The sequence below is a fragment of the Bos javanicus genome, chromosome 23 (assembly GCF_032452875.1).
Source record: "Bos javanicus breed banteng chromosome 23, ARS-OSU_banteng_1.0, whole genome shotgun sequence".
Classification (NCBI taxonomy): Eukaryota; Metazoa; Chordata; class Mammalia; order Artiodactyla; family Bovidae; genus Bos; species Bos javanicus.
This window is the reverse complement of record NC_083890.1, coordinates 109,018-1,262,450: the sequence shown is the minus strand read 5'-3', so window position 1 is coordinate 1,262,450 and position 1,153,433 is coordinate 109,018. Positions and strand designations below refer to the sequence as shown.

General features: G+C 38.8%; 1 protein-coding gene and 2 pseudogenes across 8 annotated transcripts; 2 read left to right on the top strand and 1 right to left on the bottom strand.

The window, feature by feature from the left end:
- The first annotated feature begins 273,973 nt into the window (after window positions 1–273,973).
- On the top strand, window positions 273,974–1,024,786 carry KHDRBS2 (KH RNA binding domain containing, signal transduction associated 2). Of its 8 annotated transcripts, XM_061397769.1 has the most exons (13): window positions 273,974–274,282; window positions 414,791–414,918; window positions 567,463–567,579; window positions 659,785–659,931; window positions 730,818–730,945; window positions 741,632–741,830; window positions 848,938–849,017; window positions 906,661–906,719; window positions 937,025–937,045; window positions 938,313–938,486; window positions 939,756–939,885; window positions 940,438–940,498; window positions 954,734–958,678. In XM_061397769.1, the coding sequence occupies exons 1-10, from the start codon at window positions 274,192–274,194 to the stop codon at window positions 938,408–938,410; spliced, it is 1,068 nt and encodes a 355-aa protein (XP_061253753.1). In that variant the 5' UTR covers window positions 273,974–274,191; the 3' UTR covers window positions 938,411–938,486; window positions 939,756–939,885; window positions 940,438–940,498; window positions 954,734–958,678. The 8 variants fall into 8 exon arrangements, with proteins under 8 accessions (XP_061253753.1, XP_061253751.1, XP_061253755.1 ...); XM_061397767.1 differs by lacking the exon at window positions 954,734–958,678 and having other exon boundaries at window positions 940,438–945,547; XM_061397771.1 differs by lacking the exons at window positions 937,025–937,045; window positions 954,734–958,678 and having other exon boundaries at window positions 940,438–945,547.
- Window positions 1,024,787–1,133,149: 108,363 nt separating this feature from the next.
- On the bottom strand, window positions 1,133,150–1,136,267 carry LOC133237047 (olfactory receptor 5D18-like; annotated as a pseudogene).
- Window positions 1,136,268–1,153,103: 16,836 nt separating this feature from the next.
- The window catches only part of LOC133235864 (olfactory receptor 4P4-like), a 1,115-nt pseudogene continuing 785 nt past the window's right edge, over window positions 1,153,104–1,153,433 (top strand).

Below are 1,153,433 nucleotides of genomic sequence, written 5' to 3'. Positions count from 1 at the left end.
TGTCCAGTTGTAACTGTTGCTTCCTGTCCCGAATACAGATTTCTCAAGAGGCAGGTCAGGTGGTCTGGTATTCCCATCTCTTGAAGAATTTCCCACAGTTTGTTGTGGTGTACATAGTCAAAGGCTTTGGCATCGTCAATAAAGCAAAATGTTTCCTGGAACTTTCTTGCTTTTTTGATGATCCAACAGATGTTGACAATTTGATCTCTGATTCCTCTACCTTTTCTAAATCCAGCTTGAGCATCTGGAAGTTCACAGTTCATGTACTGTTGAACCCTGGCTTGGAGAATTTTGAACATTACTTTGCTAGTGTGTGAGATGTGTGCAATTGTGCAGTAGTTTGAGTATTCTTTGTCATTGCCCTTTTTTGGGATTGGAATGAAAACTGACCTTTTCCAGTCCTGTGGCCACTGCTGAGTTTTCCAAATTTGCTGACATATTGAGTGCAGCACTTTCACAGCATCATCTTTTAGGATTTGAAATAGCTCAACTGGAATTCCATCACCTCCACTAGCTTTGTTTGTAGTGAAACTTCCTAAGGCCCTCTTGACTTCACATTCCAGAATGTCTGGCTCTAGGTGAATGATCACAGCATCGTGGTTATCTGGGCCATGAAGATCTCTTTTGTATAGTTCTTCTGTGTATTCTTGTCACCTCTTCTTAATATCTTCTGCTTCTGTTAGGTCCTTTATTGTGCCCGTCTTTGCATGAAATATTCCCTTGGTATCTCTAATTTTCTTGAAGAGATCTCTAGTCTTTCCCATTCTGTTGTTTTCCTCTATTCCTTTGCTCTGATCACTGAGAAAGGCTTTCTTATCTCTCCTTGCTATTCTCTGGAACTCTGCATTCAAATGGGTATATATTTCATTTTCTCCTTTGCCTTTAGATTCTCTTTTTCTCTCAACTATTTGTAAGGCCTTTTCAGACAAACATTTTTCCTTTTAGCATTTCTTTTTCTTGAGAATGGTCTTGATCACTGCCTCATGTACAGTCACAAACCTCTGTCCACAGTTCTTCAGGATCTCTGTCTATCAGATCTAATCCCTTGAACCTATTTCTCACTTCCACTGTATAATCATAAGGGATTAGATTTAGGTCATACCTGAATGATCTAGTGATTTTCCCCTACTTTCTTCAGTATAAGTCTGAATTTGCAATTGGGTGTTGATGATCTGAGCCAATTCAACTCCCAGTCTTGTTTTGGCTGACTGCATAGAACTTTCTTTCTTTTACTTCAAAGAATATAATCAATCTGATAATCAACTCTTACTTTATCAGATAAAAAATATTTATTTCCACTTTATTAGGATTTTTCTGGAGTTTTACCTTGTTCTTTCATTTGGAACATATTCCTTTGTCTTCTCATTTTGTTTGACTTTATCTCTGGTCTCTATGAAATTAGGGGAAATATTTATCTATTCCAGTCTTGAAGGTACATCTTTTGTGGGGGAGTGTCCCAATGCATTCTGCTGTGCCCCATGGCTTTGGTGGGAGAGCTGGATCTGAGGTGATCGTAGGCCACTTGTTCTTCCAGGATGTACTGACAGGCACTGCCTTGGTGGGAAGTAGAGCTGGAGTCATGGGAACAGAGCTGTGGGCCAGTGTGAATGAAGGTTTCTCCCAGCCTTCATGGTAGCTGCTGCCCTACAGGTGGAAGCCCCTCAGCCCAGGGCCCCAACAGGTAGAACAGGAACCCTGGTTGTTTTGGTCTTCTCCCTAGCAAGATGGCAGTTTCCACCTTATTTGGGGATGCGACAAGGCCTGTGGTACTGTAAATGCAGTTCTGAGACAGTTTTGTTCTCCCCAGTGTGTTCAATGGCAGTCTCCAACTTACTGGGGAGCTGCACCATTGCAGAAAAGGCCAGAAATGGCCCCCTAGTGGGGGTTGGAAGGCTTGCTAGGGTGTCCTGGCAGGCTAGCCAGGGCACCAGAAAGTTTTCAGTCTACTGCTTCTGTGCTAGACTGGGAACAATTGAGTCTGTGTATGTTTTCTTCCAAAGTGGAGTCTCCAATTTTCATACAGCCCCCTAGTGAGTCTTACTGTTTTCAAACCAGTTAATGAGACTTGTCTTCCCAGTCTGATGCCAGGGTTACTGAACTGTGGGGCTTGGACAACCCTGATGTCTTTGGGGGGATCTTGGAGTCACTGATTTCCCTCCTCCTCTGCCAGGTGTGAGCATCCCAACTAGATAGTTTCTTCTCTTTCCTACTAGACATCATGTGGTTCTTTATAACCTTGGTTGTAGAAGAGCCATCTCCTCATCTTTAGATTGTCCTCTGAGAAAATTGCTCTCAGGTAGTTGTTGTTTTGATGTTTTCATGGGGAAAGTGAGCTCAAGATCCTCATGCTCTGCCATCTTGATCCCACCTCAAGGTGCCCTTTTGTATTTTCACCTCTTTTAGATTCTCTGATATTGCCCTGGACTTAATTTTTGAAATTCAGAGCATCCAGTAGCTGTTCTGGAGAAAGCTGCCAACTCTGGAACACTCTTTTCTTTGACCCCCACATTTCAGGGAGATAATAATCAGAAAGTGAAGATTTATGTGTCCTAGTTTGTTTGGAATAACCATTTGGAAAAGACGGCATCTTTATCCAGTGTTTTCCAGTAGGAAAAAAAGAAAAAGAAATTAAATAAACTTAGTATCTAGAGATAAGTTGAAAGTTGCAGAATTGGTCACAAACTAAGGGGCAATGCCTTCCTGATCATTAGAATTGTTTAACAATGGAGAAGAATCTTCTATGAAGTAGTGATTCAAAAGTTTTCAAGCAGAGATCATATGTCTAGTGTAGACACAAGGACTTTTATACAGTCTGAGAGGCTGGGCTGCTCCCAAGGTATAATATCTTCACTAGTTGAAGTTGAGTGACAAAAATATATTAGTTTACTAATCTATTTGCAAATTAATTGTGGCTTAGGGTCAACAGGGTTTGGCTACTAAGTAGCAGCTCAGAGCTTACATTAATTTGATTTAAAAACATATGTTCCCTTTTGCAATCTGTTTTCTTCATATGTTGTTCACTGGTATGTCAAAACCTGCCAGTGTCATGATTAAAAATTCATTCACTTAGCACACACTCATGTATTTGATTAAAAAAAAAAAAAAACTGTAGCTTTTTTAATTTTTTATACTATCATCCCATGAGTCATTCTCTGTAGAGGAACAGTACCATCATGTGCACTGGCAATTTTGCATACGTCTACATAGACTTTGCAGGCAAGGATGAATGACAGTCTAATCCACATCTTTGTAAAACGCCCTGTGATTTCTATGGACAAATACAGATAAGGACATTGGTGAGCCCTTGCCACAGGGTTGTTTCTCACCCACCCTCCTACCTTGGGGAAAGTGTCACAACATCGTCTCTATTCCATGTCCCTAATTTCAGTTGAGCATAGGACTTTGTACCATGTCCTCTTTCAGGGTACAACTGCAGGCTTTAATTACCCTGGGATTAGAGTTTAGAGTTAATTTTTCAGCATTGGAGTAATCCTCTGCCCATTTTTTGGCCCCTCCTGTTTGGTATCTTCCTGTGGGACTTGGGAGGTGGGGAGATTACCCCATGATGATCCTCCTGTTGCTATAAGTAATAAACAGTCCCAGAAGCTGGAGTAGTGGTCTTTGCCATCCTGGTAGGTGCCATATTGCTGCCTAGGGACTGCTTTCTCACTTCATAGTTTGTATTCAGGGAAAGACTTATCCTGGGTCTAGCCCCTCATCTGTCTGCTTGGGCATGATAACCAGGCTGGAATTTAAATTGCTCTGACAAACAATATCCACATCTGACATGTTCCATCCCCACTTGGATATTACGGTATAGCTTTCTGGTCTTGAGCTACATTTGGAGGAAAGGACAGTGCCTCCCCTGACATCTGAGTTACTGCCTGGTATATAAGCATATATGTGTGGAAATGACCTCTCTTTCCAATCTGAGCTCCATCTTGAGTGAAATAAACTTTACTATTGAATTTTGTGTCCATTGATTTTCTGGTCTCTCTTCCTTCCTGTTATAAGGGCATAATAGTTCTTATATGTCTTTAAAACTGTTGCATCATGAAGAATTTAGAAGTATACCACATAATTTAAGTTATCTAACAGTATATAATATCTGCAAATATTAGACCTTTCAGATTCTATATTTTGATAAGGTTAAAAGACTAATACATTTTCCTGGATAGTTATTTCATTGTTCTTTCTGAATCCATTGAGTGTGCAAAAAGTATTAAAGATGACCATCTTGCTATAATCATGACATTTGTAGTTGACAGCAAAATGGACAGTATATCATAGCAGACAGGCTCTTCTGGAAACACCTTGGCAGGTGTGAAAAAGGACTATAATAATACCCTAAAACTCTGTTTATACCTAACACAAAATCACTGTAGCAACTCCTCTAAGAATATCATCATGTGTTTATTAAAAATATATCTCTTCTGATTAAAAGTTATATATTATATATCTATTTACTGTGTATATATATACATATATATGTACATAAATACAAAATGTAAACATCATACCTAATCATTGTATCAATTATATAAAATGGTTAGCTAAATTAAATTATAGATGTTCAACCATTACATGATGCATGTGTACATAAAATATGATATTATAAAGAAAAATACTTATAAAATAATAAAGATACTAAATACAATATGGTCCAAATATATATCCATAGATATAGATACACAAATATAGAGCAAAAGCTGTCTAGAAACTTATCTAGAGGTTTCTAGCTGTTAACTGTGCTATCTTGAGGAAACGGTACTAAAAACTTAGTGCTTTAAAAAAATTTTTCCCTAATATTTATCTTTCTAAAGATTACTTTCTAAAACTTCTAAATACTTTCTAAAATTTACAAGCAATAAAATATTTCTACCCTCCTCTTCTTTCTCCTCTTTTTCTTCTTTTCTTCTTCTGATTTACTGCTGTATGAGTTTTAACAAATGTGTAGATGCAGATAACTCTGTCTCCAAAAGAGTAAAGAACAATTCCACACCCCAAAGAACCCTTTTTCTACTTCTGATCCTTGGTGACCACTAATCTGTCCTTTGTTCCTATAGCTTCACTTTTTCCAGAATGTCAAGTAAATGGGTACTATCATTTTTGTTGTTGTTGTTTAGTTGCTAAGTTGTGTCTGACTCTTCATGACCTAATGGACTATTGCCCACCAGGCTCTTTGGTCCACATGATTTCCCAGGCAACTATACTGGAGTGTGTTACAATCTTTTTTCTCCAGGGGATCTTCCCAACCCATGGATCGAACCCACATCTCCTGCACTGTCAGGCCGATTCTTTACCACTGACCCACCAGAGAAGGCCAGCATCATTGATTTTTACTTCTATTTTAATTGTTTTCTTATTATTTCATATTAAGAAATGAGATTACAACAGAATTAATTATCTACAAAATGATTAATTTCTAAGAAGTGGTTACTAGATTCAGAACTGCTTATTCAATGTGTATGCCGTTTGATTGTTTCATACATATTTTAAATTACTTTACAGGAATTTAGCATTAACCTTTGCCTCTACTGTTAGTATACAAGGGTGCTCGTCTTAAAAAAAAAAAAATGCTGCGTTATCATGGGTTGGAAACGTGACAGGTAAAAATTACATTTTATTCACTTGATACTTTTGAACTGTGGCTCTGGAGAAGACTCTTGAGAGTCCCTTGGACTGCAAGATCAAACCAGTCAATTCTAAGGGAAATCCACCCTGAATATTTATTGGAAGGACTGATGCTGAAGCTCCAATAATTTGGCCACCTGATGCAAAGGGTTGACTCATTGGAAAAGACCCCAATGCTGGGAAAGATTGAGGGTGAGAAGACAAAGAAGGAAGCAACAGAGGATGAGATGGTTGGATGGCATCACTGATTCAATGGACATGAGTTTGAGCAAACTCTGGGAGATGGTAAAGGACAGGGGAGCCTTGTGTGCTGCAGTTTATGGCCTCTCTTTTTCTTGAAAAAAAATATATATTTTTTCAGACAGGCACTGTGATTGGGCCTAAATGATGAATCATAATTGGCTTAAGACAGTCGTGACTGTATTAACTAGTTTCCCAACTTCTTTTGGAACAGAGTAGTTGAGTGACACAGTTAGAACTGCCAGGTAAAGTATAGGATGTCTAGTTAAATTTGAATCTAAAATTAATAATTACTAATTTTTATATCAGTCCCAAATATTACACTGGACATACTTATAGGAAACATTAGTCATAATTTATCTGAAATCCCAATTTGACTGTGTGCCTTATCATTTTATTTGTAAAATCTTTTGCAGACCTACACCTATTTCTAACCAATGAAGCCTAACAGAAAGTCAGTTGCAAGGATTTCTGGGAAAGTTTTGCTTTTTTAAAAAATGTTCACATAAACCAGGTCCTTCCTTTTGCTCCATTCTTCAGTGTAGATCAAACGACATTTAATAGCCATCTCATGAGGGATGTCAACACCACAAGATTTAGGAATGAAAGACACAAACAGAGGAGGCAGTTTGAAAGCTGCCTGAAGGTGGATCTCTGGCATCAGATGGACTGGAGACTTGTTTCAATTTTTTTTTTTCTTCACAAGAAAAACAGCTCCTACTTAGTGAACCTACTGTAAATTATTATTATTATTTTAATTTTATGCTGAATGCAGTTCCAGTGGTCACATACTCTTTGGGGAGTATTTATTTCTCTTTGTACATCAAAACTGATTTAGTTATATGATAATAAGTACAACCACTCATTCATTCAGTGACCTCATTGTAAGCACCAACTTTATGTTTGGGAAGCATTGATTCACTGTAGCACTTTCTTAACCTCTGCCAGTTATTTTCCAGAATGGCAAAAAGTACAGAAAATTGATGAAGTTAAACACATGCATCAAATTCTTCAAAAAACATTATTCACATACAGGTGCAATATTTGGGTTAGGGATCAGACAATAAGGAATTTATAGTGTATCTTCCTATCTTTGTTTATTTACCATGGCTCTTTACATGAACTAAAAAATATGTAGTCTTTGGTAATTTTTTTAATTCAATATTTTGATCTTTTAATGGGTGAAAATTCTTCTTAAATTCTGGGGATAGGCCCTCAGCCATGGTGTTTGGTGGTGTGGCATTTTCTCACTCACATTTTGAGTGCCATCTCACAATTTAATTGGTAATTCAAGATAAATTGTTTCAGGAGAAATTAGGCAATGATATTTAAAAGTTGACTTTTCTATTCTTAGATAACTTGACACAGTAGTACACTAGTCATTACTCTGTTGCTGATGAATTTTGCATCCACGTTTTAGTGAAAGTTAATTCTTTCTAGGATGTTTTCTGAGTGTCATGGGCATTGCGCCCTGCTCTGTGCTGATGGAAGAGTGCCAGAAATCATGAATCTAGCACAGTAGATTAGCCTCAATTCCACCAGATAATCTTCCAAAAAATAAATCTAGGTACTAATTTAATTAATATTTTAAATATTATATTCAAAATTCATTTATATTTATCTTAAAAGTATATAAAATGCCAACTACTTACAAGGCAATCAATAAACTCTCTAGTAACTGAAAGACATTAATGTCAAATTAATATACTGATATTTACACCATGTTGATCATATGAAGAATTGGTTTCTGATGAAATCTAATAATTATTTGTCACATATTTGGTGATTGTAAACCTATATTTAGCTTTTCAGTGCCTACTCATTAAAAAGATACATCTTTTTCAAGTGAGGCTACTGAAGCTTATTTTGTTAATGGTAGTATACATGGCTTAAAAGCATAAAGTGTGTGGTAGGCTGGGTAATGGACATCCCCCACATATAACTGTGCTGAGGGAAGAATTTGCCAATCCTTGGAATCTGTGAGTGTTCTTTTTCATGGCAGTAGGGACTTGGCAGATATGGTCAAGATGAAGATCTTGAGAGGGGACATGATACTGGCTTATCCAGGGACATCTGATATAACCACAGGGATTCCTATAAGAAGAAAATGAGGGATCAGAAGGACAGAGGTGGTGTGAAAACAGAGCAGAGATTTGAGATTCTACACTTACTTATATCTTTGAAGACAGAGGAAGGAACGGCCAGGTAATGCAATGGGTGTAGCCATGAAAGCTAGAACATAATTTTGCAACAACATAAAAAGATAAAATCTGTTCCCATCAGGTTCCAACTATATGAATAATACTTGTAATTTTTCTTTATCTTTTCATCTGCTGATGGACACGTAGTCTGTTTCCATGCCTTGGTTATTATAAACAATGATGCAATGAACATGGAGGTGTAGATATCTCTGAAACAGTGGTTCATTTTCTTCAGATATTTACCCAGAAGTGGAATTGTTGGATCATATAGTAGTTCTATTTTTATTTTTGGGGGGAAACTTTTTACTGTTTTTTTTATAGAGGTTGAATCCATTTCCAATCCTACCAATAGTGCACAAATGTTCCTTTTTCTCCATAATGTCTCCATCTAGCATTTTACTCTTCTCTTTCTGGTAATAGTCATTCTGATAGGTATGAGGTAATTATGTTTTTATCTGCATTTCCCTGATGATTAATGATGATTGGTGACTTTTTCTTGTACCTGATGATTTTCTTCAAACTTGGACTTTAGAATGATTCTGTGTTTTAATGCGTCCTGTCTCCCAGAATCTGTATCCTTCTTTTCAGGTACCTGTCGGCCATTTGAGTATCTTCTTTGGAAAAAATTATGTTTAGATCACTTACTCTTTAAAAAAAAAATTAGATTGCTTGCTTGCTTTTGAGCTGTATAATTTTCTTTTTAGATGTTAACCCCTTATCAGATATATGGTTTGCAAATGTTTTCTCAGGCTGCCTTTTCATTTTGTAGATTGTGTCTTCTGTTGTGTGAAGCTTTGAAGTTTGATATAGTCCTGGATGTTGATTTTTGCTTTTATTGTTTGTGTTTTTGATGTCATAGCCATAAAAATCATAGACAAGATTAATGTCAAGGGATTCTATTCTCCCCTATGTTTTAGTATAGAGTTTAATGGCTTTAGTCTTTGATTCATTTTGAATTAATTTTTGTGTGTGATGTAAGATCGGGGCTCAGTTTCTTTATTTTTCATGTCAATATTCAGTTTTCCCAACAACATTTACTGAGTAGATTATTTTTGCTTCATTGAGTGTTCTTGGCTCACTTGTCAAATATTGGTTGACAATACATGTACAAGTTTATTTCTGGACTCTCAATTCTGTTCTCTTGGTCTGTGTGTTAGTTTTTATTCCAATACCATACTGTTTTGATTACTATAGCTCTGTGAATATAGTTTGAAATCAGAAAGTGTCATACCACTGGCTTTATTTATTTATTTTTTTTCTCAATATTGTTTTGGCTATTTGAAGTCTTTTATGGGAAATAGATGGGGAAACAGTGGAAACAGTGTCAGACTTTATTTTTGGGGGCTCCAAAATCACTGCAGATGGTGACTGCAGCCATGAAATTAAAAGACTCTCACTCCTTGGAAGGAAGGTTATGACCAACCTAGATAGCATATTCAAAAGCAGAGACATTACTTTGCCAACAAAGGTTCGTCTAATCAAGGCTATGGTGTTTTTGTGGTCATGTATGGATGTGAGAGTTGGACTGTGAAGAAGGCTGAGCACTGAAGAATTGATGCTTTTGAACTGTGGTGTTGGAGAAGACTCTTGAGAGTCCCTTGGACTGCAAGGAGATCCAACCAGTCCATCCTAAAGGAGATCAGTCCTGAATATTTAATGGAAGGACTAATGCTAAAGCTAAACTCCAATTCTTTGTATATATTTCCATTTATTTGTGATTTATTCAATGTATTTCAACAGTATTTTATAATTTTCAGCATGCAGATCTTTTATCTCTTGGCTAACTTTTTTCCAAATATTTTATTGTTTTGAATGGTATTATAAATGAGATTATTTTCTTTATTTCTTTTTCAGATAGATCTTTGTTAGTGTATAGAAATGCTACTGTTTTGTGTGCTGATTTTGCATTCTGCAACATTTCTGAATTTATTGATTAGTTCTAACAGTTTTTTGACATAATATTTAGGATTTTCTTTATATAAGATTATGTCATCTGAAAACAGTGTCTCTGTACACGTCACCTTTTTTTTTTTTTTTTTTTTTTGCCTATTTGCTCCTTTCTTTTCAGTTCAGATGCCTTTCACACATTTTTTATGTCTGGTTGTTCTGGCTGGGACTTCCAGTTTCAAGTGAGTAGGAAGAGGGAGAATTGGCACCCCTGTCTTGTTCCTGATCTTACATGAAAATCTTTGAACCTTTATTACCAAGTTTTATGTTAGTCATGGGCTTGTCATATGACTTTCCTGCCTTTTAGATATAAGAGATGACACATTCTCCTTTAAGACTAATTTTATTTAAATTTAATTCCTGTCACTTTCATCCAAAGTGTCTGACAAATGAACCCATCCATTTTTATATTGTTTTTCAGCCTACTCTGGTTAATCACTCATATTTTCAGTATTTCTGTGACTTAAAGAAGCTTTCCCTCAGTCTAAAATTCACTTTCTTCAAATATGCCCCATTGCCTTAAAACAGCTAAACATCTTATGATATAACTTTAATATCAAAATATCTCTTAAATTAATGTCATCAAAATCTCATAGCTGGTGATCCTCTCCAAATCTCAACTTGGAGAAATATATTCCATCCTGCATATTTATGTCTCATACTCCTCAGAATCTGTATCCTTCTTATTTTTATTCAATTATCTCCCAAAAAAGATTCTCAAAAATTGTATTAACATTAAGATGTAAGTTAATGATTGTCAGTTATTGTGTTTTTAGTAAAGTGGTGTTTTTAGATTTAAAATGATCCAAATAATAAACATAGGCTGTTAAGTACTAAGAGTAGAAGTTTAGGTATTAGCTAGAAATGAAGTTTCACAAATTTCTAGGGTATCATACCATGATTGGATTTCTTAAATTACTTCCTGTATGAAATACACAGATTACTATATTTTTAGTTGTCTACACAAATTACTGTATTTTAGGTGTCTTGAAGATAAAAGACTAGATAAACTCAGATATCTGAAATGTTTGCACATGTTTAAGAATCACAACTGAATCAATGTATGTGGCAATGATTTTATATTCTTATGGTTATCTTTCTAAAACACTTGTGTGTATGACCATCCTCAACCTTATATTTTTAAATGGACTTCTGGCTTTAAGATGAAAAAATAAAGACATCTTTCTCTCTCTCTCTCTTTTTTTTTTTTTTTTCCTTCCTGACTCTAGCAGGAAATAAGAGGAATGAGAACGAGAAATGGAAATTATCTTGATTACAAGAAATATATATATATATATATATCTTTTTGTGGTAAAACAACACAAGGATGAGGATGCCTGCCTAACAAGCATGTGTGTTGGTGCAGAAGTGCTAGGGTGGGTTTCTCAAAGGTAAAGGGCTATTCTGAAGGCAAGGTCAATATTCCCTTACTCTGAAAAGCACACTCATTTCAGTGATGAGAACCATGGTGGAAACTTCTCTCACATTTATTAATATTTTATGCTAGGAGATTGCAAGAGGGCTGAAGTGATTAAAGAAATCCACCATTGCTGCACTGCATGCCAGGTTGTAAGAAACCTGTGAGTGGGAAGCAGTTTCAGCTACAAGAGAGTGTGTGGGGAAAAGGTGAATTACATACATTTTGAAAGTCAGGTAAGAGGTATGAGTGTGTCTGAATGCATGAAGCTAACTGTCAAAAAGCCAAGGGTTATGGAATCAACGGCGTACTGTGGGACAATGGGATCTGAGGTGGAAGGGAGTAGGTGCCTCGTGAGCACAGGAAAGACGAATTCCACTAAATGAGGCACAATTATGAAGAACCACAATAGCTTTAAAAACTATAAGCCTTTTAAATATACATAGTTCATATCTAAAATAACACAAATTATTTTATAGTATACATGCTATAAATGGCAACCCACTCCAGTATTCTTGCCTGGAGAATCCCATGGATGGAGGAGCCTGGTGGGCTACAGTCCACGGGGTCGCAAAGAGTCAGACACGACTGAGCGACTTCACTTTCACTTTCAATGCTATAAAATAATTGCATTAATTGCACAAAAAATCTTGCTGGGAACTAAGTCCCCACAAGTCATGTGGCTGAAAACAAACAAACAAAAAAGAAACAAAAATTCGTTTGTATGGGTCATTCTTAGCCTATAATAGATTGAATTAGAAAAAAAGTAAGATCTAAAAATAATCCTATTGTTTATATTGATCTAACTGATACAGTTCAACTAAGCATAGAATTTAAATTTCTAAGTATCCATAAAACAGTCACAGTATTTGACAAGAAATGACAAAATTCAAAATGTTAAAAATGCTACAAACATTATGTGTTGATTATAATATAAAAATACAACAAGTTAGTCAGAAAGTCCTTAAGCAAAAAATGAATAATTCACATGCTTATGTTACTTCTCACTTCTCTCTACCTTTATTTCAAAACCTGAGTCTTAACATTTAATTATTTTTAGAGGAAACTGTGTGAAAAAAACAAGGTGTAGTGTAGTGTTTCATTTTACGCATTATACAATGATACAATATGTTTAAAAAGGGAACAAAATTATATAGTTGTCCTTCTATATGGGTAGCCATTTCTGAAATTATATATCAGATTTGTAATTTGGGGACAATGAACTTGGAAAAATGGGGAAAAGAAAGATGATATATACTTATCTTTCTGTTGAGTTTTTACGAATATTTACCTTTTTGTTGAATTTTTACCAATAAAACCCTTTATACATTTAACAAGTTCTGATAGAGTTGGTAAAACTATTTCAATGGTATGTAGATACTTGTCATAAGGACAAACATACGTGGAAGGCATACAGCAAAGGGTTGGCTGTTGTTCTGCCTAGTGTGACTTTAAACATTTAATTCTCATTTATATTTTTGGTATTTTATGTTTTAACTAAAAAGCATATATATCCATTTACAATTAGAAATATTAGTTATAAACCTTTTTCCATTTTGGGAAAAAGTAACAAGGCTATCCTGAGATGGTATCCCATAGCCTCTGGGGACAGTTTTAAACATCTGAATGTAACATTTAAGGCCTTTCACAGTGCCATCCCATTTTGTTTGCCCAGCATTAATTCCTGTTTTATCTGCTTCAGACACTCTGTATTTAGCAAAGATTTCTGGTTCAAATCCCCATAGTTCACTGGTAACTTCATGCCATTTTTGATGTTGTTCTGTATACAGTAAATAATAAAATCTTTTCCTTTACTGATGATCAGCCCCTCTCATCTTAAAGTTTCACTTAAATGTTACTTAAGTGACATTTACAAATAAAATTAATTGCTACCTCCTTTGGTTTCTTCAATAATCCTAGAATTGAATCCATATATATTATATGATACTGTGTAGTATGTGCATGTGTATAGGAAAGAGAGAGACAGTAAAAAATGACAAATGATTATGCTATTGAGCGCTTGCCTCCAAACTAATAAAAAAGATTGAGTTGAGATTGGACATAGTCAAATTTAAACTTTCCCAATTTATGGACAGATTTGTTTGCCCAAACAGTTAGATGAAATGGTGAATCTGACTTTCTGACAGCCTGTTATTGAGTTTGTGACTGTGGTGATGATGAGATTAGAAGTTTTTCTGAGATAAGTGGATGTAGAAACCTAGAACCAGGTTCTATATTTGCTGATATAGAGGGATTCAGTCCAAAAGCCCAAAAAAACTGTCAGATTCATAATGAGTCAGCTCATTAATTTCTCCATTTTGACACCAATATTATAAGCATAAAAAAGAGAACAAATTGTGGACAAAATTTAGAAGAATAAAAACTTTATCATGAATTTAGATGAATATCTTACTTTTGGTCATTCCAGTTAGTGCCAAAGGATATTTCATATGACTCCCATGGTGTTTTAATTTAAAAACCATATGTACAATATGATGACTATAGTTAACACTGATGGATTATGTACAGGAAAGTTAAGAGAGTAAATCCTAAGACTTCACAAAGAGAAATTATATCTGTTTTTTCTTCTCTTCTTTCTGTCCTTTTCATTGTAACTATATGAGAAGATGGGTTTTAGCTGAACCTATTGGTAATCATTTTGCAATACATGTAAATCAAACCCTCTTGGTCTGTATGCCTTAAATTTTTACAGTGATATATGTCCATTTCAGTCTGATTACCCTCTGATGGAGAAGGATAAGAGGTCTATGGAAGCTTCCTGATGGGACAGACTGATTAAGGGGGAAACTGGGTCTTGTTCTCATTGGCGGGCCATGCTCAATAAATCTGTAATCTAATTGTCTAACTCAGTGAAACTATGAGTCATGCTGTATAGGGCCACCCAAGACGGATGGGTCACAGTGGATAGTTCTGACACAATGTAGTCCACTGGAGAAGGGAATGGCAAACCACTTCAGTATTCTTGCCTTGAGAACTCCATGAACAGTATGAAAAGGCAAAAACAATAGGACACTGAAAGGTTAGCTTTCCAGGTCAGTAGGTGCCCAATATGCTACTGTAGATCAGTGGTGAAATAACTCCAGAAAGAATGAAAGGATGAAGTCAAAGCAAAAACAGCACACACTTCTGGATGAGACTGGTGATGGAAGCAAGGTCCAATGCTGTAAAGAGCAATATTGCATAGGAACCTGGAATGCCAGGTCCATGAATCAAGGCAAATTGGAAGTGGTCAAACAGGAGATGGCAAGAATGAACATCGACATTTTAAGAATCAATGAACTAAAATAGACTGGAATGGGTGAATTTAACTCAGTTGAGCATTATATCTACTAATATGGGCAGAAATTCCTTAGAAGAAAGGGAGTAGCCATCATAGTAAACAAAAGAGTCCGAAATGCAGTATTTGGATGCACTCTCAAAAACGACGGAGTGATCTCTGTTTGCTGCTAAGACAAACCATTCAATATCACAGTAATCCAAGTCTATGCCCCAAGCAGTAACACTGAAGAAGCTGAAGCTGAATGGTTCTATGAACAAAGCTAGTGGAGGTGATGGAATTCCAGTTGAGCTATTTCAAATCCTGAAAGATGATGTTCTGAAAGTGCTGCACCTAATATGCCAGCAAATTTGGAAAACTCAGCAGTAACCACAGTACTGGAAAACATCAGTTTTCATTCCAATCCCAAACAAATGCAATGCCAAGGAATGCTCAAAGTACCACACAATTTTACTCATCTCACACGTTAGTAAAGTAATGCTCAAAATTCCCCAAGTGAGGCTTCAAAAATACATGAACCATGAACTTCCAGATGTTCAAGCTGGTTTTAGAAAAGGCAGAGGAACCAGAGATCAAATTGCCAACATCCGCTGGATCATGGAAAAAGCAAGAGAGTTCCAGAAAAAAAAACATATATTTCTGCTTTATTGACTATGCCAAAGCCCTTGACTGTGTGCAACAAACTCTGGAAAATTCTTCAAGAGATGGGAATACCAAACCACCTGACCTGCCTCTTGATAAATATATATGCAGATCAGGAAGCAACAGTTAGTACTGGACATATAACAACAGACTAGTTCCAAATAAGAAAAGGAATAAGTCAACACTGTATATTGGCACTGTGCTTATTTAACTTACATGCAGAGTACATCATGAGAAATTGTGGGCTGGATGAAGCACAAGCTGGAATCGAGATTTCTGGAAGAGACATCAATAGCCTCAGATATGCAGATGACACCACCCTTATGGTAGAAAGTGAAGAAGAGCTAAAGAGCCTCTTGATGAAAGTGAAAGAGGAGAGTGAAAAAGTTGGCTCAAAGCTCAACATTCAGAAAACTAAAATCATGGCATCTGGTCCCATCACTTCATGGCAAATAAATGGGGAAACAGTGGAAACAGTGGCAAACTTCATTTTTGGGGACTCTAATATCACTTCAGATGGTGACTTCAGCCATGAAATTAACAGACATATACTCCTTTGGAGGAAATTTATGACCAACCTAGATAGCATATTAAAAAGCAGAGGCATTAGTTTCAACAAAGGTCTGTCTAGTCAAGGCTATGGTTTTTCCAGTAGTCATGTATGGATGTAAGAGTTGGACCATAAAGAAAGCTGAGTGCTGAAGAATTAATGCTTTTGAACTGTGGTGTTGAAGAAGACTCTTGAGAGTCCCTTGGACTGCAAGGAGATCCAACAAGTCCATATTAAAGGAAATCAGTCCTGAATATTAATTTGAAGAACTGATGCTGAAGCTGAAACTCCAATACTTTGGCCACTGATGTGAAGAACTAACTCATTTGATAAGACCCTGGTACTTGGAAAGATTGAAGGTGGGAGGAGAAGGGGATGACAGAGGTTGAGATGGTTGGATGGCATCACTCCCTCAATGGACATGGGTTTGAGTAAACTCTGCAAGTTGGTGATGGACAGGGAAGCTTGTAGTGCTGCAGTCCATGGGGTCACAAAGAGTTAGAGACGACTGAGCGACTGAACTGAACTGAACTGTACTGATATGTCAATTGCCTTTCAATACAACTGGGAAAAGCTGTATCATTTTTTTATTTATTAGTCAATATTTTTTTGTTTGTTTGTTTTGAGTTTATAGGAAAATTCATTTTTGAGATGTAGTCTCATTAAAATGAATAGAATTATATTTCCCAAAAGATTTTAATTGAAGTTTTAGCATGTTTAGGTTATTCTGGAATTCCGAATGAGTCATTTGAGGTAGAGTCCAGCCCTTTGCCCTGTATCTCATTCCTGAACCTCAGCTAATCATCATAAAATAGTAAATTACTAACCTCATTTGGTACTTGTTAATGATTTCAGAGTTGATGGTGCAATAATGGTCCCTATGTTGAGCTTCTATTTTACTTTACTCCTTTTGTGAGGAGGTGGGGGAAGTAAAAGAATATGACTTAATTATTTATGACTCAAATGCTGAGCTAAAATCTTGTACAAAATAGGCATAGCATCAGTATTTGGTGTCTCAAATGGCAATGCATGCAGAATTGAAAACAGATTTGATAGATTACTTAATAGCAAAGCAGTTCTGCTTTTGATTATGGTGTAGTGTCTTATATGAGGCTCATCTATTTAGAGACAGAAATTAAAAACTGGGAAAATATTTTTTAAAATGACTATTGAAAATACTAAGGAGAAAAACCTAAATCAGGTAGAATTTTAAGGTATATAATTATTGAAAAGGGGAATTGCACTTCATGATATGTGAATTTTTATGTGACGTTTCTCATCATACAATGGAGGGGTAACCTGAATATAAGCAGAAATTCAGAATTTAACTAGTTTGCAAAGGTGAGACCAGAGTTCAGCCTTACCAGAGGAATTATTCTGTCAGGAAGATTTTGGTAAAGAGTATCCATGGAAAAGAGAGACTCAAAAGGAGTGCATACACTTTGCCTCCCTTTTTGGTTCTTCCATAAACTATGTATTTGGAGCAGGTGCTCTGCAGATAGCAATGGATGGAAAGTTACACACATCATACAGAGATTTTACCTGCTTCCCCACTGCAAAAAAAAAAAAAAAACAACTGAGTTTACATTCAGTCAAATTAACTACCTGATAGAACAAAACTCAACAGTCTTCAAAGGAAGCTAAATGAACTCAGAGTATCTACAATTACTATTCACAGTGTCCAGTTACCAATTACCAAAACAAAACAAACACTGAACATGTGAATTAGAAGGAAAATAAGGCAAGTAGATAAAATAAAAAGTAATCAAGAGCAATCAAACCTGAAATTACACAAATATTGAAGCTGAAATTAAGAAATAAGACCTTCAAACCAGCAATTATGAAAATGTTTGAACTTAAAGAGAATTACTGTGGTAAGAAATAAACAGATGGAGAATCTCAACTGAGAAACATAAAACACTAAAACAGCTAGTAGAAATTGCAAAACTAAAAAGTAAAGTATGTGAAATGAAACAAGATCTTCCTCAATGGCCTGGTGGAAATGGAAACAAAAGTGGTGAGTGAGTGTGAAAAAACAGCAATAGAAATTATCCTTCCTGAAGGATAGAAAGGAAAATGCAAGATTTTTAACAGTGGCTAGAGCCCCAGTGACCAGTCAGGCAACGAAAAGCAGTAAAATATATGTGCAAATATGGCTCCCAAAACTAGAGAGAAACACAGAGAGGGGAGCGGAGAGGAGGGGAGATGAAGAGAGGGGAAGGGAAGGAGAGGGTACGGGAGGAAAGAATATCAAATGAGACAAAATGTTGCCAGTTCATCAACTGGAATTCAGGTTATTTAGGATTTTCTTGCTCTGTTCTTGCAATTTTTCCATAAGTTTGAAATTACTTAAAAAGGTAAAACAACTAAAAGCAAAAAAAAAAAAAAAAGCTACTTTATTTTCTTCTTTTAAATTAAATCACAGTTTAAAAGCTGATTCACCTCTATAATAAGTCAACATTGTTAAATAAGACACTTTAGAACAAATTAAATTAGAGTACTTACAGTAATGGTTAAAAATTCAATTAAGGAAAAATCTAACATATATATAATGCATGATGGCAGAGCTAATGATTTGCATTCATAACAATAATCATGCTGCTGCTGCTGCTAAGTCGCTTCAGTCGTGTCCGACTCTGTAGACGGCAGCCCACCAGGCTCCCCGTCCCTGGGATCCTCCAGGCAAGAACACTGGAGTGCATTGCCATTTCCTTCTCCAATGCATGAAAGTGAAAAGTGAAATTGAAGTCGCTCAGTCGTGTCCGACCCTTAGCAACCCAATGGACAGCAGCCTACCAAGCTCCTCCGTCCATGGGATTTTCCAGGCAAGAGTACCGGAGTGGGTTGCCATTACCTTCTCCAGCATAGAGAGAGACTAATCTTTCCACAGCTTAATTTTCAAAGGCAGAGTAATACTGAAAACAAATACAAAAATGTAATTGTCTTAAAAATGCATTCTGAAAAATTAACTGCATTTGCTAATTAATCTGCAATTCAGAAATCTGTTCTATTGAGTGAATATTAAATGAATACACTTTTTGTGGGTTAACGACCTAAGCATTTATTTTCCCAGATTTAGACCCACCTTTGCTAGACTCTGGATAATTTTAAAGAGAATCAAGAATCTGAATTTAGGTTGGATTGCTTAAGGATATTGCAAATTAGAGCCCTTGTTTTTCTTGAATTTTACACTTTATGTGGAGTCATATTCTCTCATATCTGTATTTACATACTTACAACTGGAGAGTAACCGACCAGAAAGTTAAGCTGTTCTGATATAGAAAAATGATTTTCTTGAAATTAGCAGATTTAATTTCTCTGAGAGCATTTTAAAGCAAATGAAGACCTTCAAAATGTTAATAATAATTTTCTCTAGTTTAGGCAACTGCATTGTCAAAAGAATACTTTCTTATTGATATATAAAGTATGTTTAAGATTATAAGTAATTTATAAATTTAAGACAGTGATATGAAAGCTGCAGTAGTAATTTATACATTAATGTTGATAGGTTTATTAGGTTAAATTTACTTATAAGTATGATTACATGTAAGTCAAAACAGCAGTCTATGTAAGAATGCATGTGAACAATGTAGAAAATAATTTATAATGTAATATAATGAGTTTTATCTAGTTTATCCACTGTTTAATGTATTGTGAATTATACAAATTATAACCAAATATGTTCTTGTTCTAAATGTCAAATTGTACAGAAAATATAGAACAGAAAGTGTGCCTTCACTGTAGCTTGTATCTACTTTGTTTTTATCTTTATTTTTTTAAATTTTCTTTTATTTTTTAACTTTACAATATTGTATTGGTTTTGCCATATATCAAAATGAATCTGCCACAGGTATACACGTGTTCCCCATCCTGAACCCTCCTCCCTCCTCCCTCCCCATACCATCGCTCTGGGTCATCCTAGTGCACCAGCCCCAAGCATCCAGTATCGTGCATCGAACCTGGACTGGCGACTCGTTTCATATATGATATTATACATATTTCAATGTCATTCTCCCAAATCATCCCACCCTCGTGTTTTTCTCTTTAGATATAAAATTGTTAGGGCTTCCCAGGTGGCGCTAGTAGTAAAGAACCGGCCTGCCAATGCAGGAGGCATAAGAGATGTAGGTTTGATCCTTAAGTTGGGAAGACACCCTGGACTAGGGCATGGCAACCCATGCCAGTATACTTGCCTGAACAACCCCATAGATAGTGGAGCCTGGCAGGCTACAGTCCATGGGTTGCAAAGAGTGGACAGTAGGTCAGTCAGTTCAGTCACTCAGTCATGTCCGACTCTTTGTGACCCCATGAATCACAGCACTCCGGGCCTCCCAGTCCATCACCAGCTCCTGGAGTCTACCTGAACCCATGTCCATTGAATTTGTGATGCCATCCAGCCATCTCATTCTCTGTCCCCTTCTCCTCCTGCCTCCAATCCTTCCCGGCATTAGGGTCTTTTCCAATGAGTCAACTTTTCGCATGAGATGGCCAAAATATTGAAGGTTCAGCTTCAACATTAGTCCTTCCAATGAACACCCAAGACTGATCTCCTTTAGGATGGACTGGTTGGATCTTCTTGCAGTCCAAGGGACTCTCAAGAGTCTCCTCCAACACCACAGTTCAAAAGCATCAATTTTTCGGTGCTCGGCTTTCTTCACAGTCCAACGCTCACATCCATACACGACCACTGGAAAAACCATAGCCTTGACTAGACAGACCTTTGGGGGCAATGTAATGTCTCTTCTTTTAAATGTGCTGTCTAGGTTGGTCATAACTTTCCTTCCAAGGAGTAAGCATCTTTTAATTTCATGGCCGCAGTCACCATCTGCAGTGATTTTGGAGCGCAGAAAAATAAAGTCTGACACTGTTTCTCCATCTATTTCCATGAAGTGATGGGACCAGATGCCATGATCTTAGTTTTCTGAATGTTGAGCTTTAAGTAAACTTTTTCACTCTCCTCCTTCACTTTAATCAAGAGGCTTTTTTGTTCCCCTTCACTTTCTGCTATAAGGGTGGTGTCATCTGCATATCTGAGGTTATTGATATTTCTCCCGGCAGTCTTGATTCCAGTTTGTTCTTCTTCCAGCCCAGCATTTCTCATAATGTACTCTGCATATAAGTTAAATAAGCAGGGTGACAATATACAACTTTGATATACTCCTTTTCCTATTTGGAAACAGTCTCTTGTTCCATGTCCAGTTCTAACTGCTACTTCCTGATCTGCATATAGGTTTCTCAAGAGGCAGGTCAGGTGGTCTGGTATTCCCATCTATTTCAGAATTTTCCACAGTTTATTGTGATCCACACAGTCAAAGGCTTTGGCATAGTCAATACAGCAGAAATAGATGTCTTTCTGGAATTCGCTTGCTTTTCCCATGATCCAGCAGATGTTGGCAATTTGATCTCTGGTTCCTCTGCCTTTTCTAAAACCAGCTTGAACATCTGGAATTTCACTGTTCACGTATTGCTGAAGTCTGGCTTGGAGAATTTTGAGCGTTACTTTACTATCCTGTGAGATGAATGCAATTGTATGGTAGTTTTAGCATTCTTTGGTATAGCCTTTCTTTGGGATTGGAATGAGAACTGACCTTTTCTAGTCCTGTGGCCACTGCTGGGTTTTCCAAATTTGCTGGCTTATTGAGTGCAGCACTTTCACAGCATCATCTTTCAGGATTTGAAATAGCTCACCTGGAATTCCATCACTTCCACTAGTTTTGTTCACAGTGATGCTTTCTAAGGCTCACTTGACTTCACATTCCAGGATGTCTGGCTCTAGGTTAGTGATCACACCATCATGATTATCTGGGTCATGAAGATCTTTTTGTATAGATCTTCTGTGTATTCTTGCCACCTCTTCTTAATATCTTCTGCCTCTGTTAGGTCCACACCATTCCTGTCCTTTATCGAGCCCATCTTTGCATGAAATGTTCCCTTGGTATTTCTAATTTTCTTGAAGAGATCTCTAGTCTTTCCCATTCTGTTGTTTTCCTCTATTTCTTTGCGTTGATCACTAAGGAAGCTTTTTTTTTTTTTTTTAATCTCTCCCTGCTATTCTTTGGAACTCTGCATTCAGATGGGAATGTCTTTCCTCTTCTCCTTTGCTTTTCACTTCCCATCTTTTCACAGCTATTTGCAAGGCCTCCGCAGACAGCCATTTTGCTTTTTTGCATTTCTTTTCCATGGCGATGGTCTTAATCCCTGTCTCCTGTACAATCATGAAACTCCATACACAGTTCAACAGGCAATCTGTCTATCAGATCTAGTCCCTTAAATCTATTTCTGACGTCCACTGTGTAATCACAAGGGATATAATCATAAGGGATATACCTGAATGATCTAGTGGTTTACCCTACTTTCTTCAATTTAAGTCTGAATTTGCCAATAAGGAGTTTATGATCTGAGCCACAGTCAGCTCCCAGTCTTGTTTTTTGCTGACTGTATAGAGCTTCTCCATCTTTGGCTGCAAAGAATTTAACCAGTCTGCTTTCGGTGTTGACCATCTGGTGATGTCCATGTGTAGAGTCTTCTCTTGTGTTGTTGGAAGAAGGTGTTTGCTATGACCAGTGTGTTCTCTTGGCAAAACTATTAGCCTTTGCCCTGCTTCATTCTGGAATCCAAGGCCAAATGTGCCTGTTACTCCAGGTGTTTCCTGACCTCCTACTTTTGCATTCCAGTCCCCTATAATGAAAAGGACAACTTTTTTGGATGTTAGTTCTAAAAGGTCTTGTAGGTCTTCATAGAACTGTTCAACTTCAGCTTCTTCAGCATTACTGTTTGGGGCATAGGCTTGGATTACCATGATATTGAGTGGTTTGCCTTAGAAATGAACAGAGATCATTCTGTCATTTTTGAGTTTGCATCTAAGTACTGCATTTCAGACTCTTTTGTTGACCATGATGGCTACTCCATTTCTTCTAAGGGATTCCTGCCTACAGTAGTAGATACAATGATCATCTGAGTTAAATTCATCCATTCCAGTCCATCTTAGTTCGCTGATTCCTAGAATGTCGACGTTCACTCTTGCCATCTCCTGCTTTACCATTTCCAATTTGCAATTGGAAATTCCAATTTCCAATTCGTGGAAACTTGGAATTTCTAATTTCCAATTCCAGGTTCCTATGCAATATTGCTCTTTACAGCATCGGACCTTGCTTCTATCACCAGTCACATCCACAACTGGGTATTGTTTTTTGCTTTGGCTCCATCCCTTCATTCTTTCTGGAGTTATTTCTCCCCTGATCTCCTAGCATATTGGGCACCTACCGACCTAGGTAATTCATCTTTCAGAGTCCTATTTTTTTTTTTTTTTGCCTTTTTGATACTCTTCATGGGGTTCTCAAGGCAAGAATACTGAATTGATTTGCCATTCCCTTCTTCAGTGGACAAGACTGAAGCAACTTAGCACACACGGAAACATTATTAATGACCTTGGTGTTGTTTTTACAGACCTAAATCATTTTAAGTTTTTATTCATGAATATATATGCATATCTATTCACATATTTCCCCCTTATGAAAACTACTAAGTATTATGTGAAACTTACCTTTCAACTGATAATATACCCAAGCCATACGTATCCTAACATCCATGAAATAATTCCATGTCTCTATGCCTTCCTTTGAGATTATTGCTCAGTATTTCACTGTACATATACAATATTTGTAATAATTCCTCACTGAGGGAAATATAAATTACATACAATGTTAACTACTACACACTTGGAAGCAATGATGTACTTGCTTATATATCTTTGAATCCAGGTAAACTGCATGGATATTGATGGATATTGAAAAATTGACTTCAGAAATATTGTCAATTTACAATCCCCTCATTAGCATCCAAGCACTCCCTTTCCAACAATGATTACATTAAAACTATTCAATATCCTAAAAGATCAAAATAGTATCGTATTACATTAATTTGTACTTTCCTGTGATTGAGTATTTTTATTAGTCATTTTTTTCTTTCCTAAACTTTTTGTTTTAATTTTTATGACATCTTTACACAACACTGTTAACTTTGTTCTTATTGCTTTTAAAAAATTGTCTTTAGTTAGGCTTTCAATATAATTAACTTTTGTAATAAATTCTATTGATGGAGCTCATGGTATTCAATGATAAATAAAAAATAAAGGCCTAATATTTATATACTGTCAGACATTAATAATAATGACAGACTCTGGAAAGTTGACCATGAGATTACTTTCAGTTTGCTTCCCACAAAATCTTTACTATAGAATGCTTTTCTTACACATTTCCAGGACACTGAAAATGTTATACATGAAATAAGGAAGCCATGGCCTTCATAGATCCTCAGAGCTAAGAAGGAGACCATGCAATATAGGGGAACAGGATAGGGCCTTGGTGAGACATAGATTTCTGTATCTGCTATGTCTGTTTTACTGTTTGCTCTGGTAATGAAGATATATGCTGCAATTTTCCTCTCATCTTTTGAGAGCTTTTGTTTGTGTCCACATCAGCTTCAAATACCATGCCATGTTGATAGACCTATTGCAAAATGACAAGGCCATTTATGCTCCCATGCAGTGAGTTTTGCAATCTTGCTTTTTTTTTTTTTTTATTGCTGACACATTCTTCAAGTGGCACATTCAACCTTAAGCAGATTCTCTTGTAGCACTCATTGCTTGCTTTTTTTCTGATGATAAACTTTTTTTTTCTTTTTTTATGATGATAAACTTACTAAATCTACATTGTAAAAATATAGAGGCAAATCAATTATAAAAAAGAAAGCCACATATAACACTATAACACCCCTACTTTTATAATGTAATACTTTTATAATCCTGAACTGAGACACTGATCTAGGGTCACGATAGGCACCTTTACTGGCCAGTGGAAAATCTCCAGTAGGGCAATAAGCTCTCTCAGTATGGATGAAACAGTTGTGTTGATTCCTGTGGGTTTCACTGGGCAGAGCATAGACAGGTTTCTTTTCTTTTTCTTTCTTTCTTTTCACTAGATTCCCAGTTCATTGTGAAAGGATACATGCCTGATTCCAACTCCAGCAACCAGAGATTCAACCTGAAGAGACGACGATGTCGGCCAATGAGACAGCCTCTCAGTTTTGTATGGACTGCCTGTTTATTTCAAGTTTAAGATTCTCTTTTATACTTTTACAAAAACATTAGGCCAGAGGTTTGACATTTTCAGATCCCCCTCTCCCAGATTTATTGTCTCCATAAATCATTGTTGCTCTTTAAACAGAGTTCCTGCTTCAGTGATTCTCTCGGAATCAGCCTTATCATCTATTATCTACCTCCTCTAACGTGTCCAATAGTTAACTTGTGATTACATTGTAACTCATGCTACATTCCTCAGTTTACTACTTATCTTCCTAAATCCTGTTTGCCCCTAACATCCTGAGCTCATTATCTCTTAAAAAGGCTTCTAGCTATAGTGTCTCTAAAAATTCCTAACTTCTATAAGCTATAGTAAAATATGCTAACTTTACAACATTCCTTAAATCTTTAACTTCTGACTGTTTTAATTATTTCTAAGCCCTAAATTCAGTAAACTCCTTTGCCATAAACATTCTCTTCACAAATATGCTTCATATACAATCACTCCCATGGCCTCAAGCTATGGCCTATTTGCTCATCCTGGAACACTCCTTTGTAAAAGTCCTTGAAAAAATGTCAATGATTAACTTTATGAATTATTTTTTGAGCAATGCTGCAGAAGGATCTGTGCCTTTTCGTGCTCCTCTCAAGAACAATAAGCACCTTAATATTCCTTTTCAGTCAACTCAGCTGAGGAGAGGAAAAAACAAGTCAGAATTACAAGGCCTAACTCCTTCATCCCAGGATGAAGGAATGGCAAACCACTTTGGTATTCTTGTCTTGAGAACCCCATGAACAGTATGAAAAGGCAAAATGATAGGATACTGAAAGAGAAACTCCGAGGGCAGTAGGTGCCCAATATGCTACTGGAGATCAGTGGAGAAATAACTCCAGAAAGAATGAAGGGATGGAGCCAAAGAAAAAAGAATACCCAGCTGTGGATATGTCTGATGATAGAAGCAAGGTCCGATGCTGTAAAAAGCAATATTGCATAGGAACCTGGAATGTCAGGTCCATGAATCAAGGCAAATTGGAAGTGGTCAAACAAAAGATGGCAAGAGTGAATGTCAACATTCTAGGAATCAGCAAACTGAAATGGACTAAAATGGGTGAATTTAACTCAGATGACCATTATATCTACTGCAGGCAGGAATCCCTCAGAAGAAATGGAGTAGACATCATGGTCAACAAAAGAGTCTGAAATACAGTACTTGGATGCAATCTGAAAATCAACAGAATGATCTCTGTTCATTTCCAAGGCAAACCATTCAATATCACAGTAATCCAAGTCTATGCCCCAACCAGTAATGCTGAAGAAGCTGAAGTTGAACGGTTCTATGAAGACCTACAAGACCTTTTAGAACTAACACCCAAAAAAGATGTCCTTTTCATTATAGGGGACTGGAATGCAAAAGTAGGAAGTTAAGAAACACCTGGAGTAACAGGTAAATGTGGCCTTGGAATACAGAAAGAAGCAGGGCAAAGACTAATAGAATTTTGCCAAGAAAATGCACTGGTCATAACAAACACCCTCTTCCAACAACACAAGAGAAGACTCTACACATGGACATCACAAGATGGTCAACAGTGAAATCAGATTGATTATATTCTTTGCAGCCAAAGATGGAGAAGGTCTATACAGTCAACAAAAACAAGACCAGGAACTGACTGTGGCTCAGACCATGAACTCCTTATTGCCAAATTCAGACTTAAATTGAAGAGTAGGGAAAACCACTAGAATATTCAGGTATGACCTAAATCACACCCCTTATGATTATACAGTGGAAGTGAGAAATAGATTTAAGGGCCTAGATCTGATAGATAGAGTGACTGATGACCTATGGAATGAGGTTCGTGACATTGTACAGGAGACAGGGATCAACACCATCCCCATGGAAAAGAAATGCAAAAAAGCAAAATGGCTGTTCGGGGAGGCCTTACAAATAGGTGCGAAAAGAAGAGAAGCGAAAAGCAAAGGAGAAAAGGAAAGATATAAACATCCGAATACAGAGTTCCAAAGCATAGCAAGAAGAGATAAGAAAGCCTTCCTCAGCAATCAGTGCAAAGAACTAGAGGAAAACAACAGAATGGGAAAGACTAGAGATCTCTTCAAGAAAATCAGAGATACCAAAGAAACATTTCATGCAAAGATGGGCTTGATAAAGGACAGAAATGGTATGGACCTAACAGAAGCAGAAGATATTAAGAAGAAGTGGCAAGAATACACAGAAGAACTGTACAAAAAAGATCTTCACGACCCAGATAATCATGATGCTGTGATCACTGACCTAGAGCCAGATATCCTGGAATGTGAAGTCAAGTGGGCCTTAGAAAGCATCACTACAAAACTAGTGGAGGTGATAGAATTCCAGTTGAACTATTCCAAATCCTGAAAGATGATGTTGTGAAAGTGCTGCACTCAATATGCCAGCAAATTTGGAAAACTCAGCAGTGGCCACAGGACTGGAAAAGGTCAGTTTTCATTCCAATCCCAAAGAAAGGCTATACCAAAGAATGCTCAAACTACCACACAACTGCACTCATCTCACACGCTGGTAAAGTAATGCTCAAAATTCTCCAAGCCAGGCTTCAGCAATATGCGAACCGTGAACTTCCTGATGTTCAAGCTGGTTTTAGCAAAGGCAGAGGAACCAGAGATCAAATTTCCAACATCCGCTGGATCATGGAAAAAGCAAGAGAGTTCCAGAAAAACATCTATTTCTGCTTTATAGACTATGCCAAAGCCTTTGACTGTGTGGATCACAATAAACTGTGGAAAATTCTGAAAGAGATGGGAATACCAGACTACCTGACCTGCCTCTTGGGAAATCTGTATGCAGGTCAGGAAGCAACAGTTAGAACTGGACATTGAACAACAGACGTTCCAAATAGGAAAAGGAGTATGTCAAAGCTGTATATTGTCACCCTGTTTATTTAACTTATATGCAGAGTACATCATTAGAAACGCTGGACTGGGAGAAACACAAGCTGGAATCATGATTGCTGGGAGAAATATCAATAACCTCAGATATGCAGATGACACCATCCTTATGGCAGAAAGTGAAGAGGAAGTAAAAAGCCTCTTGATGAAAGTGAAAGTGGAGAGTGAAAAAGTTGGCTTAAAACTCAACATTCAGGAAATGAAGATCATGGCATCTGGTCCCATCACTTCATGGGAAATAGATGGGGAAACAGTGGAAACAGTGTCAGACTTTATTTTTGGGGGCTCCACCTTCACTGCAGATGGTGACTGCAGCCATGAAATTAAAAGACGCTTACTTCTTGGAAGGAAAGTATGACCAAACTAGATAGCATATTCAAAAGCAGAGACATTACTTTGCCAACAAAGGTTCATTTAGTCAAGGCTATGGTTTTTCCTGTGGTCATGTATGAATGTGAGAGTTGGACTCTGAAGAAAGCTGAGCGCTGAAGAATTGATGCTTTTGAACTGTGGTGTTGGAGAAGACTCTTGAGAGCCCCTTGGACTGCAAGGAGATCCAACCAGTCCATTCTGAAGGAGATCAGCCCTGGGATTTCTTTGGAAGAAATGATGCTGAAGGTGAAACTCCAGTACTTTGGCCACCTCATGCGAAGAGTTGACTCTTTGGAAAAGACTCTGATGCTGGGAGGGATTGGGGGCAGGAGGAGAAGGGGACGACAGAGGCTGAGATGGCTGGATGGCATCACTGACTCGATGGACGTGAGTCTCAGTGAACTCCAGGAGTTGGTAATGGACAGGGAGGCCTGGCATGCTGCGATTCATGGGGTCGCAAAGAGTCGGACATGACTGAGCCTGATCTGATCTGAACTCCTTCATCCCGGGATCCATTCATCTGGAATGAAGAGAGGGGGCTGGGACCGTGTCTCCATTTTGTCAGTAATGCCTAACACGGCTCTTGACAGATAAAACTCAGGCACAGCCAGATGGGAGAGATTCAGAGGGAGAATGTGTGGGAAGGAGCCTGGTGCTCCTGCCTTCTCTGAGTGTGAGACTTGCAGCCCTCCTGGTGTTCACCAGCCAGGGAGCGCCAGAGAGATTTCATCAGATTCTCCAAGGGGCTCCAATCCACAGAAGCTCATCACCATTGAGAACCAAATACACGAATACTCTCAAAATTTATTGTACGTGATTCATCTAACCTTGATTCTAAAGCAAACAAAATGATATAAAATGAAAAAGTATAAAAAAATGTGTCTCAGGAGTATAAATCCAAAGACCTTAACATATTTGTATATGGAACCTAACCACATCTTAGAGTTAATTTACTCTGATAAAGATTAACTCAGGAATTCAATAGGTGAGTAACAGGAAATTAAGAAACGTCATTCCCATACTAAATTGTCATCTTCACACTCATATGCAAGTATGGTAACTTGAGCATAAAATCCTTTGGGAATACTGTCAATAAAATGGCAAAAGTCTATATTTCCACTTTTATTTAATCTAGGAAGTCTAAGCCAGTACAGTGAAACAAGGAAGAAAAAACGATTACATTCAAGATTGTCATCATTTGCAGATGTTTTGGTTATTTGCATATAAAGTATGAAAAACACTCTAAATAAACTATTGAAACTAATAATTGAGCAAATGGTAATTGAGTAAGGTTACTGCAGGAAATAAACAAGTATACAAAAACAAGTTGTGTTTTTATTTACTAGAATCAAACAGGAAATACAATTGTAACAGGATGTCACTTAGAGTATCTGGGAATAAATCTAGAATCTACATAAGCCTAATTCAGTTCAGTTCAGATCAGGCACTCAGTGGTGTCCGACTCTTTGTGCCCCATGAATCGCAGCATGCCAGGCCTCACTGTCCATCACCAACTCCCAGAGTTCCCTGAGACTCACGTCCATTGAGTCAGTGATGCCATCCAGCCATCTCAGCCTCTGTCGTCCCCTTCTCCTCCTGCCCCCAATCCCTCCCAGCATCAGAGTCTTTTCCAATGAGTCAACTCTTCGCATGAGGTGGCCAAACTACTGGAGTTTCACCTTTAGCATCATTCCTTCCAAAGAAATCCCAGGGCTGATCTTCAGAATGGACTGGTTGGATCTCCTTGCAGTCCAAGGGACTCTCAAGAGTCTTCTCCAACACCACAGTTCAAAAGCATCAATTCTTCAGCGCTCAGCTTTCTTCAGAGTCCAACTCTCACATTCATACATGACCACAGGAAAAACCATAGCCTTGACTAGACGGACCTTTGTTGGCAAAGTAGTGTCTTTGCTTTTGAATATGCTATCTAGTTTGGTCATAACTTTCCTTCCAAGGAGTAAGCGTCTTTTAATTTCATGGCTGCAGCCACCATCTGCAGTGACGTTGGAGCCCCCCAAAATAAAGTCTGACACTATTTCCACTGTTTCCCCACCTATTTCCCATGAAGTGATGGGACCAGATGCCATGATCTTCATTTTCTGAATGTTGAGCTTTAAGCCAACTTTTTCATTCTCCACTTTCACTTTCATCAAGGGGCTTTTTAGTTCCTCTTCACTTTCTGCCATAAGGATGGTGTCATCTGCATATCTGAGGTTATTGATATTTCTCCCAGCAATCTTGATTCCACCTGTGTTTCTTCCAGTCCAGCGTTTCTCCCAGTCCAGCGTTTCTCATGATGTACTCTGCATATAAGTTAAATAAGCAGGGTGACAATTTACAACCTTCACGTGCTCCTTTTCCTATTTGGAACCAGTCTCTTGTTCCATGTCCAGTTCTAACTGTTGCTTCCTGACCTGCATACAGATTTCCCAAGAGGCAGGTCAGGTGGTCTGGTATTCCCATCTCTTTCAGAATTTTCCATAGTTTATTGTGATCCACACAGTCAAAGGCTTTTGCATAGTCAGTAAAGCAGACATAGATGTTTTTCTGGAACTCTCTTGCTTTTTCCATAATCCAGCAGATGTTGGCAATTTGATCTCTGGTTCCTCTGCCTTTGCTAAAACCGGCTTGAACATCAGGAACTTCACGGTTCACGTATTGCTAAAGCCTGGCTTGGAGAATTTTGAGCATTACTTTACTAGCGTGTGAGATGAATGCAATTGTGCGGTAGTTTGAGCATTCTTTGACATTGCCTTTCTTTGGTATTGGAATGAAAACTGACCTTTTCCAGTGGGCACTGCTGAGTTTTCCAAATTTGATGGCATATTGAGTGCAGCACTTTCACAACATCATCTTTCAGGATTTGAAATAGCTCCACTGGAATTCCATCACCTCCACTAGCTTTGTTTGTAGTGATGCTTTCTAAGGCCCACTTGACTTCACATTCCAGGATATCTGGCTCTAGGTCAGTGATCACACCACTGTGATTATCTGGGTCATGAAGATCTTTTTTGTACAGTTCTTCTGTGTATTCTTGCCACTTCTTCTTAATATCTTCTGCTTCTGTTAGGTCCATACCATTTCTGTCCTTTATCAAGCCCATCTTTGCATGAAATGTTTCTTTGGTATCTCTGATTTTCTTGAAGAGATCTCTAGTCTTTCCCATTCTGTTGTTTTCCTCTAGTTCTTTGCACTGATTGCTGAGGAAGGCTTTCTTATCTCTTGTTGCTATTCTTTGGAACTCTGCATTCAGATGTTTATATCTTTCCTTTTCTCCTTTGCTTTTCGCTTCTCTTCTTTTCGCACCTATTTGTAAGGCCTCCCAGACAGCCATTTTGCTTTTTTGCATTTCTTTTCCATGGGGATGGTCTTGATCCCTGTCTCCTGTACAATGTCATGAACCTCATTCCATAGTTCATCAGTCACTCTATCTATCAGATCTAGGCCCTTAAATCTATTTCTCACTTCCACTGTATAATCATAAGGGGTGTGATTTAGGTCATACCTGAATATTCTAGTGGTTTTTCCCTACTTTCTTCAATTTAAGTCTGAATTTGGCAATAAGGAGTTCATGGTCTGAGCCACAGTCAGTTCCTGGTCTTGTTTTTGTTGACTGTATAGAGCTTCTCCATCTTTGGCTGCAAAGAATATAATCAATTTGATTTCGCTGTTGACCATCTTGTGATGTCCATGTGTAGAGTCTTCTCTTGTGTTGTTTGAAGAGGGTATTTGCTATGACCAGTGTATTTTCTTGGCAAAACTCTAAGCCTAATTACATTCTTATAATACTTTAAAAATTTGAAAAATATCTATTACTGAACAATTGCATCAAAAAAAGTACATGTGTCAGGAAACTATCATTGCCTATGATTACATATATAAATATCTATACAAGATCATCATTATCAATAAGTAATAGCAGTTATCTCTGCTTACTAAGATTTCTAGTGATTTTTACTTTATTTCTCATATTACTATCTATTCTATTTTCTAATAAATTTGCTTTTATATGTATATAGTATAATTTAAAATTAAAAATAGATATCACTATTAAAAATGCAAAACCAAAAAGCCTGCAAGGCCTTATAAAAATATATTTATCATCATGTTACAGTGATTTTTTTTAACTAAAACAATTGCTATAGTTAAATGATTATTTATGACAAACAATGCAATTTACATCATTCTGAAAATAAATTTGTTCCCAAGAAAATGTGCTAATGCCTCTCATCTTACTCTAAAATTGGTCTGCTCTGTGAGTCATTGGAGAGGATGACATATATAAGAAAAATATAGCCAAGTACTTTGTAAGCCAAACACTATGAGTACACTGATGAGGAGAGTGTGATCATCAGAAGAACTGTCCTGAAGGAAGAGATATTTAAGTTGGGATGCTGATAGAATTTGAAGAGTCATCTGTGAGGAATAGATAATTGATGCTTTTAGGTCCAGTCAAAGAAGTGTACGGAAAAGATAGCCAAACATGGAAACCTAGATAAACTCAACTTTAAGAAGACCTAAAGAATATACATAGAGAAACTTAGTAAAAGACTTCTTTGGAGAAGGGAAATATGTCACCATCAGAGAATGGTGTCAATTGCAAGTATAACAAAGCTTATGGGAGCCCCACCCATACTTTTAGCCATAGTACCTGGTGGTTTGGTGGTTTAAAAAAATCACCTGTCAATGCAGGAGATGTGGGTTTGATCCCTGGGTCTGGAAGGTCCCCTGGAGGAGAAAATGACAACCTGTTCCAGTATTCTTGCCTGAAAAAATTCCATGGGCAGAGAAACTTTGTGGGTTGCTCAGTTCATGGGGTCCCAAAAGAGTTGAACAAGACTTAGTGACTAAACAACAACAACCCTTCAGGGTCTGCAGGGGGATTTTCAGGGCTATAACCTTCCACTGTAGTTACTCGGCATTTGTTCATGACAGGCTGCAGTATTTATGAATTAACATTGCTCCTGGTTAAGAACCACATTAACCCTCACTTTATAACTTGAGGGCTGGTGTATAAATACCTCAGTTCTCTCCCCTCTTGGATAAATGGTGATGTCTACACTGTATCCCAGAGTTTCTCCATGTTTGAGCTCTTGTTGCCTGTGCTGGCTGGCTTAATGATGCTCTTTAGTGGCTGCCTTCCCTCTCCTGCCCCAGGCCCCCAGTCTGCTGCCAGGGTTTCTTCCACTTCCACATATACCCCTTGCACTTGAATCCTTGTCTCACGATATACTTCTGGGGGATCCCAAACCAAATCAGCAGAAAGTTGGCAAATCAACAGTAAGGACTGATGTGGGAAAAATGCAAGATTTGACAATTTGCAGGTCATTTGCCAGAAGAGAGCTTTTTCACATGTCAGGTTTTAAGTCTAGTGTTGAACTGTAAACTAGTCAAGTCTATAAGTGGGGAGGAAGTGGTGGAAACACAGTGTGGGATAGTTTGGAAATGCCTGTAAGTGAAAAGAGGGAAATATTGGGATAAACTTCCTTGCCATTAGTCTCTGTTGAATATGATAACTCTTGCTGACTCCACAAATCAGACTACTTGCCCGTCCTCTGAAGTGCATGTAAATAACAAAATATATTCAATTTCCAATAGAACTTACAGCTGGTAACTGAGGCCAACTTGCAGTCAGATACTAATACTATAAACACATGGAACGAGGAGATTATGGGTGCTGAGTATGGACGGAAAGCCAGAAAGATGGGAGAACATGTGAAATTATTCTCAAAGCCTCAGAATAGAGAGTTGGTGTTACAATTAGTGGGCCAATTTTAAAGTGTAATGTTAACCAAAGACTTTATAACAGAAATTATTTTGTAATGCAGACATGCTGTGAGTAAGGCACACTCAAAATTGAGTTAAATAGTAGCTATGAAAAATCTGAAGAGAAGCTGCTCACCCTTTTGACATAAACCAGTACACCAGTGGCCCTGCAGTAGGGAGGGTTTGTTTCTTAAAATTAATAGATTTTTAAAGACACAGCTGTATCTTAGACTCTTAGGAAAAATACACAAGAACTGGCTCAGTGTATTTCTAGATAAATGAAGTCACTGGATTCTGACAGATGGCTTATCTTCCTCTTTATTATTTTCAAAAATCCTCACCTGCTTTATAAACAATGCAGTTCTATTGACATGCAAACTATTTTTTAAAGATGTTTAATAATTAAAATTCTTAAGGCTTCCTTGGCTTATTAAAAAAAAAAAAAAGATTTATCCTGTAAAGAAAACTCTGGTATTTGGAGAACAATATGTAGATATTTTTCCCAGAAAAGAATGTAAATTTAGTAGTTAATGCTGTTACTGAATTTTGAGACTAGTGCTCAGAGTCACTTTTACTAAATAATGATCAGGGTTTCTTTCTTGATTCAACCACTTTTTGATGTTTAGATATAACGTTTGTTTTAAATTCTTAAGAAACGTGTTTGGGTTATTAATTTGTCATTATGCTGAAGTATCAGACATTGTTTATTTATGATTAAGCAAAAATATGACCTTATTTTAATTTATAGTTATTAATTGGGGATGGAATATTGCAATTGGTAGAGTTGGTAGTCAACTCTACCTTGACTTGGTAGAGTCAAGGATGACACTACCATGATAGGTTTAAACATACCTTCAACTCCCTGCTCCCAAACCAGAAGCAAAGCTTCACCCCATGTCCTAGTGGACTCTCTGGTTCAAATTTTCTCTGTGCTTGGACAGTTTTGTGATACCCTAACCTCAGTAATGTAGAAGAGGGCAGTGCTGATTCTGAGCCATTAAAAAAAGGAAAACCTTCTTAGGAAATAAGAGTAATATGATGTTGAAAACTCCAATGAGCCTTGAAGAGTAACAAATGTCTCTGTCTTACGGCTTCAAATGTGCTTGTTGAAAAGAAATTACCTGCAATAGCATAACACACAATCTGCATGATGTAAAGCACTGAAGCCATGGATCATTGCTGATGTTTCTCCCATGTCACTCTTCAAATTGTGGCTCGGGTGTTTCTACTTCCTTTTTGCAACTGATGTTTTTCCAGGGAGTCCATTGATGTGAAATCTGGTTGGCTTAACCTTATCCCATCAGAAGTAATTTGGAATAAATGTGTTGGAAATGAGGACACACTTATAGGGGTCTCAGAGGGAAGGAGTCTACTTTAAAATACAGTAAAAATAATGTGAGATGAAATAAACCTTTTCAAGATACACTTTAAGAAACTCCATCCTTTGAAATATCCATGAGGAACTTACACTCCTGAAAATTGCCTGTCTAGAAGACAGCAGTATAGCATTTTAATATTGTCCTTTTGTGATAGGCAATTGCTGATTACTGCCCCTGGATAAACACAAGGATTCTCTAAGAGAAAGTTAGTGTTCTGCAATCATGCAGTGCAGCTGAATGAGGCTGAAATTTTTGCCTTTGTGAAATGAGCCACTTTAAGTTTTCTCTAAATCTGTTGCATAGCCAAAATGAATAGAACATTATCTTCAGTGACTTCACACTCTCTCTATATAGGATAAAATTACATCCAATAAGACTGAGGGTGGCTTAGTTAGAACTCTGAGAAACATACTGAAAAACAAATACAAGGACATACTTAAAGCCAGTTCAGTCCTGGATCCTCATTAGCTTTGATGCTGGGTATGAGTTTAAAATATTTTTAAAGGAGACTCTTGTTTGTGACTTAAGGGCACACCAATGAAGAAAATGAAAACAGCCAGAGAAAAATGAACAGATTCCAAAGAAAAAGAAATACTCTTGTCACTTTAAAATGTTACTTGATTTCAGAAGTCCTATTTACCATAGTTTAACAATCCAGGGCTTTCCTTGTGGTTCAGCTGGTAAAGAATCTGCCTGCAATGGGGAACACCTGGGTTCAATTCCCAGATTGGGAAGATTTCCTGGAGAAGGGAAAGGCTGCCCACACCAGTATTCTGGCTTGCAGAATTCCATGGACTGTATAGTCCATAGGGTCACAAAGACTTGGACAAAACTAAGCAACTTTCACTTTTTTGGAGAAGGAAATGGCAAACCACTTCAGTACTCTTGGCTTGAGAACTCAATGAACAATATGAGAAGGCAAAATGATAGGATACTGAAAGATGAACTCCCCAGGTCGGTAGGTGCCCAATATGCCACAGGAGATCACTGGAGAAATAACTACAGAAAGAATGAAGAGATGGAGGGAAAGCAAAAACAACATGCAGTTTTGTATGTGACGTGTTGATGGAAGTAAAGTCCAGTGCTGTAAAGAGCACTTTTCGTATGAACTGGGAATGTTAGGTCCATGAATCAAGGCAAATTCAGTTCAGTCCTATGTCATATCTGACTCATGGTGACCCCATGGACTGCAGCACACCAGGTCTTCCTGTCCATCACTAACTCCTGGAGTTTACTCAAATTCATGTCCATTGAGTCGGTGATGCCATCCAACCATCTCATCCTCTGTCACCCCCTTCTCCTCCCACCTTCAATCTTTCCCAGCATCAGGGTCTTTTCAAATGAGTCAGTTCTTCGCATTGTGTGACCAAAGTATTGGAGTTTCAGCTTCAGTATCAGTCTTTCCAATGAATAATCAGGCCTGATTTTCTTTCGGATGGACTGGGTGGATCTCCTTGCAGTCCAAGGGACTCTCAAGAGTCTCCTCTAACACCACAGTTCAAAAGCATCAATTCTTCTTCAGCATTCAGCTTTCTTTATAGTCCAAATCTCACATCCATACATGACCACTGGAAAAACCATAGCTTTGACTAGATGGACCTTTGTTGGCAAAGTACTGTCTCTGCTTTTTAATATACTGTCTAGGTTGGTCATAACTTTTCTTCCAAGGAGTAAGTGTCTTTTCATTTCATGGCTGCAATCACCAAATGAAATTATTTTGGAGTCCAAAAAATGAAAGGCAACTTGGAAGTGGTCAAACAGGAAATGGCAAGAGCGAACATTGTCATTTCAGGAATCAACGAACTAAAAAGGACTGAGGTGTTGAATTTTCTCAGATGACCATTATATCTACTACTGTGGGCAGGAATCCCTTAGAAGAAATGGAATAGCCATCACAGTCAACAAAACAGTCCAAATGCAGTACTTGGATGCAATCCCAAAAATGACAGAATGATCTCTGTTCATTTCCAAGGCAAACCATTTAATACTGCAGTAATCCAAATCTATGCCCCGACCAGTAATGCTGAAGAGGCTGAAGCTGAATGGTTCTATGAAGACCTACAAGACATTCTGGAACTAACACCCCCCCAAAAAAGATATTCTTTTCATTATAGGGGACTGGAATGCAAAAGTAGGGAGTCAAGAGATACCTGGAATGACAGGCAAATTTGGCCTTGGAGTACAAAGTGAAGCAGGTCAAAGGCTAACAGAGTTTGGACAAGAGAACACACTGGTCATAGTAAACACCCTCTTCCAACAAGACAAGAGAAGACTCTACACATGGACATCACCAGATGGTCACTATCAAAATCAGATTGATTATATTCTTTGCAGCCAAAGATGGAGAAGCTCTATACAGTCAGCAAAATCAAGACCAGGAGATGACTGTGTCTCAGATAATGAACTCCTTATTCCCAAATTGAGAGGTAAATGGAAGAAAGTAGTGAAAACCAATAGATCATTTAGTTATGACCTAAGTCAAATCCCTTATGATAATACAGTGAAAGTGACAAATAGATTCCAATGATTACATCTGAGAGTCAGAGTGCCTGAAGAACTATGAATGGAACTTTGTGACATTGTATAAGAGGCAGTGATCAAGAAAATCCCTAAGAAAAAGAAATGCTAAAAGGCAAAATGGCTGTCTGAGGAGGCCTTACAAATAGCTGAGAAAAGAAGGGAAACTAAAGGCAAAGGAGAAAAGGAAAGATAACCATCTCAATGCAGAGTTCCAAAGAATAGCAACGAGAGATAAGAATGCCTTCTTTAGCAATCAAAGAAAAGAAATAGAGGAAAACAATAGAATGGGAAAGACTAGAGATCTCTTCAAAAAATTAGATATACCAAGGGAACATTTCATGCAAAGATGGGCACAATAAAGGACAGAAATGGTGTGGGCGTAACAGAAGTAGAAGATATTAAGAACAGGCAGCAAGAATACCCAGATGAACTATACAAAATGGATCTTCATGACCCAGATAACCATAATGGTGTGATCATTCCCTTAGAGCCAGACATTCTGCAATGTGAAGTCAAGAGGGCCATAGGGTCACTTAGCATCACTCCAAACAAAGCTACTGGAGGTGATGAAATTCCAATTGAGCTATTTCAAATCTGAAAAGATGATGCTGTGAAAGTGTTGCACTCAATATGCCAGCAAATTTGGAAAACTCAGCAGTGGCCACAGGACTGGAAAAAGTCAGTTTTCATTACAAACCCAAAGAAGGGCAATGCCAAAGAACATTAAAACTACAACCCAATTGCACTCATCTCACATGCTAGCAAAGAAATGCACAAAATTCTCCATGCCAGGCTTCAACAGTCTGTGAACCATGAACTTCCAGATGTTCAAGCTGGAGTTAGGAAAGGTAGAGGAACCAGAGATCAAATTGTCAACATCCATTGGATCATTGAAAAAGCAAGAGAGTTCTAGAAAACCATCTACTCTGTTTTATTATTACCCCAAAGCTTTTGCCTGTGTGGATCACAATAAACTGTGGAACATTCTGAAAGAGATGCGAATACCAGACAACCTGACCTGCCTCCTGAGAAATCTGTATGCAGGTCCAAAAGCAACAGTTAGAACTGGACATGGAACAACAGACTGGTTCCAAATCAGGAAAGGAGTACGTCAATGCTGTATATTGGCACTCTGCTTATTTAACTCATATACAGAGCACATCATTCAAAATGCTGGGCTGAATGAAGCACAAGCTGACTGGAATCAAGATTACTGGGAGAAATATGAATAACCTCAGATATGCAGATGATACTACTCTTATGGCAGAATGCGAAGAAGAACTAAAGAGCCTCTTGATGAAAGTGAAAGAGGAGAGTGTAAAAATTATCTTAAAACTCAACGTTCAGAAAACTAAGATCATGGCGTTTGGTCCCATCACTTCATGGCAAATAGATGGGGAAATAATGGAAACAGTGAGATACTTTATTTTCTTGGGCTCCAAAATCAATTCAGATGGTAACTGCAACCATGAAATTAAGACTCTTGCTCCTTAGGAGAAAAGTTATGACTAAACTAGACAGAATATTAAAAGCAGAGACATTACTTTGCCAACAAAGGTTCATCTAGTCAAAGCTATATATCAGCCCTGAATATTCATTGGAAGGACTGATGTTGAAGCTGAAACTCCAATACTTTGGCCACGTGATGCGAAGAGTTGACTCATCTGAAAAGACCGTGATGCTGGGAAAGACTGAGGGCAGAAGGAGAAGGGGACAACAGAGAATGAGATGGTTAGATAGCATCACTGACTCAATAGACATGAGTTTGAGTACACCCCGGGAGTTGGTGATGGATAGGGAGGCCTGGCAATGCTGTAGTCCATGGAGTAGCAAAGAGTCTGACATGACTGAGCAACTGAACTGAACTAAACTGACTCAAAACTGTGGCTTTTCCAGTAGTCATGTATGGATGTGAGGGTTAGACTATAAGGAAAGCTGAACACCAAAGAATTGATGCTTTTGAACTGTGGTGTTGGAGAAGACACTTGAGAGTTCCTTGGACTGCAAGGAGATCCAAGCCATCTATCCTAAAGAAAATCAGTCCTGAATATTTATTGGAAGGACTGATGCTGAAGCTGAAACTCCAATACTTTGGCTACCTAATGCGAAGATCTGATCCATTGTAAAAAATCTGATGCTGGGAAAGATTGAAGACGGGAAGAGAAGAGCACGACAGAGGATGAGATGGTTGGATAACATCACTGACTTAATGGACATGAGTCTGAGTAAGCTCTGGGAGTTGGTGATGGACAGGCAGACCAGGCATGCTGCAGTCCATGGGTTCACAATGAGTCAGACACGACTGAGTATTGAACTGAACTGAACAACCCAGAAACGAGTATGCCTTTTAAAAATGGTGGGATGATTTGGGAGAATGGCATTGAAACATGTATAATATCATACATGAAACGAGTCACTGGTCCAGGTTCGATGCACGATACTGGCTGCTTGGGGCTGGTGCATTGGGACGACCCAGAAGGATGATATGGGGAGGGAGGAGGGAGGAGGGCTCAGGATGGGGAACACGTGTATACCTGTGGCGGATTCATTTCGATATATGGCAAAACCACTACAATATTGTAAAGTTAAAAAAAAAAAAAAAGCAGATATCTTGAAAATCGATGAGATTACACTTAGTTACAAAGCCAAGATTGCAGAGTATTTTACATACTAGTTGATGCCCTATCTTAGCAGTACAGTCAATCGTAGATTGCTTTAAGAACTATAAAAAAGTAAATTACCGAGACTTGTTTTGGTCTTATTGCCATAGCTAAGTTCTAAAACTTAAAGTTAAAATATATGGCTGCTGGAGCTAATTAATACTGTTAATTTGCATATTCAAGAGCCTTCCTTTCTCTCTTAACTAAGAAGAGATGACTCTTCCAAAGATCGTGAGGCTGTTTAGTGAACTGGATCAAAATTTGTGTCTCCTTTCATTTAAAAATGTTTCAAATCTTTCTTGAGCACCATATCCTACTTTGAATTCTGTCTTATATCTCTTACTAGTTTCCTTCCCTAATAAATGGATGACAAGGACTATTTGGTATCAAATGACACAATTTAAAAAGAAAGTAATATCTTAAAGTAATAAAAAGTTTTAGATGTGATTGTATACTCATAAAATTATTCCATCATATATTTAAATACACGAGAAAGCAAGCCTAGAATACATATTTGCAGATACGGTATAATAAAATATCTGTAAGAGAAGACTCGTAATGTATGGTATAAGGTAAGTCACTTCAGTTGTGTCTGACTCTGTGCGACCCCATAGACGGCAGCCCACCAGGCTCCCCCAACCCTGGGATTCTCCAGGCAAGAACACTGGAATGGGTTGCCATTTCCTTTTCCAATGCATGAAAGTGAAAAGTGAAAGTGAAGTCGCTCAGTCGTGTCCGACTCTTAGCGACCCCATGGACCGCAGCCTATCAGGCTCCTCCATCCATGGGATTTTCCAGGCAAGAGTACTGGAGTGGGGTGCCATTGCCTTCTCCAAATGTATGGTATAGGTGAATAAAATATATATATATATTTACTTGATAACAATATTAATTTTCCTAAACTTCAACAGTTTATGATTTGATATTACTTGGTTTTTCAAATAAATGACAAGAATAGTTAATACTGAAAAGTGACAATTTTATTACAAATTATGAAATGTTACTAGCTGGATGTGCAATTATATGTGGCTCACAAAATTAAAGACAAATGTGGAATGTGTGCTATCAGTGTAGAAAGTGAAAGTCGCTCAGTCGTGTCCGACTCTTTGTGACTCCATGGAATTCTCCAGGCCAGAATGCTGGAGTGGGCAGCCTTTTCCTTCTCCAGGGGATCTTCCCAAGTCAGGGATTGAACCCAGGTCTCCCACAATGCAGGTGGATTCTTTACCAGCTGAGCCCCAAGGGAAGCCCATCAATGTAGAAAGAGAAAGAGAAAAGCATGAGGATAACCAACATGCAAATGTAAAATCTGGTAACTCAAATTTAATCTCCTGTAATGTTTATTTATCTTTTCTTATAAAACCTATTAATATTATGGTTTTTATTGCTTTTTTCTTTTGAAAACTTGAAATATTACCTCAGAATTTTTATTTTACAAAGCTAATATTAGCATTTACACAGGACATTACACCCCTTCCATTAACACCACCAAAATATTGAGGGAAATTTGAGGACGATGTCATTGTTATTGACATGTGTATTGACATATGTATGGTCATACCTGGTGGCTGCCATGTGAGGAAGAATATAGTATCCATGAGAGCTTATAGCTATGCCTGATCTATCAGTGGCTACTTGGGGGTAGGGCTATTTAGCAGAATCTACCTTGACACAGGTTGAGATGTCAAACTTCATTTTAGAGTTCCAATGATTTTAGTACCTAAACCAATGGAATTCACCTTAGACAAATTCTAGGAAGATAAGAGGGAAAAGTGAGACAACTGTGTCCTTCATTAGGAGACTTTAAATATAGTTGCAAGTTCCAGTTTTAAAAGTGTGTTATCTAATGCACCTGGGTCTCCAAAGTGTAATTATTTCTTATAGTTACCTTACTTTTAAAGGACAGAATGGCCATTGGACATTTTATCCTTCAGCAAATGGTTTTCCTGATCTTTTATGGGACTAGTTATCTCTTTGAACACTACTTCATGTCTATTATCAAATGCCTGGATTCTTGAGAGGCTAGGATGTCTCAACTCCTATTTTTAAATGAATATCAATGTGTTTTGTGTCTATTGTGGGAAAAGTGTAAAGTTTCAGTAGAAATAATTTAAGAATGATAAAGGGTATTTACTTTTTTTGGACACCACTCCTGTTCTTCTCCCAGAATTGCATGTTCTTAATTCAAAGGCATGACTGATAAATGCAACTGAGACATTATGGTATGTTCGCAAAGCAAAAATAAAGTATAATTACCAGAATGCATCAGCCATGATTGTATAGCTCTTATTGCCAGAGTTGGGAAGATCCCCGGAAGGAGGGCATGGAAACCCACTCCAGTATTCTTGCCTGGAGAATCCCCATGGGCAGAGGAACCTGGCAAGCTACAGTCCATGGGGTTGCAAAGAGTCGGACATGATTAAGCACAGCAGAGCAAACTATAGCGAGCATTTCTACTCTTGGCAACAGGAACCTTAGTCCTAGAACTAATGTCACCACCTGTACTGCCGCTCTTGTTTCTGCTCATCCTTGAATAACACCAAGTGAAGATACACCTGGAAATTCTGAGAATCCCACTTTCACTTCACATTTAGAAAACACTAGGAAAGGAAACTGAGGATAAATGCTTGGTACCACACACAGTATGGTCTAGGATCAGTAGTGGCTGGAAATGAGCCTGATGTCTCTTAAAAGATGTATATCATAGTTAGGGTATTTGTTTATGTAATTACCTAGAAGAGTATACTTTCATAAATAAATATATAGTGGTAACTACTGATAAAACACTGAATGCAATATATTTATTTATAATTTTTAAAATAAGCTATATGTTAGCTTATTTGAACTTATTAGTTCATGAGTAAATTACTTAAGAATAAATTGAAACTCAGTAAAGCTATGTAATGCGTTCAGTTCACACCTTTTAGGAGGGACCAGAACCAGGGGGGATCCTGGGGCTTAGGGAGCCTCAAGAGGGCCTGGCCAGCCTCCCAGCAGCCCTGTTTCAGGGATCTGATGGCAGGTTAGTTCTGTTTCTGCTTCTAGAGGGTCATCCAGGAGGTATAGCTGAGGGGTAGGGGTGCATGCAGTGGCAGGGCCAAGAACAGAAAGGAGGACCAATATCAAATCAATGGACTTCCTATCACTGATCAAATGCATGATACTGGATGCTTGGGGCTGGTGCACTGGGATGACCCAGAGGGATGGTACGGGGACGGAGGAGGGAGGAGGGTTCAGGATGGGGAACACATGTATACCTGTGGCAGATTCATTTTGATATATGGCAAAACCAATGCAATATTGTAAAGTTAAATAAAATAAAATTTTAAAAAAAAGAGAGAAGTGATGGGGGAAAAAAAAATTAAAAAAAAAAAAAGCTTGATCTTTTCCTGACACTTCCAGGAACAGAAATTTCATTCCTTTGAAAAGCAAATGATCCCATTATTGGAAAGTTTAATTATGAGAAAATTTTTCATTTTATTGAGCAGAAATTTTTGTATAAATGAGCAAGTCTTATATTGATTAATATTAAAGAATAAGGAGCACAATATTCAACATTAATTCAATAATGAAGTGTTTTGCTATTCGAGATACAATGGTATTGATACTTCACTATGATGTCTTAATGAAAAGTAGGGATTTAGTTCAATTAAATAAACACCATCCATATCTTTGTAAAAAGTGCTTTGAAATATACAAAAATAAACTGAGTAAATGGTAAGTAAAGAATCAGTTAGTGTTTTCCCTCAATTATTATCTAAATTAAAGCTTGACGAGACTACTTGAAGAGTGGGTTGCCATTTCCTTCTCCAAGGGAACTTCCCAACCCACAGATTGAGCCCAGGTCTCCTGTATTGCAGTCTCCTGCATTGCAGGAGGATTCTTTACAAACTAAGCCTACCAGAGCAGCTAACTGTATAACTGTAAAAATTAATTTAAAATACACTCCATTTTTCTCAGGCTGGTTTGGCAAGTGAGTAAGGTCAGCTCTTCCCAGAATCCTAGAAAATTGTCTCTTGTACCTCTGACTGAGGGTGTGGAAGAGAGTGTCAATGTTCTGAAGAGGTCACAGTTCTGAAGACAGGCAGTATCAGGAAGTAACTCTGTAGAACTGTAACCCTCTTATTCCTTATTAGACTTCCAAATAAGACACAGGGAGTTTTAAAAATACTATTTTTGTCATTTGGTCTTTCTATGCCTAACTTATTTGAGGAATCAACGTTTCCTGACTTTTCTATTTCCTGGCCTTGCACAGACACCTTTTGGTAAGATTTTCTGTACTTTAGCTCATAGTGTCTATAGCTGGATCGTTTGGCATGTCAGCTGCCTTATGCTTCTATAATAAGAGTATCTTTCCAGGCTGGGCACGTGGAGAAGATAAACTGGATTCTTCCCTCCTTTGTCACCAGGCCCCTGCAATGGCACTTTATCTATTCAGTGTTTCTGGCTGTGCTGGGTTTATTTGTGAGATTAATGTTACAATAAACTGAAATTTTCCCTTCTGAAAAAAAAAAAAAAAAGGAGTCTGGAGGCTAGAAGTTGGAACTCTCTTGCCCCATGATGACAGCAGAGCCCAACAGGAAAAAGACTGACTCCTTTTTTTTCCTGGTAAGAGACAGTCAATAGGAGACAGCCTCAGCTCAGCCAATGACAAGCCACTATACTTTAGACTCTCAATCCCTCCAATGTACTCTTTGTTTATTACAGCACCACCACTCCCTATTTCCTTCTTTTAAAGAGTACTCCTCTTCTGTGCAAGAGGACCTGAAGGTAGCTCACCATGGTTGCAGACTCCAAATTACAAGTCTTTGTTGATCCCAAATAAATCCATTTTTGCTGGAAAAATAACTGGCAGTCTATTCATTTTAGGTCAGCATTGTGGAAGCCCAAGTAGGGGCCAGAGAAGACCCCCGATGATGCTGAGGGTGTTAAGGAAACAGATGTGGTACACACTGCGCCCACTGATGCTTCTGCTTTTCTCACTAACCATGGGGTTTGAGGTTGTCTTTTTTATAGATCTGATCTTCTCTTTGTGTTTTAATGCTATCTGGGTTTTACCTATTTTAAGGTTTCATTCTTTTTGGTTAGCACCTTGTTCTGTCAGCAAGTACTGATTTTTGAACTTAAGCTGTTCCAGTTGGAACTTGCTAGACTTCAGCCCATACATTTTGGAACCAGGGCTGTTTTACTGGAACTGTGCTATTAAGTTTTCAGTTTGCCTCCCCCAGGATTAAGCTGTTCCCTCAGAGCTGAGCTGAGCAGCCTTCAGCCTGGATCCTTTGGGACTAGACTGTCCCATTAGAACTGACTGGCATTAAGCCTATAAACAGTTGAGCTGTTTAAACTGTTTAGGCTGTTTGAAATTTATCATTTACACTAGATAAAAAACTGTGAGAAATGGTATACCAGTTATTTAAATATTTTGAGTCCCTCTCCCCTGAGACACTGGCCACTTTTATTTTTAAAATCTGTTGCCCTTTCTCATGCCCATTTATAATTAAGTGGATAAACCTGCTCAAAGGCAATTTAGAACATCAGTGCTCACAGGGAACTTTTGAAGTCCCTAAACTTAATTTCTTAAATCTAAATTGGGCAACCATATCTCTGAATTTTCCAAATGAATGAAACATCTGTTTTGATTGGTATTTTGAGGGTTCCAAACCTCATCAGGACACTAAATTTGCATCTCTGCAAAGTAACATTTTAAGGTTAACTGAGACAAACAATTGACTAAAGATAAAATGGCTTCCAAGAGATTCTTACAAATATGAGCACTTAAGGTACCTTGAGCCCTCTAACCAACCCTCTCTCTTAATTGGCTCAGAGAAACCATTCTCTGATCAAAGATGATTCTCTCCCAGTATTAACTGATACCAGGGCCACATTCAGTGTTCAGTCCCCCAGCAGCCCTGCCTTGGAGAACTGAAACAGTTGAAATAGTGGGAATCTCTAATGAACTTCAAGAAGTTTCTGTTTCTGAACTTATGTTTAGATTCTTTTCTCCTTGGTTCTTTTTCATTTCTTAGGCTAAGACTTCTTAGAAAATTATCATGCCACAATTTCTTTCTCCAAAAAGAAGGGAATAATTCTAGAAGTTGACAGTTGTTATCAAGTAACCAACCAGGTGAATTAAATGACACTTTGGCACCTTTTATTTGCTCTGACAATCCTACAGCATATTTTGGAGACTTTTGTTATTTGTTCCTCTTGAATCAGCTATGAGCCTCCTTAAGGGAGAAAAAAAAATATTCAAATGGTGATGGCAGAATTTACAGAGCACCCCCCATCAAGATACAAATAGATCTTTCAAAAACTCTCCCCAGAATTAATCAACACCCTACAATCAAATTAAATTAAAGAATCACTTCAAAGTATAAAACCCAAATAGAAGACTACAAGGCTCAGGGTCTCATTGACACTTGTACTGGTTCCTCTATTTACTCCTATTCCACTGGTGACAAAATCTAACTGTTGAGGCTGGAGGTTTGTCTAAGATGTGCAAGAAATAGATAATATTTTTATCCTTCAATGCCCTGTTCTCTGACCTTCATATGTTAGTAGCATCAATTCCCACCAGAGGTAAATTCCTTACTGTAGTTGCTATATGCAGTCCATTCCTTAGTATTGAAGTTGATTAAGGCAATGTATTTTTTCCTTCATTTGGGAAGAAAAAAAAAATTCACCTGGAACATAATGTCTCAAGGCTTTACTGAGAATTTTTATTTCTCACAAATTCTAGAGACTGATCTGGGTTTCCCTTTGATGTAATACATAGGTGATTTTCTTCTCTGTTCTCTCCCTCAAGTCCCCTCATAGAAAGACATTATTCATTTACTAAAATTTTTATTTTTTTTAATTTAAATTTATTTATTTTAATTAGAGGCTAATTACTTTACAATATTATATTGGTTTTGCCATACATCAACATGAATCCGCCACGGGTGTACACATGTTCCCAGTCCTGAACTCCCCTTCCACTTCCTTCCCCATACCATCCTTCTGGGTCATCCCATTGCACCAGCCCCAAGTATCCTGTATCCTGCATCGAACCTGGACTGGCGATTCGTTTCTTGTATGATATTCTACATGTTTCAATGCCATTCTCTCAAATCATCCCCCCTTCCCTCTCCCACAGAGTCCAAAAGACTGTTCTATACATCTGTGTCTCTTTTGCTGTCTCACTTACAGGGTTATCATTACCATCTTTCTAAATTCCATATATATGCGTTAGTATACTGTATTGGTGTTTTTCTTTCTGGCTTACTTCACTCTGTATAATCGGCTCCAGTTTCATCTACCTCATTAGAACTGATTCAAATGTATTGTTTTTAATGGCTGAGTAATATTCCAGTCTTAAAGGGACATAAGCTTGCCAAGGAAAAATTCTAGCTTGCCCAAACCCAAGTTTTATATTTAGGGCATCTAATTTCATAACAAAGACTGAATCTAGATCCAGGTAGGCTTCATAGTATCCTAAGTTTCCCAAAACCCAAAATCAAGTGCCAACCATGAGGTTTTCTTGAGCTAGTGGATTATTGCTGAAATTGGATTGCAAATTTCATTTATAGTCAAACCTCATTTGTTTTACTAAAGAATAGCAATCCCAACTGAGTTTTACAGGAAGAATGATATAATGTAGCATTCCAGTCCCAAAGAAGGGCAATGCCAAAGAATGTTTACATTACCATACAGCTGCATTCATATGCTAGCAAAGGTAATGCTCAAAATCCTTCAAGTAAGGCTTCAACAGTACATGAAACAAGAACGTCCAGATGTACAAGCTAGGTTTAGAAAAGTCAGAGGAACCAGAGATCAAATTTCCAACATGTGTGGGATCATAGAAAAGGCAAGGGAATTCCAGAAAGGCATCTACTTCTGCTTCATTGACTATGCTAAAGTCTTGGCTGTGTGGATCACAACAAACTGTGGAAAATTCTTCAAGAGATGGGAATACCAGACCACCTTACTTGCCTCCTGGGAAACCTGTACACAGGTGAAGAAGCAACAGTTAGAACTACATATGGAACAATGGACTGGTTCAAAATTGGGAAAGGACTATGTCAAGGCTGTGTATTGTCACCCTGCTTGTTTAACTTGTATGCAGAGTACATCATGCAAAATGCTGGGCTGGATGAAGCACAAGCTGGAATCAAGATTGCTGGGAGAAATATCAACAACTTCGAATATGCAGATTACACCACCCTAATGGCAGAAAGTGAAGTGGAATTAAAGAGCCTCTTCATGAAGGTGAAAGAGAAGAGGGGAAAACTCTTAAAACTCTGGCTTAAAACTTAATATTAAAAAGACTGAAATCATGGCATCCAGTCAAATCATTCATGGCAGGTAGATGGGAAGAGAAAAATGGTAAAGTGACAGATTTTAATTTCTTGGGCTCCAAAATCACTACAAATGGACATCACCAGATGGTTGACACTGAAATCAGATTGATTGTATTCTTTGCAACCAAAGATGGAGAAGCTCTATACAGTCAGCAAAAACAAGACCAGGAGCTGATGGTGGCTCACATCATGAACTCCTTATTGCCAGATTCAGACTGAAATTGAAGAAAGTAAGGAAAACCACTAGAGCACTCAGGTATGACCTAAATCAAATCCCTTATGATTATACAGTGGAAGTGAAAAATAGACTTAAGGAACTAGATCTGATAGACAGACTGCCTGATGAACTATGAATGGAGGTTGATGACATTATACAGGAGACAGGGATCAAGACCATCCCCAAGAAAAAGAAAGACAAAAAAGCAAAATGGCTGTCTGAGGGGGCCTTACAAAAAGCTGTGAAAAGACGGGAAGTGGAAAACAAAGGAGAAAAGGAAAGATATACCCATTTGAATGCAGAGTTCCAAAGAATAGCAAGGAGAGATAAGAAAGCCTTCCTTGGAGACCAATACAAAGAAATAGAGGAAAACAACAGAATGGGAAAGACTAGAGATCTCTTCAAGAAAATTAGAGATACCAAGGGAACATTGAATGCAAAGACGGGCTCAATAAAGGACAGAAATGGTATGGACCTATGGCAGGAGGAGAAGGGGATGACAGATGATGAGATGGTTGGATGACATCATTGACTCAATGGACATAGATTTGGGTGGACTCTGGGAGTTGGTGATAGACAGGGAGGCCTGGCTTGCTGTTCATGGGGTCACAAAGAGTTGGACATGACTGAGCATCTGAACTGAACTGAAAATCACTGCGGATGGTAACTGCAGCCATGAAATTAAAATAAACAAACAAAAAAACCCACTTGCTCCTTGGAAGAAAAGATACGGCAAACCTAGACAGTGTATCAAAAAGCAGAGACATCACTTTACCAACAAAGGTCCATATAGTCAAAGCTGTGGTTTTTCTAGTAGTCATGTATGAATGTGAGAGTTGGGCCATAAAGAAAGCTGGGCACTGATGAATTCATGCTTTTGAACTGTGGTGCTGGAGAAAACTCTTGAAAGTCCCTTGCACTGCAAGAAGATCAAGGCCATAATTCCCAAAGGATATCAACTCTGAGTATTCATTGAAAGGACTGATACTTAAGTTTTAGTACATGGCCACCTGATGTGAAGTGCCAATTCATTGGAAAAAATCCTGAAACTGGGAAAGATTGAGGGTGGGAGGAGAAGGTTGTGACAGAGGATGAAATGGTTGGATGGCATCACTGACTCAATGAACCTGAGTTTGAGCATACTTTGGAAGATAGTAGAGGACAGGGAAGCCTGGCATACTGCAGTCTATGGAGGTAACAAAGTGTCAGACATGACTGAACAGCAATAACAATTTGTTAGAGAAGAATTCTTTGAACCTACCTCCCCTAGGGCATCCCAGTTAACAGATTTTCTCTTCTTTTTTGTATATGAAAAGCAAGAGAACAATCTTGGGGTTCTGTTCAGTTCATTCGCTGAGTCATGTCCGACTCTTTGCGACCCCATGAATGGCAGCATGCCAGGCCTCCCTGTCCATCACCAACTCCCGGAGTTCAATGAGACTCACGTCCATCAAGTCAGTGATGCCATCCAGCCATCTCATCCTCTGTCGTCCCCTTCTCCTCCTGCCCCCAATCCCTCCCAGCAGCAGAGTCTTTTCCAATGAGTCAACTCTTCGCATGAGGTGGCCAAAGTATTGGAGTTTCAGCTTTAGCATCATTCTTTCCAAAGAAATCCCAGGTCTGATCTCCTTCAGAATGGACTGGTTGGATCTCCTTGCAGTCCAAGGGACTCTCAAGAGTCTTCTCCAACACCACAGTTCAAAAGCATCAATTCTTTGGTGCTCAGCCTTCTTCACAGTCCACTATCACATCCATACATGACCACAGGAAAAACCATAGCTTTGACTAGATGAACCTTTGTTGGCAAAGTAATGTCTCTGCTTTTGAATACGCTATCTAGGTTGGTCATAACTTTCCTTCCAAGAAGTAAGCGTCTTTTAAGTTCATGGCTGCAGTCACCATCTACAGTGATTTTGGAGCCCCCAAAAATAAAGTCTGACACTGTTTCCACTGTTTCCCCATCTATTTCTCATGAAGTGATGGGACCAGATGCCATGATCTTAGTTTTCTGAATGTTGAGCTTTAAGCCAACTTTTTCACTCTCCACTTTCACTTTCATCAAGAGGCTTTTTAGTTCCTCTTCACTTTCTGCCATAAGGATGGTGTCATCTGCATATCTGAGGTTATTGATATTTCTCCCGGCAATCTTGATTCCAGCTTGTGTTTCTTCCAGTCCAGCGTTTCTCATGATGTACTCTGCATATAAGTTAAATAAGTGAGGTGACAATATACAGCCTTGACGTACTCCTTTTCCTCTTTGGAACCAGTCTGTTGTTCCATGTCCAGTACTCACCCAAAAACACTAGAAGCACCATCAGTCAATAGGGTTTAATAACCGGCAACTAAAGCCTGGAGCACAGGGATCTCCCTTGCATTGTTACCTTCCTTTTTGGTTAAGGCCACCGAGTAAATCTTTCACGGATCCTTCTTTTGTACCTCATACATTAGAAATTCTCCTTAATTCTCATTACATTGAACATTTTTCAGTCAGCCACCTCACCTTCTGTGAAGTCCTTTGGTTAACTTGCCTTCAGGGAACTTTTTTACATCATAATAACCATTCTTCTCCTGTCCTTCACCAACTCAGTACCTAGTCACTGCTTGACACTGATGGATCATCTCTTGACTCCTCATGATGATCTGCAGAAAATTCCTTTGGATAATGCTGACTTCTGATTCACTCATGGTTCTTTCTTAAAATGTGGCTATAGCAAATGTCCTGGACATGCTTGTGCAACTGCCTTTGATGTTGTTGAGGCAGCACTTTTAACTATGGCTACTTTGGCCCAATAGGTGGAATTATACATTGTTACACGGGCTTTTACTTTAGCCAAGACCAAAATTGCCAATTTTTAGACCAATAGTAAATACACTTTCAGAATAGTTCATGATTTTGGATATTACTCAACCAATGTGGCTTCCTTATTTTCAGCAGAAGTAAGACTTTAAATAGTTCTTACATGCAGGAATTAATAGGTGCAATGCTTTTACCTATCACTTTAACTCTTATTAATATTCCAGGTGTTCTAAATTTGACTCTCTTGAAATTAACAGAAGTCACCTTGCTGACATTTTCACAATGAATACTATCCTTAAAGGAAGCAACAACAGCTAAATCTCTGTCATCGTCCAAAAGTATATTTCCCTTAATGATAACTTAGGGAAAAACTGGCTAAAGAAGCCAACAATTGATCTCAGAAGATGAAAAACAAGTATAAAAAATTCAATAATTGCTGGTCTGTTAAAAAGAGAAAACATTAATTTGGATAAAATAGCAACCCAATTTTCCCAGGGATTCTAAAATTTCCATTCATCACTGCTTTACATGCATTAAACTATTGATCTATTCACAAGGCTACAAAAACTGCCTACCTCACTTGTCCGACTTGTCCAAAGTACAACTAAGAGAAGCTTGTTAATACTGCCATCTGAGTCTTTAAACTACCTAGTGGACCATATGAGATCTGGCAAATGGATTTAATCTAACTTCCTACATATCACAGATAGAAATATGTTTTAGCCATGATCTGTATGTTTATACACTTGAGTGAAGCCTTTCTTGTTCTTTGGCTAAAGTCCTTTTGGAAATGGTTTTCCCTACCTGGGGAACTCTTTCAAACTTCATATGATAGAAAATCCATTGTACTGGTCAGGTGCTTTGACAAGTCTGTGCTATTTGGCTTATTTTACAGCACTTTCACTACACTTATCACACTCAATCTCTGGTTTAGTTGAATGAAATGATAGCATAATTAAGACTCAATTGGCAAAATTTGTAGAAGCCCCCAAAATACTGTGGCCAAAAGCATTGCCATTGGTCCTTCTAAATCTTAGTTCGACCCCTTTTGGAACTCATAAACTCTTGGCCTTTGAGATAGTCACAGGACACACAATGCCCTTGACTCCTGCCTCTTTTGACCCACATCTGATAAAAAGAGAGATACTCCAATATTGTAATGGCCTAATTGCTTCTGTTAAAATAATCATATTTTGGTAGAACAATCTTTTCACAGTGTGTTTTTGCAAGAGGAAGACCTTAAACATCACATCTTGCAATCTGGAGGTTTCATCTATTGGAAAAGACACCTCCAGTAGAACTATCTTAATCCTCTCTGGAAAGGCCTCGGTCAAATTTTGCTAACAATCTCTTGTGCTGCTAAACTCTAGGGAACAGACTCTTGGATCCACACAGCTCATCTGAAGAAAGCACCAAACCCTGATTGGATTTGCACATCATTTATTGTTCTGAAATTACATTTTTCTAGAATTGAAACAGACAACATGCAATGAGACAGCTTTCCCAGGATGTTCAGACCAGGCTTGTTGGAAGTTTGTCATCAAACTTTTGATGATGATGTAATGCTTTAATGAGACTCTAAGGTCTATGAACTTGATGATATATGAACTTTATATTAAAAGTATCTGAGAGCTTTCCTTTCTTGTTACTTGAATGCAGCCTCAATAAGTTTTCAATTGAGGGGGAAAGAAACCATTGAAACTGGAAAACCAGACTCAATCAGTAATGCCTTCAGAGAAAGATCCAGAAAAAAAGGGGGGAATCAAAAATTAATAAAGAGAAACCTCAATTAAAATAGAGTTGGGAGGCCAGAAGTGGGAACTCTCTTACCTTACAATGTTAGCAGAGCACAACAGGAAGAAGAAAAACTTCTTGTCTGGTCTGGTAAGAGCTCAACAATGAGACTGTCACAACTCAGATAATGAGAAGCCACTGTAATTTGGATTCTCAATTGACTTTTTGTTTACTATAACTCTCCCAACTTCTTTTTTTTCCCCCTATCCTTTTAAAACAGTTCTCCTTCCCCTTCTATGTGGGCATTTACCTGTGGCATGCCATGGTTGCAGCCCTGAAATGCAATTTGTTATTGATCTCCAATAAACCCATTTTTGGGTAGAGAAATAACTGGCAGCCTTTTTGTTTTAGGTCAACACAACATGAAGATGTCAAATAGCTGCTTATTTGCCAAAGAATAAGTGTCATTACCTACTCCTATTCTGGAGAATATTAGACACATTTGAAGAATTACAATAGATTTGTAGATTATACATTTGTAGATTACAAATGTAGATTACAATAGGGGATGTCTGTACTCTAGGCTAAAGTCAATCTCTCTACATATCTTTTATTCAGTTTTTGTTTTTTGTTTTTTTTTTGGAAACTCTGTTCTATTGATTATCTCTTCACTCACCTAAATCTACAAACTTTGTTCACTTCTTCTTGTCAAAGCAGAAAATGCACTTCTGAAGTTAAATAGGTAAAGAAAACTTTCATCAAGGCTAGTGCAATAGAGGAAAGAGATCAGAACACAGTGTTAATTCTCCTGAAACAATGAACATGATAGCCTTTAAGAACTGGGGTGAGGGAGGATTATAAGCCATCTACATTTGGTAGTTAAACTTACCCAAAAGAAAAATAAAATTTTGGTATGTTCAGGATAGGAGGCAGCTTTTTAATTTGAAGTAAGATCCTTTCTCTTAGCTTCCAAACCTCCCTAAGGGACTGGGAATATGGCTCCATCATCCTTGGTGATTAAATTTCAAAAGGATTGTTTCCAGGTCCATGAGAGACAGTCCTGGGTTATAAAACTAGTAAAAGGCTTTTAAAACTATTTATGTCTCAAAGGGACAGAGAGAAAATTTGCAATTACAACTTTTCTCATATACATGCACTAAGAAAAGGGAGGCCTAGAGGCAAGAAAAAAATCTATATAAAATTTAGTCTAGCCGAGGTGTGTGTGTTTTCCTTCTTATACCAGCAAACAAAACAAATAAAAAATCTTTCTTTAACTGCTCATCTTCCTTTGCCTATACAATGTGCTGGGAGAAAATAGTGGAGATAAGTGGTCTGCTCTGATAGGTTTAGTCCATTTTACTATTGGTCAAAATTCTCTACAGACAATGCAAAGTCACAGCCTGCATGCCTTAATCACCCCCTAGCTCATTACAGCTACTCTACACCCATATTTCTTATTTTTCCTTCCCAAACAAGCAACTTGAAAGTATTTTCTATGATCAGTGTATTTGTTTCCTCATTGAAATTATACTGTCCTACTGGATTTACCTTTTTTAGTCACCAATAATTGGATTTTTTTGTAAATCCAGTTGATATTTTACAGCTCTTATCTTATATATTCTCTCAGATGCATTTGGCAGAGTCTGATGTGATACATCTCTGGCTCTCCTGTTACTCTTGTCTACTCTTTTTCTGTCAAGTCTTTAATGTCCTTGTTTTCATTTCAAACTCTCTGGTCTTTCTTCTTGTAATATTCTCTGGGCAGCCAGTCTTCCCCATAGGTTTATCTACATCTGTATTATGATGACTACAAACTGTAATTCTAGCCCATGTCTCTTTTATAAGCTTTAGGCTCATACTTCTAATTCTCTTCTGAATATATCTCTAGTTATCCCAAGGAAATCTTAAAGTGGATAAAACAGAGAAAAGCAATTTGCTCCAATTCTATTTTTTCAGTTGAAAACCCAATAGCTAACCTTCATTTCTCTCTCATGCCAGATTTAATTAATTAGAAATTCATATCATTTAAATTATACATATATTGGACCTTCTCCCATCTTTCTGTCTCCCACTTCTTTTTATTTCCCATGTTACTCCCATGAATTATCATAAACAGCTTCCCAGATGACCCTAATGGTAAAGACCCTCTTGCCAATGCAGGATATGTAAGAGATGTGAGTTCAAACCCTGGATCAGGAAGATTCCCTGGAGGATGGCATGGCAACCCACTCCAGTATTCTTGCCTGGAGAATCCCATGGACAAAGGAACCTGGTGGGCTACAGCCCATAGGTTTGCACAGAGTCAGATGTAACTGAAGAGACTTAGGACCATGCATCACCAAAGCCAGCAGCTCTGTGTAGGGAGTAAAATTATCCCTTTTACTTTAAGGTTGTGTTCTGTCCTTAGCACATATCCCAAGACAAAATAAGAATTTCATAGATATTTGTTAATTAAGTGACTGAGGGTAACCTTAATATTTTCTTATTTTAATCAAAAGGAAACACAGATTTTGAGTTTTTTCAATGATTACCTGAATGCTTTATTCAGAATCTAAAGTTACATACCATATGTATTAGGTAGATAACTATAACTACCTTTTCAATCAACTGCACAGTTACCTGTCTCACAGTTGACCAGTACATCAAAATATCTAATAAGTTAATAGATGCTTCATCCCCATTAGCAAGTAGATCTGAGTTATACCATGCTTCATATTTCAATTATCTGTGTGATCTTAACTTATTAAATTGAAACAGAAACTATTTTTTTTTCATGATTTTATGAATTGACTTCCCAGATGGGCTAATCTGGGAAGTTCTTCTGCTCCACAAGTTATTATCTAGGTTGCTGTCATCGGGAAGCTCTCTTGGGCCTGAATATCCAAGTAGCTTTCTCATAATTGTTGCTGCTGTTTAGTCACTAAGTCATGTCCAGCTCTTTTTGCCATCCCATCACTATAGCCTGCCAGGCTCCTCTGTCCATGGGATTTCCCAGACAAGAATACTAAAGTGGTTTTCCATTTCCTTATCCAGGGGATCTTCCCAACATAGGTACTGAAATCACATCTCCTGCATTGGCAGGTAGATTTTATACCACTGAACCATCTGCAAAGCCCAGCTTTCTTACAGCAGCTGTTAGCTACTGTCTAGGGGCTCAGCTGGGAACCTGGGACTGTTCCTACATTACATTGTGGCAGTGGTTTCCAAGAGCATTATAGTAGAAACTTCCAGGCCTTATTAAGCTTTACACTCATAATTGGCTGAGCATTACTTACTCTCCATATTGCATTGATTAAAGCAGGTCACATGGCCAGCACAGGTTTAAGAGAACTATGTACTTAGGTAGTTTATTGGGTGCTATCAAAGTAGCAGGCTGGTGCAATTTATTGACCTGGAGCAAGTCCAATGGCTTATAAAGGGCCAACAAACCACAACTTCCTTTTATCTCCACATTTTGCCATGATATGAAATTGATTTCCTGTCTTCAATACCATTTAGTGTAATAGTTTCCTATAAAAGGTTGTGTTCAGATTACTGGGATTCAGACAATCTGCAGAAACCTTACCTGGTGTTTCTTCTCAGGGACAAGAATCTATTCTGCTATTTTTTTAAAAAATATTTTTATTGATATCTAGTTAACATATCATAAAACTCACTCATCAAAATTATACAGTTAGATAACCTATTATTTTTACACAATTGTATTACCATCACCACAATCTACAGTTAGAATATTTTCATTTTCCCACAAATGTGACTGTTAGCAGTCACTCTTTATTCCCTCACCTCTTAGTCCTATGCAACCACTAATTTACATTCTATCTCTATAAGTTTCCCTGTTCAATACATTTCATATACACAATGGAGTATTACTCAGCCATTAAAAAGAACACATTTGAATCAGTTCTAATGAGATGGATGAAACTGGAACCTATTATACAGAGTGAAGTAAGCCAGAAAGAAAAACACCAATACAGTATACTAACGCATATATATGGAATTTAGAAAGATGGTAACAATAACCCTGTGTACGAGACAGCAAAAGAGACACCGATGTATAGATCAGTCTTATGGACTCTGTGGGAGAGGAAAAGGGTGGGGAGATTTGGGAGAATAGCATTGAAACATGTATAATATCATGTATGAAACGAGTCGCCAGTCCAGGTTTGATGCACGGTACTGGATGCTTGGGGCTGGTGCACTGGGACGACCCAGAGGGAGGGTAAGGGAGGGAGGAGGGAGGAGGGTTCAGGATGGGGAACGCAGGTATACCTGTGGCAGATTCATTTCGATATTTGGCAAAACTAATACAATATTGTAAAGTTTAAAAATAAAATAAAATAAAAAGAAAAGTGGAATCATAAAATATACAGAGTTTTTCAACTGGCTTCTTTAAATAGAAGCTTTTTTTCAAGGTTGATCTATGTCGTGTTTTGCTTGGTTGCTCAGTTGTCTGATTCTTTGTGACCCCCATGGACTCTAGCCCACCAGGCTCCTCTGTCCATCAGGATCCTCCAAGAATACTGAGATGTGTTGCCATGCCCTCCTCCATGGGACCTTCCCAATCCAGGGATTGAACCCAGGCCTCCTAAATTGCAGATGTATTATTTACCATCTGAGCCACCAGGGAAGCCCTGCCTATGTTGTAACATGTGTTAAAACTTTATTCCTTTTTATTATTGAGTAAAACTCTCTTGTGCATTATTATTTATCCATTCATGAATTGATAGTCTTTTTGGTTATTGCCACATTTTGGTTGCTATGAATGATGCTGTTATAAGCATTATAACTCACATTTACACTCATATTTGTGTGGACATGTCTTTATTTCTCTTGGATGAATACCTAGAGGTCCTTAGACATATGATAAAATAAGGTGTGAAAATTTGAGGAAATGCCAAACCTTTTCTTCCAAAGTGGCTATACCCTTTTACAATTTACCAGCAATATTTTTTTTTAAATTATAGCTATCTGAAGTGTATAGGGTGGTATCTCATTGTGGTTTTAATTTGCATTTCCTAATGGCTAAAGACATTGAGCTTCTTGTGCTTACTGGCCATTTGTATATACTCTTTGGAGCAACATTTATTTTGTTTTTTAAATATAAATTTATTTATTTTAATTGGAAGCTAATTACTTTACAATATTGTATTGGTTTTGCCATACATCAACATGAATCCGTCATGGGTGTACACAGATAATCCTTGCCACAGCCATACATACCTTGGACAGGGATGCAAGTCCCCTAGAAAGTTCAGCAGCTGGGAGCTGAGCATAAATATTAGTGAGCAATCTCAGGGCCAGGTCTGCTGTTGACTGTGGGAAGATGGCCTGAGGGGATATGAGAGAGGAGATTATGATGAGAAATGCTTGTGAAAGAAAGCCAGGCAAACATGGAGGCAGGGTGACACTGCTGAGTTACACACAGGGGGTGGAGCCAACTCTATAGCCTCTCTCTCCACACACATCAGCACTGGACAGATGAAAGACCCCAGAGAGGGTGGCCCTTTAAGCATCTGACGAGCCAAAAAAAAGAGAAGTGCCTGATGTTCCAAGCAACAGAGAATGACCAGCCAAAGAGGCCTTCTGATGGCCAGCTGCCAGAGGCTAGGAAAACACTAATAGTATCATAGCTCTTGTAGCTGAGACAGTTGGAATCCCTACAGACTTGGTGCTGCCAGTGTACCCACAATCCTAGAATCTGTGCCATCTCCATGTTCAGTCCTCACTGGGCCAGAGCTGCTAGAAGCTACTAAAACCCCTAATAGTGTTATACTTCCTGTAACAACTGTCACTGTCACCCCGGCACATCCAGTATTACCAGGGTACTCATGATCCAAGGGCCCTTGACACCCCCTTGGGCGATCTTCACTGGGACAGAGCAGCCAGTTGCTAGGAAAAAACCCTAAGAACACCATATTACCTGCTTTCCTAGCTGCCAGCTTCCCTGAGTACCTGGTACTACCAGGGCCCCTGTGACCCAGTCAGCTACACCACCTCCACACCCGGTCCTCTCTGGGGCAGATCCAAGTCCTCTAGGGCAGCCTGAGGAGATGACTCACATGCAGAGGTGCAGAAGAAACCACAGTTGAAACCCAGGGGAAGTGTGACTAAGGAATTGAACCCAAAACCTTCCAACCAGTGGTACAAGCTGCAGATTAAATCCACACAATCAACCAGGCAAACTTTGTGTCTGAATATACAAAAGGAAGTTGAAAGGTCCCACAACAGAAAGCACAGTACCAGATGCAGACATTAGAGGCAAGAAGAAGGGGGAGTAGGACCAGATTAGAGTCTCAGGTGTCCCCACAACAGATCCAGAGACCAGCCCAGTATTGGAGGCAAGTGGACTTGACTCAGAGAGAGGGGAAGGACACTGACAACTGAGATACAAGAAAAACATTTATTATCTTTATATTTTAAATTGTTCCATAGTCGCTTCTGGATTTTCTTTTCTTTTTTCCTTTTCCTCCACTCTGTTGCTACAGTAGTTGCTGATTTTATTAGTACTATTAAATCTATTTATGCTTTTAAGAATTTTTAAATTATGTATTTATCACACTTTTTATTTCCTTTAAATATATCTGTCTCTACATTAGCCTTTTGCTGTTTTAAGGGTTTTCTCCCTTTTTTTAATTAATTTTTTAATATATTATTTTTATAATATATTATTTTGTTTGCTTTTCTTATTCTTTTCCTGTTGCAGCTATTCTTGTATATATGTAAATCTCCTTTATCTACCTCTATGTAACTTTTTTTTCCTTTTTTCTTTTTCTCTGTTCTTTTTCACCATGTTTACTCGTCTGTTTTGCTATCATTTCTTTTTTCCCCAGTTGGCACATTGCTTTGATTTTGTTTTCCAGTTTGTGCTTTAGGTAGTGGTTGATATCATTTTTACTTTCCTTTTCTCACCAGGTCAATCTCCTCTACTTTCTTTTCTCTCTCTCTTTTTGGACTGTTTTGGTTTTGTTTATGTGTGTGTGTGTATATATATATTCTATTATTTTATGCTAGTATTAGCCTGATTTTGCATTTGCCATTTGCCTGGGGTTTGCATACTTTTCCTGTTTTAGTGTTAATCCTGTTTTAGTGTTCCTGTTTTAGTTTTAATCCCCTTTAATACCATAGCAAATCACCTATGGAATCTCAGTTCCCTGGAGAGACATCAGGCCCTGAGCCTTTGGAGTGGGAGTGCTGACAAGACTCTGCTGCTGCTGTTGCTAAATAGCTTCAGTCATGTTCAACTCTGTGCGACCCCATAGACAGCAGACCACCAGGCTCCACCATCCCTGGGATTCTCCACGCAAGAATACTGGAGTGGGCTGCCATTTCTTTCTCCAATGCATGAAAGTGAAAAGTGAAAGTGAAGTCACTCAGTCGTGACCCCATGGACTGCAGCCCACCAGGCTCCTCTGTCCATGTGATTTTCCAGGCAAGAGTACTGGAGTGGGTTGCCATTGCCTTCTTGACAAGACTCTAGACTACCAGAAAACTCCTAACCCCAGAGAGTATTAATTAGTGAGAACTCCCACAAAGACTTCCACCTGTATATAAGAACTGTCATCAGCCAACTGCTGGCAGCACCCAGTGCAGAACACCTCACTGAAACAACAAACAAGACAAAAACACAAACCCAATCATCAGCAAACAAGATTACCACCTCATACAACCATGACCACCAGAGGGGGAAAAAACAAACAACAACTTACTTTATCCCACAAGAGGACAAGTACAAGTCACACCCAACAGAAACCTACACAGGCCACTGAACCAACCCTACCGACCAGGGGTGGGGTTGGGGGGGGGGGGGCGTGGCGGGGAGGACTAAAAGGAAGAAGGAATTTGATATCAAAGCCTAAGACAAGGAGATAAAAAGCACAATAATTTTTAAAAAAATGAAAATGCAGAGAAGTATTGCACAAATGAAGGCAAACCTAGAAACACACAAGACCAACTAAATGAAGAGGAAATAGCCAAACTTTTTGAAAAATAATTCAGAATAATGATAGTAAAGATGTTCCAAAACCTCAAAAATAGAATGAAGAAAATTCAAGAAGCAATCGACATGATTAACACCATTACCAAGGACGTAGAAGAAACAAATCTTAAGCAAACAAAGTGAGTAATTCAATTATTGAAATTAAAAAATACTCTGGAAGGAACTAATAGTAGGTTAATGGAAGTAGAAGTAGAATTGATCTGGAAGATGGAATTGTGGAAATAACTGCTGAAAAGCAAAATAAAGGGAAATGAATGAGAATAATTGAGGAAAGCCTCAGAGACTTCTGGAACAATGTTGAACACACCAACATTCTAGTTGCAAGGGTTCCAAAGGAAGAAGACAATGAGAAAGGCACTGAAAAAAATTTTGAAGAGATTATAGTTGAAAACTTCCCCAGCATAGGAAAGGAAATACTCAATCAAATCCAAGAGGATACAGGATAAACCCAAGAAGAAAAATGTTAAGACAGATACTAATCAAGCTTAACAGAGATTAAACACAAAGAAAGAATATTAAAAGTGGCAAGGGAAAAGCAACATGTAACACACAAGGGAAATCTGTAGGATTAACAGTGGAACTTTCAGTGGAAACTCTGCAGGCCAGCAGGGAATGGCACCATATATTTAAAGTACTGAAAGGAAAAAATCTACAATCAAGATTACTCTACATGGCAAGGATCTCATTCAAAATTGATGGAGAAATAAAAAACTTTACAGACAAGCAAAACTGAAGAGAATTTAGAACCACCAAATCAACTTTACAACAATACTAAAGGGGCTTATATAGGCAATAAACACAAAAGAAAGGAAAGACTTACAAAAACAAGCCCAAAACAATTAAGAAAATGCCAATGGGAACATATGTATCAATATTTACTTTAAATGTAAATGGATTAAATGCTCCAACCAAATGACACAGACTGGCTGAATGGATACAAAATAATGGATACAAAAATAAGATCCATACATATGCTGTCTACAAGAGACCCACTTCAGACACAGAGACACATACAGACTGAAAGTAAAAGGATGGAAAAAGGATATTCCATGAAAATGGAAATCAAAATAACACTGGAGTGGAAATTATCATTTCAGCCAAAATGGACCTTGTGTGTGTGTGTGTGTGTGTGTGTGTGTGTGTGTTAGTCGCTCAGTTGTGTCTCATTCTGCAACTTCATGGACTGTAGCCTACCAGGCTCCTCTGTCCATGGGATTCTCCAGGCAAGAACACGGGAGTGAGTTGCCACTCCAGCATTTCCTTTTCCAAAAGGCTGATGAAAGTGTGTAAAATCAAGATGATAATCACACTTAGCAGCACAGTCACAATAAAGCATCACTGAGATCTGAGGAAGTATTATCTTCTTAGGAGTTCCTGCTTTGGATTGTGTTAGCTTGAGACAGTGAATCACCCCAATGTCCTAAATCCATCAATAGGAACACAGATGCATTTGTCATAAATATCTATTAAACCTTTTAACTAGTACAGCCACTATGGAGAACAGTGTGGAGATTCCTTAAAAAACTGGAAATAGAACTGCCTTATGATCCAGCAATCCCACTGCTGGGCATACACACTGAGGAAACCAGAAGGGAAAGAGACACGTGTACCCCAATGTTCATCGCAGCACTGTTTATAATAGCCAGGACATGGAAGCAACCTAGATGTCCATCAGCAGATGAATGGATAAGAAAGCTATGGTACATATACACAATGGAGTATTACTCAGCCATTAAAAAGAAAACATTTGAATCAGTTCTAATGAGGTGGATGAAACTGGAGCCTATTATACAGAGTGAAGTAAGCCAGAGGGAAAAACACCAATATAGTATAATAATGCATATATATGGAATTTAGAAAGATGGTAACAATAACCCTGTGTACGAGACAGCAAAAGAGACACTGATGTATAGAACAGGCTTATGGACTTTGTGGGAGAGGGAGAGGGTGGGAAGATTTGGGAGAATGGCATTGAAACATGTAAAATATCATGTATGAAACGAGATGCCAGTCCAGGTTCGATGCACGATACTGGATGCTTGGGACTAGTGCACTGAGACGACCTAGAAGGATGGTATGGGGAGGGACAAGGGATGGTATGGGGAGGGACGAGGGAGGAGGGTTCAGGATGGGGAACACATGTGTACCTGTGGCGGATTCATTTTGATAATTGGCAAAACTAATACAATTACGTAAAGTTTAAAAATAAAATAAAATTAAAAAAATATAAATATCTATTAAACCTTTTAAACTGACAGCTTAAATAAATGGACCTTAAATAAAGAATATTACAAGAGGTAAAGAAGGACGCTATATAATGATCAAAGGATCAATCCAAGAAGACGCAACATTTGTAAATATCTATGCACCCAACATAAGAGAACCTCAAAAAATAAGGTAAATACTAACAGACATAAAAGGGGAAATTGACAGCATCACAATAATAGTAGGAGATTAAACACCTCACTTAAACCAATGGAGAAATCATCAAAACAGAAAAGTAATAAGGAAACACAGAGAGATACATCCAAGATGGCGGAGGAGTAGGACGGGGAGAACACTTTCTCCCCCACAAATTCAGCAAAAGAGCATTTAAACGTCGAGTAAATTCCACAAAACAACTTCTGAATGCCGGCAGAGGACATCAGGCACCCAGAAAAGCAACCCAACTCTTCGAAAGGAGGTAGGAAAAAATATTAAAAACAAAAAAAAAAGAGACAAAGAGGGAGGGACGGAGTTCCGTCCCGGGAAGGGAATCTTAAAAAGAGAGAAGTTTCCAAACATCAGGAAACCTTCTCACTGCCGAATCTGCGCCGAGCTTTGGAAGCACAGAGGGCAATATAACAGGGAGAAAAAATAAATAAACAATTTAAAACTCGCAGATTGCGAGCCCTACGGTAACTCCCCCAGCAGAGAAGCAGCGCAGACGCCTGCATCCGCCATTAGCAAACCGGGGCTGGGCAGGGAGGCGTGGCGTGGGCTGCATCGCTGAGAGTAAGAATCTGGCCTGAATACCCTGAGCGCTATCTGAGTGAAATAATTTGGGCTAGCAAACCAGACTGTGGGATATCTACCACGTGAAAAGCCAGCCCTAACCTAAGACCGCCAGGCCCGCGCACGGAACAAAGGACTGAACAGAGATAGCCGGCTGCAGACCTTCCCCCTCCGGTGACAGGCAGTCAGAGCCGGAAGGGGGCAATCGCAGCCCCAGAGAGACATTATCTATAAAATTGTAAGCAGGCTTCTTTGCTAACTATAACTTCTTGGGGGTCTGGACGGTCAACATCTGCCTGAGAAGGTGCGCCGGTTTTACATCCAGATAACCGAGTGGCGGGGAGGCGATAAGTCGCAGCATTGGCGCTCGCCTGGGAAGAGCAAATTGGCGCTCGGACCTGGGAAGAGCACAAAACGCAGGCCCAACTGAGTCTGCGCCTCTGAGGACTACCCGAGTGCCTGAACCTGAGCGGCTTGGACCTGGGAGGTGCATGCAGCCCAGGGCCAGCCTCGGATTGTTCCCGGCGGAACAACCTAGAGTCCGAGCAGTGTGGACAGGGAGGCTACACGCGCCGTGAGCGGGGGCAGAGCCAGGGTGGCTGAGGCACTGCGAGCCCACGCCAGTGTTATTTGTTTGCAGCATCCCTCCCTCCCTCCCCACAGCGCGACTGAACAAGTAAGCCTAAAAAAAAAAAAAAAAAAAAGTGTCCTCCACCGTGCCCTTTGAGTCAGGGCGGAAACCAGATACTGAAGAGACTAGCAAACAGAAGAAGATATAACAGAGGGAAACGCCTTGCAAGCTACAGGCAATAGATCAAAACCCTGTGGTTACTACGGACTACATAGGAAGGGGCCTATAGATCTTGAGAAATATAAATCTGACCAAGGAACTAGCCAAAAATGAACTGAACCCACAACACCCACAAAAAAAAACCCAAAAAAGCCCTAGATATATTTTTATTATTTTTACGATCATTCTTTCTTTTTTTTTTTTTAATTAAAAAAAAAATTTTACGTCCTCTATTGTTCCTTTAATTTTCACTTTTATAACCTATTACTTTGCAAAAAAAAAAAAAAAGACCCTATTTTTTTCTTCTTCAGCAAACTTCATATATATATATTTTATAATTTTTTGACCTTGTTTTTTTTGTTTGTTTGTTTTTGTTTTTTTCTTCTTTTCTTTAACACTGTATTTTTGAAATTCCAAACTCTACTCTAGATTTTTAACTTTCGCTTTTTGGTATATGTTATCAATTTTGTACCTATAGTTTTTTTTTTATATAATTTCTGTGACTTTTTTTTTTCTTCTTCTCTGTTTCTTTCTCTTCTTCTTTTATATAACATTGTATATCTGAAATTCCAAACTTTACTCTAGATTTTTAATTTACACTTTTTGGTATTTGATATCAATTTTGTACCTGTATTTTCTTTATAATTTTTGTGACATTGTTCGTATTTGTTTGTTTGTTTTCTCTCTTTATTTTTCTTCTTCTTCTTTTTTTTTTTTTTTAACATTGTATTTTTGAAATTCCAAACTCTACTCTAGATTTTTAATTTTTGCTTTCTGGTATTAGTTATCAATTTTGTACCTGTACTTTCTTTATAATTTTCGCGACCTTGTTTGTTTTTGTTTGTTCGTTTTTTCTCTCTTTCTTTTCCTTCTTCTTTTCTTTAACATCGTATTTTTGAAATTCCAAACTCTACTCTAGATTTTTAATTTTCGCTTTCTGGTATTAGTTATCAATTTTGTACCTGTACTTTCTTTATAATTTCGCGACCTTGTTTGTTTTTGTTTGTTCGTTCTTTCTCTCTTTCTTTTCCTTCTTCTTTTCTTTAACATCGTATTTTTGAAATTCCAAACTCTACTCTAGATTTTTAATTTTTGCTTTTATGTATTTGTTACCAATTTTGTACCTTTAAGGACCCAATCTTCAGGACCCATTTTTCACTAGGGAGTGAGATTACTGGCTTGACTGCTCTCTCTCCCTTTGGACCCTCCTTTTTCTCCACCAGGTCGCCTGTGTCTCCTTCCTAACCCCTCTCTACTCTACCCAACTCTGTGAATTTCTGTGTGTTCCAGACGGTGGAGAACACTTAGGGAACTGATTACTGGCTGGATCTGTCTCCCTCCTTTTCATTCCCCCCTTTTATCCTTCTGGCCACCTCTGTTACCTTCCTCCTTCTTCTCTTCTCTGTATAACCCCGTGAACATCTCTGAGTGGTCCAGTTGTGGAGTGCACATAAGGAAGTGACTACTGGCTAGCCCACTCTCTCCACTATTGATTCACCTCATCTCATTTGGGTCACCTCTAACTCCCTCCTCCCTCTTCTCTTCTCCATGTAACCCTGTGAACCTCTCTGAGTGACCCTCACTGTAGAGAAACTTATCATCTTTAATGTAGATGTTTTATCAATGGTGCTGTATAGAAGGAGAAGTTTTGAAACTACTGTAAAAATAAGACCGATAATCGGAAGCAGGAGACTTAAGTCCAAACCCTGACTCCAGGGAACTCCTGACTCCAAGGAACATTCATTGACAGGAGCTCATCAATTGCCTCCATACCGACACTGAAACCAAGCACCACACAAGGGCCAATAAGTTCCAGGGCAAGACATACCAAGCAAATTCTCCAGCAACAAAGGAACACAGCCCTGAGCTTCAAGATACAGGCTGCCCAAAGTCACCCCAAAACTACAGACATCTCATAACTCATTACTGGACATTTCATTGCACTCCAGAGAGAAGAAATACAGCTCCACCCACCAGAACACCGACACAAGCTTCCCTAACCAGGAAACCTTGACAAGCCACCTGTACAAACCCACACACAGTGAGGAAACGCCATAATAAAGAGAACTCCACAAACTGCCAGAATACAGAAAGGACACCCTAAACTCAGCAATTTAAACAAGATGAAGAGACAGAGGAATACTCAGCAGATAAAGGAACAGGATAAATGCCCACCAAACCAAACAAAAGAAGAAGAGATAGGGAATCTACCTGATAAAGAATTCCGAATAATGATAGTGAAATTGATCCAAAATCTTGAAACTAAAATGGAATCACAGATAAATAGCCTGGAGACAAGGATTGAGAAGATGCAAGAAAGGTTTAACAAGGACCTAGAAGAAATAAAAAAGAGTCAATATATAATGAATAATGCAATAAGTGAAATTAAAAACTCTCTGGAGGCAACAAATAGTAGAATAACAGAGGCAGAAGACAGGATTAGTGAATTAGAAGACAGAATGGTAGAAATAAATGAATCAGAGAAGATAAAAGAAAAACGAATTAAAAGAAATGAGGACAATCTCAGAGACCTCCAGGACAATATTAAACGCTACAACATTCTAATCATAGGGGTTCCAGAAGAAGAAGACAAAAAGAAAGACCATGAGAAAATACTTGAGGAGATAATAGTGGAAAACTTCCCTAAAATGGGGAAGGAAATAATCACCCAAGTCCAAGAAACCCAGAGAGTACCAAACAGGATAAACCCAAGGAGAAACACCCCAAGACACATATTAATCAAATTAACAAAGATCAAACACAAAGAACAAATATTAAAAGCATCAAGGGAAAAACAACAAATAACACACAAGGGAATTCCCATAAGGATAACAGCTGATCTTTCAATAGAAACTCTTCAAGCCAGGAGGGAATGGCAAGACATACTTAAAATGATGAAAGAAAATAACCTACAGCCCAGATTATTGTACCCAGCAAGGATCTCATTCAAGTATGAAGGAGAAATCAAAAGCTTTTCAGACAAGCAAAAGCTGAGAGAATTCTGCACCACCAAACCAGCTCTCCAACAAATACTAAAGGATATTCTCTAGACAGGAAACACAAAAACGGTGTATAAACTCGAACCCAAAACAATAAAGTAAATGGCAACGGGAACATACTTATCAGTAATTACCTTAAATGTAAATGGGTTGAATGCCCCAACCAAAAGACAAAGACTGGCTGAATGGATACAAAAACAAGACCCCTACATATGTTGTCTACAAGAGACCCACCTCAAAACAGGGGACACATACAGACTGAAAGTGAAGGGCTGGAAAAAGATTTTCCATGCAAATAGGGACCAAAAGAAAGCAGGAGTAGCAATACTCATATCAGATAAAATAGACTTTAAAACAAAGGCTGTGAAAAGAGACAAAGATGGTCACTACATAATGATCAAAGGATCAATCCAAGAAGAAGATATAACAATTATAAATATATATGCACCCAACACGGGAGCACCACAGTACGTAAGACAAATGCTAACAAGTATGAAAGGAGAAATTAACAATAACACAATAATAGTGGGAGACTTTAATACCCCACTTACACCTATGGATAGATCAACTAAACAGAAAATTAACAAGGAAACACAAACTTTAAACGATACAATAGACCAGTTAGACCTAATTGATATCTGTAGGTCATTTCATCCCAAAACAATGAATTTCACCTTTTTCTCAAGCGCACATGGAACCTTCTCCAGGATAGATCACATCCTGGGCCATAAAGCTGGCCTTGATAAATTCAAAAAAATAGAAATCATGCCAAGCATTTTTTCTGACACAATGCAGTAAGATTAGATCTCAATTAGAGGAGAAAAACTATTAAAAATTCCAACATATGGAGGCTGAACAACACGCTGCTGAATAACCAACAAATCACAGAAGAAATCAAAAAAGAAATCAAAATTTGCATAGAAACGAATAAAAATGAAAACACAACAACCCAAAACCTGTGGGACACGGTAAAAGCAGTCCTAAGGGGAAAGTTCATAGCAATACAGGCACACCTCAAGAAACAAGAAAAAAGTCAAATAAATAACCTAACTCTACACCTAAAGCAACTAGAAAAGGAAGAAATGAAGAACCCCAGGGTTAGTAGAAGGAAAGAAATCTTAAAAATTAGAGCAGAAATAAATGCAAAAGAAACAAAAGAGACCATAGCAAAAATCAACAAAACCAAAAGTTGGCTCTTTGAAAGGATAAATAAAATTGACAAACCATTAGCCAGACTCATCAAGAAACAAAGGGAGAAAAATCAAATCAACAAAATTAGAAACGAAAATGGAGAGATCACAACAGACAACACAGAAATACAAAGGATCATAAGAGACTACTATCAACAATTATATGCCAATAAAATGGACAACGTGGAAGAAATGGACAAATTCTTAGAAAAGTACAACTTTCCAAAACTGGACCAGGAAGAAATAGAAAATCTTAACAGACCCATCACAAGCATGGAAATTGAAACTGTAATCAAAAATCTTCCAGCAAACAAAAGCCCCGGTCCAGACGGCTTCACAGCTGAATTCTACCAAAAATTTAGAGAAGAGCTAACACCTATCCTGCTCAAACTCTTCCAGAAAATTGCAGAGGAAGGTAAACTTCCAAACTCATTCTATGAGGCCACCATCACCCTAATACCAAAACCTGACAAAGATCCCACAAAAAAAGAAAACTACAGGCCAATATCACTGATGAACATCGATGCAAAAATCCTTAACAAAATTCTAGCAATCAGAATCCAACAACACATTAAAAAGATCATACACCATGATCAAGTGGGCTTTATCCCAGGGATGCAAGGATTCTTCAATATCTGCAAATCAATCAATGTAATACACCACATTAACAAATTGAAAAATAAAAACCATATGATTATCTCAATAGATGCAGAGAAAGCCTTTGACAAAATTCAACATCCATTTATGATAAAAACTCTCCAGAAAGCAGGAATAGAAGGAACATACCTCAACATAATAAAAGCTATATATAACAAACCCACAGCAAACATTATCCTCAATGGTGAAAAGTTGAAAGCATTTCCTCTAAAGTCAGGAACAAGACAAGGGTGCCCACTTTCACCATTACTATTCAACATAGTTTTGGAAGTTTTGGCCACAGCAATCAGAGCAGAAAAAGAAATAAAAGGAATCCAAATTGGAAAAGAAGAAGTAAAACTCTCACTATTTGCAGATGACATGATCCTCTACATAGAAAACCCTAAAGAGTCCACCAGAAAATTACTAGAAATAATCAATGACTACAGTAAATTTGCAGGATATAAAATCAACACACAGAAATCCCTTGCATTCCTATACACTAATAATGAGAAAACAGAAAGAGAAATTAAGGAAACAATTCCATTCACCATTGCAACGGAAAGAATAAAATACTTAGGAATATATCTACCTAAAGAAACTAAAGACCTATATATAGAAAACTATAAAACACTGGTGAAAGAAATCAAAGAGGACACTAATAGATGGAGAAATATACCATGTTCATGGATTGGAAGAATCAATATAGTGAAAATGAGTATACTACCCAAAGCAATTTATAGATTCAACACAATCCCTATCAAGCTACCTACAGTATTCTTCACAGAGCTAGAACAAATAATTTCACAATTTGTATGGAAATACAAAAAACCTCGAATAGCCAAAGCGATCTTGAGAAAGAAGAATGGAACTGGAGGAATCAACCTACCTGACTTCAGGCTCTACTACAAAGCCACAGTTATCAAGACAGTATGGTACTGGCACAAAGACAGAAATATTGATCAATGGAATAAAATAGAAAGCCCAGAGATAAATCCACGCACATATGGACACCTTATCTTCGACAAAGGAGGCAAGAATATACAATGGATTAAAGACAACCTCTTTAACAAGTGGTGCTGGGAAATCTGGTCAACCACTTGTAAAAGAATGAAACTGGACCACTTTCTAACACCATACACAAAAATAAACTCAAAATGGATTAAAGATCTAAACGTAAGACCAGAAACTATAAAACTCCTAGAGGAGAACATAGGCAAAACACTCTCCGACATACATCACAGCAGGATCCTCTATGACCCACCTCCCAGAATATTGGAAATAAAAGCAAAAATAAACAAATGGGACCTAATTAACCTTAAAAGCTTCTGCACATCAAAGGAAACTATTAGCAAGGTGAAAAGACAGCCTTCAGAATGGGAGAAAATAATAGCAAATGAAGCAACCGACAAACAACTAATCTCAAAAATATACAAGCAACTCCTACAGCTCAACTCCAGAAAAATAAACGACCCAATCAAAAAATGGGCCAAAGTACTAAATAGACATTTCTCCAAAAAAGACATACAGATGGCTAACAAACACATGAAAAGATGCTCAACATCACTCATTAACAGAGAAATGCAAATCAAAAGCACTATGAGGTACCATTTCACACCAGTCAGAATGGCTGCGATCCAAAAGTCTACAAATAATAAATGCTGGAGAGGGTGTGGAGAAAAGGGAACCCTCTTACACTGTTGGTGGGAATGCAAACTAGTACAGCCACTATGGAGAACAGTGTGGAGATTCCTTAAAAAACTGGAAATAGAACTGCCTTATGATCCAGCAACCCCACTGCTGGGCATACACACTGAGGAAACCAGAAGGGAAAGAGACACGTGTACCCCAATGTTCATCGCAGCACTTTTTATAATAGCCAAGACATGGAAGCAACCTAGATGTCCATCAGCAGATGAATGGATAAGAAAGCTGTGGTACATATACACAATGGAGTATTACTCAGCCATTAAAAAGAATACATTTGAATCAGTTCTAATGAGGTGGATGAAACTGGAGCCTATTATACAGAGTGAAGTAAGCCAGAAGGAAAAACATAAATACAGTATACTAACGCATATATGTGGAATTTAGAAAGATGGTAACAATAACCCGGTGTACGGGACAGCAGGGGAGACACTGGTGTGTAGAACAGTCTTGTGGACTCTGTGGGAGAGGGAGAGGGTGGGAAGATTTGGGAGAATGGCAATGAAACATGTAAAATATCGTATAGGAAATGAGTTGCCAGTCCAGGTTCGATGCATGATGCTGGATGCTTGGGGCTGGTGCGCTGGGACGGCCCAGAGGGATGGTATGGGGAGGGAGGAGGGTTCGGGATGGGGAACACATGTATACCTGTGGTGGATTCATTTTGATATTTGGCAAAACTAATACAATTATGTAAAGTTTAAAAATAAAATAAAATTGGAAGAACAATAAAAAAAAAAAAAAAAAGGAAACACAAACCTTAAATGAAACAGTAGGCCAAACTGACCTAATTGAAATCATCAGAACTTTACACTCAAATGAGTACAAATACACTGTCTTCTAAAGTGTACATGAAATATTCTCCAGGACAGACCATATCTTGGGTCATAAGTGAAACCTCAGTAAATTAAAAAAAAAAAAAAATGAAATCATTTCAAGCATCTTTTCTGACCACAATGCTGAGACTAGATATCAATTCCGGGGGCGGGGCAGAGGGGGGAACACAGGGAGACTAAACAACACATGTCTAAATAATGAACAGGTTACTAAAGAAACCAAATGGGGAAAAAAAATCCTAGAAACAAATGACAATGAAAACATAGCAACTCAAAGCCTATGAGATGCAGCAAAAACAGTTCTAAGAAGGAAGTTTATACAATCCTACCTCAAGAAGCAAGAAAAATACTGAACAGACTGTCTAACTTTACACTTAAAACAACTGGAGAAAGAATGAAAAAAATCCATAGTAGAAGGAAATAAATAAAAATCAGAGCTGAAAAAGTGAAAAAGAAAGGAAGGAAACAATAAAGTTGGTTCTTTGAGAAGATAAACAAAATTGACAAACTATTAGATAGACTCATCCAGAAAAAAAAAAAAAAAAGGTGGGGGGAGAAGAATCGAATCAACAAAATTAGAAGTGAAAAGGAGAGTTTACCATAGACAATACAGAAATACAAAGAATCATGAGAAACTACTAGAAACAATTGTATGCCAATAAAATGGACAAGCTGTAAGAAATGGACACATTCTTAGAAAAGTTTAATCTTCCAAGACTGAGCCAGGAGGAAATGGAAATTATGAGCAATATAATTACAAGCACTAAAATTGAAACTGTGATAAAAACTCTCCACAAAAACAAAACTTCAGGACCATATTGTTTCATAGGTGAATTGTATCAAACATGTAGAGAAGAACTAATTTCTATCCTTCTAAAACTCTTGCAAAAATTTTTAGAGGAAGGAACACTTGCAAACTCATTCTACGAGGCCACCATTACCCTGATACCAAAACAAGGCCAAAAAAAAAAAATTAAAATTATAAGCCAATATCACTGATGAATATAGATGTAAAAATCTTCAAAAAAAATCCCAGCAAAAATAATACAACAACATATTATAAAGACAACACACCATGATCAAGTAGGGTTTACTTCAGGGATGCAATGATTCAATATGCATAAACTAATCAATGTGATACACCATATTAACAAACTGAAACATAAAAGCCATATGATAATCTCAATAGATGTAGAAAAAGATTTTGACAATATACAATACCCATTTATGGTAAAAATTCCAAAGATTGACATGGAAGGACCCTACCTCATATATGATAAATTCACAGCATATATGATAAACTCATATCATATATGATAAACTCACAGCAAACATTATTCTCAATGGTGAAACATTGAAAGCATCTCCTGTCAGATTAGGAAAAAGACAATGGTGCCCACTCTCACCACTATTATTCAATATAGTTTTGGAAGCACTAGTTATTGAAACCAGAGAAGAAAAAGAAATGAAAGGAAATCAGATTGGAAAACAACAAGTTAAATTCTCACTGTTTGCAGAAGACAAGATACCATACATAGAAAACCCTAAAGATACCATCAGAAAATTACTAGAGGTAATCAGCAAAATAGACAATGTGGCAGGATACAAAATCAATGCACAGAAATCACTTGCATTTCTATACACTAACAATTAAATATCAGGAAGGGAATCAATCCCACTTGCTATTGCACCTAAAAGAGTAAAATACTAAGGAGACAAAAGACCTGAATACAGAAAACTAAAAGACACTGATGAAAGAACTGAAAACAACATGAACAGATGGAGATATATTCCATGTTCCTGGGTTGGATGAAAAAATATTGTGAAAGAGACTGTACTACCAAATGTAATCTACAGATTCAATGCAATCCATATCAAATTACCAATGATATTTTTCACAGAAATAGAACAAAAATCACACAATCCATATGGAAACACAAAAGACTCTGAATAGACAAAACATTCTTGAGAAAGAATGAAGATGGAGGAATCAACCTTCCTGACTTCAGACTATAACACAAAGCTACAGTCATCAGGAGAGTATGGTATGGGAACAAAAACAAAAATACAGAACAATGGTACAGGATAGAAGTTCCAGACATAGACCCGTGAACCTATGGATAACTTACTTTTGAGAAAGAAGTCAAAAATATATAATGGGGAAAAGATAGTCTCTTCAATGAGTGGTGATAGAAAAACTGGGCTGCTACATGTCAAAGAATGAAAGTAGAGAACTTTCTAACATGATACACAAAGATAAACTTAAAATGGATTAAAGCTGTAAATGTTAAGACCAGAAACTAAAAAATTCATAGAGGAAAACACCGGCAGAATACTCTATGAGATAAATAACAGCAAGATTCTCTATGACCAACCTCTTAGAGTAAAGGGGGAAAAAGGAACATAAAGAAGTGTGTCCTCAGTTCAGTTCAGTTAGATAGCTAAGTTGTGTCCAACTCTTTGCGATCCCACCAACCGCAGCACACTAGGCCTCCCTGTCCATCACCAACTCCTGAAGTTTACCCAAACCTATGTCCATTGAGTCGGTGATGCCATCCAACTATCTCATCCTCTGTTATCCCCTTCTCCTCCTGCCGTCAATCTTTCCCAGCATCAGGGTCTTTTCAAATGAGTCAGCTCTTCCCATCAGGTGGCTAAAGTATTGGAGTTTTCAGCTTCAACATCAGTCCTTCCAATGAACACCCAGAACTGATCTTCTTTAGGATGGACAGGTTGGATCTCCTTGCAGTCCAAAGGACTCTCAAGAGTCTTCTCCAACACCACAGTTCAAAAGCATCAATTCTTTGTCTCTCAGCTTTCTTTATAGCCCAATTCTCACATCCATACATGACTACAGGAAAAACCATAGCCTTGATTAGACGGATCTTTGTTGAAAAAGTAATTTCTGCTTTTTAATATTCTGTCTAGATTGGTCATAACTTTATTTCAAGGAGTATCTTTTAATTTCATAGCTGCAATCACCCTCTGCAATGATTTTGGAGCCCCCAAAAATGAAGTCAGCCACTGTTTCCACATCTATTTGCTATGAAGTGATGGGACAAGATGCCATGATCTTAGTCTTCTGAATGTTGAGCTTTAAGCGGATTTCTTCACTCTGCCCTTTCACTTTCATCAAGAGGCTCTTTAGTTCTTCTTCATTTTCTGAAAGAGGGGTGGTGTCATCTGCATATCTGAGGTTATTGATATTTCTCCTGGCAATCTTGATTCCAGCTTGTGTTTCTTTCAGCCCAGTGTTTCTCATAATGTACTCTGCATATAAGTTAAATAAACAGGGTGACAATATACAGCCTTGATGTACTCCTTTTCCTATTTGGAACTAGTCTGTTGTTCTATGCCCAGTTCTAACTGTTGCTTCCTGAATTGCATATAGGTTTCTCAAGAGGCAGGTCAAGTGGTCTGGTATTCCCATCTCTTTCAGATTTTCCACAGTTTATTGTAATCCACATAGTCAAAGACTTTGGCATAGTCAATAAAGCAGAAATAGATGTTTTTCTGGAACTCTCTTGCTTTTTCTATGTTTCTGTGGATGTTGGCAACTTGATCTCTGGTTCCTTTGTCTTTCCTAAAACCAACTTGAACATCTGGAAGTTCAGAGTTCACGTATTGATGAAGCCTGGCTTAAAGAATTTTGGAGCATTAACTTTGGAGCATGAGATTAGTGCAATTGTCCAGTATTTTGAGTATTCTTTGGCATTGCCATTCTTTGGGACTGGAATGAAAACTGATCTTTTCCAGTCCTGTGGCCACTGCTGAGCTTTCCAAATTTGCTGGCATATTGAGTGCAGCACTTACACAGCATCATCTTAGGATTTGAAATAGCTCTACTGGAATTCCATCCCCTCCACTAGCTTTGTTCGTAGTGATGCTTTCTAAGGCCCACTTGACTTCACATTCCAGGATATCTGGCTCTAGGTGGCTGATCACACTATCATCACTATCTGCATCATGAAGAATATTTTTGTACAGTTCTTCTGTGTACTCTTGCCACCTCTTTTTAATATCTTCTGCTTCTGTTAGGTCCATACCATTTCTGTCCTTTATTGAGCCCATCTTTACATGAAATGTTCCATTGTGTCCTAATAAAACTTAAATCTTCTGAACAGCAATGGAAACTATAAACAAAGTGAAAAGACAGACCTCAGAATGGGAAAAATAATAGCAAATGAAATAACTGACCACTAGACCATTCATGTATGACCTAAATAAAATCCCCTACAGCTATACAGTGTAAGTGACAAATAGATTCAAGGGGTCAGATCTGATAGACAAGGTGCCTGAAGAACTATGGACAGAGGCTCATGACATTGTACTGGAGGCAGGGATAAGACCATCCCCAAGATAAAGAAATGCAAAAAGGCCAAGTGGCTGTCTGAGAAGGCCTTACAAATAGCTGTGAATAGAAGGGAAGTGAAAGGCAAAGGAGAAAAGGAAACACATACCCATTTAAATGCAGAGTTCCAAATAATAGCAAGGAGAGATAAGAAAGCCTTCCTCAGTGATCATTGCAAAAAATAGAGGAAAACAATAGAATGGAAAGTCTAGAGTTCTTGTCAAGAAAATTAGAGATATCAAGGGAAAATTTCATGCAAAGATGGGCACAATAAAGAACAGAAATTGTATGGACCTAACAGAACCAGAAGATATTAATAAGAGGTGGCAAGAATACACAGAAGAACTGTACAAAAAAGATCTTCATGACACAGATAATCATGATGGTGTGATCAATTACCTATATCCTGACATTCTGTGATGCAAAGTCAAATGGGCCTTAGGAAGCATCACTACGAACAAAGCTAGTGGAGGTGATGGAATTCCAGTTGAGCTATTTCAAATCCTAAGATGATGCTGTGAAAGTGCCGCACTCGATATGCCGGCAAATTTGGAAAACTCAGCAGTGGCCACAGGACTGGAAAAGGTAAGTTTTCATTCCAATCCAAGAAAGGCAATGCCAAAGAATGCTCAAACTACCGCACAATTGCACTCATTTCACACGCTAATAAAGTAATGCTCAAATTCTCCAAGCCAGGCATCAACAAGCCATGAACCATGAATTTCAAGATGTTCAAGCTGGTTTTACGAAAGGCAGAGGAACCAGAGATCAAATTGCCAACATCCCTTGGATCACTGAAAAGAAAGAGAGTTCCAGAAAAAAATATCTACTTCTGCTTTATTGACTATGCCAAAGCCTTTGACTGTGTGGATCACAGGAAACTCTGGAAAACTCTTCAAGATATCAGAATACCAGACACCTGACATGCCACTTGAGAAATCTGTATGTAGGTCAGGAAGCAGCAACGAGAATTGGACACGAAATAACAGACTGCTTCCAAAGAGGGAAAGGAGTACCTCAAGGCTACATATTGTCACCCTGCTTATTTAACTTACATGCAGAGTGCATCATGAGAAACGCTGGGCTGGATGAAGCACAAGAGATTGCCTGGAGAAATTTCATTAACCCCAGATATGCAGATGGTCCCATCATTATGGCAGGAAACGAAGAACTAAAGAGCCTCTTGATCAAAGTGAAAGAGGAGAGTGAAGAAGTTGGCTTAAAGCTCAACATTCAGAAAACTAAGATTATGGCATCTGGTTCCATTAATGCATGGCAAATTAAGGAAAAACAGTGGAAACAGTGACAGAATTTATTTTATGGGGCTCCAAAATCACTGCAGATGGTGACTCCAGCCATGAAATTGAAAGATGCTTACTTCCTGGGAGAAAAGTTATGACTAACTTAGACAGCATATTAAAAAGGAGAGATATTACTTTGCCAACAGTGGTCCATCTAGTCAAAGCTATGGTTTTTCCAGTAGTCATGTATGGGTTTGAGATTTGGACTATAAAGATAGCTGAGCACCAAAGAATTGATGCTTTTGAACTGTGGTGTTGGAGAAGACTCTTGAGAGACCCTTGGACTGCAAGGAGATCCAGCCAGTCCATCCTAAGGGAAATGAGTCCTTAATATTCATTGGAAGGACTGATGCTGAAGCTGAAACTCCAATACATTGGCCACCTGATGCAAAGAACTGACCCATTTGAAAAGACCCTGATCCTTGGAAAGATTGAAGGCAGGAGGAGAAGGGTATGGCAGAGGATGAGACGGTTGGATGGCATCACTGACTCAATAGACATGAGTCTGAGTAACCTCTGAGATTTGGTGATGGACAGGGCAGCTTGGCATGTTGCAGTCCATGGGGTTGCAAAGAGTCGAACACGACCCAGCAACTGAACTGAAATAACTGACCAGCATTAATTTCAGAAATATGTAAGCAGCTCACACAAGTCAATACCAGAAAAACAACCCAATCAAAAAGTGTGCAGAATACCAAAACAGACATTTCTCCAAAGAAGACATGTCAATGACTAATAACCAAATGAAAAGATACTCAACCTCATTCATTATTAGAGAAATGTAAGTCAAAACTATGATTCTATATCATCTCAAACTGGTCAGAATGGCCATCATCCAAATATCTATGAAAAATAAATGCAGGATAGGATGTGAAGAAATGCAAATTGATGCAGTCACTATAGAGAATAATAAGGAGATTCCTTAGAAAATTAGGAAGAAAACCAGCATACGACCCAAGATTCCCACTCCTAGGCCTTGAGGTCTATGGAAATGGAAAAAGACATATGTAACCCAAAGTTTCTTGCAGCTCTATTTACAACAGCTAGGAAATGGAAGGAAACTATGAAACTTTGAGCCGTATTGTGTAGTGCCACCCAAGTTTGACAGGCCATTGTGGAGATTTCTGACAGAAAGTGGCCCACTGGTGAAGGGAATGGCAAACCACTTCAGTTTTATTCCTTTGAGAGCCCATGAAAAATACGAAAATTCAAAAAGTTATGACACTGGAAGTTGAACTCCCCAGGTGCCCAATATGCTGCTGGAGAACAGTGGAGAAATAACTCCAGAAATAATGATGAGACAGAGCCATAGCAAAAACAATGCCCAGTTGTGGATGTGACTGGTGATGGAAGTAAAGTCCAATGCTGTAAAGAACAATATTGATAGGAACCTGGCATGTTAGGTGCATGAATCAAGGTAAATTGAAACTGGTCAAACAGAAGATGGCAAGAGTGAACACTGACATTTTAGGAATCAGTGAACTTTATGGACCAGAATGTGCAAATTTAATTCAGATGACAATTACATTTACTACTGTAAGCAAGAAACCCTTAGAAGAAATGCAGTAGCCCTCATAGTCAACAAAAGAGTCCAAAATGCAGGACTTGTGTGCAATCTCAAAAATGACAGAATGACCTCTGTCCATTTCCAAGGCAAACCATTCAATATCACAGTAATCAAAGTCTATGCCCAACTACTAAGGTCAAAGAAGCTGAAGTTGAACAGTTCAATGATGACCTACAAGACGTTCTAGAACTAACACACACACACACACACACACACACACACACACACACACACACACAAATGTACTTTTCATCATAGTGGACTGGAATGCCAAAGTAGCAAGTCAAGAGACACCTGGAATAACACACAAGTTTGGACTTGGAGTGCACAGTGAAACAGGTCAAAGGCTAACAGAGTTTTGCCCAGAGAATGCACTGGTCATAGCAAACACCCTCTTCCAACAACACAAGAGATGACTCTACACATGGGCATCACCCGATGGTTGATACAAAAATCATATAGTTTATATTCTTTGCAGTCAAAGATGAAGAAACTCTATACAGTAGGCACAATCAAGACCAGGAGTGATTGTGATCATGAACTCCTTATTGGCAAATTCAGGCTTAAATTGAAGCAAGCAGGGAAAACCACTAGACCATTCAGGTAGAACCTAAATCTGTGACAATTATACAGTGGAAGTGACAAACAGATTCAAGGGATTAGATCTGATACAGTGTTTGAATAACTATGAATTATATAGGAGGCAGTGATCAAAACCATCCCCAAGAAAAATAAATGCAAAAAGCAAAATGGTTGTCTGAGGAGGGCTTAAAGTAGCCAAGGAAAGAAGAGGAGCAAAAGGCAAAGGAGAAAAGGAAAGATATATCCATCTAAATACAGAGTTACAAAGAATAGCAAGCAGAATTCAGAAACTTCCTTGGCGATAAATGCTAAGAAATAGAATGGAAACGACTAGAGATCTCCTCAAGAAAGCTAGAGATAAAAAGGGAACATTTCATGCAAAGATGGGCATAATAAAGCACAGAAACAGTATGGAACTAAGAGAAATAGAAGATATTAAGAAGTGGCAAGAATACACAAAAGAACTATGCAAAAAAATCTCAATTATTCAGATAACCACGATGGTATGATCAGTCATCTAGAGCCAGACATCCTGGAATGTGAAGTCAAGTGGGCCTTAGGAAGCATCACTACGAACAAAGCTATCCTAAAAGATGATGCTGTGAAAGTGCTGCACTCAATATGCCAGTACATTTGGAAAACTCGGCACTGGCCACAGGATGGCAAAAGGTCAGTTTTAAATCCAATCTCAAAGAAAGGCAATGCCAAGAAATGTTCAAACTACTGCATAATTGCACTCATCTCACACATTAGCAAAGTAATGCTCAAAATTCTCCAAGCCAGGCCTCAACAGCACATGAACCAAGAAATTCCAGATGTTCAAGCTGGATTTAGAAAAGGTAGAGGAACCAGAAATGAAATTACCAACATCTGTTGGATCATAGAAAAAGCAAGAGAGTTCCAGAAAACCATCTACTTCTGCTTTATTGATTATTCCAAAGCCTTTGACTGTTTGAGTGAGTGAGTGAAGTCACTCAGTCGTGTCCGACTCTTTGCAACTCCATGTACTGTAGCCTACAAGCCTCACCTTTCCATGGAATTTTCCAGGCAAGAGTACTGGAATGGGTTGCCATTTCCTTCTCCAGGGGATCTTCCCAACCCAGGGATCGAACCCAGGTCTCCCGCATTGCAGGAAGAGGCTTTACCGTCTGAGTCACTGCGGAAGTTTGACTCTTCAGATCAGAACAAACACTAGAAAATTCTTCAAGAGATGGAAATGCCAGACCACCTTACCTGTCTCCTGAGAAATCTGTTTGCAGGTTAAGAAGCAACAATTAGAACCAGACATGGAACAATGGACTGCTTCCAAATTGGGAAAAGAGTACGTCAAGGCTGTATATTGTCATCCTGTTTATTTAACTTATATGCAGCATACATCATGTGAAATGCAGGGCTGGATGAAGCACAAGCTGGAATCAAGATTACAGGGAAAAATATAAATAACCTCAGATATGCAGATGACATCACCCTTATGGCAGAAAGCAAAGAGAAAACTGAAGGCAATATACACTAATAATTGATAAAAGTGAAAGAGGAGAGTGAAAAAGCTGGCTTAAAACTCAACATTCAGAAAAATGAAGATCATGGCTTTCAATCCCATCACTTCATGGCAAATAGATAGGGAAACAGTGACTATTTTCATGAGCCCCCAAATCCCTCCAGATTTGGCTGCAGCCATGAAATTAAAAGACACTTGCTCCTTGGAAGAAAAGCTATGACCAATCTAGAGAGCATATTAAAAAGTAGAGACATCACTCTGCTGGCAAAGTTCTATCTAGTGAAAGCTATGATTTTCCCAGTAGTCATGTATGAATATGAGTGTTGGACCATAAAAAAGCTGGGTGCCAAAGAATTGATGCTTTTGAACTGTGGTGTTGGAGAAAACTCTTGAGAATCCCTTGGACTGCAAGGAGATCCAACCAGCCCACTCTAAAGGAGATCAGTCCTGGATATATATTTGAACGACTGATTTTGAAGCTAAAACTCCAAGACTTTAGCCATCTGATGTGAAGAGCTGACTCATTTGAAAAAACCCAGATGCTGGCAAATATCAAGGCAGGAGAAGGGGATGACAGAGGATGTGATGTTTGAATGGCATCACTGACTCAATGGACATGAGTTTTATCAAGCTATGGGTGTTAGTGATAGACATAGAAGCCTGGCATGCTGCAGTTCATGAGGTCCAAAGAGTTAGACATGAGTGAACAACTGAACTGAATTGAGGACATGGAAGTAACCTAGAAGCCCATCAACAGATGAATGGATAAAGAAGATGTGGTACACATATACAGTGGAATATTACTCAGTCATAAAAAGGTATTCATTTGAGTCTGTCCTAATTAGGTGGATGACCTAGAGCCTATTAAACAGGGTGAAATATGTTAGAAAAGCAACTACCATATACTAACATACGTATATGGAATCTAGAAAGATGGTAGTAATGTACTTATTTGCAGAACACCAATAGAGACCCAGACATTGAGAAGAGACTTATGGACATGGCTGGGGGAAAGAAGGAGAGGGTGGGAGGCATGGAGACAGTAATAATGAAACATACATTACCACATGTAAAATAGATAGCCAATCAGAATTTGCTATATGATTCAGGAAGCTCAAGCCAGTACTCAATAACAACCTAGAGGTGTGAAGTGGGTAGGGAAGTGGGAAGGATGTTCATGTGGGAGGGTACATGGGTAAACCTATGGATGATTCATGTTGATGTTTGGTAGAAACCAATGCAATACTGTAAAGCAATTATCCTTCAATTAAAAATAAATAAATATAAAAAAATATATAGTTTGGTCTATTGATGGTTTCCCTACTTAAATCAATTATTCATGTAGTTTGCCTTCAGTTTTCATTGGTTATTTTCCCATGAGAAAATAAATAGAAGAAAAATAAATTTATCTTATTCTTCATGCAAAATAATAGTTTGAAAACTTAGTCCTACTGATATTATTATTTAATTGGGTACTATTTTGAAAAATATGCAGTTTAATATCTTACTATATAACATGAATTTTTTTCTTTTAAAAAATTCTGATTATGATCTATATCCTTTACAAGAAAAGGATGTCTCATTTATTTTCAACTAGGTAGGTAGTGGAAGAGAAATGGAGTTTGAAATGCCAGGAGCCTGAGCTCTGCAGAAGGCCTCCAAACTAGTTTGTGAGAATAATTTGATGGTAGTTCTAAATACTTGCCTCTTATGGCAACCAGTGAGTTGTTAAGGTGAAGTTAACTTTCTAAATTATCTATTATTGTTGTTGTTATTCAGTTGCTCAGTTGTGTCTGACTCTTTGTGATCCTGCTAACTGTAGCATGCCAGACCTCCTTGTCCTTCACTATCTCCCAGGGTTTTCTCAACTCATGTCCATTGAGTTGATGATGCCAACCAACTATCTCATTCTCTGTTACCCTCTTCTCCTCAGACCCTCAATCTTTCCTAGCATCAGGATCTTTTCCAATGAGTCGGACCAGATGAACAAAGTATTGGAGCTTCAGCTTCAGCATCAGTCCTTTCAATGAATATTCAGGGTTGATTTCCTTCAGGATTGACTGGTTTGACCACCTTACTGTCCGAGGGACTCTCAAAAGTCTTCTTCAGCACCACAGTTTGAAAGCATCAGTTCTTCAGCACTCAGGTTTCTCAACTCTCACATCCATACATGGCTATTGGAAAAACCATAGCTTTGACTATACAGACCTTTGTCAGCAAAGTGAAATCTCTGCTTTCAATGTGCTATGTTTGTCATAACTTTTCTTCCCAGGACCAAGCATCTTTTCATTTCATGGCAGCCGTCACCTTTATCAGTGATTTTGGAGCCCAAGAAAATAAAGTCTGTCATTGTTTCCTTTTTCCCCCATCTATTTGCCATGAAGCAATGGGACCAGAATTGATGCTTTTTAACTGTGGTGTTGGAGAGGACTCTTGAGAGTCCCTTGGACTGCAAGGAGATCCAACCAGTCCATTCTGAAGGAGATCAGCCCTGGGATTTCTTTGGAAGGAATGATGCTAAAGCTGAAACTACAGTACTTTGGCCACCTCATGTGAAGAGTTGACTCATTGGAAAAGACTCTGATGCTGGGAGGGATTGGGGGCGGGAGAAGAAGGGGACGACAGAGGATGAGATGACTCGATGGACGTGAGTTTGAGTGAACTCCGGGAGTTGGTGATGGACAGGGAGGCCTGGAGTGCTGCGATTCATGTGGTCGCAAAGAGTCGGACACAGGTGAGTGACTGAACTGAACTGAATGGGACCAGATGCTACGATATTAGTTTTTGAAATGTTAAACTATCAATAATAAGAAACTATTTTGATCAATTATGCTAGAGCAAAATTGCTTTTTTATTCTCTCAATTTGCTATCTTATTGAACAAGCTACCAGTGTCTGTAGCCAACAAAATGTAGAACATGTGTACACCTGTGGCAGATTAATGTTGATGTATGGCAAAACCAATACAATATTGTAAAGTAAAAAAATATAATAAATAAAATAAATAAAAGGTAAAACAAAAAATTGAAATATTAATAAGAGGATAGATTAGGCAGGTAAATAATTAATATGTTGGTTTTTTTCCTTAGATTTTGTGATGATCTGAATGCTTATCAGCTTCATATTTTCTAATTTTGTGAAATATTTTCTCATTTTATATAGGCATTCCACTTTATGCCTATTGCGGGTTCTTTTTGCACAAGTAGAATATGAGAAATTGTATGAGCTTCATGCCCCACCAAGCCTAGATTTGGTGGGGCAGGAAGCAAGAGCTTCCTGACTATCTTCCATCATATACTTTGCTTTAACCCTCCTTTGACCAGCTCCCCCAACTCTAACACCAGTAACCTCCAAACAGAAGCTCCTGGGGTGAAAGAGGGTAACCTGAAAGCCAGAAGAATCTGTCAACTCAGCAGCAACCCAAACGCAGAATGCTCACACTATGAGGTTGGTTTTCTCTGGCACCAGGATTGATTAACCGAAATAGACATTTGGGGGTCCTTTAATATTTCTTATTAAATCCAACATCATTCAAAATACTCATATTTCTATTGTAAATGTCTAGTATTGAAATGAAATTATTCAGAGGAGCCAGGGAAATTTTTTAAAATTAATCTTTCTTCCTTTATCCCAATTTTAAGAGCTAATGTAGGCATCATTGACATGAGAGAGTCAATGTTCCCCTTCTCTAGCAAGAGAATTTAAGTCTATATACTTGCAGTTTTACTTCAATTAAAATCATCCACCCCCCCAAAAAAAGGCAAAGTAAAAGGCCTGCTTTCAGGTTCTTTTTGAGAAAATTATCCTTTCTCCTTTTTTATATGGTGCCTTATATGGTGCCTTACTTTCTTCTAGAAAAAGCAAATGAATCCATGTTCATATGAAATTACTTATATAATTTTCATACTGTATTTGGCTCTGTATCTTGCATTTTAGTTATAAATCAAATTGATTAAATTCTCTAATTATTGTAAAAGTTAACTGAGGACAGACTGAATGTCTAGATTCTTCAAATATCCCAAGAGGTCAGAAATATTTATTCAGATATGAATATAAGTTGATTATTCCCAGTCTGTATGATCAGTCTGTGGGGTTAGTTTTTCATTACTCAGTGTTGATTGTGTATTTACATTTGATGTGAGAAAAAGTTGCTTTTTGGCTTAATTGAATTTTCTTTTACTCTGAGAATATTTATTCTAGTTTTGAATTAGTTTTGGTTTTAAGAATCTTGCATCTTTTTTTTTTAGTTACTTGGTAGATTTAAACATTAAATATAAAGGGATTTTTTAAAGAAAGAAAGACAATGCTAAAGAATACTCAAACTACTGCACAATTGCACTCATCTCACACGCTAGTAAAGTAATGCTCAAAATTCTCCAAGCCAGGCTTCAGCAATACGTGAAACATGAACTTCCAGATGTTCAAGCTGGTTTTAGAAAAGGCAGAGGAACCAGAGATCAAATTGCCAACATCTGCTGGATCATGGAAAAAGCAAGAGAGTTCCAGAAAAACATCTATTTCTGCTTTATTGACTATGCCAAAGCCTTTGACTGTGTGGATCACAATAAACTGTGGAACATTCTGAAAGAGATGGGAATACCAGAGCACCTCACCTGCCTCTTGAGGAACCTATATGCAGGTCAGGAAGCAACAGTTAGAACTGGACATGGAACAACGGACTAGTTCCAAATATGAAAAGGAGTACATCAAGGCTGTATATTGTCACCCTGCTTATTTAACTTATATGCAGAATACATCATGAGAAATGCTGGGCTGGAAGAAGCACAAGCTGGAATCAAGATTGCTGGGAGAAATATCAATAACCTCAGATATGCAGATGACACCACCCTTATGGCAGAAAGTGAAGAGGAACTAAAAAGCCTCTTGATGAAAGTGAAAGTGGAGAGTGAAAAAGTTGGCTTAGCTCAACATTCAGAAAATGAAGATCATGGCATCTGGTCCCATCACTTCATGGGAAATAGATGGGGAAACAGTGGAAACATTGTCAGACTTTGTTTTTTGGGGCTGCAGATGGTGACTGCAGCCATGAAATTAAAAGATGCTTACTCCTTGGAAGGAAAGTTGTGATGAACTTAGATAGCATATTGAAAAGCAGAGACATTACTTTGCCAACAAAGGTCCATCTAGTCAAGGCTATGGTTTTTACAGTAGTTCATGTATGGATGTGAGAGTTGGACTGTGAAGAAAGCTGAGCACTGAAGAATTGTTGCTTTTGAAGACTCTTGAGAGTCCCTTGGACTGCAACGAGATCCAACCAGTCCATTCTGAAGGAGATCAGCCCTGGGATTTCTTTGGAGGGAATGATGCTGAAGCTGAAACTCCAGTACTTTGGCCACCTCATGTGAAGTGTTGACTCATTGGAAAAGACTCTGCTGCTGGGAAGGATTGGGGCAAGAGGAGAAGGGGATGACAGAGGATGAGATGGCTGGATGGTATCACTGACTCGATGGACTTGAGTCTGAGTGAACTCCGGGAGTTGGTGATGGACAGGGAGGCCTGGTGTGCTGTGATTCATGGGTTCGCAATGAGTCAGACACGACTGAGCAACTGAACTGATCTGAACTGAGAGTACAAAATAATAAATATGATCCATTATCTTTCTGCCTCCATTTTTTACTGAAAGAAATGAAATCTTTACAATAACTACTTTCATAAAACATTATTTATAAAATATATTATAATATTATTCTATAAACAATCTAGTTAGATGTATTTTGTTAAAATATTATAACATAGCATATAACTTCTATGATAAAAATTTTTACATATAACTTTAAAACAGCTAAAAAAGTTATACTAGACACTAAAACTGTCAGATAATGTGATCTTCCTTTAAGCATACTTACCAGTTTTGTTGCACATTTCACCAGATAATTAAATAGATGAGTTTGATAATGTGTTCTTCTGACAGTTTCCCAGTTGAAAATGTCATAGAGAACATAAATTTGGGCTCTTTGCTAACAATCAATTGTCCCATAAGCCAGAATGATGCTGAGTCTATTGTAAATAGTACAAAGTCATCAAACTGACAGTGAAATTTAATTTCTGAGAAACTCATGAAAATCTGATGTTTTGTATTGATAATTCTGAAGCTTGAGTAAAAGGCAGATAAAAATACTTGAGGAGCTTCTATTAAAATTTATTAATCAGAATGTTTCTAGCATAACGCCACTGCCCATTCATTCAAAGGCTTGAATTCTGTCTTTAACAATGCTTCATGTTTTATCTTCTATTTGTCTTTCAAAAATTTTTTTGTTTTAACAAGAACTTCAGGTCCTACAAATGCACCCTGTCACCACCATTTCTTGTAGTTCCCAGGTTAAAGAGGAGAGTGAGAGATATTTTCTGTCTGTTCTTCTGCCTAAGTTAACTTTTCATCTTTCCAGCTCAGGTGTACCTTTCTCCACGAGACTTCCAGGATCACATCTGATTTTCATTCCCTCTGACCACTTGTAACCCTTTAACCACTGATTTGCAAGTGAACTACGCACTGCTTCTTTAATATGTCTATGGCTCCACACTTTTCCACATCTGAGCAAGGAGACATATGTTTTGTTTGCTAATCACCCTTTCTGTATTGCTCCAGCACTAGCTCTGTCACTAATCTTTGACATCGTCAAGATTTCCAGAACCTATTTACTTTTCTCTAGGTTTTACCCACTTTGCCTTCCTCACTCCTTTCCCTTCCTCGTGGTCTGGATCACTTTCACAAATTGTCACACCTCAAATCCTGCCTCCTCACACATTTACCTTGCTGCATCACCTGAAAAATCTCCCCTGATAAGCACTATGATCTGACTCCAATATATGCATTAACTAAAAGATTAAGCAACTGCTGGGAGGAGAATAACATAACCCTGTACATCAGAACCATGACAAATATAGAGTAATCAGTCTCAGTTGAATCCTCCGTGTTCTTTGAAAATCTTTTTTTGTCTTACTGAGCTCATGATGTCACTCTTTCTCTTCGATCATCTTTCCAAGCTTTACCCTTCGTTTAAGCCTTTTCTCAACTCGCCACACTCATTGTCAGTAAACTTTCTCTAGCTTTAAAACCATGAGTTAAATTGAATTCATTAGCCATGAACTTCTTTGTCTTGCGCTCACACTGTTCACTGATCCCAGGGTAGATAAGGCATTACCAGGAAGACGGAAGAAGACTCCAGGAGCTGTGGGGACTGCAGACATGTTTATTTTCTCTGGGCAACAGCAGCAGTTTGTCTTCAAAGACAACTGATACACTAAGACAGACAGAAGGGCCCATGGCCAAGTGCACACACAGGCCCAGTGCTATCCGGGTCAGCACCATCGCTTGCAGAACATGAGGTATGAGGCCCTGAGAGAGTGGGGCAGGAGAGCCTGACTGACTCCATGTTGTCAGTTAATTTTTGCACATCCTTCAAGTTCAAAATTATAATAACAAAATTGACAAATTTGCTATAACATTGCTTCCTTTTATTTAGTCTCTGAGAAAAAGACACCCCGTCTCCTCTTCAGTTCAACCAGTTCACCTCCAAAATAGCTTCAACCAGTTCACCTCCAAAATAGCTTTTAATATCATTCTAATCCCTCTCATCTGCCCCATCTTCTCTTCTGCTACCTAGTGCATTATTTTTAGCCTTCTAAGTGATTTTCTTGTACCTAGTGTCTCACCCCACCCCCTCAACCAATTCATTCTCCACACCCCTGCTGCCAGAGATCTTTTTAAAATACAGATCCAATACATTATTCTTTATTAAAAGTTCTTACTGTCTTCTCTTTAGCTTTTTCACAATCCAAATGCCTTAGCCTCAGTCACCAGGCCTATTATGAGTTTGGCTCACCACTCAGCTACCCTCCAGTTACACTCGACCTCTTGCAATTCTGATATGCTTTACATTCTCTTGTATTTGTGTTTTTTCTTTTATTTTGCTTCATTTCATGCCTTTGTACATGCTGCTTCTTATGCCTGGAAGGCTTTTTCCCTGGAAACTTTCCTAATGTAGCTCAAATTTTACCTGATCTGTAACATTTGACTAGAAAATCTCTCTTCCAACATTCTGGTCCACTGTTTTGGGTCTCACACTTTATTTTGTGCTCTGTAACATTTTTCTTACATTCTGCCTTTTGTCGTATAGTGGGAGTACAGATAGGCTTATTTGCCCAATATCACACAAACATTACACCCAAAATGCTTCTCCCAAAATTAGTTTATTGATAACTACAAAATGACCTACATTTTTAAAAAACATCCTACACAAACAATGCTAAGGTTGTGTTACTATGTAATTAACACTTAAACATTATATTATATATTATATATGTTATATATTATAATATATATTATATATGTTATATATAATATATATTATATAATATATATTATATTTTATTATATTATAAATTTATAATTTATAATTATATGATATATTTTTATAATATATAATATTATATACATAACATTATTTTATAATATTTAATTATATATATATTAAAATGAAAGATGATGCTGTGAAAGAGCTGCACTCAATATGCCAGCAAATTTGGAAAACTCAGCAGTGGCCACAGGACTGGAAAAGGTCAGTTTTCATTCCAATCCCTAAGAAAGGCAATGCCAAAGAATACTCAAACTACCGCACAATTGCATTCAACTCACATGCTAGTAAAGTAATGCTCAAAATTCTCCAAGCCAGGTTTCAGCAATATGTGAACCATGAACTTCCAGATGTTCAAGCTGGTTTTAGAAAAGGCAGAGGAACCAGAGATCAAATTGCCAACATCCACTGGATCATAGAAAAAGCAGGAGAGTTCCAGGAAAACATCTATTTCTGCTTTATTGACTATGCCAAAGCCTTTGACTGTGTGGATCACAATAAACTGTGGAAAATTCTGAAAGAGATGGGAATACCAGATCACCTGATCTGCCTCTTCAGAAATTTGTATGCAGGTAGGGAGCAACAGTTAGAACTGGACATGGAACAACAGACTGGTTCCAAATAGGAAAAGGAGTATGTCAAGGCTGTATGCTGTCATCCTGCTTATTTAACTTATATGCAGAGTACATCATGAGAAACGCTGGACTGGAAGAAACACAAGCTGGAATCAAGATTGCCAGGAGAAATATCAATAACCTTAGATATGCAGATGACACCACCCTTATGGCAGAAAGTGAAGAAGAACTAAAAAGCCTCTTGATGAAAGTGAAAGTGGAGAGTGAAAAAGTTGGCTTAAAGCTCAACACTCAGAAAATGAAGATCATGGCATCCGGTCCCACCACTTCATGGAAAATAGATGGGGAAACAGTGGAAAAAGTGTCAGACTTTATTTTGGGGGGCTCCAAAATCACTACAGATGGTGACTACAGCCATGAAATTAAAAGACGCTTACTCCTCGGAAGGAAAGTTATGACCAACCTAGATAGCGTATTCAAAAGCAGAGACATTAGTTTGCCAACAAAGGTTCATCTAGTAAAGGCTATGGTTTTGCCTGTGGTCATGTATGGATGTGAGAGCTGGACTGTGAAGAAGACTGAGCACCGAAGAATTGATGCTTTTGAACTGTGGTGTTGGAGAAGACTCTTGAGAGTCCCTTGGACTGCAAGGAGATCCAACCAGTCCATTCTGAAGGAGATCAGCCCTGGGATTTCTTTGGAAGGAACGGTGCTAAAGCTGAAACTCCAGTACTTTGGCCACCTCATGCAAAGAGTTGACTCATTGGAAAAGACTCTGCTGCTGGGAGGGATTGGGGGTGGGAGGAGAAGAGGACGACAGAGGATGAGATGGCTGGATGGCATCACTGACTCGATGGACATGAGTCTGTGTGAACTCCAGGAGTTGGTGATGGACAGGGAGGCCTGGCGTGCTGTGATTCTTGGGGTCACAAAGAGTCGGACATGACTGAGTGACTGATTTGATCTGATAATAATATATATTATAATTATATATATTACATGTAATATATATAATTATATATTATAACATATAATTATAGTTGTAATTATAATCATATAATATGTATAATGTATTATATATTATATTATAATATATGTATATATAATATACATGTAAATTATATATATAAATTATATATAATAAATATATAAAGAGTATAAAGTATAATATATTATTTTACACATAAAATATAACATATAATATTATATATAACATATATAAATATATATTTATATATTATATATTATTTGCCTAATATTATATAGTACATAAAATATAATATTTAATATAATACATTATATATAATATTATATATATATTACATAATATGTATAAATATAATATAATATATTATATTGTAATGATATATATTATATATATTTACATTATAATTATAATTATATATATTATGTTATCTATGTGTGCGATCTAATGTAATATAATATAATATATATGTATATATACATTATATATGTATATATATATATATATATACATTATATATGTATATATACATATATAATGCATGTATAATATACATATAATATGTATATATAATACAATATATATAAGTGATATAATGTAGTGTAATATAATATAATATAAAATATATAATATATTATATAACACATAATATAGATTATATAATATATTATATAATTGTAATTACATATATATTATATGTAATATAATATATATAATTATATAGTATATCTTATATTATATTATAATAAATATATATTAATATGTATTAATCAGTTCAGTTCAGTACAGTCTCTCAGTCATGTCCGACTCTTTGCGACCCCATGATTGCACAATCCCTCCCAGCATCAGAGTCTTTTCCAATGAGTCAACTCTTCACATGAGGTGGCCAAAGTAGTGGAGTTTCAGCTTTAGCATCATTCCTTCCAAAGAAATCCAAGGGCTGATCTCCTTCAGAATGGACTGTTAATAAATATATATTATAATATATAGTATTATATATGACATTATATATGATATATTATATTTTAATATATAATATTATATTATATATTGCTGATCTAAGATTTTAAAACAAATTTTTAAAACAGACAAGTAACATTCTTTGTACACAATTAAAATAGGATGAAATTACCAAGACTTTGTATGATTCAGAACTATCTGGGTCCAGGTATACAGAATAGGCTTCTATAAAGAAAAGGTAGCCAAATCTGCTTTCTTCACATTTATGGCATAATTTCATTGCTCCTAGTGGTAAAATCAAAACATTTTCCAAAGAGACAATAACAGAGTTTGGGATTGACATGGACACACTGCTATTTTTAAAATGGATAACCAACAAGGACTTATTGTATAGCATAGGGAACTCTGCTCAAAATGATTATATAATATATTATATATATATATATTATATAATATATAATGATATAATATATCATATAATATTATATTATATAATACATAATATTATATATTATAATATATATAATTTTCTTTTAATGGATAAACTTGAGTATAATATATATATATATTACTCAAGTCTATCTATTAAAAGAAAGTAACTACATTATAAAGGTGCTAATAGCAATATGGAACCTAATGCAAACTAACTTTCATTAACTGGGCCACTGACTTTATTTTGTTTATTTCTATACCTTCTGAGTCTCATGCAAATAGAGAAAGAGTTGAAAGCATAAATATGTATTGGAGAAGGCAATGGCAACCCACTCCAGCACTCTTGCCTGGAAAATCCCATGGGTGGAGGGGCCTGGTAGGCTGCAGTCCATGGGGTCACTAGGAGTTGGACACGACTTAGCTACTTCACTTTCACTTTTCACTTTCATGCATTGGAGAAGGAAATGGCAACCCACTCCAGTGTTCTTGCCTGGAGAATCCCAGGGACGGGGGATCCTGGTAGGCTGCCGTCCATGGGGTCGCACAGAGCTGGAGACGACTGAAGCAACTTAGCAGCAGCAGCAGAAACACTAGATCATGGAGAAGGCAATGGCAACCCACTCCAGTTCTCTTGCCTGGAAAATCCTAGTGATGGAGGAGCCTGGTAGGCTGCAGTCCATGGGGTCGCTAGGAGTCGGACACGACTGAGAGACTTCATTTTCACTTTTCACTTTCATGCATTGGAGAAGGAAATTTCAACCCACTCCAGTGTTCTTTCCTGGAGAATCCCAGGGATGGGGGAGCCTGGTGGGCTGCTGTCTGTGGGGTCGTACAGAGTCGGACATGACTGAAGTGACTTAGCAGCAGTATATGTGTATGTGTATATATATATATAAAGTTGTTGTTGTTTGGTTGCCCAGTCATGGCCAACTCCTTGTGACCCCATGGACTGAAGCATGTCCATGGGGACCTCCATGTCCCCAAGTTTGCCCAAATTCACGTCCATTGCATTGGTGATGCCATCCAACCATCTCATCCTCTGAGTCCCTCATCTGCTGCCCTCAATCCTTCCCAGCATCAAGAACTTTTCCAGTCAATAAGCTGTTCAGATCAGATGACCAAAATTCTGGAGCTTCAGTTTCAGCATCAGTCCTTCCAATCATTATTTAAGGCTAATTTCCCTTAAAATTGACTGCTTTGATCTCCTTGCTGTTCAAGTGACTTTCAAGAGTCTTCTCCAGCACCATAGTTTAAAGGCATCAATTCTTTGGTGCTCTGCGTTATTTATGGTTCACTCTCACAATCATACATGGCCACTGGGAAGACCACAGCTTTGACACGTGGACATTTTTTGGCAGAATAATGTCTCTGCTTTTCAATAAACTTTCTAGATAGCTTTCGCACAATTATAGCTTTCCTGCCAAGAAGCAAATGTCTTCTGATTTCATAGCTGCAGTCACCATCTGCAGTGATTTTAGATCCCAAGAAGAGGAAATCTGTCACTACTTCCACCTTTTCCCCTTCTCTTTGCTATGAAGTAATGGGGCCAGATGCCATGATCTTAATTTTTTAATATTTAGTCTTAAACCAGCTCTTTCACTCTTCTCTACCCTCATCAAGAGGCTCTTTAGTTCCTCTTCACTTTCTGCCTTTACAGTGGTTATCACCTGCATATCTGAGGTTGTTGTTGTTTCTTCTGCCTATCTAGATCCCACTTTGTAGCTCATCCAGCCTGGAATTTCTCATGATGTGCTCAGTGCATAGGTTAAACAAGCAGGGTGACAGTAGACGTCCCTGTCATACTTCTTTCTCAATCTTGAACCAGTCAGTTGTTCCATACAAGGTTCTAACTGTTGCTTCGTGACCCGCATACAAGTTTCTCAGGAGACAGATAAGATGGTCTTTAAGAGTTTACACAGTTTGTTATGATCCACACTATCAAAGGCTTTAATATAGTCAATGAAACAGAGGTAGATGTTTTCTGAAATTCCCTTGCTTTCTCTATGATCCAGCAAATGTTAGCAATTTGATCTCTGGTTCCTCTTCCTTTTCTAAACTCAGCTCAGATGTCTGGAAGCTCTTGTTTCACATGATGCTGGAGCCTAGCATGAAGATTTTAAGCATGACATTATTAGCATGAGAGATAAGTGTAATTGTCCAGTGGTTAGACCATTCTACCCTTCTTATATATGTGTATATATATATATATATATATACACACACATATACAGACACACACATATATCCTTTACATAATAATTCTTAAGAATGTAGGTCATGCTACCAATGAATTAATTTTGTCCTTTATTAATAAAAATCCTTATTTAGTATAAATATCCATTCAATATATCAATGTAAGAAATGTTTGATTCTGTTTTTTTGCTCATTTTATTAGTTCAGATTTTAAAGTTCAACCTGTCATCTAAATGCATTTTTTTGCACTTAGAAGTGAATTATTGAGGATCAAGCACTATATTATTCATTTCAGAGTGTGATGTCTACCACATATTTTAAAAACAATATGTTTGAAAACATTTTAAATATGAATATTGATAATTTAAAAGTAGAAGAATAAAATGTATTTGTTAGCAAATATCAGCAAAAGCACTTCCCTAGCACATATGTATCTTATTGTCTGTACTGTTTACTAATATTTTCACTTGAATAATACTTTATATGCAATAACTATTTCATTTCTTATGATTAGAAGCATATAGTAGTGATTATTTTCATTTTAAATATCAAGGAGATCAGGGCATAAAATTCTCTTCATCTATCAAATTATTGATAGCATCCTGGAATGTGGTCTTTTTCTTTGTGATACAGTCTTAAATTTAACAAAAACTCTGAGTTCAGTTAGTTCATATCTCAGTAGTGACATAATTGTAAGTATATCTACATACTAGCTAAACAGAACCAGTGAGCTTCACTGGTATAAATATAAATAAGCATATAATAATATATATAGATAGATATAGATATAGATATATATGTAATATATATCAATATATTTTTTGATATAAATATAAATAAGCAACCATATAAGACTAGAACTAGTGTTCTCAGTTTGTCAAATGAATAGACAAGAACTTAGAATCATTAGGACCTGACCTCTGTTCACTTGTCTCTGAGGTTAGCAGGCTGCCCCTTGGTGTCAACTTGGGTCAGTTGGTGAGACAGGCCCACTTGCAGGTGTCTGATTGGTTTGCCATGAAACTCAAGGCAAACTTGTAATTCCAGCCTAATTTTTCTTGAGAATCTTTCATAAATGGTTCCATAATGTGCTTCCCCCTTCCTATACTCTCAACATGCCTCTTATCCGAAATATCCCTTTTCCAAAACAACTTCAATTTCATCTCACTCATGATGCCTTCCATAAATCTCAAATTGGAAATAATTGCTTCCTTATTTGGAATCCCACAGGGTTTTGTTTACAGGTCTAATTATGATATTAAGGTATATATTTCTCTCTATTTCACAATTAGGCATTTTTTTCCAAAAGTCTTTCTCTCCAACAATTGATATAATGAATTACTTGTTCATTCATTCTACAAGTGTCTCATGGGTACCTGCTATGAGCTCAGGATTTCTCTAAAACCTGAGAATAAAATAGTGAATAAAACAAAATCTTCAACTTCATGGAGTTTATGGGGATGTAGTTTAAGCAGTGAATACTACAATTGCCAGAGAGACATGTGCAAAGAGGCTCAAAAAATAGGGAGTGATGGCAATCTAAATAAACAGCCTCTCTTTAGGGGAGAGAAGTGAGTAGAGATAGGAGAGAGATAGAGATCTGAGATAGGAGAGATCCCAGCAGGGAAACAGCACTGCAAATCCTGGGGCTGGACTTGAAAGGAGGCAAGTTCAGAGAAGTGGGGTAGGGAATGATATCTTATCTCCATGCTTGGTCTTCTCATAGTGTTATTGGATTTTACACAGAGTAATTTTCGAAGATAAGGCAATATAGTAATTTGGAATACACAAAATCTGGTTTGAATTGATTTTCATTTCCTTTATTTAATGACCTTGAGCAGATTGCTTAGCTTGAGGCTTGGAGTCTTCCTTAGATCAAGGTTCTCACTTTCTTGAAACTGAAACATTTCACTAAAAGTTGAAAACCTTATATTAAGATCATCTATTAAGAAAAAGGAGATAAATTAAAAAGGCAAATTCTCATGGAAATACAAGTGTATATTTAGCATGAGTCGTTGAGTAGATTTCTTTTTCCTAAAATAAATCTTACAAAGCAAGTTAATACTAAAAAATCAGTCAAACTTGTTCTCTTCTTTTAACTGGTGAAACTTCTTAGAGAACCATGCTTCTTTCTGCACTGAAAATCAGCTTCAACAGCACTTTTATCTGCTCTGAGGAGCACAACTCTTGCCTCTATTAAAAGAAAAAAAAAAAAAGGCAGGGGGGAACTCATTCATAGGGGCTCCAATTTTTCTCCTTTCAAATTTACCTGTATTAAATTCTGAGTTTGATGCTTTCTGTTTTCATTTTAAAGACAATTGAGTAACTCATAAACTTTCTGATGATGGGATTTCTGACTAGTATGAGATGATACCTCATTGTAGTTTTGATTTTTATTTCTCTAATAATAAGAGAAAAATAAGATCATGGCATCTGGTCCTATCACTTCATGGCAAATTGAAGGGAAAAAGTGGAAGCAGTGACCAGTTTTATTTTCTTCAGTTCCAAAGTCACTATGGATGGTGACATCAGCCATGAAACTAAAAGATTCTTGCTTCTTGGTTGACCCCACAGCATCCAAAGAAGGTCCAGAAACTTTTGTAGAATTATTGGAGGGCTTCCTGAGTAGGCAGATTGGTTGGTGTGTGCTGTGCAGAGAGGTCAAAGGAGGACTAGGGAGGACATTCTTCTTAATACCATCCTCACTATATATGTATTTTTTTTTCTTTTTCATATTATTCTAATTGTACTTTTAAATTATTTCTTTAATTTTAATTTTAACTTACTTTTTGCTTCCTAAAAAACATCATTTTTAAAAATAAAGTTATTTTATTACAATTTTTACAGCACTCTTCAGTTATACTGCACTTTTTCCATTTATTTTTTTATCTTTTATTTTTATTAATCTAGTTTTTAGTATTCATTTTCACTTTTGGATTTGCTTACTGGCTTCATTGCTCTCTTCTGATTCTTGTTTATATTCTTTTTTCCCCACTCTTTTCTCTTTGTAAGTGTATGTTTCTTTGGATATTATTGGCTGTTGAGTGTTGCTTTCACCGTTAGGTTTGGCTTTTGTCTTCAGTGCTATGTAGCCTGTGAAGTTTTGGTGCTATAGTAAGGGTCAGGCCTGAACTTCTGAGAAGGGAGACCTGAGTCCAGGACTTAGGACCACCTGAGAACTCCTGACCATATGGAGCATTTATCAGTGAGTGCTCTCACAAAGGCTTCCAACTCAATACAAAGACGAGGACCCATCCAAAAGCCAGCAAGCTCCAATGCCAGATGCCTCATGCCAAACATTCATCAAAAGAGGAAATACAACCCTGCCATTAGCAGAAAGGCTGCCAAAGCCATACCAAGACTATAGAAACTGCAAAACAAACTACTGGACAGAGCATTGCTTTTTGGAAAGAAAAGATCTAGCTGTATCCAAAAGAAAGTAGGCATAACTCCTGCCAACCAGGAAAACTTCATAAAGCACTTATCCGACCCAACCTTGGAGGGCAGACCCCACAAATAACAGGAACTATGACCTTCCAGCCTACAGAAAGAAGACTCCAAACACAGTAAATTAAACAAAATAAAAAGACAGACAAACATGCAGCAGATGAAAGATCATGGTAAAAATCCTCAAAACCAAACAAATGAAAAGGAAATAGGCAGTCTACCTGAAAAAGAACTCAGAGTAATGATAGTAAAGATGATCCAAAATTTTGGAAATAACATAGAGGAACAGATGAATAGAATGGAAGCAGAGAACAAGAAGATATAAGAAATGTTTAACAAGGACCCAGAAGAAATAAAGGGCAGAAAATTACATAATTTGTTTTTCAGTCTCTAAATCCTGTCTGACTCTTTGTGACCCCATGGACTGCAGCAGGCCAGGCTTCCCAATCCTTACTATCTCCCAGAGATTGCTCAACCTATGTCCATTGAATCAGTGATTCCATCCAACCATCTCATCCTCTGTCATCCCCTCTCCTCCTGCCCTCAATCTTTCCCAGCATCAGGGTTTTCCCAATAAGTCGGCTTTTCACATCAATGACCAAGGTATTGAAGTTTCAACTTCAGCATCAGTCCTTCCAATGAATATTAATTGTTTGCTTCCTTTAGGATAGACTAGTTTCAACTCCTTGCTGTGCAAGGGACTCTCAAGGGTCCTTTGCAGCACCACAATTTGAAAGCATCAATTCTTCAATACTCAGCCTTCTGTATGATCGAACTCTCACATCCATACAAGACTACTGGAAAAATCATAGCTTTGACTATATGGACCTTTGTCAGCAAACTGATGTCTCTGCTTTTAATATGCTTTCTAGTTATGTCATAGCTTTTCATCCAAAAGAAAACATTTTTTAATTTCACAGCTGCAGTCACTGATGGCAGTAATTTTGGAGTCTAAGAAAATGAAATGTATTGCTGTTTCCACTTCATTCCCATCTATTTGCTATTATGTAATGGGACCATATGCCATAATCTTAGTTTTTTGAGTGTGGTGTTTAAGCCACCTTTTTCACTCTCCTCTTTAATCCTCTTCAAGAGGCTCTTTAGTTCCTCTTTACTTTCTGCCATTTGGGTGGTGTCATCTGCATATCTGAGTTTATTGTTATTTCTCCCAGCAATCTTGATTTCACTTTGTGCTTCATCCAGCCGAGGATTTAATATGATGTACTCTGCATAGAAGTTAAATAAGTAGGGTTAGAATATACAACATTGATATACTCCTTTCCAAATTTTGAACCAGTCCATTGTTCCCTGTCCAGTTCTAACTTTTGCCTCTTGATCTGCATACAGGATTCTAAGGAGATAGGTAAAATGAGCTGGTATTCCCATCTCTTGAATAATTTTCCACAATTTATTGTGATCCACACAGTTAAAGGCTTTAGCATAGTCAATGAAGCAGAAGTAAATGTTTTTCTGGCATCCCCTTGCTTTTCATATGATCCAATAGATGTTTGCAATTTGATCTCTGGTTCCTCTGCCTTTTCCAAATCTAGCTTGTACATCTGGAAGTTCTCACTTCATGTACTGTTGAAGCCTAGCTTGACAATTTTGAGCATTACCTTGCTAGCATGTAAAATGATTCCAACTGTATGGCAGCTTGAATATTCTTTGGAATTGCCTTTCTTTGGGATTGGAATAAAAATTGACCTTTTCCATTCCTGTATGTACTGCTGAATTTTCCAATTTAGTTAGTTAGTACAGCACTGCAACAACATCTTTTAGGATTTGAAATAGTTCAGCTGGAATTCCACCACCAACACTAGCTTTGCTCATAGGAATTCTTCCTAAGGCCCACTTGACTTGACACTCCAGAATAACTGGGTGGAGGTGAGTAGCTACCACCATTGAGGTTATCTAGGTCATTAAGACTTTTTTTTTTTTTTTTAAATACTTCTGTGTATTCTTGCCACCTCTTCTTAATCACTTCTGCTTCAATTACTAAGATTAAACATACACTAGAGGGAACCAATACCAGAATAAATGAGGCAGAAGAATGGAAAAGAGAAATGAAAGAATGGTGGGAATAACTGAACAAGAGCAGAATAAAGGAAAAAGAATGAAAAGAAGGAGGAGCATTTCAGAGACCTCTGGGACAATTTTCAGTTCAGTTCAGTCGATCAGTCATGTCCAACTCTGCAACCCCATGAATCACAGCATGCCAGGCCTCCCTGTCCATCACCAACTCCTGGAGTTTACTCAAACTTATTCCATCAAGTCAGTGATGCCAACCAGCCATCTCATCCTCTGTCGTTTCCTTCTCCTCCTGCCACCAATCCCTCTTAGCATCAGGCTCTTCTCCAATGAGTCAACTCTTCACATGAGGTGGCCAAAGTATTGGAATTTCAGCTTTAGCATCAGTCCTTACAATGAATACCCAGGACTGATCTCCTTTAGGATGGACTGGTTGGACTTCCCTGCAGTCCAAGGGACTCTCAAGAGTCTTCTCCAAAACCACAGTTCAAAAGCATCAATTCTTCGGTGCTCAGATTTCTTCACAGTCCAACTCTCATATCTGTACATGACTACTGGAAAAACTATAGCTTTGACGGATCTTTGTTGGCAAAGTAATGTCTCTGCTTTTGAATTTGCTATCTAGGTTGGTCATAACTTACTTTCCAAGGAATAAGCCTCTTTTAATTTCATTGCTGCAGTCAACATCTGCAGTGATTTTGGAGCCCAAAAAATAAAGTTAACCACTGTTTCCACTATTTCCCCATCTATTTCCCATGAAGTGATGGGACCAGATGCCATGATCTTCGTTTTCTGAATGTTGAGCTTTAAGCCAACTTTTTCACTCTCCTCTTTCACCTTCATCAAGAGGCTTTTTAGTTCTTATTCACTTTCTGCCATAAGGATGGTGTCATCTGCATATCTGAGGTTATTGATATTTCTCCTGGCAATCTTGATTCCAGCTTGTGCTTCTTCCAGCCCAGCGTTTCTCATGATGTACCCTGTATATAAGTTAAATAAGCAGGGTGACAATATACAGCCTTGATGTACTCCTTTTCCTATTTGGAACCAGTCTGTTGTTCCATGTCCAGTTCTAACTGTTGCTTCCTGACCTGCATATAGGTTTCTCAAGAGGCAGGTCATGTGGCCTGGTATTCCCTTCTCTTTCAGAATTTTCCACAGTTTATTGTGATCCATACAGTCAAAGGCTTTGGCATAGTCTATAAAGCAGAAATAGATGTTTTTCTGGAACTCTCTTGCTTTTTTGATGATCCAGCAGATGTTGGCAATTTGATCTCTGGTTCCTCTGCCTTTTCTAAAACCAGCTTGAACATCTGCAAGTTCACGATTCACATATTGCTGAAGCCTGACTTGGAGAATTTTGAGCATTACTTTACTAGTGTGTGAGATGAGTGAAGTTGTGCAGTAGTTTGAGCATTCTTTGGCATTGCCTTTCTTTGGGATTGGAATGAAAACTTACCTTTTCCAGTCCTGTGGCTACTGCTGAGTTTTCCAAATTTGCTGGGATATTGAGTGCAGCACTTTCACAGCATCATCTTTCAGGATTTGAAATAGGTCAACTGGAATGCCATCACCTCCACTAGCTTTGTTCATAGTGATGCTTTCTAAGGCCCACTTGACTTCACATTCCAGGATGTCTGGCTCTAGGTGAGTGATCACACCATCGTGATTATCTGGGCCATGAAGCTCTTTTTTGTACAGTTCTTCTGTGTATTCTTGCCACTTCTTCTAATATCTTCTGCTTCTGTTAAGTCCATACCATTTCTGTCCTTTATGGAGCCCATCTTTGCATGAAATGTTCCCTTGGTATCTCTAATTTTCTTGAAGAGATCTCTAGTCTTTCGCATTCTGTTGTTTTCCTGTATTTCTTTGCACTGATTGCTGAGGAAGGCTCTCTTATCTCTCCTTGCTATTCTTTGGAACTCTGCATTCAGATGCTTATATCTGTCCTTTTCTCCTTTGCTTTTTGCTTCTCTTCTTTTCATAGCTATTGTAAGGCCTCTCCAGACAGCCATTTTGCTTTTTTGCAATATTTTTCCATGGGGATGGTCTTGATCCCTGTCTCCTGTACAATTTCACAAACCTCTGTCTATAGTTCATCAGGCACTCTATCAGATCTAATCCCTTAAATCTATTTCTCACTTCCACTGTATAATCATAAGGGATTTGATTTAAGTCATACCTGAATGGTCTAGTGGTTTTCCCTAATTTCTTCAATTTAAGTCTGAATTATATATAATAGCAAATCATAATTTTATATCTTGGCAAGTTTTGATTAAAGGGGGTCTAAATACTTTATGATGGGAAAGAATGAAGCAGAACTTTTATTTACAAAAAAAAAAAAAAAAAAAACAACCTTACTGAAGTAGCTACATGCTGATTCTGTTGAAAGTAATCACTAATCACTTGACCTTTTTTAAAAATAGTATTTCCATTTGAACAAACAGAAAAAAATGGATGTGTGCTCCTAGCGGCAAGGCCCATCTCACTAGCAGTCACTTAAAGTAGTGTTACATCTCACAGCAGAGCTTGTAAACTGTATCTCCATAATGGTCCAAACATTATTTTTTGATTTTCTTCCTTGTACTAATATTCAAGAACCTTTAATTCTTATGAAACAAGCAACTGTTCACCATATATTTTTAATGAGTAAGATATATATTTGTATAATATATAAGTTCATCCTCATAATGACTTATTCTTTGCCATATTTTAACTTTGGAATGATGCCTTGTAATCAAATTTGAGATTTATTTTCTTCTGAAGGGCTATGAAACTGCAAAACACTTTTTAATATATAGATTATTTGATATCTCATTTTAATCAAACTAATAGTTACCATAGACTTGTAGATTTCCAATAAATAATAGATCAACTAAAGTAGAAATTATTTATATATTTTTGAAGTTTAGTGGGAAATAAACTATTTGATTTTAAATTTTATTTATTTATTTATTTTTGTATTTTTAAAAATTTTATTTTATTTTTAAACTTTACAATATTGTGTTAGTTTTGCCAAATATCGAAATGAATCCGCCACAGGTATACCTGTGTTCCCCATCCTGAACCCTCCTCCCTCCTCCCTCCCCATACCCTCCCTCTGGGTCGTCCCAGTGCACCAGCCCCAAGCATCCAGTACCGTGCATCGAACCTGGACTGGCGACTCATTTCATACATGATATTATACATGTTTCAATGCTATTCTCCCAAATCTCCCCACCCTCTCCCTCTCCCACAGAGTCCATAAGACTGATCTATACATCAGTGTCTCTTTTGCTGTCTCATACACAGGGTTATTGTTACCATCTTTCTAAATTCCATATATATGCGTTAGTATACTGTATTGGTGTTTTTCTTTCTGGCTTACTTCACTCTGTATAATAGGTTCCAGTTTCATCCATCTCATTAGAACTGATTCAAATGTATTCTTTTTAATGGCTGAGTAATACTCCATTGTGTATATGTATCACAGCTTTCTTATCCATTCATCTGCTGATGGGCATCTAGGTTGCTTCCATGTCTTGGCTATTATAAACAGTGCTGTGATGAACATTGGGGTACACGTGTCTCTTTCCCTTCTGGTTTCCTCAGTGTGTATGCCCAGCAGTGGGATTGCTGGATCATAAGGCAGTTCTATTTCCAGTTTTTTAAGGAATCTCCACACTGTTCTCCATAGTGGCTGTACTAGTTTGCATTCCTACCAACAGTGTAAGAGAGTTCCCTTTTCTCCACACCCTCTCCAGCATTTATTGCTTGTAGACTTTTGGATCGCAGCCATTCTGACTGGCATGAAATGGTACCTCACAGTGGTTTTGATTTGCATTTCTCTGATAATGAGTGATGTTGAGCATCTTTTCATGTGTTTGTTAGCCATCTGCATGTCTTCTTTGGAGAAATGTCTATTTAGTTCTTTGGCCCATTTTTTGATTGGGTCATTTATTTTTCTGGAGTTGAGCTGTAGGAGTTGTTTGTATATTTTTGTATTTTAACTTTACTGTGGCTAGTGGTGGAACCTTTTTGACAATGAAAAACAGCATAGGATTAAATAAATATTTTTTAGTATCATCCATTTCCAGAATCCGTTTACTATGAAAACTAAAATATAAACTAATACATTGCCTTTCATTTAGTTTTATATATATGATCTTGTTTCATATCCAACTGAGTGATCGACACATCATGAAGTGTGTGTGTGTGTGTGTGTGTGTGTGTGTGTGTGTGTGTGAAGAAGGAGGAAGAGTAGCAGAAGCAGAAGTAGAAGAAGAATCTGGAGGAGGAGGAAGTGGTAGGAGGAAACATGAGGCAAGGGAGGAAGGAGAGAAGGACTAGAAAGATAAAGAGAGGAAATGATACACACAAGATATAGAGAAACAAACAAAAAGCAGAAAGAGACAATAAAAATAAGGAACTTTCACTAATGTTTCTCAAAAGATCAGTCACTAAAAAAAAGCTTACCCTTTCCTCTATGGGTAAAATAGCTTGACTATTGAAGAAGGCATTATACAAAACAGTTCAGAGGGTCGCAATGGAATCAGATGATAAGATCAGATTAGATCAGGTCAGATCAGTCCCTCAGTCGTGTCCGACTCTTTGCGACCCCATGAATCACAGTATGCCAGGCATCCCTGTTCATCACCAATTCCTGGAGTTCACTGAGAATCATGTCCATCGAGTCAGCGATGCCATCCAGCCATGTCATCCTCTGTCGTCCCCTTCTCCTCTTGCCCCCAATCCCTCCCAGCATCAGAGTCTTTTCCAATGAGTCAACCCTTCACATGAGGTGGCCAAAGTACTGGAGTTTCAGCTTTAGCATCATTCCTTATAAAGAAATCCCAGGGCTGATCTCCTTCAGAATGGACTGGTCGGATCTCCTTGCAGTCCAAGGGACTCTCAAGAGTCTTCTCCAACACCACAGTTCAAAAGCATCAATTCTTCAGCACTCAGCCTTCTTCACAGTCCAACTCTCACATCCATATATGACCACAGGAAAAACCACAGCCTTGACTAAACGAACTTTTGTTGCAAAGTAATGTCCCTGCTTTTGAATATGCTATCTAGGTTGGTCATAACTTTCCTTCCAAGGAGTAAGCGTCTTTTAATTTCATGGCTGCAGTCACCAGCTGCAGAGATTTTGGAGCCCAGAAAAATACAGTCTGACACTGTTTCCACTGTTTCCCCATCTATTTCCCATGAAGTGGTGGGACCGGATGCCATGATCTTCGTTTTCTGAATGTTGAGCCTTAAGCCAACTTTTTCACTCTCTACTTTCACATTCATCAAGAGGCTGTTAAATCCTCTTCACTTTCTGCCTTAAGGGTGGTGTCATCTGCATATCTGAGGTTATTGATATTTCTCCTGGCAATCTTGAGTCCAGCTTGCGTTTCTTCCAGTCCAGCGTTTCTCATGATGCACTCTGCATATAAGTTAAAAAAGCAGGGTGACAATATACAGCCTTAACGAACTCCTTTTCCTATTTGGAACCAGTCTGTTGTTCCATGTCCAGTTCTAACTGTTGCTTTCTGACCTGCATACAGATTTCTCAAGAGGCAGATCAGGTGCTCTGGTATTCCCATCTCTTTCAGAATTTCCCACAGTTTATTGTGATCCACACAGTCAAAGGCTTTGGCATAGTCTATAAAGCAGAAATAGATGTTTTTCTGGAACTCTCTTGCTTTTTCCATGATCCAGCAGATGTTGGCAATTTGATCTCTGGTTCCTCTGCCTTTTCTAAAACCAGCTTGAACATCAGGAAGTTCACGGTTCACATATTGCTGAAGCCTGGCTTGGAGAATTTTGAGCATTACTTTACTAGCGTGTGAGATGAGTGCAATTGTGCGGTAGTTTGAGTATTCTTTGGCATTGCCTTTCTTTGGGATTGGAATGAAAACTGACCTTTTCCAGTCCTGTGGCCACTGCTGAGTTTTCCAAATTTGCTGGGATATTGAGTGCAGCACTTTCACAGCATCATCTTTCAAGATTTGAAATAGTTCAACTGGAGTTCCATCACCTCCACTAGCTTTGTTTGTAGTGATGATAAGACAGTAACTTCAAATTTGCCATGTAGTAACCATGTTGTTGTTATTTAGTCACTAAACAATGTCCAACTCTGCAACAACATGGACTGTAATATGGCAGATTCTCTGCCCTCCACTATCTCCCAGGGTGTGCTCAAATCCAAGCCCATTGATTGAGTCAGTGATGCTATATATCTCATCTGCTGCTGCTGTCTTCTTTTGCCTTAAATCTTTCCCAGCATCAAAGTCTTTTCCAATGAGTCAGCTCTTCACATCAGGTGGCCCAAGTATTGGAGCTTCATTTTTAGCAACAGTCCTTTCAGTGAATATTCAGGATTGAATTGCTTTAGAATTGATTGTTTTAATTCCCTTGTTGTCCAAGACATTCTCAAGAGCCTTCTGCAGCACCACAATTCAAAAGCATAAATTCTTCAGCATTCATCCTTCTTTATGGTGTAACTCTTACATTCATACATGATTCCTCATAAAACCATAGCTTGAGTTATACAGAAATTTGTCAGAAAAATGATTTTGCTACTTTTTAATACTCTGTCTAGGTTTGTCACAGCTTTCCTTTCAGGAGCAAGCGTTTTTTTTGTTGTTGTTGTTTGTTTGTTTGTTTTTGTTTTTAATTTCACAGCTGCAGTCACCATATGCTGTGATTTTCGAGGTCAAGAAAATAAAATCTGTCACTACTTCCAATTTTTTGGCTTCTATTTGTCATGAAGTGATGAGATCAGATGCCATGACCTTATTATTATTATTTTTTTTAATGTTGAGCTTTAGGACAGCTTTTTCACTCTCCTCTTTCACATTCATTTCATTTCACAAAATCCTCTTTAGTTCCTCTTCAGTTTATCCTGTTAGATTGGTATCATTTGCATATCTGAGGTTTTTAGGGTATTTCTCTTGACAATCTTGATTCCAGCTTGTGATTCATTCAGCTTGGTATTTCAAATGATGTACTCTGCATATAAGTTAAATAAGCAGGGTGACAATATGCAGCCTTGTGACATTCCTTTTCCAATTTTGAACCAGTCCATTGTTCCATGTAAGGTTCTAACTGTTGCTTCTCTGCCTGTGTACAGATTTCTCAGGAGACATGTAAGGTGTTCTGGCACTCCCATAACTTGCAGAATTTTCCACAGTTTGTTGTGATCCAGAGTCAAAGGTGTTAGCATAGTCAATGAAGCAGAAGTAGATGCTTGTTTTCTGGAATTTCCTTGCTTTTTCCATTTTGGCAATTTGATCTCTAGTTCTGCCTCTTTGAAACCCAGCTTGTACATCTGGAGGTTCTCTGTTCACATACTACTGAAGCCTACTTTGAAGGATTTTGAACATAATCTTGGTAACATGTGAAAGAAGCACAATTATACAGTGCTTTGAACATGCTTTGGCATTGCCCATCCTTGGAATTTTAATGAAAACTGATATTTTCTGATCCTGTGGCCTCTGATGAGTTTTCCAAATTTGCTGACATATGGAGTCATCACTTAAACAGCATTAGCTTTTAGGATTTTAAATAGCTCAGCTTGAATTCCATTACCTCCACTATCTTTGATTGCAGTAATTCTTCCTAAGGCCACTTGACTTCACATTCCAGGATGACCAACTCTAAGTGAATGATCATATCATTGTGTTTATCTAGGTCATTAGCTTCTATTAAATCTTTACTATTTCTGTCCTTTATGGTGTCCATCTTTGCATGCAATATTCCCATGATATATCTAATTTTCTTGAAGACATCTCTAATGTTTCCCATTCTATAGTTTTCCTCTATTTATTTGTATTGTTCATTACAAAAGGCCATCTTATCTCTCCTTGCTCTTCTCTGGAACTCTGCATTCAGTAGGATATATCTTTCTGTATCTCCCTTGACTTTCACTTCTTTTTTCCTCAGTATTTGTAAAGCCTCCTCAGACAACCACATTGCTGTCTTCCATTTCTTCTTCTTTGGTATGGTTTTGGTCACTGCCTCCAGTACAATGTTAAAAACCTCTATTCACAGTTCTTCAGACACTCTGTTTACCAGATAGAATTCCATGAATCTATTTATCACCTCCAGTATAATCTTAAGGGATTTGAGTTAGATCATACCTGAATGAACAAGTGGTTTTCCTTACTTTCTTCAACATAGGTCTGAATTTGGCAATAAGGATTTTATGATCTGAGCCATAGTCTGCTCCAGGTCTCATTTTTGCTGACTGTATAGAGCATCTACATCTTTATTTTTTTTTTGGGGGGGGGGGTGGGGGACTCCAAAATCACTGCAGATGGTGACTGCAGCTTTGAAATTAAAAGACACTTGCTCCTTGAAAGAAAAGTTATGACCAATGACATAACATGACAGCATATTACAAAGTAGAGACATTACTTTGTCAACAAAGGCCCATAGTCAAAGCTGTGGTTTTTCCAGTAGTCATGTATGGATGTAAGAGTTGGACCATAAAGAAAGCTGAGCACTGAAAAAATGATGCTTTTTAACTGTGGTGTTGGTGATGACTCCTGAGAGCCCTTTGGACAGCAAGGAGATCAAACCAGTCCATCCTAAAGGAAATCAGTCTTGAACATTCATTGAAAAGACTGATGCTGAAGCTGAAACTCCAATACTTTGGCCACCTGATGTGAAGAACTGACTCATTGGAAAAGACCCTGATGCTGGGAAAGATTGAAGATGGGAGGAGAAGGGGATGACAGAGGATTATATGGTTGGATGGCCTCACTGACTCAATGGACATGAGTTTGAGTAGACTCCAGGAGTTGGTGATGGACAGGGAGGCCTGGTGTGCTGCAGTCCATGGGGTCACAAAGAGTCAGACACGACTGAGTGACTGAACTGAACTGAACATCTTTAGCTGTAAAGCGTTTAGTCAATCTGATTTCACTCTCGACCATTTTTTAATGTCCATGTGTAAAGATGTCTCTTGGGTTGTTGGAAAAGTGTGTCTTCTATGAGCACCATGTTCTCTGGACAAAACTCTGCTAGCCTTTGCCCTGCTTCTTTTTGTACTCCAAGGTCAAATTTGCCTGTTACTCTGGTTATCTCTTGACTTCCTACTTTTGCATTGCATTCCCCTATGATGAAAGGACATCTGTTTTTCATGTTAATTTTAGACATTGTTGTAAGTCTTCATAGAACTGTTCAACTTCAGCTTCTTCAGCATCAGTGATTGTGGCATAGACATGAATTACTGTGATCTTGAATGGTTTGCCTTGGAAACAAATTGGGATCTTTGTATTTTTGTCTTTAAGGTTTTTTGTTTTTGTTGTTGTTGTCGTTTGTATGTTTTTTAATTTGGGGGATGATTGCTTCTTGTTAGTTTCTGCCATATATCAACATGAATCAGCCATAGGTATACATACATCACCTCTTTCTTGTACCCCATCTCATCTCAAACCCCATCCAATCCCCCTAGGTTATCACAGAGCACTGATTTCGAGTCCCTGTGTCACATAGCAAATTTCTACTTGCTATCTATTTTACATATGCTAGTGAATACATTGCCATACTATTCTCTTAATTTGTCCCACCCTCCCCTTCTCCCAATGTGTCTACAAGTTTGTTTTCTATGTCTGCATCTCCATTGCTGCTCTGCAAATGGGTTCCTCAGTACCATCTGTCTAGATTCCAAGTGCATGTATTAATATACAATATTTGTCTTTCTGACTTAGTTCACTCACTATAATAGGCTTTATGTTCATCCAGCTCACTAAGACTGACACGGATGTGTTCTTTTTTTATAGCAGAGCAATATACCATTGTGTGTGTGTGTGTGTGTGTGTGTGTGTGTGTGTATGTGTATATATATATATATATATATATATATATATATATATATATATACAGAGAGAGAGAGAGAGAGAGAGAGAGAGACAATTTCTGTATCCATTCATCTGTCAATGGATATCTAGGTTGCTTCCATTTCCTAACTATGGTAAAAAGTGTTGCAATGAATATTAGGTACATGCTCTTCTTTCAATTCTGGTTTTCTCAGGGTATATGCCGAGTAGTGAAATTGCTGGGTCATATGGTAGTTCTATTCCTAGTTTTCTTTTTTCTTTTTTTTTAGGAATCTCTATACTGTTCTCCACAGTGATAGTATAAATTTACATTACTGACATCAGTGCAAGGGGATTCTTTTTTCTCCACATTCTCTCCAGCATTTATTTTTGGTACATTTTAAAATGATGACCATTCTTACTGGTGTAAGTTGATGCCTCATTGTAGTTTGATTTGAATCTCTCCAACAACGAGTGATATTAAGAATCTTTTCATGTGTTTGTTTGGCCGTGTATACTTCTCTGGAGAAACACCTGAGTAGGTCTTTCACTCATTTTCTTTATTAGGTTGTTTGTCTTTCTGGTATCAAGCCGCATGAGCTGCTTGGATACTGTGGAGGTTAATCTTTGTCAGTTGTTTTGCTTGCAATTATTTTCTCCAAATATGAGTGTTGTCTTTTAATGTTGCCTATTGTTGCCTTTACTGTGGAAAAGCTTTTAAGTCCTATTTGTTTACATTTGATTTTATTTTAACTACTCTAGGAGTCAAAGAGGATCTTGCTGTGATGTACGTCAAAGAATGTATCACCTATGCTTTCCTCTAAGAGATTTGTATTCCATTGACTTACATTTAAATCTTTAATCCATTTTGAGTTTACTTTTGGGTAAGATTGTAGAAAGTGCTCTAATTTAATTCTTTTACATGTAGTTGTCCAGTTTTCCCAGCATTAATTACTAAAGTGGCCAGTTTTTTTTCCATTGTATATTTTTGCCTCCTTTACCAAAGATAAGTTGCCCATAGGTGTGTGGGCTTACCTCTGGGATTTCTACCTTGTTCCATTAGTCTATACATCTATTTTTATGCCAGTACATACCATCTTAATGACTATAGCTTTGTAGTATATTCTGATGTCAGGGAGGTTGATTTCCCCAGTTCCATTCTTCTTTTTCAAGATAGCTTTGGCTATTCAGAGTCCTTTGTGTTTCTACACAAATTGTGAATATTTTTCTTTTAGTTCTGTGAAACATACTATTGGTGACTTGATAGGTATTGCATTGAATCTGCAGATTATTTGGTAGTATAGACATTTTCAAAAAATTGATTCTTACAATCAAGTACATGACATCACTGCATCTGTTTGTGTCATATTTAAATTCTTTCATCAGTGTCATAGTTTTCTGCATACAGGTCTTTTTTCTCTTTATGTAGGTTTATCCATAGGTATTTTATTCTTTTTGTTAAAATTGGTAATAAAATTGTTTCCTTAACTTCTCTTTCTTATACTTCATTATTAGTGTATAGGAATGCAAGGGATTTCTGTGTGTTAATTTTATATCTTGTGACTGTACTATATTCAGTGAAATGTTTAGTCACTCGGTTGGTTCCAACTCTTTGTGACCCCATGGACTGGAGAATGTCAGGCTTTCCTGTCTTTCACCATCCCCTGGAGCTTACTCAAACTCATGTCCATTGAGTCACTAATGCCATCCAACTATGTTATCCTCTGTTGCCCACTTCTCCTCCTACCCTCCATCTTTCCCAGCATCAGGGTCTTTTCCAATGAGTCAGCTCTTTGCATCCAGCAGACAAAGTATTGGAGATTCAGCTTCAGGACTAGTCCTTCCAACAAATTTTCAGGGTTGATTTCCCTTAGGATTGACTGGTTGGATCTCCTTGCAGTCCAAGGGACTCTTAAGAGTCTTCTCTAGAACCATAGTTCAAAAAGCATTAATTCTTCATTGCTCAGCCTTCTTTATGGTTCAGCTCTTGTGTTTGTACATGACTACTGTAAAAACCATAGCTTTGCTTATATGGACTTTTGTCAGCCTAGTGATGTCTCTGCTTTTTTAGTATGCCACCTCACTTGGCCATAACTTTCCTTCCAAGGAGCAAGCATCTTTTAATTTTATGGCTGCAGTCACCATCTGCAGTGATTTTAGAGACAAAAATACAGTCTGTCATTGTTTCCTTTGTTTCCCCATCCAGTTTCCATGAAGTGATGGGATCAGATGTTCATTTTCTGAATGTTGAGTTTTAAGCCAACATTTTCACTCTCTTCTTTCACTTTCATCAAGAGGTTCTTTAGTTCTTCTTTGCTTTCTGCCATAAGGGTGGTGTCATCTTCATATCTGAGGTTATTGATATTTCTCCTGGCAATCTTGATTCCAGCTTATGCTTTATCCAGTCCAGTGTTTCTCGTGATGTAGTCTGCATATAAGTTAAATAAGCAGAGTGACAATATACAGCCTTGACATATTCCTTTCCCTATTTGGAACAAGTCTCTTTTTCCATGTCCAATTCTAACTGTTGTTTCCTCATCTGCATACAGATTTCTCAAGAAGAAGGTCCAGTGGTTCCTGGGTAGGAAGAATCAATATTGTGAAAGTAATTATACTACCAAATGCAATATACAGATTCAATGTGATCCCCATCAAATTACCAATGACATTTTTCACATAAGTAGAACAAAATATTTCACAATTCATATGAAAACACAAAAGACCCCGAATAGCCAGAGCAGTCTTGAGAAAGAAGAATGGAGCTGGATGAATCAACCTTCCAGACTTCAGATTATTCTGCAAAGCTACAGTCATCAAGACAGTATGGTACTAGCACAAAAACAGAAATATAGATCAATGGAACAATTGTAGAAAGCCCAGAAATAAATTCATGTGTCAAGTCCGGCTCGACAAACAGGTTTTCCAAAAGTGTGATGCAGTGGGAGCATGAGAAACAAGACAAGAAAGCTCAGTGAAAGGCAAAGATCAGGGGACCAACACTGCTCTAAGGTGAAGGTGCAGAAACTGAATCCATGCCAACTTCATTATACTCTTAGCCATTAGGGAAAGAATGTGTGTAGAGTTAAGCTATAACTCATGTGGCCTTCAGGGCCAAAGAACAAAGTGATCACTAAGTAGTAGTGATTGAGTAGCCAAGAAACAGTAACCAATAACAAATCAGTAACTAAGACTAATATTTTTTATCTGTAGATTTTCCTCCAGATGCATAAAACATGTGACTCTGAGATCCAGTTAGAAAAGAGTCTGGGGTCAGTTTTCTGACTCCAGGATCACATCTTGTTTTCAAGATTATGAATTGTTTCCTCTGGACTTGTTCCAAGATTGTCATGCCTTAAAGCATCCAGTTTATCAACAATTATAAATTACTTCTGCAGCCTTTACAAGGGCCTGCTTTTCTTCTATTCTTCCTGTCTCCTACACCCATGCACCTATGGGTACATTATTTTTGACAAAGGAGTCAAGAATATACAATGGGGCAAAGATAGCCTCTTCAATAAACAGTCCTGTGAAAACTGGACAGCTGCATGTAAAAGAATGAAGTTAGAACACTTCCTAACACCATACACAAAGATAAACTCAAAATGGATTAAAGACCTAAATGTGAGACCAGAAACTATAAAAATCCTAAAGGAAAACATAGGCAGAACACTCAATGACATAAATCGAAGCAAGGCCCTCCATCACCCACCTCCTACAGTAACAGAAATAAAAACAAAAGTAAACAAGTGTAACCTGATTAAACTTAAAAGCTTTTACACAGCAGAGGAAACTATAATCAAGGTGAAAAGACAACCCTTAGAATGGGAGAAAGTAAAAGCAAATGAAACAACTGACAAAGGATTAATTTCCAAATTATACAAGCAGCTCATACAACTCAATACCCAGAAAACAAACAACCCAATCCAAAAATAGGAAAAAGACCTAAACAGACATTTATCAAAAAAAAGCCATACAGATGGCTAAGAAACAGATGAGAAGATGCTCAACATTGCTCATTATTAGAGAAATGCAAATTAAAACCACAATGAGATATCACCTCACACTGGTCAAAATGGCCATCATCAAAAAATCAGTAAACAATAAATTCTGGAGAAGGTGTGGAGAAAAGAGAATACTCTTGCACTGTTGGTGGGAATATAAATTGATGCAGCCACTATGGAAGATGGTATTGAGATTCCTTAAAAAACTAGAAATAAAACCACTATATGACTCAGCGATCTCCCTCTTAGGCACATACCCTGAGGAAATCAGGGTTGAAAAAGACACATATATCTCATTGTTCATTGAAGCACTATTTACAATAGGTAGAACATGAAGCCACCTAGATTTCCATCGACAAATGAATGGATAAAGAAGTTGTGGTACATATACACAATGGAATATTACTCAGCCATAAAAAGGAACAGAGTTGAGTCAGTTTCTAATGAGGTGGATGAACCTAAAACCTATTATACAGAGTGAAGTGAGTCAGAAAGAGAAAGATAAATATTGTATTCTAACACACATATACAGAATCTAGAAAAATGGTTCTGAAGAATTTATTTACAGGGCAACAATGGAGAAACAGTCATAGAATATATATCTATGGACATGGGAAGAGGGGAGGAGAGAGTGAGATGTATGGAAAGAGTAACATGGAAACTTACATTACCATATGTAAAATAACCAAGGGTAATTTGCTGTATGGCTCAGGAATCAACCAATCAAACAGGGGCTCTGTATCAGCCTAGAGGGGTGGGATGGGGAGGGAGGTGGGAGAGAGGTTCAAAAGAGAGGGGGTATATGTATACCTATGGCTAATTCATGTTGAGATTTGACACAAAACAACAAAATTTTGTAAAGCAATTATCCTTCCATACAAAAATAAATTAAGAAAAAAAACACATTCTCTCTTAGAACTGCTTTTGCTGTGTCCCATAGGCTTTTGGTGGTTCATTGTTCATTGTTATTCATTTCTATTTGTTTATTTCCTTTTTAACGTCTTCAGTGACCTATTGGTTATTTTAAAAGTGTGCTGTTTAGTCTTCATGTGTTTGTGTTTGTTTACTTTTTTTTTTTTTTTTCCTGTAGTTGATATCTAGTCTCATGGTGTTGTGGTCAAAAAAGGTTCTTAATAGGGTTTCAGTGTTCTTAAATTTACTGAGACTTGATTTGTGACCTAAGATGTGATCTATCCTGGAGAATGTTCTGTGTGCCTTTGAGAAAAATGTGTATTCTTCTCTTTTGGAATGGAATGTCCTGAAGACATCAGTTAAGTCTATCTGCTCTAATCTATGATTTAAGGCTTGTGTTCCCTTATTAATTCTCTGTCTGGATGATCTGTCCCTTGGTGTAAGTGGGTTGTTAAAACCGCCTACTCTTATTGTGTTACTGTTGATTTCCCCTTTCATGGTTGTTAGCCTTTGCCTTATGTATTGTTGGTGGAGTTCATAATTATTTATAATTGTTATATCTTCTTCTTGGATTGATCTCTTGATCATTATGCAATGTCTTTCCTTATCTCTTGCAACACTTTTTTTTTTAATTTTATTTTATTTTTAAACTTTACATAATTGTATTAGTTTTGCCAAATATCAAAATGAATCCATCACAGGTATACATGTGCAACACTTTTTAAAGTCTATTTTGTCTGATATGCATATTCTGCTCCAACTTTCTTTTGACTCCCACTTGTATGGAATATCATTTTTCATCCCCTGACTTTCTTTTTTTTTTCTAATTTTATTTTATTTTTAAACTTTACATAATTGTATTAGTTTTGCCAAATATCAAAATGAATCCGCCACAGGTATACATGTGTTCCCCATCCTGAACCATCCTCCCTCCTCCCTCCCCATACCATCCCTCTGGGTCGTCCCAGTGCACTAGCCCCAAGCATCCAGTATTGTGCATCAAACCTGGACTGGCAACTCGTTTCTTACATGATATTTTACATGTTTCAATGCCATTCTCCTAAATCTTCCCACCCTCTCCCTCTCCCACAGAGTCCATAAGACTGTTCTATACATCAGTGTCTCTTTTGCTGTCTCGTACACCGGGTTATTGTTACCATCTTTCTAAATTCCATATATATGCGTTAGTATACTGTATTTATGTTTTTCCTTCTGACTTTCAATTTGTATGTGTCCTTAGGTCTGAAGTGAGTTTCTTGTAAACAACATTTACAAGGGTTTTGTTTCTGTATTCATTCAGCCAGTCTGTATTTTGGGTGGGCATTAACCCATTTACATTTAAGATAGTTATTGATATGCATTTTTTACATATGAGTATATCATTTTTAATCATTTAAGATTTATTTTTGTGGGTATTGTTCTCTTGTGCTTCTCTCTGCTGCTGCTGCTGCTGCTAAGTCGCTTCAGTTATGTTCGACTCTGTGCGACCCCATAGATGGTAGCCCACCAGGCTCCCCTGTCCCTGGGATTCTCCAGGCAAGAATACTGGAATGGGTTGCCATTTCCTTCTCCAATGCATGAAAGTGAGAAGTGAAAGTGAAGTCGCTCAGTCGTGCCCGACTCTTAGCGACCCCATGGACTGCAGCCCACCAGGCTCCTCCATCTGTGGGATTTTCCAGGCAAGAGTACTGGAGTGGGGTGTCATTGCCTTCTCCGGTGCTTCTTTCTAGAGAAGTTTATTTTGCATATGTTATAAGGCTGATCTGGTGGTTCTGAATTCTTTTAGCCTTTGTTTGTCTATAAAGCTTTTGGTTTTACCACCAAATCTCAATGAAATCTTTGCTGGATTGACTAATCTTGGTGTACATTTTTTCCTTTCCTCACTTTATTCTGCCACTCCTTTCTGGTCTGCAGAATTTCTATGGAAAAATCAGCTGCTAACCCTGGGGATTCCTTTGTGTATAATTTCTTGCTTTTCCCTTGCAGGTTTTAATATTTTTTCTTTGTGTTTGATTTTTTTCCCACCTTTTTTAACATGTGTCTTTGTGCATTTCTCTTTGAGTTTATAGCATATGGGACTCTCTGGACTTTGGTGGCTATTTCTTTTATCCCATGTTAAGTAAGTTTCCAACTATAATCTCTTCAAATATACTCATATCCTTTCTTTTTCTTTTCTTCTGGTACCCCTTTAACTCGAATGTTGGTGTGTTTAGTATTGTCTTAGAAGTCTTTGAAACTATCCTCAATTATTTTCATTCTTTTTTGTATATTCTGCCCCTTTGCAGTTATTTTTATCATTTTATATTCTAGCTTACTTACCTGTTTTGCTTCAGTTATTCTGGTACTGATTCCTTCTAGAGCATTTTTAATTTCGGTGATTGTGATGTTGATCACTGTTTTTTAATTCTTTATTTCTGCCACATTTTTGTTAAATGATTTAAATGTTTCTTGCACTTTCTCCATTCTATTTTTAACAATTTGATACTTTTTTACTACTATTACTCTAAATTCTTTTTCAGATAGTTTCCCTATTTCCTTTTCATTTATCAGGTCTTGTCATTTTTTATCTTACTCCTTCATCTGCAACATAAATTTTGTCTTTTAATGTTTTTGTTTCTCTTGATGGGTGGGACTGTGTTCCTGTATTACTAGCTGTTTGGTCTAGTAGTGGAATTTGTGGTCAGTCTGTAGATCTGGGTCTTGTTGAGATGTGGACCTCTGAGATACAGAGAACTCCAGGACCCAAGAAGAATTATATTTTATTACAGTTTCAATTTCAGTGTTTGTGATTGGTCTGTTCATGCTCTCTATTTCTTCCTGGTTCTTTGTTATTCCAGCAGTATGGACTCAGCACACCTGCCTCAGAGGTTCAGACCTGGTCTCTGGCCTGTGAACTGGGCTTCCTCAAGCTGTGGAATGTGGGGGGGCGGGGGCGGGGGGGAAGAAAGGGAAAAAAAGGAAGAAAAAAAAAGCAAAGAGAAAAAGAAAAGCAGAATAATAGAATAACAACAACAACAACAAAAATACCAACCCCTGAAGTATAAAACCAGTCTCCAATAGCAAAAAGAGAGAGAAAAAAAAATATATCTATATGTATAGTAAGCAAAACAAAAATAAGAGGGAACAGAATAATAACTAAAATTTTAAACAAGTAGAATCTAAGTTTAGAAAACTTACATAAATAGAAAAATAATAATAATATGTATGAAACAACCACTGGAGAGTAAAACTGAACGCCACTGGCAAACAGGTAAAAAAAAAAAAAAAACCTTTGCTGTTTTGCTCTTTTCCATTAAGTGGGGAAGGGCTTAAGCTGTGACTGTGTTTAGATGGAAGTGTGGCACTAGTGGTAAAGAATTTGCCTGCCACTGAAGGAGACATAAGAGATGTGTGTTCTATCCCTGCGTCGGAAGATCCCCTGGAGGAGGCAACCCATTTCAATATTCTTGCCTGGAGAATCCCATGGACAGAGGAACCTGGCGGGCTATAGTCTACAAGGTTGCAACAAGTCAGACATGACTGACTTAGCAGGGGATTTAGGCGGGGATGGGGTTCTGATTCAGGACCCAAGCTTTCAGAAAAAGCGCTGGGAGGGGGTTGGGGGGCAATGATGGCTCCATCCAGCTAAGGGGGCAAATGCAGTGCCTCCATCTTCAGAGTGTAGAGGATAAGGCCCAGGTCCCTAGGACGTTTCCAGGGCCATTGGTGGGGGAGTATCAGATGGATTCTCCTCTCTTTCACACTGGGAGAAACACTTCCCTGGCAGTCCCTGCTTCTTTGCTCCTTTCTCCTTCACCCAAAGGACTTAAACATAGGAAAAGGGTGCCCTTGAAGATGTCCCTGGAAGACAGAGGAGGCATTGGAGGGTGAAGGTCTTGGCCTGGAGAGTGGAGAGTGCATGGAGGGAGGGGTCTCAAAGGATGGATGGGGCCCCTAGAAGGAGAAGAGAAGTAAAGGGTAGGTGGTGATCAGAGATCACCTTGGCAGAAAGCTGGATGGTCCACAGTTCAGACACGGCCCTTGGAGGGGTGAAGGGGCATACAGAGGGGCACATACAGCACAGGGTCCCTGAAGGGAGGAGGAAACTGAAAAATGGAAGGGGATCCTGGAGGGTGGAGGAGGGCTCCTGAATGGTGGAGGGGTTGGTCTGGAGTGGTGAAGGGCCTGGGAAGTGGGGAGAGGACCACAGAGGGTAGAGGGGTGCCCTGGCGGGTAGAGGGGAACCCCTCGGGATAGAGGGCCCAGTCCAGATGGTAGATGGGGGTCCCTAGAGGGATGAAGGTTCTCCAGAGGATGGGGGGACCCCAGTGAGAGGAAGAAACTGGAAGGTAGAGAGTAGAAGAGGGCCGGGGGAAAGCCCTGGAGAGTGGATGGTGTCAGAAGGGCAGTGGTGGCCCAAAAGGCAGAGGGCTCAGTCTTGGGGCCTTTAGATAAGATAAGATCAGATCAGTCGCTCAGTCGTGTCTGACTCTTTGCGACCCCATAAATTGTCGCATGCCAGGCCTCCCTGTCCATCACCAACTCCCGGAGTTCACTGAGACTCACGTCCATCGAGTCAGTGATGCCATCCAGCCATCTCATCCTCTGTCGTCCCCTTCTCCTCTTGCCCCCAATCCCTCCCAGCCTCAGAGTCTTTTCCAATGAGTCAACTCTTCGCATGAGGTGGCCAAAGTACTGGAGTTTCAGCTTTAGCATCATTCCTTATAAAGAAATCCCAGGGCTGATCTCCTTCAGAATGGACTGGTCGGATCTCCTTGCAGTCCAAGGGACTCTCAAGAGTCTTCTCCAACACCACAGTTCAAAAGCATCAATTCTTCAGCACTCAGCCTTCTTCACAGTCCAACTCTCACATCCATATATGACCAGAGAAAAAACCATAGCCTTGACTAGACGGACCTTTGTTGGCAAAGTAATGTCTCTGCTTTTGAATATGCTATCTAGGTTGGTCATAACTTTCCTTCCAAGGAGTAAGCGTCTTTTAATTTCATGGCTGCAGTCACCAGCTGCAGAGATTTTGGAGCCCAGAAAAATACAGTCTGACACTGTTTCCACTGTTTCCCCATCTATTTCCCATGAAGTGATGGGACTGGATGCCATGATCTTCGTTTTCTGAATGTTGAGCTTTAAGCCAACTTCTTCACTCTCCTCTTTCACCTTCATCAAGAGGCTCTTTAGTTCTTCTTCACTTTCTGCCATAAGGGTGGTGTCATCTGCATATCTGAGGCTATTGATATTTCTCCTGGCAATCTTGACTCCAGCTTGTGCTTCCTCCAGCCCAGCGTTTCTCATGATGTACTCTGCATCGAAGTTAAATAAGCAGGGTGACAATATACGGCCTTGATGTACTCCTTTTCCTATTTGGAACCAGTCTGTTGTTCCATGTCCAGTTCTAACTGTTGCTTCCTGACCTGCATAGAGGTTTCTCAAGAGGCAGGTCAGGTGGTCTGGTATTCCCATCTCTTTCAGAACGTTCCACAGTTTACTGTTATCCACACAGTCAAAGGCTTTGACATAGTCACTAAAGCAGAAGTAGAAGTTTTTCTGGAACTCTCTTGCTTTTTTGATGATCCAGCAGATGTTGGCAATTTGATCTCTGGTTCCTCTGCCTTTTCTAAAACCAGCTTGAACATCTGCAAGTTCACGATTCACATATTGCTGAAGCCTGACTTGGAGAATTTTGAGCATTACTTTACTAGCATGTGAGATGAGTGTAATTGTGTGGCAGTTTGAGTATTCTTTGGCATTGCCTTTCTTTGAGATTGGAATGGAAACTGACCTTTGTCGTGTGGCCACTGCTGAGTTTTCCAAATTTGCTGGCATATTGAGTGCAGCACTTTCACAGCATCATTTTTCAGGATTTGAATAGCTCAACTGAAATTCCATCACCTCCACTAGTTTTGTTCATAGTGATGCTTCCTAAGGGCCACTTGACTTCACATTCCAGGATGCCTGGCTCTAGGTGAGTGATCACAGCATCATGATTATCTGGGTCGTGAAGATAGTTTTTGTATAGTTCTTCTATGTATTCTTGCCACCTCTTCCTAAAGAGTCCTATACCAGAGAACATAAGAATTTTATATGAAGATTCAAGTATTCTTCTGACTCTGGATCACTTAGGAAGTTTGGTATCTGCACTTGTATCACTGCATTATTCGAGTTAGCCACCACATTTTCCAAAAACACGGATCTCAACCAGTATCAACTTGTAAACACATACAAGTATACTGCTGTGTGGGAGACTCCTGAAAATAGGTGTAAGTTATCTATGGGATTTTCAATCCTCTGCAATCATCTATAAATACAGAAAGTATGCAAACCTGTGTCTTTGACTATTTCATATTGTCAGGGATGATATTGAGCAATTCTATCTAAAGAGATGAATGGCTAATGTTCCTTTGGGGCCATTTTCAGTTGCATAGTTGACATTTCAGCATGAATAAAATATTCAAAGTAGCACGAAAGGTGCAAATTAGGATTGGTAATAGCTGTGGCATCAGATGAATTAATATTATTTTCTGAAGTTATTATCTCACGCAAAATTCTCTCAAGAAAGATGAAGAATGAGCTATGTAATTTCATAAAATGTAGGCATCTTACACTGCTTCTTGTGAAGGCTTTTAAAATGATTGCTTTGTGTGAATGTTTTAGTAATTGTTAACTATGTAATTAGAAATACTTTGCTATAGTAAATTTATAAGTTTATTCCATCTACTGTAACTCAAATAAACAACACCAGCAGTTAAGCAAAGGAAAGATATTCAGAAGTTTAAATCAGAGTGAGGGAAAACATGCCATTTCAGTATTCTGGTGCTTTCTGAACTTCTCAGATTGACAGATTGTTGTCACCACACTTATGCCTCTGAGGGGCAGGGCTTGTTTTCTCATTGTCACAGAGAAGAAAAGTGGTTTTCTGGTAGTAACACTAGCATTTCTGCCATCACTTAACACCAAATTTGATATGAATGAAGCATAACATCTTTTAATTTTCCAAAAAGAGGCACCAGAGTTGTGACACAATCTTAAATTACTGTCAATGCTGTTCCCAGAGAAGATGGTTTACTATGGGAATGTGAACCTGGGGATGCGGCTTTTGGAAGTGCCTAGAATTCTGGGAGCTTTCTCTATCCTGATTATCACTACATACCAAAAAAAGCAAAACCCAACAAGCAAACAAAGCACAAAAACATTTAAATATTAAAGAAGGGTTATGTTTCTTTTCTTATAAACGTAAATTTATAATCATAATATATGTTATATTATTGTTAATAATAATATAGTCACATCTTCATGGTTATAAGAATAGTTAGCTAGGACTCTACTACAATGAGATTTATTAAAAAATCAATTTATAAATAAAATTTCAATTTATAAATAAAATTGAATTCTACTATAGCAAAATTTATATTTGTCTACTACATATTAATTACAGATCACAATGTCTCACACCATCCCATTCCCCAAATTATCTTGTGAGACAAGGAATTTTCACATTCTATAAAGAAGGATTTCAAACACACAAACATTATTCACCTTATTTCATATCACTTAGTAACTGTTTGATAGGAAACTTGAAATTAGGTCCACTTCAGAATTAGTACCTTTTCTTATCTGCCATGGTTGTGTCCACAGTGTTGAAGGGGTGAAGAATATACCTCTCAAGATTCAACCAAACACCCAAAGAGGATTTGGACTTTGAAAAACATGTGTAGGTTGTCTTTTGAACAAGTGTTTTTGAAAGTATTGAAAAATCGTGTGTTGATTTCATTAAGGACACACCTGAAAGAACTACTGACCATCAAAAATAAAGGCAGAGTTTCATTATTCATTGCCCAGAACATGAGACTGAAACACAATCTAAGATGTTTGATGTTGCTATTGTGAAGTTAAAAAATAAATAAATAGAATAACTCTTTATTTCTGCTTTGTCATTGCTACATATGGCCTGTAGTATCTAATTACAATGTTTTAGAAAGAAAAAATCAGGAGAAAATACATTCTGCTTGCAGAGATTTGTAGGTTTCTTTTTTTTTTAATTCAATAAATAACTTCAGTTATATATAGTACTTCAAAAGCCATACTCTTAGGAATAATAGTTTAAGCTGGTAAATTAAAAAGAGGAATTATTATTTAATTTACTCTTTCATCAGCAGTCACAGCACTGCACTGATTGATGAGAAGGCTAATTGGAACCAAGGAACTCAAGGCAGGAAGACGACTCTGGTCCAGAGTGCAATTTCTAAGTATCACTCTAGGAGAGATAGCTTTAACATTTTGGTGGGCACTGGCTACCTTCTTCTGATCCAGGAGGGTAAAGACCAGCTTTGTGATCTCAAGAGTCATGGCCAGTCTCTCTTATTATACTAGAAGACCAGAATGGAACACAGATTTTTAAGTAAATAAAATATAAGCAATCCTGTCAGAGAAGAAATTGGCAACTACTCAACCCTGAAATTATATTAAAGATACCTTCAAATTATAGTCTAAACCTTACTTAGAAAATAAAGTCATATGGTTCTTCTGAAAATAATTTGCCAGTGGCTCTGGACACTATGAAAAGTGAAAGTGTTAGTCACTTAGCTGTGTCCAACCCTTTGCAACCCCATGGCCCACCAGGTTCCTCTGTCCTTTGGATTCTCTATGCAAGAATACCGGAGTGGGTAGCCATTCCCTTCTCCAGATCTTCCCTGACCTGGGGATTAAATCTGGGTCTCCTGCACTGCAGATGGATTCTTTACCATCTGAACCATCAAGGAAACCTTATAATAGCACCAAATGGAATGATTTCTTGGGAAGCAGTCAATATCCTGACACTGAATAACTGCTCACTTCCATTGGGCTTTGCTTTGCTCAAGCCCAGCAGGCAGAAACAAGAGCAAACAGCACAAGGAAGTTCATTTTGAACAAATAGTAACGGGAATAACAACGTGGGAGCCATAACTGGAGATGAGAAAGCCTCTTTTGAGAGCTAAGTTATGCTGCCACATGTGGGACATGTTATGGGTGAGCCTTTGAAGTTTAAGCCCATGAGTCACCATCAGACACATCTCCGCACACAGATTCACCTTTGAGCAGATGGGAAAAGTGCAAGACATGTGAATACTCAGTGACAGTGGTGACTGTTGGATTCTGAAACATGAGTTGCAGTCAGTAAGCAGCTATGTGGATGTGGTACTGCACCTTTGAAACTACCAGTGCACCATGATTACCAAATTAGAGCTGAAGATCATTTTTGAGAGCAAGGGCTTTGTGTGAACATTGAGTCAAAGAGAACTTAAATAAGCAATAACACCTTCCATTAATGAAAGATAAGACTAAAAACCATATTATAAAGTGATTATAGCATATACTGAACGTACCCATAATTTATGATTCAGTGCCTGACCATGTGAGAGCTACTTTAATAATGGTCTCTAGTTTATTGATGTTATGTTTTATTTGAAAAATTATATGGTTAGTGCTTCTTACTATAATTTGTGTGAAGATTGTCTTATCAAATTACTCTGGCAACAGATGGCATGTAAATGAACACAATAACAGTAAAATAAATATTTTTCATTAACCTGATAACAGGACAGGTATATTGTGTGGTTCGTGTTTTGAAAGAACTCAGTTTGATTGGCCATAAATGCTCTTATCACTTAAATTGTTTAGGGAAATAATAATAATGCATTTCTATTGAAGACATTTACTCAAGAATATTTCCATATTTACTGAGGGTATGGAGGTTTCTGTAATGAAAGTGGGATCTTCATTGTTACCTGTGTTAATACGAGGGGAAAGTGAATATGTTCTATTTTTCCTACCATGGGAATTGCAAAAATCTCATATGGTGCTGAGGATTACAGTAAAATATTAATTCTTTTGTCTTACTTGCAATATTTTAATTCAGATTATAGTCAACTCTTTCAACAGAACTAGTCAGAAGGCCTCATGTGTAAAATGGCCTTAATAATAACAAACATTTCCCAGTACAGTAAAGATTAAACAAAACAGTGCACATTAAAATATGTTAAAATTACAAGTATTTCTTATAGAAGTAAAACTCTCTATTGACCTCATTATTTTTCAAGATCATTATAACCTGCACTTATCTTCTCTCCTATTTTTAATCTGTGTGTAACTAAAATTTACTGAAGTAAAATGTATATATAATGAAATACGCACATTTTAAATGTATACTAACTACACTGAGTTTTTAAAATATATATCATTATCCACCTTAAAAGTCAATATCGGGGGGAGGAGCCAAGATGGCGGAGGAGTAGGACGGGGAGAACACTTTCTCCCCCACAAATTCATCAAAAGAGCATTTAAACGTCGAGTAAATTCCACAAAACAACTTCTGAATGCCGGCAGAGGACATCAGGCACCCAGAAAAGCAACCCAACTCTTCGAAAGGAGGTAGGAAAAAATATTAAAAACAAAAAAAAAGAGACAAAAGAGGGAGGGACGGAGTTCCGTCCCGGGAAGGGAATCTTAAAAAGAGAGAAGTTTCCAAACATCAGGAAACCTTCTCACTGCCGAATCTGTGCCGAGCTTTGGAAGCACAGAGGGCAACATAACAGGGAGAAAAAAATAAATAAACAATTTAAAACTCGCAGATTGCGAGCCCTACGGTAACTCCCCCAGCAGAGAAGCAGCGCAGACGCCTGCATCCGCCATTAGCGAATCGGGGCTGGGCAGGGAGGCGCGGCGTGGGCTGCATCGCTGAGAGTAAGAATCTGGCCTGAATACCCTGAGCACTATCTGAGAGAAATAATTTGGGCTAGCAAACCAGACTGTGGGATACCTACCACGCGAAAAGCCAGCCCTAACCTAAGACCGCCAGGCCCGCGCACGGAACAAAGGACTGAACAGAGATAGCCGGCTGCAGATCTTCCCCCTCCGGTGACAGGCAGCCAGAGCCGGAAGGGGGCAATCGCAGCCCCAGAGAGACATTATCTATAAAATTGTAAGCAGGCTTCTTTGCTAACTAAAACTTCTTGGGGGTCTGGACGGTCAACATCTGCCTGAGAAGGTGCGCCGGTTTTACATCCAGATAACCGAGTGGCGGGGAGGCGATAAGTCGCAGCATTGGCGCTCGCCTGGGAAGAGCAAATTGGCGCTCGGACCTGGGAAGAGTACAAAACGCAGGCCCAACTGAGTCTGCGTCTCTGAGGACTACCCGAGTGCCTGAACCTGAGCGGCTTGGACCTGGGAGGTGCATGCAGCCCAGGGCCAGCCTCGGATTGTTCCCGGCGGAACAACCTAGAGTCCGAGCAGTGTGGACAGGGAGGCTACACGCGCCGTGAGCGGGGGCAGACCCAGGGTGGCTGAGGCACTGCGAGCCCACGCCAGTGTTATTTGTTTGCACCCTCCCTCCCTCCCTCCCCACAGCGCGACTGAACAAGTAAGCCTAAAAAAAAAAAAAAAAAAAGTGTCCTCCACCGTGCCCTTTGAGTCAGGGCGGAAACCAGATACTGAAGAGACTAGCAAACAGAAGAAGATATAACAGAGGGAAACGCCTTGCAAGCTACAGGCAATAGATCAAAACCCTGTGGTTACTACGGACTACATAGGAAGGGGCCTATAGATCTTGAGAAATATAAATCTGACCAAGGAACTAGCCAAAAATGAACTGAACCCACAACACCCACAAAAAAAGAAACAAAAAAGTCCTAGATATATTTTTATTATTTTTACGATCATTCTTTCTTTTTTTTTTTAAGAGAAAAAAAAAAAATTTTTAAGTCCTCTATTGTTCCTTTAATTTTCACTTTTATAACCTATTACTTTGCAAAAAAAAAAAAAAAAAAAAGACCCTATTTTTTTCTTCTTCAGCAAACTTCATATATATATATTTTATAATTTTTTGACCTTGTTTTTTTTGTTGTTGGTTTTTGTTTTTTTCTTCTTTTCTTTAACATTGTATTTTTGAAATTCCAAACTCTACTCTAGATTTTTAATTTTCGCTTTTTGGTATATGTTATCAATTTTGTACCTATAGTTTTTTTTTATATAATTTCTGTGATTTTTTTTTTCTTTTTCTTCTTCTTCTCTGTTTCTTTCTCTTCTTCTTTTATATAACATTGTATATCTGAAATTCCAAACTTTACTCTAGATTTTCAATTTATGCTTTTTGGTATTTGATATCAATTTTGTACCTGTATTTTCTTTATAATTTTTGTGACATTGTTCGTATTTGTTTGTTTGTTGTCTCTCTTTATTTTTCTTCTTCTTTTTTTCTTTTTTTTTTTAACATTGTATTTTTGAAATTCCAAACTCTACTCTAGATTTTTAATTTTTGCTTTCTGGTATTAGTTATCAATTTTGTACCTGTACTTTCTTTATAATTTTCACGACCTTGTTTGTTTTTGTTTGTTCATTTTTTCTCTCTTTCTTTTCCTTCTTCTTTTCTTTAACATCGTATTTTTGAAATTCCAAACTATACTCTAGATTTTTAATTTTCGCTCTCTGGTATTAGTTATCAATTTTGTACCTGTACTTTCTTTATAATTTTTGCGACCTTGTTTGTTTTTGTTTGTTCGTTCTTTCTCTCTTTCTTTTCCTTCTTCTTTTCTTTAACATCATATTTTTGAAATTCCAAACTCTACTCTAGATTTTTAATTTTTGCTTTTATGTATTTGTTACCAATTTTGTACCTTTAAGGACCCAATCTTCAGGACCCATTTTTCACTAGGGAGTGAGATTACTGGCTTGACTGCTCTCTCTCCCTTTGGACCCTCCTTTTTCTCCACCAGGTCGCCTGTGTCTCCTCCCTAACCTCTCTCTACTCTACCCAACTCTGTGAATTTCTGAGTGTTCCAGACGGTGGAGAACACTTAGGGAACTGATTACTGGCTGGATCTGTCTCCCTCCTTTTCATTCCCCCTTTTATCCTTCTGGCCACCTTTGTTACCTTCCTCCTTCTTCTCTTCTCTGTATAACCCCGTGAACATCTCTGAGTGGTCCAGTTGTGGAGTGCACATAAGGAAGTGACTACTGGCTAGCCCACTCTCTCCACTATTGATTCACCTCATCTCATTTGGGTCACCTCTAACTCCCTCCTCCCTCTTCTCTTCTCCATGTAACCCTGTGAACCTCTCTGAGTGACCCTCACTGTAGAGAAACTTATCATCTTTAATGTAGATGTTTTATCAATGGTGCTGTATAGAAGGAGAAGTTTTGAAACTACTGTAAAAATAAGACCGATAATCAGAAGCAGGAGACTTAAGTCCAAACCCTGACTCCAGGGAACTCCTGACTCCAAGGAACATTCATTCACAGGAGCTCATCAAATGCCTCCATACCGACACTGAAACCAAGCACCACACAAGGGCCAATAAGTTCCAGGGCAAGACATACCGAGCAAATTCTCCAGCAACAAAGGAACACAGTCCTGAGCTTCAAGATACAGGCTGCCCAAAGTCACCCCAAAACTATAGACATCTCATAACTCATTACTGGACATTTCATTGCACTCCAGAGAGAAGAAATACAGCTCCACCCACCAGAACACCGACACAAGCTTCCCTAACCAGGAAACCTTGACAAGCCACCTGTACAAACACACATACAGTGAGGAAACGCCATAATAAAGAGAACTCCACAAACTGCCAGAATACAGAAAGGACACCCCAAACTCAGCAATTTAAACAAGATGAAGAGACAGAGGAATACTCAGCAGATAAAGGAACAGGATAAATGCCCACCAAACCAAACAAAAGAGGAAGAGATAGGGAATCTACCTGATAAAGAATTCCGAATAATGATAGTGAAATTGATCCAAAATCTTGAAACTAAAATGGAATCACAGATAAATAGCCTGGAGACAAGGATTGAGAAGATGCAAGAAAGGTTTAACAAGGACCTAGAAGAAATAAAAAAGAGTCAATATATAATGAATATTGCAATAAGTGAAATTAAAAACACTCTGGAGGCAACAAATAGTAGAATAACAGAGGCAGAAGACAGGATTAGTGAATTAGAAGATAGAATGGTAGAAATAAATGAATCAGAGAGGATAAAAGAAAAACGAATTAAAAGAAATGAGGACAATCTCAGAGACCTCCAGGACAATATTAAACGCTACAACATTCGAATCATAGGGGTTCCAGAAGAAGAAGACAAAAAGAAAGACCATGAGAAAATACTTGAGGAGATAATAGTGGAAAACTTCCCTAAAATGGGGAAGGAAATAATCACCCAAGTCCAAGAAACCCAGAGAGTACCAAACAGGATAAACCCAAGGAGAAACACCCCAAGACACATATTAATCAAATTAACAAAGATCAAACACAAAGAGCAAATATTAAAAGCAGCAAGGGAAAAACAACAAATAACACACAAGGGAATTCCCATAAGGATAACAGCTGATCTTTCAATAGAAACTCTTCAAGCCAGGAGGGAATGGCAAGACATACTTAAAATGATGAAAGAAAATAACCTACAGCCCAGATTATTGTACCCAGCAAGGATCTCATTCAAGTATGAAGGAGAAATCAAAAGCTTTTCAGACAAGCAAAAGCTGAGAGAATTCTGCACCACCAAACCAGCTCTCCAACAAATACTAAAGGATATTCTCTAGACAGGAAACACAAAAACGGTGTATAAACTCGAACCCAAAACAATAAAGTAAATGGCAACGGGAACATACTTATCAGTAATTACCTTAAATGTAAATGGGTTGAATGCCCCAACCAAAAGACAAAGACTGGCTGAATGGATACAAAAACAAGACCCCTACATATGTTGTCTACAAGAGACCCACCTCAAAACAGGGGACACATACAGACTGAAAGTGAAGGGCTGGAAAAAGATTTTCCATGCAAATAGGGACCAAAAGAAAGCAGGAGTAGCAATACTCATATCAGATAAAATAGACTTTAAAACAAAGGCGGTGAAAAGAGACAAAGAAGGTCACTACATAATGATCAAAGGATCAATCCAAGAAGAAGATATAACAATTATAAACATATATGCACCCAACACGGGAGCACCACAGTACGTAAGACAAATGCTAACAAGTATGAAAGGAGAAATTAACAATAACACAATAATAGTGGGAGACTTTAATACCCCACTTACACCTATGGATAGATCAACTAAACAGAAAATTAACAAGGAAACACAAACTTTAAACGATACAATAGACCAGTTAGACCTAATTGATATCTATAGGTCATTTCATCCCAAAACAATGAATTTCACCTTTTTCTCAAGCGCACATGGAACCTTCTCCAGGATAGATCACATCCTGGGCCATAAAGCTAGCCTTGGTAAATTCAAAAAAATAGAAATCATTCCAAGCATTTTTTCTGACCACAATGCAGTAAGATTAGATCTCAATTACAGGAGAAAAACTATTAAAAATTCCAACATATGGAGGCTGAACAACACGCTGCTGAATAACCAACAAATCACAGAAGAAATCAAAAAAGAAATCAAAGTTTGCATAGAAACGAATGAAAATGAAAACACAACAACCCAAAACCTGTGGGACATGGTAAAAGCAGTCCTAAGGGGAAAGTTCATAGCAATACAGGCACACCTCAAGAAACAAGAAAAAAGTCAAATAAATAACCTAACTCTACACCTAAAGCAACTAGAAAAGGAAGAAATGAAGAACCCCAGGGTTAGTAGAAGGAAAGAAATCTTAAAAATTAGAGCAGAAATAAATGCAAAAGAAACAAAAGAGACCATAGCAAAAATCAACAAAACCAAAAGCTGGTTCTTTGAAAGGATAAATAAAATTGACAAACCATTAGCCAGACTCATCAAGAAACAAAGGGAGAAAAATCAAATCAACAAAATTAGAAACGAAAATGGAGAGATCACAACAGACAACACAGAAATACAAAGGATCATAAGAGACTACTATCAACAATTATATGCCAATAAAATGGACAACGTGGAAGAAATGGACAAATTCTTAGAAAAGTACAACTTTCCAAAACTGGACCAGGAAGAAATAGAAAATCTTAACAGACCCATCACAAGCATGGAAATTGAAACTGTAATCAAAAATCTTCCAGCAAACAAAAGCCCCGGTCCAGACGGCTTCACAGCTGAATTCTACCAAAAATTTAGAGAAGAGCTAACACCTATCCTGCTCAAACTCTTCCAGAAAATTGCAGAGGAAGGTAAACTTCCAAACTCATTCTATGAGGCCACCATCACCCTAATACCAAAACCTGACAAAGATCCCACAAAAAAAGAAAACTACAGGCCAATATCACTGATGAACATAGATGCAAAAATCCTTAACAAAATTCTAGCAATCAGAATCCAACAACACATTAAAAAGATCATACACCATGATCAAGTGGGCTTTATCCCAGGGATGCAAGGATTCTTCAATATCCGCAAATCAATCAATGTAATACACCACATTAACAAATTGAAAAATAAAAACCATATGATTATCTCAATAGATGCAGAGAAAGCCTTTGACAAAATTCAACATCCATTTATGATAAAAACTCTCCAGAAAGCAGGAATAGAAGGAACATACCTCAACATAATAAAAGCTATATATGACAAACCCACTGCAAACATTATCCTCAATGGTGAAAAATTGAAAGCATTTCCTCTAAAGTCAGGAACAAGACAAGGGTGCCCACTTTCACCATTACTATTCAACATAGTTTTGGAAGTTTTGGCCACAGCAATCAGAGCAGAAAAAGAAATAAAAGGAATCCAAATTGGAAAAGAAGAAGTAAAACTCTATTTGCAGATGACATGATCCTCTACATAGAAAACCCTAAAGAGTCCACCAGAAAATTACTAGAAATAATCAATGACTACAGTAAAGTTGCAGGATATAAAATCAACACACAGAAATCCCTTGCATTCCTATACACTAATAATGAGAAAACAGAAAGAGAAATTAAGGAAACAATTCCATTCACCATTGCAACGGAAAGAATAAAATACTTAGGAATATATCTACCTAAAGAAACTAAAGACCTATATATAGAAAACTATAAAACACTGGTGAAAGAAATCAAAGAGGACACTAATAGATGGAGAAATTTACCATGTTCATGGATTGGAAGAATCAATATAGTGAAAATGAGTATACTACCCAAAGCAATTTATAGATTCAACGCAATCCCTATCAAGCTACCAACAGTATTCTTCACAGAGCTAGAACAAATAATTTCACAATTTGTATGGAAATACAAAAAACCTCGAATAGCCAAAGCGATCTTGAGAAAGAAGAATGGAACTGGAGGAATCAACTTACCTGACTTCAGGCTCTACTACAAAGCCACAGTTATCAAGACAGTATGGTACTGGCACAAAGACAGAAATATTGATCAATGGAATAAAATAGAAAGCCCAGAGATAAATCCACGCACATATGGACACCTTATCTTCGACAAAGGAGGCAAGAATATACAATGGATTAAAGACAATCTCTTTAACAAGTGGTGCTGGGAAATCTGGTCAACCACTTGTAAAAGAATGAAACTGGACCACTTTCTAACACCATACACAAAAATAAACTCAAAATGGATTAAAGATCTAAACGTAAGACCAGAAACTATAAAACTCCTAGAGGAGAACATAGGCAAAACACTCTCCGACATACATCACAGCAGGATCCTCTATGACCCACCTCCCAGAATATGGGAAATAAAAGCAAAAATAAACAAATGGGACCTAATTAACCTTAAAAGCTTCTGCACATCAAAGGAAACTATTAGCAAGGTGAAAAGACAGCCTTCAGAATGGGAGAAAATAATAGCAAATGAAGCAACCGAAAAACAACTAATCTCAAAAATATACAAGCAACTCCTACAGCTCAACTCCAGAAAAATAAACGACCCAATCAAAAAATGGGCCAAAGAACTAAATAGACATTTCTCCAAAAAAGACATACAGATGGCTAACAAACACATGAAAAGATGCTCAACATCACTCATTATCAGAGAAATGCAAATCAAAACCACTATGAGATACCATTTCACACCAGTCAGAATGGCTGCGATCCAAAAGTCTACAAATAATAAATGCTGGAGAGGGTGTGGAGAAAAGGGAACCCTCTTACACTGTTGGTGGGAATGCAAACTAGTACAGCCACTATGGAGAACAGTGTGGAGATTCCTTAAAAAACTGGAAATAGAACTGCCTTATGACCCAGCAATCCCACTGCTGGGCATACACACTGAGGAAACCAGAAGGGAAAGAGACACGTGTACTCCAATGTTCATCGCAGCACTGTTTATAATAGCCAAGACGTGGAAGCAACCTAGATGTCCATCAGCAGATGAATGGATAAGAAAGCTGTGGTACATATACACAATGGAGTATTACTCAGCCATTAAAAAGAATACATTTGAATCAGTTCTAATGAGGTGGATGAAACTGGAGCCTATTATACAGAGTGAAGTAAGCCAGAAGGAAAAACATAAATACAGTATACTAACGCATATATATGGAATTTAGAAAGATGGTAACAATAACCCGGTGTACGAGACAGCAAAAGAGACACTGATGTATAGAACAGTCTTATGGACTCTGTGGGAGAGGGAGAGGGTGGGAAGATGTGGGAGAATGGCAATGAAACATGTAAAATATCATGTAGGAAATGAGTTGCCAGTCCAGGTTCGATGCATGATGCTGGATGCTTGGGGCTGGTGCACTGGGACGGCCCAGAGGGATGGTATGGGGAGGGAGGAGGGAGGAGGGTTCGGGATGGGGATCACATGTATACCTGTGGCGGATTCATTTTGATATTTGGCAAAACTAATACAATTATGTAAAGTTTAAAAATAAAATAAAATTGGAAGAATAAAAAAAAAAAAAAAAGTCAATATCATTATCCACCTTAAAAGTCAATTATCATATAATAAATTTCCTTTGTTTCATTGTCAGACATTCTCCACCTTCCTCCCCCTCCCAGAGGCCATTGATGTTCTTGTTTATATTACTAGAGACTAGTTTTTTCTACTCTGGAACTAAATATAAATTCAATTATATGGTGTATACTTATTTATGCCTGTCTTCTTTTGCTCAGCATAATTTATTGTTATCATGAGCACAATATGGGAGGAAAGCTGAAATATTCATTTTTTGAAATCCATAGAGTCTCCAACTACCCAAGAAACATCCTGGACTATGGTAAAATATCACTACATTTACTTTTCATTTTTATACCCATGGTATAGCTGACTTTATACAATAAACTGATCTTGAAGCCAATGAACTGGGTCTTGTCATTTAGTTGCTAAAACGTAATGGGCAATAATTTAAATTCTCTACAGCTCAGTTTCCTTATGCATAATATGGAGATACTAATAATAAACAATATCCAGTGTTTTAGTAAAGATTAATAATGATGTATATAAAAGGAAAGACTTTGGGGTTTTCCTTAGCATATAGAAAACAAATAATCTACAAAACTTATCACTTTCTTTCAAATCATCATAGGGGTCAGATCATGGGGAAATTAATCAGTCTCTGACCCAAGGTAGACTCTTTATTGTGGAAAGAGGCATGAATGTTAGCATAGATGGGCAGACCACAGAGGGGAGTGACATTTCCATACACATGGGGAAGTAATTCAGCTAAAACTTATAATGAATGCTCTATGTAAGTCATGTCAGAGTGCAGAAGCACTCTTCACACAAGGCATAGGGAGGTCTGCATTTATTCAGTTCCTCTCTGCATGAAAATAGTGAGAATATGATGGTTTTCTCAAGAAACTGCCCTTATTTTGCAAGTTTGGAGGAAGAGAGCACTTTCTGCCTTGGGAAAGTCAGGAACCCCCACTTTTCCTACAGAACAAAGCCTTCATCTTCTGGGGGGAGGAAAGCAAACAATACTGACACCAAGAAACATATGAAGATTCCTTGTATCTGAAGAGGAGAATAGGAAAAATTCCTTAGAAAGGAGTGGGAAATCATCCTGAGTCCAGACCATCAGCAATTTCTTACAGCTGGAGAATGGACTGTTATTTCAAAAGTCCCACCATGAAGACACATAGACACAGCATCTGCTTAAGATATAGACTGGATCAGGACATCAGAACAGATCCCAGTTTTGCAACACTTAGCTAGCAAGTACCAAGAAGCTGACATTCTGCTTTTAGTCCTGGAAGTAGCAAACATCTAGAAAGAGTGCATGAAACAGTGAAGATGAAATAAGAAAACAGAGCAAATTTTCCAGCAATCAAGTCCTCACTAGAAATATAAGGCAAAAGTGGGAGAATTTGAGGCTAGAAGTGCAGTAAGAATAGCTATAATAAAAATAAAAGCCAAAATCAACTCAACATGTAACTAGATTGACTCTACCTTCACAGTTAGAAAGAGGTATGGCTGTTTCCAGGTCAGAAAATAAATTATTTTGTCACTATTGTCATCTGCATGTGCTCATGCTAAGTCTCTTCAGTTGTGTCCACCTCTGTGCGGCCCTATGGACAGAAGTCTGCAAGTTTCCTCTGTACATGGGATTCTCCAGGCAAGAACACTGGAGTAAGTAGCCATTTCCTTCTCCAGGGGATCTTACCAACCCAGGGACTGAACCTAGGTCTCTTATGTCTCCTGCATTGGCAGGTGGGTTCTTTACTACTAGTGCCACCTCATCCACCCAATGATAAATTTAAATCACAGCAACAACAACAACAAGAACAACAACAACAATAACAACAAAATACATGATGCACAGAATGGAAACATAAACAACTCACTAAAAATACAAAGTGTTGAATAAAAAGATTGAGAAGTCACCCAGATGTTGGAACTTTCAACAAAAATTTTAAATAATTGCAATTAATGTGGTAGAGAGTCTGAAAAGGTATAGAAAATGTATAGAACATGCAATAGAAGATGGGCAATGTCAGGAGAAAGATGGAAACTATAAGAAAGAGAACCTTTGAACTGACTCAAATACATTTATTTTAATGGCTGAGGCACATACTACTGCTTAATATATGTGTATATGTACCACAACTTCCTTATCTATTCATCTGCTGATGGACATCTAGGTTGCTTCCATGCCCTAGATATTATAAATAGTGCTGCAATGAACATTGGGGTACATGTATGAGGTAGATGAACCTAGAGCTTATTTTACAGAATGAAGTAAGTCAGATAGAGAAAGACAAATGTCATGTATTAATGCATATATATGGACTGTAGAAAGATAGTAATAATGATCCTACCTAGAGGACAGTAAAGGAGACACAGACATAAAGAACAAACTTTTGGACACAGTGGAAGAAAGGGAGAGTGGGATGATCTGAGAGAATAGCTTAGAAACATATACATACCATATGTAAAATAGAGAGCCAGTGGGAGTTTAATGTATGACTCAGGAAGCCCAAAGCCAGTGCTCTGTGACAACCTGGAAAGATGGGGTGGGGAATGAGGCAGGAGGGATGTTCAGATGGAGGAGTCACACGTATGCCTATGGCCGATTCATGTTGATATATGGCAGAGGCCATCACAATATTGTAAAGTAATTATCCTTCATTTAAAATAAATCATTTTTTTAAAGAAAGAGTACATTTGAAATGTCAGAGGAAAAATAAAGTAACAAAAATGAAGAATGCCCTCAAAAATCTCATCAGTGCGTGGGATACAGACTTGGACTGCCTAGAAACAGTGAATCTGCAGTATGCTCAGTAGCATTTCCAGGAGTTGAGTTCAGTTCAGTCGCTCAGTTGAGTCCGACTCTTTGTGACCCCATGGACTGCAGCAAGCCAGGCTTCCCTGTCCATCACCAACTCCCAGAGCTTACTTAATCTCATGTCCATCACGTTGGTGATGCGATCCAACCATCTCATCCTTTGTCATCCCCTTCTCCTCCCACCTTCAATCTTTCCCAGGGTCTTTCCTGATCTTTGGATCAGGTGGCCAAAATATTGGAGTTTTAGCTGCAGCATCATCCTTCCAATGAATATTCAGGACTTATTTCTTTTAGGATTGACAGGTTGGCTCTTCTTGCTGTACAAGAAACTCTCAAGAGTCTTTTCCAACACCACAGTTCAAATGCATCAATTCTTAAGTATTCAGCTTTCTTTATAGTCCAACTCTCACATCCATACACGACTACTGGAAAAACCATAGCTTTGACTAGATGGACCTTTGTTGGCAAGGTAATGTCTCTGTTTTTTAATATGCTGCCTAGGTTGGTCATAACTTTTCTTCTGAGGAGCAAGCGTCTTTTAATTTCGTGGCTGCAATCACCATCTGCAGTGATTTTGGAGCCAAAGAAAATAAAGTCTCTCACTGTTTCCATTGTTCCCCCATCTATTTGCCATGAAATGATGGGACCGGATGCCATGATCTTAGTTTTCTGAATGTTGAGTTTAAAGCTACCTTTTTCAGTCTCCTCTTTTACTTTCATCAAGAGGCTCTATAGTTCTTCTTTGCTTTCTGCCATAAGGCTGGTGTCATCTGCATATCTGAGGTTATTGATATTTGTCCTGGCAATCTTGACTCCAGCTTGTGATTCATCTAGTCCGACATTTCACATAATGTACTCTGCATATAAGTTGAATAAGCAGGGTGACAATATACAGCCTTGACATACTCCTTTCCTGATTTGGAGCCAGTCTGTTGTTCTATGTCCAGTTCTGTTTCTTCTTTACCTGCATACAGATTTCTCAGGAGACAGGTGAAGTGGTCTGGTATTCCCATATCTTTTAGAATTTTCCACAGTTGGTTGTGATCCACAGAGGCAAAGGCTTTGGCATAGTCAATAAAGCAGAAGAAGATGTTTTTCTGGAACTCTCTTGGTTTTTTTGATGATCCAACAGATGTTGGCAATTTGATCGCTGATTCTTCTGCCTTTTCTAAATCCAACTTCAACATCTTGAAGTGCACAGTTCATACTGTTGTAGCCTGGTTTGGAGAATTTGAGCATTACTTTGCTAGCATGTGAGATGAGTGCAATTGTGCGGTAGTTTCAACATTGTTTGACACTGCCTTTCTTTGGGAATTTGAGTGATTCTGCAAATTGAAACACAAAGAGAGGTGAAAGTTTGGGTAAGGGTGGAATTGAGAGGGAACAGAGTATAAAAAAGCTGTGACAATATGAAATAATCTAGCCTTCTTTTAACTAGAATCTCAGAAGGAAAAGACAGAGAGTAGGGAAGAAAATTTGAAATGGTGATGATGAATAGATCAAGAAAGATACAATAATAGTGGATGGCCCTAGACTACATTGCCAATCTCAGAGAACACCAAGCAGGGTGAGCACATGCACTCATATTCAAAGAACATAAAACCAAATTAAAGACAAAATCTTAAAGGTACCCAGAAAAAAAGAACACATTACATATAGAAAAACAAAATGATTAAATACAAAGCAAACATTGCTTCAGAAACTAAATAAGCAATAAGAAAATTGGCATCTTTTATAGGACAAGAAAAGAAACCATTTTCAATAAAGAAAAGTAGTCTTCAATATGAAATTGTAATCCAGGGAAAATCTCTTTCAAAAATAAAGGACACGTGTATACCTGTGGCAGATTCATTTTGATATTTGGCAAAACTAATACAATTTGTAAAGTTTAAAAATAAAATTAAATTAAAAAAAAATAAAGGGCAAAAAGAAAAAGACCTTTTTAAAAAATCAACAGCTGAGAGAATTTATTATCAGCAGACCTGCATTACAATAAATGTTCAGAGAAGTGCTGCAAGTAGAAAAAATATATGAAACATCAACTTGAATCTGAATAAATGAATGTCCAGAATATATAAAGACCTCCTACAACTCAGTAAGATTAAAGCAAAACCTGCATAATAAAATAGAAAAAAGTTTAAGTCATTGAAATGTAAAGTCATTGAAGATTCATATGCCATTAGGGTGATGCATTCTTACACACAGTAGTAGATATAATGGTCATCTGAATTAACTCCACCCATTCCTGTTCATTTTATCTTACTGATCTCTAAAATGTAAATGTTCACTCTTGCCATCTCCTGCTTGACCACATCCAATTTACCTTGATTCGTGGACCTAAGATTCCAGGTTCCTATGGAATATTGTTCTTTACAGCATCAAACTTTACTTTCACCACCAGACACATCCACAAGTGAACATCATTTTCACTTTGGTCCATCTTTTTCATTCTTTTCTGGGGTTATTTCTCCACTCTTCCCCAGTGGCATATGGGAAACCTACTGACCTGAGAGGCTCATCTACCAGTGTAATATCTTTTTGCCTTTTCATACTGTGCATAAGGCTCTCAAGGAAAGAATACTAAAGTGGTTTGCCATTCTCCTCTCCAGTGGATCACATTTTGCCAGAAATCTCTACCATGACCCATTCATCTTGGGTTGCCCTGCACGGCATGGCTCATAACTTCATTGAATTAAACAAGGCAGTGATACACATAATCATTTTGGTAAGCTTTCTATGATTGTGGGTTTAGAGCTAAAGCTTGTGAAATCATAGTTCTTGCTCCTTTTGTCTGCCCTCTGATGGATGAAGATAAGAGACTTGTGCTAGCTTCCTGTTGGGAGGCACTGGCTATGGGGAAAACTGGGTCTTGCTCTGGTGGGCAGGGCCATGCTTAGTAAATCTTTAATCCAATTGTCTGTTTATTTGTGGGGCTGTGATCCCTTCCTGTTAGTCGTTTGGCCTGAGGTGACCCAGTCCTGGAGTCTACAGGCTCTATGGTAGGGCTACTGGAGAGTGGTAGTCCTCAAAAAGAACTTATGCAAGTATTCAACTCCCAGGACAGCTGCTGCCAGTATATTTAATGCTGTGGAAAAGAATTCCTTAGAAAATGGAGTTGCCCTCATAGTCAACAAGAGTCTAAAGAGCAGTACTTGGGTACAATCTCAAAAAAGACAGAATGAACTCAGTTCATTTTCAAGGCAAACCACTCAGTATTCAGTAATCCAAGTCAGTGTCCCAATCACTAATTCAAAAGAAGCTGAAGTTGAATGACTCTATGAAGACCTATAAGACCTTCTAGAATGAATACCCAAAAAAGATATTTCAGCATAGGGGATTAGAATGCAAAAGTAAGAAATCAAGATATACCTGAAGTAACAGGCAAGTTTGACCTTGGAGTAAAACATGAAGCAGAGCAAGGGTTAACAGAGCTTTGCCAAGAGAACACATTGGTCATAGTAAACACTCTATTTCAACAACACAAAAGATGACTCTACACATGGCCATCACTGGAAAGTCAACACTAAAATCTGATAGATTATATTCCTTGAAGCCAAAGATGAAGAAGCTCTATACAGTCTGCAAAAAACAAGACCTGGAAATGACTGTGGCTCAGATCATAAGCTCCTTATTACAAAATTCAGGCTTAAATTGAAGACAGCAGGGAAAACTACTAAGCTATTCAGGTAAGACCTAAATAAAATCCCTTACAATTATACAGTGGAAGTGACAGATTTTAGATCTGATAGAGTGTCTGAGAACTATGGATGAAGGTTCTTAACATTGCACAGGAGGTGGTGACCAAAACCACCCCCAAGAAAAAGAAATGCAAAAAGATAATGTGGTTGACTGAGGAGGCCTTACAAACAAGTGACAACAGAAGAGAAGTGAAAGTCAAGGGAAGAAGGGAAAGTTATACCCATCTGAATGCAGAGTTACAGAGAATAGGAAGGAGAGATAAGAAAGCCTTCTTAAATGAAAAGTGCAAAGAAATAGAGGAAAATAATGGAATGGGAAAGACCAAAGATTGCTTCAAAAAACTGGAGGTATCAAGGGAACATTTCATGCATGATGGGCACAATAAAAGACAGAAAAGGCAAGGACCTAAAAGAAGCAGAGATTAAGAGGAGGTGGAAAGAATACACAAAAGAACTATACAAAAAAGGTCTTAATAACAACGATGATGGTGTGGTCACTCACCCAGAGACAGACATCCTGGTGTGTGAAGTGAAATGAACATTACAAAGCATTACTTTGAGCAAAGTTAATGGAGGTGATGGAATTCCAGATGAGCTATTTCAAACCCTAAAAGCTGATGCTGCATTCAATATGTGAGCAAATTTGGAAAACTCAGAAGTGGCCACAGGAGTGGACAATATCTGTTTTTTTTTTTTTTTTCCCAATCCCAAAGAAGAGCAATGTCAAAGAATGTTCAAACTACCATACAATAGAGCATATTTCATGTGCTAGCAAGGTGATGCTCAAAATCCTTCAAGGTGGGCTTCAACAGTAGGTGAACTGAGAACTTCCACAGTAGGTGAACTGAGAACTTCCAGATGTACATGCTGGATTTAGAAAAGGCAGTTGAACCAGAGATCAAATTGTCTACATCTATTGGATCAAAAAAGCAAAGGAATTTTTTTTTTAATCTACTTCTGCTTCATTGGCTATGCTTAAGTCTTTGACTGTGTTGATCACAACAAACTGTGGAAAATTCTGAAAGTGATTGAAATACCAGACCACAATACCTGCCTCCTGAGAAACTGTAAGCAGGTCAAGAAGCAATAGTTAGAACCATACACAAAACAATGGACTGGTTCAAAATTGGGAAAGGAGTAAGTCAAGGTGTTATTTTGTCACCCTGCTTATTTAAGCTGTGTGCAGAGTTTTTAAGCTGTATGCATAGCAGGCTATATGCGAAATGCTGGGCTGGATGAATCACAAGCTGGAATAAAAATTGTCAGGAGAAATAGCAGCAATCTAATATGCAGATACCATTCTAATGGCAGAAAGTGAAGAGGAATTAAAGAGCCTCTTGATGAGTTGAAAGAGGAGACTTAAAAAAAGCTTGCTTAAAATTCTGCATTCAAAAAAACTGAGATCATGGCATTCAGTCCCAACCCTTCATAGCAAATAGATGGAGAAAAAGTGGAAGCAGTGACAGGTTTTATTTTCTTGGGCTCCAAAATTACTGCAGATGGTGATTGCAGCCATGAAAGTAAAAGACACTTGCTCCTTGGAAAACAGATATAACAAAACCAGACAGCATATTAAAAACCAGAGACATCACTTTGCTGACAATGGTCTGTAGAGTCAAATTTTGTTTTTTCCAGTAGTCATGTACAGATGTGAGATTTGAATTATAAAGAAGGCCAAGCACTGAAGAACTGATACTTTCAAAACGTGGTGCTAGAGAAGACTCTTGAGAGTCCCTGGGACTGCAAGTAGATCAAACCAGTCAATCTTAATGGAAATCAACCCTGAACTGGAAGGATTGATGCTGAAGCTGAACCTCCAATACTTTGTCCACCTGATGTGAAGAGGTGACTCATTGGAAAGTACCCTGATGCTGGGTAAGCTGAGGGCAGGAGGGCAAGGTGGGAACAGAGGATGAGATGACTGGATGGCATCACTGACTCAATGTATATAGGTTTTCACAAACTCCAAAATATAGTGAAGGAGAGGGAATCCTGACATGCTGCATTTCATGGGGTCACAGAGAGTTAAACAGGACTTAGTGACTGAACAACAAGGGTGATGGAAATTAATTAAAACCAAAATGAGATACCATTACACATTTATTAAGATTATAAACCCTTAAAATATAAAATGTTGGCAAGAAGCTAGAACATGTGGAGACCTCAAGTAGAGCCAATGCACTATATTTGGACACATAAACATTTGGACATTTCTTACATAAAGTTGCAATCAGACATACCATAAGATCATGAGTTTCACTTAGGAAAATTGAAATATATATTCACACAAAGATCTGTATATGAATATTCATAGTACTTTTATTAATAAAAGTCCCAAACTAGAAACAAACCATGTTTTCACCAACAAAAACATGAGTAAAAATTTCTGGTACAAAGTGATGTCCTTCAAAACCAAACAGCAATCTTAACGAAATTCTAAATTATTTTGCAGAGCAACAGATGAAAGACTCATAAGACTTTATATTCTTTGTAAGTATTTATACATGAAACTGTAGGATAAGAAAAACAATTTAACCTATTGTGAAAGAACACATATTACTTGTTGACTGATAGTAGAGGTGGGAGTGGTGTTCTCCTAGAAAGTGGCTGAAATGCCTGTACATGGTGATGGAGATGTTTTGTATCTTGAATTCTGTGTTATATATGTTGGCATATAACTCAAAAATCATCACGATGTATGCCTCATACAATATATGTCACTGTATTTAAATTCTGCTTCAAAAAATGTGTTTTAAGAAAAGAATGGCAATTTTGGAATAATTCAATTAAGGGGTAATTTTGACCTGATAAAACACATTCTGAGTTGCATGAAAATGTGAGCTTAGGTAGGACAATTTTATTATTAACTTCATTTAACATACTGGGAAATTTCTCAGTTCTCTAAACATTAGATTCTCAAGGGTCACACAGCAGATGGAGTACAAGCAGTTAATCGAGTATTATGGGAAATAGATGGGGAAACAGTGGAAACAGTGTCAGATTTTATTTTTCTGGGCTCCAAAATCACTACAGATGGTGACTGCAGCCATGAAATTAAAAGACACTTACTCCTTGGAAGGAAGGTTATGACCAACCTAGATAGGATATTCAAAAGCAGAGACATTACTTTGCCAACAAAGGTTCATCTAGTCAAGGCTATGGTTTTTCCTGTGGTCATGTATGGATGTGAGAGCTGGACTGTGAAGAAGGCTGAGCACCAAAGAATTGATGCTTTTGAACTGTGGTGTTGGAGAAGACTCTTGAGAGTCCCTTGGACTGCAAGGAAATCCAACCAGTCCATTCTGAAGGAGATCAGCCCTGGGATTTCTTTGGAAGGAATGATGCTGAAGCTGAAACTCCAGTACTTTGGCCACCTCATGCGAAGAATTGACTCATTGGGAAAGACTCTGATGCTGGGAGGGATGGGGGCAAGAGGAGAAGGGGACGACGGAGGATGAGATGGCTGGATGGCATCACTGACTCGATGAATGTGAGTCTCAGTGAACTCCGGGAGTTGGTGATGGACAGGGAGGCCTGGCGTGCTGCGATTCATGGGGTCGCAAAGAGTCGGACACAACTGAGCCACTGATCTGATCTGATCTGATCTGAATGGTTACTGAAGAATGATTGCAAGGAACCAACTGAAGATGTGAGAGAATTATTTATTTATTTATTTTCTAATTTTGAGGAGTCTAGTTCAATCAAGTTATTGCTATTTTAAAAGTCTTTACTTTGAGGGGGCTCCAAAATCACTGTGGATGGTGACTACAGCCATGAAATTAAAAGACACTTGCTCCTTGGAAGAAAAGTTATGAACAACCTAGTCAACCTATTAAAAAGCAGAGACATTATTTTGCCAACAAAGGTGCATCTAGTCAAAGCTATGGTTTTTCCAGTAGTCAAGTATGAATGTGAGAGTTGGACTATAAAGAAAGCTTAGCACAGAAGAATTTATGCTTTTGAACTGTGGTTTTGGAGAAGGCTCTTGAGAGTCCCTTGGACTGCAACGAGATTCAACCAGTCCATCCTAAAGGAAATCAGTCCTGAATATTTATTGGGAGGATTGATGTTGAAGCTGAAACTCCAATACTTTGGCCACCTGATGCAAAGAACTGACTCACTGGAAAAGCCCCTGATGCTGGGAAAGATTGAAGTCAGGAGAAGAAGGGGGAAAACAGAGGATGAGATTGTTGGATGGCCTCACTGACTCAATGGACATGAATTTGAGTAAACTCTGGGAGTTGGTGGTGGACAGGGGACCCTGGCATACTATAGTCCAGGGGCTTGCAAAGAGTCAGAAGCAACTGAGCTAGTGAACTGAACTGAACTTATGGCTACTACTTTGCATTAGGACAGTAGAATTTAGTATTTGCAACAGTGATTGTGTGATTCACAAAACTTAACATATTCACTATATGTGTCGGCTCTGCAGGGGCTCGACCAGGCATCAGCTGGAAGGAAGAAGGCAGTGCAGGGCTGGCACTGGGCAGGCTCAGGGAGGCCTGGCCGGGACACCAGCTCGCCATCTGCTCGGCCCTGCCCTGCCCCCAGTGCTGCCATTAGCCTGGCTGCATGCCAGGGCCTTGCCTGCGGCGACACTGGAGTTGGCCCCCAGATTCTGTTAGCGGGCGATACGGTGGCAGGACTCTGAGCATTTGCTTCTGGGGCCACCCTCGCTGCTGAGATTCACATTCCTGACCACCAGACACACACGCGATCCCCTGCACACCTCCCGACTTGGGTTTGGCGTTGTGGGTACTGGGTGCCACGTGGTTCCCGGGCCTCAAGAAGATAGATGTTTTACAAGTATATATTGTATATCTTGGACTGCTTTCTGATTTGTAGGAGGTAGTTCTGAATTTAGAAATCCAGGCATCTCTGCCCCCTGACAAAGGAGCAGAACAGTACATATTCCTCTGAAGTCCATTCTTTTGGTTGCTTGCTGCAGAGTCCTTCAGTGATGGAATGCCTGATAAATATTGCTGAGCATGACAGAAATATTGCAACCTTTGCAAATTGTTTGTCCATTTTTATCCCTCCTTAATTTATTGATCTCAATGCCCACATTTGAGATGCCAGGCACTCAGTGACCTGAGCCTGATACCGATCAGATGCATCTCAATCTCTCACCGCCACACACAGTAAGCCATCTTCTGACTCTCACAGAGCCTCGTATTCCACTAAACCTCTACCATCTCAAGCCCCTCACTTCTTTCCAGGCACTTCTTTCCTGTCTGAGCTAGATCCCTTCATCAGCCAACTGGGATTTATTATTGCTGGCCCACCAGGCACTCTTGCACCCTGGTATTGCACCAGAGACCACCTCTCAGTTGTTCTCCCCACCAAATACACACCTAACCGCAACTATGGAACACAGAACCTTCCTGCTAAAGGCTCTAATCTAACAACCTAAGGCACAGCCTGGCCCACTCACAGAGCAAAGGATTGAGTGAATACGGAAGAAGACCTAGCCAGGCTGCTTACTGGCCCCTGCTCGCCCTGAGGCAGAGAGGCAGGCTGGTGGTGGCCAGAGCCAGAAGGCAAGGGCTGCTGCAATCTCAGCCCCAGAGACAGCATTTTCCACCAAACTGTGAGCAGACTCCCAGCTACTAATCACATCTTCCTGAGACTCTGGGTGATTGACATCTGCCAGGAGGGTCGCAGCCTGAGATCAGCTATCCAGAGGAGACATACAACACCTGAGACAGCGCTCTTGCAGGAAACCCGGGAAACTGAGCAGCTGGGACAGGGGAGGTGATTAAGATGCATGGTCCACCTGAAACAGTGCACTCGCCAAGCACCTGGTTGCCTGAGCTGCTCAGATCTGGAAAGGGCACAAAATGCATGCTCAACCCACAGAGACTGAGTCAGAACTGTGTCTGAGTGTCTCCTGTGGAGGTATGGGTCAGCAATGGCCTGCTGCAGAGGTATGGGCTCTGGATACAGCAGACCTGGGTATGGCATAAGCTCTCTTGGAGGAGGCTGACATTAATTCCACCAAAGAACCACTGGAACTTACACAGGACTGGGGAAACAGACTCTTGGAGGGCACAAACAAAACCCTGTGCACACCAAGACCCAGGAGAATGGAGCAGTGACCCCACAAGAGACTGACCTAGACATGCCTATGAGTGTCCAGGAGTCTCTGGTGGAAGTGAGTGTGCCTGGTGGCCTGCTGTAGGGTCAGGGGTGGTGAGTACACCAGTGGCTGCATGGGACCTTTAGAAGGAGGGCACCATTATCTTCATTGCCTCCACTGTAGTTTGGCCTCAGGTCAAGCAAGAGGGAGGGAACATAGCCCCACCCATCAACAGAAAATTGGATTAAAGATTTACTGAACATAGCCCAGTTCCCAAGAATATCAAGAAGACGTAAGAAAGCCTTCCTCAGTGATCAATGCAAAGAAATAGAGGAAAACAACAGAATGGGAAAGACTAAAGATCTCTTCAAGAAAATTAGAGATACCAAGGGAACATTTCATGCAACAATGGGCTCGAAAAAGGACAGAAATGGTATGGACCTACAGAAGCAAAAGATATTAAGAAGAGGTGGAAAGAATATAAAGAACCGTACAAAAAAGATCTTCACGACCAAGATAATCAAGAGGTGTGATCACTCACCTATAGCCAGATATCCTGGAATGTTAAGTCAAGTGGGCCTTTGGAAGCATTACTACAAACAAAGCTAGTGGAGGTGATGGCATTCCAGTTGAGCTATTTCAAGTCCTGAAAGATAATGCTGTGAAAGTGCTGCACTCAGTATGTCAGCAAATTTGGAAAACTCAGCAGTGGCCACAGGACTGGAAAAGGTCAGTTTGCATTCCAATCCCAAAGAAAGGCAATACCTAAGAATGCTCAAACTACCGCACAATTGCACTTATCTCACACACTAGTAAAGTAATGCTTAAAATTCTCCAAGCCAGGCTTCAGCAATACGTGAACTGTGAACTTCCAGTTATTCAAGTTGATTTTAGAAAAGGCAGAGGAACCAGAGATCAAATTGCCAACATCTGCTGGATCATGGAAAAAGCAAGAGAGTTCCAGAAAAACATCTATTTCTGCTTGATTGACTATGCCAAAGCCTTTGACTGTGTGGATCACAATAAACTGTGGAACATTCTGAAAGAGATGGGAATACCAGACCACCTGACCTGCTTCTTGAGAAACCTATATACAGGTCAGGAAGCAACAGTTAGAACTAGACATGGAACAACAGACTGGTTCCAGATAGGAAAAGGAGTACGTCAAGGCTGTATATTGTCACCCTGCTTATTTAACTTCTATGCAGAGTACATCATGAGAAACGCTGGGCTGGAAGAAACACAAGCTGGACTCAAGATTGCCAGGAGAAGTATCGATAACCTCAGATATGCAGATGACACCACCCTTATGGCAGAAAGTGAAGAGCACCTAAAAAGCCTCTTGATGGAAGTGAAAGAGGAGACTGAAAACGTTGGCTTTAAATTCAACATTCAGAAAACGAAGATCATGGCATATGGTCCCAACACTTCATGGCAAATAGATGGAGAAACAGTGGAAGCAGTGTCAGACTTTATTTTGGGGGGCTCCAAAATCACTGCAGATGGTAACAGCAGCCATGAAATTAAAAGACGCTTACTCCTTGGAAGAAAAGTTATGACCAACCTAGATAGCATATTGAAAAGCAGAGACATTACTTTGCCAACAAAGGTCCATTTTTCAAGGCTATGGTTTTTCCTGTGGTCATGTATGGATGTGAGACTGTGGAGAAAGCTGAGCGCCGAAGAATTGATGCTTTTGAACTGTGGTGTTGGAGAAGACTCTTGAGGGTCCCTTGGACTGCAGGGAGACCCAACCAGTCCATCCTAAAGGGGATCAGTCCTGGGTGTTCTTTGGAAGGAATGGTGCTAAAGCTGAAACTTCAGTACTTTGGCCACCTCTTGCAAAGAGTTGACTCATTGGAAAAGACTCTGATGCTGGGAGGGATTGGGGGCAGAAGGAGAAGGGGACGACAGAGGATGAGATGGCTGGATGGCATCACCAACTCGATGGACATGAGTTTGAGTGAACTCCGGGAGTTGATGATGGACAGCAAGGCCTGGCTTGTTGCAATTCATGAGGTCGCAAAGAGTCGGACACGACTGAGCGACTCAACTGAACTGAACTGAACATGGCCCTTCCCATCAGAACAAGGCCCAGTTTTTCCTTCAGTCTGTCCCACCAGGAAGCTTCCATAAGCCTCTTATCCTTATCCATCAGAGGGCAGACAGAATGAAAACCACACTCACAGAAAACTGACCAAACTGATCACATGGACTACAGCCTTGTCTAGCTCAATGAAACTATGAGTCATGCCATTTAGAGCTACCCAAGATGGATGGGTCCTGGTGGAGTGTTATGACAAGACGTGGTCCACTGGCGAAGGGAATGGCAAGCCACTTCAGTATTCTTGCCTTGAGAACCCCGTGAAAATTATGAAAAGACAAAAAGATATGATACTGAAAGATGAACACCCCAGGTCAGTAGGTGCCCAATATGCTACTGGAGAAGAGTGGAGATATAACTCCAGAAAGAATGAAGAGATGGAGCTAAAGCAAAAACAACACCAAGTTGTGAATGTGACTGGTGATAGAAGTAAAGTCCAATTCTGTAAAGAGCAATATTGCATAGGAACCTGGAAGCTTAAGTCCAAGGCAAATTGGAAGTGGTCAAATAGGAGATAGCAAGAGTGAACATCGAAATTTTAGGAATCAGAGAATTAAAATGGACTGGAATTGGTGAATTTAACTCAGATGACCATTATATCTACTACTGTGGGCAAGAATCCCTTGAAAGAAATGGAGTAGCCACCACAATCGACAAAAAAAGTCAACAAAACAGAATGATCTCTGTTTATTTCCAAGGCAAAACTTTTAACATCACAGTAATCCAAGTTATGCCCCAATCAGTAATGCTGAAGAAGCTGAAGTTGAACAACTCTATGAAGACCTATAAGACCTTCTAGAACTAATACCCCCGACCCCAAAATGTCCTGTACCTTATAGGGGACTGGAATGCAAAAGTAGGAAGTCAAGAAACACCTGGAGTAACAGGCAAATTTGGCCTTGGAGTACAAAATGAAGCAGATCAAAGCTAACAGAGTTTTGCCAAGAGAACACACTGGTTATAGCAAACATCCACTTCCAACAACACAAGAGAAGACTCTATACATGGACATCACCAGACGGTCAATACAGAAATCTGACTGATTAATTTCTTTGCAGCCAAAGATGGAGAAGCTCTATACAGTCAACAAAAACAAGACCTGGAGCTGACTGTGGCTCAGATCATGAACTTCTTATTGCCAAATGCAGACTTAAGTTGAAGAAAGTATGGAAATCCAATACACCATTCAGGTATGACCTAAATCAAATCCCTTACAATTAAACAGTGGAAGTGACAAATAGATTTAAGGGACTAGATCTGATAGACAGAATGCCTGAAAAACTATGGACTGAGTTTTGTGATATTGTACAGGAGGCAGGGCTCAAGACCATCCCCAAGAAAAAGAAATACAAAAAAGCAAAATGGTTGTCTGATGAGGCCTTACAAATAGCTGAGAAAAGAAGAGACTCTAAAGACAAAGGAGAAAAGTAAACATATACCTATTTGAATGCAAAGTTCCAAAGAATAGAAAGGAGAGAAAAGAAAGCCTTCCTCCATGATCAATGCAAAGAAATAGATGAAAGCAATAGAATGGAAAAGACTAGAGATCTCTTTAAGAAAATTAGAAATACCAAGGGAAAATTTTATGCAAATATGTCTCACTAAAGGACAGAAATGTTATGGACCTAACAGAAGCAGAACACATTAAAAAGAGGTGGCAAGAATACACAGAAGAACGATTTGAAAAATATCTTCATGGCCCAGATAACCATGACAGTGTGATCACTCACCTAGAGCCAGACATCCTGGAATGCGAAGGCAAGTGGGCCTTAGGAAGCATCACTATGAACAAAGCTAGTGGAGGGGATGGAATTCCAGCTGAACTATTTCAAATCCTGGAATATGATGCTGTGAAAGTGCTGCACTCAATATGCCAGCAAATCTGGGAAACTCAGCAGTGGCCACAGAACTGGAAAAGGTCAGTTGTAATTCCAATCCCAAAGAAAGGTAATGCCCAAGACTGTTCAAACTACCATACAATTGTTCTCATCTCACACACTAGCAAAGTAATGCTTCAAACTCTCCAAGCCAGGCTTCAACAGTATGTGTACCGAGAGCTTTCACATGTTCAATCTCAATTTAGAAAGGCAGAAGAACCAGAGATCGGAATGTCAACATCCACTGGTTTATCAAAATGCAAGACGGTCTCAGAAAAACATCTATATTGCTTTATTAACTACACCAAAGCCTTTGACTCTGTGGATTACAACAAACTGTGGAAAGTTCTTAAAGAGATGGGGATACCAAACCACCTGACCCACCTCCTAAGAAATCTGTATTCAGGTAAAGAAGCAACAGTTAGAACTTGATGTGGAACAGCAGACTGGTTCCAAATTGGGAAACGATTTCCAAAAAGGAATAATATCAAGGCTATATATTGTCACACTGCTTATTTAACTTACATGCAGAGTACATCATGTGAAATGCCAGGCTAAATGAAGCACAGACTGGAATCAAGATTTCTGGGAGAAATATCAATAACCTCAGATATGCAGATGACAATACCCTTGTGGCAGAAAGCAAAGAAGAACTAAAGGGCTTCTTGATGAAAGTGAAAGAGGAGAGTGAAGAGGGTGGCTTAAAACTCAATATTCAGAAAATGAAGATAATGGCATCCAGTCCCATCACTTGATGGCAAATAGATGGGGAAATAATGGAAACAGTGAAAGACTCTTTTTTGGGGGGCTCCAAAATCACTGCAGATGGTGACTGCAGCCATGAAATTAAAAGAAACTTGCTCCTTGGAAGAAACACTATGACTAACCTAGACAGCATATTAAAAAGCAGAGACATTACTTTACCAACAAGGGTCCATCTAGTCAAAGCTATGGTTTTTCCAGTAGTCATGTATGGATGTGAGAGTTGGACTGTAAAGATAGCCAAGGGCCAAAGAATTGATGCTTTTGAAAACTGTGGTGTTGGAGAAGACTCTTGTGACCCTTGGACTGCAAGAAAATCCAACCAGTCATTCCAAAGGAAATAAGTACTGAGTATTCATTGGAAGGACATGCTGAAGCTGAAACTCCAGTACTTTGGCCACCTAATGGGAAGAGCCAACTCTTTGGAAAAGACCCTGATGCTGGTAAAGATTGAAAGCAGGAGGAGAAGGGGATGACAGAGGATGAGATGGTTGGATGGCATCACTAATGTGATGGACATAAGTTTGAGTAGGCTCCAGGAGTTGGTGATGGATAGGGAAACCTGGCGTGCTGGTGTCCACAGGGTCACAAAGAGTCAGACACGATTGAAAAACTGAACTGAACTGAGCCTCTTTACAGGAAAAGTTTGTCAACCTTACTATAGTGTGTGTGTGTGTGTATATATATACACACACACATATATATTAATATATATATGTAAATATATATATATTATACAGTTACAAATATGTAAGTATTTTTTCTATCTATGATTTAAGTGAAAATATTTTGTGGTGCTTGACAATCTGACCTCTAGCACCAGCTAGCCAAATTTTACTGCCTAGCTGCCCATAGACTGCCTAACCTCTGTGATGTTCAGATTTCCTTTCTATAGGTGGTGAATATAATAACACTTAATTCCAAGAGATTTTATGAGGATTTTCCTAGTTAATACACATTAGTTACTTAGATCAGTGACTGGGAATATTGTCCAATATTGTTGTTGTTCAGTCACTCAATTGTGTCTGACTCTTTGCTACCCCCAATAACTGTTAAATAATATCATTGTCACCATGACCATCATCTTTACTAAGAGTACGATATTATCAAGAATAGGTCAATTAAAATTTTAAATGTTAGATATCTAATAAAACTTATTATAGTGATGATGATGGGGAAAAACATAAAATTAAGATAATATTTTTCATTTTTGAATATAATTATCAATTTAAAATTTACTATATTTTATTTTTGGCTTTGGTAGCTCAGTGGTTGGAGAAGGCAATGGAACCCCACTCCAGTACTCTTGCCTGGAAAATCCCATGGATGGAGGAACCTGGTAGACTGCAGTCCATGGGGTCGTGAAGAGTCAGACATGAGCAACTTCCCTTTCACTTTTCACTTTCCTGCATTGGAGAAGGAAATGGCAACCCACTCCAGTGTTCTTTCCAGGAGAATCCCAGGGATGGGGGAGCCTGGTGGGCTGCCATCTATGGGGTCACACAGAGTCGGACACGATTGAAGTGACTTAGCAGCAGTAGCAGCAGCAACTCAGTGGTAAAGAATCTGCCTGCCAATTCAGGAGACATGAGATGGATCCCTGGGTCAGGAAGATCCTCTGGAGAAGCAAATGGCAACTCACTCCAGTATTCTCGCCTGGGAAATCCCATGGGCAGAGGAGTCTGGAGAGCTACAGTTCATAGGGTCACAAAAGAATCAGACACGACTTGGTGATTAAACAACAAATACTATATTTTAGTTATTTATGTGTATACTTTTTATTTCCTACTAGATTTTATGTTCTTTAATTACAGAAAAATTTGTAACTCCCAAAGTTCAGAAGTTCAAAACACACAGGTAGTGGATATTCAGTATTTATTGGCTGACCAACAAATAAATGAATAAAGTAATTTTCACCATTTATAACAGAACATTGAAAGTGAAACATAATTCATGTTTAACAGAAAGTTAATTGGAGTAACTAGCTATTCATAAATAAGCATCTTTCTCGGTAATTTACATCTCTAAGTTGAAAAGTATCTTCTAATCAGTACAGTTCCTTATTTTGCTACTAATTTGATAAAGCAAATAAATTCAATAAATTTCCAAAATAGGCTTTAAACTATTTTGTTAAAATTTTCTCTAAAGGATAAGAAAAGTTCATTTTCCTCTTTTTCTAGCAAAATAAAACAGATGTCTTTCTGCTCTTCATTTTGGTGATTTGTGCTCAAAGTTCATGGAAGAGATATTTCCATAAGATATCCTGTATTAATAGAAGGTAGTAGCTAGTTGATTCATAGACTAACTTATATGAAATTAATTTTCTGCAATAGAGATTTAATCTGGATTTGTTGCTCATTTGGGAACACAAGGTGCCATTCTTGTTTGCATGGTAAGAGTGTATTCATATTGACTTGCAATAATCAATACCATGGTGACATTTGTATTCACTTTTTTGTATTAAAAAAACACATTTTGAAATAATATTTTGAGAAAACTGGAAGGCATTGAGGTGAATGTATCTTTGAGTATAATGTTTAATACTAGTAAAAAATGTAAGAGACTTATGTTTATAATCTCAGAAATATTTTATGTAGTGAAATGAGAGATATTTTCAAAATTCTGATATTTACTCATTGATGGGAAAAATAAAGTAGCATATATTTCTTACACAGACACTGAGAGTGTATGGAAACAACTGCTGTAAAGACCAAAAAGTATTCAGTTGTGACAAGTTGAATTCATTATTTGAAATACAAAGTAAATGAAAGAAACATAAGAGAGATCTCTTTGAACATTTAAAATTATAAAATGACATCAATGCATAGAAACACAATGAGCCAAAAATTAAACTAAAGAAACATGAGTGTCAGTTAGAGCATATTGGTCATGGTCATTGAGAACTTTGTATTTTTATTTAATTCTGTAAGAAGATTTAAAATATTTCAGTAAAATGCCTTTAATTAAAAAATGATATCTGTAAGGTCACTGCTGTGTTTTATTAATAAGAATAAAGGATTGAAGGAACAATCATTAGTGAAATTCTAGTAGAATCATAAGTTAAACTATCTATTCTTACTAACTATCTTTCCAATATTTTGGTTTCCAACTAATTTAAGATAGTAAATATCCTCATGTATATAGTGCATTTTGCATGTATATAAGCATATAGAATGCACACATATATACATATGAATGTGTCTTGCATAAATAAGCATTACTTTGAAGTATGAGGTGCTGTAAGCTTTAAGTATAAGTTTATATTAATATTATGTGACTACGTCTGGAATGTTCATTCCATTTGTATATCAGGCCTATGGATTTTAGAATTGTTCTAATATCTCCATTTTTGCAGTTATGCTCTGAAGGGCATCTCCATAGCTCCATCTGTTCTCTCTTTGCCTATCTGATCTTTGATCATCTACAAGCAGCCTTTACCCACCCTCATTCACTATTCTAATCTCTGAGCCTTATCCAGAACCTCTTGGCTTCTGTCCCTAGAAATTATATTTCCCTGAGCATCATGCGGGAATGCTGCTGCTGGATCTTCCACTGGAGTGGAATCACCACTCCAGTACTCTTGCTTGGAAAATCCCATGGATGGAGGAGCCTGTTAGGCTGCAATCCATGGGGTCGCTAAGAGTCGGACACACTAAGCGATTTCACTTTCACTTTTCACTTTCATGCATTGGAGAAGGAAATGGCAGCCCACTCCAGTGTTCTTGCCTGGAGAATCCCAGGGACGGGGGAGCCTGGTGGGCTGCCGTCTATGGGGTCGCACAGAGTCGGACACGACTGAAGTGACTTAGCATAGCATAGCACATGAGCATCATGCGTGTGAATGCATGTGTGTGTGGGGTGTGTGTGTGTGAGAGAGAGAGAGAGAGAGAGATCCTGAGCTCCTGAGCCCTTCTTACCTCATCATAAAATAATCTTCTTTGACTCTAGAAGAATCTGCTATTTTCTTAATAATCTTTGTCTCTACTTGAGTTATTACATTGTTCACAATGTCTTTCAGCTCAGTTCAATTCAGTCACTCAGTTATATCTGACTCTTTCCAACCCCATGGACTGAAGCACACCAGGGTTTCCTGTCCATCACCAGCTCCCAGAGTGTACTCAAACCCATGTCCATTGAGTTGATGATGCCATCCAACCAGCTCATCCTCTGTCGTCCCCTTCTCCTCCCGCCTTCAATCTTTACCAGCATCAGATTCTTTTCCAATGAGTCAGTTCTTCGCATCAGGTGGTCAATATATTGGAGTTTCAGCTTCAGTATCAGTCCTTCCAATGAAAACCCATAACTGATTTACTTTAGGATGTACTGGTTGGATCACCTTGAAGTCCAAGGGTCTCTCAAGAGTCTTCTCCAAAGCCACAGTTCAAAAGCATAAATTCTTTGGTGCTCAGCTTTCTTTATGGCCCAACTCTCACATCCATACATGACTACTGGAAAAACCACAGCTTTAAAAAAAAAAAAGAAAAGAAAAACCACAGCTTTGACTAGACGGACCTCTGTTGGCAAAATAATGTCTCTGCTTGTTAATATGCTGTCTCAGTTCAGTTCAGTCTTGTCTGACTGTTTGCGACCCCATGAATTGCAGCACGCCAGGCCTCCCTGTCCATCACCAACTCGCGGAGTTCACTCAAACTCACGTCCATTGAGTCAGTGATGCCATCCAGCCATCCCATCCTCTGTCGTCCCCTTCTCCTCCTGCCCCCAATCCCTCCAAGCATCAGACTCTTTTCCAGTGAATCAACTCTTTGCATGAGGTGGCCAAAGTACTGGAGTTTCAGCTATAGCCTTCTTCATAGTCCAACTCTCACATCCATACATGACCACAAGAAAAACCATAGTCTTGACTAGATGGAGCTTTGTTGGCAAAGTAATGTCTCTGCTTTTGAATATGCTGTCTAGGTTGGTCATAACTTTCCTTCCAAGGAGTTAATTTCATGGTTGGAACCACCATCTGCAGTGATTTTGGAGCCCCCCAAAATAAAGTTAGCCACTGTTTCCACCGTTTCCCCACCTATTTGTCATGAAGTGGTGGGACCAGATGCCATGATCTTAGTTTTCTGAATGTTGAACTTTAAGCCAACATTTTCTCTTTCCTCATTCACGTTCATCAAGAGGCTCTTTAGTTCTTCACATTCTGCCATAAGGGTGGTGTCATCTGCATATCTGAGGTTATTGATATTTCTCCTGGCAATCTTGATTCCAGCTTGTGCTTCGTCCAGCCCAGTGTGTCTCATGATGTACTCTGCATACAAGCTAAAAAAGCAGGGTGACAATATATAGCCTTGATATTTTTCCTTTTTGGAAATTCTTTTCCTTTTGGAATCTTTTTCCTATTTGGAACCAGTCTGATGCTCCATGTCCAGTTCTAACTTGTTACTCCCTGACTTGCATACAGATTTCTCAAGAAGCAGGTCAGGTGGTCTGGTATTCCCATCTCTTTCAGAATTTTTCCACAGTTTATTGTAATCCACACATTCAAAGGCTATGGCATAATCAATAAAGCAGAAATAAATGTTTTTTCTGAAACTCTCTTGCTTTTTCAATGATTCAAATGATGTTGGCAGTTTTTAATTTATTTATTTTAAGTGGAGGCTAATTACTTTACAATATTGTATTGGTTTTGCCATACATCAACATGAATCCGCCACGGGTATACATGTGTTCCCCATCCTGAGCCCCTCCCCCACCTCCCTCCCCATATCATCCTTCTGGGTCATTCCAGTGCACCAGACCCAAGCATTCTGTATCTTGCATCAAACCTGGACTGGCAAATCGTTTCTTATATGATATTATATATGTTTCAATGCCATTCTCCCAAATCAACCCCACCTCTCTCCCACAGAGTCCAAAGGACTGTTCTATACATCTGTGTCTCTTTTGCTGTCTTGCATACAGGGTTATCGTTACCATCTTTCTAAATTCCATATATATGCGTTAGTATACTGTATTGGTGTTTCTCTTTCTGGCTTACTTCACTCTGTATAATCGGCTCCAGTTTTGACTACCTCATTAGAACTGATTCAAATGTATTCTTTTTAATGGCTGAGTAATACTCCATTGTGTATATGTACCACCGCTTTCTTATCCATTCATCTGATGATCGAGATCTAGGTTTCTTCCATGTCCTGGCTATTATAAACAGTGCTGTGATGAACATTGAGGTACATGTGTCTCTTTCAATTCTGGTTTCCTCACTGTGTATGCCCAGCACTGGGATTGCTGGGTCGTATGGCAGTTCTATTTCCAGTTTTTTAAGGAATCTCCACACTGTTCTCCATAGTGGCTGTACTAGTTTGCATTCCCACCAACAGTGTAAGAGGGTTCCCTTTTTTCCACACCCTCTCCAGCATTTATTGCTTGTAGACTTCGATCACAGCCATTCTGACTGGTGTGAAATGGTACCTCATTGTGGTTTTGATTTGCATTTCTCTGATAATGAGTGATGTTGAGCATCTTTTCATGTGTTTGTTAGTCATCTGTATGTATTCTTTGGAGAATTGTCTATTTAGTTCTTTGGCCCATTTTTTGATTGGGTCATTTATTTTTCTGGAATTGAGCTGTAGGAGTTGTTTGTATATTTTTGAGATTAGTTGTTTGTCAGTTGCTTCATTTGCTATTATTTTTCTCCCATTCTGAAGGCTGTATTTTCACCTTGCTTATAGTTTCTTTTGCTGTGCAGAAGCTTTTAATTTTAATTAGATCCCATTTGTTTATTTTTGCTTTTATTTCCAATATTCTGGAAGGTGGATCATAGAGGATCCTGCTGTGATGTATGTCAGAGAGTGTTTGCCTATGTTCTCCTCTAGGAGTTTAATAGTTTGTGGTCTTAAGTTTAGATCTTTATCCATTTTGAGTTTATTCATTTATTTTTTTTGGATGGTGTTAGAAAGTGTTCTATTTTCATTCTTGTACAATTTGTTGACCAGTTTCCCCAGCACCCCTTGTTAAAGAGATTGTCTTTTCTCCATTGTATATTCTTGCCTCCTTTGTCAAAGATAAGGTGTCCATAGGTGCATGGGTTTATCTCTGGGCTGTCTATTTTGTTCCATTGATCTATATTTCTGTCTTTGTGCCAGTACCATACTGTCTTGATGACTGTGGCTTTGCAGTATAGCCTGAAGTCAGGCAGGTTGATTCCTCCAGTTGCATTCTTCTTTCTCTTTAGATTGCTTTGGCTATTCGAGGTTTTTTGTATTTCCATACAAATTGTGAAATTATTTGTTCTAGCTGTGTGAAAAACACCGTTGGTAGCTTGATAGGGATGGCATTGAATCTATAAATTGCTTTGGATAATGTACTCATTTTCACTATATTGATTCTTCTGATCCATGAACATGGTATGTTTCTCCATCTATTAGTGTCCTCTTTGATTTCTTTCACCAGTGTTTTATAGTTTTCTATATATAGGTCTTTAGTTTCTTTAGGTAGATATATTCCTAAGTATTTTATTCTTTCCGTTGCAATGGTGAATGGGATTGTTTCCTTAATTTCTCTTTCTATTTTCTCATTATTAGTGTATAGGAATGCAAGGTATTTCTGTGTGTTGGTTTTATATCCTGCAACTTTACTATATTCATTGATTAGCTGTAGTAATTTTCTCGTGGAGTCTTTAGGGTTTTCTATGTAGAGGATTATGTCATCTGCAAACAGTGAGAGTTTTACTTCTTCTTTTCCAATTTGGATTCCTTTTATTTCTTTTTCTGCTCTGATTGCTGTGCCCCAAACTTCCAAAACTATGTTGAATAGTAATGGTGAAAGTGGGCACCCTTGTCTTGTTCCTGACTTTAGGGGAAATGCTTTCAATTTTTCACCATTGAAGATAATGTTTATGTGGGTTTGTCATATATAACTTTTATTATGTTGAGGTATGTTCCTTCTATTCCTGCTTTCTGGAGAGTTTTTTTTTTTTTTTTTTTTTATCATAAATGGATGTTGAATTTTGTCAAAGGCTTTCTCTGCATCTATTAAGATAATCATATGTCTTTTATTTTTCAATTTGTTGATGTGGTGTATTACATTGATTGATTTGCGGATATTGAAGAATCCTTGCATCCCTGGGATAAAGCCCACTTGGTCATAGTGTATGATCTTTTTAATGTGTTGTTGGATTCTGATTGCTAGAATTTTGTTAAGGATTTTTTCATCTATATTCATCAGTGATATTGGCCTGTAGTTTTCTTTTTTTGTGGCATCTTTGTCAGGTTTTGGTATTAGGACATTTCACCCCAAAACAATGAATTTCACCTTTTTCTCAAGCTCACACGGAAACTTCTCCAGGATAGATCACATTCTTGGCCATAAATCTAGCCTTGGTAAATTCAAAAAAATTTAAATCATTCCAAGCATCTTTGCTGACCACAATGCAGTAAGATTAGATCTCAATTACAGGAGAAGAACTATTAAAAATTCCAACATATGGAGGCTGAGCAACATGCTGCTGAATAACCAACAAATCACAGAAGAAATCAAAAAGAAATCAAAATTTGCAAAGAAAGGAATGAAAATGAAAAAACAACAACCCAAAACCTATGGGACACTGTAAAAGCAGTGCTAAGGGGAAAGTTCATAACAGTACAGGCAGATCTCAAGAAACAAGAAAAAAGTCAAATAAATAACCTAACTCTACACCTAAAGCAACTAGAAAAGGAAGAAATGAAGAAGCCCAGGGTTAGTAGAAGGAAAGAAATCTTAAAAATTAGAGCAGAAATAAATGCAAAAGAAACAAAAGAGACCATAACAAAAATCAACAAAGCCAAAAGCTGGTTCTTTGAAAGGATAAATAAAATTGACAAAACATTAGCCAGACTCATCAAGAAACAAAGAGAGAAATATCAAATCAATAAAATTAGAAATGAAAATGGAGAGATCACAACAGACAACACAGAAATGCAAAGGATCATAAGAGACTACTATCAGCAATTATGTGCCAATAAAATGGACAACGTGGAAGAAATGGACAAATTCTTAGATAAGTACAACTTTCCAGAACTGAACCAGGAAGAAATAGAAAATCTTAACAGATCCATCACAAGCATGGAAATTGAAACTGTAATAAGAAATCTTCCAGCAAACAAAAGCCTAGGTCCAGACGGCTTCACAGCCGAATTCTACCAAAAATTTAGAGAAGAGCTAATACCTATCCTGCTCAAACTCTTCCAGAAAATTGCAAAGGAAGGTAAACTCCCAAACTCATTCTATGAGGCCACCATCACCCTAATACCAAAATATGACAAAGATGCCACAAAAAAAGAAAACTGATGTTGGCATTTTGATCTCTGGTTCCTCTGCCTTTTCTAAATCCAGCTTAAATATCTGGAAGTTCATGGTTCATGGTTCATGTATTTCTGAAGCCTGGCTTGAAGAATTTTGAGGATTTCTTTACCAGTGTGTGAGATTAGTGCAACTCTGTGGTAGTTTGAGCATTCTTTGACATTGCCTTTCTTTGGTACTGAAATGAAAACTGACCTTTTCCAGTCATGTGGCCACTTTTGAGTTTTCCAAATTTCCTGGCCTATTGAGTGCAGCACTTTCACAGCATCTTCTTTCAGTATTTGAAATAGCTCAACTGGAATTCCCTCACCTCCACTAGCCTTGTTCATAGTGATGCTTTCTAAGGCCGACTTGACTTCACATTCCAGGATGCCTGGATCTAGGTCACACCATCGTGATTATCTGGGTAATGAAGATCTTTTTTGTACAGTTCTTCTGTGTATTCTTGCCACCTCTTCTTAATATCTTCTTCTTCTGTTAGGTCCATACCATTTCTGTCCTTTATTGAGCCCATCTTTGCATGAAATGTACTTTTGATATCTCTAATTTTCTTGAAGAGATCTCTAGTCTTTCTCATTCTATTGTTTTCCTCTATTTATTTACATTTATCACTGAGGAAGGCTTTCTTATCTCTCCTGGCTATTTTTTGGAACTCTGCATTCAAATGGGTATATCTTTCCTTTTCTGTTTTACCTTTCACTTCTCTTATTTTCACTCTCTTATTTCCACTGTCTAATAATAATAATAAATAATAACAATGCAAAACTGTTCCAATGTTCCCATGATTGCCTGGAGATAGTTCTAAGCCCCTTACATGTATTAACTGACTCAAACCTAATAGAAACAAAGGTGTTTGATTTTCAGGAAAATGATTTGCTGTTCAAAATGCAGGAAAATAAAGTAATTATGGCTTTTAATGTACTTTTCTAACCCACGTTTCAATAAAATTTCTCTGTAAAGTTAATTATCTTTTCTCTTTAATCTAATTCAATAGTTTTAAAACATATAATTCCTGAGCTGCTTGAAAAATGTCATACTTGACCAGATTTCCTTCTGATATCATCTCCTTTTTTGTTTCTTTAATATTGCTTTGATTTAGCTGCTCCTATTTTCTTTTTATGCTCTTTCTCTTGTGCCCTACAGAAAGGCATTCTGGCATTTATGCTCCTACCCAAGGGGTTGACATAGACTCACCTCATGAATGTGTGCTCTATCTTCAGCCTACTTCTCATAGCTCAGAGCATCCTCAGACTCATCCTGTCTGCTCCGTTCCTTTCGTGTGCCTGTCTTTCAGCAGTTTTCCTCAGGTTTCCCAGAAAATGGTAGTTAACTCAGGGAGCACCCTAGAAATTCAACAAGAGTTACCCTCTGGGAGCTCTTCCCTACCAATGGCTGTAGAGTTATTGGAACTAGAAGACAAAAGCTCTAGCCTCTGGCTTTTAGTAGAATTCTAGGACACAATTTTTATTTCGCTTGCAAGTCCTGGGGAATCTGAGTCCTATTATTTACAACAATGACCTTGATAATTCATCTTTATGTTGGCTTTTCCTTCTTCCCTACCCAACTTTTCCTGCTCTCTCTTGCTTGCTTTCTGGGATCATCTTCCAAATAAATGACCTTCATTAGTCTTTATCTTCTGCTCTCAAGAAAATGTAACTCTTAAGATAAGTAGATATATGTTTTATGAGGTATGGCACTTAGAAAATAAGGGAGGGGAGCTCTCTTCAAAGAAATGAACAAAAACAAAAAAGTTTAGTTTTACAATTTTTCACAAAGGGACCATGTGAAGATATTCATGGCCTTGGAACGGGTCTGTGCAAGTGAAGGGCTCAGAAGAACCACTAACTTCTTGGTATATGCCTTCTGTCTTTGTCTATAACTTTTTTTCATGACACTCTCCTCCTTCTCAGAGTTAGCTATTATTTCTGTGTGTATTTTATCTCCTTCTGAGCTAAAATCTACACACATAATGCCATGATAGACACCTTATCCTGATTATCATCTTGAGACTTCAAACATAATGTGCCCACACTATGCACAGTTTCTATTTGGTTCTTTTGTCCCAGATCTTAATATTTGGCCCCTCCCTCGTTATATGCAATTATTTTTTTACAATGTTATTTAAATGACTCATCCTATTTTTAGTCCTATCCTTACCAATGACGAATAAGTTCTTAATACCTCTTATTGGATTTTTAAGTATTCCTTAGGATATAATTAGGGTCACCAGTTACAATGTCCAATGCAGTCACCTCACTGCTTATACATAAAGTTTCTTCTCTGTGATTCTAATAATATTATTTACTTATATATCTTGTCTTCCCACTGCCTAAATTTTAGATATTAGTTTCTGACTCTGTCATCTTTCTGTCTATGCAAAATTGAGTTGGCAGAAAAAGAAGGAAACCTCTCTGAGGCCAGAAACAATCAGAAAAGGTAAAACCAATAATGTTAAGTGTTTGACCCCACACTGTGTGATTGGTAAATAGAAGATGTAGAATTTAGCTGAGCCAGGTTGGCTTCAGAGATGTACCCTTCACTCTTACCTTCCTACTTTCATTAAACACCATTAGAAGAGTATTAGTCATTTGGGAGTTATATCTGAAGAAATTATACAGCAAATAGGATACTGAGACAAAGGTACAGACATAAAGAGATAATCAACAGTCCTTTCAAGACCTATCTAGCTGTATCTTTCTTTTAATTTTCCTGATTGATATTTGTTGGGTTTTTGAATCAGAGAAGTCGTACTTTAATTAATTCTGTTTAAGAGTTTAATGTGTATTTGGTGAAGTTAGTGGGGCTAAGTGTATTGGTACTTGATTCCATTTGGGGCCTGGTTGCAAGTGTAAGATGCATTGGTTGACTATGGGATGAAAGAAGAGGGGAGAAATACTATGTTGGAATTGGCCTGGGTTCTGGAAATTGTCCAGACAAAATACCTGAGCATTTTCCACAGATCAGAGGCCAGTGAGGAAAGAAAGATAACCTGAGGCCAGTTTCATCCTCTAAGAAAGTTTCCAGAAAAGGAAAAACAACCTAGGAAGGAGTGGGGTGAAATTAAGAAGGATCCAGGAAATGAATATCCTGCATTTCATTATGTGCAGTCAGAAATCACAAGCATGGGCCATAAAGAAGCTTTGAAAGTCATCTTTAAATGCACACCAGACCCAGAGAACACAAATCCATCTTAGACACTTATCAGCTTGTGTTCAGTTCAGTTCAGTTCAGTCTCTCAGTTGTGTCTGACTCTTTGCGACCCTGTGAATTGCAGCACGCCAGGCCTCTCTGTCCATCACCAACTCCTGGAGTTCACTCAAACCCACGTCCATCGAGTCAGTGATGCCATCCAGCCATCTCATCCACTGCTGTCCCCTTCTCCTCCTGCCCCCAATCCTTCCCAGCATCAGAGTCTTTTCCAATGAGTCAACTCTTCGCATGAGGTGGCTAAAGTACTGGAGTTTCAGCTTTAGCATCATTCCTTCCAAAGAACGCCCAGGACTGATCTCCTTTAGAATGGACTGATTGGATCTCCTTGCAGTCCAAGAGACTCTCAAGAGTCTTCTCCAACACCACAGTTCAAAAGTATCAATTCTTTGGTGCTCAGCTTTCTTCACAGTCCAACTCTCACATCCATACACTTGTGTAATAACACTTAAATTGGCTCCTTCTTCCTGATGGGTCCTGATTTGAAATGCCAGTTAGTGGGATTAGAGGTAGAAGGGAAAGTGGGGAGCATTATCCATCCCCATCAAGGGACCAGCAGAGAAGTAACGGAGGGACAGAATGAACTTATCTCACTACTAAAATTAAATTTAAATTAGAGACGTGAAGTGAAATGAAGTGAAAATCGTTCAGTCATGTCCAACACTTTGTGACTCCATAGACTATACAGTCCATGGAATTCTCCAGGCCAGAATACTGGAGTGGGTAGCCTTTACCTTTTCCAGAGGATCTTCCCAATCCAGGGATCGGTCCCAGGTCTCCAGTATTGCAGGCGGATTCTTTACCACTGAGCCCCAAGGGAAGCCCTGAATTTAATATTAAGTTTAAGTATATTAAACTGGAAATCAATTTCTTATACAGTGTTGGCACATTGAATAAAATGAGCTCATAGGATTGATTTGTAAAAGGAACTTTGTTTTATATCAGCTTTTGTTGATATACTATGACATTCCTAGTAAATTGAAAACCCAGTAGTTATTCAAGACTCAGTATAGTCTCTCATTTTAAAAATTTGTTTTAAAACAAAGTGCCTTTTACAAATCAATCCTATGAGTTCATCTTATTCAACATACTAACACTGTATAAGAAATTGATTCCAAGTTTAATATATTTAGACTTAATATTAAAAACAGACTTGTTTTTAGGCAGTTTTTCAACTGCCTAATCAACTTATGTGGCTTCCCAGGTGGCATAGTGGTAGAAAATCGACCTGCCAATGCAGAAGACACAGGAGATATGGATTTGAACCCTGGGTAGGGAAGATCTCCTGAAGGAGGAAATAGCAACCCACTCCATTATTCTTGCCTGGAAAAATCCCATGACAGAGAAGCCTGGCAGGCTACTGTCCATACGATTGCAAGGAGTCAGAAATGACTGACTGAGCACAGAGAACAATCAACATATACAAGATATTTTCACCCTGTGGAAGGCAAATTTATTTTCTCTTCTGAAAATAAGTTTTTTTCTTTACTATGATTGTGCCAAATTTTGTCATGTGACTACATTAAAGGGCCAGTACCTTTAATCAGGAAAATATGTCAAATGCTAATTTGCTTAAAATTGAAATTTTGTAACTGGAAATTAGTAAAGAACTAACATGATGGATTATGACCAATTGGCATCAGCCCTAAAAGTGAAAATGAGGCCAGCTTCCAGGAAGTCAGATGGGCTAGTTTGGGGAACAAAAAATATATGAATCAAAACAGTGTTATTACATTAGGAGGATCAGGGAAACAAAAGCTATGAATACTCGACACTCTTCACCATAAATTTTTGTTAAAATATTTTGGATCCTTTAAACTGCTCACTTATCCAATATCTATCTTGAGCCTAAATAGAGTTGACCCTTAGAGAGTGCAGAGCTAGGGCAGCTGAGTCTGTGAGCCAAAAATCCATGTATGACTTAGAGTCAGTGTTCCATATACATGGTTCCCACATCTATTATGTTCTGCCACAGTAGCCACACGAGAAGCACAGGTAGGCTTCTCAAGTTCCCCTGTATTTGTTGTTAATTTCAGAGTACTTAACAGTGTTTTTAGTACAATTTATGCTCTGATGTTAGTTACTTTAAGCCACCATCAGGTCTGCTTCTCAAGTACAACTTCTTGCCATTTATCTCAAGTTGTTCTTTTCCATGTGCTGTTGTTTTGTTACAGTTGTTGTTCTTGCAGTTGTAGGATCCATTCTTTATGGAAAATGTGTTGTGTGTTATTACATAAAAACTAAGGAGATATTATTTAGATTATTGTTTTTCTCTTTAGATTTACCATATTCTTCACCTTAATTGTATTGATTTTTCATTCTTCATCCCTTGACTTTTGGTCATACCCATATAGATATAAGTATACACAATTGTGGTTCCTTCCTTATGATTGCCCATTTGTGACTCAAGCCAGCCACTTGCTGAACAACAGTGTGGGATGGTGTGGAGGGCAGACATTTGATGATGGTCATGATCACTAAGACACTAAGTTTTTTTTTTTTGCCCACTAGGCTGTTTTCATTCAGCTGGTTGATATTACATGTAACAAAGCCCCTCAATTCACTGAGTGTTCATGTTATTATAACTGTTTTTCAACCATCTATTTTTGCAATTCATTTTGACAAACTCCTTCAGTAAGAAACTGTCTCAAATTTTAAAACCTAATGCTATTATAGTTACTTATTTGGTGCCACTGAATTTATAAAGTGCTGAACTGAGGCAAAACTCACATGTCTATGACCACCTAGATATATGTCAGCCACTGGAAACACCTCTCAGGAGCCTGACATACACGATGAGGCCCATTTTAATCCCTTCTTGCCCCCTCATATCTGAGGAAGCACAGGTAAGCTTCTCGTGGCCCCCTGCATATTGGTGCTAATTTCAGAGTACTTGACAGCATTTTTAACACAATTTTTGCACTGAGGATTTGATCTCTTTTCAGTTTCATTAAAGAAAAGTTTCTTTGTCTATGTTTAATTCATCTAATTTTATTTGAGAGCAAAAGCAAAGAAAGTAAAAATATCCCCATATTGTCAAGTTTAGACCTGTATTTAAAATTACCTTTTAGTAATGGTTAAGATTTTTAATAACTTTTAAAAATAGTGATTTTTAAAAAATTAATATGATCATACTTTTACAAAATTTATTTTATTCTGTTGGAAATAAGTATGGATCAACCCACTTTCAGTCTCAATTCCTAAAAGTGATCATCTTCAAAGTGATTTTCTGTCTTATAGCACAGCAAAGTATCTCAAACAGAATACTATCTAGGGAGTTAGACTTAAAATTTGGCTTTTAAATCCCATTTTTTCTCTTCTTTAAATATCTTTCCTTAAAGAGGTATTTACTTGGCTGAAATATGACTGGAGATTTACAGCTAATTCATGCAGGAAAATGTGTAGTCCAGTTTTATAAATATTAAAGACAGTGATAATGAGACAAACAAAATACAGAGAGCACCTTGCATCTTATTAGTGCTCAGTGGTTCTTTTTTACCTTATGCTGTAGTTTAGATATCTTAGAGTTGCCATGGAAAAGAAGAAATAATTTTCCTTCATGAAAATGAATCCTAATATTTCTGTTTCTGCAAATTTATATGTTCCTTGTGTCCTCAGGATTTATGCTATGTTCCATTTTTTATGAATAGCTTATATTTTGAATCTCCATGTTTCATCTAAAAAATCTGTCACTTATAGCACTTTTTGTACACCCTCAATTTATAAATGTAGACCACCAAATAAAATTATTTGCCATTTAACTTAGATGATACATATTAGAGCCTTATTCTAGTATTCTTTACTATTGCTTCTGATAATTTTTTTTTCTCAAGTATCATCCAAGAGGGATAAATTACTGAGTTGCCAAAAATTATTTCTTTATAATGTAGTCTTGATACATGGATTCTAAAGGTGAAGAAGACCCCAGTATGACCCTTGTTTAATGTCACTTTTACTCTTGCTATCATCTTTCAGAATATTGTAACCAAGGCTGCTTTCTTTTCTGTAAGAGAGAAAGTGTATTTGTTTTAGTTTTACAGGCTTGATCCCGCTTACAGCTCAGCTTCCTCCTTCACAAGAACCATCCCAGGTCAGATTACTAACATGCCAGCTTGATCTGCCTGTTGCTATGGTTTCCCAGCAGCAACTGGCTGGGCCCTGTTGCTTGAAATTATGCTTAGGCATGTCCTTATGGAATTGTATCTTTCTACAGTGATTTTGGTTGTTCTCAATTTTGCATAAAGCAGTAATCCATTTTTACACTAAATTTCTTCGACTGCAGCAGAATTGAATGTCCCGAAGATTTGGTTGGCATAGGATTTTTGAGGGCTTGTCTTGTTAATGGCAGATGCTAGCCTTGTGACACCCCTACTGCTCATGGACTTGAGCAAACCTCATGATCCCTGAGTCAGTTTAATGCAACATATTATTTACCTAATGTGTGTCTCAATAGTGACACAGCTCTTGGTTGTATCTAAGGCTTACCCTGCTTTCACTGGTGGAAGGACTGATATTTCACATCTGTGGAAATCTACACTTTATGGACAAATTACAAACACACACTTCAGCGACACTGGGTCCAGTGGCTCAGCCATGAGCATTTTACTCTCTTGGTTTCATATTTTGCCAGCTAACCTTTCTGGGAACATGTTGGCTTTATTCTACTGTCTATTTCTTGAATGACATGCTGCTTAATGATGTTATGCCAAAATAGTAACATTCAATAATCATTTTTAACTTTTTCATCTCCCCCAAATTCTTACACTGTGATGGAATGTCCCATTTTGATGGATTTCAGACTCATTATCATTTTAAATTTTGAATAACAATTTCTAAACATTCATTAAAGTAGGATTCTTTTAAAGAGAAGTACAGAATCAAAGGAAAGAGGAGAATTTTTATTAATTTAATCAGATCATTTAATTTTTTAAATTATTTTTTCTACACAAAGTTAATGTTTGCATTGTACTCTTGGCAATGGTGAAGAATAAGGGGGGAAAAAAGCAAGGACACAGAGGAGAAATAGAACAATTAACCATCATGTGAAGTTATATACTCACATTCTCTGCATATACACATTCAAATTGGAAATTTAAAAATAATTTGCTAAGATATTTTTCTTACTCTCAAGTATATCTATCTCCAATTAATGCTCAACCACTCCCCAGGGCTATCTTAGTATTAAATTTTACAGACTAGCTTTGGATATGAAGAGACAGAATTACGATTCTTGTGTTCTTTAGTTTGGCCATGATTAGGAAGTTTAATTTTCCATTGGTTAATAAAAAACCTTGAAGGAGTAGTAGATTTTTTAAAAAATTAATTTATTTAATTTTTCTGTTTCTCCATTGCTGCCTTGCAAATAAATTCTTCAGTACCATTTTTCTAGATTCCATATGTATATGTTAGTATTTGATATTTATCTTTGTCTTTCTGTCTTCATTCTGTATAATAAGCTTTAGGTTCATCCACCTCTTTAGAGCTGACTAAATGTGTTCCTTTCTATGGCTGAGTAATATTCCATTGTGTATATATACCACGTTTGATATTGTCCCAGAGATCTCTGAGACTACACTCAGTTCTTTTCATTCTTTTTACTTTATTCTACTCTTCAGAAGTTATTTCCACCATTATATCTTCCAGCTCACTGATTCATTCTTCTGCTTCAGATATCCTGCTATTGATTCCTTCTAGAGTATTTTTAATTTCAGTAATTTTGTCTTTTGTCTCTGTATGTTTATTCTTTAATTCTCCCAGGTCTTTGTTAATTGATTCTTGCATTTTCTCCATTCTGTTTTCAAGGTTTTTGATAATTTTTATTCTTTTTCAGGTAATTTGCCTATTTCCTCTTCATTTATTTGGACTTCTATGTTTCTAGTTTGTTCCTTCATTTGTGTAGTATATCTCTGCCTTTTCATTACTTTTTAAAAACTTATTGTGTTTGAGGTCTCCTTTTCTCAGGCTTTGAGGTTGAATTCTTTCTTCCTTTTGGTTTCTGCCCTCCTATTGCTGTAGTGGTTTGTGTAAGCTTTGTATAGGGTGAGTTTTATGCTAAGTTTTTGTTTTTGTTTTTCCCCCTCTGATGGGTAAGTCTGAAAGAGTAGTAATCCTGCCTGCTGATGATTGGGCTTGTATTTTTGTTTTGCTTGTTGTTTAGATGAGGCGTCCTGCACAGAGTACTACTGGTGATTGGGTGATGGTGGGTCTTGTATTCAAGTGGTTTCCTTTGTGGGAGTTCTCACTATTTGATACTCCCTAGGGATAGTTCTCTGGTAGTCTACGGTCTTGGACTCATTCTCCCACTCCAAAAGCTCAGGGCTTGATCTCTAAAAGACATCTGGCAGTTTATGCTATTGATACTATGAAGTTGTTGGTTTTGCAGCATTCACTGTTCAAATTTGACTGCACTTAAGTGCGTTTTCTTACCTAAATCAACATCAGCCAAAAGATCCTAGGTCTCTCCAAGCCTGTGGATTTCTGGTTCCCAGTTTGAAATGCCCTAACACAGGCTTGTAGAGTTCAGTAGGTTAGGACCATTAATATTCGCGATTATGCCTTGTTTCTGGAAAGACTTCTGTGCAGTTCACGTAATGAAAACCAGGAACTGAACAACTGATATCACATCAAAAGGAATAACTTTCTTCTAACTAAATGTGTAAAGATTTATTATGGCCAGGAAGGATTGATGTGGTGGGTCCACAGGTGTCAGGGGTCGAGATCTAAGATATGTTAAAAGTCGGGAGGAAGCTTCTCACAGGTAGCCTTCCAGTCTGCACCTCCAACACTCCACGTCATATGGGAAGAAAATGTTGGAGTCCCTTTCCCACCTTAGCAGAAGACCAGAAGTCAGGAGTAATAGACTGTTGACATAAGCAATTTGAGAAAACACTGCACAAGCTAGACAGTTTATTTTGCTGAAGAACAGCTTAAAAAGTGTTTAACAAATATTCACTTTCATCTTAAACTTTAAGTTAAATGCATTCTGTATTGGGGAATCATAAATTTAAGCTTCAATCTAAATCTATTTGTTAATCATGGCAGAGTTAACTATGTAGAAATATTAATGGTAATATAATACTAATATCAATACTAACAAGGAACGTTGAAATATTAGTATTACTATTGTCAGACATTCAGTTCAGTTCAGTTCAGTCGCTCATTCGTGTCTGACTCTTAATGACCCCATGAATTGCAGCATGCCAGGCCTCCCTGTCCATCACCAACTCCCAGAGTTCACTCAAATTCATGTCCATCGAGTCAGTGATGTCATCCAGCCATCTCATCCACAGTCGTCCCCTTCTCCTCCTGCCCCCAGTCCATCCCAGCATCAGTCTTTTCCAATGAGTCAACTTTTCACATGAGGTGGCCAAAGTACTGGAGTTCCAGCTTTAGCATCATTCCTTCCAAAGAACGCCCAGGACTGATCTCCTTTAGAATGGACTCATTGAATCTCCTTGCAGTCCAATGGACTCTCAAGAGTCTTCTCCAACACCACAGTTCAAAAGCATCAATTCTTTGGTGCTCAGCTTTCTTCACAGTCCAACTTTCACACCCATACATGACCACTGGAAAAACCATAGCCTTGACTAGATGGACATTTGTTAGCAAAGTAATGTTTCTGCTTTTGAATTTGCTATCTAGGTTGGTCATAACTTTCCTTCCAAGGAGTAAGCGTCTTTTAATTTCATGGCTGCAGTCACCATCTGCAGTGATTTTGGAGTCCCCCAAAATAAAGTCCGACACTGTTTCCACTCTTTCCCCATCTATTTTCCATGAAGTGATGGGACCAGATGCCATGATCTTAGTTTTCTGAATGTTGAGCCTTAAGCCAACTTTTTCACTCTCCTCTTTCGCTTTCATCAAGTCATTATTGATGTATAAACTTTAGAGTATGTTAGTTATAAGAAATCACACCTATTGGGGTATTTGTTGTATAAAACTATTTTTACTTATTAAAGCTTTAAACCATATTTCTATAAAAAGCACATTTTCACCACAACCTTGATGATAAATTAGCTCAATGCACTATACCAAACAAGTCTGTGTAAGAAAAACTCAACAGAATTTCTTCAGATGGAAACAGTGAAAGTTCTATTGTTCTATATCTCTTTGTAGAATAGAATTACTAATAAAATATAAAAATAAAAAAAAGTGACCTTGCAAATGACAGATTTTCCATCTGCAATCATGTAGCATTTTGAGGATATTCAGCTGGACAAGGGCACCACCAAGACCACTACCTGCTAGACTCAAAATCTCAACATCAGTATTTTTACTCTTGATGAATTCCTGAAAATAATTCTGATTTTACAATGTATGCATTTTGTGTTATTTTATACACACTCCCTTCATTTGCTGTGTTGAGGCTATGTGCTGTACAACAAAATTTGGAGTTAGAAGTATCAAACTGTAGGCTTATTCTGCCACTTGCTTCCTCTGGGGACTCAATTTTCTGGTTTTCTGTTATCTCTGAAATGAAGGATTTTGTAAGAATTAAATAGTGGACAATTTTGACAAAGATTGCAGAAACATGAATGTTAATTGTTAATTTAATAGTAGTTGAGGCTTATTTCATGGTTTCTGATAATAGTCTGAATTCTAAAGCTGAAACTGTTTTCTGCAAAACAGAAGACCGTATGTACTTTACTCTAGATATGAGAAGTTATTAGCCATGAAAGAATATTTATGAAACAGAGACAAATTAATATAACCACTTAGAGAAAACAGATTTTATTCTTCAAAAGTATTTCTTTGTCCATTTGCAAACCATTTTCTGCTTTTATTTCAAGACTCTCATGTAACTCAATATTTAGTGAATTTGTATTGGTTTAGCTTAAACACATTTCTCTTCATTAGAATAATCCACACATATGATAATGACACAAAATGTAAATAAAGTGTAAATGAAATGAAAAACAACATTTTATATTGGAAGAACTATGGACTGGAGAACCAAAAGATCAATATCAATATTTCTACATTCTCACTCTGAACTGTGAGGAAAATTATTAAAAGACTTTATTTCAAAAATTTTGAAATATATGGCAAGGAAGACAATATCCACTTTTCCAAGAAATTCTGTGTGAATGATATGAAATAATATAGGAAACCTGTCTTCCACAGAAAGTGACACATAAGTGCTTCATAAATGACAGCTCTTATCAACAAGACACCAACTTCTCATGGAATCATGCTTAATATTCTCATTTCTTTGCTAAACATTTTAAAGGTAATTTTTGTCTTTTATGAAATCAGAAATGTTACCTCTGGGAAACATGAAAGAAAGAAAAGACCTACAGAAACAAACCCAAATCAATAAGGTAAATGTTAATAGGATCATACATATCAATAATTACCTTAAATGCAAATAGAATAAACACTCCAACTAAAAGATACAGATTGGCTGAACAGATACAAAAACAAGACCCATATATATATTCTGCCTGCAAGAGACCCATTTCAGATCTAGGGACACATATAGACTGAAAACCTATTACATGCAAATAGAAATCAAAACAAAGTTGGAGCAGCAACATTCATATTAGATTTAAAAAGTCTGTTACAAGATACAAAGGAAAGATTCTGCATAATGGTTAAGGCATCACTCCAAGAAGATATAAAAATTATAAATATATATGCATCCAATATGTGGGAAGTTCTTCAAGAGATGGGAATACCAGACCACCTGACCTGCCTCTTGAGAAACCTATATGCAGGTTAGGAAGCAACAGTTAGAACTGGACATGGAACAACAGACTGGTTCCAAATAGGAAAAGGAGTACGTCAAGGCTGTATATTGTCACTCTGCTTATATAACTTCGATGCAGAGTACATCATGAGAAACGCTAGGCTGGAAGAAGTACAAGCTGGAATCAAGATTGCCAGGAGAAATATCAACAACCTCAGATATGCAGATGACACCACCCTTATGGCAGAAAGTGAAGAGGAACTAAAAAGCTTCTTAATGAAAGTGAGAGGAGAGTGAAAAAGTTGGCTTAAAGCTCAACATTCAGAGAACGAAGATCATGGCATCTGGCCCCATCACTTCATGGGAAATAGATGGGGAAACAGTGGAAACAGTGTCAGACTTTATTTTGGGGGACTCCAAAATCACTGCAGATGGTGACTGCAGCCATGAAATTAAAAGACTCTTAGTCCTTGGAAGGAAAGTTATGATCAACCTAGATAGCATATTCAAAAGCAGAGACACTACTTTGCCAACAAAGTAGTCTAGTCAAGGCTATGGTTTTCCCAGTAGTCATGTATGGATGTGAGAGTTGGACTGTGAAGAAAGCTGAGTGCCAAAGAATTGATGCTTTTGAACTGTAATGTTGGAGAAGACTCTTGAGAGTCCATTGGACTGCAAGGAGATTCAACGAGTCCATTCTAAAGGAGATCAGCCCGGGGTGTTCTTTGGAAAGAATGATGCTAAAGCTGAAACTCCAGTACTTTGGCCACCTCATGCAAAGAGTTGACTCATTGGAAAAGACTCTGATGTTGGGAGGGATTGGGAGCTGGAGGAAAAGGGGACGACAGTGGATGAGATGGCTGGAAGGCATCACCAACTCGATGGACGTGAGTTTGAGTGAACTCCGGGAGTTGGTGATGGACAGGGAGGCCTGGCATGCTGCGATTCATGGTGTCGCAGAGTCAGACACAACTGAGCGACTGAACTGATGCATCCAACAGTATATGCATGGGACCTTTTGAAGGAGGTAGCCATTATCTTCATTACCTCCACCATAGTTTGGCCCCAGGTAAATAACGGGGGGTGAGGGGGGGACACAGCTCCACCCATCAACAGAAAACTGTATTAAAGAACTAACTGAGCATGGCCCCACCCATCAGAACAAGATCCAGTTTCCCCCTCAGTCAGTCTCTCCCATCAGGAAGCTTCCATAAGCCTCTTGTACTTCTCCATTAGAGAATAAGCAGAATGAAAACCACAGTCACAGAAAACTAACCAATATGATCACATACCACTGCCTTGTCTAACTCAGTGGACAGGTCATAGTGGATAGCTCTGACAAAACATGGTCCACTGGAGAAGGGAATGGCAAATCACTTCAGTATTCTTGCCTTGAGAACGCCATGAACAGTATGAAAAAGCAAAAAAGGGGGCACAGAAAGATGAGTCCGTAGGTGCCCAATATGCTACTGGAGATAAGTGGAGAAATAACTCCAGAAACAATGAAGAGACAGAGCCAAAGAAAAAGCAACACCCAGTTGTGGATATGACTGATGATGGAAGCAAACTCTGATTGTTGTAAAGAGCAATATTGCATAGAAACCTGGGGTGTTAAGTCCATGAATCAATGCAAATTGGAAGTGATAAAACAGGAAATGTCAATAGTGAACATCAACATTTTAGGAATTAGAGAACTAAAATGGACTGGAATAGGTGTATTTAACTCAGATGACCATTATATCTACTACTGTGGGAAAAAAAATTCCTTAGATGAAATGTACTAGCCATCATAGTGGAAAAAATGGTCCAAAATGCAGTACTGGGATGCAATCTCAACAATAGAATGATCTCTGTTCATTTCCAAGGCAAATCATTCAATATCACAGTAATCCAAGTCTATGCCCTGATAAGTCTATGATGACCTATAAGACCTTCTAGAAATAACAGCAAAAAAGATGTCCTTTTCATTATAGGGGATTGGAATGCAAAAGTAGGACATCAAGAAACACCTGGAGTAACAGGCAAATTTGGCCTTAGAGTACAGAATGAAGCAAGGCAAAGGCTAATAGAGTTTTGCCAAGATAATGCACTGGTGAAAGGATACACCCTCTGCCAACCACACAAGAGAAGACTCTACACATGGACATCACCAGATGATCAACACCAAAATCAGATTGATTATATTCTTTGCAGCCAAAGATGGAGAAGTTCTATACAGTCAGCAAAAACAAGACAGGGAGCTGACTGTGGCTCAGGTCATGAATTCTTTATTGCCAAATTCAGACTGAAATTGAAGAAAATGGAGAAAACCAGTACACCATTCAGGTAAGACCTAAATCAAATCCCTTACAATTATACAGTGGAAGTGAGAAATAGATTTAAGGGACTAGATCTGATAGACAGTGTCCCTGATGAACTGTGGATGGAGATTCGTGACATTGTACAGGAGACAGGGATCAAGATCATCCCTAAGAAAAGGAAATGCAAAAAAGCAAAATGACTGTCTGAGGAGGCCTTCCAAATAGCTGTGAAAAGAAGAGAAGTGAAAAGCAAAGGAGAAAAGGAAAGATATACCCATTTGAATGCAGAGTTCCAAAGAATAGCAAGAAGAGATAAATCCTTCTTCAGTGATCAATGCAAAGAAATAGAGGAAAACAACAGAATGGGAAAGACTAGAGATCTCTTCAAGAAAATTGGAGATACCAAAGGAACATTTCATGCAAAGATGGGCTCGATAAAAGACAGGAATGCTGTGGACCTAAAAGAAGCATAAGATGTTAAGAAGAGGTGGCAAGAATACACAAAAGATCGATACAGAAAAGATCTTTATAACCCAGATCATTGTGATGGTATGATCACTCACCTAGGGACGGACATCCTGGAATTCGAAGTCAAGTGGCCCTGAGGAAGCATCACTATGAACAAAGCTAGTGGAGGTGAAGGAATTCCAGTTGAGCTCTTTCAAATCCTAAAAGATGATGCTGTGACAGTCCTGCACTCAGTATTCCAGCAAATTTGGAAACTCATCAGTGGCCACAGGACTGGAAAAGGTCAGTTTTCATTCCAATTCCAAAGAAAGGCAATGCCAAAGAATATGTAAACTACTGCACAGTTGCACTCATCTCATACGGTGGCAACGTAACACTAAAAATTTTCCAACCCAGCCTTCAACAGTACATGAACCATGAAATTCCAAATGTTCAAACTGGATTTAGGAAAGGCAGTGGAACCAGAGATCAAATTGCCAACATTCGTTGGATCATTAGAAAGCAAGAGAGCTCCAGAAAAACAACTATTTCTGGTTTACTGACTATGTCAAAGCCTTTGACTGTTTAGATCACAACAATCTGTGGAAAATTGTGAAAGAGATTGGGATACCAGACCACCTGAGTAGCCTCTTGAGAAATCCGTGTGCATGTCAGGAAGCAACAGCTAGAACTGGATATGGAAAAACAGACTGGTTCCAAATTGGGAAAGGAGTATGTCAAGGCTGTATATTATCACCCTGCTTATTTAACTTAAATGAAGAATACATCATGAGAAACGCTGGAATGAATGAAGAACAAGCTGGAATCAAGATTTCTGGGAGAAATACCAATAACCTCAGATATGCAGATGACACCACCCTTATGGCAGAAAGTAAAGAATTAAAGAGCCTTTTGATGAATGTGAAAGAGGAGAGTGAAAAAGTTGGCTTAAAACTCAACATTCAGAAAACTAACATCATAGCATCTGATCCCATCAGTTCATGCCAAATAGACTGGGAAACAATGGAAACTGGCAGACTATTTTTGAGGGGCTCCAAAATCACTGCAGATGATCACTGCAGCCATGAAATTAAAAGAGGTTTGCTCCTTGGTAGAAAAGTTATGATCAACCTAGACAGCATATTAAAAAGCAGAGACATTACTTTGCCAACAGAAGTCCATCTAGTCAAAGCTATGGTTTTTCTTTTCTTTTTTTCTTTATTTTTTTATTATTATTATTATTTTTTTTTTACTTTACAATATTGTATTGGTTTTGCCATACATCAACTTTCTAGTAGTCATGTATGGATGTGAGAGTTGAACTATAAAGAAAGCTGAACACCAAAAAAGTGATGCTTTTGATCTTTGGTGTTGGAAAAGACTTTGGTGTTGGAGAGTCCCTTGGACTACAAGGAGATCCAACCAGTCCATCCTAAAGGAAATCACTCCTGAATATTCATTGGAAGGACTCATGCTGAAGGTGAAATTCCAATACTTCGGCCATCTGATGTGAAGAACTGACTCACTAGAAAAGACCCTGATGCTAGGAAAGATTGAAGGCAGGAGGAGTAGGGGACTACAGAGGATGACATAGTTAGATGGCCTCATCGACTCAATGGACATGACTTTGAGTAAACTTCCAGAATTGGTGGTGGACAGGGATGACTGGCATGCTGCATTCCATGGGGTCACAAAGAATCTGATACGACTGAGCAACTGATCTGATCTGAACTGATGCATCCAACATAGGAGCACCTCAATATGTAAAGCAAATGCTAACAATTATTAAAGGGGAAATTGACAGTAACACAATAATAGTGGGGGAATTTAACACCCCACTCACAACAATGGACAGATCCTCCAGACAGAAAATTAATAAGGAAACACAAATCTTAAAGGACATATTGGATGAGATAGACCTAATTGATATGTATAGGACACACTTTTTTTTAATCAAGGGAACATGGAACATTTTTCAGGATAGATCACATCTTGCATCACAAATCAATCCTTGGTAAATTTAAGAAAATTGAAATTATATCATCCAATTTCTGACCACAGTGCTATAAGATTAGATATCAATTACAGGAAACAACTGTATAAAACACAAGCACATGGAGGCTAAACAACAGATTTCTATGTTGCCAAGATATTACTGAAGAAATCAAAGAGGAAAAAAAAAAAATGCCTAGAAAAAATCACAACAAAATCTCACCAACTGAATACTGTGAGCTCCAGTAAAATCAGTGCTAAGAGGGAAGTTTATAGGAATACAAGCACATCTCAAAAAATGAAAAAAATAAATAAATAAACCACCTAACCTTATACCTAAAGCAGTAAAAAAAAAAAAAAAATTTTAAAAAAAAGTTAGTAAAAGGAAAGAAATCATAAATATCCAAGCATCACAGCAGGATCCTCTATGACCCACCTCCCAGAATATTGAAAATAAAAACAAAAATAAACAAATGGGACCTAATTAAACTTAAAAGCTTCTGCACAACAAAGGAAACTATAAGCAAGGTGAAAAGACAGCCTTCAGAATGGGAGAAAAATAATAGCAAATGAAGCAACTGACAAACAACTAATCTCAAAAATATACAAGCAACACCTACAGCTCAATTCCAGAAAAATAAATGACCCAATCAAAAAATAGGCCAAAGAACTAAATAGACATTTCTCCAAAGAAGACATACAGATGGCTAAGAAACACATGAAAAGATGCTCAACATCACTCATTATCAGAGAAATGCAAATCAAAACCACTATAAGGTACCATTTCACGCCAGTCAGAATGGCTGTGATCCAAAGTCTACAAGCGATAAATGCTGGAGAGCGTGTGGAAAAAAGGAAATCCTCTTACACTGTTGGTGGGAATGCAAACTAATACAGCCACTATGGAGAACAGTGCTTGGGGATGGTGCACTGGGACGACCCAGAGGGATGGTATGGGGAGGGAGGAGGGAGGAGAGTTCAGGATGGAGAACACACGTATACTTGTGGCGGGTTCATTTTGATATATGGCAAAACCAATACAATATTATAAAGTTAAAAATAAAATTAAATTAAATTTAAAAAGAAAGTTAGTAAAAGGAAAGAAATCATAAATATCCAAGCAGGAATAAATGAAAAAAAATATGAAAGAAACAATAACAAATATCAATAAAACTAAAGGCTGATTCTTTGAAAAGATAGATAAATTTGACAAGCCATTAGCCAGAATTATCGAGAAAAAAGGGAGAAGATTCAAATCAATAACATTACAAATGAAAAAGAAGTTAAAACAGACAATGCAAAAGTGAAAAGGATCATAAGAGACTGCTTTGAACAAATATATGCCAATAAATTGGATAACGTGGAAGATATGGACAAATTATTAGAAAAATACAAGCTTCCAAGACTGAACCAGGAAGAATTAGAAAATATGAATAGACAAATCATAATCACTGAAATTGAAACTGTGATTAAAAATCTATCAACAAACAAAAGTCTAGGAGAAGTTGGCTTCACATGCAAATCCTTTCAATGTTTAGAGAAGAGCTAACACCAATCCTGCTCAAACTGTTCCAAAAATTTGGGAGGAAAACCCCCAAACTTATTCTACAGGGTCACCATCACCTTCATATCAAAGCAGAAAAATACACCACACCAAAAGAAAATTGCAGGTCAATATCATAGATGAACATAGATGCAAAAATGTTTAATAAAGCTCCAGTGAAGATCCAATACTTTAAAAAAATTCATACACCATGATCGGTGGGGTTTACTCTAGGGATGCAACGATTCTTCAACATTTGCTAATTGGCCAAGGTGATGCACCATATTAACAAAATGAAGGACAAAAATCATATGATCATCTCAATAGATGCAGAGAAAACTTTCTATGAAATACAGCAATCATTTATGATTTAAAAAAAAAAAAAAAAACTTCCCCAGAAAATTGGCATAGAGGTAACCTACCTCAATATAATAAAGGCCATATATATCTATTGCTTTTATTAATTTATTTATTTTTAATGGAAGAATAATTGCCTTGCAATATTGTGTTCGTTTCTGCCATACCTCAGCATGAATCAGTTATCGGTATACATATGTCCCCTCCCTCTTGAAACTCGCTTCCACCTCCCACTCCTTGTCACCCTCCAGATTGTCACAGAGCACTGGATTTGAGGTCCTTGCATCATACAGCAAATTCCAACTGTCTATTTTACATACAGTAATGTATATGTTTCAATGCTACTCTCTCAATTCGTCCCACCCTCTTTTTTCCCCAACATGTCCACAAATCTGTTCTCTAGGTCTGTGTCTCCACTACTGTCCTGCAAATAGGTTCATCAGTTCTTTCTAGATTCCATATATGTTTTAAAATATGATATTTTTCTCTTTCTCCTTAACTTCATTCTGTACAATAGACTCTAGGTTAATCCATCACAATAGAACTAACTCAAATGCATTTCTTTTTATGGTTGAGTAATAGCCCATTGTATATATGGACCACAACTTCTTTATCCATTCATCTAAGTTGCTTCCATGTTCTAGCTTTGGTAAATATTGTTATACAATGAACATTAGGGTACGTATTTTATTTTCAATTATTTTTTCCTCAGGGTGTATGTCCAGTAGTGGGATTGTGGGCCATATTGTAGCTTTATTCATAGTTATTTAAGAAATCTCCACACTATTTTCCACACTGGCTGTATCAATTTACATTCCCACCAACAGTGCAAGAAGGTTCCCTTTTCACCACATCCTCTATGGCAAAAAAAAATTATGGTACATTTTTTTTGATGGTGGTCTTTCTGACTGATGTGAGGTGATACCTCACTGTAGTTTTTATTTCCTTTTCTCTAATAATGAGCCATGTTGAGCATCATTTCATGTGTCTATTAGCCATCTGTACATCTTCTTTGGAGATATGTCTGTCGAGGTTTTCTGCTCACATTTTTGTTTTTTTAATTGAGTTGTTTGCTTTTCTGGTATTGTGGTGCATGACCTGCTTGTATATTTTGAAGACAAATCCTTTGCCAGTTGTTTCATTTGCTATTATTTTCTCCCATTCTGATGGTTGTCTTTTCGCTTTGTTTATAGTTTCCTTTGCTATGTAGAACTTTTCAAGTGTAATTAAGTCCCATTTGTTTATTTTTATTTCCATTAATCTAGAAAGTCAGTCATAGAGGATCTTTCTGTGATTTAGGTCATAGAGTGTTCTGCCTATGTTTTCCTCTATGAGTTTTATAGTTTCTGGCCTTACATTTAGGTCTGTAATCTATTTTGAGTTTAATTTTGTGTATGGTGTTAGGAAGTGTTCTAATTTTATTCTTGTACATATAGCTGTCAAGTTTCCCCAGCACCACTTATTGAAGATACTCTCTTTTCTCCATTATATATTCTTGCCTCCTTTGTAAAAAAATACAATAAAATAAGGCGCCCATAGGTGTGTGGGCTTATCTCTGGGTTTTCTATGGGTCTGTATTTCTCTTTTTGTGCCAGTACCAGGCTGTCTTAATGACTGTAGCTTTGTAGTATAGTCTGAACTCAGGGAACTTGATTCTTCCAACTTCATTCTTCTTTCTCAAGATTGCTTTAGCTATTTGGGGCCTTTTCTGTTTCTATACACATTGTGAAATTGTTTGTTTTAGTTCTGTGAAAAATATCACTGGGCGTTTGATAGGGGTTGCATTGAATCTGTAGATTGCTTTGGGTAGTATAGTCGTTTTCAATATTGATTCTTCCAATCCAGGAACAAGGTATATCTATTTGTTTGTGTCATCTTTGATTTATTTGACCAGTGTCTTATAGTTTTATGCATATAGATCTTTTGTCTGTTTGTGTGCTGTGTGTGTTTAGTCACTCAGCTGTGTCTGACTCTTTGCGACCCCATGGACTGTAGCCCACCAGGTTCCTCTGTCCTTGCAGATTCTCCAGGCAAGAATACTGAAGTGGGTTGCCAAGCCCTCTTCCAGGAGATTGTCCCAACCCAGGGATCAAACTCAGGTCTCAACAGGGAAGCCTTTTGTCTCTTTAGGTAGATTTATTTCTAGATTTTTTTTTTCTTTTTGTTACCATGGTGAATGTGATGATCATCATTAATTACTCTTTCTGACTTTTCATTGTTAGTGTGTAGGAATCCTTGGGATTTCAGTGTATTAATTTTTTTTTTATCCCGTGACTTTACTATATTCATTGATTAGCAAGCAATAAGAGTTTTAAAACTTATTTTTGAATTTGGATTCCTTTTATTTCTTTTTCTTCTCTGATTGCTATGGCTAGGATTTCCAAAATTATAATGAATAATAGTGGCTAGAGTGGGCACCCTTGTCTTGGCCTGATCTTTGAGAAAATGCTTTCAGCTTTTCACCATTGAGAATAATGTTTACTGTGGGTTTGTAATATATAGCCTTTATTATGATGAGATGTGTTCCTTTTATGCCTACCTTCTGCAGAGCTTTTATCATAATTGGATGTTGTCAAAGCTTTCTCTCTATATATTGAGGTAATCATGTGGTTTTAAATTTTAAATTTTTAATGTGGTATATCATAACGATTGATTTATGTATGTTGAAGAATCCTTGCATTCCTGGTATAAAACACAATTTATCATTCTGTGTGATATTTTTAATGTGTTGTTAGATTCTGTTTGCCAGAACATTTTTGAGGATTTTTGTATCTATGTTCATCAGGGATATTAAAGATTGTATATGTTTATTCTTAATAATTTAATGTCTTTTTAAGCTCATTATTCTAGCCTAATTGCATATACTTTTCTTCCAATCCTATCAATTAATATTTAAACAAATCATTTTGCTTTGTAGCATTGACTGAATGCTTTATCAGTTTAGTCACTCAGTCGTGTCCGACTTTTTGCGATCCCATGAACTCCAGCATGCCAGGCCTCCATGTCCATCACCAACTGCCGGAGTCCACCCAAACCCATGTCTTTGACTAGGTGATGCCATCCAACCATCTCATCCTCTGATGTCCCCTTTTCCTGCCCTCAATCTTTCCCAGCATCAGGGTCTTTTCAAATGAGTCAGTTCTTCCAATCAGGTGGCCAAAGTATTGGAGTTTCAGCTTCAACATCAGTCCATCCAATGAATATTCAGGACTGATTTCCTTTGGGATGGACTAGTTGGAAGTCCGTGAAGTCCAAGGGACTGTCAAGGGTTTTCTCCAACACAACAGTCCAAAAGCATCAATTTTTTAGTGCTCAGCTTTCTTTATATGCCAAAAGCATCAATTTTTTAGTGCTCAGCTTTCTTTATATGCCAACTTTCGCATCCATACATCACCACAGGAAAAACCATAGCCTTGACTAGATGAACCTTTCTTGACAAAGTAGTGTTTCTGTTTTTCAATATGCTGTCTAGCTTAGTCATAACTTTCCTTCCAAGGAGTAAGTGTCTTTTAATTTCATGGCTGAAGTCACCATCTGCAGCGATTTTGAAGCCCAGAAAAATAAATTCATCCAGTGTTTCCACTGTTTCCCCATCTATTTGCCATGAAGTGATGGGACCAGATGCCATGATCTTAGTTTTCTGAATGTTGAGCTTTAAGCCAAATTTTTCACTCTCCTCTTTCACTTCCATCAAGAAGACCTTTAGTTCCTCTTCACTTTCTGCCTTAAGGTTGGTGTCATCTGCATATCTGAGGTTACTGATATTTCTCCCAGCAAACTTGATTCCAGCTTCTGCTTCATCCAGCCCAGCATTTCTCATGATATACTCTGCATATAAGTTAAACAAGCAGGGTGACAATAGACAGCCCTGACGTACTCCTTTTCCTATTTGGAACCAGTCTGTTGTTCCATGTCCAGTGATAATTATTGCTTCCTGACCTGTGTACAGGTTTCTCTAGAGGCAGATCAGGTGGTCTGGTATTCCCATCTCTTTCAAAATGTTCCACAGTTTATTGTAAGTCACACAGTCAAAAGCTTTGGCATTGTCAATAAAGCAGAAACGGATGTTTTTCTGGAACTCTTTTGCTTTTTTGATGATCCAGCAGATGTTGTCAATTTGATCTCTGGTTCCTCTGCCTTTCCTAAAACCAGCTTGAACATCAGGAAGTTCATGATTCACATATTTCTGAAGCCTGGCTTGGAGAATTTTGAGCATTACTTTACTAGCATGTGAGATGAGTGCAATTGTGTGGTAGTTTGAGCATTCTCTGGCATTGCCTTTCTTTGGGATTGGAATGAAAACTGACCTTGTCCAGTCCTGTGGCCACTGGTGAGTTTTCCAAATTTGCTGACATCTTGAGTGATGCTAAAGCTGAAACTCCAGTACTTTGGCCACCTCATGCGAAGAGTTGACTCATTGGAAAAGACTCTGATGCTGGGAGGGATTGAGGGCAAGAGGAGAAGGGGACGACAGAGGCTGAGATGGCTGAATGGCATCACTGACTCGATGAACATGAGTCTCAGTGAACTCCTGGAGTTGGTGATGGACAGGGAGGCCTGGCGTGCTGCGATTCATGGGGTTGCAAAGAGTCGGACACAACTGAGCGACTGATCTGATCTGATCTGATCTGAGTGCACTACTCTCACAACATCATCTTTCATGATTTGAAATAGTTCAACAGGAATTCCATCATCTCCACTAACTTTGTTTGTAGTGATGCTTCCTAAGGCCTACTTGACTTCACTTTCCAGGATGCCTGGCTCTAGGTGAGTGATCACACCATTGTGGTTATCTGGGTCGTGAAGCTCTTTTTTGTACAGTTCTTCTGTGTATTCTTGCCACCTCTTCTTAATGTCTTCTGCTTCTGTTAAGTCCGTACCATTTCTGTCCTTTATGGCGCCCATCTTTGCATGAAATGTTCCCTTGGTATCTCTAATTTTCTTGAAGTCATCTCTAGTCTTTCTTAATCTATTGTTTTCTGTGGGGAGCGAGCTCCGCCCCTGGCAAAGGTCATGAGGAAGGAGGCTTGGCATACGCAAAGGCGGGATCAAGCCTCAGGAGTCTCCCTGGAAATTCTCCAGCAATCTACCCCCAAAACCAGAGTCTGCCTACTTTCTGCTTTGTGCTTTCACCTACACCTCTGACTTTACGGGGGGCTGTCCCCCACTACCTCTCTCTGATAAAAGAATTAGCTTACAGCTCCAGTTAATAATTCCTGGGTGTGACAGTGTTTCAACCTACAAACTCCCTTGGAAGTCCTCTAGCCTGCCTGAATAGGTTTTTCCGGCCACATGTGATTGCTCAGAGCCTCCAAACTGTGAGAGGCATGAGATGTTCTAAACTGTCTAAATACAGATTCCTTTGAGCAGTTAAAAGATTGATTAGAAATTGTATTGGTGAAGGGATTTTCACTTGTTGGGTCAATGTTTGCTGCTAAGTCTCCATATCTCTTACCTGCTGTGTCCCTGGCAGTGTATTGATTAATATAATTGGTGTAAGTAGTAGCTTTAATGTTTGTAACCTGGGACCCTTGAGTTAATTCTTTTTCATGTTATAGCCCACCATACCTTTGCTCTGTAGGAATGCAACTTTATCTAATGCTTTTTGGAGGCTGGCGCCTGACTTTAGAATAATCACCTTTAGAGGAAAAGGCCTCCGGGCCAGAAGATGATGCAAATCACCTAAACTTTTGCATATGATAAGCTTGCAGGAAGAAAGCCTGGCTTACTGCATGACTCTACCCCTTCCCCCATTATCCTCTATGCATAACTTAAGATATAAAAACTACTTTGGAAAATAAAGTGCGGGCCTTGTTCACCGAAACTTGGTCTCACCATGTCATTCTTTCTCTTACCTTCTGGCTGAATTATTCAGCCTCTTTTCTCCACTGAATTTCCTCACTGAGCTATCCTTATTCTATTAGTCTTTATATCCTTAATTAAAGTTTGATTAAGCAGTTGTTTCCTGATCCTCGCCGACGCCGTCCCCGCTTCGAATTCCCTGGATCCACCGGGGCTGGACCCCGGCAGTTTTCCTCTATTTCTTTGCATTGATCACTTGAGGAAGGCATTCTTATCTCTCCTTGCTATTCTTTGGAACTCTGCATTCAGATGCTTATATCTTTCCTTTTCTCCTTTGCTTTTCACTTCCCTTGTTTTCACAGCTATTTTTAAGGCCTCCTCAGACAACCATTTGCTTTTTTGCATTTCTTTTTCTGGAGGATGGTCTTGGTTCCTGTCTCCTGTACAATGTCACGAACCTCCGTCCATAGTCCATCAGGCCCTCTGTCTATCAGATCTACTCCCTTAAATCTATTTCTCACTTCCACTGTATAATCATAAGGGATTTGATTTAGGTCATACCTGAATGGTATAGTGGTTTTATCTACTTTCTTCAATTTCCATCTGTATTTGGCAATAAGGAGTTGCAGTCTGATATCTGAGCCACAGTCAGCTCCCAGTCTTGTTTTTGCTGGCTATATAGAGCTTCTTCATCTTTGGCTGCAAAGAATATAATCAGTCTGATTTTGGTGTCGACCATCTGGTGATGTCCACGTATAGAGTCTTCTCTTGTGTTGCTGGAAGAGGGTGTTTGCTATGACCATTGCGTTCTCTTGGCAGAACTCTTTTAGCCTTTGCCCTGCTTCATTCTGTACTCCAAGGCCAAATTTGCCTGTTACTCCAGGTGTTTCTTGACTTCCTGCTTAGAAGAAATAGAAATAGAAATATATACATATACATACAATATATATATGTATACATATATATGTATACATATATATAAATATATATATATATATATATATAATCCTATGACATGCACCTAGAACAATTTTGCTAGGCTGACAACATTGAATTAATAAAAACTCATTTTTAAGATAGTTTCTCAGTCATTAATCTGCAAGGTTATAATACAGTGCCCTGTTCATGTCTCCTTATCTATAATGCCATGAAAACATTTTTCTGTATATAAATTAAAGTAAAATCATGTTGTTTATAGAATCACTTAATCCCTTGGCCTAAAGAGCCAGTCAGACTATATAGTAAATCAATTTATTTTTATACTTATGTCTTTTAGCAGGATGGTAGTTATCAATATTAGTTTGGTATTTCTTAACAAATAATTTATTTTTAATAATCTTTGTGGAATTTTTACCCTGCTATCAAACATATTTATTTGATATAATGGATTATATATATCATTATTTTTTCTATTAAATATTTCACTTCGTTTATTTTTTGTTCCAAATATAATTTATTGTTTTCATTTTATGGAATAACAAATATATGAGGAATACTTACCATGTACTCAGCTAAGTGATGATGCAGTGATGAACTAGTTAAGATTCTTTTCCTTATAAAATTTATTTTACAAGAAGTAAGATAGACAGTAAATGTATCACTTAATACATAAAAGAAGTAATTCAGAATGAGATAGAATTCACCAAAAAATGGATAGATCCTATGATAGAGAATAGCAGAGGCAGTTTTTCACAGATAAATGGTTGAGTAGTGATTATCTGAGTAGTATTTTATTTATTTTTTGTATTAATTAATATTTATAAAATGTTTCACCCCGAAGAACAAAATATACATTTTTTTTTTCTCAAGTATACAAGGACTACTCAGCAAGATAGGCCAAATGCTATGCTGTAAAACAGTTCTCAACACATCTAAGTAAGTTGAAATGTTTGTGTTATATTCTCTGATGCCAATGGAATTGTATTAGAAGTCAATAAAAGAAGAATCTTAATATTCCTGGAAATTTTCCAAATATTAACACAAACCTCAAGGAGCTTATGAAGAAGGCAGTGGCAACCCACTACAGCACTCTTGCCTGGAAAATCCCATGAATGGAGGAGCCTGGAAGGCTGCAGTCCATGGGGTCATGAAGAGTTGGACACTACTGGGCGACTTCACTTCCACTTTTCACTTTCATGCACTGGAGAAGGAAATGGCAACCCATTCCAGTGCTCTTGCCTGGAGAATCCCAGGTACAGGGGAACCTGGTAGGACGCCATCTAGTGGGTCGCACAGAGTCAGACACGACTGAAGTGACAGCAGCAACAAGGGCCTCACTGAATGAAGAAAACCAGTCTAATAAGTTATATCCTATGTGAGTCCATTTATTTTTAATATTTTTATTTATTTATTGTTGTATAGCTAATGTACAATATTATATAAATAACAGGTGTATAACAATTGTGTATGGTCCTTTACAATTTTAAAGGTTGTACTTCACTTGTAGTTATTATAAAATATTGGCTATATTCTCTGTGCTGTAAAGTATTTCCTTATAGTTTATCTAACACATAAAGGTTTGTGTCTCTTACCCTATATTACCCCTCCCTCATCCTGCTTCTCACTGATTATCATTGCTTTATTCTCTATATGTATGAATCTGCTTCTTTTTTATTATAGCCACTAGCTTTACTATAATTTTAGATTTCACATATAAGTGATATCATACAGGATTTGTCTTCTGTGTCTGACTTATTTCACTAAACAAAATGCCCTGAAAGTCCATTCATGTTCCTGCAAATAGCAAAATATCATTCTGTTTTTATGCCTTTGTATATGTGCCACATCTTCTTTATCCATTCATCTGTTGATGTGCACTTAGACTGTTTCTATGTCTTAATAATTGTTCATGATGCAACTATGAGCACTGGAGTCCATATATCTTGTCAAGTGAGTCTTTTTATTTTTTTTTGGTTATGTACCCCGGAGTGGAATTGCTGGAAGAAATATTTTTTATTAAAAGGGGCCAGGAAAGTGAAAAATCAGCAAAGAAAATTTCAAGGCAGAGAAAACAATGCAAAAACTCTGAACAGAAAATATTTTATCTGTCCTGGAGTAGGAGAGAGACTCAGAGTACTAAGCTGTGGTGAACTGGAAGACAGTAGTATAATGTAAATTTGAAAATGTAGTCAGGAGTCATATCACCCAAGAAACCGAAAGCTTTCAAGGAGAAGATTAGATTTTACAATATAAATTGGAAGATCATTATAGCATTTTAAAGTGAATATTGTGGACAGAAAGAATTGGTAGAATACACATCAGAAGGAGGAGAGGGATGAGGATGGTGGTGGGGGAGGAGAAAAGGGGGAGGGGAAGGAGAGGAGAGACTAGTTTGGATTATTCATGATATTCCAATGAAGATAAATGAATGCATGATTTTAGTTCAATTCGCTCAAGATAAAATGTGCAACAGTTGCAAAATGACTGAATCTTTAAAAGTATTTCATGTATAGGCTGAATGATCAATGTTCTGAATTGTCAATTTGCCAAATTTACCAATTTACTGGAAAATATTATTTATTTAAAAAGTTTAAAGATATTTTGTTTGAAATGGTTAGTTGTAATAAACTGAGGATTTCTGAAAAGTTTTAGTCAAGCAGTTTGTTTGTTTCTTATATTTAGTTTATTCTTTATTTTTTAATGAGCGATTTCATCCTGGCAGCCAAAATCTAGTGTATTCATTATTGTTTTACTAATTCCTGGTTTGGGAATAATAGTGTGTCTGCATTTTCAGTGAGAAGCTTTGGGCATATATTCAATATTGGGACTTTATTTTTAGGTTTTTTTCTTCTTTGATTTTAAGAAAAACTGTATTTTAGTTAATAATACTGTATCCCATGCTAATTTCCTGATTTTTTTTCACAACATGGTATTTCTTTATAGTCTCAGAATTGGATGAGAAGTTTCAAGCCTCACTAAAAAAATTTTTTTAATCACTAAGATAATAAAATTTCTAGTTTTTCAGCAGTAATGTTGGATGCCAAAATTCATGAAAAAATAACAAAATTTTGAGTGAATATACATTAGAGATCTAGGATTCCGTTCATACTAAGTTAAAAAACTGGAATCAAAATATCATAAATATTTTAGCTAGGAAGAAATTCATGTTTCTAAAATATATATTATGCTGCTGCTGCTGCTAAGTCGCTTCAGTCGTGTCCAACTCTGTGCGACCTCATAGATGGCAGCCCACCATGCTCCCCCGTCCCTGGGATTCTCCAGGCAAGAACACTGGAGTGGGTTGCCATTTCCTTTTCCAATGCATGAAAGTGAAAAGTGAAAGTGAAGTCGCTCAGTTGTGCACGACTCTTCACGACCCCATGGACTGCAGCCTACCAGGCACCTCCATCCATGGGATTCTCCAGGCAAGAGTACTGAGTGGGTTGCCATCGCCTTCTCTGATATTATGCTACATTATACATTATACAGTGTGTATAATATAATACATATAAAGAGAAGCTATCACATGCCCGAGGTCAGGGGAGGTGGCCGAGAGGTGCAACCCCTCGTCAAAGGAGCGGCGACTGTGTGGGCACAGGAGGGCTAAGAGGAGCTACTCCATGCTCAAGGTCAGGAGTAGTGGCCGTGAGGAGATACCCCTCATCCAAGGTAAGGAGCAGCGGCTGTGCTTTGCTGGAGCAGCTGTGAAGAGATATCCCACTTCCAAGGTAAGGAAAACCCAAGTAAGACGGTACGTATTGCGAGAGGGCATCAGAGGGCAGACACACTGAAACCATAATCACAGAAAACTAGCCAATCTGATCACATGGACCACAGTCTTGTGTAACTCAATGAAACTAAGTCATGCCATGTGGGGTCATCCAAGACGGAAGGGTCATGGTGGAGAGGTCTGACAGAATGAGGTCCACTGGAGAAGGGAATGGGAAACCATTTCAGTATTCTTGCCTTGAGAACCCCATGAACAGTATGAAAAGGCAAAATGATAGGATATTGAAAAGGGAACTCCCCGGGTTGGTAGGTGGCCAATATGCCACTGGAGATCAGTGGAGAAATAACTCCAGAAAGAATGAAGGGATGGAGCCAAAGCAAAAACAATACCCAGTTGTGAATGCGACTAGTGATAGAAGCAAGGTCCAATGCTATAAAGAGCAATATTGCATAGGAACCTGGAATGTCAGGTCCATGAATCGAGGCAAATTGAAAGTGGTCAACAGGAGATAGCAAGAGTGAACTTTGACATTCTAGGAATCAGTGAATAGAAATGGACTGGGATTGGTGAATTTAACTCAGATGACCATTATATCTACTACTGTGGGCAGGAATCCCTTAGAAGAAATGGAGTAGCCATCATGGTCAACAAGAGTCCAAAATGCAGTACTTGGATGCAATTTCAAATATGACAGAATGATCTCTGTTTGTTTCCAAGCAAACCATTCAATATCACGGTAATCCAAGCTGATACCCCAACCAGTAATGCTGAAGAAGCTGAAGTTGGACGGTTCTATGAAGACCTACAAGACCTTTTAGAACTAATACCCAAAAAAGATCTCATTTTCATTATAGGGGACTGGAATGCAAAAGTAGGAAGTCAAGAAACACCTGGAGTAACAGGCACATTTGGCCTTGGAGTACAGAATGAAGTAGGGCAAAGGCTGATAAAGTTTTGCCAAGAGAACGCACTGGTCACAGCAAACACCCTCTTCCAATAACACAAGAGAAGACTCTACACGTGGACATCACCAGATGGTTCACACCAAAATCAGACCGAGCATATTCTTTGCAGCCAAAGATGGAGAAGCTCTATACAGTCAGAAAAAACAAGACTGGGAGCTATGGCTCAGATCATGAACTCCTTATTGCCAAATTCAGACTAAAATTGAAGAAAGTGTTGAAAACCACTAGGCCATTCAAGTATAACTTAAATCAAATCCCTTATGATTATACAGTGGAAGTGGAAATAGATTTAAGGGACTAGATCTGGTAGACAGAGTCCTTGATGAACTATGGACAGAGGTTTGTGACATTGTACAAGAGACAGGGATCAAGACCATCCTCATGGAGAAGAAATGCAAAAAAGCAAAACGGCTGTCTGAGGAGTCCTTACAAATAGCTGCAAAAGAAGAGAAGTGAAAAGCAAAGGAGAAAAGGAAAGATATAAGCATCTGAATGCAGAGTTCCAAAGAATAGCAAGGAGAGATAAGAATGCCTTCCTCAGCAATCAATGCAAAGAAATAGAGGAAAACAACAGAATGGGAAAGATTAGAGATCTCTTCAAGAAAATTAGAGATACCAAGGGAACATTTCATTCAAAGATGGGCTCCAGAAAGGACAGAAATTGTATGGACCTAACAGAAGCAGAAGATATTAAGAAGAGGTGGCAAGAATACACAGAAGAACTGAATCAGTTCTAATGAGGTGGATGAAACTGGAGCCTATTATACAGAGTGAAGTAAGCCAGAAGGAAAAACATAAATACAGTATACTAACGCATATATATGGAATTTAGAAAGATGGTAACAATAACTCTGTATATGAGACAGCAAAAGAGACACTGATGTATAGAACAGTCTTACGGACTCTGTGGGAGAGGGAGAGGGTGGGAAGATTTGGGAGAATGGCATTGAAACATGTAAAATATCATGTAGGAAACTAGTTGCCAGTCCAGGTTCGATGCACGATGCTGGATGCTTGGGACTGGTGCACTGGACGGCCCAGAGGGATGGTATGGGGAGGGAGGAGGGAGGAGGGTTCGGGATGGGGAACACATGTATACCTGTGGCGGATTCATTTTGATATTTGGCAAAACTAATACAATTATGTAAAGTTTAAAAATAAAATAAAATTAGAAAAAAAAAAAAGAAGAATACACAGAAGAACTGTACGATAAAGAGCTTTATGACCCAGATAATCACCATGGTGTGATCACTCACCTAGAACCAGGCATCCAGGAATGTGAAGTCAAGTGAGACTTAGAAAGCATCACTATGAACAAAGCTAGTGGAGGTGATGAAATTCCAGTTGAGCTATTTCAATTCCTGAAAGATGATGCTGTGAAAGTGCTGTACTCAATATGCCAGAAAATTTGGAAAACTCAGCAGTGGCCACAGGACTGGAAAAGGTCAGTTTTCATTCCAATCCCAAAGAAAGGCAATGCCAAGGAATGCTCAAACTACTGCACAATTGCACTCATTTCACATGCTAGTAAAGTAATGCTCAAAATTCTCCAAGCCAGGCTTCAGCAATACGTGAACCATGAAGTCTCAGATGTTCAAGTTGGTTTTAAAAAGGCAGAGGAACCAGAGATCAAATTGCCAACATCCACTGGACCATCGAAAAAGCAAGAGAGTTCTAGAAAAAAAACATCTATTTCTGCTTTATAGACTATGCCAAAGCCTTTGACTGTGTGGATCACAATAAAGTGTGGAAAATTCTGAAAGAGATGGGAATACCAGACCACCTGATCTGCCTCTTGAGAAACCTATATGCAGGTCAGGAAGCAACAGTTAGAACTGGACATGGAACAACAGACTGGTTCCAAATAGGAAAAGGAGTACGTCAAGGCTGTATATTGTCATCCTGATTATATAACTTACATGCAGAGTACATCATGAGAAATGCTTGGCTGGAAGAAGCACAAGCTGGAATCACGATTCCTGGGAAAAATATCAATAACCTCAGATATGCAGATGACACCATCCTTATGGCAGAAAGTGAAGAGGAACTCAAAAGCCTCTTGATGAAAGTGAAAGAGGAGAGAGAAAAGATTGGCTTAAAGCTCAACATTCAGAAAACGAAGATCATGGCAACTGATCCCATCACTTCACGGGAAATAGATGGGGAAACTGTGGAAGCAGTGTCAGACTTTGTTTTTCTGGGCTCCAAAATCACTGCAGATGGTGATTACAGCCATGAAATTAAAAGACGCTTACTCCTTGGAAGGAAAATTATGACCAACCTAGATAGCACATTCAAAAGCAGAGATATTACTTTGCCAACAAAGGTCTGTCTAGTCAAGTCTATGGTTTTTCCAGTAGTCATGTATGGATGTGAGAGTTGGACATGAAGAAAGCTGAGAGCTTTGAGTGAAGAATTGAAATTTTTGAACTGTGGTGTTGGAGAAGACTCTTGAGGGTCCCTTCGACTGCAGGGAGATCCAACCAGTCCATCCTAAAGGAGATCAGTCCTGGGTGTTCATTGGAAGGACTGATGCTAAAGCTGAAAATCCAGTACTTTGGCCACCTCATGCAAAGTGCTGACTCATTGGAAAAGATCCTAATGCTGGGAGGGTTTGGGGGCATGTGGAGAAGTGGACGACAGAGGATGAGATGGCTGAATGGCGTCACCGACTCAATGGACATGAGTCTGAGTGAACTCCAGGAGTTGGTGATGGACAGGGAGTCCTGGTGTGCTGTGATTCATGGGTTGCAAAGAGTCGGACACGATTGAGCAACTGAACTGAACTGATATATGTGTGTGTGTGTGTGTGTATGTGTACAAAAACTTTTGTACTACACTTGATAAAGTCTTGGGAAAGAACAACAACAGCAAAAGGTGATGGAAAAATTGGAAAATATAAGCTAAATTAAATAGGAATACTGAATATGAAACAGAAAAGGTTAAATAAACTAGATAAAAGTAAAAAATATATATAATCCAGTTGTTTTGAAACATGGATGCTGATTAGAAACACATCTGGAATTTTGGAACAAAAAACACAGTATCTGGGCTTTTTTTTTTTTTTTTCCAAAAAATTCCTAGACAATTCTGATATACATCTTGATTTTAAAAAGTGACTGCAGGTTTTTCTTGTTTTTTAAATTCTTACATTAAATAATGCTTTTATTGACATAATTCTATTTTTTTTTTTTTTGACCAATTATACAATAGTGCTGCTAAGTCACTTCAGTCGTGTCCGACTCTGTGGGACCCCAGAGAAGGCAGCCCACCAGGCTCCCCCGTCCCTGGGATTCTCCAGGCAAGAACACTGGAGTGGGTTGCCATTTCCTTCTCCAATGCATGAAAGTGAAAAGTGAAAGTGAAAGTGAAGTCGCTCAGTCGTGTCCGACCCTCAGCAACCCCATGGAGTGCAGCCTTCCAGGCTCTTCTGTCCGTGGGATTTTCCAGGCAAGAGTACTGGAGTGGGGTGCCATTGCCTTCTCCTATACAATGGTATTAAGCAAATAATAGTTACATAACCTCAACAATTAAAGATGCTTATTAGTTTTCACAATCAATAGCTAAACAAAAAATAAAAGATAATTACAGTTGCAAGCAGAAATGGAAACATAGTTAACCTAGCTATATAAAATAATTGCACACAATTTAGGGGATTAAGTAGAGTGATATGGTAAGTGGAAGTGAATACATGCGCATGCTTTCATCCACACAGCCAGTCTATGTCTTTTGGTGGATGTATTTAATCCATTTACATTTAAGCTTATCATCAATATGTGTGATCCTATTATCATTTTCTTAATTGTTTTGGGTTTATTTTGCTTAGGTCTTTTCCTTGTCTTATGTTTCCTATCTAGAGCAGTTCCTTTAGCATTTGTTGTAAAGCTGGTTTAATGCTGCTGCATTCTTTTAATTTGTGCTTGTCTAGGAAGCTTTTGATTTCTCTATCTAATCTGAATGAGAGTCTTGCTGGTTAGTGTTCTTGGTTGTGGTTCTTCCATTTCACCACTTTAAATGTATCATGCTCTTCTCTTCTAACTCATAGAGTTTCTATTGAGAAATCAGCTGATTACCTTGTGGAAGTTTCCTTGTATGTTATCTGTTGTTTTTCCCTTGTTGCATTTAATATTTTATCTTCATCTTTAATTTTCATCATTTTGCTTACTATGTGTCTTGGGGGACTCTGTGTTTCCTGGACTGAGTTGATTATATCCTTTCCCATGTTAGGGAAGTCTTCAGCTATTATCTCTTCAAATATTTTCTCAGGTCCTTTCTCTCTGTTTCTTCTCCTTCTGGGACCCCTAAAATGTAAATGTTGGTGCATTAACTATTGTCTTAGAGGTCTTTGGGGCTGTCTTTTTTTTTTCTTTCTATATTCTGTGCTGTAGTAGTGATTTCTACCATTCTGTCTTCCATGTCACTTATCTGTTCTTCTGCCTCAGCTATTCTGCTATTGATTCCTTCTAGTGTGTTGATCATCTCTGTTTGTTTATTCTTTAGTTCTTCTGGGTCTTTGGTAAACATTTATGCATCTTCTCTATTCTTCTTCCAAGATGCTGGATCATCTTCACTATCACTATTCTGAATTCTTTTTTTCTGGAATATTGCCTATCTCTACTTCATTTACTTGTTTTTCTGGGGTTTTATCTTTTCCCTCCATCTGGAACAGAACCCTCTCTGATTAACTTTTTCTGATGTGACTTTCATTCTAGCTGCTGTGGGATTGTGGTTCTTCTTGCATCTTTTGTATACCCTCTGGTGGATGAGGCCAAGAGGCTTGTTTAAGATTCCTGATGGGAGGGACTGGCATGGGAAAAAGTGGTCTTGCTCTGATACTCAGTGGGCCATACTCAGTAAAACTTTAATTGTCTGATGGTGGGTGGGTTAGTTGTTTTGGGGTCTGTGGTAGGGTTAATGGCAAAATCACCCCAAGATGACTTATATCAAGGAGCACCTTCCAGGACTGTTTCTGCCTGTGTTCATATCCTCTCAGCAAACCACTGCCAACCCACACCTCCACAGGAGACCCCTTCCAACACTATGAGATATGTCTAGTCTTCTGTGGAGTCACTGCTTCTTTCCCTTGGGTCTTGATGCACCCTCCAAGGGTGGAGTCTCTGTTTCCCCTAGTTCTGTGGAAGCCAGGTAATCAAATCCCACTGGCCTACAAAGTCAGATTCCCTGAGGACCCCCAGTCATTATTCCAACTCCCCAGGCTGGGAAGTCTGATGTGGGGCTCAGAACCTTCACAACAGTAGGAGAGCTTCTTTGGTACTATTGTTCTCCAGTTTATGGGTCGCCCACCCAGTGGGTATGGAATTTGATTTTATTCTGATTGCACCCCTCCTACTGTCTCATCACAGCTCTATCTTTGGATATGGGGTATCATTTTTTGTTTTTTGGTAGGTTCCAACATCCTCTTGTCAATGGTTATTCAACAGCTGGTTGCAATTTTTGTACTCTCACATTCCTCTTCTTATAAGCATCCCAGTCCCGTTGGATTAGTGATTCATCCTTTTGACCTTATTTGACCTGAATAACTTCCTTAAAGGCCTATCTCTATATACTGTCACAGTAGGGGCTTGGGTATCTACACTTGAATTTTGTGGGACACAGTTCAATCCACAGATGGGATCTATCTGACATAGAACCTCTATCTGACAAGAATGGGAAGTTTCAAAGATTATTAAACCACTCTTCTACATGACTTATTGTGTAAAACTCTGGATAAAAAAGAGGCTAACAATAGAAATATATTTATAGAAATATTCTGTTGCCTTGGGCACACTGTCACCATGCCCTAGTTCATCTTTAGTCAAAACATATAAAAATATTGATTTGTACCAATACTGATACAAATGGTAAATAGATAATAACAATGATAGAGTGCATACATTTAAATAGTATATATGTGTTAAGTGAATATATTGATGGTTAGCTTTCAAGTACTTACAATTGAGTCGCTAGCTAAACAAAAAGTCACATAAGAAAAGTCTCATGTAGAGTCATATGTCTCTAACATTAATAATATGTTTGCCCCACATTTCAGATTAGGGCTTACTATATTCCCTTTAAAAGCACCACACTTACCAAAATTCCTTTTTATTAATATGTCAATTCAAATCCACCTGCAATTTTAGTAGATATTTTAATATTTATTTTAACAAAACTATTTATTTTGCAATAATCCAAAGGCTTAAAAATAAGAAAGAAAATATATTTTTAAAGGGCACTCCATTAACTTGTACTTCTTTTTAATATGTTCAATGACAATAAGATGATGATATTTAAATACACTAGTAAAACTTGTTAACAAACATTCTGATAGAAAAGTCAATATTCATAGTAAGTATCAGGTTTGGAAGTCCAGTGGCCGTGGCATTTTTCTAGTAGTAAAAATAATTTTTAAAATATTTAATACTATAAATATATATACACATATATGCACATACACAAAGTCATGAAGGAAGCAAAATTATTTGTAAGCTCATTAGCCAGGCAGTTCATTTTGATTTGTTAAAATAAAAGCTAAATGTCTATGTAATTAGAAAATTAATTAACAAGTAAAACTCTGTCTCAAAGCCTATTCTCTTCTAAACATAAACACTTTGAGAATTTCTTATGTTAACTTAAATTTCAGTATACATAAAGTGAAAAAGTGAAAGTGAACTCACTCAGTCATGTCCGACTCTTTGTGACCCCATGGACTGTAGCCTACCATGCTCCTCCGTCCATGGGATTTTCCAGGCAAGAATACTGGAGTGGGTTGCCATTTCCTTCTCCAGGAGATCTTCCCGACCCAGGGATTGAATCCGGGTATCCCGCATTGTAGGGAGACACTTTACCATCTGAGCCACCAGGGATAGGAGTATATTAATTTGAAACATGAATTGCTCACTGTTCACCAGCAGTTTTATGTGACTCAAACTAATATGTGATCTACATCCTGTTTTTACTTAATAATCTATCTTAGAGTTCTTTCTATATTAGAAAATGTACTGTATTTAGATTTAAAATTATTATACAGACATAGTAAATTTAACTATTTTAATGAAAATTTATGTTTCTTCTTGCTATTACTACCTTTATAGGTGTATTTTTATGTATGCATACATATATGTATGTATATGTATGTATGTATATTTCATTAGTGAAAATAGTTGTATCAAAATGATGCACATTTTAAATTTTTGTAGACATACTCAAATTATCCCTCAAAATTTTTGTAGTACTTTCACTATCACAAACCCACAAAAGTGTTCCCCTCATCATATACACATATTTTTGGCAGAATCAAGTATTACTTATGATTGATAAAAACTAATATTTATTTGTCAGGGTGGCAGGGTGGTAAAGAATCCACCTACCAATGTGGGAGATGCAAGAGATGTAGGTTTGATCCCTGGTTGGTAAGGTCCCCTAGAGTAGGAAATGGAAACCCACTCCAGTATTCTTGGCTGGAAAAATTCTATGTACAGAGAAGCCTGGTGGGCTACAGTCCACAGGATCATAAAGAGTTAGACATGACTCAGCATTCATACACACACAGTATCTTGTTTCTTTAGTTCAAGTGAGATTGAACATTTTCATATGTATTCACTTAACAGTAGTGTTTCTACTTCTCTCTCAGCATCATGTTTATACATTTACTTTGCTCCTTTTTTATTGACTTGTATAATATTGATTTTCATAACTACTTGTAAATTCCTTTATAGGAAGATAATTGTTGATTCATTTATGGCATATCATAATTATTCTGTTTTGTTTTTCACCACTCTAATGTCACAAATAACTTATCCATATTTCCTTCTAGAAATCACAGGTTCATTATTATAAACAATCTTTGATTCCTGTGGAATTTTTTCTATATAGAGGTGAAGCTGATGTTTAGCTTGGTTTATTTCCAGAATCTGTTATCACTCTTGTAAATATTCTATAATTTTTGTCAGCATACATCTCACCAAATTCTCTCATTGTTTTACATAGACTTTTTAAAACTTGATGACCTTGGGTTTTTCAAATAAAAAAAAGTATATCATGAATGATGGTAATTTTTGCAGATGAAACACTGATCATATTAAAGAAGAAGTTTGAAAGGAAAAAAAAATCATATTAATTCCATGATAATCATTGAATTCTCTAGGATAGAAAATTTATAAATGTATAGCTCTAAAGATTAACCTTGGAATAATATCACATGTCATTTTACTGTTAATACTTAAGAAGGCCAGATAAACAGTTAATATAGAAATCTTTCATGTGTATAGGAAAGAAATTATGAGAGTAAATGTCCTGTAAGTCAGAGAAGTTTAAGAAGTGAAAACTGAGACAAAAACACTAAAACTGGTAAATGAGAAATTTGGATTCAGTTCTGTGCACAGAATTCACATTAGAGATCAAGGGTGGAGAGGTATGAGTAAAGGATACCTGAATTTGTGGATTATTCTTTCCAGAGTTTTGAGATGAAAAGAAAAACAAAAAAGAGAAAAACAGCACAACCATCTTTGTTTTTTTTATTTTATATTTTATTTTTAAACTTTACAGTATTGTATTAGTTTTGCCCAACATCGAAATGAATCCACCACAGGTATGAATCAAGACAGGTATTTTAAATCTGAATTGAGATTTTGTGCAATTTAAAATTGCACAAAAAAGAAGCCAGAGGAGAGGCAAAGAGTGAGTGAATGAGAGTGGTGAGAGTAGCCCCAGCAAGTCAGGAAAGATCAAAAGCCCTGGTATCACTGTGATCTTGAGGAAAATATGGGCAAGCCAAAGATAGAGCAGGCTTTCACCATGGCTCAGCAATAAAGAATCTGCTTGCAATGAAGGAGAAATAGGATACTTGGGTTGAATACCTGGGTCGGGAAAATCCTGGAGAAAGGAATGGCAATGCACTCCAATATTCTTGCCTGGAAAATCCATGGACAGAGGAGGCTGGTGGGCTATATAGTCCATAAGGTTGTAAAGAGTCAGACAAGACAGAAGCGACTTAACATGAACAAACAAGGCCAGAACACCAAACTAACACACGTTTTCCTATTCCACAGGATTAGGCCAGTTATCTGGAAGACTCTGAAACAACCAACCTGAAAATTAGTTGACTGACAACAAAACTAATTCAAGTGTGAGTGTAAATAAATATTCTAACAAAATCTAAAAAATAGCAACATTGGTTATGCATAACTCTAATTGAAAAAAATATCACACATTTAGAAGACAACATTTGAAGTATTGCAAATAGGAATTTAGGTAAAATCCAAATTTAAACATTTGAATTCTCTAGTAACACAGAAGGAAATCACAATTAACCTACATCTGTGTATATGAACTTTTCCCTTGGAAATTAAATTTTTATAACACCAATTTATAAAAAGTAAGGACTCTGAGTTTAGCTTTAGGCATCTGCCATTGAAATATGGCTGGTAAGTCACAGATTTTGATAAAACTTCTTTTATCAGTAATATATTCAGACATCTGCACCTATCAGGATATTTTTTTATTCTTTGTGGACACAAATGGTCTTTACTTCTTCCTAGTATATGTGTGAATATTATATATATATATATATATATATATATATATATATATATATATATATAAATAATGTGTGTATATATTGTTTATATACATATATCAGAAAGTAAATATGATATATGATATGTCCCCAAAAGATGTTTTTTCAACTTTTTATTTTGTATCGCAATGTAGCTAATTAAAAATGATAGTTTCAGGTGAACAGTGAATACAGTCAACCATGCATATAAAGGGCCTTCTAGAAATGTATTTTCTAAAATAATACAGCATTCCTCTTTTACCTAGAGAAAACTTAAACATTAATGGTGGCTTTCAAGTAATCATGGCACAACAATTTTGAATAAATATTTCCCTCTTTTTAAAAATCTTTGGATAGTAGTTTAGTTTTCCTTTTATTCTATATTAAATAATATTTATTTTACTTTGATTGGATTGAAAACTGATTTTATTGCTCCACTTCTTTAACACCATTTCAAAGTGATTTTCAGAGTCTAACTGAACACTTCTTATTAGTCTCTGCCTGAGCTGTAACAATTTAAATGATCATATTTGTAGCTTAAATACAAAGGAAAATTCAATCTAAAAGAGAAGTGTACCAGAACAAATGACCACTGTATTTTAGGAATTATTTCTCCCCAAATCTGAAAATATTTAATTAAAGACCAAAAAAGGCCAGACAATGTGAAACTTGGTAGCAGTATCCCTTATATTTGGCAATACTAGCCATAAATTTAGAGATACTAAGGGAATATTTCATGCAAAGATAGGCTCAATAAAGGACAGAAATGGTATGGACCTAGCAGAAGCAGAAGATGTTAAGAAGAGGTGGCAAGAATACACAGAAGAACTGTACGATAAAGAGCTTTATGACCCAGATAATCACCATGGTGTGATCACTCACCTAGAGCCAGGCATCCTGGAATGTGAAGTCAAGTGGGCCTTAGGAAGCATCACTACGGACAAAGCTAGTGGAGGTGAAGGAATTCCAGCTGAGCTATTTCAAATCCTAAAAGATGCTGCTGTGAAAGTACTGTGCTCAATATGCCAGTAAATTTGGAAAATGTAGCAGTGGCCACAGGGCTAGAAAAGGTCAGTTATCATTCCAATCCCGAAGAAAGGCAGTACCAAAGATTGCTCAAACTACCGCACAAGTGCATTCATCTCACACACTAGTAAAGTAATGTTCAAAATTCCCCAAGCCAGGATTCAACAGTACATGAACCATGAACTTCCAGATGTTTAAGCTCGTTTTAGAAAAGACAGAGGAACCAGATATAAATTGTCAACATCCGTTGAATTATCTAAAAAGCAAGATAATTCCAGAAAAACATCTATTTCTGCTTTATTGATTATGCCAAAGCCTTTGACTGTGTGGATCACAACAAACTGTGGAACATTCTGAAAGAGATGGGAATATCAGACCACCTGACCTGTCTCCTGAGAAATCTGTATGCAGGTCAGGAAGCAACAGTTAGAACATGGAACAGACTGGTCCAAATAGGAAAAGGTGTACGTCAAAGTTGTATATTGTCACCCTGTTTTTCGTTTGTTTATTTGTTTGTTTTAACTTATATATCATCAGAAACGCTGGCCTGGCTGAAGCACAAGCTGGAATCTAGATTTCCAGGAGAAATATCAATAACCTCAGATATGGAGATGACACCACCCTTATGGCAGAAAGCAAAGAGGAACAAAAGAGCCTCTTGATGAAAGTGAAAGAAGAGAGTGAAAAAGTTGGCTTAAAGCTCAACACTCAGAAAACTATCATGGCATCCGGTCCAATAGCTTCATGGCAAATAAATGGGGAAACACTGGAAACAGTGACAGACCTTATTTTGGGGGACTCCAAAATCACTGAAGATGGTGACTGGAGCCATGAAATTAAAAGATGCTTGCTCCTTGGAAGAAAAGCTATGACCAATCTAGACAGCATATTCAAAAGCAGAGACATTACTTTGCCAACAAATGTCCATCTAGTCAAGACTATGGTTTTTCTAGTAGTCATGTATGGGTGTGAGAGATGGACTGTGAAGAAAGCTGAGCACCGAAGAACTTATGCTTTTGAACTGTGCTGTTGGAGAAGATTCTAAGGAGTCTCTTGGACTGCAAGGAGATCCAACCAGTCCATCCTAAAGGAAATCAGTCCTGAATATTCATTGGAAGGACTGATGTTGAAGCTGAAACTCCAATACTCTGGCCACCTAATGCGAAGAACTGACTCATTGGAACAGCCTCTCATGCTGGGAAAGATTGAAGGTAGGAGGAGAAGGGGACGACAGATGATAAGATGTTTGGATGACATCACCGACTCAATGAACGTGAGTTTGAGTAAATTCAGGGAGTTGGTGATGGACAGGGAAGCCTGGCATGGTGCAGTCCGTGGGGTCTCAAAGAGGTGGACACCACTGAGTGACTGAACTGAACTGATCCTCAGTTAAATTTGTTGTTGCTCTCAGTTCTCCACAGATCAATATAAGCTCTCCATTTGTTATAGTTCGTGACTCCCTTGAAAGTTACAAGGAGAGAAGAGGGGATGTTGACATACTCTGTATATGAACCCTTCATTCTTTCATAATTTTATATTTGAAATCAAACAGACTACATGTATTCTTGAGTGTGACTTTATATGAAGTTCTGGAATGTAAAATAACTCTACTTTTGGTCTTTTATCACTTTCATGATGTTGGAGTTTTAAAACATAACAAGATGTCCCTTCACTGATTGAGGCTGCAGCTTGTATGAAGTAGGTGTGTGTGGTTGCATACCTGCCAGAGTTAGCCATCACTTCTAGACTCCCAAAAACCTTTCCACTGAGAAATCATGTTTCTAAAAAAAAAAAAAAATGTAGCTTTAACTTTTATTCAAAGCTAACTTGGATGGTTTTCTGCTGATGAAACAAAGAAATTGAGCCTTTTTTCTTTTTCAAGAGGAATAGTTTTGCTTGAGAGCTTTGTTTATTTTTAAGAAAAGCTGAAAGAACATTACTTTAAGTATTAATCTTCATGCCACCCATAGGAATTAATATGCAAGTTCAGGTTTTCATTGACAAGGGATTTTCCACTTTCAACTTCAATGTAAATAATTTTTTTCATTCATATGATATTAGATACACACTTTGTGTTCCTTATTGAAGACATTATTGTCAATATTGCACTTTTTCATATTTGCCTTTAATCTTGATCTTAAAGAGTTACTTGTAGCAAAAAATAATTCAGAGTCTCAGCTTTGATAAAAATCATGAAGAAAACAAAATCAGAAGAGAATATAAAATGCTGAAAATAAATACAAAGTTTGAAAAATAAATAAATATATACTTTCCTTAAAGCTCTCAAGAGTTATTGGTTGAAGAGCTTATGCTGGGGATGGGGAACATATGTAAATTCATGGTTGACTCATATCAATGTATAGCAAAAACCAGTACAATGTTGTAAAGTAATTAGCCTACAACTAAAATACATATTTTTTTTAAACAGAGCTTATGCTGGGAGTATCGGGGAAATTGTAGATAATATTTGTGTAGTTTCTACACTTCACATGAAGCAGAGACAGCCTGCTCTAGAACTGGGCCACGGATACCAGTGAGTGGATGTGGTAAGTGTAGATAATGAAAGCTTGGAAGAGGGGGAAATATAACATTTCAGGAGTACTTAACTGTTTAAATTCTTTCTGACAGCTTCTATTCACCAATATCCAAACAAATATTCCAGTTGGTTTTATCTACAATGGGCAAGTTGGCACTGTTGGCAGTAAGGAGATGGACTAAGTCACCCAACCAGAGGTGAGGTATGAAGCACTGCTCCCAGTAATTTCTGGATTCCAGAGAATAATCTTTCAGTTCCAGTATCTAACAGAAAGACTGACTCAGCCTTAAGAATATAACTCAAAATGAATACTTGCATCTTCCATGTTACAAACTTTGTTGGTTTGTTTAATAGTGAATCAGTTACATTTAGTTCAGTCACTCAGTCCCCATGGTCTGCAGCACACCAGGCTTCCTGTCAATCACCAATTATTCAACTAATAGTGAAGAGGAATAGGGGAAAAATAGATAAAATGGAAATAGTGTTATATGTTATACTCAGAAGATAATTTATTGCAATCAGTTATTCAGTAAAGTGGTTCTTATATTTTGAATGTTTGGTAACAAATAAGGCTAATAATCTTAATTTATTGAAATAAATTATTGACATTATTCTTTCAGATGGTTTCTCTTTTTCAAAATCTAGTCACTGGAGTAAATTACTTCTCTATATGGGACACTTTCAGCTTTTTAAGTCAACAATCTAAATTCTGTACTCAAATTCATATTGGCAGCCTACATTCTTTCAATAATGTATACAAGTTAATATATGCATATTTTCCAGGAATTGTTGCTATTCCTGAAAATAAGAAGATTCTAGAAGTTGACTCAAAATATAATGAAATAAGTCATACTTTATGCTGAAAAGAGAATAAAGAGATGGATTAACTCACTTAAAATCATATCCTTCCATCAAGCACTGATTTTATGCAGGACATTTGTTAGGCATTATGAAATATAAGAAATGAAGTTCCTGTTCAGATGGTGACTGCAGCCATGAAATTAAAAGACGCTTACTCCTTGGAAGGAAAGTTATGACAAACCTAGGTAGCATATTCAAAAGCAGAGACGTTACTTTGCCAACAAAGGTCCATCCAGTCAAGGCTATGGTTTTTCCTGTGGTCATGTATGGATGTGAGAGTTCGACTGTGAAGAAGGCTGAGCACCGAAGAATTGATGCTTTTGAACCGTGCTGTTGGAGAAGACTCTTGAAAGTCCCTTGGACTGCAAGGAGATCCAACCAGTCCATTCTGAAAGAGATCAGCCCCGGGATTTCTTTGGAAGGAATGATGCTAAAGCTGAAACTCCAGTACTTTGGCCACCTCATGTGAAGAGTTGACTCATTGGAAAAGACCCTGATGCTGGGAGGGATTGGGGGCAGGAGGAGAAGGGGATGAGAGAGAGTGAGATGGCTGGATGGCATCACTGACTCGATGGGCGTGGGTCTCAGTGAACTCCGGGAGTTGGTGATGGACATGGAGGCCTGGCATGCTGTGATTCATGGGGTCGCAAAGAGTCGGACGCGACTGAGCGACTGATCTGATGTGATTGCCAATGACCCAGTTCTTTTTTTTTTGTTTTAGTATCTTTCTTTTTTAATTTTTTTTACATTATTTTTTTGATTTTATTATTTAACTTTACAATATTGTATTGGTTTTGCCATATATCAACATGAATCCGCTGCAGGAATACACGTATTCCCCATCCTGAACCCTCCTCCCTCCTCCCTCCCCATACCATCCCTCTGGGTCTTCCCAGTGCACCAGCCCCAAGCATCCAGTATCGTGCATTGAACCTGGACTGGAGACTCATTTCATATATGATATTATACATGTTTCAATGACCCAGTTCTGAGTCACACGTTTTCTTACCTTGGCTGTTAAAATGTTTACCTAACTCTTCTTTCTTCACTCAACTCTTTCTACTTAAAATCACCAGAATTTTCTGTCACAATGTCCTCCAAATATTTTGTTTCCCTCTTGCCCTGAACTGCTTTAGCAGACAGTCCACATTTTTTTTAGTATGTGACTCCAGTTGTCTTCTCTAGTTTCACCTTTACCAACATCCCACCCGTGCACACTATTCACTCACATCACCAAAATACCCATTCCATAATAATTTGGTGACGTATTAGCTATTCCTTTGATGCTACATGCCTTTATCCATTTATAATGCCTTCTTGGCCATCATATTCAGATTCAAACCCCACCTCTTTTAAGAAGTCTTCTTTCATTTCTTTCTAGTAGTGTTAATTGCTCAGTCGCTTCTGACTCCTTGCAACCCCACGGACTGTAGCCCCCCAGACTCCTCTGTCCATGGGATTCTCCAGGCAAGAATACTGGAGTGGGTTGCCATTTCCTTCTCCAGAGGACCAGCCCAGCCCAGGCATCAAACCTGGGTCTCCTGCTTTGCAGGCAGATTCTTTGTTTTCTGAGCTACTGGGAAGTTCCACCCTGAACCAACTATTTCTTGTTTTGTGTTCTGATACCACCTAGTATATTATGATAAGATTTCATTTTCCTCTTGTGTCATATTTCATTGCTTGCTTGTCTCCCCCTAGCCTTGAAGTTTATTCAACTGCTATTTATTATCATTATTTTTGGTACAGATATTTGCCAGTAGTTCAGTTCAATCACTCAGTCATGTCAGACTCTTTGTGATCCCATGGACTGCAGCATGCCAGGTCTCCCTGTCCATCACCAACTCCTGGAGTTTACTCAAACTCATGTCCATTGAGTCAGTGATGTCATCCAAACATCTCATCCTCTGTCGTCCCCTTCCCTTCCTATCTTCAATCTTTCCCAGAATGAGGGGCTTTTCCAATGAGTCAGTTCTTCACATCAGGTGGCCAGAGTATTGGAGTTTCAGCTTCAACATCAGTCCTTCCAATGAATATTCAGAACTGATTTCCTTTAGGACGGACTGGTTGGATCTCCTTGCAGTCCAAGGGACTCTCAAAAGTCTTCTCCAACACGGCAGTTCAAAAGCATCAATTCTTTAGCACTCAACTTTCTTTATAGTCCATCTCTCACACCCATACATGACTACTGGAAAAACCATAGCCTTGACTAGATGGACCTTTGTTGGCAAAGTAACACCTCTGCTTTCTAATATGCTGTCTAGGTTGGTCATAGCTCTTCTTCCAATGAGCAAGCATCTTTTAATTTCATGGCTGCAGTCACCATCTTCAGTGATTTTGGAGCCGCCAAAAATAAAGTGCAGCAGACTTGGGTATGGCATAAGCCCTCTTGGAGGAGGTCACCACTAACCCCAACATAGAACTTCCAGAACTTACACAGGACTGGGAAATAGACTCTTGGGGGGCACAAACAGAACTTTGTGTGCACCAGGACCAAGAAGAAAGGAGCAGTGACCCCACGAGAGACTGACCCAGACTTTTCCAAGAGTGCTCAGGAGTCTCCAGTGGAGTGGTAGGTTGGTGGTGGCCTGTTGCAGGGTTGGGGTTACTGAGTGTAGCAGTACATGAATGGGATCTTTTGAAGGGGATCGCCATTATCTTCATTACCCCCACCATAGTTTGGCCCCAGGTAAATAGCAGGGAGAGAACACAGGTTCACTCATCAACAGAAAATTGGATTAAAGATATACTGATCATGGCCCTGCCCATCAGAACAAGACCCAATTTCCCCCTTAGTCAGTCTCTACCACCAGGAAGCTTCCATAAGCCTCTTATCCTTCTCCATCAGAGGGCAAACAGATTAAAAACCACAATCACAGTAAACTAACCAAACTGATCACATGGACCACAGCTTTGTTTAACTCAATGAAACTATCAGCCATGCCATGTAAGAACACCCAAGATGGATGGGTCATGATGGAGAGTTCTGGCAAAATGTGGCCCACTGGAGAAGTGGCAAACCAGTGTTCTTGCCTTGAGAACCCCATGAACGGAATGAAAAGACAAAAAGACAGGACACTGAAAGACGAACTCCCCAGGTCAGCAGGTGCCCAACATGCTACTGGAGATCAGTGGAGAAATAACTTCAGAAAAAATGAAGAGATAGAGCCAAAGCAAAAACAACACCAAGTTGTGGATGTGACTGGTGACAGAAGCAAAGCCCAATGTTGTAAAGAGCAATATTGCATAGGAATCTGGAATGATAGGTCCATGAATCAAGGCAAATTTGAAGAGATCAAACAGGAGATGGCAAGAGTGAATGTCGACATTTTAGAAATCAGCGAACTAAAATGGACTGGAATGGGTGAATTTAATTCAGATGACTATTATATCTACTACAGTGGGCAAGAATCCCTTAGAAGAAATGGAGTAGCCATCATAGTCAACAAAAGAGTCTGAAATTCAGTACTTGGATACAATCTCAAAAACGACAGAATGATCTCTGTTTCCAAGCATACTATTCAATATCACGGTAATCCAAGTCTGTGCCCCGACCAGTAATGCTGAAGCCAAAGTTGAACTGTTCTATGAAGACCTACAAAACCTTCTAGAACTAAGTCTAAAGATGTTCTTTTCATTATAGGAGACTGAAAATCAAAAGTAGGAAGTCAAGAAACACCTGGAGTAACAGGCAAATTTGGCCTTGGATTACAGAATGAAGCAGAGCAAAGGCTAATAGAGTTCTGCCAAGCGAACACACTGGTCATAGCGAACACCCTCTTCCAACAACACAAGAGAAGACTATACACATGGACATCACCAGATGGTCAATACCGAAATCAGATTTGCCAGTAATAACACTTCAGATCCTTTGATGAGAGAAGGGGGTGAAATATTATATCAATGAATAAACATCTTTCTAGATTTGATATTATATAAAAGCAGACCACATCTTAGTTACTTTTGCCTTAATGAATTAAATATACACTAATTGGACTGAACGTAATGTAAAGTTTTCAACATCAATTAAATGGAACATGTTCCAGAAAGAATTTTTATTAAAAAAAAGAAGGAAATTTGGATTTTGCTATGCAAATTACTGCAGGGTTAGCAAGCTCGAAGATATTGTGTGTTCTGTTCCAGATCCATTATAGTAAAGCGACTTTTGTAGAAAAGCAAGTTACATAAATTTTTTGGTTTCTCAGTGCATATAAAAGTTGTTTTTTATACCATATTATAGACTCTTAAGTATGCAATATCTCTACGTCCAAAAATATACATACCTTAATTTAAAAACACCTTATTGCTTTAAAATGCTAACCATCATCTTTAGCAAATCATCATCTTTTGGCTGGTGGAAGGTTTTCCCTCAGTGTTGACTGATGAGAGTGGTTTAGTCTCTAAGTCATGTCCAACTCTTGCAAACCCATGAACTGTAGCCAACTGATCAGAGTGGTGGTTGCTAAAGGATGGGATGGCAATTTCTTAGTGAGGCAACAGTGAAGTTTGGAACATCAATTGACTCTTTCATTCTTGAGTGATTTCTCTGTAATCTGCAATGTTGTGTGGTAGCATTTTATCCACAGAAGATCTTCTTTCAAAATTGGAGTCAATCCTCTCAAATACTGCTGTTGCTTTATTAACCAAGTTTATGTAATATTTTTTCTTGCAACTTTTTTGTAATTATTTCTTGTAATTTCAGTAATCTTCACATAAGTAGAGACCATTTCAAGATACCAGTTTTATTGCTCATCCATAAGAAGCAACCCCTTATCAATTAAATCTTTATCATGAGATGGCAGCAATTCAGTCACATCTTCAGGCTCCTCTTCTAATTCTAGTTCTCTTGCTATTTCCACCATATCTGGTGTTACCTTCTCCACTGAAGTCTTGAATCCTTCAAAATCATGCATGAGGATTGGAATCATCTTCTTCCAAACTCCTGTCCATGTTGGTATTCTGATCTTCTTCCATGAATCATACATGTTTTTCATGGCATCCAGAATAATTAATTATTTCTAGAATTTCAATTAACTTTGCCCAAATCCATCAAAGGAGTCATTATCTATGACAGCTATAGCATTGCAAAATGTATTTCTTAAATAATAAGACCCGAAAGACAAAAACTGCTCATTGATCCACTGGTTAAGGATTGGATGTTGTGTTATTAAACAAGGAAAACAACATGAATCTCATTGCACATCTCTATCAGAGTTCTGGGGTGACCAGGTGTATTTTCCATGAGCAGTAATCATTTTAAAGCATTCTTTTTCTCTGAGGAGTAGGTCTCAACAGCGAGCTCAAAAATTCAGTAAACCATGTTGTAAACACATGTTCTGTCATCAAATTTTGTTCTACTTATGGAGAACAGGCAGGGTAGATTTAGAATATTCAGAATAATAAATGAGTCTTGTCTTCACCTTAAATTCACCTGCTGAATCACCACCTAACAAGAAAGTCAGCCTGTCATTTGAAGCTTTGAAGACTGGCACTGACTTCTCTTCTCCAGCTATGAAAGTCCTAAATTGACATCTTCCAACAGATGACTGTTTTGTCTATATTGAAATCTGTTGTTTATTGCAGCCACCTTCACAAATTACCTTACCTAAATCCTCTGGACAACATGCTGCAGCTTCTACATGAAGACTTACTGCTTCATCTTGCACTTTTACATTATGGAGACGTCTTCTTTCCTTAAACCACATGAACCAACTCTGTTGTCTTCAGACTTTTCTTCTATAGCTTTCTCACATCTCTCAGCCTCCACAGAATTGACGGGAGTTAGGATCTTGCTCTGGATTAGGCTTTGGACTAAGGGAATGCTGGGGTCATTTGATCTTCCATCCAGAGACTAAATCTTTCTCCGTATCAGCAATAAAGTTGTTTCACCTTCTTCTAATTTATTTGTTCACTTGTGTAGTAGCACTTTGTATTTCCTTTATGAACTTTTCCTTTGCATTCACAGCTTGGTTAACTGTTTGGTATAGGCCTAGCTTTCAGCTATCTTGAGTTTTGACATACCTTCCTCATTGAGCTTAATCATTGCTAGCTTTTGATCTAAAATGAGAAAATGTGAGTCTTCCGTTCACTTGAACATTTGGAGGCCATTGCAGGATTATTGTTTGGCCTAATTTCAATATTGTATCTCAAGCAATAGGGAGGTCTAAGGAGAGGGAGAAAGATGGGGGAATTGCCAATTGGTGGAGCATTCAGAACACACACAACATTCCTTAAGCTCACTGGGTTAGCGGTGTGGTTCATGATGTCCCAAACCAATTAGACTAGCAATATCAAACATCACTGATCACAGAGCATCATAACAAATATAATAATAATGAAAAAGTTTTAAATATTGCAAAAATTACCATAATCTGAACAAATACAAAGTGAGCAAATGTTGTTGGAAAAATGATATGAAACAACTTGATTTAGGGAGGGTTCCCCAAAACCTTCATTTTGTTAAAAAAAAAAAAAAAAGGAATATCTGAAAATCAAACAAAATGAGTTATGGCTGTATGAAAAGTAAAAATCACTTGAGTAATGAATCATTTTGTATGTTTCATGTTTTGTTGGACACGTATTTCAAATTATGGAAGAATTGAAACTTGAAAGAGCAAGGAAAACTTTTGGATACAATAAAACATTATCAAAGCAAACATTTATTTTATGAAGAATCAAAGGGCTATATAAACCTAGTTAATTTTGCTTGACTATTACTAGTTTTGGCTAATGATTGGGAAATTAGTAGAAAGAAAATACCCCAAACTTAAGAAATATTAAAATGAGAAAGATGCACAGTTTACATAATTGAATGTTCCAAACACATTTAATATCAGGACATTTGCCTAGAGGGCAATATTCTTTATAAAATGATACTTAAATAAATATATGCTTTTTTATTCATTTCTTATGTCATTGTAAGTCATTCACCTATGTGTTTTTCAAATATTTAAAATTGTATCACAGCTTTAACAGTTTCCAGACACTGATTCAAACCAATCAAATTCAAACAATATTTACCAGGTGCTTAAGGTAAAATGGTCTCTATTCTAACCACTGCCACACAGACATAACAGCAGCCTCTATCTTAAGAAAGGCAGCTGACATAGACACTTATAAAAGAGAATGATGAATCAGTGGTGGGCTATAAATGGTGGTCAGGGAGGAAAGACTAAGAAAACACTGGAAATCTGAGCAGTTAGAAAAGAGGGGAGAAGCTGGAAGAAATAGAAATTCAAGCAGAGGGGGGAAAAAAAAAAACATGATTAGAAGCAGAGGGCAACATGAATCAGCTAGAATAGGCACCACTGATACCATGACATTCCAGGTTTGCTGAAGCACTCAATTCAGCACCAAGGAAGGACCAGTATTTATAATGTCTTAGAATATGGTAACTAAAATCATGGTTGTTTTTTCTTTTGAATTAAATATCTGTTTAAAAATGTGATATTTGGCAAAACTAATACAATTTTGTCAAGTTTAAGAATAAAATAAAAGTTTAAAAAATGTGACTTTTTGGGAGAACAGTCATTAATAAGTATAATAAATAGCAGCATATTAAATAGACATGTGCAATATAGCCTAATATAGTATAGAATAACACATGCAAATGTAACATAATATGCATAGCATCATATTATATGCCATAATTTATACTATATAATAACATTTGTTGAAGGCTTATGTACCAGACATTGCACCAAGTACTCTCTATCCAATTTTATCTTCAAAAAATCATTTGAATTGCATAGTATTACCAGCCCCATTTTACAGAGTGAGGAAATAAAAATAAAGAAATAAACTTACTTGTCCAAATTCTTACTGATACAATGTATTGGAACCCATATTATTTTAGGTACCTTCTGTGAACACTTGATCTTTCTCTTCACCACTCTGAGGTAATAATTAACCTTTCACTAATTAAATTTTCAAGCAAAGAACTTTTTAAGAGATGAGTTTTCAGTTCTAAGAAATTGCTTGTGATTTGCTTTGTCTTCAGAATGACATGGAATTTTTTATGGGAAAACTAGTAACCCCATTTGTCATTGATTTCCCTTGAGGAAGAATTATTTGCTTCCCAAAGCTTTTTAACTCTCTAACCCAATTTTTTACCACTTAACTACCACTATCCATCCAGTCACACATGAATAGATCACCATTATCATATTTAAAAAAATTTTTTCTGTCTTCTTTCTTTGAATTGGCAAGTTTCTCTCCAAAAGTGGACACACATTTTCTGCTTTTTGAAGACTATCGATTATACACCTAGTCCAAAAACAATATCAGTACTTACTCTTAACCTTGATTAAACTAAAATTCTATTCTGAAACTACCTTGTATTATATTTCTCCCTTGAGCATAGACAAAATTAGTGTTAATTTGCACTGTCCTTAATTTGTTTTTCTAACTTTAGAAACTTTGAACTATATTTCTGAGATTTAAAATAAGAACTATATCAACAGCTTAAGCAACTTCTCTTTGATTTGTTATAATTAAATCCCACACACTCCCACCCAAAATTCTTCCTTTCTTTTCTCAACCTCTCTCCATTGAATCAAAAACACTTAATGTGTGTGAGATATTTACCTTATGCTGTAGGCTTATATTATTTTATAAGGTACTTTTGTTTTGAAACTTAAGAGAATTTTACTTCTATTAACATGATAAATTATGATTTTTAAAAAATGTTTGACATAAACAATGTGGTATAAAATGAAATCCCAGTTAAGCTTAAAACTAGTCATTTTCCACTTACCCCTCATCCAAATCCTTAATGTCTGATGTCATTAACGTTAATTACATAGCTATTTTAATCAGGGACTCATTTATAAATGTTAGTGTGAAAAAAATAATCACTGGAAGAACTCACTAAAATGAAAATTGTCTGGTTCCTACACAGGATGCTGGGGTGGGATACAAGAACATCTGTAACAAACTTCACTATAAAATACTAATGAAAAGGAGTTTTTAGGCTACATTTAAGAATCACTGTGTCAGACAGATGCTACAAAACATTCAAACTCACACAGCTGTACTTTTGCTAAGGAAATTCTTTTACACATCTTCCCTGGAAGCTCACATAACTTATGTATTTTTAAATATGTATTGGGATGAAAAAGTACATTTAGTAAGATACATCTATTGTAAGAATACAACTCAAGATTTTTTACTGAATTCATTAAATTGTGGTAATCATTATTACCATCAGACTTTAGGATATACCCATTACTTCAAAAGCTTCCTTATGCTCTTTGGAGTCTGCTACTTGCTTTCTGTCTCAATGTCTTTCCTTTTTCTTTACATTTCATGTAAATGTAATCATTCACTGTGTGATTTTTCTTGGTCTGGTTTCTTTGATTTAACAAAATGATTTGAGACCTATCCATGTTATATCATGTATCAGTGGTTTGTTCCTTTTCACTGACCAATATTAGTCCTTTGTGCAGATTTACTATATTTTAAAAGTAAATTATTTCAATAGACAGGTATTTTAATCATTTCAAGTTTTTGGAAATTATAAATATGATGATCTATGTATGAACCTATATGGACATTATGTTTTCATTTTTCTTATGTACTTTCACATAATTCATTTTTAAAACTAGCTATCAAACATTCAAAATTTTTATTTTCATAATTGAAATGATGTTAAAATATTTTATTCAGCAATCAGTTTATTTAAATATGATTTTTATGCTGCATTAAATATACAGCATATACATCATGTTTCAAATCAGTAGTCTTCTAATTCAAATTTCATGTTTCTTACTTTCTTAAGCCACAGAATTTTAATGTTTTTACTAAGTACATTGTTACTGAATCAAGACTTCCCAAATCCCATTGCAGTTAAATGTGGCCATATGATTAAGTACCAGCCAGAATTGTGACTAGACATGCTGTTAGGAATTTGGGGGAAGCTGCTTTGGTCATGTTCACGTAAGCTTGGAGGGACAACTAACCGCAAATATGACTTTTATGTTCCTTTCAGTCTTCAGTGATAATAAAATTTCAGCAGCAGCCTGGGCTATAAGGTAATGTAGAAGACAGAAGCCTTATGTCTGGATAGAATGAGAATGGGAGGTGGGTCCCTGCCAAGTTGAAGGGAGCAGTCCATAAGAACACTCTCACTTCCAACACCAGTTTCAAATGCAGAGGTCTCCAAGACCACTGTTTGGTTCAATAATTTGCCAGAGTGACTCATAAACCTCACTGAAAGCTCATGGTTATGATATATTATAGTTAAAGTAAACAGATTAAAATCAACCAAGGAAAGAGGCACATAGAAAGAGCCCAGGCAAATTCAAATGCCTGGGCTTTCAGCTGCCAGTATTCTGTCTTCTTCTGATGGAGGTGTAGACTACCACCTGTGATGTGTGACAAGATGAATGGGGTAGTCCAGCCAGGAAGTTTACCAGAGCCTTTATGTCAGGATATTAACAGGAAGTGGATGATGCAAACCTTGTTAAACACCCATGTGGCTGACTTCAGACCCCAATTCCTTTGGAAATCCTTTGACAGCATATCACCCAAAGCTTCTAAATCACTGTGTTCATACCTGGCCTGACCCCAGGCCCCTAAATAAAATTACCTTTTTATTTGTGTATTACAAAGCTCTCAGTCTAAATCACATTCTCACATACAACTAGTCCAAGGCCCTGAGACAAACAAAGTCATTTTTATTAGACAGAGTACTCTGACCACTTAGAAATTACCTCTCAGGAGCCAAAGAAGTAACTCATACCTTTCCCCGCTGCTGCTACTGCTGCTAAGTCGCTTCAGTTGTGTCCAATTCTGTGCGACCCCATAGATGGCAACCTGTGAGGCTCCCCCATCCCTGGGATTCTCCAGGCAAGAACACTGGAGTGGGTTGCCATTGCCTTTCCCTAGGTTAGGCCAAATTCTTTACTACAGATACTATCTCCTACAGAGACTTTACTCTGATGTTAGCATAAAACCACCATATATATTTGGACTCCTCATCTCCAGGCTCTCTCAGCATGAGAGATTTTCATCTTATTTATGCCATGTTCAACCAAGAGAAAGTTTTGAAATGGCCCTGGTGGTTTGTATGTCTTGAAGAATTGTCACTATGTTTCTCAAATTACCAACCACAGTGAAAGATGCTACAGAACTTTCCCCCACCTTTTGGATGATCAAGAGATTAAATAACTGAATGAGCTATAATTTCAGACTAAGAATGAGAATACTGATCTATAGTAAATTTCTGGTACAAAAGATGGCATAAAGGATGAGGGAATTTGCATGCAACAGAAATTTGATGATAACATTTGGCAAAATACTGGTTTATATGTATCAGTTATAAGAAATCTTCAAGCAGGCTGCCCAGAGTTAATTAAATTGCTCTGGTATATAAGCAAAGATTCTGATTTATTTAAGCTTCTTGTTCCACTTTCCAAGACATGTGCACTTTGTCTCAATGATTCAAGCTGATTGATCAATCTTCAAAAACTGGTTCAATGTCTGAGGCACAGAAAAGTGAAAAGGGCAGAGAACAAAAGACACATGCTAGTTAATGCTTTCTTTATTAGAGAAACTGTTCCCAGAATTTTGTTCTCAGTAGATACGTGTTTGCAACGTGTTGCACATAGCAAAATCCCAGATGCACCACTAATTTCAAGACAGTCTGGAGATGCAAGAATTTTCACTTGTCATATTGCCCTAAACAAAGCCTGCAGAAAAAAGATAATTAGGAAACAAGGAAGGTCTGTCTTAAGAAAAGGCAGAGGGTAGACGTAGAATCTTGTTTTAGTGAATCTACAAGATTGTCAAATAGAAACAATTTTTCATGGTGTCATTTATTTATATACTGTTTCTATACATTTTGATGACATTATGAGTCAAATATGAAGTGAACTCAGCCAGCTCAGTACTACTTCACCAAAAAATGTGTTATTTTTCTTACTATCTTATGAAGGTATAAAATAAAAAGAAAATGATCCAGAAATATTTTTAGCCCTCTCATGGAACATATTTTGCCAATGCAAGTTGAGATATCAATGATATAAATGTAGAGTCTAATATTATATTAAATTTATGCTTTTTAATCTTTATTTCAAACAAGCTGTTTCTGATATCAAAATAGATCTTTACTCCCAATATTTCATAACTAAAACTTAGAACAAATACGTAAAAAAATTGGGTTTGTTTATATATCACTTTTATTATTAATAATACTATAACAGAATTTATATGATCATTAATAAAATTTCAATTTTGAACTTACAGAATAAATTGAGATGAAATAAAAGCAGAAAAGTCACAATATATATTATATGATATTCCGCTCCGCAATTTTAACATCTAAAATTTTTCCTCTAAAATCAACTGATGTCAGGTTTGTCTTTTACTTTTTTTGGGGGGGGGGCGGGGCAGGGGGGAACACGTGTACGCCCGTGGCGGATTCATGTTGATGTGTGGCAGAACCAATACAATATTGTAAAGTAAAAAAAAAGATTTGTCTTTTATATGAAGGTCTTTCCATTTGTAAGCATAATGTAACTTTCATGGTTATTAAATAGTAGAATCTTTTTATTAAATAAAAAATTTTAACCACTGAATTTTTTCAAAACATTTATGTCAAAAATGTTTCTTAAAATTGTGACAGTACAGTTAATATAAGTAAATATTATTTTCTTTTTAAAGCAAATTTTTATTTGGTGATAATTTTAAACTTCATAAAAGTAGCAAAAAATTAGGTGCTATATACAGTTGCGTCCACTGACTCCCATTTTAACATCTTACTTTTCTGTGATCCTTTTGTTAGAGCTAAGAAACCATATTTGCATGCTAAGTTGCTTCAGTCATGTCCGAAATTTTGTGATACTAAGTACTGACACCCACGAGGCTCCTCTGTCCATAACTTTCTCCAGGCAAGAATAATGGAGAGGGTTGCCATGCCTTTCTTCAGGGGATTTTTCCAACTCAGGGATCAAACTGGGTCTCTTAATGTCTTCTTCATTGGCAGGCAGGGTTTTACCACCTGGGAAGCCCAAGAAACCATATTGGTACATTACTATTAAATAAACTCTTTTACCAATTGTTTCATTAATGTCCTGTTTCTTTTCCAAGATTAAATTCAAGCTACTGCAGTGCATTTAATTGTTATATCTCTGGTCTGTCACTTTTTCTCTCTTGATGTGGTTTTCAAGTTCACAGCAGTTTGAGGATCCGTATCCAGGTGTCCTGTGGAATGTCCCCCAATATGGGTTTGTCTGATGTTCCTACACTTTGCCTGGGGTTATAGTCTTTTGGTAAAGAATAGCACAGATGTGAGGCTTTTTTCTTTGTCACATCGCCTTGGTGATACGTGGCATCCTCACTGCAACCCTCGTGGGGCCGGGTTTCATAACCGGGTCCAGGTAGGCTCTTCCCTTTCCTTTCTCAATTTTTGAAAGTGAATCAGTAAGTCCATCACACCCTCCTTGAGGGGAGCATATTTACACATGGTTTTGAATTCTTCTGTAAGAAGGATTTATATTTTCTTTCCCCTTTATTTATTCAATGTAAATATGATCTTGAGGGCAAATTTTCTTTCATATTATATATTATACAATATGTCAAGTTTAAAATATTACATGATGTATTAGCCAAGGTTTTCCAGGGAAACAGAACCAATAAGATACAAATATACCTATGTACATATGCTTGTGTACATACATACATATACATAATGAGAGAGCATTAATTTAAATAATAGGCTCTGGTGGTTATGTGGGCCAGCAAGTTTGAAACAGGGCTGCCAGGAGGCTTTAAGTTCTTGAGCAATAGTTGATGCTACATCCTTGAGGTGGAATTTCATCTTTAGGAAACCATAGTTCTTAACTTTTAAAAGCTTTCAACTGATTAGATGAAGCCCACCCACATTGTCCAGAATAATTTTCTTTACTTGGGGTCAGGTGATTGTAGATGTTAACCATGCTTGCAAAATACCTTCACAGCAACACTCAGTGTGTAATTCTGTAGCTGGGTCCTATGCCAACATGACACACAAAATTAATCATCACACGTGAGCAATAGGTGAAATTCATGTTTACAGAAAGAATGACGCTGGTGCTAGTTTTCATGTTTTTTCCCTCATAAAGTAAGTTTAAATTAACTTCATTTCCTATCATTTGTCTTTTTACACAAACAGATAAACCAATCAGAGAAAACATGTTTAAAAGCTATACATCTGGGCAAACAAATTTGGATCATTTCTGAGAAAGAAAAAAAACTTATTTTTAACTATTACATCAAAGGCAGAAACAGCTGCTCTCTCTTAGCCTAAGTCCATCCACATCAGAGCCTGAGAGAGATGCATGTGTGTGGTTTATAGGGATATAATCTTAGCAGGAAGAGTGAGGGGTACGTGAGTAGAAGGGAGCAGATGAAGATCCAGGTGCATTTGCCTTGGGGTGGCCGATGACTAGAGTGAGAGGTGGTTAATCCCACAGGACCATCTGGAGGATCCTTTTTCTGAGTGCTTCAGAATTGACTTCTACTGCCCGATAGTTTAGGGTGGTCATGCTGGTCATTGCCCTGGGCAGTTTCTAGGGGCTAAGCAGGAGGTGAGAGCGTCTGTGTGGACCCAGTCTGGGGGTTGCCAGAATGGGTTTGCAAGAAGCCAGACACACTCCTGGGTTTTGTGGTCATAGTCAAAAAACTTGTCCCCTCCATCCCTCTAGTTCAGTGTTAGTAGAACACCTGTATCATTAAAAATAATGGGGAGGGAGGTGGGAGAGGGGTTCAGGATGGGGAACACATGTACACCCATGGCTGATTCATGTCAATGTATGGCAAAAACCACTACAATATTGTAAAGTAATTAGCCTCCACTTTAAATAAATAAATTTTAAAGATGAAAAGGAGAAGAAAAATCTCTTCAGTATCTCACAAGCAACACAACCACTTCCTGATTAGCTCTGGTTGACTTTTAGATACAGAACAGACACTGGTTGGAGAGATTTATTTTTCAAATGAAACATTTGCTCTAGACATTTAAAGATTCATTATTTCAGCCAAAAGCATGGCTGACCTGTTGAGTCTCCTGTCTCTAGGGTCTCTCTCCTCCAATACCTACCGCATCTTCTGTTTATTCCATTTGTCTTGAACAAATTGATGCATTTTACTATAGTGGTTTTGATAACATTAGAACAAATTTTAAGCCCTAACATGCTGCTTTCAGAATTTGGATAATTCCCAGAACTTATTTATCAACTTGTAGTGTTCCTCTCTTTAAGCCATAAAGTATTAATTTTATTTTTCTGATATCCTTGTTGATAATTTCCATGGTCTATTGAATTACAGGACCCCAATGTCATACAATTTCAAAATCATTTGCTATGGCGAGGGAAGTTCAGGATGGGGAACACGTGTACACCCGTGGCAGATGCATGTTGATGTATGGCAAAGCCAACAATATTGTAAAGTAAATAATAATAATAATAAAATAATAAATTAAAAATTAATTTCTTTCTATTGACTTGATATGTTACCTGTGAGATCATGAACATGTCCTGCGTATGTATTTTCTTTTTTTGTTGTTCTTTTTACAATGTTTCTGATCTATTTATGTTTAACTGAAGAATAATTGTTTTATAGTATTCCATTCAGATCAGATCAGTCGCTCAGTCATGTCTGACTCTTTGAGACCCCAAGAATTGCAGCATGCCAGGCCGCCCTGTCCATCACCAACTCCCGGAGTTCACTCAGACTCACGCTCGTCGAGTCAGTGATGCCTTCCAGCCATCTCACCCTCTGTCGTCCCCTTCTCCTCCTGCCCCCAATCCCTCCCAGCATCAGAGTCTTTTCCAATGAGTCAACTCTTCCCATGAGGTGGCCAAAATTTTGGAGTTTCAGCTTTAGCATCATTCCTTCCAAAGTGAGAAAGTAATGTCTGTGCTTTTGAATATGCTATCTAGGTTGGTCATAACTTTCCTTCCAAGGAGCAAGCATCTTTTAATTTCATGGCTGCAGTCACCATCTGCAGTGATTTTGAAGCCCAGAAAAATAAAATCTGACACTGTTTCCACTGTTTCCCCATCTGTTTCCCATGAAGTGGTGGGACTGGATGCCATGATCTTCATTTTCTGAATGTTGAGCTTTAAACCAACTTTTCCACTCTCCACTTTCACTTTCATCAAGAGGCTTTTGAGTTCCTCTTCACTTTCTGCCGTAAGGGCGGTGTCATCTGCATATCTGAGGTTATTGATATTTCTCCCGGCAATCTTGATTCCAGCCTGTGTTTCTTCCAGTCCAGCATTCCTCATGATGTACTCTGCATATAAGTTAAATAAACAGGGTGACAATATACAGCCTTGACGAACTCCTTTTCTTATTTGGAACCAGTCTGTTGTTTCATGTCCAGTTCTAACTGTTGCTTCCTGACCTGCATACAGATTTCTCAAGAGGCAGATCAGGTAGTATGGTATTCCCATCTCTTTCAGAATTTTCCACAGTTTATTGTGATCCACACAGTCAAAGGCTTTGGCATAGTCAATAAAGCAGAAATAGATGCTTTTCTGGAACTCTCTTTTTCCATGATCCAGCGGATGTGGGCTATTTGATCTCTGGTTCCTCTGCCTTTTCTAAAACCAGCTTGACCATCAGGAAGTTCATGATTCACGTATTGCTGAAGCCTGGCTTGGAGAATTTTGAGCATTACTTTACTAGTGTGTGAGATGAGTGCAATTGTACGGTAGCTTAAGCATTCTTTGGCATTGCCTTTCTTTGGGATTGGAATGAAAACTGATCTTTTCCAGTCCTGTGGCCACTGCTGAGATTTCCAAATTTGCTGGCATATTGAGTGCAGCACTTTCACAGCATCATCTTTCAGGATTTGGAATAGCTCAACTGGAGTTCCATCACCTCCACTAGCTTTGTTCGTAGTGATGTTTTCTAAGGCCCACTTGACTTCACATTCCAGGATGTCTGGCTCTAGGTCAGTGATCACACCATCGTGATTATCTGGGTCGTGAAGATCTTTTTTTGTACAGTTTTTCTGTGTGTTCTTGCCATCTCTTCTTAATATCTTCTGCTTCTGTTAGATCCATACCATTTCTGTCCTTTATCGAGCCCATCTTTGCATGAAATGTTCCTTTGGTATCCCTGATTGTCTTGAAGGGATCCCTAGTCTTTCCCATTCTGTTGTTTTCCTCTATTTCTTTGCATTAATTGCTGAAGAAGGCTTTTTTATCTCTCCTTGCTATTCTTTGGAACTCTGCATTCAGTTGTTTATATCTTGCCTTTTCTCCTTTGCTTTTCTCTTCTCTTCTTTTCACAGCCATTTGTAAGGCCTCCCCAGACAGCCATTTTGCTTTTTTGCATTTCTTTTCCATGGGGATGGTCTTGATCCCTGTCTCCTGTACAATGTCATGAACCTCATTCCATAGCTCATCAGGTACTCTGTCTATCAGATCTATGCCCTTAAATCTATTTCTCACTTCCACTGTATAATCATAAGGGATTTGATTTAAGTCATAACTGAATGGTCTAGTGGTTTTCCCTACTTTCTTCCATTTAAGTCTGAATTTGGCAATAAGGAGTTTATGATCTGAGCCACAGTCAGCTCCTGGTCTTGTTTTTGCTGACTGTATAGAGCTTCTCCATCTTTGGCTGCAAAGAATATAATCAATCTGATTTCAGTGTTGATCATCTGGTGATGTCCATGTATATAGTCTTCTCTTGTGTTGTTGGAAGTGGGTGTTTGCTATGACCAGTGCATTTTCTTGGCAAAACTCTATTAGTCTTTTCCCTGCTTCATTCGTATTCCAAGGCCAAATTTGCCTGTTACTCCAGGTGTTTCTTGACTTCCTACTTTTGCATTCCAGTCCTCTATAATGAAAATGACATCTTTTTTGGGTGTTAGTTCTAAAAGGTGTTAGTTCCAAGGAGTAAGTGTCTTTTAATTTCATGGCTGCAGTCACACTCTGCAGTGATTTTGAAGCCCAGAAAAATAAAGTCTGACACTGTTTCCACTGTTTCCCCATCTATTTCCCATGAAGTGATGGGACCGGATGCCATGATCTTCATTTTCTGAATGTTGAGCTTTAAGCCAACTCTTTCACTCTCCTCTTTCACTTTCATCAAGAGGCTTTTGAGTTCCTCTTCACTTTCTGCCATAAGGGTGGTGTCATCTGCATATCTGAGGTTATTGATATTTCTCCCAGCAATCTTGATTCCAGCCTGTGTTTCTTCCAGTCCAGCATTCCTCATGATGTACTCTGCATATAAGTTAAATAAACAGGGTGACCATATACAGCCTTGATGTACTCCTTTTCCTATTTGGAACCAATGTTTTTCCATATCCAGTTCTAACTGTTGCTTCCTGACCTACATACAAATTTCTCAAGAGGCAGATCAGGTGCTCTGGTGTTCCCATCTCTTTCAGAATTTTCCACAATTTATTGTGATCCACACAGTCAAAGGCTTTGGCATTTCTACAAAACATCAACATGAATCAGCCATAGATTTGCCCATGACCCCTACCATTCTTTTTAATTAAAGAAATTTAGAATTTCAACAAATACTTTAACAATGTTAAATACTTTAGCAAATGTTTTCTCTGGAAAATAATACTATAAATGAAAGAATCCAACACACACACACACACACACACACATATATATATGTGTGTGTATATATATATATATATATAATTATGAAGAAATGACAATTACAATGAGGAGGCTTGGGTCAGTTTTAAACATACTGGATAAGAAAGCTGTGGTACATGTACACAATGGAGTATTACTCAGCCATTAAAAAGAATACATTTGAATCAGTTCTAATGAGGTAGATGAAACTGGAGCCTATTATACAGAGTGAAGTAAGCCAGAAAGAAAAACACCAATACAGTATTCTAATGCATATATATGGAATTTAGAAAGATGGTAACAATAACCCGGTGTACGAGATAGCAAAAGAGACACAGATGTATAGAACAGTCTTTTGGACTCTGTGGGAGAGGGAGAGGGTGGGATGATTTGGGAGAATGGCATTGAAACATGTATAATATCATATATGAAATGAGTCACCAGTCCAGGTTCGATGCACGATACTGGATGCTTGGGGCTGGTGCACTGGGACAACCCAAAGGGATGGTATGGGGAGGGAGGAGGGTTCAAGATGGGGAACATGTGTATACTTGTGGTGGATTCATGTTGATATATGGCAAAACCAGTACAATATTGTAAAGTTAAAAAACAAAATTAAAAAAAAAGAAAGAAAACATACTGCAAAAATATAAACTCAAGTTATGTACCTTTTTTATTTGTCCATCTCTTGTCAAGTGGGAAATATTTTCTTTGATGTATTTATAATTATGTTTTCAGAAGCATATTTTTCTGGAACTCTCTGGTTCTCATCAAAATAACTGCAAATGTTTCAGGGAATGGTCGGTATTGAAGAAAATTGTCTGATTAACAATGGTCAGAAAATCCTCTGTGATCAGCCACATGCCTTTGTACTAAGTACAATTCACATCCACTACTTCCCCATCCTCACAAAGATTCAATCAACAGATTAGGACACCCAGTCCAGCCCAGTGACCTTGTTTGTCCAGGAGCCTGAGTTAATGATAGGAGTAAAGTTTTGTCGGGCTTCCCTGGTGGTTCAGTGGTAAAGAATCTGCCTGAAGTGCAGGAGACCAGGTTTGATCCCTGGTTTGGCAAGATCCCCTGGAGGAAGGCATGGCAACCCACACCAGTACTCTTGCCTGGAGAATTCCACGGACAGAGGAGCCTGGCGGGCTACAGTCCATAGGGTCTCACAGAGACAGACAGAACTGAAGCAACTAAACAGTAGCAGCAGCAAAGTTTTGGCATCTCCATAATAAATGTGACAAACCTAATTTTGGAAACTTCCAGAGACTGGCACACCCTAAAGATATTTTCTATTTAAGCCTGATACACATAAACTTCTCCACTTTACTGCTTTGTGCATTTCTCATATCAGGGCTTCCAAGCTTTATCACCTTGACAAGAGCTTCTGTAACTTTCTCAAAGCCTCAAGTCTCTCTTAATAGAGACACACTTTGCCCTCTTTCTTCTGTAACCTCACTGGAGAGTGTATTCTCCTGAACCTCCCTGCTGACCATCACCACCAGGCCATCTCCATTTCATTTCTCACAGTGTGTTTGGAGTTCTTCTGTCTCACCTGTAAGCTTAATTGCTTTCTTTTCCTGTTTCTATTTGTTCATACACAGAAAAAAAAAAACATGCTTAAAAACATCTGATTCTTTGATTTATGCCATTTTGAAACTGATGCTATTTAAAGATTTTTACTCTTTTAAGGATTGGATCAGTGGTGAGGAGACTGAGCCTCTCAAGATACCTATGGTCCCAGGTGCATGGAGCTAAGGGCTGAGGTTGGGGAGACCTGAACTAGGAAAAACAATAAAAACAAAGTGGAATTTAGACTGTAGAGAGAGGAAAGGGTGTTTTAGACTGGGGAGACAGAATGGGCAGGGGAGGATTGGTCTTGATGACATAGGAAGTAGATGGTCTCCTGGGCTGAATAGGTGGAGTTTGTCAAGCAGAATAAAGTGGAACTTTGTTTTCCCTGACACTCCAAGAATAAAGGAGCTGAACTCTGCTGGAATAAAGATATAAGATGACCACATCTGTCACTCCTGAAGTCAAGAGAACTTCCCCAAATGTACATGCCCATGAAGGTTCCTTGGGAGTCAGAAGCAAAGGGGTCACCATCCCATAATTTGTGTTGATAATCTCCCATGCGCCCCCATGCTACAACCCATCTTGGCTAAAAGATGTGCACACATATTGGAGAGGGCCCTGAACCAAGTCAGAAGTGGGGAAAGAAGCAAGTTGATTGGCCAGAGAAAAACAAAGGCCCTCTTTACTGTATTTCACCTCTTTAGGAAGGACATCTGGGTAGAAGGTGGAGAGTGGAGGGTGAAGAAATTCTGTGGGAGGAGGTCAAAGAAGAGTATTCACAGTCACATTTCTGAAAACTGGAGTTTCTCAAGGTCTCAGATAAAAAGCAAGATTTGTTATCCAAAGAGCAGTTTCATTATAGTTTATTTTTTAATGAAAATTCTAGAGGCATACACATTAAAATGTGGAAATAATTTCAGGTTTTAATGCACTCAAATGCATTAAATTTGTGTAAATCACTTGTGTATTCAAATAGTTGACCTTTTGTGACTAGATCAATAGTCTCAAGATGATCTTTAAATATCAGCCTCATTTTCTGATTTTTTACTTTCCAATCATCAATATTTTTTAACTTTTAGAAAATTAAGAAAATGAAGACATGGTGTATCATGATCTCTTTTATTTACATACTTCTTTTTCCTGAACTTATGTTTGGATATTGAAGGCAGTGACTAACCCTGACATCTGCATATAGGTAGAATTCAACATTAAGATATCTGATTAATAGAGGAATATATCAACATAATCACTATTAGACTCACCAAGGATGTTTTCCTGTCTCTGATCTGGAACCCTGCATCAATTTCCATTTTTATTGCTTGCTATGTATTAGTGTATTATTTATTGAGCACCTAAATAGTGCTAGCACTAATTCCAGAGTAACACAGCACTTTGGGAGATTAAATTTCAGTGGCCAGAAATTGACAACAACTAAGAGGGTAAGTAAGCAAATTAAGAATGAATAGCATGGTTTCTGATTGTGAAAGCTGCTGTGAAGATAACAATGTTGGTTGAAATAGAGAAATATGTGGAGAGGAAAGTGTTCAGGGAAGAGTATCCCAGCAAGAGAAAGACAGAGAGAGAGAGAGAGAGAGAGAGAAGAAGAAGAAGAATTAAATGCAGAAACTATAAAACTCAGAAGAAAACATAGGAACAAATCTGCATGAGCTTAGGTTCTGGCAAATGGTTCCTAGGCAGTAACAGCACAAGTACAGCAACAAGCGGGGGAAAAAAAAAAGATAAATACCATCAAAATTAAAATGTTCATGCTTCAAAATGAGATAGGTATGGATAGGCCATAAGGTACAAATAACATAATTTAACCAATTTAGCCAGGTTCACACTGATCTGAGATAAACTGCCAATGGGAACGATGTGCCCTGGTTGAATGAAGGAAAAAAGCAGCCCACTCACAGACGCCTCATTTTTGTGGTGGAGAGGATTTCTCAGCCTAACACATGTGCAGAGGGGTTTCAAGTCATCTAGTGAGCTTATCCACATTTTAATGTCATTATAGCAGGCAATGGCACCCCACTCCAGTACTCTTGCCTGGAAAATCCCATGGATGGATGAGCCTGGAAGGCTGCAGTCCATGGGGTTGCTGAGGGTCGAACATGACTCAGTGACTTCACTTTCACTTTTCACTTTCATGCATTGGAGAAGGAAATGGCAACCCACTCCATTGTTCCTGCCTGGAGAATCCCAGGGATGGGGAAGCCTGGTGGGCTACCGTCTATGGGGTCACACAGAGTCGGACAAGACTGAAGTGACGCAGCAGCAGCAGCAGCAGCATAGCGTTATTAGCATTGTAGACTGTTCCCACCCCGGGGGTTTTTTAGGTGCTCACACGGAAGATTCAAAATGGCGCCAAGTGAAAGTCCAATTAAGGAATGCAGAAGACAGGAAAGACTGAAATTTGGGTAAATTAAAAATATTATATGAGTTAACTCAGTTCAGTTCAGTCGCTCAGTCGTGTCTGACTCTTTGCGACCCCATGAATCGCAGCACGCCAGGCCTCCCTGTCCGTCAGCAATTCCCGGAATTCACTCAAACTCATGTCCATCGAGTCAGTGATACCATCCAGCCATCTCAGCCTCTGTCCTCCCCTTCTCCTCCTGCTTTCCATCCCTCCCAGCATTGGAGTCTTTTCCAATGAGTCAACTCTTCGCATGAGGTGGCCAAAGTAGACTCAGACAAAATTATTTACAAGTTTAAACTCATAGCTACTAATGGCTTAAGAGACTTTCTGAGATAATGGAACTGTTAATGTTGTATTGAAATTTAGGAGGCATTTCTTAAGGTAGTCTTCAAGTGATTAATTAATGTTATGTGTTTTTCTAACTTTTAGTGCTTTTTCAAAGCTGAGTATAAACAAATGAGTTTTAGCACTCAACTGAAAGATTCATCAACAAATGTTCAGTTGATAAGTCCTGTCTGACTCTTTGCAACCCCATGGGCTGCAGCATACCGTGCTTCCCTGTCCTTCACTTTCTCCTGGAGGTTGCTCAAACTCATGTCCATTGAGTCAGTGATGCCATCCAACCATCTCATCCTCTGCCACTCCATCTCCTCCTGCCCTCAATATTTTCTATTATCAGAGTGTTTTCCATGAGTCAGTTCTTCCTAACAAGTGGCCAAAGTATCAATACTTCACCTTCAGCATGAATCTTTCCAATGAATATTCAGAGTTGATTTCCTTTAGGACTGACTGCTTTGAGCACCTTGCAGTCCAAGGGACCCTCAAGAATCTTTTCCAGAACCACAGTTCAAAAGCAATAATTCTTTGGTGTTTAGCCTCCTTTATAATCCGACTCTCACATCTGTACGTGACTACCAGAAAAACCATAGGTTTGCCTATATGGAACTTTGTCAGCAAAGTGATGTGTCTACTTTTCACTTTGCTGCCTAGGTTTGTCATAGCTTTTCTTCAAAGGAGCAAGCATCTTTTAATTTCATGACTACGGTCACAGTCCTCAGTGATTTTGGAGCCCAGGAAAAGAAAATTCATCACCATTTCCACTTTTCCCCCCATTAATTTTCTGTGAAGTGATGGGACTATATGCCATCATCTTAGCTTTTTGAATGTTGAATTTTAAGCCAGATTTTTCACTGTCCTTTGCCTTCACCAAAAGGTTCTTCAGTTCCTCTATACTTTCTACCACTAGACTGGTATCATCTGCATATCTGAGATTGTTGATATTTCTCCCAGGAATCTTGATTCCAGCTTGTCATTAATCCTGCCTGGCATTTGGAATGATGTACTGTGCATAAAAGTTAAATAAGCAGGATTACAATATACAGTCTTGACATACTCTTTTCACAATTTTGAACCAGTCTGTTGCTTCATGTCCAGTTCGAACTGTTGCTTCTTGACCAGCATACAGTTTTTTCAGGAGACAGATAAGGTGGTCTGCAATTCCCAATTTTCCAGTTTGTTGTGATCCACACAGTCAAAGGCTTTAGCATAGTCAGTGAAGCAGAAGTAAATGGTTTTGGAATTCTCTTGCTTCTTCTATGATTTAACTGATCTTGTCAATTTGGTCTCTGGTTCCTCAGCCTTTTATAAATCCAGCTTTAACATCTGGAAATTCTCATGTACTGTTGAAGACTAGCTTGAAGGATTTTGAGCATTACCTTGCTAGCATGTGAAATCAGCACAACTGTACACAGTTGTTTGAACATTACCCTTGGCATTTCCTTTCTCTGGTACTGGAATGAAAACTGATCTTTTCCATTACTGTGGCTACTGATGAATTGTACAAATTTGCTGATATATTGAGTGAGGCACTTTAACATCATCATCTTTTAGGAGCTGAAATGGCTTAGCTGGAATTCCATCACCTCTGCTAGCTTAGTTCATAGGAATGTTTCCTAAGGCTCACTTGATTTCAAACTCCAACATGTCTGGCCCTAGGTAAGTGACCACCTTATCATGATTATCCTGGTCATTGAAACATTTTTTTTAGTTCTATGTATTCTTGCCACCTTTTATTATTCTCTTCTTCTGTTAGGTCCTTGCCATTTCTGTCCTCTATTGTATCCATTTTTGGCATGAAATATTCCCTTGGTATTTCCAATTTTCTTGACACAATCTCTGTTTTTCCCATTCTATTATTTTGCTCTATTTCTTTGTATTGTTTAATTAAGAAGGTTTTCTTATCACTCCTTGCTCTTCTGTGGAACTCTGCATTCAGTTGAGTATACCTTTCCCTTTCTCCTTTGCCTTTCACTTCTCTTTTCCTTCTTTACTTTTTCTCCCAGCTTTTGTAAGACAACCATTTCCTCAGACAACCACTTTGCCTTCTTGCATTTCTTTTTCTTTGGGTTGATTTTGGTCACGACCCTCTGTACATAGTTCTTCAGGCACTCTACCAGATCTAATCCCTTGAATCTATTTGTCACGTCCACTGTATAATCATAAGGGATTTGATTTATGTCATACCTGAATAGTGATTTTTTATACTTTTTTTCAATTTAAGCCTGAGTTTTGGAATAAGGGGCTCATAATCTGAGCTGCAGTCAGCTCCTTGTCTTATTTTTTGCTGTTTGAATAGAGTTTTTTTCATCTTTGGCTGCAAAGAATATAATCAATCTGATTTCAGTATCGACCATCTAGTGATGTCCATATGTAGAGCTGTCGCTTGTATTGTTGAAAATGGGTGTTTGCTATGAGTAGTGTTTTCTCTTGGCAAAATTCTGTTAGCCTTTGCCCTGCTTCATTTTGTACTCCATGGCTAAAGTTGCTTGTTAATCCAGGTATCTCTTGACTTCCTATTTTTGCATTTTGTGTTCCAGTACCCGTGATGAAAAAGATATTTCTTTTCTTTCTTTCTTTATTTTTTGGTCTTAGTTCTGGAATGTCTTATAGGTCTTCATAGAGCAATTCAACATAAACTTCTTTGACATTAATGATTGAGACATAGGCTTGGACTTTTCTGATGTTGAACGGTTTGCTTTAGAAACGAACGATCATTCTATTGCTTTTGAGATTGCACCCAAGTACTGCTCTTCAGATTCTCTTGTTGACTATGTGGACTACTCCTTTTCTTCTAAGGGATTCTTGCCTATGGTAGTAGATATAATCATTAATAATTAGCTTAGAGCCAATAAGTAGATAAAAATCTATAGGTGCTCCAGTGATTCTAAATATATTATTGAAATCAATAAGCTAAATTAATTACATTTCCAAAACTTGCCATCATGGATCTTTTTTCTTTGCCTACAATCTAATTGCAACAAACAATATGAATTTTCATTTCATTTCATTCAAACTATTCATTTCATTCAAACTATTTTCATTAGGTTTATTAAACATTGTAAATTAAAATTTAATTTTAGCATTGTATTTTAGGATTGGCTAAATATTTATCACAGAGACAAATAACTCTTAGAGACATTCTGAAGGCCATGGACATATTAGATTGTTCATTTCTTATAAGGGAAATGCTTGCCTTTGGTATATTTGTAGTTTCAACACTGACCACATGCCTGGCAGGTAGAAAGTGTTGAATACATGTTTAGAAAATTGAACTGAAAGCAATGAATTACCATATTCAAGAAGTTACAGATATGATTTTCCATTATAAAAATTACCATATTCCAACTAAAAATAAATAGAATTAGAGGATAAATAACCATTAATGGTTAGCAATGTATTGCTATATATCAGTGCAAATATTTCCTTTTCCTTTAAAGTCATAATTAAAGATCACCTTGTTAATGGTAAAATTTTATTGAAAAGCTAAGTTTTATTTGCTTTGTTACACATTTTCCCCCAATTAACAGTATTTATCTTAATATTGAAAACTATGATTGATCTCTGTGTGTAAATTTGGCTTTTATGAGCTAAGCTACTATTGACTTACCTCCATAGTTCAGTCCATAGAATAAATACACAAGAATTGTACATTAGACTACCATTCTAAGAATCCAATGATTGATGTTTGTTTTGTCAGTATTCTATACTCAAGGACTTGTAAACATCTGGCATAAAATAGACACTCAATATCTGTACAACATCAAAATTATAAAAATATTAATACAGGTAATTTTGGAGCTTATATCTCCTCCGAAAGTAGTATTTATCAAGGGTATAACACTACCTTATAGTATTTACTGAGTCATCATTTTCTGTAGAAAATTGAGTCATACACTTGGAGACAAAAGCAAAAGAAATATTTAACAATTAAGTTAAAGCTTATGAAATTATTTAAGTCTTATTTGACCATATGTTTTGCCATTGACTAAACAAAATGAAAATTATTTTTCTTTTACTCACTTTCAATAGAACTGGCAAATAAATAAATAAGACCTAAATCTAATATATTTGGATTCCAAGGCTGTATCTGTGTTTATACATAGTTATGTGCTGTGATCTCTGATTAACTCTACTAACTCCTGAGACATTCTTAGAGTATGACAAAACCTCTACTTTTTCTTTTCCCTCAAATCTCAAGACAAGCAAATAGTACGTACAAGGAAAAACTAGCATTAGGGCAGGGAGTTTCATTTTACAAAGGTGAACTAAGCACAGTCCTGGCAGCAATGAGTTGTGTTTCCTTTTGGTTTTGTGTCTGTGGCTGAGGTTTGTGTGGAGCCTGAGATGCTGATGACCCTCTGAGCAGTCATTTTGTGCTCAGGGTCTTGAGCTTTGCGTGTCCACAATATCCATGGCAAAGACTGACCTTATGCTACTCTTAGATCAAATACCTCACTTTGGGGCTAGAAGAAAAATGAACCAAATTTTTATTTAGAAGTAGAAAAAAGAGATATGATTGCCAGTACACCAACCTCTTTATTGCACACAAATGCTTGCTGGGGTTGTACAAAGCAAAAATAACAAATTTATTAAATATAAGAAAAAAGTTTAGCAATAACTTTAATATCTCAGGCCAAAACCAAGAAAATTTCTAAAATCTCGATTGAGTATTTCAGATCTAGAAATAGCTAAGTAATTATCTTAGAAATATAGGGTCTAAAAATGTTATTAACTTTCTTGCATCATTTTTTATTGTAAGGTTTTCAGCCTCATATTACCGATTTCACATTTCACCTGAGCTACTAAGGTAGTTTGCAGCTGATCCTGTTGCTAATTTCTCAGTTACAAAGAGTCAGAAATAGAGCTTCTATAACATTCATGATCTGACCCAGAGCTAGCTCCAGTCTTATTTTTACCAATGGTATAGAGCTTCTACATCTTTGGCTGCAAAGAATATAATCAGTCTGGTTTCAGTATTGACAATCTGGTGATGACCATGTGTAGAGTCTTCTCTTTTGTTGTTGAAAGAGGGTATTTGCTATGACCAGTGCATTCTCTTGTCAGAACTCTGCTAATCTTTGCCCTGCTTCATTTTGTACTCCAAGGCCAATTTTGCCTGTTACTCCAGATATCCCTTGACTTCCTACTTTTGCTATAATGAAAAGCACATATTTGGGGGGTGTTAGTTCTAGAAGGTCTTGTAGGTCTTCAGAGAACCATTCAACTTCAGCTTCTTCACCATTACTGGTCGGGGTATAGACTTAGAATACCATGATATTGAATGGTTTGCCTTGGAAACGAACAAAGATCATTCTGTCATTTTTGAGATTGCATCCAAGTACTGCATTTCAGACTCTTTTGTTGACTATGATGGCTACTCCATTTCTTCTAAGGGATTCTTGCCCACAGTAGTAGTTATAAAGATCATCTGAGTTAAACTCACCAGTACCAGTTGATTTTAGTTCACTATTTCCTAAAATGTTGATGTTCATTCTTACCATTTCCTCTTGATCACTTCCAATTTGCCTTGATTCATGGACCTAACATTCCAGGTTCTTATACAAGACTGCTCTTTATAGCATCAGAGTTTACTTCCATCACCATGATATCCACAACTTGGTATTGATTTTGCTTTGACTCCATCTCTTCATTATTTCTGGAGCTATTTTCCACTGTTCTCCAGTAGCATATAGACAAATAGATGAAAGGGATCAGATCTGATAGACAGAGTGCCTAAAGAACTATGGGCAGAGGTTCATAACATTGTACAGGAGGCAGTTATCATGACCACCCCCAAGAAAAATAAATTCAAAAAGGCAAAATGGTTGTCTGAGGAGGCCTTACAAATAGCAGAGAAGAGAAAGGCAAGGGAGAAAGGGAAAGATATAACCATATGAACGCAGAGTTCCAAAGAATAGCAAGGAGAGATAAGAAAACCTTCCTCAGTGATTAATGCAAAGAAATAGAGGAAAACAATAGAAGAGGAAAGACTAGAGATCTCTTCAAGAAAATTAGACATACCAAGGGAGCAGTTCATGCAAAGATGGGCTCAATAAAGGACAGAAATGGTATGGACCTAACAGAAGCAGAAGATATTAAGATGAGGTGGCAAGAATACACAGAAGAGCTATACACAAAAGATCTTTATGACTTAGATAATTGCGATGGTATGGTCAGTCACCTAGAGCCAGACATCCTGGAATGTGACATCAAGTGGGCCTTAGGAAGCATCTTGACGAACAAAGTTAGTGGAGGGGATGGAATTCCAATTGAGCTATGTCAAATCCTGAAAGATGATGCTGTGAAAGTGTTGCACTCAATATGCCAACAAATCTGGAAAACTCAGCAGTGGCCACAGGACTAGACAAAGACAATTTTCATCCCAATCCCAAAGAAAGACAATGCCAAAGAATGCTCAAACTACTGCACAATTGACTCATCTCACATGCTAGTAAAGTAATGCTCAAAATTCTCCAAGGCTCCAGGCTTCACCAATATGTGAACTGTGAACTTTCAGATGTTCAAACTGGTTTTAGAAAAGGTAGAGGAACCAGAGATCAAATTGCCAACATCCGATGGATCATGAAAAAGCAAGAGATTTCCAGAAAAACATCTACTTCTGCTTTAGTGACTATGTCAAAACCTTTCACTGTGTGGATCACAACAAACTGTGAAAAATTCTTCAAGAGATGGGAACCAGACCACCTTACTTGCCTCCTGAGAAATCTGTATGCAGGTCAAGAAGCAACAGTTAGAACTGGACATGAAAAAAAAAAAAAAAAAAGAACTGGACATGGAACAGACTGGCTCCAAATCGGGAAAGGAGTACGTCAAGGCTGTATATTGTCACCCTGCTTATTTAAGTAATATGCAGAGTACATCATTTGAAATGCCAGGCTGTATAAAGCACAAACTGGAATGAAGATCGCTTGGAGAAATATCAATAACCTCATATATACAAATGGTATCAGCCTTATGGCAGAAAGTGAAGAAGAATAAAGAGTCTCTTGATGAAAGTGAAAGAGGAGAGTGATAAAGTCCACTTAAAACTGAACATTCATAAAATGAAGATCATGGCATCTGGTCCCATTATTTCATGGCAAGTAGATGGGGAAAGAATGGAAACAGTGACAGAGTTTATTTTTGGGCAGCTCCAAAATTGCTGCAAATGGTCACTGCAGCCATTAAATTAAAATATGCTTGCTCCTTGGATGAAAAGCTATGACCAATTTAGACGGCATATTAACAAGCAGAACCATTACTTTGCCAGGAAATTCTGTATAGCCAAAGCTATGGTTTTTCCAGAAATTATGTATGGATGTGAGCGTTGGACTATAAAGAAAGCTGAGTGCCAAAGAATTCATACTTTTGAACTGTGGTGTTTGAGAAGCCTCTTGAGAGTTCCTTGGACTGCAAGGAGTTCCAACCAGTGTATTCTAAAGGAAATCAGTTCTGAATATTCATTGGAAGGACTAACGCTGAAGCTGAAACTCTAATACTTGGCCACCTGATGTGAAGAACTGACTCATTGAAAAAACCCTGATGCTGGGAAAAATTGAAGGCTGGAGGAGAACGGGATGAAAGAGGATGAGATGGTTGGATAGCATCACTGACTCGATGGACATGAGTTTGAGTAAGCTCCGGGAGTTAGTGATGGTCAGGGAATCCTAGGTTGCTGCAGTCCATGGGGTCGCAAAGAGTCAGACACAACTGAGCCACTGAACTGAGCTGAACTCAACACTCAACTTCACAAACCACATTTAATGCAAAGGCTACTTCCAGGAAAGTAGACTAAGCAGGTGTTTCACTTTCCTGAAAACTTTCACTTTTACTTTTACTTTCACTTTCATTCAGATTCAAAGGATTTGTTAACAAAATAAGCCACTCATTACATAAAATAAATAATACATTTTTATAGAATTATCGAGCTTACTTTCAATATACTAATAGTAGAAGAAAAGAGAAATAGAAAGAGCAGATGATACATCACCAAATTGAATTTTGACCCACATCCAGATTTAAACAGCACTGGGAGGTCCCATGGTCAAGGCACATCTGGGTCCCAATTGGGAAAAGGTCCCTGGCAGCATGTCTGTTCCAAAGGTGAAATTTTGATTTCAAACAAAGTTGCAGTTTGGATTCCAGTTTATAATCTCAAGATGCTAACTGATATTATCATCAATCTGTGACCAAATTGCAGCTGTGGTTTCATGTTAATGCTGTTTATTTTGTTATACAAAACATGGAATGCAGTTAAGCCTGGAGCTTGGTTGGCCAGACCCCCTCAGGGCTCAACAGTCTCAAGATTTCTCCCCCATCTTATATGGTCACACAAGTCTTGCCCTCATAGCAGACAGTCACTCACAGTCACTGGCAGTCAGGGTAGCATCCAGGCAGGTGAGAAGCAAGGTGTCTCTGAAGCCTAAACAAGACTATTTGATTCCCCTAATAGTAGGAGGGGGCTTCCCTGGTGGCTCAGATAGTAAAAAAATCCAGTGTGGGCAGTGTGGGAGACGGGTTTGCTGGAGTTCCTGTGTTGGGAAAATCCGCTAGAGGAGGGCTTGGCAACGGACTCCAATGTTCTTGCCTGGAGAATCCCCATGGACATGGAATCCCCATGGAAGACCCTGGCAGGCTACATTCTATAGAGTCTGAAAGAGTCGGAGTGAGTGGCATACAGTTCTGAGAAAACACCTCTGAAAATAAAAAAGAAAAATCCTTAAACCTGGGCAGCAATGATGTCAAAATACATAATCTTTCAGAGTGGAAGTGATCCAGGAGCTCACTCCCAGAGATAAGTGTATGAAACAGGAAACAGAATATACTGGGGGAAATTCCACTGAGCCCAAGATGTCTATTTGAATGGATGAATTAAAATTATAGTATGAATTTCAGAATCCCCTGGGAAAATATTCATTATAAGAATAGAGGTCCTGCATATAGCACAATGAGTGCCATGTGAGTGATTTTCCAGTCTAACTCAGAGTGTCAGGGGAGGGGTAGGAAATCCTGAAAGCAAGTCCATTGACACTGAATCAAGAGATATGTTGTCTGTTCTTCCAAATGCTTTGTGCCAACACAGTCATGCTGATGCAGGTGGCTGGATTCTTGGCATTAAGAGAAAAATGACTTATGAATTAACAAACTAAAGCAGATATGCAGAAGTGGTGGTCCCACTACAGAGAAAGTGAGAGGATTTTCTCACAAAATCTGTGTTAGCTCACAGTTCAGAGGGAAGCCTTGAGGGTGGGTGAGATGTGATTCCTTCACTTCTGAAAATGTCATTTATTCTACAAGGGGTTTTCTTCTTTCTCAGGATTTCAGGCTTTCTCTGCAATTCTAGGATTTATATTTCTATCCCTGATTTGTAAAATTCATCTCAACTGCATAATAATTGCTCTACCTGTATGACCTACTTGTACTTTGAAATCAGCACGTGCAAACCCAAATTTATTGCTTTGGCTCCAAAGCAGCAACTCTTAGTGACTTGCATGTTTTGATTAATAGCACATGCAGTCTCTGGCTTACCCAGAATGAAACTTCTGAGACATCTCTGACTCTTTCCACTTCTACTTGATAAGTTAAAAATGTCCTCAGTTACCTTCCAAAATGCTTTTTACTTTCACATTCTACTTGTAGTTTCCTCCTGCCACCATGTTTCAGTTACAGTATTCGTAACAACAAAAGCTGTGACTATTTGATGAGCAAGGTGACTTTACCATCCTCATTCACCAAATAATCCAAACGGGAGAAATTGGTGCGGTTTCTCTTTTCCAGATGAGGAAAGTAGTCCTTGAAGAGATTTGCTTTAAGTAGCCAAGGTAATACAAAACGGAGTTGAAGTAGGCGGTAGATGGGTTCCTGGGCTGAGCATTTGAAGTTTGTCAAGTGGAGTAAATTGGGGTTTGCTTCCCTTGACACTTCAAGAACAACTGTTAATGACAGGAGCAGAGAGGAGATGAGATCTGCTGAAGTTAAGAGGAGATGATCACATCTGTCATTCTTGCTGTCAAGGAGACCACCTCAACTACACATGTGCAAAGAAACTTCTTCGGGGTCAAAAAGTGGGGGGGCAGGGGGGACACTAACCCATAATAAGTTCTATCAACCTCCCAAGGATCCCCACACTGGGATCCATCTTGGCTAAAATGTGCACACGCATATTGGGAAGGGCCTTGGGGCAGGTCAGAAGTGTGAAACGAAATGAGATGATTGACCAGAGGAAAACAAAGACCTAGAAGAACTATTGAATATAAGTGATTTAAGTCACATCTCTGGCACACTCCTCATTAGAGAGGACTCACATTCTTCTTTGGGTAGGTACTCCTGCTTTGCATCTGCTCTAAATAAACTGCATTTTAAATCTCTTTACACATACTGTTCTTCCAATAAACTCGGTGCCTGCTTTACAATATCTCTTTCTGGATTTCTTTCTGCAAAAAAAAAGACAAGGTCCTCTCATCTGCTGACATCTGAGTCAGGAGTTGAGCAAACCAAGCCCACTCAAAAACCCAAAATCTTACACGTGTGCACATTTGCCTTCCACAGACACATTTAAACAGACTTCTGCCTACATCTCAAAAAATGACAGAATGATGCAATCTCAGCAATGACAGAATAATCTGTTTGTTTCCAAGGCAAACCATTCAATATCATAGTAATCCAAGTCTATGACCCGACCAGTAATGCTGAAGAACCTGAAGTTGAATGGTTCTATGAAGAACTACAAGACGTTTTAGAACTAACACCCAAAAAGATGTCCTTTTCATTATAGGGGACTGGAAGCAAAATTAGGAAGTCAAGAAACACCTGGAGTAACAGGTAAATTTGGCCTTGGAGTACAGAATGAAGCAGGGCAAAGGCTAATAGTGTTTTGCCAAGAGAATGCACTGGTCATAGCAAACAGCCTCTTCCAACAACACAAGAGAAGACTCTACACATGGATATCACCAGATGGTCAAAAATGAAATCAGACTGATTATATTCTTTGCAGCCAAAAATGGAGAAACTCTATACAGTCAGCAAAAGCAAGACTGGGAGCTGACAGTGGCTAAGATCACGAACTCCTTATTGCCAAATTCAGACTTAAATTGAAGAAAGTGGGGAAAACCACTAGACCAGTCAGGTATGGCCTAAATCAAATCCCTTACAATTATACAGTGGAAGTGACAAATAGATTTAAGGGACTAGATCTGATAGACAGAGTGCCTGATGAACTATGGATAGAGGTTCATGACATTCTACAGGAGACAGGAATCAAGACCATCTCCAAGAAAAAGAAATACTAAAAAGCAAAATGACTGTCTGAGGAGGCCCTACCAATAGCTGTGAAAAGAATAGAAGTGAAAAGGAAAGGAGAAAAGGAAAGATATGCATATTTGAATGCAGAGTTCCAAAGAATAGCAAGGAGAGATAAGAAAGCCTTCCTCAGTGATCAGTATAAAGAAATAGAGGAAAATGATAGAATGGAAGACTAGAGATTTCTTCAAGAAAATTGGAGATACCAAGGGAACATTTCATGCAAAGATGGGCTCAATAAAGGACAGAAATGGTATGGACCTAACAGAAGCAGAAGATATTAAGAAGAGGTGGCAATAATACACAGAAGAACTGTACGATAAAGATCTTCATGACCCAGATAATCACAGTGGTGTGATCATTCACCTAGACCCAGCCATCCTGAGATGTGAAGTCAAGTGGGCCTTAAGAAGCATCACTACGAATAAAGCTAGTGGAGGTGATGGAATTCCAGTTGAGCTATTTCAAATCTTGAAAGATGATGCTGTGAAAGTGCTGCACTCAGTAAGCCATCAAATTTGGAAAACTCAGCAGTGGCCACAGGACTGGGAAAGTTAAGTTTTCATTCCAATCCCACAGAGAGCCAATGCCAAAGAATGTTCAAACTACTGCACAATTGCACTCACCTCACATGCTAGTAAAGTAATGCTCAAAATTCTCCAAGCTGGGATTCAGCAATACGTGAACCGTGAACTTCTGGTTGTTCAAGCTGGTTTTAGGAAAGGCAGAGGAACCAGAGACCAAATTGCCAACATCCGCTGGATCATTGAAAAAGCAAGAGAGTTCAAGAAAAACATCTATTTCTGCTTTATTGACTATGCCTAAGCCTTTGATTGTGTGGATCACAATAAACTGTGGAAAATTCTGAAAGACGTGGAAATACCAGACCACCTGACCTGCCTCTTGTGAAGTCTGTATGCAGGTCAGGAAGCAACAGTTAGAACTGGACATGGAACAACAGACTGGTTCCAAATAGGAAAAGGAATACATCAGGGCTGTATATTGTCACCCTGCTTATTTAACTTATATGCAGAGTACATCATGAGAAACACTAGACTGGATGAAGCACAAGATCGAATCAAGATTGCCAGGAGAAATATCAATAACATCATATTTTCAGATGATACCACCCTTATGGCAGAAAGTGAAGAGGAACTAAAATGTCTCTTGATGAAAACGAAAGAGGAGAATGAAAAAGTTGGCTTAAATCTCAACATTCATAATACGAAGATCATGGCATCCAGTCCCATCACTTCATGGCAAATAGATGGGGAAATAGTGGCAACAGTGGCAGATTATTTTGGGGGCTCCAAAATCACTGCAGATGGTGACTGCAGACATGAAATTAAATGAAGCCTGCTCCATGGAAGAAAAGCTATGACCAACCTAAACAGCATTTAAAAAGCAGAGACATTACTTTGCCAACAAAGGTCTGCCTAGTAAAAGTATGGTTTTCCCAGTAGTCAGGTATGGATGTGAGAGTTGGACTTTAAAGAAATCTGAGCCCCGAAGAATTGATACTTTTGAACTGTAGTGTTGGAGAAGACTCTTGAGAGTCCCTTGGACTGCAAGGAGATCCAACCAGTCTATTCTAAAGGAGATAATCCTGGGTGTTCATTGGAAGGACTGATGCTGAAGCTGAAACTCCAATACTTTGGCCACCTCATGCGAAGAGTTGACTCATTGGAAAAGACCCTGATGCTTGGAGGGATTGGGGGCAGGAGGAGAAAGGGACGACAGAGGATGAGATGGCTGGATGGCATCAACAACTTGATGGACATGAGTTTGACTGAACTCCGGGAGTTGGGAATCCTGTCCCGGGATTCTCCAGGCAAGAACACTGGAGTGGGTTGCTATTTCCTTCTCCAATGCATGAAAGTGAAAAGTGAAAGTGAAGTCGTTCAGTCGTGTCTGACTCCCAGCGACCCCACGGACTGCAGCCCTCCAGCCTCCTCCGTTCATGGGTTTTTCCAGACAAGAGTACTGGAGTGGGGTGCCATTGCCTTCTCCACCCACTGTATGCGCTTTAATTTTTAAAATTATCTTCTATATCACATAATTATATATATTTTTTGCAATACCCACACCTGCATAGAACAAACACTGATTTTTAGAGACAGCCAATGAGCACTTCTCTTCACCAGTAAATATATAAGATCTTTATACTATAACATTTTTAAAGGATTTGTATATAAATGAACTACCAGGGTTTCAGCCCTGGCCCTCTATTTTTAAGTAGGAAAATTAAGAAGTGTTCTATTTCTGTAGTTTGGTAAGACAGCCTAAACTCAACCATATATTAATCCTACTCTGACCTGGGGCTGACAAGCTATTAACTAAATATCTGTCCTGTTGCTTGTGATTCATGCTGTGCCTTTTCTATTATTTTTATTAATCTTTCAATTCATGTTTGCTGATACATACCCTATGACAGTGACTGAATTAAGCCCTCACAGAACATAGATATATAGGATCCCCTGCCCTGAGAAGCAAACAGGAGAGACTATCCCGCAGTATTTTCAGGGCCCAATTCCTGCTTTCAGGTGATAAACTTGGTTACTCCAGGTCCTCCTCAACCTGGGACTGGAATGTTGACAGTTGATGATCAAGTGAGACACTGCATAAGATGTCAGTTTATGAGCAGCAAGAGACAGATCAGGCTAATGGATTGGCCTTAGAGAGGAAGAAGGACAGAGAGTATCTGTATTTGATTAAATAATAACAACATTGCCAATTGCTTCCTAGATTCCAAACCCTGCTCTAAGCATTAATGTGTTAATTCAGTCATTTCTCACAAAATTGTCCTAGAGTAGGAGTTATTTTTCACATTTAGTGATAAGAAAACAGATCCAAAGAAGATTGTTCAAGGTCACAAGCTAATAAGTGTAATAAGTCGTGGAATCAGATGAAATGCTAGGCAGTCCAGAAATGACTAAACTTCAGAAGGAACAGAATATAAAAATGAGACTACTGTTGTGAGGGGTGGAATTTTAGTCAAACAGAAACTCCAGTGGGGAAACTGGACCTGTATGTTCACATCACTTTTCCCAATCTCTGTTCACCAAGGCCTCTGCTCCCCTCTGAACACGGCAAGTGACTTCTACAATCCTAAACTGAGGTAGGTAAATGAAGTGTCACTGGAACAATACCTGAGTATTTGAGATATTTTAAAAATGGATCAAATGTATACTCTGCAGGCAAGATTTTAATGATAAGATACTATATAAAGTGCTTAACTATTAACATTTAAATGATTTAAGTGTTAAAATACTACATAAAGTGTTTCATTGTGCACATAAAATAAAAATTGGATTAGAAACTGAATTAATTGAAGATTCACTAAGCAATAAAGTGAATTAAGTATGATCCTGAATAGTTTAAGAATGAGAAACTAGTTCACATCTGAATTTGATATAAGGCATGACCTACATAAAAAGCAGTCTTTTTTATTAAAGAAATAATATAATATGAGTAGAAGTAATTCATAGTTTAGTGAGTGCAAGAAAGACATCAATTGGTTGACATAGGGAGCTAGTTTACTATTATGAAGAAATGGTAGCATAGTAACAGTTGCAACACAAGACTGATGACATTCAAAATACAAGGAGATCAGAAGTTAAGGGAAATTTATGAAAACTAATGAGCTTTTTAAATTTTTAAAAAAAAATTTTACTATGATTTCTTCTTGCTTAAGACGGTGACAATGATCAGTTCAGTTCAGTTCAGTTGGTTCTGACACTTTGCCACCCCATGGGCTGCAGCACACTAGGCTTCCCTGTCCATCACCAACTCTCGGAGCTTGCTCAAACTCATGTCCATCGAGTCGGTGATGCCATCCAACCATCTTATCCATTGTCGTCCCCTTCTCCTCCAGCCTTCAATCTTGCCCAGCATCAGGGTCTTTTGCAATGAATCAGTTCTTCGCATCATGTGACCAAAGTATTGGAGTTTCAGCTTCAACATCAGTCCTTCCAATGAATATTCAGGACCGATTTCCTTTAGGATGGACTGGTTGGAGCTCCTTGCAGTCCAAGGGACTCTCAGTCTACTCCAACATCACAATTCAAAAGCATCAGTTAAATGCTCAGTTTTCTTTATGGTCCAATGCTCACGTCCATACATGACTACTGGAAAAACCATAGCTTTGACTATACAGAATTTTGTGGCAAAATAATGGCACTGCTTTTTAATATGCTGTCTAGGTTGGTCATAGCTTTTCTTCCAAGGAGCAAGCATCTTTTAATTTCATGGCTACAGTCACATCTGCAGTGATTTTGGAGTGCAAGAAGATAAAGTCTGTCATGGTTTCCATTTTTTCCCCATCTATTTGTCATGAAGTGATGGGACCACATGCCATGGTCTTTGTCTTTTGAATATTGAGTTTTAAGCCAACTTCCTCACTCTCTTCTTTCAGCCTCATCAAGAAGCCCTTTAGTTTCTCTTCACTTTCTGCTATAAGGGTGGTTTCATCTGCATAGCTGAGGTTATTGATATTTTTCCAGTCAATCTTGATTCCAGCTTGTGCTTCATCCATCCCAGCATTTTACATGATTTCCTCTGCATATAAGCTAAATAAGCAGGGTGACAATATACAGCCTTGACGTACTCCTTCCCCGATTTGGAACAAGTCCATTGTTCCATATCTGGCTCTAACTGTTGCTTCTTGACCTGCATACAGATTTCTCAGGAGGCAGGTAAAGTGTTCTGGTATTACCATCTCTTTAAGAATTTTCCAGTTTGTTGTGATCCACAGAATCAAAGGCTTTGGCATTGTCAATAAAGCAGAAGTAGATGGGTTTTTTTTTTCTGGAATTTTGTGTTTTTTTTTTTGATGATCCAACATATGTTGACAACATTATCTCTGGTTCCTCTGCCTTTTCTAATCCAGTTTAAACATCTTGAAGTTCTCGGTGCATGTCCTGTTGAAGCCTCCTTTGGAGAATTTTGAGAATTACTTTTCTAGCATGTGAGATGAGTACAACTGTGTGGTAGTTTGAACATTCTTTGGTAGTGCCTTTCTTAGGGACTGGAATGAAAACTGACTTTTTCCAGTCCTGTGGCCACTGCTTAGTTTTCCAAATTTGCTGACATATCAGGTACAGCACTTTCACAGAATCATCTTCTAGGACTTGGAATAGCTCAGCTGGAATTCCACCACCTCTACTAGCTTTGTTCTTAGTGATGCTTCCTAAGGCTGACTTGACTTCACATTCCAGGATGTCTGGCTCTAGGTGACTGATCATACCATCGTGATTTTCTGGGTCATAAAGAACATTTTTGTATAGCTCTTCTGTGTATTCTTGCCACCTCTTCTTAATATCTTCTATTAGGGCCATACCATTTTTGTCCTTTATTGTGCCCATCTTTGCAGGAAATATTCCCTTGGCATCTTTAATTTTCTTGATGAGATCGATAGTCTTTCCCAATCTATTGTTTTCCTCCATTTCTTTGCATTGATCCCTGAGGAAGGCTTTCTTATCTCTCCTTGCTATTCTTTGGAACTCCGCATTCAAGTGGCTTATCTTTCCTTTTCTTCTTTGCCTTTATCTTCTCTTTGTTTTCTCTGGAATGTAAGGCCTCTTCAGACAAACATTTTGCCTTTTTGAATTTGTTTTTCTTGTGGATGGTCTTGATCACTGCCTCCTATAAAATGTAATGAACTTCTGTTCATAATTCTTCAGAAAAAAAAAAAAAAACAGGTATACATGTGTTCCCCATCCCGAACCCTCCTCCCTCCTCCCTCCCCATACCATCTGTGGTGGATTCATTTTGATATTTGGCAAAACTAATACAATTATGTAAAGTTTAAAAATAAAATAAAATTAGAAAAAAAACAAAAAACAAAAAACATAATTCTTCAGGCACTCTATCAGATCTAATCCCTTGAATCTATTTGTCACTTCCACTGTATAACTGTAAGGGATGACAATGATAGAAGGCAGAAAACAAGTTGTCTTGAAACACACACAAAAATATTTGAGTAATTGGAAAATATAAAGATTGAAAATGGTGGGTGATACAATTTAAATTAAAACAAGATTAAAAATAATCTATCCTATTATTTCTGAAGAATTGGATGGAATGAGGAAGGCAGACTGGAGGTGGGAAGCCAGGACATGGTCAGGAGACTGTGAGAAAAGTGAACGCATGGCATCAGTGTTAACACAGTGCATGTTATGTTGGTGAGGAAGCAATAAATATGCAACATAGTAAAAGTAAAATGTACAGAATCGGCGGCCATCTGGAATGGGGACGTGACAGGCAGGAGAGCTGAAGGAGATCACAACCACTGCATGGACAGACACTGGTCAGTGTATCCCAGTGCCTTTGCAATGCCACTTCACCCTGTGCTCTGAGAAGCTGGCCTTTGCAAACTGTTCCACCCTCTACCATGCCTCTGCCCTCTGGCTTAGATTTATCACACAGGCAGAAGAAACAAAAATGCAAAAGAGTGAGGTCAGTATATATCCCTGGTCAAGCCTTCTCACCCACAACCTCCCCAGGTTCTAGCGAACACCATCATCTGTCCCAGGCCCCAGAGCCTATGGCTAGTGACAACTTTGCTTGTATTGGCCTAGGGTTGCTATACTGTCTATTATTGGCTCCTTATATGTCACGAAATCTCAATAAATAACCCTTTGGAATTTTTCTAATTTGTTTGTTTGCCATCCACTTCTGTTGGAACCCTAATTGAAATGGGTATGTTTAGTTTTGTATTTTAAAATTTTAATTGCAGAATTCTGCTTTCCACCATGAAAGTGGGACAAAAATTTATTCTGCTGCTAAAACAAGAAAAATTGAGAAATGAAAAATAAGGTAGTAATGGACAATGATCCTTGAGAGGCAGGAAACAAAAATGGTGAGTTCTGTGATCATTCAAACATTTTGAGCTTCTCAGGTGGCACTAATGGTAAAGAACTCATTTGCCAAGGCAGGAGACATAAGAGAAGTGGGTTTAATCTCTGGGTTGGAAAAATCCACTGGAGGAGAATATGGCAGCCCATTCTGGAATTCTTAACTGGAGAATCCCATGGATAGAGGAGCCTGGCAGGCTACAGTTCATGGAGTTGCAAAGAGTTGGACATGACTGAAGCGATTTAGCAGCACCAGCTTCTAAGCCAAGGTAGTCACCTGAAGAGCTGCCACCTGGAGGTGGAGATGACATGCAGAAAGATGAGGAAACTGGAGTTCATAAGACAGAGACCAGGGAGGAGGGCTCAGCCTAGGGAGAACCCCAGAGAATTAGTGAAGAGGGTCTCCCTCAAGTCTTCAAGAGAAACTGCAGAGCCCAGTGATGTGGAGGCTGGCAACCAGTGCCCCATATCCAGGAGGAACAACAATAATGCCCATTCCACCCAACCAGAATGAATAAAACCCCATAATTTATAGAATATTGGGTAGAGTGCTCAGGAAGTCTCACCCCAGAAATAGAGAATGAGGGGACCCAGAATTATCAATGCTTCAGAACCACCTGACTAAGTATAGAAGAAGAAAAAACAAGCAGAGAAAGGGGGCAGGAAGAATATGGTACAACAGAAAAGGACTATCAATAAGGTAGATAGAAGCATATGTGTGTGTATGTATATATATATATATATATATATATATATATATGATTAAATTAAAAATAAATGATATAATTATTCCAATAGTCAATAAATCCAAAGAACCAACTTTATGCAGTCTTTAAGTAAACTAACTTTAAAATTTAAAAAAAAGCTAAGGTGAAACTATGAAAACCTTAATCATAAGAAATTTATAGTGGCAATATTGTATAAAACAATAAAGAACATCATTTCATAATAATAATGGAGTCAATTTATCAACAGACTATGAAAACCCTAAATGTGTATGAACCTAAGCTTAAAAACCTGAGGAATAATTTATAGAGCTTAATATATCATATTTTCTTCCCATTTATCTATCTCATAAATATCCATTTATCCTATCTGCATAGACAGATAAATACCCATTTACCACACACACACATCATACAAAATAAAATGTGCCTCAATAATTTTAGAATGATTTATGTCATAGTATGTTCTCTATCATAGCAAAATCAATTTAGGAACCAATATCAGAAAAATATCCCAAAATCTTCAAATATTTAGACTACAAACAAATACTTCTTTTTAATTTATGAGAAGAATAATCTTGAAGTAAATTATAAATAATTAGATTAAATGAAAATAACTCAGTATATACAAGCTGCAGACTACTATTCAGTAAGATTCAATTAAAACATTGCTTCTGTTCAGTTCAGTCACTCAGTCTTGTCAGACTCTTTGTGACCCCATGAATCACAGCACACCAGGCCTCCCTGTCCATCACCAACTCCTGGAGTTCACTTAAACTCATGTCTATTGAGTCGGTGATGTCATCCAGCCATCTCATCTTCTGTCGTCCCCTTCTCCTCCTGTCCTCAATCCCTCCTAGCATCAGGGACTTTTCCAATGTTCACATGATGTGCCCAAAATATTGGAGTTTCAGCTTTAGCATCACTCCTTCCAATGAAAACCCAAGACTGATCTCCTTCAGAATGGACTGGTTGGATCTCTTTGCAGTCCAAGGGACTCTCAAGAGTCATCTCTAGCACCACAGTTCAAAAAGCATCAATTCTTCAGCATTCAGCTTTCTTCACAGTCCAACGCTCATATCCATACATGACCACTGGAAAATATATAGCCTTGACTAGACAAACCTTTATTGACAAAGTAATGTCTCTGCTTTTAAATATGCTGTCTAGGTTGGTCATAAGTTTCCTTCCAACAAGCAAGCATATTTTAGTTTCATGGCTGCAATCACCATCTGCAGTGATTTTGGAGCCCAGAAAAATAAAGTCTGACACTGTTTCCACTGTTTCCCCATCTATTTCCCATGAAACGATGGGACCAGATGCCATGATCTTAGTTTTCTGAATGTTGAGCTTTAAGCCAACTTTTTCACTCTCCTCTTTCACTTTCATCAAGAGGCTCTTTAGTTCTTCTTCACTTCTGCCATAAGGGTGGTGTCATCTGCATATCTGAGGTTACTGATATTTGTCCCAGCAATCTTGATTCCAGCTTGTGCTTCCTCCAGCATAGTGTTTCTCATGATGTACTCCGCATGTAAGTTAAATAAGCAGAGTGATGATATACAGCCTTGACAACACTTGTTTCTATTTGGAACCAGTCTGTTGTTCCATGTCCATTTCTAACTGTTGCTTCCTGTCCTGCATATAGGTTTCTCAAGAGGCAGGTCAGGTGGTCTGGTATTCCCACCTCTTTCAGAATTTTCCACAGTTTATTGTGATCCACACAGTCAAAGACTTTGGCATAGTCAATAAAGCAGAAATAGATGTTTTTCTGGAACTCTCTTGCTTTTTCCGTGATCCAGCAGATTTTGGCAATTTGATCTCTGGTTCCTCTGCCCTTTCTAAAACCAGCTTGAACATCTGGAAGCTCACAGTTCACCCATTGTTGAAGCCTGGCTTGGAGAATTTGGGCATTACTTTACCAGCGTGTGAGATAAGTGCAATTGTGTGGTAGTTTGAGTATTCTTTGGCATTGCCTTTCTTTGAGATTGAAATGAAACTGACCTTTTCAAGTCCTGTGGCCACTGCTGAGTTTTCCAAATTTGCTGGCATATTGAATGCAGCACTTTCACAGCATCATCTTTCAGGATTTGAAATAGCTCAACTGGAGTTCCATCACCTCCACTAGCTTTGTTCATAATGATTCTTTCTAAGGCCCAATTGACTTCACATTCCAGGATGTCTGGCTCTAGATGAGTGATCACACCATCATGATTATCAAGGTCATGAAGCTCTTTTTTGTATAGCTCTTCTGTGTATTCTTGCCCCTTCTTAATACCTTCTGCTTCTGTTAGATCCATACCATTTTTGTCCTTTATTAAGCCCATCTTTGCATGAAATATTCCCTTGGTATCTCTAATTTTCTTAAAGAGATATCTAGTCTTTCCCATTCTATTGTTTTCCTCTATTTCTTTGCATTGATCACTGAAGAAGGCTTTCTTTCTCTCCTTGCTATTCTTTGGAATTCTGCACTACCACACGCCGGAGGTGAGGGGAGGCGGCCGAGAAGAGCTACCCCACATCCAAGGAGCAGCGGCTGCGCAGGTGCAGGAGGACCGAGAAGAGCTACTCCATGTTCAGTGACAGGAGAGGTGGCCATGAGGGGATACCCCTTGTCCAAGGCAAGGAACAGCCGCTGTGCTTTGCTGGAGCCACTGTGAAGAGATACCCCACGTCCAAGGTAAGAGAAACCCAAGTAAGATGGTAAGTGTTGCTAGAGGCTATCAAAGAGCAGACACACTGAAACCATAATCACAGAAAACTAGCCAATCTGATCACACAGACCACAGCCTTGTCTAACTCAATGAAACTAAGGCATGCCATGTGGGGCCACCCAAGACAGGAGGGTCATGGTGGAGAGGTCTGACAGAATGTGGTCCACTGGAGAAGGGAATGGCAAGCCACTTCAGTATTCTTGCCTTGAGAACCCCATAAACAGTATGAAAAGGCAAAATGATAGTATACTGAGGGGGAACTCCCCGGATCTGTAGGCGCCCAATATGCTACTGGAGATCAGTGGAGAAATAACTCCAGAACTAATGAAGGGGTGGAGCCAAACCAAAAACAATACACAGTTGTGGATGTGACTGGTGATAGAAGCAAGGTCTGATGCTGTGAAGAGCAATATTGCATAGGAACCTGGAATGTCAGGTCCATGAATCAAGGCAAATTGGAAGTGGTGAAACAGGAGATGGCAAGATTGAATGTCAACGTTCTAGGAATCAGCAAACTAAAATGCCATGATCTTCATTTTCTGAATGTTGAGCTTTAAGCCAACTTTTCCACTTTCAAGAGGCTTTTTAGTTCCTCTTCACTTTCTACCATAAGGCTGGTGTCATTTGCATATCTGAGGTTATTGATATTTCTCCTGGCAATCTTGATTCCAGCTTGTGCTTCTTCCAGCCCAGCGTTTCTCGTGATGTACTCTGCATATCAGTTAAATAAGCAGGGTGACAATATACAGCCTTGACTTACTCCTGTTCCTATTTGGAACCAGTCTGTTGTTCCATATCCAGTTCTAACTGTTGCTTCCTGACCTGCATATAGGTTTCTCAAGAGGCAGGTCAGGTGGTCTGGTATTCACATCTCTTTCAGAATTTCCCACAGTTTATTGTGTTCCACACAGTCAAAGGCCTTGGCATAGTCAATAAAGCAGAAATAGATGTTTTTCTGGAACTCTGTTGCTTTTTCCATGATCCAGCGGATGTTGGTAATTTGATCTCTGGTTCCTCTGCCTTTTCTAAAACCAGCTTGAACATCTGGAAGTTCCTCCTTAATCAATAGAAATTGACCAGAGGCAAGAGAAGAAGTTCAGGCAACGTTTTATTGTGACACTGCCTTCGGTAGGCAGGTCAAAGCAACAGTTAGAACTGGACATGGAACAACAGACTGGTTACAAACCAGGAAATGAGTACGTCAAGGGTTTATATTTTAACCCTGCTTATTTAACTTATATTCAGAGTACATCATGAGAAACACTGGGCAGGATGAAGCAAAAGCTGGAATCAAGATTGCCAGGAGAAATGTCAATAATCTCAGATATGAAGATGACACCATGCTTATGGCAGAAAGCTAAGAAGAACTAAAGAGTCTCTTAATGAAAGTGAAAGAGGAGAGTGAAGAAGTTGGCTTAAAACTCAACATTCAGAAAACTAAGATCATAGCATCTGGTCCCATCACTTCATGGCAAATAGATGGGGAAACAGTGGCAGAATTTATTTTTGAGGGCTCCAAAATCACTGCAGATGGTGACTGCAGCCATTAAATTAAAAGACACTTGCTCCTTGGAAGAAAAGTTATGACCAACCTAGACAGTATATTAAAAAGCAGAGACATTACTTTGTCAACAAAGGTGTATCTAGTCAAAGCTATGGTTTTTCCAGTAGTCATGTATGGATGTAAGATTTGGACTATAAAGAAAGCTGAGCACCAAAGAATCAATGCTTTTGAACTGTGGTGTTAAAGAAGACTCTTGAGAGTCTTTTGGATAGCGAGGAGATCCAACCAGTCCATCTTAAAGGTAATCAGTCCTGAATATTCATTGGAAGGCCTGATGCTGAAGCTGAAATTCCAATACTTTGGCCACTTGATGCGAAGAACTGGCTCATTTGAAAAGACCCTGGGGGGACCGGGGGGTTCTACAATGGTGGAGAAATAGGACAGGGAGACCACTTTCTCCCCCACAAATTCATCAAAAGAACATTTGAACCCTGAGTAAATTCCACAAAACAACTTCTGAATGCTGGCAGAGAACATCAGTCACCCAGAAAGTCAGCCCATTGTCTTCAAAAGGAGATAGGAAAAAATATAAAAGATAAAAAGAGAGACAAAAGAGGTGGGGATGGAGATCCGTCCCAGGAAGGGAGTCTTAAAAAGAGAGAAGTTTCCAAACACCAGGAAACACTCTAACCAGCGAGTCTGTGGTGAGTCTGTGGTGAGCCTTGGAACCTCAGAGGGCAACATAACCGGGAGGAAAAGTAAATAAATAATTAAAACCCACAGATTACGTGCCTAAGGGCAACTCCCAGTGGAGAAGCAGCCCAGCCTTTCGTATCCACTAGCAAGCTGGGCCTGGACAGGGAGGCGTGGGGTGCATTGCTAAGGACCGGGCCTGAATGCCCCAAGGGCATCTCAGGGAACTAACTTGAGATAACAATCCAGTCTGTGGGATAGCTATCCCGGGAAAAACCCTACCCTAAGACACCGATAGGCCCACTCACAGAGCAAAGGAATGAGCAGAGCTAGTTGACTGCAGACCGGTCCATCCCCTACCAGAGACAGGCAGGCGAGGGCAGCCAGAGCTGGAAGTGGGTAATTGTGGGCCCAGAAAGGCATCACCTACCAAACTGCAAGCAGGCTTCATTGCTAACCAAGACTTCTTGGGGTTCTTGATGGTTGACATCCGCTGGGAGGGTCACAGCCAGAGATCAGCTCCCCAGAAGAGACACACGGCACCACCATTGTACACCTAGAAACCTGAGCAACTGGGATGGAGAAGGTGATAAGATGCAGCCCCCAACTGGAGGCGACCATGCTCGCCAAGGACTTGGTCACCTGAGCTGCTCGGACCTGGGAAGGGCACAAAATGCAGTCCCAAACAAGTCTGCGCCTTTGTGGAGTACCCAAGAACCTGAACCTGAGTGGCTTAGACCTGGGAAATGCATGCAACCCAGAGCCTGCCTCAGACAATTCCTGGCAGAGCAACCTAGAGCCTGAACAGTGTAGACTGGGAAAGCACACACGCCGTGAGCGGGAGCAAACCCAGTGTGGATGAGACACTGCGAGCACTCCCCACACACACCAGTGATATTTGTTTGTAGTGTTCCTCCCTCCCCACAGTACACTGAACAAGTAAGCCTAAAAAAGTGACCACCACCGCCCCCTTGTGTCAGGGCAGAAATTAGACACTGAAGAGACCAGCAAACAGAAGGAGCTAAAATAAACAGAGGGAACCTCTTTGGAAGTGACAGGTGCAATAGATTAAAACCCTGCAGTTAGCACCGACTACATAGGGGCCTATAGATCTTGAGAAGTATAAGCCAGATCAAGGAACTATCTGAAAATGAACTGACCCCACACTGTCCACAACAACACCAGAGAAAGTCCTAGATATATTTTTACTGTTATCATTTTTTAATTAAAAAAATTATTTTTAAGTCCTCTATTACTCCTTCAAGTTTCATTTTTATAACCCACTATTACTTTTCAAACAGAAAGACCCTATTTTTAAAGCAAATTATATATATATATATATATATATATATATACATATATATAATAATTTTTGTGACTTTGTTCTTTTCTTTAATTTTTTTTTTTTTTTTTTGAGAATCCAACCTCTACTCTAGATTTTTAATCTTTGCTTTTTGGTATTTGTTATTAATTTTGTACCTTTAAGAACCCAAATCTTCAGTACCCATTTTTACTTGGGAGCGAGATTACTGGCTTGACTGCTCTCTCCCCCTTTGTACTCTCCTTTTTCTCCACTAGGTAGCCTCTATCTCCTCCCTCCCCCTTCTCTTCTCTACCCAATTCTATGAATCTCTTTGTGTGTTCCAGGCTGTGGAAAACACTTAGGCAACTGATTACTGGCTGGATCTGTCTCTCTCCTTTTGATTCCTCATATTATCCTCCTGGCCACCTCTATCTCCTTCCTGTCTCTTTTCTGTAACTTCATAAACATCTCTGAGGGATCCAGACTGTGTAGAACACTTAGGGAACTGATTACTGGCTAGATCTGTCTCTCCCCTTTTGATTCCCCCTCTTCTCCTCCTGGTCATCTCTATCTCCCTCTTCTCTTTTCCATGTAACTGTGTGTACCTCTCCGTGTGTCACTCACTGTGGAGAAACTTCTCATCAATACATACCATGCAAATTTTCCAGCAACACAAGAACATAGCCCTGAGCTTCAATATACAGGCTGTCCAAAATCACACCAAACCCATTGACATCTCAAAACTCATTACTGGACACTTCATTGCACTCCAGAGAGAAGAAATCCAGCTCCACTCACCAGAACACCGACACAAGCTTCACTAACCAGGAAACCTTGACAAGCCACCTATCCCATCCCACCCACAGTGAGGAAACTCCACAATAAAGATAACTCCACAAACTGCCCAAAAATGGAAACGCTACCCCAAAACCAGCAATATAAACAAGATGAAAAAGCAGAGAAATACCCAGCAGGTAAAGGAACAGGATAAATGCCCACCAAACCAAACAAAAGAGGAAGAGATAGGGAATCTACTTGATAAAGAATTCCAAATAATGATAGTGAAAATGATCCCAAATCTAGAAAACAAAATGGAGTTACAGATAAATATCTTGGAGACAAGGATTGAGAAGATTCAAGAAAGGTTTAACAAAGACTGAGAAGAAAAAAAAAAAGTCAATATATAATGAATAATGCAACAAATGATATAAAAAATACTCTGGAGGGAACCAACAGTAGAATAACAGAGGCAGAAAATAGGATAGGTGAGGTTGAAGATAGAATGATAGAAATAAATAAAACAGAGAGGAAAAAAGAAAAAAGAATTAAAAGAAGTGAGGGCAACTTCAGAGAACTCTGGGACAATGTTAAACATCCCAAAATTTGCATCATAGGAGTCACAGAAGAAGAAGACAAAAAGAAAGGCCATGAGAAAATACTTGAGGAGATAATCGTTGAAAACTTCCCTAAAATGGGGATGGGAATAATTACCCAAATCCAAGAAACCTAGAGAGTTCCAAACAAGATAAACCCAAGGTGAAATACCCCAGGGCACATATTAATCAAATTAACAAACATCAAACACAAGGAACAAATATTAAAAGCAGCAAGGGAAAAAGAACAAATAATGCGCAAGGGGATTCCCCTAAGGATAACAGCTGATCTTTCAATAGAAACTCTTCAGGCCAGCAGGGAATGGCAGGACATACTTAAAGTGATGAAAGAAAATAACCTACAGCCCAGATTACTGTACCCAGCAAGGATCTCATTCAAATATGAAGGCGAAATAAAAAGCTTTACAGACAAGCAAGAGCTGAGAGAATTCAGCACCACCAAACCAGCTCTCCAACAAATGCTAAAGGATCTTCTCTAGACAGGAAACACAGAAAGGGTGTATAAACTCGAACCTTAAACAACAAAGTAAATGGCAACGGGATCATACCTATCAATAATTACCTTAAATGTAAATGGATTGAATGCCTCAACCAAAAGACAAAGACTGGCTGAATGGATACAAAAACAAGACCCCCATATATGTTGTCTACAAGAGACCCACCTAAAAACAAGGGACACATACAGACTGAAAGTGAAGGGCTGGAAAAAGATTTTCCATACAAATAGAGACCAAAAGAAAGCAGGAGTAGCAATACTCATATCTGATAAAATAGACTTTAAAATAAAGGCTGTGAAAAGAGACAAAGAAGGAAACTACATGATGATCAAAGGATCAACCCAAGAAGAAGATATAACAATTATAAATATATATGCACCCAACATAGGAGCACTGCAGTACATAAGACAAATGCTAACAAGTATGCAAGCAGAAATTAAGAACAACACAATAATAGTGGGAGACTTTAATACCCCACTCACACCTATGGATAGATCAACTAAACAGAAAATTAACAAGGAAACACCAAATTTAAATGATACATTAGACCAGTTAGACCTAATTGATATCTATAGGACATTTCACCCCAAAACAATGAATTTCACCTTTTTCTCAAGTGCACGTGGAATTTCTCTGGGATAGATCACATCCTGGGCCATAAATCTAGCCTTGGTAAATTAAAAAAAAAAAAATTGAAATCTTTCTAAGCATCTTTTCTGAACACAATGCAGTAAGATTATATGTCAATTACAGGAGAAAAACTATTAAAAATTCTAACATATGGAGGCTGAACAACACGCTGCTGAATAACCAACAAATCACAGAAGAAATCAAAAATGAAATAAAAATATGCATAGTAACGAGTGAAAATGATAACACAACAACCCTAAACATATGAGATACTGTAAAAGCAGTGCTAAGGGGAAGGTTCATAGCAAATCAGGCTTACCTCAAGAAACAAGAAAAAAATGAAATAAATAACTTAACTCTACACCTAAAGCAACAAACACAGGAAGAAATTAAGAACCCCAGGATTAGCAGAAAGAAAGAAATATTAAAAATTAGGGCAGAAATAAATGCAAAAGAAACAAAAGAGACCATAGCAAAAACCAACAAAGCCATAAGCTGTATTTTTGAGAAGATAAATAAAATTGACAAACCATTAGGCAGACTCATCAAGAAACAAAGGGAGAAGAATCAAATCAACAAAATTAGAAATTAAAATTGAGAGATTACAACAGATAACACAGAAATACAAAAGATCATAAGAGACTACTATCAGCAACTATATGCCAATAAAATGGACAACTTGGAAGAAATGGACAAATTCTTAGAAAAGTACAACTTTCCAACACTGAACCAGGAAGAAATAGAAATTCTTAACAGACCCATCACAAGCACGGAAATTGAAACTGTAATCAGAAATCTTCCAGCAAACAAAAGCCCAGGACCAGACAACTTCACAGATGAATTCTACCATAAATTTAGAGAAGAGCTAATGCCTATCATACTCAAACTCTCCCAGAAAATTGTAGAGGAAGGTAAACTTTCAAACTTATTCTATGAGGCCACCATCCCCCTAATACCAAAACCTGACAAAGATGCCACACACAAAAAAGAAAACTATGGGCCAATATAACTGATGAACATAGATGCAAAAATCCTTAACAAAATCCTAGCAAACAGAATCCAACAACATATTTAAAAGATCATACATCATGACCAAGTGGGCTTTAACCCAGGGATGCAAGGATTCTTTAATATCCGCAAATCAATCAATGTAATACACCACATTAAAAAATTGAAAGATAAAAACCATATGATTATCTCAATAGATGCAGAGAAAGCCTTTGACAAAATTCAACATCCATTTATAACAAAAACCCTCCAGAAAGCATACCTCAAAATAATAAAAGCTATATATGACAAACCCACAGCAAACATTATCCTCAATGGTGAAAAATTGAAAGCATTTCCCCTAAAGTTAGGAACAAGACAAGGGTGCCCACTCTCACCACTACTAGTCAACATAGTTTTGGAAGTTTTGGCCACAGCAATCAGAGCAGAAAAAGAAATAAAAGGAATCCAGATTGAAAAAGAAGAAGTAAAACTCTCACTGTTTGCAGATGACATGGTCCTATATATAGAAAACCCTAAAGCCTCCACCAGAAAATTATTAGAGCTAATCAGTGACTAGAGTAAAGTTGCAGGATATAAAATCAACACACAGAAATCCCTTGCATTCCTATACACTAATAATGAGAAAACAGAAAGAGAAATTAAGGAAACAATTCCATTCACCATTGCAACGAAAAGAATAAAATACTTAGGAATATATCTGCCTAAAAAAACAAAAGACCTCCATTGGCAGATTCATTTTGATATATGGCAAAACCAATACGATATTGTAAAGTTAAAATATAAAATTAAATTAAAAAAGAAATTTAAAAAAAGGAAAAATAATAGTCTTGAGAAAAAAAAAAAACAAGAAAACAAAAGACCTATATATCAAAAACTATAAAACACTGATGAAAGAAATCAAAGAGGACACAAATAGATGGACAAATATACCATGTTCATGGATTGGAAGAATCTATACACTGAAAATGAGTATTCTACCCAAAGCAATCTATAGATTCAATGCAATCCCTATCAAGCTACCAATGGTAATTTTTGCAGAGCTAGAACAAATAATTTCACAATTTGTATGGAAATACAAAAAACCTCGAATAGCCAAAGCATTCTTGAGAAAGAAGAATGGAACTGGAAGAATCAACCTGCCTGACTTCAGGCTCTACTACAAAGCCACAATCATCAAGACAGTATGGTACTGGCACAAAGACAGAAATATAGATCAATGGAACAAAATAGAAAGTCCAGAGATAAATCCATGCACCTATGGACATCTTATCTTTGACAGAGGAGACGAGAATATACAATGGAGAAAAGACAATCTCTTTAACAAGTGGTGCTGGAAAAACTGGTCAACCGCTTGTAAAAGAATGAAAGTAGAACACTTTCTAACACCATACACAAAAATAAACTCAAAATGGATTAAAGATCTGAACATAAGACCAGAAACTATAAAACTCCTAGAGGAAAACATAGGCAAAAGACTTTCTGACATAAATCACATCAGGATCCTCTAGGACCCACCTCACAGAATATTGGAAATAAAAGCAAAAATAAACAAATGGGACCTAATTAAAATTAACAGCTTCTGCACAACAAAGGAAACTATAAGAAATGTGAAAAGACAGCCTTCAGAATGGGAGAAAATAATAGCAAATGAAGCAACTGACAAAGAATTAATCTCAAAAATATACAAGCAACTCCTGCAGCTCAATTCCAGAAAAATAAACGACCCAATCAAAAAATGGGCCAAAGAACTAAACAGACATTTCTCCAAAGAAGACATACAGATGGCTAAGAAACACATGAAAAGATGCTCAACATCACTCATTATCAGAGAAATGCAAATCAAAACCACAATAAGGTACCATTCACACCAGTCAGAATGGCTGCTATACAAAAGTTTACAAGTAATGAATGCTAGAGAGGGTGTGGAGAAAAGGGAACCTTCTTACACTGTTGGTGGGAATGCAAACTAGTACAGCCACTATGGAGAACAGTGTGAAGATTCCTTAAAAAACTGGAAATAGAACTGCCATATGACCCAGCAATCCCATTGCTGTGCATACACACTGAGGAAACCAGAATTGAAAGAGACACGTGTACCCCAGTGTTCATCACAACACTGTTTATAATAGCCAGGACATGGAAGCAACCTAGATGCCCATCAGGAGACAAATGGATAAGAAAGCTGTGGTACATATACACAATAGAATATTACTCAGCCATTAAAAAGAATACATTTGAATCAGTTCTAATGAGGTGGATGAAACTGGAGCCTATTATACAGGGTGAAGTAAGCCAGAAAGAAAAACACCAATACAGTATACTAACGCATATATATGGAATTTAGAAAGGTGGTAACGATAACACCACATGTGAGACAGCAAAAGAGACACAGATGTACAGAACAATCTTTTGGGCTCTGTGGGAGAGGGTGAGGGTGGGATGATTTGGGAGAATGGCATTGAAATATGTATATTATCATATGTGAAAAGGATCAACAGTCCAGGTTTGATGCATGAAACAGGGCGCTCAGGGCTGGTGCACTGGGATGTCCCAGAGGGATGGGATGGGGAGGGAGGTGGGAGAGGGGTTCAGAATGGGGAACACATATACATCCATGGTGGATTCATGTCAATGTATGGCAAAACCAATACAATATTGTAAAGTAATTAGCCTCCACTTAAAATAAATAAATTTATATTAAAAAAGAAAGAAAGAAAGACCCTGGTGCTAGGAAAGATTGAAGGCTGGAGTAGAAGGGGATGACCGAGGATGAGATGGTTGGATGGCATCACCAACTCAATGGATATGAATTTGACTAAACTCTGGGAGTTGCTGATGGACAGGGAGGCCTGGCATGCTGCAGTCAATGGGGTCATGAAGAGTGAGACACAAATGAGTGACTGAACTGAACTGAACTGCTGCACAGGTTTCCTTGCTCATTGCCCAAAATGGGCAAGCTGGTTCCTTACATGGGGTTAGGGTAGGGGTGTGTACAAGGTTCAGGCTGGAGAGGTGGTTTAGGCGGTTTGCCCATCCCTTTGTTGGCATTGGGTACAAGGGCATGCACCCCACTTTTGCTATTAGCTCTTCAGAAGTGCCAGTTGGTAGGTTTTTTTTTTTTTTTGTCTTTTTGTATTTTTTTATCCATAATTTGTCTCAAATATTCATGCATGCAGTCCTTTATAGTCCCTTATGATTTATTTGTATGTTGCTGCTGGAGGAGACATTTATCCAGGTGAAGCCCTACAGCAAATGGTTGCAGGGCCTAGCCTGTCTCAAAAAGACCCCATTTAGCATTTATTTTTTATGTATATTTTTTAATATAAATTTATACACCCATTTAGCATTTAAAATGTTTGGGTTTTCAAGATAGAATGTTCAAATATGCCCAGTGAGTATAATGCAGAGACCACATATAAAGATCTATAATTTATTTGATATTACATTTTTGTTTATTTTTCTCACACAACCATGAGCAGTGAACCATATACTACGTAATTTCATGAACATTGAGGCTTGTTTTTGTCAACTTAGACACAGCATACACATACTGACAGCCTTCACTTGTGTACAGTTTTCTGAGCTGGTGTCTGTGCATTACTTTCACTGGTACGTGAACTTTTTAAGGTAACAGTTTCTTTTTTGTTTTCACTCATCACTTAGTGCAAATCCTTTCATATAAAGAGTTTCTGATGACTCTAAGTGTGATAGAATTGTACTTTGATATAACCTCTTTACATTTGAATCTAATACTTAGGACAAGCAGTTTTCATGCTAGTTTGCACTGTATAGGTATTGCAAGAACTAAATTCCAGGACATTGAGCAATTGACATACAGTAGAAAAGCACGGCACTTTAAAAAGAAGGAATCTAGGGGAAAGAACTCTCTCTCTCTCTAAACTATTATTTTTTTCTATAACAATATATTATAGTCTCTCCCCAGGAATTGCACTGTCATTTCTCCTGGCTGGAATTGGCAGTGCCCTTTTATTTACTTCTCTTGCTTCTCATTTTAATATCTTGCACTAGACTATCACTTCTGATTTTACTACTTTTTACTGCCTATGGGCTTTTTTCAAGTCATTTAAAAGGCATTATGTTTTGATAATGGGCTGTCTGAAGATAGAACTAAATTATAATTTTTTAAACTTCAATTTAATCAATGCCAGAGGCTACCCAGAGATACAGGGTTTCTCATGAAAAGTTCTACTCTAGTTGAACTCTTTATATATTGTTCCTTATTGGAAAATTTGCAGCGTGCATATACATGAATATGTGTGAATAAAAATGTAAATATATTTGCAAAAGTAATTTTTATCATTAGAACTAATTAGCATTAAGACAGTATCTTGGAATTTGTTTGACTTTATTTATTGGATTGACATACAAAAAGGAAGCAATTTTTAGCAGTAAGAACTCAGCCTTGGATTTGGCTAATCAAGCTTGTTCTGCTTTTTTTTTTTCCTGGCTATGTAATCTTGGTGACATTATTTAACTTCTCTGAGTTATTCATATGGAAAATAATGATGACAAGCCCTATGACTAAGGTCTGAGTAAGATCACATTGTAAATCACTAGCCTTCAAAACCATTAGCAGTCCCCTTAAGAGAAAAATTAGAAACTACTTGTTTAAATATAGGCCCTCTTGTCTTTTTCCTATCTAGAATGCGTAACAACCAAAAGAAAATGACTTGTTTGTTCAGCAACTTAATCTGTGTATGAATAACATAAAGTCAAAAGAAAACCCTAGTTTAGTGAGAATTCCTAAACTGGCTATAGATCTTTTAGTAAAATTATGAGTAAGTATGAATTTTATAATGCATTTAACAAATATGTTCATTTCTGTATATAATATTGTTGTTGTTGTTGTTGTTAGGTCACTCAGTTGTGTCTGACTCTTTGCGACCCCATGGACTGCAGCATGCCTGGCTTCTCTGTCCTTCACCATTTCCCAATCATATATATTCATTCAGGACTGTATATGAATATGTACATACATATTGCTTGATTAATTTAGCACAGATTTAAAATAAATATGAAGGAGGAACTTAGTATTTCTGAAATATATCTAAAGTGAAGTCTTTATTTCCCCCAAGTCTGTGCCCCCTTCTCTGTCCCACTTAGGGATGGTGACATCACCTACCAAGTGGTTGCTCACACTCTTGCCTGGATTAGTGTTCATTTCTAGTCTTCTCACCGGGCTGTATCTAGACTCCTGCTAAGCCCTTTGTTCTCTACCTCCAGAATATACCTTGAATATTTCCTTTTTTGCTCCACATCCACTGTCTTTAGAGAATAAGCCACTGTCCTCTCCCATTGGAACTGTTATATCAGTCTCCTAGAGGAGGTATTGGCTGCAATAACAGAAACACTCAAAGTAACCAGTGCTTTTTAAAAGTCATTTGTTTCCTCTCTAAGATAAAAAAAAACAAAAAACAACAACAACAACAACAAAAAAAAACACAAAAACAGAAAACAAAGAAAACATAGAGGTAAGTAACCCAGAGCTGCCACGAGATCCTAAGAAGCTACCAGAGAGTCAGAACTCCAGGCAGAGAAGCAGCAGTGTTTTAACAGAGGGCAAAAGTACACAACTCTTTTCTTTAGGGACTACCTAAAAGTACACATGATGCTTCATTTTGTGCCACATTGGCCAGAAATTAATCATGTGTCACTAGTTTCAAAAGGACCTGGAAAATATTTTAAGGTCAATGTGACCAGCTAATAGCTGGGGTGGTTTCTATCTGTTTTCTTCTTGTCTCCCCCCAACACATGAGGCTGTAGGATGCTCCCACTATGTTCCCATGTAATAATATTTGTTGTTGTTGTTCAATTGCCCAGTCGTGTCTGGCTCTTTGCAACTCCATAGACTGCAGCATGCCAGACCTTCCTGTCCCTGACCATCTCCCAACGTTTGCCCAAGTTCATGTCCATTGCATCAGTGATGTCATCCAGCCATCTCATCCTCTGATGCCCTCTTCTCCTTCTGCCCTTAATCTTTCCCAGCATCAGGGACTTTTCCAATGAGTCGGCTGTTTGGATCAGACGACCAAAACACTGGAGCTTTTTTCAGCATCAGTCCTTTCAATGAGTACGCATGGCTGACTTCCTTTAGGATTGACTGGTTTGATCTCCTTGCTGCTCAAGGGACATTCAGGAGTCGTCTTTAGCACAGTAGTTCGAAGGCAACAATTCTTTGGTGTTCTGCATTCTTTATGGTCCAGTAATAATATCCAGGGAGGTACTAAACTACTTCTTGTACACAGTGTGTTAGCACAAACTGTGCTATCTGCTCAGAGGCTTTTAATTCCATTCCTCGCCTAATAATGCCTTATCTTTCAGGTACTGCTTTAATATCACTTCTCTGATAATCCAATTAAAGTTTCCCCTTCCATCAACCCCTTGTTCCTCTCTCTCAGAGGATACAATTTTTTTCTTGATGACACTAACCATTAATAACATTTATCTGTAATTTTTCTAGATTTCTCTCTATTTTATCCACTAGTCTAAAAGATCTATAAGGGTGGGAACTAACTTTTATTCTCAGTGTACAGTGCTGCTACACAGTAGAAGCCCAATAGCTATTAGTAAAAAAAATTGAAAAGGAAAGAAGGAAGGGATTAAGGAAAGAAAATATACAATATAAATCCTTTTGAAAACCCAGGGATGCTAATCTTTAAGGAGGGCTTGCTGGTTTAGCTTTCATCTTCCTATTAGTCATTATTCCATTTTATATGGAATATAACTCATGACTCAAAGTTATGGTTCAGAAAAAGAAAATACAGTCAGTTCAATATTAATTGAGTAATTTTATCTTAACTGTGGAAACAATCAAAATTGATCTTAAAACACTTGTGAAATATTTTGAAATTCATATTGGATTCAACTCTTCAAGTGAAAATGAAACAGGCAAATCCAAATTTTAAAAATGTTTATTTACTGCCTCCCAAGAAAATACTTTGCATACATTTTAGAATCATGTTTATGGGTCAAGACTAACAGACTTCTCTGAAAGTCCAGGCACAGAAATATAGGGATTACATTTATGAATGTCTTATACAGTGCCCTATCTGCTGCTGTAATTGTTTATAAGGAACCCAAATATATTACAAGGACTTCTGCCTATACAGTAATGAATATAAAAGTGTTTTGCTGAATATAAACTTATGTATTTTCCCTGGAAATCAATTCAATTGGATGAATACCTGCATATCTTATGAAAGTTTGTCAATCCTAAACATCTCTTAAACTAGCTTTGTGTTCCATTGTCAATAGTCAGGTTTTGCCTTCCATCAAATGACACTTTTACTTTCTATAATGAATATTAAAAAGAATATAAAAAATTACCTTCACTAATGAATAAAAAAATTGAAATCAATAACATGAATAACATTATTCTCAGTGCTCTTAGCTGTTTCTGTCTGTACTTTGATTAGTTTTATTTAAAGATTTTTTCTGTCATATGAGATTGGTGTACCATTTAGATTTTTCTCATTTGTTTTTTATCATTATTGATCTGGTTTCATTTGTTCTTTTGGTTTGCCTTGCAGGAGACTTAAATTTATCTTTACTTTACTTTCTACAAGCCATATTTGAGAGTTCAGTACATTTTTTAATTTTTTAAACCTATGCCAGATAGGTTATAAATATTGGTGAAACAGTACACTGTCAAACCTTTTAGCTGAGCTATATTTTATTTTTAATGGAAGGATTATTAGTATTCATGGGAGAATACTATACATTTTGAGTTTGGTCACATTTCCATTTGGCTGCTTTGTAGAAATAATTTTTCTTTTTATGAAGGATTTATCAGAAACTTTTAAGAAAGGACAAAGCTTTTGAAAGCCATTACCCAGCCTGGGCAAGTGAATACTTCTTTGATGTAATGGTGGAATGCCATGCCTGCTGCTCAGTCTCGTTTGATTCATTTGCAATCCCATGGACAGTAGCCTGCTCAGCTCCTATGTCCATGGGATTTCCCAGGTTAGAATACTGGAGTAGTTGCCATTTCCAACTCCAGGGGATCTTCCTGACCCAGGGATCAAACCCACATCTATTGTATCTCTTGCACTGACAGGCAGACTCTTTACAACTGTGCCACCTGGGGAAGCCCAATTACATTTTTTAACCAAATTTACAGCTACATGGTGGTGGTTGCTGGTGGTTTAGTAGCTAAGTCGTGTCAGACTCTTGTGACCCCATGGACTGCAGCCCACCAGGCTCCTCTGTCCATGGGATTTCCCAGGGGAGAGCAATGGAGTGGGTTGTCTTTTCCTTCCCCATGGGGTCTTCACAACCCAGGCATCTCCCGTGATGCAGGCAGACTCTTTACACAGAGCCACCAGGACATCATAATGGTCATTTCATACATAAAATTATTTTCACTTAAAAGAAGACAATCCTTCACTGACTAATTCTTTTAAAGTGGCTTTATAGTAAATTTATGCAACTGTTATTTTAAATAGAATAATTGAGCCAACTTAATTATTGTATCATTTTTCATTTGGAAAGAAATAAGTGAGTAATTCACACCTATGTGTTTGGTACTTTTACTAAGATTTGTAAAGTTGTTTAAAAGGTTTGGTGATATGTGGCCAAATTAATTAATCCATTACATGCTATAGTACGGGTTATATGAAGTAAGTGTGGCTCTGGCTCTCCATGGCTAGCTAGTAAACTGAAGTTTGAATAAGATACTTTGAGGTTGTTTTTGGTCATATCTAGATCTTTCTAAGTTTTTTTTTTTTTTTAAGTAATTTCAGATTTGTGGAAAAGTCGCTAAAAGAATAGAGAAAATTTCAACATATCCTTCATCCAATTTCTCCAAATGTTATTATTTTATACATTTGATCTATCAGTTTATTATATTCTCTCTCTCTCTCTGTATCTTTGTCTCTCCCTCTACTTTTCTCTGTATACACATGTAAGTATATATGTTTTTCTTAATTATTTGAGAGCAAGTTACACACATAGGGCTCTTTTATCTTTTAAATACTTTATTGATACATACATATGGGCTCGCTGCTGCTGCTGCTAAGTCACTTCAGTTGTGTCCGACTCTGTGCGACCCCATAGACCACAGCCCACCGGGCTCCTCTGTCCCTGGGATTTTCCAGGCAAGAATACTGGAGTGGGTGGCCATTTCCCTCTCCAATGCATGCACGCATGCTAAGTTGCTTCAGTCGTGTCCGACTCTGTGCGACCCCATGGACAGCAGTCCACCAGGCTCCTCCATCCACAGAATTCTCCAGGCAAGAATACTGGAGTGGGTTACCATTTCCTTCTCCAATGTATGGGCTCAGTTGTGTCCAATTCTTTGTGACCCCACAGATGGTATAACCTGCTAGGCTCCTTTGTCCATGGAATTTTCCAGCAAGAATACTGGAGTGGTTTGCAATTTCCTTCTTCAGGGGATCTTCCCAACCCAGGGATCAAATCTGTGTCTCCTACATTGGCTGGCAGATTCTTTACCACTAAGCCATGTGGGAAGCCCCCAAATACTTTATTGTGTATGCTTAAAATCACAGACATTCAGCTGTATAAACCTAATACCATTGGAAAAATCCAAAAACTAATATAATAGACCTTATTTACATTTTTCCAATTATCTCATCTCTGTCCTTTATGGTAAAAATAAATGCAAAATAAAAACAAACTCATCCAGGATCTAATCTAGAATTACACTTTGTGTTTAGTTGTTGTGTACTGAGATGCTTTTCATGATACTTGTTAGCTCCTTGGTAGTTGAACGGTTATGGTATCACTCAACATCTTTCACAATGTCTATGTATTTTAATTTTTTATTTGTTGACTCTCTTGTGTTGGATTGAGGAAATCTTAGCTCTGGAACTGTTTTCTATTTCATTATCATTCTCTTCAAACAGCTTGCACTTGCTTTGTAAGAACTATTCTATACAGTAGGATGTCATAATGATTGCTTCCTGTAGGGTAATATAATTTGAGAGACCGGAATGATTTTAAAAATTATACCAAACAAGTATCTATAGTATTTTTAAGATGTTTAATGGCTCCCCATCCCCACCCATCCCCACTTGGTATTTTACTAAACTTAGCATCAAATGAGAGGGAAAGTGGCCAAAAAACAGAAAATGATATTCTCTTAAAATACTATTTCAATATTAACTAATTCTTTCTGTGAATTTTAAAAATAATCCCTCCAACTAAATCTTAATCCACTCTTTATTCCTTTGATTTAATCATGATATAAAACAAATTGCTAATATGTTTATGTCTGTGGCAGAAGTTTTAGTATACTTGAAGCCTGTCTTTATTAAATCATCTCTTAGATTTCATCAACTTATACTAAATACAACAGGCATCAGATCTATATTTGCTATGTATGAAAAATATTTTACTGATGTGATTTTTTTACCTTAATATACTGATCTTCAAGCTAGGCTTCAACAGTACATAAACCAAGAACTTCCATATGTAAAAGCCAGATTTAGAAAAGGCAGAGAAACCACAGATGAAATTGCCAGCATCATTAGATCATAGAAAAAGCAAGAGAATGCCAGAAAAAACATTTAGTTCTGCTTCATCTACCATGCTAAAGCCTTTGGCTGTGTGTGCCAGAGTCCAGCTCCAGCAGCTAGGAATTCAACCTGAAGAGATGGACGGTGTTGGCGATGATGATGTAGCCTCTGACTCATCTGCGTTAGGCATTACTGACATGTGTGGATCACAGCAAACTGGAAAATTCAGTACGGACAGTGATTACAGCCACAAAATTAAAAGATGGTTGCTCCTTGGAAGAAAAGCTATGATAAACCTAGACAGTGTATTAAAAAGCAGAAACATCACTTTGCTGACAAAGATCCATATATTCAAAGTTATGATTTTTTTCAGTAGTCATGTACGGATGTGAGAGTTGGATCATAAGGAAGTCTGAGCACCGAAGAATGGGTGCTTTCAAACTGTGGTGCTGGATTCTTGAGAATCCCTAGGACAGCAATGAGATCAAACCAGTCAATCTTAAAGGAAATCAACCCTGAATATTCATTGGAAGGACTGATGCTAAAACTGGAAGCTCCGATACTTTGCCCACCTGATGTGAAGACCCGATCAGTTGAAAAAGACCCTGATGCTGGCAAAGACTGAGCGCAGGAGGAGAAGAGGGCAGTAGAGGATGAGCTGGTTGTATGGCATCACCGATTAATGGACATGAGTTTCAGCAAATTCTGGGAGATAGTAAATGACAGGGAAGCCTGGCGTGCTACAGTCCACTGGGTCACAGAGATTTGGACATGACTTAGCAACTGAACAACAACACATTGACCTCCAGAAATAATCAATACATGAACTTCAATTCAACAACTTAAGGATTTAACTTTAAAAAGACAGTAATTTCACCTTGGAACCACAGCTTCCTTCCCCTGTCCCAAATGTAGTGACTACTCCTTGTGTTCCAGGGAGACCAGCCCACATGTGTCAGTGCAGTGACTGACCACAGAGACACAGCCTGAAGAACTTGATCAGTCTCCAAACAGAGATAATTTCAATATCAGAAATGGTTTATTTGAGTTGTTGGGCCACTTTAGAATTAAAAATAGCTTACATTTTTGAGGATTCAAAATAGCAGTATTCCAAACACACTGTTAAGTCTTTGACAAATATCAGTTCATTTCTCTCTTTTCTTCTGCCCTTTAACTACACCATTGTATCAGCTTAAATCCCATATAATACATTAATTTTAAAGTGTTCCAATCAGAAAACACTTTTTTTACCCTGTATGTATGTATATGTGTATACATATATGTGTATATATATATATGCCTATACATATATATTGGAGAAGGAAATGGCAACCCACTCCAGTGTTCTTGCCTAGAGAATCCCATGGATGGAGAAGCCTGGTAGGCTGCAGTCCATGGGGTCGCACAGAGTCGGACACGACTGAAGCAACTTCGCAGCATACACATATATATAGCTCAGCTTTGAGTGGCGAATATTCATTTTGTGCCATGGCATATTAGCACATAGCATAATTTCAACTCTAAACACACTATATATGATAGATCATTTGCTGCACGTGCTACTACTGCTTGGTTGTCAGCAGAGCTAAGTCCCCACTCCCTTCTCTCAACCCTAAAATATATCATGGATGTTATAACTACAATGAATAGAAATAATAAAGGAGCATCTTCAGTGTAATGGGCTTTGCAGTATTCTTCAGGAGGCGACGAGTCAGTCAATATCTTAGTCCTCCATTACACTCTGTCTTAGAGTCATTACATAAATGACTGGGCTGCTACAATTTTGTTAAGCCATAGTTATTGTGAGTGGATTCTACTAATCCTTGGGTAAGTAGGCTAGTAAGGTTTCCCTAAAGTTGATGATAGCTCTGAAATTGTTGAAATTATAATGCAGTAAATGGAATGCTATTGAAAATAACCCTTTAGAATTAGAACTCATGGTTAAAACAAGATAAATCTTTATCTAAGGTACATGAATTAATTCACTGATGAGTTTGGTTAAGTTATTCACACTATTAGTAGGGGAGATAGTCTTTTACCAGTAATCATAAATTTATGTATAGGCACTTAATACTCTCAATTCAACAATCATCTATAGAAGGCTCTCAATTTATTTACATTTGTATTTATAAAATGTTTGCATTATTAGGGTTGCTGTGAAAAATCCACTAAACAATTGTGGTACCCATAAAATATTTATATGTGAAGTAAATGGGGAACACAGAGTCATCTACTGAAAACACATGAATCTGATGCTGGATAAGTGTACATGTGAGGAAATTGGACAGTTTGCCTTTACTCAGCCATATTTTGTTTGTAAACAAGCAATATCTGTGATTCAATTATGAAGCATATTGATTATTAAGGGGCAATATAGCTTCTATACTTTTAGTCTATGATGCCCATCATGTGTTAAACATACAAACTATCCTAAAGATTAGGTTAATATTAGTTTTCTTTTAGTTCTTTAAAGCTACATAAATATACTTTTTTTCTGTTAGAATATATTTTAGGCATTTGTTGAATGTTTACCAAAGGAAATAAAATTATAAATATTTTTTGATAATAAGGAAGACAAGTGAAAGCTAGCTTACCATTTGTATTAATGACCCAGATATCCAGATTCATTGTATAATAAAGTCACACATTTGAATAGCTCTTCATTGTATCTCTTTAGTGCACCTTTAATCAAGGAAAACAGAACTATGAATGGGTAATGTAATTGCTGTGACTTGACAGAACAAGAGTTACTTCATCTTTTTGATTCATGAAACTGGATTTGTGCTTATTCCCATCAGTACCATATTCTTTTAATCTCTTGGTAGGCTGCAAAGCAAAATGTAATTGCAATTATTGCACAATAATTTTCCTAATTTATAATTCATTCCACAACACTTACAATTTATTAGCTGTGGTTGGTGTTTTACCCATTCTCTGCTGCTATATCAGTTCCCAGCCACCTTTCTATGGACTGGTAGCATGTTTCCCACAGAAACAGGATCCTTCAACTACTAAACATCCTGCCAGAAGAGATCATTTGAGAAGCTCATCTAAAAAGTGATGATATTTCTTTATGGTGCCCCTAACATTTGGAATAAAGCCTGATATATATGCACACACATATATATTTATTTTATCCAGCAAATCTTAAGTAATTTGTCTCTTAAGTAGTCTGTCTCCATTCATCCCCCACTCTTATCTGTCCCATGTCTCCTAGATGACTGCAGCCACAGGACCTCAGTCTGTCCTGGGAAGAAGCCAAGCTCTATCAGATCACATGACTTTCTCAAGGGCAAATCCGGCTGCCTGGAATACTCATCTCTGTTCATTTTATATAGAAAGTTCCTTCCTTTCCACTAGATTTTGTTTTAAATGTCAACTCCTTAGCAAGACTGCACATCTATCCTGGCAAAAAATTAAAAAAAAAAACAAACAAACAAGGCTTTCCTTTATTCCCTTATTCTCTTCCTTGACTCCTTCCTTAGTTCCCTTTTGGCCTTGATGCGTGCAGTAATTAACTGTTCTCTTGTATACTTGGTTTTTATTTTTCCCCATTCAAAGATCATCTAAATGATGGCAGGGTTCATTCAGCAGTATTTTTCCAATTTCTCTCTAGGCTCTTTTCAATATTTAGTAAGTACTATTGAATGCAAACATGCATAAGTAAATTAAATATTTAGTTACAAAAAGGTAGGCTAAAGCAGTGCAAATGGTACCTAGTAGACTTGAATTTGAGGGCTTTCCAGGTGGCACTAATGGTAAAGAACTGCCTGTCAATGTAGGAGACATAAGAAACCCAGGTTTCATCTCAGGTCAGGAAGATCCCCTGAGGAGGGCATGGCAACTCACTCCAGTACTGATGCCTGGAGAATCCTGTGGACAGAAGAGCCTGTCGGGCTACAGTCCACAGGGTCACAAAGAGTTGGATATGACTAAAACAGTGCACACACACATCACAAGATACTCTTATACTCCATATTCGTATACTCTAGGGTAACAATAATACAGGGAACACAGATCATTTTCAAGTGCTATACAGGAAAGTTCTTGATTAAAAAAAAAAATCCTGAAGAAATGTGATTTTCTTCCTTACAAGCTAAAACTAAAATTATCAGAGTCATGATTCTCCCAGCTTATTTCATGAACTTTTAGCATTCCTACAACATGTATTGGTGACATAGTCCTTTCCATTGGTCATGTGGTAGCATACATTTAGCTTCTGGGTGAGGGATGGTGATTGGTGTCACATGAGTGCATATTTGTCACTTCTGGGCCACTGACCTTCTCTGTTTCCACAACTGTAAAACAAAGAAAGTAATACTTGTGCCAGGTTTAAATAAATGTTAAAATAACATTTAATTTATATTATTTATATAATATATATTATTCATATAATATTTAATTTTATTTTACAATATACATTTATAAATATATTTTTATATGATATATAATTATATTTATAAGATATAAAAGATAATTTCCAACCTTATCTTGAAAAATAAATAAGAAAATTCAGAATAGAATAAGATAACTTGGAAAAGTTTCATCATGCTTTATTTATAGGGAAGTTAGCCCTCCTTCTTCCACAAACAAAAATGATGGGGGAGAGGCGAATTAGAAAATGACTTTATGCAAAGAAATGGTGGAAAAATTTATTTTGTAATATCCAAAGTACTAAAGCTGCATTTTCAAGTGCATTTGTGAGACAAGGATGGGCAGTGTTGGTGATACCCGGGGGGTTTAACTCTGCTTTATCAGAAGAGGAATAGCAATTGCACTTGGCGAAAGAGACTGCACATCCTAAATGACGGAGAAACGGGGAGGGCGGAGCAACTGTCGTTGCCTGCTTCCTAGTCCCTTCCTTCTTCCACATGTTTTTCTAATTCCTTCACAGACTGATTATGTGGCTTTTCAGTTTTAAAATTCAGCCTCCTTCCAGAAGGCCCCTATAGATAGGGACTGGGGAAGGAGGAACGGACGGAAGAAACCCAGTCAGTCCCGCTGTGACTGTCCAGTGGAGGCGCGTTGCTGTGCGGCGATACAGCCGCGGAGCCGCTTTATTTGTTCATCAATGATGTTCATCAATTTGTTCATCAATGCAGCATCTACTGCATCCCCTAGATACAGGTCAAGCCCACTGGAAACAGCAGCCACCCATCACAAGCAGTCTTCACTGTATTTCCAGAGAGGGAGCGACGCCGATCTCTGCGCACCGAGCGCGTGTGCAGGCAGGAGAGGGAACACCTGAGCCTCCGGATGCGGGAGAAGTCGCCTCTGCGCTCCTGAGGCGCTCCCGGCGCTCTCCCGTCCTCGCTGCGCGCTTCCTCGCCCCATCTCCCCGCTGTCTCGGACTCCGGCTTCTCGGTTACGGCCTTTCCTGCTCTTCTACGCTCGCTCCTCCGCAGAAGACAGACCGCTCCTTACACCTGGGCTCCACAGCGGAGCGCGCCTAACAGCCTGAGGGCGCCGGCTGTGAGGAGAAAGCACGCGCACCTTCCTTGCTCTCCTCCCGGCGGCCCCGCCTCCTGCCAGTTCGGCCGACCGACGTGCGATGCTGCCCAATGGCGACTCTCAGCCGCTGCGGGCCCCGCCCCTCAAGGCACACCCGCCAATGAGCGCTTGGCAAGGGCGGGACGAGCCCTGTGCCCGCCTCCCTGTCCAGGCCGCCGGAGCAAGCCGTCCTGGGCTGGAGCGAGGTACGGCCGCTCGACCGGCCGGGAGGCTTCGCACCGCTTCTGCCCTCTGCGGGGCGGGCGGCGACGGCCCAGAGAGGGCGCCAGACCCCGGCCGTAGCTGAGGCGGGCGGGCGGGCGGTGGGCGAGCAGGACGGCGGGAACGTGCGTCCGGCGCACGGAGCCCTGAGCCTGGCCGGGGGCCGTACGAAGTCCGCGCTATGGAAGAGGAGAAGTACTTGCCTGAGCTGATGGCAGAGAGAGACAGCCTGGACCCGTCCTTCGTGCACGCCTCGCGCCTGCTGGCCGAAGGTAGGACTTGCCCCCGGGTGGGCGTAGACCGCCGTCCCCCGTAGCCGCGGCGGGGCTCGGGGAGCGGAGTCCGGGAGGACGCCTGTCTCCTTCGCGGAAACTGCCCTGGAAGATGCTCGCCCAGAGCCGCGGCGGAGCTGGTCCTTGGGAGGCGGGTGCTACTCCCTCACTCCATCCGCGGCTGAATCCGGGTAGCCCGGAGCGGCGGGCGCTGGCTGTGAAGACAGTGCACTTTAGGATCACTGATGGAGCGACGTTAAGGAGCTGAGTGGTCCACCGGGATGTTTTAACTCCGCCAAGGGAAGGGAAGTCAGTTTGGAGTGAATGGTGATCAGTGTGGTGTTCGATGAGCTTCTTATCTACAAATCAGTATTTCTTTTTCTTTCCCTTTCCCCACTTTTCTCTTATTTCTCTTTCCGTTCTGATTGAGAAGTGATTTTGATTTCCTTAGTCTAATTACAGTCTTTCCTATGGAAAGTCTTAGTATTACCCTAGATTAAATTATGCGTGTTCTGTTTGTGAATGTGGAAGTGGCTGAAATGCATATCCGTTTATTTGAGGTGTGATGATTGGGTGCTCTGGGAGATGCTGGTCCCTGGGAACCCTCCACGATTGATCAACTGTTGCACCAAGTGTGCAGTTTGTGTGTGTGTGTGCCTTAATGTTAAAAGAGATTTAATTCCCCGAGGAACATAAATATCTTGTCTTTTGTGTTCTCTTGAAGGGTTGTTTAAACACACACACACACAGGAACTTCTGTATGATAGAAATATTAACCTAATTACTTCCATTTATCTTGAAACAGTGCTATCTAACTGCTAAAGGTACCCAAGATATCTGTAGCAATCTACATTTACCTTTATAAAAACTAAAGGCTTTTTTTTGGGGGGGTGGGATGAATGTCTCAGTAATGAGTTGCTTCATCATCAAATTGACTACAATGCAGTTTTGTTGCTTAGGTTCTTAGGAACTTAGCAAAACTAAAAGTAGTAACTTTCTTCTCCTCAGCCCTTCAGCATCAAAAGAAATGTTTTCTTTTGTGAGATTTAGTTTTACATGGAAAGAGAAATTCTAATCCTCCATGTACGAATTAAATAGGCATTACACTTATTTAAATGTTTTATTGATGGATTATTATTTGCAACAATAAAGTATCAGATATTTTTCTATTTTGTATATTAAGTAATTAAGAAAAACAACAATTGAAATATTGAACGTGTGAAACAAATAAACTACTTTTCAGGGGACAAGTTGATTTTGTAGAGGGTTTGGGATGGAAAATGCAGTCCTTCTTACTACTTTCTTGGTTACTGAATAAAAAAATGAAACCTAAAATTGTAAATGAAAGTCAGTTAAAAAATTAAACTCTCCCTGTACTCTATTAAAAATAAATAAACTACATAAAATAATAGGGACATTGAAAATTAATGGATTAACAAATGTTCAAAATGATTAAAAATGCAATTGTGTTCTTAAATCATCTATTTCAATGCATTTTCCAGAAATGTCTTCATTTAGCTGGCAAAGTCTTTAAAATAGAAAAATTTACAAATTAATCATGTTCTCAGACCTGCTAATTGGACTTCTTCTGGGGACAGTAGGCTAGATGATTAATTCATCAGTCATTAATGAGAGTTAGTGTACTGAAAACTGCCAAACTAAAGCAATGCATGTGAGGAGCTCTAAACAGAGTATGGAAGTATTTCTCTGTGGTAAAATAGTCAGAAAAGTGCACCTGGTTCCTTAACATTTCCTTAACATTTTATTTTTCTCAGAAATTTGGTTTTTTGATACTTAGGAACATCTTCCTATGTACTTTGTAATTTAATATTTTCCCAGTAGGGGGAAGCATGTTCTGCTTTTGTAACGAATTAGAAGTAAAAAATGCCTAAATAGAGAAATGTCTAAGGAAGAAACAAAGATAGGTGTCCACATTTCAGAGGAATCATAAGGAGGAGGAGGAGGAGGAGGTGAGTAATGATAATAATCTTGAGTATATAAAGAGACTCTTTGCAACTGGCTGAAAGATCCACAAGATCTAAATTCTCTAATTGTACCCAAGCCTCTTCATGTTCTCATGGAACAGTGTCCTTCTGAATAAACCTTAACGTACATTTTACATTACAGATCTTTCATTGCCTTTTCAAAGGCCGTCTACCTAGATTCTTAGGTCTTATTTCAAATCTCTATAGGAAATTGTTGTTGAGATAATTTTATTTCTCACCCCTGGAAATGTACTGATTGAAGGCAGTGGCTATAAATACACCTGACATAGATGTTCATTTGGAAAGAAGGTGTTCCAAGAAGTACATTTCAGCCAGCACTGTTCAGACTGTCTCAAGACTGAGTGTGTAATAAAAATGATCCAGATGATTCAGTTCTTCAGAATGATTTTCTGGAAGGTAATATATACAAGGTCAGTGATGTAAGCCACTGAGCATTCATAATGATTTGTTTTGCTGTTTTGATTGGTGGTAGATGCAAATCAGTGTGCCATTGTGACTACAGACTTAGAATTGAAGGTCATGGGGTTAAAAGTGCTAGTTTGCTGGTTATTTTGTTATTTTTGTTGTAGTTTATTACTTCACTTTGTTTTGGCTGGGTGCTTTCAATAGGAATGAGTCTGACAAAGCTGATAGAAGAGCCTGAACATTATATGTACTATGTTGTTACTTAGAAAAGATCTTGAATAATATGTTTTGAATAGTATAATATTGCTTGAGTAATTCAAATAATTTTCTTCTGGATTATAATATTATTTATTATCTATTTGTATGGAAGGTGCTTTGAAGTATGATAAAACAGCAGATTCAGCACAATCCTTGAAGTTACACTCAGTCTCTGAATTTGCTTGCCAGATGAAATTAGATGAGGTTATTTATATCTATGATACTTCAGGGAAGCACACTAAACTGTGAATCCAGATACCTGGATTTTAATTCCACTTTTGCCTAAAATGAATCTTGGTAAATTTCTCTTCCCTGGGCCAGTTTTCTTGTCTTTCAAATTGAGGAGCTGGACTAGATGATCTGTATGCTTCTTTGTAATTCTAATTAAATCTGGGACTCCTCCTGATGCAAAGGAGTGCAGTTTGTATATTCAGAATACCAAAATCAGTGGTTAAACCTTTTGGAAACTTTTTCCGTTTCTTAGGTTAATGATTAATAATATGTTTATTGCATTGTATTGCAGTTTGAGGCATACACATTATTTTGGGCACTGGGGACAGATTTATGTTCTTACTGAACTATTTTCAATGCTTGGGAGTTAAAAATGTATATACATGGAAATATTCTTTTTTGCATCTGTTCAAATGTATATGTTCAATTATGGTAATTCCATACCTTTAGAAGGATTAATAAATTATTATCCAATTCAGAGTGTTTGAGTTCTCTGTCTCTTCACAAATATTGGAAAATTCATCATTGTTTTGGTTTACTCATCATATGATAAAGTCAAATATTGCTAATATCCCAACAGTTCAAGTATTTTTAAAAAACTCTGAATGCTTTTTTCAAACTTTTGTGAAAATTTTGCCCTTCCATTTAGGATTGGCCTGTTTGCAGGTGTGGGTGAATGAGAAGAACAAGGATCAATAATTTTTTACAAACGCTGACTCATAGTGGTTTAACTACATTTAGATTTTCAGTAAGGATTATTTTTAATTTTGAATGTGTTCCTTGAAATATTTAAATATGGTGTGTTCTTAAGATAAAGGTATTGGTATAATATCTAAAACCCACTTCTGATAAAAACTAGTATTCATGTGACTTTTCCTTTGATCAGTGTAATCACTTTGCTTTCCCAATAAATTTGGGATAATCCTATTTATGTTTCTTAAAACAAAAAATGGAAAAAATTAACTTAAAGATTTTCTTTGATTTGAAAGATATCTTTGATCTGCAGTTAAAACATATTTATTATGTAGTGGAGAAATTCTGCTTTAACAAATAAAACACTTGGGATAGAATCTTGACACCCCTGCCAACTAAGAAATAAAGGATATTTCATTTATTTACTTTCTGATCCTCAGTTTCTTCATTGGTAAAACAACAAAACTAATATCCATCAGGCATGGTTCTTTTAAGGTTAAAAAAAATACTGTTTGTGACATGTAAGCTATATTTTAAAATATAGATTTTATACAACCAAAGCAAAAACTGAAGCAGAAAATATAAGATAATACTTTTAAGATTGTCCTTAGCATTTTAATGACATTATGGACTTGACGTCAAATTGAAGTTTGATTTTTTAATAACATGAACATTGACTCACGTTAGTACTTAATTTTTTGAATTATTGCTGAGTGAAATTTTAACTCATAAGCCAAATTATGAAATAAATTATCTTATGAAAGATGGTTCTAATGAGTGTTTTTAAAATATGTTCCTTCTGTCAGTGCTTGCTTGTCCATGTCTGACTTGAGCCTGATTGGACCAGGACATAGGTAGCTCAAGACTAATTCCACATTTGCTTGGCTGTCACTCTGGGCAGCTGATTTCATCCTTCTTTTTTATCAAGGGAAGTGGATCTGTCTCTTCCAACGTTCTTCAGCCTCCTACTACCTAGAAACTCCTGTACTCTTTTCATTCCCCAAGGATGAAATGCCTCTTTTTGTTCAAGGCTGACTTGTTCTCAGCATCCTTAACCCTGGTGTCCCTCTTCCCCCAGGCCTGTCCTGTCATTATGTCCTTTCTTTAGTGGCTCCACCTTCTTCTTCCCCATCTTTCCTTGGGGCAGCTTGTAAACATGATTCAACTAGAATCACTTTAAAAAAAAATAGAATACTTATTTCACTTTCCAAAAGTAATATTTCCAAAAATAATCTTTCTAGACACTTTTCCTCCCTTGTTTCCTTCCAGTTTCTGATACTGTGAGTCTGTATTGCTGCTGCTCACTTTCTCAGTTTACCTTCCACAGCTCTGTTCTGGTTGCAGCCTCCCATTTTGTCCTGCAACCAGAGGCTCCAATGAGAATCATCTAATTACCAAATCCAATAAGATGTTTCTGACCTCTCATCAGGGTACTTGGGTGTATTTTTCACTGTTGGTCTTTTCCCAATTTTTTGGTTTCTCCCTTGGCTTTTGAACACTACACACTGTTGGTTTTCTCTTCTCTCTGTTACTCTCAGAATCCTCCCTCTTTTTCATCATCACCCCAGCACACACACCCTATCAGAATGGTTCATTTAAAGGCAAGGTCTAACCACATCATACCTTTAAATGCTGTTCTGGAAGGCAGGCTGTCTCAGACCACAGGCCAGCAGAGGAGAGGGGTGGGGGGTGGGGGTGCCTCCTGGATGTTCCCAGGGCAGGGAGAATCCAGGCTCTCCCAGGTGCCCAGGAGAGTGAAGGGCCCTTCTTGTTGATCCCCATGTGACCTCTAGTGACACCAAGATGGGTGGGGAGAAGTTCCAGCAGGGGTGAAAGCTGCTCTGACACCCACTGGCTTGGAGGGGGAGTATGCATTGCTCCTGCTCCTGAGGGTGGACACCTGGGTCTCCACATGGCCTCTGTCCCCATTGCCAGTGGAACAGAACCCTCGTTGCCCATTCAGGCCTCCAGTTCTTCTAAAGAGAAGGGGTGCCCCTTCACAGCAGGGAAAAGCTGGACACCTCAGCTCCCTATTTACCTTTCTTGACTGAGGTGAGCATGAGACACTGGTTTTGGGGCCTGGTTTTGTTTTCTATGTCTGTTCTTTGGCTAAGGGAGGGTGTTTGTCATTTAAATTTTTTCTGTCATGCAAGGTTGCCCTCTTTCTAGTCCTGCTGCTGGAAAGAGCAGGCTTTGCTTGAGCCTTTGTTTTTGTCTCTTTCTGTCAATGTTTTTGGTTTGCTAACCTCTTTAGCTCCCACTTTGGTGTATATGAAGCACAAGAAAATCTGGGGAAACCACTACCTAGTTCCCATGGTACCCAGCAGGGCTGCCTTCTTCCACAAAGTCTTTTGTGTTTATTTTATGTATAATAACCCGTCGCCATTCATTTGTGTTATAATATATTTCTTTATAAGGTTTTCTTGTGAAGGTAGGTTCATTCTTATACATTAATATTTCATTAATTATTTATGTAAGAATTAGCATGACCAGGATAAATCCATTTGGGTAATCAGAATGCAATATGAGATCCAGATTTTTGGTTTAATTAAGTATAAATCTAGACTGGAGCTCTGTGTCCCCATGGCAGCTGTAGAAAGGAAAGATATTTTAGTAACCCTTGGAGATGATTCCATAATGTCACCAGCCTTTCCTATGTCCGTATTTGTTCTTGTCTGAATACAGAGAAGAAATGTAGCTTAATTGGAATTATATTAAGACCAGTTGGTTTGTTTAAAGCTATTATCAGTGTAAGACAATATATTAATAGATTGTAATATAATCCTTTTCTTAAAGCAATGGTGAATTTCAATGAAATATTTTTTGGGGCTCTGAAATCACCACAGATGGTAATTGTAGCCATGAAATTAAAAGACGCTTACTCTTTGGAAAGAAAGTTATGAACAACCTAGATAGCATATTAAAAAGCAGAGACATTACTTTGCCAACAAAGGTCTGTCTAGTCAAGGCTATGGTTTTTCCAGTGGTCATGTATGGATGTGAGAGTTGGACTGTGAAGAAAGCTGAGCGCTGAAGAATTGATGCTTTTGAACTGTGGTGTTGGAGAAGACTCTGAAGAGTCCCTTGGACTGTAAGGAGGTCCAACCAGTCCATCCTAAAGGAGATCAGTCCTAGTTGTTCATTGGAAGGACTGATGCTAAAGCTGAAACTCCAATACTTTGGCCACCTCATGCGAAGAGTTGACTCATTGGAAAAGACCCTGATGCTGGGAGGGATTGCGGGAAGGAAGAGAAGGGAACAACAGAGGATGAGATGGCTGGATGGCATCACTGACTCGATGGACATGAGTTTGAGTGAACTCCGGGAGTTGGTGATGGACAGGGAGGCCTGGCGTGCTGTGATTCATGGGGTTGCAAAGAGTCGAACATGACTGAGCGACTGAACTGAAATAGAAATAGATTAAAAATAATAATAGAGTGCTGGTTAATAACTGATCTCTGAAATGAATGTTAGCAAATACCCATGTTACATGACTTTTTCATTTTATCCAATGGAGTGTTCTGAAATAGTCACGTTTTGTTTGTCAAAAAGTTGAGACGTCACAGCTCCATATCCTTTTGCTCAATTTTTAAAAACTATTTTTGGAAGCAAATAATTTGTAGCATATTCTCCAGTGCTTACCTTACCCTCTGAAACACTACTTCCAAAAAATTTCTGCAGTAGAGAGTGATTAAAAAAATTCAAGAACAAATGAATGACAAAGTTTTAGGTCCCTTACTATAGATATAGTTCAGGTAAAGTCTGGGGGTCAGTTTGTAGGGCAAGAACTCTACCACACTGAACTATGTGATTACATTTGCCCTTGGATGTGTGTTGGTAACACTCAGTGTGTGTTATTGGTATGTGAAGAGATGTCAGATGTTTAATTTGTTAGTTTTTAAAAATATACATGATATAAATTAGCAGTATATGGTGACAACTGCTGGAGTTTACAGACTGTTAGTGGTACAGGGATTCTGAGGAAGTCATGGTGATCATAGATCTTTGTCCTCATCATCTCTCTGTCATCATCATTGATGGGGAGATACTCTTTGTCAGTCACTAAACTATACAGTGGAAGTCAGAAATAGATTTAAGGGCCTAGATCTGATAGATAGAGTGCCTGATGAACTCTGGAATGAGGTTCGTGACATTGTACAGGAGACAGGGATCAAGACCATCCCCATGGAAAAGAAATGCAAAAAAATAAAATGGCTATCAGGGGAGGCCTTACAATAGCTGTGAAAAGAAGAGAAGCAAAAAGCAAAGGAGAAAAGGAAAGATATAAGCATCTGAATGCAGAGTTCCAAAGAATAGCAAGAAGAGATAAGAAAGCCTTCCTCAGCGATCAATGCAAAGAAATATAGGAAAACAACAGAATGGGAAAGACTAGGGATCTCTTCAAGAAAATTAGAGATACCAAGGGATCATTTCATTGAAAGATGGGCTCGATAAAGGACAGAAATGGTATGGACCTAACAGAAGCAGAAGATGTTAAGAAGAGGTGGCAAGAATACACAGAAGAACTGTACAAAAAAGATCTTCAGGACGCAGATAATCACGATAGTGTGATCACTCAGCTATTTCAAACCCTGAAAGATGATGCTGTGAAAGTGCTGCACTCAATATGCCAGCAAATTTGGAAAACTCAGCAGTGGCCACAAGACTGGAAAAGGTCAGTTTTCATTCCAATCCCAAAGAAAGGCAATGCCAAAGAATGCTCAAACTACCGCACAATTGCACTCATCTCCCATGCTAGTAAAATAATGATCAAAATTCTCCAAGCCAGGCTTCAGCAATACCTGAACCATGAACTTCCAGATGTTCAAGCTGGTTTTAGAAAAGGCAGAGGAACCAGAGATCAAATTGCCAACATCCGCTGGATCATGGAAAAACAAGAGAGTTCCAGAAAAACATATATTTCTGCTTTATTGACTATGCCAAAGCCTTTGGCTGTGTGGATCACAATCAACTGTGGAAAATTCTGAAAGAGATGGGAATACCAGACCACCTGACCTGCCTCTTGAGAAACCTATATGCAGGTCAGGAAGCAACAGTTAGAACTGGACACGGAGCAACAGACTAGTTCCAAATAGGAAAAGGAGTACGTCAAGGCTGTATATTGTCACCCTGCTTATTTAACTTATATGCGGAGTACATCATGAGAAACACTGGGCTGGAAGAAACACAAGCTGGAATCAAGATTGCTGGAAGAAATATCAATAACCTCAGATATGCAGATGACACCACCCTTATGGCAGAAAGTGAAGAGGAACTAAAAAGCCTGTCATGAAGGTAAAAGAGAAGAGTGAAAAAGTTGGCTTAAAACTCAACATTCAGAAACCGAAGATCATGGCATCTGGTCCCATCACTTCATGGGAAATAGATGGGGAAACAGTGGAAACAGTGTCAGACTTTATTTTTTTTTTGGCTCCAAAATCACTGCAGATGGTGACTGCAGCCTTGAAATTAAAAGACACTTACTCCTTGGAAGAAAAGTTATGACCAACCTAGATTGCATATTCAAAAGCATAGACATTACTTTGCCAACAAAGGTCCGCCTAGTCAAGGCTATGGTTTTTCCAGTGGTCATGTATGGATGTGAGAGTTAGACTACGAAGGAAGCTGAGTGCCGAATAATTGATGCTTTTGAACTGTGGTATTGGAGAAGACTCTTGAGACTCTTGAGAGTCCCTTGGACTGCACGAATATCCAACCAGTCCATTCTGAAGGAGGTCAGCCCTGGGATTTCTTTGGAAGGAATGATGCTAAAGCTGAAACTCCAGTACTTTCCCACCTCATGCAAAGAGTTGACTCATTGGAAAAGACTCTGATGCTGGGAGGGATTATGGGCAAGAGGAGAAGGGGACGACAGAGGATGAGATGGCTGGATGGCATTACTGACTCGATGGACGTGAGTCTCAGTGAACTCCAGCAGTTTGTGATGGACAGGGAGGCCTGGCACGCTTTGATTCATGGGGTCACAAAGAGTCGGACATGACTGAGTGACTGAACTGAACTGAACTGATACATCTGTGTCTCTTTTGCTGTCTCCCTTACAGGGTTATCGTTACCATCTTTCTAAATTCCATATATATGTGTTAGTATACTGTATTGGTGTTTTTCTTTCTGGCTTACTTCACTCTGTATAATTGGCTCCAGTTTCATCCACCTCATTAGAACTGATTCAAATGTATTTTTTTAATAGCTGAGTAATATTCCATTGTGTATATGTATCACAGCTTTCTTATCCATTCATCTGCTGATGGACATCTAGATTGTTTCCAAAGTGTTTAATACAGTTTGAGTTTATTTGTGTGCATGATGTGGGAAAGTAGTCTAGGTTGATTCTTTTGCATGTAGTTGTCAAGTTTTTTCAACACTATTTGTTGAAGAGGCTGCCTTTTCCCCATCATGTGTTCTTGCCTCCTTTGTTGTAGATTATTGACCATTTTAGTGTGGATTCATTTCTGGTCTCTCTATTCTGTACCATTGTTCTATGTCTTTTGCTGTGCCAGTATTATACTCTTTTGATTACTGTAGCTTTGTAGTATACTTTGAAATCAGAGAGTATGGTACCTTCAGCTTTGTTCTTTATTCTTAAGCTTGTTTTGGCTCTTTGGGGGTAGAGAAAAATTTCATTGCTACATAATGCTTTCATAATTATTACCTAATTTATTAATTGTTTAATACTCTGTGTTTAAGATAGTAACAAAGAACTTAGAATTAATATTTATTGGATTAAAACACTAAATCCAGAAATTCATATGCTATCAGCCTGTGGTGCATTGAGTAATATATGATTTTAAAATGTTATTTCTTACAATCTCATCTGATTTATTTAAAATTGTAACAAAGGACATTGCTTGCTTTCTGCTTTAAGAACTCTTGCTGTCTAACTCTGCAGTGAATGGAAAGTGGCTCATCTTTCTTCTCCCAAGTCCGCCTTCCTTTTAGCTGCTTTAGTAGCATTGTGTAAAACATACGTGTATGTACTTAGTTGTGACTGTCTGTAGTGACTTCTGTTATAATTTTAGTAGCACATTTCTCATACTGTAAAGTGGGGTGCCTAACTAGTTATGACTCATTGACACAAATGTGTTTCTATCAAAATGGAAAACTGCTGTTGCTGCTAATTCTGATCTCTGGAGCATAGAGGCACGTATGGAACAGGTTAGACCATAGAAGCTGTTAGGGACAAAGTCATGAAGAAATTCATGCCCTAATTAGTTAAGCATTTATCCTTTTAATCAGACAGTTCAGTCGCTCAGTCGTGTCCGACTCTGCAACCTGAGGGACGGTGGCAGGCCGGTTTTCCCTGTCCATTATCAACTCCTGGAGCTTACTCAAGCTCATGTCCATAGAGTCACTGATGCCATCCAACCATCTCATCCTCTGTCATCCCCTTCTCCTGCTTTTAGTCTTTCCCAGGATCAGGGGCTTTTCAAATGAGTCAGTTCTTCACATCAGGTGACCAAAGTGTTGGAGTTTCAGCATCAGTCCTTCCAATGAATATTCAGAACTAATTTACTTTAGGATGGACGGGTTGGATATCCTTGCAGTATAAGGGACTCCCAAGAGTCTTCTCCAACACTACAGTTCAAAAGTATCAATTCTTTGGTGCTCAGCTTTCTTTATAGTCCAGCTCTCACATCCATATGTGACTACTGGAAAAACCATAGCTTTGACTAGATGCACCTTTGTTGGCAAATTAATGTCTCTGCTTTTTAATATGCTGTCTAGATTAGTCATAGCTTTTCTTCCAAGGAGCAAGCATCTTTTAATTTCATGGCTGCAGTCACTATCTACAGTGATTTTGGAGCCCCCCAAATTAAAGTTTCTCACTGTTTCCATTGTTTCTCCATCTATTTGCCATGAAGTGATGGGATTGGATGCTATGATCTTAGTTTTCTGAATGTTGAGTTTTAGGCCAACATTTCACTCTCCTCTTTCACTTTCATCAAGAGGCTGTTTAGTTCTTCTTTGCTTTTTTCCATGAGGGTGGTGTCATCTGCATATCTGAGGTTATCGATATTTCTCCTGAAAATCTTGATTCCAGCTTGTGTAAAGGAGCAATTTTAGGTCTTAAATAAATAGCAAAATTATCAATTTTTTAAAATCTACTTAAACACTGCTACTTAAACAACTGTAGTACATTGATTTGAGATCTCTTCTGTTTTTCTCATGAAAAGCTAGCAATATGGACTACTAAGAGCAAGTGTTTTTGTTTTCTAACCTAGAAGTAGATGTATTGCCAGTATCTGGCTTTCAGGAGGAGAGAACTCTGGCTGTGAGAAAAGGAAATAAAGTCCTTAAAACAGGATACAGGAAAACAAAACTACACTAGCTCTGTTATGAATTGTCACTACTTTTCCTCATTTCTTAATTTTGGTTCTGGAAAATGTATTAGGTATTATGCTGATTCATTATAATCAAAATAAAGGTGATAGAGCAGTAGAAATGGAAATGCTAAGACCTAAAAATTAAGGGGACCTCATGATTAGTTTTGTCACAGAGAGTGTGAAACTGTTTTTAAAATGATTTTCCTGTAGAATATAGCTTCCAAATTTGATAAATTTATCTAAGGTACTGTATCAGTCTTATGAGGGGTCACTGGGAATTTCAGATGAAAAGCTCAGATGTCTTTCATTTGCTCAGGAGTAAAGAAGCAGAGGTTAAGGGCTGCTTGAGAGTGTAGTGGCATCTTCATTTTCTCTGAAGCACTGGAGGTGACATACAAGTTGGCTGTTGTGACGTAGGAAAGTGGCTGCCACTGAGTCCCATTCAGTCTAAACACATAACTTAGCTCAAGCTCCTCTGACAATCAGATTTGGATTATGGGATCAATAATTGTATTTAATGAGAAAGTCATTCTTCCCTTCTATCCAGAAGCATACATAAATCTGAGTCTTTAAGATTAATGTTATTAATTAATGTATAATTAAGCAAATTATGCATAAATTAATAATATACATTATATATGTAAATATACTAGTATACATAAATTATATATAATTAAGCATGATATACATAAATCTGAGTCTTTAAGATTAATGTTCATGTTAGTATTACTGATATATCATTTGAGCTTCAAACAGATCTTTGCAAAATGTGTAGCAGTGATTGCATCTCACTGACATTGGAGCTCAGGCCTGAAAGTTCACACTTGGCCTGTACCCCAGAGCCACTGGAGAGTGCACCCCTGTTCCCCACCAAGCACTGAAGAGTCTTCCTGTGGGCAGCTGGGCAGCCCAGTTACTCACCTATACCAACAGGTAACAGACTGTCCTGTGTGATATCAATCCCTTTGAGTTGCCTTGGAAAAGAGACTTCATAGCCAGAGTGCCACTGACATAAATATTGGATTGTGTGCACTAGAAGTTCTCTCTAAATTCTGGAATTACCCATGATTATTTTCATTATATTTTTAGTAATTCCTAAATTTTCTAGTGACTGTATTTTTTTTCTAATTTTATTTTATTTTTAAACTTTACATAATTGTATTAGTTTTGCCAAATATCAAAATGAATCCGCCACAGGTATACGTGTATTTATTTTTTTTAATCAGAAAAGTATTCTTAGATATTCAAGCTTTGAGTTGGTACTTTCAAAAGGTGTAATTCTCTATGAGCTGGATGTGCCTCAACAGCCAGATAATTATACCTGTTGAAAGTACCAACTCAAAGCTTGTATATCTAAGAATACTTTGAGAGCAGAGACTGCTTCTCTCCTGGACTGGGCTTGGGCTTTGGAACCTGGAACCTTGAAAAAGGTTTTTTTTTTTTTCTTGCTCCTTCTTGTCTCTGTGAAAGGAAACATTGCACCTGATTACCTGAGGTCTGTGTCTCCCCTCACGCTGGCACTGTCCAGGATGATACCTTACCTGAGAAGTTAACCTGACAAAACGTGGGAGATTTGAGCTGCCTCCCTGGGACCACTACTGGTAGCACTACTTGTGTAGATCAATTGCTAACTGTCAGACCTGCCCTGGGCTTCAGGTCAAGCCAGGTTGTCCCAGGAATTACAGGACAAAAATATTTCTTGTAATCAGGTAAAGACAGGAGATAGATGTGAGCTTAAGCTTCTGGGAAGAAGCAAGCTACATGGCTCAACTGTTAAAAAAAAAAAAAAAAAGCTTGTTAAAGACCAGGTTGAATAAGAAGTTTGAAACTCTTGAGCAGGTCAGGAGAAAAGGAGTATGCAGAATTTGTCTGCTTGTCACCAAGAAAACTGTGGACCTGGTCTTATAGTTTTCTGGCACTAACTTAATATTCACAGTGAGTTTTCAAAATAAATATGATTTATTAAAGTAAAAATAATTAGTAATAAATGATTCAAATCTCTATTATAAAGGGTTAATTGCCTCACATTTCTGTAAAATTAATCTGCTTTCATATTTATTTAAAATATTCTTATTTTCGATGGTTTTAATAAATCCAAACAGATAATACAGTGTTTATGGAACAGAGAAGGCAATTAGCTTATAAAACACTGGTTATGTGCAGATCCATGTCTAGTGTTTTATATGTTCTTAACCTATCCAGTAGCCTGAGAAGAAGGCTGATAATGGGAATTTGTCAGGCTGCACTTTGTGGTGGTCTTAGTAGAGGAGAGGCTGCACCTAATGGTTAACGTTGAGACTGAGATTCAGATGTTGTGTTCAGATCCCAGTGGCAGTGCTTAGACTCTATAATCTTTGAGAAATTTCTTATCATTCTACACATCTTGTTTTCTCATCTGTAAAATGGAGATTACATCTGAGCTAACGCTTGTAGTTCTGAAGGTAGAGCCGTCTGCATCGCTGATAAAGTGCATGATACACGGGATGCACTTAGTGAAGTAGCTGCTGCTCCTCCTCCTTGCGACCTGGTTTTTCCTCATCTATACAGCAGCTTGTTAGATGAACACTGTCTTAGCCCTACTTGGGGAGACTGAGGATTAAAGACTATAGGCAACTAGCCTATAGTTGCTTAGTTTATCTGAATCCCATGTTTCCATCTTTTCATTCTGTATCTTTTCTCCTCTTGTGCATCATGAATGCATGAAAATGAGTGCTTCAGTCCCTTCCCCTGCTGCTGAGTTAGCATTGCTGTCCCTCTGGAAATTGTGGAGAAAAAGTACAATTCTTCAAATGTAGATGCAGGTAAGAAACTGGGAAAAACAGTAACAGATGATTCCCTTGGGTTACTCAGCCAGAAGGGCCCCCAGGAGCTGCTTTTCAAAGTTTAAGGTTCTTCTTCAGCCCTCACATGAAAGTTTTTGCTTGGAGTTTGTTTAATAATTTGTATCAATACAGGATTTTATTAAAGATTCAGTCTACTAATTTAACCTTATCATGTAAAAGTTTGTAGGGTGGTTTTACCTGGGATAGTGCAGTAGGATGCCCTGTTTGCCAGGGTATAGGGATACATTCCAAAAAGCCTAAGGATTCACAGACAAATAATGACTGTTCCTACAGGATATTTTTTAAAGCATGAAGAATAAGAGTAAATAGACTATTGCATGATTGTTAGGGTTTAAAAGAGAACAAACTTGGCTTAAAATGTCTGATTTTGACTCCCCATTCTGCAACGGTACCTGAATGTGGTCTGGTTATTTACCAGCCTTTATTAGTGTCTTACATGGTGGCCTTCACTGTATTTTCCTCTTATATGTCACATGAACTTCTGACTCCCACATCAAAACTATGGGGTGGGAGTATTAACACATGCTACATTAAATAAAATTCTCAGAGCTACCTTGAAAATAGTTAGCATTAATCATTTCTATGAGAACATCCTCCATTAGTTTCTGGTAACTGATATATGAGTGAACTTGAAGATGATCCGCTTGCTTTTGGAACCTGCCTGTTTATTTTTCTTATTTTATAAAATCACCTGTGAAGCAATTACATTTGCTTGGACCTGAGTGGAGTTGACCTTCACTTTGAAGCTCAGGATTATGTTATGACTCCCTATGCAGATTTGAGAATTTGTGAAGAAATTGACAATGACTTTTTTTTTTTTTTTTTTAGGCCATGCCACAGTTTGTAGGATCTTAGTTTCATGACCAAGGATTGACTTTCAGCCACTAGGGGGCAATGAAAGTGCTGAGTCCTAACTACTGTATTGGCAGTGAAGTCCTGACAATAGCTTTTTGTCTCTAACATTAATTTTGGACTTAGAATATGCCATGTGGTTTGTAACACTTTACTACACACATCATCAATTTAACAGTTCTATGGTGGTATCATTACTGTTCTTTCATGGTCCCTCTGTAATCCAGCCACTTTCAGAAGCCTCAGGGGACATAGCTCTGGAAAAGTGTGCAGTATTTAAGTCACGGCTTCTCTGCCCTTGTCCTGTTCTCATCTGACTTCACACCATGTTCATTCCACGGCTTATGATTGTACAGTAGCACTGGTTTCTTTTCTCTTCCTGTGTAACTGTTTGTTCTTTCCTATCTTAGAACCTTTGTACCATTTACTTTCCTGTGGAAGCACGACCCCCAGAGCTCTGCATGACTGACCACCTTTCCTCACTCTTGCCTCAGCTCTGAATGACTGTCCACACCAGCTTAAATCAGGAAGTCTTCTGCCTGACCCTCTCTCCCATTACCATCTTTTCTTCGATTGAAAACATTTGTCACAAACTTAAATCATTAACTTACGTCTATTCTTACTGCCCTGTTGTCTCCTTTTATGCACTGTAAATTCCATGACTGCAGAATTCTTTCTTGCTGTGGTTCACTGTATCTGAAAAAGTACTTGGCATATGCTAAGCCTGCACATATTTGTGGAATGATTGACTAGACACAGTTTAGAAAGGTTACAAACTGTGTCTGTCTATCATCCTGGAGCTGGTGAAGAGGCAACACTATGAGTCCAAGCCCACTCTCCTCAAAGATAAGAGAACATCAAATGCCTGATTGACAACTGGAAGAAAACTGTGCAAGTTATAATGTAATAGATTTGCCACATTGGTTTTATTTTCTCACCCTTTTGCAAGGAAGAAACACCATGTTTGGGTTCCTCTTGCACCTCTTACCTCCAAGGTATGTGTTTCTGTGACAGTTATGCTCTGGGTAAGTGTTTCCAGTCTGTGTTGAGGGTTGGGCTTTCTTACCTGTGCTGTTCTGCATGGCTGCTAACTGGCAGGAGGATGCTCTACACAGAGTCCTTGGGCATCAGGTTCCAGGGTGATGTGTGTGCCCACAGTTATACCAGAAAGAGCAAAGTTTTACTATTTCAAAAAAAGTACTGCTAATTGTAGTAGTTTATAAGTCTAACATTCAAAGTCATTTAAAATCATTTAAGGAAAGGTGAAAGACATTTGGGTTATCAAGATGAGATGAAAATATGTACTCCAATAACACAAAGTAGAATAATTATAAATTGTCACAAGATAGCTTGTAAGAATTGTTGCAAATGTATTAAGGTGATAATAGGATTTTCTCTTTCTCGTATTCTTCCTTTTCCTTCTTTGGTGAGTCAATTTTATTTATCCACATTATAGGTAATTTTTTAAATAAAATGGAACCTGAGTGTCAAGCAGTTTTCAAGTTGTACACCCTGTAGCTTTATTTGAAAGGGAGAAAAAAACAGAGACAGAGACAGAATGGAAAGAGAGATATATTCAGATCAGTTCAGTCACTCAGTCGTGTCTGACTCTTTGTGACCCCATGGACTGCAGCATGCCAGGCCTCCCCGTACATCACCAATTCCCGGAGTTTACTCAGACTCATATCCATTCAGTCAGCGATGCCATCCAATCATCTCATCCTCTGTCGTCCCCTTCTCCCACCTTCAATCTTTCCCAGCATCAGGGTCTTTTCAAATGAGTCAGTTCTTCGCATCAGGTGCCCAAAGTATTAAAGTTTCAGCTTCAGCATTAGTCCTTCCAATGGATATTCAGGACTGATTTCCTTTAGGATTGACTGGTTGGATCTCCTTGCAGTCCAAAGGACTCTCAAGAGTTTTCTCCAACACCACAGTTCAAAAGCATCAATTCTTTGGCACTCAGCTTTGTTTATAGTCCAACTTTCACATCCATACATGACTACTGGAAAAACCATAGCTTTGACTAGATGGATCTTTGTTGGCAAAATAATGAGATATATTACCTTAATGAGAGTAAAGAGAAATATATTACCTTAATAATTTTTCTGATCCCCCGCAAAATTTCTTGGAGGGGTATATTGAACATATGGTCTCAACCAGCTCTTTCCAACAGAGGGGCGAGAGGAGAAAAACAGTAAAGATTTCATATTTTTGGGTGTCCATTATTTTGTATGAATGTGCATAAATGTTGTATAATTCATGTGTAAGCATACATTAAGCAAAAGCCCTCCTCTAGTTAAAACATGAAGATAGTCTTGCTACTTGGAACCTGTACTGAAAATGTTTATATTTGCCATTGTGGTAGCTTTATAGTATAATTTGTCCTTTTTATAGTTATGATTGTATTTTATATACACTTTTTGGTTTGTTTTTATTTCACACCTTAAGTACAGGCCTGATATTCAGATTCAAATTATCAACATACCAACTAGGAGAAGACAAAGGGTAACTGGAATATTTTTTAAATTTTATTTTCTTTTCTAAAATTTTATTGAAGTATAGTTGATTTACAATGTTCTGCTAACTTTTGCTGCACAGCAAAGTTATTCAGCTATATATGTATATACATGATTTTTCATATTAATTTCCATGTGGTTTCTTAACAGGATACTGAACATAGTTCCAGGTGCTGTGCTGTATACAGTAGGACCTTGTTGTTTACCCATGCTGTATGTAGTAGTCTGTGTCTGCTAATCTCAAATTTCCAGTCCATCACTCCCCCTTGGAAACCACAAGTCTGTTCTCTATGTCTGAAACATTTTATAAGGCCTTTCTTTGAACTGAGTTGAGCTTCCCTGGTGGCTCAGACTGTAAAGCGTCTGCCCACAATTTGGGTGACCCGGGTTCGATCCCTGGGTCGGGAAGATCCCATGGAGAAGGAAATGGCAACCCACTCCAGTACTCTTGCCTGGAATATTCCATGGACTGAGGAGCCTGATAGGCTACAGTCCATGAGGTCACAGAGTCGGACACGACTGAGCTACTTCACATGTGAATTCACAATTGGATAGAAGAGGAACATTCTTGACATTTGTTTTCTTTTAAATCATCAGCAGTATTGTCAAACAAGGTTAAAGTCATTTTAGCTTTCTTTATGAAACTTTGGGACAAATTAAAAATAAAATCAGTACATAAATATTGAATTAATTCATCCAGAGGCTATTAGGCATTATGATTAAAATAAAAACATTTTACTTATGTCCTGGTTTATAATCAGTTTGGTTGGAAATAATAAAACTGGTTAAAAAATTCCAATTTCTAAAATAAGGCTTAAATAATCTATTCACAGTAATGAGAAGGCATACTAGAATTTGGAATTTATTGATAAATGAATGAAAGCATTTGGGTCTGAAATAGGAAAAGTTTTCTTTAAAGAGAAGAAATTCTTTTAAGAGATGAACAGAGAGGGTATGCTATGTCTCTGGTTGGCAGATGATATAATGGGAGCAGAGACCCCTGGAAGCAGGAAGTGTAGCTGCAGACTGGCTTCTGTGATGCTCCCCAGAGGGCATCTGGGCTCTGCATTGCTGTGTGGCAATGAATATTATGTCACTGTTTATCAGAGCCTACTAGAAATATTAGAACCTGAGGTGAAGAACACATTCCTAACACATTTCTTATACCTATCCTCTTATAAATTCAGTGGACAGGTATTGTTACATGAAGTGCTAAGCCAGGAGTGTCCTCCTCCTTGGTAGCAAGTAAATTATTTGGTGATGTTAACAATGTCCCACTATGAGATATTATATATGGTAATGGAATCAGATTTTACATTACTGTGAACATTTAGCCTTCCATAGAAATCTTACTAGTTTCACAACTTAAAATATTTATTCTCTTCCCTTTAAAACTACTTTTACTGTTTTCTTTCTTAATAATTGAATTTTAAGTAAAAAGGTGATACCTTGCATGGGTGTAAGAAACATTATTTTTATTTTGGTTTTGAAACTAACTTCCATAATGTGTGATTTTATCAAATGTAAAATGTTCAATGTGTATGTAGATTAGGGTTCTTATAAAACCTAGAAGTTTTATTTTCTTTGCTGTGTGTCTGGAGAAGTCTTGAGGCTACTGTACAAAGGGGGACTGAAACCCAGAGTCAGGAGGCTAAACTCCAGAACTTTAGAACATCAGAGAACTCCTGACTCCAGGGAAAATTAATAGATAAGAGCCTACCAAAAAGTTTCCATACCTTCACTAAAACCAAGCTCCACACAAGAGCCAGCAAGTTCCAGTGCAAAAGACACCACAGTAATTCTTCAGCAAAACAAGAATGCAAGCCTAAACATTAAAAGATGGGATGCCCAAAGCCATAGCAAACCCGTAGACACCCCAAAACTCACTACAAGACAATTCACTGCACTCCAGAGAGAAGAGATCCATCTCCACCCAGCAGAACACAGACAAAAGTTCCCTCAACCAGGAAACCTTGACAAGACACTGGTCCAACCCTGCACACAGGGAGCAGACTCTATAATTAAGAGGAACCATGACCTCCCAGCCTGCAGAAAGGGCACCCCAAACACAGCAATGTAAACAAAATGAAAGGCAGTGAAATGTCCAGCAGGTGAAGGAACATAACAAAAACCCACCAAACCAAACAGAAGAGACAGGGAGTCTACCTAAAAAAGAATTCAGAATAATGATAGTAAAGATGACCTAAAATCTTGAAAACAAAATGGAGTTACAGATAAATATACTAGAGACATGGATTGAGAAGATGCGAGAAATGTTTAACCAAGGACCTAGAAGAAATAAAGGAGAGTCTATCAATAATGAACAATGCAATAACTGAGGTTAAAAACACACAGGAGGACAAGTTGCTACTGGGAGCCTGAGGACAAGAACATTGAGCACTAGCCATGCCAGTGAGGACAGGTCAATGTTCATATTTCACCCCCAAGAAGACTCCCATCAATTGCAAGATGGGATGCTCACTGGGAGGCAGCTGTCCTGTGACAGGTAGATCATAGGACTCAGAATCCTGGTCCCCTGGGCATTTCTAGACCCATTTGGCATATATTGCTGTTGATGTTACAATATGCCAGGACTGTGGACTGATGGTGGCCTTTCCTTCTGGGAGTCTCACAATAGCCATTAAGGGAGGTCCGTGCCTTGGTCACACTTCTCCAAGGAGATCCTTGAATCCTCATAGACCAAAGACTGAAGATCAAGCCCTGAGCCTGACTCCAAGACCATAGAATACCAAAGAAACAACCCGAGGGGATATTAAATAGTGAGAACTCACATAAAGGAAACCACTTGAATACAAGACCTGGCATCACCCAATCACCAGTAGCACCCTGTGCAGGACACCTCATCTAAACAACAAACAAAACAAAAATACAAATCCAATCATCAGCAGACAGGATTACAACCTCACTCAGCCTTGCCCATCCCAGGAAAAACAAACAAAAACTCAGCACAAATCTCATATAGAATTCTGTATCACTAAACTACCACTTAATAGAAAAACATGTACTCACTTTTTAAAATCCAGATGCATATCAGAATTTTTTTGGACTATTTGAAAAATAATAATTCCCAGATATTGCTGTTTTTCTCCAAAATCTAAAAAGCAATCCTGTTTAAAAACAACTGGGCTATCTGATGATCTTTTATGTTTATCTGTTTTTTTTCACTTTTTGTATTTTATAGTCAATGCTTCCATTTCATTTAGTTTATATTTCTGTTTTTTTTTTTAATTGTTGTTGTTCTTTCTCAAGCCTTTATCAAGTTCAGTAGTAAAGCATTAGTATGTATAATATAATATATTTTAGAAAACTTCTGTATTTTTGCCTAGCTGAATAAATTCATGACAGTTTGATTCCACTTGTTAGACTTAGTATGACTAGAATGCTAGATTTCTTATTTATATTCACGCTGATCTTTGATATAGTTCCATGTAATACACAGCTAAAAGTATAAAAAATTATTATTATAGTGATTAAAAAATTTTGAATGAAGCTTGAAACTTCTAATCCAATTCTGAAAATATAAACAAATACTATGTTGTAAAAGCAATAGGAAATTAAGTGATGCAGTATTATTAACTACAGATTTTGTTCAAATTTCACAAAATTTTATGCTAATGTCCATTATTTGTCTTCATACCTTATTCAAGACTCCACCTTGTATATAACTGCATTGAGCAGCCTCAATACATGCAACAAATCCTGGTAACTTCTTTTTTCATTTTTATTCCATTACAAATATTTTCTAAATATCCTTGCTATTGCTTCTTAGATACACCCATCATTTAAAAGTGGACATTTAATTCCAAATACATGGGATTTTGTTTGAAGTATCTTTAATATTAATTCATCTTTTTAATACTAGTTTTTCATTTAAATGCTTTCTTATGTGAAATCACCATCTGTGTTTTTTTCAGTCTTACTTTATTGAGGCCTTTGATAGCTAAATCTCTCTTGGTAAATGTCACTTTGCACTTGGAAATATGTGGGTTATTTTCAAATATCTTTTGATATTGATTTCTAACATAATTCCACAGTGATAAGATAACAGCTCTGTATGATTATGATTTCAATACCTTTAGATCATGAAATTTTTGTACTTTGATTTGTTTCCCTGGGTATGTTCCAGTGTCTTATGGGAACTTGAATATAATTTGTATTCTACTGTTGTGTGAAAATTGTATCAATCTTAATTATGTGGATTTGGTTCACAGTGCTTTTTAGGGCTACTATATTCTTCTGTTCCTCCGTGTATGTATTCTTTTAATTTTTAATACTATGATATTGAAACTTCAACTAAAAATCTTAATTTATTTACTTAAAAAACTAATTGTAACATATAATAAAACTTTATGTAACCTTTTCTGTATTTTCCAAGTTTCCTGTTAATGTGTTATCATACTTTCATAATTTTGAATAAATATATAAATTAAAATAAATCAAAACCCACCTTCCGTCATATGAGAACTCTCTGTACCATCTATTCAGTTCTTCTGTTAACTAAAAGCTGCTCTAAAAAATGAAGTCTTTCAAAGAATTAAACCAAAAAAAAAAAAAACACCACAGAAAGTACCAGAAACATTCAACTCAATACTGCTGTTCACCAGAGGGTCAGAGGAGAGCAAGTGGTTGTTTTCTCAGCTTTTAGAGCAAATCTCTCTCTCTTCTCCCCAAGGAGATAATTTCTGTGTATTAGTGTGTGGGGCAGTTGAGCAGACAGCCTTCAATTTTAACAAGAGTTGGGTTTGTTTTTTTTTGTTTGTTTGTTTTGATTTTAGTTATCTCAGTCAAACCTAGGTTTAGGGTTCAGTGATCTACATATTTATTCAGAAAAACTTTATTCACCATCAGTTAATTATTTAGTGTTGCCTCTTTTTATGACTTGCCTGATCAATTATGTTTCTTATACTTAAAAACAATCCTTTATATTTGATTAAAACTAAAATCACTTGGTGGGGAGCATGACAGTATAATATCTTGCTTTGCCAAATTAGGAAAAAATATAAAAAAAGAAAATCAGAAGCCACTAAGATATGTATAGATCTATTTCCCCTGAAAGTTTCATTAAAGATGCATGAGGGTTCATTTTTCTTTTCCTACTTTGTCAGCATTTGAAAATGGCTGTATGTCTTTCTTTTGAAAGCTGACTTTGATTAAATGCCCTGTATACTATGCACTGAAAAGTTTCTTACTTTGTTAAAGAGGATATTTAAAGTTGCATGCTGTAGATTGCAAAGAACAGAATTCCTATTACACATCTTTCCAGTCCAGCTGATAAGAGCATCTGGGAAACCACATTTCAAAAATGAAATGTTAGGGTTCAGAAGAGAGGGGAGTGGAGGTTTTTCATGTACAAGTTTCTGGAATTTATTTCAGGTGAGACAATAAGTTTTCAAAGGTGCAAAATCACAAAACTCCAGCTAGTTTATGGAAGTTGCTGAATTATCAAAAATATCTTGTCCACATCATGGACCGCTTGAGCCCAGTGATGACCTTTTGCTCTCGTCCTCTGGGGTTCACACTCCCTTGTCCTCTTTTGCAGACAGTTCTCTATAACAAGAGTCCTTTATTGTAATATTCATTCCTCTGATTTGGTGAAACTTTTACATAGAAAAGTAAACGTTTTACATAGAAACTAACAGAGAGGTTAGTTACTAGCCTATAGGGGCAATCTGAGCACTTAATTTTATGTATCAAATAATTAATTATATTAATATTTCTTATGTAAATCTTTTACATAAATCTATGTATAAATCTTTTACATAAATCTATAAATCTTTTACATAAATCTATCTATAAATCTTTTACATAAATCTATGTAAAACTTTTACATAGAAACTAACAGAGAGGTTAGTTACTAGCTTATAGGGGCAACTTGAGCACTTAATTTTATGTATCAAATAATTAATTATATTAAGATCTCTAAAATCTCCAATTAGAACATATTGTTTGGTGATCAATCTGTCTATGTGTACGTGTGTTTGTAAATGTTATGACTGTCATATTTGTAGAAATTCCTCTCAACAAATAGGTTTTGGCACATGGTTTCTATTTTCTATTAATATTTAAAATGTAGATTGACTCTTTTAAGGTGTAAATAGATATTGAGCTGGTTCTTGCCAGAAGTTATTTCAATAATCACGTATATTTAGAACAGAAGGAAATGGCAACCCACTCTAGTATTCTTTCCTGGAAGATCACATGGGCAGAGGAGGCTGGTGGGCTACAGTTCATGGGGTTGCAAAAGATCAGACATGATTTGACTTAGCAATTAAGCAACAGCAAGTTAGGACCAACCTGGACAGCATATTAAAAAGCAGAGACATTACTTTGCCAACAAAGTTCTGTCTAGTCAAGGCTATGGTCTTTCCAGTGGTCATTTTCCAGTTGGACTGTGAAAAAGGCTGAGCACCGAAGAATTGATGCTTTTGAACTGTGGTGTTGGAGAAGACTCTTGAGAGTCCCTTGGACAGCAAGAAGATCTATCCAGTCAATCCTAAAGGGGATCAGTCCTGGGTGTTCATTGGAAGGACTGATGCTGAGGCTGAAACTCCAATACTTTGGCGACCTGACGCGAAGAGCTGACTCATTGGAAAAGACCCTGATGCTGGGAATGATTGAAGGCTGAGGAGAAGGGGACGACAGAGGATGAGATGGCTGGATGGTATCATCGACTCAATGGACATGAGTTTGGGTAAACTCTGGGAGTTGGTGATGGACAGGGAGGCCTGGAGTGCTGCAGTTCATAGGGTCACAAAGAGTCGGACATTACTGAGCAACTGAACGGAATTGAACTGAAACAACAGCAGCCTTGCTTTCAACTGAAAGTGCTTAAAGCAGAAACAAGATGGTGGGACACATGTACACCCATGGCTGATTCATGTTGATGTATGGCAAAACCCACCACGATATTGGGAAGTAATTAGCATCCAATTAAAAGAAATTAAGTAATTAAAAAATCAAATTTAATTATTTGATGTTGAGTTTTCTACAGTTTGGCCACAAGTTTGAATTGAGAGGGACTACACTGAAAACAATATCCAATACAGTGTCTTTTAGAGCACTGAAGCCAAGATTTTCCTTGTGAAACTTGCATAGATTTAGAACATTTAATTAGAATTTCCTTTTTAAGATATCTGGGCCCCAGAGATGACATTTATAAGAATAAAATGCTAAAAAAGCAACAAAAGATCTGTGTTTAAGAATAGCTGAGAATTGCAGAAACAAAGAGAAGACGGCCTTCCTGTAAACAGTAATAGGATGAGGAATGTTTCTGAATTGCCCTCTCCACCCTGGGTTCAGATTTGTAGTCCTGAAACCCTTCCAGTCCTCAGAAACCTTTCCAGCTGCATGACTATGTTGGCTATGTCTTAGCTTTGTAGTACATGAAGACCTTGAGAAGAAGGCTTAGAACTCTTAAGTGCCATAATTCCCATCACTTCCTGAGCAGAAGCTACCTTTATTCATTGGTGTGAACAGGGTTGTACTAGGCTATGTGGCCTGGGAGACAGCAGTCCAAAGGTTGTGAGGTGCAGATATTGTTCAGCTGATCTGCCTGTTGTCCACTAAATAGGGACATAATGAACCACATGGGAGGGCTGAAGCATGGCAGGGTAGTACCACTGCTGCATTATATAGAGATCCCATTCAGAGACATGGGGTTTGTATGTAAGCAGGCCCAGTTCAGAAATCTGCAATGGAAATCATCAGAAACAGATTAAATCTGTTGGTTATTCTATTTCTACCCATCAATCTACAGTGGACACTGGACTGATAACATGGTGACTCAGTGCAGCTACCCACTTAGATGTTGGCTGTCAGAAAAAAAAGTTTCTTTGCTGGTGCACTGGGATGACCCAGAGGGATGGTACGGGGAGGGAGATGGTAGGTGGTTTCAGGATGGGGAACACGTGTACACCCGTGGCGGATTCATGTTGATGTATGGCAAAAGTAATACAATATTTTAAAGTAATTGGCCTCCAATTAAATAACTTTATATCAAAGAAAAAAATCTTGGAGTATAGTTAATTTTTCCAGTCCTGTGGCCACTGCTAAATTTTCCAAATTTGCTGGCTACACTTAAGTGTAGTACTTTAAGAGTATCATCTTTTAGGATTTGAAATAGCTTGGCTGGAATTCCATCACCTCCGTTAGCTTTGTTCACAGTGTACTTTCCTAAGGCCACTTGACTTTACATTGCAGGATGTCTGCCTCTAGGTGGCTGATCACACCATCATGATTATCTGGGTCATTAAGATCTTTTTTATATAGCTATTCTGTGTATTTTTGCCACCTCTTCTTAATATCTTCTGTTAGGTCCATACCATTTCTGTCCTTTATTTTGCCCATCTTTGCATGAAATATCCCCTTGATATCTAATTTTCTTGATGAGATCTCTAGTATTTCCTATTCTATTGTTTTCCTCTATTTCTTTGCATTTAGGAAGGATATCTGTCTATCAGATATAATCCCTTGAACCTATTGTCAGTTCCACTGTATAATCTTAAGGGATTTGATTTAGGTCATACCTGAATGTTTTAGTGGTTTTCCCTATGTTTTTCAATTTAAGTCTGAATTTTACATTAAGGAGTTCCAGATGTTCCAGCTGCAATATAAAAGGCTGAGGAACCAGAGATCAAAATACTAATATCCATTGGGTCATAGAAAAAGCAAGAGAGTTTCAGAAAAACATCTACTTCAGCTTTATTGACAATGCCAAAGCCTTTGACTGTGTGGATCACAACAAACTGTGGTAAATTCTTAAAGAAATGGGAATACCAGACCACCTTTCCTGCCTCCTGAGAAATCTATATGCAGGTCAAGAAGCAACAGTTAGAACTGGACATGGAGAAATGGACTGGTTCCAAATTGGGAAAGGAGTACGTCAAGACTGTATGTTGTCACCCTGATTATTTAACTTATATGCAGAGTATATCATGCAAAATGCTGGTCTGGATGAAGCACAAGCTGGAATCAAGTTTGCTGGGAGAAATGTCAATACCCTTAGATATGCAGATAACACCACCCTGATGGCAGAAAGCAAAAAGGAACTAAAGAGCCTCTTGTTGAAAGTAAAAGAGAATGAAAAAGCTGGCTTAAAATTCAGCATTCAAAAAACAAAGATCATGGCATCTGGTTTGATACTTCATGGCAAATAGATGGGGAACACTGACAGATTTTATTTTCTTGGGCTTCAAAATCACTGCAGATTTTGACTGCAGCCATGAAATTAAAAGATGTTTGTTCCTTGGAAGAAAAACTATGACCAACCTAGACAGTGTATTAAAAAGCAGAGACATTACTTTGCTGAAAAGGTCTGTCTAGTCAAAGCTATGGTTTTCCCAGTAGTCATGTATGGATGTGAGAGTTGAACCATAAAGAAAGCTGAGTGCTGAAGAACTGACGCTTTTGAACTGTGGTGTTGGAGAAGACTCCTGAGTGTCCCTTGGACTGCAAGGAGATTCAGCCAGTCTATCCTAAAGGAAATTAGTCCTGAATTTTCACTGGAAGAACTGATGCTGAAGCTGAAGCTCCAATACTTTGGCTACCTCATGCAAAGAATTGACTCTTTAGAAAAGACCCTGATGCTGGGAAAGATTGAAGGCAGGAAGAAAAGTTGACGACAGAGAATGAGATGATTGGATAGCATCACCAATTCAATGGACATGAGTTTGAGCAAGCTCCAGGATTTGGACAGGGAAGCCTGGCGTGCTGCATTGCATGGGGTTGCAAAGAGTTGGACGGGATCAAGCAACTGAACTGAACTGATAGCTGACTTGCAATATTAGTTCAGCTGTACAGCATGGTGATTCAATATTTTTATACATTACACACCATGCAGAATTATTACATAGTGTAAAATATTGACTAAATTTCCAGTGCAACACATTTCTCCTTTATACCTGTGTGATGGTTCTCCTGAGGTCCAGTTCATTGTCTTTAAGTAATTCTCTAAATAGTCTTTTAATTGCCACTGAACAGCACATTTGTGCTTCCTTTATTATGGTAGCATTGACATGTTGCTCCTTTCTCTGCCTTTGATTTTTAAATCAATTTGAGACCTTGAGGAGTCCTTGCAGATGTATGGACTTCAAATGCCTTTAAATAATTTTTTTTTTAAATTACAGTTGCTTAGCAATTAATGACCCATTTAAAAAGAGACTAATCCCTTCCATTTTTCCTTGAACTTATGTTCATTTTATAAACTATGCTGCTGCTGCTAAGTCGCTTCAGTCGTGTCCAACTCTGTGCGACCCCATAGATGGCAGCCCACCAGGCTCCCCTGTCCCTGGGATTCTCCCGGCAAGAACACTGGATTGGGTTGCCATTTCCTTCTCCAATGCATGAAAGTGAGAAGTGAAAGTGAAGTCGCTCAGTCATGTCCGACTCTTAGTGACCCCATGGACTGCAGCCTACCAGGCTCCTCCATCCATGGGATTTTCCAGGCAACAGTACTGGAGTGGGGTGCCATTGCTTTCTCTTCTCTTATACTATATATATGTATATATAACATATATATTATATATATATATATAATAAATAACATGATTGTTTATGTGTGTGTATATATATATATATATAAGAGCCCAAGCTTTATATATACATATATATATATATATATATATATATATATATACATACACACACATACACACTTTTCTAACATAAAAAAAATATGGAGATATTTCAACTTATTATGTTTATGCTAGCTAGCAAAACCCAGCACAGAACCCAACATAAAGCAAGCCAAAAGGATACTTTCATGTATAATTTAGATGGAAATCTCTTTTAAAAGTAGCAGGTGACAGGAACAAGGAATATTTTGTTTCTGTTTTGTTCCAGGAATGGTAGTGTGATTCAATAATTAGAAATACAATTCATTTAATTTATCATACTAATTGATTAAAGAGGAAAAGAAGACATGGGATACTTTCAAAAACTCAAAAAAGGTATTTGAAAAGGTCTAATGGATTATTAGTACACTGTGCATAAGGGACTTCCTTTACCTGCTTTACTCACAGTTACCATTTAGTGAGCATCTGTTTCAAGCATTTTAGATAGCTGGCATTTTACTTACTTCCTGACCTATCTTTCCATCCCCCCAGCACTCATTAAGGACACCGATGGTGTCTTTATTTTATACACAAAGACCCCAAGGGTTATGCATTGATATATGGAGTCTAAGCCCACAGTCTGAGTCTGGAGTCCATGCTTTTCTTTAGCCCCTTATTATGAACTTCTGTTAAGAATTATATCTATATATTTATGCAGGGCAGCAAAGGAGACACAGAGGTGAAAGACAGACTTGTATTCAATGGGAGAAAGCGAGGGTTGGGATGATTTGAGAGAACAGTGTTGAAACAGATACATTTACCATATCTAAAATAAATGACCAATGCAAGTTCAATGCTTGAAGCAGAGCACCCAAAGCCAGGGCTCTGGGACCACCCAGAGGGATAGGGTGGGAGGGAGGTGGGGGGTTCAGGATGGGGGGGAGTGATACATGTATACCTATGGCCAATTCATGTTGATATATGGCAGAAACCATCACAATATTGTAAAGTAATTATCCTCCAATTAGAGTAATTATCCTCCAGTTAAAATAAATAGTTTTGAAAAAGAATGACCTTTTAAAAATTATTTTTCAGGGAGCTATTATATTTTATTTTTAAGTCTGCTGAACATTGTGCTTTTCTTATACTTCAGAGTAAAGGTGAAATCTAAGAAGACTACTCTGGATGGTGGACCTCTCAGTATCATCACCTCACATGTCTGCAGTTGGTTTATAAGACTGACTCAGAGCCAGATTTGTCTTATGTTAGGTTTCTATGCTGAGGCTACTGAATCTTAGAGACTCTACTCTACTGGAGTAATATTTGCATATAAATTTGAAATTTATACACAAGTACATATGACTGCATCATGTCAATATTTACCAAGAGGTTTTTTTGACCATTGTAGAAGTGCATAGAAACTGAATGCTTCCTATCTTAAAAATCACTAAAATTTTCTCAAAAAAATATTCTGTTAAGCTGTGTGTAGATGAGTGTTGCTGGAGCCACTTGTCCTGTGCCCACACAGGTAGCCCTGCATCCTTTATTTGGACCACTGTGTCACTTCCCTTTAATTTCAGACCCAGGGACTGAGCTGAGGCTCAGCTCACAAAATGAGGAAGGCATTTGTGAGAAAGTGATCTAGTAAACATACTGCTTCTTTCACATTTTTCATCATCTGTGAGGGTTGTATTTGTGGCATCTAACAAAATGTATAAAAGCAAAGAGCCATGTCCTATAAGCAAACATGCAGGCTGGCTTTGGGCTGGATGTGAAATCGTGTCAATACCATAAGGGCAGATATCTTTAAATAAACAAGAAAACACTGGTTTTGAGAGACAGTGCACTGTTCAGTTCTCTACTTGTGAGGATGTGATTTATGAAAGAGATGTAGTTTTCTTTTTTCCTTTGGTGCTGCAGAGGTTGACTCTATTGAAATAGAAGTTGCTCCTAGAAAAAAGCTCTTTTAAACAAAGATTTTTTTTCCTTTGCTGTATTATCTTCTATTTAAATTTAGTAACTACCAGTCCTCTAGAGGTTTGGTTCTCAGCTGGGGTACTGTCTCTCCAGGGGCCATTGGCTATCTAGAGACATTTTGCTCATCCTAGTGGGGTTTTGTGGGAGATGCTACTGGCACCCAGTAGGTAGAGCCCAGAATGCTGCTAAGTATGCCACAACCACAACAAAATACTTCTGTCCCAGCATATCACTCACTAGTGAAGAAACCCTGCTCAAAACTGTATTCTGATTTTTAATTTTAGTAAATAGAGATGAAGAGATCATCAAGAAAAATGAATAATCTGACTGAAAGGTTTGGTAGTCAGGGCTATTTTTGTTTTTGCTGTACTTGACTCCCAAATCTGAGACCCTACATTTTCATGATAATGATTGCTAACACTTTTTGAGCAATCACTATGTTCCAAGCACCATAACAAATGTTTCATCATCCCCATTTACAAATAAAAATTAGACATGCAGCACTTTAGTAATTTATCTAAAGTTTCACTCACAATAATGGTGGGACTGAGATTCAAACCATCTGGTCCCAGAACATGTGCTCTTAACCATGGTGGTATGCTGCCTCTCTGGTTACAGATACCTGCCTTCAACATTCTTTTTTGGGATAACAGCACTTGTTGGAAAAAAAAATCACACAGAACTGTGTGATCTATTACAGATTTAAATATATTTTCCAACCTCACCAGGTTTACTTAATAACCAATATGTTTTATTTTTTCCTTCTACTTTCAGATGAACTAACTAGTGACTTCAAGCACTTTCCTAAAGTTTATCCAGAGCTTCTTATTTCAAATATATGACTATTCAGTTTTGTCATAGGAGAAAGAAATAAGGAAAACGAATTATTGGGGTTTTCTATTGATTCTTGATGAATATCTTCTTTTGTATCCATATATGATGTCTAGTCTCATCTTCATTTTAGTTTTTCCTCATAAAGTAACCATGAAAATGCTAAGAAGTTAATAATGGTTTTGCTTCAGGGTCTTTTATATGTTGTTTTCAAGGCTCTGGTAGGGCCCCTAGCAATGTGCTCCAATGGTTTTGATTTTATGCATTTTCTGAAATGAGAAAATTTTACTTTATTCTTTCAACTTTTTTTTAATTTTGAAATATAAAATATAAATACATACAGAAAGACAAAGCAAGAAAAATATCCATAGGGGAAAAGGGCTGATCTAAGTAACTTTGGGCATAAGTGCAGGCTATAAGTCCAAAGGCAGAAGAACCTGCATGAAACCTTATGCTCTGTTAATGAAGGTGTATTATGGAAATAGAGTAACACTTCTGAAAACACCTGTATGCTGGGATTAGATATGTGGTCAGTGTAGGGGATGGTTAGGGCCACAGTGTTAGCTGTTAGATGAGAGGCTTCAGCCATTAGAAGGGAGATGGCCAGGATAATTCCTGCAGTAAGAGATTCAGGTGAAGACTAAGTATGACTCATGTTTGGTATAATATATATGATGCTACATTCTGTTATGTTATTTTTTGTCATTTTTCAGTCAATAACTGGTGTCTGACTCTGTGACCCATGGACTGTAGCATGCCAGCTGCTCTGTCCTCCACTGTCTCCTGGAGTTTGTTCAAATTCATGTTCATTGAGTTAGCAATGCTGTTGAACCATCTCATCCTCTGCTTCTCTCTTCTCCTCCTGCCTTCAATCTTTCCCCGCATCAGGGTTTTTCCAGTGAGTCAGCTCTTCACATCAGGTGGTCAAAGTATTGTAGCTTCAGCTTCAGCATCAGTCCTTCCAATGAATATTCAGGGTTGATTTCCTTTAGGATTGACAGATTTGATCTCCTTCCAATCTAAAGGACTCTCAAGAGTCTTCTCCAGCACCACAGTTCAAAAGCATCAATTCTTTGACACTCAGCCTTCTTTATGGACCGCCTGTCATATCTGGTGGCTCAGAGATTAAAGCGTCTGCCTGCAATGCAGGAGACCTGGGTTCGATCCCTGGGTCGGGAAGATTCCCCTGGAGAAGGAAATGGCAACCCACTTCAGTATTCTTGCCTGGAGAATCCCATGGATGGAGGAGCCTGGTGGGCTACACAGTCCACGGGGTCACAGAGTCGGACATGACTGAGCGACTTCACTTTCACTTCTCATATCTGTACTTGACTACTGGTGTTAAATATACAGATGACCTTTAAAACTTTTTTTTTTTTTTTAATTTAAAGTATGGTTGATTTACAACGTTGTGCCATTTTCTGTTTCACAGCAAGGTGATTTAGTTACATGCATATATGTTCTTTTTAATATTCTTTTCATTATGGTTTATCATAGGATATTGAATGTAGTTCTCTGTGCTATACAGTAGGACCTTGTTGTCCATCCTTTCTGTGTGTAATATTTTGCACCTGTTAAGCCCAATCTCCCAATCCATCACTCCCCAACCTCTCCCCACTGGCAACCACCAGTCTCTTCTCTATGTCTATGAGTCTGTTTCTGTTTTGAAAATAAGTTCATTTGTATTATATTTTATTCCACTTAAGTGATATCATATGGTATTTGCCTTTCTCTATCTTAATTACCTCAATAAAATCTCTGGGTCCATCCATATTGTTATAAATGGCATCATTTCATTCTTTTGTATAACTGAGTAGTATTTCATTGTATATGGCTTTATATGTGTTGTATATACATGAATAACATACACACGTATTTCCTTGCTCTGTCTGTTGAGCCGAGAAGCAGTGACACCTCAGGGACATGAGCATATTCAGTACCCAGATTCTACTTTTTAATATATTTCTACTTATTATAAAATAAACCAAGCTCCTTGGAGGAAAGCCTGATTATAGGATAGGGCAAGATATAAAGCAGGTTAACCTGAGCATTTTAAAGTGTGAAAAAGTAAAGAAGTTCTTCACAGGAAGTCCACAATGACAAGAATGTGTCAAAATGACACTGAGGCCCACAGAGAGAACTCCAGACAACAAATCAGTAGCGATTTGAATTAAAAAAAAAAAAGTGAAGTTATGTTGGATTATAATGCCCAACATAAAATAAATATCTGTGAGTCCACACTGTCACTGATAAATAATTATGTGGGAAAAACACACGAATGTCCTGTTCAGTTCATTTCAGTCACTCAGTCGTGTCCAACCCCGTGGACTGCAGTATGTCAGGCTTCCCTGCCCATCAGCAATTCCAGGAGTTTACTCAAACTTATGTCCATTCAGTCGGTGATGCCATCCAACCATCTCATCCTCTGTAATCCCCTTCTCCTCCAGCCTTCAATCTTTCCCAGCATCACGGTCTTTTGTAGGGAGTCAGTTGTTCGTATCAGGTGGCCAAAGTATTGGAGTTTCAGCTTCAGCATCAGTCCTTCCAATGAATATTCAGGACTGGTTTCCTTTAGGATGAACTGGTTGGATCTCCTTGCAGTCCAAGGGACTCTCAAGAGTCTTCTCCAACACCACAGTTCAAAAGCATTAATTCTTTAGTGCTCAGCTTACTTTATAGTCCAACTCTCACATCCATACATGACTACTGGAAAAACCATAGCTTTGACTAGAAGGACCTTTGTTAGCAAAGTGATGTCTCTGCTTTTTAGTATGCTGTCCAGGTTGGTCATAACTTTTCCTCCAAGGAACAAGCATCTTTTAATTTCATGGCAGCAGTCACCATCTGCAGTGATTTTGGAGCCCCCCAAAATAAAGTCTGTCACTGTTTCCACTGTTTCCCCATATATTTGCCATGAAATGATGGGACCAGATGCCATTATGTTAGTTTTCTGAATGTTGAATTTTAAGATAACTGTTACACTGTCCTCCTTCACTTTCATCAAGAGGCTCTTTAGTACTTCTTCGCTTTCTACCATAAGGATGTGCCATCTGCGTATCTGAGGTTATTGATATTTCTCCCAGCAATCTTGATTCCAGCTTGTGTTTCATCCAACCCAGTATTTCTCATGATGTACTCTGCATATAAGTTAAATAAGCAGGGTGAAAATATGCAGCCTTGATGTACTCCTTTTCCTATTTGGAACCAGTCTCTTGTTCCTTGTCCAGTTCTAACTATTGCTTCCTGACCTGCATACAGATTTCTCAAGAGGCAGGTCAGGTGCTCTGGTATTCCCATCTCTTTCAGAATTTTCCACAGTTTATTGTGGTCCACACAGTCAGAGGCTTTGGCATAGTAAATAAAGCAGAAGTAGATGTTTTTCTGGCCCTCTCTTGCTTTTTCAATGATCTAATGCATGTTGGCAATTTGGTCTCTGGTTCCTCTGGCTTTTCTAAATCCAGTTTGAACATCTGGAATTTCACAGTTCACATACTGTTGAAGCCTGGTTTGAAGAATTTTGAGCATTTTTTTGCTAGTGTTTGAGATGAGTGCAATTTTGCTGTAGTTCGAGCATTCTTTGGCATTACCTTTCTTTGGGATTGGAATGAAAGCTGACCTTTTCCAGTCCTGTGGCCACTGAGTTTTCCAAATTTGCTGACATAATGAGTGTGGCATTTTCACACCATTATCTTTTGGATTTGAAATAGCTCAACTGGAATTCTATCACCTCCACTAGCTTTGTTCATAGTGATGCTTCCTAAAGCCCACGTGATTTCACATTCCAGGATGTCTGGCTCTAGGTTGGTGATCACACCATCATGATTATCTGGGTCGTGAAGATCTTTTTTGTATAGTTCTTTTGTGTATTCTTGCTATCTCTTGTTAATATCTTGTGCTTCTGTTAGGTCTGTACCATTTCTGTCCTTTTATTATGCCCATCTTTGCATGAAATGTTCCCTTGGTATCTAATTTTCTTGAAGACATCTCTAGCCTTTCCCATTTTTTTGTTTTCCTCTATTTCTTTGTGTTGATCACTGAGGAAGCCTTTATTATCTCTCCTTGCTATTCTTTGGAACTCTGCATTCACATGGATATATCTTCCCTTTTCTCCTTTGCCTTTCGCTTCTCTTCTATTTACAGCTATATTTAAGGCCTCCTCATACAACCATTTTATCTTTTTGCATTACCTTATGTGGTGTTCGTCTTGATCCCTGCCTTTTATAGAATGTCACGAACCTCCACCCATAATTCTTCAAGCACTCTATCAGATCTAATCCCTTGAATCTATTTGTCATTTCCACTGTATAATCATATGGGGTTTTATATAGGTGATTCCTGAATGGTCTAGTGGTTTTCCCTAATTTCTTTTATTTAGGCCTGAATAAGGAGTTCATGATCTGAGCCACAGTCAGCTTCTAGTCTTGTTTTTGGTGACTGTATAGAGCTTCTCCATCTTTGGCTGCAAAAATATGATTCGGTGTTGACTATCTGGTGATGTCCATGTGTCGAATCTTCTCTTTTGTTGTTGGAAGAGAATATTTGCTATATGACCAGTGCATTCTCTTGGCAGAACTCTATTAGCCTTTGCCCTGCTTCATTCTGTACTCCAAAGCCAAATTTGCTTGTTACTCCAACTGTTTCTTGATTTCTTACTTTTGCATTCCAGTCTCCTCTAATGAAAAGGACATTTATTTTAAGTGTTAGTTCTAGAAGGTCTTGTAGGTCTTCATAGAACCATTCAACTTCTGCTTCTTCATAATTATTGGTCAGGGCATAGACTTGGATTACAGTGATACTGAATAGTTTTCCTTGGAAACCATTTCTTCAGAACCCCATGAACAGTCCTGTTCAAGAGAATTCTAAATAATTTATGCAGATAGTTTGCCCTCAAGGAGGAAGGAAGTAAAGCATTACTTCTCACTGAAGTATTGACTGATTGATAACTTCCAAAGACTGCAGTATGGGCAATGAGGAAAAGAGCACCTTTCCAGTGAAGAAATCTGATGAATGCTACCTTAGCTGGGTAATCAGGGTAACATCAGTCATATTATGTATCCTTGTTATAATGTAATGAATTTGTCACTTCACCCTAACACACATCACTCCAGTGCAGTCATGAGGAAAGCATCAGGCAAATGCCAATTATTTGTATTTTATAAAACCTTTAACCAGTACACTTCAAAACTGTCAAGGGGATCAAAAATAAAATAAAATAAAATAAAATCCTAACAATATCCCAACCAAGAGAAGCCTAAGGAGACTGACAACCATATGTATTTTACTGGGATACTGAAAGAGAAAAAGGACATTAGGCATAAGCTAAGAAAATTAAGCACAGATTTTAGTTAATAATAGTGCATTGGTTTTGGTGCATGTTCAGTTACTAACTGTTGTTCAAGTTTTTGCAGCCCCATGGACTGTAGCACACCAAGCTTCCCTGTCCTTTATAGGCTCTCAGAGTTTGCTCAAATGTGTGTCCATTGAGTTGATGATGCCATCCAACCATCTCATCCTCTGTCATCCCTGTCTCCTCCTGCCTTCAACCTTTCCCAGTATTAGAATCTTTTCCAATGAGTCAGTTCTTTGCATCAGGTGGCTGAAATATCGGAGCTTCAGCTCCAGGGGTACTTCCAATGAAGATTCAGGGTTTATTTCATTTAGATTGACTGGTTTGATCTCCTTGCTGTCCAAGGGACTCTCACAAGTCTTCTGCAGAACCACAGTTCAAAAGCATCAGTTCTTCAGTGCTCAGCCTTCTTTATGGTCTGACTGTCACATCTCTACATGAGTACTTGAAAAACCATAACTTTGACTATACAAACCTTTGTCAGCAAAGTAATGTCTCTGCTTTTTAATATGCTGTCTATGTTGGTCATAGCTTTTCTTCCAAGGAGCAAATGTCTTTTAATTTCATGGTTGCAGTCATTATCTGTAGTGATATTGGAGCCCAAGAAAATAAAGTTTGTCAGTTTTTTCATTGTTTCTCCATCTATTTGCCATGGAATGATCAGATCAGATGCCATGATCTTCGTTTTTTGAATGTTTTTTTTATTTTAGTTAATTTTATTTTATTTTTTAACTTTACAATATGGTATTGATTTTGCCATATATCAACATGAATCCGCCACAGGTATACATGTGTTCCCCATCTTGAACCCTCCTCCCTCCTCCCTCCCCGTACCCTCCCTCTGGGTCGTCCCAGTGCACCAGCCCCAAGCATCCAGTATCATGCATCGAATCTGGACTGGCAACTCATTTCATATATGGTATTATACATGTTTCAATGCCATTCTCCCAAATCATCCCACCCTCTCCCTCTTTCACCTGCATCAAGAGACTCTTTAGTTCCTCTTTACTTTTTGCCATAAGGATGTTACCATCTGCATATCTAAGGTTGTTGATATTTCTCCTGGAAATCTTGATTCCACCTTGTAATTCATCCAGCCTGGCATTTTACATGATGTACTCTGCATATCTCCTTTCCCAATTTTGAACTAGTCCATTATTACATGTCCAGTTTTAACTGTTACTTCTTGACCTGCATACAGGTTTCTCAGGAGGCAGGTATGGTAGTCTGGTATTCCCATCTCTTTAAGAATTTTCCACAGTTTGTTGTGATCCACACAGTCAAAGACTTTCACATAGTCAGTGAAACAGAAGTAAATATTTTTTTCTGAAATTTTCCTGCTTTTTTATGATCCAGCAGTTGTTGAGAATTTGATTTCTGGTTCCTCTAACTTTTTTTTTTAATTTTAATTTATTTATTTTAATTAGAGGCTAATTACTTTACAATATTGTATTGGTTTTGCCATACATCAACATGAATCTGCCATGGGTGTACATGTGTTCCCAATCCTGAACCCCCCTCCCACCTCCCTCCCCATACCAACCCTCTGGGTCATTCCAGTGCACCAGCCCCAAGCTTCGTATATCCTGCATCAAACCTGGACTGGTGATTCACTTATTATATTATATTATACATGTTTCAATGCCATTCTCCCAAATCATCCTCCCCTCCCCAACAGAGTCCAAATTCTGAATGCAGCTTGTACATCTGGAAGTTCCCAATTTACGTACTGTTGGAGCCAACTTGAAGATTTTGAGAATTACCTTGCTAGCATGGGAAATGAGTGCAATTTTACAGTAGTTTGAACATTCTTTGACATTGTCTTTCTGGGATTGGAATGAAAATTGGCCTTTTCCATTCCTGTGGTCACTGCTGAGTTTTCCAAATTTGCTGGCATATTGATTGCAGCACTTTAACAGCATAATCTTTTAGGATTTTCAATAGCTCAGCTGGATTTCCATCACATCCACTAGCTTTGTTCCTACTAATGCTCCCTAAGTTCCACTTGACTTCACATTCCAGGATGTCTGGCTCTCACTGTGTGACCATATCATGGTTATCCAGATCATATAACAGAAGTTGTCAATAATGAGAGAAACTGAGTGTGTGGTATGTGGAAACTGTCTATCCCACCTTCACAACTTTTTTCCACTAAATCTACTCTAAAATAATATGTTTAAAAAGTTTAAAAACAAAATGACTGTCCTCTGGATTTGTACTCTGAATCTCTGTGTTAGAGTGAGTGTGGGTTAAGCATTTCCATGAGCTATTTGAAGGTAAGTGATTGACCTCAAAACTCTTAGCCCTCCCCTTGCCACTGTGGCATGTTCTCCTGTGAACAAGGACGTTCTACACAGCAGTGCCACATTAACACTGAGGAATTCAACATTGAATTCATAATATTTCATTGACACAATCTATTTAAGAAGAATCAGGATGGAATCGAAGCTAATATATTTCATTTAGTATAAATGCCTTTTATTTATTTTTTATTTATTATTATTATTTTTTTTAATTGGAGGTTAATTACTTTACAATATTGTATTGGTTTTGCCATACATCAACATGAATCTGCCACAGGTACACACATGTTCCCCATCCTGAACCCCTCTCCCTCTTCCCTCCCCATACCATCCCTCTGGGTCATCCTAGTGCACCATCCCCAAGAAAACATATACACAATGGAGTATTACTCAGCCATTAAAAAGAATACATTTGAATCAGTTCTAATGAGGTGGATGAAACTGGAGCCTATTATACAGAGTTAAGTAAGCCAGAAAGAAAAACACCAATACAGTATAAATGCCTTTTAATCCCCTTTATTCTGAGTTCTCTTACCTTCCTTGTCTTTTATAATGTAGAAAGAATTGTTTTACAGTTCATTCTAGCTATTTTATAGTATCCTTACTTTGGATAGTTTACTTATGATTAGATTCATATTAAATGTTTTTTTTTTTTTTTTCGCAAAATGCTACATGGGAAAATTTCCATGGTATCACAGTGGAAGGCACATGATTTCAATGTGTCCCATTTTTGCTTCTACTAAGTTTGCTCACTTAAAGTGTTGAGATTTATTATTATTATTATTATTTTTAATTCTCAGTTACTTAATTACTAGAAAGAGTGAGCGTTTTATCAGAAGTTTATCAATCTTTCCTTTGTCTATGATATGTCACCTTTTCTGTCTGGATGACCTTTTCATTGTTGTGAGTGCGATGTTAAAATCCCCTACTATTATTGTGTTACTGTTGATTTCCCCTTTTTATATTAATTTAAAATAATATTTTCCTGATGTAATTCATAAGCAATCTCTGGACTGTAGTTTGGGACTGTGCATATATATATCTTGTTCCTACAGATCTTCTACCCAATTGTCTTAGCACCTATTGATGGTCTTTGCTGAATCATTTATTACTTTGGCTATTTTATGATTCTGTCAGTTTTCTTCTACATTTAGTAACTTGCAGTCTTCTTTAAATGCATCTTCCCTTCCCTCTTAAATACACGTTTGAGTATTGCTGTGATTTCAAATAATTTCTATTTCCTATTTGACACTCTGTTCCTTCCATTGTTCTTTTCCTATTCACATTGTCCCAACTTTGGCAAGGAGGAGCCACATGCACAAGAAGGTACACTATCACCCTGGAATCAAACATTTCTCTAAAAATATTAGATTTTTTTTCTAATTTATTTTTAAAATAAAATTCAGGGTGATGGGTGTGTTTATTGTTACTGGGTTGACTTTTAGGATACATAGCTATGAAATACACACAGGTATACCTACCCATGCCAGAATCAGACACATATATGTGAATATATATGTGTGTGTGTGTGTGTATTTAAATAACATGAGATGATTTTCACTGCTGTTATTCAAATATAGCAATTTACAGTTCACCCCATGTTACATATCTGTGTCCTCCTGTTTCCATGGTAAAAGTTCTGGTTCTGCAGATATCAGTACATCTACTCATATGCTGTATACTTGAACTAGTTGCTGAATGTCTACACTGATGTCACTTCTCATTTTAAAAACCCTGCTGCTGCTGCTGCTAAGTCACTTCAGTCGTGTCCAACTCTGTGTGACCCCATAGACTGCAGCCCACCAGGCTCCCCCGTCCCTGGGATTCTCCAGGCAAGAACACTGGAGTGGGTTGCTGTTTCCTTCTCCAATGCATGAAAGTGAAAGTGAAGTCACTCAGTCGTGTCCGACTCCCAGCGACTCCATGGACTGCAGCCTACCAGGCTCCTCTGTCCATGGGATTTTCCAGGCAAGAGTACTGGAGTGGGGTGCCATTGCCTTCTCCATTAAAACCCTACTAATTAAATTTAAGATTGCTTGTGTTACAATAATGTAAAATGCCCTTGAGGAAAGAACATGAAAAACCAGGCCCAGACGAATGTGTAGCCTGGCAACCAGGGCAGACCTGAGCTTCATCACTACTTTATGCCTTCAACACAAAACAAAAATTCCCACCGAGGAAGCCGTAAGAACTCCTGCCTTTACCAGGGTTCCTGCTTGGAAAGTCCCCAGCAAAAAGCAGGGTAAGAGCCCATCATGAGGACATGCGACCAGGCTGTAAGTGTCACTCCCAACCCCCTTAGAATCTCCCAGTGTTTCTGGAGTTTAGGCTTTAACTCCCCTTCACCTCCAGGGAGGTGTTCACTCTATAGCTCTAGGCTATGCATCCCTGATTTGCAAACCTGCAAATGATAAAGCCGTCCTTTTGTTTCAAGATCATTCTGATCCATTTCTGGTTTTGGTAATTTTAGGATAAGCCTTGGCAGTTCTTTATATTCCTACTGTATATCTAATAAAGATATAGGATAAAAACACTAAATCTAAAGTAGCTTGAATTACTTCTGTATGTAGCTATGTTTATGTTATTAACTTTGGTATTCTGTGAGGCATATTTGTTTCCTTATATGTGGTTTTAGAATTTTTATTTTCATTAATTTTAAACCAAGTGAAACACCAATTCCTATATTTCTGTATCATTCAGAATATCTTTCTAAGCTAAACATACAACGTCTAGTTTTTCCATCCCTTTCTTGCATGAATCAGGAGTTTGTTCCTTTCTGTTGCTGAGTTGTGTTTCATGGCATGAATGCATCATAGCCTGTTTATTCATTTACCTGTTCTGTCTCTGGTTTTCTGAGTAAATCACTGGATATTTTCTTATAAGTGTTTGTGTGAACATAGTTTTCATTTTACTTGAGTAAGTACCATGAAGTGTTTTTGTAACTTTAGAAGAAACTTCCCAACTTTCCAATTTTTTAAAAAATTTAATCACCTTATTCATTTTGTTCCTTTTTAAGGTGATAATCCCAAAATATTGTATCTAATGAAATGCTTTTCTTTTTTTAAAATGACACTGTCTTCTGAAAAAATATAAAAAAATACTAAAATTAAGACAAAAAATTATATTTTGGGGGGTAGGTTGAAAATAGCTCTACTGACATATTCATTTGGGATTATGACCAAAAAAAGCTTTGTTCTTTTTTTTTTTTCCCTAAAAGTAAATCTGACTTTTCTAAGATAAATGAAGGAAAAGATAAAATAAAGAGACACACAATTCTGTTTTTTTTTAACTTGAAAAAATTATACAATTTTTAAAGTTTATACTCTATTTACAGTTATTGCAAAACATTGGCTGTATTCCCCATGTTGCACAATACCTCCTTGTAGCCTCTCTTGCACAAAACAGTTTGTACCTCCCAGTCCACTACCTATATGTTCTGCTCTTCACTGGTAACCACTAATGTTCTTTCAATCTGTGAATCTGCTTCTTTTTTGATATATTCACTAGTTTGCTGTAGCTTTTAGATTCCACGTATGCATTATACAATATTTGTCTTTCGCTGTCTGATTTACTTCACTTGGCATAACGCCCTGCAAATTTTTCTGTGTTGATGTAAATGGAAAAATTTCCTTTTTTTTTTTTTTGGTATATATTAGCTGAGTAGTAGTGCATTATATATATTTACCATTTATCCATTCATCTGTTGATGTAGAAGAAGGAGGAGGCAATGGCACCCCACTCCAGTACTCTCGCCTGGAAAATCCCATAGACGGAGGAGCCTGGTGGGCTGCAGTCCATGGGGTCGCTAAGAGTCGGACATGACTGAGCGACTTCACTTTCACTTTTTACTTTCATGCATTGGAGAAGGAAATAGCAATCCACTCCAGTGTTCTTGCCTGGAGAATCCCAGGGACTGGGGTGCCTGGTGGGCTGCCGTCTATGGGGTCACACAGAGTCAGACACAACTGAAGTGACTTAGCAGTAGCAGTGCATTATATATATTTACCATTTATCCATTCACCTGTTGATGTACACTTGTGTTGCTTCTATATCTTGGCAATTGTAATAAGACTGCTGTGAACATTGGAGTGCATGTATCGTTTTGAATTAGTGGGGTTTTATTTGGATATAACCCAGGAGTAGAATTTCTGGGTCGTATGGTAGTTCAAATCCTCCATACTGTTTGCTACTGTGTCTGTAACAATTTACATTCCCACCAACAGAGTATGAGGATTCCTTTTTCTCCACATCCTTGCTGACATTTGCTATTTGTGTTGTTTTTAATGATAGCCACCTGACCCTTCTGGAGTGATACCTCATTGTGGTTTTGATTTGCATTACCCTAATGATTAGTGATGTTGAGCATCTTCTCATGTGCCAGTTGGCCATCTACATTTCCTATTTGGAAAAATGTACATTCAGTTCTTCTTCACATTAAAAAATTTTTTTTGATGTTAAGTTGTAGGAGCTATTTATATATGTTGGATATTAATCCTTTTTTGATCATAAAACTTGTGAATATTTTCTCCCATGCAGTAAGTTTATCCTGGGAATTCAAGGATTTTTCAGTGTTCACAAATCAATTAATGTGATACACTACTTAACATTGAGGAATATAGGGTGGGGAGGGAGATGGGAGGGATTTCAGGATGGAGCAGACATGTATACCTATGGCTGATTCATACCGATGTATGGCAAAAACCATCACAATGTTGTAAAGTAATTATCCTCTAATTAAAATAAATGAAAAAAAATCATCACAGTAGATGCTGAAAAATCTTTTAGTAAAACACAACTTGCATTTATGTTTAAAAAAAAAAAAAAAACTTTCCAGAAAGCAGACATAGAGGGAACATGCTGCTGCTGCTGCTGCTAAGTCGCTTCAGTAGTGTCTGCCTCTCTGCGACCCCATAGTTGGTAGCCCACCAGGCTCCCCCGTCCCTGGGATTCTCCAGGCAAGAACACTGGAGTGGGTTGCCATTTCCTTCTCCAAAGCATGAAAGTGAAAAGTTAAAGTGAAGTCGCTCAGTCGTGTCCGACTCTTAGCAACCCCATGGACTGCAGCCCACCAGGCTCCTCCGTCCATGGGATTCTCCAGGCGAGAGTACTGGAGTGGGGTGCCATTGCCTTCTCCAGAAGATATATACCTCAACATAATAAAGGCTATATATGACAAACCCACAGCTAACATCATACTCAACAGTGAAAAGCTGATAGCATTTCCTCTAAGATTAAGAATAAGACAAGGATGCCTACTCTCACCACTCTTATTCAACATAGTTTTTAGAAGTCCTGGCCATGTTAATCAGAGAAGAAAAAGAAATCCAAGTTGCAAAGGAAAAAGTAAAACTGCCATTGTTTGTAGATGACAAGATACTTTACATAGAAAATCCTAATGATGCTGCCAGAAAACTACTATACCTCATTAATGAATTTGGCATTCACAGGATATGGAATTCATATACAAAAATCTGTTGTATTTCTATACACTAACAATAATATATCAGAGAGAGAAATTAAAGAAGCAATCCCATTTACCATCACACCAAAAAGAATAACATAGGAATAAATAAATCTACTGAAGGAGGCAAAAGACCAGTACTCTGAAAACTGTAAGAAATTAAAGATAGAAGTGAAAGAAATTAAAGAGGATACAAACAGGAAGATAATTGTTTTCTTGGATTGGAATAATCAATTTTCATAAAATGACTATACTACCCAAAGCAATCTACAGGTTCAATGCATGCATGCTAAGTCGCTTCAGTCATATCCGACTACCTGTGACCTTACGGACTGTAGCCCTGCCAGGTTCCTCTGTCCATGGGATTTTCCAGGTAAAAATACTAGGCTGTATTGTCATTTCTTTCTCCAGGCTCAATGCAATTTCTGTCAAATTTCCAATGTCATTTTTCACAGAACTAGAACAAGTAATTTTAAAATTATACGGAAACACAAAAGACCATTAATAGCTAAAACAATCTTGAGAAAGAACACAGCTGGAGGAATCAGGCTCCCTGTCTTCAAACTACTATCAATCCAAAGCTAGAGTCATCAAAACAATAAAATACTGGCATAAAAAATAGACAAATAAATCAATGAAAGAGGGTAGAATGTTCACAAATCTAATGGACAATTAATCTATGACAAAGGAGGTAAGAATATACAATGGAGAAAAGATGGTCTCTTCAATAAGTGGTGCTGGACAGCTACATAGAATGAAACTTGAACATTCTCTAATACCATACACAAAAATAAACTCAAAACATCACAGACCTAAATGTAAGTCTGGATACTATAAAACTCTCCAGTTCAGTTTACTTCAGTAACTTATTTGTGCTCAACTCTTTGCAACCCCATGCACTACAGCACGCCACACTTTCCTGTCCATCACCAACTCCCAGAGCTTGTTCACACTCATGTCAATTGAGTCGGTGATGCCATCCAACCATCTCATCCTCTGTCATCCCCTTCTCCTCCTGCCTTCAATCTTTCCCAGCATTAGGGTCTCTTCCAGTAAGTCAGTTCTTCACATCAAGTGGCCAAAGTATTAAAGCTTCAGCTCCAGCAACTGTCCTTCCAATAAACATTCAGAACTGATTTCCTTTATGATTGACTGGTTTGATCATCCTTGCAATCCAAGAGATTCTCAAGGATCTTCTCCAACACCACAGACCAAAAGCATCAATTCTTCGGCACTCAACTTTCTTTATGGTCCAGCTCTCACATCCATACATGACTACTGGGAAAACCATAGCGTTGACTAGATGGACTTTGGTCAGTAAAGTAATGTCTCTGCTTTTTAATATGCTGTCTATGTTGGTCATAGCTTTTCTTCCAGGGAGCAAGTGTCTTTTAATTTCATGGTTGCAGTCACTATCTGCTGTGACATTGGAGCCCAAGAAAATAAAGTTTGTCACTTTTTTTCATTGTTTCTCCATCTATTTGCCATGAATTGATAGGACTGGATTCCATGATCTTCATTTTCAAACGTTAAGTATTAAGCCAGCTTTTTCACTCTCTCCTTTCACTTTCATCAGGAGGCTCTTTAGTTCATCTTTGTTTTCTGCCATGAGGGTGGTGTCATCTGCATATCTGAGGTTATTGATATTTCCCCTGGCAGTCGTGATTCCAGCTTGTGCTTCATTCATCTTGGCATTTCACACAATATACTCTTCTTATAAGTTAAATAAACAGGGTGATGATATACAGCCTTGTCGTACTCCTTTACCAATTTGGAATCAGTCCATTGTTCCATGTCTAGTTCTAACTATTGCTTCTTGACCTGCATACAGATTTCTCAGGAGGAAGATAAGATGGTCTTGTATTTCCATCACTTTAAGAATTTTCCACAGTTTGTTGTGATCCACACAGTCAAGAGCTTTAGCCTAGTCAATGAAGCAAAGTAGTGTTTTACTGGAATTCTCTTGCTTTTTCTATGATCCAATGGATGTTGGCAATTTGATCTCTGGTTCCTCTACCTTTTCTAAATCCAGCTTGAACATCTGGATGTTCTCAATTCACAAACTGTTGAAGCTTAGCTTCGAGAATTTTGAGCATTACTTTGCTAGCATGTGAGATGAGCAATTGTGCAGTAGTTTGAACATGCTTTCACATTATCTTTCTTTGGGATTGGAATTAAAACTGACTTTTCCCTAAAACTATTAGGATAATAAATAAGCAGAACACTTTTAGACATAAATCATATCAATGTTTTTGGATCAGTTCCCTAAAGCAAAGAAAATAAAAGCAAAAACAAGCAAATGGGACCTAATAAACTTAAAAACTTCTGTACAGCAAATGAAACCATTGACAAAACAGACAACTTTCCTAACAGAAGGAAAATCTAACGTTTCTACACAAAAGTGTTGCATTAAATGCCATTTAGAACCAGGAGGAGGAATTGGGCTGCATGGAAGCAGAGTCAGTTTTGATTTAGATGTGCCCTCATGGGAAATATTGGTGCTTCTTTTGTCAATACTTCCTTACCTTGACCTCATAAAGTTTCAGCCTAAAAATGTTTCAATTAGTTTTATTTATTTATTTTATTTATTTTCTCATTTTTGTCTAATGTCTAAGGACAGATTTGCTTTCAGTATCATTTCATAAAAGTACAGTCACAGCCCATTCATAAGTGAAAAATTAAATTCACCAACTTGGCTTGGGTTAGGGACAACAGTAGCCAAACTTTATGATAAACATTAATCCAGAATAAGCTGTATAGATGAGATGTGAATTAGATCAATATTTGTATAACTCAGGCCTCATACAAAATGAGTACCTTGCAATCCTGGATGAAGTCCTGGTACATTAAGATGCATGCATTTCATTCATGGGTATTGGTGAAATAGTATGGAAAATAAGGTAAACAAGAATATGCAGGCATATAAATTAATATATAACAAATGGACTTTATATTAAATAACTTTATGATGTTTTCATCTTTTATGTTGATCTGAGTCTAATCCACCATATCTTGAGTCTGCTTTTTTTTCAGGTTTGACAGTTAATGGTCAGTGTGTATAAAATGCATCATTATTAGTGCTTTAATCAGTTTATGATTCATGTGCAGTATTTCCTAGATTTTAAGGGCAAATTAAGTGCTTTGGAGGTTTTTTTTTTGCTTTAATCAGAAAACAGTCTTAATTTAACTCATGATAAAATAATGTCCTGAAACCATGTTGGAACAATGCATTCTTTAGAATAATGAGTGCTTTAGGGTAATGTAAATTCTCTTTAATGCATTCAAAGATTGACTGTGGTCTAGTTCATGAGCTTGAGTGTATTTTGTTTATGAAAGGAAAATGTTTTTTCCTTTATGTAATAGAATCTTCTACTTCAGATTATATCTTATTATATTATATCAAAATGTAAGCATTAACATATACAGATTATACACACACACACACACACACACACACACACGCACACATATCCATGGGGAATTTTACAGGGCTGGCATTTAGAAATTTTATAAAAATTCCACACGTTTTGAAACCATATAAATATTTGTCAATAGTAAAAAGTGACTTTCTTTTCAGTATCTTTATGACAAATAAAATCAAATACCGCTGGCTGTTTATTTGTTCATACATACTTTGGACTTCAGCTTGCTTGGAATTGCTGACATTATTTTTAACTCTTTTCTGTGTTTCCTCCACCTAAAGAGTGTGTTTGTCCCTTACAAAAGGATGTTTTATTGGAAATGCATGATTTTAAAGCTCTGGTTTTGACCAGATCATTTGATCTTATAATCATGTTCCTAAATTTTAATCGTGATGAAACTGAGGTTCACAGTGTTTTAATGCCTTGTCCAAGGTCATGCAGCTGGATATTGAGAGGTCAAAGAAAACACTTAGTGTTGCTGATATCCATGACTGCTTATTACATTAGCTTAGGCTGTGATTTAGTTCTTTCTGATAGTATCAGTTGATCAGTCCTGTCCAACTCTTTGAAACCCCATGGACTGTAGCACACCAGGCTCCTCTGTCCATGAAATGTTCCTCAGTTTAAAATCTCAGGGGTGCTGTAGTAGAAAGTATCTATGATTGAGTTACTTGTTTGTTTTCTGTCTTGAGTATTGAAATCAGAACTTGTTTCAGAGAAAAACAAAAACTGTCAAGCAAAGAAGCAGATTGCTTTGTAATTATTTTCTTTTCAAATTTATTTATTTTTCACTGAAGGATAATTGCTTTACAGAATTTTGCTGTTTTCTGCCAAACCTCAACATGAATCAGCCATAGATACACACATATCCCCTCCCTTTTGAAACTCCATCCCATTTCCTTCCCCACCCCACCCCACCCCTCTAGGGTGATACAGAGCCTCTGTTTGAGTTTCCTGAGCCATACAGCAAATTCTCCTTGGCTATCTATTTTACATAATGTAAGTTTCCATGTTACAATTTTCATACATTTCACCCTCTCCTCCCCTCTCCCCAAGTACATAAGTATATTCTCTAGGTCTTTTTCTCCATGTTGCCCTATAAATTAATTCTTCAGTAACATTTTTCTAGATTCCATATATATGTGTTACAATACGATATTTATCTTTCTCTTTCTGATTTACTTCACTCTGTATAATAGATTCTAGGTTCATCCACCTCATTAGAACAGATCCAAACACATTCCTTTTTATGGCTGCTGCTGCTAAGTCACTTCAGTCATGTCTGACTCTGTGCGACCCATGACGGCAGCCCACCAAGCTCTCCCGTCCCTGGGATTCTCCAGGCAAGAACGCTGGAGTGGGTTGCCATTTTCTTCTTCAATGAATGAAAGTGAAAAGTGAAAGTGAAGTCGCTCAGTCGTGTCCAACTCTTCGCGAGACCATGGACTGCAGCCTATCAGCCTCCTCCATCCATGAGATTTTCCAGGCAAGAGTACTGGAGTGGGGTGCCATTGCCTTCTCCGTTTTATGGCTGAGTAATATTCTATTGTTTATATGTACCATAATTTCTTTATCCATTCATCTGTCAATGTATATGTAGGTTGCTTCCATGTTCTAGCTAATGTAAATAGTGCTACAATGAACAATGGAATACATGCATCTTTTTCGATTTTGGTCTCCTCAGGGTATATGCGTAGGAGTCAGATTGCTGGGTTGTAAGATGGTATTATGCCTGGTTTTTAAAGGGAACTCCATACCATCTGCCAGAGTGGCTGTATCAATTTACATTCCCACCAACAAGAGTGTTCCCTTTTCTCCACATACTCTCCAGCATTTATTATTTGTACTTTTTGATGATGGCCATTCTGACTGGTGTGAGGTGATATCTCATTATAGATGTGATATGCATTTCTCTAATAATGTCTATCCTAAGTGTACAACCAGTCCATCCTAAAGGAAATCAGTCCTGAATATTCATTGTAAGGACTGATGCTGAAGCTGAAACTTCAATATATTGGCCACCTGATATGAAGAACTGACTCATTTGAAAAGACCCTGATGCTGGGAAAGATTGAAGGCAGGAGGGGAAAGGGACAACAGAAGATGAGATGGTTGGATGACATCACCAACTCAATGAACATGAGTTTGAGTGAACTCCAGGAGTTGGTGATGGACAGGGAGGACTGGCATGCTGCAGTCCATGGGGTTGCAAAGAGTCAGATACGACCGAGTGACTGAACGGAACTGAACTGCACTGAGCTGAATAATGAGCAATGTTGAGCATGTTTTCATGTGTTTGTTAATCATCTGTATATCTTTAGATAAATGTCTGTTTAGGTCTTTCCCCCACTTTTTGATTTTTTTTTTTTTTTCTGGTATTGAGTTGCATGAGCTGCTTCTATATTTTTTAAGTTAATCCTCTGTTGTTTCACTTGGAATTATTTTCTCCCATTCTGAGGGTTGTCTTTTCACCTTTCTTATAATTTCCTTTGCTGTGTAAAAGCTTTTGCATTTAGTCAGGTCCCACTTGTTTACTTTTGTTTTTATTTCCATTACTCCAGGAGGTGGGTCATAGAGGATTTTGCTTTATATCATCAAGTGTTCTACCAGTGTTTTCCTTTAAGAGTTTCATAGTTTCTGGTCTTGCATTTAGGTCTTTAATGCATTTTGAGTTTATACTTTGTGTACAGTGTTAGGAAGTGTTCTAATTTCATTCTTTTACAAGCGAAAGTCCAGTTTTCACAGGACCATTTATTAAAGATGCTGTCTTTGCCCCATTGTATATTCTTACCTCCTTTGTCAAAAATAAGCTACCCATAGATGCATGGGTTTATTTCTGGGCTTTCTATCTTGTTCCATTTGTCTATACATCTGTTTTTGTGCCAGTACCATAGTGTCTTTATGACTGTAGTTTTGTAGTATAATCTGAAGTCTGGAAGGTTGATTCCTCCAGCTCCATTCATCTTTCTCAAGACTGCTTTGGCTATTCGGGGTCTTTTGTATTTCCATATGAATTGGGAAATTTTTTGTTCTTGTTCTGTGAAAAATGCCATTGGTAATTTGATAGAGATTGCATTGAATCTGTAGGTTGCATTTGATAGTATAGTCATTTTCACAACATTGATTTTTCCTACCCAGGAACATGGGATATCTCTCTATCTGTTTATGTCACATTTGATTTCTTTCATCAGTGTCTGATAATTTTCTGTGTACAGTTCTTTTGTCTCCTTAGGTAAGTTTATTCCTAGATATTTAATTATTTTTGTTGCACTGGTGAATGGGATTGATTACTTAATTTCTTTTTATGATTTTTCATTCTTAGTATATAGAAATGCAAGTGATTTCTGTGTATTGATTATCCCAGGGACGGGGGAGCCTGGTGGGCTGCCGTCTATGGGGTCTCACAGAGTCGGGCACGACTGAAGTGACTTAGCCGCAGCAGCTTTGCTAAATTCACTGATTAGCTCTAGTAATTTTCTGATACATCTTTACGGTTTTCTATATACACTATCATGTCATCTGCAGTCAGTGAGAGGTTTACTTCTTTTCCAACCTGGATACATTTTATTTATTTTCCTTCTTGATAGTTGTATCTAGGACTTCTAGAACTATGTTGAGTAACAGTGGGGTAAATGGGCACCCTAATCTTGTCCTTGTTCTTAGGGAGAATACTTTTCAGTTTTTCACCTTTGAGAATAATATTTGCTGTAGGCTTATCATATATGGTCTTTGCTATGTTGAAGTAGGTTCCTTCTATGCCCATTTTTGAGGAGTTTTAATCATAAATCGGTGCTGAATTTTGTCAAAGGTTTTTCGTGCATCTATTGAGATTATCATATGGTTTTTATCTTTCAATTTGTTAATATGGTGTATCATGTTGATTGATCTCTGTATATTGAATAATCCTTGTATCCCTTAAATAAATCCAACTTGATCATGGTGTATGAACTTTTTGATGTGTTGCTGAATTCTATTTGCTACAATTTTGTTGAGGATTATTGCATCTATGTTCATCAGTGATACTGATGTGTAGTTTTCTCTTTTTTGTTGTCCTTTTCTGGTTTTGGTATCAGGGTGATGGTGACCTCATAGAATGAGTTTGGAAGGGTTCCTTCCTCTGCAACTTTTTGAAAGAATTTTAAGAGGAGAGGCATTAACTCTTCTCTAAATATTTGATAGAATTCGCCTGTGAAGCCATCTGGTCTTCGGCTTTTGTTTTTTGAGAGATTTTTGATCACAGCTCAGTTTCAGTGCTTGTAAATGGATTGTTCAAAATTTCTATTTCTTCCTGGTTCAGTCTTGGAGTATTGAACTTTTCTAAGGAACTGTCCATTTCTTCCAGGTTATATACATTATTGCCTCATAGTTGTTCATAATAATCGCTTATAATTATTTGTATTTCTGCCTTGTCTGTTGTAACCTCTTTTTTCATTTCTAGTTTTCTTGATTTGATTCTTCTCTTTTCTTCTTGATGGGTCTGGATAAAGGTTTGTCAATTATGTGTATCTTCTCAAAGAACCAGATTTTAGTTTTATTAATCTTTACTGTTGTTGCTTTCATTTCTTTTTCATTTATTTTTTCTCAAATCTTTATAATTTATTTCCTTCTACAATTTTTTTTGTTCTTCTTTCACAGTTGTTTTAGGTTTAAAATTAGGTTGTCTATTCAATGTTTTTCTTGTTTCTTGAGGTAAGATTGTATTGCTGTAAACTTCCCTCTTAGAACTGCTTTTCCTACATCCCATTGGTTTTGAGTTGTCTTGTTTTCATTGTAATTTGTTTCTAGAATTTTTTGATTTCCCTTTTGATTTCTTCAGTAACCTGTTGGTCATTTCAGTCAGTTTAGTTGAGTCGCTCAGTCGTGTCTGACTCTTTGCGACCCCATGAATTGCAGCACACTAGGCCTCCCTGTCCATCACCATTATGCAGAGTTCACTCAAACTCACCTCCATTGAGTTGGTGATACCATCCAGCCATCTCATCCTCTGTCATCCCCTTTTCCTCCTGCCCCGAATCCCTCCCAGCATCAGAGTCTTTTCCAATGAGTCAAATCTTCGCATGAGGTGGCCAAAGTACTGGCGTTTCAGCTTTAGCATCATTCCTTCCAAAGAAATCCCAGGGCTGATCTCCTTCAGAATGGACTGGTTGGATCTCCTTGCAGTCCAAGGGACTCTCAAGAGTCTACTCCAATACTACAGTTCAAAAGCATCAATTCTTCTGTGCTCAGCTTTCTTCAGAGTCCAACTCTCAGGTCCAAACATGACCACTGGAAAAACCATAGCCTTGACTACACGGACCTTTGCTGGCAAAGTAATGTCTCTGCTTTTGAATATGCTATCTAGGTTGGTCATAAATTTCCTTCCAAGGAGTAAGCATCTTTTAATTTGATGGCTGCAGTCACCATCTGTAGTGATTTTGGAGCCCAGAAAAATAAAGTCTGACACTGTTTCCCGATCTATATCCCATGAAGTGATGGGACCAGATGCCATGATCTTCGTTTTCTGAATGTTGAGCTTTAAGCCAACTTTTTCACTCTCCACTTTCACTTTCATCAAGAGGCTTTTTAGTTCCTCTTCACTTTCTGTCATAAGGGTGGTGCCATCTGCATATCTGAGGTTATTGATATTTCTCCTGGCAATCTTGATTCCAGCTTGTGTTTCTTCCAATCCAGTGTTTCTCATGATGTACTCTGCATATAAGTTAAATAAACAGGGTGACAATATACAGCCTTGATGTATTCCTTTTCTTATTTGGAATCAGTCTGTTGTTCCATGTCCAGTTTTAACTTTTGCTTCCTGACCTGCATACAAATTTCTCAAGAGGCAGGTCAGGTGGTCTGGTATTCCCATCTCTTTCAGAATTTTCCACAGTTTATTGTGATCCACACAGTCAAAGGCTTTGGCATAGTCAATAAAGCAGAAATAGATATTTTTCTGGAACTCTGTTACTTTTTCCATGATCCAGTGGATGTTGGCAATTTGATCTCTGGTTCCTCTGCCTTTTCTAAAACAAGCTTGAACATCAGGAATTTCACAGTTCACATATTGCTGAAGCCTGGCTTGGAGAATTTTGAGCATTACTTTACTAGCATGTGAGATAAGTGCAATTGTGCAGTAGTTTGACCATTCTTTGGCTTTGCCTTTCTTTGGGATTGGAATGAAAACTGACTTTTTTTGTCCTGTGGCCACTGCTGAATTTTCCAAATTTGCTGGCATATTGAGTGCAGCACTTTCACAGCATCATCTTTCAGGATTTGAAATAGCTCAACTGGAATTCCATCACCTCCACTAGCTTTGTTCACAGTGATGCTTTCTAAGGCTCACTTGACTTCACATTCCAGGATGTCTGGCTCTAGGTCAGTGATCACACCATTGTGGTTATCTGGGTCGTGAAGATCTTTTTTGTACAGTTCTTCTGTGTATTCTTGCCATTTCTTCTTAATATCTTCTGCTTCTGTTAGGTCCATACCATTTCTGTCCTTTATCGAGCCCATATTTGCATGAAATGTTCCTTTGGTATCTCTGATTTTCTTGAGATCCCTAGCCTTTCCCATTCTCTTATTTTCCTATATTTCTTTGCATTGATCACTGAAGAAGGCTTTCTTATCTCTTCTTGCTATTCTTTGGAACTCTGCATTCAGATGTTTATATCTTTCCTTTTCTCCTTTGCTTTTCACTTCTCTTCTTTTTGCAGCTATTTGTAAGGCCTCCCCAGACAGCCATTTTCCTTTTTTGCATTTCTTTTCCATGAGGATGGTCTTGATCCCTGTCTCCTTTACAATGTCACGAACCTCATTCCATAGTTCATTAGGCACTCTATCTATCAGATCTAGGCCCTTAAATCTATTTCTCACTTCCATTGTATAATCATAAGGGATTTGATTTAGGTCATACCTGAATGGTCTAGTGGTTTTCCCTACTTTCTTCAATTTAAGTCTGAATTTGGCAATAAGGAGTTCATGGTCTGAGCCAAAGTCAGCTCCTGGTCTTGTTTTTGTTGACTGAATAGAGCTTCTCCATCTTTGGCTGCAAAGAATATAATCAATCTTATTTTGGTGTTGACCATATGGTGATGTCCATGTATAGAGTCTTCTCTTGTGTTGTTGGAAGAGGGTGTTTGTCATGACCAGTGCATTTTCTTGGCAAAACTCTGTTAGTCTTTGCCATGCTTCATTCCATATTCCAAGGCCAAATTTGCCTGTTACTCCAGGTGTTTCTTGACTTCCTACTTTTGCATTCCAGTCCCCTATAATGAAAAGGACATCTTTTTTGTCTGTTAGTTCTAAAAGGTCTTGTAGATCTTCATAGAACCATTCAACTTCAGCTTCTTCAGCATTACTGGTTGGGGTATAGACTTGGATTACTGTGATATTGAATGGTGTGCCTTGGAAACGAACAGAAATCATTCTGTCATTTTTGAGATTGCATCCAAGTACTGCATTTCGGACTCTTTTGTTTACCATGATGGCGACTCCATTTCTTCTGAGGGATTCCTGCCCACTGTAGTAGATATAATGGTCATCTGAGTTAAATTCACCCTTTCCAGTCCATTTCAGTTTGCTAATTCCTAGAATGTCGACATTCACTCTTGCCATCTCTTGTTTGACCACTTCCAATTTGCCTTGATTCATGGACCTGACATTCCAGGTTCCTTTGAAATATTGCTCTTTCCAGCATCGGACCTTGCTGCTATCACCAGTCACATCCATCGCTGGGTATTTTTTTTTTTTTTTTTGCTTTGGCTCCATCCCTTCATTCTTTCTGAAGTTATTTCTCCACTGATCTCCAGTGGCATATTGGGCACCTACTGAGCTGGGGAGTTTCTCTTTCAGTATCCTATCATTTTGCCTTTTCATACTGTTCATGGGGTTCTCAAGGCAAGAATACTGAAGTGGTTTGCCATTCCCTTCTCCAGTGGACCACATTTTGTTAGATCTCTCCACCATGACCCACCCGTCTTGGTTGCCCTACAGGCATGGCTTAATTTCATTGAGTTAGACAAGGCTGTGGTCCTAGTGTGATTAGATTGACTAGTTTTCTTGAGTATGGTTTCAGTGTTTTTGCCCTCTGATGCCCTCTTGCAACACCTACTGTCTTACTTGGGTTTCTCTTACCTTGGGCGTAATGTCCTAAAAATATCAGTGAGATTCATCTCTTCTGATGTATCATTTAAGACTAGTATTTCCTATTAATTTTCTCTTTAATGATCTCTCCATTGGTGTAAGTGAGGTGTTCAAGTCTCCTACTATTATTGTGTGACTGTCAATTTCTCCATTTTTGTTTGTTACTGTTTGTCTTATGTATTGAGGTACTACTATGTTGGGACAACAGATATTAACAGTCATATGTCTTCCTTGTGGATTTATCCCTTGGTAATTATATAGTGTCCTTCCTTATCTCTTGTAATCTTTTTGATTTTAATGTCTCTTTTGTCTGATATGAGGATTGCTACTCCAACTTTCTTTTGCTTCCCATTTGCATTGAATACATTTTGCTTTCTCTCACTTTCAGTCTGTATGTGTCTTTAGGTCTGAAGTGGGTTTCTCATAGAATAAATATATATGGATCTTGTTTTTGTATCCATTCAGCCAGTCTGTGTCTTTTGGTTGTAACATTTAATCCGTATACATTTAAAGTAAATATAGATATACATGTACCAGTTTCTATTTTCTTAATTGTTTGGGGTTGATTTTGTAGATCGTTTTTCTTCCCTTGTATTTTTTGACTATATCAGTCCCTTTAACATTTGTTGTGAACCTGGTTTGGTGGTACTGAATTTTCTTAACTTTTTCTTGTCTGAAGAGCTTTGTATTCTCCATCAATATTGAATGAGATCCTTGCTGGGTACAATAATCTTGATTGGATACTTTTCCCTTTCAGTATTTTAAATATATCCTGTCATTCTCTTCTGAACTGCAGAGTTTCTTCTGATAGATCAGCTGTTAAACATATAGAATTTCCCTTGTATGTTACTTGTTGCTTCTCCCTTGCTGCTTTTAATAGTCTTTCTTTGTGTTTAGTCTTTGTTAGTTTCATTAGTATGTGTCTTGGCATGTTTCTCCTTACGTTTATCCTTTATGGGACTCTTTGTGCCTCTTGGACTTGATTAACTGTTTCCTCTTCCATGTTGGGGAAATTTTCAACTATAAATCTCTTCAAAAATTTTCTCATACCCTTTCTTTTTCTCTTCTTCTTCTGCGACCCCAATGATTAGAATGTTGGTGCGTTTGATATTGTCCCAGTGGTTTCTGAGCCTATCCTCAGTTCTTTTCATTCTTTTTACTTTATTCTGCTCTTCAGAAGTTATTTCCACCATTTTACCTTCCATCTCACTGATTCATTCTTCTTCTTCAGATATTCTGCTATTGATTCCTTCTAGAGTATTTTTAATTTCAGTAATTGTGTTGTTTGTCTCTGTATATTTATTGTTTTTTTTTTTTTTCTTCTAGGTCTTTGCTAATTGATTCTTGCTTTTTCTCCAATTTGTTTTCAAGGTTTTTGATCATTTTTACTATCATTATTCTGAATTGTTTTTCAGGTAGTTTGCCTATTTACTCTTCTTCTTCTTCTTCTTCTTCTTTTTTTTTTTTTTTGCTTTCTGTGTTTCCAGCTTGTTCCTTTATTTGTGCAGTAGTCCTCTGCCTTTTCTTTCTTTCTTTCTTTCTTTTTTGTTACGTTATTGTGTTTGAGGTTTCCTTCTCCCAGGCTTCAAGGAAAGTTGAATTCTGTCCTTGAAGAAGGTAGAATTCTTTCTTCCTTTTGTTTTTTACCCTCCTAAGCTTGGTCCAGTGGTTTGTGCAAGCTTTGCATAGGGTTAGATTTGTGCTGAGTTTTTGTTTGATTTTCCTTTGATAGGCAAGGCTGAGTAGGGTGATAATCCTGTCTGCTGATGATTCAGTTCAGTTCAGTCACTCAATCCTGTCCGACTCTTTGCGACCCCATGAATAGCAGCACGCCAGGCCTCCCTGTCCATCACCAACTCCCGGAGTTCACTCAAACTCATGTCCATCGAGTCGGTGATAACATCCAGCCATCTCATCCTCTGTCGTCCCCTTTTCCTCCTGCTCCCAATCCCTCCCAGCCTCAGAGTCTTTTCCAATGAGTCAAATCTTCGCATGAGGTGGCCGAAGTATGGGAGTTTCAGTTTTAGCATCATTTCTTCCAAAGAACATCCAGGACTGATCTCCTTTAGAATGAACTGGTTGGATCTCCTTGCAGTCCAAGGGACTCTCAAGAGTCTTCTCCAACACCACAGTTCAAAAGCATCAATTCTTTGGCATTCAGCTTTCTTCACAGTCTAACTCTCACATCCATAAATGACCACTGGAAAAGCCATAGCCTTGACTACACGGACCTTTGTTGGCAAAGTAGTGTCTCTGCTTTTCAATATGCTATCTAGTTTGGTCATAACTTTCCTTCCAAGGAGTAAGCGTCTTTTAATTTCATGGCTGCAGTCATCATCTGCAGTGATTTTGGAGCCCAAAAATATAAAGTCTGACACTGTTTCCACTGTTTCCCCATCTATTTCCCATGAAGTGATGGGACCAGATGCCATGATCTTCATTTTCTGAATGTTAAGCTTTAAGCCAACTTTTTCACTCTCCTCTTTCACCTTCATCAAGAGGCTTTTTAATTCCTCTTCACTTTCTGCCATAAGGGTGGTGTCATCTGCATATCTGAGGTTATTGATATTTGTCCCGGCAATCTTGATTCCAGCTTGTGCTTCTTCCAGCCCAGCGTTTCTCATGATGTGCTCTGCATATAAGTTATATAATCAGGATGACAATATACAGCCTTGACGTACTCCTTTTCCTATTTGGAACCAGTCTGTTGTTCCATGTCCAGTTCTAACTGTTGCTTCCTGTCCTGCATATAGTCTTCTCAAGATGCAGGTCGGGTGGTCCTGTATTCCCATCTCTTTCAGAATTTTCCACAGTTTATTATGATCCACACAGTGAAAGGCTTTGGTATAGTCAATAAAGCATAAATAGATGTTTTTTCTGGAACTCTCTTGTTTTTTGTATGATCCAGTGGATGTTGGCTGATGATTGGGTTTGTATTTTTTGTTTGTTTGTTGTTTAGATTAGGCATCCTGCCCAGAGTACTAATGGTGGTTGGGTGATACTGGGTCTTGAATTCAAGTGGTTTCCTTTGTGTCAGTTCTCACTATTTGATACTCCCTAGGGTTAGTTCTCTGGTAGTCTAGAGTCTTGGACTCAGTGCTCCCACTCCAGAGGCTCAGGGCTTGATCTCCAGACCATGTTCAACCAAAGTCGTGATACTTATTTCCCTTGTAGGAGTCCATATGTTATTAATATTAAGAGGCATTATGGGAAGAGGGTGTTAGTAGCTACTAAATCTTGAATCCTGCAGATGATTTGGTGATCCAACAGTTAAGACCCTGCACTTCCACTCACTGCAAGGGATATCATCAGAGTACTAAGATCTCACATGCTAAGTTTGTGACTTTTCCTTCAGCAGCATCACCTCCTTACACGTCCTGAGGAGGCCAGGCTCTCAATAGGTGATGTGGGAAGGCAGGTGCTGCTGAGAGTTGTTTCCTAAAATTTTTAAGCTAAAATTTATATATATTATGTACCCTTGTCTTTCTCTATTATAGGTAATATATAAGCTTCTTGATAGTTAAATAACATTTCAACACTTCCCTTTGGCATCTACTACTGTTTTCTGTTTATGGTACTGTATTGGTAAACTGAGTCCTTAGAAACCCCTGAGTTTCCATCTCTTTAGAATCATTCCTTTACATTTTTCTGGTCTTTATGAAATTCTAATTTAGATCTCTTTGTTCTGTCCAAGGTACTGCACCCACACTTTTCTTGGATAAGACAGAGCAATGATGGAACAGTATCCTCACCCACTAGCAGCAACAATTGGTACATTTTCTCACTCCCTTTCATCACCTGGTACATATTGTAAATGAAATATTTTTATGATCTCTTTTATTATTGAGGTATAAGGAGTGCTATACATAAGCAGTTCATGGAGAACTCTAGTGCATTATATTAAGAAGTGTTTTTATAGTATGTGAAAAACAGTCATTGAGAATTCTTTTGATAATGAGTTAGTGGCCTGTGTCAATACAATGAAAAATTTTGATGATTATTTCCATTAAACCGACTCTGTAAACAGAAAGAAAATATGGAAAGGCCTTAAAATATGATCTGTGGGAGAGGGAGAGGGTGGGAAGATTTGGGAGAATGGCATTGAAACATGTGAAACGTCATGTATGAAACGAGATTCCAGTCCAGGTTCAATGCACGATGCTGGATGCTTGGGGCTGGTGCACTGGGACGACCCAGAGGGATGGTGTGGAGAGGGAGGAGGGAGGAGGGTTCAGGATGGGGAACACATGTATACTAATTAAATAATTAAAAAAAAAAAAGATACAAACACTACTACTTCCCAATTAAAAAAAAAATTATGATCTGATTTTCCTCCTTTGCACTAAAAAGTGGTAGTTCCAACTGGTTATATGACTTACCTGAGACTATAATGCTAAAAAAAAAAAAAAAAATTCTAGGAAACTCAGAATGTTTGATCTATCATTTTTGCAGACTCACAAACTATTTTCAAGGTAATTAGCATGGTTTTTATGTTATATCAACTCCAAAATTGCACTATGGTAGAATTGAGGTTTGTTTATTTTGGGGAGGTGGATAGTGAAGGAGGGAAATACTTTGCTTATTTAACCATTTATTTTGTTAAATTTTAAATGAATTCAGAATTCTTCTGTATTTCACTGATATCTTTATATTATCATCAAATTCTCAGGGGAAATTTTGCATTTCTACTGCTTTCCTGGGAATATCATTGGTAATATTCATTGAGAAAACACAAGACAAATAAATATAATCCTGTCCCAAAGGAAATAAATATAATACTGGGGCCAAAGATAGAATTAAAAAATAAAATTCTCTGTAATAATTATCCTCAGAAAGATTTTAGAAGGTAATGTGACTTTCAGTTGGCATGTTACTAAAGAAGAAACAGAATGTTAGCTGGCAAACAGGTGGATTAGGAATAAGTAGAACATTAAGATAAAAATAGTTTGAGAATATCAAGAATCAGTGGTGGAGAAGGAAATGACAACCCACTCTACTATTCTTGTCTGGTAAATCCCATGATCAGAAGAGCATGGCAGTCTACAGTACACGAAGTCTAAAAGATTTGGGCACAACTTAGTGACTAAACAACAACAATCAGGAATTGATGGAGAGAGAAATTTAAAACAGAGGAAAGACGGGATATGAGTTAGATGATAGAAAAGAGAGGTTTCTCTTCAACAGTTTACATCCCAAGGGATACAGTATGTGGCCATCTTAAACTGAGAACTTAAAAACAAAAATGTAGAGCTTTATTTTATTGAGCTAGCTCTAAAAGGCCTACAGGAGATGGTTATAGCCCCACTTTGTAACATAATAAACATTCTATAATTTCATAGGATAATTTGTGTTAAATATTTTACTAGGTGTTCAAAATTATCAACCAAGCCACTTTAACATGAGGTACTATACCATTTAAAAATAATCACTTTAAGTTGAAAGTCTTATTTTAGCTGGGTTTTGATGCAGAAGGAGAAACACATTGGGCTTCACCCTGTCCCAGGAACTCAACTTTAATCCTTGTCAAACCTGTTTTAGTCATTAGAGATGGCAATAGATAATGATTTCATGGTGGTGCTAGAAGCTCCTGGGTGATTTATGCTCAAGCACTCCTGTGAACTGGAAACCTCTCACTGCAGGTCAGGGAGGGACACTGTCAGGACCAAAGGAGCAGTGGAAATTTTGGTGACATAGTCTATTCTCTCTAACAGAACATGGCTATTGAATTAAACCCATCTTTAAATATTTGCAATGCTCACATGTGTAGCCATGATAGAATTTTTTTGTTTTGTTCATCAGAACTTAATCTGAATCTATTAATTCCTTAGATATGAAACACTTCTCTCTAATTTACTTGTAAAATATATAAGTTTCATGTGTGCAGCTTAATAATTTGACATCTGTTTCCAGCTATTAATTTTTACCCTGGTGATCACTGCATAAGAAAGTATACCCAAGGCAGAGAACAACTGTCATTTGCTGGTGGTCTGTGGTATAACTCTGAACTCTTGTGGACTCCACCCTGCAAGTGGACTCAGATCTGGTGCATAAGCCTGTGAATGCTTAGCCCACCTGCCCTTGCTTCATCTAGATCAGTTTCCCATGGGATGGATCTCTTTGTGAAGCTTTTATGGGTTAAAAAGCACATTTAACTAACAGACTCAAAGGGCATTCTCCAGTTGGGCCCTGTCAGCAGTAAAGGTGCTGTTTATCATCTTTTTTTAATGCTGATCTTGATGTAACTGAGAGTAGATGAAAAGTGCAATTTTTTGAAGATCCTAAGGAGATCCAGACAGGACTTGTTTTCATAAGGATTATAGGCAATTATCTACCTGGAAGCTATTAATAGTTCTGGTCATATGTCACTTTAATTGACTAGATTTTTAAAAACTATGCTCTTCCTAAAGACACTATATGTTATATTTCTTTTAAATGTTTTTAAAACTTGAAGACTAAATGTATCGATTGGATATGAAAAAATGCATCTTTGTTTTCTGTGATTCTGATAGTTTTTGGAAGAAAAATCTGTTAAATTTCCAGTTTAGACTTTCAGGAGTCTAGAAACATTGAGACAATACCGGGTGGAGTCCAGAACTGAAGAGGAGACTATCGGTGTGGTCAACAGCCTGTTTGCCCATCATGTCTTCTTTCTTTCCAGAAGACAGAACTTTCTCTGGTATCTGAGCCTCCTTCACGTAGCTCTGCACTTCTGAGAAAGCCGGTCTTCTCACTGGCTTATGGCTGGATCTCAGTTAATCTATACCAGTTATCATATGACACTTTTCTACCAACTGTGGACAGTCTAATATAGTCCAGTAAAACTGAAAGGAGGGATTATGATCCTGGTTCCCAGAGAGGTTTCTTTCTCTTTATGTAAGATGTAGCAATGAGCCAGTCCTGTTAAGTGTTCTTCTTTGGTTGGGTGGCAAAGCAGGGAAAATTAAGTTCTCTGTGACCTAGTCCTCCTTTTATGGTGGACTCTAGTTGTTATTGGCTTGCTTTAAATCTTTATATCTTAATATGTCAAATACTGAGTTTCCTTACTGAAACTTTTTAGGGTTTGTTTTCTGTTACTATAAGCTAAATCCAACCTAAATGATTTTTTTTAAATTTTTTAATTAAATTATAGTTGACATACAAAATTGTGTTAGTTTCAGGTATACAGCAAAATGCTTTATTTATGAGGCCTGGCATGCTGCGATTCATGGGGTCGCAAAGAGTCAGACACGACTAAGCGACTGATCTGATATATTATATATGAATATATACATATGTGTGTGTGTGTATATATATATTCTTTTTCGGATTCATTTTCACTATAAGTTAGGTCCTTGTTGTTTATCTATTTTATATATAGTAGTGTGTGTATGTTAATCCCAAGTCCCCAATTTATCACCCCCTTTCCCCTTTTGGTAACCATAAGTTTATTTTCCATGTCTATGAGTCTATTCCTGTATTGTACTTTCATTTTTACTATGTTTTAGTTTCCATATATTCATATAAGTGATATCATATATTTTCCTTTTTCTGACTTCACTTAGTATGATAATCTCTAGATTCATCCATGTTTCTGGAAATGGCATTATTTCATTTATTTTGTGATTGAGTAATGTGTTTGTATGTGTGTACCACATCTTTATCCATTCATCTGTTAATGAACAGTTAACTTGCTTTCATATCTTGACTGTTGTAAATAGTGCTGCTATGATCATTTGGGTGCATGCATATTCTCTAATTAGCATTTTCGCTGGATATATGGCCAGGATTACAATTGCAGTTCATATGGTAGCTCTACTTTTTTTATTTTTTTAAGGAACTCCATACTCTTCTCCACAGTGGTGCACTAATCTACATTACCAGCAGTATAGAATGGTTCCCCTTTCTCCACACCATCTCCAGCATTTATTATTTGTAGTTTTTTTTTTTTTTATGATGGCCATTCTGACTGGTGTGAAGTGAAACCTTATTATAGTTTTGATTTGCATTTCTCTAATAATCAGCAGTCCTAAATATCTTTTCATGTGCTTACTAGCCATCTGTATGGCTTTAGAAATATGTGTATCTAGGTGTTTTCCCCAGTGTTTTGAATTATTTATAACCTTTATCAGCTGTGGGCATATTTTGAAAATTAATTTCTTGTTGTCTCATAGTTTGCAAAAATTTTCTCCCATTAAATAGGTTATATTTTTGTTTGTGATTTACTTTGCTGTGCAAAAACACTTAAATTATAATTGGGTTTCATTTGTTTATTATCACTTTTGCTTCCATTATTTTAGGAGATGAATCAAAAAAATATTGCTGTGATTTCTATCAAATAGTGTTCTATGTTTTTCCATAGTAGTTTTACAGTAGAAGGTCTTACATTTAGGTCTTTAATCCATATTGAGTTTATTTTTGTATATGATATTAGAGAATTTTCTAATTTTCTATTTTTAATTGAACTTTTATATGGAGTCTAGTTGAGTTTAAACTTTTTCCATTTCTTAAATTATGGAGGTATGATATCACATTTACAGGAATCTTGGAAAATACAGAAGAAAGTTATATTTAGTTCCAGTATATATTACAATGTTTTAAGTAGATAAATTAAGGTTTTAGTTGGTGTTTTAGTATCAAGCTCTCAAAAATTAATAGAATGAATAAACAGAAAAGGATACAGAAGACCTGAAAAATACTTTGAACCAATTCAACATAATTAAGATTTATACAATTCTCACACAAGAGTAAGATACAAATTCTATTCAAGTTCCCATAGACTATAAACCAGGAGACACTGGAACATATCCAGGGACATAAAACAAGGTGCAAAAATTTCATGGTCTAAGGGTATTGAGGGCTTCCCTCATTGGCTCAGATGGTAAAGCATCTGTCTGCAGTGCTGGAGACCTGGGTTCGATCCTTGGGTTGGGAATATCCTCTGGAGAAGGAAATGGAAACCCACTCCAGTACTCTTGCCTGAAAAATCCCATGGACAGAGGAGCCTGGTAGGCTACAGACCATGGGGTCGCAAAGTCAGACATGACTGAGCAACTTTACTTGGTTTACTTACCAGAGTATTGAAATCATACAGAGTCAGTTCCTTAACACTATGGAATTATGTTAGAAATCACTATTAAAAATATTTGAAAATAATCCACATATTTTCAAGTACAATGTGAAAAGTACCAAGAGAGATCATCACAATAGTAAAAGATATTTATCAATTTTCACAATCAATAACCAGAGGAAAAATAAAAGATTATTATATTTGCAAGTCATAATGGAAACATGATTAACCTAACAATATAAAATAGTTGCATACAATTTGGGAAGGGGTTTAAGTACAGTGATGTGATAAGTGGAAGTGCATACACATGCATTTGTTTTCATGTGGATGTACATGTTTTCATCCACCCAGCCAGTCTGTCTCTTGGTTGGTGATCCTATTACTATTTTTGTAATCGTTTTGGGTTTATTTTGCTTAGGTCTTTTCCTTCTGTTGTGTTTCCTTCCTAGAGAAATTCCTTGAGCATTTGTTGTAAAGCTGATTTAATGGTGCTTAATTCTCTTATCTTTTGCTTGTCTGGAAAGCTTTTGATTTCTCCATCAAATATGAATGAGAGTGTAACTGGGTAGAATATTCTTGGCTGCAGGATCTTCCCTTTCAACACTTTGAATATATTGTGCCATTCCCTTCTGGCTTACAGAGTTTCTGTTGCAAAATCAGCTGATAACATTATGGGGATTCCCTTGCATGTTATTTGTTGTTTTTCCCTTATTGCTTTTAATATTTTATCTTTGTCTTTAATTTTTGTCAGTCTGATTACCTTGTGTCTCAGTGTGTTCTTCCTTGGGTTTTTTCTGCCTGGGACTCTCTCTGTTTCTTGGACTTAGTTGGCTGTTTCCTCTTATATGCTAGGGAAGTTTCTAGCTATTATCTCTTAAGATATTTTCTCAGGTCTTTTCTCTCTCTCTTATCCTTCTGGAACCCCTATAGTGATGAATATTGGTGCTTGTATTGTTGTCCCAGAGATGTCTTTAGGCTATCTTCATTTTTTTTTTTTTCATTCTTTTTTCTATATTGTGTTTTGTGGCAGTGATTTCCACCATTCTGTCTTCCATGTCACTTATCTGTTCTTCTGGCTCAGTTATTTTGCATTTGATTCCTTGTAATTGAAAGGTTATGGCCATGAATTATGAGCAAAGCTGGTCTTCTTGGTCTCTGGAAGAGAGAACTTCAATCCAGGGCCAGAGATGAGGCTTCATCACTCAGAGCTTCTGATAGCAAAGTTTTATTAAAGTAAAAGGCATAGAGAAAGACTTCCAGTAAGAGGCACTAGAAGGGGGCAGGAGAGTACCCCCTTGTTAGTCTTTAGCAAGGTGTTATATACTTGTTAGCAAGATGGCCAGAGATCAGATCAGATCAGTCGCTCAGTCGTGTCTGACTCTTTGCAACCCCATGAATCGCAGCACGCCAGGCCTCCCTGTCCATCACCAACTCCCAGAGTTCACTCAGACTCATGTCCATTGAGTCAGTGATGCCATCCAGCCATCTCATCCTTTGTCGTCCCCTTCTCCTCCTGCCCCCAATCCCTCCCAGCATCAGTCTTTTCCAATGAGTCAACTCTTCGCATGAGGTAGCCAAAGTACTGGAGTTTCTGCTTTAGCATCATTCCTTTCAAAGAAATACCAGGGCTGATCTCCTTAAGACTGGACTGGTTAGATCTCCTTGCAGTCCAAGGAACTCTCAGGAGTCTTCTCCAACACCACAGTTCAAAAGCATCAATTCTTTGGCGCTCAGCCTTCTTCAGAGTCCAACTCTCACATCCATACATGACTACAGGAAAAACCATAGCCTTGACTAGACGAACCTTTGTTAGCAAAGTAATGTCTGCTTTTGAATATGCTATCTAGGTTGGTCATAACTTTCCTTCCAAGGAGTAAGCGTCTTTTAATTTCATGGTTGCAGTCACCATCTGCAGTGATTTTGGAGCCCAGAAAATAAAGTCTGACACTGTTTCCACTGTTTCCCCATCTATTTCCCATGAAGTGGTGGGACCAGATGCCATGATCTTCATTTTCTGAATGTTGAGCTTTAAGCCAACTTTTTCACTCTCCACTTTCACTTTCATCAAGAGGCTTTTGAGTTCCTCTTCACGTTCTGCCATAAGGGTGGTGTCATCTGCATATCTGAGGTTATTGATATTTCTCCCGGCAATCTTGATTCCAGCATGTGCTTCTTCCAGCCCAGCGTTTCTCATGATGTACTCTGCATATAAGTTAAATAAACAGGGTGACAATATACAGCCTTGATGTATTCCTTTTCCTATTTGGAACCAGTCTGTTGTTCCATGTCCAGTTCTAACTGTTGCTTCCTGACCTGCATACAAATTTCTCAAGAGGCAGATCAGGTCGTCTGGTATTCCCATCTCTTTCAGAATTTTCCACAGTTTATTGTGATCCACACAGTCAAAGGCTTTAGTGAGATGGTAATCATAGATAAAAGAAACACCTCAAGGCTGGGAATACTGCACCAGACTCCTCTCCCACAACATACATTCTGAGATAGCATCTGCAGGAGGAGAGCCATCTCTGGTGAGGTGTCCCTGGGCAAAATATATTGTATCCAAAAAGCAACCGACATAAGTTTTTGAAGAAAAGCAAGTTTACAAGCAAGATGCAATTGTTTCATTAACATAGCTTATAAAAGACATTCTCAGGAGCAAGATAAACTGTTTTGCTGAGCAGTTAGCAGCTCAGGTCTTGAAAAACTTAATTTCAGATAGTCATTTAGCAACATAGGACTTGAGAAACCTCCTGCAGAATAAAGGAATACAGGGAAAAATAAATAAATAAAACGTGTTCCATTTACTTCTCTTCCTCAGGGACCTGTGGCCTCCCTACTGAGACCTGACTGATGAGTAATCCTTTGATAGTGTATTGTTCATCGGTTTGTTCTTTAGTTCTTCTTTGGTCTTTAGTAAGCATGTCTTGCATTTCCTCTCCATTCTTTTCATTCTTTTTCTGAGATCCTGAATCATCATCATTATCATTATTTTGAATTATTTTTCTAGAAATTATTTTTCCACTCCAGTTAGTTGTTTTCCTGTGGTTTTATCTGTTTCTTCATCTGAAACTTAATCTTTTGCTTTTTCATCCTGTGATGTGATTTCCCTTATAGCTGCTGCAGGATTGTATTCTTGCTTCTTCTGTCTGCCCTCTGATGGATGAGGCTAAGAGGATTGTGTGAGTTTCTTGATGGGAGGAACCAGTAGTGGGAAAAACTGGGTCTTGTGCTCCTGGGCAGGAGGATGCTCAGTAAAACTTTAATCTGATCATCTGCTAAAGGGTGGGGCTGCACTCCCTCCATGTTATCTGTTTGGCCTGAGACAACCCAGCCCTGGAATCTACAGGCTTTAGTGACAGTGAAGTTGTTCAGTCATCCAACTCTTTGACATCCCATGGACTGTAGCCTACTAGGCTCCTCCATCCATGGAACTTCCCAGGCAAGAGTACTGGAGTGGATTGCCATTTCCTTCTCCAATGGATCTTCCCAACCTGGGGATTGAACCCAGGTCCCCGCATTGCAGGCAGACGCATTACCGTCTGAGCTACCAGGGAAGCCCCTACAGACTTTATGATAGGATTAATTGTGACCTCTGAGAGTGCTCACACCAAGGGGAACCTCCCAGGACTGCTGCTGCCAGCGACCCCATCCCTGCAGCAAGCCACTGGCAACCCATGACTCCACAGATGATCCTCCATCACTAGCAGGTATGTCTAGTTGAATCTCCTGTGAGGTCACTTCTCTTTTCCCATGGGTCCTGGTGCACGCAAGATGTTGTTTATGCCCTTCAAGAGGGCTTTCCCCCAGTCATGTGAAAGTCCTGTGATCAAATCCCACTGTACTTCAAAATTAGATTCCCTGGGGATTCTAGTTTCTTTGACAAATCCCCAGGCTGGGAGGCCTGACGTGGGGTTCAGAACCTTCATAACAGTGGGAGAACGTCTTTGGTATTATTGTTCTCTATTGTTTTGTATTATTGTAAGTCACCTACCTGCTGGGTATGCAATTTGTTTTCATGTGATTGCACCCCTCCTACTATCTCATTACAGCTACTCCTTTGTCTTTGGATGTGTTTTTTTCTTTCTTTCTCTCTCTCTCTTTTTTTTTTTTTTTTTGGTGGATTCCAGTGTCCTCCTGTCAGTGGTTATTTAACAGCTAGCTGTGATTTTGGTGCACTCACAGGAGGAGATGCGTGCATGTCCTACTCTTCCATCTTGAACCAATTCCTCTAATTTTATTTTTACATGGAGATGTCCAGATCTCCCAGCATCACTTATTGAATAGGCTGCCTTTCTCCATTGTATATTCTAGCTTCATTTGTTGTAGATAATGGACTATACTGTGTGGGTTTGTTTGGGGGTTCTCTACTTTGTTCCATTGAACTATTTGTCGGTTTTTGTGCCAATATCACATTGCTTTGATGACTGTAACTTTGTAGTACAGTCTGAAGTCAGGGAGCATGATTTCTCCAGCTCTGTTTTTCTTTCTCAAGATTGCTTTGGCGATATAAGATCTATTCTGTTTCCATACAAATTCAAAAATTATTTGTTATAGTTCTGTGAAGATGCCAATGGTAATTTGCTAGTGATTGCATTGAATCTGTATTTCCTTGGGTAGTATGGTCATTTATGTAAATTCTTCCAATCTAACTGATTCTTATAAGGCATTTTGGTAGAATAGTTTTCAGAATAGAAAATAGAGTAAAAGAAAATATGAAACTAATTTCCTGGCTCAGTCTGAGGAGGCAAGTTTAGATAGTGTGTGGGTTTCAGTTATGTGTGCCTGTTTCAAGTAAGTGTGTATAAGTTTCAAGTGTGTGAGTTTCAGATTGCATTTTGTTTCAAAGGGAGAGTGACTGGTACATTTTCTTGTTTTGGACTCTCTTTAATTGCATAATTGGGCAGTGGCTTAGTCAAAAGAATATACCTGTGTACCTCTAAAATATCACAGGTTCTGTTCCAGACTACCATAATGAAGTGAATGGCACAGTGAAGTGAGTAAATGAATGTTTTGGTTTCTCAGTTCAGATAAAGTTATGTATATACTATACTGTAGTTTTTTAAGTGGGCAACAGTATTATCTCTAGAAAATATGTCAATACACTTACTTATAAAAATTACTTTACTGCTAAAATGTGCTGTCACCTGAGCCTTCAGCAAGTCCTAACATTTTTGCTGGTGGAGGTTCTTGCTTTCATGTTAATGACTGCTGAATGATTAGGGAGGTGGTTCCTAAAGGTTGGGGTGGCTGCTGTAGTTTCTAAAAATAAGACAGCAATGAAGTTTTCCATATTAATTGCCTCTTCCTTTCGTGAATTATTTCTCTGTAACCTTTTACCCATAGTGGGAAATCTTTCAAAACTGGAATCAATGTCCTCATAGCCTGCCACTGTTTGACCAGCTAAACTTATGTAGTATTCTAAATCCTTTGTTATCATTTCAACAATAGAAGCAGCATCTTCATAGGAGTAGATTCCATCATATTAAATTACTTTCTTTGGTCCTGTTTTGCCAGAAGTTTTAGCTTTTGTTTCAGATTCAAAGGATTTGTTAACAAAAGAAATCACTTATAATACTTAAATAAATAATTTCAATTTTAATAGAGAATTATCTAACTTATTTTCAATATATAATCATTAAAAGTAAAAAAGAAAGAATCAGTATTCACTAGAGAATTATCTAACTTACTTTTGATATGTAATCATTAAAAGAAAAATGGAATAGAAACAGAGAGGAGAGTAATAGCAAATACATCACCTAATTGGGACCGACTCGCATCTAGACTCAAACAACACTGGAAAGTCCCAATTATCAGCAATCTTAAGTCCCACTTGGGAAAAGATCCCAGGTGGTACATCCACCACCCCCCCCCCCCCCACAGGTGAGATTTCAAAATTGCCGTTTTGGAGGTTCCCACTTATAAATTGCAGCTCTGGTTTCACTTTAATCTCTTTCACAATGCTGTTTGTTTTATCTTGCAAGTCAGGATTTTGTTAGGTCAGGGATATGGTTGGCCAATCTCTTCTAGGGGCTCAGTAATACTAAGACCTGCTTCTTATCTTATCTATTTTGCTACTCATCTCACTGGTTAAAAACCAGTGCACTTGCAAGCAGGCAAATAGTCAGAACAGTGTCCAGACAGTTCAAAAGCGAGGTTAGAGGCCTGCTCTGCTTTCTTATCCCTGAAGCCTAAACAAGACTACTTCCACTTAATTTCCCTAACAACTCCATGAAAAACACTTCCTCTTCCTTGCAAGTTTTATCATGAGATTGAAGCAATTAAATCATATCTTCAGGCTTCATTTCTAATTCTAATTCTATTACTATTTCCCACTACATCTGTAATTATTTCCTTCACTGAAGTCTTGAACCCTTCAAAGTCATTCATGAAGGTTGGAATCAACTTCTTCCAAACTGATGTTAATGTTGGTGTTTTGACTTCTTCCCATGAATCACAGATGTTTTTAATGGCTACCAGAATAGTGAATCCTTTCCAGAAGGTTTCCAGTTCATTTTGCCCAGACCTATCAGAGGAATCACCATCTATGGCAGTCATAACCTTATGAAATGTATTTCTTAAACTATAAGACTTGGCAGTTGAAATTATTAATAATCTTTAATTTAGGGTCTGCTGGATGAATATTGCATTAGCAGACATGAAAACAACATGAATCTCATTGTCTATCTCCATCAAAGAGCTTATGTTCCCAGGTTCACTGTCAATGAGCGGTACCATTTTGAAAGAGCTCTTTCCACCACCTGCCACCCCCACCCCCAAGTAGGTCTCAGCGACAGGCTCAAAATATTGAGTAAATCATGTTGTAAACAGATGTGCTGTCATCTAGAGTATGTATTTCCCTTTATAGAGCACAGGCAGAATAGATTTAGCATAATTACAAAGGACTCTCCATTTTCAGAATAACAAATGGGCATTAGGTTCAACTTAAAGTCACCAGCTGCATCAAGCCCTAACAAGATAGTCAGCCTATCCTTTGAAGCCAGGCATTGACTTCTGTCCAGCTATGAAAGTCCTAGATGACATCTTCTTCCAAGAAAACCTTTTTAATTTATATTGTAAATCTGTTATTTGGTGTAACTCCCTTCATGAATTATTTTAAATACATCTTCTGAATAACTTGATGCATCTTCTACATCAGCACTTATTGCTTCACCTTTCACTTTTACGTTATGGAGATGGCTTCTTTATTTAAACCACATGAATGTATCTCTGATAGATTTGAACTTTTCCTCTACAGCTTCCTCACCTTTCTCAATCTTCATAGAACTGAAGAGAGTTAGTGCCTTTGTTTGTATTGGGTTTTTGCAATTTGTGGGATATTGGTTCATGGGCCAGGGGGTCAGGCTTGAATTCCTTTGGTAGGAGCACTGAGCCCAAACCACTGGACTAACAGAGAAGCTTAGACCCCAGGAAGCATTAACTGAAATGAAGTCTCCCAGAGGTTCTCATCTCAGCACCAAGACTTGGATCTTCCCAACTGTCTGCAAACTCCAATGTTGGAAGTCAGTCCAAACAACCAGTAAGACAGGAACACAGTCCCACCCATCAGAAAAAAAAAAAAAAAAAAAAAAAGGCCAAAAATTATGTTCCAGATGAAGAAGCAAGGTAAACACCCACAAAAACAAATAAATGAAGAGAAAATAGGCAACATATTCAGATTATAAGGGTTCCAGAAAAAGGAGAGAAAGAGAAAGGATCTGAGAAAATATTCAAAAGATTATAGATGAAAACTTCCCTATCATGGGAAAGGGAATAACTACCCAAGTTCAGGAGGTGCAGAGATAAATCCTAGGAGAAATGCATCAAGACACATATTTTAAATCAAGCTAGCAAAAATTAAATTCAAAGAAAAACAAAAGAAGCAGGAGAAAAGAAAAACAAAATAAGGAAATACCCAGAAGATTTTAAACTGGTTTTTCAGAAGAAAATTGGCAGGCCAGAAGGGAGTGGCAGGATGCATTTAAAGTGATGAAAGGGAAGAACCTACAACCAAAATTAATCTATTCAGCAAGAATCTCAGGTTCAGTGGAGAAATGAAAAGCTTTACAGAAAAAGAAAAGCTAAGAAAATTCAGTACCACCAAACCAGCATTACAACAAATGCTAAAGGAATATCTCTAGACAGGAAACACAAGAAAAGTAATAGATCCACAAAAGAAACTCAAAACAATTTTAAATGGCTATATACATATTTATAATTACATTGAATGTAAATGGATTAAATGCTCCAAACAGAAGACACAGACTAGTTGAATGGGTACAAAAACAAGATCCATGTATATGCTGTCTACAAGAGAACCACTTCTGACCTAGGGACACATACAGACCAAAAGTGAGGTGATGGAAAATGATATTCCTTGCAAATGGAAATCAAAAGAAATCTGGAATAGCAATACCCATATTAGATAAAATGGACTTTAAAATAAAGACTGTTACAACAGATAAAGAAGAACACTACAAAGTAATAAAAGGATCATTCCAAGAAGAAATGACAACTATAAATATTTAAGCAGACATCATAGGACCACCTCAATATATAAGGCAAGTGCTAACCGCCATAGAAGGGAATATTGAAAATAGCACAATATAGTGGGGGACTTTAACATCCTATTTATATGATGAACAGATCATCTGACAGAAGATAAATAAACATCAATTTTAAATGGCACAGTAGACAGATTTAATTGTTATCTATGGGACATTCCAATTGAAAGCTGCAGAATAAAATTTCTTCTCAAGTTCACAGGGAACATTATCCAAGATGGATCACATCTTAGGTCACAAATAAAGCCTCAGAAATTTTAAGAGAATTGAAATTATATCAAATATCTTTTTCTGACCACAAGACTATGAGATTAGGAAACAGTTACGGGGGAGTGGGGATGTAAAAACTGCAAGAATGTTTGCAAAACACAAAGGTTGTGAGCAGTGCTATATAACCAAGGGATTATGGAAGAAAACGAAGACAAAATTTTAAAATACCTAGAAACAACTGACAATGAAAACACAATGACGGAAAACCTATGCGATGTGGCAAAAACTTCGAAGTGTGAAAAGTGAAAGTGAAGTTGCTCAGTTGTGTCCAACTCTTTGAGATCCCATGGATTGTAGCCCATCAGGTTCTTCCATCCATGGAATTTTCCAGTCAAGAGTACTGGAGTGGGTTGCCATTTCCTTCTCCAGGGGATCTTCCTGACCCAGGGATTGAACCCAGGTCTCCTGCATTGCAGGCAGATGCTTTACTGTCTGAGCCACCAGGGAGAGTGAAGTTTATAGCAATTTAGTCTCACCTTAGTAACAAAAATTTCAAATGAACAATCTAACCTTACACCTAAAGCAACTATGAAAAGAACAAATAAAACCCAAAGTAAATAGAAGGAAATAAATCATAAAGCAGAAATAAGTGAAACAGAAGTGAAGAAAATAATATCAAAGGTAAATAAAACTAAAAGATTGTTTTATGAGAAGATAAACACAACTGATAAACCTTTAGCCAGACTCATCAGGAAAAACAGAGATGACTCATCAACAAATTTAGAAATGAGTAAGAAGAAATTAAAACAGATAACACAAATGCAAAGTAGTAAGAGATTACTGGATACGTTAGTGGCTCAAACAGTAAATAATCTGCCTGCAATGTGGGAAACCTGGGTTCGATCCCTGAGTTAGGAAGATCCCCTGGAGGAGGGCATGACAACCCACTCCAGTATTCTTGCCTGTAGAATCCCCATGGACATGGGAGCCTGGTGGGTTATAGTCCAAGGGGTCACAAACAGTAAGACATGACTGAGCAACTAAGTATAGCACAGCACAGCAAGAATATGCCAATAAAATGGACAGTCTGGGAGAAATGAACAAATTCTTGGAATGGTGCAACTTTCTAAGACTGAACCAGGAAGAATTACAAAATATAAACAGACCAAACACAAGTAAGGAAATTAAACTGTTATTAAAATTCTTCCAACATGGGCTTCCCTGGTGGCTCAGTGATAAAGACTTTGCCTGCCATTGCAGGAGACAAAGCTTCAAGCTCTGCTCTAGGAAGATCCCACATGCCACGGAGCAATTAAGCCTTTCCACCACAACTATTGTGCTTTAGAGTCCAGGAGCTGAAACTATGGAGTCCACATACCATAACCACTGAAGCCCCATGCCCTAGAACCTGTGCTACAGAACAAGAGAAATCACTGAAATGAGAAGCCTACACACTGCAACAAAATTAGCCCTCAATTGCCACAGCTAGAGAAAAGTCTGTGTAGCAATAAGGGCCCAGTACAGCCAAAAATAAATAAATAAAATTATATTAAAAAAAATCTTCCAGCAAACAATAGTCCAGAAACGGATGGCTTCATAGGTGAATTCTATCAAAAAAGGAAAGAAGAGCTAACAGATAAACTTCTCAGGCTCTTCCAAAAACTGCAGACAAAGAAACACTCCCACCCTCACTCTACAAAGGCACCATCACCTTGATACCAAAAGCAGACAGTATCACAAAAAAAACAAAAACAAAAACAAAAACAAAATTATAGGCCATTATCACTAATGAACATAGTTCTTCAAAATGCTAGCAAACCGAATCCCACAATGCATTAAAAGGATCATACACCATGATCAAGTGGGGTTTATCCCATGGAAGCAAAGATTATTCAATATATGCGAATCAATCAATGCGATACACCATATTAACAACTTGAGACATTAAAACCATATAATCACTTCAATAGATGCAGAGAAAGGTTTCAACAAAATTCAACATGGATTTATGATAAAAACTCTCCACAAAGTGGGCATAGAGGGAAACTATTTCAACTTAACACAGGCCATAAATGAGAAACCCACAGCAAACATTATTCTCAATGCTGAAAACTTGAAGGAAACTAAGTTCAGGAACATGACAGGGTGCCTATTCTCACCACTCTTATTCAACATAGTTTTAGAAATCCTAGCCACAGCAATCAGGAAAGAAAAATAAAGGAATATAAGTTGGAATAGAAGATTAAAACTGTCACTGTTTGCAAATTGCATGCTATACTATACATAGAAAATCCTTAACATGATAACAGAAATCTATTAGAGCTAATCCATAAATTTAGAAAAGTTGCAGGATACAAAATTATTATACATATATCTCCTGCATCCCTGTACACTAAAGAATGAATGATCATAAAGAGAAATTAAGGAAGCAATTCCATTTACCATCTCAACAAAAAATAAAATATCTAGGAATAAACCCACCCTCAGAAGCAAAACACCTATACTCTGAAAACTGTAAAACACTGATAAAAGAAATCAGAGATGACACAAACAGACAGAGAGATATACTATGTTCTTATTTTGGAAGAATCAATATTGTCAAAATGATTTATTATCCAAAGCAATCTACATATTCGATGGAGTCACTATCAAATTACCTATGACATTCTTCACAGACTTAGGGCAAAACTTTACATTTGTACAGACAGACAACATATCCTAATAGCCAAAGCAATCTTGAGAAAGGAAGATGGAGCTGAAAGAATCAGGCTCCACAACTTCAAAAACTATGAAAGCCAGAGTAATCAGGACAGTATGGTAGTGGCACAAAAACAGAAATAATCCATGAAACAGGATGGAAAGCCCAGAGATAAACCGATGCACTGGTGGTCACTTAATCTAGGACAAAGGAAGAAAGAGTATACTGTGGGGAAGCAACATCCTTTTCAATAAGTGGTACTGGGAATACTGGACAGCTAGATGTAAAAGAATGACATTGGAACACTACCTAACACCATACATGAACTAAAAATGGATTGAAGACCTAAATGTAATACCAGACTATATGAACTCATAGAAAATATAGGAAAAACACTCTTTGATGTAAACCATGGCAAGATCAATTTTGACCTGTATCCTAGAATAATGAAAATCAAAAATAAACAAATGGGGCCTTATTTAAATTAAAACCTTTTACATAGCAAAGAACATGATACATTAGACAAAAAGACAGGCCTCAGAATGGGAGAAAATATTTGCAAATGAAACTTGACCAGAGACTTATTTTCAGAATATACAAAGAGCTCATGAACCTCAACTGGAAAAAATAAACAATAACAACAACAGCAATAAAAAACCAGGCAGAAGATATAAATAGATATTTGTCTAAAGAAGATACACAAATAGCCATGAGACACATGAAAAGATGCTCCATATTACTAATTATTAGAGAAATGCAGATCAAAACTACAATGAGACTATTCTCACACCACTCAGACCTCACACCAGTTAGAATGGCCATCATCAAAAAATCTACAAAAAAATAAATGCTGGGAATCTGAAGCTCCAATGCTTTGGCCACCTGACTCATTGGGAAAGACCCTGATGCTGGGAAAGATTAAAAGCAGGAGAAGAAGGGGACGCCAGAGATTAAGATAGTTGGATGGCATCACCAAGTCAATCGACATGAGTTTGAGCAAGCTCTGGGAGTTGGTGATGGACAGGGCAGCCTGGCATGCTGCAGTCCATAGGGTCGCAACAATTTGGACAGGACTCAGCGACTGAACTGAACTGAGAGCTACCATATGACTCAGCAATCCTACTGCTGGGCCTAGAGCTGGAGAAAACCATAATTCAAAAAGATCCATGTCGTCAAATGTATAAGAAAGCTGTGGTACATATACACAATGGAGTATTACTCAGCCATTAAAAAGAATACATTTGAATCAGTTCTAATGAGGTGGATGAAACTGTAGCCTATTATACAGAGTGAAGTAAGCCAGAAAGAAAAACACCAATATAGTATACTAACACATATATATGGAATTTAGAAAGATGGTAACGATAACCCTGTATGCGAGACAGCAAAAGAGACACAGATGTATAGAACAGTCTTTTGGACTCTGTGGGAGAGGGTGAGGGTGGGATGATTTGGGAGAATGGCATTGAAAAATGTATAATATCATATGTGAAATGAATCACCAGTCCAGGTTTGATGCATGATACAGGATGCTCGGGGCTGGTGCACTGGGATGACCCTGAGGGATGGGATGGGGAGGGAGGTGGGAGGGGGATTCAGGATGGGGAACACGTGTACACCCGTGGCGGATTCATGTTGATGTATGGCAAAACCAATACAATATGGTAAAGTAATTAGCCTCCAATTAAAATAAATAAATTTATATTTAAAAAAAAAAAAGATCCATGTCCCCTCAGTTTTTGTTTCAACACTTATGTCCAGTTGGCAAGGCGTGAAACCAGTAGCAAATCTCAATGTCCATCAACAGATGAATGGATAATGAAATAATGGTACATATATGCAATGGGATATTATTCAACCATAAAAAGTAGAATTGTGCCATTTATAGAGATGTGAATGGGCCTAGAGTCTGTAATATAGGTTGAAATAAGTCAGAGAAAGGAAAACTAATATCATCATATATTAATGCATTTATGTGGAATCTAGAAAAATGATACAGATGAACTTATTTGCAGGGCAGGACTAGAAAGAGACACAGATGTAGAGAATGAATATGTGAGCATAGGAGAGGAATGGAGGATGGGATGATTTGGGAGAGTAGCATTGATGTACTTACTCTATCAAGTGTAATATAGATAGTTATATAGTTGATTCATGATGTTATATAGCAGAAACAAAGATGACATTGTAAAGCAATTTTACTCCAATAAAAAAAAAATCAACTATATAAAAAAATCAACTATATGGAAAAAATTCGTTGATCATTGATCATCATAATAAATATAATAATAAAAAAACTTGAAATACTGTGACAATTACCAAAACGTAACTCAGAGTAAGAGAGTGAATACTGTAGGAAAAATTATGTCAATAAACTTGCTGGATGGCAATGCTGTTTTGAGAACTTATGCTTCCATCAGTACATCTTGTTTACTCTAGTGATTTATACCATATTCTCTTTATCTTTAATTTTCTGATACATGTTGATATAATCAGGCATAAATTTATTTATTTATTTTTTAAATTTTATTTTATTTTTATATTTATTTTTTTTCTTTTCTTTTCTTTTCTTTTTAAACTTCACATAATTGTATTAGTTTTGCCAAATATCAAAATGAATCCGCCACAGGTATACATGTGTTCCCCATCCTGAACCCTCCTCTCTCCTCCCTCCCCATACCATCCCTCTGGGTCGTCCCAGTGCTCTAGCCCCAAGCATCCAGTATCGTGCATTGAACCTTTTATTTATTTTTCTTGGGATTGATTGGAATGTCAAATGTGTGGCTTGATGCCTGTCATCTGTTTTAGAATCCTCTTAGCCATTATTATTATTATTATTATTTTGTTTTTACTCCTTTACTCTTTTCTCTCTGGTACTTCAAATACATTTGTGTTAAACCCTTCTCTCTGCTTTTAGAAGTAATGGCTGCTGCTGCTGCTAAGTCGTTTCAATCGTGTCAGACTCTGTGCAACCCCATAGACTGCAGCCCACCAGGCTCCTCTGTCCCTGGGATTCTCCAGGCAAGAATAATGAAATGGGTTGCCATTTCCTTCTCCAATACATGCACGCATGCTAAGTCGCTTCAGTCGTGTCTGACTCTGTGCGACCCCTTGGGCAGCAGCCCACCAGGCTCCTCTGTCCACGGAATTCTCTAGGCAAGAATAGTGGAGTGGGTTGCCATTTCCTTCTCCCCAAAGTAATGGCAATCCACTCCAGTATTCTTTCTGGGAAATCCGTGGACAGAGGAAGGCTACAGTCCATGGGGTCACAAAGAGTCAGACACAACTTAGTGACTCAACCACCACATATTCACATATGTATTTTCTTTTTTTCCTTCATGCTTCCTTCTGTATTTAATTATTGAATATTTATATTCTGAATATTCTCTTCCAAATCTTTAAATGTTACAAAATCTTGTCTGAAGGTTTAGTTCTAGATTTTATCTTAATAAAAGCATAATATTATACATATAAAACCATAAATATAAAATATTTGTCTTTTGAATCTTTTTTTATTTCTGTACTTATGAGTCTGTGCCTGTTTCTGTAGTTTGTGTTCTGTTCATATTGTCTTTATCTTTGTACATGATTTTATTTGTTGCTGGACATTGTTATTTAAAAATACTTGAAGAAATCAACATTTTTCTAGGATGATGATATCTTATTCCAAAGATTATAAACCTTTGCTCTGTCAGTTGCCAAGCACACTAGAGATTCAAAAATCACATTAGTGACAATTTGGGACCTGAGGTATTTCTGAACTCCTCAGATGATTAGTGGCCTGTCTGATGTCTATTCTTTGAGTGTTCCTTTATTCTTTTCCCCTTTACCCAGCACAATTCCACATTTTTCTGTGTAGCTCAACACAATCAGTCTGGTCCCTGTGTTGACAGATGATCCAAGGGCTAAAGCAAAGCAAAATGCCCAGCTGACTGCTCCAAATTTCACTCTTCCACTGGCAGTGGGCCCAGAAATTCTTTTCTCTCTCCACTAGACATTTAAGATTTTGTAAATTTTAACTCCAGTAGGAGGATTGATTCAAGTTACCCAATCTACTCTCCGTGAAAGCAGAATCTCTATCCCAATACTAATCAGTAATACGTTTTAAAACATCATTTATTTAAACTTTAGGATTCTATATTTTGATACTTTATGCTTCTGTGTTACTATATTTTCCCTTTTGCTTTAAAAATAAGTTACAGTTATGGGAATCAAGATATGTTTCCACGCTACATATTTTAGACAATATGACAGATTCTTTTTTTTTAATTTTTTTTAAATTTTATTTTATTTTTAAACTTTACAATATTGTATTAGTTTTGCCAAATATCGAAATGAATCCACCACTGCAACTCCTACAGCTCAACTCCAGAAAAATAAATGACCCAATCAAAAAATGGGCCAAAGAACTAAATAGACATTTCTCCAAAGAAGACATACAGATAGCTAACAAACACATGAAAAGATGTTCAACATCACTCATTATCAGAGAAATGCAAATCAAAACCACTATGAGACAGATTCTTTTATAACAAATCTGTTCTAATCAAGAGATCAGTTGGTCACTCTTCTAGCAAATGTAGCTTAAATATCATTGTACTTATGAGTCTATTTGTAAGTATTCTAGCGCATTTTTTGTTCTCTGCTCTCTTGATATTTTGCTAATTCCTCTCATCACATTTTCTATATTACATTACAATTATATGTTTGGAAATAGCTCTTCAATAATAAATAGTTAATATTGTTGACAGAGTTTAGCATAGCATCTGGAATTTAGTAAGCACATTATAAATGTTTAAATATATTAAAAATTTACTTCTAAATCAGAAATACTAATTAAAAATTATCAGTGATATGATATAAAAAATTCAAAAAATCCTTTGTATATTAAAACCAGAAACCAGTTGCTAAAGGCTCCTTTATTTTTTCTGCTACTTTGAATATAGGGTTGATTGATCAAACGTACTCTCACTGTCTTTTAGTATGGAGTTTTAGATTTGTGAGAGACCCACCTCTCTTGAAAAAGGCATAGAAACATTTCTTCTTCTACATTGTTTAAGTGCATGTATTTTTCTTTTTGAATTGATTCAGTGTTCAGAATAAATAAAAGTGTAGTAGAGATATTGAAGATAACAAGAACGTAGTCTCAAATTTTGTTCTTTGACACCTTATTTTATCAGATAATCTCTATTTAAGATTTGAAGAACTTCATTCTATACAGTTTCCATAGTCTGCTAGTCTACCTGCTGTTGGTTGCAGCCCCTGTAACCACTGTCACAGATTTTCAGTTCAGTTCAGTTCAGTTGCTCAGTCGTGTCCAACTCTTTGTGACCCCATGAATCACAGCATGCCAGGCCTCCCTGTCCATACCCCACTCAAACTCATGTCCATCAAGTTGGTGATGCCATCCAGCCATCTCCTCCTCTGTCATCCCCTTCTCCTCCTGCCCCCAATCCCTCCCAGCTTCAGGGTCTTTTCCAGTGAGTTAGCTCTTCGCATGAGGTGGCCAAAGTATTGGAGTTGCAGCTTCAGCATCAGTCCTTCCAATGAACACCCAGGACTGATCTCCTTTAGGATGGACTGGTTGGATCTCCTTGTAGTCCAAGGGAGTCTCAAGACTCTTCTCCAACACCACAGTTCAAAAGCATCAATTGTTAGGTCCCTGATTTTAATAATAGCACTTGGCTCTGCAGGAACTAAATACTAAAGGTGTCTGGACAAATGTGTCCCAGTGCAGACTTAGGGTTTTTATATCTGGCCAAGTCTTGGGGACCCAGGCTTAAATCTATTTGTGTCTGTTCTTCTCTGCTTGAGACTTTCTCTTCTTCCACTAGGAGCAAAACAAGTGCTGAATAAGAAAAAGTGAAGAAGGAAGAAAAAGAAACATGTTCAAATTCTTTTAAGAAAGTGGATTAGACCTTGCTTATGTGACTTCTTCTTTGCTTTGAAAGACCACCACCATAACTGTAGTGCATAACTGTAGTAATCTATGGAACTTTAGTCTCGCAGAGACTTTTGGAACAAATATACTTTAAATGCTTAGGTTGTGTTTTCAGCCCTTTTAGTTTACTAACATTTAAATGATCTAATGCTTTCCTTACATATAAACATTTCTGCATATTTCATAAAAGCTTTTACATTTTATGATAAAACAGATTAGATATGCTCTTTAAAATTGAGAGATTTTAAAGGTCCGCAGAATAAATCATTGTGCCAATAGTTCTTTTTATTTATTTTTAAATTTAAATTTATTTATTTTAATTAGAGGCTAATTACTTTACAATATTGTACTGGTTTTGCCATACATCAACATGAATCCACCACGGGTGTACACGTGTTCCCAATCCTGAACCCCCCTCCCACCTCCCTCCCTATACCATCCCTCTGGGTCATCCCAGTGCACCAGCCCCAAGTATCCTGTATCCTGCATCGAACCTGGACTGGCGATTCATTTCTTATATGATATTATACATGTTTCAGTGCCGTTCTCCCAAATCACCCCCCCCCCAAAGTTCTATTTAGAAGTTTCACTCAAATTTATGAATTTCTTTTAGATGGACATACTGTACTTTATTTGATATTTATTATATCTTGCAGACATTTTTAATTTTTTAATAGGATAATTGCTTGAGAAACCTGTATACAGATCACGGAGCAACAGTTAGAACTGGACATGGAACAACAGACTGGTTCCAAAGGAGTACGTCAAGGCTATATATTGTCACCCTGCTTATTTAACTTCTATGCAGAGTGCATCATGAGAAACGCTGGGCTGGAGAAAGCACAAGCTGGAATCAAGATTGCCGGGAGAAATATCAATAACCTCAGATATGCAGATGACACCACCCTTATGGTAGAAAGTGAAGAACTAAAGAGCCTCTTGATGAAAATGAAAGAGGAGACTGACAAAGTTGGCTTAAAACTCAACATGTGAAACGTCATGTATGAAACGAGATGCCAGTCCAGGTTCAATGCACGATGCTGGATGCTTGGGGCTGGTGCACTGGGACGACCCAGAGGGATGGTGTGGGGAGGGAGGAGGGAGGAGGGTTTAGGATGGGGAACACATGTATACTAATTAAATAATTTTCTATTAAAGAAAAAAAAAAAAAACTCAACATTCAGAAAACTAAGATCATGGCATCTGGTCCCATCACTTCATGGCAAATAGATGGGGAAACAGTGGCTGACTTTATTTTTTGGGCTCTAAAATCACTGCAGATGGTGATTGCAGCCATGAAATTAAAAGATGCTTACTCCTTGGAAGGAAATTTATGACCAAACTAGACAGCATATTAAAAAGCAGAGACATTACTTTGTCAACAAAGGTCCGTCTAGTCAAGACTGTGGTTTTTCCAGTAGTTATGTATGGATGTAAGAGTTAGACTATAAAGAAATCTGAGTGCTGAAGAATTGATGCTTTTGAACTGTGGTGTTGGAGAAGACTGTTGAGAGTCCCTTGGACTGCAAGGAGGTCCAACTAGTCCATCCTAAAGGACATCAGCCCTGGGTGTTCATTGGAAGGACTGATATTGAAGCTGAAACTCGAATAGTTTTGCCACCCAATGCGAAGAACTGACTCATTTGATAAGACCCTGATGCTGGGAGGGATTGGGGGCAGGAGAAGAAGGGGACCACAGAGGATGAGATGGTTGGATGGCATCACCAACTCAATGGACATGAGTTTAGGTAAACTCTGGGAGTTGGTGATGGACAGGGAGGCCTGATGTGCTGTGGTTCATGGGGTTGCAAAGAGTTGGACATGACTGAGCAACTGAACTGAATTGCTTTACAATGTTGTATTGGTTTCCAACCAGTTCATTCTAAAGGAAATCAGTCCTGAGTATTCATTGGAAGGACTGAAACTGAAAATCCAATACTTTGGCCACCTGATGCAAAGAACTGACTCATTTGAAAGGATCATGATGCTAGGAATGATTCAAGGTGGGAGCAAAAGGAGATGACAGGATGAGATGGTTGGGTGGCATCACCAACTCAATGGACATGAGTTTGCGCAAGCTCCAAGGGTTGGTGATGGACCGGGAAGCCTGGCGTGCTGCAGTGCATGGGGTCGCAAAGAGTCAGACACAACTGAGCGACTGAACTGAACTGATACAACAAAAGCCATCAATCATAACTATAATACATCCCCTCCGTCTTCAGCCTCCCTCCCACCACAACCATCCTTCCCCTCTAGATCATCATAGCATGCTAGGCTGGGTTCCCTGTGTTACATAGCATCTTCCCACTGGCTATTTTACTCATGCCACTGTATATATCAGTGCTACTTTCTCAATTTGTCCCACCCTTCCCTTCCCCTGCTGTGACCACAAATCCGTTTGCTATATCTGTGCCTCTATTCCATCCTTGCAAAGGGGTTCACCAGTACCATTTTTCTAGATACTATATTTATGCATAGTATATGATATTTGTTTTTCTAACTTACTTCATTCTGCATAACAATCTTTAGGTTCATCTACCTCACTAAAACTGATTCAAATTCATTATGTACCACAACTTCTTTGTCCATTAATCTGTTGACTGACACATAAAGTTTGGTTAATCTTCTGGCTATTGTAAATAGTGCTGCAGTGAACATTGAAGTACATGTGCCTTGTCAGTTATGGTTTTCTCTGGGTATATTCTCAGTAGAGGGAATGCTGAGTCATATGGTAGTTTTTGTTCCTAGATTTTTAAGAACTGTCCATACTATGCCCCATAGTGCTTGTATCAATTTATATTTCCACTAACAGAGCGAGAGGATTCCCTTTTTTCCTAATCTTCTCCAGCATTTAATTTTTGTTGATTTTTTTGATGATGGCCATTCTGATTGGTGTGAAGCAATACCTTGTTGTACATTTGATTTGCATTTGTCTAATAATGAGCGATGTTGAGCATATTTTCATATGTTTATTGGACATGCTTAAGTCTTCTTTGAAAAAATATCTTTTTAGGTCTTCTGTCCATTTTTTGATTGGGCAGTATGTTTTTCTGATATTTAGCTGCATGCACTGCTTTGGAGATTAATTCTTTGTTAACTGATGATGCTGTGAAAGTGCTGCACTCAATATGTCAGCAAATTTGGAAAACTCAGCAGTGGCCACAGGACTGGAAAAGGTCAGTTTTCATTCCAATCCCAAAGAAGTGTAACGCCAAATAATCTTCAAACTACTGCACAATTGCACTCATCTCACACACAAGTAAAGTAATGCTCAAAATTCTCCAAGCCAGGCTTCAGCAATACGTGAACCATGAACTACCAGATGTTCAAGCTGGTTTTAGAAAAGGCAGAGGGGCCAGAGATCAAATTGCCAACATCCGATGGATTATCAAAAAAACAAGAGAGTTCCAGAAAAATATCTATTTCTGCTTTATTGACTATGCCAAAGCCTTTGATTATGTGAAACACAATAAACTGTGGAAAATTCTGAAAGAGATGGGAATACCAGACCTCCTGACCTGTCTCTTGAGAAACCTTTATACAGGTCAGGAAGCAACAGTTAGAAGTGGACATGGAACAACAGACTGGTTCCAAAAAGGTGTGTCAAGGCTGTATATTGTCACCCTGCTTATTTAACTTATATGCAGAGTACGTCATGAGGAACGCTGGGCTGGAAGAAGCACAAGCTGGAATCAATATAGCCAGGAGATAAATCAATAACCTCAGATATTCAGATGACGCCACCCTTATGGTAGAAAGTGAAGAACTAAAGAACCTCTTGATAAAAGTGAAAGAAGAGAGTGAAAAAGTTGGCTTAAAGCTCAACATTCAGAAAACTAAGATCATGGCATCCGGTCCCATCACTTCATGGCAAATAGATGGGGAAACAGTGGAAACAGTGGCTGACTTTATTATTCTGGGCTCCAAAATCACTACGGATGGTGATTGCCACCATGAAATGAAAAAACGCTTGACCCTTGGAAGGAACATTATGACCAACCTAGAGAGCATATTAAAAATCAGAGACATTTCTTTGTCAACAAAGGTCCATCTAGTCAAGGCTATGGTTTTTCCAGTGGTCATGTAATGGATGTGAGAGTTGGAGTATAAAGAAGGCTGAGTGCCAAAGAATTGATGCTTTTCTTTGGAGAAGACTCTTGAGAGTCCCTTGAACTGCAAGGAGATCCAATCAATCCATCCTAAAGGAGATCAGTCCTTGGTGTTCATTGGAAGGACTGATGTTGAAGCTGAAACTCCAATTCTTTGGCCACCTGATTCAGAGAGCTGACACGTTTTTGTTTTTTTTTTTTTGTAATTTTAATTTTATTTTTAAACTTTACATAATTGTATTAGTTTTGCCAAATATCAAAATGAATCCATCACAGGTATACATATGCTCCCCATCCTGAACCCTCCTCCCTCCTCCCTCCCCACATTTTTAAAAACCCTGATGTTGGGAAAGATTGAGGGCCGGAGGAGAAGGGGATGACAGAGGATGAGATGGTTGGATGGCATCACTGACACAATGGACATGGATTTGGGTTGACTCCGGGTGTTGGTGATGGACAAGGAGGCCTGGCATACTGCAGTTTATGGGGTTACAAAGATGGATACGACTGAGTGACTGAACTGATACTGAATTGTTTCACTTGCAGTTATTTTCTTCCATTCTGGGGGTTGTCTTCATTATGTTTATTCTTCACCATGCCAAAGCTTTTAATTAGATGTTTTTTTTTTTTTTTTAATTTTTGTTCTTATTTCTATTTCTTTAGAAGGTGGATTATAGAGGATATTGTTGAAATTAATGTCAAGGAATGTTTTATTTGTGGTTTTCCCTGAGTTTTGTAGTTTCTGGCCTTATATTTAAGTCTTTAATCCATTTTGAGTTTATTTTTGTGTGTGGTATTAGAACGTGTTCTGCTTTCATTCTGCTATACAAGATGTCCACTTTTCCCAGCACGACTTATTGAAGAAGCTGTGTTTTTTCCACAGTGTAATCTTACCTCCTTTGTGAAAGATAAGTTACCCAAAGGTTCATGGGTTTATCTCTGGTATTTTTATCTTGTTCTTTGGTTTATATTTCTGTTTTTGTGTCAGTATCATACTGTCTTGATGACCATAGCTTTATAGTATACTTTGAAGTCAGGAAGGTTGAATCCTCCAGCTTTGTTTTTTTATTCTTTTATTTCTCTGTGTGTTTTTTTTTTTTTTCTTTTCCTTTTTTCTTTCTCAAGGTTGCTTTGCCTATCTTATGTGTTTGCATACAAATTGTAACCATGTTTTGCTCTAGTTCTGGGACGTATGCCATTGGTAATTTGATAGAGATTGCATTGGGTCTGGAGATTGTGTGGGGTAGCATATTTATTTTCACAAAATTAATTCTTCCAACCCAAGAACACGGCATATCTCTCCATCTGTTTGTATTGTCTCTGATTTTTTTCATTAGTGTCTTATACTTTCTGCATATAGATCTTTGTCTCTTTAGGTAGGTTTATTCATAGGTATTTTATTCTTTGTACTGTGGTGAATGAGATTGTTTTCTTAATTTCCCTTTCTGATTTTTCAGTGTTAATTTATAGGAACACAAAGGATTTATGTGTATTAATTTTGTATCCTGCAACTTTACTAGATTCATTGATTAGCTCTAGTAATTTTCTGGTGGCATCTTTAGGGTTTTCTATGTATAGTACCATGTCATCTTCAAACAAAGGTGAGTTTTACTTCTTATTTTCCAGTCTGAATTGCCTGTGTTTCTCTTTCTTCTCTGGTCGCCATGGCTAGGGCTTCCAAAACTATACTGAATAATAGTGGCACAATTGGGCACACTTGTCTTTTTCCTGATTTAAGATGACATGCTATCATTTTTTTCACAGTTGAGAATCATGTTTGCTATGAGTTTATCCTTTGTTATGTTGAGATAGTTTCCTTCCATGCAGAAATTTTGGAGAGTTTTCATAATAAATTGGTGTTGAATTTTGTCAAAAGCTTTCTCTCAATCTGTTGAGATGATCATATGCTTTTTTACTTTCAGTTTGCTAATATTGTCTATCACATTGATTTGCATCCAGTCCTTGCATACTTGGATGAACCCCACTTGATGTTGGTGTATGATCCTTTTAATGTGTTGTTGGGTTCTGTTTGCTAGAATTTTGTTGAGGATTTTTGCATCTACGTTCACCAGAGTTTTGAGCCTGCAAGTTTATTTATTTATTTTTTGTGTGATATCTTTGTCTGGTTCTGGTGTCAGGGTGATAGTGACCTCAAAGAGTGAGTTTTGGAGTGTTTCTTCCTCTGCAATGTTTTGAATGAGTTTGAGCAGGATAGGTTGTTTGATCCTCTCTATACATTTGATAGAATTCACCTGTGAAGCCATCTGGCCCTGAGCTTTTGTTTGTTGTAAGATTTTTTTTCTTTTTTTTATTTTTTAATCACAGTTTTGATTTCAGTGCTTGTGATTGTATGTATGCACACTCAGTCACATCCCACTCTTTCTGACTCCATGGACTATAGCCCACTAGGCTTCTTTGTCCATTGGATTTCCTAGGCAAAAATAATGGAGTGAGTTGCCATTTCCTTTTCTAGAGAATACCCCTGACCCAGGGATCAAGTCCATGTCTCTTGAGTCACCCTGTATAAGTCTGTTGATATTTTCTATTTCTTCTTGGTTCAGTCTTGGGAGACAGTTCCTTTCTAAGAATTTTTTCATTTCTCCCAGGCTGTCCATTTTATTGGCACATGTTTGCTCATAGTACTCTCATGATTATTTTATTTCTGAATTTTCTGATTTTGTTGATTTCATTTTCATTCATGTCATTTTATTGATTTCATTTCTAATTTTATTGACTTGAGTCTTCTCCCTTATTTTCTTGATGATGCTGGCTAAGGTCTGTCAATTTTGTTTGTCTTCCAGTTTTATTGATTTTTGCTATTGCCTCCTTTATTTCTTTTTCATTTATTTCTGCTCTGATCTTCATGATTTCTTTCCTTAGTGCAAACAAGCATCTCAGTTTGGGGAGTGCTGATTGGCACCTATCTCTCTGCAGAATTCCCTCTGGTTTGCCTTCTGCACATCTGCTGCTGCCTCTCCTCTAAGATTTTGAAAGTCTTTCCTGTCCCTGCTCATGAGCGGGTTTCCAAGTGGGTGGAAAATTTTCCTCCTTCACAGTTCCTTCCCAAAGGTGCAAGTTCTGTCGTGAAACCATTTGTCTCTTTTTCTTTATCTGTTTTATTTCTTTTGCTATACCCCATAATGTGGAGATTAGCTTGCCTTTTTGGAAGTCTGAGGACTTTTGCCAGCATTCAGTAGCTGTTCTGTTCAGTTAAGTTCAGTTCAGTCATTCAGTTGTATACGACTCTTTGTGACCCCATGAATTGCAGCATGCCAGGCCCCCCTGTCCATCACCAACTCCCAGAGTTCACTCAGACTCACGTCCATCGAGTCAGTGATGCCATCCAGCCGTCTCAACCTCTGCCGTCCCCTTCTCCTCCTGCTCCCAATCCCTCCCAGCATCAGAGTGTTTTCCAGTGAGTCAAATCTTCGCATGAGGTGGCCAAAGTACCAGGGTTTTAGCTTCAGCATCATTCCTTCCAAAGAAATCCCAGGGCTGATCTCCTTCAGAATGGACTGGTTGGATCTCCTTGCAGTCCAAGGGACTCTCAAGAGTCTTCTCCAACACCACAGTTCAAAAGCATCAATTCTTCAGTGCTCAGCCTTCTTCACAGTCCAACTCTCACATCCATACGTGACCACTGGAAAAACCATAGCCTTGACTAGACGGACCTTTGTTGGCAAAGTAATGTCTCAGCTTTTGAATATGCTATCTAGGTTGGTCATAACTTTCCTTCCGAGGAGTAAGCGTCTTTTAATTTCATGGCTGCAATCACCATCTGCAGTGATTTTGGAACCCCCCAAAATAAAGTCTGACACTGTTTCCACTGTTTCCCCATCTATTTCCCATGCAGAGATGGGACCAGATTCCATGATCTTCGGTTTTTGAATGTTGAGGTTTAAGCCAACCTTTTCACTCTTCTCTTTCACTTTCATCAAGAGGCTTTTTAGTTCCTCTTCACTTTCTGCCATAAGGGTGGTGTTATCTGCATACCTGAGGTTATTGATATTTCTTCCAGCAATCTTGATTCCAGCTTGTGCTTCTTCTAGCCCAGCTGTTCTGTGGAAGGTGTTTAATGATCAGATGTATTTTTGATGAATTTGTGGGGACAAAGATAATTTCTGTGTCTTGCTCCTCCAGCATCTTGAAGGGTTCAACTTTATTCTTGAACCTATTTTTAAATCTTTTGTCAAATTATTCGAAATAGTGACTGGATATTTTATGTAACACTGTAGACATTTTCATAAACAGTGCTTCTTGTACTTGAAAGTCACTCTTCTGAAGCTTTTTGTTGTTTAAGGGTAAACCCAAAATGAGTTTTAAATTAAAATTTTTTTAACTCATATAGAACTTAAAATATTGAGCCTCTGAGGATTTCATTAAATCAACATGTATAAAAATATTTATGTCCAAAATGTTTAATGATTTTTTAAAAATTATACAATGTGAAAGTTTTCTTTTTATCATTATTTCCAAATGGGATGCAAACTTTGTGGAGAGATAGTTCATGGTGTATAAACTGTCATAAAATCTTATTTACCTACAAATGTATTAAGTTATAAGGTGAAAGTTTGCAATGACTGACATTGTTTTAAATGTTATCTGTGGTTTGCAAATTAGTGAACATGAAACAAAACTAGAAATTCTAAATGGTCATTCTAATGTGCTGAAATATTTATCCTGAACTTTCTAAACTCAAAATATCCTAAGTGACATAAGACATTTTATTTTCCACTTTAAATTTTCCATGTATTTCTTTTTTTTTTTTAATTTATTTTTTAATTGAAGGATAATTGCTTTACAGGGCTTCCCTTGTGGCTCAGCCAGTAAAGAATCCACCTGCAATGCAGGATACCTGAGTTCAATACCTGGGTCAGGAAGATCCCCTGGAGAAGGGAAAGGCTACCCATTCCACTATTGTAGCCTGGAGAATTCCATGGACTGTGTAGTCCAAGGGATCACAAAGAGTCAGACACAACTGAGTGACCTTCAGTTTCACTTTACAGAATTTTGTTGTTTTCTGTCAAACCTGAACATGAATCAGCCGTAGGTATACATATATCTCCTCCATTTTGAACCTCCCTCCCATGTCTCTCCTCATCCCAAACCTCTAGATTGATACAGAGCCCTTGTTTGAGTTCCCTGAGACATACAGCAAATTCTTGTTGGCTATCTATTTTACATATGGTAATGTAACTTCCTGATGTTCAAGCTGGTTTTAGAAAAAGCAGAGGAACCAGAGATCAAATTGCCAACATCTGCTGGATCATGGAAAAAGCAACAGAGTTCCAGAAAAACATCTATTTCTGCTTTATTGACTATGCCAAAGCCTTTGACTGTGTGGATCACAATAAAGTTTGGAAAATTCTGAAAGAGATGGGAATACCAGACCACCTGACCTGCCTCTTGAGAAATCTGTATGCGGGTCAGGAAGCAACAGTTAGAACTGGACATGGAACAACAGACTTGTTCCAAATAGGCAAAGGAGTACGTCAAGGCTGTGTATTGTCACCCTGCTTATTTAACTTATATGCAGAGTACATCATGAGAAACGCTGGACTGGAAGAAGCACAAGCTGGAATCAAGATTACTGGGAGAAATATCAATAACCTCAGATATGCAGATGACACCATCCTTATGGCAGAAAGTGAAGAGGAACTAAAAAGCCTCTTGATGAAAGTGAAAGAAGAGAGTGAAAAATTTGGCTTAAAGCTCAACATTCAGAAAACGAAGATGATGGCATCCGGTCCCATCACTTCATGGGAAATAGATGGGGAAACAGTGGAAACAGTGTCAGACTTTATTTTTGGGGGCTCCAAAATCCCTGCAGATAGTGACTGCCGCCATGAAATTAAAAGACGCTTACTCCTTGGAAGGAAAGTTATGACCAACCTAGACACAGCATATTCAAAATCAGAGACATTACTTTGCCAACAAAGGTTCATCTAGTCAAGGCTATGGTTTTTCCTGTGGTCATGTATGGATGTGAGAGCTGGACTGTGAAGAAGGCTGAGTGCTGAAGAATTGATGCTTTTGAACTGTGGTGTTGGAGAAGAGTCTTGAGAGTCCCTTGGACTGCAAGGAGATCCAACCAGTCCATTCTGAAGGAGATCAGCCCTGGGATTTCTTTGGAAGGAATGATGCTGAAGCTGAAATTCCAGCACTTTGGCCACCTCATGCAAAGAGTTGACTCATTGGAAAAGACTCTGATGATGGGAGGGATTGGGGGCAGGAGGAGCAGGGGACGACAGAGGATGAGATGGCTGGATGGCATCACTGACTCGATGGACGTGAGTTTGAGTGAACTCCGGGAGATGGTGATGGACAGGGAGGCCTGGCATGCTGCGATTCATGGGGTCGCAAAGAGTCAGACACGACTGAGTGACTGAACTAAACTGAACGGAATTTAAGTTTCCATGTTACTCTCTCCATACATCTCACTCTCTCCTCCCCTCCCCCCTGTGTCCATAAATCTATTGTCTATGTCTATTTCTCCACTGCTGCCCTGCAAATAAATTCTTCAGTACGGTTTTTCAAGATTCCATAAATATGCCTTAGTATACAATATTTATCTTTCTCTTTTTGACTTATTTCACTCTGTACAATACTAAGTTCATCCACCTCATTAGAATGGACTCAAATATGTTCCTTTTTATGGCTGATAGTATTTTTTTGTGTACCACACCTTCTTTATCCATTCTTCTGTCAATGGGCATTTAGTTTGCTTCCATGTTCTAGCTATTTTAAATATTACTGTAATGAACAATGGGATAAATGTGTCTTTTTCAACCCTGGTTTCCTCAGGGTATATGTCTAGGAGTAGGATTGCTGGGTCATATGGTGGTTTTATTCCTAGTTATTTTAAGGAATCTCCATACAGTTTTCCATAGTGGCTGTATCGATTTACATGGCCACCCATAGTGCAAGAGTGTTCCCTTTCCTCCATGTCCTTCCCAAAATTTATTATTTGTAGACTTTGAAGATGGCCATTCTGACTGGTGTGAGGTGATATCTAAGTGTAGTCTTGATTTGCATTTCTCTAATAATGAATAATGTTGAGCATCTTCTCGTATGTTTGTTAGAAATCTGTATGTGTTTTTTGGAGAAATGACTGTTCAGGGTTTTTTCCCCCACTTTTTGATTAGATTGTTTGTTTTTCTGGTATTGAGTTGTATGAGCTGCTTTTATATTTTGGAAATTAATCCTTTTTCAGTTGTTTCATTTGGTTTTATTTTCTCCCATTCTGAGGATTGTATTTTTAGCTTGCTTATAGTTTCCTTTGCTGTGGAAAAGAGTTTAAGCTTAGTCATATCCCACTTGTTTACTTTTGTTTTTATTTCTATTATTCTAGGACATGAGTCATAGAGGATCTTGCTTTGATTCATGTTATCAAGTGTCCTGCCTATGTTTTCCTTTAGGAGTTTTATACTTTCTCGTCTTGCATTTAGGTCTTTAATTCATTTTGAGTTTATCTTTGTGTATGGTATTAGGAAGTGTTCTAATTCCATTCATTTATATGTAGCTGTACAGTGTTTCCAGCATCATTTACCAAAGAGATTGTCTTTTCCCCATTGTATATTCTTGTCTCTTTTGTAAAAAATAAGCTCTCACTCAGTACTGGAAACACCAAAGCTTTGATTAGACAGACCTTTTTTGGCAAAGTAACGATTCTGCTTTATAATAGGCTGTCTAGGCAGGTCATAGCTTTTCTTCCAAGGAGCAAGCGTCTTTTAATTTCATGGCTGCAGTCACCATCTGGAGTGATTTTTGAGCCCAAGAAAATAAAGTCTCTTCCCTGTTTCCACTGTTTCCCCATCTATTTGCCAGGAAGTGATGGGACTGGATGCCATGATCTTAGTTTTCTGAATGTTGAGTTTTAAGCCAACTTTTTCACTCTCCTCTTTCACTTTCATCAAGAGGCTCTTTAGTTCTTCTTCACTGTATGCCATAAGGATGGTGTCATCTGCATATCTTGATTCCAACTTGTGCTTCATCCAGCCCAGCTTTTCTCATGATGTACCCTGCATATAAGTTAATTAAGCAGGATGGCAATATGCAGCCTTGACATTCACCTTTACCTATTTGGAACCAGTCTGTTTTTCATGTCCAGTTCTAAATGTTGCTTCATGACCTACATACAAATTTCTCAAGTGGCAGGTCAGGTGATCTGGTATTCCCATGACTTTAAGAATTTTCTAGTGTTTTTAGTGGTCTGCATAGTCAAAGGCATAGTCAATAAAGCAAAAGTAGATGTTTTTTTTTCTGGAACTCTCTTGCTTTATTGATTATCCAATGGATATTGGCAATTTGATCTCTGGTTCCTCTGCCTTTTCTAAATACTTTGAACAACTGGAATTTCATGGTTCATGTACTGTTGAAGCCTGACTTGGAGAATTTTGAGCATTACTTTACTAGCTTGTGAGAACTGGGTCCAAATGTTTGCATACATTTATATTTAGAGAAAGAGAAAGAAAGAATTTGGGTTGGGTTTGAAATTTGCATAACTGGTATTTTAAGTATTCATTTTAGATGGAATTTGGTTCAGTTTAGTTCAGTTTAGTTGCTCAGTCGTGTCCGACTTTGCAACCCCATGAATTGCAGCACACCAGGCCTCCCTGTCCATCACCATCTCCCGGAGTTCACTCAAACTCACGTCCATCGAGTCGGTGATGCCATCCAGCTATCTCATCCTGTTGTCCCCTCTTCCTCCTGCCCCCAATCCCTCCCAGCATCAGAGTCTTTTCCAATGAGTCAACTCTTCGCATGAGGTGGCCAAAGTACTGGAGTTTCAGCTTTAGCATCATTCCTTCCAAAGAACACCCAGGGTTGATCTCCTTTAGAATGGGCTGGTTGGATCTCCTTGCAGTCCAAGGGACTCTCAAGAGTCTTCTGCCACACCACAGTTCAAAAGCATACATTCTTTGGTGTTCATCTTTCTTCACAGTCCAACTCTCACATCCATACATGACCACTGGAAAAACCATAACCTTGACTAGATGGACCTTTGTTGGTAAAGTAATGTCTCTGCTTTTCAATATGCTATCTAGGAACTTGGTAGTATTAGGGTTATACAAATGCAATTTCCGTTGTGAACCATGATTTTAAATCAGTATTACTAGGGTCAAAGTTAAAGTGAAAGAGAAAGTGAAGTCGCTCAGTCGTGTCCGACTCTTTGAGACCTTGTGGACTGTAGCCTGCCAGGCTCCTCCATCCATGGGATTCTCCAGGCAAGAGTACTGGAGAGGGTTGCCATTTCCTTCTCCAGGGGATCTTCCCAACCCAGGGATCGAACCCAGGTCTCCTGCATTGCAGGCAGACGCTTTATCCTCTGAGCCACCATAACTAGGTTCAAACACATCTTTATTAATCAAAATAGTAAGCGTTACAAGCAACACATTGTTGCCAGTGAGAAAGAGTTCGTTCATTATTCCTGTAGCATACAAATACATATTTCAAGATTGGAAGAACGCTAGGAAAAATTTTTCTGCATCCTGTCGATTGTGAAAGGATTTCTCTGCAAAAAGTTGTCAAGATGCTTGAAGAAGTGGTAGTCTGTTGGCAAAAGGTTATGTGAATATGGTGAATGAGACAAATTTTTGTAGCCCAGTTCATTCAACTTTTGAAGCATTGGTTATGCTTTGCATTGGGGTGTTGTTTTGAAGCATTGGGCCCTTTCTGTTGACCACTGCTGGCTGTAGTTTTTTGCAGTTTTTGTTGCATCTCCGATTTCCTGATCATACTTCTTAGATATAATGGTATTGCCAGAATTTAGAAAGTTGCAATGGATCAAATTGGCAGCAGACCACCACACAATGACCAGTATTTGTTTTGTTTGGTTTTTGGTGCAAGTTTGGCTTTGAGAAGTGCTTTGGAGCTTCTTCTTGGTCCAACCACTGAGCTGATCATCACTGGTTGTCATATAAAACCCACTTTTCATCACGCTACACAATCCGATCTAGAAATGATTCATTATTGCTGCATAAAATAAGAGATGATATTTCACAATGATTTATTTTTCCTTTTGGTCAGCTTATGAGACACCCACTTATTCATCTTTTTCACGCCTCCAATTTACTTCAAATGCCAAAGAACTATATAATGGTCAATGCTGTAGTCCTTGGTAACTTCTCATGTAGTTGAAAGAGGTCGGCTACAGTGATTGTTGTCAGTTGGTTGTTGTCAGATTCCAATGGCCTGCCACTGTATTTCTCATCTTCAAGGCTCTTGTCTCCTTTGAACCATGACGGCACTGTACATTTGTTAGCAATTCCTCACCAAATACATTGTTGATATTGCAAGTTGTCTCCACTGCTCTATGAAAAATTTTGAACTCAAATAAGAAAATTATTTGACTTTGCTTTTTGTCTAACATCATTTTAGTAGTCTAAAATATAAATCACACTGCAAGTAATGTCATTAGCAAAGAAACCATAAAATGAGAAATATACATTAAAATGATGTATAACATAACTACATTTATTTAAGAATGTATTCTAATATCAAACAGCAATGTTCAACAATCCAAAACTGTAACTACTTTTGCACCAACTGAATGCTTTAGTGTGTTATTCAGTTCAGTTGCTCAGTCGTGTCTGACTCTTTCTGACCCCAAGGACTGTAGCACACTAGGCTTCACTGTCCATCACCAACTCCTAGAGCTTGCTCACACTCATGTCCATTGAGTCGGTAATACCATGCAACTATCTCATCCTCTGTCGTCCCCTTGTCCTTCTGCCTTTAATCTTTCTCAACATCATTGTATTTTGCAGTGAGTCAATTCTTCTCATCAAGTGGCAAAAGTATTGGATCTTGAGTTTCAGCATCAGTCAGTCCTTCCATTGAATATTCAGGACTGATTTCATTTAGGATTGACTGATTTGATCACCTTGCTATCCAAGGCACTCTCAAGAGTCTTTTCCAACACCAGAGTTCAAAAGCATCAATTCTTCAGTGATCAGCTTTCTTTATAGTCCAACTCTTACATCCATACATGACTCCTGGAAAAACCTGAGCTTTGACTAGACAGACTTTTGTCAGCAAAGTAATGTCTCTGATTTTTAATAGCTGACTATGTTGCTCGAAGCTTTTTTTCTAAGGAGCAAGCGTCTTTTAATTTCATGGCTGCAGTAACCATCTGGAGTGATTTTGGAGCCCAAGGAAATAAAGTCTTTCACTGTTCCCACTGTTTCCCCATCTATTTGCTATGAAGCAACAAGACTGAATAGCAAAGGCTAATAATTTCAAGTAATAAGTCACAGCTCTTTGTGGAACCATTGTTGGGGAGATATGTTGGAGATCACAATTTTATTTGATACTTAAAGGTCCCATAAAATATTAAAATTTCTTATTTGTATTTATGTTATCATGAGTGATAATTCTAATGTGATATATAATCCACTTCTGCTTGTGGTGGAATGATATAACATGTTTGTAGTGGAGTTCAAAAAACAAAGCATATCAACAATCCAACAATAGTATTTTTTGCACAAGTAAATTTTGCCATGGATTATTTTCTTCAGTGTAAATCAAATAAAAGTAAACAAGTGAAACATCGAAAGGCCAAAACCAGGTTTTGAACATTCAGAGAGATATACCTGCAAGAGTACCAAGGTATGGCTGTCTAGTTTCCAATGGACAGAATCTCAGAGTTTTATAGTTATCTTCTAAATATATTTTATCTTGTAATATATACCAAAGTGTTCTGTCATTACTCTTGTCTCTTGACCTAAAACCTATTTAAGAAAATTAAACACACATGCAGTAGAATAAAAAGTTCAAGATAATAATTTTCTATTACAACAACGATATTATATCCCAGTCCCCTTTCATCTCTGAAATATTACTACAGTATGGCTCCTTTTTTTTTTTTTTTCTGCATGACTCTATTAAATCTGTATATTTTGTTTTTTAAAAAGTTAATATTCTACAATAATCTTATTTGATGAGTACACTACCTGTTTTGATAATGACTAAATGTTTTTTTTTTTTTAACAACCTAATTCTTAATTTATGACATGTTTGTTTTTTGGAGATACCAAAGGGTACCTTTAGAACTGGGTATGAATGTTTGCATTTATGTATATTTAGAGAAAGAGAATTGGGGTTGGGTTTGAAATTTGCATAGCCGTTTTAGAGTATTCATTGTAGATGGAACTTCTTATTAATAGGTTTCTGCAAATGCAATTGCAGTTTTGAACCATGAATTTTAAATCATTTATACTAGGCTCAAACACATCTTTATTCATCAAAATGGGAACCGTTACAATCAACACATTTTTGCTAATGAGAAAGAGTTCGTTCATTCCTGTAGCATAAAAATCCATGTTTCAAGATTCAAAGAACACTAGGAAAGCATTTTCTGCATCCTGTTGATTGTGAAAGCATTTTCTCTGCAAAATGTTGTCAAGATGCTTGAAGACGTGGTAGTCTGTTGGCAAGAGGTCAGGTGAATATGGTCGATGAGGCACAATTTCGTAGCCGAATTCATTCCACTTTTGAAGCATTGATTGCGCTGTGTGTTGGGAGTGTTGTTTTGAGATTTGGCCCCTTTCTGTTGACCACTGCTGGCTGCAGGTGTTGAAGTCTTCAGTGGATCTCAGATTTTCTGAGCATACTTCTTGAATGTAATGTATTTCCAGAATTCAGAAAGCTGCAGTGGATTAGATGGGCAGCAGACCACCAAACAGTGACCAGGTTGTTTTGTGTGTGTGTGTGTGTGTGTGTGTGTGTGTGTGTGTGTGTGTGTGTGCAAGTTTGGCTTTGGGAAGTGCTTTGGAGCTTCTTCGTGGTCCAACCACTGAGCTATTCATCACTGGTTGTCATATAAAACCCACTTTTCATCACACATCACAATCCAATCAAGACATGATTCATTATTGATGCATAGAATAAGAGATGTCATTTCACAATGATGATTTTTTTTTTTCTTTTTTTGGTCAGTTCATGAGGCACTCACTTATTCATCTTTTTCACCCTTCCATTTTACTTCAAATGCTGAACAACTGTAGAATGGTCAATGCTGAGGTCCTCAGCAATTTCTCATGTATTTAAAAGAGGATCAGCTTCAGTGATTTTTCTCAGTTGGTTGTTGTCAACTTCCAATGGCCTGCCATCTTCAAGGCTCTCATCTCCTTTACAAATTTGAACCATGGCCACACTGTAGATTTTTTAGCAGTTCTTCACCAAATGCATTATTGATACTGCAAGTTTCTCCACTGCTTTATGAACAATTTTAAACTCAAATAAGAAAATTACCCAACTTTGTTTTTTGTCTAAAATATTTTTCAGTCTAAAATAAATATAAGTTACACAGCAAGTAATGACACTAGCAAAAAGCCCATAAAATGAGAAATTCACATGAAAACAGTGTATAACATAAGCACATTTATTTCAGAAAGTTTTCCAACAGCAAACAGCAAAGTTCAACAATGCAAAACCATGACTACTTTTGTACCAGTTGAATGCTTTAGCATGTTATTCAGTTCAGTTCAGTTGCTCAGTTGTGTCCAACTCTTTCTGACCCCAAGGACTGTAGCACACCAGGCTTCCCTGTCCATCACCAACTCCCAGATCTTGCTCAAACTCATGTCTTTTGAGTTGGTGATACCATGCAACTGTCTCATCCTCTGTCGTCCCCTTCTCCTGCCTTCAATCTTTCCCAGCATCAGGGTCTTTTCCAATGAGTTAGTTCTTCGCATCAGGTTGCCAAAGTGTTGGAGCTTCAACTTCAGCATCAGTCCTTCCAATGTATATTCAGGACTGATTTCCTTTACCAGTTTGATCCCCTTGCAGTTGAAGACACTCTCAAGAGTCTTCTCCAACACCACAGCTCAAAAGTATCAATTATTTAGTGCTGAGCTTTCTTTATGGCCCAGCTTTCACATCCATACATGACTACTACAAAAACTATAGCTTTGACTAGATGGACCTTTTTTGGAAATGCAATGTCTCTGTTTTTTTAATATGCTGTCTCGGTTAGTCATAGCTTTTCCTTTAAGTGTGTTAATAAAGAGTGTATATATGTAAATCCCAATCTCTCAATTCACTCAACTCTTCATTTCTCCTCTTGATGTCTGTTTATTTGTTTTCTACAGCTGTGTATTTTTTTCTGCTTTGCATATGTTCTGTGTGGTTAGTTGCTCAGTTGTGTCCAACTCTTTGCGACCTCATCAGCAGTGGAGCTGGGGATTCTTCAGGCATGGATACTAGAGTGGGTTGCCATGCTCTCCTTGAGGGGATCTTCCCAACCCAAGGATCTAACCAAGGTCTCCCACATTCCAGGTGATTCTTTACCATCTGACACATATACATATATATACATACACACATATACATATATATATATATACATACATACATAATACATATACACATACACATAGGGCTTCTCTGGTGGCTCAGACGGTAAAGCGTCTGCCTGCAATGCGGGAGACCCGGATTCGATTCCTCGGTTGGGAAGATCCCCTGGAAAAGGAAATGGCAATCCACTCCAGCACTCTTGCCTGGAAAATCCCATGGACGGAGGAGCCTGATAGGCTACAGTCCATGGTATAGCAAAGAGTCGGACACAACTGAGCGACTTCACTTCACTTCACTATATATACATAAACGCACACACACACACACACACACACACACACACACACACACACCATGTATAAAATAGATAACTAATGAAAACCTACTATATATTCCAGGGAACTCAACTCAATACTCTGTGGTGACAAAGAGGGGATATGTGTATACATAGTTAATTCACTTTCCTTTACAGGAGAAACTAAATATTGTGGAGCAACTAAACTCCAATTAAAAAAAAAAAAGAAAAGAAAGAGAAAAAGTTCAGTGGCTTGTTGACTTGTACCTCTGCCTAATTTTCTTCTCTATCTTTAGAGACTAACTCTGGTGGAGTTTCTTAACCTCATCTCTAAAATTATTGAAAGAAAATCAGTGACTGTGTTACTATTTGTGGATCAGAGTGTTAATCTAATCATTCATGTTCAGGTTTCTCTGGTAAAGTAATTTATCCTGTGAATATTTCTTAACTGGAAGCATATGAAGAAATATGACATTTCTAGAAAAGAGATAACCTATTTACTGATGATTTTAAAAATGCTAAAATAATAGGCTTTTATTATTCTATAGGGATGAGCAACAGAGAAGGCAATAGCACCCCACTCCAGTACTCTTGCCTGGAAAATCTCATGGATGGAGGAGCCTGGTGGGCTGCAGTCCATGAGGTCGCAAAGAGTCAGACACGACTGAGCGACTTCACTTTCACTTTTCATTTTCATGCATTGAAGAGGGAAATGGCAACCCACTCCAGTGTTCTTGCCTGGAGAATCCCAGGGACGGGGGTGCCTGGTGGGCTGCCGTCTATGGGGTCGCAGAGAGTCAGACACGACTGAAGCGACTTGCCGGAGCCAGCCGGCAAAGTCGATCAGGTCCCGAGAACGTGCACGGCAGGGCTAAGAAAGAAACTAAAGCAAGAGACTACAAAGATGGGGTCGAGAGGTTCAGACACATCACCACGAAGGGACGCAGTCTGACACCAACTTTATTCAACATCTCATATTTATACAGAAAAGCGTGAGAAAGACAAAACAGTTGACATTTTTTCTTGGTCAGCCTATACATCTTACAAACAGTCACAAGAAATCTTGAGAGCATGGGAATGGCTCCCTGTTATTATTTCTTACACCAGATAACATTTCTCTGTGCGTGAGAAGTTTGCACAGAACTCCAGGTGCCTGCAGTAAATAAGCGCCTAATCTCTGGGGTGGCGGGACAGAGAGCTATGTTTGCAAGCAAACCCTCAAGGACTGAGGCAGCTCCCAGAGCTGTGTCCTTCGAACAAAGGACCCCGTTCTCACGGGCAGCTCCCCGCAGCGACTTAGCAGCAGCAACAGCAGGGATGAGCAAGTATTAAGTATTTGTCAGGAATTTATTATCAAGGCAGAGAATTATTAGGAACATCATCTCTATTTTCTACTTTGTTGTTGTTTAGTCTATCTGTCATGTCCAACACTCTGAGACGCCATGGAGTGTAGCACATCAGGCTTCCCTGTCCTTCACTATCTCCCAGGGTTTGCACCAATTCATGTCCATTGAGTTGGTGATGCCATCCAACCCTCTTATCCTCTGTCATCTCCTCATGCCCTCAATCTTTCCCAGCATCAGAATCTTTTCCAATGAGTCAGCTTTTCACATCAGCTAGCCAAAGTATTGGAACTTCAGTTTCAGTTATCATCCCTTCCAATGAATATTCAGGGTTGATTTCCTTTAGAATTGACTGGTTTGATCTCCTTGCTCTCCAAGGGACTCTCAAAAGTCTTCTGCAGCACCATAGTTTCAAAATATCAGTTCTTCGGTACTTAGCCTTCTATTATGGTCCAACTCTCACATCTCTACATGACTACTAGAAAAACCACAACTTTGACTAGACAGACCTTTGTCAGCAAAATTATGTCTCTGCTTTTTAATATGCTGCCATAGTTTGTGGAGAAGGTAATGGCACCCCACTCCAGTACTCTTGCCTGGAAAATCCCATGGATGGAGGAGCCTGGAAGGCTGCAGTCCATGGGGTCGAGAAGAGTCGGACACGACTGAGGGACTTCACTTTCACTTTTCACTCATGCATTGGAGAAGGAAATGGCAACCCACTCCAGTGTTCTTGCCTGGAGAATCCCAGGGACGGTGGAGCCTGGTGGGCTGCCGTCTCTGGGGCCGCACAGAGTCGGACATGACTGAAGCGACTTAGCAGCAGCCATAGTTTGTCATACCTTTTAGTCCAAGGAGCAAGTGTCTTTTAATTTCTTGACTGCAATTTCCATCCACAGTGATTTGGGAGCCCAAGAAAATATAATCTATCATTGTTTCCATTTTTTCTCCATTTATTTGTCATAAAGATAGATCCAGATGCCATGAACTTAGTTTTTTGAATGTTGAATTTTAAGCCAGCTTTTTCACTCTCCTTTCACATTCATCAAGAGGCCCTTGAGATCATCTTCACTTTCTTCCATAAGAGTGGTATCATCTGCATGTCTAAGGTTATTGATATTTCTCCTGGCTGTCTTGCTTGTGATTCATCCAGCCCAGCCTTTCACAAAATGTACTCTGCATATAAGTTAAGTAAACAAGGTGACAATATACAGCCTTGATGTACTCCTTTCCCAATTTTGAACCAGTCTGTTGTTCCATGTCTGGTTCTAACTATTGCTTCTTGACCCACATATAGTTTTCTCAAGAGACAGGTAAGGTCATCTGGTATTCCCATATCTTGAAGAATTTTCTACAGATTAGTGTAGTCAAGGAAGCAGAAATAGATTTTTCTGGAATTCTCTTGCTTTTTCTATGATCCATTGGATGTTGGCAATTTGATCTCTGATTCCTGTGCCTTTTCTAAATCCATCTTGTATATCTGGAAGTTCTTAATTCATGTACCATTGAAGCCTTGTTTGAAGGATTTTGAGGTTTACCTTGCTAACATGTGAAATGAACACAATTGTGCAGTAGTTTAAACATTCTTTGGCATTGCCTTTCTTAGGGATTGTAAAGAAAACTGACCTTTTCCATTTCTGTGGCCACTGCTGTGTTTTCCAAATGCTATCATCTTTCAAAATTTGAAGTAGCTCAGCTGGAATTCCATTACCTCCTCTAGCTGTGTTTGCAGTGATGCTAAGACCCACTTGACTTCACATTCCAGGATGTCTGTCTCTAGGTGAATGACCACACCATCGTAATTATCTGGATCATTAAAATATTTGTGTGTGTGTGTGTGTAGTTTTCTGTGTATTCTTGCCACTTCTTAATCTCTTCTGCTTCTGTGAGTTCCATCCAATAAAAGTGAGTTGTCTAAGACTCTTTGATAATAATTTATCTTAACAGATAAGTAAAAGCCAATTTTCAGTATTTCTTGATTAGGAGATGTTAGTTGTAAATGGCATTTTGTGTTGTATTCTCAATATCTGATAGTACTGTGTTAGTGAGTGAGTGGGTTTACACATGTGCATACATATTCATCAGTCAGTTCAGTCATATCTGAATCTTTGTGACCCCATGGACTCCAGCACTCCAGGCTTCCCTGTCCATCACCAACTCCCAGAGTTTACTCAAACTCATGTCCATCAAGTCGATGATGCCCTCCAATCATCTCATCCCCTGTCATCCCCTTCTCCTCCTGCCTTCAATCTTTCCCAGCATCAGGGTCTTTTCCAATGACTCAGTTCTTTGCATCAGATGGCCAAAGTGTTGGAGCTTCAACTTCAGCATCAGTCCTTCCAATGAATATTCAGGACGGATTTCCTTTAGGATTAACTGGTTTGATGTCCTTGCAGTCCAAAGGATTCTCAAGAGTCTTCTTTAACACCACAGTTCAAAAGCATCAATTCTTTGGCACTCAGCTTTCTTTGTAGTTCAACTCTCACATCCATACATGACTACTGAAGAAACCATAGCTTTCACTAGATGGACTTTTTTTTTTTTCTTTTTTTTGACAAATTAACTTCTCTGCTTTTTAATATGCTGTTTGGGTTGTCATAACTTTTTCCCAAGGAACAAACATCTTTTAATTTCGTGGGTGCAGTCACCACCTGCAGTGATTTTGGAGCCCCTCAAAATAGCGTCTGTCAATGTTTCCATTGTTTTTGCCACCTATTTGCCATTAAGTAATGGGACCGGATGCCATGATCTTAGTTTTTTGAATGTTGAGTTTTAAGCCACCCTCTTCACTCTCCTCTTTCACTTTCATCTTTAGTTCTTTTTCACTTTCTTCCATAAGGGTGTTGTCATCTGCATATCTGAGGTTCATACATGTTCATATGGGGTGTATAAGACCTTATGCCACACTTTAAGGAATTTTCCTTGAATCATCAAAAATGAAGCTCATCCACTTTCACAAAATATATTATTTTTTTCTTTGATTCTAGTCTTCTAATCTTCCCTTTATTTCTATTCTCACATACCAGAAATGAAAGTGACAGGAGTGAGAGATGCAGAAACACTTTTTGTTCTTCCTACTTTGCATTTTCTACTTCTTTTTGTGAAAATGCCGGTGTCTTCCTCAATAATCTTTGCATGTAATGATCCTCAGAATACAAAGATGGCATTGTGGTTAGCAAATGGTAATGAGCTGGGGTGGCAGATATCAAAGATAGCATGCCTTCATATGATACTGTTTAGAAAACAGAAGTTTTGTGAAACTCTTAAATTTCCTTAGATTTTATATTATGTACTTCTTTTATTTGTTGTAAAGTTTTTTTCAAATTTAAAAATTAACTTTCACATGGATTTTCACTTTGGCTTCAAGCCTTTTGTGAAATAAATTGATAGACTATTTATCCACTCCCTTCATGACTAAATAGGTATTGGGTTTTGTAATGTAAGTATACAGGCTGCCATTCTTTTAGCCAACAGAGACATCAGTTTTGCTAGTCATATAATTTTGATTTTTTTGGATAAAACAGCATTTACAAAAAGTATTGGAATACTTCTCTGAATAGCAAATTATACCATTTAAAATAAATGCTTTATTATTAATGTGTATGTATATATGGAATAAATATATGGTATTCTAATTTTTTATATTATGGCTTACAAAGTTTTTTGTTTTTTATTCACTGATATTTCATAATCACGTTGAACAGTGTCTGTTCCAGAATAGATAATTGATGCTTGTTGAGTATAGAAAAATCATATTTGAAATTTGGATGCATAGATAGAAGTTTGATAATAGCAGCTGTTAGATTATTTAATTTTTCTGTTCTACTTTTTCCTAGGTTGTATAATATGTTATTCTTTCTCTACTGATAACATGTATTATATAGTATAGATATTTTATGTATTTGTGGGTATGTGGATACATATGAGTTAAATATGGTTAGGTGGAAGCTTATAGGCTTGATTTGTTAAATAGTGTCTGTGCCTACATCTTACTTTGAGTATCTGAACATGGAAAAGACATGCCAGTAGCTATGTGTCTACATATGCCGTAAGGACAGAAAATCAGTAGGGGACAGTGCCATCCATCCATCCTTTTCTATTACGTATTTGTGTATCTATCAATCATATATCTATTTCTATGTTATCTATGTATATTTTATGTAGCATAATGCTTCTTATCTTTTTTGTGAATATGAAATACATAATACTAGAATTACTTGTGTGTTTATATTTGTATCCTAAAAATATTTAAAGATGAAACTGGAAAGACTGAGTAATGTCTTTGCTATAAAAGGATAAAGAGATAAAAGATCAGGGAAATTGCCACATTTCCGTTTCTGAGGTACCCACAGATAATAAAGTTGAACTGAGTTGTCAATTGTTAGTCAAAGTTGGTGTGAGAATCTGAGGAACACAGTTTCTGAAAATTAAATACAAAATTCTGACTTGGGAAATGATGTAACTATTATAAAATATTATTTGCACCTATAATAGAATATGTCCATTAGTTTAAATGTATAATTGGAATAAAAACAAGGTCTATACTACTTAGTGCTGATTTATTTTAAAATAAAGTTCTTTTTGCATATTGCTTGGAAACTACATCTTAAATAGCAAATACTGACTACACATGCATTTACATAATGATGTAGATTTTTTTACCCAAAGTGTTATTAAAAGGTAACTTCTTGGATATCTAAAAGGAAAAATATTTCTACTATCAACGAGATAGATTCTATTCAGTTCAGCTCAGTCGCTCAGTCATGTCTGACTCTTTGCGACCCAATGAATCACAGCACACCAGGCCTCCCTGTCCATCACCAACTCCTGGAGTTTACTCACTCATGGCCATCAAGTTGGTGATGCCATCCAGCCATCTCATCCTCTGTCGTTCCCTTCTTCTGCCCCCAATCCCTCCCAGAATCAGGGTCTTTTCCAATGAGTCAACTGTTCGCATGAGGTGGCCAAACTATTGGAGTCTCAGCTTCAGCATCAGTCCTCCCAGTGAACACCCAGGACTGATCTCCTTTAGGATGGACTGGTTGGATCTCTTTGCAGTCCAAGGGACTCTCAAGAGTCTTCTCCAACACCACAGTTCTAAAGCATCAATTCTTCGGTGCTCAGCTTTCTTCACAGTCCAACTCTCACATCTATACATGACCACTGGAAAAACCATAGCCTTGATTAGACGGACCCTGTTGGCAAAGTAATGTTCTCTGCTTTTTAATATGTTATCTAAGTTGGTCATAACTTTCCCTCCAAGGAGTAAGCGTCTTTTAATTTCATGGCTGCAATCACCATCTGCAGTGATTTTGGAGCCCCCAAAATAAAGTCTGACACTGTTTCCCCATCTATTTCCCATGAAGTAATGGGACCAGATGCCATGATCTTCATTTTCTGAATGTTGAGCTTTAGGCCAACTTTTTCACTCTCCACTTTCACTTTCATCAAGAGGCTTTTTAGTTCCTCTTCGCTTTCTGTCATAAGGGTGGTGTGATCTGCATATCTGAGGTTATTGATATTTCTCCCCGCAATCTTGATTCCAACTTGTGCTTCTTCCAGCCCAGCGTTTCTCATGATGTACTCTGCATATAATTTAAATAAGCAGGGTGACAATATGCATCCTTAACGTACTCCTTTTCCTATTTGGAACCATTCTATTGTTCCATATCACACATACCCCAAACACTTATGTCTTTAATTTTATGAAAGTGCATAATTTTGAAATGTGTGAACACTGACATTGCTCAATGTTGGCTGTCTTTCATAGAAATAGTCTTCTCCCCACTAGATTAAATTGTTAAACACAGGTGATTTTATAACAGTGGCTAGTGTTTTAACATTATTGGATGACATGTTCTATTTTTCTAATCTATTTGTCCAAACAAAAGTGAAAGTTCGATTCACTAATTAATTGTTTTGTTAAAAGTATGTATTTGTGTAAGTGTAGTTCTTTGTATTCTGTTGTACTAGCCAGATGCCATCTGGGACACTTTACTATGAGCTACATACTATAGTTGTAAGTGTTTTTAACATTTAATTCCCTTTCTTACAATTTTCAAAATGCCTCTCAAAAGTTTGCCATATCTGGCACACCTTAATCGTACCTTTTCTGTTCTATATTTATATAAGCATTTTCCATCTATTTATATAAGCATTAGAATTCTTGCCTCTAAAATCTGTACTCATAAATTCATGGGCATTGTCTTCACTAGACACACTAGCGGACTTTCATGTTAATTAGTGTGAAAGACTGAGTTCAGGAAAGTTCATTTTTTAATGCTTAACATGATAAATAGTCATATTGGCTATATGTATCATACTAGAATAGTAAACTCCTTCCAGACCCATTTTTTTAGAAGCAATGTTCTTAGAATAACCTTAAGGAACAGTTTCTATAAGTGATTGGGCATGTATAACATATGACAATAGTTAGAATTCATGCTGAGTTTACTGTACCACAGTTTTTCCTCAGGAAAATACAAATTTTTATTTATATTATTTTTATTTTTAATATAAATTTATTTATTTTAATTGGAAGCTAATTATAGTAATTTATTCTCAAGAGGCCACCAATTAAAAAAGCAAATAACCAAACAAACAAAAACAACCTTGTGCACACCCGGACCCAGGAGGAAGGAGCAGTGACCCCACAAGAGACTGACCCAGACTTGCCCATGACTGTCCAGGAGTCTCCAGTGGAGGTGTGGGTCGGTGCTGGCCTGCTGCAGGGTTGGGGACACCAAGTGCAGCAGTGTTTACGTGGGACATTTTGAAGGAGACACCTCCATCATAGTTTGGCCTCAGGTTGAACAACAGGGAGGGAACACATCCCTGTCCATCAACAGGATATTGGATTACAGATTTACTGAGCATGACCGTGCCCATCAGAACAAGACCAAGTTTCCCCCTCGGTCAGTCTCTCCCACCAGGAAGCTAACATAAGCCTTTTATGCTTATCCATCAGAGAGCAGACAAAATGAAAGCCACAATCACAAAAAACTAACCAAACTGATCACATAGACCACAACCTTGTCTAACTCAATGAAGCTGAGCCATGCTATGTAGGACCACCCAAGACGGACAGGTCGTGATGGAGAGTTCTGACAAAATGTTGTCCACTGGAGAAGGGAATGGCAAACCACTTCAATATTCCTGCCTTGAGAACACCAAGAACAGTATGAAAAGGCAAAAAATAGGACACTGAAAGATGAACTCCCCAGGTCGGTAGGTTCCCAATATTACTACTGGAGAAGAGTGGAAAAATAACTTCAAAAAGAATGAAGAGATGGAGCCAAAGCAAAAGTAACATCCTGTTGTGGATGTAACTGGTGATGGAAATAAACTCCAATGCTGTAAACAGCAATATTGCATAGGAACCTGAAATGTTAGGTTCATGAATCAAAGTAAATTGGAAGTGGTCAAGCAGAAGATGACAAGAGTGAACATTGACATTTTAGGAATTGGTGAATCAGAATGGACTGGAATGGATGAATTTAACTCAGATTACCATTAATCTACTACTGTGGGAGGAATCCCTTCGAAAAAATGGAGTAGCCATCATAGTCAACAAAAGAGCCTGAAATACAGTACCTGGATGTAATCTCAAAAACGACAGAATGACCTCTGCTTGTTTCCAAGACAAAAAATTCCATAAAACAGTAATCCAAATCTGTGCCTCAAGCAGTAATGATTAAAGAGCTGAAGTTGAATGGTTCTATGTAGATCTACAAGACCTTCTAGAACTGACACCCAAAAAAGATGTCCTTTCATTATAGGGGACTGGAATGCAAAAGTAGGAAGTCAAGAAACACCTGGAGTAACAGGCAAATTTGGCCTTGGAGTACAAAATGAAGCAGATCAAAGGCTAACAGAGTTTTGCCATGGGAATGCACTGGCCATAGCAAACACGCTCTTCCAACAACACAGAGAAGACTAAACACGTGGACATAACCAGATGGTCAATACCAAAATCAGATTGACTATATTCTTTGCAGCCAAACATGAAGAAGCTCTATACAGTTAGCAAAAGCAAGACCAGGAGGTGACTGTAGCTCAGATCATGAACTCCTTATTGCCAAATTCAGACTCATATTGAAGAAAGTAGGGAAAACCACTAGACCATTCAGGTATGACCTAAATCAAATCCCTTACAGTTATACAGTGGAAGTGACAAATAGATTCAAGGGATTAGATTTAATAGAGTGCCTGAAGAACTATGGTCAGAGGTTCATGACACTGTACAAGAGGAAGAGATAAAGACTATCCCTAAGAAAAAGAAATGCAAAAAGGCAAAATAATTGTTTCAGGAGGCCTTACAAATACCTCAGAAAAGAAGGGAAGTGAAAGACAAAGGCAAAAAGGAAAGATATACCCATCTGAATACAGAGTTCCAAAGAATAGCAAGGAGAGATAAGAAAACCTTCCTCAGTGATCATTGCAGAGAAATAGAGGGAAATATAGAATGGGAAAGACTAGAGATATCTTCAGTAAAATTAGAGATACCATGGGAACATTTCATGCAAAGATGGGCTTGATAAAGGACAGAAACTGTGTGGAACTGACAGAAGCAGAAGATATTAAGAAGAGGTGGCAAGAATACATAGCAGAAATATACAAAAAGGTCTTCATGACCAAGATAACCACAATGGTGTGATCACTTACCCAGAGCCAGACATCCTGGAATGTGAAGTCAAGTGAGCCTAGGAAGCATCACTACAGACAAAGCTAGTGGAGATGATGGAATTTCAGTTGAGCTTTTTCAAATCCTAAAAGATGATGCTGTGAAAGTGCTTCACTCAATATGCCAGGAAATTAGGAAAATGCAGCAATGGCCACAGGACTGGAAAAGGCCAGCTTTCATTCCAAACTCAAAGAAAGGCAATTCCAAAGAATGTTCTAACTACCACACAATTGGACTCATCTCACACACTAGCGAATTAATGCTCAAAATTCTCAAAGCCAGGCTTCAACAGTAAGTGAACCGAGAACTTCCAGATGTTCAAGCTGGATTTAGAAAAGTTGAGGAACCAGAGATCAAATTGCCAACATCTGCTGGATCATTGAAAAAGCAAAAGGGTTCCAGAAAAAAATCTATTTCTGCTTTATTGACTATGCCAAAGCCTTTGACTGTGTAGATCACAACAAATGATTGAAAATTCTTCAAGAGATGGAAATACCAGATGGGCTTACCTGCCATCTGAGAAGTCTGTATGCAGGTCAAGAAGCAACAGTTAGAACTGTACATGGAAGAACAGGCTGGTCCAAATCGGGAAAGGAGTACATCAAAGTTGTTTTTTTGTCACCCTGCTTATTTAACTTATATGCACAGTACATCATGAGAAACACTAGACTGGATGAAGCACAAGTTGGAATCAAGATTGCTGCAAGATTGCTCATATTTTCAGATGACACCACCTTTATGGCAGACAAGCCTCATGATGAAAATGAAAGAGAAAAGTGAAAAAGTTGGCTTAAAACTCAACATTCAGAAAACTAAGATCATGGCATCTTGTCCCGTCAATTCATAACAAATAGATCGGGAAACAATGAAAACAGTGACAGACTTTATCGTTGGGGGCTCCAGAATCACCGAAGATGGTGACTGCAAACATGAAATTAAAATACGCTTGCTCCTTGGAAGAAAAGTTACAAACCTATGCAGCATATTAAAAAGCAGAGACATTGCTTTGCCAACAAAGGTCCATCTAGTCAAAGCTACAACTTTTCCAGTAGTCATGTATGGTTGTGAGAGTTGGATTCCAAAGAAAGCTGAGTGCTGAAGAATTGATGGTTTTGAACTGTGGTGTTGGAGAAAACTCTTGAGAGTCCCTTGGACTGCAAGGCGGTCAAACCAGTCAATCCTAAAGGAAATCAGTCCTGAGTATTCATTGGAAGGACTAATGCTGAAACTGAAACTCAAATACTTTGGCTCCCTGATGTGAAGAACTGACTCATTTAAAAAGACCCTTATGCTAGTAACGATTGAAGGTGGGAGAAGGGGACGACAGAGGATGAGATGGTTGGATGACATCACCAACTCAATGAACATGAGTTTGATTAAACTCCAGAAGTTGGTGATGGATAGGGAGGCCTTTCATGCTGCAGTCCATGGGTTCTAAAACAATCGGACTCAGCTGATCTACTGAACTGACTGACGTGTGATTAAGTGAGATTACATGAAATTAAATTCACACCAGAATATAAAACTATTTTATTGCATTTTGTGGAAATAAATGTGAACTTTAAAATATTGTGTTTTTTTTTTTGGTGGAAATAAATAAAAGTTTACCCATATAAGCAGCAATCTAAAAATCATCATATTGTATACAGTGGATTTTTTGTCTTAAAACCCAAGAGACTTTCATTTAGAAAAATTTATTTGTAATGTCTGATAATTAGTTTAATTTTGAATTTATACATTTATTATAATATGTACTGAGAGTAAAAAAAAAAAAATAATAAAAGGGATGTGGTCCCTGGCTTCAAAGAAGTCACAGTTTCATTGTGGTAAACAATTGTACACAGAACATTAAAAAGTGATAAAAGTGTTGTTTTAAAAAATACAAAGAGTTATGGGAGATCCAGGATGAGATAATCATGCAAGATGACTGTTTGAGCTGGGCCTGCATTAGAGAGGAAAGTCACCCTCCCCTTATCAGAGGACAGAGTAGGGATAGGAGCAGAAGCCTAAGAAAGTTAGAAGCACACCGTCTGCTAAGGGTCTGAGGAGGAGTGAATGCTGTGTGAGACAGAGACGAGAAATGAATGGCTGATTGCTTACTAGTGACAGGAAAAATTAATGATTTAAATTTCAGGCAATGAGAAGCAGGTCCTTGTCAGAGTAGTGATACTCATTCACCCAACAAAGAATATCTGAATGCTCAGTAGAACCAGGGAATAAACATGATAAAAGTACCACATTGCAATAGAAAAGGGAATCTTTTATTTTTAAAACATAGCTGGAATGCAAAAAAATGTCATGTATGGTCTTTGAGGAAACTAGTTTAAAGGCTGGTGCCATTGGGGGAAGTGGATGAAAAGCCATTAAGGGAGAGCCCCTTAGAGGAGACTGGAGTTGGGGCAGCCCAGTGGGACCACAGGTACTTGGTGATGGCTGCCTGAATAGAGCTGAGGGCCAGGCAGCAGCTCATGGGTGATGCCCAAGATCTGCGTTCTTGTTCTCTGGTGACTAGAAAGAGTAAGATTTATAAGATGCATCATGAGTTTGAGTTTCATGCTTCTTGAGAAGTTTAAGGTGGAAATGTCAAGTGAGAAGTTTTAGAACTCAGGAAGATAGTTTGGACTCAATATCTGTAAAGGTTAAAGGTGGTTGATGTGGATGGTGACACTGGCTGAGACCATCTGAAAGTGTGCTTACTCAGGTCACTCCTAAGAAACTGATTTCCTTCCAAGGATAGAAAGAAAGAGGAAAGGTTGAAGGAGCTGTAGTGCATATTAGTCTCAAGGAGATTTTTTTTTTCCACTCTTTTTTTTTTTAATTGAAGCATAGTTAATTTACAATGTTGTGTTAATTGCTGCTGTATAGCAAAGTGATTCAGTTATACATATATGTACACCATTTTTTATATTCTTTTCCATTATGACTTATCACTGGATGTTGAATATAGTTCCCTGTGCTGTATGGTAGGACCTTGTTGTTTATCCATTCTATATATAATAGTTTTCATCTACTAATCCCAGAGTCTTCCCTGGTCACTCAGATGGTAAAGAATCTTCCTGAAGTACTGCAGAACAGGCTTGATCCCTGGGTCTAGAAGATCCCCTGGAGAAAGGAATGACAACCCACTCCAGTACTCTTGCCTGTAGAACTATGGACAGAGCAGCCTGGTGGGTTACAGTCCATGGGATCACAAACAGCTGGACAGGACTGAGTGACTAACACTTTCACAATACTTTTCACTAATCCCAGCATCTCACTCCTACCTTCTTCCATCCACTCCCTCTTGGCAATCACCAGTCTGTTCTCTATGCCCATGATTCTGTTTCTGGCTAGTAGAGGCTGTTCTTCTTCACTTGCTTGCTAAAGGTAAAACCCAAGCATAAATGTTACAATCTATAGCAAATGTATACCTTCAAAATAATCCATCTGATTTTAGACCCACACTTGGAACACCTCAGTTCAGTTCAGTTTAGTCATTCAGTCATGTCTGACCTTTTGCAACCCCATGGATGGGAGCATGCCAGGCTTCCCTGTTCATCACCAACTCCTGGAGATTTCTCAAACTATTGTCCATTGAGTCAGTGATGCCATCCAACCATCTCATCCTCTGTCATCCCCCACTCCTCCTGTCTTCAATCTTTTCTGGCATCAGGGTCTTTTCAAATGAGTCAGTTCTTTGCATCAGGTGGTGAAAGTATTGGAGTTTCAGCTTCAGCATCTGTCCTTTCAATGAATATTCAGGACTGATTTCCTTTAGGTTGACTGGTTGGAACTCCTTGTAGTCCAAGGCACTCTCAAGAGTCTTCTCCAAAACCACATTTCAAAAGCATCAGTTCTTCGGTGCTCAGCTTTCTTTGGAGTCCAACTCTCACATCCATACATGACTACTGGGAAAACCATAGCTTGAACTAGATGGACCTTTGTTGGCAAATTAATGTCTCTGCTTTTTAACATGCTGTCTAGTTTGGTCATAGCTTTTCTTCCAAGGAGCAAGTGTCTTTTAATTTAATGGCTGCAATTACCATCTGCAGTGATTTTGGAGACCCTGAAAATGAAGTCTCTCACTGTTTCCAAATCTATTTGCCATGAAGTGATGGGACCAGATGCCGTGACCTTAGTTTTCTGAATGTTGATTTTCAAGCCAACTTTTTCACTTTCCTCTTTCACTTTCATCAAGTGGTTCTTTAGTTTTTCACTTTCTGCCATAAGGGTGATGTTGTCTGCATATCTGAGGTTATTGATATTTCTCCTGGCAATCTTGATTCCAGTTTGTGCTTCTTCCAACCCAGCATTTCACATAATGTACTCTGGGTATAAGTTAAATAAGCACCTCAGCCTTCACCATATCCAGCCAGGTCCAGTGTAACTGCCATATGCCTTGTCTCCTTGCCCCCACTCTGGCCCTCCTGAATTGGACTGCCAGAGTAACCTCTTAAGGAAACAACTCTGAAACAAATTCTTAGAAACATACACTCTCCAAAGACTGCATCAGGAAAAAAATTGTATGATCAGAGAAGTCACAGCTACTAAATTTGAAATTGTGATTTTAAAACTCCCAACAAACCAAAGTTCAGAACCAGATGGCTTCAAAGGTGAATTTTATCAAACATTTAGAGACAAGCTACACTTATCTTCTCAAACTCTTCCAAAAACTGTGTCAGAAAAACACTTGCCAGCTTATTTTTCTAAGCCAGCATAACCGTGATACCACAATCATAGATATCACACACACCAAAATAAAATTACAGACCAGTATCACTGATGAACATAAATTCAAAAATCATCAACAAAATACTAGCCTGAATCCAACAACACATTAAAAGGATAATACACCATGATCATTTGGAATTTTTCTCAAGGGAGCAAGAATTCTGCAATATATGCAGATCAGTCAATGTGATAAATCATGTCAACAAACTAAAGGATAAAATCATATGATCACCTCAAATGATGGCAGAAAAAAACTTTTGACAAAATTCAACATCCATTTATGATAAAACTTCTCTAGAAAGTGGGCATATAGGGAACCTATCTCAACATAACAAAGACAACATACAGCAAACCCACAAGAAACATCATTCTCAATGGAAAAATAACTGAAAACATTTCCCCTAAGATCAGGAACAAGACAAACATATTCACTCTTGCCACTTTTACTCAACATAGTTTATGAAGTCCTAGCCATGCCAATCAGAGAAGAGAAAGAAACAAAAGGAATACAAATTGGAAAAGAAGTAAAACCGTCACTGTTTGCAGATGACGTGATACTATAAATAGAAAATCCTAAAGATACTAACAGAAAACTACTAGATCTCATCAATGAATTTGGTAAAGTTGCAAGATGCAAAATTAATACATAGAAATGTCGTGCATTGTAAAAGTGGAAGTTTCCCAGTTAGCCCTAGTGGTAAAGAATCTGCCTGCTAGTGCGGTAGATGCAAAAAACATGGATTTGATCCCTGGGTGGGAAAGATCACCTAGTGGAGGAAAATGGCAATCACTCTAATATTCTTGCCTGAAAAGTTCCACAGACAAGAGGAGCCTGGTGGGCTACAGTCCATGGGGTCACAAAGAATTGGACACAAGCTGGAATCAAGATTGCCAGGAGAAATATCAATAACCACAGATAAGCAGATGACACCAGCTTTATGGCAGAAAGTGAAGAGGAACTAAAGAGCCTCTTGATGAAAGTGAAAGTGGAGAGTGAAAAAGTTGGCTTAAAGCTCAACATTCAGAACACGAAGATCAAGGCATCCATGGTCCCATCACTTCATGGGAAATAGATGGGTAAGCTGTGGAAACAGTGTCAGACTTTATTTTTTGGGGCTCCAAAGTCACTGCAGATGGTGACTGCAGCCATGGAATTAAAAGACGCTTACTCCTTGGAAGGAAAGTTATGACCAACCTAGATAGCATATTGAAAAGCAGAGACATTACTTTGCCAACAAAGGTTCGTCTAGTCAAGGCTATGGTTTTTCCTGTGGTCATGTATGGATGTGAGAGTTGGACTGTGAAGAAGGCTGAGGACCGAAGAATTGATGCTTTTGAACTGTTGTGTTGGAGAAGACTCTTGAGAGTCCCTTGGACTGCAAGGAGATCCAACCAGTCCATTCTGAAGGAGATCAGACCTGGGATTTCTTTGGAAGCAATGATGCTAAAGCTGAAACTCCAGTACTTTGGCTACCTCATGCGAAGAGTTGACTCACTGGAAAAGACTCTGATGCTGGGAGGGATTGGGGGCAGGAGGAGAAGGGGACGACAGAGGATGAGATGGCTGGATGGCATCACTGACTTGATGGACGTGAATCTGAGTGAACTCTGGGAGTTGGTGATGGACAAGGAGGCCTGGCATGCTGCAATTCATCGGGTTGCTAAGAGTTGGACCGACTGAGTGACTGAACTGAAGTGAACTGAGTGACTCTGAGCACACATGTTACACACACACACACACACACACACACACAAACAATGAAAGATCAGAAAGAGAAATTAAGGCAACAATCCCATTTACCATTGCATTAAAAAATAAAACGACAGTAAATGAACTTACCTAAGGAGAAGGCAATGGCACCCCACTGCAGTACCCTATCCTGGAGAATCCCATAGACGAAGGAGCCTGGTAGGCTGCAGTCCATGAGGTCACTAAGAGTCAGACACGACTGAGCGACATCACTTTCACTTTTCACTTTCATGCATTGGAGAAGGAAATGGCAACCCACTCCAGTGTTCTTGCCTGGAGCATCCCAGGGATGGGGGAGCCTGGTGGACTGCCGTCTGTGGGGTCGCACAGAGTCGGACACAACTGGGGCAACTTAGCAGCAATATCAGCAGCAAGGAAGCAAAAGACCTGCATTCTGAAAACTATAGGGTAGTGGTGAAAGAAATAAAATACGACACAAGCAGATGGAGAGATATACCACATTCTTTTATTTAAAGAATCAATATTGTTAAAAGTCAATATACTACTCAAAGCAATCTACAGATTCAGGGCAATTAGTAATGTCATTCTTCACAGAATTAGAACAAAAAAATTTACAATTTGTATGAAAAAAGACCCCAAATCGCCAAAATCTTAAGGAAAAAGAAAAATAGAGCTGGAGAAATAGAGTCCCTGACTTCAGACTATATTACAAATCTATAATCATCAAAACACTGTGGTACAATCCAAACACTTAATATGAAAAAACAAACAACCCAATAAAAAAATGTGCAAAAGATCTAATAAGACGTTTCTCCAATGAAGACATACCGTTAGCCAAAAAGCACATGAAAAGATGGTCAACCTCACTTAGAAAAATGCAAATCAAAATTACAATTAGATATCACCTCACATTGGTCAGAATGGCCATCATTAAAAAATCTGCAAAAAATAAATGCTGAAGAGGATGTGGAGAAAATGTGCAACACCTTTTCTGGAGAAAAACGGTGCAGGTGTTGCACTGGTGGGAACGGTACATTCCCACCAAGCACTGTTGGTCGGAATGTAGATTGACACAGCCACTAAGAAGGTTCCTTTAACAACTAAAACTAAAGCTACCATAAGACTTAGCAACCCCTCTCTTGGGCATATATGCAACGAAAATCATAATTCAAAAGATAAATGCACCCCAATGTTCATAGCAGCACTATTCATAATAGCCAAAGTTTGGAAGCAAGCTATATGTCTATCAGTAGAGAAATGGATAAAAGGATATGTACATATATGCAATAGAATATTACTCAGCCATAAAAAGAACAAAGTAATGCCATTTGTAGCAACATGGGTCAATCTAGAAATTAGCATACTGACTTAAATGTCAAACAGAGAAAGATAAATATCATATGATATTGCTTATATTGGCATGTGGAATATAAAACTATTGTAAAAATGACTTATTTATAAAACATAAGTAGAATTACAAATGTAAAAATGAAAGTCATGCTTACCAGGGGGAAGGAAGATATGGCAAGGGATAAGTTGGGAGATTGGGATTGACATATACATAATTGTTGTTCAGTCACCAAGTCGTGTCCAACTCTTACCAAGCCCATGGACTGTAGCATGCCAAGCTTCCTGTCCCTCACCATCTCCCTGAGTTTGCCCAAGTTCACATCCATTGCATCAGTGATGCCATCCAACCATCTCATCCTCTATCATCCTCTTATCCTTCTGCTGTCAATCTTCCCTAGCATCAGGGTCTTTTCCAGTGAGTCAGCTGTTTGCATCAGGTGGCCAAAGTGTTGGAGCTTCAGTTTCAGCATCAGTCCTTTCAATGAATATTCAGGACTGATTCCATTTAGGATGGAGTGGTTGGATCGCCTTGCAATCCAAGGGACTCTCAAGAGTCTTCTCCAACACCACAGTTCATAAGCAAAAATTCTTCGACTCTCTGCCTTCTTTAAGATCCAGCTCTCACAACTGTACATGACTACTGGAAGGATCATAGCCTTGACCACATAGACCTTTGTTAACAAAGTGATATCTTTGCTTTCTAACACACTGTCTCTGTCATAGTTTTCCTGCCAAGAAGCAATAATCTTCTAATTTCATGGGTACAGTCTGCAGTGACTTTAGAGCCTATGAAGATGAAATTGGTCACTGCTTCCACCTCTTCCCCTTCTATTTGTCATGAAGTGATGGGGCCGGATGCCGTGATCGTAGCCTATTTTTTTTTTTTTTAATATTTAGTTTTAAGCCAGCTTTTTCACTTTCCCCCTTCACAGTCATCAAGAGGTTCTTTAGTTTCTCTTTGCTTTCTGCCATTAGTGTGGTATCATCTGCGTATCTGAGGTTGTTGATACTTCAGGCAGTCTTGACTCCAGCTTGTAACTCATCCAGCCTGGCATTTCTCATGATGTGCTCTGCATATAAGTTAAATAAATAGGGTGACAATAAACAGATTTGTAGTACTTTATACTCCTTTATCAACCTTGAACCAGTTAGTTGTCCCATACAAGGTTCTAACTCATAATTCTTGACCTGCATACAGGTTTCTCAGGACAGGAAAGATGGTCTGTTATTCTCATCTCTTTAAGAGCTTTCCACAGATTTTTTATGGTTCACACAGTGAAAGGCTTTAGTATAGTCAGTGAAGCAGAAGTAGATGTTTTTCTCGAATTCCCTTGCTTTCTCTATGACCCAGTGAATGTTGGCAATTTGATGTCTGGTTCCTCTGCCTTTTCTAAATCCAGCTTGGGTATCTGGAAGTTCTCAGTTCAGATAATACTGAAGTCTAGCATGTAGTATTTTAAACATAACCTTACTAGCATGGGAGATGAGTGCAATTGTCTGGTGGTTTGAGTATTCTTTAGTACTGCCTTTCTTGAGAATTAGGGTAAGGATTAGTCTTTTCCAGTCCTGTGGCCACAGTTGGGTTTTCCAAATTTGCTGATACATTGAGTGCCACACTTTAATAGCATCATCTTTTATGATTTTTAATAGCTCTGCTGAAATCCCATCACCTCCACTAGTTTTATTAACAGCAGTACTTCCTAAGGCCCACTTGACTTTGCAATCCAGAATGTCTGGCTCTGGGTGAGTAACCACACCATCATGGTCATCTCGGTCATTAAGATCTTTTAAATACAGTTCTGTGTTTTCTTTCTATCTGTTCTTTTTCTCTTCTGCTTCTATTAAGTTGTTACCATTTCTGTCCTTCATTGTGCCCATCTTTGGATGAAATGTGCCTTTGATATTTCCAGTTTTCTTAAAGAGATCTCTGGTTTTTCCCCTTCTGTTGTTTTCCTCTATTTCTTTGCATTGTTTATTTAAGAAGGCTTTCTTTTCTCTCCCCACTAGTCTCTGGAATTTCATGTTTAGTTGGGTGTACTTTCCCCTTTATCCCTTTCTTTTCACTTCTCTTCTTTCACCCACTATCTGTAAAGCCTTCTCAAACAACCATTTAGCCTTCTTGCTTTTCCATTTTTTGGTATGGTTTTGTTTGCTGCCTCCTATACAATATCACAGATCTATGTCCATAGTTCTTTGGGCACTCTGTTTACTAGATCTAATCCCTTGAATCTACTCTTCACCTCCATTGTATATTCATACGAGATTTGGTTTAAGTCATACCTGGCTGGCCTTGTGGTTTTTCCTGCTTTCTTTAGTTTAAACCTGAATTTTGTTATGAAAAACTGATGATCTGAGACACAGTCAGCTCTGGATCTTGTTTTTGCTGATTGTATACAGCTTCTCCATCTTCGGCTACAAAGAATGTAATCCAACTGATTTCGGTATTGACCACTTGGTGATGTCCACATGTGAAGTCATCTCTTGTGTTGCTGAAAATTCATGCACAATTCTGTTAGCTCTTGCCCTGCCTCATTTTGTACTATAAGGCCAAACGTGCCTGTTACTTCAAGTATCTCTTGACTTTCTACTTTTGCATTCCAGCCCCCTATGTTGAATAGGACATTTTTGTGTGTGTTAGTTCCAGGAGGTCTTCTAGGTCTTCATAGAACTGATTGCTATCAGCTTCTTTGGCATCTGTGGTTGGGGCATAGACTTGAATTACTGTGATGTTGAATAGTTTGCCCTGGAACCCAACCAAGATCTTTCTGCCACTTTTGAGGTTGTATGCAAGTACTGCATTTTGGACTATTTTGTTGATTATGAGGTTACTCCATTTCTTCTATGGAATTCTTGTCCACAGATATACACAATAGTATATATGAAATAAATAACTAAGACCAACTGTATAGCACAGGGAACTCTATCCAATACTCTTTAATGACCTATAGGGGAAAATCATCTAAAAAGATTTGGATACGTATATATATAAATGATTTACTTTGCTTTATACCTGAAACTAACCCAACATTGTAAATCAACTATACCCCAATAAAATCCTTAAGAAAAACACAAATTTGATGACAACTGCAATAAGACTCTTCAAAATATTTACATATACTTATAAAATAAAAATTCTGTATCAAAATGTATTCTTTTGCTACCTAACAAATTACCTCAAAACATAACGTCTTCTCACCTTTTATGTAAATGAGGAATTGGGAAGAACCTTAGATGGGTGGTTCTACTTTAGAGTCTCTGAAGAAGGTGTAAGCATTGCCAGGATTTACTGGGGGCAGAGCTTCTGCCTCCAGAGTGGCTTTCTGACAGGGCTGTTAGGAGAGCACACTCAAGGCAAGGTAGCTGACTCTCTCTAGACCTGCAACCCCACCACGAGGGTCAAGACTAACCCCTAGCCTCCTGTGACTTAGTCTCGGAAGTCATCCACCATCACCTCTGCTGTATTCTAGTCACTGAAACTCTGTGAGCTCTCTGGGCTTCATGACGTGACCCTGCCTGCCTCCACCACCTCATCATCTGCCATTTTCTCATGTATAATCTCTCCTTTAATCATGCTGTCCTCTGACAGCTTCTTATGATTCCATATTCTTTCCAGTTCCCTCTGCCTGTAAAACTTGGCTGCCAGATATTCGTGAGCACACCCCTGTACTTAATCCAGGTCTCTGATAAACTATTACTTCCTCAAAGAGGCTTTTCTAAGTCACCCCTTCTAAATATCACACCATTCCCTCCACTTTCTTTATGTTATCCTGCACTGTTCTTTGAATCACTTACGCCTATGCCAATTATATATTAATTTACTTATTCTTTCATTCCTACCTCATTTGTCTAGAGGATTCAAGAGCAAAGGGGTTCTGACTACTTCATCACAGTGCATCTAGTTCCTGGAATGGTGCCTGGCACACAGAAGGGCTGAATGAGAGGGAGGGTGAGGGACTCTTGTTATAAAAAATGTGAGCTTTTTTGGAGAAATGTCTATTTAGTTCTTTGGCCCATTTTTTGATTGGGTCATTTATTTTTCCGGTATTGAGCTGCAGGACTTGCTTGTATATTTTTGAGGTTAGTTCTTTGTCAGTTGCTTCATTTGCTATTATTTTCTCCCATTCTGAAGGCTATCTTTTCACCTTGCTTAGTTTCCTTCGTTGTGCAGAAGCTTTTAATTTTAATTAGGTCCCATTTGTTTATTTTTGCTTTTATTTCCAGTGTTCTGGGAGGTGGGTCATAGTTTTATTTTCTGGTCTTACGTTTAGATCTTTAATCCATTTTGAGTTTATTTTGGTATATGGTGTTAGAAAGTGTTCTAGTTTCATTCTTTTACAAGTACATGACCAGTTTCCCAGCAGCACTTGTTAAAGAGATTGTCTTTTCTCCATTGTATATTCTTGCCTCCTTTGTCAAAGATAAGGTGTCCATAGGTGTGTGGATTTATCTTGGGGCTTTCTATTTTGTTCCATTGTTCTATATTTATGTCTTTGTGCCAGTACCATACTGTCTTGATGACTGTAGTTTGTAGTAGAGCCTGAAGTCAGGCAGGTTGATTCCTCCAGTTCCATTCTTCTTTTTCAAGATTGCTTTGGCTAATCGAGGTTTTTTTGTATTTCCATACAAATTGTTAAATTATTTGCTCTAGCTCTGTGAAAAATACCATTGGTAGCTTGATAAGGATTGCATGGAATCTATAGATTGCTTTGGGTAGTATACTCATTTTCACTATATTGATTCTTTCGATCCATGAACATGGTATATTTCTCTTATCTATTAGTGTCCTCTTTGATTTCTTTCACCAGTGTTTTATAGTTTTCTATATATAGGTCTTTAGACATATATACAGATGGCTAACAAACACATGAAAAGGTGCTCAACATCACTCATTATCAGAGAAATGCAAATCAAAACCACTATAATGTACTATTTCACGCCAGTCAGAATGGCTGCCATCCAAAAGTCTGCAAGCAATAAATGCTGGAGAGGGTGTGGAGAAAAGGGAACCCTCTTACACTGTTGGTGGGAGTGCAAACTAGTAGAGCCACTATGGAGAACAGTGTGGAGATTCCTTAAAAAACTGGAAATAGAACTGCCTTATGACCCAGCAATCCCACTGCTGGGCATACACACCGAGGAAACCAGAACTGAAAGAGACACGTGTACCCCAGTGTTCATCACAGCGCTGTTTATAGTAGCCAGGACATGGAAGCAACCTACATGTCCATCGGCAGATGAATGGATAAGAAAGCTTTGGTACATTTACACAATGGAGTATTACTCAGCCATTAAAAATACAATTGAATCAGTTCTAACGAGGTGGATGAAACTGGAGCCGATTATACAGAGTGAAGTAAGCCAGAAAGAAAAACACCAATACAGTATACTAACGCATATATATGGAATTTAGAAAGATGGTAATGATAATCCTGTATGCGAGACAGCAAAAGAGACACAGATGTATAGAACAGTCTTTTGGACTCTGTGGGAGAGGGAGAAGGTGGCATGATTTGGGAGAATGGCATCGAAACATGTATAATATCATATAAGAAATGAATCGCCAGTCCAGGTTCAATGCAGGATACAGGATGCTTGAGGCTGGTGCATTAGGATGATCCAGAAGGATGGTACAGGGAGGGAGGTGGGTGGGGGGTTCAGGATGGGGAGCACGTGTATACCCGTGGTGGATTCATGTTGATGTATGGCAAAACCAATAAAATATTGTAAAGTAATTAACATCCAATTAAAATAAATTTAAATTAAAAAAAAAAACTGTGAAAATATGCTTAAAAAAATTATGTGAGCTTTGAGATTCAAATCCCTGTGCATTATATTGCTAGCCATGCAACTGGGGATATTAATCTTGGGGTTTCCTTTTTGTATACTAAAGTAATAACTGGGACTGTTATATTGAGTTAAAGTGAGGTTTGAGTGTTAGAATAGATACAATTGCTGCTGCTAAGTCGCCTCAGTCATATCCGACTCTGCGACCCCATAGACCGGCAACCCAACAGGCTCCACTGCCCCTCGGATTCTCCAGGCAAGAATACTGGAGTGGGTTGCCACTTCCTTCTCCAATGCATGAAAGGAAAAAGTGAAAATGAAGTCGCTCAGTTGTGTCTGACTCTTAGCAACCCCATGGACTGCAGCCTACCAGGCTCCTCCATCCATTGGATTTTCCAGGCAAAGCGTATTGGAGTGGGGTGCCATTGCCTTCTCTGACAATACATACAAATTACTTGGAAAATTCCTTGCCCTGAGTACAGAGCTGAGGAAATAGGATAAGCAACTGGCTTACTTTCCAAATTTTCCAGTAAGTCACATGGCCTTTGTCAGAGTGATGCTTCATGGACCCACATCCAAGCAGCAGGTTAGAGATGTGAACTTCTTTATCGCTTTCCTGTATGGTGACATTATAGTTGCTCAGCAAGCAGAAATATATATCCTGCACTGTTCTGTTGTGTGCAATTCTGTGTGTGTTTAACTTAAGAACTAAAATCAAACCTTGCATGCATTCAAAGTAGGACTGTGCCTGAAATATATTCAGAACACATTTCAATAAAATACTTGCTTCTTTTGAAAAGACACTAACCTTAATTTGTAAGACTTTGTGTCTGGCAGTTGACAAGGTTAAAAAAAGAAGGGAACTTGCACTCCTGCTTTTCATGAAGTGCAATCGTCCACCCTTAGATGACAGTACTATCCAAAGTTAATGTGTTTTTGATGATGTTTCAGCAGATTTATTCTACATCCTATACTTGTTATTACTGGCATAATACTCCTCATGCATTTTTTCATTTTGTTCCATTTTTTTATTTAAATCAATATGTATGAGAGCTTTTAAACACATGCAAAATGGTATGTGATCCCCTTCATGGATCACAGCCTTGTGGTGAAGGGGCTTGCATAACTCAGTGAAGCTATGAGCCACAAGCAGGACCATTCAAGACGGACGGATCATAGTGAAGAGTTTTGACAAACTGTGACCTCTGGAGGAGAAAATGGTAAGCCACTCCAGTATTCTTGCAAGGAGAACCCCATGGACAGTACGAAAATGTAAAAAAAAAAAAAAAATGACATCAGAAGATGAGCTCCATAGGTCAGAAGGTGTCCAATATGCTACTGTGGAAGAGTGGAGGGCAAATACTAATAATTCCAGAGAAAATGAAGCAGCTGGACAAAGTGGAAAAGATGCTCAGTTGTGGACGTGTCTGGTGGTAAAAATAAAGTCTAATGCTGTAAAGAATAATATTGCATATAAACCTGGAATGTTATGTCCATGAATCAAGGTAAATATGATGTGGTCAAGCTGGAAATGGCAAGAAAATCAGTATCTTAGGAGTCAGTAAACTAAAATGGACAGAATGGGCGAATTTAATTCAGATGACCTACTTTGCCAACAAAGGTCTGTCTAGTCAAGGCTATGGTTTTTCCAGTAGTCATGTACAGATGTAGAGTTGGACTGTGAAGAAAGCTGAGTGGTGAAGAATTGGTGCTTTTGAACTGTAGTGTTGGAGAAGCTCTTGAGTGTCCCTTGGATTGCAAGGAGATCCAACCAGTCCATTCTAAAGGAGATCAGCCCTGGGTGTTCTTTCGAAGGAATGATACTGAAGCTGAAACTCCAGTACTTTGGCCACCTCATGCTAAGAGTTAACTCATTGGAAAAGCCTCTGATGCTGGGAGGGATTGGCGGCAGGAGGAGAAGAGGACAACAGAGGACTAGATGGCTGGATGGCATCGCCGACTCAATGAACGTGAGATTGAGTGAACTCTGGGAGGTGGTGATGGATAGGGAGTTCCTGGCGTGCTGCAATTCATGAAGTCGCAAAGAGTCAGACATGACTGAGGGACTGAACTGAACTGAACTGAACTACTGTGGGTAAGAATCCCTTACAAGAAATGGAGTCACCTTCATGGTCAACAAAAATGTTTGAAATGCAGTAACTATGTGCAACCTCAAAAATAACAGAATGATCTCAGTTTGTTTCCAAGACATACTACCATCACAGTAATCCAAGTCTATGCACCAACTACTGATGCTGAAGAAACTGAAGTTGAACAGTTCTATGAAGACCTACAACATCTTCTAGAATTAACATTAAAAAAGATGTTCTTTTCATCATGAAGGATTGGAATATAAAAGTAGGAAGTCAAGAGATACCTTGACTTCCAAGGTCAAAGGCAAGTTGAACCTTGGAGTACAAAATGAAGGAGGACAAAGGCTAACAGACTTGTCAAGAGAACATGTTGGTCATAGCAAACATGCTTTTCCAACAACCCAAGAAACGGTTCTCTATGTGGACATCACCAGATGGTTAATATTTAAATCAAATTGATTTTGCTCTTTTCAGATGAATGGAAAAGCTCTATACCATCAGCAAGCTTACTGGAGCTGACTGTGGCTCAGATCTTGAGCTCTCATTGCAAAATTCAGGTTTAAATTGAACAAAGTGGAGAAAACTACTAGGCCTTTCAGGTATGACCTAAATCAAATCTCTTATGATTATACAGTTGAGGTAATGAACAGATTCAAGGGATTAGATCTAGTAGACAGAGTAACTGAAGAACTATGGGTTGAAGTTAATAGCATTGTAGAGGAGGCAGTGACCAAAACCGTGCCAAAGAAAAAGAAATCCAAGTGGTTGTCTGAGGAGGCTACAAATGGCTGAGGAAAGAAGAGAAATGAAAGGCAATGGAGAAAGGGAAAGATACACCCAACTGAAAGCCGAGATCCAGAGAATAGCAAGGGAAGATGAGATATGCACAGCATTTATACTCAGTTGTGTCCAACTCTTTGTGACCCCATTGACTATACTGTCCATGGAATTCTCCAGACCAGAATACTGGAGTGGGTAGCCTTTCCCTTCTCCAGGGGATCTTCCCAACCCAGGGATCGGACCCAGGTCTCCTACATTGCAGGCGGATTCTATACCAGCTGAGACACAAGGGAAGCCCAAGGAAGATAAGAAGGTCTTCTTAAATGAGCAATGAAAAGAAATGGAGGAAAACTATAGAATGGGAAAGACTAGAGATCTCTTCAAGAAAATTTTAGATTCAAGGGAACATTTCATGCAAGGATGGGCATGATGAAGTATGGAAAGAGTATGGACCTAACAGAAGCAGAAGAGATTAGAGGAAGTGGCAAGAATAAACAGAAGAATTATACAAGACAGTTCTTAATGCCCTTGGTAACCACTGGTGTGTTCAATCACCTAGAACCAGATATCCTCGTGTGAGAAGTCAATTGGGCCTTAGGAATCATTACTACAAACAAACCTAGTGGAGGTGATGGAATTCCAGCTGAGCTATTGAAAATCCTAAAAGACGGTGCTGTTAACGTGTTGTGCTCAATATTTCAGCAAATTTGAAATATTCTGACAGTGGCCACAGGACAGAAAATGTAAGTTTTCAATCCAGTCTCAGAGAAAGCCAGTGCCAAAGAATGTTCAAACTACTGTACAATTGTGCTCATTTCACATGCTAGCAAGGTTGTGCTTAAAATCCTTCTACCTAGACTTCAGGGTTACATGAACTGAAAAGTCCAGTTGTATAAGCTACATTTCAAAGAGGCAGAGGAAACAAATCAAATTGCCAGTGTGCATTGGATCATGAGGAAAGCAGGGAATTCAAGAAAATATATCTACTTCTGCTTCATTGACTATGCTAAAACCTTTGACTGTGTGGATCACAACAAACTGTGGAAAATTATTAAAGGAACGGGAGTACTGGACCACCTTACCTATCTTCTGAGGAACCTGTATGTAGGACAAGAAGCAACAGTTATAACCGGACACGGAACAATGGACTGATTCAAAATAGGGGAAGAAGTACGTAAAGGCTGTATATCATCTTCCTGCTTATTTAACTTCTATGTTTAGTACATGTAAAGATGAGCTGGATGAATTACAAGCTGGAATCAAGGTTGCCAGGAGAAATATCAATGGTCTCAGATATGTACCACTCTAATGGCAAAAAGTGAAGAGGAACTAAAGAGCCTCTTGATGAGGCTGAAAGAGGAAACTAAAAATGCTGGCTTGAAACTCAACATTCAAAAAACTAAGATCATGTCTTCTGGTCCCATCACTTCATGGCAAATAGAAACAGAAAAAGTGGAAGCATTGACAGATTTTATTTTCTTGACCTCCAAAATCACTGTGGACATTAACTGTAGCCATGAAATTAAATGATACTTGCCCCTGGAAGGAAAGCTATGACAAAACTAGACAGCATATTAAAAAGCAGAGTCATCGCTTTGGTGACATATTTCATATCGTCAGAGCTATAGTTTTTCCAGTAGTCATGTACAGATATGAGATTTGTACCGAAAAGAAGGCTTAGATATGAAAATTTGATGCTTTTGAATTAGTGGTACTGAAGAAGACTCTTGACAATCCCTTGGACTGCAAGGAGATCAAACCAACCAATCCAAAAGGAAATCGGCCCTGAATATTCCTTGGTAGAACTGTTGCTGAAGCTCTAATATTTTGGCCACCTCATTCAAAGAGCAAACTGACTGGAAAAGTCCCTGATACTAGGATAGAGTGAAGGTAAAAGAAGAGGGTGGCAGAGGATGAGATTGTTAGATAGCATCACCAACTCAATGGACACGAATTTGAACAACCTCCAGGAGATAGTGGTAGACAGAGGAGCCTGGCATGGTACAGTCCACGGGGTCTCAAATAGTCAGACACTGCTTCTCACAACAATACAAGAACAATATGTTATTAGTCTAATTCAGCAAACTTTTAAGTATGATTAATGCATTTGTCCTCATGTTAAGTGTCCCTGAATACATGGTGTAATCATGTGAAATACAACATTGGCTTCATGATCTTCCATTTGAATAATGGGATAGAGTTCTATGAAGGCTTGTGTCCAGCCCCAAATACAAGGAAATAGGATGATAATAACTAACATTTATCATGCTATCATGCCTTTATTATGTGCATGTAATGCTCTAAGTTATTTTAATGACTTGATTCATTTAAGCCTCACAAGAACTTTATGGAGATTTTAAACCCATTTTTAGAAGTGAGCAGCATGACAGAAAATTTAAGTAAAATGATTAAATGAACTAGCTAAGGGGAAGAATTAGACTACTTCTTGGCATATAGAAACTTTGTAGAAAGCAATAGCTATCAACATCCCTGATGCCAAGTGCTATACAGCTAATAGGTGACAGGTACAATACTGTGTCAGGAGGTCTGTGAAGTTTAGAATATATTAAGATTTTATAAAATTTGAATGCCATTTAAGGGTTGGTGAATTAGTTGTGAGCAGGAAAAGATGAGGCCCAGAGTGCAACATTGATTTGTTCACAGCCACAGGGTTAAGACATGCCTGGTGTGAGGGCTGAAATGTACTGACTGAATGTATGACATGAGAAGTAAGTGATAGGTGGGGGCCTGAACAGAGCTCCCTGGGAGCCATGCTATATGTTCCGTGGGGAGAGGACTGGTGAGCTGACACTTAGGGCAGAGTGGTATCTGATGGTTTCAGTGTTAGTATGTTCAGGGTCTTAAAATGCATTAATAGTAATTAAAATAGCTAACTGTATTATGATGTATCTTGTTGAAAACCACTTTGATTATTTTATAATCAATTTTACCACTTTTTATTTCATTCACCAAAATAATTACTTGTGTAGGTAGGTTTAAATTACTTGCAAATTTTTACTAGTAATTTATTTTCAGTGGATCTGAAATATTCTTGCCTACAATGAAAAGGAACATATTATTCCATGTTTAAGAACCACTTCCCATGTCTTAAGTTATCCACTCGATCTGCTGACCTTGTATCTGAGTGATCCATTATTTACATCTGCTTTCCTGCCATCATTGTTCACATGTAAGGTTCCAATAGGAAAAGGAGTACTTCAAGACTGTATATTGTCACCCTGTTTATTTAACTTATATGCAGAGTACATCATGAGAAACGCTGGGCTGGAAGAAACACAAGCTGGAATCAAGATTGCCAGGAGAAATATCAATAACCTCAGATATGCAGATGACACCACCCTTATGGCAGAAAGTGAAGAGGAACTAAAAAGTCTTTTGATGAAAGTAAAAGTGGAGAGTGAAAAAGTTGGCTTAAAGCTCAACATTCAGAAAACGAAGATCATGGCATCCGGTCCCATCACTTCATGGGAAATAGATGGGGAAACAGTGGAAACAGTGTCAGAATTTATTTTTTGGGGCTCCAAATTCATGGCAGATGGTGATTACAGCCATGAAATTAAAAGATGCTTACTCCTTGGAAGCAAAGTTACGACCAACCTAGATAGCATATTCAAAAGCAGAGACGTTACTTTGCCACCAAAGGTCCGTCTAGTCAAGGCTATGGTTTTTCCAGTAGTCATGTATGGATGTGAGAGTTGGACTGTGAAGAAAGCTGAGTGCCGAAGAATTGATGCTTTTGAACTGCGGTGCTGGAGAAGACTCTTGAGAGTCCCATGGACTGCAAGGAGATCCAGCCAGTCCATTCTAAAGGAGATCAGTCCTGGGTGTTCTTTGGAAGGAATGATGCTGAAGCTGAAACTCCAGTACTTTGGCCACCTCATGCGAAGAGTTGACTCATTGGAAAAGATTCTGATGCTGGGAGGGATTGGGAGCAGGAGGAAAAGGGGACGACTGCTGGAGTCCAGCTCCAGCAGCCAAGGAATCAACCTGAAGAGATGGACGGTGTCGGCAAGGAAAATGAGGCAGCCTCTATTTTCTTGGACTGCCTATTTATTTCAAGTTTAAGATTATCTTTTATACTTTTACAAAAACATTAGGTCAGAGGTTTGACATTTTCAGTTCCCCCTAACCCAGATTTATTATCTCCATAAATCATTGTTGCTCTTCAGAGTTCCTGCTTCAGTGATTCTCTCGAAATCAGCTTTACCATCTGTTATCTACTTCCTCTTATGTGTCCTATAGTTAACTTGTGATTACATTGTAACTCATGCTATATTCCTCAGTTTACTATTTATCTTCCTAAATCCCATTTGCGCCTAACATCCTGAGCTCACTATCTCTTAAAAGGGATTCTAGTTATAGTGTCTCTAAAAATTCCTAACTTCTATAAGCTATAGTAAAATATGCTAACTTTACAACATTCCTTATATCTTTAACTTCTAACTATTTTAGTTATTTCTAAGCCCTAAATGCAGTAAATTCCTTTGCCATAAACATTTTCCTCACAAATAATAGGCTTCAGATAGCAATCCGTCCCATGGCCTCAAGCTGTGGCCTATGTGCTCATCCTGGAAGACTCTTTTGTAAAAGTCCTTAAACAAATGTCAATGATTAACTTTATTAATTATTCTCTGAGCACAGCTGCAGAAGGCTTTGTGCCTTCTCATGCTCCTCTCAAGAACAATAAGCACCTTAATATTCCTTTTCAGTCAACTCAGCCAAGGAGAGGAAAAAACAAGTCAGAATTACAAGGCCTAACTCCTTCATCCCAGGTCCGTGCCTGAGGAATGAGGAGAGGGGGCTGGGGCCGTGCCTCCATTTTGTCAGTAATGCCTAAAGTGGCTCCCAAGAGACGACAGAGGATGAGATGGCTGGATGGCATCATGGACTCAATGGATGTGAGTTTGAGTGAACTCTGGGAGTTGGTGATGGACAGGGAGGCCTGGTGTGCTGTAATTCATGAGGTCACAAAGAGTCAGACATAACTGAGCGACTGAACTGAACTGAACTGAAGGTTATCCCTCTTATCATTTAAGCTCTGACTTATAAGAAATGACCCATTTCATTTTTCTTTGGTGAAAAACACAGGGCTTAGAGATTAATTTCTATCTTGTTAGTCACTGGGCTAAGTACAGAGGCCATGAGAGTAAGTAAAATAAACCTTCTGCTCAGTTTATAATATATAGAGAGACAGATATGAAACATTATGACCTCAAAACAATGTGATAATTATTGCCAGAGAAATAGATACAAAATGCTAGTTCATATAATGTCATCACTTGATAGATGTACTTTACTCAAAAAAATAAAAAAAGAAGGAACTGAGGCTAATTAACTTGCTTAATAGCAAGAGGAACTTCCCTCATAGCTCAGTCATTAAAGAATCTGCTTGCAATGCAGGAGACCTGAGTTCAATTCCTGTGTTGGGAAGATCCCCTGGAGAAGGAAATGTCAACTCACTCCAGTATTCTTTCCTGGAAAATCACATGAACAGAGGAGACTTGTCAGGCATGACAGTCCATGAGGTTGCAAGAGTCGGGCATGACTTAGTGACTAAACCACCACAGCAAGTGACAAAGCTATTTTAGCACTCAAATTTGACTCCAAAAACCACAAACAGAGCTCAAAAAAATTTAAATTAGTAGAGATTGTTGATTTAATAGTTATTAATGCAGAATATTAAATGATTTTAAAATAAAGTGGTGAGGGAGTGACTGCCCAATATTATTTGACTCTTTGTGACCTTATGGACTGTAGCCCACAAGTCTTCTCTGTCCATGGGACTTTCCTGGCAAGAATATTATAAGTGGGTTGCCATTTCCTCCTTCAGGGGATCTTCCTGACTCAGGGATTGAACCCATGTCTCCAGCATCTCCACCTTTGCTGGCATATTCTTTAACCCTGAGCCACTGCTGAAGCCCTAAAATAAAGTGGTCTTTATCAGTTATTTATGAGATAGATTTGAGAGAGTTTATTATTCTACTATATTGTACTCCATTTTATTAGCACTAATCATTAAAGATTGGATTCTGCATTCAAATTCAAAAAGGAGAAAAACATTTTTTTCTTAGCAACTAAAATTTTAATTTGAAGGCGGAGCAACTAACATAACTTTGATGTCCAGTTCTAACTGTTGCTTCCTGACCTGCATCTAGGTTTCTCAAGAGGCAGGTCAGGTGGTCTGTTATTCCCATCTCTTAAAGAATTTCCCACAGTTTATTGTGATCCACACAGTCAAAGCCTTTGGCATAGTCAATAAAGCAGAAATAGGTGCTTTTTTTGGAACTCTCTTGCTTTTTCAATTATCCAGCAGATGTTGGAAATTTGATCTCTGGTTCCTCTGCCTTTTCTAAAACCAACTTGAACATCTGGAAGTTCACAGTTCATGTATTGCTGAAGCCTGGCTTGGAGAATTTTGAGCATTACTTTAATATCGTGTGAGATGAGTGCAATTGTGCGGTAGTTTGAGCATTCTTCGGCATTGCCTTTCTTTGGGATTGGAATGAAAATTAACCTTTTCCAGTCCTGTGGCTACTGCTGAGTTTTCCAAATTTGCTGGCATATTGAGTGCAGCACTTTCACAGCATCATCTTCCAGGATTTGAAATAGTTCAAGTGGAATTCCATCACCTCCACTAACTTTGTTTGTAGTGATGCTTTCTAAGGCCCACTTGACTTCACGTTGCAGGATGTCTGGCTCTAGGTGAGTGATCACACCATCATGATATCTGGGTCATGAAGATCTTTTTTGTATAATTCTTCTGTGTATTTTTGCCACCTATTTCTAATATCTTCTGCTTCTGTTAGGTCCATACCATTTCTGTCCTTTATCGAACCCATCTTTGCATGAAATGTTCCCTTGGTGTCTCTAATTTTCTTGAAGAGATCTCTAGTCTTTCCCATTCTGTTGTATTCCTCTATTTCTTTGCATTTATCACTGAGGAAGGCTTTCTTATCTCTCCTTGCTGTTCTTTGGAACTCTACATTCAGATGCATATATCTTTCCTTTTTTCCTTTGCTTTTCACTTCTCTTCTTTGCACAGCTATTTGTAAGGCCTCCTGAGACATTCATTTTGCTTTTTTGCATTTTTTTTCCTTGAAAAAAATGAATTTTTTCAAAAAAAATTCCTTGAAAAAAATGAATTTTTTTCAAAAAAAAAAAATGAATTTCCTCTTCATTCCTCTCTCCTGTATGATGTCACGAACCTCCGTCCATAGTTCTTCAGTCACTCTATCAGATCTAGTCTCTTAAATCTATTTCTCACTTCCACTGTATAGTCGTAAGGGATTTGATTAGGTCGTACCTGAATGATCTAGTGGTTTTCCCCACTTGCTTCAATTTAAATCTGAATTTGACAATAAGGAGTTCATGATCTGAGCCACAATCAGCTCCCAGCCTTGTTTTTGCTGACTGTATAGAGCTTCTCCATCTTTGGCTGCAAAGCATATAATCAATCTGATTTTGGTGTTGACCATCTGGTGGTGTCCATATGTAGAGTCTTCTTTTATGTTGTTGGAAGAGGGTGTTTGCTATGACCAGTGCGTTCTCTTGGCAAAAGTCTGTTAGCCTTTGCCCAGCTTCATTCTGTACTCCAAGGCCACATTTGCCTGTTACTCCAAGTGTTTCTTGACTTCCTACTTTTGCATTCCAGTCCCCTATAATGAAAAGGACGTCTTTTGGGGTGTTAGTTCTAAAAGGTCTTGTTGGTCTTCATAAGACTGTTTAACTTCAGCTTCTTCAGCATTAGTGGTTAGGGTGATGACTACTCCATTTCTTCTAAGGGATTCTTTCCCAAAGTAGTAGCTATAATGGTCATCTGAGTTAAATTCACCCATTCCAGTCCATTTTAGTTCGCTGATTCCTAGAATGTCAACGTTCACTCTTGCTGTCTCCTGTTTGACCACTTCCAATTTGCCTTGATTCATGGACCTAACATTCCAGGTTCCTATGCAGTATTGCTCTTTACAGCATTGGACATTACTTCTATCACCAGTCACATCCACAACTGGGTATTGTTTTTGCTTTGGCCCCATCCCTTCATTCTCTCTGGCATTATTTCTCCACCGATCTCCAGTAGCATATTGGGCACTTACCAACCTGGGGAGTTCCTCTTTCAGTATTGTATTATTTTGCCTTTTCATACTGTTCGTGGGGTTCTCAAGGCAAGAATACTGAAGTTGTTTGCCTCTCCACCATGACCCGTCCGTTTTGAGTGACCCCCTCATGGCATGGCTTAGTTTCATTGAGTTAGACAAGGCTGTGGTCCACGTGATCAGATTGGCTAGTTTTCTGTAATAATGATTTCAGTATATCTGTCCTCTGATGCCCTTTCACAACACCTACCATCTTACTTGGGTTTCTCTTACCTTGGATATGGAATATCTCTTCACTGCTGCTCCAGCAAAGCGCTGCCGCTGCACCTTACCTTGAACGAGGTCATTTCTCCTGACCTTGAATATGGAATAGCTCCTTGCAACCCTTCTGTACCCACACAGCTGCCACTCCTTGGACGTGGGGTAGCTCCTCTTGGCTGTTGCCCCTGACCTCGGACGTGGGATAGCTTCTCTGGGCCGCTCCTGCACCATTGCAGCCTGGCACTCTAGGTCGCCGCCCCTGACCTTGGGCGTGGGGTAGCTCCTCTCAGTGGCATTTCTGGGTGGTCCACCATGCTTCTTCGTGGTCCATCACAGACGCAGCGCTTCTGCGTGGTGCAAAGTTAAATAGAGGTAGATAAGGAAGATTTGTATATGTTAAAGTTTAGCTGCAAGGGGAAAAGAACAGTAGGAAAATCGAACAAAGGAATAAATTAGAAAAAATATTAATTGGTTTTAAAATTTTTTAAAAGAGACAAGAAAAAAAGAAGAGAGAGAGAGAGAGAGAGAAACTCCACAGAACTGCAGAAGCCCAACGTAGAGGCAGAGGTTTATGGCAGCAACAATAATAAATGTGACTGGGGGGAAAAAAAAAAGCTCAAAAGTTTAATCAGATTTATCAGTGCCAATAAAATCAGCAACTACAAGACGGAGGTGAGGGGAAGGGCAAAAAAAATCCGAAAGAATGTACAAAACACGTCAAAAAATAAGTATAATAAACGGTTTTCTTGAGTCACTGCTGTCAGAGTGCTTTCCCTCACTGGGAATAACAGTCCACCTCACCTTCCTAGGATGCCCTACAACACTGTGCTGATCTCTGGACCTCCTGTGAAGGCTGTTCAGATTCTAATATGGTCCTACTCCTCTGTGTTCTCACTTCCAATGTCCACTGTTATCAGAGCTAGTGCATTTTCTTTTGTGGGGGCTCTCAATGTCCTTTTAGATATTCCATAGGCACAGAGTCTGCCTAGTTGATCATCTGGATTTAATCTGCAGCTTTTACAGATGGTCTGAAGGTTTTGGATCTTCTTCCTTAGCCAAACTGCTCCCAGGTTTCAATTGCGATTTTATTTCTACTTCTGCATGTGGGTTGTCTACTGGGGATTAGCTCCTTAAACTACCCTGGAGGGCTTGGGTTTACCTCTGTGAGGGCCAGGTGTGGAGATGGTGCAGCTGCTTGGATCACAGGGGTTTTGGCAGCACCAGGTACTCAGAGGGGGTTGGTGGCTAGGGTAGCAAGAAATACAGTGCTCTAAGAAGCCTATGGCAACCAGTATTGGCCAATATGCCCCAGTATTATTGCCTGGAGAACCCCTTCTCTGAGAGGGAAGCCTGGCAGGCCACAGTCTACAGGGTTGCAGAGTCAGACAGGACTGAAGTGACTCTGCGTGCATAAACACAAGACTTCTTCTTCTTTTTTTTTTTTTTTTTGCCTGTGGCAGCTCTTCCCCAGTGAGAGTTGAGCATGAAGGTGGTGCCGCTTCTTGGCTTGTGGAGACCCTGGTGGCGAAGAGTGTGCAGGGACACAGACTGCCTCTGTGGCAGGAGTTATGGCCCTATAAGAGTCTTTTTTTCAAGCCTCTTGTAGCTGGGGATTGGAAGACCTCTCTGGCCAGTCTTTCTCTCTAGGTCCGCCCGTTCAGGCATTTAGAAGATTCCCTTGCCTGGGGTCCTTCTCTTGTTCTGAGTGTCAGTCGCAGAGAGGGATCCCCCAACTTGGGTCCTACTCTGTAGTTTGGCCCATCAGTCACTGAAAGGAGCACCATGGGTGGGGTCCTGCTCTGTAGTTCAGTGTGTCAGACATTTGGTGGGCCAGCCTCTCTAATGTTCAGCTGCTGATACTTTCGTGTGGAGAGAGAGAGGCTATTGTGATGGCTCCACCCCCTACGCGTCACTCATCTGTATTGCCTTCCATGGCTGCCTAGCTTTGTTCCATAGGCATTTCCAACCACGATCTTCTCCCTCACATCCCCTCTATCCATCTCTCCACAGTCAACAGCAGCCCTCGCCCTGGGACTGCTCCACAATCCCTAAACTACAGTTCCCAGCCACTGCCACTTCCAGGAGATCCGTGTTCCTGCCTCGTGTATGAATGACTGTGGCAAGGACTGTCTGATTCTCATTCCATTTAGGCTGCCACAGATCACCTATTTCACTCTCAGCCTTAAATGTTTCTCTTCTGACTTAGACAATTGCCCCTCTGTGGGGATTGGACCCCTGCTTCAGTTCCCCCCACTGCCGAGGGCAGGTCCAGTCCTAGAATTAGTCCCCCCTAATTCCTTTTTCTTACCAAGTTTTGTGTGGGTCTATATTTTCTTTTTCACTGGTCAGGCACTCCTGCCTGCTCTCAGCTGATGTTCTGCATGCATTTCTGTATCTGAAGGTGGATTCATGATGTATCCCTGGAGAGAGATGCACTCCACATCTGCCTACTCTATGCCATCTTCTTCTCCTGGGAGCATTCTTATAGGGAAAGTTACCAGTTCTTCTTAAACCTCTAGGTAGGTAATTTCATGTTGATGAATATGAGTGACATCAATTACAGATTTAATTCTTTATAGGACTATTTCATGATATCCCCTTTTTAATTGTATTTAAGTTTGTTTGGGGTATATGGTATCGCACTATTTATCTCCCAGTTCAGTTCAGTTCAATTCAGTTCAGTCACACCGTTGTGTCTGACTCATTGCAACCCCATGGACTGCAGTATGCCAGGATTCCCTGCCCATCACAAACTCCTGGAGTTTATTCAAACTCATATCCATTGAGTCAGTGTTGAGATCCAACCATCTCATCCTCTGTCATCCCCTTCTCTTCCTGCCTTCAATCTTTCCCAGCATCAGGGTCTTTTCAGATGAGTCAGTTCTTCCCATCAGGTGGCCAAAGTATTGGAGTTTCAGCTTCAGCATCAGTCCTTCCAATGAATATTTATGACTTATTTCCATTTGGATAGACTGGTTGGGTCTTTTTTGCAGTCCAAGGGACTTTCAAGTGTCTCCTCCAATACCAGAATTCAAAAGCACCAATGCTTGGCACTCAGCTTTCTTTGTAGTCCAATTCTCACATCCATACATGACTACTGGAAAAACCAAAGCTTTGACCAGATGGACCTTTGTTGGCAAAGTAGTGTCTCTGCTTTTTAATATGCTGTCTAAGTTGGTCATAAATTTTCTCCCAAGGAGCAAGCATCTTTTAATTTCATGGCTGCAGTCACCATCTGAAGTGATTTTGGAGCCCCCCAAAATAAAGTCTCTCACTCTTTCCACTATTGCCCCATCTATTTTCCATTAAGTGACGGGACTGGATGCCATGATCTTAGTTTTCTGAATGTTGAGTTTTAAGCCAACTTTTTCACTCTCCACTTTCACTTTCATCAAGAGGCTTTTGAGTTCCTCTTCACTTTCTGCCATAAGGGTGGTGTCATCTGCATATCTGAGGTTATTGATATTTCTCCCTGCAATCTTGATTCCAGCTTGTATTTCATCCAACCCAGCATTTCTCATGAGGTACTCTGCATATAAGTTAAATAAGCAGGGTGACAATATGCAGCCTTGATGTACTCCTTTCCTGATTTGGAACCAGTCTCTTGTTCCATGTCCAGTTCTAACTGTTGCTTCCTGACCTGCATACAGATTTCTCAAGAGTCAAGTCAGGTGGTCTGGTATTCCCATCTCTTTCAGAATTTTCTACAATTTGTTGTGATACACAGTCAAAGACTTTGGCATAGTCAGTAAAGCTTAAGTAGATGTTTTTCTGGAACTTTCTCGCTTTTTCAATGATCCAGCTGATCCAGTTGATGTTGGCAATTTGATCTCTTTTTCCTCTGCCTTTTCTTTACTACTTATCTCTATTTTTCTATACTACTCTATTATAGGTAATGAATGATTTTTATTTTAAATTATGTTTTCTTAGGAACAATTTTGAATAAAAATAAAACATTTAACCTCAAAATATACGTGTTCTCTTCATTCCTCCTAGAAAATTTATGCTGGCTTAAGTATTTTTAAATATTTCAAGGGTATATTTCTCAGATTTTGTTGGAACATGTTAAATTTTAATCAGATGCATCCTTTTTTCACATTAGACCATATCTTCACATTTTTTTCACATTAGTCATATCTTCAATCACTGCTTTTTAGTTTCAGTTGAGAACAGATCATTGTGCAGACAATAGTGGCATTGATGTGATTCACCAAGGTGCTGTTTCAGCCTTTATCAAGATTCTTCAAAATCTTATGTAATAAGAGGAGTAGTAAGAACAACCAGCATATTTATAATGGTTTCACATTTCATTTAATGTTTTTCTTGTGAATTTTGTTTTCAGAAATTGAAAAATTTCAAGGTTCTGATGGAAAAAGTGAAGATGAAGAAGAGAAATATCTTGATGTCATCAGCAACAAAAATATAAAGCTCTCAGAAAGGGTATTGATTCCTGTCAAACAGTATCCAAAGGTACTACAATATATGCTTTTTAACCTCATTGAATTAAAAAAAATGATGAAAATAAGATGATGTTTTGTTCATTGCCGTTACGAAATAAATGTGCAAATCTTCATTTTATTAATATATACAAATATATGATACTAACATAGAAGAAGGAAAACTCTTTGAAAGTATAATAATTTTCTGTTGATGGGTGCAACACTTTATTCTGTGAATACAGGAAACAAAATTAGATATTTTCATCATTTAACATGTAAGTAGTTCAGCAATTTGTCCAAATATGCTCAATCAATAATGTTTTGGTTCATGTTAAAATGTACATTTTATTATAAGAGTGTAGAATTAATTCTACAAAATATACAGCATGAGGCAAATAGCTGAGAATCTTTTTATCTAGGAAGGCAATATAATCTTTATTAGACACTTGGGTTGTAACCTCTACTCTTCTATATTCAGGGTCCATTTATATAATGATTATGATATTATTCTCTTGAAAATAACTTTTCATTAGATATTTTGTCATTACATGATGTTTTTATCACCAGAATCATGATTATAAAATATAGCATTCAATGGCTTGCTTTCATTATTTATGTTCATATATTCCAATGGTTGAAAACAGTTTCTTATTTTTTTTCCAAGTAAATTGCCTAAGCAGAAAAATGGAAACTCAAACATTTAAGCTGGTAGTTAACTTTCTGAAGAGTTTGAAGGAAAGCCCATGTAATTATCCTAAGAAGAAAGAGTACAGAAATAAATGCTATAGTTTACCAAATGGCTTCTAATATGATAAATTTTGGTAAATATAATTAAGTAGAAGGTGTGTTTATAATTATTTCAAATAAGTTAACAGCACATCAAAACATTTAACTTTCAGGTGAGGTTTTGGATATGTAAGCTTTTGGATTTTGTGCTTATTTTGAGCTAGACTTACACTATTGCAAGATCACCACATACAATGAATATGTATTTGTAATTTGCTGCTAAGTCGCTTCAGTCGTGTCCGACTCTCTGCGACCCCATAGACGGCAGCCCACCAGGCACCCCCGTCCCTGGGATTCTCCAGGCAAGAACACTGGAGTGGGTTGCCATTTCCTTCTCCAGTGCATAGAAGTGAAAAGTGAAAGTGAAGTCGCTCAGTCGTGTCCGACTCTTTGCGACACCATGGACTGCAGCCCACCAGGCTCCTCCATCCATGGGATTTTCCAGGCAAGAGTACTGGAGTGGGGTGCCATTGCCTTCTCCAGTATTTGTAATTTAAGTTTTATTAAATTTACAATTGTTTTAATGAATATCAAGTTGGCCTGTCATAGAAATGTACATGAAAAATTTTACGTAATAATGAAATAAGGTAGAAATATGATAGGGTCTTAAGGCAAATGTAACTCTTTAAAGGAACTTGGTTAATTAAAACTGTTAAAGTCTAGATGGAGTACAGCTTCAGTCTTGAAATCATATATTTAAATATATATATTACTTGATACTGTTTCTTGGGATAATCCTTATCTATTCTTTGGACATGGAAAAGCTTGTAATAGACTCAGTATCTACTTCTCATAAAATGCAGCTCTGAATCTCTGATCAAGATGTGCTGGCATTTCAAGTCCTAAATAATGCTAAATGATGGTGTAAGTGATGGGATACTTTTAAAATTTGATGTTATTTTAAATCCTTTATTTTTTGTGAGTCTTTGCATTTTTTTATTTTTTAACTTTACAATATTGTATTGATTTTGCCATATATCAACATGAATCCGCCACAGGTACACACATGTTCCCCGTCCTGAACCCTCCTCCCTCCTCCTTCCCCGTAATGCTCACATTTTGCATTACTTTTTCATGTATAATGTGGAAGATTATGAAAAATAATAGCTCCTAATGATTAATAGTTTTATGGAATATTATCAAATAACAATGTATGCCTTAGAAAATGTACAGTTTCTATGAATATAATGCCAAACAAATTATTTATGAATGATATGAATTTCATATATTAGAACCTTTTACATAAAAGAGAATACTGACAAACACAATCATCTATCAACTTGACCTACATTTGTTTTTGCTTTTTATACTGTAACAATAAAATTAAAATCAACCTTTTGATAAAGGTATATTATTTCTAAAGTGATGATTCTCTGCTGTGGGGTAAGATTATAAGCACTCAGCCTGAGCTGTATTTGCTGTGTACTGTAAGCTGTAGCACATGTAGTGTGGTGTGATCCTGTGAACTGTTTAGCAGCACACAACAGTATTTATGGGTTCAAGTTTCACTCTTTTAAAATAAAAAGTGACTTACTCTTTGTATCTCATCAGGGCTAGGATTGCCTTCTCAACTTCCTCCAGGGCTGTCTCTGCCCTTGACACCTGCTGTGCAGACTGACAGTCTATGTGGCAATGACACTGTCCTCCCATACAAAGAGCAAAGAAGAATTAGGGGCATACTTGAGGAAATGACCTTATCCTAATTTTACTACTTGGCTTTTTTGGATAGATTTTCTTTCAGTTAGACTCTAATTCAAGTTAATTTACTGATTTAATTCAGTAAGTCAAAGAATTGAGAGAAGTTTAAGATTTTAAATAATAAAAAAACATAAGAATGCTTTACAAACACATTAAGAATGATTTATCTAATGTTTTGTGATTAATCACTTAATTTGAAGAAAATGTGCTATGTTACCAAATTATTTTCGTGGACTGTTTTTCTTGTTTGTTTTCAATGTTTTTATTCGTAGTAAGGTTAGTAAATAAATAGACTTTATACATCCGTTGTTTACATTTGAAAATGTTTTAGAATCAGAGCCTTTATTTCTTCATAATCATGTCTCTAAGGAGGCAACATCAATCATTATGTTACTCTATGATCCTGAGATTCATGTGGAAAATTCACCGCCTTTAACATTAGCTCTTTCTATCTGAATTCAAAGACGTACTCTATAGTCCAATATTAATTTAGTTTTTTTTTTTCAAATCTGGATGTTTCCAGCTCTTACACATCTTAGAATCAGTATGCAGTCTCTATCAGGTTGTTGGTGGCTGTAACTCACTGTTTTTGTCTGTAAACTTTGCACATGTGAACTTGGTCATGGCTTTTTATGTTGTTTGTAGTGTTTGAAATATGTGTATTGAATTTAGTTGTTTTTGAAAGTGTCTTCAAAGATGGCATTATAATTTAGTGTTGGCACGCAAAGTGATGATATATACAGAAAAAGAACAAAACTGAACCTTGGGGTATAAATTTGGTATTAATGAAGACATATTCATCCTTGAAGATGGGGATTGACATGTACACATGACTATATATAAAATGATTAAAAAAATAGATAATCAGCAAGAACCTACTGTATAGTACAGGGAATTCTACTCAATACTCTGTAATGTCCTACATGGGAAAAGAATGTAAAGAAGAGTGGATATATGGATATATGATTCATAGGATCTCCATGTGCCTCAGTGGTAAAGAATATGCCTGCTGATGCAGGAGATGTGGGTTTGATCCCCGAGTCAGGAAGATACCCTGGAGGAGGAAATGGCAACCCACTTCAGTATTCTTGTCCATGGGATAATCCCATGGACAAAGGGATTTGGTGGGCTACAGTTCATGGGGCCGCAAAGAGCTGGACATGACTAAGCAACTGAGTATAGGCAAGCACACATAACTGATTCACTTTGCCGTACAGAAGAAAATATCACAACAGTGTAAATCAGCTGTACCCCAATGAAAATTTTAAAAGAGAATGAAAAAAAAAAAAAAAAAGGGCCAAAATTTCTTGATCTCAACAAACAAGTGCCTTACAGTACCTAGGGAAGTAAGATACACAAAATGTCAGATGCTGCACTCTGTTTTGTTCTGCTCAAAGGATGAGTACCACGTGCATGGGCACAGTGACGTGTGTCAAAAGGTAGGCGGTGCTATTCCACCTGCTGGGGGTCTGCTTGTCACTATGGTACCTGTTCATCCACATGGGCAATTCAGTTGCTCAATGTCTTTTAAAATTACATTTTATGATGTTGCCTTCAGAATCCTCTGAAAAATATCAGATATTTTATTCAGTTAAGTTTACCCCAAGGCCCACTTTTCATTTCTCAACTCCAGTTACTTACAAGTTTTTAAAGCAATAAACTACCAGGAGTGTAAATCAGCCCCCAAATTTGGCCCCTTTTAAGATCAAAGCAGCCATGTTCTCCAGTGCTGTTTTTGAAATCAATTTCTTATGTAAATTGATGCAGAAATTAAAGTTCCAAAATATGTTCAAAAGTGCTGTGCTTGCTCTGTATTTTGTGTTTGCCTGCTTGGTCCCAGAAAGTGGGGCTGCCTTCTGTGTCTGGTGGGAAGCATTCTCCACAGCCTGCCTGTTTCCTTCTTTGTACTTCTAAAGGTGAAAACCGAAATCCAAAGCCTTGATGAGTTTTTTTTTTTTCCCTCTCTCTCTTTCTTCCTAACTTTGTGAGTAATTATCAGACCGTTTAAGAATGGTTAATATAAACCCAACATTACTAATTGTGAAAACTGTAACCACATTTCAGACCCAGAATTACACTTACCAGTTTAGAAACAACTCTATTTTTCTAAGCAGTGTGTTTGTTTGTTTGTTTTAATTTTATTTTATGTTTAAACTTTACAATATTGTATTGGTTTTGCCAAATATCGAAATGAATCCACCACATGTATACAAGTGTTCCCCATCCTGAACCCTCCTCCCTCCTCCCTCCCTATATCATCCCTCTGGGTCATCCCAGTGCACCAGCCCCAAGCATCCAGTACCATGCATCGAACCTGGACTGGCGACTCGTTCCATATATGATATTATACGTATTTCAATGCCATTCTCCCAAATCATCCCACCCTCTCCCTCTCCCACAGAATCCATAAGACTGTTCTATACATCAGTGTCTCTTTTTCTGTCTCGTACACAGGGTTATTGTTACCATTTTTCTAAATTCCATATATATGCATTAGTATACTGTATTGGTGTTTTTCTTTCTGGCTTACTTCACTCTGTATAATAGGCTCCAGTTTCATCCACCTCATTAGAACTGATTCAAATGTATTCTTTTTAATGGCTGAGTAATACTCCATTGTGTATATGTACCACAGCTTTCTTATCCATTCATCTGTTGATGGACATCTAGGTTGCTTCCATGTCCTGGCTATTATAAACAGTGCTGCGATGAACATTGGGGTAAGACAGTATGGTACAGGCACAAAGACAGAAATATAGATCAATGGAACAAAATAGAAAGCCCAGAGATAAATCCACGCACATATGGACACCTTATCTTTGACAAAGGAGGCAAGAATATACAAGGGATTAAAGATAATCTCTTTAACAAGTGGTGCTGGGAAAACTGGTCAACCACTTGTAAAAGAATGAAACTAGAGCACTTTCTAACACCATACACAAAATAAACTCAAAATGGATTAAAGATCTAAACCTAAGACCAGAAACTATAAAACTCCTAGAGGAGAACATAGGCAAAACACTCTCTGACATACATCACAGCAGGATCTTCTATGACCCACCTCCCAGAATATTGGAAATAAAAGCAATGTGGTTTTTTAAAAGCCACTGTGTAGCTTACATCTTAAGCTTGTTGTATCTTTCTTGGAGACAGCTGCATAGTATCAGTTGCTTTTTATGTTTCTAAAGGAAACAGAAAAGAGGATTTGATGGTCTTCCGATTTTGGTTTCATTCATTATCAGTTTCCTGATCTCTTGTGAATTTAAATCTTAATTGAGAAGATAATGACTCTCCTAGGTGAAGTGTTACATTTTTGATGAGAGAAAGAAAATAATTCCAACGTGCTTATACAGTGCATTGTCTTAAATAGAGAGGAACTTGAAATAACCCTATTTTCCAGCAAAATTTAGAAATTTGCATAGATATTCTGTCTAGTGTTTATCTTTTCCAACGACTTTTAAATTAATGCTCATCTCATGTATTTAAATCCCATTTTCCCATTCAGCACTTAAACCTCTTTGTCTTCTTTGACCCATGTGTTCCTAATATTGAGTTGAATATGCCTTTCCCTCCCCTCTTTTTTAGGAGCTCAGTACATCCTCATGAAATGTGTGCTTACACTTCACAAAATGACCTCACCTTCTTTTCTGAATCTACACCTTCTAGGTCACCTTCAGTCTGTTTTAACCTACTGTTTCTGTTCCTCCAGTTTATTTCACACTCACCCTTAACTGTAAAACTGGAAACTATTTCAAAAGGATAGTTAAAATCTAGTGCCTTTTGAAATGTGTCCAAACAGGTATCCTTGCTCAAGGGTCCTTTGAGAACCAAAGGATCTTCACTCCCACATCCCTTCTATAATCTTGCCAGTCTTCCTGTGAGTCATTGTTCATTTGTTTAATTCAGTGACCTTTCAGTAAATTTTTCTATACCCAATAGAGCATAGATGGGCCTTCTGCCATTTGTTTTGATGTTTTGGTAGAAATGGATTTTTATGTAGACAGATTTTCAAGAGGGTAGAGGAGAAAGATCACTGGTAAAATCAAGAGGTATTACATCATAAATTGAATGAATTCTCATATTATTATTGACTTTGAAGGACATACTGACATATGGAAACAAGCAAATTTGATATAAATTCAAGCACTATTAAATACCTTGAGATTGGCGTGGGAAGAAAAAGCTTTCTCTGGAAAGGGTACAAGAAATAGAAATTAATGCATCTCCTCCTTATCTCCAGAAACATTTAGATAAGGGATTATTACTACTTATAATACTAAGTTAGGACCTGACTACAACCAATTACTTGAAAAAAATTTAGATGCATGTAGAAAAGTTGTGAGTGACTTTTATTTACTTTTTCAAATTTAAGTAGTTGTTGAAAGAAATTTGAGCTTCCCAAATGGCACTAGTGGTAAAGAACCCACCTGCCAATGCAAGAGACATAAGAGATGTACATTCAGTCCCTGGGTAGGAAATTTTCCATGGAGCAGGGCACAGCAACACACTCTAGTATTCTTGCCTGGAACATACTATGAGCATAAGAACCTGGTGGGCTAAAGTCCATAGGGTCTCAAATAGTTGGATGACTGAAGTGACTTAGCACACAAGCAACCAAAAGAAATTTGTGTAACATATTTATATTTCTACCATTTTATGAGGAATTTTCTTTAAATATATGGGTTTTACAAGTATATCAATAATTAAATTATGAATATCAATCCAAAAACGTTAAAAATGTTACCAAATGTTGTATATAAATATTCACAGCACCATTATTCACAAGTGCCAAAAGACAGAAACAACTCAAATATCCTCAGGTGATGCATGGTTACACAAAATGTGGTATATACACAATGGAATATTATTCAGCCATAAAGAATGATGAAATTTGGATACATGTTAACACATGGATAAATATTTATTGAATCAAGGTAAATTGGAAGTGGTCAAATAGGAGATGGCAGGAGTGAACATTGATATTTTAATGATCAGTGAACTAAAATGGACAGGAATGGGTGAATTTAATTTAGATTACCATTATATCTACTAGTGTGGGTGAGAATCCCTTAAAAGAAATGAAGTAGCCCTCATAGTGGAAAAAAAAAAAAAGGAGTTCAAAATGAAGTAGTTGGGCACAATCTCAAAAATTCGAGAGTGATCTTGGTTTGTTTCTAAGGCAAACCATTACAACATTACAGTAATCCAAGTCTATGCCATAATCACTAATGCCAAAGAAGCTGCAACTGAAGAAGTTCTATGAAGACCTAAAATACTTTCTAGAACTAACACCAAAAAAGATGTCCCTTACATCACAGGGTACTGGAAAGCAAAGTTAAGGTCAAGAGATACCTGTTCCTCCAGGTATAGGTATTTCTCCAAAGGAAGAAAAGAAAGATATACTCATCTTAATTCAGAGTTCCAAAGAATAGCAAAGAGAGATGATAAAGCTTTCTTAAGTGAACAATGCAAAGAAATTGAGGAAAACAGAAGAATGGGAAAGACTAGAGATCTATTCATGAAAATCAGAGTTACCAAGGGAACATTTCATGTAAAAATAGGCACAATAAAGGACAGAAATGGTATGGACCCAGCAGAAGCAGAAGATATTAAGAAGAGGTGGCAAGAATACACAGAAAACTGTAAAAAATATAAATAAATAAATAAAGGTCTTAGTGACCTGGATAACCATGATGGTGTGATCACTCACCTAGAGCCAGACATCCTGGAATGCAAAGTCAAGTGGGCCTTAGGAAGCATCACTACAAACAAAGCTAGTGGAGGTGATAGAATTTCAGCTAAACTATTTAAAGTCCTAAAAGATGATGTTGTTAAAGTGCTGCACTCAATATGCCAGCAAATATGGAAAACTCAGCAGTGGTCACAGGACTGGAAAAGGTCAGTTTTCATTTCAATTCCAAAGAAGGGCAATGTCAAATAATGTTCAGAATACTTCACAATTGCACTCATTTCACATGCTAGCAAGGTAATGCTCAAAATCCTTCAACCTAGGCTTCAATAGTACATGAACCAAGAAATTCCAGATGTACAAGCTGAATTTAGAAAAGGCAGAGGAACAAAAGATCAAATTGCCAACATTCCTTGGATCATAGAAAAGGCAAGAAAATTCCAGAAAAACATCTACTTCTGCTTTATTGACTATGCTAAGCTTTTGACTGTGTGGATCACAACAATCTGTGAAAAATTCTTAAAGAGATGGGAATACCAGACCACCTTACCTGTCTCCTGAGAAACCTGAATGCAGTCCAAGAAGCAACACTTAGAACTGGACATGAAACAGTGGTCTGGTTCCAAATTGGGAAAGAAGTACATCAGTGCTGTATATTGTCACCCTGCTTATTTAACTTCTATGCAGAGTACATTATGCAAAATGCCAGGCTGGAGGAAGCTCAAGTTGAAATGAAGATTGCCAGAAGAAATAACAGTAACCTCATATATGCAGATGGCACTATCCTAATGGCAGGAAGTGAAGAGGAAGTAGAGTCTCTTGATGAATGTGAAAGAGAAGACTGAAAAGGCTGACCTAAAACTCATCCTTGAAAAAAACTAAGATCATGGCATCCAGTTCCATAATTTATTGACAAATAGATGGAGAAACAATGGAAACAGTGACAGACATTATTTTATTTGGCTCCAAAATCACTGGGGATGGTGATTGCAGCCATTAAATTAAAAGATGCTTACTCCTTGAAAGAAAAGCTATGACCAACCTAGATATCATATTAAAAAAACAGAGACATTACTTTGCCAACAAAAGTCCATCAGTCAAAGCTAAGGTTTTTCCAGTAGTCATGTATGGATGGACCATAAAGAAAGCTGAGTGTCGAAAAATTGATGCTTTTGAACTGTGGTCTTGGAGAACACACTTGAGAGTCCCTTGAGCTGCAAGGAGATCAAATCAGTCAATCCTAGAGAAAACCAATACTGGATATTCACTAGAGGGACTGATGCTGGAGTTGAAGCTCCAGTACTTTTGCTACCTGATAAGAAGAGCCAACTCATTGGAAAAAAATCCTGATTCTGGGAAAGATTGAGGGCAGGAGTAGAAGAGGGTGACAGTGAATGGGGTGGTTTGATGGCATCTCCAACTCAGTGTAGATGAGTTTGAACAAAGTCTGGGAGATAATGAAGGGCAGAGAACCCTGGCATGCTGCAGTCCATGGGATCACAAAGATTTGGACATGACTGAGTGACTGACTCCAGTACTTTGTCCACTTCATGCCAAGAGCTGACTTATTGGAAAAGACTCTGATGCTGGGAGGGATTGGGGGCGGGAGGAAAAGGGGACGACAGAGGATGAGATGGCATCACCGACTCGATGGAGGTGAGTTTGAGTGAATTCCGGGAATTGGTGATGGACAGGGAGACCTGGCGTGCTGCGATTCATGGTGGTCACAAAGAGTCAGACACGACTAAGCAACTGAACTGAACTGAACTGAGTGACTGAAAAACACATTAATAAGAGAAAAAGTCAGACACGAGAGGACAAATATTGTATGATTCCACTTAAGAAAGATATTTAGAACAGGCACGTTCATAAATGCTGAAAGTGGAAGCGAGGTCCTCAGGGGCTGTGGAGGGAGATGGATGGAGTATTTGTGTTTAATGTATGTAGAGTTTCTCTTTGGTAAGATGAAAAAGTTCTGGGAATGGATGTGCTGTGATTTCACAACCTTGTGAATCTAATTAATGCCACTAAATTCCACTTTTTAAATAGTAAATTTTATTTTGTATTTATTTTATTGCAATGAAAATGTTACACAAATATTACCAAATGTGTTTTAACAACATATTACACACAAAATAAACTATACGCATATATAGTTTCATTATAGAAATACAAAATTAGTTTAGTACTTTAAAAGCTTTTGCAGAATGAAGGAAACTATAGGCAAGATGAAAAAGAAGCCTTCAGAATGAGAAAAAATAACAGCAAGTGAAGCAACTGACAATCTCCAAAATATACAAGTAGCTCATGCAGCTCAATTCCAGAAAAATAAATGACTCAGTCAAAAATGGGCAAAAGAACTAAACAGACATCTCTTCAAGGAAGACACACAGATGGCTAACAAACACATTAAATGATGCTCAATATCACTCATTATCAGAGAAATGCAAATGAAAACAACAGTGAAATGAAAACAATCTCACACTGGTCAGAATAACTGCTATCAAAAAGTCTACAAACAATAAATGCTGTAGAGGTTGTGGAGAAAAGGGAACCCTCTTACACTGTTGGTGGGAATGCAAACTAGTACAGCCACTATGGAGAACAGTGTGGAGATTCCTTAAAAAACTGGAAATAGAACTGCCTTATGACCCAGCAATCCCACTGCTGGGCTACACACTGAGGAAACCAGAATTGAAAGAGACACATGTACTCCAATATTCATTGCAGCACTGTTTACAATAGCTAGGACATGAAAGCAACCTAAATGTCCATCAGCAGAAGAATGGATAAGAAAGCAGTGGTACGTATACACAATGGAGTACTACTCAGCTATTAAAAAAAAAAAAAAAAAAAAAAAAAGTTTGAGTCCGTTCTAATGAGGTGGATGAAACTGGAGACTATTACACAGAATGAAGTTAGCCGGAAAGACAAACACCAATACAGTATATTAACACATATATATGGAATTTAGAAAGACGTTAATAACTACCCAAATGCAAGACAGCAAAATAGACACAAATGTAAAGAACAGACTTTTGGACTATGTGGGAGAAGGCGAGGTTGGGATGATATGAGAGAATAGCATTGAAACATGTATATTCAGTTCAGTCGCTCAGTCGTGTCCAACTCTTTGCAACCCCATGAATGGCAGCACACCAGGCCTCCCTGCCCATCACCAACTCCCGGAGGTCACCCAAACTCATGTCCATCAAGTCGGTAATGCCATTCAGCCATCTGATGCTCTGTTGTCCCCTTCTCCTCCTGCCCCCAATCCCTCCCATCATCAGAGACTTTTCCAATGAGTCAACTCTTTGCGTAAGGTGGCCAAAGTATTGGAGTTTCAGCTTCAGGATCAGTCCTCCACAGTTTATTGTGATCCACACAGTCAAAGGCTTTGACATAGTCAATAAAGCAGAAATATATGTTTTTTGAAACTCTCTTGCTTTTTCCATGATCCAGCGGTGTTGGCACTTTGATCTCTGGTTCCTCTGCCTTTTCTAAAACCAGCTAGAACATCTGGAAGTTCACACTTCACGTATTGCTGAAGCCTGGCTTCGAGAATTTTGAGCATTACTTTACTAGCCTGTGAGATGAGTGTGGATCACAATAAACTGGAAAATTCTGAAAGAGATGGGAATACCAGACCACCTGATCTGCCTTTTGAGAAATCTATATGAAGGTCAGGAAGCAACAGTTAGAACTGGATATGGAACAGCAGACTGGTTCCAAATAGGAAAAGGAGAACGTCAAGGCTGTATATTGTCACCCTGCTTATTTAACTTATATACAGAGTACATCATGAGAAACGCTGGGCTGGAAGAAGCACAAGCTGGAATCAAGATTGCCGGGAGAAATATCAATAATCTCAGATATGCAGATGACACCACCCTTATGGCAGAAAGTGAAGAGGAACTCAAAAGCCTCTTGATGAAAGTGAAAGTGGAGAGTGAAAAAGTTGGCTTAAAGCTCAACATTCAGAAAACAAAGATCATGGCATCTGGTCCCATCACTTCATGGGAAATAGATGGGGAAACAGTGGAAACAGTGTCAGCCTTTATTTTATTTTTATTTTTATTTTGGCTCCAAAATCACTGCAGATGGTGACTGCAGCCATGAAATTAAAAGACGCTTACTCCTTGGAAGGAAAGTTATGACCAACCTAGATAGCATATTCAAAAGCAGAGACATTACTTTGCCAACAAAGATTCGTCTAGTCAAGGCTATCGTTTTTCCTGTGGTCATGTATGGATATGAGTGTTGGACTGTGAAGAAGGCTGAGCGCCGATGAATTGATGCTTTTAAACTGTGGTGTTGGAGAAGACTCTTGAGAGTCGCTTGGTCTGCAAGGAGATCCAACCAGTCCATTCTGAAGGAGATCAGCCCTGGGATTTCTTTGGAAGGAATGATGCTAAAGCTGAAACTCCAGTACTTTGGCTACCTCATGTGAAGAGTTGACTCATTGGAAAAGACTCTGATGCTGGGAGGGATTAGGGGCAGGAGGAGAAGGGGACGACAGAGGATGAGATGGCTGGATGGCATCACTGACCTGATGGACGTGAGTCTGAGTGAACTCTGGGAATTGGTGATGGACAGGGAGGCCTGGCGTGCTGTGATTCATGGGGTCGCAAAAAGTCGGACACGACTGAGTGACTGAACTGAACTGAACTGAGATGAGTGCAACTGTGCAGTAGTTTGAACATTCTTTGGCATTGCCTTTCTTTGGAATTGGAATGAAAACTGACCTTTTTCAGCCCTGTGGCCACTGCTGAGTTTTCCAAATTTGTTGGCATATTGAGTGCAGCACTTTGACAACATCATCTTCCAGGATTTGAAATAGCTCAACTGGAATTCCATCACCTCCACTATCTTTGTTTGTAGTGACGCTGTCTAAGGCACACTTGACTTTGCATTCCAGTATATCTGGCTCTAGGTGAGTGATTACACCATCGTGATTATCTTAGTCATGAAGATCTCTTTTGTACAGTTCTACTGTGTATTCTTTCCAACTTTTCTTGATATCTTCTGCTTCTGTCAGGTCTATACCATTTCTCTCCTATTTCGAGCCTATCTTTGCATGAAATGTTCCCTTGGCATCTCTAATTTTCTGGAAGAGATGTATAGTCTTTCCCATTGTTTTGTTTTCCTCTATTTCTTTGCAGGTCGCTGAAGAAGGCTTTCTTATCTCTCCTTGCTCTTCTTTGGAACTGTGCATTCTGATGCTTATATCTTTCCTTTTCTCCTTTGCTTTTTGCTTTTCTTCTTTGCACAGCTATTTATAAGCCTCCCCAGACAGCCATTTTGCTTTTTTGCATTTCTTTTCCATGAGGATAGTCTTGATCCCTTTCTCCTATGCAATGTCACGAACCTCCATCCATAGTTCATCAGACACTCTATCAGATGTAGTCCCTTAAATCTATTTCTCAACTTCCACTGTATAATCATAAGGAATTTGATTTAGGTCATACCTGAATGATCTAATGATTTTCCCTACTTTCTTCAATTGAAGTCTGAATTTGACAATAACGAGTTCATGATCTGAGCCACAGTCAGCTCCCAGTCTTTTTTTTTTTTTGGCTGACTGTATAGAGCTTCTCCATCTTTGGCTGCAAAGAATATAATCACTCTGATTTCAGTGTTGAATATCTAGTGATGTCTGTGTGTAGAGTCTTCTATTACCATATGTGAAATACATGAACAGTGTAAGTCTGATACCTGAAGAAGGGCACTCAAAACTTATGCTCTGAGCCAACCCAGAGGGAAGTTTTGGGGATGGAGGTTGGAGTGGGGTTCAGGGTATTGGGACAAATGTACACCCACAGCTGATTCATGTCATCGTATGGCAAAATCACCACAGTATTTTAAAGTAATTACCCTCCAATTACAATTAATTATTTTTTAAAAGATACAGAAAAAGTCCCTAAATTTTAGGATCAAATCTAGCATTTGATAACATCAATTTTCCATTCGTCATGAAATGAACATAGACTAAGATAATTATATATTTGGAATCAGTGTGAATAAATCATTTATTCATTAAGTGTTAGAGAGAACCTTAGGCATATGGGGCAAAAGAAGATGAAGACTAAATCCCTAATCCATCTTTTGTACCAGCATAAATCTCAACGGGGTATAAGATTAAATGCAAAAGAAAGAAAAATATTGGAATAACTTGTGGCAGATTTATTTTATAATATTTATTTGATGGAAAGCATTTTTTAAATATATAGAAAATATATGAAGCCATGAGTAAATAACTAAAATACTTTACACCAGAAAACTAAAACTTATGCATAAGCAAAAATAATGATGATGGGTACCACAAAATAAAAAGTCACAATTAAAATACCTAATTGGATCAGTATTTGAGAAAAATTTGAAACAAATGACAGAACATTCTTTTTATTTATATGTAATGGTCTCATTTTGAAATATAATTGCTTTACAATGTTGTGTTAGTTTCTGATAGACAACACTGTGATTCAGCCATATGTAGAGATATATTCCCCACTTATTCTAAATTCAACAAGAAGCCAATGATACAAGAGACAGTTGTCACACATGTGACAACCATTTAAAGCAAATAGAAAAAAAAAACCCGACCTCACTTATCAGAAAAATTCAGATAAATTTGAAATGCTTCTGTTTTCTAGAAGACTGATCAAACAACAACAACAACAAAGTTTAATTCTAACTAATAGTGGTATTGAAATGGAGCAGGACCCTATGGTCCTTGCCCTACCCATATGATCCCTGCCTCTCTTTTGTCCATGGAAAACTTTAGTCAAAGTATAAGTTTAATCAGAGAAATCACAACATGTGAAAACAAAGGAAATCAGTCAAAGGAGACCAAGTAATAATAATGTTATCATTAAGCATAGTCAAAGATCTTTAGTTCCTTCTCAAGGACTGTAGATAATATTCTGAGCCATATCCTGTGAGCTGTCTTAGAGATACTGAAACCCCAGGGTGTGGAAGCTAACTACATGGTCTTCAGACTCTACCCAGGGCATGAGCTTCCAAATTCTGAGACTTGATTGCAAAGAAATGTGAGTAAATGGACCCTGGAACTGAAGATTAACTCTACCTAAAATAACTGAGATGATGCTGGTCAGACCACTGATGACCAATTTGAAGATAACTGTTAGAGATGAATGTGCTGTTTCTGCATTTAGTGACCCACTCCTACCTGTATATAAAAGCTCTCAACCCCTGCTTGTCAGAGTTGGGAGGAGTCAGCCATAGGACAGTTGATGGCATCTGAAATAAAGCAAAGTTTCTTTTCCAACAACCTGATCTTTTATTGGTTTTTGAGCAGCAAGCAGCCTGACCCCATACTCCTTTCTATAACAGTATTAGAGTATGGGGAGGGAAGTTCAGTTCAGTTCAGTTCAGTAACTCAGTCATGTCTGACTGTTTGTAACCCCATGGACTGCAGCATGTCAGTCCTCCTTGTCCATCACCAACTCCCAGAGGTTACTCAAACTCATGTCCATTGAATCCATGATGCCATCCAACCATATCATGCTCTGTCATCCCCTTCTCCTCCCACTTTCAATCATTCCCAGCATCAGGGTCTTTTCAAATCAGCCAGTTCTTCGTATCAGGTGGCCAAAGTATTGGAGTTTCAGCTTCAGCATCAGTCTTTCCAATGAATAATCAGGACTGGTTTCCTTTGGGATGGACTGGTTGGATCTCCTTGCAGCGTCTTTTAATTTCATTCCTGTAGTCACCATCTGCAGTGATTTTGGAGCCCCCCAAAATAAAGTCTGTCACTGTTTCCATTGTTTCCTGATCTATTTGCCATCAAATGATGGGACCAGGTGCCATGATCTTATTTTTATGAATATTGAGTTTTAAGCCAACTTTTCCAGTCTCTTTCACTTTCATCAAGAGGCTCTTTAGCTGTTGCTTCCTGACCTGCATACAGATTTCACAGGAGGCCAGTCAGGTGGTGGAAATGCAACCATTTTATGGAGCACTTTTGCAAAATCAATGAAAATCACAAAGGCACAGACTTGGAGTCAGTTGAATATCTAGTGATTTATTTTAGAATTAATATATTTTTATAGATATGTGTTTTAAGGAAATAGTGACAGACTTTATTTTCTTGGGCTCCAAAATCACTGCACATGGTGACTGCAGCCATGAAATAAAGAGATGCTTGCTCCTTGGAAGAAGAGCTATAACCAACCTAGACAGCATATTAAAAAGTAGAGACATTACTTTGTCCGCAAAGTTCCATCTATTCAAAGCTATGGTTTTTCTAGTAGTCATGTATGGATATGAGCATTGGGCCATAAAGAAAACTGTGAAAGTCTCTTGATTATGTCCAGCTCTTTGCAACCCCATGGGCTATACAGTCCATGGTATTCACTAGGCCAGAATACTGGAGTGGATAGCCATTTACTTCTCAAGGCAGTCTTCCCAATCCAGGGTTCAAACCCAGGTCAACTGCATTGCAGGTGGATCTTTTACCAGATGAGCCACAAGGGAAGCCCATAAAGAAAGCTTAGCACCAAATAATTGATGCTTTTGAACTGTGGTGTTGGAGAAAACTCTTGAGAGTCCCTTGGACTGCAAGGAGATCAAATCAGTCAATCCTAAAGGAAATCAGTTCTGAATATTTATTGGAAGGACTGATGCTGAAGCTGAAACTCCAATTCTTTGGCCTCCTGGTGCAAAGAACTGACTTTGCCTCTTTGTATTGTTTTTCTATTCCTATACTGTAAGTGATATCCTAAAATATCCATTATAAAATTTGGTGCCAAATATGACTCATCAAAATATAGTATGAATTTATAAAAAAAAAACAAATGAAAATACTGATTTCATGAAATAAATCATACACTCCTTTTTCTGGTTGATGAGTAGAAATAGTTCTTACGTGAACTGCACAGCATAAAACTGAAGTTCAGGTGACCAACTAAAGCATTATAAACTAGTCCTTCAATCTGGGACCTCACAGAATTAAAGTTTTTGCAAATAACCATTGTTTATCAAACACTCAGCAAAGCACAATGAAAGGTTTTATTCTCTGAAGAATACTGGTTGAGTTCTGAAGAGACTATACTTCTTTTTTTTTTTTTTTGCCAATTTTTCTTTATTTTATTTTTTAACTTTAAAATATTGTATTGGTTTTGCCATATATCAACATGAATCTGCCACAGTTATACACGTGTTCCCCATCCTGAACCCTCCTCCCTCCTCCCTCCCCGTACCATCCCTCTGGGTCATCCCAGTGCACCAGCCCCAAGCATCCAGTATCATGCATCGAACCTGGACTGGCGACTCGTTTCATATATGATATTATACATGTTTCAATGCCATTCTCCCAAATCATCCCACCCTCTCCCTCTCCCACAGAGTCCAAAAGACTGTTCTATACATCTGTGTGTCTTTTGCTGTCTCGCATACAGGGTTATTGTTACCATCTTTCTAAATTCCATATATATGCGTTAGTATATTGTACTGGTGTTTTTCTTTCTGGCTTACTTCACTCTATATAATCGGCTCCAGTTTCACCCACCTTATTAGAACTGATTCAAATGTATTCTTTTTAATGGCTGAGTAATACTCCACTGTGTATATGTACCACAGCTTTCTTATCCATTCATCTGTTGATGGACATCTAGGTTGCTTCCATGTCCTGGCTATTATAAACAGTGCTGTGATGAACATTGGGGTACACGTGTCTCTTTCAATTCTGGTTTCCTCGATGTGTATGCCCAGCAGTGGGATTGCTGGGTCATAAGGCAGTTCTATTTCCAGTTTTTTAAGGAATCTCCACACTGTTCTCCATAGTGGCTGTACTAGTTTGCATTCCCACCAACAGTGTAAGAGGGTTCCCTTTTCTCCACACCCTCTCCAGCACTTATTTCTTGTAGAGTTTTGGATCGCAGCCATTCTGACTGGCGTGAAATGTTACCTCATAGTGGTTTTGATTTGAAGATGTACAGATGGCTAACAAACACATGAAAAGATGCTCAACATCACTCATTATCAGAGAGACTATACTTTAAAAGTATTTAAGGAATTTTCCTAAAGCCACTCAGTATGTTAATAATAGTGTTAATGTTGGAGCTCAGGTCCACTGGCTACAGAGCCTCTCTTCTTTGCATTAAATCATTGCTGTGTTTCATTTTATTTTATTGGAAGATGTTTTGAGATAATTTTGGACACAGCTAGGATTGCAAAGTTTCACAGATGGAAAAGCAGATGTCTTTCTCCTCTAGTGTTAAGTGAGGCAGAAATGATAGACTCATTAGTTGGAGTGTATCTCACAGTTGCTGTGGTCTAATCTTCTACTCAATTTACGGATCATTTCTACAATATCTGTGATACTGATTAGCATGTCTACTAATACCTCTAGTAAAAGAAAGTTCACTACATATACAACTTTTATAACTAATAATGTGTAGACATTGCTGTTCAATTTCTTTTTCTCATTGAAAGATTATCTTTATGCCTGAAAGCTGCTATTGGATTTCTGTGTCACTAAAGAACTGACTTGAAACACTTGAACCATGGTCTTGCCTAAATTATCACTGACACATGGTTTTCATTTGGTTTTTGGGCACACAATTTGTTTTTGTCTCCTGTTACAATAGAGGTTCCATTTCTCAGTCTCCTCTGCTGGTCTGTGCTCTTCCACACAATTTCATAATACTGAGTCCCCAGGACTGTCCATGATGCTCTGTCCTGTCTACATGCACACACCTTCAGTCCCCTGTGGCATGGTTTTATCTGGGTTTGGCTTTATGTGGCTGACGGTTCAGTCAAGACCACTCTCCAAGACTTACATGTGGAGCTGCCTACTGGACACCAGCACGTAGCTGTCTGGACAGTCCAGGCTCGGTTGGCATTCTTCCTGCCCACATGTCCTTTGCCTGTCTGTCACGTACCTGTCTCAGTTGTTGGCAGTGCTATCCTTTTACCTCACTAGGTCAGAAACTATGGACTCCTCCCTGACACCTCTCTCTCCCACACACCCCATCCCACCTGCTAGGAATGTTCGGTCATTTTATCCTCAATATGCATCAAGAGTTAAGTGGCTACTAACATTTGCTAAGTCAATGTAATTACACAGCTTCTTCTCTAAGACACTCCTGCTGAAGGAAATCAATTATTGTAGCTGCTTCTGCTGCTAAGTCACTTCAGTCGTGTCTGACTCTGTGCAACCCCATAGATGTCAGCCCACCAGGCTCCCCGTCCCTGGGATTCTCCAGGCAAGAACACTGGAGTGGGTTGCCATTTCCTTCTTCAATGCATGAAACTGAAAAGTGAAAGTGAAGTCGCTCAGTCATGTCTGACTCTTCGCAACCCCATGGACTGCAGCCCACCAGGCTCCTCCATCCATGGGATTTTATAGGCAAAAGTACTGGAGTGGGGTGCCATTGCCTTCTCCACAATTATTGTAGTTATCCAGAAAAAGATCTCTGTGTTCTCAACACCTGCCTCTTTTTAAAGAATTTGCAGGGCACCTATTATAGTCATCACAGTGACATTACACATCCTCTGGGAGAGACACGGCATCACTGTTCTCATTCCAGTCTCAGTACTAGTCTTAGCAGAGAGTTCAAATATAAGAAGAAAGTAATCATAGTGAAAATTTTACTCAATTCTGATGCCTATAGTCAGTTACTTTGCTTTACCAAATTTTCTAATTAAAATCAAGTTAAAAGTTTAACATGTGTACACCCATGGCAGATGGATGTTTATGTATGGCAAAACCAATACTATATTGTAAAGTAAAAAAAATAATAATAAAAATTTTTTTTAAAGTTTAACTCAAATTAAGTCAACTCTGAATATCATGTTTTATTAATTATCCATTTTATTAACTACAGTATATTAAACATTATTTGACCTTTTACAAAAGAGCCTACAAGGTCTCCATATCATTAGTATAAATATTAATTCCAGTTTATTCATTGTCATTAAGGATACATGTATTAGATCTATATAGTAGTCACTTGGTATTCAACTCATAAGTGGAAAATTATAAAAGATGCTTTTGCTAGTCTTAAGAAGTCTTGCAGTAGATTTAAACAGATGTTCTAACAAGGCTTTATACTAGGATGAATCCAGAAGCTTTGGGACTGTGTTAGATAGTCTTTAACATTTTGTTTGTTAAATTTTAGAGGCTAAGGCATGAAAAGAAGACAAGGATACAGAAAAGCTAAACTAGTATTTGAAAAGCATAGCAGAGTAGAGAAAGAGAGCTTGAGCATCATTTGGGGTGTAGGGTTGAGAGGTGCAGAATGTAGAGTCAGGGTGATCATCTTACTTTCAAGTCCTCTCAGAAGAGAAACCTTCATTTATATGGTTGTTTTTGCATTGTGATAATTTTCAGACCAGGCTTCTTTTGTAGAGTTTCTCTGTTTTTGGAAAGAAATCTATAAGGATATATTAAAATGTAGATCTTCTTGAGATGCTAAAGATTGCTGTGAAGAGATAGTGTAATATAATGGGAAAATAGTAGAATTTTGACCCAGAAATACCTAAGTATGAGTCACAGTTCTACTTTTTCCCAGCTATGACCATGGAAATTTCCATTAACATTTTCATCACCCAAGTTTTTCAGGTGCAACCTGAATGTAATCATGTGCTCAGAGGTTTCATCAGGGACATGTGAGAATAACTGTTCATACTTGGCATAGTATCAGCATACCACAAAAGCTTGTACAGCTTGTATAACCACTGAATAAATAGTGTCTTCTTCTTTTTTTTTTTTTTCACTTAATAATACTCTTTTTGATGGGGAAGCACCTATTCTTTGCCTGTGTATATGTGTTAAAACAAATCATTGGAATTATTTCCCTGAGAGTACTATAGCTTCACTCCTGAAAGGGAGAACAATTAATACATTAATAAAAATAGAGATAAAATGACTAAAAGGGGGTTACAATTACATTGGCCATAATAAAGTTTTTTTTCTTTATTGACTCTTTACTATGTACCAAGTGATATTTTCTATGACTTATATTATTACTTGATTTATTTCACTTAATATTCTATGGAATTCAGACTATAATGGAGAAGGAAATTTAGGCATAGGTAAAATTAAATTATTTACATAGACATTTAATAATGAACCAAGATGAAAAAGGGAGAAAACTTAGGCATGAAAATTATCTTCACCACAATGTTTATTTACAAGGTAAATTTCATCCTTGTTTATTTAAATACAATTCTAAAGCATTCTTAATGTATACCCTCCTCCTTGTTCAGTGTTTGGAATATGCGATTGAAATTTGTGAAATTTCATAAATGTAAAAATGAATATTATGCACGGAATATTCAATGATTAATGTTTAAATAACATTATTACTATTATATTTTAAATATTAGATTTTTGACTCATGGTTACATACTGCATTGTGTTAAGACATATGAGTACATCCCTGACAGTATATTTTGTTTACTTCCTGTGTTACCATCTGAAGACCCATCTTTTCAGAGGTAGGAATTAATGCTTTTGCTGGTCTACTTTTAAATTCCTATACTGAATCTAACTATTATAGCTGAGAGTGAAATTGGATGTGTGTGCATGGTTCCAGGACTGTGAAGCAAGTGTTGGAGCCTCAGAGAATTCTTCATTATCACTTGTGCTTCATTGATATGATAGGCTACGTAATATGAAATTAGAAATCATAGCCCATGTTGGGCTCAGCTTCCCTGATTTTTATTTTATTCTTTTAGAGTAAGATATTATATTTAGCTGAATGGAAAAAATTATTAATTTCATAGTGCCATATAAAACTGAAAGATCAACATTTGAAAGAGTAACTCTCAGTGCCAAAGAAAACTGATAATATTTTTTGTTTTGCTTTTTAAGAAATAGAATCTAGCAAAATGCTTAGAAGAGTATTTCCATTTATACACTCTGATTTATTGCTGTAAATATAGAATACTAACATTAGATCAAAATGGGATTTATATTTTAAGATCAAGTTTTAATGAGGAAAATTTAATTAATGAAGTGGCCAATTGCCATCTGAATTTTCATAAAGTTCAAACATTCTGAAATTTATGAAAACTTTTGCAAGTTTTGGTTATCTTTTGGAGTCTAATTTCAAGGTCTTAAAATAGTTTTTGATGTCACAGTTTCATATTAATCATGCAGTTGACTTTATTATCAACATTTGTTCATCTACCCCATTTTTAAATCTTGCTTTAGGTCAGTCTGAGTCTGCTGAACTAGTTAAATATTTTAGGGTAAGATTTAATGCAGTCTTCAAAAATTCTCTCTCAAATTGACTTAAAATATGTAACTTTTGGATTGATAAAAAAAAAAAAATATATAGTATAGACCCAAAACGGCTTATTGGAACTTGGAAAACATTTTTCACATGTTTGACATTTTTATATTCACATTACAGATGGTTTGAAAATATTAAAATCTTCTTTACACACAAGTGATTCTGTACCTGAGCTATCAGATATAATTTGATTGATGGCATCACAAAAAAAACCTTTTATTGTTCAGTACATAAAAAATTGTTTCTGGCTACACCCTGGGAAAGGTATGGAGACAGGCATTAAAGAAACACACAGCATTTTTCTGCCAAAAAATGCGCTATCTAAGTGGACAGAGAGATTGCTGCAACCATATTTCACACATGTGCAAAGAAGGTTGAGCCCATTGTTGCTGTTGTTCATGTGCTACTCTTTGCAACCCCATGGACTGCAGCATGCCAGGCTTCCCTGTCCATCACCAATCTCCAGAACTTGCTCAAACTCATGCCCTTTGAATCAATGATGCAATCCAAACATCTCACTCTCAGCCAACCCCTTCTCCTCCTGCCTTCAATCTTTCCCAGCATCAGAGTTTTTTCCCAGTGAGTTGGCTCTTCACATTAGGTAGCCAAAGTATTGGAGCTTCAGCTTCAGCATCAGTCCTTCTAATGAATATTCAGGGTTTATTTCCTTTAGGATTGACTGCTTTCATCTCCTTGCAGTCCAAGAGATTTTTCAAGTCTTCTCCAATACTATACTTTATTATTTTTTTTTAGGATTAATTTTATTTTATTTTTAAATTTACATAATTGTATTAGTTTTGCCAAATATCAAAATGAATCCGCCACAGGTATACATGTGTTCCCCATCCCGAACCCTCCTCCCTCCTCCCTCCCCATACCATCCCTCATCAGTTCTTTGGCACTAGGCCTTCTCTGTGGTCTAACTTTCATATCCATACATGACTACTGGGAAAACCATATCTTTGAGTATATGGATATTTTTGGCAGAGTAATATCTCTGTTTTTAATACGCTGTCTAGGTTTGTCATAGCTTTTCTTCCAAGGGGCAAATGTCTTTTAATTTCATGGCTAAAGTCACTATCTGCAGTGATTTTTGAAGCCCAAGAAAATAAAGTCTGTCACCGTTGCCATTGTTTCCCCATCTATTTGCCATGAAGTGATGGAACCAGATGCCATGATCTTAGTTTTCTGAATGTCGAGTTTTAAGCCAGCTTTTTCACTCTTCTCTTTCACCTTCATCTAGTTTCTTTAGTTCCTCTTCTCTTTCTACCATGAGGGTGGTGTCATCTGCATATCTGAGGTTACTGATATTTCTCCCAGCCATCTTGATTCCAGCTTGTGCTTCATTCAGCCTGACATTTCTCATAATATACTCTGCATAAAAATTAAATAAGCAGGGTGACAATATACAGCCTTGACATACTCCTTTCCCAATTTGAAAATGAGCCTGTAATGAGCCCATTATATCCTATGAAAATATAATGAGATTTCCCCCAACACACACCAGTGGGATAAAATGCTCCAATCTTCACAAAAATGGAAATATTATGCAGCAAATATTACTATTTTCCCCATTTCCATCATTCTTGCAAATGATTTACATGAATTCTTGTCTTTCTGTAATCTGTGGAAGACAGATCTGAGAATAGCCTGTTTTGTGCTAAAAACAACTGCAGGAGGAAAACTTTTTTATTATGTGAATAGTGTTTATGCATTAAGGGAATATAATAGCTTAGTCATGAAGCTGAATTAAATGATGCATGTGCATTTGGCCACTCTGGGCAGCATAGGGAACAGAGCCAGACCTTGAAGTCTGTAGATGAGGCAAGGGATTCAGGCACTGTGGTCTCTGCCCAGGTCCCATGTGTGGCTTCCTCCTGGTCCCCAATGGTTTCCTGCCCCATTATCTTCAGGGCCATACTTTTAGGGATGACCCCCGCTCCTTAGCTTTAGTAGATACCTCTTCTTGATCTCCAGGTTTATGCATTCAGTATTTGATATCTTCATCTGAATATTCTGGAGATAACTCAAACTCCCAGCAAGACAAAAACCAAAATAGTGCTCTTCATTAGAATCTGCTCTCATGTTTTTGCTTCTGTTTCAGTGAAACAGACACCATCCTCTTTGTGGCAAAAATAGAAATTTGAGGAGCATCTTTGACTCCTTGACTTTCCAGTCACCAGACCTTGTATATTATTACCTCCTAAACACAGTTCAAATACATTCCTGTTTCCCCAGTCCCACTGCTGCCCCTTCTTCCAGGCCACAATCAGCCCTGACATTCATTTCTGCAAGAGCTTTCTGACATATTTTGCAGAATTTAGCCTTTCACTTTCTGATGCATTCTTCACAAAGGATTTTGAGACAATATTTTTAGATAATGTCATTTTCTCCTGCATAAGAACTTTCAGGGTTTCTCCACTGCCTAAATCCAGTCTCCATGTTACTTCTCATATGATTTGAATAGTTCATTTTCCCTTGAATCCTGCCATCACCTTGATTCTGTCTCTGGTATATTTGTGGCATGACTAATCCTCAGTGTGAATATATAACCAAAATGAAAATGAAATAAAGTTATGTCATCTTGTACTTGTAAAACAGTGAACTTATAAAAGTTGAGATTTTTCTCTTCAACGTTATTTGCCATATACTTGCAATTTTTTTTTTGTTGTTCCCATGATGTTACTTTAACCTCTTTGCTTGTGAAACTTTAATTCCTTTTTATTTTTTTCCCCTACATTTCTTAAGATAGATAGGGGAAACTGAGGGGATACTGAGAAATGATCCTTCTACAAAGAGAAAATTAGCAAAGATGGAGAGAATATTCAAGTCAGAATCTTTTCTTTTTTTTTTTTTTATTATATAGGCCAAGCACCAGGGCTTGTATTATGTGCTATTTTTGATTAATTTTTGATATATTCTAAAAATATTCTGGCTAGATGTTCTATAAGTCACTTTGGTGAAATAGCTTCAGGGCTTGTCATTCCCCTTTTCTTCTCTTCAAATCTAGGTTAGTAAGCAATGCAGCAGATGAAATAAGGCAGGAGAAGATGGGAGTGGTAGAGGACAGTATGGATGCTCCTTAAGAAAACTAAACATAGAACTGCCATGTAACCCAGCAATCCCACTCCTGGGCACATACCAGAGAAAAATCATAATCCTAAAAGACATGTTCCCCACAGCCACACTATTTACAATACCAGTACATGGAAGCAACCTAAATGTCCATCAACAGAGGAATGGATAAAGAAGATGTGGTATGTATATACAATGGAAGACTCTCCAACATAAAAGGAACAAAATTGAGTCTTTTATATAGACATGGATGGACCTAGAGACTATCATACAGAGTGAAGTAAATCAGAAAGAGAAAAACAATATATATTAATGCATGTGGCTGGAATCTAGAAAAATAGTATAGACAATCTTATTTGCAAAACAGAATTGGAGACACAGATGTAAAGAAGAAACATTTGGACACCAAATGGAGGAAGCAGGGTGGAATGAATTGGGAGATTGAGATTAACATATATACACTGCTGATGCTAGGTATAAAACTGATTGAATGCAGAATTTCAAGAATAGCAAGGAGAGATAAGAAAGCCTTCCTCAGTGACCAATGCAAAGAAATAGAAGAAAACAATAGAATGGGAAGACTAGACATTTCTTCAAGAAAATTAGAGATAGTAAGGGATTATTTCATGCAAAGATGGGCTCAATAAAGGACAGATATGGTATGGACCTAACAGATGGAGAAGGTATTAAGAAGAGGTAACAAGACTACACAGAAGAACTATGAAAAAAATATCTTCATGACCCAGATAACCAGGATGGTGAAATCACCCACCTAGAGCCAGACATCCTGGAATGCATAGTCAAGTGGGCCTTAGGAAGCATCACTATGAACAAAGCTAGTGGAGGTGATGGAATTCCAGTTGAGCTATTTCAAATCCTAAAAGATGATGCTATGAAAGTACTAGATTCAATATACCAGCACATTTGGAAAACTCAGCAGTGGACACAGGAACTAGAAAAGGTCAGTTTTCATTCTAATCCCAAAGAAAGGCAAGGCCAAAGAATGTTCAAACTACCACACAATTGCACTCATCTCACACGCTAGCAAAGTTATGCTCAAAATTCTACAAGTCAGGCTTTCACAGTACATGAAGTGAGAACTTCCAGATGTTCAAGCTGGATTCAGAAAAGGCAGAGGAACCAGAGATCAAATTGCCAACATCCATTGCATCGTCAAAAAATCAATGGAGTTTCCAAAAAACATCTACTTGTCTTTTATTGACTACACTAAACCCTTTGACTCTGTGGGTCACAACAAACTGTGGAACATTCTTCAAGAGTTGGGAATACCAGACCACCTTACCTGCCTCCTGAGAAATCTGTATGCAGGTCAAGAAGGAACAGTTAGAACTGGACATAGAACAACAAACTGGTTCCAAATTGGGAAAGAAGTATGTCAAGGCTGTATATTGTCACTGTGCTTATTTATCTTATATGCAGAGTACGTCATGAGAAATGCTGGGCTGGATGAAGCCTAAGCTGGAATCAAGATTCCAGGAGAAATATCAATAACCTCAGATATGCAGACAACACCACCCTTATGGGAGAAAGTGAAGAACTAAAGAGCCTCTTGATGAAAGTGAAAGGGGAGAGTGAAAAAGTTGGCTTAAAGCTCAACATTCAGAAAGCAAAGATTATGACATCCGGTCCCATCACTTCATTGGGAATAGATGGGGAAACAGTGACAGACTTTATTTTTGGGGCTCCAAAATCACAGCAGATGGTGATTGCAGCCATAAAATTAAAAGACACTCCTTGGAAGGAAAGTTAAAGACCAACCTAGACAGCGTATTAAAAAGCAGAGACATTACTTTTTCAGCAAAGGTCCATCTAGTCAAGGCTATGGTTTCTCCAGTAGTCATGTATGGTTGTGAGAGTTGGACTATAACGAAAGCTGAGCACCGAAGAATTGATGCTTTTGAACTGTGTTGTTGGAGAAGACTCTTGAGAGTCCCTTGGACTGCAAGGAGATCCAACCAGTCCATCCTAAAGGAGATCAGTCCTGAATATTCAATGGAAGGACTAATGCTAAAGCTAAACTCCAATTCTTTGGCCAGCTGATGTGAAGAACTGACTCATTGAAAAGACCCTGATGCTAGGAAAGGTTCAAGGCAGGATGAGATGGCTGTATGGCATCACCAACATGATGGGCACGAGTCTGAGCAAACTCTGGGAGTTGGTGATGGACAGGGAAGACTGGCGTGCTGTAATCCATGGGATTGCAAAGAGTCAAAGACACAACTGAGAGACTGAACTAAACTGATAAAACAGATACTTTCGCCTACTCTACAGCTTAGGGAACTCTACTTAATGCTTGGTGGTAACCTAAATGGGAAGGAAATCCAAAAAAGAGGTGAAATATTGATTAAAAAAAGAAAAAAGGAGAAGGATATAGCAGGAAAGAATGCAGGCTGATTCCAGTGCTGCTGCTGGTGGTGTGTCCTGGAGCCTGGTATGTGCCCTACCTCTGTGCTGATGTCCTCTGACCTTTACCATGCAAAGTATCTTCTGGTGCAGACTCTCAATGCCTAATTTCTTCCTCCATTTTGTCTTGTCCAGGAAGTGGTATTTTACTACCAAGATGACTAACCCAGTGATAAAGGAAAAAAAAAAAAAAAATTCCGCTAGGGAAAAAAAAAGGGGGGGGCCATGTGCCCAGGACTCTCATATCCCAAAGTCCTTAAGAAACGTTTGTTTTGTGACTTTAGGGCAGGGGAGTAGGGATATGATGAAGCCTCATGCCAGGGCGAGGTGTGAGCTTGTTGTCATTAAAGTCATGCTATCAATGCTTCAGACAGAGTCTCAATGGAGGACTTCTGGTGGCGGAGGCTATCCTTGCGGTTCAAGAGGACTGGGTGCAATTGTGCCAGGCCTTTAAAAAGGGCAGAAGGCAAATTGAGTAAGTCTGACAGCAGCTGCTCTCAGTCCCCGGCTTTTCTGCCCATCACATCATGTTGTAACTATGGCCCTAGGACACTGATCGCCTTTTACTGATTTATTTCTTGTTTTAAAATAATATCAACAAAGATAAATATTGCAATTAATATTTATATCATTTTTATTTAAATGAATCCTCTTTTTAAAAGGAGAACTGTATGTGTTCACTTATACGTGGACTCTAAAAACAAAACAAACAACTATAACAAAACAGAAACACATCCAGAGATACAGGCTCCACTCTCCATGGAATTCTGCAAGCAGGAATACTGGTGTGAGTAGCCATTCTTTTCTTCAGGGAGTCTTCCCAACACACAGGGATCAAACCCGTGTCTCTTGTGTCTTCTGCATTACAGGCGAATTCTTCCCATCTAAGCCGCTCACGAAGCCCCATAGATACAGAAAACAAACTAATTGTTCCAAGAGTGTAGAGAGAGGGGGGATGGGCAATGTAAGTTGAAGGCGGTTAAGAAGGACAATCTACTGGGTGTGAGATAAATGAGTTCCTAAAATACAGTGCTTAGCACAGGGAATATTGTCAATATAGTATAGTAACATCATGTGCGTGCATGCTGAATTACTTCAGTTGTGTCCGACTCTTTGTGACTCCATGGACTGCAGCCCTCCAGGCTCGTCTGTCCATGGGATTTTCCAGGCAAGGGTACTGGAGTTTGTTGCCATTTTCCACTCTAAGGGAACTTCCCAAATCAAAGATTGAACCTGTGTCTCTTATGTCTCCTGCTTTGGCAGATGGGTTCTTTACCCCTAGTGCCACTTGGGAAACCCATAGTAACATCATATGCAGTATAATATGTAGGGTATCAGATTACATGTCCTCTACCTGAAAGTAACATAAAATTGTGAGTAAACTATTTTTTTTGATTAAAAAAATGGAGGAGAATATTCATTTCATTGGGTATTTACAGGATTAAATAAGTTAAACACAGAATTGTGCTTTTCTCAGGATATGGTTTATCACAGCACCAAGCATCATTTCAGTTCAGTTCAGTTCAGTCAGTCATGTCTGACTCTTTGTGACCACATGGACTGCAGCATGCCAGGCTTCCCTGTCCATCACCAATTCCCACAGCTTGCTCAAACTCATGTATACAGAGTCAGTAATGTCATCCAACCATCTCAACCTCTGTCATCCCCTTCTCCTCCTGCCTTCAGTCTTTCCCAGCATCAGGGTCTTTTCCAATCAGTTGGCTTTTTGCAATCAGGTAGCCAAACTATTTGACCTTCAGCTTCAGCATCAGTTTTTCCAATGAGTATTCAGGACTAACTTCCTTTATGATTGACTGGTTGGATCTCTTTGCAGTCCAAGGGACTCTTGAGAGTCTCCTCCAACACCACAGTTCAAAAGCATCAGTTCTTTGGTGCTCAGCTTTCTTTATGGCCCAACTCTTACATGACTACTGCAAAAAACCATAGCTTTGAGTAAACAGACATTTGTTGGCAAAGTAATGTCTCTGCTTTTTAATATGCTGTGTAAGTTTGTCATAGCTTTTCTTCCAAGGAACAAGCATTTTTAATTTCATGGCTGCAGTCACCATCTGCAGTGATTTTAGAGCTGAAGAAAATAAAAGCTTTCACTGTTTGCACTGTTTCCCCATTTATTTGCCATGAAATGATGGGACTGGATGCCATGATCCTAGTTTTCTGAATGTTGAGTTTTAAGCCAACTTTTTCACTCTCCTCTTTCACTTTCATCAAGAGGCTCTTTAGTTCGTCTTTGCTTTCTGCCATGTGGGTGGTGTCATCTGCATATCTGAGGTTATTGATTTTTCTCCTGGCAATCTTGATTCCAGCTTGTGCTTCCTCCAGCCCAGTATTTTGCGTGATGTACTCTGCATATAAGTTAAATAAACAGAGTGACAATATACAGCCTTGTTATACTTTCCCAATTTGGAACCAGTCCACTATTCCATGTCAGGTTTCAACTATTGCTTCTTGACCTGTATATAGAGTTCTCAGGAGGCAGGTAAGGTGGTCTGGTATTCCCATCTCTTTAAGAAGTTTCTACAGTTTGTTTTGATGTACATAGTCAATGACTTTAGCATAATCACTGAAGCAGAAGTAGATTTTTTTTTTTTCTTATGGAATTCTCTTGCCTTTTCTATGATCCAACGATGTTGGCAATTTAATCTCTGGTTCCTCTGCACTTTCTGAATCTAGCTTGAACAACTGGAAGTTCTCACTTCACATACTGTTGAAGCCAGGCTTCAAGAATTTTGAGCATTACTTTGCTTGTGTGTGAGATGAGTGCAGTTGTGCAGTAGTTTGAGCATTCTTTGGCATTGTCTTTTTTTGGAATTGGAATGAAAATGTGCAGCAAAATAAATATACAGAAAATAAAGAAAACTGACCGTTTCCAGTCCTGTGTCCACTGCTGAGCTTTCCAAAACTTGCTGGCATATTGACTGCAGCACTTTCACAGCATCATCTTTTAGGATTTGAAAATAGCTCAGCTGGAATTCCATTACCTCCACTAGCTTTGTTCATAGTGATGCTTCCTAAGGCGTACTTGACTTCACTCTCCAGGACAGCAGAACACAAAAAGATAGTGCTTTTTTTTTCTATTTAAGATGAAATTTGCAGGGGCTTCCAAAATATGACTCTCTCTATGCTAATTTTTTAATTAATAAGTATATTTTCTTTACAGTGAATAGGCATTAAGGATGTACATCAATTTGTTCAGCAATGGAACAAAATAGAAAGCCCAGAGATAAATCCACGCACATATGGACACCTTATCTTTGACAAAGGAGGCAAGAATATACAATGGATTAAAGACAATCTCTTTAACAAGTGGTGCTGGGAAATCTGGTCAACCACTTGTAAAAGAATGAAACTAGAGCACTTTCTAACACCATACACAAAAATAAACTCAAAATGAATTAAAGATCCGAATGTAAAACCAGAAACTATAAAACTCCTAGAGGAGAACATAGGCAAAACACTCTCTGACATACATCACAGCAGGATCCTCTATGACCCACCTCCCAGAATATTGGAAATAAAAGCAAAAATAAACAAATGGGACCTAATTAAACTTAAAAGCTTCTGCACATCAAAAGAAACTATTAGCAAGGTGAAAAGGCAGCCTTCAGAATGGGAGAAAATAATATCAAATGAAGCAACTGACAAACAACTAATCTCAAAAATATACAAGCAACTCCTACGGCTCAATTCCAGAAAAATAAAGGACCCAATCAAAAAATGGGCCAAAGAACTAAATAGACATTTCTCCAAAGAAGACATACAGATGGCTAACAAACACATGAAAAAATGCTCAACATCACTCATTATCAGAGAAATGCAAATCAAAACCACTATGAAGTACCATTTCACACTAGTCATAATGGCTGTGATCCAAAAGTCTACAAGCAATAAATGCTGGAGAGGACGTGGAGAAAAGGGAACCCTCTTACACTGTTGGTGGGAATGCAAACTAGTACAGCCACTATGGAGAACAGTGTGGAGATTCCTTAAAAAACTGGAAATAGAACTGCCTTATGATCCAGCAATCCCACTGCTGGGCATACACACCGAGGAAACCAGAATTGAAAGAGACACGTGTACCCCAATGTTCATCACAGCACTGTTTATAATAGCCAAGACATGGAAGCAACCTAGATGTCCATCAGCAGATGAATGGATAAGCAAGCTGTGGTACATATACACAATGGAGTATTACTCAGCCATTAAAAAGAATACATTTGAATCAGTTCTAATGAGGTGGATGAAACTGGAGCCTATTATACAGAGTGAAGTAAGCCAGAAAGAAAAACACCAATACAGTATACTAACGCATATATATGGAATTTAGAAAGATGCTAACAATAACCCTTTGTACGAGACAGCAAAAGAGACACTGATGTATAGAACAGTCTTATGGACTCTGTTGCAGAGGGAGAGGGTAGGAAGATTTGGGAGAATGGCATTGAAACATGTATAATATCATGTATGAAACGAGTTGCCAATCCAGGTTCGATACACGATACTGGATGCTTGGGGCTAGTGCACTGGGATGACCCAGATGGATGGTATGGGGAGAGAAGAGGGAGGAGGGTTCAGGATGGGGAACACATGTATACCTGTGGCGGATTCATTTTGATATTTGGCAAAACTAATACAATTTGTAAAGTTTAAAAATAAAATGAAATAAAAAATAATGTATATGGAAATTTGGACTTGACATTTGACTGTGTTTTGGTTAAAACACTAAACAAGTTTATCCCCTAAGGCTCAGTTCATTTACAGTTTGCGGTAAAGAATTTAAGACTTGGAAGAGAGTGAAGCTAATCCTTGAGATAGGACCTTACAATGTGAAGTTTAAGGTTTATCCCATTGAGGGAGCCATAAACTGTGAAATCCCATTTCTCAATCCATGTTATGCCTGCCAAACCCTTCATTCCCATATATAATCACTGGTGTGTTCAAGCCCCATGCTGTTGGATGGACCCAGGGCTTTTTACTTTACCCTGCTGTGTTCTTGAGCTTTGAGTATGCAATTTAAAGAACTTGTTGCAGGGTGAAGATGCTACTTTGTTTTTCTCAAGTCTGAGCTATGTTCCCTGAGGTTGCTTGCCATGTGCAGTCATTCCCAAGGCATAATGTGTGTGGATGACAGCCCCAGTGCCACCTACAGCCATTCTGTGATAGCTGGCAAGTGGCAGAGGTATCAGTGAGTGCAGAGAGGATCTGAGGTCAGGACTCAATTATAGATTTTCCATCATCATTTCTAATTACCTATTAGACAGTCTCACAAAAATGCTGTGCCTTCAACTTTTGAAATAACCTGGTTAAGTGAGTAGTTATATATCACACTAAGAAGAGTTTTTATGTCGATTATATATTCTATTGAGGGTCAGTGGATTAAGTAAATAAAATAGTACCTTTTCTAAAGCAAGATACTCCATTTGTCTTAATATGCATGAAAACTAACATTTACTGAATTCTTATTGAGGGCCAGGCACTAGCCTCACATAACCCCTTATATGATGTCTTATTCCAACTTAACAGATGAGGACACAAGGCATAAAGAAGGAAAATGTGTTGCCTAATCACATAAATATCAAGATATGATGTTGGTCTCAAATCAGGCCCTTGGCTGCAGTCCATATGTGTCTATTAGCTGCTCTTATAGTTGTACACAGTTTTCATCTCTTCTTTACATCTTTACCCATATGATTAATATTTGTTGCATACAATACATTTTATATATTTTTAAAATGTGCATGAAAGTGAAAATTAAAGTGAAGTCGCTCAGTTGTGTCCGACTCTTTGCGACCCCATAGACTGTAGCCTACCAGGCTCCTCTGTCCATGGGATTTTCCAGGGAATAGTACTGGAGTGGAGTGCCATTTCCTTCTCCAGGGGATCTTTCCAACCCAGGGCTCAAACCCGGGTCTCCCACATTGTAGACAGACGCTTTACCATCTGAACCACCAAATATGCGCATGCACATGCACAAACTGTCTTCTAGTGCTAACAGGGACTTCAGTTCACCACTGGCTTGAGTGTCCAGCTGACATTTCCTTCAGTATCTGTTTAGATGACTTGTGTCTGCAAGATGAGTGTCACTCTCCATTTTAGAGTATATAGGCCTAGATAAGACCAAGTAGCATTTTTTCCTACAAACTTAGAAATTTTTTTCTTTTTACTTAAGGTTTAAAGGAAGCCCTATTCATCACTGAAGAGAAGAATCTTAAATCTATTAATAGAAGCAACCCTATTGCTTATGGTTTTAAAAAGCAGCATTTCAAGAATATTCCTAAAAAGGAAAATATTAATTCTGGGATGGTGATTGTGAAACATAGAAACAGGTGGGTTTTATGAGATGGTATGTGAATTCTATTTGTTGTGTGTGTATGCGCGCATGCACTAGATGAAGTAAAGTGAAAAGTGAAGTTGTTCAATCATGTCTGATTCTTTGCGACCCCATGGACTGTAGCATACCAGGCTCCTCTGTCCATGGGATTTGCTAGCCTAAGGTATTGGAGTGGGTTGCCATTTCCTTCTCCAGAGGATCTTCCCGACCCAAGAATTGAACCCAGGTCTCCCACGTTGCAGGCAGATGCTTTACCGTCTGAGCCACCAGACCAGGGAAGCTAGATGAAGGGAGAGTGTCTATTGACTGTATATTAAGGGGAAAGTCTGACATAGTAAGTAGTTATTTTTATTTTATTTTATTTATTTGTTTAATTTGGTCTATTAGTATTTGGGTTTTAAAATAGCAATGCAGTTGTTTGGCTGTGTTAGGATAGTAAGTTCTTGTACCCAATTTAGAGATGAAGAAACCAAGGCTAAGGGAAATTAATTAAACATCTGGAAATCCCATCATTACTGTGTAGCTGAGTCAGAATGTGAGGGTCTGAGTAAAAGCCCACCTGTGCTCTCTGCTCCCTTGCTGCCTCATTAGAAAAGATACAGGTGGAATCACCCCGGGGGCAGAGAGAGGGCCAGGATGAAAATGACCCCGTGAATCTGAAAGATTGTTCTAGGAAAATTGAGAACAAATGAAGATCAAGCATGACTAATAGAGAGGGATTATCTTTATCTGATGTAAGAATAAGATAGAGATCTGCCAGTTGCTTATAGAACTATAAATTAAAATCATTAGCGCATTAATTTGATGTCTCCTTCATTAAAAAAAAACAACACAAAACTGTATTCTGGGAATAGAAAAACTTCTATGACCAGCCCTAGATCTTAAAGGACTGACAAACTCCCTGTAGGATAAGCAGTTTATGCATTAGAGCAAAATACCCAAATAAGTTAAGGAGAGGAACCAGCTTTTTTTCTTTTTTTTTGGGGGGGGGGGTGGAGGTAAAGTTGCTTTGAAAATTGTTCATTTGGATAAAATACTTTTCTAAATAATTCTTATTTCAATCTTCAGTGGAAAATCACTTAGAAAGGACAGCTTTATGGTTTGATGTTCAGGTGCTGGAATTGAAATTTGCTCTGAATGCAAATACTGCTCTAGCAAGGATGTAGGCAGTAGGCGGCCCTTCCCAAGGCAGTAACTACTGCCCGTCTTTAAGATGGCACCACAGGCTTTTCTTTTCTTAATAAACTAAGTGAGAAAATACATATCAAACATTAGCACACCTTCTAAACAATGGTAAGCAAGTTCCCGGTGTGCGCTATAATTTCTGAAAGTGAAAGTAAAGTCTCTCAGTCGAGTCCGACTCTTTGCGACCCCATGGACTGTAGCCTACCAGGCTCCTCCCTCCATCTTAATTTCTGAAGATTTTTTAAACATCTAAGCATGATCCCTGTATGGACTGCCACCAACCACATGGTGGCAGCACACACAGCACCAGAGCCGCCTGGAATCTGACAAGGACGCAGCCCCGCGTAGCTACACGGAATGTACTGTTTTCCCCTTTTCTAGATAACAGATTAGGACGCTTGCCCCCACCCCAGGCAGAGCTATTGTTACCATGGATGCAGAGTGGAGAAAAGATGAGTGTGGATTCAGGATGGACAGCATGCCAGCCACAGAGCTAAATGCTTCTCATCTGTTACCTCATTCGGTCTTTTTTTAACACTTTATGATGTAGACACAACAGCTTAGTTTTACATGTGAAACAGAAAAATTGAATTCGGTTGAATCAGATAGATTGCTTACCATCCGGTGCTTAGAACACAGCATTGTATTACTTGACAGGCTTGTGGGGTGAAGCAGATAGTAGTCAGCTTTTATCACCAAGTTTCTGGTGTTCTTTTAACTAGGGTGGCTTTTTTAAAATTATTATTATTTATTTTATTTTTTATTTTTTATTTTTTTTGCTATGACTTATTAAGTAAGTACTTACATGCTGCACCATGTATATGTGGCTTTTCAAGAACTGATGTTGAATTCTTGTAAAGTGCTTTACTTGTATTATATCAGTTATGTCAACTAAAATGATGCACAGCATTCACATATTTTGATGGGCATTGCTTTTCAAACAACTTAAAATAACAAATGTTATATGCCATGTGGCTAATTTTGCCAAGAAGAGCACAGTTTTAAAACTGGTGGCAACTCGGTGAAATTAACCAAAGATGAAGCTTCAGCTCTGCTGGTGGATGAGTGCCCTGAGCTGGGAACCCAGGCTCCTGGGGAGGTGCTACTCGAGTCCAGCTCCCACATGCAGAGACACAGGCTTCTGGGGGCCATTGCTTCTTACCTTGTTTAATTGTTAACAAACCTCATTGTTAAAACCAAAGGCTTTGTCTTTTTTTTCCCTGCTGCTTTTTCCCAAAATGGTTAGGTTGGAAAATAGATAACAGTGGTAATATTGTTTTGTGTTTCTTAACCATATCTCCAGAACAGGACTCAGTTCAGTTCAGTTGTTCAGTTGTGTTCGACTGCAACCCCATGGACTGCAGCACACCAGGCTTTCCTGTCCATCACCAGCTCCCACAGCTTGCTCAGAATCATGTCTACCAAGTCTGTGATGCCAACCAACCATTTCATCCTCTGTGGTCCCCTTCTCCTCCTGCCTTCATTTTTTCCCAGGATCAGGGTCTTTGCCAATGAATCAGTCCTTCACATCAGGTGGCTAGAGTATTGGAGCTTCTGTATCTGGAGGTGGAGTCATGCCAAAGACTTCTCACCAATTTTTGCCTAACAGATCTAGGTGAATTCTTCCCTTCTCAGAGTCTCCAAAATTCCTTCAGATTTTTGTACCTATAAATGAGATAGCCTTCCTAATTTATCTGATAAACTACTGGAAACCTACAAGTTTCTAATCTCTGGAGGGATCAGATAGATAAAAAAATTAAATGTTTCAGTTTTGCTTACAAAAGTATAATTTTACCAAATTATTGTAAGTCATGATTAGGTGAAGCTTTTCATTGCACTTGGAAAACACAGATTCAAATCAGTATTTTTTTTTTTTTTTTTACAGTTAGAAATCATAAAAGTTATAAGCATATTCACCAGTTCAGTCCTTTTGTTAATCTTCTTGAAGAGGAAGCATTTTTTGCAGACACTTTAAGATAGTAACTAGAATTATGAATGATAACATTTTATCAGGACATACATCAGAATTTTATAAGCTCTATACTATTTTTAGGATAGCTTTATTAGTAACATTTACCATATGATATAACCTGAGATTTATTACTCACTTGATGATACTTTACATGTAATTCAACCTACCAAATGAACCTAATTAGTTTCATATATCTCTTTGGGGTGTTTCATGGGCCTTCTGAGGCATCACAGTTAGCCAGAGGTCGAAAGTGCTTCATTATAATTTGATTTAGGAAGTTTTGTCAATAAGGATCAAATGGGTTTAGAATACTCAAGTCAGATGGGACCGTAAGTCATTGTGAAACAAAAGCTATTCACTTAGCTGGAGTAATAATAAAAGATTTCAAGGGAAAATACAGAACAGATCACCTAAGAGGTGAAGAAATTAATTCTATTATCAAAGGCAATTCAACATCTGAAGAAAGCTTATCCTCTAAACAGAGAAGCCACAGTCAGGTGTTGCACCAGCTTAATTTCAAATTCATTTACCTAGTTAAATTTATTTTTCCTTTATATTAGCATTCTGTAGATTGGTGAACATAAACAGTGATAAACATAAATCAGTGATAATTTAAAAAAAAATTGAACATCTCAGTATAGCACCCAACATTATTCATTAGTAATCTAAAATTAGGTTTCCAAGGTGACAAGTGGTAAGAACTGGCCTGCCAATGCAGGAGACATGAGATGGTTCAATCCCTGATTTGGGAAGATCCCTTGGAATAGGAAATGGCAACTCAGTCCAGTATTCTTGCCTGGAGAATCTTATGGACAGAGGACCCTGGCCATCTACAGTTCATGGGCTTGCAAAGAGTCAAACACGACTGAAGCTACTTCACACACACAATCAATCTAAAATCTCTTTTGTTTCTCTGTAAGAGGAAGTTAGTTTTCAGTAATCAGTACTTCAGAATATTACTTTATTTGGAAATGACCTAGCTATTCAATAAATTTTCATCACTCAGTTTAGCACAACCCTAGAAATTCAAATTACCCAAGTCTGGAGATACTTGGTGTGTGTGAGGAGAGACTTGTAAATAGACACTCCTGAAGCATAATTATTCTAAAAGATCTGATCTCACATTTTTCTCTCCTTAGAAGTTTTTTACTGGAATTACTTTCCTTGCTGACAAACTTGTAACAGATATAACAGTACTTAACTCATATTAAACCTAGGCACAATGAAAATATTAATGTTATTAAGTCTTAAAAAGTCTATATTAGTTAGACCAACAGCAAACATTAATGCTAGATATTAATTTAATACCAAATATTTCTCAATTCACATAAACCTGAAATTAATTTAGGTTGATTTCTCTTGTATTTAGAATTGTTTGATTTGTAAACACTTACTTTTCTTTAGGTCAATTAAATTAGAGCTCATTTATAAACTAACCTCAGCAATCAGCAATATTATCGAAAGACAAAGACACATACTGAGACTTACATATATCTGTATTGGCATAACAAGAGATCTCATAGCTTTGTTCTTCAAACTAAGTTATGACTAAGATATCACAATATAAAACTCACTGATTGAAAATAACAGTTATAATAAGAGAAATTAAAAAGGCATAGTGAAATTATTCTCTCAGGGCAAAAATTCTAAAGAGATATTAAAAAGAAGAGATATCACTTTACCAACAAAGGTCCATATAGTCTAAGCTGTGGTTTTTCTAGTAGTATGTAGGGATGTGAGAGCTGAACCATAAAGAAGGCTGAGTGTTGAAGAATTGATGCCTTTGAACTGTGGGGTTGGCAAAGACTCTTGAGAGTCCCTTGGGCTACAAGGAGAACAAGTTTTCCCTTCAAGCTTTCTCTGGAGTCTAAAGAATATTATGACGACTTTGTCAAACATCATCTTTATTTTTCTGTGGTCATAGCTTCATAGCCAAAATTTGGACCGTATACTGCTGAAATTGTCCATGATAACAAGGGCAACGGGCTGATTAAAAATTGTCCCAGCAGGTATTGTTCCTCTGAGAGGTGAGGATATTAGTTTGACAGCACCAGGCTGTTGATTACAGGTGAAAAATCCTGAAAACAAGGGAACTTCAGTCCATCAGTAGGTTCAGTTCATTCACTCAGTCGTGTCTGACTCTGTGACCCCCATGGTCTGCAGCATGCCAGGCTTCCTGTCCATCACCAGAGCTTACTCAAACTCATGTCCATCAAGTCGATGCCATCCAACCATCTCGTCCTCTGGTGTCCACTTCTCCTACTGCCTTCAATCTTTCCCAGCATCAGGGTCTTTTTCAATGAGTCAGTTCTTCACAACAGGTGGGCAAAGTATTGAAGCTTCAGCATCAGTGCTTCCAATGAATATTCAGGACTGATTTCCTTTAGGATGGACTGGTTGGATCTCCTTGCAGTCCAAGGGACTCTCAAGAGTCTTCTCCAACACCACAGTTCAAAAGCATCAATTCTTCAGTTCTCAGCTTTCTGTATGGTCCAACTCTCACATTCAGCCATTGTCGGTAAAGTAATGCGTCTGCTTTTTAATATGCTGTTTAGGTTGGTCATAGCTTTTCTTGCAAGAAGCAGGCATCTTTTATTTTCATGGCTACAGTCCCATGTGCAGTGATTCTGGAGCCTAAGAAAATAAAGTCTGTCACTGTTTTTGTTCTTTCCCCATCTGTTTGCCATGGAGTGATTGGGCCAGATGCCATGATCTTAGATTTTTGAATGTTGAGTTTTAAACCAGCTTTTTCACTCTCCTCTTTCACTTTCATCAAGAGGCACTTTAGTTCCTCTTCACTTCCTGCCATAAGGGTGGTGTCATCTGCATATCTGAGGTTACTGATATTTTCCCCTGCAATCTTGAATCCAGCTTGTGTTTCATCCAGTGCGGCATTTCACATAATATACTCTGTATATAAGTTAAATAAGCAGGGTGACAATACACAGCCTTGATGTACTCCTTTCCCAATTTGGAACCAGTCCATTGTTCTAGGTCTATTTCTAACTGTCGCTTCTTGACTTGCATACAGATTTCTCAGGAGGCAGGTTCAGTTCAGTTCAGTTCAATCGCTCAGTCATGTCCAACTCTTTGGGACCCCATGAATAGCAGCATGCCAGGCCTTCCTGTCCATCACCAACTCCCGGAGTTCACTCAGACTCACGTCCATCGAGTCAGTGATGCCATCCAGCCATCTCATCCTCTGGCGTCGCCTTCTCCTCCTGCCCCCAATCCCTCCCAGCATCAGAGTCTTTTCCAATGAGTCAACACTTCACATGAGGTGGCCAAAGTACTGGAGTTTCAGCTTTAGCATCATTCCTTCCAAAGAAATCCCAGGGCTGATCTCCTTCAGAATGGACTGGTTGGATCTCCTTGAAGTCAAAAGGACTCTCAAGAGTCTTTTCCAACACCACAGTTCAAAAGCATCAATTCTTCAGTGCTCAGCCTTCTTCACAGTCCAACTCTCACATCCATACATGACCACAGGAAAAACCATAGCCTTGACTAGACAGACCTTTGGTAGCAAAGTAATGTCTCTGATTTTGAATATGCTATCTAGTTTGGTCATAACTTTCCTTCCAAGGAGTAAGTGTGTTTTAATTTCATGGCTGCAGTCACCATCTGCAGTGATTTTGGAGCCCCAAAAATAAAGTCTGACATTGTTTCTACTGTTTGCCCATCTATTTTCCATGAAGTGATGGGACCAGATGCCATGATCTTCATTTTCTGAATGTTGAGCTTTAAGCCAACTTTTTCACTCTCCACTTTCACTTTCATCAAGAGGCTTTTTAGTTCCTCTTCACTTTCTGCCATATCTGCATATCTGAGGTTATTGATATTTCTCCCGGCAATCTTGATTCCAGCTTGTGTTTCTTCCAGTCAATGTTTCTCATGATGTACTCTGCATATAAGTTAAATAAGCAGGGTGACAATATACAGCCTTGATGTAAGGAGGTCTAATATCCCCACCTCTTGAAGAATTTTCCAGTTTGTTGTGATCCACATAGTCAAAGCCTTTAGTGTAGTCAATGAAACAGAAGTAGATGTTTGCTGGAATTGTCTTGCTCTTTCTATGATCCAACAGATGTTGGCAATTTGATCTGTGGTTCCTCTGCCTTTTCTAAATCCAGTTTGAACATCTGAAAGTTCTTGCTTCATGTACTATTGACGCGCTTGGAGAATATTGAGTATTACTTTGGTAACGTGTGAGATGAGTGCAATTGTGCAGTAGTTTGAACACTCTTTGGCATTTCTCTGCTTTGGTACTGGAATGAAAACTGACCTTTTCCAGTCCCATAACCACTGCTGAGTTTTCCAAGTTTGCTGGCATATTGAGTGAATCATTTTCACAGGAACATCTTTTAGGATTTGAAATAACAGCTAGAATTCTATCACGTCCACTAGCTTTGCTCATAGTGATGCTTCCTAAGGCCCACTTGACCTCGCGTTCCAGGATGTCTGGCTCTAGGTGATTGACCACACCACCATCGTGGTTATCTGGGTCATTAAGATCTTTCTCGCATAGTTCTCCTGTCTATTCTTGCCACCTTTTCTTAATATCTTCTGCTGCTTTTAGGTCCATACCATCCCTGTCCTTTATTGTGCCTATTTTTGCCTGAAATGTGACCTTTGTATCTCTAATTTTGTTAAAGAGGTCTCTAGTCTTTCTCATGCTATTGTTTTTCTCTATTTTTTTTTTTTTTGCTTTGATCACTGAGAAAGGCTTTCTTAACTCTCCTTGCTATTCTTTGGAACTCTGCATTCAGATAAGCATGTCTTTCTTTTTCTTCTTTGCCTTTCACTTCTCTTCTTTTCTCAGCTATTTGTAAGACCTCCTCAGATAGCCGTTTTGCCTTTTTGCCTTTCTTTTTCTTGGGGATGGTTTTGATCACCGCCTCCTGTACAATGTTAGGAACCTCCATCTATAGTTCTTCAGAAACTCTGTCTATCATATCTGTTCCCTTGAATCTTTCTCACTTCCACTGTATAATTGTAAGGGATTTTATTTAGGTCATACCTAAATGTTCTACTAGTTTTCCCTACTTTCTTCAATTTAAGTCTGAATTTTACAATAAGGAGTTCATGATCTGAGCCATGGTTTGCTCTTGGTCTTGTTTTTGCTGACTATTTAGAGCTTTTCCATTTTCAACTGGAAACAATGTAATCAAGCTGATTTGGTTGTTTTTTGTTTTGTTTTGCTTTGTTTTTGCTGATTTGGTTTTAACCATCTGGTGATGTCCATTTGTAGAGTTGTCTCTTGTTGGAAGAGGGTGTTTGCTATGACCAGTGCATTCCCTTGGCCAAACTCTGTTATCCTTTTCCCTGCTTCATTTTGTACTCCAAGGCTAAACTTGCCTGTTACTCCAGGTATCTCTTGACTTCCTACTTTTTCATTCCAGTCTCATGTGTTGAAAAAGACATCTGTTTTTTTGGTGTTAGTTGCAGAAAGTCAGTCACTGACAAATACTTTTGGGAAGTGTCAATTTTCAGTTGACAGGCAAGTTCCAATTTGTAGTTGATAGTTATGTTCTCCATAAGTTAATGTACTTAATAAATATTTGTTGAGCAAATAACTTTTGGTTTGTGCTATGCTAGACAGTGGTTCATCAAACACCAGTAGTAATCTTTTTTTTTTTTTTTTTTAAATGATCACTTTTGCTTGGCAGAGCTTTCTGCTTGGGAAACCAACAGGTAGCTGCCCCTGTGACACAGGTCTGTGTCAGCTGCCCCTGTGGTGGAAGGTGAGCTTTAGGGGCTGGAAGCATGGAAGTTTGTCCTTGTGCAGGTCTCCAGCATGAGGAATAGCTCCTCAGAGGGTCTGAGAGAAATTTAAGACATTAATGAATTAATGTGTGGAGGGGGAGGGACAAGAGATAGGCATTGATGAAGGGGTGAGAGCCTTGTGGATATCTTAGTGAACACTCAAGGCCTGTCTATTGTTGTTAAAGCAACTTTGCATGCAAAAGAGAGAATTTACCTTTTTTAGTTCTTAAAATGGCCCCTGTGCTTCCTTACATCATCATGCTTGTCGCATTCCCCTGGGAATCTCTATTAACGTGCAGCTGTTTGTTTCCGGGACTCATGGGGTTCCTGAGGCTAAAGACTGTCTTTACCTCCTTCCTCTTAGTTCCAAGCAGGGTCCAGTCTCCAAGGCCAGTCAACAGTCCATCAGTGGAGTAATTTACATCCATGTCATGGGCCTTGTTGTTTATATTGGTAAATAATAAAAACTAGAGGTTTAATCTAGGGTCAGAGAATAAATAGGCCTTTTAGAAAGAGGACACCAGGATGTTGCTTTTATTTGTATATCGGCAATAATCAAAAATATGTCCCAAGATAATTCAATTGCAAACTTTTTATTAATTTCCAAAGTCAATTTATTAAGTCAGTCTGTTCTCTAAATGTGAATGTAAAAAAATGTGTCTAAACTCATTTACATAAATGAACAGTACTTACAACCCCAGTTTGCTTTCTTCAGAACATGTTTTCTCTATTTAAATGCTGTGGAGCACAGCTGTCCTTATTTATTTGCTCCTAGTTCTACTTGTAAGAGCTTTGTATTAGCCTTTCACAAGCAGGCTTTCAGTATTGAAATGAGTTACTCAACCACTGGATGTCTGACTTCCTTAGACCCTCAGTCTTGACCTCAGCCTAGACCCTCACCAAGCTAAGAACCCTTCGTGTAAAGAGAAGAGATGCTATCAGCATCATCACACCCAGATACAGCCCGTCTTAATGGCACTGCAAGTAGTTAATCATCACATTCATTACCTGCTCCAGCCCAGCACTTGCCATGTTATCCTGGGACACCCTTAGAAGTGTTAGCAGTTCCTAGGGTTTATGAATTAATCGAGTTCTTTGTTATTATGCATCCCCCTTTTAACATAATATTACTGTAAAAGACCTTTGAGTAGTGACTTCTTTCATGGTATTTGGGAAGAGGCACAGGTAGAGCCCAAACTGACTGAAAACAGGAGAAATCCTGATTGAACTGAATAAAGTGAAATTTAGCAGCATCCAATGACCAGTGGCTCCGGAGAAAGCAATGGCACCCCACTCCAGTACTCTTGCCTAGAAAATCCCATGGACGGAGGAGCCTGGTAGGCTGCAGTCCATGGAGTCGATGAGGGTCAGACACGAATGAGCGACTTCACTTTCACTTTTCACTTTCATGCATTGGAGAAGGAAATGGCAACCCACTCCAGTGTTCTTTCCTGGAGAATCCCAGGGACGGGGGAGCCTCTTGGGCTGCCGTCTATGGGGTCGCACAGAGTCGGACACGACTGAGGTGACTTAGCAGCAATGACCAGTGACTTATCAGAAGTGGGATAATTTCTTTTTCTCTCTCTTTTTAAAAGATATAACTTATAAAATGAGAAAATACTAGCCTATTAAATATTGCTAATTTTGGCAGATTTAATGCTTAGTAGAGCATTTCTGGGAAAAGGTAGAAAAAATTCTTACTTCAGATTGGGCCATCTCCAAAGTCTTTGAATTCCTAGGATTGATTGTCCTCGGTAAGTTGAGGTAACATAGTGCAAACTTCTAAATTCATGGGACTAGGTCACTCTGCAAGCAAAAATACCTGAAGTGCAACCTCTGAAGAGGAACCAATCAGAGGATAAATAGGTGCACAGATGGTCTTGTGACTATCCTTCTGTAGATCTTATGTTGTAAGCAGTTTTGATAGGAAGACATCTCTATAACTGAATGAAGGTACAGCTGCTCAGGGCGTGCATTTGTGCATAAAAGTGTAGCCTCTCACAGTGGCAATGGAGGATATTGTTATACAGAAAAGTTCATATCTGCATGTGAATTTGTTTGCTGATACTTGAAAAGTTAGCACTTATCATAGATGTGTAGAGGTGTCATTTTTCTTAAACCCTTGAATAGGGACTGGTGTGGAGGAGGCAAATTATGCTTTTCTGCCACAGGACACAGTGCTATGCTTGGTCCTGTGTTTAAGTACTCAGTTTGGAAATACTTATGACAGATATAATTATGATTTAGGAGATGGGTTCTTTTAGTTGCTTTACATGTTAACACATAAATGGAGTTTTTGTGCGCATGTGCCCCCTTTCATTCCATTCTTTTTTTTTTTTTTTTTTAATTGATCATTTATCTATTTGGCCACATTGCTCAGAATGCAGCAATTAGTTCCCTGACCAGGGATCAAACCTGTGCCCCCCGAATTAGGAGCTCAGGACTACTGGACAACCAGAGAAGTCCCCTCCTTTTTTTTTTTTTTTTTTTTTAGCAAGACTGTTGATTACTCTGTGAATAAGAGACCTTAGCAGTAAAAGAAAACATTGCAGCAGAGAAAATGTTTTACAAGAATGTGAATCCAGTCTGTAGAAACTTATGTATAAGCCATAATTCCAAGTTAAAAATCATGTAAGAGAAGCTTTATACTTTTAAATTTTCTTCTTTTAAAATCTATCTCTAAAGTAATTACTTAAAGGCAAGAAAATGAAGTAATGGAGAGCTAAGAAAAATTCAAGTTTGACATATCTCCTGTTACTCTAATGGCTTAAAAATCATTCATTTGTAATAACATATAATGGAATATAGTTTGCCAAAATACTGAATCCCTTATGTTGTGTGATTCACAATAAACTGTGGAAAATTCTGAAAGAGATGGGAATACCAGAGCACCTGACCTGCCTCTTGAGAAATCTGTATGCAGGTCAGGAAGCAACAGTTAGAACTGGACATGGAACAACAGTCTGGTTCCAAATAGGAAAAGGAGTACGTCAAGGCTGTATATTGTCACCCTGCTTATTTAACTTTGATGCAGAGTACATCATGAGAAATGCTGGGCTGGAAGAAACACAAGCTGGAATCAAGATTGCCAGGAGAAATATCAATAACCTCAGATATGCAGATGACACCACCCTTATGGCAGAAAGTGAAGAGGAACTAAAAACCCTCTTGATGAAGGTGAAAGAGGAGAGTAAAAAAGTTGGCTTAAAATTCAGCATTCAGAAAACGAAGATCATGGCATCTGGTCCCATCACTTCATGGGAAATAGATGGGGAAACAGTGGAAACAGTGTCAGACTATTTTTTTGGCTCCAAAATCACTACAGATGGTGACTGCAGCCATGAAATTAAAACACACTTACTCCTTGGAAGGAAAGTTATGACCTAGATAGCATATTCAAAATCAGAGACATTACTTTGCCACCAAAGGTCTGTCTAGTCAAGGCTATGGTTTTTCCAGTGGTCATGTATGAATGTGAGAGCTGGACTGTGAAGAAAGCTGAGTGCTGAAGAATTGATGCTTTTGAACTGTGGTGTTGGAGAAGACTCTTGAGAGTCCCTTGGACTGCAAGGAGATCCAACCAGTCCATTCTGAAGGAGATCAGCCCTGGGATTTCTTTGGAAGGAATGATGCTAAAGCTGAAACTCCAGTACTTTGGCCACCTCATGCGAAAAGTTGACTCATTGGAAAAGATTCTGATGCTGGGAGGGATTGGGGGCAGGAGGAGAAGGGGACGACAGAGGATGAGATGACTGGATGGCATCACTGACTTGATGGACGTGAGTCTGGGTGAACTCCAGGAGTCGGTGATGGACAGGGAGGCCTGGCTTGCTGCGATTCATGGGGTCACAAAGAGTTGGACACAACTGAGCGACTGAACTGAACTGAACTGAACTGATGCTATACATCTGAAACTAACACAGTACTGTAACTCAATCAAACCTCCATAAAAGATAAGTAAATAAAAATCAGTGACTTTGTCACTGTTCTCATCAGTTTCTAATCACTGTGATTAAGTGTACACTGTGCTATATAATGAGTACTATGTAGATTAAATCAGCTCTAGGAGATGGGCCAATAAATGGTAGCCTCAGAATTTAGTTATATTTCTTCTGTACCTTTCAATATATATAAATGATAAAAAGCTTTTAAACTCAAATTAACAAAGTAATTTTAATAAAGTAATATACATTCTCTCTATTGCCTTTCTTTTTTTTTAATATCAATAATCACTTTATTTTTTTTACTTTATTTTTTATTTTATTTTTAAACTTTACATAATTGTATTAGTTTTGCCAAATATCAAAATGAATCCGCCACAGGTATACATGTGTTCCCCATCCCGAACCCTCCTCCCTCCTCCCTCCCCATACCCTCCCTCTGGGCCGTCCTAGTGCACCAGCCCCAAGCATCCAGCATCGTGCATCGAACCTGGACTGGCAACTCGTTTCCTACATGATATTTTACATGTTTCATTGCCATTCTCCCAAATCTTCCCACCCTCTCCCTCTCCCACAGAGTCCATAAGACTGTTCTATACATCAGTGTCTCTTTTGCTGTCTCGTACACCGGGTTATTGTTACCCTCTTTCTAAATTCCATATATATGTGTTAGTATACTGTATTTATGTTTTTCCTTCTGGCTTACTTCACTCTGTATAATAGGCTCCAGTTTCATCCACCTCATTAGAACTGATTCAAATGTATTCTTTTTAATGGCTGAGTAATACTCCATTGTGTATATGTACCACAGCTTGCTTATCCATTCATCTGCTGATGGACATCTAGGTTGCTTCCATGTCTTGGCTATTATAAACAGTGCTGCGATGAACATTGGGGTACACGTGTCTCTTTCCCTTCTGGTTTCCTCAGTGTGTATGCCCAGCAGTGGGGTTGCTGGATCATAAGGCAGTTCTATTTCCAGATTTTTAAGGAATCTCCACACTGTTCTCCATAGTGGCTGTACTAGTTTGCATTCCCACCAACAGTGTAAGAGGGTTCCCTTTTCTCCACACCCTCTCCAGCATTTATTATTTGTAGACTTTTGGATCGCAGCCATTCTGACTGGTGTGAAATGGTACCTCATAGTGGTTTTGATTTGCATTTCTCTGATAATGAGTGATGTTGAGCATCTTTTCATGTGTTTGTTAGCCATCTGTATGTCTTCTTTGGAGAAATGTCTATTTAGTTCTTTGGCCCATTTTTTGATTGGGTCGTTTATTTTTCTGGAGTTGAGCTGTAGGAGTTGCTTGTATATTTTTGAGATTAGTTGTTTGTCGGTTGCTTCATTTGCTATTATTTTCTCCCATTCTGAAGGCTGTGTTTTCACCTTGCTAATAGTTTCCTTTGATGTGCAGAAGCTTTTAAGGTTAATTAGGTCCCATTTGTTTATTTTTGCTTTTATTTCCAATATTCTGGGATGTGGGTCATAGAGGAGCCTTGGTAAATTCAAAAAAACAAATCATTCCAAGCATTTTTTCTGACCACAATGCAGTAAGATTAGATATCAATTACAGGAGAAAAACTATTAAAAATTCCAACATATGGAGGCTGAACAACACACTGCTAAATAACCAACAAATCACAGAAGAAATCAAAAAAGAAATCAAAATTTGCATAGAAACGAATGAAAATGAAAGCACAACAACCCAAAACCTGTGGGACACGGTAAAAGCAGTCCTAAGGGGGAAGTTCATAGCAATACAGGCACACCTCAAGAAACAAGAAAAAAGTCAAATAAATAACCTAACTCTACACCTAAAGCAACTAGAAAAGGAAGAAATGAAGAACCCCAGGGTTAGTAGAAGGAAAGAAATCTTAAAAATTAGAGCAGAAATAAATGCAAAAATCAACAAAACCAAAAGCTGGTTCTTTGAAAGGATAAATAAAATTGACAAACCATTAGCCAGACTCATCAAGAAACAAAGGGAGAAAAATCAGATCAACAAAATTAGAAACGAAAATGGAGAGATCACAACAGACAACACAGAAATACAAAGGGTCATAAGAGACTACTATCAACAATTATATGCCAATAAAATGGACAACGTGGAAGAAATGGACAAATTCTTAGAAAAGTACAACTTTCCAAAACTGGACCAGGAAGAAATAGAAAATCTTAACAGACCCATCACAAGCATGGAAATTGAAACTGTAATCAAAAATCTTCCAGCAAACAAAAGCCCCAGTCCAGACGGCTTCACAGCTGAACTCCACCAAAAATTTAGAGAAGAGCTAACACCTATCCTGCTCAAACTCTTCCAGAAAATTGCAGAGGAAGGTAAACTTCCAAACTCATTCTATGAGGCCACCATCACCCTAATACCAAAACTTGACAAAGATGCCACAAAAAAAGAAAACTACAGGCCAATATCACTGATGAACATAGATGCAAAAATCCTTAACAAAATTCTAGCAATCAGAATCCAACAACACATTAAAAAGATCATACACCATGATCAAGTGGGCTTGATCCCAGGGATGCAAGGATTCTTCAATATTTGCAAATCAATCAATGTAATACACCACATTAACAAATTGAAAAATAAAAACCATATGATTATCTCAATAGATGCAGAGAAAGCCTTTGACAAAATTCAACATCCATTTATGATAAAAACTCTCCAGAAAGCAGGAATAGAAGGAACATACCTCAACATAATAAAAGCTATATATGACAAACCCACAGCAAACATTATCCTCAATGGTGAAAAATTGAAAGCATTTCCTCTAAAGTCAGGAACAAGACAAGGGTGCCCACTTTCACCATTACTATTCAACATAGTTTTGGAAGTTTTGGCCACAGCAATCAGAGCAGAAAAAGAAATAAAAGGAATCCAAATTGGAAAAGAAGAAGTAAAACTCTCACTATTTGCAGATGACATGATCCTCTACATACAAAACCCTAAAGATTCCACCAGAAAATTACTAGAAATAATCAATGACTATAGTAAAGTTGCAGGATATAAAATCAACACACAGAAATCCCTTGCATTCCTATACACTAATAATGAGAAAATAGAAAGAGAAATTAAGGAAACAATTCCATTCACCATTGCAACGGAAAGAATAAAATACTTAGGAATATATCTACCTAAAGAAACTAAAGACCTATATATAGAAAACCATAAAACACTGATGAAAGAAATCAAAGAGGACACTAATAGATGAAGAAATATACCATGTTCATGAATTGGAAGAATCAATATAGTGAAAATGAGTATACTACCCAAAGCAATTTATAGATTCAATGCAATCCCTATCAAGCTACCAACAGTATTCTTCACAGAGCTAGAACAAATAATTTCACAATTTGTATGGAAATACAAAAAACCTTGAATAGCCAAAGTGATCTTGAGAAAGAAGAATGGAACTGGAGGAATCAACCTACCTGTCTTCAGGCTCTACTACAAAGCCACAGTTATCAAGACAGTATGGTACTGGCACAAAGACAGAAATATTGATCAATGGAATAAAATAGAAACCCCCGAGATAAATCCACGCACATATGGACACCTTATCTTTGACAAAGGAGGCAAGAATATACAATGGATTAAAGACAATCTCTTTAACAAGTGGTGCTGGGAAATCTGGTCAACCACTTGTAAAAGAATGAAACTGGACCACTTTCTAACACCATACACAAAAATAAACTCAAAATGGATTAAAGATCTAAACGTAAGACCAGAAACTATAAAACTCCTAGAGGAGAAGATAGGCAAAACACTCTCCGACATACATCACAGCAGGATTCTCTATTGCCTTTCTAGTGGCATCAAGTGAAATATTGTTTTTGAAAATTTTTGTCAAGGACTTTTTGAAAACTAATAAAACCTTAAACTAAATATTTAAAAAAAATACTAATTTTTCAGATTGCCTTCCATCTTTTAATAAAAGTCATTTAATTTGTTTTTAGCTCTGTCCTTTTCAGAATTAAAAGCGCAGCACTATATTTGCTGAGGGACAAGTGCATAGCAAACAATTTCTTATGATTTGCCAGTGACCATTTTATGCACTGCCTTGGAAAAAAAATAATATCCACTTTTACATTCTTCTTGTAAAAATATTTCAGATTTCTAAGATAAAACATTAAATATGCAGGTTTATATTTGACCTTATACTTTGTTGTAATGGTAACACATATAGTTTTTGGTGACATATCTCTATTTTCCTTGAATTTTTCTTGATGAAGTTATATCTGTCATATCTGAAAAGTATAATGGATTCATAAAATCTAGTTCACAGTCAATTTCACACAGAACTAATTCTGTGTTTAATCAACCTCCTTCTAGTTGGTCTTGACAAGCTTTGGTAATTCTTTTGTTTGACAGCAGACTGCTCTTTTAAGATTGAGTTAAAGTGCAATACAAGCAACTAACTCTAGAATCACTCACTTTTTTCTTTATTATTAGCCTTTGAATTAGCCTAAGTAGTAATAGATAACATTTTTTTTGGTTGAATTTTACATACATAGAAATTTAGAGGGTCATTTGCTTGACATATAACAAAAATTTCACATATATTGCAGTTGATAGTATAATTTTCTTCTGAAATATGGATTTTTTAAGATACCAAATGATTCTTATCAGTATTGGTTTTATTGCAGAAGTGGCACTGCATTTTCCAGTTATCTGATTAGTTAAAAGTGCAAATGCATTCCAAGGGCATAGCTGTTGAAAAATAGATGCAATTACCGAATAATTGGAGCTTGTCAAGAGCACCTAGATGGTTGGAAAAGAGGCTGTGATAACCCTTATGCACAGAGTATTGAGAGTCAAACAGACAGAAGTTTGCTGAGTGCCTTTGCATGCTGTTGCTTTGGCTCTAAGTCCTATTCAGAACATGGGGATCAATCATGCTTGTGCTTCCTGGCCATAGAAGAGTCAGCCCACAAATATGTTATTAACATCAATCAACTTCAGGTCTGGTCAGCAAAGGAACAGGACATGAGCAAGTGAACAGGGCAGCAAAGCCAGAATGCAGGACAGCAAATGTGGCCAGGTAACACACTGTGGATATTTGATGTAATTTAAGGGTCCCAGCTGAATAAGGCCCATTGAACACACAATTCCACTGCTTTGAGGAAACTGTACATTTAGCTTTGGAAACATCAGGATATGGATGAAAACATCTAAAATAAGTGACTGAAACAGGCCAGTGTTTCTAAAGTGGCAGCTCATGAAGTGTGTGTTCAATCCTTTTAGTATTTAACAAATAAGATTAGTGGGCGGGATCTCAACTTGCATATTTCACCTAGAAAATCTATTCTGTTAGAAAATTATTTTATGAAAAAAATTGGAAAAGAGGGTGTTACTGGGCTTTTATATCATGAGGTCACTAATCAATTGGTGAGACAGTGTGACTCCTCCCTTAGATGGTCTGTGCTCCCTCTGGTCTTCCCAAGGCTCCATCACTCCTTGCTGCTCACTGACACTGAGGTCAAGTGTCACTTGTCACTTAGTATAAATCTTGCAGTGCTTTTTGATTTATACCTGGCTTACATGCCTAACGTGAGTTATCCCCCCAAAATCATGTGCTTTAGATGCCAGAAATCTAGAAGATGAAACAATCAGTCTCAGAATCTGAGTATTACATTGATTTTAGAAAGAGCTGAAAATCTCTGTGTGGTGAGGTTTAGCATCCAGGGGCTTCTGCCAGACTGTGGGGAAGGAGAGGAATGCATTTCAAATAGGGAGGCAAGGCAGACTTCAAAGGTCCTGTTAGTTCTTCAGTGTGTTACCAAAGAGCTACTAGCTTTGCCTCAGGGAATGGACTAAAAGACTCTGTGTCTAAATTGCTATGCTTTAAGTGCCTGACAACCATTTGCAGGCAGGCAGGAGCCAAAACTCTCACATCATAGTGGTTGTTCTCTCTGGTAACCACTCACTGACATCTTAACATTAGTGATAGCCTTACATGGTAATTGGTTTTATAATGTTTTTTCCTAGGGGAGAAAAAAAAAAAATCAAAGCAAAGCCTTAATATCATCAAATCAAATCTACTACCTAAGCAAAAGCAAATAATATTGCTTATGTAGTACTCTTACAATATTAAGATAATCTTGAATACACTATAATGGATGAAAACATATTTATATAGTAATGAAGTGGCACTGAACCTTTAGATATAATGAGTTACTCATACTTAAAGGGGCATATCTCCTGATTGGGAATCATTTAGTGAAACTTCCTCTTATTAAGCTATATGACTTAAATAAAATTTTTTAGCTGCCTTAGTTCCATTTTCATGTGTAAAATATTGTCATGATTTTTTAGTCCACAAGCATTGATGAACCCATGGATCAAATCCATGACCTGTTTTGGTACAGTTTTATTAGAACATAATTATACACATTTGTTTATTTATTTTCTATAGCAATTTTGTGTTACAGGAGTAGTTGAGTAATTCCAAGAGGCCATATGATCTGATAAACACCAAATATTTGTTGCCTGACCCTTTACAGAAAATAAAATGTTGACCCATGCCTTAAATATTCCATGAATTTGCCTGAGCAAATCAGACCAAAGCAGGCCATGTTAATTTGGTTCAAAACTATTTGCATCTCATGTTAAAATGCTTGATTTCTGGTCATGATGCAGTTTATGGGGTTCTCTAAAATCCACTAGAAGGGAAGAGAATGAGACCTGATTTATTTTAAGCACATTGCAATTAATGGGTTAATAAAAATAGTAATATCACTGTGCTTTATGTTTTGGGAGAAAAAAGACATAATGGTGAGTAAGCTAACATGGTGACAAATGTATCATTTTAAATCAGACTAAAACTATAGAAAAGTCCCTATCATTATGTTTTGGGTTTTTTCAGATACTTGGTTTTCAGCTTTGGTGGCTGCCAACAGTTGATTAAAAATAATCCATTGAAAGAGTTGCTCTCAGTACCGTGCATAAGAAGGAGGGTTCAGGATGGGGAACGCGGGTATACCTGTGGCGGATTCATTTCGATACTTCGCAAAACTACTACAATATTGTAAAGTTTAAAAATAAAATAAAATTAAAAAAATAAATAAATTCCACAATAAAAAAAAAAAAAAAAAAGAGTTGCTCTCAGACTAGCTGCATCAGTGCTCACCTGGAGCACTTGGAAAGAACCAGATGCCTGGGCCCTAGCCACAGGATTTCTGACTTAGTAGGACTGGGGAAGAGTCCTTCCCATTTGCATTTCTAACAAGTTCACCAGTGATGCTGATTCAGCAGCTTAGTTCAGTGACCACGTTTGAAAAATCACAGCATTAAGATATTTGCTCAGTGGTGAAAAAATGACCTGTGAATGATGGGTGATGAAACAATTATTAACAATTTCAGTGGATCTTCTTGGTATCCTAAGTAATAATAGCACCCTCATGATGATCTTATGAAATAAATATTATCCTACCATTTTACAGATGAGGAAACTAAGGCTCTAAGAAATGGCATTGTCTAGATTCAAATTCAGTCCTAATTCCTAAGTGTAAAAACTTTCTGATCTTAAAGTTTCTCAAATGTTAGTACAAAGAAGGATTACTTGGGGAATTTGTAAAACATATTGATTAATAAGCTTCCTCCTCAACAAAAATTCTGATTCTAGTATATAGGATAAATATTGGAAACCTACACTTTAAAATAAGCTGTTTTTTTCTGTATATAAAAATAATAGTAATACTAATTTCATTATATTTCTAAATACCACTACTAATTAACATTTGTTATATTCTCTCCCTGGAGAAAGAAATGACAACCTATTCCAGTATTCTTGCCTGGGAAATTGCTTGGACAGAGGAGCCTGGCAGGCTGTAGTTAAAGAGTTGCAAAAGTTGGACACAACTTAGCAACTAAACCACTACCACATGTTCTCTATTAGCTGGCATCTTCATAAAAGTCAAAATGAAGAATATGTAACTCTTATCTCTTCATGTTAGGTCCATGAATCAAGGTGAATTGGAAGTTTTCAAACAGGAGATGGCAAGAGTGAACAACGACATTTTAGGAATCAATGAACTAAAATGGACCAGAATGGGCAAATTTAATTCAGATGACCATTATATCTACTAATATGGGCAAGAGTCCCTTAGAAGAAATGAAATGGCACTCATACTCAAAAAAAGAGCCCAAAACGCAGTACTTGGGTGCATCTCAAAAACGACAGAATGGACTCTGCTAGTTTCCAGGGAAACCATTCAATATCAAGGTAATCCAAATCTATGAACCAACTGCTAATGCTGAAGAAGCTAAAGTTGAATGGTTCTATGAAGACCTACAAGACCTTCTAGAACTAACACCTAAAAAGAAGTATTTTTCATCAGAGGGAATTGGAATGCAAAAGTCTGAAGTCAAGAGATACCTGGGGTAACAGGCAAGTTTAGCCTTGGAGTACAAAATGAACCAGGGGAAAGGCTAACAGAGATTTGCCAAGAGAAGGAACTGTTCATAGCAAACACCCTCTTCCAACAACACAAGAAACAACACTGCACATGGATATCACCAGATGGTCAATACCAAATCAGCTTGATTATATTCTTTCCAGTTGAAAATGGAGAAGCTCTATACAGTCAGGAAAAAAAAAAAAAAAAAAGACAAGACACAAACTCTGGTTCAGGTCATGGAATCCTTATTGCAAAATTCAGACTTAAATTGAAGGAAGTAGGGAAAACCACTAGACCATTCAGGTATGACCTAAATTAAATCCCTTACAGTTATAGAGTAGAAGTGACAAACAGATTAAGGGATTAGATCTTATAGATAGAGTTCCTGAAGAACTATGGTCAGAGGTTCGTGGCATTATACAGGAGGCAGTGATCAAGACCATTCCCAAGAAAAAGAAATGCAAAGAAGCAAAACAGTTGTCTGAGGAGGTCTTGCAAAGAGCTGAGAAAAAGAAGAGTGAAAGGCAAAGGAGAAAAGGAAAGATATACCCATCTGAATGCAGAGTTCTAAAGAATAGCAAAGAGAGATAAGAAAGCCTTCCCCAGTGATCAATGCAAAGAAATAGAGTAAAACAGTAGAATGGGAAAGGCTGGAGATCTCTTCAAGAAAATCAGAGATAACAAGGGAATATTTCATGCAAAGATGGGCTCAGTAAAGGACAGAAATGGTATGGACCTAACAGAAGCAGAAGATATTAAGAAAAGATGGTAAGAATACAAAAAAGAACTACACACACACACACACACACACACACACACACACAAAGATCTTAATGACCCAGATAAAGATGATGGTGTGATCATTCACCTAGAGCCAGACGTTCTAGAATGCGAAGTTAAGTGGTCCTTCAGAAGTATCACTGGGAACAAAGCTAGTGGAGGTGATAAAATTCTTGTTTAGTTATTTCAAATCCTAAAAGATAGTGCTATGAGAGTGTTGGCACTCAATACACCAGCAAATTCTGAAAATTCGGCAGTGGATGCAGGACTGGAAAAGGTCAGTTTTCATTCCAATCCCAAAGAAAGGCAATGCCAAAGATTGTTCAAACTATCACACAATTGCACTCATCTCACACGCTAGCAAATAATGCTCAAAATTATCAAAGGCAGACTTCAACAGTACTTGAAATGAGAACTTCCAGATGTTCAAGCTGGATTTAGAAAATGCAGAGAAACCAGAGATCAAATTGCCAGCATCCATTTGATTGTAGAAAAAGTAAGAGAGTTCCAGAAAAACATCTACTTTTTTTATTGACTACTCTAAAGCCTTTGACTGTGTGGATCACAATGAACTGTGGAAAATTCTTCAAGAGATGGGAATACCAAACAACATTACCTCCTCCTGAGAAATCTGTATGCAGGTCAAGAAGCTACAGTTAGAACTGGACTTCAAACAACAGACTGGTTCCAACTTGGGAAAGGAATACATCAAGGCTGCACCATCCTGCTTATTTAACATATATGCAGGGTACATCGTGTGAAATGCTGGGCTGGATGAAGCACAAGCTGGAATCAAGATTGCATGAAGAAATATCAATAATCTCAGATATGCAGATGACACCACCCTTATGGCAGAAAGCAAAGAGGAACTAAAGAGCCCCTTGATGAAAGTGAAAGAGGAGAGTGAAACAGCTGCCTTAAAACTGAGCATTCAAAAAACAAAGATCATGGCATCCAGTCTCATCACTTCATGGTAAATAGAAAGGGAAACAATGGAAACAGTGACAGAGGCTCCAAAATCACTGCAGATGGTGACTGCAGCCATGAAATTAAAATATGCTTGCTCCTTGGAAGAAAAACTGTGACAAACCTAGGCAGCATATTAAAAAGGAGAGACATTAGTTTGCTGACAAATGTCTGTCTAGTCAAAGCTATGGTTTTTCCAGTATTCATGTATGGATGTGTAAGTTGGACCATAAAGAAAGCTGAGTACTGAAAAATTGATGCTTTTGGACTGGGGTGTTGGAGAAGACTCTTCAGCATCCCTGGACTGCAAGGAGATCAAACCAGTAAATCATAAAGGAAATCAGTCCTCAATGTTCATTGGTAGGACTGATGCTGAAGCTGAACCTCCAATACTTTAGCCAACTGATGCCAAGAACTTACTCATTGGAAAAGACAATGATGTTGAGAAAGATTGAATGCAGGAGGAGAAGGGGATGGCAGGATGAAATGGTTGGGTGGCCTCACCTACTTGATGGGTATGAGTTAAAGCAGCCTCCGGGAGTTGGTGATGGACAGGGAAGCCTGGCATACTGCAGTCCATAGTGCTGCAAAAAGTCAGAAAAAGTTGAGTGACTGAACTGAACTCTTTTTTTTTTCTTCCTTTTTTAAACATGTATTTATTTATTTTAATGGAAGGCTGATTACTTTTCAATATTGTAGTGATTTTTGGCATACGTTGCCATGAATCAGCCATGGGTGTACATGTGTTTCCCATCCTGAATCCCCATTCCCCTCCCTCCCCATCCCATCCCTCATGGTCGTCACAGTGCCCCAGCCCTGAGCGCCCTGTCTCACGTATTGAACCTAAATTGGCAATCTGTTTCACATACAGTAATACACACTTTTCAATGCTGTTCTCTCAAATCATCGCACCCTTGCCTTCTCCCACAGAGTCCAAAAGTCTGTTCTTTACATCTGTGTCTCTTTAGCTATCTCGCATATAAGGTCATCATTACCATCTTTCTAAATTTCATATATATGCGTTAATATACAGTATTGGTGTTTTTCTTTCTGACTTACTTCACCCTATATATTAGGGTCCAATTTCATCCACCTCATTAGAACTGATTCAAATGAATTTTCTTTAATAGCTGAGTAATATTCCACTGTGTATCTGTACCATAGCTTTCTTATGCATTCGTCTGAAGATAGACATCTAAATTGCTTCCATGTCCTAGCTATTGTAAACAGTGCTGCGGTGAACATTGGGGGTACATGTGTCTCTTTCAGTTCTGGTTTCCTTGGTGTGTGTGATCAGCAGTGGAATTGCTGGGTTGTATGGCAGTTCTATTTCCAGTTTTTTTTTTTTTTTAAGGAATGTCTGTACTGTTCTCTATAGTGGCTGTACTAGTTTACATTCCCACCAACAGTGTAAGAGGGTTCATTTTTCCACACCCTCTCCAGCACTTACAGTTCATAGACTTTTTGATAGCAGCCATTCTGACTGGCATGAGATGGTGTATCATTGTGGTTTTGATTTGCATTTCTCTAATAATGAATGGTGCTTAGCATCTTTTCATGTGTTTGTTAACCATCTATATGTCTTCTTTAGAGAAATGTCTGTTAAGTTCTTTGGCCCATTTTTTGATTGGGTCATTTATTTTTCTTGAATTGAGCTACATGAGCTGCTTGTTTATTTTTGAGATTAATTCTTTGTCAGTTGCTTCATTTGCTATTATTTTTTCCCATTCTGAAGGCTGTCTTTTCACCTTGCTTATAGTTCCTTCATTGTGCAAAAGCTTTTAAGTTTAATTAGGTCCCATTTGTTTATTTTTGCTTTTATTTCCATTATTCTGTGAGGTGGTTCCTAGAGGATCCTGCTGTGATTTATGTCAGTGAGTGTTTTGCCTGTTTTCCTCTAGGAGTTTTATAGTTTCTGGTCTTACATTTAGATCTTTAATCCATTTTGAGTTTATTTTTGTGTATGGTGTTAGAAAGTGTTCTAGTTTTTTTTTTTTTTTTTTTTTTTTTAACAAGTGGTTGACCAGTTTTCCCAGCACCACTGGTTAAAGAGATTGTCTTTTGTCCAGTATATGTTGTTGCTTCCTTTGTCAAAGATAAGGTGTCCATCCATAGATACATGGATTTATCTCTGGGCTTTCAATTTTGTTCCGTTGATCTATATTTATGTCTTTGTGCCAGTACCATAATGTCTTGATGATAACTGTAGCTGTTTAGTATATTCTGAAGTCAGGCATGTTGATTCCTCCAGGACTGAACTCCCTTTTTACAGATCAAGAAACTGATGGAGAATTTAAGTAACTTATCAGTACCTAAGTGTATATACTTCAATGCATGACTTGTGTATCTGTTCATGAGCCCAGGCTCTAGAATATCCCTCTATGAAACTACTTTGACATTTATAGTAAGCTGCAACTAAATACCAATCTCACCGCCTGTCAGTTTTCTCACTAATCATGTGTATCTAGTTATTTAAAGAGAATGAGTTTACTATGATTATAGCCATGGAATTCTTAATTTACTTCCTCATCCCAAGAACTGTGAAAGGAATAATACCACTAGTTTTTGTTGTTGTTATTCTCATTGTTGTTGTTCTTTGTTAATTTTATTGGACAGAATTGTAGCTTTTCTAAGCACTTTGGAATTTTAAAAATGATAAGCATGAGTGATGAAGCTAGTTTCTTTATACCTGGGTTTAGTAGTTATGGATGACATGTGTCCATTATTAAAATGTACAATCATTCTTTCAACTAGTCATATACAGTGAACCTGAGTTAATTTGCTAACTTTTCTATTCTAAAATATCATAATAAATACCTGGAACATTGGCTTCACGTGATAATAAAAATTTAATTCTATATTCTCAACTCTCCATAGTAGTGTTTTCCTAAAACTCTAAAATATTCCAGTTAAAGTTCTCCAACAGAGATATCTGTGTTGTTGGAAATGTTCTGTCTGTGCTGTCACTTTTATTAGTCACCACCTACATGTGGCTTTGGGCACTTGAAACCTAGCTAATGTGACCAATCAGCTGAATTTTGAATGCTAATTAATTTCAATTGATTAAATTTAAATAGTCACATGTGACTAGTGGCCATAATGTTGGATTGCATAGTTCTGGATTTCTCATTTAACAGCATTCTCTGATCACTGCTTCTTTAGTTGACATATTTAAATAATCTTTTAAATCAAGTTGTGTTCTTTTTATATTTGGAATGGTTAAGATATTAAAATCATTAACAGATTTAGACTTTCTTTATTACTTGCTCTTTTTCTACTGCTATTTAAACTTAACCCAGTGTGCCAAAAATATATTGTTGATGTTTTATGTATTCAGTGTCTAATTATCTATTATTTTTTGATCTTGTGTTAGATTTTTTATGACTGCATTTTATCCATGTTGGAACTTTCTTTTTTGTAGCTATGATGGATGTTGTCAGAGTACTTCAATATTTGAGCAGCACCCCATGAAATCATGACAGTTACTATTAAGAAGACACTGCAGTGCATCTTTGTAAATATTAATCAAGCATATAACTTGGGGTTTTAATAAAATTGTAAACATAGGAAGTTTTAAGTCATCATTTTACACCATTTTAATCCATAAAACATAGAAAGTGATTGTTATTTTATCCATCTGCAGCAAAGTAGAATAATTTTAATAAGCCTTGGAATAAATACGTTGAATATGATACACATTTTTCAGTTGAGTTTGACATCCAACTTCATGAATAAAAAAGGCCCTATTTATCATGCATTGATAGTCATACACATATATATTTATCATATCCATAAAAGAATATTATTTTCTGAAACTCTTTTGTCTTACTACATAATAATTATATAGTAAAAGCACTTATAATTATGTTAAGTATATAAGAAGACTATAACTACTTCAAATATAACTTTGTATTAATGTTTGTTGGCTAGGATGTGGTTTTAAAATATTGATGTTCTTAATGTGTCTTTATAATTATTGTCATCTGGAAGAAGTTATCAGTTCTGTCATGCTTACAAACATCTACACTGAAAATGTATTTAGAAAGATATAAATCTTAAATTTATCAAGCTGATGTAAAAACAAAATTAATGCAGTTCATTTATCAAATAAATTTGAAAGGCAGTTATTATTTTGAGAAGATATAATGCTTTCTTTTTCATAAGAGGCAATGTTTAAGTTAAATTTGGAGTCTTTCACTTAGTGTCTAGCTCCTAAAAATCATCTCTTCTGCATTTCTACTAAAATAGCCCATAAAACACATCACTAAAGAGAAAATCTGCACAGTGAGTATTGGACTCACAATCTATCTATATTCAGAATCACAGAAATATTTTTACCAAATACAGTATGAGACCAAAGGAAATAGTTTGGCCGGTTCAGCAACAGGAGTCCCCACAGTGGCCTGTGAAGTACACACTGATCACATCCCCACTTACCTGCATAGGACTGTTTATCTGGGGTCCTTGGGGAGTAGGAGGCAGAGCATGATTTGAACCTGCTTTGGCTTCTGAGTCCATGCCCTTAACCTAAGCTCTCTGTAAATGCTTAACTGTCCCTACCCTGAGAGAAACTGTAGACTAACAGGAGAGGATAGATTTGTGAGCAATTAAATGGAGAAAAGGTACTTGATTAGACTTACATAAGCTGCTATAAATGCATCAAAGAGAAAGTTGCTAATTCTATAAAAGGTGGGGAGGAGATAAGACAGAAACTTTTTTTTTTTTCTTTCTTTCTTTCTTTCTTTTTTCTTTTTTAAGTTAGTGATCAGCTATTTTCAGTGGCTTCTCAGCACAAGCCATGGGGCCTGGCAGAGTCTAGGTATGTAATAATTACAGATTGAATAAATAAATTAGTTAGTCAATGAATCTATTAGTAAATGGGAGACTTTACAGAAAATCATAATCAGAGTGTTCAAGGGATCTTGAAATGTTATGAGAAAACTAATAATATTAACCTTAAAAGAAAGATAATCTCCTTACTAGTAAAACTCTTTCAGATAATTGAAAACCAGGTAGATTTTTCCTGTATGACTTCAGAAGGCAAGAGTAGGACAAATTAGTATCACTTAAAATACAGCAAATCTGACACAAAGTAAGAAAGACTTGGGCTTCTCTGGTGGCTCAGTGGTAAAAGACTGCACCTGCCAGCACAGGAGATGCAGTTTTGATCCCTGGGTTGGGAAGACACCTAAGAGAAGAAATGTCAACCCACTCCAGTATTCTTGCATGGGGAATCCCATGCACAGAGGAGCCTAGTGAGCTAAAGTCCATGGGGTCACAAAAGAGTCAGAAATGACTTAGTGATTAAATAACAACAATAAGAAAGACTTACCTAAGAATTATTCTCATTTGCATCTTAATTTATGAAATGTAAAAAACCTTAGTATAATTAAACTTTGGTTCTTTTCAAATTGTGTATATTTTAGACCCATCAGTTTTTAACCTATTAATGCAATATATATTTAATTTTAGTTAATTTAGTGTTACAATATTGTATTGGTTTTGCCATATATAAAAATGAATCTGCCACAGGTATATATGTGTTCCCCATCCTGAAATCTCCTCCCTCCTCCCTCCTCCCTCCCCATACCATCCCTCTGGGTCATCCCAGTGCACCAGCCCCAAGTATCCAGTATCATGCATTGATCCTGGACTGGTGACTCGTTTCATATATGATATTATACATATTTCAATGCCATTCTACCAAATCATCCCACCCTCTCCCTCTACCACAGAGTCCAAAAGACTGTTCTATACATCAGTGTCTCTTTTGCTGTCTCATATACAGGGTTATTGTTACCATCTTTCTAAATTCCATATATATGCGTTAGTATACTGTATTGGTGTTTTTCTTTCTGGCTTACTTCACTCTGTATAATAGGCTCCAGTTTCATCCACCTCATTAGAACTGATTCAAATGTATTCTTTTTAATGGCTGAGTAATATTCCATTGTGTATATGTACCACTGCTTTCTTATCCATTCATCTGCTGATGGACATCTGGTTGCTTCCATGTCCTGGCTATTATAAACAGTGCTGCGATGAACATTGGGGTACACGTGTCTCTTTCCCTTCTGGTTTCCTCAGTGTGTATGCCCAGCAGTGGGGTTGCTGGATCATAAAGCAGTTCTATTTCCAGTTTTTTAAGGACTCTCCACACTGTTCTCCATAGTGGCTGTACTAGTTTGCATTCCCACCAACAGTGTAAGAGGGTTCCCTTTTCTCCACACCCTCTCCAGCATTTATTGCTTGTAGACTTTTGGATGGCAGCCATTCTGACTGGCGTGAAATGGTACCTCATTGTGGTTTTGATTTGCATTTCTCTGATAATGAGTGATGTTGAGCATCTTTTCAGGTGTTTGTTAGCCATCTGTATGTCTTCTTTGGAGAAATGTCTATTTAGTTCTTCGGCCCATTTTTTGATTGGGTCCTTTATTTTTCTGGAATTGAGCTGTAGGAGTTGCTTGTATATTTTGGAGATTAGTTGTTTGTCAGTTGCTTCATTTGCTATTATTTTCTCCCATTCTGAAGGCTGTCTTTTCACCTTGTTTATAGTTTCCTTTGTTGTGCAGAAGTTTTTAAGTTTAATTAGGTCCCATTTGTTTATTTTTGCTTTTATTTCCAATATTCTGGGAGGTGGGTCATAGAGGATCCTGCTGTGATGTATGTCAGAGAGTGTTTTGCCTATGTTCTCCTCTAGGAGTTTTATGGTTTCTGGTCTTACATTTAGATCTTTAATCCATTTTGAGTTTATTTTTGTGTATGGTGTTAGAAAGTGCTCTAGTTTCATTCTTTTACAAGTGGTTGACCAGTTTTCCCAGCACCACTTGTTAAAGAGATTGTCTTTAATCCATTGTATATTCTTATCTTCTTTGTCAAAGATAAGGTGTCCATATGTGCTTGATTTATCTCTGGGCTTTCTATTTTGTTCCATTTTTCTATATTTCTGTCTTTGTGCCAGCACCATACTGTCTTGATGACTGTGGCTTTGTAGTAGAGCCTGAAGTCAGGTAGGATGATTCCTCCAGTTCCATTCTTCTTTCTCAAGATAGCTTTGGCTATTCAAGGTTTTTTGTATTTACATACAAATTGTGGAATTATTTGTTCTAGCTCTGTGAAGAATACTGTTGGTAGCTTGATAGGGATTGCATTGAATCCATAAATTGCTTTGAGTAGTATACTCATTTTCACTATATTGATTCTTCCAATCCATGAACATGGTATATTTCTCCATCTATTAGTGTCCTCTTTGACTTCTTTCACCAGTGTTTTATAGTTTTCTATATATAGGTCTTTAGTTTCTTTAGGTAGATATATTCCTAAGTATTTTATTCTTTTATTTGCAATGGTGAATGGAATTGTTTCCTTAATTTCTCTTTCTATTTTGTCATTATTAGTGTATAGGAATGCAAGGGATTTCTGTGTGTTGATTTTATATCCTGCCACTTTACTATATTCACTGATTAGTTCTAGTAATTTTCTGGTGGAGTCTTTAGGGTTTTATATGTAGAGGATCATGTCATCTGCAAACAGTGAGAGTTTTACTTCTTCTTTTCTAATTTGGATTCCTTTTATTTCTTTTTCTGCTCTGATTGCTGTGGCCAAAACTTCCAAAACTATGTTGAATAGTAATGGTGAAAGTGGGCACCCTTATCTTGTTCCTGACTTTAGAGGAAATGCTTTCAATTTCTCACCATTGAGGATAATGTTTGCTGTGGGTTTGTCGTATATAGCTTTTATTATGTTTAGGTATGTTCCTTCTATTCCTGCTTTCTGGAGAGTTTTTTATCATAAATGGATGTTGAATTTTGTCAAAGGCTTTCTCTGCATCTATTGAAATAATTGTATTGTTTTTATTTTTCAATTTGTTAATGTGGTGCATTACATCGGTTGATTTGCAGATATTGAAGAATCCTTGTATCCCTGGGATCAAGCCCACTTGGTCATGGTGTATGATCTTTTTAATGTGTTGTTGGATTCTGATTGCTAGGATTTTGTTAAGGATTTTTGCATCTATGTTCATCAGTGGTATTGGCCTGTAGTTTTCTGTTTTTGTGGGATCTTTGTCAGGTTTTGGTATTAGGGTGATGGTGGCCTCATAGAATGAGTTTGGAAGTTTACCTTCCTCTGCAATTTTCTGGAAGAGTTTGAGTAGGATAGGTGTTAGCTCTGCTCTAAATTTTTGGTAGAATTCAGCTGTGAAGCCGTCTGGACCTGGCCTTTTGTTTGCTGGAAGATTTCTGATTACAGTTTCAATTTCCATGCTTGTGATGGGTCTGTTAAGATTTTCTATTTCTTCCTGGTCCAGTTTTGGAAAGTTTTACTTTTCTAAGGATTTGTCCATTTTTTCCACGTTGTCCATTTTATTGGCATATAATTGCTGATAGTAGTCTCTTATAATCCTTTGTATTTCTGTGTTGTCTGTTGTGGTCTCTTCATTTTCATTTCTAATTTTATCAATTTGATTTTTCTCCCTTTGCTTTTTGATGAGTCTGGCTAATGGTTTGTCAATTTTATTTGTCCTTTCAAAGAACCAACTTTTGGCTTTGTTGATTTTTGCTATGGTCTCTTTTGTTTCTTTTGCATTTATTTCTTCCCTAATTTTTAAGATTTCTTTCCTTCTACTAACCCTTGGGTTCTTCATTTCTTCCTTTTCTAGTTGCTTTAGGTGTAGAGTTAGGTTATTTATTTGACTTTTTTCTTGTTTCTTGAGGTGTGCCTGTATTGCTATGAACTTCCCCCTTAGGATTGCTTTTACCGTGTCCCACAGGTTTTGGGTTGTTGTGTTTTCATTTTCATTCGTTTCTATGTAAATTTTGATTTCTTTTTTGATTTCTCCTGTGATTTGTTGGTTATTCAGCAGCATGTTGTTCAGCCTCCATATGTTGGAGTTTTTAATAGTTTTTTTTCCTGTAATTGATATCTAATCTTACTGCATTGTGGTCAGAAAAGATGCTTGGAATGATTTCAATTTTTTTGAATTTACCAAGGCTAGATTTATGGCCCAGGATGTGATCTATCCTGGAGAAGGTTCCGTGTGTGCTTGAGAAAAAGGTGAAATTCATTGTTTTGGGATGAAATGTCCTATAGATATCAATTAGGTCTAACTGGTCTATTGTATCATTTAAAGTTTGTGTTTCCTTGTTAATTTTCTGTTTAATTGATCTATCCATAGGTGTGAGTGGGGTATTAAAGTCTCCCACTATTACTGTGTTATTGTTAATTTCTCCTTTCATACTTGTTAGTATTTGTCGTACATAATTGTTATATCTTCTTCTTGGACTGATCCTTTGATCATTATGTAGTATCCTTCTTTGTGTCTCTTCACAGCCTTTGTTTTAAAGTCTATTTTATCTGATATGAGTATTGCTACTCCTGCTTTCTTTTGGTCCCTATTTGCATAGGAAATCCTTTTCCAGCCCTTCACTTTCAGTCTGTATGTGTCCCCTGTATTGAGGTAGGTCTCTTGTAGACAACATATTGTAGGGGTCTTGTTTTTGTATCCATTCAGCCAGTCTTTGTCTTTTGGTTTGGGGCATTCAACCCATTTACGTTTAAGGTAATTGTTGATAAGTATGATCCCGTTGCCGTTTACTTTATTGTTTTGGGTTCGAATTTATACACCGTTTTTGTGTTTCCTGTCTAGAGAATATCCGTTAGTATTTGTTGGAGAGCTGGTTTGGTGGTGCTGAATTCTCTCATCTTTTGCTTGTCTGTAACGCTTTTGATTTCTCCTTCATATTTGAACGAGATCCTTTCTGGCTACAATAATCTGGGCTGTAGGTTATTTTCTTTCTTCACTTTAAGTATGTCTTGCCATTCCCTCCTGGCTTGAAGAGTTTCTATTGAAAGATCAGCTGTTAGCCTTATGGGAATTCCCTTGTGTGTTATTTGTTGTTTTTCCCTTGCTGCTTTTAATATTTGTTCTTTGTGTTTGATCTTTGTTAATTTGATTAATATGTGTCTTGGGGTGTTTCACCTTGGGTTTATCCTGTTTGGGACTCTCTGGGTTTCTTGGACTTGGGTGATTATTTCCTTCCCCATTTTAGGGAAGTTTTCAACTATTATCTCCTCAAGTATTTTCCCATGGTCTTTCTTTTTGTCTTCTTCTTCTGGGACCCCTATGATTAGAATGTTGTAGCGTTTAATATTGTCCTGGAGGTCTCTGAGATTGTCCTCATTTATTTTAATTCATTTTTCTTTTATCCTCTCTGATTCATTTATTTCTACCATTCTGTCTTCTAATTCACTAGTCCTATCTTCTGCCTCTGTTATTCTACTATTTGTTGCCTCCAAAGTGTTTTTTATCTCATTTATTTCATTATTCATTATATATTTACTCTTTTTTATTTCTTCTAGGTCCTTGTTTAACCTTTCTTGCATCTTCTCAATCCTTGTCTCCAGGCTATTTATCTGTGATTCCATTTTGATTTCAAGATTTTGGGTCAATTTCCCTATCATTATTCAGAATTCTATCAGGTGGATTCCCTATCTTTTCTTCTTTTGTTTGGTTTGGTGGGCATTTATCCTGTTCCTTTACCTGCTGGGTATTCCTCTGTCTCTTCATCTTATTTAAATAGCTGAGTTTGGGGTGTCCTTTCTGTATTCTGGCAGTTTGTGGTGTTCTCTTTATTGTGGCATTTCCTCACTCTGTGTCAGTTTGTACAGGTGGCTTGTCAAGGTTTCTTGGTTAGGGAAGTGTGTGTCGGTGTTCTTGTTGGTGGAGCTTGATTTCTTCTCTCTGGAGTGCAATGAAGTGTCCAGTAATGAGTTATGAGATGTCTATGGTTTTGGGGGTGACTTTGGGCAGCCTGTATATTGGAGCTCTGGGCTGTGTTCCTGTGTTGCTGGAGAATTTGCTTGGTATGTCTTGCCCTGGAATTTGTTGGCCCTTGTGTGGTGCTTGATTTCAGTGTAGGTATGGAGGCATTTGATGAGCTCCTGTCAATTAATGTTCCCTGGAGTCAGGGTTTGGACTTAAGCCTCCTGCTTGCAGTTATCGGTCTTATTTTTACAGTAGTCTCAAAACTTCTCCTTCTATACAGCACCATTGATAAAACATCTAGGTTAAAGATGAAAAGTTTCTCCACCATGAGGGTCACCCAGAGAGGTCCACAGAATTACATGGAGAAGAGAAAAGGGGGGAGGGAGTTAGAGATGACCCGAATGAGATGAGGTGGAATCAATAGAGGAGAGAGCGGGCTAACCAGTAATGACTTCCTTATGTGCACTCCACAACTGGACCGCTCAGAGATGTTCACTGAGTTATACAGAGAAGAGAAGAGGGAGGAAGGAGACAGAGGTGGCCAGGAGGATAAAAGAAGGGAATGAGAAGGAGAGAGACAGATCCAGCCAGTAATCAGTTCCCTAAGTATTCTCCACCATCTGGAACACACAGAAATTCACAGAGTTGGGTAGAGTAGAGAAGGGTTAGGGAGGAGACACAGGCGAACTGGTGGAAGAAAAAGGAGAGTCCAAAGGGGGAGAGAGCAGTCAAGCCAGTAATCTCACTCCTAGTAAAAAATGGGTACTGAAGATTGGGTTCTTAAAGGTACAAAATTGGTAACAAATACCTAAAAGCAAAAATTAAAAATCTAGAGTCGAGTTTGGAATTTCAAAGATCCAATGTTAAAGAAAAGAAGAAGGAAAAGAAAGAGAGAAAAGGAAAAAGAAAAAAAAAGTCAAAAAATTATAAAGAAAATATAGGTACAAAATTGATAACAAACACCAAAAAGCAAAAGTTAAAAATCTAGAGTAGAGTTTGGAATTTCAAAAATACAATGTTAAAGAAAAGAAGAAGAAAAAGAAAGAGGAAAAAAAAAACAAAACAAATCAAAAACAAACAAAATCACAAAAATTATAAAAAAGATATAGGTACAAAATTGATAACAAATACCAAAAAGCATAAATTAAAAATCTAGAGTAGAGTTTGGAATTTCAGGAATGCAATGTTAAAGAAAAGATGAAGAGAAAGAAAGAAAGAAAAAAAAAGTCACAAAAGTTATAAAAAAATATATATAGGTACAAAATTGATAACAAATACCAAAAAGCTAAAATTAAAATTCTAGAGCAGAGTTTGGAATTTCAAAATTACAATGTTAAAGAAAAGAAGAAGAAGAAGAAAAAAAAAAGGTCACAAAAGCTATAAGAAAATACATATATGAAGTTTGCTTTTTTAAAAAGGGTCTTTTTTTTTTTTTGTGCAAAGTAATAGTAGGTTATAAAAGTGAAAATTAAAGGAGTAATAGAGGACTTAAAATTTTAAAAAAATTTAAAAAAAGAAAGAAAGAATGATCGTAAAAATAGTAAAAATATATATAGGACTTTTTCTGATGTTGTTGTGGGTATTGTGTGTTCAGTTCATTTTCGGCTAGTTCCTTGTTCCGGCTTATATTTCTCAAGATCTACAGGCCCCTTCCTATGTAGTTGGTACTAACCATGGGGTTCTAATCTATTGCCTGTCGCTTCCAAGTCGGTTCCCTCTGTTATAGCTTCTTCTGTTTGCTGGTCTCTTCGGTGTCTGATTTCCGCCCTGATACAAAGGGGGCGGTGGTGGACACCTTTTTTTGCTGTTTTTTTTTTTTTTTAAGGCTCACTTGTTCAGTCATGCTGCGGGGAGGGAGCGACGCTACAAATAAATAAGACTGGTGTGTGCTCACAGTGCCTCAGCCACACTGAGCGTGCCCCCTCTCACGGCGCGTGTAGCCTCCCTGCCCACACTGCTCAGGCTCTAGGTTGCTCTGCTGGGAACCAAATGCGGCCGGCCCTGGGCTGCTTGCACCTCCCAGGTCTAAGCCGCTCAGGTTCAGGCACTCGGGTAGTCCTCAGAGGCACAGACTCGGTTGGGTTTGCGTTTTGTGCCCTTCCCAGGTCTGAGCAGCTCAGGTGATGAGGTGTTTGGCGAGCACGGTTGCTGTGACTTATTGCCTCCCCACCGCTCGGTTATCTGGGTGTACAACCGGCACACCTTCTCAGGCGGATGTTGACTGTCCAGAACCCCAAGAAGTTTTAGTTAGCAAAAAAGCCTGCTTACAGTTTTGTAGATAATGTCTCTCTGGGGCTGTGATTGCCCCCTTCTGGCTCTGACTGCCTGTCACTGGAGGGGGACGGTCTGCAGCCGGCTATCTCTGTACAGTCCTTTGTTCCGTGCGCAGGCCTGATGGTGTCTTAGGTTAGGGCTGGCTTTTTGCGTGGTAGATATCCCACAGTCTGGTTTGCTAGCCCAAATTATTTCGCTCAGGTAGCACTCGGGGTATTCAGGCCAGATCCTTACTGTAAGCGATGCAGCCCGTGCCACACCTCCCTGCCCAGCCCCCTCTTGCTAATGGTGGATGCAGGCGTCTGCACTGCTTCTCCACTGGGGGAGTTACCGTAGGGCTCGTAATCTGTGGGTTTTAATTGTTTATTTATTTTTCCTCCCTGTTATGTTGCCCTCTGTGCTTCCAAGCCTCGGCACAGACTCGGCAGTGAGACTGTTTCCTGGTGTTTGGAAACTTCTCTCTTTTTAAGACTCCCTTCCTGGGATGGAGCTCTGTTCCTCCCTCTTTTGTCTCTTTTTTGGTCTTTTATATTTTTTCCTACGTCCTTTCAAAGACAATGGGTTGCTTTTCTGGGTGCCTGATGTCCTCTGCTGACATTCAGATGTTGTTTTGTGGAATTTACTTGGTGTTTAAATGTTCTTTTGATGAATTTGTGGGGGAGAAAGTGTTCTCCCTGTTCTATTCCTCAGCCATCTTAGCCCCTCCTTCAGAGTAAATATTTTTATATGACCAATTCAGAAATAAATTATCTCTTAAATGCTTAAGTTCATTTGTCTCTCAAATGCTTAAAAAATTTCAATGCACAAGAATAAGGTTACTAATGTTGGGGAACATATTTTTGAAGAGGGCTTCACAGGTGGCACTAGTGGTAAAGAACCTGCCTGTCAATTCAGGAGACATAAGAGATGTGGGTTCAAACTTGTGGGTTGGCATGATCCCCTGGAGGAGGAAATGGCAAACTACTTCAGTATTCTTGCCTGGAGAATCCCATGGACAGAGGAGCCTGGCAGGCCTCAGTCCATAGGGTCACAAAGAGTCAGACATGATTGAAGTGACTTAGCATGCACCCAGCATGCATTACTAAGTGAAATATGCCAATTTGAAATCTGTATGATTCCAGCTATATAGCATTCTGGAAAAGGAAAAACCTATGGAGGCAACAAGATCAGTAGTCTCCCATAGTTGGTGGAGGAGAAGGAAGGATGAACAGGTGGAGTACAGAGGATTTTTAAGGCAGTGAAAATACTTTGTATGGTACTGCAACAATGAGTACCTGTCATTAATGTATTTGCCAAAACTCATAGAGTGTGCAAGACCCTGATTGGCCAAAGCATTCTGAGAAAGAATAAAGCTTGAAGTATCATACTTCTAGATTTCGAACTGTATCACAAAGCTACAGTAATCAAAATAATATGGTATTGGGATGAAAACAGATGCATAGTTCAGTGGAACAGAATAAAGATCTCAGAAATAAACCCATGGGTATATGATCAATTAATTCATGACAAGGATGCCAAAAATTTATAAAGAGGAAAGAATAGCTTCTTTCCCCAATAAATGGTATTGGGGAGACTGGATAACTTCAAGCAAAAGTAAAACACTGGACTTTGATCTCACACCACACATAAAAATCAACTCAAATAGTGTTAACAACTTGCATATAAAACCTGAAATCATAAAACTTCTAGCAGAAAACATAGTGGGTAAGCAACTTGACATAATTTTGGCAGTGACTTTTTGGATGTAACACCAAAAACAAAGTCAACAAAGGAAACATGAAAGTGGGACTACATCAAACTAAGAAGTTTGGTAATGCAAAAGAAATAACTTTTTAAAAAGGAAAACAAAACTGGGTAGAGCATCAGAATTGGCATTTTTTCCAAAGGAGACACACAAATGGTGAACAGGTACATGAAAAGATGCTCAGCATCACTAATAATCAAAGAAATGCAGATCAAACTACAGTAAGATACCAGTTACACATATTTTAGAAGGGCTATGATGAAAAAGACAATAGATAACAAGTATTGGTGAGGATGTGGAGAAAAAGAAACCCTTGTGCACTGTTGGTGGGAATGTTAATTTAGTCACTATGGAAAACAGTAATGAGTGTTCTTAAAAGTTAAAAATAGAACTATTTTCGGTTCAGTTTACTTCAGTCGCTCAGTCGTGTCCAACTCTTTCGACCTCATGAATCACAGCACACCAGGTTTCCCTGTCCATCACCAATTCCCAGAGTTTACCCAAACTCATGTCCATCGAGTCGGTGATGCCATCCAGCCATCTCATCCTCTGCCATCCCTTTCTCCTCCTGCTCCCAATCCCTCCCAGCATCAGAGTCTTTTCCAATGAGTCAACTCTTCACATGAGGTGGCCAAAGTATTGGAGTTTCAGCCTCAGCATCAGTCCTTCCAGTGAACACCCAGGACAGATCTTTAGGATGGACTGGTTGGATCTCCTTGCAGTCCAAGGGACTCTCAAGAGTCTTCTCCAACACCACAGTTCAAAAGCATCAATTCTTCGGTGCTCAGCTTTCTTCACAGTCCAACTCTCACATCCATACATAACCACTGGAAAAACCATAGCCTTGACTAGACCTTTTTTGGCAAAGTAGTGTCTCTGCTTTTGAATATGCTATCTAGTTTGGTCATAACTTTCCTTCCAAGGAGTAAGCGTTTTTTAATTTCATGGTTGCAATCACCATCTGCAGTGATTTTGGAACTATTTTATGATCTAGCAATTCTACTTCTGGGCATTTATTCAAAGGGGATGAAATCAGGAGAAACAGCTGCATTCCCACATTGCAGCATTATTCAAAATAGCCCACATATGTAAACAGCCTAAGTATCTGTATAAGGATGAACAGATAAAGATGTGCTCAGTGTATACAACTGAATATTATTCAACCATGAGAAAGTAGGAAATCTTACAGTGAGCAACAATATGAATGAAACTCAAAGGCATCATGCTAAGTGAAATTAGCCAAAGTCAAATACTGCCTGGTATCACTTCTAGGCAGAACCTTTAAAAAAGTCAAACTTACAGATGCAGAGAGTAGAGAAGTGGTGGCCAAAGCCTGGTGGGTAGAGGAAATAAAGGAGAAAATAGTAAAAGGATACAAACTTTCAGCAATAAGTTCTGAGAATCCAATGTAAAATCTAGTAGCTATTGGCTAACATTGTGTTAGATAATTTAAGTTTCCTTAGAGAGTAGAGTTGAAATGTCTTCACAATCCAAAAAAAAAAAAAAAACTACATAAAGTAAAAATAAAAAACAATGTTAAAGTATTTTTTTTAATTTCTTTTGAAAACCATGTTCCAAAGGGAGGCTCAATACACAAATCAAAAGAACATTGGTAGCACAAGTATTTCTATTCTAAATTCATTTTCAGCATATACATGTCATTATGCATTACTTTTCATTCTATTTCAGTATCTTAGTTTTTTCATCTTTAATTGCATCAGAGTAAATGACTCCCTTCTTATCCTTCCTCCACTTTTTGTTGTTCAGTCACTCAGTCATGTCTGACGCAAGACCCCATGGACTGCAGCATGCCAGGCTTTCCTGTCCTTCACCACTCCAAACCCCACCCAATGAAAACCCTCTCTTTAAACAGGTCCTCAATCACCATACACGTCTTCCTCATATCATAAAAGATGCCAAAGTACTATTTCATGACTCACTCATTCAGCCATTCAGAGGATGGCTAATTTGACAAAAGGGACAAAAGGGAAGGGATACAGGAGAACTCAGTGTTTAAAGGGTGTGCATATTCCCTTTATAATGTTAAAGAAATCAGGGTCCTGAAGCTAATTTTCACAGATTTTCACTTTGATGGGAAAAGCAGCAAAAGAGCAGCCTCAGGGATTAAAAAAAAAAAAAAAGTATGATAAAGTGAGGGAATCTTTTTAGCTTAATGAGGAATGGAAAACTTTGAGATGCGGAAGAAGTGAAAAGTTTTTCATGGAAGAGGTATTCTTCTTAGGAAGGAGATGGAATATGCCTGAGGTCTATAAATAGTAACTGATTTATTAAGGTACCTCATACGATTGTTGTTAATGTTAGGATAATATTAAATACTCTTGAACTATGAATTGAAAGTTTATGAATCAGAGGAAAGGATGGATGCAAAAGAAACCATAAAGACAAACACAATTATGGAAACCCAAATAAGATGGTAGGTGTTGCAAGAGGGCATCAGAGGGCAAACACACTGAAACCATACTCACAGAAAACTAGTCAATTTAATCACACTAGGACCACAGCCTTGTCTAACTCAATGAAACTAACCCATGCCTGTGGGGCAACCCAAGATGGGCGGGTCATGGTGGAGAGATCTGACCGAATGTGGTCCACTGGAGAAGGTAATGGCAAACCACTTCAGCATTCTTGCCTTGAGAACCCCATAAACAGTATAAAAAGGCAAAATGATAGGATACTGAAAGAGAAACTCCCCAGGTCAGTAGGTGCCCAATATGCTACTGGAGATCAGTGGAGAAATAACTCCAGAAAGAATGAAGGGATGGAGCCAAAGCAAAAATAATCCCAGCTGTGGATGTGATTGGTGATAGAAGCAAGGTCCAATGCTGTAAAGAGCAATATTGCGTAGGAACCTGGAATGTCAGGTCCATGAATCAAGGCAAATTGGAAGTGGTCAAACAAGAGATGGCAAGAGTGAATGTTGACATTCTAGGAATCAGTGAACTGAAATGGTCTGGAATGGGTGAATTTAACTCAGATGACCATTATATCTACTACTGCGGGCAGGAATCCCTCAGAAGAAATGGAGTGGCCATCATGGTCAACAAAAGAGTCCGAAATGCAGTACTTGGATGCAATCTGAAAATCAACAGAATGATCTCTGTTTGTTTCCAAGGCAAACCATTCAATATGACAGTAATCCAAGTCTATGCCCCAACCAGTAACGCTGAAGAAGCTGAAGTTGAACGGTTCTATGAAGACCTACAAGACCTTTTAGAACTAACACCAAAAAAGATGTCCTTTTCATTATAGGGGACTGGAATGCAAAAGTAGGAAGTTAAGAAACACCTGGAGTAACAGGCAAATTTTGCCTTGGAATAAGGAATGAAGCAGGGCAAAGACTAATAAAGTTTTGCCAAGAAAATGCACTGGTCGTAACAAACACCCTCTTCCAACAACACAAGAGAAGACTCTTTACATGGACATCACCAGATGATCAACACCAAAATCAGATTGATTATATTATTTGCAGCCAAAGATAGAGAAGCTCTATACAGTCAGCAAAAACAAGACCAGGAGCTGACTGTGTCACAGACCATGAACTCCTTATTGCCAAATTCAGACTTAAATTGAAGAAAGTATGGAAAACCACTAGACCCTTCAGGTATTACCTAAATCAAATCCCTTATGATTATACAGTGGAAGTGAGAAATAGATTTAAGGGCCTAGATCTGATAGAGTGCCTGATGAGCTATGGAATGAGGTTCATGACATTATACAGGAGACAGGGATCAAGACCATCCCCATGGAAAAGAAATGCAAGAAAGGAAAATGGCTGTCTGGGGAGGCCTTACAAATACCTGTGAAAAGAAGAGAAGCGAAAAGCAAAGGAGGAAAGGAAAGATATAAACATCTGAATGCAGAGTACCAAAGAATAGCAAGAAGAGATAAGAAAGCCTTCTTCAGCGATCAGTGCAAAGAGAGGAAAACAACACAACGGGAAAGACTAGGGATCTCTTCAAGAAAATCAGAGCTACCAAAGGAATATTACATGCTAAGATGGGCTCAATAAAGGACAGAAATGGTATGGATCTAACAGAAGCAGAAGATATTAAGAGGAGGTGGCTAGAATACACAGAAGAACTGTACAAAAATGACCTTCAAAACCCAGATAATCACGATGCTGTGATCACTGACCTAGAGCCAGACATCCTGCAATGTGTAGTCAAGTGGGCCTTGGAAAGCATCACTATGAACAAAGCTAGTGGAGGTGATGGAATTCCAGTTGAGCTATTCCAAATCCTGAAAGATGATGCTGTGAAAGTGTTGCGCTCAATATGCCAGCAAATTTGGAAAACTCAGCAGTGGCCACAGGACTGGAAAATGTCAGTTTTCATTCCAATCCCAAAGAAAGGCAGTACCAAAGAAAGCTCAAACTCCCGCACAATTGCACTCATCTCACACGCTAGTCAAGTAATGCTTAAAATTCTCCAAGTCAGGCTTCAGCAATATGTGAACCGTGAACTTCCTGGTGTTCAAGCTGGTTTTAGAAAAGGCAGAGGAACCAGAGATCAAATTGCCAACATCCGCTGGACCATGGAAAACCGAGAGAGTTCCAGAAAAGCATCTATTTCTGCTTTATTGACTATGCCAAAGCCTTTGACTGTGTGGATCACAATAAACTGTCGAAAATTCTGAAAGAGTTGGGAATATCAGACCATCTGATCTGCCTCTTGAGAAATCTGTACGCAGGTCAGGAAGCAACAGTTAAAACTGGACATGGAACAACACACTGGTTCCAAATAGGAAAAGGAGTACGTCACGGCTGTATATTGTCACCCTGTTTATTTAACTTATATGCAGAGTACATCATGAGAAACGCTGGACTGGAAGAAACACAAGCTGGAATCAAGATTGCCAGGAGAAATATCAATAACCTCAGATATGCAGATGACACCACCCTTATGGCAGAAAGTGAAGAGGAACTAAAAAGCCTCTTGATGAAGGTGAAAGTAGAGAGTGAAAAGTTGGCTTAAAGCTCAACATTCAGAAAACGAAGATCATGGCATCCGGTCTCATCACTTCATGGGAAATAGATGGGGAAGCAGTGGAAACAGTATCAGACTTTACTTTTCTGGGGTCCAAAATCACTACAGATGGCAACTGCAGCCATGAAATTAAAAGACAGTTGCTCCTTGGAAGGAAAGTTATGACAACCTAAATAGCATATTCAAAAGCAGAGACATTACTTTGCCAACAAAGGTCCACCTAGTCAATGCTATGGCTTTTCCTGTAGTCATGTATGGATGTGAGAGTTGGACTGTGAAGAAGGCTGAGTGCCGAAGAATTGATGCCTTTGAACTGTGGTGTTGGAGAAGACTCTTGAGAGTCCCTTGGACTGCAAGGAGATCCAACCAGTCCATTCTGAAGGAGATCAGGCCTGGGATATCTTTGGAAGGAATGATGCTAAAGCTGAAACTCCAGTACTTTGGCCACCTCATGCGAAAACTCATTGGAAAAGACTCTGATGCTGGGAGGGATTGGGGGCAGGAGGAGAAGGGGTGACAGAGGGTGAGATGGCTGGATGGCATCACTGACTCAATGGACGTGAGTCTAAGTGAACTCCGGGAGTTGGTGATGGACAGGGAGGACTGGCGTACTGTGATTCATGGGGTCGCAGAGTTTAACATGACTGAGAGACTGATCTAATCTGATCTGATCTGATTTACACAAAACCATCTTTAGCCAAACCCAATTCTTCATGAATATTATAGATTATGTGGATATCACTGTTGATAGGATGCAAATGTCAGCACTAGAGTTAAGCATGGTGGCCTTTATTCTTTGTAATTACTGAACATATCTATGTACTATTGAACAACATGGTCTGAGACAAAAAACAGAAGTTCCATCCCTGACTTTAAAGAGTTACCTGCAAAACCAATACAATATTGTAAAGTAAAAAATAATAATAATAAATGAATAAATAAAATGACTTTTCCTGGGTGTATCAAGATTGCCTGACATGAAGACTAAGGGACAATAAAATGTTAGTTGAATCACCTGCATAAAAAAGTAAATACATAAATAAAGAGTTACCTGTTTTGAAACATGAGGCCACTTGTAGACTTACAATGAAGTCTGGTGTGGTAGCTGCCAGGCCCAGAGGAGACTGTTAAGAGAAGGAGAGATTAGGAAAGATTTTCTATTAGAATTGATCCTTAAATTTAGCAAGATTTTATAGAATTAAGACGTTCCAGGAAAAGGGAAAGATGTGAATAAGACATGGTGCAGTTTTGCATACTAGAAAATTCTAAGTGTTCTTTTTTATTTTTTTCTCTTGCAACACAGGAAAGAACCCCCCTGCAATGTGGGAGACCTGGGTTTGACCCTGGGTTGGGAAGATCCCCTGGAGGAGGGCATGGCAACCCACTCCAGTATTCTTGCCTGGAGAATCCCCATGGAGAGAAGAGCCTGGTGGGCTACAGTCCATGGGGTTTCAAAGAGTCGAACATGACTGAGGGACTAAGCACAGCACAGAGTTCGGAGTCGTGTGGAGTCAGAGGAACACTCCAGGGAGTAGGGGTGACCCCTAATTCAAACAAGAGTCATGTATCCATTTCTAAAAAGCTTGGACATGATCTCACAGGTAACTCAGAGTCATGGGCAAACTCTGTCCTTTAGGAAGTTGCAAACTGCTTGATATTGGTGCTCAGAATGAGGTTCCAGGTAAACATTTACTGTGTGACACTTAGCCAAAGACAAAGCCAAGAAAGTAAACAGGGTCACTCAGGTGCCCACATTCATCCTTGGAGATGCTGTTATTTAGAATCTACACAAACAAGAAAGATGAGAACAAAAAAGTGCCCATCAAATTTAGCAATTTGTAACATTTACCAAAGCAGTTTAAACATACGCACTGCAAAAGGCACATATAAAAAACAATGAGTTAGTGTGATATTTTGTCTTCAGTTCAGTTCAGTCGCTCAATTGTGTCCGACTCTTTGCGACACCATGAATTGCAGCACGCCAGACCTCCCTGTCCATCACCAACTCCCGGAGTTCACTCAAACTCACGTCCGTCGAGTCGGTGATGCCATCCAGCCATCTCATCCTCTATCGTCCCCTTCTCCTCCTGCCCCCAATCCCTCCCAGCATCAGAGTCTTTTCCAATGAGTCAACTCTTCGCATGAGGTGGCCAAAGTACTGGAGTTTCAGCTTTAGCATCATTCCTTTTTCTTAGCATCTTATAAAGACTCAAAAGAGCAATTATTTTACAAAAAACATATCATTATTGCTTTGTATTATAACTGACAAATGCAAGTCTGCTCATGAAAACAATGACAGAGGAACAGTGCTTGTAAATCCCCGCAGAATGGGTACTACCAGATATCAAATAGCAACGTGGGATTCACACACCTGAACACAAGTGTAATTACAATAATATAGAGCACTTGGAGTAGCATCAGTGATGAGGTTTAAGGGTTGTCATTTAAAGAATTAAGCCCAACTTTGAGTAAATGTAATTTATTGAGTGGTGTGCAATGTAAAACATAAAATTGTATAAATAATTCTAAGACATTAGGGGACTGACTATAATTTTTTTATAAAAATGAAGAATTTAAGGGTTCGGGATAAATTTGTAGCATGTCTTTGTAAACAAAAACATACAATCTATCTTCAGTTAGTTTGGTGATGCTAGTGAAGGTGTCCTTGTTTAAAATGCTTGCTTTTCACCAGTCATGGAGGCTGGTGTTTTGAATTTTTTATTTTTTTTTCTGTATGGTCTTTCAAAAAAATACTTGTTTTTTATTGAAGGATAGTTGGCTTACAGAATTATGTTTGTTTCTGCCAAACATCAGCATGAATCAGCCATAGGTATACATATGTCCCCTCCCTCTTGGACCACCCTCCTATCCCTCTCCACATTTCACTCCTCTGGGTTGTTGCAGAGGCATGGTTTGAGTTCCCTGAGTCACACAGAAATGCTCACTGGCTATCAATTTTATATATGGTAATGTAAGTTTCCATGTTACTCTTCCCATACACTCCACCTTCTCCTTCCTCCACCCCCACCACCTGCATTCCAATGATCCTTAAGTCTGTTCTCCATGGCTGTGTCTCCATTGCTGCCCTGCAAATTATTCCATCAGTACCATCTTTTAGAGTTCAGTCACTCAGTCATGTCTGACTCTCTGCGATCCCATGGACTGCAGCACGCCAGGCCTCCCTGTCCATCACCAACTCTCGGAGTTCACTCAAACTCATGTCCATTGAGTTGGTGATCCCATCCAACCATCTCATTCTCTGTCTTCCCCTTCTCCTCCCGCCTTCAATCTTTCCCAGGATCAGAGTCTTTTCCAATGAGTCAATTCTTCTCATCAGGTGGCCAAAGAACTGGAGTTTCAGCTTCAATATCAGTCCTTCCAAAGGATATTCAGGACTGATCTCCTTCAGAATGGACTGATTGGATCTCCTTGCAGTCCAAAGCACTCTCAAGAGTCTGCTTCAACACCACAGTTCAAAAGCATCAATTCTTTGGTGCTCAGCTTTCTTCACAGTCCAACTCTCACATCCATACATGACCACTGGAAAAACCATAGCCTTGACTAGATGGACCTTTGTTGGCAAAGTAATGTCTCTGCTTTTGAATATGCTATCTAGGTTGGTCATAACTTTTATTTCAAGTAGTGAGAGTCTTTTAATTTCATGGCTGCAGTCACCATCTGCAGTGATTTTGGAGCCCCCCAAAATAAAGTCTGACACTGTTTCCAGTGTTTTTCCATCCTTTTCCCATAAGATAATGAACTTCTTAGCGCCAAATTCAGACTTCTTAATATCTTCTTCTTCAGTTACATCCATAATATTTCTGTCCTTTATTGAGCCCATCTTTGCATGAAATATTCCCTTGGTATCTCTAATTCTCTTGAAGAGATCTAGTGTTTCCCATTCTATTGTTTTCCTCTATTTCTTTGCATTGATCACTGAGGAAGGCTTTCTAATCTCTCCTTGCTCTTCTTTGGAACTCTGGATTCAGATGCTTATATCTTTCCTTTTCTCCTTTGCTTTTCACTTTTCTTCTTTTCACAGCTATTTGTAAGGCATCCTCAGGCAGCCATTTTGTGTTTTTATATTTCTTTTTCTTGGGGATGGTCTTCCTCCCTGTCTCCTGTACAATGTCACAAACCTCCACCCATAGTTCATCAGGCACTCTGTATATCAGATCTAGTCCCTTAAATCTATTTCTCACTTCCACTGTATAATCGTTAGGGATTTGATTTAGGTCATACCTGAATGGTCTAGTGGTTTTCCTCAGTTTCTTCAATTTAAGTCTGAATTTGGAAATAAGGAGTATATGATCTGAGCCACAGTCAGCTCCTGGTCTTGTTTTTGCTGACTGTTTAGAGCTTGTGCATCTTTGGCTGCAAAGAATGGAACCAGTGTGATTTCAGTGTTGACCATCTGGTGATGTCCATGTGTAGAGTCTTCTCTTATGTTACTGGAAGAGGGTGTTTGCTATGACCAGTGCATTCTCTTGGCTAAACTCTATTAGCCTTTGCCCTGTTTCATTCTGTACTCCAAGCCCAAATTTGCCTGTTATTCCAGGTGTTTCTTGACTTCTTACTTTTGCATTCCAGTCTACTGTAATAAAGAGGACTTCTTTTTTGTATGTTATTTCTAGAAGGTCTTGTAGGTCTTCATAGAGCCGTTCAATTTCAGCTTCTTCAGCATTACCGATTGGGGCTTAGACTTGGATTACTCTGATATTGAATGGTTTGCCTTGGAAACGAACAGCAATCATTCTGTGTTTTTTTGTTTGTTTGTTTTGTTTTGTTTGTTTTGTTTCATTAATTTGTTTGTTTGTTTGAGATTATATCCAAGTACTGCATTTCTGAATCTTTTATTGACTATGATGTCTACTCTATTTCTTCTAAGGGATTCTTGCCTATTGTAGTAGATATAATGGTCATCTGAGTTAAATTCACCCATTCCAGTCCATTTTAGTTCGCTGATTCCTAAAATGTCAATGTACACTCTTGCTATCTCCTGTATGCAGCCTTCCAGTTTGCCTTGATTCATGGACTAACATTCCAGATTCCTATTTGCTGTTTACAGTATTGGACCTTGCTTCCATCACCAGTCCCTCCCACAATTGGTTGTTGTTTTTGCTTTGGTTGCATCTCTTCATTCTTTGTGAAATTATTTCTCCATTTTTCTCCAGTAGCATATTGGGCACCTACCAACCTGGGGAGTTCATCTTTCAGTCTTCTAAACTTTTGCCTTTTCATACTGTTCATGGAGTTCTCAAGGCAAGAATGCTGAAGTAGTTTGCCATTCCCTTCTCCAGTGGACCACATTTTGTCAGAACTCTTCACCCTGACCCATTTGTCTTGGGTGGCCCTGCAAGGCATGGCTCACAGTTTCATTCAGTTAGATGAGGCTGTGGCACATGTGATTAGATTGGTTAATTTTCTGTGATCCCATACATATAGTCCCATCTTTCTAGATTCCATGTGTATGAGTTCAGTTCAGTTCATTTCAGTCGCTCAGTCGTGTTCAACTCTTTGTGACCCCATGAATCGCAGCATGCCATGCCTCCCTGTCCATCACCAACTCCCGGAGTTCACTCAGACTCACGTCCATCAAATCAGTGATGTCATCCAGTCATCTCATCCTCTATCGTCCCCTTCTCCTCCTGCCCCCAATCCCTCCCAGCATCAGGGTTTTTTCCAGTGAGTCAACTCTTCGCATGAGGTGGCTAAAGTACTGGAGTTTCAGCTTTAGCATCATTCCTTCCAAAGAAATCCCAGGGCTGATCTCCTTCAGAATGGACTGGTTGGATCTCCTTGAAGTCCAAGGAACTCTCAAGAGTCTTCTCCAACACCATAGTTCAAAAGCATCAATTCTTCGGTGCTCAGCCTTCTTCACAGTCCAACTCTCACATCCATACGTGACCACTGGAAAAACCATAGCCTTAACTAGATGGACCTTTGTTGGCAAAGTAATGTCTCTGCTTTTGAATATGCTGTCTAGGTTGGTCATAACTTTCCTTCCAAGGAGTAAGTGTGTTTTAATTTAATGGCTGCAGTCACCATCTGCAGTGATTTTGGAGGCCCCCAAAATAAAGTATGACACTATTTCCACTGTTTCCCCATCTATTTCCCATGAAGTGATGGAACTGGATGTCATGATCTTCGTTTTCTGAATGTTGAGCTTTAAGCCAACTTTTTCACTCTCCACTTTCACTTTCAACAAGAGGCTTTTTAGTTCCTCTTCACTTTCTGCCATAAGGGTGGTGTCATCTGCATACCTAGGTTATTGATATTTCTCCTGGCAATCTTGATTCCAGCTAGTGTTTCTTCCAGTCCAGCGTTTCTCATGATGTACTCTGCATATAAGTTAAATAAGCAGGGTGACAATATACAGCCTTGACATACTCCTTTTCCTATTTGGAATCAGTCTGTTTTTCCATGTCCAGTTCTAACTGTTGCTTCCTGACCTGCATACAGATTTCTCAAGAGGCAGGTCAGGTGCTTTGGTATTCCCTTCTCTTTCAGAATTTTCCGCAGTTGTGATCCACACAGTCAAATGTTTTGGCATAGTCAATAAAGCATAAATAGATGTTTTTCTGGAGCTCTTGCTTTTTCCATGATCCAGAGGATGTTAGCAATTTGATCTCTGGTTCCTCTGCCTTTTCTAAAACCAGCTTGAACACCAGGAAGTTCACAGTTCACATATTGCTGAAGCCTGGCTTGGAGAATTTTGAGCATTACTTTAGTAGCGTGTGAGATGAATTCAATTGTGTAGTAGTTTGAGCATTCTTTGGTATTGCCTTCTTTGGGATTGGAATGAAAACTGACCTTTTCCAGTCCTGTTGCCACTGCTGAGTTTTCCAAATTTGCTGGCATATTGAGTGCAACACTTTCACAGCATTATCTTTCAGGATTTGAAATAGCTTAACTGGAATTCCATCACCTCCACTAGCTTTGTTTGTAGTGATGCTTTCTATGGCCCACTTGACTACACATTCCAGAATGTCTGGCTCTAGCTCAGTGATCACACCATCATGATTATCTGGGTCGTGAAGATCTTTTTTGTATAGTTCTTCTGTGTATTCTTGCCACCCCTTCTTAATCTCTTCTGCTTCTGTTAAGTCCATGCTGTATGAATTAGTATACTATATTTTTCTGACTTACTTAACTGTACAACAGGCTGTAGGTTCATCTACTTCATTAGAACTGACTCAAGTGTTTCTTTTAATACATTAATACTGTGGCTGAGTATTCCAATGTATATATGTACCACAGCTTCTTTATCCATTCACCTGTCGATGGACATCTAGGTTGCTTTTTTGTTCTAGCTATTGTATATCGTGCTGCAATGAACTTGGGAATACATGTGCTCTTTTCAGTTTTGGTTTTCTCAGGGTATATGCCTAGTAGAGGGATTGCTGGGTTATATACTTTTATTTTTAGTTTTTTAGGGAATCTCCATACTGTCTTCCATGGTGGCTGTATCAGTTTACATTCCCACCAACAGTGCAAGAAGTTTCACTTTTGTCCACACCCTCTCTAGCATTTCTTATTTGTAGACTTTGATGATGGCCATTTTGACTGGTGTGAGGTGATATCTCATTGTGGTTTTGATTTGCATTTCTCTTATAATGAGCGATGTTGATCATCTTTTCATATGTTTGTTCACTGTCTGTATGTCTTCTTTAGAGAAATATCTATTTAGGTCTTTTCCCCACATTTGAATGGGCTATTTATTTTTCTGGTAATGACTCATATACGCTACTTGCATATTTTGGGAATTAATTCTTTGTCAGTTGTTTAACAGAATAAAGGGTAAGGTTAGATTGAATCACTGAAGCCTGGAAATAGCCTCACAAAATAATAAATTTTCTAATTAAAAAGAAAAAAAGAACAATTTCTCTGCAGTTTTGAAAGCTGACCAGTCACTTACAGAAACCAAGCCAACACATACATAAAGACCTTTTTCGTCTGGCTCATTTTACTGTTTTTAGTGAAAAACTGTTTCACAACTGTAAGATTAACTAATAAGATCATTGAGGTGCTTAAGTGTGTGGAATTTGGTTTTCATCTTACCTTTGTCATTTGATTTCTGACCTTAGAGAAGTTGTGTGCCCTCTCTAAACTTCAATACATGTGTCTGTAAAATCGAGATAATGGTAGCAGCTGTGTGCAGCAGCATATTCTAATAATGACATCAGGAGTTGTAAGCCTGGTGTGAGTGGGGACATTAGTGTGGACAGTGCTCAGCAGAATATCAGTATGGTGGCCTTTGACCCTCTTCTATGTGACCTCATGCTGTAGATACCCTAAATATAAAAATCAATTGTGTTTTATATTTAAACTCATTCTAACTTGGAGTAAAACAGACTTTTGAAATAAATCAAACTGCCATCAGAATATTAATTTTAGAATGCATAATTTACATCTATTTGCAGATATTTTTTTTTAAAAAGGGGGAATCTGTGGTAATTCAGAATTATTTTAATACTCCAACTGAACCACTGCTGTATTGAATGATTGCAAATAAATTGACAACTGAGAAATAGTTTCAAAGGACATATATAAATATCTTTAATTAAAAGTTTATCTCAGTAAAAGGATTTATAGATCTATAAATTTCTAAATCTTGAATGCAGTGTTTCCTCAATGTTAAGATTTTCTCAGATTTTTCATAAAATTAACATATGTTGCAATCATCATGGACTTATTGTAGGATTTTTGTTTAATTAGGATTACTAATATTGAAGTGGTTGAGAATTCAGATTCTGGAACCAGTGTGCAGTACTTCAAATCCCTTGATTTTTTGTCTGAAAATTGGCATAATTGTTAATGATTAAAATGTTTAAAATTCTTAGAACAATGTCTAGTATGTGATGATAATATATGTTAAATCTAAGCCATCATTGTCACTGTGAATAATACCAAGATTTACAACTTGAATTATTTAGATCATAATATAATTAGGTGATGAATAATATTCATACAGAGTTGTAGGCTTTTAATTTAATATATTTTATGATCAATACCATTGCCATCTTATTTTTCAAATAAAGAATAATTAGGCTCAGAAAGATTTAATGACTTTAAAACTCAACTTAAAACTCTTGCATTGTAGAAACAGGCCATGAAAGCATGCTATTTTTCCACTTTAGTCAACTCACATTGAAAGAAAAAAAAAAACATGTTTATTTATTTTCTTTTATGGAAAGTAAATGTTTCTTGCAAGTGAGATTTAATTTTGTCACTGACACACTTTAAGGACCCTCAATCCCACAGAGTAGAAATCATTAAAAAAAGTTTTTTTTTTTAATTGTTTTTATCTATCTATCTATCTGTATCTGACATACAACACTGTGCAAGTTTAAGGTGTACAACATTTTTATTTGATGCACTTATGTTTTGCAAAAATGATTACCACAGTTTCATTGGTTAATACTTCACACAATTATTGTTTTTTCTTTGTGGTAAAAGTATTAAGATTTACACTTTTTCAGTTCAGTTCAGTTCAGTCACTCAGTCAGGTCCGACTCTTTGCGACCCCATGAATTTCAGGACTCCAGGCCTCCCTGTCCATCACCAACTCTCAGAGTTCATTCAAACTCAGGTCCATCGAGTCGGTGATGCCATCCAGCCATCTCATCCTCTGTCGTCCCCTTCTCCAACTGCCCCCAATCCCTCTCAGAATCAGAGTCTTTTCCAATGAGTCAACTCTTCACATGAGGTAGCCAAAGTACTGGAGTTTCAGCTTTAGCATCAATCCTTCCAAAGAACACCCAGGACTGATCTCCTTTAGAATGGACTGGTTGGATCTCCTTGCAGTCCAAGGGACTCTCAAGAGTCTTCTCCAACACCACAGTTCAAAAACATCAGTTCCTCAGTGCTCAGCTTTCTTCACAGTCCAGCTCTCACATCCATATGTGACCACTGGAAAACCCATAGCCTTGACTAGACAGACCTTTGTTGGCAAAGTAATGTCTCTGCTTTTGAATATGCTATCTAGGTTGGTCATAACTTTCCTTCCAAGGAGTAAGTGTCTTTTAATTTCACGGCTGCAGTCACCATCTGCAGTGATTTTGGCACCCAAAAAAAAAAATAAATTCTGACACGTTTCCACTGTTTCCCCATCTATTTCCCATGAAGTGATGGGACCAGATGCCATGGTCTTTGTTTTCTGAATGTTGAGCTTTAAGCCAATTTTTTCACTCTCCTCTTTCACTGTCATCAAGAGGTTTTTTAGTTCCTCTTCACTTTCTGCCATAAGGGTGGTATCATCTGCATATCTGAGATTACTGATATTTCTCCCAGCAGTCTTGATTCCAGCTTGTGCTTCTTCCAGCCCAGCGTTTCTCATGATGTACTCTGCATATAAGTTAAATAAGCGGGGTGACAATATACAGCCTTGACATACACCTTTTCCTATTTGGAACCAGTGTGTTGTTCCATGTCCAGTTCTAACTGTTGCTTCCCGACCTGCATAGAGGTTTCCCATGAGGCAGGTCAGGTGGTCTGATAGTCCCATCTCTTTCAGAATTTTCCACAGTTTCTTGTGATCCACACAGTCAAAGGCTTTGGCATAGTTGATCAAGCAGAAATAGATGTTTTTCTGGAACTCTCTTGCTTTTTCCATGATCCAGCAGATGTTGGCACTTTGATCTCTGGTTCTTCTGCCTTTTCTAAAACCAGCTTGAATATCTGGAAGTTCATGGTTCACGTATTGCTGAAGCCTGGCTTGGAGGATTTTGAGCATTACTTTACTAGCATGTGAGATGAGTGCAATTGTGCTGTAGTTTGATCATTCGTTGGCATTAGCAGCTTACAAATATTTAATACAGTGTTTTTAATTATAAGCACCATGCTGAACATTATATCCTTAGAACATATTTGTTTTATAATTGGAACTTTATTCCTTTTAACTGACATCTCCCCATTTCCCCATTCCCCAGCCCCTTTCAATCATCATTCTTCTCTGTTTCTATAGTGTTGTTGTTGTTCAGTTGCTAAATCATATCCAACTCTTTGCAACCTCATGAACTGTCCTTCACCATCTCTGCAGTTTGCTCAAACTCATGTCCATTGAGTCAATGATGCCATCTAAACATCTCATCCTCTGTCGTCCCCTTCTTCTCCTGCCTTCAATCTTTCCAACATCACGGTCTTTTCCAATGAATCAGCTCATCACATGACATAGCCACAGTATCATTTCTATGAGTTCAGCTCATTTACATTCCACATATAATTGATACCATATAGTCTTTTCTTTCTCTTTCTCACTTATTTCACCTAGAATAAAGCCCTCCTGGTTCATTCATGTTGTCACAAATGGCAGCATTTTCTTATATCTCATGGCGGAAAAATATTCAGTTGGGTGTTTACATGTGCTCGTGTTTGTATCAGACTGGATCCAAATTGGGAAAGACTGGTTCCAAATTGGAACCAACTGGTTTCAAATTGGGTAAGGAGTACATCAAGTCTGTATATGTCACCCTGCTTATTTAACTTATATGCAGAGTAAATCATGAGAAATGCTGAGCTGGATGAAGCACAAGCTGAAATCAAGATTGCCAGGAGAAATATCAGTAACCTCAGATATGCAGATAACACCACCCTTATGGCAAAAAGAGAAGAAGAACTAAAGAGCCTCTTGATGAAAGTAAAAGAGGAAAGTGAAAAAATTGGCTTAAAACTCAACATTCAGAAAACTAAGATCATTGCATCTGGGCCCATCACTTCACAGCAAACAGATGGGGAAACTGTGGAGACAGTGACTGACTTTATTTTGGGGGGCTCCAAAATCACTGAATAGGTGACTGCAACCATGAAATTAAAAGACACTTACTCCTTGTAAGAAAAGTGATGACCAACCTAGGCAGCATATTAAAAAGCAGAGACATTACTTTGCCCAAAAAGGTCCATCCAGTCAAAGCTATGGTTTTTCCAGTAATCATGTATGATTGTGATAGTTGGGGTATAAAGAAAGCTGAGTGCTGAATAATTGCTGCTTTTGGCCTCTGTGTGTTGTTGAAGAAGACTCTTGAGTGTCCCTTGGACTGCAAGGAGATCCAATCAATCCATCCTAAAGGAAATCAGTCCTGAATATTCATTGGAAGGACTAATGCTGAAGCTGAAGCTCCAATACTTTGGCCACTTGATATGAAGAATTGCCTCATTTGAAAAGACCCTAATGCTGGTAAAGATTGAAAGCAGGAGGAGAAGGGAATGACAGAGGATGAGATGGTTGGATGGCATCACCAACTCAAAGGACATCAGTTTAAGTAAACTCTGGAAGTTGGCAATGGACAAGGAGGCCTGATGTGCTGCAGTCCATGAGGTCACAAAGAGTCAGACATGACTGAGCGACTGAACTGACTGAGTGACTGAACTGACTGAGTGACTGAACTGACTGAGTGACTGACTGCTTGTGTATCACATATTTAAACTTTCCTGCCTGGACACTAAGGTTGCTTCCATATTTTGGGTGTTGTGAATAATATACGTCAGTGAATATGGTTGGTGCTGCTGCTAAGTCACTACAGTCGTGTCCGACTCTGTGCGACCCCATAGACGGAAGCCCACCAGGTTCCCCAGTGCCTGGGATTCTCCAGGCAAGAACACTGGAGTGGGTTGCCATTTCCTTCTCCAATGCATGAAAAGTGAAAAGTGAAAGGGAAGTCGCTCAGTCATGTCTGACACTTAGCGACCCCATGGACTGCAGCCTATCAGGCTCCTCGGTCCATGGGATTTTCCAGGCAAGAGTACTAGAGTGGTGTGCCATTTCCTTCTCCAGGGAGGTACAAGTATCTCTTAAATATCTTGGTTTTATTTGCCTTGAATATATAGTCACAGTTAAATTTTATGTTCTGTTTTTCATATTTTGAGAAACCTGTGTACTGTTTGTTCATAGTGGCTGCACAAACTTACATTCCCACTAACAGTGCACAAATGTTTCTCTTCTCATATCCTTTATCAATGTTTACTATCTCTTGCCTTTTTTGTAATAACCATTCTGACTGGTGTAGGATGGCATCTCACTGTAGCTTTGATTAGCATTTCTGTGATGATTAGTGAGGTTGAGCATCTTTTCCTGAACCTGATGGCCATTTGGATTTTTTTTTTTTTTTTGGTAAAAAAATTTATTCAGGTCCTCTGTTCATACTTTTCAAGTAGAATTATTTTTGTTATTGTTGCTGTTGTTTTGTACCAGTTCTTTACACAATTTGGATATTGATCCCCTAAAACATATATGATTTGCAAATATTTTCTCACATTCTGTTGCTTCCCTTTTCATTCCATCGATTATTTATTTTGCTGTGCATAAGCCTTTTAGTTTGATGTAGTCACATTTATTTATTTTTGTATTTGTTGCCTTTGGTTTTAGTGTCAAATCAAAGAAATAATCATGAAGACTAAAATAAAATGGCTTACTTGCTATGTTTTCTTCTAGGAGCTTTATGGGTTCAGATGTTAATTTTTCTGTATAGTGTAAGATAGGAGTCCAGCTTCATTTTTTTTGCATGTATTTATCCAGTCTTGTTATAACCATTTATTGAAGAGACTAACTTTACTCATTGAATATTTTTGGTTCCCTTGTCAAATATTAGTTGACTGTTTATGGGGGTGTTTAATTCTGGGCATTTGAGTCTGTTTATTGGTGGATGTGTGTGTATTTTTATGCTGCTGCTGCTGCTGCTAAGTCGCTTCAGTCATGTGTGACTCTGTGCGACCCCATAGAGGGCAGCCTACCAGGCTCCCCCGTCCACGGGATTCTCCAGGCAAGAACACTGGAGTGGGTTGCCGTTTCCTTCTCCAGTGCATGAAAGTGAAACGTGAAAGTGAGATAGCTCAGTCGTGTCCGACTCTAGCGACTCCATGGACTGCAGTCCACCAGGCTCCTCTGTCCATGGGATTTTCCAGGCAAAAGTCCTGGAGTGGGGTGCCATTGCCTTCTCCGATTTTGTGTGTGTGTGTGTGTGTGTGCTAGCAATATGCTATTTATTATTATAACTTTGTAGTATTAGTTTAGGAGAAGTCAGTGGCATCCCACTCCAGTACTCTTGTCTGGAAAACCCCATGGATGGAGGAACCTGGTGGGCTGCAGTCCATGGGGTCGCTAAGAGTCGGACATGACTGAGCGACTTCACTTTCATTTTTCACTTTCATGCACTGGAGAAGGAAATCGAAACCCACTCTGATGTTCTTGCCTGGAGAATCCCAGGGATAGAGGAACCTGGTGGGCTGTGGTCTATGGGGTCGCACAGAGTCGGACACGACTAAAGTGACTTAGCAGCAGCAATATTAGTTTAAGATCAATGATTGTGATACATCCAGCTTTCTTCTTCTTTCTTAAGATTGCTTGGACTATTCAGAGTCTATGCAATCAGTATTGCATACTGATTTTGGGGTTATTTATTCCAGTTTTGTCCAAAATGGCATTGGTAATTTGATAGGGATTCCATTAAATGTGTATAATGATTTGGGTAGTATGAACATTTAACATTACTAATTCTTCCATTCATGAACATGATATTTCTTTCCAGCTGTTAGTGTTACTATCTTCAGTTTCTTTCATCCGTGTCTTATAATTTTGGGGCTTACAGGTCTTACACCTCCTTGTTGTTGTTGTTGTCCAGTTGCTAAGTCAAGTCCAACTTTGTGACCCTGGGAACTGCAGCATGCCAGGCTACTTTGTCCTCCATTGCCTCCCCAGGTTTGCTCAAATTCATTGAGTCATATTGGTGATGCTATCTAACTATCTCATCTTCTGCCACCCCCTTCTCATTTTGCTTTCAGTCTTTACCAGCAGCAGGTGGCCAAGTTATCGGAGCTTCAATTTCAGCATCAGTCCTTTGAAGGAATATTGGGTTGGGCTGATTTTCTTTAGGATTGACTGGTTTGATCTCTTTGTAGTCGAGGGGACTCTCAAGAGTTTTGTCTAGCATTATAATTCAAAAGCATGAATTCTTTGACATTCAGCCTTCTTTATGGTCCAGCATTCACATCCATACTTAACTACTGGAAATACCACAAATTTGCCTACGTGGACCATTGTTGGTAAAGTGATGTCTCTGATTTTTAATACACTGTCTAGTTTTTGTCATAGCTTTTCTTCCAAGAAGCAAACAACTTTGAATTTCATGGGTTCAGTCACCATCCCCAGTGATTTTGGAAGCACCCAAAATTAAAATTTGTCACTGCTTCACTATTTCCCCTTCTATCTGCCATGAAGTGTTGGGACTGGAAGTCATGATCTTACTTTTTTGAATGTTGAGTTTCAAACCAGCTTTTTGACTCTGATTTTTTACCTTCATGAAGGGGCTGTTTAGTTCCTTTTCATTTTCTGCCAATCGAGTGGTATCATCTGCATATTTGAGGTAGTTATTTCTCCCAGCAATCTATATTCCAGCTTGTGATTCTTCCAGCCCACCATTTTGCATGATGTATTCTGCATACAAGTTAAATAAGCAGGGTGACATTATACAGCCTTGTATTTCTTTCCCAATTTTAAACCAGTCCGTTGTTCCATGTCTGGTTCTAACCATTACTTCTTTATCTACATACAGTTTTCTCAGTAGACAAGAAAGGTGGTCTGGTATTAATATTTCCTTGAGAATTCTTGTGATCCACACAGTCAAAAGCTCTAGTAGAGTCAATGAAGCAGAAGTAGATATTTTCCTGTAATTTCTTTGCCTTCTGCATGATGCAATGAATGCTGGCAATTTGACCTCTGGTTACTCTATCTTTTCCAAACCCAGATTTTACATCTGGAAGTTCTTGGTTCACATATTGCTGAAGCCTAGCTTGAAAGATTTTGAGCATCACCTTTCTAGCATCTGAAATGAATGCAATAGTATTGTAGTTTTAACATTATGTGACATTGCCCTTCTTTGGGATTGGTATGAAAACTGACATTTTCCAGTCCTGTGACCACTGCTGAGTTTTCCAAATTTGCTGATATATTGAATGCAGCACTTATACAGCATCATCTTTTAGAATTTTCTTGTTTTTTAATTAATTTTAATTGGAGGCTGATTACTTTACAATATTGTGATGGTTTTTGCAATACATTGACATGAATCAGCCATGGGTGTACATGTGTCCCACCATCCTGAATCCCCATCCCACCTCCCTCCCTACCCCATCCCTTGGGTTGTCCCAGATCACCAGCTTTGAGTGCCCTGCTTCATGCATCAAACTTGTACTGGTCATCCATTTTACATATGGTAATATACATGTTTCAGTGCCATTCTCTCATATCGTCCCACCCTCACCTTCTTCCACATAGTCCAAAAGTCTGTTCTTTACATCTGTGTCTCTTTTGCTGTCTTGCATATAGGGTTGTCATTACTGTCTTTCTAAATTTCATATGTATGTGGTAATACACTGTATTGGTGTTTCTCTTTCTGGCTTACTACACTCTGTATGGGGAAGGCAATGACACCCCACTCCAGTACTCTTGCCTGGAAAATTCCATGGATGGGGGAGCCTGGTAGGCTGCAGTCTATGGGGTTGCTGGGAGTCGGACACGACTGAGTGACTTCACTTTCACTTTTCACTTTCATGCACTGGAGAAGGAAATGGCAACCCAATCCAGTATTCTTGCCTGTAGAATCCCAGGGATGGGGGAGCCTGGCGGGCTGCCGTCTATGGGGTCGCACAGGGTTGGACATGACTGAAGCGACTTAGCAGCAGCAGCAGCACACTCTGTATAGTAGGCTCTTATTTTATCCACCTCATTAGAACTGACTCATATGTATTTTTACAGTTGAGTAATATTCCATCATGAATATGTACCACAACTTCCTCATGTATTAATGTACCAATGGACATCTAGGTTGCTTCCATTTCCAAACTATTATAAACAGTGCTGCAATGAACATTGGGGTACATGTGTCTCTTTCAATTCTGGTTTCCTCAGTGTGTATGCACAGCAGTGGAATTGCTGGGTAGTATGGCAGTTCTATTTCCAGTTTTTTTAAGGAATCTCCACAGTTTTTCATAGTGGCTGTACTAGTTTGCATTTCCCCCAACAGTGTAAGAGAGTTTCCTTTTCTGCACACCCTCTCCAGCATTTATTGTTTGTAGACTTTTTGATCGCAGCCATTCTGACAAGTGTGAGATGGTACCTCATTGTGGTTTTGATTTGCATTTCTCTGATAATGAGTGGTGTCGAGTATCTTTTCATGTGTTAGCCATCTGCATGTCTTCTTTAGAGAAATGTCTGTTACGTTCTTTGACCCATTTTTTGATTGAGTTGTTTATTTTTCTGGTATTGAGCTGCATGTTCTACTTGTATATTTTGGAGATTGATTCTTTGTCAGTTGCTCCATTTTCTATTATTTTCTCCCATTCTGAAGGCTTTCTTTCACCTTTCTTATAGTTTCCTTTGTTGTGCAAAAGCTTTTAAGTTTAATTAGTTCCCACTTTTAAATTTTTGTTTTTATTTCCCTTACTCTGGGAGGTGGATCATAGAGGACCTTGCTGTGATTTATGTGAGGGAGTGTTCTACCTATATTTTCCTCTAGGAGTTTTATAGTTTCTGTTCCTACATCTAGATTTTTAATCCATTTTAACTTTGTTTCTGTGTATGGTGTTAGAAAGTCTTCTAGTTTCATTCCTTGTCCAGTTTCCCCAGCACCACCAGTTAAAGAGATTGTCTTCTCTCCATTGTATATCTTTGACTCATTTGTCAAAGATAAGGTGTCCATTGGTGTGTGGATTTATCTCTGGTCTTCTATTTTGTTCCATTGACATATATTCCTGTCTTTGTGCCAGTACCATACTGTCTTGATGACTGTAGCTTTGTAGTATAGTCTGAAGTCAGGCAGCTTTATTCCTCCAGTTCCATTCTTCTTTCTCAATATTGCTTTGTGCTAATCGAGGGTTTTTGTGTTTCCATACAAATTGTGAAATTAATTGTTCTAGTTCTGTTAGAAATACTGTTGGTAGCTTGATAGGGATTGCGTTGAATCTATAGATTCCTTTGGGTGGTATACTCATTTTCCCTATATTGATTCTTCCAATCCACGAACATTATATATTTCTCCATATATTTGTGTCATTGTTTATCTCTTTCATCAGTATCTTATAGTTTTCTATATATAGGTCTTTTGTTTCTTTAGGTGAATTTATTCCTAAGTATTTTATTTTATTTTGTTGCAATAGTGAATGTGATTGTTTCCTTAATTTCTATTTCTGTTTTCTCATTGTTAGGGTATAGAAATGCAAAGGATTTCTGTGTTTTAATTTTATATCCTGAAACTTTACTATATTTATTAACTAGCTCTAGTAATTTTCTGGTGGTATCTTTAGGGTTTTCTATATTGAAGATTATGTCATCTGCAAACACTGAGAGTTTTAATTCTTCTTTCCCAATATGGCTTCCTTTTATTTCCTTTTATTCTCTGATTGCTGTGGCTAGGACTTCCAAAACTATGTGGGATACCAGTGGTGAGGGTAGGCAACTTTATCTTGTTCCTGATTTTCGAGGAAATGCTTTCAATTTCTTGCCATTGAGGATAATGCTTGCTATGGGTTTGTCATATATGGCTTTTATTTTGTTGATGTATGCTCCTTTTATGCCTGCTTTCAGGAGAATTTTTTTTTTTTTAATCATAAATGGGTGTTGAATTTTCTCAAAGTCCTTCTCTGCATCTATTGAGATAATCATGTTTTTCCCCCTAATCTTTCAATATGTTAATATGGTGTATCACATTCATTAATTTGTGAATATTGAAGAATCCTTGCATCCCTACCATAAGGCCCACTTGGTCATGATGTATGATCTTTTTAATATGTTGTTAGATTCAGTTTCCTAGAATTTTGTTGAGGATTTTTGCATCTATGTTTATCAATGATATTGGCCTGTAGTTTGTTTGTTTGTTTGTTTTGTGGCATCTTTGTCTGGTTTTGATATTAGGATGGTGATGGACTCATAGAATGAATTTGGGACTTTGCCTTCCTCTTCAATTTTCTGGAAGAGTTTGAGTAATATAGGTGTTAGTTCTCTAAATTTTTAGTAGAATTCACCTGTGAAGGCATCTGGTCCTGGGCTTTCATTTGTTGAAAGGTTTTTGATTACGGCTTCAATTTCTGTGCTTGTGATGGATCTGATAAGATTTTCTATTTCTTCCTGGTTCAGTTTTGGAAGGTTATACTTTTCTAAGAATTTGTCCATATCTTCCAAGTTGTCCATTTTATTGGCATATAATTGCTCATAGTAGTCTTTTATGATCTTTTATATATCTGTGTTGTCTGTTATGATGTCTCCATTTTCATTTCTAATTTTATTAATTTGATTCTTTTACCTTTTTTTCTTGATGAGTCTGGCGAATGGTTTGTCTATTTTATTTATCTTCTCAAAGAACCAGCTTTTAGTTTTGTTGATTTTTGCTGTAGTCTCCTTCATTTATTTTTCATTTACTTTTTCTCCGATTTTTATAATTTCTTTCCTTCTACTAACTTTGGAGTTCTTCTTTTCTTTTTCTCTCTAGTTTTTTTTTCTTTTTTCTTTTTTCTTTTTTCTTTACATCTAGTTTGGATGTAAAGTTAGGTTGTTTATTTGATATTTCTTTTGTTCATTGATGTAGGCTTGTACTACTATGAATCTCCCTCTTAGCACTGTTTTACTGAATCCCATAGGTTTTGGGTTGTTGTGTTTTCATTTTCATTTGTTTCTATGCATATTTTGATTTCCTTTTTGATTTCTTCCATTATTTGTTGGTTATTCAGAAACATGTTGCTGAGCCTCCATATGTTTGTATTTTTAAGAATTATTTTCCTGTAGTTGGCTTCTAATCTTACTGCATTGTGATTGAAAAAGATGCGTGAAATGATTTCAATTTTTTGGATTTACCAAGGCTAGATTCATGGCCCAGGATGTGATCTATCCTGGAGAATATACCGTGTGCACTTGAGAAAAAGGTGAGTTCCATTGTTTTGTGTGAAATGCCTATAGATATAAATTAGGTCTATATGTTACATTGTATCATCTAGAGCTTGTGTTTCCTTGTTAATTTTCTGTTTGGTTGATTATAGGTGTGTCCCCACTATTATTGTGTTACTGTTAATTTTCCCTTTCATACTTGTTAGCATTTGCCTTACAAATGTTGGGGGAATATATATTTATAATGGCTATATCTTCTTGGATTGATCTTTGATCATTATGTAGTATTCATCTTTGTGTCTTATCATGGTCTTTATTTCAAAGTTTAATTTGTCTGATTAAGTATTGTTACTCCTGCTTTCTTTAGGTCCCCATTTGCATAAAATAACTTTTTCCAGCCCTTCACTTTCAGTCCGTATGTATCCCTAGGTTTCAGGTGCATCTCTTGCAGATAACATATATAGGGGTCTTGTGTTTGTATCCATTCAGCCAGTCTTGGTCTTTTGGTTGGAGCATTTAATGCATTTACATTTAAGATAATTATTGATAAGTATGATCCTATTAACATTTACTTGGTTGTTTTGGGTTCATTTTTATAAACCTTTACTGTGTTTCCTGTCTAGAGAAGATCCTTTAGCATTTGTTGAAGAGATGATTTGGTGGTACTGAATTCTTTCAGATTTTGCTTGTCTGTAAAGCTTTTGATTTCCCCTTTGTATCTGAATGAAATCCTTTATGGGTAGAGTAATCTTGGTTGTAGGTTTTTCTCTTTCATCACTTTAAGTCTGTCCTGCAATTCCTTTCTGACCTGGAGACTTTTATTGAAAGATCAGTTGTTATCCTTATGGGGATCTCCTTGTGTGTTATTTGTTGTTTTTCCCTTGTTGTTTTTAATATTTGCTCTTTGTATTTGATCTTTGTTAGTTTGATTAATATGTCTTGGGTTGTTTTGCCTTGGGTTTAATCCTGTTTGGGACTCTCTGGGTATCTTGGACTTGGGTGGCTCTTTCCTTCCCCATTTTAGGGAAGTTTTCGACTATTATCTCAAGTATTTTCTCATGCCTTTTCTTTTTTTCTTCTTCTTCTTCTGGGACACCTATGATTCTAATATTTGACATTGAACCTTGTTACAGAAGTCTCTGAAGTTTTCCTCATTTCTTTTACTTCCTTTTTGTTTTTTCCTCTGTGTTTGTTTCCACTATGCTATCTTCCACCTCACTTATCCTATCTTGTGCCTCAGTTATTCTACTCTTGGTTCCCTCCAGAGTGCCATTGTCTGTTATTGCCTTATTCATTATTGATAGATTCTTATTTATTTATTCTAGGTCCTTGTTAAGTATTTCTTATATATTCTCAATACTTGTCTCTAGTCTATTTATCTGTATCTCCATTTGGTTTTATGATTTTGGATCAACTTTACTATCCTTATTCTAAATTATTTTTTTTAGTTAGACTCTATCTCCCCCATTTTGTTTATATTGCTGTGTTTGGGGTGCCCTTTCTTCAGGCTGGAAGTTCATGGTTCCTCTTAATTGTGGAGTCTGCTCCCTGTGAAAGGGGTTGGACTAATGGCTTGTTAAGGTTTTCTGGTTGAGGGAGCTTGTGTCTGTGTTCTGGTATGTGGAACTGGATCTCTTTTCTCTGGATTGCAACAAAGTGTCCCATAGTGAGTTCTGGGGTTTCTATGGGTTTAGCATGGCTTTGGGCAGCTTGTCTTTTAATGTTCAGTATTGTGTTCCTGTTTTGCTTGAGAATTATCGTGCTGTGTCTTGTACTGGATCTTGTTGGCTCTTGTGTGGAGACTGCTTTCAGTGTAAGTGTGGAGACTTTTCGGTGAGCTCCTGTCTATTAATGTTCCCTGGAGTCAGGAGTTCTCTGATCTTCTAAGCTTTGGAGTTAAGCCTCCTGCTTCTGGCTTTCAGTCTTTCTCTTACAGTAGCCTCAAGATTTCTCCATCCTTACAGTGTAGATCAAACCCTTAGGTTTATTGGTGAAACAATTCTCCACATCCAGGAACACTCAGAGAGATTCACAGTTACATAGAGAAGAGAGAGAAGGGAGATAGAGGTAACCAGGAGGAGAAAAGGGGGAATCAAAGGTGGAGAGAACAATCTAGTCATTAATCTAATCCCTAAGTGCTCTCCACAGTCTGGAACACCCAGAAAGATTCACAGAGTTATGTACAGAAGAGAAGAGGGAGGAAGAATATAGAGATGACCTGGAGGAGAAAAAGGAGAGTCAAAAGGGGAGAGAGCAATCAAGCCAGTAATCAAATCCTTAAGTGAAAATGGATACTGAAGATAGATTTTTAGAGGTACAAAATTGATAATATCAAAAAACAAAGATTAAAAACCTAGAACAGAGATTAGACTCTCAAAAATACAATATAAAAATATAAAACATAATAAATCACAATAATTTTTAAAATATGGAATATTTTTTAAATAGGTTTTTTTGGGGGGTGAAAGGTAATAATAGGCTATAAAAATGAAAGCTAAAGGAGTAATAATGAAGCTTTTTTTTAAATTAAAAAGTGAATAGTAAAATTATATATAGGAATTTCTCTGGAGCTGTTGTGGGCCGTGTGGGGTCAGTTCAGTGTCAGATAGTCCCTTATTCCTGCTTGTACTTGTTCTCAAGGTCTATGCTGCTAAGTCACTTCAGTCGTGTCCAACTCTGTGTGACCCCATAGATGGCAGCCCACCAGGCTCCCCCGTCCCTGGGATTCTCCAGGAAAGAACACTGGAGTGGGTTGCCATTTCCTTCTCCAATGCATGAAAGTGAAAAGTGAAAGTGAAGTCACTCAGTCGTGTCCGACTCTTAGCGACCCCATGCACTGCAGCCTACCAGGCTCCTCCATCCATGGGATTTTCCAGGCAAGAGTACTGGAGTGGGGTGCCATCACCTTCTCCATCTCAAGGTCTATAGGTGCCCCTAAAATGTAACCAGTATTAAATGCAGGGTTTAAATATGTTGCAGCTGTTGCTTCCAAAGTGGTTCCCCCTTCTTTGTTTATTTTGGCTTCCACTGTTTGCAAGTCTCTTTAAGGTCTAATTTCTGCCCTTACACAAGGGAGTGAAGGTGTCTACTTATTTAGACTCACTTGTTTAGCTGTGTTATGGCGGAGGGAGGGACACTGCAAACAAATACTACTGGCATGTGTGGGGAGTGCTAGCAGTGAATGGGCTACACTGGGTTTGCCATAACCCAAGGTGGCATGCACTTCCTGGGTCTATATTCCTCAGTCTCCAGGGTGCTCTGCAAGAGCACTGTCCCAAGTGGGCCCTGCATTTTCCAGGTCTAAGCCACTCAGGCTCTCGGGTGCTCCGCAAGGGCACAGACATGGATGGGTTGTGCATTTTGTGCCCTTCCCATGTCCAAGCAGCTCAGATGACTGGGTGCTTGGCAAGCACACCATCCCAGGTAGGCCAAAAGTCTTATTCACCATCCCAGTTCCCACCACTTGGTTTCCTGGGTGCACCACAAAAGCACAGCCCCAGGCGTGCTGTGTATCTCTTCTGGGGAGCTGATCTCCTTGCCTTCCAGCTCTGGCTGTTGCTTGCCTGCCTCTCTGCCTCTGGGGAGGGAGGGACTTATAGCTGGCTTGCTCTCCTTTAGTATTTGCTCAATCCTTTGTTCTGTGAGTGTGCCCAAAGTCACCATGAGACTTTTGCATGAAAGGTCTTATTATTTTGCCTCTCTGGCCATCCCTTGGTTTAGGTTGCTATCTCACATTAGCTCCCTCGATTGTCCTTGGGGTATTCAGGTCCTTACCCTAAGGATGGATGATGCAGCCCGTGCCTCCCTCGCCAGCCCCCACTCACTGCTGGCTGTCACGAGTGTCTGGGCCACTTCCTAGCTGGCAGTTGTGGTGAAGCATATATTGTATGTGTTTTTTTTTTTTTTTTTCTTTCTTTTCCCTCCTAGTTATGTTGCCCTCTGAGATTCCAAATCTCCCTAAAAACACACCTGTGAAAGGGTTTCCCACCTCTCTCACAGGAGAAGGAGACTTCTCCTCCTTACCAACTCCCTCCCCAAGATGACTCCCTGTCCCTAAGTCTTTTGTCACTAAGTCAGTTTTGGTCTTTTATATTTTGTCCTACCTCCTTTTGAAGAGATTAATTAGGGTGCCATTCTGGGTGCCTGGTGTCCTCTGCCAGTGTTCAGAAGTTGTTTTGTGTAAGTTGCTCAACATTCAAATGATCTTTTGAAGAATTTGTGAGGGAAAAATTGGTCTTCCTGTCCTATTCCTCCACCATCTTGCCTTTTACGATTTTCAGTAGCTCAGCTGGAATTCCATCACCTCCACTACCTTTGTTCATACTACCTTTGTTCATAATAGTGGGCCTTTCTAAGGTCCACTTGACTACACAAACACAGTCCAGGATATCCAGCTCTAGGTGAGTGCACCATTGTGGTTGCCTAGATCATTAAGACTTTTTGTGTAGTTCTTCTGTGTAGTTTTTCCATCTCTTCTTTATTTCTCTGCTTCTTTTAAGTGCTAACCATGTCTGTCCTTTATCATGCCCGTCCTTGCATGAAATGTTCCCTTGATCTTTCCAGGTTTTTGGAAGAGATTTCTATTCTTTCCCATTCTGTTGTTTACATCTATTTCTTTGTATTGTTCATTTAAGAAGGCCTTATCTCTCCTTATTATTCTTAAGAACTCTGCATTCATTTGGGTATATCTTTCCCTTTCTCCCTTGTCTTTCCCTTCTCTTCTTTCTTCAGCTATTCTTAAAGCTTTCTCAGACAACCACTTTGCCTTCCTGAATTTCTTTTTCTTTGGATGGTTTTGGTCATTGCCTCTAGTACAATGTTAGGAACTTCTGTTCATAGTTCTTCAGGCACTCTGTCTACCAGATCTAATCCCTTGAGTCTATTTGACATCTCCACTGTTTAAGGGATTTGATTTATTTAAGTCATACCTGAATTGCCTAGTGGTTTTCCCTACTTTTTTCAATTGAAGCCTGAAGTTTGCAATAAGGAGATCATGATCTGAGCCACAGTCAGCTCCAGATCTTGTTTTTGCTAACTGCATAGAACTTCTCCATCTTTAACTGCAAACAATATAATTGATCTGATACCAATATTGATTATCTGATGTTGTTCATGTGTAGAATTGTTTCTTGTGTTTTTGGAAAAGGGTGTTTGCTATGACCAACATTTCCTCTTGACAAAACTCTTTTAGACTTTGTCCTGCTTAATTTTGTATTTCAAGGCCAAACTTGCTTATTATTCTGGATATCTGTTGATTTATCAGTTTTGCATTTTACCCCTTATCATGAAAATAACATCTTTTTACTGTTTAAGTTCTAGAAAATATAGGACTTCATAGAACCAGTAAACTTCACCTTCCTAGGCATCAGTGACTGGGGCATAGATTTGTATTACTGTGATATTGAATGGTTTGCCTTGGAAGCAAATTGAGATCATTCTGTTATCTTTGAAGTTGTACACAAGTACTGCATTTCAGACTCTTTTGTTGTTTATTAGGGCTTCTCCATTTCTTTTAAGGGATTTTTGCCCACAGTACGTAATATAAAGGTCACCTGATTTAAATTTGCCCATTCCTGTCCATTTTAGTTCACTGACTCCTAAGATGTTGATGTTCAATATTGTCATCTCCTGCTTGACCACTTCCAACTTACCTTGATTCATGGACCTAACATTCTAAATTCCTATATAATACTGACTTTTAGCAACTGGACTTTACTTTCACCACCAGACACATCCAAAATTGAGCATCATTCTGCTTTGGAATTCATTCTTCTGGAGCTATTAATAATTGACCTCTACTCTTCCCAAATAGTACATTGGACACTTTCTGATGTGGGAGACTAATTTTCTATGTCACAATTTTTTTTTTTTCCTTTTCAAATTGTTTATGGCATTTTCCAGGCAAGAATACTGAAGTACTTTGCCATTCCCTCCTCCAGTGGATCACATTTTGTCAGAACTATTCACTATGAATCATCTGTTTTGGGTGACACTACATGCCATGGTTTATAGCTTTATTGAGTAACACAAGCTCCGTTTCCATGAAATGGCTGTGATTTGGGAAGGGGGTCACCTCTTTCAGTTCAGTTCAGTTCAGTCAGACATATCTGACACTTTGAAACCTCATGGACTGCAGCATGCCAGACCTCCCTCTCCATCACCAACTCCCAGAGTTTACCCAAACTCATGTCCATGGAGTCGGTGATGCCATCCAACCATCTCATCCTCTGCTGTGCCCTTCTCTTCCTGCCCTCAATCTTTCCCAACATCAGGATCTTTTCAAATTAGTCAGTTCTTCTCATCAGGTGGCCAAAGTATTAGAGTTTTAGCTTAAACATCAGTCCTTCTAATGTACACTCAGGACTGATCTCCTTTAGGATGGACTGGTTGGATCTGCTTGCAGTCCAAGGACTCTTGAGAGACTCTCAAGAGTCTTCTCCAACACCACAGTTTAAAAGTATCAATTCTTCGGTGCTCAACTTTCTTTATAGTCCAACTTTCACATCCATACATGACTACTGGAAAAACAATAGCCTTGACTAGACGGACCTTTGTTGGCAAAGTATTGTCTCTGCTTTTTAATATGTTACCTAGGTTGGTCATAACTTTCCTTCCAAGGAGTAAGCATCTTATAATTTCATGGCTGAATCACCATCTGCAGTGACTTTGGAGCCCCAAAAAAGTCTGCCACTGTTTCCAGTTTCCCCATCTGTTTGCTATGAAGTGATGGGACTGGATGCCATGATCTTCGTTTTCTGAATGATTAGCTTTAAGCCAACTTTTTCATTCTCCTCTTTCACTTTCATCAAGAGGCTTCTTCACTTTCTGCTGTAAGGGTGATGTCATCTGCATATCTGAGGTTATTGATATTTCTACCAGCAATCTTGTTCCCAGCTTACACTTCATCCAGCCCAGGGTTTCTCATGATGTACTCTGCATATAACTTAAATAAGAAGGGTGACATTATACAGCCTTGACATACTCCTTTTCCTATTTGGAACAAGTCTTTTGTTCCATGTCCAGTTTTAGCTCTTGCTTCCTGACCTGCATGCAGATTTCTCAAGAGTTAGGTCGGGTGGTCTGGTTTTCCTACCAGTTTCAGAATTTTCCACAGTTTATTGTAATCCACACAGTCAAAGGCTTTGTCATAGTCAATAAAGCGGAAATAGATGTTTTCCTGGAACTCTCTTGCTTTTTTGATGATCTAGCAGATGATGGGAATTTGATCTCTGATTCTTCTGCCTTTTCTAAAACGAGCTTGAATGTCTGAAAGTTCACGGTTCACATATTGTTGAAGCCTGGCTTGGAGAATTTGGAGCATTACTTTACTAGCATGTGAGATGAGTGCATTTATGAGATGAGTATTCTTTGGCATCGCCTTTCTTAGGGATTGGAATGAAAACTGACCTTTTCCAGTCCTATGGCCACTGCTGAGTTTTCCAAAATATGCTAACATGTTGAGTGCATCACTTTTATGCCATCATGTTTTAGGATTTGAAATAGCTTAATTGGAATTTCATCACTTCCACTATCTTTATTTGTAATGATGTTTCCTAACTCCCAGTTGACGTCTCTAGGTGAGTGATCACACCATCGTGATTATCTGGGTTGTGAAGATCTTTTTTTGTACAGTTCTTCTGTGTATTCTTGCCACCTCTTCTTAATATCTTCTGCTTCTGTTAGGTCCATACCATTTCTGTCCTTTATTGAACCCATCTTTCCATGAAATGTTCCCTTGGCATCTCTAATTTTCTTGAAGACGTATCTAGTCTTTCCCATTCTATTGTTTTCCTCTATTTCTTTGGATTGATCTCCGAGGAAGGCTTCCTTATCTCCCCTTGCTATTCTTTGGAACTCTGCATTCAGATAGTTACATCTTTCCTTTACTCCTTTGTTTTAGCTTCTCTTCTTTTCACAGCTATTTGTAAGGCCTCATCAGAAAGCCATTTTGCTTTTTTGCGTTCTTTTTCTTGGGGATGGTCTTGCTCCCTGTCTCCTGTACAATGTCACAAACCTCTGTCGATAGTTCATCAGGCTCTCTTGTCTGTCAGATCTAGTCCCTTAAATCTATTTCTCACTTCCACTGTATAATCATTAGGGATTTGATTTAGGTCATACCTGAATGGTTTAATGGTTTCCCCTATTTCTTCAGTTTATTTCTGAATTTGGCAATAAGGAGTTCATGATCTGAACCAGTCAACTCCCAGTCTTGTTTTTGCTGACTGTATAGAGCTTCTCCATCTTTGGCTGCAAAGCATATAATCAATCTGATTTTGGTGTTGACCATCTGGTGATGTCCATGTGTGGAGTCTTTTCTTGTGTCACCTCTTTGTTTGAAGATTATTCATAGGTATTTTTTTAATGAAATTGTAAATGAGATGAATTTTCTTAATTTCTCTTTCTTACAGTTTGTTATTAGTGTATAGAAACAACAGATTTCTGTATATTGATTTTGTATTCTGCAACTTTACTGAATTCATTTATTAGTTTTAAGAGTTTATTTGGTTGAGTCTTTAGAGTTTTTCATATACATGATCACGACATCTACAAACAGAGACAGTTTTATTTCCTTTTTTCAAATTTGTATGTCTTTTCTTTCTTTCTTTCTTTCTTTTCTTTTTTTTTCTTTTTTTTTTTTTTTGCTTAATTCCTCTGAGTAGTACTTCCAGTAGTATGTTGAATACAAGTGTTAGGGATGGGAATATTTATCTATTTCCTGATCTTAGGGGAAAAGCCTTCAACCTTTCACTGTTGACCATGATGTTAAATGTGAGCTTGTCATATGTGGCCTTTATTATATTGAGGCACATTTCCTATATACACATTTTATTGAGACTGTTTATCACAAATGAATTTTGAGTTTTAGGAAAAGCTTTTTCTGCATCTATTGAGATGATTGTATGATTTTTATTCATTATTTTGTTAATGTGGTGTATCACATTGTTTTGCATATGCTGAACAGTCTTTAAAAATCAGGAAGAAAAACAGTTTGATCTTTCAAGTGTAATCCTGAAATCAGTGTACTAATGCTTCTGAAAATTTTTGAATCTATATATACCAAGTATTTTAGGTTATTCAAACTACCACACAATTACACTCATTTCACATGCTAGCAAGGTAATGCTCAAAATCCTTGAAGGTGGGCTTCAATAGTATGTTAACTGAGAACTTCCAGATTCTCAAACTGGATTAAGAAAAAGAGAAACCAGAGATCAAATTGGCAACACTGTTGGCAATAAAAACTGCAAGAGAATTCCAGAAAAACATCTACTTCTGCTTCACTGACTATGCTAAAGCATTTGACTGTGTGGATCACAAGAAACTGTGGAAAATTCTTAAATATGTGGGAATACGATACCACTATACCTGTCTCTGGATAAATCTGTATGCAAGTCAAGAAGCAATAAATTAGAACAAGTTCATGCAAGTTAGAACTGGACATGGAACAACAGACTGGTTCCAAGTTGGAAAAGGTGTATGTAAAGGCTGTATATTGTACCTGCTTATTTAACTTATATGCAGAATACATCATGTGAAATGCCAGGCAGGATGAAGCACACGCTCGAATCAAGGATGCTGGGAGAAATATCAATAACCTCAGAAATGTGGATAATACCACCCTTGTGGCAGAAAGCAGAAAGGAACTAAAGAGCCACTTGATGAAGGTGAAAGAGGAGAGTGAAAAAGATGGCTTAAAACTCAACATTCAAAAGACTAAGGCCATGACATCCAGTCCCATCACTCCATGGGAAATAGATGGGGAAACAATGGAAACAGTGACAGACTTTATTTTATCGGGCTCCAAAATCACTGCAGATGGTGACTGCAGCCATGAAATTAAGATACTTGTTCCTTGGAAGGAAAGCTATGACAAACCTAGACTGTGTATTAAAAAAAGCAGAGACATCACATTGCTGACAAAGACTCGCATAGTCAAGTCTATGATTTTCCTCATAGTCATGCACAGACATGAGAATTGGACCGTAAAGAAGCCTGAACATGGAAGTATTGATGCTTTCCACCTGTGGTATTGGAGAAGACTCTTGAGAGTCCCTTAGACTGCAAGGAGATCAAATTGGTCAATCCTAAAGGAAATCAGTCCTGAAATATTCATTGGAAGAACTGATGCTGAAGCTCTGATATTTTGGCTACCTGATGCGAAGAACTGACTCATTGGAAAAGACCCTGAAGCTGGGAAATGTTGATTTTAGGAGTAGGAGGTGACAGAGGATAAGATGGTTGGATGTCCTCACCCACTCAGTGGACATGAGTTTGAGCAAACCTGGGGAGATGGTGAAGAACAGGGAAGTCTGGTGTGTTGCAGTCCATGGGGTCACAAAGAGTTGATCTATTGATATTTCTCTCACGACTGAGCAACTGAACAACAACAAATATTAGGCTGTAATTTTCTTTTGCTGTGTTGTTATTATCTGAAGTGAATTTGGATGTCCTTCCTCCTCTTCCAATTTTTGAATAGTTGAGAATTATTGATGTTAAATCTTCCTTAAACATGTGGTAAAATTCACTAAAGAAAATATATGGTCCTATGCTTTTCTGTGGTGGATGGTTTTTGATTACTAAATCAATCCATCTTCTTTTAGCAATTAGTCTTCTCCAATTTTCTATTTTTTTTTTTTTTATGATTCAATTTGGGAGTTTGCAATTTTCTAGGAATTTTTCTACTTCTAGGTTATCCATTTTGTTGGTGTATCATTTTCATAGTAGCCTTTTATGATCCTTAGTGTTTCTGTGAGTATAAGTTATATCGTATGTGCTTTTCATGTCTGTTTTTATTTTAGTATTCTCTTTTTTTAGTTGCTTAATCTATCTATAAATTTGTCGATTTTATATGTTAAAAACAGCTGTTAATTTTATTGATCTTATGTATTAGTTTTCTGTTCTCTGTTTCATTTTTTTTTAATATTTTGATGTTTGCTATTTCCTTTCTTCTGGTACATTTGGAATTTTTATTGTTATTTTCTTTTACTAGTTTCTTAGGGGTATTAAATTAGGGGCTTCTTGAGATCTTTCCTTTTCCTTAATGTAAGTGTTTATTGCCATAAACTTATTTCATAGAACTGCTTTTGTTATATCCCATTGGTGTGCTGTGTTTCCAATGTCATTTATTTCTAGATGTTTTTGGTTTTCCTTTTTATTTCTTCTCCTGCCTATCAATTGTTCAGATGTGCCAATGTCAATTATCATGTGTTTGTGAATTTTTAGCTTTCATTCTGTTATTAACTTCTAACTTATATTGTGACCAAAAAATTACTTGATATGATTCTTAATCTTCTTAAATTTGCTAAGACTTCTGTCCTGCCATGTGATTTATTTTACAGGATTTTCCCCATGAACTTGAGAAGAATGTGTATTCTGCAGCTGTGTGGAATGTTCTGTGTACTATGCTAGTGCCATTTGGTTAAAAATATGATTCAGGTTCATTGTTTCTGTGTTGATTTTCTGCCTGGATGGTCCAGTCAGTGTTCAAATTGGTGTATCTTTGTCCCCTATTCTTATTTACTGTTGTCTATTTCACCCTTCAGATCCATTAATATTTGATTAATATGTTAGGTACATTGATGTTGGGTACATATATATTTATAATTATTAAAGCTTCTTTATTGTTGGCCCTATTTTCATTATATAGTGATCTCCTTTATAACTGTTGTTACTGGCTTAAAGTGTGTTTTGAATTATATAAGTATAGCTACTTTTGCTCTCATTTGGTTTCCACTTGCTTAGAATATCTTTTTCTATCATTCACTTTAATCCTATATGTTCCTTAAAGCAGAAGTGAATCTCTGGAAGGTTGCGTATAATTGTGCCTTTTTCATTTTTAATGCCTCCAGTCACTCTGTGTTTTTTGATCAGAGAATCTAATCCATTTGTATTCAGAATAATTCATAATAATGATGATGATATTTATGGACTTTCTAATGTCATTTTATTGTGTTTTTTTTTTTTTTTTTGTCTATTTTGTTCCTTCTTTCTCTCTTGCTGCCTGTCTTTGTGAATTGATTATTTTCCATTGTGGCATGCTTGTGGTACTTTCTTTTGGCCATTTGCATATGTGCTGTAAATTTTTGATTTGTGGTTACCATGATAATCCTATAAATGCTTTATAGATATTAAACTCTATTTTATGCTGATAACATCTTAATTGTGTCAATGATTTTTGATGGGATTTAAATAAGCCAAGATAGTGTCAAAGCGTCAAAGGATATTTGATTTGAGTTTCATCAAATTGACTTGACTTGTTACACGGGTCAGTGTTTTGTTCTTTTTTTTCACCCCCAAATTTATTTGTATTGTAAATGATAATGACATTGCCTTTGCTAACATTAGACTCTGCTCTTCTGCATGGAGACTGCATAGTAGAAAGTCCCTGGCACTGGGTGATGGAAGCATCTAGAATATAAAACTGGAGGGGAAAAGCACAAATAGTCCCATTTTTCAGATACTTGGTACATTTAATGATGTCAAATTCATAAGATTAATAATTTATTCCACGTTATATTTTAACCAGGGTTGTTTACATTCCGGTTTTTTAAATTTTATTTTATTTTTTAACTTTACAATATTGTATTGGTTTTGCCATATATCAACATGAATCTGCCACAGGTATACACGTGTTCCCCATCCTGAACCCTCCTCCCTCCCCATACCAACCCTCTGGGTCGTCCCAGTGCACCAGCCTGAAGCATCCAGTATCCTGCATCGAACCTGGATTGGCGACTCGTTTCATATATGATATTATACATGTTTCAATGCCATTCTCCCAAATCATCCCATCCTCTCCCTCTCCCAGAGAGTCCAAAAGACTGTTCTATACATTAGTGTCTCTCTTGCTGTCTCGTATACAGGGCCTGTTTTGTTTTATTTTTCTCATAAGAAACAAACAAATTTTGCTTCTAGATTGTACGGAGATTAACACGGGAGCCAGTCAGGCTCTCTTGCCCCAACCCCTCACCCCATGTTCTGTAAACAATGACTTTGCATTGCTGTAGAACAGCTGAGATCACTTATAGCACTGCACATGGGCATCACAAGGTACTCACTTGGCCACAGGCTACTTTTGTTCTGTAAGTATATATAAGCTTCACATGGAAAAGCCCTATAGGGTTGTGTGCTGTTATGTTGTACTATTTTACCTCGGCTACTACAGCTGCTGGGCCAATCAGGAGAGAATAAGTGCATCTGCAGTTCCTATGACTCCTCTCATTCTCTTCCAGCCTCTTAGCTAACACGTGCATGCCATGTGTTCAGCGAACAGTGCACACAGTGAGACACAGTGAAACAATTGGCGCTATGAACAGGATCAGCAATACAAAGATGGGACCTCCAGCGAGTTTTCTCTTTTATTCATTTTTGTATTTTCTAGTTGTAGAAAGGAGATTCAGGTGACCTGATTTTAGCTAGGGTAATGTATTCTGAGGTTTCCAAGTTTTCAAGTTATGGCTTGATTATATAGTTGTAGTTGTAGGGCTATTTCATATTCAGCTGGTTATACCATCATTTATTTAAAAGGCAAAAAGAAATGCCAACATAAGCCTGCAAACATTTACTTCAACTTTTTAGTCTGTTAACAGCTCATTTGATGCATGATTAATGACAGCTGGGTTTGCCACGTGATGTGAAGAGCCAACTCATTGGAAAAGACCCTGCTGCTGGGTAAGATTGAAGGCGAAAGGAGAAGGGATGAAATGGTTAGATAGTATCGCTGACTCTATGGACATGAATTTGAACAAATTCTGGGAGATAATGGAGAACAGAGGAGCCTAGCATGTTTCAGTCCTATGGGGTCACAAGAAGTCAGACATGACAGTGACTGAACAAGAGCAGCATCTTGACTTAACTTTTTTTTTTTTTTCCCCTCTTTTATGTTTTTAATATCACAATTTACCGTTTTGGAAAATATTTTGTATTCATTAACAACTTGTTGTAGATATTGATATGTTTAATGCTCTTTTCCTTCAACTTTATTAAGTGGTTAAGGCCACTATATAACAATATATCATATTCTGAATTCCCCTCCCTTGTTCCTTTTATGTGTCACATTTTCTATTTTCATGTTACTGGTTTGTAGCCTTTCATCTTGAAGAACTCTTTTTAAACACTTTTTGTAATGCATGTCTTGTGGTGATGAACTCTTTCACGTTTCTCTGGAAAAATATTTATGTCTTTTTCATTTCTGAAGGATAGCTTTGATGGATAAAACATTTCTGGATGATGATTTTCCATTCAGCACTTTGAATATATTATCCTACATTCTCTAGGTCTGTAAGGCTTCTGCTAAGAAATCTGCTGATAGCCTTTCAGGATTCTTTTTAGGTTATAGGTTTCTTTTCCTTTGCTGTTTTGAAGATTCACTCTTTGTCTTTGATTTTGACAATTCTTGTCTGAATATTTCTTAGAAAGGATATCTAAGTCGATTTCATTTAATGACCCATGAACTTCATGAACTTGGATATCTAAACTTCTCAGATTGGGGAAGTTTTCCACCATTATTTCAGTAAATAATCTTTTTTGTGCCCCCTTACCTCTCTTCTTCTGGAAGTTCAATGATTCATGAATTCTAAGTATACCATAATTCATAGATTTTTTTAACCCTTTATTTATTTATTTATTTTGCGTTTGCCTTTTTTTAATTTATTTTATTTTTTAACTTTACAATATTGTGTTGGTTTTGCCATGTATCAACATGAATCCACCACAGGTATACACGTGTTCCCCATCCTGAACCCTCCTCCTTCCTCCCTCCCCATACCATCCCTCTGGGTCATCCCAGTGCACCAGCCCCAAGCATCCAGTATCGTGCATCGAACCTGGACTCGTGACTCTTTTCATATATGATATTATACATGTTTCAATGCCATTCTCCCAAATCATCCCACCCTCTCCTTCTCCCACAGAGTCCAAAAGACTGATCTATACATCAGTGTCTCTTTTGCTGTCTCGTATACAGGGTTATTGTTAGCATCTTTCTAAATTCCATATATATGCATAAGTATACTGTATTGGTGTTTTTCTTTCTGGCTTACTTCACTCTGTATAATAGGCCCCAGTTTCATCCACCTCATTAGAACTGATTCAAATGTATTCTTTTTAATGGCTGAGTAATACTCCATTGTGTATATGTACCACTGCTTTCTTTATCCATTCATCTGCTGATGGACACCTAGATTGCTTCCACGGACTGGCTATTATAAACAGTGCTGTGATGAACATTAGGGTACATGTGTCTCTTTCAGTTCTGGGTTCCTCAGTGTGTATGCCCAGCAGTGGGATTGCTGGATCATAAGGCAGTTCTATTTCTAGTTTTTTAAGGAATCTCTACACTGTTCTCCATAGTGGCTGTACTAGTTTGCATTCCCACCAACAGTGTAAGAGGGTCCCCTTTTCTCCACACCCTCTCCAGCACTTATTGCTTGTAGACTTTTGGATCGCAGCCATTCTGACTGGCATGAAATGGTACCTCATTGTGGTTTTGATTTACATTTCCCTGATAATGAGTGATGTTGAAGGAGGAGCTAAGATGGTGGAGGAATAGGACAGGGAGATCACTTTCTCCCCCACAAATTCATCAAAAGAACATTTAAAAGCCGAGTAAATTCCATGAAACAACTTCTGAATGCTGGCAGAGGACATCAGGCACTCAGAAAAGCAGCCCATTGTCTTCAAAAGGAGGTAGGAAAAAATATAAAAGACAAAAAAAGAGACAAAAGAGGGAGGCATGGAGCTCCATCCTGGGAAGGGAGTCTTAAAAAGAGAGGTTTCCAAACACCAGGAAACACTCTCACTGCCAAGTCTGTGGAGAGCCTTTGAAGCACAGAGGGAAACATAACAGGGAGGAAAAATAAATAATTAAAACCCACAGATTACGAGCCCAACGGTAACTCCCCCAGCGGAGAAGCAGCACAGACGCCTGCACCCGCCACTAGCAAGTGGGGGCTGGGCAGGGAGGCGCGGGCTGCATCGCTTAGAGTAAGGATCTGGCCTGAATGCCCTGAGTGCTATCTGAGTGAACTAACTTTTTTAACCCTTTTTCATTCAAATTCCTTTCTTCTCCTCTGGCTAGATAATTTCAAAGTTTCTATCCTCTGAATCATAGAATCTTTCTTCCCTTGATCCATTATGGGTGTTCTCTATTGCATTTTTGATGGCTTAGATGGGAAAATTATTTTCCCCCCACTTTTATTGAGATATGATTACCATACAGTGGTGTATAAGTTTGTACTGGCACAATTCATTTCTGCTAAATCACAAGATATTTGGGGCAGTCCATCTATTGGACAGCTTTGCTGGCTTTAAGCAAATGAACTCAAAGCATTTTTGTATGTCATGTATTAGAAACAAATACTACTTAACAATGGCACCCCACTCCAGTACCCTTGCCTGGAAAATCCCATTGACGGAGGAGCTTGGTAGGCTGCTGTCCATGGGGTCGCGAAGAGTCAGACACAACTGAGCAAATTCACTTTCACTTTCATGCCCTGGAGAAGGAAATGGCAATCCACTCCAGTGTTCTTGCCTGGAGAATCTCAGGGATGGGGAAGCCTGGTGGGCTGCCATCTACGGGATCACACGGAGTTGGACACGACTGAAGCGACTTAGCAGCAGTACTCAACAAGAAAGAAATGATAGCTGACTATATAGATACATGGGTGTGTGGATGGATAGATGAATGGATGGTGATAAGGATGGCCATCACAACTTTAGTTAATATTTTAGTTTCTCTGTGAAATATTTCCACTTATATGAAAATTTCAGACAAGATCTCTAGCTAAATAGAATTTTGAAATACTGGCCGCTCTGTTATTCTAAAACCATGTTGTATAACTTTGCTAAGACATGCAATCTGAACTTTTCTGATGGACAGTCATTCTTGTTTGTCACCAAAAAAGTCTGTATGAGTGAGATAAAATACACAGGAAAATTTCAAAGTAATTTATCATCTTTTTAAGTTTTGCTACCATCATTTCACTATATAATTCTTTTCATTTTTGGAAAAGATATGAGACATGGAGTTGATTTTATTACTTTTTTCTTTTTTAGTCCCTGCCTTCTGTTTTACTCTCCTCCTCATGGGAACTCACTGAACTGATCTGTGATGTGTAAATCCCAGTGTAGTTGCCCAATTTATTCAGTGTTGCCTGTGTCTTCTCAGTCCAAGTGGTCACTTCTGATTCTGATATACCTCTGTGATATTTTAATATTCTTAGTGTAGAGATAGAAATGTCTCAAGACACAAGAATGCTCAAATATACAGTAAAGTTATTCGCCCCATGAAAGTTTCTATGTTTCTCCCATTATTGGGAAGTCAGTCAGATTTGGGAATTATATATTTTTTTCCATGATTTCTGAAGAAATATTGGAAGTGTAAATACAAAAATTTGGTAGTACTAGCTAAGTTTTAGCAAAAGACTTTCATATATATAATCATAATACAATATGATATTTTAAGTGCACAGTCAGTTCAGTTCAGTCACTCATTCGTGTCCAACTCTTTGCGACCCCATGGACTGCAGCTTGCTAGGCTTCCTTGTCCATTAACAACTCCTGGAGCTTGCTCAACCTCATTTCCATCCCAGTTTGGAACCAGTCTGTTTTTCCATGTCCAGTTCTAACTGTTGCTTCTTGATCTGCATACAAATTTCTCAGGGGTCAAGTAAGGTAGTGTGGTACTCACATCTTTTTAAGAATTTTCCACAGTTTTTCTTAAAATTGGCATTTTATGAAATCATTAAATTATTTCCACAATAGTTGTACCATTTTGTGTTTCCATTAGCATTGTACAGGAGTTCCTTCATATCATCACCAACACTTGGTATGATCATTCCTTTTAATTTTAACCATTCTACTCAGTGAGTATCACACTGTATTTTTGTTTTACAATTCCATAGTGACTGGTCATATAGAACATATTTTCATATGCTTACTTGCCATCTGTATATGTTTTTGATGGCTATGTGTTCAGATTTTCTTGACTGTTTTTCAAAATTTTATTGCTTTCTTATTATTGCACTTTTAACTTTTTTTACATATTCTGTATACAAAAACATGCTTTGAAAATATTTTATCCCGATCTCTGACTTATCTTTTTATCCTCTTATAATAATTTCTTCTGGAAAGCAGAAATCTTAATCTTGAGCCAATCTATTTTTATACATGCATTAATGTTTTGTTTTGGTTTTATACTTAAGAAATATTTTCTTAACCTAAGATCACAAAGATTTTCTCATTATATTTTCTCTTAAAAGTTTAAATTCTTAGGTTTAACTTTAGGTATATGGTCCATTTCTACATGTGATGCAAAGTTTACCTAGGAATTTTTCTTTTCCTTTCTTCCTTCCTTTCCTCTTCTCACCACATTAAAAAGAAAGAAAGGAAAAAAAAAAAACAACCTTTTTATTTATAGTGGAATATAGCTGATTAACAATGTGATAGTTTCAGGTGAACACCAAAGGGACTCAGTCATATACACACATGCATCCATCTTCATATTTTTTTGCAAGTAGATATCGAATATTTCAGGTACCTTTCATTGAAAAAAAACTATCATTGCTTCACTGAATTGACTTTAAGTGAAGTGAAGTCACTCAATCATGTCCAACTCTTTGCGACTCAATGGACTGTAGCCTTCCAGGCTCCTCCAACCATAGCATTTTCCAGGCAAGACTACTGGAGTGGGTTGCCATTTCCTTCTCCAGGGGAATCTTCTTGACACAGGTATTGAACCCGGGTCTCCTGCATTACAGGCAGACCAGACTCTTTACTCTCTGAGCCACCAGGAAATCCCCAAAGTTACTCTGTGTGACATTTAAATTACACACTGCACATGATTTTTTTTTTTTCTAATTTAAGATTTTACATAATTACCAGAAATAACAGAATAACGACGCTACTACATGACTAACAAAATTGATTTTAATCTAGAATACCTAAGTCTAAAAATTTAAAACTTGCAAAGTGATCTCAAAACCCACCAGTTTAAAAAAAAAAAAACTAACAAGTATCATGCCAAATAAGTTTTAAAGTACTTTTTAAATGTTTCTATCACATAGGAAACTATCCCAAAGAATTAATTAGGTTTCGATAAATGTATTACATATTTTATTCTGTAAAAGCAAAAGCTTAAAATTTTACAATTATAATTAGATTTTACTTGAAAAAGGATTACAGAAAAATTATCATGCTGTATTTAGTCACGTTCTGTTAGTACAATCAGTAATATCCTTTCTACTACTTAAAAGTTAAAGAATCTCACATATATTTATGATGACTGTGAATAACCTGGAGAAGGCAATGGCACCCCACTCCAGTACTCTTGCCTGGAAAATCCCATTGATGGAGGACCCTGGTAGGCTGCAGTCCATGGGGTCACTAAGAGTCAGACACGACTGAGCGATTTCACTTTAAATTTTCACTTTCATGCATTGGAGAAGGAAATGGCAACCCACTCCAGTGTTCTTGCCTGGAGAATCCCAGGGACGAGGGAGCCTGGTGGGCTGCCATCTATTGGGTCGCACAGAGTCGGACACGACTGAAGTGACTTAGCAGCAGTAGCAGTAGCAGTGAATAACCTACTGTGAATCAAATCAGATTTTCAGAGCCTAAAAAACTTTAACTATCACAGTGTAACAGATAAAGAAAGGCAGGATACAAAAGGTAGTGAGTTACTCAAGGTCACAAGCTGCATAGTAACCAAGTCAAAACTATATTATCTAATTCTGACTCCTAAAACTTTTCTTTTTATGTTATATCAAGCAGAGGAGTGACAGCATACTGTTGTTTTAAACTAAACCTTAAACCTTTGTTGGAAAAGCAGTTGCCATATATGAGTAGATTTGTTCCTAAACTCTGTTTTGTTCTGGTTTGTCTATTTTCACATCTTTATCATAAGCTTCAAAGTAAGTGCTCATACCACTCTGATTTTCTTTTTTCAGTGATGTTTATGATATTCTACTTTCTTTGAATTTCCAGAGGAAAAAAGACTGCTGGGCTTTTGATTGGGATTATGTTGAATCTGTAGATGAATGTAGATGAAATATATTTGGAAAAATTGACATATTAGACATATGGAGTCTTCTGATCTTTGAACATACTATATCTTTCCATTTATGTAAAACTTCTTTATTTTTCATCAGCAATATTTTGTAGTTCCCTATGTGTTTTTTCAAATGTACATCTAAGTATTTATTATTTTTGGATGCTGTTTTAAATGGCATTTTAAATTTTAATTCTTTTTTTTTAATTAATTTTATTTTATTTTTAAACTTTACAAATTGTATTACTTTTGCCAAATATCAAAATGAATCCTCCACAGGTATACATGTGTTCCCCATCCTGAACCCTCCACCTTCCTCCCTCCCCATACCATCCCTCTGGGTCGTCCCAGTGCACTAGCCCCAAGCATCCAGTATCGTGCATCAAACCTGGACTGGCAACTCGTTTCATACATGATATTATACATGTTTCAATGTCATTCTCCCAAATCTTCCCACCCTCTCCCTCTCCAACAGAGTCCATAAGACTGTTCTATACATCACTGTCTCTTTTGCTGTCTTGTACACAGGGTTATTGTTAGCATCTTTCTAAATTCCGTATATATGCGTTAGTATACTGTATTGGTGTTTTTCTTTCTGGCTTACTTCACTCTGTATAATAGGCTCCAGTTTCATCCACCTTATTAGAACTGATTCATGGAGAAAGCAATGGCACCCCACTCCAGTACTCTTGCCTGGAAAATCCCATGGACGGAGGAGCCTGGAAGGCTGCAGGCCATGGGGTCACTGAGGCTCGGACACAACTGAGCGACTTCACTTTCACTTTTCATTTTCATGCATTGGAGATGGAAATGGCAACCCACTCCAGTGTTCTTGCCTGGAGAATCCCAGGGACGGCAGAGCCTGGTGGGCTGCTGTCTATGGGGTCGCACAGAGTTGGACATGACTGAAGCGACTTAGCAGCAGCAGCAGCAGCAGCAGGGTTATTTCTCTGGTAGTCTAGAGTCTTGGAGTCAATGCTCCCATTCCAAAGGCTCAGGGCTTGATCTCTGGTCAGGAACAAAGATTCCACAAGTGGTTTGTATGGCATTAAGTGAGATTAAAACAGATACCCAAAAATAAGAAATCAAAGATGAACCCCAGACAAATGGCTGTTACAAAATCAGGCAAATAATAATTAAAATAATGGCATATACACATATACACCCATGAGCAAAGTCAAAACAGTCCAACAAAAATAAAGTACAGTATATTGACCTGGTGAACAAAGGAAATTAAAAAATTATATTTACCTGTTAAGAACAAAACTACCTTTTGAGCACAAACTGGAAAACAAAACTAATGCAAGGTGCCAAGTGGGGAATAAAGCAATGGAAACTAAACTAACAAATATCTTGAGAGGAAAGGAAAGAAAGAAAAGAAATAAAGTAAGTCAATAAAAGTTAAACAGAGGTAGATGAAGAAGATTTATATTCATTAAAGATTAACTGCAAGAGGAAAAGAACAGTAGGAAAAGCAAACAAAGGAATAAATGTAGAAAAAATATAATAGGTTTAAAAGATTAAAATTATAAAAAAGAGAAAAGAAAAACATGGAAGAAGAAAGAAAAAGGAAAAAAAAAAAAAAAAGGAAAACTCCACAGAACTGCAAAAGCCCAGTGTACAGGCAGAGGTTTATAACAACAATAGAAAGTGTGACTGAATATACACTTACACATATACATCCATAAGCAAAATCAAAATAGTCCAACAAAAATAAAGTACAATAAATTGCCCCAGTGAACAAAAAAAAAAAAAAAAAACAAAAATTACATCTACCAGAACAAAGCTAATTGAAGCACAAACTGGAAAACAAAACTAAAGCAAGGTGTCAATTGGGGAATAAAGCAATGAAAATAAAACTAACAAATACATTGAGAGGAAAAGAGAGAAAGAAAGAATAGATATGCAAAGTTAAATAGAGGTAGATAAAGAAGATTTATATACATTAAAGGTTAACTGCAAGGGGAAAAGAACAGTAGGAAAAGCAAACAAAGGAATAAATGTAGAAAAAAATAACAACAGGTTCAAAAAATTAAAATTAAAAAAAGAGAAAAGAAAGAAACAAGGAAAACTCCACAGATATGCAAAAGCCCAGTGTAGAGGCAGAGGTCTATGACAATAAAAAATGTGACTGAGGAAAAAAAAAAGTTCAAAAGCTTAATTGGATTTCTTAGTGCCAATAAAATCGACAACTACAACCAGGGGTGGGGGGTGGGAAGAGGGGAAAAATCCAAAAGAACAAGTCAAAAAACAAGAATAATAAATGTTTTTCTTGAGTCAAAAAAAAAAAAAAAAAAAAGAACTGATTCAAACTTAAAAGCTTCTGCACATCAAAGGAAACTATTAGCAAGGTGAAAAAGCAGCCTTCAGAATGGGAGAAAATAATAGCAAATGAAGCAACTGACAAACAACTAATCTCCAAAATATACAAGCAACTCCTACAGCTCAACTCCAGGAAAATAAACGACCCAATCAAAAAATGGGCCAAAGAACTAAATAGACATTTCTCCAAAGAAGACATACAGATGGCTAACAAACACATGAAAAGATGCTCAACATCACTCATTATCAGAGAAATGCAAATCAAAACCACTATGAGGTACCATTTCACACCAGTCAGAATGGCTGCAATCCAAAAGTCTACAAGCAATAAATGCTGGAGAGGGTGTGGAGAAAAGGGAACCCTCTTACACTGTTGGTGGGAATGCAAACTAGTACAGCCACTATGGAGAACAGTGTGGAGAGTCCTTAAAAAACTGGAAATAGAACTGCCTTATGATCCAGCAATCCCACTGCTGGGCATAAACACTGAGGAAACCAGAAGGGAAAGAGACACGTGTACCCCAATGTTCATCGCAGCACTGTTTATAATAGCCAGGATGTGGAAGCAACCTAGATGTCCATCAGCAGATGAATGGATAAGAAAGCTGTGGTACATATACACAATGGAGTATTACTCAGCCACTAAATTTTAATTCTTTATTGTTCATTGCCACCATACAAATACAGATTTTTTGTATATTGATCTTAAATCTTATAACCCTGCTAATCTCACCTATTTGTAGCTAGTTTGTAGATTCTACTGGATTTTCTACATAATTTGTAATATTACCTGTGTATAAAATGTTTTGCCTATGTTTTTAAAATGTGAATGCCTTTCTTTTTACTAACCTGATATCACCAGCTAGAGGGCTTCCCAGGTGTGTGCTAAACTGCTTCAGTCATGTCTGACTCTTTTCAACCCTATGGATCATAGTCCACCAGCTACTCTGTCAGTGGGAATGTCCAGGCCTGAATACTGAAGTGGGTTGCCATGCCTTCCTCCAGGAGATCTTTCTGACCCAATAATTGAACCAGTGTCTCTTATGTTTCCAGCACTGGCAGGAGGGTTCCCAGGTGGCACCATAGTAAAGAATCTCCCTGTCAGTGCAGGAGATTCAATAGATGTGGGTTTGATCCCTGGGTTGGGAAGATCCCCTGGAGTAGGAAATGACAGCCTGCCCCACTGTTCTTGCCTGCAAAATTCCATGGACAGAGGAGCCTGGTGGACTACAGTCCATGGGTCACAAAGATAGAGTCACACGTGACTTAGCAACTGAGTGCACACATGCGCACGCGCGCACACACACACACACACACACACACACACACCACACTGACTAAAACCTCCAGGTCAAGACAGAGTAGCAGTGGTGAAGTCAGACATCCTGTACATTACCTTTTACTCCACTAAATGATATATTAGCTGTAGGGTTTAGGGATATTCCCTTTATAAGATAGAGGAATTTTCCTCCTCTTCCTAGTTTAATGGTCACTATTTTACCAGGAATAGATGTTGGATTTTCTCAAATATTTTTTCACCTTTTTTTTTAAATTGGAGTATAATTGCTTTACAATGTTGTGTTAGTTTCTGTTGTACCACAAAGTGAATCAGCTATATGTATACATATATCCCACAATCCCATCCCCTCTTATAGGTCATCACAGATCATCAACCTGTTTTTTTTTTTTTTTTTTTTATCTTGGTGAGATGATTGGAATGATTCTATCATTTCTCTTTTTTAGATTATTATTATATTATGATGAATTACATTGATTCATTTTCAAACATTAAAACAATCTTGCATTTCTAAGGTAAAAACCCTTGGCTATTGAAAAAATATGTTTGGCTTCTATTAACTAAAATATTGTTTAGAAGTCCAGGATTTATATTTGTGAGGCATGTTAATATGAGTTTCCATATAGTATTGTTGTCTACTTATGGGCTCAGAGTAATTCTGGCCTGATGGAATGAGTTGGACATATTTTTCCCTTCTTGAATTTAATGGAACAGTTTGTGTATGATCAGTATTATTTCCTCCTTAAATGTATGATAAATTCACCACTGAAGCCATCTTGACTTGCAGTTTTATTTATGAGAAAAAAAGTTAGCTAAAAAATAATTCTGTTCAATTGACTCAGGACTGTACAGATTATCACATTCTTTTTGATGATATTATTTAGCGTAATTTGTTCATATCTTCTGTGTTGTCAAATTTATAGGCACAGTATTATAATAGTTCTTTACTTCACTTTAAATAACTCTAGATTCTGTAATAATGTCGCTTTTTTTTTCTTGTGGTTTGTTATTTTTTTCTTGTAGTTTGTTATTTTTTTTTTCTAAATGGTGTGTCTGAAGTTTTATCACTGTTACTGATCTTCAGACAGAAGATCTTTGTTTCGTTGTGTTTTTTTCTACTTTTATGATTTTTTCCTTTTTATTTATTTCCACTGACATTTTTCCTGCTGGATTTAATTTGTTCATCCTTTTACAGTTTCTTAAGTTGGGATCTGAGGTCATTGATTTCAGACCTTCTGTTTTACTTTCAGTTCAGTTCAGTTCAGTCGCTCAGTCGTGTCCAGCTCTTTGTAACCTCACAGACTGCAACATGCCAGGCCTCCCTGTCCATCATCAATGCCAGGAGTTTACTCAACTCATGTCCATTGAGTCGGTGATGCCATCCAAACATCTCCTTTTCTGTCATCCCCTTCTCCTCCCACCTTCAATCTTTCCCAGCATCAGGGTATTTTCAAATGAGTTAGCTCTTCACATCAGGTGGCCAAAGTATTGGAGTTTCAGCTTCAACATCAGTCCTTCCAGTGAACACCTAAGATGAACTGGTTGGATCTTATTGAAGTCCAAGGGACTCTCAAGAGTCTTCTCCAACACCACAGTTCAAAAGCAACAATTCTTCGGCACCCAGCTTTCTTTTTACTCCATCTCTCACATCCATACATGACAACTGGAAAAACAATAGCCTTGACTATATGGAACTTTGTTGGCAAAGTAATGTCTCTGCTTTTTAATAGATTGTCTAGGTTGGTCATAACTTTTCTCCCAAGGCGTAAGCATCTTTTAATTTCATGGCTTCAGTCACCATCTGCAGTGATTTTGGAGCCCCTTCCCCCCAAATAAAGTCTGCCACTGTTTCCCCATCTATTTGCCATGAAGTTATGGGATCGGATGCCATGATCTTAGTTTTCTAAATGTTTAGCTTTAAGTCAACTTTTTCACTCTCCTCTTTCACTTTCCTCAAGAGGCTCTTTAGTTCTTCTTCACTCTCTGCCAGAAGGGTGGTGTCATCGGCATATCTGAGGTTATTGATAATTCTCCTGGTAATCTTGATTCCAGTTTGTGCTTCATCCATCCCAGTGTTTCTCATGATGTACTCTGCATATAAGTTAAATAAGCAGGGTGACAATGTACAGTCTTGATGTACTCCTTTTCCTATGTGGAACCAGTCTGTTGTTCCATGTCCAGTTCTAACTGTTGGTTCTTGACTTGCATACAGCTTTCTCAAGACACAGGTCAGATAGTCTGGTATTCCCATCTCTTTCAGAATTTTCCACAGTATATTGTGGTCCACACAAAGGCTTTGGCATAGTCAATAAAGCAGAAACAGATGTTTTTCTGGAACTCCCTTGCTACTTCAATTGTTTTACTTTAGGTACATGCTGACATGAATTTCCCTGAAGACCCCACAGATCTAATTTATTGAGATTTTATTTTCATTTAGTTAGCAATACCTTTTTTATCTTTAGATTATATTTTGACCATACATTATGAAGAAGTATGTTTATTTTCCATATGTTCAGTTCAGTTCAGTGGCTCATTCATGTCTGACTCTTGGTGACCCATGGACTGCAGCATGCCAGGCTTCCCTGTCCATCACCAACTCCTGGAGTTTACTCAAACTCATGTCCGTTGAGTCGGTGATGTCACCCAATCATCTTATCTTCCGTCATCCCCTTCTCCTCCCACCTTCACTCTTTCCCAGCTCAGTGTCTTTTCAGATGAATCAAATGTTGGGAATAATCAAAATGTCCTTCTGTTACAGATATTCAGTTTAATTCCATTGTAATTATATAACAAACCTTGAATGATTTGAATCATTTTAAGTTTAATGAGGCTTGATGAATAATCATATCATGGTTTATCTTGGTCAATTTTCCATATATACATGGGAAGGATATGTATGTGCTCTTGTTAGAGTGTTCTGAAGATGTCACTTAGGTTGAAGTGGTTGATAGCTTTGTTCAAGTCTTCTAATTTCTTACTGATTCTTGCAGAATTTGTGCTTTGTTTAAGGAACTAATTGTCCTTCAAAGTGATTTCAATAATAAATGTCTTCTACATTTTCCCATCTGGATGCAATCCCCAATGCTCCTCAATTCCTTTATGTAGACCTACATTTCCTATGATAACCTTTTTCTTTTGTCTGGAGGGTATATTTTTACAGCTCTGGTTACGTGAACATCTCTATTGATGAAAATTTTCAGTATGTCAAAAATACCTTTATTTCACCAATATTTTTATGACATACCTCACTTTGTATAGAATTTTAAGTTGGCAGTTGTTGTGTTTTTTTTTTTTTTTTTCCCATTAATTTGAAAATGCTTCTTCACTTTGTCCTTTCTTGAAGTATTTCTAATGGGAAATGTGTCATTCCCCTTATTGTTTGCTCCAACACCTTTTAATTTTCTAACTGCTTTAAAATTTTCTCTTTATCACTGGTTTGAGCAATTCAATTTTTTAATAACTTGGTATAGTTTTCTTCATGTTTCTGGTGAGCAATGACCTTCTTTCCTTTTGGGCTTATACTTCAAACTGACTTGGAAAAATATCATTTTCAGATTGTTTTTTTCCATCTTAGGTATTTCAGTTACAGTTACATAAATATTTGGATTCCTGAAAATATCTCACAGATTATTGATACTCTTAATTTATTTTTAACTTTTTTTTCTTCTATGCTTCACTTTGGATACAGTCGCCCCCTCCTGCTTCCTTATCTTCCAGGGAAGGATTCCAAGATTCCCTGTGGATGCCTGAAACTGAATAAGTTCACTTCAGTCACTCAGCCATGTCCGAATCTTTGTGACCCCATGGACTGCAGCATACAAGGCTTCCCTGTCCATCACCAACTGCTGGAGCTTGTGCAAACTCATATCTATCAATTTAGTGATGCCATCCAACTATCTCATCCTCTGTCATTCCCTTCTCCTGCCTTCAATCTTTCCCAGCATCAGCATCTTTTCCAATGAGTCAGTTCTTCATATCAGGTGGCCAAAGTATTGGAGCTTCAGCATCAGACCTTCCAATGGAATGTTCAGGACTGATTTCCTTTAGGATTGGCTGGTTTGATCTCCTAGTCTTCTCAGTTTGATCTAGTCTTCTCAGTTCAAAAGCATCAATTCTTTAGCGCTCAGCTTTCTTTATGGTCCAAGTCTCACATCCATACATGACTACTAGAAAAACCATAGCTTTGACTAGATAGACCTTTGATAGCAAATTAATGTCTCTGCATTTTAATATGCTGTCTAGGTTAGTCATAGCTTTTCTTCCAATGGGCAAGCCTATTTTATTTTCATGGCTGCTGTCACCCTCTGAAGTGATTTTGGAGCCCAAGAATATAAAGTCTGTCACTGTTTCCATTGTTTCCCCATCTATTTGCCATGAAGATATTGAGCCAGACTGCCATGATCTTGGTCTTCTGAATATTGATTTCTAAGCCAACTTTTTCACTCTCCTCATTCACTTTCATTAAGAGGTTTCTTAGTTTCTCTTTACCTTGTGCCATAAGGATGGTGTTATCTGCATATCTAAAGTTATTGATATTTGTTTTGGCAGTATTGATTCCAGCTTGTGCTTCATCCAGCCAAGCATTTCACATGATGTTCTCTGCATATAAGTTAAGTAAGCAGGGTGACAACAATTTGGAACCAGTCTGTTGTTCCATGTCTGGTTCTAACTGTTGCTTCTTGACCTGCATACAGATTTATCAGGAGGCAAGTAAGATGATCTGATATTTTCATCTCTTAAAGAATTTTCCATAGTTTTTTGTGATCCACACCAGCAAAATATTTAGCATAGTTAATGAAGCAGGAGATTTTTTTTGTGTGTGTGGAATTCTCTTCCTTTATATAATTACCTATGATGCAATTTTTAATATAAATTAAACAGTACAGAATTAGCAACAAAAGCTATAAAAATATGACAATTACAAAAATATGTTTTAATAAAAGTGAGTGTGATCTTTCAAAAATCATTTTACACAGATAAAATGCCTTTTCCATCTTAACTGGAGCACTTATGCACTGAGGTCATAACTTACAGTTTTAGGTATGACAGAAAAAATAACATGAATTATTTTTCCATCACAATTTCATGGATTCATTCTTACTGTAGATCTTAGCAACTTTAGAACGTTTCTTTTTTTCTCACTACGTTGACTTAAGGCTTCTCTTTGTCATATTTGAATTGCCAGCTTCACTACATTTATGCTTTGATTTCATTATTAAATAAAACAAGGATTACTTGAGCACAAGCACTGTGGTATCATGACAATCAATCTGAAAACCAGGATGACTACTAATAGTGATTAATGGGCAGGTAGTGTATACAGCTTGGATGTGCTGGAAAAAGGGATGACTTACATCTAGGATGGAATGGGATGGTGCAAGATTTTGTTACACTACTCAGAATGGCATGGAATTTAATGTCTGTGAATTGTTTGTTTCTGGAACTTTCCATTTAATTTTCAGACTACTGTTGACTGAAGGTAACTGAAACTGGGGAAAGTAAAACCATGAAAAAAGGAGGATTACTGTAACCTTAATTGCTATGTCTTCAAGTTCACTTATTTCTTACTCTCTGGTGTTTAATCTGCCACTCATCCTATTCAGTGTATTTTTCATCCTGGTTTTTTTTAACTTTCACCTCTTGAAGTTCATTGAATCTTTTTAAAATCTTCTATATCTAAATTTTTGAATATACAGAATAAATGTTTTCATGTCCTTGTCTATTGATTCTACCATCTGTATTAGCTTTGGGTTCATTTCATTTGATTGATAATTCTTCTCATAATGGATCATGCTTTCTTGTTTTTTAGCCTGCTTGGAAATTTGGTTGAATGCCAGATTATGAATTTTGTTGGGTTTTGGAAATTTTTGTATTGCTATAAATATCCTGGAGGCATTTTTTTCTTTTTATTATGAGTTTCAGTTGAGCTATTTGGAGACAGTTTGATTCTTCTAGGTCTTGCTTTAATGATATATCTTGGAGCAGTTCTCCATCTAGGGCACAGCTAGAGGCACTATTTTCCACTACTAAGGCATTATATTCCCAGGTACTACATCCAGCCTGTGTGAATTTTTAGTTTTTCTGAGCTGACTCATGGCAGCAAGTACTGTTTCCACCGCATTAAAGGGCATTGTTCTCTTTAATCTTTTCAGGTTTTTGTTTTCCTTGCTTAAGGTGGTTTCTTTGAATTCATTTGTGAATCAGTATCAAGCTGAAAAACAGGGGACACTCTGCCTACCTCAGTGCTCTCTTGTGATTCTCCTGGAAATTCTACTTGCTTTGGTCTTCCTGGACTCTCAACTTTGTCTCCTGCACTCAGGGGATACGTTCCATTCTGCCTGGATTCCCATCCTACCTCATTCCCTTAAACCCTGACAAGCAGTAAGCTAGGGAAAACTTGGGCTTTACCTAATTTATTTCCTATTTCTCAGCAATCTTTCCTTTATTACCCGATAAGTGCTATTTTGAGAAGTGTTTTGTTTTGTTTCACCTTCATATTATTTCTTTTTCTAATTAATTTTTGGGAGATTCAGAAGGGTAAATCCAATCCTGTTTTCCTCTGTCTTGCCCGGAACTTGAAAAGCTGCATTCCTTAATTTTTCATGGAGCTTTCCCATACTAAATCATCTTGTTCAATATAAAATAAAACCCCTATTTAAGACAGCAAAAACATTGTGTGTGTTCAGTTGTGTCTAATTCTTTGTGACTCCATGGACTAACCCACCAGGCTTCTCTGTCCATGAAATTTTCCAGGCAAGAATACTGGTGTGATTTGCTGTTTCCTCCTGAGAATTCTTTACAAGAGCCATCTGAGAAGACCCAACTGTATAGCATTTTCTTTGCCTAGCGCATTTTGGTATATCTTATACTATGCAGCAGCTTAAAGCTTGCCCAGCTTTACTGGTTTAAGTTGACCTTGCATGGCATATTTCAAAATTGCATTTCTTTTAACCATTGGCCATAAGTAGTTTTATTTCATTTTTGTTTTCTCATGGAAAACTAGAAACTATTATTGGTAGTTTATATCTGTGTATAAGTTATACTTATACACAGATATGTATAAGTTTATATCTGTGTATAAGTTATATAATTGTGTTAAGTTATACTGAAAAAGGTTAAAATTGTTGGCTGAATAAATTTGACCCAAATGAGCAAGTATTATTTTGCACTTTTGTTGTCTCTGCATATATGTTTGGTCATTATTCTGTTAACTGATATATTTAAATTACTATTTATTACAGTTATTTTCTTTATTTGAAAACATTTGAATCAAAACAATATATACTTATTTTAAAATAATATATTATATAATGATATAATTTCTAAAAATAAAAATTAAATGGGTACATATATAAACATTTTAAGCACTCAATTATAAATATTTAAATGTTGTGGTAGGTTTTTGAGAATCTTTTTAATTATATTCAAAATTTGTTAATTAATAATTAGCAATTAATAATTAATTGATAATGTTAAAGAATTCTACATTTTTAGTTGTGTATATCCTGAGTTGCATCCATCTCTTTGAGACCCCTTGGACTGAAACCTGCCAGACTCCTCTGTCCATGGGATTATCCTTTTTTTTTTTTAATATAAATTTATTTATTTTAATTGGAGGCTAATTACTTTACAATATTGTAGCTGTTTTGCCATACATTGACATGGATACACCCCAGGTATAAATGTGTTCCCCATCCTGAACCCCCCTCTCTCCTCACTTCCCATCCCATCCCTCTAGATCATCCCAGTGCAACAGCCCCAAGCACCCTGTCTCATGCATTGAACCTGGACTGGCGATCCTTTTCACATATGATAATATACATGTTTCAATGTCATTCTCCCAAATCATCCCACCCTCGCCCTCTCCCACAGAGTCCAAAAGACTGTTCTATACATCTGTGTCTCTTTTGCTGTCTCTCGTATAGGGTTATTGTGACCATCTTTCTAAATTCCATATATATGTGTTAGGATACTGTATTGGTGTTCTACTTTCTGGCTTACTTTACTCTGTATAATAGGCTTCAGTTTCATCCACCTCATTAGAACTAATTCAAATGTATTCTTTTTAATGGCTGAGTAATACTCCATTGTGTATATGTACCACAGCTTTCTTTATCCATTCATCTGCCAATGGACATCTAGGTTGCTTCCATGTCCTGGCTGTTATAAACAGTGCTGTGATGAACATTGGGGTACATGTCTCTTTCAATTCTGGTTTTCCTCGGTGTGTATGCCCAGCAGCAGCATTGCTGAGTCATATGGCAGTTCTATTTCCAGTATTTTAAGGAATCTCCACACTGTTCTCCATAGTGGCTGTACTAGTTTGCATTCCCACCAACAGTGTAAGAGGGTTCCCTTTTCTCCACACCCTCTCCCTTTCTTCCACACCCTCTCCAGCATTTATTGCTTGTAGACTTTTGGATAGTAGCCATTCTGACTGGCATGAAGTGGTACCTCATTGTGGTTTTGATTTGCATTTATCTGTTAATGAGTGATGTTGAGCATCTTTTCATGTCTTTGTTAGCCATCTGTATGTCTTCTTTGGAGATATGTCTGTTTAGTTCTTTGGCCCATTTTTTGATTGGGTCATTTATTTTTCTGGAATTGAGCTGCAAGACTTGCATGTGTATTTTTGAGATTAATTATTTGTTAATTGCTTCATTTGCTATTATTTTCTCCCATTCTGAAGGCTGTCTTTTCACTTTGTTTATAGTTTCCTTTGTTGTGCAAAACTTTTAAGTTTAATTAAGTCCCATTTGTTTATTTTTGCTTTTATTTCCAATGCTCTGGGATGTGGGTCATAGAGGATCCTGCTGTGGTTTATGTTGGAGAGAGTTTTGCCTATGTTCTCCTCTAGGAGTTTTATAGTTTCTGGTCTTACATTTAGACCTTTAATCCATTTTGAGTTTATTTTTGTGTATGGTGTTAGAAAGTGTTCTAATTTCATTTTTTTACAAGTGGTTGACTAGTTTTCCCAACACCATTTGTTAAAGAGATTGTCTTTTCTCCATTGTATATTCTTGCCTCCTTTGTCAAAGTTGTCCATGGGTGTGTTGGTTTATCTCTGGGCTTTCTATTTTATTCCATTGATCTATGTTTCTGTCTTTGTACCAGTACCATACTGTCTTGATGACTGTAGCTTTGTAGTATAGCCCAGAGTCAGGCAGGTTGATTTCTCTAGTCCCATTCTTCTTTTCAAGATTGCTTTGGCTATTCGACGGTTTTTGTATTTCCATACAAATTGTGAACTTATTTGTTCTAGTTCTGTGAAAAATACCGTTGGTAACTTGATAGGGATTACATTGAATCTATAGATTGCTTTGCGTAGTATGCTCATTTTCACTATATTGATTCTTCCAATCCATGAACATGGTATATTTCTTCATTTCTTTGTGTCCTCTTTGATTTCTTTAATCAGTGTTTTATAGTATTCCATATATAGTTCTTTTGTTTCTTTAGGTATATATGTTCCTAAGTATTTTATTCTTTTCGTTGCAATGGTGAATGGAATTTTCCCCTTAATTTCTCTTTCTGTTTTCTCATTGTTAATGTACAGAAATGCAAAGGATTTCTGTGTGTTAATTTTATATCCTGAAACATTACCATATTCATTGATTAGCTCTAGTAATTTTCTGGTGGAATCTTTAGGGTTTTCTATGTAGAAGATCATGTCATCTGCAAACAGTGAAAATTTTACTTCTTCTTTTCCAATCTGGATTCCTTTATTTCTTTTTCTGCTCTCATTGCTGTATCCAAAACTTCCAAAACTATGTTGAATAGTAGTGGTGAGAGTGGGCACCCTTGTCTTGTTCCTGACTTTAGGGGAAATGCTTTCAATTTTTCACCATTGAGGGTAATGTTTGCTGTGGGTTTGTCATATATAGCTTTTATTATATTGAGGTATATTCCGTCTATTCCTGCTTTCTGGAGGGTTTTTATCATAAATGGATGTTGAATTTTGTCAAAGGCTTTCTCTGCATCTATTGAGATAATTATATGGTTTTTATCTTTCAGTTTATTAATGTGGTGTATTATGTTGATTGATTTGTGGATATTGAAGAATCCTTGCATCCCTGGGATAAAGCCCACTTGGTCATGATATATGATCTTTTTAATATTTTGTTGGATTCTGTTTACTAGAATTTTGTTAAGGATTTTTGCATCTATGTTCATCCGTGATATTGGCCTGTAGTTTTCTTTTTTTGTGGGATCTTTGTCAGGTTTTGGTATTAGGGTGATGGTGGCCTCATAGAATGAGTTTGGGAAGTTTACCTTCCTGTGCAATTTTCTGGAAGAGTTTGTGTAGGATAGGTGTTAGCTCTTCTCTAAATTTTTGGTAGAATTCAGCTGTGAAGCCGTCTGGACCTGGGCTTTTGTTTGCTGGAAGATTTCTGATTACAGTTTCAATTTCTGTGCTTGTGATGGGTCTGTTAAGATTCTCTATTTCTTCCTGGTCTAGTTTTGGAAAGTTGTACTTTTTCTAAGAATTTGTCCATTTCATCCAAGTTATCCATTTTATTGGCATATAATTGCTGATAGTATTATCTTATGATCCTTTGTATTTCTGTGTTGTCTGTTGTGATCTCTCCATTTTCATTTCTAATTTTGTTGATTTGATTCTTCTCCCTTTGTTTCTTGATGAGTTTGGCGAATGGTTTGCTAATTTTATTTATCATCTCAAAGAACCAGCTTTTAGCTTTGTTGGTTTTTGCTATGGTCTCTTTTGTTTCTTTTGCATTTATTTCTGCACTAATATTTAATATTTTTTCCTTCTACTAACCCTGGGGTTCTTCATTGCTTCCTTTTCTACTTGCTTGAAGTGTAGAGTTGTTATTTATTTGACTTTTTTCTTGTTTCTTGTGGTAAGCCTGTATTGCTATGAAACGTCCCCTTAGCACTGCTTTTACAGTGTCCCATAGGTTTTGGGTTGTTGTGTTATCATTTTCATTTGTTTCTATGCATATTTTGATTTCTTTTTTGATTTCTTCTGTGATTAGGATAAGTTAGGTAGAAGATAGAATGGTAGAAATAAATGAAGCAGAGAGGGAAAAAGAAAAAAGAATTAAAAGAAATTGGGACAACCTCAGCGACCTTTGGGACAATGTTAAATGTCCCAACATTCGAAGCATAGGAGTCCAAGAAGGAGAAAACATAAGGAAAGATCATGAGAAAATACTTGAATAGATAATAGTTGAAAACTTCCCTAAAATGAAGAAGGAAATAGTCACCCAAGTTCAAGAAAACCAGAGAGTCCCAAACAGGATAAACCCAAGGTAAAACGCCCTAAGACACATATTAACAAAGATCAAAAACAAAGAACAAAATTTTAAAGCATCAAGGGAAAAACAACAAATAACACACAAGGGGATTCCCATAAGGATAACAGCTGATCTTTCAATAGAAACTCGTCATACCAAAAGGGAATGGCAGGATATACTTAAAGTGATGAAAGAGAAAAACCTACAACCCAGATTACTGTACCCAGCAAGGATCTCATTCAATATGAGGAAGAAATCAAAAGCTTTACAGACAAATAAAAGCTGAGAGAATTTACCAACATCAAACCAGCTATTCAACAAATGCTAAAGGATCTTTGCTAAACAGGAAACAAAGAAAGGGTGTATAAACTTGAACCCAAAACAGCAAAGTAAATGGCAACGGGATCATGCTTATCAATAATTATCTTAAATGTAAATGGGTTGGTTGAATACCCCAACCAAAAGACAAAGACTGGCTGAATGGGTACAAAAACAAGACCCCTATATATGTTGTCTACAAGACACCCACCTCAAAACAAGGGACACATACAGACTGAAAGTGAAGGGCTGGAAAAAGACATGCCATGCAAATAGAGACCAAAGGAAAGCAGGAGTAGCGATACTCATATCAGATAAAATAGACTTTAAAATGAAGGCTATGAAAAGAGACAAAGAAGGACACTACATAATGATCAAAGGACCAATCCAAGAAGAAGATATAACAATTATAAATATATATGCACCCAACATAGGAGCACCACAATATGTAAGGCAAATGCTACCAATTATGAAAGGGAAAATTAACAATAACACAATAATAGTGGGAGACTTTAATACCCCACTCACACCTATGGATAGATCAACTAAACAGAAAATTAACAAGGAAACACCAAATTTAAATGATACAATAGACCAGTTAGACCTAATTGATATCTATAGGACATTTCACCCCAAAACAATGAATTTCACTTTTTTCTCAAGTGCACACGGAATCTTCTCCAGGATAGATCACATCCTGGGCCATAAATCTAGCCTTGATAAATTCAAAAAAATTGAAATCATTCCAAGCATCTTTTCTGACCACAATGCAGTAAGATTAGATGTCAATTATAGGAGAAAAACTATTAAAAATCCCAACATATGGAGGCTGAACAACATGCTGCTGAATAACCAACAAATCACAGCAGAAATCAAAATATGCATAGAAATTAATGAAAACGAAAACACAACAACCCAAAACCTATGGGATTATCCTGATAAGAATACTGGAGTGGTTTGGCATTTCCTCTGCTAGGGGCTCTTCCCAACCCATGTCTCTTGCATCTCCTGTATTAGCATGAGGATGCTTTACCACTGAACCATCTGGGACCTATTAAGTAATTATTAGTAGACACTATTAGAATATAGTGTCTACTATTATCTTGTAGACATAATTGGAAAAATAAATGCTGGCAAAACATTAGATTTCGTTATTCTAATTAGAAAATCTTGCTGAGAACCTAGAACAGTAACATCACTAGTGAATTTGCTCAGATTTCAGGACTTTTGGACTCAGGAAAAATGTTGCATTAATACGAGTAAACCTAATGGCAGATAATGCTTGTGTGTGCATTTTAGAAGTGTAAGAATATCAAGCTATATTACTATGATTGATTCTTTGGTTTTTTGAAGATATGTGGAATACAAAACAATACAGAAACAAAAAAGAAAAGTCGTATGGCCCTTGCATTGAATTTTAGGTCCTGAATGTATGAAATGTATGATTTTTTATATATTTTTATGTATGAAACAAACACCCCTTTAATATGTGCAAAAATGAATTCATAATATTCTACTCACTCTCCAAATTTCCTTCACTTTTTATTTTTATTTTTTCACTTGCTCAGACCAAAACAACTTAATGACTCTTTCTCTCACATCCCACATTGGTCAGTCCAGAAATCCCCTAGCTCTACCTTTAATCCACACTGGGGATTCTCTATTTCCCCAAAGCCAGCAGCCTTGTCTGAGCTCTCTGCTCCTCCTCGTGGTTGTGGCACCATCTCCTAGTTCATTTCCTTACTCTTCCTGTATGTCGACATCTCTTCACAACACAGCAATCAAACTGATCTTTTAAAATGGAGTGTTTTTCCCTCTGGTCAAAACTTACAGACGTTCCCAATTTACTTTATAAAAATCAAAGACCTCACAATTGCCTAAAAAGCCTGCACAATCTGCTTAAAACTCACTCTCTTCCTCTGAGTCTGTGGCTTTGCAAGACATGTGCTTGTTGGCATTGTGTAGTATTACCTCAACTGGTGGTTGCATCTGGGTAGTGTGAGTGATGCCTTTTAGGACAGGCCTATATTAGTTATAAACCTGATGATTTTGACTGTATGAATTTGTATGCTTTATTTTTCCTACATTATAAATAACAATCAATTACCTGATCAACTACTTGAAACTTTCAAACTCAAGGCCATATTATGAATGAGCTATAGCTCTCTTGCTGTGAAAATAATTTGAAAAATCATACTCTTTCAGACACTAGAGATAGATTTTCTGCCTGTAAGTCTATTAGAGGACTACTCTGAGTGTTACATTCCCATCCTCATCATTTTGTTTGTTTTTTAAAATGTCTAAAGCTAAGACACAATAGCCTTTATTTGTTTCTTTAAGAAACAAATATTTATTTTGTGCCTGTTACACAACAGAGATAGAGGCTGGCTGAGCAAAATAAAAATCATACCTTTAGTTATTTTATATTCTTGTAGGTAATAATGACAGTAGTCAAATAGTTACATAAATATTTAGCTATAGGGGCTTCAGTGGATTTTATCACACGGACTTAGTCTCATCTATAATCAGATATATCTTCTGTGGGAAAGTGAGATTTGAACTGAGATCTGAAATGAGAGACAATGTAAGTCTGCATAGTCTAGGAGGGGTGATGTGGCCAGATAGAAAAGTAGTGAGGGTCCTGGAACAAGAAGGGACAGAGGCTGGTGTGGCTGGAGCAGTGAAAGGTGAGAGGTCAGAGACAGATGAGGGGGACCACGGACCTTGGAGCATGGCTTAAGGATTGAAGTCTTCATTCTAATCACACTTTTGAAGAGTTTTAGTTTGGGAATGATCTTTATTTTTTTAAAATATAGTCACACTAAAGCCATGTGTGTTATAGATTTAAAAGGGGAGAGAATGAATATGATAAAACTGGGTTGTAGGCCAATCCATTGTGCCAGGAGGAGATGGTGGTTACTGGATTAGGGTGGTAACCATGGGGATGGAGAAATGTGAAAGGAAGTTGCACGTATGTGAGAAAAAGATCAGCAGGATTGAGTATTGCTGCAAAATAGATATTTCTGGAAGGATTTGTAGGTTTGGACCTTCACAACTACTTGGAATGTGGAGTGTAGAGCCTTTTACTGCATTATGATTATTGGAAGAAAGTTACTTTAAGTTGCTTATGAGTTCTGGTTTAGATATGCTTACTTTAGACGTTTGAAAATGGAAGCTGGAGATGGACATTTGAACAGGTACTATTTCTCACCCCATCCCACCCACTACCCACATACACTGTGGATATCAGATACATATGCATTTTCTTATATTCATATTATGTGAGTGAAGTGAAGTGAAAGCTGCTCAGTCATGTCTGAGTCTGTGCGACCCCATAGACTATACAGTCCATGGAATTATCCAAGCCAGAATACTGGAGTGGGTAGCCTTTCCCTTCTCTGGGGGATCTTCCCAACCCAGGGACCAAACCCAGGTCTCTCCCGTTGCAGGTGGATTCTTTGCCAGCTGAATCACAAGGGAAGCCCAAGAATGCTGGAATAGGTAGCCTATCCCTTCTCCAGGGAATTTTCCTGACTCAGGGATCAAACTGGAGTCTCCTGCATTGCAGGCAGATTCTTTACCAACTGAGCTATCAGGGAAGCCCATTTATATCATATCTTTGTTTTGTTGGTAGAAATTAAGTAGGGGCCTTAATAGAAAATTGGGTAATTGGCCTAATTCTCTCCTGGCAGAAAGAGGCATGTAAATACAATTTTTCCACTTGTTTCTCTCAACTCAATGGATACGAAATTGAGCAAGCTCCAGGAGATGAAGGTGAAGGGTGAAGGTGTGAATGACAGAGAGGTCTGGCATGCTGCAGTCTGTGGCATTGCAAAGAGTTGGACATGACTTAGCAACTGAACAACAACAATCCTATTTGTTTTTCCTTCTTTAAATAAAAGAATATCAGTCTTTTTTTTAAATTTTATTTTATTTTTAAACTTTACATAATTGTATTAGTTTTGCCAAATATCAAAAAGAATCCACCACAGGTATACATGGGTTCCCCATCCTGAACCCTCCTCCCTCCTCCCTCCCCATACCATCCCTCTGGGTCGTCCCAGTGCACTAGCCCCAAGCATCCAGTATCGTGCATCGAACCTGGACTGGCATCTCGTTTCATACATGATATTTTACATGTTTCAATGCCATTCTCCCAAATCTTCCCACCCTCTCCCTCTCCCACAGAGTCCATAAGACTGTTCTATACATCAGTGTCTCTTTTGCTGTCTCGTACACAGGGTTATTGTTACCATCTTTCTAAATTCCATATATATGCGTTAGTATACTGTATTGGTGTTTTTCCTTCTGGCTTACTTCACTCTGTATAATAGGCTCCAGTTTCATCCACCTCATTAGATTCAAATGTATTCTTTTTAATGGCTGAGTAATACTCCATTGTGTATATGTGCCACAGCTTTCTTTATCCATTCATCTGCTGATGGACATCTAGGTTGCTTCCATGTCCTGGCTATTATAAACAGTGCTGTGATAAACATTGGGGTACACGTGTCTCTTTCCCTTCTGGTTTCCTCAGTGTGTATGCCCAGCAGTGGGATTGCTGGATCATAAGGCAGTTCTATTTCCAGTTTTTTTTTTAACAAATGTGAATCTGCCTTTAATAAAAAACCTTTTGCTGTTGAGTCACCCAGTTGTGTCAGACCCTTTGTGACCCCATAGACTGCAGCACACCAGGCCTCCCTGTCCCTGACCTTCTCCCAGAGTTTGAAGAAGTTCATGTCATTACCATCTTTTAAATTCCATATATATGCGTTAGTATACTTTGCACTAGTGATACTTTCCAGCTATGTCAACCTCTGATACCCTCTTCTCCTTCTACCCTCAATCTTTCCCAGCATAAGGGACTTTCCCAATCATCCAGCTGTTTAAATATGGGCAAAAATATTGGAGTGGGTTTCCATTCCCTTCTCCATGGGATCTTCCTGATCCAGGGATTGAACCTGGGCCTCCTGCATTGCAGGCAGATTCTTTACCATCTGAGCCACCAGGAGTGGCTTTAATCAGCAATCTAGACTGTTTGAATTTAGCTTGGGGAGTGGTATTTATAGAGAACTTCCTGAAGCTTATCATTCATATAAATTCCAATTCTCCAAATCTTGCTTTTAAAAATTAACCTACTTGATGGTCCAAGGTGATTTTATATAAATTAACATTTGAATGAAAATGGAGGGAAGATAATGAATTTTCTTCATTTCATCCTTATCCAGCATTTATGTCCCTCACAAATTAGCTGCTAATTGGTCCTAAAAGTACAATATCATTTTATGAGATGGAAATCAATGATTGTCTTGCCTTTTCATAATTAAGTGCATCTTCCATTTTTGCCTATAAGTTAGAATCAGAGGAGGATTATTATTTTTTTTTTTTACAAAGATGAAAATTAATTTTATTCAGCATCCAAATCTCTAAATATAATCTTTCTTGTCTCCTTCCACATATGTGTGTGTGTGTGTTACCTCTGTATATTTTCTTTTTTTTTTTCTTTAATAGAAAATTATTTAATTAGTATACATGTGTTCCCCATCCTGAACCCTCCTCCCTCCTCCCTCCCCACACCATCCCTCTGGGTCGTCCCAGTGCACCAGCCCCAAGCATCCAGCATCGTGCATTGAACCTGGACTGGCATCTCGTTTCATACATGACGTTTCACATGTTTCAATGCCATTCTCCCAAATCTTCCCACCCTCTCCCTCTCCCACAGAGTCCATAAGACTGTTCTATACATCAGTGTCTCTTTTGCTGTCTCGTATACAGGGTTATCATTACCATCTTTCTAAATTCCATATATATGCGTTAGTATACTGTATTGGTGTTGATCCAAAATCTTGAAATTAAAATGGAATCACAGATAAATAGCTTGGAGACAAGGATTGAGAAGATGCAAGAAAGGTTTAACAAGGACCTAGAAGAAATAAAAAAGAGTCAATATATAATGAATAATGCAATAAATGAAATTAAAAACACTCTGGAGGCAACAAATAGTAGAATAACAGAGGCAGAAGATAGGATTAGTGAATTAGAAGATAGAATGGTAGAAATAAATGAATCAGAGGAGGATTATTAAGATAAAGGTCATTTATAAATTTGTATCTATTCTAGAGAAAGAAAGTTTTAGGATAACATGTAATAGGAGAGATAAAATTACAATAAAATATGTTCCCTTTAATCAGGTATATAATTTTTCTATATCCCCTGTCAGGTAGGCATTTTTTATTAGCATGAGATACCTGTTTTTCCCATGGGCAGAGGCCAAAAGTGAAACAAGATAAATAACATACATTGGATCTTTCCATGTCAACCGTAGGGAAAGAACAAATTAGCCATGATGATGCCAGGCAGGCTCTCTTGCCCCACGCTCTCATGCCTTCTCACACAGTGTTCTGTAAATGATAACCTCGTATGGTTGTGTAACAGCTGAGCTCACTTATAGCACTGTGCATCAGGAGGTACTCATTTGGTCATGGACTACTTTGTGCTGTGATGATGATGAACGTGTGTTTAATTTCCTTTAAGTTAGTATCTATTTCCAGGTAGTGTTCATCAAGTCATTCTCAAAAATATGATTCAATAGGTCTTTTGTGGTTACTGTGTATAGTAAATTCCATTTGGGTGAGTTATGCAGTGAGGGGTCAGGGGCCAAACCTCAAATCCACTGTGTTTGACTGTGAGGAATAGACAGGCAGCCTCTGATCCTGGGAGAAGTAAAGAACTGTAGGGAACAGAGTGGCCCACTAAACCTCTGGAGAACACAGGAAGCAGGACTTTTGGGATGTGTGATTGGATGTGACCTGAGGGAGTAACCACAAGCCTTATGGTCAAGGAACATAATTTCATTCTGTCTTTGCAGTGGTCTCCCTACACAACTGACTCCCTGTACCTACCTGGGAGCCCCTTGGTTTACTAAGAATTCACTAATCCAGAATATAAAATATAATTGAAATGAATACTTAGTATGCAGTGTGCATTGGAAAGTATTGTTCTTAATGTTTTACATCTAATTTTCATAACAAACCATAGTGCTATTAACAACCTTGAGCTCTGGGTGAAGAAGGCAGTGTTGGGGATGGGGTGGGGGATAAGTGATTTGTTCAAGGACTTAGGAAGCAAAGAGTATTGGACCCACATCATCGGACTCCAGCACCTGTAATCTTCACCTCTGTGCCCTGAGATGATGTATAAATCTTGGTTCATTTTTTTATGAAAATTAGTATTTATTATTAATTGGTAATCTCGACAGCTGACTTGCAAACATGAATTGTAATCATATGAGCTATCCAGTGATTTTAGTAAAACACTGTATACTAGAAAGAAAATGGATAATTTCAAATATCTATTACCATGGAATGAATGACTTATCTAAGTAAATTAATTTAATAACTTTCTATTAAATGCCAGGGGATTGTATTTTCAAATTACTATTACTTTTATTTTCCTTCTAAGCAGCAGCAAGGTGATTAAATAGTGATATTTCATGCTAAAATTATTAGAAAAATATAGTTCTTTATGTATACTATACAGCCTAACTAAAAATGTAGAGTGTTATGATACTATAGATGATTAGCATCTACACGTATGAACTCAGTGACTGCTAAGTCCAATTTTAGCTTGAAGGTTTTACAAACACTCATAACATCTCCACCCCAATAGTAAACTTGATGGTGCTGGGCTCTCCAACCACCCAGACAGGCACCCATGTGGTTCTGCAGCTACATTCCCATGGGGAATACAGCAGCTGGGTTGCAGTGAAGGGTGTGTCATGTCTGTTATCTTCAATTGCCATGTTACCCACTGTTGATTGGATGTTATCACTTTCCTCTCAGGTTCAAAGATTTGTTAACAAAATAAGCCACTCTTTCTTATACAAATAAACAATGCCAACATTTATTAGAGAATTATCTAGCTTACTTTCAATATACTAACATTAAAGGAAAAAAGAAGTGGAAACAGCAGGGGATACATCACCAAAATGAGTTTTGTTCAGCAGGTGGCATGGCTGCTTGGATCACGGACACTCTGGCAGCACCAGGCGCTCAGGGACACCGCTGGCCATGGGCGCAGGGGCTATGGTGCTATTAGGGTTTTTTTCCTAGGCTCTGGTAGCCGGTCTTTCTTTGTTGTTTGGCACTGTAGGTACTCAAAGGACACCCATGGCTGTGGTCCTTCTATATTCCTCTGTGCATCACTCAAAAGGCCACCCTCTCTGAGGTCTTTCTCCATTGGTCAGATGCCAGTGCCAGCATGTGGGGAGAGAGTCTGCAGTGAGGACTCCACCCCATGCCCGTGACTCAGCAGTGTTTCCCTGCCTCTACGGCTGCCTGGCTTTCCTTTAAGTGCATTCTTTGCTGAGATCACCTCCCTCACATCCCCTAAGATTGTCTCCCCAGAATAAACAGCAGTCCTCACCCTGGGGTTGCTCTCCAATCCCTATGCTCCAGCTCCCAGCCACCATGCATACCAAGGAACTCGCATCCCTGACTGGAGCACATAGGGCTGTGGCATGGATTGTCTATGTGCTTCTCACTCCATTCAGATTGTCACAAATCAATGACACTGCTTCACTCTCCAATAACTTCAAATGCTTTTCCTCTATCTCAAACTATTCCTCCCATGGAGGGATCTCACCTCTACTTCAGCTCTTCCACCCCCCAGTCCCACTCACTGTCTTCTGCTGTTTTCCTTTCTTCCTTCATCCTACTGAGTTTTGTGTGGATCTGTATATTCCTTTCTGGTGGTCAGGGACTCCTGCCAACTCTTAGCTGGTACTCTGTGAGATATTCTGCATCTGAAGATGTATTCCTGATGCACCTATGGAGAAAGAAGTACTCCACATCCACCTATTCCTTTGCCATCTTCTCCCCACTTGAAATAAGTCAGAGTTTCTTGAGTTATTTCCAACAATGGCAATAGCAGTTTCTATTTATTCCTGATATTTTGCTTATACTAGATATTTATATCTGATACTACATAAAAATGAGAAATAATAAGTTTATATATATAATATAAATTTTATTTTTCTTCCTTTCTAAAAAGCATATGCACATTTTAAAATATGTAAAATCTTAGCAATAAACATACTGATAGTAGCTAATGAGGAGAGATTAGAAGAAAAAAAGGAATACTTTGATTGTATGGTCTTGCATTATTAGTAATGAAGATTTTTATATACAAATATTTTCTAGCTTGAATAAATAACTTAAACACTTTATCTTTTAATACATTTACATGATTTTGGAAAGTCATTCCTTTCTTTGATTTCTAATTTCATTCCCAATTTCATTTTTCTTTCTTACTCAGTTGTAGTTTTACATAGTTTCATTTGAGATGCTTTGGTAAATTTTTGTTGCCTTGAATTTCTATTTTTGACAGCATATGTTTTCTCGAAAATTTTAAATTTAATGCTTAATGTGACTTTAATATATAAGAAAATTATTTTTGCTCATTGAGCAATATTGGAAAACATGTTAATCCTTCCTCATCTTTAAGCATGAAGCCTTGCTTTCTTCTAGAATATTTTCCAAACCTCTCCAAATAGATACGACCTTAGTTAGGTTATTCTTTTGTCCCATGGAACTTTATTTTTACATTCCTTTTTCACTTATGTTGCATTCCTTAGCACATCACTGAATACATGTGGCATCAGTCAGTCAGTCAGTTCAGTCGCTCAGTCATATCCGACTATTTGCGACCCCATGAATTGCAGCACGCTAGGTCTCCCTGTCCATCACCAACTCCCGGAGTTCACTCAAACTCATGTTCATCGAGTTGGTGATGCCATCCAGCCATCTCATCCTCTGTCGTCCCCTTCTCCTCCTGCCCCCAGTCCCTCCCAGCATCAGGGTTTTTTCAAATGAATCAACTCTTCGCATGAGGTGGCCAAAGTACTGGAGTTTCAGCTTCAGCATCATTCCTTCCAAAGAACACCCAGGACTGATCTCCTTTAGGATGGACTGGTTGGATCTGCTTGCAGTCCAAGGGACTCTCAAGAGTCTTCTCCAACACCACAGTTCAAAAGCATCAATTCTTCAGCGCTCAGCTTTCTTCACAGTCCAACTCTCACATCCATACATGACTACTGGAAAAACCATAACCTTAACTAGATGGACCTTTGTTGGCAAGGTAATATCTCTGCTTTTGAATATGCTATCTAGGTTGGTCATAACTTTCCTTCCAAGGAGTAAGTGTCTTTTAATTTCATGGCTGCAATCACCATCTGCAGTGATTTTGGAGCCCCACAAAAATAAAATCTGACAATGTTTCCACTGTTTCCCCATCTATTTGCCATGAAGTGGTGGGACCAGATGCCACGATCTTCGTTTTCTGAATGTTGAGCTTTAAGCCAACTTTTTCACTCCCTCTTTCACTTTCGTCAAGAGACTTTTTAGTTCCACTTCACTTTCTGCATATCTGTGGTTATTGATATTTCTCCTGGAAATCTTGATTCCAGCTTGTGCTTCTTCCAGCCCAGCATTTCTCACGATGTACTCTGCATATAAGTTAAATAAGCAGGGTGAGAATACACAGCCTTGACGTACTCCTTTTCCTAACGTGGCATAGTCCTCTATTAAGTGAAAACCTTGTTTAGGCATAAGTTTGAAAAATACATTAACCCTATTTTTGGTCAGATTCTCAAAAAGAAACAGCACACTCAAAAGATGGTGGTCAACAGGAGATTATTTTTTTATTTTATTTAACTTTACAATATTGTATTGGTTTTGCCATATATCAAAATGAATCTGCCACAGGTATACATGTGTTCCCCATCCTGAATCCTCCTCCCTCCTCCCTCCCCATACCGTCCCTCTGGGTCGTCCCAGTGCACCAGCCCCAAGCATCCAGTATCGTGCATCGAATCTGGACTGGTGACTCGTTTCATATATGACATTATACATATTTCAATGCCATTCTCCATGGAACAAAATAGAAAGCCCAGAGATAAATCCATGCACATATGGACACCTTATCTTTGACAAAGGAGGCAAGAATATACAATGGATTAAAGTCCATCAGCAGATGAATGGATAAGAAAGCTATGGTACATATACACAATGGAGTATTACTCAGCCATTAAAAAGAATACATTTGAATCAGTTCTAATGAGGTGGGTGAAACTGGAGCCTATTATACAGAGTGAAGTAAGCCAGAAGGAAAAACATAAATACAGTATACTAACGCATACATATGGAATTTAGGAAGATGGTAACAATAACCCAGTGTACGAGACAGCAAAAGAGACACTGATGTATAGAACAGTCTTATGGACTCTGTGGGAGAGGGGGAGGGTGGGAAAATTTGGGAGAATGACATTGAAACATGTAAAATATCATGTAAGAAACGAGTTGCCAGTCCAGGTTCGATACACGATACTGGATGCTTGGGGCTAGTGCACTGGGACGACCCAGAGGGACGGTATGGGGAGGGAGGAGGGAGGAGGGTTCAGGATGGGGAACACATGTATACCTGTGGCGGATTCATTTTGATATTTGGCAAAACTAATACAATTATGTAAAGTTTAAAAATAAAATAAAATTTAAAAAAAAATAAAGACAATCTCTTTAACAAATGGTGCTGGGAAAACTGGTCAACCACTTGTAAAAGAATGAAACTAGAGCACTTTCTAACACCATACACAAAAATAAACTCAAAATGGATTAAAGATCTAAATGTAAGACCAGAAACTATAAAACTCCTAGAGGAGAACATAGGCAAAACACTCTCCGACATACATCACAGCAGGATCCTCTGTGACCCACCTCCCAGAATATTGGAAATAAAAGCAAAAATAAACAAATGGGACCTAATTAAACTTTAAAGCTTCTGCACAATAAAGGAAACTATAAGTAAGGTGAAAAGACAGCCTTCAGAATGGGAGAAAATAATAGCAAATGAAGCAACAGACAAACAACTAATCTCAAAAATACACAAGCAACTCCTACAGCTCAATTCCAGAAAAATAAATGACCCAATCAAAAAAATGGGCCAAAGAGTTGCCAGTCCAGGTTCGATGCACGATGCTGGATGCTTGGGGCTGGTGCACTGGGACGGCCCAGAGGGATGGTATGGGGAGGGAGGAGGGAGGAGGGTTCGGGATGGGGAACACATGTATACCTGTGGCGGATTCATTTTGATATTTGGCAAAACTAATACAATTATGTAAAGTTTAAAAATAAAATAAAATTAGAGGAAAAAAAAAATGGGCCAAAGAACTAAATAGACATTTCTCCAAAGAAGACATACAGATGGCTAACAAACACATGAAAAGATGCTCAACATCACTCATTATCAGAGAAATGCAAATCAAAGCCACTATGAGGTACCATTTCACGCCAGTCAGAATGGATGTGATCCTAAAGTCTACAAGCAGTAAATGCTGGAGAGGGTGTGGAGAAAAGGGAACCCTCTTACACTGTTGGTGAGAATGCAAACTAGTTCAAGGAGATTATTGAGGGAAAGTTTACAAAGTATGATCCATATTAAAGGTGCTAACAAGGAATAGTGAGATATCTAGGCATGTTAAAGTGAGGAGCTTGGCTCCTCCAAAGTCTGAAGGGCTAAGGGAAGAGACAGCTACAGAGGAGCCAGCAGACAGGAGATGTGTCCATAACAGAGGGACAGAATCACTGCCAAACCAGGACATCAAGGAAGAAGCTAGGAAAATAAACACATCAGCTTCTCTGTCCTACACTCCAGTTATTTGAATCCTATCTTATTGACCAAACACAACCAGTTGCAAAAGGCAAGGAGCCTCGCGACAGTTGGTTCCGAAAAACTCAGGGACATAGCATGGAATAGAGGAGAATAAGGGGGTCTCAATGTACATATTCAGAAATCCAGAAGAATGACTAATGGGCAGCATTTCAGTTCAGGTTGTTGCAACAAAGTATGACCATCAGGTCACTGCTTAAGTTTTATTTATTTGCTTGAGAAAAATAGTGTACTGGATGCTATATTACAGGGCTTTGGGCTCAGTTTTACACCTATAAAATCTATATGTTATCTCTAAATTAATGCCCATGATTACAAACACCTTGTTTTCTTGAATCTTTGTGCCAATACAGTAACTGTCCTTGAAATATCCTTTGCTATTATTGCCCCAGAGCCTGGGTTCATTACTTAACAATTCCATCCCTGCACTGTCTGGAAAACGGCACCTCCTCAGAGGTTTGGCTAAGAATTAAATAAGATAATTAATGTAAAACATATAGCATGCCTATAGGATTTCTAACTCTTAATCTGCTGGTTACTGATTTAAATAAAGCCATCCTTTATGGTGTATTCCTTTCTCTATTTAACATTCAACTTTAGCACTTAAACATTTCCATATTCAAATGGGAAACCTTTGTGTTAGTCGGGGGTTCCCTAGTGGCTCAGACAGTAAAGAATCTGCCTGCAATGCAGGTGACACAGGTTCAGTCTCTGAGTTAAGAAGATGCCCTGGAGAAAGGAATGACTACCAACTCCAGTATCCTTGCCTGGAGAGTTCCATGTACAGAGGTTATAGTCCATGGTGTCGCAAAACCTATTCAAGTGGGAAACCTTTATAAGCTAATAATAGATCAATATAAGAAGGTATAATCACACACAGTAATTAAATAAAGAAAACTGTAAAATCATACGCATTTTAGTCTTATCAATTTAGGAATTTTTGGCCTAATTTATGTTATTTATTCCCATTTTATTGAAATATAATTGATGTACAATGTTTTATAAGTTATGGGTGTACAATATAGTGATTCATAAATGTTAAATGTTATATTTTATTTATGTGTGTATGTGCATGCTTAGTCACTCAGTTGTGTCGGACTCTTTGCAACCCCATGGACTGAAGCCCACCAGGCCCTTCTGTCCATGGAGATTCTCCAGGCTAGAGTATTGGAGTGGGTTGCCATTTCCTCTTCCAGAGGATCTTCCTGATCCAGGGATCAAACCCAAGTCTCCTGTGTCTCCTGCCTTATAGGTAGATTCTTTACCTGCTGAGCCACTGAGGAAGCTCAACTCAATAAAAACAGAAACAGCCCATTTTAAAAATGTGCAGGGGAACTGAGTAAACATTTTTCCAAAGAGGAAATGCAGATGGCCAACAGGCACATGAAAGGATGTGCAATATCATTAATCATCTGGGAAATGCAAATCAAAACCACAATGACATATCATTTCACATCTGTCAGAATGACCATCAAAAAGAACACAAATGATAAGTTTTGGCAAAGATGTACAGAAAAGGAACACTTTTACAGTGCAGGTGGGAATGCAAATTTGGTACAGCAACTTTGGAAAACAGTATGGAGATTTCTTAAAAATCTAAAAATAGAAACACCACATGATTCAGCAATTCCACTCTTCAGTAGAAATTAAAAAAAAATCACTAACTTTAAAGGATACAGGCACCCAAGTATTTATTGCAGCACTGTTTACAGTAGCCAAGATATGAAAGCAACCTAAGTGCCCATTAACACGCGAATGGATGAAGATATGGTATATATACATACAATGGAATAGTACTTCGCCATAAAAGAATGAAATTTTTGCCATTTGTAACAACATGGATAGACATGGAGGGTATCACACAATTGAAATAAGTCTGACAGAAAAAGACAAATACTGTATGATATCACTTATATGTGGAATCTAAAAATTCAAAACTAATAAATAGAACAAAGAAGAAGCAGACTCACAGATTTAAAGAATGAACTGTGCTTACCAGTGGCAAGAGGAATGGGGGGAAGAGCAACATAGATGTAGGGGCTAAATGGTACAAACTATCATGTATAAAATAAAGTACAAGTATATATTGTACAGCACAGGGATATAGTCAACGTTTTGCAATACATATAAATGGAATATGAGCTTCCCCATAACCTTTAACATTTATGAATCACTATATTGTACACCTGTAACTTATAAAACATTGTACATCAATTATATTTCAATAAAATGAGGATAAATAACATAAATTAGGCTAAAAATTCATAAATTGATAAAGACCAAAATTCTTAACACAGTCAGTAAGTACATGAATATTTTCTCTACTTTTCCCATCTAGCCCCATTTCTCAAATCTCCAAAATGAATTCCTTTCAGTTTATCAAACTTACCTGCTTTGGATTTTCTCACACATTATTTCTTCTTCCTGGATTGTCTCCAGTAGAACTCCCCCTGGCTGACTTGTCCTCACTTCCTGTAGCTCATAGCCCAGTTTAAATGCTGTCTTTCAGGAAAGGTTTTTTAGTGACTTCATTTATACTTTCCTGTGAAATCCTAAAGTTCTTCTGGGCCAGTGCTTGGAGCATAATTGTCACTTGATACATATTTGTGTGTTGAGTGATTTATTTAAAAACAAACAAACAAACAAACTCCCTTTCTTCTGTTTCTCATTCCTCCTGTTCCTTCAGAAACTAGTCTTTTGCCCTTCTTTCTTATTTTTCTCTTCTGAATATATGTATTCATGCTCTCCTTTTTTATTCCTCTCCCTTACTAATTTCTTGCCTGTAAGTAATGGTCCTATGAGAACATTGGTAGACTTTTATTTTCCTGTTAAATATCTTTCTTGATGTCTATTCACTCATGGTTCCTAGAGTTCTCAATGTGAATAGCAACTAAATTTCTTTAAAACTTTTCTTCCTGTCTTCCATAATTTTATTAATGATACAGTGTCAATCCTTTGAGTTTAGAGCGTATTTTGGTTACTAGTTCATTCTGCACTCTTCACCATCTCCCAGAGTTGGCTCAAACTCATATTCATTGAGTCAATGATACCATCCAACCATCTTACCGTCTGTTGCCCCTTCCTCCTCCTGCCCTCAATCAGGGGCTTTTTCATTTCATTTTCATTCTTCACATAAGGTGCCCAAAGTATTGGAGCTTCAACTTCAGCATCAGTCTTTCCAATTAATACTCAGGGTTGACTTCTTGAAGACTGACTAGTCTGACCTCCTTGTTGTCTAAGGGACTCTCAAGAGTCTTCTCCAGCACATTTGAAAAAATCAATTCTTCAGTGCTCAGCCTTCTTTATAGTCCAACTCCCACATCAATACATGACTACTGGAAAAATAATAGCTTTTATTATACAGACCTTATTTGGTAAAGTGATGTCTCAGCTTTTAAATATGCTGTATAGGTTTGTCATAGTTTTTCTTTCAAGAAACAACCATCTTTTAATTTCATGGCTACACTCATCATCTGCAGTGATTTTGGAGCCCAAGAAAACAAAGTCTGCCACTGTTTCCATTTTTCCCCATCTATTTGCCGCGAAGTGATGGGACCGGATGCCATGATCTTAGTGTTTTGAATGTTGTGTTTTAAACCAGGTTTTTCACTCTCCTCTCTCACTTTCATCCAGAATCTCTTCAGTTCCTCTTCACTTTCTGCCATAAGGGTGGTGTCATCTGAATATCTGAGGTTAATTATATTTCTCCTGGTAATCTTGATTCCAGCTTGAACTTCATCCATCCTGGCATTTCACAAGATATATTCTGCATAGAAGTTATATAAGCAAGGTGACAATATATAGCCTTGACGTACTCCTTTCCCAATTTGGAACCAATCCATTGTTCCATGTCCATTTCTAACTATTGCTTCCTGACCTGCATACAGATTTCTCAAGAGGCAGGTCAGGTGGTCTGGTATTCCCATGTCTTTAAGAATTTTCCACAGTTTGTTGTGATTCACACAGTCAAAGTCTTTAGAGTAGTCAATGAAGCAGAGGTAGATTTTTTTTTTTTTCTGGAATTTCCTTGCTTTTTCTATGATCCAGTGGATATTGGCAATTTGATCTCTACTTCTTATGCCTTTTCTAAATCCAACTTGTACGTCTGCAAGTTCTCAGTTCACCTACTGTTGGTGCCTCATTCATTCATGGTTAGTTGCTCAGTTGTGTCTGACTCTTTGGGACCTCAAGGATTGTAATCTACTAGGCTCCACTGTCCATGGGTTTTTCCATGTGAGAATACAGGAGCAGGTTGCCATTTCCTTTTCCAGGGGATCTTCCTGACCCGGGGATCAAATGGGGTCTCCTGCATTGCAGGTGGATTCTTTGCCAGCTGAGCTATCAGGGAAATTCAGCTTGAAGGATTTTGTGTATTACCTTGCTAGCATGTGAAATGAACACAATTTTGCAGTAGTTGGAACATTCTTTGGTATTGACTTTCTTTGGAATTGAAATGAAAACACGTTTTCCAGTCCTGTGGCCACTGCTGAGTTTTCCAAATTGGCTGGCATCTTGAGTGCAACACTGAAACAGCATCATCTTTTGGGATTTGAAATAGCTTAGCTGGAATTCTATAACCTCCACTAGCTTTGTTCATAGTAATGCTTCCTAAGCTCGGCTTGACTTCACTCTCCAGGATGTCTGGTTCTAGAGGAGTGATCACATTATCATGGTTGTCTGAGTCATTAAGACTTTTTTGGTGCAGTTCTGTGTATTCTTGCCACTACTTCTTAATATCTTCTGTTTATGTTAGGGTCTTACCATTTCTGAAATGTTTCCTTTGTATCTCTAATTTTCTAGAAGCGATCTCTAGTCTTTCCCATTCTATTATTTTCCTCTCTTTCTTTGTACTTTTTCAGTTAAGAAGACTTTCTATCTCTCCTTGCTATTCTTTGGAATTCTGCATTCAGATGGGTAAGTTTTTCCTCTTCTCCTTTGTCTCTCACTTCTCATCCTTTCTTAGCTTAGGCCTATGGTAGACCTTAAAATAGGAGTTGCCTTAATGTGTGTTGTGAAAGTTGCTCAGTCATGTCCAACTCTTTGTGACCCCATAGACTGTAGCCCCCCAGGCTCCCTGTCCATGGGGATTCTCCAGTCAGGAATACTGGAGTGGGTTGCCATGCCCTCCTCCAGAATGTCTTCCTAGACCAGGGATTCCTTGGTGGCTCATATGGTAAAGAGTCTGCCTGAAATGTGGGAGACCCAGTTTGATCCCTGAGCTGGGAATATCCCCTGGAGAAGGAAATGGCAACCCACTCCAGTATTCGTGCCTGGAAAAATCCCATGAATGCAGGCGCTTGGTGAGCTACAGTCCATAGGGTCACAAAGAGTCAGACACGACTGAGAAACTTCACTTTGCTTTAATATGTGTTAAAATGTAAAGGTATTTTTTGTGCTTGGTTTTTGCATATGAATATCCAGTTGTTCCAGCACCATTTGTTAAAGATTTTACTTTTCAAATATTACTGTTCTGGCACTTTTGTTGAGAATCAGTTGATCTAAATGTGGTCTTTTTGAACGTTATTCTGTTTCATTTATCTTACATGCCTGTAGATAGCCACACTCCAGTGCAGCACTGAAAAGGTGTAGTGAGAACAGGCATCTTGATTTTATCATGTATTTATGGGGAAAGTATTTAGTTTTTCACCATTAAGTGTGGTTTATTTCTTACTTTAGGTATTTTAAAATATATAATAACTCTGATATAGAAGACAATTACTTTATTTTATTTCTGTTTCACATGCCCAACATAGTCTTTAATACGTTCTAATCCTTTTTTTTTTTTAATTAATGAGTAATTACCTCAGTCATTTCTTGTAGTGATATTCATTTAGTAGTTGGCAACAAATGCTGATAACTGCCTTTATTTTCCTTGTTTATAACCAGATTTCATAATTAATAAACCAGTTATATATGCACCTGCTGCTGCTGCTAAGTTGCTTCAGTCATGTCCGACTCTGTGTGACCACATAGACGGAAGCCCACCAGGCTCCGCCATCCCTGGGATTCTCCAGGCAAGAACATTGGAGTGGGTTGCCATTTCCTTCTCCAATGCATGAAAGTGAAAAGTGAAAGTGAAGTCACTCAGTTGTGTCTGACTGTTAGCGACCCCATGGACTGCAGCCTACCAGGCTCCTCCGTCCATGGGATTTTCCAGGCAAGAGTACTGGAGTGGGGATATATGCCCCTAACCCTGGAATTTTGCATGTAAGCAAACTGTTTTGTATATATGTTCTTTCTAGCATTTTAAACCCTTTTGTATGCGTTCACATCTCTTATTTGCTGATCTTTAGAACAACTCTTTAACACAAAGAAGGTAAGGTTGAAGAACAGTTGAATCTCTTTATTACCAATCATGAAATTGGAAATGGACTCTTACGTGCATAGACAATACTTGCCAAACATGAATGTTAAATTTTTATTTAAAATAATTTTTTTTGCAATTTTGAATATGCACAGGCATGTTAAAATTTTCCCTCATTTCAGTAATCAGATTGGAGAGAAAAACCCTTTAGAAATTTTATAAGTCATAGTACATCTCCCTAATTTCTTTTTAAATAATTTATGTAATTATATGAGTAAATTATATTTTCAAAGATTACTGACGTTAGCATTTCTTTAGGAAGAAGCATCTCTTTACACGTGTACACCTGTGGTGGATGCATGTTGATGTATACCAAAACCAATACAATATTGTAAAGTTAAAAAAAAAAAAAAGTGTATCTGAGCTCATAGGAACTAAGAAGCCTCTTGATGAAAGTGAAAGTGAAGAGTGAAAAAGTTGGCTTAAAACTCAACATTCAGAAAACGAAGATCATGGCATATGGTCCCATCACTTCATGGGAAATAGGTGGGGAAACAGTGTCAGACTTTATTTTTCCGGGCTCCAAAATCACTACAGATGGTGACTGCAGCCATGAAATTAAAAGACGCGTACTTCTTGGAAGGAAAGTTATGACCAACCTAGATAGCATATTCAAAAGCAGAGACATTACTTTGCCAACAAAGGTTTGTCTAGTCAAGGCTATGGTTTTTCCTGTGGTCATGTATGGGTGTGAGAGTTGGACTGTGAAGAAGGCTGAGCACCAAAGAATTGATGCTTTTGAACTGTGGTGTTGGAGAAGATTCTTGAGAGTCCCTTGGACTGCAAGGAGATCCAACCAGTCCATTCTGAAGGAGATCAGCCCTGGGATTTCTTTGGAAGAGATTATGGTAAAGCTGAAACTCCAGTACTTTGGCCACCTCATGCGAAGAGTTGACTCATTGGAAAAGACTCTGATTCTGAGAGGGATTGGGGGCAAGAGGAGAAGGGGACGACAGAGGATGAGATGGCTGGATGGCATCACTGACTCGATGGACTTGAGTCTGAGTGAACTCCGGGAGTCGGTGATGGACAGGGAGGCCTGGCGTGCTGCCATTGATGGGGTCACAAAGACTCAGACACAACTGAGCAACTGATCTGATCTGGGTTCATAGGTCTGGGGTCGATTCCTGTGTGGGTGTGTGTGTGTGTGTTTAGGTGTGTGAGAGGCATAACTCTGTTCTCCATGGTAAAGTTCGAAAAACCATAACCCATCAGTTTTGCTTGGTTTAAATCATTATTTTTCTCTACTTAATATAGGTATTCTAATGATTTTGTTTCCTAGTTCAATTTTGTGGGCAAATTGCTCGGGCCGAGAGGAAACTCTTTGAAGAGGCTACAGGAAGAAACAGGTGCTAAAATGTCTATCCTGGGCAAAGGATCAATGAGAGATAAAGCAAAGGTATGTACTTTGAATTTGTACTAAAGATTCACAGGGAATCAGCTGTAACAGGGTGGCCACATTCACAAGCACATCTGAGCTCTCCTCCAATCAGTTCCCACTATCTTTACCCTTTTAGGACTAGTCTTCACCTTCATATCTTCTCTATTTATAAAAATAAGCTACCGGTCTTTTTCTACCAAAGCATGTAATTTTTAGTCCTTTGTTTAGGTGGCTATCAAATCTGTTCATTTCTTTCGTGTCCTCTGTAGGATGTTTCTGTATGTGTGTGCTCATTTTCTTTAATTCCCTAACTGAATCCTTTTTCTTTCTTCAGTTGTATCTTCTGATCCCATCCCATGTATCATTCCCTCACTTTATCTTTCCACTCCACTTCACTCCGATCCTCTTACCTGAAGCAATTTCACATATTTATCTGCAAATCTAAGAGATTTTTGGAGAAGGAAATGGCAACCCACTCCAGTGCTGTTGCTTGGAGAATCCCATGAATAGAGGAGCCTGTCAGGCTACAGTCCACGGGGTTGCAAAGAGTTGGACACAACTAAGCTACTAGCACACACACACGTGCACGCATGAGAGTTCCATTTTTTTTTATAATGTGTCAGTGATATTAAATGACTTAACTGATCCTCAAAGACAAATAAGCTAATAAATATATCAACTTGGATATTTGAAATGATTTACATTACATTTGAACTACATCATTTCCCCATTTTATAAAAGGGAATAGCCTCTACTTTTGATTTTTTTGTTTTGTTGAAATAACTATTTATAGATATTTATTCATAAAGTATCTCTTAAAATTAATTGAGAAAGGGTGAATGTTTTATGGTAGTATCATTTGACCTGGTCATACTTTTTCTTACTTGATATGTTACCAGGGAAAATAAAATAATCATACATTTTAATTATGATTATAAAAATTGCTTAGAGATAGTTTAGGAGTTGCTCAACTATTAGGATGAAATATTAAAGGGAGAAATTCATAGTGGGAAATGTTACTGAATTTGTGAATGTACCATGCATGTTTGATCTTTATTGTAACAAGGCTGTGTATGGTGTTTAACCAAGACATGCTACTGTTGCTAAGTCGCTTCAGTCGTGTCCAACTCTGTGCGACCCCATAGACAGCAGCCCACCAGGCTCCGCCATCCCTGGGATTCTCCAGGCAAGAACACTGGAGTGGGTTGCCATTGCCTTCTCCAATGCATGAAGGTGAAAAGTGAAAGTGAAGTCGCTCAGTCGTGTCCGACTCTTCGCTATCCCATGGACTGCAGCCTACCAGGCTCCTCTGTCCATGGGATTTTCCAGGCAAGAGTACTGGAGTGGGGTGCCATAGACATGCTATATGGGTACTTAAAAAAATAATAATCAGTTCTGTAATTTGCCAAAGGATGCCACTTGCAAGTGTTAAATTTTGAGTAAAATTTAGTTACTTTCTACTGTGTATAATTTCATAAGGATGACTTTTTGGCCAAATGTACTGCTTCTAGTTAATCAGAGTATATTTAGAAGAAATAATAAAAGTATTTAAGAGATAGCTTTTGTCTTCTGCTGTAAGCATATTTAGGTTTTCTATGTATATGAGGATAAATTGACACATGATTATCTATATCTGTTCTTTCATATATTCTTTAATTATTTGTTATATGTTTTCCAGATATCTCAAAGTCATATAATAGAAAGTTCATTTTGTATGTTTTTATACTCTCACATAGTCTTTAAGATTTAGATCAGGCAGAGATTTCCTAACCCCTGTGATAGGCTTACTTAACCATAAAACATATTTTACTGAAATTTTCTGTTTCACTCATTACACTGTTAACTTTCATGGACCAGAGAAATGTCTTAGTTAGCTTTGCACACCCAGAGTCACCATGTAGTCTCTTCGTACTTTTTAAAACAAATAAGTGTATTTTTTATTTCCACATATATAGTTTTATATAGGATTCTATTTTTCCTGTGAACATGGTTAGCTACCAACATAATTATTAGAAAAATCTAGCAAGAAACAGATTTGATTCTATTAACTTTCTGTTAGGTTTAGTTTACTAATATTGTGATGTGTGCTTAGTCACTCAGTCACGTCTGACTCTTGCAACCCCATAGACTGTAGCCCACCAGGCTACTCTGCCCAAGGGGATTTTCCAGGCAAGAATACTGGAGTGGGTTGCCATTTCCTTCTCTAATTTACCTGTTATTTAAAATCCTGTTTCTATATTGATTACATTTTGAATGATCCATCATGTTTTCATGAGTATTTTCATTGTTTCATTTTAAAAATGAAAGAAAATGGAAACATTTAATAGCAACAATATCAATAATAATATATAGTAGTATAAAATATGCTTGTTAGACTCTATATAAGACCTTAACTACCAAAGACAACACAGCTGAAATAAAACCACAGATGTAGATGTGAAAAAAACTTACCTTAGTAAACACTTGATTAAAATAAAAATAAATGCTTGGTAAATTTTTTATTGCTATGTTGCTAACTTTGTCTCTGCTACATGACCTGAACAGAAAGGAATATTTTATGTAATTTTATTTTTCTAGCAAATAATTAAAACTTATCTGATTTTGCAGCTCTAGTTCATAGTAATAAATGTGAGGGGGAAAAAATTCTCCTTGGAGTTTGCATTCCAATGGGAGAGACAGACAATAAATAAGTGAACAAATATATTTTCTACTTTCAGACATTGTTAACTGTTATGGATTAAAACAAAACAGAGGAAGGGAAATATGTTAGTGCTGGTAGTAGTAGTTTGGTATGATGATCAAGTGTAACCCTGGACAAGGAGAAGGGACCAACACAAGGAAAATCAGAGAAGAGAGAATGCAAGTGATGTCTCTGAAGGAGAATTCATGTCTTTATCTGTAACTATCCTGGCAGCCATAGCCCTATCTTTGCTTATAACCATGCTTATTCCCATTTGGCGGAGAAGGAAATGGCACCCCACTCCAGTACTCTTGCTTGGAAAATCCCATGGATGGCGTAGCCTGTTAGTCTGCAATCCATGGGGTCGCTAGGAGTCGGACACGACTGAGTGAATTCACTTTTACTTTTCACTTTCATGCATTGGAGAAGGAAATGGCAACCCACTCCAGTGTTCTTGCCTGGAGAATCCCAGGGACGGGGGAGCCTGGTGGTCTGCCGTCTATGGGGTTGCCCAGAGTCAGACATGACTGAAGTGACTTAGCATAGCATAGCATTCCCATTTGGACCTTCCCAGGTGGCACTAGTGGTAAAGAACTTGCCTGCCAGTGTAGGAAATGTAAGAGATGCAGGTTGAATCTCTGAGTCAGGGAGATCCCCTGGAGGAGGGCATAGCAACCCACTCCAGATGGAAAGATATTCCATGTTCCCAGGTAGGAAGAATCAATAATGTGAAAATGACTGTACTTCCAAATGCAATTTACAGATTCAGTGCTACCCCTATCAAATTACCAATGTCATTTTTCACAGAACTAGAACAAAACATTTCACAATTCATATGGAAACACAAAAGACCCTGAATAGCCAAAGCAGTCTTGAGAAAGAATGGAGCTGGAGGAATCAATCTTTCTGATGTCAGATTATACTACAAAGCTACAGTCATCAAGGCAGTATGGTACTGGCACAAAAACAGAAACATAAACCAATGAACAAAATAGAAAACCCAGAAATAAACCCATGCCCCTATGGGTACCTCATTTTTGACAAAGGAGGCAAGAATATACAATGGGACAAAGACATCCTCTTCAATAAATCATGCTGGGAAAACTGGACAGCTACATGTAAAAGAATGAAATTGGAAGTCTTCCTAACACCATACACAAAGGTAAACTCAAAATGGCTTAAAGACCTAAATGTAAGACCAGAAACTATAAAACTCTGAGACTAAAACATAGGCAGAACACTCGATGACATAAATCAAAACAAGAACCTCTATGACCCACCTGTTAGAGTAAAGGAAATAAAAACAAAAGTAAAAAAGTAAGACTTGATTAAATTTAAAAGCTTTTGCACAGCAAAGGAAACTATAGCAAGCTGAAAACACAACCCTCAGAATGGGAGAAAATAATAGCAAATGAAACAACTAACAAAGGATTAATTGCAAAAATATACAAGCAGCTCATACAACTTAATGCCAGAAAAACAAACAACCCAATCATAAAGTAGGAAAAAGACCTAAATAAACATTTCTCCAAAGAAGACATACAGATGGCTAACTAACACATGAAAAGATGGTCAACATCACTCATTATTGAAGTGCAGTGAAATGAAGTGAAGTGGCTCAGTGGTGTCCAATTCTTTGCAACGCTATGGACTGTAGCCTACTAAGCTCCTCCGTCCATCCATGGGATTTTCCAGGCAAGAGTACGAGAGTGGATTGCCATTTCCTTCTCCAGGGTGATCTTCACAACCTAGGGATCGAACCTGGGTCTCCCACATTGTAGGCAGATGCTTCTACCGTCTGAGCCACCAGGGAAGACCATTATTCAGTTCAGTTCAGTTCAGTCACTCAGTCGTGTCCGACTCTTTGTGAGCCCATGAATCGCAGCATGCCAGGCCTCCCTGTCCATCACCAACTCCCAGAGTTCACTCAGACTCACGTCCATCGAGTCAGTGATGCCATCCAGCCATCTCATCCTCTGTCGTCCCCTTCTCCTCCTGCCCCCAATCCCTCCTAGCATCAGAGTCTTTTCCAATGAGTCAACACTTTGCATGAGGTGGCCAAAGTACTGGAGTTTCAGCTTTACCATAATCTCTTCCAAAGAAATCCCAGGGCTGATCTCCTTCAGAATGGACTGGTTGGATCTCCTTGCAGTCCAAGGGACTCTCAAGAATCTTCTCCAACACCACAGTTCAAAAGCATCAATTCTTTGGCGCTCAGCCTTCTTCACAGTCCAAATCTCACATGCACACATGACCACTGGAAAAACCATAGCCTTGACTAGATGGACCTTTGTTGGCAAAGTAATGTCTCTGCTTTTGAATATGCTATCTAGGTTGGCTATAACTTTTCTTCCAAGGAGTAAGCACTTGTAATTTCATGGCTGCAGTCACCACCTGCAGTGATTTTGGAGCCAAAAAAAAAAAAAAAAAAAGGCTGACACTGTTTCCACTGTTTCCCCATCTATTTGCCATGAAGTGATGGGACCAGATGTCATGATTTTCGTTTTCTGAATGTTGAGCTTTAAGCCAACTTTTTCAGACTCCTCTTTCACTTTCATCAAGACGCTTTTTAGTTCCTCTTCACTTTCTGCCATAAGGGTGGTGTCGTATGCATATCTGAGGTTATTGATATTTCTCCCGGCAATCATGATTCCAGCTTGTGCTTCTTCCATCCCAGCATTTCTCATGATGTACTCTGCATATAAGTTAAACAAACAGGGTGACAATATACAGCCTTGACGTACTCTTTTCCTATTGGGAACCAGTCTGTTGTTCCATGTCCAGTTCTAACTGTTGCTTCCTGACCTACATACAGATTTCTCAAGAGGCAGGTCAGATGGTCTGATATTTCTGCCTCTTTCAAAATGTTCCACAGTTTATTGTGATCCACACAGTCAAAGGCTTTGATATAGTCAATAAAGCGGACATAGATGTTTTTCTGGAACTCTCTTGCTTTTTCCATGATCCAGCGGATGTTGGCAATTTGGTCTCTGGTTCTTCTGCCTTTTCTAAGACCAGCTTGAACATCTGGAAGTTCACGGTTCACGTATTGCTGAAGCCTGGCTTGGAGAATTTTGAGCACTACTTTACTAGCGTGTGAGATGAGTGCAGTTGTGTGGTAGTTTGAGCATTCTTTGGCATTGCCTTTCTTTGGGATTGGAATGAAAACTGACCTTTTCCAGCCTTGTGGCCACTGCTGAGTTTTCCAAGTTTGCAAGAGGGAATCAGAGGGCAGACACACTGAAACCATAATCACAGAAAACTAGTCAATCTAATTACACTAGGACCACAGCCTTGTCTAACTCAGTGAAACTAAGCCATGCTCATGGGGCCACCCAATACGGGTGGGTCATGGTGGAGAGATCTGACAGAATGTGGTCCACTGGAGAAGGGAATGGCAAACCACTTCAGTATTCTTGCCTTGAGAACCCCATGAACAGTATGAAAAGGCAAAATGATAGGATACTGAAAGAGGAACTCCCCAGGTCAGTAGGTGCCCAATATGCTACTGGAGATCAGTGGAGAAATAACTCCAGAAAGAATGAAGGGATGGATCCAAAGCAAAAACAATACCCAGTTGTGGATGTGACTGGTGTTGGAAGCAAGGTCCGATGCTGTAAAGGGCAGTATTGCATAAGAACCTGGAATGTCAGGTCCATGAATTCAGGCAAATTGGAAGTGGTCAAACAAGAGATGGCAAGAGTGAATGTCGACATTCTAGGAATCAGCGAACTAAAATGGACTGCTGCTGCTGCTGCTAAGTTGCTTCAGTTGTGTCCGACTCTGTGCGATCCCATAGATGGCAGCCCACCAGGCTCCCCAGTCCCTGGGATTCTCCAGGCATGAACACTGGAGTGGGTTGCCATTTCCTTCTCCAATGCATGAAAGTGAAAAGTGAAAGTGAAGTCGCTCAGTCGTGTCCGACTCTTAGTGACCCCATGGACTGTAGCCCACCAGGCTCCTCCATCCATGGGATTTTCCAGGCAAGAGTACTGGAGTGGGGTGCCATCGCCTTCTGGAATGGGTAAATTTAACTCAGACGACCATTATATCTAGTATTGCAGGCAGGAATCCCTCAGAAGAAATGGAGTAGCCATCCTGGTCAACAAAAGAGTTTGAAATGCAGTACTTGGATGCAATCTCCAAAACGACAGAATGATCTCTGTTCATTTCCAAGGCAAACCATTCAATATCACAGTAATCCAAGTCTATGCCCCAACCAGTAATGCTGAAGAAGTTGAATTTGAACAGTTCTATGAAGACCTACAAGACCTTTTAGAACTACCCCCCCGAAAAATGTCCTTTTCATTATAGGGAACTGGAATGAAAAAGTAGGAAGTCAAGAAACACTTAAGAGTAACAGGCAAATTTTGCCTTGGAATACAGAATGAAGCAGGGCAAAGACTAATAGAGTTTTGCCAAGAAAATGCACTGGTGATAACAAACACCCTCTTCCAACAACACAAGGGAAGACTCGACATGTGGAAATTACCAGATGGTCATCACCGAAATCAGATTGATTATATTCCTTGCAGCCAACGATGGAGAAGCTCTATACAGTCAACAAAAATAAGACTGGGAACTGACTGTGGCTCAGATCATGAACTCCTTATTGCCAAAGTCAGACTGAAATTGAAGAAAGTAGGGAAAACCACTAGACCATTCAGGTGTGACCTAAATCAAATCCCTTATGATAATACAGTGGAAGTGAGAAATAGATTTCAGGGACTAGATCTGGTAGACAGAGTGACTGACGAACTATGGACTGAGGGTCATGACATTGTACAGGAGACAGGGAGCAAGACCATCCCCATGGAAAAGAAATCCAAAAAGGCAAAATGGCTGTCTGAGGAGGACTTACAAATAGCTGGGGAAAGAAGAGAAGCAAAACACAAAGAAGAATATGAAAGATATAAGCATCTGAATGCAGAGTTCCAAAGGATAGCAAGAATAGATAAGAAAGCCTTCCTCAGCAATCAATGCAAAGAAATAGAGGAAAACAACAGAATGGGAAAGACTACAGATCTCTTCAAGAAAATTAGAGATACCAAGGGAACATTTCATGCAAACGTGGGCTCGATAAAGGACAGAAGTGGTATAGACCTAATAGAAGCAGAAGATAATAAGAAGAGGTGGCAAGAATACACTGAAGAACTGTACAAAAATGATCTTCATGACCCAGGTAAACATGATGGTGTGATCACTCCCCTAGAACCAGATATCCTTGAATGTGAAGTCAAATGGGCCTTAGAAAGCATCACTATGAAAAAAGCTAGTGGAGGTGATGGAATTCCAGTTGAGCTATTTCAAATCCTGAAAGATGATGCTGTGAAAGTGCTGCACTCAATATGCCAGCAAATTTGGAAAGTCCATTATTAGAGAAATGCAAATCAAAACTGCAATTAGATATCACCTCACACCAGTCAGAATGGCCATCTTCCAAAAGTCTACAAGCAAAAAATTCTGGCAAGCGCATGGACAAAAGGGAATGCTCTTGCACTGTTGGTGGGAATGTAAATTGATACATCCACCTTGGAAGATGGTATGTATATTCCTTAAAAAACTAGGAATAATACCACTGAATGACCCAGCAATCTCACTCCTAGGCATATACCAGGGGAAACAGAAATTGAAAAAAGCACATGTATATCCCATCATTCATTGTAGCACTATTTACAATAGCTAGAACATAGAAGCAACCTAGATATCCATTCACAGGTGAATGGATAAAGAAGTAGTGGTACAAATACACAATGGAATACTACTCAGCCATAAAAAGGAGCATGTTTGATTCAGTTCCTATGAGGTGGATGAACGTACAACCTATTATACGGAGTAAAGTAGGTCAGAAAGAGAAAGATAAATATTGTATTCTAACGCATATATATGAATCTAGAAAAATGGCGAAGTGAAGTGAAATGAAGTCTCTCAGTGGTGTCCGACTCTTTGCGACCCATGGACTGTAACCTACCAGGCTTCTCAGTCCATGGGATTTTCCAGGCAAGAGTACTGGAGGTAAGAAACATGATCATCTCAATAGACGCAGAAAAAGCCTTTGACAAAATTCAGCACGCTTTTATGATCAAAATGCTTCAGAAAAATAGGCATGGAAGGAAGCTACCTCAGCTTAGTAAAGGCCGTATATTTTAAGTCTACAGCAAGCATTATTCTCAATGGTGAAAAACTGAAAGCATTCCATCTATCATCAGCAACAAGACAGGGTGCCCACTTTCACCACATGTTTATTCTTTAATTCTTCTCAGTTCAGCCGCATCCAGAATGACCACATGGATCATAACCTTGTGTAACTCAATGAAACTACAAGCCATGTAGGGCCATCCAAGACAGACAGGTCATGGTGAAGAGTTATGATAAAATGTGGTCCACTGGAGAAGGGAATGGCACACCACTTCAGCTTTCTTGCCTTGAGAACTCCATGACCAGTAATGAAAAGGAAAAAGAAATGACTCTGAAAGGTAAACCCCACCAAGGTCAGTAGGTATAAATATATATTAATGGAGAAGAGCAGAAAAATAGCTCCAGAAGGAATGAAGAGGCTGGGCCACAGCAGAAACAACGCCCAGTTGTGGATGTGTCTGGTGGTGAAAGTAAATTACTATCATGTAAAGCACAATATTGCATAGGAACTGAGATGTTAGGCCCATGAGGCAAGGTAAATTCAGCTCAGTTCAGTCCAGTCACTGAGTTGTGTCCGATTCCTTGCGACCCCATGAATCGCAGCATGCCAGGCCTCTCTGTCCATCACCAACTCCCGGAGTTCACTCAAACTCATGTCATCGAGTCAGCGATGCCATCCAGCCATCTCATCTTCTGTGGTCCCCTTCTCCTCCTGCCCCCAAACCCTCCCAGTATCAGGGTCTTTTCCAATGAGTCAACTCTTCGCATGAGGTGGCCAAAGTACTGGAGTTTCAGCTTCAGCATCATTCCTTCCAAAGAACACCCAGGACTGATCTCCTTTAGAATGGACTGGTTGGATCTGCTTGCAGTCCAAGGGACTCTCAAGAGTCTTCTCCAACACCAGTTCAAAAGCATCAATTCTTTGGTGCTCAGCTTTCTTCACAGTCCAACTCTCACATCCATATATGACCACAGGAAAAACTATAGCCTTGGTTAGATGGACCTTTGTTGGCAAAGTAGTGTCTCTGCTTTTGAATATTCTATCAAGGTTGGCCATAAATTTCATTCCAAGGAGTAAGCATCTTTCAATTTCATGGATGCAATCACCATCTTCAGTGATTTTGGAGCCCAGAAAAATAAAGTCTGACACTGTTTCCACTCTTTCCCCATCTATTTGCCACGAAGTGATGGGACTAGATGCCATGATTTTCATTTTCTGAATGTTGAGCTTTAAGCCAACATTTTCACTCTCCTCTTTCACCTTCATCAAGAGGGTTTTTAGTTCCTCTTCACTTTCTGCCATAAGGGTGGTGTCATCTGCATATCTGAGGAAATTTATATTTCTCCCAGAAATCTTGATTCCAGCTTGTGCTTCTTCCAGCCCAGCATTTCTCATGATGTACTCTGCATAGAAGTTAAATAAGCAGGGTGACAGTATACAGCCTTGATGTACTCCTTTTCCTATTTGGAACCAGTCTGTTGTTCCATGTCTAGTTCTAACTGTTGCTTCCTGACCTGCATACAGATTTCTCAAGAGGCAGGTCAGGTGGTCTGGTATTCCCATCTCTTTCAGAATTTTCTACAGTTTATTGTGATCCATACAGTCAAAGGTTTTGGCATAGTCAATAAAGCAGAAACAGATGTTTTTCTGGAACTTACTTCCTTTTTCCATGATCCAGCAGATGTTGGCAATTTGATCTCTGGTTCCTCTGCCTTTTCTAAAATCAGCTTGAACATTTGGAATTCTGTGGTTCACGTACTGCTGAAGCCTGGCTTGGAGAACTTTGAGCATTACTTTACTAGAGTGTGAGATGAGTGCATTTGTGCAGTAGTTTGAGCATTCTTTGGCATTGCCTTTCTTTGGGATCAGAATGAAAACACCTTTTCCAGCCTTGTGGCCACTGCTGAGTATTCCAAATTTGCTGGCATATTGAGTGAAGCACTTTCACAGCATCATCTTTCAGGATTTGAAATAGCTCAACTGGAATTCCATCACCTACACTAGCTTTGTTCATAGCGATGCTTTCTAAGGCTCACTTGACTGCACATTCAAGCATGTCTGGCTCTAGGTCAGTGATCACACCATCGTGGTCATCTTGGTCGTGAAGCTCTTTTTTGTACAGTTCTTCTGTGTATTCTTATCACCTCTTCTTAATATCTTCTGCTTCTGTTAGGTCCATACCATTTCTGTCCTTTATCAAGCCCATGTTTGCCTGAAATGTTCCCTTGGTATCTCTAATTTTCTTGAAGATATCTCCAGCCTTTCCCATTCTGCTGTTTTCCTCTATTTCTTTGCATTGATTGCTAAGGACAGTGTTCTTATCTCTTCTTGCTATTCTTTAGAACTCTGCATTTAGATGCTTATATCTTTCCTTTTCTCCTTTGCTTTTTACTTCTCTTCTTTTTACAGCTATTTGTAAGTCCTCATCAGACAGCCATTTTGCTTTTTTGGATTTCTTTTCCATGGGGATGATCTTGATCCCCGTCTCCTGTGTAATGTCATGAACCTCTGTCCATAGTTCACCAGGCACTCTGTCTATCAGATCTAGTCCCTTAAATCTATTTCTCACTTCCACTGTATAATCATAAGAGATTTAATTTAGGGCATACCTGAATGGTCGAGTGGTTTTCCCTACATTATTCAATTTAAGTCTGAATTTGGCAATAATGAGTTCATGATCTGAGCCACAGTCAGCTCCCAATCTCTCTCTCTCTCTTTTTTTTTTTTTTTTTTGCTTACTGTATAGAGCTTCTCCATCTTTGGCTGCAAAGAATATAATCAACCTGCTTTTGGTGTTGACCATCTGGTGATATCCATGTGTAGAGTCTTCTCTTATGTTGTTGGAAGAGGGTGTTTGCTATGACCAGTCCGTTCTCTTGGCAAAACTCTTTTAGCCTTAGCCCTGCTTCATTCCGTATTCCAAGCCAAATTTGCCTGTTATTCCAGGTGTTTCTTGACTTCCTACTTTTGCACTATAGTCCCCTATAATGAAAAAAGACATCGTTTTGCGGTGTTAGTTCTAAAAGGTCTTGTAGGTCTTCAGAGAACCGTTCAACTTCAGCTTCTCTAGCGTTACGGATTGAAGTATAGGCTTGGATTACTGTGATATTGATTGGTTTGCCTTGGAAATGAACAGAGATATTTCTGTCATTTTTGAGATTGCATCCAATTACTGCATTTTGGACTCTTTGTTTACCATGATGGCTACTCAATTTCTTCTAAGGAATTCCTGCCGACAGTAGTAGATATAATGGTCATCTGAGTTAAATTCACCCATTCCAGTCCATTTTAATTCACTGATTCTTAGAATGTCAGTGTTCAGTCTTGGCATCTCCTGTTTGAGCACTTCCAGTTTGCCTTGATTCATGGACCTGACATTCCAGGTTCCTATGCAATATTGCTCTTTACAGCATTGGACCTTGCTTCTATCACCAGTCACATCCACAACTGGGTATTGTTTTGGCTCCATCCCTTCATTCTTTCTGGAGTTATTTCTCCACTGATCTGCAGTAGCATATTGGGCGTCTACCGACCCGGGGAGTTCCCCTTTCAATATCCTATCATTTTTCCTTTTCATACTGTTCATGGGGTTTTCAAGGCAAGAATAGTGAAATGGTTTGCCATTCCCTTCTCCAGTGGACCACATTCTGTCAGCCCTCTCCACCATGATCCATCTGTCTTGGGTAGCCCCATATGGCATGGCTTAGTTTCATTGAGTTAGACAAGGCTGTGGTCCATGTGATCATATTAGCTAGTTTTCTGTGATTATGGTTTCAGTGTGTCTGTCCTCTGATGCCCTCTTGCAACACATACCATCTTACTTGGGTTTCTCTTACCTTGGACATGGGGTATCTCTTCACGGATGCTCCAGCAAAGTGCAGATGCTGCTCCTTACTTTGTACGAGGGGTATCGCCTCACTGCCACCCCTCCTGACCTTGAACATGGAGTAGCTCCTCTTGGCCCTCCTGTTTCCACTCAGCTGTTGCTCCTTGGACATGGGGTAGATCCTCTCAGCTGCTGCCTTGACCTAAGGCATGTGGTAGCTCATCTTGGGCACCCCCTCTGACACCATAGAGTTCTTGCCAAAACTGTATTTGACAAGGTAGGGCACAAGTGGGCCTAGGAGAAAGTCCAGGAGTTCTACTACACTCTGGTGAAGCCGAGATTTCAGTTGTGGGCACTGGAACAAAACATCCAGCCTGAGGACCCACCTCCCACTTGAAGATCGAGACCTAAGATGTGGTGCCTGAAAACAAGCAAAGAAAACTGCCAAGATGCACCTGCCCACTGGAGGCTCCTTGACAGACATGCCGGGGACACAGAGGTAAATTAGAAGTGCTCAAACAGGAGATGGCAAGAGTGAACACTGACATTTTAGGAATCAGTGAACTAAGAAGGGTGAGAAGAGGCAAATTTAATTCAGATGACCACTTTATGTACTACTGTGGGCAAAAATCCCTTGAAAGAAATAGAGTAGCCCTCATAGTCAACAAAAGAATATGAAACACAATACTAGGGTGCAGTCTCAAAAATGAGGGATTCATCTCATTTCCTTTCCAATGCAAGTCATTCAACATCACAGTAATCCAAGTCTATGCCCTGTGAAGTGAAAATATCTGCTGCCATAATGGACAAGAAATGCCACAATCATAGCAATTTCTGGCCTCCAAATGTGAATGAGGTCTCCCAAAATTGTGATCCAGTGGATGCTGCCACCACCCATGTTGATTGCTGAGAAGTTGGGAGAATGCAAGAAGCCAAGTGAACAAGGAAACAGGATTTGACCACAGATAACTAGGTGCATAAGAAAGGAATGAATTCAGTGAGGCCAGAGGCTTCCATCTTCAGAAACACAGAGTACTAAGATATCAATCTTTGATGTTCAGACTGCCTGCTCCCTTTGTTGCAAACTTGTATATAGCCTGACATCTGCTTCTGCCTCCTTGAAACAATTTTCTCAGAGCTACTGAGATGCTGTCTTTTGGGCTTGGAGTCCTAAACATCCCCACCAAAAAAATAACTCTACTCTCAGGTTGTAACTATATTTTTTAGTTGACAACGTCAACCATTAATGCTAGAAAAGATGAAGTTGAAAGGTTCTATGACTAGCTACAAGACATTCTAGGACTATAAAGAAACAAACAAACAAACAAACAAAAAAGATGTCCTTTTCATCATAGAAGACTGGAATACAAAAGTAGGACGTCAAGAGATATCTGGAGTAACAGGCAAGTAGGCCTTAGAGTAAAAAATGAAGCAGGGCAAAGGCTAACAGAGTTTTACCAAGAGAACACACTGGTCATAGCAAACACCCTCTTTTATCAACACAAGAGATGACTTTACACATGGACATCACTAGGTGGTCAATACCAAAATCAGAATAATTATATTCTTTGCAGCTGAAGATGGAGAAGCTCTCTACAGTCAGCAAATTAAGACCAGGAGCTGACTGTGGCTCAGATAATGAGTTTCTTATTGCCAAATTCAGACATAAACTGGAGAAAGTTTGGAGAAGACTAGACCATTCAGGTATGATCTAAATCAAAACCATGATGATTATACAGTGGAAGTGACAAACAGATTCAAGGGATTAGAAATGATAGAATGTCTGAAGAACTATGGACAGAGGTTTGCAACATTGTACAGGAGGCAGTGATCAAAATCATCCCCAAGAAAAAGAAATACAAAAAGGCAAAATGTTTTCCTGAGGAGACCTTACAAATAGGAGAGAAAAGAAGAGAAGTGAAAGGCAATGGAGAAAAGGAAAGATATGTCTATATGAATGTACAGTTCCCAAGAATAGCAAGGAGAGATAATAAAGCCTTCCTAAGTGATCAATACAAATTAATAGAGGAAAACAATAGAATGGGAACGACTAGAGATCTCAAGAGAATTAGAGATACCAAGAGAATATTTCATGCAAAGATGGGCACAATAAATGACAGAAATGGTATGCATCTATCAGAAGCAGACAATATTAAGAACAGGTGGCAAGAAGACACAGAAGAACTATACATGACCCAGATAACCATGATGGTGTGATCACTCACCTAGAGCCACAAATCATGCAGTGTGAAGTCAAATGAACCTTAGGAAGCATCACTATGAACAAAGCTAGTGGAGGTGATGGAATTACAGCTGAGCTATTTTAAATCCTAAAAGATGATGCTGTTAAAGTGCTGGACTTAATATACCAGCAAATTTAGAAAGTTCCACTGTGGCCACGGGACTGGAAAATGTCAATTTTCATTCCAAACTCAAAGAAAGGCAATGCCAAAGAATATTCAAACTACCACACAATTGCACTCATCTCACATACTAGAAAATAATGCTCAAAATTCTCCAAGTGAGATTTCAACAGTATGTGAACCAAGAACTTCCAGATATTCAAGCTGGATATAGAAAAGGCAGAGGAAGCAGAGATCACATTGTCAACATCTGTTGGATTATCCCAAAAGCGAGATAATTCCAGAAAACATCTACTTTTACTTCATTGACTACACAAAAGCCTTTGACTGTGTGGATCACAACAAACTGGAAAAGTCTTAAAGTGATGGGAATACCAGGCCACCTTATCTGCCTCCTGAGAAACCTGTATACAGGTCAAGAAGCAAGTTAGAACCCTTCATGGAACAATAGACTGATTCCAAATCGGGAAAGGAGTATGTTAAGGCTGCTTATTGTCATCCTACTTATTTATCTTGTATGCAGTGTACATCACATGAAATGCTGGGCTGGATGAAGCACAAGCTGAAATCAAGATTGCTGGGGAAAATAGCAATAACCTCAGATATGCAAATAACACCTCCCATACGGCAGAACGTGAAGAGGAACTAAAGAGCCTCTTGATGAAAGTGAAAGAGGAAAGTGAAAAGGCTGGCTTAAAACTCAACATTCAGAAAACAAAGATCATTGCATCTGGTCCCATCACTGCATGGCAAATAGATGGGGAAACAATGGAAACAGGGACATAATTTATTTTGTTGGCCTCCAAAATCACTGCAGATTGAGATGGCAGCCATGAAATTAAAAGGCACTTGCTTCTTGAAAGAAAATCTGTGGCAAACCTAGGCAGCATATTAAGAAGCAGAGACATCACTTTGCTAACAAATGTCCATCAAGTCAAAGCTATGGTCTTTCCTTTAGTCATGTATAGATGTGAAAGTTGGACCATAAATAAGACTGAGTGCTGAACAATTGATGGTTTTGAACTGAGTGTTAGAGAAGACTCTTGAGGATGCTTTGGACTGCAAGGAGTTCAAGTCAGACACTGCTAAGGAAAATCAGTCTTGAATATTCATTGAAAGGACTGAATCTGAAGTTGAAGCTCCAATACTTTGGCCACCTGATGTGAAGAGCGAGCTCATTAGAAAAGACCCTGATGCTGGGAAAGATTAAAGGCAGGAGAACAAGAGGATGACAGAGGCTGAGATAGTTAGATGGCCTCACCAACTCAATGAGCACTAACTCGAGCAATCTCCAGGAGATAATGAAGGACAGGGAAGCCTGGCGTCCATGGGAGCTGCTTTCCATGGGTTCACAAACAGTCAGACATGACTGTGTGACTGAACAATAACAAATGGTTTCTAGGATGGGATGTAAATTGCACTGTACTGAAAATACTGCTCCAGACCAAGACTGGGACAGTTTTATTTCTTAGTCCCTCTGTTTGACCAAGTAGAATAGTTAAAGATTTGTCTTAGTCAAGAAAAGGTCACGGCATTTTTGTGCTGAGAACATAAACCAAATTTCTGCTTTCTCATCAGTTCTTATGTTTCTTACACATGGTAGAATTTAGATATGGGAGCAGGTTATACATATGGATGCATCATTATAATTATCTACAATATCTGTACTTGTTGATATTATTTCTTTTTTTCCAATTTCCTGTATTAGAGAAGAATTTCTAAGAATCCTAGGGTGATTTAATGTAGTGATGTATGTTTGTATATTATATTTCAAGTTATTTAGTGCTATATAGGTATTATATATTTAGTCTATCTCACTGTATGGTGAAAAATGGGTAAACTAAGTTGTTTTTTATATGCATAAATATATTCTGGTAGGTATATAGGTAGCTCAGTGGTAAACAATCTGCCTATCAATGCAGGAGATGCAGACGATGTGGGTTTGATCCCTGGGTCGAGGAGATCCCTTGGAGGAGGAAATGGCAACCCGTTTCAGTGTTTTTGCCTGGAAAATCCCATGGACAGTGTGTGTGTGTTCAGGCACTTTGGTCACTCTTTTTGACCCTGTTGACTGTAGCCCACCAGGCTCCTCTGCCCATGGGATTCTCCAGGTAATAATACTGGAATGGGTTGCCTGTGCCCTCCTCCAGGGGATCTTCCTGACCCAGGGATTGAACCTGTGTCTCCTGTGACTCCAGCATTGCAGGTGGATTCTTTACCCTGAACCACTAGGGAAGCCTGAGCAACTGAGCATGCACATATAAATATATCTTTATCAAATTTTACTTTCCTTTTCACGTCTCTTATTGGTGCTGGGAAACTGTTGTTCATTATGGTAAGCAGGCATTTCTGCCAATGAGGAAGGTCTAGTTGATGCCTAATTCAGATACAGCGCAGGGAGAGAGGAGACCAAGGGGCAGCGAGTATTTTTTATATTTAAATTTCTATCTTGCCATGGAATATACATTTTATTTCACAATATTTTGCTATGAACACAATTAATTGAACCATTTACTTTTTGCAACCAAGACCATGTTTTGTACAGTTTCAGGGATACATTCACAAGACATTCTCTCACCAGAACTTAAACTAGTTACAGGAGCAAACTTACCAGATGTCAATAAATGAAACACTTTCGTGTAATTTTTTTATTAATATCTAAACAGTACAAATAACCCAGAATCCTTCTAAATGCATTTATTTTTTTTAATGTTATCCACAAAGATATGCATTTTTTGTAAGTTGTTTGTTCAAATGGAGCATTTGTTTAAACTTTGAAAATACTATTTTTCTTTTTGAGATCAGAGTTTTGAGATAGACTATCAATCGGTGTGCCCATGTTCTTCTGTCTGGTTTATACCAGAGGAAGCATCCCAAACCTATAAGAACATAATTGCAATCACCTACAATGCTAGCATTGCTATTGTGCTTAAAAAAAAAAAAAAAAGGCAAACTAACTTGGCTTTTGATTAAGAGAATTTGGAATGTCTCGAAAAAACTTAATGATTACATTTCTAAGCATATAATGGCCTCTCTATGCTGTGTCCTCTTTTTAAATAGTAGGTTCATTGTATTGCTTTTTCTCTTCCTTTTTAATGTTTTACACATTTTGAAAAATATTTTATTTCCATCATTTAGCACATTTTCATGTTTTCCCCAGTCTTTTACATTTTTCTTGCCTTCATTTATCTACCTTTAAAAAAGCCAAAGTAATATAAAACCAGAATAATTTCTCCCATGTTGAATCCTGAGGAACTCTCATTTCTACTTTCTTGAATATAACTAGAATGTGTGAGAGATGTTTCCTTCTTCAGCACCACCACTGTTATCACATTTATTTAAATAAAACTACTTAAATCAACAGTTGACCCTCCAATTTAGGAGTACAAATGAGAAAGAATAAGATAGTAGCCATTGGACTTTCAAGATGGTGGGGGAGTAAGATGGGGAGATCATCTTCTTCCCCACAAATACATCAAAGATAAATCTGCATGTGGAACAACTACAGAACACCTTCTGAACGCTGACAGAACAGACTTTCTAAAAGGCAAGCCAATGTCCTCAGAATAAGATTCAGTTCAGTTCAGTTGCTCAGTCACGTCCGACTCTTTGCAACTCCATGAATCGCAGCATGCCAGGCCTCCCTGTCCATCACCAAATGCCAAAATTCACCCAAACCCATGTCCACTGAGTCAGTGATGCTATACAACCATCTTCTCTGTCATCCCCTTCTTCTTCCACCCTCAGTCTTTCCCAGCATCAGGGTCTTTTCAAGTGAGTCAGCTCTTTGCATCAGGTGGCCAAATTATTGGAGTTTCATCTTCAGAATGAGGTAGGGCAACAGATAAAGGTTAAACAAAAGAGGCAAAAGATTTCAGGATGGGGACTTGCACCCTGGGGAAGGAGTCCTAAAGGAGGAAGAGTTTCCACACATTCAAACCTCCTCATGGGTGGGGATGGAGGGAGCTTTGGAACCTCAGAGGGGAATGCACCAGCAGGTGCTCAGGAGGCAAAACAGAGAATTCACCACAGAGATCATTGCCAAACAACACTTCCCAGCTGAGAAGTGGCTTGCATGACCACCGCAGTGAGTGGGGGCTGGATACTGAGACTCAGGCTTGAGGAGTTGGACCCCAGACAGAAGATCAGGGTTGCCTGCCATGAAAGAGACTCTGATGGAGCTAGTATGACACTACTGAGGGGGTCAAGGGAAAAGCTTGGGCCTCTCAGAGATGCAAGTGATCTTGCTGCTGGGACCCTCTAACTCCCTGCACTCACAGAACACAGAAACTTGCCTGTGTGAATGGCATGGATGGGATGAGCAATAGCTGTGAACTGCTGTACCCCAGAGGTAGATACATCTGGCCAAAACTACTGTTAAAGCCAGCACGAGTGCCAGAGGCAGAACAAGACTCAGCTGCAGTTTACAATCCCAGATTGGGGAACTGCCAAAGCCAGGGTGAGTGCTGGAGGCAGGGGATAAAACACATTTGTTGCAGCCACAACCCCAGAGGAGAGTGTATTACCCACCTCAGACTATAGTGGCTTCACACAGGCATTGGGGCACAATAGGCCCTCCCCAAACACCATAACTGAAAGTGCCATACCCCTCCCTTTCACCAGCCTGACTGAGCAAGTGAGCCCTAATAAGTCACCACTTTCATCCCCTTTGCTCTGGGCAGGGAATAGACACAGAAGGGTATAAGCAGAGGTGGGGTCAAAACCAAAGCAGAGCACCAGGGGCTGTGTGAGCAAAGTGGAAGGAAAGTCACTTTGCAGCAACAGGTGCAACAGATTAAATATCCACAAGTAGTCTGAGACTGTGGACCTTGTGTCAATTGTGGACTTTGGGAGCAAGTTCAAGCTGGAGTAAGCCCAGATCTGAGTCTGAACAGACCTTACAGCACTGACAGCAGGTCCAGAGAACTTCCTAGAAATATTAGAGGACCTCCTGAGTAAGCAGATTGACTGGTGATCACTATGTGGAGAGGACAACCAAGGAATCACGACGACGATCTTCTATCACTCTCTCATATTTTTTTCTTTCTTTGCTTGCTTTTGTATTGTTTAAATATTGTTCTTTTTTATTATTATTCTTTTAATTTTTACTTACTTTTTTTTAAATTTTATTTTTAAACTTTACATAATTGTATTAGTTTTGCCAAATATCGAAATGAATCCACCACAGGTATACATGTGTTCCCCATCCGGAACCCTCCTCCCTCCCCATACCATCCCTCTGGGTCGTTCCAGTGCACTAGCCCCGAGCACCCAGTACCGTGCATCGAACCTGGACTGGCAACTCGTTTCTTACATGATATTTTACATGTTTCAATGTCATTCTCCCAAATCTTCCCACCCTCTCCCTCTCCCACAGAGTCCATAAGACTGTTCTATACATCAGTGTCTCTTTTGCTGTCTCGTACAAAGGGTTATTGTTACCATCTTTCTAAATTCCATATATATGTGTTAGCATACTGTATTTATGTTTTTCCTTCTGGCTTACTTCACTCTGTATAATAGGCTCCAGTTTCATCCACCTCATTAGAACTGATTCAAATGTATTCTTTTTAATGGCTGAGTAATACTCCATTGTGTATATGTACCACAGCTTTCTTATCCATTCATCTGCTGATGGACATCTAGGTTGCTTCCGTGTCCTGGCTATTATAAACAGTGCTGCGATGAACATTGGGGTACATGTGTCTCTTTCCCTTCTGGTTTCCTCAGTGTGTATGCCCAGCAGTGGGATTGCTGGATCATAAGGCAGTTCTATTTCCAGTTTTTTAAGGACTCTCCACACTGTTCTCCATAGTGGCTGTACTAGTTTGCATTCCCACCAACAGTGTAAGAGGGTTCCCTTTTCTCCACACCCTCTCCAGCATTTATTGCTTGTAGACTTTTGGATCGCAGCCATTCTGACTGGTGTGAAATGGTACCTCATAGTGGTTTTGATTTGCATTTCTCTGATAATGAGTGATGTTGAGCATCTTTTCATGTGTTTGTTAGCCATCTGTATGTCTTCTTTGGAGAAATGTCTATTTAGTTCTTTGGCCCATTTTTTGATTGGGTCATTTATTTTTCTGGATTTGAGCTGTAGGAGTTGCTTATATATTTTTGAGATTAGTTGTTTGTCAGTTGCTTCATTTGCTATTATTTTCTCCCATTCTGAAGGCTGTCTTTTCACCTTGCTAATAGTTTCCTTTGATGTGCAGAAGCTTTTAAGGTTAATTAGGTCCCATTTGTTTATTTTTGCTTTTATTTCCAATATTCTGGGAGGTGGGTCATAGAGGATCCTGCTGTGATGTATGTCAGAGAGTGTTTTGCCAGTTGCAGGATATAAAATCAACACACAGAAATCCCTTGCATTCCTATACACTAATAATGAGAAAACAGAAAGAGAAATTAAGGAAACAATTCCATTCACCACTGCAACAGAAAGAATAAAATACTTAGGAATATATCTACCTAAAGAAACTAAAGACCTTTATATAGAAAACTATAAACCACTGGTGAAAGAAATCAAAGAGGACACTAATAGATGGAGAAATATACCATGTTCATGGATTGGAAGAATCAATATAGTGAAAATGAGTATACTACCCAAAGCAATTTATAGATTCAACGCAATCCCTATCAAGCTACCAACAGTATTCTTCACAGAGCTAGAACAAATAATTTCATAATTTGTATGGAAATACAAAAACCCTCGAATAGCCAAAGCGATCTTGAGAAAGAAGAATGGAACTGGAGGAATCAACCTACCTGACTTCAGGCTCTACTACAAAGCCACAGTTATCAAGACAGTATGGTACTGGCACAAAGACAGAAATATAGATCAATGGAATAAAATAGCAAGCCCAGAGATAAATCCACGCACATATGGACACCTTATCTTTGACAAAGGAGGCAAGAATATACAATGGATTAAAGACAATCTCTTTAACAAGTGGTGCTGGGAAATCTGGTCAACCACTTGTAAAAGAATGAAACTGGACCACTTTCTAACACCATACACAAAAATAAACTCAAAATGGATTAAAGATCTAAACGTAAGACCAGAAACTATAAAACTCCTAGAGGAGAACATAGGCAAAACACTCTTTTACTTACTTTTTAACTTACCTTTTCCTTCAAAAAAAATCTTATCTTTAGATAAGTTAATTTTGCATTTTCCTATTTGTATAGTACTCTTTATTTTTAAATTAAATTTATTTATTTTAATTAGAGGATAATTACTTTACAATATTGTATTGGTTTTGCCATACATCAACATGAATCCACCACAGGTGTACACGTGTTCTCAGTCCTGTACCCCCTTCCCACCTCCCTTCCCATAACTATATTGCTTTTTCCATGCTTTTGATTTTGTATTTTTCCTAGTCTAGTTTTTAGTATTCATTTTTAATTTGGGGTTTGTTTATTAGTATGAGTGCTCTCTTCTTTTCTGATTCTGATATTTATTCTTATTCTTTTTTTCCCCGACTTTTTCTCTCTTCTTTTCTATTTGTGTGTTAATTTCTTTCCGTGTAATTGGCTGTTGAGTGTTGCTTTCACCATTGGTCTTTCTAGGGATTTTCTCTTCGGTGCTTCATGGCCTGTGAAGTCTTGGTGCTATAGTAAGTGATCAGGCCTGAACCTCAGAGGTGAGAGACATGAGTCCAGAACTTTGGACAAACAGAGAACTTCCAATACCATGGAATATTAATCTGCAAAAGCATTCCTAAAGGCCTCCATCATATCACTTAAACAAGGCCCCACCCAAAGGGCAGCAAGCACCAGTGCCAGATGCCTCATACCAAACCTTTAGCAAAACAGGAACACAACCCTGGAAATTAACAGACAGGCTACCTTAAGCCATATCAAGCCCATAGACACCCCCAAAACACACTACTGGGCTTGGCACTGCCCTTCAGAGAGATAAGATCCAGCTATATCCACTAGAACACAGGTACAAGTCCCCCCAACCAGGAAAACTTCATAAACCCATTTGTAGGGGGAAAGATTCCACAAATAAGAGGAACTATGATCTTCTAAACACAGTAAATTAAACAAAATAAAAAGACAGAGAAACATACGGCAGATAAAGGAGCATGGTAAAACTTTCTGACAGTTTTACCTGAAAAAGAATTCAAAGCAATGATAGTAAAGATGATTGAAAATCTTGGAAATAAAATGTAGACAGAGATAAGTAGAATAGAGGCATCAAGAAAATACAAGAAATATTTAACAAGGACTTATAATAAATAAATGAACAACACAATAACTGAGATTAAAAATACACTAGAGGAAACCAAGAACAGAATAACTGAAGCAGAAGAATGAATAACTGAGCTGGAAGATAAAATAGTGGTAATAACCAAAAGAGAGTAGCAGGGTATATTAATCCTTAAAGTGATGAAAGGATAAGATACTGTAGTGACATCCTCAGTGACTCAGCAGTAAAGAATCTGCCTGCAAGCAGAAGACAGCACAGATTTTAATGCAGAAAACTCGAGGTTCAAATCCCCAAATCAGGGAGACCACCTGGAGAAGGAAATAGCAATCCACTTCAGTATTCTCGCCTGGAAAATCCCGTAAACAGAGTCCATGGAGTTGCAAAAAATCAGATATGACTTAGTAACTAAACAACAACAAGGTTACTCTATCCAGCAAGGATCTCATCATATTTGAAGGGTAAATCAAAAGCTGGGCTGGATGAAGCACAAGCTAGAATCAAGATTGCAGGGAGAAATATCAATAACCTCAGATATGCAGATAACACCACCCTTATGGCAGAAAGTGAAGAAGAACTAAAGAGCCTCTTGATGAAAGTGAAAGAGAAGAGTGAAAAAGTTGGCTTAAAGCTCATAATTCCAAAAACTGAGATCACTGCATCTGGTCCCATCACTTCATGGGAAGTAGATGGGGAAACAGTGGAAACAGTGGCTGACTTTATTTTGGGGGACTCTACAATCACTGTAGATGGTGATTGCAGCCATGAAATTAAAAGGCGCTTACTCCTTGGAAGGAAAGTTATGACCAACCTAAACAGCATATTAAAAAGCAGAGACATTATTTTGTTAACAAAGGTCTGTCTAGTCAAGGCTATGGTTTTTCCAGTAGTCATGTATGGATGTGAGAGTTGGACTATAAAGAAAGCTGAGGGCTGAAGAATTGATGCTTTTGAACTGTGGTGTTGGAGAAGACTCTTGAGAGTCCCTTGGACTGCAAGGAGATCCAACCAGTCTATCCTAAAGGAAATCAGTCCTGAGTGTTCATTGGGAGGACTGATATTGAAGCTGAAACTTCCATACTTTGGCTGCCTGATGTGAAAAGCTGACTCATTTGAAAAGACCCTGATATTGGGAAAGATTGAAGGCAGGAGGAGAAGAGATGGTTAGGTGGCATCACCGACTCAATGCACATGAGTTTGGACAAACTCCAGGAGTTGGTAATGGACAGGGAGGCCTGGCATGCTGCGGTTCATGGGTGTTGCAAAGAGTTGGACACCACTGAGCAACTGAACTGAACTAAACTAAGAGAATTCAGCACGACAAAACCGCTTTATAATAAATACTAAAAGAGCTTCTCTAGACAGGAAACATAAGAGAAAGAAAAGGCCTACAAAAACCGACCTCCCAAAATAAGGTAAATGATAATAGGATCGTACATATCAATAATTACCTTAATGTAAATGGGGTAAATGCTCCAATGAAAAGACACAGATTCACTGAATGGATATAAAAATAATAGCTCTGAATATGCAGTCTACAAGAGACCATCTTCAGATCTAGGGACACAGACAGACTGAAAACGAGGGACTGGAAAAAGTTATTACATGGAAATAGAAATCAAAAGAAAGCAAGAATAGTAATACTCATATCAGACTACATAGACTTTAAAGACTGCTACCAGAAACAAAGAAGGCCATTACATAATGATCAAGAGATCAATCCAAGAAGGAGATATAACAATTATAAATATATTTGCACCCAAAATAGGAGAACTTCAATACCTAAGGCAAATGCTAACAACTATTAAAGGGGAAATTGACAGTGACACAATAATAGTGGGGGATTTTAACACTCTACTCTGAGTAATGGACAGATCATCCAGACAGAAAATTAGTAAGGAAGCACAAGCTTTAAATGATAAATTAGGCAAATCAGAAACACAAAAACTAATATATTAATGTATATATATGGAATTTAGGAGAATGGTATTGATGAACCTATTTGCAGGGAAGGAGTAGAAACTCAGATATAGAAAATGAACTTGTGAACAAAGTGGAAGAAGGAGAGAATGGGACGAATGGAGAAAATGGCATCGACATTATACACTGCCGCTGCTGCTGCTGCTGCTGCTAAGTTGCTTCAGTCGTGTCCGACTCTATGCGACCCCACGGACGGCCTCCCACCAGGCTCCCCTGTCCCTGGGATTCTCCAGGCAAGAACACTGGAGTGGGTTGCCATTTCCTTCTCCAATGCATGAAACTGAAAAGTGAAAGTGAAGTTGCCTAGTCAAGTCTGACTCTTAGCGACCCCATGGACTACAGCCTACCAGTCTCCTCCATCCATGGGATTTTCCAGGCAAGAGTACTGGAGTTGGGAGTCATTGCCTTCTCCACATTATACACTACTAAATGTAAAATAGATAGCTTCTGAGAAGTTGCTATATAACATAGGGACCCCAGCTTGGTGGTCTGTGATGACCTAGAGGGGTGGGATGCGGAGTGGGGAAGGATGCTCAAGAGGGAAGTGATATATGTATAATTATGGCTGATTTGCCTTGTTGTGTGGGCAAAACAAGCTGTAGTTTTCACCCAATGAAAAATAATTAAAAAAAAAAAAAAAACAGACAGACAGTAGCCATCAGCTGGATAGATGTAGCCCATGTTGTACTGAGTTACTATTTTCGGGATTATAATTCTATACTGTTGAGATTAAAATTTTATCCACAGTTTATTTAATAATAATGACAATAGGAATAATCATCCAAAAAAAAAGTATGTGGATGCTTTTATTAGGATAGTCTTAATGGAAGTTCACAAAATGAGTAGGGCAAAACTATGCTTTTTTTTTTTTTTTGCTAACTCTATGGCTTGAACATAATAATGTGTGTCATAATAATTAAACTTGCTCAACCATAAATAATGTGATGGTGACTGTGGGGCCATGTTATTTCCATCCAGCTGGTCAGAAGTCTACTGGTGCTTCCGTGTCCTAGGTGTACATGCACTGGTAAGTCAGTTCATACAGTCTTCAAGTAGGCATTGAAGATAAAGATGTTAGTTTAACTCACTCGTTTTTATCGCCAAGATATATCATTGCCTCCGTTCAGTTCAGTTCAGTTCAGTCGCACAATCATGTATGACTCTTTGCGACCCCATGAATCGCAGCACGCCAGGCCTCCCTGTCCATCACCAACTCCCGGAGTTCACTCAGACTCACGTGCATCGAGTTGGTGATGCCATCCAGCCATCTCATCCTCTGTCATCCCCTTCTCCTCCTGCCCCCAATCCCTCCCAGCATCAGAGACTTTTCCAATGAGTCAACTCTTCACATGAGGTGGCCAAAGTACTGGAGTTTCAGCTTTAGCATCATTCCTTCCAAAGAAATCCCAGGGCTGATCTCCTTCAGAATGGACTGGTTGGATCTCCTTGCAGTCCAAGGGACTCTCAAGAATCTTTCCAACACCACAGTTCAAAAGCATCTATTCTTCGGTGCTCAGCTTTCTTCACAGTCCAACTTTCACATCCATACATGACCACTGGTAAAACCATAGCCTTGACTGGATGGACCTTTGTTGGCAAAGTAACGTCCCTGCTTTTGAATATGCTATCTAGTTGGTCATAACTTTTCTTCCAAGCAGTAAGTGTCTTTTATTAATTTTTTTAAATTTTATTTTATTTTTAAACTTTACATAATTGTATTAGTTTTGCCAAATATCAAAATGAATCCTCCACAGGTATACATGTGTTCCCCATACTGAACCCTCCTCCCTCCTCCCTCCCCATACCATCCCTCTGGCTGGTCCCAGTGCACTAGCCCCAAGCATCCAGTATCGTGCTGCAGTCACCATCTGCAGTGATTTTGGAGCCCAAAACAAATAAAGTCTGACACCGTTTCCACTGTTTCCCCATCTGTTTCCCATGAAGTGATGGGACCAGATGCCATGATCTTCGTTTTCTGAATGTTGAGCTTTAAGCCAACTTTTTCACTCTCTACTTTCACTTTCATCAGGAGGCTTTTTAGTTCCTCTTCACTTTCTGCCATAAGGGTGGTGTCATCTGCATATCTGAAGTTATTGATATTTCTCCCAGCAATCTTGATTCCAGCTTGTGCTTCTTCCAGCCCAGCGTTTCTCATGACGTATCATTGCCTAAGAGACAATAATTTGCCTGAGATTGGTACAAAATTAGAAGAAAATATTTAATTACTAGATGTAAAAAAGAAAATATAAATATGAGAGCCAATTTCATTACTTTAGCTTACTTTAATTAGCATATTAGTGTCAAGGAACCATATCATTGGAAAAAATAGATTTTATTACATTTTATTAAACTATTATATCCAAAATAAATAGAAAATGCATCCAAATTGTTTAAATAGTTTAACATTACCTGTAGGATATAAAAGATTGACTTGACCATGATTCTTTCTCAGGGTCTGGTCTCTGTAAAACCAAGTAGCTTCAATATTGTTTATTTATGAAAATGCCAGGATGCCTCCTTCTTCCTCTTTATCACATTCTGTGTGTGTCCTGGTGGAAAGGTTCTGGAAAGAACACACTTACAGGCTAGGGATGGTGGGTCATCTCCATTTGGTAACAACAGGTACAGAGAGCTGAGGTCACCACTAGGCAACTCTAACCCCATCCCAGGGGGAAGATGAGAGGCTTTCTGGGCTCCTTGGGAAATTCCAAACCTGGCCACCAGAGCTTCCTTTTTAGGGGGAAGTTCTCATTTCTTCATTTATGTGGAATTTTATAGGGTAGCAAATTAATGACAGTGTATTTAACTGCACACATTATGCAGAATTTATTTCACATTGCTGCAAATTATCATCAAAATAATAAGGCAAAAAATGTCATTTTAGTGTAGACATTTTCTTTAACCATTGGTTTTATTAAACCACCAGAGTTAGGCCATTACACCTTTTTGCCTTACTTCTATGAGGATGTGACTTACATACATGGAAATTTACCTCTCAAAGCATACAAAAATATATGCAGTCATGCTTGTATTATCACAGTCAAGATAAAAAATATTTTTGTCGCACCAAAAATTTCCTTTCATCGCCACTGCACCCCGGGTCTCTGGTAACCACTGATCTACTTTCTGTTACTATCAACTATCCTTTGTCTAGCATTTCGTGAACTGATTTATACAGTATATAGGCTTGCTCCTGCATTCTTTCACTGAAAACAATGTTTTTATTTTTGAGGACTGAATCAAGAGTTTGTTCTTTTATTACTGAAGAGTTTTCTGTGGTATGCTATACCACATTTTGTTTATCCATTCTTTTTTCATGGTAATTTAGATTAGCTATAGTTTGAAGGCTGTTATGAAGATCCATATGTAAATTTTTCTATGAATACATAATTTCACAATAGAGGATTTGGAAATTATTCATCAAAAGTTAAAGCACAAGACATTCATATATTTTTCCCATTAGTGTAGCATATTTATCACAGAATTATACCTTTTTTAGAAATAATGTAGCATATTTATCACAAGATTATACCTTTTTTTTTTTAGAATTTTAAAGAAGTTCTCCTAATAACATCAGTTGTATATTTACTCTCCGATTTTTTGGTGTGGTTTACTTGCCATTCGGATCAGATCAGATCAGATCAGTCGCTCAGTCGTGTCTGACTCTTTGCGACCCCATGAATCACAGCATGCCAGGCCTCCCTGTCCATCACCAACTCCCGGAGTTCACTGAGACTCACGTCCATCGAGTCGGTGATGCCATCCAGCCATCTCATCCTCTGTCGTCCCCTTCTCCTGCCGCCAATCCCTCCCAGCATCAGAGTCTTTTCCAATGAGTCAACTCTTCGCATGAGGTGGCCAAAGTACTGGAGTTTCAGCTTTAGCATCATTCCTTCCAAAGAAATCCCAGGGCTGATCTCCTTCAGAATGGACTGGTTGCGAGACAGCAAAAGAGACACTGATGTATAGAACAGTCTTATGGACTCTGTGGGAGAGGGAGAGGGTGGGGAGATTTGGGAGAATGGCATTGAAACATGTGAAACGTCATGTATGAAACGAGATGCCAGTCCAGGTTCAATGCACGATGCTGGATGCTTGGGGCTGGTGCACTGGGACGACCCAGAGGGATGGTGTGGGGAGGGAGGAGGGAGGAGGGTTCAGGATGGGGAACACATGTATACTAATTAAATAAAAATTTTAAAAAATAAAAAATAAAAAAAAATAAAAGTCAGGAAATTTAAAAAAATAAAAAAAAAAAATCATACCTGAACAGCCTAAAAATAAATAAATAAATAAATAAAACACACACACACACACACACACAAAAAGAATGGACTGGTTGGATCTCCTTGCAGTCCAAGGGACTCTAAAGAGTCTTCTCCAACACCACAGTTCAAAAGCATCAATTCTTCGGCGCTCAGCCTTCTTCACAGTCCAACTCTCACATACATACATGACCACAGGAAAAACCATAGCCTTGACTAGACGAACCTTTGTTGGCAAAGTAATGTCTCTGCTTTTCAATATGCTATCTAGGTTGGTCATAACTTTCCTTCCAAAGAGTAAGCGTCTTTTAATTTCATGGCTGCAGTCACCATCTGTAGTGATTTTGGAGCCCAGAAAAATAAAGTCTGACACTGTTTCCACTGTTTCCCCATCTATTTCCCATGAAGTGGTGGGACTGGATGCCATGATCTTCGTTTTCTGAATGTTGAGTTTTAAGCCAACTTTTTCACTCTCCAATTTCACTTTCCTATTAATTTCTATGTAAGAATTTTTTATTAGCTATGTAATTTTTATTCTAGAAGTAATCATTTTAAAATTAATGTTTTAAATACAATATTGTAAAGTAATTAGCCTCCAATTAAATAAATTAATTAAATGTAAAAATAAAATAAAATTAAGATTTTAGAGAATATTTTTGCATCAATGACCTCAATTAAGATTCCAAAGTTCAGAAGCAAAATGGAGATGCTGATTTGTTAGATAAATGAAGCCATCTGCATCAATTTAAATAGTTCTACCAAACTGATTCATGAAGTGTATAATACTTCCATGTAATTAGCAGTGGCATTTTCAAAACTTGATCACTGAGAAAATTTAAATTTCTCTGAAGAACTGCACATTCTATGGTTGGTACTTTAGAAAATTATATTGGTCTAAGGGGATACTCACTGAAGAATTACATCAGGCTTTGAACACATGCTGCAAGATCCTTATTTTATTGCTGGTGCAGCAGAGTGGTGAGACTGAAAGGCTGGTCTTCTTCTGCCCATCTGCTATTGGAGAAGATTTCCCACTTCTCAGCTCTGACAGGTTAGTGGTGCATCTCTTGTAGCTGTTCAAAAAAAAAAAAAAAAAAAAAAGCCTGCCTTGTCTTTTCTCCTCCACTATAAAATTAAACTGTAGTCATTAAGTCCAGTGTTTATGTTTTTTTTTTTTTTTTTCTTGAAACTCTAAGACATCTTTTCTCTAATGGAAAGTGGATGACTTATTTCAGAATATAATGTCTGCATTCCTCTCTCATTCAAAGAATGTTCTTACTAAAAGTACTTTCACTTAAAAATAAATAAAATGCAAAGTCTATGTATAACATTAATAGAATTTTATCCATGTCATTATAATCTATTAATTTAACATCTCATATGGTTGCTTTAGTAGGGAAAATCCTGGAGGTTGATTTATTATGAAAATTCACAAGTCTGTTAATATGCCATACTCCTGTTTTATTTTTGCTGCATAGAGGTTTGATTTTTTTTTTCTCTCTCTTGTGCTGTGTTAATGACACAGATTAACCATTCAACTCTTTTATGTGATGAAGACAGACATATTTAGATAGTTATTTTGGGACGTGTTTGTCTTCCATGACATACTGCACGGGAGTTACAAGTTAACTTCTAAATCTTGTTATGTTTCCCTATAAATGTTACTTATTCATGAATTTAGGGGACATTATAGTAGGTGACAGGGTAATTTATTTGATTAGAAAATGTTTGCTATGTTTTATGAAACAGTTTCATAGAAGGATGTGAAATGAATTGGGCAGATCTTAAAAGTTATTTGAAGGTTTTGTTTAGTGCTATACCTCATCTATGTTACAATATAAAATCAAAAAACCTCTTTTCCTCAAATGTCAATATTATATGCCAGTTGATCATATTAATGTTGGAAAATAAACATTATTGCTATCCCTAATAGGGAGAAAGCAATGGCACCCCAATCCAGTACTCTTGCCTGGAAAATCCCATGGACGGAGGAGCCTGGTGGGCTGCAGTCCATGGGGTCGCTAAGAGTCGGACAAGACTGAGCGACTTCACTTTCACTTTTAACTTTCATGCATTGGAGGAGGAAATGGCAACCCACTCCAGTGTTCTTGCCTGGAGAATCCCAGGGACGGCGGGGCCTGGTGGGCTGCCGACTATGGGGTTGCACAGAGTCAGACACGACTGAAGCGACTTAGCAGCAGCATCCCTAATATATCCATGGCTAATGGCAGCAGAGAGGCTGGGGTGCCCTCCACTCCTGTGCATTCTCCAACATCAGCTCCAGCTTCCATGCAACCCCTTCCTGGTGACCCCAGTAGAGCCTGTGCTTCAGCCCCGGGGCAGCACGTTGACTAACATCCAATGGCCGGTGAAGTTTTATACACTTAATGAGGACCAGCAGTGAGACAACCAGAGTGCCAGGCATGTCATTCAGCTACATGAGGTGGCTGAAGGGCATGTCTCTGCTAGTCAGGGCAGGACAAAATATGGTCCAGTGGAGAAGGGAGTGGCAAACCACTTCAGTATTCTTGCCATCAGAACTGCATGAACTGTATGAAAAGGCAAAAAGACATGACACTGAAATATGAACACCTCCCCCCGCCCCCAGTCTGTAGGTGTTCAATATGATACAGGGGAAGAGTGGAGAAAGAGTTCCAGAAAGAATGAAGAGGCTGAACCAAAGAGAAAAGGACATCTAGATGTGCATATGTCTGGTGATGGCAGCCTGATGCTATAAAGAGCAATACTGCATAGGAACCTAGAATGTTAGGTCCGTGAATCAAGGTAAATTGGAAATGGTCAAACAGGAAATGGCAAGAGTGAACATCAACAGTTTAAGAATCAGTGAACTAAAATGAATGGGAATGCATGAATTTGATCCAGATGATCATTATATCTACTACTGTGGGCAAGAATTCCTTAGAAGGAACGGAGTAGCCCTCAGAGTCAACAGAAAAGTCTGAAATGCAGCGTTTAGATGCAGTCTCAAGAGCGACAGAATGATCTCCATTTGTTTCCAAGGCAAACTATGCAACATCACAGTAATCCCAGTCTATGCCCCAACCATTACTGCTGAAGAAGCTAAAGTTGAATGATTCTATAAAAACCTACAAGATCTCCTAAACAACAACAACCAAATAAATAAATAAAATAAAATAAAATAATGTCCTTTTCATCATAGAGTACTGGAATGCAAAAGTACAAAGTCAAGAGATAACTGGAGTAAAAGGCAAGTTTAGCTTTGGAGTACAAAATGAAACAAGGTAAAGACTATCAGAGTTTTTCCAAGAGAATGGGCTGGTCATAGCAAACACTGACTCTAAGCAAGCACTCTCACAAGAGATGACACTACACGTGGACATCACCAGATGATCAATAACGAAATCATGTTGATTATATTCTTTACAGCTGGAAATGGAGAAGCTCTACATAGTCAGAAAAAACAAGACCTGAACCTGACTGTGATTCAGATCATCAGCTCCCTATTGCAAAATTCAGGCTTAAATTGAAGAAAGTAAGGAAAGGCCATGCAGTAAATCAAATCACTTATGATTACACAGTGCAGGTGACAAATAGATTCAAGGGACTAGATCTGGTAGACTGAGCTCCTGAAGAACTACAGAAAGTTCATTCTATTTTACATGAGGTAGTGACTAAAACCATCCCTAAGAAAAATAAATGCATGAAGGCAAAGTGGTTGCTTGAAGGGGCCTTACAAATAGCTGAAAAAATATATGAAGCTAAAGGCAAAGGAGAAAGGGAAAGATATACCCTACTGAATGCAGTTTCAAAGAGTAGCAGGGAGAGATAAGAAAGTTTTCTTAAGTGAACAATACAAAGAAATAGAGGACAATGATAGAATAGGTAAGACTACAGATCTCTTCAAGAAAATTAGATGCTAATGGAATGTTTCTTGCAAAGATGGGCACAACAAAGGACAACAGCAAGGACCTTACAGAAGCAAAACAGATTAAGAAGAGGTGGCAAGAATACACAGAAAAACTGTACAAAAAAAGGTCTTAATGACATGGAAAACCATACCAGCGTGGTCCCTCACCTAGAGACTGACATCTTGGAATGTAAAGTCAAGTGGGCCTTAGGAAACATTGCTATGAACAAAGCTAGAGGAGGTGATGGAATTCCAGCTGAGCTATTTCAAATCCTAAAAGATGATGCTGTGAAAGTACCACACTCAATGTGCAAGCAAATTTGGAAACCTCAGCAGTGGCCACAGGACTGGAAAGATTCAGTTTTCATTCCAGTTCCAAAGAAAAGCAATGCCAAAAAACTTTCAAACTACCACAGAATTGCACTCATTTCACATGCTAGCAATGCAATGCTCAAAATCCTTCAAGGTAGGCTTAAACAGTATGTGAACCAAGAATTTTCAGATGTATGAGCTAGATTTAGAAAAGGCAGAGGAATCAGGGATCCCAACCCAGGGATTGAACCCAGGCTCCTGCATTGCAAGCAGATGCTTTACCAGATGAGCCACAAGGGAAGCCCAAAAATACTGGACTGGGTAGCCTATCCCTTCTCCAGCAGATCGTCCCCACACAGGGATCTTACCAGGGTCTCATGCATCATAGGCATATCCTGTAATAACTGAGCTATCGGGGAAGCCCTTGAGCTATCAGAGAAGCCCTGACAACAGACAGAATGAAAACCACAATCACTGAAAACTAATCAAAATGATCACATGGATCACAGTCTTGTCTAAATCAATAAACTATGAGCCATTTTGTGTAGGGCACCCAAGGAGGACAGGTCATGGTGGAGAGTTCTGAAGAAACGTAGTCCACTGGAGAAGAGAAATTCAAATCAATTCAGTATTCTTGCCGTGACAACACCATGAACAGAATGAAAAGGCAAAAAGATAGGGCACTGAAAAATGAATTGCTCAGGTCGATAGGGGCCCAATATGCTACTGGAGAACAGTGGGAAAATAATTCGAGAAAGAATTAAGAGACAGAGCCGAAGCAAAAACAACACCCAGTTGTGGATATGACTGGTGATGGAAGTAAAATCCAATGCTGTAAAGAAAAATATTGCATAGGAACCTGGGATGTTAGATCCATGAATCAAGGTAAATTGGAAGTGGTCAAACAGGAGATGTCAAGAGTGAACATCAACATTTTAGGAATCTGTGAACTAAAATAGACTGCAATGGGTGAATGTAACTCAGATGACCATTATATCTACTATTGTGGGCAAGAATCCCTCAGAAGCAATGGAGTAGCCCTCATAATCAAAATAAGAGTCCAAAATGCAGTAGTTGGGTACAATCTCAAAAATGACAAAATGATCACTTTTCTTTTCCAAGGAGAACCATTCAGTATCACAGTAATCTAAGCCTATGCCTTGATCAGTAATGCTGAAGAAGCTAAAGTTGAACGGTTCTCTGCAGACCTAAAGACGTTCTAGAACTAACACCCAAAAAAGATGCTCTTTTCATTATAGGGGACTGGAATGCAAAAGTGGGAAGTCAAGAGATACCTGAAGTAACAGGCAAGTTTGGCCTCGGAGTACAAAATGAGGCAGGGCAAAGGCTAACAGAGTTTTGCCAAGATAACGCACTGATCATAGCAAACACCCTTTTCCAACAACACAAGAGATGACTCTACACATGGGCATCACAAGATGAGCAATACCAAAGTAAGATTAATTATCTACTTTGCAGCTGAAGATGTGGAAGCTCTATACAGTCAGCCAAAATGATGCAGGGTGTTCAGATCATGGACTCCTTATTGCCAAATTCAGACATAAATTGAAGAAAGTAGGGAAAATCAATATGCCATTCAGGCATGAAATAAATCAAATTCCTTAAGATTATAAAGTGAAAGTGACAAATAGATTCAAGGTATTAGATCTGATAGACAGAGTGCCTGAGAAACTATGGACAGAGGTTCGTGATATTGTACAGAAGTCAGGGATCAAGATCATCCCCAAGAAAAAGAAATGCAAAAAAGGCAAAATGGTTGTCTGAGGAGGTCTTACAAATAGCTGAGAAAAGAAGAGAAGTGAATGGTAAAGGAGAAAAGGAAAGATATACCAATTTGAATGCAGAGTTTCAAAGAATTGCAAGGAGTGATAAAACCTTCCTCAGTGATTAATGTAAAGAAATAGAGGTAAACAATAGAATGGGAAAGAATAAAGATCTCTTCAAGAAAATTAGAGACACCAAGGGAACATTTCATGCAAAAATGGGCACAATAAAGGAAAGAAATATTATGGACCTAACAGAAGTCGAACATATTAAGAAGAGGTGGCAAGAGTGCTCAGAAGAGCTGTACAAAAATGATCATGATCCAAATAACCACAATGGTGCAATCACTCACCTAGAGCCAGACATCCTGGAGAGCAAAGTCAAGCGGGCCTTAGGAAGCTTCACTATGAACAAAGCTAGTGGAGGTGATGGAATTCCAGCTGAGCTTTTTTAAATCCTAAAAGATGATGCTGTGAAAGGGCTGAACTCAATATGCCAGCACCTTGGAAAACTCAGCAGTGGCCACTGGCTGGGAAAAGGTCAGTTTTCATTCCAATCCCAAAGAAAGGCAATGCCAAAAAATGATCAAACTACTGAACAATTATGCTCATCTCACATGTTAGTAAAGTAATGCTCAAAATTCTCCAAGCCAGGCTTCAACAGTACATGAACCATGAACTTCCAGATGTTCAAGCTGTATTTAGAAAAGGCAGAGGAACCAGAGATCAAAATAGTTGGATTATCAAAAAACAAGTGAGTTCCAGAAAAACATATACTTCTGCTTTATTGACTACACCAAAGCCTTTGACTGTGTGAATCACAACAAATTCTGAAAATTTGAAACATATGTAATATCATGTATGAGACGAGTCACCAGTCCAGATTTGATGCACGATGCTGGATGCTTGGGGCTGGTGCACTGGGACGGCCTAGAGGGAGGGTATGGGGAGGGAGGAGGGAGGAGGGTTCAGGATGGGGAGCACGGGTATACCTGTGGTGGATTCATTTCGATGTTGGGCAAAACTAATACAATATTGTAAAGTTTAAAAATAAAATAAAATTTAAAAATATATATATAATCAAACTGAAAAAAAAAAAAAGAGAGATGGGAATACCAGACCACATTACCTGCCTCCTAAGAAATCTGTATGCAGGTCAAGAAGCAACTGTTAGAACTGGGCGTGGAACAACAGACTGGTTCCAAATCAGGGAAGGAGTATGTCAAGATTGTATATTTTAACCCTTCTTATTTAACTTATATGCAGAATATATCATGTGAAATGCCGGCCTGGATGAAACACAAGCTGGAATCAAGATTGCCAGGGGAAATATCAATAACCTCAGATATGCAAATGACACCACCCTTATGGCAGAAAGTGAAGAAGAACTGAAGAACCTCTTGATGAAAGTGAAAGAGGGGAGTGAAATCTTTGGCTTAAAACTCAACTTTCAGAAAACTAATATCATGGCATCTGGTCCCATCATTTCATGGCAAATAAATGGGGAAAGAATGGAAATAGTGTATTCATTTAGAGTAAAGATACCACCTAAAATTTATATAGAGAAATAAGTAATATTTATTTATTACAGTACATTTGTAATTAGTACACACACCATGCATTTAATCTCATTTTACCAGTATTTTCTTAATATTAATCATCAGTGTCATTTATATCTCACTGGAACAATCCACTTATTTTACCAAATCTTTCCATCAAAAGTCTGTAGTGCAGCTCTAAACCATTGTGGCAGCTCTGTGATCTGGGAAGTGGGCCAACGATGGGGTCCTTTCTTCCTTCTCTTGATGGTTGCCTGTCACTTCCCTAGGGTGTTCCTGATTTTGAGATTTTGCTCTGCCACTTGCCACATTGGTGAGCTTTGGTGGCATCTTAGTACTTTTTGCTCATAGAAATGGGGGTTTGGTGATGCTGTGGGAAGGTACTATCCACCAGACTGAGTTATTATAGGGTACAGAGAAGATAACGTTTGAGAAACCTCTACCTGAGGGTCACTTCATAATAAAAGTCATGTTGTGATTGTAATGTTATAATTCTGAGGAGTTTGGACATTGGAAGTAGCCAGGGCAGGACACGTGGCCCTTGCCATCAGAGTTGGGGTAAACATGACTCAAAGCAGTTTCTTGGGTAGCAACTTTGAATTTTTAACATTGGTTAGAATCATAACGTGTCTCTTGAATCTCTCAGAAATATTTTGGTGAGGAAAGAGGAATACCGATTTTACTAGAGGAGCCTCAGATGTTGTGTCATTTTTAAATAAAAGCAAACAGGAGTTTGGCATCCTGTTGTTAATGTTAAGATTTCTTTTAAGATGTGGTTGGGGACAATATGACAGACAGTATGTTTACTCACTCTATACCCTTTTCAAATCCCTCTTATCTGGAGGCCGAAAAGCCAACTTACCTTTTATGGACTCCCTTGAAGCTGTGAGTCAGTTCCTCCAACCTGAAGTCAGCATGGGGGCAGATGTGGGCAGGAGCTGGCTGTCCCACAGAGATGGGGTGAGGGCTCTGAACTGAGGGTTGGTTGTGGAAGGGCTCTGGCATTCCCTTGTGAGTATGGTTAGGGCTAGGTGGTAGACAACAGTGCCAGTGTCACCAGTATAGCCCTGCAATGAGGTGGGCATTAGTCCTGGCCGCTTGCTTCTCAATGGGATCAATGGCCCTTCCAGAGAACCAGTGTTGCCACCAACACTTGATTAAGAACAACTTTGGAGTAAATCACCTGGAATTCTGATGATAAGGATGCTTTAATTTGCCATCTATCTACCTATCTACCAACTATCTATCTATCTGTCTATATATATATATATATATATATATATATATATATATATAGTTCTACTGATAATTTAAAATTAAGATATGTATGTGATGAAAGTAATTTTCACTCAAACACTTAATACTATTATACCTTTAATTGAAAATATTATTAACATTCACTATATGTAGCTATATTTAATTAAATTCAAAATTAGAACTCTTCCCTAAACAACTATGTTGTTAAAAATACTTTCAATTGCTGAATGTTTGGATCATGTTTTTGCTTCTCTTTAAAATAGTTCTGTTATGAAATGCATGTTTTAATCTGCATTGTCCAGATTATTTAAATATCAACTTTGAGTTGAAAGCTAACCAATATATCTTTAAATGGAAGCAATCAATTTTTGAGAAACACATTTTGACCCCCAATTTTTCATTCCTTTGCTTCTTTGGTAGCTGTCAACTTGTTCTCCCATTCTAAACACCATTCTTATACCCTATTATCACAACTTCCTTCTTCAGTTATCTCTATATCTACACAGATCTGTTTTCTGTTTTAGTTCATTAATATTCATCAAATGTTTCATTGTAATCTTTAAATAAACTCCTTCTAAACTATACTAATATATTATTTTTTGCAGAACAACTTTATCACACTAATCTTTAAATCTATTCCTTAAATAAGGTAATAGTAACTAATGTCTATCATTTGCTCTTTCTGTGTCAGGGACTATGCTATGTGTGTGCATGATCCAGTTTAGCCCTCAGAACCCTGTGTGAAAGATTACCATTCTACATGATGTGAAAATTGAGCCTTAGAAAAGTTAAGAAAGTTAGCCATGGTCACCAACTAGTAAAGAGTAGGAGTATACACCTTTTTATGAAAATATGTGTACTATGAAAAAATAATAACATAAATAATCTTTCCTCTGATTTTAAATTATACTAAATGCATCGTTTTGGGACACTTCTTCCATAGCACTATCCATTCATTTCTTTTTTTAAATATTATTTTTAATTACAGCATAAGTACTTTACAACATTTTGCTGGTCTCTGCCATACATTAACATGAATCATATGTGTTAGTGTATATATATACATACACACACACTGTGTACACACACACACACACACACACACACACACACACACACACAAACACATTTATATAAGGAGAAAGCAATGGCAACCCACTCCAGTACTCTTGCCTGGAAAATCCCATGGGTGGAAGAGCCTGGTAGGCTGCAGTTCATGGGATCACTAAGAGTCAGACACGACTGAGCGACTTCACTTTCACTTTTCACTTTCATGCATTGTAGAAAGAAATGGCAACCCACTCCAGTGTTCTTGCCTGGGGAATTCCAGGGACAGGGGAGCCTGGTGGGCTTCTGTCTATGAGGTCACACAGAGTCGGACACGACTGAAGTGACAGCAGCAGCAGCAGCAGCGGCAGCAACATGTATATAAAATCCGTGCAACTACCTCTTTCCCTTTAAAAATTGTACCCATATTTATACGTTTATGCATTTTTCTCCTAAAGAAAGCAATCCTTACATATAAGAAGGATAAATGCTTAGTCATTTCCTAGGTTACTCAGTCAAATTATTAGTAGACAAATCTTTTTTTTTCCCCAAAAAATGTCTATTTTCAGCAGTTTGCTTGATTACACTTAGGAAATCAGTCTCATCAGAGAAACTTATAAATATGTATAAAAGTCCTCTTCCTCTTAAAACCTCCCTTGCATCTCCCTCTCCATCCCACCCCTCTAGGTTGTCACAGAACACAGATTTGGATTCTCTGTGTCATACCACAAATTCTCACTGGCTATAGCTATTTTACATATGGTAATGCATGTATTTCAACACTACTTTCTCAAATCATCCCACCTTCTCCCTCCGCCACTGTATCCAAGGTCTGTCTTCTATGTCTGCATCTTCGTTGCTGCAATGTAGAGTTTCATCAGTATCATCTTTCTAGATTCTATATATGTGTGTGTGTGTGTGTGTGTGTGTGTGTGTGTGTGAATATGCAATATGTGCCCTTCTCTTTCTGACTTCCTTCACTCTGTATAATAGGCTCTAGGTTCATCTACCTCATTAAAACTGAATCAAATGCATTTATTTTTATAGCTGAGTAATATTCCATTGTGTGTATGTACCATAACTTCTTTATCTATTCATCTGTTGATGGACATCTATGTTGCCCCATGCCCTAGCTATTGTAAGTAGTGCTGCAATGACCATTGGGTTATATACATATATATATATATATAATTTTTTTTTAAATTACGATTTCTTCAAGGTATATGCTCAGTCCATTCTGAAGGAGATCAGCCCTGGGATTTCTTTGGAAGGAATGATGCTAAAGCTGAAACTCCAGTACTTTGGCCACCTCATGCGAAGAGTTGACTCATTGGAAAAGACTCTGATGCTGGGAGGGATTAGGGGCAAGAGGAGAAGGGGACGACAGAGGATGAGATGGCTGGATGGCATCACTGACTCGATGGACGTGAGTCTGAGTGAACTCCGGCAGTTTGTGATGGACAGGGAGGCCTGGCGTGCTGCGATTCATGGGGTTGCAAAGACTTGGACACGACTGAGCGACTGATCTGATCTGATCTGATATGCTCAGTAGTGAGATTGCTAGGCCATATTGTAATTTTGTTCCTAAGTTTTGAAGTAATCTCCGTACTATTTTCAATAGTGGCTATATCAATTTGCATTCACACCAACAGTGAAAGAAGGTTACCTTTCTCCACACTTTCTCCAGCATTTATTGTTCGTAGACTTTTTGATGATGGCCATTCTGACTAGTGTGAGATAATACCTCATATGGTTTTGATTTGCATTTCTCTAATAATGGGTGATGTTGAGCATCTTTTCATCCGTCTATTAACAAATGTCTATTGGCCACCTGTATGTCTTCTTTGGAGAAATTTCCGTCTTTTGACATCCCTTTGATTGGGTTGTTTGTTTTTCTGGTCTTGAGCTTCATGAGTTGCTTGTATATTTTGGAGACTAGTCCTTTGTCAGGTCTTTCGTTCACTATTATTTTCTCCCATTCTGAGGATTTTCTTTTTTCACCTTGTTTATAGTTTCCTTCATTGTGTAAAATCTTTTAAGTTTCATTAGGTCCCATTTGTTTAGTTTTGTTTTTATTTCCATTACTCAAGGAGGTGGGTAGAGGATCTTGCTGTAGTTTATGTAAGGAGTGTTCTGCCTATGTTTACCTTTAAGAGTTTTATAGTTTCTGGTCTTACATTTAGGTTTTTAACCCATCTTTAGTTTATTTTTGTTTATGATCTTAGAAAGTATTCTAATTTCACTCTTTTGCACATTGCTGCCTAATTTTCCCAGCACCATTTTTTGGAAGAGACTGTCTTTTCTCCAATGCATATTTTTGCCTCCTTTGTCAAAGATAAAGTGCCCATAGTTGCATATATTTATCTCTGGGTTTTCTGTCTTGTTACCTTGGTCTATATTTCTATGTTTGTGCCAGTACCTAATGTCTTGATGATTGTAGCTTTTTAGTATAGTCTGAAGTCAGGAAGGTTAATTCATCCAGCTCCATTCTTCTTTCTCAAGATTGCTTTGGCTATTCAGGGTGTTTTGTATTTCCATAAAAATTGTAAAATTATTTGTTCTGGTTCTGTGAAAAATGCCATTAGTAGTTTGATCAGGATTGCATTAAATCTACAGATTGCTTTTGTTAGTATAGTCATTTTTATAATACTGATACTTCCAATCCTAGAACATTGAATTTGTGATGTGTGACACATCGTGTGACACATCTGTTTGTATCATCTTTGATTTCTTTCATTAGTGTCTTATAGTTTTCTATAAGGTTAGTTTTCTTTCTATAAGTTTTCTTTAGGTTAGTTTATTTTTCAGCAGATACTCATTGAGAACTTACATGTTCCACTAGTACTCTGGAATGTAGATGCTGGAGACTTACCAGAATAGGACAAACAATGTCCCTGCTTTAACTGAACTTAAATTCTATTTAGAAGTGTAGTGGAAGCAAAAGATAAGAGACAAGAAAGTAAAGGACAAGAAAGCACATCAAATTGTGATAAGTTCTTACAACGGTGATGGAAATCAGGTCATGTGATAAGGATACTTTATTTAGGGCAGAGGTCTTCAGGAAAGACCTATCTAAGGTTTGGCACTGAAGTTTTAGGTACCAGGATGACTCATAATAAAGAGTCAATGCCTGCGGTTCAGGAACAGAGCATTCCAGGTAGAGGAAGAGCTACAGTGAAGACCAAAAAGTAAAGTACCTGCTTAGTGTGTGTGACATACTTTACCTTGAATGTAGTGGGTGAAGAGTGCAAAATGAGGTCAGGACACTAGCAAGACTGAGATCAAATGGGATATTTCAGCCAGAAAGAAGAGTTTGAAGTGGAGATGTTATAATATGAATCCAAAAATATTGGGAGGGATCAGTTCTTTGTTCATGTCAAGAAACACTTATTAGATGCCATTTTCTGTTTGCTTATTTTCTGGAAATATCCCCTGCCACTTTCTTCCTTTTTGTTTGTGTAAATATTGTCCTAAAGCTGTGCTACATCTTTTGAAATCTATGCTGCTTTTATAAACACTTTTCATAACTTTATATTTGTTGAACTCATTTTTTCATAATATATTTGAGGCAGTTTATAAAAGGAATAAAAATAAAACAAATAGTAATAATGAGATATAACTTCTACTGAGTGCTTAGTGTTTTTCAGGCATTGCTACAAGTGCTTCAGAACTCTGTTACCAAACTTAGTCATCACAACAGTCCTAAGATGTAACTTCTAAAAAAACTAAGAAATCAATACCAGGAAGCTAAAAGAGCAAGTGTGAGAGCCAGAAGTGTTAATGATGTTACTCTCTCTGGACCAAATATGGAACCGAGTTTCCACTAATATATATGGTATAATTCTTCTAGTCAAAAAGGAAAAAAAGAATTCTTCAAGGGAAACAATATTTTCCCAGGACTATATAATAAAAGAGTTTCCCCACATGGAATATTATTTAGGGAATATTATATCACCATATTTCATTTTTTTAACATGTATATTCACTCTTCCACATTTCTAATCATGAAAATGCAAACAGCAGTCATGAAATAGTTGTCATTATCCATGGGCTTTAAAACTTACAGAATGTGTGTTTGGAATAAAGCCCTGGGACAATATCAAAGCTGTTTTTTTTCCCCAGAAAAGCTGACTCATCAAACATTCCTGGAGGCACTGAAAACACCCAGGTGGTGGGATGGACACACGGATGATTTCAGGTCTCAAACTTCTCAACATGAGCTCCCTCTGCAGTGTCACTGTACAGTGTCTTTCCATGGTGGTGGCATTGGCCTAACTGACACTTAGGCACTGGGCTCTTATTTTGACCAGTAGAGAATTAATGTACATGATGGAAACAGAGGCTTGACAAGGAGTATTAGCCATCAATGTGAGAACATTGTGAGAGTAGCCTGCTGGAAGATGAGACACATGTGAAGATGACACACATGCCCAAAGTCAACTGGCCTCAGATGTCTAAGTAAATATACCTAAAATCACACAAACCCTGTACCCAGCACCCAGCTAACTTCATATTTGCTGAACTCAGCAGAAGTTTATTGTTGTATGCCTTTGAGTTTTAGGCAGTTTGTTATTCAGCAAAAGCTAGCTGATACTTATGGGGAAGAAACAAATATCAATGATTCTGAATTGAAAGTGATTCAGAAAATTCATCTCTGAATGTGAAAAAATTGAAATACTTGAAACAATTTATTTTGTTGATATTGAAATGTTTGCATTTGCACAAATCTATCTAAATAAATCTAAAAGAGCTATGTCAATAATATAAAATAAAAATTCTAAGGAAGAAGAAAGCAATGTTTTGAGGTCCAATTGAAGCTTTTTTTTTTTTTTTCTTTTTAGTGGCACATTAAACATGGATGGGTCTTACAGTTGCTAGTACCCTTATGTTACATGTAAGTGTGTGACGGTGTCACATTCTTATATGTTTCTTACCCTGAAAAGCAAGGGTCATCTCATATGTATCATTGGATTAATCAGACCTTGCTTGTGACTAATGTGCAATTAAGTGAGTAAATATTATCCATCTGTTTATAGAGAGCAATGATCTTGCTTTTCACATGGTCTTCTCACTGTCATTGTCCCTGTTCACATGATTGAGTGGAGTTCAGTGTTAAATGAGAGGATATGAATTATCCTTGTTTTTGATTGTTTTTGATCCTTCTTATTATTGTTTTTTTAAATTTTATTTTATTTTTAAACTTTACATAATTGTATTAGTTTTGCCAAATATCAAATGAATCCACCACAGGTCTTATCAATACAGTATGATGATATGAATCATAAGATTTTGGAGGTGGACATAAGAATAAATTTTAATTATGTCCACATATAGTTTATTGGACATTTATTTTAATATGACTAGAAATAAATTCTATATTTATTTCTTGGTATCTTCAAAATCATAAAAAATGCACTGTACCACAAAATGTTTATCACTGGTTGAAGGTCACTAAGCTGCATAAAGGTTTACTTTCAGTGTTTTTTTTTTTTTTTTATGTGCATTGTGTCATTGTTTTATAATGTTGATTCCTAGTATAGAATCCATGTTGGTCAATACTGTCACTTGATTTTTCATGACAAGTTTTTGTCAGCATTGAAGAAGAGAAATCCATTTCAATCTGACTCATTCTGCATTCTAAGTGCTCCTTGAGTTCAGCATCCTGCTATGAATGATCCTTCACAACAGCATAATTGCACATTTTTAGGGGGAACTATAATTATCATCACATACCCCTCCTTTTAAGTTGGCTTATTATCTAATAATGAGCTGTTGACTGAAAGCCACAAAGTAAAGAACTGCATTGGTAAACAAAAAACTCAGAACCTAAAAGTGAGAATCTGTAGTAAGAAAGATAATTGTGTTTATATTTGAAACACTGAAGATGGAGTTAAATATTCATTTTTTGTTGTTGTTTATATGTTTCTCTTCATTAGTTTTAAAAGGTGAATTTCATACCCACCAGCAAAGCAAGAGGGTTCCCTTTTCTCCATACCTACTCCAGGATTGGTTGTTTGTAGATTTTTTGATGATGGTCATTCTAACAAGTGTGAGGTAATACCTCATTGTAGTTTTGATTTGCATTTCTCTAATAATGAGCAAAATAAAGACAGCTGAGCACCAAAGAATTGATGCTTTTGAACTGGCGGTATTGGAGAAGACTCTTGAGAGCCCCTTGGAATGCAGGGAGATCAAACCAGTCAATCCTAAAGGAAATCAGTCCCGAATATTCATTGGAAGGACCGATGCTGAAGCTGAAGCTCCAATACTTTGGCCCCCTGTTGCAAAGAAGTGACTCTTTGGAAAAGACCCTGATGCTGGGAAAGATTGATGGCAGGAGGAGAAGGGGATGAAGAGGATGGGATGGTTGGAGGGCATCACTGACTTGATGGACGTGAGTTTGAGAGAGCACCAGGAGCTGGTGACAGACAGGGAAGTTTGGTATCCTGCAGTCCATGGTATCACAAAGAGGCCGATACTACTGGGCAACTGAACTGAATAATGAGCAATGCTGAGCATCTTTCCATGTGTTTATTAGCCATCTGTATATCTTCTTTGGAAGGAGAAGACATTAGAGAAATGTCTATTGAGTGGTCTACCTACTTTTTGATTGAAATGTCTGTTTTTCTGGTCTTGAGCTCCATGAGCTGCTTGTATATTTTGGAGATCGACCTTTTGTCAGTTGTTTCATTTGCTATTATTTTCTCCCATTCTGATGGTTATCCTTTTACCTTGTTTACAGTGTCCTTTACTGTGCAAAAATTTTAACTTTAATTATGCCGTATTTGTTTATTTTTGTTTTTATTTCCATCATTCGAGGATGTGGGTCATAGAAGATCTTGCCATAATTTACATCAGGGACTGTGCTGCCTGTGCTTTCCCCCAGGAGTGTTTTTTTTTTTTTTTTTAGTTTCTGGCCTTACTTTTAAGTCTTTAATCCAGTTTGAATTTATTTTTGTATGTGGTGTTAGGAGAAGTTTTAATTTCATTCTTTTACATGGAGCTGTTAAGTTTTCCCAGCACCACTTATTAAAGACTGTCTTTTTTCCATTGTATATTCTTGCCTCCTTTGTCAAAGATAAGGTGCCCATTGAAAGACATACATTACCATATGTAAAATAGATAACCAATGGGAATTTTCTATATGATGCAGGGAGTCCAAACTGGTGTTCTGTAACAATCTAGAGGGGTGGAATGGAGTGGGAAGTGGAAAGGAGGTTCAAGAGAGAGGGGTCATATGTTACGTATGGTTGATTCATGTTGATATATGGCAGAAACTACCACAATATTGTAAAGCAATTATCCTCCAATTAAAAAAAAAAAAAGTCACCATAAGAAGTGAACTTTTGTAATAGCAACCAACTAAGTGTAGTAACAATTTCTAGTTTAATTAACCTGGTTTTTCATCTGACTAAGAATCTATTTTGATAAAAAGACAAAACTTCCAAACTAAAAAATATTAAATTTAAAGATACAATTGCAGCAACATACATTGTATAATAGTTTAACATAACTCAGATATCAATACTTAATTAAAACTAGTGTTGGGTCAGTTCTTCCTTGGTTCTTGTCTCATCATAGTAAAGAATTTAAATGACAGACCAGCAGAGCTCAAGTAGGCAGGATTTATTTGGGAAAGCAGTAGGCAATAGCAAACACCCTCAAGACATGAGAGCAGACCAACCCTGGCAGGATTGGCCCTGTCCCATTTTAACTTCCCTCTTGTATATCCCTTGTTCCCACCCCTGAGTGGTCCCTGGGGCCTGATTGGCTGTGTCCTGTGCAAATAACACCCTGTATGTTATGCCTAAGACCAATCAGGGAAGGAGATGCAAATAGGGCATATGTCTAAGACCAATCATAGAAGAGGGTGTGTTGGGCTCGTTCTCCTGCTGGAAGTCTTCACTCAGGTGTGCAGTTTCTTCTTCTCCTCCTCCTCCTCCTCCTCTTCTTCTTCCCACCTTTCATGTGCATGGTCTTCTAAATGCCACTTCCTCTAATTGCCCATTTTGGACCCCTTTCTCCCTACTCTAACAGGCTAACATTTCCCCCCTCAAGAGATAGGAGGCCCAGTTCTTTGGGAATAGTAGATTTGAGGTTTCCTTGGGATAGACAAACCAAGAGAGAGATAGTAATGAAATATAGACAGAGCAGTATGCTTATTCTGAGAAGTTCAATTCTCTGGATGTTCATCAGAATGGCATTTATCCATAGTTTTATATAGGTATTGAAGTTCTCTCAGGAGCTCACAGGTGTACTGGGGGTCTTCTCCTTTTCCCTTCCATGGCTTGACTCAAGAGTTGTGTACAGAGGAGTCGTGCCTTGGTACTTAGACTGCTGTAGGTGTAGAAAGTTTTACAGGTCATGGGTCCTTTCATGTGGGCTGGAATTGAGCCTTCAGGGGCCCATCTTTCCACACCTTGATTAGGAATTGGGTCCCTGGGGTATATAGTGGTAGTTCCTCGGTCTTTTGGCTGCTGGTTGACATGCCACAAGTGCATTTCTTGATGGAATTGTCCAACCACCATAGTGTAAGATCAGAGAGCCTGAGTTTCTGGATCTAAAAGGAGGTCATTAACATAAACGGTCTCTCATATAGCACCTCATAGGGGCTAAGACTGACCTGTTCTTTAGGAGCCATGTGAGTGCAAAGACGGGCTATTGGCAAAGCCTCCTCCAAACTGAAGGAGGTCTCCTGGGTTATCTTTTTTATTGCTGATCTTAAGAATTTGCTGGCTTTTTATACTTTTCCTGAGGATTGAAGCCTCCATGTGCAGTGGAGGTAATAGATAATGCCCAATGCTTTTGAAACCTTTGGGTGACTTTAGAAGTAAATGAGGTCCTATTGTCGCTTTGAGGTGACCTGGACAGACAAAGTGAAAGTGGAAGCGCTAGTCCCTCAGTCACGCAACCCCATGGACTGTCGCTCATCAGTCTCCTCTGTCCATGAGATTTCCCAGACAAGAATACTGGAGTGGGTTGCCATTTCCTTCTCCAGGGGATCTTCCTAACCCAGGGATCTAAACCAGGTCTCCTGCATTGCAGGTTGACCTTACCATATGAGCCACCAGGGCAGATCAAACCTTGGAATAATTTTATGAAGCAGCTTTTTTTTTTTTTTTTTTAACTACTTCTTCAGCCCAAATAGGAAAGCCTTCAGTCTACCCTGTGAAGGCATCTGAAATGACCAGTAGATAATTATATCCTTGAGAGGCCTGCATTTGGGTAAAGTGTATCCGCCAATCTTCCCCTGGGTATATTCCTTGCTGTTGGACATACTGGGTCTACTGACTTTCAAACTCATTGGGAGTTATTTAGTTGGCAGTGAGAGATGAGAAAACCACTTGCCATATGGTTGTTTGGAGGCCCATTCCTCCAATATATCTTTCCAGTTATCTTTGGCGAGCTTTGTCCCCTAGATGAGTGGTGGCATGTAGGGAGTTAACCGGTTTCCATTGGAGGTACCTGGGAAGAATGAAATCTCCCTCCTTTTGATCTTGTTGAAAGCTCTAAGTTGAGGCTTTAGTCTTGAGAGTCTCATCTTCGATATATGAAGGAGTTTCTGGCAGGGTAGACTGTGAAACTAGGGTGCTAACCCCTATTAGGTCATTACTCTGTAGTACTGCTCTCTTAGCTGCCTGATTAGCAGCCTGGTTCCCTTGTGCCACTTCTGTACTTCCTTTTTGATGTCCCCTGCAGTGGGACTGAAACCTTGACAGGCAAATGGGCTGCTCCCAAGAGCCTGATGATTTGGTCACCATACTTCATTGGGCACCCTTGGGTGGTCAAGAGGCCTCTCTTTTTCCAAATGGCAGCAAGCAGGCATAGTTGGAGTCAGTATGAATAGCTACTCTTTTCCCTTTTCCCAGCTCTAAACCTCAGGTCAGAGCTATAACCTCAGCCAATTGGGCTAAAGTCCCTGGTGGCAAAGGTTTAGCCTCTATGGTCTCTTGATTGGAAACTACAGCATATCCTGCTCTCCTTTTTCCACCTAAGACAAGTTGCTCCCATCAGTGTACCAAACTCTTCAGGGTTGATCAGAAGATCTACTGATAATCCCTCTTAGGGCTTTGTCCAATGGTCTATGGTCTCTAGACAAAAGTGGAAGGGGAGAGACTCTTCTGGTAAGGGTAAGAGAGTAGTGGAATTGAGTGTCCTGCAGGAGACTATGGTCAATCCCAGGTTTTCCAGTAGCATTACCTGATATCTGAGGATCCTCTGGTCTGACATCCACAAATGACCTTTTCCATTGAAGAGTTGATTTCCCCAATGATTAGTTAATGAGGTTAGATTTCCCCCAGTGAGAGCTTGAGGGCACCCTCTAATATGCAATGGCAGCTGTATTTCAAAGCCAAGAAGCCCACCCCTAAGCTATTGGGTCAAGTTTTTTAGATAAGTGTCCCACTGGCTAGTGTTTGGACTGCAACCTCTGAGTTAGGGCTCCCAAGATCATTCCTTCCCTTTCATGACTATACAGTTGAAATGACTTTTCTTGGTCTGGTAGTAGTGCAGGAGCCCTAATCAATCCCTTTTAAGGTGGACATTTCTTTTTTCTAGGGTGATCCCCATGTCAATGGGATAGTGTCCTCTTGTCCCTTTAGGCTCTCATAGAGGGGCTGTGCTATATATAGTACAGTAACTGGGTATCCAAATTCTGCAATACTCAGCCCTAAAAAGGTTCATAGTTGTTTATGGGTCATAGGACTGGGTATTTGGAGTATTCCCTGTGCTTGATTTGAGTAAATACTTCTTGTCCATGGGCAATTTGTATCCTTAGTAAACTGCTTCTGGGTAGACTAAATGTGCCTTGATACAGGAGACCTGATATCCTTGTTCCACCAGGAAGTTTAGAAGCTGGACCATGTATTAGTGAGCCCATTATTTATCAGCTGAGCAAAGTAATACATATCTACATACTATATTATTTTTCTTCCCAGTCCCAACTCTAGATCTAGAAGGTCTTGGCTAAAAAGTAAAAGTTGCTCATTCGTGTCCAACTTTTTGCAAACCCCACTGGCTGTAGCATGCCAGGTTCCTCTGTCCATGGAATTCTCCAGGCAAGAATACTGGAGTGGGTAGCTGTTCCCATCTACAGGAGATCTTCCCAACCCACGTATTTAACCCATGTCTTCTGCATTGCAAATGGATTCTCTACTGTCTGAACCACCAGGGAAACCCTACAGGTGGGAACTATCTCAACACTTGGGGTAATACCATCCAAGTTACTTGATATTTTTCTCCTGGGGCCTACCACTAAAAGGTAAAAGGAAACTGTGATTCTCTGGCCAGTGATATGCAAAATAATGCATCTTTAAGATCTAGGACAGTAAACAACCTTGCAACAGGTGGGATCTTGCCAAAGATAGATTGAGGATCATTGTGTGCAGTGAGACCACGACATCATTTATGACTCTTATGTCCTGGACCATATTCCATGTTCCACCCTTTTTCTTTACAGGAAAAATTGTGGTATCCCATGTTGCATTAGTGGGAATTAATAGTCTGCAGGAACGGAATTTATATATCAGTAGTTGTAGTCCCACCCTGGCTTCCTTTTTTTACTGGATATCATTCCCACCTGAGGAACTGAGTGGGGTTTCTGAGGGCTATAATGATGGGCTTTTCTTGGTGTTCTTGCCCAGGGACCCCGTGGTCCCAAACTTGGGGGTCAATTTAATTTTCCCAGGGTTCTTGGGCTTTCCCTGTTGGAGGGATAGTGAGTCTACTCTGCTGTCATCAGAAGTTGTAAAGCCTTGGGTATTGAGATGCCTCCCATGACAAGTGTTCCTCAGCTTGGAGAGTATGTCTCTTCCCAACAATGGTGTGGGACACTCAGGAACTACCAGAAACTGGTGGGAGAATTTCTGTTCACCCCAGAAATATAGAAGTGCCTGGGTGTATCTTTTAGTAACTCTTCTTCCTATGACAACCAAAATCGTATGGATTTGGGGAAGAAGCCTCCAGAATAGGTCAGGACAGAGTAGGCAGTCCCTGTGTTGATCAGAAAATTCTCAGACCCACCTGCCACATCCAGTTGCACCCTTGGTTCCAATTCTGCAAAAGTTATCTGTGACAGGAGGGCTTGCTGGAGTGGGCTGCTTCATTCTCACTGGGCCATCACAAGGGATGGCTTAGCACTTGACTTTGGGGTTCTTGGGTCCCCAGGGCAAAGTGCCAACCAGTGTCCTGATTGATGGAATTTGAAGCAGGCCATGGTAGGAGGCTTGTCACAATTTGGACATGCTTTAGCCCAATGCTTCACCTGTCTATAGATCAGGCATTTATTTATTTATTTATTTTTATAACTTGCTTTTAAGGAAAGGCCTTGGACTCCCTTTCCTGCTTCCAATTGTAAAAGGCATTAATGGCTGTTACTAGATCATCTCATTCAATGAGGTCATGGGGTCCTGTTGTTGCAACTTCTGTAACTTTATTCTTATTTCTGATGTACATTGGGTCAGTAATTTGTCCTTTAATATCACCTGTCCCTCACAGGACACTAGGTCCAGGTTGGTGAACTTTTGAAGGTCCTCTTTTAGTCTTTCCGAAAAGGTGAAGGGATTTTCATTGGATCATAGAAAAAGCAAGAGGGTTCCAGAAAAAACATCTACTTCTGCTTTATTGACTACGCCAAAGCCTTTGATTGTGTAGACCACAACAAACTGTGGAAAATTCTTCAAGAAATAGGAATACCAGACCACCTTACCGTCCTCTTGAGAAATCTATATGCAGGTCAAGAAGCAAGACCTAGAACTGGACATGGGACAACAGACTATTTCCAAATTGGGAAAGGAATACATCAAGGCTGTATATTGTCACCCTGCTTATTTAATTAATATGCAGAGTACATCATGAGAAATGCTGGGCTGGATGAAGCACAAGCTGGAATCAAAATTGCCAGGAGAAATATCAATAACATCAGATATGCAGCTGACACCACCCTTATGGAAGAGAGTAAAGAAGAACTAAAGAACCTCTTGATCAAAGTGAAAGAGGAGAGTAAAAAGTTGACTTAAACTCAACATTGAAAAAACTCAGATCATGGCATCTGGTCCCATCACTTCATGGCAAATAGATGGGGAGACAATGGAAACAGTGCCAGACTTTATTTTCTTGGGCTCCAAAATCACTGCAGATGGTGACTGCAGCCATGAAATTAAAAGACTCTTGCTTCTTGGGAAAAAATCTATGACCAACCTAGAGAGCATATTGAAAAGCAGAGACATTACTTTGCCAACAAAGGTCCATCTAGTCAAGGCTATGGTTTTTCCAGTGGTCATGTATGTATGTGAGAGTTGGACCATAAAGAAGGCTGAACACAAAAGAATTGATGCTTTTGAACTGTGGTGTTAGAAAAGACTCTTGAGAGTCCCTTGGACTGCAAGGAGACCAAACCAGTTAATCCTCAAGGAAATCAGTCCCAAATATTCACTGGAAGGGCTGATGCTGAAGCTGAAGCTCCAATAATTTGGCCACCTGATGTGAAGAACTAACTCATTGGAAAAGACCCTGATGCTGAATGAGAAGGGGACAACAGAGGATGAGATGGTTGGACGATACCACCGACTCGATGAACATGAGTTTGAGCAAGCTCTGGGAGTCGGTGATGGACATGGAAGCCTGGTACTGCATTCTGTGGGGTTGCAACGAGTTGGACACAACTGAGGGACTAAACTGAACTGTATTTTAAGGATTTGATATTTGAGTTTTTCATAGTGCATCCCTGGAGGGTGGCCAGCATCTGAGCATGCCTTGTCTCCTTCATTTTTCCATTTTCTGAGCCTTGGACTCCCTTTCCTGCTCCTGATTATAAAAAGCACTAGTGGCTGTCTGGATCATCTCATCCAACAAGGTCACAGGGTCCTGTTGTTGTAACTTCTGTAACTTTATTCTTATATTTGATGCACATTGGGTCAGTAATTTGTTTTTTAATATCACCTGTGCCTCATAGGACTCTAGGTCCAGGTTGGTGAACTTTGGAGGGCGTTTTATAGTCTTTCCAAAAAGGTGATGGGGTTTTCATTGGGCATCTGAGTTAATGCTGAGACTCAGGCACAGCTGATTATTTTCTGTTGGGCTGCTTTCAGTCCTGCCTTTACATAGGTAAGAAAATGGTCTCTTTCCCCAATGTGATCAGGGTCATTGTAATTCCAGTTGGTATCCAAAGAGAAAACTGCTGTTTCCCCCACTGGATATTTACTGCTTAACATGTAAATCCCTATGGGATTCCCCAGTGGCTCAGCAGTAAAGATTCTGCCTGCAATGCAGGAGACACACTTAAACATTTGTTCCATCCTTGTGTTGGGGAGATTCCCTGAAGGAGAGCATGGCAACCATTTCCGTATTCTTGCCTGGAGAATCCTTTGGACAGAGGAGACCGGCAGGCTATATAGTTCCTAGGGTCGCAGAGTCAGACATGACTGAAGCAACTGAGCACAACATAGCCCAGTACCTATGAATCCCTGTAACATATTTTTGGGCCTTTCTTATGACCCTAGCATCCTTGGGGTCAAATAAGGTTTGATTAAATATGACTATGACATCATTCCGTGTTCAGTGAAAGGCCAAGGTGATATGTTGAAGTGCCTCTATATATATACCTGGGTCATCCATGTAGCTTCCCAAATCCTGTTTGATTTGCCTTAGCTCTAGGCAGGGAGAGAGCTTATGGATCCAGGTCAGTCTGAATTCCCCTCCAATTTTGACCAAAGGGCACACTTGAGCTCGTAGAGGGAGTAATTCTGGATACCCTGAGGAGGGAGCACTAGGTAATTTTGGAGCAGTGGGAGGTGAATCTTCATGGGGGCTTCTTTTTCTTGTTTGTCTGCATGTAACACCATTTGTCTAGCAGGTTCACTCAAGGCATGCATCAGTCTCACACTTGAGACAGAGTTCCTTTACGTTTTAATTGGAAGAAAATTTGGACATAGGGGATTTCTGCCCATTTCCCTTGTTTATTACAGGACAGATCTAATTGTAGGATGGTATTGTAATTAACTGTGGAAAATTCTGAAAGAGATGGGAATACGAGACCACCTGATCTGCCTCTTGAGAAATTTGTATGCAGATCAGGAAGCAACAGTTAGAACTGGACATGGAACAGACTGGTTCCAAATAGGAAAAGGAGTTCATCAAGGCTGTATATTGTCACCCTGTTTATTTAACTTATATGCAGAGTACATCATGAAAAACACTGGACTGGAAGAAACACAAGCTGGAATCAAGATTGCCAGGAGAAATATCAATAACCTCAGATATGCAGATGACACCACCCTTATGGCAGAAAGTGAAGAGGAACTAAAAAGCCTCTTGATGAAGGTGAAAGAGGAGAGTGAAAAAGTCGGCTTAAAACTCAACATTCAGAAAACAAAGACCATGGCATCTGGTCCCATCACTTCATGGCAAATAGATGGGGAAACAGTGGAAATACTGTCAAACTTTATTTTTCTGGGCTCCAAAATCACTACAGATGGTGACTGCAGCCATGGAATTAAAAGACGCTTACTCCTTGGAAGGAAAGTTATGACCAACATAGATAGCATATTCAAAAACAGAGACATTACTTTGCCAACAAAGGTCCGTCTAGTCAAGACTAGAGGGATGGTGTGGGGAGGGAGGAGGGAGGAGGGTTCAGGATGGGGAACACATGTATACTAATTAAATAATTTTCTATTAAAGAAAGAAAAAAAAAAAAAGACTATGGTTCTTCCTGTGGTCACGTATGGCTGTGAGATATTTTTCTGGAACTCTCTTGCTTTTTCCATGATCCAGCAGATGTTGGCAATTTGGTCTCTGGTTCCTCTACCTTTTCTAAAACCAGCTTGAACATCCAGAAGTTAACGGTTCACATATTGCTGAAGCCTGGCTTGGAGAATTTTGAGCATTACTTTACGAGCGTGTGAGATGAGTGCAATTGTGCGGTTGTTGGAGCATTCTTTGGCATTGCCTTTCTTTGGAATTGGAATGAAAACTGACCTTTTCCCGTCCTGTGGCCACAGCTGAGTTTTCCAAATTTGATGGCATATTGAGTGCAGCACTTTCATAGCATCATCTTTCAGGATTTGGAATAGCTCAACTGGAATTCCATCACCTCCACTAGCTTTGTACGTAGTGATGCTTTCTAAGCATCCTTTCACATTCCAGGATATCTGGCTCTAGGTCAGTGATCACACTATCGTGATTATCTGGGTCATGCAGATCCTTTTTATACAGTTCTTCTGTGTATTCTTGCCACCTCTTCTTAATATCTTCTGCTTCTGTTAGGTCCATACCATTTCTGTCCTTTATTGAGCCCATCTTTGCATGAAATGTTCCTTTGATATCTCTAATTTTCTTGAAGAGATCTCTAGTCTTAAATAAAGATATTAAAATAAAAATATTAAATAAAGATATTAGGATAACCATAATAGTTAACTACTAGTTAACTATTATAGGTAACTCCTGCCAATATAGGAGACCTGGGTTTGATTCCTGGATCAGGAATGGCAACTCAATCCAGTTTCGTTGCCTGGAAAATCTCATGGACAGACGACCCAGTGAGATGCTGTCCATGGGGTCACAAAAGAGTCAGACACAGTTTAGCAACTAAATAGCAACAACATTATACCTTTCTAAGGGAGGTAATACCTAGCTAGTAATTTATATTTTACTTGATTTAGGTGACCTGGAATGTAAGCAATATTTTGTCTTAAATTAGAAAATTTGTGATAAAAAAATAGTAAAATTGTGTGATATTTCAATCAGAATGTATAATTTTTTCAACTATCTCATTTGACGTTTTCATGTCTATTCATGATCAATCCTTGTCATTTGTTAATATGGAAAATAAGGAATTTGTTTCTCCCTGGTATTTACTTTTACAGATATTCTCTGCTGGACTTTGTCATTGTACAGTGGAGTTAGCACAACATGTGTATTCTAGTTTTTGTTTCTCCAGCATCAAATATTCCTTTAGGAATTTGACAAAAGTTTGAAGGCATACATTGGCAAAGTTTTTATTTTTAATGTACTATATTAAAGGTTTGAGTTAAAGAAAAGTTTTGCCACTGATTGAGCATTCACTTCAGCCACTAAACTTCTCTGCAGTGATTTATATTTGATATTGCCTAAGAATAGAAGAGGGAGAAGGCGATGACACCCTACTCCAGTACTCTTGCCTGGAAAATCCCATGGACGGAGGGGCCTGGTAAGCTCCAGTCCATGGGGTCGCTACGAGTCGGGCACGACTGAGTGACTTCACTTTCACTTTTCACTTTCATGCATTGGAGAAAGACATGGCAACCCACTCCAGTATTCTTGCCTGGAGAATCCCAGGGACAGAGGAGCCTGGTGGGCTGTGGTCTATGGGGTTGCAAAGAGTTGGACACGACTGAAGCGACTTAGCAGCAGCAAGAATAGAAGATGCAATGTGTGTTGGTTCCTTATTAACATATATGTATGTTTGAATGGTTTTCTACAGAATGTTTATTGCATGCTGTTTCACTTTCTGTTTTTAAAAGTAATAATCCAACAAATTAAAATTGCATGAGAATATAAGCATAAATAAAATGTGATACATGGCATAAATTTTCATACATCTGATGAATCAGAGAAGTAAATTCATGAACGTTTTAAAACCATGTAAGATGTACATGACAAAACTTTTTTAGGATTTGTAAACAGCAAAACACTCTTCCTCTGACTCTTTGAATATATGTGTCCCACTGACATAATTATAAAATCTGGACAAAATACTAAAAGTGAAACTACAGTAGTTCCCCCTATCTATAGGGGACACACTCCAAGACCTCCAGTGGAGGACTATAACTGTACCAAACCCTGTAAATACTATTTTATCCTGCACATATACGCCTGTGGTAAGGTTTACTTTATAAATCAGGCACAGTAAGAGCTTTAAAATGTATCTAATCATAAAATAAAGCAATTATAGACTTAGAGAATGAATTTCTGGTTCATGGCAGGGAAGGGGTAGTTCGAGAGTTTGGAATGTACTTGTTCACACTGCTATATTTAAAATGGATAACCAACAAGGTCCTACTGTATAGCACAGGGAACTCTGTTCAATGTTATGTGGCAGCCTGGATGGGAGAGGAGTTTGGGGAGAATGAATATATGTATATGTATGGCTGAGTCCCTTTGTGGTTCACCTGAAACCATAACATTGTTAATCAGCTATGAGTACTTGCTAAGTCACTCAGTCATGTCCGACTTTTTGTGACCCTGTAGACCATAGCCTACTATGCTCTTCTGTCCATGGGATTCTCCAGGCAACACTGCTGGAGTGGATTGCCATGTCCTCCTCCAGAGGATCTTCCTGACCTAGAGATCAAACCTGCATCTCTCATGTCTCCTGCATTGGAAGGCCAGTTCTTTACTGCTGGAGCCACCTGAGAAGCCTTGTTAATCAGCTATACTCCAATACAAAATAAAAAGTTAAAAGAAAAAAAAAAGAACAATTGCAACAGTATATTGTAAAATATGTTATGTAAATGTGGCCTCTCTTTCTCAAAATATCTTACTGTACACATTTAATGCCTTTTTTTTTCTTCTTAAGGGGAGTTCACAATTCCCATGTTTAAAATGGAGAAAATGGTAGCAGAGAAGTAGCCTATTTGTCAAAGAAGTAACCCCTATTTTGTATTATATCCCTATATGTGTGTGTGTGTGTGTGTGTGTGTATACACACAAGTTTTTATTTGACTAATATTGCCTTTCATAACCCTTTCCATGCTTTTATCTTTCAATATTATTGTGCTGTAATATTTGTTTGGGTTTCTTGTACATATCACAAAGCTGGATTTTTGTTGTTGTTTAACACAATCTAACAACTCCCGCCTTGTAATTTGGGGTTTTATATAATTATGCTTATTGGTTATTTAAACTTTTCTATTATTAGTCTTAGTTATCTTGATTTGTTTTGCTTTGTTTCACTTTCCTTTTTTTCTTCTTTTAAATTCCAACTTTTCCAATTAAATTTTTTATTATTCAATTTTTCAAAAATGTGTTTTATTTTTTAAATATAAATTTATTTATTTTAATTGGAGGCTAATTACTTTACAATATTGTATTGGGTTTGCTATACATCAACATGAATCCGCCACGGGTGTACACGTGTCCCCATCCTGAGCCCCCCTCCTACCTCCCTCCCCATACCATCCCTCTGGGTCATCCCAGTGCACCAGCCCCGAGCATCCTGTATCATGCATCAAACCTGGACTGGCAATTCATTTCATATATGATATTATACATGTTTCAATGACATTCTCCCAAATCATCCAACCCTCACCCTCTCCTACAGAGTCCAAAAGACTGTTCTATACATCTGTGTCTCTTCTGCTGTCTCACATACAGGGTTATCATTAAAATGAATACTCTATATCAAACTCTATAAACTACCTTTGAAATTCTTTTTATACCCAATTAACAGATACAATCAGTATTTTAACTCCATCCATGAACTGCAAAAGGAATTAATGACTCTTCAATATTGCCCATTGAATCTGTATTTTACAAGTTCCAATGTTTTAGTCCTGTGTGTGAGTATGTGTGTGCTTGGTGTGTTCTAAACCACACTGTGGGCACTACTATTCCTGTCCTTATTGTAATGCTTCATTAGATTCACCAGTATATTTAAATATTTCATTCCTCATTCCTCTTTGCATCTCTACTCTGTTTTTTTAATTATTTATTTATTGTATACAACCATGTTGGGCCTTTGTTGCTGTGCTGTGGCTTTCTCTAGTTGCAGAGAACAGGGGCTACTCTATAGTAGGGACTTCTTGATACAGTGACTTCTCTTGTTGCTGAGCACAAGCTCTAGAATGTTCAGGCTCAGTAGTTACCGTGCATGAACTTAGTTGCTCTGTGGTATGTGAAATCCTCCAGGATCAGGTGTGAAACCTGGGCACCCTACACTTAATTTTTTTTTTAATCTATTTACTTTTGTCTGTTCTGGGTCTTTGTCACTGTGCAGGCTTTATCTAGTTGCAGTGAGTGGAGGCTGCTCTCTAGTTCCCCTGTGCAGGCTTCTCATTGTAGTGGCTTCTCTTATTGTGAAGCAGGGACACTAGGCACACAAGCTTTAGGCTCAACAGTTGTGACACATGGACTTTGTTGCTCTGAAGCATGTGGGACTGTTCAGACTGTTCATAAGAACCCATGTGCCCAAGATAATCACGATGGTGTGATAACTGACCTAGAGCCAGACATCCTGGAATGTGACGTTTAGTGGGCCTTAGAAAGCATCACTATGTGCAAAGCTAGTGGAGGTGATGGAATTCCAGTGGAACTATTTCAAATCCTGAAAGATGATGCTGTGAAAGTGCTTCACTCAATATGCCAGCAAATTTGGAAAACTCAGCAGTGGCAACAGGACTGGAAAAAGTCAGTTTTCATTCCAATCCCAAAGAAAGGCAATGCCAAAGAATGCTCAAACTACCACACAATTGCACTCATCTCACACACTAGTAAAGTAATGCTCAAAATTCTTCAAGCCAGGCTTTAGCAATATGTGAACTGTGAAATTCCTGATGTTCAAGCTGGTTATAGAAAAGGCAGAGGAACCAGAGATAAAATTTCCAACATCTGCTGGATAATGAAAAAATCAAGAGAGTTCCAGAAAATCATCTATTTCTGCGTTATTGACTATGCCAAAGCCTTTGACTGTGTGGATCACAATAAACTGGAAAATTTTGAAAGAGATGGGAATACCAGACCACCTGACCTGCCACTTGAGAAATTTGTATGCAGATCAGGAAGCAACAGTTAGAACTGGACATGGAACAACAGACTGATTCCAAATAGGAAAAGGAGTACGTCAAGGCTGTATACTGTCACCCTGTTTATTTAACTTCTATGCAGAGTACATCATGAGAAACGCTGGGCTGGAAGAAACACAAGCTGGAATCAAGATGGCCAGGAGAAATATCAATAACCTCAGATATGCAGATGACACCACCCTTATGGCAGAAAGTGAAGAGGAACTCAAAAGCCTCTTGATGAAAGTGAAAGTGGAGAGTGAAAAAGTTGGCTTAAAGCTCAACATTCAGAAAACGAAGATGATGGCATCCGGTCCCATCACTTCATGGGAAATAGATGCGGAAACAGTGGAAACAGTGTCAGACTTTATTTTTCTGGGCTCCAAAATCACTGCAGATGGTGACTGCAGCCATGAAATTAAAAGACGCTTACTCCTTGGAAGGAAAGTTATTACCAACCTAGATAACATATTCAAAAGCAGAGACATTACTTTGCCAACAAAGGTTCTTCTAGTCAAGGCTATGATTTTTCCTGTGGTCATGTATGGATGTGAGAGTTGGACTGTGAAGAAGGCTGAGCACTGAAGAATTGATGCTATTGAACTGTGGTGTTGGAGAAGACTCTTGAGAGTCTCCTGGACTGCAAGGAGATCCAACCAGTCCATTCTGAAGGAGATCAGCCCTGGGATTTCTTTGAAAGAAATGATGCTGAAGCTGAAACTCCAGTACTTTGGCCACCTCATGCGAAGAGTTGACTCATTGGAAAAGACTCTGATGCTGGGAGGGATTGGGGGCAAGAGGAGAAAGGGACAACAGAGGAGGAGATGGCTGGATGGCATCACAGGTTCGATGGACCTGAGTCTGAGTGAACTCTGGGAGTTGGTGATGGACAGGGAGGCCTGGCGTGCTGCGATTCATGGGGTTGCAGAGTCGGACATGACTGAGCGACTGATCTGATCTCACGTGTCCTTTATTGACAGGTGAGTTCTTTACCACTGAGACAGTAGGAAAGCCCCTATGTGCCCTGCATTTGTAGAGTGACTGAATGACAGTCAGTCATGTCTGACTCTTTGAGATCCCATGGACTGTAGCCTGCCAGGCTCCTTTGTCCATGGAATTCTCCAGGCAAGAATACTGGAGTGGGTTGCCATTTCCTTCTTCAGGGGGTCTTCCCAACCCAGAGATCAAACAATGGTCTCCTGCATCACAGGCAGATTCTTTACCATCTGAGCCACAACGGAAGCCTAGTATTAAGGGACATGTCTAAGTATAAAGACAAGTCAATTTAAAAAGTATCAGCACATACATGCTTGACTTTATTTTATAATCTATAGACAATATGTTAGAATATGCAATGAATCCATACACCATTTCCAAAGAAATACCCAGGATAGAAGTAGCAATAAAGTTATAAATGACAATCATCAATCAGATGAAATTATTTAGATTAAGCTTATCTCTCTCTAGAAGAGATGGAAACTGGGCAAGTAGTCAGGAAATGCATTTTTGTTTCATTTGCAGGTGGATTTTAACAGCTCTTTAAGATCATTTCCTAATTCTTGAACTATATTTCTAGCAATTTCCTAGGAAACATTATTGATGGAGATGTCCCAGATATCTCTGTGGCTGTTGTTAATTCTTCCCATTTTCTAGGTTTTTTTTTTTTTTTCCTGTTTACTCGGCAGCAGTTATTTCTGCCACTTTCTCAACAGCTCACTTATCGATTCTTCTGCCTAAGTTATTCTATTAATTCTTTCTAGTGTATTTTTCATTTCAGTTTTTGTGTTGTTCCTCTCTGTGTGCTTGTTCTTTAGTTCTTCTAGGTCTTGTTAAATATTTCTAGTATCTTCTTTTTTTATTTTTTTAAATACAAATTTATTTATTTTAATTGGAAGTTAATTATTTTACAGTATTGTATTGGTTTTGCCATACATCAACATGAATCCACCACGAGTGTACACGTGTTCCCCATCCTGAACCTCCCTCCCACCTCCCTCCCCGTACCATCCCTCTGGGTCATCCCAGTGCACCAGCCCCAAGCATCCTGTATCATGCATCGAACCTGGACTGGCAATTCATTTCATATATGATATTATACATGTTTCAATGACGTTCTCCCAAATCATCCCACCCTATCCCTCTCCCACAGAGTCCAAAAGAATGTTCTATACATCTGTGTCTCTTTTGCTGTCTCGCATACAGGGTTATCGTTACCTTCTTTCTAAATTCCATATATATGCGTTAGTATACTGTATTGATGTCTTTCCTTCTGGCTTACTTCACTCTGTATAATAGGCTCCAGTTTCATCCACCTCATTAGAACTGATTCAAATGTATTCTTTTTAATGGCTGAGTAATACTCCATTGTGTATATGTACCACAGCTTTCTTATCCATTCAACTGCTGATGGACATGTAGGTTGCTTCCATGTCCTGGCTATTATAAACAGTGCTGCGATGAACATTGGGGTACACGTGTCTCTTTCCCTTCTGGTTTCCTCAGTGTGTATACCTAGTAGTGGGATCGCTAGGTCATAAGGAAGTTCTATTTCCAGTTTTTTAAGGAATCTACACACTGCTCATGGAGAAGGAAATGGCAACCCACTCCAGTGTTCTTGCCAGAGAATCCCAGGAACAGAGGACCCTGGTGGGCTTCTGTCTATGGGGTCGCACAGAGTTGGACACGACTGACATGACTTAGCACACACTGTTCTCCATAGTGGCTGTACTCGTTTGCATTCCACCAACAGTGTAAGAAGGTGCCCTTTTCTCCACACCCTCTCCAGCATTTATTGCTTGTAGACTTTTGGATAGCAGCCATTCTGACTGGTGTGAAATGGTACCTCATAGTGGGTTTTGATTTGCATTTTTCTGATAATGAGTGATGTTGAGTACCTTTTCATGTGTTTGTTAGCCAACTGTATGTCTGCTTTGGAGAAATGTCTGTTTAGTTCTTTGGCCCATTTTTTGATTGGGTCCTTTATTTTTCTGGAATTGAGCTGTAGGAGTTGCTTGTATATTTTTGAGATTAGTCCTTTGTCAGTTGCTTCATTTGCTATTATTTTCTCCCATTCTGAAGGCTGTCTTTTCACCTTGTTTATAGTTTCCTTTGCTGTGCAGAAGCTTTTAATTTTAATTAGGTCCCATTTGTTTATTTTTGCTTTCATTTCCAATATTCTGGGAGATGGGTCATAAAGGATCCTGCTGTGATTTATGTCGGAGAGTGTTTTGCCTATGTTCTCCTCTAGGAGTTTTATAGTTTCCGGTCTTACCCCAGGGTTAGTAGAAGGAAAGAAATCTTAAAAATTAGGGCAGAAATAAATGCAGAAGAAACAAAAGAGACCATTGCAAAAATCAATAAAGCCAAACGCTGGTTCTTTGAAAGGATAAATAAAATTGACAAACCATTAGCCAGATTTATCAAGAAACAAATGGAGAACAATCAAATCAATAAAATTAGAAATGAAAATTGAGGGACCACAACAGACAACACAGAAATACAAAGGATCATAAGAGACTACTATCAGCAATTATATACCAATAAAATGGATGACTTGGAAGAAATGGACAAATTCTTAGAAAAGTACAACTTTCCAAAACTGGACCAGGAAGGAATAGAGAATCTTAACAGACCCATCACAAGCACAGAAATTGAAACTGTAATCAGAAATCTTCCAGCAAAAAAAAAAAAAAAAAGCCCAGGTCCAGATGGCTTCACAGCTGAATTCTACCAAAAATTTATAGAAGAACTAACACTTATCGTATTCAAACTCTTCCAGAAAATTGCAGAGGAAGGTAAACTTCCCAAACTCATTCTATGAGGCCACCATCACCCTAATACCAAAACCTGACAAAGATCCCACAAAAAAAGAAAACTACAGGCCAATATCACTGATTAAAATAGATGCAAAAATCCTTAACAAATTCTAGCAATCAGAATCCAACAATACATTAGAAAGATCATACACCATGACCAAGTGGACTTTATCCCAGGAACGCAAGGATTCTTCAATATCCGCAAATCAATCAATGTAATACACCACATTAACAAGTTGAACAATAAAAGCCATATGATTATCTCAATAGATGCAGCGAAAGCCTTTGACAAGATTCAACATCCATTTATGATAAAAAAAAAAAAAAAAAAAAAACTCCAGAAAGCAGGAATAGAAGGAACATACCTCAACATAATAAAAGCTATATACGACAAACCCACAGCAAACATTACCATCAATGGTGCAAAATTGAAAGCATTTCCCCTAAAGTCAGGAACAAGACAAGGGTGCCCACTCTCACCATTACTATTCAACATAGTTTTGGAAGTTTTGGCCACAGCAATCAGAGCAGAAAAAGAAATAAAAGGAATCCAAATTGGAAAAGAAGAAGTAAAATTCTCACTGTTTGCAGGTGACATGATCCTCTACCTAGAAAACACTAAAGACTCCACCAGAAAATTACTAGAACTAATCAATAAATATAGTAAAGTTGCAGGATGTAAAATCAACACACAGAAATCCCTTGCATTCCTATACACTAATAATGATAAGATAGAAAGAGAAATTAAGGAAACAATTCCATTCACCATTGCAACGAAAATAATAAAATACTTAGGAATATATCTACCTAAAGAAACTAAAGACCTATATATAGAAAACTATAAAACACTGGTGAAAGAAATCAAAGAGGACACTAATAGATGGAGAAATTTACCATGTTCATGGATTGGAAGAATCAATATAGTGAAAATGAGTATACTACCCAAAGCAATCCATAGACTCAATGCAATCCCTATCCAGATACCAACGGTATTTTTCACAGAGCTAGAACAAATAATTTCAAAATTTGTATGGAAATACAAAACATCTCAAATAGCCAAAGCAATCTTGAGAAAGAAGAATGGAACTGCAGGAATCAACCTGCCTGACTTCAGGCTCTACTACAAAGCCACAGTCATCAAGACAGTATGGTACTGGCACAAATAGACATATAGATCAATGGAACAAAATAAAAAGCCCAGAGATAAATCCACACACATATGGACACCTTATCTTTGACAAGGAGGCAAGAATATACAATGGAGAAAAGACAATCTCTTAAACAAGTGGTGCTGGGCAAGCTGTTCAACAATTTATAAAAGAATGAAACTAGAACACTTTCTAACACCATACACAAAAAAATAAACTCAAAATGGATTAAAGATCTAAACATAAGACCAGAAACTATAAAACTTCTAGTATCTTCTTGATCCATGAATGCATTCTATTTTTTTTTTTCGTGTTAACATTTAATTTTATTTTTAAACTTTACATAATTGTATTAGTTTTGCCAAATATCAAAATGAATCTGCCACAGGTATACATGTGTTCCCCATCCTGAACCCTCCTCCCTCCTCCCTCCCCATACCATCCCTCTGGGTCGTCCCAGTGCACTAGCCCCAAGCATCCAGTATCATGCATCGAACCTGGACTGGCAACTCGTTTCTTACATGATATTTTACATGTTTCAATGTCATTCTCCCAAATCTTCCCACCCTCTCCCTCTCCCACAGAGTCCATAAGACTGTTCTATACATCAGTGTCTCTTCTGCTGTCTCGTACAAAGGGTTATTGTTACCATCTTTCTAAATTCCATATATATGCGTTAGTATACTGTGTTGATGTCTTTCCTTCTGGCTTACTTCACTCTGTATAATAGGCTCCAGTTTCATCCACCTCATTAGAACTGATTCAAATGTATTCTTTTTAATGGCTGAGTAATACTCCATTGTGTATATGTACCACAGCTTTCTTATCCATTCAACTGCTGATGGACATGTAGGTTGCTTCCATGTCCTGGCTATTATAAACAGTGCTGCGATGAACATTGGGGTACACGTGTCTCTTTCCCTTCTGGTTTCCTCAGTGTGTATGCCTGGTAGTGGGATTGCTGGATCATAAGGCAGTTCTATTTCCAGTTTTTTAAGGAATCTCCACACTGTTCTCCATAGTGGCTGTACTAGTTTGCATTCCCACCAACAGTGTAAGAGGGTTCAAGTGGTGCTGGGAAATCTGGTCAACCACTTGTAAAAAAATGAAACTAGACCACTTTCTAACACCATACACAAAAATAAACTCAAAATGGATTAAAGATCTAAACATAAGACCAGAAACTATAAAACTCCTAGAGGAGAACATAGGCAAAACACTCTCTGTCATACATCACAGCAGGATCCTCTATGTCCCACCTCCAAGAATATTGCAAATAAAAGCAAAAATAAACAAATGGGACCTAATTAACCTTAAAAGCTTCTGCACATCAAAGGAAACTATTAGCAAGGTGAAAAGACAGCCTTCAGAATGGGAGAAAATAATAGCAAATGAAGCAACTGACAAAGGACTAATCTCAAGAATATACAAGCAACTCCTACAGCTCAACTCCAGAAAAATAAATGACCCAATCAAAAAATGGGCCAAAGAACTAAATAGACATTTCTCCAAAGAAGACATACCGATGGCTAACAAACACATGAAAAGATGCTCAACATCACTCATTATCAGAGAAATGCAAATCAAAACCACTATGAGGTACCATTTCACACCAGTCAGAATGGCTGTGGTCCAAAAGTCTACAAATAATAAATGCTGGAGAGAGTGTGGAGAAAAGGGAACCCTCTTACACTGCATTCTATTTTTGAATTGAATTAACGAACTTTTAGAAATCCATGAACTAAAATGGACCAGAATGGGCAAATTTAATTCAGATAACCATTATATTTACTTCAGTGGGCAAGAATACACTAGAGGAAATTAAGTAGCCTTTAGAGTCCACAAAAGTGTCCAAAATGCAGTACTTGGGGGCAATCTCAAAAATGTAGAATGATCTCTGATTGTTGCCAAGACAAATCATTCAATATCACAGTAATCCAAGTCTATGTACCAACCACTAATGGTGAAGAAGCTGAAGTTAAATGGTTCTATGGAGACCTACAAAAACCTTCCAGAACTAACACCAAAAAAGATGTCCTTTTCATCGTAGGGGACTGTAATGCAAAAATAGAAAGATAAGAGATACCTGGAGTAATATGCAAATTTGGCCTTGGAGTACAAATGTAGAAGGGCAAAGGCTAACAAAGCTTTGCCAAGAAAACGCATGGGTTATTGGAAATACTGTATTCCAACAACACAAGAGACAGCTACACATGGACATCACCAGATGGTCAATACTGAAATCAGATTGCCAAGTTTTGCCAAGAAAATGCATGGGTCATGGCAAACACCGTATTCCAACAACACAAGAGACAACTACACATAGACATCACCAGACAGTCAATACTGAAATCAGATTGATCATATTATTTGCAGCCAAAGATGCAGAAGCTCTATACAGTCAGCAAAAACAAGACCAGGAGCTGATTGTAGCTCAGAACATGAATTTCTTATTGCCAAAATCAGACTTAACTTGAAGAAATTGGGGGAAACCTCTAGACCATTCAGATAGGACCTCATGATAGGACCATTCAGATAGGACCTCATGATAAATTAAATCCCTCATGATTATGCAGTGGAAGTGACAAATCAATTCAAGGCATCAGATCTGATATATAGAATGCCTGAAGAACTATGGACAGAGGTTCACAACATCATACAAGAGGCAGAGATCAAAAACATCCCCAAGAAAAAGAAATGCAATAGATAAAATGGTTGTCTAAGGAGGCCTTACAAATAGCTGAGAAAAAAAGAGAAGCAAAAGGCAAAGGAGAAAAGGAAAGATATATTCATCTGAATGCAGAGTTCCAAAGAATAGCAAGGATAGATAGAGCTTTCCTAAGTGATTAATGCAAAGAAATAAAGGAAAACAATAGAATGGGAAAAACTAGAGATGTCTTCAAGAAAAATAGAGATACCAAGGGGACATTTCATGCAAAGATAGGCACAAAAAAGGACAGAAATGGTATGGATCTCACAGAAGCAAAAGAGGTTAAGAAGATGTGGCAAAAAAAAAAAAAAAAGAAGATGTGGCAAGAATACACAGAACTATGTGATAAAAGATCTTAATAACCCAGATAACAACAGTGGTGTGATCACTCACCTACAGCCAGACATCGTGGAGTGTGAAGTCATGTGGGCCTTAGGAAGCATCACTACAAAGCTAGTGGAGGTGATGGAATTCCACCTGAGCTATTTCAAATCCTGTAAGATGATGCTATTAAAGTGCTGTACTCAATATGCAGCAATTTACACAGTTCTTATTTTGTCCTTCCTTCCACAGGCCATTGGCTACATTATCCTTCAATTCCCTAAGGTCCCTTTCTGTACCAACTGATTTCCTCACTATAAGGTGGTTTTTCTGAGTGCAGTGATTTCTCCTCACCTTCAGCTTCCCACTGGTGTTGCTAGTGCCTTTTTTTAAATTCCTCTTTTCTTTTTTCACCCAACCCTTCTTTCATACTACCTGCTTCTGAGGGACTTTTTCTTGTCCTTTTAGATGTCTGAAGTCTTCCATTAATGGTCAGCACGTGCTCCCTGAGAACTGTTTCTTTTGTAGATGGATTCTTGATGTTTTTGAGGTATGACATCCACATCCTCCTATTCTTCCATCTTGACTCCTCTCCCTCTTGAGTCATCTTTCCAAGCAGAAGCCTTGTTCCCACTCTCCAATCTAAGCAAGCCAGCAAATTCATTCTTTCTTTCTCCTATATATTGATTATTATAAATAATCCTGTAATGGGCAGGGGGTGCATATAACTTTTCACGTCAGTATTTTTAGTTTTTCCAGATAAACAACCAGCAGTGAAAATGCTGGATTATATTGTCATTCCATTTTTAATTCTTTTTGAGAAACCTCCATATTATTTTCCCAGTAGCTGTAACCAACTGAATTTGTATCCTACAACATGACTGAAAAAAAAAATTATTAATTATAATAGCTTTCTGGTGGAGTCTATGGTTTTCTGTATATAATATGCACCTACAAATAATAATAGTTTTATTTATCCCTTTCAAATTTGAATGTTTTCTTGTCTAATATCTCTGACCAGGACTTCAATAGTATGTTAACTGAAAATGGGAAAATTGGGCATCCTTTTCTTTTTCTGGGACTTAGAGGAAAAGCTTTCAGATTTTCACATTGAGGATAGTATCTGTGAATTTGTTGTATATGGCCTTTTTTCATGTTGAGATATATTTCCTGCATCCCTAGAATAAATCAAACTTGATCATGGTTTGTAATCCTCTTAAAGTATTGTTGAATTCATTTTGCTAATATTTTGTTGAGGATGTTTACATCCACATTCTCAGGAATATTAGTCTATAAGCTTATTTTCTTGTGATGCCCTTGTCTGATTTTGGTATCAGAGTGGTACTGGCCTCCTAAAGTGAGTTTGAATGTGCTTTCCTTCTTTGTGTCTTTTGAAAGTGTTTGAGAAGGACTGCTATTGATTCTCTGAACATTTGATAGAATTCTCCAGTGAACATCTCTGGTAATAGACTTCTATTTGTTGAGAGGTTTTTGATGACTGACTTAATATCCTTACTGTTAATCAGTCTGTTCAGATTTTCTTTTTCTTCATGATTCACACTTAGATGGTTATATGTTTCTAGGATTGCATCTATTTATTTCAGTTTGTCCAACGTGTTCATAGCCTATTGGGTCCTTTGTATTTATGCAATTGTAATGTCTTTGTATGCTTTGTATGCATACAATTGTAATGTTTTTTCTTTCAGTTCTGAGTTTATTTATTTGATTGAGTTCTCTCTCTTTTCTGAGTCTCACTAAAGGGTTTTTGACATTTTGATATATTCAGGGAACCAGATCTAAGTTCCATTGATCTTTTCTATTATCTTTTTACATTGTATTTATTTTATTTTTGCTCTGTTTTTAGTCATTTCCTTCTTTATACTGACTTTGGGCTTTGTTTATTAATCCTTTCCTAATTCTTTAAGGTATAGAGTTGGCTTGTTATTTGAGATTTTCCTTCTTTCTTGAGGTAGTTATTTATTCCAGGAAGTTTCCTCTTAATTGGTGTTTTTCATTTTCATTTTAATTTGCCTCAAAGTATCTTTTTAACTTCTCTTTTCATTTGTTCATTGAGCTGTGCAGTAGCATTATGCTTAATCTTTACATATTGGTATTTCAGGTTTCTTCTTGTATTTTATTTCTAGTTTCATAGTGCTATTTTTGGAAAAGATTCTTAATATGATCTTCAACTTTTAAATTTGCTAACACATTTTTTGGCATAACTATGATCTATCCTGGATAATCTTACATGTCACTTGGAAGAATGTGTATTCTGTTGCTTTTGGATAGAACATTCTGTGTATGTCAATTAACTTTATCTATTCTAATATGTCAAAGAATATTCAAACTACCACACAGTTGCACTCATCTCACATGCTAGTAAAGTAATGCTCAAGATTCTCCAAGCCAGGCTTCAACAATATATGAACCATGAACTTCCATATGTTAAAGCTGGTTTTAGAAAAGGCAGAGGAACAAGAGATCAAATTGCCAACAGTTTAGGGAAGTTTTCAGAATTTTTTTTTTTTCCTGAATAAGTTTTCTGCCCCTTTCTCTCTCTCTCTTTTCCTTCTAAGACTTCGGTAATGCAAATGTTAGTTCACTCTTTGCTCTATAAGTCTCTTAAGTTACCTTTATTAAAAAAAAAAAAATCATTTCTTTTTCTTTTGCTGCTGTAATTGGATGAGTTCTTCTGCCCTGCTTTTTCATTAACCCATCATTTCTCTTGGTTCATCTAGTCTGCTTTTGTCCCTTCTTGTGTATTTTTCAGTTCACTAATTGTATTATTTAGCTTTGTGGCTTCTGTCTGCTATTTTCTTGATTTTAATCTCTTTGTTAAAATTTTCACTGTTTTCATCTACCAATATTTGAGCATCTTTGTGACTATACTTTTATCTTTTATCAGGTAAATTACTTATCTCCATTTCAATAAGGCTTTTTTTTCCCCCTGAGGCTTTATCTTGTTCTTTCATTTGGAACATATACCTCTTTCTTTATTTTTCTTGACTCCCTGTGTTTGTTTCTATGCATTAAATGAAATAACAAGGCTTGTAGAACTGGTCTTATGTAAAAGATGAAACTTCTCATTCAACCCTGCACTAGCTATTGGATGTCTCTCAAACCTATGTGATTGTCCAAACAGCCTATTTTACTTTAATAACTACCAGTAGTTATGGGTATGCTAGTCAGTGTGCCAAAGGGTAGGATCTCAGTTAATGACCAGATTTAGACTAATTGGAAACTGGATCCCCAGATAGTATCTTTTAGAGAATGCAAATATCTAATACCCCTGGATGATAGTCGCAGGAACTGGGGCAACAGACAAATGTGGAAGCTCCTTTATACAAGACACCAGTCAGCTGTAGCAAGGCAGAGCAAGAGCACAAAGACAGCATTCTCTCACCTGTGTTCCTGAAGGACACCTTCATAGCCTTCTGATGTGTGTTAGACCTCAAGCCTGCCTTTCAGGTCTAAATTCCAGGACAAGTAAGTCATTTTCTATGTTTTGTTTTTTTTTTTTTTTTTTCGTTTTCATTTTTTAAAATTTATTATTTATTATTATTATTTTTTTTTACTTTGCAATAGTGTATTGGTTTTACCATACATCAACATGAATCTGCCACAGGTGTACACGTGTTCCCAATCCTGAACCCCCCTCCCACCTCCCTCCCCATACCATCCCTCTGGGTCATCCCAATGCACCAGCCCCAAGCATCCTGTATCCTGCATCGAACTTGGACTGGCGATTCATTTCCTATATGATATTATACATGGTACAATGCCATTTTCCCAAATCATCCCACCCTATCCCTCTCCCACAGAATCCAAAAGACTGTTCTATACATCTGTGTCTCTTTTGCTGTCTCGCATACAGGGTTATCATTACCATCTTTCTAAATTCCATATATATGTGTTAGTATACTCTATTGGTGTTTTTCTTTCTGGCTTACTTCACTCTGTTTCATAGAAAGGCTGGAAAGATGTTACAGTGCCCTGAGGTGACAGACAGCCAAGAACTATCTCTCCAATTGTTAGAGTCCTCTGGGATCCAAGATCATAGGGAGCCCTGGCCAATAGAGCCAGGCAATCAAGGGGAATGTCCTGGGAAGAAGCTATAAAAAAACATGTACCAGACATAAAATCTAGGGCTCCAGATATGTGTGCGAGTGTCCTCTAAGAGATCTGGCATAAGAGTGTAGGATAGGGAAAGCAAAAAGTGAGTGCCTCTCCTCTGAGGTCTCAGGAAGTTTGTTTTGTTTTGTATATTTTCAGTATTTAATTAGATTCAATTTTTGGTAATTGAAATTTTCTCTTTTCTACTAAGTATATAAATGTATTGATTATATCTGATTTTATTTCTTTTTTAAAATTTTTTAAACTTATTTTATTTTATTTTTTAACTTTAATATTGTATTGGTTTTGCCATATATCAACATGAAGACAACTCATGGTTTAGGGAGGCAGTTCTTCAAAGTAACTATTCCTTCATACTGCCAAAGCATATTGAGATGATTCTGTTTTATTTTTCATATTAGAAATGAATTTTAATCCTTCTTTTTATAAAAAGCATAGAGTATTGTTGTGGCTTCAAATGATGATGGCAAGTAGTAGAAATAATGAAAATATTAATAATAACAAAAATGTAAATCAGTGGAAGTTATACTTGCATATATAACTTCCATTGATGTAGCCCTTTTTACATATGTTACTTTTATTGATTAGGAAGAAGAGTGGATTGAACAACTTGTTATATTTGCAGACAGAACCTTGCTATCAGGTTTATTCACATTGCTATTTTTGTTCAGTCACTAAATTGTGTTGACTCTTTGAGACCCCATTGATTGCAGCAAGCCAGGCTTCCTTGTCCTTCACTATCTCCTGGAGTTTGCTCAACTTATGTCTATTGAGTTGGTGATTATATCTAATCAAATCATCTTCTGCCACCGCCTTCTCCTTTTGCCATCAATGTTTCCCAATAATATTAAGAAATTGTGATCAGATCATCAAATCTCTTAAGTGAATTTTGAAAATGAAAGAATTTTGCCTTTGCCTCAATAATAACAATAATAAAAACAGACACAATTCTCAACCATGGATGTGAAAGACTTTCTACTCAAATAGTTTTGGTTTAGCTAATAAGAATGATATTTTCATTGGATAAGTGATCTTTTTTTTTTCCCCATTTCTACCACATAAACTACATTTATGTGGATATAAAGTGTATTTATTGTGTTAGAAGCAGCTTTATTTTGTGTACTAGTCATAATAATTCTACTTTGGCAATGTTGATTTAATTGAAAAAGTAGAAAAGGATGGCATTGTAGGAACAGTGATATATTCTGCTATGAATACATCCTAACAAATGACAGATTGTTGTAAACTGGAAAGAGCATCAACGAACATTAATTCCATCAACATTTACTAAATTTTGCTTTTCTTATTATTAATTTGTGCTCTCTATTTCCATAGCTACATGGAAAGTTTTAATATAATTTTTGTAGAGAGTTCAGGTCAGAGGAGAATAGGGCTAGTGCTATAAATGTTGTATTATAGACAATCAATACAAATAAATATACATATCAGCTCAGTGAATCTGCCAGAATGACTATTATTTTAGCCCTGACAATATCTGGAAAAGTTACTCTCTCCAGAGTGAAATTTTATGTTGTTAGTATATTATCCTTCATATTACTAAAGCAAACAAATTTCTAATATCCAAAAACTACTTAAAATGATAATATGATGGGTTAGAGGGTTAGTGCCCTAGAAAGCTAAGTGTTCCATTAAATTCATTCTCTCAATTTTTTTTATTCATTTTGGATTGGAGGAATTTTTTATAACATGATTTTGCTTTCCTGTTATTGTATTTATATTTTAATACATTTGATAATATTTTAATTAACAAATACTTGGAGGAAACCACTACTTGAAGACAGTGCTATTAAGGTAGACAAGGACCCTTGCCTTAATTTACAGTATGATTACATACAAAGGAAAATAATTTAGAAAATCAGAGAAAAATGTCTGTAATTTAGCCAAAAAGAAAAGGGAGGTTTTATATATCTTAGGTTTATCCATGAAACGTTTACATGTGACTAGGTGTTAGGAAGTAGCAGGTATACTAAATTCTCAAAATGGTTTTGTTATAAAATTTTAATTGCCTTCATTTCCTTCTTGCATAAGGTATTATCTTTAAATGATTTGATAGAATCTCATATTTATTGCTATATAGGACATAGATAAAATTAAATCATAAGGAATTTTATTAATACTGTTATTTCTTTTTTTAATTAATTATTTATTTTACCTTACAATATTGTAGTGGTTATGCTATACATTGACTTGAATCTGCCATGAGTGTACACGTGTTCCCCATCCTGAAACCCCCACCCACCTCTCTCCTCATCTCATTCCTCTGAGTCATCCCAGTGCACCAGCCCCGAGCACCCTGTATCATGCATCAAACATGGACTGGCAATTCATTTTACATATGATATTTTACATGTTTAAATGCCATTCCCCATATCATCCCACTCTCGCCCTCTCCTACAGAGTCCAAAAGACTGTTCAATACATCTGTGTCTCTTTTGCTGTCTCACATACAGGGTTATCGTTACCTTCTTTCTAAATTCCATATATACATGTTAGTATACTGCATTGGTGTTTTTCTTTCTGGCTTACTTCACTCTTTTTAATAGGCTCCAGTTTCATCCACCTCATTAGAACTGATTCAAATGTATTCTTTTTTTTTTTTTTTTTTAATTTAATTTAATTTAATTTTTTTTTTTTTTCGGTGAACAAGGCCCGCACTTTATTTTCCAAAGTAGTTTTTATACCTTAAGTTATGCATAGAGGATAATGGGGGAAGGGGTAGAGTCATGCAGCAAGCCAGGCTTTCTTCCTGCAAACTTATCATATGCAAAAGCTTAGGTGATTTGCATCATCTTCTGGCCCGGAGGCCTGTTAACATTTTTTTTTTTTTCTAATTTTATTTTATTTTTAAACTTTACAATATTGTATTAGTTTTGCCAAATATCAAAATGAATCTGCCACAGGTATACCTGTGTTCCCCATCCTGAACCCTCCTCCTTCCTCCCTCCCCATATCCTCCCTCTGGGTCCTCCCAGTGCACCAGCCCCAAGCATCCAGTATCGTGCATTGAACCTGGACTGGTGACTCATTTCATACATGATATTATACATGTTTCAATGCCATTCTCCCAAATCTCCCCTCCCTCTCCCTCTCCCACAGAGTCCATAAGACTGATCTATACTTCAGTGTCTCTTTTGCTGTCTCGTACACAGGGGTTATTGTTACCATCTTACCAAATGTATTCTTTTTAAAGGCTGAGTAATACTCCATTGTGTATATGTACCACTACTTTCTTATCCATTCATCTGCTGATGGATATCTAGGTTGCTTCCATTTCCTGGCTATTATAAACAGTGCTGCAATGAACATTGGGGTACACATGTCTCTTTCAATTCTGGTTTCCTTAGTGTGTATGCCCAGTAGTGGGATTTCTGGGTCATAAGGCAGTTCTATTTCCAGGTTTTTAAGGAATCTCCACACTGTTCTCCATAGTGGCTGTACTAGTTTGCATTCCCACCAACAGTGTAAGAGGGTTCCCTTTCCTCCACACCCTCTCCAGCATTTATTGCTTGTAGACTTTTGGATCACAGCCATTCTTACTGGGGTGAAATCGTACCTCATTGTGGTTTTGATTTGCATTTCTCTGATAATGAGTGATGTTGAGCATATTTTCATATGTTTGTTAGCCATCTGTATGTCTTCTTTGGAGAAATGTCTATTTAGTTCTTTGGTCCATTTCTTGATTGGGTCGTTTATTTTTCTGGAATTGAGCTGCAGGAGTTGCTTGTATATTTTTGAGATTAGTCCTTTGTCAGTTGCTTCATTTGCTATTGTTTTCTCCCATTCTGAAGGCTGTCTTTTCACCTTGCTTAGAATTTCCTTTGTTGTGCAGAAGCTTTTAAGTTTAATTAGATGCCATTTGTTTATTTTTGCTTTTATTTCCAATATTCTGGGAGATGAGTCATAGAGGATCCTGCTGTGGTTTATGTCTAGAGTGTTTTGCCTATGTTTTCTTCTAGGAGTTTAATAGTTTCTGGTCTTACGTTTAGATCTTTAATCCATTTTGAGTTTATTTTTTGTGTATGGTGTTAGAAAGTGTTCTAGTTTTATTCTTTTACAAGTTTTTGACCAGTTTTCCCAGCACCACTTGTTAAAGAGGTTGTCTTTTCTCCATTGTATATTCTTGCCTCCTTTGTCAAAGATAAGGTATCCATAGGTGCATGGAATTACCTCTGGCCTTTCTATTTTGTTCCACTGATCTATATGTCTGTCTTTGTGCCAGCACCATAATGTCTTCGTGACTGTAGCTTTATAGTAGAGACTGAAGTCAGTCGGGTTGATTCCTGCAGTTCCATTCTTCTTTCTCAAGATTGCATTGGCAATTCGAGGTTTTTTGTATTTCCATACAAATTGTGAAATTATTTGTTATAGTTCTCTAAAAAATACTGTTGGTAGCTTGATAGGGATTGCATTCAATCTATAAATTGATTCTTACCTTGCGTGTACAACACTCCGAGCCCCAGGAGAAGTTCCCAACGTCCAGCCTTAAGGCCCGGTACCTCTTGTTGCCTCCCCGCACACGGACTGTGTGTATGCCACGGGGGCCAATCTTTGTGTTGGCAGCGGGGCGTTCCAGCTCATACTTCTGCTTCTTGTGGTAGGACTTTCTCTTGCCCCCAGTCTTATGGCGCTTGTGTCAGTTGTCCCGAGAGATGCCCATCGCTCGGCCCTGGCTGGAAAGAACTGCAATTTCTTTGTTTCTGAGCAAAGTGGTCTTCCCTGGTGGCTCAGCTGGTAAAGAATCTGCCTACAATGTGGGAGACCTGTGTTTGATCCCTGGATTGGGAAGATCCCCTAGAGAAGGTAACGGCTACGCACTTCAGCATTCTGGCCTGGAGAATTCCATGGGGTCACAAAGAGTCAGACATGACTGAGCAGCTTTCACTTGTCATTGAAACATAATCACAGGCTTCCCTGGTGGCTCACAGTAAAGACTCTGCCTTCAATTCAGGAAACCAGAGTTCGATCCTTGTGTCAGGAAAATTCCCTGGAGGAGGGAGGGCATGGCAACCTACACCAGTACTCTTGCCCAGAGAATCCCATGGACAGAGGAGCCTGACAGGCTACAGTCCATACGGTTGGACGGAGTCAGACATAACTGACACAACTAAGCAGCAGCAACAATAAAGTATAATCACCCACAAAAGAAGCATAAATTAAATGAGAATTTTATAATAGCAATTTATAATGCCTTCTTTGTAATTTTTATTGAATCAATAGTTTTAAAATAATTGTAATGATTTTATACTATTTAAGTGTACGGTTTTTCCTGTGATCATGTATGGATGTGAGAGTTGGACTGTGAAGAAGGCTGAGCGCCAAAGAATTGATGGTTTTAAACTGTGGTGTTGGAGAAGACTCTTGAGAGTCCCTTGGACTGCAAGGAGATCCAACCAGTCCATTCTGAAGGAGATCAGCCCTGGGATTTCTTTGGAAGGAATGATGCTAAAGCTGAAACTCCAGTACTTTGGCCACCTCTTGCGAAGAGTTGATTCATTGGAAAAGACTTTAATGCTGGGAGGGATTGGGGGCAAGAGGAGAAGGGGACGACAGAAGATGAGATGGCTGGATGGCATCACTGACTCGATGGACGTGAGTCTGAGTGAACTCCAGGAGTTGGTGATGGACAGGGAGGCCTGGCGTGCTGCGATTCATGGGGTCGCAAAGAGTCAGACAGGACTGAGCGACTGATCTGATCTGATAATTTAAATGTTCTGATAAATAATTTATTTCAAAACAAAATATATAGTATTTAATAGATTAAAATAAAAAGGAAATTAGATAAAACTAATTTTATAACATTATCATAGCAATTTTTATAGACAGAAATGGTAGACATGACAGGTATTTATGGTATTAAATTAGTAGATTTGAAGATGCATTTTTCTCAGTAAAATTCTCCAATTTCCAGTTGAGTAACAGATATTTTTAAATATCTTAGCTCTTACTTTATTCATTATTTGCCATGATAGCAATGGATGAAGAAAAGCACTCATACCCGAGAGAATCATCTCCTTTTACACATGGTCCAACTTTCAATACTGGAAAATCTGGGGGACTCATGAAGAAAAGTATTAAACACCTACAATTAAATTTTAAAAAAAGAAAGAAACATTATAGTCACTAAACTTAATGTAGATATAGGGAACAGTAGCATAAATGAATGGTTTCTATAGTCTTCACCTTCTGTCTACTGACGGCAGATGTTCTAACTGTTGGGTAAGCACCTTAGAGAGGTCAAGAAAAATTATACCTCCTGTGCTTCATCTAAAGTTAGTACAGTGCCATAATGTGCTAAAATTTAATTTTATCTTTGTTCTGCTTCAAATGTTCCCTTGCTCCTTTCAAGTAATGTCTCAAATAAACTTCTTTCAGTAAAGGCAATGCCACAGAATCCATCTCTCTTCAACCTAAGGATGAAATAGATGCATTAGTGGTAAGCACAAAGAAAATTGAAACAACAATCCAAAAACTTTTCAATTCTAATATCTGTTCACCCCAGTGTCACTTTAGTTCATCTTTTGTATGTGTCATTAATATTTTCATGGATCCTGATGGCTGTGCTTCATGGAAAGGCCAAATTATTCCACTGGTATTTAATAAATTTAAAGTAATATAAACAGATTCTGTGAATGACTTGCATTATGTTTAGAAGTGAATGTATTTACCAAAATTTAATCACTGATATCACTAAAGCTTACTTTGTTTCGTTGTTAATCTTGGTTTTCAGTAAACTTTTTCTACTCTGGACAATTTCAAGTTTGCCTTTTGTAGTACTCTCAAAAGTATGTGCTATTTTGAAATGTGTTTAACTTTTTCTAATATATGCAGCATTTCTAATCATAGTGTTACAGTAAGAGGACCCCCAATCAATACAAAGCGATTTTGTATCCTCAACTTTAAGTCGATTCCTGTAGTGATTCTCCATTCATACAAAGTAGTGTGCTATCTGCTTTGCTGAAACTTGGCATGTATTTGATGGTTTTTAAATTTTAAATCAGATATTGAGCTGCGTGCTAAGTCACTTCAGTCGTGTCCAATTCTTTACAACCCTGTGGACTGTAGCCTGCCAGGTTCCTCTATCCAAGGGATTTTCCAGGCAAGAATACTGGAGTGGGTGGCCATGCCCTCCTCCAGGGAATATTCCCAACCTAGGGATCAAACCCACATTTCCTGTGTCTACCGTATTGGCTGGCAAATTCTTTGCCTACTTAGTGACCTGGGAAGCCCAACCTATGATGCAGCTTAACTAAATCACAGATGAGGAAATCCTTGGTATAGTCCCAGCATCTTGTGGTCAGTCAATATATGTTCTGTTTTGTTCCTCAAAGAGACTAGCAGTGTTAGCACTGGGGCAAGACAGCTGAAAATATACTCTTAATTTAGTATACAATATGCTGTGTGTGTGTGTGTGTGTGTGTGTGTGTGTGTGTGTGAAAGATTAGAGGGCCATCGTAGCCTCCCTGCATTGACCCATGTTCTCCAAATGTTTCCATCCTTGCTAACTCCATATCCTTGCTCTTGGACCAGCAGGGACAGAGAGGGGACTGTGCTAAGAGGTTGGATTAATACTTTGGATTAATAGATTCTATTTATATTTTGCATACATCCTGTACCAGTGCTATAGGACAAACACTAGTACATCAAACCATTATGACTCCACTTTTGTGTTTATGCAACATCCAAAAAGGTTTGTTGCCCTAAGATAAAGAAAGAGTGAGTCTAAATTCACTTAAGTGTATGTAGGTGATATTGAAAATTTTCAGACATACCATGAAAGTAACAATTGTCAGGATTAGTGACGGGAATAACTCCTCTCCTGGGAAAGACATATTCTGTGCTATGAAGCAGAACAAACCTTGATCAATATAAAGTGTCACGATCAGTCCAAGTCTAGGTCCTGAGCTCATTACTTTTCCTTATGCTTTTCCAAAAACATTGATTTCACAGACTTAAAAAAAAAAAAATGCAGAAGGGCTTTCCACATCCAGGAGAAGTTTTATAGTTGCTCCAGTGCCAAACACCCAAGCTCAGATTCCTAGTAAACTGCAGCACTTGGAAGTGAGTTCTAGAGGTATGTGTACACACTGCCTCCACTCTGCTTTGATTCTGAGGTGTTTCAGAGGTTCTGTGCTCAGTTTCTATTTCCCAGCACTGATAGAACATTTTGTAGTCTATAAAAATGAAACAGAGATAAACTCATCAGAAATAAAAATTTTAAAAATTAACATTCACTTACTACAAATATAGTCTTTCCATGTAATTGAATTATTTGAAGAGAATAGAAATATCTTCACTCTCTCCATTCTTTTGTCTAGTCTATAAAATAAATTTTCCTTTTAGACATTATCAAGTATACTTTTGCTAAAACAATATGAAGGACAGAAAGGGAAAGTGACAACATCTATAAGATCAAATTTTTATGTTCCCCATTTCCTTTGGAAAGTATTTATTACCAGGTAACAGAAAAATTAGCCATTTATTTGAATAAAGCAATTAATATAAAAGTATATAGAGATTATACTTTCTATTAAGATTTAGATATGATCTAAGAAACATCATTTATGTATACTCTGCCATAATCCACTCCCCAATCACACATACATGATGCCAACAGCAAAACACTTAGTGTTCAAGGATCCATGGAACCAAATGTTCTGTTGAAGTATACTATCAATATTAGTAATATAATACCAAGTATTTGTGATATAATCATGTTTAGAAGGTGTTGCAGTTAAGATTCTATTGAGCAATCATTTCTATGTTGCTGACTATGTGGAGTTGGATGAATATATTTGTTCCGAATAAAAGTCCACAGGGGGTTGAAAGCAGATGATGATTTCAGAGAAAGGTAAGGTTTTTCTAGTGAGTATCTGCAGAGGGCATGCAGAAGATGAAGCTGTTGAGCTCAGCCAGCACCAGATGAAAAAATCCTGTAATGCCATGTGGAAATCATTGAATTTTAGGTATACAATATGTCAGCAGAGGCTTGTCAGCAGCAACTGGTATAATCTGGAAAATTTTTTTACAGAAAGCTAAAAGTGTCAAAATGATTATTCTGTCTGTGCCTTTTATTAATTTTGCATCCATATGTTGTAAATTTGGATGCCATTCTGTGCTGACGCCACAAGTATTCTATTCAGTGGTTAGCCACTTTATAAGTCCTAATGTGTTTGCTTCTCGGTCTGGCTGCTTGATGAACAGCATAATGCATTGTCTAAAGTAAAGCCTTCCAAATCCTACCTTCAAGGCCAAATTGCCTTGTGTGCTACTTTCCTTTCAAGGGCAGGAGACAGCCTCTCTAGGGTCCTCTGAATGTCTTCAGCAGGTTTTGTGGCCTTTCTTTTGTTCTATTTTTTTTTTTTATCTCTGGCTTCAGCACCCTTGTCATTGCTGTCTGGTATCCTGTTGCTATCTCCTCTACAGACAGTAATGGCTGTGCAAGGTGACCTTCCCCAAATTGATATCCCACCTCCACATTTTCTCTTAGAACCAGTCATTTGGCTTTGCTCCTTACCAACTGGGATTCACTAGTACTTGCTTTTCCATCATTGGCTAGAGCATCATGAGGCTCAGAAGCAAATCTGACCATATCTACTGGGTCAAAAGTGACTGTACTGAATGAAATCCCCTCACCAGCTCACTAGTTGTTTTCACTTCTTAATTTTCTCCCACAGCCCTATTCCAATTCAACAGGTTCCTGTTTAGGTTTTACTTAAGACACTTTATCCTTGAAGATATGTTTTCTTGAAATGGAAACAGGATACAGCCCCCCTGAGAATCAACATTCTAAGTGATTTGTAAAATACAGTTCTCTGGTGCCTCAAATGGTAAATAATCTGCCTGCAATGCAGGTCACCTGGGTTCAATCCCTAGATCGGGAAGATCCCCTGGATAAGGGAATGGCTACCCGCTCCAGCATTCTTGGCTGGAGAATTCCATGTACAGAATAGCCTGGCAGCCATGGGGTCTCAAAGAGTTGGAAGCATCCTTCCATCTTTAACGATGTCTTGTCAAGAATCTTTCATTTTGCTTTTTGCTTTAGTCGCGATACACTCAAGACAGTTTAATTCCTCATGAATTCTAGACTACTGGGCCTTCTTGGGAATAGGCATTGTCTTTTTCAGTGGTGAAAATTTTCAACAGACAAATTCCAGGTAGTCTGAACATTGTATTTCTTAGAAGAGCATAACAAATGCCATAAATTATAGTGGAATAGTTAAAATAATGAATTATCATCTTATGACATCATCAGCATCCATGGCCCCAGAAACTGAAATCAGACAGTTCTTGGTGTTCCAGAAGACTATTAGGCCCTGGATTGTTTCAGGGGCAGTAAACAGAAAGTTGCCCTCAGCACAGAACCTAGTGCATACTCACTGGCAAACCTACTATCCTTGTTTCTAAATCTGAAATTTTGTACATGGGAAGTCCATTGTCGATTGTATATTTTCCCTTTTTGGATCAGCTCTAGAGGCATATAGTAATTTTTTATTTCTGTTCATTTTTTGCTTGCTTATTCTTGCTTTTCTTAAAATTCAGGGATTTTCCTGAAATGCATCTCACTTTGGCTCTTTTCTCTTAAGTTCAGAATAGAATTAGGTAAACACTTATATTCTGCATCCTACAAAAAGTTTTCTTCTATTATTTATTTATTTTTCTTATGTTTTGTTTTCTCTTTGTGTAATTCTTACTATTACATATCAGCTTTACTGGATCTATTTTACATGTCTCTGATATTTCCTTCATAATCTTTATCTATTCATGTACTTTGCTTTGTATTTAATCTTTCTGTACAAAATTTCTGATTTCCGTCATCTATCCTTAATTTAAACTACTGTATTGTCTTGCTTTGAGTTCCCCTAGACAAGGACAATGTAGAAAAATTTAGTTATGTGAAGTTTATTTGGAAGGAAAACTCTGGAAACCTCAGTATAGGAGTAAGGAAGTAAAATAAGAAACGTAAGGAAACCCATGTAATGTGCATTCTCAAACAGGCTAAAGACATACCTCCACTTGTGCACAGAGCAGTTGCTTTGTGCAACTGATAAGCTTTCTTTGAAGCAGCTGAAGCTTAGCAGTTGAACTTAAGCAACCAAACATATGGGGCAACTATGGCTGGCACCACATCTAAGGGAGGAGCAAGCTGAGGTGTTTATAAGCTGGCTCTCTCCAATCACTAGTTGACAACTGGTCCATAGAGAGTTGAGTCCTGGCGTGTCTTCCCTGCTCTGTGCTTAAGTAGGTCTATCCCTCAAGGCCAGATCAAGCCTCCAGCAAGAAAATAAATAAATACTGGTTACATGAAGATAATGAAGTCAATGAATATGGGTAGAGTATGCACAGCATCTGTTATAAAGAGTATTGGTGGAATTTATGTAATAAGAAAATCTTCTCCCAGCCCAGAATTGTGTCTACAAAAAGAACTCTTTTTGTAGAGAAGAAGATGCTTTTATTATTATTAAGCATTAGATCTGAATGTGATGGGCATCATGGGCCATTCATCAAGAGATGAAAAGACAGGGAGAGATCTCATCCTTTTATAGCCAAGCAGATACAAACCATTACATACTTGTTCTCAATGTAAAAAACAAATAATCCCCAAATAAGAGGTCCTGATAGCACACAGAGAGCATCCTAACTTTGCATAATTATTGGTTAGCTAATTGGGTTCATCCAGGAAAAAGCAAACTTCTTGTATCTTTATGACAGGAAGTAGTTTTGCAACCTGGAGCAAGGCCCCTACCAAAGTTAGGCTTCTATCATCCCCTCACAGAAACTAGAAGACAGATGCTTGTTTTGGTGCTTGCATTTAAAAGGAGAAAGACATTCCTAGGACATAAAACTGACAAAAGGCCTAACTTATATCTTCCAAAGGGTTTATGTACTTTTCAAAGAGAGGAGAAAGTACTTACAATCAGAAGTTTTTTAAATTAAAGACTCTGGGAGGGGGAAAAACAAAAAATTGCTCCGAGAAAAAGGAGTGAGGGTACAGCTCTGACAAGATTTCCTCACAGAGCTGACTGTTTGGGCCACAGATGCTATAATCTAGGAGAGTTCTTGCCTGTTTAGTCTCAGGGAGCAAGGCAAAGGCAAAAGTAACTGAGATCCTCTTCAGGGTCAGCCATTGCATCTCTACCACAGACAAATATGTACACACACACACACACACACACACATATATATATATATACATTTATACACATACATACATTTGTACAAAATCCCTATGTGAGGATGCAATTTGAACGGATGAACGTACTAGAAAAGAATTTCTACATAAGTGTAGTTACAAATGCTTTTCAATTAATCATTCAGACAATCCCATTCAGCCCAAGGTATAAATAATTCATTTGTTTCTATTTGAATTTCATGACAGAGAAAGTTGTACAGATAAGAGACTTATTTATTACTGAAGAGGATTTGTATTAAAAGAAAGTTCTCTGGGCATTAATAATAATAATAAAAAATCTGCAGAAAACACTCAGTAAATTATAACTCTAAGGATAAAATATAACAAGAGTAATTGCTAAAGTAAAAACCAAAATATAAAACTTTTGTGTACTATGTATTATGTGTTTCCAACATTTCTTTTATTGTTTAGCTTATTCCTGGCACTGGTAGAGTTTTCAGGAGGATAATTAGGATATTTGAATGCATCGCCTTTTTTAGTTCATATCTGTTTTTATATTGTTTTGAACCTTAGATATTTAGCATAATAATATTTAGCAAGTCATGTTTGACTAATGCTATTATTGTTATTATTATCATCGTTTTACCATTGAAGAATTAGAAGGTCAAAACTAGTGAGGTCACTTATCATAATTTATATACTATTGAGGGGAAGAGTTGCAATTTTTGCTCTAGTACCCATGATCAGAATCTGGACTGTCGAAGCTAATATGACATGTGTTCTTTCAGAGTTATATCATCCATTTGATGTGCTGTATGATTCATTTGAAAGTTAAAATTCAAGAACATAGACATGGTGATTTTGATTTTTTTTCTTATTCTGAAACGCATGAGCTCTTTGGCTTAGAGTAGTTTTCAAATGTATGATCTCTTGGAGTAAAGTAGTACATTTAAATTAATTTAATAATAATTAGCTTTTTCCAATAGTCATGTATGGACATGAGAGCTGGGCCATAAAGAAGGCTAAACACCAAAGAATTGATGCTTTTAAACTGTGGTCCTTGAGAAGACTCTTGAGAGTCCCTTGAACTGCAAGGAAATCCAACTAGTCAATCCTAAAGGAAATCAATCCTGAATATTCATTGAAAGACTGATACTGAAGCTGAAGCTCCAATACTGTGGCCACCTGCTGTGACGAGGCAACTCATTGGAAAAGACCCTGATGCTGGGGAACACAGAAGGCAGGAGGAGAATGGGATGACAGAGGATGATATGGTTGGATGGCATCACTGACTCAATGGACATGAATTTGAACAAGCTCGGGGAGATGGTAAAGGACAGGAAAGCCTGGTGTATTGCAGTCCATGAGGTCACAAAGAGTTGGACCCCACTAAGTGACTGAACTGAACTGAATAATTCTTGCATCCCTAGAATAAACCCAGTCTGATCACGGTGTATGAGCTTTTTGATGTCTTGCTGAATTCCGTTTGATAATATTTTGTTGAGGATTTTTGCATCTATGTTCATCATTGATACTGGCATGTAGTTTTCTTTTTTTGTGTTGTCTTTGTCTGGTTTTGGTATCAGGGTGATGGTGGCCTTTATAGGATGAGTTTGGAAGTGTTCCTTCCTCTGCAGTTTTTTGAGAGTTTTAGGATAGGCATTAGCTCTTCTCTAAATGTTTGATAAAAATCTGTGAAGCCATCTGGTCCTGGGCGTTTGTTTTTTGGGAGATTTTTGAACACAGCTTCAATTTCAGTGCTTGTAATTGGGTTCTTCATAATTTCTATTTCTTCCTGGTACAGTCTTGGAAGATTGAGCTTTTCTAAGAATCTGTCCATTTCTTCTAGGTTATCAATTTTATTGCCATATAGTTGTTCATAATAGTCTTTTGCAATCCTTTGTATTTCTGTGTTGCCTGTTGTAACCTCTCCTGTTTCATTTCTAATTTTGTTGACTTGATTCTTCTCTCTTTTTTTCTTGATGAGTCTGGCTAAAGGTTTGTCACTTTTGTTTATCTTCTCAAAGAACCACTTTTAGTTTTATTAATCTTTACTATTGTTGCTTTCATTTAATTTTCATTTATTTATGCTCAGTTCTTTATGATTTCTTTCCTTCTACTAATTTTGAGGCTTCTTGTTCTTTTTTCTACAGTTGTTTTAGGTGTACAGTTAGGTTATCTATTCAATGTTTTCCTTGTTTCTTCAGGTAGGATTGTATTGCTATAAACTTCTGTCTTATAACAGCTGTTGCTGCATAGGTTTTGAGTTGTTGTCTTTTCCTTGTCATTTTTTATAGACATTTTTTATTTCCCTTTTGATTTCTTCAGTAACATATCGGTTATTTATAAATGTATTGTTTAATCTCCATTTGTTTGTATTTTTTACAGGTTTTTTCTTGTAATTGATGTCTACTTTTATAGCATTGTGGTCAGAAAAGATGTTTGACACAATTCCAATTTTCTTAAATTTACTGCGGTTTCATTTGTGACCCTAGATGTGATCTATTCTGGAGAATGTTCCATGTGCACTTGAGAAGAAGGTGTATTCTTCTGCATTTGAATGGAATGTCCTGAAGATATCAATGAGATCCATCTCATCTAGTGCCTCATTTAAGACTTGTGTTTCTTTAATTAATTTTCTGTTTTGATGATCTGTCCATTGGCGTGAGTGGGGTTTTAAAGTCTTGTATTATTATTGTTATTATTATTATTCAGAGAAATATCAATAACCTCATATATGCAGATGACACCACCCTTATGGCAGAAAGTGAAGAGGAACTAAAAAGCCTCTTGATGAAAGTGAAAGAAGAGAGTGAAAAAGTTGGCTTAAAGGTCAACATTCAGAAAACTAAGATCATGGCATCTGATCCCATCACTTCATGGCAAATGGATGGGGAAAGAGAGGAAACAGTGGAAACAGTAGCTGACTTTATTTTGGGGGGCTCCAAAATCACTGCAGACGGTGATTGTAGTCATGAAATTAAAACACACTTACTCCTTGGAAGGATAGTTATGACCAACCTAGACAGCATTTTAAAAAGCAGAGACATTACTTTGTCAGCAGAGGTCCATCTAGTCAAGGCTATGGTTTTTCCAGTAGTCATGTACGGATGTGAGAGTTGAACTATACAGAAAGCTGAGCACTGAAGAATTGATGTTTTTGAACTGTGATGTTGAAAAGACTCTTGAGAGTCCCTTGGACTGCAAGGAGATCCAACCAGTCCATCCTAAAGGAGATCAGTCCTGGATGTTCATTGGAAGGACTGATGTTGAAGCTGAAGCTCCGATACTTTGGCCAACTGATTGGAAGAGCTGACTCATTTGAAAAGACCCTGATGCTGGGAAAGATTGAGGCCAGGAGGAGAAGGGGGTGACAGAGGATGAGATGGTTGGATGTCATCACCGACTCAATGGACATGGGTTTGGGTAGACTCCAGGAGTTGTTGATGGACAGGGAGGCCTGACGTGTTGCAGTTCATGGGGTCACAAAGAGTCGGACACGACTGAGGGAGTGAACTGAACTGAACTGATTATTATTGTGTTACTATTAATTTCTCCTTTTATGTCTGTTAGTGTTTGTCTTATGTATTGAGGTGCTCCTATATTGGGGGCTTAGATATTTACAATGCTATGTCTTCCTCTTGGATTGATCCCTTGATGGTTATGTGGTTTCCTTCTTTATCTCTTGTAATATTTATTTTAAGGTCTATTTTGTCTGATATGAGGATCGCTACTTCAGCTTTCTTTTGCTTCCTATTTGCATGGAATATATTTTTCCATCCTCTCACTTTCAGTCTATATCTGTCTTTAGGTCTGAAGTGTGTTTCTTCCAGACATCATATGTATGGGTCTTGTTTTTGTATCCATTCTGCCAAAAGAATGTATCCATTCTTTTGGTTGGAGCATTTAATCCATTTATGTTTAAAGTAATTATTGATATATATGTTCCTATTGCCATTTTCTTAATTGTTTGGGGTTGATTTTGCAGATCTTTTTCTAACTCTTGTGTTTCTTGACTATATAAGTCCCTTTAACATTTGTTTTAAAGCTGGCTTGCCAGTACTGAATTCCCTTAAATTTTGCTTATCTGAAAAGCTTTTTATTTCTCTATCAATTTTGAATGAGATCCTTTCTGGGTACAGTAATCTTTGTTGTACATTTTCCCCATACTTCAAATATATCCTGCCATCCCCTTCTCGCCTGCAGAGTTCCTGCTGAAAGATCAGCTGTTAAACATATGGGGTTTCCCTAGTGTTTTACTTGTTGCTTTTCCCTTGATGATTTTAGTATTATTTCTTTGTGTTTAGTCTTTGTTAGTTTGATTAGTATGGGTCTTGGCATATTTCTGCTTGGGTTTACCCTGTATGGGACTCTTTGTCCCTCTTGAACTTGATTGACTATTTCCTTTTCCATACTGGGGAAATGTTTCAACTATAATCTCTTCAAAACTTTTTTTTCATACACTTTCTTTCTCTCTTACTCTTCTGGGACCCCTATAATTTGAATGCTGGTGTGTTTGATTTTGTTCCAGAGGTCTCTGAGATTATCCTCAGTTCTTCTCATTCTTTTTACTTTATTCTGCTCTTCAGAAGTTATTTCCAACATTTTATCTTCCAGTTCACTGATTCATCCTTCTGCTTCAGATATTCTGCTATTGATTCCTTCTAGAGTATTTTTAATTTCTGTGATTGTTTTGTTTGTCTATGTTTCAGTTCAGTTACTAAGTTGTGCTCGACTCTTTGCGACCCCATGAATTGCAGCATGTCAGGCCTCCTTGTCAATCACCAACTCCTGGAGTCTACCCAAACTCATGTCCATCGAGTCGGTGATGCCATCCAGCCATCTCATCCTCTGCCGTCCCCTTCTCCTCCTGCCCCCAATCCCTCCCAGCATCAGGGTCTTTTCCAATGAGTCAACTCTTCGCATGAGGTAGCCAAAGTATTGGAGCTTCAGCTTCAGCATCAGTCCTTTCAATGAATACCCAAGACTGATCTCCTTTAGGATGGGCTGGTTGGATCTCCTTGCAGTCCAAGGGACTCTCAAGAGTCTTCTCCAACACCATAGTTCAGAAGCATCAATTCTTCACTTCTCAGCTTTCTTCACAGACCAACTCGCACATCCATACATGACCACTGGAAAAACCATACCCTTGGCTAGATGGACCTTTGTTGGCAAAGTAATGTCTATGCTTTTCAATATGCTATCTAGGTTGGTTATAACTTTCCTTCCAAGGAGTAAGAATCTTTTAATTTCATGGCTGCAATCACCATCTGCAGTGATTTTGGAGCCCAGAAAAATAAAGTCTGACACTGTTTCCATTGTTTCCCCATCTATTTCCTATGAAGTAATGGGACCAGATGCCATGATCTTAGTTTTCTGAATGTTGAGCTTTAAGCCAACTTTTTCACTCTCCTCTTTCACTTTCATCAAGAGGGTTTTTAGCTCCTCTCCACTTTCTGCCATAAGAGTGATGTCTTCTACATATCTGAGTTTATTGATATTTCTCCCAGCAATCTTGATTCCAGCTAGTGCTTCTTCCAGCCGAGCGTTTCTCATGATGTACTCTGCATCAAAGTTAAATAAGCAGGGTGACAATATACAGCCTCAACATACTCCTTTTCCTATTTGGAACCAGTCTGTTGTTTCATGTCCAGTTCTAACTATTGCATCCTGACCTGCATATAGGTTTCTCAAGAGCCAGGTCAGGTGGTCTGGTATTCCCATCTCTTTCAGAATTTTCCACAGTTTATTGCAATCCACACAGTCAAAAGCTTTTGCATAGTCAATAAAGCAGGAATAGATGTTTTCTGGAACTCTCTTGCTTTTTCTATGATCCAGGGGATGTTGGCAATTTTATCTCTGGTTTCTCTGCCTTTGCTAAAACCAGCTTGAGCATTGGAAGTTCATGGTTCACGTATTGCTGAAGCCTGGTTTGGAGAATTTTGAGCATTACTTTACTAGCGTGTGAGATGAGTGCAATTGTACACCCTTTCTTTAACTATTCTAGGTCTTTGTTAACTGATTCTTTCGTTTTCTCCATTCTGTTTTTAAGGTTTTTGATCATGTTTACTATCATTATTCTGAATTATTTTTCAGATAGTTTGCCTATTTCCTCTTCATTTATTTGGTCTTTTGTGTTTCTAGTTTGTTCCTTCATTTGTGTAGTATGTCTCTGCCTTTTTATCATTTAAAAAAAAAATTGTGTTTCAGGTCCCCTTTTCTCAGGCTTTAAGGATGAATTCTTCCTTCCTTTTTATTTCTGGTTTTCTAAGGTCCAGTTGTTTGTGTAAGCTTTGTATAGGGTGAGATTCGTGCTCAGTTTTGTGTGTGTGTGTGTGTGTGTGTGTGTGTGTGTGTATGTGTTTGTTTGTTTGTTTGTTTTTCCTCTGATGGACAAGGCTGAGTGAAGTGGTAATCCTGTCTGCTGATGATTGGGTTTGTATTTTTGTTTTTTTTTTTTGTTGTTTAGATGAGGAGTCTTGCACAGGTTGTGTGATACCAGATATTATATTCAAGTGGTTTCCTCTATGTGAGTTCTCACTATTGGAAACTCCTTAGGGTTAGTTCTCTGGTAGTCTGGGGTCTTGCAGTCAGTTCTCACTGAAAACGCTCAGGGCTTAATCTTTTTGTAAGTTCAAAATGAGAATTATTTCAGATTTCTCAGAAAGCTTGTCTGACAGAAAAGGTCCTGAAGTGATGCTCTCATTATATGTTCAGCCAAGAAGCAGGAATCAGCAGCAATCCTTTTTTTTTTTTTTTTTTAATCCTTTGAAATTTAGTGAATCAATTGCTAGTTTGGGAAAGGAGAGTCAAGAAAAATAAAATACAATTAATATTATTTGTGGTAACTTTTGAGCTTCTCAGGATGCTCAGCAGATTAACAATCCACCTATAATGCAGGAGACTTAGGTTTGACTCCTGAGTTGGGAAGATTTCTTGGGGCAGAGAATGGCAACCCACTCCAGTATTATTTCTCGGAGAGTCTCATGGACAGAGGAGCCATGTAGGATAAAACCTATAGGTTGCAAAGAGTCAGACATGACTGAGCAAGCATGTGTTAATTTTTCACTGAATTTTACTTCCCTGAAATCCTTGCAAAATGAGCTGGACTTGAATCCCAACTTTGCTGAGGTTACTTAAGTCTTTTAAACTCAATATCCTAATTTGAATTATGTGAATGCTATGCAATGTTATTGAAAGGTTAGAGACAACATGAGTGAAAAACTTTGCACACATGAGTAAAGTCAGAAGCATCTGAACTGAACTGATCAGTCATGTGTAATAACTCAGTTGCAGTGCTCACAAAAATCTTGGGTATGCAGCTCACTCAGAATCAAGGTCAGCATAATGCTTAACAACCATTGCTTTAACTTACTCCTGTATGAGGTGGCAAATGATAGCAGAGTGAGGGTAGGACCTATTCCCATGGGAATGAGCCTGTGAAAGAAGCCTCTGTTTTGTTCACTTTCATGGAGAGCAAGTAACCATTTTACCACCTCTCAAAAAGTATCTATAAAATTCTGGTTTTCTTAAAGAACAGTGGCATCGTGGGTTCATTGCCTGCAAATGATTACTTGTCAGACACAAAAGCAATACTTTTCTTCCAGTGGAGTTAATGGCATTTCTATCGCTTCTTTTTGGGGATTTAGTATTTTTCATTTAGCTGATTAAAATGTGCAGCTAATTATGTCAGATTAAAAAAAAATCAAACTCTTAAAATTATTTTGAAGTCTTTAAATGACTTATGCCAGATTTTTACTTTCCATTTGGGGAAAATTTGCTTAGATTATATCCTTTTGTCATCTCCTCAGTAAATGTTAAATCGATGTAAAATGAGTGGATTTGTATTTATAAAAATAACTTTTTTCACAGGAAGAAGAATTAAGAAAAAGTGGGGAAGCCAAGTATGCCCACTTGAGTGATGAACTTCATGTATTAATTGAAGTGTTTGCTCCACCGGGGGAGGCTTATTCACGTATGAGCCACGCTTTGGAAGAGATTAAAAAATTTCTGGTTCCCGTAAGTATTTTTCATTTTCTACAAAGATGTTTCTCATCAGTTCCTATTAAAAATGTGCCTTTGATCTTCACTGACTTTCTAGAAAACAAGTTTATGTTGCAGATTAATTATTTGTAGAGTTAATGTGAAAGTGAAAATAAAAAGGCATACAAAAAACACTTAGCACAGGCTCTGGCATATTGCTACCAAGTGGTGATTTGGCAATTGTTTTTCTTCAGCATGTTACATGCGATCCTTCACAGCCATGAAGAGTAAGACAATTAACACTAAAGCTTAAATACATAACTGAAGTTGTATACTTTTCTTTTGTTTCTTAATTACTTGTTGGTTGACATGTATTATTCATAACTTTTAATTAACATAGAAAATATTTCCAGGTATAGTGGAAGGGGAAAGAGACTCAATATGCAATATGTGTAATGACAATGATAGTATTTGGAATGATCATGTACTTTTATGCAATAGTATTCCAGGTGCTGATTCATTGTAAAACATAATGTAAAATAATCAATATTAATAAAACTAAACATTTATTGACATCATGCAAAAGTCAGAAAAATAAAATCATTGCACTGTATGAGAGAAACAGAACATTCAGTGTTCAGAAAACGTAAGCCAGCATATTCAGGGTTGCATTTGAATAGAATTTTCTACTGATTTTCTAAGAAATAGAAGAAGGTTAAATAATGAAGCTTTCCTAAAGGTCAACAATTTAGCATTCCAGGAAGAGGTTGTTTGAACAGAAAGCTTGGCATCAGGCTTGGACCTGGGAATAAAATAATTAGAGAATGCTGAGTAAAGTTTTCTGGATTTGTCCTGGCAGATGTCTTCAGCAGAGAGAAAAAAAGAGTAGCTGAGATTTATCTGTGCAATGGAGAAACACTATAGATTTCTAAACTAAGTAATAAACTCAGAGGAAATGTGGGTAAGATTATTGATTGGCAGTCATTTTGAAAATAGGGAAAACAACAACAACAACAGAATTTCACAACAGAAAAGTACAAAAATATAACCATACAACCTATGTGTATGCCCAGTTTTAAAATTTCTGTCAAGATGAGGTTATAGAATAATCCCATACCACTCTGATTATTCCATAACTTTGTATACACCCAGAATTTCTGCCCAATTTATTATCTGGTACTTATCTGAACATCTTCCTAAATAGATCCTATATTTCTTAAGAATGAGGATGCTATGTCCTCTCTTCCTTTTGTTTTTGAACTAAATGCCTGGTGCTGTTGGGTAAATAGTTTTATTATATTTAGCTCAGACCAGCCCAACCTTTGGTGATCTAAGCAGTATCAAAAAAGACTAGAACTGCCTACATTATTAATTCATTTTGTGACTGTAGACAAGTCAGTTAAATTTCCACAACTTTAGCTTCAGTTCAGTTCAATTGCTCAGTTGTGTCTGATTCTTTGTGACCCCATGGACTATAGCATGCCAGACTTCCCTGTACTTCACCAACTCCTGGAGCTTGCTCAAAATCATGTCCATCGAGTCAGTGATGCCATCCAACCATCTCATCTTCTGTCGTCCCCTTCTCCTCCTGCTTTCAATCTTTTCCAGCATCAGAGTCTTTTCCAAAGAGTCAGTTCTTCACATCAGGTGGCCAAAGTATTGGAGTTTCAGTGACATCAATCCTTCCCATGAATATTCAGGACTGATTTCCTTTAAGACTGACTGTAGCTTATTCATCTTTAAAAAGATGGTAGTAAAATAGGTATTGTGAATACTAAAAATAGCAGATATTGTTATTGTGAACAATAATAATAACAAGCATTGTGAATATTAAGTGGGATAATGCATATGAAAGGACACAGAAAATTATAAAGGATGATATATGTTTTATTATATATTATATATAAGTAAATTTGCATTTTTAATCTATTTTATTATTGTAGTAGAAACTTGGAATGACATTTTAAAGTGAAATATGTAAGATGAAATACTATTTCATTACTACAAGATTTTAGACCTAGTCTGTAGGCTAGGTTGACCCTATTTTGTTATAAATACCAGTGATACATTTCACTTACCTCTTGGACTTCTTGATACTTGTAATCATTTGATTTGTTTCTTCTCCACTGAATTATCCTCTGTGAGGGCAGGCCTGGCCACGCCTTTCATACTACCCACATTTAGATTCATACCTGGCACACTAACTGTTTGATAGTCTGATGGAGGGAGTCACTGGAGATGATGCAAGGGGTTAAACAGCTATCTGGGTGAGATTTGGGGAACAGTCAACATGCTCTCCCTAAACAGATCTACATGTGGTTGAAAACCTTCCTTTGATCAGTGTGTTCTGCTCCTGCTTCCTCTCAGTTTTATCTTTGCCCATCCAAATCTTCCTCACTGTACATCCAACATTCCAGGCTTCCTCTTTACTAAGGGCCTTTGACAATTCTTTTCCAAAATATTGACAACAGGTCCCAGCTCACAGGGTAGCACTGCAGGAAATTCTTCCCTCACCATACAATCTAAAGCAGCCTCCCTGTATTTGTACAGCCTTATTATATTGTGTCTGCAACACCGTCTGACACTCAGTTTCTGCAGTTCACTGTCCTGTCACTCCCTGGCCCTCTTCACTTATATATTTTCCTCATAACTTTGTGCCAGGTACATAAGGAAGCACTTAATAAATGTTTTTTATGAATGAAGAAAGCTTTAAAAATATTCTGATATCTCTCAATGTTGAATTAGCAAATTTTACAATCAATGAAGCAATACTATTTGGTAAATGTTGCCCATTTTGCTTTGCTGGTCTCAGCACCAAGCAGAGGATAGCATCTGTTCACTTCACTCAACATCAGAACTGCAAGGAGTGAAAATTATCTGCCACTTCTTTTTCATTTATCTGGAATCACTTAGTGATTTATGTTTCTTTTGATGTTTATATGAAGGTCCATAGAAATGCTAACATATCAAGATACTAATATTTACAAACATCGCAGGTGAAGAATTATGCCCAGGAAGAGGCAAGCTGAAACAACACAGAAGGCTACTGTCAGATGACGTCCACTGACATCAGATTCCTCTGTTCATGTTACATAACACTCCTCTAACTTGCAGCATCTTCCCATGGTTAAAACCTTCACCTCTATCTGTGTCACTCAACATCTATATAGCTTGTCCTACAATGGGCCATAATCATCTAAGACTGCCAACTGTAGAACATATAACTCAATATTATTGCTGTGTGGAAAATTTTCAGCTGGATAGTTTCCATTCAGTCTTATCAAAACAAGTACAGTGGCAGATCAATAAAGCATCAATAAATTGAACTCTGCTGATTTTAAATCTCTAATGTGTTGAGAAGGTACTGTATTAAGGACTTCCATATATTAGCTAACTTGTCTTGCAAACAAGGTTAGAAGCATCAAATAAATTATTTGACAAATAATGACAAAAGGGATATAAAACCCTAAACTAATACATATTTCAATATGTGAATGCCCTTCTCCTCACTTTATAAGATATAAAAGGAAACAAGTATTATCATTATTACATTTTGTAACACTCCTTGTAAAAACATTGACTGGTTTGATCTCATTTCAATCCAAGGGACTCTCAAGAGTCTTCTCCAGCACCACAGTTTGAAAGCATCAATTCTTCTGCACTCAGCCTTCTTCATGGCCCAACTCTCAATCTGTTCAGTTCAGTTCATTTCAGTTCAGTCGCTCAGTCGTGTTGGACTCTTTGAGACCCCATGAATCACAGCATGCCAGGCCTCCCTGTCCATCACCAACTCCCAGAGTTCACTCAGCCTCACATCCATCGAGTCAGCGATGCCATCCAGCCATCTCATCTTCTGTCGTCCCCTTCTCCTCCTGCCCCCAATGCCTCCCAGCCTCAGAGTCTTTTCCAATGAGTCAACTCTTTGCATGAGGTGGCCAAAGTACTGGAGTTTCAGATTTAGCATCATTCCTTCCAAAGAAATCCCAGGGCTGATCTTCAGAATGGACTGGTTGGATCTCCTTGCAGTCCAAGGGACTCTCAAAAGTCTTCTCCAACACCACAGTTCAAAAGCATCAATTCTTCTGTGCTCAGCTTTCTTCACAGTCCAACTCTCACATCCATACATGACCACTGGAAAAATCATAGCCTTGACTAGACAGACCTTTGTTGGCAAAGTAATGTTTCTGCTTTTGAATATGACTACTAAAAACATCACAGCTTTGACTATATGGACCTTTGTTGGCAAAGTGATGTCTCTGCTTTTTAATTTGCTGTCTAGGTTTGTCATAGCTTTATTTCTAAGGAGCAAGTGTCTTGTAATTTCATGGTTGCAGTCACTGTCTACAGTGATTTTGAAGCCCAATAAAAGAAAATCTCATTGTTTTTAACCTCCCCCCTTCTATTTGTCATGAAGTGATGGGGCAAGATGACATGATCTCTATTTTTTGAATGTTGAGTTTTAAGCCAGCTTTTTCACTCTCCTTTTTCACCTACCTCAAGAGGTTCTTTATTCTTCTTCACTTTCTGCCATTAAGGTGGTGTCATCTAAATAACTGAGATTATTGATATTTCTCCTGGAAATCTTGACTCCAGCTTGTGCTTCATCCAGCCTGGCATTTTGCATGATGTACTCTGCATATAAGTTAAATAATCAGGGTGACAACATATAGCCTTGATGTACTTCTTTCCCAATTTTGAACCAGTCAGTTGTTCTGTGTCCAGTTCTAAGTGTTGCATCTTGACCCACAAACAAGATTATCAGGAGGCAGGTAAGGTCTAGTATTCCTATGTCTTTAATAATTTTCCAGTTTATTGTGATCCACAAAGTCAATGGCTTGAGCATAATCAGTGGAGAAAAATTAGATGATTTTCTACGAAATTATCTTGCTTTCCCTATGATCCAATGGATGTTGGCAATTTAATCTCTGTTCCTCTGTCTTTTCCAAATGCAGCTGGTACTACTGAAGCCTACCTTGAAGGACTTTGTACATTATCTTCCTAGCATGTGAAATGAGCACAACTGTACGATAGTTAGCATTTTCTTCCTTTGGGACTGGAAAGAAAATTGACCTGTTCCCATTCTGTGGACACTGCTGAGTTTTATAAATTTGCTGACATACTGAGTGCAGTATTTTAAAAGCACCATCTTTTAGGATTTTAAATAGCTCAGCCAGAATTCTATCACCTCCACTAGCTTTGTTTGTAGCTATGCTTCCTAAGGCCCATTTGACTTCACACTCCAGAATGTCTGGCTCTCAGTGAGTGACCACGCAACTGTGGTTATCTAGGTAATCAAGACCTTTTTTGTATAGTTCTTCCTTGTATTCTTTTTAATTAATTTTATTTTATTTTTGAACTTTACATAATTGTATTAGTTTTGCCAAATATCAAAATGAATCCACCACAGGTATACATGTGTTCCCCATCCTGAACCCTCCTCCCTCCCCCTCCCCATACCATCCCTCTGGGTCGTGCACCAGCCCCAAGCATCCAGTATCGTGCATTGAACCTGGACTGGCATCTCGTTTCATACATGATATTTTACATGTTTCAATGCCATTCTCCCAAATCTTCCCACCCTCTCCCTCTCCCACAGAGTCCATAAGACTGTTCTATACATCAGTGTCTCTTTTGCTGTCTCGTATACAGGGTTATCATTACCATCTTTCTAAATTCCATATATATGCGTTAGTATACTGTATTGGTGTTTTTCCTTCTGGCTTACTTCACTCTGTATAATAGGCTCCAGTTTCATCCACTTCATTAGAACTGATTCAAATGTATTCTTTTTAATGGCTGAGTAATACTCCATTGTGTATATGTACCACAGCTTTCTTTATCCATTCATCTGCTGATGGACATCTAGGTTGCTTCCATGTCCTGGCTATTATAAACAGTGCTGCGATGAACATTGGGGTACACGTGTCTCTTTCCCTTCTGGTTTCCTCAGTGTGTATGCCTGGTAGTGGGATTGCTGGATCATAAGGCAGTTCTATTTCCAGTTTTTTAAGGAATCTCCACACTGTTCTCCATAGTGGCTGTACTAGTTTGCATTCCCACCAACAGTGTAAGAGGGTTCCCTTTTCTCCACACTCTCTCCAGCATTATTATTTGTAGACTTTTGGATCACAGCCATTCTGACTGGTGTGAAATGGTACCTCATAGTGGTTTTGATTTGCATTTCTCTGATAATGAGTGATGTTGAGCATCTTTTCATGTGTTTGTTAGCCATCTGTATGTCTTCTTTGGAGAAATGTCTATTTAGATCTTTGGCCCATTTTTTGATTGGGTTTTCTTCCTTGTATTCTTGCCATCTCTTCTTAATCTCTTCTGCTTCTGTTAGGTCCTTACAGTTTCTGGCATTTATCATGCCCATCCTTGCATGAAATGTTCCCTTGGTACCTCCAATTTTCTTGAAGAGATATCTAGTTTTTTCAATTCTATTGTTTTCCTCTATTTCTTTGCATTGTTTATTTAAGAAGGCCTTCTTATCTCTCCTTGCTATTCTCTGGAACTCTGCATTCACTTGAGCATATCTTTACTTTTCCCCCAGCCTTTCCGTTCTGTTTCTTCCTTAGTTAAATATAAATTGCCTGAGACAACCACTTTGCCTTCTTGCATTTCTTTTTCTTTGGGATGGTTTTGGTTACTGCCTCCTCTACAATGTTATGAACCTCTGTCCATAGTTCTTCAGGCACTCTGTATACCAGACCTAATCCCTTAAATTTATGTGTTACCTCCACTGTATAATCATGAGATTTGATTTAGGTCATACCTGAATGGCCTATTGCTGTTCCCTACTTACTTCAATTTAAGCCTGAGTTTTGCAATGACAGGGCTTCCCTTGTGGCTCAGCTGCTAAAGAATCTGCCTGCAATGTGAGAGACCTGGATTTGATCGCTGGGTTGGGAAGATCCCCTGGAGAAGAGAAAGGCTACCCACTCCAGTATTCTGGCCTGGAGAATTCACAGAATCAGACAAGACTGAATGACTTTCACTTTCACTTTTGCAATGAGGAGCTCATGATCTGAGCCAGTCAACTCCAGGTCTTCCCCCCCCCCCCACCCCGAGTGTATAGATCCTCCGTCTTTGGCTGCAAAGAATGCATTCAATCTGCTTTTGCTATCAACCTTTTCATGATTTCCATGGATAGAGTCATCTTTTGTGTTGTTAGAAAAGATTGTTTGCTATAACCAATGTGTTCGCTTGACAAAGCTCAGTTACCTTTGCCCTACCTACTTCATTTGGTACTCCAAGAGCAAACTCGCCTGTTAATCCAGGTATCTCTTCCTACTTTTGCATTCTAATCCCCTGTGTGTAAAAGGATATCTTTTTCTTTTTCTTTTTTTGGTATTAGATTTAGGTCTTGTAAGTCATCATAGAACCAGTCAACTTCAGCTTCTTCAACATTAAAGATTGGAGCATAGACTTGGATTACTGTGATGTTGAATGGTTTGCCTTGGGAATGAAGGGTATCCTGTAATTTTGGGGATTGCACCCCGTTCCTGCATTTTGGACTCTTTTGTTGACCATGATGACAATTCCATTTCTTCTAAGGGATACTTGCCCGTAGTTATCTATATAATGATAATCTGAATTAAATTTGCTCATTCCTATCCATTTTAGTTCACTAATTCTTAAGATGTCAATGTTCAGTCTTTCCATCTCCTGCTTGACCGTGTCCTATTTACCGTGACTCATGGACGTAACGTTCCAGGTTCCTTTGCAATATTGTTCTTTACAGCATCAGACTTTACTTTTACCACCGGACATGTGCATAGCTGAGGTAATTTCCCCTTTGGCTCAGGCACTTCATTTTTTCTGGAGTGATTAGTAATTGCCCTCTGCTCTTCCCCAGTAGCATTTTGGATACTTTCTGACCTGATCAGGCTCATCTTCCAGTGTCATATCTTTTTGCATTTTCATATTGTTAATTGAGTTTTCGAGGCAAGGATACTGGAGGGTTTACCTTTCCTTCCTCCAGTGGACAATGTGTTGTCAGAAATCTTCACTATACCCATCTGTCTTGGGTGGCCCTGCATGGCATAGCTTATAACTTCATTGACTTGTGCAAGCCCTTTCACCACAACAAGGCTGTTAACCATGAAGGGGAGATTTTCATGCACTGAAAAAAGATTTATAGCATTTGGGTAGATTATAAACATAAGAATATTTAGAAATAGATCTAGTATAATAGAAATATATATACAAATTCATACTATAATTTGAAAAAGTAATAATTTGAAAAAGTAAAAATTTGGTCAAAGTTAATATATATGGAAACATATATATATATATATATATATATATATATATATATATATATATATATATGGAAAACCCATCAGCTAGCTAAAGCAATATTGATATATATTAAGACCATGAGTTGGGCCATGGCAGGTATGTTTTGTCTGACTGACAGAGAAGGAACAACATCCTGCAAGCAAGAGAATGATGGGGAATGGAGTAAAACAATAACATTCAATGCAGAGGGGAAAGAGAACTCACAACCTGGATGTCATTTTTCATTGTCATGGTGGTTGTTAAAATGTAATCAAGTGTCCACAGATTTCTATCTTCCAAACCAATGAATTCCCTTTTGTTTCCCATTATTAACCATGCTCTATTAGTAATGGACCTCCACTCTTCCCCAATAGCATATTGGACACCTTCTGACCTGTGGGGCACATCTTCCAGTGTCATATCTTTTTGCCTTTCCCTACATGAAAGTTATGACCAACCTAGATAGCATACTCAAAAGCAGAGACATTACTTTGCCAACAAAGGTTTGTCTAGTCAAGGCTATGGTTTTTCCTGTGCTCATGTATGGATGTGAGAGTTGGACTGTGAAGAAGGCTGAGCGCTGAAGAATTGATGCTTTTGAACTGTGAACTGTGGTGTTGGAGAAGACTCTTGAGAGTCCCTTGGACTGCAAGGAGATCCAACCAGTCCAGTCTGAAGGAGATCAGTCCTGGGATTTCTTTGAGAGGAATGATGCTAAAGCTGAAACTCCAGTACTTTGGCCACCTCATGCGAAGATTTGACTCATTGGAAAAGACTCTGATGCTGGAAGGGATTGGGGGCAGAAGGAGAAGGGGACGACAGAGGATGAGATGGCTGGATGGCATAACTGACTCGATGGACGTGAGTCTGAGTGAGCTCCAGGAGTTGGTGATGGACAGGGAGGCCTGACGTGCTGTGATTCATGGGGTCGCAAAGAGTCGGACATGACTGAGTGACTGATCTGATCTGATCTGATCTGACATGAAATTAAAAGATGCTTGCTTCTTGGAAGAAAAGCTATGACAAATCTAGACAGCATGTTAAAAAGAAGAGACATTAATTTGCTGACAAGGGTCCATATAGTCAAAGCTATGGTTTTTCAGTAGTCACATATGGATATGTGAGTTAAACCATAAAGAAGGCCGAGGATTGAAGAATTGATATTTTCAAACTGTGATGTTGGAGAAGACTGTTGAGAGTCCCTTGGACTGTAAGGAGATTAAACCAGTAAATCCTAAAGGAAATCAGTCATGAATATTCATTTGAAGGACTGATGCTGAAGCTGAAACTCCAGTGTTTTGGCCACCTGATGCAAAGACCAGACTCTTTGGAAAATACTCTGATGCTGGGAAAGATTAAAAGTAGGAGGAGAAGGAGACGACAGAAGATGAGATGTTTGGATGGCATCACCAACTCAATGGACATGTATCTGAGCAAGCTCTAGGAGATGGTGAAGGACAGGAAAGTCTGGCATCCTGCAGTCCATGGGGTCACAAAGAGTTGAACACGACTGAGCAACTTAAAAACAACAACTGTTCATGGGTTGTCATTGCAAAAATAATACAGTGATTTGCCATTCCCTCCTCCAGTGGACCAGGTTTTGTCAGAACTCTTCTCTATGACCTGGATGATCCTGCACATCATGGCTCAGAGATTCACTAAATTATGCAAGTCCCTTCACCACAAAAAGACTGTGATGCTTTAAGGGAGCAACACTCCAGTTGTGGATGTGTCTGGTGTTGAAAGTAAAGTCCAATGCTGTAAAGAATAATATTGCATAGGAACCTGGTAATTTAGGTCCATAAATCAAGTTGGATGTACTTAAGCAGGAAATGGTAACAGTGATCAATGACATCTTAGAAATTAGTGAACTAAAATCGATGGGGAATGAGAAAATTTAATTCAGATGACCATTATGCTACTTTAAGAATCCCTTAGAATAAATGAAATTACCTTCATGGTCAACAGAAGAGTCCAAAATACAGTATTTGGTGCAGTCTCAAAAACAACAGAATGCCCTTGGTTCCTTTCCAAGGCAAACCATTCAGCATCACAGTAACCCAAGTCTATTGACTCAACCACTATTTCTGAAGAAGTTAAAGTTGACTGGTTCAATGAAGACTTACAAGACCTTCTAAATCTAATACCAGAAAAAATGTCCTTTTAATCGCAGGGAATTAGAATGCAAAAGTAGAAAGAGATACCTGGATGAACAGGCAAGTTTGGTCTTGAAATATGAAATGAAGCAAGACAAAGGTAACAGTTTTGTCAAGAGAACACATTGGTCATAGGAAACAACCTTTTCTAGCAACACAAGAGATGACTATATCCATGGAAATCACCAAAATGTCAGTACCAAAAGCAGATTGAGTATATTATTGGCAGCCAAAGATGGAAATTTCTATCCACTCACCAGATCAAGACATGGAGCTGACTGTGGCTCAGATCTTGAGCTCCTCATTGCAAAATTCAGATTAAATTGACAAAAGTAAGAAAACCACTAGGCCATTCAGGTATGACCTAAATCAAATCCCTAATGACTATACACTGGAGGTGACAAATAGATTCAAGAAATTAAATCTGGTAGACAGAGTGCCTGAAGAACTATGCATGGAAGTTCAAAACATTGTACAGGAGGCAGGGACTAAAACCATCCCAAAGAAATGCAAAAAGTCAAAGTAGTTGTCTCATCGTCTTTACAAAAAGCTGAGAAAATGAGAGAAGTGAAAGTCAAGGGAGAAAGGGAAAGGTATACACAAGTGAATGCAGAGTTCCAGAGGAGAGATAAGAAGGCCTTCTTAAATGAACAATGCAAATAAATGGAGGAAAACAATAGAATGGTAAAAACTAGATATCTCTTCAAGAAAATTGGAGATATCAAGGGAACTTTTTATGCAAAAATGGACATAATAAAGAACAAAAGTGTTATGGACCTAACAGAAGCAGAAGAAATTAAGAAGAGATAGCAAGAATGAACACTGGAACTATTCAAAAAATTTCTTAATGACCCAGATAACCATGATGATGTGGTCACTCACTTAGAGCCCGACATGCTGGAGTACAAAGTCAAGTGGGCCTTAGAAAATATTACTAGGAACCGAGGTAGTGGAGGTGATGGAAATCCAGCTGAGCTATTGAAAATCCTAAAAGATGATGCTGTTAAAGTACTGCACACGATATATAAGCAAATTTGGAAAATTCGCCAGTGGCCACAGGACTGGAAAGCCTCAGTTTTCATTCTAATCCCAAGTTAGGGCAATGCCAAGAGTGTTAAAACTTCTATGCAACTTTACTCATTTCACAGACTAGTAGGTTTATACTCAAAATCTTTCAAGTTAGCTTTCAGCAGTATACAAACTGAGAACTTCTAGAGGTACAAGCTGGGTTTTGAAAAGGCAGAGGAATCAGAGGTCAAATTGACACCATTCATTAGTTCATAAGAAAGCATCAATCAGTTCAGTTCAGTACAGTCGCTCATTCATGTCTGATTCTTTTTGATTCCATGGACTTCAGCACGCCAGGCCCCCCTATCCATTACCAACTCCCAGAGTTAGCCCAAACTCCTGTCCATTGAGTCGATGATGCCATCCAACCATCTCATCCTCTGTCGTCCCCTTCTCCTCCCACCTTCAATCTTTCCCAGCATCAGAGTCTTTTCAAATGAGTCAGTTCTTCACATCAGGTGGCCAAAGTATTGGAATGTCAGCTTCAACATCAGTCCTTCCAATGAACACTCAGGATTGATCTTCTTTAAGATGGACTGGTTGGATCTCTTTGCAGTCCAAGGGACTCTCAAAAATCTTCTCCAACACCACAGTTCAAAAGCATCAATCCTTTGGCGCTCAGCTTTCTTCACAGTCCAACTCTCACATCCATACATGACTACTGGAAAAACCATAGCATGGGAGTCCAGAAAAACATCTACTTCTGCTTCATTGACTACACTAAAGACTACATGGTGACTGTTGGACCACCACAGACTGGAAAATTCTTAAAGAAATTAGAATACCAGACCATCTCACCTGAGAAACCTATATGCCATCAAGAAGCAACAGTTAGAACCAGACATGGAACAATGGACTGGTTCAGAATTTGGAAAGGAACATGACAAGGCTGTATATTGCCACCCTACTTATTTAATTAATATACAGAGTACATCATGTGAAATGTCAGGCTGGTTGAATCACAATCTGGAATCAAGTTTGCCAAGAGAAATATCAACAACCTCAGATATGCAAATGATACCATTCTAATGGCAGAAAGTGAAGAGGAACTAAACAGCCTCTTAAGAGGAAAGAGAAAAAGCTGGCTTAAATATCAACATTAAAATAAGCTAAGACCATTAAAATAAGCTAAGACCATGACCTCCAGCACCATCACCAGCTGAGCCACAAGGGAAGCCCAAGAATACTGGAGTGGGTAGCCTATCCCTTCTCCAGTGGACCTTCCTGACCCAGGAATCGAACCAGGGACTCTGCAGACAGATTCTTTACCAATTGAGCTATAAGAGAAGCGCCCCCCCCCCCCCCCAGCCCCATCCCTTCATAGAAAATAGTAGGGGGAAAAGTGGAAGCCGTGACAGCTTTCCTTTCCTTGGTCTCCAAAATTATTGTCGATGGTGACTGCAGCCATGAAAACGAAAGACACTTGCTCCTTGGAAGCAAAGCTATGACAAACTTAGACAACATATTAAAAAGTATAGACATCACTTTGCCCACACAGGTCCATACAGGTCAAACTGTGGTCTTTTCAGTGCTCACATATGGATTGAAAGTTGGGTCATTAAGAAGCCTGAGTGCCAAAAAATGGATGCTTTCAAACTGTGGTGCTGGAGAAGACTCTTGAGAGTTCCTTGGTCTGCAAAGAGATCAAACCAGTCCGTCCTAAAGGGAATCAGTCCTGAATATTCATTGGAAAGACTGATGCTGAAGCTGAAGCTCCAAAACTTTGGCCACCTAATGGGAAGAGCTGACACATTGGAAAAGACCCTGATGCTGCAAAAGATTGAAGGCAAAAGTAGAAGGCGGCACCAAAGGATGAGATTGTTAGATTCCATCACTGACTCAATGAACATGAATTTGAGTGCCGAGGACCAGCCCCGGCTGATCCAGGGTATTCGAAGGGGAGACGGCGTCGGCGACTATTTATATGCTAATTAGAGATATAGAGAACAATAGAATGAGGATAGCTCAGTAGGAAAATTCAGTGGAGAAAAGAAGCTGAGTAGCTTGGTTTACGCGGGAGACCAATAAAACTTCAAGACAAGAAGTTTGCACCACTTACGTAGGCCGCAGGCGCCCTCTCGAATAGCGGAAGGTGTCTCACCCTAGACACCTTCTCGAGTGGGTCTTAGAAGCCCAGGCATGATTAGTAAGCGTGGTGGGTTCCGCGCTCCAGATGGAGACTCAGCTTTGAAGGAAGAATGACATGGGGAGACCAAGCGTTGGTGAGCAAGGCCCATAGCTTTATTTTTAACAGGGGCTTTTATACCCTAAGTTACACATAGAGGATAATAGGGGATGCAAAGTCAGCAGTCTTTGATTCTTATCAAAAACCAAGGTTTCTTTCCTGCAAATGTATCGTATACAAATGGTTTAGGTGATTTACATCATCTTCTGGCCAGAAGGCCTACTAACATTTTATGACTCTTGACAAGGACTTATCAACAAAGACTTACTTTCTCTAAGAGTAATTATTTCAAGGTTTGGCACCATCTTGCAAAGATAAAATTGCATTCCTATAGGGCGGATGTGTAATGGGTTTACAACAAAGAAAGAATTTATTACCTTAAGGGTCTAAAGTTACTAACACCAAGGCCACTACTTATTTTTTCTACATACCCACTATTAATTGATACATATTCAAGGATACAATTCAGGGGATGTGAAAACTTGGCAACAAGCATTGACTCATCAATGAAATCCTTTACTAGTTTATTCTGACAGTTTTTAACTCTCTGAGAGGCTCTAAGCTATTTGAATATCTTAAGCTTCCCATGCCTCTCGAGGCTGGGAGACTGTAAACAATCGTATGCATAGCTGCAGGAGTCCGGGTAAACTTGTCAGGCGAGTTAGAGAGCCATCAGAGGGGTTTGGATTTAAACACTCCTAATTGCCCAGGAACTTTATTAATTGGAGCTGTAAGTTAACTCTTTGACAGAGAGAGAGCGAGACGGTGGTAGGGGACAGCCCCCAGTAAAGTCAGAGGTGAGAGCACAAAGCAATAAAGTAGGCAGACTCTGGTTTTTTGGGGGAAAATGCTCGAGAATATCCGGGGGGACTCCTGAGGCTCGATCCCGCCTTTGCGTATGCCGAGCCTCCTTCCTCATGACCTTTGTCACGAGTGGAATGCCTCACCGGCTCCCCGCATCTCCCCCTTTTTTATTTCTTAAAACAGCCAGATGTAGCTCAGTCGCGAGCCTCTGAATGCTCTGCCGAAGAATCCTGACAATACAAGGAAGAATGATTATTAGAAATAAAATTAAAACAGCCAAGGTAGCGTAGCCGAGGAAGGTAGACAGAATATTTTTTCCTGAAATGTAGTTGGAGAAAGTATGGAAGAAATCATTTGCTGTTCCAGCGGCAGTAAAATCTAATCGGGAGTGTTCCAGGGTTGCTATTTGATTGTGAAGTTTCCCTAAGTCTAAGCTAATGTCAGAGCTGTTCCAAATACCTGAAATATGGTTTTTAATCTTTTCCCATTCAAAATCTGTCTCATTTACTTTCAGGGGTGTTACACATATCCACCGGTAGTCAGCATGACAGGACAATGCCATTTTCACCTTTAAAGCCTGCAATTCAGTCCCAATATGTATTACTGCTTCCTCTAGGGCGTCTACCCTCATCTCTAATTTTCTGTCTATAGCTTCCTGTGTTGCCAATGCTAAAGAAACATTTTTGGACATAGAATCAACATATTGAGCAGTATGTACTTGTTGAGTCAATGATATTGCTGCCACAGTAACAGAAGTAATTGCACTTATCAAAGCTGCTATTCCCAAGATAAGTAAGCCCACAAACCGTCGTGTTCGCATTAAATCCTGCAGTTGTTGCAATACAGCCAAACCGTAATTATCATACCAATAAGAATGCACAGACACAGGTATCATGAGATAGGGTGGGCGTTTCAACACAACAAAAGAACAAACATTATATTGGGGGGTCAAACAAGATGAAAGCATACATTGTTCACAAGTTACAATATTAGGTCCACCTGAATAATTCATGTGTACATTTAATCTTTTGGAGTCATTAGTAAAGAGAAAAACATAAGGCGAGGGTACACAAGCTAAAACAGAATAAGTAGAATTGCTATTTGGACGGAATAAGGAAATGGGAGCAGTGGCAGCAAGGGCCCTCCAAATTTCTGGCTGCCAAGAGGTTCTGTTCTTAGTTGTATAAGACAATATAGGCGAAACAAATCGATTATTATGCCATCTAGTAATGCTTAAAGGCCAAGAAACCAAATCTTTCTTCCAATTATAAAATCTGCTGGGAAAGTCATCAAGGGGCAATGGGCTCCTATCTAGGTCTGAGTTACTCCAATCTTGAATCATGTAATTTCCTCCTCCCGGTATTCTGTAATCAGCTCTTAAACGATAAGTACAAGATTTCCAAATCGGATACCCTGTATGATCATCTATAGTGTTCCATATGGCATCTGAAGGCTCGGTATTATAACAACTTGGATATCCAGGAGGGGGTCTATGGATAATAAATTCGTGGGGATCAAGGGCCCCGGGCATACGAGCCTGTAAAATCCAAAGCGCTAGACGCCCTCTATGTTCAATACCTGAGGCTGGAGAATGAGTCAGAACTGCCTTTTTAGAGGCTCCGACACATCCTTCTTTAGGGGGAATAATAAAGCTTTCTATATCACTGGGGAAGTTGAAACAAACAGGAAGGTCGTCTGCTAATCCCCTGAAGGTAAAATTGAAATTAATAGGATATTCGTCTGTGGTATAGGAAGTATATGACCCTCCCAGTAACTGAGGCTGGTTTGTGTGGACCCGTAGGGGGTCACTGTTCCAGGTAACTACTTGAAAGGTTGGAGGGTCTGGGAAGTAAGCCCAATACTTTTCAGGAGTGGGGGAGGAGGCGCTTACCTGGCATGATAATAAGGCAAGCATAGCAATAAACATCTTCTCAGGGGAGGTTGGAGAGCCCTGCAAAGAGGTTATTCCCCGTGCCTGATGGCAGAGTGTTTTTATTTGTCCCCAAGTAGGTATGGAGGCATTCCGGGTCGCCTGAGTCAGGCGGCCTGACCTCCTTTTGTGAGGCAAAGGATCGGGGGGAGCGATATCCTGTATGTGAAGTTGAGACATCTGTTTGGTGGGCGGATCCGTCCCCTGCTCATCCGGGATCCCTGATGTCAGTTGCTCCGATGTCAGTGGTGTTTCCCGTGCTGGCGGGGGGAGCGAAGACAGAGGAGGCCCTTTTCTCTTTCGGGGTTGCGGCGGCCGTGGAACTCGGTATCCGAGAGGCTGAGACATGGCGAATCAATCTATCCGGAACCCAAATTGGAGAATCTGCGTCCTGTGGAAAAATACAAGCATATCCTCGACCGCTGGTTAACAATGGGTCAGGACCTTTCCACTGTCCGGAAAGGAGGTCCTTCCATTTAACTAATGGTTTTGCATTCAATTGCTCCGGGCACCAATGGCGAAACATTGCAGTCATTCCAGCTGAATCAGTATTTAAAATATTTATTACAAAAAGAGCATGTTGCAAGAGGTGATGGGGAGAACTATATTTAAACTCCCCTTCTTTTAGTTTTTGAATTTGGGTTTTTAACGTTTGATGTGCTCTTTCCACAATGGCTTGTCCTTGTGGATTATAAGGGATGCCTGTATTATGTTTAATTTGAAACTTTAGACAAAATTCCTGAAAAGACTTAGATGTGTAAGCAGGAGCATTATCAGTTTTCAAGGCTTTTGGCAGACCCATATATGAGAAACAAGTAAAGAGATGTTGTATTACGTCTTTAACTGCTTCCCCTGTGCGAGCAGTTGCAACAATAACATGAGAAAAGGTGTCTACTGTTACATGAACAAAAGACAGTTTTGCAAATGAAGATATGTGAGTTACATCCATCTGCCAGAGTGCATTAGGTTTAAGACCGCGAGGGTTAACTCCCATAGGTAAACTATTTATAGTAGTGGGACAATGAGAACAGGAACGAACAATCTCCCGAGCAGAGTCTCGAGGAATCTGAAATTGATATCTTAACGCAGTAGCATTTTGATGGTGGAGTGAATGAGAAGCTCGGGCTTCTTCAAAAGCAGAAGCCACTGTGACCTTAGTTAGTGAATCTGCCAGGTCATTTAAGGCATTTAAAGGTCCAGGCAATCCAGAATGAGCCCGAATGTGGCCAATAAAATATGCTCGGCTTCGTTTCCAAATTTGCTGCTGCAGTTTAGTTAACAAGTGAAATATTGCAGTTTTGTTCTCAGGCAGGATCGCAGTCTCAATGTGTGGAAACAGCCTGACCACATACTGAGAATCAGAGTAAAGGTTAAATTCCTCCTCTGCAAACATAACAAAGGCCTCTATAACAGCTGTGAGTTCAGCTTTCTGGGCCGAAGTCTCCTGCGTTTGTAAAACTTTACGCTGATCTTTTGTAACTATAGAAGCTCTGCCGTTAGCTGACCCGTCAGTAAAAACCATTTGAGCATCTGAGATGGGAGAGTATTTACACCTAACAGGGAAAATAACCGGGTGTTTAGACATAAAATTTAGCAAAACATGTGAAGGTAAATGATGCAGAATTTGGCCAAAATAATTTCCGATAGCAATCTGCCAATCCTCATCAAACATTAGGAGAGCATCAAGTTGTTCTTTATTATATGGAATTACAATTTCTGCTGGTTCTTTACCAAACAATTCAATACTACGTTTTCTCCCTTTCAATATCAGTGTAGCTATCAGTCCTGGATAAGAGGCCACTACTTTTTTAGCCTGGGCGGGGAGATGGACCCATTCTAGAGGGCCATTTTGCCATAAAACTCCCGTAGGTGCTGTTGGAGTAGCTAGGCAGAGGAATTGCCAATTTGTTTGTAAATTAACTCTTTTAACATAGCTATCAGATAAAGCTGCTTCCACTTTTTCTAAGGCCTCCTGAGCCTCAGCAGTTAATTGTCTCTTAGAAGTTGGATCAGGATCCCCACGTAAAATGTTAAAAAGAGGTTTTAATTCGGCAGTAGTTAATTTTAAATAAGGCCTGATCCAATTAATGTCGCCTAAAAGTTTTTGATAATCATTTAAAGTAACAAGGTGATCCTTTCTCAATTTTAATGGGGCATGAGTCACAGTTTCTGAGTTGATAACCCGTCCTAAGTAAGTTATGGGCGGATTGACTTGAATTTTCTCTGGGGCAATTTTTAAGCCTCTGTCTGTTAAAGCCTGAGTCAAATCCTGGAGAACAGTTTGTAAATGAGCTCTATCAGGGTGAGCTATTAAAATATCATCCATATAGTGAATCATATACAGTTGTTCATATTTAGCCCTAATATCTTCTATAGCTGCATTAACAAATTTTTGACATAAAGTAGGGCTATTTTTCATTCCCTGGGGCAACACTTTCCATTGAAACCTTAAATAAGGCTGTTTAAAATTTTCTGCTGGTAAACTAAAGGCAAATCGCTTTTTATCCTCAGCATTTAAGGGGATGGTGAAAAAACAGTCTTGTAAATCAATTACAATAATATTATATCCTTCTGGGACGGCTACTGGGGAAGGAAGCCCAGGTTGTAAGGCTCCCATATCTTCCATAGTGGCATTAATAGCTCTTAAATCTTGTAAAAGTCGCCACTTGCCAGATTTTTTCTTAATAACAAAAATAGGAGTATTCCAGGGGCTATTGGAGGGCTCAATATGTCCCAGTGCTAGTTGTTCAGAAATTAACGCTTTGGCTGCCAGTAGTTTTTCTTTAGTCAGAGGCCATTGTTCTACCCACACAGGGTCCTGAGATTTCCACGTAATGGGGTCGGCAGCAAAAACAATGGCCTCCATCAAAAATTTGGATACCCTAACCCAGCACGGAAGTTTAGAGGAGCAGGGCAAATTGGTTCAGTTATTCCTGTCTGCTGTTTACCTAACCCTTTTGAAGGGTCATAGCCCATTTGTAGCATTTGCAAAGTTACTTTATCATCAGGGCTAAAAAGTAACATGCCCATTTGAGACAGCACATCTCTCCCCCACAGCGAGAAGGGCAGCGAAGGAATGATATACGGTTGGAATGTTCCACGGGTATCCTCAAATTGCCAGTCTAAAATTTTTGCACTTTGAGCTACTGTAGGAGCTCTCCCGATGCCCACTAAGTTATTTGCAGTAGTATGTGTGGGCCAGGAATTGGGCCAGTCTTTCCCAGAAATACAGGAAACATCTGCTCCTGTGTCTAATAGCCCTTCAATAGACTTGCCACTGACAAGAATAGATTTCATAGGACGCTTTTTAGTAATTTCTGTTACCCAAAAAACCATGTCACTAGACCCAAATCCTTTGTCCTGTCTTTCATTTTGGGTGGCTGTTTGCCCAATTGCATTATGATAAGGCAAAAGTAAAAGTTGGGCTATTCTCTGTCCCTGATGTATTTGGAAAGTTTTAGTTGGGGGTGAAATCATTATCTGAATTTCTCCTGTATAATCTGAGTCAATTACTCCAGGAATAATTGTAAGACCTTGTATAGCTAAGGAACTTCTGCCTAGTATAATTCCTACCAGGCCTGTCGGTAATGGACCTTTAACTCCTGTAGGGATTTTTACAGTGGGGCTATCTGGTGTTAATATTGTTGAGGTGGTGGAACTGAGGTCCAGTCCTGCGCTGCCTGGGGTTGCTCTGATGAGCTCTGCGACGGGACGAAGGGAATGAATGGGTTCAGTGAGGCTGCCCCAATCGTTGTCGGGGCCTGGGGCTGGCCCCTCAACCCGTTTCCCGACTGCTGGTCAGGGCCTAAAAGGGCTCCATTTCTGTGGAGTCTTGACCTGCAGTCCCTTGCCCAGTGATATCCTTTCTGGCAGCGAGGGCAAAGAGACCTAGCATTCATGGGCGGGGGGGCAGGGTTTTGCGGAGCAAACACAGCTGGTTGGGCCAGATTAGGTAGATAAGAACCAGGTGTTCTTTGAGGGCAGTAACGAGAAGTGTGTCCCTCCTGGCCACAGGAAAAACAAGTTTTAGGGAATGCATTCTTGCTTTGGTTATTGAGATCACTTTGTGATGGCTTATTCTTGTTAGTAAAAAAGGACTGGACTGCCTGCTGATAAGAATTCCCTGTTATTGCTGCAGCTATCGCAACACCTTGTAGCATTGACGGTCCTACATCTGCACACTGTCTCATATAATCAATTAAAGATCCAGTTCTTCTAAGAGGGCGCAATATAGCCTGGCAGGTAGAATTAGCATTTTCGAAGGCCAAGTGTTTTGTTAACAGTTTAGCTGCCTCAGAATCAGAAATTATTCTCTGGACAGCTTCTGAGAGTCGTGAGACAAAGTCTTCAAATGGCTCTTCTGACTTTTGTTTAATATCAGATAGAGCGGCACCTGATGCTTTACCATCAGGCAATGAGCGCCAGGCAGTAAAGGCACAATCAGCCACCTGTTGTATAGTAGTTCTATCTAATTTCATCTGTTCGTCATACGAGGGGTAGTCGGCCTGACCAAGTAATATAGGTTCAGTGATATGTGTAAAGTCTCCATTTTGGTTAGAAAAAGCATATATACGAGCGAGATCATCATATTCAGATTTCCAAAGTATAAAATGTCCTCCGGACAGGCAGGCCCTAGCAATTGATTTCCATTCTCGAGGTGTTAAGCACTGACCTGCTAAATTTTCTACTAGCTGCATTGTATATGGGGCTTTAGGCCCATATGAAATACATGCATTTTTAAGTTCTTTTACCAATTGAAAAGAAACAGGCTCCCAGTCGATAGCCTTTTGTTCACTTTCATCATTGTCAAAAATTAAAGGGAAACAAGCCTGAAGCTGGGGATCAAATTTCTCACCAGGGGCAGAAGAGGTCCGTCTCCATGGGATCGATTTTGGAATTTTCTCACTTCGATAGGGAGGTGGCGGCAATAATGCGGGTTTAATAGGACCTGTACGGCTTGGTATGGGAGGTGGTATGGGAGGAGGTGGCAATGGCATAGGTTTTATATTCTCTGCTCTGTACTCTGGAGCTCTTTGAACTGTTTGGTATGCAGAAGTTACATATGGATTAACTGGGAAGCTCTCTTGGGAGTCCCTGGGGGCATATAGCCTGATGGGAGACGTTTCCCTTAAGCTCTTTGGAGCTGATGGCCTGACAGGGGAAGTTTCTCTTAGGCCTTTTGGGGCATCTTTGTTTAAGAGATGCCGATCTTCATCAGAATGATATTTAGCTGTTATCTCATCTAAATTCTCTTTTCCTTTTGGGGAAGGCTGATCTTCTTTCTCATCCCTATCTTTAAGTTGTTCCTGAGTAGTCATGGCTGCTAACATTTTTCTTAGTTGCCGATAGTCAGGCGGGTCTTCGTTTTTCTCATTTTCCTCAGGTTTAATTATAGTTTCGACCTCATTTTCCTCTTTAAAAGTTACTCTTTTAGATTCAGGGGCAGGTTTAGCTACAGCATTTTCTTCACTATCACTTTTAAGATGTACTTTTTCTGAATCAGGGGCAGGGTCTAAGACATCTCTAATAATATTCCATAAGGAAAAGGCGTCATTAGGCACCTTTTCTGAGCCATGTTCTGCATGGTAAGTTTTTAACTGTTTTCCTACTTTTTCCCAGACATCTAAGTTAACAGAGCCTTCGTCTGGAAACCAGGGACAGTGCTCTTGTACAAAGGAAAAAAATGATTGAATGGCAGATTTTTTAACTTTAATTCCTCTTTTACCTAATAACTGTAAAATTACTCCTATAAAGAGCTGTCTTTCATTTGATTCAGTATTACCCATGTCAGAAAATTAAGTATAGTAAAAGATTTTGCTTTTAGCTATCAAAAGATTAGGCCTTTTTTGTCAGCCTTTTTAGAAATCGTTTCTTTTTTTTTTTTTCTCTCTAACTCTTTAACACTTTCAACACTTCCCACTCCTCTCTCCCTGTCTATTCTACAGGGGGGTCTGCAGCACCCTAAGTGGGGTCCTATCCGTCCCGAAAACTCAACACTGGGGGAATGGGGTTGGGGACTTACCTTCGAAATCCCTGTATCGGGCGCCACCTGCCGAGGACCAGCCCCGGCTGATCCAGGGTATTCGAAGGGGAGACGGCGTCGGCGACTATTTATATGCTAATTAGAGATATAGAGAACAATAGAATGAGGATAGCTCAGTAGGAAAATTCAGTGGAGAAAAGAAGCTGAGTAGCTTGGTTTACGCGGGAGACCAATAAAACTTCAAGACAAGAAGTTTGCACCACTTACGTAGGCCGCAGGCGCCCTCTCGAATAGCGGAAGGTGTCTCACCCTAGACACCTTCTCGAGTGGGTCTTAGAAGCCCAGGCATGATTAGTAAGCGTGGTGGGTTCCGCGCTCCAGATGGAGACTCAGCTTTGAAGGAAGAATGACATGGGGAGACCAAGCGTTGGTGAGCAAGGCCCATAGCTTTATTTTTAACAGGGGCTTTTATACCCTAAGTTACACATAGAGGATAATAGGGGATGCAAAGTCAGCAGTCTTTGATTCTTATCAAAAACCAAGGTTTCTTTCCTGCAAATGTATCGTATACAAATGGTTTAGGTGATTTACATCATCTTCTGGCCAGAAGGCCTACTAACATTTTATGACTCTTGACAAGGACTTATCAACAAAGACTTACTTTCTCTAAGAGTAATTATTTCAAGGTTTGGCACCATCTTGCAAAGATAAAATTGCATTCCTATAGGGCGGATGTGTAATGGGTTTACAACAAAGAAAGAATTTATTACCTTAAGGGTCTAAAGTTACTAACACCAAGGCCACTACTTATTTTTTCTACATACCCACTATTAATTGATACATATTCAAGGATACAATTCAGGGGATGTGAAAACTTGGCAACAAGCATTGACTCATCAATGAAATCCTTTACTAGTTTATTCTGACAGTTTTTAACTCTCTGAGAGGCTCTAAGCTATTTGAATATCTTAAGCTTCCCATGCCTCTCGAGGCTGGGAGACTGTAAACAATCGTATGCATAGCTGCAGGAGTCCGGGTAAACTTGTCAGGCGAGTTAGAGAGCCATCAGAGGGGTTTGGATTTAAACACTCCTAATTGCCCAGGAACTTTATTAATTGGAGCTGTAAGTTAACTCTTTGACAGAGAGAGAGCGAGACGGTGGTAGGGGACAGCCCCCAGTAAAGTCAGAGGTGAGAGCACAAAGCAATAAAGTAGGCAGACTCTGGTTTTTTGGGGGAAAATGCTCGAGAATATCCGGGGGGACTCCTGAGGCTCGATCCCGCCTTTGCGTATGCCGAGCCTCCTTCCTCATGACCTTTGTCACGAGTGGAATGCCTCACCGGCTCCCCGCATTTGAGCAAACCTCTGGAGATAGTGAAGTACAGAGGAGTCTGGCATACTGCAGTCCATGGGGTTACAAACTTTGGATACACTTAGCAACTGAACAACATCCACCATAATCTAATAGTGTAGTAGCTAAGAGCCTAAATGAAAAGCCATGCATTTGTGTAGTTATTACTTGAGCAGAAATGTTTCCTGTGTTGCTATAGCACTATGATCATATTCTGATTATATTTGGAAACATTTATCATCATCTAATATCGAGTCCTTCTTGTTTATGTGAAAAATTGTAATAGATAATACAGGCCAATTATTTTAAAAGAATTCAAACGATTACTTTTTCTTAAAATGAAGTAATAATAACAATAGTATAATCAATAATAAGATGGTTTATTATTAACAATACATATGACATTATTATTCTTAATATTACTATTAACACCCAAGACTACTTTAGCATATTTATTGATTGACATAACCTGAAAAACAGATGGAATCATCCATAGATTCTTTCAGTGTGATTTTTCTACCAACCTTAATACAAGTGTTGTCTCAGGCCTCTCTATTACAGATAATCAAATGTTCACTTCATGCATCTAAGATCAGGATGTGATCATCTGCTTTCTATCTTAAGAAAAAAGTTATCAGTAATTATATATGGTCTCATTTGATGCCAGGCCTCCAAGTTCTCTAAGGCTACTGCTTTCATGAGCAGTGATTTCTTTTTAGATGCTCAGCCTGATTCTCCCCTTTATATGAGTACCTTGATTTCATGTTGATGAGCTACTTCTCCTGCATTAAGTGATATTATAATCAAAAGAACTGCCTTCCAATTCCATATTTAGTCATTAACATGAAGGCTTAGCAGCATTTCTAATGAGTTATGTATGTTTTTACAGACTGCAGTTTCTAAGGATACAGGTTTGATCTCTAAGGGGAAAATCACCTATTAATTTTATGTAATTTTAGTATTAAGGAAAGTCTTAGAAGATGAAATAGAAGTTGTGTATTTTATCTGAAACTTTACTGAATGCTAATCATGCACTGGAGAGTGAAAAAGTTGGCTTAAAGCTCAACATTCAGAAAATGAAGATCATGGCATCCGGTCCCATCACTTCATGGGAAATTATTTTTTGGGGCTCCAAAATTACTGCAGATGGTGACTGCAGCCATGAAATTAAAAGACACTTAACTCCTTGGAAGAAAAGTTATGACCAACCTAGATAGCATATTCAAAAGAAGAGACATTACTTTGCCAACAAAGGTTCGTCTAGTCAAGGCTATGGTTTTTCTTGTGGTCATGTATGGATGTGAGAGTTGGGCTGTGAAGAAGGCTGAGTGCCGAAGAATTGATGCTTTTGAACTGTGGTGTTGGAGAAGACTCTTGAGAGTCCCTTGGACTGCAAGGAGATCCAACCAGTCCATTCTGAAGGAGATCAGTCCTGGGATTTCTTTGGAAGGGATGATACTAAAGCTGAAACTCCAGTACTTTGGCCACCTCATGCAAAGAGTTGACACATTGGAAAAGATTCTGATGCTGGGAGGGATTGGGGGCAGGAGGAGAAGGGGATGACAGAGGATGAGATGGCTGGATGGTATCACTGACTCGATGGACGTGAGTCTGGGTGAACTCCGGGAGTTGGTGATGGACAGGGAGGCCTGGTGTGCTGTGATTCATGGGGTCGCAAAGAGTCGGACACGACTGAGTGACTGAACTGAACTGACTGAATCATGCACTTGTGCTTAGCTGCATAATAAACACATGCCAACAACAGTCCATGCAAATACTGTTATTGATGAAAAAAAAGACTCATGATTATTGAAGGAATTTATCCAAAGAAAGGAAACAAGTCAGAAAAGTGCCTCAATAATCAGAAGCTGTTAAATAAATATATATAAATTTTAACTAAATAATTTAAATAAATAAAATAAATGACATTAATTAATGAAAAGTAAAAGTTAATTTAAGTAGCATAAGTGGTATTGTCTAATGCAAGACAGCTTGTTTAAATTCCAGGAATATTTCTAAGCATCAAATGTATGCCAAGCATGATTCTAGGAATTTGTGTTACATTGTACACTCCCCTTGTAGAATTTAAGAGCTAGAAAATGTTTTCAAGACTTAAAAGGTGAACATTATGGAGAAATATTTAAGAGAGTATTGGAAATGGGAGGCCAGGTTGGAGAATGAAGACAGTATGAACAATAGTGATGATCGACCAGGCAACAGTGATCAAACAGAAAGTATTATTTCTAGAGCCAAAAAAATTGATCGTTGACAAAGATTATTGCTATACAGACAATGGTAAATTATTCCCTGAGACAGAGAGCGAAAAGAGAGAAGGATGTGGGGGACAAAGAAAGAGATTGCTTTGATCAGCTTCTTGAATGTTGATGACCCATAAATTTCATGTTGACAAAATATATTGTCATGCAACAAGAAAAACTTATAGAGAATATCATATTTTTAAAATGAGTATTTTTGCAAAATTATGTATTTCTGAAATGTGTCTTCAACTTTTGTTCTTGCAATTAGTTCTTACTTTTTACAGAGTTTATTTTGCCATTCCACAAGATACAATGTAAGCTTATTTTTTAATATATATATATATATTATTGAATTTAGTTGATTTACAATGTTTCAAGTGCACAGCAAGGTGATTCAGTTATACAAATACACATATATAATTTTGAAATTATTTTCCATCATAGGTTACTATAAGATATTGACTATAGTGCCCTATGCTATACAATAAACCTTTGTTGCTTGTTGCATATCTATTTTTTAATTATAAACCTAGCATTCTTTTCATACTAAGTCAAACAAGTGGAACCAAAATGTCATAAACTTTTTAGTGAGGCAAAAATTTGTAAGTTTTCTAAAACACATATAAACATATATATATATATATATATATATATATATATATATTTATACAAAAGCTTTTCTAGTAGACTTGATAACAGATTGAGAAAGAACATTAAAAAAAAGAGAGATAGAGAAATTGGAGAACATATACTAAATTAAATTGGAGCACTGATATGAAATAGAAAAAGTAAAACAAACTAGATAAAAGATCATCATATAGTTCAGTTGTTTTTAAACATGACTACTCACTAGAAACATCTGGAGCTCTCAAGCAAAAAAGGAATATCTGAACATTTGTATTTTTCAAAAACTGTCAAGATAATTCTTTTGTGAATCTGGATTTTAAAAAGTGATTACAGGTTTTCCTATTAGATGCTAATTTTGGTGATACAAAATTCTATTATTTTTCTGTTGACCAATCATGGTACAATGGTACTAAGTGAGTAATAGTTACATACAATAGTAAAAGATGTTTATCAGGTCTCACAATCAATAGATAGACAAAAAAGAAAAGATAATTACATTTGCAAGTCATAATGAGAACATGATTAACTTAACAATACAAAATAATTACACACAATTTGGGGCTTCAAGCAGAGTAATGTGATAAGTGAAAGTGCATATATGCATGTGTTTTCATCCACCCAACCAGAATATGTCTTTTGGTTGGTGCATTTAATCTATTTACATTTAAGGTAAATACTGATAGATATGATCCTATTACTACTTTATTAATTGTTTTGTGGTTTATTTTCTGTAGGTCTTTTCCTTCTCTTGTGTTTCATGCCTAGAGAAATTCCTTTAGCATTTGTCATAAATCTGGTTTGGTGGTACAGAATTCTCTTAACTTTTGCTTGTCTGGAAAGCTTTTGACTTCCCCATTAAATCTGAAGGAGAGTCTTGCTGAGTGGTATTCCCAGTTGTAGCTTCTTCCCTTTTATCACTTTAAATATATCATGCCATTCTCTTCTGGCTTATTTCTGTTGAGAAGTCAGCTGATAGCCTGAAGGGAGTTCCCTTGTGTACTATTTGTAATTTTTCCCTTGTTGTTTTTAATACTTTTCTGTCTTTAATTCTTGTCAGTTTGATTACTATGTCAGTCTTTGTGTATTCCTCCTTGGATTTTTCCTTCCTAGGACTCTCTGTGCTTCCTGGACTTCATTAACTATTTCCATTCCCATGTTCAGGAATTTTTCAGCTATTATCTCTTCAAATATTTTCTTAGGTCCTTTCTCTCTCTCTTCTCCTTCTCAGACCCCTATAATGCAAATGTTGGTGTGTTTAATGTTATCCCAGCAGTTTCTTAGGCTGTCTTCATTTCTTTTTATTCTTTTTTCTATATTCTGTTCTGCAGCAGTGATTTCCACTATTCTGTCCTCCAGGTCATTTATCCATTCTTCTGCCTCATTTATTCATCTTTTGATTCCTTCTAGTGTATCATTCATCTTTGTTTGTTTTTTAGTTCTTCTAGGTCTTTTGTAAATATTTCTTGCCTCTTCTCAATCTTTGCCTCCATTCTTCCCCCAAGATCCTATATCATCATCACTATCATTATTCTGAATTCTTTTTCTGGAAGGTTGCTTATCTCCCTTCATTTATTTGTTTTTCTGGGATTTTAATTTGTCCCTTCATCTGGGACATAACTTTCTGTTTTTTTCATTATGATTAAGATTCTGTAATATGGTTTTTGTTTAAGCTGCTGTAAGACTGTGCTTCTTCTTGCTTCTTCTGTCTGTCCTTTCATGGATAGGCTAAGAAACTTGTGTAAGCTTGATGGGAGGGACTGTCAGTGAGAAAAACTGGGTCTTGCTCTGGTGGGCAGGGTCTTGTTCAGTAAGGCTTTAATCCAATTATCTGCTGATGGGTGTGGTTGTACTCCCTCCCTGGTAGTTGTTTTACCTGAGGCGACCCAGCCTTGGGTTCTACAGGTTCTATTGGTAGGCTGACCTTCCGGTGCCCTCATCCCTGAGGGCAAGCCCTCAGGGTGGTGAGCCCTGTGGTGAGCCCCGGCTGACCCACATCTCCACAGGAGGCCCTCCAACACTCGCAGGTAGTTTTGCTTCAGTCTCCTATGGGGTCACTGATCCTCTTCTCTGGTTCTTGGTGCCTGCAAAATTTTGTTTGTGCTCTCCAAGACTGGAGTGTCTGTATCCCCTAGTCCTCTGCAAGTGCTAGTCAAATCCCACTGGCCCTCAAGGCCAGATTCCCTGGGGATTTCCAGTCTCTTTGTTGGATCTCCAGGCTAGGAAGACTGACATGGGGTTAAGAACCTTCACAATACTGCAAGAACTTCTTTGACATTATTGTTCTCCAGTCTGTGGATCACCCACCCAATGGGTATAGAATTTGATTTTATCATGATTGAGCCCCTTCTACTGTCTCACTGTGGCTTCTTCTTTGCCTTTGGATGTGAGGTGTTTGTTTGTTTGTTTTGTTTTTGTGGGATCCAGCATCCAATAGTACTCAGTGATTGTTCAACAGCTAGTTGCAATGTTGTTGCTCTCACAGGAGGAGATGAGTGCATATCCTTCTACTCTGCCATCTTGAATTGGAAGTCTGTAAGCTTATTTTTAATTGCTCTTCCTTAAAGAACTGCTGTCATTTTGCTGTTCTGAAGCTTCTTTTAGCAAGCTAAAATGGAAAAGGTTTGATTCCTCCAAAGAGTATTTAACCTAGATATCTAGGGAAATCGAAAGAATCCCCATTTTTCCAAGAAATGTATATTTTATCTCATCTCTATTTCTTGCTTTTAGTTCCTTTCTCTTCCTTCTCTATTCTATCTTTCTATGTAGTTTGTGTAAGGACCCATATACAATTCCTTAAAATACAAGTGTAAACATCTTACTAGTACTCAGGAATAGTGCAAAGTGGACTTGGTTTTATTTTTCTATTGTTTCAAAACGTTCAGTTCAGTCACTCAGTCGTGTCTGACTCTGTGACCCCGTGAATCACAGCACACCAGGCCTCCCTGTCCATCACCAACTCCCAGAGTTCACTCAAATTCATGTCCATCGAGTTGGTGATGCCATTCAGCCATCTCATCCTCTGTCGTCCCCTTCTTCTCCTGCCCCCAATTCCTCCCAGCATCAGGGTCTCTTACAATGAGTCAACTCTACACATGAGGTGGCCAAAGTATTGGAGTTTCAGCTTTAGCATCAGTGCTTCCAATGAACACCCATAACTGATCTCCTTTAGAATGAACTGGTTGGATCTCCTTGCAGTCCAAGGGACTCTCAGGAGTCTTCTCCAACACCACAGTTCAAAAGCATCAATTCTTTGGTGCTCAGCCTTCTTTACAGTCCAACTCTCACATCCATACATGACCACTGGAAAAAACATAGCCTTAACTAGATGGACCTTTTTTGGCAAAGTAATGTCTCTGCTTTTTAATATGATATCTAGGTTGGTCATAACTTTGCTTCCAAGGAGTAAGGGTCTTTTAATCTCATGGCTGCAATCACCATCTGCAGTGATTTTGGAGCCCCCCAAAATGAAGTCAGCCATTGTTTCCACTTTTTCCCCATCTATTTCCCATGAAGTGATGGGACCAGATGCCATGATCTTTGTTTTCTGAATGTTGAGCTTTAAGCCAACTTTTTCACTCTCCTCTTTCACTTTCATCAAGAGGCTTTTGAGTTCCTCTTCACTTTCTGCCATAAGGGTGGTGTCATCTGCATATCTGAGGTTACTGATATTTCTCCCGGCAATTTTGATTCCAGCTTGTGATTCTTTCAGCCCAGCGTTTCTTGTGATGTACTCTGCATATAAGTTAAATAAGCAGGGTGACAATATACAGCCTTGATGTACTCCTTTTCCTATTTGGAACCAGTCTGTTGTTCCATGCCCAGTTCTAACTGTTGCTTCCTGACCTGCATATAAGGTTTCTCAAGAGGCAGGTCAGTATCTTTCTTCCTTATTTATTCCCAACAGTTTGAACAAATTACATAGCTTTATTCTCATTATAATTGTTAAAGAGTCTCTTAATTTACATAATGTAAGTTTTAAGTCTATATACTTTCAATTTATGATTTAAAATCCAATTCAAACTCCCCTTGTCCTCAAATCTATGAAATCTATGGCCCAGAGCAGAGCAGTGGTGAAGGAAGGTGGGTTTCTCATTCAGCTCTGACCACTACCTCCATCTCAAAGGAAGAGCAGTGAGTGACCCTGAAGAGATATCTTAGTTCCATGACCAGGAATTGAACCTTGGTATCCTGGATGAAAACGAGGAATCCTAGGCATCACACTGCCAAGGGCTAGAGGCTAGAAGCAAAGTCCCTGGCCCTTTCCCCTGTTTGAAAGCAAGAATATTTCAAGAAGGCAAACGCTGTAAAAGCAGGTACAAATTTATTATTACAGACACTGCACAATGTTTGAGAGTGCACACAGAGAAACAGGTTGTTTATTTAAGGCAGAAGCAAGGCAGAAATACACACCCAAAATGGAGTGTGGACATCCTGAGGGAGGAGTGCAATAAGGCAAAAACTAAGCAGAGATACACACCCAGAAAGAAAGGGTTGGGATGTCTTCTCTAAGTCAGAAGCCAGAAGCCAGGCAGAAATACACACCCGGAGAGGAGTGCTAACATCCTGAATGAGGAGCAGCACCATAAAGAGGGATGTAAATCACTTACAGAGGACAACACTTCTGGGTATTCTTTTGCCTTTAGCCAATTCTCTTGTTTCTTTCTTCACACCTGACTGGTCCATGGGCCCTTACCAAGATGTGTGTACAACTTTTTTCTAAGATGGACCCCACTGCAGAAGCAGTGGGTACTTGTCTGCACTTATTATGAGGTAGGGCCCCTTCCGTTTTTGACCCCGAGGAAACCTTCCTGGGCACGTGCAGACAAGGAAATCTTTCTTGACCTCAGGAGTGGGCACCGTATCTCTTTGATTTAGCTGAGCTCACCTTTTGCCAGGAGTTTTGTCCTTGGAGTGTCTGGGTGAGAACACAGCTTGAATTTTACTGCACTTAACAAACTACAGGTGTCTGGCCCAAAGACCCATTATCTCCTACCTCATCTCCACCAGCAGGGTTTGGTGCTCCTGGAGCTTTGTGGGTGGTCTTGGCAGGTGGGGCAGGAGATATCAGGAAATTGGAGAAAGATGGACTATAAATCTCAATTTGGGGAGTTTTGTTTGTTGGAGTCATCCTTCACGTACTATCCTCTGATGGACTATTTGGATGATGGGTTGTGAAACTGTTGCTGATCATCAAATACTGGCTGCAGAATTGTTGCTGATCATCAAAGAACTCATCATCCTCTCAGTCCAGTGAACTGGGGGAGGGAGTCACCTTCTCAAAACAGTGTTCCCCTTCTTTCAGTACCTCTTGCTACAGGTCTCCTTCCTCCTGCAGGTGAGCTTGTCCATCCTAAGTACCTGTAAGGTTATTATACCTGAACCTGGGGCTGAAGGGTTCACCAGAATCTAGCAGATCCAGTCCTGTCCTCATCCATCCACCAGCCACTGCTGAGCTTTGCCCACTGACAGGATTAGGTCTTTCTTTCGGGAGAATGCTCTACCTATTTTTTGTATATTTTCTCTGAAATATTTTCCTCTTTTCTTCTTTGGTTACTCCTACTACTTTTGGCAAGTCTCCTGGCTCTTCTTTTCAAATTGTCTTTTCCTAATGATTTCTATCTTCTTATCGTTTTAGTCATGAGTGTTAAAGATACAGTATCGATGGTCTTCTAAGCCACATGTTCAGGTGAAGAGTTTAGTTGTTTTGTTGTATTTATTCAGAAAATATTCATTATAACTACATTGTCTTAAGTGGTTCTTCTGTTTTGCTGTTTATTTCTATCATCTCCAGCAGTTTTATTTCACTGTGTAGGTTTTCTTTGTATCTTGATGTAGGTTGCTAAGGCAATGGCACCCGACTCCAGTACTCTTGCCTGGAAAATCCCATGGACAGAGGAGCCTGGTAGGCTGCAGTCCATGGGGTTGCTGGGAGTCGGACACGACTGAGCGACTTCACTTTCACTTTTCACTTTCATGCATTGGAGAAGGAAATGGCAACCCACTCCAGTGTTTTTGCCTGGAGAATCCCAAGGACGGGGGAGCCTGGTGGGCTGCCGTCTATGGGGTCACACAGAGTCGGACACGACTGAAGCGACTTAGCAGTAGCAGCAGTCCCCCAAAAGTGTTAGAAAGTGAAATAGTCTCCCCAACATGGACCAAAAATGTCTAACTAAGCAGGCCACCAAAAATGTGCTAAGAACCTAAAATAAATCTCCTTCTCCAGTCTCCCATCACCCTCACAGACTTGAAGGCTCACCCATTCTGGTCCTTCTTGGCCTCCCCACTAGGTTGAATAGGCAGATTCCAGTAGGTCTGTGGCAGCTTTCCACTTGGATGAAGTATATATCTGTGCAAACCAAACTCTTTCCCAAATATCTACTCCACCATGACCATTCTGGATTTTTCAACACCAGGTTTCATGTACTTACTCAGCCCATGGGTGATATGGCCAGTCCAGTCAATTCTGTCAGCTGAGTCTCTCAGAGAGCTCAAGGCCTGACATGCACATGAGCTTCTCAGGATCTTAGCCACTATTTCCCCCAAAACATGCTGCTGCTTTAGAACTGGTAAAGAAAGAGAAGAAACCTGAATTTAGGTCACCATCTTCCCAGAATTAGTAAATCTTTCACAGTTTAGTTTAATGGGGTCACTTTTTATATAGCATATGGAAAAAAGCATCTGAAGTAAGTTTATAGGCACCAGAGCTTTTAAATTTGAACCCTGTATACCATGCAACTTTTCTAAGTACTTTACTTTGTGATAAATGACAAATTATATATTTAAAATTAAAAGTTTCACAGAGAAAAAGCATAAGATTTTGTGAACATCTACCTCTGTAAAGACTAGATACACAGTTGTTTCCCTATATCTTACATAGATGCTGCCAAGTTAATATGCACAGATACTAATGAAGGTATCACTCTAATGATAGGATTGTTATGATAACCTATATGGAAATCAAAGCACTCGTGTAAGTGATGAATCTGTCATTAGTAATTCTTATTTCTCACTAATAGTCAATTCTGAGGGTAAATTTCATTTTAAAATGTTTTTCACTGGAAAAAATAGAATGCTAGTGCCTTATTTCTGTTCTCTTTGCATACCTTCCACCTGTAAGTTTTTCTTTAGGGAAAGTATGGAAGGTTAGAATCTCTGAACTGCGAGGTAATCTGGTGGGTGGCTTATAGGCATTACCTTTTCTCACCCTCACAACAAATCTGAGAAAGGCATGTAGTGATCATCATGTAGGTAAGGAGACCCAATCTGAGTACCAGCTGTAGCTACACCAGCAGCATGGCCCTCAGCATGGCTCATATGACATGACAGTCCAGGGCTTTCTCATTGTGGATAATAAAAACAAAAGCTGTCTAAGATTTGATCCAGTTAGACATCTCCCTTTAATCACAAATCTATTGATAAGTGGCATAAACTGCTGCTAAGTTGTTTCAGTCATGTCCAACTCTGTGCGACCCCACAGACAGAGAAGCCCACCAGGCTCCTCTGTCCCTGGGAATCTGCAGGCAAGAATACTGGAGTGGGTTGCCATTTCCTTCTCCATAAACTAAATTTTTATAACACATAGGAAAAATTATCTTTGCATGTTTTCATATATTATTTACCACTGATGATTGGAGATAAATATGATGAACAATTGCCAGAAGATAATAATTTGCTGTTGTAAAAATGCTAATATTACAGGGCAATTTTTTAAAGTCTATTTTCTAACTCTGATGTTTGGCAGAAATTTATCTTAACAATGATCTCTTTCCCTACTTAGTTTGTAGTTACTCTTAGTTTTTCACATTAAGTGTCATAAATAAGAAAGGAAGGGTTAAAGCTATTATAATTTAATTAACTTAATTATCTGGTATTTGAGAGTATACCCTGACATGCAGAGTATAAAAATGTAAAACTTTAATTAGCTTAAGGTAAATTAGGGATGTCTGGAATTTTTGTTGTTACTGCTTTTAACATTGATAAAAATAGTATATATTTAGGTTTCTATGAAAATGAATGAGTAAAATTATGAGATTGTTTAAAATGTGTTTGAAAGAGACTAAAAATATTCAGTAATTTCAGTGTGGCAGCTCTTCACATTATTTATGCAAATAGGAAGCTTTTCTCCAAATGACTCAGTCAAGTAATATGCACTGAAATGTTGAATTATTGAGAATGAATTTTGGTTAGTCAACCACCAGGACTATGACACTGTACAAACATAAAAAAAAAAAATCACTTTGTAAATATATGAATAATCTGTTCATTGCTATCAATAACTTTTGAAACTGGTCCTTTGCAGTGTGAGATTCTTGAAAGCCTGATTACTTTTAGATTGTCACCATTTCTCAGATGCCCTTTGCTTCTTCATTTTTTTCATTTTCTTTTTTTTTTTCCTATTCTGAAGTTTAGAATTTTAGAGCTTGGCTGATATAATACAGAAAATTTACTTTGTTTTAACAATAATAATGGAATCTTAGAATGTTAGGTGGTTGCTATTTAAACCACATGTCTCATCTAAGTCAAAATAATATTTGAGCACACAAAATCTTGCCATAATTTTATCCTGCCTTATTGGTCATATCTATTATCCAGAGCACATTGAGAGCTAGAAAGCCCCATCTGGTTTAATTTTTCTGCCTTTCCCTTTTCATCCTAATCTACTTATTTGAGAAATTTGAGAAGCTTTAGAAACAACATCATAGGCAAGGACATATATCAGAATCAAAGTGAAATTCTCTTGACATTCTCAAATTCTCTTGAGGACCTCCTACACTCTGAAACCTATAAATAGACAAGCCATAGACAAAACAAGGTTTCAGCTAAATTAGTCCTCATGCAAAATACACATGCTTTCTTATCCAAGACACACTTATAAATATGAAACAGACTTACTGAATAAGAAATGAATAAATGATCTAGTGTATAGGAACTATTATTTACTTAAAGAAGTGTTATGTTGATATATGGCTAATACCATCACAATATTGTAAAACAATTATCATCCAATTAAAATAATTTAATTAAAAATTAAAAAAAAAATTTTTAAATATTATGTCTAACTCAATGAAACTAGGCCATGCATGTGGGGCCACCCAAGACGGGTGGGTCATGGTGGAGAGGTCTGACAGAATGTGGTGCACTGGAGAAGGGAATGGCAAACCACTTCAGTATTCTTGCCTTGAGAACCTCATGAAAAGTATGAAAAGGCAAAATGTTAGGATACTAAAAGAAGAACTCCCCAGGTCGGTAGGTGTTCAATATGCTACTGGAGATCAGTGGGGAAATGGAGCCAAAGCAAAAACAATACCCAGTTGTGTATGTGACTAGTGATAGAAGCAAGGTCCAATGCTGTAAAGAGCAATATTGCATAGGAACCTGGAATGTTAAGTCCATAAATCAAGGCAAATTGGAAGTGGTCAAACAGGAGATGGCAAGAGTGAATGTCGACATTATAGGAATCAGCAAACTAAAATGGACTGGAATGGGTGAATTTAACTCAGATGACCATCATATCTACTACTGCGGGCAGGAATCCCTCAGAAGAAATGGAGTAGCCATCATGGTCAACAAAAGAGTCTGAAATGCAGTACTTGGATGCAATCTCAAAATAATAGAATGATCTATGTTTGTTTCCAAGGCAAATCATTCAATATCACAGTAATCCAAGTCTATGCCCCAACCAGTAACACTGAAGAAGCTGAAGTTGAATGGTTCTATGAAGACCTACAAGACCTTTTAGAACTAACATCCAAAAATGATGTCCTTTTCATTATAGGGGACTGAATGCAAAAGTAGGAAGTCAAGAAACACATGGGGTGACAGGCAAATTTGGCCTTGGAATACAGAATGAAGCAGGGAAAAGGCTAATAGAGTTTTGCAAAGAGAATGCACTGGTCATAGCAAACACCCTCTTCCAAGAACACAAGAGAAGACAACACATGGACATCACCCGATGGTCAACACTGAAATCAGATTGACTATATTCTTTGCAGCCAAAGATGGAGAAGCTCTATACAGTCAGCAAAAACAAGACTGGGAGCTGACTGTGGCTCAGATCATGAACTCCTTATTGCCAAATTCAGACTTAAATTGAAGAAAGTGGGGAAAACCACTAGACCATTCAGGTATGACCTAAATCAAATCCCTTATGGTTATACAGTGGGAGTGAGAAATAGATTTAAGGGACTAGATCTGATAGTTAGAGTGCCTGATGAACTATGGAATGAGGTTCGTGACACTGTACAGGAGACAGGGATCAAGACCATCCCCATGGAAAGGAAATGTCAAAAAGCAAAATGCCTGTCTGTGAATGCCTTAGAAATAGCTGTGAAAAGAATAGACGCAAAATGCAAAGGAGAAAAGGAAAGATATAAGCATCTGAATGCAGAGTTCCAAAGAACAACAAGGAGAGATAAGAAATCCTTCCTCAGTGATCAATGCAAAGAAATAGAAGAAAACAACAGAATGGGAAAAACTAGAGATCTCTTCAAAAAAATTAGAGATACCAAGGGAATATTTCATGCAAAGATGGGCTCGATAAAGGACAGAAATGGTATGGACCTAACAGAAGCAGAAGATATTAAGAAGAGGTGGCAAGAATACACAGAAGAACTGTACAAAAAAGATCTTCATGACCAAGATAATCGCTATGATGTGATAACTCACCTACAGCCAGGTGTGCTGGAATGTGAAGTCAAGTGGGCCTTAGAAAGCATCACTACGAACAAAGCTAGTGGAGGTGATGGAATTCCAGTTCATCTATTCTAAATCCTGAAAGATGATGCTGTGAAAGTGCTGCACTCAATATGTCAGCAAATTTGGAAAACTCAGCAGTGGCCATAGGACGAGAAAAGGTCAGTTTTCATTCTAATCTCAAAGGAAGGCAATGTGAAAGAATGCTCAAACTACTGCACAATTGCACTCATCTCACACTCTAGTAAAGTAATGCTCAAAATTCTCCAAGCCAGGCTTCAGCAATGCATAGCTGTCAACTTCCAGATGTTCAAGCTGCTTTTAGAAAAGGCAGAGGGACCAGAGATCAAATTGCCAACATCCGCTCAATCATCAAAAAAGCAAGAGAGTTCCAGAAAAACATCTATTTTTGCTTTATTGACTATGCCAAAGCCTTTGACTGTGTGGATCACAATAAACTGTGGAAAATTCTGAAAGAGAAGGGAGTACCAGACCACCTGACTTGGCTCTTGAGAAACCTGTATGCAGGTCAGGAAGCAACAGTTGGAACTGGACATTGAAAAACAGACTGGTTCCAAATAGGAAAAGGAGTACGTCAAGGCTGTATATTGTCACCTTACTTATTTAACTTCTATGCAGAGTACATCATGAGAAACGCTGGGCTGGAAGAAGCACAAGCTGGAATCAAGATTGCTGGGAGAAATATCAATAATCTCAGATATGCAGATGACACCACCCTTATGGCAGAAAGTGAAGAAGAACTAAAAATCCTCTTGATGAAAGTGAAAGAGGAGGGTGAAAAACTTGGCTTAAAGCTCAACATTCAGAAAACTAAGATCATGGCATCTGGCCCCATCACTTCATGGGAAATAGATGGGGAAACAGTGGAAACAGTGTCAGGCTTTATTTTGGGGGGCTCCAAAATCACTGCAGATGATAATTGCAGCCATGAAATTAAAAGACGCTTACTCCTTTGAAGAAAAGTTATGACCAACCTAGATAGCATATTCAAAAGAAGAGACATTACTTTGCCAACAAAGGTTGGTCTAGTTAAGGCTATGGTTTTTCCAGTGGTCATGTATGGATGGGAGAGTTGGTCTGTGAAGAAAGATGAGTGCTGAAGAATTAATGCTTTTGAACTGTGGTGTTGGAGAAGACTCTTGAGAGCCCCTTGGACTGCAAGGAGATCCAACCAGTCCATTCTAAGGGAGATCAGTCCTGGGTGTTCTTTGGAAGGAATGATACTAAAGCTGAAACTCCTATACTTTGGCCACCTTGTGCGAAGAGTTGACTCATTAGAAAAGACTCTGATGCTGAGAGGGATTAGGGGCAGGAGGAGAAGGGGACGACAGAAGATGAGATGGCTGGATGGCATCAACAACTCGATGGACATGAGTTTGAGTGAACTATGGGAGTTGGTGACTTACAGGGAGGCCTGGCGTGCTGTGATTCATGGGATCGCAAAGAGTCAGACAGGACTGAGCGACTGAACTGAACTGAACTGAATGAAAGTATGTATTTGCTTTGGAATCTGCCTTTCTTCAAATCAGTTCCACCTAAAATTGAACTTTTCTCAAACCTTGAACTGTTAATGGCTCAGTAAACAAGTCTCAGTCATAGAAATGTTTTTCTTAATGAACTATGTTAATGAAGCTATGTATTTGCTTTGAAACCTGCCTTTCTTCAAGATTCATGTCAATTGTTTTATGGCAGGAGATGACTCCCCTTGTACCATTCTATCTCTAAATATATTTTGTGGGGGAGGAGCCTAGTACAATTCTTTCAGTCTTGAGACATTTCTTTTACCTGATTAGCAGCTTGCTAAGGCAGTGACACCCCACTCTAGTACTCTTGCCTGGAAAATCCCATGGATGGAGTGGCCTGGTAGGCTGCAGTCCATGGGGTCACGAAGAGTCGGGCATGACTGAGCAACTTCACTTTCCCTTTTCACTTTCATGCATTGGAGAAGGAAATGGCAACCCACTCCAATGTTCTTGCCTGGAGAATCCCAGGGACAGAGGACCCTAATGGGCTGCCGTCTATGCGGTCGCACAGAGTCGGACACGACTGAAGCGACTTAGCAGCAGCAGCAGCAGCAACAAGTATGTAACACTTTGCTAAAAACTAGCAAGGGGACACTCTTTCTGTCCTCTTTCAATGTCTATTTCAGAAACTTTCCTTATACCTTTTACACTTTAATAAAACTCTACTACACAAAAGCTCTGAGTGATCTGGCCTCATCTCTGGCCCCAGATCAAAATCCTCTTCAGAGGCCAAGGATACCAGATTTGCTCACAGCTCATGGCTGTAACCTTTCAGGATTCTCCTTGCCAGAATACTGGAGTGGGTTGTCATACCCTCTTCCATGGGATCTTCCCCAACCTGGAACAGAATGCATGTCTCTTATGTCTTATGCTTTGGCAGGCAGATTCTTTATCACTAGTGTCACCTGAGAAGACCAACGAAGTCATAGATTTAACAAAGTTCACTATGAAGAGGCTATTCTATTTAATTTAGACACCTTGAGAAATGATTCATTTGGGTTAGATCGTAAAATCATTTACCAATAAGTTAACAAATGCGGGTTGGAGGGAGAGAGAGATTGTCAGAAACAGAGACTGAAGGCCGATTCTCAAGGCAATCTGAGATCAGGAAACATAGTGATGAGGCCTCACAGAAAACCTAATCTTGGGGGTCCCAGGCACTGAGGGGAATCCATGAAGCATTTTCAATACAAAAACAATCCACCCCTCTGTGTGTCTGGTCTCTCCTTAACTTCCTTCCAGGCCTCCATTACCAGTCATGTCCACCCCTCTCCGTTCTTCTTCTGAGGCTTCCAGACTCTTCCAACTTCATTTTCCTCTCCCTCTACCCTCTTGGTCTCCTTCCAGTGTGGCTCCCATGTGCCCTTGGTGTCCATCTGCATGTATCTGTGATTACTGATTCAAGGCGTACAGCTTGGAAAATTGACTTAAATATTAAAGCACTTTCAAATCTAATTCTTTTCTGCCTCAAGTTTCACTGATATATTGTTACCATAAGGTATTTCTCTCTTCACTTTTCTTCCTTTTTTTCCCCTTCTTTTCTTTCTTAAGTTTCAGTAGAGGCATTTATTTTTTTCTTGTAAACATGAGAGAGGGAAAACCTTTTCATTTTTGTTTATTAGCTAAGTCATGCCCAACTCTTTGCAACCCCCTGGACTGCAGTCCGCCAGGTTTCTCTGTTCATGGGATTTGCCAGGCAAGAATACTTGAGTGGATTACTATTTTATTCTCCAATGACTCAAACATAACACAGTATTGAAACTGTAACTTTATATGTGTTGTTATATTTGTATGACTTTAACAGAAAAAGATATTTCTTAAATTTTAAAAGAAAATAGCACAAATTCTAATGTCCTTTAAAATGTATTCCAATTGAAAATGTATAATTTTGATATACTTTAGTTCATAACACTAAGCCATCCATTTAATAAGTATCAGGAATTATTTGATAAATTACTCAAATATGTCCTTAAAAATGAAAAGTGAAAGTGAAGTTGCTCAGTACTGTATGGCTCTTTGTGACTCCATGGACTGTAGTCTACTAGGCTCCTTCATCCTTGGGATTTTCCAGGCAAGAGTACTGGAGTGGGGTGCCATTTCCTTCTCCAGGGGATCTTCCCAACCCACAGATCGAACCCGGGTATCCCGCATTTTAGGCAGACACTTTTACCATCTGAGCCACCAGGGAAGCCCAAATATGTTCTTAGTGTTGTTTAAATATGTTCTCAGTGTTACTTAAATTAGCTTGATTTTTATAAATTATAAATATATGAATGAATAAATATCTATTTATGCTTTTAAAATGTTTCTTTTAAATACAGGATAGGGAGAGACAAGGAAAAAAAAAAAAACATAAAATCTCGAAACCAGGAATGTTCACTTTATTCCAGTGGTTCATGGCCTCTTATGTATCATATAATCCACCGTCCAAAAAGATGAAGTCAGGGTTAAAATGGTTATGGGGTACTCATGCAGCTAGGTACAATATTAAGACTTTGGGATAAGAAGATAAATATATGACATTAATTAATTCAGTAGAGGAATTCCTTCACAATGTACATATATATCAAATCCTCACATTGTATACTGCATATATCGTACATCTTTGTTTGTCAAATATACCTCAGTAAAGCTGGGGAAAACTTAGTTATTTATAGAACATAAAAATAAGGATTGGTCTGTCATCTGTCACATCATATGAAATCACAAACACTTTGGTTCCTTAAGGTGTCATTCTTATTTCTTCTGCCAGATAGATCACTGTTCACTTCAAGATCACTTTAGAATCAAATGAAACCTCCAGAAACCTCTTTTATGTTACCATACAAATTGTGAAATTATTTGTGCTAGTTCTGTTTTAAAAAAAAAAAAAAACAAAAACTGTTTTTAGTTTGATATGGATTGCACTGAATCTATAGATTACTTTGGGTACTATACTAATTTTCGCTATATTGAATTTTTCCAATTCAAGAACATGACATATTTCTCCATCTATTTGTTTCATCTTTGATTTCTTTCATTAGTGTTTTATAGTTCTCTGTACACAGGTGTTTTCTTTCTTTAGGTAAATTTATTCTTTTCATTGTAATGGTGAGTGGGCTTGTTTCCTTAATTACTCTTTGATTTTTCATTGTTAGTTTATAAGAATGGAAGGGATTTCTGTGTATTAACTTTACATGCTGCTACTTTACTATATTCATTGATTAGCTCTAGTAATTTTCTGGTGGCATCTTTAGGGTTTTCAATGTAGAGGATCATGTCATCTGCAAACAGTGAGAGTTTTACTTCTTCTTTTCCAACACTGGGCTGGATGAAGCATGAAAAAGTCATGAAGTTAAAAGATGCTTGCTCCTTGGAAGAAAAGTTATGACCATCCTAGATGGCATATTAAAAAGCAGAGACCTACTTTGCCAACAAAGGTCCATCTAGTCAAAGCTATAGTTTTTCCAGTAGTCATGTATGGATGTGAGAGTTGGACTGTGAAGAAAGCTGAGCACCGCAGGATTGATGCTTTTGAATTGTGGTGTTGGAGAAGACTCTTGAGAGTCCCTTGTACTGTAAGGAGATCCAACCAGTCCATCCTAAAGGAAATCAGTCCTGAATATTCATTGGAAGGACTGATGCTGAAGCTGAAGCTCCAGTACTTTGGCCAGCTGATGTGAAGAATTGACTCATTGGAAAAGACCCTGAGGTGCTGGAAAAGATTGAAGGCAGGAGGAGAAGGGGACGACAGAGGATGAGATGGTTGGATGGCATCACTGACTCAATGGATATGCATTTGAGTAAACTCCAGGAGTTGGTGATGGACAGGGACTTGCTTCAGTCCATGGGGTCACAAAGAGTCGGACATGACTGAGCAACTGAACTGAACTGAACTCACATACTTGACTATGAAACAGTGATAGCTTTGACTTGATGGACCTTTGTTGGCAAAGTAATGTCTCTGCTTTTTAATATGCTGTCAAGTTTGGTCATAGGTTTTCTTCCAAGGAGCAAGTTTTAATTTCTAGGCTGCAGGCACCATCTGCAGTGATTTTGGAGCCCAAGAAAATAAAGTCTGTCACTGTTTCCATTGTTTCCCTATCTATTTGCCATGAAGTGCTGGGACCAGATGCCATGATCTTAGTTTTCTGAATGTTGAGTTGTAAGCCAGTTTTTTCACTCTCCTTTTTCACTTTCATCAAGAGTCTTCAGTTTCTCTTTGCTTTCTGCTATAAGGGTGGTGTCATATGTGTATCTGAGGTTATTGCTATGTCTTCTGGCAATCTTGATTCTTGTTTGTTCTTCATCCAGCCCAACATGCCACATGATATACTCTTCATATAAGTTAAATAAGCAGAGTGACAATATACAACTTTGATGTACTCCCTTCCCAGTTTGGAACCCATCTGTTGTTCCATGTCTGGTTCTAACTGTTGCTTCTTGACCTGCATACAGATTTCTCAGGTAGTAGATCTGCTATTCCCATCTCTTGAAGAATTTTATACAGTTTGTTGTAATCTACACAACCAAAGGCTTTGGCATGATCAATAAAGCAGAAGTAGATGTTTTTCTGGAATTCTCTTGCTTTTTCTATGATCCAGTTAATGTTGGAAATTTTATCTCTGGTTCCTCTGCCTTTTATAAATCCAACTTGAACATCTGTAAGTTCATTGTTCATGAACTGTTGAAGTCTGGCTTGGAGAATTTTGAGTGTTACTTTGCTAGTGTGTGAAATGAGTGCAGTTGTGTGGTAATTTGAACATTTTTTAGCATTGCCCTTCTTTGGAATTGGAATGAAAACTGACCTTTTCCAGTCCTGTGGTCACGGCTGAGTTTTCCAAATTTGCTGGCATATTGAATGCAGCACTTTAACAGCTTCATCTTTTAGGATTTGAAATAGCTCAACTGGAATTCCTCACCTCCACTAGCTTTGTTTTTACTGATGCTTTCTAAGGCCCACTTGACTTCTAATTCCAGGATATCTGGTTCTAGGTGAGTGATCATAGCATCATGGTAATCTGGGTCATTAAGATCTTTTTTGTATAGTTCTTATGTGTATTCTTGTCACCTCTTCTTAATATCTTCTGCTTCTGTGAGGTCCCTACCATTTCTGTCCTTATGGAACCCATCTTTGCATGAAATGTTCCCTTTGTATCTCTAATTTTCTTGAATATATCCCTACTTTATAGGTACATAAAATTGAAGATATAATACATGTGAAACAAAATGCCCAGCACACAGTGAGTGCTCAATAAATATTCTGAGGAATATTCATGCATTTATCTCTATTGGAACTTTCTTTAACCCACAAAACTATGAATTCTTTTAATAAGGATAATATTCATCTTTGTAACTGCAAGAAATCTCCTTGTTACTGACACATACTATGTGATAAATTCTTTTTTACAAGTTTGTTATTATTCCTTAACACTTCAATTAGCACTAATTTTAATCCCATTTCTCTTTTCAGAAAGCGTGGATTTTACAAATTTTGGATGACAATCACTGTTAAGCAGTGATTTAAATCATGTTGCAAAGACCACACACAATGCATACCTGTGAAGCAGTACAATGTGACTGTTCTCTGTTTAGTTAGAAATCTTAGTGATCATGCTTGTAGCAAATTTTGCGAGTTCTAACATCAACCAACTCAATCACAAGCCTGCACCACTTTATAAAATAGCTGTTCATTTAAGTGAAAAAAGTAAATGGCTTAATCTTAGTATTAGCAGTTTTTAACCCAAACCCTTGTTATTTTCATGGTTTATTCAATCCATTCGATTCACTACCACCAGCTCAGTAGAGTGGGCTAATTGAAACTATGCAGAGCAACCCTGAGTGTTATAGAACACATGGGAAAAGGTGTTCCTCCTCATTTGGCTTCATTCCCATGTACCTCATTTATCTGGACACCATGTTTTTAGGCTAAAGTAAACCGACCTCCTGACTGTTCTAATTCACCTCCATCCTACTCAGAGCCTCCCTCTTGCTCATAACTTAGCCTCAGCACAGCACATCTAGTGATCCCTTTGAAGCATATGTCATATCTTGGCATTTCTCTGTTTAAAAATCTTCAGTGACTTCTAGTGTGCTGAGAGTAAAGACCAAAGGCTGCTCAAGCCACACAGGCCTTACTGATATCCATAAGCAGGACAGACATATTCCCACCACATATCCCCCTGCCTTCCCTCTCTCTACTTCCTTTAAGTTCTTCCTCAGAGCTTTCCATTCACCCCAGTAAGTCTTAGCCCACAAGGCCTTACCTTGTTTAAAAATTCAGATTACTATCACCTTTTCCAACATTTTCTGGTTCTATTTTCCTACCATATTTTTTCATATAGCACATATCATCACATTCTTTAGTGTAGCAGTATCATCATATATTTAATATTTAATACATCACTTCATCACATTATTTATTTTAATTTAGAAAGATGGTAATGACAACCCTGTATGTGAGACAGCAAAAGAGACACAGATGTATAGAACAGTCTTTTGGATTCTGTGGGAGAGGAAGGGGAGGGATGATTTGGGAGAATGGCATTTAAACATGTATAATATCATATAAGAAACAAATCACCAGTCCAGGTTCGATGCAGGATACAAGAAGCTTGGGGGTGGTGCACTGGGATGACCAAGAGGGATGGTATGGGGAGGGAGGTGGGAGGGGGTTTCAGGATGGAGAACACGTATACACCCATGGAGGATGCATGTTGATGTATGGCAAAATCAATACAATATTGTAAAGTAAAATAATAATAATAATAAAATTTAAAAAACAAAAATAAATAAATTGTTTGCCTATCACCTCCACACCGCTAAGATTTTTACTCACTTCAGGCAAGAATTTTTGTCAATTTAGTTCACTCCTGAACTCCTTTATTGATACATGATAGCCTTTCAATAAATACTGAGTGAGTAATTTAATTGAATAGCAAAAAAAAAAAAAGAAATATAGGGATAATTAAGCATAACTATTATGGTCCAAGTTAACATTTATTTCTGTACAATTACTGCTTATAATAAATGATGCATAATTAACACATCTTTTAATTAATGAATAATTCTAAATTGTATAAAATCTAATGTCAATGATATTAAATAAACTATGAGATAACATTTACATAACTTTAGTTTCTTACAGTATTTAATGCAATCCTGGAGAAGGCAATGGCACCCCACTCCAGTACTTTTGCCTGGAAAATCCCATGGATGGAGGAGTCTGGTAGGCTGCAATCCATGGGGTTGCTAAGAATCGGACACAACTGAGCGACTTCACTTTCAATTTTCACTTTCGTACATTGAAGAAGGAAATGGCAACCCACTCCAGTGTTCTTGCCTGGAGAATCCCAGGGACTGGGGAGCCTGGTGGCTGCCGTCTATGGGGTCACACAGAGTCGGACACGACTGAAGTGACTTAGCATAGCATAGCATAATGCAATCCAAGAATCCTAGATTTTATGAATAAAAAACTGGATATTTATCTGACTAGACCTATTTTAATATATCATAAAATCTGAAGACCATGGTTAGACTTCAAAAATTATAATGTCCATTACACTTTAAGGACTAACATTTATAATGTAAAAGGAACATCTAAAATTTTTTATTAAATATATTATGATTGTTAAAAATTGAACATAATTAAAGTGAAAATTTTTATATTTTGGCATATGTATGCAGCTGTGAAACAATCACAACACTCAAAATAATTAATATCTCCATCACCCCAAATTTTCCTTACAGATCTTTGTAAAAAATCTCTTCCTCCCAGCTATCCACATGGTCCATTTACTGTCCCCAGGATGACACTATAGATTAGATTGCATTAAAGGATGGGGAGCATGTGTATACCTGAATTTTAAAAATGTTAAAAATTATTTAAAAAAAATAATAATAAATATGAAAATTAAAAAAAAAAAAGAAATAAAACAATTTGACAAAAATTGACCATGTAACAATATTGGATCTCCCAACCCATGGCATGGTTTATTTCTCCATTTATTGGATTTTCCTTAATTTCTCTAGCCAGTTTTATAAATTTCGTGTAAAATTTTCTTACATCTTTTACTAGAGTATCTCTATTTCATATTTTTGATGTTATTACAAAGAACATGCTTTTGTATTTTTAATTTCTAATCATTTATTTTGAGCACATAAATATAATTTAGTTTACATGTATTTTATATATATTCAGGATTCCTGAGTTCATTCATAAAAAGGTTTTATTAACTTTTTAGTAAATTCCATTAGATTCCTTATATAGATGAATAAATACGTCGTCTGTGGACAAAGGCAGTTTAACTTCTTACATTTCAATTTGGATGTCTTGTTTTTTTCCTGTCCTGTTTCATTAGCCAGAACCTCAATATTGTGTTAAGTAGAAGTGATGCAAGCAGACTTACCTTTTCCCTGGTTTGAAGCAGAATGATTCAATCTTTCATAATTAGTATGATATTGGTTATAGACTTTTCATAGTTCTTTTTTAATATAAATTTATTTATTTTAATTGGAGGCTAATTAGCTTACAATATTGTATTGGTTTTGCCATGCATCAACATGAGTCTGCCACGTGTGTACACGTGTTCCCCATCCCCCTGGGTCATCCCAGTTCTCCAGCCCCGAGCATCCTGTATCATGCTTGGAACCTGAACTGGAAATTCGTTTCACATATGATATTATACATATTTCAATGCCATTCCTCAAATCATCCCACCCTCGCCCTTTAACAGGTTAAGAAAGTTTGCTTCTATTCTTATTTTGTTAAGGTTTCATTTTTATTTTTTATTTTGCTTTGTTTTTGGTCAGACAAGTATCCCATGCTCTTCAAATTTCTGAAAGATTTTGTGGTGAATTGGTAGTATTTTTTGTTTAAATACTTAGTTAACTTCATCAGTGAAGATATCTCAGATTGAAGTTTTGTGAAAAGAAAGATTATTATCTGTATTATCTATATCATCTCAAGTGAACTTTGGTGGCTTTTGTCTTTCAACGAATTTATCCCCTTTATCTAAGTCATTATATATATTGTCAATAAATTTGGTTATAATATTTCCTTAGTAGGTTTAATACCTGTAAGATCTGTACTGATATTACCTTTCTTGATTCTGACCTTAGTAATTCATGTTTTCTCTTTTTCTGTTCCTTTTTTCTTCATTCTTTTTTATTTCTTGTGTTTATGGTATGCAGTTGCTGTTGCCATGTTTTCAATGCCATTCATCTTTTTCTGACAATGAATTGGGTCTTTGCATCAGGTGGCCAAATTACTGGAGCTTCAGCATCAGTCCTTCAAATGAGTATTCAGGGTTGATTTTCTTTAGGATTCATCTCCTTGCTGTCCAAAGGACTCTCAATTGTCTTCTTCAGCAGCACAATTTGAAAACATCAGTTCTTCAGTTCTCAGCCTTCTTTATGGTCCAACTCTCACATCCGTACCATTAGTACATATGATTACTGTATATATACCAAATGCAATATCCCAACTCATTCCACCCCCCTTCACCCCCTTGGCAACCATACATTAGTTCTCTATGTCTGCATCACTATTTATGCTTTGCAATTAGGTTTATCTGTACCATTTTTATAGATTCCATATATATGGGTTAATATACATTTGTTTTTCTCTCTCTGACTTACTTCACTCTGTATGACAGTCTAAAGGTCAATCATGTCTCTATAAATGTCCTCATTTTTTTCCTTTTTATACTGAGTAATATTCTGTTGTATATATGTACTACATCTTCTTCATGTATTCCTCTGTTGATGGGCATTTAGGTTGTTCCATGTCTTGGTGGTGCAAATAGTGCTGCAGTGAATATTTATGTGCATGTGTATTTTAGAATTATGATTTTCCTGGGGCATATGCCCAAAAGTGGAATTTCTGGGTCATATGGTAGTTCTATGCTTGGGTTTTAAGGAATCTCCATACTACTTTTCATAGTGACTGTATTAACAGTGTAAGAGTTCCCTTTTCTCTACACCCTCTCCAGCATTTATTGTTTGCAGATATTTTTGATAATGGCCATTCTGATCAGTGTGAGATGATACCTCATTGCATTTTTCTAAATATTAGTGATAATGAACATATGTCTTCTTTGGAGAAATGTCTATTTAGATCTTCCACACATTTTTTTTTGGGGGGGTTGTTTGTTTTTATAATACTTACCTACATTAGCTATTTTATATTTTGGAGATTAATTCCTGTTAGTTGCTTCACTTGCAAATGTTTTCTCCCGTTCTGAGAGTTATCTTTTCGTATTGTTTATGATTTCCTTTGCTGTAAAAGTTTAACTAGGTCCCATCTGCTTATTTATTTATTTAAATTTTCATTACTCTAGGAGGTGTATCAAAAAAATCTTACAGCAATTTATGTCAAAGACTGTTCTGCCTATATTTCCTCTAAGAGTTTTATAGTTTCTGGCCTTACCTATATATGGTTAATCCATTTTAGGTTTATTTTTGTATATGTTGTAAGGAAGTGTTCTTGTTTCACTATTTTATACATAGCTGTCCAGTTTTCCCAGCACCACTTATTGAAGAGGCTATATTTCCTCCATTCTTGACTCCTTTGTCATAAAGTGATGCATGGATTAGTAGGTGCATAGATTTGACTTTGGACTTTCTATTCTATTTCATTGATCTAAATTTTGGCCAGTAACATACTGTCTTGGAGAAGGCAATAGCACCCCACTCCAGTACTCTTGCCTGGAAAATTCCATGGGTGGAGGAGCCTGGTAGGCTGCAGGCCATGGGGTCACAGTCAGACACAACTGAGTGACTTCACTTTCACTTTTCACATTCATGCATTGGAGAAGGAAATGGCAACCCACTCCAGTGTTCTTACCTGGAGAATCCCAGGGATGGGGGAGCCTGGTGGGCTCCCATCTATGGGGTCGCACAGAGTCAGACACAACTGAAGCACCTTAGCAGCAGCAGCAGCATACTGTCTTGATTACTGTAGCTTTGCAGTTTAACCTTAAGTCAAAAGGCCTAATTCCTCCAGCTTTGTGTTTGTTTGTTTCTTTTTCCTCAAGATTGCTTTGACTATCTGGGGTCTTTTGTATTTTCATGAAAACTGTGAAAATTTTTGTTCTAATTTTGTGAAAAAATGCCCTTGGTAATTTGACAGGGATTGCAATGAATCTGTAGATTGCCTCGGGTAGTTGAGTCATTTTCACAATATTGATTCTTCCAGTCCAAGAATATGCTATATCTTTCCATCTGTTTGTGTCATCTTTGATTGTTTTCATCAGTATCTTAGAGTTTTCTGAGTACAGATTTTTCCCTCCTTACATAAGTTTATTCCTAGGTGTTTTATTCTCTTTGTTGCAATGGTAAATGAGATTATTTTCTCCTTAACTTCTTTTGCTGATTTTTTGCTGCTAGTGTACAGGAATGCAGAGATTTCTGTGAATTAGTTTTATACCCTGAAACTTTATTAAATTCTGTGATTAGTGCCAGTAGTTTTCTGATGGTATCTTTAGGATATTCTATGTATAATATTAGGTCATCTGCAAAACACTGACAGTTTGTTTTTTTTTTTTTCCAATTTGGATTACTTTTTTTTCTTTTCCTTCTGTGATTGCCATAGCTATACTTCCAAAACTATGTTGCTTACTAGTGGCCAGAGTGAAATTCCTTGTCTTGTTCCTGAACTTAGAGGAAATGCTTTCAGTTTTTACAATTGAAAATGATGTTTGCTGTGAGTTTGTCATACATAGCCTTTATTATGTTGAGGTAGGTTCCCTCTATGTCCACTTTCTGGAGAGTTTTTATCACACATGAATGTTGAATATTGTCAAAAGCTTTTTCTGCATCCATTGAGATTATTATATGGATTTTATTCTTTAATTTGTTAATATGATGTATCACATTGATCTATCAGCATTTATTGAAGAATCCTTGTATCCCTGGTATAAACCACACTTGATCATGGTTTATGATCTTTTTGATGTGTTGTTGGATTCTGCTTGCTAATATTTATTGAAAAGTTTTGCGTCTATATTGTTATTTAATTTTTTGTGACTTCTTTGTCTTGTTTTTGTATCAGGGTGATGGTGACCTCATAGAATTAACTTTGGTGTATTTCTTTCCCTGCAAATTTTTGGAAGAGTTTGAGAAGAATGGGTGTTAACCGTTTTCTAAATGTTTGATAGAATTCACCTGCAAAGTCATCTGGTCCTGAACTTTGTTTGTAGGAAGATTTTTAATCACAGTTACAATTTAATTACTTGTAATTCATCTGGTCACGTTTTCTATTTCTTCCTGATTTAGTCTTGGAAGATTGTAGCACTCTAAGAATTTGTCCATTTCTTCCAGGTTGTTCATTTTATTGGCATCCAGTTGCTAATAGTAGTCTCTTATATTTGTATTTCTATGTTGTCTGGAGTAATTTCTTCCTTTAATTTCCAATTTAACTGATTTGAGTTCTATCCTTTTTTTCTTGGTGAATCTGGCTAAAGTCTGTTTATCTTTTCAAAGAATCAGCTTTTGGTTTCATTGATCTTGCTATTGTTTTATTTGTTTCTATGTCATTTATTTCTGCTCTGATTTTTATGACTTCTTTTTTACTAACTTATAATATTGTTCTTATTTCTGTAGCTGCTTTGGGGGAAAGTTAGGTTATTTATTTGAGATTTTTCTTGGGTTTGTTTGTTTGTTTGTTTGTTTTGATGTAGTTTTTATTTAGAACTTCTTTTGCTGCATCATATAGGTCTGAGTTTTTGTGTTTTCCTTGTCATTTGTTTCTATGTAGTTTTAGATATTTCTTCTATAATCATCTATGTATTTAGGGATGTATTGTTTAGACTCCATGTGTTTGTATTTTTCACCTTTTTTTCCCCCAGTAATTGATTTCTAATCTCATAGTTTTGTGGTCAGAAAGGATGCTTGATAAAATTTGATTTTATTCAGATTTTCTGAGGCTTGATTGTGATCCAAGATGAAATATATCCTGGAGAAAGCTCTGCATGCATTTGTGTAGAGAGTGTATCCTTCTGCATTAAGATGGAATTACTATAAATACCAATCTTTTTTCATCTGATGAGTCATTTAAGCCTTATATGCTTTTACTAAATTTCTTTCTGCATGGTCTGTCCATTGTTGCAAGTAGGGTGTTAATGTCTCCCACTATTATTGTTCTACTGTCAATTTCTCCCTTTATGGTTGTTAGCATTTGCTTTATGTATTGAATGCACCTATGTTAGGTATGTTAGTGAAGAGGAACTAAAAAGCCTTTTGATGAAAGTGAAAGAGGAGAGTGAAAAAGTCCGCTTAAAACTCAACATTCAGAAAACTAAGATCATGGCATCTGGTCCCATCACTTCACGGGAAATAGATTGGGAAACAGTGGAAACAGTATCAGACTTTATTTTGGGGGGCTCCAAAATCACTTCAGATCATGACTGCAGCCATGAAATTAAAAGACGCTTACTCCTTGGGAGAAAAGTTGTGACCAACCTAGAGAGCATATTTAAAAGCAGAGACATTACTTTGCCAACAAAGGTCCGTCTAGTCAAGGCTATGGTTTTTCCAGTGGTCATGTAAGGATGTGAGAATTGGACTGTGAAGAAAGCTGAGTGCCAAAGAATTGATGCTTTTGAACTGTGGTGTTGGAGAAGACTCTTGAGAGTCCCTTGGACTGCAAGGAGATCCAACCAGTCCATTCTAAAGGCGATCAGCCCTGGGTGTTCCTTGGAAGGAATGATGCTAAAGTGAAAACTCTATTACTTTGGCCACCTCATGCGAAGAGTTGACTCATTGGAAAAGAGATGCTGGGAGGGATTGGGGGCAGGAGGAAAAGGGGACGACAGAGGATGAGATGGCTAGATGGCATTACCGACTTGATGGATGTGAGTTTGAGTGAATTCTGGGAGTTGGTGATGGACAGGGAGGCCTGGCATGCTGCGATTCATGGGGTCGCAAAGAGTCGGACACGACTGAGTGACTGAACTGAACTGAGGACATGCTTGGTGGCTCAGTCAGTAGAGAATCTGCCTGCAATGCAGGAGACACATGTTTGATCCCTGGATAAGGAGGATCCCCTGGAGAAGGAAATGGGAATCCACTTTAGTATTCTTGCCTGGAAAATCCCACGGACAGAGGAGCCTGGCAGGCTACAGTCCATGGAGTTACAAATTAAGCTAGTCTGTGTCTTTTGGTTGAAGCATTTAATTCATTTACATTTAAAGTAATTATTGATATACATATCCCTATTACCATTTTCTTAATTGTTGAACTGTAGTCTGGAATGTGGTTAAGTTACTTTAAACAGATTGATTCTTCTTAGTCTCACTTTTGAGGTTTTTTTAGACAAGGACAAGGAACGGGTCAATCTAGGGCTAGTGATTCCCAAACCTGATGAAAGACTCTGAGTACCTGACCCAATATTGTTGTTAATTAAAAGCTTTCAGTGTAGTTGGACAATCTCCACTCCTGGTCCTCTAAGAAACATCAGCATTTTCTTCTAGTCTTTTCTGGTGATACTTTTCTTGTCTCTGGGTAGTTTCTTTTCAAACAGTCACTGAAATGGACTCTGTTGAATGTTCAGAAGTCATCCTCTTTATATTTCAGAGTTGTCTAATTTTGCAGCTCTTCACTACTCTTTCCCTGGAACTCTAACCACTTTGGTCTCCATGGAACCTCAGCCATGTCTTTACAACACAGGAAGTGTTCTGGGTTCTTCATCAATTTCTTTTATGTATGTCATGGCTTGGAAAATTTCAAAGGGCAATAAATCATAAAGTTTACCCGATTTGTTTCCTGTTACTAATAGATGACAATGCATCATCACCTTTATTCCATTGCTTTGAAACTGTTGAGTTTTTTAAAAATTTCTCTCATTTTGAAAGAGAATGGAAAAAATTTTAAAAAACTCAACAGTTTCAAAGCAATGGAATAAAGATGATAATGCATTCATTTTGTTATTTTTGTCAGCTGGAAAGATAAATTTACTCCCCATTACTTCATCATGAATTGAAACAGGAATTACTATAAAGAGAGTTTTAAAATTTAAAAATAACTCAATAGAAATGTGAATAGGGTATTTAGGAAGGGTATCCAAATGACTAAGAAGAAGATATTCACCATCAGTTAAAAACTTTTACCCACATAAATGATTATTTTTAAAAAATAATGACTTACTATTGTTTGCAAAGTTATGGATAATGAGTACTTTAATATCTTGTTAGTACAAGTGTGAATTAATGCAAACCATTTTGGAAAGTCTGGCAATTAAAAAAAAATCATTTGACTCAATATTCCTTTTCAGAGAATCTAATTTCAGCATAAAAATAATGCAACAAAATAATAATCACAAAGGAGTAGACAGTTTTTAAGCTTCCACAAGCAGTAGAATGATAAAACATATCAGTTATATATATATATATATATATATATATTTTTTTTTTTTTCCCCCCTATGGAAACCTAATCAGCTACTAAAAAGAGTGAGGTCTATCTCTGTGACCATGAAGACTGGTCATGATATCTTGTTCAGTTAAAAGAGAAACTCACTAAGCAACATGAATACTCTGATGATTTTTATTAGGAAAAATAAAATGATAGAGGAAAAAGCAAAAGAATAAACACCATTCTATTTTTTTAAACTTCAGGAGTGTGTGCTGGAGAGATGCCATTAAAAGATTACTTACTTTTTCATTACCTATTGCCTTTTATTCTAAACAAGTATTGCTTTCAATCTTAAGAATTAATAAGAATTTGAAAATCCCAGGAATATTGCCAATCATATTGTCAAACATAATTTGCTAAAATATTTACACAAAGAGTGAAATAAAATAAATAAGGAAGTTCACTTCATTGTGTAGGTAATGAAACTGTGGTGTTCGAGAAGACTCTTGAGAGTCCCTTGGACTGCAAGGAGATCCAACCAGTCCATCCTAAAGGAGATCAGTCCTGGGTGTTCATTGGAATGACTGATGTTGAAGCTGAAACTCCAATACTTTGGCCACCTCATGTGAAGAGTTGACTCATTGGAAAAGACCCTGATGCTGGGAGGGATTGGGGGCAGGAGGAGAAGGGGACGACAGAGGATGAGATGGCTGGATGGAATCACCGACTCGATGGACGTGAGTTTGAGTGAACTCCTGGAGTTGGTGATGGACAGGGAGGCCTGGCATGCTGCTATTCATGGGGTCTCAAAGAGTCAGACACGACTGAGCGACTGAACTGAACTGAACTGAATGAAACGAGAAGTGTATAGAATATACCATTTAAATATAACTGCAAGAGAAGTTACTTACTAGTTAAATGATACAAGAACAGTTGCAGATGGGTACGATTAAGGCACTAGAAATGGCAGGAACATTTACAAGTACCTCAACATATCCAGTAGAAAAGACAATGGCAACCCAATCCTGTAGTCTTGCCTGGAAAATCCCATGGATGGAAAAGCCTGGTAGACTGCAGTCCATGGGGTCGCAAAGAGTCGGACACGACTGAGCGACTTCGCTTTCACTTTTCACTTTCATGCATTGGAGAAGGAAATGGCAACCCACTCCAGTGTTCTTGCCTGGAGAATCCTAAGGAGGGCAGAACTTGGTGGGCTGCCATCTATTGGGTCGTACAGAGTTGGACACCACTGAAGCGACTTAGCAGCAGCAGCAGCAACATATCCCGTAACTTTGACCTGTGATGCTCATTGCCTGAGTATTTTATCATGTAATGTAAAGTAAGAATACAGATTTGACCTGCTGCTACTGCTAAGTCACTTCAGTCGTGTCCGACTCTGTGCAACCCCATAGATGGAAGCCCACCAGGCTCCCTCATCCCTGGGATTCTCCAGGCAAGAACACTGGCGTGGGTTGCCATTTCCTTCTCCAATGAGTGAAAGTGAAAAGTGAAAGGGAGGTCCCTCAGTTATGTCCGACTCTTAGTGACCCCATGGACTGCAGCCTACCAGTCTCCTCCGTCTATGGGATTTTCCAGGCAAGAGTACTGGAGTGGGGTGCCATTCCCTTCTCCGAGATTTGACCTAGTGAACTGATATTTTGTTTTCCTTGTTTAAATACCCCTTATAAATAAATTGAATTTACATTTTTCTCTTAAATATTTGTTTTCTTTAAAATTTTTGGCTTTTGTAGTTTTTTATTTTTAAAATTTATCTGATTTTTAAGATGGGTAATGTCCCTCTTCACGAGAGACTTCCCTTGTGGCTCAGATGGTACAGCATCTGCCTACAATGCGGGAGACCCGCGTTCAATCCCTGGGTCAGGAAGATCCCCTGGAGAAGGAAATGGTAACCCACTCCAGTACTCTTGCCTGGAAAATCTCATAGAGGAGCCTGGTAGGCTACAGTCCATAGGGTAACAGAATCAGACACAACTTAGCGACTTCACAGCGTCCCTCCTCACACTGTTCTAATATTTTTGCTTATGTTGATACTTTATTAACTTCTTTTATGGAGTGATTTAAATGAGTCTTCTGTTTCATCACAAGCATTTCACTTTTATTTTTCCAGTTGCATTCTCACCTTCTTTTAAAAGTGAGTAGGTTGCAAAAGTATGGGACATGACTTAGCAACTAAACAACAAGAAATTTTTGTTTTATTTATTGTCCGTAGGACTTCATCTCATACCAATGATATTATGCTCACTAAGTCTAAATATGCTCTAGCTTGCAGACTTTTTAGGACTGGATATTTTTCAGATATTCAGTCAGACTAACTTCAGACTTGACTGTAGGTTAAATTTACTGTACAAAAAAGCAGTCCTACTTCATGGCTCTGAAACTTCCTGAATTCATCAAATAAGGGTTTTCCTGTTAACACATTTTCACCCAAGGCCTTAAGCTTTTGAGTCTAAATAACCAATAGCAAATTTTTAATATTTCATGATTTAGTATAGTCCTAAAAGTCTCTACTACTTTAGAAACTTATGTGATATAATACATTCACATGCATGCAATATTTGAAGATTTCCTTTTTAACTAAAAAAAATAATTCTGCAAAGAAATAAAATGAGGTTGATATAACATTTAAGTAGATAATATATCAGATTGGGGAATCCTGTAACCTGCATGGAAAAACAATAGTGAACATTTTTCATGTGATCAGTATGTGCAAGGCATTATCTCAAGCAGTTTACATATTCTTATTTATTTAATCCTCCAAATAGTCATACTGTTTCATTACTATTATTAATTTCATTTATTGATAAGAAAATTCATGGCCTTGAATTCTTACATTAAACCACACAGATAATCAGCACCAATGCCAGAATCTGACCCAGGCAGGCAATGGGACCAAAATTTTACATGAATAATTGGTACATGACATTGTGTCTTCAGAGTTGTATACAGATAATTTTATTTTTTGCTCATGGTTTTAAAACTTAACTCTTCAGAAAACTGCCATGGCTCATAAAATATTTTTATCATGAAATTAACCTAAATCCTACCAATGCACAGTAATGCCACAATTATTTTACAGTGATGCCATATCATGTGTTATTTCCCCTTTAAGCTCTCAATGTCTTGTATCATTTTTTTAAAGTAGAAAATGATTTTCATCTCAACTCAAATACGTAAAAATAGATTTTTTCCACACCACTCAGAATTGTACAAGTAGAGAGAAAGGCATTAAGTGATATTTCACCCCCTCATCTCTCTGAAACATCAGTTCTGAGCCCCATGTGAATGTGCCAGATCTTGCAGCTCCCACAGAGGGAATGTAGGTCTTTTCTTCTTACCTCATATATAAGCCAGTGGTTTTCAAACTCTGGAAAATGTGACTGTTTTGGGGTTATTCTTTTTAGAATTTATGCCAGTTGACATGGCCAGAAATAATTTGAAATGAGGAAATTAGATAAAAGACTACCTTTTAGAAGGGAGATATTAAAGAAGAGTCACGTTATGCCAAACTAGCCAGTCCACGAGAATTAAAAATAAAAATAAAAAAAATCTTAGAGCTAGACAGTTCATGTAAATAATTTTGACACAACAGTTTTATCTAGTCACACTGTGAACTTAGATCTCATCAGCCTCTGTTGGTCAATTTCCAACGTACTAAAAATGACTATGCTGTCATTTATTGCCCATTTTGTTACAGTGTGAGCTACAAATCCCATTTCTCTGTGCCCCAAGTCACACTTATGTTGCTTTTGCTGACCTTTCCCTGACTGAGAAAGCTGATTTTCGTAATGTCACACAGTCAGAATCTGAACTAGAGCTCAAAATACCTGTTTTTAGGCCTAGAAATTGATCTGATTTCTACACTTATCTAATCATTTTCTTCCCCTGTCTCAATTCCTTAGTCAGACAGCTACCATCACACACTTTACACACATGTCAAAAATTCAACATTAGCACCACCACCACCATGAATGACAATAATACCAATTTAGAAACGATGGTAGAGTGAGATTCTTTGACCGCTTTTTGTCTTTTAAGAAAGAGCACATGTCCACAAGTGATTTTGAAGTACAAGAAAATAAAATCTGTCACCACTTCCAATTTTTCCTCTTCTATTTGTCATGAAGGGAATTGGATGCCATATTTTTTTTTTTTGAATGTTGAGTGTAGAACCAGCTTTCTCACTTTTCTCTTTCACTTTTTTCAAGAGGTTCTTTAGTTCTTCTTCACTTTATGCCATTAGAGTGGTATTATCTGCATATCTGAGAGTGTTGATATTTTTCCCAGAAATCTTGATTTGAGTTTGTGATTCACCAGCCTGACATTTGGCATAATATACTCTACATACAAGGTAAATAAGCTGGGTGACAATATACAGCCTTATCAAACTCCTTTCCCATTTTGCATGTTGGGATCTAAGTGTTGTTTCTTGATCTGCATACAGGTTTCTCAAGAGACAGGTAAAGTGACAGGTAAAGATGGTATTCCCATCTTAAGAAGTTTCCAGTTTGTTGTGATCCACATAGTCAAAGCTCTAGCATAGTCAGTGAGTGAAGTGAAAGTGAAGTCGTTCAGTCATGTCCAACTCTTTGTGACCCCGTGGACTATAGCCCACCAGGCTCCTCCGTCCATGGGATTCTCCAGGCAAGAATACTGGAGTGGGTTGCCATTTCCTTCTCCAGGGGATCTTCCTGACCCAGGGATCGAACCCAGGTCTCCTGCATTGCAGGCAGACACTTTAACCTCTGAGCCACCAGGGAAGCCTAGCATAGTCAGTGGAACTGATGTTTTTCTGGAATTCCCTGGCTTTCTGTATGATCCAATGAATGTTGGCAATTTGATCTCTGTTTCCCCTGCCTTTTCTAAACCCAACTTGTTCATTTGGAAGTTCTTGATTCATGTACTGCTGAAGCCTAGCTTGAAGGATTTTGAGCATAACCTTTCTAGTATGGGAAATGAGCACAATCGTGTGGTAGTTTGAACTTTCTTTGGCACTCCCCTTATTTGGGACTGGAATGAAAACTGACCATTTCCAGTCCTGTGGCCACTGCTAACTTTTACAAATTTGCTGACATATTGGGTGCAGTACTTTAATAACAACATCTTATAAGAATTTAAATAGTTCATTTGGAATTCCATCACCTCCACTAGCTTTGTTCATAGTAATTCTTCCTTAGGCCCACTTGACTTGACATTCCAGGATATTTAGCTCTAGGTGACTGACCACAACCATCGTGGTTATCTGAGTCACTAAGATGTTTTTAATATAGTTCTGTGTAATTCTTGCCACCCTTCTTTTCTACTTCTGTTAGGTCCTTACTGTTGCTGCCCTTTATCACGCACATACTTGCATGAAATATTCCCTTGATTTCTCTAATTTTTTTGAAGAGATGTCTAGTCTTTCCCATTCTATTGTTTTCCTCTATTTCTTCACATTGCACATTTAAGAAGGCCTTCTTATCTCTCCTTTCTATTCTCTGGATCTCTGCCTTCATTTTGGTATGTATTTCTCTTTCTCCTTTGCCTTTCATTTTTCTTCTTTTCTCATATATTTGTAAAACTTCTTTAGATAATCACTTTGCCTTCTTGAATTTCTTTTTCTTTGGGATGGTTTTGATCACTGCCTCCTGTACAATGTTACAAACTTCTGTCTGTAGTTTTTCCAACACTCTGTCCACCAGATCTAATCCCTTGAATCTATGTGTCATCTCCAGCCTAAAATCATAAAAGATTTGATTTAGGCTACATCTGAATGGCTTAGTGGCTTTCCCAACTTTCCTTAACATAAGCCTGAAATTTCCAATAAAGAGTTTTGATAACAGCCACAGTCAGCTTTAGGTCTTGTTTTTGTTGACAGTATAGAGCCTCTTCATCATCAACTGCAAAGAATACAATCAATTTATATTTCCATTTTGCTGCCTTTACCATGCTATCTTGACTATTGTAGTTTTGCGGTATAGTGTGAAATCAAGGAGCCTGAATCTTCCAGCTTCGTTTTTCTTTCTAAAGATTATTTTAACGATTTGAGGTATTTTGTGTTCCATACAAATTATAAAGTTTTTTTTCTTCTAATTCTGTGATAAATACCATTGGTAATTTGACAGAGATTGCATTCAGTCTGTAGATTGCTTTGGCTAGTACAGTCACTTTCAAAATATTAATTCTTCCCATACAAGAATATGGTCTATCTCTGCATCTGCTTATGTCATCTTTACTTTCTTATAACAGTATCACATATTCTGTGCCCGTCTTTTGCCTTCTTACATACATTTATTCCTAAGTATTTTACTTTTTGCAGCAATGGTAAGAGGGATTGTTTCCTTAATTTCTCTTTCAGATTTTTCATCTTTAGTGTATAGAAATGAAAAAGATTTCTGTATATTAATTTCACATCCTGCAGCTATGCAAAATTCATTGATTATCACTAGTAGTGTCTGGTGGGATCTTTGGGATATTTTACATGTAATATCATGTCATCTGCAAATAGTGACAGTTTTATTATTTTCCAGTATGCATTCCGGTTTATTCCCTTTCCTTGTCTGATTGCTTTCGCTAGGACTTCCAAACTGTATTGATTAATAAAGGCTGGAGTAATTAATAAAGGACATTCTTGCCTTGTTCCAGCTTTTAGATGAAATTATTCCATTTTTATCATTGAGAATGATGTTTGTTGTGGATTTTTCATATATATATATATATATATATATATATATATATATATATATATATATATAATGTATGGCCTTTAATGTGTTGAGGTTATTTCCCTTTATGCCCACTTTCTGGGAAGTTTTTATCATAAATGTTTATTTAATTTTGTCAAAAGCTGTTACTGAATCCACTGAGATGCTCGAATGGTTTTTATTCTTTAGTTTGTTAGTATGGTGAATCACGTTTATTAATTTGCATATACTGAAGAATCCTTGCATCTGTGCACTTGATAAATCCCACTTAACTATGTTATCTGATCTTTTTAATGTGTTGTTGGATTTTGTTTACTAATATTTTTAAGAAAACTTTGGATCTATGTTCATCAATGATATTTGCCTGTAGTTTTCTTTTTTTGTGTGATATATTTTTTGGTATCAGGGTAGTTATGGCCTTGTCGAATGAGCTTGGCAGTATCCATCCCTTTGCAAGCTTTCAGAAGAATTTGAGAAGGATAAGTGTTAAGTCTTTTCTAAATATTTGATAGAATTCACCTATGAAGCCATGTGTTCCTGGATTTTTGTCTGTTGGAAGATTTTAAATCATACTTATAATTATTATTTTCATATTATCTATTTCTTGCTGGTTCAGTCTTGGGAACGTAACCAATCTTGGAACTTGGAATTCTCAAGAATGTATCCATTTCTTCTAGATTGTCCATTTTATTGGCATATACTTGCTTATAGTAGTCTTTTATGATCCTTTGTATTTTTGCAATGTCACTGGTAACTTCTTTTTCATTAATAATTTTATTGATTTGAGTCTTCTTCTTTTTTTCTTGATAAGTCTGGCTGAAAGTTTATCAATTTTGTTTATCTTTCCAAAGAATCAACTTTTAGTGTCATTAAGCTTTGTTATTGTTTTCTTCATTGGTATTTCATTTAGTTCTGCTTTGATTTTTATGATTCCATTCCTTCTACTAACTTTGGGTTTTGCTTGTTCGTCTTCCTCTAATTGTTTTAAAGAAAAGATTAGGTTGATTATTTGTGATTTTTCTTGTTTTCTGAGGTAACCTTGTTTTGCTATAAACATCCCTTTTATAACAGCTTTGCTGCATCCCGTGTTTTGGATAACCTTGCCTTTGTTATTGTTTGTCTCTATGTACTTTTTTATTTTTTTCTTTGATTTCTTAAGTGATCCATTGGTTATTTAGTAGCATATTGTTTAGCCTCCATGTGTTTGCTTCCTATATTTTGACTCCTAAAGTTTGATTGATTTCTTGTTGTTGATTTCTAATCTCATAGTGTTGTAATCAGAAAGATTCTTGGTATGACTTCAATTTTCTTGTATTTACCAAGGATTGATTTGTGTATCAAGATGTGATCTATTCTAGAGAATATTCTGTATGCATGTATTCTGCTGTTTTTGGATGGAATGTCCCATTAATTCTATCCGGTCTAATGTGTCATGTAAAACTTGTGTTTCCTTAACAGTTTTCTGTCTGAATGGTCTATCCATTGATGTAAGAAGAACATTAAAGCCCCCAACTATTATTGAGTCACTGTCAATTTCCCCTTTCATGGCTGTTCAGTTCAGTTCAGTTCAGCTCAGTCGTTCAGTCGTGTCCAACTCTTTGCAACCCCATGGACTGTAGAACGCCAGCCTTCCTTGTCTACCACCAACTCCCAGAGGTTGCTCAAACTCATGTCCATCAAGTCATTGATGCCATCCAAGCATCTCATTCTCTGTCATACCTTTATCCTCCCGCCTTCAATCTTTCCAAGCATCTGGTTGTTGTTGTTGTTTTTTTTTTTCTACTTTTTCACATGAGTCAGTTCTTCACATCAGGTGGCCAAAGGAATGCAGTTTCAGTTTCAGCATCAGTCCTTACAATGAATATTCAGGACTGATTTCTGTGAGGATGGACTGGTTGGATCTCCTTGCAGTCCAAGGGACTCTCAAGAGTCTTCTCCAACACCACAATTCAAAGGCATCAATTCTTCAGCTCTTGACTTTCTTTATAGTCTAACTCTCACACCCATGCATGACTACTGGAAAAACCATAGCTTTGATGAGACAGATCTTTGTTGGAAAAGTAATATCTCTGCATTTTAATATACTGTCTATGTTGGTCATAACTTTCCTTCTGAGGAGCAAGTGTCTTTTAATATCATGGCTGCAGTCATCATCTACAGTGATTTTGGAGCCCAAAAAAGTAAAGTGTGTCACTGTTTCCCTTTATATTTGCCATGAAATGATGGGACCACATGCCATGATCTTGTTTTTCTGAATGTTGAGTTTTAAGCCAACTTTTTCACTCTCCTCTTTCACTTTCATCAATAGTCTCTTTAGTCCTTCTTCACTTTCTGACATAAGGGTGGTGCCATCTTCGTATCTGAGGTTACTGATATTTCTCCTGGCAATCTTGATCCCAGTTTGTGCTTCATTCAGTCCAATATTTTCCATGATTTACTCTACATATAAATTAATTAAGCAAGGTGACAATATACAGCCTTGCTGCTGCTGCTACTAAGTCACTTCAGTCGTGCCCAACTCTGTGCAACCCCATAGACGGCATACTCCTTTCTTGATTTGGAACCAGTCAGTTGTTCCATGTCCAGTTCTAACTGTTGCTTCTTGGTTTTCATGACTCTTAGCATTGCCTTATGTATTGAAGTGCTCCTATGTTTGGTGCATGTATATTTACATTTGTTATATCTTCTTCTCAGATTGATTCCTTGATCATTATGTGGTGTTCTTCCTTGTCTCCTGTAATAGTCTTTATTTTAAAGTCCATTTTGTCTGATATTAGTATTGCTACTCCAGCTTTCTTTTGAATTCTATTTGCATGAAGCAATGTCTTCCATCTCCTTACTTGCAGTCTGTATGTTTTCTTGTGTTCCTAGGTCTGAAATACGTCTCTTGTAGACACCGTATATATGGGTCTTGTTTTTGTATCCATTCAGCCAGTCTGTCTTTTGGTTGGAGCATTTAATCCACTTATACCTAAAGTAGTTATTGATATATATTATGAAATAGTTAGATAGCATCACCAATTCAATGGACATGAACTTAAGCAAACTCTAGGAGATAGGGGAGGACAGGAAAACCTGGCATACTGTAGCCCATGGGGTTTCAAAGAGTCAGACATGACTTAGTGACTGAACAACAACAAAAAATATCTTTATTACCATTTTCTTAGCTTTTGCTTGTTATAGATCGTTTGGTCTCTTCATATCTGAATGAGAACCTTGCTCTGTTGTGTATTCTTGGTTGAAAATTTTTCTCTTTCATCACTCTATATATATCATGCAAATCCCTTCTGGTCTCCAAAGTTTCTGATGAACAAAGTCAGATGATAGTCTTATGGGATTCCCTTGTTTGTTATTTATTGCTTTTCCTTTGCTGAGTTTAGTATATTTTCTTTGTCTTTAAGTTTTGTCAATTTGATTAACATGTGTTTTGGAATGTTCTTCCTTGGCTTTTCTTGTATAGGAATCTCTGCACTTTCTGAACTTGTTTGACTGTTTTCTTTCCCCTTTAGTGAAGTTTTCATTTATTTTCTCTTCAAATATTTTCTCAGTCTCTTTCTCTATCTTCTCCTTTGGGACTATATAATGCAAGTCTTGGTGCATTTAATATTGGAAGTCTCTTAACTTTCCTCATTTCTTTCCAGTCCTTTTTGCTTTATTCTGTTCCACTTGATGATTTCCATCATTCTATCTTCCAGATCACTTATCAGTTTTCCTGCCTCATTTATTCTGCTCCTGATTCCTTCTAGTGTATGTTCTATTTCAGTTATTTTATTCTTCAGCTGTTTGTTCTTTCTATCTTCTAGCTCTTTGTTAAAAATTTCTTGTATCTTCTAGGTCTGTATCTCCATTTTCTCCAAGACCTTGCGTCATCTTTACCGTCATTACTCTGATTTATTTTGGGGTAGATTTCCTACCTCCATTTCACTTACCTGTTCTTCTGGGGTTTTATTTTGTCCTTTCATCTGGGACATATTTCTCTGCTATCTCATTTTGTCTGTATTCATGGCCTCCATTCCACAAATGCAGGATTGTAGCTCCACTTGCTTCTAGTGTCTGCTCTTGGTGAGTGAGACTGGACCAGAACTTTGTGCAGGCTTCCTGGTGGGAGGGACTAGTGTCTGACCACTAGTGAGAAAGATATCATGTAGGAAGATCCATGCCAAATGGTGTGTTTATAAGTGGCTGTTAGCTCAGTAGCACTTTTGGCAGCCTATCTGCTGATGTGTGAATCTGCATTTCTGCCCTGTTCCTTGTTAGGCCTGAAGCATCCTAGCACTGGAGACTGTAGTCTATTGGGTGAGTCCAGATCTTATTGCCAAAAAAGTAACCTCCAGAAGGCTCATCCCAGTTAGCACTCTATGAACCCTGTATTATTAATGTCCTCATTCCTACAGTGATCCACAGCTGCCCCTGCCACCACAAGAGACCCTTAAAAACCATGGTCTGGCTCATGTTCCTGTGAAGTTACTCCTTTTTCCCTGGGTCCCAGCATGCACAAGAGCTTGTCTGTGCTGCTAAAAGCAGACTTTCTTTCCCAAAATTTTGTGGAGCTCCTGAGATTAAGCCTCACTGGCCTCCAAACCAAAGGCTCTAGAAGTTCCTCCTCCTAATGCCAGACTCCCCAGTCCTGGGAGCCTGCTGTGTGTCTCAAAATGATCACTTCTGTAGGAGAGCTTCTGCAGTACAATTATTGTCCAGTTTGTGGGTCACCTACTCAGTGGATATTGGATTTAATTATATCACAAATGCAAACCTCCTACCATCTTAATGTGGCTTCTTCTCTGTCTTTGGAGGTAGACTATCATTTTTTGTTAGTTCCAGTATTTTTGGTTGATGCTTGGTCAATATTTAGTTGTGATTTTGGTGGAGTTTTTAAATTTTATTTTATTTTATCTTATTTTTCAGAGGAGATGAGCTCAAGTCCTTCTACTCAAACATCTTGTCTCCAATTCAGGTTGTAGTATATTTTTTATAATATCACATTTGCAATGCAATCGTGGAGCATTTCTTTTTTTACTAGTAATTTTAAGATTCTAAGTAACAAAAATATCAGGAACATATGCTTCAATTAAACGTTGGCAATGGCACCCCACTCCAGTACTCTTGCCTGGAAAATCCCATGGACGGAGGAGCCTGGCAGGCTGCAGTCCATGGGGTCGCTAAGAGTTGGACACGACTGAGCAACTTCACTTTCACTTTTCACTTTCAGGCACTGGAGAAGGAAATGGCAACCCACTCCAGTGTTCTTCCCTGGAGAATCCCAGGGACGAGGAGCCTGGTGGGCTGCCGTCTATGGGGTCGCACAGAGTCAGACACGACTGAAGTGACTTAGCAGCAAGATGCTCTAGTTTCAGCTGGATTCATGACCTAGTAACGAACGATTAATTCAAAGTTTGATCTGTGCTTAATGAGGAACTGGATATGAGCACATGATACACATTTAAAAGCTTTGGAGTTTAGAAAATTAAATTTATATCAAGAAAATAATACACAAGATATATTTAGTCTAGAGAATACTTAGAGTTTCAGTAGCTTTACATTTGGGCATTTAAAATTATTTATCATTTATTTGAAAGAGCTAGATACTTTATTACCATAAATACAGTGATATATATATATATATATATATATATATATATATATATACTTTAGTTGCATACTTAGAAAAACTTGAGTTTATTAAAAACCTAGTAATTTAATAGTCCTAATATTGTAATCATGAGAAACACTGGGCTGGAAGAAGCACGAGCTGGAATCAAGATTGCTTGGAGAAATAGCAATAACCTCAGATGATACCACCCTTATGGCAGAAAGGGAAGAGGAACTAAAAAGCCTCTTGATGAAGGTGAAAGAGGAGAGTGAAAAAGTTGGCTTAAAGCTCAACATTCAGAAAACTAAGATCATGGCATCTGGTCCCATCAATTCATGGGAAATAGATGGGGAACAGTGGAAACATTGTCAGATTTTATTTTTGGGGGGCTCCAAAATCACTGCAGATGGTGACTGCAGCCATGAAATTAAAAGACGCTTACTCCTTGGAAGGAAAGTTATGACCAACCTAGATAGCATATTCAAAAGCAGAAACATTACTTTGCCAACAAAGGTCCGTCTACTCAAGGCTATGGTTTTACCAGTGGTCATATATGGATGTGAGAGTTGGACTGTGAAGAAAGCTGAGTGCCAAAGAATTGATGCTTTTGAACTGTTGGAGAAGACTCTTGGGAGTCCCTTGGACTACAAGGAGATCCAACCAGTCCATTCTGAAGGAGATCAGCCCTGGGATTTCTTTGGAAGGAATGATGCTAAAGCTGAAACTCCAGCACTTTGGCCACCTCATGCGAAGAGTTGACTCATTGGAAAAGACTCTGATGCTGGGAGGGATTGGGGGCAGGAGGAGAAGGGGATAACAGAGCATGAGATGGCTGGATGGCATCACTGACTCGATGGATGTGAGTCTGAGTGAACTCCAGGAGTTGGTGATGGACAGGGAAACCTGGCGTGCTGCAATTCATGGGGTCACAAAGAGTCGCACATGACTGAGTGACTGAACTGAACTGAATATTGTAATTAATGTATCGACTGATTTTTCTTCAATGATATAAATTTGTATTAAAAGTATGATTAAAAAATGTTTGTCCCTATTGCTTTGCAATTCTCTTATGCAATATCTGTTTCATTTATCACAAATGACATTCAAATTTACTCCAAATTTGACATTCAAATTTAACATGCAAATGACATTCAGAATTACTCCCCCAACCCATCTCTGAATTTCTAAGATAAACTTAATGTTTCCTTAGCATTTTAAACTAAGGTTATCAAGATCAAATGTAAATTCTCTACATTCAAACTTTTTTCATTCCTTTCTTTCTCTGGTTAATGGTGTCATTATACTTATAGCCATTTCTGCATTAAAATGTATTTTATTCCTACCTTCCCAAGTCATATTGTACACCTTCCACTAAGGTATTCTTGAAGAGCTTGTGGTTGCCCATCCTCTCTCACTACATCACACAGGTACATACTAAATAGAATTTCATTGTTTCCACAATTCATCTACCTTAGCTAAAGCCTAAAACATGTCTTGTTTTGCTCATTCTGTGACTCTCCCATACCTTTTTATTAAGTGAAATGATTTAGAAAAGTGGACAACATTCAATTTATTTTCTTAAAATATCAATTACTATCCTTTTTGCTAGTCAGTGGGGCTTCTCTCATGGCTCAGATGACAAAGAACCTGCCTGCAATGAAGGAAACCAGGTTTGAACTCTGGGTTGAGAAGATACCCAGGAAAAGGGAATGGCAACCCACTCCAGTATTCTTGCCTGGAAAATTTCATAGATAGAGGAACCTGGTGGACAATAATCCATGGCATCACAAAGAGCCAGATAGGACTGAGCAATTAACACATTTTGCTAATCAGCAATCCGTTCCATGTTTAATTTATATGTAATCATTTTAAAATAAAAGAGTGACAAATATTCTAATTAATCAGAGTACAAGGTATGTTGAATAGAATAGGCTCCACCAGCATTTACATCAATGGATATACCAAAGCTCTCAGCCTGTAATGTTGGGAGCTTGATTTTGTCAGCATTCTCTATGTTAGTTCTGGTTCTCCCAGAATCAGGATTAACTTGGATTAGACATATAAGGACTTCATTAAGGAAAATGTTTTTATGGCTAAAAAGATAAATCGGTAAGTAAAGAGGGAGCCAAGGAAGGCTGGAGAGCCCTCACAATAGAATATCTGACCCAAAGTAAAGAGAGGTCCTAGACAGCCTGGGAAAATGGCATTACAGGGAAATTCAGCTTGGCTGTCTAGAAATCCTTGTGGCACAGGCAGAGGAGACCTGTAACTCCCAGGTATCACTTATTTTAGCATTTCAATCACATTTGATCATTCACTGGGAGTTGCTCTTGGGTAGATGGCCTTGGGAGAAATATGAGTTCAGAACAAAGCAAGAGGAATTCTATTGTCAGTTACATCTGCAGTTACAGATCTGAGTTCAGTTGGCCAACACAACCCTGGAAGATGATACAGTTTTTAAAATATATTATACCTAGCTAGCTCATAAGAAATTTGATTACATATTAGCAATAGTGTTTTGCTTACACTAAGAGCTAACTTAATTTTAGTGTCAACTTTTGACATTAATATTCATAATAGTACATTGTCTAATTCTGTCATAATATATGCTCTAAAGTAATATTACATGTATAAATTTATCTGCAATTTGTTAACTTTTTCTCAGTCTTCAATGTTGCAAGAATTAGAATATGTCTCTTTTTTTAATTCATGACAACCTGGAGGGATAGGGTGGGGAGAGAAGTGGAAGAGGGGATTCAGGATGGAAGAGACACATATATGTATACCTATGGCCAATTCACATTAATGTATGGCAAAAACCATCACAATATTGAAATTATTCTTCAATTAAAATAAATAAAAACAACTTTGGGGGTCCATGGATTTTCATTAGATAAGAAGCTGCAAAAATCTGCTGTCAAATTAGGAATATTACATGGGAGAAACATTATGGAATTAATTTTTCATTTGATAGTGACTAGTCATTTCAATCAGAAGTAGCAATTCGTCACATTCCCCAATCCTAATAAAATATTAGGCATGTTAATTCTTCAGTTTTATTGCTGTATGAATGTGAAAAATTAGAGGTATAAATTGAGTAATATATGACTTGTTAATTGTCAATAGCTCTTCTGTCAGTCTACTCTCCTGAATCCATTATCACTATAGTCAGGTGCTGAACAGGGTGAACATGAAAGCAACATGTTAAAAATAAAAAGTAAATGCTTTGGGATGACTAGTACTTTTACTTGTGAACAAAATAGTTTTGGGAGCTTGAGGTAAAATTTGTGTTAGAAATGTTTGTAGATTGCATGCATTCCGCCATCTTCTAGGCTGGGCTATGCAGGTGAGTGCACAGTTTCCATGTGCTGTTACTATAACTCACATGCATAGAGCTAACCTGGCTCAAGTGTCCACAACAAGACTTCAGACATCATTTATGTTAACTCAAACATTGCTACAAATATTTCTCATCTCAATTCCTAGATAGCTCATGACTTTCACCTAAACCCATCTTTAATGAAATAGAATTTACTTGGATTGCCCATTTGGCAAAAATACCAATTATCCAGTTTTGCATTGCTCCACCAGGAGTGTGTGTGTGTGTGTGTGTGTGTGTGTGTGTGTGCATTCACATAAGTGTAGCAGTAAAAAGAGGAACATGTAAGACTGACACTAGTTTTTTGCAGATAGCATTCATCTTCAGTGACTCAGGTCATATTTGGTCCTATTTAAATGACAGGTATGTTTCCACACGGGTGCAGGACCAAGCTAGTCTCTTTGACTTTGACCCAGTCTCTGACTGCTATGAAGCTTGCTTTCTGCTCTGGCTATTATTCTCTATCAGCCCATAGCTAGAACACATAGGAAAGTATTTATTTTTAAACACTGCTCATCAAGTTGTTCAGTTCAATTGCACAGCTTTCAAGTTGTCTGAAACTGGCCATTCACTGAATTTTTAAATTATTTTACCACAATGTCTACTTTGCTCCTTGGAGTTGACCCTCTTCAGTTTATGTCAGGGATAATTGAGTGTTATGCAGTCATACACAATCTGCACATACTCATTCTACTAAAGTTGTTTCTCTTATGAGCAACCATAACTGTGGTACCTTCTAAAATCTTGTTCTGTATTGTTATCTTTTCTTTTCTGGCTAACATATAAAGTGATATCCCAGCAAATCTCATTTGATTTCCAGCTGTGTACTTCCTTGACAAAAGAAGCAATTTCAATTTCTCTCTATAAAACTAAGAACTTACAGTATGTTTACTTTTACATCATTTTGGATTTTTGTATGTGCCTCCAGCAAATAAAAAAAAAAAAAAAAAACTTTTTCTTACTGTGTTTGTTCAGTTCTAAGAACTCCAGGCCCCATTTTAACTCAACAGGTCATGTGTTTTTTGTTTTTTGTTTTTCCTAGGACTATAATGATGAAATTCGTCAGGAACAACTACGTGAATTATCTTACTTAAATGGCTCAGAGGACTCTGGTCGTGGCAGAGGTGTTAGAGGCAGAGGGATAAGAATAGCCCCCACAGCTCCATCAAGGTACATTACTTCTTGCTTTAAATAAATTAACAGTCACTAAGCATGGCAATCCCTCACTGGCCTGTTCTGTGTCATGATCACAGCTAGGAATAAACAACATCAGCAACAATAACTACCACTGACGAAAAAATCAACAACAACAGATGCTTATATAGCTCATAAGAGCTTAACATAAATTATCACCAGCGTACTGTTAAGCATTATCTACAGGTGAGCAACTGATAAAGATGTAACCAATATGCCTGAGAACACATAAACAGTCTGACTCCAAAATTCAGAGTCTGAGCTCTTAATAACTGTTCCAAAAAGAAAAGAGGAGCAAACCTGAGACTTTTTACTCTGGTCTTGTCCCCAGGATTAAGGCAAGCAGATGATATAGTTATACACATCTTTGAACCAGGATGGCCTTGCAAATAAACTGGAATCTTTCTGTATCAGAATTTGTTTTGTAGGATTCTGTGTTTGTCAGTCTTTCAACAGAAAGCATTGTTCTGTAAAGAGGTAAAATGAAAAATACTCACACATTTCACACAGAGACTGTGTAATTCTGTCCTCTTTATTCTGTTGAAGTTGGCTTTCAAATCTTTAAATGTCTTAGAATTAGAGTAGTATAATGCCTAGAAACCATCTCCAGAGATTCCAAGATACTTTACTAATTCAATTTGCCTTTTATTTGCTTTTATTAACATCATCATTAATTTATTTTTCTTTTTTAATTAAATTATTTATTTTAATTAGAGGATAATTACTTAACAATTTTGTGACAATTTTTGCCATACATCAACATGAATCAGTCACAGCTATGTATGCGTCCTTCCATCCTGAAATCCTTCCCACCTCTTTCCTCACCCTATCCCTCTGAACTGTGCCTTTTTTTTTTTTTTTCAATTATGTCCCAAATATTTTAACCACCTTCCATCATTGGTTTTAACCTTTAATCACACACATCAAAACATTTATACTTATCAGGAAAAAAATAAGAATGAAAAATTCCCCAAATAAAGTATCAAGGGAATAATTGACTATCTAAATGTAAAACCTGGCAGTTATGCAATTACTTTGCCTAATGAAAAACCTTCTGAAAATGTTTCAGTGATTATTTTTACATTTTATTCTTTAAAAGTTTTTTTTTATAATTGAGCATTCTAATGCTACCCAGAAACAGTTTATTTTTATGGATATACCTTTTATAGAATCAGCCTTTTATAAAACCCTTATATTAACCCCATTTTTATGGGTTGGGGGATGACATCACTGCAACTAATATTAAATTGATCATATCTTAGTGTTTAAATAATGAAATTGTCATTTTTGTAGTTAAAAAAGTGATAATTTTGGCAGTTTTTTATTGTGTAAATTATGTATTAAAGGAGAAGGAAATGGCAGTCCACTCCAGTATTCTTGTCTGGGAAATCCCATGGACAGAGGTGCCTGGTGGGCTATAGTCCATGGGGTCAAAAGAGATGGACATGACTTAGTAACTAAACCACCACCACCAAGTATGTATTGAACGAGTATACAGGGAACTAGTCTTTTTATATTCTATATTCCTTGGAATTGGGACCATTTTTTAAAAATAATGCATTAACCTGTTTTTGAAATTATAAAATAATTCTATTAAAGGATTTTGTTTTGTTATTGATGTTTCTTAAGATAATAATATAGCTGCCATATTTGAGTAAGCCATATAAAATTTCAACTTTAGTGAGTTTTTACTCTAAAGTATTAATTTCTCCAATTGTTTAGTAAAGGATAGAGCATTGTATTCTTGATTTTTAAATACCTTGGAAAAAATTTGATTGAAAGCTTTGCTTAATCTGATACTGCATATGTAAAAAAGAGAACTAATATTGAAAATTAACCCTTAATTTCAATGACATCTTAATGTCATTAATATATTAACATTAATAAAAGTAAATGTAGCAGAACTCTGATGTCTTCTGTTTCAGACCACATGATGAAATGCATCTGCAATTGTAAGAATAAGCATCAAAAGATGCTTGCTTTTTGGAAAGAAAGCTATGACAAATCTGATATGAAGAATTAGCTTATTGCTGAATACCCTGACACTGGGAAAGATTGAATCAAAAGGAGAAGGTGGCTACAGAGGATGAGATGGTTCGATAGCATCACCAACTCAATGGACATACACTTGAGCAAACTCTGGGAGACAGTGGAGGTCAGAGGACACTGATGTGCTATAGTCCATGGGGTCACAAAGAGTCGGACATGACTTAGCTACTGAACAATAAAAACATTACATAATTGAAGATTTAAGATCTTTACATATATCACCACTACATGTTGGATGAATGTGAACATTAGAAAAATATTGAAGCAGTCTTTGAAGTTATTTTTGTTTGTTTGCTACAATGAGAACTATGGATGGAGGAGCCTGGTAGGCTGCAGTCCATGGGGTCGCTAAGAGTCAGACACGACTGAGCGTCTTCACTTTCATGCATTGAGAAGGAAATGACAACCCACTCCAGTGTTCTTGCCTGGAGAATCCCAGGGATGGGGGAGCCTTGTGGGCTGCCATCTATGAGGTCACACAGAGTCGGACATGACTGAAGCGACTTAGCAGCAGCAGCAAAAATGAGAACTGACAAATAGATAGAACAAATGGAGCTTGTGAAAGAGAAGAGTAATCACATTTGTTTCTAAGAAAGATGACTCAATCACCACTGTGATGACAGAGAAAAATTAGAGAAAGACACAGAGAGATAGACACTCATGGCAGAGAACCCAGTGAAAAGGCAAGTCCATTATTCCACCCAGAAATAAATACCACTCAGAATATTTGAGGTAAGTGATGAGATTAGAGATGAAAATTTTTATGAATTAGTTTCTGGTTGGGCTGCCCATTTAGCTCAGCTGGTAAAGAATTGCCTGTAATGTGGGAGACCTGGATTCCCAACCCATGGGAAGATCCCCTGAAGAAGGGGAAAGCTACCCACTTAAGTATTCTGGCCTGTAGAATTCCACAGACTGTATAGTCCATGGGGTTGCAATGAGTCAGACACAACTGAGCGGCTTTCATTTTCACTTTATTTTCAGTACCTGATTAGATGTTGGAGATCAGAGAGTGGTCCTACACAGGATAAATCTCTGATGTATGCCCTGGTTAGAGATTAATGGCATCCATTAAAATTAGGTAAAAGACCAAGTTTAATGAAGAATATAATTATTCCTATAATTGATCATAGGTCTATGGATTGCTGGTGTGTCCTTGGGAACATGACTTGTATTTTATGTGACTTGGTTCTCAATCTTTTATAATAGCTTAGAAATAGCTATGTGACAACTTTGTCAAGATTTTTAAGTTAGATGACACATGTTAAGCACTGTTTCCCAAACTGGTTCTGTTCAGTTCAGTTGCTCAGTCATATCTGACTCTCTGACACCATGGCCAAACTGGTTAGCACATTGGAATCACTGAAGATCACTGTTGCTGGAGACTGTGATTTAATCATCGTGGAGTGGAGTCTGGAGTCTGGACGTTTTCAACGAATTTTAGGTGACTCTAACATGCAGACCAGCTAAGGATACATGGTCCAGGTTATGGTGTATGGTAGGGAGGAAAGTGCTAACAGCCATCAGAGTGAGAGACTGCAAAGTGCACTGTGAGGCACAGAAAATAGTGACAATAATCTCCCAAGGAGGGCCTAGGAGCAGATGTCAGTGAATAAACCTGAAGAGTAAAAAGGAAGACTGGGAAGATAAGCAGAGTTATACATATCCAAAGAAGGCATTTATAACCCACAGTGATAAATGTAGCAGGTACTGTGATATGGGACTATGTAAATGAACCCAGTGGCTTTGGAAACTAGTAAAATACTGGTGACACCAGTCAAGAGTATTTTCAACAAAGTGGAGAAAATAATAACTAGATTTCATTTGATTCAGGAATGAGCAGGGAGTGTGGAATTAAGAATAGAAAACTTTCAAGAAGTCAGAAAAGTAGAGAAAAGAACACTATAGTGTTGGTTCAGCCAGGAACACTATGTTCTAAATAGGTGATATCAATCTTGAGTTGAATTGAAAATCTGAGTTGATGAGAGATATAGGGTTAATATTTCAGAGTAAGAACATACGATATCAGAGATAATGAGTCAGGTTCAAGAGACAGACAAGGCTCTGTCTGGGAGACACTTGATGAAGGAATGGAATGAGAAATTAGATTTGATGTGAGCGTAATGTAATTCTAAAGCAGGAAGAAGGCAATGGCACCCCACTCCAGTACTCTTGCCTGGAGAATTCCACGGACGGAGGAGCCTGGTAGGCTGCAGTCCATTGGGTCACGAAGGGTCAGACACGACTGAGCGACTTCACTTTCATGCATTGGAGAAGGAAATGACAACCCACTCCAGTGTTCTTGCCTGGAGAAACCCAGGGACGGAGGAGCCTGGTGGGCTGCCATCTATGGGGTCGCACAGAATCAGACACGACTGAAGTGACTTAGCAGCAGCAGCAGCAGAAATCTTATTTTACCCATTAAGAAAACAGTTATAACAACTCAGGCTCAGGGAGTTTTAACAACTTACCTGTGATTGTTCAATGGCATAAATAGAATTTGTGGCTAAAGTATGGTGACATGATTTACTACCCACCCAAGGGACACTTTCAAAAGTATTAAAATGCTAAACTAGGACAACAGTTATAATTCTGAACTATACTGGGCAAACCTGGATATATGCACATCTTACATATGAAGTGTTAGGAAGCCCAGTGAAGGCAAAAATTAGTCTATATTTCCATTTTATAGATGGGCTTTTGTGTTATCACAGTAGTTTAGAATATTATGGGCTTAGATATATTGTGATTGAAGGGGGCACTGGGCCTTTCAGGGTCTCCCAAAATAGGAGAGCATTCTCTATACATTAGATTCACCATAAGTTCCCTAATAATATCTCTATTCATCAGTTCTATAATCTATTGAAAACTTTTAAAAGCGTTACCAGTATTCTTATTGTTCATTCTTAAAGCTCATTTACCACAAAAGCCAACTGCCTACTATTCATAGCAGAAAGCATAACCTACACTCCTACCTGTTCAGTTCAGTTCAATTCAATTCAGTCACGCAGTCCTGTCTGACTCTTTGCGACCCCATGGACTACAGCAAGGCAGGCCTCCCTGTCCATCACCAACTCCCAGAGTTTACTCAAACTCATGTGCATTGAGTTGGTGATGACATCCAATCATCTCATCCTCTGTTGTCCCTTCTTCTCCTGCCTTCAATCTTTCCAGCATCAGGGTCTTTTCACATGAGTCAGTTCTTACAATCAGGTGGCCAGAGAATTGGAGTTTCAACAGCAGTTTTTCCAATAAATATTCAGGACTGATTTCCTTTAGGATGGACTGGTTGGATCTCATTGCTGTCCAAGGGACTCTCAAAAATCTTCTCCAACACCACAGTTCAAAACCATCAATTCTTCAGTGCTCAGCTTTCTTTAGAGTCCAAGTCTCACATCCATACATGACTACTGGAAAAACTATAGCTTTGACTAGACAGAACTTTGACGGCAAAGTAATGTCTCTGCATTTTAATATGCTGTCTAGATTGGTCATAACTTTCCTTCTAAAGAGTAAGCATCTTTTAATTACATGTCTTCAGTCACTATGGAAATATAAACTAATTTTTGCCTAATGTTTTATTTTGGAGCCTAAAAATAATGTGTGTCACTGTTTTCATTGTTTCCTGATCTATTTGCCATGATGTAATGGGACCAGATGGCAAGAATACACAGAACTGTACGAAAAAGATCTTCACGACCCAGATAATCACAATGGTGTGATCACTGACCTAGAGCCAGACATCCTGGAATGTGAAGTCAAGTGGGCCTTAGAAAGCATCACTATGAACAAAGCTAGTGGAGGTGATAGAATGCCAGTTGAGCTATTACAAATCCTGAAAGACGATGCTGTGAAAGTGCTGCACTCAATATGCCAGAAAATTTGGAAAACTCAGCAGTGGCCACAGGACTGGAAAAGGTCAGTTTTCATTCCAATCCCAAAGAAAGGCAATGCCAGAGAATGCTCAAACTACCACACAATTGCACTCATCTCACATGCTAGTAAAGTAATGCTCAAAATTCTCCAAGCCAGGCTTCAGCAATATGTGAACCGTGAACTTCCTGATTTTCAAGCTGGTTTTAGAAAAGGCAGAGGAACCAGAGATCAAATTGCTAACATCCACTGGATCATGGAAAAAGCAAGAGAGTTCCAGAAAAACATCTATTTCTGCTTTATTAAAAACATCTATTTATGCCAAAGCCTTTGACTGTGTGGATCACAATAAACTGTGGAAAATTCTGAAAGAGATGGGAATACCAGACCACCTGATCTACCTCTTGAGAAATTTGTATGCAGGTCAGGAAGCAACAGTTAGAACTGGACATGGAACAACAGACTGGTTCCAAATAGGAAAAGGAGTACGTCAAGGCTGCATATTGTCACCCTGTTTATTTAACTTCTATGCAGAGTACATCATGAGAAACGCTGGGCTGGAAGAAACACAAGCTGGAATCAAGATTGCCGGGAGAAATATCAATAACCTCAAATATGCAGATGACACCACCCTTATGGCAGAAAGTGAAGAGGAACTAAAAAGCCTCTTGATGAAAGTGAAAGTAGAGAGTGAAAAAGTTGGCTTAAAGCTCAACATTCAGAAAACGAAGATCATGGCACCCGGTCCCATCACTTCATGGGAAATAGATGGGGAAACAGTGGAAACAGTGGCACACTTTATTTTTCTGGGCTCCAAAATCACTACAGATGGTGACTGCAGCCATGAAATTAAAAGATGCTTATTCCTTGGAAGGAAAGTTGACCAACCTAGATAGCATATTCAAAAGCAGAGACATTACTTTGCCAACAAAGGTTCATCTAGTCACGGCTATGGTTTTTCCTGTGGTTATGTATGGATGTGAGAGTTGGACTGTGAAGAAGGCTGAGCGCCGAAGAATTGATGCTTTTTAACTGTGGTGTTGGAGAAGACTCTTGAGAGTCTCTTGGACACAAGGAGATCCAACCAGTCCATTCTGAAGGAGATCAGCCCTGGGATTTCTTTGGAAGGAATGATGCTAAAGCTGAAACTCCAGTACTTTGGCCACCTCATGCAAAAAGCTGACTCACTGGAAAAGACTCTGATGCTGGGAGGGATTGGGGGTAAGAGGGGAAGGGGATGACAGAGGATGAGATGGCTGGATGGCATCACTGACTCGATGGATGTGAGTCTCAGTGAACTCTGGGAGTTGGTGATGTACAGGGAGGCCTGGCGTGCTGCGATTCATGGGGTCACAAAGAGTCAGACAGGACTGAGTGACTGATCTGATCTTATCTGTTCTGAATGGGACCAGATGTCATGATCTTAGTTTTCTGAATGTTGAGCTTTAAGTCAACTTTTTCACTCTCCTCTTTCACGTTCATCAAGAGGCTCTTTAGTTCTTCTTTGCTTTCTGCCATAAGGGTGGTGTCATCTGCATATCTGGGGTTATTGATATTTTCCTGGAAATCTTGATTCCAGCTTGTGCTTCATCCAGCACAGCATTTATCATGATGTATTTTGCATATAAGTTAAAAAATCAGGGGGACAATATACAGCCTTGATGTACTCCTTTACCTATTTGGAACCAGTCAGTTGTTCTGTCCAATTCTAACTGCTGCTTCGTGACCTGCATACAGATTTCTCAGGAGGCAGGTGAGTTGGTCTGGTATTCCCATCTTTTGAAGAATTTCCCACAGTTTATTGTGATCCACACAGTCAAAGGCTTTGGCATAGTTAATAAAGCAGAAATAGATGTTGTTCTGGAACACTCTTGCTTTTTTGATGATCCAACAGATGTTGGCAATTTGATCTCTGATTCTTCTGCCTTTTCTAAATCCAGCCTGAACATCTAGAAGTTCATGTACTGTTGAAGCCTTGCTTGCAGAATTTTGAGCATTTCTTTGCTAGCATGTGAAATGAGTGCAACTGTGTGGTAGTTGAGTATCCTATGGTATTGTCTTTATTTGGGATTGGAATGAAAACTGACCTTTTGCAGTCTTGTGGCCAAAGCTGAATTTTCCACATTTGCTGGCATGTTGTGTGCAACACTTTAACAGCATCATCTTTTAGGATTTGAAATAGCTCAACTGGAATTCCATCACCTCCACTAGCTTTGTTCATAGTGATGCTTCCTAAGGCCCACTTGACTTTGAATTCCAGGATGCCTGGCTCTAGATGAGTGGTCACACCATTGTGGTTATCTGGATCATGAAAATCTTTTTTGTATAGTTCTTCTGTGCTTTCTTGTCACCTCTTCTTAGTATCTTCTGCTTCTGTTAGGTCCATACCATTTCTGTCCTTTATTGTGCCCATTTTTGCCTGAAAATTTCCCTTGGTATCTTTAATTTTCTTGAAGAGACCTCTAGTCTTTCCCATTCTACATCCCATGATCATCATTTTCCTAAAAGGCTTAGTGATATTGCTGAAAGTAGTGCTTTCTGAAGGCCACAATTTCAGACAAAATAAAAAGTGAAATAATGATGGTTTTGCCCAAAGATTTTAGACAAACATTCAACCTTTCCAAAGGCCTCATAATACTTAACAATTAACTGCAGCCATTTGATCTCATGCTTTTAGTACAAGTTACTTTTGTGTCCAGCACTACAGTACAGGGTACTCAGTTATTATTTTTATAGCAGAGTCCGCATGTGTTCACTAGCACCATAGTTACCCCAGGAAATAAATTATATCAGAGACTCTGCTGTTTAAAGGGTTACATGCATAACAATAAGTCAGTGAAATGAGTTGTGATTCAAGTGACCTTAAATTAAATCTAAGCTACTATAATAAGCAGAATGATACCCTTAGCTCCAAGTATTGTCAAAGTGCATACAGCTTTTTTTTTTTTTTTTTTTTTTTATTCTTCCAATTTTATTTTATTTTTAAACTTTACATAATTGTATTAGTTTTGCCAAATATCAAAATGAATCCGCCACAGGTATACATGTGTTCCCCATCCCGAACCCTCCTCCCTCCTCCCTCCCCATACCATCCCTCTGGGCCGTCCCAGTGCACCAGCCCCAAGCATCCAGCATCATGCATCGAACCTGGACTGGCAACTCGTTTCCTACATGATATTTTACATGTTTCATTGCCATTCTCCCAAATCTTCCCACCCTCTCCCTCTCCCACAGAGTCCATAAGACTGTTCTATACATCAGTGTCTCTTTTGCTGTCTCGTACACCGGGTTATTGTTACCATCTTTCTAAATTCCATATATATGCGTTAGTATACTGTATTTATGTTTTTCCTTCTGGCTTACTTCACTCTGTATAATAGGCTCCAGTTTCATCCACCTCATTAGAACTGATTCAAATGTATTCTTTTTAATGGCTGAGTAATACTCCATTGTGTATATGTACCACAGCTTTCTTATCCATTCATCTGGTGATGGACATCTAGGTTGCTTCCATGTCCTGGCTATTATAAACAGTGCTGCGATGAACATTGGGGTACACGTGTCTCTTTCCCTTCTGGTTTCCTCAGTGTGTATGCCCAGCAGTGGGATTGCTGGATCATAAGGCAGTTCTATTTCCAGTTTTTTAAGGAATCTCCACACTGTTCTCCATAGTGGCTGTACTAGTTTGCATTCCCACCAACAGTGTAAGGGGTTCCCTTTTCTCCACACCCTCTCCAGCATTTATTATTTGTAGACGTTTGGATCGCAGCCATTCTGACTGGTGTGAAATGGTACCTCATAGTGGTTTTGATTTGCATTTCTCTGATAATGAGTGATGTTGAGCATCTTTTCATGTGTTTGTTAGCCATCTGTATGTCTTTTTTGGAGAAATGTCTATTTAGTTCTTTGGCCCATTTTTTGATTGGGTCGTTTATTTTTCTGGAGTTGAGCTGTAGGAGTTGCTTGCATATTTTTGAGATTAGTTGTTTGTCGGTTGCTTCATTTGCTATTATTTTCTCCCATTCTGAAGGCTGTCTTTTCACCTTGCTAATAGTTTCCTTTGATGTGCAGAAGCTTTTAAGGTTAATTAGGTCCCATTTGTTTATTTTTGCTTTTATTTCCAATATTCTGGGAGGTGGGTCATAGAGGATCCTGCTGTGATGTATGTCGGAGAGTGTTTTGCCTATGTTCTCCTCTAGGAGTTTTATAGTTTCTGGTCTTACGTTTAGATCTTTAATCCATTTTGAGTTTATTTTTGTGTATGGTGTTAGAAAGTGGTCCAGTTTTTTCTTTAAGTGACAAAATTACCTATCACTGTCAGTTACCTCCAGCATGGAGGAGACATTGAAAATTAGGTGCTCTGAATGGACCAGTGAGTCATATATTAGACATTGCTCTCATTTTCGCCTTTTTGGTAAACTTGGAATAGAAATCAGAGTGGGTTAATTTTTGGTTGTTTTGCTTTAAATTTTTAGTGTTATAAAAAATATCAAAGTATTTTATACGGTTTTCATGATAACTAAGTCATACCCAATATTTACAAAACTTATTCTGTGGAGGTCAAAATGCTTTATATCTTAAAGAATCTCCATTAAACACACACACTCACACTCTCAGACATACAGAAATTAATGTGGTTTTCTTCCCATTGTATACAGCCTGTAAGATGAGAAATTCACCAGCTTTAATTCCTTTCTCTCATCACTTGTTTCTCATCTGTACTTGGCCTGTTTCTCCTAGGGGACGTGGGGGAGCCATTCCTCCTCCCCCACCACCTGGACGAGGCATTCTCACCCCTCGAGGGACCACTGTGACCCGTGGTGCTCTTCCAGTACCCCCTATAGCGAGAGGCGTTCCTACCCCGCGAGCCCGGGGGTCACCCACCATGCCAGGATACAGGGCACCCCCTCTGCCAGCCCACAAGGGGTATGAAGCATATGTAAGTACTCTTGAGAAATCAGTTGTTAGGAGGAGTTAAACTGGTTGGGCATCAAGCTAATCTTCAAAGACATTCATATACCATCAGTATAGTAGATGATGTTTGTTGCAGGAAACAAGTGTCATTTGCAACAGAATGTAGTAGTGCATTTAAATGAGGCCATTTTGTAAAAAGCTTTCATTGTACAGGTTCCATCACTTGTTATTACCAGTTAAATAGCTTACATTTTAAGAAACAAACTATCTTGGGGTTTTCTTATATTTAGAAGACTTGAGTCATTTCAAAAAGAAATAATTATGAACATAATGTGAATAGTCATTATGTAGAAGATTCTCCTGGGACATGATAAAGATGAGTATAACTCAGAAATATTTGACAAATATAATGTGATTATATTACAAACTTTGTTAGTAATTTAAGACCATGTGGTTGGTTTTTCATTTAAATATCCTACTCTCTGAGTGTATGAAAGATGAGGAATTGGCAGGTGTGAATTCAGAGCTCAGTACAGAATGAATATATGAATTGCAGTGTCTCTAAGTACCTCTTCCCCTTCTAATCCTCTGTATTATGTTACACTCCCTTTGAACCTTTCACCTGAGTTGTTAACTTTCTGCTGATCACATGTTTTACTTTCTGTCTCCATTTCTCCTACTGGATTGTGAAACTTGTTAAAAGGGGTAGTTTCCTATTCACTTTTGGAACTATAATAAGTCCACTGTAAAAGTTTGATTGAGTTGACACAACCAGATTATCATCCTATGAAACAGATACATTTTGCCTTTAATCTCTCCAAGATGTCCATCCACTAACCTAGGTGTTTGCTTCATTCTAACATAGATACACTGTCCTTTGTGAATTATTAGTTATATAAACTCTTCAGGGACAGTTAGCATCACATTCTATTCATTGAAAGCATACAAATATTTTATGAATTGGTCAATAATCAAGCAAAACTTAATCCTAAAATAAAGTAAAAATGTTTGCTAGGCATCTCTAAGAACTTTAATGGTTAGAGCATGTTAGTTTTTAGGAAAGTTACTGATTAAATATGAAACATGGAATAATGTCTCTAAGAGTGAAGAAAAATATTAAGTTTAACGATCCATTTCTATGGGAAAACGGAAATGTGTTCATCTAAGTATCTTTTGTACAACATCAGCTATCAATATTTAAAATCTTAGTCTGAAAAATTGAAAAATCTGCAGCAGATGTTGTATTCTACCTTCTGAACAAGCCCATAGGTCTAGAAACTTAGAACCTGGTCCTGGTCCTACTGTCTCTTCAGTAAGACATATGTACTGCTTCAGAAATAAGTGCTTTTTAAATGAATGAATGAATAATCCACAATAGGGACAGTGGAATTGTTTTGTTTTTCTTCTTTTTTTAATCTCTGAGTAACTAGGTCTACCACATTCATGTGTATGGACACTATGATGTTTTTGTCTACCAAACAGAAAGCTAAACAGTCAGATCTTTATCTCAAAAATTAAAAGAGAGAAATAGTAGTCAACATTGTTATCAATAAATAAATTTACAGCACTTATATGGCACAATAAAAGAGAACAAGATTTGAAAAACTGTAGTCTTTCATGTAGCTACAAAGGCATTGTGGCCTTTCACATTCATTCCAATTTGTAGTGAATAAATCAAGGAATGCAAGGCAAAAACAGTAAGCTGCAAAGGCATAAAGATTTTACGGAAACATGAGTATATTCTGAAAAAGGTTATATTCTGAATTGGAAATTTTAGGAGGATGGTTCTTATAGTAAGTAAAGAAAGTATGTCGAGCCTTGTAAATCTGATTTTTTTAAAACTTAAAGTATCAATTCGTTCATTCACTCAGGTTTCAGTAAACCTCTGAGTCTAGATCAAGGGTCTGCATCTGTATAAGCACATCCATGGTTAAGGGAACAGCAAGCAGAAAGGCACTGGGAAGAATTTGCTCAAAATGTTTGGGGGTCAGCTAGGAAAACATCAGAGCTAGAGAGTATGTGCGGGAGACAGAGAAGGACAAGGGTGGGGCAGGCCAATTCATGTTGCTGTTGGAGAGTTTGAGGCAGGAAAGCCACATGAGCAGGTTTATGTTTTAAAAGATTTCTTCTGTACACATTGCAGTGGATAGAATATGCAATGAGATGGACGCAGGAATAGAAACAAGGAGGCTAGTGACATCCCCATGGACAGAACAAGGCTCAGAGGGGTGAGAAGAGATTATTCTGAGTCTATGGAAATGATCTAGAAGGATTTGATGATGGCACAGAGGGAGAATGTGTGTAAACAGAAAGGAGTAAAAGATAACTTTGTGAAGTTTTGTGAAACGCAGGTTAAACTTACCAACCAGATAAAATTGAGGTGTCATTTGTTGAATTGAGTACAGGGTGGTGGGGGTGGAGGGAATGGAAAGGTCATTGGAGAGCTAGTGGTGTTTGGCTTTCAGGAAAGTCTGTAGTGTTGCTGGGTGGACCTTACCTGACTTTCAAAACAGAAAGCAGCATCCCACAGTTTGAATTCTAACTGTGTCACTAGCTGTGTAATTTAGAACACTCTGGGTCCTGGATTTCCTCTTCTATAAAATGGGGATAATCATTTCAGCCTCACAAGACTGCACTGAATATTAGAAATAAACATCCATAAGCACTTAAAACATGAGTATTCATGAGTACCCTGAAGATTATAGACAGTAAATAAGAAGTAACTATTATAAAAATTTCATTATGTATCATACTCTACAGTTTCTCCCTAGGTAAATTATGGACCCACTGAAGTCACAAATATTTAGGTACTTTTTGTAAATTAACTGGGCAAATTAGTTGTTTTCAAATAGAGAAGCTCTATCATCTTCTTTTAATGATAAATAAATAAGTGAACAAACAAACCTGGGGGGTGCTGTGTTGATGAAAACATTCACTAAACTATCTATAATAGGAATAAAATAGAGTTTTATTTGAGCCAAACTTAAGACAATAACCCAGAAGACAGCTTCCAAGATTACTCTCAAGAACTGTTCAGGATAAGCAGGGTTTTCAGCATAGTTTTATGTCTTGTCAGAGGAAGGAGCACCAAACAATTTAGAGATTCTTCCCTTCAAGTTTTCTGAAAAGCCAGATCAACATATACACAGGTAGTCAGCATGGCCTTGGCACATGCAAAGGGAATCTTATCAACCAGCAGGACTAACACTGGTGTCCTGGGAAGGGAAGCATTTAATCTTATTGTAAACTTGGACATTTTTTTACTTCTGGTCAATGCACTCTTTTCTTTAATAATTAAAGCAGATATACAATGTATGTTATCAAACTGACTGTTCTAGTTAGCAAAAAAGTCAAGTTAACGTTTATAGGCCAGAATGACTTCCCTACACCTCAGCATGTGAGCATTGCTTTTATCAGGTGTCATGAAGTCCAGTAATAGGAATGCCATCAGGGCTGAAGAAACAGCTAGACTGAGGCACTGGATTGTCTCCCCACATTTCCTCTCTATTTTATGTGCCCATATGTTTTCATCCCATGCTAACATACAGACTGGATATTTGGCTTCTCTGGTCAACTTGGCTCAGCTCGTGGTGAAATACGTCCACCCTAGGACTGCCACATCTACACGTCCAGTTCTCCTCACCTGCAGATCCTGGCTGGCTGGCTGAATAGAATTCAGATACTTAGGTAGGAGAATCATATTCACTTGGGCATGCCAGGTGTCTATGACTATAGAACAAGAGTTTCAGGAAATCAGATCTGGGATCTACACTCATTAGCCACCAGTGACATGGGTGGTTCAGGTGTGAAGTTCACTGATACAAGTTCATGGATACAAGCACGGTTCCTGGGGACTCAGCTCCAAGTGTCATATGGAGAGACATTAGTTTCCACAGAAGGAGAAAAATATTATAAATTTTGCAGATATCCTAACTATACCTTTAATAGCATACTGTTGATAATAAGTAAAAGGAGATATTATCTCTTAAAAAACATATTTTATTAAAACCTGTCATATTTTCTTTTTTTCTATAAATAATCCAATGAATACATACAAAGTTGAACACTTGGCTGATAATCTCTGACACTAGTCTTTGATATCTCCATCCAAACATTCAAAGGCTGCTGCTCTCTGCTTTAATTTTAAACAATTGATTCCTCTTAAACAAAAGTTTAAGTGTCTCAGTAGCAAAATAACAGGACCATGATAAGTTTATGGTGCAAATATCAAAGGAGTTCTTCACTTTAAGATAAAATTTCTTAGACAAGTTTCCCTTTATTATAAATGACACTACAGAGCAATTCACTCTTCACAATTTTCTTCCTTCCCTGCTAAGGCTCTGATCACATGACTGTCTACAGGTGGCCAGATCATCTCTTTGTGGCTCACCATCAATGAGACTGCTGTTTAAAACCATCATTAGTATTAGTAGAGACATTACTTTGCTGATAAAGGTTCGTCTTGTCAAAGCTATGGTTTTTCATTTCTTTTTTTTTTTTAATTAATTTTTGAAGGAAAACTGCTTTGTAGAATTTTGCTGTTTTCTGTAAAACCTCAACATGAATCAGCCATAGGTATACATATATATCCTCCCTTTTGAAACTCCCTCCCATCTCCCTCCCCATCCCACCCCCCTAGTTTGATACAGAGCCTCTGTTTGAGTGTCCTGAGCCATACAGCAAAATCTCATTGGCTATCTATTTCATATATGGTAACGTAAGTTTCCATGTTACTCTTTCTATACATCTCACCCTCTCCTCCCCTCTCCCCATGTTCATAAGTCTATTCTCTATGGCTGTTTCTCCATTGTTGCCCTGTAAATAAATTAGTACCATTTTTCTAGATTCCGTATATATGTGTTAGAATACGGTATTTATCTTTCTCTTTCTGACTCACTTCACTCTGTATAATGGTTCTAGGTTCATCCACCTCATTAGAACTGACTCAAATGCATTCTTTTTATGGCTGAGCAATATTTCACTGTGTATATATGCCAAAAATTCTTTATCCATTCATCTAATGATGGACATCTAGGTAGCTTCCATGTTCTAGCTACTGTAAATAGTGCTGCAGTGAACAATGGGATACATGTGACTCTTTCAGTTTTGGTTTCCTCAAGGTATATGGCTAGGGGTAGAATTGTTGGGTCATATGGAAGCAACAGTTAGAACTGGCCATGGAACAATAGACAGGTTCCAAATAGGAAAAGGAGTATATCAAGGCTGTATATTGTCACCCTGCTTATTTAACTTATATGCAGAGTACATGAGAAATGCTGGGCTGGAAGAAGCACAAGCTGGAATCAAGATTGCCAGGAGAAATATCGATAACCTCAGATATGCAGATGACACCACCCTTATGGCAGAAAGTGAAGAGGAACTAAAAAGCCTCTTAATGAAGGTGAAAGAGGAGAGTGAAAAAGCTGGCTTAAAGCTCAACACTCAGAAAACGAAGATCATGGCATCGGGTCCCATCACTTCATGGGAAATAGATGGGGAAACGGGGGAAACAGTGTCAGACTTTATTTTTCTGGGCTCCAAATCACTGCAGATGGTGACTGGAGCCATGACATTAAAAGACGCTTACTCCTTGGAAAGAAAGTTATGTCCAACCTAGATAGCATATTCAAAAGCAGAGACATTACTTTGGCAACAAAGGTCCATCTAGTCAAGGCTATGGTTTTTCCAGTAGTCATGTATGGATGTGAGAGTTGGACTGTGAAGAAGGCTGAGCGCCAAAGAAGTAATGCTTTTGAACTGTGGTGTTGGAGAAGACTCTTGAGAGTCCCTTGGACTGCAAGGAGATCCAACCAGTCCATTCTGAAAATCAGCCCTGGGATTTCTTTGGAAGGAATGATGCTGAAGCTGAAGCTCCAGTACTTTGGCCACCTCATGAGAAGAGTTGACTCATTGGAAAAGACTCTGATGCTGGGAGGGTTTGAGGGCAGGAGGAGAAGGGGACGACAGAGGATGGGATGGCTGGATGGCATCACTGACTCGATGGACATGAGTCTGAGTGAACTCTAGGAGTTGGTGATGGACAGGGAGGCCTGGCGTGCTGCGATTCATGGGTTTGCAAAGAGTCAGACACGACTCAGTGACTGAACTGAACTGAACTGTATAATGAGCAACGTTGAGCATCTTTTCATGTGTTTGTTAGCCATCTGTATGTATTCTTTGGAGAAGAATAGTCTTTAGGTTTAGGCCTTTTCCCCACTTTTTGATTAGGTTGTTTATTTTTCTGGTATTGAGTTGCATGAGCTGCTTGTATATTTTGGAAATTAATCCTTTGTCAGTTGTTTCATTTGCTATTGTTTTTTTTCCCATTCTGAGGGTTTTTTTTTTTTTTTTCCACATTGCTTAGAGTTTCCTTTGATGTGAAAAAGCTTTTAAGTTTAATCAGGTCCCAGTTGTTTACTTTTGTTTTTATTTGTATTACTCTAGGAGGTGGATCATAGGCGATCTTGCATTGATTTATGTCATCGAGTGTTTTGCCTATGTTTTCCTCTAAAAGTTTTCTAGTTTCTGATCTTACATTTAGGTTTTTAATCCATTTTGAGTTTATCTTTGTGTATGGAATTAGGAAGTGTTCTACTTTCACTCTTTTACATATGGCTGTCCAGTATTCCCAGCACCATTTATTGAAGAGGCTGTCTTTGCCCCATTGAATATTCTTGCTCCATTTGTCAAAAATAAAGTACCCATAGATGGATGAGTTTATTTCTGGGCTTTCTATCTTGTTTATTTGGTCTATATTTCTATTTTTGTGCCAGTACCATACTGTCTTGATGACTGTAGCTTTGTAGTATAACCTGAAGTCATTAAGCTTGTTCTCTCCAGCTCCAATCTCCTTTCTCAAGACTGCTTTGGCTATTCGGGGTCTTTTGTGTTTCCATATGAATTCTGAATTTTTTTGTTCCAGTTCTGTGAAAAATGCCATTGGAAATTTTATAGAGATCTAATAGAATCAGTAGATATCATTTGATAGTATAGTCATTCTCAAAATATTGATTCTTTCTACCCAGGAACAATGAATATCCCTCCATCTGTTTATGTCATCTTTGATTTTTTTCATTAGTGTCTTATAATTTTATGTGTGTAGTTCTTTCATCTCCTTCAGTTCAGTTCAGTCACTCAATCGTGTCTGACTCTTTGCAACCCCATGAATCACAGCACGCCAGGCCTCCCTGTCCAACACCGACTCCCAGAGTTCACCCAAACTCATGTCCATCGAGTTGGTGATGGCATCCAGCCGTCTCATCGTCTGTTGTCCCCTTCTCCTCCTGCCCCCAATCCCTCCCAGGATCAGAGTCTCTTTCAATGAGCCAACTCTTTGCATGAGGTGGCCAAAGTATTGGAGTTTCAGCTTTAGCATCATTCCTTCCAAAGAAACCCCAGGGCTGATCTCCTTTAGAATGGATTGGTTGAATCTCCCTGTAGTCCAAGAGACTCTTAAGAGTCCTCCAACACCACAGTTCAAAAGCATCAGTTCTTTGGTGCTCAACTTTCCTCACAGTCCAACTCTCACATCCATACATGACCACTGGAAAAATCATAGCCTTGACTAGATGGACCTTTTTTGGCAAAGTAATGTCTTTGCTTTTGAATATGCTATCTAGATTGGTCATAACTTTCCTTCCAAGGAGTAAGCATCTTTTAATTTCATGGCTGCAATCACCATCTGCAGTGATTTTGGAGCCCCCCCAAAATAAAGTCTGACACTGTTTCCACTGTTTCCCCTTCTATTTCCCATGTAGTGATTGGACCAGATGCCTACGTTTATTCCTAGATATCTAATGCTTTTTTTTGCAGTGGTGGATGGGATTGATTCTTTAATTGCTCTTTCTGATTTTCAGTGTTAATATCTAGAAATGCAACTGAGTTCTCCGTATTGATTTTGTATCCCACAACTTTGCTAAATTCACTTATTAGCTGTAATAGTTTTCTGATACTATCTTTAGGGTTTTCTGTGTGCAGTATCATGTTATCTGCAAACAGTGAGAGCTTTAGTTCTTCTTTTCTGATCTGGATTCTTTTTTATTTCTTTTTCTTCTCTGATTGCTGTCACTTGGATTTCTAGAACTATGTTGAATAATAGTGGTGAAAGTGGACAGTTTTGTCGTGATCCTGATCTTAGGGGGAATGCTTTCAGTTTTTCACCATTGAGAATAATTTTTGCTGTAGGCTTATCATACCGGGCCTTTACTATGTCGAGGTAGGTTCCTTCTATGCCCATTTTTTGAAGAACTTTAATCATAAATAGGTGCTTAATTTTGTCAAAGGCTTTATCTGCATCTATTGAGATGATCATGTGGTTTTTATCTTTGTTTATTAATATAGTGTATCACATTGTTTGATTTGCATATATTGAAGAATGCTTGCATCTCTGGAATAATACCAACCTGATCATGGTGTATGAGCTTTTTGATGTGTTGCTCAATTCTGTTTGCTAAAATTTTGTTGTGGATTTTTGCATCTATGTTCATCAGTGATGTTGGCCTGTAGTTTCCTTTTTTTGTGTGTTGTCTTCATCTGGTTTTGGTATCAGGATGATGGTGGCCTCGAAGAATGAATTTGGAAGTGTTCCTTCCTCTGCAATTTTTTGAAAGACTTTTAGAAGGATAGGCATTAGCTCTTTTCTAAATGTTTGATAGACTTCTGTGAAGCCATCTGGTCCTGGGCTTTTGTTTTGGGGGAGTTTTTTTTTTTTTTATCACAGCTTCAATTTCAGTGCTTATAATTGGGTTGTTCATAATTTCTATTTCTTCCTGGTTCAGTGTTGAAAGATTCAACTTTTCTAAGAATGTGTCCATTTATTCCAGGTTATATATTTTATTGCCATATACTTGTTAACAATATTCTCTTATAATCCCTTATATTTCTGCAAGTCTGTTGTAACCTCTCCTTTTTCATTTCTAATTTTTTAAAATATTTATTTGTTTTTTTTTTAAATTTTATTTTATTTTTAAACTTTACAAATTGTATTAGTTTTGCCAAATATCAAAATGAATCTGCCACAGGTATACACGGGTTCCCCATCCTGAACCCTCCTCCCTCCTCCCTCCCCAAACAATCCCTCTGGGTCGTCCCAGTGCACTAGCCCCAAGCACCCAGTATCCTGAATCGAACCTGGACTGGCAACTCGTTTCATACATGGTATTATACATGTTTCAATGCCATTCTCCCAAATCTCCCCACCCTCTCCCTCTGCAACAGAGTCCATAAGACTGTTCTATACATCAGTGTCTCTTTTGCTGTCTTGTACACAGGGTTATTGTTAGCATCTTTCTAAATTCCATATATATGCATTAGTATACTGTATTGGTATTTTTCTTTCTGGCTTTCTTCACTCTGTATAATAGGCTCCAGTTTCATCCACCTCATTAGAACTGATTCAAATGTATTCTTTTTAATGGCTGAGTAATACTCCATTGTGTATATGTACCACAGCTTTCTTTATCCATTCATCTGCTGATGGGCATCTAGGTTGCTTCCATGTCTTGGCTATTATAAACAGTGCTGCAGTGAATATTGGGGTACACGTGTCTCTTTCAGTTCTGGTTTCCTCAGTGTGTATGCCCAGCAGTGGGATTGCTGGATCACAAGGCAGTTCTATTTCTAGTTTTTTTAAGGAATCTCCACACTGTTCTCCATAGTGGCTGTACTAGTTTGCATTCCCACCAACAGTGTAAGAGAGTTCCCTTTTCTCCACACCCTCTCCAGCATTTATTGCTTGTAGACTTTTGGATCGCAGCCATTCTGACTGGTGTGAAATGGTACCTCATAGTGGTTTTGATTTGCATTTCTCTGATAACGAGTGATGTTGAGCATCTTTTCATGTGTTTGTTAGCCATCTGTATGTCTTCTTTGGAGAAATGTCTATTTAGTTCTTTGGCCCATTTTTTGATTGGGTCATTTACTTTTCTGGAGTTGAGCTGTAGGAGTTGCTTGCATATTTTTGAGATTAGTTGTTTGTCAGTTGCTTCATTTGCTATTATTTTCTCCAATTCTGAAGGCTGCCTTTTCACCTTGCTTATAGTTTCGTTTGTTGTGCAGAAGCTTTTAAGTTTAATTAGGTCCCATTTGTTTATTTTTGCTTTTATTTCCAATATTCTGGGAGGTGGGTCATCGAGGATCCTGCTGTGATGTATGTCAGAGAGTGTTTTGCCTATGTTCTCCTCTACGAGTTTTATAGTTTCTGGTCTTATGTTGAGATCTTTAATCCATTTTGAGTTTATTTTTGTGTGTGGTGTTAGAAAGTGTTCTAGTTTCATTCTTTTACAAGTGGTTGACCAGATTTCCCAGCACCACTTGTTAAAGAGATTGTCTTTAATCCATTGTATATTCTTGCCTCCTTTGTCAAAGATAAGATGTCCATATGTATGTGGATTTATCTCTGGGCTTTCTGTTTTGTTCCATTGATCAATATTTCTGTCTTTGTGCCAGTACCATACTGTCTTGATAACTGTGGCTTTGTAGTAGAGCCTGAAGTCAGGCAGGTTGATTCCTCCAGTTCCATTCTTCTTTCTCAAGATAGCTTTGGCTATTCAAGGTTTTTTGTATTTCCATACAAATTGTGAAATTATTTGTTCTAGCTCTTTGAAGAATACCATTGGTAGCTTGATAGAGATTGCATTGAATCTGTAAATTGCTTTGGGTAGTATACTCATTTTAACTATATTGATTCTTCCAATCCATGAACATGGTATACTTCTCCATCTATTAGTGTCCTCTTTGATTTCTTTCCCCAGTGTTCTATATTTTTATATATATAGGTCTTTAGTTTCTCTAGGTAGATATATTCCTAAGTATTTTATTCTTTCCATTGCAATGGTGAATGGAATTGTTTCCTTAATTCCTCTTTCTGTTTTCTCATTATTAGTGTATAATAATGAAAGGGATTTCTGTGTGTTGATTTTATATGGTGCAACTTTACTATAATCATTGATTAGTTCTAGTAATTTTCTGGTGGAGTCTTTAGGGTTTTCTATATAGAGGATCATGTCATCTGCAAATAGTGAGAGTTTTACTTCTTCTTTTCCAACTTGGATTCCTTTTATTTCTTTTTCTGCTCTGATTGCTGTGGCCAAAACTTCCAAAACTATGTTGAATAGTAATGGTGAAAGTGGGCACCCTTGTCTTGTTCCTGACTTTACAGGGAATTCTTTCAGTTTTTCACCATTGAGGATAATGTTTGCTGTGGGTTTGTCATATATAGCTTTTATTATGTTGAGGTATGTTCCTTCTATTCCTGCTTTCTGGAGAGTTCTTATCATAAATGGATGTTGAATTTCGTCAAAGGCTTTCTCTGCATCTATTGAGATAATCATATGGTTTTTATTTTTCAGTTTGTTAATGTGTATTACATTGATTGATTTGCGGATATTGAAGAAACCTTGCATCCCTGGGATCAAGCCCACTTGGTCATGGTGTGTGATCTTTTTAATGTGTTGTTGGATTCTGATTGCTAGAATTTTGTTAAGGATTTTTGCATCTATGTTCATCAGTGATATTGGCCTGTAGTTTTCTTTTTTTGTGGGATCTTTGTCAGGTTTTAGTATTAGGGTGATGGTGGCCTCATAGAATGAGTTTGGAAGTTTACCTTCCTCTGCAATTTTCTGGAAGAGTTTGAGCAGGATAGGTGTTAGCTCTTCTCTAAATTTTTGGTAGAATTCAGCTGTGAAGCCGTCTGGGCCTGGGATTTTGTCTGCTGGAAGATTTTTGATTACAGTTTCAATTTCCATGCTTGTGATGAGTCTGTTAAGATTTTCTATTTCTTCCTGGTCCAGTTTTGGAAAGTTGTACTTTTCTAAGAATTTGTCCATTTCTTCCACATTGTCCATTTTATTGGCATATAATTGTTGATAGTAGTCTCTTATGATCTTTTGTATTTCTGTGTTGTCTGTTGCGATCTCTCCATTTTCATTTCTAATTTTATTGATTTGATTTTTCTCCCTTTGTTTCTTGATGAGTCTGGCTAATGATTTGTCAATTTTATTTATCCTTTCAAAGAACCAGCTTTTGGTTTTGTTGATTTTTACTATGGTCTCTTTTTTTCTTTTGCATTTATTTCTGCCCTAATTTTTAAGATTTCTTTCCTTCTACTAACCCTGGGGTTCTTCGTCTCTTCCTTTTCTAGTTGCTTTAGGTGTAGAGTCGGGTTATTTATTTGACTGTTTTCTTGTTTCTTGAGGTATGCCTGTATTGCTATGAACTTTCCCCTTAGGACTTCTTTTACAGTGTCCCACAGGTTTTGGGTCGTTGTGTTTTCATTTTCATTCATTTCTATGCAAATTTTGATTTCTTTCTTGATTTCTTCTGTGATTTGTTGGTTATTCAGCAGTGTGTTGTTCAGCCTCCATATGTTGGAATTTTTAATAGTTTTTCTCCTGTAATTGAGATCTAATCTTACTGCACTGTGGTCAGAAAAGATGCTTGGAATGATTTCTATTTTTTTTTTTAATTTACCAAGGCTAGATTTATGGCCCAGGATGTGATCTATCCTGGAGAAGGTTCCATGTGTGCCTGAGAAAAAGGTGAAATTCATTGTTTTGGGATGAAATGTCCTATAGATATCAATTAGGTCTAACTGGTCTATTGTACATTTAAAGTTTGTGTTTCCTTGTTAATTTTCTGTTTAGTTGATCTATCCTTTGATCATTATGTAGTGACCATCTTTGTGTCTTTTCACAGCCTTTGTTTTAAAGTCTATTTTATCTGATATGAGTATTGCTACTCCTGATTTCTTTTGGTCGCTATTTGCATGGAAAATCTTTTTCCAGCCCTTCACTTTCAGTCTGTATGTGACCCCTGCTCTGAGGTTGGTCTCTTGTAGACAACATATGTAGGGGTCTTGTTTTTGTATCCATTCAGCCAGTCTTTGTCTTTTGGTTGGGGCATTCAACCCATTTATGTTTAAAGTAATTACTGATAAATATGATCATGTTGCCATTTACTTTATTGTTTTGGGTTCGAATTTTTACACCGTTTTTGTGTTTCCTGTCTAGAGAATGTCCTTTAGTATTTGTTGGAGAGCTGGTTTTGTGGTGCAGAATTCTCTCAGCTTTTGCTTGTCTGAAAAGCTTTTGATTTCTCCTTCATACTTGAATGAGATCCTAGCTGGGTACAATAATCTGGGCTGTAGGTTATTTTCTTTCATCATTTTAAGTATGTCTTGCCATTCCCTCCTGGCTTGAAGAGTTTCTATTGAAAGATCAGCTGTTATCCTTATGGGAATTCCCTTGTGTGTTATTTGTTGTTTTTCCCTTGCTGCTTTTAATATGTGTTCTTTGTGTTTGATCTTTGTTAATTTGATTAATATGTGTCTTGGGGTGTTTTGCCTTGGGTTTATCCTGTTTGGGACTCTCTGGGTTTCTTGGACTTGGGTGATTATTTCCTTCCCCATTTTAGGGAAGTTTTCAACTATTATCTCCTCAAGAATTTTCTCATGGCCTTTCTTTTTGTCTTCGTCTTCTGGGACCCCTATGATTCGAATGTTGTAGCATTTAATATTGTCCTGGAGGTCTCTGAGATTGTCCTCATTTCTTTTTATTCGTTTTTCTTTTATCCTCTCTGATTCATTTATTTCTGCCATTCTATCTTCTAGTTCACTAATCCTATCTTCTGCCTCTGTTATTCTACTATTTGTCACCTCCAGCGAGTTTTTAATTTCATTTATTGCATTATTCATTATATATTGACTCTTTTTTATTTCTTCTAGGTCCTTGTTAAACCTTTCTTGCATCTTCTCAATCCTTTTCTCCAGGCTATTTATCTGTGATTCCATTTTGATTTCAAGATTTTTGATCAATTTCACTATAATTATTCAGAATTCTTTATCCGATAGATTCCCTATCTCTTCCTCTTTTGTTTGGTTTGGTGGGCATTTATCCTGTTCCTTTATCTGCTGGGTATTCCTCTGTCTCTTCATCTTGTTTAAATTGCTGAGTTTGGGGTGTCCTTTCTGTATTCTGGCAGTTTGTGAAGTTCTCTTTATTGTGGTGTTTCCTCACTGTGTGTGGGTTTTTACAGGTGGCTCGTCAAGTTTTCCTGGTTAGGGAAGCTTGTGTTGGTGTTCTGGTGGATGGAGCTGTATTTCTTCTTTCTGGAGTGCAATGAAGTGTCCAGTAATGAGTTATGAGATGTCTATGGTTTGGGGGTGACTTTGGGCAGCCTGTATCTTGAAGCTCAGGGCTGTGTTCCTTTGTTGCTGGAGAATTTGCTTGGTATGTCTTGCCCTGGAACTTGTTGGCCCTTGTGTGGTGCTTGGTTTCAGTGTAGGTATGGAGGCGTTTGATGAGCTTCTGTCAATTAATGTTCCCTGGTGTCAGGAGTTCCCTGGAGTCAGGGTTTGGATTTAAGCCTCCTGCTTCCAGTTATTGGTCTTATTTTTACAGTAGTTTCAAAACTTCTCCTTCAATACAGCACCATTGATAAAACACCTACATTAAAGATGAAAAGTTTCTCTACCATGAGGGTCACACAGAGAGGTTCACAGCATTACATGGAGAAGAGAAGAGGGAGTAGGGAGTTAGAGGTGACCCGAGTGAGATGAGATGGAATCAACAGTGGAGAGAGTGGGCTAGCCAATAATCACTTCCTTATGTGCACTCCACAACTGGACCGCTCAGAGATGTTCATGGAGTTATATAGAGAAGAGAAGATGGAGGAAGGAGACAGAGATGGCCAGAAGGATAAAAGGGGGGAATGAAAAGGAGGGAGACAGATCCAGCCAGTAATCAATTCTCTAAGTGTTCTCCATCATCTGGAACACACAGAAATTCAGAGTTGGGTAGAGTAGAGAGGGGTTAGGGAGGAAACACAGGCGACCTGGTGGAGAAAAAGGAGAGTCCAAAGGGAGAGACAGCAGTTAAGCCAGTAATCTCTTTCCCTAGTGAAAAATGAGTACTGAAGATTGGGTTCTTAAAGGTAAAAAATTGGTAACAAATACATAAAAGCAAAAATTAAAAATCTAGAGTAGAGTTTCGAATTTTAAAAATACGATGTTAAAGAAAAGAAGAAGGAAAAGAAAGAGAGAAAAAACTAACAAACCAAAACAAACAAGGTCGCAAAAATTATGAAGAAAATATAGGTACAAAATTGATAACTAATACCAAAAAGCGAAAGTTAAAAATCTAGAGTAGAGTTTGGAATTTCAAAAATACAGTGTTATAAAAAAAAAGAAGAAGATAAAGAAAGAGAAACAAACAAACAATGTCGCAAAAATTATAAAGAAAATACAGGTACAAAATTGATAACAAATACTAAAAAGCTAAAGTTAAAAATCTAGAGTAGAGTTTGGAATTTCAAAAATACAATGTTAAAGAAAAGAAGAAAAGAAAAAAAAAGGTCAAAAAATTATAAATATATATATATATGAAGTTTGCTGAAGAAAAAAAGGGTCTTTTTTTTTTTTTTGCAAAGTAATAGGTTATAAAAGTGAAAATTAAAGGAATAATAGAGGACTTAAATTTAAAAAAAAAAAAGAATGATCATAAAAATAGTAAAAATATATCGAGGACTTTCTCTGGTTTTGTTGTGAGTATTGTGGGTTCAGCTCATTTTTGGCTAGTTCCTTGGTCCGACTTTTATTTCTCAAGATCTATAGGCCCCTTCCTATGTAGTCAGTAGTAACCACAGGGTTTTAATCTACTGCCTGTAGCTTCCAAGGTGGTTCCCTCTGTTATAGCTTCTTCTGTTTGCTGGACTCTTCAGTGTCTGGACACAAAGTGGATGGTGGAGGACACTTTTTTTTTTTTTTTTTTTTTAGGCTCACTTGTTCAGTCGTGCTGTGGGGAAGGAGGGACGCTGCAAACAAGTAACACTGGCTTGTGCTCGCAGTGCCTCTGCCACACTGGGTCTGCCCCCGCTCAGGGCACGTGTAGCCTCCTTGCTCACACTGCTCAGGCTCTAGGTAGTTCAGCCGGGAACCATCCGTGGCCGGCCCTGGACTGCCTGAACCTCCCAGGTCCAAGCCGCTCAGGTTCAGACACTCAGGTAGTCCTCAGAGGCGCAGACTCGGTTGGGCCTGCGTTTTGTGCCCTTCCCAGGTCCGAGCAGCTCAGGTGATAAGGTTTTTAGTAAGCGCGATTGCTGCGACTTATCGCCTCCTGGCCGCTCGGTTATCCAGGTGTACAACCGGCGCACCTTCTCAGGGAGATGTTGACCGTCCAGACCCCCAAGAAGTTTTAGTTAGCAAAGAAGCCTGCTTACAGTTTTATGGATAATGTCTCTCTGGGGCTGTGATTGCCCCCTTCTGGCTCTGGCTGCGTGTCACCGGAGGGGGAAGGTCTGCAGCCAGTTATCTCTGTTCAGTCCTTTGTTCCGTGCACGGGCCTGGCGGTGTCTTAGGTTAGGGCTGGCTTTTCGCGTGGTAGATATCCCACAGTCTGCTTTGCTAGCCCAGATTACTTCACTCAGATAGCGCTCAGGGTATTCAGGTCAGGTCCTTACTCTAAGCGATGCAGCCCGCGCCGCACCTCCCTGCCCAGCCCCCGCTTGCTAATGGCGTGTGCAGGCGTCTGCGCTGCTTCTCCACTGGGGGAGTTACCGTAGGGCTTGCAATCTGCGAGTTTTAATTGTTTATTTATTTTTTCTCCATTATGTTGCCCTCTGTGCTTCCAAAGCTCGGCACAGATTTGGCAGTGAGAAGGTTTCCTGATGTTTGGAAACTTCTCTCTTTTTAAGACTCCCTTCCCGGGATGGAACTCCCTCCCTCCCTCTTTTGTCTCTTTTTTTGTCTTTTATGTTTTTTCCTACCTCCTTTCGAAGACTTGGGTTGCTTTTCTGGGTGTCTGATGTCTTCTGCTAGCATTCAGAAGTTGTTTTGTGGAATTTACTCGGCTTTTAAATGTTCTTTTGATGAATTTGTGGGGGAGAAAGTGTTCTCCCTGTCCTACTCCTCCACCATTTTTTCTCTAATTTTGTTGATTTGGTTCTTCTCTCTTTTTTTCTTGATGAGTATGTTTAAGGATTTGTCAATTTTGCTTATCTTCTCAAAGAACCAGCTTTTATTTTTATTAATCTTTACTCTTGTTTCCTAGATTTCTTTTTCATTGATTTCTGTTCGGATCTTTCTTTCCTTCTATTAATTTTGAGTTTTTTTGTTCTTCTTTTTTCCAGCTGCTTTAGGTGTAAGGTTAGGTTGTCTGTTAAATATTTTTCTTGTTTCTTGTAGTAGGATTGTATTGCCCTAAACTTCCCTCTGAGAGTTGCTTTTGCTACATCCCATAGGTATTGAGTTGTGTTCTCATTGTCATTTGTTTCTAGAACTTTTTTTTAAATATAAAGTCATTTATTTTAATTGGAGGTTAATTACTTTTCAATATTGTATTGGTTTTGTTTTATTTCCATTTTTATTTCTTCAGTAACCTGTTGGTTGTTTAGAAACGTGTGTATAATCTCCATGTGTTTGTGATTCTTAGTTCTTTTTCTTGTATTGGTATCTAGTCTCATAGCATTGTGGTTGAAGAAGATGTCTGATACGGTTTCAATTTTCTTAAATTTACTGAGGTTTTATTTGTGACCCAAGATGTGGTCTATCCTGGAGAATGTTCCAAGTGCACTTGAGAAGAAGTTGTATTTCTCTGCATTTGGATGGAATGTCCTGAAGATATCAATAAGATCCATTTCATCTAATGTATCATTTAAGACTTGCATTTTCTTCTTAATTTTCTGTTTGATGATCTGTCCTTTGGTGTGAGTGGGGTGGTAAAGCCTCCCACTATTATTTTGTTACTGTCAACTTCTCCTTTTATGTCTGTTAGTGTTTGTTTTATGTATTGAGGTGCTCCTATTTGGGTGCATGAAAGTAGAGTTGCTCAGTCATGTCCGACTCTTTGTGACCCCATGGACTGTAGCCCACCAAGCTCCTCCATCCATGGGATTCTCCAGGCAAGAATACTGGAGTGGGTTGCCATTTCCTTCTCCAGGGGATCTTCCCGACCCAGGAATCGAACCCAGGTCTTCCGCATTGCGGGCAGATGCTTTAACCTCTGAGCCACCAGGGAAGCCTACAGGGACTGTATTTGGGTGCATAGATATTTACAATTGTTATGTCTTCCTCTTGGATTGATCCCTTTATCATTATGTGTTGTCCTTCCTTATCTCTTGTTATCTTCTTTATTTTAAGGTCTGTTTTGTCTGATAATAGGATTGATACTCCAGCTTTCTTTTGCTTCCCATTTGCGTGGAATATATTTTTCCTCTCACTTTCAGGCTATATGTGTCTTGAGGTCTGAAATGGATTCCCTGTAGACAGCATATGTGTGGGTTTTTGGTTTTTTTTTGTTTTGTTTTGTTTTGTTTTGTTTTTTGTATTCATTCAGCCAGTCTGTTTTGGTTGGAGCATTTAATCCATTTACATTTAAAATAACTATTGAGTCCAAAAGACAGTTCTATACATCTGTGTCTCTTTTGCTGTCTTGCATACAATTTAAATATATTTATATTTAAAAAAAAACTTCATCTTGGATAACTAAAGTAACTATTGATATATATGTTTCTATTGCCATTTTCTAATTGTTGGGGGTTGATTTTGTAGATCTTTTTTCTTCTGTTGTATTTCTTGACTATAGAAGTCCATTTAACATTTGTCATAAAGCTGGTTTGGTGGTACTGAATTCTCTTAACTTTTGCTTGTCTGAAAAGCTTTTTATTTCTCCATCAATTTTGAATGAGATCCTTGCTGGGTACAGTAATCTTGGTTGTAGATTTTTCCCTTTCAGTACTTTAAATATATCCTGCCATTCCCTTCTGGTCTGCAGAGTTTCTGCTGTAAGATCAGCTGTTAAGAGTATGGGGTTTCCCTTGTATGTAACTTGTTGCTTTTCCCTTGCTGCTTTTAATATTCTTTCTCTGTGCTTAGTATTTATTAGTTTGATTAGTATGTGTCTTGGCATGTTTCTCCTTGGGTTTATCCTGTATAGGACTCTTTGTGCCTCTTGGTAATTGATGGGCTATTTCCTTTTCCCATCCTTGATGGGGAAATTTTCAACTATAATCTCTTCAAAAATTTTCTTATACCCTTTATTTCCCTTTTATTCTTCTGGGACCCCTCTAGTTCAAATGTTTGTGCATTTGATATGGTTCCAAAGGTCTCTGAGACTGTCCTCAGCTCTTTTCATTCTTTTTATTTTATTCTACTCTTTAGAAGTTATTTCCACCATTTTGTCTTCCAGCTCACTGACTCATTCTTCTGCTTTAGATATTCTGCTATTGATTCCTTCTGGAGTATTTTTAATTTCAGTAATTGTGTTATTTGTTTCTTTATTCTTATTCTTTAATTTCTCTAGGTCTTTGTTAATTGATTCTTTCATTTTCTCCATTTTGTTCTCAAGGTTTTTTATCATCTTTATTATCATTTTTCTGAATTCTTTTTCAGGTAATTTTCCTATTTCCTCTGTGTTTATTTGGACTTCTGTGTTTCTTGTTTGTTCCTTCATTTGTGCAGTATTTCTTTGCCTTTTCATTTTCTTTTTTTAAGTTATTGAGGTCTCCTTTTCCCAGGCTTAAAGGAAAGTTGAATTATTTCCTTGAAGAAGGTTGAAATCTTTCTTCCTTTTGGTTTTCTGTCCTCCTAAGGTTGGTACAGTGGTTTGTGTGAGCTTTGTATAGGGTGAGATTTGTGATCAGTTTTTATTTGTTTGTTTTTCCTCTGATGGACAAGGATGAATGAGATGGTACTCCTGTATGCTGATGATTGGGTTGGTATTTGTTATTGTTGTTGTTGTGTAGATGAGGCGACCTGCATGGGGTGCTACTGTTGGTTGGGTGATGCTGGGTTTTGTATTCAGGTGGTTTCCTTTGTGTGAGTTCTCAGTATTTGACACTCCCTAGGGTTAGTTTTCTAGTAATCTAGGGTCTTGTAGTCAGTGTTCCCACTGCAAAGGCTCAGGCTTTGATCTCTGGTCAGGAATGAATGTTCCATAAGTGGTTTGTTATGGCATTAAGGGAGAGTAAAACAAATATCTAAAAACAAGAAACCAAAGATGAACCCCAGACTAATGGCAGTTACCAAATCAGGCAAATAATAATTAAAATAATGGAATATACACATATGCATATACACCTATATGCAAAGTGAAAACAGTCCAACAAAATAAAGTACAGTAGATTGATCCAGCGAAAAAAGGGAATAAAAAAATTATATTTACCAGTTAAGAACAAAACTAGCTTAAGCACAAACTGGAAAACAAGACTAAAGCAAGGTGCCAAGTGGTGAATAAAGCAATGAAAACAAAACTAACAAAGAGTTGAAAGGAAAGGAAAGAAAGAATAGATATGCAAAGGTAAATAGAGGTAGATGAGGAAGATTTATATACATTAAAGATTAACTGCAAGGAGAAAAGAACAGTAGGAAAGGCAAATGAAGGAATAAATGTAGAAAAATATAATAGGTTTTAAAAATTAAAATCATAGAAAAGAGAAACAAAAAAGCAGAAGAAGAAAGAAAAAGGCAGGGTCGGGGGTGGGGGGAACTCCACAGAACTGCAAGAGCCCAATATAGAGGCAGAGATTTATAAAAATAATAGAAAGTTATGTTATGTTATTCTTTATAATTTTACATTTAGGTCTTTGATTCATTTTCAGTTAATTTTTGTGACGGGTGTAAAAGGCTTGTATCTATATTCACTCCTTTGCATTTATTATTATTTTTTTTCCCGTTCCAGATGCTTTTATTTTATTATTTTGTTTTAAATTTTATTTTATTTTTAAACTTTACAATATTGTATTAGTTTTGCCAAATATCGAAATGAATCCACCACAGGTATACCCGCGTTCCCCATCCTAAACCCTCCTCCCTCCTCCCTCCCCTACTCTCCCTCTGGGTCATCCCAGTGCACCAGCCCCAAGCATCCAGTACCGTGCATAGAACCTGGGCTGGCAATTTGTTTCATACATGATATTATACATGTTTCAATGCTATTCTTCCAAATCTCCCCACCCTCTCCCTTTCCCACAGAGTCCATAAGACTGATCTATACATCGGTGTCTCTTTTGCAGTCTCGTACACAGGGTTATTGTAACATAGAAGAAAAACTAGATTACCTTGGATAGAGCAATGACTTTAAATACAACACCAAAGCACAGATCTTGAAAGAATTGATATTGAACTTCATTAAAATTAATAACTTCTGCTCTGTAAAAAATAATGCCAAGAGAATGAGGAAACCACAAACTGAGAAAAAATATTTGCAAAAGACACATCTGACAGAGGATTAATAAAAAGAAAATAATAGAAAGTATGACTGAATATACACATATACATATACATCCATAAGCAAAATCAAAACAGTCCAACAAAAATTAAATACAATAGATTGACCCAGTGAGCAAAGGAAACGAAAAATTATATCTACCATAATAAAACTAATTAAAACACAAAATGGAAAAGAAAACTAAAGCAAGGTGCCAATTGCAGAATAAAGCAATGAAAATAAAAATAACAAATATGTTGCAAGGAAAGGAGAGAAATAAATGGAAGAAAGAAATAGGCAAAGTTAAATAGAGGTAGATAAAGATGATTTATATACATTAAAGATTAACTGCAAGGGGAAAAGAACAGTAGGGAATGTGCACAAGGGAATAAATGTAGACAAAATAATAATAGTTTTAAAAAATTAAAATTTAAAATTAGAAAAAGAGAAAAGAAAACTCCACAAAACTGCAAAAGCCCAACATAGAAGCAGAGGTTTCTGACAACAATAAAAAATTGTGACTGAGGGGGAAAAAAAGCTCAAACTTTTAATTGGATTTCTTAGTGACAGTAAGATCAACAACTACAACGCGGGGGCGGGGGTGGGGGGTGTGGGAGTGGAAGGAATAAAAGAAAAAAAAATCCAAAGAATCTACAGAACAAGTCAAAAAATAAGAATAATGAATGTTTTTCTTGAGTCTTGAGTCCTTTCCTGTGCTTACCTCATTAGGATGCCTTCCAACACTGTACTGATCTCTGGACCTGCTATGGAAGCTGCTCAGATTCTCATCTGGTCCTATGCCTCTGTGCTCTTGCCTCCAATGTCCACAGCTGTCAGAGCTAGTTCATTTTCTTTTGTGGGAATTCTCAATGTCCTTTTATATATTCCATAGACACATTGTCTGCCTTTTTGATTGTGTGGATTTACTCTACAGCTTGTACAAATGGTCTGAAGGTTTTGAATCTTCTTCCTTAGCCACATTGCCCCTGGGTTTCAATTGTGATTTTATTTCCACTTCTGGATATGGGTCCTCCACTGGGGTTTGCTCCTGAGGCTACCGTGGAGGACTTGGGTTTGCCCCTGTGAGGGCCAGGTGTGGAGCTGGTGCAGCTGCTTGGGTCGCAGGGGTTCTGGCAGCACCAGGTACTCAGAGTCTTGGCAGCTAGGGTAGTAGGAAATGTAGAGCTTTTGCCTGGAGAACCTCTTCCCTGACAGAGAAGCCTGAAGGCCACAGTCTACAGAGTCACAAAGAGTCAGACAGGACAGAAGTGACCCTGCATGTGACTTCGTGGTTTTTTTTTTTTTTTTTTTTTTTCCTGGCCTGTGGCAGTTCTGGCCCAGTGAGGATTGAACATGAGGGTGGTGCAACTGCTTGACGTAGTCCTTTCCTTATTGGAACCATGAAGTGATGGGACCAGATGCCATGATCTTAGTTTTCTGAATGCTGGACTTTTTTTTTTTACATTCTATTCTTTTTTTTTTTTTTTACTTTTTTTTTTAATATAAATTTATTTATTTTAATTGGATTTTAAGCCAACTTTTCATTCTGCTCTTTCACGTTCATCAAGAGGCTCTTTAGTTCTTCTTCACTTTCTGTCATAAGGATAGTGTCATCTGCATATCTGAGGTTATTGATATTTCTCGTGGCAATCTTGATTCCAGCTTGTGCTTCTTCCAGCCCAGCATTTCTCATGATGTACTCTTCATATAAGTTAAATAAGCAGGGTGACAATACACAACCTTGGCGTACTCCTTTCCTTATTGGAATCAGTCTGATGCTCCATGTCTAGTTTTAGCTATTGCTTCCTGACCTGCATACAGATTTCTCAAGAGGCAGGTCAAGTGGTCTGGTATTCCCATATCTTTCATAATTTTCCACAGTTTATTGTGACCTACACAGTCAAAGGCTTTGGCATAGTTAATCAAGCAGAAATAGATGTTTTTCTGGAACTCTTTTGCTTTTTTGATGATCCAGTGGATATTGTCAATTTGACCTCTGGTTCCTCTGCCTTTTCTAAAACCAGCTTGAATATCTCGAAGTTCACAGTTCACGTATTGTTGAAGCCTGTCTTGGAGAATTTTGAACATTACTAGCGAGTGAGATGGGTGCAATTGTATAGTAGTTTGATCATTCTTTGGCATTGCCTTTCTTTGGAGTTGAAATGAAAACTGACCTCTTCCAGTCCTATGGCCACTGCTGAGTTTTCCAAATTTGTTGACATACTGAGTGCAGCGCTTTGCCAGCATTATCTTTTCGGATTTGAAATAGCTCAACTGGAATTCCATCACCTCCACTAGCTTTGTTCATAATGATGCTTCCTAAGGCCCATTTCATTTTGCATTCCAGGATTTCTGGCTCTAGGTGAGTGATCACATCTTTGTGATTATCTGGGTTATAAAGATCTTTTTTGTATATATCTTCTGTGTATTCTTGCCACCTCTTCTTAATATCTTCTGCTTCTGTTAGGTCCATACCATTTCAGTCCTTTATTGTTTCCTGTCACATCATAGTATGTATTGTGTCAAATAGAGACTGTACCTTCTCCAGAAAAGAGAATTATCTTTATGACTATAGGTATTTAGAGAAATCCCAAAGATGGTAAGCAAAACAGCAGCAGACCAAGATGAATAAGAATTACTTTTTTTTTTTATTTTTAACCAGCATAATATAAATCAATTATATTTGTTCTTTTATTTTTTATTTGAAAACCTTTTTATTCTAGAAATTTGAGGATCAATAATATCATTGATATTCAATTACAATTAGTTTAGACGTTTATTTGAAAAGGAGAGAGAAGAGCTAGGATGCTCCATGCCAAAAAAAAAAAAAAAAGTGGAGTGGGGGTGGAATACAAGACAAGAAGAGGGACTTTCTAAAGCAAACCTAAAATATGTGGGAAAACAGTTAGCAGAATCAGAATTCATTTAAAATAGCAGGGAAAATAATACAGGGATAAAGATGACCTCAAAGGCTGAGGTTATAACATTACTGATTGTAATTAAGGGCCACCTGAAAGTTTTTAGGCAGAGGATACAGTAAGGTTTGGGAGGATTTTCTAATTCTCAATGATTAAGGGAGGATTGGAGAACAGAGTAAAGAAAGGGGAAAATATTTAGGAATTCAACCATTATGAGATTTACTGAGATGTGGCCTTGGCTAGATGCACAATGATGGGCTTGCAAATCAGGCAAAGGTAACACTGAAGATGGAAACACTAAAATCTGACATCAGGGGGATGAGGAAGGAATCAGGTCATGTGGTCTAGGCTCAAGCAGAGGTGTGTCTCTGTGTTTGGGGGATTGCTCATGGGGGACAGGAGAAAGGAAGGCTGTGCCAGGGAGGGTGAGCAGTAAAGAACTGACCTCCCAGCTTCAGGGAAGAGCCTGCCAAGGGTGCTCACACGGTCATGTTTCCTTGTTTGGAAAGTAAAGTGTTTTACCTGCTATCAGATGTGATCACTTGCCCATCTGTCACACTTCCCCTTAGGTGGGTTGTATTAGAGTAAACAAAGTTGCTTGTGGGATCATGCCAAGTGGAGTTTCTGTTGGAGATCTGTAAGTTTGGATTTATCAGACTAGTTTTATTTGTGTGATTTAGTTATAAGTAGCACTCTTTTGTAGAAATGACTCCAAGGATATTTTTCCCATCTCTTCTGTTGTCTTGATGGATGGAGGTCTGATTCTGCTGTGCATTTGTGACCTCCGGCACTGGTGCTGCAATATGTGGTTAGTGTTGGAGTAACAGGGACTGAATTGTTTGGGGCCAGAAATGATCTGTCAAAAACTCTTCTATGACATTTAGCTTAGTTGGGAAAGAAATTTGATAGAGGCTTCCCCCAATTTGACAATTCTAACAGTCTATATACCATAACACTAATGAGATGTGAAACTGAAAGAAAGGCTTCAAAAATATCAGTGTTAAAAATGTTTTCTATCAGTCACACTAAAGGGAAAAATTTGAATTTCTCCACCTCTGCATAGAAAATACTATGTCATATTAGAGATGAAAAGAACTATGCGTCAAAAAGTAGGGAAAGGTTTAGGGCTATATCAGGTAGTTAATAAAATACTGTATCATTTTCTGGATTTTATGATCATCAGCTTTTAAAATTTTGCAGTTGGTATTGATTGCTTTTCTCTCTCAAAATAAATGTTCACTCTAGTGTTTAACTTCCATTAATAATTTTGCAACCTTTTTTCTTAAAGATAGAATGCAAAATTTTATTATCTTCAAACCCATGAACTCTGGATCCTATAGAGGAAAACAATAGAAACATTGATAGGAAAGTGTATATATAAGGTTGGAGGGGTCCAGTGGGTATTGTTTAAAAACAAAACTGTGTAATCTTAGTTTGTTTCCAGTACTGCATGCTGCTACTATTGATATGTATGCTGTTCCCGGTGGAGATGCTGTCCTTTTAACAAAACCTTTGTGGGAGAATTGAGCATGTAAGTAAAGGCACACAATTTTGGAAGTGCCCACTGGAACCTAACACTCTGTGAAAACACACTGCCAACACTATAAATACCCTCTAGCACCTTATGCGTTGGTATAACATGAAAACAAACAAGAGAAGAAGTCAAACCAGTGCAAATTCGATACATGAAGCAGGGCACCCAAAGCTGGTGCTCTGGGACAATCCAGAAGGAGGGGGAAGGGAGGGAGGTGGGAAGGAGGTTCAGGATGGTGGGACACATGTACACCCATGGCTGATTCATGTCGATGTATGGCAAAAACCACCACAATATTGTAAAGAAATTAGCCTCCAATAAAAATAAATTAAAAAAAAAAAAGAAAAGAAAACCCTTCCAATGCACAAAATACTTTCTAGCTTTCAAAGACACAGACCTAATTTATTTTTGTTTTATTTTATTGTTTTAATTAACTTATTTTAATTGGAGGCTAATTACTTTATCTGATGTTTTGCTGACAGTTCATACGCAGACATCAGAGACATGTATGGGAGCAAGCAAAGCAAGGAATGTTGTCAGCTGAGTTCTGTGCTAGAGATACTGGTTATATATAATATCATGTTAACCTAATTCATAAAATTCATTTTAGAAAAATTTTGAGAAGCTTTTCTTCCCCTAAGCCTATTGGCACTTCAGCACATCCTACCATCTATTTCAGATTTCCAGTAACATTGATAGAACTAGAAAATTCACTGTAAATGAAGAGTCCTTAAAAGTTCCATGAATGAATTCAGGCTGCCAACCTTATATTTCATGTGTATGGAGCATTTTTTTGAAAAGGGAGGGAAATAAATATTAAATACTCACTGAAATAAATTCTTGTGCCATTTTTTGGAAGGAAAGATTATGAGTCTGATTTACAACACATTTTAGGAGGAGCCATGTGTTAGTTAATTTTCTGTGTAATAGCTAAGAACCATTACCCAGTGAAGGGAGATTCTTATTAGAGTTTCTAGATTGGATATTTGTATTCCATTAAATGTTCTTGTTTAAGTTTCATACTCAGCTCTCCCATTAGTAGAGACAAATTAACCAGAATGCATTGTAGAATTTTGTTTTGTGAAATGGAATGATTAAGTGCAGGAGGAGAAGGGAATGACAGACGATGAGATGGTTGGATGTCATCACCAACTCAGTGAACATGAGTTTGAGCAAACTCCGGGTGATAGTTAAGGACAGGGAAGCTTGGTGTGCTGTTGTCCATGGGATCTCAAAGAGTCAAAAACGATGTAGTGATGGAACAACAACTAACATTCGCAATAACTAAAACATGTAAGGTTAATGAAGTATTTTTTGAAACTATACTATGGGCATAATACTAGTGTGGTTCAAATGCTCATAGAAAGTTAGTGATATTTAAACAGTATTAAATATTAAATTATATTCCCAAAGAGTATAACTTCTGTCTTTTAAAATTGTGTGCATTTTTTCTTTCAAGGTTGAGCCTTGAATAAACTATCCTTCTAGCCTCGTGTTTTAGATTTTTAAGCCACCTTAGAAAAGGCCCTAATTCTGGCAAAGATTTAGGGAAAAACGAGAAGGGGGCAGCAGAGAATGAGTTGGTATAACTGAGGTTTTAGCATTACCAGCTCAACGGACATGGACTTGACTGAACTCCGGGAGATACAGCAGGCCAGAGAAGCTTGGAATGCTACAGTCCATGGGGTCACAAAGAGTTAAACATGATTTAGAGATTGAACAACAACAATAAGAACAGATTAAGATTCTTCAATTACCACACACTTAAAGATTGTACTTGCAGCTTTTTTTTTTTCCAGAAAATTCCATTTATTCAAAATAAGACTTGCAAATAGGAAGACAGTAAATGTATCTCCCTAGAAGTGAGGGAGTCCCTCAATAAATGAAAAAATAAGAGCTCAAATAGTGGATGAAATTTAATTTTTAAATTAATTGAACTTTGGCATATTTGACTCTTTTAATGGTGTTCTTAATGTTCTTAATTAATTTTAATTGGAGGACTATTGCTTTAAAATACTGTGATGCTTTTTTGCCATATATTAGCATGAATCAGCCATGGATGCACATGTTTCCCCCTATCCTGAATCCCCACCCAGACAACCGGCCTTGAACACCCTGATTCATGCATTGAACTTGCACTGGTCATCAATTATATATATGGTAATATAAATGTTCATGGGGTTCTCAAGGCAAGAATACTGAAGTGGTTTGCCATTCCCTTCTCCAGTGGACCACATTCTGTCAGATCTGTCCACCATGACCCGCCCATCTTGGGTTGCCTGACGGGCATGGCTTAGTTTCATTGAGTTAGACAAGGCTGTGGTCCTAGTGTGATTAGATTGACTAGTTTTCTGTGAGTATGGTTTCAGTGTGTTTGCCCTCTGATGCCCTCTTGCAACACTTACCATCTTACTTGGGTTTCTCTTACCTCGGGAGAAATATCAATAACCTCAGATAGGCAGATGACATTACCCTTATGGCAGAAAGCGAAGAGGAACTCAAAAGCCTCTTGATGAAAGTGAAAGTGGAGAGAGAAAAAGTTGGCTTAAAGCTCAGCATTCAGAAAACGAAGATCATGGCATCCAGTCCCATCACTTCATGGGAAATAGATGGGGAAACAGTGTCAGACTTTATTTTACTGGGCTCCAAAATCACTGCAGATGGTGACTGCAGCCATGAAATTAAAAGATGCTTACTCCTTGGAAGGAAAGTTATGACCAACCTAGATAGCATATTCAAAAGCAGAGACATTACTTTGCCAACAAATGTTCATCTAGTCAAGGCTATGGTTTTACCAGTGGTCATGTATGGATGTGAGAGTTGGACTGTGAAGAAGGCTGAGTGCCGAAGAATTGATGCATTTGAACTGTGGTGTTGGAGAAGACTCTTGAGAGCCCCTTGGACTGCAAGGAGATCCAATCAGTGCAGTCTGAAGGAGATCAGCCCTGGGATTTCTTTGGAAGGAATGATGCTAAAGCTGAAACTCCAATACTTTGGCCACATCATGCAAAGAGTTGACTCATTGGAAAAGACTCTGATGCTGGGAGGGATTGGGGGCAGGAGGAGAAGGGGACAACAGAGGATGAGATGGCTGGATGGCATCACTGACTCGATGGACGTGAGTCTCAGTGAACTCTGGGAGTTGGTGATGGACAGGGAGGCCTGGCGTGCTGCGATTCATGGGGTCGCAAAGAGTCGGACACGACTGACTGACTGATCTGATCTGAATATAAATGTTTCAATGCTCTTCTCTCAAATCATCCCACCCTTGCCTTCTCCCACAGAGTCCAAAAGTCTGTTCTTTACTTCTGTGTCTCTTTTGCTGCCTTGCATATAGGATCATTGTTACCATCTTTCTAAATTCCATATTAATGTGTTAGTATATAGTACTGGTGTTTCTCTTTCTGACACTTTACTCTGTATAATAGGCGCCAGTTTCATCTACATCATTAGAACTCACTTAAATGTGTTCCATTTTATAGCTGAGTAATATTCCATTTGTATATGTACCACAACTTCCTTATTAGTTCTTCTGCAGATGGACACCTAGGTTGCTTCCATGTCCCAGATTTTTTAAACAGTGTTGCAATGAACATTGGGGTCCATGTGTTTCTTTCAGTTCTGCTTTCCTCTGTGTGCATGCCCAGCAGTGGGATTGCTGGGCCATATGACAGTTCTATTTCCAGTTTTTTTTTTTTTTTTTTAAGGAATCTCCACATTGTTCTCCAAAGTGGCTGTACCAGTTTGCACTCCCACCAACAATGGAAGAGGGTTCCCTTTTTTCACACCCTCTCCAGTATTTGTTGTTTGTAGACTTTTTAATGACAGCCATTCTGACCAACGTGAGATGATACCTCATCATGGTTTTGATTTGCATTTCTCTAAAAACGAATGATATTGAGCACCTTTTCGTGAGTTTATTAGCCATCTATATGTCTTCTATAGAGAAATGTCTGTTTAGTTCTTTTGCCCACTTTTTTATTGAATTGCTCATTTTTCTGATATTGAGCTATGTGAACTGCTTGCATATTTTGGAGATTAATATTTTGTCAGTTTCCTATGCTATTATTTTCTCCCATTCTGAAGGCTGCCTTTTCACTTTGCTTACAGTTGCCTTTTTTGTGCAAAAGCTTTTAAGTTTAATTAGGTACCATTTGCTTATTTTTGCTTTTATTTCCATTACTCTGGGAGGAGGATCATAGAGCGATCCACCTTCCATTACTCTGAGGTAGATAATAGAGAAAAACCTTATGTTTCCTCTAAAAGCTTTATAGTTTCTGGTCTTACATTTAGATCTTTAATCCATTTGAGTTTATTTATGTGTATGGTGTTAGAAAGTATTCTGAAAAAAAAAGAAAGAAAGAAAGAAAGTATTCTGGTTTCATTCTTCTACATGTGGTTGACCAGTTTTCCCAGTACCACTTTTTAAAGAGATTGTGTTTTTTTCCATTGTATATTCTTGCCTCCTTTGTCAAAGATAAGGTGTCCATAGGAGTGTGGATTTATCTCTGAGCTTTCTATTTTGTTCCATTGATTTACTTTTCTGTCTTTATGCCAGGACCATGCTGTCCTGATGACTGTAGCTTTGTAGTATAACCTGAAGTCAGACATGTTGATTTTTCCAGTTCCAATCTTCTGTCTCAAGATTGATTTGACCATTCTAGGTTTTTTGTATTTCCATACAAAATGTGAAATTATTTGTTCTAGTTCTGTGAAAAATACCATTGGTAGCTTGATAGGGATTGCATTGAATCTATAGATTGCTTTGGGTAGTATACTCATTTTCACTATATTGATTCTTCCAATGAATGGACATGGTATACTTCTCCATCTATTTGTGTCCTCTTTGAGTTCTTTCATCAGTGTTTTATAGTTTTCTGTATCAATTCAGTTCAGTTCAGTTCAGTCGCTCAGCCGTGTCTGACTCTTTATGACCCCATGAATCGCAGCACGCCAGGCCTCCCTGTCCATCACCAACTCCCAGAGTTCACTGAGACTCATGTCCATCGAGTCAGGGATGGCATCCAGCCATCTCATCCTCTGTCATCCCCTTCTTTTCCTGCCCTCAACCCCGCCCAGCATCAGAGTCTTTTCCAATGAGTCAACTCTTCGCATGAGGTGGCCAAAGTACTGGAGTTTCACCTTTAGCATAATTCCTTCCAAAGAAATCCCAGGGCTGATCTCCTTCAGAATGGACTGGTTGGATCTCCTTGCAGTCCAAGGGACTCTCAAGAGTCTTCTCCAACACCACAGTTCAAAAGCATCAATTCTTCGGTGCTCATCCTTCTTCACAGTCAACTCTCACACCCATACATGACCACAGGAAAAACCATAGCCTTGACTAAACGGACCTTTGTTGGCGAAGTAATGTCTCTGCACTGTAATATGCTGTCTATATTGGTCATAACTTTCCTTCCAAGGAGTAAGCCTCTTTTAATTTCATGGCTGCAGTCACCATCTACAGTGATTTTGGTTCCCAGAAAGATAAAGTTGTATACTATTTCCACAGTTTCCCCATCTATTTCCCATAAATTGGTGGGACTATATGCCATGATCTTCGTTTTCTGAATGTTGAGCTTTAAGCCAACTTTTTCACTCTCTACTTTCATTTTCATCAAGAGGCTTTTTAGTTCCTCTTCTCTTTCTGTTATAATAGTGGTGTCATCTGCATATCTGAGGTTATTGATATTTCTCCCGGCAATCTTGATTTCAGCTTGTGCTTCTTCCAGCCCAGCATTTCTCATGATGTACTCTGCATATAAGTTAAATAAACAGGGTGACAATATACACCCTTGACATACTCCTTTTCCTATTTGGAACCAGTATGTTCCATGTCCAGTTCTAACTGTTGCTTCCTGGCCTGCATATAGGTTTCTCAAGAGGCAGTTCAGGTGGTCTGATATTCCCATCTCTTTCAGAATTTTCCACATTTTATTGTGATCCATGCAGCCAAAGCCTTTGGCATAGTCGATCAAGCAGAAATATATGTTTTTCAGGAACTCTCTTGCTTTCTCAATGATCCAGCGGATGTTGGCAATTTGATCTCTGGTTCCTCTGCATTTTCTAAAACCAGCTTGAACATCTGGAAGTTCACGGTTCACATATTGCTGAAGCCTGGCTTGGAGACTTTTAAGCATTACTTGACTAGCGTGTGAGATGAGTGCAATTGTGCAGTAGTTTGAGCATTCTTTGGCATTGCTTTTCTTTGGGATTGAAATGAAAACTGACCTTTTCCAATCCTGTGGCCACTGCTGAGTTTTCCAAATATGCTGGCATATTGAGTACAGCACTTTCACAGCATCATCTTTTAGGATCTGAAATAGCTCAACTGGGATTCCATCACCTCCACTAGCTTTGTTCGTAGTGATGCTTTCTAAGGCCCACTTGACTTCACATTCCAGGATGTTTGGCTCTAGGTGAGTGATGACATCATCATGATTATCTGGGTCGTGAAGATCTTTTTTGTACAATTCTTCTGTGTATTCTTGTCACCTCTTCTCATTTCTTTAGGCAACATTATTTCTAAGTATTTTATTCTTTTCATTGCAATGGTGAATGGGATTGTTTCCTTAATTTCTCTGTTTTTTTCATTGTTAGTGTATAGGAATGCAAGAGATTTCTGTGTATGAACTTTATATCCTGCTACTTTACTATATTCATTGATTAGCTCTAGTAATTTTCTCAAGGTTTCTTTAGGGTTTTCTATGTAGAGGGTCATGTCATCTGCAAACAGTGAGTGTTTTACCTCTTCTTTTCCAACCAGGATTCCTTTTATTTATTTTTCTTCTCTGGTTGCTGTGGTTAGGACTTCCAAAACTATGTTGAATAGTAATGGTGAGAGTGGGCATGCTTGTCTTGTTCCTAATTTTAAAGGAAATGCTTTCAGTTTTTTGCCATTGAGGATAATGTTTCTTGTGAGTTTGTCATATATGGTGCTTATTATGTTGAGGTATGTTCTTTGTATGTTTGCTTTCTGGAGAGTTTTTGTCATAAATGGGGGTTGAATTTCGTGAAAGGCTTTCTCTGCATCTATTAAGAAAGTCATGGTATTTTATCTTTGAATTTGTTAATATGGTTTATCACCTTGATTCATTTGCAAATATTGAAGAATCTTTAAATCCCTGGAATAAATCTTGATCATGATGTGTTTGAGAGTTTACCTTCATCTTCAATTTTATTGTAGATTTTGAGTAGGATAGGTGTTAGCTCTCCTCTAATTTTTTGGTAGAATTCACCTGTGAACCCACCTGGTTCTGGGCTTTTGATTGTTGGAAGATTTTTTATTACAGCTTTGATTTTTTATTACAGTTGTGATTGGTCTCCTCAGGTTTTCTATTTTTCCTTGTTCAGGTTACACTTTTCTAAAAATTTGTCCATTTCTTCCAAGTTGTCCATTTTATTGGCATATAGTTGCTCGTAGTAGTCTCTTATGATCTTTTTTATTTCTGTGCTGTCTGTTGTGATTTCTCCATTTTCATTTCTAATTTTATTTGTTTGAATCTTCTCCCTTTTTTCCTTGATGAGTCTGGCTAACAGTTTGTCTATTTTATTTATCTTCTCAATGAGCCATCTTTTAGTTTTGTTGATCTTAGCTATAGTGTCTTTTATTTATTTTTTATTTATTTCTGCTCTGATTTTTATGATTTGTTTCCTTCTACTAACTTTGGGGTTCTCTTGTTATTGTTCTAGTTGCTTTAGTTGTAATGTTAGGTTGTTTATTTGATGTTTCTGTTGTTTCTTGAGGTAGACTTCTATTGCTATGAACCTCCCTCTTTGTACTGCTTTTACTAATCCCATAAGTTTTGGGTTGTCATATTTTTATTATCATTGCTCTTCTGTATGTTTTGATTTCCTTTTTGATTTCTTCCATGATGTGTTTGGTTATTCATATGTTTTGCCTCCATATGGTCATAGATTTTTTTGGTTTTTGTTTTTGGTTCATATCTAATCTTACTACATTATGATCAGAAAAGATGCATGAAAAGTTTTAATTTGTTGTTGTTGTTGTGGTTGTTTTTGTTTTAATTTACTAAGGCTAGATTTGTGGCCCAGGGTGTGATATATCCTAGAGAATGTCTCATGTGCACTTGAGAAGAGTGAAATCCATTGCTTTTGGGTAAAATGTCCTTTAGATATCAGTTAGGTTTAACTAGTCTCTTGTGTCATTTAAAGATTATGTTTTCTTGCTAATTTTCTGTTTGGTTGATGTATTCATAGGTGTGAGTGAGGAATTAAAGTCCTCCACTATTATCGTGTTACTGTTAATTTCCCCTTACATATTTGTGAATATTTGCCTTACGTATTGAGGTGCTTCTATGTTGGGTGCATATATATTTATAATTGTTATATCTTTCTCTTGGATTGATCCCTTGATCATTATGTGGTATCATGTTCTTTATTTCAAACTTTATTTTATCTGATATGAACATTGCTGATCCTGTTTTCTTTTGGTCTGCATTTGTGTGAAAAAAAAAAAAAAAAAAAAAACTTTTCCCCAACCCCTCACTTTCAGTCTGTATGTGTCACTAGGTTTTCCGTGGGTCTTATGGAGACAGCATATATAGGAGTTTTGTTTTTGCATCCAATTGGCCAGCCTTTGTCTTTGGGTTGGAACATTTAACCTATTTGCAATTAAGGTAATTATTGATAAGTGTGATCCCTTTACCATTTACTTTGTTGTTTGGGTTCATTTTTATAAACCTTTTATGTATTTTCTGTCTAGAGAAGATCCCTTAGCATATTTTGAAGAGATGGTTTGATGGTATGAATTCTTTCAGTTTTTGTTTATCTATAAAGCTTTTGATTTCTCCTTTGAATATGAATGAGATCCTGGCTGAGTAGAGTAAGCTTGGTTGTACATTTTTCTCTTTCCTCATTTTAAATATGTCCTGCCATTCCCTTCTTGCCTGAGGTTTCCGTTGAAAGATCAGATGTTATCCTTATGTGGATTCCCTCATGTGTTATTTGTTGCTTTTCCCTGCTGCTTTTAATATTTGCTCTTTGTGTTTAGTTTTTGTTAGCCTGGTTAATATGTGTTTTGGGGTGTTTTGCCTTATGTTTACCCATTTTGGGACTCTCTGGGTTTCTTGACCTTGGGTGGCTGTTTCTTTCTCCATTTTATGGAAGTTCTGCCTATTATCTTCTTAAGTATTTTCTCATGAACTTTTCATCTTCTCCTAGGACACCTATTATTTGAATGTTTAATGGTGTTTAACGGTGTTTAACAGTGTTCCAGAGGTCTCTGAGGTTATCTTCACTTATTTTAATTCTTTAATCTTTTTTTTCCTGTCTGCTTCATTTATTTACAACATTCTATCTTCCACCTCACTTATCCTCTCTTCTGTCTCAGTTATTCTATTGCAGCCATGAAATTAAAAGAAACTTACTCCTTGGAAGGAAAGTTATGACCAACCTAGATAGCATTTTCAAAAGCAGAGACATTACTTTGCCAACAAAGGTCCGTCTAGTCAAGGCTATGGTTTTTCCAGTAGTCATGTATGGATGTGAGAGTTGGAATGTGAAGAAAGCTGAATGCTGAAGAATTGATGCTTTTGAACTGTGGTGTTGGAGAAGACTCTTGAGAGTCCCTTGGACTGCAAGGAGATCCAATGAGTCCATTCTAAAGCAGATCAGTCCTGGATGTTCTTTGCAAGGAATGATGCTGAAGATGAAACTCCAGTATTTTGGCCACCTCATGCAAAGAGTTGACTCATTGAAAAAGACTCCGATGCTGGGAGGGATTGGGGGCAGGAGGAGAAGGGGACGACAGAGGATGAGATGGCTGGATGGCATCACCGACTCGATGGACGTGAGTTTGAGTGAACTCCGGGAGTTAGTGATGGACAGGGAGGCCTGGTGTGCTGCAATTCATGGGGTCACAAAGAGTCGGACATGACTGAGAGACTGAACTGAACTGAACTGAACTGAGTTCCCTCCAGAGTGTTTTTAACATCAGTTATGTCATTGCCCATTATTGATTGGCTTTTTTTATTTTTCTAGGTTCTTGTTAAACATTCCTTGTCTCTTCTCAATCTTTGTCTCTAATCTGTTATCTGTAATTCCATTTTGTTTTGAAATTTTTGGATCATCTTAAACAGTATTTTTCTGAATTATTTTTCAGGTAAACTCCCTATCGTCTTCTCTTTGTTTGATTTGGTGTTTTGTTTGTTTGTTTGTTTGTTTTTATCATATTCCTTCACCTGATGGATTTCTCTGTCTTTTCTTTTTGTTAACATGCTGTGTTTGGGGTGCCCCGTTCTGCAGGCTGGTAAATAATCAGTTCAGTTCATTTCAGTCACTCAGTTGTGTCCAAATCTTTGCAACTCCATGAACCACAGAACGATAGGCCTCCCTATCCATCACCAACTGCCAGAGTCTACCCAAGCCCATGTCCATTGAGTTGGTGATGCCATCCAGCCATCTCATCCTCTGTCATCTCCTTGTCTTCCTGCCCTCAATCTTTCCCAGCATCAGGGTCTTTTCAAATGAGTCAGTTCTTCACATCAGGTGGCCAAAGTATTGGAGTTTCAGCTTCAGCATCAGTCCTTCCAATGAACACGCAGGACCGATCTCCTCTAGGATGGACTGGTTGGATCTTCTTGCAGTCCCAGGGACTCTCAAGAGTCTTCTCCAACACCACAGTTCAAAAGCATCAATTCTTACATCCATACATGACTATTGGAAAAACCACAGCCTTGACTAGACGGAACTTTGTTGACAAAGTAATGTCTGCTTTTTAGTATGCTGTCTAGATTGGTCAAAACTTTCCTTCCAAGGAGTAAGCGTCTTTTAATTTCATGGCTGCAATCACCATCTGCAGTGACTTTGGAGCCAAATAAATAAAATCAGCCACTGTTTCCACTGTTTCCCCATCTATTTGCCATGAAATGATGGGACCGGATGCCATGATCTTAATTTTCTGAATGTTGAGCTTTAAGCCAACTTTTTCAGTCTCCTCTTTCACTTTCTTCAAGAGGCTCTTTAGTTCTTCACTTTTGTCATAAGGGTGGTGTCATCTGCATAGCGGAGGTTATTAATATTTCTCCTGGCAATCTAGATTCTAACTTGTGCTTCCTCCAATCCAGCGTTTCTCATGATATAATCTGCATGTTAGTTAAATAAACAGTGTGACAATATACAGCCTTGACATACTCCTTTTCCTATTTGGAACCAGTCTGTTGTTCCATGTCCAGTTCTAACTGTTGCTTCCTGACCTGCATACAGGTTTCTCAAGAGGCAGGTTAGGTGGTCTGGTGTTCCCATTTCTTTTAGAATTATCCACAGTTTATTGTAATTAACACAGTCAAAGGCTTTGGCATAGTCAATAAAGCAGAAATAGATGTTTTTCTGGAACTGTCTTGCTTTTTTGATGATCCAGCTGACGTTGGCAATTTGATCTCTGCTTCCTCTGCCTTTTCTAAAACCATCTTGAACATCTGGAAGTTCATGGTTCACATATTGCTGAAGCCTAGCTTGGAGAATTTTGAGCATTACTTGACTAGTGTGTGAGATGAGTGCAATTGTGCAGTACTTTGAGCATTCTTTGGCATTGCCTTTCTGTGGGATTGGAATGAAAACTGAACTTTTCCATTCCTGTGGACACTGCTGAGTTTCCAAATTTGCTGACATATTGAGTGCAACACTTTCACAGCATCATCTTTTAGTATTTGAAATAGCTCAATTGAAATCCCATCACCTCCACTAGCTTTGTTCATAGTGATGCTTTCTAAGGCCCACTTGACTTCACATTCCAGGATGTCTGGCTCTAGGTGAGTGTGAGTGATAACACCATCATGATTATCTGGGTCATAAAGATCTTTTTTGTACAAGCCTTTTGTATATTCTTGCCACCTCTTCTTAATAGCTTCTGCTTCTGTTAGGTCCAGACAGTTTCTGTCCTTTATTGAGCCCAGCTTTTCATGAAATGTTCCCTTAATATCTCTAATTTTTTTGAAGAGATTTCTAGTCTTTCGTATTCTATTATTTTCCTCTATTTCTTTGCACTGATCACTAAGGAAGGCTTTCTTATCTCTCCTGGCTATTCTTTGGAACTCTTCATTCAGATGCTTATATCTTTCCTTTTCTCCTTTGCTTTTCACTTCTCTTCTTTTCACAGCTAGTAAGGCCTCCTCAGACAGCCATTTTGCTTTTTTGCATTTCTTTTTCTTGGAGATGGTCTTGATTCCTGTTTCCTCTACAATGTCATGAATCTCCATCCATAGTTCATCATGCACTCTGTCTATCAGATCTAGTCCCTTAAATCTATTTCTCCCTTCCACTGTATAATCATAAGGGATTTTATTTAGGTCATACCTGAATGGTCTAGTGGTTTTCTCCACTTTCTTCAATTTCAGTATGAATTTGGCAATAAGAAGTTCATGATCTGAGCCACTGTCAGCTCACAATCTTGGTTCTTTTTAATTTTGAATCTGCTCCATGTTGGTGGGGTTGGACTAGTGGCTTGTGAATGTTTCCTGGTTGCTGGAACTTGTTTCTGTCTTATGGTGTGTGGAGCTCGATCTCCTCTCTCTGAAGTGTAATGACATGTCCAGTAATGTGTTTTGGGGTGTCTGTGAATTTGGTATGGCTTTGGGCAGCCCATCTTTTAGTGGTCAAGGTTGTGTTCCTATTTTCTGGAGAATTAGCATGGTTTGTCTTGCCGTGGAACTTGCTTCCTTTTGGGTGGAGCTTGGTTTCAGTGTTTGTATGGAGACTTTTGTGTGGGCTCTTATCTATTAATGTTCCCTGGAGTCAGACATTCTCTGATATTCTAAAGTTCTGTAGTTTAGCCTCCTGCCTCTGACTTTTGGTCCCCATCTTACAGTAGATCAATACTTTTCCATCCATACGGCACAGAACATAAAACCCTAGATTAATTGTGATACAACTCTCCACAGCTAGGAACACCCAGAGAGGATTCACAGAGTTATATAGAAAGAAGAAGTGGGAGGAGGGATATAGAGGTGACCAGGAGAAAAGGGAGAGTCAAAAGAGGAAAGAATAATCAAGCCAGTAATCAACTCCCTAAGTGCTCTCCACAGCCAAGAACATCCAGAGAGATTCACAGAATTATTTAAATAAGAGAAGAGGGAGGGAGGGGGAGATAGAGATGACCAGGAGGAGATAAGGGAGAGTCAAAGTGGGAGAGATGTATCAAGCCAGTAATCAGATCCATAAGTGATAACAGATAATGTAGGTTAGATTCTTAAATGTATAAAATTGATAACAAATATCAAAAAGCAAAGATTAAAAACCTAGAATAGAGGTTAGACTCTAGAAAATACAATATAAAAAATACAAAACAGAATTGACTACAAAAATTTAAAAAAATGTGGAATATGTTTTTTAATAGTTTTTTTTAAAGAAAGATTATAATAGGCTAGTAGGCTATAAAAATGAAAGTTAAAAGTAATAACTAAAATTTTAAAAAATAATAAAAAATGACAATAGTAAAAATATATCTAGAAATTTCTCTGGAGCTGTTGTGGGCAATGTGGGGTCAGTTCAGTGTAAGATTATCCCTTGTTCCTACTTGTACTTGTTCTCAAAGTATATAGTTGCTGCTCAAATGCAGTCTCAGCATTAACTGTAGGGTGTTTTTTTTTTTTTTTCTTATTATTTTTACTTTACAATATTGTATTGTTTTTGCCATACATCAACATGCATCTGCCACGGGTGTACATGTGTTCCCCGTCCTGAACCCCCCTCCCACCTCCTTCCCCATACCATCCCTCTGGGTCATCCCAGTGCACCAGCCCCAGGCTTCCTGTATCCTGCATCGAACCTGGACTGGCGATTCATTTCTTATATGATATTATACATGTTTTAATGCCATTGTCCCAAATCATCCCCCATTCCCTCTCCCACAGAGCCCAAAAGACTGTTCTATACATCTGTGTCTCTTTTGCTGTCTCATATACAGGGTTGTTGTTACCATCTTTCTAAATTCTTTCACTCTGTATAATAGGCTCCAGTTTCATCCACCTCATTAGAAATGATTCAAATGTATTCTTTTTAATGGCTAAGTAATACTCCATTGTGTATATGTACCAAAGCTTTCTTATCCATTCATCTGCTGATGGACATCTAGGTTGTTTCCATGTCCTGGCTATTATAAACAGTGCTGCGATGAACATTGGGGTACACGTGTCTCTTTCCGTTCTGGTTTCCTCAGTGTGTATGCCCAGCAGTGGGATTGCTGGGTCGTATGGCAGTTCGATTTCCATTTTTTTAAGGACTTTCCACACTGTTCTCCATAGTGGCTGTACTAGTTTGCATTCCCATCAACAGTGTAAGAGGGTTCCCTTTTCTCCACACCCTCTCTAGCACTTATTGCTTGTATACTTTTGGGTCGCAGCCATTCTGACTGGCATGAAATGGTACCTCATTGTAGTTTTGATTTGCATTTCTCTGATAATGAGTGATGTTGAGCATTTTTTCATGTGTTTGTTAGCCATCTGTATGTCTTCTTTGGAGAAATGTCTATTTAGTTCTTTGGCCCACTTTTTGATTGGGTCGTTTATTTTTCTGGAATTGAGCTGCAGGAGTTGTTTGTATATTTTTGAGATTACACTTTTTGATTGGGTCGTTTATTTTTCTGGAATTGAGCTGCAGGAGTTGCTTGTATATTTTTGAGATTAGTTGTTTGTCAGTTGCTTCATTTGCTATTATTTTCTCCCATTCTGAAGGCTGTCTTTTCACCTTGCTTATAGTTTCTGTTGTTGTGCAGAAGCTTTTAATTTTATTTAGATCCCATTTGTTTATTTTTGCTTTTATTTCCAATATTCTGGGAGGTGGGTCATAGAGGATCCTGCTGTGATGTATGTCGGAGGGTTTTAATCTGTTGCACCTGTGACTTCCAGAGCAGTTCCTTCTTCTTTGTTCATTTTGGCGTCCTTTGTTAACAAGTCTCTTCAGTGTAATTTCTGCCCTGACATGATGGGGTGAAAGTGGCCACTCTTTAAGTTCACTTGTTCAGTTGTGCTGTGGAGAGAGGAACGCTGCAACAAATACTGCTGGTGTATGTGGGGAGTGCTCGCGGTGGATGGACCACACTGGGTTAGCCATAGCCCAAGGCAGTGTGTATTTCCCGGGTGCACGCTGCTCCGGCTCCCAGGGTGTTCCATGCGGGCACTGTCCCAACTGGACCCTGTGTTTCGTGCATTCCCAAGTCTAAGGTGCTCAGGTTCTCAGCTGCTCTGCAAGGGCACAGACGGAGATGGGCTATGCATCTTGTGCTCTTCCCAGGTCCAAGCTTCTCAGGTGATCAGGTGCTTGGTGAGCACACTGTACCAGGTGGGTTATGCATCTTATGTACCTCCCTGTTCCTGGCTGTTTGGTTTCCTGGGGGAACCATGAGGGCACAGTCCCAAGTATGCCATGTGTCTCCTCTGGGGAGCTGATCTCCAGCTGTGACACTCCTGGTGGATGTGAACCATCAAGGATCCCAGGAAGATGTGCTTTACAACTGGCAGCCTGCTCACAGTTTGGTAGAACATGAGGTCTCTGGGACTGAGATTGCCATGGCCCCTAGCCTTCTGGCTCTGGCTGTTGCACCTGCCTTTCTGCCTCCAGGGAGGGAGAGCCCTAAATGGAAGCCAGCTTCTTCTCTTTTGTTATTCACTAGGGCACAATCCTTTGTTCTGTGAGCACACCAAGTGTCACTGTGCAGCATTAGAGCCTTTCATGGGAAAGGTTGTTGTTGTTGTTTTAATGTCTCTCTGGCCATCCCACAGTTTGGGTTGCTATGTCACATTAGCCCTCTCACATTGTTCTCAGGACATTCAAGCCCAGTCCTTACCCTAAGGACCAATGATGCAACCTACGCCTCCCTGACCAGCCTACACTCGCTGCTGGTGGACATGAGCATCTGAGCCCCTCTTCCGCTGGTAACTGCAGTTAGGCCCATACTCTGTGGGTGTTTACATTCCAATTATTTTGCCCTCTGAGGTTTCAAAGCTCCCCACTGACACACCTGTGAGAGGGTTTCCTGTTGTCTGGAAACCTATCGCCCATGACTCCCTCCCCAGGATTGGGCTCCATCCCTAAATCCTTTGTCTCTGTTTTCATCTTTTATATTTTGTCCTACCTCCTTTCAAAGAGACTGGGCTGCCTTTCTTGGTGTCTGGAGTCCTCCACCAGCATTCAGTGGTTTTGTGGAAGTTGTTCCATATTCAAATGATCTTTTGAAGAATTTGTAGGGGAGAAAGTGGTCTCCCTATCCTATTCCTCCACCATCCTGGGACCCACCCCCAAACTTGTACCTTATAATTGCCATGATAATTAATTTCTTTTGTAACATTTGCAAGGATGAAATAGATTTTTCTTTCTGCATCTTTGTAAGATAAATTTTAGCTGATAGAAAATACATCTTATGTATTAATAGTATTTTAAAGCTTCTTCTAAACTCTGCAGCTATGATCTTTTCATAGTGTCTTATTTGGGGAGAAGAGCAAAACTGCCACTTCAACGTTGAGAAAGTCTACCATTCTGTTGTTTTTCCCTTGTTTTTTCGCCATTATTAGTATATATTAGGTTAGTTTTTTTTTTTATCTTTAGTTATCTTTAGTTTTTAAACATGGCCTAAGGTTTAATAATGAAAGTGAGGTGAGCCTTAATTTATTGCTATAGGTATGTTCTTGAAAGGCTCTTTGGGTACAAGCTAATAGATTTTATATAATTTTTTTCTGAATTGTTTATGATTTTGATGATTATATGTCCAATGAAAAATTAAGACACAGTAAAAGGTGACAAATACCTAAGCATACTTAAAAATCCCAAAGTTTTTTTTTTGTTGTTTTGTTTTGCTGGTTGAAAAGCATTATTCTGTGTGTTTTGCCAACACCACTTTTATAACTTTCAGTAAAAGAAAGCTTAATTAAATACAACTTGCATGGGTAGTTTGATTATCAATGGTTTTTCAAAATTGAAATGGTTACATAGCATTAAGTCCTTGTCCATATTTTGGCTGTCTTCCATTTTGGTGTCTTCATTCAGTGGAAAATAGTGGCTGCTAATTGTTTCCATCAGTTACAGATTTTTGTGATGATTTTCCATGATGTTTTATGAACTAAAGCCTTTTACTGGTGAAACTATGTGTTCTTTGCAATAACTTTTAATAAGCTCATTATTTGAATTAAAGCAATTTCTCTTAATTAGTGAAGATAGGAAATCTTACTTTCCCTCTAAATGAAACCATACTGTATGATAGTTTTCATATGTAATTTAGGCAGCAAATAAACATTCTAAAATAAATCTACCAAATCCCCTTCCTCCATTAAACATTTCCATTAAAATTTCTTCCTAAACAACCGAGTTTTATCTAGCTGTATTCCACTTTTTCTATTGGGTTATCATAACATAACATTTTCAGTTTCCATCTCCAAAACTATCTTAAATTTTGACTCTCCTCGTGGACCTACTTGTCTTTAGAGGTTCCAAATCTTTGTGGAGCTTTCCACTCAAACACCTTTCTCTTCCTATGCATGCTCATCTAAACTATCCATCAGTGTCTCCCATTTTAGTGTTTCTACTGATTTGTCTTCTTCTATTTATTTGAACCTCAAAATATTTCCAAGTGGCTCAATGGTAAAGAATACACCTGCCAATGCAGGAGACTCAGAAGATGCACGCTTGATCCCTGCATCAAGAATATTCCCTGGAGAAGGAAATGGAAACCTACTCAATATTCTTGTCTGAAAAATCTCATGGACAGAGGAACCTGGCAGGCTACAGTCCATGGGGTCACAAAGAGTTGGACACAATTTAGTGACTGAGTACACACACACACACAATTTGCACTCAATTTTGTTTCTTTATTTTGTTTTAACTGCTAAATTCAGGTTTGTTTTACTAAAATACTGAATTCATAATGTTACTACTTTGTTAAAAAACAACAATCTCTCCCTGGTGCCTAAAGAATAAAAGTCCATCTTCTTAATTTTATTAGAAGGAGAAGCACTCTAATTTTATGTGCTTACTTGCTATTAACCTTGTTTCCTTTTCAAATGAGATTTTGAACATGAATACAGAAATGAATAAACAAGAGATAAAAGTTCTAAATTTATATAGCCAATCCAGTTATCAGCAACTTCATAATGCTTAGCATATTAGAATGTATTGTGCTAGTTGATTCAATTCAACTTATCACTTATTGAATGCTCAGTCTATATTATGTGAATTTCCACAGGAAGAGGCAATGTGGGATTTAAAAAAAAAATCTGTGGTATCTTTTAATAGTTGGCTGTTGTATTTTAAGACATTTACATACATAATCTCACAACAAGCATAAAGGATAGGAGGTAGAATCTTTGCTTTTCTATTAGGAAATTGTGGGGTCAGAGGATTAAACAATTCTATCAGTCACCCATCTGACAGCAGAACCAGATAGCTCTGTCTTCATAAGTAATATATATTTGGATATAAATATGCAAAATTCAAATCTCCTGGCTTAAAAGGACAACAGATAAAAAACACCTGGACAAAACTCCACACGTTCAGGGCAGAGTAGAATTTTTGAGAGTGGATTAAGACTTCATTGTATGAAATATGCTGATATTTTTCTGATTTATTTAATAAACTGGGTGTAAAGTAGTTATGACACTTGCTGGAAATCCCACTAACTAAACATATTTGTAATTTTTTAATTTGCTTTTCTTCCACTCAGAAATTTTGATGAACTTATTAGTTCTAATGCTGTCTATTTGATATCCTGCAAATAAAGAAATTTAGAAGGAAAGCAACTAATAATCTTCAACTTTATAGTAGTCAATAGAAAAAACTGGGGCAGTTGGGCACATCCTCAAGTTCTCCAGAAGCATAAAATAAAAAGTAGCAAAAAGTCCAAAGACAATAATAAATAATGATAATATTGATAATAGAAACAATTATTAATAATAAAAGTACTTATTACCAGCCAGATACTACACACTATTCTTCAGCTTCAGCATTGAATTTTTACAACAGTCTTACTATGTTGGCATTATTCCCATTTAACAGTTGAAGAAACTGAGATTTAAAGAGGGTAAATTGTTCACTCAAAGTTACATGGCCAGTAAGCAACAAAGCAAAGTGTTCTTAAGAACCCAAGGATGGTTCTCATGCTCTCAAGCTATAACATGGTCCATAGTACACAGCAGGTGCTTGCCTAAGTACTCTATGTGCATAGATTCAAGTGACCCTCTTGTCATCTCTATGCATTAGGTACTATTACTTTCTTAGAAACAAAAGCTTACATATAGGATAGATTGAGATTGAGTAGCTCAGCCAACATCACCCAGGTAACCAAGAGCAGAACTGGGATTTCAAACCTTCTGGTTCCAATCCACATCACCTTGCTCTGCTGTCTCTAAGGGAACTAGGGAAGTAGCAAAAAAAAAAAAAAAAAGTCATTTGAAAAATTATTTGCAAATGATACCAATGAAAAAGAAATGAGTGAAACACTTCGGAAAACCACCTGGTAAATCCACCTGTTCTAGAATGAACAAATACAATCAAGAACCTGTCAGGGATGGAATGAGGAGGGAAGGCTTGATCATGTGTTGGAGCCAAATAATAAAATGAATTGTGGGGAAATGCCTGGAAGGAGATATAGGATTTAAGTTGATCGTTAGTAGGGACTGATTAAACATTTCTAAGACACCCGGGGATTAATGTGGCTGTGCAAATAGGCAAGGACTGAGGCAGGCAGACCCCAGAGGCAGGAAACACCATGGAAAACTCTGTGTCATGATTTCAACAAGAGGGAATAGACAAAAGGGGAGAATGAAAGAGATGGTGAATTATGAACTCTGGAACTAATTTCAAAATTTCAGTTCAGCAAACCACTTCAGGTAATGTAAAAATAAAATGCTATTCATTACTATTTCTGTTTCCCTATTTTCAGGTTGAAAACAGCTTATCATAGAAAATGTCATTTAAAAATTTATATATGTGGCAATCAGTTTCTTTTCCAGCCCTGTTGAGATACTACTGACATAAAACATATGCAATTATAACATGTATGATGCAATAATTAGATAGATTATATATTGCAAATTGATTATCACAATTAGATTAGTTAACACTTCCATCCTCTCACATAATTACAATATTTCTCTGTGTGTGGTGATAACATTTAGTATCTATTGTCTTAACAACCTTCAAGTATATAACACATTATTGTTATTGTGACCATAAATCTTATTTATCTTTTAAGTGGGAGTTTATTTCCTTTGACCAACATTGTCCCATTTCTCTACTCTCAATATTACTTTTTTTCACTCTCTTTTACTGTAAGTCTTGTTTTCCAATATATCTTCATCATAATAAAAGCTTAATTTAAGACACATTTTAGACAATTGTTTATTAAAATCACAACTTTAAATGAGATTTTAAAAAAGAGATTTAGAAAAGAAAAATTGTATTCATTTTTTTCTTTAAGTAAAATAATATAATGTACTCCTATAGTGATTACTGATTTCACTTCAGCCAAATGCTTGACCCACTTTCTAAAGTGATATTTCAAGTGATATATCATCACTATAACAACATGGTTTTTACACTATTTTTTTTAGAGGCACCCATCTGTCAAAGGCAATTTTAGACCTTGCTCTGGTTACATAATAGTAGGAAACAAGTTTCTCGTTTTGTTCTGTTCATCCGTTTAATCTTCATTATGTGTCAGAGGTCATTTTTCTGTTTGCAGGGCTTCTGCAGTTCCTCTGGGGGGATGGTGTGGTCCAAGGAGCAATGACCTCTGAGAGGAGGAGCAGTGCTGAGCCTGAGTGGGGAAGTGATGTGGGTGAGGAGGGAAGTTTGAGGAAGAGAAGCCGGGATGAGTAATAGACCACCTTCCTTTTGCTTATCACCTATTACATTTTCTTTCTACTTTTAGGAAAACATTTACAATGTTTAGGAATTGTGGAATTGTTTTTACCCAGTGTATTTTGTAGGCATTTGCATTCCTTTGCCTCTTACCTTTCTGTTCTTTCAGGCTCTTCAGCCAGAACCACCAGAACATCTGGACAGTACACAATGGAGCTATTCCAACACAGGGGTCAGCAAGCTCTGACTGTAAAGGGCCAGAAAGTCACCATTTTTGGCTTTTGAGAAACATAGTAATTGTCAGAACTACTTAAATTTGCTTTTGTAGCACAAAAGCAGCCATGCACAGCATAAAAATGAATGAAAGTGACTTCTGTGTCCAATAAAAAATAACAAAAAAATATGTGGCAGGGCTGATTTGCCCCACTGGCTTAATGTATAGCAGCCATTGCATTTTGCATTTATCCCAAAACACATACCAGAATCAGATTTACAAGTAACATATTACTACAATGGTGGGAAAAAGAAGACCCTGGAGTTTTATCTCAAGTAAATTACCTGAGGCAGCCCCTGATCTCATAGGAGCTGCCTACCAAAGAGAAGGGTAAGATATTACAACAAACCATATGAAATTTACTCCATCAGTTCTCAGAGATGGCTGTTTACATAAAATTAATTTCATTTCAAGCCCTTCCTGCCCTTTTAAAGATGCTTATGTCATGAAGCACACTGACAAACACCTCACCACAACAGCTGAATACCACTGAAGAAAAATATCTCATTTTAAGCAGAGTTTCTGAAGGCTGGGGAATGGAGGCATAATGCAGATGAGTGTCTTGTTAAATGATAAGTGAACTTCGATCATCATGGTTTTTAGAATAATGTAGATACAGTAATACTAATATTGTATAATGCCACCTACTTTTGATGATAAATTCTCCTCTTTGTCGCCTCACTGGGAGTGCTATAGCCCTGCCATTTGTATTAATCTAGTATTATAACCTGCTGTCAGATAAATATTCACAAAAGTGCACTACTTGTTTTCTCCTGAAAGAACTCATTCACCACCATGCCTCAGACAGACTCAAATTTAATGCAACCTTTTAAAAATGTATCTGGCAGTAAAAATCTTGTGGGAATTGATCTTGTTGTAAAATTTAGCACCTTAGATTTGACATTAAGGCCACTTAGGGACTTCGGCAATCAGTAAGCCAGAGAGGCAACAACTGACTTCCAAGGTAATAGTTCTAAAGGCATAAATTGAGCAGTTGGAACAGGTTACCAACCTAATCTTTCAAGTTGGTCATTTATTTGTCACCTACTGCTGCTCTAGGGTTCCCCACATGTACAAACTAATAAATAAATAATGTCTTCCTTCTCAGCACTTTTTTTTAATCTAAGGAGGATAGATTTGAAGATTTTAAGATTATTCCATCTTCACAGAGGACAGAGGACAGCAGAAAAACAGCAAATGATTTTTAAAAGAATGTAACAATTAATAAGTACAATAAGATGACTATAATTGAATTTACATTTGGAGAGTTATAACCAAATAGGCTAGTTTGGCTTTAGAAATAAAATAATATGGAATCAACTATTATGGGCATGGAGATTTAAATAATTATCAAGTTGATAAGAGAGGGTGAAAAAGTCATATTTGTATGTGACACCTTTTAGAAGCTTGATGTTAGTGGCACATGTTATAGTCATGACAGAATTCAATAGAAGCATAGATGTAATATTTCATGGACATGTGGAAAGTTCTTTGTTCATGGCTCCCCATGGTCTGTGAAGGACAGGCAGTTTTAGAAAGATAATTGCAGCAAATTTCTCAGAGAACCTGAATCAGTCCTGAACAGTGTAGATTGTAAATTTCTGAAGAGCATCACCTTCAGGCAAGAGTGGGATCTGAGTAAAACAGACTGAATGGACTTTACTCATTGGCACCTGTTACATGGGTGTATGATGAGTTGTTTTTTGTTTACCCTGGAACTGGTATTTCAATGCTGGCTTGACATTCTGCTTCATTTCCTCCTGCATCTTACTTCTATAAACCCTAGCTTCTATTTACTAACCCACAACACTATGTGCATTTTCACACCTCCTGCATTTGTTCTGTTTCTTTCTACTTTTCAAACATATAACACAAAGATTTACACATAAGTTCTACTCAACCTTCAGGTTCCCAACTCAGAATTTACACAAGCATTACTTTAACTGTGACACCTTAAAAAGTGATCCTGGGTGTGGTCTGCCTTTAATATAATTAATTACACACTTGACTATTTCTTCTGCTAGATTGTAAGTCCCACTGAGGACACCATATGGCTTATTCTCATTTATTTTCTATGTTATTTACAAACAAGCAGCCAATAAGAAGAATCAATTAAATGAATAACCATAATCAATCTAGTCAGTCACTTGAAAAAAGATGTGAAACCCAGTGAGGGGATAGAATGATGTGAAAGTCCCAAGAGGCTTTTAAACTGTGGCATCAGGAGTTCTGACTAGACTCCAGTACTGACTGGGGATGAGTGTGGTGGGCAAGGCTAGCCATCTGTGTATAGGCTACTGTCCATCAAGTTGCCTCCATTATCCAGAGGTGTTTTACTCATTCCTTTAGACCTTCGGATTCATCTACATGAGGTGCCCATTGGGGTTGAGCTATGTATTCTCATAAGACATCACTTTCTTTACCAGCATCAACCTTGTGATACAGGCACAAATAATAAAGAAGCAATTAAGCAAATATTTAGGTTAAATACTGATTAGATAAAGTATTTTCTTAGTAGTAATTAATGATTTGGATAAAGGAGAAAAAAAAAGTATACCATTTAGATAGAAGGGAGCTAAATCACATCAATTGATTCCTGATGTAAACTAGAGACTACTTTGTGTTCATTTTGCCAGGCTTCCCTGATAGCTCAGTTGATAAAGAATCCACCTGCAATGCTGGAGACACTGGTTTGATTCCTGGGTCAGGAAGATCCGCTGGAGAAGGGATAGGCTACCCACTCCAGGGTTCTTGGGCTTCCCTTGTGGCTCAGCTGGTAAAGAATCTCCCTGCAATGCAGGAGACCTGGGTTTGATTCCTGGGTTGGGAAGACCCCTGCAGGAGGGAGAGGCTACCCATTCCAGTATTCTAGCCTGGAGAATTCCATGGACTGTGTAGTCCATGGGGGTCACAAAAAGTCAGACATGACTGAGTGTCTTTGCCAGCTATTCTGTTTAAACAATATGAATTCTTACATGATGCTGACAAAAGTTTTAAATGAAGCACTTTGTGGAAATGGCTGTTAATTACTAGGTTTCTTAAAAGAAAATTATTTATCAGGATTTATTTTTGAGGACATTTAAACTTATGTTTTGTGCATATGTGTAATGAATGTTAGCTGCTATTTCTTTTTTTTTTAATTTTTTAAATGTTTTAAAATTAAATTTATTTGTTTTAATTAGAGACTAATTACTTTACAATATTGTATTGGTTTTGACATACATCAACATAAATCTTCCATGGATGTACACGTGTTCCCAATCCTGAACCCCCCTCCCACCTCCCTCCCCATGCCATCCCTCTGGGTCATCCCAGTGCACCAGCCCCAAGCTTCCTGTATCCTGCATCGAACCTGGGCTGGCAATTTGTTTCTTATATGATATTATACATGTTTCAATGGGTGGATGAAACTGGAGCCGATTATACAGAGTGAAGTAATCCAGAAAGAAAAACACCAATACAGTATACTAATGCATATATATGGAATTTAGAAAGATGGTAAAGATAACCCTGTATGGGAGACAGCAAACGAGACACAGATGTATAGAACAGTCTTTTAGCTGCTATTTCTTATCTGAAAAAAAAATCATACAAATGAATCAATTCCTCTGGTATTTAATAATAAAGCAGCATTATAAAATCAAAGGCAATTTTCAAAAATTAAAACTGCAATCATCCCTTATCCTAAATTGCTTTCATTATTCTTTTTTTCCCCTGTAGAGATTTTCATACATATAAGAGTTTATATCATTAATGTGAAGTTGTTTTTTTTTTTTTTTTCAGAGCTCTTGATTGCTTTTATTTTTTTTTTTTTTTTTATTTTTTTTAAAATTTTTATTAAGAATAACATTATTCATAAAATAAATACGTGGACAACACAGAGACAAAAAAATTAACCATTACAAGTCTGAAGCTCCCCATACATCCCTATCTAATCACAGCCCTTTCACATGTAATAGTCTGAACTGAATAGTAATCATCACCTTGCTTCTCTTTTGTCACTTATATATCAAAATAATGTGCTGTTTAGTTTTGTTTCTTTTTAAACTTTATATACCGACTATGCTTGTTCTTAATTTTAAAGTTTATTTATACTGGTACACGTAGCTATAGCTTGTTCATTTTCAGTGGGGAATATACCATAGTTTTTAAAATTCATTCGGATAGTTTCTCATTTTTTACTTTTATGAACATTCTTGTGCTTGTTTCCTGGGGCTGTACCATAGGAAAAGAGAATGTTTAGTTTCTTGAGATATGTTACCCAATGTATTATTAGAGTCCTCATTACTCCACATTCTTTTCAATTAATCGAATAAATCAAATTTTATTGTGGTTTTATCTTGCATTTTTATGATTTGTTATATTTTCATATATTTATGCAATTTTCTCTTTGGGGATGTGTTTGCATGATGTTTGCCTCTTTTGGGTTGTCTTTTGCCTTTATTTTTAAGAATTATTTCTATGTATACATATGCATATAGGTGTTAGTAACCTTTTGTCATTTATATTTATTTTTTAAATCATCCCCTGGTTTGTGGTTTTAACTCTTTTTTATGATGTTTGATGAATATAGGTTATTCTTTGAATGTGGTAGCATTTGTTAGTTTTTCTTTTACAGAATGTGATTTTTGTGTCCTATATAAGAAATCCTCTCCTATTTTAAACTAGTAAAAATCTTTCCATTAGATGTCTTTTGAAAGTGATATTGTTTTTCTTTCTCTATTGAATGACCAGAAACAGATGTTTTGTGTGGTATGTGAACAGCGTTTCATTTTTTTTTCCTTCCATGATTACCAATTAAATCAGCGCAATATATTGAGCAGTCTGTTCTCATATATACAAGTGTATGTATACAAACATGCAGATCTGTTTCCAAGTTCTCTGGTCCTTAGTTTTCTTTCTGCAAGTCTATACAACAGTGACTAATTTTCATAACTTTTTTTTTATTGAATCCTGGTATCTAGTCACCCAAGTCCTCTTGTTCCCTCTTCAGGAACATCCTACACTACTCTGAGCCTGTTTTCCTTCATACAAAAAGCATTGATATATTATTTGGGAAGGAATTAATATCTTTATGAGATTGAGTTTCCAATTTCATTCAAAAAGTTTTATGTTTTTGTAAACAGTCTATTGTAAAGTTAAAAAATACAATAAAATAAATAAATAAAATAAAATGTCCCCCCCCCCCAAAAAAAATATATATATATATATCTTTTAGGCTTCCATATTACATGGTAAACTTGTAAAACATATTATTCTAAGATTTGTTTTTACCATAAAGCAGTTTAATTAAATCTTGTATATGAATATAATCTCCTATAATATTACAAAGCTTTTTGCTAATTCTAATAATGTGTCTGAAGATTCTTTGAGCCCAGAAATTTGGACCTGTGTGCATTATACTTAAAAAAAAAAAAAAGTCTATAAATATTTTAAAACTGCTCCCTTATAACACAGTTCAGTTCAGTTCAGTTCAGTTGCTCAGTCGTGTCCGACTCTTTGCGACCCCATGAATCGCAGGACGCCAGGCCTCCCTGTCCGTCACCAACTCCCAGAGTTCACTCAGACTCACATACATCGAGTCATTGATGCCATCCAGCCATCTCATCCTCTGTCATCCCCTTCTCCTCCTGCCCCCAATCCCTCCCAGCATCAGAGTCTTCTCCAATGAGTCAACTCTTTGCATGAGGTGGCCAAAGTACTGGAATTTCAGCTTTAGCATCATTCCTTCCAAAGAAATCCCAGGTCTGATCTCCTTCAGAATGGACTGCTTGTATCTCCTTGTAGTCCAAGAGACTCTCAAGAGTCTTCTCCAACACCACAGTTCAAAAGCATCAATTCTTTGGCACTCAGCTTTCTTCACAGTCAACTCTCACATCCATACATGACCACAGGAAAAACCATAGCCTTGACTAGATGGACCTTTGTTGGCAAAGTAATGTCTCTGCTTTTGAATATGCTATCTAGGTTGGTCATAACTTTCCTTACAAGGAGTAAAGAGTCTTAATTTCATGGCTGCAGTCACCATCTGCAGTGATTTTGGAGCCCCCAAAAATAAAGTCTGACACTGTTTCCACTGTTTCCCCATCTATTTCCCATGAAGTGATAACACAGAATTAACTAATTCCTATGAACTTCTCAAATCCTAGACTACTTTGCAGTAATTTTTCACTTTATTTCTGAATTATTCATGCTTCCTTACTCTCAAAATTTAAGATAAATTTCCGGTCTAAAATGCATTCCTTATAAGCTAATTTTGTCAGTTCTTAATAGTAATTCTCTAAGTTTTTAATCTGTCTGATATGTTTTCATTTTTACCCTTGTTCACTGAAAGATAGTTTCACTGGACATAGAAGTCTGAGTTACCAAATATTTTCTCTCATTACGTTGAAGATATTCACCTTGCTTTCATGGTTGTTATTCAGAAATCGGCCTTGACTGATAGAGAACCCATTTATCTCTGGTTTCTTTTAAGACGTTCTCTTCATCTTTGATATACTACTGTTTTTACCCTGAAATGCCTAAGTATGGATTTATTTTTATGTATTCTTCTTTAGGTTTTTTAGACTTACTAAATTTGTGGGCTAGTTTTTTCAACAATTCTAGAAGCTCTTATAATTTCAAAATTGCCCTTTTTTATTCCATTTGTTATGTCATTTTCAAACATTGATTATACCAGAATTTTTTTCATTTTTTTCCTATTCCTCTCATCTGCATGAATGAGATCTCATCTCATTTCTCAGATCTTTCTTCCATGTTACTTTATTTAATCTGAAATTTGGTTACTTTAATAGTTATATCTTTAACTTATATTTTGTGTTTCAATCCAATCACATTCTACTGCCTCCTACTTCTTCTCAGTTACCCATTTCTATTTATGTAAATGTATTGAACACACCTGGAGAAGGGAATGGCACTCCACTCCAGTACTCTTGCCTGGAAAATCCCATGGGCAGAGGAGCTTGGTAGGCTGCAGTCCATGTGGTCATGAAGAGTTGGACACAACGGAGCAACTTCACTTTCACTTTTCACTTTCATGCACTGGAGAAGGAAATGGCAACCCACTCCATTGTTCTTGCCTGGAGACTCTCAGGGAGGGGGAGCCTGGTGGGCTTCTGTCTATGGGGTCGCACAGAGTCGGACATGACTGAAGCGACTTAGCAGCAGCAGCAGCATTGAACACATCTCCATCCTTTCTGCAGTTCTGATACCTGAAGTTTTTCTGAACATCATTCTGAGCTTTGATTTCTGTGTTGGTTCATACTTGAGATGGCTTGTTTCATGATGAAGTGTGAGCTCAGAACCACTGGAACTACACTGAGGCCAGAAGTGCTTCCCAGGCTTGTGGGAGCACTGCCAAATAGAACCATTTAACCAAATCTGGAACTTAAAAGGCTTTGAGTCAGTTGATATTATAAATATAGTCCCAAATCCCATATGAATGGAAGGATTTTTTGTTTGTTTGTTTGTTTTTGTCAGTTTTACTCAAAGATCTTTTCTGGAAGGTATTTGCATTGGTTTTCTCTGTTAGGTGATTTTTCCTTATTACCCAATAAAGTGTCATCTTTAAAAGGATTCCAAAATTTTGTGAGTTATAAAAAAATTTTTTTAACCTGATTTTGACCTTTCTACCACTCCAGTACTCTTGTCTGGAAAATCCCATGGATGGAGGAGTCTGGTAGGCTGCAAACCATGAGGTTGCTAAGAGTCAGACACGACTGAGCAACTTCACTTTCACTTTTCACTTTCATGCATTGGAGAAGGAAATGGCAACCCACTCCAGTGTTCTTGCCTGGAGAATCCCAGGGATGGGGGAGCCTGGTGGGCTTCCGTCTATGGGGTCGCACATAGTCAGACATGCCTGAAGCAACTTAGCAGCAGCAGCAGCAACAGTCCTAAAAGTTACTGTATTTCCTATTGATGCATGTATGCAGACTATTAAAAATCAAGCATTAGGCAGCATGTATAAGTACATAGTCCAGGGGAAAAGTTTGGCCATAGCGTTCTGAGGTTTTGTTTTGTTTTTTTAATGAATGACAGGTTCTTTAAATTCTGTAGTGCTTTAAAATTTTCAAAAGTTTCACACACACAATTTCATATAATTCCATAATAAAACTATTTCCCCCTACCCCTACTTTTCCCCTCTCCCCTTCCCACCCCCAATGGTAACTACTAGGTTTGCTGTCTATATTTGTGAGTCTACTTCCCCCCCCCCCTTATTCACGAATTTGTTGTATTTGTTTAGATTCTACATACAAGTGACATCATACACTATTGATCTTTCTCTGTCTGACTTATTTCACTCAACATAATGCCCTCCAAGTCCATCTATGTTGCTGAAAATGGCATTATTTTGTTCTTTTTGTACTGAGTAATATTCCATAGTATATATGCACTACATCTTCTTTATCTATTCATCTGTTGATGGGCGCTTAGGTTGCTTCCATACCTGTGGGCACAGAACTTTCTCACTTTTCTGAAATCCCATTTTCTAACTATCTGGGGCTTCTTTATTTTTACATATGCTCACCTATATAATTTAAAAATACAGATTTTAAAATAGGGGCTTTCCATGAGACTCAGTGGTAAGGCAATGGCCTGCAGTGTAGAAGACTCAGGTGTGATCCTTGGGTCAGGAAGATCCCCTGGAGGAGGAAATGGCAACCCACTTCAGTATTCTTGCCTGGGAAATCCCATGGACAAAGGAACCTTGTAGGTTATATTCCATGGAATCACACAGAGTTGGGCACTACTTAGCAACTAAACACACACACATATGCACATTTTAAAATATATTTTGTCTCTCATATTTAGGTCTAAAAAGCTTTTCTGAATTTCTCATCCATAGTACCCAGCATCCAAAAGAGAAAAGCTTTCTAAAAATTTTTTGAAGCCTTTATCCACATTTATACATAATTTTAAATGTATCAGATCAGATCAGATCAGTCACTCAGTCGTGTCCGACTCTTTGCGACCCCATGAATTGCAGCACGCCAGGCCTCCCTGTCCATCACCAACTCCCAGAGTTCACTCAGACTAACGTCCATTGGTTCAGTGATGCCATCCAGCCATCTCATCCTCTGTCGTCCCCTTCTCCTCTTGCCCCCAACCCCTCCCAGCATCAGTCTTTTCCAATGAGTCAAATCTTCCCATGAGGTGGCCAAAGTACTGCAGTTTCAGCTTCAGCATCATTCTTTCCAAAGAAATCTCAGGGCTGATCTCCTTCAGAATGGACTGGTTGGATCTCCTTGCAGTCCAAGGGACTCACAAGAGTCTTCTCCAACACCACAGTTCAAAAGCATCAATTCTTCAGCGCTCAGCCTTCTTCACAGTCCAACTCTCACATCCATACATGACCACAGGAAAAACCATAGCCTTGACTAGATGGACCTTTGTTGGCAAAGTAATGTCTCTGCTTTTGAATATGCTATCTAGGTTGGTCATAACTTTCCTTCCAAGGTGTAAGAGTCTTTTAATTTCATCGTTGCAGTCACCATCTGTCATGATTTTGGAGCCAAAAATAATAAAGTCTGACACTGTTTCCACTGTTTCCCCATCTATTTCCCATGAAGTGATGGGTCCAGATGCCATGATCTTCGTTTTCTGAATGTTGGGCTTTAAGCCAACTTTTTCACTCTCCACTTTCACTTTCATCAAAAGGCTTTTGAGTTCCTCTTCACTTTCTGCTATAAGGGTGGTGTTATCTGCATATCTGAGGTTATTAATATTTATCCCGGTAATCTTGATTCCAGCTTGTGTTTCTTCCAGTCCAGCGTTTCTCATGATGTACTCTGCATAGAAGTTAAATAAACAGAGTGACAATATACAACCTTGACGAACTCCTTTTCCTATTTGAAACCAGCCTGTTGTTCCATGTCCAGTTCTAACTGTTGCTTCCTGACCATCATACAGATTTCTCAAGAGGCAGATGAGGTGGTCTGGTACTCCCATCTTTTTCAGAATTTTCCAGTTTATTGTTATCCACACAGTCAAAGGCTTTGGCATAGTCAATAAAGCAGAAATAGATGCTTTTCTGGAACTCTCTTGCTTTTTCCATGATCCAGCGGATGCTGGCAATTTGATCTCTGGTTCCTCTGCCTTTTCTAAACCAGCTTGAACATGAGGAAGTTCACGGTTCACGTACTGCTGAAGCCTGGCTTGGAGAATTTTGAGCATTATTTTACTAGCGTGTGAGATGAGTGCAATTGTGCCATAATTTGAGCATTCTTTGGCATTGCCTTTCTTTGGGATTGGAATGAAAACTGACCTTTTCCAGCCCTGTGGCCACTGCTGAGTTCTCCAAATTTGCTGGCATATTGAGTGCAGCACTTTCACAGCACCATCTTTCAGGATTTGGAATAGGTGAACTGGAATTCCATCACCTCCACTAGCTTTGTTCGTAGTGATGCTTTCTAAGGCCCACTTGACTTCACATTCCAGGATGTCTGGCTCTAGGTCAGTGATCACACCATCGTGATTATCTGGGTCATGAAGATCTTTTTTGTACAGTTCTTCTGTGTATTCTTGCCATCTCTTCTTAATATCTTCTGCTTCTGTTAGGTCCATACCATTTCTGTCCTTTATCGAGCTCATCTTTACATGAAATGTTCCTTTGGTATCTCTGATTTTCTTGAAGTGATCCCTAATCTTTCCCATTCTGTTGTTTTCCTCTATTTCTTTGCACTGATCGCTGAAGAAGGCTTTCTTATCTCTTCTTGCTATTCTTTGGAACTCTGCATTCAGATGTTTATAGCTTTCCTTCTCTCCTTTGCTTTTGACTTGTCTTCTTTTCACAGCTATTTGAAAGGCCTCCCCAGACAGCCATTTTGCTTTTTTGCATTTCTTTTCCATGGGAATGGTCTTGATCCCTGTCTCCTGTACAATGTCATGAACCTCATTCCATAGTTCATCAGGTACTCTATCTATCAGATCTAGGCCTTTAAATGTATACATTACAATATATATTATGAGTTGAATACTGAGCAAATATACTATATCATTTGCATAGGTTCTTGGAGAATCTGGTGACCATACAGCTCTTATGTAAAAACTGGCTGTTGTATATTATATTACAAAGTTAGTAATTAAAAAAAATGATAAAAGTCAAAAATGAAATAAGAAGATTCGATATTAACTATTATAGTCCCTTATGAGTAAATTTAGTCCTTATACATTATAAAGAAACAAAAACTTTATATACCATTACATCAAAAACACACAATTTTTGCTTTTTTTTAATGGAAAGGAAGATTTTTGGAAGTGAAACATTAAGTCTCTCAAATACAAACAGCTGTTAATGTAATGTAGAATATCAAGTAGGAATAAATGCTTCTGAAGTGCTCATTCAGTTGTTTCAGAGATTAAAAGAAAAAAAAAAAAAACAATCAACCAAATAAGTCTGGTTGTTTGACAGTCTGACAGTGAAAAGTCCATGTCATGTTGTATACCAAGAATTTCAATATACCAAGAATTTCAAAGCATTACAGGGAGCAAGAGTTGCTACAAATGATTTATGATCACATCAACATTACCCTGCTTGAGATTTATGAGATCATACTGTTTAGTTTTGTTTGTTTTTTTTTTTTTTAATAGAAAATTAATTAGTATGCATGTGTTCCCCATCCTGAACCCTCCTCCCTCCTCCCTTCCCACACCATCCCTCTGGGTGGTCCCAGTGCACCAGCCCCAAGCATCCAGCATCGTGCATTGAACCTGGACTGGCATCTCGTTTCATACATGACGTTTCACATGTTTCAATGCCATTCTCCCAAATCTTCCCACCCTCTCCCTCTCCCACAGAGTCCATAAGACTGTTCTATACATCATACTGTTTAATCAATTCTAAAAGCTATGAAGGTAAACGACATGTATGTAAGTAGCCTGGGGATTCACTTTGGGGTTGGGTAAACTAACCTGCAGTATGTTACTAACATGTTTTTTATTTAAAGGGGGTGTGGCAATTTCAATTGTCTTTTTTTTATGTAATAAACAGTTGTATTTTCCTTTATCCATGGAAAGATTGATTATAGATTCTATGAGGCTCCAGAGAAAATCATACTCTTACACCAGTCTTGATTTTCTTTTCTTTCTTTGCTATGCATATCCATTCCTTATTTTGAATGCTAGTTGATAATTTGTGAAAATTGTAAAGCTTTAATTACAGTTAAATGATAACATACAAAAAGGGATACCATGAAAATGTCATGGGAATTTAGAGAAAATTTTAATCATTCTTTTAACCTATATACTGAAAGTTATATTTTCCAATTCATCTTAATTTATGTAGTCATTTCACTTCATAAACTGAAATGAATATGCTATTATATCCAAGACTAATCTGGCATATATTTTCCATATATTTGTGAAATACATAGTTATAATATTACTGGAGTCCATTCAGTCCAGTTCAGTTCAGTCACGCAGTTGTGTCCAACTCTTTGCGACCCCATGAATCACAGCACGCCAGGCCTCCCTATCCACCACCAACTCCCAGAGTTTACCCAAACTCATGTCCATCGAGTCGGTGATGCCATCCAGCCATCTCATCCCCTGTCGTCCCCTTCTCCTCCTGTCCCCAATCCCTCCCAGCATCAGGGTCTTTTCCAATTAGTCAACTCTTCACATGAGGTGGCCAAGTATTGGAGTTTCAGCCTTAGTATCAGTCCTTCCAAAGAAATCCCAGGACTGATCTCCTTTATAATGGACTGATTGGATCTCCTTGCAGTCCAAGGGACTCTCAAGAGTCTTCTCCAACACCACAGTTCAAAAGCATCAGTTCTTCAGCACTCAGCTTTCTTCACAGCCCAACTCTCACATCCATACATGACCACAGGAAAAACCATAGCCTTGACTAGATGGACCTTTGTTGGCAAAGTAATGTCTCTGATTTTTAATGTGTTATCTAGGTTGGTCATAACTTTCCTTCCAAGGAGTAAGCATCTTTTAATTTCATGGCTGCAATCACCATGTGCAGTGATTTTGGACCCCCCAAAATAAAGTCTGGAGTCCATTAAGTCCATTTTTAAGTCCACCTTAAAAATAAGGTGGGGGAGGCAAATCCAGGAAGGCCAGTTACTTAATTAAAGTCTAATTTATACTATTATCAGTACTGAAATTACTATGAGTGAGTGAGTGAAAGTTGCTCAGTGGTGTCCAGCTCTTTGAGGCACCATGGGTTGTAGCCCACCAAGCTCCTCTGTCTATGGAGTTATCGAAGCAAGAATACTAGAGTGGTTTGCTATTCTTTTCTCCAGGGGATCTTCCCGACTCAGGGATCAAACCCAGTACTCCTGTATTGCAGGTAGATTCTTTACCATCTGAGCCACCAGGGAAGCCTGAAATTACTATGTCATATTATTAAATGTGTCCAAAGCAAGTTTAGAGCTATACTCATCAACACAATATTTGAAGGGACTTGCCGCTCATGATTGTTCTCATATTCTGGACAGAAAAACTATGCAAAAACACAGGATGAACAGCCACTGTATTGTATTGCTGGCCTTGCTCAGAAATTCCAGGAATGTGCCTGGACCTTTTCAAGCACCTGCAAGCCTTAAAAAGCACTGCTGTTGAGGTCTCAGCAGAAAATACACCCATACTCCTAGGGGGAAGCATAAGGGAAAAACACAATGGTTTTACAAAACAGCACAATAACTCAGTAACCTGGGAAAGAATCTCCTAAATCTATCTTCTAACTGAAGAGGCAAAAGGAAAGCTTTAAAATAAAACTTACATCTAAACTAAGAAATAGCACAAAATTATCTTTCAAAATAAAGTGACTGTAACATGGGCTTCATGGGCTTTTCATTATACCCCACAATATTCTTCTATTTTCAGATAAAACCATGAGACTTTAAGCATATTTATAAAGATTGGGGGACTTCCTTCAAATTCAGTCATCTGTCCTGGGTAAAAATAGGTATGTGATATAGAAGCAAAAATCGAGGTGGTTTTGTTTCTGTTATTAGCAGGGCAACAGACTAGTCACCAGGTTGGGGCTGAATCAGCATTATCTACTCTCAACCACACCAGCGGTGAAGCTCAGACATTAAAGCATGAACACGTGTGTCAGGGATCCCACTGTGGACCATGAATGTAATAAAGGGTCAGGGAAGGAGAGGCACAGAGAAATTAAAATACAAAATAGAGAATGAAAGTACAAAGTGAAAATTTAACGTCAGACGTGAGAGAGGTGGGAAAAACCAACTGGATAAAAACTCACTATACACATCACCTCATGTGAAGAGTTGACTCATTGGAAAAGACTCTGATGCTGGGAGGGATTGGGGGCAGCAGAAGAAGGGAACAACAGAGGATGAGATGGCTGGATGGCATCACCGACTCGATGGATGTGAGTTTGATTAAACTCCGGGAGATGGAGATGGAAAGGGAGGCCTGGCATGCTGCAATTCATGGGGTTGCAAAGAGTCAGACACTACTGAGTGACTGAACTGAACTGAACTGATACACAAGTAAAGGGAAAAGGAAGTGAGACTGGAATTAGAAGGTGGTGGCAGGTATAGCTCAGACTGAACATGAGAATGGTAAAGTTGCTCTTAGTTTTTGTTCTGATACAAATCAGAGCTGGAGACAAGGAGTTTGGTAGAGATGGTTTATTTAAAAGGATATAAGTGAGGTAGCTTATCCAATAGCCAAAATTTAAGGAGTAGTATGATTGAAATCACTGCAGATGGTGACTTCAGCCATGAAATTAAAAGACACTTGCTCCTTGGAAGAAAAGCTATGACAGACCTAGACAGCATATTAAAAAGCAGAGACATTCTGGCTTACTTCACTGTGCATAATAGGCTTCAGTTTCATCTACCTCATTAGAACTGATTCAAATGCATTCTTTTTAATGGCTGAGTAATACTCCATTGTGTATATGCACCACAGCTTTCTTACCCATTCATCTGCTGGTGAACATCTAGGTTGCTTCCATGTCCTGGCTATTATAAACACTGCTGTGATGAACATTGGGGTACACGTCTCTTTCAATTCTGGTTTCCTCGGTGTATATGTCCAGCAGTGGGATTGCTGGGTCATAAAGCAGTTCTATTTCCATTTTTTTAAGGAATCTACACACTGTTCTCCATAGTGGCTGTACTAGTTTACATTCCCACCAACAGTGTAACAGGGTTCCCAATCGCCAGTCCAGGTTCCATACATGATACAGGATGCTCGGAGCTGGTGCACTGGGATGACCTAGAAGGATGGTATGGGGAGGGAGGTGGGGGTGGGCGGTTAAGGATTGGGAACACGTGTACACCCATGGCAGATTCATGTTGATGCATGGCAAAACCAATACACTATTGTAAAGTAATAAAAAAAAAAAAAAAAAAAAACAAAGACATTACTTTGCCAACAAAGGTCCATCTAGTAAAGGTTTTTCCAATAGCTATGTATGGATGTGAGTGTTGAACTATAAAGAAATCTGAACACCAAAGAATTGATGCTTTTGAACTGTGGTGTTGGAGAAGACTCTTGAGAGTCCCTTGGACTGCAAGGAGATCCAACCAGTCCATCCTAAAGGAGATCAGTCCTGAATATTCATTGGAAGGACTGATGCTAAAGCTGAAACTCCAGTACTTTGGCACCTGATGCAAAGAGCTAACTCATTGGAAAAGACCCTGATGCTGGGAAAGATTGAAGGCAGGAGGAGAAAGGGATGACAGAGGATGAGGTGGTTGGATGGTATCCCTGACACAATGAGTTTGAGTAGGCTTCGGGAGTTGGTGATGGGCACAGAAGCCTGGTGTGCTGCAGTCCATGGGGTCTCAAAGAGTTGGCCACAATTGAGCAACTGAACTGACTGAAAGGGAAGGGACACAAAGCCCTAAAAGGTGCATTGTGTAACTGGTTACTGATGTGGCTCATTCTCACTGGTGTCCTCTCCAGAGCCATGTGGAAGACACCTCAGGAACATACACCAAAGGAAAGGGACATTGGGACAGTGCATGAGATGCTTTCCTGGAGTCCCAAGTGCCTGTATGGACTGAGTGCCTTCTCCAAGCTTCAAGAGAAAATAGCAACAACCAACACCCAGGTTTATAGGTCTGGTTCTGAGCAAATATTTATGTCATAAAAGCCGTACATTAAAGAATAAATTAATTCTAAAATAATTAAGAAATTCGAATCGAGATGATATAAGCCAAAGATGATATTAATAAAGAGGCAGAAGAAAAATTAGAGTATATTGTAAAACTGCTATGGAAAAAGTATAAAGTCCCATAGCTTTAATTTCACAATCATATTTCAAAATTTGCAAAATTGTTGAGACTGTGCCAGAAATGATGAGTTTTCTTTTCAATAATTCTCTAAGTTTCATAGCTGGGGCCACTGGTATACTTGCAGGTAGGGGAGACCTGTGACTAGGTTCTGGCCAGGATAGAATATTCTAATAGGAGTTTCTAAAATTGTTTTTCAAGATAGTGTAAGAGATCTTTGTTTTCTCTTATTCTCCATTTCATCCAGCCAACTCTCAGAAAAGCAGATGCTATCCCTAGTGGACCTTGAGGTCAAAGTATTTCAGGACAGGGAAGCCACAACAGAAGGACCTGATGTTTAGGAAACCACAGCAAACTTAAGCATTCACCTTGACTTTTAGGCAGAATGATTTTTAAATTATCTCTATCTGGGGCTTTATGTTTCCTGCCCTTGAACCTAATCCTATTGGACACAGAGACAAAATTAAGCAAATAAGAATATTGCCACTGTTGCTGCAGACTTACATCAATTAACATATATATATATATATATATATATATATATATATACACACACACACACACACACACACACATATTTGATGTATAGTTGATATATAGGTCAGTGTATATATTGATGTACATTTGAGATATATGATTATATATATATATATATATGTATACATATATATGTATGCATATGTATATGAACTTGCCTGGGTAACCATTACTTTTCAAGATATTTTTACATTCCCAACTGTCAGCAGGATGAAAGAAGGTAGGAAACGAAACTCATTATTAATATTTTAGTTTATTTCCTTCTAGTCTTCTTTTTCCCAATGACTAGATTTTTGGTCACATAATTGTTATTATATTTATGCAGCCTTTAAATTATTTTTCTGTGGTATTTACATAGACTTAAGACATAACTTTTAATACCAGGTGGCACTAGTGGTAAAGAACCCGCCTGCTAATGCATGAGACTTAAGAAACATGGGTTCGGTCCCTGGGTCAGGAGGATCCCCTCGAGTTGGACATGGCAACACTCTCCAGTATTCTTGCCTGGAGAATCCATGGACAGAGGAGCCTGGTGAGCTACAGCCCATAGGGTCTCAAAGAGTTAGACATGACTGAAGCGACTTAGCACATACCAATGAAAGTGAAAGTTGCTCAGTTGTGTCTGACTCTTTGCGACCCCACGGTGTGTATAGCCCATGGAATTTTCTAGGCCAGAACACTGGAGAGGGTAACCATTCCCTTTTCCAGGGGATCTTCTCAACCCAGGGATCAAACCCAGGTTTCTCACATTGCAGGTGGATTCTTTACCATCTGAACCACAAGGGTAGCCCTTAGCACATAGAAAACAACACATACGTTTTAATGGCAATAGGTTTTTAAAGCATATGGGAAGTAAGGGCTTCCCTGGTGGCTCAGACAGTAAAGAGTCCATCTGCAGTGCAGGAGACCCAGGTTTCATCCCTGGATCAGGAAGATCCCCTGGATAAGTGATTGGCTACCCACTCCACTATTCTTGCTTAGAGAGTTCCATGGACAGAGGAGGCTGGCAGGCCACAGTCCATGAGGTCACAAAGAGTCTGATATGACTGAGTGATGAACACTTACTTACTTACTTAACTATGGGAAGTAAATGTAATGGGTATAAAGTATGAACGTGTAAGAATAGTTTAGTTAGGCAAGAGACTCATTGACTAGATTTGGGGATAAATTCTAGACAGTTTATGGCTGCAAAGAGAACTCATTAGAACAACATACAGCCAGAGGAGCAGAGGACACAAAGGTGGAGGGGTGGGGAATCACGAGGAGGGCAGGGCCCACGGAGGCCAAAGAAATGAAAACCATCAAACATGACCAGCTCTGGACTGACCAAGGAGGGATTCCCACCTCAAGGGCAGGATCCTAACACAAGAGTATCTTAAAATTGTATATGCATGTTGGGGTGCGGAGGATGCTTGTGTGCATGGGTACAAGGATGGAGGGAACAGGGTCTTGGCATTTAGTAGGTTTTTGCTTAACCAGTTAGATGTGGCAGGCAGAGTTAAGATAAAAGTGATCCTCAGTTACATTTGTAAGAGGTTTTTAATTTTTCTTTATAAATATTTCAGTAAAGAAAACATAGCCCACTCACCCCCACAAACACACATTCAATTTTTTAGATTACTTTCATGAATTATTTAGAAGAAATGGAATTGCTAGGCAATATTTCACTTTTTGTGTGTGTGTTTTTTTAATTCTTTATAAAATTTTCTCAGTTGGTTTCTGTAAAGCTTCTAGCAAATAAGACTTCTACCAGTGGTAGATTTGACCTTCTTCTTTAATCATACTGATATTATCAGAAATATTAAAAGGAAAAAAATTCTTTGATAGGTGACTAAGTCAATGTTATTCTGGTTTATATTGGTTTAATCAATACAGAAAGTGCATATTTTCTTACCATTATGTACTAATTTTAGTTTTTAATTGTATATTAATATTCTTGGCTTATCTGTCAAATGCACGCTTCATTTGTGCAGTAGTACTGCAGTGCAGTTTATGGGGTTGCAAAGAGTCAACATGACTTAGTGAATGAAAAACAACAACATAAGGGACAAAACTTAGTGACTATTTCTTTAAGATGTATGTATCAGTTTGCTTAGGGTTGTCCTAAGGAAATATCACAGACTAGGGCCTTAAATTTTATTTTCTCACTGTCATGGAGGCTAGGATTCTAGGATGAGGTGTCAGCAGGTTTAACTTCTTCTGAGGCCTACTCCTAGCCTTCCTGCTGCTGCTGCTAAATAACTTCAGTCATGCCCGATTCTTTGCAGTCCCCTGGTCTGCAGCATGCCAGGCTTCCCTGTCCTCTACCATCTCCCAGAGCTTGCTCAAACTCATATCCATTGAGTCAGTGATGCCATCCAACCATCTCGTCCATGCCATCCCGTTCTCCTCCTGCCTTCAATCTTTCCCAGCATCAGGGTCTTTTCCAAGGAGTCAGATCTTCACATTGGGTGGCCAAAATATTGAAGTTTCAGCTTCACCATCAGGCCTTCCAATGAATATTCAGGATTGATTTCCTTTAGGATAGATTGGTTTGATCTCCTTGCAGTTCAAGGGACTCTCAAGAGTCTTGTCCAACATCACAGTGCTCAGCCTTCTTTATGGTTCGACTCTCACATCCATATGTGACTACTGGAAAAACCATAGCTTTGACTATATGGACTTTTGTTGTCAAAGTAATGTCTCTGCTTTTTAATATGCTGTCTAGGTTTGTCATAGTTTTTCTTCCAAGGAGCAAGTGTCTTTTAATTTCATGGCTTCAGTCACCATCTGTAATGATTTTGGAGCCCAAGAAAATAAAATCTGTTACTGTTTCTGTTGTTTCCCCATGTATTTGCCCGAAGTGATGGGACCAGATGCTATGCTCTTAGTTATTTGAATGTTAAGTTTTAAGCCAGCTTTTTCACTCTCCTCATTCACCTTCATCAAGAAGCTTTTTAGTTCCTTTTGCTTTCTGCCATAAGGGTGGTGTCATCTGCATATCTGAGGTTGTTGATATTTCTCCCAGCAATCTTGATTCCAGTTTATGCTTCATCTAGCCCAGAACTTCACATGATGTACTCTGCATATAAGTTAAACATGCAGGGGCCAATATAGAGTGTTGATGTACTACTTTCCCAATTTTAAACGAGTCTGTTCTTTGATGTCTGGTTCTAACTGCTGTTTCTTTTCCTTCATTTCTCAGGAGGCAGGTAAGGTAGTCTGGTATTCCCATCTCTTTAAGAATTTTCCACAGTTTCTTGTGATCCACACAAAGGCTTTAGTGTAGTCAGTGAAGTAGAAGGAGATGTTTTTTGGAATTCTCTTGCTTTTTCTATGATCCAACAGACATAGGCTTCAGTTCAGTTCAGTTCAGTTCAGTCGCTCAGTTGTGTCTGACTATTTGTGACCCCATGAATTGCAGCATGCCAGGCCTCCCTGTCCATCACCAACTCCCGGAGTTCACTCAAACTCACGTCCATTGAGTCAGTGATGCCATCCAGCCATCTCATTCTCTGTTGTCCCCTTCTCCTCCTGCTCTCAATCCCTCCCAGCATCAGAGTCTTTTTCAATGAGTCAACTCTACGCATGAGGTGGCCAAAGTATTGGAGTTTCAGCTTTAGCATCATTCCTTCCAAAGAACACCCAGGACTGATCTCCTTTGGAATGGACTGGTTGGATCTCCTTGCAGTCCAAGGGACTCTCAAGAGTCTTCTCCAACACCACAGTTCAAAAGCATCAGTTCTTTGGTGCTCAGCTTTCTTCACAGTCCAACTCTCATATCCATACATGACTACTGAAAAAAACATAGCCTTGACTAGACAGACCTTTGTTGGTAAAGGAATGTCTCTGCTCTTGAATATGCTATCTAGGTTGGTCATAACCTTCCTTCCAAGGAGTAAGCGTCTTTTAATTTCATGGCTGCAATCACCATCTGCAGTGATTTTGGAGCCCAGAAAAATAAAGTCTGACATATCTATTTGCCAGGAAATGATGGGACCAGATGCCATGATCTTAGTTTTCTGAATGTTGAGCTTTAAGCCAACTTTTTCAGTCTCCTCTTTCACTTTCATCAAGAGGCTTTTGAGTTCCTCTTCACTTTCTGCCATAAGGGTGGTGTCATCTGCATATCTGAGGTTATTGATATTTCTCCCGGCAATCTTGATTCCAGCTTGTGTTTCTTCCAGCCCAGCGTTTCTCATGATATATTCTGCGTATAAGTTAAATAAGCAGGGCGACAATATACAGCCTTGGCGTACTCCTTTTCCTACTTGGAACCAGTCTGTTGTTCCATGTCCAGTTCTTACTGGTGCTTCCTGACCTGCATATAGGTTTCTCAAGAAACTAAGTCCTTTGACTGTGTGGATCACAGTAAACTGTGGAAAATTCTGAAAGAGATGAGAATACCAGACCACCTGACCTGTCTCTTGAGACATAGGCTTGCAGATGGTCAAATCCTCTCCATGTCCTCACAGGTTACCCCTCAGTCTGTATGTTGTTTGTGTCCTAATATTTTCTAATAAGATCACCAGTAATATGGGATTAGAGGCACACAAATGGCCTTTTATCACCTTAGATACCTCTTTACAGGCCCCTCTTCAAAACCAATCACATTCTGAGGTCTTGGGTCAGGTTAGGACTTCAACATGGATTTTTAGAAACACAGTTCAGCTTATAATATCCAAATGCTGAAAGACAGAATTTACATTGTGAGGCAAGTAGAGGATATTTTTTGTTCAGTTTTCTTGAAGAGGTTTTTAGACAAGTAAGTTAAAATAGTATTTGTTTGTGGGATAGTTGATGCTAACAACATTATTGAAGGTTGAGAGAAAAAATGGAGATGGGTGATCAGCCAGAAGACTCTTAGAAGAATCTAGGATGGAAACCTTGAGGTTCTCAGCAATGTTGTAACCAGTTGACAACATAAGATGACCGTTCAAGTGGCATTTTCAGATTCTTTGACAAGTTATTTACAACCTCTCCAACAAGAACGAGTCTGGAGGACACAATAAAACCTTTGGTTATAACAACAGTGATCTGGGGGAGGGGTGATGTTCTAAAGCACCCCTGCTATTCTGGATCTTCTTAGCCCCAGCACATCAGAGCCCCCTCTCTCTCTGAAGGAGCGTTGCCTCAGCTTGCCCTCAGCAGCTGCCTGAATTCAACTGACAGAAGCTCTATGCCTGAGAGTTGACAATTGAAATGCAGGTTTATATCTCCATCCTAACTGTTTGGAGGTTGAAGCTCTGAGGTTACTCACAGATGGAGAGTTACTAAGTGTCAGGGCCTGGATTTGACTGAAGTCTCTGGGTGACAGTACCTATCCTGCTGCAATGAACTTTGATTTTAGGAAGCATTCATATCTGAACATTCTTTTGTTTTTCAAAGTTCATACTAAGTTAAATGAGATGCTAGTAAATTTATTTTCTTTTTTTAATTTAATTTTATTTAACTTTACAGTATTATATTGGTTTTGCCATATATCAAAATGAATCTGCCACAGGTATGCTTGTGTTCCCCATCCAGAACCTTCCTCCCTCCTCCCTCCCCATATCATCCCTCTGGGTCGTCCCAGTGCACCATCCCCAAGCATTCAGTATCATACATCGAACCTGGACTGGCGACTCGTTTCATATATGATATTATACATATTTCAATGCCATTCTCCCAAATCATCCCACCTTCTCCTTCTCCCACAGAGTCCAAAAGACTGTTCTATACATCAGTGTCTCTTTTGCTGTCTCACATACAGGGTTATTGTTACCACCTTTCTAAATTCCATATATATGCATTAGTATACTATATTGGTGTTTTTCTTTCTGGCTTACTTCACTCTGTATAATCGGCTCCAGTTTCATCCACCTCATTAGAACTGATTCAAATGTTTTCTTTTTAATGGCTGAGTAATACTCCATTGTGTATATGTACCAAAGCTTTCTCATCCATTCATCTGCTGATGGACATCTAGGTTGCTTCCATGTCCTAGCTATTATAAACAGTGCTGTGATGAACGTTGGGGTACACGTGTCTCTTTCGATTCTTGTTTCCTCAGTGTGTATGCCCAGCAGTGGGATTGCTGGGTCATATGGAAGTTCTATTTCCAGATTTTCTATTTCTACATTGTCTGTTGTAACCTCTCCTTTTTCATTTATAACTTTGTTGATTTTATTATTCTCTTTTTTCTTGATTAGTCTGACTAAAGGTTTGTCAATTTTGTTTATCTTCTCAAAGAACCAGCTTTTAGTTTTATTAATCTTCCTTTCTTTTCTTTTTTATTCATTTCTGCTCTGATCTTTATGATTTCTTTCCTTCTTCTAAATAAGGGTTTTTTTTTGTTGTTGTTGTTCTTCTTCTTCTTCTTTTTCCTCTTGTTTTAGTTGTAAAATTAGGTTATCTATTCGATGTTATTCTTGTTTCTTCAGGTAGGAATGTATTGCTGTTAAACTTCCCTCTTAGAACTGCTTTTGGTGCATCCCTTAGGTTTGAGTCATTATGTTTTCACTGTCATTAGTTTCTAGGATTTTTTTTTTCCCTTAGTAACCTCTTTGTTGTTTAGTAATATATTGTTTGATCTCCGTGTTTTTTGTGTTTTTTTTTCCCTTGTAATTGATATCTAGTTTTATAATGTTGTAGTCAGAAAACATGCTTGATATGATATCAACTTTCTTAAATTTACTGAGACATGATTTGTGACCCAAGAGATGGTCTATCCTGTAGAATGTTCCATGTGCACTTGAGAAGAAGGTGTGATTTTCTGCATTTGGATGGAATGTCCTGAAGATATCAATGTGATCCATCTGGTCTAATGTGTCATTTAAGACTAGTGTTTCCTTGTTGATTTTCTGTCCATTGGTGTAAGTAGGGTGTTAAAGTCTCCTACTATTATTACTGTCAATTATCATATCCTACTATTATTGCTGTCAATTTCTCCTTCATGTCTGTTATTGTTTGTCTTATGCATTGAGATGCTCCTATGTTGGGTACATAGATAATTACTACTGTTATGTTTCCTTTTGGATTGATCCCTTGATAATTATGTAGTGTCTATCTTTATCTCTTGTAATATTCTTTACCTTAAAGTCTATTTTGTCTGAAATGAGGATTGCTGCTCCAGCTTTCTTTTTATTTCCATTTTCATGGAATATGTTTTTCCATTCTCTCACTCTCAGAATATATGTGCTTTGGGTCTTAAACGAGTTTCTTATAGACATATATAATGGATATGTATATATCCATTCAGCCAGTTTGTGTCTTTTGTTTGGAGCATTAAATTCATTTACACTTAAAGCAATTATTGATATATATGTTCCTATTGACATTTTCTTCATTTTTGGAGGTTTGTTTTTGTAGATCTCTTTTCTTCTCTTGCGTTTCCTGACTATATAATTCCCTCTAATATTTGTTGTAAAGATGGTTTGGTGGTGCTAAATTCTCTTAACATTTCCTTGTCTGTAAACCTTTTGATTTCTCCATAGGTTTTGAATGAGATCTGTGCTGGGTAGAGTAATCATGGCTGTAGGTTTTTCCCCTTCACTACTTTAAATATATCCTGCCATTCTCTTCTGCCCTGCAGAGTTTCTGCTGAAAGATCAGCCATTAAACATAGTGTTTCCTTTGTATGTTACTGTTTGCTTTTCCCTTGCTGCTTTTAATATTCTTTCTTTGTGTTTAATCTTTGTCAGTTTGATTAGTATGTGTCTTGGTGTGTTTCTCATTGGGTGTATCTTGTATGGGATACTTTGTGCTTCTTGAATTTGATTGACTATTTCCTTTCCCATATTGGGGAAAATTTCAGCTATAATCTCTTCAAAAATTTTCTCACATCCTTTCTTTTTCTCTTCTTCTTCTGGGACTCCTATAAACCGAATGGTGGTGCATTTAATATTGTCCCTGAGGTCTCTGAGACTATCCTTATTTCTTTTCATTGTTTTTATTTTATTATGCTCTTCAGCAGTTATTTCCCCCATTCTATCTTCCAGCTCTCTGATCCATTCTTCTGCTTCAGATATTCTGCTATTGATTCCTTCTAGGATATTTTTAATTTCTGTAATTGTGTTTTGTGTCTCTGTATATTTATTATTTAATTCTTCTGTATCCTCATTAAATTATTCTTGCTTTGATTCTTGCTTTTTCTGCATTCCATTTTCAAGGTTTTAGATCATCTTTACTATCATTATTCTGAATTATTTTTCAGGTAGTTTGCCTATTTCCTCTTCATTTATTTGGATTTGTGTGTTTCTAGGTTGTTCCTTTATTTGTGCAGTATTTCCCTCCTTTTTCTTTTTCTTTTTTTGTGTGGTTCTGGCTTGTTCTAGTCTCATTTAAAAACAACTTTTAAAATGTGATTATCTCCACCAAAAAAGAAAAAGAAAAGACAGACAGATCCAAGGAAATGGGACCATTTGACAGTTCTGTGGAACATGTCTCTGGGACTCCCAGGGCTCTGGCCTGGCGTGAGGTGCAACTTTGGGTCAGCACAAGCCTCCAGGACACCCCTGTGGCCTCCCTCTCGGATTCCTTCCTGAACACCTGTGGCATCTGGCCCTCGGAGAGGAAAAGGTGAAGTGAGCACATCACAGATTAAATGCTCATTTCACACCAATGTACAGAGGGCAACTATAAGATGCCTATTCAGAGCAGATCAAGACCCAAAAGGGGAGCAGGGAGGGGCACGCACAGTTTTTACTTTCATCCTAGCCTCTGTGGCCACCCCTCGGCCATTTCTCTCCTCTATTGAAATAGCTTTTGGGGAGGCTGGAGGAGGGGGCGAGGACTTCCTCCACAGTCCAGGCTTCGCACAGCCTCTGGCTTCAGTGGGAGCAGCAGTGCCAGGGCTGCAGGCCCCAGAGAGGAGGGGGTGGGGTTGGGGCTGCATGGCAGCTTCTCGTGAGGGCTAGGCTCCAGGAGGCAGCCCGTCCTTCTCCCCGGGTGAGCTCTGGGATGGGGACAGGCTGCTTCCCCTGCGATCTCTCCAGCCTCTGTTAACCTCTGATTCACCAAGGAGGGGAGGGCAGCCCAACTGTAGGTGGACAGGGAACAGGGCCTCAGTCACTGTCAGACCCCGCTGCAGAGGACCCTTTCCGTTTCTGCTTGGTGGGCTTCAGTTTTGTGTCTTCTTCCTCAGAGGCACTGCTGGAGCCAGACTCCTCCTCAGCATTGGATGCTTATTGTGTTTGAGATCTCCTTTTCCTAGGCTCCAAGTTTGAATTCTTTCTTCCTTTTGGTTTCTGCCCTTTTGAGGTTGGCCCAGTAGTTTGTGTAATCTTTGGGTATGTTGTGACTTTTGCTTGCATTCTGGTGGGAGTAGGTAAGCTTTTTTTTCCTTCAAGTGAATGCAAATCTAACTCAGTGGGAAAGGCTGAGTGAGGTGGTAATCCTCTCTGCTGATGACTGGGTTTGTATTTTTCTCTTGTTTGTTGTTTGAATGAGGTGTCCTGCACAGGGTGCTACTGGCCATTGGGTGATATGGGGTCTTGTATACAAGTGGTTGCCTTTGTGGGAGTTTTCATTATTTGCTACTCCCTGGGGTTATTAGTTCTCTGGTAATCTAGGATCTCAGAATCAGCACTCCCATTGCAAAGGCTCAGGTCTTGATCTCTGGCTGGGAACAGAGATTCCACAGGTGGTTGGTTATGGCATTAAGCAGGGTTTAAAAAAATACCTCAAAACAAGAAGCAAAAGATGCACCCCAGACAAATGACAAGTACAAAGTCAGGCAAATAATCACTAAAGTAATGGAATATACTTGCACACATATGCACGAATAAGCAAAATCACAACAGTTCAAGAAAAATATAGTACAATAGGCCTGGTAAACAAAGGAAACCAAAAATATTATCCACCAGTTAAGAACAAAACTAACTAAAGCACAAAGTGGAAAACAAAATTAAAGCAAGAGCCAACTGGGGAATAAAGCAATGAAAGCCAAACAAACTAACAAATATGGTGAGACAAAGAAAGGAAAGAAAGAATAAAATTAAAAGTTAAATAGAGGTAGATAAAGGTTTATGTATATTAAAGATTAACCACAAGGGTGAAAGAACAGTAGGAAAGCAAACAAAAGAATAAATGTAGAAAAAATAATAATAAATTTCAAAAAGTAATTAAAATTAAAAAAGAGAGGGGGGGTGGGGGGGAAGGACAACTACACAGAACCACAAAAGGTCAACAGAGGCAGAACTTCTGTCAATAGAGGCAGAAGTTTATAACAGAAATAAAGTGTGATTAAAAATATTTTTATAAAAATCTTAAATAATTTAATACTAATAAATCCTACAACTACAGAGGGAAAAAAGGGGAAATTCAGAAGAAAGTACAGAACAAGTCAAAGCATAAATAATAAATGTTTTTCTTGAGTCTCTGCTGTCAGTGTCCTTTCCCTCTCTGGGAGTCTCAGATGCCCTCCAACAACTGTGCTGGTTTCTGGACCTGCTGTAGAAGCAGCTCACACTCTAATCTGGTCCTACTCCTGAATGTTCTTGCCTCCAATGTCCACTGCTGTCAGAACTAGTGCATTTTCTTTTGTGAGAACTCTCAATGTCCTTTTATATATTCCATAGACACACAATTTGCCTAGTTGATATGTGGGTGCTTAGTCATTCAGTCTTGTCTGACTCTTCATGATCCCAAGTTGCCCACGAAGCTCCTCTGTCCATGCGGACTTTTGAGGCAAGAATAGTGGAGGGGGTTGCCAAGCCCTCCTCCAGAGGATCTTCCAACTCAGGGATCAAACCCAGGTCTCCATTTCAGGCAGATTCTTTACCATCTGAGCCACCAGGGAAGCCTAGTTGATAGTGTGGGTTTAATCTTCAGCTTGTACAGCTGGTGGAAAGGTTTTGGATTCTCTTCCTTAGCCACACTGCCCCTGGGTTTCAATTGTGGTTTTATCTCCACCTCTGCATGTGGGTCATCCACAGCGGTTTGCTCTTGAGGCTGCCCTAGAGGGCTTGGGTCTTCCCCAGTGAGTGCCAGGTGTGGAGGTGTTGCAGCTGCTTACGTCGCAGGGGCCCTGGAAGCAACACATACTCAGGGATGCTGGTGGATAAGGAAGCAAGAAAAATGGTTTTCTAGAAGCATGTGGCAACCCACACTTTTATTCTTACCTGGAGAATCTCTTGGACAGAGAAGCCTGTCAGGCCACAGGGTGGCAAAGAGTTGGACACAACTGAAATGACCCTGCATATACACAGGCAGTACTTTTTCTAGCCTGTAGCAGCTTTGTCCCACTGTGGATCGAGCATGAAGGAGGCACATCTGCTTGTGTCATGGAAACCCTGGCCGTACCAAGTGTGCAGGTATACAGACTGCCTCAGCTGTAGAAGTTGTGGCCCTATCAGAATAATTTTCTAGCTTCTGGAAGCTGGTGATCAGAGGGCCTCTTTGGATAGTCCTTATCTGTTGCTCCACCTTTTCAGGCACTTAAAGGGCTCCCTTGCCTTGGGTCCTTTCTGTTGTTTGACATGTCAGGCACATAAAGCCGTCCCTCTGGCTGGGATCCTATTCTGATGTTCAGTTCATCAGGCACCTAAAGGGCTCCCCTGACTAGGGTCCTTCTCTGCTGTTTGGTGTGTCAGGCACTTAAAGGGCACCCTGGGGTCCTACTCTGCTGTTCTATGCATCAGGCACTGAAAGGACCAGCCTCTCTATTGTTTAGCTGCCGTTAGTGGTCTGTGGGGGGAGAGAGGCTAAGGTGATGGCTCCACCCCATACGCATGACTCAGTAGTATCACCTTGCTGCCTTGGCTGCCTAGCTTTCCTTCACAGGCATTTCCCACCACAATCTCCTCCCTCATGCCCCTCAGGCGGTCTCCCCACAGTCAGTAGAGGACCTCACCCTGGGATTGCTCCACAACCCCTGCTTTCCAGCTCCCAGCTGCTGTGCCTTCTAGGGGACCCACATCCCTGTCCGGGGTATGTATGTCTGCAGCAAGTGTTGTCTGTGTGATTCTTATTTCATTTAGGCTGCCACAGGTCAGCTGCTTCACTCTCAGCCTCAAATGTTTCTCCTGTGACCCAAACAATTGCCCCAGAGTGGAAATTGGACCCCTGCTTCAGTTCCCCCACCCACCAAGGGCAGGTCCAGTCCTACTAACTCTCCTGTTTCTTCCCTTAGTTCCTGAGTCCTACCAAGTTTTGCTTGGTGCTGTGTATTCTTTTCCAGTGTACAGGTACTCCTTCCCACTCTCAGCTGGTGTTCTGAAAGCACTTTAGTGTCTGAAGGTGTATACCTGATGTATCCATGGAGAGAGATGTACTCCACATCCACCTGCTCCTCCACCATCTTGTTCCTCTTCCATAGTTTCTTTTTTATTTTTTTTTCCTTTAAAAAAAATATTTTTTAACTTTACAATATTGTGTTGGTTTTGCCATATATCAATATGAATCCACCACAGGTATACACGTGTTCCCCATCCTGAACCCTCCTCCCTCCCCATACCATCCCTCTGGGTTGTCCCGGTGCACCAGCCCCAGGCATCCAGTATCGTGCATCGAACCTGGACTGGCGACTCATTTCATATATGATATTATACATGTTTCAATGCCATTCTCCCAAATCATCCCACCCTCTCCTTCTCCCACAGAGTCCATAAGACTGTTCTATACTTAAGTGTCTCTTTTGCTGTCTTGTATACAGAGTTATTGTTACCATCTTTCTAAATTCCATATATATGCATTAGTATACTGTATTGGTGTTTTCCTTTCTGGCTTACTTCACTCTGTATAATAGGCTCCAGTTTCATCCACCTCATTAGAACTGATTCAAATGTATTCTTTTTAATGGCTGAGTAATACTCCATTGTGTATATGTATCACAGCTTTCTTATCCATTCATCTGCTGAAACAGTGCTGCAATGAACATTAGGGTACACGTAAACAACATGCTGCTAAATAACCAACAAATCACAGAAGAAATCAAGAAAGAAATCAAAATTTGCATAGAAATGAATGAAAATGAAAATACAACAACCCAAAACCTGTGGGACACTGTAAAAGCAGTCCTAAGCGGAAAGCTTATAGCAATACAGGCATACCTCAAGAAACAAGAAAAAAGTCAAATAAATAACCGAACTCTACACCTAAAACAACTAGAAAAGGAAGAAATGAAGAACCCCAGGGTTAGTAGAAGGAAAGAAATCTTAAAAATTAGGGCAGAAAGAAATGCAAAAGAAACAAAAGGAACCATAGCAAAAATCAACAAAACCAAAAGCTGGTTCTTTGAAAGGATAAATAGAATTGATAAATCATTAGCCAGACTCATCAAGAAACAAAGGGAGAAAAATCAAATCAATAAAATTAGAAATGAAAATGGAGAGATCACAACAGACAATACACAAATACAGAGAATCATGAGAGACTACTATCAGCAATTATATGCCAATAAAATGGACAACATGGAAGAAATGGACAAATTCTTAGAAAAGTACAACTTTCCAAAACTGGACCAGAAGAAATAGAAAATCTTAACAGACCTATCACAAGCACGGAAATTGAAACTGTAATCAGAAATCTTCCAGCAAACAAAAGCCCAGGTCCAGACGGCATCACAGCTGAATTCTATCAAAAATTTAGAGAATAGCTAACACCTATCCTGCTCAAACTCTTCCAGAAAAGTGCAGAGGAAGGTAAACTTCCAAACTCATTCTATGAGGCCATCATCACCCTAATACCAAAACCTGACAAAGATGCCACAAAAAAAAAAAAAAAAGAAAGAAAACTATAGGGCAATATCACTGATGAACACAGATGCAAAAATCTTTAACAAAATTCTAGCAATCAGAATCCAACAACACATTAAAAAGATCATACACTATGACCAAGTGGGCTTGATCCCAGGGATGCAAGGATTCTTCAATATCTGCAAATCAATCAATGTAATACACCACAGTAACAAATTGAAAAATAAAAACCATAAGATTATCTCAATAGATGCAGAGAAAGCCTTTGATAAAATTCAACATCCAGTTGTGATAAAAAACTCTCCAGAAAGCAGGAATAGAAGGAACATACCTCAACATAATAAAAGCTATATATGACAAACCCACAGCAAACATTATCCTTAATGATGAAAAATTGAAAGTATTTTCCCTAAAGTCAGTAACAAGACAAGGGTGCCCACTTTCACCATTACTATTCAACATAGATTTGGAAGTTTTGGCCACAGCAATCGGAGCAGAAAAAGAAATAAAAGGAATCTAAATTGGAAAAGAAGAAGTAAAACTCTCACTGTTTGTAGATGACATGATCCTCTACATAGAAAACCCTAAAGACTCCACTAGAAAATTATTAGAACTAATCAATGAATATAGTAAAATTCCATAGTTTCTTAATGTTGCATTCCCACCAACAGTGCAGGAGGGTTCCATTTCTCCACAACTTCTCCAGCCGTTATTATTTGTAGACTTTTAATTATTTCCATCCTGACCCTTGTGAAGTGATATCTCATTATAGTTTTCTTCTTATTATTATTTCTCTAATAATTACTGACATTGAGCCTCATTTCATGTGCCCATTGGCCAGTTGTGTGTGTCCTTTGGAGAAATGTCTGTTTAAGTCTTCTGCCCATTTTCTGATTAGGTGTTTACTTTTTTGATATTAAGCTGCAGTGAGCTGTTTGTAACTTTCAGAGGGTAATGCTTGTTGGTCACATCATTTACTTATGTGGTTGTCTTTTGCTTTGTTAATGGTTTCCCTTGCTGTGCAAAAGCTTTTGAGTTTATTTGAGTCCCATTTGTTTGTTTTTGTTTTTATTCCCTTTGCTGTAGATGACTGATTGAAAAAGATATTGTTGCAGTTTACATCAAAGTGTGTTCTGCCAATGTTTCCTTTAAGAGATTTATAGTATCAGGTCTTACCTTTAGGTCTTTAACCATTTTTGAGTTTATATTTGAATGTGCTGTTAAAGAATGTTCTAATTTTATTTTTTACATGTAGCTTTCCACTTTTCCCAGAACCATTTATTAAAGAGATTTTCCCTTCTTCATTGCATTTTTTTTTTCCCTCCCTGGTCATGGATTAATTAACCCTAGGTGCATGGGTTTAATTCCAGGCTTTCCACCCAGTTCCGTTGATCTATATTTCAGTTTTTTTGTGCCACTACTATACTGTTTTTTGTAATACTTTGTAATATAGTCTAAAGTTTGAAAAACTGATTCCTCTAGCTCCATTGTTCTTTCTCAAGATTACTTTGGCTATTTTGGGTCTTTTATGTCCCCATACAATGTTACACACTACTATACTTAAAGTAGATAGCCAATAAGGACCTACTGTATAGCACATAAAACTTTGCTTAATATTCAGTAACAACCTAAATGGCAAGTAAATTTGGAAAAGAATAGATACATATATGTGTATAACTTGCTGTACACCTAAAACTAACAAAACATTGTTAATCAACTATGCATATGTGCTAAGTCACTTCAGTTGTGTCTGACTCTTTGAAAATCATGAACTTTTGTCTACCAGCCTCCTATGTCAATGAGATTCTCCAGGCAAGAATTCTGGACTGGGTTGCTAAGCTCTCCACCAAGGGTTCTTCCCAACCCAGGGATTGAACCTGCATCTCTTATGTCTCCTGCATTGGCAGATGGGTTCTCTACCACTAGCACCACCTGGGAAGCCCATTAGCCAACTGTACTCTAATAGAAAATACAAATTCTTAAATTATTATTAACTTTAAAAATGATACCATAGTAGGAATATTTCTGTCTAGGAAACAAGTAAATATACCAAATATAAACTTACAATTAAAAGTCATTTTAAGTAGTATAATAGTAATTATAATTCTTTATTTTTAACTGAATTCACTTATCTTCCATAAAAAGGATGTTCCAATCATTCATTGCTATATAACAAGTCATCTCAAATGTTATGGCTTAAAACAACAGCTGTTTTATTGTCTCTTGGTCTTTTGTGTCAGAAATTTGGGGATGTTTGGGCCAGGGAGCTGTTACTTAGGCCTCACATGTGGCTGGATTCGGATGGTGGCTGAGGTATTGGGGATGCTAAAGCCACCAGGGGCTTCCTGAGCATCTCTCCATCTTCATGAAGGTTCAAGCCCTCTCTGTGATCTCTCTTTTTGATGAAATTGGGCTTCCTTACATCATGGGATGTCAGGAATATTACACTGTTTTACATGGCAGCTCAGGGCTGCAAAAGTATATAGCTCAACAGAGAATCAGATGAAAGCTTTATCATCTGATCTTAAATATTACATAGTCTCATTTCTAACTTAGCCTCAAACCCTGCTCCAATTTAAGAAAAAATAGTATATGCTAAAGTTAAGTATGTCAATAGTACTTTATAAGAAAAGCAAGTTGGATATGTAATATTGTGGCAAACATCTTTAGAAAATAAATTCTGCCAGCATCAATGGTTAGAGGAGTTTCTGAAGCCTGACTTCTTGGGTTTGTGTCCCAGCACTAGCTGGACCATGCACAAATTGAACCACTCTGCCTCAATCTCTAAGAAGGGAATGTAGTTACATCTAGCCAAAAATATTATCAAGATTAAATGAGATGATATGTGTAAAATTACCATAAGCCGGTGTCTGGCATATAGTAAGAACAGGTGAAAAGAAAGTAAAAGTGAAGTCACTCAGTTGTGTTTGACTCTTTGTGACACCATGGACTGTAACCTACTAGGCTCCTCTGTCCGTGGAATTTTCCATGCAAGAGTACTGGAGTGGGTTGTCATTTCCTTCTCCAGGGGATCTTCCCGACCCAGGGATCAAACCCAGGTCTCCTGCATTGCAAGCAAACATTTTACCATCTGAGCCACCTGAGAAGCACAGGTAAGTGTCTACAGTTATAATTATTTAGCTTTATTTGTTCAAGTAAGTTTGAGAGTATAAACATATGAGTCTGTGGAATTTTTGACATCAGATAGTATGTCTAAATCACCACTATAACTCCAGAGTTTGTAGGCTTTTAATATTATTCCTTGCAAGGATGCTTTTAGGTGTTCAGTCCCTCTCTGGAAGGGGGTGTTGGGAATGACCTCAATTCTCATGTTTCTTAATAAATATTGTTTCCATAGACAACAAGGATGCCTGTAAAAGAATTGTATCTTTATGTCTGCAAACAATTGACAAATTGTTTTGTTCTCAGTTCCCATTGTACAGAACAACTAAAGAATGAGAAGAAGGAGTAGGAAGTGGGGAAGCATGATTCAGTCCATAATCCATAAAAATATATTTAAAATCTGTGAAAAACAAGTCAAGATGTAAATCAGCAGTGTTGTAGTCAAAAAAGCTCAAGGAAAGAAACCTAATTTCCCTTCTTTTACCCTTATATATTTTTTTAGATAATTGCCTTAAATCTTTATGTCTGCTCTTTGTCAGAATGTGGAAAGCCATAATTTTCTGTCTCTGCCTTTTCTCTCTCTCTCACACACACACACACACACACACACACACTTCATCTTACCATCTGTTCCTCATTCTTCCATCATTTCAAGATAGGGGAGCATAAAGACGTGAATTTAACTCTCCTTACCTCTTCCATGACCCATCCAAGCCTCAGTTGATGAGAAAGATCTTCCAATGAATAAATGAGAAAAAGGAGTTTCTGAAGCTCATAGCTAAAAACTGTACCTAGGGAAATGTATAAAGTGAAAAGAAGTGAAAGTCACTCTGTCGTGTCCAACTCTTTGTGACCCCATGAACTATATAGTTCATGGAATTCTCCAGGCCAGAATACTGGAGTGGGTAGCCTTTCCCTTTTCCAGGGTATCTTCCCAACCCAAGGATCAAACCCAGGTGTCCCACATTGCAGGTAGATTCTTTACCAGCTTAGCCACAAGGGAAAAGTATAAAATTATAGATTAAGTACTGGAGAAAAGACACCTTAAACAAAATTAGAAAAATGACAGTGTTAGTCATTCAGTCGCATGTGACTCTTTGTGACTCCATGGACTGTAGCCCTCCAGGCTCCTCTGTCCATGGGATTCTCCAGGCAAGAATACTGGAGTGGGTTGCCATTCCCATCTCCACAAAATTAGAAGCATTTTCTAAATAGTGTTTTTGCAATTCTTTGTCCATATTTGTCGATATTTGGAACTAGACTTGTGATGAAAAAAATATAACTTCTAATGAATATATTGAACAGGCAACAGTTCTTAGTCATAGCATGAAAATAAAACTAGTGTAATTTGAAAGTATTATCTTTGCAATATTGAAGTTCTGTGTTTTGCCTTACCAGCTATACTGATACATGATAAATATGAGCAAAATAGGTAAAGTCCTTAGTTTTCAATTTTCTCATCTTAGAATGAGTAAAATGCTGCTACTAATTTATTGGTTAGGATGATTGTCTATTTTCTATTTTTTCATGACAAACCTAGTAGCTCAAAACAATATCTATTTCTTATCTCATTTCTGTAAGTCAGAAGCCTGGGTGTGCTCAACTGTCTTTTGTTCCAAGTATCATAAGTCTAAAACAATGGTGTCAATCAGTCTCTGATATCATTTGGAGCTCAGAGTCCTCTTTCAAGCTCATGTGTCATGGAAGAATTCAGTTTCTCAGTTGAGTAAAGTCTGAGACCCTTGAATCCTTGCTTCTTGTCATATAGGAGTCACTCTCAGATCCTGAAGGCCACCCACTTCCTTGCCATGAGGCTCCACAAAGCCAGCAATGGCACAGTGAATCTTTCTTGTACTTTGGATCTCTCCAAATTTCTCTCTCTGTGATCAGATTTAAAGGGCTCATATGATTAGTTCAGGCTCACCCAAATAATACTCTTAAGGTCAGCTGACTTGAAGCCTTTATTATAGCTGTTAAACCCCTTCATGGAAATACCTAGATTAGTATTTGAATATTGGGAGAAGCTGTATGTACACCAGTTGCCAGAAATCAGAGACCAGCTTAAAATTCTACCCACTACAAGAACCAAATGGAATCTGGTATGCAAGGCTATAAAGCCATTTAGCAAACTTCTTGGAATATAAGAGCACTCATCATCAACACCACTGATGTCATCACAGTCATCACCAACACAGGAGGGGGGAGCAGTGACACCCTACATCAAATTTTGGCTGAAATGCAGCTAAAGTGAATGAGGCCAAACAGCTGCTCATTGATGTTCTTTCTTTATCAGATATAATGTCTCTGAATTATCACTTTAAGTTAAGAAATATGAAGGCAGATTATAATTCCACTGGACGTTGTTTCAAATAATAATCATGAATAGTCAACATAAATGCCATCACCTTCTCTAGAAAGTTCTACTGACATTTCCTTCTTTTTTCTATCCCAGCTTAATTAAAGAATATTTGTACTCTTTTGGGGCCATCTACTTTTATATTTTATTCTTCAAGTAGCATTTAGACTCTTTATGGATAAAAAATAATGCCTATTATGACCAACCTAGATAGCATATTCAAAAGCAAAGACATTACTTTGCCAACAAAGGTCCATCTAGTCAAGGCTATGGTTTTTCCAGTGGTCATGTATGGATGTGAGAGTTGGACTGTGAAGAAAGCTGAGTGCCAAAGAATTGATGCTTTTGAACTGTGGTGTTGGAGAAGACTCTTGAGAGTCCCTTGGTCTGCAAGGAGAGTCAATCAGTCCATTCTAAAGGAGATCAGTCCTGGGTGTTCTTTGGAAGGACTGATGCTAAAGCTGAAACTCCAGTACTTTGGCCACCTCATGAGAAGAGTTGACTCATTGGAAAAGGCTCTGATGCTGGGAGGGATTGAGGGCAGGAGGAGAAGGGGACGACAGAGGATGAAATGGCTGGATGGCATCACTGACTCAATGGACATGAGTTTGAGTGAACTCTGAGAGTTGGTGATGGACAGGGAGGCCTGGCGTGCTGCAATTCATGGGGTCTCAAAGAGTCAGACACGACTGAGTGACTGAACTGAACTGATCATCCTCAAGAAATGTCCTGGCATAACAAACAAGATGTGAAATTATTAAATTATTAAATAGATACATTCCTGTAGACAAATACTCAACACAAATGAAATCAGCACATGCACCCAGGACGTCCTCACAGGCAGCTGGACGTCCTATGGAAACACAGAATCTGGGAGCTCTTGATATTTAAATATCCTTGAAAACAGTGTGCATCAGAAAGCAGAGCCATAGTCACAGATGTTTAGAATTAGGAGTGCTGTCCAAAGCGGTGTGCTGTTCATCTGAATAGGACTTGAATCACAAAAATATGAACTTAATTTCATAATCATTATCTTGTAAACAATTTATGCTAAGATTAGTCAGGGATCAAGAACTGTCTCCTACCTCAAAGGATAAAAAACTTAGAGACACTAGGACAAGTCCAACCAGCATAAGTAGAAATGCAAACTTGAGCTAAAGATGCTAAAATGCCATTTTGCAGTGATTCGTGTAGGTATATTATAAAGGAAATCTTATTAGAAATGTGTTATTTACAGGCATACATGTAACTTAGCTACACATATGTTTTGATTAATACACATAGCTTACTACTTTATAACTTCCATGTGCAATAATCAATACTCATAAATAATATTTCATGAAACTATTGAGCCACAATGGAGTCATAAAGTGTTGAAAGTATGAGATGGAATAGAGGGATGAATTAAATTAAGATTACATACTAAAACCATCTTTACTGCCCATCCAGCTATTTTTTCCTTCTACACTTTATATTAGTACATTCCAGGCATGAATGGAGAAATAGAGGCATACTATTTTTGATGAATATTTTGAAATCATATGTCAAGAGATTTATTTGAGAAGCTAACTCAGTTCAGTTCAGTCACTCAGTTGTGTCCAACTCTTTGAGACCCCATGGACTGTAGCACACCAGGCTGCCCTGTGCATCACTAACTCCCGGAGCTTGCTCAAACTCATGTCCATCGAGTCGGTGATGCCATCCAACCATCTAATCCCTGTCGTCCCCTTCTTCTCCTGCCTTCAATCTCTCCCAGCATTAGGGTCTTTTCCAGTGAGTCAGCTCTTCACATCAGGTGGCCAAAGTATTGGAGATCCAGCTGCAGCATTAGTTCTTCCAATTAATATTCAGGACAATTTCCCTTAGGACTGACTGGTTTGATCTCCTTGCAATCCAAGGGACTCTCAAGAGTCTTCTCCAACACCACACTTAAAAAGCATCAATTCTTCGCTGTTCAGCTTTCTTTATAGTCCAATTCTCACATCCATACATGACTACTGGGAAAACCATAGCTTTGAATATATGAACGTTTCCTGGAAAATTAATGTCTCTGCCTTTTAATATGTTGTCAAGGTTAGTCATAGCTTTTCTTCCAAGGATGCCATGATCTTCGTCTTTTGAATGTTGGGTTTTAAGCCAGCTTTTTCACTTTCCTCTTTCACTATCCTCAAGAGGCTGTTTAGCTCCTCTTCATTTTGAGCCTTAATGTAGTATCATCTGTGTATCTGAAGTTATTGATATTTCTCCCGGCAATCTTGATTCCAGCTTGTGCTTCATCCAGTACAGCATTCCACTGATGTACTCTGCATATAAGTGAAATAAGCAGGGTAACAATATACAGCCATGACATACTCTTTACCCAATTTGGAACCAGTCCATTGTTCCATGTCCAGGAGGGGACTAATGGAAAGATAATCAATCAAAAATGGTTTTGTGATTATGTGCTTTAAAAAATGTTTGATTTCATTTTAGAAATTACAAGTCATTACTTTGTTTCACTAAGGTGTCGTAATGATAGTAATCCCTCTTAGTTATTTTATTTAATGTATAAATTGTGAACAAAATCACAAACTGAAAAAGTCTTAGTAAGCTTAGAAATCAGGAACTTTTTTTTTCCCCTAAGATTAGAGCAGTAAGAATCTGCAAGGAAAAACCATCAAGATGCTCAAAATGATAAAAAAAAAAAAAGAACACTTCTATAGCTTTTATTGTGCCTCCTCATATCTCTGATCATTTATTTAATACTTTAGTCATATATATTTATATTTATATATAATGCCTTGGAAAAGATACTTTGGAAACAAAATACTACAGTGTAAAAATTACTGCACCACAATTTATAATTGATGCTGCAAAGCCTTGAAAGAATATCAAGCCTCACAGTAGATATTTAACTACCTATCGAGTTCTCTGAGCAAACTAACCATAATTAATCATTCTTTTCTAATAATGTCACATAACTAAAGAAGTTTCACTGGTACAAATTATGACCTCATATATTCTCTGCATAGTCAATAAAGCAGAAACAGATGTTTTTCTGGAACTCTCTTGCTTTTCCTATGATCCAACGGATGTTGGCAATTTGATTTCTGGTTCCTCTGCCTTTTCTAAAACCAGCTTGAACATCAGAAAGTTCACAGTTCATATATTGCTGAAGCCTGGCTTGGAGAATTTTGAGCATTACTTTACTAGCATGTGAGATGAGTGCAATTGTGCAGTAGTTTGAGTATTCTTTGGCATTGCCTTTCTTTGGGATTGGAATGAAAACTGACCTTCTCCAGTCCTGTGACCACTGCTGAGTTTTCCAAATTTGCTGGCATATTGAGTGCAGCACTTTCACAGCATTATCTTTCAGGATTTGGAATAGTTCAATTGGAATTCCATCACCTCCACTAGCTTTGTTCATAGTGATGCTTTCTAAGGCCCACTTGACTTGACATTCCAGGATGTCTGGCTCTAGGTCAGTGATCACACCATTGTGATTATCTGGGTCATGAAGATCTTTTTTGTACAGTTCTTCTGTGTATTCTTGCCATCTCAATATCTTCTGCTTCTGTTAGGTCCCTACCATTTCTGTCCTTTATCGAGCTCATCTTTGCATGAAATGTTCCTTTGGTATCTCTGATTTTCTTGAAGAAATCCCTAGTTTTTCCCATTCTGTTGTTTTCCTCTATTTCTTTGCATTGATCACTGAAGAAGGCTTTCTTATCTCTTCTTGCTATTCTTTGGAATTCTGCTTTCAGATGTTTTTATCTTTCCTTTTCTCCTTTGCTTTTCGCTTCTCTTCTTTTCACAGCTATTTGTAAGGCCTCCCCAGACAGCCATTTTGCTTTTTTGCATTTCTTTTCTATGGGAATGGTTTTGATCCCTGTCTCCTGTACATTGTCACGAACCTCATTCCATAGTTCATCAGGCACTCTATCTATCAGATCCAGGCCCTTAAATCTATTTCTCACTTCCACTGTATAATCATAAGGGATTTGAATAGGTCATACCTGAATGGTCTACTGGTTTTCCCTACTTTCTTCAATTTCAGTCTGAATTTGTCAATAAGGAGTTCATGATCTGAGCCACAGTCAGCTCCTCGTCTTGTTTTTGCTGACTGTATAGAGCTTCCCCATCTTTGGCTGCAAAGAATATAATCAATCTTATTTCAGTGTTGACCATCTGGTGATGTCCATGTGTAGTCTTCTCTTGTGTTGTTGGAAGAGGGTGTTTGCTATGACCAGTGCATTTTCTTGGCAAAACTCTATTAGTCTTTGCCCTGCTTCATTCCATATTCCAAGGCCAAATTTGCCTGTTACTCCAGGTGTTTCTTTCTCTTTTTTTCTTTCTTTTTTTTTAAGTGGTTAACATTTTTTTTTTCTAATTTTATTTTTAAACTTTACATAATTGTATTAGTTTTGCCAAATATCAAAATGAATCCATCACAGGTATACATCCAGGTGTTTCTTGACTTCCTACTTTTGCATTCCAGTCCCCTATAATGAAAAGGACATCTTTTTGGGGTGTTAGTTCTAAAAGGTCTTGTAGGTCTTCATAGAACCGTTCAACTTCAGCTTCTTCAGCATTACTGGTTGGGGCATAGACTTGGATTACTGTGATATTGAATGGTTTGCCTTGGAAACGAACAGAGATCATTCTGTCGTTTTTGAGATTGCATCCAAGTACTACATTTCGGACTGTTTTGTTGACCATGATGGCCACTCCATTTCTTCTGAGGGATTCCTGCCCGCAGTAATAGATATAATGGTCATCTGAGTTAAATTCACCCATTCCAGTCCATTTCAGTTCACTGATTCCTAGAATGTCGACATTCACTCTTGCCATATCTTGTTTGACCACTTCCTATTTGCCTTGATTCATGGACCTGACATTCCAGGTTCCTATGCAATATTGCTCTTTACAGCATCGGACCTTGCTTCTATCACCAGTCCCGTCCACAGCTGGGTACTCTTTTTGCTTTGCCTCCATCCCTTCATTCTTTCTGGAGTTATTTCTCCACTGATCTCCAGTAGCATATTGGGCACCTACTGACCTGGGGAGTTTCTCTTTCAGTATCCTCTCATTTTGCCTTTTCATACTGTTCATGGGGTTCTCAAGGCAAGAATACTAAAGTGGTTTGCCATTCCCGTCTCCAGTGGACCACATCCTGTCAAATCTTTCCACCATGACCCACCCATCTTGGGTTGCCCCACGGGCATGGCTTAGTTTCATTGTCCTAGTGTGATTAGATTGACTAGTTTTCTGTGAGTATGGTTTCAGTGTGTTTGCCCTGATGCTCTCTTGCAACACCTACCATCTTACATGGGTTTCTCTTACCTTGGGCATGGGGTATCTCTTCACGGCTGCTCCAGCAAAGTGCAGCCATTGCTCCTTACCTTGGACAAGGGGTATCTCCTCACTGCCACCCTTCCTGACCTTCAATGTGGGGTAGCTCCTCTAGGCCCTCCTGCGCCCGCACAGCCATGGCTCCTTGGACGTGGGGTTGGTCCTCCCGGCCACCGCCCCTGGCCTTGGTCGTGCAGTTGCTCCTCCTTGTTGCCACCCTTGGCCTCAGGCTTAGGGGCATAGGGTAGCTCCTCTGGCCCGCTGTCCCTGACCCTAACCTCTAAGATTAAGAGCAAGACAAGTCCAATCTCAAAGGTTTATTCAACATAGCATTAGAAATACTAGACACAATAATTAGAAAAGGGAATAAAATGTATCTAAATTATATAGAAAGTATTAAAACTCTCACTTTGCAGTTGATAGGATAATATACATAAAAAATCAGTAGATAAATAAAGAAAACGTATAGCTATATAATGAAATATTACTCAACCATAAAAAGGAATGAAATTTTGTCATTTGCAAAAACATGGATGGACATAGAGGATATTACACTAACTGAAATAAGTCAAATGGAGAAAGACAAATACTGTATGATTTTGGTGTGTAAAAAATCAAAAATCTATTAGAACTCATTAAAAACTTCAGTATACTTATAGAATACAAAACTAAAATACAGAAATCTGTTGGATTTCTATACATCAAAACTGAGAAAACAGAAAGAGAAATTAAGTAAACAATCCCACTTACAATAAAATCAAAAAGAACAAGATACCTAAAAATAAGATTATAAGATATTGATGAAAGAAACTGACGATGACACAAACAGTTGGAAAGATAATCTATGTTCATGGATTGCAAGAATTAATATTGTTAAAATGATCACACTCCCGAAGGCAATCTGTAGATTCAAGGCTGCTGCTACTGCTGCTAAGTCACTTCAGTCGTGTCCGACTCTGTGTGACCCCATAGACAGCAGCCCACCAGGCTCCCCGTCCCTGGGATTCTCAAGGCAAGAACACTAGAGTCTGTTGCCATTTCCTTATCCAATGCATGAAAGTGAAAAGTGAAAGAGAAGTCGCTGAGTCCTGTCTGACTCTTAGCGACCCCATGGACTGCAGTCTACCAGGCTCCTCCATCCATGGGATTTTCCAGGCAAGAGTCCTTGAATGGGTTTCCATTGCCTTCTCTGATAGATTCAGTGCAATCCCCATCAAGTTACAATGGCTTTTTTTGTTTATCTAGAACATAAAATATTAAAATTTGTACAGACACACAAAAGACTGAATAGTCAAAGCAATCTTGAGAAAGAAGAACAAAGCTGGACTTACCATAGTCCTAGACTTTAGTCTATACTACAAGCTAAAGTAATCCACAAAGGATGAAACTGGAACAAAGAGGCAATTAGATTAATGGAACAGAACTGGGCACCCAGAAATGTATCCACACTTATTTGGGCAATTAACCTAAAACAAAGGAGGCAATAATATACTGTCAGTAAAAGAGCACCTCTTCAATAAATGGTGTTGGGAAAACTAGACAACTACATACAAAATAATGAAACTAGACTACTCTCTCACACCATTCACAAAAATACATTAAAAATGTATTAAAGACTTAAAAGTAAGACTTGAAACCATAAAACCTCCAGTAGTAAACAAAAGCAGTAAACTCTTTAGTTTTAGTATATTTATTTTGAGTGTATCCTCATACAATGGAAGTAAAAGCAAAAGTAAACAAGTGAGACCACATCAAACTAAAAAGCTTTTGCAAAATTAAGGAAACTTTCAGGAAAATGAAAAGGTCACGTACTGAATGGCAGAGTATATTTTAAATTGATATATCTGATAAGGGGTTAATATTCAAAATATGCAAAGAACTGATATAAATTTAAAAAGAAAATATAATAAATGACCTGATTAAAATATAGGCAGAAGTTCTGAAAATACTTTTTTCCTCAAAGAAGATATACAGATGGCCAATCGCACATGAAAAGACCCTTGCCATCTTTAATCATCAGAAAAATTCAAATCAAAAGAAAAGTGAGATATCTCACACCTGTCAGAATGGCAATTATCAAAAATATATAAAATTACAAGTGTTAGTGAGGATATGGAGAAAAATTGAATCCTCATAATCTGTTGGTGGGAATGTACATCAGTGCAGCCACTATGGAAAACAATATAAAGATTACTCAAAATATATATATTTTTTAATCTACCATTTTATCCAACAATTCCACTCTTGTGTGTTTATCTAAAGAAAAGAAAACTAATTTTCAAAAACAAAAAAAAACAAAAAAAAATAGACTTGTATGTTCAGTGTAGCCTTATTTGTAATTATCAAGATACAGAAGCAATCTAATTGCCCATGCATGCTAAGTCACTTCAGTTGTGTTAAACTTTTGGCAACTCTATAGACTGTAGCCCAATAGGCTCCTCTATCCATGGGATTCTCCAGGCAAGAATTCTGGAGTGGGTCACGATGTCCTCCTCTAGGGGATCTTTCTGACCTAGGGATCAAACCCGTGTCTCTTACATCCCCTGCATTAGTAGGCAGGTTCTTTACCACCAATGCCACCTGGGAAGCCATCTAAGTGCCCATCAGTAGATAAATAGATAAATAATATGTATAGATATATAATATAATATTAGTCGTGAAAACGGAATAAAATTTTGCCACTTGCAAATACATGGATGGACCTAGAGGATATTATCCAGACTGTTATAAATCAGAGAAAAACAAATACTGCCTAATTTCACTTACACGTGGAATCTAAAAAACAAAACAAATGAACAAACATAAGTGAAACAGAGTTATAGACACAGAGAAGCAACAGGTGTGGGATGGGAGAAAGAAAAAACAATAGGTGAAGGAGATTTCAGAGATTCAAACTTCCAGTTGCAAAACAAGTGACTCCTGGGCATGGAATACAGAGTTAATAACTTCGTAGTAACTTTGTATGGTGACATATCATAACTTGACTTACTGTGGTGAACATTTTGAAATGTAGAGAAATATTGTCTATGTGACATATCAGGAAATAACATTGTGTTCTAGGTTAATTATATTTCCAAAACAAATAAACTCATAGAAGTGATCAGATTTGTGACTACCAGAAGCAACAGGTGGCTGAGGGTGAATTGGAGGAAAGTAGTCACAAAGTATAAGCTTCCAGTTATAAGATAAATACTTAATATGTAACATACAATTTAATACACATAATTTACACTGTTACATGTTATATATGAGAGTTACTAAGAGACTAAATACAAAGAGTTCTCCTTACAAGGAAAGACTTTTTTATATTTATTTAATCTTGTATCCATAATTGATGATGATCACTAGACTTATTTTATTTAATGATGTATATGTCAAATTATCATGTTGCACACCTTAAACAGAACTGTATGTTGATTACATCTCAATAACACTGGAAGGAAAACAGTGCCAAGGACACTCAAGAACACCTGCAATTTGTCTCAGTACTGGACTTCTACCTCCCTCTAGTGATAGCTTTTAGCAGCTAACCATATACAGATAAGCACAGCTTTAGTTTGCAGCACCAACCATAATCTTTTGAAAAGAAATTTTGCAACGTTGCAGTTTTATTTTTTTGTCTTTATAAACTCCTGCCTTTTCTCTGCCAATAAAGTTAGCTTTGCTTGATTTAGCATATTCTTTGATTTTGCTTTTCTCTAGCAGTGTCAGTATTATGAATTACTTTAATTTTGAAAATATTTTACAAATTCCTCCAATAAAATTTGTGTTGTTTTGTCATAAAAATGTTTATTGAGCAAATAATGTGTTATATTTCATGACCTTAATCATGATAAAGACTTTTTTAAACTTAATTTTTAACTGAAAGATAATTGCTTTGCAGAATTTGTCATTTTCTGTCAGATATCAATAAGAATCAGCAATAGGTACACCCATGTCCCCTCCTCCTGAACCTGCCTCCCATTTCCCTCTCCTTCCCATCCTTCTAGACTGCCACAGAGCCTCTGCTGTTTTAGTTCCCTGAGTCATACATCAATTCCCATTGGCTATTTTATATATGCTATTGTAAATATCAATGTTACTGTACCAATACATCTCACCCTCTCCCTCCTCCCATCCCCCTGTGTCCATATATCTGTTCTCTATGTCTGTTTCTCTATTGCTGTCCTAAAAATAAATGCATCAGTATTTGGATTTCATACATATATGCATCAATATACAATACTTTTCTTTCTCTTTCTGACTTACTTCACTCTGTATAATAGGTGCTAGACACCTAAAAAAGAAACAAAGATACATAAAGCAAAAATCAGATGAAATACAAGGGAAAAGAAAAAAATCATAGTGAGACATATTAACATTTAGTATTCTTGAGAATATTTTATAAACTGCAGAAAAATAGAATAGGAGCATCTTGAATGATGTCATTAATAATTTAGATGTAATAAATTTATATTTATATTAATATATATTAATATTTTATCTTACACAAATATATTTAAAATTTTGTATCTCATACATACTTCAGCTGTCCATTCAGTTCAGTTCAGTCACTCAGTCATGTCAGAGTCTTTATGACTGCATGGACTGCAGCACACCAGGCTTCCCTGTCCCGGAGCTTACTCAAACTCATGTCCATTGAGTTGGTGATGCCATCCAACCATCTCATCCTCGGTCATCCCCTTCTTCTCCTGCCTTCAATTTTTCCCAGCATCAGGGTCTTTTCAAATGAGTCAGTTCTTGACATCGGGTGGCCAAAGTACTGGGGTTTCAGCTTCAGCATCAATCCTTCCAATGAATATTCAGGACTGATTTCCTTTAGGATGGACTGGTTGGATCTCCTTGCTGTCCAAGGGACTCTCAAGAGTCTTCTTCAACACCACAGTTCAAAAGCATCAATTCTTCCGGGCTCAGCTTTCTTTTTAGTCTAACTCTCACATCCATACATGACTACTGGAAAAACTATAGCTTTGACTAGATGGATCTTTAGCAAAGTAATGTATCTGCCTTTTAATATGCTGTCTAGGTTGATCATAACTTTTCTTCCAAGGAGCAAGCATCTTTTAATTTTATGGCTGCAGTCACCATCTGCAGTTTTGGAGCCCCCAAAAATAAAGTCTGTCACTGTTTCCATTGTTTCCCCATCTATTTGCCATGAAGTGATGGGACAAGATGCCATAGTCTTAGTTATCTGAATATGGAGTTTTAAGCCAAATTTTTTTCTCTCCTCTTTTACTTTCATCAAGAGCCTCTTTAGTTCTTCTTCAGTTTCTGCCATAAGGATGGTGTTATCTGCATATCTGAGGTTATTTATATTTCTCCTGACAATCTTGATTCCAGCTTGTGCTCCATCCAGTCCAGCATTTCTCATGATGTACTCTGCATATAAGTTAAATAAGCAGCGTGACAATATACAGCTTTGATGTGCTCCTTTCCCGATTTGGAACCAGTCTGTTGTCCCATGTCCATTTCTGACTGTTACATCCTGACCTGCATACAGATTTCTCAGGAGGCAGTTCAGGTGGCCTGGTATTCCCATCTCTTTGAGAATTTTCCACAGTTTGTTCTGATCCACACACTCCACATAGTCAAAGGACTCTTGAGAGTCCCTTCTATTGCAAGGAAATCCAACCAGTTCATCCTAAAGGAAATGAGTCCTGAATATTCGTTGGAAGGACTGATGTTGAAGCTGAAACTCCAATACCTTGGCCACATGATGCGAAGAGCTGACTCATTTGAAGAGATCCTGATGCTGGGAAAGACTGAAGGTGGGAGGAGACAGGAAAGACTGAAGGTGGGAGGAGACAGGGACGACAGAGGATGAGATGGTTGGATGGCATCACCGACTCAATGGACATGAGTTTGAGTAAACTCTGGGAGTTGGTGATCGACAGGGAGGCCTGACATGCTGCAGTCCATGAGGTCACAAAGAGTTGGACAGCACTGAGCGACTGAACTGAACTGAACACATCCAAAGGCTATGGCATAGACAATAAAGAAGAAGCAGATGTTTTTCTGAAACTCTCTTGCTTTTATTTAATTTGAATGTCTTGCAGATATTGAGTGGCCCTTTTGAAAGCATATCTATATTAGTGATTTACCTTAGAACACCACCAGCATGATCAATATTTTTCCTGTCCTAAGAAAATCACAGAAACATTTACATCAGTTGTTACAAAACAAAGACATATTAAGTATAAGTATCTTTCTTGTGCAAACATACAAGTAATTATAGATGACTGCTCTATGTGCTTTAGGAAATTGTGGGCTGCCAGGAAAAATCTCTATCTATTCTGTGGATTTTTTGTGTTAAGACTTTTAAAGAGTGTAAATGTAAATAAGGGAAAAAATGTAATCGTCATCCAAAGGCCAAATGATAAAGCTATTCTTCATAAATAGAGATGAAGCTACTTTCTACTCATCTTTTGTAATATTTGCCTATTAGTAGTGATTGATATGAGTCAACATGTATCTACACTGGGTGAAAATAGTCTTCTTTGTGTTAATTTAACAACTCAGTGCATATTTATTTAATAAATACTGTATTGCTGATCCTGTTCACAGCAACAATTTTCTCACTCTTCACAGTGTCCACACTGTTCGTTTAACCCAGGGTAGGCAAGGCTTGAGGGCTGGGAGGAGACTAGCGAAGCCATAGGAACTACAAGCACATTTATTCTCTCCTGGCTGGCACAGTGGCCATAACATTATTCACTCCTGGTTGATGCAGTAGCTGTAGCACTAGACACGCTATATTCTCTACTCTCATGGATGACCCAACTGTGATGCAGCAGTAAATGCCACCACTTTCTAGGTGAGCTGATATATCCCTACAGCCCAAAGTAGTTCGTGACCAAGTGAGTACCTCCTGATGAGCATGTGCAGTGCTATAAATGATCTCAGCTGTTACATAGTCATTATTTGCCAATGTGGGACAAGAGAGCCTGGACACACCATTTTGGTTAATTTGCTCTCTCCCTGCAAATACTCTGTGGAAGACACTATGATAAACACCACAAGGCAACAAAAAAGTGATTAACTTGCTTTTCAGGAACTTAAATTCTGAAAAGAGAAAATTATAGAAAAATAAATATGGTATATGTTTAGATATCCACAGTAGCAGTGAGAAGAAAACAATGGGCTATGAAAATTCAGAGGGTAGAGAGTTACTAATGCTCAGTGATAAGGAATCTGCTTGCACTGAAGAAGATATAGGAGATGTGGGTTTGATCCTTGGGTGGGGAAGATCATTGGAGGGGGGCACAAAAACCCTCTTATTCTAACCCTCATATTCTAGCCTGGAGAATCCTATGGAGAGAGAAGACTGACAGGCTACAGTCCATAGCATCACAAAGAATCTTATATAACCGAAGAGACTTAGCATGCATGGAGGGTTACCATATGCTTGGTAAGAGTAGGAAAATCTTTTGAAATTATGTAATTTCAATGGCCTTTTGAAGTCAGTAGCATTTTAATAGATGGGAATACGACAAGGGAAGGGAATTCAGGAGACTGGAGGCCCCAAAGACATGCATCTGCCCCTCCATAGCTATTCTAGCCATTTGCTGTAGGACACGCACATACATACAAAGAAACAAGATGAAACAAAACTTGCTTGCCTCCGGTGGGATGCTTGAGCTCTTGAGTCATGAGCAGGACATAAAGATGACTGAAGCTAAATTTTTACAAGCTTGGCAGAGGAACAATAGCTCAGGTGCTGGAAAAAAAGACACCTGTGGCAAATATCATTCATCTCCCAGGTACAGCCCCAGGTGGATACCAGGATAAAAAGCTGGGACCAGGCACTGCCCATTGCTGCACTGAGAAATTCTAACTGTGATGTTAACTCTTAATCTTCCAGAGGAGAGATGAGGATAAGATGTTAATACAAGGAAATCTTCTCTCCACACCCTAATAGTTATGAGTGTTCATGTGTATATTTTATAGAATGGTTGGAAGATGAACTTATAGAAGTCTCACTTTAGTAAAACAAAAAGAGTAAGAGGTTTCACATAGGATACAAAGATAAAAATTAATGCACCAATCCAGAAGATCCAGCATTTCACTAGTAGGAGCTCAAGAAATTGAAAACAAAAATGAAGCACTTCCCAGAACTGGAGAGCATAAGCTTCCAGATGGAAAGAGCTTATTAAGTACCCTGCACAAGGAGTGAAAGGAAGTGAACATATGAACACAGAATTGGAAAATTTCAGAACATTAGAGAAAAGTTGTAAAAAGCATCTAGAAAGGGGGGAAAAATGAAATGAGACAAAACGAAACTAGGTAACATACAAGAGCAAGAATTCCCAACATCATAGGTATATAATGATAGAATACATTGAATCAAAGAATGGGAAATTTTGAATGAAAATAATTTTCAGCTTAAACGATTTTTTTTTTAATCATGAGACATGGCATGCAGGATATTCCCCAACCAGAAATTCAACCCATATTCCATGCATTAGGAGCACGCAGTCTTAGCCACTGGACCTCCAGGAAAGTCCCAGCCTTCTCCCAGTGTAAGATTTACTCTCAGCCAAAACTCCCAGTATAAGTTTAATACTCAGCCAATCAGTCAAATGTAAATCTAGAATTTTAAATTTTGTAAATGTTCAACACAATATCACATATGTAGTATTCTTTCAAAAATATCCAGTTGGAATATAATTATGAGACTAATCAGGCAAATTAAGAATATTGGACAGTCTGAAAAACAACTTATCCGGACTACTCAAAAATTAATGCTACAGAAAATAATAAATGGCTGGAGACTATGATAGTTCCAAAAAAACTAAACAGATTTGGTGACTAAATACTATTCATGAATTTTCATTGGATTTTGATTTTAAAAAATACTTGTAAAAGGTTGCTTCCATGTTCTAGCTATTGTAAATAGTGCTGCAGTGAGCAATGGGATACCTGTGTCTTTCAATTTTGGTTTCCTCAGGGTATATGCCTAGGAGTGGGATTATTTACAATATCTAGAACATGGAAGCAGCCTAGATGTCCATCGACAGGTGAATGGATAAAGAAGGTGTGGTACATATACACAATAGAATACTACTCAGCCATATAAAGGAACACATTTGAGTCAGTTCTGATGAGGTGGATGAACCTAGAACCTATTATACAGAGTGAGGTGAGTCATAAAGACAGATAAATATTGTATTTTAATGCACATATATGGAATTTAGAAAAATGGTACTGAAGAATCTATTTACAGGGCAACAATGGAGAAACCGATATAGAGAATAGACTTATGGACATGGGGAGAGGGGAGGAGAGGATGAGATGTATGAAAAGAGTAACATATTACCATATGTAAAATAGATAACCAAGGAGAATTTGCTGTATGGCTCAGAAAACTCAAACAAGGACTCTGTATCAACCTAGAGGGGTGTGTTGTGGAGGGGGATGGGAGGAAGTTTCAAAAGAGAGGAGATATATGTATATCTATGGCTGATTCATGTTGAGGGTTGACAGAAAGCACCAAAATTATGTAAAGCAATTATCCTTCAAAAAAAAAAAAAAAAAAAAACCTGTAAAAGAAAGCCCTGTTTTTGACAATAACAGAATTTTAACTACACACAGTAAATGGTATCACAGTAAATGGTATTATTAAATTATTGTGAGCAATTTTGAGGGAGCAATAGTACTATATCTATGTAGGGTAATATACTCAGGAGCTGGAAGCTGAGATGTTTAACGATGAAATGTCATATTCTTGGAGTAGACTTGTGAATGGTTTAGCATATATATATTGAGATAATACAGATGGGACAAAATTGACGTATCTAGATGAAGAGTAGATGAGTTCATTGTACTATTATTTAACTTTTCTGTATAATTAAAGTTTTCATGCCAAGAAAAGTAAAATAAAAAAGCTAGGTATGGAGGGAATATAAAACTAAAAAGGAGAGAAAGAGAGATAAAATATAGATATTTCTCTCCTATATACCTCTTATCAGAGTTTACTGAAAGCCATGTTTCAGGAAGAAATGAGAACAAGCAGAAGATGGAATGTGGTAAAATGGAACTCCACATGAACTGCAGGGGTGGGGGAGGTTTGGGGAAAATACTCTGCCTTCAGGCCTAGGAGTTCAACAGTCTAGACCAGTGCAATAATCTGGTCCTGAAGGAGGTGATCTCCATGGAGAACAAAAGGATATGAGAGATTATCTGATACTTGGGAATATGTGGAAATAGTATTGCTATATTAGTGTAACTATTGGAACAATTGAAGTAAAACAATTCTAAACATATAGAAAAATAAGAAAACAATAAAGTTAATGAGCAATGATTAACTTTAGAAGAAACAAGAAGATATGAAAATAAGGTAGAAATATTATAAACTCTTTGTCTCATTTGAGAATAATAATTAGTTATTACTCAGTAACAAGCAAAATTTAATGAAAAGTTATGATGCAACTATATTAGGAAGACATGTTTGGTGGAGTCTATAATAAAGTTCTAAAGAACTATTGTAAAGAATGAATGGCCAGTCAAGAGAAAGATGACTAACATTCGTAAATCAAGCAGCATAAATTTAAACATATTATTTAACACAAAAATAAATAAAATCACATTTATGGATGTGAGAATTGGACTATAAGGAAAACTGAATGCCAAAGAATTGATGCTTTTGAACTGTGGGGCTGGAGAAAAAAAAAAATCCTTTGGCCCTTGTGAGTCCCTTGGACTGCAAGGAGATCCAGCCAGTCCATCCTAAAAGAGACCAGTCCTGGGTGTTTATTGGAAGGACTGATGCTGAGGCTGAAACTCCAATACTTTGGCCACCTCATGTGAAGAGTTGACTCATTGGAAAAGACCCTGATGCTGGGAGGGGCTGGGGACAGGAGGAGAAGGGGTCGACAGAGGATGAGTTGTCTGGATGGCATCACCAACTCGATGCACATGAGTTTGAGTGAACTATGGGAGTTGGTGATGCACAGGGAGGTGTGGCATGCTGTGATTCATGGGGTCGAAAAAAGTTGGACACAAGTAAGCTACCAAACTGAACTGAACTGAAATACTAAAATACTACTAAAACAATAGGTGAAAAAGCTATATGAGAACTGGAAGTTGGAGAAGGAGAAGAAAAGTAGCTGTTGCGTTTTGGGGGAAAAAAAAATCCTTTGGCCCTATTTTAAAACAATCTGTATGCAATATTATATACAGACACTTTTTTTTTTTAATTCAATAGAAACAATTAGGAACTTGAAAGATCAAACTGAGGAACTGGTCCATACTTCAGAGCATAAATAAGATGAAATCAAAACCATTAACAGAAAAATACAAGAAAGGTACAAGAAAATAGAAATAATTGAGATCAGACTCAGAAAAAAACCAAACTATCATTATATATGAGTAAATCAAATGGGGGAGTAATAAAGAAGTAATGTTTTTAAGATATTCTTTGTTGATGAAAAATAGTAGCTCTCAGATTCAGTTCAGGTCGGTTGCTCAATTGTGTCCGACTCTTTGCAACCCCATGAACCGCAGCACGCCAGGCCTCCCTGTCCATCACCAACTCTCGGAGTTTAATAAAACTCATGTCCATTGAGTCGATGATGCCATCCAACCATCTCATCCTCTGTCGTCGCCTTCTCCTTCCGCCTTCAGTCTTTCCCAGCTTAAAGTTTTTTTCAAGTAAGTCAGTTCTTCACATTAGGTGGCCAAAGTATTAGAGATTCAGCTTCAGCATCAGTCTTTCCAATGAATATTCAGGACTGATTTCCTTTAGGATGGACTGGTTGGATCCCCTTGCAGTCCAAGGGACTCTCAAGAGTCTTATCAAACATCACAGTTCAAAAACATCAATTCTTTGGTGCTCAGCTTTCTTTATAGTCCAACTTTTACATCCATATATGACTACTGGGAAAACTATAGCTTTGACTAGATGGACCTTTGTTGGCAAAGTAATGCCTCTGCTTTTTAATATGGTGTCTAGGTTGTCATAACTTTTCTTCCAAGGAGCAAGTGTCTTTTAATTTCATGGATGCAGTTACCATCTGCAGTGATTTTGGAGACCAAATAAATAAAGTCTATCACTGCTTCCACTGTTTCCCCACCTTTTTGCCATAAAGTGATGGGACCAGATGCCATGATCTTCGTTTTCTGAATGTTGAGCTTTAAGCCAACTTTTTCACATCCTCTTTCACTTTCATCAAGAGGCTCTTTAGTTCTTCTTCACTTTCTACCACAAGTGTAGTGTCATCTGCATATCTGAGGTTATTGATATTTCTTTGGGAAATCTTGACTCCACCTTTTTTCATGATGTACTCTGCATATAAGTTAAATAAACAGGGTGACAGTATACAGCTTTGACATACTCCTTTCCTATTTGGAACCAGTCTTTTGTCCCACGTCAAGTTCTAACCATTTCTTCCTGACCTGCGTGTAGATTCCTCAGGAGGCAGGTGAGGTGGTTTGGTATTCCCATCTCTTGAAGACTCCACAGTCTGTTGTGACCCACATAGTCAAAGGCTTTGGCATAGTCAATAAAGCAGAAATAGATGTTTTTCTGGAACTCTCTTGCTTTTTAGATGATCCAGCGGATGTTGGCAATTTGATCTCTGGTTCCTCTGACTTTTCTTTTTTTTTTAATGTAAATTTATTTATTTTAATTGGAGGCTAATTACTTTACAATATTGTATTGGTTTTGCCATACATTAATATGAATCCACCATGGGTATACACATATTCCTCATCCTGAACCCCCTCCCACCTCCCTCCCCGTACCATCCCTCTGGGTCATCCCAGTGCACCAGCCCCAAGCATCCTGTATCCTGAATCAAACCTGGACTGGCGATTCATTTCTTATCTGATATTATGCATGTTTCAATGCCATACTTCCAAATTATCCCACCCTCTCCATCTCCCACAGAGTCCAAAAGACTGTTCTATACATCTGTGTCTGTTTGCTGTCTCGCATGCAGCATTATTGTTACCATCTTTCTAAATTCCATATATATGCATTAGTATACTGTATTGGTGTTTTTCTTTCTGGCTTACTTAACTCTGTATAATCAGCTCCAGTTTCATCCACCTCATTAGAACTGATTCAAATGTATTCTTTTTAATGGCTGCGTAATATTCCATTGTGTATATGTACCACAGCTTTCTTATCCATTCATCTGTTGATGGACATCTAGGTTGCTTCCATGTCCTGGCTATTATAAATGGTGCTACAATGAACATTGGGGTACCTGTGTCTCTTTCTTTTTTTTTTCTAATTTTATTTTATTTTTAAACTTTACATAATCGTATTAGTTTTGCCAAATATCAAAATGAATCTGCCACAGGTATACATGTGTTCAGAGAGGGTGTGGAGAAAAGGGAACCCTCTTACACTGTTGGTGGGAATGCAAACTAGTACAGCCACTATGGAGAACAGTGTGGAGATTCCTTAAAAAACTGGAAATAGAACTGCCTTATGATCCAGCAATCCCACTGCTGGGCATACACACTGAGGAAACCAGAAGGGAAAGAGACATGTGTACCCCAATGTTCATCGCAGCACTGTTTATAATAGCCAAGACATGAAAACAACCTGTGTCTCTTTCAATTCTGGTTTCCTCGGTGTGTATGCTCAGTAGTGGGATTGCTGGGTCATAAGAGGGTTCTATTTCCAGTTTTTTAAGGACTCTCCACACTGTTCTCCATAGTGGCTGAACTAGTTTGCATTCCCACCAACAGTGCAAGACGGTTCCCTTTTCTCCACACCCTCTCCAGCATTTACTGCTTGTAGACTTTTGGATCGCAGCCATTCTGACTGGCATGAAATGGTACCTCATCGTGTTTTTGATTTGCATTTCTCTGATAATGAGTGATGTTGAGCATCTTTTCATGTGTTTGTTCGCTATCTGTATGTCTTCTTTGGATAAATGTCTGTTTAGTTCTTTGGCCCATTTTTTGATTGGGTCCTTTATTTTTCTGGAATTGAGCTGCAGAAGTTGCTTGTATATTTTTGAGATTAGTTGTTTGTCAATAGCTTCATTTGCTATTATTTTCTCCCATTCTGAAGGCTGTCTTTTCACCTTGCTTAGAGTTTTCTTTGTTGTGCAGAAGCTTTTAGTTTTAATTAGGTCCAATTTATTTATTTTTTATTTTATTTCCAGTGTTCTGGGAGGTGAGTCATAGAGGATCCTGCTGTGATTTATGTCAGATAGTGTTTTGCCTATGGTCTCCTCTAGGAGTTTTATAGTTTCTGGTCTTACATTTAGATCTTTAATCCATTTTGAGTTTATCTTTTTGTATGGTGTTAGAAAGTGTTCTAGTTTATTCTTTTACAAGTGGCTGACCAGGTTTCCCAGCACCACTTGTTATAGAGATTGTCTTTTCTCCATTGTATATTCTTGCCTCCTTTGTCAAAGATAAGGTGTCCATAAATGTGTGGATTTATCTCTGGGCTTTCTATTTTCTTCCATTGATCTATACTTCTGTCTTTGTGCCCGTACCATACTGTCTTGATGACTGTGGCTTTGTAGTACAGCCTGAATTCAGGCAGGTTGATTCCTCCAGTTCCATTCTTCTTTCTCAAGATAGCTTTGGCTATTCGAGGGTTTTTTTTTTTGTTTGTTTGTTTGTTTGTTTTAATACAGATTGTGAAATTATTTGTCTAGCTCTGTGAAAAATACTGTTGGTAGCTTAATAAGGATTGCGTTGTATCTATAGATTGCTTTGAGTAGTATACTCATTTTCAATATATAGATTCTTCCGATCCATGAACATGGTATATTTCTCCATCTATTAGTGTCCTTTTTTATTTCTTTCAGCAGTGTTTTATAGTTTTCTATATATATAGGTCTTTAGTTTCCTTAGGTAGATAGATTCCTAAATATTTTATTCTTTTCATTGTAATTGGTGAATGGAATTGTTTCCTTAATTTATCTTTCTATTTTCTCATTATTAGAGTACAGGAATGCAAGGGTTTTCTGTGTGTTGATTTTATATCCTGCAACTTTTCTATATTCATTGATTAGCTCTAGTAATTTTCCGGTGGAGTCTTTAGGGTTTTCTATGTAGAGGATCATCTCATCTGCAAACAGTGAGAGTTTTACTTCTTTTTCAACTTGGATTCCCTTTATTTCTTTTTCTGCTCTGATTGCTGTGGCCAAAACTTCCAAAACTATATTGAATACTAGTGGTGAGAGTGGGCACCCTTGTCTTGTTCCTGACTTTATGGGAAATGCTTTCAATTTTTCACCATTGAAGATAATGCTTGCTGTTGGTTTATCACATATAGCTTTTACTATGTTGGGGTATGTTCCTTCTATTCCTGCTTTCTGGAGAGTTTTTATCATAAATGGATGTTGAATTTTGTCAAAGGCTTTCTCTGCATCTATTGAGATAGTCATATGGCTTTTATTTTTAAATTTGTTAATGTGGTATATTACATTGATTGATTTGTGGATATTGAAGAATCCTTGCATCTCTGGAATAAAGCCCCCTTGGTCATGGTGTATGATCTTTTTAATGTGTTGTTGGATTCTATTGCTAGAATTTTGTTAAGGATTTTTGCATCTATGTTCATCAGTGATATAGGCCTGTAGTTTTCTTTTTTTGTGGCATCTTTGTCAGGTTTTGGTATTAGGGTGATGGTGGCCTCATAGAATAAGTTTGAAAGTTTACCTTCCTCTGTAATTTTCTAGAAGAGTTTGAGTAGGATAGGTGTTAGCTCTTCTCTAAATTTTTGGTAGAATTCAGCTGTGAAGCTGTCTGGACCTGGGCTTTTTTTTTTTTTTTTTTTTTGCTGGAAGATCTCTGATTACAGTTTCAATTTCTATGCTTGTGATGGGTCTGTTAAGATTTTCTATTTATTCCAGGTTCAGTTTTGGAAAGTTGTACTTTTCTAAGAATTTGTCCATTTATTCCAACTTGTGCATTTTATTGGCATATATTCTAAAACCAGCTTGAACATCTGGAAGTTCATGGCTCACGCATTGCTGAATCCTGGCTTAGAATTTTAAGCATTCCTTTACTAGCATGTGAGATGAGTGCAATTGTGCAGTAATTTGAGCGTTCTTTGGCATTGCATTTCTTTGGGATTGGAATGAAAACTGACCTTCTCCTGTCCTGTGGCCACTGCTGAGTTTTCCAAATTTGCTGGCATACTGAGTGTAGCACTTTCACAGCGTCGTCTTTTAGGATTTGAAATAGCTCAACTGGAATTCCATCACCTCCACCAGCTTTGTTTGTAGTGATGCTTCCTAAGCCCCACTTGACTTCACACTCCAGGATGTCTGGCTCTAGGTGAGTGATCACACCATCATGATTATCTGGGTCATGAAGATCTTTTTTGTACAGTTCTTCTGTGTATTCTTGCCACCTCTTCTTAATATCTTCTGCTTCTGTTAGGTCCCTGCCATTTCTGTCCTTTATCAAGCCCATCTTTGTATGAAATGTTCCCTTGCTATCTCTAATTTCTTGAATAGATCTCTAGTCTTTACCATTCTGTTGTTTTCCTCTATTTCTTTTCATTGATCACTGAGGAATGCTTTCTTATTTCTCCTTGCTATTCTTTGGAACTCTGCATTCAAATGGGTATATCTTTTCTTTTCTCCTTTGCCATTTGCTTCTCTTCCTTTCATAGTTATCTGTAAGGCCTCCTCAGACAACCATTTTGCCTTTTTTCACTTCTTTTTCTTGGGGATGATCTCCTGTACAATGTCACAAACCTCCATCCATAGTTATTAAGGTACCCTGTCTATCAGATCTAATACCTTGAATCTATTTGTCACTTCCACTGTATAATCATAAGGGATTTAATTTAGGTCATACATGGTCTAGTGGTTTTCCCTACTTTCTTCAATTTAAGTCTGAATTTGGCAATAATAAGTTCATGATCTGAGCCACAGTCAGCTCCCAGTTTTGTTTTTGCTGACTGTATAGAGTTTCTCCATCTTTGGCTGCAAAGAATATAATCAATCTGATTTGGTTTTGGCCATCTGGTGATCCATGTGTAGAATCTTCTCTTGTGTTTTTGGAACAGGGTGTTTGCTATGACCAGTGTTCCCTTGGCAAAACTCTATTAGCCTTTGCCCTGCCTTTTCTGTACTTGATTGCCAAATTTGCCTGTTACTCCAGTTATTTTTTTTACTTTCTTATTTTGTATTCCAGTCCCCTATCAAGTAGAAGACATCTTTTTTTGGTGTTAGTTCTAGAAGATCCTGTAAGTCTTCATAGAATTGTTTAACTTCAGCTTCTTCAGCATTGCTGGTTGGGGCATAGGCTTGGATTATCATTATATTGAATGGTTTGCCTTGGAAACGAACAAAGATCATTCTGTCATTTTTGAGGTTGCACCCAAGTACTGCATTTCAGACTCTTATTGACTATGATGGCTACTCCATTTCTTTTAAGGGATTCTTGCCCACAGTAGTAGATATAATGGTCATCTGAGTTAAATTCACCCATTCCAGTCAATTTGAGTTCACTGATCCCTAAAATGTCTATGTTCACTCTTGCCATCTCCTGTTTGACCACTTCCAATTTGACTTGATTCATGGACCTAACATTCCAGGTTCCTATGCAATATTGCTCTTTACACCATCGGACTCTACTTCCATCACCAGTCATGTCCACAACTTGGTGTTGGTTTTGCTTGGGCTCTGTCTCTTCATTCTTCCTTGAGCTAGGTCTCAACTGATCTCCAGTAGCATATTGGGCACCTACCGACCTGGAGAGTTCATCTTTCAGTGTCCTATCATTTTGTCTTTTCTTCCTATTCATGGGGTTCTCAAGGCAAGAATACTGAAGTAGTTTGCCATTCCCTTCTCCAGTGGACCACGTTTTGCCAGACCTCTCCACCATGACCTGTCCATCTTGGGTGGCCCTACACAGCATGGCTCATAGTTTCAGTGAGTTAGACAAGGCTGTGGTCCATGTGATCAGATTGGTTAACTTTCTGTGATTGTGATTTTCAATCTACTGCCCTCTGATGGAGAAGGATAAGAAGCTTATGGAAGCTTCCTGATGGGATAGACTGGCTAAAGGGGAAGCTAGGTCTTGATTAAACTTGTTTTCAGATTAAATTAACTCAGAAATCTTAGTCAAAATTAATGTGGAAAAATACGCATATTTTGGTTTAAATTTATGAACACAATAAGGAGAGATTTGCAAGCCTCCAGACTGAAATGGAGTTATAAAATTGATAGGGTGGGATGGATGTACATTCTAAAGAAAGTATTGCACCAACAAAGATACAGAGCAGAAAAAATAAAGGTTTTCTTACAAGTTCAGAGTAATCGAGATGGATAGCAAGAGTTTAAAATAAAGTCAATGACCACAAAAGAAAACAAAACTAAATCACTAAAAGAACAACGTACAACTGGAATATATACTTTGTATACATTATACATTCTTTCCTTTCTCCTTTCATTTTTTTTAACAATAATTACTATACCTTTTTTACTAAAAGTTTAAGAATCCAGATTTCAGATTCAGTCTAATTATTATTATTATGGGAAGAAATAAATTCCAGTAGCATTGTAACAAATAGATTTTTGTCACCATTAGGTTATCATAACTATTCATATTCTCTCATCAGATCAGATCAGATCAGCCGCTCAGTTGTGTCCGACTCTTTGCGACCCCATGAATCGCAGCACGCCAGGCCTCCCTGTCCATCACCAATTCCCAGAGTTCACTCAGACTCATGTCCATTGAGTCAGTGATGCCATCCAGCCATCTCATCCTCTGTCGTCCCCTTTTCCTCTTGCCCCCAATCCCTCCCAGCATCAGAGTCTTTTCCAATGAGTCATCTCTTCGCATGAGGTGGCCAAAGTACTGGAGTTTCAGCTTTAGCATCATTCCTTCCAAAGAAATCCCAGGGCTGATCTTCAGAATGGACTGGTTGGATCTCCTTGCAGTCCAAGGGACTCTCTCATAGCATTTAACAAAATATTATGATTTTTAAAATTTGTCTTGAACAAAATTCTAAATAAATCCTTGAATAGGCATTGCTGCTTCAATGATATGTTGAGTTTGATTATTATATATTAAAATTTGGACCATGAAATATTACTCGACATTGCATACAAATTGTTTACCTAGTAAAATATGATGTAAAGTGACTAAACAAACATAAAAACTAAGTTAAGATCTCATTAATGAAAAACAGATTAATCAGTTACTCAAGCTGTTTGCTAATATATCTTTTTACCATTTTTGCCTCAGGGTTATGATGGCTATGGGGGTGAATATGATGATGAAACCTATGAGACTTATGACAATAGCTATCCCATCCAAGCACAAAGGTAAGGTATACTTTGTCTAAAGCATCCTTCTTGGGATGATTTTTTATCATGCTATTTTGTTTCTTGTATCTGAATATTAGTTACATTTTGTGAAAGTTTCCAGCAGTGGATTTAATTTATTGTCCTTCTGAATTATCAAATTACTTACTAGACTATGAGAAGTAAAAGATAATGATCTTACAATTGGTAATAATGAAATAGTAGTATGCAGTTTTAAAACTAGGTGATTATCATAACTAATCAACTCATTATGTGAGTTTATATTTTAAAAAATACTGTTAATATTAGAGTTTATTTTTAGTGAATTCATAATTAAGACAATAATAAAAACAAATCTCTTGTTCATTGGGGCTATATTGCCAGAAATTTAATTTTTATTTTTAAGACAAAAGATAGGAAAATATTGGTGCTGTGAAAAGAGAAAAAATCTTAAAACATCTTATGGAATCAAGAATTTATTTCTTTTAACTGATTTAAAATTTCCAACAAACAAAAGTATAAAACCAGACAGCTTCACAAACAAACTCTAAAAAACATTTAGCAAAGAACTAACACCTGTCCTTCTGAAATCATTCCAAAAGTCTCAGAGAAAGGAAAACTCCAAAACTCATTCTAGGAGGCCACTAGTACCCTGATACCAATACCAGACAAAGATACTGCAAAAAGAAAAGAAAAGAAAATTAATGGCCAATATCACTGATGAAAATAGATGAAAACAATCGTGTACAAAATACTAGCACGTTCCATTAAATCATCATACACCATGATCATGTGGTATTTATTCCAGGGATGCAAGGACTTTTCAATATCAACAAATCAATGTGTGATACACCACATCAACAAGTTGGAGAATATTAACCATACTATCATTTCAATGGATACATAAAAAGCTTTTTACAAAATTCAACACTCAGTTATGACAATAACTCTCCAGAAAGTGGGCATAGAAGGAGCATACCTCAACATAATAGAGGCCATATATGACTAACCTACAGCTAACTTCATACTCAATGGTGAAAAACTGAAAGCATTTTCTCTAAGATCGGTAACAAGACAAAGATTTCCACTCTTGCACTTTTATTTAACATAGGTTTGGAAGTCTTAGATTTGGAAATCAGAGAAAAAATAAAAGAAATAAAGGGAACACAAATTGGGGGCGGGGGAGTGAAACTGTCATCGTTTGTATACAATATGATACTATACATAGAAAATCCTAAAGATGCCACCAGATGGCTCAGTTCAGTTCAGTTCAGTCACTCAGTTGTGTCTGACGTTTTTCAACTCCACAGACTTCAGCACACCAGGCTTTCCTGTCCATAACCAACCCCTGGAACTTACTCAAACTCATGTCCATTGAGTCAGTGATGCCATCCAAACATCTCTGCTATCCCCTTATTTCCCCCCCTTTAATTTTTCCCAGCATCAGGGTCTTTTCAAATGAGTCAGTTCTTTGCACCAGATGGCCAAAGTATTGGAGTTTCAGCTTCAACATCAGTCTTCCCAATGAATATTCAGGACTTATTTCCTTTAGGATTAACAGGTTAGTTCTCCATGCAATCCAAGGGACTCTCAAGAGTCTTCTCCAACACCACAGTTCAGAAGCATCAATTCTTCTGTGCTCAGCTTTCTTTATAGTCCAACTGTCACATCCATACATGACTAATGGAAAAACCATAGCTTTGACTAGACAGGGACCTTTGTGGGTAAAGTAATGTCTCTGCTTTTTAATATATTGTCTAGGTTGGTCATAGCTTTTCTTCCAGGGAGCAAGCATCTTTTAATTTTATGGCTGCAGTCACTATCTGCAGTGATTTTGGAGGCCCCCCCCCAATAAAGTTTGTCACTGTTTCCATTGTTTCCCCATCTATTTTCCATGAAGTGATGGGACCAGATGCCATGATCTTAGTTTTCTGAATGTTGAGTTTTAAGCCAACTTTTTCACTCTTCCTTCCACTTTTATCAAGAGGTTCTTTGGTTCTTTGTTTTCTACCAGAAGGGTGGTGCCATCTGCTAATCAATGAATTTGGCTAATTGGTGTTTTGGGGTGCAAAATTAACACACAGAAGTCTGTTGCATTTCTACACACTAACAAAGATAAGAAAGGGAAACCAAGGAAACCATCCAATTGCTGCAAAAAAATAAATAAATAAAATATCCTGGTATAAACCTATCTAGGGAGCCAAAATACTTTTACTCTGAAAACTACAAGAGACTATAAGAAAATGATAAGAAAGAAAGAATGAAAGGAGGAAAGAAAGAAATGATTACACAAATGGATGGAGTAAAGATATATCAAGTTCTTGGATTTGAAGAATCAATATTGTCAAAATGGATATACTACCCATGGAAATCTACAGATTCAATGCAATTGCTCTCAAATGACCAATGCCATTTTTCACAGAACTAGAATTTTTTTAAATCTTACAATTTCTGTGGAGACACAGAAGACCTCAAATAATTAAAGAAATCTTCAAACAAAAATGGAGCTGGAAAAATCAGGCTGCCTGACTTCAGACTATACTACAAAGCTACAGTCATCAAAAGAGTGTGATACTGGCACAAAAACAGAAATAAAGATCAATAGAACAGGGTGGAAAGCCCAGAAATAAACTCGCACACCTATGGTCAATTAATCTATGATAAGGGAGGCAAGAATATATAATGAAGAAAAGACAGTCTCTTCAATAAGTGGTGCTGAGAAAACTGAACAGCTATGTGCAAAAGAAGGAAATTAGAACATTTTTAATGCCATACACAAAAATAAACTCAAAACGGATCAAAGATCTAAATGTAAGACCCGATATTATAAAATTATTAGAGGAAAATATAGGTAGAATACTATTTTATATAAATCATAACAATATACTTTCCCCTCTGTCTCTTAGAGTAAGGGACATAAAAATGAAAATAAACAAATGGGACCTAATCAAACTCAAAATCTTTTGCACAGAAAAAGAAACCCAAGCAAAGGAAAAGACAACCCACAAACTGGGTGAAAATATTTGCAAATTATGTGACCAGCAAGGGATTAATCTCCAAAATCTACAAACAGGTCACACAGCTTAATATCATAAAAGTAGCAATCCAAAATGGGCAGAAGATGCTCTTAAAGAGACATATCTCTGAAGAAGACAACAGATGGCTAACAGGTGAATGAAAAGGTGTTCGATATCACTAATGATTAGAGAAATGCTAATCAAAACTACAAGGATGTATCACCTCACATCAGTCAGAATGGCTATTATAAAAAAAACACCTATCAACAATAAATGCTGGAGAGGGTGTGGAGAAAAGGGAGTCCTCTTACACAATTGGTGGGAATGTAAATTGGTGAAACCACTATTGAGTATAATAAGAAAGTCCCTTAAGAAACTAAAAGAGCTTACTTCACTTTGTATAATAGGCTCCAGTTTCATCCACCTCATTAGAACTGATTCAAATGTATTCTTTTTAATGGCTCCAATACAATATTGTAAAGTAATTAACCTCCAATTAAAATAAATAAATTTATATTAAAAAAAGAAACTAAAAGAGCTACCATATTATTAATAATCCAACTCCTGAGCTTGTATCCAGAGAAAAACATGATTTGAATAGATGCATGTATTCCAATGCTTATTGCAATAGCCAAGACATGGAAGCAACATGAATGCCCATTGACACAAAAATAGATAAGTAGATAAAGAAAAATTGGTACATATATACAATAGAATATTACTCAGCTTAAAAATAATCAAATGATCTAATTTGCATCAACATGAATAGATTTGGAAATTATCATACTAAGTAAAGTAAGCCAGACAAAACAAACATCATATGGGACTGATTATAAACAAAATCTAAAATAAATTATACAAATGAATGTATTTACAAAACATAAACAGAATCACAGACTTAGAGAATGAATTTATGGTTACCAGGGGTGAAGAGTTGAGGAAGGGAGAGTTTGGAAATTTGGGATTGACATGTACACACTGCTGTATTTAAAATGGATAACCAACATGAAGACTCTTAAGAGTCCCTTAGATTGCAAGGAGATCAAACCAGTCAATCCTAAAGGAAACCAACCCTGAATATTCATTGGAAGGACTGATGTTGAAGCTGAAGCTCCAATAATTTGGCCACCTGATGCTAAGAGCTGACTCATTAGAAAAGACCCTGATGCTGGGAAAGATTGAAGGCAGGAGCAGAAGGGGACAAGAGAAGATGAGATGGTTGGATGGCGTCACCGACTCAATGGTCATGAGTTTGAGCAAGCTCTGGGAGTTGGTGATGGACAAGGAAGCCTGGTGTGCTACAGTCCATGGAATTGCAAAGAGTCGGACATGATGGAGTGGCTGAATTGAACTAAATGAACATGAACCTACTGTCTAGCACAGAAAACTCTGTTCAATATTATACAGTAACCTAAATGGGAAAAGAATTTGAAAAAGAATAGATGCATACATATGTATAACTGAATCACTTTTCTCTACACCTGAAAATAATGCAATGTTGTTAATCAACACTAATATAATATGCTTTTAAGAAAGTGAATTATAGGCTCAATATATGAATTTTAGGACACAAATATTCAGTCTTTAGAAATTGTATTTTTTTCAAGCCTTTTCCCTCATTTTTGTGTTCAAATACCTGCAATTCTTACATAGAGACAACATATTTTCATAAAATTTAGTCTGAAGGAACTGGAGGGGTCATCAACAATAAAAGTGAATTACAATTAAAAAAAAGCAAGCAAAGAAAGAATTCTTTCCTTTCTTAGTGAATATCTTATAAATATCTCTATATATACTCACAATCTGTGATAAAATGAATTTCTACTTTTTGAAAGTTGGATTTATTGAAGTATTATATTTACATATGGTAAAATTTGCCCATCTAGGCTACAGTTGTACAAGTTTGACCAATACAATCCATTATTATGCCAACATTATGATATAGGGCTTTTTAATCAACCCCAAGTATTTCCATACTGGTCTTTAGGGTCAACATTTTCCACACCCGAGGCCCTGGGAACCATGATTCACCTTGTCACTATAGTTTTCTAGAATGTCGTATGCTGCTAAGTCACTTCAGTCATGTCCGATTCTGTGTAACCCCAGAGACGGCAGCCCACCAGGCTCCCCCGTCCCTGGGATTCTCCAGGCAAGAACACTGGAGTGGGTTGCCATTTCTTTCTCCAATGCATGAAAGTGAAAAGTGAAAGTGAAGTTGGTCAGTTGTGTCCGACTCCTAGCAATCCCATGTACTGCAGCCTACGAGGCTCCTCCATCCATGGGATTTTCCAGGCAAGACTACTATTAGGGCCCAATTCCTTTCAATTTATTACAGGAGAATTAATGCTGTTGTTCATAATTCCTTTACTAAATCTAGAAAAAAGAAACTTTGGTGCTCAAGCAGATAAACAGCCCACCTAGACAAAGCACTATTTTAAAAAGAGGTGGCCAAGTCTATAAAGATACAAAATATCCTCCTGAAGTCTTTGTGCAATTTGAAGCTCTGATACTTGTAGAAGTATAAATGCTACAAACTTATAAAACATCACCTGAGAGTTCACTTGAACTTCCTCCAAATTCATTAAGTTTTGTAAATCTTAAACATCAAGCTCCCAATTCTAATCCTTTGTTTCAGCCCATTGTTTGCCATCTTCAAGAGTTGTATAAGAAGAACCAATAAAAAGTATAGAATTCTTAATCTGCCTTCTTATTCACTCCATATCTATTCATGTTGTTGTGTGTATTAGTGTTCTTTCCCTTTTTACTATGGTGTGGCATTTCACTGTACCACAGTGTCCTCATTCACCAGTTTAAGGACATTTGAGTTATTTCTATATTTTGCAATTATGAATAAAGTTGGTATAAAACAAATACATCTTTAGAAAAGTTAATCATGTATTTTTTTTTCTGAAAATAAATTACAAATTTCATGGGCAAGTAGGAATCCATGTGATTATTAGCTAAATGATTCTTCCCATATATGATTCACAAAAACACAATAGGACTAAAGGTCACAAAATCATGATAACATTGATCATTTACTGATCAGTTTATTCACACCCAAAAAGATTTGAATGCATTAAGTAATATTTGGAGGAGGGAAATGGCAAATAAAGAAACCACTTTAAGTTCATTAAGTGGTGGAGGACATCTATGTGTTGTATTACATAGTGAATGTTTTATGGCCTGAGAGACAGCGTAGTGAAAGGTATGACAGAGAATTCTATTTTGGGAAATCACTTTAGACAATTAGAAAAAAAAAAAAAACTCATGTGAACATACGCCTGTAAAACTCAATGTAACTTAAGATATCACTAAGGAAATGACCATTTTCACCTTTGAGTTCTTGATTACTTTGTATCAGGGTAAATAAAAAAGGCATCATGAACCAACAGCTACTGCTTCAGGTAATAACAATTGTTCCAATTACACATTGGAACACAGCAGTTACTTAGGGTGGGGGAGAAGCTTTGTACCACATCCCAAACCTTAAATAGACTACTGTATGCAAATTGGCTATTTAAAATACTTGCTAATATTTTCAATCAAATTTATATTTCATCACTGTATATTAGTGCATAAAAACAGTGATAATAAAGTTCTGTACCATGTTTCAGAAAGTGTTGACAGAAAACATAATTACCACATACTATGAACACTGCTAAAATAGAGTAAAATGATTTTTTTTATGTAGCTCTACAGTTACATTCAACTTGTAGAAATTTTGGAATGACTTTCTGCACCTTTATTCTGGTTAGATTTAATTGGATATGGTTTACTCTAATAAACAAGGAAGAAGAAAAAATTGGAGATTATAATAACTTACCTTGAATGTTTGAAAAGTGAATACTAAAATAATTGGATATAATTATGAATAAAATTTGGCTTCCCCAGTGGCTCAGCAGTAAAGAAACTGCCTGCAATGCAGAAAATGCATGAGATGCGGGTTCAATCTCTGAGTCAGGAAGATCCCCTGGAGGAGGGCATGGCAACCCATCCCAGTATTCTTGTCTGTAGAATCCCCTGGACAGAGGAGCCTGGTGGCCTACAGTCCATAAGATTGCAAAGGGTCTGACTGAAGTAACTGAACACACACATACACATGTATAAAATTTAATGGCTATGTAGAATAACCTGAAAATCACTTTGTATTTATGAAATATAATTTATATGTAAAATATATTTTCTATGCACTCTACTACCTTCTCTTTTCCATTTCTTATCCATTCAATTTTTTATGGATAAATACTTCCCACATTCCTAGACCAAGTTCAAAAACCAATACTTCTGAAGTCTTTTGTTAAATCTATATTTGTGAATAATCTGTTTCTATGCTGAATTTCAACAGCATCCTATCTTTATTTCTTTACATTTTCTCTCTCTGCCTTGTGCTGGGAATATTTATGTACCTGTCCCTTTTCACTCTAACTACTTGCCTATAATCCTAGTCTGATACATCCTCTTGTCTTTCACAAAATCTATCTTTGAGCATTTCATGATGTGTGTGCTGAACAGATGATCATAGAAATCATGGATGTGAGACCTGAGAGGTATCTACAAGATGGGGATAAAAAATAAGAGCCTTATCCCTCAAAGAGAATCCAATATTTGGAATTACATGTATCATTTTTACCAACAAAATATTTATGTATTTCTGAATATCAGTGCTAAAGCAGAAAGAAAGAGGTCATGAAATTAACTACAGTGATATTAGTACTCTGTATGTAATAATAATTAAGCACTTGTTAAATGATTACTTGTGCCAGAGAATATACTCACCATACAGTGACAATAAATATTTTTCAATTTGTAAATGTATTTTAACATTTTCTCCTAAGAATGTGTTGGAGAAGGAGTCATGTGCAAGCTGCATATATACTTAAATTAATATACATGAAACAGCTATTATAAACAATTATTAAGAATTAGAAATAAAAGTTTACTTTCTAGAAAAATCAGTTTGAAATTGGTTCTGTTTTCAGCTGGTGGTTCTTTAATTGGACTTTTTAAAGTATTGTTTAGATTTATGAGGACAAATGGACAAAGCTTTTAGAGAAATATGTGATCATAAAGCATATCTATTATTTAAAAATAATATGAGTATTATTTTGACAATGTAGTGGTAAAATCAGAAGAAACACTGATTTAGAACTTTGAAGGTAAAACTATAGGTTTTGTGTGACTTAGCAGAACTGAGATAAAAGGAAAAAATTATTTACATAAAATGAGTCTTAATTGACTAGTTACTCAGCACAAGTGAATACAGAATTTGTGGAGATTATAAAATCAGATCTGGCAGTTGCCTAAATGGAATAATTATTTCATTTTTAGTAGAGAATCTAACAGAAGTTCACAAGGTAACAGCCCTACAAATGTTCACCTGGAGTTCAGAAACTATAAGACATCAATTAGCCCCCAACTGTCTTATAAGATGTTGTTAGTTAGTTGTGGAAAATTTCAAAAGGATCATAAAAGGGGCTTTACTAAAAATTCCTTAGGAGGCAGCTCAACTAAATAATACGTTAAGGTCTGATGAAGATGAAAATGATATGGAGGGTTTCCAGTCATCTTTTTCTCTTGTCCTGCATCTATGAGAAGGAAAAGTAAAGAAATAGATTAATAAGATTACTATACAAGTTTCAAATTGCAGGGCTAGTATTGCAGTTTCCAGGGGAGCTCAATTACTTGAATTCTATGGCTTGAGACAAGCTATAGAACCAACATCTGTGATCAACACCTGTAATTAGATCAAATATTAAATTCTGTATATGTTCTGATATCTTATTTTTTGTTACTCCTCAAAGTCATTAACATTCTCAGAAATCAGTCCTCTGTAATCACGTAAATTCACAAGTCTTTACAAACAAATTGTTTTTTTCCCCAACACAAAACTCTACACCAAATCAAATAGATACAGAAGAAAAGTAACTTTCATGTACTTAGAGGCAAATAGTAATTTTGCAAATGAAAGTCGAAAGATCAATTTTGATCTTTGATTCTTATAAGATTTTTTTTAATTTTATTTAATTTTTATGCCAAATATAAAAATGAATCCACCACAGGTATACATGTGTTCCCCATCCTGAACCCTCCTCCCTCCTCCCTCCTCCCTCCCCATACCATCCCTCTGGGTCGTCCCACTGCACAAGCCCCAAGCGTCCAGAATCGCGCATCGAACCTGGACTGGCATCTCGTTTCATACATGATATTTTACATGTTTCAATGCCATTCTCCCAAATATTCCCACCTCTCCCTCTCCCACAGAGTCCAAAAGACTGTTCTATACATCACTGTCTCTTTTGCTGTCTTGTTCACAGGGTTATTGTTACCACATTTCTAAATTCCATATATATGCGTTAGTATACTGTATTGGTGTTTTTCCTTCTGGCTTACTTCACTCTGTATAATAGGCTCCAGTTTCATCCACCTCATTAGAACTGATTCAAATGTATTCTTTTTAATGGCTGAGTAATACTCCATTGTGTATATGTACCCCAGCTTTCTTATCCATTCATCTGCTGATGGACATCTAGGTTGCTTCCATGTCCTGGCTATTATAAACAGTGCTGCGATGAACATTGGGGTACACGTGTCTCTTTCCCTTCTGGTTTCCTCAGTGTGTATGCCTAGCAGTGGGATTGCTGGATCATAAGGCAGTTCTATTTCCAGTTTTTTAAGGAATCTCCACACTGTTCTCCATAGTGGCTGTACTAGTTTGCATTCCCAGCAACAGTGGAAGAGGGTTCCCTTTTCTCCACACCCTCTCCAGCATTTATTATTTGTAGACTTTTGGATCGCAGCCATTCTGACTGGTGTGAAATGGTATCTCATAGTGGTTTTGATTTGCATTTCTCTGATAATGAGTGATGTTGAGCATCTTTTCATGTGTTTGTTAGCCATCTGTATGTCTTCTTTGGAGAAATGTCTATTTAGTTATTTGGCCCATTTTTTGATTGGGTCATTTATTTTTCTGGAGTTGAGCTATAGGAGTTGCTTGTATATTTTTGAGATTAGTTGTTTGTCAGTTGCTTCATTTGCTATTATTTTCTCCCATTCTGAAGGCTGCCTTTTCACCTTGCTAATAGTTTCCTTTGATGTGCAGAAGCTTTTAAGGTTAATTAGGTCCCATTTGTTTATTTTTGCTTTTATTTCCAATATTATGGGAGGTGGGTCATAGAGGATCCTGCTGTGATGTATGTCAGAGAGTGTTTTGCCTATGTTCACCTCTAGGAGTTTTATAGTTTCTGGTCTTACGTTTAGATCTTTAATCCATTTTGAGTTTATTTTTGTGTATGTTGTTAGAAAGTATTCTAGTTTCATTCTTCTACAAGTGGTTGACCAGATTTCCCAGCACCACTTGTTATAGAGATTGTCTTTAATCCATTATATATTCTTGCCTCCTTTGTCAAAGATAAGGTGTCCATATGTGCGTGGATTTATCTCTGGGCTTTCTATTTTGTTCCATTGATCTATATTTCTGTCTTTGTGCCAGTACCATACTGTCTTGATAACTGTGGCTTTGTAGTAGAGCCTGAAGTCAGGTAGGTTGATTCCTCCAGTTCCATTCTTCGTTCTCAGGATCGCTTTGGCTATTCGAGGTTTTTTGTATTTCCATGCAAATTGTGAAATTATTTGTTATAGCTCTGTGAAGAATACTGTTGGTAGCTTGATAGGGATTGCATTGAATCTATAAATTGCTTTGGGTAGTATACTCATTTTCACTATATTGATTCTTCCAATCGATGAACATGGTATATTTCTCCATCTATTAGTGTCCTCTTTGATTTCTTTCACCAGTGTTTTATAGTTTTCTATATATAAGTCTTTAGTTTCTTTAGGTGGATATATTCCCAAGTATTTTATTCCTTCGTTGCAATGGTGAATGGAATTGTTTCCTTAATTTCTCTTTCTGTTTTCTCATTATTAGTGTATAGGAATGCAAGGGATTTCTGTGTGTTGACTTTATATCCTGCAACTTTACTAGTCATTGATTAGTTCTAGTAATTTTCTGGTGGAGTCTTTAGGGTTTTCTATGTAGAAGATCCTGTCATCTGCAAATAGAGTTTTACTACTTCTTTTCCGATTTGGATTCCTTTTATTTCTTTTTCTGCTCTGATTGCTGTGGCCAAAACTTCCAAAACTATGTTGAATAGTAAAGGGGAAAGTGGGCACCCTTGTCTTGTTCCTGACTTTAGAGGAAATGCTTTCAATTTTTCACCTTTGAGGATAATGTTTGCTGTGGGTTTGTCATATATAGCTTTTATTATGTTGAGGTATGTTCCATCTATTCCTGCTTTCTGGAGAGTTTTTATCATAAATGGGTGTTGAATTTTGTCAAAGGCTTTCTCTGCATCTATTGAGATAATCATATGGTTTTTATTTTTTAATTTGTCAATGTGGTGTATTACATTGATTGGTTTGCAGATATTGAAGAATCCTTGCATCCCTGGGATCAAGCCCACTTGGTCATGGTGTATGATCTTTTTAATGTGTTGTTGGATTCTGATTGCTAGAATTTTGTTAAGGATTTTTGCATCTATGTTCATCAGTGATATTGGCCTGTAGTTTTCTTTTTTTGTGGGATCTTTGTCAGGTTTTGGTATTAGGGTGATGGTGGCCTCATAGAATGAGTTTGGAAGTTTACCTTCCTCTGCAATTTTCTGGAAGAGTTTGAGCAGGATAGGTGTTAGCTCTTCTCTAAATTTTTGGTAGAATTCAGCTGTGAAGCCGTCTGGACCTGGGCTTTTGTTTGCTGGAAGATTTTTGATTACAGTTTCAATTTCCGTGCTTGTGATGGGTCTGTTGAGATTTTCTATTTCTTCCTGGTCCAGTTTTGGAAAGTTGTATTTTTCTAAGAATTTGTCCATTTCTTCCACGTTGTCCATTTTATTGGCATATAATTGTTGATAGTAGTCTCTTATGATCCTTTGTATTTCTGTGTTGTCTGTTGTGATCTCTCCCTTTTCATTTCTAATTTTATTGATTTAATTTTTCTCCCTTTGTTTCTTGATGAGTCTGGCTAATGGTTTGTCAATTTTATTTATCCTTTCAAAGAACCAGCTTTTGGCTTTGTTGATTTTTGCTATGGTCTCTTTTGTTTCTTTTGCATTTATTTCTGCTCTAATTTTTAAGATTTCTTTCCTTCTACTAACCCTGGGGTTCTTCATTTCTTCCTTTTCTAGTTGCTTTAGGTGTAGAGTTAGGTTATTTATTTGACTTTTTTCTTGTTTCTTGAGGTGTGCCTGTATTGGTATGAACTTTCCCCTTAGCACTGCTTTTACCGTGTCCCACAGGTTTTGGGTTGTTGTGTTTTCATTTTCATTCGTTTCTATGCAAATTTTGATTTCTTTTTTGATTTCTTCTGTGATTTGTTGGTTATTCAGCAGCGTGTTGTTCAGCCTCCATATGTTGGAATTTTTAATAGTTTTTCTCCTGTAATTGAGATCTAATCTTACTGCATTGTGGTCAGAAAAGATGCTTGCAATGATTTCTATCTTTTTGAATTTACCAAGGCTAGCTTTATGGCCCAGGATGTGATCTATCCTGGAGAAGGTTCCGTGTGCACTTGAGAAAAAGCTGAAATTCATTGTTTTGGGATGAAATGTCCTATAGATATCAATTAGGTCTAACTGGTCTATTGTATCATTTAAAGTTTGTGTTTCCTTGTTAATTTTCTGTTTAGTTGATCTATCTATAGGTGTGAGTGGGGTATTAAAGTCTCCCACTATTATTGTGTTATTGTTAATTTCTCCTTTCATACTTGTTAGCATTTGTCTTACGTACTGTGGTGCTCCCGTGTTGGGTGCATATATATTTATAATTGTTATATCTTCTTGGATTGATCCTTTGATCATTATGTAGTGACCTTCTTTGTCTCTTTTCACAGCCTTTGTTTTAAAGTCTATTTTATCTGATATGGGTATTGCTACTCCTGCTTTCTTTTGGTCCCTATTTGCATGGAAATCTTTTTCCAGCCCTTCACTTTCAGTCTGTATGTGTCCCCTGTTTTGAGGTGGGTCTCTTGTAGACAACATATGTAGGGGTCTTGTTTTTGTATCCATTCATCCAGTCTTTGTCTTTTGGTTGCGGCATTCAACCCATTTACGTTTAAGGTAATTACTGATAAGTATGATCCCATTGCCATTTACTTTATTGTTTTGGGTTCGAATTTATACACCGTTTTTGTGTTTCCTGTCTAGAGAATGTCCTTTAGTATTTGTTGGAGAGCTGGTTTGGTGGTGCAGAATTCTCTCAGCTTTTGCTTGTCTGAGAAGCTTTTGATTTCTCCTTCATATTTGAATGAGATCCTTGCTAGGTACAATATTCTGGGCTGTAGGTTATTTTCTTCCATCATTTTAAGTATGTCTTGCCATTCCCTCCTGGCTTGAAGAGTTTCTATTGAAAGATCAGCTGTTATCCTTATGGGAATTCCCTTGTGTGTTATTTGTTGTTTTTCCCTTGCTGCTTTTAATATTTGTTCTTTGTGTTTGATCTTTGTTAATTTGATTAATATGTGTCTTGGGGTGTTTCGCCTTGGGTTTATCCTGTTTGGGACTCTCTGGGTTTCTTGGACTTGGGTGATTATTTCCTTCCCCATTTTAGGGAAGTTTTCAGCTATTATCTCCTCAAGTATTTTCTCATGGTCTTTCTTTTTGTCTTCTTCTTCTGGGACCCCTATGATTCGAATGTTGTAGCGTTTAATATTGTCCTGGAGGTCTCTGAGATTGTCCTCATTTCTTTTAATTCGTTTTTCTTTTATCCTCTCTGATTCATTTATTTCTACCATTCTATCTTCTAATTCACTAATCCTGTCTTCTGCCTCTGTTTTTCCACTATTTGTTGCCTCCAGAGTGTTTTTAATTTCATTTATTGCATTATTCATTATATATTGACTCTCTTTTATGTCTTCTAGGTCCTTGTTAAACCTTTCTTGCATCTTCTCAATCCTTGTCTCCAGGCTATTTATCTGTGATTCCATTTTGATTTCAAGATTTTGGATCAATTTCACTATCATTATTCGGAATTCTTTATCAGGTAGATTCCCTATCTCTTCCTCTTTTGTTTGGTTTGGTGGGCATTTATCCTGTTCCTTTAGCTGCTGGATATTCCTCTGTCTCTTCATCTTGTTTAAATTGCTGAGTTTGGGGTGTCCTTTCTGTATTCTGGCAGTTTGTGGAGTTCTCTTTATTGTGGCTTTTCCTCGCTGTGTGTGGGTTTGTACAGGTGGCTTGTCAAGGTTTCCTGGTTAGGGAAGCTTGTGTCGGTGTTCTGGTGGGTGGAGCTGTATTTCTTCTCTCTGGAGTGCAGTGAAATGTCCAGCAATGAGTTATGAGATGTCTATGGTTTTGGGGTGATTTTGGGCAGCTTGTATCTTGCTAACTAAAACTTCTTGGGGGTCTGGACAGTCAACATTTGCCCGAGAAGGTGCGCCAGTTTTACACCCAGATAACCGAGTGGCGGGGAGGCGATAAGTCGCAGCATTGGCGCTCGCCATACACCTCATCACCTGAGATGCTCAGACCTGGGAAGAGCACAAAACGCAGGCCCATCTGAGTCTGCGCCTCTGAGGACTACCCGAGTGCCTGAACCTGAGCGGCTTGGACCTAGGAGGTGCATGCAGCCCAGGGCTGGCCTCGGATTGTTCCCAGCAGAACAACCTAGAGCCCGAGCAGTATGGGCAGGGAGGCTACATGTTCCATGAGCGGGGGCAGACCCAGTGTGGCTGAGGCACTGCGAGCGCATGCCAGTGTTATTTGTTTGCAGCATCCCTCCCTCCCTCCCCACAGCGCGACTGAACAAGTGAGCCTAAAAAAAAAAGTTTCCCCCACCGTCCCCTTTGTGTCAGGGCGGTAACCAGACGCTGAAGAGACCAGCAAACAGAAGAAGTTATAACAGAGGGAAACGCCTTGGAAGCTACAGGCAATAGATTAAAACCCCGTGGTTACTACGGACTACATAGGAAGGGGCCTATAGATCTTGAGAAATATAAGTCGGACCAAGGAACTAGCCAAAAATGAACTGAACCCACAATACTCACAATAAAACCAGAAAAAGTCCTAGATATATTTTTACTATTTTTATGATCATTCTTTCTTTCTTTCTTTTTGAATTTTTACAAAAAAAATTTTTTTAAGTCCTCTATTGTTCCTTTAATTTTCACTTTTATAACCTATTACTTTGCAAAAAAAAAAAAAAAAGACCCGATTTTTTTTCTTCTTCAGCAAACTCCATATATATATATATATATTATAATTTCTTGACCTTGTTATATTTTTTTTCTTTTCTTTAACATTGTATTTTTGAAATTCCAAACTCTACTCTAATTTTTTAATTTTAGCGTTTTGGTATATGTTATCAATTTTGTACCTATAGCTTTTTTTATAATTTCTGTGACTTTTTTTTTTCCTGTTTCTTTCTCTTCTTCTTTTATATAACATTGTATATCTGAAATTCCAAACTCTACTCTAGATTTTTAATTTATGCTTTTTGGTATTTTATGTTAATTTTGTACCTGTATTTTCTTTATATTTTTGGTGACATTGTTTGTTTTTGTTTGTTTTCTCTCTTTATGTCTCTTCTTCCTTTTTTTTAACATTGTATTTTTGAAATTCCAAACTCTACTCTAGATTTTTAATTTTTGCTTTTTGGTATTAGTTATCAATTTTGTACCTGTATTTTCTTTATAATTTTCATGACCTTGTTTGTTTTTCTTTGTTCGTTTTTTCTCTCTTTCTTTTCCTTCTCCTTTTCTTTAACATCGTATTTTTGAAATTCCAAACTCTACTCTAGATTTTTAATTTTTGCTTTTATGTATTTGTTACCAATTTTGTACCTTTAAGAACCCAATCCTCAGGACCCATTTTTCACTAGGGAGCGAGATTACTGACTTGACTGCTCTCCCTCCCTTTGGACTCTCCTTTTTCTCCACCAGGTGACCTGTGTCTCCTCCTTAACCCCTCTCTACTCTACCCAACTCTGTGAGTTTCTGTGTGTTCCAGATGGTGGAGAACACTTAGGGAACTGATTACTGGCTGGATCTGTCTCCCTCCTTTTCATTCCCCCCTTTTATCCTTCTTGCCACCTCTGTCTCCTTCCTCCTTCTTCTCTTCTCTGTATAACTCCGTAAACATCTCTGAGAGGTCCAGTTGTGGAGTGCACATAAGGAAGTGACTACTGGCTACTCCACTCTCTCCACAATTGATTTCACCTCATCTCATTTGGGTCACCTCTAACTCCCTCCTCCCTCTTCTGTTCTCCATGTAACGCTGTGAACCTCTCTGAGTGACCCTCACAGTAGAGAAACTTATCATCTTTAATGTAGATGTTTTATCAATGGTGCTGTATCGAAGGAGAAGTTTTGAAACTACTGTAAAAATAAGACCAATAACTGGAAGCAGGAGGCTTAAGTCCAAACCCTGACTCCAGGGAACTCCTGACTCCAAGGAACATTAATAGACATGAGCTCATCAAACACCTCCATACCGACACTGAAACCAAGCACCACACAAGGGCCAACAAGTTCCAGGGCAAGACATACCAAGCAAATTCTCCAGCAACAAAGGAACACAGCCCTGATTCTTATAAGATTTTAAGATTTTGTAATTTTTCTGAAGTTTTAAGATTTTGTAGTTTTTCAATATAAATTTCTAAGTGCAGAATTGTAATAGGCAAATATAAAAATGAAAGACTTTGCTTTCCTTGTATGATCAGGTGTTTAATTCACACAAACTAGGAAAATAATCCTCTTTAGATTAATGGAGGAATGTGCTACAGGAGAAAAGATAAAGGTCCATCTCACATATATTAGACAATAGTTTCCAAAGTTTTATAGAATGGAGACCATCTTGGAATATTTACAACTGTCAGGTGTAAATGAGACAAATTATGAAAGTTTAAAGAGATCTTAATGAGGGAACTCTCTTCAGAGTATATCCCGGGGCAAGGTGTTTACCACCAAAATCCAGGAATGGAAGGAAGATGGCAAACTGTCAGAGAGCTGTCCTAATAGAAAAAGGCTCCTCTCCTTTGAATCAGTGTGGCAACCATGGCCAACCAACACAGAAGAAGCTCAGGTGTTCATATCCTGACCTCACTTTGTTCCCATTGGCTGAACCCATTAGGAGGCAAAGGACAAGAAACTGAGTAGATCAAGTTGCCAGCAGTCATCTGGGTATAGAGCAGGGTGGAGGGAAGGGTGGAAGCAGGAGAGGCAAATGGAAGAGACCCTACACAACATCCAGAATGATTATCAAAATTTGATGACAGTGTCAGTTGCTTGACGATATCATGACATGCATTTGCTATGGAAACAGCAGTGCTTTTAAATTTGTATTTTATTAATGACAAAGAATTTTTACTTGAAAAGTCACAATATACATGAACATAAAACTATACATTCATGAGCTAATATCTTCTTGAATCTCCTGGCACAGGTTAGCTCCTTGAGGGTCAGGGCATCCAGGGTGGGGACCACTGTTCTGTTGTGCAGAGGCTGCTTGGACCTCATGATTCATGATAACTAGCATTAGTTTTGTGCTAGTTTCTATGCTAATTGTTTAGGATCTTTATCTCATTTAATCCTTGCAATACCATGAGGCAGAAAAAAATGAAGCTTAAAAATGTTAAATGACTTTCCCTTGTTCATAAAGTAGTGAATGTTGGCTTCAAAATCATATCTGCTAACTCCAGATGTTTGAGACATAAAGACTAATAAATACTGTCTGAAAAATCTAAATTGATTTATTGATTCAGCAGACTTGTTATATACCCAAATAATCCAGATAGAATATGCTTTAATATAATAACAATAGAGTGAGCTATTTGCATGCTTTTCAAAGGGCTCTGACCAAAGGATACTGCTGCTGCTGCTGCTGCTGAGTCACTTCAGTCGTGTCCAACTCTATGCGACCCCATAGATGGCAGCCCACCAGGCTCCCCCATCCCTGGGTTTCTCCAGGCAAGAACCCTGGAGTGGGTTGCCATTTCCTTCTCCAATGCATGAAAGTGAAAAGTGAAGGTGAAGTCGCTCAGTTGTGTCCGACTCTTAGCGACCCCATGGACTGCAGCCTACCAGGCTCCTCTGTCCATGGGATTTTCCAGGCAAGAATACTGGAGTGGGGTGCCATTGCCTTCTCCGAAAGGATACTAATAAGCAGGAAAAAATAAAATTGCTTAAATTTTTTTTTAGGCTATAAGTTTAATGTGAGCCATGGTATTTGATATTTCATAGGAATCTGGAGTGTTAGGTCTATGAATTGGATGTGGTCATGTGGGAGATGGCAAGATTGAACATCGACATCTTAGGAATCACTGAACTAAAATGGACTGTAATAAACAAATTTAATTCATATTTATATTATATTCAATATTATGGGCAAGAATCCCTTAAAAGAAATATTAGCCCTTAAAGTAGCCTCATAGTCAACAAGAGTCCAAAATGCAGTACTTGAGTGCAACCTCAAAAACAGCAGAATGACCTTGGTTCATTTCCAAGGCAAATAATTCAGCATCACAGTAATCCAAGTCTATCCCCCAAGCACTGATGCTGAAGAAGCAGAAGTTGACTAGTGCTGTGAAGATCTGTAACATCTTCTAGAATTAACACACACACACACACACACACACACACACACACACACGTCCTTTGCATCATAGGGGATTGAAATGTACAAGTAGGAAATCACAATATACCCAGAATAACAGGCAAGTTTGGCCTTGGGGTATAAAATAAAGCAGGGAAAAGACTAACAGTTTTGTCAAGAGAACACACTGGTCATAGCAAACACTCTTTCTTTACACAAAAGATGACTCTACACATGGGCAGCATCAGATGTTCAATACTGAAATCAAATTGATTATATTTTTTGCTGTTGAAGATGGAGAAGCTTTATATAGTCAGCAAAACAAGACCTGGAGCTGACTGTAGCTCAGATCATGTGCTCCTCATTGCTACTTCAGGCATAAATCAAAGAAAGTAGGGAAAAATCACTGGACCATTCAGGTATGACAAAAATCAAATTCCTATGATTATACAGTGGAGGTAATGAAGAGATTCAAGGGACTGGTAGGGAGAGAGCCTGAAGAACTATGCATGAAACTTAGTAACATTGTACAGGAGGAAGTGACCAAAACCACATCAAAGAAAAAGAAACACAGGAGGCAAAGTAGTTGTCTGAAGAAGCTTTACAAACAGCTGAGGAAAGTAGAAAGTGAACAGAAAGGGAGAATTGGAAAGGTATACGCAACTGAATGCAGAGTTCCAAAGAACAGCAAGGAGAAATAAGAAGGCCTTTTTAAGTAAATGATGCAAAAAATAGAGGAAACTAATAGAATGGGAAAGACTAGAGATCTCTTCAAGAAAATTGGAGATATCAAGGGAATATTTCATGTAAGGATGGGTACAATAAAGAACAGAAATGGTAAGGACTTAATAGAAATAGAAGACATTAAGAACAGGTGACATGAATACACAGAAGAACTGTAATAATAATAATGTCCCCTACAACCACAATAGTATGTTATTCCACCTAGAAGCCAGGAGTGTGAAGTCAAGTGGGCCTTGGGCAGAACTACTGGGAACAAAGCTAGTGGGGATAATGGAATTCCATCTGAGCTATTTAAATCCTAAAAGTGAGGCTGTTAAAGTGCTGCACTCAGGACTAGGAAAGGTCAGTTTTAATTCCAAATCCAAGGAAGGGTAATGTCAAAGAATGTTGAAACTACAGTACAATTTCACTCATTTTACATGCTAGAAAGGTCATGCTCAAAATTCTTCAATCTGGACTTCATTAGTCCGTGAACCAAAAACTGCCAGATATACAAGCTGGGCTTAGAGAAGGCAGAGGAACCAGAGATCAAATTGCCAACATTCACTGGATCATGGAAAAAGCAAAAGAATTCCAGAAAAACATCTACTTCTGCTTCATTGACTACTCTAAAGCCTTTGACTGTGTGGATCACAAAATCCTGTGGAAAATTCTTAAAGAGGTGGGAATACCAGACCAACTTAACTGTCTCCTGAGAAACCTGTAAGCAAGTCAAGAAGCAACAAAATCAGACGTGGAACAACAGACTAGTTCAAAATTGGGAAAGTAGTGTGACAAGGCTGTATATTGTAACCTTGTTTATTTAGATCACATGCAGAGTACATCGTGTAAAATACTGGGCTGGGTGAATCACAAGCTGGAATCAAGATTTCTGGGAGAAATATCAACAACCTCAGTTATGCAGATAATACAACTCTAATAGCAGAAAGTGAAGAGGAACTAAAGAGTCTCCTGATGAGAATGAAAGACTCATCCTTATTTGTAATTCAGTTCTCTTATGTCTTAAACTACAGTCAGCAATGAGTTTGAACTTACAGATGGTTTTTTGATTTTAGATATCTCCCCATTCATGGCTTTCTCACACATCTACAGACCTCTACACAGACAGTGGATCTGGTGCTGTTTGAAAATATCTCACCAGAGGGGGAACCCATATCTTGATACACACTACTCTTCTATTATTATTATCTGACATATTTATTTTAAGTATCTAAGATAACTGATAGTTTTAGGAAAGAAGCAATGAGTTTCTTAAAATTATTAATTATGTATTCATTGTATTTTTGTTAATTTAATTTTAATGATATTGTAACTATTTGTCTAAATAGTCAGTTTGTATATAAAATATACATTAAGGTGCATTTCATAAGACTCTAATAAGAGTTATAAAAATAATTTTCCTTGATTATTTGAATAACAAGTTTCCTAAGAGGACTTAAGGAAGCATACAGTTAGTACCTGAGACCTGCTCAATCAGTTGCTGAAATCAGCACATGTCAGAAAATTCATTTAGATTTATAGACAGCCCTCAACATGAATCCGGAGAAGGCAATGGCAACCCACTCCAGTACTCTTGCCTGGAAAATCCCATGGGCAGAGGAGCCTGGTAGGCTGCCGTCTATGGGGTCGCTAAGAGTCAGACATGACTGAGCGACTTCACTTTCACTTTTCACTTTCATTCACTGGAGAAGGAAATGGTAACCCACTCTAGTGTTCTTGCCTGGAGAATCCCAGGGACGGGGGAGCCTGGTGGGCTGCCGTATATGGGGTGGCACAGAGTCGGACACAACTGAAGCGAATTAGCAGCAGCAGCAGCAAGCAGCAACATGAATCAGGAATGTATTAGGCATACCGCGTGCAATCAGAGCTTCAGAAATGTGTAATATGAGATCAGCTTAGACTCTTGAAGAACCTTATGTGTTTCAAAAAGCAAGTTAAAGAATCCAAGGTGAAATTCTGGCTTAAATGGTAGACAAAGAAGTTTAGTTTCACAGAAAAAAAAAAAAAAAAAGAAATACATTGAACAAATAGTTAATCAACATACTTAAGGGGTCGTGAATGTTCATGAATGTGTGTAATTGTCAAGGTGTAACAATAAACCTGTTGCAAACTGGAAAGTATGTACTCTGTCTAAACCAACCATCTCCTGTTCAACTTTAGGATATTGTGGCCACGTGGTCCATGTATGGTAAAGGACTCAGTAGTGTTCATTATTTCCTCCAAAGAAAATCTGGAAGTCTAGCTTTTCTGGTTACTATTCCTACATAACAAACCTCTTCAAAACCAAGTGGTACAAGTTTACCATCTTTATTATCTTGAGGATTTTTCAAATCAGGAATATTAACAAGGCACAGGAGATGTGAGTTGCTCCTACTTTCCTGTGTCTGGGACCTTAGCTGGGAAGTCTAATAAGGTAAAGCTGGAAGCTAGAATCATCTGGAGGTTCCTTTAGCAGTTGATGCTATATGTCTGTTGGTATCTTAATTGTGGCTGCTGTTTGAAATACTCATGTTTAGTGCTGTCCATGTCACTTAGGCTTCCTCATCATTTGGCAGCTCAGAGCTGCCAGATATGAAAACCCCAGGAACAAAATAAAAGTTATATCATCTTTTGTGACTTTGCCTCATTCTGTTAGTTACAAGCAAGTCACAAGTCCAGCCAGATTCAACAGATGGTTTATTAGACATCACCATACAATGGGGACTGGCATGGTTCAAGGATGAAAAATTATATCATGGGCCTTTTTGGAAAATATAACTTGACACATCAGTTTTTCAGTGCAATATTCTGAATTTTATATGATGAAATTCCTTTTTAAATTAAATACTTTAGAGACTAGTGTTAGGTAGCCATACACATAACAGTGTTTCCCAAATTCTGCCTTACAAAAACAAAAAATAAATAAATAAAAATAGAGAAGAAGACATATTCAGAAAATGCTTCCAAGGGCATTGTAAAAAAAAAGGAGTCCTTCAGAACAGCTCTCTGAGGGCACTATATGGTCTGTTGAAGAATGTTCTGAAGTCCAAGGGTGGTTTATTTGCAGACAATTAAGAAGGCAGACATGCAAACAAGTGCATAAGCCTGTGATGAGTACTATCCTAGGATGTGCCAGAGGGTTTGAGGGTATATAGGAGGCCATCTAAGTATAAGGTTAAGAGAAAGTACCAAAAATCTCCTCAGAAGAACTGATGCCAAGCTACCATTTAACCAGGGAAATAAAATTTAGCCAGGCAAGTGTATCCTCATGTGCAAAGAGAAAGAAATGAAAATATATTAGTAAAGAATCACATGTCCTTCAGGTGAATCAGATTATAACAGTGGCAGGGCGTTTAGCTATGTAATAGAAAGGGAGCAAGAAAGCTTGTATATAGAAGTAAGAAAAGAATGCTATTTGGATACAATCTGAGCAGATGGTGATTGCAGCCATGAAATTAAAAGACGCTTACTCCTTGGAAGGAAAGTTATGACCAACCTATGTAGCATGTTAAAAAGCAGAGACATTACTTTGCCAACAAAGATTCGTCTAGTCAAGGCTATGGTTTTTCCTGTGGTCATGTATGGATGTGAGAGTTGGACTGTGAAGAAGGCTGAGTGCCGAAGAATTGATGCTTTTGAACTGCGGTGTTGGAGAAGACTCTTGAGAGTCCCTTGGACTGCAAGGAGATCCAACCAGTCCATTCTGAAGGAGATCAGCCCTGGGATTTCTTTGAAAGGAATGATGCTAAAGCTGAAACTCCAGTATTTTGGCCACCTCATGCAAAGAGATGACTCATTGGAAAAGACTCTGATGCTGGGAGGGATTGGGGGCAAGAGGAGAAGGGGACAACAGAGGATGAGATGGCAGGATTGCATCACTGACTCGATGGATGTGAGTCTGAGTGAACTCCAGGAGTTGGTGATGGACAGGGAAGCCTGGCATGCTGCAATTCATGGGGTCGCAAAGAGTTGGACACGACTGAGTGACTGATCTGATCTGATCTGATCTGAGGTTGTCTTCAAGTCCAAAAATTAATCATCACTGGGGAAAATTATGATTATCCTTTTTCCATATCAGGCAGATTTGGTCATTTGCACTAAGTTCTTAGTTGCTACTTTGCCCCTTTCCTGAAAAACTTTTTTTTCCTTTCTTTGTTTTCCTTCATTTCTTAGTCAATTTACAATAAAAAAAAAAAAAATACCCTCCAGGTCTTGCTTTTTTGCACTTGCACACTGATAATGAAAGAGGGGAGATATTTTTTCTTATAATACTGTGATCAAGATGGAAAATGTAATCTGTGATCTATTAAGTTTCAAGGTTAGAATACCAAAAACAAGACACTTTTGATGACTTCAGAAAAGGAAATAGAATTTATCTTGGATGCACATGAAATAGAATTATAAGAAGATGCAGATATTATTTGTTTTCCATGATTACTACAGTATTTGCAATATCTTATTTTACAGTTTCATTAAATTAGTGTTTATTAAAGGTGCACTGTTTTCTATGTGATGGAAGTAGAAAAATAAATAATTTGGTGCACTTCAGTAGAGGTTCACAATCTTATAGTTGCAATAATGCAGACCAGATGTTTCATATTCAGATATGTTTGTATTTTAGAATGGCAATACAACACAGGTACTACACATCACTCCCAGTGGCATCTAGGCCACAACATGTCAATACTATTGTATTGAAATATGAATAAATAAATTCAGTTCAGTTCAGTTTAGTTCAGTCGCTCAGTCGTGTCCGACTGTTTGCGACCCCATGAATCGCAACATGCCAGGCCTCCCTATCCATCACCATCTTCCGGAGTTCACTCAAACTCACGTCCATCGAGTCGGTGATGCCATCCAGCCATCTCATCCTCTGTCGTCCCCTTTTCCTCCTGCCCCCAATCCCTCCCAGCATCACAGTCTTTTCCAATGAGTCAACTCTTCGCATGAGGTGGCCAAGTACTGGAGTTTCACCTTTAGCATCATTCCTTCCAAAGAAATCCCAGGACTGATCTCCTTTAGAGTGGACTGGTTGGATCTCCTCGCAGTCCAAGGGACTCTCAAGAGTCTTCTCCCAACACCACAGTTCAAAAGCATCAATTCTTCGGTGCTCAGCTTTCTTCACAGTTAAGCAGGTTATAAATGTCTATGCTGCTGCTAAGTCACTTCAGTCGTGTCCGACGGTGTGACCCCATAGAAGGCAGCTCACCAGGCTCCCCCGTCCCTGGGATTCTTCAGGCAAGAACACTGGAGTGGGTTGCCATTTCCTTCTCCAATGCAGGAAAGTGAAAAGTGAAAGTGAAGTCGCTCAGTCGTGTTCGACTCTTAGCGACCCCATGGACTGCAGCCTACCAGGCTCCTCCATCCACGGGATTCTTCAGGCAAGAGTACTGGAGTGGGGTGCCATTGCCTTCTCCAATAAATGTCTATAATAGTTTCTTATTTTGGATCAGAATTTAGGTTACCTAATGATTTTATGCACTCAATTAAAGAACAAATTTTGATGTCCAAGTTCTTGGATTTAGAATTCAAGTGTGATTCTGAACTTGTATTCTTATATTGATAATATTTAGCATGTGTGTGTGTGTGTGTGTGTGTGTGTGTGTGTGTGTGTTAGTTGCTCAGTCATGTCCAACTTTTTGCAACTCCATGGATTGAAGTCTCCAGCCAAGAATGCCAGAGTGGGTAGCCATTCAATTCTGAATTATAGGCGAGAGGCAAGAGAGGAATTCAAACAGAAAGTCAAGGGCTTCCCTGTGGCTCAGATGATAAAGAATCCACCTGCCTTGTGGGAAAGCTGGGTTCAATCCCTGGCTTGGGAAGATCCCCTGGAGAAGGGCATAGCAACCCACTCCAGTATTCTTGCCTGGAGAATCCAAATGAACAGAGGAGCTTGACAAGCTGTAGTCCATAGGGTCCCACAGAGTCAGACACGAGAGAACTACTAAGCACACACAGTCAAGGAACACTCAACCATTCTTAAAGACAGTTAGACTCTAATAATAATAATAATGGCCACAATACAGAGCAGTTTCTATGTGCAAATACCTATATTAGGTAGTTACTGAATGAGGGAGACACTTTTATCTTCATGTCATAAATAAAGAATCTCCAAGCCAAGCTTCAGCAGGATGTGAACCATGAACTTAGAAAAGGCAGAGGAACCAGAGATCAAATTGCCATCGTCCGCTGGATCATGAAAAAAGCAAGAGAGTTCCAGAAAAACATCTATTTCTGCTATATTAACTATGCCAAAACCTTTGAATGTATGGATCACAACAAACTGTGGAAAATTCTGAAAGAGATGGGAAAGCCAGACCACCTGACCTGCCTCTTGAGAAACCTATATGCAGGTCAGGAAGCAACAGTTAGAACTGGACATGGAACAACAGACTGGTTCCAAATAGGAAAAGGAGTACATCAAGGCTGTATATTGTCACCCTGCTTATTTAACTTCTATGCAGAGTACATCATGAGAAATGCTGGGCTGGAAGAAGCACAAGCTGGAATCAAGATTTCCAGGAGGAATATCAATAACCCCAGATATGCAGATGACACCACCCTTATGGCAGAACGTGAAGAGGAACTAAAGAGCCTCTTGATGAAGGTGAAAGAGGAGAGTGAAAAAGCTGGCTTAAAGCTCAACATTCAGAAAACAAAGATCACGGCATCCAGTCCCATCACTTCATGGGAAACAGATGGGGAAACAGTGGAAACAGTGTCAGAGTTTATGTTTTGGGGCTCCAAAATCACTGCAGATGGTGACTGCAGCCATGAAATTAAAAGACGTTTACTCCTTGGAAGGAAAGTCATGACCAACCTAGATAGTATATTGAAAAGCAGAGATATTACTTTGCCCACAAAGGTCTGTCTAGTCAAGGCTATGGTTTTTCCAGTGGTCGTGTGTGGATGTGAGAGTTGGACTGTGAAGAAAGCTGAGCACCAAAGAGTTGATGCTTTTGAACTGTGGTGTTGGAGAAAACTCTTGAGAGTCCCATGGACTGCAAGGAGATCCAACCAGTCCATCCTAAAGGAGATCAGTCCTGGGTGATCCTTGGAAGGACTGATGCTAAAGCTGAAACTCCAGTACTTTGGCCACCTCATGCGAGGAGTTGACTCATTGGAAAAGACCCTGATGCTGGGAGGGATTGGGGGAAGGAAGAGAAGAGGACGACAGAGGATGAGATGGCTGGGTGGCATCACCGGCTTGATGGACATGAGTTTGAGTGAACTCCGGGAGTTGGTGATGGACAGGGAGGCCTGACATGCTGTGATTCATGGGGTTGCAAAGAGTTGGACACAACTGAGCAACTGAACTTAACTGAAGACCTTGAATGTTACCTTTCCCAGGACTTTATAGCTTAATAGGCAAAATATCAAAGCTTTAAAGTAATTCCTATCCAATTTCAAAGATTGGCCCCGTGTATTATTGCCATATTGTTTCCTTTTAATTTTAACCATACTTTTAAAAACATCAGCTTATTAGGAAACTTAAAGAGAAGTAACATATCCTATTCTGTAATTTCTGTTTATTTACATTGATCACTAATTGTCTTTGTGAAGCTACACAAAACAAGTTTTTCTTCCACTTTCACCCTTTCTTTATGAAGATAATGTTCCTCTAATGATATCCAATCCAGAGTGTACTGCAGTACACTCTTGACTACAATTCTTCATCCCTTCTGTGTTCACACCCTTTGCTGTGTGATTTTTTTCAGGCCTTTTCAAAACAAGAGTGCAAGAGTATGTTTTCCTGATTCCTCATCATTGTGTACCTTGCTTTGACTAATAGAATAATGACTTTTCTAAGCCTAGACTGTTTGTTAAGAGGACTGTGTTTCCCACTTGCTCTTTTGTCATTGTCATAGAAGAGCTTCCCCAGGTAATTGCTGTGCCCTTAATCAGAGCTCCAGAGTGAATACAGTGAACAGATTGAACAAAGCCCAAACTTGAGCAAGGCCAAGCACAGCACCACACACAGCCTGGGACAGAGCCCCCAGCAAGCCCAGCCTCTGTCAGCAAACTCCCAGCCAAGCCAAAATACATGAGCTAAATAACTGTTTATTTTTGTATGAAGCTAATATTTTATGATTGTTCATTAAGCAACATTATTGTACCCATAGCAAAACAGTATCCAGAGTGAATGCCCACCAGACAGGCATTGTTTCCTCAATTGTTCTTTGTGTATCATGATTCTTACTTCACCAAATACCATAGTTGTTCTCTTCTAGAAGAATTCCTGTTGTTCATCTCAAAATATGGCAGTGATCATGAGGTATATTTTATTAGATGAGAGTTGACTGGCACAAACAAAATACATTACATCCTCTGCTTCTTGCTTTAAAGCCCCTCAACATCATCTGACCATGCAGTTTTCCATAATGACTATGTCATGTTACTGGATTTTATTGAATTTCTTTTCAACTGAAAATCTTGGCTCTTTCTATATGAACTGCTGTTGAACCAGTTCCAACACCATCCAGTGTCTTTAGAATTTTTTTTTTAATAAACACATAAATGTACATTGATCACTGTGAAGATTCACCTTGCTTTTAGCCTTCTGTGGTTGATTTTGAGCTACCTTTTTGGATATTTTTTTTTTTCAGGATACTTTTTATTTTTTGTTTTTCTGTTTTTTCAACTTTACAATGTTGTGTTAGTTTCTGCTGTATAACACAAATCAGACATAATTATACATAAACCCCCTCCCTCTTGAGCTTCCCTCACCTCTTCCATCCCACCCCTGTCATCACAGACCATGTTTCATCAAAGAGCATGAGACTGGGCTCCCTGTGTTAAACAGCCACCACTCACCAGCTATCCGTTTTAAACATGATAGTGTATATATGTTGATGTTACTTTGCCGGGGACCAGCCCCAGCTGATCCAGGGTATTCGAAGGAGAGACGGCGTAGGCGAAGATCAGGAAACAATTGCTTAATTAAATGTTAATTAAGGATATAAAGAGTAATAGAATGAGGATAGCTCAGTAAAATTCAGTGAAGAAAAGAGGCTGAAATAAGGATAGCTCAGTGAGGAAATTCAGTGGAGAAAAGAGGCTGAATAATTCAGCCAGAAGGTAAGAGAAAGAACGACATGGTGAGACCACGTTTCGGTGAACAAGGCCCCGCACTTTATTTTCCAAAGTAGTTTTTATACCTTAAGTTATGCATAGAGGATAATGGGGGAAGGGGTAGAGTCAGGCAGCAAGCCAGGCTTTCTTCCTGCAAACTTATCATATGCAAAAGCTTAGGTGATTTGCATCATCTTCTGGCCCGGAGGCCTGTTAACATTTTAAGACCTTTTCTTCAGAAAACTTATTTTTCTCTAAAGGTGATTGGTCAGGAGCCACCCTCCAAAAGCATTAGATAAAGTTACATTCCTACAGAGCAAAGGTGTGGTGGGCTATAACAAGAAAAAGAATTAAGGGTCCCAGGTTACAAACATTAAAGTTACTATTTACACCAATTATATTAATCAATACACTGCCAGGGACACAGCAGGTAAGGGATATGGAAACTTAGCAGCAAACATTGGCCCAACAAGTGAAAATCCCTTCACCAATACAATTTCTAATCAATCTTTTAACTATTCAAAAGAATCTGTGTTTACACAGTTTAGAACATCTCCTGCCTCTCACAGTTGGGAGGCCCTGAACAATCACATGTGGCCGGAAAAACCTATTCAGGCAGGCTAGAGGATTTCCAAAGGAGTTTGTAGGTTAAACACTGTCACACCCAGGAATTATTAACTGGAGCTGTAAGCTAACTCTTTTTCAGAGAGGTAGTGGGGACAGCCCCCCGTAAAGTCAGAGGTATAGGTGAAAGCACAAAGCAGAAAGTAGGCAGACTCTGGTTTTGGGGGTAGATTGCTCGAGAATTTCCAGGGAGACTCCTGAGGCTTGATCCCGCCTTTGCGTATGTCAAGCCTCCTTCCTCATGACCTTTGCCACGGGCGGAGCTCGCTCCCCACATTACTTAATCCATTAGTCTTCCTTTCTACCTCCTCTGCTGTGTCCACAAGCCATCTCTATATCTGTGTCTCCATACCTTCCATGCAAATAGGTTCATCAATACCATTTTTCTAGATTCAAAATATATGTGTTAATATACAATTTTCTTTTTCTTTTCTTTTTTTTAAAGCAGACAAAAGGAGTTTATTTTGTAGTAACAAGCATCTGACAGGTCTCATTAGAAGAACCCACTCACAAATACAAAGGTATAGGCTGGTTTATTTCTACTGCATCATGTTTACATGACCTCTCAGCAACAGTAGAAAGACATCCTACTCTTGCTTTTAACCACATGAATGGTGGAATGTCACCAACTCTTCCTCTTTGTTTCCAGGTTCTTGGGTTTTTTTGAAATTAATTAATTTATTTTAATTGGATGCTAATTACTTTACAATATTGTAGTGGTTTTTGCCATACACTGACATGAATTAGCCATGGGTGTGCATGTGTTCCCCATCCTGTACCCCCTCCCACCTCCCTACCCATCCCATCCATCAGAGTCATCCCAGTGCACCGGCCCTGAGCACCATGTCTTATGCATCGAACCTGGACTGGTGATCTGTTTTACATATAGTAATATACATGTTTCAATGCTATTCTCTCAAATCATCCCACCCTCGCCTTCTCCCACAGAGTCCAAAAGACTGTTCTATACATCTGTGTCTCTTGCTGTCTCGCATATAGGGTCATTGTTACCATCTTTATAAATTCCATATATATGTGTTAGTATACTGTATTGGTATTTTTCTTTCTGATTTACTTCATTCTGGATAATAGGCTCCAGTTTCATCCACTTCATTAGAACTGATTCAAATGCATTCTTTTCAAAAGCTGAGTAATATTCCACTGTGTATATGTACCACAGCTTTCTTATCCATTCATCTGCTGGTGGACATCTAGGTTGCTTCCATGTCCTGGCTATTGTAAACAGTGCTGAGATGAACATTGGGGGTACATGTGTCTCTTTCAATTCTGGTTTCCTTAGTGTGTATGCCCAGCAGTGGGATTGCTGGATTGTATGGCACTTCTATTTCCAGGATTTAAGGAATCTTCACATTGTTCTCCATAGTGACTGTGCTAGTTTGAATTCCCACCAGTAGTGTAAGAGGGTTCTTTTTTCTCCACACCCTCTCTAGCATTAATTGTTTATAGACTTTTTGATAGCAGCCATTCTGATCAGTGTGAGACGGTACCTCATTGTGGTTTTTGACTTGCATTTCTCTGATAATGAGTAATGTTGAGCATCTTTTCATGTGATTGTTGGCCATATGCATGTCTTCTTTGGAGAAATGTCTGTTTAATTCTTTGGCCAATTTTTTGATCAGGTCTCTTATTTTTCTTGAATTGAGCTGCATGAGCTGCTTGTATATTTTTTAGATTAATTCTTTGTCAATTGCTTCATTTGCTATTATTTTCTCCCATTCTGAAGGCTGTCTTTTCACCTCACGTATAGTTTCCTTCATTGTGCAGAAGCTTTTAAGCTTAATTAGGTCCCATTTGTTTATTTTTGCTTTTATTTCCATTTCTCTTGGTGGTGGGTCATAGAGGATCCTGCTGTGATTTATGTCAAGGAGTGTTTTGCCTGTGTTTTCCTGTAGGAGTTTTATAGTTTCTGGTCTTAACATTTAGATCTTTAATCCATTTTATTTTTGTGTACGGTGTTAGAAAGTATTCTAGTTTAATTCTTTTATAAGTGGTTGACCAGTTTTCCCAGCACCACTTATTAAAGAGATTGTCTTTTCTCTGTTGTATATTCTTGCCTCCTTTGTCAAAGATAAGGTGTCCATAGATGAGTGGATTTATCTCTGGGCTTTGGATTTTGTTCCCTTGATCTATGTTTCTGTCTTTGTGCCAGTACCATACTGTCTTGATGACTGTAGCTTTGTAGTATAGTCAAAAGTCAGCAAGGTTGATTCCTCCAATTCCATTCTTCTTTCTCAAGATTGCTTTGGATATACAAGGTTTTTGTATTTCCATACAGATTGTGAAATTATTTGTTCTAGTTCTCTGAGAAATGCCATTGTCACCCCATTCCAGCACTTTTGCCTGGAAAGTCCTATGGATGGAGGAGCCTGCTGGGCTGCAGTCCATGGGGTCGCTAGAGTCGGAAACGACTGAGCGACTTCACTTTCATGCATTGGAGAAGGAAATGGCAACCCACTCCAGTGTTCTTGCCTGGAGAATGCCAGTGAAGGGAAGACTGGTGGGCTGCCGTCTATGGGGTTTCACAGAGTCGGACACGACTAAAGAGATGCAGCAGCAGTTCTCTAAGAAATGCCATTGGTAGTTTGATAGGGATTGCATTGAATCTAGAGATTGCTTTGGGGAATATACTCATTTTCACTGCATTGATTCTTCCAGTCAATAAATGTGGTAAATTTCTTCATCTATTTGTGTCACCTTTGATTTCTTTCATCAGTGTTTTGTAGTTTTCTATGAAATTAAAAGATGCTTACTCCTTGGAAGGAAAGTTATGACCAACCTAGATAGCATGTTAAAAAGCAGAGACATTACTTTGCCAATAAAGTTCCATCTAGTCAAGACTATGGTTTTTCCAGTGGTCATGTATGGATGTGAGAGTTGGGCTGTGAAGAAAGCTGAGCACCGAAGAATTGATGCTTTTGAACTGTGGTGTTGGAGAAGACTCTTGAGAGTCCCTTGGACTGTAGGGAGATCCAACCAGTCCATCCTAAAGGTAATCAGTCCTGGGTGTTCATTGGAAGGACTGATGCTAAAGCTGAAACTCCAATACTTTGGCCACCTCATGAAAAGAGTTGACTCACTGGAAAAGATCCTGATGCTGGGACTGAATGGGGGCAGGAGGAGAAGGGGACGACAGAGGATGAAATGGCTGGATGGCATCACCAACTTGATGGACATGAATTTGGGTAAACTCTGGGAGTTGGTGACGGACAGGGAGGCATGGCGTGCTGCAATTCGTGGGGTTGCAAAGAGTCGGACACGACTGAGCGACTGATTTTGTTTGTTTCAGTTCAGTTCAGTTCAGTTGCTCAGTCTCCTTGTAGTCCAAGGGACTCTCAAGAGTCTTCTCCAACACCACAGTTCAAAAGCATCAACACTTGTCATCTGCATCAGTGAGAGTTTTACTTCTTCTTTTCCAATCAGGATTCCTTTTATTTCTTTTTCTTCTCTGACTGCTGTGGTTAAAACTTCCAAAACTATGTTGAATAGTAGTGGTGAGAATGGGCACCCTTATTTTGTTCCTGACTTTAGGGGAAATGCTTTCAATTTTGCACCATTAAGGATAATATTTGCCATGGGCTTATCATATATGGCTTTTATTATGTTGAAGTATGTTCTTTCTGTGCCTACTTTCCAGAGGGTTTTTATCACAAATGGATGTTGAATTTTGTCAAAGGCTTTCTCTGCATATATTGAGATAATCATATGGCTTTTATTTTTCAATTTGTTAATGTGGTGTATCACATTGATTGATTTGTGACTATTGGAGAATGCTTGCATTCCTGAGATAAAGTCCACTTGGTCATGATGTATGATCATTTTAATATGTTGTTGGATTCTGTTTGCTAGAATTTTCTTGAGGAGTTTTGCATCTATGTTCATCAGTGATATTGGCATGTAATTTTCTTTTTCAGTGATATCTTTGTTTTGTCTTGGTATCGGGGTGATGGTGGGCTTGTAGAGTTTGGGGGTTTTCCTTCCTATGAAATTTTCTGGAAGAGTTTGAGCAGGATAGGTGCTAGGTCTTTTCTAAATTTTTGGTGGAATTCATCTGTGAAGCCAACTGGTCCTGGGCTTTGTTTGTTGAAAGATGTTTGATTACAGTTTCGATTTCCATGCTTGTGATTGGTCTGTTCATATTTTCTGTTTCTTCCTGTTTCAAACATAAATGCTTATACTTTTATATGAATTTGTCCATTTTTACAACTCGTCCATTATATTGGCATATAGTTGCTTGTAGTAGTCTCTTTTGATTCATTATATTTCTGTGTTCTCTGTTTTAAGTTCTTGAATTTCATTTCTAATTTTATTGTTTTGTGTATTTTCCCTTTCTCTTTCTTTTATCCTCTCAAAGAAACAGTTTTTAATTGTATTGATCTTTGACTTTTGCTTTCTTCATTACATATTCATTAATTTCTGCTCTGATCTTTATGACTTCTTTTCTTCTACTAACTGATTTTTTCCCCTTTTTTCTTTTTCTAGTTGTTTTAGGTGTAAGGTTAGATTGTCTACTTGATTTTTTCTCATTTCTTGAGATAGGTTCTATTGCTCTAAACTTTCCTCTTAGAACTGTTTTTGCTGCATCCTACAGGTTTTGGGTCATCATGTTTTCAGATCAGATCAGTCGCTCAGTCGTGTCCGACTCTTTGCGACCCCATGAATTGCAGCACACCATGCCTCCCTGTCCATCACCAACTCCAGGAGTTCACTCAGACTCATGTCCATCGAGTCAGTGATGCCATCCAGCCATCTCATCCTCTGTCGTCCCCTTCTCCTCTTGCCCCCAATCCCTCCCAGCATCAGAGTCTTTTCCAATGAGTCATCTCTTCGCATGAGGTGGCCAAAGTATTGGAGTTTCAGCTTTAGCATCATTCCTTCCAAAGAAATCCCAGGGCTGATCTCCTTCAGATGGACTGGTTGGATCTCATTGCAGTCCAAGACACTCTCAAGAGTCTTCTCCAACACCACAGTTCAAAAGCATCAATTCTTCGGTGCTCAGCCTTCTTCACAGTCCAACATGACCACAGGAAAAACCATAGCCTTGACTAGACAAGCCTTTGTTGGCAAAGTAATGTCTCTGCTTTTGAATATGCTATCTAGGTTGGTCATAACTTTCCTTCCAAGGAATAAGCGTCTTTCAATTTCATGGCTCATCATGTTTTCACTGTAAAGTAATTCTAGCTATTTCTCTTAAATTTCCTCTTTGATTTCTTGGTTATTTAGAATAATATTTTTTAGCTTCCACTTTTTTTTTTTTTACAGAATTTTTCCTGTAATTGATATTTAATATGCTAGTGTTCTGGTCAGAACAGATACTTATACGATTCCAGTTTTGTTAATTTTACCAAGGCTTGGCTGGTGACCCAATATGTGATCTATCCTGCAGAATGTTTCATATGTACTTGAGGAAAAAAAAAAGTGTATTCTGCTGCTTTTGTATGAAATATCCTGTAGATATCAATTAGATCCACCTGATGTGATGTGGTTGTTAGCGTTTGTCTTATATGTTGAAGTGTTACCATGTTGGGTGCATAAATATGTATAACTGTTATTTCTTCTTCTTGGATTCATCCCTTGGTAATTATTTTGTGTCCTTCTTTCTCTCTTGTAACTGTTTATTTTAAAGTCTATTTTGTCTGATATGAATATTGCTACTCCAGCTTTCTTTTGATTTCCATTTGTATAGAATATCTTTTTCCATCCTCTCACTTTCAGGCTATATGTGTCCCTAGGTCTGAAATGAGTCTCTTGTAGACAACATATACATGGATCTTTTTTCTGTATTCATTCAAGCAGTCTGTATCTTTTGGTTGGGGCATTTTTTTTCCATTTACCCTTAAGATAATTATTTATATGTGTGTTCCTGGTGCTATTTTCTTGTTTTGGGTTTGTTTTCATGGTTCTTTTTCTTGCCTTGTGTTTCCTGCCTAGAAATGCTGCTTTAGCACTTGTCGTACAGCTAGTTTGGTGGTGCTGAATTCTCTTAACTTTTGCTTGTCTGCAAAGCTTTTAATTTTTCTGCCAAACCTACATGAGTTCTTTGTTGGGCAGAGTATTCTTGGTTGTAGGTTTCTTCCCCTTTCATCACTTTAAATATATTCTATCACTCCCTTCTGGCCTACAGAGTGTCTGCTGAAAAATCAGGTGATAGCCTTATGTGAATTCCTTTGTATGCTGTTTTATTGTTGTTGTTGTTTTGATTTTTTCCTTTCCTAGTGCTGCTTTTAATATTCTTTTCTTTGTATTTAGTTTTTGTTAGTTTGATTAGCATGTATTTTGATGTGTTTCTTCTACAGTTTATCCTGTATAGAACTCTCTGCACTTCCTGAACTTGGGTGGTTATTTCCTTTCCCATGATAGGGGTGTTTTCAACTATAATCTCTTCAAATATTTTCTCAAACTCTTTTCTTCTTCTGGGACCCCTATAATTCTAGTGTTTTTTTTATTTAATATTGTTCCAGAGATTTCTGAGACTGTCTTCAGTTCTTTTCATTCCTTTTTCTTAATTTTTTTTTCTTCAGCAGTTATTCTGTCATTCTACCTTTCAGCTCACTTATCCACTCTTCTCAGTAATTAGCTATTGATTCCTTCTAGGGCATTTTTAGTTTCAGTAACTGTTTTGTTCACTGCTGTTTGTTTGTTTTTCATTTCTTCTAAATTCCTGTTAAATATGTTAAATGTTTCTTACATTTTCTCCATTCTATTTTCAAAATTTTGGAACTTCTTTACTGCCATTACTCTAAATTCTTTTTCAGTTAAGTTACCTACTTCCTTTTCATTTATTTGGTCTTATATGTTTTTATCTTGCTCCTTCATCTGTAGCATTTTTTTTTTTTTTTGTAATTTTCTTTATTTTTGATGAATGGGACTGTTCCTATCTTACTATTTGTTTGGCTTAAGGTTTCCAGCAGTGGAGCTTGCAGGATGTTGGGTAAGGTCAGGTCTTGGTGTTGAGATGTAGAATTCAGGGATGCCATGCTCTGATTTATATCCCCTGGGGCCTGATGTTCTCTGTTAATGCAGCAGATCAGGCTCTCAGCACTCCTGCCACAGGAGCTTAGGTCTGGTCTCTGGCCCATGAACCAGAATCCTATAAGCTGTAGGGCACTGCAAAAAAAGAAAAATACGAAACAGAAGCAGACAAAAAATATATATATATAGTAAATTTAGAATTTAACAGACATGTTAGAGAAAATATGAACCTATAAAATAGGCACTAGAGAGTAAAACTGAGCTCCAAAAGTAAAGAAAAAAATAATAAAAAAATAAAAGGGAGCATAACAATATCAAAGAATAAAAATAAAGTGAATTTAGAACACTAACAGATCTATTAGAAAATATAAAAGTCTAAATGAAACAACCTCTTGAGGATGAAACCAGACTCCAATAGCAAAGAGAGGGAAATATATATTATTATATATTATATATATATATGATAATTATATTAATATTATATATATTATATTAATAGATAAAGACTAGAAGGAGGAGAATAATAACAAATATATAAAATAAAATAAATTTAGAAAACTAACAGAAATAGAAAAAAAAATAAAAATAAATGTGAAACAAGCACTGGAAGGTAAAATTGAACTCCACTGGCAAAGAGTTAAAAGAAAAAAAGGAAGGTAGAAAAATCTCTGGTTTTTGTTGTTGGGGCTTAAATGGGGAAGGGCCTAGGCAGTGGTCAGGTTTACGTGGAGGCAGAGTCTAGGCAGGGGTGGGCTCCTGCTCATGACCCACACCTCAGGAAAAGGTCTTATGTGGGCCTGGGGAAGTGGGGGCTAGGCTGAAACCAGCCATGGGGTCCTCCAGAGTGTCAGGCCCAGGGCACCAGGGGGCACCCCAGGGCTGAGTGGTGGGGTGACCCCTGATGGGTTCCTGTTCCTCCACACCTATAGGCACTCTCTCCTGGTCAGGTGGCTGTTTATCCTCTCCTCTTCCTCTTGCACCTGCCAGACATACATGGACAGAGGGTGCCCTTTGAGGGAACCCTGGACTACAGAGGGGGCCACAGTGGGCAGAAGGAGGATGAGTGACAGGAAGGTAGAGGGGGTCCCCAGAGGAAGAAAGGGGGCTCAGAAGGCAGATGGATCCCGAAAGGCAGAGGGGTCCTGGAGGGCAAAGGGCTTTGGCCTGAGGACTCAGGATGCTCCTCAGGGCCAAGTGGAAGGGAGAACACCAGGTGGCTCCCCACTCCTCAAACCCTGAAGGAGCCTCTCCCAGGCATCCTGGCTTTTTCTCCTTCCCTCTTCCTCTCACACTCACAGGACCTACCCCTGGTAGAGGGACCCTGAAAAATAGAGGGATCCCTGGAGGGCAGAGGACCAGGGCCAGGGCCTCAAGAGGCTCCTTGTGGTTAAGTGTAGGGGGAATTCAAGGCACTTCCTGCAATTGATCCTCCAACCCCTGAGGCTCTCCTCCTTCCTTGTCAGTCTCCTGGAAGCAAGTGTTCCTCTCCTGATACCTGAATTTCTCCCCTCCCTAGCCACCCCTCAGCCACACTGGTCCCCTCTGGCTTCGACTTCCCCTCTCCTCCTTGCCCCCTCACCCTACATGGTACCTGGTTGCCTGGGGGTTTCTTTCTATCTGCCTGATTGTTGGAAGTCCCTCACCAAAGTCTGGTGAGTATCCTAGATGTAGGGGTAACATGGACTCCATGTCTTTCCCCTCTGTTATCTTGGTTCCAGTCCCTGAATAAAGTTTTGATAAGATGCTGACTGTGGAGTTGGATCTTGGGAAGAGTACGAATACCTTCCTATGTTAAGAAGTAGAGGAATTTTCATCTAGATAGAAGGATAACCATGGTCAGGGGCATGCGGCTGTGAAAAGATTTGTAACTTTGAGACAGACTCCACCATTTCAGGGTGTAGGGTATATAAATAGGGGAGTAATAGGGAAGAGGCTGCATAATTAGAACATAGATAGAAAAGGGACTAGTATGCTGTACTAAGGAAATATCACTCAGTCTCAGAATTGGAGAAAAGGAAGACATGAAAATACATAATTATAATTCAGTTCAAAGCATGATGCTACTCTGGTGGCGCATGGAGATAGCACCTGACTCACATTATATGCTTAGAGTCTCTGAATAAATGTAGCCTTGTTTCCTCACATAAAGAAAAGACTTAAAGAAGTAGAATCCCTCTTATCAAATTTTGGGGCTTCCCTGGTGGTTTAGGAAGTAAAGAATCTACCTGCAACATGGTAGACCTAGAGGAACATCAGAGATCTTCCTGATCCCTGGGTCAGGAAGATCCTTTGGAGAAAGGCATGGCAACCCACTTCAGTATTCTTGCATGGAAAACCCATGAACAGAGGAGCCTGGAGGGCTACAGTACATGAGATTCCAAAGAGTCAGACTCAACTGTGTGATTAACACACTAAATAACTTACTTATTTGAAATTTCAAAGTCTAGAGCATGAAAATAACTCTTTAATAAGTAGCAAGTCATCTTGGGACATTACACAAAACAGGTGAGATTTCATTTGTGATTTAAATGGAAAATAATATAAATCACTATTATTAAATAGACATAGTGCAGCTTGTACCAATGAATTTAGTCTCAAAGGCAACTAGATTAAGTATTAAAATAATTAGAAATTATACTGATTTTTACAGCACTAAAATCTTATTGATACTCATGAATTATGACTCAACCAAAGAAATGTGCGTACACAGTCAAAATTATGTCCATTTCAAGCTAGGGTTCAATAGCTTTGAACCCAGGTATTTGTACCAAAAGTAAGCAACAGTGCATTTATTAATGTCATGTATTCTTGAGCTTAATGAATCAGTCAGTTGAAGGTCTTATTTATAAAAAATAATTGCTACTAAGTAATGATTATTACACACAATGAAACAGAAAATTAATGTTTTATTAAAAAATTGCTCACTCCTCACTTATGTAATAAAGCATCACAGTAAGCAAAAAATATAACTTGAATTAGAAAAAATGATTAAAGTGTTTATAAAAGACTATTTTCATAAATGTATGCACAGTGCTGAATCATGGGAAAAAAAGCATATTTAAATGTTTTTCTCTCTCATTTAAGGCATGAGGCTATACTCTCAATAGATCTATTTTCTATAAAGGGATTCACTGCAAAGCTGATCATAATTCTATATGACATGCCTTATATGTATCATTTATATTAATCCTTAGTCTATGAGAAGAACAAATATGTCACTTCCCTCATGAATAATCATCCTATATTTCATCTTCTGAATATCAAATACCATCAGTTGAAACTTAAGAGGGTATTTGTGGTTATTTTACATTTCAGCATATTTCAAGAAGAAAGATGGGAATCTCTCTATCAATACTGCAACATTTATGAATATAGAAAATAGGATCTTTATATCTATGGCTTCAATGATGGACAGTTATCCAATATCAGTATTTATTGAGTGTCTGCTATATACTAAGCACTTATCATGGGCTGTCACAGATTCTTATTAATACTTGAGAGAAATATAACCATTGCCATAAAGGTGAAAAAATGGAGTTCAAAGAGATTTGTCCAAATAACAGTTCAATAAAAATGAAAGATAACAGATCTCAAATTGCAGTTCAAATATCTTTTTTTTTTTTTCTGTATTCTGTATCATTTTTTACAAGACATGCTGATTTTCCTCTGCATGGATCAGACAAAGGATATCTTGAAATGGTGGACTTTTTAATGAGCTACTTTTGAGTGGAATACTCACAGCTTTGACTTTCTCAAAACAAACTGGTCAGAAAAATAACCACAGAGCTTTGTTGTGTTATCTATCTATCTGTATATCTATGTTTAATGTATTTAGTTTACTGATTAATTTCAGGAGACAATATTTATGTTCTATGTATCCACAAACATGATTGTTCTGTACCACAGTACTTTTTCTGTGATATGAATGGTTGAATGCAATGAATTAAAAAAAAAAAGATACAATGTAAATTTCAAAGATACTTTGAAACTATTCATGGAATCTTGATGGATTTTGAAGGAGTATTTTAGAAATATAGAATATAAATCATTTCTCTTTCCCCATGATAGATATCTCTGAAAACCACTGACAGTAGAGTATGGAAACAGGTATTTATGTTTTAGCTAACACATACACACAAAAAGGAACATATTTCAATTAACATTTTTTAATGCATACATAAAATTATCAACATCCTTCAATTTTTGAATAAAATTACTTTTGAGTTTCATTTTCAAATCCATTTTAATTATTTTTGTACTAGAAATGTATGAAATAAAAGTTATGCAGAAGAGTTTAAAGTTTTGATATGGTTTATATTTAATACCAAGTTTTGAGAGTGAATACTCAACAAAGAAAACAGCTATGCTTAAACACTAATTTCTAGTGAAGGAAGGTTAATTTGTTTATTTTAATCCTCCTTTTGTCCTCAGAATAAAGGCAAGTTTCTAAGCATAGAAATTCTTAAACAGAAAATGAAGTTATAAAATATGTACACAATTGTGGCTAAGTAATTTAAGCTATAAATTTTTAATATTTAAATCACTTATTAATTCCAGTGATATTAGTCCCTATGATTTTAATTCTAAAAATATGAGATTATGAGCTTTGAATTATATATATGAATTCACTAATAATTGGCAACTGCATGTAGTATATGTTTTCTTTCCTATGTTCTCTTTTGCTTTATGGCTGGATATATCAAATAGTGTTTCATACTTGTTGGTCAGTCACTCAGTCATGTCTGACTCTTTGTGACCCAATGGACAGCACCATGCCAGGCTCCCCTGTCCTTCACTACCTCCTGGAGTTTGCTCAAACTTAGGTCCATTGGGTAGATGATGTCATCCAAAAATTTCATCCACTGTCGTCCCCTTCTCTCCTGCGTTCGATCTTTCCGAGCATCAGGGTCTTTTCTGATGAGTCAGCTCTTCACGTCAGGTGGCCAAAGTATCGAAGCTTCAGCTTCAGCATCCTTCCGATGACTATTCAGGATTAAATTCATTTAGGATTGACTTGTTTGGTTTCTTCTCAGTCCAAGGGGCTCTCAAGAGTGTTCTCCAAAACCACAGTTCAAAAGCATTGATTCGTTGGTGCTCGGTCTTTATGGTCCAACTCTCACATACATACATGACTACTGGAAAAACAATGGCTTTGACTATATGGACATTTGTGGGCAAATAATATATCTGTTTTTTAATATGCTATTTAGGTTTGTCATAACTTTTCTTCCAAGGAGCAAGCATCTTTTAATTTTATGGATGCAGTCACCATCTTCAGTGCTTTTGGAGCCCAAGAAAATAAAGTCTCTGACTGTTTCCATTGTTTCCTCATCTATTGATCATGAAGTGATGAAACCAGATGCCATGATCTTTGTTTTTTGATGTTGAGTTTTAAGCCAGCTTTTTCACTCTCCTCTTTCACCTTCATCAAGAGGCTCTTCAGTTCCTCTTCACTTTCTGTTGTAAGGATGGAATCATCTGCATATCTGAGGTTATTACCCCCTGCAATCTTGATTCCAGTGTGTGCTTCACCCAGTCTGGCATTTCATATGATGTCTTCTGCATATAAGTTAAATAAGCAGGATGACAAAATACAGCCTTGACATATTCCTTTCCCAATTTGGAACTGGTCCATCATCCCATGTCCAGTTCTAACTACTACTTCTTGACCTGCATACAGATTTCTCAGGAGGAAGATAAGGTGGTCTGGCATTAGCATCTCCTAAAGAATTTTCCATAATTTGTTGTGATCCACACAGTCAAAGGATTTAGCATAGTCAATGAGGCAGAAGCAGTTGTTTTTCTGGAATTCTCTTGCTTTTTCTGTGATCCAACAGATGTTGGTAATTTGATCTCTGGTTCCTCAGCCTTTTCTAAGTTCAGCTTGAGCATCTGAAGGTTCTAAGTTCATGTACTATTGAAGCCTAATTTGGAGAATTTTGAGCATTACTTTGCTATGCTAGAATATGAAAATTTTGAGCATTACTTTGCTATCCTAGCACATGAAATGAGTGCAATTGTGTGGTAGTTTGAACATTTTTTCACACTGCCTTTCTTTGTGATTGGAAAGAAAACTGACCTTTTCTAGTCCTGTGGCCACTGCTGGGTTTTACAAATTTGCTGGCATATTGAATGCAGCACTTTAACAGCATCATCTTTTAGAATTTGAAATAGCTCAACTGGAATTCAATAACCTCCACTAGATTTGATCATAGTGATGGTTCCTAAGGCCCACTTGACTTCACACTCCAAGATGGCTGGCTCTAAGTGAGTGATCACACCATCGTGTTTATCTAGGTCATTAAGATCCTTTTTGTATAGTTCTTCTGTCTATTCTTGCCACTTCTTCTTAATATCTTCTGCTTCTGTTAATTCCATACCATTTCTGTCCTTTTTTGTACCCATATTTTCATGAAATATTCCCTTGGTATCTCTAATTTTCTTGAATAGGTCTCTAATCTTTCTCATTCTGTTGTTTTCCTCCATTTATTTGCATTGATCACTGAGGAAGGCTTTCTTATCTCTCCTGCTATTCTTTGGAACTCTGCATTCAGATTTATAATTAAGAGAGTTTAATTTATAAACTCTTGAAAATATTTGCTAATGACCTAATAAATATTTTGAGTCTTTATTCTATTTACTATTAGTATTAATCATGACAGTGAGTTTAAAGACCACCACTCATTTATAATGTCTGTTATCAAAATTCAAGCACATTTGGTTGCTTTCAAATAATGCCTTCTATAAACCACTATGTTGCTTTACATTTAAATTAAATAATTAGCTTTTAATATTTGGATGATAAAGTACATTTTAACTTTTACAACATGATAATTAATACTTTGAACCAATTGTACTACTTGATGTTAATGTGGAGAATCTAACAAGCATTGTTTTTATGTTAAGAACTTCTATATAGACATTGCCTAGTTTGTGATCAGTGGAGTCTTGGGAATGGATCTGAAGTAAAAGTGAAGAATTAGAGGTTGAGGAATTGAACTCAGGAGACAGCCTTGGGAAGGACCACATGTATGGGTGGATGTGGAAAAGCATCTGTCGCCTTGACCATTCTTCCAACTTCATCTCCTGAAACCCACCTCTGCCCTGCCACACTAGCTGTCTTGCCATTACTCAAATGTGCTAAGCACACACCTACTTCATAGTCTTTTTAGTTTTTTTTCTGGAATACTCTTCCTCTAAATTTCTAAGACTTGCTCCTTTATCTCCTACAGGTGTTTGTATAATATTGCCGTGTTAGTTGCTCAGTCATGTTCAACTCTTTGTGACCCCATGAACTGTAGCCTACCAGGCTCCTCTGTCCATGGAATTTTTGAGGCAAGAATACTGGAGTGGGTTGTCATTGCCTCCTCCAGGGGATGTTCCTGGCCCAAGGATTGAACATGAGTCTCCTGCTTTGCAGGCAGCTTCTTTACCATCTGACCTGATGGTAAAGAGCCAACAGTTTAATATTGATTTAACAGAAAAGCACTTTTTCACCGCTTTTGTTGTTCACATGCTAAGCTGTGTCTTACTCAGTGATTGGCAGCATGCCAACCTCATCTGGCCACTCCTTTGACCACTTTAACTATGATTTTACCCCCTATTTTAATACTTGATGTCCTTCTTCCAGCTTTAGTCTTTTCTCTTTGGCACTTATGACTATTAAACTTTTTTACTTCTCAACTCTGTGAGGGCAGGCATCTTTGTCTATTTTGTTGACTGCTGTAGTCCTTAGCACTTAGAATGGTGCCTGGTACATAATAGGTTCTCAATAAATTTTGTCAGATAAATGAAGAGAAAGTAGGTTGGAAATATCCACAATATTCATCTATTTATACTTCCTTGTACATGTGTGCTAAGTCACTTCAGTTCTGTCTGACTCTTTTCAACTCTATGGACAGTAGCCCTCTGCCAATGGGATTCTCCAGGCAAGAATACTGGCGTGGATTTCTATTTCTTCCTCCAGGGGATCTTCCTGACCCAGGGATTGAATACACATCGCTTAAATCTATTGCATTCACAGGTTAATTCTTTACTGTTAGTGCCATCTGGAGATCCAGCCAGTCCATCTTAAAGGAGATCAGTCCTGGCTGTTCATTGGAAGGACTGATGTTGAAGCTGAAACTCCAATACTTTGGCCACCTGAGGCAAAGAGCTGACTCATTTGAAAAGACTCTGATGCTGGGAAAGATTGAGGGCAGGAGGAGAAGGGAATGACAGAGGATGAGACGGTTGTATGTCATTACTGACTCGATGGACATGGGTTTGGGTGAACTCTGGGAGTTGGTGATGGACAGGGAGGCCTGGTGCGCTGCAGTTCATGGGGTTGCAAAGAGTTGGACATGACTGAGTGACTGAACTGAACTGAGTGCCATCTGGAAAGCCCATACTTCCTTGTAGTACTTACATTTATTATTCCAACATATCTAAGTAATATGTTAATATAACTCCTATTTGTATTCTCAGGATGATACTGCTGTTCAGTAAATATTTATTGAATGATTTCATGTAGTCACAATTTTCTAGGTAGCTTCTCGGTGGTAAAGAGTCTGCCTGCCAGGGTAGGAGATGCACAAGATGTGGGTTTGATCCCTGGGTCAGAAAGACTCCCTGGAGGAGAGCATGGCAACCCACTCTAGTATTCTTGCTTGGAAAATCCCATGGACAGAGGAGTCTGACAGTCTACGGTGCACTGAAAGCAAAGTTTTGACCCTCAATCCCATAAGAAATTGAAAAGGAGAATAATAAACTCAAAATCTCTATACTTTAAAACCCCAGGTTCAAACTGCCTGCGATGGCTTAAAGGCATCTTATCTAAGTTCCTTAACCTGTGTGCTATTCTTTTGTAGGTGAATAAAATCTTTTATTCTGCTACATAGAAGTTTTCTAAGTAAGCACCAAATCTACTTTTCCTGATAAAACCTCTTGAAACCTTTAGGTAGATAGATAGATGGATATATAGATGTGGCTCAAATGCTCAGTCATGACTGACTGCAGTCCCTTGGACTGTAGCCCACCAGGCTCCTCTGTTAATTTAATTCTCCCTGCAAGAATACTGGAGTGGGTTGCCATTTCCTCCTCCATGGGATCTTCCCCATCCAGGGGTAGAACCTGAGTCTCTAACTTCTGCATTGGCAGGCATATTTTTTACCACTAACATAGCCTGAGAAAGATAGATAAATAGATAACTCTAATTGAAGTTATGTTAAGTAAGGATCAAATAAATTGGTTAAAAAAAATGGAGACCTGTTCTAAATAGAACTGAATGCTAAGACCTCAGTGGAATAAAATAGCATTAGATTCTCCAAATAGAAAGGGGAGTTAAGGGATGAATACACAGGTAGTGAGGGATGTAACCAATGCAATAGATTGTTGGATGATAACTACATTAGAAGTTAGCTGTTTAAACTGAAATTGGCATAAAACTCATCAGTTCCAAGACATCAATTTACTCAGTTGGCCAACATTTCTTGAGCATTTACCATATATCAGGCACTGGGTTACTCCCTGTAAATATATGATGGTCCAAATAGCCCTGAATATTATAAATAAAGCTTTATTTGGAAAGACATAAATAATTACTAGCACACATAAAAGTGAAATTCAAAAATGACAATGATATATGTGAGAGGTAAACAGAGTTGTTGGAACACATCATAAGGTTATTTGGAATCTGAGAAGGTTTCCTAGAGGAGGAAATAGTTGAGCAGGAAATTACGAGGGTTTTGAAAATTTTGTGTGCTTGGGTCAGGCCTTGTTCTTGATCATGTTGGGATTTTTTTTGAGGAGGAAGACAGGTAAATGCAGAGGGATTCTCACAACTCTCACATCTGGTCTTCCTAATCACAGTTAAGTCAAGATCAAAATGTCATTAGGTAAATTATTTCCCGTCTTTTTGTCTAGTACTGTGTAGATAAGTTGATAATGATTGTTTGAATAGATATAATGGACTACATGAAGTATAGGTTGTCCACTGAATTCTGTCATCAGATACACCAAAGTTCAATTCCAGTTTTACCACCAAAGACCTGGTTAGCTTAGGACAAATAACTTAATCAGATAAACCCAGATTATCTATTCTGTATTTTGCTCAATACAACTAACTCAAAAATTGTTGTTATGATTAAATATGACAGTTTTAACTTAGCAAAGTTTGGGATGTATTAAATATGACAAAAGTATTAAATGTTTGTTTTTATGGTTATTACAGTTATTATGGCCTCTGGGAAGGAAGAGTGGGAGAATTTCAAAAGGACAAATAATCTAATTTCTTGTTTAAGGCCCCTTTCCATTTTAAATTTCTCAGTTCTAAAAATCAGGTGGTGAAAATGGTTAGGAAATAGAAAAGAAGATTTAAATCAATAAGGAAATAACGTGATATAGGTTCTGTCTTTCACTGCAAGTGTTATTAAAAATATTAGCAAAAGAGAATTAAACAAATCATGGTAGTTTATAACCCATGCATTTGAGTTTGCGCCTCCAAAACATCTGGCTTAATATATGTATCACTCTCAAGATCCACCAAATCTTCCAAAATACTTTTTAAACTGCTGAGTGAGGTTAACCTGGAATTAACCTCTTTTCTTGCCTTTTAATACCTGTAAAGTTGTAAGGGAAAAAAAAAACCTAGATGTGTAGCAATTTAAACTGCAGTTATTGAATGTGACATCTAATGAAATGAAATAGTTGTGAGTTTTCAAATAATTTATCCTAATATTTGAATTTTCTCACGTGTTTTAACAAAAAAAGTCTAAGATCATAGATATAAAGAAAATAGAGATGGAAAAACACAAGGGAGGAAGCAGTTGTGAAGAGAAATATTCATTGTACAGGTATTCATTTTTCCAATAAATATTTGAGTACCTACTATATGATTGATACTCTGGCTGTTAATGATGATACAACAACAAGAATGAGACACCACCAACAGAGGGATTTGCTTAAGACAAGAAATGCTTATGTTTGTCCCCTTTTTAAATCATTCCAAACTCTTTACCATGATTAATAAAGGTCCTTCAAGTCGTGGCCCCTGCCTCCTTTTTCACCCTGTCTAGCTCACACCCGCCTGCACCTGCTCTGGAGGAGTAGCTGCCCATGCCATGCTTTTAATCACCTCTGAACTTTGCTTGGTGCCAGTGACTTGCCCTTAAGCCTTCTTTACTCCATTTTCATTTAAGCACTTAATTTCTTCTTCTTTTCAGTTTTGTCATTTGATGAATGAAAAACCAATAAGTCACTCCTTATCACTTGCTTAGTGGCTTTTCTGTGAGACTGTAATTTTCATAAGGGCTTTTCCAGGGCCATTTGTTTCATTTTTAGTGTTTTACAAAATAGACTGAATGTATCTATATGGAACTGCTATGTTTTATAATGGTTATTGTACTGTTACATGTATAGGCAGAGATAATGAAAATTAAAGAATACCAGATCACCTTACCTGCCCCCTGAGAAACCTGTATGCAGGTCAAGAAGCAACAGTTAGAACCAGACATGGTACAATGGACTGGTTCAAAATTGGGAAAGGAGTACGTCAAGTATGTCACCATGTTTATTTAACTTATATGCAGAGTACATCATGTGAAATGTTGGGCTGGATGAAGCACAAGCTGGAATTAAGATTGCCAGGAGAAATATCAATAACCTCATATATGCAGATGACACCACCTTTATGGCAGAAAGTGAAGAGGAACTAAATAGTCTCCTGATGAAAGTTAAAGAGAAAAGTGAAAGGGCTTACTTAAAAGTCAACATTCAAGAAAGTAAGATCATAGCATTAAATTCCATCACTTAATGGCAAATAGATGGGGAAACAATGGAAGCAGTGACAGACTTTATTTTCTTGGACTCCAAAATCACTGCAGATGGTGACTGCATCCATGAAATTAAAAGATGCTTGCTCCTTGGAAGAAAAGCTATGACCAACCTAGACAGCATTTAAAAAGCAGAAAAATTATTTTGCCAACAAAGGTTCCTATAGTCAAAACTATGGTTTTTCCAGTAGTCATGTATGGATGTGAGAGTTGGACCATAAAGAAGCTGAACACCAAAGAATTGATGCTTTTGAAGTGTGGTGTTGGAGAAGATTCTCGTGAGTCCCTTGGATTGCAAGGAGATCAAACCAATCAATTTTAAAAGAAATCAATCCTGAATATTCATTGGAAGGACTGATGCTGAGGCGGAAACTCCAATAATTTTGCCACCTGATGTGAAGAACTGACTCATTGGATAAGACCCTGACTCTGGGAAAGATTGAAGGCAGGAGGAGAAGGCAGAGGACAACATGGTTGGATGACATCACCGACTCAATGGATGTGAGTCTGAGAAAGGTTCAGGAGATGGGAAAGCTGGTGTGCTGTAGTCCACAGAATTGCAAAGAGTTGGAAATGACTGGGTGATTGAACAACAAAGAATATATTGAGTGCTGAGAGAAGGGAAAAAATGCAGCTAATTTCCATGGGAAAGTAAATTTTGTTCTAGAAAAGATGTCAAAATGGAAATTATTTATAAGAATCTATTTGCAAATAGGTCACATTCTCTAATGTAAGCATAAAGTTGATCCTATTGGCAGTCTTAACCTTCAGTGTTGGAAATAATAGGAGATGACTGCCAAAGGAAGACCTGGGAAGAGCTATGAGAATTATCAGGTAACATTACAGTAACATGATGTTGAAGAAAGCTGTGAAGTCTTGAGCCATTTGATGAAGGGTCTGTAATGTCTCTGTCCCACCAGTGTTTGGTTAATGCCCTGGATGACACTGAGAAAGGTTGTGGTTGGTGGCAAGAACTGATTCATAAACCTGTGTGTTTTACCCATTAATCTACACACTAGATTCAAGAGCTTTATAAATAGCACTTGTATGAAGCTTTATTGAATTTAACAGATGGGCTTGATGATCATGTCAATGGATTAAAAATAAGGGAACTAACAATTTTTGATTTGAAGGTGGGGATTGGGCTGAAAATGTGTCTTTACTTAACAATTATCTCTGAAAATACAGTGTAAATGCACAATATAACAAAGTTTCAGGGTAAATGCTGAAGAAACAAATATTAAGAGAACCCACTTAAGCACTAAGAATAGTTAGATAGTTATGAATCATTCATATTAATACATTAAATCCCTTTATCCTTTCATCTGAAATATTATTTTATAAGTTTTACTTCTCTTCAATTCAGAAAATAGTCAGTAAAGCTTTAGTTGAAATTCATAGTCATCTGTGTTTTCTACTTTTATACACAAAAATCTACAGCTTAAAAACATTAGAATACACACAGGGTATAAACCAAATGAATTGAAAACTGTGAATGTGAAAGCTTTAATCTTATGAGGCCACAATAATCTCTGGTGTATCTGTAGAGTGTTTAATCATCTCTGATATATTTTTTAATATCCTACCAAAGTACATAGTTTGAAAAGTTAAGTAAATGTTGCTCTTTAACAAATTTCATTCTCTATTCCTCCCAAATTTACAGGTCTAATTGGTTTGATTATATGAACACAAACCTATAGAACAGATCTCATTTTTGTTACTGCCAATGTCTCTATTCACAATAATTGAATGTCTAAAAACATGTTTATAAGCTTGGTTAGTCTCACTGACCTGTGAACAGGTTTATCCTAGCATCAGTGCAGTTTCTCTGGCCACAGGAACATGAGCACCGAGTGCTGGATGAGAAGCACTATGGGAATGGCAGTTTCATCATGACACTGGTGGGCTCACTAAGAACTTACTTCAAAAATTAACTTGATTATAATGAAGCTTTCCCCAGAAACTAAATTTTATCTTACTTTTTTTCTATTGTTTTAATTTCCATTTAATTAGTTGTCTTCAGTTCAGTTCTGTTCAGTTGCTCAGTCATGTCCGACTCTCTGAGACCCCATGAATCGCAGCACGCCAGGCCTCCCTGTCCATCACCAACTCCTGGAGTTCACTCAGACTCACGTCCATCGAGTCAGTGATGCCATCCAGCCATCTCATCCTCTGTCGTCCCCTTCTCCTCTTGCCCCCAATCCCTCCCAGCATCAGAGTCTTTTCCAATGAGTCAACTCTTCACATGAGGTGGCCAAAGTACTGGAGTTTCAGCTTTAGCATCATTCCTTCCAAAGAAATCCCAGGGCTGATCTCCTTCAGAATGGACTGGTTGGATCTCCTTGCAGTCCAAGGGACTCTCAAGAGTCTTCTCCAACACCACAGTTCAAAAGCATCAACTCTTCAGCGCTCAGCCTTCTTCACAGTCCAACTCTCACATCCATACCTGACCACAGGAAAAACCATAGCCTTGACTAGATGGACCTTTGTTGGCAAAGTAATGTCTCTACTTTTGAATATGCTATCTAGGTTGGTCATAACTTTCCTTCCAAGGAGTAAGCGTCTTTTAATTTCATGGCTGCAGTCACCATCTGAGGTGATTTTGGAGCCCCCCAAAATAAAGTCTGACACTCTTTCCACTGTTTCCCCATCCATTTCCCATGAAGTGATGGGACCAGATGCCATGATCTTCGTTTTCTGAATGTTGAACTTTAAGCCAACTTTTTCACTCTCCACTTTCACTTTCATCAAGAGGCTTTTTAGTTCCTCTTCACATTCTGCCATAAGGGTGGTGTCATCTGCATATCTGACGTTACTCATATTTCTCCAAGCAATCTTGATTCCAGCTTGTGTTTCTTCCAGTCCAGCGTTTCTCATGATGTACTGGGCATATAAGTTAAATAAGCAGGGTGATAATATACAGCCTTGACGTACTCCTTTTCCTATTTGGAACCAGTCTGTTGTTCCATGTCCAGTTCTAATTGTTGCTTCCTGACCTGCATACAGATTTCTCAAGAGGCAGGTCAGGTGGTCTGGTATTACCCTTTCTTTCAGAATTTTCCACAGTTTATTGTGATCCACACAGTCAAAGGCTCTGGCATACTCAGTAAAACAGAAATAGATGTTTTTCTGGAACTCTCTTGTTTTTTCCATGATCCAGTGGATGTTGGCAATTTGATCTCTGGTTCCTCTGCCTTTTCTATTTTTTTTTTATTTTATTAAATTTTAAACTTTACATAATTGTATTAGTTTTGCCAAATACCTCTGCCTTTTCTAAAACCAGCTTGAATGCCAGGAAGTTCACGGTTCACATATTGCTGAAGCCTGGCTTGCAGAATTTTGAGCATTACTTTACTAGTGTGTGAGATTAGTGCAATTGTCCAGTAGTTTGAGCATTCTTGTATTTTTCCTGTCAGAAATTTTATGTACTTTTTCTATATATGTATTAGTGTCTAAGTCATGATGTCAAAAAGCCAAAATGTTGTATATAATTTTTTTAATGAATAACTAGACAAGGATTAATGCATTAATGCAGGTAACGTGTTCTATCATGATTTTACATATATACCAGCTACTAGGAAAATTATATCTGCTCTAACCACTGGAGTAATAAAGTTTCAAGTTTCAAATCACCAATAATTATCCTAATTTTAATTAACACTTCTCTAGTTGTAACTGTGTTTGCAAGCTTTGATTGCTACATTTTCTAAAATATAAGGTGGAATAATAATGTCCATTCAAAGTAAATGATCATATTGTGCTTGAATTCATTTGTCCACTTTTAACTTGTATGTAACATATTTAAACAACATGATAAATTAAAATAAATATAATGCAATATAACTTTCTGAAATAATGGAAAGGAAGGAATAGAGCCAATAACATAGCTTACTGTCTCTAACCAAATCATATATGTATTTAAAAATGATTGAAAAAAAGCATAACATTGTAGAAATTACAAATGCATCAGTTACAATATTTTTAAACTTTTAATTTGAATTTTAATCAGGCCTGCTGTGATTCATGGGGTCACAAAGAGTCGGACATGACTGAGTGACTGAACTGAACTGAACTGATTTTTCTTTTTATTAATGAATTATATTTGTCTTAAATGTTTTATTAGTTTCAGTTTATGTGTAGTATAGTCATTCAATATCTCTATAGATTATGTATACCTGTGGCAAATTCATTTTGATATTTGGCAAAACTAATACAATTTGTAAAGTTTAAAAATGAAATAAAATTTAATAAAAAATAAAAATAAAAAAATAAAGTTGCTATAAAATATTGACTGTATTCCCTGTGCTGAGCACTACATCCTTGTAACTGACATGTTATATACTTATTTTACACCTGTTTGCACTTTTTAATCCCCTTCACTGATTTTGCACAAGCCTCTACTCTTCTGCCTGCTGGTAACCACTAGTTTGTCCTTTGTATCTGTGAGTCCATTCATTTATTGCTATGTTTGCCTTTTTTTTAGAGTCAACATATAAATGAAGACCTACAGTATTTGTCCTTCACTTTCTGACTGACTTAGTATGATAGTCTCTAGTGGCATCTGTGTTGCTGCAAATTTTATTCTTTATTGTGACTGAGTATTATTGCATTGTGTACATGTACCACATCTTTTTTATCCACTCATCTGTTTATGGACATTTAGGTTGCTTCCATTGGAGAAGGCAATGACACCCCACTCCAGTACTCCTGCCTGGAAATCCTGTGGATGGAGGAGCCTGGTAGGCTGCAGTCCATGGGGTCCCTGAGTGTCCGGCACGACTTGAGCGACTTCACTTTCACTTTTCACTTTCATGCATTGGAGAAGGAAATGGCAACCCACTCCAGTGTTCTCGCCTGGAGAATCCCAGGAACGGGGGAGCCTGGTGGGCTGCCATCTATGGGGTCACATAGAGTCGGACACGACTGAAGTGACTTAGCAGCAGCAGCAGCAGCAGCAGCAGGTTGCTTCCATGTCCTGGCTATTGTAACTATCGGTTCTTTTGTTCTTTTTCTTCTTTGCTGTTTCCATTGCTACTGAATTAAGTAGACAGCATTTCTAAAGCATATGCAAAGTTTTCTAAAGATTTTTTTGCCAAATGTTTTATTATTTTGAATTCTTTTATTTAATCATTTATTCATCAACAAATATTTTCTGAATACCTGTTTATCTTCAATGAATTTCTTTAATTGCCAATTCTATTATTTGGGATATGGGCTAAGCTTCTGTTATAAGAAGATCCACAATTCAGTTGCCCATACAAGAGAAACACTTATCTCCCTCACACACACTAAAGCATGGCAAGTAGGTGGGCTTTGCTTCATGACACCATTCAGGGTTCCAGGCAAGTGGAATGCCACCTGTCTTAATTCAGGCTGCTCTACATGATACCATAGATTGGGGGTTTTATAAACAATAGATATTTATTTTTTTTTTCAGTTCTGGAGGCAGTAAGTCCTAGATCAGAATATCAGCATGGTTGGGTTCTGATGAAGCCTTCTGGGTTGCAGACTGCTGTATCTTTGTATCCTCATATGGAGGAAAGAGAGCAAGAGAGCTCTCTGGGGCTTCACCTTTTTAAAGGCACTAATCTCATTAATAGGGCTCCACCCTCATAATCTAATTTAATACCCAAAAGTCTCACCTCCTAATACCACCACAATAGGGATTGAGATTTGAACAAATAAATTTCTTCTTTTCACAGCTATTTGTAAGCCTTCCCCAGACAGCCATTTTGCTTTTTTGCATTTCTTTTCTATGGGAATGGTCTTGACCCCTGTCTCCTGTACAATGTCACGAACCTCCATCCATAGTTCATCAGGCACTCTGTCTATCAGATCTAGTCCCTTAAATCTATTTCTCATTTCCACTGTATAATCATAAGGGATTTGATTTAGGTCATACCTGAATGGTCTAGTAGTTTTCACTACTTTCTTCAATTTAAGTCTGAATTTGGCATAAGGAGTTCATGATATGAGACACAGTCAGCTCCTGGTCTTGTTTTTGCTGACTGTATAGAGCTTCTCCATCTTTGGCTGCAGAGAATATAATCGATCTGATTTCGGTGTTGACCATCTGGTGATGTCCATGTGTAGAGTCTTCTCTTGTGTTCTTGGAAGTGGTTGCTTGCTATGACCAGGGTGTTCCCTTAGAAAAACTCTATTAGCCTTTGCCCTGCTTCATTCTGTACTCCAAGGCCAAATTTGCCTCTTACTCCAGGTGTTTCTTGACTTCATGCTTTTGCATTCCAGTCCCCTATAATGAAAAGGACATCTTTTTTGAGTGTTAGTTCTAAAAGGTCTCGTAGGTCTTCATAGAACCATTCAACTTCAGCTTCTTCAGCCTTTCTGGTTGGGGAATAGGCTTGGATTACCATGATATTGAATGGTTTGCCTTGGAAATGAACAGAGATCATTCTGTCATTTCTGAGATTGCATCTAAGTACTGCATTTTGGACTCTTTAGTTGACCATGATGGCCACTCCATTTCCTCTAAGGGATTCCTGCCCACAGTAGTAGATACAATGGTCATCTGAGTTAAATTCACCCATTCCAGTCCATTTTAGTTTGCTGATTCCTAGAATGTTGATGTTCACTCTTGCCATCTCCTGTTTGACTTCTTCCAATTTGCCTTAATTCATGGACCTGACATTCCAGGTTCCTATGCAATATTGCTCTTTACAGCATCAGACCTTGCTTCTATCACCAGTCACATCCACAGCTGGGTATTATTTTTGCCTGGCTCCATCCCTTCATTCTTTCTGGAGATATTTCTCCACTGATCTCCAGTAGCATATTGGGCACCTACCGACCGGGGGATTTCCTCTTTCAGTATCCTATCATTTTGCTTTTTCATACTGTTCATGGGGTTCTCAAGGCAAGAATACTGAAGTGGTTTGTCATTCCCTTCTCCAGTGGACCACATCCCGTCAGACCTCTCCACCATTGCCCACCCATCTTGGGTGGCCCCACACAACATGGCTTGGTTTCACTGAGTTAAACAAGGCTGTGGTCCGTGTGATATGCTTGACTAGTTTTCTGTGATTAAGGTTTCATTGTGTCTGCCCTCTGATGCCCTCTCCCAACACCTACCATCTTACTTGGGTTTCTCTTACCTTGGACGTGGGGTATCGCTTCATGGCTGCTCCTTACCTTGGACAAGGGGTATCCCCTTACGGCCACCCCTCCTGACCTTGAACGTGAAGTAGCTCCTCTCGGCCCTCCTGTGCCTGTGCTGCCGCCGCTCTTAACAAATCTCTATTCACTTTTGTTTTTTCTGGAAAAATGGCACATTCTTATTTGAGTTCATAACTTCTTTAAACATTTTTTTAAAGCAGCAAGGATTACCAATAATTGGGCTTTTTCTGGTTTTTCCTCATAATGCTATAATACATATGCTTATAGCCTGCCATTTAGGTTTTACTGGTGATAGTATAAAATGAGCCATCAGCTTTCTATCAAACAGTACTTTTTTCTTACACATTCTGCTCTTCCAGTGAACTAATAGTCTATATTTGAGTTTGTTTTTTTTTTTTTTTTGTCATAACAATCCCTGAGGTAGGCAGTGATTTAGAGTAAGTCTGCTTCTATGTAATAATTTAGAGACAAGTTCCTTATATGCTGCAGTGAAAGACTTCCTAGGTATTAACTTTATTTCCATGGTAAATGCTAGATCATATTTTTTAGTGCATTCTACCATCTGAGGAGGTGACTGCACAGTAACAAGATGAGGAGCTTGCTCTTCATTTGGAAATGACCTCAAAGTTAACACCCTTATTTTCGTGCATATCCCATGTTTCCTGACACAGTCACAAGGGCATTTCTTGCTTCTAGATTGGTTGAGAGTGTATTTCATTCACTGTGTGGCCATTTGTTCATGTAAAATATTTTCTTATGGAAGCAATGAGAAGTAATATTTGGATAAGTAAAAGCATGAACTCTGTAAGAGTCCATTATGATTGTTATCTATTATTCTCCCATTATTTTGCATTATCCATTATTTTCAACTTCCCAGCTGGTGCTAATGGTAAAGAACCCATCTGCCAATAGGAGACATAAGAGACATAGGTTTGATCCCTGGGTTTGGAAGATCCCCTGGAATAAGGCATGGTAACCCTTTCCACTATTCTTGCAAGGTGAATCCCATGGACAGAGGGATGGAACAAAGGTCTGAGTTTTGAAAGTTAAAATTCCCTCTTTGTGTAAATATGTCATTTATGTTAGACAATAACTCAGCTTCTTGTCATGGTCTCTCTTAGTCATGTTCCTTTTCCATTCTTAGCTTGGTCAATTAAAATTAAACTGAAATCCATTCAAAAACAAATTACCACCGCTAGATAGTCATGACTGCCACTTCTTGATAATCCTGGAAATCAGTGTAAACTCTCAGGACTTTGCTACACATATATGTGGGTTCTCAATTGGGTTGCATCATTTCTAAGAAGATAAACATCCAGCCACCAGCCTTAGATTTCTACAATCTCAAGTCTTAGAAGTATGCAGAGAAAACTTATTACTGTAAGTTTTTTTTTTTTCCTTAAAGAGTCTGTATATAATTATCCTGGCAATGAAGATGAAGTTATCTTTCTCTTTTCCAGCTACATTACACTAAAATGAATTATTCCATATCAATTGCTTCCCAGAAATATAAAATTGACAGAACTTCCATCTATCTTTCTTTTCACCTCTAATATATAGACATTTCTTTTTCCCTTCTCATTCCTTACTATTGATGAAGTCTCAAGTATTTTATAAAATTAGGCCTATGGGATTGTCTTGAGGGATAAAGACAACCAAATAATTTTAGGTCTTCCTGTCTTCCTTCCAACCTAACCCTTTGGCAATTTATCACACACCTTCCACCCTTATACAATTTGGTATTTGATATTAAGCCCTTTTATTGTTACCCTTTTATATACTTGATAAGAATTCATAATTGTGATAGAATTTATAAATTTATACATAAAATTATATATGTGAATATACATATAAATTTTATGTACATAAGCATAAATTTATTCAGGCAGAAATCTTTAGATGAAGGAGCTGGGGTGAAAAAATATAGTGTACCAAAAATATTGTGGATTTTTAAGTATAATACACATTAATTATCCAAATATTAAGTTAGTTTAAATATTTTCCACTTTTTGTATAGTATTTTTAAAAATTATAACTTGGTTACATTATGCTAAGCATCTAGCAAAATATTAAATGAGAGGAAATAGCTTATATATGTGAGAAACTTATGGACCTATGCTGTGAAAAAGTTGGAGAGGAGTATAATTTCAGTGTATGAAAGTGAAGATGAAATTTATGTATATTTCTTAAGCTAATTGCATTAAAGGTTATACACAATTGACCAGATTGTCATCTTCTGTAGCACTTTTTCTTGAAAATAGACCTTTCATAATTCTTCTCTTGAAGTCCATACTTGTGTTTTAGAGGACATTTGATTTATATAAGTGGAGGATAGAGATTTTTTATAAAGTACTAATGTGGGATGAGAAAATTATAGCACTCATTGTCAATAACCTGTATTGTTCTTACTGAATATTCTTTTTTTTTATTTTTTATTTTTTTAAAATTTTATTTTATTTTTAAACTTTACATAATTGTATTAGTTTTGCCAAATATCAAAATGAATCCGCCACAGGTTACTGAATATTCTTGTTAGAATTGTATTATTCAGTGAATATTATTCTATTATTATTTATGTTCAAATATGTGTTTTATGTCTAGAGACTCTTGGGATATTACCTTAGTACACATTTTGATTTCAAATTCCATATAAGTTTTAGGGTTGATTCCTCCCAAATACAGTAACATTGATTACTGTCTAAATCTATTGCAGTGTTCCTGAATACTATGACTATGGTCATGGAGTAAGTGAGGATGCCTATGACAGCTACGGTAAGACCTTTTCTTTACTAAAACTGAAATCAAAACATTCATCAGTCACTGACAACTCAGAAATTACTTCTATCTTTCTAACCCCAGTTTTTTTTAGAAGTCCAGGTCACACTAATTTATGTAATTACAGGATGAGATTTTACCTAAAGAGCCAGAAAATTGGACAGATTAATTTTTATCAAAATTCCAAAAGCAATTAACCACAATCATAGATAATTTTCAACAGCAACAATGAACATTCTGGATAGTGTCTTTCTTAAATGTTTCACTGTTTCCATTGTCTGACTCATTGATATGACAACAATGTTTTGTCTTTCTGTTACCATAAAGTTCATTAGAATAATACACGGTTAAAAGATTTATAAACTTTTAAGGACAGAAATTGTAACTTTCAAGTTATTTTTATTGCATGTAGTTCCTGAAAGTGCCAAATAATGATTGATTAATAAGAATTAATAGTAAGCATATCAGTCTATAAATTAATTTCAAAACTACGTAATTTAATTTAAAACCCATTTGAAGTTAATTGTACTTCAACTCAGTAATATTATTGAGTGCCTATGATATATCAATACAGTTCATTACTTTAGAAGTATAGTTTATGGTTCCTGAAAATATATATGCAGTATCACCAGTTGACTGCCTTGAAAAAATAGCATTCATTTAAATACTCCCAGTCCTAGATTTTTATTAAAATAATATGAAGGCCAATCTGTTCCTCTTTATGAGAAGCAGTAAAAGAAATGATGAATGTGGCCTGTGTTTGGGGCTCCATGTAATGAAGGTGTAGTACTCCATTGGGACAGGGAAGGAAGTGTTCAGACATTGGGAGAAAGTGCACCCTCCTCAGAACAGAGGCATCAAATCAACTCACTTCTCTGGTGACTATCATAAGGTCAATTCAGAAACAGGAGCCACCATCATAATGATTTCTATCCAAAAATTGAGTTTGTCCTTTGAGCACAAAGATATTGTCAGGCTTTAGGAATATGATGGTGTACACAATAGACATTGTCCCTCCCTGGTTCTTACTGTCTACTTTTGAGAAACGTATTCCTACATTTAAAAATTGTGCCAGACTATAAATCATGGGATGAAGTAGAAGACCAGAAATCATTACTCATGCAACAAATACTTAATTAATGGCTAACACATGCACGCCATTGACCTTAATCCTGGAGATACTTCAGTGAACAATCTTTTAAAGCTTACATTCTAAGTAGAAGATACATTATTATTTATGGATCACTTTTTCAAATGGAATTTTTATTTATAAAATACAGTAATTGCTTTTCACATGTGGCACATAAATTTGAGGAAGAATCATCACCTGTGAGATTTAGTTTACAAAATTATATGCTCTGAAGAAAATGGCAAGGATGAAATTGATGATATGTGACTGCATATTTGGTAACAGGATGGGAGTTTATTTAGATTGTATCACTTTTTCTATCAATATTTTCTTTCTGTAAGCATTGCATTTTATTCTCATATTTCTTTATTCTCATTTTATTTTTTATTGCAGTATAGTTGATCTACAATGTTTTATTAATTTCAGGTGTAGAGCAAAGTGGATCAGTTACACATACACATATATCCACTTTTTTTTTTAAAGATTCTTTGCCCATGCAGGCTATCTATTTCTATTCCTCAGTTATTTACATTTAAAATGTTAATACATGTAAATAAGGCAATAGGGAAAATGTGTGAATATAAATAATTACTTCTCAGACCTTCTGATGGAGCTGCAGGAGCCATCGTCAGGAGGTCTGGACTCACTTCTGAAACCTATTCTGTTCTTTCATGTTTGTTTAGCTCTTCTGCTGCAGCCAAGTCTAGAGATAGACTCTATCATTTTATAAGCCACCCTGCTCATAAACACTAGATTTCATTCTGAATAAATTAGAATTTACCAACAAGCGATTCTCTGCATACAGAAAGCAATTGATAATAATAATAATAATAAAATACTTCTGAAGTGATGAGGAAAATGTAGAAAATTGTTTGGCTTATCTGGACACACTAAGAAAGATTTGAGTCAGGAATTTGTATATAATAACTTTTATTACCTAATATTTCAGCCAAATTGGCCATATTCTTAATGTTGAAAGATTAAACACATTTATGGCCAAAAGAAGACTTCTCTTTAGGATCTTGACTTTTTCTTTGGCCACCAACTTCTTTTGCCATTTTCTGACATTGTTGAGCAAATGTTAGTTCAAAAATACACTTCACATTCAAGATAATTTGACTCGCTGTTTGTAAATGTTGATGTATCAACCCTTTATGCATGCTGACTTAGGAAGTGTTTCTTGATTTTCATGTCAGAAGGGTAATTATTCTGACAGAATTTGTTCCTTTTGTTGGAGTCTGGAGATAACATTCCAGAGACAGTAACCAATGCACTGCAATGCTTTTCCATGATTTAGTTCATAGAAAACAATGAAGTACAGAAAGGAGGCTACTCACAAATCAGGATTCCAGCATCTCAGTGCCCCTTCCACCATCCCATTATCCACTCACTATAACCCATCTCTGCTGCACTGGGCCACAGAATGCAGTTTGGAACTATGAACAAAAGTGCCTGTGTTTTACACATTGCACATGTGAAATTAATTACATATTATTAGAAAAATTTTGCCACAGATGTTAAGAAGTGTAAGTAGATACATAGGTATGACTAACCTAAAAATAAGTTATTTTTATTACTCTAAAAATAATATGTATACACTATAGAAAATTTAGGTTAAAAAAGGAAACTTAAATTATACTCATTTATTTATTCATTCTTTACTGTTTGTTATATGTTTCACTGATTTTTAAATCCATCATGATACATATCTTATTTAAAAAGAAAACAAAATATAGACTGCTTTCTAAAGCTTCTTATAAGATTTTCCTATCATAAAAGTTTCTTTTAGTTCTGCATTTGACAAAATGTAAAATTTAATATATATTCATATGTACTGTTATAATTATCTATGAACATATAGATTTGAAACAGGATGCTCCTTTTGTATAACCAGGAAATAAAGAAACTGCTTCCCATATGAGTCAGTTGGTAAAGAATCTGCCTGCAATGCAGGACACCCGGGTTTGATGACTGGGTGGGAAGATCCCCTGGCAACCCACTCAAGTATACTTGTCTGGAGAATTCCATGGATAGAGGAGCCCAGCGGACTACAGTTCATGGGGTCACAAAGAGTCAGACATGAGTGATTAAGTTCAGTTCAGTTCAATTCAGTTGCTCAGTCGTGTCCAACTCATTGCGACGCCATGAACCTCCCTGTCCTTGAACCTCCCAGCACGCCAGGCCTCCCTGTCCATCTCCAACTCCCAGAGTCCACCCAAACCCACATTCATCGAGTCAGTGATGCCATCCAACCATCTCATCCTCTCTTGTCCCCTTCTCCTCCTGCCCTCAATCTTTCCCAGCATCAGGGTCTTTTCAAATGAGTCAGCTCTTCGCATCAGGTGGCCAAAGTATTGGAGTTTCAGCTTCAGCATAAGTCCTTCCAATGAACACCCAGGACTGATCTCCTTTAGGATGCACTGGTTGGATTTCCTTGCAGTCCAAGGGACACTCAAGAGTCTTCTCCAACACCACAGTTCAAAAGCATCAATACTTCCGTGCTCAGCTTTCTTTATAATCCAACTCTCACATCCATATATGACCACTGGAAAAACGATAGCCTTTACTAGATGGACCTTTGTTGGCAAAGTAATGTCTCTGCTTTTTAATATGCTGTCTAGGTTGGTTATAACTTTCCTTCCAAGGAGTAAGCATCTTTTAATTTCATGGCTGCAATCACCATCCAGAGTGATTTTGGAGCCCAGAAAAATAAAGTCAGCCACTGTTTCCATTGTTTCCCCATCTATTTCCCATGAAGTGATGGGACCAGATGCAATGATCTTAGTTTTCTGAATGTTGAGCTTTAAGCCAACTTTTTCACTCTCCTCTTTCACTTTCACTTTTTTGTTCTTCTTTACTTTCTGCCATAAGAGTGGTGACATCTGCATATCTTAGGTTATTGATATTCCTCCCAGGAATCTTGATTCCAGCTTGTGCTTCCTCCAGCCCAGGATTTCTCATGATGTACTCTGCATATAAGTTAAATAAGCAGGGTGGCAATATACAGCCTTGACATACTCATTTTCCTATTTGGCACCAGTCTGTTGTTCCATGTCCAGTTCTAACTGTTGTTTCCTGACCTGCATACAGGTTTCTCAAGAGGCAGGTCAGGGGGTCTGGTATTCCCATCTCTCAGAATTTTCCACAGTTTATTGTGATCCACACAGTCAAAGGCTCTGGCATACTCAGTAAAGCAGAAATAGATGTTTTTCTGGAACTCTCTTGCTTTTTCCATGATCCAGCGAATGTTGGCAATTTGATCTCTGGTTCCTCTGCCTTTTCTAAAACCAACCTGAACATGTGGAAGTTCATGGTTCATGTATTGCTGAAGCCTGGCTTGGAGAATTTTAAGCATTACTTTACTAGCATGTGAAATGAGTGCAATTGTGTGGTAGTTTGAGCATTCTTTGGCATTGCCTTTCTTTGGGATTGGAATGAAACTGACTTTTCCAGTCCTGTGGCCACTGCTGAGTTTTCCAAATTTGCTGGCATATGGAGTGCAGCACTTTCACAGCATTGTCTTTCAGGATTTGAAGTAGCTCAACTGGAATTCCATCACTTTCACTAGCTTTGTTTGTAGTGATGGTTCCTACGGCCCACTTGACTTCACATTCCAGGATGTCTGGCTCTAGGAGAGTGATCACACCATTGTGATTATCTGGGTCTTAAGATCTTTTTTGTACAGTTCTTCTGTGTATTCTTGCCACCTCTTCTTAATATCTTCTGCTTCTGTTAGGTCCCTACCATTTCTGTCCTTAGTGAGCCCATCTTTGCATGAAATGTTCCCTTGGTATCTCTAATATCCTTGATGAGATCTCTAATCTTTCCCATTCTATTGTTTTCCTCTGTTTCTTTGCATTGATCACTGAGGAAGGCTGTCTTATCTTTCCTTGCTCTTCTTTTGAACTCTGCATTCAAATGGGTATATCTTTCCTTTTCTCCTTTGCTTTTTGCTTCTCTTCTTTTCGCAGCTATTTGTAAGCCTTCCCCAGACAGCCATTTTGCTTTTTTGCAGTTCTTTTTTTGCAAATGGTCTTGATTCCTGCCTCCTGTACAATATCACAAACTTCCATCCATAGTTCATCAGGCACTCTGTCTATCACATCTAGTCCCTTAAATCTATTTCTCACTTCCGCTGTATAGTCATAAGGGATTTGATTTAGGTCATACCTGAATGGTATAGTGGTTTTGTCCACTTCTTCAATTTCAGTCTGAATTTGGTAAGGCACTGATGATCCGAGCTACAGTCACCTCTCCTGGTCTTGTTTTTGCTGACTATATAGAGCTTCTCCATCTTTGGCTGCAAAGAATGTAATCAATCTGATTTCAGTGTCAACCATCTGGTGATGTCCATGTGTAGAGTCTTCTCTTTTGTTGTTGAAACAGGGTGTTTGCTATGACCAGCGCATTTTCTTGGCAAAACTCTATTAGCCCTTGCCCTGCTTCATTCCATATTCCAAGGCCAAATTTGCCTGTTACTCCAGGTGTTTCTTGACTTCATACTTTTGCATTCCAGTCCCCTATAATGAAAAGGACATCTTTTTTGGGTGTTAGTTCTAGAAGGTTTTGTAGGTCTTCATAGAATTGTTCTTTTTAAAGAAACTGTTTGCATGTCAATGTATATAGTCATGAGATTTATATTTGGGGAGTGTTCATGTTCCCATACCCTATACAGACAATTGAAAAAGGATAGTCAAATGATGAGAAATAGTAAGTGTTGAGCATCATAAATTTGGAGGCTAATTAAATTAATATGCATTAGACTCACTGATTTTAGTATTAGATTATTATGAAAAGTGAGCTTTCAGTTCTGCTTCTTGTTCCATAGGTTGCTCATCTTGCCATGTCCAAATGGACAGATGATAACATTTAAATATGCATGTGGACAAGTGATTTGAGGACCCATTCATATAAATTATAGATTGATGCATTTCATTAATTTTCTATACCTCACATGTTACCAAGTATCCACTTATAGCTTATGTGTAATGAACTATGTGCAGTCTTTTAAATTAATATCATCTACTTCGAAGTGTAAACTTTGCATCTCTGTTTATCCACTTATATTTTGAATTACTAATTCCTCTCTGTTACATTTTGGTTGTATCATGGATACAGATCTCTATTTTTATAAAATAAAGAACTCCCAATTCTCAGTTTCCTGGCAACACCTAGACTTGAACAATGGTGTGAGGAGACTCACAACCAGCTGCCCCAGACCCTCCTCTTCATCTCAGGATTGAGTTGCAAGAGAGGAACAGGGAATGCTACCCAGGATGATTGGATCCTGCATTAAAAGATTCATGGATGGAATCTCTTATTCAGGATTCCTTCCAAAATATTTCAAGATTAACCAGTGGAAGCAGAAATCTAGTCACTGAGTATGACACTTCACTCTGAATCTTTACATATCATATTTCATATATCACCAGATTGAAATTGTATTTGTCTCTTTTGGGCTCATATTTCATGTTGAAGTGACAAATATGCTGACTTTTGTGAATATCATGTATCCTTTTAGGCTTCACTGCAATTAAATTATTCAAGATATTTTTCTAAAATTTAATTTGGATATTAAACTATTTTCTTACAATGATGTAAATATTTAATATTTTAAATAAATATTAATATTAAATATACAATTCTATTTAATATAGAAATATAATATTTAATAATCTACTTATATTTAATAACCATCAATGAATTAATTATTATTAAACATTTCATTGATGCTAAATTATTGTCAAATTAATATTTAAATGGTAAATTTATAATAACTTGAACTTATTTTTGGCACATGACTATTTGAATTACAGAAATCACAAAACAGTTTTTACAGTTTTAAAATATTTCCTAGTTTATTAGAGTCCATTATAATTACTTTGGATAAGTCTAAATAGCTCATAATTCAATAAGGGCGCATTTTGAATAGAGACAATGTATCAGCTTGTCTTACGAGTACGTTATGTAATCAATACCCTCTAAACTGAGATTGTTAGCTAAGAATGGCAGTAACATTCTCTTCTCAGAGAAGAGAGCTGTTTGTTAAAATGTATCTAGTGTACAAACTGAACAATTAATTATGGATCTATTTCATAGTGGAACTTTAGATGACGGCTGTATGGAAACATGGAGGGTAATACTAACACACTGTCTTGAAATGAATGAAAGCAAAAATTTGTGTGCCCTATTCTAGGACATTTGAGTGCCTCACTTCAAGCTGATTGCAGAACACAAATGCATTCATTTTGTGTCAAGGAGCTGAATGAACCCTGTTTCAATTAAGCTGTGAAAACAGCAAAGGAAAATGAAGCTACTTGGCAAACATACTGCCATGTGATTCATGAGCAATCACTGTTCATTTGCAATATTAAATAAAAATAGAAATTTGAGGAAATTGATTCTACAAATAAAGATGAGTTTTCTTAATATAAGCAAGAATGTATCAGTAATTTTTAAGAGTAATGTATACAAAATATTGTAGGATTTATTAATATTGATGTTATTGAGAAATACTGAGAAAATGTCACTGTGATATATCGAATTTTACTTTTAATATAGATTATTAAACTTTATTTTCTTTTTTTTAAATTTTTTTTAAACTTTATTTTCAACTAAAGAAGAACTAAAGAAATTGTGCTTCTAAAGTATTTTTAAAATCCAGTTGTAAAATTAACTTAAGTATTAGTTGCCCAGTTGTGTTTGACCTTTTCAAGACCTTGGGCTGTAGCCCACCAGGCTCCTCTGTCCACAGAATTCTCTAGGCAAGAATAACAGAGTGAGTAGCCCTTCCCTTCTCCAGGGGGATCTTCCCAACCCAGAGATCAAACCCGGGTCTCCTGCATTATAGGTGGATCCTTTACCATCTGAGCCATCAGAGAATTTAAGGAGAAGCTAGTTTTCTGTCCCTTACTATTTCAGAGGTTGCAATGAAATGGATATCTAAACCAACTATCCTAGTAATAAATGCAGACTATGTTGCCTAGGAAGAAACAGCCAAAATGAGCATGGCATCACTACTTCACTGCTTGCATTACTCATTTTAAGGTAGATATGCTTACAATGGTTTCAATTTTGTTTTGAATCCTGAACTCCTGAATTCAACAGTTTTAGAAACACTGGAACATGTGTTTCAGTATTTTAGATCAGAGATTCTTAACCTTAATTTTACATTTTAAAATCAGCTGGTGAAGTTTGAAAAAAATACCAGTGTCCAGTTACCATCCCAGTAGAGCTTTATCAAAATATTTTAAGTTGAGAAATGGTCCTTGGTTAAGTTTGCTGGGTGGTCTTCCTGGATGTTAAGGTTGATAATAAGTTTTAGGTGGATATATGGGAGCATTCTGATGTGACTCACAGTCTTAATATGAAGGGTCAAAACTGTGTCAGTCATATATATTCTTGAAGGTAATACAATTTTTATACAGGCTACTTTTAGAACACTGAGTATTTTATAAGTGAACATTGTGTTATGGAACTGGGCATTTTAAAATTTATTTTAATAATGAAAAATCAAATTTAGTCCCTTTTTGAGCAAATTAAGTCCCTTTTTGAAGAAGTATGTTTAAACAGTTAAATTAAAAGTTAATTTTGTCTAAAATTCACTCAGTCAAAAGTCCACCTATAGCAAAGTAATGCTCAAAATTCTCCAAGCAAGGCTTCAACAGTACATGAACTGAGAACCTCAAGATGTTCAAGCTGGATTTAGAAAAGGCACAGGAACTCAGGCCAAGTTCCCAAGATGCACTGGATCAAAGAAAAAGCAAGAGAATTCTATAAAAACATCTAATTCTGCTTTACTGACTATGCTAGCTTCTTGGACTGTGTATATCACAATAACTGTGGAAAATTCTTAGAGAGATGGGAATACCAGATTGCCTCAACTGCCTCCTGAGAAACCTGTATGCAGGTCAAGAAGCAACAGTTAGAACCAGACATGTAACAACACACTGGTTCCAAACTGGGAAAGGAGTAAATCAAGGCTGTATATTGTCACCCTGCTTATTTAACATATACGCAGAGCACATCATGTGAAATGCCGGGATGGATGAAGTACAAACTGGAATCAAGATTTCTGTGGAAAATATCAATAACCTCACATATGCAGATGATATCACCCTCATGGCAGAAAGCAAAGAGGAACTGAAGAGCCTCTTGATGAAAGTGTAAGAGGACAGTGAAAAAGCTGGCTTACCACTCAACATTCATAACATAAAGATCATGGCGTTTGGTCCCATCACTTCATGGCAAATAGATGGGGAAACAATGGAAACAGTGACAGACTTCATTTTCTTGGACTCCAAAATCACTGCAGATATTGACTGCAGTCATGAATTTGAAAGACGCTTGTTCCTTGGAAGAATAGCTATGACAAACCTAGTGAAGTGAAGTGAAGTGAAGTTGCTCAGTGGTGTCTGACTCTTTTGCAACCCCATGGACTGTAGCCTACCAGGCTCGTCACTCCATGGGATTTTCCAGGCAAGAACACTTGAGTGAGTTGTCATTTCCTTCTCCAGGGAATCTTCCCAACCCAGGGATCGAACCCAGATCTCCCTCATTGTAGGGAAATGCTTTACCGTCTGCAGCATATTAAAAGGCAGTCAAGGCTAGTCAAGGTTTTTCCAGTAGTCATGTATGGATGTGAGAGTTGGACCATAGAGAAAGCTGAGCGCTGAACAATTGATGCTTTTGAACTATAGTGTTGGAGAAGATTACTGAGAGTCCCTTGGACTGCAAGAAGATGAAACCAATCAATTAGAAAGGAAATCAATCCTGAATATTCATTGGAAGGACTGATGCTGAAACTCCAATACTTTGGCCACCTGATGCAAAGAATTGACTCATTGGAAAAGACCCTGGTGTTGGGAAAGATTGAAGGCAGGAGGAGAAGGGGATGATCAAGGATGAGATGGTTGGATGGCATCACTGAATCAATGGACAAGAGTTTGAGCAAACTCTGGGGGATGGTGAAGGCAGGAGAGGAAGCCTGGCATGGTGCAGTCCATGGGTTCACAAAGAGTTGGATACGACTGAGTGACTGAACCACAACAACCATCAGAAAACTTACACAAGCCTCTTTTATAGCCTCATCCACCAATCCTTCAGCCTTTAGAACTGATACCACAATCACAGAAAGTAGATAAAATGGAATGGTAGAGGAATATGTCTAAGATGAAGAAACATGATGAAACCCCAGTAAAACAAGTAAACGAAGTTGAGATAGGCAACCCTCCAAAAATTGTATAATAATAATGAAGATGATACAGAATCTTGGGGAAAAATGCAGGCAAGCATTGAGAAGATGTAATAAATGTTTAACAAACACATAGAAGAACTAAAAAGCAAATAGAGATGAACAATATAATAACTGAATTGAAAAATACAATAGAAGTAATGAAAGAAGAATAACAGAGGAAGAAGAACAGATAAGTGATTTTGAAGACAGAATGGTAGAAATCACTGCTGCAAAACAGAATAAAGGAAAAACATTTAAAAGGAATGAAGGCAGTCTAAGAAACCTCTGGGACAACATTAAACATACCAACATTCAGATTATAGGGATCCTAGAAGGAGAAGAGAGAAAGGACCCAAGAAAATATTTGAAGAGATAATCGCTGAAAACTTCCCTAACATGGAAAAGGAAACTGTCTCCTACACCCAGGAAGCATAGGGAAAACCAGGCAGGATAAACTCAAGAAGGAACATGCCAAGACAAAAGTAATCAAATTGACAAAAATAAAATTCAAATTAAAAGTATTAAAAGCACCAATATAAAAGCAACAAGTAATATACAAAGAAACTCCCATGAGATTATCAGCTAATTTCACAGCAGGAATTCTGCAGATCAGAGGGAGTGACAGATATGGTCAATATGATAAAGGGAAAAAAATATAATCAAGAATATTCTACCCAGCAAGGCTCTCATTTAGAATTGACAAAGAAATCAAAAGCTTCACAGATAAGCATAAGGTAAGAGAATTCAGCACCACTAGACCAGCTTTTCAATAAATGCTAAAGGAGATTCTCCAGGCAGGAAAGAGGACAGCAAATTAAAATGACTTTGTACATATAGAGACTGCTATATCAAATCTCATGAGAACAGCAAACCCCAAAACTACAGTGGATACAAGCAAACAAACAAAAATAATAAAGAAAAAGCAACCTAAATACAACATTGAAGATGGTCATCACATCACAAGAGAAGAGAATAAGGAAGAAGAAAAAAAATGACCTACAGAAACAAACCCAAAAAAATTAAGAAAATGCATATAGGACATCTATATTGATAATTATTTTTAATTAAATGGATTAAAATCTCCAACCAAAAGACAAAGACTTGCTGAATGGATACTAAAACAAGACCTGTATATATGCTGTATACACAAGATGCACTTCAGACATAGGGATACATACAGACAGAAAGTAAAGAGGATGATAAAAGATATTCCATGTAAATAGAAATCTAAAGAAAGTTGGAGTGACAATACCCAAAACAGATAAAATAGACTTTAAAATGAAGACTGCTATAAGATAAACAGAGGGACATTACATAATGATCAAGGGATACTAAAAGAAGATTTATCAATTGCAAATATATATGCACCCAACAGAGAACCTCAATACATAAGGCAAATACTAAAAGCCATATAAGGAAAAATTGACAGTAACACAGTAATAGTAGGAGACATTTGTTGACTCTTTGTGACCCCAGGGACTGCAGCACTCCTCATTATCTTCCAGAGTTTGCCCAATGGAAGACATTGACACCTCACTTACATCAATGGACAGAACATCCAGATAGAAAATTAATAAGGAAACATAGGGTTAAATGACAACATTACAACAGATAGACTTAATTGATATTTATATAGCATTCCATTCAAAAGCAGCAGAATATATATTTTCTCCTGTGTACATGGAATATTCTCCAGTAGTGATCACATGCTGGGCCACAAAATGAGCCTCAGTAAATTTAAGAAAACTGAAATCCTATCAAACACCACAATGCTTTTCCAACCACAATAATTCCAACCACCACAAATAAACTACAAGGAAAAAAAAATTGCATAAAACACACAAAAAGTGGAGGTTAAATAATATGCTACTAAACAACCAATGGATCGCTGAAGAAGTCAAGGAAAATTTAAAAAAAAAAAATGCCTAGAGACAAATGAAAACAAAAAACACAATGATCCAAAACCTATGGGATGCAAAACTCAGCAGTTCTAAGAGGGAAGCTATTATAATAGCAGTACAATCTTACCTCAGGAAACAAATAAACAAAATCTAACCTTACACCTGAAACAACTATAGAAAGAACAATAAAACCTAAAGCTAGTAAAAGGGAAAAAAATCAGAAAAATCAAAGTAAAATTAAACGAAATAAATATGAAGAAAACAATAGCAAAGATCAATGAAATGAAAATCTGGTTCTTTGAAAAGATAAAAAAATATATTATTAAACTTTTAGCTAGACTCATAAAAAGGGGAAAGAACTCAATTCAATAAAATTAGAAAGGAAAAATTACAACAGACTCCACACAAATACAGATGAGTACAAGAGACTACTTCAAGAAACTGTATGTAAATAAAATGAACAACTTTGGAGAAATGAGCAAACTTTTAGAAAGGTACAATCACCCAAGATTGAAATGGATAGAAATAAAAAATATAAAAAGACTAACCACAAGTACTGAAATATAAATTTTAATTTAAAAATTCTCAAAAAAAAAAAAAAAAAGTTCCAGAATCTTCACAGCCAAATTCAATCAAACATTTTGGGAAGAGCTAACATCTATCCTTCTGAAACTATTAAAAAAAAAACAAAACAAAAAAAACCTCAGAGGAAGGAAAACATTTATACTCATTCTAAGAGACCACCATTACACTGATACCAAAATCAGAAAAAGATACACAACAAAAGAAAATTATAGACTAATATCATTGATGAACTAGATAGGACAACCCTCAACAAAATACTACTAATCTGAATCCCACAATATATTAAAAGGATCATACACCATGATGAGGTCTGGGGTGAAGAATTTTTCAACATTCTCAAAAATCAATCCATGTGATACACAACATCAACAATTTAAAGAATAGAAATCATAGGATTATGTCAAGAGATGCATATAAATCTTTGGACAAATTTCAACACCCATGTATGATAATAACTCTCCAGAAAGTAGGCATAGAAGGAACCTACATTAAAATAATAAAGGTCATAGAGACAAAGCTACAGAAGACATTACTCTCAATGGTGAAAAGCAAAAAGCATTTCCTCTAAGGTCAGAAAGAAGACCAGGATGCTTACTCTTATCACTTTTATTCAACATAGTTTTGGAAGCCCTAGCCATGGAAATCAGAGAGGAAAAAATAAATAAAAAGAATCCAAATATAAAAAGAAGAAATTATATGTCGCTGTTTGCAGATGACATGATACTATACATAAAAAATCCTAAAGGGGCTATCAGTAACTACTAGACCTCATCAATGTATTTGGTAACTTTGCAGGGTACAAATTTAATACCCAAAACTGTTGCATTTCTAACATACTAACAATATGATAGTTAAGATAAAAGATAAAGATAAAAAGATAAGAAAGAAATTCAAGAAACAATCCCATTTACCTTTTTACCAAAAAATAAAATAAATCCCTAGGAATCAGTTCAATTCAATCACTTAGTCATGTAAAACTCTTTGCAACCCCATGGACTTCATGCAGCACTCCAGGCTTTCCTGTCCATCACCAATTCCTGAAGCTTGCTCAAACTCATGTCCATTGAATCAGTGATGCCATCCAATGATCTCATCCTCTGTTGTCCCCTTCTCTCCCTCCTTCAATCTTTTCCAGAGTCAGTTCTTCACATCAGATGGTCAAAGTATTGTAGCTTCAGCTTCAGCATCAGTCCTTCCAGTGAAAATTCAGGACTGATTTCCTTTAGGACTGACTGGTTTGATGTCCTTGCAGTCCAAGGGACTCTCAAGAGTCTTCCCCAACACCACAATTCAAAAGCATCAATTCTTTGGTGTTCAGCTTCCTTTATTGTCCAACTCTCACATGCACACACTGCAGTCCATGGGGTTGCTAAGAGTCGGACACGACTGAGCTACTTCACTTTCACTCATTGGAGAAGGAAATGGCAACCCATTCCAGTGTTCTTGCCTGGAGAATCCCAGGGATGGGGGAGCCTGGTGGGCTGCCATCTTTGGGGTCACACAGAGTCGGACACGACTGAAGCAACTTAGCAGCAGCAGCAGCGCATCCATACATGACTACTGGGAAAATCATAGCTTTGACTAGACAGACCTCTGTTTGCAAAGTAATGTCGCTGCTTTTAATATGCTGTCTAGGTTGGTCATAGCTTTTCTTCCAAGGAACAAGCATCTTTTAATCTCATGGCCGCAGTCACCATCTGCAGTGATATTGGAGCCCAAGAAAATAAAGTCTGTCACTGTTTCTGTTTCCCCACTTATTTTCCATGAAGTTATGGGACTGGATGCCATGATCTTTTTTTTTTTTTTTTCATTTTATTTTTAAACTTTACATAATTGTATTAGTTTTGCCAAATATCAAAATGAATCCATCACATGTATACATGTGCTCCCCATGATCTTTTTTTGAATGTTGAGTATTAAGCCAGCTTTTTCACTTTTCTCTTTCACTTTCATCAAGAAGCTCTTCAGTTCCTTTTCACTTTCTGCCATCAGGGTGGTGTCATCTGCATATCTGAGGTTATTGATATTTTCCCCAGCAATCTTGATTCCAGCTTGTGCTTTATCCGGCCCAGCATTTCACATGATGTGCTCTGCGTATAAGTTAAATAATCAGGGTGACAATATACCGCCTTGATGTACTCCTTTTCCAATTTGGAACCAGTCTGTTGTTCCATGTGCAGTTCTAACTGTTGCTTCTAGACCTGCATACAGATTTCTTAGGAGGCAGGTAAGGTGGTCTGGTATTCCCATTTCTTTAAGAATTTTCCAGAGTTTGTTGTATACACAAAGGCTTTGGCATATTCAATAAAGCAGAAGTAGATGTTTTTCTGGGACTCTCTTGCTTTTCTATGATTCACCAGATATTGGCAGTTTGATCTCTATTTCCCCTGCCTTTTCTAAATCTGCCATTTCTAAATAAATGCACATTTAGGAATAAGCATGCCTAAAGAGACAATTTTATTGTACTCTGAAACAATTTTATTGTACTCTGAAACAATAATATGTTGATGAAAGAAATTAAATATTACACAAACAAATGAAAAGATATACCATGTTCTCCAATTGAAAGGATTCAGTTCAGTTCAGTTCAGTTCAGTCACTCAATCATGTCTGACTCTTTGCAACCCCATGAATTGCAGCACGCCAGGCCTCCCTGTCCATCACCAACTCCTGGAGTTCACTCAAACTCACGTCCATCGAGTCGGTGATGCCATCTAGCCATCTCATCCTCTGTTGTCCCCTTCTCCTCATGCCCCCAACCCCTCCCAACATCAGAGTCTTTTCCAGTGATACAACTCTTCACACGAGGTGGCCAAAGTACTGGAGTTTCAGCTTTACCATCATTCCTTCTAAAGAACACCCAGGACTGATCTCCTCTATTTATTTTTTAATTTTATTTTTTAACTTTACAATATTGTATTGGTATTGCTATATATAGAAATGAATCTGCCACAGGTATACATGTGTCCCCCATCTCTAAACCCTCCTCCCTCCTCCCTCCCAATACCATCCCTCTGGGTCGTCCCAGTGCACCAGCCCCAAGCATCCAGTATCGTGCATCGAACCTGGACTGGTGACTCGTTTCATATATGATATTATACATATTTCAATGCCATTCTCCCAAATCATCCCACCCTCTCCCTCTCCCACAGAGTCCAAAAGACTGTTCTATACATCAGTGTCTCTTTTGCTGTCTCGTACACAGGGTTATTGTTACCATCTTTCTAAATCCCATATATATGCATTAGTATACTGTATTGGTGTTTTTCTTTCTGGCATACTTCACTCTGTATAATAGGCTCCAGTTTCATCCACCTCATTAGAACTGATTCAAATGTATTCTTTTTAATGGCTGAGTAAAACTCCATTGTGTATATGTACCACTACTTTCTTAACCATTCATCTGCTGATGGACATCTAGGTTGCTTCCATGTCCTGGCTATTATAAACAGTGCTGCAATGAACATTGGGGTACACGTGTCTCTTTCCCTTCTGGTTTCCTCAGTGTGTATGCCCAGCAGTGGGATTGCTGGATCATAAGGCAGTTCTATTTCCAGTTTTTTAAGGAATCTCCACACTGTTCTCCATAGTGGCTGTACTAGTTTGCATCCCCACCAACAGTGTAAGAGGGTTCCCTTTTCTCCACACCCTCTCCAGCATTTATTGCTTGTAGACTTTTGGATCACAGCCATTCTGACTGGCATGAAAGAGTACCTCGTAGTGGTTTTGATTTGCATTTCTCTGATGAGTGATGTTGAGCATCTTGTCATGTGTTTGTTAACCATCTGTATGTCTTCTTTGGAGAAGTGTCTATTTAGTTCTTTGGCCCATTTTTTGTTGGGTCATTTATTTTTCTGGAATTGAGCTGTAGGAGTTGCTTGTGTATTTTTGACATTAGTTGTTTGTCAGTTGCTTCATTTGCTATTATTTTCTCCCATTCTGAAGGCTGTCTTTTCACCTTGCTTATAGTTTCCTTTGTTGTGCAGAAGCTTTTAAGTTTAATTAGGTCCCATTTGTTTATTTTTGCTTTTATTTCCAATATTCTAGGAGGTGGGTCATAGAGGATCCTGCTGTGATGTATGTCAGAGAGTGTTTTGCCTATGTTCTCCTCTAGAAGTTTTATAGTTTCTGGTCTTTAATCCATTTTGATCTTATGTTTAGATCTTTAATCCATTTTGATTTTATTTTGGTGTATGGTGTTAGAAAGTGTTCTGGCTTCATTCTTTTACAAGTGGTTGACCAGTTTTCCTAGCACCACTTGTTAAAGAGATTGTCTTTAATCCATTGTATATTTTTGCCTAAGATGTCCATTTGTGCGTGGATTTATCTCTGGGCTTTCTATTTTTTTCCATTGATCTATATTTCTGTCTTTGTGCCAATACCATACTGTCTTGATGACTGTAGCTTTGTAGTAGAGCCTGAAGTCAGGCAAGTTGATTCCTCCAGTTCCATTCTTATTTCTCAAGATTGCTTTGGCTTTTCGCGGTTTTTTGTATTTCCATACCAATTGTGAAATTATTTGTTCTAGCTCTGTGAAGAATACCTTTGGTAGCTTGATAGGGATTGCATTGAATCTATAAATTGCTTTGGGTAGTATACTCATTTTCACTATATTGATTCTTCCAATCCATGAACATGGCATATTTCTCCATCTAATAGTGTCAAGTCAAATAAATAACCAAACTCTACACCTAAAGCAACTAGAAAAGGAAGAAATAAAGAAACCCAGGGTTAGTAGAAGGAAAGAAATCTTAAAAATTAGGGCAGAAATAAATGCAAAAGAAACAAAAGAGACCATAGCAAAAAATCAACAAAGCCAAAAGCTGGTTCTTTGAAAGGATAAATAAAATTGACAAACCATTAGCCAGACTCATCAAGAAACAAAGAGAGAAAAACCAAATCAATAAAATTAGAATGAAAATGGAGAGATCACAACAGATAACACACAAATACAAAGGATCATAAGAGACTACTATCAGCATTTATATGCCAATAAAATGGACAACAGGGAAGAAATGGACAAATTCTTAGAAAAGTACAACTTTCCAAAACTGGGCCAGGAAGAAATAGAAAATCTTAACACACCCATCACAAGCATGGAAATTGAAACTGTAACCAGAAATCTTCCAGCAGACAAAAGCCTAGGTCCAGACGGCTTCACAGCTGAATTCTACCAAAAATTTAGGGAAGAGCTAACACCTATCCTGCTCAAACTCTTCCAGAAAATTGCAGAGGAAGGTAAACTTCCAAACTCATTCTATGAGGCCACCATCACCCTAATACCAAAACCTGACAAAGATCCCACAAAAAAAGAAAACTACAGGCCAATATCACTGATGAACATAGATGCAAAAATCCTTAACAAAATTCTAGCAATCAGAATCCAACAACACATTAAAAAGATCATACACCATGACCAAGTGGGCTTGATCCCAGGGATACAAGGATTCTTCAATATCCGCAAATCAATCAATGTAATACACCACATTAACAAATTGAAAAATAAAAACCATATGATTATCTCAATAGATGCAGAGAAAGCTCTTGACAAAATTCAACATCCATTTATGATAAAAACTCTCCAGAAAGCAGGAATATAAGGAACATACCTCAACATAATAAAAGCTATATATGACAAACCCACAGCAAACATTATCCTCAATGGTGAAAAATTGAAAGCATTTCCTCTAAAGTCAGGAACAAGACAAGAGTGCCCACTTTCACCATTACTATTCAACATAGTTTTGGAAGTTTTGGCCACAGCAATCAGAGCAGAAAAAGAAATAAAAGGAATCCAAGTTGGAAAAGAAGAAGTAAAACTCACTGTTTGCAGATGACATGATCCTCTATATAGAAAATCCTAAAGACTCCACCAGAAAATTACTAGAACTAATCAATGAATATAGTAGAGTTGCAGGATATATAATCAACACACAGAAGTCCCTTGCATTCCTATACACTAATAATGAGAAAATAGAGAAATTAAGGAAAAAATTCCATTCACCATTGCAATGAAAAGAATAAAATACTTAGGAATATATCTACCTAAAAGACTGATCTCCTTTAGAATGGACTGGCTGGATCTCCTTGCAGTCCAAGGGACTATTAAGAGTCTTCTTGATTAGTACTGTCAAAATGACTATACTACCCAAAGCCATCTACAGATGCAATGCAATCCCAATCAAATTGCCAGTGCCATTTTTCATAGAACTAGAGACAAAATTTAATGTGTATGGAGAGAAAAGAAACCCCAAATACCCAAAGAAATCTTGAGAAAGGAAAATAGAGCTGGAGGAATCAGACTCTCTGACTTCAGACTATACTACAATGCTATAGTCATCAAAACAGTATGTTGTTGGCACAAAAATGGAAATATAGATGAATAGAACAGGAGAAGCTCAGAAATAATCCCATGCACCTATGGTCAAAGAATCTATGATGATGAAGCCAAGACTATATAATGGGAAAAGGACATTCTCTTCAATAAATGGTGCTGATAAAACTGGACAACTATGCAGAAAAAAATTGAAATTATATTATTCTTTAACCCCATACACAAAAATAAACTCAAAATGGATTAAAAATCTAATATGAAACCGGACATAATAAAACTCTTAGATGAAAATATAGGTAGAACAGTCTCTGACATGAGTCACAGGATCAAGATAAAGATTCATCTCTCAGAGTAATAGAAATAAAAGCAAAGCAAATAGGACTTAATTAAACACACAAGCTTTAATACAGAAAAGGAAACCATAAACAAAGCAAAAAGACAACCCACAGAATGGGAGAAAATATTTGCAAACATTGTGACCAACAAGGAATTAGTTTCTAACATGCACAAGCAGCTCATGAGACTTACCATCATCAAAACAAACAACCTAATCAAAGAATGGGCTGAAGATTTAAACAGACATTTCTCCAAAGAAGACATATAGATAGCCAAGAGGCACATGAAAAGATGTTCAACACTGCTAATTATTAGAGAAATGCAAATCAAACTAAGAGATATCACCTCACACCTGTCAGAATGGCTGTCATCAAAAGATCCACAAACAATAAATGCTGGACAAGGTGTGGAGAAATGGAAACCCTCCTACACTGTTCATGGGAATATGAATTGGGTTGGCCACTATGGAAAACTGTGTGGAGGCTCCTTAAGAAACTAAAAATAGAGCTACCATGTGCTGCACTGTGCTTAGTCGTTCAGTTGTGTTCAACTCTTTGTGACCCCATGGACTGTAGCCCTCCAGGCTCTTCTGTCCACAGGTTTCTCCAGGCAAGATACTGGAGAGGGTTGCCATGCTCTCCTCCAGGGGATCTTCCCAACTCAGGGGTCGAATCCGGGTCTCCCACATTGCTTGCAGATTCTTTACCATCTGAGCCACCAGGGAAGCCCAAGAATACTGGAGTGAGTAACCTAACCCTTCTCCAGGGGGTCTTCCTGACCCAGAAATCAAATTGTGATCTCCTGCATTGCAGGTGGATTCTTTACCAGCTGAGCTACCAGGGAAGACCCAGAGCTATCATGCTGCTGCTGTCACTTCAGTCGTGTCTGACTCTGTGCGACCCCATGGACTGCAGCCTACCAGGCTGCTCCGTCCATGGGATTCTCCAGGAAAGAACTCTGGAGTGGGTAGCCATTTCCTTCTCCAATGCATGAAAGTGGAAAGTGAAAGTGAAGTCGCTCAGTCATGTCCGACTCTTAGCGACCCCATGGACTGCAGCCTACCAGGTTCCTCCATCCATGGGATTTTCCAGGCAACAGTACTGGAGTGGGGTGCCCTTGCCTTCTCCCCAGAGCTATCATATGACCCTGCAAATCCACTCCTTGGCATGTATCTGGAGAAAAGTATAGTCTGAAAAGATACATACACCCCAATGCTTATTACAGCACACTGTTTACAATAGGCAAGGTATGGAAGCAATTTAAATGTCCATCGAAATAAAAATGGATAAAGATGTGAATATATATACATATACACAATGGAATATTACTCAGTCATTAAAAACAATGAAATAATACCATTTGCAGCAACATGGATGAACCTAAAGATTTGTCATGGAGTGAAATAAGTCAGACAAAGAAAGAGAAATATTGTATGAGATCACTTATATGCAGACTCTTTTAAAAAAATGATACAGAACAGAAACAGACTCACTGACTTAGAGAACAAACTTATGGTTACCAAGTGGAATGGTTGGGGGGGCAAGGATAGTTAGGGAGTTTGGGGTTGACATGTACACACTGCTCTGTTTAAAATGGATAACCAGCAAGAACCTAATGTATAACATAGGAAATTCCACTCAGTATTATGTAACAATATAAATGATAAAATAATTTGAAAAGAATAGATACATGAATCACTTTGCTGTACACCTGAAACTAACAACATCATAAATCAACTATAATATAAATTATTTTTAATCAATAAATTAAAAAATAAAAATAAATAGCACAAGCACAAAGGAGAGGGATGTTATGCCAATCATTAGGGACTTCACCTAAGAACTTCTTCAAAGACTTAAATGGGTCTCAGTGTTTCAGGAAAATATCAGTATTCAGAATAAGTTCCTGTCATTATTGACTCAATGGACATGAGCTTGAGCAAATTCAGGGAAATAGTGATGGACAAAGAAGCCTGTCGTGCTGCAGTTCATGAGGTCACAAAGAGTTGAACACAACTTAGTGACCAAATAACAACAATCTCAATAGCCAAGAGAAGCACTTCAAAATTCCCAAAGACCCAACCCGTCTCCAACTTGTGGGAGCTTTACCAGAAATAATCATTCTTAAGATGAACCAAAATAGTAAGTGATCAAAAAATACAACTATAATATTTACTCATTGTTAGGGAAAATGCAATGTTTTTCTCAATAAATTAAGCAAAGTGAAATTTTTCATTTGCCAATATTTAATAGGTATCTCAATTTGGGTCTTTTGTATTTGAAATATTAAATTAATGTATTCTACTCATTCTTTTCCCTAATTTGTCCATTTCCATGCAATAATAAAATGACTTTCCATTTTTAAAAGATTTTAAAGTCTTACCTTTATCAATAACATTACTTGTATTTTGAAACCATAGAATTTTTTTTCAATAAGCAATATAGAATACTTATATTCTTCACATGATCACCAAATCATCAACTCTAATTTTATAAAATAGAGTCAAGAGTCAGACCATGTTTGGCCCTGCATGCAAATCCTTACTAAAAATTTGGGACTTTATCTTAAGTGTGCTGCATGAGCAACTGAATAAGAATAACTAATTATACTTGGACAAGTCCTTCTCTCAAGAAGATGGAGAAGAATAATGTATACACACACACAACAGTAGAGAATATATATATATATATACACTTTACTGTATATGTGTGTATATATATACATAATACATATATATGTATGTGTACAATGTGTGTGCATATGTATAATGAAACATATATAATTATGGCATATACATATATACTTACATATACATGTATAGATGCTTAAAATAATGGGAAAACAAAACAATAACAAGGTAATTGTATATATACTCTGGGCAAAGATGATAATGGCTTGGCATGGATAGTATTAGTAGGAATAGAAAGAAATGGGTGAATTAAATGGTTGAGAAAAGATAAAGCCTGATGATTGCTTAGATATACTGAGCAAACTTCAGAGGATGCTGAGGGTTTTTGATATGCAACTAGGTAAGTTGTTGGTAATAGTGCTAGTCACTAAAATATGCAATTTAGAGCATTAAGTAGCATGGAGAAAGAGTTTAATTTTTTTAAAAAATGACTTTGAGACACTCGAGGAGATATTCCGCAGGCATTTAGATATGCATGTCAGAAGCTCACAATGGTTTGTGACAATTAAAATACACCATCAATATGTAGATGAAAAGACTTGCTGACTTGTCAAAGATGCTTTTCCACAAGAAAGAGGCAGAACTAGAACCCAAACGCAGGACTGGCTATAGGACTAACAGGTTGTTGTTGTTGTTGCTTAGTTGCTAAGTCATATCCAACTGTTGTGACCCCCATGGACAGAGGAATCTGCCAGGATCCTCTGTCCACGGGTTAGGACTAACAGGACTTTCATTCAAGCTGAAGGATACATCTGAGGGAGGTCTGTGGCTTCTTTTTGGGTACAAAATGAACATGCAAAATATTTAAATATAATAGTTTATTCAATAAACAATTACCAAGTACCTATCATGTGAAGCTGCTCAGTCGTGTCTGACTCTTTGTGATCCCATGGACTGTAGTCTACCAGGCTTCTCTGTCCATGGGATTTTCCAGGCAAGAGTACTGAAGTGGGTTGCCATTTCCTTCTTCAGGGGATCTTCCTTACCCAGGGATCAAACCCAGGTCTCCTGCATTGCAGGCAGACGCTTTACCCTCTAAGCCATAGAGTTTGGATTGGAATAGCTTAATTATTCTCTAAGTGGATTATCCCAAGTGTTACTTGTTTCTAATTCCAAAGAGGTTAGGTGGGAAGATCAGTATATATGTAATTTTGATGAAGACGGGAGTACATGCAGTCAAGCACATATCTTATTCTGAGGGCTTGTGCCAGTCACTTCCCTGGTGGCTCAGACCGTAAAGCGTCTGCCTGCAATGTGGGAGATCTGGGTTTGATCCCTGGGTCAGGAAGATCCCCTGGAGAAGGAAATGGAAACCCACTCCAATATTCTTGCCTGGAAAACCCCATGGACTGAGGAACCTGATAGGCTACAGTCCATGGGGTCACAAATAATCAGATATGACTGAGCAACTTCACGTTCACTTTCTGTGCCAGTCACAAGAAGTAGTCATCACTATTAAGAATGTTGGTACTTTGCTAGGCATGAAAAGGCAGATCAGGCTTATAAAATTGGTTCCTGAAAATACCTAGATACCTGAAGACCCGTTCTTCTAGTTTTTGCTCAAAGAATGCCTCATTTCTGCTCTCCATCATGCACTTCTTTCAGGGGGTGTTGAAAATCAACAGCTGCAGCAGTACATGGTTTAGTCCTTCTAGTGGTAGATGGCGACTGTCAATTTGTAGTTGTCACTTCTTAAAACGTAACTCATTATGTTCATCTCTGAAAAGAGATATCGGTCAGTCATATTTCCCCCTCATTACTCTTTGATTTTACCCTCTATGTCTTAAAACAATAAACTCTGCAATTACATATAATGACAATACAAATTGTGTGAAAGAAATGGTTGAACCTTTAGGTTCCAATATTTCATTAATATTATAAAAAGTTCAGAGCAGATAGGCTAAAAATGACTTTCACTTTGGATAAATATACACCTAGATTTTCCCCTCAGCAAATTCACTTCAAGCAGCCCACATTTTGGTTAACAAAATTAAAGCTACATTCTCACACATTTAGCTCATCAATTATTTGTTGTTGGACTCACCAATTATTATACCATCAGAGAGGAGTAAAATAAATTGTCTTATTTGCTAACCAAGCAAAGTAAAAAGAGAATGGAATCCAGGGGCTTCCTTCAGATAAAAGAAAATGAAAGAAAGTGAAGTTGCTCAGTCATGTTCGACTCTTTGTGACCCCATGGACTGTAGCCCACCAGGCTCCTCCATCCATGGAATTTTCTAGGCAAGAGTACTGGAGTGGATTTCCATTTCCTTCTGCAGGGATCTTCCTTATCCAGGGATCGAACCCGGGTCTCCCACATTGCAGGTAGACGCTTTACCGTCTGCTCACTGGGTGGAAAGATGGTGAGACAATTACAAATATATATGTTCTGTACTCGTGTAGCACATTTAAGATAAAGTCCCAAATTTTAGCAAGGAATTCCATATATATGTTAGGAAAGCTACTAAACTTTCTGAGTTATTGCTTTCTCATCTTAAAGGAAGATAACACTAGCAACTATCTTGCAAGAAAATTGTATTTGCTAATAAAATACATAAAATGCCTAGCACTATACATGACCCCTAGTAGGTGTATCTTCATCTTTTTAGCAGGGTAGGTATTTTATAATTAAATAATGAAAATTTGCATTATTATTATAGAGTCTTACAATAACTAAAAAGCATCTAACTTAACATATTCTCTTTGGGAATAAATAGCCATAAAGCAACATGTTCTTAAATATTTGAAAGATGCTTTTAAATAGAATGATATTCCTTTAAGAAATGAGAAATCTGAGTCCAACAAACTGAGTGGCTCAGAGCCAATGTGAACTTTAATCAATCTGTTATAATGCTCTTTTATGATTATATGATGGGAAACTACAGACACTTGTGATTTGTAATAATAGAGATCAATTTAGGTTTCTCACATTAATCTGCACTTTTTGCAAATTGGTTTGCAGTATGTGAAAAATAAGTGACAAGGGCTGTCTTTTTTGTTGCAGTGTGATTAAAAAATTTTGATATTCTTTTTCATATCTCAGAAATATAAGCAACTAGTTATCTAGCAAAATGTGAGCCTAAGAGCTATGCCCTAGATAATCTTTATGACGCACTATGTTCTTTCTGAACTGCTCTCTAATGTCAATTTACTCTGAAGATAGCATGTTAAACCTACTACTGGGAGCATAAACATTAAAATTTTATTTTCCAGGTAAATAATACAGACTTTTCATAAATTGGCACCTTGTTCCTGAGCTTCATTTCCCCTCTAACAACCTCAATGTTCATAGTATCTCTACAGCAATCAGAGAACATCATCTTGCAAGTCCTGGGTACAGTCTGGTCATCATGTAGTTAACTTCTCCACCTGGTGTTTTGGTATCTATAAGACAGCTCACAGGATATGGCTCAGAATATTATCTATAGCCTTTGAGAAACAACTAAACGTCCTTGACTATGTTTAATGACTACGTTATTATTATTTAGTCTCCTTAGACTGTTTTCCTTTGCTTCAGCATTTCTCACTTCTCTGATTAAATTTATTCTTTGACTAAAGTTTTCCACAAGCAAAAGGCAGGCAGAAGGCATGGTTGGGGCTGGGGATGTGGGCAAGGCAGAAGGCATGGTTGGGGCTGGGGATGTGGGCTGCTCCATTTCGGTACAAAATAATTAATACAGGCAACATTTTAAAGAATATGAGTTCTCTGGGTTAAACAGGGCCTGAATTCTTAGTCGTGCCATATATTTACTCAGAAAATAAGCTATTTGATTCAGTGTTAGAGTTCAATCCAAGTCAATTGAATGATGGAAGTTAGTAACTCCCTTCTGCAGGCTTTCCTCAGTGTTTTCCTCAAATGTCTATTACAACTGTCATAATTTATGACATGTTAGTGTTGTCCTGTGGTCTCCTCAAGGCTCTTTAAACCATCTTCATATGCAGGGCTTAGTATAAGGACTGGCACATATGAGATCTGAAGGAAAAACAAGAAAATTTTATTTAATGAATGCTTTATTTGCCTACTTTCCTTCCTATCATATACTGTCAGTCAGTTCAGTCACTCAGTCCTGTCTGACTCTTTGTGACTCCATGGACTGCAGCATGCCAGGCTCCCTGTCCATCACCAACTCTCAGAGTTTACCTAAATTCGTGTCCATTGAGTTGGTGATGCCATCCAACCATCTCATCCTCTGTCATCCCCTTCGCCTCCCACCTTCAATTTTTCCCAGCATCATGGTCTTTTCAAATGAGTCAGTTTGCATCAGGTGGCCAAAGTATTGGAGTTTCAGCTTCAGTGTAAGTCCTTCCAACAAATATTCAGGACTAATTTCCTTTAGGATACACTGAGTGGATCTCCTTGCAGTCCAAGGGACTCTCAAGAGTCTCCTCCAACACTACAGTTCAAAAGCATAAGTTCTTTGGAGCTCAGCTTTCATTATATACTGTAAGGTACATTAAAATCTGGATTGGGAAACCCAACCAGAAATGGTAGGGATTTGATCAAATCAGTTGAACTCTACTTCTCATATCTTTATTTGCTTTTTCCTGAGTCACAATTCAGTAAACCATTCCAGTAATTTCCAACTTGGCAGTGAGTGTGTTACCTTTTCTAAGGAAAAATGTATTTATTTGCTCTATTCATATGCATAGAGTAGCTAGTGCTTCTCAGGAAACAATGATCTTGATATTGAGAGAATTTTACTTTATCATTTTCCAAAAGTAAAAAGAAAGATCTCTAAATTTTATTGTCTGCAATGATTTTTTAATAGCATCCTTCATAGGAATTGAAACATTTGACCAGGACTCCGAAATTTGTATGGAGTCCTAAAATATTTTAAATCTACTCTATCTTCTAAATAGAAGAACCGCAAGAAGACAGACAAATTCGAAGTGCACCTGGATCTTTGTAAGTTCACATTTTAGAGAATTCCCATCATTACCACTTTATAATAATTTGTCTATCCCTATGTGCAAGGTTCTATGGTGGACTTAAGTTGAAATCACTCTGAATTTCTAAAAATTACTTATTTCTCTGAATTAATTCAAGAGCTTCTGGTGAGCAGTGAGGGTATTGGCTGGCGACACAAGGCTCACTGACACACTAGATGATTCATGACCAAGGAGACTGTTTATTGAGTCAGTGCTTTCCAGTCCAGACCCAAAGACCAAAACTTGAGTGAGAGAAGCTGGCTTCTATTATATTGTGGTGTAGACGTGACTCACTATATGTAGCCATTCTGATATTAAGAAAAATATAGATCAAGGAAATACGCACAGATAGATATAGTATTCCCCTGACCTTTTATTATTGAAAAGATGTAAACAATGGGCCCAAGATCTGAATTAAGTGAAATTGATTTCTTCTGCTAATGGTAAGGACGCTTAGACTGCGAGGACTTCAGTTTGCCTTTTTTGTTAACATTGAAGTGGAATATGGCCTTTGTAGCCTGACACCAAATTAAATCTCAGAGACTGAATTTGGGGTGAAGCAGAAAAGAACAGACTTGGGCCCATGCCTCTTCCGTCAGTCGGGGGAGGGTCCTGCTGGGCCCTCCAGGCACCCGGCAAGTGGGGCCACTCGTTTGCCCGGCAGGCCCAGTGGTGAGCCCAGGGCGGGGAAGAGAGGTCGGGCTCCGCAGTCCCGCAGCCTTGAGGAGCCTCCAGCCGCAGCCTGTGTGCGGACCCGGCTGGGTCGCCTCGCTCGAGAGCGTGTCCCCAGGATGAGAGCCTTGGGGTCGGGCTAGAAAAAGACGGCTCTGCGGAGGACAGACAGGCGAGAAGGGCGGGCTGGGCGCCTCCGCTACATGCGGTGAGGCCGCCGCCCGCCGGCCCCGACCGCGGGCCAGGGACTCGGAAGGCTCCGGGGTGGCTGGGCCGGCCGGCGCCCCCGGGCCACCCCCGTGTCTGCGTGGCCTGTGTTCCCGCCAGACCGCCGCGTCTCGGTCTTCCGGCCCCCGGAGCGCCTGCGCCCCTCGCCGTGCTGGCGCACCGCCCCCAGTCGCGGCCGGCACTGCCCAGGCCCGCAAGGGGCCAACCTCGCCCACGTCCCCAGTCTGGCGCCGAACTGGCCTCGTCTCGCGGGGGGTGCAGTCTCCCTGCCTCTTGGCCGGCGGCCCGCCGGGCGGAGTGCCCTTCGTGTGCCTGGGGGCAGCTGGGCACGCAAGGCTGCGCGTGGGGGCGTAGGACAGCAGTACCGGAGTGTTCTCCCGGCTCCGGGTACTGGCACTGGAGGTTGCCAGCCCCGAGAGGGGCACCCCCCCCCCAACCCAGGGCGGGTGCCCGGACCGGCCCTGTGCTGGAGGCCTCTGACGGTGAGATCCCTTGGCGGGTCCCGGGGGCCTACTTGAATCCGGATCATTTTGAACGGCCCAGGGGCCCCTAGTGGTGGCGCCCAGCCACCACACCTCCACCATCAGTTTGCTGTTCGGGAGAGCTGTTGTTGGAGAAGGCAATGGCAACCCACTCCAGTACTCTTGTCTGGAAAATCCCGTGGACTGAGGAGCCTGGTAGGCTGCAGTCCATGGGGTCGCTAAGAGTCAGACACGACTGAGCGACTTCACTTCCACTTTTCACTTTCCTGCATTGGAGAAGGAAATGACAACGCACTCCAGTGTTCTTGCCTGGAGAATCCCAGGGATGGCAGAGCCTGGTGGGCTGCTGTCTATGGGGTCGCACAGAGCCAGACACGACTGAGGCGACTTAGCAGCAGCAGCGACAGCAGAGTTGTTGTTATGTAGTTGCTAAGTCATATCTGACTCTTTTGTGACCCTATGGAATGTAGCTCGCCGGGTTCCTCCATTCATGGAATTTCTCAGGCAAGAATACCGGAGTGGATTGTCATTTCCTTCTCCAGGATAACTTCTTGACCCAGGGACTGAACTGGTGAATTCTACATTTGCAGGCAGACTATCACTGAGCCACCAAGGAAGCCTCCTGGAGCTTTAGATAAAGTCAAATAAAACTAAGTCAGTGAGTTTTTATTATGTGCTCTGTGACACGTCCCCAAGATTATGCCAGTTTAAAAGATGTGACAAATCTGGGAGTAGATGTGGCAGTTACGACTGTGTTGTTTCGCTCTTCTGCAGGAACATTCAGCATCTAAGAAATAATCCAGGACTTCCACCCCCTGGGAAACTTGAAGCCTATATTATTTGCAGCTCCTAAAACACATAAATTGCAACTCAGGGATCTTCAACACCTTAGACCAAATGAAGCAAAAGGTGGTACATTCCCTTTGTTAAATACAGTAATAGAATAGGGTAGATTTTATCTTCTACCACCAGAGGGTGAAGAAATTGACATATTCTTGATAATTCATAGACAAAATATAAAATTCACATTATAAGAGGCTGACAAGGCACTTTCAAGCTTCGAAGCAAGATTTATTTTCCCTTCCAGTACATCAAAGAAACTTTTCTTTAATTCCAATGAAGTACACAGATAACATTATTCTCCAAAATGTCTATGTTGAGAAAGTCCAGCAGCTCAGACTTAAGTTCCTGTCTTCAAGAGATACTGTGAAAAAGACCAATACCTACAATCCCCCATCAAAAAAACATGATCTGGACTGTGGCCTGTAAGTGTTTCCTGTAAAAGTCCAGAGTGTAAATACTTTAGGCTTTGCGCCAGTATGGTCACAATCACGAAAGTAATCAAGCAAGTCTTCCTTTGTAGAGAAAAGGCAACCACATACAATGTTTTAATAAATAAGCATACTTGTATTCTAAAAAAACTGCATTTATTAAAACAGACAGCTGGCCAAATCTGGCTCAAAGGTCTTAGTTTTCCAACCCCTGATCCAGGTATATCTATATTCTGACCCAAAGTAACATTTCTCATATTTATCTAGGGTCTCACTTTTATGCCCCAACATATATTGCAATAAACATAAGCATGTACCTTAAAGCATTTCCCTCGTGGCTCAGACGATAAAGAATAAATAGTGAAAGAGATGAAACCCTTCATTTATCATCATATATCATTTGTAATGAAGGTATTCTAATGAAGGATATCCTTAGACACCTAATGTTCACCCCTTTAATGCTATTTTCCCCTACATTGATCCAACTTTTGTTCATTTTTCTATATTGTAGGTCATTATTCCTTGCCTTATAGTAAGTACAATTTAAATTTTTTCTTATTATGTTTGCTGAAGACATTTTTTAGAGGCACTTGAACTTTCCAGAGGTATATGCCCTCAGTCTGCAGTGATTTTCCAGTTATTTCCATTACCACCACCTTTTATATCAGCTATCGATGTCAGTGTGTGTCTTTCTAGTAATTCCTCTTCTTAGTCCCATATTTCCTCCCACCAAAATCCAGTCTGCTTTCTAATAAAGAACTGAATTCTGATTGAAAGGCCTAAATAACCTAGCTTCTGGGACTGTATAAATCCCCACAGACCCCTTGGCCCTTTGGAAAAGCACTATGTTTCCCTTACGGGTACACAGACTTTACAGAAACTATTTTTCACAATACCCAAAAGCTTGGTTGCTTTTCTTGTCTGTTGGCCAGGTCCCAGAACATTGAGGTTACTGGAAGTCAGAATAAACATAAACGATGAATTGTCCTAGTGTACTAATACCTCTTTATTTTCCAACTTGTTTATTGGAAAAACTGATAGAAGATTTTTCTTTACTTATTTGGCTACTGAAACTTACTTTCACTAACTTGGATAGTTTAGCACAATGAACCTCAAACTTTGACCCTGATCGGTGGCCACAACCTTTATGGCATCAGGGACTGGTTTCATGGAAGACAATGTTTCCATAGACCAGGGGTGTGGGAAGGTTTGGGGATGATTCAAGTGCACTTTATTTCTAACTTAATGCTGCTGCTGATCTGACAGGAGGTACCAATCCATGGCCCAGAGGCTGGGGACCCTTGATCTAGGGAACCATGTAAAAAATGCCAAACCCTGGGTCTCAACCTTTAGAGTTTCTAATCATTTGATTTTGGAGATAGAAAACAGACATTAGGCATTTTGGTTCTGGTTTTGTTTCAAGATTTCTAGATTATTCTAATGTTAATCAGTGGCTAAAAACTGCTATTTTCCCCTATCCAGTTTCTTTTAGGAGTCTGTGTAAAGAATAAGGAAGGGGTGATTTACCTTGATGCTCCTTTTTTTTTTTTCTAATATGGACTTTCTGTTTAAATGTTCTTAACTTTCTGTGCTTTGAAAAATGCCATGCTGGCTTATTTCTAAGTGGTTGCATTTCAAAATATATGCTTTTTTGGATGATCTCACCATGTGAAACATGTAGTAAAGCTAGACCTTCAGTGTTAAGATGCTTTACTCTCTTTTCTACTATTGCATTGTAAGTAACTGCTTTCAATAACTGTGAAGCAAAATGAATTTTACTATCTATCTCTTGTTCATAGCACCAGAAGAATGGGCCACGACTCACTCCAGCCTGAAAGCACCTCCATCAAGGTCAGCCCGAGGGGGATACAGGGAGCACCCCTATGGTAGATACTGAGGGTTCTCCTCACCTGTGACCTCACCTCAAAGACAGTTCATAGCCTGTGGTCTCCACATAAACAACAACATGACAAGTAATAGTCCTTTTTTTTGTTCCTATTCTAGGGATAACTGCCCATGATTGCTCCCATATATTTCTTGTATTTCCCCTATACAGTTGGCATGACAATGACACTATTATTATTTTACAAGACAGACTAAAAAAGATGTTGGCAAGCATCGTCTATAAACCATCATTCAGTAGGATGATACGCTCTGGGTTGTTTTCATTGTTGTGTGTAATCTTTCTCTCTCTCTCTCTCTCTTTTTTTTTTTTTCAAATTTAACAAAGAGCATGAATCTCTTAACAGACTTTGAGTCTCCATCAGAAAAACTTTGTTTAAGTTTACTAAAAGACTGTAACACAACATTTGAACTAGCTATAATAAAAGTTGTAGATAAGATGTTTTAACCTGTCTTTTAATATCTGTTAGTTAGATGAAGCTGTTTGATATTAAGTTTGTAAATTTAATTTTAAATGCTGTTTTAATGGGGTTGCAAACAAGAAGCTACTGTATGTATGTAGCTAACTGAATTTGTTTAGTGTTTTAACCTGTATTTGTTTAAAAAGGAAACACACACACACACACACACACACATAAAGTTCCATGTGTAAGTTTCTCTAAATAGGAAACCACAATTTGTCAAATATGTTTGCCATAATTTGTCAATAAAGCTGAGAGCTTTTGTAAAAACTAAATTTGGAATTACTTGTTTTCTAGCTTTAAATGCCTGCTTTATTTCTTCTTCAAGATATGCCTAAAATGTTTTCTATTTAAAAATTACAAAAATGAACCCAAGCCTGTTTTAAGATATTTGTGTAATACTTTAAAAGTGTACTAATAACTTATGGTTGTTAAATAATTTAAAAGTTAGAAAACTAAACTGTTACATGAATCATGGTTAGTAGACACTAATGTATAACATGTTAATGGAAAAAAATGGATTTAGAATAATAAATGGATTTTAAACTATCCTCTAAGCTTTATCTTGCTAAACACAAATTCTGGTTGACTTGTTTGCATTAGCTTGTCTCTCGTGAGAAAGAGTAATGGAGTGTAAAGAGGTAAGATTACTACTTACCACTGTCTAAATGCCTAGTTCTTCAACCTTTGAGTTTCCCGCACATTAAATATCCCATCCAACATGTAAGCATTGCGTAGATTCACTTTATTGTTTTCACTCAAAGGAATATGTGGTCTTCATTTGCGTAGTTTACAACAATTTGTTTTGACAAACAAATCATCAGTGTCACTGGCCACTTGTTGCTATTCAACCTCAAAAACTCTATTTGTAATTTTCAGTGCTAAATATCACCTCCCTTGAAGGCAGTTTAGAGGGCTGATATTTCTTTTGAGACTATCAGACTTGATGGCTGATGATTGTTAACGAAATATGTCGCAGGACTCAAAGGATGACTAAACGTTAAAACAGGTAACACTAATAGTAACTCTGTAATTTTGCTATGCAACAGTAATGTTAAATATTCTCAGTTATTAAGTTCCTGATAGTTAAAAAAGTAAACCTACAAAAACATAACAAATAGGTATATAGGTTATTAAAACAACTAATTAACGTTAACTAGAGGCACCAAAATTATTTTACAATATATAACCCTCAAGGTAATAAACAGAACTAAAATTAACAATAATAGTAATGCAACTCTTGTTAACATCAAATGTAAGCTAAATTTTGATGGAACAAAGAAAATGAAAGACTCGATGGTAGGGATGAATGCCAAAAGTGTTAATCTCTTAAAAATGATTTTTTTTTGTTTATGGTGGCTTTTGTCAATGTAATTGGTTTACTTTTTTGCTGCTAACCAGCTTAGGCATATTGCTGTTCAGTTTTTGCAGCTGGAGTTGCATGCTGATAGTTTTATGAAGTATGTGTCTGTCATCAATTAAATGTCTAACATTTATGTTTCACAAAGTGCTATTGAGTTGTATTTAATTTGTACTCTATTTTTTTTTTTCAATATTTCAGGTAACCACAAGCAAAGAGCACATAGTTGAATAACAGGTGTGATGAGCTAAGAAGCACAGAGGTAAGATTATTTTTATCCAGAGAAAGATAGATAATCTTCACCAACATGAAGCTGTGCAGCAAGCTAAAACACCAAATGTCACTTGTTGAAATACTAAAGGTTTACTTTGTTGTCTAGGAATTGAGATATTTGTATCTTCTTTTGAATAAAGTGATCTAATTTTGTATTTACTGGCAAAGTTTTCTGAGCTTAGTCAGACGCTTGTCAAATGAAACATGAATTTGTAGTTAATCTACAGCCCTTTTGCTATGAGCTTCTATATATTACCTCTTCTTCACTGTACAAAGAAAAAGTGTTAAAAATTTTATTCTGCAGGTATAAGAAAAGGAAATCACAATTGTTGACTGAGATAGAGGGGATGGGAAAGGAAGCCCCATAACCAACTCCTTGCCTACTCTCTGTCAAGAAATACTATTTATTAACATTGATATTTAGTCAAATAAATAAACTTACCATCATTTTCCTCATTATCCCATTAAATTTATCAGTAAACTCCTTGTTTCTTATCTGTTGCTGTATTTGATTCAGCAAATATTTCTAAGTACAAAGCACTATTGGGAACTGAAACTTAATTTCTTTTTTTTTTAATATAAATTTATTTATTTTAATTGGAGGTTAATTACTTTAAAATATTGTTCTATACACAAAGAGCAGAAATCTCTAGTCAATAAATCTCAGACTGAAAACAATGCACTGCCAGTTTTGGGATCCACAGACAGACCTGAGAATTGACATGATCTTGCCAGGATGCTTGAAACCAAGATAAAACCCAAGTTTTCTCCTGCTGGGTCTGGTCCTCTTATCACCACACAAGCATTCCTAATATATTGTAGCCTTAAACTAATGCCATAGGCAAGGGATGAGAGAGCCAGAAGATTTCTCTTGACTGGACGGAGCAAAGAGGCTGAGAGACTCAGGGACTAATAGGGGCAGCTTATGCAGGGAGGAGGAGAAGGCATGGCACCCCACTCCAGTACTCTTGCCTGGAAAATCCCATGGACGGTGGAGCCTGGTGGACTACAGTCCATGAGGTCACGAAGAGTTGGACATGACTGAACGACTTCACTTTCCCTTTTCACTTTCATGCATTGGAGAAGGAAATGGCAACCCACTCAGGTGTTCTTGCCTACAGAATCCCAGGGATAGAGGAACCTGGTGGGCTGCTGTCTATGGGGTTGCACAGAATTGGACACGACTGAAGCAACTTAGCAGTATGCAGGGAGGAGGAAGGGAGGGCTGCCTGGGGAGGGAATGGGCTGAAGCAGATCTTGGAGTCCAAACAGCTCAGGATGTGCCTAGAGGAGCAGGTCAATGGGCCATGAGGGTCCAATTCATGAAGGCACCGAGCAAAAGCAAAGCCTGGAGAGATGGGGTTGAGTCAAGTCAGAGTCGTCCCTGAGTACTGTACTAAATTGTTTAGATTTTATGGGAAAAATAAAAGGAAGCCACTGTAGGTTTGAATCAGAAGAAATATTCCCAAGAAAATAAGGCAAAACTTACATTAAGTCTTATAGTTAAGAACTGCCTTTACATCTGAGCGAGCTTTTCTAAGACCCAAACTGTTAAAATAACTGTTTAATACCTTATATTTCCTGGTGGCTCAGTAGTAAAGAATCCACCTGTAATGCAGGAGACCCCAGTTTGATTCCTAGGTTGGGAAGATCCCCTGGAGAAGTGATAGGCTACCCACTCCAGTATTCATGGGCTTCTCTGGTGGCTCAGATGATAAAGAATCTGCCTGCAATGCAGGAGACCTGGCTTGATCCCTGGGTTGGGAAGATCTCCTGGAGAAGGGGCATGGCAACCCACTCCAGTATTCTTGCCTGGAGAATCCCCATGGACAGAGCAGCCTGGTAGGCTACAGTCCATGGAGTTGCAGTCAGACATGACCGAGTGACTAAGCACATAAGATAAATAAATAATGAGAACCTACTGTATAGCTTAGGGAACCCTACTCAGTACTCTATGGTGACCTAAATGGGAAAGAAATCCAAGAAAAGAGAAGATATATGTATACATATAACTGATTCATTTTGCTATACCTTAGAAACTAACACAACATTGTAAAGCAACTATAATAAGTACTAGTCTCTCAGTCATATCTGACTCTTCAGGCTCCTCTGTTCATGGAATTCTCCAGACAGGAATACAGGAGTGGGTAGCCATTCCCTTCTCCAGGGAATCTTCCTGACGCAAGGATCAAACTCAGATCTCCTACATTGCAGGCAGGTTCTTTAGAATCTGAGCCATGAGGGAACCCCAAAGCAGCTATGCTTCAATAAAATTAACTTTAAAAAAGGTTTAAAAAATTACTCTTTTTATAAACCAAGGGGAGAGGAATCTTTAATCCAGTATCCTGCATATTCTTCTTCTCTGATCCTTTTTAAACAGTAGGCTTTATTTTGTAAAGCCAGATAGAGAAATCAGTTGCAATTTGTTACTATTTGGATATATTAATAATATGTTTTTGTCTCCACTGTAATTATTTTATGTTGCTGTTATTGTCATTGTATACGCCATGATTCTCTAATCATTCAGACTTGATCTTCTAATGCATTAACTCAGAGCAGGACTATCACAGCAGAAATGCCAATGTTGAACAAGAGAAAATATTCTTGGCTATTTAAGTTAAAAGTAAGAGTTTTTAAAGTTCAAAAACAATGATTTGTAAGAAAGGAGATTTTTAGTTTCAAAACCTGTGTTTTGAGTAGGTTCAGAATAAGACATAAAAGAGTATATTTTAAAGACTCCTATCCAAAAATAAAGAACAAATTAATGAATGAATTAATAAAGACTCCTATCCACCTCCATATATCTATAAGACAAATATTGTTCAGACTGAGAAGAAAGCTCAAGAGATAGCAATATCTAAGATACTAGTATAAAGACATCAGTGTGGTCTTGAATCTGAGTCTATACACTAAATCAATTATTCAATAAAAGCCTTACGCTCAGATAGGCTTAGAACACAAAAGAAATATTTGTCTAGAGTGGAGCCTGGAGAGGATTCACTGAGTTCAGCTTCACTGAATTTCCCCATCTCAGTGTATTTTAGGTGCAATCATCTAAGAAAACATTTGTATAGAATGTTTCTACATGCTGGCAGGCTTGGAGCTTATGTGGCAGAGAGCCACTCACAGACACCTCTGCCGGAAGGCAGGGAAGGAAGTTGCAGCATTAGCTTTGACCAGCACTGACCAGGATGTATAAATATAATGATGTATTAACATTGCAGTCACTTGTCACATAACTTTCCCAACTCAAAATAAGCAGAAATGAACACAGTAGGTTTCTCTGGCAACAGAGAATGAGAATTTCCCTACGTCAGTGGTCTCTCAGCAGAAACTTTTGATAGAATGAAAACTGTTCATTGTGGCCCTGACTAGTGGACATCTGCCCAATTGGAGGGAGCTTTCTTTTGTCAGTGATACTGGTCCCATTGGATCCTTTCATGGAATCATGTCCCCTTTCACTCATTTCAAAGTGTTGTCTTCCAAAGATGGCAGAAACAGGTACTATGCCAGTTCAGGAGCCAGTGTCTGTATAGATATTCTCATGTCTGACATTTGTCTGTGTAAGTTACATGACATATCAAGCTCTCTAAATTACAGTTGACATTATTCATGTCCATCCTCCACACAGTCTTTCAGATAATGCTATAGCTCTTGGTACACTAATGATCCTGTGACATCAGGGAGCTCAACAAAGCACCAAAGGTAGCTAGTTTGGGCACTAAACACTAATAAGTAAGAAAGTCTTTATACCTACTCATGTATGTCCAACAAAAAGTTTTAGGGCATTTCAGTAGGATTAAATCAGAATCATTTTGATGTCAATTATAAGACCAGATAATACTTTTAGGACTTATTTGTAATATTTAGATAATTTTCACTTTCAGTAGATTAAAGGAACTCAGGCCACAACTGAGTGACTGAACTGAACTGAAGGCCGTTTAGCTTAATAACAACTGAAACACTAACAGTTTTTAAATACATTTGGCACAGAAAGACATGCTAAAGATTTTCATAAATTCCTTTCAAGGAAATTGCTTTTCAAACTATATTATTAAAATATTACTCTTGTTCCTTTTGTTTTCCACTTAAAAATATACAGGTTTGTATTTTGAAATCATAAATGTCCCTTAAAAATGTCACCCTTTAATTATGTAGCATTTTCTTCCTTATCTCAATCTCTGTGTCTCTTGGTTAAAATAATTACAGAAATTTGTCTACTTTGGGAGGCTTTAAAGGGAATAGAAAGCAGTGATTGGTAATCTCCCAAGTTGATTGAATATCAAGTATCAGTTTTAGTATCAAGAAATTGTTAACTTCAGGTTCCATTGAAAAGCTTAACTTTTGTTGCAGAAAAATTATGGAGTGAATGACTGCAAATAGTCAATTGAACAGTAATTAACAAAACTGATCACATTATTTACATTATGTATGAGGCCAAGGAATAACAGCAACAATAATAATGAGGCCATCAGTTTTCTGAGTGTACATACCAGGCAAGGTACTAGGAAGAACAGGTAATCCCATTTTATAGAAGAGAAAGTCAAAGTTCAGCGACTTAGGTAATGTCACAGTACTAACATATAAGAAAACCAGTATTTAAAACAAAATTTTATAGCACATACATTTCCCAAAATGCTGTCATGAGTCCCAACTTTTAATGAATTTGATTCAAAGTGAATCTAAAATCTCAGATAACCATAGAATAATTTTTATTTGTGGCAGCTTACTAAAAAAGCTATTATATTTCCAGTTTTTTAAGGAATCTCCACACTGTTCTCCAAAGTGGCTGTACTAGTTTGCATTCCCACCAACAGTGTAAAAGGGTTCCCTTTTCTCCACACCCTCTCTAGCATTTATTGCTTGTAGACTTTTGGATCACAGTCATTCTGACTGGCGTGAAATGGTACCTCATAGTTGTTTTGATTTGCATTTCTCTGACAATGAGTGATGTTGAGCATCTTGTCATGTGTTTGTTAGCCATCTGTATGTCTTCTTTGGAGAAATGTCTATTTAGTTCTTTGGCCCATTTTTTGATTGGGTCATTTATTTTTCTGGAGTTGAGCTGTAGGAGTTGCTTGTATATTTTTGAGATTAGTTGTTTGTCAGTTGCTTCATTTGCTATTATTTTCTCCCATTCTGAAGGCTGTCTTTTCACTTTTCTTATAGTTTCCTTTGTTGTGCAGAAGCTTTTAAGTTTAATTAGGTCCCATTTGTTTATTTTTGCTTTTATTTCCAATATTCTAGGAGGTGGGTCATAGAGGATCCTGCTGTGATGTATGTTGGAGAGTGTTTTGCCTATGTTCTCCTCTAGGAGTTTTATAGTTTCTGGGCTTACGTTTAGATCTTTAATCCATTTTGATTTTATTTTTGTGTATGGTGTTAGAAAGTGTTCTAGTTTCATCCTTTTACAAGTGGTTGACCAGTTTTCCCAGCACCACTTGTTAAAGAGATTGTCTTTAATCCATTGTATATTCTTGCCTCCTTTGTCAAAGATAAGGTGTCCATATGTGCGTGGATTTATCTCTGGGCTTTCTATTTTGTTCCATTGATCTATATTTCTGTCTTTGTGCCAGTACCATACTGTCTTGATAACTGTGGCTTTGTAGTAGAGCCTGAAGTCAGGTAGGTTGATTCCTCCAGTTCCATTCTTCTTTCTCAAGATTGCTTTGGCTATTCGAGGTTTTATGTATTTCCATACAAATTGTGAAATTATTTGTTCTAGCTCTATGAAGAATACTGTTGGTAGCTTGATAGGGATTGCATTGAATCTATAAATTGCTTTGGGTAGTATACTCACTTTCACTATATTGATTCTTCCAATCCATGAACATGGTATATACCTGTGGTGGATTTATTTTGATGTATGGCAAAACCAATACAATATTGTAAAGTTAAAAAATAAAATGAAGAAAAAGTCAAAAAAAAAGAAAACAGAAAATTGAAAAAAAAATTAAAAGGCTATGATAAAATATTTTAGCTTGACTTGCATCTACTTTGATCTTTCCTCAATTTTGTCATTCTGTCAACAGTTCCACCATAGAAAATGGAGGCAAATGCTACCGTGCTTTGTAGAACAAATGGATTCATTTATACTTTTAAGGTCCGTTTTAATATCAAAAAACCTCACATAAATAAGCATGAAAGAAATTTCAGGCTTTTATTCTTCAATCTATAAGTCAGAACTCTGTTTTAAAGTATGAGAGTCCATTCAAATTAGAAATACTTTGTGTAAACCATGCAATCATGTGTTAAGAAACAAAGTGAAGTTATTACTCAATTTAAAATATTTTAAACAAAACATTTTCTGTTGCCAATATAATGTGTAGCATGTGCCTGGACATTCTAATTTCCTATTAAAATATCTGAGTTGAAAGTAAGACACTTTTCTTATTGATTGGCAGTATCAGTCTTCAATATTCTGTATGCTGCCTTTACCAAAAACAAGTACAGAATGAGCCATCTGAAAAATTGGTAACAAACTACTGAATGCTTATTTTGTTCAAGCTTCTGTTTCATCATGTTTTATATGTCACAGTGGGATATAGACAATTATCTATTTCCAAGAGAAATTTGGAGACTCTTGGAGCCTCGTCCTAGAACCTCACTGGAAGGAAATGTCACCACTGGACACAGGTTTCCTGTCCCCTTAATGCATCTCAGGACGACTTCCACCAACAGGAAAATGTCCCCTCCCTCCTGTCTGTCTCTGTCTGCCCCCACAAAAGTGCACTGCATTTGCCGCATTCTGACCTCACAGCCTGCCTTTTTTTAGATCAGGACATTTTTCAACCTTTCTGATGCCATCTCACCCCTCGTTTCTCAAGGTCGCTGTCGCTGTCGTTTTCCCAACGGCACATGGGATATGAGAGGAAAAAGAAAAAGGCAATTAGTCGATGTCTCTAGGGAAGGGAGTGGTGCCCAATCTATACAATAGGGCCTCCCCCACATTAAGAAATGTTCATTGTATTAATTATGAAACCAATACATACCCATTGTAAGCTAAAAACTATGAAAAGTATTTACTTAAAACAGAAAAAGAACAACTGTTCACATTTATTTATAACCTTTGTGTGTGCTCAGTTCCCCCATTACGTCCAGCTCTTTCTGGCTTGTTCTGTAGCCCGCCAGGCTCTTCTGTCCGCAGAATTTTCCAGGCAAGAATACTGGAGCGGGTTGCCATTTCCTACCCCAAGGGATCTTCTCAGCCCAAGGGTGGAAACTACCTCTTTTGTTTCTCTTGCATTGGCAGGTGGATTCTTTATCACTAGCACCACCTAGGGAGTCATAAGTGAAAGTCGCTCAGTAGTGTCCAACTCTTTGCGACCCCATGAACTATACAATCCATGGAATTCTCCAGGCCAGAATACTGGAGAGGGTTCCCTTCTCCAGGGGAACTTCCCAACCCAGGGATTGAACCTAGATCTCCCACGTTGCAGGTGGATCAGCTGAGCCACCAGAGAAGCCCAAAATACTGGAGTGGGTAGCCTATCCTTTCTCCAGGGGATCTTCCCTACCCAGGAACTGAACTGGGGTCTCCTGTATTGCAGGTGGATTTTTTACTAACTAAGCTACCAGGGGAGTCCTACTGGTCACAAAATCTTGGTTTCTTACCTGTAATGTAGAAGGTGATGCAATAGGTAAGAAAATGTGTCCAATTAGTCTAAGTTCTCAATTTCAAAATAGAAACCTTAAACTTACAAATAAATAAACCTCCTAATGGAATTCAAAAGATCAGTGCATAGTGTCTGTGACTGGAAGGGAGCCAGTTTTATATGTCTTTAACCAGGGAGGATTATATTTAAATGTTACATAAAGATAATCTTCATGATAAAATTAATGCTGCATTTTTTAAACTGTTTCTTTCAATTTTATTATTGGAAACTTTGAATGTAAATGTATTTATTGACCAATACATACTTATTTAGAGCTAACATTAGATGTGCTGCCTTCTTATAAGGCAATATATTTTAAAATAAGTAATCCATCAGATATACTTTGGAACCGTTTAATTATTGTTAACCTCAAAGTACAAATTGGTTTAACTTCTTAAAGACCTTTCTTCATTTCTTGTGAGTAAATTATTCAGGAACATGTAATGATTGTCTTACAAAATGTCAGAATTGTCAGTGAATTAGTAATTTGGGGGGAGGGGGTGTCTTTTTTAATACTGTCTCCTTTTTTATTACAAATTAATCCACAGTCAGGGTTAAAAATTATATTGTATAATGTAAAATGTGTAATGTAAAAATCAAAAGTCTATAATCCTATCCCTTAGAGACAACTCTGTTAATAGATTGCTTTATATGCCTTCTGATTTTCTTCATCTTGTTTCACTTCCCTCCTTCCTCCATTCCTCAATTGCTTGTTACTTATTCATTTGCAGTGAAATTCTACTTTATCCATAAGTGCAATTTTAACTTTCAGAAGTGAGATGAATTTCCTTCTTTTGTGAAAAAGGGATCTATTCCCTTAATGTTTGTTTGTGTGGAGGATTAAAGTTGTATTGTGACACTATGAACTTTAACCCAAAGTACATGCTCTAGAGTGTAAACAAACTTGCTTTCACTTTTTGAGTTTCAGTTTTTATAGGTAAAATTGGGTAAAAAATTAATAGTATATACTCATATAACTGTGACATATATAAAGTAAAATCATACATATATCCCTCTCCCAAATTTAGTTATTCTTTCCCAAGTTATTTTTACTTGACTAAAGACTTTAATTGTAAAATATCTTCATGGTTTTTATCAAATGCATGAATAGAAGCTAGTTTAATCCATAAAAATATTCTTATTACCCAAATCAATTTATAGCCTAAACATTTTTAAAATAGTCTTTACTGAAATCAAGTAATGTAGGCTTTAGAACACAGTTGCATGTCTTGGCTATTATAAACAGTGCTGCGATGAACACTGGGGTACACAAGACATGGAAGCAACCTAGATGTCCATCACAGATGAATGGATAAGAAAGCTGTGGTACATATACACAATGGAGTATTACTCAGCCATTAAAAAGAATACATTTGAATCAGTTCTAATGAGGTGGATGAAACTGGAGTCTATTATACAGAGTGAAGTAAGCCAGAAGGAAAAACAAATACAGTATACTAACGCATATATATGGAATTTAGAAAGATGGTAACAATAACCCTTTGTACGAGACAGCAAAAGAGACACTGATGTATAGAACAGTCTTATGGACTCTGTGGGAGAGGAAGAGGGTGGGAAGATTTGGGAGAATGGCAATGAAACATGTAAAATATCATGTAGGAAACGAGTTGCCAGTCCAGGTTTGATGCACGATGCTGGATGCTTGGGGCTGGTGCACTGGGACGGCCCAGAGGGATGGTATGGGGAGGGAGGAGGGAGAAGGGTTCGGGATGGGGAACACATGTATACCTGTGGCGGATTCATTTTGATATTTGGCAAAACTAATACAATTATGTAAAGTTTAAAAATAAAATAAAATTAGAAAAAAAAAAGGAACACAGTTGCAAAAATGATTATCATTATAGCATTAAGAAAGCATATATTGGGTATAATGGGTATATTATATGGGCATAACATATATAACATGTATTATATGTTTATACAGAAGAATCTTATAATACTGTTGCATATATTTTGCTCACAATGGAATAGGGTTAAAAACAAAGATAAAACTAGCAATAAGTTTGTATAACTATTTCAGCAGTAGTAATAATAATGTGAATAAACAGATATTTACAATAATGGAGTGAACACATAAACATTGTATTGGGTATTTTTAGGAATTATTTCATATATTTTCTCAACAGCCCCATGATATAAGTTCTGGGGCATTCTCATTTTCTAAATGAGGGCACTAAGCCTGAGAGGAGAATTAATCCCACCAAGGTCATAACTGGCCAGTGGGTTGGACTAAACCCAGAGGCTTAATCTTTAGTTCATATGCTTTACTGTGCTCTATTACTTTGATCACAGATTCTGTAGTAAACTAAATTTTAGAGGAAAACAAAATGCAGATATGTAATTCATTCTTCAAGCTAGTAAAAGAATTAAGATAAATTCTTTTACCATGAGTAGTGGCAAAGTCAGTACTAACTTTGAAGTCTAATGATAATTTTCTAAATGCCTCTATCTGCATAAGCCAAAGTATTCAGAATATCTCTTTTTCCTGAATTATCTAGAAAGTAAGTCTTGCTTAGTAACCTTAACTTGATGTAGGTTGTGCCCGACTATATTTATTTTCACATCTTACCATGGATTAAGTGGAAGTTATCTCTGTCTAAGTATAGAATGTAGACTTCATGGAGCTTGACATAAACCATCAATGAAAAATAAAAATAAACTGGATAAATATATGTCTAGAAAAATAGTCATGGTCACTTACTTGTAACAGCATGCTCTATTGATTTCTCTAAATCTGTGTGATTATTATTTAAAAAATGTTTTCCTTTATTGTCTCTTATCCTATATAGATGATATATACCATTTAATGGCAACCCACTCCAGTGTTCTTGCCTGGAGGATCCCGGGGATGGCAGAGCCTGGTGGGCTGCCATCTGTGGTGTCACACTAAGTCGGACACAACTGAAGCGACTTAGCATGCCATTTAAATGTATAATGTATTTATACTTTATAAATATTTGAAAGGATGCCAAAATGAACATGAGAATAAGGAAAAAATCAGTTTAGAAGGTAACATGGCTGAAAGGTTGAGAAAGGCCTATTAGAAGTGCTAAAACAGGTAGTAACACAAAAAATGTAAAATAACCCACCCCTTACAACCTTAAAACACTGGAGTGCCCTAACATCTGAAAATTCTCGTTAAGTCACAACCAGGCAGTTTATCACAAAAAGCAGTGACTAGAAATTAAAAACGTGCCTCTCCTCTAGAGCAAATACAGAACATGTCACTGTTGCATGAGTCTGTTGTCTTTCTCAGAACAGTCACCCTCATGATCCACTGCATTTACCCTTCACTTCCACCAGTAGAGTTGTTTTTTTTTGTTTTATTTTTTAAATAACCTCAAGAAAATTTCTATGTGTCCAATGTTGATTATCAAGAACAAAAATTTGTACCAATCTGATCTTTTAGAAAATTACAAATTACTAGATACATAGAACTTCAGAACTGTTCAGATATATTTTAAAAATTAGGAGTACTAAATGTACAAATCAAGTATACACCAAAATAATTTTATCACATTGGTTTACAAGTACTTTGAGGTTTGAGAGTTACTGTCCTTCAACCTATATTTTAAGAAACATATAGTTTTGTACTATGTAGCTACTATGAGTAAATAAAAATAATAGACCTTATTGGAAGCATTAACTGTATGTTTTCTCAATAAGAATTGTTTCCTCCAGTAAGATTATTATGGGGATATCTAAATAGGGCATCATAAAGGTTAATTCACTAATAAGTAAAACTTGATCATGAGTTTGATTGTTCAGAAGTAAGAGAAGACCATTAATTAATTCTCTCAGGATTTAAGTCCAAGGTATTTTTGTATTTTTAGTAAAATTCAAATGACTTACCAAATCCACATAGTTTTCTGTCTCTAAATATAGCAGTTAATTATGTTATTCAAGGAAACACTTTTACCTGAAAATAATAATAGAAATAAGAGCCTGTTACTAAATTAAAAAAGGTTCTAAAGAAAGTGGCCTTATGACTGTTTGCAACTAAAACGTATTTTGCTGTTGTTCTTCTTCAGTCACTATGGCACGTCTGACTCTTTGTGACCCCATGGACAGCAGCACAACAGGCTTACCTGTCCTTCACTGTCTCCCAGAGTTTGGTCAAATTCAGTCAGTAATGCTATCTAACCATCTCATCTTCTGCCAATCCTTTTCTCCTTTTGCCTTCAATTGTTTCCAACAGCAGGCTCTTTGCATCAGGTGGCAAAAGTTTTAGAGCTTCAGCATCAGTCCATCCAATGGCAGTGTTGGGGGGGGTGCATATTTAGTGAGTGCCCAATAGTCCACTGGGCTAAGTACATTGCAAAGAAAAATGTCATCAAGTGCAGCATCCTGGTTTGAAGATGTTCACTCTTACAGCATTTGTTTATAGGCGACAGGATCAAAATCTTAAATATTAATATTATCATACTCTAGATGTTAGAACTTGTAACTTTACTTTTTGCTATTTAAAATTTACTGAGCACTGAGAGTGTGGCATTGAAATACTTTACAGAACACTTATAATCCTTGCCTTTGAATTTTACATTCCTTACTTGAAAAAAAAAAAAAAGCACAGTGCAGTACATGACATCATGAAAAGATTATGTGAACTCAGACTGAGTCCTTTTATGGTGAAATTTTGTAAGATTCACTGTGTTTTATTTATGTCATGCTAACTGATGACTAAGTATCTGGGTGAAAATGGAGGACTTTATGTGAAAATGAACTGGGTAGCAATATGTCAAATCATATCTATAAGCCTTGACCTCTGTAGCCTGAATTATTTGATAATAGCCATCTAATAACCACTGGGACCAATCAAAAGCAGATTGTCTTGGAATTACAATACCCTCATTTTTCACAATGATGTAAGGAAACAATAATATATGCTTTGCAGTTAGCCATTTAATACTTTAAACTAATTTCTCTTTGGTTTTGTAATGTATTTCTGGATATATGTTTCCCTAATTTGTTTTAGTTTGACTAATGCACAAAAGGAGGCAGTTTTAAATGTTTTGATTGGGGTTGACCATATTGTTAAATAAAATTTTAAAAATCCACTACTGTGGGTATCCAAGAATGGATTGTATGTGAAAGGAAAATTATAGATCAGGAACATGATGGTGTTCCTTGCAGTTCCTAATGTCATAGTGATGTCTCCAGCCTCTTACATAGAGAAAATATTTTTTGTTAGCTCTATATTTTCTGACAATACATGAAGGAATGAAGAATATAAATACTGGGTTGACCAATATGTTCATTCAGCTTTTTCCATAACATCTTATGGAAAAATCCAAACAAAATTTTTAGCCAACCCAATGTCTAGAGAGCAACATTTAGGAGATTTAAGAGCCCTTAGGCAAAACCACCATTGTAAATTATTCTCTAGGAGTATCCCTGAAAAGAACTTTGAAAGAAAAATAGTTTTACAATTCACTGTGTTTTACCCAATATATCAGTTGGATTTTCTTGTGACTCACACCATTGGCATGATTCTTTAGAGAGGTCAGAGTGATGCCTGTATAAATATCATTTGTTGGCTGATGGAAATACTTTGTTAAGTAATAGGAAAAATGTTGATGGATATATGCTACTTGTGCCCGTTATCTGTTATCACCATTCTCACATTGTATTAGGATTCTTAATTTTTAGTCAGACACATGGTTGCTCACAATAAATACAGCTGGGTGTGCAAAAAAAAAAAAAAATGTTTTGGGAAAGAAAAGTCAGGCTTTACTTTTCTAATAAAAACAACAACAACAACAAAATCAGAGCCCTCCAAAGAAAAGGCTTAACATTTTAATCTTTGGCTCAATCTACTATATTCATTCAAATTGATGGAAGCTTGGGGCTGGTGACTGGGATGACCCAGAGGGATGGTATGGGGAGGGAGGTGGGAGGGGGGTTCAGGATGGGGAACACGTGTACACCCGTGGTGGATGCATGTTGATGTATGGCAAAACCAATACAATATTGTAAAGTAAAAATAATAATAATAATAATAGTAATAAAATTAAATAAAAAACAAATTGATGAAAGGCATTTATCAAATACAACTAAATTAATAAATATCAATTTGACTCTATCTTTTTCTAATCATATTTCTTTTTTTTTATTGCCTTTTGGCTACATATATAATCATATTTCATATGATTCATATGAATTCATATGATTCATATGATTCATATATATTCATATGATCATAATCATATTTTTTTATTGCCTTTTGGCTACATAAATAATCATATTTCTTATGTACTATTTAGAATATATGGAAATTAAGTTGATTTATTTATAAAATATTAATACCATATATGACATTATGTGTACATACATAACTATTTATATGCAGTTATACTTTAAAAATGTTTAAGGTAATATTATCACAACAGCTCTATGATGAAAATGGCAAATTTTCCTATCCTCATTTTAAAAATGAGGAGATAATACTTCAAAGGGTTAAAAGGTCTGTGCAAAATCATATGATTTGATCTGCAACATTTACCTCTCCAAAATAAATAACAATTTTTTTTTTTTTTTTTTTTGCTAAGTGACAGTACCCACTCCAGTGTTCTTGCCTTGAGAATCCCAGGGACAGGCGAGCCTGGTGGGCTGCAGTCTATGGGGTCGTACAGAGTCGGACACAACTGAAGCAACTTAGCAGCAGCAGTGTCCAGTGATGGAAGAGATCAAGTTGTATGAGAGAACACTACTCATGTGAAGTAATTATTAACATATCTTAATAAATTCCTACTTAACCAAAGAGGAGAGCATGGCAACCCATTTCAGTATTCTTGCCTGGAGAATCCCCATGGACAGAGGAGCCTGGAGGGCTGCAGTCCATGGGGTCACAAAGAGTCGGACAGGACTGAGCAACTAAGCACACTTAATCAAATGTCTTGAGATAGAAGTATTGGGCTTCCCAGGTGGCTCAGTGGTAATCAATCCACCTTTCAGTGCTGGAGATGTGGGTTTTTATCACTGGTCTGGGAAGATCCCCTGGAGAAGGAAATGGTAACCAACTCCAGTATTCTTGCCTGAGAAATCCCATGGACAGAGGAGCCTAGAGGGCTACAGTCCATGGGGTCACAAGAGAGTTGGACACAACTTAGCAACTAGACAACTACAACATTTATATATATAAATATTTACTCAGAACTTTAATAATTAACATTTATATGACTTCTCCTTAAAATATGCCATAGTACTGAATACTTTACAAAACAGCCTTTGGTTTCTGATACAATGACATTGTTCAAGAGCCTAATGAATATGAAGATGTATAGTGAATCTGTAATATTGAAATTAATAATTTTTCTGATTTTAACTGGAAGAAGATGGAATTGAAATTAAGAAAAATCAATGGAAACCTTCTCATTTTTATTTATAATAGATCAAGATTTTGACTCCATTTCTTTACCATCTGTGATTATAAGAAATTCAATAGAAAAAAAATGTGTAATTATTGTACCACTAGATAAGTATTAGCATAACTGTGGCCATCATTGTCTTACATTATTCTCTCTTATTTTTACTGGAATTTATGAGCATTGGATAACTGAGATTTTTAAATGCCTGTGAGTTGAAAAATCTAATTTTGGCTTGGTCTACAAAGACCAAAAAAAGTCACAGCAAATTCCTAATTTGAAAACAAGAAACTGTTTTGAGGGAAAGATCCCAGAACATTTGAGTCTAAATTAAACATTTGATCAGTTAAATTGATCTTGATTTAATTTTAAGCAATTTCATTTAACTGTGCAAAGAGTTGGGTTTCTTCCTAAGAGTTTAGACATCTAGAAAGATTCTGCTATTTGGTCCAATTTATCTCCATCCACTTTATTGTAAAAGTGTATAGAAAGGATCAAGAAATATCTATTTGTCACAGGTGCATTGTTGAAATATACTAGCTCCTTTTCCTATATGCTAATGATAGCTTATAGTGAAGTGTTGGATTTGTGATCTCTGAAGAAGATTTAGCTGTGGGACCAGTGACCAGGCTTGATCACTCAAGAGCTTTTGTGTAGCAGAGTTTTATTAAAGTGAAAAAGGGACAGAAAAAGCTTCTGACATGGATATCAAAAGGGGATGGAGAGTGCCCCCCTTTGCTAGTTTAGCAAGCTCTTTTATGTCTGTTAATAAAGCTATTAATTGGATAAGAGAGACACCTCATGGTGACGAAGTTTCACCTGTTTCCTCTCCCACAACACACACGTTTGAGATAGGATGATACGAGGTGTGTCATCCCCCAGCCATAAAACAATTGATATAAATACTGGTTTGTTGAGCTAGTATCAGCCAAAAGTTAGTCCTAGGTGGAACCATTTTGAAGAAAGGCAAATTCCAAAGTAAATACATAGTTTCATTAACATAGCTTAAGAAAAACATTTCCAGGTTTGAGAAAAGTTAAGTTCAGGTGGAACCAGGTGTCATCATGGCAACACAGAATTTTTAGAGAAAAAAATCTGACACTTGTAGTTTGTTTCCTCCTGCCGCTTAAAGGAGAGAGAAAAAATGTCTGACATTTGCCACCTGTTTCCTCCATTTGGATACCCCTGGCCTTCCTGCCTGTTACCCTCTTACTAACATTACTGAGGGTCTTAGATTTACTCAGTTTCAGGTCAAACCTCATTTCTGAATTTGATATGAATTCCTGAATTCTTGCTTCTGTGGTCAGATAGCTGGAGTCTGTTATACACTTCAGGTTGTGGTGTGCTCAGAACCTTGTATATTTCTGATGCACTACTGAGATCAGGAAATGTACTTTTTGTTAAGTGTAAATAGCTATTAAAATATTAGGGCAAATTATGTAAATAAGATATGGCACAAAAGTTGTAAATAGTGAAACAAATACGTGTGTTTGTGATGAAATGATCCTTGCTGCCTCCCTCCCCAAATTTAAAGGAAAGAAATGCCTAGAAATGCAGAATAAATGAGAGATGACTTTATGTCTGTGATGTTCACACAAAAGTAGTAAAATTTCAATATGCTGTCACTTTTCTAGAACATGTATTTATTTTTAAAGATAGATTATTTGACATTAAAATGAAGTCACTCAGTCATGTCTGACTCTTTGCGACCCCATGGACTGTAGCCTACCAGGCTCCTCAGTCCATGGAATTTTCTGGCAAAAGTACTGGAGTGGGTTGCCATTTCCTTCTCCAGGGGATCTTCCCAACCCAGGGATCAAACCCTGTTCTCCTGCTCTGCAGGCAGACACTTTACTGTCTGAGCCACCAGGGAAGCCCCCATTTTGGTAAATATCCGTTGGGCATTATTTCCTTCCCTATTTTGGCTAAACGTGCTTTTAGCATGTTAAAATACAAATGTTTTATTTGTTTTCTAATTAAACTTCATTATTACTATAGTAGAAATGTACCTTACCTCTCAAAGTAACCATGATTTTTAGCATTAATACATTGCTGTGTTCAGTCTATTTTATAGAAATTTTATAGAAATGATACCTACCTAAATTCTCAAATGATTTTTATTTATAACTAATATTTATATTGTTAATAAGATGACAGACAACACAAAATATAACTGTTCCCAAATATAGTACTTGTTTTGTTTATTTTTAATTGTCTTCAATGTACAAATGAAACTCAGAAGCACCCTATGGAACTCCTGGGCACAAAAACCCTCCTGTGTCCTCTTTTCTGGATTATAGGAAACAGGCTTCATTGAGCCTCCGTGACCTTCCCTGAGTTTCAAAGGCTGGTTTAAACAGATGCTAAAAATGGAAGGAAATGCTGAAAAACAATGAATAATGCAATAAATGAAATTAAAAACACTCTGGAGGCAACAAATAGTAGAATAACAGAGGCAGAAGATAGGATTAGTGAATTAGAAGATAGGATGGTAGAAATAAATGAATCAGAGAGGATAAAAGAAAAACAAATTAAAAGAAATGAGGACGATCTCAGAGACCTCCAGGACAATATTAAATGCTACAGCATTCGAATCATAGGGGTCCCAGAAGAAGAAGACAAAAAGAAAGACCATGAGAAAATTCTTGAGGAGATAATAGTTGAAAAATTCCCTAAAATGGGGAAGGAAATAATCACCCAAGTCCAAGAAACCCAGAGAGTCCCAAACAGGATAAACCCAAGGCGAAACACCCCAAGACACATATTAATCAAATTAACAAAGATCAAACACAAAGAACAAATAATAAAAGCAGCAAGGGAAAAACAACAAATAACACACAAGGGAATTCCCATAAGGATAACAGCTGATCTTTCAATAGAAACTCTTCAAGCCAGGAGGGAATGGCAAGACATACTTAAAATGATGAAAGAAAATAACCTACAGCCCAGATTATTGTACTCAGCAAGGATTTCATTCAAGTATGAAGGAGAAATCAAAAGCTTCTCAGACAAGCAAAAGCTGAGAGAATTCTGCACCACCAAACCAGCTCTCCAACAAATACTAAAGGACATTCTCTAGACAGGAAACACAAAAACGGTGTATAAACTCGAACACAAAACAATAAAGTAAATGGCAATGGGATCATACTTATCAGTAATTACCTTAAATGTAAATGGGTTGAATGCCCCAACCAAAAGACAAAGACTGGCTGAATGGATACAAAAACAAGACCCCTACATATGTTGTCTACAAGAGACCCACCTCAAAACAGGGGACACATACAGACTGAAAGTGAAGGGCTGGAAAAAGATTTTCCATGCAAATAGGGACCAAAAGAAAGCAGGAGTAGCAATACTCATATCTGATAAAATAGACTTTAAAACAAAGGCTGTGAAAAGAGACAAAGATGGTCACTACATAATGATCAAAGGATCAATCCAAGAAGAAGATATAACAATTATAAATATATATGCACCCAACATGGGAGCACCGCAGTATGTAAGACAAATGCTAACAAGTATGAAAGGAGAAATTAACAATAACACAATAATAGTGGGAGACTTTAATGCCCCACTCACACCTATGGATAGATCAACTAAACAGAAAATTAACAAGGAAACACAAACGTTAAACGATAAAATAGACCAGTTAGACCTCATTGATATTGATAAGACATTTCATCCCAAAACAATGAATTTCACCTGTTTCTCAAGTGCACATGGAACATTCTCCAGGACAGATCACATCCTGGGCCATAAAGCTAGCCTTGGTAAATTCAAAAAAATAGAAACCATTGCAAGCATCTTTTCTGACCATAATGCAGTAAGATTAGATATCAATTACAGAAGAAAAACTATTAAAAATTCCAACATATGGAGGCTGAAAAACACATTGCTGAATAACCAACAAATCACAGAAGACATCAAGAAAGAAATCAAAATTTGCATAGAAACAAATGAAAATGAAAACACAACAACCCAAAACCTGTGGGACACAGTAAAAGCAGTCCTAAGGCAAGAGTTCATAGCAATACAGGCACACCTCAAGAAAAAAGAAAAAAGTCAAATAAATAACCTAACTCTACACCTAAAGTAACTAGAAAAGGAAGAAAAGAAGAACCCCAGGGTTAGTAGAAGGAAAGAAATCTTAAAAATTAGAGCAGAAATAAATGCAAAAGAAACAAAAGAGACCATAGCAAAAATCAACAAAGCCAAAAGCTAGTTCTTTGAAAGGATAAATACAATTGACAAACCATTAGCCAGACTCATCAAGAAACAAAGGGAGAAAAATCAAATCAATAAAATTAGAAATGAAAACGGAGAGATCACAACAGACAACACAGAAATACAAAGGATCATAAGAGACTATTATCAACAATTATATGTCAATAAAATGGACAATGTGGAAGAAATGGACAAATTTTTAGAAAAGTACAACTTTCCAAAACCCGACCAGGAAGAAATAGAAAATTTTAACAGACCCATCACAAGCATGGAAATTGAAACTGTAATCAAAAATCTTCCAGCAAACAAAAGCCCAGGTCCAGATGGCTTCACAGCTGAATTCTACCAAAAATTTAGAGAAGAGCTAACACCTATCCTGCTCAAACTCTTCCAGAAAATTACAGAGGAAGGTAAACTTCCAAACTCATTCTATGAGGCCACCATCACCCTAATACCAAAACCTGACAAAGATCCCACAAAAAAAGAAAACTACAGGCCAATATCACTGATGAACATAGATGCAAAAATCCTTAACAAAATTCTAGCAATCAGAATCCAACAACACATTAAAAAGATCATACACCATGACCAAGTGGGCTTGATCCCAGGGATGCAAGGATTCTTCAATATCTGCAAATCAATCAATGTAATACACCACATTAACAAATTGAAAAATAAAAACCATATGATTATCTCAATAGATGCAGAGAAAGTCTTTGACAAAATTCAACATCCATTTATGATAAAAACTCTCCAGAAAGCAGGAATAGAAGGAACATACCTCAACATAATAAAAGCTATATATGACAAACCCACAGCAAACATTATCCTCAATGGTGAAAAATTGAAAGCATTTCCTCTAAAGTCAGGAACAAGACAAGGGTGCCCACTTTCACCATTACTATTCAACATAGTTTTGGAAGTTTTGGCCACAGCAATCAGAGCAGAAAAAGAAATAAAAGGAATCCAAGTTGGAAAAGAAGAAGTAAAACTCTCACTGTTTGCAGATGACATGATCCTCTACATAGAAAACCCTAAAGACTCCACCAGAAAATTACTAGAACTAATCAATGACTATAGTAAAGTTGCAGGATATAAAGTCAACACACAGAAATCCCTTGCATTCCTATACACTAATAATGAGAAAACAGAAAGAGAAATTAAGGAAACAATTCCATTCACAATTGCAACGGAAAGAATAAAATACTTAGGAATATATCTACCTAAAGAAACTAAAGACCTATATATAGAAAACCATAAAACACTGATGAAAGAAATCAAAGAGGACATTAATAGATGGAGAAATATACCATGTTCATGGATTGGAAGAATCAATATAGTGAAAATGAGTATACTACCCAAAGCAATTTATAGATTCAATGCAATCCCTATCAAGCTACCAACAGTATTCTTCACAGAGCTAGAACAAATAATTTCACAATTTGTATGGAAATACAAAAAACCTTGAATAGCCAAAGCGATCTTGAGAAAGAAGAATGGAACTGGAGGAATCAACTTGCCTGACTTCAGGCTCTACTACAAAGCCACAGTCATCAAGACAGTATGGTACTGGCACAAAGACAGAAATATAGATCAATGGAACAAAATAGAAAGCCCAGAGATAAATCCACGCACATATGGACACCTTATCTTTGACAAAGGAGGCAAGAATATACAATGGATTAAAGACAATCTCTTTAACAAGTGGTGCTGGGAAATCTGGTCAACCACTTGTAAAAGAATGAAACTAGAACACTTTCTAACACCATACACAAAAATAAAATCAAAATGTATTAAAGTTCTAAACATAAGACCAGAAACTATAAAACTCCTAGAGGAGAACATAGGCAAAACACTCTCTGACATACATCACAGCAGGATCCTCTATGACCCATCTCCCAGAATATTGGAAATACATGCAAAAATAAACAAATGGGACCTAATTAAACTTAAAATCTTCTGCACAACAAAGGAAACTATAAGCAAGGTGAAAAGACAGCCTTCAGAAAGGGAGAAAATAATAGCAAATGAAGCAACTGACAATCAACTAATCTCAAAAATATACAATCAAGGGGGGAAGGCACCAAGATGGCGGAGGAGTAGGATGGGGAAAACACTTTCTCCCCCACAAATTCATCAAAAGAGCATTTAAACATCAAGTAAATTCCACAAAACAACTTCTGAATGCCGGCAGAGGACATCAGGCACCCAGAAAAGCAACCCAACTCCTCGAAAGGAGGTAGAAAAAAATATTAAAGACAATACAAGAGACAAAAGAGGGAGGGACGGAGTTCCGTCCCGGGAAGGGAGTCTTAAAAAGAGAGAGGTTTCCAAACACCAGGAAACCTTCTCACTGCCGAATCCGTGCCGAGCTTTGGAAGCACAGAGGACAACATAACAGGGAGAAAAAATAAATAAACAATTAAAACTCGCAGATTGCGAGCCCTACAGTAACTCCTCCAGCGGAGAAGCAGCGCAGACGCCTGCATCCGCCATTAGCAAGCGGGACCTGGGCAGGGAGGCGCGGCGTGGGCTGCATCGCTGAGAGTAGAATCTGGCCTGAATACCCTGAGCACTATCTGAGCGAAATAATTTGGGCTAGCAAACCAGACTGTGGGATATCTACCATGCGAAAAGCCAGCCCTAACCTAAGACACTGCCAGCCCGCGCACGGAACAAAGGACTAAACAGAGGTAGCCGGCTGCAAACCTTCCCCCTCCCGTGACAGGCAGCCAGAGCCGGAAGGGGGCAATCGCAGCCCCAGAGAGACATTATCTATAAAACTGGCTTCTTTGCTAACTAAAACTTATTGGGGGTCTGGACGGTCAACATCTGCCTGAGAAGGTGCGCCGGTTTTACACCCAGATAACCAAGTGGCGGGGAGGCGATAAGTCGCAGCATTGGCGCTCGCCAAACACCTCATCACCTGAGCTGCTCGGACCTGGGAAGAGCACAAAACGCAGCCCCAACTGAGTCTGCGCCTCTGAGGACTACCTGAGTGCCTGAACCTGAGCGGCTTGGACCTGGGAGGTGCATGCAACCCAGGGCCAGCCTCGGATTGTTCCCGGCGGAACAACCTAGAGCCTGAGCAGTGTGGGCAGGGAGGCTACACGCCCCGTGAGCAGGGGCAGACCCAGTGTGGCTGAGGCACTGCGAGCGCACGCCAGTGTCATTTGTTTGCAGCATCCCTCCCTCCCTCCCCATAGCGCGACTGAACAAAGAGAAGAAATACAGCTCCACCCACCAGAACACCGACACAAGCTTCCCTAACCAGGAAACCTTGACAAGCCACCTCTACATACCTACACACAGCGAGGAAACGCCACAATAAAGAGAACTCCACAAACTGCCAGAATACAGAAAGGACTCCCAAACTCAGCAATTTAAACAAGATGAAGAGACAGAGGAATACCCAGCAGATAAAGGAACAGGATAAATGCCCACCAAACCAAACAAAAGAGGAAGAGATAGGGAATCTACCTGATAAAGAATTCCAAATAATGATAGTGAAATTGATCCAAAATCTTGAAATTAAAATGGAATCACAGGTAAATAGCCTGGAGACAAGGATTGAGAAGATGCAAGAAAGGTTTAACAAGGACCTAGAAGAAAAAAAAAAGAGTCAATATATAATGAATAATGCAATAAATGAAATTAAAAACACTCTGGAGGCAACAAATAGTAGAATAACAGAGGCAAAAGATAGGATTAGTGAACTAGAAGATAGAATGGTAGAAATAAATGAATCAGAGAGGATAAAAGAAAAACGAATTAAAAGAAATGAGGACAATCTCAGAGACCTCCAGGACAATATTAAACGCTACAACATTCGAATCATAGGGGTTCCAGAAGAAGAAGACAAAAAGAAAGACCATGAGAAAATACTTGAGGAGATAATAGTGGAAAACTTCCCTAAAATGGGGAAGGAAATAATCACCCAAGTCCAAGAAACCCAGAGAGTCCCAAACAGGATAAACCCAAGGAGAAACACCCCAAGACACATATTAATCAAATTAACAAAGATCAAACACAAAGAACAAATATTAAAAGCAGCAAGGGAAAAACAACAAATAACACACAAGGGAATTCCCATAAGGATAACAGCTGATCTTTCAATAGAAACTCTTCAAGCCAGGAGGGAATGGCAAGACATACTTAAAATGATGAAAGAAAATAACCTACAGCCCAGATTATTGTACCCAGCAAGGATCTCATTCAAGTATGAAGGAGAAATCAAAAGCTTTTCAGACAAGCAAAAGCTGAGAGAATTCTGCACCACCAAACCAGCTCTCCAACAAATACTAAAGGATATTCTCTAGACAGGAAACACAAAAATGGTGTATAAACTCGAACCCAAAACAATAAAGTAAATGGCAACGGGATCATACTTATTAGTAATTACCTTAAACGTAAATGGGTTGAATGCCCCAACCAAAAGACAAAGACTGGCTGAATGGATACAAAAACAAGACCCCTACATATGTTGTCTACAAGAGACCCACCTCAAAACAGGGGACACATACAGACTGAAAGTGAAGGGCTGGAAAAAGATTTTCCATGCAAATAGGGACCAAAAGAAAGCAGGAGTCACAATACTCGTATCAGATAAATTAGACTTTAAAACAAAGGCTGTGAAAAGAGACAAAGAAGGTCACTACATAATGATCAAAGGATCAATCCAAGAAGAAGATATAACAATTATATAATATATATCCACCCAACATGGGAGCACCGCAGTATGTAAGACAAATCCTAACAAGTATGAAAGGAGAAATTAACAATAACACAATAATAGTGGGAGACTTTAATACCCCACTCACACTTATGGATAGATCAACTAAACAGAAAATTAACAAGGAAAAAAAAAAAAAAACATGTATCTATAAAGTTCACTAAAGCAAAGCACAGTAAAATGAGGTATGGCAATAAAAGGCGTTAAATTTATCAAATAAAAAAAAATAAAGTGCTGAAAAATTAAAGCTGTCAATTCTGTAATAGATATTCATTGAAGGTATCTTTTGAAATGGGGGTGAAAACACCTTCAGAGAAATGAAAGCTAAGGAAGCATGCACGAGCTATAAAAAATGATAAAGTCCTTTATGAATGATGATAATATCAAAACAAAACTTGGAAATACAGGAAGGAGTAAAGAGCACTACGAACAGTCAATACATGGATAAACATTAGAAACTATTCTCTTTTCTTAATTTCTTCATGGTAAACTATCAACATTATATTGGGAAATTTTTCAGAAAAAAAAATAAATAAATAAGCAGGGTGACAAAAAAAAAACACTCAATTAAGAAAGGATAGTCTTTTAAATAAATGATACTGAAAAAACTGTATATTCACATAACAATAAAGATACTGGACCCCTGTCATATACCACTCACAAAAATTAACTTGAAATGGATCTAAGGTTTAAATGTAAGGTGAAACTGCAAAACTCCTAAAGGAAAACATATGGGAAAATCTCTCTGATGTTCATCTTGGCAATGAATTTTTTGAATATGACACTAAAAGCATAGGCAACATAAATAAAAATCAACAAGTAATACTATACCAAACTAAAAAGCTCTGCACAGCAAATAAAATGATCAACAAAATGAAAAGCAATATATATATATATATACATATATATATATATATATATATATATATATATACAAGCAACTCCTACAGCTCAATTCCAGAAAAATAAATGACCCAATAAAAAAATGAGCCAAAGAACTAAATAGACATTTCTCCAAAGAAGACATACAGATGGCTAACAAACACATGAAAGGATGCTCAACATCACTCATTATCAGAGAAATGCAAATCAAAACCACTATGAGGTACCATTTCACGCCAGTCAGAATGGCTGCGATCCAAAGTCTACAAGTAATAAATGCTGGAGAGGGTGTGGAGAAAAGGGAACCCTCTTACACTGTTGGTGGGAATACAAACTAGTCCAGCCACTTTGGAGAACAGTGTGGAGATTCCTTAAAAAACTGGAAATAGAACTGCCTTATGATCCAGCAATCCCACTGCTGGGCATACACACTGAGGAAACCAGAAGGGAAAGAGACACGTGTACCCCAATGTTCATTGCAGCACTGTTTATAATAGCCAGGACATGGAAGCAACCTAGATGTCCATCAGCAGATGAATGGTTAAGAAAGTAGTGGTACATATACACAATGGAGTATTACTCAGCCATTAAAAAGAATACATTTGAATCAGTCCTAATGAGGTGGATGAAACTGGAGCCTATTATACAGAGTGAAGTAAGCCAGAAGGAAAAACACCAATACAGTATACTAACACATATATATGGAATTTAGAAAGATGGTAACAATAACCCTGTGTATGAGACAGCAAAAGAGACACTGACATATAGAACGGTCTTATGGAGTCTATGGGAGAGGGAGAGGGTGGGAAGATTTGGGAGAATGGCATTGAAACATGTAAAATATCATGTATGAAATGAGATGCCAGTCCAGGTTCGATGCACGATACTGGATGCTTGGGGCTAGTGCACTGGGACGACCCAGAGGGATGGTATGGGGAGGGAGGAGGGAGGAGGGTTCAGGATGGGGAACACATGTATACCGGTGGCGGATTTATTTTGATATTTGGCAAAACTAATACAATTAGGTAAAGTTTAAAAATATAAACAATAGTGCAGCCTTGGGGCAAGTCCCTGGTCCTCCCTCAGGGGATACACATAGCAGTATCTTTGAGCTCTTTGGTAGAACGAAAGCCCTCACTGAATGGAAATTGTTAAATATTTGATGAAGCATTCTTCATTGTAGAGGTCACGGTTTCCTCATCGTCACCTGACACCAGATGGTCCCTAGACTGAAGGAATGCAGGCCCTCCACAGCACCCTGACCATCATCATCAACTTTGCCCCTTGACTATAAAGCTCCTAGCAAACCCCCTATGTTGGACACACAGTTTTGAAGGCATTACCCCATATTGGCCCCCTTTGCTTGGCAAAGAAATAAAGCTATTCTTTTCTACTTCACCCAGAACTTTGTCTCTGAGTTTTAATTTGGTGTCATGGTACAGAGGTCAGTTTCAGCTTCAAATTTTGGTACCAACATGGGGCTGACTTGGAGATGGCCCAAGAAAGGTCCCCTGGTTTGATCAGATGCTCAAATGTTTTCTCCATGCCAGCCTCTTTCAAGAGAGTCAGGGGTAGGAGAATTCCTTTAGAGGCTAGATCACTTGGGACCTTGCCTGTAAAGGCCAAGTCCCAGTCATACCTTTGCCTTGAGGACACTCACTCTTCCTCCTGCCTTACTCAGCCTAAAATTTCTACTCGAGGAATTATTTTAGGGAAGAGGAAGGATGGTGTCTATGTCATGACACCTCTGCCAGAATCTGGGTAAATCCCCTGGTATGTATTCCAAGGCCCCTTTGAGCTTGTACCTCTGAGGAACTTTTGTTTTCATACTGGGAACATTCAGTTCCCATCTGGGGATTTTCTGTTTTGGAAATCCCATCTGTAAGGTGCTGCTAGGAAATAGCAACCAATTGCAATATTCTTGGCTGGAAAATTCCAACGTACTGAAATATTCTTAACAGAGGAGCCTGGTGGGCTAAAGGCCAGGGGGTTGCAAAGAGTAGGACACAACTAAGTGCACTCATACACACATGCAAGGTGCTGCTTGTACTAAGGTCATGGGTTTATTTGGACTTGGACGTGGCCACTCTGAACTTTGTGCTGTCTTTTTCTACTGTAAGTGTTCTGTCTGCTGGTGAGAGTTTTGGTTTTTCTCAGTTTGCATGTGAGTGTTTTTGATCACATATGTGAAGTACTTCTTCAGTTATATCTGATAGCTCCCTAAGGAAGATTATGACAGACTGTTCTACCTATAGCTATGAACCTATAAATATGGAACACAATGTGACAACAATATTCTTCAGAATCCAGAAAAACTTCATTGAGATGAAACAATGAGATCTACATTTGTCTCGTAGCATGTGCCTTTGTCTTTGCATAATAATGAAGTTAATTTGTAAATGAGCTCTATTTAATTGGCTTAAAAGTAAGTGCTTACAAATTAAGTCTAATTATTTAGAAAACTTGCCAAGAGGAGTTTCAGGCCCACATAATGTAGGAAATATTCAGTATTGAATCCATATCTGCTATTAAATGTAGATTATTAGTTTATCTTATCAATATATATTATAACTAGGTTTACTGAAGTTCAATAAGTTTATGTTACTTCTGCTGCAATATTTGTTAGCAGAAAAAAAGAAATAAGTTGGTTTGATATAGATTAAATGAAAATAAAATAAGGACTTCGGGGTGAGCTCTTAAGGAATAACTATTTTAGTAATGTCTACTTAAGAATAATCTCCCCAGATATTTGGTAGTTTAAAATTCAAAGTTGTGCTAAATTAAGTTAAATGATGGAAGTTTATTTAAAAAGTAAGTCATTTCCAAATAAAATAAGATGAAACATTTAACTGAAACATTTAACTGCTGAATATGGGCTTCCTTTTACAGAGAAACTAAAGGTATTTAGAACTATTGATGAATAATATGTTTGGTACCACCCTGAGATGTTCTCTATGAGAAAGCATTTCTCTATGAGAAAGTATTGATATTTATGTTCAGTCTACAGAGTGCTGATATAGAAGACAATTCATGCTTGCTTATAGAAAGTAGGATGTGTTTTTTTCAGTAAAAGAAGGTATGAGGAATGAAATCCCATTGCATTTAGGAAAAAGAAAGTGAGTCTGTCTTGGAGTTGTTTGGTTTTGGATGAACAATGAAAAGGCTAGTATGGATGCAGAAAGTGATAGAGGTTTTGTGGAAAGTGGATCTTGAAAAGAGTTTCATGTATGGTTGAGACTGGCCAAGTTTAGAATAAACTTAATTGAGTAAACAAATTTTAAAAATAAGCTCATGCACAGCTTGAATTTGGCTTTTATTTGTTAAGAAGAAAAGTTTTCTTAAAATGTTAAGCTACTTCTGATAAGATCTTAAGTTTCTCTGCCTTTGAGTAATATGTATTTGCTTTTGAAATCTGTTCATGGATTCTAACAGTTTTGACCTCCAGCTAATTTTGAGATGCTAAATTTGTGGCCCCCAAGTCACCTCAAACAAAATTATTTAATTGCTGTTTTAAATTACATAGAATTCTTAGAAGTCTAGTATGTCCTGATAAAATGTTATCTGTCATAATTCTAGTTATTAAAAAAAATTATCACAGCAATTACTAAGATTCTTTTGTCTCTGATAATGAGTGATGTTGAGCATTTTTTCATGTGTTTGTTAGCCATCTGTATGTCTTCTTTGGAGAAATGTCTATTTAGTTCTTTGGCCCATTTTTTGATTGGGTCATTTATTTTTCTGGAGTTGAGCTATAGGAGTTGCTTGTATATTTTTGAGATTAGTTGATTGTCAGTTGCTATTATTTTCTCCCATTCTGAAGGCTGTCTTTTCACCTTGCTAATAGTTTCTTTTGATGTGCAGAAGCTTTTAAGTTTAATTAGGTCCCATTTGTTTATTTTTGTTTTTATTTCCAATATTCTGGGAGGTGGGTCATAGAGGATCCTGCTGTGATGTATGTCAGAGAGTGTTTTGCCTATGTTCTCCTCTAGGAGTTTTATAGTTTCTGGTCTTATGTTTAGATCTTTAGTCCATTTTGAGTTTATTTTTGTGTATTGTGTTAGAAAGTGTTCTAGTTTCATTCTTTTACAAGTGGTTGACCAGATTTCCCAGCACCACTTGTTAAAGAGATTGTCTTTAATTCATTGTATATTCTTGCCTCCTTTGTCAAAGATAAGGTGTCCATATGTGCGTGGATTTATCTCTGGGCTTTCTATTTTGTTCCATTGATCTATATTTCTGTCTTTGTGCCAGTACCATACTGTCTTGATGACTGTGGCTTTGTAGTAGAGCCTGAAGTCAGGCAAGTTGATTCCTCCAGTTCCGTTCTTCTTTCTCAAGATCGCTTTGGCTATTCGAGGTTTTTTGTATTTCCATACAAATTGTGAAATTATTTGTTCTAGCTCTATGAAGAATACTGTTGGTAGCTTGATAGGGATTGCATTGAATCTATAAATTGCTTTGGGTAGTATACTCATTTTCACTATATTGATTCTTCCAGGCCATGAACATGGTATATTTCTCCATCTATTAATGTCCTCTTTGATTTCTTTCATCAGTGTTTTATAGTTTTCTATGTATACGTCTTTAGTTTCTTTAGGTAGATATATTCCTAAGTATTTTATTCTTTCCGTTGCAATGGTGAATGGAATTGTTTCCTTAATTTCTCTTTCTGTTTTCTCATTATTAGTGTATAGGAATGCAAGGGATTTCTGTGTGTTGACTTTATATCCTGCAACTTTACTATAGTCATTGATTAGTTCTAGTAATTTTCTGGTGGAGTCTTTAGGGTTTTCTATGTAGAGGATCATGTCATCTGCAAACAGTGAGAGTTTTACTTCTTCTTTTCCAACTTGGATTCCTTTTATTTCTTTTTCTGCTCTGATTGCTGTGGCCAAAACTTCCAAAACTATGTTGAATAGTAATGGTGAAAGTGGGCACCCTTGTCTTGTTCCTGACTTTAGAGGAAATGCTTTCAATTTTTCACCATTGAGGATAATGTTTGCTGTGGGTTTGTCATATATAGCTTTTATTATGTTGAGGTATGTTCCTTCTATTCCTGCTTTCTGGAGAGTTTTTATCATAAATGGATGTTGAATTTTGTCAAAGACTTTCTCTGCATCTATTGAGATAATCATATGGTTTTTATTTTTCAATTTGTTAATGTGGTGTATTACATTGATTGATTTGCGGATACTGAAGAATCCTTGCATCCCTGGGATAAAGCGCACTTGGTCATGGTGTATGATCTTTTTAATGTGTTGTTGGATTCTGATTGCTAGAATTTTGTTAAGGATTTTTGCATCTATGTTCATCAGTGATAGTGGCCTGTAGTTTTCTTTTTTTGTGGGATCTTTGTCAGGTTTTGGTATTAGGGTGATGGTGACCTCATAGAATGAGTTTGGAAGTTTACCTTCCTCTGCAATTTTCTGGAAGAGTTTGAGCAGGATAGGTGTTAGCTCTTCTATTATCAGAGAAATGCAAATCAAAACCACTATGAGGTACCATTTCATACCAGTCAGAATGGCTGCGATCCAAAAGTCTACAAATAATAAATGCTGGAGAGGGTGTGGAGAAAAGGGAACCCTCTTACACTGTTGGTGGGAATACAAACTAGTACAGCCACTATGGAGAACAGTGTGGAGATTCCTTAAAAAACTGGAAATAGAACTGCCTTATGATCCAGCAATCCCACTGCTGGGCATACACACTGAGGAAACCAGAAGGGAAAGAGACACGTGTACCCCAGTGTTCATCGCAACACTGTTTATAATAGCCAGGACATGGAAGCAACCTAGATGTCCATCAGCAGATGAATGGTTAAGAAAGTAGTGGTACATATACACAATGGAGTATTACTCAGCCATTAAAAAGAGTACATTTGAATCAGTTCTAATGGGATGGATGAAACTAGAGCCTATTATACAGAGTGAAGTAAGCCAGAAAGAAAAACACCAATACAGTATACTAACGCATATATATGGAATTTAGAAAGATGGTAACAATAACCCTGTGTACGAGAGAGCAAAAGAGACACTGATGTATAGAACAGTCTTATGGACTCTGTGGGAGAGGGAGAGGGTGGGAAGATTTGGGAGAATGGCATTGAAACATGTATAATATCATGTATGAAACGAGTTGCCAGTCCAGGTTCGACGCACGATACTGGATGCTTGGGGCTAGTGCACTGGGACGACCCAGAGGGATGGTATGGGGAGGGAGGAGGGAGGAGGGTTCAGGATGGGGAACACATGTATACCTGTGGCAGATTCATTTTGATATTTGGCAAAACTGATACTATTATGTAAAGTTTAAAAATAAAATAAAATTAAAAAAAAAAAAGCTTAACATTCAGAAAATGAAAAAAAAAGATTCTTTTGTCAATTACATTGAGACTAATGTTTAATCATGACCTTTTAAGTCTTTTTGTGATTTATACACAATTATTGTTATGCTCTGATAAATCTCAGATTATACTGGAGAACTGGGTAAGAAATTAAAGACTCCTAAGGGAAAATTTGATGGCTTCATTAAAAGTTAACTAGAGGATTGGTTGAGTGAATTGGTGAATACGGTTTTAATGTTTATAGGTTTTATCTGAAATGTTACTGGTTTTGATCTTTTTTTGTTGTTGTTGTTGTTGTTATTTTGTTTTGTTTTTTAGGTATAGGGAAGACCTTACCCTCATGTTGGTTATGATTTATAGCAAGTTTTAAAACTACATTTGTGGGTAAAATTAAGGATTTTTTTTTTTTCTTTTTTCTCCACCTGGTCCCTCCAGAAATTGGAGACTTTTGGATTCTGAGAAGCCTAATCAGCTGCATGGGAAAGACTGTCTCTCTCCTGTTCATGTTTAGAATTCTCAATATTTTGGGGACCTCTAGAAAAGAAAACTCCGCTGAGGTGGAGCCTGATGTCAGGTTTTTGGCTTGGCTTTCTTGGCTTTGAGAGGCCTATTGGGAATTCAGTCTGAGACTCCTAGAGTTCTACCACAGCCAGTGTGGAAGAGACTTTATGGTCAATTGACCAGACTTATTTTGCAAGCAGATGAGTTCTGATTAGCTGTGTTTGGTTGAAATGAGAGCAATTTCAGAGAAAATAACATGTTTCAGTGGGTGTGTGCCAGGGACCAGCCCCAGCTGATCCAGGGTATTCGAAGGGGAGACGGCGTCGGTGACCTATTCAAATGGTAATTAGAGATATAAAGAGTAATAGAATGAGGATAGCTCAGTAGGAAAATTCAGTGGAGAAAAGAGGCTGAGTAGCTTGGTTTACGCGGAAAATCAATATAACCCGTGACACCAGGTTAGCTCTGACCACGGAGGCCGCAGGCGCCCTCTCGAATAGCGGAAGGTGCCCCACCTTAGACACCTTCTTGAGTGGGTCTTAGAAGCCCAGGCAAATAAGTGGTTGCAGAGGATATCCACGCTCCAGATGGAGACTTCAACCAGAAGTTAAGGGGAAGAATGACATGGGGAGACCAAGCATTGGTGAGCAAGGCCCGTAGCTTTATTTTTAACAGGGGCTTATATACCCTAAGTTACACATAGAGGATAATAGGGGATGCAAAGTCAGCAGTCTTATCAAAAACCAGGGTTTCTTTCCTGCAAATTTATCGTATACAAATGGTTCAGGTGATTTACATCACCTTCTGGCCAGAAGGCCTACTAACATTTTATGACTCTTGACAAGGACTTATTAACAAAGACTTATTTTCTCTAAGAGTAATTATTTTAAGGTTTGGCACCATCTTCCTAAGATAAAATTGCATTCCTATAGGGCAGATGTGTAATGGGTTTACAACAAAGAAAAGAATTTATTACCTTAAGGGTCTAAAGTTACTAACACCGAGGCCACTACTTATTTTTTCTACATACCACTATTAATTAACACATATTCAAGGATACAATTCAGAGGATGTGAAAACTTGGCAACAAGCATTGGCTCATAAATGAAATCCTTTACTAGTTTATTCTGACAGTTTCTAACTCTCTGAGAGGCTCTAAACTATTTGAATATCTTAAGTTTCCCGTGCCTCTCGAGGCTGGGAGACTGTAAACAATCGTATGCCTAGCTGTAGGAGTCCGAGTAAACTTGTCAGGCGAGTTAGAGAGCCATCTGAGGGGTTTGGATTTAAACACTCCTAATTGCCCAGGAACTTTATTAATTGAAGCTGTAAGTTAACTCTTTGACAGAGAGAGCGAGATGGTGGTGGGGGACAGCCCCCAGTAAAGTCAGAGGTGAGAGCACAAAGCAATAAAGTAGGCAGACTCTGTTTTTTGGGGGGAAGATGCTCGAGAATATCTGGGGAGACTCCCGAGGCTCGATCCCGCCTTTGAGTATGCCGAGCCCCCTTCCTCATGACCTTTGTCACAAGTGGAATGTTTCTCGCCGGCTCCCAGCAAGTGTGAAATTCTAATTCTCTTTATTGAGGTCTGTATTATGGCATCTGGTCCCATCACTTCCTGGGAAATAGATGGGGAAACAGTGGAAACAGTGGAAACAGTGTCAGACTTTATTTTTTGGGGCTCCAAAATCACGGCAGATGGTGACTGCAGCCATGAAACTAAAAGACGCTTACTCCTTGGGAGGAAAGTTATGACCAACCTAGATAGCATATTCAAAAGCAGAGACATTACTTTGCCAACAAAGGTCCCTCTAGTCAAGGCTATGGTTTTCCTGTGGTCATGTATGGATGTGAGAGTTGGACTGTGAAGAAGGCTGAGTGCTGAAGAATTGACACCTTTGAACTGTGGTGTTGGAGAAGACTCTTGAGAGTGTCTTGGACTGCAAGGAGATCCAACCAGTCCATTTTGAAGGAGATCAGCCCTGGGATTTCTTTGGAAGGAATGATGCTAAAGCTGAAACTCCAGTATTTTGGCCACCTCGTGTGAAGTGTTGACTCATTGGAAAAGACTCTGATGCTGGGAGGGATTGGGGGCAGGAGGAGAAGGGGACGACAGAGGATGAGATGGCTGGATGGCATCACTGACTCAATGGACGTGAGTCTGAGTGAACTCCAGGAGTTGGTGATGGACAGGGAGGCCTGGCATGCTGCAGTTCATGGGGTCACAAAGAGTTGGACACAACTGAGCGACTGAACTGAACTGAACTGAATTCACTAAAATTTACTTCCCAGATAGTTCCTTGTTGCTATATTTTTGAAACGTTTGAGTTATTAAAAAGATACTCTAAATTTGTATCTGAAACTTATCTCAGGATTCTACCTGTGAATGAAGGTCAGATGGTCCATGATCTGTAGCCAAAAGATTAATACTAGGTAATTTAAATTTAAAGGTTCACTAATATTGAGGACAATTAAACCACACTACGGATAACCGGCCTAGTGACACTAAGAAATTGGGCTGGGTGCCTTATTGAAAATGACAATATACAATTTATCTTAAAGGATTGGTACAGATCAGACTAAGTCAAATGGCCTGGAATATGCTGCTGCTGCTGCTAAGTTGCTTCAGTCGTGTCTGACTCTGTGCGACCCCAGAGATGGCAGCCCACCGGGCTTTCCCATCCCTGGAATTCTCCAGGCAAGAACACTGGAGTGGGTTGCCATTTCCTTCTCCAATGCATGAAAGTGAAAAGTTAAAATGAAGTCACTCAGTCGTATCTGACTCCCAGCGACCCCATGGACTGCAGCCTACCAGGTTCCTCCATCCATGGGATTTGCCAGGCAAGAGTACTGGAGTGGGGTGCCATTGCCTTCTCCGTGGAATATGCTAGACTGCACCTAATGTAAGTTCTTGATTTAAATTTAAATTTGATTTAAATTCTTAATTATGACCTTACTAATACTGCTAGCTATATTATTTTTATATTGTTTTACAAAATTGTTGTCTCTTGTGTTACCAAATGTGTGACTGAGGGTGTATAGTTCCATATGAGATTAATAATTGTAATAGTGTAACTGTAGATATGGAAAGAAGCAAAAAGAGAAAATATTATCCTAGATCGTAAGAGACAGGTGGCCTGGAGACCTTTGGCTACCTGGACCTTAATAAAACTTAGTTCAGTAATAGGCCACTGAGTGGCCTATCAACAAATCTTTGTCAGATCTGGGAGTGAGCATTCCTAGCACCACAGTATGAAATAGTCATGAATGCCTCCCAAGTCCTGGTTGAATTTATAACCCTGAAGGGGCCCTGCCAACTGAAAAATAGCACTTGCCATCCACCTCTGCAAGGATTAAGTCAATGGCCACTGCAGCCACTGACCTTCAAGACCCCCTGAATGGAGTTCAGGGTGGAGGTCAAGAAAGAGACACTCATACTCTGGGAATAACTGGCAGAACAGGCCTTGAGATGGTGAGAAATTTCAGAAGATTTTATGAGCCCAATTTTTATATCTTATCATACCCAGAAAAACACTGAAACCTTAACAGTGACATATGCTTTGGACATTAAGGAGAAAAATGCAATTAAAAGTCAAAAAATGAAGTTAATGATGGTTCAAACAGTCAAGGTAAAACTAGGTGGCTACTGTGAATTTTCAGGCACATTCTTGTATTGCTGAGGACTTTAATTTTCTGAACTGTGTCAGAATAGGGGATGGCACCAGACGTTGTCAAAGCAGCACTTGCTTACAGATGGCAGTTGTAACCTTACTCTTTCAAGGTCTCCTAACAACTATAAAAATTTTAGACGATAAAATTGCTTTAGATCAGGTATTAACAAGAAAGGAGATGGGTAGTGACTGATAAATTCTGTTATGTATATATTAATACCATATCAGAAGTTAAAACCTACTTGGGAATAGTTAGACAACTGGCACAAGTCTCCCTTGATGTGCCAGGTCCTAACTGGGTTTCAGGCTAATTCTCCCTGATTCCAAAGAGAATGAAATCTATTTTGCTTATTAAAATCCCAGTTGTCATTCCTCCAACAACTACTAATTTGATCTGCTGCACAAAATTTGTGGACCAAGGGATTGAGATATTAATCATTCAAGACTCAGATCCAGGACTTGGTACTCAGATATATCTAATTTGATATCCATTCCCTTACTCCCCAATTTTAGTCAGGACTAATCCCCATTTCAAGCTCCCCAGATAGCACACTGATAAAGAATCCACCTACAAATGCAGGAGATGCAGGAGATATAGGTTCTATCCATGGGTCAGGAAGATCCCCTGGAGTAGGAAATGGCAACCCCTCCCACATTCTTGCCTGGAAAATTCCATGGACAGAGAAGCTTGGCAGGCTACAGTCCATAGGGTTTTAAAGAGTTGGACACAACTGAGTACAACACAGCACATGCCCTAATTCAACAGGAAATAATCAGAGTGATTGTTGTCCCATTCGCTGAAAGATTGGGAAAAGGTTAAAAGGGGCAATTGACAGCAAGTCTACTAAAACCAAGTTCCTCTGCTGAGTTTGTGATTAATGTCTCTATCTAAAGTAATTATCCCCTTTCTTGTCCAGTACTTGTTCTCTTTAGGATTGAAAGATATCAAAGAAAAGTGAGGATTGAAGACAAACAAGACATTCTGGGGCTCACTGGCACAAAAGCCTTTATGTGCCCCCCTGTTTTCTTGTGTGCACAAAATAAGATTTAGCCTCCATGTCCTTCACTGAGTTCCAATGGGCAGGTGCTAACCAGGGAAGGGAAAGAATTCAGAGACAAAGGAGGAGCAGCCGGAAAATAATAGTGCAGCCTTGGGGCAAGGTCCTGGTTCCCCTTCAAGGGATTGCTGTTGTTCAGTCACCAAGTAATGTTCGAGACTTCATGACCACATGGAGTGCAGCATGCCAGGCTTCCCTTTCCCTCACCATCTCCTGCCATTTGCCCAAGTTCATGACCATTGAATTGGTGATGCCATCCAACCATCTCATCCTCTGTTGCCATCTTCTCCTTCTGCCTTCAGTCTTGCCCAGCATTAGGGTCTTTGCCAATGAGTCAGTTATTTACATCAGGTGGCCAAAGTAGTGGACTTTCAGCATCAGTCCTCCCAAAGAGTATTCAGGGTTGACATCCTGCCAGGAGCTGGCCTAAGGACCTCCACCCGTGGCAAAGGTCATGAGGAAGGAGGCTCGACATATGCAAAGGCAGGATCGAGCCTCAGGAGTCCCCCTGGAAATTCTCGAGCATCTATCCCCCAAACCAGAGTCTGCCTACTTTACTACTTTGTGCTCCCACCTACACCTCTGACTTTACGGAGGGCTGTCCCCCACCACCTCTTTCAGAGAAGGAGTTAACTTAGAGCTCCAGTTAATAATAATTCCTGGGTGTGATAGGAGTGTTTCAACCTACAAACTCCTCTGAAGGTTCTCTAGCCTGCCTGACAGGCTTGTCCGGCCACATGTGATTGCTCACAGCCTCCCAACCATGAGAGGCACGAGATGCTTTAAACCTTATAAAAACAGGTTCTTTAGAGAAGTTAGAAAACTATTATCATAAGTATAGTGGGCCGATTAGAAATTGTGTTGGTGAAGGGTTTATCATTTGTTGAGCCAATGTTTACTGCTAAGTCTCCACATCCCCTGCCCTTATACACATTAATGAATATATAGAAGAAATAAGTATTAACCTTTGATATTAATCACGTTAGACCTTAGGCTAAGCAAATTCTTTCCTTAATTAAAACCCACTACACCCTCACCCTATAGGAATGTAACTTTATCTGGTACCTTCGGAAGGTGGCATCTGTTTTAAGAATAATTACCCCTGGAGAAATAAGTGTTCTGGTTGACTGACCACTGTCACAAGGAGAGGGTCATAAATTGTCAGCAGGCCCCCTGGCCAGAAGATGATGTAACACCCCTAAGACCTCTGTATACATCTGTATGAAGCACCTGACTTTAATAAAAATCAGGACTGCTGACCCCATGTGACTTTTGTATAACACCTCAGTGTATAAAAACAGACTCTGGAAAATAAAGAATTGGGGTCAGTTCCTCGAAATACTGGTCTCCCCATGTCGCTCTCTCTCAAACTCTGGCTGAGTTTCCATCTGGAGCGTGGAGCCCGCCAAGCTTACTAATTTTGCCTGGGCTTCTAAGATCCGACCGGGGAGGCCTCAGTGTCTCCTCTCCTTCAGGAGAACGGAAGGACACCTGCGGCCTACGTAAGTGGTGCAAGCTTCTTGTCTTGAAGTTTTTTTGGTTTCCCGCGTAAACCAAGCTACTCAGCCTCTTTTCTCCACTGAATTTTCCTGCTGAGCTATCCTCATTCTATTACTCTTTATGTCTCTAATTAATATCTAATTAAAGCCAGTGTATTCGCCTATGCCGTCTCTCCTTTGAATTTCCCTGGATCCACTGGGGCTGGACCCCAGCAACATCCTTTAGGATTGATTAATTTGATCTTGCTTTCCAAGGTACTCTCAAGAGTCTTCCCCAGCACCACAGTTTGAAAGCATCAGTCTTCAGTGTTCTGCCTTCTTTATTTTCCAGCTCTCACATCCATATATGACTATTGAAAAGACCGTAACCTTAACTAAATGGACCTTTGTTGGCAAAGTGATGTCTTTGCTTTTTAATGCAATGTCTATGTTTGTCATAGCTTTCTTTCCGAGAAGCAATTGTCTCCAAATTTCATGGCTGAAGTCACCATCCACAGTGATTTTAGAGACCAAGAAGAGGAAATCTGTCACTGCTTCCACTTTCCCCCCTTTTATTTGCCAAGAAGGGATGGGACAAGATGATCTTAGTTTTTTGTTTTGTTTTGTTTTGTTTTTTTTTAATATTGAGTTTTAAGCCAATTTTTTCACTCTCCTCCTTCATGCTCATCAACAGTCTCTTTAGTTCCTCTTCACTTTATGCCATTAGAGTGGTATCATTTGCATATCTGAAGTTGGTTGTATTTCTCCTGGCAAACTTGATTCCAGCTTGTAACTCATCCAGCGCAGCATTTCTCTTGATGTGCTCTGTGTATAAGTTAAATTAAGTGACAACAACACAGCCTTGTTCTACTCCTTTCTAAATCCTGAACCAGTCAGTTTTTCCATACAGGGTTCTAATTCGTGCTTCTTGACCCACATACAAGTTTCTCAGGAGACAGGTAAGATGATCTGGTATTCTCACCTCTTTAAGTGTTTTCCACAGTTTGTTATGATCCACAGAAAGGATTTAGTGTAAACAATGAAACAAAAGTAGATGTTTCCTGGAATTCTCTTACTTTCTCTATGATCCAGTGAATGTTGACAAGTTGATTTCTGGTTTCTCTTCCATTTCTAAACCCAGCTTGCTCATCTAGAAGTTCTCGGTTCATGTAATGCTGAGCCTCGCTTGGAGGATTTTGAGCATAGTCTTACTAGCATGGGAGATGAATGAAATTATCCAGTGCAATTGTCAAAAAACTGCCCTTCTTGGAAATTGGTATGAGTATTGACCTTTTCCAGTCCTGTGGCTACTACTGGGTTTTCCATATTTGTTGACATATTGAGTGCCACCCTTTAATAGCATCATCTTTTAGGATTTTAAATAGCTCTGCTGGAATTCCATCACCTCCACTAGCTTTATTGGCAGCAGTGCTTCTTAAGGCCTTCTTGACTTCACACACCAGAATGTCTGGAGAGACTACAAGATCATTCTTATCTGGGTCATTAAGATCTTTTTTGTACAGTTTTTCTGTTTATTCTTTCCATCTCATCTGCTTCTATGAGGTCTCTACCATTTCTGTCCTTTATTTGCCCATCTTTGGATGAAATGTTCCCTTGATATTTCCAATGTTCTTGAAGAGATCTCTAGCTTTACCTTTTCTGTTGTCATCCTCTATTTCTTTGCATTGTTCATTGATGAAGACCTTCTTGTCTCTTCTTGGCATTCTCTGGAACTCTGCATTTAGGTAGGTGTACCATTCCCTTTCTCCCTTGCTTTTCACTTCTCTTCTTTCCTCAGCTGCTTGTAAAGCCACCTGAGATAACAACTTTGCCTTCTTGCATTTTTTTTCCTTTGAGATGATTTTGTTCACTGCCTCCTGTAAAGGATTATTAACTACTGTCCATAGTCCTTCAGGCACTTTTTACTAGATCTAATCTATTGAATCTATTTGTCACCTCCATTGTATTTTCATAGGGAATTTGATTTAAATCATACCTGACAGACCTAGTGGTTTTCCCCACTTTCTTTAGTTTCAGCATGAGTTTTGCTATGAGTAGCTGATTATCTGAGCCAGAGTCAGCTGCAGGTCTTATTTTTGCTGACTGTATACAGTTTCTCCATCTTCAGCTACAAAGAATGTAGTCAATCTGATTTTGATATTGACCATTTGGTGATGTTCATCTATAAAGTTGTCTCTTGTATTGTTGAAAAGGGGTGTTTGCCATGACCAGTGCATTATCTTGGCAGAATTCTGTTCGCTTTTGCCCTGCTTAATTTTTTACTCTAAGTACTTACTTGTCTGTTACTTCAGGTATTTCTTGATTTCCTACTTTTCATTCCAATCCCCTATGATAAATAGGATATCTTTTTTTGATGTTAGTTCCAGGAAGTCTTCTAGGTCTTCATAGAACTGATTGACTTCAGCGTCTTTGGTGTCAGTTTTGGAGCATAGACTTGGATTACTGTGATGTTGAATGGTTTGCCTTGGAAGTGAACTGAGATCATTCTGTCATTTTTAAGGTTTCATCCAGGTACCACCATAAAGGACAAAAATGGTATTGTCCTAACAGAAGCAGAAGATGTTAATAAGAGGTGATAAGAATACATTGGATAACTATACAAAAAAACTTCATGACCCAGATAACCACGATGATATGATTACTCACCTAGAGTCAAACATCTTGGAATGCAAAGTCAAGCGGTCCTTAGGAAGCATCACTATGAACAAAGCTCGTGGAGGTGATGGAATTCTAGTTGAGGTATTTCAATCCTAAGAGATGATGCTGTGAAAGTGCTGCACTCAATATGCCAGCAAAGTTTGAAAACTCAGCAATGGCCACAGGACTGGAAAAGATCATTTTCATCCCAGTCCCAAAGAAAGGCAATGGCAAAGAATATTCAAACCAGAATACAATTGCAATCATCTCACACGCTAGCAAAATAATGCCCCAAATTCGCCAAGCCAGGCTTCAACAGTACATGAACTGTTAACTTCCAGATGTTCAAGCTGGATTTAGAAAAGGCAGAGGAACCAGAAATGAAATTGTCAACATTGGTTGGATCATTGAAAGAACAAGAGTTCCAGAAAAAACCTCTACTTCTGCTTTATTGAAATATGCCAAAGCCTTTGACTGTGTGGATTACAACAACCTGTGGAAAATTCTTGAAGATTTGGGATTTCCAGTCCACCTTACCTACATTTTGAGAAATCTATATGCAGGTCAAGAAGAAACAGTTAGAACTGGACATGGAACAACAGACTGGTTTCAAATCAGGAGCATGTCAACTATGCATATTGTCACCCTGATTATTTAACTTATATGCAGAGTAGTACATTATGAAAAATGCCAGACTGGATGAAGCACAAGCTGGAATCAAGATTGATGGGAGAAATATCAATAACCTCAGATATGCAGATGACACCACCCTTATAGCAGAAAGTGATGACCTAAAGAGCCTGTTGATGAAAGTGAAAGAGAAGAGTGAAACAGTTGGCTTAAAACTCAACATTCAGAAAACTAATATCATGGAATCTGGTCCCATCACATCATGCCAATAAATGGGGAAACAATGGAAACAGTGACAGACTTTATTTTCTTGGGCCCCAAAATCACTGCAGACAGTGACTGCAGCCATGAAATTAAAAAACGCTTACTCCTTGGAAGAAAAGTTATGACCAACCTAGACAGCATATTAAAAAGCAGAGACATTACTTTTCCAACGAAGGTTTGTCTAGTCAAAGCTATGGTTTTTCCAATAGTCATGTATGGATGTGAGAGTTGGACTATACAGAAAGCTGAGTGCCAAAGAATTGATGCTTTTGAAATATAGTGTTGGAGAAGACTCTTGAGAGTCTCTTGGACGGCAAAGAGATCCAACCAACCCATCCTAAAGGAAATGAGTCCTGAATATTCATTGGAAGGACTGATGCTGAAGCTGAAACTCCAATACTTTGGCCACCTGATGCAAGGAACTGGCTTATTGGCAAAGACCCTGATGCTGGGGGAAATTGAAGGCAGGAGGAGAAGGGGATGACAGATGATGAGATGGTTGGATGGCATTACTGAATTGACAGAAATGAGTTTGAGTAAGCTCTGGAAGATGGTGATGGACAGGGAAACCTGGTGTGTTGCAGTCCATGGGGTCACAAAAAGTTGGACACGACTGAGCAACTGAACTGACTGACCAAGTACCACATTTCTTGTTGATTATGAAGGCCACTCTATTTACTTTATGTGATTCTTGCCAACAGTAGTAGATATAATAGTCATTGGACTTAAATTCACCCATTCCCATCCATTTTACTTCACTGATTCCCAAGATGTCAGTGTTTACTCTTGCCATCACCTGCTTGACCATGTTCAATTTACCTTGATTCATGGACCTAACATTCCAGATTCCTATGCAATACTGTTCTTTACAGCATTGGATTTTATTTTCATCACTGAACATATCCAAACTGAGCATCATTTCCAGTTTGGCTCAGCTGCTTCATTCTTCCTGGAGCTTAGTAGTTGTCCTCCACTTTTCTCCAGTAGAATATTGGCCATCTTCTGACCTGGGGGCTCATCTTTTGTTGTCATATTTTTGGGCCCTTTTATATAGCTCATGGGGTTCTCACAGCTAGTGTACTGGAATTGATTTCCTTTCCCTGTTTCAGTGGATCATGTCTTGTCAGAACTCTTCAGTATGACCTGTCCATCTTGGGTGCCCCTACATGGCATGACTCATAATTTCATTGAGTTATGCAACCCCCTGCACAACAACAAGACAGTGATCCATGAAGGGGCCTCAAGGGATGCACATAACAACAACCTTAAACTCTACTGCAGAACTGAAATCCCCACAAAATGGAAGATGTTAACTATTTGATAAAGCATTTGTCATTCCAGAGGTCACAGTTTGCCCATCATTACCTGACACCACATGATTTATGGTTTGAAGAAATGTGGACCCTGCATAGCACTGCAATTCTTAGTAGCAGCCCCAACCCCAACCATAAAACCCCTCACAAACTCCCCTGGCTCAGGGCACACAGTTTTGAGGATGTTAATCCATAGTGGCCCCCCTTTCTTGATAAAGAATTAAAGCTATTCTTTTCTTCATCCAAAACTCCATCTCTGAGATTTAGTTTGGTGTCACGGTCAGTTCAGTCAGTCAGTTCAGTCACTCAGTCGTGTCCAAATCTTTGCGACCCCATGAATCACAGCATGCCAGCCCTCCCTGTCCATCACCAACTCCCAGAGTTCACTCAAACTCATGTCCATCTAGTCGGTGATGCCATCCAGCCATCTCATCCTCTGTCGTCCCCTTCTCCTCCTGCCTCCAATCCCTCCCAGCATCAGAGTCTTTTCCAGTGAGTCAACTCTTTGCATCAGGTGGCCAAAGTATTGGAGTTTAAGCTTCAGCATCAGTCCTTCCAATGAACACCCAGGACTGATTTCCTTTAGGATGGACTGGTTAGATCTCCTTGCAGTCCAAGGGACTCTCAAGAGTCTTCTCCACCACAGTTCAAAAGCATCAATTCTCGGGTGCTCAGCTTTCTTTATAGTCCAACTCTGACGTCCATACATGACCACAAGAAAAACCATAGGCTTGACTAGATGGACCTTTGTTGGCAAAGTAATATCTCTGCTTTTCAATATGCTATCTAGGTTGGTCATAACTTTCCTTCTAAAGAGTAAGCATCTTTTAATTTCATGGCTGCAATCACCATCTGCAGTGATTTTGGAGCCCCAAAAATAAAGTCTGACACTCCTTCCACTGTTTTCCCATCTATTTCCCAAGAAGTAATGGGGCCAGATGCCAGTACAGAAGCTAAATTTGGCTTTACAAATAGAGAAGAAAATAGAGTTTAAGAACAGAATTTCAGGAAGAGTACAATTTGTTAATTTGTCAATAACTATGTATTATGATTAAATGACATTTCAAAATCAAATAACGAGTACAAATTAAGCTATTAATCATCTTCAAGGTTTTTAAAAATAACAAAGTCTTGCTTATATTGTATAAAATAGCAATTTCACAAAATCTTTAACTCTGGGTATAATTGTTCCTTCAAAAGATATTCAGAACCTTACCAGAACTTGAGTAAATGATAAGAATTTTATTTCAGATTTTAATTGAATTTGTATATATCTTCTATTTTCCATATTGGGTACATACCCTGCCTCCAAATTTATTGATTAAGCATTTCTGAAAGTTTATAATATTTTCTTTTCTGTTTTAAAACAATGAAGTTGAGAAATAAGTATTATCTGTTGATCTTATAAGCAATTCAAAATAGGACACTTGCAAAATAACCTATCAAGTTGTGAACTTTCTTCTTCACTTTGCATTTGTGGAGAATGTAAGCATTACTTCTAAGTGATATAATTACTTTCACATCTCAAAATATACCCTTATAGTGAAGTTAATAGAAAATATGTATAACATAAAACACTTCAGTATCATGTAATAGTTCTATCTGCACCTAACACTATAATTCATGTCTTATAATTCATAATTCATGTCTTATAATAAATCCAAAGACATCCCTGTTGTTTTATTTCCAAAACTATTTTCCTCTACTCTAATTTTTGACTTGTGAAAATCAGATATAAAATAACTGAAGAAACACAATATGTGTATTTTTAATTGCAAATAATATTTAGGATATTTTATTTCATTCCTAATCAGTTTATCCTCCTAATGCTCACCCAACACATTCAAATTTTTGTCACATGTTATTTCTGTCACATGATCTGTATCTTCAAAATTAGACCAGATGAGTATTAGTACCTAAAGTATGTAGAATTAGAAAAGTATATCCAGTTAAGTTGCAATGAATTTAATTATCAAGTAATAACATGTATGGATGTGAGAGTTGAACCATAAAGAAGGCTGAGTGCCTGAAAATTGATGCTTTTAAACTGTGGTGCTGAAGGAGACTCTTGAGAGCCCCTTGGACAGCAAGTAGATCAAACTAGTCAATCCTAAAGGAAATCAACCTGGACTATTCATTGGGAGGACTGATGGTGAAGTTCCAATACTTTGGCCACCTGATGCAAAGAGCCAAGTCATTAGAAAAGGCCCTAATGCTTGGAAAGATTGAAGGCAGGAGGAGAAAGGGACCCAAGATGAGGTGGCTGGATGGCATCACCAACTCAATTGGCATGACTTGGAGAAATCTCCAGGAGATGGTGAAGGACAGAGGTGCTGCAGTCCAAGGGGTCACAGTTGTACATGACTTAGTGACTGAAATGACCTAAGTTGAAATTACACATTAAATGCATACATTTAAATATCAAGTAATTATATATTTTAAACTGATAATGAAAGCAAATCAATTGTTCTGCTAAAATGTTTCTTAATGTACTTTAAACAATAGAGCCAATTTTATGTATTACCAATTATAACTTCAAACCAATTCAGTTACATACATTTCATTGAAACAATGTTTAAGAATCGCAGACTGAAAAATGAAAGCTTTATCACCTTACAATCAAAAGCAGTGAGCTTTAAACTTCAAGCAACCTAGTGGCAAGTCTGTCATGTCTCAATTTTCTTGGTGGGAAGTTGTCAAGAACAGTTGATATTTTTTAAACTTATTATCTCATTTTTCCCTGTTAATGAGCCTCATGTTGATATTATGTTAAACTGTAAGACAGAAATAAGAGGACAGCCACAGCCTTAATAAAATTTATACCACAGCATTTGTAAATATTATTATTCATAGTATTAAAGGACCCCGAATTTCTATAAAGAAATGTGCAATATCTTATGTCTTCAGTTTTCTTTTTTACCTTTCTTTCTTTTTCTTGCATCTAATAGTACCCAGCTAATTTGGGACAATAAGGAATGTGTGTGTTCATGTGTGCTCAGCTGCTTCTGTCCTGCATGTCTTTGCGACTTCATGAATTGTAGTCCACCAGGCTCTGCTGTCCATGGGATTCTCTAGATGAGAATACTGAGCACATTGTCATATCCTGCTCCAGAGGATATTCCTGATCCAGGGATTGAACCGAGGCTTCTGGTGTCTGCTGCATTGCAGGTGAATTCTTTACCACTGAGTCACCAGGGAGACCCTACAATAAGGGATAATATTAATTAATTTCCCTAGTGTTGGTGAGATTATGGTTCTTATAATAGAATGAAAAGTGGTGAAGGAATAGAGTACTGCTACATCCATATAACTACAAAAGTCAGAAGTCATTTTTTTTCACAAATGCGAAAATGACAGTTCTTCAGTGAAAATGCATTTTCAGTTATTTTACAAAGCTTCTATCAGAGGGTGTTTAGTTAATACAGTCAATCAACTAGTGCTTTCTGCTAAGTCTTATATGATAGGTGTGAAGTTAAAAGTTAAGAAAGTAATTAAATTATATAATGTTTATATTAGTGTTTGTTAACAAACAAAATTTTCATTTTTGACTTGATTTGACTAGGTCATTTCTATTCTAACTCTATTTTGATCTTCAACTTGAAGGCAGCAAGGTTCAAGCTACACAGGTCATTTCCTTCCAGACATTTGATTTTTCTGTCCTTGTAGAAGAATAGAAGATTTTTGAATATCAATGTATGTTCTGTATTCTTTAATTGATATTTTGAGCTACTATAGAAACCTTGAAAATTTTAATAATAGTTGAGGTTCCATCAGCTGTGCTCCTACCACACTGAGCCTAGAGGCACACTTTATAAAATGTCAGCTGTGCTCAGAAGCTTGCCTGGGGTATAGAGGAAGTCATATTTTGACTGTCATGGCTTAGCTGTAGTGTGTCTCATGCCTTATGCTAATGGCAGTGACTAACAGTTGTCATTGTCCTCACTAAATCTCATAAAATACTTCCTCAGGAGAGACAAATCATAGCTAGAATACGAAAAGTTAAACCGGTTTTTAAAAATGGAATATTAAACACAGTACAAGAGGTGAATTGAATAATTTACTTTGAATATGTTTGACAACTGATACCATTGTTAAATTTGCCATGAACCTAACTGATATTCCATATGTGAATGCCATGGGCTTCCCTGGTGGCTCACATTGTAAAGAATCCACCTGTAATCCAGGAAACCTGGGTTAGATTCCTGGGTCAGGGAGATCCCCTGAAGAAGGGAATGGCTATCTACTCCAGTATTCTTACCTGGAGATTCCCATGGACAGAGGAGCCTAGTGGGCTACAATCTTTGGGGTCACAAAGGGTCGGACACAGAGTGACTAACACACACATGGGAATGCCTTATAGAGCCTGCATGTGTGATTGCATAATGCTTTAAAGTTGTTCAGCTCATCGGGGAATATAGGTAAAGATGTTTGATAGAAAAACAAAAGCTAATATTAAAGAATGCTTGCATCCCTGGGATAAAGCCCACTTGGTCATGGTGTATGATCTTTTTAATGTGTTGTTGGATACTGATTGCTAGAATTTTGTTAAGGATTTTTGCATCTATGTTCATCAATGATATTGGCCTGTAGTTTTCTTTATTTGTGGCATCTTTATCAGGTTTTGGTATTAGGGTGAAGGTGGCCTCAAAGAATGAGTTTGGAACTTTACCTTCCTCTGCAATTTTCTGGAAGAGTTTGGGTAGGATAGGTATTAGCTCTAATTATAAAACACTGGTGAAAGAAATCAAAGAGGACACTAATAGATGGAGAAATATACATGTTCATGGATTGGAAGAATCAATATAGTGAAAATGAGTATACTACCCAAAGCAATTTATAGATTCAATGCAATCCCTATCAAGCTACCAACGGTATTCTTCACAGAGCTAGAACAAATAATTTCACAATTGGTATGGAAATACAAAAAACCTCGAATAGCAAAGCAATCTTGAGAAAGAAGAATGGAACTGGAGGAATCAACCTGTCTGACTTCAGGTTCTACTACAAAGCCACAGTCATCAAGACAGTATGGTATTGGCACAAAGACAGAAATATAGATCAATGGGAAAAAAAATAGAAAGCCCAGAGATAAATCCACACACATATGGACACCTTATCTTTGACAAAGGAGGCAAGAATATACAATGGATTAAAGACAATCTCTTTAACAAGTGGATCTGGGAAAATTGGTCAATCGCTTGTAAAACACTTTAGAACACTTTAGAACTAGTAGAACACTTTCTAACACCATACACAAAAATAAAATCAAAATGGATTAAAGATCTAAACGTAAGCCCAGAAACTATAAAACTCCTAGAGGAGAACATAGGCAAAACAATCTCCGACATACATCACAGCAGGATCCTCTATGACCAACCTCCCAGAATATTGTAAACAAAACCAAAAATAAACAGATGGGACCTAATTAAACTTAAAAGCTTCTGCAAAACAAAGGAAACTATAAGCAAGGTGAAAAGGCAGCCTTCAGAATGGGAGAAAATAATAGCAAATGAAGCAACTGACAAACAACTAATCTCAAAAATATACAAGCAACTCCTACAGCTCAATTCCAGAAAAATAAATGACCCAATCAAAAAATGGGCCAAAGAACTAGACACTTCTCCAAAGAAGATATGCAGATGGCTAACAAACACATGAAAAGATGCTCAACATCACTCATTATCAGAGAAATGCAAATCAAAACCACTATGAGGTACCATTTCACACCAGTCAGAATGGCTGCGATCCAAAAGTCTACAAGCAATAAATGCTGGAGAGGGTGTGGAGAAAAGGGAAGAGTCTCTTACACTGTTGGTGTGAATGCAAACTAATACAGCCACTATGGAGAACAGTGTAGAGATTCCTTAAAAAACTGGAAATAGAACTGCCTTATGATCCAGCAATCCAACTGCTGGGCATACACACTGAGGAAACCAGAAGGGAAAGAGACACGTGTACCCCAATGTTCATCACAGCACTGTTTATAATAGCCAGGACATGGAAGCAACCTAGATGTCCATCAGCAGATGAATGGTTAAGAAAGTAGTGGTACATATACACAATGGAGTATTACTCAGCCATTAAAAAGAATACATTTGAATCAGTTCTAATGAGGTGGATGAAACTGGAGCCTGTTATACAGAGTAAAGTAAGCCAGAAAGAAAAACACCAATACACTATACTAATGCATATATATGGAATTTAGAAAGATGGTAACAATAACCCTGTATAGGAGACAGAAAAAGAAATATTGATGTATAGAACAGTCTTTTGGACTCTGTGGGAGAGGGAGAGGGTGAGATGATATGGGAGAATGGCATTGAAATACGTATAATATCATATATGAAACGAGTCGCCAGTCCAGGTTCGATGCACGATACTGGATGCTTGGGGCTGGTGCACTGGGAAGACCCAGAGGGATGGTATGGGGAGGGAGGAGGGAGGAGGGTTCAGGGTGGGGAACACATGTATACCGGTGGCGGATTCATTTTGATATTTGGCAAAACCAATACAATATTGTAATGTTTAAAAGTAAAATAAAATTTAAGAAAATAAAATAAATAAATAAAATGGTTAAAAAAAAAAAGAAAAACAAAAACTAGAATAAATCTGACAATAGCTGTTTGGAGGTTCAATGTTTTTGGCAATGAAAGTGAGTCCCCATGTCCCTTTATGATTTCATGAATGCACTCTGTTTACAAGACAAATATGGAACACTTCATTATAGACCCAAAAGGAAAGTCTTAAATGGATGAGACATCTCTTTGCATATGATAGAAGCTAAATGGGACATTAAATTAAAGTCAAACAAGTGTGGAGCTTTTAGTTTTATTCTTAATTGTAGCAGCATAGCATAATATATCAATTCTTTTATGCACATGATTTTCGTATGTCTTAATCAACAGAATTTGAGGTTGAGAATTTCTGTATTTTACCAAAAAATCAATTAATAAGGAAATATTCATGTTTTTTAGAGAATGTGGTAAATATTCACACTATTTCTGGTAATAAGTGGGTAGGAGACAAAAAGTTCCTGAAGAGAGGAAATGTCATCCACCATACCTGATGGATTTTCATGGAGTCTTTGTCTAAAGAGTTATTATAGTCATCCTTCCCAATATGCTATTTTTGTATTAGAGGGAAAGTTTAGTTTTATTAGACAGAAGGTCAATACATAGTGTGCTTCCAATATATGTCTGAAGAAGTAAATCGGTTGAAATGGAGCAAAGTGGAGCAGAACATGATAGACTAGGACCATGCTTATTTGTTCTCTCCTAAATGTCTGATTTGTTCTAAAAATTAATAAGGAAAAATAAATATATGACTGGATGAGTGGTCAGTGGTACAGATGGTTGAAAAACTAAAGAAGATCCTGATTCCTTCTTTATACATATTTTTTATAAAAAAGAACTTAAAATATAAATTAAAGTAGCTTTGTTTAATGAGACAGGAAATTTTATAGAAGAAAGGAACAGGCTGCTTGGAAATAATTGTTAGGTGGTTCTCTCTGACTGCATATTTCCCTAATCAGATTAGTTATTGGTATATATAGTACAGAAATTCCCTTGTAGCTCAGTAGGTAAAGAATCTGCCAGCAATGCAGGAGACCTGGGTTCAATTCCTGAGTAGGAAAGATTCCCTGGAGAAGGAAATGGCAACCCACTCCAATATTCTTGCCTGGGAAATCCCAGGGACACAGGAGACTGGTGGGCTACAGTTTATGAGGTCACAAGAGTTGGATACAACTTAGCAACTAAACCACTCAGAAATTTTCACTTGAAAGTACATAAAATTTTAAAAATGAAAGTGTATGTCCCAGGACCTGATCTTCACAAATGACTTGGTTGAGATTAAATTAGAAAAAGGAAAGACAGTTATAAATACTATAGAAACAGCCCACCTCCTTCCATTTTGTCTCGGAGTTTGGAAGGAAGCAGCACCATAATTTCATGCTCACCTTGAATCTGACCCACACATAACATCTTTCTAACTTACACAAGATGTAAATTATCCTGCATAATATAACACTCTTTTATAAATTTGTTTTGAGTTATAAAATATGTTGTTGATAAGGTGACCATGCATCCTGTCCCAGTGTAATTATTAAGAACATCACCTTTCAGTCTCAGGGGTGTCCTAATTAAGAGGATGAATTACAGTTAACTTATCAATAAATAATAATAAAATTCTAATAAGATAACCTTTATTGGAAGCTTGCAATGTGTCAGACACTGAAATACTTTCATATGTAATGAATTCTTTGAAATAACTCAATGAGAAAGGTTTTTCACAATTGAGGAAACAATGAGATAGAACATGGATAGAGTTAAACAGCAAGGTTTTTCTCAAAGTCAGGAAACTTGATGAAAGTCTGATTCTATAACAATAGATGCCAGAAGGTGATATACTATCTTCCTATTTGCTGATTGACATAATAAACTTGCTTTTACTTTACAAAGTCCAAAGATTCCCAATAGTTCTAATTTGTTATACTTCTTAGCTTGTTATAATCATATTTTATATAGTTCATTTTGAGGTAGAAAAAGAGTATTGAACTGAACTAAAAGTCAGCTGGTTTGTAGTTCAGGATACCACTATCATCAACTTAGTGATAATAATGATGGCTTGTTAAATAACTAGTTTATGCCAGGCACTGTACATGGGATTTTCCCTGTGTTTTCTCATTGACCCGTATAACAGATCTGTGAAGCAGAGCATTTGCACCCCACAAATGTGTTTGAATTGCTTTAGCCTGGAATTGGTTCAGAGATATAAAACGAAGATTGGGGGATTAAAGAATTTCAGCAGGCCTCTCAATCTCTGATATCAGTATGTAAGGCATAGAATTTAAATGCTGAGGAAAATTCATGGGGGCAGCGACTTCCCTAATACCTTATATTTATATTAGCTATCATATATATTGAGCATTTACTCGGAAGGGGTATGAATTTTACTAACTTTTATCTTTTTTTTTTTCCCTCACCATAAGCCAAATAAGAAGAAAATTGGGGGGAGAACAAGTTGGCAGAGGAATAGGTGGAAGTGGAGTGCATCTCTCTCCATGGATGCATCAGGAATACACCTTCAGACACAAAAGTGCATGCAGAACACCAGCTGAGAGCAGACAGGAGTATCTGACCAGTGGAGGAGATGTATAGACCCATGCAAAACTGAGTAGGATGAAGGAACTAGGGGGGAAATGGGAGTGTTGGTAGGACTGGATCTGCACCCAGCAGGTGGGGAAACTGGAACAGGCATCCGATCCCCACATTGCGGCAATTGTCTGGGTCAGAGGAGAAACATTTAAGGTTGAGAGTGAGACAGCTGATCTGTGGCAGCCTAAATGAAATGAGAATCAGACAGTCCTTGCCATAGCCGGACAGAGACATAGATCCCCTTCAAGGTGCAGCAGCTGGGAGCTGGAGTTTGTGGATTGTGGAGCAATCCCAGGGTGAGGGCTGCTGTTGACTGGAGAGATGGATTGAGGGGAAGTGAGGAAGGAGACTGTGGTGGAAAATTCCTGTGGAGGAAAGCCAGACAGCCATGGATACTGCTGAGTCACACGTAGGTGGTGAAGCCATCACCATAGCCTCTCTCTCCCCACATGTCAACATTGGTAGCTGACCAATAGAGAGGCTGGCCCATCAAGCCATCAAGCACCTGATGAGCCTAACTAGAGTAGTACTCCAAGGTGCGGAGGCAGGTGGGGTGGGGGGTGGGAAACTTAAGTGACTGATGCCCCGATCTACAGAGTAGGACCCCAGCCAGGGGGGCCCTTCTATATGCCTGACAAGCCAAACAATAGAGAAGGACCTCAGGTAAGGGGGGCCTCTGAGTGTCTGAATAGCAGAGCTACAGAGAAAGAGTGGCCAAAGAGGCCTGATCTCCAGCTATAAGAGGCTCAAAAAAGACTCTGATAGGGCCATAACTCCTGCCACGGAGGCAGTCTGTGTCCCTGCACACTTGGCATCACCAGGGTCCCCGGGCCAAGCAGCTGAGCCACCTTCACGCTCAACCCTCACTGGGGCAGAGCTGCCACAGGGGCGGGGGGGAAAATCTTGCATCTTCGTGTCTGACTCTTTGTGACCCTGTGGAATGTGGCCTGTGGCCTGCCAGGCTTCTCTGTCGGAGAAGGGATTCTCCAGGCAAGAATACTGAAACATATTGGCCAAAACTGATTGCCATAAGCATGTAGAGCACTATATTCCTGGTGCCCTAGCCGCCAGCCCCCCTGAATACCTGGTACTGCCAGAACCCCTGTGACCCAAGCAGCTGCACCACCTCCATACCCGGCCCTCTCAGGGGCAAACCCAAGTCCTCCAGGGCAGCCTCAGGAGCAAACCCTAGTGGACGACCCACATGCAGAAGTGCAAATAAAACCACAATTCAAACCCAGAGGCAGTGTGACTAAGGAAGAAGACACAAAAGTTTCCCACCAGCAGTACAAGCTGCAGATTAAATCCACATGATCAGTTAGGCAGGTTCTGTGTCTAAAGAACATATAGAAGGACATTGAGAGCTCCCACAAATGAAAATGCACTAGTTCTGATAGCTGTGGACATTGGAGGCATAGAAGTAGGACCGGATTAGAACCTGAGCTGCCCCCACAACAGGTCCAGAGATCAGTACGGTGTTGGAGAGCATCCTAAGCTGGTGAGGTGGATTGTGACTCCCAGCAAATGAAAGGACTCTGACAGCACTGACTCAAGAAAAACATTTATTATGTTTTGATTTGTTCTGTAGATTCTTTTGGATTTTTTTCTTTCTTTCTTTTTTTTTTTTTTTTTTGCCCTTTTTCCCCCTCTGTTGTAGTTGTCGATTTCATTGGCACTATGAAATCTAATTAAGCTTTTGAAATTTTTTCTTTTTTTTCTCAGACACATTTTTTATTGTTGTTATAAACCTCTGCCTCTACAACAGGCTTTTGCAGTTCTGGGGAGTCTTCTCATTTCTTTTTTTTAACTTTCTTTTCTCTTTTTTTAATTATAATTGTTAATTTTTTAACCTATTATTGTTTTTCTACATTTATTCCTTTGTTTGCTTTCCCTACTGTTCTTTTTTCCTTGCAGTTAAACTTTAATGTATATAAATCTTCTTTATCTACTTCTATTTAAATTTGCATATCTATTCTTTCTTTCTTTCCTCTCCTCTCAACATATTTATTAGTTTTATTTTCATTGCTTTATTCACCAATTGGCACCTTCCTTTAGTTTTGTTTTCCAGTTTGTGCTTTAGTTAGTTTTGTTCTGATATACATGATTTTTTGTTTCCTTTGTTCACTGGATCAATTTATTGTACTTTATTTTTGTTGGACTGTTTTGATTTTGCTTATGGCTGTATATGTATATGTGTATATTCAGTCACACTTTTTATTTTTGTTATAAACCTCTGCATCTACATTGGGCCTTTGCAGTTCTGTAGAGTTTTCCTTTTTATTTTTTCCTTTTTTTCTTTCTTCTTCCATTTTTTTTCTTTTCTCATATTTATAATTTTAAATTTTAATTTTTTAAAATGTATTATGCTATTCCTACATTTATTCCTTTGTTTGCCTTTCCTATTGTTATTTTCCCCTTGCAGTTAATCTTTAACGTATATAAATTTTCATCTACCTCTTTTTAACTTTGCATATCTATTCATTCTTTCTTTTCTCTCCTTCCTTTCCTTTCAACATATTTGTTAATTTTGTTTGCACTGATTTATTCCTCACTTGGCACCTTGCTTTAGTTTTGTTTTCCATTTTTGTATTTAGTTAGTTTTGTTCTTAAGTGGTAAATTATATATAATTTTTGATTTCCTTTGTTCGCTGGGTCAATCAATTGTACTTTATTTTTGTTGGACTGTTTTGACTTTGCTCATAGTTGTATATGTATATTCCATTATTTTATTATTATTTGCCTGATTTTATAACTGCCATTTGTCTGGGGTTCATCTTTGGTTTCTCAGTTTTGGATTTTGTTTAATCTTACTTAATGCCATAACAAACCACTTGTGCAATCTTTGTTCCTGACCAGCGATCAAGCCCTGAGCCTTTGGAGTGGGAGGACTGACTCCAAGACCCTAGACCACCAGAGAACTAACCCTCAGTTCAGTTCAGTTTGGTCGCTCAGTCGTGTCCGACTCTTTGCAACCCTGTGATTTGCAGTACGCCAGGCCTCCCTGTCCATCACCAACTCCCGGAGTTCACTCAAACTCACGTCCATCGAGTCATTGATGCCATCCAGCCATCTCATCCTCTGTCGTCCCCTTCTCCTCCTGCCCCCAATCCCTCCCAGCATCAGAATCTTATCCAATGAGTCAACTCTTCGCATGAGGTGGCCAAAGTAGTGAAGTTTCAGCTTTAGCATCATTACTTCCAAAGAACACCCAGGACAGATCTCCTTTAGAATGGATTGGTTGGATCTCCTTGCAATCCAAGGGACTCTCAAGAGTCTTCTCCAACACTACAGTTCAAAAGCATCAATTCTTGGGTGCTCAGCTTTCTTCACAGTCCAACTCTCACATCCATACATGACCATTGGAAAAACCATAGCCTTGACTAGACGGACCTTTGTTGACAAAGTAATGTCTCTGCTTTTGAATGCTATCTATATTGGTCATAACTTACCTTCCAAGAAGTAAGCGTCTTTTAATTTCATGGCTGCAATCACCATCTGCAGTGATTTTGGAGCCCCCCAAAATAAAGTCACCCGTGGCAGATGCCATGTTGATGTATGGCAAAACCAATACAATATTGTAAAGTAAATATATATATATAGATATATATATAGATATATATATATAGATATATATATACTTTAAATAAATAAAAATTAAAAAAAAATAAAGTCTGACACTGTTTCCACTGTTTCCCCATCTATTTCCCATGAAGTGATGGGACCAGATGCCATGGTTTTCGTTTTCTGAATGTTGAGCTTTAAGCCAACTTTTTCACTCTCCTCTTTCACTTTCATCAATAGGCTTTTTAGTTCCTCTTCACTTTCTGTCATAAGGGTGGTGTCATATGCATATCTGAGGTTATTGATATTTCTCACGGCAATCTTGATTCCAGCTTGTGCTTCTTCCAGCCCAGTGTTTCTCATGATGTACTCTGCATATAAGTTAAATAAGCAGGGTGACAATATACAGCCTTGACGTACTCCTTTTCCTATTTGGAACCAGTCTGTTGTTCCATGTCCAGTTCTAACTGTTGCTTCCTGACCTGCATATAGGTTTCTCAAGAGGCAGGTCAGGTGATCTGGTATTCTCATCTCTTTCAGAATTTTTCACAGTTTATTGTGATCCACACAGTCAAAGGCTTTGGCATAGTCACCTAGGGAGTATCAAATAGTGAGAATCCACACAAAAGAAACCACTTGAATAAAAGACCCAGCATCACCCAACCAACAGTTGCACCCTGTGCAGGATGCCTCATCTAAACAACAAATAAAACAAAAATACAAAACCAATCATCAGCAGACAGGACTACCACCTCACTCAGTCTTGCCCAGCAGAGGAAAAACAAATAAGCAAACAAAAACTCAGCACAAATCCCACTCTATACAAAACTTGCACAAATCACTGGACCAATCTTAGGATGGCAGAAACTAAAAGGAAGAAAGGATTCAACCTTGAAGCCTGGGAAAATGACACCTCAAACACAAAACAAACAAAAAAAGGGGGGGGGGCAGAGAAATACTACACAAATGAAGGAAAAAACTGGAAACACAGAAGTCCAAATAAATGAAGAGGAAATAGGTACAGTACCTGAAAAAGAATTCAGAATAATAATAGTTAAGATCATCAAAAACCTTGAAAACAAAATAGAGAAAATGAAAGAATCAAAGACATACAAGAATTAAAGAATAAGCAAACAGAGACAAACAGCACAATGACTGAAATTAAAAAAAACTCTAGAAGGAATCAATAGCAGAACATCTGAAGCAGAAGAACGAATCAGTGAGCTGGAAGATAAAACAGTGGTAATCACTTCTGAAGAGCAGAATAAAGTAAAAAGAATGAAAATAACTGAGGATAGTCTCAGAAACCTCTAGGACAATATAAAAAATGGTATGAAAAAATTTTTGAAGAGATTATAGTTGAAAATGTCCCCAACATGGAAAAGGAAATAGTCAATCACCCAAGAGGTGCAAGAGTCCCATAAAGGATAAACCCAAGGAGAATCATGCCAAGCCACATACTAATCAAACTAACAAAGGCTGAACACAAAGAGAGAATAGTAAAAGCAGCAAGGGAGAAAAAACAAGTAACATACAAGGGAAAATCCATACGCTTAACAAATGATCTTTCAGCAGAAACTCTGCAGGCCAGAAGGGGATGTCAGGATATATTTAAAGTACCAAAAGGGAAAAATCTACAACCAAGATTACCATACCCAACAAGGATCTCATTCAAAATTGATGGAGAATTAAAAAACTTTTTAGACAGGCAAACATTAAGAGAATTCAGGACCACCAAACCAGCTTTACAATAAATGTTAAAGAGATGTATATAGTCAAGGAATACAAGAGAAGAAAAGAGATCTGTAAAATCAACCCCAAACAGTTAAGAAAATGGCAACCAGAACATATATATATATAATTACTTTAAATGTAACTGGATTAAATGCTCCAACCAAAAGACACAGCCTAGCTGAATGGGTACAAAAACAAGACCCATATATATGCTGTCTACAAGAAACCTACTTCAGACCTAAAGACACATATAGACTAAAAGTGAGAGTATGGAAAAATATATTCATGCAAATGGGAAGCAAAAGAAAGCTCAAGTAGCAATCCTCATATCAGACCAAATAGATCTTAAAATAAAGAAGATTACAAGAGATAAGGAAGGACATTACATAATGATGAAGGGATAAATCCAAGAGGAACTTAACAATTGTAAATGTCTATATACCCAAGATAAGAGTACCTCAATATATAACACAAACACTATTGTCACCGTGCTTATTTAACTTATATGCAGAGTACATCATGAGAAACGCTGGGCTGGAGGAAGCACAAGCTGCAATCAAGATTGCTGGGAGAAATATCAATAACCTCAGATATGCATATGACACCACCTTTATGGAAGAAAGTGAAGAAGAACTAAAGAGCCTCTTGATGAAAGTGAAAGTGGAGAGTAAAAAAGTTGGCGTAAAGCTCAATATTCAGAAAACTAAGATCATGGCATCCGATCCCATCACTTCATGGCAAATAGATGGGGAAACAGTAGCTGACTTTGTTTTTCTGGGCTCCAAAATCACTGCAGATGGTGATTGCAGCCATTAAATTAAAAGACATTTGCTCCTTGGAAGGAAAGTTATGACCAACCTAGACAGCATATTAAAAAGCAGAGACGTTACTTTGTCAACAAAGGTCCGTCTAGTCAAGGCTATGGTTTTTCCAGTGTTCATGTATGGATGTGAGAGTTGGACTATAAAGAAAGCTGAATGCCGAAGAATCAATGCTTTTGAACCGTGGTGTTGGAGAAGACTCTTGAGAGTCCCTTGGACTGCAAGGAGATCCAACCAGTCCATCCTAAAGGAGATCAGTCCTGGGTATTTATTGGAAGGACTGATGTTGAAGCTGAAATCCAATACTTTGGCCACCTGATATGAAGAGCTGACTCATTGGAAAAGACCCTGATGCTGGGAAAGACTGAGGGCAGGAGGAGAAGGGGACAACAGAGGATGAAATGGTTGGATGGCATCACCAACTCAATGGACATGGGTTTGGGTGTACTCCAGGAGTTCGTGATGGACAGGGAGGCCTGGCATGCTGTGGTTCATGGGATCGCAAAGAGTCGGACATAACTGAGTGACTAAACTGAACTGAACAGACATAAAAGGAGAAATTGACAGTTACACAATAATAGTAAGAGACTTTAACACTCTACTCTTACCAATGGACAGATCATCAAGTTCAGTTCACTCAGTCGTGTCCGACTCTTTGCGAACCCATGAATTGCAGCACATCAAAACAGAAAATTAATAAGGAAACACAAGTCTTAAATGGTACATTAGATGAGATTGATCTCATTGATATCTTCAGGACATTCCATCCAAATGCAGAAGAATACACCTTCTTCTCAAGTTCACATGGAACATTCTCCAGGATAGGCCACATCTTGTGTCACAAATCAAACCTCAGTAAATTTAAGAAAATTGAAACCATATCAGACATCTTCTTAGGCCACAACACTATGAGACTAGATATCCATTATAAGAAAAAAAACTGTAAGAAACACAAACACATGAAGATTAAACAACATTTTTCTAACTAGCCAACAGGTTACTGAAGAAATCAAAAGGGAAATAAAAAATTTTCTGGAAACAAATAACAATGAAAACACGACAACTCAACACCTATGGGATGCAGTTTATAGCAATACAATCCTACCTTAGGGAACAAGAAAAACATTGAGTAGACAACCTAACTTTACACCTGAAACAACTGGGGAAAAAAAAACCTCAAAATTATTAGAAGGAAAAAAATCATAAAGATCCAAGCAGAAATAAATGAAAAAGAAATGAAAGAAGCAATAGTAAAGATTAATAAAACTAAAAGCTGGTTTTGAGAAGATAAACAAAACTGACAAGACTTTAGCCAGACTCATCAAGAAAAATGAGAGAAGAATCAAGTCAAGCAAATTAGAAATGAAAAAGGAAAGGTTACAACAGAAAATGACATGCAAAGGATTATAAGACTATTATGAAAAACTATATGTCAATAAAATGATTAACCTGGAAGAAATGGGGCATATTCTTAGAAAAGTTCGATCTTCCAAAACTGAACTAGGAAGAAATAGAAATTATGAACAACCCAATTAAAAGCACTGAAATTGAAGATGTGATCAAAAATCTCCCCAAAATCAGAAGTCCAGGACTAGATGGGGCTTCACAGGAGAATTCAATCAAACATTTAGAGAAGAGCTGATGCCTATCCTTCTACAACTCTATCAATAAATTGCAGAGGAAGGAAAACTTCCAAACACATTCTTTGAGGCCACCATCTTCCTGATACTAAAATCATACAAAGACAACACAAAAAAGAAAGCTACAGGCCAATATCACTGATGAACATAGATGTAAATATCCTCAACAAACTTTTAGCAAACAGAATTCAGCAACATATCAAAAAGCTCATACACCATGATCAACTTGGGTTTATTCCAGGAATGCAAGGATTCTTCAATATACACAAATCAATCAATATGATACACCATATTAACAAATTGAAAGGTAAAAATCATATGATAATCTCATCAGATGCAGAAAAAGCATTTGACAAAATTCAGCACCCATTTATGATTAAAACTTTTTTAAAAATTGGCATAGAAGGAACCTACCTCAACATAGTAAGGACCATATATGATAACCCTATAGCAAACGTTATTCTCAATGGTGAAAAATTGAAAGCATTTCCCCTAAGATCAGGAAGAAAACAAGGGTGCCCACTTTAACCACTATTATTTAACATAGTTTTGGAAGTCCTGGCTACAGCAATCAGAAAAGAAAAAGAAGGAAAAGGAGTTCAGATCAGAAAAGAAAAAGTAAAGCTCTCACTGTGTGCAGATGACATGATACTGCACATAGAAAACCCTAAAGATAGCATCAGAAAATTACTAGAGCTAATTAGTGAATTTAGCAAAGTTGTGAGATAAAAAAACAACACAGAAATAATTTGCATTTCTATATACTAACAATGAAAAATCAGAGAAATTAAGTAATCAATCCCATTCACCATTGCAACAAAAAGAAATAATATCTAGGAAGAAACTTACCTAAGGAGAGAAAAGAACTGTACACTGAAAATTATAAGACAATGATGAAAGAAAGTGAAGAACAGCTAAAGATCCTCCTGATGAAAGTGAAAGAGGAGAGTAAAAAAGTTGGCTTAAAGCTCAACATTCAGAAAACTAAGACCATGGCATCTGGTCCCAGCACTTCATGGAAAATAAATAGAAAAACAGTGGAAACAGTGGCTAACTTTATTTTGAGGGGGGGGGGGGGTCCAAAATCACTGAGATGGTGATTGCAGCCATGAAATTAAAAGATGCTTACTCCTTGGAAGGAAAGTTATGACCAACCTAGACAGCATATTAAAAAGCAGAGACATTACTTAGTCAATAAAGGTCCCTCTAGTCAAAGCTAAGGTTTTTCCATAGTCATGTATGGATGTGAGAGTTAGACTATAAAGAAAGCTGAGCGCCAAAGAATTGATGCTTTTGAACTATGGTGCTGCAGAAGACTCTTGAGATTCCCTTGGACTGCAAGGAGATCTAACCAGTCAATCCTAAAGGAAATCAGTCCTGGGTGTTCACTGGAAGGGCTGATGCTGAAGCTGAAACTCCAATACTATGGCCACCTGATGCGAAGAACTGACTCACTGGAAAAGACCTTGATGCTGGAAAAGACTGAAGGCAGGGAGAGAAGGGGAAGACAAAGGATGAGATTGTTGGATGGCATCACTGACTCAATGGACATGGGTTTGGGTGGACTCTGGGAGTTGGTGATGGATAGGGAGGCCTGGCGTGCTGTGGTTCATGGGGTCACAAAGAGTCGGACATGACTGAGTGACTGAACTGAACTGATGAAAGAACCAAAGATGACATAAGCAGATGGAGAGATATACTATGTTTCTGGGTAGGAAGAATCAATTTTGTGAAAATAACTGAACTACCAAATACAACCTATAGATTCAATGTGATCCTTATCAAATTACCAATGGCATTTTCCACAGAACTAGAACAAAATATTTCACAATTCATATGGAAACACAAAAAAACCGAATAGCCAAAGCAGTCTTGAGAAAGAAGAATGGGGCTGGAGGAATCAACCTTCCTGTCTTCAGATTATACTGCAAAGCTACAGTAATCAAGACAGTATGGTTCAGTTCAGTTCAGTTCAGTCGCTCAGTCATGTCCAACTTTTTGCAACCCCATGCATTGCAGCATGCAGGCCTCCCTGTCCGTCACCAACTCCTGGAGTCTACTCAAACTCATGTCCATCGAATCAGTGATGCCATCCAGCCATCTCATCCTCTGTTGTCCCCTTCTCCTCCTGCCTGCAGTCCCTCCCAGCATCAGGGTCTTTTCCAATGAGTCAACTCTTCGCATGAGGTGGCCAAAGTATTGGAGTTTCAGTTTCAGCTTCAGCATCAGTCCTTCCAATGAACACCCATGACTGGTCTCCTGTAGGATGGACTGGTTGGACTTCCTTGCAGTCCAAGGGAATCTCAAGAGTCTTCTCCAACACCACAGTTCAAAAGCATCAATTCTTCAGTGCTCAGCTTTCTTCACAGTCCAACTCTCACATCCATACATGACCACAGGAAAAACCATAGCCTTGACTAGACAGACCTTTGTTGACAAAGTAATATCTCTGCTTTTGAATATGCTATCTAGGTTGGTCATGACTTTCCTTCCAAGGAGTAAGTGTCTTTTAATTTCATGGTTGCAGCCACCATCTGCAGTGATTTTGGAGCACCCCAAAATAAAGTCTGACACTGTTTCCACTGTTTCCCCATCTATTTGCCATGAAGTGATGGGACCATTTGCCATGATCTTAGTTTTCTGAATGTTGATCTTTAAGCCAAATATTTTAGTCTCCTCTTTCACTTTCATGAAGAGGCTTTTAGTTCCTCTTCACTTTCTGCCATAAGGGTGGTATCATCTGCATATCTGAGGTTATTGGTATTTCTGTCAGCAATCTTGATTCCAGTCTGTGCTTCTTCCAGCCCAGAGTTTCTCATGATGTACTCTGTACATAAGTTAAATAAGCATGTATGGTACTGGCACAAAAACAGAAATGTAGATGAATGGAATAAGATAGAAAACCCAGAAATAAGCCCATGCACCTATGGGTACCTTATTTTTGACAAAGGAGGCAAGAATATACAATGGGGGAAAAGACAACTTCTTCAAAAAGTAGTCCTGCGAAGACACAACAGCAAGATGTAAAATAATGAAGTTAGAATACTTCTTAACACCATAGACAAAGATAAACTAAAAATGGATTAAAGACCTGAATGTAAGACCAGAAACTATAAAACACTTAGATGAAAACATAAGCAGAACACTCAATGACATAAATCAAAGCAAGATCCTCTATGACTCACCTCCTAGAGTAATGGAAATAGAAACAAAAGTAAACAGGTCAGACCTGATTAAACTTAAAAGCTTTTGTAAAGGAAAGGAAACTATAAGCAAGGTGAAAAGACAGCGTTCAGAATGGGAGAAAATAACAACAAATGAAGCAACTGACAAAGAATTGAACTCAAAAATATACAAGCAACTCCTGCAGCTCAATTCCAGAAAAATAAACGATCCAATCAAAAAATGGGCCAAAGAACTAAACAGACATTTCTCCAAAGAAGACACACAGATGGTTAAGAAACATGAAAAAATGCTCAACATCACTCATTATCAGAAAAATGCAAATCAAAACCACTATGAAGAACCATCTCACACTGGTCAAAATGGCTGTTATCAAAAAATCTACAAACAATAAATGTTGTAGAGTGTGCCAAGAAAAGGAAACCCTCTTACGCTGTTGGTGGGAATGCAAACTAGTACTGCCACTATAGAGAACAGTGTAGAAATTCCTTAAAAAACTGGAAATAGAACTGCCATACAACCCAACATCCCACTACTGGGCATATACACTGAGGAAACCAGAATTGAAAGAAAGACGTATACCCCAATGTTCATCGCAGCACTGTTTACAATAGCTAGTACATGGAAGCAACCTAGATGTCTTTTAGCAGATGGATGGATAAGAACACTGTGGTACATATACACAATGGAATATTACTCAGCTATTAAAAAGAACACATTTGAATCATTTCTCATGAGGTGGATGATACTGGAGCCTATTATACAGAGTGAAGTAAGTCAGAAAGAAAAACATCAGTAGAGTATATTAACACATACATATGGAGTTTAGAAAGATGGTAACAATGACCCTATATGTAAGACAGCAAAAGAGACACAGATATAAAGAGCAGACTTTTGGACTCTGTGGGAGAAGTTGAGGGTGGAATGATTTGACAGAATAGCACTGAAACATGTATATTACCATATGTGAAATAGATCACCAGTCCAGGTTTGATGCATGAAACAGGGCAATCAAAGTCAGTGCACTGGGACGACCCTGAGGGATGGGATGGAGAAGGGGATGGGAGGGGAGTTCAGGATGGGGAACACATGTACCCCATGGCTGATTCATGTCAATGTATGCCAAAAACCACCACAATATTTTAAAATAATTAGCCTCCAATTAAAATAAATACTTTTTTAAAAAGACACATGTATCCCTTTGTTCATTGTAGCAGTATTTACAATAGCTAGGACATGGAAGCTAACTACTTGCCCATTGACAGATGAATGCATAAAGAAGTTGTGGCACATGTACACATTGGAATACTACTCAGCCATAAAAAGGAACACATTTGAGTCGGTTCTGATGAGGTGGATGAACCTAGAACCTATTATACAGAGTGAAGTAAGTCAGAAAGAGAAATATAAATACCATATTCTAATGCATATATTGGAGAAGGCAATGGCAATCCACTCCAGTACTCTTGCCTGGAAAATGGACTGAGGAGCCTGGTAGGCTGCAGTCCATGAGGTTGCTAGGAGTTGGACACGACTGAGCGACTTCACTTTCACTTTTGACTTTTATGCGTTGGAGAAGGAAATAGCAACCCACTCCAGAGCTTGCCTGGAGAATCCCAGGGACGGGGGAGCCTGGTGGGCTGCTGTCTCTAGGGTCGCACAGAGTCGGACACGACTGAAGTGACTTAGCAGCAGCAGCAGCAGCAGCAGCAGAAACAGCAATGCATATATACCGAATCTAGAAAAATGATACTGAGGAATTTATTTACAGGGTAGAAATGGAGAAACAGACATAGAGAATAGACTTATGTACATGAAGAGAGAGGAGGAGAGGGTGAGATGTATGGAAAGAGTAATATGGAAACTTATATTACCATATGCAAATTACATAGCCAATGGGAATTTGCTGTATGGCTGAGGAAACTTGAACAGGGACTCTGTATTACGCTAGAGGGGTGGGATGTGGAGGGAGATGGGAGGGGGTTCAAAAGGGAGGGGTATATGTATATCTATGGCTGATTCATGTTGAGATTTGACAGAAAACACCAAATTATGTAAAGCAATTATCCTTCAATAAAAAATAAAAATAAAAAAGGCCAAATTTTGGATTTGATCCAATATAAGTTTAACTCCACTATACTAGAGAGAGTATCCCTCTCTGACTCTCTAGTATCTTCTCTAATTTAGGAAACTTTCTGAAAATCAATATTAAATGTAAATGAATAAGTAACATTTACACATGATTCACCACTGTATACATAATATGAATAGAAAAACAAGTGTATCATATAGAGGTATTGAAAGGAAATTCCTTGCCACTTTTTCAAACAAGTAGTGTGGAAATACTTACACGTTCAGAGTAAGTTTTCATGTGTTGCAAAGAACAAAGTACATATGAGTCTGTGCTTGTACCCAAACAATAGTCACAGTTCAGTTGGGATACAAGAATACAAATATAGATTAGGTATTATTATAAAGTACCAAATTGTAGAGTGTAACTTGAATAGTGCTTTTTAGCTAAGAATATGTTATATGTGGTATGTTTTTAAAATGCAAATGTAAAATAAAAGACTTTTTCTGTAAAACAAAAAAAAAAATAAAATAAAAATGCAAATGCCAGGACCATACATGTGTTTACCAAGTAAGTTTCTAAGGTTGTAGCTTGGAAATGTGCATGTAATTTTAAACTCGACAGGTGATTCTAAAGTGTACTAGGGATTTCTGTGTGTTGATTAAGAACTAAATAGACATTTTTCCAAAGAAGACATACAGATGGCTAACAAACACATGAAAAGATGTTCAACATCACTCATTATCAGAGAAATGCAAATCAAAACCACTATGAGGTACCATTTCACACCAGTCAGAATGGCTGCGATCCAAAAGTCTACAAATAATAAATGCTGGAGAGGGTGTGGAGAAAAGGGAACCCTCTTAAACTGTTGGTGGGAATGCAAACTAGTACAGCCACTATGGAGAACATTGTGGAGATTCCTTTAAAAACTGGAAATAGAACTGCCTTATGATCCAGCAATCCCACTGCTGGGCATACACTCTGAGGAAACCAGAAGGGAAAGAGACACGTGTACCCCAATGTTCATCGCAGCACTGTTTATAATAGCCAGGACATGGAAGCAACCTAGATGTCCATCAGCAGATGAATGGATAAGAAAGCTTTGGTACATATACACAATGGAGTATTACTCAGCCATTAAAAAGATTACATTTGAATCAGTTCTAATGAGGTGGATGAAACTGGAGCCTATTATACAGAGTGAAGTAAGCCAGAAAGAAAAACACCAATACAGTATACTAACGCATATATATGGAATTTAGAAAGATGGTAACAATAACCCTGTGTATGAGACAGCAAAAGAGACACTGATGTATAGAACAGTCTTATGGACTCTGTGGGAGAGGGAGAAGGTGGGAAGATTTGGGAGAATGGCATTGAAACATGTATAATATCATGTATGAAACGAGTTGCCAGTCCAGGTTCGATGCATAATACTGGATGCTTGGGGCTAGTGCACTGGGACGACCCAGAGGGATGGTATGGGGAGGGAGGAGGGAAGAGGGTTCAGGATGGGGAACACATGTATACCTGTGGCAGATTCATTTTGATATTTGGCAAAACTAATACAATTAGGTAAAGTTTAAAAATAAAATAAAATTTAAAAAATAAAGTGTAGGGAAGGCGCCAAGATGGCAGAGGAGTAGGACGGGGAAAACACTTTCTCCCCCACAAATTCATCAAAAGAGCATTTAAACGTCGAGTAAATTCCACAAAACAACTTCTGAATGCCGGCAGAGGACACCAGGCACCCAGAAAAGCAACCCAACTCCTCGAAAGGAGGTAGGAAAAAATATTAAAGACAATAAAAGAGACAAAAGAGGGAGGGACGTAGTTCCGTCCCGGGAAGGGAGTCTTAAAAAGAGAGAAGTTTCCAAACACCAGGAAACCTTCTCACTGCCGAATCCGTGCCGAGCTTTGGAAGCACAGAGGACAACATAACAGTGAGAAAAAATAAATAAACAATTAAAACTCGCAGATTGCGAGCCCTACAGTAACTCCTCCAGCGGAGAAGCAGCGCAGACGCCTGCATCCGCCATTAGCGAGCTGGGGCTGGGCAGGGAGGCGCGGCGCGGGCTGCATCGCTGAGAGTAAGAATCTGGCCTGAATACCCTGAGCACTATCTGAGCGAAATAATTTGGGCTAGCAAACCAGACTGTGGGATATCTACCATGCGAAAAGCCAGCCCTAACCTAAGACACCGCCAGCCCCCGCACGGAACAAAGGACTAAACAGAGGTAGCCGGCTGCAAACCTTCCCCCTCCGGTGACAGGCAGCCAGAGCCGGAAGGGGGCAATCGCAGCCCCAGAGAGACATTATCTATAAAACTGGCTTCTTTGCTAACTAAAACTTATTGGGGGTCTGGACGGTCAACATCTGCCTGAGAAGGTGCGCCGGTTTTACACCCAGATAACCAAGTGGCGGGGAGGCGATAAGTCGCAGCATTGGCGCTCGCCAAACACCTCATCACCTGAGCTGCTCGGACCTGGGAAGAGCACAAAACGCAGCCCCAACTGAGTCTGCGCCTCTGAGGACTACCTGAGTGCCTGAACCTGAGCGGCTTGGACCTGGGAGGTGCATGCAACCCAGGGCCAGCCTTGGATTGTTCCCGGCGGAACAACCTAGAGCCTGAGCAGTGTGGGCAGGGAGGCTACACGCCCCGTGAGCAGGGGCAGACCCAGTGTGGCTGAGGCACTGCGAGCGCACGCCAGTGTCATTTGTTTGCAGCATCCCTCCCTCCCTCCCCATAGCGCGACTGAACAAAGAGAAGAAATACAGCTCCACCCACCAGAACACGGACACAAGCTTCCCTAACCAGGAAACCTTGACAAGCCACCTCTACATACCCACACACAGCGAGGAAACGCCACAATAAAGAGAACTCCACAAACTGCCAGAATACAGAAAGGACTCCCAAACTCAGCAATTTAAACAAGATGAAGAGACAGAGGAATACCCAGCAGATAAAGGAACAGGATAAATGCCCACCAAACCAAACAAAAGAGGAAGAGATAGGGAATCTACCTGATAAAGAATTCCAAATAATGATAGTGAAATTGATCCAAAATCTTGAAATTAAAATGGAATCACAGGTAAATAGCCTGGAGACAAGGATTGAGAAGATGCAAGAAAGGTTTAACAAGGACCTAGAAGAAATAAAAAAGAGTCAATATATAATGAATAATGCAATAAATGAAATTAAAAACACTCTGGAGGCAACAAATAGTAGAATAACAGAGGCAGAAGATAGGATTAGTGAACTAGAAGATAGAATGGTAGAAATAAATGAATCAGAGAGGATAAAAGAAAAACGAATTAAAAGAAATGAGGACAATCTCAGAGACCTCCAGGACAATATTAAACACTACAACATTCGAATCATAGGGGTTCCAGAAGAAGAAGACAAAAAGAAAGACCATGAGAAAATACTTGAGGAGATAATAGTTGAAAACTTCCCTAAAATGGGGAAGGAAATAATCACCCAAGTCCAAGAAACCCAGAGAGTCCCAAACAGGATAAACCCAAGGAGAAACACCCCAAGACACATATTAATCAAATTAACAAAGATCAAACACAAAGAACAAATATTAAAAGTAGCCAGGGAAAAAAAAACAAATAACACACAAGGGAATTCCCATAAGGATAACAGCTGATCTTTCAATAGAAACTCTTCAAGCCAGGAGGGAATGGCAAGACATACTTAAAATGATGAAAGAAAATAACCTACAGCCCAGATTATTGTACCCAGCAAGGATCTCATTCAAGTATGAAGGAGAAATCAAAAGCTTTTCAGACAAGCAAAAGCTGAGAGAATTCTGCACCACCAAACCAGCTCTCCAACAAATACTAAAGGATATTCTCTAGACAGGAAACACAAAAATGGTGTATAAACTCGAACCCAAAACAATAAAGTAAATGGCAACAGGATCATACTTATTAGTAATTACCTTAAACGTAAATGGGTTGAATGCCCCAACCAAAAGACAAAGACTGGCTGAATGGATACAAAAACAAGACCCCTACATATGTTGTCTACAAGAGACCCACCTCAAAACAGGGGACACATACAGACTGAAAGTGAAGGGCTGGAAAAAGATTTTCCATGCAAATTGGGACCAAAAGAAAGCAGGAGTCACAATACTCGTATCAGATAAATTAGACTTTAAAACAAAGGCTGTGAAAAGAGACGAAGAAGGTCACTACATAATGATCAAAGGATCAATCCAAGAAGAAGATATAACAATTATAAATATATATCCACCCAACATGGGAGCACCGCAGTATGTAAGACAAATCCTAACAAGTATGAAAGGAGAAATTAACAATAACACAATAATAGTGGGAGACTTTAATACCCTACTCACACTTATGGATAGATCAACTAAACAGAAAATTAACAAGGAAAAAAAAAAAAAACAAAAACATGTATCTATAAAGCTCACTAAAGCAAAGCACAGTAAAATGAGGTATGGCAATAAAAGGTGTTAAATTTATCAAATAAAAAAAAATAATAAAGTGCTGAAAAATTAAAAAAAATAAAAATAAAAAAATAAAGTGTACTAGGAATAACAATCATTGGTTTAACATTAATATACTATATACACAGATTAAAAAAGAAGAGGTTAATTTAGGCTGAAATTTTAAAAGATGGCTTCATAGAAGAGATGAGATTTGAATGAAAGATGAGATGGACAGAAGGTAGGTGAAACAGGCTGCTTTCTTTTACTTTTTAGCTCAAAATAAAATCTTTCCTTTAAGAATTTTATCTGTGTTTCAGATTCCTAATTGGATTGATCTAGAATAGATAATAAAACTTATAATAATAAATTCCAGGAAATGTTTAGCTTCTCATAAATCCATGATATGGCTACATGAAACTCAGATTTAATATTTTGCTTGAAAATTCACTAATTGCTACAGATTAGCATTAATATATTAATTTGAAAATTTTATCAAAGTTAGTAAATGCATTTTGGATGAAAAATTGCCAATTGATGTTTTATCCAAATTTGGATTCTTAGATCTTTAATATAGGATTGGTATCTGGAAGCTGAATAACATACATTTGTTTGTTGAATGAATGAAATATTTGGGTTTACTTGGTTAATTCATCCCACCTTGGTTGTGGGGCAGATTTCAATAGTCTCCATTTGAAAGATCAAGAATTTTAATCTCGATCAAATTCTTTGATATAAGAATTTTATAATGGTTTTGGTTTGTTTTTTCTTTATTAATCCAGAACCAATGAGCTGGCAAAGACTTTTAACAATCATTAACTTTTAGGCTTTTTCTTTCCCAATGAAAGACTGAAGGAAAATAATAACAATGGAAAAGGCAAAAGAGTTCCAAGCATCCTAATACCAGGGGAGTTTTCCATCCATGTGGACACATACACCAGCTGGTAAAGCTTTCTCTTCAGACCAGTCTCTCCAGAGGGTGCGGTAAGCTGAGTCACCCACATGTTAGCAGAAAGCAGCAGGGCCTCCCAGCTTGCTCAAGCTTGGCCATACAGTTTCATAGAATAAGGTGATTTTGTCATTGTTTAGATTTGAAATGTTAATAGAATTGTAAAGGCATGACAGCAAAAAAGATCACTAAGAACTTTTATCTTGCTGTATTACATCCTTTCAGCACTGTTGTTACAGAAAAAAATGTCAGAAGATATTCACATTTCCTCAGGAGAGTTTTATGATACTTCTGGAACAGTTTCATGGCAGGGGCAGAATAAGAAGAATGAACAGAAAACAAAACACAGATGGGAAGAGTATGGTGAGGTGATGAGAGAAGACTTTGATTTTATTTTTCACATATGTATTTTGGAGAACAAAGAGGGAGAAAATGCAAAGTATTAGACAGTGTTTAGTTCCAGACATGTATTTATAAAATATTTTTATTGTGCAGCAGCTTTAATAATAAGGATAGACAATACTGGTATTAGAGAAGAGGGAGCTTGGTCAGAAGGAGGTGTCACAGAACAAGATGCCTGTGAGATCAACCTTGGTGCCATTCAGGAGAAGTCCAGGCTGTCCCACTGGCTGCTTTTAGTTCAGCTGACATGGCTGTAGGCTATAAGGACCTAAATAAATGGCCATTTTCCCCTAAAGAACTACTGAAGGAACTCTTGGGGAAACTACATTCTTTGGCAAACGTGTAATTCATAGACCCAAACTCAAGACTTCCAAGGTACTATTTGGACTCTTGGTAACTGTTCTGGCTGCAAAATAACCTCAGGAACTATGATTTTGAAAGTATCTGGCACCTGACTCAAGGATTACATCTACTGATCATCGTACTGTGGCAAATTTTTGGCCCCTCCGCTGCTACATGATTGCCTCATCCCAGACAAGCCTGATTGTAATCAGTAAAAAAAAAAAAAAATCAAAAATAAACATAATTCTTCATAAGCAGTGACTGAACATGAACATATCTTAAACAGTTTAATTCACATTAGGTTGCACAGAATAGCAGAAAATAAAATGAATTTGTATTTTAATATTTTCAAGGGTGGCTTATCACATTTAAGGCCTTACATGTCATCTTGGGTACAGTAGTAATTTTAATCAGACAAGGGTGTGCTAGAGCCACAGGTCTATGCATTCCAAATGTGTGCTTCTCTCCTCACTTTGGTAGCTTTATGTAGATCCAGATAGGATTTTTATACCACAGAAATTGGCAAACAGGATTCTTAATCCCTTTGGGCTGTTACAACAAAATGACACAGACTAGGTGGCTTATCAAAAACTGAAATTTATTTCTCACAGTTCTGGAGGCTGATATCTCAGATCAGGTGCCTGTGTGGTCAAGTGTAAGTCTTCTTCCAGATTGCAAAGTTCTCTTTGTATCCTTATATGGTGGAAGGAAATGGCAACCCACTCCAGTATTCTTGCCTGGAGAATCCCATGGACAGAAGAGCCTGATGGGCTATAGTCCACGGGGTTGCAAAGAGTTGGACAGGACTGAGCGATTTCACTTTCACTTTTCTTCATGGTGGAAGGAGATAAGGAGCTCAATGGGATCTCTAATCCCTTTCAAGAGGATCTAATTACCTCCCACAGGCTCCATCTTCTAACATCATCAAATTGAGCATTCGAATTCCAATACATGAACTTGGGGGGATGGTGAACACAAGCATTCAGACTATGCATGAGTGCTGAGTCGCTTCAATCATGTCCAACTCTTTGCAACGCTATGGACTGTAACCCTCCAGTCTCCTCTGTTCATGGGATTCTCCAGGCAAGAATACGAAATGGATTGCCATTTCCTTCTCCAAGGGACCTTCCCAACCCAGAGATCAAACCTGCATCTCCTGCATCTCCTGCCTTGAAAGCAGATTCTTTACCCACTGAGCCACCATAGCATTCAACAAATCAGGGCTTTCTATTTTGCAGAGAGCCACTGAAATAGTTTGACAGCACACCACTGAATTACATACACATTTTAGAAGAAGAGTCCTAATACAAATGTATGGTTTTGTACTTAAGAATATTGCTTGCTGAGTAAATATTTAAAGACACTATTTTAAAGAGAAGGCATTTCGTTAGACTACCAAAGCTCACTTTGTTATTAGCCATCATTTAACCTCCTTTTGTCTTAGTTTTTCTATCCTTAAAACAAAAACATTATAATAACTACTTCATAGAATGGTTCTGATGACTCAAAGAATTAATATATGTGGTGCTGTTTTTTTTTAATTAAAATTTATTTATTTTAATTATAGGCTAATTACTTTACAATATTGTATTAGTTTTGCCATACATCAACATGAATCTGCCACAGGTGTACATGTGTTCCCAATCCTGAACCCCCCTCCCACCTCCTATGTGATGCTCTTTTTAAAGTGCCTGGCACATATAAAGTGCTCAGCAAGTATTTTCTACTAGTATTAACAATAAATAAGACTGTATGATTATTTACAGACCTGGTGTAAAAACCTGCCTCAATTGTGTTATTTTCTTTGTTGAGCTTTTGTATATTTTAGAAGCCCTTACCCAACTTCCATAAATTTTGTCATGATCAGTTAAATGAAAACACATCAAATCACTTTGAAATGCATAAAGCACTATGTAATGAAAGATTGAATAATTATGTAAAAGGCATCATCTTGAATTTTATTTATACTGCATCTTTGAAATAAGCACCATATTTTCCTTTAGGAGATATTACTGCTTCTAGAGAAACAAACATAAATGGTGCCCAAACCTTCTACTGAGTAGTTTTAGGCAATGGCATTTATCAAAATACTACAGGTCACTAAAAGCACAGAGACTCAAATCAAACTTTGCATCTCAGGGTCAGGCCAGCTTTGTAATTTGGTAAGTAAGCCTTTGATTATTCAAGGATCTTCTAATTTGTAGAATGCACTAGCACAACAAAGAGAAAATCTTACATGCAGCCTATTTTGCAAAATAGGATATTAAAATGTAATTTTCTTTAGAGGAAAAAAAGAAAACAATTGTCTTTTCTGATGAGTGTTTCTAGCCAAATTAAAACTAATTTGGGGGTGTGCATACAGATGTTCCCATTTTATGTTGACCTTCTAGTCAAGTACTGCTTCTAGTCAAGCACTGTTGAATAAGAGAGGGAATGTGTTTTACATGTATTTTCTTACACTCAGAACTTATAAGAACCTAGTCTTTGCAGGCTTCCTTTTTTTTTTTTTTTTCAACCACATAGTCCTGTTATCTCTCTAAATTGAGTCTCAGGTGATTTTGTGCTTGGATCCCCTGGGTCAGTGATGGGGAGCGAGATCTGACCCCTGAGGCTTCCTGTTCTGGAAACCTGGCTCTGCTGATACGGGCTGAGGGTTGGGGTACAAGACTGAGGGTTAGGGGGTAGAGAGGAACCAAGCTGTTTCTTCCAACAGCCAACTTGCCTCCTGCACCTTCTTAATCAGGAGCTATGTCTCTTCGATGCTCCACTTCCCACCACTGTTGCCTGCATGATTGCAGCTCTCATCAGGTAATCCAAGACTCCTATTTTATAGCAGCAACTCCTGATCCTTGTGACCCTCCTGCCCAAGGTTGGTATGGCTTACCCCTGTTGCTAATTTCTGGGTTGCCTCATTTTTCTCTGGTTGGCTTCATCTATCCCTTCCATCATCTGTTTTATGCTTTAATCAGTTCCCTGTGTTAGAAGCCAACATTGAAGTATTATAGGTGAATACAGTTTTCCTTGACTGGAACCTGATTGGCCCAAGATCTAACACAGGCCTCCTAGTTAACTGAATTCTCAGGCACATGACACTGTTGAAAGCACAACTCCTCTGTATCCATCACAAAGGTCTCATAGGCCTTTCTGTAGCATGAGCTTCTGAGGTCACTCTCCCCTTCACAGCACTTTTCCTTTAGTTAAATGACAGCTCTACCTCGAGACTGCTCTGCACCATGTATCTGAGATGGAGTCAGAGAAAAAGTAATTATCTTTATTTCTGCTAACATCAGAGTCACAAGAACCTCAGCCATAAGACTGTTCTAAACCAATACAATATTTTAAATTAATTAGCCTCCAATTAAAATAAATAAATTTAAATTAAAAAGAAAAAAAGAAGAACCTCAGCCATTACACTTGTTAGCCCAGCCTGCCTCCTTCTTCAGGTTATGTCCCTGAAATTCACTTACAGGTAGTGGTTTTCTCAGACATTATTACCCTTTCTAGAGAATCACAAAGGATGATAGAGCCTATAGATAATTTTAATGTATCCGAAAATGAATATTTTCATGTATCTGACTAGAATATGCATCTGTGAGATGTTACCACTCTAAAACTATATCCCTTCTTTCTTTTCAAGAAAGTAACTTTGGGCCACTTAACAACTCCATATCTTAAATTGATTTTAGGGAGTTTAAATTAGCTCTATAATTATTCTCTTACACCAGAGGTATCAAGCTAGCGTTATATGTTCATGTATTTATTAAACTTATTTTGGACTCCGAACATTGAAATATTCATTAATGCTGAGTTTCTAAAAATATCATTTTATAAATGTTTTTTTGCATTTCCCCCTACACTCCATCCTAACGCAATGCATGTTTTGCTCCCCCTAAATGAAATGATATTCTTTTTCCTTCTATTTTCTTTTGTTGTGTTATGAATTCTCAATCAAATAACCATCTTTCCAGGAGTATGCTCTGAATTTTCCTACACACTTGACCCCTGTTCATGCCCCCAAATAATTTGTGTGAAATATATTTGTTTCTATCTCAAATTAGATTTCAAAGTTCTCTAATGAAAGAACTATGTTTCATCTTTGTAGATGCTCTGTTACTTTCTTGGTGCTTCAGTTTAGTTCAGACACTTAGTTGTGTCAGATTCTTTAGACTCCATACACAGTAGCACGCCAGGCCTCCCTGTTCATCACCAACACCCGGAGTTTACCCAAACTCATATCCATTGACTTGGTGATGTGATCCAACCATCTCATCCTCTGTCATCCCCTTCTCCCACCTTCAATCTTTCCCACCATGAGGGTCTTTTCAAATGAGTCAGCTCTTCACATCAGGTGGCCAAAGTATTAGAGTTTCAGCCTCAACATCAGTCCTTTCTATGAACACTCAGGACTGATCTTCTTTAGGATGGACTGGTTGGATTTCATTGCAGTCCAAGGGACTCTCAAGAGTCTTCTCCAACACCACAGTGCAAAACTATCAATTCTTTGGCACTCAGCTTTCTTTATAGTCCAACTCTCACATCCATGCACAACTACTGGAAAAACCATAGCCTTGACTATATGGACCTTTGTTGGCAAAGTAATGTCTCTCTATTTTTTTAAAATTATATTTTACTTAACTTTACAATATTGTATTGGTTTTGCCATATAGCAAAATGAATCTGTCACAGGTATACATGTGTTCCCCATCCTAAACTCTCCTCCCTACCCATACCATCTCTCTGGGTCGTCCCAGTGCACGAGCCCCAAGTATCCAGTATTGTGCATCGAACCTGGACTGGTGACTCATTTCATATATGATATTATACATATTTCAATGCCATTCTCCCAAATCACCCCACCCTCTCCCCCTCCCAGAGTCCATAAGACTGTTCTATACGTCAGTGTCTCTTTTGCTGTCTCATATACAGGGTTATTGTTAGCATCTTTCTAAATTCCGTATATATGTGTTAGTATACTGTATTGGTGTTTTTCTTTCTGGCTTACTTTACTCTGTACAATAGGCTCCAGTTTCATCCACCTAATTAGAGCTGATTCAAATGTATTCTTTTTAATGGCTGAGTAATACACTATTGTGTACATGTATCAAAGCTTGTTTATCCATTAATCTGCTGATGGACATCTAGGTTGCTTCCATGTCCTGGCTATTATAAACAGTGCTGCGATGAACATTGGGGTACACGTGTCTCTTTCCCTTCTGGTTTCCTCAGTGTGTATGCCCAGCAGTGGGATTGCTGGATCATAAGGCAGTTCTATTTCCAGTTTTTTAAGGAATCACCACACTGTTCTCCATAGTGGCTGTACTAGTTTGCATTCCCACCAACAGTGTAAGAGGGTTCCCTTTTCTCCACACCCTCTCCAGCATTTATTGCTTGTAAATTTTTGGATTGCAGCCATTCTGACTGGCATGAAATGGTACCTCATAGTGGTTTTGATTTGCATTTCTCTGATAATGAGTAATGTTAAGCATCTTTTCAGGTGTTTGTTAGACATCTGTATATCTTCTTTGGAGAAATGTCTATTTATTTCTTTGGCCCATTTTTTGATTGGGTCATTTATTTTTCTGGAATTGAGCTGTAGGAGTTGCTTGTATATTTTTGAGATTAGTTGCTTGTCATTTGCTTCATTTGTATTGTTTTCTCCCATTCTGAAGGCTGTCTTTTCACCTTGCTTATAGTTTCCTTTGTTGTGCAAAAGCTTTTAATTTTAATTAGGTCCCATTTGTTTATTTTTGCTTTTATTTCCAATATTCTGGGAGATGGGTCATAGAGAATCCTGCTGTAATGTATGTCGGAGAGTGTTTTGCCTATGTTCTCCTCTAGGAGTTTTATAGTTTCTGGTCTTACGTTTAGATCTTTAATCCATGTTGAGTTTATTTTTGTGTATGGTGTTAGAAAGTGCTTTAGTTTCATTCTTTTACAAGTGGCTGACCAGTTTTCCCAGCACGACTTGTTAAAGAGATTGTCTTTAATGCATTGTATATTCTTGCCTCCTTTGTCAAAGATAAGGTGTCCATATGTGCGTGGATTTATCTCTGGGCTTTCTATTTTGTTCCATTGATCTATATTTCTGTCTTTGTGCCAGTACCATACTGTCTTGATAACTGTGGCTTTGTAGTAGAGCCTGAAGTCAGGCAGGTTGATTCCTCCAGTTCCATTCTTTCTCAGGATCGCTTTGGCTATTTGAGGTTTTTTGTATTTCCATAAAATTGTGAAATTATTTGTTCTAGCTCTGTGAAGAAAACTGTTTGTAGCTTGATAGGGATTGAATTGAATCTATAAATTGCTTTAGGTAGTATACTCATCTCCACCATATTGATTCTTCCAATCCATGAACATGGTATATTTCTCCATCTATTAGTGTCCTCTTTGATTTCTTTCATCAGTGTTTTATAGTTTTCTATATATAGGTTTTCAGTTTCTTTAGGTAGATATATTCGTAAGTATTTTATTCTTTTCATTGCAATGGTGAATGGAATTGTTTCCTTAATTTCTCTTTCTATTTTCTCGTTATTAGTGCATAGGAATGCAAGGCATTTTTGTGTGTTCATTTTATATCCTTCAATTTCACTATATTCATTGATTAGTTCTAGTAATTTTCTGGTGGAGTCTTCAGGGTTTTCTATGTAGAGGATCATGTCATCTGCAAACAGTGAGAGTTTTACTTCTTCTTTTCCAATTTGGATTCCTTTTATTTCTTTTTCTGCTCTGATTGCTGTGGCCAAAACTTCCAAAACTATGTTGAATAGTAATGGTGAAAGTGGGCACCCTTGTCTTGTTCCTGACTTTAGAGGAAATGCTTTCAATTTTTCACCATTGAGGATAATGTTTGCTGTGGGTTTGTCATATATAGCTTTTATTATGTTGAGGTATGTTCCTTCTATTCCTGCTTTCTGGAGAGTTTTTATCATAAATGGATGTTGAGTTTTGTCAAAGGCTTTTTCTGCATCTATTGAGATAATCATATGGTTTTTATTTTTTAATTTGTTAATGTGGTGTATTACATTGATTGATTTTTGGATATTGAAGAATCCTTGCAACCCTGGGATCAAGCCCACTTGGTCATGGTGTATGATCTTTTTAATGTGTTGTTGGATTCTGATTGCTAGAATTTTGTTAAGGATTTTTGCATCAATGTTCATCAGTGATATTGGACTGTAGTTTTCTTTTTTTGTGGCATCTTTATCAGGTTTTGGTATTAGGGTGGTGGCCTCATAGAATGTGTTTGGAAGTTTACCTTCCTCTGCAATTTTCTGGAAGAGTTTGAGTAGGATAGGTATTAGCTCTTCTCTAAATTTTTGGTAGAATTCAGCTGTGAAGCCGTCTGGACCTGGGCTTTTGTTTGCTGGAAGATTTCTGATTACAGTTTCAATTTCCGTGCTTGTGATGGGTCTGCTAAGATTTTCTATTTCTTCCTGGTCCAGTTTTGGAAAGTTGTACTTTTCTAAGAATTTGTCCATATCTTCTCTGTTGTCCATTTTATTGGCATATAAATGCTGATAGTAGTCTCTTATGATCCTTTGTATTTCTGTGTTATCTGTTGTGATCTCTCCATTTTCATTTCTAATTTTCTTGATTTGGTTTTTCTCTCTTTGTCTCTTGATGAGTCTGGCTAATGGTTTGTCAATTTTATTTATCCTTTCAAAGAACCAGCTTTTGGCTTTGTTGATTTTTGCTATGGTCTCTTTTGTTTCTTTTTCACTTCTTTCTGTCCTAATTTTTAAGATTTCTTTCCTTCTACTAACCCTGGGGTTCTTCATTCCTTTCTTTTCTAGTTGTTTTAGGTGTAGAGTTCGGTTATTTATTTGACTTTTTTCTTGTTTCTTGAGGTATGCCTGTATTGCTATGAACTTTCCCCTTAGGACTGCTTTTACTGTGTCCCACAGGTTTTGGGTTGTTATGTTTTGATTTTCATTCATTTCTATGCAAATTTTGATTTCTTTTTTGATTTCTTCTGTGATTTGTTGGTTATTCAGCAGGGTGTTGTTCATCCTCCATATGTTGGAATTTTTAATAGCTTTTCTCCTGTAATTGAGATCTAATCTTACTGCATTGTGGTCAGAAAAGATGCTTGGAATGATTTCATTTTTTCTGGATTTACCAAGGCTAGATTTATGGACCAGGATGTGATCTATCCTGGAGAAGGTTCCATGGGCACTTGAGAAAAAGGTGAAATTCATTGTTTTGGGATGAAATGTCCTATAGATATCAATTAGGTCTAACCGGTCTATTGTATTGTTTAAAGTTTGTGTTTCCTTGTTAATTTTCTGTTTAGTTGATCTATCTATAGGTGTGAATGAGGTATTAAAGTCTCCCACAATTATCGTGTTATTGTTAATTTCTCATTTCATACTTGTTAGCATATATATACTTTGTCTTACATATTGCGGTGCTCCTATGTTGGGTGCATATATATTTATAATTGTTATATCTTCTTGGATTGATCCTTTGATCATTATGTAGTGACCTTCTTTGTCTCTTTTCACAGCCTTTGTTTTAAAGTCTATTTTATCTGATATGAGTATTGCGACTCCTGCTTTCTTTTGGTCCCTATTTGCATGGAAAATCTTTTTCCAGCCCTTCACTTTCAGTCTGTATGTGTCCCCTGTTTTGAGGTGGGTCTCTTGTAGACAACATATGTAGGGGTCTTGTTTTTGTATCCATTCAGCCAGTCTTTGTCTTTTGGTTGGGGCATTCAACCCATTTATGTTTAAGGTAATTACTGATAAGTATGATCCCATTGCCATTTACTTTATTGTTTTGGGTTCGAGTTTATACACCGTTCTTGTGTTTCCTGTCTAGAGAATATCCTTTAGTATTTGTTGGAGACTGGTTTGGTGGTGCAGAATTCTCTCAGCTTTTGCTTGTCTGAGAAGCTTTTGATTTCTCCTTCATATTTGAATGAGATCCTTGCTGGGTACAATAATCTGGGCTGTAGGTTTTCTTTCATCACTTTAAGTATGTCTTGCCATTCCCTCCTGGCTTGAAGAGTTTCTATTGAAAGATCAGCTGTTATCCTTATGGGAATTCCCTTGTGTGTTATTTGTTGTTTTTCCCTTGCTGCTTTTATTATTTGTTCTTTATGTTTGATCTTTGTTAATTTGAATAATATGTGTCTTGGGGTGTTTTGCCTTGGGTTTATCCTGTTTGGGACTCTCTAGGTTTCTTGGCCTTGAGTGATTATTTCCTCCCCCATTTTAGGGAATTTTTCAACTATTATCTCCTCATGTATTTTCTCATGGTCTTTCTTTCAGTCTTCTTCTTCTGGGACCCCTATGATTCGAATTTTGTAGCGTTTAATATTGTCCTGGAGGTCTCTGAGATTGTCCTCATTTCTTTTAATTCGTTTTTCTTTTATCCTCTCTGATTCATTTATTTCTACCATTCTATCTTCTAATTCACTAATCCTATCTTCTGCCTCTGTTATTCTACTATTTGTTGCCTCTAGAGTGTTTTTGATCTCATTTATTGCATTATTCGCTATATATTGACTCTTTTTTATTTCTTCTAGGTCCTTATTAAACCTTTCTTGGATCTTCTCAATCCTTGTCTCCAAGCTATTTATCTGTGATTCCATTTTGATTTCAAGATTTTGGATCAATTTCACTATCATTATTCGGAATTCTTTATCAGGTAGATTCCCTATCTCTTCCTCTTTTGTTTGGTTTGGTGGGCATTTATCCTGTTCTTTTACCTGCTGTGTATTTCTCTGTCTCTTCCTCTCGTTTAAATTGCTGAGTTTGGGGTGTCCTTTCTGTATTCTGGCAGTTCGTGGAGCTCTCTTTTTTGTGGTGTTTCCTTGCTGTGTGTGGGTTTGTACAGGTGGCTTGTCAAGGTTTCTTATTTAGGGAAGCTTGTGTCGGTGTTCTGGTGGGTGGAGCTGGATTTCTTCTCTCTGGAGTGCAATGAAGTGTCCAGTAATGAATTATGAGATGTCTATGGTTTTGGGGTGACTTTGGGCAGCCTGTATATTGTAGCTCAGGGCTGTGTTCCTTTGTTGCTGGAGAATTTGCTTGGTATGTCTTGCCCTGGAACTTGTTGGCCCTTGTGTGGTGCTTGGTTTCAGTATAGGTATGGAGGCATTTGATGAGCTCCTGTCAATTAATGTTCCCTGGTGTCAGGAATTCCCTGGAGTCAGGGTTTGGATTTGAGCCTCCTGCTTCCTGTTATCGGTCTTATTTTTACAGTAGTCTCAAAACTTCTCCTTCTATACAGCACCATTGATAAAACATCTGGGTTAAAGATGAAAAGTTTCTCCACCATGAGGGTCACCCAGAAAGGTTCAAAGCATTACATGGAGAAGAGAAGAGGAAGGAGGGAGTTAGAGGTGATCCGAATGAGATGAGGTGGAAATCTGTATGCAAGTAAAGAAGAAACAGTTAGAATTGGACATGGAACAACAGACTGCTTCTAAATTGGGAAAGGAGTACGTCAAGGCTGTATATTGTCACCCAGCTTATTTAACTTATATACAGAGTATATCATGATGAAACACAAGCTGGAATCAAGATTGCCAGGAAAAATATCAATAACCGCAGATACGCAGTTGTCACTACCCTTATGGCAGAAAGCAAAGAAAAGCTAAAGAGCCTCTTGATGAAAGTGAAAGAGGAGAATGTTAATGTTGGCTTAAAACTCAACACTCAAGAAACTAAGATCATGATCAGGCCCCATCACTTCGTGGCAAATAGATGGGGAAACAATGGAAACAGTGACAGACTTTATATCTTGGGGCACCAAAATCACTGCAGATCGTGGCTGCAGCCATGAAATTAAAAGAAGCTTGCTCCTTGGAAGGAATCTATGACCAACCATGACAGCATATTATAAAGCAGAGACATTAATTTGCTGAAAAAGGTCCATCTAGTCAAAGCTATGGTTTTTCCAGTAGTCATTTACGGATGTGAAAGTTGGACTATAAAGAAATCTGAGTGCCAAAGAATTGATTCTTTTGAACTGTGTTGTTGGAGAAGTCTCTTGAGAGTCCCTTGGACTGCAAGGAGATCAAACCAGTCAATCCTAAAGGAAATCAACCCTGAATATTCATTGGAAGGACTGATGCTAAAGCTGAAACTCTCATACTTTGGCCACCTGATGTGAAGAACTGACTCATTAGAAAAGGCCCTGATGCTCGGAAATATTGAAGGCAGGAGGAGAATGGCATGAGAGAGAGAGGGTGAGATCGTCGGATGGCATCACCAACTTGATGGGCATGAGTTTGAGTAAACTCTGGGAATTGGTGATTGACAGGGCAGCCTGGCATGCTGCAGTCCACAGGGTCACAGAGTTGGACATGACTCAGTAACTGACCTGACTGAACTGATCATATTTTCACTCCCAGTTTAAAAACTTAAATGACCTCCCATTTTTTATCAAATTAAATCCCCTAGTTTGACTTTCAAGGCTTAATACTAACCCATCTTTAAATAGCATTGATATAATTACTTGTTACAACTCAGTGGAAGAAATTCCAAGTACATTTATCTGAAAATGAAACTTGGCTCACCCTCCCCCTTAAAAAAATATTTTTGATCCTTCCCCCTTGTCCCTGATGTGGGTTAGGTACCCCCTCCCCTTCCAGATGTCTCCAGCAAATTCATCAGAGAAAGGATACTTTGTTGTCACATTTTGCTTATCTGTCCATATCCCCCATTAGAATATGTCTGCTTTGGGCAGAAACACCTTCAATTCATATTTTTTTTAATTTATTTATTTTAATTGGTGGCCAATTACTTTACAATTTTGTATTTGTTTTGCCATATATCAACATGAGTCCTCCATGGGTGTACAAGTGTTCACCATTCTGAACCCCCCTCCCACCTCCCTCCCCATACCATCCCTCTGGGTCATACCAGTGCTCAAATGTCTACTAAAGTGTTGCCATGTCAGAAATGCTGAAAAATGACTGTTGAATAAATGACATTTATAGTATTATGCATTGTGTTTCTGGTGCCAAAAATGTACTGATGCCTCACTTCTAGGTAAAATTCTTCCTTTCTCTCCTTCTTTTTATATTTCTTCCCACTTCTAGTGTAATTTCAGATGCTCATCAGAAAAAGCAAGAGACATGACTTGGGGCTCCTAACATGAATCAAAATAATTTGTTTCTAAAGCAATATTGTCTCTCCTTAAAGAGTCTCAAAGGCCAAAGAATCAAATGAGACAAATATGAAGTATATGCAGAATCCTGACATAAGACTTCATCACTCAGTTCAACCCTAGAAACATGCACCAAACTCCAAGATGTCATTCTTTGGGACAGTTTTATTTTCTGTGTATAGAGCTTCAGCTATTCCCTCTTGGTGATATAATGAAATCTATTTTCCTGCTCCCCACACTTACCACAGTCTTCTGGCAAATTTGTTCTCAAAACCAATGCCTGAGGACACCCTAAGATAGAAAACATACTCAGTTGGAATCTATTCTACATTTCCTCATTTTAGGCGTCATTTTAAATTTACTGTCACTCACAGGAATATGCAGCACTGTTGCCATAATTCAACACATTATTTCATGTGACAAATTTCCCCCAAAGCCTTTCTTAAACACATACTTCTTATTTGGTTCCAGGTAATTTCCTCAAAAGGCAATCATGTTCACCATGGAAAAGATTGGACCCTCCATTAGTTGGAGTTGGGGACCTTCACCAGAAAGCAGTCATTCACCTGTGTTTTGGCTCTTCCTTTTACTGCTTTTGAACTGTGTTGTTGGAGAAGACTCTTGAGATTACCTTGGACTTCAAGGAGATCCAACCAGTCAATCCTAAAGGAAATCAGCCCTGAACATTCATTGGAACAAATGATGCTGAAGCTGAAACTCCAATACTTTGGCCACCTGATGTAAAGAACTGACTCATTGGAAAAGACCCTGATGCTGGGAAAGATTGAAGGCGGGAGGATAAGGGGACAACAGAGGATGAGATTGTTGGATGGCATCACCGACCCGATGGACATGAGTTTAATTGAGCTTGAGGAGATGGTGATGGACAGGGAAGCCTGGTGTGCTGCAATCCATGGGGTCCCAAAGAGTCAGACATGACTGAGTGACTGTGCTAAACTTTACTGCTTAAATTTACTTTGGTTCAAGGATGATCTATATTTACCATACAGTATATACTGTAGAATTTGAAACTAAATGTGTTTAAAATATACACATGTGTACATTTCTTTCTACTAATCTGATTTCTTACCAGCTCAATAGAATGCTTAACAACTAATTTAAGAAGCAAGATTAAGAAAGTAGAAATGGCTGAATTTTTCAGTTGCCATCTCATTTTACAGACCATTATATCACTAAAAAGTTTTGCTATCCCTCTGAATTGATGTAAGTTACTTTTAAAATCCTGCTGAGTGTTTTTTAATGAGTATTGACACACAAAGCTGTAGGTGAAAATACTACTTGAGAAAAATCATAAGCTTTAGCAATATGGAACCACTACAAGACTGTATTTGACAAAGCAAGATCTGTAAAAATATATTTCTATTGACTGTGGTTAAAAATATCCCCTTTGTGGATCACAGCCTTGTCAGGGCAAATGGATTTGCATAACTCAATGAAGTTATGAGCCATGCAATGCAAGATCACCCAAGACTGGTGGGTCATAGTGGAGAGTTCTGACAAAACATAATCCACTAGAAATGCTTTGCTAAGTCGCTTCAGTCATGTCTAACTCTTTGTGACCCTAAGGACTGTTGCCCACCAGGCTCCTCTGTCCAAGGGTTTCTCCAGGAAAGAATTAAAGTGGGTTGCTGTGCCCTCCTCCAGGGGTATCATCCCAACTCAGGAATCAATTTTGCATGTCTTACATTTTCTACATTGGCAAGCGAATTTTTACCACTAGCACCACCAGGGAAACCCGGTTCACTAGAGGAAGGAATGGCAACCCACTTCAGTATTCTCTCCACAAAGCCCCCATGAACAGTGTAAAAGGCAAAAGATATTACACCAGAAGATGAGTCCCCCCGGGCCAAAAGGAGTCCTATATGTTACTGGGGAAGAGCAGAGGGCAATTACTAATAGCTCCATAAAGAATTGAGAGACTTTGCCAAAGTGGAAGCAATGCTGTGTTGTGGATGTATCTGGTGGTGAAAGTCTGATGCTATAAAGAACATCTTTGCCTAGGAATATTAAATGTTAAGTCAAGGTATATTGGACATTGTTAAGTAGAACATGACAAGAGTGCACATCAACATCTTAGGAATCAGTGAACTAAAATGGATGCAAATGGGTGAATTTAATTCAGAGGACCATTATATCTACTACTGTGGGCAAGAATCCTTTAGAAGTGGAATAGCTCTCATAGTCAACAAAAGAGTCTGAAATGCATCATTTGTGTGTGGTCTCAAAAATGACAGAATGATCTCAGTTCATATACAAGATAAGCCATTCAACATCCCAGTAAGTCTATGCCCCAACTACCGATGCTGAAGAAGTTGAAGTTGAATGGTTCTAAGATCTACAATACCTTCTTGAACTAACACCAAAAAAAGATCATAGGGATTGGATGCAAAAGTAGGAAGTCAAGAGACACCTGGAGTAACAGGTAAGTTTGTCCTTGTAGTACAAAACAAAACAGGGCAAAGGTTAACAGAGTTTCATCAAGAAGCATGCTGGTCATAACAAACGCTCTCTTCCAACAATACAAGAGAGAACTCCATACATGGACATCACCAGATGGACAATACTGAAGTTAGATTGATTGTATTCTTTGCAGCCAAAGATGGAGAAGCTCTATACAGTCAGCAAAAACAAGACCTGGAGCTGACTGTGGTTCAGATAATGAGCTCCTTATTGCAAAATTCAGGCTTCAATTGAAGAAAGTGAAAGCCACTAGACCACTCAGGTATGACCTAAATCAAATCCCTTAAGATTATACAGTGGAGGTGATCAATAGATTCAAGGGATTAGATCTGGTAAACAGAGTGCATGAAGAACTGAACAAAGGGTCATAACATTGTTGGTAACACCACAGGAAGTGGTGACCAAAGCTGTCCCCAAGAAAAAGAAATGCTTCTTGTAAAGGCAAAAAGGTTGTCTCAGGAGGCTTCTCTTGTGTCTCCGCTGGTAAAGAATCTGTCTGCAATGAGGGACACCTGGGTTCAATCCCTGGGTTGGGAAGATCCCCTCAAGAAGGAAAAGGATACCCACTCTAGTATTCTGGCCTAGAGAATTCCATGGACTGTATAGTCCATGGGGTCACAAAGAGTCTGACACAACGGAGTGACTTCCACTTCCACAAGGAGGCTTTACAAATAGCTGATTAAAGAAGAGAGGAGTTCCAGAGAATATTAAAAAGTGATGAGAAGGCCTTCTTAAGTGAACAATACAAAAAAAAAAAAAAAGATAGAGGAAAACAATAGAATGGGAAAGACTGGAGATCTCTTTAAGGAATTGGAGATACCAAGGGAACATAACATGGGAAAATGGGCACAATAAAGGACAGAAATAGTATGGTCCTCACAGAAGCAGGAGGCATTAATCAGAGGTATAAGAATACACAGAAGAACTATACAGAAAAGTTAATGACCTGGATAACCATGATGATGTAGTCATTCACCTAGAGTCAGACATCCTGAAATGTGAAGTCAAGTGGACCTTAAGAAGAATTACTGTGAACAAAGCTAGTGGAAATGATGGAATTCCAGCTGAGATATTTCAAATCCTAAAAGATGACACTGTTAAAGTGCTGCACTAACTACTGTCAGCAAGTTTGGAAAACTTAGCAGTGGCCACAGGACTGGAAAAGATCAGTTTTCATTCCAATCCCAAAGAAATGCAATGCCAAAGAATGTTCAAACTACTGTACAATTGCACTCATTTTAATGCTACCAAGGTAATGCTCAAAATCCTTCAAATTAGGCAGTATATGAACCAAAAACTACCAGATGCACAGAACTGAGTTTAGAAAAGGCAGAGGAACCAGAGATCAAATTGCCAACATTCGTTAGATCATAGAAGAAGTAAGGGAATTCCAGATAAACATCTATTTCTGCTTCATTGACTATATAGAACATTGGACTATTTCAATCACAACATACTGTGGAAAATTCTTGAAGAGATGGGAGAACCAGACCACCTTACCTGTCTCCCAAGAAACCTGTATACAGGTCAGGAAGCAACAGTTAGAACTGAACATGGAACAACAGTCTGGTTCAGTATTGGGAATGGAGTATGACAAGGCTGTATATTGTCACCATGCTTATTTAATTTCTATGCCAAGCACCTCATGTGAAATGCCTGGCTGGATGAATCACAAGCTTGAATCAAAGTTGCCAGGAGAAATATCAACAACCCAGATAAGCAGATGATACCACTCCAATTCAGAAAGTGAAGAGGAATTCTTGATGAGGGTGAAAGATAAGAGTGAAAAGGCTGGCTTAAAAATGGACATTCAAAAAACTAAGATCACAGCAAACAGTAACATCACTTCATGGCAAATAGATGGGGAAAAAGTGGAAGCAGTGACAAAATTTATATTCTTGGACTCCAAAATCACTGCAGATGGTGACTGCAGCCATGAAATGAAAAGACATTTGCTCTTTGGAAGGAAAGCTATGACAATCCCAGACAGTGTGTTAAAAAGAAGAAATGTCCCTTTACTGACAAATATCCATATATTTGTCCATATATATATCCAAATCAAAGCTATGGTTTTTCCAGTAGTCATGTATGGATGTGAGAATTAGACCATAAAGAAGGCTGCTATTGCTATTGCTAAGTCACTTCAGTCGTGTCCGACTCTGTGTGACCCCACAGATGGCAGCCCACCAGGCTCCCCCATCTCTGGGATTCTCTAGGCAAGAACACTGGAGTGGGTTGCCATTTCCTTCTCCAATGCATGAAAGCGAAAAGTGAAAGTGAAGTCGCTCAGTCGTGTTCGACTTAGCGACCCCATGGACTGAAGCCTACCAGGCTCCTCCATCCATGGGATTTTTTAGGCAAGAGTACTGGAATGGGGTGCCATTGCCTTCTCCAAAGAAGGCTGAGCACCAAACAATTGATGCTTTTCAGTTGTGCTGGAGAAGACTCTTGAGAGTCCTTTGAACTGTGAGGAGGTCAAACTAGTCAATCCTAAGGGAAATCATCCTTGAATATTCACTACAAGGAGTGATACTGAAACTGAAGCTCCAATACTTTGGCCACCTGATGCAAAGAGTTGACTCACTGGAAAAGATTCTGATGTTGGGAATAATTGAAGGTAACAGGAGAAGGGGGCAGCAGTAGATGAGATTGTTAGAAAGCATCATCAACTCGATGGACATGAATTTGAGCAAACTACGAGAGATAGTGAAGGACAGGGAAGACTGGTATGCTGCAGTCCATGGGTCACAGAGTCAGACATGACTTAGTGACTGAACAACAATAGCAAAAAATAGTATGGAATTTTATATGAAATTTGGTAATTTATTAAATAACTTAGGTAATGCTTTTCAGTGAAGTTAATTTTCACTCTTCCTTTTATCTTGCTTTTTATACATATCTTTATTCATAGATTTTTTGTGCTGTATTTTAAAATTCAGCTTTATAACAACGAAGTTTTGCAGCATTGTCATTTATCGGTCAGTCTCAGAACGTACAAGCCTCTTTAAAACAAATGTAGACCTAATGCCCCAGAATTCAATTGCCCTTATTTTTGTATCCATTCAGTCTGTCTGTGTCATTTTTTACCGGGGTGTTTAATCCATTTATGTTTGAAGCTATTATTGATATATATGTATCTATTAGTGGGCTCCCCAGAAGGCCCTAGTGGTAAAGAATCCATTTGCCTGTGCAGGAGATGCAAGAGAAGTGGATTCAATCCCTGGGTCAAGAAAGACCCCCTGAGGAAGAAAATGGCAATCCACTCCAGGATTATTGCCTGGAAAATTTAATGGATAGATGAATCTGGAGGGTTATAGTCCATGGGATCATAAAGAGTCAGACAGGACTGAGCACACAGTGCATGTACTTATTGTCATTTTCTTAATTGTTTTTATTTTGTTTTTGTAGGCTTTTTTCTTCCTTTGTGTTTCATGCAGAGAGAAATCCCTTCAGTATTTGTTGAAAAGCTGGTTTGGTGGTACTGAATTCTAATTTTTGCTTGTCTGTAAAGCTTTTTATTTCTCTATTTATTTTGAATGAAGTCCTTGCTGAGTAGAGTAATCCTGTAGGATTTTTCCTTTCTTTTTCTTTTCTCTCTCTGGGACCTCTGTAATTCGAATGTTGGTGTGTTTAATATCATCCCAGAGCTCTCTGAGACTATCTTTAATTCTTTACATTCTCCATTCTATATTCTGCTCTTCAGTAGTTATTTCCACAATTCTGTCTTCCAGCACACTTATCCATTCTTCTATCTCATTTATTCTGCTTTTGATCTTTTACAGAAAAAATTTTAATTTCAGTTATTTTGTTGTTCATCACTGATTGCTTGCTCTTTATTTCTTCTAGATCCTTGTTAAATGTGCTAAATGATTCTTGCATTTTTCCCATTCTATTTTTGAGATTTTGGATGATTTTTACTATCATTACTTTAAATTATTTTTCAGAGTAGTTTGCCTGTTTCCTCTTTGTTCATTTGGTCTTGTGGGTTTTTACCTTGTTCCTTCATCTGCACAATATTTCTGTCTGTTCATTTTGTTTAACTTACTGTGTTTGTGGTCTCCATTCCTCAGGGTATAGGGTCACAGTTCTTCTTGCTTTTGGTCTCTGACCCCAGTGGGTAAGGTTGGTCCAGTGGCTTCTGTCAACTTTGTGTTGGAAGGGACCTGTGCCCATATTCTGGTGGGAGGAGGTGAGCTTTTTCCCTCTGATGGGAAAGATCATGTGATGTGGTGTGTTTTGGGGTGTCTTGCAGCCTGTCTGTGATAACTTGGTTTATATTCCTGTCTTGTTTGTTGTTTGGGTGAAGCATCCAGCACTGGATGCTGCAGGCACTTGAGTGGTACTGGATGCTGGATTTGAGTGGAGACCTCTGTGGGAGTTCTGACTGATTAATACTCCCAGGGGTCAGGAATTATCTGATGGTCTAGAGCCCTGGACTCAACAACCCCAGGATTCAACAAGTTGGGCTCAGGCCCAACTTCTGATCAGGGAAGCAAGGTCCCACAAGCAGTTTATTATGGTAATAAAAGGGGATTAAAACAAACAAGCAAAAGCAAGAAGCAAAATGAAACCCACAAAAGATAAAAACAAAATCAGACAAATAGAAATGAAAATAAAGTAATACACACACATGCATATGAAACCAAAAGCATCCAAAGAAAATAAAGTACAAGAGAGTGACTCAGCTAGCAAATGAAACAAAAAATGCTATCATCAATTAAAAACAAAGCTAAGTAAAACACAAAACAGAAAACAAGAGACTAAAGTGTCAATTGAGGGATAAAGCAAAGAAAATAAAAGAAACAAACATGGTGAAAAAAAAGAAAAAAATAGAAAAACAAAGATAAATAGACATGTATAAAAAGATTTATACATAATAAAAGGGAAAACTGCAAGAAGAAAATAAATAAAAAATAAAAAAAGAAAGACAAAAAGCAAAAACAGAAAACCACAGAAAGCCAAACTAGAAGTAGAAATATATAAAAGAAACAAAATGTGTGATTAAAAATAATTCCCAAAAGCCTAGAGATAATAATGTAAACAGCAACCACAACAACAAAGAAAAAAAGAATAGAAAAAAAAAAAAAAAACAGAATCAACTGCAAAACAAATCAAAACATAAAAAATTATATATGTTTTTCTCAGGTCTCAGTGTCCTTTCCCCCACTGTGAGCCATAGCCTACTTCCATCTACCTAGGAGTCCCTCTGGTACTGAGGAAGATTGGTCTGTGAACCTACTGTGAGGACAGCTCAGACTCTACTCTTGTCCTACATTTGTGTGTACTTGCTTCCAACATCCGCAGCTGCCAGAGCTAGAGTGTTATCTTTTGTGGGAACACTCATTGTCCTTTTATATATTCCATAGACACAGAGTCTACCTAGTTGATCATGTGGATTTAATCTGCATCTTGTACAACTGGTGGATCCCTTCCTTAGTTGTTCCACCCCTGGAGCTCATTTGTTGTTTATGCGGGTCATCTATAGGAATTTATGGGGGCATGGGAGTTTATGTGGGTCATCTATAGGAATTCGCACCCAAGGCTGTCCTGGAGGGTTGGGTCTGCCCCCAGTGAGGTCCATTCATGGAAGTGGTGTGGCTCTTTGGATTATGGGGACTTCAGCAGTGCCAGGTACACAGGGAAGTCAATGGCTATGGGTGCAGGAAATATGGCTCTATAAGGAGTCTTTTCTAGCATCTGCAGCTGGCACTCAAGGGTCTCTAAGGCTGGTCTTTCTCTATTTCTTGACACATCAGGCACTAAAAAGTCTACCCTCACTGGGGTCTTCCTCCATTGATCAGCTGCCCATAACTGGCATGTGGGGAGGGAGAGGCTATAATGGTGGTTTCATTCCCCATTGTGACTCAGCAGTAGCACTCTACCTCCATGGCCACCTGGGTTTCCTCAAAATGCATTCCCCACTGCAAATTTCCACCCTACCATCCCCTCGTGCCCTCTGCCCACATCAACAGCAGTCCTCACCCCGAGATTTCTTTCCAATCCATATGCTCCAGCTCCCAGTCACCATGCCCACCAGTTGACTCTGGTCCCTGTCTGTTGTAAGTAGGGCCACAGCATGGATCATCCATGTGGTTCTCACACCGTTCAGACTGTCACAAATCAGTTGCGTCACTCTCTGACAGCCTCAAATGCTTCCCTTCTCTCCCATCCAATTGGTCCTGATGTGAGGATCTCTCCTCTGCTTCAGCTTCCAGGTGGTACCTGTACCACCCCCAGGTACAGGTCCAATTCCACTCACTCTGCTCTTCCTTCTCCCTTCTTCCTATCAAGTTGTGCATGGATCTATATATTCCTTTCCAGTGGTCAGGGAGACTTGCCAATACTCAGCTGGTGCTCTGTGACAACTTCTGCCTCTGAAAAGGTATTCTTGGTGCATCCAAGGAGAGAGATGTATTCCACATTCTTCTACTCCTCCACCGTCTTGTTCACTTTCCTTATTGTATTAAAAAAATATATATTTCTTTCTTCTTCTTTTCTTGGCCACACTGTGCAGCATGCAGAAACTTAGTTCCCAGGTCAAAGATTGAACCCATACCCCTTGCAGTGGAGGGGCAGAGTCTTAAATATTGGACTGTCAGGGAAGTCCCTGTCTACTGTATTTTCAATTTCAGGTACTATATTCTTCAGTTGTTACTGGTTCTTTTTTTGTTCTCTAATTTCTTATTAAAATCTCCCTGTATTTGTCTACGCTTCCCCTAATTCAGTTAGCATTCTTAATACTGTTTTGGACTTTTTGTTTCATTTGTTGGTTTTTCAAGGTTTTGTTTGTTTGCTATTCTTCTTTTTTGTTCTTTTGTTTGAAGAAAATTCTTCTGTTTTTTTACTTAACTTTATGAAATTAGGTAAAAAATTACCTCTCCCAGCCATGAAGGCCTGTGCTTGTGTGGGAGCATCCTTATGTCATTTTATGTCTCTGTAGCTTTGCTATGATATGGGACTGAAGTGTATACAGTGCATCTTTCCCTGGGTATGCTGGTAGCCACTGCCTTGGTGGGGGCTTCTCTTGTGGCTCAGCTGGTAAAGAATCTGCCTGTAATGCAGGAGAACTGGGTTTGATTCCCTGGAGAAGGGAAAGGCTACCCACTTCAGTATTCTGGCCTGGAGAATTCCATGGATTGCATAGTCCATGAGGTTGCAAAGAGTCAGGCACAACTGAGGGATTTTCACTCACTCACTCACTCACTGCATTGGTGGAAGGCATGGCTGGACATGGAAGGGTTACAGCCAGAACAAGATGCAAGCTAGGGCTTCTGTTCTCAATGGCTATCACTGCTCACAGCGCTCACTACTACCGTGATCTGTGTTCGTTTCTACATTGCTCAAACTGTGTGTGAACCTGGAAATCAGAGTCTGTTGGTAAAAGCTCTATCTCTGAAAGCTAGTTAGTTTCACACTAGAAGTGACTTGAAAACTCTTTGATTGCTTTTCTACTATTCAGTGCAACACTTTCTTTAACCTAACAAGTGATTTTTCTGAATGAAACAGACTGCTGGAACTCCTTGTTAGGAGATCAACTCAGAGTCCATTTTACCTAACCAAGTTAATTATAGCTAGAGTACTGACTAGTCACAGAAGCTCTGCTCGAAGCACTGTTCACAAAGAAGGACCCGGTGTGTCCTGTTTGAGTCTCTACACTGCTCAGAAACATGCTGAGTGAGAATCTTGAAATCTGAGACTCTTGGCAAAGCTGTATTTAGTGCCTCTGAAAGCTAGTTAGTTGTATACTGAAAGTTCCTTGAAAAATGCTTTGGTTATTGTTGTTTAATTCAGTTCCACAACTTCCTTAGTCTAACTCTTGAGTTTTTGAAAGAAACAGTTTTCTTGGAACTTTGTTAGGTGGTCATCTCAAAGTACATTTTCACCAAACCAGGTTAGTTATAGTTAGAATACTGACTATTCACACAACTCTCTGATCAAAACAGTGTTCACAAAGAAGGATCCAGTGTGTCCTGTTTAAGTCTCTACACTGTTTGGAAACATGCTGTGTGTGAATCTCAAAATTGGAAACTGTTGGTTAAAGCTGTATTCTCTGCTTCTGAAAGCTAGTTAGTTGTAGACTGATTAGTTGAAAAATACAGGTTGTTTTTGTTCTATTCAGTTCAACCACTTCCTTAGTCTAACCCTTGACTATAATGAAAGGAATGGGCTTGGAAATAATTGTTAGGATGTCCTCTCAGAGTATATTTTCACTGAGCCAGATTAGTTAAAAGTATACTACTAACTAGCCACACAACTCTCTGGTCAAATCAGTACTCTCACTGAAAGAACCAGAAGTCTTATTTCTGTCTTTGCATTTATTCATTAGGAACATTCTGTGTGTGAACAATGAAATCAGAGGCTCTAGGATAAAGCTGGGGTTTTGTTTGTTTGTTTGTTTGCCTCTGAAAGCTTGATAATCATAGAATTAAAGTTAGTTGGAAAACATTTTGGTTGCTTTTGTTGTATTACATTCAACAATTTTCTTAGATCAACCATTGTGTTTTCCTAAAGAAACATGCTGCTTGGAAAAATTTGTTAGGAGGTTCTCTCTAATTTCATTTTTACCCTAACCAGGTTAGTTATGAATATAATACTAGCTACTCACAGAACTATGTTCTCAAACCTGTATTCACAATGAAGGAACGTGTGTTGTGTTTGTGTCTTTGCATTCATCAGGAACACCATGTGAATGTTGTAAAATTTGTTGGTTGCTTTCATCGTATTCATCTCAACAAATTCCTTCATCTAACCCTTGAATTTTATGTAGGAAACACACTGCATGGAACTCTTTGTTAGGAGGACATCTCAGAGTACAATTTCGCCTAACCCGTAATTTTGTTACTTCTAGCATGAACCAGTCCCAAACTCTGCTCAAACCAGTGTTCCCAAGGAAGGATCCATTGTTTCCTGTTTCAGTTTCTATGCTGTTCAGAGTGAATTTTGAAATCAGAGCCTCATCAAAAAGTAGTACCATCTACCTCTGAAAGCTAGTTAGGTGCAGACTGACAGGCAATGAATACTTTGGTTTCTTTAGTTTTATTAGGTCAACAGCTTCCTCAGTCTAACACTTGAGTTGTAGGTCAGAATCACCCTGCCTGGAACTCCTTGTTAGGAGGTCACTTGAGAGTGACCTTTCACCTACCTGGGTTACTCACTAGTCACAGAACCCTCCGGTCAAACCAGCATTCTCCCTGAAGGAAGCAGTGTGCTTTGTCTGTATCTTTCATTCATCAGGAGCTTTCTGTGAGTGAGCCTTGAATGATGTTCCTTTTCGCCTAAAGCTGTATTTTCTGCCTCAGAAAGCCTGTTAGTAATAGACTAAAAGTTTGTTGAAAACCAGTTTGATTGCTTTTCTTTTATTCAGTTCCACAGCTTCCTTAGGCTAACCCTTGAGTGTTCCAAAAGGAAAGGGCTGCTTGGCTTGGAAATAATCATCCAAGGAGGTCATCTCTGACTGCATATTTCCCCTAACCAGATTAGTTCTTAGTATATATAATACTAGCTACTTACAGAACTTTGTGCTCGAACCTATATTCACAATGAAGGAACCAGTGTGCTCTGTTTATGTCTTAACATTCATCAGAAACATTTTATGTATGAATGTTGTAAAACTTATTGGTTGCTTTTATTGTATTCAGTTCAACAAATTCTTTCATCTAATCTTTGAGTTTTCTGAAAGAAACATGCCATTTGGAACTCCTTGTTAAGAGAACATCTCAGAGTACACTTTCACCTAACCAGATTACTTAAAGATATAGCATGAACTAGTCTCATAATTCTGCTGTAACCAGTGTTCCCAAGGAAAGATCTGTCGTGTGCTGTTTAAGTTTCTGCACTGTTCAGAGTCATGCTGTGAGTGAATCTTGGAATCCGAGCCTCATCACTCAAGTTGTACCATCTACCTCTGAAAGCTAGTTAGTTGCAGACTGACAGGCAAAAAACACTTTGGTTTCTTCATTTTTTTAAATTTTATTTTATTTTTAAACTTTACAATATTGTATTAGTTTTGCCAAATATCAAAATGAATCAACCACAGGTATACATGTGTTCCCCATCCTGAACCCTCCTCCCTCCTCCCTCCCCATACCATCCCTCTGGGTCGTCCCAGTGCACTAGCCCCAAGCATCCAGTATCGTGCATCGAACCTGGACTGGCATCTCATTTCTTTAGATTTATTCAGTTCAATGGCTTTCTTAGTCTGACACTTGAGTTTTTTCTAAGAAACAGCCTCCTTTTAACTCCTTGTTAGGAGTTCATCTCAGATTCCATTGCCACCTATCCAGGGTAACAGAAGTATAGTACTAAGTAGTCCCAGAATTCTGTTCAAACCAGTGTTCACAAAGAAGGATCCAGTGTGTCCTGTTCAACTCTCCACAACGTTCAGAAATATGCTGTGTGTGACTCTGAATCTGAGCACATCACTAAAGCTATACGTCTGCCATGGAAAGCTAGGTGGGTATAGAATGCAAGTGAGATGGAGAGAACTTTGGTTTCTTTTTCTTTTTCTTTACTCAACTCAGCAACTACCTTAGTCTAACCCATGAGTGATTTGTAAGACACGTGTAAGAAAATAAAGTCTGTCACTGTTTACATAGTTTCCCCAAATATTTGTCATGGTTAAGTAGTTGAGTTTTCAATGAACCAGGTGGGCTTCCCTGGTAGCTCAGAGGGTAAAGCATCTGCCTGCAATGTGGGAGACCTGGGTTTGGTCCCTGGGTCAGGAAGATCCCCTGGAGAAGGAGATGGCAACCCACTCCAGTATTCTTGCCTGGAAAATTCCATAGATGGAGGACTTGTAGGCCACAGTCCATCAGATCCCAAAGAGTCACACATGACTAAGCACTTCACTACTTATGAATCAGGCTGCTTGTCACTTCTTGCTGCGAGGTCATCTGACAGTATGCTTGACGTAATTAGGGTTAAAAATAGACATGGTCATCCACATTGACAAAGCACTCTCCACTGATATCTTTGCTCAGCAAACAGTACAGTGTTGTACATGAGGAGTGTCTTCACACAGCTCTAAATGTGCAGGGAAATGTGTTATCCTGAGGGTGGAAATAAAGGCATTATGGCAAAATCGGTATACTCCTCCTGTGAAAGCTGGATAGTTGCAGCCTCAAACCAGCCACAGAAACATACTGGCTGATATTTCTGTTAGTTATGACAACAGCTTTTGTCCATTATTTGAGTTTTCTGAAATTAACATATTGCTGGCCACTTCTTACTGGGAAGTCATCACCCAGTTCAGTTTCACTGAATTAGGAGTCAACACTCACAGAACACTCCCTGCTGGACTCTCAGAACACTCCCCACTTAATGCTTTACTCATGGAATGGGGTCATCTGTCCTTGGGCTCTCTCAGACAACTTTCTAACTACAGGGACATTTGTTTCTGTTTGCTTGGGATTTGCAGCCTAATGGCAGAGGCAGCATGTCTTTGTGTGATTGCAGGATGGTTGCCATCTTAAGCCTGAAAGAAATGCAAAAGGGTTCATTTTTCTCTTCCTTAGGATCACAGTTTTGCTGAAGTATATGTGTCTTCTCAAAGCCCAGGCACTGACTTATTAATGCTACAAAGTCATCTGACAGTGTAATTTCACCCACTCAGGGTAACAACAGGTAGGGCAGAAGAACTCACAAAATACTCCTCCCTGAGTGCTTTCTAAGGGAATGAATGGTCCAGTATAATCTAGGAGTGTCTTTGCACATTTCCACACCTGTGGGGAAATGTTTTTCTGAACCTAGAACTCGGTGCCTGAAGAGAAAGCAGCATTTTCACCAAACGAAGAATCAGGAATACTTGCAGTCTCCAACTTGATGGAAAAAACACACTGGTGCATTTTTCCCTTCTTTATGACAGCCACTTTCATCAAGTATTTCTGTTTTCTGAGAGAAACACGCAGCTTACCCTTTCTTGCTGGGAAGTCCTCTGACAATACAGTTTTACCCTCATCAAGGTAAAAACAAATACAGGAGTCAACATTCACGGATAAATACTTTGTATCCTAGAAATGAATTTACACATCTTGAAAACTGAGATAGATGCATTTTTGTGCACCTGGAATTGGAGTAAGACATCAAAAAGCAGTCATTTGCCCTGTGAAACTTGGATAGCTGCAGCATCCAACCTGCCAACAAAACATAGGCTCATTCTACTCTTAACTCTAGAAAAGCTTTGGTGAAGTAGTTGAGGGTTCAAGGAATCAGGCAGGCTTTCCTGGTGGCTCAGAGGGTAAAACATCTGTCTGTAATGTGGGCGGGAGACCTGAGTTCAATCCCTGGTCGAGAAGATCCCCTGGAGAAGTAAATAGCAATCCAATCCAGTACTCTTGCCTGCAAAATTTTATGGATGAGGAGTCTGGCAGGCTACAATCAATGGGATCTCAGAGAGTTGTACACAACTGAGCAACTTCACTTCTCATGAATCAGTCTGCTTGCTGCTTCTTGCTGCAAGGTCACCTGACTACATTTCACCTAATCAGGGTAAAAACAGACTTGGCAATACACATTCACAGAGCACTCTCCACTGAAATCTTTGCTTCTTAAATGGTACAGTGTCTGTCCACTACAAGAGCCTTTACACAGCTCTAAATGTGCAAGGAAATGGGTTACCTTGAAGCTGGGATTCCAGGAAATATGGCAAAATCAGTATATTACTCCTGTGAAAGCAGGATACTTGCAGCCTCAAACCAGCCACAAAAACACACTGGGTCATTTTTCTGTGCATTATGACAACACCTTTGGTTTCTTATTTGATTTTTCTGAAAGAAACACGTTGCTGGACACTTCTTACTGGAAAGTCATCACCCAGTCCAGTTTCACTGAATTAGGTTTACAACAGGTATAGTAGTCAACGCTCACAGAACACTCTCCGCTGGACTCTCAGAACACTTCCCTCTGAACGTTTTACTGCATGGAATGGTGTCATCTGTCCTTGGGCTCTCTTAGACAGCTTTCTAACAACAGGGACATTTGCTTTTTGTTCGCATGGGATTTGCAGCCTAATTGCAGAGGCAGCATGTCTTTATGCGACTGCAGGATGGTGGTCATCTTAAGCCTAAAAGAAATGCACACAGATTCATTCTCCTCTTCCTTATGGCCACAGCATTGCTGAAGTATCTGCATCTTCTCAAAGCCCAAGCACTGGCTTATCAATGCTACAAAGTCACCTGACAGTGTAATTTCACCCACTCAGGGTAACAACAGGTAGGGCAGAAGCACTCACAGAAACTCTTCCCTGAACACTTTTCTAAGGGAATGAAAGGTCTGGTGTGATCTTGGAGTGCTTTTGCATATTTCCACAACTGTAGGGAAACATATTTCTGAACCTAGAACTCGGTGCTTGAAGAGAAAGCAGCATTTTCGCAAACTGAATCTGGAATACTTGCAGTCTTCAACCTGATGGAAAAACACTTTGGTACATTTCCCCCTTCTTTATGACAGCCAGTTTCACCAAGTATTTCTGTCTTCTGAGGGAAACACGCAGCTTGCTCTTTCTTGTTGGGATGTCCCATGACAGTACAGTTTTACCCTCATCAGGGTAAAAACAGATACAGAAGTCAACATTCACAGATAAGTACATTGTGTCTTAGGAATAATTTACTCAGCTGGGAAGCTGAGGGAGATGTGTTTTTCTGCACCTGGAATTGGAGTATGATGTCAAAAAGCAGTCATTTGTCTTGCATATAACCTGGATAGCTTCAGCATCCGACCTGCCAGAGAAACACACAGGCATATTCTACTCCTCAACCCTAGAATAGTTTTGGTGAAGTAGTTGAGGGTTCAAGGAATCAAGCGGGCTTCCCTGGTCTGCCTGAAATGTGAGAGGGAGACATGGGTTTGATCCCCGGGTTGGGAAGATCTCCTGGAGAAGGAAATGACAACTGACTCCAGTACTCTTGCCTAGAAATCAGTCATTTCCCCTGTGAAACCTGTATAGTTGCAGCACCCAACCTGTCAGAAAAACACACAGGCTCATTCTACTCTTCAGTCCTAGAACAGCTTTCTTTAAGTAGTTGAGTTTTCAGTGAATCAGGCCAGCTTTCCTGGTGGCTCAGCGGGTAAAGCATCGAACTGCAATGTGGGAGACCGGGCTCGATCCCTGGGTCAGGAAAATCCCCTGAAAAAGGAAATGGCAACTCTCTCCAGTATTCTTACCTGCAAGCTATAGTCCAAGGGATGGCAAAGAGTCTCACATGGCTGGGCAGCTTCACACCTCATGAATCAGGCTGCTTGCTACTTCTTGCTGGAGGTCATCTCACAGTACATTTAAGTTTCACCTAATCAAAATAAAATAGGCTTGGACATCCACATTCACAGAGCACGCTTCAATGATATCTTTGTTCAGCACACGGTACAGTGTCTTTACACTAGGAGTGTCTACACAGCTCTAAATGTGCAGGAAATTGTGTTATCTTGAAGTTGGAAATCCAGCTGATATGGCAAAATCAGTATATTTCTCCTGTGAAAGCAGGATAGTTGTAGCCTCCAACCAGCCAGGATAACTCAAAACTCACTGGGGGCATGTCTCTGTTCATTATGACAACAGCTTTGGTCAATTATTTGAGTTTGCTGAGAGGATCATGCTGCTTGCCACTTCTTACTGGGAAATCATCTCCCAGGCCGTTTCACCAAATTAGGCTGACAACAAGTACAGCAGTCAACACTCAGAAAATCCTCCCCACTGAAGTCTCAGAACACTCCCCACTGAACTCTTTGCTCTTGGAATGGTACAATCTGTCCTTGGGCTGTCTTACACAGCTCTCTAACTACAGGGACATTTGTTTTCGTTAACATGGAATTTGGAGCCTCATGTCAGAAGCAGCCTTTCTTCCTGTGACTGCAGGGTGGTTGAAGTCTTCAGTCTGAAAGAAACGCACCTGGGTTCATTTTTCTCTTTCTTATGACTGCAGCTTTGCTTAAGGATCTGTTTTATGGAAGCACTGGCGCCTACTTATTAATGCTACATAGTCATCTGACAGTGTAATTCCACCCACTTGGGGTAGCAACTGATATGGCAGAAGCACCCACAGAACACTCTTTCCCGAATCCTTGTCTAAGGGAATGGTACAGCATATTTTACTAGTGTCTTGGCATAGCTCTGACCCAGTGGGGAAAGGTTTTTCTGAATTCAGAAATTGGGGCCTGAAGAGAAAGCAGCATTTTTGCCTAACAAAATGGAATCCTTGTGGTCTCAAATATGATGAAAAAAGACATTGGTGCATTTTTCCCTTTTTTATGACAGAAAGTTTCATCACATGTTTGTGTTTGATAAAACACACTGCTTGCCATTTCTTGATGGGAAGTCCTCTGACAGTATAGTTTTAGCTGATCATGGTAAAAACAGATATAAAAGTTAACATTCAGGGACTATAAATTTTGTCCTAGGAATAAATTGACACAGCTTTGGGAATTCAGAGAGATGTGCTTTTGTGAACATTGAACAGGGGGATGATGTCAAAAAGCAGTCAGTTCCTCTGTGAAAACTGTATCGTTTGCATCATCCAACCTGCCAGAAAAAGACACAGGCTCCTTCTACTCTTCAATCCTAGAACAGCTTTGGTTAAGTAGCTGAGTTTTTAATGAATCCAGGGGGCTTCCCTTGTGGCTTAGAGGGTAAAGTGTCTGTTTGTCATGTGGGAGACCTGGGTTCACCCCTGGGTCTGGAAGATCCTCTGGAGAAGGAAATGACAACCCATTCCAATATTCTTGCCTGGAAAATTCCATGGACAGACCATCCTGGTAGGCTACAAATCATGAGATCTGAAGGAGCCACACACGGCAAAGTAACTTCACTTCTCATGAATCATTCTGCTTGCCACTTCTTGCTGGGAGGTCATCTGACAGTACATTTCACCTAATCAGAGTAAAAACAGGCTTGGCCATCCAAGTTCCCAGAGCACTCTCCACTGATATCTTTGTTCAGAAATGGCACACTGTCTGTATGCTATGAGTGTCTTTACAGAGCTCTAAATGTGGAGGGATGGAGAAGGCAATGGCACCGCACTCCAGTACTCTTGCCTGGAAAATCCCATGGATGGAGGAGCCTGGTAGGCTCCAGTCCATGGGATCGTTAAGAGTCGGGCACGACTGAGCGACTTCACTTTCACTTTTCACTTTCATGTACTGGAGAAGGAAATGGCAACCCACACCAGTATTCTTGCCCAGAGAATCCTAGGGACAGAGGAGCCTAGTGGGCTGCTGTCTATGGGGTCGCACAGAGTCAGACACGACTGAAGCAACTTAACAGCAACAGCAAATATGGAGGGAAATGTATAATCTTCAAGCTGGAAATCCAGGCAATAAGGGAAAATCACAGTATTCTTCCTGTGAAAGCTGGATTGTTGCAGCGCTCCTTGTCATTTCTTACTGGCAAGTCATCACCCAGTCCCATTTCACCAAATTAGGCTGATAACAGGTGTGGAAGTCAGCACTCACAGAACACTCCCCACTGAACTCTTTACTCTTGGAATAGTGCAATCTGTCCTTGGGCTCCCTTATATAACTTTCAACTACAGGGACGTTTGTTTTTCTTAACATGGGATTTGGAGCCTAATGACAGAAGCAGCATTTCTTTGTGTGGCTGCAGAGTGGCTGCAGTCATAAGCCTGAAAGAAGTGCACGCGGGCTCAGTTTTCTCCTCTTTCTGACCACAGCTTGGCTTAAGTATTTGTGTTTTCTGAAAGCACTGGCTCCTGCTTATTAATGCTATAAAGTCATCTGACAGTGTAATTTCACCCACTCAGGGTAACAACTGATATGGCAGAAGCACTCACAGAACACTCTCGCCTAAACTCTTTTCTAAGGGAATGGTACAGTGTGTTCTAGTAGTGTCTTGGCACAACCCTGACCCTGTGGGGAAACGTTTTTCTGAACACAGAACTCGGGACCTGAAGAGAAAGCAGCATTTTCACCTAATGAAACCGGAATCCTTGCAGACTTAAAGATGCCTGAAATCCTTGCAGATGCCTGAAAAACACTCTCTTTTTATGCCTTTCATTCATTGAAGGAACATAGCTTTCCCAGCATTCTGTTTCCTGAGAGTAACACACTGCTTGAAAATGTTTGCTTGGAAGTCATTTTTCAGTAACAATTTCCCCTGACTATGTTACCATAGGGAAGGGCCCCACACTCACAAGGAAAAACAAACAAACATCCAAACATCTGTTCCATCTAGTTTTCTATGTAGGAGAGATCCAATGATCCTAGTTCTACCTGGAAAATTCTTGGATACTGCAGGGACTCACACTGAGTGTGAACCTGGATACTGAGTGCGAACCTGGAGTTCCCACATCTTAGAATCTAGACAGTTGCTGATAGATAGATGCCTGAAGAGCACTCTTTTTTCTTGCCTTTCATTCATCAAAGCAATGTACATTTCCCAGCCTTCTGTTTGCTGTGAGTAACCCACTACTTGGAAATCGCTGCTTGGAGATCAACTTTAAGTAACAATTTCCCCTCACAGGTGACACAGAAGGGAAGGATTAGATAATTACATGGAAAAATGAACACACACACACACACACACACACACGCACACAAAAGAAACCCAAGTTTCATCAATTTTTCTCTGTAGGAAGGATCCAGTGATCCTAGGTCTGTCTGGAAAATTCTTGGATACTTCAGGGACACATACTGAGTGTGAACCTGAATACTAGATCTTATTGGCAAAATTAGCATTTTCTCTCTTTTGGCCATAGTAGGCTCCAACTTAGTACCTGCTTGAAAATCAGTCTAATTGCTGTTTTCCCATTTATGACAGCAATCACTTTGATCAAAACACTGGGCTTTCTAAAGCAAGCAGGTGGCTTGCAACTCCTTGTGGCAAGCTCATTTCCACTGGAACATCAACTAAACTAGGTAAAAGCAGTATGGCACTCATCTCGGTTGGATACACTCCTGCAGCCTGTTTCCTCATGGGTAGTCCCATTATGATGTAGTACTGTGTTCCCAAGGCTCAGAAAGTGAAGGGAAACATCCTGGCTGTGACTCTGAAAATTAGGGCCTCTGTGGAAATGTGGTGCTCTCACATCTTAGAATCTAGACATTTGCTGAAAGCTAGATGCCTGAAAAACACTCTATTTATTGCCATTAATTCAACCAAGGAACATATGTTTCCCAGCATTCTTTTTCCTGAGAGTAACCAATTACTTGGAAATTTTCATCCAGAGTGAGGAAGAGAGTCAGGCACTAGTGAGGATGAGAGTCAGGCCAAAGTGAGGACAAGAGTCAAGCCCTAGTGAGGACCACAGGCAATATGTAGTGAGTACCAGAATCAGTACCCAGTGAGGATGAGGCTCAGGGCACACCGAGGTCCAGAGTCAGCCTCCAGTGAGGACAAGTGTCAGGATGCAGAGTGTTTTGCCTCATTGCTCAGGACTCTGCTTCTCACAGGACCCTGTGTTAATTCCTCATTGGGACTTGTGTCTGGTCCACACTATACCTCACTCTGATCCTCAATATGGCCTGACTCTGGTCCTCACTGCATGTTGACACTGTTCCTTACTGGGCTGTAATATGGTCTTAACTATGATCTGATTCTGTTCCACAATATGGATGACTCTCATCCTCACTAGGGCCTGACCTTCGTGCTCACTTAGGCCATAGTGAGGATGAGACTCAGACCCTAGTGAGGACCAGAATCAGGACATAGTGGGGACCATATTCAGGCTAAGTGATGTCCAGCATCAGTGCCCATGGAGGACCAGTGTCAGATCCCAGTGAAGCAAAGAGTCAGACTGTAGTGAGCCAAAGAGTCAGGGGACAGGGAGGACCAAGCCCAGCGAAACAAATGTCAGGCAGAGGTGAGTCAAAGTGTCAGGCCATAGAGAGGACCAGAGTCAGGATGTAGAAAGGACCAGAGTCAAGCCATACAGCTGACCAAGAGCAGAGCCCAGTGAGAAGAGAATCATTGCCTAGTGAGAACCAAACTCAGTGCATACTGAGGTAAGACTCATGTCCTAGTGAGCACAAGTCAGGCCCTATCGAGAACAAGTTTTGTGCCATAGTGAGGACAAGAGTCAGACTGTAATGAGGACCAAAATCAGAGCCCATTGAGGAGCAGTGTCAGTCTCCAGTGAGGACAAGATTCATGAGCCAGTAAGGCAAAGAGTCAGGAGGTAGTGATGCAAAGTATCAGGCCATAGAGTACAGATTCAAGCCATGGTGAGGATGAGTCAGGCAAAAGTAAGGATGAGAGTCAGGCCCTATTAGACACAAGGTTCAAGCCCTAGTGATGGTGAGGATCATGTTGTAGTGAGGACAGAATCATTCAGTGTGAGGACCAGAATCAGGGCCTAATGAGGACCAGAGTCAAAGTGAGGCAATGTGCCAGGCCTTAGAGATGACCAAGTCATGCCATAGTGAAGACTAGTGTGAGGTACCACTTAGTACCAGGGTCAGGCCATAGTAAGGACGAGATTCAGAGCTGAGTGAGCAGCAGTGTCAGTGTCCTGTGAGGACAAGATTTATGACAGAGTGAGGCAAAGAGTCAGGTTGTAGTGATGCAAAGCCTCAACCATAGAGGACAAAGTCAGGCCATGGTGAGGACGAGAGTCAGGCCGTGGTAAAAATGAAAGTCAGGGCAAACTGATGACAGGAGTCAAGCCCTAGTGAGGATCAGAGTCAAGAGGTAGTGGGGATAAAAATCATGGCCCAATGAGGATGAGACTCAGGGCACATTGAGGTCCAGGGTCAGATGTAGTCAGGACAAGTGGCAAGACGTGGGCAAGAAAATAGTCAGGCCCTAATAGGATGAGACTCAGACTGTAATGAGGACCTGAATCAAGACATAGTGAGGGTCATATTAAGGCTTTTGTAATGTCCAGCATTAGGGCCCACTGAGGACTAGTGTCAATTCCCAGTGAGCCAAAGAGTCAGGGTGCTGTGAGGACCAAAGTCAGACCCACTAAAACAAAATTTCAGGCAATGGTCAGGCAAAGAGTTGCACTGTCAGACCTGAGTCAGACTGTATAGAAGACCAGATTCAGGATGTAGAAAGGACCAGATTCAAGCCCATAGAGTGGACCAGGATCGGATCCAGTGAGGAACAGAATCAGTGCCTAGAGAGGAAGAGAGTTAGGGTGTAGAGGACAAGAATCAGGTCCTTGTGAGCATGACAATCAGGCCCTTTTGAAACAGGAGTCTTGATGTGGTCAGGACCAGAGTTAGGCTGTAGTAAGGACCCAAATCAGAGCCCAGTGAGGAATGTCAGTCTCCAGGGAGGATAAGTTTCATGGCCCAGTGAAGCAATGAGTCAGGAAGTAGTGATGCAAAGTGTCAGGCCATAAAGGACAGAGTCAGGCCCTGTTGAGGACGAGAGTCAGGACAAAGTGAGGAAAAGTGTCAGGCCCTAGTGAGGACTATAATCAGGGCTCAGTTAGGACCAGACTCACAGTGCAGTGAAAATCTGTGTCAGAGACTAATGAAGACAAGATTCAGGAGGCAGAGAGGATGAGAATCAGAACCAAATGAAGACAAGAGTCACGCCCTAGTGAGGACTAAGGTCAGGCAATAGTGAGGACCAGAGCCAGGCTGTTGTGAAGACTAGTGTCAGAGCCCAGTGAGGAAAAGGGTCATGTCCCAGTGAGGCAAAGTGTCAGGCTATAGACAGGACTAGATTGAGACCATAATGAGGACAAGAATCAGGCCACAGTGAGGACCAAAGTCAGGTAGTAGTGAAGAACAGAGTGAGGCTGCAGGGAGGAGAAATGTGAGGACTTAGTGAAGATCAGAGTGATGCCAGAGAGAACCCGAGTGAGGCCAGGTTGAAGACTAGCATGAGGACATAGTGAGGACATGTGTGAGGCCACAGTGAGGATGAAATCGGTCCCTAGTGAGGATAAGAGTCAGGCTAGTAGATATGATTTTCTGGCCCTAATGATGATGAGAATGTTGCTGTATATGAGGAAGGGTCAGTCTGTAGTGAGGACCAGAATCAGGGCCTAATAAGGACCAGAGTGAGGCCCAGTGAGGCAATGTATCAGGTCTCAGACAGGTACACAGTCAGGCCAAAGACAGGACCATAGTCAGGCCATAGTGAGGACCATAGTCAGGGCCCAGGGAAGAACAGTATCAATCTCCAGTGAGGACAGGCTTCATAAACTAGTGAGTCAAAGAGTCAAATCATAGTGATGCAAAGTGTCAGGTCATAGAGAACAGAGTCAGGCCATGATGAGGATAAACAGTCAGGCCACAGTGAGGACAAGAGTTTGGCCCTACTGAAGACGAGAGTCAGGCCCAAGTGAGGATGAGAGTCAGGCCATAGTGAGGACCAGAGTGAGACCATAGAGCAGATCAAAGAGATGATTTAGTGAGATCAGAGTGAGGCCAGAGTGAGGACTAGAGTGAGGATGTACTGAGGACATGTCTGAAGCCATAGTGAAGACAAAAGTCAGGCCATTGTAGACACGAATTTCAGGCCCTAGTGATGATGAAGATCATGCTTTAGTGAGGACAGAGTCAGTCTGTAGTGAGGACAAGATCAGGGCCATTAGAGGACCAGAGTCAGGACCTGTGAGGCAATGTATCGGGCCATTAGAGGACCAGAGTCAGGCTGTAGAGGGGACCAGAGTCAGGTCAAAGTGAGGAGCAGAGTCAAGCCATAGTGAAGACCACAGTCTTGGCCCAGTGAAGTATAGACTAGGGCACAGTGAGGACCAGAGTCAGGACGAAGTGAAAATGATAGTCAGGTCCTGGGGAGGATGAGAGGATGGATCAAAGTCAGGTCAAAGTGAGGATCTGAGTCAGGGCCACTAAGGACAATACTTATGGCCTACTGATGGCCAGAGTTAGGCACCATTAAGACAAGAATCAGTGTGTAGTGAAGAAAAGTGTCAGGCAGTAGATACGAAAGAGTTAAGCCATCAGAGTCAATCCATAGTGAGGACACAACAGGCTGTAGAGAGGACTATAGTCAGGGCCAGTGAAGACCAAACTCAGGGTCCAGTGAGAACCTGATTCAGGACCCAGTGAGGACCAGAGTCAGGCCCAGTGAGGCAAAGTGTCAGGTCATAGTGAGGACAAGAGTCAGAGCATAGAGAAGACTCGAGGCAGGCCACGTTAATGATGAGAGACATGCCACAGTTAGGAACAGAGTGAGGTCACAGTAAGGACCAGAGTTAGGGTGTAGTGAGTACGAGAATCAGGCCCTAGTTAGCACGAGAGTCAGGACCTAATAAACAAAAGATTATTACCAGAGTCAGGATGAGAGACAGGTCATAGTGAGGGCCAGATTCAGGGCCAAGTAGGAACAAGGTCAGGCCCCAGTGAGGACAAGCAGGCTGTAGTGAAGCAAAATATCAGTCATAGTGAGGCAAAGAGTCAGACCACATAGGAAAATGTCAGGTCATTGTGAGGACGCAAGTCAGGCCCTGGTGAGTACAAGAGTCAAGTATTAGTTAGGAAGAGAGTCAGGACCCAGTGAGATCAGAATCACTGTCTGATGAGGACGAGTGTCAGAATGGAGTGGGGATGAGAGTGAGGACAATATTTAGTCCTTAGTGAGGACTTAGTCATTTCATAATAGGACCAGAGGCAGGTCTAGTGAAGACCAGGGTCAGGTCGTAGTGAGGAATATAGTCAGGACAAGAATCTGGGCCAATGAGGGCCAGAATCAGGTCCCTGTGTGGAAAACAGTCAGTCAGTAGTGAGGGAAAGATTTAGGCCTTAGACAGGACAAGAATCAGGATGATAATCAGGGCTATGTGAGGACCAGAGTCAGGCCCAGGGAGGCAAAGGGTCAGACCATACAGAGAACCAGAGCTAGGTCATAACAAATACCAGAGTCAGGCTGTAGAGAGGACCAGCATCAGAGTCCAGTGTGGAACAGAATCAGGGCCAAGTGACAATCAGATTCAGTACAAATGAGGACGAGTGTCAGGCCCTAGTGAGGAGGAGAGTCATGCCATAGTGAGGACAAGAGTCAGGTCCTAGTTAGGACCAGAATCAGGGACTGGTGAAGAATGGTATAAGTCTCCAGTGAGGACAAGAGTCAGGTCCTAGAGAGGCAAAGAGTTGGCCATACTGAGACAAAGTGTCACACCATAGTGGACAGAGTCTGGCTATGGTGAGGACAAGAATCTAATCATCACGTAGACAAGAGTTAGGCTTAGAATGAGGAAGAGAGACAAGCCCTCATGAGTATAAGAGTCAGGCCAAAGTGAGGAAGATAAGCAGGCTCAAGTGAGAACCAGAGTTAAGTTATAGTCAGGAAAAAAATCAGGTTGCTGTGAGGACCATAGATGGTCTATGGTGAGGATGAGTGTCAGGACATAGAGAGGATGAGAGTCAAGCCCTAGTGAGAAACAGAGTCAGGCCCTAGAGAGGACCAGAGTCTAGCTGTTGTGAGGACCAAGGGAAGTGCCCATTGAGGACCTGGCTCAGAGCCCAGGGAGGACGAGAGTCAGGTCCCAGTGAGGCTAAGAATCAAGCTGTTGTGAGGCAAAGAGTCAGGCAGTCAAGAGGGCCAGATTCAGGGTGTAGCGAGAACAAGGGTCAGTCCCTAGTGAGGGGAAGAGTCAGAGTATCATGAGAAACAATATCAGGCCATATAGAGAATCAGATTCAGGTACTTGTGAGGAAAAGAGTGAGGATGTAATGAGAACCAGAATCATGCAGTCATGAAGAATAGGTTCATGCCATAGTGAAGAACTAATTTAGGCCATGGAGAGGAAAGAGTAAAGCTATAGAGAGAAAGGACCAGGCTCAGGCTATATTCAGGACCAGAGGCAGGATCTACAAAGGAAAAGTCTAAGGGACCATTGAGGACCCAAGTCAGGGCCCATTGAGGAAAGCATCAGTAAGTACTGTGTCAAAGATTCAGGTTGTAGAGAGGAACAGTCAGGCCATAGCGAGGACCAGAGTTTGGCCATAGGGAGGACCTATTCAGGCTGTAGACAGGACCAGATTCAGTTGCAGACAGACCCAGAGTCAGGCCAGAGAGTGGACCAGATGCAAGCTGTAGAGTAGACCAGTATCAGAGTCACCTGAGGAACAAAGTCTGGGCCAAGTGAGGACCAGATTCAGGACATACTAAGGACGAGAGTCAGGCTCTAGTAATCAAGAGAGTCAGACCCTAGTCAGGACCAGATTCATGCTGTACTAAGACCAGAATCAGGCTGTAGTGAGGACCAGAATCAGGACACAGTGAGGAACTGTGTCAGTCTCCAGAGAGGAAAAGAGTCAGGCCCCAGTGAGGCAAAGTGTCAGGCCGTCATGAGGCAAAGGGTCAAGACATATTGGACATAGGCCATAGTGAGGACAAGAGTCAGGCCGAAGTGAGGATGAGAAACAGGCTAAAGAGAGGATGAGAATCAGGTCCTGGTGAACACCAGAGTTAAGCCCTTGTGAGTACCAGACTCAGGTCCCAGTGAGAACCAGACTCAGCAGGTAGCGTGGACCATATTAGGCCTCTAGCAAGGTCCAGAATCAGTGCTTAGTGAGGAATTTTTAAGGCTTTGTGATGAAAGGGTCAGGACCCATTGAGACAAAGTGTCAGGTGAAGAAAAAACTCAGGCCATAGTAAGCAAAGCTACAGTCAATTTGGAGGCAAAAAGACAGACCATAGAGAGGACCAGAGTCAGGCTCTAGTGAGATGATTATAGACTTTCGTGAGGATCAGAGTAGGGCCATGGTGAGGACCAGACTCAGGTCCCAGTGAGCACCCAAGTAAGAACCCAGTGAGGACCCAACTCAGGGCCCAGTGAGGACCAGAGTCAGGCACAGTGAGGCAAAGCATTAGTTCATAGAGAGGACTAGAGTCAGGATATAGAGATGATCAGGGTCAAGACATACTGAAAACAAGAGTGAGGCCATAATGAAGGCCAGAAACAGTCTGTATAGAGGACAAGAGTCAAGCCATAGAGATAATCAAGGCAGGGCTCAGTGAAGACCAGACTCAGTGCCAAGTGAGGACAGGTGTCAGTCCATAATGAGGACCAAAGTCATAATGAAAAACAGTGTCAGAGCATAGTGAGTTTCAAGGTCATATAATAGAGAGAAAAAGAGTGAGAATGTAGTGAGGACTAGAGTGAGGCCTTAGTGAGGATCAGGGTCTGGCTGAAGTGAGGGACATGGTCAGGCCATAGTAAGAGCCAGAGTCAGGCCATAGAGAAGCTAGAGTAAAACCATAGAGAGGACCAGAGTCAGGACATAGAAAGGACCAGTATCAGGGCCCAGTAAGGACCAGAGTCAGGGTCATCATAGGGAGCACGAGAGTCAGATTCTAGTGAGGCTGAGAGTCAGGCTGAAATCAGGACAAAATCAGGGCCAGTGAGGAACAGTGTCAGTCTCCAGTGAGGACAAGATTCATGCCCCAGTGAAGCAAAGACTCAGGCCACAGTGACACAAAGTATCAGTCCACAGAGGACAGAGTCAGGCCTTGGTGAGCACAAGAGTTAGGCTGTGGTGAGGACAAGAGTCAGGCCAAGTGAGGTGGAAATTCAGGCCCTAGTAAGAAAAAGAGCCAAGCCACAGTGAAGACAATATTGAGAGCCCAGTGAAGACCAGACTCAGGGTGCAATTAGATCCAGAGCCAGCGTCTAATGAGGACAATTGGAGGACATAGGATGAAATTCAACTGCTAGTGTGGACAAGAGTCAGGCCCTAGTGAGGACATGATTCAAGCACTTGTGAGGACCAGAGTCAGGCCATAGTGAGGACTCACATCACAGCCCAGTGAGGAACAGACTCAGGACCCTTTGAGGAACAGAGTCAGGTCATAGTGAGGCAAAAAATGAGGCCGTTGTGAGGCAAAGTGTCAGTTTGTAGAGAGGACCAGAGTTATACTGTATTGAGTATGAAAGTCAGGTTGTAGTGAGGACCCGAGTCAAGATGTATAGAGGACAAGAGTCAGGGCTCATTGAGGACAAGACAGGACCCAAGTTATGGCCTAGTGAGGCAAATTGTCAAGCCAGAGTGAGGCAAAGAGTGAGATGGTAAAAAGTAGCAGAGTCAGGCCATAGAAAGGAGCAGAATCAGGCCATAGTGAGACCAGAGTCAGACAGTAGAAAAGACCAGACTCAGGGCCTAGTGAGTACAGGACACAGGGCCCAGTGACGGTCCAATTCAGGGCCCAGTGAGGAAAGCATTCATTCTATGAGTGAATGAAATAGGCCATAGACCAGGTTCGATGCACGATACTGGATGCTTGGGGCTGGTGCACTGGGACGACCCAGAGGGATGGTATGGGGAGGAAGGAGGGTTCAGGATGGATAACACATGTATACCTGTGGTGGATTCATTTTGATATATGGCAAAACCAATACAATATTGTAAAGTTAAAAAATAAAATTAAATTAAAAAAAAAAAAAGAAATAGGCCATAGAGAGGAATAAAATCAGGCCATTGTGAGAATCAGAGTCCAGTCGTTGTGAGGCAAAGAGTCAAACCATAGAGAGAACAAGAGACAGGGCCCACTGAGGAATAGTCAGGCCCAGTGTGGCAACGTGCCAGGCCTTAGTGAGGCAAAGAGTCAAGCAGTTGAAAGGACCAGACTCAGGCCATAGAGAGGACCAGATCAGGCCATTGTGAGGACCGCATTCAAGCCCAGTGAGGAACAGACTCAGGGCACAGTGAGGATCACAGTGAGGGCTTACAGAGGATGAAAGATAGGTCCTAGTGAGCACGAGTGAAGGCTCTATTGAGGATGAGAGTCATGACAAAATGAGGACTAGAATTAGTCCATCGGTAGGACCATAATCTGGGACAAGTGAGGAACATTGTCAGCTCCTCAAGGAGAGTTGGCCCCTGTGAAGATCAGAGTCAAGGTGTACTGAGAACCAGAATCAGGGCCCAGTGAGGACCAGACTTGGGACACATTGAGGTCCAGGGTCAGAGGCTAATGAGGACGAGTGTCAGGAGGTAGAGAAGACGAGAGTCATGCCCTAGCGAAAACAAGACTTAGACCCTAGTGAGGACCAGAATCAGGACATAGTGAGGACCATATTAAGGCCACAGAATGTCCAGTGTCAGGGCCCACTGAGGATCAGTGTCAGGTCCCAGTGAAGCAAAAAGTCAGGCCATAATGAGCCAAAGATTAGGGCTCAGTGAGGACAAGAGTCAGGCCCAGTGAAGTGAAATGTCAAGCTGTAGCAAGGCAAGAAATCAGGCCATAGACAGGACAGGAGTAGGCCATAGTGAGGACCAGATTCAGAATGTAAAAAGGACCAGATTCAAGCCATAGAGATGACCAGGATCAGAGCACATTGAGGAAGAGAATCAGTGCCTAGTGAGGACCAGAATTGGTGTACTGAGGATGAGATTCAGGTCCTAGCAAGCATGAAACTCAGGCCCTATTGAGAATGAGAGTCATGCTGTAATGAGGAAAAAAATCAGAGCCCAGTGAGGAACAATGTCGGGCTCCACAGAGGACAAGATTCATGGCCCAGTGAGGCAAAAATCAGACCATAGGGAGGCAACATGACAGGCCATAGAGGAGAGTCAGGCCGTGGTGAGGATGGGAGTGAGGCCAAAGTGAGGAAAAGTGTCAGTCCCTAGTGAGGAACAGAGTCAGGGACCAGTTAGGACCAGATTCAAGTCACAGTGAAAACCTGAGTCATCGTCTAATGAGGATGAGTGTCAGAATGTACAGAGGATGTGTGTCAGGACCTAATGAAGATGAGAGTCAGGCCCTAGTTACAACTGAGGGCAGGCAATAGTGAGGACCAGAGTCAGGCCATAGTGAAGACAAGCATCAGAGCCCAGTGAGGAACAGACTAGGAGCACAATGAGGACCACAGTCAGGTCCCAGAGAGGCAAAGTATCAGTTCATTTTGAGGCAAATAGTCAGAATGTAGAGATGATTAGATTGAGGCCATACTGAGGACCTGAGCCAGGCCTTGGTGAGGACTAAAGTCAGGTAGTACTGAAGACCAGAGTGAGGCCATAGAGAGGAAGAGAGTGAGGACTTAATGAGGACCAGAGTGATGCCATCGTAAACACCTCAGTGATGCCAGACTGAGGACTCAAGTGAGGATGCAGTGAGGACATGTGTGAGACTATCAGTTCAGTTCTGTTCAGTTGCTCAGTCATGTGTGAATCTTTGCGACCCCATAAATCACAGTATGCCAGGCCTCACTGTCCATCACCAACTCCAGGAGCTTACTCAAACTCATGTCCATCGAGTGGGTGATGCCATCCAGCCATCTCATCCTCTGTCGTCCCCTTCTCCTCCTGCCCCCAATCCCTTCCAGCATCAGGATCTTTTCCAATGAATCAACTCTTCGCATGAGGTGGCCAAAGTATTGGAGTTTCAGCTTTAGCATCAGTCCTTCCAATGAACACGCAGGACTGATCTCCTTTAGAATGGACTGGTTGGATCTCCTTGCAGTCCAAGGGAGTCTCAAGAGTCTTCTCCAACACCACAGTTCAAAAGCATCAATTCTTCAGGGCTCAGCTTTCTTCACAGTATAACTCTCACATCCATACATGACTACTGGAAAAACCAAGCCTTGACTAGATGGACCTTTGTTGGCAAAGTAATGTCTCCACTTTTTAATATGCTGTCAAGGTTGGTCATAACTTTCCTTCTAAGGAGTAAACGTCTTTTAATTTCATGGCTACAATCATGGTCTGCAGTGATTTTGGAGCACCCCAAAATAAAGCCTGACACTGTTTCCCCATCTATTTCCCATGAAGTGCTGGGACCAGATGCCATGATCTTAGTTTTCTGAATGTTGAGCTTTAAGCCAACTTTTTCACTCTCCTCTTTCACTTTCCTCAAGAGGCTCTTTAGTTCCTCTTCACTTTCTGCCATAAGGGTGATGTCATCTGCATATCTGAGGTTGTTGATATTTCTCCCGGCAATCTTGATTCCAGCTTGTGCTTCTTCCAGCCCTGTGTTTCTCATGAAGTACTCTGCATAGAAGTTAAGTAAGCAGGGTGACAATATACAGCCTTGACATACTCCTTTTCCTATTTGGAACCAGTCTGTTGTTCCATGTCCAGTTCCAACCGTTGCTTCCTGACCTGCATATAGGTTTCTCAAGAGGCAGGTCAGGTGGTCTGGTATTCCCATCTCTTTCAGAATTTTCCACATTTTATTGTTTTTCACATAGTCAAAGGCTTTGGCATAGTCAATAAAGCAGAAATAGATGTTTTTCTGGAACTTTCTTGCTTTTTTGATGATCCAGCGGATGTTGGCAATTTGATTTCTGGTTCCTCTGCCTTTTCTAAAACCAGCCTGAACATCTGGAAGTTCACAGTTCATGTATTGCTGAAGCGTGGCTTGGAGAATTTTGAGCATTACTTTACTAGTGTGTGAGATGAATTAACTGTGATGATGAAAAACTACCGTGCAATTGTGCAGTAGTTTGAGCATTCTTTGACATTGCCTTTCTGTGGGATTGGAATGAAAACTGACCTTTTCCAGTCCTGTGGTCACTGCTGAGTTTTCCAAATTTGATGGCATATTGAGTGTAGCACTTTAACAGCATCATTTTTCAGGATTTGAAATAGGTCAACTGGAATTCCATCACCTCCATTAGCTTTGTTCGCAGTGATGCTTCCTAAGGCCCACTTGACTTCATATTCCAGAATGTCTGGCTCTAGGTGAGTGATTACACCATTGTGATTATCTGGGTCATGAAGATTTTTTTGTACAGGTCTTCTGTGTATTCTTGCCAACTCTTCTTAATATCTTCTCCTTCTGTTTCATCATAGTGAGGAAGAAAGTCAGACCCTAATGAGGACCAGAGCCAGACCCTAGTAGACCCAAGCTTCAGGCCCTAATTATGATGAGAATCTTGCTGTAGTGAGGATAGTTAGTATGAATGAGGAGCACAATCATGGCCTAATGAGGACCAGAGACAGACCCAGTGAAACAGTGTATCAGGGCATACACAGGACCATGGTGAGGCCCTAGGAGTGAACCAGAGTGAGGCCTCAGTGATGACCAGAGTCAAGCCATAGTGAGGACCACTGTCAGGACCTGGTGAAGAAAAGACTAGGGCACAGTGAGGATCAGAGTCACAGCATAGTGAGAACCGGAATAAAGGGCCAGTTAAAAACAGTTTCAGGCTCCAGTGAGCACAAGATTCATGCCCCAATTGAGGCAAAGAGTTAGGTCATAATGAGACAAAGTGTCCAGACAATAGAGGACAGTCAGTGATAGTGATTACAAAAACGAGGCCCTAGTGAGGACAAGTGTCAGGACCCAGTGAGGAACAGAATCAGGGCCCATTGAGGACCAGAGTCATGATGTAGTAGGGACAAGAGTCAGGTCCTAGTGAACATGACAGTCAGGTCCTAGTGATGACGAGAGTTATGCCATAGTGAGGACCAGATTCAGGCTGTATTGAGGATCAGAGTCAGGCAATATTGTGGACCATACTTAGGGCCCAGTGAAGAACTGACTCAGAGCCCATTGGGGAGCAGAATCAGGCCCCGTGAGGCAAAGCATCAGTTGGTAGTGAGACAAAGATTCAGGGTGTAAAGAGCACCAGAGTCAAGCCATAGAAAGGACCAGAGTCAGGCCATTGTGAGAATCAGAGTCAGGTCATTGTGAGGCAAAAGTCAAGCCATAGAGAGGACTAGATTCAGCGCCCATTGAGGAACAGAGTCAGGCCCAGTGTGGCAAACTGTCAGGCTGTAGTGAGGCAAAGAGTCAAGCAGTTGAGAGGATCAGACTCCGTGAGGTTCAGAGTCAGTCCATTATGAGGACCAGATTAAAGCCCTAAAAAGACCAGATTCAGGGCCTAGTGAGGACCAAACTCAGTTCATAGTGAGGACAAGCGTCCGTGCATAGTAAAGACCACAGTCAGGTCACAGCGAGAAGTGGTGTCAGGACATATTGAGAAGCAATGTCAGGTAATTGAAAGAAAAAAAGAATAACAATGTAGTGAGCACAAAAGTGAGGCTATAGTGAAGATCACAGTGAGGCATAATGAGGACCAGAGTCTATACTGATGACAAGAGTGAGGCCAGAGAATGGACAAGACTGGGAATGTAATGAGGATGCTAGTGAGACTGAAGTGAGGATGAGAGTCAGGCCTAAATGAGCATGAAGGTCCAGCTCCATTGAGGATGAGTCATGACATAGTGCGGAGCAGATTCAGGTCGTAGTTAGGACCATAATCATGGCCTAGTGATGAACAGTGTCAGCCTGCAGTGAGGACCAGAGTTAGCCTGTATTGAGGATTATAGTCAGGCCATAGTGTGGACTGGGTTCAGGGCCCAGTGAGGCAAAGTATCAGGTGGTAATGAGGCAAAGAGTCAGGCCTTAGAGCAAACCAGAGTCAGCCAATTTTGAGAAGCAGACTTAAGTTGTCATGAGGCTAAATTCAAGCCATTGAGAGAAACAGAGTCAACGATCCATGAGGAACATTGTCAGCACTAATGAGGACAAGAGTCATGTCCCGGTGAGGCAATGAGTCAAGCTGTAAGGAGACAAAGTGTCAGGTCATAGAGGACAGTGTCAGCCAAAGTGAGGATGAGAGTCAGTACTTAGTGAGGATGAGTCAAAATATAGTGAGGACCAGACTCAGGGCACAGTGAGGACCAGACTCAGGGCACAGTGAAAACCTAGGTCAGCATCTAATGGGGATGAGTGTCAGAACGTAGAGAGGACAAAAGTCAGAACCTAATGAAGATGAGAGCCAGGCCCTAGTGAGCACCAAAGTTAGGCAATAGAGTCAGACTGAAGTGAAGACAATCATCAGAGTCCTGTGTGGAAAAGACTCAGGACACAGTGAGCACCAGAGTCAGGTCCCAGTGAGGCAAAAAGTCAGGCTGTAGAGAGGACTACACTGAGGCCATAATGAGGCCCAAAGTCAGGCTTTGGTGAAAACCAAAGTCAGTTAGTATTAACGATGAGAGTGAGGCCACAGAGAAGACCAGAGTGAGGAATTAGGACCACAGTGATGCCATAGTAAGGAACAGAGTGAGGCCAGAATGAGGACTAGAGTGAGCATGTAGTGAGGAAATGTGTAAACCATAATGAGGAGGAAAGTCATATCCTAGTGAGGACGAGAGTCAGGCCCTAGTAGACTTGAGCTTCAGGCCCCAGTGATGATGAGAATCATGCTGTAGTGCAGACAGAGTCGGTCTGTAGTGAGGAATGGAATCAGGGCCTATGAGGACAAGAGTCAGGCTGTAGTGAGGACCACACTCAGGACCCAGTAGGAACAGACTAGAGCACAGTGAGGACCAGAGTCAGGGCATAGTGAAAATGATAGTAAGACAGTGGAGAGGACGAATTTCACGCCGTAGGGAGGAGCAGAGTTAGGCCATAGTGAAGAGCAGAACCAGGGGCCAGTGAAGAAGTTTCAGGTTCCAGTAAGCACAAGATTCATGCCCCACTGAGGCAGAGAGTCAGGTCTTAATGAGTCAAACTGCCAGGCCATAAAGGACAGAGTCATCTGTAGTGAGGATGACAGCCAGGCCCTACTAGTGAGGATGAGAGGCAGAACCCAGCAAGAAATAGAATCAGGGTCCATTGAAGACCAGTCAGGGCATAGCAGGGATGAAAGTCAGGTCCTAAATGAACATGAGATTCATTCCCTACCAAGGACAAGAGTCATGCCATAGTGTGGACAAGATTCAGGCCTTATTGAGGATCAAACTCAGGGGATAGTGTGGACCAAATTCAGGGTCCAATGAGGCAAAGCTGCAGGGAGTACTTAGACAAAGAGTTAGGCCTTAGAGAGGACCAGAGTCAGGCCATAGAGAGGACCAGAGTCAGACAACTGTGAGTACCATACTCAGGTCACTATGAGGCAAAGAGTCAAACCGTAGAGAAGACGAGAGTCAGGGCCTATTGAGGACAAGAGGCAGTCCTGTGTGTTAAAGTTCCAGGCCATTATGAGCCAGAGAGTCAAGCAGTTGAGAGGAACAGCTCAGGCCATAGAGAGGACCAGAGTCAGGATGTTGTGAGGACCAGGGTCAAGCCTTAAAGAGACCAGTTTCAGGGTCCAGTGAGGAACAGACTCAGGGCACTATGAGGACCAAAGTCAGGGCTTACTGAGGATGAACATCAGGCTGTAGTGAACACGCATGCAGGCTATAGTGAGGACTAGAGTCATGATATATTCAGGACTAGAATCAGTCTGTATGGAAGACCTGAATCATGGAACAGTGAGGAACACTATCAGCCACAATGAGGATAAGAGTCAGGTCCTAGTGAGAATGAGACTCAGACTGTAGTGAGGACCAGAATCAGGTTGCAAGTATGTCCAGCATCAGGGCCCACTGAGGACCAGTGTCAGATCTGAGTGAGGCAAAGAGTCAGACCATAGTGAGCCAAAAAGTCAGGGTATAGAGAGGACCAGAGTCAGGGCCCACTGAGAACCACCAGCCACAGTGTGTCAAAGTGTCAAGCCATAGTGAGCCAAAGAATCAAGCAGTAAGACGACCAGAGAGGACCAGAGTCAGGCAGTTGTGAGGACAAGAGTCAAGCTGTACAGACACAAGCATCAAGGTGAAGTGAGGAAGAGATTCAGGGCACAGTGAGGACCAAAGTCAAGTCAGGGTTTAATGCAACAACAACAACAACAACAAAATACCAGGTTGTAGTGAGCACGATTGTGGGCTCTAGTGAGGATGAGAGTAATGCCATTGTGAGGACTAGAAACAGGCCATAGGGAGGATCAGAATCAAGGATCAATGAGAAACACTGTCAGTTCCAGTGAGGATAAGAGTCAGGCCCCACTGAGACAGAGTCAGTCCATAGTGAGGCAAAGGTTCAGGTCATAGAGGACATTATCATACAAAGTGAGGAAGAAACTCTAGCCCTAGTGAGGATGAGTGTCAGGCCCAAGTGAGAATGAGAGTCAAGCCCTAGTGATGATCAGAGTCAAGATGTATTGAGGACAAGAATCAGGGAGATTGAGGGTACACTGAGGTCCAGAGTTAGCCTCTAGTGAGGCCGAGTGTCAAGACTTAGAGAAAATGAGAGTCAGGTCCTAGTGAGGATGATATTCAGACACTAGTGAGGACAAGAATGAGTACATAGTGAGGACCATATCCAGGCCATAGTGATGTTCAGCATTAGGGTCCACTGAGGACCAGTGTCAGTCCCAGTGAGGTAAAGAGTTAGGCCATAGTGAGCCAAAGAGTAAGGATGCAGTGAGGACCAGAGTCCTCCTTCACCCAGTGAAGCAAAATATCAGACCACAATAAGGCAAAGAGTCAGGCTAAATAGAGGAATAGAGACAGGTTGTAGAGAGGACTATGTTCAAAATGTAGAAAGAAGCAGAGTCAAGCCATAGAGAGACCATGAACAGAGCCCAAGGTGGAACAGAATCAGTGCCTAGTAAGGACCAGAGTCAAGGAGTACTGAGCTGAGAGTCAGGGCCTAATGAGCATGACAGCCAGGCCCTATTGAAAATGAGCAGAGTCATGCCATAATTAGGACAAGGGTCAGGCTGTAGTGAGGACCAAAATCAGAGCCCAGTGAGGAACAATGTCAGTTTCAAGTGAGGACAAGATTCAAGACCCAGTGAGGCAAAAAGTCAAGCAGTAGTGATGCTAAGTGTCAGGGCATAGAGTACAGAGTCAGGCCGTGGAGAGGAAGGGAGTCAGGCCACAGTGAGGATGATAGTCAGGCCAAAGTGAGGACGAGATTCTGGCTCTACTGAAGATGAGAGTCAGGCCCTAGTGATGACCATAGTCATTCTGTAGTGAGGACCAGAGTCAGGTCCAGTTAGGGCCAGACTCAGAGTGCAGTGAAAACCTGAGTCAGCGTCTAATTAGGATGAACGTCAGAATATAGAGAGGACAAGAGTCAGGACCTAGTGAAGAAAAGAGCTAGACCCTAGTGAGGACCAGAGTCAGGCAATAGTGAGGACAAGAGTCAAACTGTAGTGAAGACTAGCATCATAGCCCAGTGAGGAAGAGATGCAGGGCCCAGTGAGAACCAGTTAGGTTCCAGTTAGGCAAACATCAGGCCATTGTGAGGTAAAGAGTCAGGCTGTAGAGAGGACAAATTTGAGGCCGTGAGGACCAGAATCAGGCCACAGTGAGGACCAGAGTCAGGCTTTAGTGAATACCAGAGTGAGGCCATAGAAAAGACCAGAGTGAGGACTTAGTGAGGAACAGTGAGGACATAGTGAGGACATGTGTGAGGCCATATGAGGAAGAAAATCAGGTCCTAGTACACAATAATTTCAGGCCCTAGTGATGATGAGAATCTTGCTTTAGTGAGGACAGAGTCAGTCTGTAGTGACCAGAAATAGGGCCTAGTTAGTACCAGTGTCAGAGACTAGTGAGGAACAAACCCTGGGCCTTGTGAGGACCAGATTCAGGACATACAAAGGATGATTGTCAGGCTCTGGTAAACACAAGAGTAAGACCCTAGTAAAGATGAGAGTCATGTTGTACTAGGACCAGAGTCAGGCCACAGTGAGGACCAGAAACAGGGCCCAGTGAGGAACTGTTTCAGTCTCCATAGAGGAAAAGAGTCAGGCCCCAGTGAGGAAAAGGTCAGGCTGTAGTGAGGCAAACAGTCAGGCCATAGAGAGGACCAGATGCAGGCTGTAGAAAGGACCAGTCAAGCTGTAGAGTGGTCCAGGATCAGAGCCCTGTGAGGAACAGAATCAGAGCCTAGTAAGCACCACAGTCAGGTCCCTGTGTGGAAAACAGTCAGGCTGTAGTGAGGTAAAGATTAAGACCATAGCCAGAACAAGAATCAGGACAGAGTGAGGATGAGAATCAGGGCTATGTGAGGACCAGAGTCAGGCCCAGTGAGTCAAAGTGTGAAACAAGTCAAAGAAAAAAGCCCATAAGGAGGAAGGGAGTCAGTCCATAGTGAGAACCAGAGTTAAGCTGTATAGAGGACCAGTGTCAGGGCTCAGTGGGGAACTGATTCAGGGCTGAGTGACAACCATTCAGGGCATAGTGAGGACAAGAGTCAGGTCCTAGTGAGGAATGTTGTCCATCTCCAGTGAGGACAGGAGTCAGGTCCTAGTGAGCAAAGAGTGAGGTCATAGTGAGGCAAAATGTCAGACCATATAGGACAGAGTCAGACTTTTGTGAGGATAAGAGTCTGGCAGTGGTGAGAATCACTAAAATCAGGAAGAGAGACAAGCCCTAGTAAGGATGAAAGCCAGGCCAAAGAAACACAGTAGTCAGGCCCAGGTGAGGAACAGAGTCAAGCAGTAGTCAGGACAAGAATCAGGGTGCAGTGAGGACCATAAACAGCGTATAGTGAGGATGAGTGTCAGGATGTAGAGAGGAGGGGAGCTTCAGGCACTAGTGAGGATAAGAGTCAGGCCAGAGAGGACAATAGTCAGATCATGGTAAGGAAAAGAGTTAAGTGGTAGTCAGGACTAGAATCAGGGCACAGTGAGGACCATAGACAGTGTATAGTGAGGACGGGTGTCAAGACATAGAGAGCATCAGAGTCAGGTCACAGTGAGGCAAAGAATAGCTGTTGTGAGGCTAAGAGTCAGGATGTAGAGAGGACCAGAGTCAGGCTATAGTGAGAATCAGGGTCAGCCCGTAGTGAGGACAAAAGTCAGGGTATTGTGAAAAACAGTGTCAGGTCATAGATAGAATCAGACTGAGGTACTTGGGAGGAAAAGAATGAGGATGAGTGAGGACCAGAGATATGCTGTAGTGAAGACCAGGCTCATGCAATAGTGTGAAACTTGGTCTGGCCCTGAGAGGAATGAGTAAAGTTGTAGAGAGGACCAGAGTCAGGCCATATTGAGGACCAGAGCCAGGCTCAAGAAAGGACCAGAGTAAGGGCCTAATGAGGACCCAAGTCAGGGCCCACTGAAACAAAGAATCAGACCATAGTGAGTCAAAGATCCAGTCTGTAGACAGGAACAGAGTCAGGCTGTACTGAGGACCACAGTTCGGCCATAGTGAGGACTGATTCAGGCTGTAGGCAGGACCAGATTCAGTCCATAGAGAGGTTCAGAGTCAAGCCATAGAGAGGACCACACTCAAAGCAGAGTGAGAAACCAGGGTCAGTACAATTGAGGAGAAGAGGCAGTGCAGAATGAGAAGCATGTCAGGTAATAGAGAGGAAAGAGTGAGGAAGAAGAGGGACCAGAGTTAGTTCATAGTGAGGACCAGAATGAGGACATAGTGAGGACCAGAGTGAGGGTACTGTGAGGACCAGAGTGAAGCCATACAGAGACGAAAGTAAGGCCCTAGTGAGCATGTGACTCACGCCATAGTTATGATGAGAGTCAAGCTGTGGTGAAGACCAGAGTCAGGGTCAGTGAGGCAAAGCATCAGGCCATAGTTAGGCAAAAAGCCAGGTTGTAGAGAGGACCAGTCATGGCACAGAGAGGACAAGGTTCAGAGCCCAGTGAGGACAGAATCAGTGCCTAATGAGGGCCAGAGTCTGGGGGAACTGAAGCTAGAGTCAGGCCCTAATGAGAATGCGAGTCATGCCATAGTGAGGCAGTGTCAGGCCATAGTCTACAGAGTCAGGCCCCAGTGAGGATAAGAGTCAGGCTGTGGTAAGGAAGAGAGTTGGGCCAAAATGAGGTGGAAGAGTCAGCCCCTAGTACAACCAGAGTCAAGCCAGAGTGAGGACCAAAGTCAGAGTCCAGTGAAGACCAGACTCATGGTGCAGTGACAACAAGAGTCAATATCTAATGAGGACAAGTGTGTCCTTGTGAGCACAAGTCAGGAGAGGACATAGAGAGTGTGAGATTCAGGCACAAGTGAGGATGAGAATCGGGCCCTATTGAGGACCAGTGTCAGGCAGAAGTGAAAAACCAGTCAGTCCGTAGTGTGGACTCACGTCCGAGCCCAATGAGGAACAGACCTGGGGCCTAGTGAGCTAAGGTCATAGAGTCAGGTCACAGTGAAGTAAAAAGTGAGGCTGTTGTGAAGCAAAGAGTCTGGTTGTAGGGAGGACAAAAGTCAGGCCATATTGAGGATGAGAGTCAGGCTGTAGTGAGGACCCAAGTCAGGATGTACAGAGGAACAGATTCAGTGCCCAGTGAGGACCAGACAGGACCCAAGTTATGGCCAGTGATCAAATCTTCAAGACAGAGTGAGACAAAGAGTCAACTGTTAGAGAGGACCAGAGTCAGGCTGTAGTAAGCAACAGAATCTTGTTGTAGTGAAGAACAGGGTCAGGCCATAGTGAGACCGGAGTCAAACTGTCTAGAGGACGAGACTCAGGGCCCAGTGAGGACCAACAGCAGGGCCCAGTGAGGAAAGCATCAGTCCAAGTGAGGGAAATAAATAGGCTGGAGAGAGGAGAAGAATCAGACCATACTGAGGACGAGATTCAGGCCATAGACAGGCATGCCGTGGAAAGGACCAGAGTCAAGCCAGAGAGAGAACCACATTTAGGGTCCAGTGAGGATCAGGGTCAATCAGTAGTGAGGACAGGTGTCAGGGCCCAGTGAGACAAAGATTCAGGCCCCAGTGATGATAAGAGTAAGGCTGTAGTGAGGCAAAGAATCAGGAAGCTCTTAGGCAAAATTCAGGCCATAGAAAGGACCAAAATAGGCTATAGTGAGGATGAGCGTCAGGACCTAGTGAAGACCAGAGTCAGGGCAGAGTGAGGTCCAGTGTGAGTGCCAATTCAGGACCAGATTCAGGCACCAATAGGACCACATTTAGGCTATAGAGAAGACCAGAATCAGGGAACAGTGAGAACCACAGTCAGGGCCTTTCGAGGACCAGAGTCAGTCACATGTCCACTGTCTCCAGGGTGACCCCACCTCCCAGACCCTGCACCTGGGATCACATGTCCACAGTCCCTAGGGTGATCATCTCCCTGATCCTTCTTGGGGTCAAATATCTAAATTCTCCAGAGTGACACCCTCTGTACCTGGGGTCAAACATCCCTAGACTCCAAGGTGACCCCTCCTCCCAGACACTGAACTTGGTGTCAGACATCCACAGTCTCCAGGTAATACCACCTCCTAGAACCTGTACCGGGGGACACACATACACTGTCTCCAGTTGCTGCCCCTGTCATCACATGTCCAGAGTCTCCATGGTGAAGCCCTCCCGAAACTGAACTTGGGGTCATATGTTCAGTCTCCAGGGTGATCCTGCCTCCCTGACCCTACACCTGGTGTCTCAGGTCCACAGGCTCTAGCATGAACCCCTCCCAGAGCTTGGACCTGGGGCCACATGTCCAAAGTCTCCAGGGTGATACCCACCAGACGCTGTAAATGGGGTCACACATCCAAGTCTTCAGGGATCCCCCCCTCACCAGAAACTGAAACTGGCATCACATGTCCACAGTATCCATGGTGAGCCCTCACAGAACCTGCTCCTTGGGTCACCCGTCCACAGTCGCAAGGGTGACAACCTTCCCAAACACTGCACCTGGTCTCTCAGGTCCACCGTGTCCAGGGTGACCCCACCTTACAAGAACTTGTACCTGGAGGCACATATCCACAGTCTCTAGGTTACCCCATTTCACCAGACCTTTTGACTGTGGTCACATGTCCAAGTCTCCAGGGTGCCCACTGTTTCTAAGCACTGAACCACAGATCCACAGTTTCCAGGGTGACACAACCCAGACACTATAAATGGGGTCACATGTCCACAATCTTCTCGGTGACCCCACACACCAGACCCTGCAACTGGAGTCACAAGTCCACAGTCTGCATGGTGACATGTTCCCAGACCCTGTACCTGAAGTTACATGTTTAGAGTCCCCAGGGTGACCCCTCCCAGGCACTGTACCTGGGGTCACACACACAAAGTATCCAGGGTGATGCCCAATCCCTAGACCCTGTGCCTTGGGTCACAGGTCTATAGTCCCCAGGGTACTCCCCTCCAGTGACCCCTTCCCAGGCCCTGTACCTGGGGTCACATGTCCACAAGCTCCAGGGTGACCCCTTTGAAGTACCTGCACCTGGGGTCATATGTCGATTCTCTTTGGTGACACCATCCTAGACCATGAACCTGGGTTCAGACGTTGACAGTTTCCAGGGTGACCCCAACTCATCAGAACTTGTACCTGGATTCACATTTCCAGTTTCCTATGTGACTCCCAACCAGACCCAGCATCTGGGTTCACAGTCCACATTCTCCAGGGAGACACCCTCCCAGACTCTGTATCTGGGGTAACACCTCCAGTCTCAAGGGTGACGACACCTCCCAGAACCTGTATGTGGGACACACTTCAACAGTATCAAGAGAGACACCACTTCCCAGATCCTGCACCTGAGTTGGCACATTTACAAGCTCCAAGCTCCCTTCCCTGACCTTGGACCTGTGGTCACATGTCCACAATCCCCAGGCTGACCCCACCTCTCAGACCCTGCACCTGGGGTCAGACTTCCAGAGTCTCCAGGTTGATCCCTCCCAACCCTGGACCTGGATTCACACATCCACAGTCTGCATGGTGAGCCCCACCCAGACCATGAACCTGCAATCACACATCCACTGTCTCCAGGGTGAGCCCCTTCCAGACCCTGCCCAGGGGTTACAAATACATAGTCTCCACACTGACACCGCTCTTCAGACACTTTACCTGGTGTCACATGGACAATCTCCCTGGTGAAGCCCCTCACAGACCATATACATTGGGACACATGTCCACAGTCTTCAGGGTGAACACCTCCCCAGACCCTGCACCTGAGGTCACATGTTCAGAGTCTCCTTGGTGACATCTCTCCCAGACCCTGCACCTGGGGTCACATGTCCACAGTCTGCAGTGTAACTCTACTTCCTAGACCCTATACCTGGAGTCGCATGTCCACAGTCCCTATGGTGATCCCCTCCCATAGCATGTAACTTGGATCTCATGTCTACAGTGTCTGTGGAGAGCTCATTCCCCAAACCATGCACTTTGAATCACACATCCACAGTCCTCAGGGAGACCACACTTCCCAGATCCTGTACCTAGGGTCACATGTACAGTCTCCAGGAGGACACCACCTCACAGAACCTGCACCTGGGGTCACATGTCCACAGTGTCCAGTGTAAACCCACCTCCCAGACTCGTGCCTGGGACACATGTCCACAGTCTCTAGGGCAGGTCACCCTCCCAGACACTGTACCTTGAAAGAAATATCTTCAGTCTCCTGAGTGATGCCCTCCCAGACCCTGTACCTGGGGTCACACTCCTACAATATCCTATGTGACAGCCTTGCCCAGATCCTGAACCTGGTGTCACATGTTCTGAGTCTCTAGCATGACCTCCATCCCAGACCCTGTACCTGGGGTTACATGTCCACAGTTTTCAGGGTGACAATACTCCCCATATTTTGTACATGGTGTCACATACACATTCTCCAGGGTGACCCAACCTCCCTGTCTCTGTACTGGAGTCTTACAACCACAGTCTACAGGGAACCTCCCCTCCTAGATGTTACACCTGGGGTCATATGTTCATTATCTCCAAGATGACCCCACATCCCAGACCATGTACCTAGGGCCATATGTCTACAGTCTCCCAGGTGAGCTCCCTCCCCAGAACCTGCACCTAGGGTCACATGTCGACAGTCTCCAAGGTGACCCATCTCCATACACCCAGCACCTGGGGTCAAACATGTACACTCTCTAGGGGGACAACCCTCCCAGACCTTGTTCCTGGGATTATATGTCCACAGTCTCCATTGTGACACCCATGTACCAGATCCTGCACCTGTGGTCACCTAACCACAGTCTCCAGGGTGACAATACCCCCCAGATTATGTACATGGGGTCACACATCCACATTCTCCAGGGTGACCCAACCTCCCTGACTCTGCACGGGGTATGACAACCACAGTTTTCAGGATGACCATCCTCCCAGACCCTGCAACTGGCTTCTCACATTCACAGTCTCCAGGGTAAACCCTTCCCAGACCCTTCACCTGGGGTCACATGTCCACAGACTCCAGGTTGAACCTTCAGAAGTACCTGCACCTGGGGTCACATGTCCACAGTCTCCTTGATGACATCCCTCCAAGACTCTGTACCTGGGATCACATTTCCAGTTTCCAGAGTAACATCCCCTCCCAGAACCTACACGTTGGGTCACACGTACAGTTTCCAGAGTGTCCCCACCTCACTAGAATTTTTACTTTGGGTCATATGTCTACAGTCTCTAGAGTGACTCTGCCTCATCAGAACTTTTAACTCTGGTCACATGTCCACAGTCTCCAGGGTGACACCCCAACCCCAGACCCTGTACCTGTGGTCACATGTCCACAGACTTCAGGGTGACACACCACACCTGATTGAGCACCTAGGATCATCTGTCCACAGTCTTCAGGGTAACTGCCCCTCACAAACCCTACACCTGATGTCACATGTCCACAGCTTCCAGGGTGACAACTTCTCAGACCCTGTACCTGAGGTCACATGTCTTCAGTCCCCAAGGTGACCCCTCCTAAGCACTGTCTTTGGGTTCACAGATCCACAGTCTCTTCTGTGACCTTCCTCTCATATGCTGTGCCCAGGGTCACATGTCCACAGCCTCCAGGGTGATGCCCTTTCCAAGACACTGTACCTGGGTCACACGTCCAGTCTCCAGGGTGACAACCCTCCCAGACCCTATACCTGTTGTCATACTTCCACAAAATCCAGGGTGATTCCCTGCCCAGATACTGTACCTGGTGTCACACATCCACAGTCTCCAGTGTGACCTACCTCAGACCCTGCCCCTAGGGTAACATGTACACCATCACCAGGTAACCTCACCTCCCACATGATGTACCTGGGGTCAGATGTCACTGACTCCAGGGTGAATAACTTCTCTAGTCCCTGCACCTGGGGTTACACTTCCACACTCCTCAGAGTGACTCCACCTCCCAGACCCTATACCTGGGTTCAAACGTCCACAGTCTCCAGGGTGGTCCCACCTCCAAGACCCTGACCTTGATGTCACTCGTCCACAGTCTCCAGGGTGAACCTACCTCCCAGACCATGTACCTGGCATTACATTTCCAGTTTCCAGAGTAAACCCACTTCCCAGACCTTACACCTGGGGTCACATGTCCACAGTCTCCACCATGAAACCCTTCCCAACCCTGTACCTGGGTCACACATCCACAAGCTCCAGGGTAACATCCTCCCAGACCCTGGACTGGGGTCACATGTCTACAGTCTGAAGGGTGACCCCACCTTCCAGGCCCTGCACCTGGCTCACACTTTAGCAGTTTCCAGGGTGACCACTCCTGATCCTGCACCTGGGGTCACATATCTACAGTCCCCTGGATGACACCCCTCCCAGACCCTGTCCCTGGGGTCAAATATCTGCAGTATCCAGTGTAACTCCCCCCAGATCATAAACATGGGGTCACACCTCCACAGTTTCCAGGATGAGTCCACCTCCAGACCCTCCATCAGGGGTCACATGTCCACAGTCTGCAGGGTAACTTCAACTCCTAGGCCCTCTACCTGGAATCACAGTCTCCATGGTGACCCCCTCCCAGACTATGCACCTTGAATCACAGATCAGATTCTCCAGGGAGAGCCCCCTCACCAAATTTTGCACTTTTAGTCACATGTCCACAATGACCTCACCTCATAGACTCTGTTCCTGGCGTCACATGTCCCTGGATACTACTACGTGACCCCACCTCCAATACCCAATACCTGGGGTCACACATCCACTCTCAAGTCCCTGAACATGTCCACACTCCACAGAGTGACTCCATCTCCCAGAATCTACACCTGGGGTCACATGTCCACAGTCTCTGTGATGAACCCCTCCCAGAACCTACCCTGAAAAACATCCACAGTCTCCTGGGTAACTCCCTTTCCCAGACCCTGTACCTGGGATCAAACTTCTAGTCTCCAAGGTGACCCCCCTCCACACACCCTACACCTGGGGTCACACGTCCGATATCTCCAGGGTGACCCACCTCCCAGACCCTGCACCTGCAGTCACATGTCCACAGTCTTCACGGTGAAACCCTCCCAACGCTGCATCTGGGTTGCATGTCCACAGGCTCCAGGGTGACACCCTTTCAGACCCTGGACTGGGGTCTCATGTCTACAGTTTGAAGGGTGACCCCACCTCCCAACCCTGTACCTGCAGTCACACTTATACAGTCTCCAGGGTGATTGCTCCTGATCCTGCAGTTGGGGTCACATTTCTACAGTCCCCTGGGTGATATCTCTCCCAGGTCCTGTACCTGTGGTCACATGTGCATAGTCTCCATGGTGACCCCCCTTGCAGACCCATACCTGGGGTCAAATATCTGCAGTATCCCAGGTAAACTCCACCCCTCAGACCATAAACATGGTGTCACACCTCCACTTTCCAGGATGAGCCCACCTTCAGACCCTATACCAGGGTCACATGTTCACAGTCTTAGGGTAACCCCAACTCCTAGACCTTATACCTGGAGTCACAAGTCCACAGTCTCCATGGTGATCCCCTCCCAGACCATTCACCTTGGATCACACATCAGAGTCTCTGGGGAGAGCTGCCTCACCAAATCCTTCAATTTTAGTCACACGTCCACAGTCTCCAGGGTGACCCCACCTCGCAGACCCTGTACCTAGAGTCACATGTCCACAGTCTACTGTGTGACCCCACCTCCAACACCCAGTACCTGGGGTCCCATGTTCACAGTCTCCAGGGTGACCCCACTTCCCAGACCCTGCACCTGGAGTCACATGTCTACAGTCTTCAGTGTGATACCCTCTAGATCCTGGACCTGGGGTCACATTTCCAGTGTCTAGTGTGATACCCCTCTACAAACATTGTATCTGGGCTCACACATCCACAGTCTCCAGTGTGACCCCACCTTTCACACTGAGTAACTTGGATCACATGTACACAGTCCAGGGTAACCCCACCTCCCAGGCCATATACCTGGAGTCATCCACAGTCTCCATGGTGACCTCCTCCCAGGCCATGTTCCTGGGATCACATGTCCACAGTCTCAAGGTGAGCCCACCTCTGAGTCCCTACACCTGGAGTCACATGCCCACAGTCCCAGGGTTTACCTCTCCCAGAACCTGTACCTGGGGTTACATGTCCACAGTCTCCATGGTTACCCCTTCCCAGACCCTGCACGTTGGTAACATGTCCAGAGTCTACAGGGTGACAAACCACCCCAGACACTTTACCTGGGGTCACACATCAACAGTTGCCTGGATAAGCCCACCTCCAGACCCTGTACCTGGGGTCACATGACCACAGTTTTCAGGGTGACAGCACCTCCCTGACCCTGCACCTAGTATTGCACATCCATGGTCTACAAGGTGACTCTTTCCCACACCATGCACCTGGGGTAACCTTTCAGCAGTCCCAAGAGTGATCCCATTTCCCGGCTCACACATCCATGGTCTCCAGGGTGAACCCCTCCCAGACCCTATACCTGGGGTTACAGGTCCACAGTCTCCATGGTGACAGCCGCTCCCAGACCCTGCACCTGGGGTCATACATCCACAGTCTCCAAACCTGCATCTGGGGTCACATGTCCACAGTCCACGATGGACACTCCTCACCAGATTTGTACATAGGGTCACACATCCACATTCTCCAGGTGACCTAACCTCCCTGACCCTGTACTGTGGTATCACGACCGCAGTAACCAAACCTCACAGAACTGGCACCTGGGTCACAGGTCCACGGTCTCCACGGTAAACCACTCCCAGACCCTGCACCTGAGGTAACATGTTCACAGTCTCCAGGGTGACCCCACCTCCCAGACCAGGTCCCTGGGGATGTATGTCCACAGTCTCTCGGATGAGCCCCTTCCCCAGACTCTGCATATGGGATCACATGTCCACAGTCCCCGAGAGACCTCGCCTCCCAGACCCTGTACCTGGGATCAAATGTCCAGTCTCCAGGGTGACCCCACTTCCCCAGACTCTGTACCTGGGGTCACACTTCCAAAGTCTCCAGGGCAATGTCCTCCCAAACCTGCACGTGGGTCATACTTCCACTGTCTCTATGGTGGCATCACTGCCCAGGCACTGTACCTGCAGTCACATGTTTACTGTCTTTAGGGTGAGGACTCCCAATCACTGCACCTGAGTTCACATATCTCAAAGTCTCCTATGTGATCCCTATCCTGTCCCAGTACATGAGGTCACACATCCACAGTCTACAGGGTGACCCCAACTTCTAGACCCTTTACCTGGGATCGCATGTCCAAAGCTTCAGGGTGAACACACCTCATCAGAACTTTTAGCTGTGGTCACACATCCACAGTCTCCAGGGTGACACCCTGCCCCCCCAGACCCTGTACCTGTAGTCACACATCCACAGACTTCAGGGTGACCCCACCACACCAATCTGAGCACCTGGGATCACATGTCTACAATCTCCAAGGTAACTACCCCTAACAGACCTACACCTGGGGTCACATGTCCAGTTTCCAGGTTGACACCCTCCCAGACCCTTTTTCTGAGATCACACATTTTCAGATCCCAGGGTGTCCTCTCCTAGGCACTGTACTTGAGGTCACATATCCAAGTCTCTACTGTGACTATCCTCCCAGACACTGTAATTAGGTTCACATGTCCAATCTCCAGCTTGACGCCCTTTCCCAGACCCTGTGCCTGGTTCACACATCCTGTCTCCAGGCTGACACCCTTTTCAGAACCTGTGCCTGGGTCACACATCCACAGTCTCCAGTCTGATGCCTTTTCCCAGACTCTGTACCTGGGATCACACTTCCATAATATCCATGGTGACACCCCTGCCCAATCCTGCACCTGGTGTCACATATCCACAGTTTCCAGCATTACCTCCCTCCCAGACCCTGCACCTGGGATCACACTTTCACAGTGTCTAGTGTGACCCCCCGACCCAGACTCTGTCAGTCTGTCAGTCAGTTCAGTCTCTCAGTCATGTCCGACTCTGCGACCCCATGAATTGCAGCACGCCAGGCCTCCCTGTACCTGGGGTCAAATATCTGTAGTCTCTGGTATGGCACCCCTTAACAGACCCTGCACCTGCAGTCACACGTCAACAGTCTCCAAGGTGACCCACCTCCAAACACACGGCACCTGGGGTCAAATGTACACTGTTTCCAGGGTGACACCCCTCCAAGACCCTGAACCTGGGGTCACACATCCACAGTCCAGGGTGACGACTCCCAAACACAACACCTGGGTTCCCATATCCAAAATCTCCTATGTGACCCCCCACCAAATCCTGCATTTGGGCTCACATGTCCACAGTTTCCCAGGACACACTCCCAGACCCTGTACCTGAAGTCACATGTCTTCAGCCCCCTGGGTGACCCCTCCCAAGCACTGTAATTGGGGTCACATGTCCACAGTCTCTACATTGACCATCCTTCCAGACCCTGTACTTGGAGTCACATGTCCACAGTCCCCAAGTGACCCCACCTCCCAGATCCTGTGCCTGGAGTCACACGCCCACTGTCTCCAGGGAGACAACACCTCTCAGACCATGCACCTGGGATCACACATTCACAGTATCCAGGGTGACCCCTTCCTGAACCTGCACCTGGGGTCACATTTCTACTGTCTATAGGGTGATACATGTACCCAGAGGCTGTACCTGGAATAAAACATCCAGAATCTCCAGGGTGACCCCCTTCCAGAACCTGCACCTGGGGTAACATGTCCAGAGTCTTCAGGCTGACACCCTACCCTAGACCCTGTACCTGGGGTCACATGGCCACAGTCACCATGGTGAACCGCCACACAGACCCTGTACCTGAGGTCACATCTCCACCATGTCCAAGGGTGACCCCCTTCCCAGACCACGTAAATGGGGTCTAATATCCAGTCTCCAGTCTGACTCCACCTCGCAGACCGTATGAAAAGTGAAAGTAAAAGTGAAGTCGCTCAGTCGTGTCTGACTCTTTGCGACCCCATGGACTGTAGCCCACCAGGCTCCTCCATCCATGGAATTTTCTAGGCAACAGTACTGGAGTGGGTTGTCATTTCCTTCTCCAGGGGATCTTCCCAACCCAGGGATTGAACATGGGTCTCCTGCATTACAGGCAGACGCTTTTCGTCTGAGCCACCTCCACAGTTCCAGTATATTCCCACCTCCCAGACATTATACCTGGGGTCACACATCCGAAATTTCCAGGGTTACCCCCCTCTCTGGCCCTGCACCTGGGGTCACAGGTCCACAGTAGCAGGGTGTCCCACACCAGCAAACCCTGCACCTGGGGTCACATGTCAGTCTCCAGGGAGAACCCTCTTGCCAGACCCTGCACCTAGGGTTACACGTCCACAGTCTCCAGGGTGACCCCACCTCCTAGACCTTTCACCTAGGGTCACAAGTCCACAGGTTCCAGGATGACCCCTTTGAAATACCTGCACCTGGGTCACATGTCCAGAGTCTCCTTGGTGACACCCCACTATGACCTGGGGTCACATTTCTAGTTTCCAGAGTAACCTTCCCTCCCAGACCCTGCATCTGGGGTCACACCACCACAACCTCCATGGTGACTGCACCTTACCAGTACTTGTACCTTGGGTCACATGTCCACAGTCTCTAGGGTGACCCCACCTCATCAGAACTATTACCTGTGGTCACACCTCCAGTCTCCAGGGTGACCACCACTACCAGACGGTGAACATCTGTTCACTCGTCCATAGTCTCCAGGGTGACACTTCCCAGGACACTGAACCTGTGGTCACACATCCACAGACTTCAGGGTGACCCCACAACTATGGTCCAAGCGCCTGGGTCACAGATCCACAGTCTCCAGGGTAACCTTCCCTCACAGACACTACACCTGGGGTTACATTTCCACAGTCTCTACTGTGACCATCCTCCCAGACCCTGTACCTGGGGTCACACGTCCACAGCCTCCAGGGTGACACCGTCCAGGACACTGAACCTGTGGTCACATGTCCACAGACTTCAATGTGACCCCACAACTACAGTTTGCGCACCTGGGATCATACATCCACAGTCTCCAGGGTAACCTTCCCTCACAGACACTACACCTGGGGTCAAATTTGCAGTCTCTACTGGGACCATCGTCCCAGACCCTGAATGTGGGGATACATGTCCACAGTATCCAGGGTGACAGTCCTCCCCACATCCTGTCTGGAGTGACACATCCACATTTTCCAGGTGACCCAACCTCCCTGACCCTGTACTGGGGTATCACAACCACTGTCTCTAGGGTGATCAAAACTCCCAGACCCTGCACCTGTATTCTAACATCCACGGTCACCAGGGTAAATCCCTCCCAGACCCTGCACCCAAGGTAACATGTCCACATTCTCCAGGGTGACCCCACTTCCAAGACCCTTTACCTGGGGTCACATGTCCACTCTCTCCAGGGATACCACACCTTGCAGACCATGCACCTTGTGTCACATGTTCACAGTCTTCAGGGTGACCCCCCTCCCAAACCTGCACCTGGGGTAACATTTCCACTGTCTATAGGGTGACACACATCCCTAGACACTGTTCCTGGAATCACATGTCCAGAATCTCCAGGTTGACTTCCTTCCAGATCCTGCACCTGGGGTAACATGTCCAGAGTTTCCAGGCTGACACCCCAGCTCAGACCCTGTACCTGGAGTCACATGGTCACAGTCTCCAGGGTGAACCCCCTCACAGACCATGCACCTGAGGTCACATGTCCACCATATCCAGGGTGACCCCCTTCCAAAACCATGAACATAGGGTCTCATGTCCCATCTCCAGCATGAACCCACCTCCCAAAACCTGTACCAGGTTTTAAAACTCCACAGTTTCTACGATGATCCCACACACCAAACCCTGCACTTGGGGTCACATGTTAACAGTCTCCAGGGTGATCCCCTCTCCCCAGACCCTGTAACTGGTGTCACACATCCACAGCCTCCAGGGAGAGCCCTCTCCCAAGACCCTGCACCTGGGGTCATATGTTCACAGTCTCCAGTGTCCCCACCTCCCAGACCCTTCACCTGGCATCACACGTCCACAGGCTCTAGGGTGACCCCTTTGGAATACCTGCACCTGGGTCACATGTCCAGAGTCTCCTTGGTGACTCCTCTCTAAAACTGTATCTGGGGTCACATTTTCAGTTTCAAGGGTAAATTCACTTCCAGACCCTGCACATGGGGTCACACGTCCATGTCTCCAGGGTGAAAACCCCCCCAAACCCTGCACCTGGGGTCACACCTCCACAGTCTCCAGTGTGACTGCACTTCACCAGAACTTGTACATTGGGTCACATATCCACAGTCTCTAGGGTGACCCCACCTCATCAGAACTTTTACCTGTGGTCACACATCCATAGTCTCCAGGATGACACCACCAAAGATGCTGAACTTGTGGTTACGTGTCCACAGATTTCAGGGTGACCCCACAACACTGATCTGAGCACCTGGGATCACATGTCCACAGCCTCCAGGTTAACCTCCCGCTCAGTCACTACACATGGGGTCACATGACCACCATTTCCAGGATGACACCCTCCCAGACCCTGTACCCGAGATCACATGTCTTCAGTGCCCAAGCCCAGGCACTGTATTTGGGGTCACACATCCACAGTCTCTACTGTGACATCCTCCCAGACATTGTACCTGGGGTCACACATCCACAGTTTCCATCATGATGTCCATTCCCAGACCCTGTACCTGGGTCACATGTCCACATTCTCTGGGGTGACTCCCTTCCCAGACCCTGTACCTGGGGTCAAATATCTGCAGTCTCCCGAGTGACACTCGCCCAGACCCTGTTCCTGGGTTCTCATATCCATGGCCCAGGATAAACCCCTCCCAGACCCTGTACCTGAGATAACATGTCCATAGTCTCCAGGGTGACCCCACCTCCCTGACCCTGCACTTGGGGGTCACATGTCCACTGGCCCCAAGTGATCCCACCTCCCAGACCCTGTACCTGGGACCACACATCCACAGTCTCCAGGGTGACCCCACCTACCAGACCCTGCACCTGGGATCACATGTCCACCCTCTCCAGAGTAACCCCAACTCCTAGACCCAATACCTGGAGTTGCAAGTCCACATCTCCTTGATGATCCCCTCTCAGATCACTCACCTTGGATCACATGTGCATAGTCTCCAGGGAGAGCCCCCTCCCCAAATGCAGCACTTTCAGTCACACATCCACAGTCTCCTGGGTGACCCCACCTCCCAGACTTGAGCCTGTGGTTGGATACATAATCTCCAGGGTTACCCTGCCTCCAAGACCCAGTACTGAGTTCACATGTCCTCAGTCTACAGGGTGATCCCCTCCCAGACCCTGCATCTAGTGTCACATGTCCATAGTCTTCAGGGTGACCCCCCTCCAAATGCTGCATCTGGGGTCACATGTTCACAGTCACCAGATGACAACCCTGCCCAGACCCTGTACTTGGGTCACATGGCCACAGTTTCCATTGTGACCCCCCTCCCAGATCCTATACCTGATGTCAAATGTCTGCAGTATCCACGATGAACCCCTCCCAGACCATATATATTGGTCACACATCCACAATCTCCAGAGTCAACCTCTTCCCCAGACACTGCACTTTGGGTCACATGTCCACAGTCCCCAGGGTGACCCTACCACAGAGACCCTGTACCTGAGGCCTCATGTCCACAGTCTCCAGGGTTACCCCAGGTCTCAGACCCAGCATGTGGGTTTTCACATTCAGTCTCAAGGTGAACCCTCCATCCAGACCCTACAGCTGTGGCCACATGTACATAGTCTCCAGGGTTACCCAGCCCCCCAGGCCATATATATGTTGTCACAAGTCCACAGTCTCCAGGGTCATCCTCTTCCCCAGACACTGAACTTTAGGTCACACATCCAGTCCCAGAAATGACCCCACCTCCCAGAACCTGTACTGGGAACATATGTACACAGTCTCCTGGGAGACCCCACCTCACAAACCCTGTAACTGGAGTCACATGTGCAAAGTCTCTAAGGTACCCCACCTCCTAGACACTATACCTGCTGTCATATGTCCACAGTCCCCATGGTGATAGCACCCCCCAGAACCTGTACCTGAAGTCAAAGGTGCACCATCTCCAGGGTGACAAACATATAAGACACTGAAACTGGGTCACACATGCACAGTCTCCATGGTGACCACAGCCCACATTCAAGCACCTGGTGTACATGTCCACAGTCTCCATGCTGATACCCCTTATCAGACACTATACCAGGTGTCACAGGGCCACAGTCTCCCTTTGCAGACCCTGTACAAGGGATCACATGTCCACATTCTGCAGGGTGAATGTCCTCCAAGACCCTGAACCTGGGGTCACATATCCACAGTTTCCAAGGTGAACCCACCTCAAGACCCTGCACCTGGGGTCACACATCCAGTCTCAAGAGTGACCCCACCTCCCAGACCCTTGCCCTGGGTTCACACATCCACAGGCTCCATGTTGACTGCTTTGAAGTACCAGCATCTGGGGTCACATGTCAAAATTCTCCTTGTTGACACTGCTCACACCCCACACTTGGGTTCACAGGTCCACAGTCTCCAGGGTGACTACATCTTACCAGGTTCACAAGTCCACATTCATCTGGGTGACACCCTCCCAAAGCCTGCACCTGGGGTCACACGTAAACAGTCTCTAGGGTGAAACCACCTCCAGACTATGTACCTGGGGTCACATGACCACAGTGCCCAGTGTGGCATCTCCTCCCAGTCCCTGCACCTAAGGTTGCCCATCCACAGTCTCGAGGGTAAAACCCTCCCAGATCAAACACCTGGAGTAACATGTCCACAATCCCCAGAGTGACACCACTTCCCAGACCCTGCACCTAAGGTCCCATGTCCACAAGATTCAGGGTGACCCCCCTCCCACACCCTGGACCAGGGTCACATGTCTAAAGTCTAAAGTGTGACTCCACCTCCCAGAAACTGCATGTGGGGTCACACATAAACAGTCTCCAGGGTAACCCCCTCTTGACCCTGTACCTGGGGTCAAATTTCTGTAGTGTGCAGGGTGACTCCCTCCCAGACCACATACATGGGATCACATGTCTACAGTCTCTAGTATGAGCCAACATCCAGACTCTGTACCTGAGGTCTCATGACCACAGTGTCCTGTGACACCACCTCCCAGTCCCTGCACTTAGGGTAACATGTCCAGAGTCTCCAGGGTAACCACCTCCCAGACCATTCACCTGATGTAACATGTCCACAATCCCAAGAGTGACCCCACACCCCAGATCCTGCATCTGGGATCACACATCCACAGTATGCAGGGAGAGCCCCCTCCCCAGACCCTGCACTTTGGGTCACACATCCATAGTCCTCAGGGTGACCCCACCACCCAGACCCAGTAACCAGAAACACCTGCACACAATCTGCATGGTAACCCCACCTCCCAGATCCTATACCTGGAATTTCACATCCATAGTCTCCATGATGAACCCCTCCCAGACCATGTGCCTGGGATCACACACCCACAGTTTTCAGGGTGATTCCCTTCCCCCCTGCATCGGGGGTTATATGACCATAGTCTCCACGTTCACACCCCACATCAGATCCTTTACCTGGTGTCACATGGCCACAGTTTCCCTGATGAACCCCTTCATAGACCCTATTCATAGGGTCACATGTCCGTAGTCCCCAGGGTGAACACTCTTCCAGACCCTGCACCTGGGTTCACACGTCCACAGTCTCCACAGTGACCCCCACCTCCCAGAAACTTCACCTGGCTTTACATATCACAGGCTCCAGGGTCAGCCTCTACCCCAGACACTGCATTTTGGGTCACCCGTCCACTTTCTCCAGGGAGAAAACACCTCACAGAACCTGCACCTGGGGTCACATGTCCACATTCTCCAGAGAGCCCTCTCTCCAGACCCTGCACATGGTGTTAGACAACCACAGTCCAGAGTGAGCCCTACTCCCAGACCTTTCACCTGGGGTCACACATCCACAGGCTAAAGGGTGATCCCTTTGAAATACAAGCACCTGGGGTCAAATGTCCACAGTCTTCTTGGTGACACCTCACCCAGACCCTGTACCTGGGGTTACATTTCCTGTTTCCAGGGTAACTGCCTCTCCCAGACCCTACACCTGGGGTCACATGTCCACATTCTCCATGGTGACCCCACCTCATCAGAGCTTTTACCTCTGGTCACATGTACACAGTCTCCAGGGTGACCACCACTCCCAGACTTTGAACCTCTGGTCACATTTCCAGTCTCCAGGGTGACACCCCCCCAAGACCCGTACCTGTGGATACAGTCCACAGACTTCAGAGTGACACTACCACATCAGTCTGAGCACCTGGGATGACACAGCCACAGTTTCCATTGTGAGCTCTCCTCCAAGACCATACCCTGGTGTTACATGTCCACAGTTTCCAGGGTGACACCCTCCCAGATCCCGTATCTGAGATCACATGTCTTCAGTCCCCAGGGTTACCTCTCCCAGGCACAGTATTTGGGGGTCATATATCCAGTCTCTACTGTGTGCATTCTCCCAGACCCAGTACCTGGTGACACATGTCCATAGTCTCCGGGGTGATGTCATTTCCCAGATCTTGTACCTGGGTCACATGTCCACAGTCTTAAGTGTGAACCTGCACCCAGACCCTGTACCTGGGGTCAAATATCTGCCATGTCCAGAGGACACCCTTCCTACCCTGTACCTGAGGTCACAGTTACAAAATATCCAGGATGACATCCCCGGCCAGATCCTGCACCTGGTGTCACCTGTGCACAGTCTCTAGTGTGACCTCATTCCCAGACCCTGTACCTCGGCACACACATCCATGTCTCCCAGGGTGAACCCCTCCATGATCCAGCACCTGGGGTCACAGGTCCAGAGACCCCAGGGTGACCCCTTCTCCCAGACCCTGTCCCTGGTGTCACATGTCCACACTCACCAGTGTGATTTCCCTCCCAGATCGTGTACCTGGGGTCACACGTCCAGTCTCAAAGGTGACCCCTCTCACACACCCTGCACCTGGAGTCACACATGAATAGTCTCCAGGGTGACACCCTTCCCAAACACTGTATCTGGGGTCACATATCCAGACTCCAGGGTGACAACTCCCTAACACTGCACCTGGGTTCAGATATCCAGTCTTCTATGTGACCCTATCCAGGCCCTGCACCTGGGTTCACATATCCAAAGTCTCTTATGTGACCCCATCCAGACCCTGCACCTCGGTCAACAGGTCCACAGTATCCAGGGTGACACCTCTCCCAGACCCTACACCTGGGGTCATATGTCCATGGTCTCCATTGTGACAGCCCCCCTGCCATACCCTGTACCTGGTGTCCACATGTCCACAGTCTTCAGGGTGACAATCTTCCCCAGATTGTATACTTGGGGTCACACGTCCACACTTTCCAGGGTGACCCAACCTCACTGACCCTGGTCTGGGGTATCAGGACCACAGTCTTGAGGTGGTCTAACCTTACAGACCCTGCCCCTGGGTTCTCATGACCACAGTCTCCAGGGTAAACCCCTCCCAGAACCTGCACCTGAGGTAACACATTCACAGTCTCCAGGGTGACCCCATCTCACAGACCCCATCTCAGTGACCAGGTATCTGGGATCATAGGTCCACAATCTCCTGGGTGAGACCCTCCCCATAACCTGAACCTTGGGTCACACATCCACAGTCTCCAGGCTTACCCCACCCCCCAGACCCTTCACCTGGGGTGGCACATCTACAAGCTCCAAGCTGTCCCCTTCCCAGACCTTGGACTTGGGGTCACATGTCCACAGTCTCCAGGGTGACCCCACCTCCTTGACCCTGTACCTGAGGTCAAATGTCCATAGTTTCCAGGGTGATCCCAGCTCTCAGACTTTGCACCTGGGTTCTCACATCTACAGTCTCAAGGTGCCACCCCTCCCAAACCTACATCTGTGGTCACAAGTACATAATGTCCAGGGTTACCCCCTCCAAGACTATATACATATTGTCATAATTCCACAGTCTCCAGGGTCAGCCTCTTCCCCAGACACTGCACTTTGGGTCACATGTCCACAGTTTCCTAATGAACCCACCTCCCAGAACCTGTACTGGGGGACATGTGTACAGTCTCCAGGGAGACCCCACCTCAGATATCCTGCATCTGGTGTTACATGTCCAAAGTCTCCAGTGTGACCCCACCTCCTACACCCTGCACCTGGGGTCACATGTCCACAATATCCATGGTGAACCCTCTTGACCCTGGACCTGGGGTCACATTTCCAGTGTCTAGGGTGACACCCCTCTGCAGACACTGTATCTGGGGTCACATGTCCACAGTCTCCAGGGTGACTCCACCCCCCAGACTGAACAACTAGGAGTACATATCCACAGTCCAGGGTAACCCCAAAACCTAAGCCTGTAGTCACACATCCATAGTATCCATGGTGACTCCTTCCTAGACCATGCATCCAGGATCACAAGATGACTATCTCCAGGGTGACCCCCACCCAACTCTGCACCTGGGGTCACATTCCAGTCTCTAGGCTGGCACATCTCCACAGACCCTGTACCTGGGGTCATACAGGCACCATCTCCTAGACCCTGCCCCTGTGGAAACATGTCCATAATCAGCAGGATAACCCCACTTCCTAGACCCTACACCTGGAGTCACACATCCACAGTTTCTATGGTGACCCCCTCCTAAAGCATGCATCTTGGATGACATGTCCACAGTCTCCATGGAGATCATCCTCCCCTAAATCTGCACTTTAAATCACACATACACAGTCCTCAGGGTGACCCCGCCTCCCATATGAATGAAAGGCATAAAAACAGAGTGCTTTTCAGATATCTATCTATCAGCAACTGTCTAGATTCTAAGATGTGAGAACTCCAGGTTTGCAAGAGCCCCTAATTTTCAGGGTCATAGGCAGTATATTACCCTGCATTTTCTGAGCCTTGTGAACCCATTCCTAGCTCATATTGGGTCTGCCCCTGAGGAAACAGGCTTGGGAAATTGTCTAGGAGTGCTGAGTGCCATATTGTTGTTACCTTGATTAGTTGACATTCTAATGGAAATGATCCTGCAGAAAAGAGTTGCAAGCTGCCTGCTTACACAAGAAATCAAAAAAGTTTGACCAAACCTATTGATGTCATAAGTAGGAAAATATCATTTGACTGGATTATCAGTCAGCTGCCAGCCCACACCCTTTTAGCACCAACAGAGAGAAAATGCTAATTTTGCCAACAAGGTTCAATAACCAGGTTCACACTCAGTATGTGTCCCTGCAGTATCCAAGAATTTTCCAAACAGACCTAGGATCACTGGATCTCTCCTAAAGAGATAACTTGATGGAACTTTTACTCTCAAGGGTGAGTCTTGAGGTGAGTCCTTCCCCAAGGCCACAGCTGGGAGGCCTCACAACAAGGCCACAAAAGTGGAGCCCAGAACCAAGGTCATCTGTGAATCTGACTGAGTCCCTTTGCAACTGTTGCCAAAAGCCCCTGATCATCATGAACAAGCTTCCTGACTGCCTACCAGGCAAAGATGCCAACTCCAGTAAACACCCTATGGTGCCCCAACCAATCACCTAACATCAACCTTCCAGAAGGAATTTTCTTTGTCTTGAAGCCATAAAAGCTGTCTTACAGCTTACAGACTTTCCTTAGTCTGTAAGCAGGCTGGCCTGCTATGCTCACAGTACCCACTTTATCTCTGCTCTTTGTTCTTAATAAAAACTCACTCCCTTCTGAAACACTCTGTCTCGAAATTCTTTTCCAACTCGTGCTCAGACTGCTTCAACAAGTCTCCCATCACCAGGGCCTCTTTCCTGGATCACACTCACCATTTGTTGTCCACTCCCAGCTCAGAGCAGAAAGGCCCCCTCAGCCTGGTCTTTCCCTCCCACGTCCCACGCCTGGTCACCAGGAACTCCCACTGTTCCTGGGCAGGCTGTCTTCTGTGTCCTGGAGATGCCTCTGCGGTGTCAGGTGGAAGAAACAAGAGGTACCCATGAAGTCTCTCACACCAGCACAGCAACCAGTACCCTGCTACTGACCTCTTCACTTTGGATGGGCCTGGGGGTGTTTCAGGGGACATCCCCCAACATGTCCTTGTTCTCATCTAATCCCAGCACTGCCCACATTAGAGTCGCTAAGCTACTCTGTGATGACTGCACAGAGAGAATACTTGTTCACTCGCACCTCCCAGGAACACAGGATTCTTACTGGCAGGTGCCTCCCAGGATATGGGGTTCACCTGGGCAGTTATCCCACAGGGCTCAGCACCCAGGAACTTTCCACAAAGCCCTCTTTTCAGAGCACCCCAAGCCCTTCTGTTAGACAGATCTGACCTTGAGCCCCTCAGAGCAGGACCTGAGGTAACAAACAGCAGCTTCTGGACAGGTCTGTGACCCTGTGCTTCACTGTGTGCAGCCTCCTTCCAGCAGGTTTTCCAGAGGCTTCCATTGCACCTGGGCACTGAGCCTGTCTCCACCCACCACCCCTCCTCTCCCTGACTCCTGGGTCTCTCTCATTTAGAAGAAGTCCTTCCTGAAATTCTCTCCCAGTTGTGGGCCAGATAAAATAGAAAACAAGTCAGAGCTGCAGCCCTATATCCATCCTTACCCTCAGGACCCACAGGTGCTCCTGGAACCTTGACCAGCACAATGAGGCCCATTTTCTGAAATCACAAGCCCATGTGGGCAATGATTGGCTGGCCTGGCTGTCCTGCCCTTTGTACATGTTCATGGGTTTAGGTGTAGATAAACCCACTCAAGTGCCTGCAGCTGTACTTGATGCCGTCTTTTCTGCCTAGACGTTGCAGCGCCTGTTTGGTGAGAGAGAGTGAGGGGCCATGGCATTTCAGGGGATCTGGTCTGTGTGGGGCTCTGCTAGACCTTCTTCAGGAGGTGCTAGGCTGTCACTTGCTAAGAATGGGCTGTGTCGCCTGTTCCTGCTGTTGGAAATCTTTTCAGGCAGAGGTGAGGAAGCAAGAAAACAGGCAGTGGGAGCAGGACAGGAGAAGTAACTCAGGTAGGAAAGTGGGAAGCTTTCAGAAGATCACCCAGGCCAGGACCATCCTGCCTGACCTACAGGAGCCAACTCGGTAAGCCTGCTGTCACTGGAGTGGCTCCAAAACTTTTCTCCAGCCTGTGAGGTCTTTGCCTCATTCAAGTGTTTTACTTGGGAAGTGTGGTTGAGGTTCGGGAGCGGCTAGCCTAGGGGTCAGCCAGCATTTACTTAGAGATGACTCCATGGGAGTCTCCCAGCTACCCACTGAAGACCCTCATTAGGAGGGATGGGGGTAGGGAGTGTGGAAGGGCTGCTGGCTGCACATGTGTGAGTCCTCACCCCTGACCATCTTCAGAATTGTTCATCCCTGGAGCAAGCATCCTAATTCAGTTTTCACCTGTGTAACTAGTGGTTTCTTAATTATCAATGTGAACAGTGATTTAAAAAATGTCCTCAGTCAGGACTGAGATGTTATACCACATGTACCAGTGTAAGAACCTGAGGAGGCGGGTGCAGCCAGTACCCCTTGAGACAGGCTTCAGACTTGACCCCTCAACATTTTGATGTCCAGCTACTGCTTTAGCATTTCTGAGGGCCCAGTGCTGACTCTAAGGTTCTGTAATCCACCCTCCATCTTCCTTTAGTGATATCTACACTTCTAGGATCCTACTGGAGAAAGCAATGGCACCCCACTCCAGTACTCTTGCCTGGCAAATCCCATGGACAGAGGAGCCTGGTAGACTGCAGTCCATGGGGTCGCGAAGAGTCAGACATGACTGAGCGACTTCACTTTCACTTTTCACTTTCATGCGTTGGAGAAGGAAATGGCAACCCACTCCGGTGTTCTTGCCTGGAGAATCCCAGGGACGGGGGTAACCCTAGTGGGCTGCCATCTATGGGGTCACACAGAGTCGGACACTACTGAAGCAACGTAGCAGCAGCAACAGCAGGATCCTAAAAAGCAGGGTCTGTGTGGCTGCTCTGTGGCTTCTCTAACAAATGATCACAAGCTGGGTGGGTTAAAACAACAGGAGTTCATCCTCCCCCAGTCCTGGAGACCAGACACCTGAGATCAAGGTGGCACAGGGCTGAGGTCCCTCCAGAGGCTCCAGGATAGGGTCCTTCCTGCCTTTTCCAGCTTCAGGGGCTTCAGGGGTCCCTGGGCTTGTGGCCCTCTCCCTCCCATCTCTGCCTCTGCATTTAAGAGGCTTCTCCTCTGTGTCCTCTTTTGTCTCTTCGAAGGACTCTGTCGGTTGGAATGAAGGTCATCCTAACCCTAGATCACCTTACCTTGATATCCTTAACTACATCTACAAAGACCCTTTTCCCAGATATGGCCCTGTTCTGCGGGGACATGTCTTTGGTGGCCACAATTCACCCCATTCTCTGTGTATCAAATAACCCTCATTTTAGAAGATCACCACAGGCCCATATAGATGGGTACAGACGGTGGCCACACACATGGAGTCTATAGAGAATGAGGCCCTTGGAGTCACCTGGAACAGATGAAGGCCTGGCTTCATCAGGTGAGGGAAATCACAGGGAGAGGAGGGGCATGCCTTATTCAGGATTCAAAAAGATGCTTGGGGCTGGTGCACTGGGACGACCCAGAGGGATGGTATGGGGAAGGAGGAGGGTTCAGGATGGGGAACACCTGTATACCTGTGGCAGATTCATTTTGATATTCGGCAAAACCAATATAGTATTGTAAAGTTTAAAAATAAAATAAAATTAAAAAAAAAAAAAAGACCATGTTAGGTGGGATTCAAAAAGACCATGGTCAAAAAGACCATGTTAGAGATGCACCATGGTGGCAGGGAGCTTCATCAGGGCCTGATGGAGGGGTTAGGCTTGGGCCAAGGCTGTGGATGTCGAGGGACTTAGTGTAGGGGTTGGCCATATGCCCTGGAGGAGGAGCTCACAGTCACCAGGGCACAAGGAACTGGGAACCTGGGAGGCCTTCATGTTCCTGAACCTGAAGAGGAAATGTTAAAATTTTACATCACCTCCTGCTCCTTCTGCCTCTGTAACTCAGCTTGCTCCTTGCAAAGTCTGGATCATGTAGGTTACACAGTCTCAGAAAGTGGGGACTTACAATACTTGGAGCTGGAGCTTGCCTCCTTCACCCTGGTCCTTGCCCCTGCAAACCTGCTTGATCATGCCTGTCCATGGTAATGCAGAGCCCGCCTCCCTGACACTCCCCCCCCACCACAGCCAAGTGGAACTCCCCGCTCTGCTGGAACACTTCCAGTGGCTATGGGTGGCCACTGAGAGGACTCTGGCCTCTTCAGGACCCGCTGAGGCTTCAGCTTCAGGAGACTGTGAGGTTCAGTGCAGGCTGACAGGAGATGGGTCACTACAGGACCCATGAGGTTTCAGCTCATGGGGACATGGTGGGGTTCAGCTCAGCTGGATGGAAGTCTTGCCTCCTCAGAACCCACTGGGGTTTCAGTTTTGGGGCATTGTGGGGTTCAGTTCAGGCTGATGGAATCTGGTCTCCTCAGGACCTGCTGGGGCTTCAGCTTCAGGACATTGTGGGGTTCAGTTCAGGCTGATGGAATGTGGTCTCCTCAGGACCCACTTGAGCTTCAGTTTTGGGGCATGGTGGGGTTCAGTTGAGGCTGATGGGAGCCTGGTCCCTGGGGACCCACTTGGGCTTCAGTTTTTGGACATTGTGGGGTTCAGTTGAGGCTTACAGGACTCTGGTCTCCTCAGGACCTGCTGGGGCTTCAGCTTTGGGACATCATGGGATTCAGTCGAGTCTGACGGGAATCTAGTTTCCTCAAGACCTGCAAGGAGGTGGTGCTGGAGAAGGAAAATGTGAGGAAAATTGGGAAGAAGCTTTCTGTGTGTGGCTGTTGCTGAAAGTCTGCCTTATGAGAACCCAGGACTGTTAGGGCTTGATGTGGAAAGTTGTGAGAATTTAGTCAGTTTTTGTCTGTGGTATAAGATGGTGTCCTGTATTGTTCCTTGGTGTGTGGTTTCCATTTTTCCCAGCATGGTTTATTGGCGGGGGCAGGGGGGGGGGAGCTGTCCTTTCCTGCGTGTAATGTTCTTAGTTCCTTTCTTGTAAATTAATTACCATGTACCTGTAGGTTTACTTCGGAGCTCTCTTGTCTCTGTGCCTGTTTCTGTGCCAATTCCACACGTCTTGTGGTGACTTTAGGTGCGTACTCTAGCTTAAAGTCAGGGATAGACATGCCACCAGCCTGTTCTGCTTTCTCAAGGTCCCTTTGGCTCTTCTGGTTCCTTTGAGGCTCCACACAGATGTGAAGATTGCTTTTGTTTCTGTGAAAAATGTCATTGAAATGTTGGCAGTGATTGCATGAATGTGTACTTTGCTTTGGTTAGAATGGATATTTTAATGGTATTTTCACCCTTAAACATGGGATATATTTTTACTCATGTCCATTCAGTTTCTTTGATCATTGTCTTGTCATTTTTAGCTTGCAGGGCTTTCAAGTCCTTGGTTAGATTTCTAGTTTTTTGGCTGGGTTGCAGGGGTGGGGGGGGGCATGCAATTGTAAAAGGGATTATTTTCTTAATTTCTCTTTATAATAGTTCATTATTAGTGTAGAGAATCACAAATTATCTTGCAGTTCTATTGACTTTCTTTTTTCTTTTTGACCCTGCAGCTTGACATGTTGGATCATAGTTCCCTGACAAAGGATCAAACCTGTATCCCCTGTAGTGGAAGTGCAGAGTCTTAACCACTGGATTGCCAGGCAAGTCCATGAATTAACTTTTTAGTTCTGAAAGTTGCTTTGGTGTAGTGTTATGGGAAAACTAGAATTAAGATATCTCATACTTTTAGTTCTATCTGGGTCATCCACAGCACCCAAGGCATGGTGTCTACTAATATACTCTTCCTACAGTGCCTTTTAATACCATGTGGACTAGTATAAGGCAATTAGCATGACTACTTTCATTGAATTTGGTTTGGTTAAGTCTTGGCCTCTATTGCAATGTTCAATGTCATCTCTGATTTTCTGCATGTGACATACATGGTTGTATTGAAAGTAATTTACTTTCTAGTAAATTTTCAAATGCTTCAACTTTAAATAGTGGTACAAATTTTTCTACATTCACACCAAATACTGCAATGTGTTTTGCTCAAAACAGGGTCACTTTCCTGGGGAACCAGCCCATAACCCCAAAATTGGGGATAATTATGGTTCCATATTACAATCTTATCCATAGGAGCAGTTCAACTTTAATCAGCTGTCCAAGCTTTGTGCAAATGTCTTTCTCCATTCTAACGCAGTTTTCATTTTCTGGAGCTATCACTGGGGCTTTCCCTCATAGTAAAAGCCTTCGTGGATTTAAAGTGAAAAGATGACTATGATCTGGGTGGCTTTTTCTGTGTGGTTTCTTTCACTGAGAATGTTTTCAGTGCTTTTCCATGTTGTTCCACGTGTCATTTTTTCATTGAGCTTACAGACATATAACAACATTTATCATTTGACTCATTTTAAGTATGTACTTCTATAGCATTAACTGCACTCACATTGTAAAAATTTCCCCACCATATACATCTCCAGAATCTTTTGCTTTTCCTGAAGTGACACTGTAACCATTAAACACTCAACCACACTCAACCCCTGGCCATCTTATTCTACTTGGAATTTGTCTTATATGGATATCTCATACTAGTGGAATCATAGAACAGTTTTCCTTTTGTGTCGGGCTTCTTTCACTTGGCATAATGACTTGAAGTTTCATCCACATTATATCATGTGTGAGAGTTATCTTGTTTTTAAAGGTTGAATCATATTCCATTGTGTTTATACTACATTGTGCTTGTCCAGTCATCTGTTTAACACTTGTGTTGCTTCCACCTTTTGGCTACTATGAATAATGCTGCTATGAATATAGGGCTCGAATATCTGTTCCGGTTCTTGGTTTTAAATATTTTGGGTGTATAACCTGGACCTGAATGGATGGATTCTATGTTAACTCTGTGTTTATGTTTTTGAGAAGCCCCCTCTTTTCTGCAGCTGTGGCACTATTTTACTATATTCCTTTATATGGTAGAGTAATTCATCTTATGGATGGATCTACCCTATTTGCTCTTCCATTAACCTGTTGGTGGGCATTTTCATTGCTTTTAACTTGGGCTCTCAAGAACACTGTTGCAGGGAATATTGGTGTACAAGTTTATATTTGAACACCTGCTTTAAATTCTTTGGATGTATATCTAGGAGAGGAGTTGCCAAAACATATGATAATTCAGTTCAGTCACTCAATCATATCCGACTCTTTGGGACCCCATGGATTGCAGCACACCAGGCTTCCCTATCCATCACCAACTCCCAGAGCTTGCTTAAACTCATGTCCATCAAGTTGGTGATGCCATCCAACCATCTCATCCTGTTATCCCATTCTGCTCCTGCCCTCAGTCTTATCCAGCATCAGGGTCTTTCCCAACGAATAAGTTCTTCACATCATGTGGCCAAAGTATTGCAGTTTCAGCTTCAGCATCAGTCCTTCCAATGAATATTCAGGGCTGATTTCCCTTAGGATTGACTGGTTGGATCTCCTTGCAGTCCAAGGCACTCTCAAGAGTCTTTTCAAACACCACAGTTCAAAACTATTACTTCTTAGGTACTCAGTTTTCTTTGTAGTCCAGCTCTAACATGTATACATGACTACTGGAAAAAACATATCTTTGAGTACACAGACCTTTGTTGGTAATGTCTCTGCTTTTTAATATGCTGTCTAGGTTGGTCATAACTTTTCTTCCAAGGAGCAGGCATCTTTTAATTTCATGGCTGCAGTCACCATCTGCAGTGATTTTGGAGCCCCCCAAAATAAAGTCTGTCACTGTTTCCATTGTTTTCCCATCTATTTGCTATGAAGTGATGGGACCAGATGACATGATCTTAGTTTTCTGAATACTGAGTTTTAAGCCAATTGTTTACTCTGCTCTTTCACTTTCATCAAGAGGCTCTTTAGTTCTTCTTTGCTTTCTGCATAAGAGTGGTGTCATATGTGTATCTGAGATTATTGATATTTCTTCTGGCAGTCTTGATTCCAGCTTGTGCTTCATACAGCCCTGGAATTTCACATGATGTATTCTGCATATAAGTTAAATAAGCAGGGTGACAATATACAGCCTTGCCATACTCCTTTCCCAATTTGGAACCAGTCTGTTGTTCTATGTCCAGTTCTAACTGTTGCTTCTTGACGTGCATACAGATTTCTCAGGAGGCAGGTAAGGTGGTCTGGTATTCCCATCTCTTTAAGAATTTTCCACAGTTTGTGGTGCTCTGCACAGTCAAATGCTTTGGTGTTGTCAATAAAGCAGAAGTAGATGTTTTTCTGGAAGTTTTTCTCTCTTGCTTTTTCAATGATCCAATGGATGTTGGCAATTTGAAGTCTGGTTCCTCTGCCTTTTCTAAATCCAGCTTGAACATCTGGAATTTGATGGTTCACATACTGTTGAAGCCTGGCTTGGAGAATTTTGAGCATTACTTTGCTAATGTGTAAGATGAGTGCAACTGTGTGGTAGTTGGAACATTCTTTGGCATTGCCTTTCTTTTGAATTGGAATGAAAAGTGAACTTTTTCAGTCCTGTGGCCACTGCTGAGTGATATGATAATTACATTTTTATGTTTTTGAGAAAATGCTGGTTTTGCACACATAGATCGCACCATTTTACATCTCCACAAGTAAAGTTTGAGTTCCAATTTCTGTACATTTTCCCCCAACATTTGTCATTTGACTTTATTGTTGATTTCCCCCACGTCCATCCTGAGTGCCTTATTAAAGAGGAAGTCATAATGCAGGACCTACATTTGAGGAGAGGGGAGTTAGCTTCACATACTTAATGGACAGCTGAGTGTCTGTATCAATTATTTAGAATCTTTCTATGTAGAGATATTTGTTCAACACTACTCATAAAACCTATGTTTTTTTTTAATTTTATTTTATTTTTAAACTTTACAATATTGTATTAGTTTTGCCAAATATCAAAATGAATCCGCCACAGGTATACCTGTGTTCCCCATCCTGAACCCTCCTCCCTCCTCCCTCCCCATACCATCCCTCTGGGTCATCCCAGTGCACCAGCCCCAAGCATCCAGTACCATGCATTGAACCTGGACTGGCGACTCGTTTCATACATGATATTATACATGTTTCAATGCCATTCTCCCAAATCTCCCTACCCTCTCCCTCTCCCACAGAGTCCATAAGACTGATCTATACATCAGTGTCTCTTTTGCTGTCTCGTACACAGGGTTATTGTTACCATCTTTCTAAATTCCATATATATGCGTTAGTATACTGTATTGGTGTTTTTCTTTCTGGCTTACTTCACTGTGTATAATAGGTTCCAGTTTCATCCATTTCATTAGAACTGATTCAAATGTATTCTTTTTAATAGCTGAGTAATACTCCATTGTGTATATGTACCACAGCTTTCTTATCCATTCATCTGCTGATGGGCATCTAGGTTGCTTCCATGTCCCTGCTGTGATGAACATTGGGGTGCACGTGTCTCTTTCCCTTCTGGTTTCCTCAGTGTGTATGCCCAGCAGTGGGATTGCTGGATCATAAGGCAGTTCTATTTCCAGTTTTTTAAGGAATCTCCACACTGTTCTCCATAGTGGCTGTACTAGTTTGCATTCCCACCAACAGTGTAAGAGAGTTCCCTTTTCTCCACACCCTCTCCAGCATTTATTGCTTGTAGACTTTTGGATCACAGCCATTCTGACTGGCGTGAAATGGTACCTCATAGTGGTTTTGATTTGCATTTCTCTGATAATGAGTGATGTTGAGCATCTTTTCATGTGTTTGTTAGCCATCTGTATGTCTTCTTTGGAGAAATGTCTATTTAGTTCTTTGGCCCATTTTTTGATTGGGTTATTTATTTTTCTGGAGTTGAGCTGTAGGAGTTGCTTGTATATTTTTGAGATTAGTTGTTTGTCAGTTGCTTCATTTGCTATTGTTTTCTCCCATGTTTTTTTTAACCTGTTTGGACACCTGAAAATTATTTTAAAGTTTTGGGAGCTTCCCTAGTGGCTCAGACTGTAAAAGCATCTGCTTGCAATGCAGGAGACCTGGGTTCAATCCCTGGATGGGAAAGATCCCCTGCAGAAGGACATGGCAAACCACTCCAGTACTCTTGCCTGGAAAGCTTTATGGATGAAGGAGCCTCATAGGCTATGGTCCATGGGGTCTCAAAGAGTCAAACACGACTGAGAGACTTCACTTTCACTTTCTTTTGACTATAATCCAGCTAATTAGACTTCTTAGTTCATTCTTGCTTTGACTATTGAGAGCTTCTTCCATGCTGTCCTGTTTTTATTTTAAATAATTCAGCTTTCATGGGTTTTTTTGGTTCTTCTTTCTCATATTTTAAGATTATGCTGCTTTACATATTTACTGTCTCAGTCCTAGTATCAGCCACATATTTAAAGAGTCCTTGTTCCTTTTTATTAAAGAATGTTAAAAAAATTTGCATGTGGGAGCTTAATAATCTCAGCAGAAAATGCATGGAAATACATATGCCTGTATTCCAGACTATGCATACACATGGTTATGAAGATTTTCACATGGAGCTATGTGTTTCTGTATTAGGTAAAGATAGTTTATAATGATGTCTCCAACCTTAATTTTCATGACACAAGTATTATAACCTTCTCCCTTTGTCTGCCTATAACTTCCCCCTCCAGTGAAACCTGGTTTCCACTACTTGTCATTTATCAAATTCAGTGCTTGCTCCATTCGATGACTGAAACAGTGGTTTCAAACCTGTTAGCTACAACCTCCTGTGGAAAGAACTTACAGAGCCAATTGTTTATGTTTGGCACATTTTGCTTTTGGCCTGAAGAATCTATTCATTTCCACAGTGAGCTTAGGTCAGATAATTTTGTTCTAATACTAAGAGTGGTTTTTTAAATAAAACCTTTTCTTCTTCTTTTTTAATCTCTTGGCTGTGCTGTGGCATGTGGGATTTTAGGTCCCTCACCAGGAACTGAACCCACCTCTCCTGCATTGGCAACATGGAGTCTTAACCACTGGCCCACCAGGGAAGTCTGAAGCTTTTCATATACTTCTCAATCTGTTAGATTCTTTGTTAAATTCTTCATTCTAGTCTTTGATGTTCCCATATCATAAATAAATAAATGTTAATAGTTGATAATTTACTTGTTGGGTTCTGAAAACAAAAATCTATGTGCTTAGACAAATTCATAGTGGCAGGTATTCATCACTAAAATACCATGTGAAATATTTCAGCCAATTATTCCATAAACTGTTTATCATATCTATTTTACTTTTTGTAGAATATCTTATAAGGTCATACAGTGTGTAGCACTTGAGGCTGGATTCCTTCACTTAGTAATATAAGTGTTAGATATATGCTTTACTTTTCTTTTTTTTTATAAATGGGTTGATTGGTCATTCCTTTATATCTCTGAATACTATTGTGTTGCATTATATGAGAGGAAAAATAATTTTCCCTCTACCCTTAATGTTCTTCATTGAGATACTCATAATGAAAGGGAGATGGACTGGAGAAAAACAATCAGAAGTCTAATATATGCCATGCATACCTCCTGTATAGTTTAAAGATACGTGGGAAAACTGAGTCATTTCCTGAAATGGTCCAAGACTTCACCTTAAATGCTATCATCAGCTAAGAATGAAAGAAGGAGGTTAGAGGATGGAAGAAGCTATTTAAGAGAGATTTTTAAGTGAAGCACAGTAAACAAAGGTATGGTGGTTATGCAGATTAACATCCAGGTCCAGTACATAGATCTTCTTGATATTTAGCCAAGTCAAGTCATTCTTGATATTTAGTCATCCTCCATTTCATTGTCCATAAAGGGACACATCCTTACAGATGGAGATGTCCTTAATAAATGTAAATCTACTTCATAAAATGGCATTTCTACTTGGTTTTCAAAAATTCTCCAGGGGCTGCTGTTTTGTTTTTTTTTAATTAATCAATCTAAAATAATCCTTTTGTCAAATGGGCATATTTTGGTTGTGCTGTTTTGTGCTCCCCTTGAAATGTCTGTGCCCTAATTTACCTATGAATGCACATCTATGGAAGGATATCCTGATATTTTAAAGTTTTTAATTATTATGAATCATGAATAGCACTCTCATACATTACTTGATGCTAGTTTTTATTTCGGTTTTCCAAAGCAGTTGTCTAAATACAAGAGGTGCACTTCTTGATTCCTAAGGTGAGACTCTTTAGATTTGGAGAAAAGTGCCAAACTGTCTTCCAAAGTTGACTGTACATGCATTTCATTAGCATCTTGAGTATACCCTTGTATGCTTATTTATAATCTCTTTATCTTCCTTGGCCAGGTGTGTTTCAATCTTCACCAAATTTGGATACTGTGGAGACAGTCTTGAATAGTTGAACTTTTCTAAGAATCTATCCATTTCTTCCATTTATCAATTTTATTGACATATAGTTGTTCATAATAGTCTATTATAATCCTTTGTATTTCTGCATTGTCTGTTGTAACCGCTACTCAGGTACAGGTTCTGGGAGGTGGGTTCACCATGGAGACTGTGGATGTGTGACCCCAATAGAGGGTCTAGGAGGTGGGGTCAACCTGGAGACTGTGGACGTGTGAGCCTAGGTGTGGAGTCTGGGAGGTGGGGTCACCCGGGGAGTGTGGACTTGTGAAGCCGGATACAGGGTCTTGAGGGTGGGATCACCCTGGAGACTAAACATGTGATCACTGGTACAGGATGTGGGGAGGCATGTCACCTTTGAGACAGTGGATATGTGTACAGGGCCTGGGGAAGGGTTTCACCATGGAGACTGGATACGTGACCCCAGGAAAAGGGTCTGAAGTATGAGGTCACCCTTGAGACTGTGGACGTGTGCCTGCAGGTACAGGGTCTAGGAGTGGGTAACCTTGGAGACTGTGGAAATTTGACCTCAGACGGAGGCACTGTGAGGTGTTGTCACCCCAGAGACTGAAGACGTGTGACTCCAGGTTCAGAGTCTGGGAGGGGTGTCACCCTGGAGACAGTGGACATGAGACCTTGGGTGCAGGATCTGGGTGGTGGAGTCACCCTGGAGACTGTGGACATGTGATCCCAGTTGCAGGGCTTAGGGAGCAGGTTCACCATGAAGACGGTGGATGTGTGACCCAGGTTCTGGTCTGGAGGATGCAGTCACCCTGGAAACTGTGGACATGTGACCCCAGGTTCAGGGTCTGGGGAGGAGTGTCACGCTGGAGACTGTGGGTATGTGACCCCATGGACAGGGACTGGGGTGGTCACCCTGGAGAATGTGGATATGTGACCCCAGGGGAATAGTCAGGAGGGGGCCACCATGGAGACTGTAGAATTGTGAGCCCAGTTGCAGGGCTTGGAAAGGGGTCACCCTGAAGACTGTGGACGTGTGACTCCAGGTAGTGTCTGGGAGGGATCATCCAGGGGACTGTAGCTATGTGACCCTAAGTATAGTGTTTGGGAGGTCACCCTACAGACTGTGGACATGTGACCCCAGGTGCATGGTCTAGTGTGGCAGGGTCACCCTGGAGATTGTGGAAGTGTGACCCCAAGTGCACTGTCTGGGATGGACATCATTCTGAAGACTGGACATGTGACCATAGATACAGGATCTGAATGGGGTCACCCTAGACACTTGGCTATCTGACCCCAGGTACAGGGTCTGGGACAGGAATGACCCAGGAGACTCTGGACATGTGACCCCAGGTACAGTGTATGGGGAGGTTCCTCTGCAGACAGCAGACTTTTAACCACAGGTAAAGACATCTTCAAGGGGTGTCACCCTGGAGAATGTGGACATGTGAGCCCAGGTGCAGTGTGTGAAATGGAGTTCATGCTGGAGACTGTGGACATGTGAATCCAGCTGCAGGGTAAGGGAGGGCATTCACCCTGGAGATTGTGGATGTGTGGAAACAAGTACAGGGTCTGGCAGGGTAGGGTCACCCTGGAAACTGTGGGGTCACCCTGGAAACTGGACAACTAACCCCAAGTACAAATTATGAGAGGTGGGGTCACACTGGAAACTGAGGACATATGATCCCAATTACAGAGTCTGGGAAGGGGGTTACACTGGAGCCTGTGGACCTGTGACCACAGGTTCAGTGTCTGGGATGTGACATCACACAGGAGACTGTGGACATATGATCCCAGGTTCAGGGTCTGGGAGAGAGTCACCCTGGAGACTGGATGTGTGACCCCAGGTACAGGATTTTGGATGAGTCACTCTGGAGACTGTGGATATGTGACTCCAGGGGGAGTGTCTGCAAGGGGCTCACCTTAGAGACTGTGTATGTGTGACCCCAGGTACAGGGTCTGGAAGTTGGGGTGACCCTGGCAACTGTGCCCAAGTGACACCAGCTACAGTGTCTGGGGATGGTTGTCATCCTGGCCACCATGAACATGTGATCCCAGGTACAGGGTCTGAGGTATGGTTTCACCCTGGAGACAGAGGCCAAGTAAACTGAGGTACAAAGTTTGATGAGGTGGGGTCACACTGGAGACTGTGGATGTGTAGCCCCAACTGCAGGTTCTGGGAGGGGTGTCACCCTGGAATCTATGAACATGTGACCCCAGGTGGAAGAAGGGAGTCACGTTGGAGACTGTGGCCACATGACCCCAGGTGCAGGGCCTGAGACATGGGGTCACACTGAAGACTGTGGACATGTGAGACCAGGTGTATGAACTGGGAGGGTTTACACCCTGGTGAACATGGATGTGTGACCCCACTTCAGGGTCTGTGAAGGGTGTCACTCTGAAGAATGTGGAAATCTGATCCCAAGGTTCCTCTAGAGTTGCAGTAGGGAACATGGGGTTCCTCTCAAGTTGCAGTGGGAAACTCGGGATTCCTCTTGTGTTGTATCAGGGGACTCAAAGCTCCCCTCTAGTTGCAGCGGGAACTCAGGGTTCCTCTTCAAATGCAGAATGGAACTCAGGGTTCCACTAGAGGTGTGGTGGGGAACTTGGGTCCCTCTAGAGTTTGGAGGTTACTCAGGGTTCTTCTCAACTTGTGGTGCAGCCTCCTCTCAAGTTTCCTTGGGGCAATTAATCTCTAGTAGGGATGTGCAGGGCAGATCCTTTCTTGTTGCAATGTGCAGGTGGCTGCTCACTAGTTTTGGCATAGGATTTCTCTAGTTGTGGTCAGGGTCAACTCTGTAGTTGTGGGGGGTTCGATTCTCTCTAGTTGTGGTGTGCAAGCTCCTCTCTAGTTGTGGTGTGAGGTTCATCTCTATTAGCAGCAGAGGGGCTCCTCTCAATGTATGATGTCCATTGGGTTCCTCTCGAATAGTGGTGGAGGGTTCCTCTTGAGTTGCAGGGCAATGTTCTCTCTAGTTGGAGTGTGGGTGGCTCCATGGGGAAGGTCCTCTATTTTTGGCGATAGGAGTTCCTCACTAACATTAGTGGGATTTCTTCTTTCTAGTTGTGAAGGATGCCACTCAACTTACTTCAGGGAGCTCGTCTCTATTTGTGACAGAGTGGCTTCTCTTCAGGTGTGATGTCCTGGGGGAATCCACTCTAGTTTTTCTGGGGGAATCCGCTTCAGTTTTATCCAGGGAGCCCCAGTATCATTATGGCCAGAGGCCCGTTTTCTTATTATTGCCTAGGGCTCCTGTCAAATTGCAGCAGGGAACTGTGTGCCTCTTGAGTTACAGCAGGTGACTCAGGGTTCCTTTAGAGTTGTGGTGGAGCCTCCTCTCGAGGGGCAGTGGGGAAGATCCTCTCTAGTAGTGCTGTGCAGGCTAGTCCCTGTCTACCTCCATTGTGTGGGAGGCTACTCTCTAGTTGCGGCATGGGGCGCCACTCTAGTTGCAGTGGGGGTCCACTCTTTATTTGTGGTGGGTCAGCTCCTCTCTACTTGTCATTTGCAGACTCCTCTCTAGTTGTGTCAGGGAGGCTCCTCTTTAGTTGTGGTAGTTGGGCTCCTCTCTAGTTGTGGTAGAGTGCTCTCCTCAAACTGTGATGGGGGCGGCTACTATATGGTTGTGATGTGAAGGGGCACTTTTTCTAGCTTTAATGTGTAGGAGGCTACTCTCTAGTGAAAATGGGAGGCCTCTTTAGTTGTAACATGGTGAGCTCCACTCTACTTGTGGAATGAGGCTTCTGTCTAATTGTGATGTGTATGCTCCTCTCTAATGGTGATGTTAAGAGGGGATTAAGACAACATCTCTAAATGTGGCAGGGGTCTCCTCTCTAGCTATAGTGTTGGCCTCCTCTTTTGTTTTGGTCCGTGTGGGAATCCCACTCTAGTTGTGATGTGCATGGGCACTTTTTTCTAATTGCAATGTGTGGGGCACACTCATATCTACCTGTGGGAGGTGTCTCCACTCTAGTTGTGGCAGTGGTTCTCCACTCTAAATGTGATGTAAGGGAGGGCAGGGTACTGCTCTAATTTCGGTGGTGTCCTCCTCTAATTGCACCTGAGGGTCAACTATCAAGTTGTGGCATGTAGTCAAATCTCCAGTTTTGGCAGTTGGACTTCTCTCTAGTTGTGATGTGCCAGGGCACTTCTCTCTAGGACTGCTGTGCCTGGGGAAGTCCTCTTTAGCTGTGGAGTGGGAACTCCTATCTTGTTGCATTAAGCTGTGCAGCTCTTCTCTAGTTGCAGTTTTCTGGCTCATCTCTATTTGTGGTTTGATGGGCTACTCTCTAGTAGTGGTGGAGAGCCTCCTCTCTAGACGAAGTGTACGAGATTGCGCCTCTCTAGGAGCAGGGTGCAGGGCCTTCTTTCTTCATGCAGTGTCTCGGTGGGCTCCTTTCTTGTTGCAGTGTGTGGGCTCCTCTCTAGTTGTGGTTGGGGACTCCTCTTGAGTTTCATCGGGAGACTTGGTATTCCTTTTGAGGTGAGGTGGGGCCTCCACTCGAGTTTTGGTGGGGTAGCTCCTCTCTAGTAGCATTGTACAGGGTGGCTTCTGTTTAGCTGTGATGTGTAGGTAGCTAAACTCCCTGCAGCATGGGTCTCCCCTCTAGCTGGTATGGGGGGTCAACTCTTAGTTGTGTTGATTTGGCTTCTCTTTAGTTGTGGTGTGCAATCTCCTCTCAAGTTGTGTTAGGGATCTCTTCTCTATGGTGTTTGGGGGGCACCTCTAGAGCTGCAGTGGAATATTCCTCTAGAATTGGGAAGGGGGTTTCCTCTCTGGTAACGATGTGCATAGGTACTCTTTCCAGGTGTGATACTTGTGAGCCTACTCTACTTTTGGCACGGCCCCTCCTCTTTATCTGTGGCATGGGAGCCTCCTCTCTAGTTGTGGAAGGAGGCTTCTGTGTAATTGTGATGTGTGGGAATGCTCTTCTCAAGTGGTGATGTTCAAGAGGCTGCTCTCTATTTGCAACATGGGGTCTACTCTCTAGATGTGGCGAGGATACTCCTCTCTGATGGTGGTAGGGGGATGAACTCGACTTGCAGCCAGGGATCGTCTCTATTTGCAGTGGAGCAGACCCTCTCTAGGTGAAATGTCCAGGGTTTCCTCTCCTGTTGTGGTGGTGGGACACTCTCCAGTTTTGGCAGGTGGGCTCCTCTCTTGTTGTGGCCATGGGCTTCTCTTGAGCTGTGGTATAGGCCTCCTCTCAAGTTCAGGAGGGGACTCGGGGCTCCTCTCTAGTTGGGGTGGTGATTCTTCCAAGGGTTCTATGTGAGGAGTTTGTTCTCTCTACTTGTAGCATTGGGGGTTCCTCACTAGTTTTCATGGGGTTCTTCTGCTCTAGTTGTGACAGGCTTATCTCAAGTTACTTCAGGGCCTCCTCTCTATTTGCAGCAGAGGGGCTCCTCCCTAGGTGCAATGTGCTGGAGAGCTCCTATCTAATTTTTGCAGGGGAATCCTCTCCAGTTTTGGCAGTGGAGGGCAGGCTCCTAGCTTTGTCCCTGGGGGTTCCTTCCTTGTGATGGCATAGGGCTCCTCTTGAGATGCAGTGGAGGACTCGGGGTTCCTGTCAAGTTGGGACAGATGACTTGGGATTCCTTTAGAGTCATGGTGGAGCCTCCTCTTGAGATGCATGGGGCAGCTCCTCTCTAGTAGCAATTAACAGGCTGCCTCCTGTCTACTTGTGACGTGCAGTAGGCTACTGTATAGTTACAGCATGGGGCTGCACTCTAGTTGCAATGGGGTCAACTGACTTTTTTGTTTCCACTCCTCTAGTTGTGGTTTGCAGACTCCTCTATAGTTGTGGCAGGGTAGGGCTCCTCTTTAGTGGTATGTGGTATGATGCTACCTCTCTTGTTGTGGTAGAGTTCTTCTCTTGAATTGTGGTGGGGGTGGCTCCTCTTGGGAATCCTCTCGAGTTGCCTCAGTGCTTGGGGCTCGTCTCGATTTGTGATGGGAAATTTGGTGTTCCTCTCGAGTCACAGCAGGGGAATCGGGCCTCTTCTCCAGTTGAGGTGGGTAACTCAGGGTTCCTCTCAGATTTCAGCAGAAAACTCAGGATTTCTCTTGAGTTGTGATGGGGAAACTCGAGGTTCATCTCGAGTTGTAACAGGGGAGTCAGGTCTCTCGAGTTGAGGTGAGGAACTTGGGTTTCCTCTCCAATTGCAGCAGGGGAGTTGGGCCTCCTCTCAAGTTGTAAGGGGGAACTCAGGGTTCCTCTCTAGTTGCAACAGGGGACTTGGGTTTCCACTCGAGTTGTGGCTGGTAACACTGGGTTACTCTCAAGTTGCAGCATAAATCTTGGGGTTCCTTTCAAGTTACAGCAGGGTACTCAGAACTCCTCTCGAGTTGTGGCAAGAACTCAGGGTTCCTCTTTATTTGCAGTGCAGGACTCAGGGTTCCACTTGAGCTGTGGCAGGGAACTAAGTTTTCTTCTCAAGTTGGGGGGCTACATATGGTTCCTCTCATGTTGTTTTGGGGCCTCCTCTCGTGATGTATTGGGGCGACTGGTCTCTAGTAGGGATGTGCAGGTTGGCTTTTCTCTTGTTACAATGTGCAGGTGACTACTCACTAGTTTTGGCATGAAACTTCTCTCTGGATATGGTTGGGATCAACTCTGTAGTTGTGGTGGGTTCTATTCTCTCTAGTTGTGGTCTGCAAGCTCCTGTCTAGTTGTGTTGTGAGGGTCGTCTCTATTAGCAGCAGAAGAGTTCCTCTCTATGTGTGATGTCCAGCAGGTTCCTCTAAAGTTATAGTGAAGGGCTCCTCTTGAGTTGTGGGGTTGTGTCCTCTCTGGTTGGAGTGTGGACGGTTCCATGGGAAGGGTCCTCTCTACTTTTGGTGCTAGAGGTTTCTAATATTAGTGGGCTTGCTTCTCTCTAGTTGTGAGTGACTCCACTCGATTTAATTCAGGGAGCTTACTTCTATTTGCCGCAGAGGGACTTCTCTCTAGGTGTGATGTCCTGGGGGACTCCACTCTATTTCTGCCTGGGGAATCCACTACAGTTTTACCAGGAGAGCTCCTCTGTCATTTGGCCAGGTTATCCTTTCTTGTTACAGCATAGTGTTCCTGTCAGATTGCAGTGGGGAACTTGGCATTTCTCTTGAGTTTCAGCAGGAGACTTGGGGTTCCTTTAAGTTGTGGTGAAGCCTCCTCTTGAACTGCACTGGGGCAGATCCTACAGAAATGATGTGCAGGCTGACTCCTGTCTTGTTGCAATCTGTGGGACTCTACTCTCTAGTTGCGGCATGGGGCTCAACTCCAGTTGCAGTCGGGATCCACTCTTTATTTGTAGTGGGTCAGCTCTTCTCTAGTTGTCATTTGCAGACTCCTCTCTAGCTTTGGCAGGGGGGCTCCTCCTCACTAGTTGTGGCGGGGCGGGGGAGTCCTCCTTAGTTATGTAGTTGGACTCCTCTCCAGTTGTGGTAAAGAGCTCTCCTCAAATTGTGATGGGTATGGCTCCTCTCTAGTTGTGATGTTAAGGGGCCTTTTTCTAGTTGCAATGTACTCTCTAGTTGTGGTAGTGAGTGTTTTCTTTAGCTGTGATATGGTGGGCTCCATTCTACTCATAGCAAGGGGCTTCTGTCTAATTGTGATGTGTGGGTATGCTCCTCTCTAATGGTGATGTTCATGGGGGCTTATCTCTAGTTGTGACAAGAGTCACCTCTTTAGTTACAGTGTTGGCCTCCTCTTTCTTTTTGATCCATGTGGGAGTTCTACTCTAGTTTTGATGTGCATGGGCACTTTTCTCTAACTGTGATGTTTTGGGTGCACTCCTATCTATCTGTGCAAGGGTTATTGACTCTAGTTATGGCAGTGGTGCTCCACTCTAGTTGTGATTTAAGGCGGGGGTGGCACCTCTGTAGTTGCAGCGATATGCTCTTTACTATGTAGTTGCAGCAATATGCTCCTTATGCCTGAATGTCAGCTATCTAGTTGTGCCTTGTATTCAACTCTCTAGTTTTGGCAGTTGGGCTTCACTCTAGTGGTGAAGTGCTGTGGTGCTCTTCCCTAGTTGTATGCTTCCTGAGGTTGTCCTCTCTAGTTGTGGAGTGAGAACTCCTATCTTGTTGCATTATGCTGTGCTGCTCCTCTCTAGGTGCAGTTTGCTGGCTCATCTCTATTTGTGGTTTGAATGGCTACTCTCTAGTATTGGAGTGGATCCTCCTCTCTAGATGTGGTGTGCAAGACTGCTTCTCTCTAGGGGTGGGGTGTGGGGGCTCCTTTCTACATGCAGTGTCCGGTTTGGCTCCTCTCTTGTTGCAGTGTTGGGCTCCTCCCAAGTTGTGGTAGGAGACTCCAATAGAGTTGCTTTGGGGGACTTCTTGTTTCTCTCGAGTTGAGGTACGGCCTCCACTCGAGTTTTTTGGGGGGTTGCTCCTCTCTAGTAGCAGTGTGCAGGGTTGCTTCTGTTTAATTTTGATGTGTGGGTGGCTAAACTACCTGTGGCATGGGGCTCCTCTCTAGTTGGTGTGGGGGGTCAACACTTAGTTGTGTTGGATGGGCTCCTCTCTAGTGGTGGTGTGCAGACTCCTCTCGAGTTGTGTTAAGGGAAGTCTTCCCTAGTTGTAGCATTTGGGGGGCACCTCTAGAGTTGTGGTGGAGTGTTCCTCTCCAATTGTGGTGGGGGTTTACTCTCTGCGAGTGATGTGCACAGGCACTCTTTCCAAGTTCAGTATCTGCAAGCCTACTCTCTAATTTTGGCATGGCCCCTCCTCTTCAGTTGTGGCATCTGTGCCTCCTCTCTTGTTTTGACAGGAGATTTGTGTCTAATTGCATTGTGCTGGAATGCTCCTCTCAAGTGTTGATGTTTAGTGAGCTGCTCTCTATTTGTGGCATGTGGTCTACTTGCTAGTTTTGGCTAATTTGTTCCTCTCTAACATTTGTAGGGGCATCTACTCGTCTTGCAGGAGTGGGTTCATCTCTTTTTGCTGTGGAGGTGACCCTCTCTGTGTGCAATGTCAGAGGTCTCCTCTCTAGCTGTGGTAGGGGTGATACTCTCCAGTTTTGGTGGGTAGGCTCCTCTCTCATTGTGGCCATTGGCTTCTCTCTCATTGTGGCATAGGCCTCCTCTCAAATTCAGGAGGGGTTTTTGGGCTCCTCTTTCATTACAGGGTGCCTCATCTGGGGGTTCTCTGTGGGGTGGGTGTTCACTCTACTTGTTGTTTGGGGGCTCCTAACTGCTTTTCATGGGGTTGCTCCACTCTAGTTGTGACAGGCTTCTCTTGAATTAGTTCAGTTGCTTCATCACTGTTTGCGGCACAGGGGTCCTCTCTAGGCGCAATGTGCCAGAGGGCTCCTCTCTAGTTTTGGCAGGGAAACTCTCTGTAGTTTTGGTGAGGGGAGGTCCCCTAGTTTCATTGCTGGGGGCTCCTTCCTTGTGATTGCAAAGGACTCCAGTCAAGTTGTGGTGGAGGACTTGGTGTTCCTCTCGAGTTGTGACAGGTGACTTGGGGTTCCTTTAGAGTTGTGGAGGGGCATCCTCTTGAGCTGTGTGGGGCAGCTCCTCACTAATAGCAATTAGTAGGCTGGCTCCTGTCTAGTTGTGATGTGTGGTATGCTACTGTATAGTTACGGCATAGGTTTCCACTCTAGTTGCAGTGGGGGTCAACTGACATTTTTGTTTCTGCTCTCCTCTAGCTGTGGTTTGCAGACTTGTCTACAGTTGTGGCGGGGTGCAGGGCTCCTCTTTAGTTGTGGTATGAGGATTCCTCTCCAGATGTTGTAACATACTCCTCTTGGATTGTGGTGAGGGTGCTTCTTCTCTGCTTGTGATGTGAAAGGGCATTTTTTCCAGTTGTGAGTTGAAGGAATATACTCTAATCATAGCAAGGGACATCCTCTTTTGTTGTGGTGTATTGGCCTCTTCTCGACTCATAGCAGGGGGCTTATGTTTAGCTGTGATGTGTTGGTGTTCTCTCTAGTAGCAATGATCAGCAGGGCTAATGTCTAGTTCCCGTGGGGTTCTCTCCTCTAGTTGTGGTGTGGGGCTCCTCTCTTATTATGATCTAAGTGAAAGGTCCTCTCTAGTTGTGGGGGCCTTTTCTCTAGTTGTGGAGGGGTGCCCCTTTCTAGTTGTGACAGGGGCTCTGAGCTAGCTGCAGGGTGTACGAGGCTCTCAACTTGTGGCTGGGGCTCCTCTCCAGTTGTTGCATGAGTCACCTCTCAAGTTAATGCAGGAAGCACCTCTCGAGTTTTGGTGGGGGGCTCATCTGAAATTGGAGATGTAAATGGCAACCAACTCCAGTACTCATGCCTGGAAAATCCCATAGATGGAGGAGCCTGGCAGGCTACAGTCCATGGGGTTGCAAAAAGTCAGACACTATTGAGCATATTCACTTTCACTTTCCCTTTTCATCATAGGCCCCTGTGGCTAAGATGGTAAAGAATCTGCCTGGGATGCAGGAGACCTGGGTTTGATCCCTGGGTCACAAAGATCCCCTGGAGAAGTGCATGACAACCCACTCTTGTATTCTTGCCTGTAGAATCCCATGGACAGAAGAGCCTGGCTAGCTACACTGTCCATGGGGTCACAAAGAGTTGGAGATGACTGAGCAGTTAACACACAATCATCTGTAATTGTGGTGGGGGACTCCTTTCTAGCTGTGGCATGGCTCCTTTCTAGTTGTGTTGTGCTGGTGAGCTCCACTTAAGTTTCAGTGGGCAACTCCTCTCTAGCTAGCTCATCTATGGCTGTAATAAGGGGGCCTCTTTCTAGCTGCAGTGCACAGGGTCCTCTCTAGTTGTAGTGAGGTGCTCTTCTTCAGTTGTGATGTCTGTGGGGATTCCTCTCTCATTGCAATGTGCAGGGGGTCTGCTCTCTAGTTGTGATGTGAGGCTTGTCTCTCTTTGCAGTGAATGGCCTCCTCTCTAGATGTGATGTCTGGAGGGCTCCTCTCCCATTGTAGACTGGGGCTTCTCTCGAGTTGGGTGGAAGGTCCCCTCTAGAATTTTCACAGGGTACTCGGAACCCCTCTTGAGATGTAGTTGTGCCTCCTATAGCATTTGTCATGTGGGGGGGGGCCTACATGGCAAGGGGTCTTCTCTAATTTTGCGCTATGGATTCCTCACTCATCTTGGTGGGGTTGACCCCCTCTAGTTGTGATGGGTGGTCAACTCTCTAGTTGTGGTGAGGGAGCTCCTCTCCAGTTGCGTTGGTGTGTGTGGGGGCTTTTCCTCAATAGTTGTGGTTTGTCTGGGGGTCTTCTCCACATGAGGAATGCAGTCTCCTCTGGAGTTTCAGCGGGAGGCTTATCTATTGTTGTTAAGGCAGGCTCCACTCTAAGTCTAATTCCAGATACTCTTGTTTAGTTGTGGGGGGCTTCTCTCTAGTTGTGTTGCGCGGGATCCTCTAGTGGTGGCAGGGTGAAACTTTCTTATTGTGGCAAAGGACTCCAAGCTAGTTGTGTTGTTCATGGGGCTGTCTAATTGTGGTGGGGGCATCTCTGTATTTGCGATTGTGGGCTCCTCCTTATTTGTCTCAGGAGACACATATCATTTTGCTGTGGGGGCTCGGGGCTCCTCTAAAAGGAGGCAGAGGATCCTGTCAGGATGAAGCAGGGGGCTCCTCTGGAGTTCCTTTGGGGCTCCTCTCTAATTGTGGTTGGGGACTCCTCTCTACCTGTTGCATGGGGGTTTCTTTCTAGTTGTGGTGTGCTGGTGAGCTCCTCTCGAATATCAGTGGGGGCTCTTCTCTAGTTGTGGTGGGTGATTATCTCTAGATGCAGTGTGGCTGCTCCCTTCTATCTGTGGTGTGCTGGTAGGCTACTCTCTAGATGCGGTGTGCAGGATCCTTTCTAGTGAGGGTCTCTTTAGTTGCAATATCTGAGGGGAGTCCTCTCTCATTGCAATGTGCAAAGGCTTCCTTTCTTGTGGTGGGGTAACTCATCAACATTTGCCACAGTGTGACTCCACTCTAGGTATGATGTTTAGGGACATCGTCTCGCATTGTGTCCAGTGGCTTTTCTCAAGTGGCGGTGAAGTTCTTTTCTTCAATTGTGGCAGTGTACTCAGGGCTCCTCCCAAGTTGCAATATTCCCTCCTCTAAGGTTGTGATGGGGGGCTCTGCAGGTGGCTATACTCTTCTTTTGACACTAGGTGTTCCTCACAAATTTTAGCATGGTTACTCCTCTCTACTTGTGAGGGCCTCCTCTCGACTTACTTCAGGGGGCTCCCCTCTATTTGCAGCAGAGGGGAGATGTGTGATTCTCTATGTGTGATGTCTTGGTGAACTCTTCTCTACTTGTGGTGGGGGAAACCTCTCCAGTTTTGGTGGAGGTCTCTGTCATTGTGACCATTGACTCCTCTCGTGTTGCAGCAAAGAACTCTGTGGTACCTCTCTAGTTTCCTTGGCAGTGGTATTTCTCAATTATTGCAGTATGCAGGGGACTGTATACATATGCGGTGTGCAGACTCCTCTCTCATTTTGGCATGTGGTCAACAAGCTAGCTGTGGCCAGGGGCTCTCTCTAGTTGCACTATACTAAGGGTTTCTCTCTACTTGTGGTGTGGTGGCTCTTTTGAGTTGTTGTAGTCGTTACTCTAGTTGCTGTGAGCAAGGTGCTACTCTCTAGTTGAGGTGGGATATCCAATCTAGTTTTATCCAGAAGCCTCCTCTCTAGTTGCAATGGAGGTCAACACTCTATTTGCGGTGGGTGATCTAGTCTCTAGTTGTGGTGGGGTTCCCCTCTCTAGTTGAATCGGGCAGGGATTTTCCTCAACAGCTGCTATGTGTGGTGGGGCTCTTCTCCAAATTTGATATGTGGGCACCTCTCTAGTTGTGGTGAGCTGCACTTCTCTAATTGTACTGTGGGTGCTCCTTTCTTGTATTTATATGTGCCTGGGTTCCTCTTGTGGTGGTGTGGTGCTCCTCTCTAGTCGTGCTGAGGTCTTATCTCGATTTGCCATGGGAGCTCCTCTTGAGTTGAGGCAATGGATTCAGAGCTCCTCTAGAGTTCTGGTGGTGCCTCCTCTCAAGTTGCACCAGGGGTGTTGGGGTCCTTTCGAATTGCATTGGGGAACTAGGGATTCCTCTCGAATTGCAGCAGTGGACCCAGATCTCCTATCTGAGTTGTGGCAGGTACTTGATTTTCCTCTGGATTACAGTGCACAACTCAGATTTCCTCTCAAGTTGCCATGAAAGGCTCCTCTTGATTTGAGGCAGGGGACTCAGAGCTTCTCTCATGTTGCAGTGATGCTTCCTCTTGAGTTGTGGTGTGTTGTCTCTGTGGAGTGGGGAGTCCTCTCTACTTTTGGCACTGGGGTCTCCTCACTAGTTTTTCATGGGATTGCTACTCTCTAATTTTGAGTGGCTCTGTTCAAGTTCATGGGCTCATCTCTATTTGTGACAGAGTGACCCCTATAAAGTGTGATGTCCTGGGGCCTCCAACTCTGGCATAGGAGTGCCTCTGACTTTGTTGCTGGGGGCTTCCCTCATGATGCAGAATAGGGCTCCTCTTGAACTGAGGCAGATTCTCCCAGTTCCTCTTGAGCTGGGGTTGGGGTCTTGGGAATCCTCTCAAGTTGCATTAGGGGGCTAGGATCTAGTCTCAATTTTCAATGGGAAACTCAAGATTCCTCTCGAGTTGCAGGAAGAGAGTCAATGCTCCTCTTAAGTTGAGGTAGAGAACTCATGGTTCCTCTCAAGTTGCAACAGGGGACTATGGCCCACTAGAATTGCAGCTGAAAACTCAGAGTTCCTCTCCAATTGCAGCAGAAAACTCGGGCTTCCTATTAAGTTGTAACAGGGGACCTGGGCCTCCACTTGAGTTGCAGCTGGGAAGTTGGGGTACTTCTCAAGTTGCAGCAGGGGACTCAGAGCTCCTCTTGAGTTGCAGAGGGATCTCAGGATTCCTCTCAAATTGAAGCGCTAGAATCAGTGTTCCACTCGAGCTGTGTCAGGGAATTCAGGGTTCCTCTCCATTTGGGGTGTACTCAGGTTTCCTCTCCAGTTGCAATGGGGCCTCCTCGCAAGTTGTAGTGGTGTGACTCGTCTCTAGCAAGGATGTTCAGAGGGGGGCCCCTGTCTTGTTGCAATGTGCAGGTGGCTACTCTGTAGTTTGGGCATGGGTTTTTTTTCTCTAGTTTGGGTCAGATTTAATTCTGTAGCTGTGGTGGTTTTGATTCTCTCTAGTTGTGGTTTGCAAGCACCTCTCTAGTTGTGGTTGGGGACTCCTCTCTAACTGTGTCATGGGTGTTTCTTTCTAGTTATGGTGTGCTGGTGGGCTCCTCTGTAGTTGTGGTGGGGGGTTATCTCTAGCAGTTGTGTGGCTTCTCCTTTCTAGTTGTGGTGTGTTTATAGGCTAAACTATAGTTGTGGTATGTGGGCTCCTTTCTGGTTATGGTGAGGGGGCCATTTGCTGCAATACTTGTGGGGAGTCCTCTCTCATTGTAACGTTCAGGGGCCTCCTTTCTGGTTATGGTGGAGGGCCTCATCTATATTTGCTGAAGAGTGACTCCTCTCTATTTATGATGTCTATGGGCATCCTCTCATGTTGTGGCAAGTGGCTTCTCTCGAGTAGCTTGGAGTTCTTTTCTTGAGTTGTGGCAGTGTACTCAGGGCTCCTCTCGAGTTGCAGTAGTCCCTCCTCTTAGTTTTGTGATGGGGAGCTCTGTGGGTGGCTCTGCTCTTCTTTTGACACTAGGTGTTCCTCATAAATTTTAGCATGGTTACTCCTCTCTACTTGTGAGGGCCTCCTCTCAACTTACTTCAGGGGCTTATCTCTATCTGTGATGCTTTGGTGGACTCCTCTCTACTTGTAGAGGGAGAAACCTCTCCAGTTTTGGTGGAGGGCTCCTCTGTCATTGTGGCCAGTGTCAGGTCTCATGTTTCAGGGAAGGACTCGGTGGGACCTCTCTAGTTGCATTGGGCAATGGTGTTTCTCAGTCACTGTGGTATGCAGGGGACACTTTACATAAGCGGTGTGTAGGCTTCTCTCACTATGGCTTGTGGTAAACACATTAGCTGAGGCCAGGAGCTCTAGTTGCACTGTACTAGGAGTTTCTCTCTAGATGTGGTGTGCTGCTCTTTTGAGTTGTTGCAGTCATTAATCTAGTTGCTGTGGGCAAGGTGCTACTCTCTAGTTAAGGTGGGATATCCAATTTAGTTTTACCCAGAAGGCTCCCCTCTAGTTCCTGTGGGGGTCAACTCTCTAGTTGTGGTTCTTGGTTGTCTCTAGTTGTGGTAGGAATCTCCTCTCTAGTTGCATTGGGCAGGGCTTTTCCTGAATAGTTTCAATGTGAGGTGGGTCTCTTCTCCAGATGTGATGTGTGAGAGCCTCTCTAGTTGTGGTGAGCTGCACTTCTCTAGCTGTGCCATGGGTGCTCCTCTCTTGTAATGATGTGTGCCTGGACTCCTCTCTTGTATGGTGTGATGCTCCTCTCTAGTGTGCTGAGGTCTTAGCTCAATTTGCTGTGAGACCTCCTCTTGAGTTGAGGCAGGGGACTCAGAGCTCCTCTAGAGTTCTGGTGGTGCCTCCTCTGGAGTTGCAGCAGGGGGCTCGGGGTCCTTTTCAGTTGTGGTGGTAAGCTCCAGGTTCCTCTCATGTTGCACCAGTGGAATCGGGGCCTCTCACGAGTTGGAGCAGATATTCTGTGTTCCTCTTGGTTACAGTGCACAACTCAGATTTCCTCTCTAGTTGCCATGGAAGGCTCCTCTTGAGTTGAGGCAGGGGACTCAGAGCTCCTCTCAAGTTGTGGCAAGACCACTGTGTTCCTCTCCAGTTGCAGCACAGAACTCAGGGTTCCACTTGAGCCAAGGGGGCATCTTGGGATTCCTCTCATGTTGAGCAGTATGCAGGATTCCTTTCTAGTTGCGGTGTGGCTTCCTCTCAAGTTACAGTGGGGCCTCCTCTTGAATTGCCTTGGGGCAGCTCATCTCTATCAGGGATGTGCAGGATGGCTCCTGTCTTGTTGCAATATGTGGATGGCTAGTCGCTAGTTTTGACATTTGTCTTTTTTCTAGTTGTTTTCAGGGTAAACTCTGTAGTTGTGGTGGGTTCGATTCTCTCTAGTTGTGGTGTGACAGCTCCTCTTTAGTTTTGTCATGAGGTTCATCTCTATTAGCAGCAGAGGGGCTCTTCTCTATGTGTGAGGCCTAGTGGGCTCTTCTTGAGTTGTGGTGGAGGGCTCCTCTCAAGTTGTGGGGCTGTGTCCTCTCTGGTTAGGGTGTGGGAATTTCCACTGGGTAGGTTCTCTGTAATTTTGGTGCTAGGGGTTCCTTGCTAATATTAATGGGGCTTCTTCTCTCTAGTTGTGAGGAATTCCACTCAACTTACTTCAGGGAGCTCATCTGTATGTGTGGCAGAGGGGCTTCTCTCTAGGTGATATTCTGGGTGTCCACTCTGATAGTGCCAGGGGAGTCCACTTCACTAATGGCCGGGGGGTTCCTATGTCATTTTGCCAGAGTTTCCTGCCTTGTTACAGCACAGAGCTCCAAGAGAATTGCAGTGGGGAACTCGAGGTTCCATTTGAGTTGCAGCAGGTGACTCAGGGTTCCTTTAGATTTGTGCTGGAGCCTCCTCTCTAGCTGCAGTGGGAGAGATCCTCTCTAGTAGTGATGTGCAGGCTGGCTTCTGTCTGGCGGGAATATGTGGGATGCTACTCTCTAGTTGCAGCATGGGGCTCCACTCTAGTTGCAGTGGATTTCCACTCTTCATTTGTGGTGGGTCAGCTCCTCTCTAGTTGCAGTAGTGTGCTCTTCTCAAATTGTGATGGGGGTGGCTCCTTTCCAGTGTGATGGAAAGGGACACGTTTTCTAGTTGTGATGTGCAGGAGGCTACTCTCAAGTTGTGGCAGTGGGAGTCCTCTTTTGTTGTAGCATGGTGGGCTCCTCTCTATTTTTGGCAGGGGTCTTCTGTCTAATTGGGATGTGTGCATATGCTCCTCTCTAATGGTGATGTTCAGGGGGGCTTATATCTAACTGAAGCAGGGGTAGCCTCTCTAGTTGCAGTATTGGCCTCCTCTTTTCTTATGATATGTATGGTAGTTCCACTCTAGTTTTGATGTGCATAGGCACTTTTCTATGGCAGGGGTGTCCACTCCAGTTGTGTCAGTAGTTCTAGATTCTAGATGTGATGTATTGGGGGGCACCTCTCTAGTGTCTGCAGTGTGCTCCTCAATAGTTGCATCTGAGGATCACCTATCTAGTTCTGGCATGTATTCAACTCTCTATTTTGGCGGTTGGGCTTCTGTCTAGTTGTAATGTGCTGGGGTGCTCCTCCCTAGATGTGCTGTGCCTGGGGGAGTCCTCTCTATTTGTGGAGTTGTAACTCCTGTCTTGTTGCTTTATGCTGTGTGTCTCTTCTCTAGGTGCAGTTTGCTGACTCATCTCTATTTGTGGTTTGATGGGCTACTCTCTAGTAGTTGTGGGGAGCCTCCTCTCAAGATGTGGTATGCAAAATTGCTCCTCCCTAGTTTCAGGGTTCGGGTTCTTCTTTCCACATGTGGTGTCCAGGTGGGCTCCTCTCTTGTTGCAGTGTGTGGGTTCCTCTCAAGCTGTGGTGGGAGACTCCAGTGAGGTTGCATCAGGGGCCTTGGTATTCCTCTCAAGGTGAGGTGGGGCTGCACTCCAGTGGTGGTGGGGTGGTCCTCTGTAGTAGCAATGTGCAGGGTGGTTTCTGTTTAGTTGCAGTGTGTAGGTGGCTACACTACCTGCATCATGGGGATCCTCTGTAGTTGGTGTTGGATATCAACTCAATTATGTTGGGTGGGCTCCTCTCTAGTTGTGGTATGCAGATTTCTCTCTAGCTGTGGAGGGTTGATCCTTTCTAGTTGTGGCAGTGGGCTCTAAGTTCGTTGCAGGGTTCACGGGGCTCTCAACTTGTGGCTGCAGCTCCTCTATAGCTGTAGTGAGAGGCATCTCTCACATTGCTGTAGGGGGCACCTCTCAAGATTTTGTGCGGGGCTCATCTGTAATTATGGTGGGGGACTCCTATCTAGCTGTGGTGTGGGGCTGCCTTTCCAGTTGTGGTGTGCTGGTGATCTCTTCAGTTTCGGTGGGTGGCTCTCTGATGCTGAGGCTTTTCCTCAATAGTTGTGGTGTGTATGTGGCTCTTCTCCACATGAGGAATGCAGGCTCTTCTGGAGTTGTGGCAGAAGACTTGTGTGTTGTTGTGCCAGCTGGCTCCTCTCTAAGTGAATTTCCAGAGGCTCCTGTCTAGTTGCGGGGGTGCTTCTCTCTAGTTGTGATGTTTGAGCTCCTCTCTAGTGGTGGCAGGGTGCAACTTTCTTATTGTGGCAATGGACTCCAAGCTAATTGTGGTATTCACAGGGCTCTCGAGTTGTGGTGGAGGGCCTCTTTGTACTTGCAGTTGTGGACTCCTCTCTCTTTGTCTCAGGAGGCACAGATCAATTTGCTGTGGGGGCTCAGGCTCCTCTAAAAGGAGGCAGGGAATCCCGTTGAGATGAAGCAGGTGGATCCTCTCAAGTTTCATTGGAAGACTCCTCTCTAATTATGGTTGGGGACTCCTCTCTACATGTGGCATGGGGGTTTCTTTCTAATTGTGGTGTTCTGGTGAGCTCCTCTAAAGTATCAGTGGGAGCTCCACTCTATTTGTATGGGGAATTTTCTCCAGCTGTGATGTGGCTGCTTCTTCATAGTTGTGGTGTGCTGGTGGACTACTCTCTAATTCTGGTGTGTGGGCTCCCTTCTAGTTGTGGTGTGGGTTTCTTTAGTTGCAATATCTGAGGGGAATCCTCTCTCATTGCAATGTGCAGGGGCCTTTTTTCTTGTTGTGGTTGGGAGGCTCATTTATAATTGCTGCAGAGTGACTCATCTCTAGGTACAGTATCTGGGCACATCCTCTCGTATTGTGGTCTGAGACTTCTCTCAAGTATCAGCGACATCCTCCTCTTGAGTTGTGACAGTGGACTTGTGGCTCCTCTTGAGTTTCAGTTGTCACTGCTCTTATATTCTGATGGGTGGCTGTGCAGGGTGGTCCTCTCTTCTTTTGGCACTAGGTTTTCCTCACAAACTTGTGTGTGGTTGCTCCTCTGTATTTGTGAGGGCCTCCTCTCAAGTTACTTCAGGGGGGTTCATCTCTATCTTCGGCAGAGGTGTTCCTATCTATGTGTGATGTCTTGGTGGACTTCTCTCTACTTGTGGTGAGGGAAACTTCCCTAGTTTTGGTGGGGGGATCCTCTGTCATTGGGGCCAGTGGCTCCTCTGATGTTTCAGCAAAGGACTTAGTGGATTCTCTCTAGTTGCCATGGGCAGTGGTGTTTCTCAATCATTGTGGTATGTGTGGGACTCTTCTCCAGATGTGGTGTGCAGGCTCTTCTCTACATATGGTGAGCTGCACTTGTTTAATTGTTCCATGAGAGCTCCTTTCTGGATCTGGAGGGCTCCTCTCTCATTGAGGATGGTGGCTTTCCAGGAGTTGCATTGTAGGGCTCCTCTAGAGTTTCTGCAGGGTACTCGGGTCTCCCTTTGAGTTGCGGGTGTTCCTCCTCTCAGGTTTGTCATGTGGGGGACTCCACAGCGAGGGGGGTCTTCTCTACTTTTAGCACTAGGGGTTCCTCACTAACTTTGGTGGGGTTGACCCTCTCTATTGTGACAGGTGGTCAAGCCTCTAGTTGGGTTGTGGTGGGTACCTGGCTAGTTGCATTGGGTGGGGATTTTCCACAACCCAAAGGGGTTGTGTGGGGCTCTTTTATGGGGTGTGTGGGGTTCTTCTCCACCTGAGGAATGCAGTCTCCTCTGGAGTTGTGGCAGGAGGCTTGTGTATTTTTGTGCCAGCGGGCTCTTCTCAAAGTCGAATTCCAGTGGCTCCTGTCTAGTTGTGCAGGTCTTCTCTCTAGTTTTGATGTGCAAGCTCCTCTGTAGTTGTGGCAGGGTTCGAGGTTCTTGTTGTGGCAGGGCACTCCAAGCTAGTTACATTGTTCACAGCGCTCTCATGTTGTGGTGGTTGCATCTCTGTACTTGCAATGATTGGCTCCTCTGTAATAGTATCAGCAGCCACATAACAATTTGTTGTGGGGCCTCGGGGCTCCTCTAAAATTAGGCAGCAGATCCTGTCGAGATGAAGCCAGTGGCTCCTCTCGAGTTTCGGTGGAGGACTCTTCTCTAGTTGTGGTCAGCAACTCCTCTTTTCCGTAGCTTGGGGGTATCTTTATAGTTGTGGTGTGCTGGTGAGCTCCTCTTGAGTATCAGTGAGGTCTCCTCTTTAGTTGTTGTGGGGGAATATCCCTAGCTGCAGTGTGGCTGCTCCTTTCTAGTTCTGGTGTGCTGGTGGGCTGCTCTATAGTTGTGGTGTGCTAGCTCCTTTCTAGTTATGGTGAGGGGCTCTTTAGTTGCAATATCTTCAGTGAGTCCTCTCTCATCGCAATGTTCAGGGGCCTCCTTTCTTTTTTGGTCGGGGGAGGGGGTGTCTCATCTATATTTGCTGCAGAGTGACTCCTTCTAAGTATGCTGTCTGGGGTATCCTCTTCCATTGTGGCTGGTGGCTTTTTTCGAGCAGTGGTGGAGTCCTCCTCTTGAGTTGTGGCAGTGGCTTTGGGGCCCCTCGATTTGTATTGGGGCTTCCTCTTAGGTTGTGATGGGGGGCTCTGCAGTGGGGTTCTATCTTCGGTGGGAACTACGTGTTCCTCAAAATTGTAGCATGATTGCTCCTCTCTACTTGTGAGGGCCTACTCTTGAGTTACTTCAGTGGGCTCGTCTTTATTTGCAGCAGAGGCACTCCTCTCTATGTGTGATGTCGTGATGGATTCCTCTCTACTTGTGGCTGAGGAAACCTCTCCAGTTTTGGTGGGTAGCTCCTCTGTCATTGTGGCCAGTGGCTCTGCTCATGATGCAGCACAGGACTTGGTGGTTCCTCTATAGTTGCGTTGGGCAGTGTTGCCCCTCAATCATCACAGGATGCGGGGCCTCTTGTCAAGATGTGGTATTCAGGCTCCTCTCTAGTTGTGGCACCTAGTCAACACACTAGTTGTGCCCAGGGGCTCTCTCTAGGTGCACTGTACTAGAGGTTTCTGACTATTTGTGATCTGGTGGCTCCTTTGAGTTGTTACACTTGTTACTCTATTTGCTATTGGCAACGGGCGGCTCTGTAGTTGTGGTGGGGTTTCCAATATAGTTTTATCCAGAAGGCTCCTCTCTTGTTACAGTTGGGTAACTCTCTATTTTAAGTGGGTGGTCAAGTCTCTATTTGTGGTGGAGGTCTCCTCTCTAATTGCATTGTTTGGAGTGCCCTGCCACAACAAGAACCTCGAACCCTGCCACAACTACAGAGGAGCTTGCACATCAAAACTAGAGAGAAGACCTGCACAACTAGACAGGAGCCACTGGAATTCGACTTTGAGAAGAGCCCGCTGGCACAAAAATACACAAGCCTCCTGCCACAACTCCAGAGGAGACTGCATTCCTCAGGTGGAGAAGAACCCCACACACCCCATAAAAGAGCCCCACACAACCCCTTTGGGTTGTGGAAAATCCCCACCCAATGCAACTAGCCAGGTACCCACCACAACCCAACTAGAGGCTTGACCACCTGTCACAATAGAGAGGGTCAACCCCACCAAAGTTAATGAGGAACCCCTAGTGCTAAAAGTAGAGAAGACCCCCCCTCACTGTGGAGTCCCCCACATGACAAACCTGAGAGGAGGAACACCCGCAACTCAAAGGGAGACCCGAGTACCCTGCAGAAACTCTAGAGGAGCCCTACAATGCAACTCCTGGAAAGCCACCATCCTCAATGAGAGAGGAGCCCTCCAGATCCAGTAGTTGCAATGTGTAGTGGGGCTCTTCTCCAGATGTGGTGTGTGGACTCCTCTCTAATTGTGGAGAGCTGCACGTCTCTAATTGAGGGTGATCCTCTCTTATAGTGATGTGTGCCTGGGTTCCTCTCTTGTGGTGGTGTGGTGCTCCTCTCTAGTTGTGCTGAGGTCTTATCTGGATTTGCCATGATAGCTTCTCTTGAGTTGAGGCAGGGGACTCAGAGCTCCTCTCAAGTTCTTTTGGTGCCACCTCTCCAGTTGCAGCAATGGACTCAGGGCTTCTCTCGATTTGCAGCGGGTACTTGGTGTTCCTCTTGATTACAGCTTGGAATTCAGAGTTCCTCTTGAGTTGCCGTGGAAGGCTCCACTTGAGTTGAGGACCCAGAGCTCTTGTCGAGTTTTGTTGAATCTCCTCTCAAGTTGTGGTGGATTGTCTCCGTGGGTGGGGAGTCCTCTCTAGTTTTGGCACTGGGTTCTCCTCACTAGTTTTTAGTGGGATTCTTCCTCTGTAATTGTGAGAGATCCTCTCGAGTTATTTCAGTGTGTTCATCTTTATTCAGACACAACTGAGTGACTTCACTTTCACTTTCCTTAATGCAAAATTAAATGAGGGTTTGATAAGTAGCTTAAAAATGTATATTGGGATACAGTTAACATATTGAATACATATACACAAGTTTGTTTGGAAGGTACATAAAATGGTTTTGGACATTAAGATAATATACTATAAAGACATGCTTATTAACCTCACTAGAAAGAATAAGCTCCAAGTTCTTGCTATTTGACTATTTCATCTGCCTTTGATCTGGCTTCCTGAAGGCTAAAGCACTAAATTAGTTTGTTGAGAAAGCTAGGATGTGACAATGTATTTTAAATACCATAATGTACTGAAAGAGACTGATATTTATTCATTGCAATTATAAAATTAAAAGCCTATGATGGTCTTCAATTTTCTAGCTGCCATTGTAAAATGTCCTTGTGTGACAATATTTCAGAATGGAAAAATAAAGCCTACATAATTCCTCTGTTGTTCAAGGTGGTATTTGTAAAACACTATGACATGTAAAGAAAAACTCTAAATTCTTGAATAATATAAAAGACTTACATGTGTGCTCCTGGCATACTTTATCAATTCATTCAAACTTCTTTTAACTTGTTCCAACAACAAGGCAGCAACATGACAGCAAACATGGTCAGAAATATAGCTAATCAAAATGGGTGTCAATGGATTACCATTAATTCAGAGATTAATAAACATTGATCTAATTAATCCATCTTCATATATATGATTAGTTTTACATCAGTCTAAAGACTGATTCAATATGAATACTAGCCCATTTTATTGTATCTAGTGAGTAATACGTAAGGAGAAGAAAATTTTAAGCCCATTAAATGGACTTCCAAAGAACTGATTCTGTTGATTGTAGGCTTCCTCTCCTTGAATTGAATAAATTAACAAGAAATTATGGAAATTTTTAAAGATAATTTCTAAGTCAGATAGGAATTTGGGCAAAATGATTCTTCTTTCCTGATATTAATCTGAGGAAAAAAAAATGGAACAATACAACACAAAATTTATTTGAGCTTGTCAATTTCAGTATTCTTCATTCTTTACCATTTTAATGTCTTCATATCATATTCTCCTCATACATGCACCAATGACTCATGGAAAATATCATTGTGCAAATGCAATTTATCAATGACAGATATAATGTTTTTAATATTGCAGTCAAATTCCTATATCTTGACCTCTTTCTTCATCCTTGCCACTGAAATACTTTAGCATAAAAATGGCAATCATTGACTCAATGGCATGAGTTTGAGGAAGCTCCAGGAGTTGGTGATGGCAAGGAAGCATGGCGTACTTCAGTCCATGGGGTTGCAAAGAGTCGGCCATGACTGAGTGACTGAACTAAACTGAAACATGGCAAGGCAATGTTAGATTTGGTAAATGTCTGATACAAAGAACAAACACACTCATACTTGTTTTAGGCTGTATAAGTAAACTACTTACAAATAGAACAGCAGTAATGTTCATGACAGTATGAAAAGGCAAAATGATAGAATCCTGAAAGAGGAACTCCCCAGGTCAGTAGGTGCCCAATACACTACTGGAGATGAGTGAAGAAATAATTCCAGAAAGAACAAAGGAATGGAGCCAAAGCAAAAACAATACCCAGTTGTGGATGTGACTGGTGATAGAAGCAAGGTTCGATGCTGTAAAGAGCAATCTTGCATAGGAACCTGGAATGCCAGGTCCATGAATCAAGGCAAGTTGGAAGTGGTCAAACAGGACATGGCAAGAGGGAACGTCAACATTCTAGGAACCAGCGAACTAAAATAGACTGGAAAGGGTGAATTTAATTCAGATGACCATTATATCTACTACTACGGGCAGGAATCCCTCAGAAGAAATGGAGTAGCCATCGTGGTCAACAAAAGAGTTCGAAATGCAGTACTTGGATGCAATCTCAAAAACAACAGAATGATCTCTGTTCGTTTCCAAGGCAAACCATTCAATATCGCAGTAATCCAAGTCTATGCCCCAACCAGTAATGCTGAAGAAGCTGAAGTTGAACGGTTCTATGAAGACCTACAAGGCCTTTTAGAACTAACACCCCCCAAAAATGTCCTTTTCATTATAGGGGACTGGAATGCAAAAGTAGGAAGTCAAGAAACACCTGGAGTAACAGGTAAATTTGGCCTTGGAATATGGAATGAAGCAGGGCAAACGCTAATAGAGTTTTGCCAAGAAAATGCACTGGTCATAGCAAACACCCTCTTCCAACAGCACAAGAGAAGACTCTACACATGGACATCACCAGATGGTCAACACCGAAATCAGATTGATTATATTCTTTGCAGCCAAAGATGGAGAAGCTCTATACAGTCAACAAAAAAAGACCAGGAGCTGACTGTGGCTCAGATCATGAACTCCTTATTGCCAAATTCAGACTGAAATTGAAGAAAGTAGGGAAAACCACTAGACCATTCAGGTATGACCTAAATCAAATCCCTTATGATTATACAGTGTAAGTGAGAAATAGATTTAAGGGACTAGATCTGATAGATAGAGTGCCTGATAAACTATGGACGGAGTTTCATGACATTGTACAGGAGACAGGGATCAAGACCATCCCCATGGAAAAGTAATGCAAAAAAGCAAAATGGTGTCTGGAGAGGCCTTACAAATAGCTGTAAAAAGAAAAGAAGTGAAAAGGAAAGATATAAGCATCTGAATGCAGAGTTCCAAAGAATAGCAAGAAGAGATAAGAAAGCCTTCCTCAGCGACCAGTGCAAAGAAATAGAGGAAAACAACACAATGGGAAAGACTAGAGATCTCTTCAAGAAAATTGGAGATAACAAGGGAACATTTCATGCAAAGATGGGCTCGATAAAGGACAGAAATGGCATGGACCTAACAGAAGCAGCAGATATTAAGAAGAGGTGGCAAGAATACACAGAAGAACTGTACAAAAAAGATCTTCACGACCCAGATAATCACTATGGTGTGATCACTGACCTAGAGCCAGACAACCTGGAATGTGAAGTCAAGTGGGCCTTAGAAAGCATCACTACCAACAAAGCTGGTGGAGGTTATGGAATTCCAGTTGAGCTAATTCAAATCCTGAAAGATGATGCTGTGAAAGTGCTGCACTCAATATGCCAGCAAATTTGGAAAACTCAGCAGTGGCCATGGGACTGGAAACAGTCAGTTTTCATTCTAATCCCAAAGAAAGGCAATGCCAAAGAATACTCAAACTACCACACAATTGCACTCATCTCAAATGCTAATAAAATGCTCAAAATTCTCCAAACCAGGCTTCAGCAATACATGAACTGTGGACTTCCAGATGTTCAAGCTGGTTTTAGAAAAGGCAGAGAAATCAGAGATCCAGCCAACATCCGCTGGATCATCAAAAAAGCAAGAGAGTTCCAGAAAAACATATATTTCTGCTTTATTGACTATGCCAAAGCCTTTGACTGTGTGGATCACAATAAACTGTGGAAAATTCTGAAAGAGATGGGAATACCAGACCACCTGACCTGCCTCTTGAGAAACCTATGCAGGTCAGGAGGCAACAGTTAGAACTGGACATGGAACAACAGACTGGTTCCAAATAGGAAAAGGAGTACGTCAAGGCTGTTCTATTGTCACCCTTCTTATTTAACTTCTATACAGAGTACATCATGAGAAACGCTGGGCTGGAAGAAGCACAGCTGGAATCAAGATTGCTGGGAGAAATATCAATAACCTCAGATATCAGATGACACCACCCTTATGGCAGAAAGTGAAGAGGAACCAAAAAGCCTCTTGATGAAAGTGAAAGAGGAGAGTGAAAAAGTTGGCTTAAAGCTCAACATTCAGAAAATGAAGATCATGGCATCTGGTCCCATCACTTCATGGGAAATAGATGGGGAAACAGTGGAATCAGTGTCATACTTTATTTTGGGGGGCTCCAAAATCACTGCAGATGGTGACTGCAGCCATGAAAGTAAAAGATGCTTACTCCTTGGAAGAAAAGTTATGACCAACATAGATAGCATATTGAAAAGCAGAGACATTATTTTGCCAACAAAGGTCCATCTAGTCAAGGCTATGGTTTTTCCAGTGGTCATGTATGGATGTGAGAGTTGGACTGTGAAGAAGGCTGAGCACCAAAGAATTGATGCTCTTGAACTGTGGTGTTGGAGAAGACTCTGGAGAGTCTCTTGGACTGCAAGGAGATCCAACCAGTCCATTCTAAAGGAAATCAGCCCTGGGATTTCTTTGTAAGGAATGATGCTAAAGCTGAAACTCCAGTACTTTGGCCACCTCGTGCAAAGAGTTGACTCATTGGAAAAGACTCTGATGCTGGGAGGGATTGGGGGCAGGAGGAGAAGGGGATGACAGAGGATTAGATGGCTGGATGGCATCACCAACTCAATGGACGTGAGTCTGAGTGAGCTCCAGGTGTTGGTGATGGACAGGGAGGCCTGACGTGCTGCGATTCATGAAGTCGCTGAGTTGGACACAACTGAGCAACTGAACTGAACTGAACTTGAAAGGCAACATTTATATAAATATTAAAACATCATTATTCATAATAGATAAAAAGTAGAGACAAGCCAACATTCATCCATCTGAAGAATGGATCAATAAAATGTGCTGTATCTGTAAAATGCAATATTGTTATGCCATTTACTGAAACAAAATTCCAATGCATTCAGCGACATGACTTAACCTTAAAGATATTTAACTGAAGAAAAGAAACCTGACAGGACACACACACACATAGACACACATTATTTCATGATTCTTTTTACATGAGATGGGCAGATATGCAATTACTTAGACTGAAAAAGCAGATTAGTGGTTGCCAGAGCTGGGGAAGGGAAGAAGAGGTAGTGACAGACATTAGCATGAGTGTCTCATTGCTGCAAATGTTCCAGAAGGAGATAATGGTGATGGGTGAACAACCTTGAACATATATTTAAACCCAAAGAATTATTTATATGAAAAGAGTGAATTTAATGGTGTGTGTGTGTGTATAACATTTAAATAAAAATAAATATGATCAAAGTGTAGTAATATCCCCACATGAGGTAGTTAAGTAGAATGCTTCTAAAACACAATGAACAATCCAAAGAATTTGGAAAAGAGGGATGTATTTGATTTTTGTTAGATTTCTTCTGACTAGAGAAGGAGAATATTGATGGAGGTGTCAACTACAAATTATCTCTTGCCAAAATCTTTGCCAACAACTGAACAACAGCAAAGGCCTTTGCCATCCGCCTCTGTGGAGACTGAACCCTGTGCTGCAGCTGCTGCTGACCTGCGACACCCCTGAAGGGAACTCAGGGTAGAGAGGGAGGCACTCTGTGCCCCAGGGAAACTGGTGGAACAGGTCTTTAGATATTTAGGTATTTTCAGGAACTGATTTTATGATCCTAATCCTTGCATCTTTCAGGATTTGAAATAGCTCAACTGGAATTCCATCATGTCCACTAGCTTTGTTGGTAGTGATGCTTTCTAAGGCCCACTTGACTTCACATTCCAGGTTGTCTGGCTCTAGGTCAGTGATCACACCATCGTGATTATCTGGGTTGTGAAGATCTTTTTTGTGCAGTTCTTCTGTGTATTCTTGCCATCTCTTCTTCATATCTTCTGTTTCTGTTAGGTCCATGAAATGTTCCCTTGTTATCTCTAATTTTCTTGAAGAGATCTCTAGTCTTTCCCATTGTGTTTTTTCCCTCTATTTTTTTGCACTGGTCGCTGAGGAAGGCTTTCTTATCTCTTCTTGCTATTCTTTGGAACTCTGCATTCAGATACTTATATCTTTACTTTTATCCTTTGCTTTTCGCTTCTTTTCTTTTCATAGCTATTTGTAAGGCCTCTCCAGACACCATTTTGCTTTTTTGCATTACTTTTCCATGGGGATGGTCTTGATCCCTGTCTCCTGTACAATGTCATGAAACTCCGTCCATAGTTTATCAGGCACTCTATCTATCAGATCTAGTCCCTTAAATCTATTTCTCACTTCCACTGTATAATCATAGGGGATTTGATTTAGGTCATACCTGAATGGTCTAGTGGTTTTCCCTACTTTCTTCAATTTCAGTCTGAATTTGGCAATAAGGAGTTCATGATCTGAGCCACAGTCAGCTCCTGGTCTTTTTTTGTTGACTGTATAGAGCTTCTCCATCTTTGGCTGCAAAGAATATAATCAATCTGATTTCGGTGTTGACCATCTGGTGATGTCCATGTGTAGAGTCTTCTCTTGTGCTGTTGGAAGAGGGTGTTTGCTATGACCAGTGCATTTTCTTGGCAAAACTCTATTAGCGTTTGCCCTGCTTCATTCCATATTCCAAGGCCAAATTTACCTGTTACTCCAGGTGTTTCTTGACTTCCTACTTTTGCATTCCAGTCCCCTATAATGAAAAGGACATTTTTGGGGGGTGTTAGTTCTAAAAGGCCTTGTAGGTCTTCATAGAACCGTTCAACTTCAGCTTCTTCAGCATTACTGGTTGGGGCATAGACTTGGATTACTGCGATATTGAATGGTTTGCCTTGGAAACGAACAGAGATCATTCTGTTGTTTTTGAGATTGCATCCAAGTACTGCATTTCGAACTCTTTTGTTGACCACGATGGCTACTCCATTTCTTCTGAGGGATTCCTGCCCGTAGTAGTAGATATAATGGTCATCTGAATTAAATTCACCCTTTCCAGTCCATTTTAGTTCACTGATTCCTAAAATGTCGACGTTCCCTCTTGCCATGTCCTGTTTGACCACTTCCAATTTGCCTTGATTCATGGACCTGACATTCCAGGTTCCTATGCAATATGGCTCTTTACAGCATTGGAACTTGCTTCTATCACCAGTCACATCCACAACTGGGTATTGTTTTTGCTTTGGCTCCATCCCTTCATTCTTTCTGGAGTTATTTCTCCACTGATCTCCACTAGCATATTGGGTACCTACTGACCTGGGGAGTTCCTCTTTCAGGATTCTATCATTTTGCCTTTTCATACTGTTCATGGGGTTCTCAAGGCAAGAATACTAAAGTGGTTTGCCATTCCCTTCTCCAGTGGACCACATTCTGTCAGACCTCTCCACCATGACCCGCCCATCTTGGGTGGCCCAACGGGCATGGCTTAGTTTCATTGAGTTAGACAAGGCTGTCATCTTAATGTGATTAGATTGACTAGTTTTCTGTGAGTATGGTTTCAGTGTGTCTGCCCTCTGATGCCCTCTTGAAACACCTACTGTCTTACTTGGGTTTCTCTTACCTTGGACGTGGGGTACAATGTACTTTGCACTTACAATGTACCAAGTCTTTCTATGTGGTGTTAAATAAATATATCCTTTAAATTTAGGCTTCCCTCGTACTTTAGACGGCAAAAAATCTGCCTTCAATGCAGGAGACATAGGTTTGATTACCGGTCATGCAGATCCCCTGGAGAAGAGAATGACTACCCACTCCAGTATTCTTGCCATGGACACAGGAGCCTGTCAGGCCAAAGCCCATAGAATTGTAGAGAGTCAGACATAACTGAGCAACTAAGCACAGGCATGTCTTTTAACTTTAGTGTCTTAGTGTTGAACAACTCTTAGCTACTATGATTCAACTGATGTAACTCCCTCATGGTTAACTATAAACTTTCATAAGAACTCAAATCCATTCTTAAATGACTTATAATGACTTAAAGAAAAGAAAAAAAGGGAGGGAGGAGCGAAGATGGTGGAGGAGTAGGACGAGGAGAACACTTTCTCCCCCACAAATTCATCAAAAGAACATTTAAACGCTGAGTAAATTCCACAAAACAACTTCTGAATGCCAGCAGAGGACATCAGGCACCCAGAAAGGCAACCCAAGTCTTCGAAAGGAGGTAGGGAAAAATATAAAAGACAAAAAACAAAAAGGGACAGAAGAGGGAGGGATGGAGTTCCGTCCTGGGAAGGGAGTCTTAAAAAGAGAGAAGTTTCCAAACACCAGGAAACCTTCTCACTGCCGAATCTGTGCCGAGCCTTGGAAGCACAGAGGGCAACATAACAGGGAGGAAAAATAAATAATTAAAACCCGCACATTGCAAGCCCTACGGTAATTCCCCCAGCAGAGAAGCAGCGCAGACGCCTGCATATGCCATTAGCAAGCCGGGGCTGGGCAGGGAGGTGCGGCACGGGCTGCATTGCAAGAATCTGGCCTGAATACCCCGAGCACTATCTGAGCGAAATAATTTGCGCTAGCAAACCAGACTGTGGGATATCTACCACGTGAAAAGCCAGCCCTAACCTATGACACCACCAGGCCCGCGCACAGAACAAAGGACTGAACAGAGATAGCCGGCGGCAGACCATCTCCCTCTGGTGACAGGCAGCCAGAGCCAGAAGGGGACAATCGCAGCCTCAGAGAGACATTATCTATAAAACTGTAAGCAGGCTTCTTTGCTAACTAAAACTTCTTGGGGGTCTGGACAGTCAACATCTGCCTGAGAAGGTGTGCCGGTTCACAACTAGATAACCGAGCGGCGGGGAGGAAATAAGTCACAGCAAGTGCGTGGGCAAAACACCTCATCACCTGAGCTGCTCGGATCTGGGAAGGGCACAAAACGCAGGCCCAACCGAGAGTCTGTGTCTCTGAGGACTACCCGAGTGCCTGAACCTGAGCGGCTTGGACCTGGGAAGTACAGGCAGCCCAGGGCCGGCTGTGGATGGTTCGCGGCAGAGCAACCTAGAGCCTGAGCAGCATGGGCAGAGAGGCTACACACGCCGTGAACAGAGGGCAGACCCAGTGTGGCTGAGGCAGTGCGAGCACATGCCAGTGTTATTTGTTTGCAGCATCCCTCCCTAACTCCCCTCAGTGCGACTGAACAAGTGAGCCTATAAAAAAAAAAAAAAAAAATTAAGTCCTCTATTATTCCTTTAATTTCCACTTTTATAACCGATTACTTTGCAAAAAAAAAAAAAAAGATCCTATTTTTTTAAAGCAAACTTCATATATATTTTTTTAAATAATTTTTTGACTTTTTTTTCTTTTTCCTTTTCTTTAACATTGTATTTTTGTAATTCCAAACTCTACTCTATATTTTTAATTTTAGCTTTTTAGTATTTGTTATCAATTTTGTACCTATAGTTTGTTTTGTTTTTATATAATTTCTGTGACCCTTTTTTATTTTTTCTTTTTCTTTTTCTCTGTTTCTTCTTTTAAATAACATTGTATATCTGAAATTCCAAACTCTATTCTAGATTTTTAATTTATGCTTTTTGGTATTTGTTATCAATTTTGTACCTGTATTCTTTTTTTTTTATAATTTTTGCGACCTTGTTTGTTTTTGTTTGTTCATTTTTTCTCTCTTTCTTTTCCTTCTTCTTTTCTTTAACATCGTATTTTTGAAATTCCAAACTCTACTCTGGATTTTAAATTTTTGCTTTTACATATTTGTTACCAATTTTGTACCTTTAAGAACCCAATCTTCAGTACCCATTTTTCACTAGGGAGCGAGATTACTGGCTTAACTGCTCTCTCTCCCTTTGGACTCTCCTTTTTCTCCACTAGGTCGCCTGTGTCTCCTCCCTAACCCCTCTCTACTCTACCCAACTCTGTGAATTTCTGTGTGTTCCAGAGGGTGGAGAACACTTAGGGAACTGATTACTGGCTGGATCTGTCTCCCTCCTTTTCATTCCCCCCATTTATCCTCCTGGCCACCTCTGCCACCTTCTTCCTTCTTCTCTTCTCTGTATAACTCTGTGAACAACTCTGAGCAGTCCAGTTGTGGAGTGCACATAAGGAAGAGATTACTGAATAGCCCACTCTCTATTGATTCCACCTCATCTCATTCGGGTCACCTCTAATTCTCTCCTCACACTTCTCTTCTCCATATAATGCTGTACACCTCTCTGGGCGAAACAAGTTTCAGGGCAAGACATACCAAGCAAATTCTCCAGCAGCAAGGAACACAGCCCTGAGCTCCAAGATACAGGCAGCCCAAAGTCACCCCAAAACCATAGACATCCCATATTCATTACTGGACATTTCATTGCACTCCAGAGAGAAGAAATACAGCTCCACTCACCAGAACACCGACACAAGCTTCCCTAACCAAGAAACCTTGACAAGCCACCTGTACAAACCCACACACAGTGAGGAAACGCCACAATAAATAGAACTCCACAAACTGCCAGCATATAGAAAGGACACCCCAAACTCAGCAATTTAAACAAGATGAAGAGACAGAGGAATACACAGCAGATAAAGGAACAGGATAAATGCCCACCAAACCAAACAAAAGAGGAAGAGATAGGGAATCTACCTGATAAAGAATTCTGAATAATGATAGTGAAATTGATCCAAAATATTGAAATCAAAATGGAATCACAGATAAATAGCTTGGAGACAAAGATTGAGAAGATGCAAGAAAGGTTTAACAAGGACCTAGAAGAAATAAAAGAGAGTCAATATAAAGTGAATAATGCAATAAATGAAATTAAAAACACTCTGGAGGCAACAAATAGTAGAATAACAGAGGCAGAAGATAGGATTAGTGATTAGAAGATAGAATGGTAGAAATAAATGAATCAGACAGGATAAAACAAAAACTAATTAAAAGAAATGAGGACAATCTCAGAGACCTCCAGGACAATATTAAATGCTACAACATTCGAATCATAGGGGTCCCAGAAGAAGAAGACAAAAAGAAAGACCATGAGAAAATACTTGAGGAGATAATACTTGAAAACTTCCCTAAAATGGGGAAGGAAATAATCACCCAAGTCCAAGAAACCCAGAGAGTCCCAAACAGGATAAACCCAAGGCGAAACACCCCAAGACACATATTAATCAAATTAACAAAGATCAAACACAAAGGACAAATATTAAAAGCAGCAAGGGAAAAACAACAAATAACACACAAGGGAATTCCCATAAGGATAACAGCTGATCTTTCAATAGAAACTCTTCAAGCCAGGGGGGAATGGCAAGACATACTTAAAGTGATGAAAGAAACTAACCTACAGCCCAGATTATTGTACCCAGCAAGGATCTCATTCAAATATGAAGGAGAAATCAAAAGCTTCTCAGACAAGCAAAAGCTGAGAGAATTCTGCACCACCAAACCAGCTCTCCAACAAATACTAAAGGATATTCTCTAGGCAGGAAACACAAAAACAGTGTATAAACTCGAACCGAAAATAATAAAGTAAATGGCAATGGGATCATACTTATCAGTAATTACCTTAAATGTAAATGGGTTGAATGCCCCAACCAAAAGACAAAGACTGGCTGAATGGATACAAAAACAAGACCCCTACATATGTTGTCTACAAGAGACCCACCTCAAAACAGGGGACACATACAGACTGAAAGTGAAGGGCTGGAAAAAGATTTTTCATGCAAATATGAACCAAAAGAAAGCAGGAGTAGCAATACTTATATCAGATAAAATAGACTTTAAAACAGGCTGTGAAAAGAGACAAAGATGGTCACTACATAATGATCAAAGGATCAATCCAAGAAGAAGACATAACAATTATAAATATATATGCACCTAACATGGGAGCGCTGCAATATGTAAGACAAATGCTAACAAGTATGAAAGGAGAAATTAACAATAACACAATAATAGTGGGAGACTTTAATACCCCACTCACACCTATGGATAGATCAACTAAACAGAAAATTAACAAGGAAACACAAACGTTAAACGATAAAATAGACCAGTTAGACCTCATTGATATCTATAGGACATTTCATCCCAAAACAGTGAATTTCACCTTTTTCTCAAGCGCACATGGAACCTTCTCCAGGATAGATCACATCCTGGGCCATAAAGCTAGCCTTGGTAAATCCAAAAAAATAGAAATCATTCCAAGCATCTTTTCTGACCACAATGCAGTAAGATTAGATCTCAATTACAGGAGAAAAACTATTAAAAATTCCAACATATGGAGGATGAACAACACCCTGCTGAATAACCAACAAATCACAGAAGAAATCAAAAAAGAAATCAAAATTTGCATAGAAATGAATGAAAATCAAAACACAACAACTCAAAACCTGTGGGACACGGTAAAAGCAGTCCTAAGGGGAAAGTTCATAGCAATAAAGGCATACCTAAAGAAACAAGAAAAAAGTCAAATAAATAACCTAACCCTACACCTAAAGCAACTAGAAAAGAAAGAAATAAAGAAACCCAGGGTTAGTAGAAGGAAATAAATCTTAAAAATTAGGGCAGAAATAAATGCAAAAGAAACAAAAGAGACCATAGCAAAAATCAACAAAGCCAAAAGCTAGTTCTTTGAAAGGATAAATAAAATTGACAAACCATTAGCCAGACTCATCAAGAAACAAAGGGAGAAAAATCAAATCAATAAAATTAGAAATGAAAACGGAGAGATCACAACAGAAAACACAGAACTACAAAGGATCATAAGAGACTACTATCAACAATTATATGCCAATAAAATGGACAACGTGGAAGAAATGGACAAATTCTTAGAAAAGTACAACTTTCCAAAACTGGACCAGGAAGAAATAGAAAATCTTAACAGACCCATCACAAGCACGGAAATTGAAACTGTAATCAAAAATCTTCCAGCAAACAAAAGCCCAGGTCCAGACGGCTTCACAGCTGAATTCTACCAAAAATTTAGGGAAGAGCTAACACCTATCCTGCTCAAACTCTTCCAGAAAATTGCAGTGGAAGGTAAACTTCCAAACTCATTCTATGAGGCCACCATCACCCTAATACCAAAGATATTAGGTATTATATCTTTGACAAAGATCCCACAAAAAAAGAAAACTACAGGCCAATATCACTGATGAACATAGATGCAAAAATCCTTAACAAAATTTTAGCAATCAGAATCCAACAACACATTAAAAAGATCATACACCATGACCAAGTGGGCTTTATCCCAGTAATGCAAGGATTCTTCAATATCCGCAAATCAATCAATGTTATACACCACATTAACAAATTGAAAAACAAAAACCATATGATTATCTCAATAGATGCAGAGAAAGCCTTTGACAAAATTCAACATCCATTTATGATAAGAACTCTCCAGAAAGCAGGAATAGAAGGAACATACCTCAACATAATAAAAGCTATATATGACAAACCCACAGCAAACATTATCCTCAATGGTGAAAAATTGAAAGCATTTCCTCTAAAGTCAGGAACAAGACAAGGGTGCCCACTTTCACCATTACTATTCAACATAGTTTTGGAAGTTTTGGCCACAGCAATCAGAGCAGAAAAAGAAATAAAAGGAATCCAAGTTGGAAAAGAAGAAGTAAAACTCTCACTATTTGCAGATGACATGATCCTCTACATAGAAAACCCTAAAGACTCCACCAGAAAATTACTAGAACTAATCAATGATTATAGTAAAGTTGCAGGATATAAAATCAACACACAGAAATCCCTTGCATTCCTATACACTAATAATCAGAAAACAGAAAGAGAAATTAAGGAAACAATTCCATTCACCATTGCAATGAAAAGAATAAAATACTTAGGAATATATCTACCTAAAGAAACTAAAGACCTATATATAGAAAACTATAAAACACTGGTGAAAGAAATCAAAGAGGACACTAATAGATGGAGAAATATACCGTGTTCATGGATTGGAAGAATCAATATAGTGAAAATGAGTATACTACCCAAAGCAATTTATAGATTCAATGCAATCCCTATCAAGCTACCAATGGTATTCTTCACAGAGCTAGAACAAATAATTTCACAATTTGTATGGAAATACAAAAAACCTCGAATAGCCAAAGCGATCTTGTGAAAGAAGAATGGAACTGAAGGAATCAACCTACCTGACTTCAGGCTCTATTACAAAGCCACAGTTATCAAGACAGTATGGTACTGGCACAAACACAGAAATATTGATCAATGGAACAAAATAGAAAGCCCAGAGATAAATCCACACGCATATGGGCACCTTATCTTTGACAAAGGAGGCAAGAATATACAATGGATTAAAGACAATCTCTTTAACAAGTGGTGCTGGGAAAACTGGTCAAACACTTGTAAAAGAATGAAACTAGAACACTTTCTAACACCACACACAAAAAAAAACTCAAAATGGATTAAAGATCTAAATGTAAGACCAGAAACTATAAAACTCCTAGAGGAGAACATAGGCAAAACACTCTCCAACATACATCACAGCAGGATCCTCTATGACCCATCTCCCAGAATATTGGAAATAAAAACAAAAATAAACAAATGGGACCTAATTAAACTTAAAAGCTTCTTCACAACAAAGGAAACTATTAGCAAGGTGAAAAGGCAGCCTTCAGAATGGAAGAAAATAATAGCAAATGAAGCAATGGACAAACAACTAATCTCAAAAATATACAAGCAACTCGTACAGCACAACTCCAGAAAAATAAATGACCCAATCAAAAAATGGGCCAAAGAACTAAATAGACATTTCTCCAAAGAAGACATACTGATGGCTAACAAACACACGAAAAGATGCTCAACATCACTCATTATCAGAGAAATGCAAATCAAAACCACTATGAGGTACCATTTCACGCCAGTCAGAATGGCTGCAATCCATAAGTCTACAAACAATAAATGCTGGAGAGGGTGTGGAGAAAAGGGAACTCTCTTACACTGTTGGTGGGAATGCAAACTAGTAGAGCCACTATGGAGAACAGTGTGGAGATTCCTTTAAAAACAAAATAGAACTGCCTTATGATCCAGCAATCCCACTGCTGGGCATACACACTGAGGAAACCAGAAGGGAAAGAGACACATGTACCCCAATGTTCATTGCAGCACTGTTTATAATAGCCAGGACATGGAAGCCACCTAGATGCCCATCAGCAGATGAATGGTTAAGAAAGCTGTGGTACATATACACAATGGAGTATTACTCAGCCATTAAAAAGAATACATTTGAATCAGTTCTAATGAGATGGATGAAACTGGAACCTATTATACAGAGTGAAGTAAGCTAGAAAGAAAAATACCAATACAGTATACTAATGCATATATATGGAATTTAGAAAGTTGGTAACAATAACCCTGTGTATGAGACAGCAAAAGAGACACTGATGTATAGATCAGTCTTATGGACTCTGTGGGAGAGGGAGAGGGTGGGGAGATTTGGGAGAATAGCATTGAAACATGTATAATATCATGTATGAAATGAATTGCCAGTCCAGGTTCGATGCATGGTACTGGATGCTTGGGGCTGGTGCACTGGGACGACCCAGAGGCAGGGGAGGGTAGGGAGGAGGTTGGAGGGTTCAGGATGGAGAACGCGGGTATACCTGTGGCAGATTCATTTCGATATTTGGCAAAACTAATAAAATATTGTAAAGTTTAAAAATAAAATAAAATTTAAAAAAATAAAATTAAATTAAATTAAAAAAAAAAAACTAAAAAAAAAGAAAAAAGAAGACTCACCTGAACAGCCAAATGGTAATGTGTCTTTACTCAGAAATCTTTACATGACAAATGCTTTATCTAGAGACTTAAATAGTCTAGGTTTTAAGTAGGTGTTATTTATTATTTTATTGCTAAGTCTCTACAGTTTACTAAAGTTGTTGAATGACGTATCAACAAGGGAATTTCGTTAAATGTGTGCACTGTTTTCCTTCCTTAAAATTGGAATTTGAGATGCTATTAAAAATGCTAGAAAACTTGGACAGTTTTCCACAGTGATCTTGTAAATGAAAAAGCAAACCTAAGCCGTTTTACATTCATTGACATAATAATTTGATATAGACCAGCTTCCTAGCAGTCTCTTTCACATCTTTGTTCCTGAGGCTGTAGATCACTGGGTTCAGCATGGGGATGACCACTGCATAAAAGATAGAGGCCACCTTGACCATGAGCCATGAACTTCTGGAGTTAGGAACACAGTAAAGGAAAAGGATGGTCCCGGGGAAGATGGTAATGGCGGTCAGGTAGGAGGCACAGGTGGAGAAGGCTTTGTGGCGCCCCCCAGTTGAAGGCATCCTCAGTGATTGAAATGAAAACATAGAAGGTGAGAATAATCATCAGGCTGCTTATTTCATTAAACGTGGCAGAGACTAAAATGATCCCCTGGCTAATGTAGGGGTCAGAGCAGGAAACAGCAACAATGGCCGCGTGCTCACAGACAAAGTTATTTATGATATTATTCCCTCTAAAGGACAATTCAGATAAAAAGTGGGTAAGAGTCAGGGAACAGACTGTACCCCAAGAGTATCATGCACCCACCAATAAGGAACAAAGCTTCTGGGACATGACAACTGTGTAGAGAAGAGGGTTACAAACGGCCACAAATCAGTCATATGCCATCACTGCCAACAGGAATGTCTCTGTCACCACAAATATGCAGACAAAGAAGAATTGCATGATACATCCTATGAAGAAGATGGTTCTGTCTTCCACAATCAAGTTTTCTAGTAGCTTGGGTGTAACTACTGTTGAGTAACAGAGATCAACAAAGGACAAATATCTGAGGAAGTAGTACATAGGGGTGTGGAGTTTGGGATTTATCTTGATAATTAGAATCATGCCCAGGTTCCCCAGCACAGTGACGGAGTAGATGGTTAAGAATAACAGGACAAGGGGTATCTGGAGTTCTGGATATTCTGAGAACCCCAAGAGAATGAAAGTGACTTCAGCAATCTGGTTTTCTTGGTTCCTGTGGACAGAATGTAAAAGTTGATTCAGAGAAATCTGAAGCAAAATTTGAATGAAAGATAATGTTATTCCCTCAGTATTGTCGGACTTTTTTGCAACTCCATGGACTGTAGCCTACCAGGTTCCTCTGTCCATGAGATTCTCTGGGCAAGAACACTGGAAGGGTTATCATGCCCTCCTGCAGGGGATCTTCCTCATGTAGGCAAAGACTGAGAGTACTTATGGGGAAAAAGAGTGCATTGAATTATTATTTTTTTTAATTAGCCTCTTTCCCTCCAAAATGCCTCTACTGTCTTTTTTTGACATTAAAATTCATTCTTTTCAAAGCTACTTCCTAAATTCTTACCAAAACCTGAAATGGCACTCAGTATAAAGGGAAGTTCATTCCACATAGAATTCTCTAAAAATTCTATATCTCATTAGGAGTTGAAATTAAACACTCTGTTATTTTCATTCAGGTTTTATAAATTTATACTCCAAGAACACATATAACACTTCAAGATTTCCTGTACATGTATAACTATGTCATTCACATATTCCCCCACTCTTTTTCTTCAGTTATTCCTTTACATTCTTAAACATGTGATTAATTCCTGATATCTTGAAAGTATGTTTCAATTTAACATACAAATCATAGAGCACATATTCTCTAACTGAAAATACTTTTTTAAAAAGTCAGGATGTGTTCCCTATGTCTATGGTAACAAAGTTTGAGTAGTCCAGGGTTGAAAGGGAAATCTTCATTTCCAAAGATGAATACAATTTCTGATGCACACTTGTTTCTTCTTCCCCACACTCCTTCTCCACACCTGTAGCTTTTCATGCCACCTCCCACACTCTGTATTTGTCAACAGGCTTGAGGCCAACGTTCCCAATCACTCATGTGGCCCAGGAAGTGTCAGCCATGCTCAGCTGTGAGCACAGGTGCTGTGCATAGTATTTATCTTCTTTTCTGTGCAATTAGTCTGGAATAATTTTCCCATTGCAGACCCACTATGTACTCAGTCATGTAACAAGCATTTTAGAAACTATAAAATTATAAAATCTCAGCCTCAATTTGTTTCTTAGAGCATTATTCCAGGATATAATCTATATAAGCACAAATGACAACTTATAGTTCTTGTTTATTATTAAAGTTTTTATGTATAAAGGGAATGAAAATATTGTGATCCAGAAAAAACAAAAAAATTTCCTTGTGATGTAGTGTGGTGAACAATAATAAATGTGGTGAAAGATAAATAATCAAAGACTTCTAGTCAACTAAACAGGTAACCTGGCAGTTAGATATATACACGTGCTTGTTTGCCTCCTGCAAAGATTAATGGAGTATATTAGGAACATATTATATTCCTTTTAAAGTGAAATAAAAATCAACTCACCTGAGTGTAGAAGAATTTGACTGGCTTATTTAATAAAACTTTTCTAAGTTTAATGGATTCCAGGAAAATTTCTGCTGAGAAGTCATTTTTTTTAATATAGTAATAAGCCTGAAAAATAGTAACAGGAATCTAGAGTATATTGCAATGAATATTTCATAAAAATGAATTTCTCTTATAATGTATTAAAAATATATTCAGACTTGACCAAGAAAAAAGGAGACCAAAAAAGCTGAACCCTAACATAAAATTGTCACATATATATGCCACCAAAATCCTAAGGAGGTTAACCTTAGAGAATATTATTTAACTATTGCCTTGAGACCACAAATGGGGCAATTAGATGAAATAATGCCCTTGTGACACTTTGGTTGCATATGCATTTTTTTTCCAAAGTTTGGGGAACAATTTCATCATGCACTCTAGTCCATTGATCTTTTTAAAATGTTGAACTAGACACTATATTTTTGTCTTTAAATACTTGCAAAATGCAGAAATATGAAAAAGTAAAATCAGCTATTGGGTAACAATCCAAAGATTCTTAATTTTTGTTGAATTTCTGGTTGTCCCCCTGTATCTGTGGGCTTCCCTCATAGCTCAGTTGGTAAAGAATCCTCTTGCAATTCAGGAAACCCCAGTTCAATTCCTGGTCAGGCAGATCTCCTGGAAAAGGGATAGGATACCCACTTCAGTATTCTTGGGCTTCCCTTGTGGCTCAGCTGGTGAAGAATCCACCTGCAATGTGGAAGATCTGGAGTTGATCTCTGGGTTGGGAAGATCCCGTGGAGAAGGGAAAGGCTACCCACTCCATTATCCTGGCCTCGAGAAGTCCATGGACTGTACAGGCCATGGGGTCACAAAGAGTCTGACACAACTGAGCGACTTTCACTTTCTCTGTATCTGAGGGACATATTGATGTGTTTGGATGTAAAACTTATACAAGATGAATAATATTATAGTGTTTTTTATCCTTTCTTTAACATTGTGTTGTGAGTTTCATTTTCTGTAAAAACCATTGGTTTTCTTAAGATAATACAACTTGCATTACTATTACAAATATGAGCACAATTCTTTTTTATTCTTACATTTATTATTGAAATTGCAAAAAAGTATTCTGGTATTCTATTTTTCAATTTGTAGTCTAGGTTATGAGAAGTATAGTATATTTATTATTTAAGAAGCTGTCATATCTTAACATATAAACATCTCAACTCCAGTGACTTAATTTAATAGAACAGGGAGCAGCACAAAAAAGTGGAAAAAGCTGTAAAGTAAATATTTTAGCCTTTGTAGGCCACAATTTGTAGTCTCAATTTCAGCTATGCTGTTTTGTATCTTGCAGCATGGATTCACCTGTAGGCAATATATAAATCAATAGGCATGACTCTGTTCCAATAAAATTTTATTTATAAAAGACAGTAGGACAGATTTGGTTTGCAGAACACACCTTGTCAACCTATGGAATAGAAGGCATTTCTTTTTTTTTTTTTTTTTTTTTTTTTTTTTATTTTTTTATTTATTTTTTTTATTCTTCCAATTTTATTTTATTTTTAAACTTTACATAATTGTATTAGTTTTGCCAAATATCAAAATGAATCCGCCACAGGTATACATGTGTTCCCCATCCCGAACCCTCCTCCCTCCTCCCTCCCCATACCATCCCTCTGGGCCGTCCCAGTGCACCAGCCCCAAGCATCCAGCATCATGCATCGAACCTGGACTGGCAACTCGTTTCCTACATGATATTTTACATGTTTCATTGCCATTCTCCCACATCTTCCCACCCTCTCCCTCTCCCACAGAGTCCATAAGACTATTCTATACATCAGTGTCTCTTTTGCTGTCTCGTACACCGGGTTATTGTTACCATCTTTCTAAATTCCATATATATGCGTTAGTATACTGTATTTATGTTTTTCCTTCTGGCTTACTTCACTCTGTATAATAGGCTCCAGTTTCATCCACCTCATTAGAACTGATTCAAATGTATTCTTTTTAATGGCTGAGTAATACTCCATTGTGTATATGTACCACAGCTTTCTTATCCATTCATCTGCTGATGGACATCTAGGTTGCTTCCACGTCTTGGCTATTATAAACAGTGCTGCGATGAACATTGGGGTACACGTGTCTCTTTCCCTTCTGGTTTCCTCAGTGTGTATGCCCAGCAGTGGGGTTGCTGGATCATAAGGCAGTTCTATTTCCAGTTTTTTAAGGAATCTCCACACTGTTCTCCATAGTGGCTGTACTAGTTTGCATTCCCACCAACAGTGTAAGAGGGTTCCCTTTTCTCCACACCCTCTCCAGCATTTATGGCTTGTAGACTTTTGAATCGCAGCCATTCTGACTGGTGTGAAATGGTACCTCATAGTGGTTTTGATTTGCATTTCTCTGATTATGAGTGATGTTGAGCATCTTTTCATGTGTTTGTTAGCCATCTGTATGTCTTTTTTGGAGAAATGTCTATTTAGTTCTTTGGCCCATTTTTTGATTGGGTCGTTTATTTTTCTGGAGTTGAGCTGTAGGAGTTGCTTGTATATTTTTGAGATTAGTTGTTTGTCGGTTGCTTCATTTGCTATTATTTTCTCCCATTCTGAAGGCTGTCTTTTCACCTTGCTAATAGTTTCCTTTGATGTGCAGAAGCTTTTAAGGTTAATTAGGTCCCATTTGTTTATTTTTGCTTTTATTTCCAATATTCTGGGAGGTGGGTCATAGAGGATCCTGCTGTGATGTTTCTTGACTGTTCAAAATCTAAAATTATTTCAAGATCAGTAGGCAGATGTCCTCTGAGTGGCAATGCAGAGACTTAAGCTTGTTCTCAATTATGGCTTATGATAATGTGACTGGGTGCGTGTGTGTTAAGTCACTTTAGTGGTGTCTAACTCTGTGAGAGGGTATGGACTGAAGCCTGCCACGCTCTTCTGTCCATGGGATTCTCCAGGCAGAATTCTGGAGTGGGTTGCAGTGCTCTCCTCCAGGGAATCTTCCCAGCCCAGGGATCAAACCTGTCTCTCTTGGATTGGCAGTTGGGTTGTTTACCACTAGCACCACCTGGGAAGTTCAACAATGGCATTGTTATGGTATAATTATAATGTAGTGAGAGAAATAATAATTTGCTTTAAAAAATACTACACTTTTCTGCATTGCACTGTGCAAAATATTTTTGTTTTGCTTATTTATTTTTCATTAACCTTTTGTCAAGCATATTAAGAGTGTTCTTCACATGTTGAGATACTTGAATAATGACCAAGATATTTCCTGATCAATAAAATCACAATAGGACTTTGAACTTTGAGTCATAGTGTTAAGATAGATTGAAGGGATAAGAAAGAAAAACAAAAGACATTTTAAGCAGAAAAGACAGTCTGAACCAAGGTAGGAATTTGAATGTTCAAATTTTTTTTTTCAATTAGAAGTAGAGTTTTTGCAGGGCAAACTTTGGGAGATGGTGAGGGACAGAGAAGCCTGGCATGCTGCAGGACATGGGGTTGCAAAGAATCTTACATGACTGCAAGACTGAACAACAACAAAAAGTATGAGATACGATCAGAGGACCAGAGAATCTAAATCGTGTAAAGAATGCAATTAGGATTAGTACTGATGCTGGGAGGGATTGGGGGCAGGAGGAGAAGGGGACGACAGAGGATGAGATGGCTGGATGGCATCACTGACTCGATGGACGTGAGTCTGGGTGAACTCCGGGAGTTGGTGATGGCAGGGAGGCCTGGTGTGCTGTGATTCATGGGGTCGCAAAGAGTCGGACATGACTGAGTGACTGAACTGAACTGAACTAAACCGATTGCTGAATAGAGTTGAAATAGAGTTCTATGCCCACAGGACAAGTATGTAGTAATGAAGAGAGTGTGATTGTAAACCTGTGTCGACAATGGGAATGAAATTGACTCAGTTTCAATATTATAATCATGGCATTCAATGCAGTTGCATTAGTAGTTGATGTAAACAGAAAGAAGTAACTCCCATTTTCATTTTGTTTCAGAAACAAACATTATGTTCTTGACAGCATCTCATTGCAGACGAGTCAATGATTCCCAGAAGCTACAATAATTACACAGGCACCTACAATGTGAAGTAGTAAACAGTGAGGTGTAATATGGGAGCTAGAGCAGCTGATAAACCAACCAAAGGCCTGAAGACATCTGGAACACAGAGGGAAAACAAAAGGAGACTCTTACCACTGTCTTCAAATATTTCAAGGCTAAAGTATGAAAGAAACACTGACCTTTTTTCTGTGTCCTGAGAACAGAAATTTAATTTTAAATGAATTAACTTTTAAAAGCCGCAGGAAGCTAATTTCAGACCAACAACAATAAAAGAATTTTCTTTTTTTTTCTCCAGTGTCAATGAACAAAATAGTGTGAATGACTCAGAGTCTCTGGGTTGCCCAGTTTCACTAAAAGTATATAAGGGGCTCTAGAGACACAAACTTTAATGTAAACAAAAGGAAAAGGGAGACTCTTCTGGAAGAATGCAGACAAGATATTAAACTCCACAATGTCTCTCTACATTTCCCATATTCTGTGACTGGTCCTCACACTGGCCTAGAGCTTTCACTAAGATCACCTTTTGCTTGGTGTTCCCAAAATACTGTTTTAAAATTATCTGTATAATTCTCAAAATCCATAATTTACACATCTGTAACAGGTTGACTTAACTACTCCATCTGATAAAAAATCTATTACTATAACTAAGTAGTACATTCTAACCACCTTAATACATAAGGATTGAATTAAATACAAACTTTATTAATCTTTGTCTATAACTGAGGAGGGGCTTCCCTGGTGACTCAGATGGTTAAGAATCCTCCTGCAATGCAGAAGACCCAGATTTGATCCCTGGGTTGGGAAGATCCTCTGGAGGAGGGAATGGCAACTCACTCCAGTATTTTTGCCTGGAGAATTCCCATGGACAGAAGAGCTTGGTGGGCTCTAGTCCATGAAGTCACAAAGAGTCAGACACAACTGAGTGACTGAGCACAGCGCATAACTGAAGAGATCATTCCTATAAGTGTATGTAGGTAAAGCATGCTTAAAAAAAGTAAGAAATTCAATTCAAAATAGCCTCCTAAATTCAGTATGACATGTAAATCATAATTTTAGATAGATCCCTGGTGGCTCGGATGGTGAAGATTTGACCTGCAATGCAGGAGACCTGGCGTCTATCCCTAGAGTGGGAAGATCCCCTGGAGAAAGGAATGGCTACTCACTCCAGTATTCTTGCCTGGAAAATTCCATAAATGGAGGAGCCTGGTGGGCTATAGTCCATGAGGTCATGAAGAGTCAGACACGACAGAGCAACTAACACTTGCACTTTTTTCCCTGCATGTATTTATGTGTAGATACCTCTGAGAATGGCAAGTATGAAGTGCAGGCTGTCACAGGCACCCTGGTGTCTAGTGTGCACACAGGCACTTTTATTTATCTTTCTTTGATCTGGTCTGGGGCTCCAGTCTGGCACATATTCAGAAAAGATTAAAGGATTAAAGTAAATCTGATAGTCTCAGTCCAGTATCATTTATTACACAAGAGGTTATTTTTTCCGCTTAAGTTTATATACAGTTTAAATACTAGTTTGACACAATGGGAAGGAAATGTTGGTTTTATTTCCCCCAACATTCCCAGTTTGACCCTACATTATCTATTTGTGGTCTCATTCTCAGCAAAATTACATAGTAATTGGTAGAATTTTTTCATAGGATCTAAGAGTATAAAGTGCTAATCACTCAGTCATGGTTGACTCTTTGCAACCCTGTGGACTGTAGCCTCCTCTCTGCCTGGAATTCTCCTGGCAAGAATACTGGAGTGGGTTGCCGTTCCCTTCCCCAGGGTATCTTCCCAATCCAGGAATCAAATCCAGAATCTCTCACATTCTAGACGGATCCTTTACCTTCTGAGCCTCAAGTAGCATAAAATCCCTCTGCAAATTAGTAGCAAAGAGTATGAATTTGTCTTTCCCTAACAAGTGATGCAATGGCACCCCGCCCCACTCCAGTACTCTTGCCTGGAAAATCCCATGGGCAGAGGAGCCTGGTAGGCTGCAGTCCATGGGGTCACTAAGAGTCGGACACGACCGAGCGACTTCACTTTCACTTTTCACTTTCATGCATTGGAGAAGGAAATGGAAGCCCACTCCAGTGTTCTTGCCTGGAGAATCCCAGGGACAGCAGAGTCTGGTGGGCTGCTGTCTATGGGGTCGCATAGAGTCGGACACGACCTAAGCGACTTAAGCGACTTAGCAGCAGCAGCAGCAGCAAGTGATACAAATAGCATATCCACTAGATGGCAGAGTGACACTGTAATTTAAATCAAGGCACAAATAATGTGCATTGATTGACTGCTTTAGAGAAAGTAGCAGAAAATGATAGAAAGCAAGATGTTCGTGGTTTAAATATAACTTTGAAAACATTTTATTCCGTGAATGAAAAATGTGCTCTGTCATGTCGACCGACAGAGGATGCTGAGGCCACCAAGCCATCTGCACAGCTCCTGCACCCCCACCTCCTGCTCAGGCTGCTGAGCCCTGAGGAACTCTGGAACAGAGCTGCACCCTGAGGGAACACAGGATAGAAAAGAGCAGGGCACTGGCCCTAAGTAGTCAAGGTGCAGCTCAAAAGGTTGATTTCAAGGAGCCCAGACTGTTCCCTCTCCCAGGCACAGAAAAGCCCTAAATTCATTAACGTGAGCATTCTGGTTTTAATTTCCGATAATCTTCTGATGGTCTGACTACCTGTTTTTTGTTGCAAAATGCATATACATTCTGACTCCTCGTTTCCCTTTTCAGAGCAGTTTCTCTGAAGTTGTCTTCCAGGTTTGTGTGTGCGTGGCCGCTCAGTCATGTCCGACTCTTGTGACCTGATGGACTGTAGCCCACCAGGCTCCTCTGTCCATGGGATTCTCCAGGCAAGAGTATTGGAGTGGGTAGCCAATTCCTCCTCCAGGGGATCTTCCTGACCTAGGGATTGAACATGGGTCTCCTACATTACAGGTGAATTATTTATTATCTGAGCCACCAGAGAAGCCACTTATTTTCTAGGTTTAAGTCCATAGAATAAAAAATAATTCTGTTTTTAGGTTTTGTTGCTGTTGTTTGTTTGTTTTTTGGTCCGTTAGTAATTTCATGTCTCTTTCAGGAATAAGGAAACCAGTGTTCAATGATGGCAATTAACTAGATCACATTCAAGCAGCAGTTCACCTTTGATTTTTATCTTTGTTTTTTCCAATTTTCATTTTTGAACTGTGAGTGATACATAATCACATAGTTTAGGTAATGAAGAGTGTTAACACTTCATCTCAATTAATTTTTTTAAATTTATTTTTAAACTTTACAATATTGTATTAGTTTTGCCAAATATCGAAATGAATCTGCCACAGGTATACCCGCGTTCCCCATCCTGAACCCACCTCCCTCCTCCCTCCCCTCCCCTCCCTCTGGGTCGTTCCAGTGCACCAGCCCCAAGCATCCAGTACCCTGCATCGAACCTGGACTGGCGACTCGTTTCATACATATTATACATGTTTCAATGCTATTCTCCCAAATCTCCCCACCCTCTCCCTCTCCCACAGAGTCCATAAGAGCAACCTAGATGCCCATCAGCAGATGAATGGATAAGAAAGCTGTGGTACATATACACAATGGAGTATTACTCAGCCATTAAAAAGAATACATTTGAATCAGTTCTAATGAGATGGATAAAACTGGAACCTATTATACACAGTGAAGTAAGCCAGAAAGAAAAACACCAATACAGTATACTAACACATATATATGGAATTTAGAAAGATGGTAACAATAACCCTGTGTACGAGACAGCAAAAGAGACACTGATGTATACATCTCAATTAATTTTATAAGAAGTAAATACACAAAAACATGGTTAATAATATGTGCAAATATTAGTATAAATATTAAAATCTTACAGAAGCAAATACTATTAATATATTACAAAAACAAGAATGCATAATGAAGTTATAATTTTATTAACATATATATATATAATTCAATGACAAAGCAAAAATATTAATAAGCCATAAACTATAAGAGATGAGAGGAGAAATAAAAAGACTCTAAATTCAAACTAAAAACAATATATGATATATATATGTATGTGTATATATATGTATATGTATGAATGTATACATATGTATATATGTATACATATATATATGTATATATATATTTATATATATATATATATGTGATTGTGTTTCTGTTATAATCCCAAATGACACAATTACATTACAGAAATCTACTAATAAGGAATAGAATTTTTTCCAATCTTTCTTAAGAAGTTTTAAAAATTGACTATGTCTTAGCCCATAAGTAAAACACAACAATTTTAATAATAAAAATATCATTTATTCAGTTCAGTTCAGTCACTCAGTCATATTCAACTCTTTGAGACCCCATGAATTGCAGCACGCCAGGCCTCCCTGTCCATCACCAAGTCCCGGAGTTCACTCAAACTCATGTCCATCGAGTCGGTGATGCCATCCAGCCATCTAATCCTCTGTCATCCCCTTCTCCTCCTGCCCCCAATCCCTCCCAGCATCAGAGTCTTTTCCAATGAGTCAACTCTTTGCATGAGGTGGCCAAAGTATTGGAGTTTCAGATTTGCATCAGTCCTTCCGATGAACACCCAGGACTGATCTCCTTTAGAATGCACTGGTTGGATCTTCTTGCAGTCCAAGGGACTCTCAAGAGTCTTCTCCAACATCACAGTTCAAAAGCATCAATTCTTCGGTGCTCAACTTTCTTCACAGTCCAACTCTCACATCCATACATGACAACTGGAATGACTAGATGGACCTTTGTTGGCAAAGTAATGTCTCTGCTTTTCAATATGCTATCTAGGTTGGTCATAACTTTCCTTCCAAGGAGTAAGCGTCTTTTAATTTCATGGCTGCAGTCACCATCTGCAGTGATATTGGAGCCCAAAAAATAAAGTCTGACATTGTTTCCACTGTTTCCCCATCTATTTCCCATGAAGTGATGGGACCAGATGCCATGATCTTCGTTTTCTGAATGTTGAGCTTTAAGCCAACTTTTTCACTCTCCTCTTTCACTTTCATCAAGAGGCTTTTTAGTTCCTCTTCACTTTCTGCCATAAGGGTGGTGTCATCTGATATCTGAGGTTATTGATATTTCTCCTGGCAATCTTGATTCCAGCTTGTGCTTCTTCCAGCCCAGCGTTTCTCATGATGTACTCTGCATAGAAGTTAAATAAGCAGGGTGACAATATACAGCCTTGACGTACTCCTTTTCCTATTTGGAACCAGTCTGTTGTTCCATGTCCAGTTCTAACTGTTGCCTCCTGACCTGCATAGGTTTCTCAAGAGGCAGGTCAGGTGGTCTGGTATTCCCATCTCTTTCAGAATTTTCCACAGTTTATTGTGATCCACACAGTCAAAGGCTTTGGCATAGTCAATAAAGCAGAAATAGATGTTTTTCTGGAACTCTCTTGCTTTTTCCATGATCCAGTGGATGTTGACAATTTGATCTCTGGTTCTTCTGCCGTTTCTAAAACCAGCTTGAACATCAGGAAGTTCACGGTTTATGTATTGGTGAAGCCTGGCTTGGAGAATTTTGAGTATTACTTTACTAGTGTGTGAATTGAGTGCAGTTGTGTGGTAGTTTGAGCATTCTCTGGCACTGACTTTCTTTGGGATTGGAATGAAAACTGCCCTTTTCCAGTCCCATGGCCACTGCTGAGTTTTCCAAATTTGCTGGCATATTGAGTACAGCACTTTCACAGCATCATCTTTCAGGATTTGAAACAGCTCAACTGGAATTCCATCACCTCCACTAGCTTTGTTTGTGGTGATGCTTTCTAAGGCCCACTTGAATTCACATTCCAGGATGTCTGGCTCTAGGTCCGTGATCATACCATCGTGATTATCTTGGTCATGAAGATCTTTTTTGTACAGTTCTTCTGTGTATTCTTGCCACCTCTTCTTAATATCTGCTGCTTCTGTTAGGTCCATACCATTTCTGTCCTTTATCGAGCCCATCTTTGCATGAAAATCTCCTTAAATATTATTTGGAAATATTAAAAATATGTCATAAATATAAAACAAAACATGAATAGAAAAAAGAGATTATGCCAAAAAGGAGTTGGTTGGACTCAAGAAAGAGATTGTAAAAAAAAAAAAAAGAATTTTGTGAGAAATCAAGATTAAATTGCAATGTATAAAAAAAGGGATAGGGGACTTCCTTGGTGGTTCAGTGGTTAAGAATCCACCTTGCAACACAGGGAACACAGGTTCAATCCCTTGTTGGAAACTAAGATCCCACCTGTGGAGGAGCAACTGACACCCCCCACTGCAGTGAAGAGCCCAGGCAGTGCAATGAGATATCCCTGTGCCACAGCTGAGACCTGATACAGCCAAGGTAACTAAGTAATTAAAAAAAAAGATAGGAGAAACAAACATTGCATGATTTCCCTTACATGAAATAGAAGAAGATTCACAGAGGCAGAGTATATTAAAGGATATCAGTGGCAGAGGGAAAGGAGGATGAGGAGTTATTACTTAATGGGTGTGAAGTTTCTGTTTGGAGTGATGAAAAAGTTTTGGAAATATATAGCAATTACACCATATTGTAAATATAAGCAATGCCACTGAGTTGTGCACTTAAATTTGTTACAAGTGCCATTTTTTTAAAATGTGAACATTTGAGGAATATGGTCTCTGGAGCTTGAATAAAATGCTGTCAGAGAAGAGAAAATATTGTCTCCAAATGTTACTGAGAAATAAGAAAAACATAAGTAACCACAAAAAGACTTGGTGTTACCTTCCATTACAGGGATGAGGTATATAAGGGAGCTATTTTGGTAAACTGTGGACAGAAAAATCAACAGTGAAAGAAATTGAGGAAAAATGGACAACAGATTGTGGTAACTTTTCAAAGTGGTTTTATTATTGATAGACTACAGGAGATGCATGCTGAAATAGCCAGCACGCTCCACAAACTGAATTGAGGCAGCATCAATGTTTTCCTTTTACCTGCAACAAAGAAAGAGTTTCCTTCTCTTTCTTTGCCTCTTCTTTCTGAGGTGTGCATATTATGAGCTTTCTTTCCAGGTCATCTGAGTTTTCTCACAATAGTCCCCCAATGAAAGTTGTACTTAGTTTCCATATACACATAGGGAAAATATGATTTGGTCGATATAATTATTTTTAGGTCTTTGAATAATGTTCAGAAAAGTTCAGCTTCACTTTGGTCACATTATCCCAAAGGAAATTTCCAAACTCACAGAGATACTGCAATAAATGTCTGCAAGTTAAATATCTCCCTAGTAAACTTGCTTAGAAATCAGATAGGAACCTTATGCTGTCTTTGTTTTAATGTTCACCATAGAATATAATAAAAGTGTTATTTAAAGAGAAATAAAGAATAGTTGCCAACATAAATGATGGCACCATTTTGTTCTCTTAAACATTAAAATAAAACTGGGAAAAGCCTTTTGAATTTGCTTAAGAAAAAAGCTGGACACTTTACCTTAGAGAGCAGGTAACTTCTATTTTCAGATTTCTAGAGAATTATTTGTATAATGAGACATATTACTTCATAGTCATAGAATTTACTGGTTAATTTACATTATGGTACTGTGAAATATTACATGTACCTGAGATTTAAGCCAAGTGAGTTGGACATGAATTAACTTTTCTTTAATCAATCCACAATTAATCAGATCAATATGATTTTAGAATTTATTATTTAAATATAATTTAATGATCATTTGCCCCTTGGCTAATGTTTGTTAAAAAACTTTAACCACATTTTCATACAGTCAACATTTGAAACTATTGCTCTATCTACCTGGTAACACAGAGCATCTCTTTCATGGCTACACATTTTTTGTACAAGTTATGTGTGATAACTTACCCTTCCTATGTCAATTGCATAAAGTAATAAAAATGACAGTGATAAACATTTTTTCATAACTTGGGGAATGTTAAAGGGAAGCTAGTAAAGCAGAAAGTCTGTGACTTAAATTCCAGTAAAGGATACAGAAAATCTGTTAAGGAAAAACTCAAGAAGTACAAAGTATATTAAATCACTCTGCACTAACTTTCTATTAATTGCCTGAATGTGCCATATTTGTAGCTTGAGTTTCTCACTCCTGTATTTAAAAACACCACTTATTCTATTACAAGTTGGCCAAGACAGGGCTGTCTATTAAAAGAGGAGGTTAATGAATATGATCTGAATAAATATCAGAATAAATGAGAGTGGCTAATAGTACATGGGAAGATTTAGTTCTGTACAGTTTGGAGACCACCCAGGTTGGAGACAACCAGAGTTTTAGGGCAAGTGACTGAGTTTTAATATATAAGACTACTCTTAAAGGTCTAGTCTCCACAGTAAGCCAAGGGAGTGAGAAGTGGGGGAAGGTTACAGGGATGGATTTATGTGACCTTCAAATGGTTTTTTCTAATAGAATATTAGGAAAAATTTGACAGCAATTCTAAGATGATCTTTCTGAGTCTCTATCATTCTAAAGTAAATTTTATTATAAGCATTCTGTGTTTTTATGTCTCTTAAATACATGACAAAATAATTATAATGATAATGACATGTAATTAAAATGAATTTTCATTTCATTCTATCAAATATTGAAATAAAATTTATTTATTTGACAAATACATACTGAATACTTAAAATAATCAAAGTATAGAGTGAGGGTATAATGGGAAAGCCAACAGAATTAATAATTTAATTCATGATGAGACACAGTGCCATATAATTGATTAAATGAGGAGTGTTTTGTATAACCTAATTCATCAAATCCTTGATAATTTGTCATTATCCAGTCACAACCTTATTATGGGAGAACTAGATAACTAACTTACTAAATGAGAATTTCAATAAAGCCTCCTGAATGATTTTAGTCTTTTTTTCACCTAGCACAATTCTTGACACATAGTAATTGATAACTGGTTAATAACTTTTCCCACATCCAAGATCAGATCAGATCAGATCAGTCGCTCAGTCGTGTCTGACTCTTTGTGACCCCATGAATTGCAGCACACCAGGCCTCCCTGTGCATCACCAACTCCCGAAGTTTGCTCAGACTCACCTCCATCGAGACCTCCCAGCATCAGAGTCTTTTCCAATGAGTCAACTCTTCGCATGAGGTGGCCAAAGTACTGGAGTTTCAGCTTTAGCATCATTCCTTCCAAAGAAATCCCAGGGCTGATCTCCTTTAGAATGGACTGGTTGGGTCTCCTTGCAGTCCAAGGGACTCTCAAGAGTATTCTCCAACACCACAGTTCAAAAGCATCAATTCTTCGGCGCTCAGCCTTCTTCACAGTCCAACTCTCACATCCATACATGGACACAGGAAAAAACATAGCCTTGACTAGATGAACCTTCATCCAAAAGAGATGAGCTTTATTTTCCTTTCTTTAGAGATCAAACAAGTAAGATGGCTCAGAAAGTTTATATAATCTGTTCCAAAGTCAAACATTCACTGTTCAACATAGATCTGAATGGCATAAATTTTGTTTGGTTTTGTTTTTCATTATGTCCAGGTTAGGGAGAAAATGAGGCACTGGCCCTAACTCTCACCAAGATAAGATTGTTTTAGAGAGATAAGCTAAAGCACTTAACAGTATCTGGTAATTATTAGAAAAAAAAATATGAAGCAAGGTAGATAGTTCTAAGAACCCCAAGACTTAGAATATTTGAGTAACCATAGCATGGTGGGCTGTAGTTAGTGAAATCTACCTGGAAGTAGTAGATTTCACAGAGTTTAATACACTGTGATAGTATTGAGCAAAGATTGGTTTGAAACTGCTAGTCCAGGTTCACTACTTCAGGGAATCATTAGGGATTCCAGAGAAGAACACTTAAGTTTGAACTATAGATGATGGAGCCTTCTATATACTTGGATTGGATAAAGGGAATTTAAAATATCAGGCTATAAAGGATCCAAAGAAAAGGAAAGCTGGAGGAGTTGTGTTTCTTTCTGAGACTGGATCAGTTAATCTTAAAGGAAATGAGAGACAATAACCTGGAGGGGAGTTGTAAATTTATTCTGATTTGTTTGGAAAATAATAGTCATCAAAATCCAGCTATTAACTCCTCAAAATATATGTCGGAACCATGGACAAGGAGTTAGGGTCCAGCAGAGATCCTTAAACATACAGTTTAACTCCCATTGCTTATTGATGCCTAAACTGAAATACAAAAAAGGGATGTGGTATACTCATGCCAACAAGTTAGAAAATAGTACAACGAGATGAAGGAGACAATATTTTGCTTCATTTTCCAAATAGTCCAGTGTTTTAAAGAATACCTTCTGTTGATATAATTATTAATATTTTAAAATATGAAAATGACGCTTATAGACAAATGAGGCACACTTTCTTTTTTTTAAATTTTTTTCCTTTTTTTTAAATTTTATTTTATTTTTAAACTTTACATAATTGTATTAGTTTTGCCAAATATCAAAATGAATCCACCACAGGTATACATGTGTTCCCCATCCTGAACCCTCCTCCCTCCTCCCTCTCCATACCATCCCTCTGGGTCATCCCAGTGCACTAGGCCCAAGCATCCAGTATCGTGCATCGAACCTGGACTGGCAACTCGTTTCATACATGATATTTTACATGTTTCAATGCCATTCTCCCAAATCTTCCCACCCTCTCCCTCTCCCACAGAATCCATAAGACTGTTCTATACATCAGTGTCTCTTTTGCTGTCTCGTACACAGGGTTATTGTTACCATTTTTCTAAATTCCATATATATGCATTAGTATACTGTATTGGTGTTTTTCTTTCTGGCTTACTTCACTGTGTATAATAGGTTCCAGTTTCATCCATCTCATTAGAACTGATTCAAATGTATTCTTTTTAATGGCTGAGTAATACTCCATTGTGTATGTGTACTACAGCTTTCTTATCCATTCATCTGCTGATGGACATCTAGGTTGCTTCCATGTCCTGGCTATTATAAACAGTGCTGCAATGAACATTGGGGTACACGTGTCTCTTTCCCTTCTGGTTTCCTCAGTGTGTATACCCAGCAGTGGGATTGCTGGATCATAAGGCAGTTCTATTTTGTTTTTAAAGGAATCTCCACACTGTTCTCCATAGTGGCTGTACTAGTTTGCATTCCCACCAACAGTGTAAGAGGGTTCCCTTTTCTCCACAACCTCTCCAGCATTTATTATTTGTAGACTTTTGAATCGCAGCCATTCTGACTGGTGTGAAATGGTACCTTATAGTGGTTTTGATTTGCATTTCTCTGATAATGAGTGATGTTGAGCATCTTTTCATGTGTTTGTTAGCCATCTGTATGTCTTCTTTGGAGAAATGTCTATTTAGTTCTTTGGCCCATTTTTTGATTGGGTTATTTATTTTTCTGGAGTTGAGCTGTAGGAGTTGCTTGTATATTTTTGAGATTAGTTGTTTGTCAGTTGCTTCATTTGCTATTATTTTCTCCCATTCTGAAGGCTGTCTTTTCACCTTGCTAATAGTTTCCTTTGATGGAGGCACGCTTTCTTATTTTCCATAGAAATACCTGAAAATAGGGAAAATGCTTTCAAGTCGTTCAGGAATATAGATTATGGTTTTGAGTCATGCATTAAACAGTTTTTATATTTTAAAATGCAAATTAATTTTTAGGTATTTTTCACATATTCCCTCTCTTTCTAATGGCCTAGACTGAGTGCATTTTCAAGATTAAAATTTTTAAAATAATTTTCAATCTGTCTGAAATATTCAAGTATTGGTAAGACAAAAGAATCTGCATTTTAAAAGCTTTTGTTTATTTTCTTGGTAATTCATAATCATTTCATTGATTTTCCACTTTTAGTCTGCAAATACACTTACCAAAATGGCATTTACATTGTCTTTTTCAAATATGATTTGACCTGCTATCTGCTAAAGAATCTCAGAGGTAGGATTTTAGACAAATAGTAAGGGAAAAGATGCTGAGAAGATATAAGTTAATTGATCAATTCAAGCAGTAAGTCAAGTATTAAATTAAGAATAATCTGTGATTGAATATATAACTTACAGTGTTTCCCACCAAATCAGAAGAATATAATTTAGAGGAGAAGTTAGAATAGAGCCCTGAATTTTTTAAAATTATTGGGAATTATTTTAAAAGCCTAAAATGTAATTGTTAGTTGAATGAGATGGTTTATTTGACCACTACAAATATCCTCTCTTCACTATTCAGTTGTTACATACTTGAATGTCATTTTGTGGCCACTGATGTTGACTCTCACACACTAGATAGATTTGCGTTTTTCTCTTCCAAACCCTACTTTATGTACACAGATTTGAATGGCAATTTCACTGAAAATGAAAAATAAGGAGAGGAGCATTACAGATTTGAAAATAAATTGTGGATATATTGGTTCTGAAGTTTGGAGTAAATGAAATAAAATATTTTAAATATTAAGGCCTTGTGTTTTATATAGTTGAAGTAGAGAATTTTGGTGTGATTTAGTGGAATGATTAATTCTCAGTAGTTCTCCCTAGTCTATGCTTCTTGAACTTCTGCCAGGAGAAAGGTATTGGTTTGTTCAAAGGCATAATAGTTATGAGCATATTATTAGAGCTGGTTTTACATTACTTTACAGCAGTGACTAGAAGGAGGAGGAGGTAAAAATAACAGGAATGGAAGAGAGAAAAGCCAGCCTGAGATACTAAGACATATGATATAGGAACAGAAAGAAGCAAACGTTTTCAGGATGAGTGATTATTAGGAAGAGTTGAACAGCTTGAGTACATCGCTTAGAAAGAAGCCAATTTATGCAAGTGAGTAAGACACTGTATGAGACTAAAATTCAAGTGAAACCTACTATTAACCTCAAATGCCTTACTGAACGTAAAAAAACAAATATTTTTAAAGTTTGAGGTGATACCTTTTGAAAAAATAGAGGTAATTATACTTTGCTTGTTATCCTTTTGTTTGACTATAAAATATAATATTCTATCTGTAAATTAAGCACATTTGTAAATTAATAATATTTGTAAATTAGGTACAGCAGATATATAGCTGATTTTGGTCATGTATATAGTACTTTGGCCACCTCATGCAAAAAGTTGACTCATTGGAAAACACTCTGATGCTGGGAGGGATTGGGGGCAGGAGGAGAAGGGGAGGACAGAGGATGAGATGGCTGGATGGCATCACTGACTTGATGGATGTGAGTTTGAGTGAACTCTGGGAGTTGGTGATGGACAGGGAGGCCTGGCGTGCTGTGGTTCATGGGGTCGCAAAGAGTCAGACATGACTGAGGGACTGAACTGAACTGATATACCTCATGATTCCAAATTGGTTGATTTTTTTCTATTTATCACATTTCCACCTAGGATGGATGGAAGGAAATTTCTCACATATAGCATTATCCACATATAAGTGCTTTTTAATTTTCTCTCAAGGTTTCATTTCTGTGTCTATTTTCTCAATAACAAATAGTGAGAATAGGAAAGGGATGACTAATTTTTATCTACGGTACCATTTTTGAATTCAACCAGGGCCTATTATCCAGTTATGTTTGATAATACATGCTAATAGAATGGTTGCATAAATATGCTGCATTCTACAGGGTTAGTTTTTAAATCAGGTATCAAAGTTGTTTATCAGGAATTAATATTTTCCAGAGAGGGACAAAAAGAATGCAAGGGAAGCCTTTCAAATAAAAATCAAATCTTTTTCTTCAAGTTTTGAATGCTTTCCATTTTAAAATGCCCATAATAAGGAATAATATACATAATTGTATTTACATATTTGTAAATATTGATAACTATTTAATTTCAAGTGGCTACAAACTGCTCTGAGTCATGGAAAATAGGAATAACATCACAGAATTTATTCTCTTAGGACTTTCTCAGAAAAAGGAAATTGAAATTCTCTGGTTTTTACTGTTCTTACTTTGTTACGTTGCAATTCTGATTGGAAACCTACTTGTCACCATTTCTATCGCCTCCAGTCAAC

What these genes read in the sequence shown, in the direction of transcription:
- KHDRBS2 (XM_061397769.1), top strand. Translation starts at nt 274,192, where the DNA reads ATGGAAGAGGAGAAGTACTTGCCTGAGCTGATGGCAGAGAGAGACAGC. An exon ending in ACAAGGGGTATGAAGCATAT is followed by an intron (nt 741,831 to 848,937) that starts GTAAGTACTCTT and finishes TTTTTGCCTCAG; the next exon opens with GGTTATGATGGCTATGGGGG. An exon ending in TATCCCATCCAAGCACAAAG is followed by an intron (nt 849,018 to 906,660) that starts GTAAGGTATACT and finishes AATCTATTGCAG; the next exon opens with TGTTCCTGAATACTATGACT.